This window comes from Grus americana, chromosome 4 (assembly GCF_028858705.1).
Source record: "Grus americana isolate bGruAme1 chromosome 4, bGruAme1.mat, whole genome shotgun sequence".
NCBI classification, from domain to species: domain Eukaryota; kingdom Metazoa; phylum Chordata; class Aves; order Gruiformes; family Gruidae; genus Grus; species Grus americana.
Genome location: NC_072855.1, coordinates 51,140,753 through 52,279,398, shown reverse-complemented (window position 1 = coordinate 52,279,398; position 1,138,646 = coordinate 51,140,753). Strand labels below are relative to the sequence as shown.

Genomic DNA, 1,138,646 nt, shown 5'->3' with positions numbered 1-1,138,646 from the left:
TGCATTGTGCATCACCCGCTTTGTATATTCTTTTACAGGTACTGTTGTTCTTTTCCTCTTCCTTTGCTGTCCCAATAAACTGTCCTTATCCGAACCCACGAGTTTTATCTTTTTCTTCTGATTCTCCCCCCCGCCCCGTCCCACCAGGGTGGGGCGGAGGAGCGAGCAAGCGGCCGCATGGTGCTTAGTTGCCAGCTGGGGATAAACCACGTCACATAGTCAGATTAATCAATCCAGGGATAAACAGGAGCTGACAGTACTTTGGAGGCGCGTGAATTGCCTGCAATATATTAGCCGGGCACGGGCCTGCACTTTCCTTCTCTTTGTATGAGGACAATCCTCTAAAACACAGCAATACAATCCCCTCATTCTGTAAGCTTTCATTTTAAAGGAAATATGACAGTGACAGGAGGGTGGCATCAGTCATCTTTGGCACGGCATACATGTCAAATGCGTGACCCAGGTTGCACAGCAGTAGCTGCCGTGTCAGTGCTACGTGATAGAAACATATATTAGAGACTAATTAAAGCAACAGCTAGAAAGCTGGGGGAAGGAAAAAAAAAAAGTGAAGATGGGAGGGGTAGGAAGAGCGAGAAGTTTTAGCCACTGCTCATTGCCTCTAAACTCATTTCTAGAAATACAAAAGCAGAAATCCGCTAGGAAGTTTTGATACCAATAGGAAGCTTTCAGCAAATAAAGGGCCATACCAGTGCCCAGCGTAAAATTGAGCCTCCTGAGCCCCAGGATTGAATCAGACAGCCTTGTCCTTATGCTATCGCTCAAGCTCCACCATCGGCTTGACTGAGATTTCAAAGCCTGTTAAAATCAAGTAGAAACTTTCTGCGGCTCCAGCTCCTAAGTTTAAAATTGGCACTGGGCTTTGTCTTGCATTTCGCCTCTTCCCCAGTGCTGTAGCTCGATACCCCTTGTTAGCCCGCACGGGGTGGTTTCTGTCCATCTCTCTGGCGAACATTTGTCACCTGGGACCGCTCCAGCCCCTGCTCATTTTGTGGAGAAGGAATTTTGGCAGCAATTAGCTGAAGCGAGTCTCGGGACCTTCAGCCTGTTTGTTTGACCTCTGGAAGTAGGTGGCTAATTCAAGGACAATGGAAGCTGTCATGTTACCTGTTCCCAACATGAAATCAATCAGCGGAGTGCGGGAGTGAAGTCAGCCTTTCTGTTTTGATAAGAGGGTGGCCAAGGATCTCTGGAATGAGAGGCACTCCAGCCGTCACCCGGGGGGGGCAGGGGCGCCTGCTATTTATACACCCAGGGGCAGGGCCAGGGAACAAAGTGGTTCTGCTCCCATTTTATTTTTATTTGCCTGAAACTGAAGGGGAAGGGAATAGCTTTTATCATCCAGAAGCATGCATGGGCAGTGGTTGGTTGTTTTTTTTTTTTTCCTTTTTTGATAAAAAAAAGCGGTTATCAGTATAGCATTGTGTTATATACATATTATATATACATCTAAATATTGTTTCATTTTTCAAAATCAGAATCACTCTAAAGGGCAACCCTTTTTACAAAAACAAACAAAAAAAGAATTAATCCTGTATCCCATGTGTAATGGTGATGTACCTGGTCTGTGCACTGCACGTCAGCAAACAGAAGAGTGCTTCACTCTGGAACCAGCTGCCTGAACGACACGGAAGGATGGGGATAGCAAAGCAGAACAGCTGAGAGAGACATGAGGCATACACCAGTTCAGATTTTATATGACAAAAGTCAAATTAGCAGTGTTTCGTAGAGTTTAATTCGCGTGTAGAACTATGTTTGAAACTCAGTTATACACATATTTATGCTAAGCCTCATTGGAACCAGATCCAAGTCATCTCAAAGGCTGGGATTTGTCAAATCAACCTGAGACATAACTTACAGTCATTGCAGTGTGTTTCGCCTTTGAGGAAGGGAGCGGTAGCACTTAATTTCATTCCAAAGTGCCTTTTTCCTGTTGACAGAGATAAGACCCAAGAGAGTTGCATCCAATTCTCCTGTGCTAAATCTGACAGAAAAGAGTCTTTGGGAAAAGCAGCCCAGCACAAAACCCTAGGGAACACTAATTGTAAGCTTATTTTAAGGATCTTGCATGGTCTGAATAGTTTACAAGGCTGTTCCAGTTGCTGAGAAGTCAGAAGTCTTGGTAATAAAGACCCTTGGGAAACTGATCCATCAGTTTTACAAGTTTACAGTGCTGCTGGAAAAGGGCCAGTGAGCTGGTCCCTGGAAATGAATGAAATATTTCTGTATTACCTCATATAGCTTGCAACACCGTAGTAGCCGAGTAACTTGCAAGCATTACCGCATTCATCACTGCAGCATCTGAATAATCCAGGGAAGTGCAAGCACAAGTGGCTATAAAAATAGTTTCACCTCTCATTTGTGCACAGGGTTTCCGCCACTCCTAGCCTAGCAGGGAAAAAATTCTCCTCCAAAAGCTTCCTTCTGTGGGGCACGACCCAGACCCTACGCGTGGAGCCTGGCCCTCCCCAGGGCAGGTTGCTCTCCCGTTCCCACCCCAGCCAGCTCCCAGGCTTGGCTCTAGCAGGGCAGCAGTGCTCACCTAACCTCAAGTCCTGTTGCTTAGTGGAATCACCCGTGGATTAATGACAGTTTTCTGGGGAGACAGAGACACATACAAAAATTACCAGGTTAGCCTCTGTGGGCGGGTTTCCCTCATCCCACCAACCACGTGGACTGAGACAACGTGAACCAAACATGCTGCAAAGAACACTTAGGAGCCGTAGGAACTTTTATTAGATGACCTGTAACTTAGGCCTTCTCATAGATTATTACCATTATGTTATTTTTGACGCTAGCAGTCACTGGGTATATATCTATGTTTTCAAACAAAAGCATGGCTCCAGCCCAGAGGCTTTTTGCAAAACAATTTGCTGCTCCTTCCCCCTCCACCTCCCTTTTTCCTTCCCTCTCCACCCATAAAATTTACATCCAGATTCAGTTATCTCTGTTTAGCTGGCAGGAAGGGCAGAAGAAAAAAAAAATTGATGATAGATTTAAGAAAATAACATGTTGTGTATGCAGTACAGACATACCATAAAATACCTTCAAAATGCCATAAGCCAAAATGTGCACTACAGAGCAGGATAATCAGACATATTTCAAAATAGCTGCTGTTAAAAGAGAAAAAGATGAGAGGAGCTGAATGCAAACAGAGAGAACAGAGCACATTTTCCATGTCTCACCAAAACTTTTGCAAAAAAAGGCCTCTAACCAGCTCTATTTATGAGAGGGGAAAACAGCATGAGAAATGACTTTTTTCCTTCTAGCACAAATCAGAACTTGACTTCTGAGAACAATACACCCTGGCCCGCAGCGTTAACCTTACAGCCTTGGGCGCTCTGCTTGAAATGCCTCATAAAGCAAACAAACCCTTCTGGAGTGAACCACCTCCTTATCTATTCAGCGAGAAAGGAAGAGGTGAAGGATGAGCGATGGCAGGAAACTCGCGTTTTATTCCTGTGACTTTCAACCAGCCTTTCATTCCTGTTGCTGGAGATGCAAGTGTTTGAGGATCACAAAGACAGGGATGAATGTACACAGCTCCTTGTAAGGAGTGAAGCTCTCTTTTTGGCAACTAAACATGTTTCCACTGTTTTTCAGTCATCGGGATCGCCAGACGGAGGGTGTGGGCTCATATTTTTTCTTTTTTTCGGTCTGTCTAGCCAGAGTTTTGCATAACTTCCCCCATCCTGCCTCGCTGATCTCTCTTCAACGATTTGGGCAGTCCGTCAGCACAACTTGCATGTTCTGGCTAACCTGATGAGTGATTTCGTAGGAAAGCGGCTGTGTCAGGAATGTCTTAATCCCTGCGTAGGTGCGCCACCGATCCAGAGGCTGGGGCAGGTCCCCGCTTTGCCAGGAACAGCTCTCATCACCAGACCCACCTACTGGGGCTGAAGCAGCCTTGGGCAAGGTGGGCACGCCAGACCACGACTACCAAAATTGTGGGCGTCTCTAGCAAGTGGGGATCGGTCACTTGAGGTGGTATTAGTAAGGTCTGACTTAAGAGCAAACGCATGGGGAAAAAGGTGAGCTTAACAGCCATATATAGTTAGTGCATGCCCAGAAATATGCAAGACTGTAAAGAAGCTTTTTATACAATGGAGGTAGATACAGATGTAAATGAAAGACAGGAAAAAATGAAGCACGTGGGCTAAAAACAGGTGCTGTAGGATGCACTCCATAGCTCTCCTGGATAGAAGAGTCCCTTAGCTAGACTGCGGAAACGAAGTAGATTTTATCTCCTTGCATTTCAGGAAAGCATCAGATCTAGGACTGCTTGGGAAGCTATTAAATGAACTGCAGGAAACGGGAATGTCTACAAAAAAAGTGCAAAGTTGGTAAGAAACTCCCAAATGGGAAATTTCAAAGAAACTCACGAGTCTTTGAAACAGTGTTGGGAAGGGACTTATGGGGCTGCCGGAGGGCTTTGTGCCGAGTTACTCAGGGTAAGTTCTGAAACAGAAGTATTACATACCCCATTGGCTGTGCTAATGCAAAACATCTGTTTTCTCCTTTTTGATGATAAATAACTACGGGGTGTGAGGGGGTATTCTTAACCCAGAGAGAGGGTGGAATAAATTAAGGCTGGGCATTGGAAGCCTTGCAGCCATCAGAGGATTGAAATCCTGGAGCAAACTTCAGAGCAGCTGGGACAAGGCAACCTCACTGATTTTTCTGGATGGCATTTGGTCTGTTTACAAAACACTGTGTGGCATGAGCAGACTAGAAAAGCAGTGAACAAGGCTGTGTAACACAAGCTGACTTGCTGTAGGAGAAATCAAATTTAAAGAAAATGCATTGTGAATTCCTCACGTACTTGAATACACATAGATCCTCTTCTCAGCCCCAGACAAAATTCTCAACTTAAATGTAGTTTCAGTAGTTTCAGTTTTCTCCAAATAGGAGCAGCATGGCCCATCAAACTTACAGCTATCTCCTTGTTCTTAATCGGAAGGAAAAACTGCTGAACCTGGAAACCAGTTTTGGCTGTTTGTTTCAGCCTGTGTCTTTTGTGATTGCTGGCCAACCTCTACGTGGCTGGATGTGGGTCGTGAACCATGAATTGGTCTCTTCTGCCTTAGGGAGCGTTTCGCTCTCTTAAACATCTCCCTTCATGTGTTGAGAATGACAAAGGGTTGGTATCTACTGCCAGTTGTGATGCAGGTTTGCTCTTTAGGAGCAAAACCAGGAGCGCCTCTTTTCTCACAGCCTTGTAACTGCCCTGCGGAAAGCTGCAATTACTCATCCATGCATTGGGCTTGTTAAAGCCAGACAAAAAGTTTGACAAATACCTTGTGAGGTGCTTTGATATCATTCAAACTGCAGAACCTATTGTATCCGTTATCAGGAAGAATAATACACACTTGCCCTTTATATGCATTAATCGGTTTTGGAGGACGGCAGTTTTCAGAGGGGAATGGCCTTGAATAATTTTACATTTTCACTTTGTCTTAAAAATTTGTGATACTGAACATAATCTTTAATCCTTGAAACATCTAAAATACCAGGAATAAATTACTCATTTATGGCTTTTCCCTCTTCTCCATATCTTTGGGAAGTATCAATTTCTCTAGCTAAGGACAAGATACAGCCTGTATCATTCCAGAAGTGATCATTCAACTTCACTTTCAACTTTATTCCAATGGCTAGAAACCTGGCTTGACCTTAGCTAAATTAAAAGGAGGAACTAAAACAAGCAGGAGTTTTAATAAAAGTAACATTGCATCAGGTGCGCAAACTTTCTGGAACAGCTAAAGTTTGCAAACAGAGTCATGGATTTTGGCAAAGCACTGGCATGCTTTGATGGGGTCACCGAAGGTGTAAAGTGACCGCAAGACATTGTATTTGATTATCTCTTAGATTTACGGAGGATTTGCTTGCTTGGAAAGAATTTTTAGAATGATTGGCATACACAATTTGTGTAAGCTAATGGTGTTTGGATTTTATATACAATTCTATTTATATACAAACTGGGGGTAGTTTTGCTGCTTGGTCTAAGCTCGTGCGTAGGCAGGGGGTGTGAGTCTCCATTTGCTGCTTGCACGTTCATTTGGACGCATCCCCGCAGCGAATGCAAAATGATCCCACAGCAGAAGGGCAGCATTTTACTCCCACTGCAGGCTGCCAGAGACACAGCCAACAACCGCCAGGGCAATAATGAAATTGCTCTACTGAGAAACGGCATTGGCCAGCAAGGAACCGAACAAGATTTATTGGTGGCCTTTACGTAATGGACGCAGAAGACTTTGTGTACCTTTATTCTAATAATAGCCTATCCGAATGATGGAAGGGATTTAATGGAAAGATAGCTGTAGGTCCTTGGTACTTTAAAAAAACATCTCCTATGCTCTCAGCGTTTACTCTTTATCTGTTTGCTTGCTCTCATCTTTCAATTCCACTCAAAGGCATGTTTAGGCCATATACATAAATGTCCATAAATTCCTTGCGGCTTACAGTAAAAGGAAGGGAAAAAGTATTAATTTTAAGATTTGAAGGGGACTGGGTGGAGTTTGCTGACATTTGGTGAGAACCCTTCTTCCAAGGGACAGCGGTCTCTTCCCAAGGTCTCACCACCAGCCCCAGGGTCTCCTGAGGTGGATAAGGTGAAAAAGAGATTGAACGAAATTCTCCCTTTTCCCATAGGTGTTCCTCAAAAAGGGATCTTGAGCACCTTTAAAGGTAGCTAACTGCTTTCTTCCCTCTGCAGATGAGTGAATCTACACCCAAAGGACCAACACCAGCATATCTCAGCGGGAACAGAGGAACAACGGCAGAGAGCTGAACACAAACACTTCCTACTTTAAAAGTAGGGCTTGCTTACTAGAAAAATGGTGAGAAAACCATAGGGTTTTAACTTTTTTCTTTTTTGTTTTTCAATGCTAAAGGAAGCAGTTTCACAAGGATGGAAACAACATAGGGGGAAAAGGGAAACAGACTGATGATGGGGAAGTAGACGAGAATCAGAGAAACAAAGCCTCCTACCTGTGTGCTGAACGTGGCAGTGGAGGAGAAGACATCACGGGGTTTGTAGGTGAATTTGTTGGAATCACTCCGCTATCTGTTGCTGTCCAGCAGGGATACCTAAATGAGAGGCAACCCTGTCATCTCTGTAGATAGAAAGTTCAGAGCAATAGAAATAAAGTGTATTCCAGCTAAATTTAAAGGAGGAAAAAAAGCATCTGAGTTAATGCATACCATAGGTCCACAACAGTTTTTGTGCATCTCTTCTTTTAAGAGTGGTTTGTAAGGCACGTTATTAGCTAAGGACTATCTTGAGAGCTGAATCAGAGACAAAGATACGGGCAAAGAACTGAAAAAAATGGCCAGCTCTACAACAGAGGACAAAATGTAAACAGTGGGGCATGATTTCTTTCCAATCCCTGCTTCTCCAGAAGCATCGACCTTCTCCTGAAATTAACTCGGTGTTTAGTTGCAGCCGCCTTGAGAACCGCACTGCCCACCTTACCTCGGGCTTTGTGAAGCGCAGCCAGCGCTCAGCAGCACGCGTGGCTGAGAGTTACCACCTAGGGTCATTCGGGCTAGGGAGGTGAAGCAGACTATGGAGAAAAATCTGCTTCTTCATCAGATGGGGAGGAAAACCTGCTGGTTAGAAACCATTTTAGTTAAGAAGTAGCTGCAGAAACTGGATGCTCACTGCAGAGCATGACACAGGATCACGTCAGCGAGCACTGTTCTACGTAGCGGTCCTTTTCCTAATAGGGTCATCTCAAAACCTGCTTCTCTGCTTAACCATAATATTTTATCATTTGCAACTCTCTAAGCTTTATTTTGCCAATTTCTATTCGTGGCAGCACGCTCTTCCATGGGTGCTGCCATCTCCTCTGCTTACAGCTAATTCCTCATGCTCTGCAATTTCCTGAATGGCTTCTTGGTTTTTTTTTTTTTCACGAGTTAAATGTATTCTTACTGTCTAATCCAGGATTTGCGCCGGTCAGCTAAGGGGAACTGAACTAGGCCCTACATTTACTTTTCAGACTCTGCGAAGAGAGTTTGCTTTAGTTTCATAGATGCTAGATAAGATTTTAGCTTAAATATAGATCTTAGCTTTATAGATGCTACCACTTGAGCCACACTCCTTTTATAGAGGTGTGAAATATTGCCAAAGCTGGTACAGGAGGCAAAAGGGATTTCTTCTAGCCCAGAGCGCACACTCTCTTGTGAAATGTGATGTTACAAAGGTTTTCGAACCTCAATTATGGCTAGACTGCGTGGGTGCCAGGATTTGGAAGTCTCTAGTGCCACTACAGCTGACACCTGCAAGAACTTAATTGAGGATTTAGAGCATCTATGGTGAGTTTAATCCCTAAACACAAACAGATGAAACTCCCTCATTCCTAGCAGCTCAGAGAGTGGATTTCCAAAAAAGAAAATAAAAATCCTAGCTATCTAGAGTGTACTGAAAAAACTCTTCTATTTAGTATTAATAGTACACATGCATATCTAGAAAAAGAAGTGGAAAATACATAAAATGACTTTTGTCTTTTTGGAGTTTGTCTCGTTTTGGCTGCCACCTCCATCCTAGTATTCTTATCACTGGAGATGACCAGGAGGGAGAGAAAAAGAGAAAGCATCATTATTTAGAATGAAAAAAAGTGGCCAGTTCCTTGTGGTCAAAAAAAGCCCCTTTTCTTGTCTGGGGTTTGGAGGACTCAGCAGGGGACAGTGAAGTCAGAGCAGAGGCAAAAGGAGATTTTTTTTCTTCCTGCCTGAGGAGTTTTAACCTCTTTGAAAGTTGTTGGGGCAGCTTCAGCTCCTTGCATTTGTCTCTGTTCTCCTTGTAATTTTTATGTGGGTGGTTTTTGTCGTTGGTTTTTTGATTTTTTTTTTTTTTTTTTTTAAACAGGTTTTTAGTGAGTTCCCTCTTTGGGGACAGAAAGTTCCTCTTGGACCAGGAGGTTAAGCTGTGCAGATGCACTGCTGTTCGCGTCTCAACGACAGAAAATATCCTCTCTGAACAACAAGTTAATTCCCATTTTATTTTAGGGACACAGTACTGCAACAGGGAGAGATTCATGCAGAGAGGAGAAAGAGCAACAGAGAGAAAAGGAAAAAAAAATCCTCAATAAGATCTAACTGATAACTAAAGTACAAATAAAGGAAAAACTCTATTTCACTTGGTATTTTAATAATGTTTTCATTCTTCATAAAAGAAGGCTTTAAAAAATAGCCTTCTATGCACTTAAAAATCAAACCTAATCCTGACATGGTTTTTACTGGATAACGTGAACTCTTGGCTAGACTTGTCTGGGACGGGGATTTCAGAGACTCTTCCTGGCTTTCCTATAAAAACGCATCAAGATCCTGGGCAAATACTCTATCAACAGCATTGCCGCGGGTTCTCAGATGCAGATGTTACTGCTGGAAGAAGAAACCTCACTGATGACACCTAGTGTTTTCCCAAATCACAGTTGAGAAGACTTTAATGGGTACCTGGGAGGAGAGCGCCGGTGGGCGAAGCTGCAGTTGATGCCCAAGGGCTCGCTTTTCCACAGCTGCGTCCGTGAAGAATAGCTACCGAAACCACTTCATCGCCATGACGTCAGCAGGGAAGGAGACCGAACCTCAAGGAATTCATGTCTGCTGACAAAGCGCAAAACCCCACCAATTACAGGCCTTGCCGCTTTCACAGCAATCTGGTAACCAGTCCTGCTAGAGGATGTTTGTACAAGGAGGTTCGCTTGCACAAAAAGCAAATCAGAGCCTTAGATGCAGTAACGTGCAACTTCCAAGTTGACTAAGTTTGCTGTAAACCTGTAACAGCATCTGATAATAAAATCAACTGGAGGTGCAAGAAGTGGCTTCTAGTGACCGTCAGTAAAAGAAATGGACTTCTAACTGTGCATGTATAACGAGCCTAAGAATAGAAACTTCTCTTTTTACCAGTTTGAAGAAACAGCTATAATGAATTAAACAGTGACCACTTTTAGCAGCAGGTATACAGCTGTGCTTCCTGACAGGGCCTGTTTAGCAGCTGTACAATAGCATAGTAGAAAACCATTTGGAGTCAGACTTTTCAGCTGATGTGAAGCACTCAACATCAATATTATGGTATGAAGTCCAAAAGTGCAGCTAGGAAAAAGCCAGACTGGGTGCCAGCCCATCGTGCAGGAGTCCCGCTGGTGCCTGCCAAGTGGAAGGTTTTGGTGGTTGTGAGGAGCACGGTGTGAGGAGTCACACATCTTTGTTTCCATCTCCCCCGCTTCAGGCAGGCAGAAAACCAGCCAAAGCAACTGAGAAATTCATGAAAGAATGAAAGAGCAAATGAGTTTTCCCAAATCTCTTAATCCTCAGACACCAGCCCAAACAAACAGGACCAGTCACATGCATCGCAAAAGGCTGGTACCCAGACTAATTCCTGCAGACTTACAGACAGTGGATAAAGCTTTGCAAACTCTTTTTTTTTTTTTTTTTTTTTACTTTTCCAAAATAAACCCCCAACAAACCCAACATGTTTTTAAAGCATAAGAAAAGAGCACTCAGCCTAGCTGAAAAGGGGAGAGAGCAAATTTGTCTTTGCCTTGCACCGTTGCACACAGCATCCTGTAAAATTCAGCCATGGTCTATAGATCTTGAAGGCAAATGAAGAAAGATACAGAATTCACATGTGGGAATGCAGATGCTGAGAATAAATCAGCTGCAACATTTCAATAGAGCTACGAGGCTGGCAGAACAACGCATTGGCACAGCCTCTATTTAACAAATGAATCCTCAGGGCAGCGTATTTCTGGGAAAGCTTTTGGTCATTCCTTTCTCATCACTCCCCTGCACCCCGAGTGAAGCGATGACTGAGTATTTACAGCCTGGCCGTGTCAGGGGGTTGACAGTCCCGCTGATTTAAAGCATGGTTCTACTAGGAAAAGCGACTCTGTGAATGATAACCTCTTGGTTTTCTATTTATTGCGTCTCACTGATTTCCATATCAAGTGAACTGGAAAAAAACCCCACCTTAAATTACAAATAACTCAGCCTTCTTTCTTGTTTATCTTGTTTCTTGTTTATCCATCAATGGCAATTAACAACCCATGAGTCAAGCTCTGTCTTTTTTCATAGCTGAGCAAACCAAACCTGAAAGGTTCAGTGTAGCTTTTCTACTTTTGCCATTTAAATGAAAGAAATGACTCCCTCCAAAGCTCCCTTCCTGCAAAGTCCAGCTCCTCCTTGGCAGCCAGGTGCCCTGGACCCCTTCTCTGAAGAGGAGAGGCTCCAAGGTCTCCCCTCCCAGATAGCAGGGCGGGCAGGGGATGCCGCACCTGCTCATTTCTTATTGCAGAGAAAAGCAAACTTTAGGCACAATTTTAGTGAATGCATTCCTCTCTACTATGTTTTGAAGCTCTCCTCCACTCCCCAAACTGCCCTGTACACCTGAAATGCCTGTTATTCTTTTACCTTAGTCCTACTCTGCTAGCTATACATATTGCATGGCAACATAAACCATTAATAACTCCATCAAAGTAGGTGGAACCAAGCCAGCAGAAGAAAAAGAAAAAAACAGTCCAATTTTTTCCCTATTAATCTGGCCCATGTGTTCTCCATTTTCTTTGCCATTAGGCAAATAGCCATTGAGTATTCAATGCAAAATATATATTGCAAAAATGTAACCGGGCAGCTTAGTTCAGCTGCTCGAATCATGTGAGGCCAACAGCATTTTAAGGCTACCTCTCAATTTGCTCTTGCTGAAACTGTAAGGGGGCTGAGATTTCATGGACCAGGAGCAGAGCTGGCCACAGATTTTTTTCTTCTTGTAGTCCATTTTTGCACAAAAAAAATTGAATGCAGAATACTCTATTTTGAAGAGATTTTTCAGTTTTGTTTGTTTTCTATCAAAGCAGAAAAGGCTGGATTTTCTGTTGTGTTCTGTCCTCCTACTCACCCCCTTCGCTCTGCTACATGGCCCAGAGATCCTTTTCCATCATTTTGCTTTGTTATGCTGCGGCTTTTCAAAATTTGGCTATGTTTAGAAAAGCATTGGAAAACAGCAAAAGGAAAAATGAAAAAAAAAAGGGAGAACTGCCAAGCCATAGATGCAGTTGACTCTGTTACCTTCAGTGAGGAAGCATGGAAACCAAGGAAGAATGCTTTTAAGATGTAAATACTTCCTTTAGAAGTATTTCATGAGAACTGGGAGACAAACAATCCATATAAAGCAAAGCTTTAACATGTTTAAGGAATCTCGGCTCTGCTGTCTCACAGGAAGCTGAACTCAAATTTTGACCTCCAGTTCCTCCATCTCTCAGCTTTAGGTAACAGATGGGATCCTGAGACACTCTTGGAGCAATGTTTCCATTTTTACCAGTTAAAAATGGAAAAGAAGGGGGGTCTGGTAATCCCCAAGGAAACATTGCTTCTCTTTAGGCAATATGCTTGAATAATAGCTCATATATATATATATATATATATATATATATAAAAATCATTCTGAAAGAGCACAGCACAGAACCAGCAATTTGATTTCAACTTTTTCTTGCTTGTGCTCACTTTGCATTTAGGGTGCATGGCCACTATCGGTTCTCCTGCAGGTCAGAGCACATGCAACTAGGAGTAGAGTAACAAGCACCACTTCAAAAATGTCTGGTTTTAGAAGACTGATTGCTCTTCAATTAGCACATAGCTCTTCTCTTGATAAACTCCCTTGTATCTCTGAACACAACTAATGGAGAGCTGCAGTCTCTCCCAGAAAAGACCCTGGAAGCGATAAGTGGAAAAATTATTAACTATTATTAATAGTTACATTTTCTACACCTACTGCTTTAATAGCAACTCCTGCTGCTATCTCATCCATTATCTTCTAGCAGCATGATGGATGACCACGAATACTGATCAGACTGGGATTTTTTTACTGCACTGAAGAATCAGCTCTTGATAGTAGACAGAGTGGCAGAGTATCCTTTCTGTCTTCTTATAAATTTTGTCTATCTATCATCTCCCTCATCTGCCCTTTGTCGCCTCCTCATCACTGCCAGCATCCTTCCCATTGGTGTGATTGCAAGCACATATTAACACCAGCAATAACATGGTAACGGCACCGTCAGTGGCAAGACAGCCTTGGCAAAGCACATGAATCACTGGGATGCAGAGCATGACAACCAAGGAGCATCTTGATTAAAAAAGCTTAATTTGCCTGCATACCTCACAGTTACTGACCTATTAGTGGCTTCTTATGTTACTATTAGTATTTCAAAGGCAAGCTTTCAAAGCCATAGCAGAAAAAAGTTATTTTTCCTTGTTTATAGGATTTAATAATTTTCCTGATAACTTTCACAATTTTCTCCCAAGCTGCTTTGTAGCAACAAGGTTGTTAGAAGCCAGTTCTGTACTTCTTACTGGCTGCAGCAAAACTTCTCATCAGCAGCAATTTTGCAGAAGAAATTCAACTCAGCTATCACCTGCAGCTCCAGTAATTGCAGGTATCTTATTTTCACCTGGTAGTAACCATCAAGCATTTTTGACTCTGGATGTAAATAAATAATGTCCAGGTATATCAATGTACCAAGGCTGGAAAACTGTGCTGGAGATTTTTTTTCAGGCTTCATAGTTGTGGCTTATGAATATCTGAGATTGAAAAAAAGCACTACACCTCTTCGGTATCTCCTACACGAATAAAAGCGGCTGAGAAACCCCATAGATATCTCTTGTACAACAGTAAAGGGGCTCAACTACAGATGCGAACTGAAGATTTCCTCCTGGGAAAATAGCCCTGTAGCCTCGTAGCACCATTTCTGCTGGGTGAGATAAATCTCTGCTGGGAGGAGGAAGGTGTGAGGCACAGCACGAACCAGAGCCCGTGCAAGCGGAGGAACAGCAGAGGCTCTTGCACCCCCAAGCTCCCCTTGCTGCCTGCATTGGGCCATCGCGGAGGGGATGCCAGGGGCAGCAGGGCTGTGACAACCGCCGGTCCATGGTAAAATGACCTACAGCGTGCTGGTCAGCCGGACAGAGCACCAGGGAGAGATCAGTCCCTCCAACAAATTCTCCCTCATTGCATCAGTTGAGCATATATATATATATATGTATGTATATGTGTGCAGCATTTAAAGGCCACACTGGCAGGCTGCTGAAGGGATGCTGTCTGCAATCATATTATCTGCCCCCCCCCCCATTTGAAAGATTCTTTTGAATCTTTCTTTGCAGTGTATTTGAAGGATTTCTCACTTGTCACATCTTATTTTGTTCACACTGAAATATTCCATTATTTATCTCTTGTAGGAACTCGGAGAGATAAAAAGAAGTGTTACCTGACTCAGAGCTGTTTCTTCAAACCCTTTCCTTGCAGGAGTGCCCCTCCCAGCCCCAATTTATAAGGGGGAGCAAAACCACTCTGGTGTAGCCTGACGTTAACTCGAGATACCTCCACGGGGGCAGAGCTGTAGCAGAAGAGTGTCTGACAGAAAGGCTCAAGTGCTGAAACTAACTGTGAATTATTTTCCAAGTTACCCTGCTGTCCCAGTTTTAGGCAGTTTTCATCCTGCCTCCCTTTATTCCCCACTTACTTCTTCCCCACCATATTCCCCCTTGCTGTTCTCTCTGTGCAACTCTTCCAAGCTTCAGCTCACACCACTAAAATTTTGTCTCTCTTCTTTGTCCATATATTTCATGCTTTAAACTGCCAACACCTCTGTCTCTCCCCCAAAACAGTGTGCCTCAACTATACAATAGCTTTTAGCTATACCATAGCTTTCAGTTCCGTTGCATATTCATCTTAAAAATTAAATTTTAAAGGGCAACGATCCCTGCTGCTTTTCCTCTGGACCAGCCTTTGCCAGACGCTTTCTCATTATGCCACTCAGGTTCGATTTCACTTTCCTTCGGACTATATATTGCTGCAGATACCTAACACTTTCACTCTGCTGTATAAAAATAGAGAGACCTTTCGTCTACTTTTTTTTTTTAAATCTATCGCGGTTCTCGGATAATACAACAGAAACCTTTGCAGCGAGCGTTTCTGGTTTCTCCCCAAACTACCAACCCACTGCTTGGGTTTAGACGGCTGGAGTCTGGCCCTTCGTTATTAATGTGGCCAGAAGTGTTTCCATTCACCCTGATGCCCGGGAGCTGGATATAGCCTCTGCGTCACCCGAAATCCAAGAGCACCCCTGTGGCATGTGGCACAGGACATTCCTGGGAGCTGTGGGCCGCTGCCTCGTTTTTAATGCACTTATTTCCTCTGAGTGCTTTAGAGCAGCATGAGAATAAAAGGTTATATTTTTAAAAGATATCGCTGCTTCAAATTGCAGTAACATATGTGGCTTTTTCCTGGATAATGCCACTAAAGGGCCTTACAACTTCCATTGTCCTTTATCTGCACAACAGCCTCTTTGCTTTCATAGCTCTCCTCTTGTGCTGCAAGCTGAACTGGGACAAGGTGTTTTTACTGGCGAAAAAAGCATGAAATAGGTGTAGAGACACCTGTGACAAACTTCGTGTACAGAGGGGCTCAGTGAGACATAGCCAGGTGTTCAGGCATGATATAAAATCCCTAAATGAGTCATGAGGAATTTTAAATATACCTGAAATACCCTTGTTGTGGAAAGGAAGAGACTAAGCCCGAGGTCCTGCCCGCCTGCCCCAGGCTGCCTTTGCAGACAGCCAGGTGATGCATACGTGGGTGCATTTCGAGTCAGAGCAGCGGGAAAGCACCCAGGACGTAGCGGCTACAGAAGCTGAAGTTATCGATGGAAAGGGGTTTTTTAGGGGCATTTTCTGTGTAAAACACTTTCCCTCGATAGCAGTGGCAGCAGCAGGGTGGAGGCAATAACAGCAATATTTGAGAGTCTGCCCCAAAGCAAGCTCTCTTCTCTAGCAGTTAGTGATCCTCTTGTGCTCACCCCGTGGCTTTGCTTGTGGGGCTACAACAGATCTGGCGATACCAATGTAGCCACCGCAGCAGCCCCTAGCTGTAAGCATTACCCAGGAAGAACAGCTTATGGAGAAGAGCTGCTCATTAAATAGGCTATTACTTCATGTAATGAATTCCAGGAAAACGTGTTATATTTTGGTTACGGGCATTCAGAGCGGGAACTGCTAGTACAGCACTTGAGATAAGGAAGAGGCCAGAGAGACTTAAATAGCAAATCTTAGTATGACTTATTATGCAATTATCTGCCCCCCATCACCATGAGGTCTGCATGTCTCGGGCAGCTAAAAATAGAGCAGCCTCCCCCCCTCCTTTCTCTCCGTCCAGTCTGTGGGAGGAAAGACTTGACTCACTCGCTTGTGTTTGGGTGAGCCCTGTGAGCCCCGTCAGCAAAGGGAAGCAAGGGTCACGCACGTTGAAGCAATACTGGTCTCTCCCTAAGCTGCAGCAGACAGACAGAGAGACAAAGTACCTTCACGAGTTGTTAGCTGACCTTAATGGACCAGAGGCTGCCCTGCAAAGTGTCGCTTCTCCGTGCCCTGGCTCCGGGGAGACAAATACCTCCCGCCGAGGCACCCCATGGTCCCAGCCACTCTGGGCTGCAGAAAACCAGCCAGGGCTTATAGCCACTTACCTTTTGTTCTCCTGGGGTTTGCTGCACCAAAAATAGACCAAGGCTTGTCCTCATCCACCTGCCTGTGAGAACTAAGGGAGGCGACACCTGCCTGCCATGGTGGCTCTGGCAGGGCATGCTGGGGACAGGGCGGGCACCGGGCATGACAGTCTTCCTCGTGCTTCACCAGGGCACTATGAGGACATTTGGGCAGACGTGCTGTGCGTCCTCATCCTTATGCCACCCTCGGGTGTTTCCTTTCTGTGCGTCCTCATCCTTATGCCACCCTCGGGTGTTTCCTTTCAAAGACAATATAAGCATAATACTGATTTTATAACAGGACATCCCACACACCACATTCACAAGATGCTGGGACTTTCACTGCCATCACCAATGTTTTGTAACATTGAGACCAGAAAGCTCGGTTACTATGCCAAAAAGAAAACATCCTAGAGGCTGGAAGAGAAGCATGGGCAACACTTTTTTCCAAATTGACTATTAAAAAAAGACTCTATTCTTTGGGATAGAAGACTTGTAAACCCTGCCCTTAGAAATATCGTCTTTATAATTATTTCTGGTTACTGCCATGAGGCATGCCGGATTAAGGAGTGAAGATAATATTAATCCAGTACCTGCTACTTAGTCATGTGTCCTACAGTGGGTCCCCAGGCATATGTTTTGGTGACAATTCCAGGTGTGCTTTTGACTCCATCATTAAAATTCACTATATTATACAGGCAGAAATATTAAGTGGCAAAATTTGGATCCCTGTTGAGATCCAACATCACTGTTGTTGCATTGTTTGGATGTAGAGGTATGTTTTGTATTTTTGATGTAATACCTACAGCTGAAACCCAAGTATTTTAGTGATTTTGACCATGTGCTGCAGTCAGGGAGGGTGAAGGTTCTGGTGCCTTGGCTTGGGCTGGGGAGAGGAGGAGACTGCCACAACACTGCTACCATCCAGGCACACGCTCATGCTATGTCCCAGCCTCTGCTGATGTTAAATGAGGATAATTACATTTTCCTCCTTCCCAGAAGAGCTGGGAGACAGCCTGTTGATAAGTTATTCCCCAAAGTGCTTGCCAACTGCTTAAATAGTCTAAATATTTTGCATATACTCTTTAACTGCAAGCACATCGCATTTCCGCTCCAAGTTTTTCAGGCTTATTCCCAACTTCCCAGCGACGCTGTCGGAAGAGCAGGCAGAGGGCAGGGGCACACTGGGGCAGGAGAAGAGGGGGCAAGGGTCCAGACCAGGGTGTCCAGGGGTGAGGACAAGGACAAATGACCCAGGGCCTCCTCCTGGGATGAGCAACCAAAGCAGCTTTGCAGTTTGCACATGGTATCCAGTGGCTTCACTGCACTGCTGTGCCAATGGGCTGGAGCTCCTGGGTTCAGATGGACAGAGCAGAACCCCTCAGCTGGGAGAGGAGACCGTCAGCTGGGAGAGGAGACCATCGGTGGAGATGATGCAGCCTCAGTGGGGCTCCAGGGAAGGTGCCCACCAGGCAGTGATCATCTGCTTGCTCTCGCACCCGGTGAGAACTGGAGGGCACCAAATGCAATTACCAGGTGTTACCTCAAAACAAGCAAAGGGAGTCTCTGTTTCATGTAAATCACAATTAAACTGCAGAGACCGTGGGATGTTTTGGTAGTTAGGCTTTCACATGAGTTCCAGAACAAATTCCATAAATCCACGGAAGAAAAAGAGGTCTGTGAAGGCTTATTAAATACAATTTCTGGCGTAGAACTGCTGAAGGCTGGGAGAACACAGCAGGAAAGTATCAGTACCTTCTCTTCTTAGATGCTTGTTGCTGGTCACTGTTGGAGACAGGATATTAAGTCACCTGGATCCCTGGTCTGAGTCAGTATGACTTTTTTTCATTTTTTTAGTACAAAAAAATCATGTTTCTGTCTATTCAGGCTTTGATCAAAGAAGGTCAAGACTTATGAAAATTCACTGTGCTAGTCCTCTGCTTTTTACTCAGTTTCATGATTATTTTAGTCTGGCTTGTTTGAGTGTTTGCAGTCCTGAGCCTCACCATCTCTGCCAGAGCCCAGGCCTGGACTTCAGGAGCACAGGGAGGAGACTTCTTTAACTACCTGCCCTTTACCTTGACATGTCCATTGATTTCCACCTGCAGACTGATTTTGTCCCTTTTTTCCTCGGGTTATTGAAACCACCGATTTCTCTGTAGCCTGTGGTATCAGAGTTATCAGTACTTGTAACACCGATGACGTTCCAGCAGTGCACAACAGCCTTTTCTGAAACAGGCATGTGAAGAACAGAGATTCAAACCAGCAGACTTTGTGGAGTGGTTAAAACCACCCTCCAAATTTTCCATTTTCAGCCCTTTTCTTACACGTTTGGAAACAGCACTTCAGCTGAAACGGAAATATGCCATGGGAGTTTCTCTTCTGGAAATCTTAGTTGCTAATTCTTGCTGGACAGGAAGAGCTTCACCCAAAAGCAAATGTCTCGGTGCATCAGCAGCACCGGAGTGTGGCAGGACAACCCAACCGTGACGGGCTGTCTGCCAGGCACCTTCAGCAGTGCTCAGAAGCTGTTCCAGGAAAAACCATCACGTGGGGAAAATAAATCCAGACCAGCACAAAAACAAAGGCTTTCTGAGGAAGCATCCTATGCCAGCAGGGATGCATGCCAAGGCATCTACGAGAAAAAAAGAAGAAAGAAGAAAAGAAGAAAGAAAAAAAGAAAGAAAAAAACAACCAGTCACTCCCAAAATAGGCAAGATAGTGAAACCACAGAAAACCACAGAAGACTTCTTTTCACTTGCCCATTTCCCTTGGCCTCGCAGACCGGCACATCTGGTAGACGGAAGGCTGGGAGGCTGAGGCATGTAGCGCAGAGTCCCAGGGGCCTGTCAGGGGGTTCGGCACTTGCTGCTGGACTCTCCAACGCTGCAAAATAAGGTCTTAAGCTACACTGTGATTGTAAATACAATTTGGGGCCAGGAGGAGAAAGCCAAACCAGCTCAAATCCCAGCCCCAGAAAAGCGTGTGGCTCTTAGGCAGCGTGACGGCGAGGAGGGGAATATAACAAAATGCAGGCTTGGCCCTTGCAGGCAGCTGAAGCTCGAGTTACTTCCACATTGCAAAATACCTTAGGGGACAGGCAATTTTTCCACTAAAGTTTGCAAAAAGGAAGATAGAGATCCTATTGGTTGCTCAGCAATTTTTCTCCTCAGCAAATCGGAAGCAGTTATTTGCTCGATGGCTGAACATCGAAATTTGCTGCATTTCTCCATCAGGACTCCTGACAGTCACCCATGCACTGACACAACCCCAGCCTAGCTATCAGAAAATTAGTCATTTAATACCAGGATTTTTTTTTGTGGGTATTTGCTCTTTTAAAAAAATTATTATTATTCTACTGACGCAATTGGTGTCTGAGACTGGCCGCTGATGGCTGTCACCGGGGCTACAGCTGGCTGGCCGGCACAGCTCGTACAAGGCTCGGACTCAGTATAAAACACAGTTGTTTCTTTTGTCTCCCCAGAATGCACATGCCCCAGGCTCAAAAAAAACCCCACCAACCATGCAGTTTTCAGAATACGTTAATTCACAGACAGTTTATGCTAACTTATTCCTGTGCCAGAATTGACACTTTGCTCGAACAGCCCGTTTTCCTCCCCAGACACATGTAAAGATAGCAGACATATCCCCCTCAGTCTTTTTCTGCTGGGTTTAACAAGGCAAATTAAGTTTGCTCTTGTAACAGAAACTTTTCATCCCCCTTTCCTCCACGTGCTGGTGCCCAGACAGTCAAGGCTGATGACAGTGCCCCAAGCGTGACAAAGCTGCTGGTGGCTGTTGGGTTGTCCGTAGGTGGGGACGGACAAAAACACCTGGGTGCATTGGTTGGTTGGATACAGCTTTTTACATCTTTATGAAAATGGAGTTGGCCATTTTGCTGCACTCCTGGTGGCTCAACAATTTCCACTATAAGCTGCTGTTTTCATTTGTTTTACATTTACCAAAATCCAATGTGTTCAGTCTCACATTTTCCACACTTGTAGTCTGCTCTGGGCTGGGAGTTTTTTTCTCCCTCTCAGGAAATAGGGATCATTTGTTTCCAAGAGCACACCCGTGGAAAATTAGTTGTTAACATTAAATACATCCATCTGTTTCTTTGAAGAGCTTTACCACCTGCTTACAGTGGAAAGGAACCTGAAATTTGGCAAGGAGAAATACTAGGGAGGCATCTTCTGCTGTCCCCATGAAAATCTATCCACACTTAGTTCCCTATAGATTTCTGGAAAATACCAGTTTCACACGCACCCACTAGCACACATGTCTGACTGTTCCATGGTGATCAGAACTGCTCCTTGGCACGGAGGGAAAGGGCTGAGGTGCATCACCCTAAGGACCACTTGGTAATGGCAGGAGCCCATCTCCTCATGTGTTATCGCCCACGTCTTTGGCTTGTTTAGTCCAGCACAAGGTCCCGAAGATGACAGGAATCTTCTGAAGCTTTGCGTTAAAGTGAAGAACACATCTGACTTTTTAAATTAAAATGTCCACATGATACATAACCCCAAATAAAAGAGTACAAATGTTTCAGAATAAAAATTTTGATGTATTGTGTAAGACTCTACCAGAAATTTTATCTCAGAAAAATTTACCATGGTGTATTTACACCAGGATTGCTGACAGGCAGATATATCCCCTTGCTGGCACAGGGGAGAATTAATAACAGTGGATTTACACCTGACTTTGACATTTTGCAGTTAGCTTCTCATGTCCTGCTGTCACCTGTAGCACTAACAAGTGCAACCAGAGTGCAGAGACGCGTGCAACCCAGACACATCATAAAGCAAGTAAAATATATGGACAGACATCCAAAAATCTTAGTAAGCCATTGTATATATGTTAATACACAGGTAAATGTGACAGGCACAATAAAAGCATCCCAGCACCAAACTTTCCACTTAAATACTTGTCCATTCAAGGTGCACAGGCCTAACACTGATGTATAGACTGAGGCTACAGATGAGATGAAAAGCGAGGAATAGTCACCAGCTTGTGTTGAGATGACCCAGGAGGGACAGCTACATCTCAGCTGCTTCCACCTTGCCCAACCTCATCCTGCAGTTACCTGGTACATGCACTTGCTGAACTGAAGCACCATGGTCAATTCTGATCTACTTCTATGTGAGAAAGGAGTCCACACTTAAAACACAGCATTATACACAGCTCCCCAAGTAGCTTGCATGGCTGTCATGTATTTGTGAAAGAACTAGTCAAAAAATATCAAGGATAACCTACAGCGGGAATCAGTAAAGGGCAGCTGTTAAAAAAAAAAAAAAAAAAAGAGTGGGGGAGAGAGTAAGGAAGTTAAAAAAGAGGATATTTATCTCCCAGTATTTTCCAGTTTTATGCATCACATGTTGCCTTGGAACATAAACATTTTTCAGACAGCAGAGTGGAAGGGTTTTCTTGTTCGGGGGTGTCTCCCAAAAGGAGGGAAATGGATGGATATCTGGGAACTGAATGAGCTTTCTGGAAGAAAGTGCATAGTTTCTGCTTCATATCAACTCAACAAGGCAACAAGATTCATGAAGATCCAAGTAAGTAATTTTTTCCTTCTTATGTGAAATCTTTATCTAACCATTGATTTAACTACAAAAAATAAATTCATCGTCTGTGGTAAAAGAAAATGTTTACACTTGTGGTCTGAACTTTCTGTTACTTATGAAAACTGGAACATATCCTATAACTGTGCTATACAAAGATTTAGCAGAAACAAATGAATGCTGGTTAACCATCATTCAGATTTAGGACAAAGATTAAAGACTGCTGTCACAGTTCTAACGTATTGATTTTGGTTAATTTTTTTCAGTTTTGTTCACCTGATTCCTGACATCCCAGTTGAAGTAATCCTATTTCAAAAGTTGCTGAGCAACTTCAGATTTTACCGAGTCAGTGAACTCATTTTTAGATGCTCTGCACTCCAGTAGGCAAGTGCCTGGTTGAATATGAGCAGTCTAAATGACTTGAAAGGAGCTGCCCATGTAAATAAAGTTATATATGTACCTTACTATTCACTGGATCAGAACACAGGTTTCAAAAGCTTTCACTCAACTTTTTCGTTCCTCCTCCTGGCTCCTGAAATTAATGATTAAATAAGAAAAACAAACAATGGATAGTTTAACTCCTGAGAATTTTTTATTCGACTTGAGTGAACCAACACATTCATTTATGAAATGGGAAGCAACAGTTAATATTGTAGTTTCATGTGCCGTCTATTCTAATGTGGCAACAGGGAAGTTGGCAAATTTTTTCTGCAGTATGGTAGTCAATTTAAGATTCATTTAGTCTGTGACTGATGTTTCCACAAATATCTCACAGTGAATATAATGTCTATCTGATGTTTCATACAACTTTATGTTTTATCTCTCTACTGCTATCTCATTTGGCATTCTAGACTACATCAGTTGAAGTAAACAGTAATCTTGACATTAGCTTCAGAAGCAATGGTACTAATAGTATATTACATTAACAGTATGAAAGTGAAACACTTTGCACATACCTCAAGCCCACTAGTTTTCTAAGACACTTTATCGGTACCAGCACATATGCAAGTGATCACTGGAAAGTCCTCCTGTAGACTAACAAGTAGAATACAAAACTTTTTCTGGATACAGAGGAGTTTCTTGACTGTTACTTTAGGTCTTACTTTCTTCATCCCATCGGAAACCACAGCAATATCCTGCCTACGGTCTTACCAGTACAGGTCTGTCAACATCTCAGTGCAAAATCTGCTCCAGGGCATGTTTTTATATCTTGGAACACCAAATGAATTTTCGGATTGTTTTTTAGAGTAATTACAACAGTAAAAGTCAGGTATAAGACTTGGAAGGTTTATAAGAACACTTGCTTCCCAATGTCTGGCTTGAGAAAAAAGGAGATACAGCAGCTGAGGATATTAAGGTCACTGACTGAACAGTTGATGTAGGAAAAAGAAACAAATCAGAGAGGACAGGTTCAGCAGAAAAATGAAAAGAAACAGAGATGGCAGGACAGTATGTTTAGCCTAGGATTAAGCCTCCCTTTTTTCCATGAACGTTGTATTTAATTAACATTTGATTACTCATTGTGGCCAAAACCACGCACTGGATAAAAGCCTGGCACCGGGGAGCTGCAGGCGAGCACGTCCCCATCCCAGTCCCTGGCAGCTGCCCCATGCTGCCTGCTCACTGCGCCAGTCCCCCAATGGAGGAATTGCCTTTGGAAATGCTGAGCTGACTGCAGACAACCTTGGCACGATGCCGGCCTCGGTAGAAAACCCAGCACCCAGTGGGCACCGTGGTACGACTCTGGCTGAGCCCTGGCCCCCAGCACCGCGCACCGGGGCTGCACGCAGACAACCACACGCACGATGTGGCTCTACCACCCTTCTCCCCTCTTCTCCACGAGGTAAGGAGGTACGTTGCTCTCGTTTCTGACGAAGGTCTCTAGATGGCAGAGTACCTCAAACAGCAGCGGCACTAAGAGTGTTAGCATTGCAATAGGCAGCCTGTCTCAGCAAACAGCTTGCCAACTCACCAGAGTTTTTTTCCTAAAAAGAACAGAACCTATACCAAAAACAAACGTCTCAGTCCTTTCAAAGGTCTGCCATGCTGACACCCTGCAAAGCCTCCGGTCTGTGCATTTGGAAGCATTCCTCTCTCTCCTGCACTGCTTTGGGTTTTAGATCGTTCTTCAGTGGTGTTCCTGTCTAGTTAGCTGCAAACAAGATTTGTGTTATCTTATTTTGTAATAATAAAAATAATTAAAAAAATATTTCTACTTTTTCCATCTTTCCATCTGTTTTTTGCATCAGGAGAACAGGAAAAGAGAAATTGCTTCTCGAGACGAGCCAGTGCATACACAAAACTTGGAAATGCTCTCAGTGGTCTCTGCACAATCTAGGATACAGTCAAGGGAATAAACCGAGACTATGAACATAAACTCTCACTCTCTTGCTGGATGTCTGAATGCCACTAGACTCACTGGACGAAATACGTGCACTACTATATCCAGAAAAACGCCTGCTGCTTTCTACTAAGATATACTGATACTATGTAGAGACCAGTATAGTTCAACTTCTTGTCTACATTTGAAAGTCAGACTGAAAGGGAGGATGTGGAGAGCACGTTATAAAAAGGGAAAATGAGTAACTAAAGGAAGAATGCATTTAGGAATAAAATGCTAGGAGGGTCTGGTGAGCCTGAGCCACAATGTGAAGCACAGATAAAATAAGCACAATCAGTAACCACAGATAACGATGTGACTGCAGTTCCTGTAGCAAACACCACAGTCCTATGGAGTTTTCTCCCTCAGATGATGTTTTACCCACTCTGAAGGCTTCTGGTAAGTGACCTGTAGGAGAAGACATCCGCTGGGTCATTTTAGAACAGGCGAGGAGAAGAATCTCCTCTGAAGAGACAAGTGATATATAGCAGCCAAGGCTTTATTTTTATCAATGACTTGTCAAGCCAGCTGTGAACATTCACCCTTTTAATCACAGGCTTAGGATCCATACATATTCTATCAAGACTGTAACTCTGAAGGTACTCTAAATGTTTCTACAGGTAGTAGTGTATATTTTAGCATATAGCACCTTGCATTTCGACATTCAGGTGATCGTGCTAATGCTGAGGTAAAATCCAGACTTCTAGCACTAAACTTTAAAAGCAAGCAGTCACTTCCCAGTTACACCGTCAGCTTGTTTATTTACATTTAGCAAGCTGACTATTTAAAAAAAACCCAAACAAACAACAATCCAAACCAAAACAAAAACAAAGGTGAAAATAATTTGATTAAAAGACAGTTCAGATCATCTAGCCATCTGCGTTACCACTGGGGCTGGTGGAAGCTGTGGTCTCATGGCGCTTCCCATCACCGTCCAGAAGATTGCTGCCAAAACAGGAGTGCTGTTTCATGTGCAGGTAGCAGAAACATTCAGCAGCTTCCCCTGCTCTCACTCAGTCATTTTTCCTTCTGCTGGCACCTCCATCTGTGCTTACAAATCAGGGCCCCACAAAGCAGGCAGCTGACTCGACTGATGCCACTCGATCATGCTGCCAGATCTTCCACTGCTCATTTCCTGCAGCACAATCTGAAAGAAAGCCTGTTTCCATGCCTGAACTGGTCTGGACAAAGATAAATCTGAAGGCTGCCTAGTGACTACTGTATAAACATACAAAAAGTCTGATGATCTAATCTACAAGGCTTCGGTTATTTGGTATAATGAAGTGGAGAAGATGCCAAGAAAATAATTACCAGAAAGTTTTCTTCTGACAAACTTATGAGAGAAATTTCTCAACAGCTTCAAGGAACTCCGTGGACGAGTTAAGACCTTCCAAGTCCAACAGATTGCCCTTTTTGTCATGAAAGTGAAATAATTCAGTCTCTTCCTCTTCCAATTCCTCTTGAAATAGGTTGGTCTCTGAGGTAGGAATGATGATTATGCGAGGGACTTTACTGCTAATTATAGAGCCCAGGACTCCGTTAACTTGACTTTCTTGAGTTGCCATCTGTGAAGTGTCTGAGTCTCCTCCTCTGCTGATGCTGCTGCTATTCAAGCCAACAGGCAGAGAAGCTGTTCTTAGGGAGCCGGTCACGAGCGTTGCAGAGGGACTGTGTAGAACTGACCACCCAAGCACCTTCTCCAAACAGCTGGAGGACAGTGAAACCTAGAGCGGAGACATAAGCTTTAGTGTTGTCATACAGCATACGACTATAGAAACCAGTATGTGAAATTCATTACCACTAGTCACTATGTGAGTCACCAATCATATTTTCTAAACACTTGAATCATTGACTAGAAAAAGAGAAAATCATGATGTGTTAATATCTACAGCTTGGAAAGCAGGATGTTAAATGAAGCAAAAGACGACATGCAAAAATATCAGCAGAGACCAAAAAGAAAAAAAGGAAAAAAGAAAAGCCCATTCCTATATCTGGTTTATTTTATGTTTAAAAAAAATATTTCTCCATTTTTTAACACATCTCAAGGTACTTCTCTCTCTCATGGAAGAGATCTTGGACAAAACTCAAGCATGCTGTATTCTTTATTTGCCTCAAGTGTCATCGTCCTTGTGACAATCTTTATCTTGGTGTCCCAAATGGCTCCTGGTACTGCCTCGGGGCAGTTGGCGGCTTTGCATTCATACATTGGACAGTACTTCCACCGACAAAGAAGGGAAAAACAGCGACTGTGATTTTGCTTTGCTAACCATTTCCCATCTGCGCATTTTGAGAGAACTTTAATTTCCAACTTGGCCCTGATGGCATCTCCCCTGGTACCTTTCCATAACTCTTTGTGCACAGTACGCAAAACCAGAGTAAACTAAGGAAACAAGCTTTGAAAGTGTTAGTTAATATTTAAATACACTGGAAACGGAAGACATGAGTGATGAATTTTGGCTTGCATTAGAAAATGACACTTAATGTCATAAAAATCACTGTGCCAGATATAGAGAGAAGTTAGAAGTCCCTCCTTCCTGGGGAAAATCAACATTTAAAGTAAAATGCAGTTTTTACTTCATTATTATGTGTAGTCCCATGAAGCCAAATGGAATTCAGAGTATGGCTAAGCTTTACTCAAATTGTTATAAAGCATCTTTCAGAGTTATAGCTCTATTTATTTATCTTCATATGACTGTAAAGTGTATTAATTAGCTACACTGAGTCTCTCCATACCTTGAGCTTCCCATAATAGTTTTGTAAATTTTTTCCACTATTGCACATATTCCTGTTCCAGTCATAAATGTCATTAATCCAACTTCAGTCATCTTGAGACACTCAGGCATGTAATTCCCATGGATTTATAGGGGTTTGGTGCTGAAACATCTTTTAAAAATGTTAGATCAGTTTCTACCATGATTACAGCCCAACAATCCCTATCGATAATGATTTCTTCAGCCACTGTACCTCCCCAAGTGGAGGGAAGCAAAATGTGCTTAAAAAAAGTGGTTTAAATCAACCTGACAGAGAAGAAAAGTCTATTCTTCCAAACCAATGATAACAATAGAATGAAAAAACCCAAAACCTAAAACCACTCCTCCCTGCTTCAAGTGCAGTTTTCACCGCAGCAGAAGGATGCATTCCTTTTGGATGAGGCCTAGCGGATGGGACACCACTTCCAAGTTTTTTTTCAATAGATTTCACGCCAGGTAATTCCTTCAACACAAAACCTGGATGCACAGAGCACACTTACCAACTCTCCTTTGAAATCAAGTATCCAAACTTATCTTACCCCCATAATACAGGTCTGCATTTTAATGCTTCCAAAAAGGCCTCGTCACTGCCACGCCAGGTTTCCAGGTGTCAGTCTACCTCAAGTCTGGTGCCATCCTAACTAACTGCATTAAGTCACAGGGCTGGATCACATCTTTGTGGCAGCACAGAAAACAGTCCCGTGCCTTTTCGTGCTCTGGAAAGCACCGAGCCCAGGACACTGATTGGCTTTTTTTACTTTCACTTGAGGAATGACTTTTCTTTTTTGACAAGCCATCTGCAACTGTGCATTAAGGAGACCTGATCTTAGTCAGTGAAAAGAATTGAGAGGCATCTACATTTTTTTAGATGTTGTTCAGATGGTCTTTTTAAAGAAAGTGAAGGAAGTGAAAGATTTTCTTCCTAAAAAACAGAAAATCATATTTTGTTAAATCAAAAAGGTGACCCTTCACCAAACTCACACTTGTATTTCCATAAATGAGCATTTTTAGAAGTGCCATAACTGGAATTCAGTCATAGACAATCCAGTAATGCTATTAAAACCTTAAAATAAATATCTAAAAACGCAGTGGGGTTTCTTTAGGGTTGGTTGGGTTTGGTTTTTTTTTATGGATGTGTGGCCTTATAGTGAAACACTCTAATTGAGCTTCACAAATAAATATTTATTCTGATAGAATGAATATTCATGCATTTAGCTAACACACAAAGGAGCTTCACACTGCACAGGAATCTTTGCTGAAAATATTGAGAAAAGCAAATGAGGCTTTGAACATTCAATGTAAATAAACTCCACACATCTCAGTGAACACCACTGAAAGCCTCAGCATGAAGGTACTCGGTTTAAAGGTTATTTGTCAAAATAATCCAACAGATGTCTTTCAAAGATAAAGTATAGTATCTGAGCCTTTTTGTGGGCTACACGGTTACTAAATTGCAGAATACAGAAATATTTCTTGTATTACTGAACACTCAGCAATTATTTTCCTCAGATTTATTTTCCTTCTACCTCCTTGTGAGACCAAAAGCTGGTGGTTCTCCAGCACCTGGAGACAATCTCTTGTCTTTGCCATCTGCCTACAGCCTTGGACACGCTGGGCTACTGATGGAGGGCAGCATAGGTGGGTAGTAGATATGAGCCCACGTTGCGTGCCACTGCATCTGAAGCCATTGTTTTTTCCATCAATACTACTCACGACAGTTACAGGAAAAGACCAAGGTTTATGAGGACTTCATCTTAAGGACGACACATGAAAGAAGACAGGCAGACGCATGCAGGAACTGGGTCACTGGATGGCTGGAAATTTCCAGGACAGCCCTTGCTTTAAACTATGCTGTTTCTAGACAATTCGCCTCAGAGCTGGAAGGGAGCACAGGGGACAGAAGCAGATGCTGTAGCTGCCCAAGGTGTGCGTAGTTGGTTACACGTGCTAGAATGACCCCGTGAAAGGGTGCCTCCGTCAAAAAGTGGCTGCTGCTCAGTCCAGCCACAGACAGGGGATTGCAAGTCCTTTCTTTTCTTGAAAGGCAGCACTGATAAATGCTTGACATTGTGCCACCCATACAAATACTTGTTTTGAAACTGGTGATACAGTTCTGGCAGAAGCTGACTCGCAAGTGACCTGCTGCTCCCATCCTCAGCAGTTCCTCAGGTAATGAGTTGGCTCCTCCACAGCATGACACCAAACCTCAGCAGTTTGGGCAATGAGTGTGATGCATCCACAGAAGATGCGCTGAGTACTCACCGTCTCCTCTTTCAGTGAGGGAAGGGTGGCAGCTGCCAGACTCTCCCACCCTTATGGAGAAATGGGAGTTTCTTTCTTGTCTTCCCCCTCAACAAAAATAAAACATTTTAATGTACACTGAAAAGAAGAAAAAGGGTGGTTTCTGTCACGTCAAACTCTTGTTTTGAAGCCCTGACTTTTTAATAAAAGGAGGCAGACGCAATGTGGACACGAGGAACCAGAGCTGGGGTAGATAAACAGGCAAAGAGGCAAAGAAGTCAACTTCTTACATTTGATGCTACTGACTGTCCTTTAATGCAGCTTTAGAGCTACGAGCTGATGCTGGCTTTTGAAAAACAGGCAATGTATCAGTGCAAAAAAGTTAATGAGGCATTATTGGCATTCTCGTTACTCACAAAAAAAGAAATAACAGCAAGGATGAAGAGGACATCAGAATCAGTGTAAATAAAGCCTACAGATGAAACAGATGGTTATAAAGGCTGAATTATTTTTCCAGCGATGATGTATTGTAGCAAGATTAACATTAAAATGGAGAGTCCCCAGCAGAGACTTTTTCCCTTACCTTTTCTGCAGTTGCTGCATCACAGCTGCAGGTCTTTGGGAGCAGGTCTCTCTTCTCCTGTCTCAGACTTGTTGAGAAAGAGTGACTTCGGCGAGGCTGCAGTTTCTTGTGAGTTGGCTGTACAGGGTCAAGCTCTACATCGCTCCAGGTCTAAATCACAAATGATGAAGGATTTCAGACAGTTACGTTCTTTCTCAAATTCTAAAAGTTCTCAATCTCTAGCAGAAACCATACACACTTACAGAAGACTAAAACTATTCTAACACAGGTCTCACTCAAAATTCCCCTAGGAAGAGGCTTGATTTTTGATCTTGTCGCTTACCCTGGACTATTTTTCTGAACAAAAACAACTCTCCGAAATAATGAAAAATTATTTAACCTCTTTTCACCAGGATGTTTTTCACCCTTTTCTATCTCATTGCTTGTACTATGCTGATAGCTGCATAGCATCTGAAGTCTAATGATGAGAGCAAGTACAACCAATCTCTTTAATATGGCTTATGGCATTCTATGTGACCATCAGCTGGTACAAAACCATGGACATGGACAGGTCCAAAACCACATTTGTATACATCCTAGCTAGATACTCAGAGCACCCAGGGCTTCTCAAGCCCCATAAGCTTGCTTCTTATTTGAACCGTCATTAGTGGATGGGAGGCAACGGGTGGGCTCTGCACTAATTTTCCAAGAGCGTGCCAGTAATAGAGCGCAATCGTGACATTGCAACCATACCATTCCATTTACGGGCTTGTGCAGAGGCCATCCATCATTCCTAACTTTATGGTGACTTTTTGATTGAGCATAAATGATGAGATCATTCCACTATGTTCCACACTAGCTTTTAAATACAGATGGATGGATGGATGGAAAGGGCTCTACACAAGTGGGAAGCTAGTGCATAATTCCACTGCCTCGCCTTGCTCATACAGCTATGTGTTGCTACCTGTTTATTTCTTGTCCCTTGTAGAATCAAACTGTAAATACATCACTATATGACTCACCAATATGTTGGGTCCCTACACTGACATGTACATAACACACAGACAAAAGTGTTGGTGGCAACAGCTGTGTCTTTTACAGTGTTTCTGGTGTCATTCCTGCCCGTCAGTGCTTTATTGGAGCATTCCAAAATTTCACTCAGTGCTGCTGTCATGAGAGAGTCATTGAGCTTAGCTTTTATTTCAGCAGCTGCTCTTTAAGCTAAAATCCATACAGCTGCCCTGAGCTCTCAGTTGCCCCAAGAACAATTACTTTTGGCTGTGTCAACTCGGCACAACACAGTGCTGCGCATCGCTAACAGCAGGTGTTTTATTTGACACTCCTAAACCAAAGTTGTGCCAAAGGCTGAAGCCTCTTATCCACATTATCCTCTTTAAACACCAACCCCAACCATACACACACACAATGACGCGCTAACCCCAACAAACCCAAACCAAGTAGTGACCAACAGTGAAGAACAGAAAGCTTCTTGGATCAGGATGGGTGATCCAGCTGAAATTACTTCACTTGACATCAAACAAAGGATTAATGGGGAGAGAATTCAGGAATAAACATTAAGTCAAGGAAAATGTAAAGGTAAAAGGAGCAAAAAAGTTTAGAAATAAGTAAATGAGAAACCTCCCTGGTTTAAACTATGCCAGAACATTTCCATGTCGCTACATGTGCTATCTACAACCAGTGAATGAAGCACAAGTGTAAGCAGACAAGTAGTCCCCATGATCTCAAGAGGGATACAGATATGTGTGGGTGCTCTGTTTGCTCAGGCTGTTACACAATCCCACACAAAATACACTCTTTTTTTATCATAGGATATTGACATGTTGCAGATACTAACCTCATATTCCAAGGATAATCTGGGTATTTTATAGTTTACGAAATCATCAGAGTTGATACTGTCATGCATCATTGTGTAATCAGTGGTCTGTGAATGGAATTAAATCAGCAGGATAGATTATCTCATTTTCATTTACATTGCAACAGAAATATTTATGCATTTATTTATATCTTCAAGAGCTAAGACAAATGCTAAATTTTATAGCCCATACAAAGTGAGTAACTCTCTTTTTAATCTCATTAAGGTCTTTTGCACTAACAAAACTAGTAACTAGATAAACATGAAAGCACTCCACATGCCCTGAAGACTATGAGAGCCCAGGCAAGCAAATTTGGGGATCCTTGTGCTGTGTGGTGTGGAACAGCAGCGTCACACTCCACAAAAATTACATCATGCACTTCAAACTCACTTGGGCTCAGATCTGAAAGACAGTATGCTAAAAAAGGCTTTGCCCAGGCTGAAAGAGGTCTTTCGTTCTTCTATTTATTGTTTTCATTTAAAAGACATTTTATGGGAAATATATTTTATGAAACACTGTAGAAAGAGCATGTCACTTCTAGACCAGGTCCCTCCTGAGTAGTAGCTTCTCTATTGCATGGTATTTAAACACCTTCTAATTTTGAATGCCAGAAAAAATGCCCCATTTAAGTGATTTCATGATTTTTAATTATCATCATGATTACTTGTCTGCAATACCTGTAGGCTGTTCAGTGACAACTGAGAACGCTGCTGGGATACATGATACACAGTCGCAAAGTGGAAGAGGATCCTTGTCCCCCAAAAGTTGACAGCTTCGCAAGCTGTATGGCTGAGTCTACCCAGTAAAGCACAATTAGTCGTTTTAACTGGAAGTCTACCTGATGCAGCTATATGGTTAGTGTGCAAGAGAGGCAGCATCATGGACTGCAAAGTCACCTGTCTTTTGTAATGGGATAGATTCCATTTCACTGGGCCTCAGGCAGGGAGCCTTCCCCTTAGGCACTTAAAGTGGGTTTTTTGTTCTGTTTTTTTGATTTCACAGCCAGAAGGCTGGAATTTCTTGTCAGCACCCTGGGCACAGTGCTAGCATTGGCTGGGACTGCTTGGTTTCCCAGTGAACAGTGCATTTTTTGCTCAGGTGTGTTTACCTTACTGTCTGTCTGCCATGAAAGAGTTCAGAAATCTCCTGGGTGCTGTTAACTGAAAGGAACAACTTTCATTCTCAGGCAGAAAATTCAATACAAAGTTAACTCGTTCAAGAATGGTGCACTGCTCATGCTGGTTTTCCTGGTGGTCCTAGGTTCACTTTCAAATAAAGGACCCCAGTCTTCCCAAAAATACTCGACATAGTTACAATTTTGGTGAAAAGTAGCTCCAGCGACAGCAGCCCCCAGGTCACAGCACGCCAAGAGCCGAGCCCCGTCAGCGCTCAGACCGCTGCTGCCTGGCTCGAGGGGAGAGCCAAGGGTTTGCCACTCAGCCCACGGAGTGATTTATACCTTGGGGAAAGGTTACTGGCCACAGCACCCGCTCCGGGAGGTGTCTGATAGCCGAGCTGAGCGCAGCACGGGTCCCCGCGGGGGGACAGCCCAGCCCCTGTCATGGCTGCCAGCCCTCCCCGGGAGCCACCTTCCCAGGGCCTCCGCAGGCAAGGCCAGCTTCTTGTGACTTACAGGGGCAGGCAAGGTCCTGCTGAGGGGGGCTGCGAAGAACCCCAAGGGATCTTTTTATTTCTAACTCCCTCGGTACTACTGCTATGAGACCTGGTTTCTGTTTAATTCTGCTTGGTTAGGCAGGAGAGAAAGGGCTCACTCTGCCTTTTTCTCTCGTAACACAACCCAAACCGACAGAGTAAACATCCCGAGTTTCTGACCTGTGACTATTCCCTAGGAAAAGCCCCCATGCTATAAGGCAACTGCTTCTTCACGCTACACTTCAGCCAGACCACCAGCCTTACTGAGACTTGGGGTACGCTGCTTGCAAAACCTAGCTCCAGGTGTGGGAATCTTCCACAGTTAAAATCCAGGGGAACAAATAAAAATGTTTCCTGTCTACAGAAAATGGGCTTCCTTTAAAACACTGAAACAGCTATTGGATAGGTTAGAAAACTTTGGATAGAGATTGTTTTTCTGTCCTCCAGCCTCACCAGATACTGAATTATGTAGCAAAAGATTGGTGACATGGGGAGTGCCTGACAATGGCTCTTTTTAATTCACATTAAAGACTTAACCCAAACATCCATGGTCCCAGTAAGCATCTGAGTCATGCAGATATGCTGGCCTGGGTGCTTTTTCTGATCAGAAATCATCATGCATGAACTCCCAGAAAGACTTTGCAGAAATGACCTCATATGACCCAAAAAATTTAGCTATGCCCCCCCCCCCCCGCCTTTTTTTCCCATTCTCTAGTTTTGAATATGTATTTATAGAGACACTAATTTTGGAAGTTGGAAAAACATTATACTCGCTTTCCTTCATGGAAACAATAAAAGACTTACAGCTTCTCCAGTGGAAACTGATGAAACACAAGTGCTCTTGGTCCTGCCAGCAAGAGACTGATGGCTGGAAAGAGAGGTCCTGAACGATGATTCATTTATGGAGCCTCTCAGGAGGTCGTTCTTTGATATTCGTATTAGGAACCTCAAGCAGGGAACAGCATTGTGGATGGTTTTTCTGAAAGAAAACAGAAGAAAAAAACCCCCACAAATGGCACATTGATGGCGCAGCTTTGAAAATCATGTGGTGAAAGTACCGTCTCTTTCCATAACCTCAGCACGACTTCTGTTTTGATTGAGGAGGTCTTAAAGACTACATGGAAACAGCATAGTATATCTAGTGGAAACTACTCAACAGGCTGAAAGGAAAATAGCAGGTGGCTTCTGGGCCTCGAATCAAAACACGCACGGAAGAGCTGCATGGATAAGTAGTAAGAATTGAAAACATCTTGACGAGCATGATTGCTTCTGATTTAATTAAAAAGTTAACCCAGAACACTTTCAGGTTAGCTGGTATGAAGGTCTTCTCTGTGTGAAGGCACAAGATGAGTGGAAAAAAAGAAGGGGGAGAGGGCCAGAAGAATCAGATATTGTTTATTTGTATGGCGGCAGCTCCTGTAAACTCCTATCAGGAATTAACACTCTGTACAAGCACGGAGGAGAACGATGATCTAGGCCCCAAAGAACTTAAAACCTGCCCAATTCATTAAATAATAATCTCAGTAATGGTTTTATAAGCCTATTCCTCCTGTCCCCAGCCCTGGCCCCGCATGGAGCAGAAGAGCCCACGAGCCTCCCCTGCGCGATGCCAGCTGCCTTGATCCTCCCTGCCGCCGAGCGCTGGCAGGGCAATGCATTTGGTATAACACCTCCCCAGTGCCATCCCATTATTTCAGCCCAACAGATGAAGCTAATACTGGCACAAAACTTAATAAGTCAAGAAGCAAGGCAGCAACACGGTGTATGGAAAACAACTGATACGTGGGACAATGAAGGATGTTTGTATATTGACGTTACACTGAGATGCAAGTCCAGTTGATGTACGTTGTAAAATCTTTGCTTCCGTAGATACTAACTTTGTTGAATAACTAGTAAGTCTGAAATCATCATTTTTATTTTCAGAAAAGATTGCACACGTTAAAGTCTCAGAGACCCGATTCTGGGATAACAAGATGAGATCACTAGTTTGTCAATCAAAAAAAAAAATCCACCACCACCAAAACCCAATAATTTGACATCAACACCACTCTCACCACCTCTGACTTCAAAAGCAACTGAACAAGAAGCTCCGTGACTATGGTGAAGATGAGGACTGAAGAAAGCTTTCTGCCTGCACCATCATTCCTGATTCTGCCCAGACTGGCAGAGCCTCACCAAGCTGCTTGGGGGTGCCAGAGGCTGCCCGCATGGCACTGGATTAAAAAAAAAAAAAAAAAAAAAGCTAATGTGCAGAAAATGAAAAGTTTTGAGGATCAGCAAGGGTTTACAGGACATGAGAGAATGCCAAGCTCCCATAAGTTAATTTTCATGTTGAAGATACCAGGCTGGTGCTGAAAAAGCAACTGCCAGCTTTTTCTCCCAGCTGAGAAGCTGAACCACTTCCCTCAGACATAGATGTAGCTTTTGATGTCTGTCACAGCCTACCTGGGGCTGTCAACTATTCAATAACTTCAAGTTGCTGTAAAACATATTATCCTGTTTATTAAGTGGGATCTCATGTGGAGACCTTCTCATGCTGGAGGTTCAGGAAATGTATGTCTGATGGTGAATTTTTAAGGGCAACATAAGAACATTTTTGATGTCTTGAGAGACCAGAGTTTCAATTTTACTAACGTTTGGGAGGACTGTTGAGGGACATTTTGTGGACTGGGATGAAAGTACAGATTTTGAAGAGAGTTTTAATACTGTACATGTGAAATACAAAATAGGTATAAATTGAGATGCTTATTTAATGTTATTTTTATAATCATCTGAAATAAGTCACCCAAAACCAAATATCTAGTAATTGCAAACAACCTCTTGAGAAAATACTGCAAATCAAAATTATTCATTATTATCCAGATATTTTTATTGAGCAATTTTGACCAAATCATTTTTGTATAATTGTGCTTCACCTGGGAGCAAGTTGGAAACATGGAGATGCAGAATTTCCCTGTTTGTTATGAACAAATGAGTACAAAACCTAAAACTTCCAAAATCTAAGGAAGTTTCTTCAGTAACTGGCACAGCCGAGCGATGTTCCCTCACATACAGGCCGTTAAAGGAGTGAAAAATTTTCTTGCTCACAAGACAACATTTAATGAATTACTTATTCACATTTGTTACTTCCAGTGACATCGATCAGAGAGAGAAGTGTTTTTCTCCTTTGTACTGGTGAGGAGTGGGTGGGCAGAATGGTATATAACAATTAACCTCTCGGAGCAGTTCCTAAAAGCCAAGTGCTAGCACAAAGGTCTTTACATTTTCAGCTACATTCATTGTAATGTACTTTTTTTTTCATTTCCAGAAAGGTTTGGAAAAGAACTTAGTTGCAATACAAAATGGCAATTCATCTCCCCTCAAACCCTGAAGTCTTCGTCCTGAACAGACTGGGCCATTTATCCATCACTGGATAAATGACTTCGAGGGCATAATGTAAATTATTAGAAGATATGGAAATTATCCAGAAACCCCGATCTTTACATACATATTCATTATCCACTGTTCAAGTAAAACTAGTCCTGCCAACATATTTTAGCCAGCTGACTTGTTGGTGTACTGTAGCTGCTTTTTCAGTTTTAAAACTGCATGCTTGATTCATCACAAGGGACCCAACATTACTTCTTTTCCTGACTGGATGACTCCCAAGTCTATAAAATGTCTTCAACTGCATAAACACTTCTCTTGTTGATACATCTAGAAATACAAATTAAGAAGCAGGAAAAAACCTCCCATATTTTAAGAGAATCTCCGAAATCCTGTATGGATGCCAGCCTTTTTCTTAATACAGTCTTACTTGGAAAAGCCAATGCTAGTAGGAAAAACCTCTAACTGAAGCAGTCCATTATACAGTATCTGCTTTGACAACACCCTCTTGACCTTGCAAAAATAATATAAGAAAGCACTAAACACGATAGCTTTGGGTCAGAAAAAAATCCAAGGTTCATAATGTGTCAGCCAGCCATGCAAATCTTCTCAATGAACTTCTGCAAGCCATCGGAGAGTAGGCGTTGTCTTATAAACTAAAATCCTCTACAACCTTCAAAAACTAAGATGGACTCAGGTTTTTGGAGGGTGCAAAATGGTGTTGGTTATGATCACAGACATTTTCAAACAAAATATGTTTTCACCATTTCTGGGTATATGTCCACCAGTCTTCTGAGAAGTTTTAACTGTTCTTACAGCCACACCTTCACTCACCAAACATTCAAAACAACGAACTCTCTTTCCAGCTCCCAAATCTCAGTTTTCAGGCAATATGACCTAGCAGCTTTTCCTAGTCATGGGCGAGACGAACCTCGTACCAACGACTAACCCTGCCATCTAGTGGCACTTGCACATTTATCACATTTTTCACCACGGTATCCCCGCGTTTCATCCGAACTTCTGGCGAAGCATCCTTTTGTGGTAGATACACTTTGAAAGACTTGCAGAAAAATCTAGAGATATGCTGAATAGCAGTTCTGTTACAAGAATTTCTCCTTTTATATAATAAAGTAATTTTCACTGCCAACGTTTCGAAACCACATTATGTACAGCTATGGGAGGACATTGCAAGCTCTGAACTTTATATTCTACGTGTGGTAGAGCTGCTTCTGCATACACTGCTGTGAGTCATAAAGGTGAAAAAAATATTTAGGAGCCCATTTGATGCTGGAGATAAGGCTGAGAACACAATGGAGTTGTATCTGTTTTCTTACATTAAACAAACCTCCCCAAACAAATCCCGGAAAACCTACTGTTGCTGGACTTTTGGAAAACAAGTATTTTAGAAGTTTTAACAGAAAGGACTGACTTTGCCAGTACTTGAACACATTTCTCAGCTGAACCTGGGAGGTTCTAAATAAATAAAATGTTGACTTCAAAACAGAAGTTTTAGCTTACACAGCGTCTGGGAAGTGCAGGGTAAGTTTGTCCTTGTTTGAAACCATTCAGCAGAACACCATGCCAGCTTATTCCCTTGCAAAAGTACTTTGTAACTCCTTTTAGGACCACACAACTGAAGACACAATCATGTTTGATGTGTCCGTACAATGCGTGCCTCCAGGTCCTAGCTTGCTCAAAGAGCAGGTGACCTTTCTGAAATGCAAGGTGGTTCCTTCTCATGCTTTCCCTAAATGTTGGGGAAGGACGAACTGGTCTCCAGAGACCAACTGGGATGCTTGAGAGCTCTAAAGAAGTTATTAATGGAGATGATAACGGACCTTCTTCTATGAAGGGAAAGGTTTCTCATTCTTTGGAGGACTGTCTTTTATGGTATATTAAATCATCATTCTATTCACCTCATCTTGTAGGTTTCTCATCAGAGCGACATTATGAAAACCTTTTTTTACAATGCATTGTTACCTTTCTAATCATCTACTCTGGGGCAACACGTTATCTTTATACTCTCTATGCCTTACCTTACTGCAATCAGAAGGCCTGGATAAAATGCAGGATTCATACCTTTCAGCTCAGAAACTCATTCACTGGCTGTGAGAGAATCAAGAAGGAAATAAAAAGGCAAGAAAAGTTGGCTAACCATGCAGCTTATTGAGACTGGATAGTGTTTGAGTATTTGTTGGTGAAATAGTGCTGGTTGGCACAGTTTTCTGTTTTAAAATAGACAGTAATTGATATCTGTATTAAGTAGAATTAAAACATAGCATAATTTGCTTATGAAGGCATAGCTTCAGAAATATTTCATATCTGCAAAAATCATTGAAGCATTTCAGAGAAACATTACATTTTGCCCACTGAATCCCATTAGTGTAGTGTAAAACTTTTTCAAAAAATACTAGCTTTGACTTAAAAAAAAAAAAAAAGATAGAGATAAAGACTGGAAGTGTTTTTCCCTGAAACAACTAAGTGAAACAAGTATGAGAACTGAGCCTTCAGAAGAGACTTTTTTGTGGAAAGTAGAGTATTTCAGAAACATCTGCTTTATTTTTTGAAGGTAAATACTTGTTGACCATAGTTAGCAAGCCTGCTAATGAAAAAGTGGTATTTTCAGTATATTTGGAAATATTTCTCATTTGCAGGGAGCTCTATCTGGATTACTGGTTTCCTACAGCTCTTGCTTTGTACAGAACTTCTATGAAACTGCTATTTGCTTCTTACAGGGCTTCTCCCAAAGACCAGCAACTTGTTTACATTAGTACTGACACTGACGTAAAGAGAATAACTTAAGTGGTTCAGAAAACCAAACCTCAAACATATGCATATATAGCTTCTAAAATTGGTGATGATGTGATTTTTGAGCCTCATTGGTTGGGATCTATTACCTGGAGAGTGCTCTTTAGCGGTCATCCCTGATACAGCAAAGATGACCCCAAGCATCGTCCTCCCATCAGTCGTGGTGCTGTGCAGCTCCACAGGACAACGCTGGGTTGTGAGGGGGAAGTAAGGTGAAGGGAAGGACTGTTCCCCACCCCTGAGGCCACAGCTGGAGCTCCACGTGCAGTTTGGGCTGCCCTGTAGCAGGGGGATGGAGTGCTGGGTTTGAACACCCGGATCCCACCATGGGGTGGTCAGGGCACGAGCACACACTGCATGGGGTGAGGCTGAGGGAATGGGGGTAGTTTGTTCATTGTAAAAAACACATTTGCACATACAGTTATACGCATACCTATAAGTTTACCGTACCTGTATCTTGGGTGAATTATTGCATAGATGATGGGGTTGTAGATTGCAGAAGCTTTGGCAATAACTGCTGGCACAGATTTGGAATATGGTGTTAGGGTGTTGCCTCGACTAAAACAAAGCAAAAACATTACACGTAGCTATGCCATACATTAATACTAAATTACTAAAACAGATTACTCTCTTTGACTGTTTTTGTGCTGTGATCTTTCAATAAGAAATACCCTCGAAACATTAACTCATCCCAATGCATTCAATGCAATTGCTCAGATGAAAGGCTTGCATTTGACAGCGTGTACTTGGTTTCATTCATTGGGAGAAGCTGAAAGACATGCAATTAATTAGTTATCTATTTGAGGATGTCCAGGAACATAAAGAAACACCTTCCCTGTTTCTACACGAGGCAAAAAAACCCTAAAAAACAAAAAAAAAACCCCAAACAACCCCCCCCCCCCCCATTGTGACCATCTGGAAAAAGGGAATGGTGATAAAAAAGAAACCAGAATCAAAGCTAAAAACCCTTCAGCAGCAACATGCATGCTGCACAACAACGAGTGTCAATGACTCAGTTGCAAACACTTACAGAAGAAAGAGAGGATTAGAAGTGGTTTGAAACCAGTATTCTCCTCTTGACTTTAAGGTGCCACAGTCTGTCACATCAGTGCAGGATAATCACAATATCATAGAATCACAGAATGGTTTGGGTCAGAAGAGACCTTCAAATATCATCTAGTCCAACCGCCCTGCCATGGGCAAGGAGATCTTTCACTAGATGAGGTTTCTTAAAGCCCCATCCAACCTGACCTGGATATCGAGAACATGCACTGACAAGACCACAGGTCCCTTTGGAACCGAGAGCTGTTGGAGGAAGATGAGAGCTCAGAGGTGATGGTCTGGGAATTTAACCTCTTTTCTGCCCTGTGTCATAGGCAACAGCGTATGGAGGAAGCTTCTTGAGAGAACAGGTATTAGGAGGGAAAAAGAGGTAACTACTCCAATTCATACAAAGAAATTATCATGGGGGAGAGGAAACAATGTGTACCCAAAATGCAGATAAAAAGTTGTTACGGTTTTAAAATACATGGACAAATAATCCCTTTTCTGGCTTTATCCACAAGGATCCAATGAAGAATGCAATATCACCTCTAATGTAATAAGTATTCAAAACCCTTTCAAAAGGGAGATCTGCTTCTTGTGGGTGACAGTACTAATCATATTTATATTTCAGAATAACCCACGCTCTTTGGATTACATTTCCACTTACCCTGCCCAGGCAATCAAGGTGACACAGGCATATGGAGACCAGGACAAGACAAACACAACGATGACCACAAAAGCAATTTTTGCCAGTTTCCATTCGTTCTTCATGGACTGAGAGAGGTAGGATTTCCGGCTGCAGGACCCAAGCTTTTGAACGTCTCTGTGAGGGGGAAAAACCCCCAGATGTGTCAGCAGGAGTGTGAAAAAGCAAGGTGCAACATCTGTAATGCATTCTCAGCAACACACAAAATGAAGCAGATTTCATCTTTCCCTGCTCTAACTATTCTTTTGTCTTCCGATATTTAAAAGCTCTAGAAGGTAATCAGTGTAGTAAAATGGTCCCGGGCATTCTGTCTGAGCTTTGTTTGCCTGTGGGACTGAGCCAGAGGAACCCCTGGGACTACAGGATGGGATTTCCATCTCCTTATGTTGACACAAGGAGGGTTTCAGGTTTGGGGGGGGGGGGGGGGGGGGCGGTGAAGAAATTGGTATCCCCTCCCCCCTTCATTGCTCTCAGAGGTGGAGCAAGCAAAGGCACAGCTGGATGCAAAACCAAATCTGATGGCTTTTCCTTTTCAAGGGAGGAGCAACTTGCAGAAATTCCAGCTCACAAGGTAACACGTGCTGGAATACCCTGACCGCTCTGAGGAACCTGGCCCCAAACACTTACAGAGACATTTTCACTTCCCCGCAGGTTTACTCACTGGAGAAGAGTATTTTCAGGGGAATACAACACAGTCCTAATATTTTTGCCAAAACACGTCCCATCAAATTATCTTCTCGCATCAGATAAACACCCCACACTTTGCCAAAAAATTATTTTATATGGTTTAGCATTTTGTATAGTTTAGGATAGAACTATATAGTTCTATAGTTTAGAACATACCCGTAAAATGAGTTTACCACATCAGTGAGCAAAAGGCATAGAAAAAGTCTTGTGGCCAGTGTGCTTCATGGGTGTACAGGACACCGTTGTTTTAAGAATACGTTCTTTGCTCCTTTGCTTGGTATCAAATACGCATACACAAAGCAGAGTAAAAACCAAGACCAAGGCCAAAAATAGAGTTCAGTAAGAACTTCAATTTAGACATACAGCTAAACACGTTTGTAAAAATGGAATTTAGCTTTGCAAAGCCAAATGACTTCAACAAGTGCCTGCGGATAGGCACAGAGAAAAGCCATTGGAGCCGATGACACCGTGAGCAGCGGGAACGACTCACAACTTCAGCTGGTGTTGGATCAGACCAAAGATAAGTCATGTGCTCATTAGGAGAAAAATAACTGACAGAATTAAGTTACTTTACAGATCTAATACCCTGCTGATTCTTTTATTTCAAGTATAGACCAAGAATTTGGGGGGAAAAAACCCCAAACTGTCCTAACAAGCACAGCCAGATCTTGTGCGTGCAGTTGTGATGCTTGAGTGAACCACGAGGCTTTTCTGGGATGCCTGCCTTAAATAAAGCTGTCAAAAAATATGAGGACTATTATGTTTACAGAGCAGCTCAAAGGCAGATGATGCCCCCATTGCTACATGCTATTTATCATCCCTTGGGGCTGAAAACTGTGCTGGAATGCACAGGGACTGTGTTCCTTGTATTGCAAATCTGAAATACAAATTATCTGATGTACTATTAATTACCACACTCTGGGCTAAGATTAAAACCACCAGAGACTTCTGTCTCTACTCCAAAATACATGCATTCATTCCAGTTTTTATACTGGCAAAAATATTTCTCCAGTTACCACTACTAATGGTCTGCTACTTTATTTCCAATTTCACTTCAGATTAGTTTTTGAATCAGATTTTTCTGCAACTAAAGAAATTGAGAAAAATTTTCTAATGCAAGCAAAGTGAGATTTACATATTTCAGCTACATTGCTTACCTGCCAGTACGTCTTATGGCCAGGAACATGAATAAATAGCAATGGAATATTATTATCAGGGGAATAAAAAACACGCAGCAACATAAAATCATGGTGTAACTTCTGTTTGCAGGGGAGTAGGTTACATAGTCCCACGTACAGGATATCATCAAGCCCTCAGGCACATAGGAACCTATGAAATACATGGAATATATTATTCACACATACACCCAAAGCTTGCGCAGTTGCCAATCCAACAACCGAGCACTTAAAATAAACCCCGTACTGTACACATAGTCTTCAAGAGCTGTGCTGGCCATATGATATGCGTGGTCTGAGAATGCAAGTGCACACGTGAAGAGGAGGTCCTGACTGCCAGACTCTCAGATACACCTAATACTCCATCTGCAATTTGTTCTGCTTGAGTACAACCTGGGGGTAGGGGGGAGGAGGGTACCGACACTGCAGTAGGTGCAGATACACAGTATGACAACAAACCATCAGGTGGTGGCTAGGGATCCGCCTGAGAACTTATCAAAACCCTCATTTTTTCATACCCCAAGCAAGGCAAAAGCAGACTACGTAGGGAACTCTAGAAGAAGTAGAGAGTAGACAACATACTCCACCCAAAGAGCGGAGCCACGCTCCATGCCAGCGAGTACAGCCAGACGACAGCGATGATCTGCACGGTGCGCTGCTTTGAAGTCCACTGTATGGATCGCAGGGGCTTAGTGATCACAAGGTAGCGGTCAACAGAAATAGCTAGTAAAGTCATCATTGAGGTTATTCCAAAGAGTGCCCCACAGAAAGCATACAAGTCACAGCCTGAAGCAGAAAATGCCAAATGTCAGGGATTTTCTTAAAACAGATGCATGATTTCTCTCAGAGCCTGACATGATAAACCTCCTATTTTTTCCTGGCTCAGGACTTCTCTACCCTCAGAAGAATTTTTTTTAGCCTCACAATTTCATAATTATTAAGTGTTTATTAGAAAAAATACAAACGTATGTGTTTAGCAAGTACTACTCTCCACTGCGGGCTGCAACTGGGAACCTTTTGTCAATGGAAAACTGCCTCAAAGAAAATCCAATCTAATTAAAGTTACATTTGCCTGGATGGTTGCCCAATATATTGATCTTAACAGGCTGCAGCAGACATCTGTCTGCTAATGACAGATGGATGTTTTGAAAAATGACTTTGGTTTATGTGGCTTAAAAATGTAGAAATGGTTTAAATTTGATGGTTAAAAGACCAGCTGTAAAACATAGCTCCAGCTTCTATATTTAATAGCAGCACTTTTAAAAAACACTGTCAATTTTTATATGAAACAGATTTTTTTTCCCCCCTTTTTGCATTCAGGCATTGCACGAGCAGATGAAAACTTGCCAAGTTACCCTGTCCCTAATCTGATTCAGAAACCTGTGCCAAATGACCATTCATTTCTTGAGATCTTGCATCACCCCATGTGGTAACAGACAACAGCCCACCAGGAACAGGAGGCAGTCGAAATACCAGATTCAACCTTAAAGCAGACTTCTTCTAAAGTCCTTAGAAGTAACCTGCAATTAAGGACCAAATCCCACTTAACCCAAGTCAATTGCTTCATTTGTGATAGCATGATAATTTACACTAAGCAAGTAAGATGTGGGCTGATTTTATCTAAGGGGATGAGCAAGACTGAAAGCATCCTCAACCTAAAGAGTAGCCCCTTCTGTGCTGCCAAATAATACAAGGTCTCTGGGCTTGCTCCACCAATACACGACCGCTAATTGGTGCAAAGTTGCACCCAATGATCTGATGAGCAGTACCAAGCAGAGCATTGAGCCTTCTGAGGAGCTTGCTCTACTCACAATTCAGCTATCACTTGAACATGCATCACCTTGTCTTTCTTGCAGTTGGAAAGGACGGACCTTACATTTGCAGACAGTCTTCAACTCTTATTTAAATAAGAGGTTCCTAGGAGTTTGCTAATAGATAAACATACATTTCTAAATAAAAATTCGAGCTCTCTCAAACTAATACAGCAAAAAATATTTACAACTTAATAAAACTTTTCTACCCATCTTCAGCCATAGCATCTGCCCATACAAACTAAAGAATAACACAATTACATGTTGATGTTGACTCCTTTCTTTCCAAAATAAGATGAAAGAATCAAACCTATAACACAAAAAACATGTGCCATTATGTTAACTAATGATGTCACTCAAGAGTCTTGTGCTGTCGTCTCCATGGCACAAGCCAAGATTGTTATGGCTAAAATAGGCTGCAGACAGCCTAGAGCTGGCAAGGAATGAATTAGTGTTGAAAATACCTATATCTCCAAGTATCCACTCTCTGTGCAAGCTGTTGACAAAGCACATGGGTGCCTGAGAAGCCGACATCAAGAAGTCACTCACAGCCAAATTCATTATAAAGTAGTTTTGGGGTGTCCTCAGCTTCTTGTTGCTTAAAAACATGAAAAATATGTGGGTTTAACTAGACAAAGTGAACAGTTACCTTTATAAAACTTTGCTTACTAGCATAAACAAATACTATCCAGGTTGGAATCGGTGGTTACTTACAGTCAATCAATTGCTAATCCTCAGTCAATTACTGCAGCTACAGATGTAGTCATTTCAAAATGATGACTGAAAATAGCGGGGGAGGGGGAATAAAATAGATTGTTTCCTCTTCAAACTGAGGAGAATTTCAGCTGTCTTGAAAAATATGGATTTGTTCAGGAGAAGAACAGTTCCTTATAAGAGCAGTAACACTGAATGCGTCCTGCACTGCACGAGACCAGGATCTGGAGCAGGTTACAAAGGGACCTGCTTTTGGTGAATTTTTAAAAGCTGCTGACTTGAAGAGTCACCACATTACCGCTAACTAAATGACCCTTTGCAAAGTGCTACGGCACAGGCAGATCACAAACACAGATTTGGAAAAAAAACCACAAAACAAACCCCACACCAAAACCAACCAACCACAAACTTTTGTTCATATTCATCTTGTAAGAGAGAACAAAAGCACTCAGCTGCAGAGGAACAAGTAACATTAAATGTGGCAACAAGGAGTGTGAAAGCGGCAGCCAGTCTACAAGCAAAGTTTATCCAAAGAAAACAAACATCACTTTTAGTTTTTTTTTCCCCCCCACATCTCACCACCTCACGTAGTTTCACTTCTTAGGGATATCTGGAGTTACAACCTCCTCGGAAACTTTCAGCTGGTATTCAAGATTACCCTTGGCTCTGGCTAAGAGGAACGAAGATACTGGTAACGTGATAAAGAACCTCTCACCTTTACTTGGGGTTATTTGGTTGAATATGCCCTTTTTGCTGTGATCAAATATTATGCCCCACTAGGAAAACTAAATTAATTTATGAGTTCAGCTCAACCAAATCTACTGCCACTTTTGAGGGATATACTGAGAAGTTGTAATGCTGAATTAGTAGTCCCTCAACATGAACTGCTGTATTGGTAGCATGGCAAAGTGAAGAGCTTTGATACCTAGAGTTTGAATTCAGGATTTTTCAGTGTTGGGTACGTACAATACAAAACGAGGTGACTTGGAACACTGAGACACAGGGAGGGAGCAGGTTTTATGAACAGCTTTGCTCTCGGAACCTGCATGCAGTAATTCTCAATAGTTTGAAATAAATGTTTCTTTTCTCTCAAATGCCTCCTTCAGTGTAGAAAGTTGACCATCTGAGGCCTCTCCGCGTTATTTGCGGCTAACATGAATTTCATTCTTCATATTGAAATACTGAGAAAGAAATAGAGAAATTAATCTCAATGCTTCTGCAACTCCAACAAAATCTTGGGTCTCATAACTGCCTGCAACAACTGGATGAGGGGGGGTGGTGCAGAGTTTACACCTTCACAAGTGCTTGTCTGCCTACAGAGATTTTCCTACTTTGACAAATTAATGCTTTTATTACTCCAGCTAAGCCAAACAAATTTCAAGAGAAATGGAGAGCTTGCGCTGCATTTCAAAAATCACAAAGATATCAACAGTTGCAGAGAATTCAATTTCTCTTCTACCTCATATTAAAAGCCAGTTATTCAAAATAATTAAACTAATTTATTCTTCTTAAATATTTAAGAATAGGAAACTAACACTTGGTTCATAACCCCACTGGTGTTTCTGACATTGTAAGCCCCCTCTGCATCACCATGCATGATGACAGCAAGCAGTGAGAAAGAAGGATTTGGAAATCCAGCATCACAGTGTGGGACGGAAGGCAGCTATTTATTTTTTTTCCACGAGATTTTTGCGTACTCTGGCTGCAGTAGCTTTGGCTGTCTATTCCACTGCCAGAAGCCAAGAGAGCACACAAACTGACAGAAATCCTATGATCTGCCTGAAGCAGGGAATATACCGATGGCATGAGCTCATTTCACGTAGCACGTTACTTTCTTGGTCCTTCCAGGACATCTGGGCTGCTGGGAGGAGTGTTAGTTTTTGTCAAGTATTTCTGCAAATTCTGCAGGGTGAGTCAAGAAGTCTGCTGTCTCTATCCTTAAAAGTATTAAACTCTTCAGTAAAAGTGTTAATAGAACACGGTATTTATTTTCACATTTTCTTTGATTCCTTAAAACATGAGGAATTTACGCTGAGGTTATCAGTGATGCGAGGGGGGTGAGGGTGTGTTGTCTTCCCCTCTTTAATGCCATCGGTCTTTGCTTGGAGATTTAATCCAAGAGGGAACCAATGCAGGACATCCACACGCAGGCACACATGAACCTGAAGGCCAGTCAGATTAACTGTAAAGGGAACTTTTGTACCTGTAAAACGCGTAGAGCACCAGGAGGTTTCCGATGATGCCGATGGAGCCAATAATGAGCACACACGTTCCTACGGTGTAAAGAACATGGTCAGGGATCTCTGCCTTGGTCACAGTGTGTGGCTGGGTGCCCATGTTCAAACCCTAAATGGAAAACGGAGGAAAAGGAGAACTTAGCATATTCAGGATGCTGACACGTGCTGAGCCTGTTGAAGGAAGGCAGAGCATTCGCTTCCACTGTTCGTGCAAATCAAATACCTCTCTGCTCTTTTCACATCCCCTGTAATCAAGTTTCTCTCAAGTAGCCTTCATTACCTTAACAGTACATACATATATTAAGAAGAAAAACCAACAGGAAAAATAGACTGGAAAAAAATTAAAGAAGTTGCAATGATGATGCGAAAAAGGCAAAGACGTGCTAGCATAAAACTCGCACAATCTTCAGTTCAACAAGGAATAGCCTGTCATGCTTTGGTTTTATTAGGAGCACCGGTATAAAATCGTACATTTACAAACATTAAATCCCTTGGGTCTCCCCAAGCTCCCTAGCGACTAACTTAGTGCTGCAAAACCTAGGAATTTCCCATGGAAAGGGTAGGAGGCCACAGGTAAAACAGTAGCAATAATATCACCTGGGTAAACACAAATACATTAATCTTGATACCTCTTTCACTGCCCTTTTTCCTCTAGCACATGAATAAAACCCCACCAACTCTCTACATATTTTTTTTTTTTAAACAAATTCAGATTTATCACCATCTAAATTCAGCAGAAGGGCAGCCTACAGCTAATCCACTCAGCTCTCATTAGTGTTATCGATTAGAAGAGTCCGAAGTGCCTGATGGAGATTCTTATTTACCAAGTCAGAAGCAGTTAAGCCACGCAGAGCGCTCACACACGCGCTCAGATCCGGACAGTTTAGTCAAAGGTACGGCACCTTGTCACAGCCGAGGACTTACTCTGCTTCGCCGCTGTGCAGGTGTGTGGGGTATGGGACGAGGCTGATTTTCGCCTGTGGGAGGGGAGCTGGGTGACAGAACAGATTCAAGATGATAGCTACCGCCTCACTGGTAGTATTTAAGCAGCCGTTTGAAAATGGTGAGAACAGCCTTTTTTCCCCCTGTTACTAGCTCCTAATCTTCCATACTGCTCCTTCTCCTTTCTGCCTTCTGTTATCCCGTGCTCATCTATAAGTGCACGCACTACAGCTCCTTCCTTGTACAACAGTTCTAGCCGTGGGCATTATCCGTGGAACTGTGCGATCCCACTGGGGTGCTCCCCAGGGCAGGTTGCATTCGGCGATAGGAAGCACCCAGTGAGATGCACAGCACGCCCTGAGCGTCCACAAATCAGGGGGTCTGGAGCAGAACCGGTGACAGGAAAGCTCCTGGAGCTGAAGTAATGTTAGAAATGGTACAAAAGCTGTGGCTTCAAAGCAGAAAGCAGCTTTCAAGCCTTCTCAGTGGTCTGACAGATTGTACCCGTAACAGGATGACTACTGCCAACGTGACACTTCACCAAAGATAACATCGCTGTAAAAGTAGAAAGAAATGAAAGGGAGCGTCTGCTGGTGCTGGCTGCAGCGGGGGCTGTCACTGCTATTCCCAGCCGTGGCCATTGAGAGGCACCAGGCACAGACAGTGCCATGCTGTCGGAGCGGTGCTGCCTGGGCACGCAAATTAACCCTGATAAACTCCTTTCCTCTTCCCTCAAACCTAATCTTCTTAGCAGCGTGCGTGAGCTAAATCAGAACCCTGCCTCATTTCTGGCAATGCATACCAAAGAGGCTAAACTGGGGAGAAAGGAAAAGGATCTTTTTTTCTTCCTTTCCAGCTTATCCGTTAGGCACTCTCAAGACTTACCTCTATATAGAGGATTACTATATGGAGGAGTATTATATAGCTGTTGTGATTCAGGACAAGTAGTACTTGCCTGTTGTATGCATGATGCTTTACTTCATCGTATGGGAACTCACTGTTGCAGAAATTCATTTGAGAAATGGTCTATGAATTTCACACCCAAAGGTGTCTCACCTTATCTCTCTGCTGAAGAAAAGCCAACACGGACGTTTTGGCCTCATTTATACAGTTACGGGTGGTGAGCTGCGTCAAAAACTGAAAAATGTCTCATGTGACACATGTGTAAACTCAGATTACAGTTTGTTGGCAATGCTGGATGAAATATAAACTATTGATGCTTATAGAGTGGAATTTGGAAGGCAATACGTACCGGGGATTACACAGAACCTGCAATCTCAGCGAGAAGCTAAAGCGAGGGATGTTTAGATTACACAGGCTTTGGAGAAGGGATCTTGCCTTCGGAGGAGTCCATAAAATACCACAGCCCCTTTTGCTGTGATGTTAATAGCAGTAAGAACAACGTTAAGATCTGAAAAGACGCCTACTTACTCACTCTGCCGGCGTTACCCTGAGACAGCAGGATGTGGCAGGCATCCAGCTGTACAAAGTGTGGCATGCTGATAAAGACAGAAGACCATTTATAACACTGAAATTTGGATCTAAGACAATAAACGTGCATAACTATGTGTGTGTGTGTATATATTTCAACAGAAAACCTCAACTTTGATAAAAAATAATTTCATTAAACTAGTGGGAATTTTCTAAATGAAACAGGCTAAACAAGTACAAGTGGTGCAAGCCAATCAAAGATAATTTATACCTCATTTTAGTCACACAGTCATTTTCACTAATTTGACATAAATTTAAAATAGAAAACCTTAAGAATAAAGATTTAAATACTCTTAAGGTTGAGAATTTAAAATCTACTTTGTTGAACAAATACTGCTTTTCTAATACAGACCCTTTCTCGCTAGAGAATAACAACCAGATGGAGACAAACCATCAGTATCATCAAGACTTTAAGATATTCACAAAATTTAAGGTTTTTCCTCTTTTCCTACGATATCACCTCTGAGAAGCTGGCCTTTTCGGTAACTTTGAGTAACAAGCTAAATATTTTCTGATGTAAATATTTTACTGTATGAGGGTGAGGTCTAGAAATATGAAAAAAATTCTGAAGCCTGGTGACGTGCTGTAATGAGAAGCTGGTTTTGCCGATAGTCTCAAAAACTGTTAGCACTCTGTGTTTTTCTGATATTTTTAGTTTCTCCCAAGTCATAAGAGTAAAACTGAACTATAGAAGAATATTCCAAGTTGCTGTGACTCTTTCCAACTCAAAATCCAAATAAGTATTACACCTCTTTCCGAATGACACGGTAACCAGGACAGCAGTTAAGTACAGCAGGTTGCATTAGGTATAGTCACTGTCATGTCTTACCAGATTAAGTGTATATTAGCCTCTTTTACCACCAAAATGATGTACAGTCAATGACAGCTGGTATGAATCAGCAAAAAGTCAATTTATACTAGGGGAAGGGTCCTGCCTTTTAGACTTAGCAAAGCGTGGGTTTTGTATCCACCTCACACCACCGCTCTCTAACTGGTAGAATACACTGCGCAGTTATACTTCAGGCTATTCATTTTCATTTTATTAACAGTGAACTTCAACCCCCTGAGAATGCAATCGGAAATCGTACAAAGTTGAAAGGTGTGCTGTGAGATGCTCCCCTAGCTCCAGCTGTTTCACACTGCCATGGTGACGCACGGCTGCCCTGGATTCAGCACGCCTTTCCCAATAAATGTGTTTATGGGTGCTCAGTATCATCCCAACCACGTACTGTAGAATGAAAAGCCTGTTCTGTACAAGCCACAGCCTGGCTCCTTCTCTTTAGGGATGTGATTTAAGATAGAGATAACAAAGGAAGGCCTTACATTTTATTCAACCGATATATTGAATCTATAATGGGTGAAGTGAGTTTTCAAGGGCTCACATGAGATGTGTTCACCTGTCCATTTTCCCCCCAGGTTGGCTTTGCCACCCTCCGTTTGTGGTCCTGGGACAGAATCCCAGGCAACCTGCTGCAGGCACGTCCATTTCCTAAGTAAAGGTTTTAAAGACACCGTCCAGAACGACCTGATTGTTTCACTCAAAAATACGAACGTCAACAAGCAGCCCATGAAGACGCCAGTAGTTGTGCTGAGGCCAGCTTCTGGCATACTTGCCTATCCTGTACTCGCTTTGCTTGACTCCTTCTAAATTAATCTACAATCACTTGTGTTTTGACTCTGTGAGATGTTGGACCTGACAACTCACATAAATCATGATGTGGCCTTACCCTTATACGCGACGCGACTACAACATCAAAACGCTGTCACCTATGTAGCTGCTTGGAGGGCTTTCCTGGCAGTTTAACTAACTGCAGGCAAAAAGAGGATAAACAATTAACAGCTGTCCCTCAACTAGCTGGCAAAGGAAGCAAGCACCAGATAAAAAAAATAAACTTGGTCCATTTCTCCCAAAATAAAGACAGAAAACTTAACAGAGGAGAAAAGTTATTCTAGGAAAGCTTTTGTAATTTGATTTTTAGTGATAAAAAAAGTCCAAATAATTAGACCCATCTGTTTCTGCTTCCAGCTGGTGAGATTAACAGAGATTGCAATGCAAAAGACAGAAAACTGTGGTTAAAAAAAAGGAGGGCAAGGGCAGGTCCTGTTCAATGGATAGGGGTAAAAAATAATGGATCGAATTCAGAAATGGTGGTACGATTGGCATTAGGTGGATATAAGAGTATCTAAAGCCTCATTTATGCTCTGATTTTGGTCACGGATGCAAGCTCATCTTGCGGAAATGATTTACATTGAAATGAGCTTAAGTAAGGGCTTGCTTACATGGGGGATTAATGTGCACTAACAAGAGAGTGAATTAACAGCATAGCAGTCTCCCTGTGCTGACCCGCTACGGGGATTCACAAAGTAGCAGTTTGATTTTACTGTACTAAAAACTTAAGTCTATACAGTCATGCTTGGAAATTTCAAAGAAAAAACAATAAACAATATTTAGGTATAACGAGATAGGAGCAGTCCACGTGTGCCAGTCTGCGGATGTTTTTGAAGCGGTTCGTTGAACTGAAGCAGTTACCAGGTAATACTTGCCAAGTTCTCTGTAATTTCACTGATGGTCAGCATAGAGGTAATTTCAGTGTGAAGCGCCATCTGGTTTGAAATTATGACAGCATTGGGGGCTTAATGAATATCTTGTACATACGAACTCTTGAATCAGCAAACAGGAGACCATTGTTATGTGGCAACTATTGCAGAGCTAGTGATGGTCAGATATTTTTCAAAATATGATGTACTTAAAATGAATTACTTACCAAAAATATTGGTAATACCTTCAGGTATTTAAGAAAACAACCAAACCCCTAAAACAACAACTTTGTTTGCTCTGGTTAACATTACACCACCACACCATGAGTGCAGATTAATTCGGTCCTCAGAAAGTCAAATCAAACCACAATCATTCACATGTAGAAAAGTTACTTTTTTTATCAGTCTCCAGGCGACACTCTTCTTCCAGAGCTCATTCCAATCAGTTCACATGCCAGAGCCAGAAGCACTCGAACACATATTTATAGCATGCATTTAATCAAGAAGACAATCGGTTGAGCAAACTGAACTGTGAATTTGATGCGGTTCATGCAAAAGTGACGAGAACAGGAACTGCCAGTGCTGTGTACAACAAATAGCAAAGGCAGCCGGGTACCAAAGTTAGGCACTTGCTCCAGACCTAGGTGGGTATTTATCCAGACCGAGGTTGTAAGTTTGCTGAAACCCCCAGATAATTAGGTATATATTTTATTATAGAAAAAATTAATTCCACTCCAGTAAGTACTTCTGGGCTGTTACTGAACTGGACAGCCAGTTGAAAAAAAAGCCTTGTAATATTTGACTTCAAGACTCATTTGGGACATATATCCTTAAGATCTCACATTTAGCACATGCCCCACTTTGACAAGACACTTTCTTTCAGGTCGTCAGTATCCATGCTTAAACTTCTCATATTTGCAAGCAATCTAATGGCACATGGTTGTGGGGGAGAGGGTGTGTGTGTAGAAAAATCTCAAAAAAACTAAAGAGAAAACCATCAAGACCCAATCAAGTTCTCAATGTCATGAGAATAAACCCCGTTAGATGCTCAATGAGGTAGGCAAGCTCCTAACATATAATTAATAAGACATGATATAAAAATGATTCACATGAGACTAATATAGCAATCAGAAGTAAACAATAAAAGTGAGAATAAGTAAAGTTTTAATATCTGTCTGCTCATTACAAAGTTATCTAAGGGCATATTTTCATCTCTCTGGAGACTAACAGAACCTTAAAATGTAAAGTCTGTTCTGGAAAGCAGATGGACATTGTTTTCTATGTACTTCCTGAGCCACACCGCTGAAATTAGTGATAAAAGATCGGTTTGGTTCTCTCAGTACAAAAAAAAAAAAAAACCCCAACAAAATCATCCCAGCTGAAAAACAATGAGCTGGCTTGTGTTCCAGCTCGAGCGCTGTCTGCGCCACTCGGGCAGGGGTTAGCAAACGCGACGGCTTACTCAGTCTTGCAAGTTACTCTGCTGAGCGTGCCTGCACAGCAGCGTGCCTGCACAGCCTGGCCTTGGGAGGAACGCTGTGTTACTCGCTCCCTTGTTTTTGTTGGGAAGCGCTGGCAAGTAACTAGCACATTTTTTTCCCCTGCCTTAATCTGAGTTACAATAATCAAACCTTGAGGCAACGGATTTTTTTTCTTTCCCCCAAGACCGGAAAATCTTAAAGCAAGATACCAGAGACATGTTTGCTGAGGGCATTTCTGTTCCAGTACTGGTGCGCTTGTATAATCGAGACAGGTAGCATTACACAGGTCTTCACAATATTTTCCTCTACACAAATTCTATGTTCTGTTTAAACACATCCAAATCTATCCTGAGAGTGCAAAACCTAAAAGAACCAAGTTCGACCATGACTTTAGTGTTTTGGAAAAACAAGCGAATAAACGCGCGCTACCAGAGGCTGTTAATACTCAGTTGAGTCGGAGGCTCAGTCCATCTTCCCCTTCTCTCGTCTCACAGGCTCACACACCAGCACAGCCAGTTCCTTAACGTAACCTCTGAGAAACTCACCATATTGTCCCCTTAGCCATAAACACCTCCAAAATTGCCTGATGCTGTGCCCAAAACCACCCCACGCTACACGCCAGCTAAGCGTGCCCAGGCAGGCAGCACATCGAACAAATCTAATCAATGCTAACACTGCATCAAAATTATCTGGACTATTACAGCTCAATGCATTTTTGTTTTGTCCATGAGGGAACAGATAACTCTTAGCACGGTGAAACAACAAAGCCATAGGCAGAAATCTCAGGATATATTTTTTAGAGCATGTTAAAGAAAGGCATATGTAGTCAAAATATGATACAGAGTTATTTCCTTCAATGTAAGGAATCTCGTAGTCTTCAGGGAGAAATAATTTATACTCTACAGCAAATATTTAAGTTTTTATCTTCTCATGCATTATGCATCATAATTACATAGGTTATTTTTCTCCCTCTGTGGACCTTACTGCTAACTGCAGCTCAAGAGTGCTCTAAACTGACTGGGGCTGTAACCCTTTGGCATACCATGTGCTCCTCACCTGAGCTGCTCTCCCCTCTGCACCTCCTTCGAGCTCCTGTAGCTCATCCTGGTCCATTGTACTCATCCCAGGCTGCCAGATGACTGCTGCTCCCGTTTCACCAGCCATGGATACCTCTGCCCGGGATGCTCCCGCTCCAGCCTGCCCGCCATGCAAGTGAAGCAATTTCATGGGACGCCGCTGTTTGCCGACGGCAACGCGGTGCTGCAGCACCCATCGCCTGCCGGGACCGAGCCCCTTCCCGCTCCCGCAGCCCCCAGCTTCAGGCCAAGCAGCAGCGAGCGTGACTGCTAGGTGATGCTCGTGTGTTACTGGTTTTAACAGGAGCACGTGAAGAAATGTCTTTGCCTTTTCACAAACGTTGGCACCACATTTTGAAATCCTGATCTCTGCCAGTGGATATAACATCCTGCCCTCAGGTTTCAAAGAGCTTGAACATATACTCTGCTTTCTGGACTGCTAGACTTCTGTATTTTATTTTAGACAAAAGAGTATTTTCTTCCTTACTGTTGATAACAGAGCAAGTCTTTCACCAGCCATCTCTGGCTTTATGCATCTTGTCTAGACTTTAGTAGTCTTTTCATTGCACTGTTTTGCTTCTCGGAAAGACCCACTGAGCTGCTGCCAGAAGATCTCTGTGCAAAAACTGCTCTGAGAAGTGGGCCCTGCATTTAAATAGATCCCATGAAAACATGTGCTTATTTTTAAGGATTCTGAAAAAATTCAAGAACTGACATCAGCTTTTCAAAGGGTGATTACAATATGAAAACACATCCTAATTAACCAGTTAAGGCAAGATGTAAATAACTAATACTATATGGTCTTTCTAATGCTACTTTTAAAAATACATATAGCTAATATTTTTCATCACTGTAGTCATTTGGTTCCTGCTGGATTCTCTGCTCTATATTTTTTCTATTCTGTCACCTGTGATGAAGTATGGTGAATGATGAAGGGAGCACAATGTTAGTAGTAGAAATGCACTTCCTCTATTAACAACATTTCAGTGAAGTTTTATTTATTTTATGTGAGGACAGCTACGCTGTCACAGTAAATGGAAAAATCTTCCTACCTACCTTCTTTTACTTTCACAAGGAACTGGGGATAGACAACAAAAGCCAAGTGAACCTACATGCATGTTTTGTACCCAGGCGCTGTAGACTAACTTCAACAGATTAATCTGTACAGGGACCACATTTCTGGGATAAGAAATTGCTCCATTTCACTTCTAACAGTTTCTTCTACTGTGGCTTCAAGCCCTGCATGAAAAGGCAGACTTCCAGAGGTTTTTAGGCACTTCACACCTACCTATTGATTGCACTGGTGGCGATGCACCTACTCTTCTCCTGTGTTGTTGAAAATACTCCTTGGTGTTTAGCTGCACTGTTAGATGCCCGAGTATCATGAAAATCTGGTTTTGGAATATTTTATGGTGAATTTTAGAGATCACTGAGACATTGTTTAGTCCAACGGCCTACACATTTTAGTCTGAGACATTCCCACTAGATTCTCTAAATACTCTGCCTAGAATAAAGCACCTAGCCACCACAGGTAATGGAGATAATGGAGATGACTGGGAAGAGAAGGAAATTATGAAGTGAGATGGATTCTCTGCAGTGAAAGGCAAACCTTTGTTGCCAAATGAAAACATTTGGCAGTAGCACAACCTTAACTCTCCAAAACAAGAGTAAAACAAACTCTCATCCAGAAAGCAGATCATTACTTTTCTAGTTGCCTGGAGGGTGAAGCACTTATGAATTCCTTGTGGATTTAGCATTGCTAAAGGAACAAACAGACCAACATCCAGCGAACAAGTGAAACTGGTGACTCCATGTTTCAGAGGATGATTGAAGCAGCACTGGCAAACCAATAAGGAACTGCAATATGGGCATAATTAGAGAGCAATTACAGCAGACTCCCAGATTTATAAAATGCTAAAATAACAGAGCATGACTTTATGCATTTGGTGGGAAGAGGTACGTATATGGAAAGTAACTTTGGTATCACTCAGAAAACTTAATTATCTCATGGCAGCGCTCATCTTGGAGGAAGAAACAATATCTCACACAAAAGCGTCTTTACTTTGATCCAGAAAAGCATCAAGACAACTTTGTTATAGCAGTGAAGGAATTTCAGCCTTTCTCTGTCCACTGCCATGCGTAGCACACTGAAAATAGGGACTATGTAGTTGTTTTAATGTGCTCTCTTGTTTGAATTCTGCAGACCACTTTTCAAGACTCTACAAAAGGTAACAAAAGTTTTAGCACATCTGTATTAGGAAACATCATCTTCACCTCACCCCCACAATACTCTCCAGATATGGGGTGCATTTGAAGCAAGTCTTACATTGCCTTTGCAACATCAACTCAGAACCATGATGAACTACCAGAAAAGAAAATCTCAGCACAAGGCAAATTCCTTTTCTGAGTTAAGGAGAAAGTGCTATTTTACAGAAACAGAAGCCCACAAGCTGATTAGGTTCAAATCTGGTTTTACTGTGCCAACTCAGAAAGCCTCAGGGAGTCCTCACAAGTTTTTTCTGCAGAGCCCTACTTCTCATCTCAGACAAAAACTAGCTCCTTCTGAACCTTTATTTTTAAAAGGCATATAAGCAAGCCAGCAAAGTAACATGCACCGGAGAATCTCACAAACCAAACAAAAGTAAGTCTAACAAAGCATTGTGTAGGTCTCAAGTCACGTTCATACTAGATTTAAGCCCACACTGGGCCTTGCTCAGTCCACTGACTCCATAAAAGCATTGCACTAAAGAGCATCTCTCCACAGAAAAATGGGTGAAGGGATAATCTGCTCACAACAGCTGTGGGGGTGAGAGAGATACTCACTTAAAATTTCTTCACAAGTAAAGAGCCCGTTGAAAACAAATACTTATTGTTAATTGCAAACTCTGAACTTTAATAGTAGTTTATTGCTGTTAGTTTTGTTGTGATCAAACAGTCAACACTGAGCTAATAACAGAGTTGAAAAGCAATTTCACAGCACTTGTACAGTCATTACAGCTGAATACAAAATAATTCTATTGCAAATGGATTACCTAAGGGTTTTGAAGCATCACCCAGGACACCATCACACTGCTTCCTCGTGCACTGTTGAGGAGGGACTGCAAATACTGTAGATCTTGCAGCCCTCCAGCACTTGAGACAACCTGTCTTCCCTCATCACCTCCTTTAGGACTGGCACTTACCTGCAGCAGCGCCACTGGAGTTTTCCAAAGCGCCAGCACTAATCCAGGAGCTCCCTGATGCTCCTGCTGTCACCGCTAACCTTTGTTTGCTAACGCTCATCTTCTGTGCAATGGTGTACTGCAATGTCGCGGAGGGAGGGCGTGGTAGGGCCAACAGCGCGTGTTTCTGAGCCATGTTCACTCTCTACCGTGGTGAAGGTTTAGTTAGGTACATTAATGGCATATTAGCACAAGTTTCAGTATAGAAATTGTAACAAAAGATATCAGGTATATAAGAAAGTATTCATGGTTTTCTTTCTAAAAACAGGCAAGTAATTTGCTGATCACTAGGGTTATTGTTTGCAGAAAGTTCAATGAAAGTACTTTATCCTTTTTATAATTAAAAAAAAACCAAATAAATTTCCTTCTCACCTGAGATCAAGTCATTTTTCAGGCACTGCTAACTTAACACGGCTCAAAGACAGCACGCTCCTTCCTGTTACTCTGTTAGCCCTAGATTAGCTGTAGCTGTTTAAATGAAGGTGTTTCCATCATCATCTAAGCCAGGTGGACTTGGTTTCATCTAGCCAGTTATTTCATTGGCAGCACAGCTGTGCTGATGGCAGTCAGTAAATTTCCATGGGCATCAGGCACATATCCCCACCTGGCATTCAAGTCTTCTGGTCTGCACCCTCCATTAAACTCAGCAGCCTCTCTCAGTGCCCCGTCTGTTTGCAATGCAAACATCAGAAAAGTCATCTGCCTCTTTATTCGGCTTTCTACCAGGGTGTGTTTCACCTTTGCAAATGCTGTCAAACAAAGCAGACGATACCTTTCCCTGGGTCTGCCCTCAGCAGGAGAGATGGTGACTCCAGGCTCGGACGTCACTGCAGTGGGCTGCCCCAGAGGCATACGCAGTGCTCCATCTGCACAGCAGCCCACCTCTGCGTGCCTGACCCATGTCCTACGTTCTGCATGCATCTCATTGCACGTTGAACTACTGACCACCATCCGATCTCAGGCATTTCTGACTGGTTAGTTATCTACCTGCTAAGCGTGCTGTCAAGTCCCAGTATCTACCAAAGCTGCATGTTAAGTTTGAACAACATCTTTTTATTTTGATGTTTCCTAGGGTGACTGTCCTTGTCAAAGAATTTATAGAATGTGTCTAGCGGCCATATTTTTGAGTGCTTTGGTAGAGTACAATCATTTTGTGCAAGTCAGCCTGACAGTTGCCTCTCAACTGCATTATGAGTAACTTCAATTCACTCGCCCCAGTATGCTAAGTTTTCCTACTTTTCAGGGTTCAGAGAGCTGTGGCTTGGATTGCAGCCACAATGCCTTGCAACTCCGTGTTTTCCTGTTAAGTTTGCATAACTCTGAGAAACTCTTGGATACATTTGATACCAAAGGCTGAACCATCTCATCTAGTAACATTGCTTTGTCATGCTCTGGTGGTTCGAGAACGTTACCAGCCTCATTTAATCGCTTGCACTAATATGCAGACACACATTTCTATTCTGGGCCCAGTCTGGCACGTGCAAAGAATTCTGCTTGAAACTCAGCTTGGCCGAGGACTGCTAGATGAAGCAGCCCGTCTTCAGGAGTCACACACTCTGCAGGCTGGCACCCCAGCACATTGGGAATACAGGTGGTCCTGGGGGAGATCATTTACAACCTCTGAAGACAGTCAAACAATGCAAAAAAATATTTCAACTTTAAATCCTTTGATCAACTTACTGAGGTATATTTGCACATATGCATGTTTTTGTACAGCTAAGTTTATGGCAAGAGAAAGCAATACAGAATGTGAACTAATTCAAAATGTGGCGAATACATAATGACAGGGAACAAAACTTGGATTCCCCAGGAAACTTTAGAGAAAGTTTAACAGCAAACGTAATCCCCACAACCACCATGATAAAGATGTGATGAAAAAGACAAAATCAATTAGAATTGATGATCTTCACTCAGTACATTTAAATGATTTGGAGTTATGAGTTACATGCTCAAACTCCTGTTCACTTGCCAGTTATTTGTTACCTAACTTAAGAGGACTCTTCGAAAAGCTTGCCCAACTTTTTTCTTTCTGATTTATTCCAGAACAACGACCTGTTGTGATGAGATTACATCCACAGCGTCCCTGCCAAGCTGGAGTTTCTCCCAATACCACTCCCACAACCCTTTGTCTTCCACTCTTAAAACTAAAAAAAGAAGCAAATAGTCTTGGTAGACTTCTTGGAATTCCAGGTCTGGGCCGGCTAATGAAACTCAGTACAGGCAAATTATCAAAGATTTAGTAGGAAATCTTCTATCCTAAAATCTATACAAAGAATTATCATAGTATAAGGTTGGGGTATAACAGGGATGAGGGGGAATAAGGACAGGGGTACACAAATTCTTCATGTTTAGTTTGCTGACCTGTCTTAGTTTTCTGCCCCAAATCATCATAACTAATTTGCAATGCACAAGAAAATCCTCTTTTCTTTATGAAAGTTTGCAGATAATCCTAGCTAAACACACAAACGATTGAGAAACCTTCCTGCAGTACTTCATTTAGGTCACTTTACATTACATTAATCAGCTCCTCAAAAGGATAACAACTCTGAAATCTGCTTTAAGACTTCATTTATATTTCCTTTTTCATTGAAATTTTCCTGCTATTAATGACCAAATCACAATAAGGTTTAACCAACTAGATCTTGATGATGCAACAAGTACCATCATAAGCCATCACCTCCTACATCCTCCCTTGCATAGCCAGGGTTTTCCCATCAGCCAAAACTCCAAATGCATCCTGAAAATCTAAAGAAAACAGCACAAAGAATATACATTTCCGTTTGGGAAGAGCTGGGTCAACTGCACAAAAAAATAAATCAAAATTCATTACATCAACAACTTCAATGAGGTTTTTTTTTCCTTTTAAAGCAGCAGCAATTCATTTAAGCCATTTCTTAGAAAACAAAGCAGAAGAGGAATGCTCCCTTCCCTTCTCCCTGCCCAGCTCCCACTTTCCAAAGCCTTCCTCCAGGCACGTACTTTTTGGGTTCAGCCGAACGCATCTCCCTTCCCTTCGCACATCCGCTCTGTGCAGGACTGCCAAGCTGCGACTCATCCCGAAGAGCATTTGAAATCCCAGGGTTTAAAAAGCCACTCACAAGCAAGCCCTCCTCCGTTCCCAGCCTGACAGCTCCGGGAATATATCGAACCGCAGCGCAAGCCCCCAGGAAACCACCGATCCCATTATTCAGCCTGACTGACCCCCACCATGAGTGTTTCAAGTGCAAAAAGATGACTTAAAAAAACCCCAAACCAAATACCCCGCTTTTTTTTGTTTTGTTTTGTTTTTGTTTAAATGTTTGGGGTTTTTTTAATAAGGATGGATACCAGGAGGAGCTCGTTTCCAGGGCAGCTGAGCCCGGGAACATCCGGAGCTCCGGAGGGTACCACCCCCGAGGCTGGGCATCCTCAGGGGGTTGGTGCCCGGGGTCCTGCCTGCCCCATACCTGCTCCCCGCGATCCCGGGCAGGCAGCCTGGGCAGCCAGGGATGAAGGGCGGCGTCTGGGATTTCCCTCGCAGCGACTCGCACCCGTGGCCTCTTATGCTTTTGCTGTGAGGAGCCTGGCTCTGCCTTCCCTGTAACCCCCCTTTAAGGTGGCTGAAAACAGCAGCCGAGCCCCCCCGCCACCCCCCCCGCCTCTCCTGGCTGGTCAAACCCAGCTCCAGCTTTCTCCTTGCATGCCCTGTGCTCCGTCCCCACGGCCCCCCGTGGCTAGGTTAGGGTGGCTCTGCCCTGCTGCACGTATGAGCAGCCACATGCCTAAACCCACAGCTGGGCTTCTTGCGGGGTTGTCGAGGAACAGGGATTGGGCGTAAAACATAGCCACTGCCCAGCAACTCACCCTGGAGTTACCGGAATTTCATCGGCAGTGTATGGCTTGACATTCAAGCTTTGCCTGTCCTGGAGATGCTTGAATAACTGTAGAAAATAGAGTGAACAGCACTGAATGGGGCACAGGAATTTCTTACCTCACGGCGTCTCGTTGATGTCATGTTTGTAAAGCTGAGCTCTTCAGAGGTGCTGAAACGTGATGAAAAGAGCGGGGATCGGATGGCAGGGATGCTCTTTGAGAGCTGCTTTCTCTTGCACCGTGGCCAGAAAGACATCACAAAAATAGTTACATTTATATCCCTATATTTTTTTCTTCAATGCGGTGACAATATTTTCAACATAATTGGTTTTAGTGTTCCCCTTTTAAAAGACATGAATGGAGAGGGTTTGTGAGACTGAGCTTTGTCTGAAGAAAAAAAAGGCTTGAAGTAGTAGAGGGAGGAGGAGAAATAGCAATTTAAGCATGTTATTCAAACGACTTACCTGACCCCTCCATCTGGGGTGTGATAGCGGTCTCAGCTTTGTGGGAGAACCTTAAAACTATTTCTGCCCACAGATTAGGTCTTTTAACTGATAATTTTAAAGATGATAGAAATTCAACTACAGGCGTAAAACTTACAAGTATGGTGAACATACACCATATAGATGATCTGTAAATGCTAGAGAATACAGCATTGGAACTTCCTAAATTGGAGGTCTAGGTTTCAAAACAAAGTTTGCTTTGGCATTTAATATCCCAAAGACATGATGGATATGTTACAATAACATGAATAATGTGCCAGAACAGGAAAAAAATATATATGTGCTTCAGTGAAAACACAATATGCTGTTATGCATTGTATTATAAAAGCCAAAATTATGGTATTATTGTCATACATAAATGTTTAGACATTGGTATTGTATGTTGATCATTATTACTTCATCCTTGGTTTCCATTCCTTATTGAACCACCTTATTTCCATTCAATCATTTGACTTGACAGGTTCTACTTCTCTCCTCTGAAGATGCCCAGTGAAACAAAAGATCAGTATTAGCTGCTGTCTCTTACAGTCAGTTGTACCTTGGCATCTTGATGCTTTATTTTTCAGGTCCACCTGCTGACTTGATCTCTGTGATCTGCTGGTTGCAGATGGGTTTGGAAGCAAACTATAGTTCTTTCCATTGCTTTATATGCTCCAAGCTCTAATCCACCAAATGACACATACTATAGACATTTTAATAGTTACAATATTTCTTTCTTTGTTCATTGCATCTCTCTATTACCTAAATTATGTGATCCATTAGATTATCTTTGTTGCCCTTAAAAATATTATGTTAATGTTCTAGATATATCATGAGACACAACATTTTTGCTCACAACTTTTTCCATAAACATCGGTTTTCAGAGGAAAATTAATATACAGTTTCAGAAGTACTATACACTGTCTTTGTAGTTTCAAAATATGTCGATTCGTAATTTGTTGACTGATAGCATATTTTATCGTTAGTGTGTTTTAGATATTTTTTGAGGCTACATGAGAAATGGTCAGCTCTCCAACATCCACAGGCAGGTTCCCTTTTTTTCTTTACTTACAGAAATGTGGAAATGCTGCTCTCTGAAACAATGAAAGAGCAGTTTGTCAGGTCAGATGTCCTTTCTGAGGAGCGGCTCGCTTTGCTCATGTTGTTCTTTCCTACATCTGCAAGTTGGAGCTGAACCTTCTCTGAGGTCAGGCCACTACACACAATACCTCACGGAGCTGGACTCCAAATGAACCCTATTTTGTGTGAGATATTCTAATTAAAGCTAAGAATTGGATACTAAGGGAAAGTCAAGTGCCAACTAAAGCAAACTTTTTCAAGCTTCAGACTTGTTTAGACTGACAGGGTTTTGACTGACGGTTTGAGTTGGCTCCATGAATGACAGAGTTTGGGTGCAACTAAGCCTCCAGCTAGAGGTTTACTCGACTGCTGTCTTGCACATCTTTCTTCCCTACGCTCGCACCAGGGTTAGTTCTTTGTCAAGCCTTTCTATTTCAGCTGTTTGTAATTAATCCTGGGACAAGGGAAAATATGGTCAATCAATCAAGTGAGTACAACCAGGCAAAGTATTTGGACTCACTGAGCATTATGAACTGCATTTGCGTGCCTAAACTCATGATGTGTTAGGTAAAAAGCACTGAAAATCAGTGCCTTGAAATTAGTCACAGAAAACAGATTGGTCAAGGAACTAAAAAAGTAGGTAAGGTAAATAACTACCTAACAAAGGTCAGAAAAACATCCTTTCTGAGGGTAGTTGAGATCCTAGGCTAAGGGACTAACGGTCGTAGTTCCATGCCAGGATTTAAAGAAACCAAGCAAACATTGCATAAAATGCAGAAAATATACACTTTTTTTTTTTTTTGAAAATGGAACAGAGTAGTTTACGATGAATAATAGCACTTTACATTTCCGTGACACCTTTCATCCCACAGGCTCCCAAAGCAGTTGGCAAATTTAACAAATTGAAGGACATTATCTACCATACACCGAAATCATTTTATCTGTCACTAAAGGCATCCCTGCTGGAGCAAAAAGCAGCATCTGTTTAACAGGTTAGATCTGATGTGACAAACGCAGCATCCAAGCAAAGCTACAGGGAGGGTGTAATTGTCAACAGCTGGAACTGGTGCTGAATCCTGGGCTGAGCAGTTGTTGGGAAAAATCTGCTAGTATTTTTCCAGTTACCACTGATGACGAAGACTTTATCACAGATCTCGCAGACCTGCCATACCCAGGGCAGGCATTCTCACGAGCCATCTGCCTCAGCACGAGGTGCCTTCACAACCCATGGCCCCTCTCCTTGCAGTGCTCGAGTGTTATATTCGCTGGACAGGGAGAGAGCAGAGATTGACTGTAAACATCCAGGCACAAAGCCAGACCCAGCGGTCAATCATCCGAGCCTTCACCAACGTCATCTTTCTTTCATTGCAGCCTGAACATAGGCACTCCGGAAAGAAAAAAAAAACCATGACTTCTGGCAACACAGCAAGGTTCAAAGGTATTTCACATCCAACAGACAACGCACAAGTGCTGCTTCCTAGGGCACGTGGGTCTGACAACAGCCTCCCTGGCCAGCTCCTCAGAAACACTAGCAATGCAGGGTAGCAAAGCAGGCTAAATTCAGTGTACATTAAGGACTGTTACCTAGAATGGCAAAGGAAGCAGACTAGCACCAAAAAGCTCCCCCAGGCTACAGATTCAATGGGATGGGAGTGAGTTTCACACTCTGCCTCTCTCACAGTTCTGTCAGGGATCTCAGTCCTCTTAAGGAATTATGGTCATACTTGTGGCCACTGATGCTATGATCACTGAAGAGTGCAAAACAAGGTGAGCAGAGCGTGAATATTAAAAAAAAACAAACAACAAAAAACCAAAAAACTGGCAGAAAGAAGAGAGTGTAATGAAAGAGAAATACATGGCCACTGAACTGGTGTATTCTAGCTTTAAAAGGAAAAGAAAGAGCATCCAAAGCCCTTTCCAGATTTGCCATTGGACCAAAAGAAAGGATGGGCTGTCAAAGATTGATGGATAATCTACAGTCACATGTTCATTTTGGGATGACACAAAGGCATGTTTGGAAATGTGTTTTGAGCTGTAGAATAAGAAAGAGTGAAATAAAAAATGGGAACAGAATCATATGCCAATGAGCAAAATGGATTAATTCAGCAATCCGTATCTTCCACTGGTTTAAAATAGCTACAAGGTTGATCTGGGAATTAATCTCGGGATTGTTATAAACTGCAGTGCAAATACTCAATGTCATCCTATTGAGCTTCTGAAAACTCTGAAAAGTTTCACATATTTCACATGCCACTGAAACATTTTAATTGCAAGGAAAAACAAAGAGTTAGCATGGGCCAGGCCAGCTTCTCTTGTGAATGAAAGAACTACAGAAACTTAGGGGCTTAGAAAAGCTCTCAAGAAATTGCCTAGTCAAGTGCTTCTCAGGTAGGGTTAGTCATCATGGAAAACCAACAATTTTTCAATAGCTGAACATCTAAAGTATAACCTAAGCTTTAGGATATGAATTAAGCCAGTTAACGTCGAGGTACAGGTTAGGCTCAATCACAGGACTGGAATGTGTGTGTCACTGTTACAGTTCGCTCAAGAGGGACAAAGATGATGACATGGCACTGCTTATCTAGGATACATCTTATGTACAGGTCATTTCACTAGCAAAAGTGTAAAGCTGTACAAGCTTGACTCTTTTCTTCTCCTCCCTAACTAACAGAGGGCACATGTTAATGCCAACGGTGGAATGTAATTATGCGTTTGTCTTTTCTTTCTTCTTTGCTTATGCCAAGCCTACAGAAACCCTTGCTTGCTGTCACTCTGAGAGGGAGAAGCTGGAGATACCTAAAGTGGTGGCCACTGCTGGAACAGGGGCTTTGGCATAATTGCTATCCCCTTCTCCCAGCCTCCTCCCCCTTACCCCATAGGGGCCGATATCCCTCCTATCCCCACATTCCACCAGCAGAAATGAGTTACCAGGACTCAGCCGTGACTTTTCATCCCAGCTTCATCCTTTCCTAGAGTCCTTTCTGTGGAAAGAACAACCCAGTCAAGATCCACTCCCAGTCTCATTCCTCAGGTGAGGACATTCATTTTCTCAAGTACGGTAGAGGATTTTTAGCCACGTCTTGCAGTCTTCACGGCCGTGGAGGGAGAGGGGCCTTGGCACCAAGCCACAGCCAAGGACCATCTCTGTTGGAGACAGACAACGGCAGAGGAAGTAATGCAGGTGTCAAAGGGCCAGAGGGTAAGGGAAGAGGAATTAAACTTCACAGTCCCCTGGGGAGACACTCACCTGGGGGACAGGAGTCCTGGCTCTTGCTTGCTGCTCCTAGCACTGTTAGGCACCCTCTAGAACGGCTGTTTGAACTGAATGGAAATGGACCTGTCCTGGCACAGGGTCCTCAAATCAACATCTTTGCTGTGCCACCAATCCTGTTAAACCAACGCCAAATTATGGGTGTTTGACAAACTTTCAGTAAACAAAATACAGTATTTTTACTTTTAACACACATTTTGTTTAAAAAACACATTTTGTGATACCACAATTTTCCAGAGGAAAGACATTCTGATTTTTTACTAACTCACAAGTTTTCCTCTGGCCCCATTCAATCACAATATTTTCTCCAATAACTTATGGAAAAACCCTAAAAGTCACAACTTTTGCTGTCAAAGTCATGGCAGCGACAGCCACACAGACATTTTTTTTGTTGTACTGTTATCTTCTAATATCGAAGTTTTCCATTTCTGGTCAAAGGTGACTTATTTCTATAAACAGAAACATTTTCACACTTTAAGTTCTTAAAACAAAATCCTTTTGTGCAAAAAGCCAACCTGGAGAATTTCATCCTGGAAGCTGAATGCATCGGAATCCTATCAACGCTTACAAGGGCTTTTGGTAATGAGGACAAAAAAAAAAACCAACCCCAAACTCTCAAACTTGGTATTGGTTCGCTAATTCAAACACCGTTTTGAAGAGACACACACGGAAACAAGGAAGCCTTCATAGGTCTTCAGTTTCTATATGCTAAAGGAGGGAAGAATATACGTGGATGCAAAGTAACTACGACCGGCACGTCCTTGAAGAGCCACAGGGACAGCTGTTAAAATCCAGAAGGAATACATGCTAGGCAGCAGCAGCCATGTTACTGCCCCGACCACTTAGCAGAAAGTGCTCTGCCCTGTTAAGTGTCGGCTCCAGGGGATCCACCACAGCACCTAACGCAGCTCCGACGGTCCCTGGTGATGCAGCGACATGGGCTCTGCGTGCGCCAGGCGGTGTGCTGGCAGGTAATGGTCTGACGTGTTCCAACTGTGGCACTTTGCAGAGCACGGCGATGGAAGCACGTGTGACGTGACCTTCTTGAGCTTTGCCCTGACTGACAGACAGACAGCACCTCGGTGATCAGACACCAGTTCCAGCTCTGCAGGTCCCTTCGTTGTGATCTGTTCCCCCCCCAGCCAACTCTCAAAAACAGGGGAACTAAAATCCAGTTCCCATTAAAATTAAGGGTATGAGATAGTAATGCATTTCAGAAGCTCTCAAGATGTACTGTGATGCAAAACCCAATAAATAACAATTCCTTCAGCCATTTTAGACCCAATAATCCTGTGTTTTGAATTGCTCTTCACATAAAATTGTCCTAAAATAAAGGCTGACCCAGAATGAAATGGAATTTAAACTACAAACTCCTTCAAAATGTTGTTTAGAGTCTTGTCTTAAAGATCTTCAAGACTCAGTGGCAAATACAAAAAACACTGTTGATTCTTACCTCAGAAAACAGAAGCAATAGTGTGCAGTAACTGAATTAGATGCGTAACAATACATTTATCCTGAAGTGAGAAGAAACTTGGATTTCATCTCTGATGTCAAAATAAGCCATCAGTAATACCTTCCGGATGACAATTTGACATGTGAATCTGAGACTGGTTTTCAAATGCAGGTGCTAAAATTAAAGAAAAACAAACTCAAATTATCTAATCTTTCTTTCAGGCAGGATCTTCTGTGATTTTTATCTTCACAAATTTCGATTCTGCTCCAGAAAAAAAAAGAAACACCTTAGAAGGAAATTTAAGACTTAAATTCACATTTTTTTTCCAGAAGAAACAACAAAAAAAGGCTACTCAAACCCCTGTTCTTCCCTTTGCCATACAATCTCTGGTCTATAATCTCTTCTCTGTTATGGACTGAGCCCATTTCTGGGCTTTTCTTGGTCTAACGCCACGTGAGTTTCTGTAATCCCTATCCCATCTGGTACAGAAGTCATCAGGGTGCACTTACCTTTTTCAGCAAAACAGATACTACTGAAAATCCGGCACTTCGCTAAAATCAAGCGGTTGAGATAAAACCCCTTTCCTAAGGGCAGGGCAGACATGCGAAGAGACTTGATGAATACCACGAAGGAGGTAGGTGTAGGGCTCAGGTGCCTGGGCTCCTGCGACCAGCTGGTGTCCTCCTTCCCTTTGCAACAGCCATCAGCCAGAACAGCTGCTTCCAGAGCTGCTTTCCCACATTTCTCACAGAAACCAAAACGCAAAGGTACATATTCCCCGAGAAAGAGACAGAGCTTTCTTTCCTCTAGAAATAATTCATGAAGAAAGCTTTGAAATTAAACTTTTTTTCACCCCAAACACACAGTGAATAAGGGCTATCCAGAATGTAAAAGCAGCTATCAGCTCTAGGTGGTTTCAGGGATAGATATTTCTTCCCCAAAGCTCAAAACTGCAGAGAGAGAAACAGATGGAATGAGATATTAAAACAACAGGCTAAAAGATTTTTGTCAGGAGATATGGTGAATAACGTAAGGCTACTTTGAGGACCATTTCAGGTATATCTGAAACAGGGTTCATATTTCTTTTAAGCATTTTAAATAGAGGGGGGGTTGTTTAAACCACAATTTCATGCATAAATGTTACAGAAAATTTTGGATTAGAGCTATAAGCAGGTCAGATTACACACGCTGAACTGCTGGGAGTGCCTGCAGGCGTGTGCATGCATATACACACACTTTGATAAAAATTCATTTCAATTAAAAAAACCATTTCCTAATATAATGAATAATTCTTATTGCTGAAGTTAAGTGTGCCTTTACTGATCATTTCTTCTGGCAACTGCAGTTCTGAACTCTCCATCTGACTGTTCAGCTCAGGAGAAGGCTGGCCTACAGAAGAAAACATTTTTTTGCTCTTTCAGAAACATAAGGGGATGTTAGACTGTAAAGTAAGATTTGCTACAGTTAAACTCCAGAAATATAACTGCGTAGGATAACAGGAAAACAGTATTAAATAAATTCTTCAGTTCTCTTATTCTTTTTAAGCTGTTGCCAATACTCCCAAGTATTTTCGCCCATCTTTTCCCCAAATGATACAAAGAAAAGAAACTAAATGCTTCTTTGTCAGATATACACTCTGGCAGCAAGGCACGTGTCTTTGAGGTTTAGCAACAGCTATAATTCTACCCAAACTCATTTCCAGATGAAAAGAAAGGAGTAGAACAGTGAGAAACCAAAAATTCAGAGATGGAAAAGATCCAGATAAATCATCCAATTCTCTCTTGCCCACTCCATCAGTTAAAACGGTGTATTGCCATCATTCAAGGAATGACTGGAACCATTCATTTTTATAACTGGAATACAAGAATAATTTACCAAATTTGCTTCAGAGGGACCAAAGCAGACAGTGCTTAATGCAGATTCTGTCGGGCAGACAACATAGCTTTGTGAGCTCTCGGGTATGTTTAATGTTGTAGTATTTGTCCAACTACACCGTTAAGTTCATATAAATTCAGTTTTGTTATTCCTCCTGTCAGTGTCTCTTTTAGCCATTGGGACCTGAGTAACAAATTACTTTCCTTAAGTCATGGAACTAAATTATACTGTTATATCACAAGCTGCATTTGGGTTTATATTTTTGTGTCAGGGTAGTGAAAACAGAAGTTGGTCTACAGCACTGATCTTCACGCATGCATTAAAAACACAGCCTCATCGTGTTTTCACGCTGCTGCTGAGAGCTATTTCTGGGAACGAATCACTGTTAGCCTTTTGTTGAGAGTATTGGCCCTTCTTTTTCTAACTTCTTCACTCCGCTCACTTTTTCCCCCACTTAATCCCCAAATTTAAGCCTGCCCAACCCAGATTTGTTCTCATTAAGCCCCTGCTGGGGCTTTTGGGTGTTGCAGTAGCTAACAGTCATGACAGAAAATGAGAATCTACCACCAATTTTGAAGGAAACACATTTTCCAGGAATCAACAGACCCTGAGCAGATATTGAGGTGCTTGCAAAAGTGGTGATTTAGGCTCGCACAATTAACTGCCAAAAGGAATTACAAGTTATTGCAGAGTAATGCGCTGTGCTAGGAACCAAATATTTGATTACTCGCTCAGGGCTTCTGAATTTCAACACGAAGGTTAGATAAACCCAAGTCAGCGCTGCCTGCCAACAGAGCCCGGGATCCCTCAGGATATCTAGTATGCTGCCCTAGATCTACATTCAGTGACTGGAAAACAGTACTTCGTTCCATCACCAGTGACATCTGCTCAGGTCAGGTTTCGTACGGAGAGCGCACAGTAACAACCAACGTCCTGAGAGAAGGGTTTTGGCAACTTGACAGTGCCGAAGTAATACATTAGGCCACAAGAAACTGGCTGTGGAACAACAACAACAAATCGCTACAGCTCATGTTTCATGGCACTGCTTTGCAGATTTTAGAAGCGAGACAAAACCCTGTATGTGTTGTGTAGCTCTCCCTCTCCGGACAACTTTTACCAAGAAGCTCAGTGAGCAGCCCTTACGCAACTTCAAAGTACAAAATGGTTACGTACTCGCTAATACATTCACTAGCTAGCTAGGATTGAAGAGCTACTAGGGTAAGGATTAATAGGCTTTCCCCTCTCGGTTAGATGTCTGCTGAGCCTTTGCCGCCGGATCTGCTGGGCGAGTGGGGAAGGGCCAGCCTCCGTCACGCCTTGGGCAGGCTGGTCCTTGATATTGCTGACCTGCCAACTTCCAGCTCCCCGTCTTCTCCTTTGATTTTATACCTCTTCATATCGCTGTGGGTTTTTTCCCTTGAACACCTGAGCTGCTAATCTTGCCTCTGCCTGCAGTTTTACCTTTCTTATCTCACGTGGCTCTCATCTCTGTACTTTCTCACAATCAAGCAATTTCCTCAGAAGTCTGAGCCAAGGTTTTAGAACTGTGCTGTATCACGGCAAGGTCTTGGACCACAGACAACTGAATCCTTCAGAAGAGGGTCATGGGTCTAGGATCAGAGCTACAAAAGGTAACCATAAGGAACTGAAGTACCAGATGAAATGGCCAGCAGATTAAGCCTTTGAAAAGCTAGCCAGAAAAAGGCCACCTGGTAGGTAAAGGGGAAGAAAGAAGTGAAAGTAAGAGATGAATTACCAGTTGGCTGGTCTGGTAAGCTGGAGACAGAAGTGAAAGTCATTACACAAAGGAATCATAAGGAAAAAAATGAGAGCACAAGGCAACCTCTGTCTGACTGTGACAAGCAGAAATGAGCAGCAGATTGGAGAAGGAACTAAGGGGTAGGAAAGAATATGGTCAAACATAGAAACAGGCAAAGACTATTCAAATACAGGATGTAACATCTTTGTATGTCTTTTATTGCTGCTCTTCAGAAAGCAGCCCTCTCAAGCATGAATCGGCCAAAAGGGTCGTATTTATACAGGGCTTATAACGGAATGACAGAAAACCCTCTGCTTTCTGTCTCCTTTGTAGCTGTGGATAACTACATAAAGATTTGAAATAATGATCACAGAGATGATAGCTGAGGATGTAGTTTGGTGCAACCAAACTGTTTGCATCCCAAATGATTTGCGAGTTTTAACAGCAACAAGAGTTGATAAATGGAGATTTGATCAGAATATTCCAGGCTCTCTAGATCCCAGCAACGCTGGATGGTGAAGAAACATGGTTTTGTGCAGGCAGCTGGACGTCTATGACCTACTGATCCTGAAGGACCATCTGGTGGTGGGAATGCCTCTCAGGAAACAGGGAAGCACTAGCGCCTGACAGTGTTACCAGAGCCTCGTGAGTTCCTGACTCAGCTGAGCGACACAAGCTGCTCATGTCTTTGCTCCTGATCCATTGCGTATCCAGATCTCCTTTTCAATGTATTTTCACACATGATAATTTGCAGCTGAAATAGGCTAGCAGCATAGCTGCGGCTGCTCAGTTAATTAGAACACAGTAGATTGCAATAACCGGGTCAGCTGCAGTTGTCCCTTTTTGGGCAGGGATGTGACACAGGCCCTTGAGAGGCTGTCTCCACTGTCTGCTGCTGGGTGCCGCTTGCGGTTCTTCCCCTCTGCTAGGGAGGCTCCTCGCACTGGCTAAGCATGACCAGAGAGGGTCAAGCAGCTGACGTAGGAGCTCCCATCGGTCCTTGCCCAGGCGTGCTTCAGCCTCCCAACAACTGGAAAACTTCTTCCAGCATCTGACTGCCTGGTATCCTCCTGGGAGTTGTTTCACATTGTGTGTCGATAATACTGCTGAGTCCCAAAGCAGCTTTCCTACCCATAAGTGGTATGGGAAACACATGCCCTGGAGCTCGGGAAAGCCTAACCCATGAGTCACCTGACTTGACTTTAAATGCTGGAGAGAAAAAAAAAAAAAAATAAAAGAAAAAGCCCCAAGTTTATTCAATAGGGTCAATGTTTAAATTTTGGATTTCGAGCATGAAAAAGCTAGAAAAGAAAAACACACACATTACAACACTTAGAACAAACCTAACCTCAGTCTGTCCTTCTAGCTTGATAAAGAATTTCCCTGTGGCACATCTTGGTCCAGGAAACCGGGCTGGTGACTCAAGTATGCCATCTCCACCGTCCCGTCTTGCCTACCAAAGCTGACCCGTGACCTTGTTCACCCACAGAGCCAAGACAGCCGCCCCCAGACCCATTTCCCTCCCAGGCACTGTCTTTCAGAGCCGACTTTTCAGTGTAACAGCCACCTCCACCCTGGCTGCCTCTGAGCAGCATTGCCTGAGATGCAGCTGAGGCTGGGTCTTCTCCCTGCTTCTTGTCTCCTTCAGCACCTCTCATTTCAGACCTCCCTGATCCTGTTTTGGTCTAACAGGGACAAAGCACGGTGCGTAGCGAGGTACCGTGCAAAATTGTACAACCTCAATTTTACCCGTGCACCGACTTGTTTTTATTTCATTTAAGTGGCCTCATTGAAGGCATGACATTTTCATTACCGTTGTAGTGCTTTGTAAACCATACATCAACCAAAGGATTAACTACATAAACATCTCGTTAAACTTGCTGTCACTATTTCACTGTGATCTGATGATAACCGCCTAACATTGCTAATACTAATTGTTAGTCTTGACAGATTTGGCATGTATAATGATTTCTACAGTCTCTTCCCGGCATAAGCATTTCCCCGCCCCCTGATCACCATTACCTTTGGGTCACCTGGAGAACCTCCTGCTTTCTCCACAGGATTTCTTAACTCTTTCATCCAATCCCACAGCTGCTCTACATCCACCTAAATGAAGCGGTCACATCTGGAAAGGAATTGTAAGCATGAGCTGATACCGTATGATTGCTTCTGGATGTGGTATTTCCTAATGATGTCATGCATCATATGAAAAGACTGTGGGCAAAATGCATCTCCAGCAGAACTGAAAAGAAGAATGAGTCAAAGAGGAGAAGTTGATAAAGGCATCTTTTTTTCCTTTGCGGCAGAAAAATTACAGCCACTGATTTGGTTTAAGGAATTGACTCATTAAAAGATCTACTACAGTCAAAACGTAGAACATTTTCTGGTTTATAAAATTTACTTTCATTATTATAAAGTATTTTTGTTTGAAAGTGGTGACTCAGCACACTTAACCAGGTGCCAAACTGATAATTTTAGCTTTACAAATACTGTTACAAAAATGTATTTCAAAAACGTTTTGGCTTCAAAGTATGAGAAGTGAGTACCTAGCAAACTTAGCCTGGGTTTTAGATTTACTTTCCAAAACTAAACTATGTTTTTTCCGGGTGCTTATACTGACAAATAAATTTCACGGTTAACAGAAGTTTAAAAATGCACTGCTAAACCTTTGCTGGTTTGGAGAAAAGAACATTTGGTAGATTTTGGAGGGAAGTATAAAAGCAGAATTTCTGAATGTGAGCATGCTAGCTAGTGCACATCTTTCATATTTTATAGGATGCAAAGGATTCCCAAAAAAGGACCAATAGTTTCCAACTATGAGTTTGGATAGATAGCATAGATTTATCTTGTACCTTTTTAAGAATGAAGTTAATTTTGCTTCAGAGCAAAAAAATATCCATATATATATATATGCTTTTAATGTTAACTATAAAAAAATTAGGTGAGACCATTAGAGTATTACTACTGTAGTAAAAGCCACATTTCTTAAAACATGTTGGCATATATTAGCTAACAGATTTGCACGACGCTTTAAACCCTCAGGATTCTTGCTTATTATAAAGAACAAGGAAAGTCTGTTAACAAAGCTTGCGCTGTTCTGTTTGTAAGGTCTAGCATAAAATCGTACTACATTTGTAAAATGGTATTACACTCACCTACTGTTTTGCACTCACCATAGCTCAAAATGTGAATACAGAGGAGTATGACTTAGCTAAATAGAATGGATCTGTGATGATTTCACCCGGCTATAAAGAACTGTTGAAATTTGATTAACCTGCGAAAAGCGAAGAGACAATGAATTATGGAGACAGCACTTGCTTCTCCCATAGTAAAGCGTCTACCGCATTATGCTGTTAAAATAGTGCTACTGTCTGGGAGGGACTTTTCACAAAAGAATTGACACCTTACACACCATATGGTCTGCCCTTCAAAAACCACAGCTAGATGCCAGGTATCGTACCTTAGCAAATGGTCTGCTGCAACAGTTCACATCCCAGCCTTAACACCACGTTCTTGTCTGTCAAGGGCAAATTCCCATCCAGTCTAGATTTAAAAGCCTGTGGGTAAATGAAGGATAGAATCACTACAAATTTATCACCATCTAAAAATGTATTAACATGCTTGAAATTATTTAAATGGAGTAATTTTTGCAGCCATATTTGATTGTCTAAATACCTTTTCCCTTTGACATGACTGCTTAAGAACTCTCTTCAGCTGTCTTCCAAAATGTATTCACAGACATTTTCTATGCTTAATATGTTGCTGGTTTTTCTGTTTCCTACACCGGCTAAAAATTTAAAACATTTAATACTGCTTCTTAGTTATAACTTCTAAAGTCAGTATTGCAATGGAAAAAAATCAGTGGAATATTACAGAGATGTATTAATATTATTCAACATTCAAAGTTTTGCTAAAAACCAAGAACTTAGCAAAGGACTAAATACTTCTACGATGTACCACATAGAACAAACCAAGAGCTTTTTATTGCGGTTATTTCAAACAGAAATGCATTTTCAGTTAACAGGGAAACACAGATTTTACAAGAAATTTCATTTCAGGTTGGCTCATACAGCAATTAGCGTATTTAATTTTGCTGAGCTGACTGACATGATTTACTGTCTGGCAGTTAACACAACTGGAAACTCCCTCTCCCTTTGCCTCAGAGGAAATACAGTGACTCCCATTTTTATTCAGGGATGACACTACAGGTTTCTCTCTGGCTGAACTGCTTGATGTGTGGGAGTCACTCAAAAGTAGATGATTCACAGGAAAATTTTGGTAAGGGAAACATATCTAGAAAAGATTTTTTTTTTAAAAAGGACACTTTTCCCCTTGCCCACCCCCGGAAGGCACTAAAAATGGGAAAATCTGGATAATTACTGAAGTTACAAAGTGCCTTGGGAGATTTCAGTAATTCGAGTCATGTGCAATTTATGAACCTTGAAGTATTAAAATATCTTGTTGAGATTGAAAATATTTCTATGTTTGTAAATTCTTGATTTTTAAGGACTTTGATTCCCAGGAAGAAAAACCCTTGAAACACGAGCATTACATATCAGCAAAGCTCTGCATGCAAATACCAGACTTTCTTGTGCAGGGCAATTCCAAATCCTCCTTAGCTCTCTCTCATAATAGTCCCCTTCAGTCTGAGAGATTTCTGTAGCATACATCAGGTGAGTGTAATTATTACTCTCCTAGAAATTCTTCTATTAACACTTTCTCCTTATACTGCAAGGTAAAGAACATCTCCTCACCCAGGCTACTACTCAATGATACGAATGCAACTTCCTGGAGCTGAGATTTCTGTGTGTCGCTCTATAAATCCAAGAATTTTTTGAAAGACATTTCTCAACTACATCCTGATTGTGCAAGCACAAGTCCATGGGGCACCACGTGGATGCAAAACATCTCCCAGGCAGAGAAGCCTTGCCCTCTCAAACTCTTCTTTGCCAGGTCACTGTTTGCGTAGAAAGCACCATGGAGAAAACATAAACCAAAACCAAACCACAGTCCAGAGCAAAAGTAGTTGGGCATCTGAAATTTCTTTGGGTTTGCTGGGCATCGAAATGATTTAAAATCAAAGAAATTCAGGAGTGTAGTGATGTCTAACATTTCTACAAAGTACTCTCACGTGTTTACCCATAAGGACACAATTGATTCCCCATTCCAGCTCAGCAAAAAACTTATTCTGTGATCAAAACGTAAAGCATCCCATGAAGTTTTTTGCAGTCCCATTTTTCTCCCCTTTATATGAATCTGGCCATATCAAAACAAACATGCCACTACTGCACTGACCACCCCTAAGACTGAGCTGTCGCTTGCATATCACTAAGTGAAACCTGCCAAACTGTTCTATGACCGCTAAACTAAGACTAATGACTTCTTCACCAGCAGCCTCTGGGCTCTAACAAGCAGAAAATGACACTGATCTTAATCAGATCAGACACCAGCTTCTCTCAACTCTAGCTCAAAGTCTATTTGATTTCATGCTTCATTATAAAATCAATTAATTGCTTCATTGCCTAGTCATTATACATGTTTTTTATAAAACATATTGTGTTGGTATTCAGAAGATAGCAGGCAGCCAGGATATTTTGTACTAGCCCCCAACGGTATGCGTGGAAAACAGCATTATTTTTAAAAGATGCAGCACGTAAAAAACAACGCAATGAACGAGTTCACCTGATCATCCAAAGTGGCGTGATCAATTGTACCAGCCAGGGGGCATTTCCTGCACGCCTAAAAGCCCCGCTTTCACAGGGGCTTCGCAGCCTTTGACAAGGAGAGAAGCGCTGTTCTCAAATCCATCCTCAGCAGCACCTTTTGCCAGTGCACTCGCACTTCCCCACAGAAGAGCTCAACCTCCTTGGAACTAAGAGCCGAAACACCTTCGGCGCAGTCAGGTATCTCAGAAGCTGAAACTAAGCATGGAAGACCAAGTTAATCGGTACAGACATTACAACGTAGTGGACATGTGGAATAGTTAAGTTCTTTTGTTGCTTTGCAATAATAATTTCAGTTTCCAAGCAACTTGGAAATTTCAGTGGATGTTTATGGGAAATGGGATCATTCACTCAAGCATGAGTTTCCTAATGAAGTTTATTTTTAAAGAACTTATAGTTTACTCTGTCAAGATTTTCATTTACATCTAGATTCAGTAAAGCACTCAGCTATGACGCATTTGAGTTCAGAATGCACTTCCATGGATATGTAACTAGAAATATTCATTTCAAACAAACATAATTCTAACATTAGCAATAAGAGAAAGATTTCGCTAAGCTTCAACCCTGCAAAAAGTATGCATATATCTTTTCTACTCCAGATAGCCATTGCAATGGGTGTGGGCTGGAAAAGTGTATTTCTGGTTTCATCTTAACTTTTGTCCCAGTTGTCATACACACACTCCAAAGAGCACTTTGCTTTAGCTTTCCTGAATAAGTGCTTCTATAACAAATATTTGATTTTTCACCTTGGATTTAAGTTATACAGTGTAGGTTTATCCACTACTCCTTAAGCTTATTTGTTGATAATCTGTTATGTTTTCTTCTGTGATTTACAAATATTCTTTGGAAGTGGCACAATGACACTACTTTAACTCTGCCCGACTTTTGAGGTATCAATAATTTATATGACCATGTCTTGCAGCTCTTCTGAAACCATTCCTTATTCATATTGAAGCCGTACAAGTCACAGTCAGAGCTGAATCTCACCCAGCACAGTATCCCGCTTTTGACACTGGCCAACACTAATTCTTTCAAAGGACGTGCACCAGGACTTACAAAAGGCAGATACGGAATAACTTGCTGCCTGCAGAACAATTTTTTCCCCTATTTATTAGAAGATGATTTAGATCTCCTCCCACATTTTTATTTCATTTAATCGATATCATGGCAGCTTTTGATGGTTGAATTATCTGTAAAAGCATATACCCTTTTTCGGAGTCCTAAAGCACTGGCTGCGTAGCAGGGCACGTCTGACCACCCTGTGACACCCGCAAAGGCAGCCCACTGCCTCTCTCAGGCAGGACATCTCCTGCCCGTCAATGTGATCAACCCCACAGACCTGACTTCAGTTTGGCGAGTACCCTACTGGCAATGTGGAGGAACGACTGGAATTACAAACGACTGGATAGCTTTCAATAAGCTAAGTAATATTCACCCAGGATACAAGTATTCAAGAGGAAAATATTAATCTCAAACCAGCTTAAAGTATCTTACATTTTCTGTGTTCCTCTGTCTTTTACACAGCTGAGGTCAGCAGTGTTTCACATGCTCCCTGCTAGGTCTGTGTCAGCTGGTCAGGGTCTCATTTCTGTCCATTCCTGGAAAGTGACCCTGACACAAATGTTGTATTTTTTGAAGCTTCTTCACTACTACTCTGTCCTTCTTTCCCAGTACAAAGCCCTAACAGCTGCATTTACCTGCATTTCTTAACTGCTGAGAAATTGCCCTAATCAAATTTGTCCAACTAATGAAAACCTCAAGTACATAAGTTGAGGTCACATGAGGAGGTCCATGTCTTGTGGCAGATATGCCTCTGTGCATGGGAAGCACACTGCAATGCTTGATTGCTGCTAGGGAGCCTGCCTTCGAAGGACACGTTCCGACAGCTCACATACAGCCTCTGCTCTGACTCTCCAAAGGGCCTGACATATTTGGCATGTTGAGTAGAGCCCTACCTCCCCCATGGGCTCCCAGAGTGGGAGGACAGCAAAACTTCCATGCTACAAGTGTAGTAAACGCCAGCTGGAAAGCATTGGGAAATAAGGTCTGAAGGAACAAGTCTCACTCTGAACACCCAAGACTAGATAACCAATTTGACAAGTCCTTATCTTCTGGAAGATGAAAACTATTCCCCTTCTGGAATGAGGATGTGCCTATTACAAGTAAACACTTGGCCTCACCAAATTACTGATAGTTTCCATTGACTTGGTGAGGGATTTAATATTTTTTTTTAATTTAAAATATGTGCTACTAGGAGACATTTCTATTTAAATATCAATATTTCCAATATTTCTCTGAGGCACAGAGGTCTAATACAGCTGGATTACTTAATCCTTGTTCTCTTCGCTTGAAAGGTACCTATCTCTAAGAATTAGGTAAAATATTTCTTCTGGCAAAAATACTTAAAACAGCACTTTAATAAACTTCCATAAGTTAGGTTGATTGTATACAGTACTCATAAGCTGAGAATTACAATTCCTCATGTATGTTATCCATAAGAACACAAAACTTTGTTTCCGGGGTTCTGCCTTCACTATTTCAGAATCCAAGAGTGATTCAGGACTTGCTAAATAACCTTCTCATCCTGTGACTAGGAAGACAGTCACTGATTTCAAATTCTGAGAAGAGACCACTTTCAGGACTGTGCCCCAATAGGGAAAAAGAGCAAAACAGCTACAGATCATTACATCAGTGGTTTTGACATCCATGATCTGTCTTCGCTACTCAGTTTATGAAAAATGAACATCACCATTTGACCATTGCAGGGATGCACACTGAAGAATAAGTGGGTTTAAGTCTAACTTAATCATGAACAGGCCAGGTTGTGTTCACATTTCTGTTGTGTAGGATTCAAAAGTCTTTTGCTTAGTGCTAAGAGCTCAAATCAAGTGCTACAGATATTGAGATTGTGCAACACTTTCCTGGAATAAGTCTGAAATTTGCATAATTTAGTTAGGTAACAAAACTTTTCTCAAAGGGTAGAACAAGTCCACAAACACGTTTAGGTTCTCACTTCTGGTGAGTATACCTTCAACAGCTCCAGTCACAGTTCTGGGCACCCCAGTAGAAGAAAGATATGGACTTACTGGAGTGGCGCCAGCCTTGGGCCACACAAAGACGGCTCAGGGACTGGAGCATCTTTCATACATGGGGAGACTGAGAGCTGGGATTGTTCAACCAGGAGAAGAGAAGGCTCAAGGGATCTCATCAATATATACAAATACCCGAGGGGACGGAGGTGAAGATAAGGGAGCCAGAGTCTGCTCAGTAGTGCCCACAGACAGGACAAGAGGCATGTATTAAAGAGATATATAGTAAAGCACATGAAATTCCATCTGAACACAAGAATACACTTTTTTACTGTGAAGGTAGTCAAACACAGGAACAGGCTGCGCAGAGAAGTCATGGAGATATTAAAAAAACAACCGGACATAGTCCTGAGCAACCGGCTCTAGCTGACTCTGCTTGAGCACGGGGGCTGGACTAGAAGATCTCAAGACATCCCTTCCAACCTAAATGACTCCGACATTAACAACATAATCTGCAGCAGCAACACTAAAAAAATTATTGTACTACTGCTATGTACTTGCACATATAACATCAATTTTTTCATAATCTGTAGTTCGCATTGGGCTACAAGTAACTGCAAATAGTTCCTATTGATTAACCTCTAGTTGGTGGATAATGTGAGGAAATGAGGTCAAAGATAGCTTCAGCAATGGAACAAACATGTCATCTGCACCATTAGTGGTTGGCTAAAGCGGTTGCAACCAAAGTCATACAAAGGACAAAACCTCTTTCCAGCCAGTCATTGTGCTAAGAGATAATCCCTGCATTGCCAGTGATTGCTTTTGGTTCAGTTCTCTGCTTTGGAGTAAAGGGCCTTGTGAAAATAAGCCTTGTGAGAAAGTGTAAAATATGCTAAACTTAGACGACGCGTGCCAACATTTTTTTACCTTTTTTTTCCTCCCCCTGAAGAATTCAAATACATTCCTGATCCAGTGAGTAACTAAACACATGTACTTCTGCAGGTGACCAAACTCTCCCTTGCTTTCAAACACGAATGTGCACATATAGCTACTCCCAGACAAACTCTTACTGTACTTTCATTCCAGAGCACTGCACTGTGTCTCAGGCAAGTGTCCTCAAAACCCTTATTCCTTCTGATTTCTGTCAGAAGGCAACTGATCCATGTTGGGTTGGAAAGAGACATGTCACTCTTCAGTTTCCACTGGGGATAGAAATCTCCACAGACAACTCAGAAAAGAGGGATCCTTACCTCTCTAGCTGGATTTTACCATCTGCAGACTATTCTCATGGCAATTCTGGGCAGAACTATCCTCGCTGATGGTAAGAGATCAGCAGTGCAAGGTGTAGGCAGATAACACTGTTCCTCTTTTCTTTATATCGACTTCCTTAAATGACTGCACAAGTTTAACTTCAGTTTCATTAATTCGGCAGCTTTCAAAAGTTTGCAAAATGTTATATTAACTGTCAAGAACACAAAGCTACTTTCATTTCTTTCAATACTGTGGTAAAGAAGTCAGAAGAACTCTCCAGTGATTTTGCTGTTTCTTTACAGGAAAACCAGAAATGTGTTACTGAAAGCCTGTTTAATAGCAGAGTTTGGCTAAAAGAAAAATTAAAAGGAACTTACCAAGTTTACTGACATCTTAACAAAAGTGGAAATTTCAAAGCAGAGAGTACTCAGCAGGGAGCACCTTAGTGTGGAAGAAGAGCCATACACAGCATGGTAAACATATTCTGCAATGTTTTTCTATTGCCTGAAGACAAGAAATCCATCTATCAGGATTATGGTGTTATGCAGCAAGAAGCAGATAGTATTCACCACTTAAGGAGACTATGTTTTTCACAGCCAGCGCAAAAGGAAGTGATACAGTATCATCTCGTGTCCGGGACCGCGACGTAGGCAAAAGAGAATAAGGGGGAAATTGCATCTGAAAAGAGGCAGCAGTGTCCAAGCAAGCGCTCTCTGTCTCTCTCTCAGGCATACATCAAGCCTGCTTGCACGCGGGCGAGGATGCGTGCAGGACACGGCACTCGGCCTGCGAGCTCTCAAATGTCTCAGCCCTCGCTCGGCCGTGCGTGGAGGCTGCGTCTCTCCAGCTCCGACTGCCGCCCTTCGAGGAGGGATCCCGTGCTCTGAGCTACTGGCACCTGCTGCGCGATGGGGACGAGGCAGCTCTTGCTATACGTAGAGACTGGGAGACTGAGACGGAAACGAGATGAGGATGGCTTGGGTGACTCCTAGCAAACCCAGGAGACTACTTGGAGAAGCAAAAAAACTCCCCTAATCACTGAGACGAGCCAGGAGATCGGTGAAGAGGTGAGAAATCTGCCTGCAGGCAAGCTGCCAGACGGACAGCAAAACATTTAAGGTTGGACAAAAACCTTTGCTTTATCTGTAGGCATGCAACCCGCCCGGTGCAACCCTACATCTGATAGTCAGCCCCACCCTAACAACAGAGTCAGCTCCTCCAAGCCCCATGTTGCAACCTGATTTCCTCTCCTCCTGCCGCTGTCTGAATCAGTGGAAACAAAAGGGTGCATTGTCTGAACGGGTGAGTGGTTTCATCACAACTTCCAGAAAAGCTAAGCACCAAAAAAGAAAACAGATAGACATGTTGTCTTGTCTCAGTTTCAGTCCCCTGCAGAAGCGCAGTGATTATTTAACTTACGGAGGGTTGGGGGGGGGGGGCCCTATCGCTTCTGAGCTACTGTATATTCACAATTTTGATGCTTAGTATAAAATAGCATTGTATGTCAAACTATGTGCCATGGAGTAAGACATTGCTAAATAGGTCAGAAGTCCACCAGAAATTGCAGGTAAGAAATTATCTTAGTTACCACAACAGTAAAAAAGAAAAAAAAAAAAGCCCACACCATGGAGACAAGGACAACTCATACAGGTACTTAACGCTCTTGGAAAAAATCTATTTTCACTAAGAAAAACACACTTACAGATTACGATGTTGCAAAAGCCTTAAGATTACAGCAAATATGTTGGATAAGACATCAAAATAGTTGTAGTTCAAGCAATTTATGATTTCCTACGATTTTATGAGGGTAGATGGAATGGTCCAAAATATGTACGAGTAAATCAAATGCTTTACATCAACATCCATGTATTTTTCCTTCCCACAGTAGACAGTGATAAAAATATCAGTGTCTACCACAGTGCAGAACTCTGTCTTTTCACATGGTGCACTTTTAACGTTTTGTTGTTGTTCCTTCCTGTTAACAAAGGACTCAAACCCAGAAACATTTCTGGTGAAGTGCCAGTTGTACTTGTCTAACCCTCTACGTAGTGCAATAGCAACACTCCCAGTACACGCAGCAAACACGGAGAGAGCCCTGCTCTGCAAATACCGCTGCAGTTCGCCACTAAGACTTTCTGTATTTCTAAATCAACAACAACAACAACAAAGTGCTATAAATTTAACAGCAAAATATATGTCGTCTCTTTACAGTCCTCACAGTCAGTATTTGCTGGATGAAGTCAGTTATAGGGTAGCATCTGCCGAAAGCAGGAGGCTCTTTTCTGATTTTCACTCCTTAAAAGTCTGCAGTTTATGGGAAAAAAAGGAGATGAACAAATAACTGAAGGAAGGTGGCCATTTGAAAGTCTTAATATTTTTCAGAGACTGTTGTGCTATCTGCATCTCCTGAAAAGAAAATTGGGAGGAGGGAGGGCAGATATAAACATTTTCATGATATCGTGATTGATGGAGGACCAAGCATTCAAACCCAGAAACCTCTTAGGAACAACTTGCCAAACAGGAATCTTGATCATTTCAGGCTTCTGCAAGGGAAGTGACAGTAAGGTGGAACGTATTCTGACGCTGGCAAGGCAATAATAGTGCTGATACTGACCTTGAAAGGCTCGTCTCTGGAAAGCTGGAGGCATTTCACATTATTTTCTGTTATGCTGAGGAGAAAATACGACAAATCCAGGAATCCTAGCAGGGTGCGCTCTGGTCTTCACATGAATTAAAGCTCAAATCACTGAAGTTGATGAATAATTTTGCACTGACAGAAAACAGTAATTGAGTTGGTTTTATATAAGATCATTTTACCCAAAAGTGACTTCCTCCAGCTATGTCGCTTTGCTCAGTGCTCTCTGCCACTTTGGAACCTGTACAGTTATGAGAAAATATCTCTGGCTGCTTGCTGATGATGGACACATCTCGTCTGCCCAAATGTATCTGAGACACTTAATAACACCGCCAAATATCTCCCCAGAGCTAAAAAGACCATGCTACTGGAAAAAAAAAAAAAGCATTTCTTCCACGTTGCCTCTACAGAAGCGGTATAAAGACAGAGCGTTTCCCATTTTGCCCTGCACTTTCACAATTACCACTATGTTCAGTTAACAGAGCGGGAACATAGAGCACAACTGCTGTTGTGAACCACATTTTGACCCAGATCATCTTTCCGTGCACTAGGCTGGCAGGGCTATTCTATGCTCTCTGGCATCTGAGGAAAAGAAAAAGGGCAGACATCCCTGTGCTCCCCAGAGCTGCGAGAGGAGAGTCTGAAGCCAAAGGCAACCCGTGTTGCTCTCCCTGCAGAGCTCTTCCCAACTCAATCTCATTCTAGTCATGCCTAGTATTTGTTAGTTTTTGACTAGTTTTGCAGTTTACACCTGTCTAACGTAAAACAAATACTAGCTCCCCTCCCCTTCTGCTGCACTGCAAGCCACTGAAGAAAAGCCACTACCTTAATCTATTTAACCTCTCGGCCTCAACAACTGCAGACAAGCACACGACAGAGATAAAGCAGTAAAATATTTATGGCTAGATTTAGAAACGGCCTCCAGGTCTCTGCACCTAGCTTTGTGCTTCTTTGCTTTCTATGGGCAAATGAGGAATGCAGCTGCCTACCTGTGGTTTTGCACCCAGAGCTTCAAGCAACTGGAAGCAAGTACCCTTAAAGACATGCCCGCAGGTCTGAACACAGCATCAACCCAAAAGAGGACGCGAACGAAAAGCCGGGAGGCCAAGCGATTGCGCCATGAGGCAGAGCAGCTGAAGTTCCCGTGAGCCTCAGCCAGCCAGGAGCATCACCACGTGCTGCGCGTAGCTCGTGCGCAGCACATCCAGCTCGCCCGGGAGCACAGACGCCGCGTGATCAAGCTGCGCTCGGGCAAGAGCTGTCTGTCTGCAGCTTCAGAAACCATCAGACAAATGAATGGGGCAACGAATAGAGGAGGCTAAACCCCTTTTACCTACCTATTTTGCTTTTTCCATACCCAGTATAAATTCAGACAAAGAATACCTGAGTAACTTCTGTTTAAGCACTTGGGACTATTGCTTAATTCAGGGAGGAAGGAGAACAGCTAGTAATCCAAATATGAGATAATTTTTATTTTGCCATGGTCTTTGAGAAGCAGAACACACAGAGTCTCTTTCTTCTTGAGCACAAAAGAATAAATGGATGATTTCCTTGCTTATAAATCCAAGACAATTTTCTATTCAACTCTGTTAATTTTCTGTTGATTTCCACACTCAAAGCTTCCCTGGTTTTTGAGTTCAAATTTGTTTCTGGTGCGCAGAGGCAGACATTCGCCATTTCTTACTCCTGTCTCTGCAATCGGTTCCAAGAACTGCCTCAGTCCCTTGGTGTTAATTCTTCCTCAAGATTAACCATTAATCAAAGACATCCAGTGTTCCAGCTCAACAAGTTCAATCCTCACCTAGCATTTTCAATAGGGTTTTGTTATATATATATCATATGTATACTTCCTCTAACCTCTTCCAGCGTAGGTTAGCTACAGAACTGGGTAAGTTCTGTCATCTGGAAACAAATACAAGTTGGACTTACCAGTATTGGTTTATACTGTGATTAGAGCAGTTGCTGCAGGAAAGTCATTGCTGGAGCCACGGGGGACACCTCACTCCTTTAAAAGTAGAATTCAAGTTTTTGGGCAGGATGAAGTATTTCGCTTAAGCACTTCACAAGGTACCCTCAGCTCTATAGCGTGGTAGCAAAACTAAGGCTTAGACATTGATCCCTTCATCTCGCTCACTTTGCTAGATCGCCCCCACATACTTCCAGGAACAGAAAGCTTCTCCTCAGCAATAATCTGGAAAACAAAATAAACCAAACCAAAACCAACCAACCAAAAAAACCCCCTCCAAACCCCAAAAGCTCAAGGTTTTTAAACCCTGTTCTTAATCCACTTTAGTTTCCTTGAAAGCAATTGTGATGTCAAATGATTAATTTTGTTGAATCACAAAGGATGGCACAGAGAGATTATTTTTGGGGGAAACTCTCACATTTCAAAAAGTTGAAGTGCAGGATTTCTCCTCCTTCAACCTCTCAGTGCAAATCTGTGAACAGGGAGGATGCCCTCCCTGCCCAGGTCCTGCAACGGCTCAGGACTTCCCAGGGGCTTCCTGGTGAGACAATCCAGTACTTGTTCATCAGATGAAGCAGTGTACTGTTTTTAAGAAGGCTTCTCTTGAAAAGCTTTTGATATTTGCTTGTTAAGTAACACATTTGTGTAATGTTATCCCTGCTGAAGCTGACGTGGATGGAATCAGGCAGACAGCACATGTTACATTACGTTATGAGGCTTAACATTTCACTAATTGCATTGGCCTACTTCTCTGAATCACAGATTATTCTCCTACTCATAAAAAAGCACATCTGATTCCTTTACGTAGTTGTTCATGCAATGTGATACAATTGCAAGGGTCCACAAGAGGATGAAACCTGATGATTTAATTATCCAACATAAACAGACAGCGTCTCCGATTTTCGTCCATACTTTGACCACATGCATGAAATGAGGAACAAAGCTCTCTCATCTTCTGCAACTTGTTCACAGATATTTAATTCTTAACTCTTGATTCCCTTTTACAGCGGGATAACAAAACGTTAATTGAAATAAGAAAAAGCAGCTGACTGCCCCTGACTTTGCTATGGTTTTTTCAGTTCCATGAGGGAATTTCTACAGGATGTTAACAGGAAACAAAGCATCAGTACAGAGACCACAACGGGTACGGGTGAGCCATCAGCTGACGTACCAAGGACCTCCACTGTGTGTCTTTCTACTGATCTTCATCTTCTGAATAGATGGACCCTCTGGCTATTCATCAAGAATTTGTGCTTAGATGTCATGTATGCATGTAACTCCCTGTGAGTTGGGAAGGGTGTCATTGCTCCTCTGCTAAGCCAGAGAAGCTATTATTATTATTAAATGCTTTCTATAGGGTAACTGGGTTTTCCTTATCTTGGCCAGTTTCTCATAAATAGGAGTGCTAAGATAAAGAAAATAAACAGTCTACCAGCTAACTCAGGATTGAGCATTACTTACATGGAAAGCTGAAGCAAATTAAGTAGAAAAAAGTAATTCCAAATGCTTCGACTAAATGAGCCATTAGAACCCTGCTCATATCCTCAAGTGCAAAACCAGGACCTGAGACAAAAGCCCACCAAAGTCAGCACGAGGCCTTCAGCCAGCTTCTCTGGGCTTTGGATCAGGGTCTTCCATACACAACCATCTGCACCCGTGAACTTTCCTACTTCCCAGGAATAAATCCCAGAGATCGTTTCTGGACATATGCAACTGTGCCTAAAGGTCTGCTTTTTACTGCTTTTGTTCTCTGTGTAGCAATGTGAAGATGAATCTTTCAGCTGATGCTTTTCACTCTTCTATGCACAAAAGCTCCCTGCTGCCAGCAGCAGAGGAAAAAAGTTAGCAGCTAAACCCAACCCCCCCCAAATTGCAGGCTTCTCTGTAGTTGATTACTTCTCTAAGCTGCTCTGCTTCAAAAGCAAATCTCATTATTGCTCATTTAATGATCTCGTTGATCATTAAACATTGCCTTTCACTAGAGCTACAGGAACACTGGAAGGACATTTGATTAAGAATGGATAATTTCTTTTCATGACCCCTCTGTATACTTTTTATGAAATGAGCAAAGCAAGCTGCAAATGTTAGAATGTGCTTATATTCACACAGATGGTGTTTTTAAAGTACGCTCACCTTTTTCTTTAATGGTTATATTTCAAATTAGAAAAAAGAAACAAGAACATTAATTCACAATAAAAAGTTTAAATGCGTCAACTTTTCCAAAAATAATTACCTGGTATTTTCAATCCCCTCACAGCACTTCTTGGAGCAAAACCGTGAACTTAAGTTGCATTTGCCAAACATTAGGTCTGTCTGAAGCTCAGTTTCCCTGGCTGAATTTACTGCTTGCTAAAAGAGAAGGCAAATAGGCCTGAGCTCTATTACATATAAACAGAAAAGATCAAGTGCCTTTGCTGCATTGGCAGGTTTCTAAATACAGGCCTAATATCCCCCATTAAGGGGCTTAAAAATTATGAAAGGTATCATTATTGACTTCCTATATCTTATATTAAATGTTCATTTGCTCAAGTCTGTAATAGCAGCATAACACTGTAATTAAAAAAAATAAATTGCAAGGACAGAGCAAGGAAATTGCTACAAAAGTGAACACAATGGCTGTATCTAACTTTATAGTGAATCCTCTGGCTTGTGTGGATTTATTCTCCTGGACACACAAGGAGATGCACTAAATGCAGGTTACCAGTCTCAGTAAGATGGTCACGCCTTGTCCAGAGCAAAAGTTGGCTCGCCATAGAAGCGTGGTTAGGATTTCCCTTCCAGCAGGGAAAAGCCTGCAGCACAGTCATGCCCTTACTCCCATTTCAGCTCGGGGAAGCTGGACCCTTACTGTTCCCAAAACGAATTCCCACCAGGAAACGCTTCTGCTGCAGCTGTTTCTACAGACACACGCAGCGAGCAAGCTATCTCACTGTAGAGACTTACAGCAAAACACGGACAAAAGCAGGAGATGCTGTGTCTTGTTTCAAATCTTCTGCTTAACTGTTAGTGCTGGGGTGCAAGGTGGAGCAGCAACCGGGAAGGAAGAGGTGGGGAAGGGCTGGCCGCGAGTCAATAGCCAGAGCGATCCCGCAACGCTTCGGGAATCACGGGGCGGGAGATCTGCCCTGTAGTGTACTCATCCCCTAATAGCCTGTGTGTGCTCTGAAAGGGACATCTGCTCAACTAAATCTTGGATTTAATTTTAATCCACGTGGCTTCCTCCGCATTTATCTAGGGTTTTCAAATTGAGAGGAGAGCCTCTATGCTGACCAAGAAAAACATGTCATTTAGTTAATGTCTTTGCACCCCTGTATAAAACGCACGGAAGGCATCCTTGTGCTGACCTGTGACTCCAAAAATCGCCAGACACACACCTGCAAAGCTGTCCAAGGGGCTCGGCCGACCACAAGGAAACTAGGTATTGCTCCATGACCAAATTGACCAAATTGTCAAAACGCACACTGCTGAGTCGCGGGGCGTTTCACCACAGATCCTGCTACAAAAACGCCTCTGCCACGCTCCAAGGGGAAGGTGTCTGACCTGAATGGACATCTCTCCATCCAGATCTTATATATGCCTCGTTTAGTAGATGATCTTGACCGGTTTGTTCTCCCAATCCTAAATCTTCCCAAAGTTGGACAGAAGCAAAAGACACTTTAGGCAAAGAGCCTTGTGCAACAAACTGTGATACACAGTCCGGGCTCGACTGCATACAACTGGCCGTTCAGCAAATTTTTCATGCCATCAACAGCTGTTGCAGGCCGAAAGGCCAACAGAAATGGAGAGCTTAATCTGTAAGAAATCATCAACAGAGGGAGCGAAGGTTAAATCAGTTCAGCGCATTACTAACTTCATTATTTTAAACTTGTGGGCACAAATCGCTTCCTATTTTAGGAAGCGCAGGAATTTATTTGATCATTCACATCTGCATGGAGGAGAATCTGGCAGAAAGGGAGAATTACTTTTCTCTTCAGGAGAAGAAACCTACCTCCTGATCGTGTAAAGAGCTGTACTCACCCAAGTAATAGGTGCTTTGTAAATCCCACCGTTTGTATAACTGCGCTCCCTGGCAGACCCTAAGTCATTCAGAGCAGTGTGGAGGGGAGGAAATAACGCCTGCCCATGACGTGTGCCCTGAGCACGCTTCCACTGGACAGGGACCCAGTTACCCATTCGAAAACACAAAGTTAAAGAATCGGTCCTCAGCACAGTTCTGCCAAAGTTTGCAAAGCTTTTCTCCCACATCCACATTAAAGATTTCCTGCAGGCAAAGGGAAAAAGGGCTTTTTACTACCTTGTCGGTCATTTTGAGGTATAATCGTAGTGCAAAGAAGTGCTTGTGCTTTATACCAGCTCGAAGAAGGAAACTCTTGGAGTGAAGGTATAGTTTTAACTCATTAACCATTTCACATTGAAATTAAACGCTAGATTACCAATGTTCTTACTAATGCTTTACCACGTATTATCACTGGCAGCTCTGCCAAGGTAGGAGGAAACTGCTGTCCGTTGAAAGTAATTCCTGAAGAGTATCTTCTGCTTTCCTATTGAGACCCAGAACCCGCAACATACCACTGTGTTCCACACTCTGCTCCAACTTCAAATAAATTAAACTCAGCGGCTCAAAATCTTGCAAATATTTGTAAAGTAAGTTTGTTTCATATCACTTCCATTTACTTCCCTCTGAGAACCATAAATATTGCTTCAGTTGTCTGCTAAAGAAATGGGGGAGGAAAAAACCTCAGCCGCTTCTTTGCAACTGAAGGAACTGGCATGCCCCATAGAGGCTGCTTTATGTACAATGAACAATAAAAACCTCCTGAATTAGGGTTTTCGTTAAACCACTTTAACCTTCCCTTTTAGGAAGGTACTCAAAACGACCGCCCCTGCATTGTCATGCTGGAGAGAAGGAATGTTAAAGCCATCAAGGCAAATCCAAAAGCCAGGAAATGCCACTGCCGAGGTTGGCCTTGACAGTTTGGCTCACAACTCAGATTACACCAGTCCCAATTAGAAGACACTTTGGGTGGGGTTTGGGGGTTTTTTCTGGTAAATTTTCTCTTAGCTGTAAAGGCTGGTGGTGGTTGAAAACTCAGCTGTTGACACCGAGGGAAACCACGTATTGCATATGCAAATGAGTTGACCTGCGGCAAATGATTAATGGTGTGAGCTGTAAGGATCTGGCACCCCCTCATTCCAGGGCAGAGAGCTTTGGTTAGCGCTGCTCTCTGCACCTGCAAAGAACACCCACAATCGTTTATTCATACAAAGCGAACGAGGCCTCAACGCAGATTTGTGCGGTACGCATCAGACCTATCTTTTTAACACCAGAGACTTTTGCTCCAGTGCTGCTGCCTTCTGGTCGCACACAAAGAGAAAAGCAAAGAACAGCAATATTGAACGGACTTTGTTAAGGTCAAAGTACAAGTGAGCTGGAAAAAGAAAAAAAACAAACAAAAAAGCTCAACATCCACAAGTGATGAGAAGCACTAACATCACAGAGCTCCAACTACTAATGTGCATTACTCAGAGTTTGCTTGAATCCTCTTTCCCCTTCTTCACTGATAACAGCAAAATAAAATAAAAATAATCTTAGATCGCTTTGTTCTTTATGACAAAGGTCTGGAAGTTATATTTTCTTTTTTTGCCTGTTTTTATTTCTAGCTCCTCTGTTTTAATGAGATTGCAACTATTTAAGGCATTGTTCTAGAACTAGATCAGATACTGGAGAGCTTCACATTAGTTAGAAATAATCTAAGACAGATGTTTCTTGGCTTGCTCGACACTTTTTACATTTTAAAAGAATATCCATAACCTGACTCAGCTCCTCAGAGTCTATTTTATTTATTCATTTATTTTTAACCGGCACTTTAAAAGTATTTTTTGCCCTTGAACGCAAGCTGAAAACCTCCAGCACCCAGTTTGCTGTACTAGTCCAAAAAAGTCCCAAAGCTTGCCTGTTATCGGAGGGAATGATGCATTTGCTTTGTGTGTGTCTGGGGGGAGGGTGGGGGGGGAGAGAGTCAGTCATGATGGCATACTTGTCACGGGGAGTGGTTTGCATATTAATAAAACAGTGTATATGTAAGCCTTTTCCACTGAGGCCGGCACTCAGAGGGAGTCCTGTGCACGGAGGAAGGGACCGTGTGTCGCAGCACCAGAGTGAGTCCTGTTTTGGCTTCGCTTACCGCCACGCTCTGGCTCCTCTCTTTCCCCTTTCTTCTAATCCTATTCTGCCCTCCCTAGGGCTACTGCTATACCAGTTGCGTGGGGGTTAGTCTCGTCAAATTATGCTACGTGTAGAGCGAGTACTGAGAGTATTTCATTTTTAGAGTTTTGTTAGGTTTATTCAACATCATTCTCTGATTCGTGCTGCTGGTGCAGCCAGGGATAACCACGAGCTCTACGCAGCGGCTGCAAGCGTAACCCAAGTACCCCATCTATATACGTTCGTCACTACTTACAAGCATCTTTAAACTGCCTGCTGCACATAAGACATCTGTACCATCCCACGCACTGCTGCAATCAGACTTCAGCAATTATGAACTGCTTTTCTAAAGGCACAGAGGCAGATCTCTAGCCTGGTGCTACAGCAAGCCCCCGTTTCTCACCAGTGCCTGGTGCTGTCGGTACTGAGCTACCTGGATAATCAGGGTACGTGTCAGAGAGACGCTTTCCAAAGAAAAGACCATCTCATCAGCATAACAGCAAAAAAATTGGTGCGGGGAAGCTTCTGGCATTCTGCAGGGAGTTTTCAGTACGTGAAAAACCATTTCAAAGCAATATTCTATTAGACCTAAAGGCTGACTTAAATGCATTCGCTTACATAACCAAACCAAATCTAGACTAATGTCAGAGGCATCAGATCAATATTAAGCAACACCAACAAATTCCTCCAGGTCATTTTTGTGCACTGTTCTGTCCATTTTCCAAATTCCTGAATTCTGGTTCAGCAATGGATTAACACACTCGCATCCCAATTCCCATCATTATTCTTAAAGGAAAATTCTCCTGCATCTGCTTCCATTCGCTCCAGTTTTCTCCTTATCAGAACTCACAGGGTTTTTGTTTTGGGGGGTTTTTTTGCTGTTGATTTTTGTCTTTTACTTCAAAATGGTACTGTGAATAGCTGTTCAGGATTTTTTTTTTTTTTAATTCTAACTGCCATCATTTGCCTGTGTGCGTAACCCTCCTGCACACGTTTCCCCTGTTAAAAGCTATCCTTTATTCACTGCTCATTTCAAACCATCCAAGCAAACAAACCGTAGCTATATTTTCCCTGGACTTCTATGTTCCTTAGAACTGTTTGTAAACACTGGTATTTTCATCCTCAAAAGTTGCAACTTTGGTAAAGGGAAAAAAAAAAAAAAAAGATGCAGAGGTCTTTCGTGAGTTTACTTTTGTTTATTCTTTTGTTTTCTTTAATCCCAAATAGAATCCACCTCTCCCTATAAATGCATACATAGTGTGAATTACTCCCTTCCACAGATGCACGCACACCCAGACACACAATCAAATCTGTTTGGATAGAAATAAGACTGAAGCTCTCCAAATTTTAAACCAAAAACATACACAAAGTAATTCTTAGAGTGCTGGGTTTCTGCACACACAAGCATTTTAGCCAGTCTTCGGTGCAGCACACTCCTGTGCCACTGATGAACATACTCTGCTGCTCTAAGGGTTTGCTCTTAAGCAAGTTTGAAAGCAGAAGTAATTGAAGACGACGTTCACTTTCAAAATACCTTTGATCAGAATCTCAACGGCAAGTGATTACACTGCCTGGGAGCCACTAACATATTGCTGGTGGTAGATCAGCAAGTGGCATGCCACGCCACTAAAGCTATGCTTGTTCACATCAGCTGAAGACTTACCGCATACGCTGCAAATCTCAAACAGGTGGATTTTTCACCCTTTTACCACTTAGAAAAAAGAATCTCCCAAATCCCATATATACATTTTAAAGTGCCATCATTTTGAAGAATCTCACTTATCTGGAGTCAATCTGCTAAAACCCCCATAAAATAAGCTACAATAATGAACTGGGGAAAAAAAAAAAAAGAATAAATGCTTCATTTTACACCTCTTTAGAAGTAACTAAAAACATTGCCGGAACGACGCTGTAAAGCATGAGCATGAAATGGGATAGGAGCGCAACCAAGGACATTCAGCAATACCAGACAGACCTATGCTTTGGATTTGGGTAGCAGATGGCAAAGGGAGAAGAAAAATGAAGAAAGGTACACAGAAAGGATCACTCGATCTGTCTCACAGTCTTTCTTTAGCTGATGCTTAACAACAGGAAAGAACAAATGTAGGACACCAGTCTCTGTAACTGTATGCCTCAGGTAAACAAGCATTTTTTTTGTGCCAGGGTACTCTGGGGCAGAGCAGGGAACCTGCAGCAACGGGCACTGCCCCAGAGCCAGACTCTGCCTGGTGTTTCCATGAGCAAAGGCGAAATCAGCTGCAAACTGCTTCCCAGAAAGTACTCTCTTCTTACGTGTAGGGACACATAGGTTAGGGTTTTACATACCAAGCAGTTTGCAAACAGAATGCATGGGGGCTTGGATGTTTACCACTTACGGCCAAATCTAGGTGGTCCTGAGGCTTCTGGCCAAGTGTTACGCAGAGTCCACACTTGCCAGCGCTGGTCCTCTCAAGACGACTGGCAATGTCCAAAGAGCACTTTGGCTAGGTCCTGGGTCTCCTCAGGCTCACTCTGGCTGTGCAAACAATTTCAAAGTATCTGAAACTACACGAGATCTGTGTCCCAGCTCACTGCGCTGGTGCCTCCTGGGTAGGGTGGTATGCACCAGGCATCCCAAGGGCACAGCGGGACAACACCAGGAATTCGTGACCAGGAGACCTGGTGGGTGATGCTGGAGAACTCTGCAAAGTGAGTTTTATATCTTGCCTGGTCTCACCTGTGCCGGCTACAGGGAACATAGATTGTGCTGAAAAACCTACCTAACTTTTTCTTTCATGCCTGTACTTTTGTTTATTTTTGGCAAGTTGTACAGCGGATTCGCAGCATGCGGCAGTTCAAGAGCAAAGTAGTTTAGACTAACAGAGGAAAGGATTTGGCATTTGTACTCCCCCTTGTACACATACACGTATACGTGTGGCTGGGATAGGAAGAAAAGCTAATTTTTTCACATCCAAGGAAAGATGTTAGGTGAGCAATACAGTTGTTATACAAATCACTACGCTGGACAAGCTTAACAGTTAGGGAAATGGACATGAAATCATCCTGGCAAAACCAGCAGCTGCCTTTGGAGAGCTGCCTGAATCATTTAACACACAGCAACGTGACTCACAACTGCGCTCTTTGCTTTGAAGGGATATTGTGAGGGGGTGCTGATTTATCTGAAGACTTCAGAGAGAGATGCAAGGCATGAATTTTACAGGAATGACTGGTGTTGGCAAGAATTAAGATTATTTAGGCTTTTGTTCTACCACAAAATGCCTCAGGGGAGTCTTAAAACATCTGATGAGAAAATAAGAGAATTAAATAGTCTCTCCTGAGAAATTATCCTAACCAATCCTTAGTCTGCATCTTTCCTGAGATCTCTCCTCTTGCAATTTTTTTTTTTTTAACCAGTATTTTGTGGTCTCAGGTGTGCAATTTATTAATTTGAAGTTCATTATAGCTTGGGAGGCTGCACAAAACAATTTTAAAAGTTCTTTACATAAAACTGGGGCCAAGCAGCTGCAAATCAAAAGACTGAGGATGAGACAGAAAGCTAAGTCACCACATTTGCTCAGGCCCTAAACCGAAGAGCCTGGCACACGAGGCAGAAGGAGCAGCCGAGGCAGCCCAGAGAAGCCCCGTCCCTCACCGCCTCTCTGCCTCCTTGTACCTGCTGACACGTAAGCGCTTCCTCATTCGCTTCGGTTGAAACGAATGGGGTGACCTTCCAATACCTGAATGCTTATCGTTTTGACTGCAGTTGCCCGAGGGGCAGTCACATGAAGAGCAGCAGCTACAAAGGTGGCTTGGAGAAACCCAGCGGACTCCGGTGTTCTCCTTCAGCAGCAGTCTTGACAGTGACCACCCATTCACTCTCCAGCCACATTGGACACTCACCTTCAAAAAAATCTCTCAGAACAAGTATTTTTCGAATCCTCTTCTTTCACCGAGATGTGTTTTTTCCCCTGTGTTCTTGAAGGATTTTTTCTAGAGCTCCAGTTTCCCACATCAGCAAACCAAGCCTGGAGCTTCCTTGGACAGGTAATTGCTTTAAGCTCTCCCACAGCCTGTTTTTTAAACCCACACACTGACAGATCAGGCTTTAAAAAGCCGTTGCTCACACAGCGGAGCTTTACTCATCAGGAAACTTGACATACTCATTAATACCTCTCAGTAATCCCACAGCAATGCCTTAAAAACTCTTCTCATGTGAGGAGGCTAATTTCCATCACAGGTTGCAAATAAACAGCACACATGCAAAATCCCACCCCCCCAAAAAAAAAAAACCCCAAACCTGCTTTAAGCCATACATATATCTAATCTTGAAAATCATACTAAGAAGCATCAGGCCACATTACATTTGCGATTTATTTCAAACCTCAACCATACATCAAATGGCATAAACATTTACTTCAGATGAGTTGTGTAGTAAAGAGAAAAAGAGTGTGCAGATTTTTTTCTCTTTTCTCTAAGGTTCAGATTCCTATCTGGCCTAGAAAATGAAGGGATCAAATTAAAATGTTTATTTTCTATAATTGGGGCGGAGTGGAAAAAAGAGACCATCACTTTTCTGAAAGACAATTTTCGTCAGACTGAGAGCTGACAGAAATTAGATTTTAATTGCTTAAAGCTTTTCATTTTATTCTCTGCCAAAACACAGACTGCTGTGGAAGTCTTCCATTGAAAGACTTGCAGTCTTCCATTAATCTGCCAATATTGTCCAATCCTTCTCCCCAAAAGAGGGGAGGAAATTTTCTTATTTTCTTTGCTAAAAAAGAATTAATAAAAACATAATTCAGCAGGAAAAAACCCACAAACCTACAAATCACTACTATTTTTAGTTTTCAAAGGCTTAAAAATCCCTTAAGCCTCTAATATTTTTGACTCCATGTTAAAAGTCGAAGTTTATGCTCAAGAAAAGGAAAACGAGCATTTTTTCCTTTTTGCTGTGCAATAAGAGAGGACGATCCCGATTCTTCAATTCTCTGTTTCCTAATGGGAATCCCAAAGTCATTAGCTTTCCCACTGAGGGAAGATACTTACCGTACCCCTCAGTTTTTTCCAGGGAATGGCAAAAGTTATTTGTCTTGGCGTTACATCTGGATAAGCAGCTTGGATGAAGCCAGCGCCTTCGCCAGGCAGAGTCATCAACCTTTCTCACAGGCGAGGAGTCAGAAGGCGACCAACAGCCCCCCCGTGGCTGGTTCTTGCTGGCACCCATCAAACTCTCTTCTCTCCAAGAAGGGCCAATAAATCACTACTTTCGTTTGTAATTTCAGCTCAGAGAGTCTTTAGGGAGAATAATTTTTCACCCAAGGGAAAAGATTGAAGGCATTCCTTTAGCAACCGGTTTGATCGGCAGCCAGGAGAGCTGCACCGTGCTCTGCAGACAGGGCAAGGCTGCTTTCCAGCTGGCTCCTGCCCTTTCAGCCTTGCTCAAGCAGGAGAAGGCAACCAAGCACACTTTTCCCCAAACCCTTTTGACTGTTAAGTTGGTTAAATAAAAAGGAAGAAATACCGGACATGGATATTTTCTATCTTTTCTACCTTGCTAAAACTGCAAAGTGCATTTTATAAAGTTATAGCTGAAAGCTTTTCTTTACTTGCCTTCTTAATAGCTATTTAAGTCTTATCTCTATGATTCCTTCCTCTGAAAACTGAGAATTTAAATTAAGGCAGGAAGACTCACTTGGACAGGGAAACCTTTTAAAATTGAGGAAGAAGAAAGCTGCTTTAATACTCTACTCTCCAATTACAGGGATGAGGAATTCACATATCTGAGAAAGACAAAAAGCAAGACAGGCAAAACTGAACTTAACATTCTTCATGTTTCTCAGGCAAAGTAAGGCAAAGTCTCTTTCCTGGTCACAAATTTTTCTTTGTACACCATAAAATAACACAAGTCTCTCCAACCCCTAAGGATCAGAACCAAAAATCCATGCTTCACTCCTGACATAACAGCCTAAGGAAAAAAGTCTCCTTAATGTGAAAAGACTCCTTTGTCTGGAGCACCTTTCCTTTGAGGACAGGCTGAGAGAGCTGGGGTTGTTCAGCCTGGAGAAGCTCCAGGGAGACCTTATAGCAGCCTTCCAGTACCTAAAGGGGGGCTACAGGAAAGCTGGAGAGGGACTGTTTACAAGGGCATGGAGTGATAGGACAAGGGGTAATGGCCTTAAGCTGAAGACAGATGTAGAGTAGATATATAAGAAATTCTTTACTGTGAGGGTGGTGAGGCACTGGAACAGGCTGCCCAGAGAAGTTGTGGCTGCCCCATCCCTGGAAGTGTTCAAGGCCAGGTTGGATGGGGCTTTGGGCAACCTGGTCTAGTGGAGGGTGTCCCTGCCCATGGCAGGGGGGTTGGAACTGGATGATCTTTGAGGTCCCTTCCAACCCAAACCATTCTATGATTCTATGATATACAAAGAAAAATCCCCATAGAACCAGCCAGCTTCTCTCCTTTCCCTTTCTAAATTGAGTTTCCTGATTGACATTAGCACTACTGGGTCCTGTGACTGGGAGTAAGGAAGAGAAGGAATAGTTTTCCCTCTGAAATCCCAGTGTTACCATTAATGGAAAATGTTCAGCTGATACTAGTTATAAGAACTTCAAGTTGTATACATGACACAGTACATCTAGGACATCACAGAAATACATGAGTAAATATATAAATTGGCTGAAGTTGTAGTGGTCCCTCCACACCAGTAGGATACCCAAATTAGGCTGTCGGGTATGCATCTATTTCAAACCTACTCATCTAATTTCCAGTCTTTGTAGAAACATCTTGTAAAGAAATAGAAACTGCTTTAAAAGCAGCACTAAGAACAAAAAGAAAGAAAAGCATCCACCAAGCTTTTCAGCTTCGGCTAGATTATTGCTTAGAGAGGGCACAAACTCTGTTTCACACTTCATAAAGCAAGACGGTTCTTTGCAGAAAGATACCTGTAGGCTTATGTGAGTGGGAGCTGATTAGTTGTCATACTTTCATCTTATAAAATCATGAAAATGGAATGCATAATATCAGCTCCAGCAACCCAAACGCACTGAACTGATATAACAGCTTAATCTTATAATAAAATAAACAGAGGTATCCATTGACTGAATCATCACTTGCTAGTCCTCGGAGGGATGTTTTCACCTTCCTAATCAGACACGGCAGTGCCTTCTCTTCTCACATCCTTCAGCAAGCGCTGGCTTTCCTCCAGGAGATCCTGAGGTCCAGCCTGCTCTCCTGGTGGCCGATCACAGGTCATGAGTTCACAGATGCAGCCCTCAGTTGTGTTAGCAGAGGGAAATGAAACAGAGCTCCCTCAAGGACCACATCTTGGTCTGGTTGCCATTCAAGCAAGGATGATGACACTAGGCAACTGAGACCTCCAGTTTCCTCTTTTTGGCAGGCCTGTGCCTGGGGCAGCGTTGTGTCGGGTGCTACCGCGATGCTTTCCATAAGTGACTCCTAAATTAATGAAGAACCCTCATGTTAAACAAATATGCATACAGACAGTTCAAGTCCCAGCTTTTTAGAAATACCCAGATAAACCTTAACCCAACTCTACTGGTCTTGCTTGCTGGAGGGAGTAGTTGGGTTTTTTAAAATCCTCCTACAATGATGAAACCTTAAGGCAAGAAAACCCTTACGTTTCTCACAGTGCAAAGTACAATTAAAGGGGGCTTTGTACCACGAGGTCCTTTGTCAGAGTTTGGATGGATGTGAACAGATAGCTCAATTTAGGCAGTTTTTTGCCCTCTACCCCAGCTCAGGGAAAAGGTCTCTGCTGCCTGTCACCTCAAATATTGATAACATCCAAAAAGGTGAAATAAAGTGCTGCCTTTTGTTTGCATTTTTTCCCAATTCACATACTGAGCATCTGCATCCAGGTTTCCATGTCTGTTACTAGCCTGAGGAATTGTTCCTTGTATTACTTTGAGGGCTGGATTTTCCAAAACAGAGATGACGCACTGTTCCTCTACGAAGTCCAGTGTTTGCTTTCAGGAGGCAAAGGCTCAGGCTGGGCGTGCGGGACTGCGCACCGGCTGGCAGAAGCAGCACTGGGCACACACCTGAAACTCACCCTGAGCAGGCAAGATGCAGGCGGTGTGCTTGTGATTTACCCTTTAAAACAGAGCAGGGACATGTAATCAATTTGTCATCCAGGAAAAGCAAAAGTATTGCATAACTTGCAAACATCGGGACTGTTTGCTTCCGTGTCCTTCCGGTACATTCATACATTTTCCAGTCTGCCAGTGCTTTTTCTTTTCTGTACTAGTGCTACCTGAAAATCAGCATTTTAGTTCTCAGAGAACGATGCCGATTCCTTCCTGGGCTCTGCTTTTTTCACTCTAATCTTGCTTGAAGTTTTCAAATTGATTGCTCAGTCCTGTCTCAACTGGAATAAAAGCATCCCAAATTCATCAGGTAATACAATATCTCCATAAAGACATGAACAGTTTTAAATTATTTGAAATCTGGCCTACTCGTAACTTCAATCTGAATTTTGAATGACGAGTAATGTGGAGGATGCCGCTTTTACACACTTTTGACCTCCTCTCAGATTTTCTGTTTGACTTTGTCACTGAGTGGCTCCAAAAGCTTAATTTAATCACGAGATCCACTAATCTTTTGTCTAAAGGTATGTTAAAGCCAATTAAGCTGGCTTTAAGAAAGCTGCAGAGAAAAGCTGGAAAATCAGCTAAGTGGGTCAACAACCTCAAAGTATTAAAGCTAATTTCATAGTAAATTTGGACTGGTCGAGTTCACTGCTGTGAAAGTTGCATGTGATAAAACTGGGGCTGAAGTTTCCTCAGGTGCTGACTGTCCATGTAGGGCAGGGCAGGTGTACAGGTGGGACCCAGCCATGTACTCGTGGTAAAATCAGCCCCCTCCTGCATTTGTACACCCTTAGGCTTTGCAACCAACTCACCCAGACAGATTTAATAGCGCTAAGCAGGTGGCTAAATGGTTGAAAGTCTGGGCAATAAGATTCTCTCCCCAGCAATGTCTTCCAGTGCTTTTAAGCCATGACGAAACAACAGCAACAACAACAAAAAAAAACACAACAAAAAACCCTCAAAAAATTTTAAATAGTTTTAAAGATTCCCCTGTCCCCCCCAATAAAAACAAAAGCACAAACTCAAAGACCCAAAATAGACCTTTTTCCCTAGAAGTGACATTTTTCAATCATTTAATCATTTTGGGTGTTTTTAAAATTCTTTTGATTGGTTCCTCATGTTCTGTTCCTTTAGAAAACGCACTGGGGGAATGGGGTAAAGGAGGATAAGGAGAAAGCCCAACAACTGCCATTGCACGTTTGGCAAAAGCTATTCGGAACACAACTATTTCTTTCCTTTAGAAACCTATGTGGAATTGTTTAGGAAGTGCTACTCCTGACATATGACAATGAATGCAAATAAAAAGTAAAACCAACAAACATTTACAAAAACATGCTTACAATCAAGCTATAGAGGCCTTTAAAATCTCAAATATTTTTGGTAAACTCCTTGTAGCGTTGGGGTTTTTTGTTCACAGATGGAAAAAAATTCATAGGCTTAAATGTGCATCAGCACTGCAAATGTTTGATTACTCCTTACAGTGTATTCATTAGAAATTTGTTTAGCTTTGTTTTAGACATTTCAAACAACAGTTTCCACTGCTTCCTTGACAGACCAAAATATTCCATAGCCTACAACAGCCAGAAAGACTTCCTGATATTCAGCCAAAATTCCCTTTTCTTTACATCATCTCACTACTCCTGATTATACATGTCTTTGTATATAAAGTTCTCCCACAGTAAGAATCAGACTCTTTCAAAATACTCGCCACCAGAAATGTAATGCTTCACTCATCACCAGCCCACTCTCTATATAGCTGTCTACTGCCTTCCTCATGACTGTACCTTAAAAATCTTCTTTTTTTGTGCTTTTAAATGCCGTCCAGCCGTTGACTACTTTCCGCTAAGGCAGGCTAGAGGTAGCTGAGAAACTGGAGCCATGTGTGAGTGGCGTAGAAAGTTCAGGACAGTGGAACTTCTATTGCTGTTCATGAAAAAAAGCTCGGTGGACATCCCCAGAGAAGGGAAGCAGACACTGTGGGTTTGGCGTGTTAAAGGTCGTATCCTCTCCAAACACAGACTGAATCAGCAGTATTCGCTTGCCTCTAAAGAGACTGGAAAGTAAGAATCAAGGAAATGGAAGGAAAAAAAAAAAATCACACGAAAACCTAACAAAGTAATTTCAAGTTTTCTTTTTGGCTTTTGTACAAGAATCCGAGAATTTGATGACGATTTTCTCAAAACAACAATGTAGTCTGGTTTCTGTAGCAAGTTTTCCTTCTAAAATAACTTGGGTCTATTGCCTATGCAACTCGGGTAATAGTTAATGAGAAAAATCACAACAGCATGACAATTCTCATGATGTGGTCTTGGATGAAGTTCTCTATAAGGAAATAGAGGCTGAGCAGGGCAGGCTTGAACAAAATTGCTGCTCAAGACAGCAGCTATCCTCTGTTACAGCATGTGGTTTTAGATTTGAACTCTGAAAAACACTTTATAAAAATGACCTGAGTTTGGAGTCACAACAAAAGTAAATGAAAGCTGAAAGTTCTTAATACGTCTGAAAAAAAATCAGGCCATCTTTCTGGAGATACACAAGGAGAAACTGCAGGTTTAACCATCATTGTCCACATCTGAATATTGTGGCTGACAAATGCTGGGGCGGGGGGTGGGGGGGAATAAAAAAGGTGTGACTAATGCAATAATTGCAAAGTGCATCATGGCTTACTGTAATACGTCCTTTGCATTGTACAAGCATCTGTTTCAACAACAAGCATATGGTGTAAAAAGGAGTTGAGTTACTCATATCTGAAGCAACATAGTGTCTTCCCTTTCAGGGATCCAGCATGCCACAGTACAAGCTGACATATTTCAATCTGCGAGGACGAGCAGAAATCAGCCGTTACCTGTTTGCCTATTCGGGCAAGAAGTATGAAGACCACCGGATAGAAGCAGCAGACTGGCCCAAAATCAAACCAAGTAAGTAGCATGCGATCTTATATTCAAAGCTCTGCTAGACATGCTGTTGAAAAGTAAAGCAATTGAGGAAGTAACTGTACGTTTCCTGACCAGAAACACATTTAATTCCTGGCTTTAATGAAGCCTATGGGAATGTTATTGACTAGACAGCCAAAATGTCATTACTGATGTTCTCACAGAAGTCCGGATCCAAATCTTCAGACAGTCTAAAATTACTTACCTGCTGTCATCCAGCTGGGCTTTTACTCCTTATCAATTCAGTTCAGCTTTTGTGAGCCTAAAGCTGACCAAATGCATGTCAATCTTCCCAGCTTCTTTGGAGTATTTGGTCTCAAGACCCACATCACAGCCTTCACCCTGGTTTTAGAAAGCCAGATTGGAAATACGTGTCAAGGAGGACACTGCTTTGCAACCAGAAAGGTCTTCAGAGAGGGAAGGTGATGAAAAAAAACAACCAAAAGAAATCAGTTGATAAAGAGAACACAAAAGGATCAAAAGAGGTGCTAGAATATCATTGTTCCTAAAAACAGCCCTTCTGAGAGGCTACAATACTCCGTTTCATGGGTTTTAGTTAAAAGTAATCTCTTTCCAGCTATTAAAGCTATTGTTCATGAAATTAACCTTAGTTCAAAGGAAACAGATCTTGAGTTTGGAGACTGGGGATATGAAATCAGAGATATCTCTGTCTTCACTTCATGGATTTGGCCTGTGTTTTGCTACACAGGCCATGACGCTTTTCACATCTAGAATGAAGAATAAAGCCTTTAATTTGGGGACAATGCACAACTAATGCACAATGTGATTTCCATGTGTTTCTTGGTAGGCTTTCACACCATTTAATAAGCCCAGCCAACAGACTACCAAATTCTTGTAGGGTGCAGTTAAATTTGGTCTTTCTCATAATGTTCGCAGTGACTTGAACAACAAACACTCAAACACTGCTGCTCTCCAAGTGGCAGCTGAAGCCCATCTGTGGTGCTCAAATCCAGAAACCACTATCTAACCGCCCACAGAGCGGAGTGCAAATGAAGCAGTGGAAATGGGATATTGTCAGTTAGAGATGGCTGACTCCAGAAACCTCTTCTTTTTAAGAATTTGAACCTGTTGACTATGTGATATATTTTATGTCTCTCCTACTGCAATTCTCAAGGAAGCAGGGCAGAAGCTAAAGGTGACACTGAGAATTCAGAGGAAATAGAGGAGAGCTCTGCACAGGCCTTTTTCATACTTACCTACGCACATATTCACACGTACACACAGCCACTTATGTCCTGAAATAAATTTCAGAGAATATTAGCAAAGTATAATTCCATGTAGAGTTTTGCATACTGATTTTTAAGTAAGACAAATTAAAAAGACAAAGCATAAGTAGTGACTGAAAGGCCACAGAGGCATTTATATCCTACGACAAGATGCTCTAACAGCAGATCTGTCAATCAATATTAATGATGTCCCCAATGTCCAAGCCAGCACAAGAAACAATGCAGGAAAATCCTTCCTATGCTTTTCTTCAGTGCTCACATCATGAACTTCCCAGTGAAGCTTTATATATACGGTACTTGTTCACTAGAAGTGTATGCCCAGCTGCAACACCGTTACCACCAAAACACTGGGAGCAGAGGCATCCTAGAAATCCTAAGCCATACAGTTTGTAGCTGTATCTGCTGCGTTAACGAATGTTGGTCAAGTCATTTAACCTTTGGACACCTTTGTTTCTCTTTCTGTGATGTGAAAAGTTTGTTAGCAGGTTTACCAAGGGTTAATGAAGATTTTTCATTTTCTCTGCATAACGGCCTTTCACAGCAGCCTCTGCTGTGACTGATCCCTAGATGAAATTCCAAAGCAGTTAAGAAGTTTAGTAAAATGTGGGAGCTGCTGCTCTCAGCTATGTGAAATCATCTGTGCAAAATTTATGCTGGCCTAGGAGTTATTTGAAGGCCAGGCTCCTGTAGACCACATGCTTCCAGTCAGTCAGCAGATGGGCACTGGAATGTATTGTGCTATTTGACCAGGAAAACATACACCTGCAAAGAAATAGTTGGATGCATGTCTGAAATGACACGGAACGTGACGGTTGCTTCTGGAAGGCTCCCTGAATCCTGGCTCAAGCACCAGAGTAACGATGGCATTTGCTGCCAGTGGCATCTGCATTGCAGACAATATGCAAGTTAAGATGTTCATCAACTAAAACAAGAGTAAAGGTATCTTGTTTGTATGCGTAACAACATAATGCTGCTAAGGAAATTGTCTGGAGATCGACTAACTGATGACTACCTCCTACTCCTCCTCCACCTCTGTGAAGCAATGTTACTCATGGTAGTTCCAGACAAAATAATCTCCCACAGGCAAATCATTCAGCAAAACTCTAACTAAAAGGTAGCAGCAGGACTTTGCAGTAAACACTGTACAAGACGACCAATAACCACTGCCCCAATCTGCCCCACGGTACCTAAGCACTGACTTTGCAGGCCACAACTCAACACAAGAAACGGTTGCATCCTAGCTAGGGACTAGGTGGTTACAGGGCTTGTGTGTCTTAACACTACAACAATATTGCGTACAGCAGAGATGCACCGTTCGCCATGAGGAAAACAAACAGCTTGCATCCTCTGCTATCCTGAATTTTCAAAATACGACTCAGCTCCCTCCGCGGAGGTGGGGATTGAAGAGGACAAAGCACCAGTCCTCAGGAAAGCAGGCAACAGGGTCCTTGCCAAAAAAGTTCAGCTACTGCTGTTTTCAACAGTAAGTATGAAATGAGGGAATCCATCCAACACATCGCGCTTACAAAAGCATAGTTCACTCTGATGAAAGATCTTCTACACTATTATCATTCATATCCTGTATTCAGATCTTCCTTATGAAGCTCAGAATTTTATTTTTTCCCCTCCTCATTTTACCTGGGTTGGGCGTACTTTGCAAAGAAATAAAGTGGCAGATTCCAGTCAGTCTCATCCTGGTGAAAACCGAAGGGTGGTTAACTATTTAGCAATGATAAGGGGAATTACAGCTGCATTTGATGTAACAGCAGCTAATGTAATAGCAATTTGGTACACCGCTTATTTTGCAACCCTCAAAAATAATTAAAACTGGCCCAATTAATTGAACTAATTACATAATTATATATTGGAGTGAGATTAAGAAATACCAGACAAATTGCTATGCACACATGCATACACCAGGTTTGCATTTACCCACTCGCCTATGAAAGATCTGAAAGCAGTTTTGACTGCAGAGTCTGCAAGTACAACATCATGTCTCTCTTTTTAAAAACTTCAAGTATTATGAAATAAGATAAAGAAAAACGTACTTAGGGAAGAAATTTGGACAAGGAGAGCACTTCATGTTTCTTTATCTGCTAAGGGAACAAATCAAAGAATTCAAGTTTGTCTAAGAGCACGAGGAGTCAGGTCTCTGGCTCAGAGGATAGGTTTGCTTCATCAATTTTCACAAAATTCAAGTAAGGTTTCGCAACAAAAAACAACCTCCCAGCCAAATCCTTATACCGTATAAACCAGAAAATACAGTCATTTTTCTGAAGAAAAGACTTATTTCTTAGTTCTCCTGTAAAATTCATGGGAAAATAGAAAATGTGCATAAAGGCCATTTAGAAAGCAGACTTGTGGCTGCTGCAAGTTTAATTTTGACCCGGACTGAGGAGTGTGATGATTTTTGTGGTTTGTTTTGGCATTTTTCATGCGGCTCCTCCCAGCAGGCTGTCATCTTAATGGTCCTTCAGGCAAATAAGTAACTCCTCACTCCTATAAATACTGTCTCACTTGATTTTGTTTATGCCTAAGTGGTGGTTTTTTGTACGAGAGGGAGGCATATTATAACATTAAAACTTATGTCATTTGGCTTATAGACTCTGAAATTAAAATTTCTGTATCTCAACATTTATTTTTTTCCCTTCTGTCACTAATCAGATCATCTTTCATAAGTTTTGCAGTTGCTGATTTCAGGCAAGGATTCTAGTTTATAATATAAAGAAGCTTAAGCAAGCTAGTATGTAGGTATTAGCATTGACTAGCTTTAGCACAGAATGTTAAAAACCAGACAAATATCGAGTAGAAGCTTTACATGACCCTTCACTCTATATAAAGTCAATAATTATTTAAATAAGTAAACAAACTCACATTTTACATTTCGTTTGGAACAGACTTTGACACGACCATGCCACCACTTAAACCGTAGCCAATTCAAGATCTATATGCTGTCACATAACAGACTCATCCGAGATCTGCATTGCCACAGAACAGGCTCCTCACAAAAAGCAGCATTTGCACTAAGTCACGATCTGGCAGAAAATCCACTGTAATGATGCACAGAGTTGCCATCCCCTTGAGATACTAGGCTCGCATGCAGTAACAGCTTTTGTTCTGTGGCTCCTTCAGGGAATTTGAAGCAATGGCAATTACACCGGCTTCATCATCATAGCAAAGGACGCTTTCGTTACACTGACTGCTGTAAACGTCCTGTAAACTGTTTAAGAGGGGTGGAATGGTGCTTGAAAGGTCCTCAGGAAACCTGGCAGACTAATTATTGCACTGAAAATACTTCCGACATAATAGATAAATCGTGAGAGGCACCTGGCAGCAGACAAGAATTCCCCAAGGGAGCAGCTGTCCTGTTTCTCGAGTGACTTGTTGCTGCGTAGCTCTAGCTAAGAGGTGTAAATAGCTATCGCTGGGTAAAATTAGCAATCGCTTCCAACGAGAATATGAGTTGTAATAGCTACAGCACTGAAGCTGCGATGAGGTTAGATCAAAGCACAATCTTGTTCATCCCTTTCTAGATCTGGATTCTGGATGCCTCCAGCTCCAGGCCAATCACTTCCCAGGGGCCTTGCTCCTCTCCCAGCCTTACAAAAAATAAATCTTTCATATACTTCTTATTGGAAGATGCAAAGTATCTCATATATTTGTTTCTCATGATCCAGTTTAAATATTAATGGAAAGGAAAAGCAGTTATGGTTAGTTTTCAAGGCAAAGAACTTACTTTGACAGAGAGATTTTAGTAAGAAGCATGGCTGTAACATTTTCCCCCATCTTTGACCAATCCAGCTGCCTTACTCTGACATGAATCTAAGCTGCTTGATTGAAAACCTGTTAATTATTCAGGTTTTGAGCAACATTCAAATACTTAAAGACAGGCTGCTTAGCATCAAGGCTATGGATGGTTTCAACAGAGCCAGGAGGAAGTGTGGAAAAGAGGAGGTGAACTCGGGAGCGCTGGTCAAGAGACAATAGGGGAACCTGAACTCATGTTTGGGAGCAAAGCTGAGGCGAGTGGGGAGGAAAGAACAGAGATGAGGAGGAGAAGAATAATGAAGAAGAAGAAAAGATGAGTAGGAAAGGAAAAAAGAGCTAAGGGAAGGAGAAACTTAAAAACTGTATCTGTGAAGGGGCTCCTCACTGCCTGGGGAAGAATAGCAGTGAGAAGCATAGCACCGCACTAAGCTCTGGTTTCTCCACACCAGCAGCCAACCAGCCAGGTTTGGACAGACCCGTGTTCAGCTCCACGTTGTGTTTCTCCTCCCTGTCCTTGACAGCAAAACTGGCCCACATGAGCACCATCCACTGGGTCGTGCTCAGGAGGCTGAGCAAGGAGCTCACGGTCAAAGGGAAGGCCTGAACACTAGTGAGCACCTACAGGCATGCCGGGACCGGAATAGTTAAAAGCATTGAATAACCAAGATAATAGGAAAAGCAAGAATTTGCTGATGAAAGTTCAATTTAAAGAGTACAACAGATTTAGTTATCCAAACAGTATGCCTTTTAAAAACCCTGTTCTTCTTTTCAGTGAGTTTTTCAATCTAGATCTGGAAATCAACACAAACTTCAGACGAGCAACAAAGCAAGCAGAAACTGAAAGGGAAAGGTCATATATTTTGTGCATGCCTGGGAAATGACGCTGTTTGTATGATGACTGCAACAGATTTTTCTAGTTTTGCTTCTTAAAATGTATTTGCTCAAGTGGGAGTCGGAAACTTTGAAAGACAACATCATCTTGAAAAACATGGAAAGGACATCCGTATGGATACACAAGGGTATAAACTGACGTAAGCATGCAGCAGCTCCATAATCAACCGAGATTAAAGAAAAACAAAATGACATGCATGGCCTTCCAATCTGCACTTTTTTGGCTCAACCGTTCATTCGTGATGGCTCTCCGATTCACGCTGTTTCGTGATTTGCCCCCACAACCCTCATTGTACCCAAATGAGATCCCTCTCGCACTGGCTTCACGTGCAACCTCTTCCACTTGCTCACCTGATGTAGGAGCCTGGCAGGAACTGACCTATGCCCTTTGCTCATCTGGAATCGCACAAACTGTGCCTTTCACCAAAAACGTGTAAAGTCTAACAGTTTTAATACAATGCTTATACACATGGCACATTTGGACATCCCCGGATGTTCCTTGAAAGTGTGTTGTCAATGAGCAGAGCTACAGCCAAAAAGTACCACAGGATGCTCACTCAAAGCAAGCCACAGAAGCCAATATCCATGCGTCTAAGGGTAACACTGCTTAAATTCATGTACAGACAGATGGTTTTCTGTTGTAGTTTGGAGCCTCTGAGTAGATGGCCTGGCTGTGGGTTTTGCTATGCTTCAAAAAATGGGCTATGGGCAAGGTGTCTAGAGACCACATCGAGGTCATCTGTCAAATCCTGACCTTGCCTCCAGCCATCAAACTGCACCCATCCAGGGTGAAGGATCTTCGCATCCTTCCTTAGGATGAACTGCGTGACAAACCCATCCCCTTCTTCTCCACTTGGAAAAAGAAATCTCCAGTTTTCACAGGGAACACATTCCTGCCCACAACAGCCAAACTTATATATACAATCAATCTGGTTTTGCTATGAATTTATCAATTTAGGAAGTTGTTCTTCAAGTTACAAGAGCAAAAAGACATTTCACTGCAGGTTACTAAAAACTTTGGTTTTGTTATATGAATTATGGATAATAATGATTCAAAAGCAGAGATTTATTTTTTTTCCCCCTAGACTTTTTCAGACTGAAAATGCAACTTTATAACCATTATAACCTTTTCCTCCAATAGAGAGGAGAGGTTCTTTGCTATTTTCTTGAGCTGTAAAGCAGCCTGGATATCTGCCATACTTTCTGGTGTGCACGAATAGCATCCCCTGCACCAAAGAAGAAACAACAGATTTTTACAAGTATCTGCGCAGCACAAGCGTGCTTTCTTCAGACCTCTCAGAACTGCACTCATTTACAGCTTATTAACTCAATACTCAACAAAAGTCAGTGTATAGTCATATACATACACTCTATCAGCAAGAAAAATAAATCTGTTCATATTAAAGTCACAAATGTTTTCCTGTTCTTTAGAAGAAGTCAAATGGCATTTTGAACACATAAGAAAGGAAGGAACACCTCCCATTTACCATCTGTTTTAAATAGTCCATTGTTTAGTAATGATGGCAATAGATATGGTGCCTCTTGGAAAAAAAAAAAAAAAAAAGACAAACCACACCCCAAGCCTGATTATAAATCAAACGCCTTTTGGACATTTTAGGCTTGTGGCACAATGTACAATAAAATCTGCTGTCATTTATTAATTTTATACTCGCATGATGAATCACGCAAGTGTATGAATATTTCTTTTGCACACAAAGCAAAGCTGTATTTGTATATTTTTAATTGTAAACTCAGTTTCTGTTCCAGGAAAGAATAACTAGATCTTAATCAAATAAGCTCATCACTGAGGAAGAAGCAGTTTGTAGGCATTACTCATATTTTCAAGGACAGAGTAGCAATTCCCTTGAATTCTGTGGACAGCTAGGAATATTTAAAAAAATAGTGAATCCAGGAGTGGCCAAATTCCTGAGAAACAGAACATGAGAGATTACTACCACTCTGCCACTCACCTGCCTTTGGCACCTTAATCCATGTTCCTCAACTGTCAGAAAGATCCCTCCCTCATTTTGCTCTTATCAAGGGTTTCTTAAAAAGAATAATCTATCTGTACAAGCACACTGACTTTCATTTGACTTGTAGTGACCAACAAAGTGAAATGTCAGTCAAAGCCATGGCGCTCAGACTTTCCCCTGTACATAAACACAGCACAAAATGATCTGCTCGGTTTCTAGATGAAGCAATTGTATTTTCCCAACCTGAGCAGAGATCACCGTGTTTTGACACGGCTACAGAGGCTGGCTTAGTCACGTTGACAACAGCATCAGCCCAGTGGCGCTCCTACTAGGGCCTCCGAAAACTGGTTAACTCCTTCAGGGGCGGCAGTTATTGCTCCCAAGCTGGCTGCGCCGTGGCTCTTTCCTGCTGTCAGGCGTGGGCGTACAGCCTTGCGCGCTCTGGGTGGATCTGAAGGCGGCCGTAGGCTGACCACGTCCAGCAGTCGCGCGCTCTCTCATCCCTTCTACTCACGCTTGCTTGGAAGATGTGCTGGTATCCTGCATAAGCCAACGTTATTTCACAGCTCTGCGGCTGTGGAGGCAGCGATGCTCAGGGCACTCTGCACCGTTAATCCACGGTGCAGAACCAGGGCTCTTCTCATTTTCACAACCAGAGAGCTTTTCAGTTTAGCATTCAGGGATGTGGCTTTTCCTCACTGGATTCTCAACGAAGCAATGCGTGAACTTGCCAGGACCTTGCTGCTCTCTGGATAATAAGCATATGAAGTCTTCTGTACAAGTCTATTATTGTTTCAGTAACAACTAGCAGTGCATGTATTCTCCCCGGGGTACGGCAGTTAATGCTCTTTGAGCTCTCTTGCTTCTGCTAGTCATCAGCATCAAAATTTATACTGGCCTCAGAGAATGCTAGATTTAGCAAAAAAAAAAAAAAAAAAAAAGGATATCATGAGAAATGTGTTCAGATGCAGAAAAAAAAATGCACAGAGGAGTCCTGGATGTCTTGTGCAGCTGCCAAATTCATTTTGCATATACAGATTTGACATCTAAGATCTTGTACCTAATGACTTGCATACTGCATGCTAAACCACAGAGCCATGTGGCAGTGTTCATCAATTACTGTATCATTGATGAAGTTATCTTGATAAACTGGTCACAAATGCATCAAGTTTCATTATTTTTCTCTTTTCAATAAGAACTAAAAAACCTTACAGAATAGAAGTGGTATTCCAGGAGTCCCATAAAGACATTTCTCCTGGGTTTGAAAACACCCCCCACGTTTCCAACAGCCAATATTCTCACTACTGCCTTTTTACATTGCAAGACAGACTGAAGGTGGGCATACATCTTACGTACATAAAGTGTAACACAGATGAAATTGGGTACAAAGCATGTGGCTTTGATCAGCACTTGCGATCACATACTTGGAGTTTATGAAATAGTGTCCTTTGAAACGCAGAGATTTAAAGTTCCTCTGGTGAACAACACCAGGTTCCCACAAGCGGATTCTCACCACCCTAAACGCCACAGTTTTTCCCATCTTAAGCTTCGTTCCCAGGTTCCGGCCCCATTTGATACCATGCCAGCAGCTTCTCCAAAATGTGGCAGAACAGCAGCCTGAGTTTTCACATACATTATACTACTAAATTAATGACTAAAAAATAGCATTGATTTCTTATCAAACTTACAGATATCCATAATGTCTGCTTAGTTTGTCTTCTCCTGTATTTAAAGTCTGGAGGCTTCTTCCCCATGACCAACTGAATTCTTTTTTGAATGCAAGTCAGGTAAATTTGAGTATCTTCTCAGCATTTGTAGCGCTTTCAGTGTGAAAGTTCTATTTGTCTCTCGGTGATGACCGTCAAGTAAGACATTTTACCACAACATAAATTCTGAAATACAGATACTTCTCTGAATCACTGCTTATGAATTTAAAATAAGTGTAAGTGAAAAAGGACCTTTGTAGTTTTTACCCAATCTCTTATTTCATACCCCAGTTAGATCCTGCACTACAAAAGTCTTTGGTAGTACTTTGCTTAACCTTGGCAGTCACTCTCCCGTGGAGGAGAATGCAGGAAAGAAGAGGGGGAAGGAAAAAAAAAGTATTCTACTGAAAAGTTTCCCTGCATAAAGAATTCAGAATATGTAGGAGCACATTCAGCCTTTACAGCACAAGGCTAGGAAATAGGAAATGCAATACCTGGTTTCTAAGCTATAGTTACCTTATTGCAGGGTGATCTGGTTATATCCTTAACCTTACTTTTTTTTCTTTTTTTTTTTTTTTTTTAGTCCATGCATTTCCTTACAGAAATACTGTGAAAATATTAAGTGCTATAACAACGCATACCCTCTGAGTGCTAAAAGTGCAACTATTACAGACTCCCACTGTTAAAGGCTATGATTTAACTTTGGTGGGTTGGGGTTTCTTTTTTTCCCTTTCTCCTCCAAGCTATCCCGTTCGGCAAAATCCCCATTCTGGAAGTAGATGGAGTTATCATTCACCAGAGCCTGGCAATAGCAAGATACCTTGCCAGAGAATCAGGTAACAAATATTTCACTATTTTATTGCTCTTTTCTGCACCCACCTTTCATGCTCAGGAAAAATACATCCTACCACAGCAAAACCAGAAATAATCCCACAGCTTGGCAAGCCCAACCAAGCGGAAGTCAAGACCAGCATGGCAATACTGATACAAGGGCTTTTCCAGGCACGAACAGCGAAGGGTTATCAGCCTCGCATTGCGCCTATAGTTCTTCTGTCAGTACCAAGCGCTGAGCACAGAAATGCAGCGTACCATATAGGATGCTATTAGAGGTGCTGCTCACAGAGCGATGGTTTAAAAAGCACCGAGGATTGCTGTGCAGCGGCATGCCCCTGTTCAGCAACCTTCCTTACTGCAATTTGGTGCCAGCTTTGCTCACTGGGTTGGGGCTGCTGTGGCAATCTTGAGGAGATCTCAGGCTACAGCCCCTTCAGTTCCAACATCAGAAAGAAAAAACAGAGCAAGACACATCTGCAAGGATGCTGTACGACAGAGTTTAGAGTCACTCAATTGTCACGTAGAAAGTAAAAAGACAGACAAAAAAAGGTTCAAAGTAACACCCTGTAGTGTGAAATACTACGACATTCAGAGTAGGAGTCACATGGCTGAGCTCCATATTTGCACTGTAAGTGCATATGCTAAAATGAAACCTCAGCAGTAATTCCCCCTTAGATCTGTTTCAGTTTCCCCTCTGCATACAATACCTGGGGTCTGGTCTGACTTCTTCAACCTTTATATTGGTCTGTTGCTACACAACAGAAAGCGTGTACCTGTGGCTTCCCTAAGGTTCTCAGAGCAGTTTCCCCTGCAGCTAAACTTTGAGCTGCCAGGCAAACCAGAGAGATGACCAGGAGGAAGATGTTTTGGAAGCATTAGAGATTATCACAGTCAGGAGAAAGAGCACTCTGAAGCAGATTTAGGCAACAGTTCTGAGCTGGCAGACGGATTAGATCAGATGGTGACATCACTTACATCTTTAAATACGTACTATGGAAGTACTTGACCAGTTAGATAAAGTGATATAAGTCTTACTAATGCAAGTAATCAAAGAGAGTAGTCAGGACTCAACAAGCTGTCATTCAAAACCACCTTCAAAATTGGTCTGGCTGAAGGCAGATGTGTTTGTGGTGTGCTGAACGTCAGCAAATCGAAGAGGGGGGGCTGGGAAGAGAGCGCTTACACTCTGAGCGGGGAGATGTAATCTGCCTTTCAAAATATCTCACATTTTCCAGCTGAGGAAACAGGCAGAAGCGCAGAGTGTTATTCTTCAAGGCACTAGCAAAAAGCCTTTTTAAGCATGCCTGCATTACAGTGTTCCTGCCAATTTCCTCCATCCTTGATACAATCTACTACTCTCAAGAGAAGAGAATGCTGAGCATCCACCTGGTAATGAAAAACGATGAGAAAGCCTGCCTTCCGCCCACGCTGCCTCCCTCCCTGTCTCCTATCGGGAGGCTGATCTGGAGCTGTGCTCCTTTTACAGTCTGAAGTTCTGACTTTGGCATTCCCCTGACACCTCTTCCATCAGCTTGCAAGAGCTACAAAGGCTGGGGTCCTGGCACACACTCAGACCATGCTGTTCTCCGTTCAGGGTTAGTCACTGTCAGCTGCAGCAGGAAAATGAGCATGCATGGAAGGGGGAAAAAATATCTTTTCAGCTTCATAGTCAAAACTTGCTGGTTCTGCCATTAAGTCTGGATACATGTCACTAATTCTTTGGAACTAAGAAGTAGCATTTCAGGTGCCCATCACCAATGACTCTTTACTGAAGGCTCACAGAACTTAATCCCAGAATGAGAGGCACACCCCTCATCTTCAAAGCATAAAGTTTCAGTAAGGGACTTGGCAGAGGAAGGGCATATGGTTTATGGGAAACACAGAGCTTCCAGGCAAGGCTTAAAGAACAGAGAAGAGAAGGATGACCTGAACCTACACAGAGGTGAAAGCATGAATGCAGGTCTGTGAAATGAGAGTGAGGGAAAAGGTAGCAGTGTTAAGACGACTGCAGGCAAGCCACAGGACGACAGCAGGGGAAAGCAGATTTATAAACATCAAAGTTTGGCTAAGGTGCCTGATTACAATGAAGTGATCAAAACCGAGCAGGATGTCATGAGGTGGTTCTAAATGGGGCTGAATGGGCAGGATAGAAGGAAAGAGAAGCAGACTTTTGCAGAAGCACTTTTGGAGATTGTGTTGACCAAGATAGAAAGACCACGAGATGGAGAAGGACACTGAAAGCTGGGATAGCGAAAGATTAACAGAAAGGAATTAGTGCTGAACCTCACTGAACGTGCTGGGATAGTGGAAGGCAGAGAGAAGGATAAAGAAGCAGCAGTCAGGCTGTGGGCTCAGGTCATGGAAAGAACATCTCACTACCTCAGATGGCTGCATGAGGCTGGAGGGGGAAAAAGTACCAAAAATTCCTGCTGATGCTGTCTCTAAGCTCCCTTCATACGCTTGCTTCCCACAGGTCTGGCAGGTCAGACGCCCGTGGAACAGGCACTAGCTGATGCCATTGTGGACACCATAGATGATTTCATGACGCTGTTCCCTTGGGCAGAGAAAAACCAGAACGTGAGAGTAAGACAATCGCTAATTTAAACAAAGATAGCCATGCCAAGACTCTGTAGCTGAGCATCTCCTCTGGAGAAACTGCCGTGTGTCAGTCCCTGGGTCCATCACCTCACTTCAGCAAAGCTGAGGTGGAGGAGCTCAGTGGTCCTTCCTCAAGCCTAATCCAGCCAAGGCCTTCTGCTCCCTCCCCAACCCCTCCTTCACCAGATTTTTTTTCACCCTCGGTAGAAATGACGAGGCCACCATGAGCCGCTCCTTACTAGCTTACCTTGATTCAAGGATATCATATGTACATACATCAAACTGCGTTTCAACGGGGAAAGACAGGATGCTTTGACCCCAGCCGGCACCGTGCAATACCTGTATCTTGTCGCAAACACACTAAGCTCAGATCTTTCAGCTAATTCAACAAGATTAACAGCCCCATCCCATCTTCTTTTTGCGCTTCTGCATCTTGATCTCTTCTTAGTTTTAATAAGTATCAGTCTTTGATAACATCAGCTGTCAGGGACAAACGCTTTTCAGTTACCAGAGTGGCGTAAGACAGCGGGCGCTGCTGAAGAGGGGAGGTAGCACATCCCTCACTGTCACTGCGGCCCCACCTCAGTCCTCTACGGTGCTTCTGCAAGCACTGACGCCAGGCTGACACGCTGCCATGGCTACTTTAACGCCCAGGCACAGGCAAGTCCTACAGCATTTGTTTTGTGGGTTTTTTTGGGTTTTTGGGGGTTTTTTTTGGCATCAGCCCAGTCCCTCTCAGCAGAGCCCCAAATGCAAGCATGCACATCAGCTGCTGGGGGAAGAGGGTGATGGATGAGGTAACTCCAGTGTTACAACAGCTCCACGCAGCTCTGACCCAAGCAGATGACCTGACCGTTGTAGGAAAGCGGCAACGTAACAACAGGTCTCACTATTAACCACCGGCGCAGCTGCCTTCTGTTTATTCAAAGGTAACGTTTCAGATCAACTAGGATATCTTATTACAGAAGCCACGGAGTACAAAATGTTGCCCAAACCCAATAATAAATAATGAAATGATATGAAAGTGCCCTGAAATCTTCTCACAGGGGAAAATCTGAAACTGTAGTTGGAGGTTTTAGCATTCAAAAATGTGAATTACTTAATCTCCTAGTGATTTCCTAAAGTTTCCTAATTTGGGGAGGGGAGGCTGACTCATGATTTTTAATCATTTAGGAACAGCCACACTATTGCTAATGTGTTAGGGTAGAAGCACTACTGCCACAGCACTGCTGCTCCTTTACAGGGAAACTCCCACAGTAACACCTACATGTGTCCTAACTCATACTCAAGCACTTGTCCAAAATAAGGACCCACATCACGTCACCAGTGATTAATTTAAAAGGGAAGAGAGTTCACAGGCAACCCTTATATGCCTGCACGCACGTATGCAAACAAGAGAGTGTTTTGGTGCTAAGGAAGATCGAGAAACTTACTTTCCGGGAATCTCTAACATTTTTCTCACGATTAGCTCTTCTCCCTCTCTCCTCCCGGGTCCACTGCCACCACCTTGTGGTAGAAGTGGCATCTATGGTCTTACAAGGTCAGACTTAAGTAATATACACACAGTAAAGTCAGAAAACTTTCCCAGGCCTGACAAGTGATTGCAGGAACACACATCCCTCAGAGAAAGATGTGCATTCTGCTATCCAGCTGGTAGTAAAGAGGAAACCAAGCAAGGTAAAGGAAGCTGCCCATGGAAGCTCCCTCCATGCCAGGCACAGACCCTCCCTTTACTCTACACTCCCCCCCCCCCCCCCAAATTGCTGGTGTTGCAACAGCTTTGTCATGCATTGCTGGAGAGCACCAGGGTTGAGACAAGTAGGTCGTGCCACCCCAGAAGGTGGATCCCAGTCATGTCCCCACCAACTTCACAAGTTGACTGTATACTTCTGTAGTTGGAGGAGGTCATTGCCATCATGACCACGCAATAGTGGGGGTTTTGTTTGTGTGTTGGGTTTTTTTTTTTTCCTTTTTTTCTTTTCCAGGGGGTGTGGGGAGCTTACCTAAAAAAAGGAAGTGCTACAGCACAGGGTACAAATACAAAATTTCTGGTCTGCAAACTTCTGGCTGGTACTTGCAGTCACAACATTCGGTTACTAAGCTCTTAACAGACATCAGAAGATCACGTCAAATCTTTGAACGCGTCTGCAGAAATACTGATTTTATTTCAGCCTGCAATAATTTGGGACGATTTAGACTGCTGCCTCTTCTAAATTTTATTTTTTTTTCATTAACCTGAATTTTAAAGCTGTTGAAATAATTCCATTCCTCTATAGCAGTGCTTATTTAACCAAGCCTGAGTATGTTCCTCCAAAATTAGGCCAAGCACATTAACTGCACAAACTGTGCCACGTGGGTCAGACCAGATGATCACAACAGTCTGCAATCTCAATTGCTTCCGCACAGGTGAGAAGAGAAAACCAGAAACAGTTTCCCTCTCCAAAGGAAACAGCTAACCCTTTAAAAGCAGCCTTAAACCTTTCTGCTATGGAGAACAGCTAGCAGAGAACCCCCACCGTACACAACCTCATCCTTCAACCATTAACATACAAATACTAAGGTCCACAGACTTCAACCTTTAAAAACATATTTTAATCGCCTCAAATCTCATTGCTGCAGAAACAAAAAAGCAGAATAACCTGCTAACAAAAAAGTTCAAAGATAAACCCAGCAAAAGCTCAAAACCCAGGTTCCCCATCTCAGATGGAAGGGCTGGTAAGGAAAGATAACTGACCAGCATCTCACCAACAGCACGGAAAGACTCACCTTAAGGCATTCTGGAAATTTGAGACCCCATACACTAGAAAACATAACATCCAAGAGTCCCAAAAAAATGAGACATTTGGAATATTTTTTATAGATGGATTCTTCCCAAATCTATGGCAGGGTCCCATCCTGCCATGGCTGGGTGGCTGATAGCACAGATAAATGAGCAGCGTCCCCCCACACATTGTGTCTCAGCATCCAGGAACTCTCAGATGTTCATTAAGGGAGCAATTAGCTTAAGTCATGGCTCTCTGGGCCACAAATGCCGCATTCTGGTCATCCAGCCTGCTTCCTGGGTTACCACCTCAGCTCTCCTAGATTCTGTAGTGCCTCTTTGCATGTATCCAAATGACAGTTGCCTCGGCATTTCTTACTTATCTGAAATAATTGCTGCTTGCTGTATTAATCCTGACTGCGATGTTAACACATTCCTTCTTCCAAAGACAACAGAGTACTCTAAAGTTTGGGTCAGACCAAATGATTTCATGGTCACCTTTTTCAGATTTCAGTTTTCTTTTTCACAAGTCAGAAAGCCCCAAAAATTCAATTTTGCTGACTGCTGTGCTTATGCATTGGTGCGCATCTTTGTGTTTTATTCTTCCCCCAGAAACAAGCATTTGATGATATCCTCACCAACAAAGCACCTGAGTTACTGAAAGATTTGGATACTTTCTTAGGGGATAACAACTGGCTGGTAGGGAAGTCTGTAAGTATAATTTTTGTTTCTCCCATTCCAAACAGGTTGCCAGAAAAGTAAAATCATTGACTGTTGTTGAATTTCTGGATTTCACGCCAGCCCATGAAAAAAACCTCCCCGCTGTTTTAACTCTCTGTTCTTACCAACACACAATTGGTCACTCAATTGCAAAGTGGAAATTGTTTTCTAGACTATTAGAAAAGTGAGGCAAACCAGGACTAGGATCTGCATTTTCTAAACTAGTTTAGAAATAAGTTGACACAAAACGTTATTAGGGCAGTGAGGAGGGCGCACAGCAAGCTCACGACCCTGGACGTCAGAAGAGCAGACTTTGGGGACCTGCTTGGTAGAATACCAAGGGACAAAGCCCTGCAGGGAAGAGGGGCCCAAGAAAGCTGGTTAGTATTCAAGGATCATCTCCTCAAAGCTCCAGAGTGATGCATCCTAAAGAGGAGAAAGTCAGGCAAAACTGCCAGGGAGCCTGCATGGATGAACAAGGAGCTCCTGGACAAGCTCAAACAAAAAAAGGAAGCCTACAGAGGGTAGAAGCAAGGGCAGGTAGCCTGGGAGGAACACAGAGAAACTGTCCAAGCAGCCAGAGATCAGGTTAGGAAAGCTAAAGCCGTGAGAGAATTAAAGCTCCTATAGGTAAGTCAGTGATAAAAGGAAGACCGGGGAAAACGCGGGCGCTCTCCAGAAGGAAATGGGAAACCCAGTTACCCAGGATATGGAGAAGGCTGAGGTACTCAAAGACTTTTTTGCCTGTCTTCACCAGCAAGTGCTCAAGCCACACCGCCCAAGTCACATAAGGAAGACAGGGACTCGGAGAATGAAGAAGCACCCACTGTAGGAGAAGATTGGGTTCAAGACCATCTAAGGAACCTGAAAGTGCACAAGTCCATGGGATCTGATGAGATGCATCTGCTGGTCCTGATGGTACTGGTGGATGAAGTTGCTAAGCCACTATACATGACATTTGAGAGAAGTCATGGCAGTCCAGTGAAGTTCCCAGTGGCTGGAAAAGAGGAAACATAACCCCCATTTTTACAAAGTGGAAAAACAGAAGACCCGGGGAACTACAGGCCAGTCACTCTCACCTCTGTGCCTGACAAGATCATGGAGCAGATCCTCCTGGAAACTATGCTAAGGCACAGGGAAAAGGAGGTGGTGATTGGTGACAGCCAACATGGCTTCACTAAGGGCAAATTGTGCCTGAAAAATTTGGTGGCCTTCTACAACGGGGTTACAGCATTGGTGGATAAGGGAAGAGCAACTGATACTATCTACCTGGACATGTGCAAAGCATTTGACATTGTCCCACACAACATCCTTGTCTCTAAATTGGAGAGATATGGATTCAATAGATGGACCATGTGGTGGATATGACTGGACAGTCACACTCAAAGAGTTGCAGTCAATGGCTCGATGTCCAAGTGGTATCCACTGGTCTCCAGTGACAAGTGGCATTCCTCAGGGGTCAGTATTGGGACCGGTGCTGTTTAACATCTTTGTCGGCAACATGGACAGTGGGATTGAGTGCACCCTCAGCAAGTTTGCCAATGAGACCAAGCTGTGTGGTGCAGTTGACATGCTGGAGGGAAGAGATGCCATCCAGAGGGACCTTGACAGGCTTGAGAGGTGGGCCTGTGTGAACCTCATGAAGCTCAACAAGGCCAAGTGCAAGGTCCTGCACACAGGTCGAGGCAATCCCAAGCACAACTATAGGCTGGGCGAGGAATGGATTGAAAGCAGCCCTGAGGAGAAGGACTTGGAGGTGTTTGATGAGAAGCTCAATATGAGCCGGCAATGAGCACTTGCAGCCCAGAAAGCCAGCTGTATCCTGGGCTGCATCAAAAACAGCGTGACCAGCAGATCAAGGGAGGTGATTCTGCCCCTCTGCTCTGCTCTTGTGAGACCCCACCTGGAGTACTGCGTCCAGCTCTGGGGGCCCCAGTACAAGAAAGACATGGAGCTGTTGGAACGAGTCCAGAGGAGGGCCGTGAAGTTGATCAGAGGGCTGGAGCACCTCTCCTATGAGGACAGGCTGAGAGAGTTGGGGTTGTTCAGCCTGGAGAAGAGAAGGCTCCAGGGAGACCTTATAGCAGCCTTCCAGTACCTAAAGAGGCCTACAAGAAGGCTGGAGAGGGACTGTTTACAAGGGCATGGAGTGATAGGACAAGGGGTAATAAATTTAGGTTAGATATTAGGAAGAAATTCTTCACTCTGAGGGTGGTGAGGCACTGGAACAGGCTGCCCGGAGAAGCTGTGGCTGCCCCATCCCTGGAAGTGTTCAAGGCCAGGTTGGATGGGGCTTTGGGCAACCTGGTCTAGCGGAGGGTGTCCCTGCCCACAGCAATGGGGTTGGAACTAGATGATCTTTGAGGTCCCTTCCAACCCAAACCATTCTATGATTCTATGATTATAAATGCCTTCATAGTCAATACAAACAGGAGTTGTTTGATCAGTGATTATAAGCAGAGTTCTAATTTATAGAACAATATGAAAAAAACCTCTATGAAAATGTAATCCCCTTTTTTACCCAAAACTCTTTGGAAACTAATTTTACAGCAGTTTCAGCAGGTAAGGTTAATATTATAAAGTCATATTTGTAGCAAGGACTTTATTTAACCAATTTTTACTGAAGTCAAGCCTGCATTGCAACCTAGTCTGTAATGATAAGCTTAAAAAGAACTTACACAAAACAGATTAATTCATATTTCATTTCTGCAGTTTGCTGAGAATGTTAGTAGTCCCAGCTTTTGGGATTACCAAGTAAAATTTACTGCTTTCTCTCTCATTTCAACCAGGTAACATGGGCTGACTTCTACTGGGATGTGTGCAGTACCACACTTCTGTCGTGTAAACCTGACCTGGCAGACAACTACCCCAGGCTTTTGGCTCTCAGAGAGAGAGTGCAAGCACTTCCAGCTATTGCAGCCTGGATCCAGAAAAGACCGAAGACTATAATGTAGATCAGCTGTTCAGACTGGAAAAAACAAATTTGTGTTCAGTTTTCTACATGACAAGTGTCCTAAGTTATTAATTTAGAAGCTTATAAATTAATTTCAGATGAGTATGCTATACCAAATCAAAATCTACCACTTGTATTCATTTATAGGAGAGAATCTAAAAAGCTGATTTAGTAAAGCCTGAGGGGTGTGGTTCCAGCCACATTCCCTCCCTACCAATAAAGTGCTTGATCAACCTAATTAGTGTTCTGTGGGCTCTCAAAGGTAGAAGATGACTAAACCTTCCTAGAGAGATGCAATCTCAGCAATACTTTGTAGCCTTTCAATCTGGAGGAAAGCAGGCTAATTAACAGAGAGGGTAAGTGTGTGGGAGGACTATGGACACTAAGCAAAAAAGAAAAAAAAAAAAAGACCCACTTAGTCAACAAACTTCAAGCTTCTCAAGCACTTTCTTTAGCCTCTTGCCACTTGTTTATGCTGTGCCACTGCAAACAAACAAAAAACCCCAAACAAAACCAAAAGGCAGCTGTCCAGCTGAGCTGGTGCCCACACCAGCACCAGTTCTCCATAAGCACACCAGCTGCTCAGAATCTCTTCCAGTAAGTAGGAGACACAACTTGGGGGCAGTGGTAGCAAGGAAACCAGGTTTAGAACAAATGAACAAACAAACAATTTGCTCTTCTGGCACTGGGCAAAACAGGTTGGCGGAAATCCTGGCAACGTGGATGGCTGCAGATGCAAGCAGTTTACACAAACTCAAGGGGAGACAAGTGCTTGCAAGAGGACTCCAATGTGTGGTGTAAGCAGACAAACCACAACAAACTTGGGCAATCCTCTGGGCTGAAAATGGCCACTGTTGGGAAACTATTTCCCTTCACATTTGCTTTTCCCTCCCACCATAAGTATTATTTCATTGACTCATGAGTGACACCAACCAACCACTAACAGTTCAGAGACAAACCAGATATTGGTAGAACTGAAAGCAAGGTCAAACCTCATTCCAATATGGTATCTCCACCAGCAATTCCTTGCATCTTCACAGATTTTCTTTTTCCTTCTTCAGCTCCCACTCTCCTCTCTGCTTCAGCAACAGACTTGAGATAGGTTGAAGGTTTTTTTTTTTTTTCTCCAACCAGAGACACAGAATCACAGAATGGTTCAGGTTGAAGGGACTTCTGGAGTCATCTGGTCCAAGTGCCCTGCTCAAGCAGGCTTTTGAGTATCTCTAAGGATGGTGACTCTACAGTCTCTTAAGACCCCCAATTAAAGAAGGCAGAAACAGTTATAATAAACAAAAAAAGGCAGAAACACATATATGAGCTTCATAGCACTTAAAGACAGATATTGACCCCAGGGGTCTACGGATGTGATTAAGGAGTAACCACTGCTCAGCCAGACGACATTAACTGATTACATACATATACCAAACTGAAACAGCACACAAACCACCTTACAGGGCAGGCATTTCATTTCACATTTGAAGCAAGCAGGAGAGAACATGCAAATACAATGGGTTAAGAGTCAGGCTAGGATCACGCTCAATAGAAACAGACAACCTAATTAACTGCAGTATTAAACACTTGTGGCTGTCTGTTAAATCCCACTATCTAGTCCAACAAACCAGGTAGAATTAAAGAAGCACGGTAGACAAACTGGTTCTTACCTTTCTCCTTTCCTATACAATAAAGTATTTCTTCACCCTGTTTCAGCTGTGGATTTTGGAACACGCAGCACAGACATAGCAGATTTCTAGTAAAAGCCAAGTAAAGTTTAGTTCAAACACTGAAAACATTTTAAAAGCTTTCATTTTCCATCCATTTTGTACTTGTAGAAATCATGCACAGTTAGAAAAAATACTCACAGCCATAACCAAACAAGAAAGACCTCACATGCCCAACTCACAGGTCACCTCACTGACTCATCACTAGCAGTCTCTGGAGACATGCTGAAATACTGAGCAACCATGGACTCCAGCTCCTCTTGCCTACTCTTCATATAAAACTGTTTAAGTTCCTTCAAAAGATGCAACAAGCGTCTTCTGACGGTGATAACTTCTATAGAAAAGTGGCAACTATCAACCCCATACTGCAAACCAGAGTGAATTCTAGGATGCAGTCCTCCAGGAGATTCAGCCTGGTACAGATTTGCTGAGCTCTGCACAGAGCATACAGCAGCTGAGGCTTTAACAGAGGGCAGGGCAAGAAGGACTTCACCGTACTTTGTCTTCCCCCACCTTCTACAAAAGCAGCAGCCTGAATCTTTACTCTGAGTTCAAAGGACCAAATATGAGTCTTTTCCTCTGTGCAGGGAAATGGACACCCTCCTCTCCTACGTCCTCAGATCACATCCTTGCCAGCAGATTATAAACTTCAGTCGGAGGCACATCTCATCATTGATGCCACTGAAGCTCTTCATTTCACCGAGATGAATTCTAAATTCACTGAAACTTCAAGAAGAGAGCAAGACGTAAGCTTCATGTTTAGGGCACTTCACTGGCAGCGCACAGATCTGGTATCTACACCAAGAACCGACAAAAAAAATTGCAACCTGGGTGGAAAAATTCCATTTGGCAGGAATTCTGGTTTTATTATCAATATCCTAACACAACTGTGATTAGGGTACAATGAGACATTACTAATTAACTACTGCTGGATAAAGCCAAGTCAGTTCAAATGGAATGTTTCAGCTAGTTTGAAAGTTGCCTATCTGATTTATAGCATGCAAGTTATCACACCACCATCGCCCCCAAATAACCACAAAATGAAAACATTTTGTTAATCTATGGAATTTTATTTGAACAAGTTGATACAAAACCAGTACGGTACATCAAATGAACCAAAACAAAGCAGAAACAGACTCGAGCATTGTCAAATAAGGCACATATAAAAAAATCTACACATGTAATCCAGTGAAACAGACAGTTTATATATATATATTTGGAGGTAGAAATAATTACAAAAATACTGACAAATCTTAAGCAGTAGCAGATTTGTTAAAACAATTACTACTTAGGTCCCCATTTTGAAAAGTGATCTGTAAAATAATGTTTATTCAGCATCCAATGTTGGCACATTTGGGCCATTTATGTTTTTAAGCATCAAAAGAATGCTATCGGTGTTAAAAATTTTCAATACCATGAGGAATACAATAAAGAAACTACAAAAAGTTATAAATGTTCATAAAACTCATGGCCATCAGTAATGTAAGAGTCCTTGGAGTACATCATCACCTTTTTTTCCTTGAATTCCACAACATATTTACATTTTAGAGACCTAACGAAGCTTTCAATAGTGTGGCTATATCTGCTGGAATGGTTCCTTCTTCTCCTGAGGAATAAAAATAAGTGTTAGTACAGCTCAAAATATTTCACATGATGAAAGTCTAGATCCCAAAAACTGTACAAAATCCTCTACTTGTGGGAGTCTGTCATTGATTTGTGGGTCAGACTCAGAGGGCACAAGCTGTCAAACCTAGCAATAATCACCACAAATACATCTTTCTAGTTTAACATGAAAACAAAAAGGGCTTGTCTGCATCAAGAACCTTGGTTTTTTCAGAATAATATATTGCAGCAACCTTAACTCACTTAAGTGAGTAAAAATTATTATGTGGAAGAGACTTACCTGAATCTGCTGCAGTCATATCTTGTTCTAACTTCAATTTCTGCTGGCTGATTTTGAGCATGGATTCCTCAATAGTCCCCTTACTGATTAGCTTTATGACTTTTACTTCTCTGAAAACCACAAAACAGGATAAATCCATTTTTATAGTTTCTTCGGATTAGTGTGAAAGGGAAGGATGTCATGCCTTTGCTCAGCTGGCAGTGGGTTAAAACAAGGAGGAGGAAATGAACAGGAGGGCAATACAAAGAGCTCCTAGTTTTTCTGTCTGGACCAACCGTGCTCTGTACTGCCACAAAACTTTTCTCCTGCAATCCCAGCCACCACAAAGTCTGGATGGTCACAAAAATCTCCATTAATAGAAACAACACTGCTTCTCCCTCGTCCCGTACAACAGCTGAAACACCAGTTATTAAACGTACACTATTGCTAATGTTAGCTTAATCCGACAGAGGACTCTCAAACAGTCTATGGTTTCACTCTTTATGATAAGGTGGCACTTCAGAGCTTAGAAGTCTCCTGAAGAGAACAAACAGCTCTGCCAAATAGTCCCAAAGACTTCAGATCTACCTTGAAATAGTTCCTAGCACCAGAAATTGAGAATCATACAGAATTTGAGAGTTACAGATAACTGCACCACAGATTTGTGAATTTGAGTTACAGAGAACTGGAAAAAGGAGGAGAATGTAAATAAGGTTTTCTTCTGGCAGCAACATGTGCTAAGACAATTACAATCACCTAGCGCTCACACCACCCAGAGCTGGTTTATGTAAGTCTCTGCTTAAAATGGAATTTTTAATCGTAAAATATTGCCCTTTTAGCCTCCTTTGAGACCTTGCCTCCAAGAAAAGCCAAGCACTAAAAAGTCTTACCTTGTCTGACCTACTCTATGGCATCGATCTTCTGCTTGCTTATCATTGTATGGGTTGCAATCAATGTCATGAAGAATAACAACGTTTGCCGAGGTCAGATTAATTCCTAAGCCACCAGCTTTGGTTGACAGGAGGAATACAAATATACCCATATCTGTATTGAACTGATCTATTAGATGTATTCTGCAGAACACAAGAAAACACACATCAGGCCTTGGAGAAAATACCACATTGACTCCAGAATTGAATACAGAAGTTAGGACGATGACCTTTTGAAAGGGAGCACAGTGGCATTGCAAAGCAGTTACAAAGTACAGTTGTTACGCGGAAGGAAAAAGGGTACCAACAGTCCTCAGCAGTGACCAGAGAAACATACTCAGAGTGACAGATTGATAGCAAAGAATGAGAAGCAGCTTGGGAGAAGATTTTGGATGACCACAGAATACAAAGAGAAAGTTGGAGGACAAGGGAAGACTGAAGTACATGACAAACTGGGGGGGGTGAAGGCGGGGGGCAGAAAGGAAGGAATTTAGTTTTATGACTGTTTTCTGTGCTAACTGAACATACAAGGAGAGTAACAGATTTCAGCTGTGAGTGGGAAGTAATACCACAGCAAGAATGACAGTTTTTTGAAATGAAGGGAAGAGCATCTAAAAAAATTTTTTTAAAAATCATGAAACAGCAGCAAACCAGCACATCTCAAATACAAGAAAAGCACTGCAGCATTTTCAGCTGTAAAGGCCGGAGTAAATACTTTGTCCTAGAGAAACAAAGGGGCTTATCTCTCTGTTGTAACAGAGATATACTATACTTCCAGGGAATATCTACAGGTGAGCTTTTGTTATGGCATGCTGACACACAAGAAAATCAAACATACCATGAACTGCTGAAGACACAAATTTTCCATTTCGATGGCTAAGACAGTAACCTGACCATCTAAAACTCACCTTTCAGCCTCATCCTTACTAAGGCGATCTGAAATCCAACATTAAACCCCTTCTAGACTCAATGCCCAGTGACCACAGAATTGTATACATTGGAAAACAAAGGTAAGGGGTTTAAGTCACCTCCCCCCTCCATGCACGTTCATTTTTGCTCTCTCATCTTCAGCAAAAAAGGTCACATACCGATCAGAAATCTGTGTTTTTCCATCCAACCTAATGTATCTATGCTGCCAGTGCTTTAGGAAAACTTCCAAGATATCCAGCATCATAGTAAACTGGCTAAACAATACAACTCTGTCACCCTGGAAATGACAAAGCAAAACAAGTTTTAAAACACATCAATTATAGATAAACTACACAAATGCTTTGTTGGTGCAAAACTATGATTTTACTTTGACTGAATCCCTATTTTCCAAACTAAAAGACTAAGCTGAAATTCATCAAGTCAGGACTGACTTTCAGTGAAGATATCATATCCAGTATTTCTGCTGCATTAACCCACCTTTTGTCAGTGCAATAATTTTTTAATTACTTTGTACTTAGGTGACTCAAGCAATCTAAAATTCACATGTCCCGTGCATGACAGATCTACTCCATCTATAAACATCAACAAAATATTTTCATCGAAAACTCAGATTTAAGCTATATTCCATATAATACAGAGCAATAACACTCTTTGCTTGAAATAATCAAACATGCACAGTACATGCTTGTGCAAATTCAAGATACTCTGAAGTATTATGGTACATGCTTATTTGTAAAATAAGCCAGATTGAATCTGACTCAAAACAATGACCTCTTCTTACCTTTACACTGGTTTAACACATACATGCCTATTCTAATGTAATGCAGTCTTATTCAATTGTCAAAAGAAGGTCAACGTTCATGAGCTGTGAAAGTCCTGCTAGCCCTCCGCACATTGAGAAAGTAGTTAACTTTGAGAAAGTGTTAACTCAGGATGAATATTCTGAAACTTGGAAAAATGGGAAAGCTTATTTCAGCTGTCTATAAAGGGACATGCATAGGCAGGACTGCACATTAAAAGCAGTTAAGTATTGCTATGCAATACTGCACACACACTAAATCACATTGTAATACTCCACAGAAAAGCAACTGGGTTGCATATACAGCTAGCAGATGTTAATTTAATCAGTTAAAGTCATCCTTTAGATAGACAGGAAAAGAGGTTTCAGCCATCTGTAGTACCAACCTTCTCTTTAAGGTCGGAGAGAATGCGTTCCAGCGCTCTAAACTTTCCAGAATCCAAGATCTGATCCATGTCTAACTTGAAGTCACCGACGTGAGAATATTGCTTACAGAGCAAATGCAGCTCAAAATCTGTCATTACTGTCATATCTTCAAAGATAAGGTCAGGGTTAGCATCACAATGTGTGGGTTCCTGTTAGCAAAAATGAAGGGAAATAATGCAATACACAATCTCGCCAGACAGACAAGAAAACACAAAACCACCACACAACAACATCCAAAATTTCTGAAAGAACAAAGTAGCACAACTAGACATGGACAAATACCAGAGCGTGGCTCATGCAAGCAACAAAAGATGAATGCTGCAACCCCAGGTTTATAGTAGAGGATCATTACTTCGCAATTTAGCTTTTACAAGAACTTGTACTACCAAAAACTGAGAAGTATATGCTCAACCTCCACAGCAATTACCTAGTTCCCATCAAGCCCTATGACCTTTTACCCCTGTATCAGACCTCTTCCCCTGAAGACACATTCCCTAAAAGGGAGGTCCAATCCTTGGATAGATGGTAGAAGACATGGGAAGCCCAGCCCAAGATGTAGGGTGGGTAGAGGGATGTCATGCCTGGAAGAAAGAGGAAAAGAAAAGCCACATCTGGAGAGTACGATGGTATGAATAGGAATAAAAAGGGACAAAAATCCTTCATAAACCAATGGGTCACTTCTTCCCTTCCCCCCAGCCTTGACTGGCTTTATTTTAAAAAAAAAAAACTAAAGATATTCAAAGCCAGCTGCAACTTTCTTAGAGCGCTTGCTGCACATTCAATTTTTGTTTTTATACTTTAGAAAGAAGCAACAATTTTCCCCAAACTCCACAGGCATTAACCCCAACCAAATTAAAAATAAAAAAATCCTCAACAGTTCAATACTTATGCCTTCCCTATTTTAGTTCTGTACAGCTTAGATTTCTTGCTACTCAGAAAATACTAGTAAACTCAAGTGCACACCCAAGAATTTTTTCATAAGTACTTTGGTTTTAAATTTTGGGGTGGAGGGAAGAGGTGTTAAGGGGGAGCTAATGAAAAGGAGATGACTGCAGTCCCACAACTGTTCTCTCCATTCTAATATCTGATACAAAAAGTCAGTGTTAAACACATACAGCTTGAATAGAGCACTGGATAGATGCAGAGAAATAAAAAGCAGCAACAATGAATTAAGTTTTGCAAAGACACACTTTTGACCAAAGGACTGACAATTAAAAAAAAAATATCTATATAAGCTGCATTAAAAATTCTGAGAAATTAAGGATTGCTTCTGAATGTCAGCACCTTACCTTGAGCATAAGCATGGACATTGTCCTGAGCTTGTCAGTCGTGTAATACTGACGATGCAAGAGAGGGTGATTAGCCATTTTTCTAAGTTGCATCATTACATTTCCCATATCAGAGTTTTTCTCTGTAAACAAAGACATAAGGTATAGTCAGAAGTAGGACATAGATGCCTTTCTGACACATCCTTTATCTCTCAGGAGAACTTTATTTGTAAGAACTGAATTTGACATTTGAGCTACTACCTGAACTTCAGAAAAATTCATGGAAAGGATATAGTCAGTTTATGAGTATTAGACATTTCTACAAAGCAAGAGCTTTGCAGTCACATTCGACATACGTCTGGGCATGAAAAAAAATCCAGCAAAAGGAAACAAGATCCTCACATACCATTACTGTTAATAGTTTTCTTGAGCTTGTTTAAGAGATCACAGTAAAGCTGCTCCTGTTTCTCAGACATGGCACATAATTCAATGAGATCTTTTTTGGGAGGTAGTTGTTTAAGCACCTGACAAAATAAAAACCAGGTAAGAACTGTAATGTAGTGAATGGTCAGTAATTCTGTACTATCTCACAAGCCTGCTTTTAAGCTACTCTAGTCATTTACCCCATCCCAATGCCTTTTATTGGCTGCAACTGCACTGAGTCAGCAGAAACACTTATGGAATCACTATTAAGTTTTCCCTTTCTTTTACATATGTAATTCTAAACAGAAGAATTTAAATAGGTTTTGGGTTTTAGAATGAAAGAGAAACATTTTGATGACAGCAAAGTAAAGTAAAACACATTTCTAGTCATGCATATACACAAATACATACATGCACATTCACTGCCTTAATCCTTTCAGTTAAAATAAAAAATCATTACGATAAAAATCACAAATATTTTTGTGGTTAATGTGGAAGATTTCTCACTTCTCATCACTTAGCAGTGCACTGAATCATCTTTCAGTGATCTTTCCTAACTAAAATTCCCAACTGTAAACAACCAGCAAATAGTAAGCATCAAAACCCAAAGCTGCAGCAGGTCACGTTTTCACTTGCAAACTCCTGAAAGATACCTCAAGTTTCTTGCTCTTCCTAGATAAATAGCTAAAACTAGCACTGACAAAATTTGACCTTACATTCTAACGTTAGCCTCAAAGATTATGAGGCTTTTTGATAACACGAAACTATTATGTTAAAGATAAAACATTACCTCATCTTTTACTCTTCTTAAGATGAATGGTTTTATTATCTGCTTTGCATGTGCAATCCTCTCTTTCTCATATATGCTTTGTTCTTCAGCACTCTTCTAAGGAAGATATTACAAGAATTCAATTACAGTGTGAAGTTTTCAGCTGTAACAACGCTACCTTAAGTATTCTAACTTGATGAAAAACCCAGCCAGAACAGACAAGTCTAACAGGACCATTAGTATTCTGAGCTATCCTGTTATGACACATTGTTACTTTAGATAGTTTATTTCATTGTTTCATTTTCTAGATTTTCATAGTCACATTACCTGTTTAAGTAAGATACCAATGAAACAGAAGTTATGCAGCAATAGCAGTGTTCTAGCAAAAAAAAAAAAGTTATTTTCAAGAAGAGAACATCTAATACTTACTGTTTTTGAAGAGAACATCCTTCGGATTTCACTTGTGCTACTGCTGAACATATGCGGCATGACAAAATTCAAGAGGGACATCAATTCCAACAGATTATTTTGAACCGGAGTCCCTGTTAGCAGTAAGCGATTCTTTGCCTGTTTGTCCAAAGTGGAAAACAGCAGTGAGAAACACTAGTTGAACAGGTTAAAATGAATATTGGCAGAAACAACACAGCTAGGAGAACTGAGAAAATGAGCTTGGTTTAAATTATAACTATTTAAACTTAATATATATTTGGATCTCACGAAATCATTTCCTGGTTAAGTCAACAAAATGGTTTACAGGTGCATGGGGAACTGAGCATGTTATCAATTTAAGACTAATCAATAAGCCTAAATCAGATATAAGAAAAGCATTCCTGGCTCCATTACGGTTTTTCTTGTTTGTTTTGGGTGGGTTGGGGTTTTTTTGGGGGGGTGGGGGGGGTGGGCAGGCAGGGGTGAGTTTTGTTTTTTAATTAATGTGCTAATTGCTGCTCCAATATCATATCTTTTCTAATGTCATACAGTACTTATGTACAAGTTTTGAATTGCAAGCACAAGCCATAGTTTAATTGCTTAAAGATCAGCTTCTTTAAAAAGGCTTCTGATGAAAATATGACTTTGAAAAATAAGTTGTCATAAGTGATCATAAGTATTGTTGTATGAATACTACAGTGCTAAATCACAATAACGAGGGAAAAAGCTGTACTTAAATTTTCTCTTTTTCAAAATGCTGCTGACTCAAGCCACAAGAAAAAATAATTTTGAAGCCAGCTTTTCTTGCATAGTCCTATCAGACTAGGTGCTCAAATACTACAATGTTTCAGCACAAGTCATCAGAATAGCATTTTTACAGTCTTTACTAATGTCAGATGAAACTGGAAAATTGCTTAATACTGAAACTGAACCACTACCATCATAGTAATGGTGCTATAGGAAATCTATGACATTTCTTTGGGAGCTTGTCTCCTCAAAAGAGTTCACAATGCAGGACCTACTCTAAGACTGCACCAACACATCCACTTGCATACTGTAGTTTCTGGAACTTTATGTGTATATGAACTTTACAGTTAATACTCCATTTTCCACAGCCCGTAACTACAAAACAGGAAAAAAAAAAAAAAGGAGTTATCCCATCTAACCCAGCAACAACTAAACCTCTTACATTAATTGTCATAAGGTGCTGGTAGCGTACAGAGCTCATGTTCTTGAGCATATGACCTTCATCAAAAATCGCATAGTTTAGCTTCAACCTGCGAAACAGTCCTCGATCATCTGAGCTGCTAATTGCACAGTTGTATCTGTCAGAGAAAGATATCATAAAAGACACATTAAATGCAAATTTCACATGAACATACTGTTATCACCATCAAATTAAATTCTCTAAAATTGTTAAGAGTTACGGACAGAATATATGAGGGCCAGTAAGTAAAACTGCCTAAAGTAACCAGCCATAACACAGTTTACTACTGGCAAATAATTAGTTTACTTGATGAGCCAGTGCTCTTAGTAACACTTTCCAAAAAACCGTGCAATTCTATTACAAAGTGATAGGTATCTATTAGCATGTTTTATGTGACTAGTAACTAGAGCATCTATTACATCGTATCTGTTACACATTAACAAAACCCTAGTTAACCATTACCTGGAAACAAAAATAAGTTCCCTTCCCATCTCACCAACCTCCAAACACTGTTTGGTTGTACCTTTAGAGGGCAGTAGGAGCTAACTAAAGCTCACTTGGCATTTAATTCCTGTACTTACGTAGTTACAATCACATTGAAATCGACAACTTTATTACTAATGTCCACCCTGAGATGTTTCCTATCTTCCTGGGATCCTGCAAAAGGACAAAACCCAAAATAAGTACAATTACATATATTTATATACGTATAAAATTAAGACAGTACACAGAAATACATTCAGCAATACATATGTGTATTTAAAGAACTGTCTTAAAACAATGCTTCCACGAGCAATTCATTTTTTCTTAGGCTGAGCATGCAAGCAACTGTATTATTGGATTCATTTCTAAATTAGATTCCTCACCATAGTAAAAAAGAACGTTCAGCTCAGGACACCACAGATGAACTTCTCTTATCCAGTTATCTGTAAGACATTAAAATAAAACCCAAATCATTTATACTTTATTATGTCTCACATAGCTTCAGACACACCTCAGCATTAAACCAAACATCTGATTTTAAAGCAAATCCCTTTAAATTCTCCTGAAGGTTAAGAAACTTTCTGTCTAAATGCTGGAAAACTTATAACATTTAGGGAAATTAACCCACAACCGGGCTTTAAGTAACTCTTCCTTAACCAGTTTGCACTTTAAACCCCCACAGAAACAGAACCTGCACGGTCCGTAACCACCACATAAAAATAATACAACACTTCTCAGCCCGATTTCTTCCCTAGATAGTTAATTCCTCAGAAAGTAAATCACTGCATTTGTCAGTACTCGCATCCAGAGGTGTTTCTTCAGGAGAGAGAGTGCCTCTGGGATTTGGCAAGGAAGCCTGACAACTTGAACCAGCTCCAGGTGCGCAGCCAACAGAGCGGCCACCGGCGACGTTACCGTGCCCGAGGGGAAGCTGTTTGACAGCCAACACAAATGCTGACCCCAAACCAAAGCAGGAGGAGGTCTCTGGTAAACAAAAGCCACTTGACCCAGATCAGGGCTGAGGAGATGTCTCCAGAAAAGCATCAGGAAAGCTGCAGGTAAGACCGCACTTCCCAGGAATCCCTGTGCTGGGTGGGTTGGGCCAACCTGCCACTACAATTCACAAGCCTCTACCATTCACTTCACAAAAGCACCTTTATTTACACCTTAATGTACACCTCGGGTTTTAAGTAACAAGCATTTTAAAGAGTTATTTAAAAAAGTGAGTTCTAGTGGATTTTAAAAGCACACTGAAAATGGCAATTGACATTGAACAACTGCAAGCTTTTCTGATGTATTGAGAAAAATTTTTGAAGCCCACATAAGTATTCTATATTAAAAGCAGCATTTTCTTTGTAAATTAAACTCACTACTTTCTCCTTGCTATAATCATTCCACAAAACCAAATTTAACTCCACAGAGAACTAGTTTCTGCTCAAACTCATCAGCTTTGCTGACATGTTTTATTCCACCTGCTTTCAACTGAGGTCATTAAAACAATCGAAACACACAACTAAAAGACAGTCAGCCTCATCATTTTAGGATTTTGATCTGCTTTGACAGATTCTGTGCAGCAAAGAGGAAAAAAGACACTGAATGTCTCAAATGCCATGAAACCTACTCCTAAGCACAGCCTGAAGACTAGGAATTTCAGCCAATATTCAGTAAGTAAAAATACTACTTTGCTAAACAAGTTCCAATTGTAACAAGCAGCTTTATTTTTTGTGAAGCATTAAAAAAAATCCATGTTAGGTCTAATTAATTCAGAATAAGCATGCCTTCAGTATGGTTTGCATTCCAATTCAAATTACTTAAGTAATTTCTTTCTTTTCTTTCACAAAATTATCTTTCACAGTCTGTCCATGTTTGGGTTTCAGTTTGGTTTTGGAGTTGGTTTTTTTTTTGTGGGGGATTTTTTTTTTTTTTTAACAAAAAAAAAATTTTGAAACTTGTAACTTACCTAATGTTGAAGCTGGCACAACTATCAAATGGGGACCCTTATTGCCCTCTTGGTAGAGATAAGCTAGAAATGCAATCGCTTGAATTGTTTTTCCTAAACCCTAAGAGAAAACAAATCCATTTAAACAAAATTTACAATCTGTAGAACACAGTGTTTTGTAGTCATAAGACAATTGCAGTGTAGTCAACGTTAACTAAAGATTACAAATCTGCATAGAAAAATTGTTGTTTAACCACATTGTTTTACAGAAGACAACTCCTCCTTAAGTACAATCACAGTCAAACTCAATTATCTTTTCAGCCCTACATTTGAGCATCAGGGATTCATCTTTTCCATTTATGAAGCTTTTTATTTTAGTTCAAGTTCATCATTCACATCTTCAAAAATTCACCTTCCTGAAAGACTTGCTGCAGACAAATGATTACTTGGAAACTAATTGTTTCTTTCCATGTGAGCCAGCTGTACAAAGGATATTCCAGCTATTTCTGAAGTGGAATTTAATATGGAAATCAGATTTCTTTAAGATAGGCATATGTTTCTGCCAGTACTCACTTTCCTGTCTTCTGTATCATGCATTTAAAAATTTATCTTATCTACCACAAAATATGCACTTAAGGTAGTTCTTACAAATATGAAACATATGGAAGTTGAAAAACACTGTCTTAGTGAAGCAAATCCACCCATTCACTCATGGTTCATCACAAGATGAACAGCAGCCAGGATTAAAAGCAACTGACAACACATTTAGCAGCTGCATCACTACGTTTGTTCTGTTGTACAATTACTGGTGGTGTCAGCACCAAACAAAACCTCAAATATGTAAGCTTTTCTCTCTTGTTTCAAAACTTATAGGGAGCGTCATGACAACAGATGGTTGAAATGCTGGAGAAGCAGAGGTTTCTACCCGCTTAGGTTTTTCTGTATTGTTAACTACCTGTTTTGAAACTGATGGAGAAATACAGAAGATAGGGGCTCACTACAACTACACGCCGGACAAGTAGAATGAGTTACATTTATGGGCAAGGAGCTATTAAAATGAATGGTTTGAGGTTTCTATTGTGGTAGAAACTGCTTCCATTGCATCAGAAGAGACCATGTGACTTGTAATTATCATTGTGCATGAATCTTAGGCTACCTTTGACTTTCAAATTGAAAGTAAGAGCTCAGCAGCTTTGAAACATTTTGAGAAACTGTTTGCAATTTATTACCTAAAACAAATTACTTATAATCTGCTTGGGGTTTTTAGGAAATTAAAGAATTTGCAAAACTTTTAACGATTTTTAAATAATCAGTTTAACACTTACCATTTCATCAGCCAATATGCCATTCAATCCGTGTTTATGCAGCAGTGCTAGCCAGTTCAAACCAATCTTCTGATATGGCTTGAGTTCCAAACTGTTAAGAAATCAAGCTTAACACGTTACCATCTTTGATTTTTTTCTATGTGAAACGCAACTTTACACTTATGTTAAATTACAGAATGGCAAATTTAACATGACCTATATTTTAACGCACTCCAGATCTCCTCGTGTAGTGAAAACCACAAAATTTAATCAGTCACCTGAGTACCAAAGAGCATTTCTGAACTAAGTAGTTCATCTGAATTTTCATACATCTTAAATGATCAAAATGAACGTTACAATAAATACCTTTCTTCTAAAATCAGTGATCCACAACCAGTTAAAACCAGTTACACAACTGCTAATTTTTACAATACGCAAAAAATTAAGTGGCACTTAGCAGCTGCACCACTAAGTTTGCTCTGTTGTACAATTACTGGTGGTGTCAGCACTGAACAAAAAACCAAACACACACAATCCACAAAACACACTCAACAGCAAGCCACCCAGTTCAGCATTTTTGCCGAAGAAGAAACATCACTGATAAGCTTCCTCCAAACAGTTCCCTCTTCCTCTCAGGATTTTTTTTTGATACAGCTCAAAATCCAGGTTGCTACTATGGCCATTCCCACTTCACCCCTATGCATCCTAACCTTCAGGATAATGCCCCCCACCATATCCATTTCCATTCCTCCTAAGCTCTCTCTTTATTCCCAATATCCATTTGGAGATCCTTACTAATTTACCTCACAGAAATAAATCCTTCCCCTCAACACATCCCCGGTGTGTCTCCCACTGGATACAGAGTTCCAGATCATTTCATACATCTGAACTTCCTGACAGAGGTCTTCAGTCCAGCTGATAAAACTTTACAAGTTTGCTCAGATTCATTTCAATTTGACATCTTTGAAATATAAGGTCCTCCACTAAAGAAGCAGTTTTGTTTGGCCTTTTGTCTGAAATAAGTCAACAACTCACGATCCCATCACTCAAGGTTAGCTTCTACATTCATCAAAAACTGGAGCAAGTACAACAACGTATTGAGCACTGTTATATCTTTTTGGTTTTATGTTCTTATCCTCCTTACCAGCTTTCCTGATACATGTGAAAACATCTGTTGGATTTCCTCAAGTGTTGCACGTCACTATCTCGCTCACTGAGAGCTGCTAATCGTCAAACATTTGCAAGTGTACTTTGAGAGACTACAGTTCTGAAAATGCAGTCTTCAAGTACACCTTACTATCTGACACCCTTGTAAGTATAAAAACCAGAAAGATACCTCTGATTCAGAATGGAGGGTTGCTCTATGTTCCATCCACATCCTCTGTCTTCAGTAATCCTGGTTACTTGTTTTGTCAGTTTATTTGAAATGTCTTCACATTTATTCATGAGCTTTAGAACCACGTCCCTCTCCTTCAGCAGTATCTTGCAGTTCCACACTATGTCTTCTGACAAACCAGTAGTCTTAGTCATTTTTGTAAACTGCAAAATAATAATAATTAAAAAATACTATGAACACTGGTAATACCAGCAAAGGTGCCACGGTGAAAATCCACAGCAGCTGCAGGCAGCAAGTAATTCAAGTATCAGACAGCAACAGCATCCTGATCTCCTCTCAAAACTTGAAATATTCCTTACACACTTGGCCCGCTGCAAGACTGTGTGAATCCACACTTGAAAGTCATCATTACAGCCCCTCACACTGTAAAACATATCTTAAAATAAAAGCAATAATTTCTCTGAAAAGTTTCTACTATATAATATAGGAGCTTTAAACTCTTAAAACCCTCCAGGGAAAGCAACGTACAGCACAAAGCAAGCTATGAAGGCCAGGCCCACTAACAGAACAAAACCACAAAAGGAAGAAAAAAAAAATACTGATTATCATTCAATCTTATTTTAAGCAATCCCTATTAGATACTAAAGATATAAGATGTAAGCATAATGCAGGTATCGAGGCAAACCAACCTATGAAGAAGGCAATTACGATTTTGTTATAAATCCGTCCGGAGCTCAGCATTACTCGGTCCCAGTTCTAACTGTACCACAAATAGCACATTCAAGCCAGACTTAGACAGACCAGAAAAAATAAAGACTTAAGGCATAAGAAGTTTCCCAAAACTATGTCAGTTTTTTTTGTGGTCAAGTACTGACAGTCCCAAAAGGTCAGCAAGAATTGGTTCCTTTTTTTCAGTTCTTCACATTTCAGTGTTGGGGGAGAATTTCTTCACAAAGCTAAGATTCACCTAAACTCTTTTTTCTTGCAATGAACCCAACCTCCTGTGAAACCTAAGAAACACAAACTTACACAAATCTACCAGGTCATTAGCACTTGCCAATATATTTTCATAGTCAGTACCATCATCCTGACAAAGCTTTAGGACCATTCAGTTTCTCCATTTTTTGTGCATGTATCAAGTCAGTATTATCCTCATTTTACAGAGGGACAAACAAAACAAAACACACAAATACATTTTCTAAATGTCACAGCAAACAAGCTGGCAGAGGACAAGTCAAGACACCAGAATCTCAATGTAAATACAAACTACCACAAGGCCTGTCCACTGCTCCTTAGCGTGCCTGGTTTGCAAAGATAAAGCACAGCAGTGTTTGAATCAAAAGCTTGCAGCCGAGCCATGTGAACAGCCCACATTCAGCATCACTGTGGCTCCCTGTCCCACAATAGGGTATTCCCTATCTTGGCAGAGAAGAGATCTTTAAGTGCTGTAACTGCTCTGCACCATGTCCTCATCTTCTCAAAACATGTGTTCCTGCCTTGACCAACACTAACTTCCTCCGCTCTGAGTCTACTACTAAGAGCAGAGGTTGCTTCACTCATGCTTGCTAGAAGATGCGTCTAATCTAGCACCGATATTTTTTTGTTTTAAAGTAACAGCTCCATGTCACAATCTTTCCCACATCAATCATGAATGCATGCTTTCTCCAAGAGCTCTTGATCTCTTTGTTGTGAGAACTGCTACGCACAAGCCTCATTCTCACAACCTTGTGCCAGTCACAGACCTAGCATGTGACACCATGTCTTTAAAACTTAAATTGTCCTGATTTTTTTTTCCTTTTAAACTATAAAGCATTATTAATTTTGACACAGAAGCCCTACTTCCACCATTTGTTTCCTCAAGTCCACACTAGTTAGTTTATATGTCCTTCCACTAAACTTTGTATCTTCACTACAATATGGATATTCTCCATTTTAGAGCCAAGAAGCCTGAAATTGTGTCAAGCCAGGCCCTTCAGACCCATTAGCTTTTCCTGGATTCCATGTAGGGCCATCTGCAGAAAGTGCAAAACCTTCTAATAAATCTATTTCTGCAGTAACTGAGGTCACATTTGTAATTACAGTATCTTCATGTGTATTTATGCATAAAGTTATTTCAGTGCAAAAAACAGACATCTGCCTTTTTTATGGATTTAAAGAATTGAAGAATACAAGATCCTTCAGATTTGCCATTCCTTTGTTAAAACAGAAGTAATTTCCACACAGATTTTTCTGAATTTTAAATCAGGGATCTGTTAAAGTTTAGCACAAGACTTCACAGGCATATATGCCCCTAGAATTCCTTCCTTAAAAAAAGAAGGGGTCATATGATCCAGCTATTATGTGTTAAGTAGCTGATCAACATTGCCACATTGCAGAGTAAAAGCAAGCTTTGTTAAGCTGAAGCATACAAGCAGGCTATGCTTTGATAAAAAAAAAAGAAAAAAGAAGAAAAAAAAGAGTGATGCCCTCTACTGACAGCCTGCTGTTACAGTCTTGGGGGTTTTTTTTGTTTGTGGTTTTGTTCCATTTTAAACAAAACCCAAAAAGTTTACCAACACTCATAGGTTAAACCAGGCTAAGGCACACATGTCAACACTTGCGAAGAAGTTTTTTTTTACATAGACACCTCTATTCAGAAATAGAGAGAGACAAACAACATGATTTTTAATAGGCGATTAAAAATTTCAACATTTGTTTTGATGCCTAAAGCTTGAGTTGTCATGAATGTAAATCCTGTGATCTATAAATAAAGGCGTGGAGAATGAAGCCATCTGTTATTAACAAAAATTGTATTGTTTCGTGCCAGCACATTAACATTCATCTCCACGTTACAACAAGAAAACCTTTAGCCAGTGGTTTACATGTAAAACACACGATGTTACCCTGTTGTGCAGAACACAAAGCAGATCTTCAGGTAGTCTTTGATTTACTAGAGGTTCTGACATCCTCCCAGGTTCATTTATTTCAAATGAGGTCCAAAAATGTGAGACCACCACAGACAACTGAACCCATGAGCTTCCACAGCATGCTTTGAAGAAAGGTCCACTGGAGTCCCGGGCTGCAGCAATGTCCCATGGTGCACAGCCACCATGCTGGCGTGCTCTGCTCGAGCTTACCTTACACCACTTGAAGGTGATTTAGGGTATCACTTTACTGCTTAAGGGTGAAAGTCAGCCTCAACCTCAATCAACAAACTCCAGTTGCACTTTAAGCAGCTCCCATTTCTAACTTGATGCGTTTGCTGCTTCCCTTCAGTTTGCTTTGGTGCAAGGTACTTCTGAATTTCCTGCTAGTTTGGTTTTCGTAGCACTTTGTACATGTGCAGCCAAACAAAATGAGAGATGATAAAAAAGCTGAAGCTACCCACCCTTGAGTTTACACCTCCTAGCTCATACACTGTTGCAGCATACAGAATATGATGAACAAGTCCATCTTTGACTGCTCAGTTCTCCCGTTTCCCTAAAAGTGATAAGCTAAATATATGCTATGTCAGAATTTCTATGTAATATTTTGCATCAGTTTAACTTACATGTACTCAATTTTTAAAAACAACAGACATTGTTTAATTCACATTAAGTCTTTAAATCTAAGACAGATGGCTTATTTTGTAATGGAATAATACTGTGAATGAGAGAAATGAGAGGATACAGTAAATCTCATACAGATACGCTACACTAAAAGGAAATGCAAGTGGTTAACAATTATAAACCTTAAAAATAAGAAACAGCATTAAACTCCCTCCAGTTTGTACCCCTGCATTTACCAGACGCAGTATAAAACTGCATTGGGCACACACAACAGGCCAAGGAACAGAACATCTCCCCAGACCCCAGAAAACCCTCAGCTGGGCTCCTTCTGGAGGCAGTCTTGGCTCTGCCCTTGTTTCGTGACACACACTGAACACAGGGGGTATTGCTGTTACGCGATCGTGCTTACAGCCTGAGACCTGCTGTCTCCAGCACTGCCCAGTTCCAGCAGTCTGGAAAAGAAAGGGCAGTTAAACTATAACATAGTGCCAACAAGCTTTTTTTAGAGGAGTGAGGGTGAGAAGGAAGGGCGATGAGTGCCCAGAAGCGCTTCCACTGCGGAAAGAAATCATGCTGCCTGCCAGCCCACAGTATGTGCCAGTGCGGGGTCACCAAGACCCTGAAGCAAACAGGAAAGGAAGGTGGGAAGCCAACATAGGAAAGGACCCATCAGGAGAGGACAGCGCGAAGCTGGTACAGAGCCAGCCCGCACCGTGAGAGGAAAACATCACTGAACACTGGCCCCTTGCACAAAAGCTACCTAACACGTGACATCAGACCAGGATGCAGGGAGGTTAACTTATCTCTTCACCTGGTCCCGCAGTCTGCTCTGACCCCTTGTCTTCGCCTTGCCCTCCACAGCCAGCCATGTTCTTGGTGCTCCTCCCTCCTCCTCCTCCTAGCCCTCACAGCCCCACTTTCTGCCGACCACCCTTTAGTTTGCCTACCCTTGCATCCCCATCTGCTCCCCTTGCGTTATAATCCCCAATTCTCAGCAGGGGAGAGCTGCTCCTCATCCACTTCTGCTCCAACATCTCCCATTTGGGCATCATACCCCCTTCTGTCTCAGCTCCACGCTTGGGCTTGCTCCTCCAGCATGGGCACCTGGGACCACCCTGCCAAACCTTCTGCCCTCAGAAAGCAATGTGCAATTTTAAGTTGTGAATACAAGGAGTACTCAGAAAGGTGCACTGCTCTCAGAGCACACGTGCCAATCTTTTTTGTTACCTACTACCCTCCCTATGCACACAATTTATTCTGGAGAGAGGCCGCAGGTCCTCGCACTTCTCCAAACGAGGAGATAGACATCTGAAGCCTCAAGGACATACCTGAGCACTCTTTATGCAAGGCAGTGCTTGAGAGGAGGCATTCCCAGCTAGTCCTCTCCAGCACTGAATGCTGGATAAAACTACCCTCCTGGAAAATGTAGTTGATAGTATGGGCATTTCTAAATTGCCAAAGGAATTAATCCTTGTGAGCAACAACGTTTTCAGTGGGTTGGTTTTTTTTTGGTTTTTTTTTTTTGAGAACCATGTTTGTTACATTTTTTTCCTGTGTATTTTAAGTGTTACTAGATCAAGTTAAACATCTGTCTTAAATATCTGCTGCAAAGAATAAGTTTTCAAGCATTAACTTCACGGGCCTGAAATTCATTTAAATCCATCTAAAAAAAAAATCTTAGTCCAACTTAAAAAGGTTGTCTAGAATGAAAAAGACAGTTTAATTTACGTTTTCCTGGAATAGGACATTCAATTTCCAAGTAAGTAGGCTTTAGGGTTAATCTCAGGCTGAGAGCCTTAATATCTCTCTCAATTCTAATAATGAGCAAGTAGTAACAACTTCTAGTGCTTTACATTCTGTTATGAAAGATACCATTACAGTAAAGAGACCTTAAAACTAAGCCAATTTCTTTAAGGCTGAAACTGAATCAGTTCTCTCCATTATTCTACCACTCATTAATTAGTAGGAAAAACAGTGGGTCACTGAGCTACTGGATCTTTATAAACAATTAAATCCACACTGATATGAAACATCTGCTAAAATCTGCTGCAAACTACTTCTACTCTGGGCAAGTATTCACAATACTACATAAACATGTGGTTGCTGACAGCAGCAATCTTTATGAAAGACAAATTTTGAACGCAAACAGGCCCATGCAGCTTTTTTTTCTGTTAAATATTTTACACAGAGAAAAGGAGAACAGCCCTGTAGCAAATATTTCTGCAAAGAATTAAGCTCAGGCAAAATCCAACAAGTTTAGAAAGGAATAGCTGTATGACAGATGTTCTATGAGAAGCCAAAGGCTTGGGGCAAAACGGATTTCTTTTGCAGCATACCTGCACCTTGTATTTTTTTTTTCCAAGTATCCTCCTCTTGTCTCCCCCCTTGCAGCACAACATACAAAGATCATTCTGTTTTCCTTAAAAATCTGTTTAGTATCTCTTACTGTTTTGTGGTAAAACATTTAAAACACCGACTAATAAATGTTATTGTTTTACACATATTGAAGAAGTTCTATTCTGCTCTGAAAAAATACAAGTAGATCTTGCATACATCAGTGGGGGATGTTGCAGAACACATACTGATGAAAAAACATACCAATTACTCTGTAAGAGGGCCTATGCATAGTTAGTACTTTAAAATCCAAAGCACTAATATATTAAACCAAGAAAATCTGCCGTAACGCACTTCAAATTTCTTACCAGTATGTTGCTCTTATCAGATCTGATACCTTGCAGTTAACTGAAACTGCATGAAACGTGAAGGCAACAAACCAACCATGGGAAACATTTGAAAGTAACATCCCAGTGACAGTAGATAATCTACTTACCAAGAGATACCGTTTTCCCTTCTATTGTGGATTGTGGTTTAGCCTTCTGATGCTCTACCTTTCATTAATAAAAATGCAGCAGCTCGCTCCACAAAAAATGGCTGCATTGCTCAGCTAGCAAAACCATGCTAGAGACTAAGCTGCAGTACATTAAAGAAAAAAAGACAGAAAAGAAAGATAACAACTGTTTCTTGTATGAAACTGAAAATATCCATGCTGGCACCTTCAATCATGGAGCTACCCCGGAAGCTGCTGCTGCTGCTACTCAAGTGTCTGCAGTAAAGGTCCCGCCACATTCTTGCCTTCTGCATGGGTTTTCAGCTACAAGAGCTCAGAACAGGCTAGCAAACACCTCCTTCCCAAGTGAAAGCTCTAATTTCTTCTTCTGCAGTGAAATCAACCAACTTTCTATGCTACAGAGTGAGTGACAGTAATGTCAGCCAATCAGCTTGAGTTTTCCAGGAAAATCATCCCTTAATTCATTCAAAATCAGGTCATATGACACTATTTGAAATGCTATTGGCTTAGGAGGAACATAGCATTTTAGCCTAATCAGGATAAGGCCACCCATCTAAGCCTCCCTAGGCTGAAGCCACCTTGACTCTAGGCAGGCTGGGGATAGGAAAAGAAGAATGCAGACCTACCAGAGACTCCCAGCTGTTAAAGGGCCGGAGCGCTATTATCTTCTGAGCCTTTTTCTGAGAACACTGGGGAATCAAAGTCAATTCGCTTGGGGAAGCATCCTGCAGGAAGCTGAGGATTTTCGCTTTGTAGCTGTCCTCCATCACTTCGTCACTGCTGCTGTAGTCCTCATCAAGGGAGCTACCACCATCTTCAGAAGCTGACTCGTCCTCTGAGTCTTCTGTTTCTCTTTTAGTACTCCAAATGCTCCTTTTGCCTTTGTCCTTCTTCCGAAAGCCATTCTGCTCTTTCCCGGAAGATTTCTGCTTTGGCTTCTCTTTACTCTCATCGCTTCTGCTCTTGGCGGAGGCTTCAGTCCAGTCAGAAGCTTCACTTTTGGGAGGAAATTCCATGCCTGTGCATGCAATACAGAAGGCACGATGTCAACACATACTGGTTAAGGGAGAATTAAAACCCATTGTTCTTGCAAAATAAAACCTATATAGATATAAAACACAATTGTAGTATTTAATACACAGCAACTCAACAGCAGGTGTTACTAAGAAGGAAAAAAAAGGAGCAAACACCATGCAAGTCTGTTTAAAACATGTAAATAGTACCAACTGTGAGTATAAGATGAGCAATGCTAATTTATATACTGCTCAAATAGCAGAAGGTTTTAAGTCAGTATCTTAAAATACAGATGATCAATGCTATGTAATATGCGTGAGCTGCAGAAGCTCTGAGGTAAGAGCAGATAGTTAAGAACTCTGATGTATCGCTGTGATGAGATACTGGTCCCACTCGACCTGACTGCAGAGATACTGATTCTGCTGATTTTAGAAAAGAAGCCTACGTTCACTGCCAAAATTACGTATTTTTTCCATTTTAATGCATCTTAGTAGAGCATTAGAGTTGGGACAACAAAAACATGCACTCGGTAAAGAGGCTGGAAGAATGATGTATTTCTGGCCAAAACAACCCCACTGTCTTAAAGTAACATAGAGGTTATTTAACAGAATGTGAGCAAGTCATTTTCAGAAGTGACTTGTGTGTAGTTTTCTTCCCTCTTTGGAAGAAAGGAGTTACAACATTTTCTCTTCTGCCCAACCCCACCCTGCTGCTGATTGACTCCAACCCCAATGTCTACCTTCTCAGAAGCAGCAGCAGTAAGGACCCAACTTTATGCATACTGATAGCTCTCTCTCTGCTCATAAAGAATCCAATTAAGAACACTATCCTATCCCAAGAATACTTAAATAGCTGGTACAGGAAAACATATACATATCGGACAGCTGTGTAACACTCTGAAAAGTAATCAACTCATTAAACAGTATTTAAGTTATAACTCACAGATTTACCTGGAATCACAGTTCTTGCTCCCTACCACATTTAATGCACCGGTATTTATAAATTGGTTGCATAATTTAAGTTCCATTTCTAGTATTTTTGTCTCCTATAATATATTTTAAAAGGATAAAATAACGTATGTCACTTGTCACCTATATTTGCACTTACTGATTTACAAATTACTCCAGTTAAAAAACAAAACTTATTTTTAAACAAGCAGGAGGGGAGCAGGTGCCAGCTTTGACACATTTCAAAATACATTTTATGATCTATCCATAGCTAATTACAACTTCTTATGTAAATTTGTATTAGCAAGGCAAAGATATTTATCTCTACTTACAGAGCAAAAGATAAAATAATCATGACACTTAAAAATACAGAACTATTGAGTTTTCTTCTTTTATCCTCCCCATAATAGTAATTTCAAGTTAAAGTTTCTAGGCATAGTGCCGTCAGGACTATCATTGCTGGACATTAGAAAAGATTTGTATCACAAGTCTGGTTTATCTTGGGATAAAATGGATTATAAATCTGTCTTTACCCTCATCATCTTCTGCAAATACTCTCAGGGCCTCCAGTGCTTCATGAAACACCCAATTATGTTCCTGAAGTACATCTCTCAGTTCCTAGTAAAATATAAGAAATTTTGTATTGTGGTAAGAGAAGCAAAAACTAAATTTCCGTGCATAATAACATTAAGGGACTAACAATTTTAATTGCACAAGACAAAGAAACCTCTCGTAAATCAGATGATTCAAAATAAAGAAAATCAAAAGAAGAAAACCCTTCAGATTATCCTATACACTCAGTTTAGACAGAGCTGCACGCCACTTTTCAAAAGGGTAAGAACACACATAAACAAGCTGTGCTTCCAAAAATTTAAAGCTCAGTATTAAAATGTCCTGCCCAGATGCTGAGTATTGTCAGGTACCAAACTAATACAAAGAATACAGTATACCTAGCCGTCCAGGGGAGAAGAGTGTGAGAGAGAGGGAGGGATAATTTCCCCATGCATTTTTATAACACATCATCAAATTTGACTATGCCAGGCTTGTCATGGGACCAAAAAAGTAGCATGAGAAGTTCCATATAGTCCTGATTACATCCAACTCCTCTCAGTTCAAGGCAAGCTACATTCCAAAAGCAGCAATAGCTAAGACCTTCCTAGCCTGGGCTCTTTCCAAGAGTGCTGCTGGTGTAAGAACTGTTTCATTTGGACTATCAACAGCTGCAGTTTTCTTAAAAATCAAAACCTGATGTGCTATCCGGCCACATGAGCTCACCTCCTTATCCAGTCCAGGGAATGTATTTTGCAGCTTCTTCACAAGCATCTCTTGCCTCTCCCATTGTCTTTGGGGTTCTGACTCACCCAGCTACATTAAAAAAAAAAAAAAAAAAAAGAGATCTATTAGATTTAATGTAAATTACAAGCACAGAAACAAAAAAAAAATCAAAAATCTAATCAATATTGCTTATTCTTAAAGAGCCACTCTAAATGACAAAAGCACTGAAGACAAATCCAAGTTGCAGAAGTGATTCCTCATACGTAGCCAAGGATCAAAATAAGACCAATACTTTCGTAAGCATGGAAACATCTTCAGTCATGAAAGACTGGCATTCTTTACTCAATAAGCATACGCAGTGCAAATTTACATAGCAAACTATAAATAATTTAGAACTATCTAGTTTACATTTCTTTAAAATAAAAAATTAGCAGTGATTCTGGATGGTATTTAAGGCAGAAGATGGCAGGTTTAACAGTCAGTCAGGTTAGATTACCAAGTGTGCAGTATTTAACCCACCAAGGTCTATAAACACGTCAAATGGTGTGTTTATATGAAGATTTATGGGTAAAAAAAAAATCCACAAATACTGTGTCACAGCACCATGGAGTCACTTCAAGACCTGGCAGAAGTTTTCATCAACAATAGCTTCACTAACAGCTACTATCAGCCTGCAAAAAGGGAGGTTTCTTATGAACGAGTGCCAAAACTTCTACATGCCACAAGCTGCTCTGTTATGTTTTTACCACAAAGAACTAAGCAAGTTTCTTCACAGAGCTTTGAATGCAAAGTGGTTACAGGTATACTTATCTACAGCAGAGATGCCAACAGGTTTGATCAATATTTACTTCACTGAATGATGCTATTTGCTGAGAGAGCACAAACCAGATCACCCAGAAGCCCTCCGAGCAACAGGACACGGCTCCTTTCCTCAATGAGCCTATGGTATCATTAAGAGTACAGTGAGCACATACAATAGCTGGCAAAGTACGCTCTAGTCTTAGGAAGCAGCTTAGGAACCAGAGGAAAAGCAAGCATGAGAAAAACACCCCTGCAAGTTTTCTCACTACAATTCTCTATTACAAATTCTAAAAACCTACATTTCAGCTTTATTTTTCCCAACCTTTCCCCTTTTGACTGTGATAGAACTGTTAAGCACAGAAATCAAACTGCTGCATGAAACCAGGTCCAGCGAAGCATTGTTTGCTAGGCTGGCTGGGTAATAATTCAGTAAAGTCTCCTTTGTAACCTAACCCAGGGGTTTGGTGAGGAAGAACAAACCCAAACTCCAGCAAATCTTGCATCACAAAATTCACAGCTCTCCTGCAGGAAGTAGGGCAATATCAGAGTAATATTATTTTTGCTTCCATGGAAAACTCTGTGTTTTCTTGATTTTATTCTGACCGATGACAATATTTAGTTCAATCTCAACACAAAGATAGTCACCATCCTCCATCCAGCCTCCAGTGTTTACTGTAGAATGCCCTTTCTCTACCATAAGTGGTTTTCAAGGATGTCTACTGGGATGCCTGGGAGCTGGCCTCACGACAGCACTGTAGGACTGTGCATAAGATCTGCCAAATACCAACCTGAACGCACCAGGATCGTTACATAGCTCCTTTTTATTAGCAGAGGTCAAAGTATTCATTCCTTTAAACATTACCAATTAATTCCTTTTAGAGATTTCCTTAAGTCATAGTTTCATATATATACATAAACAACATTACTCCTATAAACACAGAAGAACAGTAGCAACAGATGTTGAACTTCATCTATTTGAGGAAACACAAGGAATGACCTGATGAGGCAAGGTGATCTGTAGTCTATAACTCCCACTGATGCTCACAAGAACTGAATGGTGCTCAGCACCTCACATATTGCTACCTGCCATCAACCACTTCCACTGAACAGGCTATTGGGGTACAAATCCACAAACACTAAAGAACAAAGCAGGCAGTTCTATTCAGAACTGCCATGGAGAAGAAAGTAGAAAAATCTCATTCAGATGGCAAGATTTGAATTTGATTGGATTTTCTGATAAAACGCATCAAGTTCATGATACCACTGTCATTGACCAAGTCAGGTAATTCCACTTATTGTACAATGCAGAGAGAGAAAAGAAACAGTACTTACGTAATTATCTTTTGCCTTTTTTGTGGCTCGCTCATTGCTGTTTTTGCAATTTGTGGGAGAACCTTTCAGTTTCCTCTTACGAGAGGCAGCTTTAAAAACAATCAAGGCAGAAAAGAAGTATTAATTACTTTCATTAAATTCACCCCAAAACAGTAGGATCATTCAAACCAACGTTATAGTAGCTACTTATTAACTGCACAAGATGTTTACAGTCTCCATGATAGTTTCCTATTACAGCCCACAGATACATTGAAACTTCAAGCAAAGCAGCTGCTTCAAGTACATGTTTATTTACCTCTAACTTTTCTTCAGTAGTGTGGGAATTAATCAAGCAATTACCTCTCATATATAAAAACTGAAATAACTTTTTTTTTTAATAGCAGCCAAGTGTTTTACACACAAGTTGCATAAAGGTATATATCTGTTTTTATTCAAGTTGACTGCTTTTGGAAAGGTGGTATTTAATCAAGGTTGAACCCCAATTACAAGTTGGAATATATACATCATTGCCAATCTGGAAGTGCTGATGACTGATTTCTGGCTCAGGTGCACACCAGAGAGGTTACAACCAAACAGTTTTCAACATTAAATCCAAATGTCTGAAAAAAAACTATGCATATTAAAGTTGGTGATAACTAAATATCAGTGATAACCATATTATTTATGAATAATTCATATGAGTCCAGAAAGTTCTTAATATCTTTGGGCCCTGGTGATTATCAAGAGATTATCATCATAGCATTAAGACCTGCCCAGTCAGGTGCATTTTCTGACTGCCGCTGTGCGCAGTTCATGAAGGCAAGAACACATTACCACTATTTCCGCACATTAGCTTTGCTTAAAGCAGCAACTGCTACCAAACCAAATTATTGTAAAAATTCCTAGCCCATGATCTGAAATAGTACTGCAATTTAAATCTTTTTTTGAAGAATAACTGCCTGGAGAACTGTGATGTCTGATACCAGCATCTCTGGCCAACCTCCCCTCCCAGACTGCCCAAGGAGACCAATGTACAAGCATGCGCGCGCGCACACACACACACACACACAAAAAGCACGCTTGCTTTCCAATCCAAAAGACCGCCTGGATGACCAAAACAGTTTTAGTTGTGGAAAATTAAGTAGCCACATCTTTGCACAAAAAGACATTTTGTGCGGAAATACTTTAAATACATTTTCTACTAGACTCATTCATTCTCTCTGACATCAGAGATGTGACATATAAGTATTTTTTAAAAAATAAATTATTAAAACATTCCAAAGGCAGAAAAGTAAAGCATCAGCAATTCTTCCTTAAATGAAGGATCTGGCAAGAGATACCAAAACCCCACCAATAACATTTTTTCAAAGTTTATGTATTTCTATATATAGGTATATACACAAGAGACACAGTTCAAAGCATCCAGAGAATGTGCTAGTGGAAGGGAGGTGGCTCTCCTTCACCATTCAGACTTTGACCTTTCTGCCCAAGAACCTTGTTTAAACAATATTGCCAGGAAAAGCCATGCTACTAGCTTAAGTCTGAGAAATGTGTGTTTGTCTTGATATCAAAGCTAAGGGCTGTCAGGCTGCTGTTGGGTAAAGCAGTAGAAGTCATGGAGGCCTCATGCTATTACTGCTTAAGCTCAATTAAAACTACATTCAGGATGGATAACTCTGAAAATGAACGGTGACCCTGCAAACGCATTTGCCCTAAAATAAAAAAAATGGGCTTCATGTAAGAGTATTTTGAAGATCTCCCTGCTTTGAAATTACAGGCTGAGTGCTCAATAGTCTTTGAAGAAAGCCCAATTGTGAGCAATTTGGAGTCAAATAAACTGTAGCAACATAGAATTATTTAGAAATCAACCCGTGGTCTTCTGAAACCCACCACATCTAGAAATGGCAAAAAAAAAAATCCCAACTTTCTGAAGACATTCACTTAGCAAGTTACACTTAATTATTCTTTCCTGTGCTAAGGGAGCATATAGCTGAGGGGATGAAGAAACTCATTACTGCTAGATAGGAGCCATCCTTGGAGTGGAAGCAGGGTACACTGGGCCTTCCAGAGGAATCCTTGTTCTCTCTATAAATTTGATGATGAGTTATGAGAAAGCCAGCTCCAGGGTCTCAAAATTTAGAGAGGCATCTATAATTACTCCCACTGTCATTTGCTGCTACCACTGCCAAAAAACCTTATTGCTGTGGCTTCCCCCCGCCATTACAGAAAAAACAGTAATTTCTGCCTGTTCAAAAAGCAGTGAATGTCCGACAGGTTTACACAAGGCTTCAGCTCAGAAGGACCCTCACTGATTTCATGGTTTTCAAGATGTACAGAAAACAACACCAGAAACAAGTCACAAGCAGCAAGTATTACTGTAACTTCACATATTTCATTCATACACATATTTTCAGTGTGTCACATCTAATCTTCCTACCTATAAGTCATCTGCAACGCTTCTTGTTTTAGCTCTATATAACTACTGAATTCAAGCTATAAATACAAGTTTTTGTCATTTCAAAAGGACAGAAAAATTGAAGATGACTCTGCCACACTTTTTTAGCAAAGCCATGCTTTGCAAAGCTGTATCTCGTCCCTGACCTCTCACTCAGTCAACACTTCCCAACAAGTAAACCCTATCATAAATTGACATAGATAAGCAGATGTTCAGTAATGTCTCCATTTTTAAAAAATGTATCCAAAATGAGGTGATTTATACCATCACTTTCAGGCATGCTTACTCCTAACAAAATATTTTATACAGCAGCTGTGATTAGTGAGAATTTTGCTGCCAAGATTTTTTCTGTGTGTTCATATTGAAAGGATGTGAAACAGCATTCTTAGATCAACACAAAAATGGCCAAAAGGCAGGGCCTACATACCAGAAATCAAAGTGGTTTAGTTCAAATACTGAACTGCAACAAAGTCTAAGGATATATATTAGCTTAAATTGGTTTAATATTAATTTAAACCCTTGAAAAGTAATCATAAGCTTCCAGGAAGGGGTTTTCCAGGAGCAGCAGCACTCAGAAGTTGTCCCTCAAAAATATGTCACCTTTAGTTTTCTATTGCCAGCATCCAAGAAATCCCATCCATAGAATGTGATCATACACACAATAACCTCAAAATGTTGGTCTGGTTAGGTAAAAAAAACCAAAAACACACACACAAACACAACACAGAAGCAACCCTTCATTAAAATTAGCCCAGTGTTTTAAAGCTTTCTGATAATTGTTAAAAATCTTTGAAGTTGTATATAAAAATGAGCAGATGAAAATATGGTAAGTACCACAGAGGAAACCAAATTAGCAAAAAATCTACTTTAGAAAGGGAGTAAAACTGTTCTCTCTCAGCACATGAGCTTCCTAAACATATTGCTTCTAAATCCATAGGATACTGTATGAAAAAACACATGAACCACTTGGAACAACTAAAATAATCAAGAGTGATCATAAATAGCTGTTTCCATTGTATGCAAACCATGAAGATCTCTCAGAAAAACCATGGACAACTGAACTGCAAACAGATGGAGACTGCTGAAATGGATCAGCTTTTTATAGTGATGTTAATATTCATACCAACCTTCCACTGTTCCTCCACAAACCCCAGTAAATCAGTCAAAAAGATCAATATAAGACAAGAGATTTAACCCTGGCCTTAGGTGATATCAAGGCTAACCACTTTCTACACACTTCCACATCATGTTTTGGGTTGTTTTGGTTTTTTTTCTTTGTCTGCTTGTTTTGATAACAGCATGAAACCACATAAATTCAGATGCAGAACAAAAAACCCTAAATAAGCTCTGAGGGCTCAAAGGCATGGTTTGGGGGATGTTTTGCTATAGAACTGTGGGGATTTGTCTAATGTTTAAGACTAATAGTTCTTATTCAGAATTACAAGCAAGTCTTCAAGTCAACCTGAAGAGAAAATTGTGATGTGCCTTGATACAAACAATATCTAGTTATGAATGGCTACATACTCCAGTATATTTTTTTCCAGTTTCTCACCTACAACATTTAGAATTACTATCACTAACCCATTACCATTTGCCTCAATTTCTGGGCAAAGAAGAAACCAGCAAGAACAGAAATCACTTAAGGACATACATGTAAAGCAATCCTGAGCTTCACAGAACAAATTACTCTTTTTTGTTCTATTTTCAGATTTTGGTCCACATCCCTTCCTTTGATCTTTCTTTCTCCTTGCAAAGCCTGTAATTTCAGTTTTGTGTTATTACAATCAACAAACAATAGTATAACTTTTAACATATAGCATTACCACTTTTTAAATACCTCCCAATCAAGTTTACTTCACTGAATTAGCTACAGCTTCTAAAGTTTGTTTTTGGTGTTTTTTTTTGTTGTTGTTAAACATACCTTCATCATTGAACTTCAAACCAGCAGCTATTGCTTCATCCATCGTACGTGCTGATTCTATCAGCTGCAAAAAAAAGTCAACTGCTAAGTCATGATATTTGATCCAATTGAACAGAGGACAACAAGGATAGATCAGCATGATTGGAATACACTTTAAAAAGACACCCCAAAAATGCACGTATTATAAAATCCAAGAACAAAATTAACAGGTCCCAAATTAGCTAGACTGATTGCATAAGCTGTATTTGGCAATACTGTAAAAAACTTACTGGAAAACATTTTTAATACAATCTCATTTATTGTTGCTTTTTTTTCCTACTTTACAAACATACTGTGCAGGTTTACTTAAAAGCTGGGGTTTTTTTTTAATCCTCCTAAAAACTATTCAATGTTATTATCACAAAACCAGATGATCCAAAAAACTAATTTCTTAACTCATAAAATGTCTGTACACTGTTACATCACGTAGGTCGATTTCATGGAAGTACATGCATGAAACTTGTAACATGCCTCACAGTTTATCTATACTTCCTTGCAGGCCTAGATTCTTTCTCCATCCACATATAATCTCAAAGTAGATAATTTTTACAAATAAATTGGATGTTGAGACTTTTAGAATGCTTTTTACAAGTAAAATAACCGCAACAGAAGCAAATGGCCTAAAGGTTACAAAACACAAAAAAAACCCACAAAAAACTAAGTTAGGAGGAATCCTGATTCCCAAGTATCTGTCCATATTTGTAAACAGCATCTTACAATTCTGCTATAAACACGCAATTTCCTTCTCAAAAGGCTCATGATTTTTTCTTAATAGCCTTCATCAGTTGTGTAGGGTTTGTGAGGACAGACTGTTCCAGATCCTTCATGAAGGAACAATAGATTTGCCTAATATTCCTCTGTCTTCCTTAAAAAATGTTGTGGATATGTAACCGCGAACAAATATTTGCACAGCTTCTACGTACTACAAAGTTCTGCTGATACAGAAGCTATCTTACACTCTCCTGAGAATAAATACCATCAGCACTACATACTACTGAGTAGTTAAAAACAGCACTGAAGTCACAAAACAGCAGTCAGACACACCATGCGTCATTTCTAGCTAGTTTCTAAGCTACAATGAACTTTTCTCAGTCTTTGGTTTAAATACATTCTATGTAGCCAAAATTGAAACTTCATACATTCTGGAAATCTACAAAGTAAATTTTATTACAACTTCTAGAAGACAAATTCCAAAACCGCTATTTGCAACCCCTTCTGTCTTCCTAAAGTAGAAAGCCTAAACATAAAGCTTGATCCACTGGGAAAAAACACACCCAGCAAGGAGCACCAGTAAAATTTCTGTATTTCTTTAATGACATTTCAACAGCCAGGAAACTTAAGATTAATTTAAACACATTTGGCTTTGAAAACTAAAGCTAGTGAAAGCCTAGTTACATATCAGGACTGAAAAGTAACCTTGCTAAAAATATGTTTTACTGTACTGAAGATATTTTACTGTAATAAGTTACTATAATGTTACTGTAGATTTGTACTGTACATTGGACAATGGCCAAGGGTATCTCAGGTTCACGTTAGCATAATCAGAATAAATTACAGTAAGTTCAAACCTACTCTCTTTTTGCCTCACTAGAAGTACAAAAGGCTTTGAGTATTAAATTTCATAAAAACAAGGGGGCAGTATTTCATCTACTGGAGAAGATGGCAATGATTTCACTCATTCTGCATTTTATCAGTTAGCTACACAATGGCAGTTATGGCAGTTATCAACTAAGATAGCTAGAACTAAAACATCACGACAGAAGGAAAGAATAGAAAAATTTTCTATACACTGGAATTCACTATTGCTGAGTTGATTTAAAGGAGTTTTTTAATATAGATATGTATGTAAACAAAGTGTGTGTGTGTCTATATATATATTCTTTTTTACATATACATAAGCGCCTGTGTATGTATGCATGTGTACATGGAAACATTACATGGCAGTAGTTCCCCTAAAATACATTAATTTGATACGCCCTTTTGCTAATAACAATTAAAGCTGATCCCTCTAACAAAGCCAGAGGCTTAGGAATACTGCCTACAAAATAGTCATAAAAATAAAATCAAAAGAACAGAGCATTATACCTGTAGTAATTCTTGGTCACTTCTTTGGGGAAAAAGTTCCTTCAGTGTTTGCAGCTTTGTGTCTCTGATGTCTTCCTCTACGCCCTTCTTCACAGCTGGCGGCTGATCCCCACCATTTACATACGCCAACCGGGGTAGTTCACTTTCAGGCTGTTCATCATCATCAGACTGTTCAGAGCTACAGTGTATTGGGGAGGAGAAAAAGAGTTAAAATTTGTTTCTGTTTATGAATGTTTTACTCTACCAGAACATTACTGTAAACCAAAACCAGCAGGATGGTACAAAATGTGTTTAGATGCATTCAGTAACACTGAATCAATTTGTTACCCAAAGCAATACCTCCTATTCAGGACAAAATAAAGCATATGTGATTAAGTACAGTCTTCTGTTTGTAGTAAACACATTTCATCTTAGCAAAGGAAAGAAAAAAGAAGGAACAGACAAGGGAAATACCATGATTTACCCTCATATTGTGCTATAAAAGGTTACTTGCCAATTTAGCAACAACCATCTTAATACATTTCATCATTTCAGCAACGTGAATTACAACAGACCATGTCAATTTTGTCTCAGTCTTGCTAGTATTTATTTGCTCAACAGAAAAAAGAGATGTGCACAAGTTCTTTGTAAAAACTTTCCAGGTGCAGTATCAACTCTCTGTCCCAGTTTTCAGCTCACTAAGAAAATTCAAAGATCCTTATGCAGCATCTATAAGCATCTAAACATGGGAAGAACCTTTCTGAAAAAAGCAAAGTCCTAAATTTACTGGAAGATTTATCATTAGAGCTAACCTGCAGCAAAAGCAATCCCTATGTTTTTCGTGATATTCAGTTGCACAGACAAGACTAAACCTGAGCACAGGTATCCTATCCTACTGCCCTCCATAGACACACAAAAATCTTTCCTGAATGAAAATTAAGTGAACTTTATGGAGTTTGCCATTTTGTAGTAACTTCACCATGAGAAAAGCTTGCCTGCAGGTCTCTTTACAGATAAAGAGACCTGGTTTTCCTCACTATATCTTTCTTTAGCAGTTGCAACAGGCAGATTGCAATACAATTTTGAAAGTAGTAGTAACATGCCGCTTGCATGGGAGAGACACACTATTTTGAGACAACTGTTCATCAAATAATTCTTTTCGCCCTATCCTGTTCAAAAGGCGCGCGCAGCCATGTGGACTCTCTGGTTATGCCTCTTAGAGTAAAAAATAACCCAAAACAACCCCAACAAAAAAACCCAATCAAAACCAACTTCAAAAAGAAAAATAACCCAAATTCCTCTTCAATCCACCAAGCCATCTAGTTGTAAGCTTTAGAAGGTGAATCCAGCATCCACTTAAAGTCTTTGTGAAATAGCATATTAAAATTCTACTAGTGTATTTCAGATCTCTTTTGCCTTCCTAAAGAAAAAGTTTATTTACAAACTGCATTTAGAAAAGAAAATCAATCCAAATGGAAATGGTAACACTGTAATTACCATATCCTTTCCTATCAGGGGTTAACATCTAGCTACTTGTCAACAAAGCCAAAGCTACACACATCATAAATCTTGTCCTCTCTGTATAATCACATTCTTATCAAGCATGAAGAAACACTCATTTAACCACTAAATGAGTATGACTCCAACCCACAAAACCTTGTGTTATAGTTCTGCTTTTTTTCCAACAGAGTCCAGACAGTGACTCTGGTAGCGGAGCTTGCGGCGCACTTCCTTTTAGAAAAATGCACTTTCTGCTCTGTCCCTTATTCAGGATAAGGGGGACTGGGATACCCTGCAAAAAGAAAAAAATAATCACAAAACCCCCAAACACTAGGTAACACGTGCACTAAAATGCATGGTGCAAAGACACTCAATTGACTGATTCTGTGCAAAGCTGGGCTAAATTCAGCACAAGCCAGAGCTCGTAAGTTTGGCCAGATCCAAGCTAACTCCTGCCACGCTCTCAGTTTATTACCCTCAACCAGAACGCCACTTGCGAGACATCGATTAGCACCTGAACCAACACACTGTGCCAAAGTGTCGGGCACTGGGGTGGCTGGGGCGTAAGAAACCAGTGGCTACACAGAACAGTGAAGAGTACAAGAGGATGCAGCTTACGTTCATCAATCCCACCAGCAGTGGCTTTGCTGTCTGCCTCTCACTTCCAGTAATCAGAATACAGGATAGAAATCACAAGCTGTGGCTCTGCAAGTTGGATCCTGCACAGCTTATTAGCATCAGCTCCACACTGCACAAAACCACTTGTACTGTTTCCAAATCAGGTTGATCCCAGCAGCAGTGTAACTATATTTACACAGCACTGCACACAAGCCAATTCAGTGCACACAACCAGCTTGCCATCTCTGTATCCTTGCACAATCTACAACTTAAACCATAGACAGAAACAGGAGTTCAGTCTGCTAGCTACTGAATTATTATTTTTTTTTTCTTACCAAGTATCTGCCTTAAGTTGAAACTTCAGAGAAGATGCATTAAAAAAATTCAAGAATTTCAGATAACAGCAGCAGGGAAATGCATTCTTTCATTTCTGCTGACAAGCTCCAGTAACTCCATACTCTTTGTAAGGACTGAAAATCTGACAAAAGACTACACCTGCTAAGGTTGCTATTCCCATAAAAGTTTTCCACAGATTAGTTCAGCCAGATCACCAAAAAAGCAGGTTAAGCCATCTTGCTTTGCCTAGCACAAGAACATTTAAGGAGCACAGACAGTTACCACATGCTGATCACACAGACATATAACTAGCAGGTAATAAATAGCAAGGGTTTCTTTAAACCATTACAACTGGTTGCACAAGATGTCTGTCTACATCTTGTCTCTCCTACACTCTCAGAGTTGCCTTTTTAGCACACACACAAGTGACTCTTGCACACCGTTTTCTTCTCTCCCAGCTTATTAAAAAATATAAATTTCAAAATCACTAAAAAAAGTTTTCACTAAGCATAGCAAACACATCATGCAACTAACAATTTTAGCTCAGGAACTCTGATACCACACGCTGAAGCTCAACTTACTTTCCTGTCTGCTATGGTTTCATAAAAAAAATGAAACAAGCTAAAATCAACTTTAAAACTAATAAAGCAAATATTTTATGGTTAAGCTTTCAAGTGCCATTAAAAGAATTTCAGAGGGGCAAATGCACAAACATATAACGAACATCGCATAACTCCTCCCTCTTAAGCGTCTTTGAGAAAATAGCCTAAGAGCTGGATTCTTCTTCCCTGGAAGTCCAGTAAAAGTTTAGTTAGGGGCAGGTAAATCACAAACCAGTATACCAGAACCTAGTCTCTGATTTTCAATTCAGTATTTCAATTTAGAACATCACATCAGGTTGCACAAACATTACAGAAAACTGGCTTAAAGCATACATTACAACCGCATCTCTCCTTGGAGCCCTGTTTTCTTTCGCAGCACTGACGTTCCTTGGTTCTTCATCTTCACTGTCTGAAGACACATCTAAGAACTGTACCCCTCTTCGCTGCTTGAAATAAGATTTTTTCCTTGTCCTCTTGGCTTCAGGAGTTTCTGGGATGGTGGAGTACCCTGTATAAGCCATTTCAACAGGAGAAAAGATAGGAGACAATGACTTATGACTTACAGCTTCAAATGTTTATCTGTACTTAGAGCATCAGATAGCTTCCTTATGCACAGCAACCATTTAAACAGAACTCACATCCTTATGCATGGAAAATTCATGTAAGCTGTATTCCTTAAAGTGGTAACTTACTTGGCAAAAGATCCTTAGCCCTCTTATATCACACAAATAATTTTTACACCACAAAGTTTAAGAGATCACGTATTTTAGGTCAATAACTACTTATAAGTACATTTTTGGAAAAATGAATAATCAGCAAAATCCTCTGAACTACTTCCAGGCTGATCAGGACATGGATAGAAACATACTGGTGTATCTGATGGTTGATTTATGATCTGCTTGTCTTAATGTCTTAATGAAAGGGAACATCAGTGTTAGACTGCAGAAAACTTGGAAGCTACACCAAGAAACTTGGTAAGTTCCAACTCTTATAGAGATACAATCTATTTAGCCAGTCTTTTCCACATTATGCTCCAGATGATTCTTAACAAGGAAGTTTAGCATATGGAAGGATGCTTGGTGTTATACATGAAGCATCAGGACATACAAAAGCTATATATAATCAGGATATGTCACTGTGAAGACATCTCATGAACCATATACTACCTACAAATACACTTGCAAAACTGACCCACTATACGTGTATTAGCATGTATTACCTTTTCAGTTCTGAACATGCTTTTAAGACAACCAAAAGCATAAGCAGCCAGTCTATTCATATAATCCCTGAATCAGTCACGAATAATGCATGACTAAGTCCCCCAGTGTCCACTACACCTAAAACCAACTCCATGCACATACCTAGTTGGGGAAAACATAACCACACAGGGAAATCTACACAAAACCTGACATACAAAATAAGTCCTGAACCTTAAGTGGAGAGAGTATTAGAACACTGTTAAAAAATAAAATCCAAAAGCCTGTGCTTTATTACACTTTGCCCTGTCACCCTCTTTCAGCACAGTACCAAACGCAGCTAAGGCACAGCAGGCTCTAACTGCGTATGTTGTGTATTTCAAGGTGGTTTTAACTAAAACTCTGATGCTCCCATATAAGCCTGGGCAAGGTAAAACACATGGCTCAATCCATTGTCTATGGTGCCTAGAACTGTTCTGCTACCATCTTTAGAAAATCCTAAGGAAAAAACCCCTAATTTTTAGTTGATACACGTGGACTTGAACATGCAGCTTCTAGCTCTTCTGTCTTTAGACCTACACTAAACAGAACTAAATACTTGGACACAATTGCCACCTCTCAAGTGTGCGATTTCATGTCAGTAATTGAGAAAAGCACTCAAGGCGCTTTGTGTAAGGTATGAGCCAAGAACCATAGGTAGCCTGACCTAATGCAGCAATCCCAGGTATTCAAGATTTCATTCCTTTCTACCACTTTACCATTTTACAGCTGGAAAGAAAGAATAATTCATAAACCGAATGATTTTGTTTAAGACCAGACAAATTATGGACCCCAGAGGCATACTACTGGAGAGAGGAAGATGAACGCATGGAGCAGAGACTGTGATAGCTGCAGACAGCATTTTCTGTATGAGTCATCTTGCAGACAATAAATTTAAAATCACTAACTGTGGCAGCATTTGATGGAAACAAAGATAAATCCTAAAAGTACAAGCAGTTTGCTGGCATGGGAAACTACCAGGTGATACTGGCTTTGAAAGGGAAAGGTATCCAATAAACTAAAAAATACGGTACCAAATGTTACATAGTGCACTACTGAAAAGGAAGAAAACTTGGAAATAGAGCTTATACTGGTTAAAGGGATAGGAGTGAGTTTAACTCAAACTTCTTTAATATCCATGAGGAAACGTAAATAAGGGTTCAATGACAGTTCAAAAATGCAATCATTGAAGCCTTAAGTCTTCAGATGACCTTAGCTATGCATAGGAAAAAATCCTATTGAAAATATGAAACACTTCTAACTAGGCATTAGTCCGTCAGTTTGGAAACAGAAGAGCAAGAAGAAGGAAAAGCACATAATTATCTTCAACTTTTAATTCACAAAAGAACACCACAATCTGTCAGAGAGTTAGTTACAAGTAAGAATTGTCTTGTTCCAGCAGAGAAACCCAGGTTGTAATTTCCACCTAAAAACCTCTATAATCTGGCATTTCCATGTTTCTTACTGACTGGGTTTAATACAAAGGCTTTTCTTTGTCTTTTGTTCCAAAGAAGAATCTGCTCCCTGGGTGACTGGCAAATTTTACCTCATACCTACTGCTGCCACCACGCAGCCCGCGCTCGTTTCTCTGCTCCAGACCCAGGGGCACACCAACAACGGCTGCCTCCTGCTCCCCTCCTGGCTCATCAGGACAAAGGTCTGCTGGCAGTAAACACACACGCACCCCGGGGACCCTCCAGTCGCTGGCCTTACACACCCTGCACACCCAGGAGGTAGCCTCAGTCTCCTCACCTGCTGGGAAGCACACTTCCTGAGCACAGGAACCCCCAGGACCCGCACCCCACTCCGCTGTCGGCACAGACCCCCTGCACAGGCTCGCAGACACACACACCACATATCTCTCCATCCTCTACCCGCTGGCCAGCATCGGGTGCCCTCATCTTGGGCTGCCCCACACACAGATGGGCAACTCAGACCCTCCGGTCCCTCCCTGGTTTCCCAGGCCGCTTCACCTGCTTGCTGGCTCGTCCCCTGGTATCCCTGCTCCTTCCGCAGCAGGTGGCACCACAGACATGCAGGCCTCCGCAGCCCACGCTGGCCATCACTTGATTTTCCACTCAGTCACTCCAGTTGCTGGCACCCCAGACACGTGGACAGACCCCTGTGACCCCTGGTCCTCACTCCAGCTGCTGGCACTAAGATCCCTGTGCACACAGAACAGATTCCTCTCACCCAGGAGGGTAGCTAGGAGAGGATTTTAATGAGAAGACAGGACTGACTATGGTGATCATGAACAGCGCATGGCCAGACAAGTACACAGACCTGTCTACATGTAACCAACCCCTGTTATCCCCTTATCCCTCTATTTTCCCCACACTTGTTCCTCCTCAAGCCACTCTCATCCCTCCCTCAACTTTTGTTCTTCCCCTTAAACATCCCATAGCAAGTTTTGTACAAACCTGAAAAGCTCTTACTTGCACCTCATACCCCCAAAAGTAGCAAATGGTGCTCCCAACAGCCTTGCTGTTGACTTACGGTGACAGGCATCACCTTCAACTCATGGGGCTGAGAGTCCTCCTGTGAGAGCCCTGGGAGAAGCCAGGACAGAGGCCATTCCTCCGATTAGGTTATTCAGGCTCCCCCACTCACTACTGTGCCTCTGCATGAAGATGAGCCTTTTACTCCGTGACACAATACAACAAATGCCACCTACGTGGCTGGTATTGAACTAACAGTAGCTCCCTGTGGTTGATAACTTCTGATTTATGTTGTAAGAAGATGGGCGAGAACACAGAGGAAAACAGATAGAAAAGACCTCAAAGTTAGAGACAGAATAGCTACGGTTTATTAAGAGCCTCAGTGAAGGATGACAGACAGTAATATAGTCTGAATTGGGGTGTTGGGTGGGTGAGGGGGAAAAAAAAGTCTCCATACGAAGAGCTCTGAATCCCGAATAGGAAAACAGACAAAACCAGTTACACAGAGAAGGTGCAGGAGAGTCAGCTACCAAACTCCTAGGAGAGTTGAGTTTTAATGATACAACTGTCAGTGTGAGTCCTCATATAAAAGGATTTTGCATCCTCATAATGCAAACACAGCATCCCGGGCATCCTCTCCCCTCTAGCATGTCAATCATTTCTTAAAACTCATGTGCCTATAATCCAAACACCAGTGGTGCTTTCTCAGCTGTCACCTCTGGAACCATAATTCCTGCTGGAAATAAAGGTAGTTTCTTCTGCCTCTGTTCACTAACACAGAAACTTGCTGAGTTGAGTTACTACAGAGCGTAGCACTAGTTTTCAAAGCTGATTTCCCAGCAAAGACTAGACACGGAAGAGGCTAGAATAAATGCATCTGATAATCAAATGCAGAAATGAGTTACATGGTGTCTAATTCCTTTGCCTGTGATAAAAGGCCTCAATTTTAACTGAGCTATCGTAAAAATCTAAACCTCTTCTATCACTTTCAAAACATGATACAGAATTATGGTAATGATTTTTAGAAGATATAAAAGTCTCACTTTGCAAAGTAATCTTGTTAACTTAAAAAGCCTATATATGCATAAACTTAGGAAGGCCTAGAAATTACCAGTTCTGAAGCAGTAACATACAGTCCCAAAACAGGCTTCCCTGCAATCAAAACCAACATGTTGGCAGTAGGAAGTTCCTCAGTGGTACCTTCTTCTATCAGTCCATGTTTGGAAGGAGATGTGTTGTCCTTGACTTAATTCCTTTCCTTATCTGAAAGCCATGTAAGTTTTAACATGAACACAGGAGAAAAGCAAGAGAAACCTTTGGGGCAGGGGAAGGGTTGGAACTAGATAATCTTTGAGGTCCCTTCCAACCCGAACCATTCTATGATTTTTATTAGATTTAAACATACAGATGCAGGCAAAATTATTTCAGCAATTCCTCTCTAGAAAAGAAAAATAAAGCAAAAAATTCTGAAGGTAACAAAGTTGGGCTAGCTGAGCAAGGGCTATCACAATAGGACAGAAGTAAGAGTGGCATAAAAAGATGTGAATGGAAATGTCAAAACAGGTCTGTAAGAAACATGAGAAGTTCACATCTCTACTGAATCAACAGAATTGATCAAGCCAGTTTTAATAATCTTTGCCTTGTAGGTCAGACTATATTCCAAACATATTCCTCCTGCAAGGAGCATGACATGCAAGTGACAGGTACTCATGACAGCTTTGCTAAGAAGCATCGTAACTGCATTTTTTTTTTAAAAGAAACCAAGGAAAGCTTACAAATACAACACAGTTTTAAAAATAATTTCATTCTTTACAATATAAACTTTGGAAGATGTTTAAAGTATTTACTGTTTCACTTGGTGACTTCTCATTTTATTTTTACTTTAAATAGCCACCGCTGTCCAGTCCTCATGACAACTAACTCCTATACCTATGAAATACTGAGCTGCCTAGAAAAAGCATTCTTCCTCCCAAAAAAGCAGTATTTCCCTCTCCCCTTCCTCCACCTATTTAACTGAACAGAATCCCTTTTTCCTTCTTTTTTAGGGGCGGGGGAGAGCAGAAATCATATATGTAATAAGAAGTCCCCATAGTTAGAGCAAATTATAACCTTGTAGAGCAGTAACAGATTAAACAGTTATTGCTACAGCATGTAATTACTGGAGGCAGAATTTCCTGATTATAGGTGATTAAAAAGGACTATTAAGGAATGCTTGCAATCGTAAGACCAGTGTTTGACTCTAAGGCCAGAAATAAGAAAACACATAAGTATCCCTAACTGGAGATATAAACAACAAAACCAAAATACAACAACTGATTTTTGCTATGATACAAAGAGACTCCACGAGAATAACTAGATCAAACTGTCTATGATTATATGGAGACAGTGTTAAGTTATGGAAGGTACTCAAATGGGAATGTTTTCATAATGTTAGTCAGTAAATGTACAGTTTCAACCGCTCTTGAAAAAACTTCACTTTGATTTTTTTTTTAAATCATATTCACTACAGTCTTTCAGAAAGCATATACATAGTGCAGAGCCATAATATATTGCCCTATAATTCTAAAGATAACCTCCTACACAAACCATACCTCACACTCCGAGAAAGTCAGCCTCTTCTCTCCCAAAAAAAAACCAAAACTGAGGTAATACTTAGAAGTTTATTACATTTACTGACACTGCACAAGAAACATTGTCAAATAGAAAGTAATTTCCACCCAGTTTCAGAAAGCAGTATCAAATGCACCCTGATCAAGACTACAAGCTAATTAATATTCCATTTTCAAAGAAAAGTCATTATAGAATGGTTTGGGTTGGAAGGGACCTCAAAGACCATCTAGTTCCTGCCATGGGCAGGGACACCCTCCACTAGACCAGGTTGCCCAAAGCCCCATCCAACCTGGTCTTGAACACTTCCAGGGATGGGGCAGCCACAACTTCTCCGGGCAACCTGTTCCAGTGCCTCACCACTCTCACAGTAAAGGATTTCTTCCAAATATCTAAACTAAATATACCCTCCTTCAGCTTAAAGCCATTACCCTTTGTCCTATCACTGCATGCCCTTGTAAAACAGCCCCTCTCCAGCTTTCCTGTAGTCCCCTTTTGGGTACTGGAAGGCTGCAATAAGGTGTGTCCAGAGCCTTCTCTTCTCCAGGCTGAACAACCCCAACTCTCTCAGTCTGTCTTCATTTGCCAAAATAATCCTAAGTATCAGTATAACTCTAAGATGCTTCTTAAAGAGACCATTTTAAAATGATGATTACTTCAACACATCTTCCCATGACTCCTCAGAAAAGTTCACTAGCTACCACTGTCATTACTTTTTTCCAGAAGTGCTTTAAGCAGAATTATACTCCGTGAACTATGACACAAACAAAAGACATGACTTCCTCAGATCATAATCAAAATGACAACAGTTGAGAACAAAAAAAAAAGCTGTCCCGGTGCAAGTGAATGACATGACACACTGAACATCGTAACCTGAAAGTGCAGTTATTCAGGTTATGTATTGGAATTTTACAGAGAGGATATCAACAAAATCAACTATCAATAACAGGATTATATATAACAGTTTAATTTAATCTACAGCTTTTATTTCAACTCATTGTTGAAGCTTTGTAAGCATGCTTTTTGCATACAAATCTAATTTTTAAATTAATTATCATAATCATTCCAATTATAGAAATAGAGCAGAACTGTATTAGGACTATACCAATTAGAATAATCTCATTATGTTAGTACACCAGGCTATTTACATAATAAAAAGCATCTAATTGAAAGTTAGGAAGATAGCTTCATGGTTTTCTTAACAGACTAATAGAAACGAAGCATGTGTATTATTTAGTAAATAATACTAGTTTTTACAGAAAATTGTAGTATACCACTCCAATGCATTTTTCCAACTCTTTAGAGAGGTATCTTTCAGATATAATTTGATAACTGCTCCCATAGTTCGTTTCTACCCCTCAGTTAAATCATGTTCAGAATTACCACCTACAACTTGGCTACAAAGCCACTGCAAGCCTGCGTAATTTTGAATATGCACAAGTATATAAAGATGACCAATTCTTCCGGCCATTACACTATAAATTGTTTATTTAAGTGTAAGGTATGCATGTTCAATACAAAGCAACAAGAAGCCTTACATACATACAAACCCAGGGTGCGGAACAATCTATCAATATTAGTTTGTTCTGGGAAAACAAAACAATTAGCTAAAGAGATCGCGGTGTTTCACGACACAATGGACATCATCTGACTATTTTTTCCAAGATTAATTAAAACAATCATCTTTTCGTTAGATGCATATTTCAGGTCATGTGACAAAACAGAAATTCAAAGAAATCCCTAGGAAGTGATACTGAACCATTTGCGCTCCTGAAGGAAAAAGCCTGATTTTAAAATTCTTTTTACATACACAATATGATTGCATGCTACCAAATGAAATAGGACAAAAAAAGCCATCAGCTATTGAACAACTTTTTTTTGTTTAAGTGAAATAAAGAACAATCTCCTCTTGTCTCTCCAGTTTCATGTAACAGTATTTTGTGAATCCACTGTGTTTGTCTTCAGAAGAAATAAGAGTAATTGTTGCCTTCACATGATTTATTGAGCACTGGGGCAAGTTATTTTTAGTTAACTTGGTGTAAACTGCTTCTCGTACAAAACAACTCAATACTTTGGACTTATGTGCTTAGCGGCAGAGAGAGCACGCAGTGCCATAAACTGGTCATCTCTACCTTTTCTGTGATAATACAAGAAAAGCACAAATAGCTGTCCATTTTATTTGGCCCAAAGCAAGAAAACTTCTGTCTTCGTGTCACTAATTAGGAAACAAGAAGGACAGGCATCTGCTAATCAAATCTAGTTTCCTCTTTTACATTAAAGTGCCTCATATCCTGCAGACAAAATCTGAATGTGTTATTTTTTGTTAACTTCTGTAGATGTAGAAAATGTTATTTGATTTTTAAAATGGTTAATTAATTCCTTTAAATGGGTTACATAACAATGATGTGCAAATAAGTGAAAAAAGTTACCAAACCACTTCATCTTCTGTCTATGATAGATGAAGCAATATGTAAATTAAAAGTACTAGTAATTACACTTCAATTTTAAATGTTAATTAGCACCCCAGTTCTACACCAGCACCTGTGTCCACATACTCTTATATAAGCTGGCTGCTTGCTGTAGTTTTGTCTGCACTTGTACTCTACTCTTTTTTACTGATAGCTACCATCATCTCCCACCAGTTTTCCTCACAATTACTAGGCCTTCCACAACAGTTTCTCTTTTAGGCTGCCCTTCATCTTTCCTTTTATTACCTCATATCTAAACTTGTACTCATGCCTCTAAACCGGATATTACATCCCTTCTCCTCAGTCCTACCTCCGTAGAATATAAGGCAAGACAGACCAGTATTTTGAAAAACAACAAGTTCCAAAGTTTGTTGGCCTTGCTAGTTATGGTCTACCTACATGCTTCCACTGACAAAGCGGAGTCCATAGGCAGTTTAAAGGAAAAAAGTATGATAATCATTAAAAATAAATAAGTCAAAGACAAATCAAGCCACAAAACAACACAAAGCAGTTTGTTCACCATCTAAGAAGGGTACCTGCATTCAGTAACTCCTACACTGCACAAGACAGTGACTTATCACAAACAGGAAGACAACACCTGAGGAAGTGCACTTTGGAACAGAGTGCCAGTTTCTTCATGCAATCCATTACAAAGCATACACATGCAGAAGCCACAACTAACAGTTGCTTGCTGCTTGTGTTAAGCTCTCTCTGCCACCAAAACATCCTCTTTGCTAGTGGACAGGCTACTTAACTCCACACGGGCAACTCTCAAGCCAAGATTAAAAAATACAAAAAATTCTTCTAAAACATAAAGCACTGATAAATATTTACTAATGTAAACATGAGAGCAGTTCAGTCAACTGAAAACAGTCAACCTGCACGAAAACCAAAACTCATGGAATAGTAAGTATCAATTTACTATAATATTGATTTGGCTCACCTTTAAAAGAGGAACTCCTCCTTGTACATGAAAGGTTCTCTGTTATCGCATAGATAAGGTACTGTGATAAACTGCCTTCCACCAAGGGAAAGTTGTATGTAAAATAAGTGTAGTTAAACACCAACTGATATTGTGGCTCCATTACTGACTAAATGCATAGTCAAGGTCTGTCTGATCTCTCCAGTAACACTTGTATCTTGACATCTCTATCAGAAATCATATGGAATGTTGAAATGTATAAAATAACCAGCAATGAGTAATTTTTGTTTTTCCATTCTTACTCCTTTAGTAACAGAGAAGCTATTGGTGAATGTGATTATACAGCTGACAGCTGTTACAGTTGTTTATTAGTATTAGCTGATGAATGCAAACAGAAACAGCGCATCTAGCATGTCCGTGTCCGCCAAACAAAACGATAAATTACAACCCAAGCAAGTTTTTCACATTTCCATGAAAACCACAAGCTACTGCAAGAAATTTACATTTAGCAGACAACTAAAAGTTGTGTGTTTTTTCCTTTGAAAACCTTGAGATACTATATTAGGTTAAAATAAGTATCAGCAAAGATAATTAATAAATAAGAAAATGTAACATACTTTAAACATTTGAACTGTAGCTTGTTTACTCAACTGAAAAAAATTGTTTCAGCTTTAGTTATCAGAAAGGTACTGAAAATGCACAGGTTCAATTAGAGCAAGCACTGTTACAAATAAGGATACTTTTGTGAAAATTGCTGTGAAATATGCATGCGTAGGAAAGCACATTTGCAAAACAAGCAAAGAGTAAAAAAAAAAAAAATAATTATTTTATTTCTAGAAATGAAGCGCTCACACCATTCTTATGCTACAAGCAAAACACCTGACTCACCAGTTATCTCTGTCACATCCGAAGCTGGAGTATCTGGCCTGTTGCTATCATCCGTAGCTTCCTCCTCATCCCCTCCAGCAGCGCTACCCGCCGCAGTAGAATTAGCTGCCTGCACCTGGGCGGCCGAAGGAGACACAGTTTCCTGCTCCGCGTTTTTTCTCTTCCTCTCAAAGCGAAAGCGGTCCAAGTTGTAGAGACTCATATTCTTAACCTATCGCGCCTGTCTGCAGGAGCGAAGACGGGCTCGACCGGGCAGTTTCTGTGGGAAAAGCCAGGGAGAGGAAAGGAGCGGCAGGGCTCGTCAGACACAGCTCAGAAAAACCCCGGCGAAGTGACCGGGGGCCGCGGGAGCGGCCGGAGGACCCCGCCGACCGGGCGCTCCCGAGTGTGCGCCCCCGTTCCCAGGGAAACGGGAGGCCAGCGACGCTGTCAGGCAGCGGGGAGGCACCTGCCCACCGCTGCCCGCCGCCTCCCTCCCGCTCCCCCGGCCTCCCTCTTCCCCCTCCACGATGCCCGGCATCCCAGGCCCCGGCCATGGGCTCCGCACGCACCTGACGCGCACCGGGGCCGACACCAGCGGGGCGCAGGGGGCCGCGGGCGGGCAAGGGAACGAGCGGCACCGACGCCAGCCGGCCCGGGCCGGCCCCCGAGGCACCTGGCTGCCGCCGCGGCAGCACGGAGAGCAAGGAGGGGAAGAACGGGGGCGGCGAGAGGCGGCCCGGGCGACGGGGAGCGCAACGCTCCCCAAAGGCAGCGGCAACGGCCCGCTCCCTTCAGAATCGATGCGCGGTGCCGTCGGCGCTCGGTTATGACGTCACCACCTCCCCACCAATCACCTCGCCCGTACGGGGCGCGCGGGCGCGTGCGCCTTCGCGCCTTTTCCCTCGAGAGCGGCGCGAGCCGGTTCCTTCCCCGCGCGCGGGGTGACCGTTGGCCTCCGCGGGGGCAGCGGAGGAGCGGGGTGGTAGCGGCGGCGCGCGCCGGCTTCACCGGGGTCCCGTGTGGCGGCCGCGGCTCCTGCGGGCACGTCTCACGTCCACGTGCGGGGCTCGAGCGGGCAGCGCGGGGCGGGACCTGCCCTGTCCTACCCTGTCAGGGCCGCCGGGCCTGTCCCGCCGGGGCTGCGCCTCGCCTGTGGGCCTGGCTCTCACTGCCGCCTCACAGCTTCCCCACCGCGGGGACGAGCTAGGCTTGCAGCTTCCCGCCCCTGTTGCTGCATGAATGCCGGCTGATAGCGATGATTGCGTGTTGCTCTTCTTCCTACGCGACCCCCACGTTGAAAAGTCTGGGTGGGGGACTGCAGAAAGAGCAGCGGAAAAGCTCTGGAGTCATAAACCAGAGGATTTAGGGCAGTTTTCAGCCTAGGTTCGTCAGCACGCTCCCAGGGTTGTGTCCCTTTGGCGGGACATGAACAGAAAAGCACCTCCCTTTGAAGCCTTGGGCCAGGACCTGCTGCCTGACTGGGTTTCAGTCGGTGCTGTGTGGCGGCGGCGCGCAGGCAGCGCGCTCTGTTCGGCAAAGGCCCGTGGGTTAGCTCGCGTTCCACTGAGAACGTCGCCAGGGCTGAAACGGTATCCTTAAATACTGTATGCGGCAGAGAGGTACTGAAACTACCTTTGCACGTCTGTCCTTTACATACTAGCCACCCGTGAAATAAAGTGCTTCGAGGCCCAGCAGAAATGAACAAGTGTTATACTGGGGAGCCAGGTGCAGCAGCTATTAAAAACATTCTGGAGACGTTGTGCTAGCTAACAAAAAAAGCCACTTCCCCATCTGTCGTGCCAGCTCTGCAGCACCGGGCTCGCAGAGAGCTCTGTCACCATTGATGCTATTTGCCATTTAAATTGCAGTAGCCCAAATGCCCGAGTGAGGGTCGTGGCTGTGCTGTACTAGGTTATGTGCCACTGTCAGCATTACTTGCTACCAGGCTACATGGAGGCAGGGCTGTATCGTCTGACAAACTTGCTACAGCCTGAAAGCTGGAGGTGATCCAGGTGTTTCCAGAAATGCCACCTACACATGCATTACCTCTACCTGGAAATTTCTTCCTATCAAAATTAGTTTCTGTCACCAGTAGTCAGTAAACCTAGGTCTTGGCTACCTCATACTGAATCATCACCATCATTATTATAATAAAGTTTGTTTTTCTGGAGGGGACTCCCATGAAAGTTGTTTGATGCTCCCTGTGTCACTGTGCCTTTCACAACACATCGTGGTGCTCGACAATCGCATTTACCCAGCATGAGCAGCTGGTTCGACTCATTTGTGCCTGATTCCAGTTCTCGTGCCCTTTCCATCAGGCAAACAGCAAGGAGAAGTGGTACAGGCTTCAAAGGGCTCTTCCATCTCGCACATCTAACTAACAAACCCATCTCTTGTATTTATCAGTAGCGTCTCCTCTTATGCCAGCCTCAGGGCTGCGGCACAACAGTTTGTCATTTCATCTGCGCTAGAACAAGAAAATAAAACTCGGTACTGAACAGGCAGATAAGCTTTGAGCAGCAAAAGGATTTAGAGAAACCCCTTTCCAAATCAAGCTTCTGTGAAGATGTCTGGCCTCCAAATCAAATATTACTCTAGTATTTGGCTAGCCAATGAGTTGAAATTGGTTGGAAGCTGCATTGTATTAATCCCAAATTCAAATACTAAGTTGCAGCTGAACGTGTAAATTGAATGGAAGACAGATTTCCCCCGCAGGGACAGATGCCAAGGCACGGGTGGGTTTGCAGACATGGCTGGTGGTAGTAGACGGTACAGAGAATATCAGAGGTTGTCCCCTGAGGAGGGCTAAATTGCACTGGAGCAGGATGAGTGCCTGGGCTAGAGACACCTGACATATAAAAAGGCAAATGGTCTAGGATTCTTATAGGAGAATTCTGCTTTGCAACTCCTAAGATAAGTAATGCAAACATTGGGTCAGTCTGAAAAGGGGAGAGGGAGCTGCCCGTCAACACAGGGTCAGGCTACTACCAGCTTGAAATTCCACCCACTTGAAAGGCAAGTTACCTCCAAAAATGGGAATAAAGCAGTTTGTAGGTACATCAGAACCCAAGGTGAGTGGGGGTTAAAGGAAGAAAAAGGGTGGAGCATGAGGACATTTTCACTTGAGCATGTGGGTTTAGCTCCTTCCTGGGACGTGATAAGCATCACAAAGCTCATCAGCTTCTTTGCAAAGTGTTAATACTAGTGTTAGCATCTCTGACGTGATTGCCTCGCATGAACTTATAGCAACATATATAAACATCTATAGTTTAAAAACCCTAACAAGACTGAGACCACAAAATAGATCTGTTAAGCCACACAGTCAAACAATGATGGTAAATGTACAGAGAAGAATAGGCTGTGAAGCTGAAAAGCTGAAAGAGTAGTAATAGAAGAATTGAGAAAAGAAAGATGAAACTGGAGAAAGCAAGTGTAAAGGGGAGCATAAACACAGTCTGTCAGTCTGTATTTGTGACTCAACAAGGCAGTCGGCACCACCAGTCTTGGGGGGGGCGGGGGAGGGGGGAAAGACATGAATTCCAGAATTTGCAAGAGAAAGCAAGTACAAGCTAAGAAAACAGTGAAAATGAAAGGGATTAAACTCAACACTCCAGAACATGTCAGATTTTAAAAGCGTTGTGCTAACAGGAATTAGCATGAATCTAGAAAATGCTGCAGCAGATTATTTCATGTTTTTACAGTGCATTGAACTTGAAAAGACTCAGTAATTGGTAGGTATTAGTATTATTAACAAGCTATCGTGAATTCCTGGCAAGCAAAGCAGGCAAAACTTCTTTTTTGAGGTGCTAATGGCACCGGTTAGACAGCTCATGCTTACTAGAGAACTGACAGATTGCTGTCTGCTATTGTTTTGAAGGCTGATTTGTGAGGGTTTTTTGGAAGAACGGTAGCAGAAATTTGAAAAGAACCTATTTATATACAGAATTGCTTTACATGCAACATTACAGCTGTTAAATTTAACTGGTTTTTACTTAAGCTACAGTTTTGTTGCTACGCCAGCAATAAAGAGGAGCATACCAGATGGTATGTAGGCCTTCTGAGATAATTATGAAGGTTTATAGAGCAGTGATATATAATAATGGCCCAAACACTGAGAGGAGCAAAAGAAAACAAAAATATCAAATTAAAATTACTCTTTTTGAAATTGATGCAAATTGAATTTGCATTATCTTTAGTAGAAATAAATTAAATTTTGAAGATTTTATAATAGGAGTTAAAATCTGTCCAGATATGAAGTCACATTTTACGTTACATTTTACAATCAACAAATTATTAGTAAAGTTGTTCATTAGTAAACAATGAGCGAAGACAAAATGTGCCCGTAGCCATTCCTAACAAGTCTCTCATTTCCACTGCTGTTCTTTCATCTTTGATTCATGCCCTTTCTGTGCCCTGTCACTTCAAGGAATATTGGTAGGGGTGCTGTCTTGTATTAAAAAAAAAATAACTGAGGGGGAAAGTCTATGTTAACTACAACGTGAGAAGACACTGAAGTTGTACTGTGGTATAAAATCAACAGGGTCTGTGACATAGATAGATCCTCATATAACATCTGTTGGGGCTTGCCCCCAAATATTGTATAGGATCGGTGGGAAGTGTTTCTGCTTTGTTATAAATTGTGAGCAACAAGACGAGCTGTCAAATGCAGATGGGTTTGTACTCGATCATAAATTAAAAAAAAAAAAATCTAAGAAAATGTCGAAACTAGTTCATACAGCTGCAGCTGGAAAAGCAATGGGAGTTGTATGTAGTACATGACGTTGCTGTAGCAACCTCACTGTACCTAAATATATGAATATCCAAACTATTTTGATGTGTGAGCTGCACAGTGATTACAGAGTAAGGCCTCAGGTCGGAACTGTCCCAGAGCTGTCTCTTTTCTCTCTTACCCAAGGGGGTGTTCATTTTTATTGTCTGTTGAATAGACAGCTTATTCTATTCAGCAGACAATAAAAAAGAACACCCTTTGGGGAAGAATAAGAGGATAAGACTGTTTTTGTAGTATGACTGGTTTTGTATTGGCATTACTTTACATGAGTCTCATTTTTTTTGTGTCTGAAGATACTTTTAAACTGTCTAGTGTGGTTCATGTTTACTAGGAAAGTGTTATTGCAGTATCTTTTTTCTCACCTGAGGTTATTTCACATAGTTTATTTCAAGCACTATTATTTCAAGATTAATCTTACAGAATTTTTTTTACTTGTAAAAAAATTACACACATCATAGGTATTTTAATTTCCTCGACTTCTCTGAAGTAGTCAATTGCTCTTAGAGGTTTTATATGTATATGATTAAGAAACAAGAGAGAGGAGAACTGGCTGTAGATTATAGGACATTGTGCTTGTTACCCATTTTATTCATTTGGGCAAATGCTATCACAGAAATCAAGCTAAACATATTTTAAAAACTGACTAGCTCCGAAATGGCTATGTGTTGTCAGAAACTATGCATCTATGACACTTCCACTGATTTTTTTTTAGTGTTTTGAACTTTATTGTCATGTGTTTTCCAGCATGATGCTCTGGAAGAAATATGCAATATGATTCAGTACTTAATCAGACTAAGTGGATTCTGCACCAGTAAAGATGGTGGTTATTTCTCCATAGAGAAATGGCAGCATGCTCAAGCCTAATATGCACGATTTTCCGCCTTTCCACGCTGCGCTGCCCTCCTCCTGCAAAGACTTACATGTATGTGAAGTTGTCCTGCTCCTTTGTATGACATCGTCTTACTTTGTAATGGCTCAATGAGAAGGTCAACAACTTTATTCGGGAACAGTAGAGTTAATGAAGCTGGGTTTCCTATCAGTTTAGGTCTTTGTCCTTCAGCTCTTCCTCTCTCCCTCTCTACATAGTGTCCCAGCTCCCCATTTCAGTCCCTCACGATAGAGCTGCCTCACCGCAGCACATGCTGTATAGGCTGAGCAGCTGACTGTGGAACAGGAAAGTCCTGCCTTGTCCTCTCCAATGAGTTTCACTTCCAAGGAACTTTTACTCATTGTGAGGTCTTCTGCTTCCCTTTCAAATTTGGTTGAAATTTGGATGTCCATTTCAGAAGTTTTTGTGGAGAGCAGGAAGGGAGAGTTTGCCTTATTGGAAGCTTGTCCTTAGGAAACTGGGCTAGATATTACATCAGCCAAACAGTCCCCTGTAGTATACTACAGTCATTTGAAGATGCCGTTTTGACACTTGTGAAATTAATTATTCATGATAATAATTATAGAAGGAAGGTGCTAAATTTGGTCTAAGCTCTTAGGACACTTCAGTTCTTAGGCATTTCCTTTTTTTTTTTCTTTTTTTTTTTTCCTCCCCTGTCTAACTTCATTTTGATGAGAGAGGGTTGGGTGTGTATTTGGAAGGAGCAGAGCAAAAGGGGCCCATTCCCAGAAAGCAATCTCAGAGAAAAGCCCAAAGGGCATTTCTGGAGTGTTTAGGTGCTCATAAGTTACATCAGCACTTGATACCTCGCAGGATCATGATGGCATACCATGGGTAGGAGTGCAGGCGAGAGCATTGGCACTGTCGTGCTCTCCGGGGGCATCACCTCTGGCCTTTACGTGCAGGGTCTTGGAAGGGACACAGCAAGATCATGCCTACATCAGGGGAGTTCTTTGGCTAGATATTACCTATTAATGCTCCTACATGCTTAGAAAGCCTTTCCTCAGTATTTCTGTATCTTGCTCTTCATATTAAATATGATTCTTATGAACTTTCCTACACAAAGCGGGAATTGCTCCTAAAACATGCTAAATGGTACTAATCCAAAGCAGTAATGCCCAATCTATTGCTGATTGCACAAAGAGTAGAATTCCACTAGTTATTTCCCAGAAATACTTTCTACTTATGAAATAAGATTTTGAAAACATTTATTTCATCTAAATATAGAGACAAATGGTTTGCTTACAAAAATGTGAATATTACTTTTAAAGTGCTATATATTTTCTCAAAGTCCATTCATGATCTTAAAGTAATTAAACTGCGTGCAATACCTGCACTAGAATAATTAAGTAGGGGATTCCGGGGGGAGGGGAGGAACCAAACACACTTTACTGCTTTCCATATCTGTCGGAGTAGCAATTTTGTTGTGAATGGCAGCTACGAAGATTGGTACCAGTTCCAGTTTATGTATCTCTTGAAGGTGTGGATCCTATGATGTTACAGTTGACATTTCCTCTTGTTCTAAGAAAGCAGACTGGTCTGAACTAGCCTTGTGGGTGGCCTGATGAAAAGCTCGGTTTCATGAAACACATTTGAACCTATGGTTTCCGCCAGAGGACTTTCTTCTGTCCAGATCTGTTCTTTGCAAGCACATGCTGAGTTGTAGATAAATCTGTCTGAGGCTGGAATATCAGTTTCATTGGAATAATCAGGGAGTTTCACATTTCATTCTCCTCCTGCTGTACTTGCATTTGGGCACAGCGGATCACCCCTGCAGAGTTCACCGCAGAACTGCAGACTATATTTAGATCATTTAAAACATTCTTGATAGGGCATAGTCAAGGATGATCATCTACTGCACAATTTGCCTTCCCTCAACACCCCTGATTTAGTGGCATACTACATATCCTAAGCACTTAGAATCAATATTAGGTCAGAAAATTATGCTAGAAATGAAAGCAGTAGTTGCTGTTTATTTAATACTTGAGTTAAATATGTTTGAAGAAAATGCAGCTTCATCAAAATCAGTTTTGCCTGAACTGCTGAATATACGACCTTTGGAACAGTAACAAGAAACATCTATTTCTTATTCCTGTAAGTTATTGCTGGAGTTATTAACTAGTGAAATATGTAGTATAATAGTAAGCCTTGCCATTATTTTTAAAACAGCACTGGTCAGGAAGCACACTGGATTACATTTTAAAGATTATTCTAAGGTTAAGATGTTATTTTAAAAACCGGGGACGTTTCTTACACTATAGAAGACATTTGTTTGACAAAACCTGCTGTAGTGACTGGGGAAGTTTCTTTTAATATAGATCTGTGGATGACAAAACCTGCTTTAACTGGTCCTAAAGTGTTCGGTCGCTAAAAAGTTTACATACGTGAAAAAAAACCCAGGCATGTGGTTAGGGTTTGATTCCACCGGATGACCACAGGATGCTACGGCAAGGAGCTTAAGCTGCTCTCTGTAAAGCTGAGAATGGACCCAGAACAAGAAGCTTAGAAAGACTTTTTGAACATACTTTTCTACACAGCACCCTCATTTGCTAAGTTACACTGCAAAATATGCCCATAATTTATTAATTAGATACAGTACTTCAGCAAGACAGTTCCCATTGTTTATAAAGACATTTTTTTATTTCTCTTTATACTATATTCAGAGCTTGTATGTTACAGGGAAAACTACTAGCATGTTAAGACTATAGATAAAATTCCAATCCAGCTGTTTTTTTCCCAGCTGCCTTTTGAGAGAGAAGGACAGAACTGGACCTCAGAGTATCTTTCAAGGCAGAATTTGGCCTTATGCAAATGCAATTTACTCACTTGCACATTATTTACATATGTGCAGTAAGAGAGTTCTATTACGTACTGTTGTGAATCTCAAAGAAACTTAAGCAAGGTATATACAGTCTTTCATTAGATACATTTACATGTTATGTTATACTCCTTCCTTTGTCTTTAATTCATACTTCTAAATTATAAAACCTCATTTTACTCAGAGTGCTAAAAGAAGCCTTGCCTGCACTGGAAACAAAAATAAGCTAAATGTAAATATACTTAGACCAGTTCTTTTTCTAAAAGAAGAACTAAAATAGATCTTAGCACTATTTTTATATTTTCTTTAAGTAAGTTTGTAACCTAATATAATTTGTTGCTTCAATTTTTGATGTTAAAAAACTTGAGTGAAGTTCCTTTGCCGTACAAGTTAAATGCAGGTGCACTTCCATTCCTAGGATCAGTGTTCCTTCCTTCATTTCTATTTCTGCAATTGGACCAATACACTTTGTTTCATTTCATTTTGCTTTCCAGGAAAATAAGCCTTATTCCTAAAACCACATTTTAATATTAGAAAAATATTTTTACCTCTTGTTGCCAAACTTGATAATCTCATAAGAAAATATGTTTAAAACTTTAGGATTTAGAAAAGCTCACATAGTTAAACTGGGATTTCCGTAATATGTTTTTAATAGTAACGGGGATATTGCCAGAGAAGGAGTTGACACGTGCTAAAGAGGCCCCACCGTATAATAAACTGCCAGAAAATGAGAAGCAATATGCCCTGTTCACTGATGGGTCCTGTCGCATTGCGGGAAAGTATCAGAGGTGGAAGGCTGCTGTATGGAGTCCTACATGATGAGTTGCAGAAACTGCTGAAGAAGAATCACACAAACCCAAACCCGCCAAGGCAAGCGCAATGTACTTACAGGGGCGGAAGCAACCACCGGATGGCTGGAAACATATCCTTTGCCCCGTGCCACCGCCTGGAATACTATCCTGGGCCTTGAAAAGCAAGTGCTGTAGCAACATGGCACCCCAGAAAGAACTGAGTCAGACAACAGGACCCGTTTCTGGAACAACCTCATAGACAGCTGGGCCAAGAAGCAGCATGGCATGGAGTGAGTGTATCACATCCCCTATCATGCACCAGCCTCTGGGAAAATAAAACGATACAATGGATTGCTAAAGACTACGCTGAGAGCAACGGGTGGTGGGACCCTCAAACATTGAGATATGCGTTTAGCAAAGGCCACCCGGTTATCAACATTAGAGGGTCTCCCAATCAAGCTGGCCCTGCCCAATCGAAACTTCCATGTGCTGTAGGAGGAGATAAAGTCCCCACAGTGCACATAGGGAATATGTTGGGGAAGACAGTCTGGATTAGCCCTGCTTCAGGTAAAGGCAAACCCGTCCGCGGGATTGCTTTTGCTCAAGGACCTGGGTGCGCTTGGTGGGTGATGCAGAAGGATGGGGAAGTCCGGTGTGTACCTCAAGAGGGTTTGCTTTTGGGTGAGAAGAGCCAATGATTTTAAATTTTATGATGGTAATTGCTACATAATACTGCATGTCATCACTGCTATGATTGGTGTATAACATAACAATGGCATTACAGTAAGAATCACCCAGATTAATGAAGAATGGACTTTGATGAAACTGAGCAAGGTGCAGAGATTCTGGCTTCAGCAACCAGCACCCAGCAACTTCCTCAAGACTGGCATCTTCAGCCCACAGACTGTGAGCATGGACTGCGCCAGATACACCAGCCACAAGCTCCAGATTGCAGCATGCAACAATCCAACACAACACACCATCTCCCCTGCCCTGAGAGACTGTTATGACAGATGGAGCCCAAAGTCATGGATTAAATAAACTCAACGGGCATTTTAGAGAGATGGCCCATAGACTAAGGGAATGATATCTGCGCGTATATGTCAAAAGACAGGAAAAGTGATGGTGATTAATTGGAATGTATTGACAAGTATAAGATCTGGGCATGACATAGATGGTATGGAATAATGGGTGGATACTGTCCCTGTTTCAGCTGAGATAGAGTTAATTTTCTTTCTAGTAGCTGGTATAGTGCTGCATTTTTGATTTAGTGTAAGGATAACGTTGATCACATACTGATGTTTTTAGTTGTTGGGAGGTAGTTGTAGTCCCTACACTAAGTCAAGGGCTTTTCAGCTTCCCACACCCTGCCAGGTGCAGAAGAAGCTGGGTGAGCCCAGCCAGGACAGCTGGCCCAGGCTGGCCACAGGGATATTCCCTGCCATGGAACATCATGCTCTGGATATAACGGGAAGCTGGCAGGGAGGCAGGTTTGCTGCTCAGAAACAGACTGGGCATCAGATTGTTTTGGTGTTTTTTCCACCTGTGGTGAGCAATTGCATTTGTGCATCACTTGTTTTATATATTGTTATTATTGTTACTACTACTATTATCTTCCTTTGTTATCCTATTAAATTGTCTTTTTCTCAATCCATCAGGTTTTTATCCCATTATCCTCCCCATCCCCTTGGAGGGGGAAAAGGTGAGTGAGTGACTGTGTGGTGCTCAGTTACCAGCTGGGGTTAAACCATGACAAGGCTTTTGAATTCATTTTGGTCATGTTATTATAAACTTTGCAAGTAACAATTCCTGTTATTAGGCTGCATTCAACTATTTGCACACACTAAAACCTTCACACGTTTGGGGAATGACAATTTCCTGTTGGTATCTGTGTAGTGAGATTTTGTGTTTACTCTAAAGTGAAAGATACTTTTTCAGGGCCACAGCACAACTAGCTGAACCTTGAAACACTTTTAGTTAGAGGGAATGATTATGCCAATAATATGTTATAAACACTTAACCACCCCACCCAACCTAAGGAGCAACAGCCAGCATGGATTTGTGAAAAAGAAATGTTAAACCAATTAAACTTCTGAATCAGAGCAGGAAGGCTTATGAATATATGGGGAAAACAGCAAATATTGTATATATTGACTTCAGTAATGCTTTTTTTTGCAGTGTTATTATGATATATCCGTAACTTGGAGCATCCTACATCATAAACATAAGTTATAGAAACATGATCTAGATTGAACTCTAAAATTGGTTAATGGCCCAGTAGTGAATGGTCAACAGAGTGTATCAAATGAAGTTTTGTTCACATGGCTTCTGTCCAGTCCTTGTATTTACAACCCAGGTCAAGGGATACACACTGCACATATCCAATTTGAAGATGACATCAAACTGAGAAGGGACTGTAAGCAAGCTGAAGGTCAAGATTAAAATTCAAAGTGATCTTGCAAATTGAATTGTTTGAAAAAACAGCATGTTATACAATAGCAAAAAGCACAGGTTCCACACAGGACAAAAAAAGAAAAAGAATTGCACAAATACAGTTGAGGGAAAAAAAGGCCTACATAACCATTCTGCAGAGGCGGATCTGGAAGTGATAACAGGTCACGCCACCATGAAAAATGGAAACACCATGCTTGGTTGTATGAAAACGAGTACATCCCCAAGACTGCTCTTTTTTTTTTGAGTAGAACTGTTATACCCAGTGCCCAGTAAGGCAAGAACACTGTGTCCAGTTTGGGACATACAGCTTTTTCTTTTGTGGCTGAAATGGAGATAGTCCAGAAAAGACCTCTGTTTATTCTCATTTCTCTAGATCATGGCCTTTAAAGAAAGATTAAATAAATTGGATGTGCTGAATATAAAGCAGAGAATACCGAGGCCAACCTGTCTGCAAGTACACAGAAAGATACTGCAAGAGGTAGAGGAACATCTGTCCCATATTTTCATGAAAAACAGAACATGTAGTGATTGCATTAGGCTTAAGAAATTCTTTCAAACCCTAGAGATAATTAAACACTCAAGTATAACATCTGGTGAGGTTGTGAATTCATCATCATTAGAAACTTTTAAGAATCAGTTAGGCAAACATCTGTCAAAGCTGACATAGGTATAGTTGATCCTGCCTTCAGGCAGAGAAGGGACTGGATGATCCCCTGTGGCCCCTTAGAGCTACATTTTTTTAATGATTCTTTCTCTCTCTCCCTCTATTTCATCAGTCTGCTTTTCCCGGCTTCTTAATCTGCTTTCTTGCACCTGATTTTAAGAACACTATCACAGGCAATTCAGAAAGTCATGTAGACCTCATGGAAGCTTTCCTTAGTTTAGGTTTTTAATTAATTTTTACCATGTAAGACAACAGTATCACGTGAACAAACCCATGCAGTTGGTTTTAATATATTACAGTTTTCTTTGGTTAATATGTATATATTTCAAATGAGAAAAACCAATGTTTGAGTCTATTTACAATATGGGTTGTGATTATTAGGGATGTAGCAAAACCCCAAATTCCCAGCTCCTGCTTTTGAGGTAAGAACAAAAAGAAGAAAAAGGCAAATACCGGATAAGGGCTCTGGTTCTCAAGCTATGATGAACCAAACTACAGCTCCTAGAGTAGATACTACTGCCTCTACCTACCCGCCTCTTCTTCCCTCCGTAGTCTGCCTCTCCGTAACGTAGGGACAAAGGGAAAGACAGGCCACGGCTTTGCGGGCAGAGTTCACAGAAATTGCAGCTGTTGCTGAGGTCACATATTCACTGTCTGCTAAGGACTGGGGCTAACAAGAGTTCTCTTACCCCTGCTGCCGACCACACTTTGTAGTGATCATCGGACAGACAGACAACTACGGCCAGCGCTGAAACAGGGCGGCTTTCCTTTTCCTCCTGAAGTCCCAGCAAAGCCAAGAGCCGGAGCACAGAGGTCATCCAGCTAACACATCTCCGGTCCCAGAGGCGGGGAAATCAAGCCAATGTGTCAGTCCATAAAGCAGCTATTGAGTAATGGGCATGACGCCATGTAAATGAAATGTTCTCCCTGGTGCATTCCTGTACCACCTGTTTATAAAAGGTCTTTATTTAATAAGTGAATATTTAATAAGTGTTTCTGAAGACATGCTTCGCATTTAAGATTTTGTTGAGATTTTCAATTAAAACAGAAAAAAACTTTTGGGATGAAAACAAATGTGACTCTTAATTGTCATGGCACAAAATGTGGGCCCTCTCCAGAAGGAAACAGGAGACCTGGTTACCTGGGATATGGAGAAGGCTGAGGTACTCAATGACTTTTTTGCCTCAGCCTTCACCGGCAAGTGCTCGAGACACACCAGCCAAGTCACAGAAGGCAAAGCCAGGGACTGGGAGAATGAAGAACCACCCACTGCAGGAGAAGATCAGGTTTGAGACCATCTAAGAAACCTGAAGGTGCACAAGTCCATGGGATCTAACGACATGCATCCGTGGGTCCTGAGGGAGCTGGCGGATGAAGTTCCTAAGCCACTATCCATCATATTTGAGAAGTCATGGCAGTCCGGTGAAGTTCTCACTGACTAGAAAAGGGAAAACCTTTTTTTAACTCCATTTTTAAAAAGGGAAAAAAGGAAGACCCGGGGAACTACAGGCCAGTCACTCTCACCTCTGTGCATGGCAAGATCATGGAGCAGATCCTCCTAGAAACTATGCTAAGGCACAGGGAAATGGAGGTGGTGATTGGTGCCAGCCTGTATGGCTTCACTAAGGGCAATTTGTGCCTGAAAAATTCGGTGGCCTTCTACAACAAGGTTACAGCATTGGTGGATAAAGGAAGAGCAACTGATGTTATCTACCTGAACATGTGCAAAGCATTTCACCCTGTCCCGCATGACATCCTTGTCTCTAAATTGGAGAGACATGGATTTGATGGATGGACCACTGGATGAATAAGGAATTGTCTGGATGGTGGCACTCAAAGAATTGCGGTCAATGGCTCGATGTCCAAGTGGAGACCAGTGATGAGTGGCATTCCTCAGAGCTTGGTATTGGGACCAGCACTGTTTAACATCTTTGTTGACACGGACAGTGGGATTGAGTGCAACCTCAGCAAGTTTGCTGACAACACCAAGCTCTGCGGGTGCCCCATCCCTGGAAGTGTTCAAGGCCAGGTTGGATGGGGCTTTGAGCAACCTGGTCCAGTGGAGGGTGTCCATGCCCATGGCAGGGGGGTTGGAACTAGATGGTCTTTGAGGTCCCTTCCAACCCAAACCATTCTATGGTTCTATGATTAAACACAAATAAACACATTGTATTGCCTACATAGCAAAAGCCAAGAGGATATTTGCTAAGTATTCACTGGCAGGTACTGTGGTGCCTTATTTTCTAACTCACTGCTATGCTGACAGCTCAGCTTTCAAACGCTCATTAAGTCATTAACATTTCTGTCACTTCTGTCTTAGCTTTATAAGTAAATGAAGTTCAAGTCCATTCACTCCTTTAAAAAGACTAAGAATAATAAAATACATATTCTTAGGCCTTTGCCTTTTCTCTGGCTATTTGGCCAAACAATCTAATCATGGCAGAATTTTCAAGCTCCGTCATTTGAGTGTCAAGAATTTCATTACTGCTCCATTAACGTCTTGACTGCCAGTTTAGAAAAATCTCTTACCTCTTTGCTCTCTGTAGCAAAGAATGACTTCTCTGCTAAATTGTGGCCCACTGGCAATTTTCATTTTCGGCAGAAATCCTGTTGTCAAGCACTGAAGCAGGGAGAGGTGGGATCAGGGATGCTGCTGATTTAGCGACTGAAGGAAGCTCGTTCCCATGGCCACCAGGGGGAGAAAACCCACCGGGATTTGTAGTGCGCCCAACGAAATCAATGTAAGGACCCACGGTTTTTTTCTTGCTAAGATTTTTCAGAGACTCAGGTCCTTCAATCGTAATAGTAGTCTTACTGAATTACTTATGAGAAAATGCTGCATTTTAGGTTTTTTCTAAAGTACTGTAAACCCCCCCATGTAATAAAATTTTACTTAATAAATGTAAAATAATTTAATTACATAGATTATGTCCTCTCCTTCTGTTAATATTTCATATTACCTTATTTCAAAATTAATCCTATTATTTTTTAACTGGTAAGACAGAACTTAGCGTAAGTACAGAAACAAAATTGCTGTAAGTGAAAGGAACAAATCTATTCAAAGCAACTGGACAGCATAACACATACTTATACCTTGGCCTCTAATAAACTCTGAATAAGAATATGAAAGAAAAGAAGCATACTTCAATTTAAATGTCCACTTGATACTCAAAGAGAGTAATGTGCCCTCACGTTATATTCAGAATGTAAAGACAGAAGAAATTTAGCGGGGTTCACATCTTGTTGGAACAGTTAATAAAAATATAATTGACATTAAATGACAATCATGTGAGCTCTTCCTGTAGTACCTTTTATGGATATTGTACCTTACATCTCTCATTCTGAGCAGGTGTTCAGAATGATTTCCTCTTACATCTTCCGACATAATTTCTCCCACACGTTTACATTCATTGTGGGGAAAAAATACAGAAAATGGCATGTACAGCACAAAAGCAAGTTCCATGGAGGAGCAATTTAACATAGAGCCCAACTGCATCTTTTTAAGTGGCAACTGATCAGTTTTAAGAGTCAATATGGATTTTAACTGCAATTAGGACTAAAGCTCACTGCAACTTGCAGTCAGGCACGTAAACTTAGGGGCAGGACCAGTTTTGGGGTGGTGTATAGGTAGCCCTCAGCTCTACTAACCGAAAAGGTAGAAGTGAGGCAACAGCTAAATGTCCACTAGATGCCAGGCTTCCTTTGCGGAGCAGAGCAGTCGCGCCGGCTTTCCACACGCTTTCCACAGATGGCCTCTGTGTTCGCGCTCTCACTGATGTAGTGCACACAAGCTCTAGCGTTTAGCACCAAATCCCGATCCCATCCAGGTTCAATGGCAAACCCTCCGGATTTATCCCTGGTATCTCCCAGAAATTTCTGAGAGAGGGAAAACACTTTTCAGAAGGATTAAAAATAGGAGTTATCAGTAAGAAGAATTGGGGGGTTTCCGTGACCCTCTTTTCAGAAAAAGCAGAAAGCTCCCAGTGAAGAGAACGGGATGAGTTTTGTGATTGACATACTCAATCAGCAAACAAGCCTAGTTGAACAGTGGCAAGGAAGATTGCTGACTCTGCCTCCTGAGCTCCTGGTGCCATCATCGACAGGTAGGTGACCTCCAACCTCTGGCTGTCATCAAATAGGTCAGGCAACAGCTCAAAATATTGACTTACGGCTACATTGGGGCAATATTTGCTTACTGATTATCTCGCTTCTGTAGTTGAGAAAGGCTGCCAGAGTGCAAGCATCCCTCTGCGCGGGGGGAGCAGGGGATGACGGGCCAGTAGCTCTCCCACCAGCAGCAGTGCCTGGGGCAGGGCACGCTTCATCTCACATGAGTGACCAGCCGGAGCACGAGCGTGGGGCACACCACGCTCCAGCAGAACCACACACCTCTCCGGGAGGTCACAGCGGTTTATGGTGCAACTCCCTCACGCTGGCACAAATTCAAGCTTTTCTGGTGGGATTTGTGTTACCCCTAAGAAAACGGCATGGCAATTGGAAGCTCGGATTTCTGAAGAGATCAGAGTGCTTGTTGTCTTAGGGGAGGGGGTCCAGTGGTCTGGTTCCCTCGGCATTGGTTCAGCTCAGTAGTTTTTTGCTTTGAACAGGCACCTTAATTTCGAAGGGCTGCTTGCAGGAGAAGAAAATACCTGATTTGAGCAAGGGCCTCTGCCAAGTTAGAAGCTACAGTAGTTAAACTACCTATTGCTAACCTGGAACATTAACTACTCAAAAATGCCTACCTGTATTATTCAGAAAGCCCTTTCTTGAATTCAAAATAGGATAATGGATATGAAATCTTTCTGGAAAACAATACAGACCAATTAATTTGAGAAAAATCACTACCAGAAAATAATTAGAAATGCTTGCTTCCATCTAGGGTAACATAATTGCCACTCTGCAACGAACATTTCTTTCATTCATTCATTGAAATGGGCGTTGGTGAGCAGACCAGTTTAGAAGTATTTAGCATTTATATCCATATTTCTCCTCTCACGCTCGGATTTTGCCTCTGGCCCTGTGGGCCCCGTGTAGCTTTATAGCTTGATTTGCAGCTCCCACGGACTCTGAGCAGAGATCCAGGCGCTCGAGGGTTTTGAGAAAAATCACTGGGAGCGGAGCAGTTCTGTGCTCACCTACTGGCTCTTCCCAATAACCCTGCCATACACTACACGCTGGAAACAATTAGGGGGGATAGAATAGGGCTCTCTGCCACTTTGCCTGTCATCAGCTTCCCCGTTGAGATCAAGTTGCATAAATGTTAATGGTCCTGCCCGTCTCGTGCTGGTCATTGTCGCATCCCTAAACCCAGCAAAACTCTGCGGTATTGAGTCAGAGTCATCGCTGTATATAAAAGGATTGTGGCGGTATGAAGCTTTGTCAGCACCACGAGCTGGGGATTTATTTCAGAACTCGATTTTCCTTCTGAGTAAAAAGGAAAACCGATACAGTTGGCGACTAGTATCGCGTACAGGAAAACATGTTATTCTCTAAACACGTAGATGCACCAGCCCTTTTACACAGGGCAGATCCTCGTAGATAAAGACATTTCTTTATTCATGTATCTCAGTGAGTGGTAAATGAGGCATGCTCACAGAAGTTATTTGGGATGGAAATGAGTCTAATTAGTCTATCCAACTTAGGAATAGCACTGTGAGGCAAGTCTGTGGAAGATAGGAGTTAACAACAGAAACAGCAGTGGAGAAACAGAGTTATGCGCTTTCCGCAGTTAAGCGGAATATTTATTTGAGGTGTCATTTGACAGAATAAACAATAGATAAGGGAACAGTTCAAGCAGCAAACGTTTCTAAGAAACTAGTTTAAAAACATTCTTATTTTAATTGAAAGGTTTGTAAGTAGCCTCCTCCATATTCCTACCTTAGTTTTCCACTTCATAATTTGCTGTACAGCAAACAGAAAAAGCTGCTCAGTTACTTCAGAGCTTTCTGAATGGGGCAGGGACAGATGTGCTCCAAACAAATTCTACTAGTAAAAATTGGTGTCTTTTAAGGTTAGCAAGGGCATAACAACGATTTTTAAAATTAGCTGCTAGAACATGTACGTGTATTTTATATACTGACAAATCTTTTAATCTGCAAGAATCACATCTAGTAATGAATCACATTCTTGGAGTGAATAATTCAGCCCTTGACGCCAACCTCTGAGGGAGAATATTGTGGTCATGGTGTCTGAACAGTGTGGTAGCTATGGCTACCTATATAATTCTTAGCAATGGAAAAAAAAGTGACAATGACATTAAATTTAATCAGGTTCCCCTTTTCTGTGGTTCCCACTGGGATGAGCCACTAGTGTCTTGCCTTAAATATTCAAAGCCTTCAAAGTTTGCATGTGTTCATATACTGGGACAATATCCTGCTAATACAGAACAATGGATCTGTCATGTATTTCTCCTGTGAGTAGCCGTAAGTCTGAATTTAGTTAGTATAGGGTATTATGATTGCTGCTTCTTTAGCAATTGTCTTTACATTAGTCTTCACTTAGAAGGAAGAAGAGCAGTAATGAAATGTAGGCAAAAATACAATGAACTTGGCTATTTTGGTTTGGAAATATGGAGCAAAGGACTGTGTCTTCTTAAAAAGATCCAGCTTTATTTCCAGTCACACTTCATCTGATATGAATGAGCTGGTACTACATATCACATGGCTGAATACATTTGGGAAACACAACCTAACACATATTTAGGAAAGAGAGCTTAGAATCAAACTAGAGTGGTTAAATGCACAAATTCTTTGAATTTTCATTCGGTAAAATTTAATAATAGCTTTTGTGTTTTGTTTACAGAGCTGTGAAAATGTGACTTTTATTCATAGTTACTAGTGCAGGAACTTTTATTTGGATTTCCTTAATCTGCAGTAGAAGTCGGTAGTGAAAAAGTTGAGACTGACTATAAATATTTGTGAGTATTAATTTGAAGTAGATATTTTAAAACATAGTCCTTAAAAACAATTTCTTTTGTTTATTTTTAAGTAGGAAAGGAAAAAAAAAGAAGGGTATATTTTGCTATGGATTTGGAGGTTAAAGTTTCACAGCAGGTAAACATGCCACAGTGAAAAACTGGTGCCTGTAACTCTTACGGTTAAGCACACTTAACAGAAAATTATTCCCTCATTTTGTGATTAGAAAGTGATCAGATCTGTGATGATTTCATATTCTTTTTCTGACTTTTTGGTAGCTTATCTCTATTTGTCTGGCATAGTAAACCCCAGCCTGTTCTTAATACTTTCTCTGAGAATCAAAGCCACAATTTGGAAGGGTACCTAGGAAGGTGCACCTTCTCTCACGCACATACTCACAAATGAGTTCTAGTAAGTCAGGGAACACATAAGCACCTGACACCCTTTCCACATGCAAACTGAAGCACTTGAGCAGAGGTGACTACCTCCGTATGCCACGTTCTTACAGTCTGTATCTCATTAAATGATGTGCAAATAAGATACTTATTTGTCCGATTGGAACTCAAAGTAAACGCCACTCTTGTACGATACAGTACATAAGTGAAACAGGATGTTATCCACCTTTATTTATTTTTCTAGGTTATTATATGGTCATATATGCTACTCATGGTCTTCCTGCCTGAGTGCTTCTCGTAGTTATGATGTGTTCACATGAAAAAAAATAAAAAATGTTTCTTTCTCTTGCCCTTTCTTTCTTCTGTTCAGAACAGATCAAGGGACCCAGTTTTGATTAGGTTATTTAACATTAGGAAGTTAGATATATATTGATCATGTAGCAAAGACTATATGCTCTTCCTTTTATTTTTATATCATAGAACCCATTCTCTAGGGAAAACAATTTCCAAAAAGCTTGTTTGAGCCAGTGTAGTTTGCATCCTAGCTAGAAAACCCAGCTGCATGGTATGATCAGGGATATCAGTCTCACCAGCTTCAGCCCCCAAAGCTGCAGCACGCTAGGTATAATCTAACAGTAGAAGTACACATTCAGGTTTAATTGAAAATAACAGCATCTTTTTAGGCACAGTCTATCTCTAAGGGGTCACAGAAATGCTTGCTCAAACAGTAGCAAGAGCAGGACTGTCCGTATTTCCCTGACACGCTTGCTTTCTCCACATGGAGATTTTTTCCAGGTGGGATACAAAGACTTTGGCCTTTTGTCTAGGTTTTTACAGGCTGCCCCACTTAGCGCCAGCCTCTTGTTCTGAATGCAAATTTCACACCAGTGGCTTTTACACATGCACAGACTGATGACACAGCATGCGTGCGCTAGTTACAGTTCTTCCTCAATTTAACACACACATGAAGGTCGGATGTCTTGGGCTCCCCATGGATGTGTGCTGCATAGCACATGCTTCTATTCAGGAGAGGCCAGATAAAAATGGCAAATCGGCTCAAGACTTCTGGTTACCTTTAAGGATGAAGAGAGGAATGAATTCAGCCTGCTCCTCTGTTCCTCCTTGCTCGTTACCCAGATGTTCTTGATGATGATTGCCCAGCCCTGTTGCACAAAATACCGATTTTGGTTTTGAGACCCATCTACATTTTAATCCTGTGTTGGGTCCTCTTGTATGGCACCAATTCAGATTTTGAACAGGACTACATGAATTTAAGTTTTCAAATGTTTATAGGACTAGTAATCCAGTTTTATTTTAACATATATTTTACTTAGAATTTTCCTCTAAAAAAATCAAATCAGGACCTTAGAATTATTACAAAAATTACTTCAGAGTTAAACTTCCTTTGTGCATTTAGGGAAACAATGATGTTACCATAATTTATTTTCTTTCTGGTTACACAATCAGATCTTAGTGCAGGGCTACTTAAAACATATATGTATTTTTCCAAGTAACTACATACTCTAAGGCATGGTTAAATGAAACTTTTACAAGAATACAGCTGTGAAAATGTTTAAATAATCATTTAAAAAGTATGGATGCTGGGATTCATTCTTCTGTAGCATGATACCTAAACTGAAATTTGATGCATGTTCTGTTTCCAGTGGATACGAAGAGTACTGCACATGGTTCACTTATCCTCATTTGACTCTTAATTACTTCACCAACTGTTTCATTATCATCATATTTAACTTCAAAGTCCTAATATGGGCCCAAGACTGAAATGAACATCAGTGTAAGTATGTTTACACTGCAGGATCTGTACATGTCTGCGTAAATATTCAGTCCCAGTGTATCAGCTTTGCTCCTTGCATTTTCACAAGGGAGGCACAAAACGGTTTAGATAAAATACCCAAAGTGCTAAACTGGGCAAAGGTGATCCCCGAAGAGATAAAAGCAGATGAGATGTACCTAGAGGACCACTTCCAAAATGTATTCTCAGTCTTTAAAATATTCACATCAATGAAGCCATTTAAACCAGAAGGAAGTCTGATCATCTCAAGATTTTGTAGAAGAGCTGTGTTACTAAACAACATTACCAATGGATGAAAAAACCCAAAACATAACAAACAAAAAAAAACCAAGCAAGAAGAGCTTTTTGATTCAAGGCAGCTGAGTCAAGGGATTTCATCTTGACCAAATGATCAGAGAAGATATAGACTCAGGCAGAAATGAGAGGCTGGATCCCACCACCCCACAGTAGCTGAGGCACAGGATAATCTTATCTTGTGAGTAATACAGATTTCAGATTATATGGTTAATGGACCACAAATTAACACTTTTGCCTTCGACTGCTAGCTCTTCCAGCCCTGTTGTAAAACACACACATACCCCAGCTATCCTTTTGTGTTTTAGGTGTATTCCCTTTTTCATACAAACTCAGTCAATCACATAGTCTTATCAGAGTATGATTAAAATAACAGTTGGCCACAATTAAAAGCTCTTCCTTTGATATTCTAGGTTAACCATGGGGTAACCACCCAACTCGCTTTCTGAAGTACAAAAATACCAACCAAAAGTGATGCTGCTGCAAACCGAGGCTATGCAGGCTTAATGAAGGTGTGGGAGTTTTTATTGCTCAATTCTTTGGATCCCTGTGATAGCTCTCCAGGGGAGAGCAATGTAATAAAAAGGGTAAGCTGATACGGCCCTTTAGAATAACAATCTTCTTAATTGCTTTATGCATCTTTTCCGTGGACTCGCCTCAGGGGAGCACACCCTGTTGGCAAACAGCAGGTTCTGTAATACAGGTATTAAACGGCCATTCCAAAGTGCACCAACTTGCGTGTGCAGAGCCCGGCTGATCCTTTATTGGCTCAGCACAGGGGTGATAAGGTTATTTGTCGAGCTGCGGCGCAGCGAGGTTAGTCGTAGCTAATTCCAAAACACGTTCTTGCAAATCAGTATAAGATTAAGCGTTGGGACCATGTTAAGCCTGGGGCACAAGCTACACATCTGCAGCTCTGAACGTCCTTCTGAGCTAACAAAACTTCTGTCTGACCGGCTGCCAGGTGTGTCCCTGTTTAATATCTTGAATTCCTTCAAAATGGGGAATAGTTTTCCTGGGATGCTGAGGACCACGGGGACACTGTTGTTGTCACAAGCTGAAACATAGGGCGTGACGTCTTTAGTGCCCTCTTTTTGGGTAGGATTTGGTGACAAGCAAATATTATGCCTTTGTCATTATGACAAAGACTCACTGTTCTTCCCATTGCACTGAAGTAAACCAGCTAAGTTGGCGCAGTTGGGTTTCAGATTCCAGGGGACAAGGAGTCTCACTTCAGAGAAACTGCTTTTTATTTCACAGACTGACCAACAGGGACAAAATCAGTCGGGGACACATCGATTCAGCGTCCGTTTTGTTTTTCCAGCGTTTGCGAATTGGCCTGTAAACTCTGCTTGCTTCCGAAGCTGGTCACTCCAGAGCTTCTGGGATGCATAGCTTTCCTCGGTCTCATAACGTATCAAAGCCCCAAGCTTGCCATTATGGTATGAGGAATTTTTAGCTGCAGTATTTAAATTAAGAGAATCTGTGAGAAGTCCAGGAACACCCGAATTGTTTGTGAACAATTAACATTGCCAGATTAATCGAGGATCAAAGAGGAGAGGTAACTATAATATAATATATAGTGATTAGAAGTGGTATTACAGGCTAAGGATAATTTGATACAGTTGAAATGCTGGTTTATACAGTTTGCACGGATGCCACAAACACAACAAATAATTTACAAAAAGCACGCTGTAAAATATGAACACCCCTGTCCTTCAGAAGAATAACCACAAGAGTAAGGTCCTTTTGAAAGAGGACACTGGCAAATTAACACTCTCGTACGTACTTTATCCCAGTGTGACTTTATACTGAAAGCCACTGAGTAAAACTCCTAACTTCTCTTCTGGGCTTAGCATAACAACTGACTAGATGACGAATGGCTGGAATACATTTGCACTGCTCGCTCCTCCCGTGACCCTGCAGGACTAAGGCAGCTCTGAGAGGAGGAGTGGATTCTGCACTGCGCTGGTGGGCAGCTGCCTGCCGCGTCCCGCTTCCTCAGCCTTCCACTAAGCCGGTTTTAAAGGGAAGGAGGAAAAGGTCTTCCCTTTTCAGGATGGGTCCTTGAGAGACTGAAGGCAGCATTTCTTTCATTCGCATTGAGACTGAGGAAGAATTTCATGGGGGCTTCTCTCTGGCTTTGGGAGAAAGGCTACTTGGAATTACAGCTTAAGATGATCTAAGCAGGATCTGTTTCTGCGTAGGCGGCAGAGAAAGCTATTCCCATTGCTCTTAGAGGCCACAAAGAACCCGATAAACATTTTCAATTTCCAGTGAAGGGCAGAGACTGAGTAATGAAAGAACCCTTCCTTAATTCTTGCAAACATTTTATGCCTCAGTGCGTACGCCAGTTGAATTCTGAAAGATTTTTGCAGCTTTCATAATTTGCTTCCTTGTACCATAGTTCAGTATCAAATGTTACGTACATTCTTTGCCTCTAAATTTATTTTATTTATGCCTAATATACTTCCAAGAGCAAATTTAGTTGAGGAACACAGAAAAATTCTTAGTAAGGATAAATAGAGAAAAACAGCTTGATAAGCAAGGTAGGCTGCTAAAACCCTCACCAAGGGCTCACCAAACAACATAAGGACATCTTTTTCTTATAAGAGCTTGCTGGTTTGCAAGTACATTCATCTATGTTCCTTTATGTCGCTATACATTACATAAAAATAGATGTATGTGTGTATTTCCTATATCTGCTCTATTCCTCTATCGTGTTGATACTGTGATAGAGCAGACACCCACAGCCAAGTAGTGTATCATTTCTCATATCGTGCCCATTACAGCATTTGAACCTGCAACTTTGAAGAAGAGCAGCACATGGCAATGTGGGCATACAGTGAATCTGCATCAGTCAGGCAAAATTGCTAATCCGAGGGGTTTTGTTGTTTGTTAAAATGCACTGACTCTCTCTAACCCAGCTCAGTGCTATTTGCTTTTGTGCCAAGTCAGGGAAATTCTTCCCAGTAAATAATAAATATTTAGTGATCCTCCTATAGATTTGGTATGTCATCTTCTAGGTGATTGAACATTTTGAAATGGAACACAAAAGAAGCAGTTTGGTTGTTCCCTTAATAAAATTATGTGTTTGAAAAGATTGCTTGGATCACCAAAAATGGCAACAGGGAGCCTGTAACTTTCTTGAAGTTTCTTCTGGTGGCTTTCAACCTTTTTACCTCCGAAAGAGTCTCCCAAATTGTGCAGATTAATGTGAGAAATCCTGCAGCTGAGTTGCTCTGTTTGCACAAACCCTGGAGAAGCAGGGGCACCTGACTCCTGCCCGCTGCAGACATTGATGGATGTCCCCGAGCAGCGCCGGGTTCAAGTGCTGGGATTCCTGGCTCACAGACCGCGCATCGCTCTTCTCTCAGATGCCGTATCAAGAGCTAATGTGGCGACAAGGCGCGCCAATCCCTAAGGTTCAGTGTCTGGTAGTTAGACTCATTACAATTAGTCAACTTGATATATTGTTTACAATTTACACCAAACAAGCTTGGGGCTAATTATGACTTAGCTAGTTTGTCTCTTTGATGTCAAGAACCTCTGCAGGAGGCCCAGCTAGTGAACAGCAACTACGTTTAGTCTCAAGCTCAGGTACAGCGAATCAACATGGCCTTCAAATTCAATTGTAGCCATGCAAAGTCCTCAGACATTAACAATTGTATTAGCACAGCTAATAAACTTGCTGCAAATAGATTTATTTCTACATCCCCTTAAAACACCTGCTATCCAGGAAAGCAGCAATTAAGAAAAACACCCCACAGCTGTGAATTTCAGCCATTGCTTAGTGCATTCAGACACAGCAAGACTTCATCCACACAAAATGCAATGAGAGAGTCGCAAATATTGCTTCATTGCACTGAAATTTATGGATTGCATTTCTGGTTAAAGTTGCATTGTTGTGAAAGCTATAGAATAAAAGACAGATTGTTTGACCTTTTCACGTAGAATTCTAGGTTTACCTTTGTGTTGCTACAATACTATTGCATGAACAAAAGCTATGCGATCAGACACGCTGATGTATTTATTCTGCAATTTCAAATCACAGAAATTAACTAGTAAAGCCTTAAAGGAAGAAACTCCATCTAGTCAGAAGTGAAATAAGAAAATTAAGGGTTTCCAACAGAACATAGCGCTCCTTCCCTCGATGCGCACTGTGAGTCGCAAAAATCCCCTTTGCCGAGGACACCGCCGCCAGACCATTGACCTTGACTCCCACTCTCACCTTTGGCACTGGGCGCATAACTCAGGCTGGAACCGATTATCCCACCAGCATGCCCACGCTGGCAAGAAACATTGCAGTAAGGGAAGTCTAGCATCATATAAGCTCTCAACTCCTAGATCAACTTTGTACATTTTCTAGCTACAAATTTGGGGGGTTTTTACCTTTCCTTTTTGCAACTCAGCATAGGAAAAAAGTTTCATGCTTCTTTTGACTCGGCAGCAGTAATAAAGAACCTGCAGTGAGGTTTTAGCTGACAGCTATGGTGGTGAATCACAAGACAAAATAGCATTGCCTTTGTTCTTGCATATTTGGATGGACTCTGCCCAGCATCTTGCAGAAGTCAAAACGTACCTCTACTCCCACAGTAAAGGGACGTGCCAGAGCGTGAGCATATTCACTAATTTGTGGTTTACAGCTCTAACTGCACTAGGAATATAGGCAACTTCTTAAGACTATAATCAGAATTTTTATTTTCACACTTAATCTTACAGAATCAGTTTTGATAGATCCCAGCCTTGGCCTAAAAGATTGTCACCTTTGGGTGACAGCTGTCACCAGTTAGGGGGGTGGAGGGAGAGAATTCAGTGGGAAAAGTCTCATATCTCTCCCTGAAAAGTTAAGTAAAAACCAACAGCTTAGGATTTCCCAGTAAACTCTACCCTGTTCCTGAACAGTAATTTTATCAATTAGTAAATAAGTATTTTTTAAAATTGAAAGATGGGTGAAAACGGGTGTTAGAAACAAAACTCTGAGTAGTTCGAGTTTTACAGTAAGTTCCCAGCCACCTTATATTCTCTTCCCCCTCTCTGTATTTTTCTGTAATCACAGCAAATTTTGTCTAGCTATTGAAGCAAAATGAAGTTAATGGATGGAAAAAAAAATTGTGGTCATGAAAACATTAAAATAAAGAGCAGGTAGGCAGACAAGATGATGCCTCTAAATGCCACTTTCCTCGTCTGCCTCAAAAAACCCCACTTGTGAGTAGCACTGATGAGGGAGAATCCCAGGTAAAGTCCCTGAAAAAATACTATGCCTAAAGCAAAATCAACCCAATTTTGCAGACCTTATTTTTAAACGCTATTTCAGTTGCGGATTTATTCCTTCGTGTGTTAAGAGAAGATAGATGCCCCAAACTTGCAGTCTGCAATTGGATGCAAACTTTCCCCACCATTTTAGATAGCCAGTCAGCTTATCTACAGAGATGGGAATTAACGGTGACTTTCAGACCCACAGTTTGCATTAACCCATCTCCGCTACACAGAGACACCTGCAAATTGAAACACCAACATCTGAGATAGTTCTAACCAGCTGTCTCATGAGACTTCAGCATTTAAAAAAAAAAAAAAAAGGGAACTTTCTACTGGATCCCTTTAGGAAACAGCACACCGGGTCAAATTTTTCACAGGGACCAAACTGAAGTCCCCCTGAAACTTCACATGCACAGCTGAGAAGATAACTGCAGTCACAGCAGTTATTTTCAATATTCAAAGAAATGTAATGGACAGTTTACTAGTTGCAGATGGGATTTGCTGTTTCTTTTGAAGCTGAGGGACCATTGTTTTGCAGCTATGGCTGCTGCTATCTGCTATATTTATTCCACTTGAAAATCTCTGACCTCTGCATTCCCTGTGTCATAAAATGAACAAAGCAGTGAAAATTGATTAATAAAAGTCTTCAAGTCTACTAGCAAAGCAGTTAGAAGCATCAGGAATTTGTATGAGTTGAGGAGTATGTCCTCTGAGACTGAACACCTCTTCTTTCTAGTCTTTTGACCCACAGGAACCTGCTCCTCCTTCTCTCCACTGAGTAAATTCACGTGGCCAGCCGGTAGCAAAATTGTATTTCCACCCCTCTTACGATAGAAGGATAAAGTTAAAGGAATGTTGTAATGCCTTTATAACATGAAAACCAGTGGTGAATCTGAACCACCTGAGTTCTGTCTCTGCAGGACAATGATAAATGTCCGCCTGAAGTGCAAAGATCAAGTGCTGGGAGAGCAAGGTCAGATGCTTTACATGACATCTAATGTGACTGTCATTTCTCAGGCTCGGTAGCCGATGGAAACGTGGCGACAGGATGAACCAATCACTAAAGTACCATGTCTGGCATTTAAATAGAGTGCAGTAATTCCAGCAGTGCCAAATGATTAGAGATCTAATTGCCATTGTCTAATGAATTCCTCCTCTGTGGTGTGTACGTTCAAAAAAGTGTTAAGCCGAGTATGGCAAGGTACTCTCACTAAAAATGCATTTTTAAAAGATTAAATTCCAGGTTTCTGCTCCTAAATAGTCTCATGAATTAATAAAAGGTTCCGTACAGGCATATCTATAAATAATGGATGACCATTTTGCCGTTTTATTGGGAATTACTTTTCTATAGGTTCCAACATTCGGCTCCAGGGAAATACTGTTGTCTGTATTAAATATCCCTCCAAGATCATGACAATTATACAATTCAATTTTTTTGTTTTAAAAATCATTATCAATTTCTTTTCTTTGAAGACCATACCACCTTATGATTGTTTCAATGTACTAGTGACAGATACGAGATATAAAGCATTGATTAAAGCAATGGAAAATATAATTTATTGGGAGACTGAAGGCCTCCGTGTACACCAGCTAAGGTGACTTGATCACGCTCTTAAATACCTCCAGGTGAACAGAAATTTGGTAACAGATTGCTCTTCAGTTGATTTAACTCAAGCCATTACACCATCCAATGGTGTCATATAACAAGTGTAACTTGGGTAAACTCATCCACAAAATTAGATGGCCCTTCTAAAAATGGGATAGTAGTTAACCAGTCACACAACTCCCAAAGACTGTCAAGACCTTTCTGTTCCTGACAATATGTAAATACAAAGAGAATTTTTTTTTTTTCTAGAAAGGCACATTCTGTTTCTAAGAAATACAAAGTCAGGCAGTCCAATGGTCTGCTTGACACCAAGGAAACCCTCAGGCTGCGGCGGTGTGATTCCCACCTGCCTGCGTAACCTAAATATTTCCACTTGGATCCAGATTTTGACACTCGCCTGTGCTGCCTCTCCTTACAAAAAAAAGGCTTTTCTCTAGAATCCCGATTTTGATTTGTTCTTATTCCTGAAAAACCTTAAAAATCATGCAGATAAATGAAAGTCTCATCTGAACATCTGCTGACGTGGGGTTTTATCTGCCACCAAAGTCTGCCTTCTTCATAAATGGGGACGTCTTCTAAATGCCTCTCCACGTCACTTTCTGATCTCCTCCTAAAGGTCAGATCAAAGTGAACAAATGTAGGCAGATAAAGTTGAATGCAAAGGGGTCTGAGCTTTTTTTCAGACCCAGTGATTGACAGCTAAGGCCTTGCACAGTGACAGTGTCACTTGAGAGACCCTACACTTTTTTTCCCAGGTTTTCTGCAGTCTCTGGTGTCACAGGGGGACAGCCCCCTGTGGTAATGCCAGGCTCCTCACTGTCAGGGTCTAAGACCTGGACTAATTCATTGCGGTGCAGTTTAATTAAACTGCACCGGAGTTGTTTCCCTGGTAAAATAAGTGTGGGAAGAGAATGTGTGTCAAAAGAGACATGCCTCTTACTGTGTGTGCTTTATTGTTACACCACAGCTAATATATTGTGGGAATTCCCATGGAGTCAATGATAAACTATATTATCAAGCCCCATAAAATAGGCATTCTACTAGTGAGAGTTACTGTAGCCCACAATTCCATTAATCCTCCTAATTTATTATATTATAGCTGTATGTGAGGTCTCATAAATTTATTACACCCCTTTCATCTTGATAAAAATGCTTGTTTCTCCTCTCAAATAAAAACTCTTATTATTTGTTGTGTCTGTCTCTAAAAAATAAATGTATCAGCCACTTGCAAGAAAATATGATTATTGGCAGAGAAATGTAAACTGCACTTGACATGTCTTCTGCCATAAAATTAAAGAATTTTATTAAACCTTGCTTTCTGAGTACAAACACTACTATATGAAGGCCCATTGAATTTTTATTTGCTTTTGTTTTAGAGCATTGCATTCTCTTTATATATATATATATATATATCTTTACAAGGTTTTTTAATTTAAAGCCACACAACCTGCATCTGTCAGCTTTGCCTTTTATGAAGAAGGGAATTTTTGAGACTCTACATTACATGTCTCTTGGAAATTGCTCTGGGTGGCAAATGAAGTCATGCCCTCTTTTAGGGCATTTCACATGAGAAAAATATTTGACAATAGGTTACATTGCAGTAATCTGTACTAAAACATTTTATGTATGCTAATGTACGTGCTATGGTAGGTAAGTCTATGTGATGAAAATAGCAAACTTCTTCCCTGGAGCTTGGATCCCTGAAGGGGATGCAAAGTGGCCTCTATCTTTCACTGAGACCTACTGGGTGGGAGAGAAATCTTGCTTCAGGCACAGTCTAAAGAGGGGAAGAAATCCCCCATCAGGGTTCAAAGCAAAATATGATCTTGGTTTAGCAGAGACTCACAACGAGCAATGTCAGCTATGGTTGGGGGGCACAGGAAGGGCCATGACGATTCAGCCCAAGGGCCCCTCTAGGCCAGTGTCTGGTGATGGCCAGAGGTAGGTGCCTGAGAAAAGGACTAAGTATGAGACACTTTCCCCAGCTACTGTCTCAGCCTCAGATTGCTTTCAGCTCAGACGATTTCTCGAGAAGAGTAACGTGGTTTGTCTTATTTACTAATCCTCCATGGATCTGTCTTTCAAACATTTCTCTGTTCTCCCCTTGAACTCCTGTAAACTTGTAAAATCCACAGCATCATTTGGGAAGGAGTTCCATACAGCTACTTCATTTGGGGTGAAGAAACCATCTCCTTGCATTCATTTTGACCCTGGCTCTTCCTCACATCATCTGACAGTTCTACATTTTGTATTAGATGAAGCAACAAACAGCACACCCCTGCACATTCTATGTTGCTCCTTATTTTGTTGATCTCGACTGTTGTCCCACCAAGTCCCCTCTGTTGCAAGCTGAGGAGTCCAAGCCTGCGCAGTCAATCCTTGCGCAGAAGCCACGCCTTAGTCACCTATATTTTAAGAGGAGGACTTACTCACCCTCCTTTATCTTTCTTCCTTTTTGAATTCTACTCCCAGCTATCAAGGTATGTTATAAGCTTTGTTATGTGGACCGCCTACTAATCCAGCTGTCCTTGCAAGCAGAGTACAAGAAAAGTGCTTATCCAGAGCAGCTAAAATACATCAGCTTTATCAGTGGATAATCCCTCTTCTTACTCCTTGCAACAAATAAGGCTCCCAGGTCGGTCAATATTTGTGCCCTTATTACTGCAGTGGTGTTTTTTCCCTGCGTACTTGATGCTTTGCACAGTCTTTGTTCCAAGACATGCACTGCTGTGGTTGAAGACTTTTGTCAATAACTTACTGAAAGAATCTCTCCATTTGTCCTCATCAGACCTTAATACATTAAAATACAAAGGAGGAGCATTTAATAACTACATTTAATACCTGTTAAAAGCTAAGAAACTCTGCAGAAATGGGGGCACTTAAATCACATAAAAGGTACTTAAAGCTGGAAGGTCTTTGTGAGGGGCTTGCAGGATCAGTGCATTAAACTGGCTCAGACTACTCCAGCAGGTCCCAGGCTTTCTGCCACAGTAGTCAGGAATAAACTGAAGCTCACTTGACCTGAAGCAGAGGGAGCCAGTGCTCTTAATAATTCTCAACACTGGAAATACCTACCACCACCTACCAGTACACAGCGTTCACTATCCGTAAACATAGTACCAATATCTGGTTCCAAATCCTGATGAAGCACAAGGAAACAATGCTGAAATTGTACCGAATAGGAAACTGCCCATACTCGAGACAGGATTATCTGAATGAATCAATGTAAATCTCCCCTATACCACGTTAGGACAAATGTTGAAACTATCATGTCACTTAGATCTGTAAATTGCAGGAAGTTGCTAGTGTTAAAGATTACTTTTAAACATAAAAAGGCTGAGGGAAAAATTTTGAAGTGTGATACAGTCTTAAAAGAAGAATAAGGAGGAAGGGTGGAAAGGCTGACAAATGCTCTAGGTGTAATAAACTACAATTCAAGAAATGAACGTGAAGCAAAATTATTTCATTGGAACCTGGCAGGAAAAAAAAGTATTGTTTTCCTAACAGCCTGAAAAATAATGATTGACAGGTATTTCCTAAGCATGCCTTTGGAGAAGAAAAGGATAGATTTAAAGCTACATTGAGAGCGTAACATCACAAGCCCAGGTAATTAGCAAAAAGAGAAACACTGCTAAGAGAACAGTACCTAGTATCCATGCTGGTGCTTACCCAGGCTGTGAGCATGGGAGTGGGAGGTGAAAAAAGCTCCTATTCTCCAAAACAGTTGATATGCTTTGTCACTACGGGGGAAAAAAAACCCAAACAACATTCGTCCTCAAGCTATTTAGAGTACCCTGATGAGAGTCACTCTCTATAAATCTTTATGAAAACCCTTAACGTGGAATATGCGAGTCCAAGAGAGGACTCGCCCCTTTCTGGGTTGATCAGTACTACAGAGTGTGTTCAGACAATGCTACTAAAACTAAGAGAACAGGATTTTCTTGGGAGTGACAGAGATGAGGGTCTGCTCCATATCATAAAATCTGCCTCTCTCCACAGCAGCCTCCTAACTGGACCAGGATGGAATACTGGACTCTTAGCTGCCTTGAAATAACATCGCGTTTGATAGGGAATGAGCTCCCACTCATGTCGCCTGCTGGTGTGGCCAGTTTTAGACTGTTTTGTGTCTAAGCTTCTGATCTCATAACAGCAGAAAGAACTTTTAGATATTAAACCAAGTATGTGCCTTGAAAACCAAGAGCATGTTATTAGTTCAACATTGAAACTCTTTGGCTGCATTTACTGTGACTACTTCTGAAACAGCATTGAGATCTACCTTACACAGCTGCATTAGGCACCACAAGATAGAAAAATAGTTCTGTAAACCTGAAGTAGGTCATAGGCTGGTTGTGCCATGAAATGTGATACTACATTGGCTGTCTATCAATCAACTATGTTGTTAAAATTTCAACAAAAACTGTGAGGCTGAATAAGAGTGAGGTCTGAACCACAGAGCTGGTGCATCCTGGGACACTGCTTCATAGAGAAACTCACTGTTCAAATGGCAACATTTCACACAATTTTCCTCCTCCTTGACCGTTTCATAGAATCATAGGATGGTTTGGGGTGGAAGGGACCTCAAAGATCATCTAGTTCCAACCCCCCTGCCATGGGCAGGGACACCCTCCACTAGACCACGTTGCCCAAAGCCCCATCCAACCTGGCCTTGAACACTTCCAGGGACGGGGCATCCACAACTTCTCTGGGCAGCCTGTTCCAGTGTCTCACCACCCTCACAGTAAAGGATTTCTTCCAAATATCTAAACTAAATCTACCCTCCTTCAGCTTAAGTTGTTTTCTTAGTTAAGTCCGTGCTCCTCCAATGTTAGGTGTGGATTTCCACTGGCCTGCAGATTGTTTCCTGCCTACAGATACCCTTTTTTTTTTTCAATGCATGTATACAAATCCTACCTGTAATGACAAAACAAAAAAACCCCACCCAAACAAACAAAACCCCGAAACACAATGAAAAATCCGCTATGAACTGCCAGTGTTAGACAGTTTCTCATTCTGGATTGCAAAAATTGCGCCTTTATCACTGAACAGTGTTCAGCAGCTATTCCTTAGGCTGCATTCTTAAATTTGCAGTCCTATTTTTGGTCTTATTTTTCACTTAGTCATATTTAACAGCCAGGTGATGAAAACTACTGAAGTCTTTAAACCTCTGTAGAATAGGTAACCTCAAACACGAGCAAATTTGTTCCATGCTATATTAAAATGATCCATTTTCACATAGAAAATTGATCCTTCAGAATTACCAACCTATTAAAAAATACACTTCAAAATAAGTTTTGTGCAATACCCATTAAATACAACCACATTTTATGACTATCACTTAACTGTTAGTGCAGAAGGACTTCTAAGCACTAGATATTCACCATCCAGTTGGAGGACATATCGCTGCTTTCATAGAGAACATTTACTTCCTCTTTTTTATTTTATTTTAAACTATGTGAAATTTAATTGTAGATTTTTGCTAGCAAAAATCCATTATTTGAGACAGAAGGAACGTAGACTTGAACATGACATTTTATCCCATTTGTCCTTTTAGCACAATGCTAATAAGATTGAGTAACACTCCCTGTTATTAATGGACATTGGCTGATTTGGGGGTGATTTGCATTGGTTAAATGTTTGGGCATACCTGTATGACTACTGCCATCACTTTCTAGGGGAGAGGAAATGGTTCACATAAATTGTAGAAAATACTTGGCTTTTGAAGCCAAGCTGCACAGATTGAAGGAGAGTATAAATACACTCACCAACTTATAGGACAGTTTTCTAGATATCTAACTTAGTCTCACTCTGGTCTATATATCTAGAACCAGGTGGAGATTAAGGCTTTATCTTCTCAAGAAGAAGGAAAGAATATTTGGTAGGATTTACTGTGCACAGCTACAAAAGCAGAGTTAGTGATTATCACGTAAGCCAGCAAGAGAAGAGAAACCCCACATCTTTCACTGATGTTTAATTCAACTCACTGAAACTTGTAAGTTCTTTTCCCTATTAGAACAGATCCTATTATTAGTTAACTAACTTGGGAAAATGCATGCTTCAGAAAAACATTGCCATTTGCATTTCGTAAGCACCCCTAACTCTGTAGGCTCATAGGACCCAAACTAAAAATTGGGAAGAGAGATAAATAAGATGTTCATAGAATTAATCCATTTTTATCTGTAGGATTATTTGTTATATTTGATTAAAATTGGAAGTAATCTGTCATACTTGTCCACTACAGTTTAAGGAAAATTGTCAAGTATGAATCCATCACGCATGCTGCACATCCCATCTTACAGACGCATTGAGAAACTAGCACAACAGCTGCTCATCTTGTTCAAGAATAGAAATGCACCAACATACTAATGAAGTTACCTCCAGCCTTGTCAGCAATAAATCATCCAAATCTGAAAGCTCACCTCATATACAAATGTTTGTAAGAACTGATTTGAATTGTGCCCAGAAGGTTGACACTGGAAGGCACTGTGAGAAAAGTGAAGGCGTTAGCCTTAGTTAGGACACTTCAGGGAAGCAAGCGTGCCACTAGGTCCCTTGCTCTGGAAATCAAGAGGCTTCTGCTTTGAGTCTATAATTTGGCTGAACTCAGTTGTGACACGAAGAGGTGATAAGGGGTGATGCAGGTGTCCATTTGAAGAGGTTGTTCAAGTTTAAAACAAAACAAAAATAAAGCCATTATATTCTTTGTCTGGAGGAAAGTTCAGGGGAAAAAAACAGATGAGAGAGCTGTGCGTGTTGTCAAGGTTAGGAAGATCTGATAGAAATTTATGACAGTTTGTCAGCCTGGGAAATTTTTTTCACTATACTTCTGTGGGGACTTTGTTGGACTGTTTTTTTTTTGCAGTACTGCTGTATCTTGCAAGTGCTTTTGCCGTGACTAATACCTAATGAATAGATGAAGTGAATAAATTTTTGCCTCTGCCTTCCAAATCGGCATATTACTGTGGTGGGTTGGCCTTGGATGGCTGTCGGACACCCACCCAACCACTCTCTAACTCCTCAACAGGACAGGGTGCAAAAATAAGATGGAATAAATTGTGGGTTGAGATAAAGACAGGGAGATCACTTACCAGTTACCATCATGGGCAAAACAGAGTCGACTTGGGGAAAACTAATTTAATTTACTGCCAATTAAATTAGACTTGGATGGTGGGAAATAAACATTAAATGAAAACACCACCTTTTCTCATCCCTGTTTTCCCTGGCTCAACTTCACTTCTTCATTCCTGACTCCTCTACCTCCCCAACCCTCCTCCCTCAGCAGCAGAGGGGGATGGATTTGGGGGATTTTGGTCAGTGGATAACAGCCCCTCTCTGCTGCTCCTTCCTCCTCACACTTATCCCCCTGCTCCAGCATGGGTTCTGCACAGGCTGCAGTCCTGTGGGATAAACCTGCTCCACCACAGGCCCTCCATAGGCTGCAGGGACATCTCTGCTCCAGTGTCTGGAGCACCTCCTCCCCGTTCTTCTTTCACCTTGATACCCGCAGGGCTGTTTCGCACACTGTCTTTCCTCACTCCTCACTGCTGGGCAGCATTTTTCCCTTCCATAAATACATTCTTGCAGAAGCAGAGCCATGCCCTGCAGTAGGCCCATCAGAGCCCTCTGGCACCAGCTGTGTCCAGCACGGGTTAGCCCCCGGCCTCTCCTCACAGAGGGCACCCCTGCAGCCCCCGCTGCCAGCGCCTGGGCATCTGCATCCAATGCTATTACTCATGAAATTTTAGTGATAAGGCCATAATTTGGCCTTAAAAAAAAAAAAAAAAGGTGTTAAAGAGAGCAAGGGTTAGCATATGCCGAGGGACAGAAACCCGTATATGTGCATTCTCTCTCCAGCTCTCTCCCGCTTTTTGTGTGCTTGACTGCTTACACTTCAAATTCCTCTTAGTATGTTAAAAGGGATATGTTAACAGGTTTGCCATTGATAACCAACCGAGGCAAAGCAATTAAAAATTATACTGCAGGTGACAATCCTGCCTCTCAGCATTCAAGGAAACTTCTCCCAAAGACTTTTTACACATCTCCCGGTGAGCTGCAGTCTCAGTGGGAGAAGGACAGACTCGCCATTCACAGTTTCTCTGCTTGCCCTCAGGCAGGCTCAATTCCCAAACTCGGCGCAAGCACAGCCTGTCTTGCAATAACCCGAAATTCGAACACGCCCAATGCAAACCGAGTCCCGCTAGACATAAATTTTACTTTCACATCTCTAGCCTGCCACCGGGGCTGGTAGGAGCCTTGTGTCTACACTGAAGATGTGCTTCCAGGGGGTGGTGACAGCTCTCAGAAGAAAGCAGCGAGTGAAAGGGAACATGACAGGGGGCTCTGTCTGACATGGACCTTAGCAGCATGGGAGAGGTTGCAGGGACGGCGGAGGGAGTCAGTGCAGCCCGGCGGGGAACAGGACGGTCGGCATTAATTCTCACCCACAGACAGAGCCTTCTACCAGCAGCCCAAATCAAAAAGAAAAGTTTGCTTTTAAATCATAAGGAAAGTTTCAGGGTGTTTAAAAAAAAAAGTAATCCACCGTAAATAATGTAAATTACAAGAAAGCAAAATTTCAAATAGGCTAATATACTTTGTTTTGGCCAGAAATGTATATTTACCTCAAACCAGTCACACACAAACCAGGGTTTTTTTGATAACTAGATCAACTTCTGCCTTGACAGTTTATGTATTTTATTGATTTGTTTGAAACTCTTGTTGGAGACTGTTAAGAATTTGGAGTAAAGCAGTGTGTTGTAAAGACCAGAAACACCATGTGTGTGTGAAGTAACTGAGTCGGCCTTTTAAAACCTCAGGAACAGTCTAAGAAATAATGTGAACATTGTCAAATATAAGTTTTATATTTCTGGAATTAGGACATGAACGTTAAAATCAGAGATTGTAGCCAGCAGATAGTTAAAAGCTGAAGCTCAGCATTTACACATGGATTAATTTCAGCAGTTATGATTGATTACCTGAGTCAGAGAACAGTTTTGCGTCCACTCTAAGCTGGCTTTATCACTTACAGAATTCGTCTCTGCTTAAGTGAGAAAACCGCCAGTTCACAGGTAACACTTGAACCACCCCACAGAGAACAGGCAGTCAATGTAAAGACAACGGCAGCTTTCAGACAGGACTCAGATTCCCAGGATTTTGCATCATTCTGCCTGCTCTCGCAGATGGAGCGGGCTGCTGGAGCAGAGGCTACAAAAGATACGTACTCCCTCATCTGTACCACAGACACACTTGCTGACTGAAGAGCGGCCTTGAATCGAGAAGTTCGAGTGCTGTTCCTTTGTTCTTACTTTGCTGGCTTTGGGGTTTTTTTTGGGAAAAATATCACTGCAGATCTAGCATTCCTAAATATAAACTATAGTAGAAAACAGTAAGGGCCAGTGGTTTTCTCTGCTTCAGTCTGAGACTAAGGGGAGCTGGCAGTCGCTTGAATGAATAATATCTTGAAGAATATTATTACGAATTGGCCTCTGATGTCTAGTGAATTATGTTAAACAGAGAACTCTTTAAGGAAGAATAAATCCTAAACATAATTGCACAAATTTCAGTAAATTTTAAGGTCAGAGTAAATTAGAGATATGCACTTATTCTTTTATAAAGTTCAATCAGAAAAAAACCAACAATGGTCTGTCATGGAGCAAAACCACCAGTATTTTGATTTTAACACAAATTCTTGGAAACCAACTTCCAAAAGATGTATCTGACTTTCCTCATATGTAAGCAAGCAGTTAACATCTCTATTAAGTGCAGAACCACCTTAATTGGGAGACAGTCTTAGTGCCACTGAATAAAAACCACATTAAAACATATTTCAGAGACATACTGGAAGCATCTATCAGCAGTAGATCACGTTGCCACATTCGTAAAGCCAGACTAAGTCCCAGCAGGTAAGATCTATGAATAGCGCCAAGATAATTTCTAAGTTTAGCAGGGAAAAAAAGCCCGTTACCTATCAGCTATCATCTTTGGCCAGCACCTGGAATAAGACGACATAGCTCTGCAAGGGGGCTTCATGCAAGTCTCCTCCGCCACAACATTGTAAACACAAGAGGACAGGTGGCAGGAGAAGTTGCACAACAGTCTGGAAACCCAACTGGAAAATAAGCAATTAGGAATAAGCAGCAGCTGTCAGTCACCAGCCGTGCCATCAGGCCCTTCCTGAGCACACCGTTACGCCTGTACGCGTCATGTCTAGTATCCCCAAGCATTTTGCTTGGCTAGAGTCTTTGAAGGGACAGAAGCTCAACTAGGACTGCCAGAAAAAGGCAGGGTCCAATCCTGGATGAACAGAAATAGAAATACTGTCTGACAATGGCCATGCCCAGAGGTTATAACTTGTGAATTCACATAAACCTGATGCTTCACCGGAGAGGAACTGAAACACTTGCTGACACAGACCTTCTCGAGAAGGGAAGGGTTAAGAGGAAAAGGTTTTTCCTAAAAAAGAGGCTTACTCAGTCAAAAATCAACCCAAATTCACCAACCTGGCTACTTTCTAGGCATTTCAGAACACAAGCCCAAACCACAGTGAATTTTTAAAAAAGTTACCAGAAAAATGACAAAAGTGGTAATTCTGAGCATCTGTGCTCCATGAACATACCCTCCATTTGAGGGACAGGGAAAGGGCTAACTCTGTGCTCTGGTGAAACTTAGCACAGGTAACTCCATGCTGGCTACTGAATTTCTCCACGAAGTGTCAGCTGGACCCTGAAGGCAACAAGGGACCACAGTCCCTTTCACAGGGAGCTGTGGGAAGGATCTGTTGGAATTAGTCTTGCAGGCACAGTTTGTGAAACTCTGAGCTCTTCCAGGTTCTCTAGCACATAAATTGCAATATAACCACAGAACAGTTATTAAAGGACAAGTAATTATTTAGCAATGAGTTTAAGATGAAAGAACTGGTAATTGCTTGTTTTCTTTATAGATTACTTAGACTATAAAATAAAACTTTAGGCAAAAAGCATCATTCACCATTAATTTCTAGCTCAGTAGATGCAAAATACTTGTGGTACAAAGTGAACGCTGACCCTTGTTAAAATGCAATATTTTCTCCTCTCTGTTTAAAGATATCAGAAAGGAAAGCGCAAAGGAGAAATGCCCCTAAGAAAAGCCAGCTAAACTCTGCTCACGATCAAAAGAGCCTGGAACATAGTGTGGTACCAGCTCTCCAGACTAAACTTTGTGTGAGGAAGTAAACGTTAAAGCTTGAAATGGGAAAATGAAAGAGGTCACTCTGCTTTTATTGAGCTTTTCCTTCTTGTCAAACCAGCGGGTTGTGCGTTGTACTCCTTACGGGTCACTGATAGCCTATCACAAAGCCCCTCTGTTTGGGCACTGTCCCCGAAACCCCACAAGCCAGCAGAGCAGAAACACTAAGGTGGAGCTACCGTCCAAAAAGCTTCTCAGCACAATAGCTGCTGCTGTCGTGGTAGGACAATAAAGTGGATTTTATACTGGTATATTTTTCTCATCATATGCATGACAGAAAGTCTAATGGGCTTTGCTAGTTTCTTAGTGGCTTTTAAGGCCCTATAAAGTAGCCTACTATCAGTTCGATCTGTGTTCTCAAGATGTCTGCCTGAACATCAGAGAGCTCCAGCAGGAGCTATGTTTTCATTCCCCCCAACCTGCATGGAAGAGATAAGCTAATTAGCTGAGAAATTAGAGAGGGAAACTATTAGCATCACAGAAGTGAAAACAAAAGCACTATGAGAATTTATAGATGGGGAACACCTACTGAACTACTGCTCTCTAAGGTCTGGAGGGGTTTTGTTAGCATACCTTTTATTTTTCCAGGGGAAGGCAGTTCCTGCCAACAGTCCTGATCAGCAGGGACTTGTTTAATGTTGATGGAGAAACACTTTATCCTTTGATAGCCTACTTGCAGTTGAATCTCCGACTCTATGGAGTTTCAAAAGGAGCCTATTTCTAGAGGACAAAAAGATTGGGCTTCAAAATCACTGATGACTGGAGCTAGAGACAGAAATTTGGGTAAATAAGCAGAAGGGGAGACGCTTCTGATCAATACTTCACGTCTGGCAACTGAAGTCCTACCCCTCTCCCTTCTCTCTCAGCAGCCTAGAACCGTCCTATGTCAATTCACTTGGTGCCAGCTCCTTTTGTGGGACTGGTATGTCCTCATCATTACCCCATACCCATCATTATCCTTAATTCAGGAGAGAGTACAAATTTTTTTATTTTTCCTTTCTTTCAGTATTGGTTATAGTCAGCTGACCTATTGCAGCTGAGTCCAGAGACAGTACTCCAACAATAAGAGACAGATGATTGCATGATTGTTTTGCAGCATAACTTACAAACTTCATTCTTCAAAAACAAAGACAGATTGATTTTTTTTTTTTCCGGTTTTACATGGATCCAGATTCACTGTCTTGCTCCTACAACCACACCTGATAACTTATTAATGAAGAGATACAAGTCTGAATATATCTATTGCACAAACATATTGGCCCAGATTCTGCCAGACTCCCTCACAGTTAAGAATACCTTCCTTTGCAACAATTTCCCACAGATTTAGCAAAGCTTTCCATGGACTCAGCCCCATACAATTTGAACATTATTAGCAGAGTCAGAATGGTGATCTGGACGATGCTGAAGTTGCACAGAGAACAGTTAAAACTTGTCTCTGAAATAGCTCACAGGCAAATTCAGACTTTGAAAACTCTCAGGTTCAGGTTAATTTCCAGAGATTAATTCTATAACTGATGTTTGTCCTATCTAATATGAAGGTGGCAGAAAATGTTATGCTGGAGTGACGTTCATCTTGCAGCAGCTTATATTTGGACCTTACAGACTGATGGCAAAATATATCTATCCTGCAAGCAAGTACATCTAGACGCTGAAGTTCTCCAGAGCAAATACAGTTACATAGGTTTTGATGATACAAAGCAGAGAAAAACTGAAACAGTGAAACTTTTGCCTTCTTTTAAATGGAATGCAAAATATATTTTTGAAGTCATGTAGTCACTACATGACAAAAAATAGGCAAAACAAAAGCATACAAATCTGGGAAAGTCCAACAGATATTTCACACATGCTAATCATACATACAGAAAGTCAGCTGCAAAACACACTATTTTTAACTCCTTCCCTGGGAGACATGTAAATATCCTCATCTCTGCTAAACACTGCAGAAATCAAGGTTGGCAGTAAAAAGGAAAAGAGAGACTGGAGCAGACCTCGTTCCCCTAAAGTAATTTCTCTCTGAAGTTTTGTTCCTAGCCCTGACCACAGTTGACACTTGTTTGACTGACGAGGAGATCCCCTTTCCTGCGGGCTCCAGACCCCTAACGGACAGAGCACTACCAGACCTGCTCCAGACTGCCCTAACAGCATTTCATGCCTACTCCCATGTTCTCTTCTTGCTGCTGGAGTGGTTCGCTTTGTTCCTCTTCCCTGTCTCACCACAGATGCATTCCCATAAATAGGTGATGAGGATCAAAAATTCCCATAAATAGATGATAAGGACCAAACTCATTCCCTTAAAGGAATATAAGGGAATGCTTCCTAATAACTCCACTTTTTTTTTTTTTTTTACACCCAGCTCCTTCTCAGAAAACTTCTCTACATAGCAGCAAAATGAATGCAACAATTAATGCAGTGCCCCTTTCCTCTAAACATTCCTTTAAATACTCAAAATATCTTCCTTATAATACACCAAGCTTTCTCAGTGCCAGTTCCTGGAATTTCTGTTACCTTCACGTGATCCCACAAATGCAAGAGACCACCTAGGGAGAAACACGCTCCAAGAGCCAGCTTGCACAGGGAAACACACTGCTCCGCTGTCAGTGGTAAATGTGACTGCAGGGTACCCAGACTACTTCTGCTTGGGGCTGAACGGGTGCACTAACTCTGTCACTGTACATGGGACAACTAAGCTCAGTGACGTAATTGCAAGTTAATTTTGCAGCAACATGCCCAGTACTTCCTATTTTATTGCATACAAAAAAAACTTTGCGGCAGCTACTGCTGCTCTCCCAACAGCATCATGAAAGAGGGTGCAGGCAGAGACACCCCCACCCATGGAAGCGGAGAGGCGTCTCCTTTTTTCCAGAGTACTTAGGTCTGAAGGGGTAAGTATGCATCACAGCCTGGTTTTCCTGGTGTGCCCAGGCCACTTTCAGGACAGAAAACACTTGTTGTATTACCTAAACGTATGTATTACAGTGGTACCCAGCTCTTTCACAGACATCTGGGAACAAGCTGGCTTCTTGCACTCCCCACCTCTCTCCTATGCATCGCAGTGTAAAGACACAGGATTATGTGGCCCAATGTCCTACAATAGTCCCTTTGAAGAACATAAAAAAAAAAAAGTAGAAGTTAATCAATCTCTCTCAATACCCTCTTGAAAAGGCAGAAAGTTTTTCATCAGCCATTAAGGAAATGTTTCTTCTGTTGACTAGTACCTGCACTAAACATATATATTTACATAAACATTTTGTATATTTACTGTTGGTTTTGAGAGACATGATACACATGTCACTGAGGTCAATAACATTTTAATTGCTAAAGAATTTTTTTTTCAAAGCCACCTGGGAATGGTTAAAACAGGATACGGGGCTTTTTATTCCCATTTGCCTTCACGAAATGAGCTCTATTCTCTGCTGTGCACACGATAGTTGCTATGCATACAGATAGGGTCTTAACAATACTATTCTGACATTTAAGTATTTCACCCTCTGTGCAGGACAGCCTGTTTGTATTTTTAAGCTTGGTTCTTGGGCCAAATGCAAAGAGACCACTGTGTGACTCTGAGCTTATCTTCTGTACTCCCATCTAAAAAGTTAATGCTTGGGTGTGTCAGGTGTCACCTGGGGATTTAAGCCAGAGGCTTTTTGCAGTTAACCCAATCCGTGACCTGCTCTGAATTACCTTTGATTTGAAGGCAGTTAACTACTAAACCTGCCCCTTCCATTAATTGGAATCAAATTCTCCTGAAATGTGGGTGCACAGTAATTCCTATTTTGCCTCCTTAATGGCTGTATACATGCTCTGTCACACCTTAGAGCAAAGGTACCAGTGAGACACCGGTGGAGAAGGTTGTTTTGTTGTGCTCACCTCAAATCTGGTTTCCTCTGCTGAACGTTTTCAAAGTATCAGCATCTAGTTATCCTGGCAGTTGCCTATACAGGGATTAGTGCCTCCTTGGTAAAAATGCTTGCTCATTGTTAAGAGAAGCAGTTTATTCTTCACTGGTTTCTGTTTTACCTATACTATGATCAAACTCACTTGTGTCCATCTTTCAGCATCTGGAAAAGCAGGGTAGCAGGCATGAGCTCTGTCTCATTTCTTCTCATTACAGACTGCAAAGTTGGTATCTAGCCTGTGTGCAAAGAGTGGTGGTCCTGGTCGCTAGGCAGGCACTGTTCCTGTTTGTGGGCTAAATAAAACTTTATATATGCCCTTAGTCATGGGCGGCAGTAGGATTTTGTATTGATGCCACACAGGAACTGAGCGGGTGACAGAGAAAGCCTGTCTTTGTAGCAAATTGCCTATGCAAAGCGTCACAGGCAGTGGCTAAGTTATCACCTAGATTTTAGACTCAGGAAAGGAGCTCTGGCAGAATTGCTGCTCCAGCGTCACTGTGAAGCAGGCTCATCATCCCACCCTGGGTGGCTCCACGCTGTCGCTGTGTTAGCCCACAGAAGGCACGGGCAGCTGCACCGACATGACTCCTGCAGTGCCCTGCAGCGTCCACGGGGTCAGCTCTGCCACTACAGCCAGGATCCTCTTCTCTTGCCAGTCAGATTACTCCACCGCTCTGCGGCAACGCCTCCCTAGTTCTAGCCACAAACTATTGCATTGTGCAGAATAGGCAGCAAGGGGATGTTTTGACAAGTTATGTTTCAGAAGAGAGGGATATTTGAGGAAACATCGGTGCCAGTTGCTTTCAACAGTTTACCAAATTATAACTGTTTTATAAATCCTTACTTATGGCAAGAATAAATAGCAACTGAAGAAGGAGCATCAACTAGAATTCTTGCTGGAGTGCTGGTATGTTGCTGCAGTCTCCATATCCTTCACTATACCTGCTGGTTTTGTCACTTCTATAATTAGACTGTCAGAGACGCGTGGCACGTATCCCATCTCCTTCTTCTGCAGGCTGACTTGCCCACTTAGAGAATGATGTATGTGATAGATATTCAGTGTCTTACTTCCACAACTGATGCAGAGACAGAGGCTTTACAACAGAATCACTTATGTTGACCTAGGGGACACGTGGACATGCTTGTAAACAGCAATTGTTATAATTTTGCCACCCTAATCATTCCTTGAGGACTGATGCCTTTTGCTTACTGCCCTCTCGGTTTTTAGAAGCAGCCAGATTACTGGTTATACTTAAGATATACATTCAATATAACTTTTGGTAAGTGAACAACACTTCTTGAAAATCCTGCTAGGAATTGTCCCCAGGGTATTTCCTTTGGGAGAACCTAACTCAATTTTGGTGATTTAAAGGTTCTGTCTAGTTCTTTTAAATATTCCTTTGACGTTGTATTGCTCTGCTTGTAATAGATTGTTATTGCCCTATATTGAGTTTGCAGAGTGAAGGTAAATCTTTTGTGATGTGATTGTGCTACCTCAAACTCAATATTGTTCAGAGGTCCTTTATAACTCTCTGGTTTCACTGCAACAAGCGGGACAAATTTTCATTTTTACTCTTTTAGATTTTTATTCTCTGTTCTGAAACTCTAAGGGACTGTATTTACAGGCAATGTCTAGTGCACTTTTCATGAACTGAGAACTCAGATGCCATGGTGGGACCACTGTTATTCCTATTCGTCTCACCACTGATTTACAACGTATACGGGGAGAGAGAGAAAGAGAGAGCGCGCGCATGCATGTCCTGGCATCCTATAGTATTCCTAATACAAAAAAGCGTTATAGAAAACAAAAAAGCTTCCAGTTCTGATATCAAATGTATCATGACAATTCTTGCTTTAGAGATGTGTAACGTACACATTTTCATATAATATCACCAGCCTAATTCCTTATATTGGCACTATAAGTATCGTGACTAGCTACATACTACAAAAGAAGACTTGTTAACATAGGTAATGAGCAAATGGCAATCAACATACTACAGAATATATAGCTATGCTTTTTCTATCCTGTATCTATACATGCAAATACATACATAAACACACATAACAGTGGAAAAACTGCCTATTTTTATGTCTGCCCTGATTTTTTTTTTTTTTTGAGAACCCTTCCTAGATGGACAAGTGGAACTTCACAAGCATGGTGTCAGGTAAAAGCACACAATGCTGACATCTACAGGTCAGGAAGCCTTTCCTCTTTGGGGTTAAGGGCCTAAAATATCCTGAAAGCATCCACAGCTTCCGAGCGCACAGGACTCTCGCTCAGGTCTTGAGTTTCTTCCTAGGTTGCACGCAGAGAGCCAGTGAGAGCACCCACTTGGCTCCCCAGCTCCCGTCTCAGATTGCTCTCTGGGTCAGGGAGGGTAGCCCTAAGCACGCATTTGAAGTGGGCTTTGCAATTGCATTTCAACAAGTGCACGTGACAGTCCCAACTCAAGGGCACCGTCCCTGAGCTTGCTTTTGTTCATCACACACCTCGTGTCCAAAAGGCTCCCCTGCTGCCCAATTTCCTAATAGAGGCTTAAACAAAAACAAGCAAAGCTTTAGAGGCAGATCACATTTCTTAAATGAGGCAAAGCCACACATTAAATTTCCTAGGACGTGGTTTTAAAATTTTGTTAGAGAATTAGCGTATTTTTGTATGAGGATATTTTTGTTTTGCATGAGGATTTTGTATGAGGATATTTTCATTTTGCATTCTGCAAAGTAGCTTACTGGATGGAAAAATAAAATAAAAAAAACCCCTCCCAGCTTATGGAGAGATCTCTTTAAATGTCAACTGTCCCTAAAGTGTTTGTGTTTCCCTAAATGCTTTGACCCCTTTTAACGTTCAGGTTTAAATTTGGAAAGCCACACAGACCGCAGAGGCAGTGTTTCTTCTGAGGAAAAAAGGAGCATTCTTTTCTTCCTCATCTTTGTATTAGCAAAAAAACATCCTAAATAGCCTTAGGCAGTACAGAAAGAGACTCGACATTTATGCAGGTTAATAAAGCAAAGAAAGAAAATAGTTTGTCACTATTGTGTGGCTCTTCTTTTTTCATTTTGGTTTTCAGTTGGGGTCTTTTTTGTGTGTGTGTGTGCACATACTTCTGGGGAGGTAGAATTTCATTAGAAATGCTAAAGAAAACCAACCTTAATTAGTCTGAAACACATCAGTAAACTCAAGCTTGCTGGCGCAGAGTCATGTAGTGTGAAAGGCCCATACACTGGGGTCAGTCATGGTGAGTTAGTGGTTTAGTAAGACTCCCATGAGTCTACCTCTCAAAACTATAAGCGGTCAGCAAGACAAAATAGCCTTGATCAGCATTCAAAGTCATGCCTCTCTGGACAGGATGGTTAGTTACAGTTTTCTGCCTACTAATGTTGCAATTATTCCTGATGCCCTTTGTATCCTGGCTCTCTTATTCTAAAATGTTTGGCTCCAACCCTTTTCCCAGGTGAGTGTGCTTTGACTTTCTGTAAGTTAAAGGTCCTTTGTGAGATGTGGCTTTGACTCAGAGAACACAATCTGCAAACATTTTCTAAGACATTTTCGGCTAAAATCTGCTCTGATGTTCAGGCAGACACCCCAGGTACTACAGATAGCGCTGGCTGGGCCAACAGATGTACCTGCAGTGTACCAAAGACCTTGGGGTGAACTAGTCTGAATTTTTAGAGACCCTCAAAACACAGAACACAACAAAAAGTTGTTGGTTTGGATTTGGTTGTTGGTGTTTGGGGTTTTTTGGTTTTTTTTTTTTTTTTGGGGGGGGGGGGGGGAGTGGGGTGTTGTTTGTTTTGTTTTACCATGCCCAGCTGAAAAAAATGAGACTTTGGACTTGTTGGGAACACTTGTAGGAAAGCGGAGGTTCACACTAACTAGGAAACGAGGAAGCCAGTGGGCAGGTAAGTCCCAGGTTGGATGCAGTGAAGGCATCTGTGTTTGGCATTGGGCCACAGATGTTACAGAAGGGGATAATGTCCTCACCCAGACCAGTAATTTGACTAGATTCAGTCCACTTCAAATACTGGGACTCCATTCCAACAAGAATTTCTTTACAAGAATGTTTTTACAAAAGTCTCTTGAGGGTGTACTTTCTTATTTGGTGGCTTTTCTCTAGCCACAAAGCTGAGGCTATCTTGAGAGGGAAGAGGAGAAGGTCTGGAACAGAGATTGCTGGGAATTCTGATGAACTATGCAGCAGGGGCTTGGCGAAACAAATGGAAAAAATTTCAATTCTACTCTAAAAATTCTAGTTTCTGCAATAATGTGAATCGACTGAAATGCCTAATATCAAATCAAAATTGTCAACATTGTGAGACACGGAGCAGCACTGCAAAGCAGTGGCAGCTATAACCTAAACAGATCCGGCTAAGCAAAGCATCCACAAACCCCAAATGTGTTCCAATCCTGCCTGTCTATTTCCTGAACATAAAGCAACAGGCGCACCAAATAAAACCCCAAAACATCCTTGCATCCTCAAGAGCTTCTGCTTCCCCTAAGCGAGCAAAGGAAGAAAAGTCACATTCCAGTGTTCTTACTGACATGACTGGAGAAACCACAGAAATGACCCTGGAGACACTTCAGCAGGAAGTTTATTGGATTATAAGAAGCTGCCCAGATTAATGCAAGGAACGCGGTAGAAGTGCAGGATGCTTTTGGAGATAACGCCCAGCATGGCCCAGTGGAGCCAGGCTCCCGGGGGGACATGGGGAGAAAAAGGGGCCCCAAAGCCAGTTTTACCTATTTTGCTGTTTTTTTACCTCCATATCTACGTGGAGATCTCTCTGGCTGATGTTTAGCTTTCTTTGTAGCGATTTTATCACTGCTACATAACACATCCCAATGCATTAACAAAAGAATAAAGCTGCTGGGACAACCAAGCTGATCACCAGGCTCCGATATGCCGAGCTGCCATCATCTGTCTTTTCACCGAGTGCCTCGACTGAAAGGAAGCTGGAAATAAGAGGCGAGGAGCCAGTGCCCAGTGACACTGCAGGGACCACAGGAGGAAGATCACCTAACGCATTTTGCTTTCTTATTGTTAGCTTTGTCTGATCCTGAAGGACAGGTGCTGGTAGGTGAGTTTTCCTAGGGTCGCTCCCCCTCTTCACACTCTACGTTAACTCCTTCGCTGCCCCATGGTGACAGCTGTCACACATCCTGTGTGTGGCATTTTGAGAAACTATGCAGAAAATTTTAAAAGAATTTACAAAAAAATCTCCCGATGTTGAAGGATTTGGGATGGCAGAAGTACATGGAAAACAAGACAGATCACACTTTCGGTCTTCCTGGAGCCTGCCTGCTTTGTGTCCCATATGCACAATGAGGCATAGCGATTTTGTTTCTTAAGGAAAATCATAGCTTAATTTACACAAACTGGTATTTCTGAAAGGTGAAATGATTCAGTCTGTAATGGGTAGCAGAGAAATCAAATCAAGCATCACCTTTCCCTTCTTCACAGGTCCTTTCCCCCTCTTCCCCAGCCTTTGTGGGATCTGTTTTTCCAAAGAGTTAAACTGGGTGGTTCTCAGGGGTTTACAACAGGCGTAACTATTCCTGAAAAACAATCTGATACATTCAACTTAGCAAGGCCCTGCTCTTTCCCTCTAATCTTTCAGCAGCACCCAAGGGAGGCTAAAGCTGAGATCAGCCTATTCTCCCCTCGAACTTTGATTCGCTATTAAATTCCGCCTAATGACGATGACTTTGCCATCTCACGTTCATCAGCGGGCTACGCGCAGAACAATGCGGGCCCGGTGGCGTATAGAGGGACATTGTTCCTGCCTCCTGGTTGCTCTGTTCGAGCAGCATCACGTGAAAATCCTCGTACACAAGAGACACGTAAAACCAGCAAGCGGTATTACTCTCCAGGGTGCGACGGTAACTCAAGTCATACCTTGTGCATGGGCGTTTGTATTTATGTGATTTCCTGGTGAGTTTAGAAAAACAACAACAAAACCTACAAGAGAATAATGTAGAACAAAATAGCGGACACCTCAGTGGAAAATGAAATGCAATGCTATGACAGAGGAGTCCCGTGCATGTCTGCTGCCCAAGCAACTTAATGATCTGTGCTAAAACCCTATACCTCAATTGGTACATCTATGCATGACGGAAAACAAATTTATAGCCTTTTAAATCCCTGATTCCTTACTAGTTTATAAATAGCAGAGCCTTTAGCAAGTCAGCATGTTCCCCCCATCAGTACTAACCACTACACAAAAATTCACATGCAGATTTCTATGCCATTTTACAAAAGCGCCCTAGCCAGGAACAGCACTCATTACTCCAAAGAATAACTGTTTTCTTTACTGTCTTGGGAGTTTCTCAATTTCTGTCTGAGATTTCCCAAGCAGAGACACGCGCACGTATATCTCACGCGATACCCACAGGGTGCTGCAACCAAAGCTGCGCAGGTCATGCTGTGGGATGCTGTACCCTCGAGATCAGCAGACGCAGCAGCACTATCCCTGGGACTGCCACCGTTCGCAGTATTTGTCAGTTTGTGTTTTTACATCCCTATTCTGCACTTCCACAGCGCTGGGTAGGCCAGTACGAGTGCATGTTGTAAGCAGTGGGACCTGAACCTTGCATGTTACTTTAGTAGACGCAAGCAGGAAACAACAAGAGCCTGACATTTTTCTAGAGTCTCTTCCCTCTTCACACACTATGAAAGTCTTTTCACTGCCCTGCTCCAATAAATAACAAGCTCAGCACATGAGCATTGTAAACTCTCCAGGGAAAAGCAACAAAGACCGGGAAGCAGTAGTCACGGCATGAAGCATTTTCCGTGCTAGCGATTGCTTTAGAAGCTACAAGGATTCTGTGTCCTTCCGTTATTCCCTCAGCTCTGTCCCTCAGAAAATACAACCCAAACCTATACCTTTAACAACAAATTCAACTTCATTATTTCAAATATTTTTCTAAACTACTTTTGCAACCAACACAAACTAGTTTAGTTTTCTATTCACTGAAGTGCACACAGCTGCTCAAACTGGGTGCCTTTTTGAGCTGGAGCTTGAATGTGTTAGCTCATCTTTTACCAATCCAGCTCAAAGAGTATGCCCTGCAAACAGCAAGTTGCATGCCCTTTATTTCTCTTTCTGCCCCCCCCCCTTTTTTTTTTTACAGCAACAAAGACATTTTAAAATGTTTCATATAAGAAGTTCAACCCAAAGGACCAGTTCATTACCCAAAGGTAGCAGCAAAACAAAGTAGAAGTAAAAGAAAAACCCTAACACCATGCATTGGAAACTATTAGACATTTTTAGTTTGCTCTGCATGCACGCACATCAGCTTGACTCAGGAACACAATGTCTAAAATCATGCTAACATCAACATTGCTTAGGGATAAAGAAATCTATTCCCCCCCAAGTGCAAAACTTAATCTGATTTTTCTCACAAAGGCTATTATGAGGTTTTCACTTGAGTCACTAGAACAAACTGATGCAGACATCAAATCAGGTATTAGACCCAAATTTACCGAAAAATCAAATGTAAACAGGTTTGTGGAAGTTTAATATACAGTAATTAATATCCAGAATAACTGATCAGAAAAACACCAGTGAAAACAGAACTTTATCCACAGGAATTTCAACATCACTAAAATAACCAAGGTTGAAGCTACCTGTTCATTTATGAAAGGACTTAACATATGCTGTCATTTAGTGAGGGCACTGAAATTTGTGTGCCTTAGATCATAAAATGCTGCAAATGCTTCACAAGGGAAGAGAAACTGAACTTCAGAAGCTGGGTTTTTTTTTTTTATTATTGGCTAAAAGGTCTTTAAGTCCTTTTTCTGATTATGCCAACAAAAGAACAAAGAAACATCTAAGTACTGGCAAAGAATGTTTGAACCCATGTTCCCATCAAAGAGAAACAAATTACTCTGCCCTTATCTCTGAAAGGGGATCCAGTCTCAGAGTAATTTGGCCTCATGTGAGGATGTGTCCGGTACCAAAAAGGAGAGCTCCAGAGTGAAAAGGAAGCCATTTGGCTTTGTTATTATTTTTATTACCTGCTACATCCTTTTCCATATGAAGCACTCACGTGCTAGGATTCATTTACCTAACTGGTCACAATTTCTCTCCCTTTTTAAGACAGTGACAAATAAACCTCAGCTCACTTTGCGTGCGTCTCAGCCATTTTGAAAGATAAGGCAGAGCCCACCTGCGGGATTATCGCTCAGGTGTTTGTCAACCAAATGCCAGAAGAGAGAGCGCACGGGCTAGGGAGTGCGAGGAACCGTGCCTCACCAAAACCTGCCTTGGGAAGGAAAGCGCAGAGCCCCCCGGAAATACCTTTGCTTCTGTGGTTGCCATTTCATTCTTCTGTTTGGTTTATTTTGTCCGGTTTCTCAGCTGCTTGCTCCACCAGCCTGTTTTGTACTTTGGAAGGCGACTGCGGTACATTGAGCAACCTATGAGACCTGAGGTCTTCCCATCATAGGGATTCAAGCTGGATACCAGGCAGCTCTGTTGAAGCAATGGATCGGCACACCTCGCACAGATGAGTTCCTGCTTGCCATGTGGGCAGTTTCTCCCCACCTTCCCTAGGACAAGCGAGTCCCACCCTTGTTCTCAAAACACCATGGGTTCAACCCCACATGTGTTACTCCCAACAACTTTATTGGTGGTCTGCGATGGATTTCACACTGAAAATTAAATTCTAGTTTTTCTTGCAACACCCCTATTACCACTTCTGCTCAGCTCAAACCATCTCATACTATGCTAACACCTTGACTTGTCATTGTGACAGAGGCAGAAGGTGGCATTTGTTTACTACATAGAAATACATAGGCAAGAGCCACTTATAATAACTACACAGATTAATGATTCCTCAACATCTGAAGCCAACCCACACTGTTGGTTACATTCATGCAATTACACTGAAGCCAGGACAGGTAACAGAAATGTGAAACGACATTGCCGGCCTTTAGGAAACAATATACTTTTTAAATATAGACCATTTTTTAAAGTGCTCTTTGAACAAATCATAAGTGCTTTGATCAAGATTGTGCCAGCTATTTTTTTTTCTCTTTATTTTTTCCCTTTTCATTTTGTTTCTTTGGGGCTTTGGCAGAAGCATTTGCAATCAATAATTATTTCATAAAGCAAATGTTATTTCAGATAGGAGGCAAATTTCAAACGTCCAGCTGGCCTATTAATCATAAAAATCTAAAAATCCTAAACTTTGAGTCAATTGTTCGCTGTGCAGCAGTAAAAAGGTTGCTGCAATATCATGTTTTCTTCCATCTTTCACTCATCTTTCAAAACTCGGATGTGAATGGATTTTTCTCCTCTGAAAGCCTCTCCCCTTTAAATGCTTGTTGTCTCTACCACTGATCAAGTTTCTGAGAAATGACTTTATGTAAAAGATTGAGCAAGATAAAGTTGCCACATTTCGTTTTATCTTTTTGGTTGAATTATTAGTACTTAAAGTTGTGGTGACAAGACCGCTACCTTCTAATAGGCCTCGTTGCCATGGGAGCGGGCTTTTTGAAAAGAACAAGGCCCACGGCCACCAAGACCTTTTCTTGCTATTATTTCCATCCTCAGCCAACACAGAAATCCTTAGTCACAGACAGGAAAATGCGGTGTAGTATACACAGTAACACTTGCTGACAGTAAAAAACAAAAGGAATGGAAACTAATACTGCAGAAAGCTGAATTGCATCACAGCCTATGAGCAAAAGCATTTCTGTTCTGTAAAAGAAATGCTTTGTGCATCCAAACAATTCCCTCGCTCTGGGTCTCTTTGGAGATAAAAAGGAAAGAGGACTGCCATCGTACAAAGTAGGCATTTTGGAACCGACAGGAATTTACTTTCCTCTGGGAAAAGAAAACACCATGTGGCAAAAACAGGCAAATGAGTAAAAAGCATCTGCCAGCGGTCTGCCAGCTCCAGTGGTCAGCCATCGCCTACACCTGGAGCGGGATCAGCCACACAGGGAAGAATCGCTGCTGGTGTGGACGGGGAGACCTGCTTCTGCCACCCCCAAACCACGAGATGCCTTCAGTCAAATAAAGAGCGTTTAAAGCCCTGCTGGTGGACTCCATCCAAAAATCACCCACAGGGACACAAAGATCAGGAGACGGGTTGGGAAACTCTGGGGCCTTTCTGTAGGCAAATGTTTCACAGGCTTGATGTCCGCATTCAGTTCAACCTTTAAAGAGGTCTGTCGGGTAAAACTCTGACTGCAAACTGATTTTTGCAATTTGGCATGTTCATTCTACATGGGTGAAGACTCTGAGATCTGTCTGTAGTTCAGCAAAGCACATAGCAGAGGTCTGCAGAGAGAGATGTAAATATAGTGTGGTGGCTGATAAAAACTGTAAACAGTTTACCTGTGTGACGAGCATTCACTATTATTTTCTACTCATAGCAATTAAAAAATATATCATCTTTATTAATACCTAAATATTCTTCTTTATGAGGAAGATATTAATTTAGCTGTAGTCTAAGACAAAAAAAAACATCAGAAAGCTAGAAACAGAGATCTCCATGGATGCCACTGAAAACAGTTATCCATGCATTCTACCCAGCTTTTATAAATCTAAGAAAACATGTTATTCCTCTCAGAAATTTCCCATATCGAAAATGGGCTTGTGAAAACACAAAAATATTTTCGAAAGAATGCATCAGTAGCAAAGTGTAACACACACACTGACATAAACACACTTTCCTAAGAAACTCTCTTTCCAAACAAAAGGTAAGAACAGAAATACACAAACAAATTAGTATGAAAGAGTACATTGAATTGTAAAATACATCTCATTTGGCAATGCCAGTCAAGTTTTAAATGACGGTGCACTTATTCTTCCCATGCAGCTTCAGCACAGCTCTGAATATGGCATGTTTATCTGAAACCCAGTATCATGGCAAGAAAAGTTTTGCAATTTTCATATTTTTTTTCAGCAAACTCCTAGGACGAGGGATTGGACACTCCCTCCCCTGCAGTGCTCTCCTGAGCACAGGTTCACTGTACTGAGGCCACTTAAAACCCAGTGTTGAAGCAAAGGGTAGCAAATCACCTCTGCCTCCCATGTCTGCAAGGATCATAGAATACTTAGGGTTGGAAGGGACCTTTAAAGATCATCTAGTCCAACCCCCCTGCAATAAGCAGGGAGATCTTCAACTAGATCAGATTGCTCAGAGCCCCATCTAACCTGACCTTGAATGTTCCCAGGGATGGGGCATCTACCATCTCTCTGGTCAACCTGTTCCAGTGTTTCACCACCCTCATTGTAAAAAATTTCTTCCTTGTACCTAGTGCCTTGTTTGAAATTCAAGCCTCACGATTGTGACAAACGCTACTCCAATCCTGCAGTGCATCTCCTGCAAGTACCTCAGTAACATGCTTAGACCTTGCAGGCATAAAGCCTCCACAGGGCAGTAAACCACACACCTTAGCTGGGCCTTATGGCTGCAAGGCAGGGAAGCTGCTGATAGCAGGTAACAAGTGACTTGTCTTAAAAAAAAAAACCAACCACAACAAAAAACCCTATAAGAAAAACTCAAGCCAAAACATCAAGACCAGGATTGTATTGCACACTGAGATACAGTAAGAACAAACAAACAAAAAAGAACCAAGCCCATTGTAATGCAAGCAGGAAGAGAAAGCAATCTAACAAACCGATACATAAGTAAAGTTACTGGATAGAAAATGCCTGGTAAGCATCATCCCTTCCTCCTTGGGAAACAATATTCAAAAGTGACCAAAATAACAAGAAAAATACTTTTATTCCCCAACTCTGGTCCTTACTTCCTGCCTTTAAAGCAACAGCACCAGGAAGAAAACAACCAAGCACCTTTACTTTACTGTTGCTTTTTGAAGGGTGAAAATTGTTTCAGCCATCTGGGATAATCTACCTGAAATTTTAAAACACCTTAACACATGAGGTCTGTTAAAGCCAGGTTTATAAAAAAGAGAAAGCTTGATTAATACAAAAGATACAAGATAATCGATGTATACCATCTACTTATTGCAATGTGGCTCCTTAATGCTTCGGTCTTCTCATTCGTGCTGATTGGCAATGCTACTTCGTATCAACAAAACAGGATATTTTTTTTCTTCACATGCCATAAAATTTACTACCAAGTCCTCTGAAATTAAATCATATACACAATAGTATTACTGCAGTTTTACTGGAAAAAAGTTGTTTGGGATGTCACCAAAGGGCATGGTCCTGGACAAGAGTTTAATCAGGCAAAATTACTGTTTACTAGTAGTTTGCTATAAGAACTGCAAGAACATGTAAATAAAGCTGTTCCCTTGATACATCTGCAGTTCTACACTAGTTTAGTTAGATAAAACCTTAATACTCTATTTTGAACAGTTGACCTTGAGCAACTTTTATTTCCTAGGAGCAAACAAACAGTTGCATTGAAATAAGAGACTCAATTTTCATTGGAGAAGCGAGCAGCTGATACTACAGGTCAAGCTGGATGGATCAAGGCATCTGAGCGGCTCTGGAGAACGGGCCAGAGCAAGTCTCCCGGAGCAGAATTGGGAGGTGGATGTGCGTGCTCCAGGGGAGGGCTCCCAGGATCACAGGGATCTGTAGACAAGGCAGTTTCTTTTCCTTTCTCTCTCCATCTCCCACTACTAATCTGCACTGCTCCTGCAACATCCTCCTCCTCCTCTTCCTCTAATGTATGGGGCACCCAACCTTAGTTAACACCTTTATGCTCAAAGAGATGACTGCATTTGCATTTATACCCCTACAAAATGCTCTCTTGATTCTCAGTCTTCAGCACATCCCCAAGCCTCTTTCAGGCATCTGCCAAGTTTTGGGGAAAAGGGTTATAAAAGGGACTTGGGCTAGGAGGAAAGGACCAGATATACTGTTAAGAGAAGGGTCAGGACCACAGGACTTTCTACTCCTGCATCCATGGGAAAGGGCACATGATAGCTGTTGATGCTTGGGATAAAATGTGAAGTAGTGGTATTATTATCAGCTATTATATATGTGACTAATTCATGTTTTGAGCATAAATAGGTAGTTCATAATGAAACAGTAAGCTGTCTCTGAACTCTTGCTTACTGTTAAATGAATGCAATGTTTAGTCAAAAAGTATAAACAGAAAGGTGTTACAATGCGAAATAATTCTGATGGGTGTCATAATCTATTTTCAGAATATATTAAAAGGTATTGAAGCAAAATAAAGCCTCTAAGTAATGACAAGCCTTGCTTATTTGATTTGCTTTATGACACATAGGTAAGTCACTCAAAACATACTGAAGAAGGATGCATATTTTAAAAGATTGTATAGGGAATTGAGGAGTGGAAAGTACTGGTAAGATATTCACTAGCTAAGAAACATCACAGTTCCCTGCTTACTTTTCTTCTAACTACAAAGAAAAACATCGATTCATTTCCTGGAACATCCATGCATGCAGTATAATTCCTCATACACGCAACATCTTTATTCCCACTAAAGGATGTATTTCATATTAGAAATACTTGCTAAGATCAACAAAACACCAGCAGTTTTCTTGAGAGGCCCTGTGAGGTGCCTCTGATTCTCTAATCCTAAATTACATAGACATCACTTCAATTTAATTTATGTAAGAGAAATGTCAAGTGTCCATGAGAGTGGACCTCCTGGGAAGCATTCAGAAATGTAGATGTAAGGCCCATGCCTGTTCCTATTTAATCACATACATCCTTAGAAGCAGAGATTTGAAACTGAGTAGGGGTATCCTCTTGATCCTCACCTTTTTCCAGGCGTTTATTTCAGAACTGCCTTCATTTTTAGTGCTCAACTTACACTTAGTATCTGTCTTCTAAAGTAGTTTCATGAGGATCTGGATATAGCGCTTTGTAAAGAAAATTGTCAGGCAGACATCTCTATGAATGTCACTGTAATTAAGTTCCACCGATATTTCCAACTACGCTCAGGTGGCTGAACATTTATACCAGACTCTTCTTCACAGACCCTGAGTGCCTCTCGTGCAAGTAAACAGCTAAACAGATCCACATTTCCATCATACCTCCTGCCTCCACACCCCTACAAGCACATGTTTTTACACCGACTTTCTTCTCTCCTCTGAGGAGATGGTGTACTGGGGAGAAGCACAAATAAAAAGCCATGGTCTTTAAATTTGATTTGAAGGTGGCAAGTTTTGTGGTAGTTTTGATCTCCTCCAGGCATTCCATAATCCTGGGCCAAGTTGCCTAGAGATCTTTGTCTCCAACACTTCCAAGTCTCTCTGTTGCGGCTGACAGATCCATTGTTTTGGAAGCATGTAGCTGTCATGGGAGGTCATGATCTCCCAGGCGTGAGGCAGTCCCTTCCCTACTTTGGGTTGGGCTTTGAAGATAAAAATGGTAAATTTGAACTTGGGCACGAGTGCGTTTGTTAGAAAGCCTCCCCTTTCGCTCCTTGAAAGCTTGTGCCAGTGGGCATCGCAACGGCAAACCACAGATTACAATGATTATTATTAACATTATGGTTTAATAGCCAAAGTCGGCTGGGTCAGTGCCCATAGTGCAAACATATAGTAAGTGGCAATCGCTTAGCCAAAACACTTACATTTGACCTTTATATGCCTTCCGTGGCATCCCCTAACTTGTCACCGAAAAATGTCTGCAATGATAACAGCGTCATGTCAATGGGATATTGCCTTATAAATTTATTCTAAGGATGAAACCTGAAAGTTCCTGGCAATGAATCCAGTGCAAACCATTCAGAAGCGTAGACACGAGGCTCATGCCTGCTCCTATATGGTAAAATTAAAGAAAACCCACACAAAACATGTTTATATTACACGACTAGCGTGGACTTTGTGTCTTCCTACATTGTATCTGTAACGTATACCATTTCAGGGCATATCGCCTTCCTCTGCGGAGGAGAGGTAACAAATGTAAAACACAAGCAACATTTGCTGTCACTAAGCTAACAGGCACGTGCTCAATTGGTCGCGACAGAGCCCTTCCTTATGATTTTCTCAGGAACCAACCCTGCTGCTTGTCCTGCGACTTCAATTTTTTTTTAAATTTTATTTTTTTTCCTTCCTACACTCATGCACTGTCATCTACGGGTACCAGCAGAGTGGATTAGAGCTGGCTGTCAGCTTTCTCTGCCTGCGCGAGCTCACAGAATAGCCTGGGCTCCCAGCACGCTGGCCCTGCTCCTGCTCCTCTTGGCAGAGGAATAAGCTCCGGTTTCTGGCAGTGCGTCCCCCGGCACACGACAGATGTGGGGCTGCCCTTGCCCTGGTGCAGCTGGGTAGCCTAACAACGGGACTAGCCGGGTGCTCTCCCAGCTTTTTCTGCTGTTATACTGGAAGAGGAATAAAGCATGTTTATAGTGGTATATCAACACGCATACAAAGGACGGAACCGCTGCAGCCACGCTGGAGTAAAGCGGAGTAAAAAAATACAAACCAATTCCACAAGGTTAAAACAAACAAACAAAACAAACCCCAAAACCGCCTTTAAAAGCAACAAGTTACGTTGGCTCAAAAAGCAGTTAATGCTGCCTGTACCCAACATCGCACGTGCTGTCTGCTCCCCAGCCCTTGTCAGCAGCTCGGGGTTCGCTGAATGCTGGTGCTTGGTCAGATAACTGGAGAGCCAGGACTGGAAAAAAGCAAGCTGGAAAGGGAAGCCTTTGTGCTCCAGCCTGCTCTGAGCCACCTGAAAGAAGCTGCAAGGCAATTCTTCTGCTGGCCATTGTCACGCGTGAAAGCTGCTAGATCCCCGCTTTCAAAATAAACTCGCCGAACAGGTGCCCTCTTGTATCGAGGGCCATAGCTATACACGTTAATCAACCAGCCCTGCTAAAATCTAGGCTGCTGCTGGAAACTACCTGTTGCTGGCCCGTAATCCTAAGGGGCAAAGCCCATCCTTCAGGGAGGGCAGGCGTGCCACGCTCGGGGCTGGCAGCCTCCCGGCACACGACATCACTGCCTGGTACTGCTACAGGCACGCAGCGCGCCCGCGACAGCCCTGTGCCAGAGGGGGCTTTGGGAAAGAGCTGGCTGCTAAGAACCTTCTGTATCCTCCACAGTACCCTCAAGTGCAGCATACAAAGGCCAAAATCTCCCTTGACCAGGTAGCGTTGCTGCATTATGAAGCCACGTCATCTGCTCTCACAGCAGGCAGATGAGAACATGTAATTATAGTAGGTAAGCGCAGTCATCTCAGGGGCCAGTGTGGGTGAATCAAGTGGAAAGGAACCTCACTGGCGTCATTCATCCCTTGTTCACCCATAAAAAGTTATATTTAGCTAAGCTGCCAGCCACTACTTATTCACATGGCTTACAAAATCCATAGATGTCATTTAGAGGTGGAAGTGTTATTAATTATATTAAAATCAGAACAAACAAGGCACTGTATCATTCTTCCTCACCAAGATGATGTACTTGGAAGATGCTGCCAGTAGAGGTAGTTCAAAGTGCTGAAGGAAGCCTTACCAAATCAACTAAAGCCTCCCAGGAGGAGCACTTGCTAAGCTTTTCAGGCTGCACGCTGGTTCTTAATGAGGAGGTGGGTTTTATGGTGCTTCCCCTTCCTCAAATGCATTTCTGCGTAGAGGGAATTACTCTCACCAAAGTCCAGAGCAGCCTTTTCCCCTCACTGGGCAGCGTTTGAAGGTCAGCACGCTTGGGATGAGGCAGCTGCACCACAATTGAAATTTGAAACAGGAAGCCAAACTAAAATACCCCGGTCAGTATGGTGGAGCAGAAAATTTTGGCTTGGGGACAAGCATTGTGGATTTATATTTTAATTTGCCAAAATGTCAAAAGTCACTACAGAAGGTTTTAACAAAAATATGAAATCTGTAAAAATAATAAAAACAAAAAAAATCCCACCATTGGCTTTTCTTGTCAAGAGAAGGGGCATAACAGCTTCTGCCCAGCTTTGCTTGCGTCAGTATCTAGCAGGCATGAATGGCACAACTTTGCTGCTTTTTCTTCTGCTTGTACAAAACAGGAACATTAGTACTTGCAAGTACAATAAGAAAGAAAAAATGTTAATAAAAATTAATAGCTTACAAAGCTGAATTACTTAACGTAAAAATTGTCATTCCTGCTATCAATTTCTATTTCAACTAGATTAGGTGAAATTTTTTTTAGGTTAAAAAAAAAATCTAAAACTCAGTACTAATCCTTTTAAAAAATAAAAATTCATCTGTTATTCAAGTAATTAATTACTTGATTAGTAACATTCCTTGGAAGCTACTTCATTGCATTATCATTGTTTCTATTTTGTAATCATGCCTTCTCCTGCTCTTTCATGGTATGAGACCCTCTGAAAATGAGGCAGCTTTGGGTAGCCTGGGGTCCAGAGTTCTCCAGATACGGGAGAAGACAGGAATTATCACCCAGCATGGAAAGGGACCCTGAACACCAGGAAAAAGAGTCCACACATCAGTGGTTGAAGGGCATGGAGTAACCATGGTGGTAAACTGGGGGAAAAAAAAAAAAAAAACAACACTGATGCAGAGATGATGATGCCGCCTTTTGTGATATCCTCATGTGCAAACAAAGGGACCGGGGCAGCGGGGAGAGCTCTCAGCTACAGCTTCCAGTGACCCACTTGCTCTGGCAAGGCCTGAATTTGTTGACCTTCAGCATCTAATTCAAATGTTAACTAAACACTTAGGCTGCTTGCAAGGAGGATGTTTGGAGAGCTTTGTCCTTTGAATTTTTATTTCGCCCATTTATTCGGTTCAGTCTCTCTGGGTTTATAGCATGGGTACTTGCGAAGATCAAAACTGACAGGCTGCAGTTCAAAAAGAAAACACAAAAAAATAACCTCCTCAGAGAAGAGACTGGGAAAACGGAGTCTTGAGTGTTATGGGACAGGAAAAAGCAGAAAAAGGTAGCTCAAATCTCAACCATGATAGCTCAATTTTGTTATAGCAATAACTAACTCAGTTTCTGCTTTAGTTTAATGCATGCTAAATGCAAACATACTTTTCATAGGTAAAGTCAAGAAACGCCAGTTCTTTGCAAATTAGACTAGGATGAGAGGAAATGAGTTCACCTGACAAAGTACAGCAGGAAGGTTCAAAAAAGAAATGAGAGGGGAAACCCCCCCCAGCAGAGAAGGGTCTAGAGAGGTCTGCCAGAAAGACTGATATTCTGAACATCTGGCTTTTCAGTTGTTGATATCTTTTATGTATCTTCAAGGCTGTTTTTTTAAAAACTAATTCTTTTACAGCCAAAAGTACTTGGGGAGTTTTTCATCCCTAGATCTCAAGGCCGACAAAATGCATTCTCCCTTTTAAACGGAGGGGAAAGTGATGCACAGGTGCAGTCATTTGTTCAAGATCCCCCAAGGAAGTCACTGACAAAGTCAATTAATGTCTTGTCCACTCAACCACAGTGCCCTGCAGAGAAGGCGCTTCTACGTGATGTGGGTCAAATTCATTGCACAAGCTATACCCACAGATATTTTAAGTCTGTTACTCAAAGAGATGGATAAAGCACAGAAAAATTTTTATTTCCAAGCATTCCAAAACTTCATCTTAGCTCGGAGCTTCATCTTGTGCCAATGTTTCACCATCGTATGTTACATTTATGTAGATATATGTATCTCTCCATAAAATATACTGATGATGCAATGTTTCCATTGTTAAGCTGTCAATGAAAGGTTGACCTTTGCTCCTTCTAAAACAAACTTTCCTGTCAATCAAAATCTTGTTATACATGGATATGACATTGGACCTACGAATAACAATCTTGCTGATGGACAGCTCGTCTGCAGTGACTCTTGTTTAAAGCCTTGAACAACCAACTAACCACGCTCGTTGATAACCCGAGAACTATACTTGAAGAAATACAATTCATAGTCATACAGACTGTAAGTTTCCCAAAGGGAACAAGTAAGCTGGAGAGTTGTAACCATCTAGTGCTACACCTGAAAAGTAAGGGAAGCAGAGAAAAAGCGCAAGAAAACAGCTGAAGGTTTGGTAGAGTTCCCCCCCCCTCCCCGCCCCAAGAGGGCTGAGGTTTAAACTAGGAAATTTTCAGCACATTACTTTTACTGACTACCAGTTCAGAAAAAACAAAAGGTGAAACAAATAGTAAAATTTGGTTGGGGGAAAAAAAAGCTTATTTCTAAACCAAGAGAGTCAGTGACAAAAATTAGAGTCATCTTGGGACTACTGCTACTTCCATCAGCTTGATGCAGTCACTTTCTAGGAGACATCACACTGCCTTTATCACAAAGGTAGGAGTAAGGAGCTAGCACCATTGGTCAACATGTATTTACCACTTAACAACTCAGTGTGTGGTTACAGGCAGGAGTTTTATCTTTAGGTCACAGGGTAGTTTGGGTTGGAACACACAGCAGAAGGCTTCTAGTCCAACCCTCCTGCTCAGATCCAGGTCAGCTAGGAGATCAGACCAGGTCACCTGGGACTGGAAGGGCATCAAAAAGGCTTATCTGTTTCCTGCTATACCATCCATACACTCTTACCCTTATAACTAGAAAAGCTTCAGTTAACTTGGCAGCAGTCATTCAGACTTGGTATCTTTAAAAGCTCTACGTGCCTGCGCTTCGCTGGGAGTGCAGAACCACATGGGTCCATGCAGCAGAACCTGTTCAGTTTTAGTCATGTCCTGGCCAACATGACTCCACCAAGGAGAATAATCCTCAAAAGACACAACGTGGTGGAAAAGGCCCGACTCCTACACGCATCAGGTGCTGAATGATACAGAAGCACCACGTTTATCAAGCACCCTATCAGACACTCACACCAATATCATTTACATGGGCCAAAACCATTTAACCTCACAGCTTCCTTTGGAGCGCTGAGGATTTCCTTAGGGTGCATTGGGATTAGGAAGTGGATTATTTCCCAGGAGTCCACAGCATACCTTTCCCTTCCCTTTTTGCTTTGTGTTTCTCACATATGCTCTCTTAGCTCTAACTGTAGTCCAAGCTTCACAGCTATGGGAAAAGGAAAGCTTTAGAAAACAGAACACAGCTTTGCTGATTTGCTTTTCTCCCACTTCTGACAGCTTTGCAAAGGTAACTAGTTTTTTCTGTGCTAATGAGGCTTCTCTAGGTGTAGGGGAAAGACAACACTCGGCTTTACATGGGAAGAGTGAATGTTCATGGGGTCTCCAAAGAATAAAGGATTTGGGTTTTGGAGAAGCCTGTGAAGCTAAACCACCTCCTTGTATGGCAGGAACTTCATCATTGCTGAGTACCAGGACATCACCACCCTCGGTCAAAATCTGGAGTGCAGTGACTGGGGATTTTCTCAAGTTGCTCGAGTTTTAACTCAACACTCACTTTGTGATGACTTTGTGGAACCACTAAGAAACTAGACTTGGGGACAGTCATTGTTATATTGGCGCAGTTTTTGTTGCGTAAAGTAGTAGAAGTTGGAAAGTGCTGGGTGCTCTTTGACATTGCCAGGTCCATCCCTGCTTCTGTGCAAGGCAACAAAAACATGTTCCATCATCTGCAACAGGAGCAGACTCAGGTACAGCCAGGTGGCTTGCAGGACACATTTCTACCAACCTACCCCAGATGCTTAGCCACAGGGCTCCTCCATTCACACCTCTTTCCTTTCTGCAAACCTCTCCTCAAAAAAGGGGAAAGAAAAAAAAAATCACGTCTGGTATCTCAAAGAAAATAGAGTTTACATTATTCATCAGGGCCACACTGCAGGTCTGTATGATTTACAGATCCTGTAATTTAGGAGAAGGCAAGAGAGAGGGGATTGAAAATGGAATCAAGGAAGAAGGAAGCATTATATTAGGCTACATTTAGTATGAAACGCTACTGCAAGTAGCAGTATTTTGGTGTAACATCAGAGAAGATTCACTTTTACTAAACAAAAAGTTTTGAATCAACGGAAGTTTCCGATGAGAATTAAGAACTATACCCCACAGGGAATCCAAACCAAAAAAGGTTGAACTCACAGAATGCCGTACCTGAAATATTAGAGTCAAAATGGTGTTGTTTTTATGGGTGTCGCTTTCAGATTTGGGAAATTACAGGCACCATGATAAATATTTCAGGCAGTTGATTACAATGAAAAGTAATTAACCCAGCTACAACAACAGGTGTTGTATGGGGAAATGCTGGCTTTTATCATGAAGTTGTGGGTGCATGTGCTAAGTGCGTTCGTCATTTTCTCCTTTCTTTTATTCAGAGAATGCCCTGGGGAAAGTATTCCAGTGCCAGCATTTATAGGATATAATGAAACACCATTAAATATGTATCTGACTGCTAACAACGGTGTAGAGAAAGAATAACCTGAACTATGGTTATGTAAGGCTGCCCATTCACCCGGCTGTGGCAGCAGCAGTACTAGTCCCATCTGATCTCATTTACCCTGTACTTAACTTCTGGTTTTGAGTTGAGGGGGAGAACTGTTGTTTTCGTGTCACTTTAGTTCATCTTCTAATTAATAAATGCATACAACAGGATACAAAGCTCAGCTTGCTTTAACAGAAATAGTCAAAAATACCCATAACTGTGGATATGGCTGTCCATACATAGTTAGGGAAAGATATCAAAAGCGTAAAATAATAGATGATCAGAGAGCTAGCACATAGCGCACATGTGGGTTTGAATGTTATTACACTTGTTCACTCAGAGCCTGCTCCCAGCAGCCAGACTCAGCACAGACCCAAGGACTTGCAAGGGGAGGATGCTCGAGTCACTGTCAGAATCAGACTCTCCTTTTCAATGCTCTTTTCTTGCAGAAGTCTCCCTTACATGGAAATTGCCAATAGACATATTGCAACTTTTTTTTTTTCCTCCAAAAACAATGCAAAATACATGCAGAAGCTTCACTCTCCCCCTCCTATGCGCATTTGAAAGGAGACAGAGTAGCTGTGCTTCTGCTTTTTCTGGCTTCCTCTAACCTGATATAACCTTCCCTGGGCTCTGAGGGTCTCGAACAGAAGGTGAACTACAGGTGAAAAATGGAGCAGACAAGCCAGGTGAGCTGCTCCTGCAGGATGGTGGGGGGAAAATAACACTGGTTTTACTGACCTGAGCTGCTTGCTCTTCCAGACAATGAGAATCCCATTCTTTGCTTTTTTGCAAGAGATGTCCTGGGCTGCCTGGGCAGGCCCATGTGTGATTGTCATCTTCAGTTTAGTGCAGAGCATCTTCTGTACGTACAGACTGCTCACAGCCCACAGGGAGAGACAAGGTCCCAACTCTTACAGGGAGGGAGAGACCCACATAGTCAGCATCGATGAGCTGCAAACTCTCTGAACTCATAAAATTTGCATTTTCTTTCCCTTTCATGGGTTATTTCTCATTAGGACTATGCAGCAGCATGGAAAAGAAAAACATTAGTATACATTGCTATGGTTTTCCTCACCAATAATAAGCTTAGGTGCATGCATTCCCTAAGGAAAAGGGCAAAGAAAATAACATATATGGTAGCACTTGTTATTTTTCTCCAGTAGGAATAGACATAGGGGATGTGTTTGCAAGGCGGGTTTGTTTGTCTAAAGATAAACAGAGTTGTCTCTCTTAAGCCAGTTCCATGATTTACGAGGGAAGACTTTTCAGCCTCTAAACAGCCTTAACAGCCTCTAAACATGCTCATAAAGTGTAATGTTCCTCCCGTCTGAGGCTGCGTGAGTTCAAAAGTCATCTCCCGCTTGTGTAGAGATCACCGCTGCCTCATAAACTGTGAATTTACGGGGAACAGGTTACATCCACTGACCCCCAGAGACAAAAGCCGAACCTGACATTGATTATTTAATATCTTACTGACAAATGCAGCTCAGAACAAAAAAAAATATTTGACTCCGGGCATTTGTAAGCCTAAGCTTTTGGGTTTGGGTTGGACTTTAAGACTGCAGGGCTTTTTTTGTGGTGCCTGCCGTGTTACTTCCCATGATCAAATACAGACATGAACATCTTGCTGTAAAAAGAGACACATTTTCTTTATCACAGATGTTAAAAAGCATCCAGTCACAAGAGAAGACTATGACTGCTTATGGCAGCTTCAAGTCTAATACAGAGCACACTTAGGCAGGTTGAAAAAGAAAGAGCAGACAATGTTAGGCAGGTAGAAAAGATATTTGAGGGTAAAAGGCCCTCAGATTTGGGTTTTCCACTAAACCTGCTACCTAAGCAGCGACAAGCAGCTTGCAATCCAAGTACAAACACTTTTATCTGCCAGAAAAGGCTTCTCGAGAAGACCATGCCTTGACATCTCAAGATTAACTGATAATTTTAATAAAGCCTGTTATCTGGCAGGGGGTTGTTTACCCCTGACATTCAGTAACACCACGTCGGTGCGTACGTGCACACGCACACCGCACGTGTGCCGAAAACACGGTCGTTTTCTGGCACCGGGAGCCTTTCCCTTGCAGAAATATTAGTGCGCTGACAGAGGCGGAACGACTTTGCCCGGACAGCTCTGCCCTTCCCCAGCCCGTCAGCGCAGGTCCCAGCGGCCCCGTTCTCGGCACATACCACCCTGTCATCGGCTCCCCAGCGTGCCTGGGGCTGCCCCCGCTCGCCCGGCTCCGCGAGGCTCCCCGGGAAGCTGCTCTCCCACGGGAAGGGGCGAGAAACCGAACTGCAGGAAAGCAGCTCTCTTTGTTTAACCAAATTCCGACAGTCCCACTGGAAGGGAAGGATGGATGCTTCCTAGGAAGGACCCGGCTGCCCAGCATCTTCCAGGACTGAGACTGTTTCATGCTGCACCAAATAAAGTCTTATGCGCATTTCTGCGCATCGCCACATAATCCCGACAGCCATAAGGGCTGGTGAATATACTTGTTATTCCTCTCTCAAAAATACATACATAGAAATTAAACCCATCATCAAGAAAACTAATTTCACTGAGAAAGCAGAGTAGCTGTAACGACAGACAAGTGCCAGGTAGCTGTTACATAAATGCAGTGGTCTGAAGCTAGTAAAAACCAAGCTGCTTAATAACTTTCGGGAGATTTTCTCCCCATTTTATAAAAGAAAAAGTTGCAAAGATTTCACATAGGGTCTATTACAGCATTATATGTTGTATAATTTTGTTCACTTTTCCAATTTATCTTTGGAAAAACCACAATCCCAAATGGGATATCTGGCAACAGCTTGAGAAATAACAAGACTAAGCATCTCCAGTTGTAACATCTCTTGCCATACATGCAAAAGTCCACCCTGACTTGTCCAAATTATAAGCCACTGAAAAAATCTGCTTGCAAAAGTTCAAATTGTTGACAGACACTCTCCAAGCTACTGAAAGGATGCTGCGTCCCATGGCTCTAGGGACTAAATAATCCTGCAAAAGTTCCTCCGCAGCCCTGGGCAGAGAAGCTGAGGGCAAGGAGACCACGCTTGCTCACACTGCTGCATCTACAAAAAGTGAGGAGGATGGCAGTGAAGACAGCTAGGACAGCAGCGTAACGGGAGAGGGGAAGCAGGTCAAGCACGGGAGGAGACCGGCTGCTGCAAGGGCGAGCAGCGGGCACGTGAAGTCCTGGCAGACAGCTTTGGACCCACGAGCCCAACACTTCCCTAGGGGTAGCAATGAGTTTTGAACCCTGAGCACAGAATGCACTTTTAACCATCAGTAACAACAGTTTCCTTCCAGCTTGAGACCTGACTACTGTCACCTGTTACCCGTTAACTCAAGTCACAGAAGGATCTAGTCCTGTTGGTGGCCAACATAAATGTTAATATGAAGACACACCACAGAAACTCTAGTTTACTAAAAAACTTAGAAAAATTAAACATAGAAATCACAACAAAGGCATCTGAGGATGCAACATCACAGCCTAAAAGTTCAGAAAGTACTAGAATTGAAGCTGCTGTTACATACTGCAATAGCTGCTTTAGTTATGTTAACACAGACCATTTTCATTTTCCTATAGGATAATTGCTTCATGTAATGCATTTGGAGAAAGCTGTTGCCTGTCTCAAGGGTTTCAGAAATTGCAAGGGGTCTAGAAAGCAGTCAAGGGGTGGCAGAGCGGCCTTGCACTTTAGAGCAAGCACCAGCAAGAGCCCTTCTTGACTGTAGACGTGTCCTGCACTACAAACATGCTTAACACTGGTGGGCAAGGAACCTAGCCAAATTCTTCATAGGTGGGATGCAACGTCTATGACTCTTCGAAAACCCTGCTTCTGAGAAGTAACAGCTGGAGCTGCAGCAGCAACAGTCGTGATGCCTGCTATGTGACCATAAGCATTTTGGACTGACCACCCCAAGTTAGTCTGGACTCTAGGCACAGTCTCATTATTAGTCTTCCTGCTTCCACCTCCTCCAAAAAATCCAAACACCCCACCCTACCGCCTTATCCTAAAGCGTAGTCCTGGAGCTAAACTGGTATTTGTGAAGCACTCAAGATACTGGGGAAAAAAAACCCACAACCCTGCAGAGAAGAAGGAAAAAAAAAAAAATCACAAATATCTGCTTTGTGTACAGAGTAGGATGCAAAGTGTGTACAGTAAGGGGCCAACTGGATCACATATGCAGCAGGTCAGTACAAACTCTCACAACAGCAATCACCCAGCAAATTAACTAACAGATAATGGCATCTTGTGCAGAAGATTAATACTCCATGATCATGTAATTGGGGAAAAAAAAGAGTCTCATGAGCATTTAAAGACACTAAAACCAACCTTAGGAAGTGAGTTTTCATGACAAAAATTACTCTGGCACCCTGTAACTTCTGAAATCTGTGTCATTCAAACTTTTACATTGTTTGTAAAATACTGCATAGATGGTTACTTTTTGTCCATAACTGAGCATTCAGAGTGATGCATCAGCTCAGCTCCTGTACACAGGGGGTTATATTGCTTCTGGGAACCAACTGCTAGAAGACTGCAGAACACACAGTTTTGTTTTCAGAGTGGTTTTTAGACACCAATTTATTTCTAAAGAGAACCCCTTTGGGTTGCTTTTAATTAATTGAATAATAATTTAAAAAAAAAATCACTTCCTTTGGCCCAGGCTTTATTTTTTATTATTTAGAAAAATTAAAAATCAATAAACTGACAAGTCATCGTTTTGCGATACGGACTCTAATTTAAACCTCACTTCAGCCAGGCAGCAGGCACAGAATTTGTGGTACAAGCTGCCAAGAGATGCTGAAAGTGCAGCCTTGGCAAAATAAAGGTTTGAGGGGAGCCTATCTGTAGTATTATTTACAGACAGGACAGCTGTGCCGGTGACTGAAGTAAAACACCCTGACTAAATATAATCTGAAGCCAGAGATAAGTAAGTGTTTCAAAGCTACATCCCTACAAGAGGCACATGTTTAGCTTTTCATGCATCACAATGGATGTCCCACATGAACTTTTTTCTTCTTCAGGTTTCCTTCAGCCCCCGACTGTCCCTGTCACCCTGTGCCAGATGGGAAGTGAGAGCTAAGCCGATCCACCTCTTTGTGGTGGAAACCCCCCGAGCTTCGGCTACAGGTTACTGAAGCCTTCATGAAAAATTCAGAGCTGGTATAACAAGCTTGCTGAAAGTAAAATGCGTGTCACATTATCCACCCTCCCTCTTTGCTAGCACTGAGCTACCACCAGAGGTAGGAAACGTTCCTGTAACAAACTTGATATAGATGCAAAAAAATAAGCATTAAACTCATTCATATTTTCACCTTTTTATTTTAGCAGTAAAATTAATATCGTGTAAAAACTAAGGGGCAATAAAAGAACACAGAAAATTGATTTATAGACACACATAGGGGAAGGGGACACTGAAAACTGCTAAGCTGCAGAAGAGATCGGGATATGGAAGTACATTGTGCCTTTCTCAGTAGCTAAGCCTTTATGGTTGTTATGCGTTAGGTGTCATTTAAGAGTGGCAATATACCACTTAGTTTCAAAAATTTATTTCAGATGCTAGATTTTTAAAAGTGTGATTTGCTGTAAGAGGAAGAGATCAAACAAAACAGTGGAAAGCAGAACAGCCTGAGTAGAAATCAGCATTGTGATTTGTCCCAACCTTCCCATTTGTGCTTTCGTCCTGCAAATGTGCGGGGACACGTGCTCCCAGTGCTTACTGCAGGCAAGCGTGCGAGCTCATCCCTGCTGTCCAAAACACAAAATGCTTGAGAGGGGCTATGGAAGTAATATAAACGCAGCACGTGGCTCTGTTCATTAGAGACTGCAGGCTCAGGGAGGCGGGGGGCAACGTTCCCCTTTCAGCTGACTGCCTGCCACGTCACCCCCTGGGGAGTCTGCTTCTTGCCTACGTACTCTGTATCTGAGTATTTGTAGGGAAAAGCATAAATAAGAGAGGTGGATAAACCAGAGAAAGGCTGTATAGGGACATACCCTGGTTGGGATAAACAAGGAGTGTGTGGGATGTTGCTTCTTTCCTTATCAAGGCTCAAACTTCCAAGTCTTTGGCCCGCACCCATTTGTCACTCAGTGATATTTTTTCCTGAATCAAAATAGTGTCAAGCATATCTCTAGGTGTCCTATCATACAGTGGAGAAAAAAGCCAAATGCAACGGGTGCCCCATGTGCCGCCTCCAACTCTGCCTGCCAGGACAGCCCCATGATAGGCACCACTCAGCTCTCCATGGGGGAAGCAGCAGAATCCCCTGAAGGACACGCAGTTCCTCAAACACGTGGTTTGTCCTTCACACATGAAAATCCCATGCAAATGAAGCGTGGGCAGAGAAACAAACCTCCATGGTCATCTTAATGCTTGACTAAAATCAGTGCTTCTTTCAGCCCTGGTGCTGACATGCATGGTTCATCTTGGGTCATGCGCAGCTATTCGTGGGGCTCAGGCACACCTCAGAGCGATCACGGACTCTGTTCGGCTGTTTCAGAAGTATTATCAATCTAGCAAAATTAAAGGTAAAACAAAAACCTGACAAACTACATAATTTGAAAACTGATTCTCAGAAAGTAGCATTAGTAACAACTGGCCATTTAAACAGAAATCGCATTAATTGCAGTAGGGAGGATAATCTCAGTGGAGCTTTAACACTGGGCAGGGCTTGACCCAAGCATGAGGAAGACACAGGGAAAAATCTAGCATCAACACACAAACTGCAACGTCCTACAGCACCAGTACTCTCTTCCCAAGTAAAGGGAAGCCCGTGCTTCATCCACAACCTACACAAAACTCACTACTACGCATGTGGGTGAGTGTTGTTCTTTTTTTCTTTTGACATTTTAGCCTATAAGTCTCCACTAAGTGTATCAATAGCTGCATCAAGTGCATTTACCTCAACAGTTTCAGGTCTGAGGAGTAAAGTTATGAAATAACCTTTTTGCAATTGATGACATTTAACAACAACATTATTTGTAGTGGGCTCAGCAAGCCATCAAAAGTAAAAATATTGACACGTTTAAGTGTGCTGTGCATATAAATTGTATTTCTAAACATTCAGTAAGCATCAGAAGTCTTCCCTAGCCAGAGAAATAGATACAGGGATTCAGGATAAATATTCATGCAACAACTTTAATGGATCTCAGAGGGTCTATTGATGGAACAAATTGAAAGAAAAAAAAAAATCTATGCAGAGATCTTTTTATTTACCACAGAAGGGCAGCTGTTTCCGAGGTGAAAAAGCAATTGCCAGTGCTGCATTGCAGCCTTGCGCAGCAGCTTGGGTCATGACTTACGGATGTCGTATTGATCTGAAGTAGCATGGGTAATCAAATAGGTTAACAAAAAAAAATTTAAACAACAGAAACATAGCTGCAATATGGCAAGACCTTAGCGTTGTTAAAAATACTGGGATTTAAACACTTGAGAGAATCTGAACTCCAAGTCTAAACATCACCATATACATCTGCTCCCACACCGAGGTCCTCTGGGGGTAGAAGGTGCCTGCTGAAGTTCAAGAGCATGCTTCAACTCTTAAAGTCCTCTCCACATTAAAGCATTACTGAAGTCATCTTCACTTCTCACATCCCCCTCTACTATGATGTTTTATGCTTTGCTGCTCATCAGGTGAAAGTATTGTTACCTACAGTCATAAAGGAGGCCGAATTAATGGAGATGAGCGTTCCTAAGTCACCTAACATAACTTTCATAACACTTACATGGTAGTACATGCTACCTTAAACTCTGGGGCTATCAGTGGATCCTAAAATGCCTGGTTTATATTTCATTTGCTGTTTGGAAAAAAGTAAAAAATTCAAACCCTCTTGGGAGAATGGAGCAAGATATTTTATGTGCTGTCCCCTGCTGTGCCAAAGCCTCACACCTGCTGGAGGGCTGCAGATGTTGAGCAGAGCCTTCTCCTGGGCACGTGGGATGGTGGGAACCAGGGTGGAGGGGACCCTTCTCCCACTCCATCCCCCCTTGCAGGGCCCAGCACGGCAGAGGGGAGGGACCCGGGAGGAAGCGGTTACAGCTGCGTGACACCCCCAGCTTTTGCTGCCTGGGGAAGCAGGAGTTCAGCCGGAAGGGGGTCTCGGGATGGCAGCAGCAGCCACCAGTGCATTTCAGTAGCTCTGTATAAAATGTGGGACCCGAGCACACCGAGTGTGGCACACCCCAACTCCACAGCAGGATAAGCAGCATCCACCTCCCTTGCCCCAACTCTGAAAGAAAATATGGGTGCATGGGTCAGAAGGGCGCACAGTGCTCCCCAACCAGCTGGGCAGTCGATGCCCAGGGCAGCAGGTGACGCTGCTCCCAGGCAGGCAGCAGCACTGCCAGGCTGGGCACCCCTTCGCCAAACCAACATACAACTGCAGCCCTAATAGACATCCCAGATATGATCTCCCTAACAGTTAAATTGTGCATGAGAAAGATTCCTGGAAGGCATCTCACTTCTTGTACGCACGGGGGCCAACACTTGTTGTTACATGTCATTTATAACAATTGCTTTCTCCTGGAAAAAACAGACCTTTGCCTTTATTAAACAGCATTTGGATTAAGGCATAATTACCTGACAGAATTATATGCTTGCTTGGAGAGTTTAGAGAAGATGTTTCAGGCTAATGAGTAGCTTGTGCAGATGACGTTTTATTTCTACACATGTGTTTCTTACTTTTCCAATTCCTTTTTGCCGATAAAACAATGTCATCATTTCTACGTGAATACTCACTGACAGAACACCACATAACACTGCTTACATGCTCTCAGTAGCTTGTGTACATCAGTCTCAGACACACTGGAGAGAAAACCAGAAAGACTAAGAAAAAAATTGTATGACCATATCTGTCTTTTTACTCACTACTTCCTCCTCTTACCAAACTCAGAATTTAAAATAACAAAAAAAGTAAAAATCCTGAGTATTTTTTATCCTAACTAACTCTGAGATTTATGACATGGTTTTACCCGCACTTGAGGTTAAAATTGCTCGCAACTGTTTCCCCAAATTGGGCCTTTTCTATTTATGTTTTGTAAAACTCTGGCTTTTGAAGTCACATCCATCATACCCAACTCTGTCATCAAACACTGGTGCAATTACCTTAATGAAAGTGATTAATAATTCACTGGTGTTTTATGGTATAGGAAGGCTTGTGACAGTTATGAATAACATTCAGTTTTGTTTGCTAAGGATTTTTTTCCTTATTTTCCCTCTATCTCTATTATCTTATAACCTAATCCTCTGCTTACCTGCCCTGGCTGCTTTTACACTCCCTCATTGTTTACAGAATGAATAATTAATGGCTGATAACCTGCAGCCAAATCCCTCCCACCCTATTTCTCCTGTCTGATCTATGCCATTTTCTAGTTTATTCCAGCAGCTTGGTTTACAGGCCTTGATATCACTTACATGTTTGAAAGAAAGAAAGAAGAGAAAATAAAAGTGTAACAAGGTGAAAGTTCGTGTTAACATGAGCTATAATACTTACCTACTTGTAGGTCATTTTTGCAGCATTTGTTGCAGTGCAAAATTAAATGTCTAGCCTTATCTTTATAACGTAATAAAAAAAAAACCCCAAACCCACAAAGAACATCCAGAGCAGCAAGAAAAATCACTGCAAATGCCTTGACCAGTTTCTAAAACATTTCTCCTGATTTCCAGCACCAGCCTACGTCATCCCTGTCCCACAGGGCATCTTCCTAGCATCCACAAACGCCACTTGAATTCTCTACCCTTCATGGCTCAGCAGAACGCTGGTGTCCACTTACCACTTGTATTACCGTATTTTGTCAGTCAACGCACAAACAACAACAAAATTATCTCCGCTCCAACCAGCAAGTGCAAGCTTACAGAAGTCCAAAGCCATCTCACGGGCACACGCAGCCCTCCATGCAGGGACAAGCTTCTGCTTCCCTGCACAGCAACAAAAGCCAGGTCAGGGGATGCTCATTTTGACTTTCCTGTGATAGCCCTGACTTCTGAAGACTTGTTTTTAATTTAATTTTCCAGCTCAGCATCTAAACTAAGACCCAGCCCTCTTCTTGTTTCCATTACTTTGCACTAGCAGCAGTTTTGTTCAAGTCACTTGTGGGCATTGGAGCCCAGGTGCTGGCTCTCAGCTTGCCCTAGGTGTGTTCCTCACCACCTGCACAAGGAAGTTCACATTGCCCAAACTGCAGGTGAGCAATGAAAAAAAAAAAATAAGTCCATGTAATGCAGACTAAGCACACCATGAAATTCAAATATTGGGTACCCATTTTTCTTTTTCGAGCTAGAGTTGCACACATTTCTTTTGGCATCAGAGGCACTCAAATTTTGGCTACAGCCATAACCAGAAGAGCATTCAGATGTTACACTAGCAACGAATATGCATCAACCTAGTTTAAACGAACTAACACGGGCTTTTGCGTACAGAGTAGTGCATATGAACCTCATGTTGTTCACACAATACCTATTCAGTTGGGATTTTATGAATCAAAACAGTAAAGCATGTGTTCTTGGTTTTGTTGATGTTTCAAAAAGTTAAGACGACACACCTTTACAGTTTTCTCATTGATATAAATCATGTAAACCACTACAAAGCCTGTTCAGATTGTTTATATATATAATTAAATGCATCACATACTGTAATCTTACCGAGAAAAAGAACACGATGATAAAGCAAACAAGTGTTTGCTTACAAAAAGCGAAGCTAAGAATTAAAAAGCACGTAAATTGTAAAACCTGTTAACTTAGAGTTTACACTTTTCATGGGAAAGCCAAATTCATGCCTTCTGACAAATAATAAAGAAAGAAGGTGCTCTCTCAATTAATTTGGGGCCCAATCCTCTGTGATGCCCTTAGCAGGGGTAGAATCAGATTTCTGGGTATTAATGGCATTTTCACCAATGCAATGAGTGGGTAGTAAATCATCTGCCTTTCAAGAGAAGGAAATTAGTGAAGCTGACTGGAAGATCAATGCTTTGAGACTTGATTTTGTTCCAGTGCCCATTCACTGGAAATTCAGAGAGAGATGTGATTTTCAACGCGTCACCTCAGAGTTTCTGAAGTGAAATCTATTTTGCATGATGCCTGTGCAACGAGAGAAATGGCAGTTTCTGGCAGCAGCTGCCCTGCAGAGCTCCAGGGCCTGGGCAGATCGTGCTAGGTCCAGAGACTGCCACTGCTTCAGATCACTTCTCTTTCAGGCTCCCTCAAGATAATTCAAGACTCCCAACCCATTCCCCATGGCCTTTCACTGCCACAGGTTAACGATGGTCCTGACATTGGAGGCTTCCCCCAGAGCCACGCACATCAGGAGGCCTGAGCCTCTCCATCACGGCTAACCTCTGAAGGGCAGAAGACCTTCAAGGCTCAGTACATTTGACAGAGCTACAGGTTCCCAGCAGCTTGGGAAAAAAAAAAAAAAAAGGTTACCTGCTTCTCAAGAAGCCTTACTTGAAACAGAAAGGTTTTCTACAGAACAGTTTGAAAAACATAGTACAAAGCAACATTTTCCCCATAAAGTTATTTAATTAGAAAGTCCTGACAAGTTTAATTGTTTAAAGTTAGAAATTAAACAGTTGAGCACTTGAGAAAGTCACCAGGGCAAAAGGGTTGAAGAGATAAAGAGTGGCCAGTGGGACATGAACACCCGGCACTACGTTCTGGATACCATCAGCCAAAACACCATTGCTGGCATCTCACTAGGAGGCAACATCTAACTTTTGATCATTTCTGCTTTCAAAGACTATCAGTTGAACATCCTCACCACAACGTGCGAGTCAGGTGGTGTTGGCTCATTCCCGACTATCACAGGGCTTAGACAAGCAGATCTGAATTGGGTCCTCTACATCGAAAAAGGAGATGTTAATACCAAACATAGTTCAGCAGGATACTTCAGCTAACTTCATCCAAGTGCATAATAGGACTTGGTTTTGGATGGCAAATGCTATGAAATACAAGAAAAATTTAAACAAAATAGGATGGGGCTCTGTTGTTGACTATGTCTAGTCCACATCCCAGATGGAGAAGAAAAATACACTAGAGAAAGAAGTAATGATATCATCACAACAATATGACAAATCAAAAAGTCATATCTTTAACCTAGCAAACAAAGCATTTTTGTAGGAAAATCTTGTACTAATAATACACAGTTGCTTCTTTTCCTATTAAATCCAACAGCTAAACCTTTATATTCTTTACATTAAAAAAATTAAATACCAACAAAACAATTTCTGAGAATTTTAATACCCTAATCCTCTCAAGAGACTTTTATAAAAGGATTTTTAAAGACTCAGCAGTTACACAATTTCCACTAAGATGACCAGAAACATACAAAAACATTTTGAAATATTATCCACCTGTGTGTCACGTTCAGGGTTTGAGGCTTTTTTTGTATTCACACTATTGCCAAAGTATCTAATAAAAGTAACCTATTAAGAAACTGAATAATTTTCTTCTTTTCTTTCTGTGACGCAAGTTTTACACAAAGCTCCAGAAGGAAATTCTTTCCTTGTGTTTTATTTCAGCCATAAAATACACGTTACAGTATCACTGACATGCTGCAAGGCACGTTTATGCTGTGCTCGTATGGCCTTATGCCACCTGGCCAAGAGACGTTGGTAAGGCAGTCCAGCACACACCCCGTCGTGTGCGCTCAGTTTTTATTGCCCGTTCAAAAAAAAAAAAAAAAAAACCAAACCACCCATCATTTTGAAAAGGAACAGGACTAACACCAAGAAAACCCCAACCCGAATAAAATTAGTGTCAGCTAAACTTGCAGCCAAAATGCAACAAAATCAGCATACCAACCTTCTACCCTGGAAAAATATTGAGCAGATTCATTGACTTTTCCATTGGCACACTGTACCTCCCCGTTACAAACAGGACTAAACCGTTCAGTGCTATTGATTTCAAGTGAAGCTGCTCTTAAGACTTTCTTAGGAATGGCTTACCACCTCTTTTCAGACTGAAAAAGAGCACTCACACACACGTGCAGCTACGGGAATTTTCAGAATGGGCCCAGCAACGGGCTGGCTCAGTACTACACGCCGGGCTCTGCCTACCCTCCCAAATCCCCATCTGCTAACTGAATAGGTATTCATTTGTGTAGGGGGCTTTTGAAACACCCCTTATGGCTGCGTAGCAAAGGGCAGACACCCACTACAAACACCATTGTTTTGGAGCCCTCTGGTAGAAGATTCACACAGAGTTGCAGTAGCAGCCTTTTCAATGGGCAGCTCCCATGCCAGAAGAAATTGCTGTGCTGGCAAATTAACAGTTGTGGCTGCTACAGAAATGGGAAGGAAGTAAATTTCTAAGTGAAGGAAAACTTTCCTATTTTGCTTGCCTTTTTTTTTTTTTTTTTTAAAGCAGGGATCTGTCCCAGAGATCTGATCCAACCAACAGAAACGCCCCTGGAAATAAATACTTTGATACTTAAATAAAAGTAGCAATCTGGTAAGGGATCTATTTCTGTTGTAAGGGGAGAGATGTAGTTTATGACTTAGAAGATCACGCGGCTTTCAGAAACCTAAATGGCAAAGATTAACTTCTACAAGCGCGTTCAAAACGCACCATGAGTTGGTATTTGTGCAGCGTGAAAGAGACCCTCAGGGCACTGGTCCCGCCAGTTCACCTGCTCTAATTGCTTTCAGATACCTTAAGCACATAAGTGATTATGAGACATTCAAAGCCAGGGTTTACCACCCTTATCTGAGCGATCATACTGGAGTTCTAAGTGAGACACCCATATGACTCTGGCTAAAACATACGTTTGTTTGTGCGAGCAAGGCTTTGCAGGCCCTAAAGCCGCTCACGTGAAGTCACCAAAGCTAGAAATATATAGTGAAAGTTCAAGCATCAACACAAAACATGCTACGATCATTTTAATAATGTTTTATAACATTAGTAAGGGCTCTCCCTTCATGCATGGGATCCTTGTTGCAATTATTTTAGATTACTTGTTTTAGTTTAGTTTATGGGCACATCCTGTGCACTCTCACACAGCTGAGTAATCCCATTCAATTCCAAAGGCTTATTTATGGGCGTAAAGATGCCTTACCGTAATAGAGCTACACCCTTCCAGTGCTCACCTGCTTACCGAGAATGTTATCGTAATACAAACAATAAAAAAAAAAAAATCAGATTCCATTTTCAGCCATGCCTGAGCAAAGCACAACTACGCAGAGAAGGATAAACAAGGATCCTCTCACAGTCTCCAATTCCTGCACTGGTTCAAGGTCAGAGAAGGAAATTTGAACTACAGTTCTTAGAAGAATGAGAAGTTCTTGTTTCACTGTGGATCCAAGACACACAATTCTGCCATTTTTTTCTTCCATAAGAAACATACACCTACTTTTGAATACCATACTTCTCAGTTTTTGTTGGGTTTTTTTCTTTTTAATGCTATAAGCATTTCTTTCTGTCTGATTTTATATCAGAACCAAATTCTTATGCAACCAGCCTAATTTTATCAAATATGCTGCTTTGTAATATAATTGCAGATTCTGACAGGTTATAGTTCTGCAGACACTGGGTTTTTTAATGCATGCTTTTGTTATTTTTTTGTTTTACCTTTTATACCTACTTATGTCAGTGTTTTTATTTCAACCTGTGATAAGCCTCCATGTCTCTGTCTTTTTTTTTTTTCCCCCCTGGAAAATAGCCCTCTCCTACCCAGTTTTTCATCCTGTTTGCTTCTTGTGTCTCTCAGATGGAGGCCCTGCTGCAGCAGAGGACAGGTTAACATCCCAAGGGTAGAGCCAGTTCAGAAGGAAATGAATCTTTCCCTGCCAGCCACAAACTATTGAAACTATCCCTACACAGAAGCAATTCAGGGAGAGGCTCCTGCCAATATAAATTCACTTGGCTACGTAAACAGAGAGAAGGACCAGAGACCATAAGCTCCAGAGGGAGATTGCTTCCTTATGACAAACTAAGCTAATAAGCAAGTTTTAAAAAGACCAAGACCTCAAATGTTGAGAGCTTCAAAGAGGGATCAAGTTATGCAAAAAATGTGGGCAATTTTTTGGGCAAAAGTATTACTTTGCATCAACAAATTGCATCCTTTATTTAGGCTTCAGAGACTGACAAGAAGGAAATCCAGTTAGAGAAAGGAGGAAGGGAGCAAAGGCCTGGCCCGTAACTCCAGAGCTCACCCACCCCTGCCAGTGCAGCCTGCTACACCGGCATGCCAGAGCCGGGCAGGGAGACACTGAGAAATCTGTCCCCTGATTTGTGCCACCTGCCAGTGTCTCCTAACTGATGTCATGAAACAGCAGCTTTCTGCTGGAAACTATCAGCTAGCAGGCTGAGGCACTGGGAAGAACGAGGAGAAACTTCCTGTGATTTCAAACATCTGTGCTGCTTTTTTCTCAGGGGTGTGCGGGGTGGGTGCTCAACTTTATCTTGCTGCTTTGGGTCTATCAGCTCTGTACTCTGAAAATGCAATCTGTGCCACACACAAATAATTAATTACTACAGTTACCAGTCCTGTCCAGTCCTTGTATCTCTCTCATGTATATGTCAAATTTCACCCACTCAACAGCCCAAAGGATTTACTTTGACATGGTACTTTTTTTTTGGATAAGCAATATTGTTAAATTAAATCACCAAGCCATAGATCTCTTGAATCTTCTGGAATGTTGTCCATCAACAGCCTTAAGATTGATTCTTAGCACAGTTATTTTAAGAACTTTGTTTCTTTATATTTCATTCTGAGCATTTGTTTTTCTTCAATATTTGGTTTCATATTAAAGGTCATAAACTGAAATACAGATTGGATCAATATTGTCTGTTTTCAGTTATATCATAATGAAAATCATCTTGTATGGTTTATACAAAAGACAACCTGTAGACCCCCATAAGAAATGACTGCTGTCACCAGTGTAATGAGCCAAGCTTCTACACTTCACATATTACTCAGGTCTTACGGTTATGGATGCTATACAGATTAAAAATACACACTGCCTTAAATAGGGCAGGGAGAGAAGGTATTTACTGTGGCTGTTTTGTTGTTTGGTGGTTTGTTTGGGGTTGGTTTTTTTTTTTTGTAGGAGTCGGTATTAGCAGGAAGGGACTACACTGAGGAAATAAAACCGGAGTCAATCAACAGGGATAAATAAATTTAAAAAAAAAAAAAAAAAAAAAAAGGACACCACGAACGCCACCGGAGTCTCTGGAGCCCGCAGCACGGCGGCGGAGCTGGGAGCTGCCCGGGGCGGTGGCTACCATGGACAGAGCCCGCCGCGCCGCCCAGCCCCGGCCGCGGGGAGGCGGCGGGGACCGGGGCCGGGGCCGCCCAGAGCCGCCCCCGCGCTCCCAGCGCGGCGAGGAGGTGCGGCCGTCCCCGGGCGGAGCAATCCCTCCAGGGAAGCGTTTCTTCGCGCAAAAAAGTTTTGGACACGCCGCCGCCGCCGCTTCGGTGCTGTGAAGCGGAGCTACAAACCGTGCGGCGAGCGCGGAGCGGGCGGGTTTGCTAGCTCCGCTTCAGGCTCTTTTATGGCGATTTCCGAGTTCGGTCAGACTTCCCTCTGTTGATTCAGGGCATCCCTTGGAACACCTGCCTCGGAGCAGTTACCGCCTTATTATTAGGCGAGCGCAAAGGCCATGAAGTTCAGTTGCAATAAAACGTTAATAAAAAAAAGTTTATTGCAGGGTGTGTAAGCCTAAAATTTTAAGTTAATCAAGAGAGCAGCTTATAGACGACTTCAAAGGTTATTTTGTTGAACATAATTGTGTCCTACTATTTACAATACAAAAGCTTTGTTAAATACATTTTGTTTTGGGCAAACTATTCTTCTGGCGGGTTGATCGTGTAGAGGGGGAAATCATGACCCCTCATTGATTTTCATTTTGGGAACACAGTACACTCATCGCGGCCATTTCCTATTACCGATTTTGTAGCCCATTACTTCTGAAGGATGGTTGCCATTAACACTTATTTTTCCTAGGTAATGCGATGCTAAAGGGAAATATGAATCGGCAATAGAAAAGCTGGAATGGATCTGCCGACACTGCATTTCAAATATTTTTTTTTCAAAAAGCCCCAAACGCTAATATCTTTAAACAGCTCAGTAGGGGCCCGATGATAACACTGTTATTCCAACTAATTAAGTATCATCAAAACCTGAAACTGAACTCAGAGGTAGAAATGAAAATATGTAAACCTGATTAAACTATCTGATGTTGCCCATTAGTAAAATAAAATGGGCTTCCCCCCCCCCCAACTGAAGATTTTTATGACAGCATCAATTTTCTCTCCAAAAGATTAACACTCAAGTAACCTCACCAAAAAGCCGTGGTCTTAAAAAAAAATTAACCAAAATGCGAAAGTGCATTTAATTATCAGAACAAGTTTGCTTCATTTCACCACTAAGATTTGCAGGAAATGCAAACTGAGATTGATGGGTAAGTGGGCCACAAATTTTGGTGGGGCATGGCATTGCTTAGAATTGCCTCTGTAATTTTTTCTTTCAGTCAAATAGACACCTTGACTTGATGTTTTGCATTTACATTTCTCAAATTTTAGTTTTTGAAAATCGAGGGGATCTATCAAAATTGATGCTTCCATAAAAAAAGTTCTCAACTTTGGCAGCCCTCTAATTTGTTTATTCAAATAAAAGCCCAATAGATTATCAAAGGAAGACAACAAGCTATTTGTTCCCAATATTTGCTGCAGACTTTGAGGAGTCTTATTCAGCCTTACCTGCCTACATCCTCTGTGTAGGCCCTGATCCTGCACCACCATCTACCTCAGAAATCTCTGGGTCAGGTCCCTACGTCATCTCCCCCAGTGCGGTCAAGGTGTGCAAGTATAATAAATATGACTGCAAGATGCACCCATGGATACCACTTCAGTATTTAAGTAAAAGGCTGAGTTTTCCTCTCCTGCTAAGCACCCAATTGCAACAGAAATAACTAAAAACCTCTGAACACTCAGCACCTTTTGAAAAATCAAAAGCCTGACTTTAGATGCTCATTTTTCTTATTTCTGTTCTGGGGAATAACTTTTCTTGCTTCTTGTTTTAAGAACATTTGAGATTATGACCAGAGTCTCTGTGGTAAGTTTTGACCCACTGTTTTCAGTTGTGCCAGGACAGTGCTCTTCTATTTACTCTCCCCGATTACTTGGAGGGAAAAAAAAAAACCACAAAACAAAAGCAAAAAAACCACACACAAACACCAACACCACCCCCCCCCAACCACAAACAAACAAAAAAAAACCCCAGACAAAAGGAAAACAAAGATAGAAGTATTCTTTCCAGACATCAGTTCCCCCAGGGGTGGGAACAGTAGTACAAAAACTACAAATAACTTTTTAAACTCTTGTTTAACCAGAGATACATAGAGGTTAGTGCCCCCCGCACACACCTCTACAGTTGAATAGCCACACATGCACAGCCAGGGACCCCTCAGCATTGGAAAGCATCGGGGAGGTTGGGCTCCGAGGCTGCCACCACAAGCTCCAGCTGTGGAAGCGCTGCAGGTGCGGGCCGAGGCAAACCTGCCCTGGGGGTGTCACCCAACGTCACAGCAGCCCCAGGCAGGTGTGTGGCATTACTGGGGACTTCCTAGCACACTGCCAGTCCCTCACAGCTGCTTAAGTTACACTGAACTATGCCCCAGCCCCTGAAGCAGCCTAAACCTGTAAGCCAAGGTTGTGAAATCCCCATTAAAACCACGGCACAGAGCCATCACACCCCTAAAGGAGCCCAGCTGAGAAATGGTTTCATTGCAATGACCTACTAGCCTTTGCAGGATTAGCAAGCAAAACAAACTAAAACTGCCTTTCCTCAAAACATACATCACCCCTGCAGCATCAGCCTTGACTACTGCTCACTACAACTCCCCTGGGGGTGTCAGGGATGGAGTCAGCAGACACAGGCAACAGCAGCATCCAAGTGAAGCAATCCCATTACTTGCTAACCCCAAAGTTACAGCCAGCAATGCATCTGAGCTTTCACTTTCTCAACAGGCAAACTCTGGGAGCCTAATGGCAATTCAGAGCTCTTCTGCCCCACCTTCCACCCTCACAACACCAGACTTCAGTATTTCAAGCCTTTTTTTTTAATAAAAAGCTTTCAGGATATTCTGCAATGCAGAGAGGAAATCACCAAATTGTAGAGTAGGGAATGAGGTTATTTGTATACTTTGCTAGCCAAGTAATAGAAGTATAATTGATTTCACCCAGAAGCCTTTCCATGACCAGAGAAGAACCATATAAAAGTTTGCTGTTAGAGCATTTTTGCAAGGCATTCTGGTAAGCGGTGCAACAATACAATGCAAATCTGGCTGTACTTACCACAGCTTCACTACAAACATTGCAGCACTAGTAATTTCAGAAAAATAACAGATATTCTTCTTACCTGAGAGATGACCAAGGCCAGCAGGTACTGCATGTTCTGCATATCAGACTGTGCCTCACCTCCTCACACACTCTGAAAAACTACCTCAGGCCCGTACTCTCACCCACACCAAAGATGAAGCTGTAGCAGGAGCAATTTATGCAACCTGTTTTTAACTGCCTCACCTCCAGGTATTCCTCATCAAACCTAACAAGGGAATAACCTATGGGTCAGGAGAATGATTTTGCTCGCAAAAGCCTGCATCTAGTTGCCATCCTTCTCAAGGTGTTGCTCAGCTTCACCCTGCAACATAAACCTCCAGCTCTCTCTCCCTCTTAACCCACCCTAAATAACAAACTACAGCTGGGGCAAGGCATCTGCTCTGCACCCTGCTTCCCTGGGTGTTGGGAAAGGATAACCCTACCATCTCTCTGGTGGTGAAAAGCCAGCCCCAGGCTGAATATTCTTTGCTTCGAACAGTCTTGCAACTAGAAGAAAGTGCGTGGTATGAGAAGGCAGCACACAGCTTGCACTCATGCCCTGCCTTTGGCCCTAGGCTCCTGTTGTCCACAGCAAGTCATTTAATGTTGCTGGGCCTCAGGTCCTTCTCCACAGGCAGGATAATACCTTCCCGGGACACTGAGGAACAGCTTAGGGACTGAGAACTATACAAATATCCCCTATATAAGCTTTAGTCAATGTCTCAACTGTACTATTTCTGTAGGTTTGAGTACATAGTTATGACAGTCATCCTACAAATTATCACAGCTTGCTGAGACTCAGCGTTTTGGGGGACCTTCGTACAACGCTGGCCCTTAGCTCAGCATTAGTACTCACATGAGAAAAATAATATAGTAATAATAAAAGAGTATGTGAGGAAATACAAAACAAATACCAAAGTGATACTTTTGCCCACAGCAATTGAAATCCAAAGAAAACCAGCTGTGCAGAAGTCCTTAGCCCACTTTCCATTGCTTTTTTTTGCCTTTTTTCTTTTTTTTTTTTTTTTAATGGACTACAAAAGAGCTCAGTGCCTGCTTTGACAGGGATCCCTGCTTCCCCTGGCTCCCAGCTTTGCTCTAACCTTGTGGACAGCCTAATCCCGCCCCAGTGGAAACCAGCAGCAAGTCTTCTCCCAGCCTTACCACCAGCAGTAGCTCTCCCTGCAAAACACTTAGGCAAAAGGACTAGCCCTTCTATGTATATATATATATAAAAGCACCACCGCCACCCTTTTTTAAATAGGACATCAGAGAAAAAGATGTTGCAAGAGACATTATCGTGCACGGTTCTTTCAGAAGCTGGGCTGGTGGATTAAACAAACAAATATATATGCCGGCCTCCTCGTAGTTCTCCCAGGGAGAAGTGGGGGCAGCCCCGGCCGAGGGGAAAGGAGGGGGGGAGGCCGGGACGTAGCTGCTGATCGCGGATGCTGCCCCGGAGCCGGGAGCGAGCAGGATTCCTCCTCGAGCAGGGTAAAAATATTGACTGTAGATAAGCGAGGTACAGGTGAGGAGTGAGAGCACAGCGGTAGCTCACTCCTGTCCGGTCGCCGAGGATTGCTTTTTGGGTTTTATGGGAAGCAGGTGATGTCGCTAAACGGTCTCAGGCTTATTTCAAAGCGTCCTCTGAACCAGAAAACTTTACACCTGGGAGAGGGGGTGCGGAGCAGCCGAGCGCTTCGTCAGCGCATCTGTCTCCATTCTCGGCAGAGCCCTGGAGGGAGGAAATAGAACAAATAAATAAAAGTTCAGAAACTTGCAGAATGAAACGCTTTCCCCTGTCTAGGGAGAGAGCTCCGACAGCTCCGCTGGGTCGTTGTCGGGACGCACCCCCGGGGGTGCCCGGGTGCGGGCTGGCGCCCGCTCGGGATCAGCCACAGGCGCACCGGCCCCGGATGGGGCAGAGGGACCGGCCGCCCCCCGGCGTGTCCCGCCCCGGTGCGCTGCCAGCACAGCGATCGCCGGCGGCGGTGTAGGGGTCCTGCGCTGCCCGCCCGCCCCCCCACGCGTGCCGGGGTCCCGCAGCGCCAGGGAGCACGCCGTGGGGGGCGACGTGCCTCCCGCACCTGCCGGGCAAGGGCTCGGTTACTCCCTTAGTAAGAGGATTTTGCAGCGCGGTTTTGCACTACAGAGCGTACGTGATGCGCTGCTCGCTGCCCATCCTATGCACCTCTTGCTTCTGCCTCTGGATAAAACTGTGTTGCTGAGCATTGGATGGGAACAAAAAAACCCCAAATCAAAGATCTTGAAACATAAAAATATTAATGGGTGGATGGAGATGAAATGATACGCGCTGACCCGGTGGGATCGAGGGAATTGCTTGTCCCAAACAGATCTGACAGGTCGAAGAGAAGTTTACCGTGCCGGTGGGCTGGGCGTCTTATTTCAGCGAGTCACGTACATTAAAGAAGCACTTTTACAAGTTTGCGGTGAGGCGACGAGGCATTAAAACCTGCTCGCTCGGGAGGAAAACCCGCGGCGGCAGCGCTTGGGGAAAGGGTTAACCCTCTGGTCGTCCTGCTTATGAAATGATGGTAAATTACCCGGCGCGTTCTCCCGGGGAAGAAATTAGACTTCAAAAGGGCTGGAGCCCTCCTGAATATATATCAAGCAGATGGGCTGATGCGCTGTCTCGCTGATGTGCAGTTGATTAACCGCCCCATAAAAGTGCAGCAGCCCCGCTCGCCCGCGGCGGGTGCGCGCCGCCGCCCGCCGCTCTCCCGGGCACCCCGGCAGCAGCAGCGCGCCTCTCCGGGGCTGCTGCCTCGGTATAGAGCAAGGGAGGGGGGAAAGGGGGTGTCCGCTGCAAGGGACCGTGAAAGGAAGAGAAGAAGGGAGCAGAAGGGAAATAACGAGAGGGGAGAACCGGGGGAAGGAGGAAAAGAAAGAAAGAGAGAGCGAGGAAACAAACTAGGGGGAAATGCAAAAAGGAATCTCTTCATAAGCGGAGGGGATTTGCTCTCCCACTCCCAAATCTCTCTTTCCCTGGCAGCACTACAGAGAACCCATCACCGCCTCGGCACAAGCTACCCGCCGTGCTGAAGCGGCTGCGGCGGGTCGGCACCCCCACACGCCGAGCATCCTCGTTTAAACCGAGCTGGGGGCGAAAAGTTGCGAGGAGCGGCAGAGGAGCTGAGCTCTCCCCGCTGCAGGACGGGGCAGAGGCGGCCGCTCCGTCGCTGGCACCCCGCGGGGAAGCGCTCGGCTGGGGGCCTGGGGGTGTCGCACCCATCCCTGTAGCAGCTCGGTAAAAACGCCTTCTCCCTCCTCCCGGTCCTAAGCGGGGAGGGGAAAAAAGCACACGCCAGAAAGCCACCCATTGTAGCGTTTAAATGCCTCGCCGCTCAAACCGCCTTTGACACGGCTTGGCTGGGCTCCCAAAGGCATCCTGTGCCATTTGATAGCACTTCAGAAGAGGCCTCTCTGTCGTCCACGCTCCGGGGCAGCCGGGAATGGCTAACGCCGAAAGAGGCCGGGCATTCACCGCACAAGGGCAGCGCAGGCAGCGGAGCCGCGCTCTCACCTAAGTCCCCGGGGGGTGCAGCAGCTCCGGAAAAAAAGGTCTTTGGGAGAGTCAGCCTGAAGTTAAACGAGGGGATAGCGGCAGGGCAGCATATGGCTGTCCGGGGCCAGACCCAAGCTCCCGGAGGGCTGCCGGCTGCGCGCCCCGGTCCCGGCCTCGCCGGACAGCCAGCCCCGGGCAAAGCCCCTTGCAGCGTTGCAAGGACTCTGCCAGGGCCGGAAAACTCGCCCCCTTGTCCCCGGGGTGCGCTGGTGGCCCCTCGCCCCAGTCTGGACGCTGCGGGACTGGGCTGCCCGCGGAGCGGATGCTCCCCACGCCGGGCTGGCAGGGTCCCCGCCTCACCCGCGCACAAGCCGCCCCCACGCCCCTGTCCCCGCATTTTTCTCTCCCCGCTCTCCCGGACTCGCTGTCCCGGGCAGATACAAGGGCGGGTGGCCGGCCCCAAGGACGGCTCCTGCCGGGTGCCGGCGTCGGTGCCGTGGGCGGCAGTGTCAGAGGTGGGGCCACCTGTGTCGGGGGTGCGCAGCGGAGCCCAAGCCGAGAGGTGCCCCACGCGGGGACGGGGCTGTGGGGCGGAGAGGGGCCGGGGCTCTTCCCCATGCTCCTGCACGGTAGGAAGCGGGATGTGACTGCGTGTCTCCATCCTGCTGCAGCGGCTCGGACCACTGTAAGCGTATGCACGTGTGTGCATGCGTCCACGAGTGTGCACACCCGTGCGCCCGTCCGTGCCAGCCTCCGCGTGGGCTCGCCCGTCCCTCTGTGGGCGCCTGCCTCTCCGCGCTGTCGGAGCAGACACGCTGGGCCGTTCCTGCGTATCCTTTTCTCCTCCTTTGTCTCCCTTTCTTTGGCTTTGACTCTTTCAGGTGCCCCGGCGGTGCCCTCGCGTGCTGCTGGTTGCTGGGAGGTGGCGTGGCTGCCACTGCGCTGCTGTTGTGCGAGGGGAGGGAGGGAAGGGGGCTTGAATGCTGGCTGTTGTGCTCGGCTGGGGTGGGGGGCCGCCGAGGAGGAGGAGGCCGATGATGATGATGATGGAGGGGAGGGGGTGACGATGGAGCTCACCGCGGGCGCGCAGCTCCCTGGGGAGCCGCCTGAAAGGCCTCTGCGCTCACCAGCTGACAACGCGTGCTCCGCTCCAGACACGGCGCACCGCGGCCGGGAGCGAGGCCAGACCCCCCCTCCACCCCTCAGCCCCCCTGTCCCCCCCATTGTCCGCCCCATCGCATTGTCCGCCCCGCTCTAATTAAGAAACACTGGCCCCACGGCCAGCTCCCCCCCCCCCCGCCGTGGTCCCTGCGCTTTTCTGGTCTCCCCTCGCGGGTTTAACCCTTTCTCCCCCTTCCCTCCCACCTCCCTCGCCGAGGCCAGAGGTTGAGCAAACAGCAGTCGGAGAGCTGCAAGGCAGCGATGCGCTCCGGCCGCCGCGCTGCAAACTCACCCCCGCCCCGCCACCGCCGCGCCTCGTCCCCCTCCGGCCCCCCGATATCCCCGCGTTAAACCCCACCGCCGAAACGGGCGGGCAGAGTCCCGCACCAGAGCCCGCGGCTTGCAGTTTATCCGGCGACCCGGGATCACAAGGCAACGGAGCCGCCGTGCGCCTCGCACAAAGGCGACCACCTCCCCCAGCCACCCCCCTCCCCAACCCCCCCCGCGGTCGTTTTGCACACCCCGGAGAATATTTAGCGTTCAGCCAAAATTTAACGCTCGGATAGTGCGCTTCTGACTCGCCCTTTTCAAAGAAAAGCCCGTTTAAGATGGTAAAACCCCACGAAGAAGCAAACCGGGCGAAACTGCTTCCAGGGGCTGGTGCGCGTCTCCACTCTTGTTACAAAACTTTGCGCTAGTCTATGCAAAACAAACACTGTCGCAAGCTCAATAAAGCGATTTATCCATCTTCATTACTTAAAGAAATGTTGTCTCTTTGTTTGTTTGGGAGATATTAAGCATGCTTAGCTTGCAACACATAGTTGATTCCTTTGCTAGTATCTTGGATACTTGGATCTGACTTTGGAAGGTAGGAGCTAATTGCTAATAATGGAGAGAAAGGAACCAGCCAGCATAGCGGGAGTGGCCTGGCATATGGGGAATGAGCAGTCTGAAATACTCAATATTCAAGTTTCCAAAATATTAATGAGATTATAGCAACCTGCAGCTATACGTTACAGCTTGTTAACGGAGTGTAAGAGAGGGGGGCTGCCAAGCGGTTGTTATGCAAACTCTATAGCTGAACCTTAAAATGGAAATGCGGCTGGGTATCTCTTTCAAAGAAGCGTTAAAAAAAAAAAAAAAGAAGACGAAGAAAAAGACCCTCAGACAGCGAGTGCTGCGCTGTAGCTGCGAGCACCAACTGCGCCATGCGGTGCGCTCATCTGTCGGGGGAAGGGACCCCATCCCAGGGAGCGGGGAGGATTTTCATCTGCTCTTTTCAACACTTTCTCGTGTCCGCAGCCGCAGAGGCAGCGTCCAGGACGGCGGGGCCGTGGGAGGGTGCGCGCACCCCTTCAACCCACGGACGCGCCGCCGGGACCCCCGGGACCCTCTCCGCGGGGTGCTGTCCCGAGTCACGGCGGCAGCCGCTTCACCCGCGCTGGGCACATACCCAAATCAAAACAAATAAACAAAACAACACCCTCAGACTCTCAAAAAAATGGTATTTTGCTCCGCCGCATCACTCCCGTGCTAGGAGCTCACTCGTGCTCCCTAAAAAGCAAGACCGTCTCCCAGAGCCCAGAAATAAATGCCGTAAACCAAAGGTGACCCACCCCGAAAAATCTGGTGGTTTTTTTAGGAAGGGAAATTACCCTATCGATGAACTTTTCACCCTACGGGACCGTACCCCACCTCGGCAGGTACGGAGTGCGGCAGCCGCGGACGCGGGTGTTTGCGGCGGGCAGAGCGGGGCGGCAGCGCGGGGTTACCGCGGGGGCAGGTGCCCGGTTTCTGCAGGGGAAAGCGACACTCTCACGGGCTCCGCTCCCGCGGGGGCTGCTCGTTCCCGGCCGCACCTGGTTAACTGATCGTCGTGCCCCCCCCGCCCCAGGTGTCACATGCTGAACCCAGCGGGACCCCGGCACCGGCACAGCTCCGGTTTAGCCCGGGATCTGGCGTCACGGGCAGGCTGGGCAAAGCATCGGCCTCCCTGGGGTTTAACCCGAGCCCAGGGGCCACATCCAGCTCCCCCAACGACCCGCCGCGCTGCTCGCGTGTCCCCAAAACCCGCCCGCTCCCAGCCCTTTCCGCGTGGCTTACACCTCTCCCCGCGAGATAGACGAGGCTCCGTGGGGGGACCCGCTCGTGTCCCCGACCGGGGGAGGGGGGGGGCGAGAAGGGAACGATGTTACTCGCGTGGCGGTGCGGGGACAGGCGGCTACCGAGCAGCGCCAAGCTCCTCACCCTGCACTTGTTGCAATTACCCCGGCTCAGGTGGGAACGGCGGGACGGAGGCGGGGCCCGATTCCGGCAGTGCAGGCAGCAGGGGCAGCTCTGCTCCACGCGGGGCACAGACCCACGGGCCCCGGGGGGCCGCGCGGACCCTCTGCAGGCTCTGCCGGCTCCCAGGGGCATCGCCTCCCGGGGCTGTCCCGCTCACCCTCCGCCGCTCGGTTTGACACCACCCCGGCTCGGGGCGTGCGAGGAGGAAAGCTAAACTCGACCGCGTTTTCAGGCTGGTTTTGGATTTTTTTCCCACATTTATTTGATTTAAAAAAAAATTTAAAATTAAAATACATAAAACAATGGCAGCTGGCTTTGCTAAAATTAAAATAAACGATTCTCGTCGTAGAAAAGTTTTTTTTTTAAAAAAAAAAAAGAAGCAGAAATAGTAGCAAACACTCCATAATAAATACGTTTCCTATTACCACAAAAGCAAAATAAAACGGACATAAAAGTTTGACACGACAAAACTGTTTTCGTTTTTAAGAGAGCGTTAGGATTAAGTGGCTTAATTAAATATTGGTCTCCAATTGGCAGTTAGTAGCTTTCCTCTTGAAACAGGATCTCCAGCCGCTGATAAAGTGCTTGCGCCAAGTTTCCCCCCAAAAGACGCCGACGTGGTGCGCTAAGGAAAATCCACTTTTCTCCGCTATTTACAGGACAAGACGGTGCGTTATTTAAATTTGTGTGTCTGTGTGTTTCCACAGCAATACGACCCAGGGCAGGATCAGTGTCCTGGAAGACGCGGGTGTTAGCGTGGGTGCACACGCGGGTGGGGAGGGCGCCGGCGGCACCCCCGCCCGCCGGGCAGCAGCAGCAGCGGGGCCAGACTTTCTCCTTGTGCATCATTTGCTCGCCGGCGGCGCAAGCCGGGCTCCGCGCTGCAAGGTGGCGTGTTGGCAGGAGGGAACGACAACGACTTCTAGGCAAAAGAAACTTTAAAAGTGGTAACTAAAAATAAACCAAAAAAGCCCCCACCAACTCTGACAGATAGGGCGGGTACAGTCACTCGCTAACAGCCGTTTCCCTGGACAAACCCAGGAGCTGCCCGGGGAGAAGAGGGGGCGGATTTCAAAGCGACCGAGGGGAGCCGATGCCATCCGAGACGGCACCGCGGCCGGCTGCTCGCCCTGCGGCGGAGTCCGTGCTCCGAGGGGCGGCCGCGGCCCCTGCGCGGCCCGGGCAGGGGTGTGTGTTTGCTGGGGACGGCGCCCCCGCCCTAGCTGGCCTCGTCCGAGTCGCTGTAGTGGGAGCGGGGCGAGAACTCCCCGTCGCTCCTGTGGGACCGGGGCGACGTTTTGCTCCTCTCCTGCGGCGGCTGCCCGGGCTGCGGCATGAGGAGGGCGGGGGAAGGGGCGCTCTGTCCCATCAGGGCGCCCTCCGCAAAGGAGGGGAAGTGCAGCGGGTCGAGCTGCACCGAGTAACCCCCCGCGGCCGGCGGCGGGGCGAAGCGAGTCCTGCCGTGCCCGGGGGGGGAGGCTCTCGGCGGCCCCGGCTGCGGCGCCGGCGGCCCCGGCGGCGGCCCGGCCCCGGCGGCGCAGGGTGGCTCGAAGGGACCCCCGCGGTGCTCGGCCTTTCCGGGGGCGTCGGGGGGGGCGGCGGGGCTGTGCAGCAGCTCGGCCAGGGCGCTGATGTAGATCTGCGCCATCTGCAACGTCTCGTACTTGGAGAGCTTCTTGTCGTTGTTGAAGGAGGGGATGACATTGCGCAGCTGGTCGAAGGCGTGGTTCAGCCCGTGCATCCGCCGCCGCTCCCGCGCGTTGGCCGCCAGCCGCCGCTGCTTCTGCACGCCGCTCACCTGCGCCCGCAGGCCGGGCCCGCCGCCGCCCCGCGGCCGCCCGCCGCCCGTCGCCGTGCCCCGCGCCCCGCCGGGGCTGCTCCCGCCGCCCCGCGCCGCGCTCCCCTCCGCCGCCTCCTCCTCCTCCCCGGGCAGCAGGTAGCGGGGCGAGGCGGCGGGCAGGCGTGCGGCGCAGCACACGCCCAGCCAGCCCGGGGCGAAGCCGCAGCCGCCCGTCTCCGGCCCCAGCGGCGGCTCCGGCGCCCCCAGCTCCCGGGCGCCCTCGGCCCAGGCGGCGCGCGGCAGGCTCATGGCTCTAGCGCGGGCGCCGCGCGCCCATGGGGGCAGGGCCGGGCCGGCTCGCGGCGGTGCCCGCCTGCCTCGCGCGTGGCGGCCCGACGTCTCCGGTGTCGGCCGGGCGCCGCGCCCCCCTTTAAGGAGCGGCACGCGCCGGGGTCCCCCCCCCGCTCCCCCCCTTCCCTCCCTCGCGCCCCACCCCTCCCGCCGCCCGCCCTCCACTCGCGCCGGTCGCGTGTCGGCGCGGCCAATGGCGCGCGCGCGGGGGCCGGCGCGTGCGGGGAGCCAATGGCGCGCGGGGCGCGGCCCGCCCGGCGCGCGGCGCGGGGGAGCGGAGGTTGGGGATTGTTGGGGGGGGGGGAGGGGGGAGCCGGGACCGGCGGCACGCGCGGCCCCGCCCCGCCCCGCCTGGGGAGGCGCGCGCCTGGCGGCTGACCCGCGCGCGACGGTACGGAGGGGTGTGTGTGTGTGGGGGTGTATGGGGGTGTATGGGGGTGTCGGGGAGCACTGACAGCGCGGCACCCCGCACCGGGCAGCGGCTGGCGGCCCCGCCGACAGCGGGACACGGCACCCGGCCCTCCCCACCGCCGCGGACGCTCCGTCGCGCCCGACGGGGGAAACACCCATTTCCTTCCCCGCCGGGCCCCCGGCCAGCCCCCGCCGGCCAAACCCCGGAGGCTCCGGTCAGCGCCCGCCTTGGCGGGTATGGCGCCCTGCCTCCCCGGGCCGTCCGGCGCTCGCTTCGGCGACGCTGCCCGAGCCAGCGGTACCGGAGCGCTGCCTGCCCCGGGACGGACCCTGCGGGCGGCCGTGAACGCAGCGGTGCGCTGCTTTGCAGGGCCGGAGCTGCCCCAGCGTATGCCCTCGGTTTTAACGCGTCGATCCCCGGGACACGCGGGAAGGCCGCGCGGGACCCGGTAGGTGAGAAACGGCGGCGTCTGCAGCCGGGACAGCACGTGTGCGTTGCACCCGGAGCTGCCGCGTTTTCGGCAGGGTCCCGATCCCCCGCGAACCAATTCCTTTGTTCGGCCGACAATAGCTCCCCAAAGGTGGTGGAGAGGGAAATAACTCCGTGCGCGCATCTTAGCGCTCCTTCCGAGCAGCCCCGCCTCCCGCCACTACCGCCCGCTTCCAGAGGGAAAGTGGAGGTTTACTCGTGTGAATAGGCGTGTTGAGAACAAAGTGATGGGCACAGTATGAGGTAGATACGTTTTTTCAAACGTGAATAACTCGCAAGCCAAGGAGGGAGCGAGGGAGCACAGCAGCTCAAAGCCATGCTGCGGTGACATAAAATGAGCAACCTCATTAGTTTATTAGGCTGGCTGAGCGCGCCCAGCGCATCGCGGGCGCCTGGGGCCCACCTTCCACAAACAACTGGGTGTTTTCGAGCAAACAGGACGTTGATGGTTTGCTTGCTTTAAAAAGAAACCCAGGCAAGCCTTCGCTATTCTTTTCTGCTTGCAATTATGTTTCAAAGGCAAAGCTGCTGGATTTTTTTTTTTTTTTCCCCCCTCTGAACAAGTCATCAATTTCTGCTCAAAATGAGAAAGTTTCCTTGGTAAGAAAGATGAAGAGGAGCAGTTTATGGCTGGGTTCTGTATATTATCCATGAAGTTGACAGGCCATCTATTTGTATCCTGCAGCAACTTTTATAAACTCCTGTCATATTACAGCACACATATAGATGCTTTTATCATTAAAAAAAAATAAAACAAACCCTCTCTCCACCGTGCTGAACTGCACTGTTTGCCAGCTAAACACCCAACCTTCCCGCTTTTTTTTCCCGTCCCCAGGCACCACGTGTTCCCTCACCGGGTCCCGGTGGCACAAGCTTGCTTTGCCAGCAGCCCCGCTGCGCTCCCTCCCCGGGGTTAAGCCTGCACGTCACCATTTGGAGTGCCGGGCGCTGCGGCTGCGAGCTGCTTGATGCGAGGACCACGGGCCAAAGCTTGGAGATGAGCAGGAGCTTTGCCAAGCGGGAGCTGCTGATATGGATTGCCAGAAGCCCAGCAAGCTCGCAGGCACAGGGAGAGCAATGACGGTGTGGTGCCGAAGTCTTAAACACCTCACTCCCGGCCGGTGGGCCACGGGGCGGTTGTGGCCCACCTCCAGCCTAATCCTCCAGCCCACAAGTTTTCCAAGGCTGCCTGGCCAAGACCCCGGGCACGGAGGGGAGCAGCATCCCATTAGTATCCTCTGCGGATGCGGGGCGACTTGTGCCCAGGAGGGGCCCTGGCCTCTGGGTAGCCCACGCTCCTGGCAGGTGCTGGGGGGGCTTCCCTTAGCAGGACTGCAGTGATTTTACGAAACACAGGGGAGATCAGCCCAACACCCCGGTACGCTCCTTGGATGGTCAGCCTGGCTGAGAAACACTACCAGCTGCTTATTTTTCAAGCGCGTGTTTTGTGAGGGCGCGCTTTGAAACTGGAGGCATTTGAGACTCGCTCGATAGTTTGCCTTTGAAAGGGCGCGCACAAAAAAAAAGCTGTTTTCCCCACCAACACCACCGCTCAGAGGGGGAAAATAATATTTCATTGAAAAGCATTGCTCTGCGTATGCCTGTATCTGCTGTGCTGCGTGCACATGCTCTCAGAGTCAAAGTCAAAGGCAAAGGGTGGTTTATGTCAGCGCTGGGTTTAGCTCTGCTCTCCCAGAATAAGATAAATGTAAGTGATGAAGAACTCCTGGGGCTGGCTGAACTCATTTTGTATTCAACACTGCCCGGCCCTTTTCTCTTCCCTTTCTCCCTCTCTTTGTATGTTCAAGCCTACTTGAGTTTCTTTTTTTCTTTTGTAGAAGTTGGTTCTTTTGAAGCGGTTCGAGGCACGCCCTGCCGCAAAGGGAACTTCACGGGAGTCGGAAACACAGGCACACCGGTCTGAAACACTTACTGTACAATAGCAGGAATGTAGGAAGCCTTGAAAATGAATCTACTCCCTCTAAGAAAGTGTCAAAGCTTTCAGAGGAAAACAAACTGAACTTATCCCCGTATCTTTATGCAGATTTCCACCCCCCCCGCCCCGGCTCCTCCACCCCTTCCTCAGTCTGGTTAAGGGCCGAGGCAGCAACTCGAGGTCAGGCACATATTAGTGTTACAGAAAAATGGGGTACAAAAAGGGGGAAGAACAGGCTCGCAAAAAGCCTCCTCTATCATTACAGCCAGAGACATTTTCAAAGCACACAAAGCACATGCGTTAGCCCTCAGCTTAATTGTACTCAATAGTCTAATTGCTCATTCAATCCCATTTCAAGATCAGCCGGCTGCTCTGCAGGCATCACCACCGGTTAGGATGTATTTTATTCCTTCTCTTCCTTTGCCCCACTTTCTCCACACGTTCTCCTGTTTCCTCCCTTCCTTTCAAAAAGCAGGGGGGAACCCTCTCCGCGTCTCTCCCGCTCGTGATCTGGCCTTCAGGCAGTTAAACGCACGCGTGGATACAGACAAAGTTGTGAGTGTCGCTTACCAAGGTCAGGTAATCCTCGCCCAGTCCCAACCGCAACCTGCCCAGGCCTCCAGCAAGGGGAGGGAAGGGGGATTCCTGCCCACCTGGTGACCGACCTGCACCCTGGAATGGCAAACCTCACCTAGAAGCTACTACACTGAGCTACAGCAAATACATAAAGACGATGCACAGCCTGACAATTTTCAGTCTTGTCTACTGCATCATGAGACTATTCACCCAAAGAAAGTGTTCATATTTACATTATTCAAAGCCAGTGAGCTTAAAGCAGAGGAAGGTCCAGCAGCAAGTCTTTCTTAGACTCCTATGATTAGTGCCCGATGCTTTACTGCCGAATATCTTTTAAATACACATTGGAAGTGACGACCGCAAGGAACGCAAAAGCCCAGGTACCTGGAACATCACTATGGACTCCAACGTCTGTGAAACTGACCCCTTTCCACTCATGAATACTCAGGACCACGTTGCCGTGAAGCAGACATGCCCTCATTTCTGCAGAGCAATCTTCCTGGGCAGATTGTTAAAATTACCCCATGTCATTCACTTTGACCCTTTGAGGGTCTATAAAACTAATTCCCATTTCTTGGTGACATTTATGCCCGTAAAGATCTAGTGCAGACCGACGTTCTGGGCCTAACCCTGCAGACGCTTTCTGTTGTGTACAGTTAAGTCTAGCGCAAGTAGTCCCACTGCCTCCAAGAGAAATGCAAAGCATCGCTATGACAATACTTGCCTACCTCCTGGGGTCATTGTAAGGCGTAATGAATTCAGCTTTGTAGTATATTTGGAAATCTTATCTATAGAATTTATACCTACATACACTTTGCCCCTTTATTTAAATGGCTGTAACTGTTACTGATAATTTAATTTATGCTCATATTTTAAAAATACAAAGCTTCATATTCAAGGAAGCATCACTAATCATAAACATTTCCCTTTGGTCACTTTTTTTTTTAAACACTTTCTAGTTTTTACATTCAGCTTGGCAAGCAGTTTCCACTAAAATTGCTAAATGCCTTCAGTCTCACCAAAACCTTGGAGAGTTGAGGCACTTCTCAGCTGTGGGGCTCTTTCAACAACAAGCCTCCAGAAAAAAAAAAACAAAACAAACCCAAACCATCAAGAACCACCACACAGGGGTTCGCAGGGCTGTTTCCACGGTCTGGTAAGTACTGCCATGGCCCCAGATGATCAGAGGACCTGGTTTGGAAGGCAGCAAGCAGTCTCCTCCTGTCCTAAGCTCAGAAAGTTTGACTGCAGAGGTCTGCATTTGCTTGGTCACTGCTTCTGACAGCAACTGTAACCCGGAAAGCTGGCAATAGCTCAGATGGGCACGGCAGCTTTGGGATTAGGATCTACATTACCAAGTATGTCCCAGAGCTAAGCTCTTGGAGGAAGAAAGGTAATGACTTAAAAAAAAATTATACCCTGCACAGAACTGGAAGCTTTTTCTTGCAGTGCAAAAGTGCTTTAATGCAATGGAAATGCTAGTACCAGATCCAAGGGATCCGTTTGTGTCAGAGGCTTTATACCTTCCCCATCCTTGATCTCCTCATCTCTTTAATAGCGATCTTACTCCAGGTGCAGTTTGCTCGCCTTTTGCAGCAGGAACAATTTTGCCGGGTCTGTGTGCACTCACACCGCACACAGGTCCAGCATTTTAGTCACTCTTGAAATAAGCAACAACAGAACGCTAGTAACTGTCTCCTGCTTAACACACTGCATTGTAGAAAGTGCTTTAAAAGCAAGTGCTGTCTAGCATGCTTTCACTGGCTGTTAATTAATGTGTCTTACTGATACAACCACTTAACCAAAAAAATGAGCAGTGCCATCAACAGTTTTACAGCTCAAGAAAAACACTTCACCTGGTTTAAGACTGGAGAATTAACATCCACCCATCCATTCACAGAGACAATATACTCCCTTCAAATCACATCTGGTCAGCTCCACTTGCTCTTGCACAAGAGTCCAGGGAGTGTAAGTAGTCCAGATTTCTAGGCACGTAGAATTGCTGGTATTGGATTTATTTTTTTTTTTTTAACTGATCACCACAGTATTCCCTCTTTCACTGTCACTTTATAACTGTACTCTGCAATGGCTAAAGGTTTGCTCTGGGAAAAGATTCTAATCACAGGCTTGAAGTATAAACTAAAAATTTAGCTTGCAGACTCTCTGTGGCACAGTAGTAACATATTTCAGTGGACAAGTGCGAAAAAATAACAGTTGACATATAAGCATGAGGAAAAAAGGAAAAATCTGACATCTTAAACAGTCTGCGTTGCCTCTCAACAACATTACTAGAGTGGTAACCTGGGAGCATGGCAGGGCTGTTTCAATCATAGTGGACCTTCAATACAGTGTTCTCACATCCATCACCCACAAAGCTCTTGGCAATTAGGCAGCCCTGTGCCTGAAGAAGGTTTATTAGTAGTGGAAATGCCAGCCTGGAATTTGAACCTTCGCAGATCTCCTGAGAAGGTCTGTAAAATGCAAAGACTAAATATTTATCGTCACAGAAGCCAAAATAATGCAGAGAACAGTGGTCCCTCTAAGGGGAGAAAAGAAAGTGAAGGCACCCAGGCTGGTGCTGAGCAGCACCTCACATCAACGCCCGCCCCCCCCCGAGCATTTCCCCACAAAAGAAACATTTGTCAGCCAAGAAAAACTATTACCTTGCCATCCATGGGAAATCCTCCTCTTTAATCTCTGACAGCAAAGAGCACAGGGGCTTGTAGGAACAATCAGTTTACAACACAACACAGCACCAACACAAGTTTCAAGAACTACCCCTGTGAAAAGCTGTGAAAACAAGCCCCTCTGAAGACATCTTCATCTGGTCTACTACCTCACAAACTAGGATGCCTTAAGAATTTTTAAATACTTGTTAAAAAAGTAGAACCCGAATAATTTATCTTTTTTTTTTTTGCTCCTACATGGGGTGAAGACACACATACATCCCCCAGCACAGAAAGGTTTTAAAATGCTTTTAAAACAAATCCTGCATATGATGAAAGTTAAGCATTTTAAGAGGTTTAAGCTTTAGGTGCATCTCAAAATGCTGTGCCATGCAGAAGACTCTTTCCAGTCCATCAGATAACAGCCAGCTTCAGCAGAGCATTGTTTGCAGTGCCTGTGACGAGTGTCCTCATCAGTTGTGTTCAGAGACAGCGATGCTCAGTCCCAGTCCTGTAGCTCTTGGGAAGCAGTTCTCCTGTGGCTGTAGGCTTGCAAAATCCTGCCTGTGGCAAGATCTGTACCCCTGGCACACCCCCAAGCTGCAGATCTGTTTGCTCCAAAGCTGGAAGGAGCTACAGGCAAGCAGGGTGTTTTGAACTCCATAAATGTTTTAGGAATTCCCACAGGGTGAAGCCTAATGTTCACCCGCAGTGCGCAAAAGCTATGTTGAGGCAGAAGGTGATGCTAGACACAGCTGATGGCCTACTGAGGCCAGGCACTTCAGGAACCCCCAGTTTTCACTTGCCTGGGTGTATAGCTCTTACAGTCCATGTGACAACCCCTATGCGGGTCACACAAGTGTTCAGTGTGAGCGCCCCAGCAGCTCGGCTTTGAAAGGAGGGATGGCAGGACGAACCAGCGTCCCACCCTGCCTCGCTTGTGAGCGTGAAACCCCCCCTCTTGTCAGTGCAGCTGCTGCATCCGTGCCACTAGAAATTATTTTTACTGCAGGCCTGTATGCATTTGCATCCTGGTGACAGCGTGAGGAGACGATGTCTTGCCGGGAAGGCAGCGCACGAGCAACGTCCAGCGAGAGCTGCTTTGCTACACAAAAGCCTGGTGTCTCCATGGGACCCTCTGTGCCCTGCCACAGCCTGCTGGATGGGCACACAGGCACTTCTCTCTTACTTGTCCCAGCGAGACGGGTCTCCCTGGCTCAGGGAACCCGCTTTGGTGGTGTGGCAGCTTGGTGGGCACCGTTTGCCCATCGGGCCTGCAGAGCCCAGGCCATGCGACCAAAGCAGCTCCCCCCCCCCCAAAGCCTCACCCTCAAGAGATGCTGGCAAAGCCCACCGACCCGTCCTCGTCCTTCCCCCCGAGCCCCTCGGGTGGGGTGTGCGCCCCGGGGCTGCCCCTCTGCCGGCAACAGGTTGAATATTGTAGGTGTGGGCGATTAAAGTGTCGCCGGCACAATGGCGGTCTGTGTCCCATTCGCCACGCCCGGGCTCCTCTTTGGAAAGCGCACACAAGAGGTGACACGGCGCTGGCCCCCGCCATTATCCCGGCGGCATAGCGGCGCGGCCCGCCCCGTCTCCCGGGAAATGGGGCTCCCCCGGCCGCCGCGGGACCACCGCGGCCGCGCACGGCTCCGCGCGCCCCGCCCCAACGGCTCTGCCCCCCCCCAACGGCTCCCCCTGGGGAACGGGGGGCAGCGAGCGCCTACCGGGGGGGGGGGTGGGGGGGAGGCTGAAAAGCCGGCGGCGGCGCCCCCGAAGCACTCCGCCGGGACAAGGACCCCCCGCCCCCGGGCCGCCCCCGACGCCGAGGCCCCGGCGAGCCCGAGCCGGACCCGATGGCCGGCGCCGCGCAGAGCCGGAGGCAGTGCCGCAGCGCCATCACCCGGGCGGCGGCGGGCAGGGCTGCCCGTCCCCGCCGCAAAAATCATCCTCGTTGCTCCACAGCTCTTTCCCGCCCTGCTTTCCTTGCCTTCCCCCGCTCAGGCGAGGGCAAAGGGTGGTCAAGCTCTTGTTGAGCCCCTTGTCCCCGGAGTTAACGCCTCGAAGGAAGAGCTGCTCCCACACAACGTGCAAAGCTGATGAAATACAAACCGCTGTTCCGCTTGTTTCCCTGACCAGCACCATCACCATGGCTTAGTGCAGACGCTCACCCTGGTGCCCGCAGGTGGCCGGGCTGTCGGCATCCCCAGGGCCCGCAGGATGTCCGTGCTGCGGGCGAGGCAGAGCTGGGACCCTCCGGCAGGTTCCTGCCTCCGGCCAAAGCACCCCGGCTCCCTCTCCATTGGCAGCGCAGCTCACCTGTGCAAGGCCATTAACAGCACCGAGGAGCCAGGTAAAGCCATCAGTGAGTAAATGCAATGGTTATTGCAGAAGATGCGCACAACATATAGCTGACAGTAAACTCAAGCCAGAACAAATTTAGCCCCTTCAGTCTGTCATTAACATGTGCTGAACCAAGCAATGCAACTTTTGTTTGAGAATTAACCCGATTAAAGCCAAAACTCTCCATAAGGGAAAATCCAGCTAGGTGTTGTAAAAAGGAAATAGCCTACTGGGTTCAGGGGCTTCTGATTCCAGCAGCAGAGTAACCAGTGCTAACAGTGCCCGTTCTCCCCCCCCCCCCCGTTTTTTAGCCATTGCAAGTGACCACCACTCACTCAGGAAGATGAAGTGTGGGGCAATGAATGGAGATACATATGCAAAAGCACTGCACCTGCTAGTTCCTTACATGGCTTCAACTCATGAAATAGGAATTCATGTCTGTACTCCAGGTTAACTTCTATTTATACTCCAGCAAATGACTATATACCATCGATAATAACCCGCTGCCTTAGAATAACCCACTGTTTTTAGAAGGGAACCTGCTTGTATGTGTTGGTATTTGTGGAATAAATGTTTATAAATACTTACAGAAGTAAGAAGTTTTCCCTTTTCAAACAATTCATGTAAGATATAACAGGCCTAATATACCTATTAATAGGCCTACATTTGTCAGATGGTACAGCAAGCCTTTAAAACTGAAGATCAGAGTGATATTTATTGAAGACAACAAATAGTCTTTTGAAAGTCAGATTTCCAGGTCTGTCAGCTCTATACTATATACACCTATCTTTCATCTTGGTGTAGGAAAAACAAAGCTCCATGTGTTCTGTATCAGCTATACCTTCTGTATTGCATAGATAGTCTAACAGGATTTTTTTTTTTTTTTAAATCATAAAAAGTGTTTTAGGGAATTCTGTTTTGTCAGCGGTAGGGGAAGAGGAAAACTTCATCTGCAATCTCTTAGACCTGCAGAAATAAAATAACCGATCCAAGCAACAGCAGATATTATTCAGAAAGGTCTGTAAAAGTTAGAGCAAGACAAACCATTCCAGTGTTGCCTGAGCAGTATTTCATAAAGCAACATGCTTTCTGTTACACTACATCAATTTCTTGCTGTGTTTGCTGTCATGCCACAAAGCCTATTCCTTAAAAATGTGTCAGATAGTAGGAGTAGCAAGTAACCACATTATTAGCTTTGTTCACAGTATTTGCTTTCTTTCTCCCGTTCCCAATGTGTAAGCAAAAGAATTAATTAGTAACAACATGGGTCAGCTGTGATTACTCTTACTGTGGTCCACAGGGAATATTCATATACAGGGAATATTCAAAACCAAACAAGACCTCCCCACTGTGTGTGTGAAGAAGCATGTCCCTGGCCAGTGGGGGAGAAAGGCAAGCTTACCCGCGGTGGCAGGGCTACAATGCACTCACAGACCTGCCCACTCCCCCTTTTTATTCCCTGGCACTTGACAGGGACACAAGCTAGACTGGCAGAGCAAGGCAAATATAACAACCCATGAGAAGGGGTTTTTTTTTTTTTCCCCTCCAACTGTGCTTTTTTTAATTTCTAGCAGTCATACAACACTTACCTCCTTTGCACCGGACTCCCAGGCAAAATGCTTGCTTGCCACAGCATCTTCTGGCTGCCTCTGGCTGTGCAGGGTGGGAAAGGAGGGTCCCTCTGCAGTGAAGTAAAGGGAGTAAATGGCACCCCTGAGCCCTTCTTTGAGCGGCAACAGAAGTTAGATTCAGGTGGGACAATTTCCTATATGTAGAAGGAGGACATGATATTTCTTTTAATGAGGATGGTTCCTGTGCTGATGAGGTTTTGATCCAGTTGACGATACATTGTCAGAGAGCTAACAGGAAAGCCGGCAGAGTTAGAAGGGGCTGCTGGGAAGGAAGGGGCTGCTTTCCACCTCCCTGCCTTGCTACATTTTTCCAGCCACGTCCCATCTATAGCTGTGTGCCAGCATGGAGGACTGGGATACTGCACAGCAACGATGGTGCCGCAGCCCCACAGGGAGGGAAAGGCAGGCAAAGCTCGGCTGTCCTGGTGGGCAACCAGGTGTGAACCCTCAAATTATGGGCGGGGGGGCAGCTTTGCCCTGAAATAAACACTCCTTTCCTTTCTCCTCCTGCTCTCCATAGCCTCCTCTGAATCTGGTACTGGGGGTCAGAGGGGGGCAGGGAAGGAATCACCTGAAACAGGGGTGGGGGGAGCCCAGCTGCAGAGCCCTCACCTGGTAACGCGAGGCACTTACCGGGCTGCGAAAGCCCGGAGCTGGGTGTCACAGCCGGGCAGAGGCTGCACCCGAGCTGCAGCTTCCTCGCCCTGCGAGGCCAAATCATTCGGCTGCCGCGCCGGCTGCAGCGTGGGCCAGGACAGCACTTTAGGGAAGCACCCACAGCTGCGTGATTACTTGAGCTCAACAAGTGTCTCATGCGATCGTGCATGTGCATACCCCCCCCACTTTTTATTAATTAATGGGTTTGTCTTAAACTCCTTATTTTGATTTGGGAGGGGGCGTGTGTGTGTGTCAGTCTTATAATGGATGATAGCTGGATTCGCAAATAAAACTGTTGTTAATTTCTGTTTTGGCACTCCACAGCAGTCCCTTACCCCATGTTGTGTTGGGACATCACCTGCTTGGAACAAGGAATGGGACACAAGCATTTTTATTTTTTAGAAGGGGAAAAATTTTCCTGCATTGAAAGAAAGGTTTGCCTTAGTAGTGCTGGTTGGTAGGAATAATTAGCTACAGGAGCACTGAGCTGTCATGTCATGGTGGAGGGGTGTCCTGTGCTTGCTGCGCTGCACGTGGCTTCCTTTTTCCACTGGTATGGCTGTTACCGATCCAGGAATTTGTGCTGGGGCTCATACGGTCACCGCTCTCCTGCCCCGACACGTGGCACGCTCCAGCTGCCGGTGGGCTCACACACCACTTCTGGTGGGGCGAGGGAGAACTGTGTGACCGTCGTACCTGCCTCTGTAGCCCTGCTGACGAGCCTCAGGTATGTCCGTAACAGCCCCTGCTGGTTTTAAGGGGCCAAAAGTGGTCTGAAATGGCTGCTGGGGCAGAAGGAGCAGTGGTGAAATTCTGTCTCTGGGACAGCCATTGCCTCTTCCCACTGCCAACCCACCTGGGTGGTGCAACCCTCTCCTTGGCTCCCTGCTTTCCTCCCTCTCACCCCAATATCCTTAGCTAAAAGTCCTTCCCTGAGCACTTGGGGAGGAAAGATTTATTTCCCCCTTACAGCAGTGAACTGGTTCTGAGACGCTCAATTCTTGCTTCTGCCTCAAATGTCCTGTGTGACCCGGAGCACAGTAGTTACTGACTTGACAGTTCAGTTTTCTGGCTGTAATATTTTCCTTCCTTCTGATGAATGTTATAGAAATAAATTCTGTAGTACATGCAAAGCATCACGCCAGTCTGATGAATGGGATGGGGGGGGGGAGGGGGGCAGATTTTGTAAGTCTTGACAGATAATAAATTTAGGTTTATAAGTATACCTCTTGAAAGGTAATTTTTAAATGAAATTCATGGCTCCTGTAATTTTGGGGCATTGGTACAATTTTTTTGTCAAGAATTCATTAGGCCATGAATCATTTTGCCTGCACTGACCTTCCTTTGGAGGCTACTTCTGACCTCACAAATGACGTCTTGTAGGAGACATGACAAGCTGATAGGTTGTGATGATGTGTTCGCAGTTGCCCACTGGTCTTTATGTGACCTGCGGATGTGTGTGTTCATGTCCCAGTGTTTATTATGACTCATACTTAGGAGCAGATACTTGATTTTGACATTTATTTCAAAACAGCTCTGCAGAGCGAAGAGGAAACACGGATATCGACTAAGAGAAAAATGGGTAAAGCAGGGCTGTGTTGGTATGATGTCTTCATTGTTTTGGAGACTCTATTTTTTCATTAGCTACACCCACGAGTATGCACATGGGAAGCTGGTTTACTTTTCATGTCATCGCCCTTGTGCAGATTTGAGAAATTAAACTTCTCTGGAGTATTAACCTCCGTTAGGCTGTATTGACCCAGCTACAGTGAGCGTTCAAGCACAGAACAGCAGCTTTACATTCTCATTGCTTTGTGGCATCCTACATGGGTGTGGAAGAAAGAGAAAAAGATACTTCTAAAAAATGGGATCTATTTCGGGAAACGATACTAGCACTTTGTTTTGTGAAGACAGGAGGGAAACCCAGGAGACTTTGGCTCTGGTCATGCTGCGGCTGAGTCAGTGACAGCTATAATCGTTCACTTGATTGGCGCAGCAGGACAATTTTTTATCTCCAGGTATTTCACCATTGGTCAATAGAGGCATCTTACTAAGTGACTCTTTGAAATCAGATAAATAATGTTTTCTTCCACTGCTCCTTTTTTGTTCGTAGCTGGTACATCAAAATGGTTGTATGAGTGGACTCACCATGCAAACAACTCCTCTTTATATACAGCTGGCTTGTACTTCCAGTGGTGCTACTCCAGCAGACCCGCTTGACAGTCTTTAACACTATCACTTCACTGGATTTTTATTTAAAGAAAGGGAGGAGAAGCGTCACATAGGGTTCACCTTAATGTAGCCTATTATAGAGAGGACATAGGTAGTATCTGTAAAACTACCTAGCTCTAGAGGCGTGTCTGTGAGCGTCAGTGACAGGGACAATGCCTATGTTAAAGATAAAGTGCATGACCTACCGTGCCAGCAGGACAGCACTTCCCAAGAGGTCATGATTGCTTTACAGATAAGGACTAGCCTCAAACTACGCCCCGATCATGCAAGCGTCTTTGCGGCTAAGGGAACCCCTACTAGACACACTGTAATGTGCATAAGGGTTTTTAGGGTCAGTGCCTCAGTTTGCCATAGCTCTGCCTCAGAGAAAACAAGTAGAGCTTGTCTCTGGGCTGATTTTTATGAAATAATAAAAGTAATCTGACTATAAAAGCTTCCAGCATCCTGTTGCTAGGCATTTAGTGCCCACTGACGTACGAGCCTATTGGCATTAGTGTGTAGGCATCTTTAAATTTTAACCTCAAGTGACTTTCGATAATCTAACATCCTTTAGATTTTTATGTTATCTGGATTCAGGATTTTTTTTAAGGTAGCAATGAATTGAGGACTCCTTCCAATGTATATTTGAAACTATAAAATGAAATCCCCTGAATGCCTGCTAAGCTCAATAGAAAATTGTAAGAGGTCAAAAATATTATTCCGTGAATTAAATATACCATATGTAAAAAGCCAGCAGACAAGCTTTGGATGCTGCAAGTTAAATCATCATGACTGACATTATTGCAGTACATCCCTCATGACTTACTAATGACTAGGTCATTAGGTTTAACATGTTAATGAAACTTAACGAGTGAGAAGGCCATAATGAAATATGAGCTAAATTCTCTCACACTCCAACTTTTTGTCAGATCTAAAGGCAGTGTACATCCAGTATCAGAGCAAACTAACTTCTGTGCACATAAAGACAGCAGAATGTGATTCTATAAAAATAATGACCACGCTCCAAAAAAATTCCTAGATTACACTAAAAAGGATGGAGGTGGGATGCAGTATTTCTACAAATCGTGCCTCTTACAGGTCAGTGCCAATGAACTCTAAAATTATTCTCTGAAATGCTGTCCATATAAATTTTCTGAAATCTTAGCCTGACGTTGACAGGCATGGTAAATCTTGGTGATTTCCATGGATGCTCTACACTGAGCTGACTCACGGCAGCCTGGCATGCTCGTCCCATCTCCACGGGCTGAATCCCCTTCCGTAACGGTGTGGCAAAAACATTCATGAGTGCACGCCTTGCCACAGACCAAAAATCCCACAGCACTCAGCAATTAAACCGGAGGAAACGCAAGTTTAGAAAACAATTTTATTAGACAAATTATTTAGACAAATTATACACAGAAAGCTCTGCCACTTGTAACTGAGGCCTCCAAAAAGTGTTTTGTGTATCTGTATAATAGGCAACACATCAAAATAGGCCTATTTTAAATATCGTACATGGTTAACAGGTTTTTTTTTAATAGCTAAAATCACTGCAACATCTGGTATGTCCCTATGTAGCTTGTTGGAAAGAAATTTTCTTTTTTTTTTTTTTTTTTTCCATCTTTTACTCAGAAGTGTGGATGAGTTCATGAATGTTACAAGGGGGAAGCAAGTTGTGCATGCTTTTAGACACTTGCTGCCCTGGAAACAAAATGGCCTTTTGCACGATAAGAATTTGTTCTGCCTTACACAGTAGACAATATTTGAAGATTTAGTACAAAAAACAGTGACAGTACAAGATGCTCCCCCAGAACAGAATTAGCATCAAAATAGAATAGATCTGAAGAATATACCTTTTAATTTATCCTAAAGCAAATCACATAGGCTGATTCCTATTAATCCTAGCCAGAGAATGAGTTAGGTTAAAATAAGTGTATGGTTGCATTAAAAACAAAACCAAACCAAAAATCTCACAGGATAAACTGCTTGCTTTCTACTTAACTGCATTTTTAGTTTTAAGGATTACAAATTGAAAGCTCTTCCTACGCTTCTAACAGGTAACAGTGTTACTTTAAAAAGCTAGTGCCAAAGTGGGCACTTGTTTTGCTCTCACTGCTCTTCTTTCTCTTGTTCTATACAGTTGGCACTAATGTAAAAAATACGCAGCTCCTCTAAATCTAACTTAACATATAAAGGGTTAAAATGAGCGCCTGTTCACAATTTTTTTTCCTTAGAACAATATGTGATTATAATTAAGGCCACATCTGTATTTCTCGAGGGCTTTTTTTTTTTCTCCACTAACACCATTATTGTATTGATCAACTGTACTGATTTGGAAAATAATTTATTAACCTTTGATCTATGTTTAAACTTCTCTAGAGCTATATTAGTTGTTCATGAATGTGGTATACCTAAGAGAGAGTTCCATTTGTCTAATTAATTAAAAGTAAAATTATCAAGGTTAGCCTTATAGAATGCTCAATAGCCAATGCAAAACCTAACCAAAGGAGTTACATCTAGGTACAAACGTTAAATTGCCCTGGATGTTCTAATAAAAAAGTATAAAATATGCTCTGTTGGCAAACGATGCAAGTCAGAATAACATTAAAGCAACCTGTCTTTTCTACATGAAAAGACCCCCTGCACTGTACATCTTTCCTGTATACAACACATTTTTACTAAAGCTTTATTAAATGAATTGCAATAGCAACGGCTGCCATTTTATAGCTATATATACATGTATATATATATATACATACCTGTGTGTATATATGTATATATATATGTATGAGATACTAATTTATTTAACACAACAGAGGCTTCTGCCATATGATACAGTTTACTGTACATAAGAAAAACTTTTAACACTGTACAATCACATAAAGGTCATATGCACTGTTGCAGTGCAAAAGTAGATTTAACTGTAGTCTTTACTGGCATAGTAATGGCTTTTTGTAATCCTACAAAATTGCATTCTTGTATTATGGGGCCTGAATGGTCTTTTGACTTAATTTGTTTTGCTTTCCTTTTTTTTCCTTTTTTTTCTTTTTGCCTTTTTTTTTTGTAAAATTTTTCGTTTTTTTTTTAAACTGCAGGGTTTGCCTTTGGTCCACAGTTAAAAGGACACACAGCAGTGGAGCGCTGACTGGATGCAGCAGAATACATGAAAAGGACTTAAGTTATTGCAATTATAGTAAAAAAAGGCGGTGGAGGAGGAGGAGCGAATGCCCTTCTGTAAAGTAATCCTCAGGGGTTTTCTTATGCATTAATCGCTGCACATTTCCTATATTTAAAGTATATGAAAAGCCTGAAGTAACCAAAACCTAACATGATGATAAACAAAAGAATAAATGATTCAAGTAGTAAAGAGAATAAGGGGAGATAGAGGAGACCAGACTGAGAAAGCAGAGAAGAGAAGGAAGAAGAGTTGCTACTAATAATTCTCATTCTTAAATAAAATTAAAAAAGAAAAAAAAACCCAACAGAAAATAACCCCCAAACAAATTAAAAACACCCTCAATAACAAAAAATAAGGAAAAGAAAAAAGGTTACATCCATGTTAGTCCCACAATATTACAGCTGCTCCTTGCAAAGGGAGTCCTAAAAAAGAAACAGTGAAAGAACTTGGTCTGATGCTCAGATGGAGGTGCCTCGGTCTGGGTCACTACCGATATTCAGCCCCAGAGTAGGAGTCGGTTGGTAAGGGATAGATGACATTGTTTTGATGGGGCTTCTGAAAAAGCCACCGTTGGGCGCCCTGTGCCTGAAAGGGCCAGTTCGGTGCTCGGGCACGCTGCCGAAGGAGAAACCCGAAGCGGCTTTAGCAGACAGCGTGCGGCTCAGAGTCTGGATCTGTTCTGGTATGAAGGTGGTTGTGGTGATGTGAGTGTTTCTGAAGTCACTGATTTGCTCCAGTGCCTGACGTGTGGGTAAAGTGTCAATGTCCAGCGGGGTCAAGTCAATCGACGAGGTGGAGAACTGTTTATGGGGACTGTCGTCATCTGTGCAGAGGCTGTTCACACGCCTGTGGAGGTGCTCCAGGTCAATCTCCTTGTCGTCCTGGGGAATGAGAAAAACAAGAGGCACCATTCACCACTGCCATTTGTGCTGGGTTGAAGCTTCACGGTGCGATCAGAACTGCTCGGGAAGCACGACGCACAATTAACTACAGCTGGCTGTTGGCTGACGGCATCTCTGAACGTCACCAGCAAACACCTCCACTGCCTGAAGCTGGGTGGGCTAAGCCAAACGGAGGCAGACCCTTACACCACAGCTACCTTCAAACCCTGAGCCTGAACAACAAAACTCCAAGTGCTACTGGTCTGTTTCCATGAGAAAAGCCAGGCTCGGAGCTAGGTGGGTTGGACAAGCAACAGCTGAGTAACAGTAAACTTTGTGTCATGAAAGCAAAGCATAATCTCAAACACCTGGGATGATGCTAGTTCTTCAACTCTGCAGCAAGGACTAAATTTGGATGTCAACACGGGAGGCTCTAAGGGATTAGGTTGCTGTCTTTGTCAGTGTTCATCTTCTCAGGGCTTAAGGAAGGGCTAAAAACATCTCAGGTCGCTTTTTGCCTTTATAATATAAATTGCAGCACGGAAAAGCTGAACTTCCAGACAAAAATCGAAGCACTGGTGACTCACTGACATCGCACAGAAAGGAGTACACCAGGCAATTTTAAATTGGGATGCCAACAGAGGGATTAATTCTCTCCTCACCCACAAAGAAGCAATTCCATCGATTCTGATGGAATTACACTCTTGTGGGTGAGAAGAAGAGAAGGCGGCCTGGGGTAAATATTATAATATGTCATCCCTCCTCTTACCTCTGTCCCTTTTCCTCCTTAAATCTCTCCTCCCAGAGAACTCAGTTAAACAGGTTTTAAATGCACAGAAGTTAAAAAAGAGGAGATAGTCCTGGGTGACACAATAAATCACCTGTATTGTACATAAATACTTCTGCTGAACTGCAAAGCTTAATTCAAAGCAGCATTAAAGTATACACGCAGAGGGGTACTTCCTCAGTCTAGGTAGCGCAGCTGATTCAGAACAAAAATCGATTTCAACTAACCTTAAAATTTACCTTAATCTCTGTGAAATCTACTGGCTCTTCCAGGCCACTAGAAATAGCTCACACTCTAGGACCTCACAGAGGATAATTAGGCAGCCGATAAGATGTGCACTGATGACTTCCAGCCTTGATTACTGCAATTCAATGACTAGCTTGATCCAGAGCTCCCTGAATCAATGGCAAAACTCCTAGTATACTGAACGGGCTTGAGATCCCTTCTTTGTCTAGGAATGAAGTCAACCACTCTGAAAAAGTCCACACCTAGAACAAACTGCAGGAGTTCCTCTACTTAGCAAAATGGATCACCAAATATTTGCACTGGTACCACGCCGAACACAGAGCCTGACCGGAAGGAGACTGAGAGGCCAGCTCCCCTCCGGGATTGTACCTTCTGAGGGCAGGGACAGGGAGACGAACCGGGGGAAAAGGGGCAGGGAACCGGGCATCAGGGATCTCCCAGGGACTGGACGATCGCTGACCACAGAGGCTTTGGTTTGAGCTCATCACGGGAGGGAAAAAATGCAGTGCTCATTTCTCGGACTTAGCTTTCTGTCTAGAGTTTATTCACATGTGGACATAGACATGGATGCACATAACAACCACACAGGTGACACCAAAACCAAACGCATTCACCAAACGCTGTCTCCTAAAAACTTTGGAGCTGCATACGGATGCAGGAGAACTGGGGCCACATCAGAAGCTAAAGAAATATACAGAGGCTCTGTTAGCGTGTGCAAGTCATGACTATGTCTCTGAGGGACAGTCCTAAGTATTTTTCCTTTTTTTTTTTTTTTGGTTGAGTTTTGGTTTTGTTTTCTTTTTGGGGGTTTGTTTGTTTGTTTTTAATTTTGAAAAAACACACAAACACTTTGTAATTTAAAATACCAATCAAGAAAAGATTGGAATTTCATCACTTCTGAGCCTCTATAAGTTACTCAAAATATTCCTCTTTCTTCTCTTACAGAGATGCATTTGGGGCTAGGGTCAGACCAGTGAAAATATATAAGCGGTGATATTCTCCCATGCTTAGCCCACAACCCAATCTCCACCCAATCGATACACCAAAATGAGACCCACTCACAGTAAGATTGTGCATATCTCCATAATATGATCTTTCCTCTTCTCTCTTGTGTGATCAGTAGTGAAATATTCAGCAGTTTTCACATTTAAATTATCATCAGGCTTCAGAGTCAACATCCCATTGAGATTACTGGGGCGGTTCATACTTCTCTCAGAGCTACCGTTTAAGGCTGTCTGCAGACTCAGGCAGACATCATTGAATGGATTACTTCTGGTACGCGACCGAAATGTTATCTTCGCAACCATAAGACAATTTTTTTCAGTATAAATGCTTGCATTCTGGAGCACAAGATGGCAGCCACCAGGAAAAAGGGTTGGCTTGCTGACCACAAACTGGCCCAATCTGACCCCCGATTCTGGACTAGTGGCCTGGAAGAGCCAATGGATTTCATGGAAGCTAAAATGAATTTTAAGAAAGTTAGTTAAGATGTATTTCTTTGCTGAATGACCCCCACATCCAGGATAGTGGGGACATTCAGCACATACGTCCACGTCAAACTCAGTTTTGAGCCAAGCTTTTCAATTTAGCGTTGAGATGCAATTTTAAATGCTAAGCTAATGACACGTAACAGAGATCAAGGAGGCCAAATTATACCATTTGTGGAAAGTACACACTTGAATTTCTCTGCATTTGAAAATTGAAATAGGAAACTTTATAGTTGTATAAAATATCCGTGTTGGTTTTTTTCTTTTCCTTTGTTATTTATTTTTATGTTTTGCATCAGGTAAATATGAAGTATGAAGTTCTGAAAGTTTGGGTAAACAACAATCAAGTAAATTTTAGATTTTTAAAATAATTTACCAGTTGAAACTATATGGTTTCCATTCCTGAGAAACCCAATTTAAAGACTAGAGTTTCTTTTTTTTTTTTTTTTTTTCCTCTTAATAATAGTCCGATCCAGATCTTGAACAAAAAAAAGCTTGGGAATTAAAACAGGCAAGAAAAGATTAAACGTATTCCAACATCAGTGCCAATGCTGTCTAATCAGGTAGTGTAATTAATCCTGCCTGATTATACAGCATTAGATTAGCAGGAATAAACACAACGGAGAAACTGCAGAGAAGGTGAGACCACTGCACACAAATTAACAGCAATACCCCACAAGCTACACAGATGTGTCTAAACTACACAGATAGAAAAGCTGTAATTAATAGTGCTACATTAAAGTTCATATTTAGGTTCAGCTTTGGGCATTGCTGCCAAATGCATATTAATACCTTTTTTTTTTCCCCCCTAATGTTTTTCTAGTATTTTGTAGAGCTAAAGACTTAATAATGAAGGTAAGAAATTTGTTGTAAGACCGCATGAGGCTCAGATGGCTGGTAAAGGGACAGGTAGATTGCCATGGGAAGAAAGGCATTATGCATGCAGGTGTAGAAGGAAACTCATCTGGTGTAAAATAACGTATCTGCCCATGGTCTCCATCCAAGATTTTCTGAAACAAATCTGTACTAGATTTCAGAAATAAGTCTGGCCTGAATCTGAAAAATCTAATGTGCTCTTGCTTCCCTGGACTTCAGATTAAATAATGAGAAGTTCATGGAAGTCTCAAGAGGTTAACATTTCTGAAAATGGGGATGAGATTATTTAAGAAGCTAACTGCTGATTAAAGGGCTAAACTTTGCAAATCTATTTTGAAAGACTCGGCCACTGAGCTTAGGAGATATATTTTTCAAGAAGCCGCCAAGAAACCTTTGAACTTACTGGTGAGAATTAGCTCTCACCAATGGGAATAATGAATTAAATATTGATGTATTAATAATGTACTATTCTACAAGTAACAGTTGTGTTTTACTCAGAATAGTTGCATATTTATACATCATCAACATACATTTTTTTTTCATTCAAACTTTTCTAGAAAGAATAAAGATATTTTTGAAGAATAACATTTACCTTAAAAAATCAGGAAGCTAAGGAAATTTCTCTGAATTTGATTCCCCACCCTCTCTAATGCTACAAAGTCAAGGCAGCAAACTTTAGGGTGCATGAAAATTCCCCAGGAGAAATGGAGGGTCTAATACCTCTTTTGATGGAACCCTGGAGCCTTTCCTTTTATTCCACCATGTTTCCAACATTGCAATGAAACAGGATAGGACAATCCCAGCGGCGAGGATGCAGAAAACACCTGCAAAACTTTTTATGTCCAGGGCACCTCCTTTCTGTTTGGTATCCACAGATGAGTAAAGATCACATTGACCGTTCTTCGGCCACCACTTATGCTTCAGTATGTCCATGTCACCATTCTGCTGGAGCTCCAAAATCCTTGAGGAGAAAACAGAGAGTCAGGGGTTACAGTGGAGCGGTGGAGGTGGTACCTGAGAGTGCCAGCATGTAATCTGACTACTCGCAACCTTTTCACGTGTCTCGGAAAGCCAAGCAGCTGATGAATCCAGATGGACTGATTTAGCCAGAAAAGAAAGCCAGAATATGGGGTTGCCTGTAAGACAGAGCATGTGGATACCTATGCTCCACTCTAGATACAGGAAAGCACATACAAGTCTCTCTCTCCTTCTGTTAGGACCCTTAATAAAAATGCTTTACTTAATATACCGTATTTTCATAACTGTATTTTGCTACAGACTATGTCAATTGACTTTTGTAGTGCATGAGGTATTTGACAATATATATTTTGCATTTTAATTGCTGGAAAAGAGACATTTCAATGAAAAAAAAAAAGGAAAATACAGTTCAGATGTATCACAAGATACATGTGACCTTATTGTAAACTGATCTTTATCAGGTTACTTGCTGCTTTGGAGAAAGAGCAGAACCATATGAGTTGCAGTCAGTGAAGACCTAAACTAATCTCACTCAGTGGGAGCATGCGACCTGCTGGTAAGCGATTTCCATAGGAAGGTTCTTTGCTGCGGAATTCACTTGCCCTTGCACCTACGTACCCAGCCCACTGCCAAAGATTTACTGGGCAATTTGCAAGACCAACGTATTTAGCTAGACTTCCTGTTGGGATGAATAGTTTGAGGAATGAGAATTTTGTTTGGAAGAAGATTTTCATATTTAGCTAATTTATTCCTGAGAAGAGTGGGGTTTTTTTTAAAAACATCCAGAAGCTACTAGAGTAGCAGCTGGGTGCATCTGGTTACCCAAAATAAAAAATTCAACAATTACACTTAAAAATAATAAAACAGGGGGAATGTTTTCCTTCACGTAATAAATTTGTTTTTCATTTCAGTGTTTGAAGGCAAACAATTACTTGTGCAATCATTTGACACAGCATGCAAAAAATCCAAGTGCACACAAACCAGCAGAGGTCTGGGATGTTGCTACCAGAGACTCTACTGCATCAAAGGAGGAAGAAAAGCTGTCCCACTGACTCAGGGCTACCATAACAGCTCAATGCAGCGGTCCACCTCCACCTCAGAAAAACATAGTATTATGAAAAGGAGTTTGAATGCACCTCAGAAACACAGGGCAAGTGCTCTATACAGAGCTCATTTGATCTCTAATGCCACTTGAACAGGTAGGCGTGTCAACGAAGCCACTAATTTTTCTATGGCACACCCAAATGAACATATGCTTATGCTGTGGTCCTACCAGGAATGGGAGACTTCACGCAGCCAACAGTGGCTTAACTCCCAGCACAGTTCTGGAGTGAGTTTCTGCTTCCTACCTAGGAGTACGTCCCATGGCTGAGTTCTCAACCTGTTCAGAGGGGAACTGCTTGTCCACCTCTGTGCTATCCCAAAGGGAACAGTGCCCTTGAGGAACAGACTGCAGGTGATACACATGGCTTTGGAGACACAAGAATCCCCTTGTTTGCATAGCTTTGTGTTAATAAGAAGTGGGACAAATTCTGTGCAATGCCTGCTGACACTACATTGCTGAAGGTCCAGCCCTGGAGAATTGTGAACAAGGTCAGAGTTTCCTAAGCTATACTGTGAATTGCCCCAAACACAATGCCAACTAAGGGAAGCCCCATCCCGAAGCTTCCTGAGGGGACTGGGATAAGTCAAGGACAGGAGGACTCTCCATTCTGTTGCAAGGGACAGAATAGCTGTTATGAAATATCCACGTTCAGAGTAGCTTTGAAGGCGTGGGGACCATAGGCAGGATTGCTGTCATTGCTGCCTACAGCTGCCTATTGGGAACGTGTAGAGAAGCTGGCGCCAGACCCAGTGACAGGAGGAGATGCAACTGGGACAAACTGGAACATGAGCAATTCCAACTAGGTAAAAGGAAAATGGAGGAAGTCAAACTGGAACAGACAATTTGCGGCATCTCCATCCTTGTCGATATTCAAGGCCTCGCTGGGCAAGGCCAGGGCAACCTGACCTAACTGGACTTGCTTCAAGCAGAGAGCTGGGCTGGAGACCTCCAGAGGTCCTTTCCCACCATAAATGCTCCTCTGAGACTCTAAACACAGTCCATACGCTACTCCCTGTCACAGCATATAGTGCTTACAGACATAACTCACCGTAATTCTGCTTCTCGCTGCCGTAGCATCCTACATTAGGTGAGTATTTTGGCCCAAATATTGCAGCCTGTCAGGTTAGCGGGAGCAGCAGAGAGTCAGCACAAACAGAACCCTTTTGTATAAGTTCTTGTGGAGTAACAGAAGATTAATTTTCAATGCACAATCCAAACATTTGGCATATGTGTTTTTATATTTAGGAATTACTGTACTATCTACACAAGGCAGTAACAGAACAACATTGTGGGGCTTATTTCTTCCAGTAGCAGCTCTAATCCCTAAGCAGGGCTATTTTCTCTCTTTTATTCAGTCAGTAATAAAACGAAACATCCAAATGATTGCTCTATTCTCATTAATTAAATGATTCTTCACTTGTCAGTATAATTTCTGATTACACAAGACATCTTTTCAACAATAGGCATTTGCATAAAGACACTGAACTTTGGCTTGTTCCTTAACAGAGATTTATTCCTAATTGTACTCCTGGTAATTATCAGCAATTTTCTTTATGGATGTAACATAAGTTCAATTATTTAAAGGAAAACATAAAAATAGAAGCAGAAACCAGGGATAGTAATTGTATCATTACATGGAAAAGCTTGAGAAATGGAAAGCTTATAATGAAGCCTTGTAAAATCGCAACTGAAAAGAGACATTGAGAGACAAAATACATATCAAGAGAAATTTAAGAGCATGAATATCTAACTATATTAACTTCATACAGAGAAAAAGGGGGATCCTGCTTCTGTTAGACTTAGCAAACACTTTGTTTCTGAATTCACCCCTTTGTGGAACCAAAACAATAGTTCACATATTAAGAAGATTTAACGCTACCAACCTGTTCCTAGTTATGAAACTTCCTATTTTTCTAGCACACTTTCAGAAATGGCAATCGTGCTACTTTTATTGAAATTCCCTGGAAAACAACACGCGGCAGGGAGGTTTCTTGCAAGCGTGCAGGCACCGCTATCCTTGCGTGCTGCAGGAGCTTCCCACACGATGGCACTCTTTCCACAAAAATGCGTGCTTTTCCTGCGGTTCCTGGGGGGTGCCCTTACACAATCTAATCAAATTCCTGTTGGGTGGCAGACACTACAATCAGTTTGATATTTGATTTTCAAATTTAATAAATGACTAAAATAATAATGCATTAACTAAATGCTCTGAATGATAATGATGCACTAAATGCTATCATTCCAGCAAGTGCCTCTTCTCGCAAATCCCAGATTTTTACAACTGAACTTTTCCTCGACAGTCTGCTCCTTTGAGCCTGCTGTATTGGCATGGAGTGGTATTGCAACACATAAGCCAGTAGTAAGAGTGGTGGAAAGCAATAAGTAGGGTGCATGAGTTCCCGCTGTTTTGAAATACCACAGTCTTAAAAAGCTTACAAAAGAAGCCTGTGTATTGAAATAATCTGATTTGTCTGAAAAACATGACCTTTAAAACTTGCTTATGGATAGAGTGCGGGTCTCAATACAGGCAAAAATCAGGCAAACTGTTACAGTAACATTTTTCAAAGCAATGACGTAAAGTTATTAAGCTGCACAAAAGAAAATGTCTGCATGCACTTTAACTAATTTGGCCCTGAATTCATAGTGCCAAGTGACGTCTAGTGGATATGAGCACAGAAAACTAAACTGCCTGTGGTTTCCAAATCTGACAGTGATGTGAACAAATCCTACCGAATCAATGGGAATAGGCCGGATTCACCTCAGTAACTACATACTTTGCTGCTGGCAGTGAAATGTAATTACTCCTGCAAAATACCCGCAGATGAAAAAACCCCAACTTACTACGATAGCAAGGTGTCACAAATGCTACAAAATTGAGACATCTGTGACAACACTTTTTTTGATCTTGTTTCATTCCTTCTGAGTTATCAGTAGCGAGCAAGAGACGTGACAGGCCATTTACAATGAGATCAGAAATGCCAATGCATGGTCTGAGATGCCAAAGGTTACTGAATATCAGCTTCCTGCACCAGGAATGTGTTATCCAGAGAGATAACTTCACCATTGGCACTGACAAGGGAGAGGAGATCATGAGGCACTACTCTGGCTCTAGTCTCCAGGATCAGGGTGCTGCAGAGAGGAGGTATGCAGAGCCATGCAATGAATGCCCATTGCTGAAAGGGGGAGGAAAAGTAAATAAATTAAAAAAAAAAAATCCCCAAACCCAAACAACTGTTTGTGTACCTCACTGGGCTGAACATCGGGGGCTCAAGCCAGAGTCCCAGCCCTTGTGCCAGCTCCGAGGAGTTCCTGGGTAGCTCACATGGGTCGTGTTTGGGAGCACCTGGTGCCTGCAGATGGGGCCAGGTGGTTAAAAGAGCTCAAGTAACTTCTCCAGTGGGTAGCCCAGAGTCAAACTCCTCGGGGAAAAGCTCCACACCAGAGCTTTTCTAATAAAAATCTGGTGCCAAGTCTTCGTAGAATTTGGTTCTTCTCTCATAAAACAAGATAGAGAACTAAGCTGATTTGTGACCATCCTTCAGTTATCAAAGTAGACAGGTAGGAACCCACAAGGAGGGTTTTTGTTTTTTTCAGTGAAGCGACTGCCTAAATCTTTCTTATTCATGGCAATAACTGGAGTGATGCCAACTCCTGTTGCATCTCCCTGAGTGGGCTTTAGGTTTTGGAAAAGTAGGCCCTCCTCACAGTGGCAGAGCAGCTTTTGCAGGTGCCACCTGCGAGGCTGGCTCAGGGCTTCCGTGCCGGAGCGCGACGGCTGCTGCCCAGCCCGGCTTACTGCCTTCTGCCTGAGGAAGAGGCAGTCCCAGCCATGGGGAGGGAAACAGGGAATAAGGATGAAGACAGGCAAGTAGGAGGCTCTCGGGTGTCCTTTTCACCTCCTCCCCTGGCAGTGGCACCTCACTGTCTCACTGAGACCTGGTGAGTTTTCATTATTTTGACCTTATCCTTGGGGCATTGCGGGAGATGCGCATTGATGCTCAAAGCCTTGACTTTGATGTTATCCCCAGTGCCAACAAATATTGTTATTCCTCAGCTGCCCAACAAATCACATTTGCATCATATTACAGCCATGGACCATTATGAAGCTGCTGAGGAGAGTGAAGGATATATCTGTATTCGCCTACAGGAGGGGAATATTCCTGTGCGATTTTGTCTTGCTCAAACACACAGAATAAAGAGATAGAGAATGGTTAGAAATAAAACTCAGAAATGTTTAGAGAGTGGGTGGGAAGGTGTTCATCCAGAAATGGCTGTTTGCCCAGCATCAGCTGCACCACCCAGTTAGCCATCCCTAGACCCAAGCCTAGAATTAAAAGGGGCATCACATTATTGAAAAACACAGCCCAGAGGTGAAGGAGGCATGGGAAGGTGAAGGGCAGAAGCAGCTGTCCCAAGGTGAAAGAAAGAGGGGAGCAGTGCCAGTGCCTGCTCCCAAGCAGACTGAGATGATGCTAGGAGAGCTTGCAAGATGAGCAAAGAACCTGGAGGCAGAGAGATCATGGCTATTCCAGTCCTTCCTTCGACTACAGGTCTTGATATCTGTAAACAAAAATGCTGGTTTTGAAGAAACTGTTTACTGGTTTTCTGCGTGTGTGTGTGGTTTTTTTTAAGCCAGCACTTTAATGAGCTGCCAATCACGGGCTCCATGAGAGGAAATTTTTCATGCCAGCCAAACGCAGCTTGGGCTGCCAGATTAGACGAACCCGCGCTCCCTCTCCATCTCTTCCCACCACTTAACCCAGCAGCGTGTGAGTGCCCTTGGGTCCAGCTGCAAAGCCCGTTTTCTGGCAGGGACTCCAAGCAGATTTAAACCCAACTAACTTGTGCCCCATGAGCGCGGGCAGGTGGTCGCCTTCTGATCTGCCCTTCAGCAGTGCTCGGCATCACGCTGCTGTTGCTAGGAAGTCAGTGCACAGAAATGAGGATAAGCATCTCACCTTCCTGATATGATAGAAGAAGCAGTAGTAAACCAGACCTGCTGTTCAGCATTACGGATTTGCATAGCAAACAATATTAAAAGAGAGAAAGCAGCTGACCTTCTGTTTTGCTCAGCAATAAACCATTAACTTCAGAAGATGCAGCACTCATTACTTGGATCCCATAAATTAGTATCACTTGTTCAAATTAGTGAACTTCTTTTTACTTAAATCTATTAATCTTACATGGAGACTCTCTCTCAAATACAGAAGGCTAAAAAATAAAATGGCATCTGCAGTAATAAGAAATGAGATATTAACTATATTTATTATACAACTGTGGTGGAATTTTAAAAGGACGGCTCTATAATAGTTTTATTCAAGTTGCATAGTTTTGCTGAGAACTAACAATTCAGAAAGCTAGATAAAGACAAAATCAAGTTATTTAAGATCTTCTGCTTACTTTTAACATAGAAGAAGTTGAGCTTAAGAAGTAAGCTTAACTGGCCTTTCACCATGCAGATATTTCCTGCTCAGGAGAAAGCAACAACAAAAGAAGTAGTACCTATTTATAAATCCCAAATGACAAGAGAACATCTACAGACAGTTGCATAAATATCATGAGTTCATTAAGCTCAGTGCTGTTATGGTAAACACCAAATTAATTCATTATGGTGAGTCATGGTATGCCGCCAACCTTATTAAAACAAAGAAATGTACTTTCAAGGTACACTGGTTGCTGTGCAATACCTGCATTCCAGTCCTGGTTTAGAAAATTACTTGAAAAATGACAGTTACTAAGCTTTATAAAAAATTCAGTACTTCATGGCCACATGAATGCCTGGGGCCTAATTTTCCTCTTGCTTTCATTACCATAAACCAAAAGCAAGTCCATGCACCGGAAGGCAGGGACAGCTCATGGAGTCTGCAGAAGAACAAAGCAGACTTTGATGCGCTCGATCCCCACAACCGGGACAGCTCTGCATCTCCCCCCTCCTCAGTTTGCACTGCGAAAGGCTGTCCTGCTAACTGCCCTGCTTCCAACGTCACCTCTGGGATCGAAAGATCAACTGTGACGTTGCACATGATTGCCATGGAATGGAGATAGCGCTCCTTCCTAAAATTACACTTTCTTCATACTGTTGCTTGTGCAACACCGGAGGCAGTCATAAATGACATTTTGACTATACGAGGAGACATTATGATTATATACATACAACTTCAGGATTTGAGTTGCAGGTCCCACTGCAATAATACTGAAATAACTGATGATTTCACAAAAAATCAGGAATTCTCAATGTCCAAAGACAGCAGGAGTTTCATCATGAACTTACAGCCAGCAGAGACCAACATAGAGCACACTTGGGAATCCAACCCTTCTGGTAGGCTGTGACAAAAGTGGCATTTTTCTACATCAGTACAGGATACCTGGATTAGCCAAAAATAGAAAGCTGGGGGAGATGTTTTCTCCCCAAAATCTCACCTGACTGAAAATTTCCTTCAGTGTCACTTGTTAACTGCCCCCTGCCTGAGAAGACCTGTTGTTAACAAGCCACGTAAAGAACTGCTCTCCTGCTTAGCAGGAGAAAGCAAACAATGGAAAAAAGTACTTTAGTTTGACTTTGTTATTGTTTTTTTCCCAAAAGTGAGATGCAAGCAGATACTTATTTGGGTCATTTACTATTTAACCTAGTTCATTCTCAGATTTTTTTGAATACAAAGTGATAAATTAAACACCAAAAGTTTTCATTAAGAAAACACCAAAATGAAATATTAAATTGTTTGCCTTTTTCTTTAAGGAAAAAAAAATATATATTTTTAAATTAGATTCTAAGGAATAACTTTAACTAATCTGTTTAGACCATCTGCTGATGTACTATGAGAAAGATAAATAAACAAGGAGTTCACTGAACCTGACCTAGCACTGAATGAATATGCAAGCCTCATCTTCAGCTAAGAAGCAATTACATAAGAAATCAAATTACTAACATGATTAATCTTAAGAGTTGTGGTGACCGGTGAACTTTAATTTTTATATATCGTATCTGTTTATACCACCTTTAAAAGTCAAGGACTCATTACAGCTATGACAATACAGTCTTTGCTAATATGAAAGTTGGGCTCCAATTAATTGATAACAGGCAGAATGAAAGCAAGCCAAGAAGATGCAAGAGAGCTGAAAAGGAAAGGCAGTAAGTCCCACAGAGACCCAGAGCATATCTGCAGTCAGAAAGGGAACACCTTGGGTGGTCTTTGAAAATGTCAGCATCATCCTTAAGCACACTGTGATATTTGGGTTATTGGGTGCAGGAGAAGATCTTTCATGTTAGTGTAAGAATCTGGAAATGATCATCTTTGCTTGGAGTCATGCTTCAGGCAGTGCAAAGCCTCATTCTTATAAAACTACCTACATCCACATTTTGAGAAAAAGGAGACACATCAGTCACATTAAGTCCTGTTGACTGACAGTCTAGAACAGCTCATTTTTAAAGTAAGAGATCTAGGTGGCACTTGCATATTTGACATTTATTTGCTATTTACATAAGCAAAGATGACAAAATATATAGCTTATGATTTGCTCCATTTTTTAAACTGTTTGACCAGTGCTTTTTTTAAGCCCTTAAAAATTAAACCCAAAACCTTCAAAATTTTCTTTTAGATAGTGTTTAAATGAATGATTTACATAGCTCAATTTAAATATCATCATTTGGATTATAAAGAACCTAAATTGATAGTTTAAAGCTATCTCCAAGGTGAACAGAGCTGTTGATAGAATAGGAGAAGCTAGACAGATAAATACAGAGTCTGAAGATCAAATCACAGTAATATGCTTTGTGTCTGAAATTTGACATTTAAAAATATCTCAAAGGCTTTTATCTCCTAGATACTTGGTTACAATAGCGAAAGCTTCCCAGGTCCACTCCCACCCAGGGTTTTAAACCTAGCGGGGTTTGAAACCAGTACTTCTGAACATGAACACTGCACTAACCAGCCTTAGAGATTAATGTGATACTGAGGAGAGCCCTCTCTAAACAATCCTTTGGGCGCTGAAAGTAAAAACATTTAAGGTACCCCATCTGATATATTGGTGCTTCAAAATTTAATTAATTACTTTGATTTGTTCTCCCAAGCAAAAGCATTTCACAGAAGAACCATTTCTAGAAACACCCTCAAAATACGTTCTTTCTTTAAAGCCCTTCTCAAATCATGCTAATGAATACTCTTCAAATACACACAGCAGTATAGTGGCTGTCTGGGGAAGCCTAAGGAACTGCCACAACTCTGCCATGCTTAAAGAAAAATACTACGATTTCTTACACTAAATCTTGCCGTTTGAGAAACGCTACTGCTGCTGTTTAGGCTAAACGTGTCAAACCACACTTCTGACACAAGCCTGACCCTAGTTACAAATAGCTCTGCCTGAGACGACTGCCCCTGGAAATATTGCTTAGGGCACCTTGGCTGCTCTGGGGCTAGCTCTGCCTTCTTCACCTTCCAAGGTGCATCAGGTAAGCTCTCCTCAAAGACACATGAGATCATAAATTTCTCTACCTTGATGAGCATTCAGATCTTTTCACCTCCCCTAGGTGCAGAAGGAAATGATGAAAGATAGAGTAGTACAGCTTTGCAAGCAAGGAAGCTGCCTGACTGCTGTGCTACACTCAATCTGTGCGCAGCCCTAACCGATGCGATGCATTGCTGCTGCCTTTCGTATAGGGAGATAAGCTAGGAACTGGTCTAGTCACTCTTTGCCAGACTTAGCGATTACCTTCAATAACGCATCAGCGTGCAGACTGCTGACCCTGTGTATGTAGGCTTTCTGCCGACAGGAGAGCTTACCGACAGGTTTTGAAGACAGAGCATCTTTCAATGCCCTCGCAGGGCTATGAGCAACACAGACAGGCGAAGCAGCCTGACACAGAAACCCTGTGAGCTGCTGGGGGTTACAAAAGTTAATAATTGATGGTTTATTGCCCACCTTCCACTGCAGTGTGTGTCCTGAGGGGCTGCAGTCTACTTTGCATGACAGGAATCAGGGCTTTAAGCAGCACAGTGTTTACTCACAGGATCACACTACGTGAGATTTCCATATTACGGAGAAGTGCCTTGGAGTGCCATTCAATCCGGATAACAATCTGCAGGAGGACCGAGTGTTTATTCTCTTAATAAAGGCATCTCCCTGGTAATGCTGCTGTTTCTCAAGAGCTGCAGCCAGCTAGCTTAGCTGTATTCTTGTCTCCCAGACTTTGCCTAATCAGGTCCTCTGGTCCCTTCTGCATTGCAATAAACAAGGGCTGAACCTGTTCACGTATGTAATGGTGGTTTTTTTGGCCTCTGGGTTTTAGTGCTTTGGAACAAGGCAGCACAATCCAGACCTACCATTACTTTCGCTGCTGGAGGAAGCAGAGCAGAAGGAATTGGCAGGAGGATCTGAAGCTTTTCATTTAACTTCATACCTTTTTTCCCCTCAAATCCAGGCCCATATTATTCACACAAAGTTGAGGGATGTCTAATCTGTGCAAAACAAGTTTGTTAGGCAAAATATACAGGCAGCAAAGCCACTAGCACACCTAAGTCTTCTGTCAGAAATTTCAGCCCAGGCAAAAGCAGGAGGAAATAACTGCTTTTCTTTGCAACTAATCCATCCAGGTCAGAACTGAGACTTTTCCAGTAAGTAAGAGAGTAAGAGTAAGTAGAGTAAGATTAACTTCTCGCCACTGGCAGGAACATACCCTTCTTATGCCCTGCATTTCTAATATTTCATATTGGAGTGTCCAATGATTACATTCAAAGGCAAACATACAGAAGCATGTTAGAAACAATGTAAACAGGAAAAGTTTCAAGGAGTAATCTCAAGCTTCATTTTTAAATTGAACATTTAAAAAAAAAAAAAAAGCTTCCTGACAGAGCAATAGTACAATCTGATTTTTTTTTTAAACTCCAGAATTATTTTAAAGCATTTGACATTGTGACAAAATTTAGTGACTTTGGTGAGGAATTCTGCCTTCTTTCACTGCATATCTTCAACCAAATAGTTTTGTTACATTCTATTCTTAAAAGGAAGCAACGCAATTTTAGTACTTAGTTTTTCAGTCTTAGACCCCCTAGTAGTTTCTCGGTGGCTGGGGGTTTTCTGGTTTTTTTAGAGGTGTGGGTTTTTCCCCCTCTCTCACCAATCTATTGATAACTGACCCGAAGACTATATTCCCTTCAGCTCAGGCGAATAGGAGACATAGGAAACATAAGCTTGCATAGCAATGACAGCACGCATCATTTGTATCCTAAAAGTGTTTTACAGTTTGACCAACCAAAACTGCAACTACAGGAGATGTCTTGAAGCAAAAATCTTTCATAGTCAGCCAGACTGAATAATGGGCACACCCTCTGTTATTGCACCTACTGTCACTTCTTTTATAAAATGTTTAATCCCACTTGCAGTTACGCAATTTCTACCATCCAAATCTCAGAGGAGGATCCTTGGGAGCACTAAGTAAACCTTTCCTTCCTTCTCCCTTTCCTCCCTCTCCAGTAGGTACAGCCCATGGAGCAGCTTCCCACAGGGGCTGCCAGGCTGGGCTTGCTCGTGCTCTCATGACACTGCGCCACACCATGCCGTGGTTCGCCCCGACAGAAAGCAATGCCGGGTTTGCCGTGTAACGTTACAAAACATGTCCCATCATTTTCCTGTGCCTTATGCCAGATAAACTGTGGCTGAAAGAGATAACCCCAGAAATAAAACACAAGGCGCTCCCAGGTGCTATTCTATCAACTGCCCTCTGCAGAATGCCAATGGCTTTGTAAGGAATTTAACAAATTCATAGTGTAGGTCAAAACCAAGCAACTTGGCATTGAGATTCAATTTGGATAAGCCAGTGAGCCTGCTCAGACGAGCTGTGCATATCTTTTCCAAGATCAAGGGCACGAGGTCAAATTCTGCAGCTTGTTTTTGATAGCGCAGAGAAGTGAGCTCCTTCTTTCTGCTGGCAGAGGCAGATCCAAGAGCCAGACGAAGGCTCCTGCTGCTGCACGTTGCTCAGCTCAGAGCATGGCGCAGGTTTGGTGACAACTAGGTCTCATCAGAGAGTCTCCCTAGCAAGATCCTCTGCAGTCAACAGTAGAGTTTGGAGGAGAGACATAAGAGAAAGGGAGCTATATTCTAAAAAAAAAAAAAAAAAAAAAAAGTCTCCAGAGTTGAGAGGAAGAATCAAGACTATCACAACTTCTCTTGAAAAGCTGTCTGGCAGGAGAGATGGGAGTGTGAATGGCAGGATATTCCTAACCCTAATTTCCCAATTCCAGAAAGTAAAAGTTTATTTGTGGGAGGGCAAAGGAGGATATAAACAGGTTCTTATTTTTACCCAGCTAGTTCACCTTTCTTTACCTCTGTGTCAGACTGAAAATTAGGATTCCACCGAATGGCCCTGTCGCCATGCTGCAAATTCACAGCTGCAGAAGATGACGCACAGTAAATCACTGTCCTCTTGCTGAGAGCTGCCATAAATAATGCCACAGGAGTTCTCCCCTGCAACCAGCAGCTGCCTGCAACTGCTAGAAGTAGAACTGTAATGCAGCCCCCAGGTAGGGAATGGAGAGAAGGTAAAACAGAACAGTCTGAAAAATAAGATCCTGGCATTTATCATCACATTAACTTGCAAGCCTTTCAAAATATTTGCCTCATCTTTCCCACAGGAGAATTTCTATAAGCAAGTTGTCATAACTTCAGACAAATTTCAGGAATGCGCTATGTTAATTTTCTAAAAGTACCTCATCTTAAAAGTATTTTCATTAGCAGCAAGTATTACCACTCTGCTTTTACAGAGGAGAAAGCTGAGGCAGAGACCACGAAGCAGGCACGGCAGGATCAAACCTCAGGCACCCAGCCCCTACTCTCTCTCTTCCCTTTCGCAATGAGTGTATTTATTTGTTTTCCTAAGAGAAGGGGAGGGGGAAAGAGAAGGCAAGGAAAAAGAGCAGTTTGGCAGGCTACATGACAGGTGGAAAAGGCCAAAGATGTGAAAGTGTATAAGCCGTGACTTCCTGAGCGAGCAGTTGGCTGACTCTATTCCTCAGCCTCTACATCAATGACAGCTTTTGAAGGCTTGTGCTGCAGCACAGCCTCTCTCTTGCTGGTCGTAGGTGTTTCCCAGGCACGGGCACAGCCCCAGGGTTACTGGCAGGGCTGAGCTCCGGGCAGGCTTGGCCCAGAACACAACCCCAAGGTGATGGGCTGCAGGAGAACTGGAGGGGACATGGCCCTCACGGCAGCTGGGCAGTACCACAGCCCTAGTCCCGGAGGGATCAAAGCGGCACCAGTGGCCAGGGACATAAGGGGGTCATGGAAGAAGGGACTGAGATCCTTCTCTACATTCCCAGCAAAGCGGTAACATTTCCCAGCCCTTTCTAGCACCACTCGGCATCTTGAAGCTCTGCACCATTCACACCTTGCATATCGTGCTGTCCTTTACCACAATTTCTTCACCTAATTTGGGTCAGACCTCGCAAATACCTAGAGACAAGCTCCAGGGGGACTTCTCTCCTTGGGAGCACTTGACTGAAGAGAGAGATCAAGGATATGTATGGCAGCACATCAAATAGACATTCCTGCAGCTGGGGTTAAATAGCTAAAAAACTTAACATAATCTCAGATTCATTCCTCTCATGCTTGGCAAAAAGTAGGAGCAGGGGCTCTTTGCAGTGCACTCATGCTGCTCTAAGATTCACAGAACTATGATCAACTATATAAAACAGTTTTAATTAGGATTTTACTAATCACCAAGCATCTGGCTAAAGTTTCCCTTGAATATTTTTCTAGCCAGCATGGAGGGAAAGTGGATTTGCCAGAGTTCTGTAAATACCTTATTTTAATAATGATGTACCCAACCTCTGAGAACTGGTTAAAAAAAAAAAAGGCTAAGAAACAAGACTCCAGAAACATTCAGTAATGGCTGTGATTGACTGTGGAGATAGTGATGCTAGAGAGAGCTTTCCATGGAGATTGCTATATGAACATTTAGGGCTGAGCAGATTCCAACGAGGGTTTTTTTGTATAGACTAGTTTCTAATTCTGAATTCAAATATAAACTAAGAAGATTTTTTTTTTTCCTTCCAATCCTCCCTTTTTGTTTGGGCTTCAGGTCAAATTGGATGTTCTGGCCAAATTTCTCAGAGAGAAAGATACACACACAGAACACAGGCAAAATGGGCTTCTTCCCTGTTTGCCCCGTTCAAAGCAAGGACTGGAAGCCAGATCTCCTTTATAATGGGGATTATCAGGAAGAGAAGTCATGCCAGAGACAGTGATAAGAGACTGCTGCCCATGCAATTAAATCTTTAGTTTAGGAAACTACTGCAGGGTGCAGGAAAATCAGATATAGGAACCCACCTGCATTAAGGAGAGCTGTAAGCCTCTGGAAAAAACAGATGATACAAAAATTTAGGTTTCTTCTTATTTTTCCTCCCTCTGAATCAGAATTTTTGCTTTCCAGCCATCTCTTCCAAAAACTGGAATTAAATACCCAGCACAGCATTTCTCTGTTGGAGAGGACCACCTTCAGCTATATTGCTGTTGGACCAGAGCCTGCCACTCATCACCCTCTCTGGCACAGGGAGGGCACGGGTACAAAAAGGCAAAGCTCATCCGTGCTGCCTGCTCAAGAAAAGCTCTTTATACTGGTTAGAAAGACTACAGAGGGCTGGCAGCAGCACTGACTACTTTTCAGAAGTCAGAGCAAACCCCCTACCTCCTGACACTTACTTTCCATTCCCATCTCTTAGGATGGGCAGAGCACTGCAGCCATGGAGATCCCAACCAACAAGACATCGAGCACCAGGCCATACCTGCACCGTGGGAATGAACCAACACCTGCTGCCCAAGCAGCCTGTAATCACGGGCTGTGTCTTTTTACGGTGTAATTCCAGTTACAGGTGAATGGAGTCAAAGAAAATGGAACCAGCTGTAGAATAGGGCAGCAGAGATTTTCCCCTTGCTAGAAACAGAAGTCAGCACAGCAAGGCAGCAACTAGGGTGACAGGGGTGGGAAGTTATTTTGGTTTAATGTGACTGCTGGCAGGGGGGAAAGCCAGGCCAGGTAGCCCAGCACAGAAAGCTTTTGCGGGCAAAAAGATACTTATACTTAGAAATTCTCTTCTTACACCCATTTTACTTTAGAGCACTAATACTGACAAAACAGTTGGTTCTTGTTCACATCTACAGGAGAAGTCAGGTTTTACTTCTTTTCCTGATAGATGAGCTACTTAAGACTATGCACATATTTGCAAATTGAATTAATATTTAACATGATATGCTATGGATTTTTTAAACTTATTTTTAGCGCAAATTTCGAGTTTGACTAGGTTTCAAGTGAAACCCTTTGGAGTTAAGAATGAAGTTCAGAGTTATTGCTTGCTTTTTGTTTCTTTTTCTTAAGTATAGAAAGCAAAGAATAAATCGTATGTGAAGACTCACCAGCTGATGGGGGGTTTCAGTAGAAAAAAAGATTCACATTTAATTTTAGAATAATTTTTGGAAACACTATATTTTCAGGTTTCTCTTCTGTAATTTTTGTTCAGAGGACATGAACATGGTTTGCATTTGGCACTATTACCTGTCTTCCCAGCCCTGTGCACGACCCTGGGGCTAGGAAGAGACTTTACTGGGCAAGTGACCACATTACAGTGGCTTCTGGGATACTTCAGCCTTGTTTACCTGCTTAGATTTTGAAGTAAGGGGAAGGAGGGCTCTGTTTGCAAGGGAGAGATTTAAGTTCACGGGGTTGCTTGAAGTCTTATGTCCAGAAAATGCATGGAGAAACCTCCGTGCTCCTTTGACATGCTGATCCTCCACATCAGCAGCATTTCCAACACTCGTAAGAGCCTTTTCCCTAAAATACACACTGAGAAAGGCCAGTGAAAATTTCAGGTTCGCATTGCATTAGCTGTTCATTGCTTGTGGTCTGCCTTGCTATGGGGGAGAGCCACCACAGTGTGGCTTAAAAACCAGAAAGGAAAATGAAAGATGCATTTCCTTTCCTTTAAATATATCCCTTTGGAAAAGCTAATATCCATTTTTAGGGGGGGCTCTGATTCACCATTTTGGGGTCTGCAGTGCTTGTAGACCTTCGCTATTTCCCTTCAGCCTGCAAACGAGGGGATGCAATACACTCCCATTTACCTCATAATATTACTTGACTTCTGCTTTATAGATCTCAGATTAAAAAGGAGGCAAAACAGGTCACATGCAAAGCCAGGAATGATTAGAAGACAAGCAATCGTACGTTTAGGAAAAAGAGGCGGAGATGGGACATGAGCAGAGACTGTAAATACCTGGCAGGTAGCAGTGCAGCCAACGGGAGGTGATTAGGCTGGTAAAGATATCTGGGTGGCTGAAGCTGAGGCAGGACATTGAACCGAGGCCACCTACAACACGAGAAGGAAATCCCAGTGGTGGACAGGGGGGACCTGCGGCACTGTCCCCCTTAGCTGCAGGGAGATGTCTCCAGGCTGGGAGGGTCGGCGCACTGAGGGGGCACGGTGCTAGCAGTCTCTCCCTAACTGGGGCCCACAGCCCCACAGGCATTTAGTGCCTGATTTCCCATCAGGCAGATTTTGACCTGTTGTGCCTTGCTGGAGCTGCTCTCTGCAACTAAAGGTTTAGCAGAGGGGATAGGGTCATCAAGCTGATTGACCTCATTTGGCTGGAGAGGGACCGGTGACAACACGGGTAAGTAGCCAAGGAAAGTAACCTGGCTGATTTTACAGTCTCTCTGCTTTCTCTCTCAATCATGTATGAGGACTTTTATGACAGTCCGATAAAAAAGCGAGTTACCTGGTAAGTGGCACTGGAGAGACGGGTGCTTGTGTGCTCTACAGAGACATGTAAAAATGGCAGAAAGCTTGTTAGTCATGAGGCCTTAAAATGTAATGAATTTAATTTCTTTTCATACTGACACATAGTTTATAACATCAGTACGTTATCTCCCAAACTGAGAATTTCAGATAACATTTTCCAAAGCAGCTAAATAACATCAGCATCTCAGGAATTTGCAAAAATAGACCTAGGTTTGGGCAATTGTACCTTTCTTGCTACATTATAAACAGTGGTGGTAAAGGTCCACCCAGTCCATCTCTAACCACCAGGACAAGCCCCGCCCATCACTGAATCCCTGTGGAATCTTCCCTTATATAACTGCATTTTAGACACAACTATATTCATGACTTATATCTGATTCTACCTTGTATGTTGCTCTATTGCAGCAACATCCTGGCGGAGTGCTAGCAGGTTTGGGGAACACCAGCACCTCAAAAAGGATGCAAGCTGATCACAAGGAGCACATCTTGCAACACTTTCTCATGTGCGGATGCTGTGCAAAGAGAGACGAACATTTCTCTCACTAGTGCTTTTTGCTCTGGTATGATATGAGATCTCGGTGCAGGCATCGAGACCACCAGACACACTCCTGGGGCCCTGTTAGAGCAAGGTAGCAGGCAAATTCCATCATCTTTATGGAGCACGCAATACCGCACATGGCAGTCAAGCGGCAAAGCTATTTTTCCTCTTGTAATTACTTACAACAGCACTTCTTAACCTGTGCAGGACTGCCCCCCTCGCCATCCCGCCCCGCTGAAATACTACAAACAGCAAATGAGGTGTGAAGTCCCCACCTCACCTCAGGAGCTATCAAGTATGTTAAGGTACAAAGAGCTCTTAATTAGGCTACCATGGTTTAGAGGAGCAATTTATACTGAAGCAAGCATGAAGTTTTTGCGCTGAGAGAGGTCCCTGTCTCCTAGTGCTCGTACAACATGAGCTCCAGGTCATTACTGACCTTGACAGAAAATACAAGATGACTTCCCAGCTCCCTCTTCGTTACAAGGGGCAGGAGGGAAGAGCAGCCATATGAAGCTGTACTTACAGTATCAGATTTTCCTCCAACATACCCTACCCACCCTGCAGAGATAAAAGTGATGCAGCCATAGCTATGTCGCTTAGCTCAATGCCTTTGTGATTTGCATCTGGTAAGACACTGGTTCAGAAAAGGTCTCCAGCACAGCCTCTTCGTTAAGACTGGAGACCACAGCCTTTCAAACATGGAGTCTTTCTTATTCACAAGATTATTATCTGTTCCCACTGGGCTAAGTTAAGCAAAACCACCCCTCAGCTGACTCATTTCAGCAGCCAGCAGTTGCTCTGTTTTTCTTATTAGCACCTTGTAAAAGATTTCCCAACATGTTTAATTTCAAAAACTTAATAGTTGAAAAGAAAAAAAACTAGCTAGAAAAATAAGATAATGACAAGTATAGAAAAAAATCATTATCTTAATTACAGAGCAGCTTTGTCCTCTAATGGGAAGGTAATTTTTTCACAAGACAGCAATGCTCTAATGGTGGATGCACTTTAAATAGGACCGCAGTTTGCACACTGCACTGAACTTCTAAACCCTCACAACTCGTATTTACTGCATTTCAGAATTGTACTAGTGGATAAAAACCACCCATTTTTTCCTCAGGATTGCAGATTCATTTTGTAGAGCTTCCCTGCTATGGAATTAAATATCCCATGATATTCAACAAAGTAAATCAATAGCAACGGACATTTTTCACAGTGGGTTTTGGGTTGATTGGTTGGGGTTTTTTTGGCATGGCATTGTTCTCTCTTCTCTGCAAATACAACAGACAAACTTGCAGAGATGGAAAACGTCATCTTCTATCTTCTGCCCCTCATATGGCTGTTGGTCTGCTAGGTGATACTAGGAAATTGTAGCTGAGCCAAAAAGGGGTTCTTCATCCCCAAGGAAGTATTACCTGCCTGCACTCATCCTTTTGAGATTCGATGCCTCAGCTGCAAGCTGAGGGATTGCCCTGGAGCCCAAGCCCCTTCTTTGCACTCAAAAATGGTGCCATCGCTCTCCCCTGAGGTGGCAGGTTGTGCATTACTGGCTGCTTTGTTGCTGCTCCCATCCCCTGTGGTCCTACTATTCTGTCCATCTCCCAGGTGTAGCCGAACATGGTGGAGTCCTGTGGATGCCTGCTCCGCAAGACACTGCTGAAAAGGAATTATTGGCAAATAACCTTTTTGTTCTGTGTTCACTCTTCTATCTTCTTGCCTCCAGCAAAACAGGAAAAAAAAAAGTAAACCCCCACAACCCTCCTTGATGCAGGTAATTACTCCTTCGCTAATAATGGGTATTGCACTGCACTATCCAGTTGGGAATGGATGTTGACGTTAATTCTGAAAAATCTCATGAGCTGAAGTCACATAACTTAGAAAAAAATTGTCATTTTGCATGTTTGGAAATTCATTAATGGCATTCTAACATGCTGGATACTTAACTGGCTCTGGCCGAGGAGATCTGTAGCAGATTCTGAAGATACGGCACTGTTTTACACAGCTCATATCCTAACAGAAACATACTTAAAAGCATTTCTCTGCTACATTTTCCCTGCAATGCTGTAAATACTCAATTAAATTCTCTAATAGGGTTATCCTTTTAGAGGGGAGTATAGAACCTGTCTCTTTCAGATTTTGCACAAAAGCATCCGTCTCTTGGGTGGGAGTAAGACTTGGAGAGCATCAGGTCAACTCTGGGACTTAAGGCCATGTGTCCTGGATGACATCTCACAAGACTTACATACAGGATGGAAGATTCATGCAAGCCTTAAGCTGAAGTTTTTACATGAGAGGCCCTTCTGATCAACAGTTGCTCCTGAAAGGTTCAAGAGCAGTTTATAAAAGAGGCATACTCTTTTACAAAGACAGAAATGCACAGCCATAGCTTTCAGGGACCCATTGTCCGAGGGGTAAGAAAACTCATATTCATGACTACAATGAGAAGATACGGAAGTGACTTAAAAATAGGAAGCTACTTGAAGATTCATAGCACTCCAAAAATTGGAAAAGATGTTTTGTTGCCACTAGCTCACTCTGGTAATCAACATCATCACAAAGTTGTCTGCTTCCAGTAGACTCAGGCGTCCTTTAGCTGGCAGAAAACACATCCTGTCTGCTTTCTTGGATGTAAACAGGACAGAAAAGTACACCAGTGCTAAAGGGCAGAGCCAAAACTTCTCCCTAGTATCTGTAACATCTGCAATACACCAAACAAGAAGTTAGAGTTGTTGTATGATGCTGCTACTCCTTGCAGCTGGAAAGTATTTCATATTTGCTCCAATAGCTCCTGAAAACTGTCTGTCAAAGTGGAGAGAGGACTGAAGCACAGATCTGATCCTCTGGGGGTATGCCAGTGGGAGGATGCTGGACGGATGGTCTCAACACTGTTGCCAGAAGTGCTCTTCAAGGTTTTGAAAGTGCCATTATAGAGCGCCACAGGAGCAATTGAAATCTGAAGGAGGCTAAAAGTGTATTTCCCAGCAGGCTTGTGGTGAGGCTTAGTAATCCATGCTACTACACCTTTCTTAAATATCCAAGGAACTAGGCTGAAGTACACCCCCTGGTGCGCCACAAGAAGAAGAAAGGATCATTGGATTTGGTCATGAAGGTGACCAAAGCTATTGTCAAACAGGCTGCCCAAAGAACAGCAGGACTCATGGAAGCATACTAGTAGCTTTCACCCAGCATGCATGGGTGGCGCAGCCATGGCACTGTCATGGGCAGAGATCCCGTACCAGAATCTCAAGCCACTCACCTCTGGCAGACCCTCAGAGATGACAGAAACAGAACTTCCATCTTCACTGGGGACAGACACAATTTGAGGTGTGGCGCTGGGTAGAGACAGTGCACCTCCAGAACCTAACAAGAGAGTTAGGCCTAAAGGTAAACTTTTTTCACTCAATTTCCATGAATTAGGTTTTTCTCTCAGTGGTCCACTTTGAGTTCACAAGATGAGTTATGAAAAGGACAGTTCCTTTTCTGTCAAGAATGCATCACCCACCATGGACCCATTCTTGATATGGACAAACCATAAGAAGATTTATTTCTGATCCTAAGCACTGCTTGGGAAAGTAGTTGCAATTCTCTTAATTTATCTATGTAAAAAAAAAAGAAAAAAATAATTTACCTGCTCAACATCTGTTCAAGATTCTTTTTGGTAAAAGCCATACATAGTGCAACATAAATAGGAAATCTAAATATTCTGTGCAAATGTCAAGGCACACTCTAAATATTATGATACTACACGATGCACAGTGTCAAATGTGACAATGAGAGCAGGATTTACTGCTCACAGTCCAAATACACAAGCCACCATTAATTCGAGTGCTGCCAGTAGCTGATCTACTTTGTGTAGAAAAATTACACTCAAATGTGAATAAAAATTTGAGCTATGCAAGCTCAGCTTTCAAAAAAATACTTGAAAATATAGTGCTGCAATGGTAAAACAAAAACTACAAATTGTATTTTCAGCACCAAGCTTGGCATATATAATTACTCATTTCTGAGAAGGCAGTTTGGCTCAATTTTTGGTAATTTTAACTCAATATTTTATTCATCATGATGGCTTGTGGAACATCAGTTAAAATGAGAATGCGCATACTTCCAATTCCTCTTTTTGTTCAAATAGAACTGCTCGTACTTGCGATTCCCGTTTTTGTACATGCACTTGCAGTCATGGCTTTCTCACAACATTTTTTCCTAGGAACAGGTGTAATATTTCTGAACATTACCATCCGTAGCAGAAAGGCTGGCTCTGTGTTAAAGATTCAGAAGTAATAGCCAAGCAACACAGATTCAGTTCTTTACCAGGGAACAGCCATCCTGTGCTCTCATATAGGAGAGCCTGATTTGCAACTTCGTTGAAGAGGAGGCAAAATAATGCAAAGTACAAATCGATCTTTTATTCTGAGCTGCCAGGGAAAAATACATTTCCTCTACAAAAATGTAATTCATTTCAGAGTTTCTATGTCCTCATTCAAATACAATGAATAACCAATAGGCTATATCTACTCTCCTGTCTTGATCCATAAATATCATTGTGGAAAGTGTTCCTGCAAAAGAACTTTGTCTAAGGGATACCGCAAAGCTTGACTCTCAATTCTAAAAATCTGGGTTCAAACCTTGGAAATTAAAATTAGGTCTGTGTAATGTTTACATAAATTATTTCCTTTCTTTCTGTACTAGAATAACTTAAAAACACATATCTTCAAAACTGAGCAGGTGGTCTCTTAAATCATGAATCAAGACTGGACATTCTTCCCTTAGGAAAAAAAATCTAAGTTTTGACAATAAGTAATGCTGATTTTAGAAAGTAAAATATCCCATCAAACGTTAAGGCTATTGCGGCTAGAAAAGATCATCATCACAGCATGGGCTCCTGCAGAAGAAAAAGAGGGAGAGAAAATTCCACCCACAGCTCTCACCACAAACTCAGCTGGTGCAAGAGTGAAGGCACATCTTTCTGAAAGCTAAGATTTAAAATCTCTAACTAATAGAAAATCTTTAATGCCCCCCTTCCCTGCCCATGGAATTGTTCCAAAACTTAATTACCATTGTTCAAAAGAAAAACCCAAACTACAAGCTTTAACCAATGACCGAGTTCATCTGGTTTCAATTTCCAACCTTCAGGCTTTGCTATGCTTTTCTCTTCTAGAGTAGCCTGTTATCAAAATTTTCTTCCCATGTAATCACACTACAATTGATCACCTTTTCTCTCTCGCTTTTGATAAGCTGAACAGTTGAGCTTCTAACATCTTTCATAAGTCATGTTTCTCAGCTCCCAGAATACTTTTATAGCTCTGAGTTTTTATGATGTATCTGTACCAGAAATGAACTTAGTATTAATGACCAATAAAGATCTCACCAGTGTTACATACAGAAACAACAACTCCTTTTTGCCTGCTCAGTAGCATCCAACTTGTATATTCAATTCCCATTACTTCTCCTTAGGAGTCTCCAAATAATTAATTTTAGTGGCTGTTTGTAATAGGAAAAGATAATTTCATGTCTAACAAAATATTTCATCTGGCCTAGAGTGAAATGCTTTGTTTCAGATTTAAGCATCTAAGAACTTTCATTTTTCAAAGTGAAATGAAAGACAACTAGATTTAAAATTAATTTTGAATAGAAAAACTGTTATTAACATTTTTATGTCAATATTTAACATTCATTTTTGGGCCCCATCTCTGAAAGAAAAAGAAATTTACGTCATCATCCCAGCATATTTTGTATCCTCCTGCCTTCTTTTCTGTCCTGAAATCATCTCAACCATTTTACATTTTCTATGAGGGCTGATTTGAGTTAAGGCAAACTGCAAACCCAAGACAAAATTACTACAAAGGTCTTGTTTCCATGCAGTTAATTCTACTTCAGAGTAAACCAAGTTAAATAAGAACAAGGTACTCATCTTTCTGAGAAATAATCTTTACACGCACAGTTATTTAGATGAAGGTGGATTGTAACAACCTGAATGCAGGGCCCCAATACACACCAAAAGAAAAGGAGAGTGCGGAGTCACTCAAGGCAAAAGGCAGCTTGGAGAAACTTTATTAACTGTAATGTTAAGTTAGAACTGAGCTGGCGCAGCTGGCAACTAGGGAAGCAAAGAAATATTCCTGTTTGAAACGTGAATACCACTGATTCGAAAATTTTGGAAATTATAAACACTGGACCCAGCGATGTCATTTTAAAGTCAATTTTCAGAGAGCTAGGACAAGAGCAGTCAATGCTGAAATAAACCAACACACCTCACTGAACTATTTATTGTCAGAACAATAGCTATGATACACACCACCACTATTCTGGAAACCAGCCTTAGTATCACTTTTTAAAAGGGAAACGAATGCAATAAAAGTTTCTCAGCCGCTGCAAGAGCAATAACAATATTAATGTCATTTGAAAAGATGGTCAAAGCACTTTGCTAATACTCATGAATCATCAGCTGCTTTTGCAATGTAACTGCTGTGTTTGGAGACTGCATTTCCCTCCTCATTCATATTATTCTAAACATTCTCCTAGTCTGTTTTTTAAAGAGTCACCGCGTCTCCAACAAAAAGTAAGCATGAGCCTTGGAAATGGTTTTCTCCTGCTTTCATTACAGAAAGGGAAAATGCGGTTGCAGGTGCTCTCTCTGAGCAAGAAAAGCTGTCCTTCCCGACAAGCAGCTCTGCAATGTGACCAGGAGCTGCTGATGGAGTTGCTATGGTTATAAAGAGGTCCTCTGTGGGAGACATCTTCACTTGTGATTAGCTTTTGACAGAGGGAGAGGGACATTTGATGGGGGAAGGAAGGGTGAAAAGCACTTCAGCCATTTTATCCACGTGAAAGTGGAGTTAGCTACATCTGAAGTGTTTCTGGAGAAAGCCCCGTTTCTCAAGGAGCAGCGCACCAGGGCAAACCTTGTTTGTGACATACAGTGGATTTCCATACGTGCCAGAAGTGATGTCCATACTCAGAAATAAAACAAGCAGAAGCGGAACTAACCTTGATCTGTGGATTTTCCTGCAATCTTATGCAAGTGACCATTATACTTTCTGAAGGGCAACGATAATAGAAAAAAACCTAATAGATGAGGGAGGACCTGGATGTGGCAGGTCCTTAGCGGGGTTTTCTGCCCTGCACCAGAAGCACTAAAGGAAAACAGCATTTGGGCTTCTCATCCTCGCTGCTTCTACCTTCATTCCTGAAACGATGCGCCTCCTCATTAACGAAGGCTGTTAATGAGGGGAAAGGCAGATGGGAACCGGGGAGGGTGGCGATGGCCTGGCCCGCTTGGGGCAGAATTTAAAATGTTGAGCATGGGACTGCAGTGCTTTCAGACTGCTGAGGAGACTGGTTAAATCATCGAACAATAAAAAAAAACCCTTTTCCTTTATCTCCTTCCACCCTCTTTTCCATCCTTCAGGACCTAGCCCCTTCCACAGCAGTTCTCTCTTCCTGCACGCTCCCTTCCATCAGTCCTGCAAGCCCCTGTTGAGGAGGCTGAAGGGGGGGCTACGCTCCACTTTGCCGTTTACTAAACTATTTGCCTCATAATATGAAATGTGTGGGCTTTGTTCCCTCTCCCCACATGCTCACCTTTGATCTCTGCAGCAGCTATTTCCATGGGAGGATGGTGTGGGGGGAGCTACATCTGCTATAAGAGAGATCCACCGTTGTAAAAAGGAAAAATCAACCGAAATCTTTATTTCAGAATGCCAGGAGAGCTCAAATACTGACAAGCAAAAATCCTTCCAAATAAAGTTTTAGTCAAATAAAGAAGGCTGACCAGAATGCTTCAGAGCGTGAAAAATTGTGAATAATAAACAATATGAGTTCTGTTTTACTAGCAAATCTCATCACATGAAAAAAATCGGTCCTGTGAATCATCCTTGACGCTGGCTAGCAAACTCTACGTTCAGAGCACAATGTCTGCACTGTCTATAAATATTATTACGGCCAGTAAACTCAAGGCAATGGCAAGGGGGCTGTAAAACTACTGAGGATACCATGCACTGCAGTGGTTGTAAAAAATGCCATAAAAGAAAAATGATCTTTTATTAAATCTTTTGTTTGGGAGGAACTTTGCATTTTAACAGGGCATTTAGCAACCAGGATAGCTTTTCAAAAGCAGCAGTGTCTCTGCCCACAGATCAGATTTGAAAGCCTGTGAAGTCCTAAAATGCTTTCAGCCGAGAGGTGAGGGCCGATCCTCATCTGAAGAAGCAGGATGTTCAGTGCTAACACAAAGCCCAGCTTGCCATCCCCTCTTCCCTGGTCTTTTACAGCTTTTATCACACTTGAAGTAAGGGGGAAGGTGAGATACAGCAAAGAGCCTTTTCTGTTACAGTTTTGCTTTCAGCAAATGGGACCCCCAGTTTGCAAACTCGCTCTTTACCCAGGTGATGCCCAGAGCCAGTGAAGCTTCACTGCAGGGGCAGGAGCTGGCCCCATGGCACGGTGCACTGCGTGAAGGGCCACCCTTGCTTGTGAAGGAGCTACCTCTGAGCTGCTGCTGGCTCTCAGGACACACTTGACAGCTCAGGGTCTGTGGGTGGCTGATGGGCCATACCTATCCGCTGGTACCAACCCATCCAGTTAGTATGGCAAGGCAGCGCGCACCTTTCGCTTGCAATGAATTCAAGTGAGAGTGTAGACTGCTAAGTCTGCCTGCGGTTTTATATGTTGTCAGCTGATATCCAACCTCTGTCGCCTTGCTCAAATATTTTGAATTCAAATATGCAGAAGTTGAGGAAAAAGAAATTAAGTTCTTCTAAAAGCTCAATACACAACTGCAAAAGCTCAGTATGGAACTGCAAACACTGACATCTAAAAAGCTGCACACACGCCAGCTAGAACTAAACCCCATCCATTTTATTTATCCCGTGTAGCTAAAGACAGTAGCAGTGTAAGAAAGTTGCGCGGGGCCTGATGGGCCAACTGTTGTGCTGTGGCTTAGTACCACAGCCGATAGCCAGGCTTTTCTTATTCTTCTCCTGCAATGGGATACAGCTGAAAGCACTCTGGGGTATCCATAAAAATCAGAATGGTGGGGGTTTCTGAAGTGCTTCTCTGTTATGATATGAGAGAAAAATTTGGTCTTGACCTCTGTTCCTGGTCTTAAGACAAATACTAAAGGACCTTCAATACCCTGGCCAGGGTGGAGGCAGCTCACATGAAGACATGGATATTCTAAAACTCAGTTGAACTGCCTTCAGTTCAGGTATCAGGACTGACAGGATTATGACCAAAATGAGAGAACTTTAATATTAGAAAGCCAGATGCAGCACGCTCTCAGACTAGATAGACAGATGTTGATTGTTTCAATGGATTAAAAATAAATATATTGCTTACAAAATGAATTAATATTTTAGAGGTTTGATAGCATTTGTCAAAATGTGCAATCATAACAAAATACCATACACTCTAAAGATTACGTATGACTCTCATGTAATGCCAAATGAGTACTTTGGGAGTTGTTTTTACCTATCAGAGGCTTAGAACTTGGCCCTAAGAGCATTAATATTTCCTTCAGGAATAGCACACTAACAGCAAATCCCTTCATAGCACACTATAAAACATGTCTAAAACAAAGTCTACCTCACCCACAGAGAGGTTCAATCTTTGGATAATTCAACAGTTCTCATTCCTATTAAAAAAAAATCCTGCAAACTCACATAAATTCAGTCGGTATCATCTTTTCTATTACAACACAGTCTCTCTATATTAGGACACGCATAGCCTAATCAAACACAAATGTTTACTTAAACTAGTAAAGGTCTGTGTATTTTATACTAAAGCCAACATATCGTATCTAATTAATGCCTCTGCTTTTCTGGCCATGTTGCTTGGATTGTATCTAGCTGAGTACTAAACCCGTTACACTGGAATTTAAGTAAAGAGCTCATGAGGGAAAATTTGCACTCTGTTCACCTTAGCCTTTTGTCGCAGCGGCAGCTAGGAACATTTTTAATATGGCCTGTATTCCACCAAAATGCATGCCACAAATACTTCTGCAACTGCGCTGAGGGGGAAGAGGGCAGCACCGTTTCCATCCAAACAAGGTTTGCAGAATCACACTATAGGATATAAGAGCAGAATTTGCTCCTGCAGGCACAGTAACTGAATTTCCAGGCTATAATTGGATGATGTGGTTTGCAGCATCTCCAGAACCCCTTGATGGAATTACATCTGCCTGATAAATTATATAGTTTTCAGAACTGTGTTTTACACAATGCGTGGAGCCCTGTGTCTTAAAGTCTTGATGAGTATCATCTACCTTCTGCTCCTGACATCCCAGGAGAGGCTTAAAACACAATGAGCTGCCCTTTGCTCAGACAGGAGGCAGAAAGGGGAAACCCATGAGCTAATGGGAGCCTGCTCCTTGCCTAAAGAACATTTCCCTCCACAGAGTGCAGTTCGTTCTCCCTTGCCAGGCTAGTGAGGAGGTGGCAGGGAAATGGGACATCTGCTGCTGTCTACACCTCCTTTTCTTCCCACAGAAATGCAATAGAAACCCATACAGCATCAGCCACCAGGTTTTAGTAATCTTGGTAGACCGCTGGCCAGCGTCAGGGTTTGGCTTGACCCAGTGCATCTTACATTAAAGAATCCAAATGTTCTTTTATAGCTGAAATTTTAATATGCTGAAACAAAGTGGGAATGAAGCAGGAAGAAATTTTTATTTCCTTTGCTGCCTTTAAGTAGAGGACAGTATATACCAAGGGAGTGGATTTCAATCTAAGAATGCAGCAGGAATTAAAAAATAACCCATAAATAACTGTAGTAGTCCTAATGGCAGCCTAAGCCCCTGGGAACCAGTGAAAGAAGAGTGTCTGTCTTCCTCTATCTACCCCCTGACTAAAAGAGAATATGCAATGAGGTTGGACAGAGAATAAATGAATGAGAAAATAGCCATTTAGTATACTAATTGAATTAGCTCTTTCTGCTTCTAATGATAATGTGGCAGAATACGAGACTGAACAGAACAAGGTAGCTGCCTATGGCATAATTGGGCCTTTTAAGGAGGGGGAGAAGGGCATCAGTCTGCAGAGGCTGGCAGAGAAGGGAACTTCAGTGAGCACCCAATTTCCGTAGCTGGAAACACGCAGCTTCTTTAATTAATGCATCTGACAAAGGATTTAGGGGTTTTTGTATTGTTTTTTTAAATTTTTTAAATAAAACACAATCGTTACCTGCTAGTGGAAAAGTACTTCTTTACTTTAGATGGTAATGGAGTCCCCTTACAAAAAGGTGGTCCCTGGCCCCAAATATGTAAAAGGCTATGTTAGTTTTAAGACCTGACCGCTTTTTAAACAAAAAGTAGGAATAGGAACGGGACATGAGGAATGGAGGGCACCAGAAGGGAGGACTGTCTCAAACCTCTCCTCCTCCTCCCCTTCAGAGCCAAAAATAACCACTTTGGGTTTTGATCGAGTGCCCTGCAGCCACGCACACCCCACCGCGACCCCTTGCCCCGAGGGAAAGCCGGGGAGAACAAACACCTTTTGGGAGGTTATTCAGCCCACTCAAGACACTACTGGAAACACTCAGATAATTTGCTTACCAGCAGCTTGTAAAATAAAAGTAGAGTAGGAATAAAAGCTGAAATTGTAAAAGAGCGTTTGTAGATCTGCATGACATGTTTGACACACGCACACGTGTATCAGGAGCAAAGATGCTGTCAAAAATTCTAGTTACAATAAGGAAGCAGCCTTAACTAAAACTCTTTAATTAAAAATACTACTTTGGTCAAAACATCAATGTTTTCATTGGGCCAAAATGCATATGCATACCTACATACACTCATCCCAGGTGAAGTGTAACCCTATTGTAACTCTACATCTGTAGTATTAAAATCCAGAGACTCACATAAATTGATTTTTTAATGGATGCTTGATCTCTTCAAAGACTCCTGCCCCAAATCTCTCTCTCTGCTGACATTTCTCCTAATGTGATGAATCTCCAAACAGCTTCAATGTCCATCTGCAACATACATCACAGCTTGGCAGAACTCTTTCCCTTAAACTAATCAAAGTTTTGCTCTAGCCTATGCTCCTGTGAGACATAGGACAAGCATTATCTTAAGTTCATCTCTGTTCATTTAACAGCCCAATTTAATGTACAATAAATACACACAAGCACAGATGAGTATCATATCTGGTAAGAAGTTGCTCTACCTGAAGTTGATAAATACCTAGCAACTGTTTTTATTTGGAATTGGATTGAACCACCCAGTAGGTCAGTAAAATTAGTATCTATCTGAAAATTACTATAACTAATAGAAATTTTCTTATAGAATTGCGTAAAAATAACAAACAGGATCAAATGAGGATTTCATGCCATGACACTGAAAACAGCCTATAAAGTAGCATTAAAAAAAAAAGTGGTCTGATATTGATAACAATACTCTATTTATTCCTAATCCAATGACATTAATGTTTGTGTCTTTCTTGGTATTAATAAATCCACATTTCCCTGCAACACAGAGAGAGACACTTTACAGAGCCTTCAGTCTTATTTATCAGGTAGATAAGCATTTAATCAATTTTTTTTGCTTAGCCATGCTTTGCACGGCATTGCCCTTTCATCTCTTGCAACAGTCTAATTATGCAATTAGGAGTTTTTTTCCTTTTTTAAAATTCAACTCAGCCTTGTATTTCAGCATGTTATCTTTATCTGGGGAGATGAGTAACACCTCTACCTAACTTTTATGGTTGAATTTTCACAGTCTGGTGCTGCTGCCATTAGTGGCAGATGTTTGGCATCGGCTTGCTCCTGTAGAGCAGGTACCTGGGTTTATCAGCCCGCAGGATTGCAGCCAGCCTCCCCAGCTGCTCATAAAGCACTGTATCAGGTACCGCCACAATAATCTGCCCTTATATCCCACCACTCAAGACTTGGACTTGACATTTTTAGTACAGAGGTACAAACCGCTGTGACCATACGGTGTGTTACTTGCACCTTTGTGCAAACACAATGGGTATTGGTTGGACACTCAGGGGTCTGATTGCACCCCAAAATCAGTCTCTCCGGGCGTCATGATGATGTCCGCTGTGCCTGCACAGGAGTGAAGACCCAGAATTGCACTGGTGGTAGTTTTCAGTTTGGAAACCAGAGCCAAAAGGGCGGTCAGCCCACAGCGGGCAGACACACTGCTCTTGCATGGGTGAGGCAGCGCTTGTGGCAACAAACTGCTGCTTTTTCAAGAACTCATCTTTGTTTCTCTATTAAGGGGGGAAAAAACCCCCCAAAAGCAGCCAACAAGCTGATAGGTGATGGTCTACTAAATTCCTGGAAGGAAATAGTTGACTGTGGTGTGTTTTGGATCTCTCTCTCTCATTTCACAGGATTATTATTTTATCTCATGGATGCATTGCTTTATATAAGTTTGATGCCACTTCTGCAAATACCTTGCTACACCTGATTTTGAAAAACCAGAGCAAAGTATATCATCTTTGGAGAAGAGCGTTGATAACAACACCACAAAACAGATTGTATATCTTGCAAAAAAAACCAAACCCAAAACTGAAGTCACTGCCATTCCTTTAATCATACTAGTTAAGCTGGAACAGAGATTTTGCAATTTTCTGAGTGAGATTTGTTTACTGCTAGGAGCAAAAAGTGAGCACACTTAACATTAGACTGTGCAGTGCACCTTCTGGACATGTTTGTAAGCTTCTTACTGGAAGAAAAAAGTCACACGCTTTTCTAGCCATGCTTCTTGGACAAGGAGCAGCTCTTTCCCCTTTCAGATGGGTTTTACTTACAGCAACATATTTGCTGTTATATGTACCAAAGGGAACAAAATAGTAAGTAGGCTTTTTCTTTTCTTTTTTTTTTTAGTAAGTAGGTTTTTTCTTCTTTTTTTTTTTTTTTTTTTTTTGGTCGGGTCCAAAGCATCAGTTTAAAATTGTTGTGCCTATATGACTTTAAAAAACAGAACAGGTGAATGTAGCATTATTGTTTCCAGACCAATCTGCATTTCTCTCAGAAACCAGAATATAGTGGGTTTTTTACAGGCAGAACTTTAGCATCTCACTATTCTAATAAAACTGGGATTTGCTAGATGAATTAATGGATTTTGTTTACAGTTTAGTATTCTAAATTAACACTTAAGTGAGAATGACACAATATCAGCAAATCAAAGTGATAAATTTCATAGTTAGTGGTTGTCATCTTTTTTACTATTCATTTATTAAAATAATAACATGTTCTATACAAAACAAATTTATTATATAAGATGTAGAGATTTTTAATAATTTACATAACAATTATTATTTACGACCAGCAGAAACAGCTGCTTTCAGGGTTGGCTTCATGGAAGTGAGTGCAGAGCCCTGATCTAACCTGAATCAATAAGCCCAGATAACTGGCAGCAGCTTTCTGAATATGAAGCAGTGATACCAACCCAGTATGGTGGAACAGGAACCCTAAAACTATTATTCTTTGAAAGGAGTTTGGCCCATAGGTTTCACACAGAGTGTCTCCATTTCTTTTGGTTGTCCTTCCATTTTCTGCTCTTGCTGCCTGCTAGAGCCTGGCAGTGCATGTGATGTGGCTGTTCAATAGACCAAAGTATGAAAAATACTTAATAATGACTTTTTCTCACCACGGTTAGCATGCATGAAATGAATGAGGCTTCCTGCACAAGGGATAAATCTATAACTAAATGTCAAAAACTATAACTCTCTCGGAAGGTAGCTTATTAAGAATTTGCTATGGTTCATTTTACAGTGACACTTCCATATTCAGGAGTGTCAGAGTACAGAGGAGCAGCCTGGGATCAATTCATTCTGACATAAAAAAAAAGGAGATTAAAAAAAAAAGGGAAAGGAGGGAGGACAGAATGGGTATCTAACAAAGCATCTGGACTCATTCAAAGATAAAGCATGTTCAAGATTTATTAGTGAGCCCCCCAGTCCCAATCAGACAGGCTCTGCGACACAGTCAGGGTGATTATAGCTCACTAGAGGAATGCATAGCAGTCCTAAAGCCCCATTTGCTTAAATAGCATGATATAGTTCTTCCTCCCAAATCACGAATTAAAGCTCTATAGAAAAATAGCATGAGTGAAATACACAGTATGCATATGCCAGAAAAGAGCAATACCAAGGCTGTCGGGAGGAAACTAAATTAATGACTATGGCAAACTCAGTTTTTAAAATCAGTTTTTAAAAGCAATACTGGAAGCAATGCAAGGTTTTGCTTAAAGGCAATAGCAAAATGCAGCTCAAATTCTGCAAACTGAAAGAGAGAAGAACCAAAGAACATAGGTTTGGGGTTAACAGTAAAAAAACCACCACAAACCAACAAACAAATCAGTTCTAGGGGCTGGCTGAAAAACAGCAAGCGAAAACTTTCCCTCTGGAAAATGACATCTCTGTAGCAGTGTGCCAGCCTGACCAGAACACTGGTGGGGAAAGCTTCAATACCACTGAAAAGGGAAATGTGTTTCTCTACTGCCTCCCCCAAAACAGAAACTTGATTACTGTCATCATCTTCTGGTTGGAAAATGAGGAATGAGCATTTTCTACCTTTAGAGAAACTTTTAGACCTCTCCAAACCAGAAAAATTGCAATGGGGGGGTCAGGCGCGGCTCGAGGGAGCGCTGCTCAGCTCATTTGCTGCCCCCAAACTGCTACAGAGGAAAATGCTGAAAACGAAGGGAAAAGCGTGAAAAGCCAAAATGTGTCCCTGCTGGCTCAGTGGGAACCCCCTTGGCCACGTGCGTCAACACACACATGGTCCTGAAGGTATTTATTTATTGCTTTCATAATAGCTGTCTGACAGCTGAGATGGGACAGTTACCAAACTACCTGGGTGGTTATTGGCCAAGTACTCAAAAAAAGGGATTAAGACATGTTCTAGCAGCTCTGTGATATATAGCGGTATTCCTGGCAACTACCATCTCTTACTGCCAAAAGTTCAATGCCACCTTGTTTGCATTTAAGTGCAAACTCCTGGAACAAGCCTGAACCAGAGATGTTTGCAATGTATTTTGGCCTTGTTCAGCACTCAGACTTCTCCAGTTCTGGGGCAGTTTCCCCACTTACGTGTCTTATTTCCAAGTTTTTACACTGAGCTTTATATCCTAGCATGTGTAAATAATAATAAAATAAATAAACACCCATCTCTTCATCCCATGTATCTTTTGGGGTTATTTGTAACACCATAGCAGAAGTGAAATGTATCTCCTAATGAAGTAAAAGCATGAGCACCTCCCAGACCTGTGCATCTTTTACAGGGGTTGGTCTGTAAGAGCCTGTTTATGAGAAAGACAATTACTGCCTGGCCCCGAGCTTGGACATTTAGGTGCTGCCTCCCTATAAATTTGCACGCTGTGCATAAGAAAAAAAACACATGGAGAAAAAATTGGGATGCTCTTAAAGGTTCATAAAAGGAATGGTAATTGTAAACCATCCAACATGCCTTTATGGTCTTGGGTGGGGATAATGTCATCAGTGAAAAGGCACAGGTATCTCTAATGAGCTAGCAATTTTGCCTTGGGGTGTCCCATCCCGAATTGGCAGTGTCTCACCTCCACAGCTCCGGCTTGGGGTGTAAGCGAGGCTGGACGTGGCCTGGAAAGGAGACATGGGGCAGGGCGGGGGGAGGTCCCAAAGAAACAAGTCTGGGGAGAAAGTTAACACTGGGGGTCTCTTGTCTCCTTTTAAAGAGCTGTAAACAAATATAAATGCAAGGAAAGGCCTCTGACTTTCCAGAATGTAAAGTCTGGTCAAGGCCGTGAGAAATTACCTGTGATTTCTAGCAAGTGGCTCTTCACTGTCTTTATCGGAGAAGATGCCTCAATCTGATGACAGCAGCATTACCCAGGCAAGAACAGCTCGAATGCTTCTTCTGTTGATTTTTCCCTCCTTATAAAAATGAGCAAAATCTGATGTGAAAGAGTCACCTGACATTTCCAAGGTACTGCTTCTGCATCCAGTGGCAGTTTCTCAGATACTTTATACTGTTTATTAACTGAGAGAAAAAGTTAAACAAGTCTGAATATTTTAAACAACAAACAAGCCAACAACTCTCCACCGCCAACAGATACATAGAGATAAAGGGAAATCACAAAGATAAAAAGAAAAAAAAATATTTTAAAAAGGATGCTTCAACATGTTGCTAAGGAATCTCCCGGTTCCCGGGGCGACTCCGTGTGTTCTCATTGGAGGATGCTGGCAGCTCTAGCTCCCGAGTACCTTGCTGCCTAGAGCGTCTTGCTACATGGACCATACTGAAATGCTCCCCATGTTTATTCTTGTGGATGCAAGTACATTAACCCCGGCTTCCCTTTCCGTGGCGTACCGCCCTGCTCGTTTGCTCTGTGCCCCTCGGTGCTGGAGCTGACTGATGGGCCGTCAAAAGCAACGCGATGGGCAGTGCTGGTTAGGGGATTGCCTCAAGCCCCATGCTTTCTGCAAAACTCTTCTCGAGCGCATCCTGGCACCGCGGTGACTGCACCCATGATCCAGTCCTGAGCCTGATGTAAATGAAGTGCTTGGAGAGGGAACACTGTGGCTCAAACTGATGGGAGGGTGAGCGCCCCTAATGCCCTAACGGAGAATAAGAGGCTGCTTTAGTAACTCTGTTGGAGCTAAAGGATAATTCACATCAGCAAAGTTAATTACACGAGTATGTGTTTCAGGACAAAACTGAAAAAGATTAGATAAATACTTAATTTCAAAGCCCTTTCCACTCATGTTTTTTTAAGTGGCTACTGTCTATTATAGCACTTTTGCACATTTTTAATCACAATTTTTGAGTACAGAGAAATAGGATATATATTACATTTTATATTAAAATTATTAAAAAGACGCCTCTGATAAATACAATGCAATAGGGAGTCTGTGATGTCTCCAAGAGGCAAGGCAGGAGATTTCTTCTGGAAACATCTGGATGGGAGGCAGTCACATTTGCAAAGGAACAAACTGAGAAGCTCTCTTCTCTCACCTGACATCATTTTCTACCTGCTTTCTTCTGTCTGTTTTAGAAGAGCTAATTTCTCAGTCACGTAGAGAAGAGATAATACCTCTTATCCAAAAAAGCTCCCATTTTAATCACATTAGCATTAATTAGCAGAAAAAAATTTGATATTCTAATGACGATACTAATTAGTTGCAGAGATCTCAATACCTTCAAAGCCTTGCATGAGAATGAGTAGAGTAATGCATAACTGTGCATCAACTCCAATATTATTTGATGTTCGTTAAATATTTTCTGGAATTAAAATGCATGGTACTTTATAACTGAAAGCCCAATTGTTTAAAAGAATAGAAGCCACAGAAGCAGCTTTTTATGATGGAAGAAAGTTTAATTTTCTCATCAGAAGAACAAAACATGTTTAGCTTAGCATGTTTACTGTTTATCTTATTATTCGAGGGAGCACTGTACATTGCTGTTGTGTGTCTGTTTTTCAGAAAGACTGTGGATAAGTACAGTTTATTAAACCCTGCTGAGACAATCTGTTGTGTCTGTCCATTTTAATGTTGTTATAAGTCAGTTAAGCATGTACCATACTTGTTAGCTGCATATATACTAATTTAATGTATTGATGGGCTGTCAGTACAAATACCTAATGAATATTAAAATACAAACTCAGATACAGAAATGCAAAGCAGAGCCAGCATGTGGTCAACATTTTGAGGGACAGGCAGAGAAAGGAAAAGACCAGAGTTCAGAGTAAATGACAGTAAACACTCATGAAATGAACCTGAAAACAAATCACTAGCAGCTTCCCAGGAAAGATGGAGGAAACTAATAATTAACGGTCTCAAATCACGGGCTCTAAATATACGCTGTGAACTTTGTCTTCTGCCAGCTGATTTCAATATAAATGAAACAAAAGACAGTCAGAAGACCAGTATGGCAGTAAGACAAAGAGAACTAGAGAAAACAGAATAAAGACACTGTACCAGGGAAGGGAGGGGAGAAGGAGAAATCTCCCACTGTCTCTTCCGTGATGCTAATTTTCTGTTTAACAATGGCTCTAAAAATGGATAGCAGTCAATACTTTGCATGCTCTGCATAATATAGTCTTTCAGCAAAAGCATGTACATACAAATCTCTTCTGCTTCAAGAGTTTGTTGGGCATGTTTCTCCCTATTAGATCATATTCAGAGCTGCAGCCAGCTGCTTGTTAGAGATTCAAAGCCTTGTGCACCATTCAGTCCGAGCTCAGAGGCGTGCTGTCTCTCCTTCACGAGGTTTGAAGTATAAAGTGAATTACAAAGAGAAAGCCCTTGGGCCAGAGGAGAAAATATCAAACTACTGTGAGCAGGGAGGCAGAGGGGTAGAAACACGTGAGGAGCTACAGGGCTGATGAAACAAGGAGAAACAGCCCAAGTTGTGTGGGATCTGCCTGGAGTTCGGTTGCTGCTGCTTCTCTCTTTCCCACCTCTCCAAAATCATAAAAGCATCTCGAGGGTGACGGGGAACTGGTACATCTACCAGTTGCAGAAAAGGGAAGAAGAAAAAAGCAGTTAAATATCAGGAGAGCAGGAGGGAACTTATGGCTGGCTCCCACTTGGGAACAACCCTACCAGTGCAGAAGGCACCCCAAAAAGGTCCCATACCAAAAAGCTACCCCTAGAGCTTGTGGCTCCTTCATGGGTGGAAAGCCTGTGTGGACCTCCTGCTCCTGCCCTGCGGAGTGGTGACCCACCACCACCCATCCAGCAGGGACTGCAGGGATCTGCAGCGTTCCAGGGATGGAGGGACTGCAATGCAGATGCTGTGTGCTCATCAGCGTGCAGGGACACACGGAGGCATCAGGAAATCTCTGCCTCTGCGGGTGACAAGCCTGATACAACACTGAAGTGGGCTCCATCCACAGTTGTTAGGGAGAGTGGTCGGTTTTGATTTAGAGGTCAGTGATGTTTCTCAGTAGAGACCTTCGTGCAGGAGACAACAGAAGGAAAACCTGCAGGTTTGTCTATGGTAGAGCCTTCCTAGTTCGCAGCCAACAGCTGTGTTTGCTGATGGGAAAGAGAATATGTCTTCATGGATCAAATGCTCAAGGGCTTGTCAAAATTTCAAGCATTACATAAACAGCCAGTGGAAAAACAGACACCAAGCCTTGGAAATGAAAGAGAAAAACCAGTGAAATTGTAAAATCATGTTAAGAATCAGAATCCCACATTACATTAAATATATGCTTCCCTGATGGCATCAGTCTGTGCTGGTTTTTGCTGGGATAGGGTTAATTTTCTTCACAGTAGCTGGTATGGGGCTGTGTTTTGGATTTGTGCTGAAAACAGTGTTGATAACACAGGGATGTTTTGCTTACTGCTGAGCAGTGCTTACACAGAGCCAAGGCCTTTTCTGCTTCTCACACCACCCCACCAGTGAGGAGGCTGGGGGTGCACAAGGAGTTGGGAGGGGACACAACCGAGACAGCTGACCCCAACTGACCAAAGGGATATTCCATACCATATGATGTCATGCTCAGTATATAACTGGGGAAGCTAGCTGGGAGGCAGCATCGAGTAGGTTTTTTTGCTCCGCAGGTGGTGAGCAATTGCATTTGCGCATCACTTGTTTTATATATTATCTTCCTTTGTTATCCTATTAAACTGTCTTTATCTCAACCCATGTGGTTTTTTTCCCCATTCTCCTCCCTATCCCCTTACGGGGGAGGAGGGGTGAGTGAGCAGCTGTGTGGTGCTTAGCTACCAGCTGGATTAAATCATGACAAGTCACAAAAAGATTTAACAATAATCTTCTGATTTAAATACACCTAATATGGTCAAATACCTCATCTTATTGAGCTAGAAAAGAAGGGTAAACATATAGGTTTCTTTAACATCTCTCTGCCTCCTTTGCCGCTCCGCTTCCCCAGTTCCTTATCAAGTGACTTCAAATGCCCCCCCCTATAAAGTTACGAGGTGTGAAAAGCTCCCTGATCATTTGGGTTCTGGTTGCTCTTTCTCCAGCCCAGGAGAGCAATCACAGCAGTGGCCATCAGAAATCTGCTTGAGGAACCATGGCTGGTAGGCAGGCTAGGATAGTAAAACAGAGGAGGAACGACTAATCATAGCTTGGCACGAGGTATTTCATCACCTTGACTTTAGACATCAGCAGACTCCTCAGGTGAGGCAGTATGGGCAGGGACATTGCTGGTAGAAAAGAATAACCTGCTGAGAAACTTGAGGAAGAAAGGGCTTTTTGGTCCACCAGCAGACATTGGGTAGATGATGGAAAAGCCAGCTACAGAGATCAGGTGAGGAGAAAGAGCACACGCTTTGAATCCAAGGGGACCTACAGTTTTGGGGTGGTTGAGAGCTGAAGTTTGCACTCCTTAGAGCTTTCTTACTCAAAACAAAATGTGTGTTGTGGAGACCTCAGTGTAAAGCTACTGCCAGACTTTTAGGGAGGAAAAGTGGGATCTTGACAAGCAGCACCACCTAGGTCCAACCAATTTGTAAGTCAGTGTTCTTCTAATTTCCAGGGATTTTTTATTTGCCTTCTGCCATCAGAATAAGGCCTGGTACACAAGGTAGATGTCAAGCAAACATTCAGTTCAGTTTAATATGATAGAGTGTAAATAACACAGACTCTACATTGAACGCTCACTAAATAAGACTGCATTATTCCTGTCTCTTGTGGCTTTTTTCATTGTTTCTGGCAAGAAAACATAGAAAGGCAGGAAATCACTTACTCTGAGGTAGAGGCTTTGCTTCTGTATTAACTCACTAAAGGCCGAACCCTGTTGGGTTTGAAAAACTTTGGTGGGACAAAGGATGTTTAATTTAATCAAGTATTAAGGTCACAAGCAAAACAAAAGATAAGGGAAATAAAGACGAAATAAAAATGGAACCCTTCCACCAAGAGGCTGAAGGCAAGAAAAAGAAATAATAGTCTAACTGATCGCTTCATGGATGAACGGCTAGAAATATTTGCTATGCCCAGGAAATAATGGAAACATCCAAAATCACCCTTTAAAACAGAAAACAGCTCCTACTGCTGATAATGGACAAGCCCGTAAAACGCTTCACTGTGCGGCAGCAGCGCTGAACTGAGTAGTGGCGCAACTGTGAAAGCAAGGCTGCACGCACGGATTTCCCTGAAACCAGCGAGGAGAGGAGGAACGCAAGCTCAGCTCCGCGTGCCTCCACCTGGGGAGGGATGGCGGCTGCAGCCAGGTAGCGCGGCTCCCAGAGAGCGGGGCTAGAGGGAGGCAAGGCCAGGGCACCGCGGGGATGTGCTGATCGAGGCAGAGTAAATCCCTGCTCAGCCGGAGCTGACCCGGCGAGCGTAGGGAGGTGTAAGTGTGCTGACTGGAGCGAGACATTTCCGAATTCAAGCAGCCATCCACACACCCGTCATCCAGGCACCGCGGCAAGGAAAGCAACCTTGTAATGACTCATCCATTTCCCTCGCTCAGTCATCTTAACAGCGACAACAACAGAAGAAACCGCCTTGAAAGCTTGGCTTAGCTAATATATGCAACCTCAGGTTCCCGTCAGTGTCACTCCTGCCTGCTGCCTTCTTCAGCCCTGCCACGTGCCAGGCCCACTTGTCTGGCCTTGCTGTTACCTGCATGCTAGGTGTGTGGGTTAGCTGCTCTACAATCCTGCTTCTTCAGCTGCAGGCTTGAGCATCACCTGCTGAGAGTTTTCAAAATACCTCTTTTTGCATTGCGCTGGTCTTGCAATTTCCGTGCTGCTAAAGGTCCGGAAAATACACTGGTGTCTGGTGTTGTCTTTGGAGGAATTGAGGAAATGGAAATGTATGGCAACTAAATTTCACATTTGAAGCTATGTAAAGTTAGTTCCAATCAAGCCATCACTTGTCAAAAATTAAGAGAAGGCCATCATTAGGCCTGATTTCAGCTGGTTGAAATCAGTAATTAACTTCTCAGAGAAAACAGATATTTTACAGGGAATCAGAGATGACATTTTTACGTGTGATGTACTTTTTGAGCCAAAGGAGGCTGCACATTGACAGTAAACATTATGCCAACAAACCTCTGTAGGTTGGAAGACTCTTCTTCTGCCCTAATTGGGGATGGTTTTCAACAGTGGGGAAACTAAAGCTGAAATAAGGCAACACATTTAAACAGCAGCAAGCAGAGCATTAACAATGCGAGGTGGTCCTACTAACCGCTAGCAGAAACAACAGAAGAATAAACGCAGCAGCAATCAGCTCTGCCCTGCGCTGCTGCTGGCTGAGGAGAAGAAAGCTGGGAGGGAGGGAAAGCGACATTAGCCCATCACAAGCCCTACATTATGGGGCCACGAGGCTCCGGCTCACAAAAGCTTTGCTCTTGCTGGGATCTCATGCGGACCAGACTGAGGAGCAGTTTGCAGGCTACAAAACCGCTGGCAGACCTTGCTGGGAGAGTTGCACCAGTCACAGACGTGGAAAGGCTGGGTTTGTCCGTAACCACAGCGTCCTGTCAATTTTGCATCGGTTGGTTAGTTGTTCCTCATTCACTTTTTTTTTAGTAAGCTCGGAATTTGGGAAATGATAGAAAGGCCTGTCTTATCTCACACAGGAAAATGCTGATACAGGGTAAAATGAGCAAGCTCTGTAAAATGTTGCAATTCATTTAAAAAAAAACACATCCGCACACACAAGCATAAGTATTAAGTATACAGCTGAAAATCATAAATTGTGCCAACCCACTGTGCATACCGGAAGGGAAAAGAAAGTGGTCACTTTGGTATCAGACACCACGGTGATGGACACTATACAAACGGATAGAGCTCATCTAATATAAATTAGATATTTTGTTGTTGCCTAAAAGACTACCATTATGGAGTAAAAAGCACTGAAACTTGGGTAAATCAATAATATAATATTTTCTATAGCAAGAAAGACAGGAGTGCCACGAGAGAATGAAGTTTTTCTTATTAATGACTAGATAAAATACTTGATTCATTCCACTTTGAAAAAAACCCAAGACAGCAGAAGCACAGGGAAATGCAGAGGACGGATGAAGCAATAGGAAAGGTAGAGGACAGATCTGCTTTGTAAAGGAAATGAACTGAATGATCTAACAAGCCTTTTCCATCTCTGGGTCCTGTTCCCATGTTAAGGGCAGGGTTTTCGTCAATTTGCAGAATTGCCTCTGACCCAGTCAGGGCAGCGCGGGAGAAAGCATGCAAGGGGAAATTTCCTGGGCTTTTTCTTGCAAGGGTAAAAGCATGCAAACCTGCTCACCCACACCCTCACCTCGTCTTGAAGGGTCTCAGCTGTCATGGCTCTAACCCAAGTAGCAGTGGAGCCTTTGCCTCTCCAGCTAAGAATCAAACCAGTAGCTTTTATGTTGTAAAATAAATTTAATACAACCGGGAAAATCAATTTTATTTTGTTTTGTTCTAAACTGGGATCTACTTGCTGAAATGGATCATTAAGTAGAATGAAAAGGACTGGGAATGAATGAAAATCTATTTAACAGAGCAGGAGCAGCACTACCTGTAAGGAATAACAACAAAAAGACAATGCAGAGTATTTAAGGTGGTGGATGACATTTCATGTTCACCCTCATCGTGCCAGCATAGTTCAGCTACTCTGAAATTTGGTTATGTAAATCAAGAAGATAGACGCAACATACTGTGGCAATATGCAATTTGATAAGAGAAAATTAAATTCTGTACAATAGCGACACCCAGCACTGTTGCGGATGTAGACTCTTGGAAAATATTTATTATAATCTCTGTTATACAAGGCTTTGAAATGTGGCCATAAAAAATTTGCTTCATAATAAGACTTGGCACACAGCACAAGAAGATCTTAGCCCAGAAAAAAAGTTGTTGATTTCCCTTCTTGTCCCTGCACAGACCAAATCCTAAATTCACTTACAAAATGAATCTAAATAAATACATTTTCATTAAAGATTAATTAGGCAGGACAGTTTGACCTGTCTTACAATTTTCAAACGTAAAAGAGAGAAAAGAAGGTTGTTTCTCATTTAGAAATATACTGTCTTCATGGGCTACAATGGCACCTGGGACCTAAGCAATTAAATCTGTCAACTCTGCATAGTGATTTAATTGCTTAGGGTGTTTTAGCAGGTTCCACAGCATACAGGATAGCTATCATTAAAAACAGAGTTTGCTTTCTTAAAGCTGCCTATTAGGCTGCATCTAAATATGTAATCAGAACCAGCCTAAAGCCTTTGAAGCCTATAAAGCTACGAGTTTTGTATTTCCACTGGGTCATGTGGGTAATTCAGCCCAAATGGACCTGGCAAAACCAGGGCGAGGGAAGGAAGCTCTGAAATGTTGCTTAGACAGAAGAAGAACTCCACAGATCCCTCATGGTAGTACAGCCCTTGTTTGGTCTACGTTAATTTCCCAACAGGGACTTTTTGCAGAATCTGAGTCTTTTCTCCCCACAGAAAGGATGCTCGGCATGCTGGAACAGATTTGTGCCAAATTGCAAGAAATCTTGAAGGAATAAACAAACCAGGGAACAATGTTTTTTACAAACGTCCTCTATGCAGGCTGACATATACAAAAGTTCTAATTTTAAGATAACCAGAGCCTGCATACTGCTAACTAAAAATGAAATTTGAGCATATTTATACTCACTAAAGAAGTGGCAGTCAAAGGCAAGTATCAACTGCAGCAAATACTTAGTTGCTTCAGGAACAAACAAAAACCCCTAAAGTTTGCTGCAGCAAGCTGATCCTCAGGGATCTAGTCAATGACTGAGAACAGGTGAGATGAGACTTGCAAAATTCTGAGTTATCCCTGCCTTTTATCCAGTCAGCCTGGAAGGTAATGCTTTATTGCACTCTTTTTGAAAAGGGACAGAAATTAAAGCTGAGGACATATGGAAAACTGTGAATTCTGAAAAATTAAAATACAGCTCTCCTTTTTACAAATGTAATCGTGCATGAAGTTAAATGCTTTCCACAGTTACTCATGCATTATTACAAAAGATTTAAATAGCAGCTTTATGAGTTTTAATGAAGGCAGAAGGCATCCAACCTGTGAGACTGCTGTGTTAACAATATTGGCAGGGACTGTACAAAACCAAGCATTTTCTAGTAGGACTGGGTTGCTCAGTATACATAGCTCAGATCTTTGAAAAACAAAACAAAACAAAACCCCCCTCCATTTGGTGAATTTGATTCCTGGCTATTGTCTCCCAACTTTGCCAATGGCTATTATATACAGGTATCCTTTATGTAACAGATCCCTCTATTACATTTTATTTTCTTGGCTCCCACCAACAGTTTCTAGAAAGAATGCGCTGTTATTCACTTAAATTGGACAATTCAACAATAGTGGAGGGAATAATGGAGAGGAACCACAATCCCTCAAAGTGATAATAACCTGCAGAGATATTTCACTGCTCATTTTTTAACCAAAACCTGACATTTCTCATTATTTCAGAGTGCAGACTGCCTAATCCAGAAGTATATCTATCACAATTCAGGTACAGAACTGACATTGCAATTATTTTTACTAGTACTAGCCAAAAATGAACTATGTCTCAATGACCACAGATCAAATCTCTGCTACAGATGTAACAGAGTACCTGCATTGAAAACTTCCAATTATTGGAATGAAAACATGCAGCTGTTGATCCAAAGAAAGTGTTTAGGGAAGAAAGTGCCTCTGTTGGACTCCATTTATTACTTTCCAATAGCCCATCCCTGTCAGATAACAACAGTATTTTATATATTGCTTAACATGTAAAAATCCATCAGAAAGCATAATGAATTTATCTATCGAGCAGAGAAAACAGTAGTTCTAGTGCAAAATGCTCGCAATAAAATTTCAATCTGTGGGAAACACACCGGAGTCTGGCTTTTGCTGAGACTCAAAGGCAAGCCTGGTTTTGCTAAAAGGTTCAGGACCCAGGTGAAGAGCAGTGAGGCAATTTATGTTTTTCGTCTCACAGCTCTTACATGAAACCAGGCTCTTGGTGGCAATCACAAATACTATCTCTGACTATATGAAAAAGAGAAAAATAGACTTTGTTCTACTTTTACCAAGGCATTTTTTTGCAATTAAGTGTAGTAAATCTCAATGGCACCATAGAAAAATTCAACATTCCTGTAATTGTCCTACTACAATGAATAATCAGAGACCAAATGTTGTGTTATTATCATCAGCTACATCTCTAATGCAATCTGCATTTATTATTCTTCAGGTTTGCAAAGAATAGAGACTTGCGTGGAAGAACTGTAAGCTTTAGTTTACAACAATGGCATTTTCTTCTGTGCTACCATTTTCTTTGTGCTGAAGGAGTGTGGGTTGTGAGAAAGGTGAATGGAATTGAGCGCTCTCTTAAAAAAAAAATTGAATAACCAAATAAAGTTTTTTTTCTGAACTACAGTAATACATTCACACCAGGCCTTTTACTACATGAATGAACAAACTGGTATTGCTACATTGCTACTTAACTACATGATCGGGGTTTTTCTACCAAAGGCCATCTTCCATTTCAGAGTAAAACAAACAAACAAAAAATAACACACCTATATTTATGCCTCCTATATTTATCATTTTTACTGAGGTTTCAGAAAAAATTATTTACCACGTTGGTTGGAGTGCACAGCTGAAGAGGAACAGCATGCCATACTAGGTAGGGATTCATCACTTGGACATGAACGAGGACAACAAAGGTTGGGATGTAATAGTGACTAACAATTACCAATACGATGAAGCTGCGGAAGAGGCAAATGCTGTGCCAGAATACGCTGAGCAAGGTATTTCTGATTCAAATCGCGGAAGGAACAGGTGTGATCTCATTCAACACACTCTTACCCATCTTCAAGAAACCAGAACCAGTGCAGATAAGAGATACAGGGATGAACAAGAGACCAGAGACCTCATCTCGGGAGGGTAAAAGCCCTTCTGATGTACATGAAAAAGAGGAGAATTGGGAATGAGTGAAAGCAGAAATAGTGACAGAGAAAAGCAACATGAGGGAAAAGTCAATGTTAACAAAAGCAAACAGTTACACATGGGCTATGAAGAAATCTAGACTATAAAGAATGCCTTGGGAGTAACACAAAAGAGGAAAAGCTTCCCAGCAGGAACAGCACCAGAAAAACAACAGACCTCCCAGGGGAAAACACTCAAGTGAACAAAAATGCCCCAGACTAGTATCGAGACGGTGCTTGATGAAGTTATGAAAGGACTCATATGGTGTGCTTGCCTATCATAGCAGGACAATGGATGCAGTGACCCAGCAGATCCCTTTGATTCTTACGGTCATATAACAGCAATAAAGCAAATTGCCTGTAGCTTTGTCACTTGGGTCTTCTATCAGACAAATTAAGATCTTGGACTGCAGATCTAAAACAAGCATCCCAGTGCAACAGTAATAGGTTTTGGCATGCCCCATTGGTGTTCCCCCAATGATAAGGGAGACACGTGGTGGATGAAGGACACTAGACATCTCATCTCACTGATCCTCCCCTTCTCCACTCTGCTCTCCTCCTGCCAGTGCCCCTTGGTGCTCCCCCTCAGCACGTTGACCTGGGAAACCTGGCATGGGGCACCTGGCTTGCCCAGCTGCAAACCCCAAACCTAGCTCCCTACACAGCTAAAATGTGAGAGAGATCTCTGCCCAAAGAACATCAGAGGCAATTTGGAGCACCTAAGGGAAAGTAAGCTCTGGAGATCCTTGTGTGGTGCACAGCTGCCAATAGCTGGCTTTTGAAAACAGTTTAGCTTTCAATGGCCTGGAGTAAGTGGTCTTTCTAAATAAAAACGTCTATATAATAGTAATGAACCATTAGCTTTATTAATGCCAACCAAGCTTACTTAAAATATGATTATAAGTGAGCATATAAATAGCTAAGTAAAGGCAAAGTTATTTCAGAGCTCCGCAGGGGATATTAATAATGATAACTTCACTCTGGTGAGACCCTGAAAACTCTACTCAAAAGTTAAGGTTTCCTTATTAAAAATACACTTAAAGCTTCCGGGTCCAGCAGAGATTTATTTACAGAAAACCACTTTTAGTACTGAGGGGTTATAACACTATTACTCTGGCTTTATTATTAGTGGGTAAAACACATATACTAGCGAGCTGAAGGTCAAATCCAAGTGTTTGATGGATGGATGGTTCGGGGACCACCCCTCCTTTCTGTGAGGCTTTTATGCTGTTTACTCTGCGCTAACATGTGATCCTGGGAAGCACTATCTTCCTCTCACTCATTATGTGTCCACAAAAGAATGTAAGATTAACTCTCACTTCACCGGCCCTCCAAATACCTGTAATCTCAAACCACTACATCTAGTGCCTTTTGCTGGTAATATACACGGTCAGCACAACTATGAAATTAAAGCATGTTACGGCAAAATGCCTTCCAACACTGTTAAAAGTTTTGACCTCCAACATGAAATGAATCATTACAGTATCAGCTTCCTTTTGGCTTTGCTGTCAAGTTCTCTGTAGCAAAAAACTGCCAAGGGTTTTATAATGGCTCCTGTCACCTTGCAGCCAACTGCCTCAGGAACACGTACAGTTGACTTCAGCCACCGCTTTATCCATAATTTCATCCTAAACAACCCAAGCCCATAAAAGCCACAGAAGAAAAATTCTCACTTTATTATCATATCGAACATGTCATGTTCTTGAAATAAACCAGCATCATAAGGCTTTAATCCTCTTTCAACTTCCCCTAAATGCCATCAATCAGAAAACTGTCAGCTCAAGTGTGACGAGAAACCTGCTTCCATTCCCCTGAGACCCTGGTGAAATGAGTATTATTAGCCCATTTTTTCCTTCAGAGAGGTTCATTACAAAAGAGCGAAGCATCAAGAAATGCAGTCTCCAGCACAAGATCAATATTGATACATCCCCTGTTGAGAGGTTTTTAAATGCTACCCAACATGCGGCAAAAAACCTTTGCTGTTTTCCAAAGCGTGTGGTTAAGAACGGCGCTGGAAAAGTGGCTGTGTGACTTCAGCAGGCATGACAGGGCCTCCCCGCAGCAAAGCTGAAACACGTATGTGATGACCTGTGGGCAAAGACTCCTCTTTTCCCTCCATTATGAAAGCCAGACTCTCAATAGAGAACTAGACAACGCTTGCTCAGACTTTTGCCAATCGATAAGCTAAAGATCCCTCTTCTCCTCTTTGTCTAAACATAAACTGACCATCAAACAGCCTGGGATATTTCAAAACATCTCTGTTTATGTCAAGTTGCTCAGCAAAATAATAAATTCATATCAAGATGTGCCAGAGACATAATTTTGTCCTATTAGGTGTATCTGACTTAAAAGGGCTGTGAAGCATTTTTGTCCAAATTTTGACAGAAATTAATTTGATCCTGTCTATGGAACTATGAACTGAGCAAATTTAATACAGACTTCTCCTCATTTCCAGACTTGTTTTGCATGGAAGGGGTTGTTTTATTTTAAGAAAAAAAGATCCTGGGAGAGCATATTTGAATAGGTATAGTAATACTGCTTCAACGCTCCATTCTACTAATTTTCTCTGTCATTGTTTTACAGAAAAGAGCATTGATAGATTACTCTTATGAGCACCTGGCGTGTTTACATAATTTTCTTTATCTTGCATTTTGTCTATCAATTTATGTATATTTACAAGGATTTTGACTTCCTCAGTCAATACAGACAAAATTCCCATGGGGAGATGTAGTGGGTGGAAAGGTTTAGTAGTTGAGCCTTCTATTTTGTATTTATCATCTGGTAAAAATAATCCACAATCAGCTAGAGGTAATAGTATGCTGTTATCATGCGTGGATCTTCTTCAAGCTCATGCAAAGAAGTTTTCAGACTTAGTTCTGCCTCCATTTCATAAAAAACCCCATAACCAAACCAACCCAGCCATATTAGAAGTGTCAACAGGCAGGCCCAATGTTGAAGAGGACTGAGATGGAAATACCAGACTGTGGGCCCCATCCACAACATAACACAGTCAGATGACAGGAGACATGCGGTTAACCTCCACTTCTGCAGTCTTGCTTCCCTAGAGCATCAGGGAAGCTGGGGCTAAGCATCGTGGAGAAGCTAAAGAACATCAATGGGAGTGCATGGTTTTTCAAACATGCCTTGGGGCTCCTTTGTAAATTATTTCCTAGTATAAAATGGCCAGACCACAGGCAGGACGGGCAGACGTATGACTACTACAGCAACTCGAAGAATGACTTCATAGAGAATGACTCAGTTCTTTCATCAATCATTTCAAATGTCACCATGATTATTAAAAACCAAACCAATAATATTCACCTAGAAGCTGATGTGAAAGACACAGAGGATATTGACTGAAGTCAAACTATCTACCAACTGCTACAGCCCCAAACATTTTGGTCACTAAGCAGTATTAGTAACTGATATTTTATGCTTCTTTGAACTGCTACTACTTCTGGCCATCAGCTTTCCTACCCTCCTCCAAGCATACAAGTTGCAACCATCTGACAGTAACTGCCATGACAACTGATGCTGGTCCCAAGAGTACGAAAGACAATACTGCCAGCAAAATTCAATAAGCAGTGTAATGAAGTAGAACAGACCACGGGAAGTTAGTTGTGGGTTCATGGTATGGACAGTGAGCAATCTGGAGGATCCCCCAGGTGTCTTGGGGCTATCCACATCCCAGGCTGGAGCATTCACATACGCTGCTGAGGGTGACCTAAGTGCCCTGAATGGGATGGAAAGATGCTGCAAAGGAGCAAACTGTAAGCTTGGAGGAGAAAGGCAGCAGGTTGATTGCAGGGGAGGAGCAGTTTAAAAAGAAGTGAAAAGATTTGCAGACAGCAGGGCTGGAAAGGCCATGATAACACCAAGTCCAGCATCCTGGTCCACAAAAGATCTTACACTGATGTAGGAAAAGCTGGAGGAAGGTTTTCAGAGCACAAATCAGGATTAGGCACCCTCCTCCCATGAATTTTCAACTTCCTAAACTTTCAGCTTAAGCTTAAACTTTCAGCTTAAGCAGGCCTTCCCATCCCTGCCACAAAGTAATCTGAAGACAAAAAGTCCAACATATTCTTACAAAATTGAAAAGAAATAAGCATACTTGTTTTTATCTACTCAAGTTCTAATAACTAAGGAAATGCCTAATTATAAGCATAGGTTAACTCCATGGCATCATTATAGGGCTGATTTGGAGTTGGCTGACTGAATTAATTGCATCCTTCACCTTCAGGTTTTTTTGATGTGGAACCTTAATTCAGACTTTCCTCATTTCATGATGAATGATTCTGGAATTACTGTAAGCATTCTTTTCTATTTCTTTCTACCAAATAACGCATTTCTACTTTCAACTTTAACAGAGATTTCAGTTTAAGAATTTCTAATGATATTTAAGTATCTAGCTAATACTAGCTAATTTAGCTAATGACAATGTATGCTGAGAGCAGCAGTTCTGGTTGACAATGTCTTGAGCAATTGCCTCATAATTTCTTCCCTATTTTGAGTTAAAAAAATAATCCCTGAATCTCATAGTTTCCTCCTTCAACCACAAATTACTCCATTTCATTAAAACCAAGTCCAAAAACTCAGCTGAAATTTCTTTGAAAGAAAGCTCAAGTTCAGAGTGAGTAATAAACCTCCAGCCAGGAAACAATTCTCTGGAAAAGCAAATATTGCCAAGCAAGCTTCCTGCAACCCTGCTGTCAAAGCACTATGACTCAAGGCAAGCACCACTAATGCCCCAAATGAAAGCGATGCAGATGGCCAAAAAGAACAGCAGACAGAAATAAGGAACTTTCTTGCCCAGCTGCAATGTTTACATTAGTGCTGGCAGTATAGCAAGAGACTCATGAAGTCCAGCCAGCATCAGGCCTACAGAGAAAAAGACTGGTTTGTAGGCAGCACATATCCATATCCACATCCACGAACAGGAAATCATCAGTTTTACCTGCAAGCACCACAAACTGAACTTTAAGAAGGTGCCTCCAGATAGGAATAACCATCCTGTTTATCCAGATCAATATATCAGTGCAGACCTGCAGCGTTTCTCCTGCTGAATAAAGATACTGCGCTATTTACACAGAGATAACCTGCACCATTACTATTAAGATTCAGCCCTGCGATAACTCCAGCTGTAAAGGATCGGCTAGATGTGTATTAGTGATCTAAAGGCCTGTAACATTTAAAAGTTTTAGCAAGGAGCTTATCATTGCCTAGCCAAGATGAAGGGCTGGCATCTCTACTTTTTCCTCAATTTGGAAAAAGATACTGGTGTGTATGCAAGTGCCTGTGGGGGATGAGAAAGCTTCTCCGTGAAAGCAAATCTTCAGAATTGAACCTGAAATGCAGCACTGTGGGAATCATCTTGAATTGCAATAGGCTGAAAGGAGCACAGCATGGTCTGCTCCCAGTCCTGCCAGCCCGGGACAGAAGTCTCCTGGTGAGAATCGCTTACCCAGGCTTTATTTCAAACACAAGCAAAAAGATGACAACAGTTCAGCCTCATGAACAGACAAACCACTCATACTTCCTAGAAACTGGGGGGGGGGGGGGGAAATTAAAAAATCCTCTTTCCTTCAAAATGAACAACAGTACTGATCCCAAACACCAGTTTTGGTTTTGAGGTAGTTTTGAGACCACCACCCCAAGAAGGTAAGTTCTTACAGCACTCCCTGCACCTCCTGGGCCCACGCCTTGCCCAGCCACGCCGGGGCTTCACCCTGCGGAGCCCTGCTGCAGACCACCATCCCTCCTTGGCAGCGCAAGGGGCAGTCAACAGGTTTCTGCACAACACTGAAGCAGCTAAAAGGGTCTGCATTCACTGAAGCAGCAGTAGGAAAGTGCTTTGGGCAGAAAAAAGGAAACATCCAGTGGTGCCAAGGCACCAGGTAATTTGAAATAACGCCAGCAGGAGGGAGAGGAAGGATGCTGTGCCTGTGTGCAGCCTGTGGCTGTGCCGGCTCCACTGCCTGCAGCCTTCCTTAATCTCAGCTACTGCAGCTCTGGGTGGAAGCAGAGAGGCTGCTTCTCCTAACCTCAGCCTTTAAAAAATACCACAACTTCAAAACCAGCCTGGATTTCTTCTATGAAAAAAGACCTCAGAGCAAGTAAACAGTTAAGTCATGCGGCCTGCACTAGGAATAAAGAAGGAAAAACTGGAAAAATGGGCAGAAAGGGAGCGGTGGGAGAAGCAATGGTTTTGCTAGCTGGCTGAGGGATTTGTGGAGTTACCTTGGATGTATCGTTCATCCCCTTGAGCTTAGTTTCTCGCTGCAAGTTGGAGTGACAGCCCCTTCGCTTGTAAAGCAGGAGAGGGTATTGCTACATGTTCTTCCTCTGCTCTCTGCTCCTGGCCCAGCCACGTGCACAAATATTTCATTTTGGGGGTGAGAATAAAATACAAATGCTGCTGTCAGCACAGTGACTTCTTTATATATACAACCATGGATATATTTGTTCTTTGGTTAAACACCTGTCAGTGGTTCGCTCTAAATCCCCTTATTTTCAAGAGGCCTTACATATTTAACTTGGAGCAAGATTGCTGCTCTTAAAAAAATTAAAAATGAGCATTGCAGGTGTTTCTAATTTAAGAGGAACACAAAGAAGATCAACAAACCTTCAATTCTTCTGGGTTTTAAACAGGCTTCATTTTTCTATTGCTTTCCTTCTATGGATTTTACAATTTTTTCCAGATTTATATAAAATAGTGGAAGAACGCAGGGGAATTTGATGCTGTGGGTGAACCCCGATGGCTTTTTGAAAGCCCTGATCACTGCACAAGCGTGACTGTCAGAGCTGACATGTGTCTGTAGCTTTGCATAGTACTTCACAGGCAAAAAAAGAAATGAACATAAATTCCCTGTTTCACGGGGATGGTAATCTTGAGCCTTATATGTAAATTATGTCAAAGACATATTTATAGGATTAAATTCTCCTGTCAGCTAAACCAGTATAAATCTGGCTAATTCCATGATCTGAAGATCCACTGTTAATTAACTAAAGTCCCCCCAAACCCAAGGAAATTAATACAACCAAACAATATTAAAAATAGAGCGCATACTTCTCAACTGACTCAAGGCTCAGTTCTACATGCTTCCTCTCACACGTTGCTCTAGGAATACCCCAAGCAAAGCCAAAAAATCAGTCCTGGGCTAGGAGCTTCTAATCCCTGCTTTCAAGGCTGCAAATCCTTGCTTACTACTCTGCTACTTTTCTCTTCAAATATTACTGTAATGGAGGGGTTGTTTTTTTCTTTTTTAAAATAAAAACTTCAAATTTTTAATTAAACAAACAAAACGACAGCTTATCTGTCTTACAGGCTTTCTGTAGGAGTCTGATGTCTTTGGAGATACTGATGATCTCTCTTGTCATGTTTAGGCCTCTCACCTATGAAACTGCAGCCAATAAAGTTATTTTACCCTTTCATGATAGTTACTAGTCGAAACCTTTCTGCTTTGGTGGGAACAACTGTAGTATATAGTTATCTACAAAGGCAGGTTAAGCGGCAGTTTTTCTTCACTGCTTTAGAAATTCGCCTTTTGTTACATTATTCTTTCAGCTGAAGACAACAGTAGCAAATATAAGGAAAAAATATTTTTTTAATTACAATAACCATAAAAGGATCATTACCTTTCTAAATAGGTGTTCTTTCCCTTAGGTTCAGTCCTAAACTGTAGGGCTTTTATAGAGTGAACCAGCAAAGCCCCTGCATGCTGTTAAGCACATGAGAGAGAGAGAGAGATCTGCTCAGGTGCCATGATAAATTACTACCACCAGGACTTAATCAGGAGTGGAAGCACCCTCTCGGGCTAGGCCAAAACCCCTCGTTATATTGTGCTGTGACTATAATGTACTGATTATTAAAATCCTTCTATTGAGAGTGATCATTAGAGGAATATGATAAAGTATTTGATTAAGAGAAAGTCCAAGTATGACATACTTTACTGACTCACTACCAGATAGCAGAAAAGAGCCATTTTCAATACCTTGCACATGAACTTGAAAAATTAGATTTTTCCTGATTAATTCTGTTGTATGGGATTATAAATCCTGCCTTGCCCTCCTCTCCTCCTTTTTTGAAATTTTTTTGGCTGGTCATTTAAAGCATCTATTTATGTTCATTTACTCTAATTTTATTCTGGTTTATCTATTGTTTTATTGAGCAATTACAATATTCTGGCTCTATATAAGACTTTTCCTTAGTCAGGAACTGCAGTCTGTAATAACAGCAATCAAGGCAGTTCATTCTGACAAATGTATGTCAGAAAAAGACTGCTGTGACTTTGAAATATCGAAAGTGACTGATAACATAATGTGTGAAGCAGAATAAATGCATACAAATGGAAGTTTTAGCTGAGCAGTCAAAGTATGAACTAAATACAGTGTCAGAGCTCTGCACTGAAAGCTCTACGTGCAGGTGGTTACAATGGCAAATTACTAAAGGCACTTTGCAAAAGTGTTTTATGAATAAAGTGGCAAGCACAGTTTTTCCTTAGCCATATCATCCTTTTTTTCTGGTTGCACTTAGTCATAAAGCATTACGAAGTCACATTTAAGTACAAAACCTGGGTCTGGAAAGGCACTTGGTTTTTAGAAAAGTCATCAAAGCTATGACAGCTGGAATTAGGGCCTTGCTTTATTTTGGGCTAGCCTAACCCAATTGGCACTAAAGCAGCATATAAAACACATCGTGCAAACAAGAGTCCCCAGCATATCCAACTGGTTCAGGTTAGCAAATGCTTCTATCTGTTTTGACACCGCAAAAAACTACAGAGCCAATGTGTGCTCATTTGGGAACCCATTCTGAATCAGACCAATGCTAGAGCCTAAGTCTGTGAAATATTTCAAGGGAAATTTGGAACACACTGGCATAGCCTAGTTCAGCATATCTGCCTGGGTTTCGATGTGCTGCAGCCTCGTGCTCCTTGTCGTACCTGGGCCAGGACAAGCTGCGGCAGCTCTGTTTCCCTGCCTGGGTTGGGCAGAGGCTCTGTAACACCTGCAGCAGCAGGACAGCTGGATGCGTACTCCAGGTGCCTACATACCCACTTCCCATTGCTCAGACATCTGGGGGCTCTGGCATGCGGTGCAGCCCACCTGGGCTACGTGGTAACTGAAGCACACTGCACAGAAGTTTTCCAAAGCCACTTACTGTTTACTCTATGCCAGACAAAAATCTTGACACGAGCCTCTCTGCAGCTTACTGCCTTGGTTTCCTTGCCACTACCAAGTCTTCTTTGGGATTTGGACAGACGTCCTTAAGACCTCATGATACCTCACCCCCAAGAGCAATTTTTCCTCAAAAATGTGGTGCCTTACATTCAGAGGGTAAAGGTTTCCCCACCCCATCTTCACCTCCCAACTAATCCAATCCTCTGTAACCACCATGCTCAGATATACTGGTGACCCCGCTGGGGACAGTGTCTGACTCCTCCTCCCAGTTTCCACCTGATTGCTCTGGGGAGCAGCCTACCCCACAGGCTTGCTCGGAAACACAGCAGAAAGCTTCTCTGGGTACTTTCCTTACACTTCTCACTTTGCTAATCTCCTCCCTGCATGGATCTGGGCAATAGGAAAAAAAAAAAAAAAGAAAAAATAGAAGGCTCCATTTATTCACCCCCCATAATCATTCACAAGCACCCAGCTCCTCCCTCTCCTCGGTGCCTCTCCTCTCACTCCCTCTGTCCCTACAACCAGCTTTCTTCATCCTCACATCCTATTTCAGCAAGGCAAGACACCTCTGCTACAAACCCTGCTACCACTCTTCCTTGGCTCTACGTTCTGGAGACTTTCCACACACTCTTTTTGCCTCTCCCTATCTCTGAACTTGACTGAGGTCATCAAGCAAGGCTAGCACTTTCCTTTGCCTACAGACGATTAAAGGACAGGTGACAAATAGCAGATAGATGTTTTATGGCAGAGGAAATCTCTGCAGGCTGAGGTAGTCCCTGTTGCAGCAGTTCCACAGATGGAAGCAAAATTCTTAGCTCAGGTATGGATAAATCCCTCCAGTTGTCATACCATCAAGTTCACTATTTACCAGAGCATATTTCAGCTTTGAAAACAAGCTTTATTTTCAGGCAAAGCCTTTCATTTTTATCTGGAAAACAGGACCAGCTGAAGACTAGCTTTACGGTCCAGCTAAAGGTTAATTACCTTTTAAGCCAACAAAATAGGTTAGGAAAGATCTATTATTCTCTCCTGTTTTGCTACTCTTGCTCATTTTAACTGAAATAGGTTGACCAGTGTTTTGAGCAACTTAGGTCAAGAGTCAGGAACCTCTGGCAGGTAGTGCTGGTATGGGGCAGGCGAGCTAAACCCTTATTTGTGGTTATTATGGTTCTGTCATCAAGACAGCTGCGCATCTGGATCCTTCCTATTTCCAGGGAAAGCTTTGCACTCATTTTCTACCCCACTTTAAAGGCAACGCTGTTGCCCAACTGAGTTGGGGTGAGTAGTTAAACCTGATCCTCTCAAGACTGACACACACAAATGTAAGATAAGGTAACCAGAAAACAAAAAATGTACTACAGGAAAGTGTGCATGAACTGTTAACCTAATCTCTTCTTTAGGAATTCATAAAAAGGCAAGTTCTTGGAGGGAAGCCACTTGCTGAGACTTCTTTTAGCTTTACTGTCATCAAATTTATAACCAAGCAGTTTCAAATTCTGCAGCCATGCACTTACTCTATAAAACTTTAAAACGCATGAATACCTCAGCTTACAATAAACGTTGCTTCCATATAGTTGGATGAGCAACACTGCTTCCAGTGACTGTACTGCACACATGTCGCTGGGTAATACCTGGTCATTTTACACACCAGGTCTGAGGTGCCTAAGGCTACCGAAGTAGATAGAAAGTAGTAAGAAATAACTTGCAAGGTAGCATCTACTGGCAATTTAACACATTACAATTAGACTGTTTTCTTTGGGGTAGTTCATAGGTAATGATAGGGAATTAATATGCATAAACAGCTGACCTGGATTACCTTTCTGAAACTTTGAATGCAGGGCCCTTTTTGAGCATTGATTAGGACAAAGAGAAGGCATGAGGCTGTCTTTTTCATGGCACCTCTTTTCCAGCGTGCAGCAACTCCTTCACCACAGCATCATTTGGATGCAGAGGTGCCTTGCCATGATGAAGCGGGCAGGCAGCTCTCTGATTCTCATGCTTTATGCATGCAAGAAAGATCTAATGCCTTTCCTTTATGTTTTTCTTTCTCATGCTTCATCTCAGTGCTGCTACTTTGGGATCCTTTAACTTACCCCATCAATTAATATTATGGTATATTTAAAAAGCCCACTGATCTGCTCGCTGCCTTTATATGTTTTCATTAATTAATTTTCCATTATGTGCATGTTATAAACTTCAGACTTGCTGCACAATCTTTTAACCCACCTCATCATTTAATATTAAAGCAGATTAAAAAGTTGCTAAAGTCTGTGTTTCTGTAGGCACCTCCATCTCTTTCAACTTCTAATCATGAATTTACTGTGAGACCTGCAAGCACCAGATGCACACCATCAGGAATCAATAAAACCATTTTTCCTACTCTTGCAGCACAACGTGTGGGAGCCACAGCTTCTCTGCGGTTCTACAGCCAGCAGCCCCCACTAGCAAGTGAGATGCGAATGGATAATAAAGCCAGGAAACACTTCTGATGACAGTGCAGGAATCTTCAAAACCTGCAGCTCTGCATTAGGCACTTAGTGGAGCAGGATGCAAAGGGACAGCGTCAGATCATCTGGTCCGTGGGGAAAGCTATTAGCAATGTGCTTATACAGGATTACAGAGCACTGTAAGCTTGGATCAAACGGTTGTGGGCTTGGAAGAAAAAAGAAGACAGAATAGTGGTGGGAAAGAAAGCTTTCTGCTAGGGCTTTATATGAAGTAATGGCTGCCACTTTTTAAAATCAGCATGAAGCTACATGTTTTCTTATAATCTATTTCAAGTTACAGGTCTTCAGCTTGGATTCGGTGGCCTGGGAACGAGCTGTGCAGAATGCGACCACCCTGCAGCTCGGCCGGGGCAGGCAGCTGGCTGGCTGAGCAGCGCTTCCACAAGGTGAGTTTCCTGGCATGAAGGCCAATTGCAGTTTATCTTGGAGAACTTGGGTCAGGAAGAAGGAAGGTGGACTTGTTTTGAGACCTAGGGCCTGGTGCAATTCCCAGTTTCACCCCTATGAGTCTAATGTAGACAGCAAAAAATAAGGATAGACTGTGTTATTTTGGATGGTCAAGAAATATTACATTGGTGTGTTACTACAAGGGTTTTTATTTAGCATCACGGTTATCTGAGAAACTATCTTACGTGCTACTCTGAAGTTAAGGCTTTTACTAAGAGTGACTATATCTGAATCAATTAAGACTGGATTCTCACGACAGATTGCTGAGAAATCTGGAATTAATTTTGATTTTTTTTCTTCTCACTAATGGAATTACAGTTCCATGAACTTGTGACATGATCTAAGGGCAGGCTGTCAGAATTACATTTTTCTATTTAAATTTGTAATTTAAGCAATTAAATTGCTTCAAGTCCAATAATTCTCCCAATTTGCAGAGTTTTCTAATTTTCTGGAATAATAAGAAAAAAGTATTTGGGTGGGGACTTTCTAGTTTCTCTGCTATATTTTTCAGAATGTTATATATACAGCTCAGAGTAGTATTTCAATTCTAAGCAAATAACTGAGGCAAAGCAGAGCTGAGCTCTTACTAAGGCATCCACTGTTCTCCAGATGATCACTGTATTTAATCATGATAAATCCAATTAGATCATCATTGTCAGTCCTCTGCAGGGTTAGGATGTAACCCAAAACCTCTTATTTTCCCTATAGCTAGTAAAAGATAAATCAGGGAGTAAGAGATATTCTCTTGGGTTTTCATTAAAAAAACCCAACAAAACAAAACCAAAAAAAAAAGGAAAAAGAGGAGAAGAGGGTCTCCTCAAAGTAAGGGGTACATAGTCCCAAGGACTCAGAAAAAAAAAATCAAGGTATCAAGGTAGTTAGGAAGTAATTTTCCTTGTCCTGGATTCTTTGGACATCAGTGACCTCCAAAACACCGAATGAAAATCTAAGGAGAGAGAATTAATAGCGAGGAGACAAGAAGAACACATATTTATGACTCAGGGCAGGAACTTTCTAAAACTCAGGCTTTTGCTGATGAGATAAAAAAAGGACAAAAGAAAATCCATACCATTTATTTAAAGCATATTGCTAATGATTTGCTAAGGGGGAGTCTGACACGCTACATGATGGCTCTCCTCTTTGTCTCCAAAGTTTTGGACATCTGAAAGCGCAACTACTTGCTGCTAGTGAGGTGCCTTTAGGCTTGCCATGAGGAAATCATTGTAAGTCTCCATTTATTTCCCCCACCCAGGACAGAAAGAAGTGACTGGCTTCTCTAGCAGCAACACAAATTCCTTGCGACATTTTGTGATTTATGCCAGATTCAATCTGAGGTTTCTGCAGAAGCTATATGGGAGTTGTACTTCCATACATTACGTCATCGCATACTCCACCTGTCACAGATGACCACCGGGAGCTATGCAACTGCTGCTGCTTCTTTTGGCACACAGACAACTTGAAGTGTCCGTAAGCTTGTGCTCAGCCGGGGTGAGTGCCTTTTGGGGAAACACAGCTGATGAACAACAAACAAGAGTCCCTCTTGCCTATTTTTTCTATTGTCACTGTTTCCTTTTAATTAAAAGTTAAACCTGTGGGGCAGAATGCACATAGATGCTCTTGGGATACGAGGGATGCAAAAGAACCATGGTTTGATTTTTCAGCAGTACTAGGTGTTGACACCTTCTAGTTACTTAAGTGAAAAGCTGGCTGCTGGCCTCTGATGAGTTTGAAGTGTTTTCTCTCCCTCTGCCTCTAACACACTGTGTGGCCAGGACTGTAGTGCCAAAGAAGAGAGTCAGCCAGCAGAGGAAGCGGGGACATGAGCGGGATCCAAGCGCTTTGCTGCCACCGCCTCCTTGATCCCCACCAAAAGCCAGGCACCAGTGCAGCGCCTGAGCCATTGCTGCTGCACTGTAGAAAGCACAGTCATCCTGTGAAATACTCTGAAAAGAGCTTGCAATTGGATTTATACCTCCCAGGGGTGCAATGGAAGTTTTAAAGTTTAGGGCTGAAAAGACTTCTTAACAAGTGTCAAATTTAGTGTCAGCACATAGTTCCTCATGAACCATATGACACATCCTCTTCAAACTCCCCTAGGAAGTTTGGCAGTTTCTATTATTAAAGCCCCCGTCATTACCTTGAAAGAAAAAAAAAATATATAAAACCACTGCTGGTGCTCAGAGGGTTAAGTCTTCATGGCAAAGAAAAGGGGACAGCAATCTACCTGAGCACATCAACTGGCTGCCTAATGACATGGCCAGATGTGTTAAGATCTGCAACACATGAATGAAGTCATCAGGATGCTATGACAGGTCCATCATTCAAATGTTACCTAGATTATGTTCTATATTATTTGTGCTACAGCCACACACCTATTTTCTGGACGGACTTGAAGCACCTGTTTTCAGAGAGAGTGTTAGGCAGAGTGGTCACAGGCGCAGTGTGGAACCCCAGCCGGCCGCTTTGCCAACCCAATACAGCAAAAAGCCAATCTCATTCTGCAGTCAGACCACTCACTGCTGCTCACGTCTTTGTTTTGGCCTAGAAGAGATTTTCTGCATGTGAAAAAGAAAGGTCTCAAACACCCGTTTCCTTACAGTGCTTTCAGTTGGTTACCCTTCTCCTTCACTACACCGCATCTGCACAAAATGCTTTTTTGGAAGGCATATTGATATTGCACTTTGAACAGTATAACTTTTCTCATCAAAACCATTTTGTTCATCCCCAAAATGTTAGATTTCCTTGAGTCTGGAAAGAATAATCCTGAACGGGGTTTCATCTTCTGTGGTGTGGCTGGAGTTAATGTTTTAAAATCCCAGCAAATGTCCATGGAGTTTCTAAGTGATGTGCATTTTGACACACTCTCCACTAATATTTCACTATACCTAAACTCGCATTTGTAAGAACAAATATGTGGGAGCACTCACTCTTCTCTCTAAAGGGTATAGGCATCACCTTACACTTGTAAAATTATAAACAAAAAATGAACAAATGCAAGCAAGTGTACCTCAATGGCAGCACATTCCCATATGATGCTTGCTTAATTGCATCAATTTAAAATCAAGTATATACTGAACCTTTTGTGTTAATTTAGCTGTAGCCTAATATAGGCACGTTCACTTTCTGGTTCCTTGCTAACTGGAGGCTCATTCCGTACTGGTAGGAGCGCATCCCACGCAAATACACGGGCACTAGCTGGTAGCAGCAGTTTGAGGCTGGGAGCAGGGTGGCTGTCAGCACCGGCACTACAGCTTGTGTGCCTCGTCAGTGCAGCGGGTACCCACATCAGCTGCGGTCCCACATCCCAAATGCAGGTACACGGCCAGTAGGACCATCACTGCAGCTTTTGTTCTCACGTCTGCTGTCGTTTCAGGCTTCCTTTTAGCACCTCGCAAACTGCCTGTGGTATAACGGGCACGCCATCACGATCAGTCACAGGAGGAAATGACATCAGGGAATTTAATTTTTGCAAGGCCTTGGATGTGTTTTGATGGCACCACAGCATTTCAAACTGATCGTGGGTTTAATGTCTGTCTTAAGTAACCTAACTGATGGGTAAACTCCCATAGAGACTGGAGTGCTTCACAGAGCAGGCGAATATCGCTGCAGTCCCCAAAGCCCCCACTATTTCCTATCTGTTAATCCCCTGGAGAGCAACATAGCAGACATCCCAAACACAGAGTGTTTCTGGAAATCCCAAATGCCTAAACTTTACCACAGTGTTATTTTGACTGCAACACATGCCTCACAGCATTGGAGAGAAGGCAGGGGTGGGTGTTTACACCTCTCTGTCTCTTTTCCTGTTTCTCTGGGAATCGCCTGAACGTTCAGAAAAGGCAATGAAAAGCCTTAAACTCATGCCCATGCTTCCTGCATTGAGACCAAAATCTCCTATAAGCTTGCCAGACCTTTTACAGCTGCACCCTAGGGATTTAACACTGTGCAGCTTATGGGTTTATATGAATTTCATAAAAGAGAAGCCCTGTATTTTCACATAAATGTATTTATTTTGGAAAAGATCAAGAAATGCCAATATATTTCAAACCAGTTCCCTACTGCATTAAAGAATGTGAAATATTCATGTGAACATTTGCTAATCCTATCCAGTGAAATCTATTTCCCTCTCTATTTAGCATGCAGGCTGCAGCAGCTGAAGGTTGTTCAGCCTTTTCATTAGGAAGAAAAGTAAGGATGATTTGTGAAAACCACATGGAAGTAATCATAAGGAACAACACTGAAGGGTTTTTATAACAAAACCTTGTAAGCTGCCTTGTAAACATGCTTTCTCTTCCATGTGTTTGTTTGTTATATGGTGCTTCATAGCTTCAAACTGTAAATTTATATTTATAGACATAATTAGAAGTGCAATATAATATGCTTTCATAATACAGAAATAAAAATTTAAGGGGCAGCACACACATTTTCAGAATATATATCTCAGGCTCTCTGAATTCTCCAGTAGGTAGTATCACTCCAAGCAAATTCCAGTTTCTCTGTTCAACCATCACTCTTGATAACGTAACGAGTTACTTTCTCATCAGTGCTAAGTTTTGCATACCCATCCAGACCCTCCTGTGGCTCAATATCTTACAAATAATCCCTTTTCTCCATCCACCTGCACTCTGACAACTATAGCAGGAAATGGAAAATGAGGAAATCTGAGTACCTATGATCCCTGATTCCACCAGGGAAAACCATCTGACCTTGGGAATTCATTTAAGTCTCCTTATGCTACGGATTCCCTAAGCATTAAGTGGAAATGGCATTTACTTTCCACCGAGTGACGCTAATATTTAAATATTGCTTCAAAGATCTTCAGATAAAAAGAGCTATATATGTGCAAATTTTTATGCTTCTTTCTGCTTTCCTACACTTTCAAGATATAATAATACACTGAAATGCTGAAATTTTGTTACAAAATAAAATTGTACTTGGAAATGTCAGGCCTGCACAGACCAATGATCCAGAAGTCGCTAAAGGCAGTGTATCAGAAAATGATGTAACCTGGCCTCTCCAGGTACTGAATACTGCGACAAAGATAATCGCTTACCAGAACCAACCATGACCGTTTCCCCCATATACTGAGAACTATAACAAGTATACAAATGATCTCAGAAACAGTCCCTAAGGGGTAGTTCGGATACATCCACCTTGACTTGGAGAGCAGTGGCAGCAGGGATGAAGAATGCTCAGCTGTGCTGGCATGAGCCGTGCCATGCAGGTTCACTGTATTTAGTAATAAAGACACTGCCTATGAAACGCCCCTATATCTTCACATTTTTGTACTCAAGCTTACGTGGGTAATGCTTTGAAGAGGATGACTTAACACTTTGACTAGCACCTGAGATCTCTAACAGCTGGAAGCATTTCTTAGAAAGATTACAGGAAGAAATTTTACTCCTTTGTTTTGCACAGAAACCCCAAACAATACAGAGCCAGAGTTTTTTAGCAGAGGCAGCCTGGTCATGGCTGGAATAATAACATATTAAAGTATTGAGTAAATAATTGCCTATAATGTTAATTGTAATATATAAACCAAATAATATTTTCATTGAAATTAAGTTTTTCATTGATTCTGTGAACTTTTGTATTATGTTACTGCTATGTCAGTGCAAAATTCAGCCAAATCACTTCCAACATAGAACAGATTCAAAGAATTCAAGCCTTCTCTGTTCATGCAGTATGTGTGTGCAGACAGTGATTCCTCTGAATCTGCCTATTGTTACTTATTGACTACTTTTTCCCCCACCTCATGCTGTGGATTGAAGACAAAGGCAATAGCCTGAATGAAGCATATTCATATGACATAATCGTTCATGTTCATTATAGCAACCACGGAAAAGAAATTCCATCACAGCAACTGTAAAATTTTGTTACATGCATCTAACACAAGCCATTAGAAACTAGGTTGAGAGAACAGGTTCAAAAAGAAAAAGGATCATGAGATTAGCCCACATCTCCTAAAAGCCAGACCACAGATATTACACTTTTTAAATGTTTGGTTGGTTTTTACATTTCACACACATTCGGATTTAGGAATCAATACTAGAGTGAAACACAAATACTGCAAAGGCACAATACACACAATTAATTCATTATTTCCGATCCTAGTAGAAACATAGTTCCAGAAGCATCTCTAGAGATCTCATTTTTGTAGCCCAAGAGATTGATTAGTATTGAGATCAGCATATAAGCTTTTGGGTACTAATATGGGTCTTTTCACTGAAACATGAAATGTTCTTGTTTATCCCTTCAGTTTTCCCATCAGTGTTCAGGTTTACTTTTTTCTCTTTAAGAAAATGCTTCTGTAACAGGAAGGGTTGAGTTATTCTGTCCCTCTCTAATAAATGAATCAACTCTTTCCTTATTTTCCTGTTAATAGAGTTCAGCCTATCTCATTAATGTTTTCCAAAAGAAACAAGAACAATTCAAATAAGAGCAACATGAAGTATTTTTAATGCAGTTTCAACAAAAGTGAATAATCCTATATCTCAGAGGAAATAAATGCCTATGTACGAAATTAAGTGGATTGCAAGCACAAGATGTTTTCCCTTCACAGAAAATTAAATTAAAAGAGTCCAGAGCTGAGAGAGACCTTCCCTTAGGACCTGCTCCTCCTTCTCCAAACCCTTACCTTTGTGAGAAAACATCTCGGTAGGGGCTGCCGTGCTGCAGCGCAATCCCGTATCCTCTGTCCGCAACAGTGTTCCCGACTGTGTAAAAAGAGCAGTCTGCGTCGTTGATAGCCACGTACTCCAGTACCGCTGCGTCCCATACAAAGGCGTAGTTCCCATATTTCACCTGCAGGTAAACAGAAGAAAAGCTCAGACTATGGACAGTCAAGTCCAAAAGGAGGTCAGTGCACATAAAAATGTGGAGTTTCAGCACAATCCGTTCTTTAAAGAAAGTGAAGTTTGGGTGCCAACAGCTGCCAGCACAAAATGTGCACTGTGACCGGTGCCATGCGGTGCTTGGGCTGAGCACCTCAGCAGAAATGGAAGAAACATGATCTGAGAAAAACGTGTCATCAGTGAAACAGTACCATGCAGAAAAACTGTACTGTTCCTCTTCAGGGAACACAGGAAACATCAGGCTTCTTCCATCAACGCTAAATTCCACCCCAAATCCCCCACTAAGTTTTTTCTTTGACCCATAAAAACAACCATTTAGAGGGAAAGTAGGTATTCACGTTGGGAGGCCTGTGGGAGGTTAGGCATGGCTGTCCAGGTGGAAGACCACTGTTTAAGGTGGTCCATATTTCAGTCATGCTTCAGGTTGCTGTACACGTCATGAACACCCAGTTGTCTTCTAGACTCTGTTCATGATTGTGGGCAAGATCATGCCCACTAGATTTTTTTGGATTATTCTTCTCAGCATGAAGGGTTTTCACGTATCTTCAAAGACTTATGTCTAGTAAGATCATGTAAGCCATTTTAACTGTTTGACTATGATAAATCCAAAACAACTCATTATATTGAAAAGCTTTCAAAGTAACATTTTACTATCCATTCACATTTGAAACAAATCCAGATTTTTCTTTTCATTTAAATATATGGAAAGTATACAAAATTTCAGCACTTATTCAGAAGCAAGCTTTTAAAAACAGAAATTAAGTCTAAACAAATCCTTCCCTATTTCAGTAAATTCCCACTTTCCAGTCAAATCATGTTTTTCTGAAAAAAAATAATAAACTCTAGCTGCTCTACCAGATCTTTTACCAGTTTTCTGTTTCATTGGTCTCTATGTCAGGCCTGAAGAATCACATTGCTTTTTTCCTGACCCTCTGCTTGGCTTCACTCAGTGCTTTCCCTATGCCATATTAACCAACTAAGCTGTGAAACTAGGCTGAACCCATTGACTTTGTACATCTAATGGGAATAAATATGTGACAGCTAAGTGAAAAGTAAACAAAACACAAAAAGGCCATCTGGGGCCAGGCAATCCAGAGAGAATACAAACCCAAGTCAGCATATCAAAATAAGCAATGTCAGTACATCACTTAGATTAGGCTTTGACAATGTAGATTATGTTTTTAAAACTCTGTTTACATGTAAAAGTTACTGAAGCAAGCCACTCTGGCTGCTTGCTCACAGGATGTAGTGCACAAGGAACAACTGCATTTGGGACACATTCTTTTTCATGCATAATCAATCTGAATTAGACACTGCAGGCCTAGAAAGAGAATATTTCCTATTTCCATTCATAGGCATGGTACAGGGAGGATTTGTGCAGATTTTGAGCAGAAAGGGAGCCATATTATCTGTGGACTCTTCATGATTGGCAGCTTAAAAAAAAAAATTCTTTTCAAAATACACACACACACAAAAATGCAGGATTGGGTCAGTTTTAAATGTCAGGCTCTGAAAATGGTAAAGAATGGGGGTTTTTTGCCTCCGAGTGGAGGTTTAGGTCTATCAAAATGGCCAGGGAATAAGGGATAGAAGTGAACTTGCTGTTAACAAACAATACAACTTGTATGCTTCTCTTCTAGGCACTGCAAATCACAGAGCTCTTCCTAGCTTGGGTTATTCTGATATTCCTACAGGCACCACTTGGCTAAGAAATAGATAGCATGACTGAGAAAAAAGACCTTCCTAGGAGCATTTAAAAGGATAATGACTTGGCCTGAAAAAGAATCATGATGTGCAGACAGCAAGGGAGGGAAATAGGAGACAAAAGCAGATGATCAGAAGGGGGGAAATGAATCCCAAAAAGGATCAGATGGACTTTCCAAACAAAGGAATTAAGGAAAAGTGCGGTTCAAAAGGTAAGTAATTTTACACGTGGGGAGATAACCTTTGAGGTGATGGCAAGAGCAGAGGGTTATGTTTTGACACCCGCTTTTGTCCTAACCCACCCTTTTAACATCCTAGTGCATTGAATTCACCTAAGTGCTTGTAAAGAGACTTATGAGCGGCTCAGCTGGTCAGGAAAAATTCTCTTGATTTGGCTGCCTTGCTGTAAAACAACTCACAGTGAGAATATATAAAAGTGGTAAAAGCACTTACTGTCAATAATATCTGTGATGAAGTGGTATATACAAGATCCTTAGAGCAGACCTGATAATATCACAGTTCAGGTTCCCACAAAGATATTACTTTTCATAGATAAGATCACAGTGAGTCTCAGTTAAAGTGCACAGGGTAGGAAAGAGATTGAAGAGCCAGAAGGCATCATCCCAGCCATCTACCTTCAACATGATGGTTTTATTGCATGATTGCTCCATGCCATAAAATACATCCTTTTTAGCATTTTTGCACTATCAATTTACAAATCTCGGGATTGTCATGCTTGCAATCACACTCTTTATGGAACTACTCCTCAGTCTGAGTTTTCATTGCTATTCAACATATTTATTTTTACTACTTTTTGTAAAAAAAATAACTTTCTTATGTCATTCCTAGTTATTTCTCCTTTTGCATTTCTGAATACTCTCACTTTGGGGCTGACACCTTTCAATTATTGATGAACCTGTCTGTTACTTAGCTGAGCTAGATATAGCTTTCTTTAATCTTGCAAATCTATCAGTTCAGTCCTCCCATTAGCAGTGACACTACTTTTGAACTGTCTCCAATTCTTAATTTTTATATATGAGAAAAACACCTGTCTTGTTAAGAGAGAATCAGTTATCTGGCAGCTCAGGAGGCACACGATTCCCTTTTTAGCATACCCTTCTTCTGAGATTCATAGTCTAAAGCGTCTGCCCATGGATCTTTCACATAGCTTAAGACTGGTTTGAGCCTAAAGATCTAAGAATAAAATTTTGCTAGAGTATAGTATATCTGGAACACTGCTGATATTTTACAGATTTGCACCTACAAATAAGGGGTAGCTATACTATGAAAAGGGCGGGGGGGTTTGCTATGTGTCAAAGGAGAAGGGAATTTTGGAACAAAATGCCGATTAAATATCTATATCCTTCTCTCCGTCTTACTAAGAGAAGAACATATTTTGTAGCTTTCCAATAGCTATGCTGAAGACTTCCACTTTGGGCCTCAAAATGAACAGTTGTGTTGGGTTTGCGTGGCAAGGTTTTGGTAGTGGGGGAGCTACAGGGGTGGCTTCTGTGAGAAGCTGCCAGAAGCTTCCCCTGTGTCTGATAGAGCCAATGCCAGCCGGCTATAAGACAGGCCCGCCGCTAGCCAAGGCCAAGCCAACCAGCGCCTCTGTGATAACATATTTAAGAAGAAGAAAAACACTTAGAGAGAGAGAGCTTTTGCAGCTGGAGAGAGGAGTGAGGAGATGTAAGAAACTCTGCAGACACCAAGGTCAGTGCAGAAGGAGGGGGAGGAGGAGCTCCAGGCGCCGGAGCAGAGATCCCCCTGCAGCCCGTGGTGAAGGCCATGGTGAAGCAGGCTGTCCCCTGCAGCCCATGGAGGAAGGATGAGGGGGTGGTAGAGGTTCCACCTGCAGCCCATGGAGGACCCCACACCAGAGCAGGTGGAGGCACCTGAAGGAGGCTGCGGCCCGTGGGAAGCCCACGCTGGAGCAAGTTCCAGGCCGGACCGGTGGACCCGTGAAGAGGGGAGCCCACGCCAGGGCAGGTTTGCTGGCAGGACTTGTGACCCCGTGGGGGACCCCACGCTGGAGCAGTTTGCTCCTGAAGGTCTGCACCCTGTGAGAGGGACTCCATGTTGGAGCAGGGGAACGATGAGAGGAGTCCTCCCCCTGAGGATGAAGAAGCGGCAGAAACACCATGTGGTGAACTGACCATAACCCCCATTCCCCCTCCCCCTGTGCCGCTGAGGGGGGGGAAGGTTGAAGCCAGGAGTGAAGTTGAGCCTGGGAAGATGGGAGGGGTGGGGGGAGGTGTTTTAAGAGTTGATTTTATTTTCTCATTCCTCTACTCTGTTTTGCTTAGTAATAAATCAGATGAAATCCCTCTCTAAGTTCAGCCTGTTTTGCTTGTGACAACAATTACTGAGTGATCTCTCCCTGTCCTTATCTCGACCCACAAGCATTTCGTTATGCCTTTTCTCCCCTGTTTAGTGAATGAGGGGAGTGAGAGAGCGGCTCTGGTGGGCACCTGGCCTCCAGCCAGGGTCAACCCACCACAACAGTAAAAATTCCAGCTCTGCATTATGAGAAAAAGTCAAGGAGCTTACAGTCAGTCAATTATGGGGGCTGAATAAGCAAAATCTCCTTGGAAAAAAGAAACGGCTCTTTGTAATATATATAACTCACTACTTGCAGAAGATCTGCATCCGTGATTCTATGTTTCCACATCATTATATTGGCATTTTGTGTTGCGATAATAACATTTCAGGATGGTGGCAAATCGGAATGCTGTTTACATGTGACTGCACAGCCCAGAATGACCAGGGAAGCATATGTAGGAAGGCGGCGTATTATCATTCAGCAGCAACCCCAGCTTTCCAGTCTGCCAGGGCATGGAGAACTGACACTTCGGTCTCCTTCCCTGTAGCATCCCGCCTGTCAGTATGGCTAAAAACATTTTTGGAGTATCTAATGACTATTACCACAGGAAAAAGAAATCACAGGCAAAATTGAATCTGTTAACTGTTCATCAGGATAATTTGAACTCATGCACTACACTGGTCCTTAAGTGAAACTGGGAGGTGTGGTACAAGACAAAAATGCTTGACTTGACTTCATGGTGTTGTGAGCAATTCCAGAGGAGTTACTGTAAAAAGAATTGTTACACAGAATAGGGGCCATCAGTGCATACATGGTAAAACTATAAGTCCTATTTCTATTTTCTACCACTGCATATCTACAAGCTTTTTATTTGCTGAAGCACTGCCTGTAGCTACTAGTTAAAATTTAACTTTGATGACTCCACCAAAAACCAGTTGAGTTACACCAGGAAAGCATTTAAACCCATTATATTGTTGCATATGAACATATTTTGTGCCAACACGGATGTGGATAGTATTTCTTCTTACAGCTAACCCGCTCATGCAGAGTAGACTGAATAATATATTTGTGCACAACTCCAGCATTCTAAAAACACATTTCTAAGTCTAGAAAATTATAAATTTCAGAAAAAAATAATTGTAAGTAAACAACAACCAACTACTACAATTTTTCATACTTGAATTCTTGGACAATATCTTTTCTGTATTTTAAATTCCTCTTTAAAAGAAATACAAAGAATCCTCATGAAAGAAAAAAATATACACAACAGGGTGCAGGTTAAACAAAAGTGGTAGTTATTTTTCCTGCAGACCTCTTTTAAATATTTCATCATACATAAAATGTGTTACCTGTTATAAAAACAACACAACTTTAAGGCCAGGGAAACCTTAACTTAAAGTTTCAACTGACTAAAATGCTATTAATTTTCTGGAAGAAAATCTGAAAATTATAAGATAATGCTGATAAAGCACATTTTCTGAATACCCTGCGCCTACACCCCGGTGGCACAGCGGTGATGCTTTTTCTACTAATTTCCATTACGAGTCAGGTGCCACCCTCCCCCTCCGACTGCTGCACACCTTTCCCTTCGTACGAAGTTGTCAGCTGTATTTTACCCAAGAATGCGTGAACAGAAAGAGACTTCCAGGGCATAGCAGTAGCGACTCCAGCTTGGACCTAAAAACAGTCAAGAACACTGATTGATCACTTGCTACATCCAGAGTTTAAGGGTCATGCTCTCCAATATGGACCATTCCACTGCACTGACTACACAGGGGAAAAACACCATCTGATGCTGCTGGCCCTATGCCTATCAGTGTGGACCTGAAGAAGGAACAAAAATGAATGAAGATTTGCAAATGCGTGAAAGCTAATATACATAATGTGGATATTGTGCTCCAAAGTGGGAAAAGGCAAAGATAAAATTTGTGGTGGAAGTTTGAAGCTAGAATTTCACATTTTTAGATGTTGCCAAACAGCTTGATGGCATTCGCAATGGAGGGGTTTTTTCAGCAGAAGTGAGTGGAGACACATTGATCTCCAGAAGCTTCTTGCAAGAGGCCAATGAAGTTGCTCTTTATTGGACTGAAGCAGAAGTCAGATCTGCCTTCAGAAAAAATCCCATTTGCTAATTTGTTTTCCTCCAGGGACAAAGGTTTCCAGTCTTGGTTTTGTTCACAAAAGGCACAATTCTGACTAACTTGTATTTGGATCCCAGTGAAATAAAATCTCACCTCTCAGTTTTGTTGAATAAAACTAAAACCACTAATTAAGAGTTCTCTCAAAACTAAACTTTCTGTAGTTCTACAGTACAATTTTGGAGTTTCTTGCCCCACACTTTCTTGCAGGCCAGCATGTGTGGCTGAGCTGCATAATTTAAGAGTGAAATGCAGTCATGCAGTTGGGGAGGCAGAATATGAATCTGTCCAACAGCTCTCTGTGGTGCATGACAGGAGTTGGATTCCCATGGTGGTATTAGAGTGCAGAATAAAAATTCCTATATACATAAGCCATTATTCAATCATCAAGGCAAGCAGCTAATTAAATAATAATAGTAACAACAACACTTCCCCCCCACTTTAGGATGTAATTTTGGAGGGTCTATAGAAAGCTATTTAAATTCAAGGGGCACTGTTTCACAAACACTGAAACTTAATCTTCGTACTTATTCAAAACAGAAAACTGGGGAATCATTTCCGAAAGCATTATTGAGCTAGTGCCCAGTAGCGAACAGCAGCAGGAAATGAAACACTGGGGAGCTTAGGGGAAGAAAGAAGAGGTTAGAAATCCCAGTCTCATCTCCTCTTCAGTATGAAGTTTATCTTTAATGACACTGTCATATCAGCTTCAATGGCATGTCTATTTGCTCCAGATAAAACTTCATCAGGAAAAGCATTAATTCCTCACGTGCAACCTGCCACCAACTTCTTGAGAAAAGCCTCATGATCATACGCTCGCTTGTTAGGCTGGAAAGACCTTGAATAATTCACCTGGAATTAGAAGAATTACTCTCATATGAGAGCTCTGTAACGAGAGGGTGCCTTTGTGTTCAAATTTTTCCAGTGCTCCGTGCATTCACATTTTGCCACCATAATTAAATGCATCTTCTAAGTTGCAAGAAAGAAAATATCAAGCAGAGCAAAACAGAGTGGAGGCCAATCAAAGGTTCAATTTCTGAGGGTGGTGGGAGAAAGGAGCCAGCTGCTTCTCCAGGTAATCACAGCAAAGCACTAAAAAGGCAGCGGATCACGCTGATCACTGACATGCAGCTGAACCATAGGTTTGTTACAGCTAACATTAATTTCAGATGGAAGAGAAACAGGAGAAAAAAAAAAAAAAAAACAGAAAAAAAATCTCAGCAAAGCAGACCTTTGAAAGGTAAGGAACCAACTTTTTTTTATGCCACCTTCTCATTTATTTTATGACATCCTGGTGCCACAGATACTAACACAGACTATTTTAAGGATATCACCAGTGAAGGTCATATACAGAAATTACATGAAAGCACTTCAGGTTCCTCAAAAACTTACATCTGTATAGCCAAGTGGCAATCTCACAAATGAGGCAAATTTAAACCAAATGTCACTAAAGCGACTCCTTCCTTCTGACATATTTGTATTTTTGTAGCAACTAATTCCCAATAAAAGAACATTTAAATGAAGAAATGTATGCAGATCAATCTTCTTAATTTGTGTGAAAAAGTAAAATTCTGTGGATTAAGTATCATGAAGATAAACACAGGTGAATTTAGAGAAGCAGCATCCCTCTTTACATTAAATCAATCTAGCATGATAGTAACTGAAGGATTCCTGCCCCCATTCTTTAGAAGAGAAGCAGAGTCAATCTAACTGCAATTCTTGGGCAGCATTCCTTATTCAAAAAAATACTTAGTGAATGTCATCTGCAAAGATAGAAAAATCATCAAAAGTCAAAAACCTACTCATCATAACCATTCATCATCTTAAAAAGAACTTTCACCACAAGAAAATTCTTTGCAGAACTACTGATGTTACTGAAAAATCCCCCAGTAAAAGCTCATTTGAAACAATACAGTTTCATTTTAGAAACTTATTTTAAAGAAACTGACTTAACTTTCAGGTTTTTATATCCCTTGTACAAGATCTCTGACCACTTTCATAGTGGTAATAGGATTCAAGGTGTCCCACTACTCACTCAGAAGAATTTAACTATCTTCTTTTGAACAATTTTATCCTTCTCTCTTTGCTAAGCATCTCCTGCCCAGGTTTGGATGGAGCCAGCTTGGCAGTGCAAATCTAGACACAATATCTTGAAGCTCCAAAAGAAGTGCTTCCCAGCCCCTCTTTTCCCCTCCTCTGAAATTACATTGCACAACTATTTATCTAATTGCGGCTTACCTGAAGGGGGCCTACAGGAAAGCTGGTGAGGGACTGTTTATGAGGGAGTGTAGTGACAGGACAAGGGGTAATGGGTTTAAGCTGAAGGAGGGTCGATTTAGATTAGATATCAGAAAGAAATTCTTTACTGTGAGAGTGGTGAGACACTGGAACAGGTTGCCCAGAGAGGTTGTGGAGGCCCCATCCCTGGAAGTGTTCAAGGCCAGGTTGGATGGGGCTTTGGGCAACGTGGTCTAGTGGAGGGTGTCCCTGCCCATGGCAGGGGGGTTGGAACTAGATGATCTTTGAGGTCCCTTCCAACCCAAACCATTCTCTGATTCTGTGATTCTATGTTTCCCCTCATTTTGGTACCCTGCAAGAGCCAAGAGCACCAACTGCTGGCAACCTGCACTGCACCTCACAAGCTTAGGCTGGCACAAGAAGGAACAGCTTTGGATCACAAGGCTCAATGCTTCCACATCAGTTTTCTTTCATATACTTTGGTGGTCTCAAAAGCTACTTCCTCCTCTGGAAAACCTGCACAAAACCATCAATCTTCTTCTCTAGGAGTGAATCTTCCCCTTAAGCACAGCAGTTCATGTGGCTGTGGAAAGCAGCAGACTGAGATTTGTCCCAGCCCCTTAAGGTTTCTACCTTTCAGTGATACCTGGCATCCCCTTTCCCTGACAGTTCACTAAGGGTTACCAGGGGGTGTCTATAGCTAAGTATTTCTTTCAGGCTGTAAGTTCAGGCAGCTCCACAGGCTGACACCACAGTGGGTTTCCAGCAAAGCACTCCAGAAAAGCTCCACAGAGAAATTTCTACCCTATGGCATTTCCAGCTAAAGCAACCAGTTTAAGCCTGATCAGGTCTCCCGCAGGCGGGTCAGTCCCTTCTGACCATGTGGCCCAGATGGCAGATGCTGCACAAATAAATGTTCCTGTATCCCCAGGTCAGTGCATTAAGTGCTGTTATTGCTCTAATGTATGGGTTCCTAATGCCACCAACACCACCCCTTGTCACCAGCTTGTCAGGTCTTTGGCGCCCCTGCTCCTGAATGCATTTTAATTTTTTGCAAGGTACTTTGAACCCGCAGGAAAGGAAAACATTACAGTTCTGAGCTAAGAAGGCTTTCTCTTTCTTTTGCAGCTTAGGACCCATGGAAAACAGTACGAGCTGCAGGAGGAGAAAGACCAGTGCAGCGGCATTTTTTTCTTAGTTCAGATTGCCTGGCTTGCTATCAACCATGTAGACAACTGAGAAGATGACACAACCTAACAAGTTGTTACCTATTGTGCCTGCAGTTGTCTTAAAAGCTAGCTCCTCTCTGCTGCTGCTCGCACCGCAGCAAGCTGTGAGGGGGAGCAGGGTGCCACGGTAAAAAATACAGACAGCACATCTCCTGCAATCCAAAATGCTCAGCATTTTGTGGTCACCAACTAGGAAGTCCCATCCCTTGTACAAATCAGTTCATACAAACAAGATGGTTACAGTAATTTAAAACACACAGCTAAGCCTCTGCCAGGCAGAGCAAGTCCAGGTAAAGGAGCAAGCACTGGGGTTCTTTATGCACAAAAGTAAACAAAGATGTAAATGGTGTCCAGAAGGAGTTTCAAGTTCAGACAGCACCCAAAACAGTGTAACTCATGCATCTGAGCACTTTTCACATCAAATTAAGGATTTTATATGTTCATTGCAACTCTAATTTCAGGTGATAGTTGGGCTTTTGCATCCTTATAGAGTGAAATATTAGCAGTCTTTGCCTTAAAGTATACACAACTTAGTTCATCTCTGGCTACAACCTGTGCAGCCATTTCCACTTATCCAAGGCTATAACATGTATTTTGCACACCTTTGCAAATAACAAATGAAGTGCAAGTCACAGACTCCCATTATATTTGTTTCTGATTATTCCTGACCTGCTTGCATGATAGCTCAGACGCCAGAAATGAGTTTACAGTTGACAGAACTAGGAAACAGCAGCCAAATATCAACTTAAAAAAAAATAAAATTGTTGTAAAACAATCTCTTGATTCCTTATCATGCTGGAGGATTCATTCAGGACTGATGTGTTTCATGAAAGATTTCTAATCCTTTCTTTCTCCTGGAAGAGAAATCAACAGAAATTCCTGGGCAGTACACTTGACACAAACTCAGAGAGATAATGTTAAGCACAGATTTTGTGCTTGATGAAAGTAATAAATGGAGCTGGACAGAAGCTAGTTATCTTTCTGCATAAGGAGTTTCAAGGTTTTGAATTAAGAAAAAGTATCACAAATTTTGGGACCAAAACAAAAAAATCCAAACTGGAGAATATTTTATTCCAAAAAGTTGACTTCAACCTGAATTCTTTTCCCTGCAATGGATTAACATTTCAAAAGCAAAAAAAGATTTTGATCGAAAGTTAATAGTTCAATATGGAAATATCCTGTGATGACATGTTGACAATTTTAGAGCTTTTAAAGATAAACAATGTTTTATAAAAATACCTCCTTCCTTATACAGTTTCAGTTTCAATTACTGTAATGTTCCAGTGGACAAATCCCTAATGACGACTCACTCTGGTTTACTTGATCTATGTGTGTAGGCATCTTAAAAAAATCTGAACTTATATAAATAGAATAATTAATACAATAAGCAATTGTATTTCCTGCTTCACTCTAGATTTCCCATAAGTCTGCTAAATCATAGAAACTTATGTCTCCTTACGTGTTGCCTGAGCCTCTCGGATTCAAACTTGGACAAAATGTGCTGTGGAATCTCATCATAGCATAAACAAGAAGAATAGTTCTTTGGTAAATATACAATGCAATTAGTCAGACAGTCTTATCTATTTTCATAATTTGAGTTTGATGTGTATACCCTGTGTCACTGGTGTTCTTTTGAAAAATATAATACAATTGGGTTAAATTCACGTACTTGTTCTAGTCCTACCACTTTAATAAAAATGCCAAGGCATTTTGAGATGGGTAATAAGAAAAGTGGAGTTAAATTATTTATGGAATGGAAAAAATGATTGTACAGAGGTTTTTAAATTTTAATTGCAATGATACAACGCAATCAGCTGATTTGCCTTCTTAAAATGAAGTAGCATTTCACCTAGAATTAGGAACATCAGTTGAGATTTTCTTAGTTACACAATGCACTTGCAAATCAGGTATTTGTGCATGCAGGGTGGACAGCTAAGTGCCCAGCTAATCAGGTACACCAGTAAATATCTTACTCAAGTGAATGAAATGATTTCATTAGTTAGCATCAAACAATGGGAAAAGAAAATGAAAAATACAAGCAACAGCATCATAAAATCATTAACTTGACATTCTAGCACTTTACTGTGCGGCAGGTATCGTCTAGCATCTGTGTGGGGATGGCCTGAAAAATGCCACTACCTTGTTAGGAAGTGTAATCTCATTCAGTGTCGTCTTACTTATTTGACTGAAAACCAAATTGAACCTTGATTATAAGAAGAATGAATATCTAAACCGATGGTTAATCGGTACATTTACATCATATCCTAACTTAAAAATAAGTTCTCTTTTACAGAACTGTATCATGAGAAGGACAGTACTTTGGACACATACATCCTTAATGCAGGAAGAACTGCAGTTTTTCCATGGCTTTGGAGGAACCAGAGTACTTCACTGCACCTGGGAACACGTGAGCTGCCAGAACAGTGGCAAGGGTGGAGAAAATGCCTTAATTGGCTGCCAAAGCAAAAAAAATGAAAATTTACTTGCCCACGTCTATTGTATTGGCATGCTCCTCATTCCTTCAGTATGGACTTTTTAAATGGAAAACAATGAACACATTTTCTTCTTCACTTGTTTAGGGACATACGAAAGGATGTTACACAGCTTCTCAGAAATTGGTGATATGTGCCTGACCAAGTTTTCAGGAAAAGCAGCTGTGCGCCTGCATCTGTATGCACAGCCCACACAAACAGCTATGCAGCTGCGCAGTGCTCTGTGTGTAGATGCATCTGCTTTCTGTGTTCAGTTATATTAAAACATCATACGCAATGCAACTTCACATACGTGGGTGGTTCTTCTGAAAATATCATCCCTTAAGACACAAATGGAAGGCACGATTCCTGCTGATGGACATCTACATCAAGTCCAATGCAGTATCTTTGTTGCTATAACATTCATGTTAAATTTCAGAAGAAGTTTAATTCACAAGATGCATATAAAAAAGCAGAGGAAATACAATGCCAGGAAAATATATCCTCCTTTGTCTTATGTATGACATATCTATGAAGACCGCATTTTATTGTAGCTGAAGATAAAACCATGGTAATATTTTCTCTTGTCTCTTTTGACTTCTTTTTTCTGTGTTTATTTTTTTTGTCATATTTCAAATTATTTAGAGCCCAATAGTGCAAGTTCAGGGGGAATCTGGGGCCCGGTACAGGCATCTACATTTGGCCGCTACTGAATAAGTAATAGTCAATTCAATGGACTTTGTACCTACAATGGGGTACACACTCAGAGCAGAACCTAGGCCTAGCGATGTTCGAGCTGAATGGACTGAGAGATAAAACACAGACCTGTAAGGGCATAAAATATGGCAAGAGCATAATAAAAATAATAGTAATAAAAAAATCTACAGATTGAGTATAACATGATAAAGATTAAATCAAAACTGCAGTCACATAACATACATAAAACTCGTCACGGGGTGTTAGAAACACCTCATAGCTTACACATTTTATAGTGTAGTAAGAAGTAAAACATAATGAAAACCATGTAGAATGTGCGAAATATAAATCATGAAAGGATACAATACAATGATACAGTATCTGTCAAAAAGTGTAACATGTAGGACTCTATGGGGACTGAAGAAAATCCACCGGGCCTAGGACTACTATTAGAAAGAGATTCAAAGCAAACTTTCAAGTTTCTCTATTATTTGGATGTAATTTGTCTTTGTTCAGCTAGGAATGGATCTGGATGTTATATAATGTTATGTAAAGTAATTCTTGCTCTTATGAGATTTTCCCTCCACGTTATTCAGTTCATGAGCTCTGGAACAGCCAAGTCAGCTTCCAAATTGGTGGATGAAATACAAACAGAGCTGAGGTCTACCACTGACTGTTTTCAATGGATGCCAAATTTGAGCTAATGATTTCTCATGTTGGATGTAGGGAGCAATTAACTCTGACAATATCAGAACAGGTGTTGTGAAAGACGGGAAATCTTTGATGGGATGTTCTAAGAAGGCGGAAAAGCCAGTTTATGAGCAGCTGAATTGGGTGATTCTAGTTTTTGAAAAGCAGGACGTTAGTTTTGGAGTGGAGAGGTACAGCAAGAAGGGTAGTAAAAACCATCACATGCAAAGAATTTATGTGATCTTCAGTTACATGCTTGGCTATTTCCACTCCTTTCCACTAAATTTCATTTCAATTTTACAAAACCATTATCCAATCTGGTAATGTGGGGAGACTCTCAATGCCACAGCATAAGAAGATGTATTCAGAACTGCAGTTCTCTAAATCAAGATTGTTATTGGCATCTATGGAAAGACAAAATAATACCCTGAGTATTTTCCACAACTGTCGTCATACACAAATATGCCATACGTCATTATTTTAGCAAGAATTTTGGTATAAGTTCTTTTGATTTACTTTTGTATTTGTCTACTTTGATTCTCTTCCATGATCTCATATCATGTTTCATTTTTTTTTGTTCTGCTCTCTGTTGTTTCCCATCTGCCACTCACTTTGTTAAATCCAACATGATTTAATGATCAAGCTAATCAAGAATAAGATACTGTTAAAAGAAAACCATCTCCTTCACTTAGCTTTCAGCACAACTATAGCATAAGCAAAGATGTTCAATTTAATAATAATAGCATCATCTGAAGGACTGAAAGCATTTTGCAAACGCATTCATTAACTGATGCTCACATTTTCCTTTTGTGAGAAATTGTTCCTGCCTTTGCTGTTTGCACCTGCCTGATCTGGACCTACATTATTGTGTGCTGTCTCCAGACTGTGCTGTGAACTGCAACATTTGGGACTCCAAGAGAGATTCATATAACAACACTTGAGCAAAATTTTAGCACTTGAGGCCAAAATTTTCATTCTGAAGATACTGTTGCTTATAAGCACCTTTTTTTTTCCATGTCAAATTCTTCTTTTGAGCAAGCAGTAGCTGTGCGCCCCTCCCGTATAAGGATGAGCAGACTGGTGTCCTCTCTCATACCAATGCTCAGTGAAGACCCATGAATGAGGTGACATGGTACCAGTGCGCATTGAAAGACCTAGTCCAGCAGCCTCCCCAGTGCCTACTTGAAGCGTCACATAAAAACACAACCATGATCAGAACTCCTGCCACACATGAAATAAAATTTAGAGGTTTTCAAATTTGGATTTGTCATCTTCTTCCAACCATCTGCAGTGTAGCAAGCTAGCCCACGCCATTTCTCCATGCTGCAGGACACAGATTATTTTTTTCAGTGTCTCCCAGAGGTCACAAATTCAGACGTTTTTGGACCAAGGTATGTTGCAGTACCTTGGATCAATCACAAGAAAGATGTCCTGGCCATCCATCTCTTATACAAAGGAATACTCAGGAACTGCAGCCAGTGCTTAGTGGAAGACTGATGAGAAATTTTGAGGTTTCCTGGGAATTTGTATCCCGGGGAGGGACAAGACTCACTAATGGGGAAGGTGCCATGTCCTAGATTTGTTTACTCACAGGTTGAGAATTCTTGCTAGAACAGCATTACAAGGAAATCCCATCCTGAGGTCAGAACGATAAAACAACCAAAGCTTCTGCTCTTTGATTGATGTTATGACCAGAACCCCTTGGTACTTACAGACTTGTATAATACAGCTGCTTATCTACTGGTGTTTTTTTCATTACAGATGCACTGTATTTTCCACCCATCTCGATACAGCCCCTGGTATTTATATCCCTCCCTCTGTTATATTCAGCAGGGAATGGGGTCTGTTTTATTTGATTAACTAGCCATTCTGCAAACAGCCACAAACACCAATCAACCGCCGTGTGTTGGGAAAGCTTTAGAGCCAGGAATGGTAAACAACCTTCTCCTGCCATTGCAATCCCAGCAAAGGAGTTGTGCAGTCTATCTAGATCGGGTATTTTATGTTAACCGATAGCAGAATGAAATGTGATTACGGCCTGTTCAAAATGCTTCTTAAAATACTCCACGTGGCACTTTAATCCTCTCCTCCCACAGCTTCGCTATTAAAAAGAAACTGATTTATTGTAGTCACATTTTCAGACCAGACAACTCTGCCACCTAATTCAAATACGAAGAGACATAAACTACTTGCTAGCAATTTAACTAAAGAGAATAAAATGGTGGAAAAACACAATTATCATTACTCTTCAGCCTAAGGAAAGATTCTGCTTATTTAACAGAAGAATTTTAGCTTTATTTTTAGTTGACACACTTTAAGAAAGCCACCTTACCTACCTGGTATACCTTCCTCAATGCTGTGCTGTTATTTCTAAATTTTTAACTTGATGGCTGGAAAGTTCATTCCATCTACATTTCTTTACAAGAAAAGCACTCAGAAAACATCTCAGTTGCTTGAATCAAGTCAGAAAAAGACAGTAGCAGAAGGCATCATAATATATAGTATAGAAAACCATTATTTTGTTTGGCTTTCTAAGGATTTTGTTGTGTATGAAAGGTGCCAGGCTAATGTCAGACAATGAAAGGTCTTTTATCATTTTCATTTGTCACTTCCTATGCATGTACACCACTGATACATGCCAGTCTTGCAGGTTTGAGTAACAGGAAAGAGAAAACTATTTTCCTACATCCATCTGATCCTTTAGTCTATTCAGCTGGGACTGTCACGTTGGTGACTGTAAGCATGCAAAACCTGCGGGAGCTGAAAATGCTGTTTAGGTGATGTTTAGAAAAGCTCCTCTGCACACCCACAAAAGGAGCTCAGAGAGACAATGTCAGGAGGGAGAGCCCAAATAATGCCCTGCCGGGCTACTCCCTGGTCCATCCCAGAGGCTGTCCACAGCCCGTATAATGCACAGCCACAATGTGCATACAGAGTCCCATTTTAGTTCAAAACACTTCTTTCCTAGATTTCAGAGCCCTGCATAGATGTTATGAAGAAAGCTGTGTGAAACTTCTGGCTGAATGGGATTTGAAACCTCCTGAAATATTTAGTGGGAGTTAAAGAGGCATGTTTCCATTTCACATCACTCCAGAGGAAGCAAGTGAGTAAAGCTAGAGAGCAAAGCACCCGCAAGAGCCGCTGATCACGTTTTGACACCAGACCTTGGCACAGCCTGACAGCCTCCACTCTGGAGAATTTCTGCTTACTATAATTGTCCTTTAAAGAAATAAGCCCCTATATCCCAACCTCAGGATTTTGTTGGCATGACTATGGTTTAAGCCCACAAAAATTAATCAAGTGTTCTGTCACTCTGTTGAGTAGGACATCAAGTATTTTTGTGTACCAACTACCCACTGCTCCTCTTTCTCCTTAAACACAACATAAACCTTTTTTTTCCCCCCTCTCAAAACACTTGGGGTTCAATAAATTGATATATTCTAACAAAATGCAGCTTTACTAGAATATTCCACACTATATATAATCAGATGACTAAGGACAATGTCAAAAAGCATCCAGCAGCACGTTCTGCTCAGTCTCCAGCCTCCCAGACCAAGTGTTTTAAAATCAGGCCTTAGAGATGTCTCTGGCTCTACAACCTGTACTTGCATTCAAATGCACACAGGTATTTTGAAGAACAGACCTGGAGTTTGTAAACGTAAACACCATTTTGGGGATCCTAAGGTAAAATTTTTGGTTCCTCTTTTGTATTTGAAAAATTAGCCTTTTCTGTGGTTTATTTCTCTAGACGATATATTAAACCACGCTGGATTTGTCCTTCCTCCTGTTTTGAGACTAGGATGACTGTAAGGTCAACCATCTGTTTTAATTAAAGCTTCTGATACTTAGATACTTGATACTTATATATTTGAGAGAAATTTTGATTTTCCTAAGTATTCTGCCAGTGTTTTTTAGTTTACAATTTAATTTTCCTGCACCATCCTTATTACTTCACTAGCATTTCATTGCCTACCAATATGTTTATTAATGGATTGATTATTTAAGGACAACAGTTTAAAAATTTGCTATCAGAGCAGCTGCAGGTTCTCCTTGAGCTATCCTCTTTTGCTTTCCTATTATTTACAGTTGTAAGAGTATTAGAATTAAAAAATTCTGAATGATTTCATGAGGGACTATTAAATGTCTCACAGTGGAAACTTGCTACAGATCTACTCACTGAAATTGGATTTGCTAGTCTCTGGAATAGAGTTTTTGTTGTTTGTTGTTTAGTAACAAGTTATTTAACAGAAATTATATAAATTCGCCAAACCTTTTTATGAACAATTGGTATAGCAGCTCAAAAAATATGAAACAAGATCTCTCTGTTACCTCTTATACCTCTCTCACCATTTTAGACTTGCAGGCTCATAGTCCAAGCCATGCTTTAGAGTTGGAATATACAGCGCATTGCATATAACCTTTCTTGTTACTTCTATTCATGTCTTTTTTCTGTCGCATATATCCTCTAAACAACCTTACATTCAATCCCATCATTTGCATTTGTTAATGCATCACAATGTATTTAGGTATTATTAAAATATGTTAATACACAAAAATGATAGCTGGAAACATTTAAGCAAGAAAGTGAATACATTACGAAGTCCTGTGCCTGAAGCAAGAGCGTGCTCTCCTGTCTCCATCTATTGATCATTAGACAGAGTCTGCATTTCCCCTGATCTGCGTGTGATATATCCCCAGTGCAGCCCACCGCACTGTGAACCTGCAACTGGGCTTCAAAGTGAGAGCTTTGGAAAGCTTCATCTGATTGCCAATCAAAAGTCACAGAATTCATTGCCAGATAAGCAGTGAGACAATGTAAGCTTATGTATATAGCAAAGGGGATGCATGACCGCCTAGAGAAGTGAAGGGTAGAAAGAAGAGGGCTCAGAGATCTGGGAGAAAGTTGGAGTAGCTGGTATCCAAACAGAAGGGACAGAAGGTCAAAAAGCAGAGACATGAAAAAGTAAGAGGGAGGGAAGAGAGTGAAGCAAGAATTCAGAAGGAAAAGAACAAGCTGAGGTTGCTGGAGCCGCGCAGAAGTCTGTGCAGTCCCCAGACACCCTCAGTATGGTGGTGTTATTCATCTTCATGAACCTGGAAATGTTACAAAACCTCTGTAGGAAAAGAACTAAGTTAATGGAAATAAAATGGAGAAATAAGACCTCACAGTACCAGAATAATAGATGCCTAATACCTTTTGTGTCCCCTGTAGCCAAATGAGAGTGTTCCAAATGCCAAACTACTCTTCTCTGTCAGGCACTTTATAGAGTTTTTCTTTCTTAGGATTACGAGAGTCCAAAATGAGGAATCAGAGTACGGACATGTCTCTTTGCCGTGGAAAGGGACGTGAGCCACAGAGAGGGTTTGGCAAGGAAGCTGTGGCTTTACTACTGCCTTTGGATGAGTGAGTTAAAAAAAGCAGGGGAAGGACAGGAGGAACCAACAAAGGAAACGACATAATACAAATTTCTATTTCTCCCTGAGGTAGCAATTTTTGACAGACCTTTTTTCCACTGATGGTTTTGAAAAAGGGATATGGAACTAGATCTGGGCGCAAAAGAAAATGTGTGGTTGTTAAACTGCACAAATTCAAATATTTTCATCACCCTTTTACAGGAAAATGGCTACAAGAAGTGACACGAAGCAGAAACAAAAATACTTCAAGGAGGACATTTTACTCATCCCAAGCTTTGCTTCCCCATAGGTTGCACAGAAATGGCCCACATCTGATGTGACCAGACTAGGAAAGCATACTCATAGGAGTTTGTAACTTCCATCAGGAGTCTCTCTCAGAGAACAATCTCAGAGGCCTAAAGGATTATGGGACTTGTTATGTCATATTCAATCCAGTTCCTGCTAAATCAAAATAAATGACTGCTTGCCAAAGTGGAATGACATGCAAGCAGCACACCCAGTTTCTGAAGACACCAGGTGCTAATAGAGCAGAGCAGTGAGTGCTGAGCTCAAAGTCACCCCACAGTAATAAAACCTCAGATAACATATGTGCTGCTCAAAAATCCAAAGAAGGTTATATATCCCTCCACAAGCTGCTGACACACAAAGGGAGGTTCACTGGTCTGCTACCATCCCAGTAGAGCTTGCTCATCCCTCTATAGTTTTTGGTCATTTAAAGCTGTTGGTCCCACCTGGATGCGATCCTATGCAACCTGCTCTAGGGGAACCTGCTTTATCAGGGGGGTTCGACTGGATGATCTCCAGAGGTCCCTTCCAACCCCTACCAGTCTGTGATTCCGTGATACTCTTTTTTGGCGAGACAATGCCATAGATGGAAGAGCCTAGGAAGGCAGTACATACAATTTTAGCTACTACATGAGATTTATGGGTTGGAAAAAGTAGCAAAAGTTTATTATCTAGCAAAAGTTTCCCTGTATTGCTTTTTCATTATATATACCCAACATGCTTTCACTGTAAGATGCCACATCAAGACCGACGTCACTCTAGCAGCAGTGCCCAAATGACAACTGACACCCTACAAAACTGCCCCCTCACTACATTTCTGCCCCCGAGAACCTTCCTCTCCCAAACCCTTCCTGGCATCTGCAGCTGATAAACAGAAGGGAGAGAATCATCTTGTTTTGGTTTTAGTTGAGAGAGTAACATGCAGCAGATCTTCCCTTTTGCTGCAAATATATCTATAAAGACATCTCCTGCTTTGCACTCTTTACTAAAAGCTGTATTTTACTCATGAGATGGTTTGTAACAGCACCCATGAGAGCTGTTTCTCTTTTAGACCTCTCCTGTGCTAATGCATAATAAATGCACTCATCACAGAGTAAATACTCAGAAATCCTTTTTTTTTGTTTTTTATGGAATATGACAATAGAATTGCTCTGTTAGACCCAAATATGCACAAATTAAGCTACTTGTTTGTAGGGGTGGGTTCAGCATCCTTTTCTGTTTATACCACCCTTTCTAACAGGTGCCTCCCTAATACTGAGTGTGGCCAGCTGAGAAAACTTCACCAACAAATAACGCTAGCAAAATAATTTCATTTGAGCATCATCCTGACATACTCACGCTCAGCTTTTACAATCACTGACTGAAAATGCATTTTTTTTCTTAAATTATTTCCTAATTGTCAGTTTTCTTACTCCCTGCTCCCTTCCAAAATTTCCCATCCTCTAAAAATCCCAGCTTCAGGAGGGAGCTCAGAATTTCTACAATTAATCACTTGCCAGTGCAAATGAAAGCAGCACCCATGCTGCTTAGTTATTCAGAAATTTAAAGCGTCTCATATATAAAGCTCAGGATTATGGTATTCAGATGTGATATGGCCAAGGAGTGAGGATACATACTACTCTGGCAGCAATTCCCAAAGTTGCACACTACCAGAAAAAGGCAGAAGGAGACAGAAAGGGGATAAACTAAGCATTGTCAGCTACAAAATTCTCATACAGGTAGCCATGAGCAGTTAACTCTGCATGTTTTGGACTGGCTACACTCACTGTCAGAGCGTGGTGTTGCAGTCCTACCTTCCCTACCTATCAGAAATATCCAAAGTTCTCCAGAATTTATTATTTTTTTTTTAAAAAGAAAACTCCTATTTGTTATCTCTACAGGTAGAAACTGAGGGCTATTTAACACAAAACTAATTCTACTTTTTGTGTGTGCATGAGGATTGTTTTAGACCAAATGCCTGGTAAGGCACCATGCGCCTTATAGTGGCAGCTACCCACACAGAGCTGGTCTCCTACTGTCAGGACAGGGATGCGCTCCAGGTGTTTCTCTCATGATGCCATCCTAATTAGTCAACTTCTACACAAGAGAAACCCCAAGTGAAATCTCCACTGACAAAGGAATCAATTTTCCTCTGTGGACTGTTTTGCCATGTAAAAAGATGACTACAGGGTGAGAAACAGGCTAAGGCGTGAAGTACTTAGCTTTCTATTTGGCCATCAGGATGAAGGGTGGGGACCACCCCCATCCCATGCTCACTCCTCAAAGGGCTGCCAGCCATCCTTTCTCCAGCTGAAAAGTCTGGACTCAGCTGTCTGCAGAATGCAATTCTACAGGATTCAAGCGAAATTAGCTCCTCAGGGTATATTTTGCTATTTCTTATTTTTATTGCCATTTCTAGTCAAGGAATATGACCTTATTTTGATAGGTACTGTACAAAATAAGCCACCTAGAAAAACAGGTTCCCAGCTTAGGCATTCCCAACCACTCTCTAGAGAAGGAAATGGTCTGTCTACAATAGCTAAGAAAGAAATTTGGACACCTAAATTAGGCATCTAAAGTTACACATGATATGAGTATAGTTGTAGCTGTGACAGTTTAAAGATCTAAGTGAAGCAAGGTTTTAAGAGAGAATTACCTTTAAACAGAAGAAGGGATATATCTGTGGGGGGACCCCTAAATAACCAAGCTTTCATGCAAACAAACCTTCTCTGAAAACAAGCAGAAAAATTCAATATTAGAAAACAGTCTCTGAGATTAATGCAATTATGTTAACCAATGCGAGAATTAAAGAGAAACATGTAGCTGGCACCACTGAAGCTGGAGAAAATGAGTTAATAAGGACCAATTGCTCAACAAAATCTCTCTTCTCCCCCCCCCCCCCCCCCATCTTTTTATATTGTATCAGACTGTTACGAACTTTAGCTCCCATGCTTATCTACTGAAGTTAGGCTGTAGCGTCTCCTTTGAGGATGAAGGCTGAAAGGTCAGACACAGAGAGATTGTTTTCTGAGAAATACTCTGATAATGATCGTGTTTATTAACTTAGTTCATTCTGGGGTATAGTAGTTCTTTGGTTTCTCCCACATAACATCTATGATGGTATTTAGATGACTACAGAGTGAGTTCCTCTCTCCCCTCTTATTTGGTAGTTATAAAATAAGCCAAATGAAAGGAAAGAGCATAAAGCAACAACAAAACAGTGCTGCTCAGTTGATGGATAGTGACTGTAGTACACCAGAGACCTAGTTGTCAAGGTTTTTGTTAGTGTAATAACAAAGGAGAGTGTTAAGGAGTTTGAAGAAAAGACAAGACTATTGTCTTGAGGGAAAACATCATACCTTACAGAAGAGTCCTTAGAGAAAGCATAAAGATACTTGCTTGAAAAAGGAGTTGCACTGGAAGCTCACACGAATGATTTCCAAATCAGAAATGAGAAAGCTACAGGGAGAGTCAGAATCGACTATGAAGGGCCTTGAAACTCAAGACAACTCTTTTTTTTTTCCCCCAGGAGCATTTTCAATAGAACTAAATGCAGAAAGAGTGCTTTGTAAAGGCCAGAGAAAATAACACTGTAAAGTACTGAGGCAATGGACTGGAGGTTGTATGGGTAAATCATAGACACGTTATGAAAGGCAGATTGGCAAAACTTAAATAGACACACAAGCTTAGGCAACAGAAAGCCATAGGAAAGAAAATGAAGAATACAAGGTCAGCTACTGTAGGTTTTAGGTTGAATTAAATTAGTGGTCAGACATTCATGAAAAGACAGTAGAGGAAAGCACACAAATTTTATGTCAGCTAAAAGAAGCTCATTTCAGTGCAAGAGAAGCAGAACTGCAAGTTGTCTCCCTCCAACCACTAGCTGAATTTGTTTAGACTTGGGAATACTCAGGCATGAGCTACAAAAGACTATGGTCTTGGTTGTAGGATGGCTCACAAAAATTGAAGAACAGATCTGGAAAATTCTCCAAAATAATACATCAGAGAGCAAGCAAAGACAGTCATGGAAGGTAGAATGGCATGGCACCACAGCAGGACATCAGCCAGTGACATCTGAGGCTGCTAAAGTGACTGGCAGGCATATGCAGACTGACCTTTGAACAGAAGTCATGAGCAACTTGGATGGCATTTGAATGAGAGCAAAAGGGGGAAGCTACTTTCAGAAGCACGCAAGATGAAACAGGGGAAGATGAACTCAGATAAAATTTTCAGGAAACTGTGGAGACAAAAGGAATATGGCAGTAGTTGTCATGCTTAGTAGTTAGATAACACATGTCTGTGTAGATCCATTTCTTGATATGTAGGCTGACTCAAATTTTGACTTACATTTTCATTTGAATAACACCAAACTCTGCAGAAAATAACTTTTACAGGTGTTCTACTCAAGATAAAACCAGTGAAAACTCTCTAGAAAGTCAAAGTTAGATAGAACTTAGGAGCGTTCACGAGGGAGAAGAAGCCTTTTTTTGAGCCTACCTTGAATTCTGAGAAAATGAGGCAGCAGGAAAACAGTTTTACATCTCATTTTTAAAGCTGTGTATAGAATCTTCTTCACACTCTGTCATCTGTCACAGATCAGTTCTTATACATCCAAAACACATTGACCCCTTAAGCTAATTCAGATAACTATTAGCCTTTTGATAATGCTTGAAAGTAACATCACACTACATTTGTAGTGCTTTCTGGTCAAGATTCTAAATTTTTGCACAGCTGCAAGTTTGTTTAAGCCCTAGATATGGAAACAAAGATACACAGTATCATAGAAAAAAAAAAATTATCTTTCTCCAGGCTGATTATTCTTTTGGCTCATGCAAACTGAAGCCAATTTGTGATAAGGCTATGAGAAATATGCTTTGTAATGAAATATACCCCACTCCCCTGCCCCCATAAACTGACATGTTGACAAGCTGTGAGACATTAAACATGCTAGTATCAGTGGATCAGGCATTCCTCCTGACATTATTAACAGCACTTCACTGGTAAATCTGGCTCAGGTTTAATGTTGAGACTTGCTTTCCAGGAAAAGGACACTATATGACAAACAAGATGGAGCCAGACCACCCATGATAATACAAAGTGAGGACAGCAGGTGCATTTGGTACCTCCAGGCACCTGTCAGCTCCAAGTCCTGGACTGTACATGAGACGGTAATTGCAAAATAGAGAAATTGCACCTTCAGCTGTGGGGCTGAACACGTCAAGGTCTTAAGGGTATTTCTGAACCTTATTACTTGTAGAGCAGCAACAGAACATCTCATTTGCCCAAGCAGCATCTCCTCTGGAGGCAGAGGGGAACCAGGGAACCAGCATCTGGGTGGATAATTAGTTTGCTAACCAACAGCTACCTAGCGTAGCTGATCCCCTTGTAGTGAATTAAGACATATGGGGGACTGAAGTACAGTCCCAGCATTTTTATATGCTCTTGCCTTTTTTTGCTTCCTATCCCTTTCTTAGCCACTGTCAAACTGCTGAATCACGGTACAGATCCAATATCCAAAAAGTCTGTCTTGGTTATCTCTCATTTTCAGTGTCTTTTTATTGGCCGACTCCATGGTCAGAAATATTCACAACAACGATGTATGAACTTGCATTTATTAACTAAATCTTTTTGTGATGGGATCAGTGTATCTGCACCAGAACAGCAATTCCAATGGCAAATTTGTGAGTAAATCAGGATAATTAGTTAATTCAGGAGTTTTTTGGCCCATCACTAGAAATCTTCATGCTGCTGCTACTGCTGAAAACGAATTAAAAATAACCGTGTCCGGTTATTAACAATTTGTTCTAGCACGGAATCACAAATCATTGTTACCCCTTTCTTCCCTGGACAAATCACCTTAGCAAAGCTTTGTTATGGCTTATTCAAAGGTAGTTTAAACAATATTAATACTATTACAGTATTCTCAAGAAGGTAAAAGTGCCATCCACAGTGTCCAGGGAAAACAAACGGGCTCAGCAGCTGCTAGCGTATTTCCATTGGCAATGCAAGTAGGATCACAAGAAAAATCAAAATCTCAAGACCAAATTCCTTTTAATACTGTGCACAAGTTGAAGAGGAAATATTATGAGAGTCTAAGAGGAATTTCTTTTAATGCACCATCTAGAAGCATTACTTCACCTGACAGTCATTCACAAGTTTGCTACTGGCTAAATATTTTGCAGATAGAGTTAAATAGACAGAGGTTACCAACACATTTGGATTCTGCCTATGCAGCCTGGGAAAGGAATTTTCCACTTTGTTCTGCTGAGAAAAATGTAGACACTGTAGGCTATGGTGTCATGTTCAGAGGAACAAGGTGGGTAGGATAGGGCATTAGGCACTATTATACTCTAGGGAAGAAAGAGCAGACAGGGGCACAATGGAAGCACGTCATTATATTTTAAATGGGAATGGTTCCAAGGATAGGAAAGCCTGTGGTGCTTGTAAAGGATTAAGCAGGGTAATGTGCTTTTTAAGAAGACATAAAGAGGTATGTAATGTGATATGTTTAAGCCTAAATGATTTTTCTTGGAGTCCTCAATGAATGTTTAAGCAGGCATGACTTAGGCCTCTAAATCCTCTCTGAATAAATAACTTCCATGAAAATAGAGATTCCTTTGACAGAATGAGATGCATATTTCATAACCTACTAAAAAAAAAAAAAAAAGAAAATAAATTTGAGATACACTAAATACTTAGGAATAATAAAGAAAAAAAAGAAGATAAAAGTGAATATTCTCCAGAATAATCCAAGCTTATATAGGAATACAGCTACCTCCCCGTCCATTTTGATTTGACAGAGCAGGAAGACAAACAACTGAATGCTTCCCTACCTTCAATTCAGATCTTCAACTGCTTTTTGTTGCCTTTTGAGAAAGAAAGAGACAATAAGTGGCAAAAAATACCTAAAGTGCGTGCGCTTTTCAGGCTGTGTCCTGTTTGAGGTATTTAAAACTCTGCTCTCTCTTCAGGCTAAATCTACCCAGCTGCTCTCTAACCAGACCTGATGGTGTACATAGCTGTTCACTATGGATGGAATAGGAGCACACGCAGTGATACGTATGTGCCTGATTTATGAGAAGAACAGGACCAATAAATATCAAAACCTGCAAACTTACAATGGCATGATCTTCCCATCTTATTTCTCTTGCCTGCCCTGCCCTCCTGCCAGGAAAAGCAGGTCAGAGCGGTAGATTGCCTGATGCAAAATGGGACTATGCAATCATTGTCATTTGGCTGTATTGTATTTTCACTCACACAGGTGCCATCCCCCATGAAGTCACTGGTACAGCAAGCATGCAGTCCTGCTGAGCGAGCGGGATGATATGATGAGTAAATCAGCAGTTGATCCCCCTCCCTTTCCCTCTGTTTATCTATACATTAGTATTAAACTGCTACTTTCCTCAAAATAAAAAGAATGCCAGCTCCACGGTAATTTGCAGAATAAAAGCAAGGCAAAACTAAAGAACTTTTAAGATACAACAAAAATGTTTGGCAAAGCTTCTAAACTTGCAAACCCTGGTTAAACTCAGAGAGTGTGCAGCAGGGGGGCGTTGTTAAAGAAGAGCATGTCCACTGCATCCCATAGCATCCCTCCTGCACGCCTCCCTCCCATGGTGGTCCCTTCTATCACAGTCTCTTCACGGTCCTTAGGCAGCCTAGTGGAAATCCCTTCCCCCGTACCCATTTGGAAGCACTCATTAAATCTCAGCCCTCACTTGGCACTCCAGAAACGTGTGCCAAGGTAACAGCCTCGGAGAGCTTGGACAAACAGCTATTTAGTCATGCTTTAGCGCTGATTAATGGTAGAAACAAAATGAAGCTCAGAGGGAGACCTGTTGGCTTAGCTTGTCCAGGGTTATAATCTGGTTAATAGCTCTGATGTGGGCAGTTCAATTCGTTCAAAACCCTGAAGAACATTCTGAAGTTATAAATAGGCTGAGGGAACCCATGAATTCTTTCCTCTGAAATGTTTTCATTTTTTCTGGGGAAGTATGTTAGAGAGATTATAATCTCTGCGTTTTATCAGCTACCTTTTTAAATATCAATTTTCCTTGCCTAAGACTAACTTTTAACATCACATTCTTCACCCAGTTTTCTTCCTGAGCAGGCCAAATACAATCTTCCAAAAGCTTCTGTGTGAACGGCAACTGGCAAATAATCTTTTTCTGTGTCATTTCTTCCTGTAAGGTGAAAGAAGGGGAGAAACTGCACATGCATAGGTGGATGTGTATGTTCATTAGAAATGGGCCTGAGCCCTTTGATATTTTAAAATTGGAGGGTGGTTGGCTTGTTCACATGCTGCAACTTGGTTTTTCAACACTATCATTTGCAAGTGTTTGTTCTTGGGAAGCAGAGGCATGGGAAATTAAAGAACTCGGATATTTCTGGTTTTGTAGGTTTTAAGACAGCAACTGCCATGTTTCCAGGAATGAGAAATCAAAGACTGTAATCTGGAATTACCTGCCAGCATGATACACTGGTTGGTTTTTTCAGCTAAAAGCCATTAGTCAACACAGCTGTGTTTGACGTGCTCTGGTTTTTGATTCTTCCGAAACCTTTAGTATAACTTGCAAAGGCAAACCAGAAGGAGGGCAGCTTTTTTTTTTATACAAAAGGCAAAACCCAGCTTTATCAGCCCCTTACAAACTGAGCTAGAATATATTTTGTCAAAAAAAAGCAATTTCCTCTAGCCAATAAATCTTCAGACTACCTTTTTTTTTTTCCTTGCTTTTCCAGCTTATGACTTTTTCTAAAGGGGTTTCAAAAGTGCAGTTCCCCAGGGCCTCTCTTGCCTCTTCTTTAATGCTGTTTAGTTGTTCAGAGGAGAATATATGATCTCAGCGATACAGAGGGTGGATTAGTGACTTTTGAAACTCCAAAGTATCTCTGCTGTTTTGTGGCTCTTGTATTATCAAGAGATCACCAGTGATTTCATTGTTCTTTTTAAGAGACACTTTTCTCTTACATGTTCGTATCCAGTGTGAAAACACCAGAAATTACAGGTTTTCCTGGCAAATGGGTTTTGGTGGAAAGAAAAGGCAGCGTTTGTCCAGATTTTTAGAAGTCTCTAAGCTGAGCTTAAAACAAGTGAACATGCAACTTCATGGGTATTTGCTCTAATTAATACTCACATTTTGAAGTTTAAAATAAAATCTATAAAATATGATGTTTTCCAGATTTGATTTTAAACTCTGAATATGAAGATACAATGGTAGGGATAAAGTTTGTATACAGTCACTCATTAACCCACATTTACTCTCATACTGAACCCTTTCGTGTACTACTGTTGTTATAAAAGCTGTAGCTGTCAACCAAAAACATAGGAGGGAACCATTGCATTCACAAACGTACCGACAAAAATTGACTCCTGCTCTCAAATCATTTTCCCACTATTACGCTCACAACAGAAGGTGGCTGTGAAACTCCTATTTAAAGCCAGATCATCTTTTTCTGCCTGCCTCTCTCAAAATATACATGACTCAGAGCTACAACTGAAAGCCAAGGTTTTCAGTGTCAGGAGTTTACAAAAATAAGTTAATAAATTCTTGTAATCAAAGTACTTTAAGCTTTGTACAGCACGTTGCCATGTCTTCTGGGGTTTTAAGTCCAGTGATCCTATTCCCATTTTGCATGCTGACAAATGCATTCATCTCTCATACCTATAAATCCTTTTCAGAGCAAACACTCTAGGTACTTACATTTTAAAATGTGGCTGAAAACAAGCCACATAGCTGAGAAGTCCCAATCCTCCATGCCCATGCAATGGGCTTGCAGAAATTGGTACCAGGCATGATCATTATCAGGGTGCAAATGCACCCCTTATAGTTAAAAGCAACAACTAAGCAAATGTGGTGTTACATCAGAGCATCTCCAATGGGAAGCAAGAAGTAAGTCATACCAGTACCTTCTGAATGCCTGCGGTTGACTCCATGACGTTGTTCTCTGAGCCGTTACTTCTGTTAATCATCCGCCACATTTGGGAATACATGCTGTCCCTCTCAAAAGGATTCATCCCTTTCACTCGGACGTGCTCATAGACTGCGGAGTCCAAGACAGTGCCATAAGGAATATCCGTCTGCCTTGAGAGATCCTGGAGAGACCTTAATTGTCGGTGAAGAAAAGAAACACAGGAGACTTGAAGCCACATTTTGAAGAGGAAGGAGCTGCAGGCAAGCAAAAGGCAACACATAGGAAGGCAGCTATCAAGCCAGTTTCTTTTGTTGATTTTTTTTTTCTTTTTTTTTTAAAAGACAAAGTGAGACTGAAAAATTGTTTTTATGGTTTAAGACACAAGGAGGAATATGAAGTGAAAGGAAGGTGTGGAAAAAATGAAAATGGAGGAAAAGACAACAACGGAAAGAGTAAGAGGATCCTGTCAAATGCTGAGCAGAGGCAAAGGAGAGAAGGGAGCATTGCAGTCCTTCCAGCCACACACAGCAAGTTCAACAGAAGTAACCGCCTACAACAGCACGGTGCCACTGCACACCCTGCTGCTGGGGAGCAGGAGTGTCAGCACCACAACTCACTGAATCGGGCCCAAAGCACCTGGGCTGAGTACTTCTATGTGCTACTGGGTTACGCAGTGAAAAGCAGCTTTTTGGTGGTATTTCTGCACTGAACTGTGCGTGCTCATCACACAAGGCAGGTCGCATCTTAAATTATTTTCAGCAACAGAAAGATTTCTGTTGTAGTTTCATGAGCTATCTATTCATCACGGTTCATGTCATTTAGTCCAATAAATTTGCTCTGCTTTACATATTATCTAGACTTATGTGTCTCCTATAAGCAAGAAAAATTACCAGTTTGGAAGTTTCTAAAGCATCCCAAAAATGGCTTTGTCAACCCTGCGTTGGACTTAAAAAGGTATATTAAAACCCTTTAAAGTCTCCTTACCTCTTAGCGTTTATTTTCCTGTCCTACAGAATTGCTCTCCCATACCTTTGTTTCTTTAATGGCATTCATTAAAGTTTCAAAATAACTACTTCAAAATGTCTAGTGCCTAAACCCCATTACAGCTTTCCTGGCACAAATTAACTTTGTATAAACTGCACAAATCTAGTGGATTACATCTAAGGACAAATCAAGAGCCTGAGTGCTGTCTTAAAGTAGGCAATAGCAAGTTGTAAAAGTTCCCTGCAGCCACAGAAAATGCAAATGCAAATGTAGGAAACTCATAAAATTCCAAGCTGTGTTTCTGAAACCTGTAAGAATAGATGCAAGTGAAAACTGCCCTACAGAGAAAAAAAAAAAAAAAGAATTCTTAGGTGTTCCAGGGATGGCACTGAAGAAAACAGTAATCGGATCTCAAAGGATATGTATGCCTCTGAACACAAAAGAAAGCAGGAAAAGAAGAAATCAATAGAGCTCAATGGCAAAGGTTTAGAGGTTAGTTGAGTCAAAAAGAAATCCTTTGAAATTCAGACATATGGGCTTAGAAAAACATTGAACAAGAGCTAAATTCTAAGCAGATAATATATAGCAAATATAAGGAAGGGATACATTTAATTTTGAAGAATAAATAACTGATGGCATTAAAACCCCCACAATCCTCTCCTCTTTCTCTAACAAGATGGCATTCCTCTTCGAGAACGTAAGCAGCAGAGAACCTGCAAAGAATCAGTACACATATGGGATCATCAAAGGTAAGCTGGTAGATGAAGCTTTTCCTGAAACCAAGTATATTGGTCTTCTGTGAGAAGACTAACTGAGACATGCCCTTTTCTAAGAAGAAAAATGTGAGACTTTAGCAGACTAAGTTATCAGGAAAATACGTACTGTGGCTAATTTGTAATTGAAAATTTAAAAAAAAAAAAATCAAGTCCAGATAAACACCTATGAGTTCTGAAACACTAAATATGAAATGGTTGAGCTGTTAGCAAACATGTGAAACCTCATTATACCCAGCGTGTCAAAGAGAAACAGTAAATATTTTTAAAAGGCTGTAGTGGTAATCAGGTGAAGTATGAACGTAACCAACTAAGATGTTATACTTTGGTTTAATTAATAAACTGAAATAAGGATTGATAAAATTTTAAAGATCAAACTGAAGATTAGACATAGCCACCAAGTGGGTTTCTCCAGGGAAAGCAATTCAATCATCTATTGTACTTTGAAATAATTAAAAAAACCCAAGACTTTCAAAAGACCTTCATCTCACCAAACAATATAAAGAAGGTGGAAGCATGGACAGGCTACAAAGGAGGAATTTAGAAACATTTCCTGGCAACTCAGGATAGCATTAGGAAAGTCAACACTCAGCTAGAGTGGGATCTCAAGGATGACAAGAATAGCTTTTGCAGAACTAAAAGGCTGAACAAGGAAAGTGGGGACCTGTTGAGGAGGACAGCATACACAGCTAAGTCTGAGGTGCTCTGCGCCACCTTTGCCTCACTCTTCCCCATCAAGGTCTCCCAGGGCTCTGTGACTAAAGGTAGGGTTCAAGGAGGCAATGAACAACCAGCAGTAGGCGGTCAGGGAAATCCCAACCAGAAAGGCAGGGATGGATTGAGAGCACTAGACCCATAGAAGTCCATAAGACCTGGCAGGCTGTATCAAAGTGTGCCAAGGAGCTGGCCAATGTTCCTTGCAAGGCTGCTTGCTTTAATTTTTGAAAGATGGAGATTGGAGGAGATCTCTGGCCACTGGAGAAAGGAAATGTCCAGATTATATTAAAAAAATGATAAAAAAGATGGTTCATGGAATTAAGGCTGGTCATCCAACATCACGGAGGATGCTCTCAGAGCAGATTTCTGAGCACATGAAGGAGAAGCAGCTGACTGGGAACAGTCAACATCAATTTGCCAATGGTAAGTCATACCCGACCAATCTGGTTTCCTTCTACAGTAAAATGACTTGGTTTGTGGACAGACCAAAGAAGTAGATGTAGTTTACCTTAACTTTAGCAAGGCTTTCAATACTGTCTCCCACAATATTCTTGTATCCAAATTAGGTCATTGTGTCTGTCTGGGTGGGAAACCAGATGGATAAATTTCTGGTTGGATAATCAGACTCACAGAGTAGCTCAGCTGGAGGCTAGTTACAGGTACCACAGAGGTCTAACCTGGGACATGTCTTTACCAATAACCTAGAGGAGGCGAGTAAACACCCTCTTGTCAAATTTGCAGATGACATGACATTGAGAGACCAGCTGATTGCTCAAGGACAGGCTGCTGTTCAGGTGAATGTAGAAAGTGTGGAGGAATGGGCCGACAGGAGTGGTGTGAAATTCAGCAAGGACAAATGCAAAGCTCTGCATCTGGGGAGGGAATAACCCCCTGCAACCACCGAGGCTGAGCCACACCTCTGGAGAAAGGCACTCAGGCAGATGACGGTGGGCCTTGGTGAGACTTTCTGTTTCACCATCAGGCAAAGTGTTGTGTAGAAGTAGGTGTATTACTGTTGCACTGACAGTCTGTCTGTCAAATGCATCACTGATGAAAGGCATTAGATAAATACAAGATACTATATTCACCCATTCTGTTTTACTGCTGCCAATACACTTCTGTATCTCCTGGCAGTGCTCAGAAGTGCAACAAACTGTCACAGGATGCATATCATAATGTCCTGTAATTGCTGTGTTATTTGTCATACATATTTCTAGAAAAGTATACAAAAAGTATTTACTGAATCTCCAATTTCGAGTGACAACACCTAGCAAAATTGCAATCATTACTTTACAAGACTCTGTACAGCCATATCATTTCTAATATAACAAGCAACAAAGCATTTTTCTGAAATATTATTGCTAACTGGTATATAAATGATATGTGTAGCTGCTGCCACAAAACAGTACAGTTAGAAAGAGCACAAAAGAAAAACAGTTTCTCTCTATATATCTTCTGTCCATGAAAGCAACCTTGCTATTTTCAGAAAGGCAAACCAACACAAGACACGAGCTGTTAGTCCAGAAGGGTACTACGATCAGGTATGGGAAGCATACTATGAACAGGTATGGGAAGCAAGCGAGAGTGCCATCACGCACAAAAGCAGGGAAATAACAAGAAGGAGAATTATGTCGATGCCTTCAGGAAAGCACGTTGTAGCTGCCAAGTCTGGCATTAACTACAGTCTGCAGTTCTTTACTGTTCGGTGTGCTATCCTACAACACAGGATGCCTCTCAGCTGCCCTGCGTCTTTGCACAGTTGTAGGTGCTGCTCTATGCTGAGAAAATGATGGTGAGAAGACAAGAGCAAGACAAGTATGAGTATGAACTCTATGGACGTGCTGAACACCATTGTCAGCAGTAAACCCCAAGCTTTGGTTCACCTGACCCCAGACTGAGGAGCGAGAAAGAAGTTTTGCAGCTTTGAGGTGACCATGTGTGTACGCTGCTGCACAGGCAAGCAGCAAAAATGGAGAAGACCTATCACATCAGTGACTTCATCCCCTCACACAAACATGTCAAATGGGATCTTAATATATATGACCTCCTTCAGAAACTGCTTTTTATAACCTGCAACTCCGCAGACTACTGGAATGACATTCAGAACCTAGCAGACAAGGTACAGCAAAACAAAGAGAAATGACAAACCTTGACAGAACTAATAAAATTATGAAGCCATTGAGGTTCCTTTCCAGAATAAAGAATTTTTATAACTATTTTGCCTCCATCTTGGTTTGTAGGTTACACATTGTTTGACGTACCTTTATTTCTGGATTAAACAACTCATTATCTGTTCAGACAAATATATTTAGTGGAAACATAAATCCCCAGTCTCACTATGTCACCCAGTCTCATCGCACAGCTGCCACATCAGACTTCAAAATAAGGAAAAAGTATTTCTCCAGATGATTAATTCCTACTGGGTATCCTTTGATGCCCAAATTCTGATACTGTTATCCACACTGGATGGGAATTTAATTTTGCGGTAGTTTTACTGATCTCAGTTGAACTACCTGCAAAGCAAAGCACACATCTAACATGATTAAGGCAATTATAATCCCACATTTTAAAACATTTATCTCTTTGAATTTCTGATCTCGAAGCAATAAGGTAATGAATGATAAAAAATTGTTTAAAAATAATAAAAGCAGATACAGTTGAAAAAAAATGTTATAAAATAAAATACCTTTAACTGAGCTTGCATATGGACAAATTCTACTTATAGGGAAGTGACCATGCAGTGAGGTCATAGTTCAGCTTATTTTTGTTTATCACTCATGAAGCATTGTGGGGAAAAATGTTATGTGTGGTTTTTATAGTAAGTTTTTTTCTCGTTGCAATTACTGGGATGATACCAATATTATCCCACACAAATTAACTACAATATAGGGCTACTCTGAGGATGAATTGAGTCATTTGAGGATGAATTATTAACAGATACATGTATTTTTCAGCATTTGTTGATTTTGTTTAGTATTCTGCACCTTAATCAGGCAGCAGTTGTCAGGTCACTTTCATTTTCTGGCTTAGTACAAATTAATTACTTTGTAATTTAAAAAATTATTTCTGCTTTCAACTTGAAGAAAAAAAGCCATACTAGGATTTGCATGTTTCTTTCACCAAAGCATACCCTCTTCTATAAATTCAAATCCTAGACTTAGAATTGGTAATATGTTGTTCGTATATGTCAGCCAAAAGTGTTTAAAAAGAACACAGAAAATGAAGAAAAACAAAAGGTCAGGTCCATAAGGGAATAACGAAATTTCTTTTTAGGTGATTAAATACCATTGAAGTCAGAGGCTTGGGCATCAAAGTACCTTTGTAGATCTGGGTTACAGATCTATTTAGGCTAGCCATGTTGTTAGACTTTTGCACAGAACTATCTGCAAGAAGTAGTCACTAAATCTTAGGAGAAAATAACTGATGCCGTGGCTTGCACTGAAGCCTTTATTTATGATTAATTCAGATAAAGCTTTCCAATGCCTTTTTTTTCTTTTCTTTTTTTTTTTTTCTAGAACATTAAGGATTAATTCACAGGAAGGCTTAGGGAACAGGGCACGGTAAGCCAAGAGATTTGACTGTTGGCAGTGACAGCTGTGTCAGAAACTAGTAATACTGCTTGCTAGCCAGTTTGAAGATCTGGGTGAACGTTGTTAAAGGAAAGGCTAAAGAACATTCTGTTTTTCAGCGTAAGGAAATAGCTATTCCAATTACTGCATTCTTGTGCAACCCCCCCTTGCAGGAAACTTGCAGGCAGTTGTATTGAGCTGTTTAAAGCCTTGGGGACATCTTCGCTTCAAGTGAATCATGGTTTAGGAGAAATGTGAAAAGAATGACTAGGCAAAAAAAGGATGACAAAAAGCATGCTTTACCGCTATGCTGCCTCCATTATTTGGAGGCAGAGGTCTCACTATCAAAATAGCACATACTGCTTATAACACAGAGAACGTAACGTGAACTACTTATTTTACAGAAGATGCAGACTCTCTCCCATATCGCATACAATCTAAACTCTTAATCAAGCTTCCACACTTTTAGAAGTGGATTAGATTTAAATTTGAAACTGCCTGACACCAGCCTTTCATATGACAAATGCCTCGACTGCCTCTCTACCCACCCCACTCCCTCAATTTTCCTGCAAAATTTCAGTGCTCGTAAGAAGGTGGCGACAGCCTCTCTTTACCCAGGAAAACAGTGCAGTGCAATAGTCTGAGTAAAAACAATGGACTCTAATTCTGTCCTAAGGGACTCATAAAACACAGTAACGGCAATACTGGCTCAGTGATGAAATTCATGGCATCAGCACCTACGAGAAATAGCTCGAGACCTCCAAATTTATTTGGCATTTACCAAGAAAAGCCGCTCTTAATTACTATTCATTCACGTTGCATTTGAGATAGTGATATAAAGATTTAAGGAGCATATTATGCTTTGTTTTGCTGCCACAATGTTTTGGCATTTGAAATACTGACTGTCTTGATTTAAATGGCATCTGCAATGTGGGTCAAGTGTGAATAAAAGATGCACCTAGGAACTACTTTATGACTTGTGTGCCTCTACTCCTGATATTGCCTATTGGCAGAAGATGAAAAGCTCAGCTCCCAAAGGTATTAAGAGTAGCTATTTGTTTGGAAGAGGAGATTAACACCCTTCTTATTCTTCTTGTTCCTTTAAGTTCATTTAAAAATTGTAACAATTTGATCCAAATTAATCAGTGAAGCAGAGAACAAATGCCATCAACTTCAAGTGAGGTTATACAGCAAAGATCTACTTCAAGACTCTCCGGGGAAAGCGAACATTTCACTAGTCCTCCCTAGTGCATTGCTTAAACAAAATTTTGTATGCTTTTTGTCTCCAAATGTGCTTCTGGACACCATGAGGTGCTGACTAGGAAGAGTGGCCCAACCTTCACAGCAGCTAGAAAGGGAAGCTGCAAGAGCTCTGAACACAAACTGGCTACACGTCCAAAAGCTAAAATGCGGTAACTGCCAAAAGGTTTCATGAAAGTGAAATGTGCTGTAGGCTGCTTGAATCCTCCTATCTTTCATAAAAGATATCACAAGGACTGTACCTTCAACAACATACTGTAATATCTGATGCTAGCTGGAAATCTGAAATGAAAACCTATTAACTACTTGTTACATCTGTGCAAACCCAATGACTTCAATTTCTTTCGTTTTCCTGACTTCTCTGAAGCTGGCTGGGTAGCACTACAAGCAGAATCTGGTTTATTTTCTTTAAATACTTAAACTCATTTCCATTCTGGCCTTCAAAGCTCCCCAAGGTACAATTTGATCTGTTAAAAAAAAAAAGAGCATCAGCTTTTTTCTTTATTGCTTATTCATGTTTCCCACTTTGCAGTAATTCAGCATGGTAAACAAACAGCCTCTCTCTTATGTGCCGGTTTGAGTTCCAATTTTGGCAGTTTTGTAAACTAAAGTTTTACACTCTCTCTGTAGTTAGGATAACTTCATTCCCTAATGGATACTTAACACATCTAATTACTCTATTTTTGAGCTGCAAGCGCTGTTGAAAAATGTCTCTGTTCTTTCATTCCAGGAGCTTTCCAGCTGCAATGCTTTCTACTGAATAAAACATTTTCAGCACACAGACCAATGTAGTCCCAACTGTACATAATAACCTCAGAATTCCACTGAGGGTTTTCTAGTGACATCATAATAAACTGCAAGAAAAAGCTGAAGATGTATTAAATTATAGTTTGGGTATATTTTATTTTTTTTTACACATGATAAGAAAACTTAGACATTTTTCATAGCAATTTGAACATTTTTCTGGACTACTTCAAACTAAAAGGGACATAATTTCAAAGCAGGATGCAGAGGCATATTTCATATTTGTAAGGACAAACTGAATGATTGAATATATCATTATTATTTATGTTGCATGTACAAATTCCCATCTTGTTTCTTCACACTCCTTAGTCCAATGCCAGGCTTTTTAAACTTTTTTTTTTTACAAATCAACCTCCTCTAAAATCTTAGGATCAATGTTGACAAACATGGACATAGAGTATCATTCTAGTACCCTATAAATTATGAAGGGATTATAATTGGGGCTACTGAGTCAAACAGTTGGGTTGTGTCAAAATACCCTGGCAGCACTCCATGATCTCAAAGTCTGTTATTCAGATCTCAAAAGAAAATGATAACTTGAATTAACTGGTCATACAGCTGTGACAGGGGAATGATTTGCTCAGGTGATTTTAGTCTTACCTGTCTCTGTCTTAGAGTGGTTAGCCCTTTAATAGATGAAAGTGGTGGGGTTTTTAGCCCAAAAAGGAAGGATAACAACCATAGACAATTCATTTCCAGTTGGGAACAAATAAGGACCGGTAATGCCTGGGCACGTGGGCCACAGGACACCAACTCCTCCCCACCTCACCCAAGGGGTAGGGAGAAAGAGAAAGGGGTTAAGAAGTGCAAAAGGATGCTCCTAATGAGGAGAGTCAGGAGATAACCATGCACTCAAAATGAGGGGCTGCTCTCTCTTAGGTCTGAGCTTTGGCTTTCAATCACAAATAAAACTTGGCTGCTATTGCAGACATTTACTTGTTCATGTGCTGTTAAAGCCTAGATTGGTTTTAGTATGTAGAAAATCCTCACCTGGAGCATAAGTGCCTTAGTGAGACCGTGGTGATTGGCTGGCATGCAGTGACGCTTGCACATAACCTGTGTATTCAGAGGAGGCCGAGGCTCCCCCTGCCCAGTCACACTAGTGGCTCGCTGTCTCGGGGGCATTTCAAAAGAAATTTGTAAAGCAGCTGAACCAAAAGCAGCAAGACCTTAGGTGATGATACACAGAAGACAGGGACTTGAACCAACAAGTGGAGTGAGAAAACTGGATTTTCCTTAAGGTCAGCATTGAGCCTGACTTGAGGGTCAGGTTCTTATCTTTCTGGAGGAAGAAATATAGCAGAACATGCCTCTCTTCTTTAGAGTCATTCTCTCATTTTTGCAAAGAAGGATTTATGGGAAAGGCTAGCTTTGTCACTCTCACATACTTTCACGGACTTGTAGCCTCAAGATTAAAAATCTGCTATGGAAAAATAGCCTGCTGCCCCTTGGAGTGCTTGGCTAGCTAATGTTTCACTGTATTTTCTAGTCTCTGCTTTGACCCAAGAGGAAGGATTTGGGGGTGGGGGACGTCACTGAAGCAGTGGGAGCAAGGATAACTCAGCATGCAACTTGCTGAAGGAGAGGAGACTGGAGAACTAAAGGGCAGAGTGAGGGGGTAGGAGACCTAGAAAGGTTCTTGTGGTATGGAGAGATGAGATGATCTGGAAAAAAGGATTAGAAGGTGTGACAGAAACACAATTCACCATAAAAGGAACAGGAGAAGACAAGGACATTCACGTTAGGGAGGCCTGAAGCAAGAGAACCAATAGACAGAAAAAAAAGAGAACAATGTGATCTGTTAACATAGTAAGAGAGCATCTGGGAGCAGAAGGAGCAAAGATAAGTAGTAAGTAAATTTTTATTATTTGTTGCTATTAATACATCTTTGCCCTGGCAAGAAAAGGTGAATTCAGCTTTGGGCTCCCCATACACTGAAGAAGCCTTGGGCTCCTCAAGATCAAAGTGTTAGAGTACAAGTACTGTGGGATGCATTTGAATGGAAAGCATAGCCTGAAAACACACAGCAACAATTTATACTGTCCCATTTCAAATACTGATACACTGGTTATCTTAAACTCAATTGCTTCTTTCTAAATATGTATGTGTGCATGTGTATGTATGTATATGTGCCATAGAAGAGTATCTGCCAGAGGCCAACAATTCTGATCCTAAAGACAAAGTGTCTCCAGGGAGACTGGAAGTCTATGGTATATTATTATTTTTGTAGCTTCTAAACTACTTCTCAGGATGATAAAAAATTCTCCCTTTTCTCACATTTAAGTAGAACATTCATATCCCTCTACACATATGTATGTTCACCCTCCTTTCCCTCAATTCATTCTTTATCAACTTACTGGATGGAGTTCTCAATGCGTGTGATGGTTAGGAAAGCTGCTAGGTTTGCTGTGTAGGAGGAGATGACAATCAAAGCAAAAAGCCACCAAGCCCCCATCATCAGTCGGGTTGCCAGGGTTGTGTATGGAACCTCTCCTCCTGTGGGGAAGAAGAAAAAGCAAGAATTTTTATTTGGCAGAAAGAAACCCAGATCCACATTGCTCATGCATTGCTCAGGAGAACTAGGCCCCAAGGTCAGCAGGGTTCTACTAAAACAGGTTGCTTTAGTAAACTGAGCAGGGCTTGGAGCCACACTTTCTATGCAATGAAAAGTACTGAAAGCAGCCCACACTGTCAGCTGTCACGACTGTATTTAATCTCTTTTGCTATTGTGTCTGTAATTGCAATTCGTCTGCCAGTCCTGCCCAGTAATGGAAATTGACTTCAAGATCTCAGAACAAAAAGAGTAAAAGTAAATTCTTACAATGTTCTTTCCTTAGAGATCTTATCTACAAACCTTAAGTTTTTCTTGCATTATTGAGGAGAACATAAAGTTAAAAAAACCTCATCAAAACACAATCATTTTTCACAGTTCTGTAGGCAGGCAGATGCTCATGAGAGCCATATGTATGTGTACACCTTGTTGCAAGTGAACTTGGACATGCAAAAAAATTTAAAAAATCACAAGTATTGCAGAAGAATGCAAAACTGTTTTGCACTCCCATAGTTGCTTTCCTTTAAAATTCAATTGCCATGTAAACGAAACATTAGCAGCAACTAAACTACCAGGATCTGAGCTGCACACCACCACTTGCGTGAACAGAGCCCGGTTTAGCCAGCCATGAAAAGCATTATTTTTTTATCCAAACAGCTGCCCCCAAAACACACTAGTTTGGAGTCTTTGAAAGAACTCTTTCAGCTAAAAAACATATGAACCACAGATTTTTAGATGAAGGAAAATTCACTGTTTTAAAAATACCCATTGTGTCTGCAGTGTAAGTTTTGTCACAGCTACAGCTAACTAGGGGGGACAGGTGAATGCAGCAACCACCCACAGTCAACAACTCAAGATGTTCACCTGTTTCTTCTCCCCCTATACTCAGCAATTTGAAAAGTTGCCATTATTACTGAGGTAGCTTTCTCAGATGCAAAATCTTATGAAGGCTGGGATTTTCAAAAGTGAAAGCAGTTTGTTACAGATTCAGTCACCTGTAAGTATTTTGTGCTGGATCTTCACTTACGTAAAAACTCCTTCATGTTTCCCCAGAAAGAAGGTTTAATGGGAATGTAAATTACAATTATTAACATCCCAAGCCCAAATAATTTTCTATTATATACACAAAGTAGATATTTAATCAATGCTTAAATATGAAGGATCACCTTACTGTTTTGTTCAAACTTTGTCCTACCTATACAAAGCACTGTGAATCCTGCGTCACCACAACATAAACAAACTTGAAGCTTTTTTCCTACTTCAGTGATGTGGAGTTGTACCATATGTGAAGTAATAACTGACTCCATTTATATTTTTGGTATATAAGTATTGAAATCCTTGGCCTTTTAAGAATTCCCATATTGAAAGACAAAATCTGTATTAGACCTGTGCAGTTGGAAATTAATTTCCTTATATTTCCAAGATGCCATGTAATTATCTGAAATAAGAATCTACTGATCAGATTGGGAGATATTATTTCAATATAAGGACTTTCAAAGATTAACATTAACTTCAACATCTGAAGATTTGGTTTTCTCTCCTGCATAAATTTTAAATGATTTTTAATAGAATATTTCTGCTTTACAACAGTTTTTGCAATGTCTTTGGAATATTTAATTTAAAAATGATTTTTAATAAAATGAAAAGAGCAGACAGCTATATCAATTTATTGGAACAGGTTGTTTGTCCTTTTAACTTTCAGGTGCCAATCCCTGCAGATAATCTTCATATTGAATTGAAATTGATAGAGTGATAGAGAAGAAGCCAATCATCTCCTGGACATCTTTGCATTTTAATTTTTCAGCTTAATGAGTAAAACTAAGTTCTCACTTTTTTTTTTTTTTTTTTTTAAGCAAAATGAAATGCCAGCAAAGAGAGGACCACACCTGCCTTCTAGTTTTCAAGTGAGGATGCTGTCCAGCAAGTCACCATGAAAGCCGTCAATAGAGCCCTCAGGCACAGCATTCCCATACTGTACATACAGTGTAGTTTCCCCATACATTGGTAAGGCTGTCCCCACTGCTGACTGCTACCTTATTTTTTTTACATCCATATTAGCAACAGACTTTAAAAAACCGTGAGTGCTGGTCATCCCAAGTGCTTTTAATTCACCCAGGTGTTTGTGAAGTCCTATTCCTAATTCACAGTCGTACCTTGTATATCAGCAGTCAATAAATGAAGCTTGAGGACAAAGCTAGCATCCAAGTACACGTACAAGAAATGCATATCAAAATAATCCATCACTCCTGCCCCTACTCTAAAATCTTTGCACTGGCACTTAAACCACCATTTCTAAAGCAGCACTGACACTGCAACTGCAAAGATACATGATTTTTAAGCAGTACAGGCAAGGTACTCTCCCAGCGAAAGAAAGAAAGAAACAAAAATCAAAGGAGATCTTTTACTGCCATAGTATCATTTCTTTGGCATCTATTAGGAGACTTAATGTGATACAGTCTTGTTCTATTGTACTGTTTGCTGAAACACATCCCGCACCATGACAGCTCACCTGAAGAAACCTCTTCACTCTCTTCCTCCAATTTTGTTTCTACGGATAAAACTTTCCAGAGTTTTCTTTCAGTCCAAATTTACATGTTTTCTCAGTGCGAAAGCGTACCAAATAATTCAGGAGAGCAACAATCATTGTTTTTCTATTAATATTACCATGAAAAAGAGCTACAGACCTAACAGTCGCTGTTGTTGTCTGTAAATTAGCAGGCAGAAGGGATATGCACGTAAAACTCCCAGGGCTCTGCTTCCTGATACCTAGTATCAGTTCCAGGTGCATGGACATCTTTATGGACCACAGCATATTCTAGTTACGAGGGGCTATGCCCAGGACACACAACGCAAGGGAGGAGGGAGCCAAGAGGATGAAACAAGTCTTTCCCTACTGTTGTCTTCCATATCATACTAGCAAAGCTGACCACCTGGTGCCATGTAAACACACATTGGTGACCGGAGTAAAATCTATCCTATCATAACTCATTCCTATTGCAAAATTCATCAACGGGAGTTAACATGCTGATTGTGGTTATGCTAAAACCACTACTGTTGTAGCATGCTAAGCAACACTTAAAAATACCAAGCTCCACTCATGAAACAAATGGAAATCAAAGATGACACTCAGCAGTCCTGGAGTTGCTTTGTCATCATAAGAAACAGACCTCAAATGAATACAGAGACTGTATTATTCTTTAGACTTGCCCCTTCCAATGCATTTGCAGAATGCGGCACAAAACGCCACTACCTGCAGATCACCTACGTTGTGTCCACAGCTCCTAGTATAATTCAGCTGACACTTTTAATATGTACTAAAAATAATTTAAAAATCTAATCTGCCTTTAAAATTTTCAGATTGCATGTGTAGGAAGGAAAAGATATTTTCCAGAGTAAACTGAACTAGCAAAAAGCAATCTCATTGGGAGTTTTCTGAAAGAGCTGAATTACCGTAGAAGTGACAGTGAAAGAAATTACTTTTAGGCCTCCCACCCTCATATAATGCAGCTCTCCTTCATCAATCCTCGATCAGTTTACTGCTGGCCTACTTCAGATGACAGGCTTAGACTGCAACCTATCTTATGAATTTTTGTTTATTCCCATTTATTTGCAAGTGCTTCAAGCTAAATATCAGAAGGCAAGAAAAATAACACGTTGTCTTGACAATGTAAACAATATAATGTATAATTATGGCAGGCCTAAATATCAGGAAAAACACATCTTAGGAGATAAAATGTGAACCTATACAGCTCCCGTACAGATTTCTAATACCTTTTAAGTCATTCTTCCTTGTTAGCAGTAAGTTTAAAGGTTTATTCAAGTCAAAAATCGCAAGAGAGGATTACAGGCAAGGAGGAGGAATGAAATCATGAGAAAAATGGGCAAAACAGGGAAATTGAGGATCTCAGCTTGGTTAGATCTTGGTATTCTATAATTCTGAACTAATTTGAATAATTCAAAATGCGTAGGCTGTTTCTCCTAACGTCTTCTTCTCAGGGATTTGTCAATTGTTTGCTTGAAGAACTGTGTCCATCTGCATAGTCCAGAACTATGAAAATGTTTCAGATTGAAATGGAAGAAAATCTTTTTTGTGGACAAAAAGAAATGGTGAAACGTTTCTTGGAGAAGTTTTAACCACACTTGGCACTTCTGAGATCAAGCCTGGTGACAGCCATCTTGCTGAAAAGTGATGCAATTTTTGTTACTAGTCATCCAGGCAGTAAATGTGCAAGATAAGGTCTCTCTCTGATTTAATATCAATTTAACAACTTCACTGGGAATGCACAATATTTATAAATAAATTTAATTTGCTTAACAGTTCAAAAATAATATTTTTACTATTACTAAAGCAAATTGCTCAACAGCATAGAGCCAACAATGTTGAGAAAACTCGGAATTGATAATTGAGAACAATAATGCCTTTTGAAGATTAATTATTGAAATCTACTTTCTAAACAACTACACACACACAGAAGCCATAAACCACCATTATTCTATGTCCTCAATTTGGTAACTCTACTAAATGGTCCTTCTGGGAGGAGTTGAGAGCTGGGCTGGAGGTCTGCTGCAACTACTCCATATGTGAAGAGAGAGGTATGGATGAGAAGGCTCTGCCCTTCTCCTACAGGAAGGACACTACAAGAATCACAGCTTGTGATTTCTATTTGTGATAACCACAGCTGCCACGGCAATCCCAAAGACTTGGTTCTTATTACAGACAAAACTCGATTTGTCACCAATGCTTACCATCAAGGCTACCCTACCATTCTCACTTTAAGAACATATCTCAAATTTCAATCATATAAGCTGCAATATTATCTGCTAGAGCTCTGCAGTGAGCTAAATTTCTGTGTAAGGAGTTTTAACCAGATCTTTTTCAGATAATTTTGAGACCCATGAAAAGATGTTAATTGTGATTGTTTTGTTGAGGAACTCTAATACTATCAAACTTGAAAGCAAGGATCTTGATTTTGCTTGGAAAAAGAAGGTGAAGAAATAATAGGGTGTGTTATTTGGGGACAGATTTTGATTTTGCTTTTTCTCGCAAAAATTCTGTCTACATCCAGCGAATTACTGGCCTTTGGAAAAAAACACAAAGGACTGGGAGTTGGCTGCAGTTTAGCCTTTAGCTTGTTAGAACAGTCACATCAATTATGCTGTGCGTCTCCAATTTCCATTTGCACAAATATAAAGTGTAGAGTTCTGTTGCAAACAGTTTAGATCAATGTACGTCTTTACGTTTTCTTTGTGGAAGGGACATTTAATAGAGAGTGGGTGTAAGGGGAGTAGTTTGTATTAACAAAGAGGCAAAGGCATCTTATATTTCAGCTATTTTTGCCATGAGAAACAAAACCTGAAGTTTGACTGAGCTCTGTTATCTTTACAAAACTCTGCAAAGCAGAGCTCTTCAAAGGCAGAATCTTTCAGGGCATTAGCTATTGCTATTGTTCTGTTAAAAACTTTCTTGAGAATATAAAATCTTCCATTTTCAATTGGAAATGTTCAATTCAGTATAGGACAAAAAAAAAAATACAGTCAATGAAGCCTGTACCTATTTCTACCAGCTGTGAAATAAATGCAGCTTGGAAGTTGTTGGAAAAATCTCTCATCATGAATTTTTCTTCCTTTCTTTTCATTTTTCACCCATACTTTTCCATTCTTCCTTGAGCTGTGCAGAGTGCATTCATTTCCATAACATATAAGCTGTCATGTCATAACCTGAGTTTGTAATATTATATTGTGCACTGAAGTTAACACCCATTGACCACAGCAGGCATGACATGTATTCTTCAACAGGAGAATACAACCCCTTGAATAGGTAATGCCTTCCAAAGAAGCTTGTAAATCAGCGGCTGAATTCCCTAGCCTTGCAAATATTGGCAGATTGCAGGGGATTGAGAGTAGGGAATGAACTGAGCATGAGGCAGGGCTGGCAGCCAGATTCCACAAGGTCTGCACAAGTTCAAGAGCCAGCTATTGCTTTTATTCACCACACCACCCGTTTCTCCCCTAGCATTTTGTTTTTATTAAAATGTAGTGATTTATTTTTTTAAAAAAAATATATACAAAAAGAGACGTTCAGATATTTTGTTTCACACATGAAACATTTCTTCAGGTCTTACTTCCTAAAAAGAGAGAACTGCATCTAGGTATTATTATTACAATCACTATTAATACTGTGACAATACTCCAAATATATTAGGTAGTAAGTTACAGGGATTGTTTTTTTGGTTCACTGGAAGTAGTAGGATTGGAAAGGAACCAATTATTTTTACTAAAGTGATTACAAAAGCTTCCATCAAATCCAAAAGATCAAGCAACTTTTTTTTTTTTTTTAATAACATAGTAAAAGTCATGTGTAGTGGGGGGTTTAATTGCCAAGATATTCTCACATTAGTTTTCTAAAAATAAACATGAAGTAAATGAGAAAAAAAAAACACTTCAAAAGAGATATTTGAAACGTTTAAAAATGTTGAAATATTTAGAAATGTTTACATTTTTCTTCTATTTACCATGAAAATAATTCAGTGGAGCCACTGTAAATTAATGGAAATGTTGGTATTCATTAATCTTGAAATTTGAAATATTAGATAAATTTTTGATGTCTATCTTCCTAGCATACAATTGATAGAGGAGACATTTTCATATGCCTACTCCAACAGCATTAGAGCTCTTCTGAGTTTATAACTGGCCTATTCTTTTTACTGAACACGAGTCCTTTGTATGTCAAACACCGTGCTTAAGGGACAAACCAAATGTATCCTATCTCTGTCTATACTGAAAATCTCCTTGCATATCTTCTGTTGTCAGCTTCCAGCAGTACTCTCTCTCTCCAAGTACCGTTCGGTGTCTGGCTCGGGTGTGGCTCCCAGCAATACATTATAAAGCATTTCTCTGTGTGCCACTGGTGTACTTACTGTGGACATGCTTTGACTTCCTTTCCCCTGTTATTTCTACAGCCTTCTTCCTCCTTCTCTGCATGATGATTTTGAGGAGAATGACTGTTGTTGTACTCTTTGAGAAATACTCATGTTTTGTATAAATACATATCTTTAATACCAGACTTTTTAATTGTGATATCTTTTGGAATGATTAAGTGTCTGTCTATATTCGTGAAGTCTTTCAAGTTGTTACATCCATATATTAAGATGGAAGAAACACTTGAGTTGAAGGCTTAGTTTGGTCTTTAGGTTTTACATTAGATTTTTCTGTCAGCTTTCTAAAACCTGCCCAATGCTCCAGGACTCAGATCAACAAATAGTGGTCCTAGAAGCTCCTTAGCAAGCTCTTTTAAAACATTTGGGTGAAATTTGTTTGGATTTGCTGACTTGGAAATGTCTGACGTTACTAGCTGCCATTTAACATCCTCTTGAGTTGCTCTTGACATGGAAAGTATGTAATTTGCTTTTTCACAAACACAGAAGAGAAATATTTATTGCCTTTCTGGCATAACTATTTTGAATGGTACCACCTTCAGCTAATGCACCATTATCATACCTTTAGCTCCTAATAAAATTTTCAAAGCCCTCCTTCCTGTTGTTCTCAACTCTGACTCACCTCTGTGTACACTTGCTCCCCGTGTCATTTCTTCTGAATTCTGTAGCTTCTAACTCTTTGGTGCGATCAATGTTTCTTTTTCTTCCCATCTGTTCTACATGAGCATTCAAGATGCTTCAGCATGGGAAGCCTGAGACTTGAAACATACATCATTCGGATTAAACGCCCCTATTATATCTCACATTTTCCCTTACGCATTACAGATATGCACCAGAGGAGCCAATCAGCCTCTACTCCAGTGTGATTTGGTGGTCTACAGCAGACACTGACTTCCATTTCGTGTTCCAGCCATTAGCCCACGGTCCCACAAGAAATCAAGATCAATTCTTCCCAAGTTCTCAATGTCTCTGAAATACCTAATGCCATTTTGACATAGTGACACTACTCTTCCCCTTTTGCCCACTCTGTCCATCTGTCTTTCAGTACTTCATAGTGTCATATGTTCCTATTAGATTTCAGTAACACCATGAAGACCAAATCTGTATTCGTAAATGTGTAATCCAACTGTTCTTGTTTATTACTCAGATTTCTGGCACTGGTCTATAGGCAATTAAAGAATGTGTTCATTTGTCATTTGGTGCCCTGATTAATTTTTTTTTTCCCTTAATGTCTTACTTCTGAACTAAACAATCACTTACTCTGTCCCATTTGCTGTTATTAGCGTAATGATCCCTCGACTAATCTCATTACACTTGCTCCCTGGAAGATTGTTTCCTTTCAGCTGGGTGGGAAGCACTGCCCTCATTGCCCTCCCAGAAGGGAAGCAATGATCCACATAAGAAAGCTCTCCTCATTTATTTCTCCCCTTTATGTGACAGGGACAATATCTGAGATGATCTTTCTTCTCCTTCAGGCTTATTTCAAATCACTTTAGTCATCTGAAATCTGTAAAGTAGTTTGAGAAGCTGCATCTTATACATGCTTATAGATCCTTATCAACAACTCTGGAAGCCAGCTAACCTGAGGGTATATGCACAGCCTTGTGCAGGTAGATGTAGGCTCCCTCCAACCTCCTACCAAGGAGGCCAGACATAAGCCAGCTCCAATCTGAAAGAGAGATTATCATGCTACCTTGTCACTCTTGGTTACTGCTGGCCAGTAATGACCTCCAAGTTATATTTCTTATCTTGCAAACTCCCTCTGAAAATTCTCCATTTGCTACTGCTGTGCATCTGTTTGGATGTGCCTTTGGCATTTGATTTGTATACTAAGGCTCATTGCTCAGCTCTGTTTCCTCATTAATAGGAAGACATCACGCATGCTGAGATTTCAAATGCTGGGGCTAATCAAGGACCAGTGGCACTGCCACTAAGCCCTCATCAAGTTGCGGCTCTGTGTACCCGTGTCATAAATCTGGTTAGAGGACGTTGACACATAACCTGATGGGCACATAGAAATATCCAAAAAATGTTCCAAACGATTACTCGCAAACTATTTCGCTTGAAACACACAATCCTCAGTCATGTTCTTTGAAACCCTCCTCTCTCAAGCTAGAAAATGCTCTAGCACCAAGGAAAGGGCTAGTGCTACCCAGTGCAAAGCATTTCAGCCTACTACAGTGTTGGCTCACCGCTGGGTTAGCGACCTACAGAGTGTTTATAAGTTTGAGTCTCTGCTACTTCTATTGTCAAATTATTTTTCTATCTGTCTTCAAATACAAAGCCAGCTTGCTGTCTCTACTGCAATGGCTTCATTCTAGTGACAGAGGGCTAATCATATGGTCACCAGACTCCCTTGTAAACTCTGCCAAGATACAGCAGGAACTGTCATAGACACCCTTGATTAAAATTTTGTTTGAAAATTTATCTGCAAAAGTCTGTCAGACCCAGCTATTCACTACATACTTCCAATCATTTGTTTATGCAGAGCCCTCCTTTTTCTCCCTGGATCTGATTTATGCACAACAGTAGTTAGAGGCTCTATAAAGCTGAAAAAAACCCTCACGACAACAGCACTACTAGAGGCAAATTAAGGAGGGAAGCCAGATACAATATCTCTTTGGGTAAATGGGAGTTGTACCTATAAAGGTCAGCTTTAACTCTGTCTTAATCCTCAGGTACTGAACACAGGCTTTCTATAATGTTCACCATTTCCATTTTGAGAATGAATGGGTCAGAGTCTCTTTTACATCATTCTTAAGCTGTGACTAGACTGTGCAAGATTCAGCCTCAGAATAATCTAGATAGAACTGCACTCTGTCTGCTACTACTTTTTAGAGCTGCTGCTTTTTTAGAGCTGTAAAAACATTCCATAAACTAAACCCCTATTCATCCTAAACATAATGATCAGGCTTGCAGAGAAGAAAGCAGAGAATGAAAACAGAAAAAATTGTTTCATGGGAGAAGCAATAGAAAGTCAAAACCAAAACCCAACGGACTTTGTTTAAGGCTATATTAAACAGAAATTCAAACCTCTGATTAAAAATGAGACCAGTACAATGATGAAGATTTTTACTTCCTTTTTCTATGCAGGAATTTTTAGATAAAACCCAAGCATTTAAATGTATACTGAAGTATAAAAAAGGGTCTAATAACTGCATTCCAGAAGAAAGGGATCTAATGTGCTAATGGAAAGTCTAACCTCTTTTCAGCTGAGCTGAGATTCCAATTTTCTGCATCACTAGCAATGATAATGTTACACAAACAGTGTTCAATCATTAAATTAATTCCCATTAAATCAATGTCCTCAAAGGCCAAACAGCCCTTTAATAATTACCTGATTAAAGTGATGTTAGCTTAACTTATTAGTTATAGTATATTTATAATTCCCTTCCCAACAATAAATCGCTTCCTTCCACCCATCTTGCTGAAAGGGTGACACTGAGGCAAGAGTTGGGAAGGGAAGCACATCATATCACCACGTAGCAAATGACTGTGGTCTAGCTTCTCCTAATATCGGTGATACTTCAACAATATGCATTAATCAGATTTGCATTTCTATTATGTAGTATTTACACTATGAATCTTCAAGAGCTATAGGAATTAATTCCTGGCTTTTAAGCCTAGACTCACAAAATAAATTACTTCTTTCAGATATTAGCAAGTATATTTCATTTTTCTCTTCTGCTGTCATTACAAAAGAAGAGTAATGACTGCAGCTAAAGTTTGAAAATGGAGGCATCTACTTGCATTTGCTGAAGTTACTGGTAGCTCTTAGAAAAAGCATTACTTGACTTATACTATACGTATCCAGATGTTGAAATACCATCCATGTCTTGATATTTGAAAGTAAATAATTTGATTGCTATAACTACGACCAGATTGGAATTGTGAGGCTTGCTGCCCACCTCTAATGAATAAGTTAGCCAAAATCTCTCATATTAGTGCTGCTGAAATGCATTCTCTTATCAGAGGACAGCAGGATTTCAAATTTAATTTTGGGGTTACCAATTACAGTACCATTCAATTACATAATCATAAATAATTGTGCAATAAGCCTAGCAATTTTACCAACAGCTGTTTGCTCAAAAGAAGTTCTGACCAGATAATCTTTCGTTGCCACTTTTACAACATAGGACAATAATTTTACATGATGTAATTATAAACATACACACACTGGGAGGCAAACACAGACTAGAGCTCAACGTGCATGTGTAACAAACACAAGGAGCTTCTGGTGATCCTCTTCTATAGAGCTGTGATGTGTGCTTAAAGATTGCACCTGACTGTGTGCCTGTATTTGCAGCTACTGTGAATGCATCAAAATGATACATTCTAGCGATTATTTTAGAGAATATTGTCACCCAGTCTTAACAAATAACCTTGCACACTGGCAGCCTTCTGATTAGATGTCAAGAGATGCTGAGACCCAATCTTCCTATTACTAATAGCTGGATACAAATGCTCTAAAGCCTCAAACGATCAACTACAATTATCATCTATGGTACATATTCATAAGTAGCTAAGCTAACTGTCACATACAGTTTGCATCATGGTGGCCTTTCCATAGACTACTGACTGTGTTATATGTAGTACCTTCCGGGATGGCAAAAAGAACTGTGCACAATGGACTGAAAACAGGCCATCTGTACATACAATTAACATTAAACTGAACAATGTCATTAATGAGGTATTAAAGTGCTGCTTTAGCTAAGAGCCTGTCAGGGAGGACATTATGAACACGAGGGAGAGAGAGTCCCCTTTGGCTGAAACTGAGCAACTATGAACCAAGCAAAACAAAAGACATTTCAGTGAGACCATAAGGACAAACAATTCCAGTAAAGCCTCCATGTCTTTTGACAGGTACTTTTCCCCATCATATTTTTTCTACCTCTACACAGCTCTGTGACTCCAGATTTTGGGGGTGAAGGTAATTTTTTAAAAAAGATCACATACTGAAAGGTATTTTTTTGCCTGAACTTTCAAAGTAGTATGAAACGTTTTATAAATCTGTTCTTGCAAGATTTTCAAGCATCCATCATCACAGAGTGGCACCTGACTAGTTCAGAGGCAAGTAAATCACAGGCATCTCTGATACATTAGTTCAGTTTTCATGTCACTAATTCTAGTTATCCTTTAATTTTCAGAGTACTTCTCTGCAATGAACTCCTAACCTTACAGAATTCAATCATCACTAATGCAGGAGCTCTAATTATGTTCCTAAATAACACATTTTAAAATTTAGGCTAAAATTCCACTTCAGGTACATCCTGTAATGTTGTTATCAAAGTGATCTGTCAAACTCAGATGACCTAAAGTAATACTATGACAGTTTATAGCGAACAGAGGAAAGAAGAAAACCCTCATCCTTTTAAGTTTCACTGAGAATAATGATATAATGTAATTTATCGATGAAAATCACTAATACAAATGCTTATGTTTGAAAGTTGAATAACCTGGTTTTTACTGCAAATCAGCTATCACCCTGCTTAAGATCAGAACTCAGATTTGTTATAAGTGAAAAGCGACATCAAAGATGACTTTACTGGATAGCAAGGATTTTCCTCTTTGGGAATAGATATAGAAATGAAAGAAGCTATTGTAAGAATGGAATACACGCTTATACCTAAAAATGTTCTATTAGTCAGTATATCCAGGCACGAACAACGAACACTCCCACTCAACGGATTTATTATCACTGTTCCTTAACAGCCTGTTTCCAGAAGATTTTCCATCTTTCCCCTTCACTGTTATCTTTATCCTAATGTGAGGGAAGCAGACTCTTCAGTCAAAACCACAAGTTCCTTCATCTCAGTTTTTGTCTGGTAGATGAGGTATCATACATTTTTAACCCAACACCATCTCAATAACTTCAAAAGCACTGAAAAGGTAAAGTCCTACTTTATGATCTCTCCCTCCCTTATTGACAGTGGAAGAATAAAAATTAAGCAGCAGGAGGTTCCTACACCAGGATGCTGCTGTAATGAAGGCAATCCCCTTAATTTGCATGCTGGGAAGCTGACTAAATAAAAAATACAAACAAAAACCCCAACAGCTCTAATTTTCCCATATTTGCTGAGAGTGGATCTTCTTGGCAATTTATCATCATTATTTGCTTCCTTTCAATATTAATTTTGGCCTACTCCTTTTATACACGTTTTAATATTACAAGAGGTCTGAGGAAAAAAACTCAACAGCTGAAGAAGGGAGACTTTCCTTTCAGCAGCCTCAAAACCTCTTTGCTACTCCTGCCTTTACAGTTTGCAGGCAATTTTCCTAGCACCTACCCACCAGTTGGTGTTATGAAGAAGAGCCGCATGGGTGGATATAGCTATGGCACAGCTGTTGCAGAGGAGGGACTCCCCACAGACCAGAAAAGCAATGGAAAACTACCATGAGTTCCCCTCTAAACCCATGTTCATCTGGTACCTTAGATATCCTTTGCTGAAAAAGGCTGATCCGTTTTTGTAGATTAACTTGCTGTCATCCAAGCAGAGGAGGAGTATTTTTAATAAAGCTAAAACTCATTTCTCACTTCCACTCTACCTTAAACAGCCAAAATTGACAACTTAAGTGTAAGCTTCTCTGCAGGAAAATCAAATAGCAGGACAAGTAAGGACAGCCTCTTCAGCTTCTAACCATCTTTGCAGATAAAAATGTGGGTTACAGTCTTCTTCCATGCAAGAAACACTTAGTTCCTGGCTAAACTGTTCTTTGTCATTTCCTCAATTAAATATATATTATACACAGGTGAACTCTGAAAAGTCCAAACTGATTACTTAATCCAATTCTTTACCCAAATATAGTATAAAGTCATATTAGAAATCATAACAATTAAAGAAACGGTTCTGAGTAACATGTTCACCTTAGGATGCTTTTGAAAGAACACAGAAAGCTGGATAGATGCCACAGACATTCAATTTTACTTTTCCTTTTGCCTCATTTGATCTTGATCAGCGTTTATACTATAGCCAGACAGACATTACCTTCTCACAGTCAATTAATCAGGCTTGGAGTTAGTCCTAGGGGAATGAAGGTGTTTTTGAGGCTTTCACACCACCATTCATTCTCCACCTCCTCACAGAAGGTATGTCAGACACAACATCTCTAAATATACTGCCTTGTGTAGCCAGAGCTATTACTCAAGCAAGCAGGTGAACACAAGATATAGAAATCCATTATTTTAGATGCCTCTGAGAACTGCCTGAGTCTTAACTTCAATTTAGGGGAAAATCCAAGCATATCCCCTGGCAGTTTAACGTTAGTGATATCACACTGCTGCAACCAAATGCCCACACTACTGAACATTTTACTTGGAGCATGGTTATTCCTTGGAATTACATTTTCAAAAAGACACAATCAAATAAACCTCTGAAAGTGGTACACACGCAAAGCTACATCCAATGTTTGCAAATGTGTACTGTATACATGGCAATAATTCTCAGTATATGTTGTCAGTTCCAGTGATCACTTGTAGCTTCCAAATACATTTGAGACATAGGATAAATTGCCAAAATTTAGTTATTTTTTGATGCCGTCAAGAGGGCTGGCCAAACCATCGGGACGCGCGGAATAGGAGCCTGGGTACCACAGGGCTGCAGTGCCTGTTTCAGAGAGATGATTTGATGAAGGTACATAGACATACTAATACGTAAGCCTAGATTTAATATAATAAGATGAGAATTTGGCAGTTTCATGTTTAAAGGTGGAACTATAAAGTCACAAATATACCTGCTGGTGTGTGCTACAAAAATGTAAAGACTGGTTTGTTTCCTAATGTGTTTGGTATCTGACTTTCATTTTTCTCAGCTTAGTGTTGTGCATCTTAGGCTCAGAAAGTCTGCTCCCCTTGTTACAGGAATATGTCAAGACCTGGAATTAGTTTGAAGAGCAATTAAAATTGTTAATTAATGAGACTGGCATTTAAATTTTGCTTTCTATCGGAAGACATAAACTGTATTTATATGAAAGAAGATAGGTAATATTTCCATTTTACAACTGAGAACTAATATATACGATATTAAATAAAGTTTATATGGTCAGCCAGCAGATCAGATGCAGAGTCCAAATTAGGAACTAGGTCTTAGTCCTAAAGCTTTTATACTGGATTTTTTTTTATTTGCTAAACTTAAAAATAATTAGGTTTCACCACTAAATATCACATGTGAAGATATAATTGATTTCTAACACATTTTTTTCAAAATGCTTTTAGAGTTTTCCCCTGAATATTAAATACATAGAGATTGGTGTACAGTTAATTAAGGGAAAATGTCACTAAGAAAATACGTTCTTACAGCATAATGGTTTCCTGCTGATAGGGATATGCCGAGAGTGAGATAAGCAAGATAGAGCAATTTATTAAGCAATAGCACACTCCAGGCAGTGCATTTCAGGAGGATTATATCACGCCTTGGGTGGTAATAGAAGGAACAAGACTGAGAAGTCTGAGCGGCTTTAACCATCCGAGAAGTATTATAATGACTTAGAAGTGCCAAGGCTTGAAGTCTGTTTTATTGCTCTTATGAAATGTAATTTAAACAAGGCAAACAGTAAGATTTGCTCATTTACTGGGCATTATGAACATAATTGGTCATTATTGATACCACTGATGGCCAATCAAAACCTCCAGTTGTGACCAGCATTTTAAACTAACCAAAACATAAGGGGATAAAAACTGGCCCACCAGTGATGCTTTCACATCATTCATTTCATAACTTTGCTAGGTTAAGCAAGAGTATTAAGGTCTCTGAAGAAAATAATACTTTTGTGGGTAATAGTTTAAGCACTCCTATGGTCAAACCCTATTTATAAAACTATAATGAATGTTTGTTTTGTTGCAGTCACTGAGAAGTGATTATATCTTGAATCATTCGGCCATTTTTAAGATATTTCCTGTTATAGCAAATCCCCCACACACCCCAAAAAAACCCCCACATAAAACTTCTGCCTGGTTCTCTTTCTTACAGACATTTCCAAGTGAAACAGAGCCTTGCATCTTTACCTGCATAATCTAAAATCCTGCCAGCCCAGTTCAGAAATACCTCCTCTTACAGAAAAATTCAAAGTAAAATGAATAGAGTGGGATAAGAGAGAGACAAAGTCTTTCTATTATGTCTTTTATATTAAATACAAGCCATTGTAATTTTCTATATAACTTCATTACTTTGTCTACATTTAGTTGATTTCTATTAAACTCAGTAAGCTTTTTACTGTATTCTGAAGCAAAATTTGAGAGGCTGCTCTGAAAATAAAATCCTCTAGAACATTCCTCTGCAAGTTCTTGGTAAAAATTATGCAGCATTTCACCTGTCACAAAAACCTGCTCTATTATACAAAAAGGTTTGGGAATAACTCTAAATTCTGAACTCCTGTTTCTTAAATCATTGTTTTTCTCCAGTAATGGTGAGAGCAGAGTGCTCTCTAGAGTATTTCATAACAAGAGCCCATAAAGTAGTAGGAAGCTAATAGAAAACCTTTGGGAGATTAAACTAGGTTCTCAGCAAGTCTAAATAGACATTGTGCCATTGCAGTGGGTTGATTCAGTTAATCTCCATGAAACTTTTAGTAAACCCAATTTCCTCTCTGACACAGTTCCCTGTTCATATGGTAGGTTTCCAACATTGGCATGTTCTAATGAGGGCAAAATTTGAGGGAATAGCAACAATACCAGGGCTGAAGAGAAAGAAAAATGCAGTTGTGTAGAATAGCACAAAAATTGAGCAAAGACTATATAATATAGCATTATAACATATCACTCAGACTGGTTGAAGTAAGAAGGGACCTCTGAAGGTCATCTTGTCCAAACATCCCCCACCCAGGCAGGGCCACCTAGAGACACTTGCCTAGGACCAGTGTCCAGATGGCTTTTGAATATCTCCAAGGACAGAGATCCCACAACCTCCCTCGGCAACCTGAGTGCTCAGTCAGCTGGGTGGCCCCCAGCATGGACTGGTGCATGGGGTTGTTCCTCCCAAGGGGCAGGACTTTGCACTTCTCTTTGTTGAGCTTTGTAGAATATATAGTAATAGGAGCTAAGTCTATGGAGAAGAGGAGAAGCAGCAGGACTAGTGGGGTCATGAGTGATATGCAAGAAAGCTACGGCAATGGTAGCCACCAGCTGGTGGATTGAGAAGCCAAGGGGAAACATGGAGGAAGAGAGAGAGAGGAACCCCACTGAAAAGGAAACCTTAACAACATTGTCTGTCCATCTGGCAAAAGTTAATTTTGAAAAGAAGCAAAATACAGAGCTTTTGCCACTTAGTTTTTGAAGATGAACAAGTGGAGAAGAACAAATTCAGAAGCCATGTCACTAAATTTCAACATAACTGAAATCCTCCACAGTCTGAATCTACAAATTTGCTTCATCGTTAGACATAAATAAACAACTCGGAGATAACAGATGTGTGTTACAGAGTCTCATGCCTGGATGAGTAGTTCAGAGCCAGAAGCATTTGGTTTTAATATAATTCACAGCCCTGTGTGGCCAAGATCACTGAAAAGTCTCTGTCGCCTTAGTGATCACAGTATATTGCAGATTCAGTGGGAATATTGGGTAGTAAGACAAAGCATTTCAATGCACCGGCCATCATTTTTTGTTTAAATGTAGGGCTTGAGTACAGAATAAAAAAACCCCAAAACCCAACACTTTGCTGTTTCTACACTTTTATATTAATTGAGCCTCCCCAGCTACATTGCAGCTCTATCCTCAAAATAGTCTCTTCTAATAAAAAATAAATGTATCTTAAAATTACAAAAATAATGTATATAAATACATACGCACTGATCTCTGTAATGAATGAAGATAAAATTAAAAGGGCAGCTTAGAGAAAATATACCTTTATATTATGAGAGTCTCGAAATGGTGCCTAGACAGGTCACTCCAACATGGGGGGGGGAAAGAAATGGAAAGCCAAATTCAAGACCTAAGTTTAAATGATGTAAGAAGCAGTGACATTAAATTTCAGTCTACCTTTAAGGAAACAACTAAAAATACTTAAATTTTGCTACCGATTATGACGGTAATCATAGAACTGCCTTAAAAACTATTGGACTGGTCTATGCTGACTCCAGTCTACAGGCAGTGACACAGTATTCTTCTCTGTTTCAAAAAAACTGCAAAAGGTTAAAACTTGTTAATAGAATTTGATCAGAACACCAGAGTCAAGGCTGAAAGAAAATATGAAGTGACACAGCAGACCAAAGCTACCTGATAAAATCTGCAGAGTTTTTAACTATTTCAGAAGAAACAAGAAACACAAGTAAGTCCTTTCTGTTTCAATCAAAATAGGTTATGAGTTTCCTTAAAGAGTGACTTTTATTTTTCCACCAAAGGCGTCTTTTGTCTTTGGGTCTATGGCAGATCTGGAGCCAGCCTGCATGCTTGCAAATCTTTCCTCTATCTAGAGGAAAGAAAGAGAAGACAATGCCAGAATGCGCTCGCTAGCCCCAAACAAAGAATCCAGCACTATCAAAGCACTAGCAATCCTTGGTTCATGCTGCTTTGTTTCTCTCAGTGCAGGATATAAAAGCATCTTTGGCTGTATGTTTTTATAACAGAAATGAGTACCTTGTCATGTTTTAAATCAGCAGCTGAAAGACTTCTTAAGTCAACGTGACAGTATTTGAAATGTCCCATGCTGCCGCACTTAAGATATGCCAATCACAATTAATAGCAACAGATTTGCTATTCCAAAACAAATAAAACCTGCAGAGTTTTTCTGCTGAATGAAGAGCTGATGAGTGAAAACAGAAGCAAAATTACCACAATAGCCAGTTAGCCTGTCAATGGAAATTACTTTCATTTGTCTGTATTCACAAGGGTTAGTAAACAATAACGCTTCAGCTAATATAGTTTTTGTTATATTCAAATTGAATGTGAAATGCAGGCTGACATTATAAATGGATCTCTTACTCTTTTGCACTGGATTTCTGAGGTCTTCTGAGTCTATGTTTAAATTGGTCTGTAAGTTTCATATATTTTGGTATGAACTCTATTAAATTTGTGCCATTTTTCCCTCTAGCAAATTAAGGATTGTTCTCTTGTTGTTTGAAGGAGAGATGTATCTATAGGTTCCCCTCACTCAGTAGGAACCAAGTGAATATTTTATATTATTCTAGTGTATTTTAAAGAGTTGTGCTGAAAATCCACTTGGTAGGGTGGTAAGATCTCTTGCTTTGTAAATAAATGCTTCTCATCTTCCAAATTCTGTGATTTTCTTTTTCTGAAGTCCCACAACAGTTTTGGTGCTCCCAGCTGCCATGTCCCACCCAGCAGGTTTTACTAATCCTGAGTTGCACCTCATGACCCTCTTTACCATGGGGAGTGGATGCAGATCTCCGTGAGAAAATTCCTTTTCTTTACTTTTTCCAGTAAATTCTGCTTTTTTGCCATCTGGTCACACTTCTTTTCATTTAATTTCTTCCTCATGTTCCTGTTTAATTCAGGGCATCCCTCTAAGCCCTCCTCAAGCCCTCATTTTTACTGACCAGTCAGTAAAACCTTTTCTTTGTAAGCTAACTGAGCATCTATTGAAGGGCTCCCTTGCGGGCTGCTACTCTGGACCTACGACTGGAAACTTTGGGACAACACAGGCTTACTCAGATAGACATAAGGCAAACAATTCAGATAATAATTCATGAGACTGAAGTGTGTGATTAAACTAGTTTTGCCTCTTTTAAACCTTTGCTGGGCAGTCTCCTGTAAAGCTTTTAGGGACTAATGATGTTGGGAATACAGCAGGGATGCGAAGCCTAATACCAAGCAATAAACCTATGTAAAATTACTCGCATTCATGCAGTAAAGAAACTAATTCACAAGTTTTAACGTAACAGGCACACAGATGTAATGAGTCTAGTTCTGTAGCAGACCAACTGCTCTCTCACAGTTGGATTCCCTAAACAGTTACACTGGGAGTATTTTGGACAGAAAGAAAACTTTATAAACCCACCCACATACATTCAAAGAACTCTTGTAGCTCTCAGCTGGCTCTGGTTTTCTGTCTTTGGTTTTCTTTAAAAAAATCCACAACAAACATGAAACAATCTCTTCAGCTTTCCTCAGCTGGCCATCGCTGCTCGACACAAATGATAATTTTAAAAGTAATATCTTTAGGTCGATGTGTTCAAAATCATACCTCTTGTGGAAATTCTCTAGCTTTCCTTCTTTTTTTTAGATGGCGGTGTTACTTTAGCTTTTTTCCCTTCTAGGAATTTCATACTTGATTTTCATGCATACTTTTGGCTTTTATGGATGTCATCTGATTGTTTCTAACAGGGAATTATGTAATTTCTAAATTACATGTTGCCAGTGTTACATAAATATGATGCTTTTACCTACAGTGTTCTATCCAAATTCATGTTGAAATCCAAAAAACTATCTGTGAGTTTTGAGGCTGAAGTGGTCATGACTCTTTGCAGAGCAGATTCTCTGTACAATTACAAATAGGTGTACCTGCAGTGCCAGTAGTGACTGACGAACAAATACTTGGATATGTCACAAGGTATTTGTTCTCTTTTGTTGTCAAGTGTTATTATATAAATCTTTGCTCTCATATGAAGCTGTGTTTTCCTATTCCACTTCGCATTACAACTCTAATTTGTAGACCAGAATTTTAAATAGTACATACCAAGCCAAGATCTGTAGTCCCTGATGCATTTAGGACTCATGGTTAAAGCTCTGCCAGAAGAGGTAGCTTGTAAGAAGAGACTTGGGAACATAAACAGAATTGGGGAATAGCCTGAGCTACACCAGATGCTAGAGGGGACTGAAAAAGCATCCAGGAAGGCCAGAGAAGGCTGACTCTAAACATTATATAGGAAAATTGAGATAAATCAGAAGAGGGAGGAAAAAATATTAGATACAATAAGACCACTTAGCACCAGTGACTAGTCTAAACTTATTTCAAAAGCCAAATCCCAATATTTTTTGCCTAAGAACATAGCACTCACATTAACTATGAATAATTCTCCAACAGATGATGAGAAATACTTTTTTTTTTTCCCCCCGAGAAAAATCATCTTTCTCTAATTAGACAACTACAAGTCAAAACAAGCTAGCATGTATTGATCCAAACTTCTCATGGTTCCCACACCGGGGAGCCAAATGTCTTATAAACCTTATAGCACAAGGCTTTCCAGTGCTCCCAAGTCCCTTGTGGGCTGTGGGAGGGAGGTAGGGAAGAGGAAGGTCTCTACAGGAACAGGGAGGATATATAGGTTTTCTCTCAGAGGCAGAGTATCCCTCTATCTCTTACCTTGTTGCACAAAGGATCCATACACAAACCACATGGAGTTGTAGAGGGTTGTAGAGGTCATGGATCCCATCTGAAGGCGCGGTGGGTTGAGCCAGTTCAAGAGGTAGACCAGTAGCCCTACTAACAGCACAGTGCCAGCTATGCATGCCCACAGGGAGAGGTCAAATGGTGCCAAGCAGGCAAACATGTCTACTGTCTTCTCTGCCTTTCGAAGCAGCACACCCACTGAGTAGTCCATGTAACGTGTTGTGAAGTCCACCACATTTTCCCTGTCGGGTGTGATGGTTAGGGCAGAGATCCCTATATCAGCTCTCTGAGGAAAGAGGGAGAGAGAAAAACATGCATAAGTAGGAGCTACAGAAAAGATCTTTGTTCCTCTGCCTCTTTGATTATGGCAGCTAAACTTATAGAGAAGCAGATGCCACAGCCAATGTCATAAGCATCATATATATGAACACAGAAACGTGGCTAAGTCTTGAACAGAATAGCTGTACCACATGTCAGTATCTGTAAGCAAACCTCTCTTGGTGGACTCAGGCACATTAGCTCTCCATGTTGTTATTTTCCAAGGAATCAAAATAGTTCAAATACAGATAACATCTGGAGGAAACCTACTTCTGGTAATTTTTCTCAGCCTGGCTTAGTGAAGCCATCATTGGCATCGTGGCAAAAGGCAGACCTTGTGTATAGCATTTCCAATCATAGGAAATTAGTTGTCCGACAGAACCACGTGATATCCAACATTTTGATGACATGATGATCATGACAAAGGGCCACTGCACGATAAAGAGCATCTCATGTATCCTGGGATTTTGGGGGCACTCGAAATTCTGAAAAACATCAATTTTGGCTGCAGAGTCTGAAGTGCAGAAGAGCAGACATTCCATGCAGTTCCTTTACTATTTATTCCTCTATATCCTCCTGCTAAGCAATTCCTCTCTATGACAATCTGTCCTGCAACTACCTTGGACTTGCTTTGTGCCATTTACATTTTTTGTAATTTAAAGAACCCATTTCAGATGAAAAGAGGATGAGTAACATTACTCGATCTAATCATCGTATTTCACAGCATGTCTGGGTATTAGGTCTCCAGAGACACCAGGCACAACTGCAGCAGGTGCTATTTTATTTTTCACATGTACAATTAGAACTGCAGTGAAAACAAGAAAAGGTATTTAAAGCAGACACATTAACACCATTTTAAAAAGCCCAAATACTGAACAAAAAGCCTATAAATTCTAGATATTTTAATATGAAAAAGAGTATTTAAAATACTTTAAGCTGCTATTAGTTTGATTTAATCTATTTCTGTTCTGCCTAAAGCAGCGTGTGGTCCTTTGGAAGGGGGTGAGGAGAGCACAAAGGCTTGAAAGTCTCAGTACTGTGTCAAATTTTATTAACTCACTTGAATCTCTTTCTTCTTGCCCAAAGAAGGCAGAGATTCCTAGCTTCTTAGAAATGTGATGTGAAATATTAAGTGAGAAGATATGGCAGCTGAAACTGATTAGAATCAAAGTTGCAAATCATCTGGGCTCTTTCAATATTATCTGCAAAACACTCTCATGCCCATGGTGCAACATACTTTTAATCACAGTGCACTTAAGACCGGTTTAAATTATGTTACTTTAAGTTCATATTAATTGTTCACTGGCTTGAGAAAGTGGTGGAAGATAGCTGGAGGCTGATGACTTGGACAAAAAAGTGCTTGAAAAATATTGATTTGCTTAAAAGCCATGAATTAGAGCTTCAGCTTTAATTTGTGGGTTAGATTCTCTAGTGTCTTACGTGAAGCTATGTTGATGTGCACAGCTGAAAGCATGGCTTCACGAATTTGTGTCCCTTCCTAACAATTTTTTGTGAGTGATGATTTAACTGCCCTTTGCCCATGGGCAGCAGCAAACTCAGTCAGTAATCCAAGTAAAAATTTCCTCAGAATTATCCATGGAAACATTCAGATCATCTGAGTCTCTATCCTCTGATTATAAAACTTCTGGTCAACAAGTGACTGGAGTGATTCACAGTATCTGCTAACAGTTAAGCCCTAGCTCCAGTGAGCACATTGCAAAGCAGTCATCATTTGAACTGTTTTCCGCAGTTGTGAATATAAATGTACGTTTAAAATAATTTACAAATGTAAAAGTCCAATGCTCTATAGCAATTGTTGTCAAAGAGAAAAACATGGTTATATTTAATTAATAAGGTATGCCTGGGTTTTTTTCCTGAATGTATATCAAAAAGTTAAATAGGAATTGAGGGTTAAAGGAAGACACATGGAAACAAGAAGTCCTAGACTTAGCCCCTGCTGTTTAACTTTAGCTGTGTTATTAATTATCAGCATGTCACTAAATTACTTCCCTACCACACTAGATTATTGTGAGATGCTAATTCAAGTTGTATTTGTAAGATGTTTAAAGATTCTCCACCGAAAAGCAATATACATAAGCAAAGATACTTATATCAAATAATAGATTACTGTAGGACTGAATAATTACTAGAATTTTTTCTGCCTTTTTTTTTTCCTTCTTTTTAAAGAGAAACATATTTCTCCATAAAATACACTGAAGGCATTGCATGAAAAAGCACAGCATGTTGTATTTGTGGAAATACTGCTTCCATTTTACATCTCTGGGGAGCAGTCTCTCCAAATTCCCCACCTTTATGGTTCCACTCTGGTTGTCAGCCATCTATGACAGAGCAACAACGTTATCCTAATGGAAATGTTGCATTTCCTTTGTCATACTGCAGCAGGAATTGTGATATAATTATGTCTTGTGGTTAAAGAGTGGTAGTAAAGTAAAAAATAGAAAGGAGAGAGATAAATCCTAACTTCTCAGCACTCTGATGTTACACTACAATATGACAACTCAAATTCTTAACTTACTAAACTAAATCATATACATCAGTTCAAGAGAAAACTGTACGTTTAGCACAAAACCAAGCTTAAGCTTAACTTAACAGTTAATCTACTGATGTTGAGCATTCTTAATTACATATAGATTCTGTCAACTTGCATCAAAACTGGAAGATGAAAAAACCTAAATGCTTGTCATTAACATGTCAAATTGGATCAGAGAAGACATCAGTTTGAGGAAGTCAAGGTTCACTTAGTGTTTCTGAGATAAAAAGGCAAATGCATGCAATTATGTCAATATTTAGATGTAAAGCTGCCAATCTGAATTATAAACATGTAAAACTCTCTACTCACTAAGTTTTGCAGTGCCAAAATCAACCAAGTATCAGCATCTTAGATGATGCTTAGTCTGTTTAACACATTTCTGATGAATGAGACTGACTCCTGAAACTGTCTGACTGAAAAAAACAGCAGAGGGCATTATTTTTCTTTACGTGACCTGCTTAGGAATTTATATTGCTTAACAGCAGCTCTCCTGTGGTCACTGTAGAGCAACATTATCAGAATCAGAATATCCAAAATAAATGACCAAATGGGTCTGATAACATTGTTACTGGTGTCACAGAACCAGCTCATCAGCAAAGCCTAGAAATCCCTGAAATCCCCCTATGTTATTGCTTAAGCAAGCACATCTCATACACGTAGAAAGCAATCTTATGATGATTCCTGCAGTTCATGATCAAGAACAGGGAAAATAAATTAATCTACTTTAAATTGCTCCCATGAGGCCTTCCATTTTATCCATTTTCAATGTTAAATCAAGTTTCAATACATGCTGGAAGCAATAAACCACAGTCCCACATGTTACACAGCTATTAATATGGACATGTAAAAATTAATGACACACACATTTTTGCTCAAACTAACATACATACATCCAAATATTTCTCCTTTTACTCAGCTATTATTTTTTCTTCTCACTTTGTCCTCCCTGTATGCTTTCTTCCTTCCTATGCTACTCTCCTTAGGAAGATGTGTTTAAAAAACAGCCTTGTAAGAGGCTTCTACTTGGCTTGCAGTTTCTTTTAGAAATGTTTAGGCACTTATTTAATTTTCCTTTTCTGATGGACCTAAGTGGAATTAGGCAGTTTTCCCTATGCTATTTGCTTCCTGATGGCTCTTCATTGGAAAAAAATTCTTAGCAATCAAGGTGGCATGGTGACATGTGGGAAACAATGGTTGATGGATGTGAATATCACTGGGAAGTCCACAGTGGTTCTGGAAAGCCTACTGTCCTCTCCCAGAAGTGGTGTTAGCCACCTCTCTTGTCTGTCACACAGGCTTATCCCTCTGGTAATGTAGACTTGAGGGCAACTAAAGGAAGCATCTGTGAGAGATTTGTGGGAAAGTGCTGCTCCCCTGAGATGGTTTCAGCCTCTCCGTGGAAAGCTGCTGCTCTCTCAATGTATCCTGTCTGTGAGCTGAAGCTCTGCAGGGCACCCTGAAAGCCCTGGCCATTTGACAGGAGAGGGGCAAGAGTAACACATGGCACTCTCAAGGAGCATTTATCCTTCGTAGACCTTCCGGTTCAGGCACTCAGCAAACAGAAAGCTTTCTACAGCATGGTTACACTGAATTTATTTCGACAGGAGAAGGTGTATGGAGCAAGGGTGTATCTAATGTATGTCTTGACAATCAGAGGAGGGGAGGCTTGAATCAGTTTCCAAATTCAAATTAAAGACCAGTTGCTTTGATCTGCTGATTTCAGCTCCCATTTTAGCAGCCAATGGGGACCTTGTCTTCAAAGCTGGAAAGGAGCGAACTTGGCATAGTCTCACGTCTGTGAGGCCAGCAGTGGACATAGGGCATGTACGTGGCACCGCAGGACTTCTGCCCTGCACAGCAGCTCAAGCAGGGCTACTGCAAATGAGAGCAGCCCAGGACTGCTCTCACTGATACCAGGGCCTGCATCAGAGCCCAACGCATGCTGAATCAGGTTAATGCAAACAGTATACGTTGATCTTGAACACAGAAATTATGTACTTGCTGCAGCAACTGCCATTTCATATGGCATATCTTCTGTAGTGGCTACAGACATCCTTCTCAATGAGATGTAGTCAAAAAGAGAAGGCAGCTGTTTTCCATTACCCTTGAGTGGGACTTGTCTTTTGCAGAAATACATTGCTCCCGACTCATTTCTGGCTCATGCACTGACAGGCAGAGCGCACTCTGTTTCTGGATTTCCTGCACACGTTGGCCAGACTATCATGTAAGACTTGGTTGGGAAAACAAGGAAAAACACTGTTTTAAACAGGTTAGACCTATTCTCTGCTCCTTTGCTTCCTCTTACAAAGTTGCCAAGCAGATAGACATTTGAGTTCTGGAAGCAGAACTCAGTTCACAGTAAATAAGAAACCAGCCTTTCAAGAACAGCTTGCACTTGGTAAAGGGTAGATAGATACTGGCTGCTTGCCCAGAGGTTCTCTTTTACCTTAAAAGGGACAGAGAATGGGAGAGAAGGATACAGTGAACCTTTCTTGTTAATTATATAAGGGGTAAGGAAGTTCAAAAGTTATACATTGCCACAGTATTAGAAAAGTTTTTTTGAATTCCAAATGCAGTTCCATTAACTCTTCATACTTTCTAACTGTACAGAAAGATTTCATATCCATTAAGACTCATTTATAGTAAAATTGTAGCAGACTGGTAAATCTGTTCCACTCATGACATCTATTTACAGAAGTAGGTGGTTAACACCTTAAGGCTGTCATTAGAGTTATACGAGCCCCTGCCTACTAAGGGGACAAAAATGACATACATATTTTTCAGTGAACCATTTCATTTCAGTTGTTATGAGTTCTGCCTTATGAATCATTCATTTCAAATAAATAAAAAATGTTCCAGACCCACTTCCATCTCCAGAGCCGTCGAGGACTAAGACCCCTCCAGCCTGTGTTATGCAGTTGCCTGCTGAGTCCTTTGCTGAGTACTGTAGAGAGTAGGGTGTAGTATAACATCAAATTTAAGGAGCAGGAAAAATGATAAAAATAAATCAATAGGCCATTGTGGTGTTACATCTCATAATTAGATGAGGGACTTTTAGTTGTTAAAGTTTAGAAGGTGGAGGAAAATATACTTTTCTATGTGGCTCCACCTTACCATCTATGATCACAGCATTCCAACTGCGAAAGGGCATAGGGAGATGGCAAAGGAAATTTATTACTACAGTGTAGATGTATGAACCGTGCCACGTGTATGGCATGTGTGGTTGTTTTACATTCCAACAAGCTTTCTACTGCTCAGGAAGGCAGAACAGGTTAAATCTCTCACTATGGTTTTTTTCCATGGGGATCTTTTTTTAATTTTTTGATTTTTTTTCCTTTTTTCCTCCTTTACTGCAAGATTTATTCTCCAGCATTTTGCTAACTTTTAGCTGAAGTATTTAATGATTAGATCCTGTATCTGACTGCATTGCTCCTTATTCTTTGCTGTGATTATCAATTAAATTCCACCTGCAGATTTGGAAAAGCACCTCCATAAAAAAACCAGCAAGTTATTTACATGAATATCTACTACAGTTATTTATGGAAAAACAATAAATGTAGGTGTCTACAGCTGTAAAAGCTGCCTCTACAGGTTGACTAAGAGCAAATATATATGTCCATGGCGCAAATGAGACATCAACAGAATACCATCAGCATAGCCCTGTCTCTTAATGGGACAAACTGCAAACAGACAAGATGTGAAGAGTGGAAAAAAAAGAAAAATATGGCACATTTGTTTAATTTATTTATGATACAATATTGAACATTTAATGTAAAATTAGGCAGGCTAAATGGTTTATTAATTACAGAATAGAGAAGATACTACTCTTGATTCATACATCTACATAATGTGTTATTGTATATCAAGAAAACATTTTCTGTTGATTATATACTTCATGTAGTCATCACACCAACATTTTTCTAAGTGCTGTACATTATTTATGTAATGTGTCACTAATTACTGCAACACCAATTTTTCCTCTTTTGAACAGCCTCTTCAACTCATTTGTGTCAGGTCTTGCCAAATTAATTAGGATGCTGTGCATCCCATTATTTGACTGTATTCAGATTTCGTACTGCTGTACTTTGGTTGGAAAAAAAGAGATTGCCCAGCTTCTTAAATAGCTACCAGCAAGCACTATTTCTAGCTTTTTCTTTAATGCCCAGTGCACCTGGGCATACTATCAAATGCTGGCGATGCAGGCAATGAACAAAATGCTATTACTGACTCATTAAAAAAGGTTAGTGGCTGATACAAAGATAAAGCTAAATAATATGTGGTATATTATCCCATGACCTTATTTAGTATGCTATTAATAACCTTACCTTAAATACCAGTTCTCCTATCAGTCCGTTCCATGACCCATCATCCTGAGGACTCCCATACTTGTGATCCGGTGCAACGTAAATTTCATATTTAAAGCCAAGGTAAGTGGCCAAGGCTTCCAACACATCTATTGAGAAGCCCTGATACTTCTTCGGTTTTCCCAGAACATTTTCAGACACCATAACGAAGGGCTCTTCCTAAACAGAAAACAAAGGAGGCAACTGTTAGTAAAGAAATGAAACAGCTTTCCAAACGTGGCATGTTTTTCAAAAGTAAAGGAGGAACTATTTATACAAAACTTTCTTACAACACATTGAATGTGTGATTTCACACTGTGAAATGCTATTTTATTATGTATTTACTTCAACAGAGAAATTTTCTTCTCTACTATGTGTTTCAGAAGTAAATCTTCTGTTGTAACATTACAACTGAAATGCTTTTCAGTAATGCCTTCTGTCTGCACTTATGCTCGGCAGGGCAGACATGCACTCATATGTCTGTCCATAAATACGGAGGATTCTACAGCGCTGCCAGTTTCCACTGGCTGGGCAAACTCTGTATCTGACAAATGCAACTGTTCATGCCGTAAGGAGTGAAAAACATGGCAAAACAGGCTGTACTGTAGAAACATGCATATGTCTTGTCCTTCTACTGTAATCTGAATCTGAATATAAGCTGGTTGACTTTAAATATTTCTATCCAAGGAGCATCCATTTGATTAGTTTAGGAGGACTCAATTATGGAACTTTGTCTATTAGAATAATTGGTGAATATTCATCAAAAAGATGACCGTAATAAAGGATGTCAATAGATACTGAAAGTTGTAATTGGTTGGTAAGTTTTCCAAACAATATGCTTTTCTTTTCCTTTTCCCCAAGATCTGTAAACGTTCTCTCCATTTTTGTATTAATATTTCTAATAATATTCTCAGAAAGAGATGATTTTTTGGCTAACTTTAATTTCTGTTTTCCCCCTCTCTATTATTCTTCCTGTTGAGTATTTGATGTCTAGACATTCTCCTTCACATCTTTTTAAAATGAAACACAAAAAGAGATCATATTTCTAAGCAGAAAAAAATATATTTGCCATAGATGGATCTCACTTATGCTTGTTCTGTATTTTCTCTGCGAACATCTATCTGATCTACCTAAGTAGAGCAAAAGTATCAAATCTCCCAAAAAAGCATGAAGGCAGTGTAACACTTAGGTATTTTTTTTAAAAAAATGCTACACTTTTCCTTTTAATTCTTTACATGCTGCTGTAATTTAATGTGAGTTCATCAGAAACATCTATTCTGAGGTGCAAAAAGTTAGTTCTATCATGTCATGGCTTGGCCATGACAAGCACATGAAACCACTTCCTGACAATTTCCCCCTAGTCTGCATAACCCACAAAGCATACAGAAGAAAACAGATTTGATTTTCCACAGCATGTGTGGCCCAAAGTTTAATTTTATCTCCAGAGGCATTTTTGTTGGTGTTTAAATGATTTTTTCTTTATTATTCTTCTATTCATCTCTGTTAATGACTTTGACGTCAAGGTACTTTTCACAATTTTTTCACTAATACTTCACTAAATATTTTTAGTTTCTTAGTATGTCACTCTATATAAACAGGTATCACTGAATTGCAGGCAGGATGTTCTTGGGATAAGAAAGCGTTATTTGTAAATGCTTGAGTTAACATTCATGAGGATAGCCACATACTAAGAATGCTGCCAAAGAAGCAGGGATGCAACCAGACTGCACTGGCAGGATGTTCTTTTCTGACTGCAGAAAATCCAGAGAAACCTCCAAACCCAAATCAAACCAAACCAAAAAAAAAAAAAAAAAAAAAACCCCAAAAAACCCAACAGAAAAAAGAACTCCAAAAAACCAGGAGGGTTGACAGTCTCAAGTTATTATTTCCCAGTTGTCAGAGAGAATTTCTTTCTTCCCAGTTTTCCAAGATCAGCCAAATGGAATTAAAATGGAGCACAGCAAGTGCAAGTGAATTTTTAAAGTAGTTCTCCAGCACCTGGGTTCCAAGAACATTGAAGCAACTGAGACTAAGTTGATGAAAACACAGAGTGAATTCAGCTTTGTTGATAACTTGGATGAGAGATTCCCTACATACAGACTCAAAACTGCTGGAAAAAAATGTTTCCACAAAAAATAATATTGTAATTTATCGATCTAAGCACATTATGCACAAAATTCCAAAGATTTGTATGTACAAAGGGTGTTTTAGAAGTTGATAATTTTCATATTAGAAAGGATTTATTCTTATCACTTCTAAGTTATTAGAAAATAGTTGCCCTTAAACTGAATTTTTATTCCATTAGTTAAAAAGGAATTGCTAATTGTTCTGGTTTAAAACACTGTTTAAAATGGAGTTTGTCGCAACTAATGTCAGTCTGTTATTAAGCTATGTAATATTGTTTGCTGTTGACAGATTTACAAAAGACTCCAATGTCCAGTTGTGATATACACTTAATGAAATATAAATAATCAAATAGCTTTATGCAATGCAACTAACACTTCCCAATTTCTGTTGAAGCCTGAAGCAGCAAAAAATTTAATCATATTCCAAACAAAATAAATCTATTGCTAGGGTTTTTTTTGTAATTGTTTACATTTCTCAGAAGGCATTGGAAGAGGACAAAAATGTTTGTCTTTATTTACACACACACCCCCACACCCCCCCCATATATGCTGCAAGCTGAAACCATGCCAGTTGTCTTTTTATCCACTGGAAAGGTGTTATGGGAGCTGCTATGGAAAGAGATATACATCCCTACAATATTGATGTTAAAATGATTGTCTCCGTTTGAGAAAGCAGATCTTGCAGAAAGAAAATACACAAAACAAGAACAGCCACAGCCAATACATTTCTCAACTACTGAACAGAAAAATAATGAGAAGAAAAAATAAGTTCATAGAAAGTAGGTGTCAAAAATTCACAAGCTAACTAATGAGTTTGGAGGTGAAAAAAATCACCTGAATGATGAAGCTTCCATTCAACCCCAATAAATTTGAAAAAATCCCGATATACTTGTTCTCCAGAGTAAGTGGTAATTAAGATCATATAAGCAGGTCTTTCTCAGAGAAGCCATACAATCGCTATCCTTCGAGATACTCAAAACTCACCTAGACACAGTCCTCAACAACCTGCTCTAACATTAGCCAAGCTTAACACAGATGCCATCCAAGGATCGCTTCAAACCTAAATTGTTCCAGGATGCAGTGAAGTGATCAAAGGAAAGGCCACTGTTCCTGCTTCTCCTTTTCTTCCGCTTTTGGAGACACGTCTCTAGGGGAGTGAGGAGCCTTTGTGGGGCAAGAGCAGACTTCACAGCCTCTAAAGTCAGGGAAGTCTAGAAAAGCAATAAAGTCACAACACGCATGACTGAGGAGGAAAAAAAAAGGAATGGATCGCTCTCCCTTAACTGGGTTTGGCAAGATGGATGATCTGTCTCACTGGGCCCCATAGGCATCAGATATATTTAAGAGGATGGCTTTGAAGTCAACCTCAGTGGAGATCCTTTAAGAGAGGAGATACTTTCCTTCTACTTTACCCTCAACGTGCCTCTTTGTCAACTGCATGCAGCACTACTAAGTCCATGATAAGGCTCCTTCTCAAAATAGCTCCACAGTTATCACTGCCTGGTTTCTTCTTGGAATCTGTGCTGCCCTGATACAGAGGAGGATATGTTTAAGACTTGATGTGGATCAAAGGATTTTACACAGTGTTGTGGGTTAAGCCTGGTAGACAGCTAAGCACTGCACAGCCAATACTACCTGCAGCAAAATGAAAGTCAGCAGCAAACAGGTAAAGTTTATATTCGGTGAAGCTGTGCATATTGCTTTTTACAACTGTACGAAGGCAAAGTCTGGTTCTAGAGATGATTACCCCCTGAGCAAGAGAAGCTGCAAAATGCTAGCAAACTAGCACATCTTAGGAAGGCTAAAGGCAGACCCAAGATTAAGGCAACATAGCATAACAAAAAGGAAAGTGCTGGGAAAGATGACATCATAGTACAAGTACATTGAAGAAGCAACTCACAAAAACACTTGTCTCCATTCATTTACCTATTATCACTAACTAGGTTTATAAGATTTTTTAAGGAAGAAGCTACAATTAAGACTGACATAGGTTAACAACATGCTACATATTAAGACTTATAGAATTTAACATCCTCCTCCCACCAGAGCAACTAGCTACCTTCTCATGCAATAGCCCTGGTGATGTTTGATTCCTTTACTAAAGTAATTCTACTACTCAGCCATCACAAATCTACTCAATTTTTGTCAGGTGAGTTGATCTGATTCCCAGGGGTCCAGACAAATGTCAGTGCAGGAGGAGCAATGGAGTAACACTGTACAAGCGGAACTGAGGAAGTACCAAGAATGTGCCCGTTTTGGTATCAGGGGATGGTTAAGCAGCTCAGACATCTTACCCAAACCTATCTTCAGATATGCAACACAATATTATTTGAGCATATTTCACAAATTAAGGTTTATCACTGAAATACTGGGTTGAGTAAGAAGAGCTATCATCACCATTTTCCACATGCAGAACTGAAATGCACAGATTTCATGACTTGTACAGCTGAGAAGTGAATCTCAGTGTGCTGGGTCAGGGACAAATGCCTTAATCGTAGACTGTTTTCCCTCCATCTTATTTTAACACTTTAAAACATTTGTACATACATATTTATCTGTGTTCTGGCAAACCATGAGTGTAAGAGCAGGAAAACCAGTAGAGGAAAGGAAGCATTAAATGAGAACAAAGGAAGGTGGGATCCAAAAATGAGATGACTCAGAAAGAGAAAAGTCTTACTTTTGAAAGAACTGCTTGCCAGTGTAAAACTGCGAGTGGACAACAGAGATTGTAACGTGCCCTAGTCCAGGCAGAACTAATAGCAGGGCAACAGGAGCACAAGAAGAAACGTTAGACATCCAAAACCCTGCCCTCAACCCCTGCCCTGAATTTTACACAATGGAAAGTAGTGGATAGAGAATTTATTTTGTTTTAAACATATCGGCGGAAATTAGAGGTTGATAGTATAGAGCTTGGAGCAATCTAGATTCAAGATTAGTAGAAAAAAAAGCTGCACTTTATTGCTTTTTCCAACAAGATAAAGGACTAACAGTTTTGCCTATTCAGGACTTAGGTTCTGGTGCACATAAAAATGAAGTAACATAAGGTTTTGTAAGTGCTTTAAGAGTCTAAGATTAAAAGTACAAAGCATAGTTTTTATTTACTCTGATGAAATTCTCAACCACACAACAATAATTTGGATGTAATAGCTGGTCTGAAGTCATTTTTTTATATCCCTTACTAGACCACCTAATAAAGTTAAAAATAAGAAAGAGACAAGCTTTTGGGCAGAGAAGACCTTCACATTTGAAAACAGAAGGAGCAATACTGAAGCTATATAGCAGAAAAGAACAATTACTCAGAGTTTAACTTGGTTATGTTAATTAATTAGACAATCAAGGAGAAACATTGGTTTCTAACCATGCTACAGAGGTGGACAGTAAAGTCAAGCAATAAATTCAGGCCTTAGAGGAGGCAGGGAGGGAGAGCAAGAGAACCATTGCTTGTGAAGCGTTCAGGTACCACTTACATGTAGGGAAAAAGTATATCCCTTAACACAGAGTCTCTATTATGGATGATTTTTAGCAGCCAGTAGAATAGTGACTTTAAATTCCAAGCTTTGATAGTCATCTTTTAGTTCCTCAATGAAAATCAGGTTTTGCAGTTTCTGGTACTTTTGTATAGGTTCTCTCTTTTTAGACAAATTACAGAAAACTCTATTGAAAGAACAGAAAAAGCACCATTCAAATCTTCAACACAGCATTCTAAATATGTGAGAGGAAGAAAAAGTTGCATTCAGTGGCCTGTTCATAATGACGTGGTGATCTCAGCCCAGCTGTTAATGATTTTACGTGCATACCACATCATCAGGAGATCATTGAATGGGCAAAAAGACAGATTTTCTCTGTAATTCAAGGGTAGATTCTGTGGCTTTAAGTTGAGACTTATTTCAGGATAGAAGCTATATGGAGCCATGATATATTTATGACAGTCTTATGCTTGCACTATAGATAAAAATGCTAAAAAAAATACTAGGACATACTTTATAAATGGAAAAGCAAAATGTTTGGGATTATTCTCCTGCTCGGCTGAATCCTCTTTTCCCCTTAACATGGGCTGAAAAGCTTCCTAGCCAGGAGGCTATACAGAAATTAAGTAAACAAAAAGTTATTGGCTTGTGAGATCAGAGAAACTGATCACTGCTGGGATTTACACCACATATCGGGGCTTGACTCTAAAACTGCAGATGGATAGCCTTATGTGGTTCTACTATGTCTGGAAGAGAGTTTTGAAATTAGGTAATTATATGGGTGGTTAGAATTCATACAGCATACGAAAATGACCTCTGTGTGTACTCATTAGAAATTTCTGAACACACTGGGATATAATACTTTAATATTGACACTCTGTATTCATTAAATGGGACTCTGTATTCATTAAATCCTCCCTCTTTCTCTACTGAAAGTAGAAAGAGAGAGGAAAAAACAGAAGGAAGAAATGCAGCTCAGTTGTGAGCAAGACTGTCAATCTGTCCTCAGCACTGACTCTAAAAACAGTGGACAGGCACATTAAATGATTCACACAGCCCAAGCAGAGCCTCGGCAATCACATGAAGTAAACATTCACTGTGACACTTTAAAACTCCAATCACCTGCAAATGCTAAGAAACTGCTCCCAAAAGTGAAATTCACTCTCATTACTGGACCTCAACCACCTTCCAATAGCTGCTGGATGACCAAGCACAGCCATTATAACCGACAAGAAGTACTAAGTCTCATAAACCATAACCAAAACATTTTGAAGTATAGGATGCTGTTGTCTTGTTGCTAGGCATAATTTATTTTTTCTTGACTCCTAAAATAATTAACCCCCTACTTTTAAACGTTAGTTATTTTGCATTTCTTTCCTCAAAAGATTTCAGTGAAATATGCAGCCCCAAATACTTAATTTCCTCAAGTGTTTTATTGACCACTGTTTTGGGGATTTTATTTGGCTAGGAACAGCGCAGCAGCTTGTTATTTTTAATTGAACAGCAATGTACGTTACTTCATGTTAGAATCAATGACCAAAATATAATTGAAACATTTCATTCTCTCATTACAGAAATTCTCCCACTAGCAATGGTTATAGAAGTTGCTGCAAAACATAACACAATCCCCACCCCTTAATAGCACTAAAGGTTTCAAACCTACAAAATCTTGGATAATTAAGGTATTAACACTCATTCAATATCTTATTGTGCCAACGGGCTGTGTAACAGTATCGGCATTGAAAACCACTGTTCTCGGATCCTGTGTTTTTCAAATAGACTGATTAGAAAGTCAGTTGTACTAACAGAAAAGTTGCCTTGCCCACAGCAAGAAGCTAGTTCATGTCCCAGAAGCTGAACGCAATATTAAAGGAAGGGGATTTAAAATTTGATCTTTAGTTACCACTATGCATGTGCTTAGTCTCTTGCTTTTTTAAATGACAGTTTTATTGCCATTTTCAACAAGACATGAGTTTGTGCTCTCAGTTACAGTATTATGCTATTTAGTTTAGTGCTATTTAGAAGAAACCAACAAAAAATGTTAGCTACCCTCACCCCCACCTCTATCTCCCATTGCTCTGCAATGGGACTAAGGTTTCTTGATCTATGGCAATGGTCTATTAGGATGCAGTCAACCTTTTGTATTGATTTTAATTCACAATAACTTAATGCACCTAATAGCTCTTTCTGAACCATTAGAGTTATATGATAGGAATATGGATTGAGATTGGAATTGATTGGAGTGTTCTAAAATGTGTCTAAACAGCACAATACTAGCTTTAATGTAGCTATCTCAGACACTGGAATTAGCAAAAGTGTAGTATAGGTATATTAACCTGCTGGGAGCTTCTTCTATACTTCTTCCAGCAACCACGCAAGAGCTCCTATTCATAACGAATTCACATAATACTTCATGACACTGAACTGTTGTGCAGCTCACGTTTTTTATCTCGCATAGTATGAAAGGATAATTACAATCAGAGTAAGAACCGCTTTCTGTATAAAAGCCAAATTTCCTGTGTGCTCTGTGAACCACGTGAATCACTCTGGAATGCGAATGTGCCCACAGAGCAGATGGGTAAGGGTCAGTGAGAAGGTAAGAGCTACAGAGCCTTGAGAGGTAGCCCTTGACATACAGATGAGTTAGGTTGGTCCTACCAGGTTTTGCATTGCACCTACCTTGCTGTCAGACTGTGGCCCCAGCCAGGTCCCAAAACATTTGAATTCCTTGATGTTCACCTCGTCTAGTATATAGAATGTACTACTTTAGAAAAGAACCTACTACTTTAGAAAAATGAATTGGAAATATTAATTGAAAACAAAAGAGGCTGGATTTCCCAGCAGGCTCTGAGATTAAAGCTTGTAAAACAAACAATCACAGTAGGCATGTGCGGTGTGAATAACTGTAAGGTTTATGACTTACCTCTTTTGATACAAGCTTGGTAGCTCACAGGAATGTAAAACAACTATTAAACATAATCTCTGCCCAGTCAGTAGCAATTTCAATTTGGCCCTTGTACAGGTGTGGTGGGAAGAGGAATGGCTCTATCAAGGAGGCCTGGGCCACTGCGCTGCACCCCGCTGTATTTGCATCGCCTCACAATGGAGGTTGGGGCTGCTGCATTGCGCCACTATCAAGGGGTATTAGCTTCTGTCATTATAATAATTATTATTATTAATAAAATTTTAATTATTAATATTTTGAGGAAATCTCATCACAGTACGGTGCCGCTTGAGAAAAAAACCCTCAAGTATTTTCCAGTAGAAAACCAAATACATATGCAATTGTTTGCAGAAGGAAAATGGAGTGGGAGGAGTAGGGGGAGGAGACTACACCAAACCTAAATCTCTGGCAAAGCAAGGAATACCTAATCAAGACACACTCTGCCCCAATGGGTACTTGCACTCAGTTATCAACACAGCTCAATTGCAAGGGAACAGCTGAAACGGCTCCTGTCCCCATTTTCTGCTTATTAAAGTAACCCTAAACAGAGCTGGCAACCCTCAAATGAGAAGCAGGGCAGATGGCTGAGGGCAAGAGGCACTTTAGGAACCTTATTTATGACCCATAGAGATAGAAATCTTAGCCCCCAAGAAAGAAATGCCACTCCTCCTCTCTGCCTCATTGCTTTAAATACTGCCACTTTCTCTGCAATGATATTAAGGATTCAATTTTTTCATGGAGGGGAGGAGTATTGTAGAAATATGGCCAATATAATGGCAGAGATAAGACTGCAGAGGTCTGGAAGGGTTTAGCATCCCAGCTGACTAGCACAGCGTAGAAAGTTTGGGCTTAATTCAGTGTATGGCACTAATATGTATTCTGGAAGTTTATGCCTGTACAGTAAGCTAGGATGTGTACAGTCAGCGCCAGAAGGCACCAGAGCTTAAGGAGCAACTTTTATATTCTAATAGCCTCTGAAATGCTGAATGGGAGCACAAGCTAGAAAAACAGTAGGTGATATTTGCTATGCAGGGTAGGGAAAAAAGGTGAAGGAGAAAGACACATATCAAGTCTTCCCTTGGATGTTCATAATAATTATAACTGCCACATAACGCAATTATTACCAGCTTTCAGCCTTAAAGTTTCTATCTGCTTGAGACCGTAAGCTAAAAACTAGGGAACTTCAGGAAAAAGCTATCTCACTGTGGAGCTAGTAGTTCCCAGCACTATCTCCTTGCTTTCTAAAAACACCTGGCTCAACTAGATGCCTGGATGTCTTTCCTTATTTTCAGAAATTTAAGTCTCTGTGCGAGGAGCATGAGATAACATAATCAGGCTTAGAACTGCAATAAAAGTGCCTATTTTTTAGAATTAAATTGTTTCTAACCAGTACCTTCATAAGATGAAAACTTTACTTAAGTAAGAAGTATAAAACACATTATATAGAGTCTGCGGATAACACTATTACATTTCCTGCATACTCTATATTTTAAAATACCTAAATTACAAATAATTGTGACTAAAGTTTCTGAGCAGAGTTAGGTCAACACAAACTGCTCCTGCAAACTCCTCTCCTCAGTTTGTAATTCTTTGTGTTACTATGTTTTTATATGCCAGTAATACCAACTTATTTTCTTTTATTTGCCTAGAAATAGATGGTTCCATGGTTTCATAGAAATGCAAGCTAGAAAGACTCTCTAAAACCTTCTTTCTTTTCTCTGATTCAGGATAAAACTACCTAGACTAAGCAAGAAAACAGGAACCTTCCTGGACATGCTTCTGACAAAGCAGAGTCCACAGCCTTCTTACGACTGAATGCCTAAGTATTCTTAGCATTACAAAATGTGTAATAGGAGCTCTGAGAGCTATGCTTGCCTTGTGGTGGGAAACATTTACTGTGACTATTAATAGTTTGCTTATCCTTAAAATCATTGAGAAAACTTTTGACCAAAAGAGCAATTAAGTTCCATTTTAAATATAATAACTTTATGAGAGTAAAAAGCAATTCATATTGTCAGCATACATCCCAAGCCATTTAAAAATATCCTCCTTACATTAGGAATGAGCAAACTGTTATTAAAACCTGTAAAACTGAATAATATCTTTTTTTTTAATGTCAAAATTTTAGTTTCAATAAATGCTTGTCTACAATCATGCCCTGAAATCTGAATTCAGGTTTCCAAATTGGAAAATCTGCCCCATGAAAAGATATTCCAATATCAACTGACTTTTCCATAGATGAAAGCAATCTTGTCATACATATCTCATACTGAATGACAGCTTTCATATGAACAACCAGGCTAACTCTGAAGAATAGTAAATAGTGAGCCTAATGCTGTCATGCCTCATTACTCCTGATGATTTCATTAATTTACCACTAAAATGAATGCCTCTACCATGTTGCTATAATTTACCACCATTTCACTGAACATTTTTCTTGACGCGTTTGTCTATAGAAGATCCAGTCTTTCCAGCTTTCGGTCAAAGATGGATATGGGCAGCAAAAAGGAAGATAAATCAAGACATGGGGATTTGTTGCTGCCTAGGAAATTATGCATTCTTTACAAGTAGCAATGGACTATTCTAAAACTTCAAGTATTTTTAAAGTATTTCAACTACAGCACACATGGTATATACTATGTTACAGAGTTATAGTATATAGAGATTTTATGACATGCTCCAGATAGAATAAACTGCATCACTCACAGTATTGCTTGCTATTATTTGTCTTTCCTTCATCATGCCTGTACTTTCAGAACCATTCAGGTATGAAGATACATGCCTCCTATTTGAATTTTCACGTAAAATCACAAATATATGTTGCACCATTAGAAAGTTATACCTTATGCACTTTCAAAAAGGCTCTGTACTTTTCAATCAAGGTGTTAATTCTTTAAAACAGGGAATTTCAAACTTTTTCCTTTTTCAAATAACCGGGGCTTTTTTAGAAAAACGATTTTGCGAATACCTGCTGGCTTATTCATTGTCAAACAGGCCAAGTCTCATTCCATTTCTGATGGCTTAAAATTCATATGAATAATTCATTAATTGCCACTACTACTAAAATGATATTATGAGAATATCTGCTGTATTCTATCTCCCTTTCAATAAAACTGAGCAGCTGAAAAAGAGGAGGATAAACTGAAGTAACCAAAATTGATATCTAGCTAAATTTGTTCTTGGACAATTGTTCATTCAAGACACTCTGAATTTGTTTGGAGTTATTATTCTGACCTTTGATTGAGCTACAATTCAGAAACTCAGAATACATTTCAGAAATTCACCAGCAAGTGACTTAAAAGTAACTTGTCAAATACAAAGTTCAAACTTTGGCTGTGTGTGGGGAAGCAGTCCAAGACAGAAACATTTGATATTTAATACAAAATAAACATTTTCTAGAAGTGTGGAAAGTGTGGTACTAATCCAAGGCAGATTAAAATGTTGAATCACATGTACACGGGCACGACTATAGTTTCCCCCAGAATAAAACACAAAGAATTGTTTATGCAAAGGACAGAATTCCCATTAACTCAAAGAGGAGCCAGGATTCACTGCCAAATGAAACCAGAGGTTTCCAATTTGGGGACATACTGTATTCTGTCATATTCACAAAGAGATTTTGTTTTGGATCTGCAGCTATGTAGCCCATAATTATTAAATTTATCTAGGGAAAGGAATTAGTAGATGGATGCAGATGATGGGAATTGTTCAGCACTTGGTTTTTGAAGGACTGCTTTGGGGATATTAGTCACAATCATTTATCATTTTCAGACTGCAAAATGTTTCATTTCATAATAAGTATAATGCAGTACAAGCCAGGTGTTGCAATTTGTTATCTTCTCAAATTCTACTGCAATTTTTAGAACCAGTCCTTTTCAATCTGAAAGCATAACAAAATGAAATTGGAAGAGGAGAAGGGTTGCTGTCTAGAAAGACATGAGAGATTTAAAGTGTTAGCAGAACAAATTAACAAATTAATGTTAACTTCTCACATCTCAATGAAACAGAAACACATTCGTATTTGAAGGTATTATTATTTAATTTAGGACAAGCCTTCTTGTTTCATCAGATCAAGATCATACTGTTAGAAACTGGTAGAATTAATAACAGTAACTAATCATAGTCAGTAATAGATTCTTTACTTTTAACAGAAAGATATTGACTTAGCTGAAGAACATGGAGAATGATGGAAAAGCAAGCATGATAAAGATGATCGCTAAAATAAAGTTGATGGGTGAAATCCCTCCTGCACTCATATCAAAGGCAAGAATCACACATTTTTATCACACAGGTTAAATATAAATCTCCAGTTTTGTCCTAGCCAGCACATATAAAACCAGATGAACAATGCACTTCCACATATTACCACAGCCTTGATTTACCTGAAAGAGTTCTGTTGATTTGTCCAAACTATAACTTGAAATTTTTATTCTATTTCACAAAATGAATGGCCTTAACTGCAAATATCCTTTGATAATAGCTGCAACATGAATAGGGCTTAATGAAATTCTAGTCTATGTCTTTGTTGACCAAGTTTTTCTAAGAACAAGTTTTTCTAAATTGAATAGCAACAGAGGGATTAAAAGCCTAATTTTAAAATTAGAGAAAACAAGTACTAATACTTTTTTATAGCTTTGCTTCACTTCCAGGGTTATGGTATCCCAGCTAAGACTCCACTGAAATTCAAATATTATATCTAGTTATTCATTCTATTCCAGTAAAAATAACATAATTGCATCATTGTAATAAGCTATGTGAATAAAAATGGGAACCAAGCTATAATTAGCAACAAGTAAAGGCCCTAAAAATTTATCGTATAGCAACACATATGTTTGAAGTAATGATATGCTAATGACAGCTATATTTTAAGTCTCAGATTAAACGAAGACTTAGAAGCTGGCATATCCTCATGAATAACCCTTACTTATACATAGTAAGAGCAGTAAGAGAAACTGCTAGAGTAAGTACCCTAAATAATGCTCTGAAACCCACAGGGGTGACAGCAATATTTGTGGATATCCAAAGATAAGAAGAAGTTAGAAATCGTTAGCACTTTGCAATTCCGACATCTGCACTGTCCAACTTCTCTTCAGGCTTTTGGTTAGTAGCTTGATTTTCTGTCAGTGTCTGTTTGTCTGCCTCTCTCAACCATTAGAGTTTGTGGATGAGGGAGAAATGGTATTTTATCTTCCTGATTTCTGGCATTTGGGGGAAAGTAGTCAATGGAACGTTTTCTGGCTCATGAGTTTAAATAAGTATTTGCTTCCTCCCTTTATTCATGCAGCTTACAAAATCCTTGCCTCTCATCTTCGCTGAGTAAAATCAAACGAACCTCAGTTTGTAGTGTGGTTCACAGCCAATTTTGTCTAGATTGTACTGACCAGCCATGCAAAGCTCTACAATTTTAAGAGAATAAAGGAAGTTTTATGCTCTGAAGCCAATATGAATCATTTGCATCTTCCCCATATATTGCCTTCAGTGCACATTCTACATAAAACAAGAATCAGTTAGCAAAATAAGTTAGCAGTTTTTAACAAAGCACAATTCAGACTAATTGTGGTTTTCACTAGTCGTGCATGGAAGCTGTCATCAATTGTGCTTTAACATTGTCAACAAAACCAAATGACTTTTATGTCCTCATGTGGGGCAGCGCACAAGGACTGCAGCGAGGAGACTGAACTGCCATGTGCTGTGCACTGAACTTTAAATGTCTGCCTTCTGTTTTTATTATTAATATAGAATCCTATCAGCATAACTAATGTCTTTTTTGTATTTTTGCAAGTTGCTAAATATTCATGCTATAATGACTTGAAAAAAAGAATACTCTCTGGCAAGCTAGCTAAAATAACTAGGGATGAAATCAGAAGAATAGAGGAGAGAGAGAGGGAAGAAGAAGAAGAAATTAAAAAAAACCCTCTAAGACTCTAATTTGAATTTGCTAGACAACATCCACAGATCATTTTTGTCAACAGCAAATTATACTGAATCAATTAACATGAGTATTAGGCAAAACACAAAGACCAGCCACTGCCACCATGATGCTATTTTGATGAACATGCAATTAAAGTGTAAATAACCCCAGTCTACTGCTTTGTCTTTTTCTGTGCATTCATCCTTCTTATTTGGTTGGGGGTTTTTATTTGTTTTGTAGATACTACCACAAGAAGTTCTCTAGTGTAGTAAGAGCTGGAACAGTCTGGACACCGACAGAAAATAGCTTTTAAAGACCCATAAAATAGTTGGAGCGGCACAGAACTGCTCTATCTGTGGCACTGACACTCTCTGGTGATTTCACTTTCCACCCCCGACTGAGCCTTTTCCTTCATGATGCAATGTCAGCAATGCAAACCGTGGAAACCATTCTTGCTTTGTTCTTTATAAGCAAGCAGTCAGGCCCTCAAACACTGAATTGGTAATGAAAGACAGGAGTAGATAGTAGAGAGAGGGAAGTAACTCAATATAACCTTTACAGTTCTGCAGCCCTGGCTCAACTTTGTGTTTGGGCATTGGTCCAAACAGGTCTAAACATCTCATATTAGTTCTTTTTCTTTCTTTCTTTCTTTCTTTCTTTCTTTCTTTCTTTCTTTCTTTCTTTTTTTCCACTCTAACTTCTACTCAAGCTGCCAAAGTTTATGACAGGGAATACATTGGTCTCATATCAGAAAATACCTTCCTATTCTGGTAGACATTTTCTGTTCAGATTTAAACTAACAATTTTCCTGAAGCTGCTTAATGCAAGGTGTCCACACAGGTGAAGAACCTGTATGAAGAAGAGCTGGGAGGGGACAGTAGACATTTTACTGAACTAACACTACTCACCCTAAGCTGATCTTCAATACTTTCAGAGTGTGGCAATTTGTGTCAGACTGCACTCAATTTGGCAAGGTAATTGGAAGGCAGTTACATCTTGTGAATCATTTAGAGTTCCAGCTAGGTAACGTTAGCTAACAGGGCACTTGAAGTTGCCCTTTATCAGTTCACATGGTTGTGTTATCTAATTTAGTACATGCCTGTGGAAGAAACGAGTTTTAATGTATTTGATTCACTCTCTGAAATGAACTGTACTGATAAGTAATTTTATTTTGTGGAAATCGCTCCATTGCTCTGGTATGGACAAGCTGAAATCAGACACTTGAACACTGACTAAGCTCTTGGTAAAATGGCACACTTAATAAAAGTTGAGTCAAGAGGGAGAAAATACATTCCTCCTAGTGCAAAAGGATGAAGATCTGCTTACCAGCACAGTCACTACGCGTAGAACCACTCCTCGCATGTTATTTTCCAACTTTCTGTCTGTTAGTGACCCATTCAGACCAGTGATGGGATTCCAGCAGCCAAGCTGAAAGGGAAAACAGAAATTGTTTCCTCATTGCCCATAAAACTTTGCCAGTCATTCCTCTTAGGCAGCTTTAAGCAGGAACGTATGGAATAAGCACAACACCTTCTGGAATTAATGGGATGGAAAGTCAGGGAAGGGTTTGCACGCAGATTCATCTTTAAATTGCAAATGAAGCATTTAGGGATATCAGTTTGTGCTGTTAAGTACCAGTGTGTAATGGATGACAGCATCCAGGGTTTGGAGGGATCTGTATTGCTTTAGAAGAGCTCAAGGAGGATTTCTATATTAAAGAAAAACATTTAAAAAGTAGCATGGCTGTGACAATACCTTATTTACAGTGATACACTAATCGCAGAAATAATAGCTACCATAATTTTAGCATGCTGTCTGCTCCAGCCCATCTTTCCTAGCGGAACTCTGATGAAAGGAATTACACTAGTTTTATTTAAAGCTAATACTACTCATTGATAATAAAACAGAAGTGATTTTTAGCCAGGTTAAAAATCACATTTAAAGATGGTTGAGGAAAAGACCACTGGATAGGCACAGCACAGTATTGAGAAAGGACTGCAACAGATAATGCCGATAAAAGAATTCAGCTAAGAGATGCTTTACATTGGTGCTATTGCATTTCTTGGGCTTCTGTGGACAGAAGCTTTTTCTCAGGGATCTCTCAAGGACTAACTGCCTTTCAATCTGATTTTAGTAGTTACCAAACTATAATTTAGTTTTTCCAAAAATATAACTTGCCTACATTCCTACATGATGGTAGATGCTTATCTTGGGTACAGAGAAAAAGACCAACCAACCACTCATTCCTTAGCACCACATATACATTTTACTAGTATCGTTTTTGGAATTCATTACCACATTCATCTGACCTGTACAATTGCTAGAGTTAAATCTGAAATCCAATAGAAGGACAATGACTGACCTCAGAGAACTTTGGAGTAGAGGCTCAATTGGCATATAAACTAATTGCCTAGGTAAACATGTTACTACAGTTATACAAAGAGGCAGGCACTGCAGGTACCAGTTCTTGCTCTGAATTGCCTTCTCCATGGACTGTGCATGAAATCTATGGAGGCATGCTCATCTTCTGACTTGGGTAGCTAACTTAAGCCTCTAAACCCAAGTGTTTTTCATGTCCTTATTTAATGGCATAAAAGATCTTGCTCTGACAAAATCAAGATTAACATCAGTAGGTTACTTCTGGGCCCAGTGGCCTCTACTAAGACTAGTCTTTCAGAGAATTCAGCCCTATAATCTCTGAGAAATATCAACTGTAAAACATCCAAAACATTATTGTACTTTAATGCACAGTTATAGAAATGACAAGGTGCCTGAACCAGCTGAAGGGGTCTGTGAAACAAGGGGAGTACCTTTGCTGACCATGGTTGAACACGAATTTACAGAAAGCACTATTTTCAGTCCTTCATGGGAAAAAGCTTTGTATATGGGTTTCATAGATCTTTCAGAGACAGACAGAAAACAAGGAAAAAACTTAATGTACACACATTTAACAATTTAAAAAGTGGACCATTTGAAATATTTGTTTTCTTCATTACACCCATTAGGCTATTTTAGAGCAACTTCTAAATTATTCCATTTCAACAAATTTATATCAGTTCTTTGAAGATGCCTCCTTAGAAATGGGTGCCTCAAAAGGTAAAAAACTCAAACCTTTCTGTGATGATATACAGGTCAGGTTTGACTTGATGATTGTAAAGGTCTTTTCCAACCTAAATGATTCTGTTTCCTAATAGAAGATGGCCTTAAAACAATGTAGTAATTTCTCTCTGCCATTTTTAGAAGTGCTCAGAGCTGTCCTAATTCTTCCCACTTTGAAGTTGTTATACTGTTGTCAGGGAATGAGCAAGGGTATGCTGAGCATACTTTTAATCTCAAGTAATAACTAAATCAAAGATCAGCTGAATTCAGAACTCCAGCAGAAATCATTGGAAGTAGCAATAGGATATGAGGAGGAACTAAAGTGTGAGACATCATATTCTTCTCTTGCAATTACTCATCTTTACAAGAGCTAATTCTAAATAAAAGCACAAACTATCACTGCTTGGTTTCTTCACTTCATGTTGCCATCTGATCACAAAGACCAACCACAGATTATAGTAGCCATCTACCTGGACTTGTGCAAAGCATTTGACACTGTCATGCATGACATCCTTGTCTCTAAATTGGAGAGACAGGGATTTGACAGATGGACTGCTTGATGGATAAGGAATTGGTTGGATGGTCACACTCAAAGAGTTGTGGTCAATGTCCAAGTGGAGACCAGTGACGAGTAGCATTCCTCAGGGGTCAGTATTGGGACCGGTGCTGTTCAACATCTTTGTCAGCGACATGGACAGTAGAATTGAGTGCACCCTCAGCAAGTTTGACAATGACACCAAGCTATGTGGTGTGGTCGACACGCTGGAGGGAAGGGATGCCATCCAGAGCGGCCTTCACAGGCTGGAGAAGTGGGCCTGTGGAAACTGCATGAAGTTCAACAGGGCCAAGTGCAAGATCCTGCACATGGGTCAGGGCAAACCCAAGCACAAATACAGGCTGGGCGGAGAATGGATTGAAAACAGCCCGGAGGAGAAGGACTTGTGGGTGTTGGTTGATAAGAAGCTCAACATGATCAAACAACAAACACTTGCAGCCCAGAAAGCCAACTGTATCCTGGGCTGCATCAAAAGAAGTGTGACCAGCAGCAGGTTGAGGGAGGTGATCCTTCCCCTCTACTCCACTCTCGTGAGACCCCACCTGAGTATTGCATGCAGCTCTGGGGCCCCCAACATAAGAAGGACATGGAGCTGTTGGAGCGAGTCCAGAGGAGGGCCATGAAGATGATCAGAGGGCTGGAGCAACTCTCCTGTGAAGATAAGCTGAGAGAGTTGGGATTGTTCAGCCTGGAGAAGAGAAGGCTCTGGGGAGACCTTATAGCAGCCTTGCAGTACCTAAAAGGGCCTACAGGAAAGATGGAGAGGGGCTGTTTACAAGGGCATGGAGTGATAGGACAAAGGGTAATGGCCTTAAGCTGAAGGACAGTAGATTTAAATATTAGATATTAGGAAAAAATTCTTCTCTATAAGGGTGGTGAGACACTGGAACAAGTCGCCCAGAGAGGTTGTGGAGGCCCCATCCCTGGAAGTGTTCAAGGCCAGGTTGGATGGTGCTTTGAGCAACCTGATCTAGTGGAGGGTGTCCCTGCCCATGGCAGGGGGGTTGGAACTCGATGATCTTTAAGGTCCCTTCCAGCTCAAACCATTCTATGACTCTCTGATCTCTGCTTTTTCTATACCTCCACAGTGTGTCTAGCTGTTCACAGCAGTATGGATGGACTGCTGACATGTTCTAGGTCCTCATCACTCCTCCGGCAAAAACCCTCCAATACTTTGAGCTGAATAACCAAATTGCTGAAGACTGTTACCTGTAATAATACAGTGAAACGTAGTGAATGTGTTTGAAGTGTGTGCACTGTACCCTATATGTGATAAATCACTGCCGTCCTATAAAGCAAAGGATTTGATAGTCTACATTTTCTGTACTAAAAATATTGAAAAAGTTCAGAAAAAAAGTGAATTAAATTAATTTGGTGATTGTCATTCTTAGTCACATAAAGAAACTAATTAGAACTTAGATCCAATTAGCATATCCAAATGTGTTGGAAGTATAATTACCACAGAAACTGTACTGCTTTTGCCAGATTTAAAACCCTAGGAAATTACTGAAGAGCCTTTGTATCCTTTTGAGGTTAAAGTCCATTTTTAATTATGTACATTAATGTGTACATGTTTATATAATTAACTTTTTAGCCTGACCCATTCTACCTTTTTAAGGAAAAAAACCCTAACATAACTGATTCCTGGAAATCTAGCATAGCACTAATTTTCCTTTAAAAAGGCACAATTTATTTTCAATTATTGTTCATTTAATTTTCAATTCAATTGTTCCTTTATGTGGGAAAGACAAATGTTCAGTGCCTGGCCAGTAAAGTTGAAATTGATTTTGAGTGGGAGCTGCTTACTGTTATTAGTTGAAAAAGAATCAACATTTATTGATGACAATTTGAGCTTGTCATTGCAGCAAGGAGGAAATGTAACTATTGCTGAAACAGCAAGGTGGGGGTGATATGAAGCTACCTCTTCAGCTCTCTGATAGTTGAAGTGAGAGAATAGATCAAGCAATAACAGAATCTCACATAAATTCTGGTTGATTTGTGTAGAACAATATGGGTGATGGGAAGTCTCTATTGAGCACAGTACTTGTTGTCCTCATATTATATGAATTTTGTCATTTATAGTGCTTTGTACTTCAGGTGAAGTTTATTTATTCTAATGACAGCATACACCCTGCTGCATTCAGATATAAAATGATGAAGATGGAAAAGTTGTCAACGTTCTGCTTCCTTTGATACCCAATTTACAATCTCTCTCTGCTCATCCTCCCTCCCAGCTTTTTATCCCCTCTATCGTCATTATTAGAATGGGTTTCACTTTTTCACTTTTGCTGGCAGAGTTAAAAATTGACCTCCCTTTGCAAAGACACTTCTTCATTAGAAATTTTTGCTTATATGAACTATGCATTATGGAAGGTCTATAATTTGTATATCGATATTAAAACAAGCAAAATCTATTTTATGTATATCTGCAATTTCCAGACACTGATTTATAAGGAACTTGAAACACTAAAATCTATAATGCCTTTATGTCAGACCTTACAGCCAGATTTTCTCCCCTACTTCCTACGAAATCAGTGAATTCTTCCGAATACCTGAGAGCTTTCTTGTTTTTCTGGCAGAGTAAAATGCAGATTAAAACTGTGTCAATTAATCGAGAAAAATTCATTGGCCTGGTGTGATCACAGTTGAGGACAATCAGAGAAAATAAGTAAAACCAGAATACTGATACAAATGCATTACTTAAGTGCTTGTCACTACAGGAGAGCGTAGAGCATTCTGTTACTTCAATTAATATAGAAAACATACAGGAACTGGTTCATTCAGCAATGCAATGCAACCATCTCTGAACTAATTCAAACTGCATCACAGCAGCACTACAAAACAGTCAAGAGCAGAAAACACCTTAAAGAAGCTGCAAGGGAAATCTGAAAGATAAAACACCATTACATCTGCAAGAGGAATTGATCAGGACACCAGGATTACTATAACTTCTCTTTCCTTTATCTTCCTGGCATTTAAAGAAAACAAAAAATTGAGAAAAAAAAAGATCTTGGTTTTACTACAGACAGCCTAACAAAATATTTCTAGTGGAAATGCCCACCACAGAGCACTGTTGAGGAACTGCTCCGTCAGTGGCTCATAAGAGAGCCAGTCACCCACAGAAATACCGTCCTCCTTGCCTGCAGTATGCACATGTTCTTCAGAAACACCCTTCTCAATTTTCACCCACGTCCAGCATGCTTTAGGAACTGACTTCTTCCAAGATATGACTTCAACAGAAAAAAATGCACCTTAATAATGCCCTTTTCTATTCCAAGCACCGTAAATTCACATGACTAGAAAAGACAACACAAAGCTGTCATGAAACAGCACTCAGCTAGGAGATTCTAACTCCCAGGTGTGCTGGGAGGACTTAAAATGGAATACACAACAAAAAATAATGAAGAAAATGTTGGGTTTGTTTTGGGGTTTTTTTTGTGATATGCGGATTCAGCATTTACAAAATTTGCTAGGATACCAGTTTTAGGCAAAATTCAAGCAGGACAGCGTAGAAATAGCTTTGCACAGAGTATTCCTGATGCCTCTTGTTGGCTGTTGTTTAATGTGTCCAACAGTGACTGGGAAATCAGATATTAAATCCTATAGATGACTCACAGATGAAACGCCAGAAAAGATATGTTTCGGTTGTTATTCTGATTCTGTCAGTTATGAAAAATTTAGTCGGACACTTTGTCATCTAGTTAAAGAGTCCTTTCAGTTCAGCTCCCTAACCAGCACCCAACAGCTGGTCAACCAAATCTGCAAAAGGTCTGATGGCCAGGGCTTAACCAAGGGCTTTTGTACTCCTGGGCTTGATTAAAGAAACAAGGATCAGGTTTGTTCTTCACAGCAATTTCCTAATACGATTGGTTAGCAGGAAAGCTTTCTGTGTTTAACTTTTCCCTTCACTGGAGCTTAGGTAATAGTCAGCAAATAATAAGTTGTTAAAATCAATAGAAAATACTGTGTTCAACAAATTGGATAATGTATAGCAGCACTTGTTTCTTCTACATTCTGTGTGGTGAAACCTATATAGTTCTGTGCATTCAGTTAATTATTTTGTATGGTATGTTTTATTGCTTTAATTTGTCTGTGGACTAGAAGGAATGACCTGCCCCTGGACTCACTCTGTTATTTCCAAGCTATGTTAGGAGAATGTGAATATAAAAGTTTAGTTTTATATCCAGTGGCTTAAGGATTACAATTGCAGCAGTCAAGGTGGTCTATTTGTTTTACTAACCGATCATAGACACAAATGCAAGTGACCTAAGAATTTCTTTCCTCAAAGCCAAAGCACATGGGGCAAAATAACGCTGCACACAGTTAATAAAATATTTTGCTTTGGGGACTGCCCAAATTTCCTTTTGTTATTGAATGGAAATAAAGAAGTTAATGGAAAGTTACCTGCTGGTAACCTGCTGTTTGCTTGCCTACCAGCTCTTGACTCAATATTTTCTCAAGGACTCATGCCCCCAGATTGGTGTCAGAAGTTATAACTGGATGTTCTAGACCCCTGACAAATGTTGAATATATGGGGAAAAAAAGCACAGACTGCATAGCTGTTCTCACACTGTGTGCTCCACTCATGAAGCTCATGCTTAGCACTCAGGCCAAGCTTCCAGAGGAACTCTAACAGTATGATTTTTGGAAAGTATAGTAAATCACCACATCTCAAAGATAATGAAACATCTTCCCAAGCCAGTGGTGTCATTCTAATGGTCCCTCACTTTTTCCCCCTTCATGTCTAGCTTACTTTCTATATTAGTACTTTTCCTTTCATTTGAAATTTGGTGGTTTTACTCTATCATTTCCCACTTCTAAGTGTCTTATCTTTGCAAAACACTCTTTTTTCCTTCTCTAGTCCTCTCTGTGAATTCAGTACTCCCAGCAGTTCCCTAACCAGTGGTTATCTTGCTCCTTCCTATATCGCAATGCCTCTTGTCATTTCTCTGCATACTTTCAACATACTTTCCTCTTTGCTTTTTTCCCTTGATCCTCCCTGCTGTTTCCTGCGTCTTTTTCCTGTCTTGCTCTGTTTAGGGCCTGGGCTGGTAAAGGGACCTGACTTTTCACTTCAACCAGCTTTGACTCATCTTTCAAATCACTTTGGGTCCTTTGTCCTTAGCCCTTGGATTTCCTTTCTCTCAGTAAACTTCCCTGGAACTCCTCCCTCTCCCCTTGTATTATGAGGGAGATGGGACTTAACAAATACATGACTGTAGAGCTTTGCTTCTCTTGCTTTCACCTTTCATATTATTTTCACTCCTGTCCCGTGAAATCCTTACACAACTCTGAGGAAGAGACCCAGACAAGGCTATTAATGAGCCAGATAGCGATCTCCTTCCCACTGCCCTCCATATTTCAACTAAAGTCAAATGCTCAGAAAAGCCCGTTCTTTGACCCAGTGGAGACATTGCCACTTTGCCATTTGGTGACTGCACTGTGGATCACTGTGCAGGAAAAGCTCCCGTGGAAAATCCAGGTGGTGCTCAGGGATTGCTGTGGCAGCAAGCACTCACAGGGAAAGTCTCCATCCTTCTTCATTTGTCCTGTACCACACCCAGAGCACAGAGAAAGCACATGCACACAGGCTACGGGCATGCTCTGGCATTGCTCAAATGCCAAAATGACCTTTGTGAGGAGGCAGGTTTTGTTCTCCTGTTGCTGAAAATTTGGGTAAGAGTGTAACAGGTGACAATAGCTTGTTGCTAGTGGCTGGCATTTTTGGTCAACAGGTACAGAGAGGCCAGTAATCACCCAAGATGACTAACACACTTTTCAGACTTTATGATTTGACCTGACTTGGCCATATATCACCTAGAATACACCGTGAACACCACAAAGTTGGGAAGGAAAAAACCAAAGCCTCACTGAAAAATGATATTTGTCATTAAGTCTAACATCTACTATTATGTGATTTTTTTTAACAGTATATTTTACTATCTAGAGTCCATGTTATCACCTTGTTATAGCTTATCAGGTGACATAAATAAACTTAAAATGACATAAATACACTCTTCCTCCTCCAAAAAAAAAGAGAGGAAGTAATGATCTTTGCCCAAAACACACAAACACACACTTTTTTTTCTCTTCAGGAGGCAAAGCCTTCTTCAGACTACCAAAGTTCTTCATACTGCCAGAGTAAAACTCCTGAATATCACTTTCATTTTACACTGAAAGCTTACTCACTGAGGTCTGAATTATTCCAGGGAAATTGATAATACCAGGTAAAAGTTTAAAAACAGTCACTTTGATTTTTAATTGCAAGTCCTCATCTCTTTTCTCATTAAGCACTTTAAAAGTTTAAAAGGGTGTCTTTTATCAAAATTGTGTAAGGTCTGAACAAAAATTACAATATCAGGGTTTATAATTGAACTTAGTCCATTTCTTGCTGGAACACCAATGTATCTTTATGAAATCAAAGAGAAAAATATTCCAAGTTACTATTCCAGCTCGTATTAGGTCACAATATACAAGATCTTTATATCGTAGTAAAACCTTTGATCAAACCTGATCAGTGACAAACAATGAAAAACATTGTTTTCCACTGGGTTGTGTGAAGCTGCCTCTCTACAGGTAGCAACACAACATGCGTGGCACATTTCAGCTTCTTATCAGGTCCCTGGGAGTATAGAAACATTCTTCAATAGACTCCCAGCTTTTCCTTCAGCTTAGTAAGGTGCTTTTTGGGGATTTGATTTTTCAGAAAGGGTTTGACAAAGTGGAATATCAACAGAAACCGTTTGCACTGTTGCAGTGCTCAAAAATTCTGGGGGCAGCGTTCCAGAAACAAATCAAAATTGTAATAGCATAGAACAAACCCAGCAGTGTTTCACTTGAAGCGAAGTGGGTTTATGGAACAGGATTCTGAACAAACTCAGTCCAATAAACACATAAGTGAATCCTTCAGAGCAGAGTAAATTGGCCTATGCTGAACGCCCTGCTTCTGCAGCAGACCTCTGCCAGTGCTGAGTTTCTTGGGTATCTCCGCACTGCATTGCAGTCAGCTCTGTGAGCAGGCATGCTGACAAGCACCTTAGCTTTTCTTCTGCAATGAAATTCTCCCCTTGAATATAACCACAGAATTAGCAGTCTATGAGTCAGTTCTGGAAGTAAATTCACACAGAGAATTGTGTATTAGCTTCATCACTCTCCATGCTGGGAAGAAAAAGAAAGGCTGCTGTCTAGCTCCAGCCCAGGAGCTGCAGTAGTAGAATAGTAGTACAGCCCTGTGCTTGTACTAAAGAAATCTAACCTTATTTTAAAGGCAGCTGAGAAGGAATGCTGTATTTAGGTAAATGTGGGGCCCAGTGAGGCTACAGAACATCTGAACTAATCTGCCACCGCTTTAGCCATAGTTTTTGAAGTGTAAGCAGAATTGTCACCACTGCTTTCACAGAAATGCATCAACAAACTCTACATCTGGTTATTTTTACATACGAAGCACAATGTTATGAAGTATACTTTATTCAGGTATAATATATGAGAATCTCCCTTTTTCTTTGGCAGGCTAAAGGATTTTAAATGAAGCAATACTCTATCACTACTTACTCAAAAGTAGATGTATTTATTTATTTAGCTATTGAATGCTCCTTGAGCAGTACTTGAAAAACAAGAGTTGCATTCACAGGATTTGGATAAAGAGTAGGAAATGTTCCTAAGATGCACATACCATGGAAATACATGTTCTGAAAACCTCTGAAATAGGACACCCTCATTCTTAAATATATACTTACACTGAGCATGTTTGGCATTGCTACATAATTCTTCAGCATGAAATACAGAATAAGAAACAGACACGAAGAATAAGAAAAATACATCACTGCCTTACTCAAGGCTCTGATGTACTGGCATGAAAAAAATCCTTCCAAATCCTAGATACAAAGTCAAAGAGAGGAACATGTGATAAGATACTATTTTTATCCCAAAGACTGTGGGTCCCTGTCTCCTCAGACATGTTCACCCTCTCATCACCAACACGAGAAGCAAAGGAATTAGTACAGAGGTAGCGTGAGAACATGCACCACCACCGTACAGATGATATACATATCTTAAAGCATATTTGTACCTGTCTAGAAGCTGTTCAAACTTAACACCACATCAAAGTAGCTTATGCTCTCTGTTGTTCAGCATAGAAGAATTTGCCAAATCCTTCTTAAATGTAGTAGAAAGAAAGAAAGATCCAACGAGACCATCCCCTATTCATATATGCCAGTGCAACATGCTTCCCAGGCATAGGGACTATGAAACTTCTGCTCACAAAGCATCAACACTAATGACAAAAAACCCCCCCAAACCAACCAAGAAAAAACTTGATGGAGCATGAGAAATTCACATGAAAGGCCAATTTAATTCATTTCCATTTTATATATGCATATGTGAGGGCACTCCTGAGTGCCTAAAGAATGGAGACCTTTGGTGAAAAGGGGCAAACCAAACCAAGTTATTACTCGAATATTGCCTTCAAGTTTCTTACTACAGAGAAGCTAACATGACAATGCAGCAAATGTAGTGCTAGACGATAAACTGCTTTCTGTTGATTCTCCAGATTCCTGTGACACTTAAATGGGAAATGCAGAGATTGAAACAATCTTTGCTAGCACATAGATCAATATTCCGTTCCTAAATCCAGGATTTATTCTCAGTGTTGGCAGAAAAAAAAAAGAGGCTTGCTAAGTTGGATACATCACAAACTTACTAGCTTGATGCTGGCTAGTAAATTAAAGCAGTATTTTGTCACTGATATGCTAGAAAGTATTATTCCAGTATAACCCATGCTCACAGGGTGTGTGGCTAGAGTGCCCCCAGTTTTCAGTGCATTATGGACCAGATTTTTCGGGTGATTTACTGGATCATATATTTTTGAGAGTTTGCTAGTAAAGCAAATAAGGTTGTGGGGTGTTTTTTCCACTCCATCAGCACAGAGCATCTTTCTTAGGAATCAGAACTGACAGTGAAGAAATCAAAAAACTTAGCACAGCAGTGACCAAGCAGAGTACCAGCACCATGCAACAGCTTCTTCTGAAGGCTGTTTTTGGACCATGAGGCTTGGGGCAGTAGAGAATAGGAAGGTCAAGAGTGAATTTGATGAGATGGTCGTGGCCAACAACCTGAATTTCGAAAGGGAACTTCTTCCTACTAAATGCAACTGCATTGCGAGCAGATGTGTTCACCTAGAGTCCTAAAGATCAGCAACAGGGGCCAGGACCACTGAGGACTGGGAAATCTTTGAGGAACTAGGACACAGTCTGTCTCATACCAGGGGTCCTCCATTGGGTCCAGATAATCCTAAGATTTTTGCTTCCAGATGATCTAGTGTAGTTCCAAAGCACAAGCCTTTTCATCATCAATAAACTGTTACTGAAATAATTTCTGTGCTAGAGGCCCTGACAAAGCTGCTACACTGATAACCAAATGTTATACTGATAATGATCAAAAGCAATTTCCTCTCTAACTACCAGCACTATAAACTCACCTTCAGCACAGACAACAAATTCAGCTTCTTTCCTTTCTAAATACCACAGGACATCTACTACATCATTATGTGGCAAAAAGTTTGTCCCTAAAACAGACCTGTGTTCCTACGGCCTTCTGAGGATGCCCTCAATGACACCTCAGAGGCATCATCATCTGACTACCAGGAAAAGTATAATTCTGATTGCACAGTGGTTTTTCTTGGTGGTGATGCTGCACAGCAATCACAGCTGACAGTTAGACTTTACAAAACTGTAAACTAACACTTGTGCGCATTACACAACATATATGGTTTAAGCCAAGTTTGGACCCCACTGTATTTGCTACTACTAAGTCCTCCACAGAAGAATATCTAAACCCGAGCAGGATCTCTTAGTAGCTATTTCAATGGAGCCACATAGAGGAATGGGTGCTTCTGTATTAGAGAAACAGAGGCTTGAGTGAGTATAAATTTCATATGCTGAAGTAAGGGTGGGGAAAAAAGGTTGCCTGCTAAAGAAGGGCTCAGATGAGTCATATAATGTTTTGTAAAAAAGCAACACATTTCTATATACCTATTATTTACTAATGAAAATATAAAAAAGCACCACAATAAAACAGCATTACAGAGGCAGGCTATGACCCTCTGATACATAAAAACCCTGCTCTGACAATTAGACACGAAGTTTCTAAGAAGTCTTTGAGAAGTGCTAACAAAAAAAAAAATATCTCTTCTGCTTTACCATCAGTTGGACAAAACCAGAAGGTTAAAGAATTTTGGGAAGGAAAAAGCTGAATGTTGTCTACCAAGACAAAACATTTTTAGCGGGTTGCTCTGAAGAACCTGAATGGCTGACAGTATGAATAATTTGACAAACTCATTGCTCCATGCAGTGCAAGTATTTGCTCTTATTATAGTAAATAAGCTTGTCAAAACAATCTACGTATCATAAACATTTAACTGGCAAATGATATGTAGTAGAATACCTGGAGGCTTAAATAAAGGATCCTTGTGGAAAATAGTAAACCATTAGTTTAAGAGATGAATTGACACTTCTAATAAGCCCTCTCTAGAATAGCTGAATCAGTAAAATACATTTTTATTATAAATGAAAATCACTGCTTTAATGACACTAGAATTTGCCACAAACATAAATTAGCAATATATCTTAGTAATTAAAAATACAGAAACACATTACGAATCTATCTTCCAAAGGATGGGAATTATATTTGCTAGTACACTGTATTCGCACAATAGATCCTGTTTAGCATATACAATGCTGAAATTGTGTAAAGAAATTAAGAACTTTAAACAACTGAGTTTTTTTTAAGTTTAATATTGCAAAACTCCTTCTAAGCACATATTGTGGCATATATGGCAGTGATTATTTAACCAGCTAAGTAGTTACACTGTGCTCATCACTATGGTGTTTCTACGATTTAATTTTAAGGGATAATATAAATTTTAAAATCTTTCCATTTGAAAAGATCTTCTACTTTTAAGAAAGAAGAAATGTCTACCTTAAGATTATATTAACAAATCAGTAACTGGGCTCAAATTACCTTCCTGAGCACAATACAATTACTATACTTGCCCTGATCACTTGTTGCTTCCCATTTTCAACAGCACCCACTTGATGTGACTGTATTACTCTTGTCTGAGTGTTCGTCTCCATCATAGTTGTGACAGAATTTTGCTGCTTTACATAAACTTAGAAAGAAGACATTATTACTATAGTTTCAGAATTTACACAAACTTCCTATACTTGTTATCTTTGAGGATTTTTTTTTTTTAATACCATGGTCTTTTAAAATTTCACTGTCAGATTAACCTCCATCTATGCAATCCTAGGTAATATGCTGTAGGTCTGCTTCTTCAGGCTGAACAGTAAAAAAAAAAAAAAGCCAGAAGAGTCTATTACCTGGTGTGGCATCTCTCCATTGTCTAAAGTGGAGATGAAGGCTATTAGCCCGTCAGCATTAGTTCTGATTTAAACACTTCACTCTAGACACTTTCATTAACTGTGTTGACATAGCTATATATTATTCATTTAACCTGCACTTCATTGCACTCCTAATATGCAAGCATGTTTTGCAAATGTGAACCTGACTATAAGGCATTCAAAGCTAGAGTCTTGGTTGGTGTAAGTCAGAGTATTTTAGTAAAAATAAGCCTCATTAGTCTAGCTGAGGATCCAACCCTATCTCTACACCTGCAAATGCAACTATATTTCTTCCTAGAATAGGTCCTGAATATGTCTCCATTTTTAGTACAACACCTGGGATTTATGCTCACCTCACTTTTCATTGCATTAAAATACTCATTAAAATGAGAATTTGTACTGTTATAGGAAAGGTAAAATGCTTCTATGCAAGATGCACTAAAACTAAGTGAATAATTCATCTATTTTTCATATACAAATTTATTCATGGCATAATATCCTCTAATAGTTCCTGTTATGGAGATTACAGGCAGTTTCTCCAGAGCATTCAATAATCAGAAAGCTATGCTGGTTTATTTGGCTGGACACATTGCCCTTACAGAACATCTTTGTCTCGTGATTGGACTGAACATCTGCATTTATCAATTCAAATCTTACCAGCTTTTAGAATGAAAATACAGACCACATACTTTCTAAAGTAAGCATTAACAGTAACTTAGCGTAAACGTTCCACAGCACATGATAGTTCTGTTGTCAGTAATTGTCATTTTGAGTTGTCAGCAAATTTAAAATCCTTGAACAATCAAAACTAAGTCCTTAGGCAAACGAGAAGTGGTAAGTCCAAGCCCTAGCACCCAAACAAATCCAAACCAGCCTGTCTAGTTGTTTTGTGGCTTTCTTTTTTTTTAAGATATATTTGAAAACTCAGAGTATTATTAACAATGTATTAAACTATAATATATTCACTAACATCCTTCTCCCCCAACTAATGGGATTCATAATTATCTCGCTTCAGTAGCTAAGAGAATTTCCTCAATATTTCTTTGCAGTTACTTCTTATGTGCTATTTCCCTGATGAAAACAAGGTTTAAGCTACTCCACCAGGTCTATTCCTACCTTTAATGCACTGGCATCTTCTATTCCCATCTGCAGATAGCTATTAGGGTCACATTTCTTTTGAAAAAAGTTCTCTAATCAGCCCAGTCTATTTCTGTGCTAATTATTGCTGTGCTCAGACTGACTATATTGAACCGATAACCTTAACATATACACATTATTTTGAATTGTGCAGGCTTCTGTCTCCCTGCTCATATAGAAGTGTCATTGTAGCTCTGCTGGTGTAATCCTATGAACAGAGTAGGCTTGTAGAGAGAAGTAATATCTTTTATTAGACCAGGAGATATAGTCAGGAAAGAGAACAAGCTTTGGGTTCAGAAAACTAACTAAAGTCCTCTGAGACAGAAAAGCATTTTTGTTTTTCCTCCAACTGTATTATTTGGTCTTATAAAAGATATAACCTTTTCCCTATCGGCCTGACTGTCCTTGGTTATAATAGATTACTTATGACAGAGATAGGTGAAAAAGGAGTTGTAGAACAAAATAAAGTAAACCAAAAAGCCAAAAACACAGTTAGGGAAGGTAAAATCATGGTCTAGATAAATAGCAACTCCTTACATAAAATTGCCTGCCTGACAGTCCTGAAGATGGTGTCTTCAACCTCAACACCATGATAGGATTGCTTGCCAAGACTACTAACCTCTAGACCAAAATGCAACAATTAGTTTTTTGGAGAGACCGCACAGGCGACTTGCTAATTAGCACACTGTCAGCTATCTGCAGAAAGCAGGCAGGAAATTGGATGGTACTCAGGTGAAGTTATGTGCACCTAAGAGATTTAAGGATATGAAGGGACTGAAAGAAGGGCTCCTCATGCATATCTGTAGCAAAAGGAAGGTTATGGAAAATACAGGCTTGCTGCTCAATAAGCAGGGGACCTGGAGACAATAAACACAGAAATAGCTGAGGAACATGCTTTCTTTACCTGAATCTTTACTGGCAAGCTCTATTCCTGGGCTTTCCAGCTCCTGCACCTAGTGTCAGAGTATGGGGGAGTGAAATACTACCCACGACACAGGGAAATCAGTGAGGGGATGCTTAAACAAGCAAACAAGTCCATGGGACTGCACAGGATATATCTGATACGGCTGAGGGAGCTGGTGGATGTCACTACAAACCTGATGTTTGAAAGGTTAGAGTGACTGGAAAAAGGCAAACATGACATCCATCTTCAAAAAGCACAAGAAAGAGGACTCAGTGAAGCAAAGACTGGCCAACCTAACCTCTATTCTTTGCAGGATTATAGAGAAAACCCCTTTGGTAGGCATTTCCAAAGACAAACAAGGAGGTGCTGAAGAACAGTTGGCAGAGATTTTCCAGCCAAATCATGCCTGATCTGCCGATTGCTTTCTCCAGTAAGGAGGACTGGCTTGATGGATAAGGCAGTTTGTTTGACTTTAGTAAAGCTTTTGACATGGTCTATATTCTTGTAGCCCGAGCTGCATTAGCAACAGCATAGCCAGCAGAGAGCTAGGTTTGTTCAGCCAGGAGAGGAGGATATGAAGAGGAATTTTATTGCTGCCTATAACTGATGGAAGGCAGGGTTACAGAGAAGATGAAGCCAGACTGCTTGGTAGTGGGGACGATGAAAGAATGAAAAGCAACAGTCACAGGTTGCAGCAAAAGCAATTCTTTGCTGTTAGAGTAACCAAACACTGGGAACAGAGGACCAAATAGGTTTTGTTTAAAAGAAATAGCTTTTGTATCCCTGCAAACTATGACTTTCTCAAGAAAGGGAAATCATTGTAGATGTCATTACTCAGAGACCATATAGTCAGCATGGTTAACAAAACTAAGAATTGGGGGAAGAAGGGAAGGATATCATCCAGGGTTCCAGTCAGACAGTAGTGAGATGCCAGGCACAATCTAAAAGAGAAGAGCGCCCTTTCCATCTGAAGGCGATGCTCTCTGGGGATCAAGGCAGGACATCCTGTCCATGTGATTCACAGGAGTTGATGCCTTTGAAATGGGAAAGCAAACTTCTGTAAGTAGAGTGAAGAAAAGTGTCGGAGATTTTAAAACCTCTCCTTCATCCAAGCAATTTCTATCTGTATCTTAGATCCAAGCAATCCTCTTTTTCTGTAAGACTGATTCTTCAAGTCCCAGGGTATCAATGAATCCAGATTACTTTTTACAGTAGACGACGGCTCCTCTAGTTATCTGCAAATTTTACCAATGACGGTTGTCTAGTTTCTTGAAGAAGGTTGAAAAAATATTTTAAAGGAAAAAGGAAAACAAGACATTTTTCTTGAATATAAATAGACCTTAGAACTAACAGCAACTGGAATACAGTATCATAGCATAAATTGATGTATTACCAGACAGGTATAATAGATGGAGGTTTAATCAGTAATTATTAAGGTCACCCTATGATTTGTGCTATGCAGCTTTTTTCATTTGTTTGATATTGGCAATTTGAACTATAGAGGCTGAAGTTTTCCATACCAGATGTCAGTTCAGGGTAAAATAAACTGTATCATAACTCATACACACATATCATTTGAATTACAAAAGCTGATGTTCAAATAAATTGTTTGATTTCTAATTTCTAAGTAGTATTCAACCATGGAAATGCTTTAAATCCTTTTTTAAAAGTGATAATACAGTAGGTAGTGTTTTAGCATAACTTCTACCAAGTTCCCCTCCTACTATTTTTCTACTTGTTTCACACTTTCTAGCTGGAAACATTCCAGGTTTTGTCTTTGACTGACGTTTAATTTATTTTTTTTTAAACTAGGGCAAAATTTTTCCAACTCTTTGCAAAAGGAAGATTGCAGGGGAAAAAAAAAGTATTCTCAAAATTAAAAAAACCTTAAAGTTGTCGTGACCTACTTTTAATGCTATTTGGGACAGGAAGCCCAATTCAGCAAGGAAACAGTCTATGAAAAGTTTGCGTATGCTAGCTGAAGCATTTCTGAGATAGGCAAACAGCTCCATTCGCTATTTTCACTTTTCAACTGACCTACAACTCAGGTGCTAGATCATCTTGGTAAAATCTGCTTTATATAAACTTTAAAATCCTGCTAATATGCCTTTTCTTGAGAGAATGGGATAGAAGTCTTAATTCGTAGCTCAGAACACTGGAATTAGAGGTTTACATTTTAGCAGTCTTTTTAGAGATTGTTTTCAATTGTATCACAAAAGGTACTTTTAAGAGTGTGTATTACTAGCATTGAAAACTTGAAATTTCCTGTGGACTTCATGAAGCTGGTTTTGATAGATTAAATAATGGCTTGCTACTAATCAGTCATAAAAAAAACCCCACAACATTATTTTATGAGTTTGGTTTCTGCTGTTTCTTCTTTGATGAAACAATTCTTTGAGTATCGGGCATGGCTATTTGTTCTTTAAAGCAAAGAGCTCTTTTTTCTTTTTGTTTAGCAGAACACAGGGTTCTCATGTAAAATACCTAAGGAAAAATGTCTCTTTGAACAGGATAAACCTGTCTTTTCTAAGGTAGGCTTGACTCCGTGATTTAGAATTTCTCGAGGCATCAGACTGGCTATTTTATTCTAACTGAAACTCTCCCACCTACAAATCAATCATAGGCACATGTCATAATTTGAATGAATACTTTTAAAAAATAACAGCACACTCTTCCTTAAAAGTAGAAGAACAAAAGATAAAGCAACTTCTGACACAAAATAAACAATATCTTTTCTATTCTTTAGCTAGTACAGAAATCTTATTAAAAAAAGAATTTTGGAAACATCTAATTCTTTCACTCAGGTCCTAAATCAAAGTCCAAGAAACTGATGAAAGTCTACTAACTTTGGGTATCTCTGGATCGGAGTGCTCTGGCTTGGATGCTCAGCCCCATTTTTATTTTGCTCTTCTTAAATTCTTAAGGAATGTGGCTGAAAAATTCACTGTGAATAAATTATCTTGCAGAATGAACTGCCCCAGTTCCTGGTGATTAGTTCATAGCTTTTAGGTATTGGCAGAATTAATAAAAAAAAGAATATGGCAGAGCCTCAGATCATCACTTCAGCATTTCACTTTTTTGACTGAATGTCTGAAACTCTTTATCAGATCATCTAATAAGAAAGGACTCTGTGGCGCATCCTTGGCACAAATATTTAGCAGAGCATTCCTAGCTAAAGAAGGAAGGTGAGCTACAATAGATGACTTCAAGCCGTCCCCACAGACCCCCAGCTCTGGGCTGTGCCATGGGCCTGGTAACAGCACCAGCATTTCTAGCAGCCCATGTAGGCCTCAAAACTGCATGAAATCAAACTAATATCTTGACTCTAATTTTGGAGTCATATATTGGTTTTAATCCCTGCATCTCTTAGTTCCAGCATTCCTAGACAAAACACATAAGCAAAGCCTTCAGCGTATTGTTAGAATTTAGGAAATGAGTTAATAAGCAAAGAGAGTGAAATTCCATAAGAAATAACAGATGTGCGGCGGGACCACAAAGGATGGGATTAGTTGGAATACAGAAAGGTTCTCTCCTGAATCTTTTTTGTTAACAATTTTGTAAAACCTCTAATTATTACAGCACAAGACCTGCAATTCTAAAATCTAGAGTTTAATATCAGGCTTCTCAGATTTGTTTTTGTTCTCATGCCAAGCAGATGCATTTGCGATGTATTTTCTATTCGCTTTCTCTGCAACAGTGAAACAGCACCCAAAAAAATATCCAAAAAACCAAAAGATAACAGAAAAAATACTATGTGTCATTAGAATAGTAAAATTCATTTCAGCTGCAGAAATCTTTATAATCTTTTATCTGCAAGTGTAGAGAATGCATGGAGAAAAAAAAAATCAACCCAAAACCAACTCTTTTGGCTCAGAGCCAGGTTGCACAACACAAATTAGCTAGTTCCCACAGACCTATTCCTAAAGCTTACTTCTGCCATATCAGGTACCTCCTTAAGATTAATGGATTGTGGATGCAAGTTAATGCAATTTACAATGTTTTCTTGCCTCATTCCAATTACATGAATCCAGCAAGGCCCATAAGCACAAGGGAACTGGACTTATAAAGCATAAGTTAAAAGTCGAGTTAGGATTTTTCCTGTAATGAAGCTACTGTCATCTTCCTCCAAAACACGGCTAAGATGAACATGAAGCCTCTTCCGTAGCACAGAAGATACTGCACTTGCAATGCCTATAGTCCCAAGTGGGATGTATGGGACAAACTTAGAGTGATGAAGAGCTTCCCACTGCCCCATATCAAGTATCTTGTCCAAATGAGCAGAATCAGACATAAATGTGTGTTCTTGCAAAAGAGGAAAACACATACACACACAAAAAAAAACCTCAAGGAAAGACACAAAAAATAGACAAAGGTCCTGGCCAAGCAGTTCTGGATCCAATTAACTCAATGAAAATTCAATGTCTTCTCGTAAGTCTTCATTATGTCCTTTGATCACAATCTGCCTTTTTATGAACCATTCTAAACCTTAAAGGGTAGGTTATCATCAACGTCACATTAAAGAATCACTGCTCCATTTCCACCTCACACTCCTACGTTTGAAACCGTAGGAATATAATGAACCTTTTAAAAAGTATATAGTTAAAGGTAAAATGTTGACAGCTGTGATGAGAAGAATGAATTTCCCTTTATCTAAAAGTTGTGCTTTTTAAGCCATATATATCTAAAAGTAATGTGTGTTGAATTTCTTCCTTGTTGCAGTGTTCATATAAGAGCAGCAATTCAAATAGCCATAGTCAATGCTGGTGAGAACTAAAATACAGTACAGATAAAGTTCCAACAATTCTTCCATAGGTATCTTCTTGCTCCAAGTGATCTTAGACTCATATAATGATGGAATGGTTTGGGTTGGAAGGGATCTTAAAGATCATCTAGTTCCAACCCCCCTGCCATAGGCAGGGACACTTTCCACTAGACCAGGTTGCTCAAAGCCTCATCCAACCTGGCCTTGTGATCTTCAAACACAATTCAGAAGGAACATGCTGATAATGATAAGATTCAAAAAAAAAAAAGGAAAAGAAAAAGGGTAGGAAAAAAATACTACTAAAAAATCCCTCTTCTCTTAATGCCGTCCAACACACAAGGATCTCATTGCCAAAGACAAACTGAGTGATCCCTATTGACTGCGACCATTCCCATCTATTACATTATCTTGGTCTGTATTCAAATAATATCAAGAGATTCCAACAATTTGAATGGGCATTAAACTTAGTGCCTGAATTCCCATTCTCTAAATCTGGATAGATTAGCTCATTAGACAGACTTACCTCATTAGGATGCGAGAAGTATAGTTTCATAAATGCCTATCATCGTTTAAAAGAAATAAACTTTTATGAATACTGAAGTGATACAAGTATTTGGTTAAATAACTTCAGGCCTAAGTTTAAACTGGGATAGTTCAGAATGAGACTCGAGAAGTAAGTTTTGTCCCAAAATTTTCCGTCTTTTTAGAAGTTTGTGACATCCCAGCACTCCCTTTGCCACAAAATCAGCCCTGAGCTGATTCCCTCGAGTCTGAGCAGTCCTTTGCTTCCCATATACATTGACAATGGTAATACTGACCTGGCTACCTTCCAGTACAAACCGTCTCCTGTGAAGCTGACTCAAGCAAACATTCACACAAATTCTATTCACTGCATATAGCACTAACACCACCACCAAACATCCTATTTCATGATATTTTGGTTTCAACCCTGTGGCTCTCAAAATTGCATGGTTTATTACATGCTGACAGGCAGTTGATGCTATGGAAAACACAAGTCAAATGCCAGATTACTTTTAAGAGAGGCTGAAAACTGGTAGATAACACAGATGGAATTCTATTAACACAAGGTGTGAGCTGGCCTGCAGAGTTAATGCAAGAACAGATTTCTCTTCTCCACTCTGTAAATTCAATTCCCGCTGCTGTTAATGAGAACAGTGCATTTAATTTTCTGTGCACCATATCAACAATCTGATATCACAAACATGACCAAGTTAAATGCTTCCTACCCTGAATGCTGATTTATCAAATACACAAAAACATATCTGTAATATGAGACTAGCTTGAGTGCTACGTTAAATAACGCAACAATATTTTAAAAGGATAAATCAAACAGGAATTGTGAAAGAAATTTCAGTTTGGTGACACAAAGTGAAATATGATATAGATGTGCCTAACTTATAAATTCCTGAGCTACACAAGTCGAAATCTATTATACCTGTACTTTAAAATATCATAAATTGCTGTGGAGGCCAAGGAAATTTCTGAAAGATTCCAGAGACAGTTCTAATTTTGTCAAGAAGTCAGATACCTTTCTTTGCAAGATTATGATCCATCAAAATCTATGAAATCACAAATGGTATGCATTCTCAGAAATAATGATCCAATATTAAATATTTCATTTACATACTGAATTACCTGGGAGAATTCTATGTGATCGTCAAAGATTATTAATCATATCAAGTTGATTAATTTTAATGTGAAACCCAATAAATCTTAAGAATTTTGGACAGCGCTTCTATTTTAACACAGTGATATTGACCAAACTCTCTCCTTCACACCCTAAAAATAATAATATTGATGGAGAAAAATTCAGGGATCAATATGCATAAGACTGAAGAAAGTAATGACCCAGCACCAAACAAGCAGTCATGAAAGAATTTTGATACAACAAATACCAAGGAAGTGTAGAATCATAGAAGTGAGACCCAAGTAAAACAGAATGTGGCTTTACTTACCTGAAAGAACAGTTTTGTTGTTTTTTGTTTGGTGGTTTGGTGTTTTTTTATATATATATGGACACACTAAATCATTCAAGCAAGACCTCAAACTCCTGACTATATTTTTAGGACATAACTGATTTGTGTGATTGGACTTGAGAGTCTTACTTCAAAGCTTGATGTAAAAAGCAGCTAGGATTCACTGGGTATATCTCTCTCTTTTTGGAGCTTCTAAAAGAGCGTGGAGAAGAGTATTATTGGCATGTTTGTTGAGACCTTCCTCTATTTCTCATTATTAGAGGTAATTGGTAATAGCACTTTTTATGTAAATTACTACCTTTGCTATTTATTATGTGGTGGCATTATTATGATTATTGCTGTTGTGTTTAGATACCTAATCAGTACTAATATTATCATCATAATGGTGACTGGGAGAAGAACTAACGCTCCTATTTGAGGAATTAAAATACAAGAAGGAGCAACCTCTATTCCTCAATCATTTTGAGATGTCACTGTCAATCAAGTGCTGCCTTACAGTTCAGCATCTGCTGGAAATATTTTCCTTTTCCACTCAAGCTCAGCTGCAGTTCAGCTACACAATATGTGAATTTTTAGATTTTTTTCTCATTCACATTCAAGAAATATTTCATTTACAAAATTAAAAAAGATTAAGACCCAGTTTCATAAGGGTTTTCCAGGGATAACAGTCAGTCACTAGTGGCTTGGACTGGACTCAAATCAGTGACGTAAATAAGGGACATTCCATAATTTGTTATCATTTCCTGAGCCAAGCACAACGATGTTTTACATGTTCACATCAAGGAAAAGCATGTAATTTGATCAAGCTGCAAGTGAAAACTTCTTGGCAGAGCCTGAGGGAAAGCAATGACAATAATAAAATGGATAGGCAGGTTGTCAAGAGAAGTGAAAATACTTTAAACTGCACACTTTTAAACAAAATCCTGCAGTGGAGGGGCTGCAAATGTTGTCTACAACAGTGCCCACAGCTATCCTGGAGCTGAAGGATTAGTTTATGAACTGTGGACGTGCTATTATTAAATGAACTCAGATAAGAGTTAAATTCATTCATTTACTTAACTCTATTGTTGGCAGTGGAGCAAATCCTCAGTGATGTAAATTGGAATTGGAGCTATGACAATTTCTAGCATGAGAGTGTCTGACCTAGAAGTATTTATTTTGCTTCAAAAAGTAAAGACAGTTTATATGTAAATGAGATGCAACTTTCCAACTCTGTATAATTTGTCAATATGGATGTTAATTTCACAAAGACTGAGCAATCTCTATTCAAGAATAATAATAGGACTTGATCCCACCAACCCTTACTTATAGCAGTAATCTTATTATGGTGGTGGGAATAGAGGAACAAAATAAAGGCTACTGTCATGAACATTTTCAGGTGAAAGCATATCATATGGTACTTTCTTTTATATAATTTCTTTGATGTGTTTCTTGGTCTCTTTCAACATCCTGAGTGATGCAAAGAGCTAAAATGAAATGCTAGGGCATCTATTAAAAGTCAGCTTTCTGATGGATTTTCAGGGAGTAGTGTTTTTTTGCAGTTTGATCTGGATGTAGGTAAAAATATGATTGTATAGGGGAAATCTGATATCAAAACTACTGCTACCCTTTCTCCTCTTCATTATAAATGGATTTATGCCTGTATGCAGAAAATGTTATGGAGCTTAAACCTGTCACATGAAGTGTTTCTTGGGAGAATTTCTCCTCCTGGGAGTTTCAGGTATAAATCCAGATTCTCTGATTCATTCCCCCTCTTGATAGCACTGGCCTCAATCTGCAGACTCTGCTTTTAAGGATTTGAAAAGAGCCTTAAAGCATCTTTAAAGGCGAGAGTGCTAAATTCAATTCAAGGTGTGTCATAAGATCGTAATACAGTCTATAGACATAATGTATTTTTTAAAAAGGACACATTTAAAGTGTTTTCTCAGACACAACACTGAATTAAATCACTTTGCCTGAGAACTAACAAGACAATAATGCCAGGTGCAGAAAATGCATAACAGCGTATTTCATTTTCATTTCACCTTCTCCTTAAAACATTTAAATTTATTTTGTTTTCATCTTCTGACCTAATTAGCATTGACTTCAGGATTTTCTGTTGACTAACAAACAGATCCATCCTGTTTGTAACATATATGTTGTGAAACTTTTGATAACATTTTCTAGTAATCTTTCTCCAAATTATTCTGTTTGTAATAGTTTCTAATAAAAACAATGCATACTTTTGTGTGATACATGCATCCTGTGATACAAGTTCAAATTACTCAGAACTCATCTCAAAATAAAGCTTAAAAGCATCTGTTCTGTTTTAATAATTATTCTAAGCCTCTGTGTTTGGGGCACTAATTTAATTGGTAAATTAGTTAACTTAGTTAACTTAGTTAAATGCAGAGTCTTGTTTGATTTTGCTTTGTTTTGTTTATTCCAAGTTCTTTTCTAATATGCTAATATTATTTCCTTCCCCTTTGGGTCTATGACTATCTTTCACTCATTCTTTATATCCCTTCCTCTTTCCTTTCTTATTTCCTGCTGTCTGCTAGACACAATCTCTCCATCCCTGCAGAAAACAGGAACAAATGGAATTCAGGAACATAATAAAAGCACATGGTGAGGCTTGGCTTCTATCTACCAAAATGCCACAGATGTCACTGGAATTTTAGCCTGTACTTAAAAATAAGAAAGTGCCAAAAAACTCAAGCACTTTTCAGATTGGAATGATTAGAAAATGGTAACCTAGCAATCACAGCGGTAATAACATTTATCTGGACTCAACAGTCAATTGCCATAATTAAAAACAAAGGAATTCATTAGTTGGCACGGGATGGAGAATGGTGAACTTTTATCATACTGACAATGGTAAAACCAGACAACCAGCATCTTCCAGAAAAAATTGGTTTTTGTACTCTTAATGTCACTTAAGTACGTGTAAGTTCATTTACCAGCACTAAGGTAGAGTAAATAAGCATCTGCCAGCCCCATACGGTTGCTTGAAATATCTACAGAGCACAAAGCCAGCATGCAGGAAGACATACCAACTTTTTTCCTAATACTTTTTCCTTGGCAGCCACTACTGCTGTTGTCAAACACAGGCGACAGGGCTAGGTTGATTTTTAGTCTGACTTCGTACAGCAGTTCTTGTCCTGCAAAGCCGAAAGACCTACATGCCATATCACAGAGCATTGCCAAAAGAACATCACTGATGTTCACATCTCATCTATCAACCTTATTTAGGAAACTAGCTTTATGCAGGACAGCACATACCACGTAAGCCTGCTTAGTCCTGCTGGAACTTGAACACATTTTAAACAACTAAATACATGCTTCATTGCTCTATTATTATTTTTAGTAGGATGAATTTAAGCACGGCCTTAAGTGTTTCCCTGAATCTGGCCCTGTACATACTTACTTCTAACATCCGTACTTGAAACTGAACCCCCCCGCCCCAAACAGCCTTCAAAAACTGTAAAATGTGAAGCATATAATCAAACATCAGTTGCCTACCTCACTGGGACAAACAATGCTAAATCACGCTCAAAAGCCCAAAGGCAGTTTTAAATAAACAAACAATCAAATAAATAAAAACTTTGTTTCTTTTCACTGAAAAAGGTGACTTGCTCACGGAAAATCTCCTTCCCTTTTCAGCCCCCTCTCCCATTGTTTTCCTTCACAAATAAATAAGTAGCACTTATTTTCTCCAGTTTGCACACCTCTTCAGTGGACTCCTTTTACACATGGAGCCGTGGAGTTGCAGAATTTGGAACACGGATTTATGAGTCATGTTCTTTTCAATTGGGAAAATGTTAATAGCTTTTAAAAAATAAGGGAACATGACTATCTTATCAAAGAGGATGTAGCTAGAACTTCCATGAGCCATGCCTGTGCAAAAAAATTATAAGGGTATAAAACCAGAATTCTGGAGATCATTAAATAAGGCTATTTTTTTCTTCTTAATTTATTGTTCATTAAGTGCATTTTTATTTCTTTGAAGACTTACTGTAATGCTGTCTTAGCAGGCAGCACATTCCAAATTTGCGGTCTTCTCTTGTGTAGACGTAGGCCACGGGCCCACACAACATATATTTTGCAGTCACACTTACAATTTGCAAGTTGTCAGATCTCTGTATCATTTATTATTCCTGCTATCGTCTCAGAATATTTTTATGAACCAAGACACTTTTATTATTTTTTCCTTTTATCACCAGGAAAAAGAGGCAGAAAATATACCAAAAGCAACATTCACATTTACCAAGACAGAAGTTTCACAGAACGCAGATGAAGGTGCCCTTGATGTTTCCAAAATGCATATGTTCCCTTGATACTCAAGTTTCAGTATCAACTGACTAGGAAATAAAAATGAAAAACCCAATGCTTCTAAAAAGACTTTTAAAAAATTATATTTGTTGGCCAAAGATATACTTTAGAAAACCTCTATCTTACTAAATTTTCCAGTGAATGAAAAAAATTATATACCTTGCCTGCCCTGCCAGGTTGTCAGGGAATTCAGTCATCCCATTCTCTGATAAGTGTAAATTACTCAGAAAGAAGAAAAATAATGAAGGAAAAAATTCCTTGGTTTATGTCACACATTTCCCCAACATGAAGCTATTTGATCATCATGTAAGGAAGTGAAGCACAAAATCATGACATAAACAAACAGATGAAAATAAAAGAAATATGGATACAATTTAATTGACAGTACTGAGGTTTATACTTCTGTTAGATACCTTCACAAGAAAGTGACTGACATCTATTTTCAGTAGATGAATATGAAAGTGGCTAATAGGGTCTATGCATTATTACTTTTATACAGATGTCTCTCTTTTTCCAGAAATAACATCAGGTCAAATGTTGCCCAATTTGATTGCAGATAGTGAAATGTAGTTAGTTCCATCTTTTATTTGATTTCTGAGAAGTAGATATCATATACCATATATATATGACTGGATGTCAGCACTACAATCCCCTTTTCTCTCTCCTCTCAAAGTCAGTTTGCCTAAATTTCTTGAAGTACAAGATTTTTCAGTTCACTCCATTGATTTATCTTTTTTCTTAAGTAAACACTGACCTTTCCTTCTACTCCCATCTATTCTCTCCAGGTGTTTTAACATAGCCCTGTCCTTGAAAAAGTAAACCTGTTAATTTTAGTTAGAACCAGACAACCTGGCATTTCCAAATTAATGATCTAATCAGAGAGGCCTATAACGCTAAAACAGTGATGACAGGTAACTTGGTCATTAGTCTAGCTGTTTGCATTTTCCTTACATTTCTTCTGGCAGGTATTTCAGATCAAGTTAAGGGGCATGCAGCCCTCCCAGTCTGAATAATACCAGTCAGTTCTGTGCTTGGGTGAGGGATACATGAGGAAAACCCAAACTGCATCAGAAGACGGAATGTTGGTCTTCAAATGTTGCTGTTTGGAGAGAGTTAAAAGTATATTTTCCAGCACTAAATTTGCATGGCCATACTTCAAACAGCACTGTGCACTAACTTTGAACTTACACTGGCTTTTTCTGGGTTGAGCTGCTTTCCGCTGATGTTTGCATCTTACTTTTGAATACATATTGCTTCAGTGTATCAATGAGATTATTTTCCCTTTTGCAAGTGTGAGAAGACTATGTTTCTAACAAGATGCAGAATAATGACCTAAGCATAGTGAGGGGTTACAGATAGGAGTGAAAATCTCATCTCCAGAACTTCAATATAACTGGGCACAAGCCTCTCTCACAGTACATCTGTGCATCAGACTCACTTGAATGAGGAGACAGCTTCTGTGTCTAACACCCTTCCTGAAACTGGTTGTCCATGAAAAGATAAGGCAGTAATTTCTGATGAAAAAAGATTTTGTTTCTTCCTATTTCAAGTGGGTGGAGAACATCAACCTCTTTTGCACAGGCTGCTAGAAACCCATTAAATGGTTGTAATTTCTGCAGAAGGGTCTGAGCCAGGATTTAACTGTAGGCTAAAAGAAAAGCTCGCAGTGACATTCCGTCTCTAACATAAAATCCCAATGCACAAGGAAAATGTTTACATGTATTTCCTGGATACAGGCTGCCTCTTATTTAATCAGTCTAAAACTTCATGTTGTCTCTGGCAGAAAATACTCTAAGTACTGTAAAAAGACAGATTTTACATTTATAGTCCCAATAAACCTAAGACAAGTTTACACAATTGCAGTTCTGTCTCACAATTAAGTGTTTTCACCCAAAACTATTTAAGGAAAATATACACACAATTCTTCATCTACAGTCAGACAAATAAAAGTGCTTTTCCAGTAAACAGGCAACATAAGATATTTAACAGCAACTCAAAAAGAGGCTATAAAGCCACTGCTTTCAACTTTAATAAAGAAAGAAACACTGTGATTTCATGATTAGCCATGAATGACATGCAGTGCAGAGAGTTTCCTTTACAAAAAAAAAGATGACTCAAAATGAAACACAAAGTAATTCAGACCACAGCTAAAATGGGGAAAAATAGCAGAAGAGAAAAATGAGAGAAGAATCAGATATACAGGGGGGAAAAAAAGGAAGAAAAAAAAAAGAAAGGCCATTTAGAAAAGGAAATGTAGATAGTTTAATTTCAAGACATAACAATGAATTTGCCTGCACAACATCAGGATGCCTTAGGACAAGAAGAAATCACAGCAAGTGCTGCAGCAGGCAGGGCAGGCTGCTCCACTCCATCAAACTAGAAGTTGACAGGAATCATCAAACGTGCTGTAAAAGGACAGAGCCACCCCACTGCTCCCCACTCCACAATAACCTGAAGAGCTAGCAGGCATCCTGGGCTGCAGCATTATAAAGCTAGGATTGCCATGTTTCTCCTGTGTTGAGGTGTAACATCCCTTTCTTGCCAAGGGGGATCTTGCCTAATCCTATTCTCGAATACCTGCCAGGCACCTGTGGTTTTTTTCAGCTTATATATTATCTATTTTTGGATGTCAGTTCAAGACTTATGGACAGAACTGTTGTTGCACCTACAGCATTCCTACTTCTCTCTCAGACTTTTAGCCACTGCTACATTTCTGCCAACAATCTTTCCTTTTTGGGGGTAGTAGCAGTGAAGCATACATCTGGTGGACCTCAAGAGTATTTGCCGTCTAGCTGGTGCCCTCTCTCACCTTGCCCTTACTTCAGCTTTGCTGTACACAAACTGTACAAATCAGCATAGTACATAGACTGTCTTCTGAACATTTTACCAGTAAAACCAATATTACACAGTAATTATTCTTTTCATACAGTTCACAAGTGATTATCAGCGCTTAGAATTAAATCCTGCTATTATTAGTGGTAGAACAATGATTGCTGACCACAAACGTGTGTTTGTGCACACAGGCAAATGCATTGGTGTAGAGCAACGAGGGGGAATAAGTGAAGTTAAAACCATACAGTAAGAAATTAGGCCCTGTGGAACATCAAATTTTGCAACCTATCAGATACAATTACAGAGGGATGAAGATCTTTGAAAAAGCAAAGCGAATATGGTTGATAAGTATATTCCATCTTGCAGCAATATTAAGTTTTTAAGGTTGTGGTTTAAAGCATTTGACTTCAGTCATTCATAATATGGTGCTAGAAGCCTGAAGCCAAATATTACGTTTACTACTTATGTCAATAGTTTCACTGATTTCAACCACTGGAATAAATGAAGATAAACAAATGAATGAGGATATGTAAAAGATTACATTGTTACGCACCTACTTATCATACTTTAGCATTTCTGATGCGCTACGTTACAACTCAGTCTTAAAATTAAGAATTAGGGGAAAAAATCAATCTTTCAAAATAATTCTAATGGAAGTTTACATGAACGCACATGTTCGTGCACATACACGTATAGATATATTAATACACATTTGATGATCACAAGAAAGTCAAAGACCTGAGCTTACAAACATGGCCACAGATTTAGAGTGCGTACATTTGCAGATACTCAAATTTCCACAATCTAGGTCTGATTTCTATAGAAGTTCCATGAAGAGACAATACCAACTGAAATCAGTGCTTCATTAGATCAATCCTCACTGGGTAAAACAATTCAATCACTTTACATCCAGAGGACAAAACATACAGCTTTTTAACCTGTAAAAAACCCCTGAAAATCTCTAGTGTTGTCCACAGATTTGTAGTTCTAATTTTATCTAGAATGAGCACGGAACAAGCAAGACACAGTGCATAGGTCAAGTGAACTTGGGAATATGGTATCCACAGAGACAAATTTCTCCTACCTTTCTTCTACCCATGTCAAATAGGCGGAACTCACATCCAGGAAATAGGGAAAAGGAAGAGGCCAGGTTGTCAGTAAACAGGAGAAAAAGAGAGAGATAGAAAGATTATTCCCTGCCTAAGCATTGAGGGAGGTAAAGAAGAAATAATTGAAGAAGAAAGTGGAAGGGACCTTGCAAGGCCACCTAACTTCATCAGTTTTTATAAGGCAAAGGTAATTGTAACTATACAAACTTTAAAGACAGACCTTTGGCTCATATGAACGTATCAAGCCATCATATTCCCATGCAGTTTGCTAAGCAAACTGCAGTTCACCATCAGAGTACAACATGATGCACTTTATTTCGAAGCTCTGTACGACCTTACTGAATGAAGGAGTTGGCTTCTGGCTGTTAAAGGTAGACACACCTACTTTAAATACACATCAAGGGAGTTTAGAGCATTCTGTGACTGGATGCAGTCACAGAAAAGAATTATTTCAACCTGGCTGGTTTTTTCCAGTAACTTTTCACACTAAGCTTCATATTTGAAATGACTGCACTCTTTTCCTCCTATGAATTAATCCATTAGAAAAATCATGATCAAATCCATATTGGGTATAGCTCCTTCTTATGCAGCACAATATTAAATTCAGATGAATGGAAATGTCTACAAGAATCAGACTTGCTTATTAAAATACTTCATTCAGTTAACAGGAACACATTACTTGATTTATTATAGTCCCATGGCACATCGGTAGCCCACAAGTGCCCACGTTACAATATTTAACAAAAGATATACTATTAAATAAAGTAGTTGTGAATAAATCAGCAGCTATTTGGTCTGCAGTGTCTAAGTGTGACCAAAGTATTTGGCTGATGACTATTTTCCTTTTGGTACAGGATGAAACTGCAAAATACATTTTAAAATCTTCAATTATGTTGCAAGTTGCAGAGTTTGTCATTGGCATTCTTAGTCTGACATTTATCCTTTTGTTCAAATAGCTATGGCTAATAAAATGCCCACATCTTTTTTACCTACATAGCTCTCCTATACACTTGAGGCTTTAAATGCATTTTAAAAATTAACAAAGCTTTCATTAAAATGCAGAAACAAGGGTGGGGGAGCTACTAGAAAAGGCTTTAGTCTGTCTCCTTTAGTTTTATGTGGAAGTATTAATCAAAACATTAATACTGTATGAATTCAGAGCCTTCGCACAATTGGAATGCACATTTCTTCTTATTTACATTACTTTTACTTTAGGGTACTCCATTTAACAAAAAATCTAGGAATCTGAGGATATTTATGCACGTATAGAAAGTGGTATATTGCAGAACTCCTGTTTCAGCCAAACGTCTGGATTTACAAAATGGAAAATTGAAATTGAGTAGGAATCTCAAGCAGCCATATTCCAAAAATATGCATTTGATATGACAGTTCCTGCTCTGGGAGAGACTGATTATTGAGTGTTCCAGATCTATGGGTAAGGTTTCCTTCTTTCCTTCCAAGGCTTGGGGTGAAAAAAACCATGCATTGTTCACAGATAGAAACAACCACAGCCTCCAGGAAACTGGGAGAGCTTAAACAGAATTATCAACTGTGCTGCTAAATACAGAATTATGGGGGGAAACAATATGCCTATTATAGATTAAAGCCACAAATAGCAGAAGCTGTCATGGCATGTAAGGGAAAGCCCACTCTCAGATAAACAGTGTTAAAGGACAAAAGTGATAAGAAGAAAGGAACCATTTCATATTAGCAGGATAATATCCTGCTACCTGTACTAATCTCCTGGGATCTGTGCTGTTTGACATATTCATACATGATCTAGGAAAGTTGATGAACAGCATACTGACAAAGTTTGTGTATTGTGCTAAATAATTCAAATGAGTAAACATGAAAATGGATCACAAAGAATTCAGAGAGATCTCATGGTATTGAGTGACCGTGATACAACAACAGATGACATTCAATGTTGATAAATGTAAAGTACATCAGAAAGAACTATTTTAACTATAAAATGACAAAGGAAGGGGGAAGGAGGTGACATCCCAGATATGCATGAATACCAAAACCTTACAAGGCTTCAAAAAGCATAAAGAAAAATCCATTAATCCAGGTTCGTTAAACACAAAGGCACTCTCTTAGTCTAAGAAGTCTTTAAAACTTGCACTGCTGGAAGGCATGATGGTTTATGGACAGATTGCAATGTTTTTCTATTCTTCCTTAAGCATTCTCCATCAGTCTTCAACAAAGTGTAATGGATTAGAGGACCTTCCCAACCCCTTTTTATATTATCTGAAATAGATTTGTTGCAGCTAAAATCAGAACCTCTCTTATTTATTATTAAATACTACCATTATCTTTTTGTGATAATAATATTACGCTGCAAGACACTGAAACAATACGTACAAGTAGTCACGCTCACCCCTCCCCTCACTAATGCAACTCTATTCACTCCTCTATAGTACTGCCTCCCCTCCCGTGCCTACAACCCTTGCATGCCCAGACAGAAGCTTCACAAACTGAACAGATTTGGTTTGACGACATTGGTTCTACTAGATTATTTTAGCTCCACATATGAAGAAAATGTCAGAAATTACTAGTTTTTGAAAAACATAACCTGGAAAGGTGACATCCTGTGGGAATTCTCCTACCAAATGTCACCGAGATCAAAATTTCACTTGTGAATTAACAGAGGTAGTTTAGAATTTCACTAAAAAGTTTTTTGGAATCAAAGGAAAGTATCAGGCTTTTATTTGGGGAAAAAAGATTGCACAACAGATGCTTTCTACAAGATAGGTAGAATGCAGCAAAACTTACATGCAGTTGCATAGATTTTTTTTTATTATTATTATTTTAGTAAGACTTATTCTTCTCTTCTGGCTATGACATTTTTAATTCCAAACAGCAACACAAAAATGAATAGCTATGAAACCCAGAACTAATCTATGAGCTCCAGTCAATATTATGACTGTACTGAGTAAGCTGAATGATATAAGTGAGCATATTAAATTTATATTCATGGTTCACTTGTATGGTATAGACTTATCATTATTCAGTACATGAATTTTATAAACATCTCCAGTTACTTGACTCTGCTACATACCCACTTGAGCATTTTCATTATATGTATTACATCCAATGAAGTTAAAGGATTTCTTTTTTTATTATGTTATTTTAAGTGTCATCATACACTTAAAATACAGAGTTTTTAATTTTCAGTATTTTTATTTACTTCTGTCAATTCTCTGGATGATATAAGGCAGCTGCTTAGCTCATGCTCTGACATTAAAAAAAAAAAGAAAAAAAATTGCCTGTCCTGGGCATCCTCCAGGACTTTTACTAAGAATCAAGTTTACTTAGTTTGGGTTTGACTGCACTCACATAGCACATGGATATTTTTCAGTTCAGAATGAGTTTATATTTCCCTACAAGACTACACTGTAAACATAATGATAAAATCTCCATCCCAAAAAGCAAAAAGGAAAGTAACTTAATAGTGGTTCCTCTTGAAAAACTGAGTATTATGTTAATGTGAATAAGATGATTAAGGGAAAATTTAGTTCCTAATAAAATCTTTCAGATGTATATAATTTGCCTTATTTTACAAAAGATAAATGAAAATTTCCTACTTAAAATCAGCACCACATTCTACAATACTTGAAATACATTAAATCCACTTTGTAATTTCTGGATTATAGCTGTCTTTTAATGCAGATGTCCAAGGTAGTAAATTTGCAGGCAGTAACTTTAAATTTTAGCGTAGGAATATATCCAAGTACCTTGCGTGTCAAAAATGAAACTGAAAATATCTTATAAGGCATGTTTGGCTATGTAAAATTTGCAGAATGTGTCATTTGAAATTGTTTTTGGAATCTTCAAACCAGAGGACACCCTAATTCAAGATATTCCAAGTTGCTGATGTTTGAGGTGGAAGGGATATATTTCAAGAAGGAACAAGATGGAAAAGCACCTTAAATTTATTCTAACAAAACTACTCACATTCTGTACACACAAAATCAGAAAAGACTTGAGGGGGTCACTTGTTTGAAGAAGCTACAAACCTTGTGGGGAACAATTAGTGTCATGCTCCAGTTCAAACTCCTCCCTTTGCTTCGTTATGCCCATCTACTTAGAGCTAACTATTTGGGAACCCATTTCCTGGTGTCTTTCTAATTGCAGATCAGAGCCCCCATGGTAATGTGCATACCAATTATGCATTTAAAAACACTTCTGCATTTAGTGGCGGCCTAGCGGGCAGAGAAATTAAGTAAAAAAAGAAATGTGAAAGAGAGATGCACTGTTAGGACTCATTACATTAAAATAGAGGCAATTTCTTTCACCAGTCAGAATAAAAATATATAAAAGTATATTCACATGGTAAATGAACATCAAGCGCTACGAACACTAAAGCCAAGGAATATGAAGAGACAATCTTATTGACTAGTGTGTCTATATATATATAAAAAACTTATTGCAGATATCAGTGAAGGAGCCATAATACACATGGGTCTGGTGCACTAAAGTTCATATCATGAATTCTGGGAAGCATGAAGTCTATGCTACCTGAGGAATTTGCAAGCTCCCATTTTTTTTGAATCAAAGTACAAAAAGGAAATGTCTCCATTCCAGGCTGGAGTGCTACCTCAACCTGATGCTGAGGATGTTGTTTACATCATTTGATACCTCTGTGCCTCTGATACTGCTATATAGATACTAACTTCATACTGTAGACTTACAAATTTTCCAGTTCTCTCTCTCTATATACAGCAAACATCTCGCCCTGTCTTTACATCCCATGAATGGCGTAGTTGTACAGCTGGCTGCCTTTGCCGGTTAACTGAGGTTTTACAATATGTCACAACAGACTTAACACGTAACAACTAATTATCAGGCAAGATAGTTCAGGCAATCAGCTCAGTTCCTTAAAAAGAATAATAATAAGAAAAAAGACTATTTCTATTGAGGTGTTAAGCTGCACAGAAATTGTAATGCAATAGAAAGACAAGAATAGGATTGATTAGAAACTATGATATGTTCACAGATCATGCTGGGAATCTCTGGTAAGCACAATGCATCTTTAATGCAAATCAATATAGACCATCTGACAAGGGCCCTTGAGAAGGGAAGTGCAATCAAGCTGCTGCTCCGAAAGACAGAGCCGGTCCAGCAGCAAGTATATAGTTTCTGTCTTCCCAGAATCAACGGGAGTGAAGAATTTGTCTGGTAATTATGGCCGCTCAAATGATTTTTGCTGTTAAGTAGGCTGTGAAATTCAGGAAGATATTCTGGGTTTTGCCTTATAATGGCACAATTACTCATTGACAGAGCACAGTGGCACCATTGTGGTGAGCCACTAGCAAACATCAGCTTCACAAGCTGCAGATGACATATAAATTTGAACAGAAGTTGTAAAGTTTTCTCCATATTGTCTTGGGAGCTTCAAAACCCATTCTCAAAACCATGAAGTTTTGCAGTAGCTTTTTTTAAAGAGAGAAGTTACAAAATGAAGGCATATATATACCACCCAACCCCCCAATCTTATTTTCAGATGCTCAACTGTAATCATGTAGGCCCTGTTCACTAAAGAACAGTAGGTGGGTAGTAATTTTTATAACATTTATTTCAACGTGGTATCTAGAATTATACTTCTTTCTATGAAAAATCTTCAACAGTCCCACTAAGTGTCTCCAAAACATATGGTCCTAACTCTACTGGTTTTAGTAACAAAATGGAGTGGGGGTAAGCAGTGATATTCATCAAAGGAAAAAAAACACTTACATTGAAAACTCAATAAACTTCTAAAAGGTAGTTTACATTCCACGTTAATTCAGGACCTTGAATTAAATATAGATTTTAAAAATAGGTTGGACTAATTTTCCCTATCCCATATTCTCTGTAAACTCATATATAATTGAGCTTGCAGGATTTTGAAATTAAAATTGGAAGAAAAAACCCATACTTCTACCCTAACAACCACATTTCTGTCTGAAAACATTGATTTCTTAAAGGTATTTCACTGACATTTTAAATGCCATGAACTATATATAGGCACAGGAGGGATGCCTCTGAGATCACTTCAGACAGGTCCAATGTGAATGGTTCAAATGAATTGCTTGTGCCTAGGCCCTTAGACCATGAAGAGCTGTGTGAAAAGAAGCACAATCGCCCAAGTAGCCGAAATGAGCACAAAGAGTTCCAGGGCTGCACTGCACGTGCTCTCCACACACCATGTATCTTCACTGGAGGAAACAGGCAGGGGGAGAGCAAAGTTAATTATCACCTCAAGACCTAAAACTCACTCCATGTGATCTTTGAGACTAGGGACTACAGTTTCCGTTTGGTTTTGCTGATATATTACACCAGGCTTTCATCCAGTGAGGCATCTGAAGATGTTGGATGATGGTAAATTAGACACTCAAATTCACAGGAAATAGTTTCGTTACCAGAAAGCATATTTGCTTTTAAGTAGGTACTTTTTTCATAGTAAAAAAACCCCCAAAATTGAGACAAGTAACCAAGAAATCACAAATTAATATATAGTGCTTAAAATTCACATGGATAAATCATCCTTGGGGCTTAATTGACCATATAGTTCTGAACATTTTGTTAAATAGATTAAATACCTGTAAAGTTGTAAAAATACCTTAAATGTTATTACTTCTGCACCTAAAGTTAGGAACTTAAATCTTTAAATTGGCCATATAAATCTAAGTGCTTTCATCTTCCGAGGTGCTTAAATCTCTTAGCTCCCATTAACTTTGTAAATTTAGATATCTAACCCCTAGTAAGCAAAAAACAACTCTCCAATGCTTCTACTGTTTTCATCAACTATACTTTTAGTGTGATATTTAGGGTGACATTTCCCTCTCTGAGGAACAATTATGTAAATAAAATTAACATATATGTATTGATTTACATTATACACACTTGAAAACACAGATAAAATTGCTTTTACACAGTGTACTATTTCATCTTACAACCGTACATTTTAATGATTAACATATACTGTTTTCTTTTTTTTAATTACTGATGTGTTAATTATATAAATATCCTACCACAAAAAAGAATGGGAACTTTGGCTAAGTGGGCTTTTTTATTTCGTGTATATTCCACTATACCATTTCTAAAGTACCCTAAAGGGTCATAAAAGAAAATTTACACCTAAGGGGAGTCTAACATATCTAAGGGTTTTCAAGCAGCTTTTCTGAATTTTCTGGAGATAATTTAGTGTTGTTGGAGGAAAAAAAAAAATAAATTAAGCATTCCAGAAAAAAGTGTATATATATGTATGTATGTGTTTGTGTGTGTGAAGAAGAATTCTACCTAGCCTACAGGAAGATAAAAACAGCTTACAGTGAAGGGGATCTATCGCAAAGAATAACTCGAGCCAATAGAACAATCAATCCAATACGCCACAGACAGAGCATGCAGTCTAACAAATCCACTAATGCTCAAACATAAGGAACACAATTTGAAGAGTAAACATTAAGGAGTACCACACGACAGAAAACACAAATCTGAAACAAGACAGAAATGATCATAATAAGTGATATCCAATCATGACCAGAGACCATTGCATGACATGAGATAAAAGCATAAAATAATCTCCTTCTCATAAATCTGTTGTCAGGACTCATGGTAGCTCTAATGAAGTGCTTCATCAAAGCCGAAAACCAAAAATAAATGGCAAGTGACCCTCTTCTAATTCCCGTCCAAGTCACTTGGCTCATTACACACTCACATTAGAGTGATAAAAGTCTGGTGAGTCAGTCATTCGGCAGAATAAGAAGAAAATACAATTTGATAGCTTCCCTGAGTCAGTCTGTCTGTCATCATGCTTGGGAGGGGCAAAAAAAAAAAAAAAGGAAAAAAATCAATGAAAAAAAAATTTAAGAGTTAAGAAGGTAAGGACAAAAGTGCTGGAGGTTAAGAAAAGAGAAACCAAGAAGTAAAAGGGCTCCCTGTAAAGCTATTAATCTCAGAAGTTAAACCCCAGGCACAATTTCCTGTGACTGTCTCAGGCATAATGTATTCATTATTGCTATAAAGAATACTGTGATGGCAAAGCTCTGCATTTACCATCAGCACTTGGGAAGAGAGGAAATGGGAGATGGGGTGACTTTTCATTCAAAGAGGGGTCAATGGAAAGAATAGGAATAAAAACAAAGAGCGGCCAATAATATGTGCTACTGTCTACAAGCGACACGAGTTGTTTGCAGACTTGCAGCAAGCAATCCCTCCTAGGAACTTAGGCACCCTCTGAAACAGAGATTTCCAAAAGATGTATGATTGCCAGGAGGGAAAAGCCTCAGGGCTTTAGAAATAGATAGAAAGACCTGGAGTCAGAAGTCTATCACACCTTTGGGGCATTCAGGATTTCTGGACGTCCTGTATTTGAGGCTGGGCAATCTATTTTCACACAGAGAGCTCTGTGGCCTAGGGCTTTATAGGAAAAATGTAGGCCACCAGCTTTTGTGTATATGCTCCTGTATGAACGTATGTATATGTTCACATATTAATGAGCTTCTGTATGAACTTGAAACTGAGCTCAGCCAAAAATTTTTCTCAGCTATTGCAGGTCTTCCTAGTGCTCTGTGCTTTGAGCGAGGACTGCAATTTAAAGGCTTATAACTATTTCTACATAAATAAGATATACAAATTACAAATTATTTGAGTCTTAAAATTACAAGCAGACACTGCATTGGGAATTCTTTTCATTAGTTGAATTACCAGGAGAAGTCTGAGAAAAGTGGCAAAAAGTTAAAAATAAATGTCTCCCCCTGATTATTTTTTCAGCTTATTAGGAAGTCAGTAGTAAAAGCTGGACGGCGATCTTCTAACTGTAAAGGGGAGCAGAGGAGATATCTATAGCCAGCTTTTGGCATTTCACACTGATTGCGCGTACTTGGAAGCAAAAGAAACAACGCAGAAAGCTAGCATAGGAAGAAGCCATATTTGTTCCCTTCCCACACTTCTCCCAAAACAGTGTTTCTTCCTCAAAACTCTTCTGTTCCCACACTGACAGGGGCACAGGAAAACAAACATCCTTGCCATTATATCACCCAGTGATATCAGAAACTAAAAATAAAGAGGAAAAGAGATGTCCTACCATTCCATAACATTACTGAAAGGCTGCTACCTACCGCTCATCTTAATCTCCTACATGCTTGCCATACTTATATCTCTAATTTGCACCAGTTCTCAGCCTAAAACTCACCTTCAAGTGGTGATCGTCCAGACTAGCCAAATCCCATACACGGACTATGTGGAGAAATGCACCATCCAGCCAGGTTTCTATTTCGAAGCTAAAATGTCAGCTTTTCTACTAATACAGAAATAGTCAATAGAGAATACCAGCCAGTTGTGAATCTGTCTCCTTCAAAAATGCAGTAGGGGATGGGGTATATCCCACAAGACTGACTTGAAATAACAGCTACACAAGAAAGAAGGCAGAAAACTGTGTGGCAGCCCCGAGGCACTTCACAACACTGTGTACCAAGATTGCTGCATCAAATATATTGCATTTTTAAAACGTGTCATGATTCCTCTTTTTCTGCTGTGTTGAAAGAGATATGATTGTTTCCCCTTTCAGTAAAGACACAGACAAAAAATTAATAACCATCTCTCAACCTGGTTCTTGAATTGTTTTTGCTCCTTCTAATTTCCTGCCAAAGCGTGTAGTCAGTTTGCAAGGTGACATTTGCAGAAGCTCCTTACAGACTGATTATCTAAACTGCTGGGGAGCTGAGAGAATTTGTAGAAAGAATGACCTTAATTCATTATAAAGTCAGACCTGCTGATATTGCCCCATGCCAGAAAAACCCACCCGGCTCCCCATTTGATGCTCAGAGAGAACCGCCGCTGGATGCAGACCACAAGCAGGACAGCAAACAATAGGCTGGATGATCTGCAGAGTTCCTGATAACCCTCTGGTGAAAAGTCAGGTCATGGTGCTGCCTACTGAATGCTAGACAGGAAAGGAAAACTAAAAACTTTTCTTGGAAGACATCCTGCATAATAGCGACTTCGGGCAGTAAACTTGCAAAACCCTTCACTTTGTGAGCATCTGCAGGCTATCCTTGTCTTTCCATCATGATTTGCCTCCCTTTCAGCCTTTTCCTTGCAAGTTGCTGCACTCGGTGTAGCTCAAACTTTCTACTGCTGACATGTCTACTCGTCCATCCTTTCAAACCAAACAGCGTGGGACGGGGCACTTGCCAAATTTGCATTTGATGCAGAACAAGTCATTGCTCTGTATAAAAACATCTAACATGGATTAATAATTTTGCTATGCTACCAACAATGGCAAATTGTGTTTTAAATATTTCTCAGTACAAAGCAGCATGCCTGTGCTTCAGCAACAGAACAGACTCTGAACTGCTTACATGGCTATGGACTTGTACCAAATTTCTGTTTTCTTTTACTTCTCTGGCTTGAAAAAACACATTGGCAAAAGACAAGATGTGTTGGTTTATTTTTGCCCATTCACTCCTTTGTAAATATTGCCATAACATAGACCTCCTGAAATATATGGCAAAACATAACTTTCAAAAATGATCCCTTTCAGAGTTGAAAGCTATATGTACAAAATCTGCGGCATTTCTAAATTATAGTCCCTCCTGCAGTATAAATTCACAGCCTTTCTGAAACAATAATGCTATCATTGAAGAATTTGCTTGATTACTTTGAAGTAAAACACAGAATTGACTGAAGTTTAACTACAGTCCTGGATTTAATTTAATCAGATTTAATCATGACACAGAAATCAAAGCTTATGGTTTTCGTGATGTGTTTCACAAAAACTTTCATAATTGCGTATGGTTAGGAAATCAGTCATGGTTTAAGACTCCATGTATGACTTCTCAGTGCTCCTAAATATCAGGAATGAACCATTGGTTCAAGGGTGACTCAGAGAGCTTGCAAAACTTGATTTTCTTTTCACGGAGATTTGGAGGAGGAAAGACATTTATAGGGTTTGAAACTAAACTGTTAAATTAGCTAGCCAATACCTCCAGATACATTTTGCAGTTTTGAACTGCCTTTTAGGGCAGCACCTCCCTCTTACATGTTTTAGAGGGACATTACTAGTTAACCCATGCACCTGAATTAGCTGTCTAAAATGGATACGTTTTAATAAAAGGGTGACTAGATCATCATTCCAGCATGCAATTAAAACGTCATTAGCTTTATCACTGCTCATGAGACACACAGACTTTGTTTTCAGATGTTTTTAAAATATTTCTATATGATTATGGAAAAGGATATATTGTCATGATGTTTGTATAAGGTTGAATACATAAATAAATATTCCTACACACCTATGTCCACACATCATAGATAGAACCAGTGAGCTCACTCACAGACTTCAAGCTCGAATAAACAGTACAACCATCACAACTTCATGGGTACTTATTAATCCACAATATCCAACTTGCTATGATTTCCTAGCAAATAACACTTGCACCAAAGGAAAAAACCTTTTTGCTTTTGGGTTATGGTTTGTGAAAAAGAAACCACTTTTAGCTCTCACCAAGAGAGGGCAGCGAAATATCTCAAATTATTAGAAGATCCCACACAAGAGCCATAAACCTTTATAGCAAGCATGATAGCAAATAATCTCTGCAGACATTTAATTTTAAATTCTGTGGAGCGTTCAACTGATGCTGTATTACTTTTAACTAACATCCTCCCACCCTTGAGTAAGTGTACTGTTGTGTTTGGAACTGGAAAAAACAAAAGAGATTATGGATAAAACTATGAGTCCTTATGAAATAAGATTTTACTTCTTTTTTTTTTTTTTTTTCTATTTCCAACAGGTTTTTCAAAGCAGAATATTAAGAAACACTTGCCTTCTACAGCCAGGTTCATAGCAGTGTGTAAGTTTTATTTTCAATTTTAGCTGACTCCTCTACAATGTGGGGACTTTACTGCTTAGCTCTATCTCATACTTTCTCTTCTTTCAAAACTCAAAATAGTGGGCTGCTTTTGTTCCCAACTCCTAATGATCTTCAGGTAAGCATTTGTGCTATGCTGTTCAAGATGATTGATTTTTTTTAATAAGTCAGTATATCCATTTTTTTGCCTAGGGTTATCTCCAGACTTTTAGGTCGAGAGGTTTAAATTGTCTTACTCCAAAATCTTTCATTAAAATATCTCTCATAAGTCTGCTATTTGTGGTCTCCAAAGGACTGCGACATCCTCAACTCAATGGCCTCTTGCACTTCTGAGTCTACTGCTATCCTCACAGTTCAAAAAATACAGCTGGCAAAAGCCAGCAACTTTCTCTTTTTCACACCCAAATGAAGATTATTGTTTTGCTGAGCTAAAATAATAAGCAACAACTGAACATGTAACCTTTCAATGGATAGATGTAATCCATAGGAAAATATTTCGTCTTCTACAGAAAGGTTTTTGGGGTTTATGTTCAATAGGATTTGAGACAGATGACACTGATGAACCTGGGCAATCTGGCACATGATTATATATGACCATATTTGCGCTTGTGAAGACACATTTCAAAAAATACAGTAAAAGTGTTTAAAAGGAAAAGGAAAAAAGAGAGAGAAATACACTTCCACTTCATGTTATCAATGGTCTTTGAAAGTTTAGAGTGGTTTTAAGTCCTATTTTAAAAATGGATTTAAGTAGATGAGACACACATTACATGGTCTTTTCCTCTCTAAGGCAAATGGAATGAATAAGAAAAACACAAAATAAAATAATGATGAGGACAAACATTTCTTTAACAAGGTATCATAACATTCTGTGTTTATCGATGTTTTCATTTTCTCTTGCAGACATTATTTGCCTCAATATGCTAAAGTGGCACAACAAACTAGAAAGCAGCTTCTAATGATTAATGGACTGACAATTTAGATGTTACAAAGCTGTTAGAAAAGAGCCTAATAAAACTTAGAAGGAATATACAACCAGAACCAAAAAGAATTCAGAGGAATTGATCTGTAATAAAAGTGGGGTATGATGTTACATACTGAACACATTAAACAAATAGGAATGCGGTTCACTATCAGAAAAAGAAGATCAGAATTTCTTATTAAAGTTTCCTATTGTGTTTGTCCTCACCACTCCCCCCCACTCCCCACCCCCCCAAACTGTAAAAGCAGCATGAAAATCTTTGCCATGAAATCAGTTTGATGTGAAATTCACTCCCCTTTGGTCTGAACAAAATGCTTCAATACGTAGGGATGTTAAAAACGTTTGTAGTCAGTGCATCAATCCCTGTTTACTGCAATCTGTTGGTGGCCTACAGTCACAAAGCAACATAAAGATTGTATTCTCATGTGGGAAGATATCCATCACTTAGTTGGTCTTGTCATGTTTGCTTTCCTGCAGACACAATAAGTGGCAAAGCTAAAAGCAAGCAGGGTTTTAAGGTCTTCAGCAGTAAAGTTAGTAGCGAGAAAGGAGAATAACTTCCACATGCTGTTCAGCATACAAGAAGCCCCAAGGCCAAACAAAGAAATCAATTTAACTATCCAGAATCAAGTCTATCAAGAGACTCATTATAACTTTACTGTAGACCAAACTAGCTGTGAATTATTCTAGTCTTTCAAACATATTTGAAAAGGTAATTTGTGAACAAATAGGTCAAAATATTGGGGAAATACAATTTACCTTAGTCGACACTGACCAAGAGGCTATACTTTAAAATCTTTCTGCTAACAACCAGACACATTAACTATCCAAGTGTTGTAGATTGGGTTTCTGGATAAAATATTTCCGTATATCATTACCATTGCAGAACAGAAAGTCCACCTTAATTGTTCCTTCCTCTGCAACAGACTGTTACAGAGACAACATAAAAATCCATGTATGTGGTACTTTGTTTTTCAGGTTGTAGCCCCCTTCTGGTATAAACTTCATGGAATTACACTCGCTGACCCCCATCACTAGCTAAAATCCACTGTGTGAATAAAACCACTGTGAAAGTGAACCAGACCCCCTTTCTAATTCAAAACTTGGACTAACCCTCCTGTAACCCTTTCTGAGCAGGTTTTTCCAGTGTGGAAATGAACCTTTCATGCATTTTATGCCATTGCCTACATCCCTGCAGCAAAGCATGGAAATTCTCAGACGTTGTTCCTTGCTAATGCAACATTACTTGTGATGTATGTTGCAAGACAAAGCAGGTTCATGGAGTCTCAAACATCACGAGCAGAACTTGCAATTTGAGGGGAAAAAAAAGGAATGAAGCAGCAAGGAAAATACACCTAGCAGCAGGCCTGGATGACTGGTCCAGGGAAGTGCAAGGCAAGGTAGCTCCTGCAAAGCAAAGATGAAAAGGAAGATGAGGGTAACTCTTAATGAAGACAGGAATGAATACAAAGAAAAAGAGTTTATAAAACTGTTTAACCACTGTGGCATGAGTGGAATTGATACTCCTTTTAAGAAATTAATAAATATTTTAACAAAACTGCATTAATTGACACTGTTCCAGTGAGTGATAAGTGTAGTGTAATCATAGATATATGTTATTTAACTAGATCCTAAAATATTTATTTTCTTATTTTGTATGTTTATGTCAAATATTTGTCTCAAGTAATATAATACACAGCTTAAAATAAACTGACTAATGAGATCTCAGACATGCACATTCAATGGCAAAATCACACATTTTATCAGTAGTTAATAAACTGAGAGCGCTAAGAGTACCTAAGTACTAATTCAGAATACTAATAAGTTTAGAGTAGTGAAATATTCTAGAGCCAAACTGATGCAAAACACCAGTATCAAGACTTTAAAATATAATTCTGGTGTTTTTTTTAAAGCAGTCAAGTTATAATGCAAAATCAGTAGAGGTGTATACAAATTGCATGTTGCATGAAAATATTCATATAAAACACTGATGACTCATTATTAAGGTACTCCATTAGAATGCATATTTTAAATCAGATTTTGATGACCTATAGGTACATTAATTATTATAAAAGTGCATTTAACACACCCCCCCACCCCCCAAATCCAGCATGATGACTAGATAAACTGCAGAAGCAGCCTGGTTCATCATGAATCAGGAAAATGCAGCAAAGATGAGACTATATCTGGGCTTCGAGGGACACAGTGAGGAAGCAAAGATGAAATGGAAGAAATACAAAGAGGCAAAGCAGCAGGTAAATGAAACGGTAACACGCGAAACTGCCAAAAGCACGACACATAGAGGGTAGCATGATTAGTGCAGGAGAGCAGGGTGTGGCAGTAATAGAGAAGAGATAGCTCCGGCAATATCTGCAATTACACTGGGATCACTCATGAAACAGTGAATGGCCCAGCCATAGTGAAACAACCCTTATTTCTTGCTCTAGCCATGGCTTGGCTCCTAATCTCTGGTTTTGCTTTGGTTTCTTTATCCATCTCTCCTAAACAGAAATGTCAGATAAGTCCATGAAAAAAAAAAAGGGCTTTATTTCCAGGGGTTTAAGAGACACGGCATTTCCTGTAGCATATCATGCACCTTACTCTCAATATATGTTTCTGCTGTCAGCAAATATGTTAAAATTATTAGTTATAGCTAGTAAGTTATTAGTTTAAATCAAATGTTACCAATTTATTTTTTTAAAATCAAACATACCAGTTTCATTACACTACATTTTTCTAAATCAAGTCATAAAATGCTTTAATATGTGACCAAAATTAATTTGAACTCAAATTTCAATAGAAGCCCTTCTGTAATTTATCTCATCCCATCCTTTTCTTTTTACACATGAAAAATATTCCATCCACTGCTATAGTTGAGACAGAAATGGCCATAATAAGTTTCACGGGTTTTGAGAAACAGAGAGAAATAGTACTGGAAGTAAGAATGAGACTATTTTCTAACCGACATCTCCCACAGGTGCCAGACACACCTTGCCAAATTCCTTAAAACATAATATTTCTTCTCATTTACTTCCAGCCTAAAGAGTTTCAAAGCCTTGTTAGTGCTTACAATTTCCTGAAAAGCTTTATTTTTCAGAAAAATAGGTTCTATCAAATTAAATTCATTTGGTTTGCTGATATGAAAATGTAAATTATTTGAGACTTAATACATATCACTTTTTCTGTTACTTCTGCTGTGCATTTTAAAGCAGGAATACACCATGACAAGAGTATTTATTATTAATTTTTATTGTAACTTACCCTTTGATTAAGGCATTGTATCATAACTTTAGAACAGGCAAAAATCTGAGCACTGTAATTTTAAGGCTGAATCATAAAAATCTTTCAACATTATGAAAGAACTATAAATATTATGAAGTCATCAAAAGCTTCATCATCCTCATCTCTATCATTTGTAAAGAACTCAAAAGGTGCAAGGAGGTGGCCCTTACCAATTACACAGAAGTAACTTTTTATCTCTGGAAATCACTTTTAAGATTCTTTTAATTGCAGGATACAGCTATAACCTCTTTATGGGAAACATATCTTAGCATTGCCATAAATGCAATATTGAGACAAAATGAAATATCACTTCTGCTTCTGAAGTTCTTCTGGCAGATAAGAAAAAAGTAATTGAAAACTTTTACATTACAAATGATGATTTATGCATAGTAAACTCTGCCATATTTTGAAATACATAAGCTGAGTAATTTAGCTAGAAACTACATTATAAACAATGATACAGCATCCGAGTTGAAATCACAGGGACACTTCTCTTTGTCTTCTCAAATATCACTATTAGTTTCTTATCTGTCTTAAAAACACCACAACAAACAAAGATTTACTGTACTTTCAGCTGTGTTGTGCTAAAAACAGCGGAAAGCAATTTCCACAGTTCGATGCATCGTTTCTCCTCTTTCTCTTTAGCTAACCACTGTGCCCATATGCATTTTCCATTCCAATCTGAATGTGAGACTCCCCATTGACTCAAGCTGTTCTGCCTGGTGGGTGCCACTCTCCTCTCGCCAGGGGACAGCTGACCCTTGACTCTTTGCTCATGTAACTCTGACACTTGCCTATAGATGTCTACATCCTTCTGATGAACTTGGGAGCCTTTAGCTTCATGAATGTTTTCATATTCCTGCCCACTGTAAATCTACTCCCACGGCTGTGGAATCTAAGGTTGGTAGATATTACCTAGATAGATAAATACATACATATAGATATACATATATAGAGAGGGTGCTCTCAGTGGAAATCCACAGGCCCCGCATTTTTATTGAGTTCAATTACCAGTTTCCCAATCAGCTTATGACTTGGCTAGCTCCTCTAGATGCCACAGCCTGTGGAGGAAGGATTAAATGTTTGGGCTTGGGTTCTTCCTGCTTTAGTAGAAAGTGACAGTGAATACTCTATGGCCACAGAGGCAAAGGTCATTTGGCTTATCAGGGCCACTTACTCCACTACAGGAAAATACTGCCTACTACTGTCAACAAAATATCATTCAGCATCATGCTCAATGAAATACACAAACAAAAAAAAAGAATACAAAACAAAAAAATCACAAAAAAACCCAATCAAAAACCAAACCAACTCACTTTCATCTCTGCTATACATGAATATTCAGTGTAGAATAAGACACGTTTTCATTTTTTCCTGGTAATAGGCTAGCTTGGAACAGAGAGATCTTACAGCAAAATATGACAGTTCTGCCTACTTTAAAATTTGTACCAGCAAAGTTTTGATCAATGTGAGCCTTCCAGGCCTTTCAGATGTACCATAGGGGCTCATCCAACATTCATCAGCCTACAAGACAACACAGCCTTGAAGGAGAAGTCCCTCACAAAATGTGCAAATTAGAAACAATTTATTGAAAAGTTGGACCAGATGATCTTTGAGGTCCATCTTGGGCCGTTCTACAATTGTATGATTCATTATCATGGGGAGATGTGGTTGGCAGGACATAGCAGGCCATCTAATCATGTCAGTCTTGGCTTATGGTTCTTGAAGAAAAAAGCAATTTATCAAATCTTGTGAAATCTGTGTAGATCTGCTTCCATGTATTATGGACTAAGATCTGTGTTATAACCCTTAGATGTATCATCCTTCCCAAGGCTGTGCATTGAGCTCTTAATTCTGAGAACTGAACAATACCCTTTACCACCCTCAAAAGCTAAAGCTAAATGACCCATTTCCTACCACCATCTCTTCATGCCTTCTGTTAAAAGCAGCAGCTCAATTTTTTATCATCCCCCTCTCCTGTCTACATGGTTTTCCAATTACTATTAATTTTTGACTAGGATATCCAATTTACATCAAAATCTGGATGGAAATATTTAACTTACTGAAGATATAGTTATTATCTCCCTCTTCACATGATAAATTAGCTACAACACCCCCTTCTTTTGGATTAATGGAGGGTTAAACACACTTATTACTTCTTCCTAATACTGGAAAATGTAACTTTGTTCCAGTTACAAGTATTCATGAAATGAAGCAATTTTCATCAGATGATAGCTTTGATCGAAAACAAATGAACTCTAAAGAGCAAAAGACAAGCATTGAAAACTTTTGAAAACTTTAATTCTGAAATGTACCTATAATTCATTGAGAATCCCCACCTTAAACCAAGTAATTCCAAGTTGAGCTAAGTGTTTTATCCTATTAATTTCGAGGACGATGAACCACATTCTTAAAGCAGCACCCACTGAGTGCTCCCTTAAAGGTGAGGAGAAGTCCCTAATGGGATTTCCAAAATCTCATAGAAGCATTACTGTCTGAGAGGACAATGAAGCATTGAGTCCATTCTTAAATCTTACACAGTTCCTTCTGACATTATTCAAAATGTCAGGTTTGAGGCACTTCAGAGTCCCCAAGCACTTCAGATCTCTGAAGTAAGTTACAAAGCTAATTTGCTCAGCTGAGGTATTTGAGGATAGAAATTCACCACAACTTGCCAGCCAGTTCTGCAGATCCATGTTCACCGGGAGGCCTTCTTCACCAAGCAGAAGAAAAAGCTGTATATAATCATAGTAAAGGTATTTCAAAAGTGGCCCAACCAATCATACTGAAAACTGTAAAGGGTTACCAGTTGCAAACATTGAGTTTGGAAAAACAAATGCGATATAATTCCTTGTCTTGGTTGACCTGCAGCCAACTGCGAGTAGTTCAAAAGGAATAGAAGAACCCAAAAATGAAGGAAAAATGTCTAATGGATACAACTTACAGACACTACATTAACCTGACCAACATTCAACCCCAAATTCACTTTCCTACTGTAGTTATTAGAAAACCACCATGCTATTTCTGCTATTCAAAATTTTTCAGGACAAAAAAATGTCTACTGCAAAAAAGAAATTAATAAAATTCTGTATCCTTCTTTGCTCTTACGCCCATTTTGAAGCACAGAATAATCACACAGGAGCCTCTATGGTTTGGAACTTGCCTAGCAGCATCTACAGAAAACAGGAGTTACTGATACAATTCCTAGTTTGTTTTTTTTTTATTATTTTTGACTGATCTTTTTCAAGTTTCCTTTGTCATAACAAGATATTAAAGAAAATTAAAAACACAGCTTTGAAAGTGGAAAATATTTCTCCTGTTCTTTGCTGTCAAGACAACTGCATTTCAACTGGAGACGGGTAAAATGTAACCTCTTATCCAGATGAACAAAAAATGAATAAAACCCATGAAACTATATAATTTAAAGAACATAAAAAAGATTTGTCTCTTTCTAATGAAAGCAATCAGTCAAAATAGGCAGTTCCCAATCCGCTGAAAGCAGTTTTCAGTAAGAACATTCATATCAGTTTTGACAAGAATGGAAATTCTGAGCAAGAAAGAGACGGACTCATCCCCTGCAAAAATTGCCAAGAGAGATACTACAGAGCACCAAGGTCCCAAGGGGAATTTCTGTTTGACATAAATGCTTCTCCCCAGGGTCCTGTTGCACTCTCCCCCCTCCTGCCATCCTGCATTTTCTCTTTTTGCCCACAGTTCCCCATACAGGAGCAAACCCCTCTTAATTCCTGATTGCTGCAGTTACTCAGAGGCTTGAAAGTTTGGGTTTGGGTTTTTTTTGGGGGGGGGGTGGGGGTGTGTGTGTGTTTAAATTCCACTCCTCCAGCCCTGTAAATGTCACTGCTAAAAGCCATCCACCTGAATGCTGAAAACTGCATAAACCTGTATCTTAATTATTTGAGTTGAATTTTAACCCAGGCACTTAACCGTATTATTCTAGACTGGGTAAATTGAACACCCACTTGCCTTGCAGCCTGAAATCACCCTTCTGCTTTGTAACAGGTCCTGCTGTGTTCAAATGCCTGAGCACACTGGCGATCAGGAGACATGGCTGGCTGTGCTGCTTCTAAGGAGAAATAGGTGGGATAACATGTCTCTATTGCACTATGTTCACCTTGGCTTTGTGGGCAGAGTTTGTGCTCTGGGTGATTTTGCTCATAAACGTGATCCTGACTTTCTTGTATTCCTGGTTGATGTCCTGCTCCACAGGCGACTAATTCACAGGGAACAAGTTGCTCATAACACTGTCTATAGTAGCAGCTCTGCTCTGCATTCATTAATGATCACTAGAAGAGGGACTCGAACCTTGGTCTTCCATGTTCGTGTGGCAGCATCCACCAAGCCACCAAATCCATCTCTGGATTCTTTGCTTTGCACTTGCTATGAACACTGAAATACTTGCTCATCCAGACAAACAGCCCGGGGTCAGGGCAGGCACCTGGACAGTCCAGCACCAAGATTTAGATTCCGCCCCCTGCCTCTGGTCAGATTCAGAGAGTCCAAAACCTGACAAATGCTTCAGATGGTACACTATTGATTACTTTGAGTCAGTCTGCCTCTTTTAAAATCTGAGAATGCAGAAAAAGGAAATGTTTTACTTATAAAAGCAAAAAGAGGGATTTTTTTTTAAACTTTTACATTTTTATAAAATTCAGGAATAGAATCATGGGTAAAAGCATTTTTTCCAATTTTCCATTAAGCTCAAATGTGCATTTAGTTTGACTTTTAAGCTAAACAGAAGTGCACTTTCAAGTAAATCACAGTTCTCTACTAACACTAGTTTCATTGTGGTAACATGCAAATTCCCAACACTTTCCAGACAAATTAAATTTCACTGAAATTTCACAAAAGATTTGCAGAAGCTAGCAGAAAGTAAAGAATCAGTCACCGCATCTTCATCTATTGCACAGCATTAAAAAAAGGAAGGGAAGGAATGGTACTCTTCAGCAGGTTTACAGCAGATTTGAGTACTGTGCTAAACTGGAACAGCAGGTCCCAGTTCACCAAGGTATTTAATTACCTCTTTACCTTTAGTACTAGAGTAGTTTATTTCATTTCTAGCAGACTGCTCATGTATTTAAAGTTACCTTAGAGAGAGTATCATGTTAGTATTGTGCCAGGTCCATCTTTCCTATCAACACCAGAGACAAAGCAGTCAGACACAGCAACATTTCTTTTCAACTCACTAGAAAATACACTATCAATAATGTCTCTGTAAATTGCAAGTATATCTTTCAGTCACATCATAAATTGAATGTCAGCCTTTAGAAACAGCTGCAGCAGATCACAGGTTAAAGTACCAGGTGCTGATATATATACAATTTTTAAATCACATTATAGAGCTCTAGCTTTGATCACAATCACAAAGGGAACAGGTGAACCCATCGTTTACCTTGAGTAGCTAACCAAAAAGAAAATACTTTGTCCGCTCTTGGTTACTAAATAGTGTTAGTTAATAAGTGTCAGCAGAGCTGTACAAATTCTCTTTTTACCTAACAAAGCAAAAGGGAATAAGAGATAAAAGATGCAAAAAATAAGTTTTAACTTTATAAGAAGAGACAGCAACTTCCCCAAGATCAAAATATACACTTGGAATATACGTTGCTTCACGATGCAAACGTAAGAAAAAATCATGTACTGGATAACAAAGCAATGCCACTATTGTAATCAACAACTGTTCTCAGATGAAGTGTAAGTAGCAATTATTTTACTAGAATGAAAACAAAAAATGCAATACAATTTTCCCATTTCTGAACAAATAACACAACTACAGAATGTTCCATGTAACCCTTAATAATCTGTGAAATAAAAACCTTCATGAACAGGGAAGGTCCTGCCATTTGCACTGGCAGAAGCAGAGAGGAACAACACATCTATCAGACATTATGGCCAAAGGCCTTCACTCCCATTCATGAAACACTTTGTGCTACAGATATCCTTTGGATTAAATTAGATAACATAACATTTCCTCCTTAAGGCCATCAAAATAAAATCATTTAGGATAGAGCCGTACAATCCTACCAGAAAAATGCAGAGGGCTCAAAACATCCTGGGTTACCCAGGTTCCTCAACCAGGGTATCTGTTTTCCTTCATCCCCATGGCTCTACCCCTGCTCCAAGGCAGACCTAGGTGTTCTGAATGCAAACAAAGCCTTGATGTGGACATCCTGGTGCAGAGAGGAAGAGATGTGAGAGCCTGGCATGTCATCTCATTCCCTCACTGGGAGGAAACGACAGAAACCATCTTCAGAAAAGAAGAGAAATGCACAGGAGGTGAGTATATGCTAACAAGGACATGGAGGCAGAGGAAATGCACAACGATCTCCAAATGTCCACATGTGGTAAGAAAAACAGTGCGGGAACAGGAAGATAGTCCTCTCAACTTCAAGAGGTGTAGCACTTTGAGGACGAGCCCGTTCTGAATTACAAAGAGCACTGGAGGAAACATGAAAACCACTTTATTTCTGCAGTGCTGTTTTCTACACCACTAAGATATAAGACAGTACACCTCTGAGCTATCAACTCCCTTTTGTTCATTTGTTTGCTGGATGGTTATTCGCAGGAATGGCAGCTTTTATTTCAAAAGTATAGATAAAAGTATTGCACTGAAATTTAAATGTCACAGAATACATACTCAAATGTCAAGTACCAACAGACAAATGCCAACAGAGAAATGTCAGAAATACACCCATGTCTTCCATTGAATATAACTATATCTGCACAAATGCAAGCCACAGGATGATGTGTAAAAGCAAGAGTTTTTCTGCAGTTCCTTTGGGATGGTAACACTACTGGTGTCAATAGAATCAGCATGTGACTGTATTACTCCAAGTACCCGACTAGCAACACATATAGCCCAAGCGATCCACGGTTAGCAAGGTGATGGATGGCATTTACAGACATGATGATACAAAATTTGTATTGCAGGAAAATCCCACTCCTGAATTTGCTAACTTGTCACTAGATGAAGGACCCCAACACAATGAACTTTGCATGAATTCTCTCACTACTTTCCAGGTATGACAGTAGCCCATGAAAGAGGGGACTTGCAGACAGTTTCTGCTAGATACGTGGCTTAATTTGACCAATAAAACCAAGCACAAACATGAATTCTTGGTGTTTCCTAAACTGTTTGCTTTTTTGAGTCCTAGGAATATTAACCTGTGAATATAAGTGAACTTTTCAGAAGTAACCAAATGACTCTGGAACCCAAACAGAACTGACTTGAACAATTTGGACTCTTGAGAAATTCAAGTGCGTTTTAAAAATTTACTTGCTTTAATTAAAATCAATTGATTGTTCCTCAGGGATAAAAAAAAATAAAATTATTTACACACTTGACTTGGTGTGAACTTCTGGTTCCAATGACTTCAATGGGCCTTTTGTCATTATTTCACCCTTCATTATCTCCTAAAAAAGTACTTGGAAATATGTTAATTAGATAAGATGCATTTGTTTAGAAATTTCACTCAGTCTGCTAATTGCAGCTGCTTCCACTAGAGTTGAGAAATAAAAATGGTTAGGTAGTTCTGTAGTCAGACCACTAAATACATGAAAATCTGAAGTGCACTTTAATTAGCGTAGCTAACAAAAATATATCTGACTCCTGTAATTATTGTGATTTGCTCACTAGTGGCTCATCCATTGTAAAGTAAAACCTAATCAAAGACAAAATATGTGAACTTTTGTCAAAAGAGTAAAACCAACATATGGCATTTTACCCTTAAAATTTTTCTTCTCTATCTCTAATGTAAATGTTTTAGGATCCCCAGCTTGTTTTTTTAACTTTGTGACATTGATTATAAATACAATATTTATTTTATATCCTTTTAGTATTCAATTTAGTGTAAAAAAATTACAATATTTAATCAGAATTATTTTGATGTTTTTAAAGACATTTGAAGGAATAAATATCACATTCTCACACTATATACAGAAATTTATTTCTAAAGAAAATTCCTTTCTCTACATCAGGACTCTTTCTAAAGCTTTCTCTGGATAACTGAATGCTGTTTAGAAAAAAATTGGAACAGATTACATCTGTTCTGCTCTGGACACTTTCTTCTTTTTAACCAGCTGCAGTGCATCACAAAACTCTAAGGACAGACATTTATAGTGCAACATTTAACATGAAATTTTTCTTATAATCTTTATATTTAATTTTAAACACTTATCTTGGCGAACATAAAAACCCCCCATACTTTCAGTATTTTTACTTTGTAACTTTGCTTTTCTATTGAACAGAGCCTTGTGACACTGAGCATCATGGTCTAATAATATTCTGTGCAAAATTCTATTCCTTTTGACCAACTTCAAATCTATTTCCTTTCAAAAACAGTGAATGTCTCTTTGTTCTTTAACTATGATAAAGGGTAAACAAGGAAGGTTCAAAAAGCCTGTTTGTACTGTATCATTGTTTTGCACAACTTATGGGTGCAATGGTTGTTAACCCCTTCTTTAAAAGTAAACTGTACCATAGTTTAAATTCGCACTATAAATCTAAATTATACCATCGGAAAAGAGTTAGAAAGTCTAAGAAGTATTTTGATACTTCTATATTTCCAAGACTTTTCTGTAGGTCTCTGTCTCTCTTCTATCTTTTTGTGAAATGGAAGAACGCAATTTAATGCTTCACTCAGGCATTCACCCAGACAGAGCTGAAGTAAAAAAAACCAGCCAAAGTCAACCAATTAAATGAAGAGAATCAGATTTTCTTAGGAAGGACTACCTGGTTGCTCTAAAGAATAAATAGTTCCTTGATGCATAGCATGGAAAATAAATCAAGTCAAAATAGGTTGAAATAGACTGAATTTATCAGTGAGGGAATAAGGGCTCATCCAACATTCTCATCACCTAAAGACTTTGCGAAGCACACCTCCAAATACCAACAAGATCCAGCTCCGTTTAGTTTCCAAAGCATCTGTCAGGATCTCTGCTCAAGGTGACATAGCTATAGGCATGTGTGCACATTAAGGTATCGACAACAGATGAAACAGCAGGAACAGAATAACAATTCCAATGAATAGCGGAGGAGAAATTTCAGGAGTTTAAATACACTTTCAACTTCTTATTTATCTCTCCTTTCTTTCAGAACACTTATCTGTTACTGCAGAAGGTATGCAGACAAATGATGTACTTCATTATATAGTGAAACTGACACATGGAACCAGTTTACATATATTAAGATAACTTTCTCTGTCATTTGCTTTCAGACAATCACTTCAGGTTCCTCACATATAAAAACCAGCATGATCTTATACACTAAATGAAGATTTCTTGGTATTATCTTTCAGGGGGTCTGTCTTTGAAGGAGAGTTGCTCCTGGAAGAGCCTACTAGTCTTTCATTCTCCTAAGAAGTACCATACGATATTTGCTACTTTTGCCATCCCAGATGGGCAGTCATCCAAAGTTAGGGGTATGCATTGCAAATACACACCTGCTTCCACCATTCCTTACACAGGACTTATTTTTACAGACTAGCAAAACTGAAATACCAAGAAAAAGTAGTTTTTGCTGGAGATGTACGCCATTTCCTCTATTTGGACCGTGTCTGGTAGCTGAATACATAACATTACACTTATTCAGTAAAAGTTAATTTCTGCTAAAGCATCATGTACTTATTTCACGAAGACAAGAGATTACAGAAATTTTGTCTAGGTTATAACAGATTTTCTCTTTCTGTATCTATGAATTTTAATCATCTAACGGTTGCAGCATCCCACTTTGACCAGTATCAAGTGTCAATCTGAGCGCTCTAAACAAAATTCAATGTAAAATTTGCTATTTTGGAAATGAGTTACAAGGGTTACAAAACAACAGCTTTCACTGGCCTTTTGGGATAGTCGACCAGCAGTTTAACACATTCTGTGTAACAAACACTTTGATCAACTCGACCTACTACAAAGCCTCTTTGCAATAATAAAATAGATGGGTGTCTAGAAGTTCAAGACTTTTCTCCCATTTCTTACTGCTCTTAATGATACACACATTATCTGCCATCAAACACTTTTCTATTAACATGGAACACAAGAAAGGTTTTTAAAAAATCAGTAAAAATAGTCTCATTTGAATATATGTAGCCTCACCTTGCGGATGCCTCTGCCAAGATCTTCTCCATAATTTGTCCCCAAAATTTCAAAATGCACATTGGGATTCCCCCCATTTTCTGCAAATTCCAGTTCTCCAGTCAAGCCATTCACTCCACCCTATTGGTAAAAAAGGAGACAAAGCGAAAACTCAGAAGTAGCCAATTATAATAACCTTTTGTTTCTCCAGAGGACTTGTGCACTAACTATGCAGAGGACATACACAACTACCAGAATTAGGACAGTTTTCCAAAGACTACTTTTCCCTAAAATTTGTGAAGCCTAAATTGTTCCTGTATCATTTAAGCACTTCACAGAAGAATCAAACTCAGCAATGCTAAGCAGATGCAATACAAGCAATAGTCTTACTCTTAGTGTATTTGCACTTGTATTTTTGTTCTTTGACCCATCGGGTACAGACATCCTAGCCCCATGAAGAAAAGTTTCGTGACTAATTTTAGTGGAAGCAAAACTAAAAGACAAATAAATAAAAGAAATTGCACAAAAATTAGTTTTGTTTATTTTTGCTTTTTCTCCCAAAATGTTTCTCACCCAAAAGACATTTCCACGTAAGATCAGGTTGAGTTTTGGATCAAATTAGCTATTTTTTGAGCCCAACATAAGTGACCTGCACAAATGAAAACGGGTTTTTCTAGTTGAATATAGTGATTTTTCTGTTTTTCTCCACAACTCTTCTCTACTACTAAGAACGCATGAGATGAAAAACAATGCAGCGTATTTTCAAGCTTGCTTTTACTTTTTCACATTTTAGTCAGAAGGGGTTAAAATACTAAAGATGACACAGTGAATATTTACTATAAAGAATCAGAGTTGTAAGGGCTATACATGCCACAGCAATACTCAAAATATATTCCAGGGTTAATTCAACATGACACACATTTCATCTTTGTATAAGAACTGTGAAGACCTGAATTGTAAAATCAACAGAGCCATGTGAAATGTCTACAATGAAAACCTTTAGCCTTAAAAAATTTCTTCAGTTTTCAGATTCAGGGAAAATTAGATGTTTAAACCATTTTCTCCAAAAAAACTTGAAAAATATTTTAAGTATCCACAAGAAAAAAATCTGCCTCTGTTGCAAAATCATGTGAAATGCACGGCTGTTCTTCAAAACATAAGGTGAGAGTTTTATAGTTGTGATTGCTCTTTCAGTTAAGACCTTTTTTATTTGAACTGAAAAAAATGGAAAATAAACTCTTGCAATATAAACTACCTAGCTAAGCATAAGAGTCTTGCTGAATCATGATTTTAAAAGCTCTACTCTCACATCTTCAGTTTGGAGAAAATCCAGGAAGGAGTATAAAATCTGCATCTCCTTTGCAGATTAGTATGAACTAACGAAATTTGGTCAACCTTTCATAAAACATTAATATGAATATAATAAAGAAGATGATAGTTGAGATAATACCTTTAAAACTTACTAGACACTAGTAGAGACTAGTATTTTCAGGGAATAATACAGAAATATTTCATGAAGTGACATTTCCAGTTAAAAAAATAATACTTAGTGTGTATATATATTTATAACCTTTTAAAAAATCTTTCCTGTAATATTTATTTTTTGGATGAGATATTAGAACAAAAACTAAAAAAAAAAAAAAAACCAAAGAAGGAAAAAAACCCAACATCCTGATTAAGCGTACATCTGCAGTTCTTTTCCAGGAATACTCCAGGTCAGTTTGCCCTTGGTGAGAGCCAGCCAGGCAATTTTGATGCATGTCGCTATGGTTAGCATGACACTGAGGTTACTTATTAGCTTGAGGACAATCCTGTAATAATCACACCTTCATAGCTTTTAGATTGGGGTTAGCACACCTCTGGCTGGTTCAGAATAAAGACAGAGTGAGCTTGTGTTTACTTGCAAAATCATTTGAACATATCCTTAGGTAAATAACAGAGTTTCACAAATATAAACCTTTTCTGCTAACTTAAATTTGACTACATCCTATTCACGAACCATAAATAAAAGCCTGTTCCACATACCTTTTTTTCTCATATGGTCTCATCTGGCTTTTTGATCAATTAAGTCAGAATTTCATGGTACATATGATGTAGAAATGCCTGCAAAGCAGCACAGATCTGCAAGGCTTGGGATCCCCATCTGACCCCTGAAAGCCTCCATCTGGCTGACTTGCCCACCCTGACAGCATACACCTGTTCCTAGTCCTGCACCACTCTGACCCCTTCCCATATACTGCTTTTATTATATTATACTTCATATTTCCTATATTACTTCCTAAAACCTTTTCCCCCACAATGTGAATTAAACCTGTGGGTCTGAGGTGGGTAGAGTATGAAAATTAGTTAAACTGTTATAAGACCACCTGAGCTGCACCATGATTTCAAGTGAGCCACAAGCAAGGTCTGGAAAAAGGAAGGGAAAAGTCTGGAATAAAATGATAAAATAAAGGAAATATGCAACAACAACAAATCTATTAACAAAGACGCTTTGTACAGCAGAAAGTGTTTTCTTTTTTTATTATTTTGTGGCAAAGCAGTTTTAAATTGGGAACTTTCAATATAGAAAATTAAAGTGACTATTTTTCAGATTGAGAGTGCTCCAAATAATTTATGGGACATGAACATAGAATCATGTCTAAAATGTAAATGATTTTTTGAGACTTGAGACAGCAAATTAGAATTTTAGTCACCTTTATTTTATTTTTTTTAATTTTTATAACTTTTTTCCTTATTTGAGCAAATATGAAAAAAAATAATCATGCGATTAAGACTTTTACCTCAGTTACATTTGAAGTAATGAAATCCAGTTTTTAAGAAAAACACAGGATTCTTTGGAAATACATAGCCTCTAACATATAGCACAGGTTAACGGACTTACCTACCATATTTTGGAACTGAATTTCTATCCAAAACCATTGTGTAAGTTTATTTACCTGGATTTTTAAATGGCTGCAAACTGTTGCAGCAAGATACAAACTGTAAGTCTGTTAGTTATTTTTATGTGTCTGAAACCTAGCAGTAACCATAACAACAATTTTCCTCATTCTTCTATTTTGGCAATTTTATTATGCTTTGAAAATTTCTCATGCAAGAGTGTCTTTGATTAGAGCTTTCTTTCCCAGACTCTATATATCTGCAAATAGCATAACAAGAGTTCAGATTAGATGGGAATGCTCCTGGCTTCGAAAGGGCAGAGGCAGAAAGACAAAACAGTGGAGAACTGCCCATATAATACCAACAACAATACTAAATCTGATAGGAAACTTCTTGAAGGTCCTGATGCCTCCTCCCTACTGGGGACCTACCTTGCTGGACCTGCAGGCCAGGCAATCCTGTTATTGCTCTCTATTAGTCCTCATTGTCCCGCATAGCCTTTTTACAAGGCTTACACAAGCCTGTTTTATTGCTTAGGGCTGATGGAGTGGGACAGCCTATTGCATAGGAAGAGTTTCAGGACACTGCTCCAATTTTTCTGCATAGTCTTTCACAGTGTGGATCCCTCTCAAACACTTACTTGAATTATGGCATGTGTTTTATCCCTCTGCTAATGCATAGTGCAAGGAGATCACAGAAGAAATGGCCATCTGTATGACAGCTACTGATCCAGTTACTTCCTGATGAGATTTTTCCAAGTTATTTTAGTGTTAATTATGATAATGGGTAAGGGTCAAAGAAATTTTTCATTTCATTTAACTTACAGAAACAATGCTATTTGGGGAAAAATGAAGACAGATTTATTATCTAGTCTCTCAAATTCCTCTAAGGTTGAGCTGCAACCATGCAATTTCCTGACACATTTAAAACTGAAGAGTGAAATGTCAGTTGTTAGGACAAAAATGTTTTACTTACATTTCTGATCACTGCTCTGGGCTTTGCAGAGCTGTTATAAAGCTTGGTAATATAGTTAAAGCTTACTTGAGTCCCATCTAGACTGGCAAGATAAACCACAGTTTATATATGCTTAGGCACTACTATACTGTAAGTCCCTGAAGAAAGTGCTATTTACCTAGCAGTCAGGACATCACTTGGGAACGTCAGCTTGCCAATCATCGGTTATAAAATATTGTACTTGCTCTCACAGTTCCTGTTCAAACTTCCTCTTTTTTTCAAAATATGGTTATGCTCAGACACTAGCTATTTTGCAATTAAGGAAAAAAACCTGTAGTTAAAGGCAGGAAAAATATGAGTTTCATATTTTATTCTTGAAAAAATCTGATATTGAAAACATTGCTGAGTTTCCAACTCAACACACTGTTTTTAGCTGCTAGCAAAGAGAGACTAATCTACTATCCGAAAAACAATTTGGCATCTTTTTTGCATGTCACCACTGAACATCACTGACATTTCTGAGACCAGAACTAGTTGACAATTCTACCCAAGATTCATGAAACAGCATGAGGTACAGCTCACTTTCCACAAAGGAATAGGCTCTAGGTTGCTGCTAGCACTAAAAATTTGCTGTTTGTCAGTGAGCTAAACAAATGTGACTGGGAAGAGATCAGGTAAAGCATAAGAGAAGATATATGCAGTAACTTGATGTCATTTTTCTGAGTTGATCCTCCATATAATCCTACTTACATTTATTTTCAGGCTATTCGGGAAGATTAATTTTTCCAACAGTAGAATTATTTTCTAGTAATACTGATTTCTCTCACTGTGAAATAGCTTTACTGAGAAATAGACAAGTGAGCATGTGTTTGGGGATAGCTCCTATTACAGAAGTGAATTTAGAACTAATTGCTAGAGCCGGCCAAATTCATTAGAAGGATTGTATTTCCTGATGAATTTAACTATTTATTCAGTTCCAGAATGGGTAGAAACAGATATTAGATTTTAATAATTGTAGCAGGCTTAAAATGGGTTTTTTTTAGGCTTTGTCCAATCAGTTGAATTCACACATAAGAAACAGCTTTTGGAGTTGTGTAGAAATAGAGACACAGGAATCAAATGTTCAACAGTGAAAAGTAAAAAACGACAATAGGGAATGATTCAGACAGCTATTTTGCCATTTCAATAAATGTTTGAAACTAATTCCCCCTCATTCTCTCTACAATTCCCTATTAGCTCATTAATCATAAAGAAATCAGTTTACCACCAGAGTTCTCCTATTTGTAAGAACTGCTGCTGCAGGTAGAACATCACAACATCCCTTTCTCTTACCTCCTTCAGCGTGTAGCTTATAGAGATTTCCCATTTTTTTTTCTTATTTTCCCCTCCAGAAATCAAAGAGAGACTCCCTCTGTAGCTAAAACATTGCCAGATATTCCTGTTTCTGCTCCTCTGATTCTAGAAGATAGATTTTCTTCTAGAAAAGCTTCCTCTAGAACTAGTTTTTCCTGCTTTTTAGCAGCAAGAGCTCAGTTGTGCAAAGCAGTAGATAGCAACATCACCTCCACTTTGCTGCTGCCAGGAGAACAGCTGCTTCAGTTGCTAGTCCTTTTCTAAGGCAGGCAGGCTGGAATTAGGCATCTCTTCCTTAACTCTTTCCCCACCACAACCATACTTGCCTGCAATAGGACACCCACTGAAACTACATAGAGGTAAGGGACAATCTGGGACAAGATGGTGATTCCAGCTCTGTGATACAGGTCATTATGAAGGTAGAGGTAAAGTTGTGCAGAGGATGGAATTTCTCAGAATGTATCTTCACCCTGAACTATAACAATATCTTCTTATGTTATTCCACTATACACTACATCTTTGAAACAGTGGTCATTTCAAAACGAAAATGCAGAACCTTTTGTTCATAAGCTATTTAAATACCACATGGTATTATTCTTTCAAAATTAAAGAACTAGTATGTTTTTGAGAAAAACTTTTGATTTCAGTTGGTTCTAGAGGAGACAGGAGAGAAAAGATGTTAAAAGAACAAAACCAAGATGGAGAATGGTAGCATTCTCAAGAAGGGTTCTGAAGTGGTTTTTATTTTTCCTTTCATTACTTTTTATATTTATTTCTTTTCTGATACCTCATCAGATATTCATCAATGTCAACTTCTTAATTTCAAAAGTACACAGCTGTGATCCTGAAGTTGTTCTGTTCTTAGTGAAAAAAAGGAAAGGTAGATCACAAAACTAAAGCAGAATTCCCCTTTCTTGTGCAATTTCAGCTTTCAGCTGCAATCTTTAGCTTTCCTCTGCCTTGGGATTGAAATGGTACAGACATACACACACACGCAGAAGAAATTTCTGTACTCCATTTTGGATTAAATTTGGACTTTTCATTTCAGTATGTTACTTCTAGAAATTGATCTCAGCACAATGCAGTACAAGGAATATTTGGATTATTCAATTTACACCAATAAAATGGCTTCTTATTAAAGCCATGTCATTCAAATAACAGAGAAACTGGAAAGCAACAGGACACAAGCTGCACATGTCAGGAATTTCCTCGTCATTTGGTTCATTTGCTAGCAAGCTAACCACAACCCTGGAATTTCCACTTGCTCCTGTCTTCTTGACTGCTTTCATATTTCTCCTGGCCACTTCTCTTCATGTTTCAGGGTTAAGAGCTACATAAAGTGATATTCAACACAGTGTAGCTCTGTGTGAAAGGTCACAGAAGGAGTTTGTTTTATTAATCACATCATTTTTAGAGGTGAGAATTGGAAGAAGATAAATGGGACAGGTAGGATGATGTGGCAAAGAATGGAATAAACTCCGTTTGAGATGCAAAGCAATGAGATGGTGGTAAGAAACAGAATAAAGGTAGTTTATGTAGGAGAAGAGGATCAGTCTCACATCCACAAACAACACAAGCAAGAAAATAATCCTAATGAAAAACAGTCTGCAGCCTTTTCCGTGGTGGAATACTTCTAAATTTAGAGGTGCTAGTATGGCTACTAGACTTTGTCTGAAACTCCAGCTCAGAGAGTAAATTCTAATTCTAAAGTGGAAGTGGGTATTTTGACTTTTCCAGCTCAGGCATCCAATTTGGATTTGAACAGAGTAGAAATAACAGTTTATTAATGAAAAAGCGTGCAATGGTATTTACAAAATGCAAGTTGATAAGAAAAGTTCCAGAACCAGCCTTGCCTGAAACATAGCTTAAAATACACAGGACTACTGACTGTGAATTTGAAATTGCTCTGATAAGTTAAGAGCAATACAGTTTAGAGTCCCTTAAAGCCATATCCTGCCCCCGAAATAAGAATTGTGTCCAGGATTATCCTTGCAGTCTCATGACTTCAAACTATTAGAATGGAAACTGAGGACAGCCACCAAAAAGTCTTGAACCATTATTTTGGAGCTAATGCAGATTGACTTGAGACTGGGGAAAAAATAAAGAGTGTTCAAAGAAGCATTACATTTTGCCTGCATCATCATAATTTCTAGTGTAGTTAAAGACCTAATGCAGAACAGCAACTTCTTGAAACAATGTTATATTTTAAATTATTTTTTATGTCCTTTTAATGAAAGCCATAAATAAAGCACTATTTTTTTTCCCCTCTCCTGTCCTGTTTTTTTTTTTTTTTTGTATTTACGACACAGGCACTGCCAGCACTTTAAATGTGGCATACATTTATAAATACAAATACATTACCAGGAAGTACATGCAGACAAATGAGAAGGTAGTTTTATGAAAGGCATCAACAACATAAGGAGACTGAACCGACTAACTTACAGGGAAGGGTAAGCTACCAACCTATGCATATTTTGACTAAATACTGACCCAGAAGGCTGTGGTAATTGCCTCTAAGTATAAGGAGGCTGTAAACATCGTGAAAAAAGGCAGTAACTAAGAAAAAATATCTTTAAAGACTGAGGAACAGGAAAAGAATCTTGGACATGAGCATGATTAAGGTTTGAAATAATAATGACAGGGAAGTAGTGAGAGTTTAACATAGGATAAAGCACTGTAGAGAGTGTTACAGGGAATAGTTCTGCAACGGCAGGACACAGGCTAGATGAGTTAGGGTTTTCTTCACTCTCATTATGTTAACATAAATAGCAGTGCAACAGCAAATTCCACAGAACATTACCGAAGTGTAATTCTTCAACCTTTTTTTTTTCTTTTACAAATAAAATAGTAAAATTATCTGTTTTGCCTCCTAACCTGTGACACTTTTGCAACAGGATATTATTCATACCTTAAAATTCTACTAGTCTGGTAGTTTTGGTAAAGAAGCTCATTGACTGCATTTCAAATATGCTCATTATGATGTGGAAAAGACACAAAACCAATTAAAGACTATTTTTATTCAGAAACTGTAAATATATCAAAACTATTGCTTTGAAAAGACACTGCTCTTGCTGGCAAGAATAGTATGCACCTCAGAAGGACATACTGTCTAAATGCAAGTATTTTAGAAATCAAAGACAAGGTAATAAAGGGAAATGCTACCTTCTTAATGGTTTCCAACATGGATCGTCCTCCTTGCCAGGGTTTAGAGTTCTTCCTGATGCAGGTGAGGCTGGCCATGCTGTGCCACTTCCTGTCCTCCAGCTTCTTATGAAAGGCATTCGCCAACAGGAGGACAGTGTCGTATATATACAGGTTTGAAATCTGCAAAGACATTAAAAAGGGAGTATTAGCATTATTATTTGTAGTCTCTTGCCAGCAGCCAGAATTTATCATTTGTTTTGCCTCACCCATAATCCTCTGGTAATTAAACAACTTATTTGGTATTAAGAAAAAACTATAAGAGTCAGAAAGTCATATCTTTGGCTCTGGTAGGAACTTCAGATAGGGGCTGTCATGCTACAAGTGATTTGCAGCAACAAACTACAGACACGTGAAGTACCGGCTGCCCAATCACTGGCACAGCTCCACTTGCAGGATTTAAAGCCCTACTCATGAATGTAAACAGACTTTTTTTTTTTTTTAACCAGTTGCCTGCAACTTTAAGTTTTTCAGTCACTAGATATTTGGACACTGTCAAATTCTCTTCAAGAATGTTTGGTTCTTTTGAAAAACAAAAACTCTGAAAATTTTAAATAAATCATTTCAGCATGGTTTTTGTTCCAGATTTTTGCAGTCAATTCTGATTGAGGCAATGTCTGGAATAAAACATGACCCAGTGAAATCTTTCTCAGTGCGCAGCTGCATGTCAATTTTGCAATTCATAGTGTTTCCTGTCAGAGTATTTGGCAGTGGCTGTTAATTCCTTGCAGGACAAAACTCTGAGGAAACGTGTGTATGTTTTTCCATGAGCATAGTTACACGCATACAGTGCAAGGAAGTTCGTTTGGCATCAAAGAGAGAACAGTTGAACTCAAGAACAGAAATTACTTATGTGCCAGCTCCACTTAGCCATGTACTATCTCTATATGTGTACTTTTACATGCACACAGTACGAAGTGAGATGTGAAAGATACAATTCAACGCAAAAGAACAGAAGCTCAGAATTCATGAACACTTCTGAAACAAGTAATTTACGATGTAGCTTCATTTTAGTCATTTCTGTCCTCAAACGGCAGGAACATTTAAATTACTAACAGTATTGTAAAGAGAAACCTCAGCTCTCCTGAACAGAGGTTCTTGGGAAGAGAAATGACATTCAGAAATAAGAAGGACCTTTGGGAATATTATTTTTAGACAATCTGTTGGGGGCCTGAAGTTATTGAGGGAAACTAAGTTTCCTCAGCTGCACTACGAGGGGGGCTGCAGAACATTCCTAGTGCCTGAAAACAAATTAGCCAGCAGCAATTTGCTAACCAAGGCAAGGTTGCTGGGTTTTTTTCTCCATCAGTCACAGACAAGCCAAAAGATATTTCCCACATTTGTGGAACATGTTGACTGCTCTGTATAAGGGTTTCTCCATACAGATGGTCCACTCAAAATCTTGAAGAAGGAAGTTTACAATAGGAAACACCAACTTTGTGAAGAATGCCCCTATTCTGCCTCTTAAATATAGCCAAAGACTGGGAAAGTCCTGCAGCTATTGGGAGGGCGTGTATGCCAAGGAAGCACAATACTGCTGAAGATCTGAAACACTGATTAGAAAATCCACACATCCTCTAAAAAAAGGGGGGGGGCAGGGAAAAATCTTTTCTTCCTGCCTAATTACTCCTTTCCATACAAACTATTTTTAATAGTTTTGTTTTCTTATGTAAATTCCATCTTTATGCTGGCTTTGACTGCGTCAACCACAATCTGCTCTGTACGGTTCTCACAGGAAGGTTTTGTGACAGACTCCTTTTCCTGTCCAGCATCCAGGAAAGAAGCTGCCTTTCTCCTTACCTTGCCAGAATTTTCTGGGGCATTTTTGCTGTCCATAATTTATTGAAGGAGCTCTAATGGTCTGCTGCTTTCCCTCCTGATAAACTCTGTTGCCTTTACAACTCTACATTGTTAGTACCAGAAACGCACAGAACTTCTGATCCCTATTTCCCTTTTTCTTTAAATGACAATGATCCTTCACTCCCTTTTTCTGGAAGAGGCTTCTTTATTCTTACTTGAGCTTCTCCTGTGACTCCAGTGGCTGTGCATATTTCCATTTCAGTATTCACCCAGGAACTAATTTACTTACTGCAGATGCACAGGCCAGGCATCATTGTGCATGACAGGATTAAAAGCATGGTTTGAGGATCTGGGTTCAGATTAATCAAGCATTTTTAAACTAACTTGGCTGATTTGCCTCTGTATTGTAAACCTACAAAGAATTTCAGCTAAAACCGTATTTCCCCAAAGAAGTCAGCACCACAGGGACGTTTGTTTGAAGGGGAGAGAAGGAATTATTACTAAGCTGTGAGGCAAGTTTATTTTACATAAGCCTTCGCCAAAGGAAAAAAAATACCCTCTAGAGAGCAGACACAATAAGGTCACTAATGAGACTAAATTGGTACATGAAGGGCTACAGATGACAAGTCATCATTTCCCAAGAAAATGACATTGCTTTCAAGGTAGCTTCCATAACCCAATATCATGGGAATAGAGGACTGTTGTCACAGTTCATGAGGAAGGATGCACTTACTAATCTAAGAGTAATATAGCTAGGCCTTCATCAAATATTAACAGGGCTCAGGAGTACAGAGTTCAGCAATTATTAAGCATTGTTATTCCTTCACTAATAGTTCAGCTTAACATTTACAGCAATCAATCACTGATAGTGCAATGATAAAGACACTACGATTAATTTCTGCCTCTAAAATCACTCTTCCCTGTCACTACCAGAAGTATACTGCATTAGTAACTGTCCCAATGCACAGAGTGGGACTGTAATTTAAAGTCACTTTACGCTTTTATTCATTTCCCATGTAAATTTACTGGGACTTTTAATGCATTGCCCTGTATCCAAGACTGATCCTTTATTTATGTCAAATCTCTTAAACTAATGGCTGGACATGTGCATTACCAAGCAGTATTTAACTGAATAACCTCCTGTTGATGCAATTCAAAATTCAGATGCGATTTTTTGTTCCAGAGTGTAGAAGAAAGGTATTTAGCAATAAGATTAAGTGGGAGTGATTAATCTGGATTAACAGTGTTTATTTTAAGTTGCACATAGTTTTTAGACAAAAGGGTTATGGTACTAAATACTTCTGTAAATCCAGTTTTTAACTTCCTGCCTCCAAAATGATACAAATTGATAGAAGTTGTTGTTTGAGTTGGGACAACCCAGACACACAATGAAAGGTCTTCACCAAAATATTTTTCAGTGTTTTAATTAAGATGCTGAAAAAAATTAATTATTCACACTGACTTTAGGGTGAGTAATTGAGGAAAAAAATAAATCAAGAAATCCACTGTTATAATTTCCAGAGAATATTTCTGATTAGACACACTTCGATGGCATTAAAAAAAAAGAAGCATTAGAAATTTCAATTTATAAACTGTTCCAACTCCCCACTGGATTAGAAGTTAAATTATAATATTGCTGGGGAGAACAAAGAAATGGTGAACAAACCCTACAGCTACTCAAAGGTCTGCGCATTGTACGAAGACACAGGGGAAACTGTGTCAGAATTTTTCTTCCTTTCATTTTTTAGTATTGTCTCACTCAGCTAGTAATGAAGTGTATCCATCTCAGGGAAAGCATGAAAAAAGCAACTCAAGTGTGCAGAACAGTTAAACCAGTCAAGCTTCCATCATTCCTTTGAACCGAAACATTATGAAAGCTTTCAAAAGGAATATTAAGCTCTCCAAGCTATAGGTTGGTCAAGAAGGACAGGTTAAGGTATAAGGTCCAAGCTGACAAATTAAATGGGATCTGCCAATTTGTAGAGAAAAAACTTTGATTTCTAGAACTTCTCTGTCCTAGAGTCAGTTCAATGTTGAAGTGAACATGAAATGAAAGTTGAAGAGGAAATAGATTAAAATGTGAAGCCTCCATCGCCACATGATTCTTGTTTTCTGCCTTGCTCTAGTTAGTAACACTGTTCATGAAAACTGCTATTTGCAATCTCTAGCAGCTGCATGCAATCACACCCTCAGTTCTTACACATTACCCAAAGACTACCAAAGTTCTCCCTAGGACCATGCTGCCATAACAGAATGGCACAACCTAAAGATTTTCCACAGTTCCTAAATAGCCTCTAGAGATATCTGATGCATCTATTGACCTTACACAGCCCAGTTTATTTTAAGAACTCTAAGAGGATCACCATGCCATTTGCTATGGCCAAAATTTTTCATGTCATCTATAGTTGCTTACTGGCTGCTGTGTGAACAATTAGTGAGGCAAAGGCCTTTACAGCTAACTTGAAACAGGACAAGACCAACCACACTTCTCCTTTTCCCCTTATATATTTTCCTTTTAAGCAAGGACGGTCTTCAACACCGCCCTATTTCTTTCCCGTTGTTTTCTCTCACTCCTTTCTTTCAGCATTGCAAGAGGACTGCTCTCTTTGCTGCTAAGTCAGATATGCTCCTCCTGCACCGCTGCCAATGCAGTCATCTTTCCACAACTTCATAAATGACCACACAAAAAAATCCAAAAGTGAAATTGACATCTTAAGCCACTTTCACACTCATGATTTGCCATAGCTTTGTCATGACAAAGCCTAACCAGATACACAAGAGAGATAGAGGACTTGCTCTTGGAAAAAATACGTGAAGTCAGGAGGAGAGTGACCATGATCCTGTTGTGGGTTTCATGTGGTAGGAAGGCTCTTATAGTTTAATTGTGATTTACAGTTAACAAACCTGAAGATAAGGCCTCTTTGGAACATAGGCATGGATTAAGGTGCATACACCAAGACACTTGAAACAGATGACGCAGGTGCTCCCCAGGAAGGCTTTCCTATTGACGACACATTTGAGACTTAGAGAAGTATGGCAACTCAGGAGACATTGGAAATGGGGAGGAAATTCTTCTCAGTGAGATGACAAAAAATAAAATTTAACAGAGGAACAAACCCCACTGCCTGGAGATCAGGTGGCTTTTTTGACTTTTTTCCTCAATTGCTGTGTTCTTGTCCATCAGTCACACTCACTCCCTTGCCCAAGTATTTTCATGTCGTGCCATGAGTCATTAAACTACATGTCAGAGAGGACATGAAAAATAAACATTAAATTACACTAAGCCCCTGGGGAAAAACCTTGAACTTATCTAGAAAGACAGTTCCCAGGTGGGAATAGACTGGTATATGAACTACCTCCATGCTTTGGGAGAAAGGATCCTTCGGATCACACAATGATGAAGATATTCTGTGGTTGCCACGGAAACAGCGCTGACTTATGTTTTGGGGGACTGGAAATGTCTGTCGAATAATTGTTAACCTTCCAATTGACCTTCTCACCAGCTCCTGCACATCCACATCGTTTATTTCCTGCAAGATAAGATAAGGGAGAGAATATGCATGAAAGTTAAAATACAGAAATATTACCACCAGATTACAAACAAAAAATAAACTGAGAGGCTCAAGAGGCATGTGATTGCTAAATAGCTATTGTTGAGCTCTGCCATAGCCTCAGAAAGAACGTATGCATGCTCATTAAAACAACTGTCATACCACCCTTACAGTAATTGCAGAAGTTTAAAATGTACTGTGCCCAAACCTCACCGAATCTTTGTAGATGTAACTGGGCTTAGTTGTTTCATTTTGGGTTTTCCCTCCCTCTCCTTTTAAATTTGATCTTTTACTTTAAAGTGTTTCACAGCATCCTTGGCAGCTAATGTGTAAATCAGTAGGAAGTCATAGCATGATGTATTTCTAAGTGTAGCATTACTTAGGAGCTGTGAAGGTACAAGACAATTATTCAGGCCTTAAGTGTTCATTTCCTGGAAACAGAATATCAAGAACCTATAAACAATGTGCAAGTTAGCAAACATAACTTACCAAAAGGGCAAAGAAAATGCATTAGAGCATTCTAGGTGTGTATGAGCTTGTTTATAGCAAGACCTAATTTAAAACCAACTTTTTACTCCATAGGGTACCTATTAAGGCTTACAGGTGAACACTCAGCTCTACGGACACACACTTTAAAGAAAAAAAATAACTAAGCAAATGCATCAATATGTGAAATATTAAGCTCAAAATATTAACTTTAAGGCAGGTTAAGGAAACCAGAAACCCAATTCTTTACATAGCATGAAGTCCTGCAGTTTGGGAACACGGTGTTTCACACCATTGAATGATGAGGCCCTCGGGGAACACTGAGTGAGAGAAACTTGGGCTCACAAGCAACAGCAACTGACTCCAACCTTCACGTAAGAACTTGAACTTTAGTTAAACACAGGCTTTTTCTAACAATTCAGATAGGGTCAGCTGGTAGCTTTCAAGGCAATTCTGTGTATTTTTCTGTAAAGCTGGAGAAATAATCTACAAAATTGCTCTATCTTTTTAACTATAATCTATTTTACGTTATGCTGAACTGTTTGTCCATTATCTGTCTTAATTACAGAGGTTGATGCCCCAAACTTTCTAGGCATTTAAATTTGTGAATACTGCCCAGCAAGGGAGGTGCTTGAGGAGCTTGTATTAGCAGCCTGCATTTAACGTACTTTTATATATGGTCACACTTTATTGAATATTTCTGATTCTCATTTATGTATTTATAGCTTTTCAGTTTTTAAAGGATACTGCACATCTGCACTGTTATACCTGTAACTAAACACCATCATCTTTTTTTGCCTGTAGCTTCCTGATCTATATCCATAATCAAGAATTTAGGAGACACCAGGAGATAGATTTGAACTGAAATTAAAGAATCTTCCTTGTGAAAGGAAGCCAAGCTTTTTGAAAAAGCAGCTCTTTAAATCTTAAGAGAACTATCCTGGCAATTTTAGGGGGTTTTTTTGAGCTTCAGTTAGCATACTTTAATTATTTTGAAGGAACTTCTTTGGACATACTGGCATTTGTTTATTTCCTTTAATGCTTGGAAGAAAAATACATGAGGTATAAATTTTAACTTCTTCTGTCTTGACTACAGTAAAAGTATTTTATTCTTCACAGATTGTCATAGTTTTTGAATTCATCTGTTATTAATGTTCTTTATGAAATATAGATTTTTCTGCAAACAAAAATAACACATGGCATCAGCTGTGTCCAGTGTAATATCTTGCATTTCTGGTCGATTAATCCTTAATGTACCATAGATAATGGATTCTCTCAGCTTAAGATGCCGTCTTTTCATTTAGTCTGTATCATTTCACTAGCTGCAAGGTAAAAAAAAAAATAAAATGCTGTTTTAGCAAAATGAATGTAATTTTTTTTATAATATTTTCAATATAATCAGAAAGGAGAGCTAAGAAACTTCTTATCATGATTTTAGACTATATCCTTTCTCAGAGGATTTAAAAAAGTTTACCTGGTTTCATTATACACCATGCCCAAACCGTAAGAGCAAGATTATTAGACTTGTTCTAATAATGTAAAAACTGATACCTGCATGGCTACATTATATTGCTAAAAAATACTTTAAAAGAGATTTTGACTTTCAGCTGCTCAAACATTTAACTTTTCTGCCTCAAAAGTGTATTTATTTTTTCGGTATTCAGTATTTTTTGGTGCATTTTAATTAGACTGTTCTCATTTTAACCTTTAGGTTACTACCTCATATATTTATACATCACCTGGGAACTAATAACAGAATCTAAATACCAAACAGATTTTTGTATGGTTGTCAAGGAGGTATATACATCAATAGATTATTGACAGCTATTATTCTAAAGGCGGTGAATTCCACCGATTATATCATAAATTCAGATTTTAGGTTAATAACAAAGCAATGCCATGCAAACCCAAATTCAGCGTTAGTCACTTGCTATATATTTCTTTGTCATTTTTTAAATACTTGGCATTGACTGAGTGACGAGCCTTTTATATAATGACTCTCCAATATCATCTCTCATTCTTGAATTTTGGATCTGACTTAAGAAAACTATATAAAGCAACTATTGTATGAGAAGAAACAATTTTCATTTGCACTTCAAAGGAGGATACAGTGTAATGATATAAGGGTGGCAGATGATCTGTTATACAAGCTCCAAATGTCAAAAAAATTACAAAGTTGGCCAAGTTGAACTGAGTTGGCACCTGTATAAATTTAGGCTAGGTTATGTGGGTTTGGGGCTTTTTTTTTTTAAAATAAGAAGTTTCAAACCTTTCTTTTGTTGGAGGCTGTCCTATTTCAAATGGAACAAATAAAATTAGATGTACATTTCATCTGAGTAGGCAAATAAATAAGGAAAAAAATGCTATTTTAAATTAATAGCTCTTTACAGATGTATTAGGAAAAGGGAATTGAAGAGGATCACGTCTACATATTAGGCAGAGACTCCAGTGGGAACTGAGACTATATACTGGACACTAATATACATTGCCGTTCAGCTTCATCTCATTATTTTAAGATAAGCTACCTACGCAGAGACTTATTCCCCACAGAACAACCGCACCAGTAGTGAGAGACATGGAACAAAAGAATTTATTCACATGCTCCTGTAATAAGCACCAAAGGCAGCAATATCTTTTCTTATGGAAGCATCTTAACTTTAACTTTGGGCCAAGAAGATGGTTCCAGCATTTATCACCTACTGGACATGCCCTGTTTTCCAGTGCATGCCATGTCTTCATCACATCCTTCATGACATAGAGAGTGTTTTTTCCCTCCTCCAAAAGCCAGCAGCGGTGAGCAGGGGGCAGAGCAGGAAAGGGTGGCCACCGCAAACCCTCTTGAGGCCTCTGGGCTGCCTCTGCCCATGCCACAACATACTTGTGCTATGCCCTTCCTGAATTTCTCAGCACTTTCCAAAGAGTAGGTGAAGGGGAGGTATAACTAGAGGAAGCTCCAAGACAAATAAAGGAAGACCTTGAACTGCATAATTGTTTGCTTCCTTAGGTTCTGGGGAGGATGACGAAAAATAGAAAGTTGATAGGACAAGGAGAAATCAACTTTTAGCTTTCACAGAGAAAAACTTCCAAGAGTTTGAAGAAAGCAGGGCTAAGTGAATCTGTCCACTGGCTCTCACCTGTCTGAAAAAAAAAAGAGCTGGCAGCTTGGTCGCCGTACTGTACCAAAGAGGGTGGCATTTCACACCTGACCTGCTGTCACCATTGGAAAATATAAGGGTTCAAATGAACCTCTAATGCTACTATTAATCGATTATCTATATTAAAATGTAGAATTATGTGAGCTCCTGGAACCGAGCTGTGATTTTACGACCTGCTCTAGCTGCTTGACCTTAAAACACAGTCATGCTCTATGCTCTTCTTCATGGTGGAGTGCATTGGGCTGAAACACAATTGAACAAGTCAAATGCATTGGCCAAGGACCAGCCCTCTCCGAGGAAAAGCGTGTTCATCTGAAAGCAGCCTTTGAAGACAACTTTGTGGGTCCCCCAGTCGTCTTTTGTGCTATGATGGGCAAACCTGTTGGATCTTTTCCCATAAACTGTTCTTTGACAGAGTTTGGCGTGTTTTTTTGATTCTTTCCTCAAAGAAGTTTTTCCAGAGTCTGATGCTTCCGGTAATTAGAAACCTTCTAATAACTTTTGCCCGCAATTTATACATGGGCAATTTGAACTCATTTGTTCTTGTGCCAACTTTGTCCTCTAGCCCTTGACAAAGATGCATTTATTCACAACCCGTATGTGTTTTATAAACAGGGAGCATATCCTCTTTCAGTCTTTGTTTTCATAGGCTAATCAAGCCAACGTTTTCAGTCTCTTCTCACACAAATCAGTTTTTCTGTGCACCCATTCCATTTTAATTTCAATAGAGCTGGTCATAACTCTGCACATTATTGCAAATGAAATCCAACCAATCCTTTGTGCAGTAGCATTAATATTTTCACTTCCTGTGTGGTAACTGTAGGCAGTGGAAAGTGTTTTGGGCTGTCCTTGAGTAAACAATAGTAACAGAGAACTGGTAGCAGCCTTGAGCATAGTAAGACAACCTGCAATGTTTTAATAAAGCAAAACATTTGCCAAAGACATGGATTAAAAAAAAAAAAAAAAGGACATTTCTTTCATTTAAAAAGACCAAAAGAAAGAAAAGTGATGAAAATCATACAAATGCCCCTTCTTCAGTTCCACTAAATAAAATCTAAGTTTACTGTACACTTGTGATTTAAGAGTCATTAAAAAAATTACAATTTTACTATCCTGGGCTTTTTGAGGTAATATTTACTATTGTGCAGAGGAAAAGAAGCAAGCAGAGACAGACAAGCAGAGGGAGAAAGAGTGTGAGAAATCCATTCTCACATTTTGTTAAGGCATATTTGATCATGACTACATTCAAATCTATGACCCCTGCAAATTTTAAATAAAGAATTGCACCATCTGCTTTATTTGGAGAGTGTTTCCTCAGCTGACTGCACTGATCAGAAGAGATTTGTATTATTTGCAAAGGACTAATATGGTGTCTTATGCTTTAGCAAATTATGAATCCTTTCATTTTATGGGAACAACCCCCCTCCTCCCACACATACATTTCCATTGTGATACACAGTCTTCAAGCAAATTTGCTGTATTACACAAAATAGCAACTAACAGAACAATAAAAATTAAGGAACTCTTTCCAGGCATTACAGCATTTAAAGCAAGCAATTAAAATAACAGATGTTACCTCACAAAGCCTAAGCAGATTCCTGATCACAAAACTGAAGGTGGTATTTCCTTTTGTATTACTATACTTGATAAGTGTGTTGTATCCCCTTGGCACAGTGATGGAAAAGGAAAGACAATTCCAGCTCAATTGATATCTCGATGCAAGGAATTATTTGAATCATATATGGATTTTGCAAAACAATGCATTTTCACTGTAATAGATCATCTTAGATTTTCAAATTAGGAGGCCAGAGAAGCAGTGTTACAGTTACTTAGTTGACAGTCTAATTTAGCCAATATAGGCACACAAATACAGATGTCTAAGTTGTCTAAAATGTCACAAAAGATCCATGTAAGCAACGAAATGGACAGAGCTCTCAGATCATTTCACAGTTATATGGAAGTACTGTGGTCATCAACAGCTAATGGACAGCCATGTCAAATGGACTTGGAAGCGAAGATAGACATTTTATATGCCACACAGTAAGGGGCCTGTAAATCGCTGCATTTCCAAATCTTACACTGCCAAAGTGGAGGCATTGAGATCTTACTACTGAACTGGTAAAATGTTGCAATAAGCAAGTGATGTTATGCAACGTTCATCATTCAGGAAATATTTACATTTCTGTTGTAATTTGAACATAATGATAAGGAAAAATAGGACAAAACATGATTCTTTCTATATCATTATCTACAAATCTGATTTATTGATAATCTGATTTTTGCGTCCACAAAATATTGAGATTATTAGCATTTTGAAACAAACACAGCTTGCAAATAAGTTTCTTAAGTGGGAATATGGATTTAGGTCCAGAAGCAGATTAATTTGAGATGGCATTAAACTTGTTCACCTTCTTTAAAACCAATAGCAGGGATGACTGAATGAGATACAGAGATTTTAATGACAGTGTTTTACAGCACAGTCTGTCAGAATGAACTTAATAATGACTTTCACTCATTTCACATACAAGACTATAAAACTAAGAAGGGACAACGTACGTTGCTCTGCGTATGTCATTCAGCTGTCCTAGCTGTTGGGACCGCAGCCCAGAGAAAGAGTTTTGGAGTGAACAAGGCAGCTTAGAATGGTAACCACTTTGATTGCTCTGCTGTTTAATCTGCTGCAATGTGCAAATAACAATGCTCAGAAAGCAGATTCCCCCCCCCCCCCCGAGACACTAATTTCCAAATAAAAAGCAAAGAGAAAGCATGTACATTAGGAATGGATCCTTGGTTCATATTTTGGTTTTGAGGGTGAAGGAGCTGACACAGCTACAAGCAAGCACCTTCTTTTGAACCTTCCAATGCAAATAACATTTAAAATGAAAAACCAGTAGCATTGTCTTTAACTTGAACAGCAAGCCAATACCTGGGCTCTGCCTAAGAAATTGTTGTCTAATCTATTGATACAGAGGTTAACGGTGGATTGCTTTAGATTTAGTTAATGCTCTTTTAAAAATAATAAGTGTTAAGCCTGAAGAGTAGAGATGAACACTCTACTTCAAGATTCCAGTCACTACAAGTGAATTCTACTTTAATCTGACAGGAAAAAGAAAACACATATGCTGTTCCATGACCATCTGTAGCTTAAAGCTGGGTTCTCAACCAGCAAGGCCCACCCCAGTCACTGCTGGAAAACACACACATTACCAGTCAGGAGCAATACAGGGTCCAAACCAATAATTTCTGCTGGACCTGGTTGTCCTCACAGCACTTTCTGAGGCATAATTATCTCCAGGGAAAACCGGGTAAAAATCCAGTTTTAAGCAAGTAGGCCAAAGTACAATCCCACTGCAACGATATAATACCTTACTATAACCTTGAAAAAAATGAGTGGGAGTAAATTACCTATTAGCACACTGTACTAATAAAAATATAGTAATTAAGTATGAAAACAGAAGTGCATGGTAAATCTGTGGAATTTACATGCAATATTCTCCAAGCAATCTTTTATCCTGAGAATATACAGGAGTCACACGATCTGCATGTTAGGGGAGAGTTATCTCCACAGGGAATTCAGCCATTCTGGACCTAAATTGCTTTTCATAAAACAAAAGAAAAATCTGAATGTTGTCAAATCTAAGAACAACTGCATTGTTCAATGTTTTATACGCAACGCTACTTCACATATTGACTTGTCATATTTTAGCTGGCAAGTGTTCATGGAAGAACCTATTTCACAGTTTAAAAATAGGACCTCAGTTTAACTTTCTTCCTTTTTTCCCTTCATGAACATTACATATGACCTGATCCAGAAGTCCACCAAAAAGCCTCTCACTAATATCAGTAAGTTTGAATATCAATCATGACTGAATTCTAAGGGAATTCTTAAAGGAAAGATAAAGATGAGATTTTTATTATTTTTTTTAATTAAGAAAAAACATTAAAATATAAATGAAACTCAAGCACTCCACTATGAAAGATTACATATGAAAAAAGACCTTAAAAAGATCCTCCAAAAACAGTCAGCTCAAGTCAAACGTGAAATCTCAATTTACTCAGAAGGGATGGGGTTTTTTGTTTGTTTGGGGTTTTTTTTTTTTAATTTTATTTTGCATTCATTCATTCAAGGACTTCTGTTTAAAACAGGCAAGACAAAACAGCAAAGTCCAAGAACTTGTCATTCTATTTTTATCAAGCAACGTCCACTCCCCCAACATGCCTGAACTTTATTGTAGCTACTGCTTCCTGTTGGCAAAGTCAAGATCAGTATGAATATTGTCAGTAAGCCTGAAAACAGGATTCATGGTTCACCACAATGTTCACTTGACAGTTACCTCATTTATAATGATCCAGTGACAGTCAAAAGCAACCAAATTAGTCTCCACGACCTGAAATAGAGAACAAACCAGCTATCAGTCAGCTTGCTTGTGAAAGCCAGAAAAAAATTAAATGAATGCACTCTGCAAATGACAAAACCAAAGCACATGCTCTTGAAGACCTTTGTTATTCAACTGAGGATAGAAAACCTTTAGGAAAATTCTGCAGAAGCATTTGTGTTATTGTTTGACTTGCTAATTAAACTTGGAAAATACATTCCATTGCCGGCATCACAGAAAAGAATATGTTTCAGTTGACTGAGGAGAAAACGAAATCATTTTTGCCTTAATATCGTGTGTTGAGAGGGAGCAACAGAGAGGAAGGTAGAAAATGAATATCTGAAAATGAATATAACTCTTGTCAGATTTCTGTAGCTCCTGCCTCTAAGGCCTTTCCAGTGTACACCTACCTTGGAAATCTGTGAATTAAAAACAAACAAACAAACAAAAAACCCAACAAAAAACCCCACACCATGAATGCTGGTGCTCATAGAAATGCAAAGAGTGGGGAGGAAGGCATTCTCTTGATAAACAGGGCTGTCACGGGGATCATGAACGATGGCCTGTCCCAGGCTCCACGCACAGAGAGCCTCTAATCCTCCTCCCACGCATCTTCTCATTTTCTTTGCTGAAAATTATTCCAGGAGCTGCCTCCCCATGCTGGCCTGAAAATGTACTACTGAACTCATCTTTCACTCAACCCTATTCTTTGCCTCCTTGAATCCACTACACTTTTGTGGTGAGTCACGTTTGATTCACCTTCGCAGTGGAAACAGAGGGAAAAATATACATTTGGTTTGCTTTCATAAGCCAGGAAAGAAATCATCAACAGGAGAGAGGCCAGAAACAAAGTATAGAAAAGCCTGAACACCTTTACAATTTTATTCTAAATGAAATTGAATTAGCATTGACACTGAAATAGTTTTAAAACCAAATTAATCCCACTTTATTTGTATAATCACCATGCTCATCTTGATTCACAATTCAAAACTACTGGAGACTTAAAACAAAAAAAAAAAACCAAAACCCCAAAGACGAAAATTGAAACAAGGCTTGGAACTTACAATGTTTTAACATTCAAGTAGATGACTAGTGCTGGGGTGTTATTACTTGGACCATTGCACAGCAGACCTGTTTGGCTTTTAATGATTACCAACACAAATAGTGGTTGCCAAGGATGATTGCAATTTATACTGTGCCATGTCCAAAGGAGAACAATTTAACTAGCCACAAATCTTAAGAGGCCCAAAGACCCCATACTGATAACCTTCATTATTAATTCAAAGGCCATTAGAATTGGAGTCACTGCTTATTTACCAGAATGATAGGCAAGATCAGAATTCTGATCTGGAGAGACTAGGGAAAAAATAAGACCAGCAGTATATGAACTGAATTCTTATTTGAAACTCTCACAGCACCAATAAGAAATAAGGGGAAATGAAAGTCATAGCCGCTAATGTGGTCCTGGAAAATTTCAATATTATTAGCAGTAGGAATCAGGGTCCTCACTTTACATGGAATTTAGACTCACTGTGCTGACAACAGTTTATTTTGTCATGTTGCTTTGATATTTTCTTGCATTCTCCACAGCAGGTGTCCACGTATAAAGGAACAGGATAGAAACTGAATAACTAAGTGATGGGAGGCCTCACAACAGGCCCGGCCAGGATGCTTGAACTGGCACATGGCTGTTTGAATCAGATCTCTCATATCAAACCAGTTGGAAGACAAACACATCCAGGAACAGAGAAAGCTTAAAAATAGGCAGAACAGTAACAAAGTTCTCAAGGGAGCATTTGCTCCTTATATCAGGTTCCCAATCATGGAAAGTGTATGCCATTTACAACATAAGCAATGCCATTTAAATTTTCCATAAGACAAAAATGAATCGACCCCTTACTGAAGCAGAAACAATTCTGCTAGTCAATCTACATACATTTCTGCCGAAAGCAAGCAGATTTTTATTTTTTTATTTTTATTTTTTTTAACAAGAAAAAAGCAGCAGATCTGACATTTTCTGGCTTCTTGTCAGGTTCCTGGCAGCCTTGTCCCTCCTAACTTCTGGCTCCAGGATATCCTGCCGGGAATATCTGCCCTGCTGTAACTGCTCTGGTCAAGATGAGGTCTCCTGGGGTTCCTGTGGGCTCCAAGGCAGCCTGCCAGAGGGATGCCCTTGGAGTCAAGGCTCCCAGTGGTGTTAGGGGAATGACAATGATAATTGTTTCACAAAGGGCTCCTAAGCCTTTTCTCTGCTTCAAAATGGCAGTCAACTGAAACTGCAGAATGAAGGAATCCACATAATGAAAATTCACATTTTCTGTTCAGTTTTTAATAATACAGTAAAAATGGGGTTGATCACTTCTTTGCACCTGAAGCTTCAGCTGATCAGATTTTAATGCACTTAAAACTTTGGTTTCTTTATAAATACTTGGTTCTGTGTATCTACTTTGCCCAGGCTTTCAAAATTCAATTATACAAGGCCTTTTCAACAGAGTATGTTTCCAAGTGTCACTGTTTTTATTATGTACAGCTCACAGACCACTTAAGCCAGGCTGTGGAAGAGGCTTACTAGTCACTCTTATTATTTCAAACAGCTCAGGCTACCTGTCACAGATTTATTCACAACCTGCAAATAATAAGATGAAAGGCATCCATTTTTTAGTTACAGTTTAAACTTCTCAGCAGAAAGATCATGTTTTATCCATTAAAGTTTATGCATTCATGAATCCACTTAATATTAAAGCCATTTTCAAAAAGCTTATGTCAAATTGAGTTGAACTTGTAATGTACTCAGAGGCACTCAAATTAATATATTCTAAGTTTAGATGGGCTGCAAATAGCCCCTTATTTAAGAATTCAGTTTTCCTTTCAGTCTGCCAGAAGCAGCTTTTTGGCATTTTCCTTAGCCCATCCACCGAAAGCTCATTCTAGTATTGACAGTGGTTGCTTAAAAAGATGACTGTTGATGCCCTGAGAAAGTTGCTAGATATTTTTTTCTTTTATTTGATGCAATATAGATTTACATGTAAACTGGGACCTAGCATTAGACTGGGATTTCAAGGCCATCTTTTCATCCTTGGGCTATTCTGTCTTACCTGATGAAATACTGCTCCCACTGACATCACTCACAAAACAGCTATCCATTTTGGCAGGATGAGGATCCTGCATCTCAGTCCCTCATCTCTGAACATCTGTTCTCCCAGTGAGGCCTATATTGTCCATTTAATTGACTTTAAAGTTGGGCAGTGCACATTCTGTCTATGCCTGTATGAATTGCAGGGCACCTTATTATCATCATCATCTTTAATATCCTTTTGATATTTTCCAATTATTGTGCTGCTTATGTTTTTCAGTGTGGAAGAATGCATAGGCACATCCACTGTTTTAGAGAAAATAAATAAATACAATACTATGTAAACCTTCAGTTTTGATGCTGGAAGGAAAAAGTTGTTCAACCCTAAAGTTTTCTTCAAACACTAACAGTAATCATATGTGTAATCTCACAGTCAGAAGATTCTCTCGATCAGTTATTAAGCACAAGTTTACAAGTTTGAGATTATATTAAATCAGTCAAAAAAAACCCCACCTAAAGCCAGCAGCAACACAACCTAGATCCAATTATCCGTCAGTAAAACAGTCATTACTAGGACACAGTAAGCCTTTACAGTCATGACACAATGTTCCACAATGCCCTTGTCTACCTACTGAATTTGCTGGTTTGTTTACTTAAAAAAGTCACTGCATTTTCACTTGGAAAGGATGATAACAAATAAGATTAAAGTAAAAAAACACCATAAAAGCATGGCTGGTTCTGCTTAAAATTGATCATAACCTGAAATTGCATATAACACAGCTCCAGTAGAAGTATATAATGCAGTTGTGTAGAAAGTTTCTGACTAGTATGTTCAGAAAGTTAAAACATGTATTTGTTATCTGAGCGACCTTTTTCTGGTTGAAATTCAGATCTGCATGCACATCAAGCGAGCTGGCATGAACTTGTGTTCTGTGCCAGGGAATAACGAATGTACAAAATAATGCTTGCAAAGGCATAAGGGCAGTAATGAAAAAGAAATCTGATATCCTGTATATTAGAAGCAATAAAATAATTTGATGCAGGTGTGTAGGAGTTAGGGGCTTCAAGACCCCGAGCATTTGAATACAATGCAAGTTTCAGATTCATCCGCTGGTTCTGCTGGCTTTGTGACAGGAAGCAGCACTGTGCACTCCTGAAAGGCAAGGGACAGATTGGAAATTTCCATACAAGACAGAAGGCAGGTGAATGTATTGTTTATGCAGCTCACCTCTTAAGCTAAAACTGAGAAAAACTAGACTGTGCATTCATAATGAGGGCTGAACACCAAAATCCTACACAGATATTAAATGAAGGAGAGTTGACCCTTTCCAAAACGAAGAAAACCATGCGCATATTTGGCAAATTCTCTTTTCACACTTCCTCTGCAGGAAATTGTACAAGAATTCAGCTGTGGGTTACTAAACACACAAAGCTATACACAATGCAGAAAGCTCAGTAAAGCTAAACATAGCTGCTAGCTGGGAGAGTATTAGGAGACAGCATTACATATGCCTGCCCTGTTCTTACTGCTCCCTCAGACATTCGCTTATGGCCACCTTTGGAGATAAGACACTGCAACAATCTTTGGTCTAACCCAAGATGGCTGCTTTTGTGCTTCCAAATATAATTTACTTTCTTAACTGTGATGAATTGTACTAGCAGTAGCTAAAAGCAGCAGAAACTTATTAATTCTGTATCAACTGTTGTGCAGTTCAGACTGTTTTTATTTACTGAAAGGGTAAATATTTGAAACAATACTAAAAAAAAAAAAGTATTTTGTGCTATTGAGATGGCATTTCTGCTGTGCCATTGAGTACCTCCACTGTGAGGGAACATACATAAGCAGATGAACTCCAGTATGAACTGGGGAGCTGCGTCCTTGCAGTCTCATGCCCATAGCAACTCATACATTCCTGTCTCACCCAACTAAATTGGTGTCAGAGAACAAGCAGAGGACAGCCAATATAGCCAACAACTTCAAAGAACTATTTTTTGGAATTCAGCATTTTTCATCTAAAAGCTGTTAGTATTCAGTTATTTTTAATGCCATATCACATAATTCTCCAGTACTAAGAATCAAAGCAGCAAGTCAGCAGGCCAGTTCTGAAATAGACTTCATGAAATTGTGGAAAAACTGAAAAAGAAATTCACTCTACTCACTCAACCACTGCTCAGACTGAGAGTTCACACCGGAGTATTTGAAAACGTTGTGTCATTAGTTGCATAAATCCTGCAGCAAAGGATACAGCCTGTCGAGTACGCAGTGCCATTCATACACAGTCATAGAAATCCACAGCAATAGATATAAAAGATCATTCTTAACATCTTTGTAACTTTAGAAACACGTTCATGTCAAACTCCAGCAGTCCTCCTAACACCCTATTAAAATAAATCAAACTTCTGCTTCATGAGGAAGGTGTTCCACTTAGTCAAACACGGATGCTATTGAACCGATGAGCAAGAACATGGATGAAGCAGAAAATAATTTTCTTTTTCTAAAGAATTCAACTACGCACCAAGGGAGATTTTGCAGAGAGCAGAAAAATGCTGTCAAGAAGACAAGTGATGAGCAAGGACAAACCATCTGTCATTGGCAGTAACTCCAGAACTTCTGAATCTTTGGAAAAGCCTGACAATTTATCACAACTATTTCTATTGTTCACACTCAAACCTTCACATGGACTAAATATAAGACATCTAAAGCAAATAAAGCAGTAGTAGTGCCAGCATGCAACCTTTTCACATGTGCAATAACAAACAAGAAAGCAAAATAGCTTCCCAACAAAAAGGCCATGTAATTTAATGGAAAATGACATGAAACATTCTCTACATCTCTTCTTCCTTATAGACATGGGCCACAGGTGTGGGCTAAAACTACAAGATACAGATCAGAACCCTTACAAAGGAAACCCAGAAAAACTGGTCCGGATCTTCAAAATTCACCTCCACTCATATGCAAAAAATTGGACAAGTCTTGCAAACACATAATAAGGAATACTGTTGCACGTATGAAAAGATCCATACAGAATCTGGCCATCTCAAGTATCTCCTGTTTGAAACATAGGGGAGAGCTCCTGGGCTCCAGTTTTACCTTTGCTACAGCTGGAACTTCTCTACAACAAGTCACCCAGATGCCATGACTCATTTCTCAAAATGTTGAAGAAAAGTGTCTCTAACTAGAGATGGCCATCCTGTTAATTTTCTGCTCCACCAGGAGCTGTGGTAGTGACTGTGAATTTCTTTCTGCTGGACCACCACCAAGCAAACTACATTTTCCATTTGATTTTTTATAAAAGCCAACAGATGGCATTGCATAATCCCTTGTTTTGGAAATGACTTGTACTGAAATAATTTAGAAAGTGATTTAGAAGTTAGTTTTCCCAAGAGTTGAGCTGGGACACAAACTCCCTGCTAACCTCTTCCAAACATCCTCTGTCTACAATATGTCCCATTTATGTGGTCTTGTAATCTGAACTGCACTCTTCCAGCTGGAAGACTGGTGAATTGCTTTCATTCAATACTACTAGATTTGTTGCCCGTGTTTTTTCATAGACCAACCTCTTGGAGTCACCACTGCGGTTAAATAGGTGAATATATGCCTCAACCTAATTTTCTCTCCCAGGGACATGCAATTACTTCTTGGTCACTAAGATATGATAAAAATCAGTCTTCTTGTACACATATGTGAAACAGGAAGCCGCCTCCCTTCCACCAAAACAACCGTGAAACAGATAGAAGTCGTCAGAGACCATTTGTTAACATTTCCTTTAACATAAGAGATGCGATTTGACTAGTTTGGGCATCTGGAGCTGTCTCCTGTAGTACAGATGGCTCCCTCAAGCAGTGGTATGCAAAGCAAAACATGAAAGTGAAAGACTATTAAATAGCTAATGTACAGGTAGTACTAAGAAAGGTGATAAACTGAAGACTACCTTAACTGATACAAAGTTTGGCAAAGTACATGCATGGAGTTGTACTATTTAGTATGTTGCACTATGTTAAACACTGCAGGACTTGTGCATGGAAATTCTGAGCTTGTCTCAAAGTTTTGGTTTTTATTTGTTTGTTTAGTTGGTTGTGGTTTTTTTGCTTTTTTGTCTTCTAGCTGCTAGTTCATTAAACCACCACTATTTTATCAGGCTATCCGTACCATTTCTTCCTGCTGGTGTCACAGCAAGACCTTTTCTGTGTCTCCACTCTTAGCCTTTGAGCTTCTCAGTAGGGTAATCAGTTGCTGATTTATAAAGCTCATTCTTGCACACCAGAAACTAAAGCTCATAAAAATCTCTCTTCACCAAAGGCAATATTTTTGGAATCTAATTTTAATATCTACCCATTTTCACTCTTGAGAGGGCAAAAACCACATGTCGCAATACTTATTTTTATTCTTATGCAGCATCATCTCTTTCTGGGATTCTTTTCCTTCTAAGCAAAAAAAAAAAAAAAAAAAGAAAAGAAAAGAATACATTGGGTGAAACCTGATAGAGAAATCCCTAGGCCACTAGTCATCTAGTTACCAAGGATTAAAAAGCAAAGCTTCTACAACACTCAGTACAGGGAAGTGGGGAAAGATGTCTTCTAGTTTCTTCCTAAGGACATGTGAGATGGCTGATACGGCTTCGTTTGCTTGTCTCATTAGAGTGCATTTCTTTGAAAAAGAAGTAGTTGAAGTACTTGATCAGTTTTTCCTCCTCATTTTTTTCCCCCAGATTTATTTCAAAAGGTGATACTTTCAAACTAAAAGAATTGGGTTATTCCACTAAATAATTAGTTTTATAATGACTTGGCTTGCCATCCTAATTATATTTGAAACAAGTCAAGCTTCAGGGAAGATTTCATCTCCCTTCTCCTAAGATTTTAAGAGATGGAGGCAGTTCAGGTAGAGATATCAGCCCCACGCTAAAGAAAACAGTCAACAATTAAATGTTCAATAACAGTAAATAAATACAGCATTAATACTTCAGTGAGTATGACCATAGGCTTATATTGAGAACACAAAATAAAAACGCATTCTGTCTGGTAGAAATGGCTATTTCAAATTTTTCATTTCCTTCACCATTGAGAAAATCTAATAATGTATTTATTTTATAGGAATATAAAGTTGTGCATCCTCCTCTGAGGTCTGCCAGTAGACTATAGGTTTAAAACATTAGCTATAAGTAATTTAAGTGTCTTTCATTTTAAGGATTATTTTATTCTTACAGTCAGTTTTGCTATTTCCAAATTTATGTTTTTGTTTATATTCTGATTATCCTCATGAAAAGTGTTTGTAATATACACTGAAAGAAAACCAAAGCAACCATACCCAACAAGAACACCACGGATCTGTTCTGAAACTACTTGGCTTTAACTCAGAACTGTGAGTACATTACACTATCTGCACCGGAAGACTGTTGCTAGAAAGCAGAAGAATAGTATTCTCAATGAACAATAATGTACCTCCCACCTAGAAACTGCTTATTTCAAAGTAACAAAGTGATTCAAACCCTCATGTAAATTCAGAAACTCAAATTCATTACTGTTGTACAATTGCCTGTACCTTTTTTTTTTGTTAAGAATTTTTTTTAATCTTTTATACATAACTAGGTTTTTTAATTCATAGTGATAGTACTAAATTGATGCCTGAAGATCTCTTATTCTTTATCTCTTACTTTTTTCTTTTTTTTTAAGCTGAATTCCATTTGGAAGTCTGAAATCTATGCAGAAAACTTGAGTATTTGGGTTGAACACAGGCTTTGAATCAAACTGGTTGTCATCACCTTTGAAGGTGAAGAATCAAACATATGAAGTGTAAATCTAGACTAAAATCTCAAAATTTCCTCCTCTGTATAGATTAAGAGCTAGAATCAGAGACTTCTCCCAACTGTCTTTTGAACACACCTCACCATTTCCGACACTTGAACTCCTTCAAGACCTTCCCTTTGAGTGAACTCACTCTAGATTGAAAGCTGTTAACAAGTTTTCCAATAGAGGAAGTAATTGCCTTGCTGATTTTGACATCTTTGTAACCAGCTTCACCAGGGCCAGAATTTCTCCACAACAGGGAAAGCTGGGCATTAATGAAGCTTTTTCATATATTTAAATTTATTCTATCTGCAAATAAATTATTTTTCTAGGCAGAATGAAAAGTTCAATTCCTACCTTTAACACTTTGCAGACTTTATAGGTAGCAGCAGGTTTATGCCAAGCCTTACTGATATGAAGAAAACCTTATATCCAGTTAACATGACATGAGAAGCTCAGACAAACAGCCATTAACTATAGACTTTAACTTGTAGAGGAAAAAGGAATGTCAGTTTGACAATGGATCATTCTTAATGTACACTTTAGGTAATTGGGCTGCTAGTGAAGAGAGCTTTGGAGGCTGCAGGGAAAATAAATACAGATGATAAAATGGTATCTGTCATAATTTCAACATATACTCTTTTGGTAGCTCATATAAAAATATGCAAATTCATATTTACTATCTCTTTAAACCTGTTGCCAATATGGAAACGTATACATAATGTTTCTAATTGGGAATCATGATTAACCAGATAAAGTTATCACTTTAGTAAGGCAGTGAATAGTTAAGACTGAAATAAAAAATACAGTTGTGAGGCACAAGCTTCCTTCCCAATGTGCATTAGTATGGGTTGACTGCACTCAGCAAAAGGACATTGATTCAAATAAAACTTGTAAAGGAATCATGTAAGGGTAGTATTTTAAATAACCTTGCCCTTCTCATCCATATTTGATTTTATACCTGACTAATTCTACAGATTGTAGTGCAGTTACTCTTGCTTTACACCAGTTTAAATGAGAAGAATAGTTAATTAGGATGGAAACCACTGCCAGAAAGAGGATGAAAAACATGGGGTTTGAGGAAGAACTTGAAGGAAGGAAGTGGAGAACAGCAATACAAGAACAGGGTGACTGATTCAGAAAGCAATTTGGTAGTGTGAACAAATACGTTTCGACTGCCACTGTTTAAAAGCAAACAAACAAAACACCCAAAGATAAAATACCACTTTTCTTAAGAGCAGTTATTTTCCATAAAAAACTTCCTGTCCACCCCAGGTAACAGCACCTCTAATAAAAAAATTAAAAATACCAATTAAATTTAAACCAGTCGATTTGGCCAGTTTTTGTTGATTGTTTTCTGATACTAGGTATGAGTGCTGTTGTTTTCAAAGGTTTGAAAGAATTTAAGTAGGAGAATTATTAAGCATATATATTGAATTTATAACTTCAAACTGAAAATGAAAGGCTTAGTTCACCTTCTTTTTCCAGGAGTATCAAGGGAATATTTTAGGGCTACACCCTCTGAATTGCTCAGTATCCATAAATTAGCCAGATTTTCCTCAGCAGGGACTGCAGGATGCTGAGTGATTTTGAAAACTTGCCCATTCCATTCAGGTTTTTAAATGTAAGTTGAGTGCCTTGAAAATCCAGCCCTGATTATGCTGGCAGCATGTTGTGTATTTTATTAGTGATACGGAAATATGGTTTCAACTCCTTTTGCATCTGTTAGCAAACTCAAGATCTAGTCTGACTACATGGGAGGGAAAATGTTAAACATCATATACTACAGAGTTTAACGGTGCTGCTCTTCTTTCTTCTTCACAGTCCGCCTAAAAAGAATTTGTTGCCAAGCATCACATTGACATTACTGAAACAGAACATATTTCATTTTCCTATCACAGGCATTATTAATGAAGGTCACTGTTAAAGTGACAAAATATCACTAAAGCCATCAGCTCTTTTTGCTCTTCAGCTTTATGGTGGTGCCCCTCCTGTCATTTCACATATCTGTAGAGAACAACAGTGGCAGAGGTTCAAGTGAGATAGCCTGCATTTCTGACTTGTCCATAAACTTAGCATTCAGCTCCTCTCCGAGTATGCAGGCTGAAAGCGTTTTTTTTCTGGTAATAGGAGTTTGAGAATCAAGAGCAGTTTAATAGAGTTCTAACTGGCTGCAGGCTTGAAGCTCCCAATGAAAAAAAATCCTCTCAACAGTACATGTACCAAGACAAAATCTATTCTAAACATATTGAAAATATTCTGACCACCAAATTGCAATATCAAATGAGAAGCCCATCGGCCATTTTAGTTTCTGTGCTTCACAGCAGATCAATAAAATGGATCACTCTTACTAAAGGTCCAAAGGCATTGCAAGCCCAGAAGATCTGCACAAGGACTCACTGAGTCTTAGAGAGGGCATGGATCAAAACAGCAGCCTTTTTTCATAATGGTTCTAAATTTTCCTAATAAAATATCTCCACGTTGTGGGAAATCCTGCTATTACCGTACTTTCAGGCAGTCAACTACATGAACCTAAGCCATAATTTAAAGATTTTTAATATTTCCAGAACATATTTATGGTAAGCAATGCCTGTCCTATCATCAGTCATGCAACAGTTCAGATTCAGCTTCTCCCCAAAAAACTGCTGGCCAGAAATCTGTTTGCATACATTAGATCTGAAATCCTTCATGTATATCATTGAAAGTTATTAACAAAATAAGGTTCAAGGTGAATACAAAGTACTCTGTGTACTACCATGTTCCTATAGCTGCTAATGGTTAAGCCAGCAGAAGTATGACAACTCAGCAGAAACTGGTACAGGTTAAATTATATTACAGCCCTAAAGAGAAAGAAAATATGTACATTTTTTCATCATCATTTGATGTTATTTTAAAAGCTGGTTCCACACAGTATTTGCATCTGGATCCAAAGTGTCCAAGCAGCATCTGGTTTTTTTGAAGGACAGATATTGGGGATACAAACATGCCAGAACTGCAGGCTCAGGCACACCTGAAATACAGCTGCAGCTGGGACAATAGCTCAGCTCTAATATGGGACAGATCCTAACAGATTGGAAAGGACTTTATCACTGAAAGAACAGCACAATTGGCCAACATGTTCATTTATAGATGAAACTTTCTAGCCATCAAGTACGGGTAGATATTCTAAACCACTTCTATTTTATGGTATTAAAATCAAAATGCAGAGGTATTATCGGAGAGGCAAAGGTTGCAATCATAAGAAAAACAGAAAACTATTAGTATACAGAAAACATACACAGTGTAATTTGAGCCATTCCGTACATTCTTTAATAATTTATAGGGATTAAGTTGCTAACACTTGTTTCTTGAATTTTCATTGTGGAACAGTTGCCCATTTCTTTTGGCTTACTGAACAAAGAGGCTTAAATTAGATCCTTGCTATCATCTTTTAAAAATAAATTGGAAAGCTTTGATGGAGAAAAGTGAAAAGAGTGGGAGAACTTTAAGGGGATTTGAGCATTCCAGAAAAGAAAAAAATAGCATGCGCTTTGTTAAAAACACAATTAGTTCTGCATTTTAGGTTTGCGAAAGTGACAATAGCCTTACCAAAATGAGCTACAAAGAAAAATGAAGACCTTTTTAACTTTTGCAGAAAGTAGTATTGAAGACCATTCTAGTCTAAGCCTGGATTTCCAACTGTATTTTTTCATGGAAAAGCAGCTAAACCCCATAATTTTTAATTGCCTTTTTTTTTCGAGTTTACATTGATAAACATCAGTAACTTGACTCATGGTAACAGTCCCTCTAAAGTCAGTGTAATTACTCAGTTGATGAAATTACTCCTGTGAGGAAAATACTTCATATGTATAAGAAATTACCGGTACAGATACCTTGATGTAAATTATGAAAGGCACATTCCAGAATGTCATAATTTTTCTAGAATCACATTTCTTTTTCCCACAGGTACTGTCAAACATCTTTTTACCTTTAAGCACTGCATTTTCGTAGCATTCTTTCAATCATCCCTTTTGACTAACCTGAACCAGAACAGTGATATATCTCTCCTTTTCTGACTATTAATATTATGGGCACATGGTCTTTGCTTTTGGACAGTGATAGAAGCAAACTGACAGAACCAATAGCCAGACAATCCTTGAAGTGATACATGAGCTTTACACAAGAATGATCAACAAGATAGAGCACTATTCTCTGCAGACTGATTGATAGGAAAACCAAGTTGGCTATAAGGCTGTATTTTCAGCTGGGAGCAAGTACATCAGAAGACCTCTGTGAGCCTCCAAGTATACAGAGTGCAAAGCTGACCCAGTCAGAAGAATGAAGAAAAAAGAAGAAAGGCAGAAAGAAAAAAAATTACAATGATCTAGGAAGGTCATTATTTGGTCTATTACGCAGGAAATAGGAGAAATATACATCTATCATGAAGAAATAAATTACAGTGAAGTTTGCTGTTCACCTAAGCAAAATTCTGAATATGTGACCATAATTATGGCCCATCTCAGGTCTAATTAAATCCCAACTTACCCCAGGCAGACAGGCTGGCACAGCCCAGTAGAGCTGTGCCAAATATCAGGGGCTTCCTGAGCCATTTCCCAAAGCTAAGTAAGGGACAGGATGAGGGAAAACCCTTCTCATGTCCCTCACCCCTTCCTCATTCTCACCTGTGAGCAAGAAGGGACCACGATCACTGCACACTGCCGTGTAATTAAACATAACTGCTCTGACATTGCTAACCAACTGCAACTGAATACATTTTTATAGCTCTATTTTTTTATAGCTACCGTATTCCCTCTATGTGCTCCGTACATTGCACTGCCTACTCTGACGAAGGGCACTTACGTCCCTGTCAGCCCCAGACCTCTGCCTGGAGTCACCACGCTTTCTCATCTGCCAACTCCGTGTTTGATCTCCATCACTGAGGCACCGTCAGGACAACAAGACAGATTTCAGAGACAGATGAAAACTGCACCAGCAGAGCCTTTGCTGGGTATTTTATTGCTTTTTCTGGATATTCCCCTCCTCTGTTTTTTCAGCCTTTTTGGCTGCTGGCCCCCTACTGATCAAGAGCCCTTCTCCCTGGCTGTCGCAGCAAGAGCAGCCAGGGAAACTGTGACACATTTGCTCCCACTTCTTGCCACTTGGATAGGCAGCACCTTTGTAGTGCATCTTTTTATGGTACTTTTTCTTATGTGCACACTAAGCGTTTTGTCTAGAGGAGTCAAGAGAATTATGACAAAAATAAAAAAAAAAAAAGAAAAAATTAAAAGTAAAATCTCTTCTGTGATGTGTTGGGTTTGCGTGGCAAGGTTTTGGTAGCGGGGGGGCTACAGGGGTGGCTTCTGTGAGAAGCTGCTAGAAGCTCCCCCTGTGTCTGACAGAGCCAATGCCAGCCGGCTCTAAGACAGGCCCGCCGCTGGCCAAGGCCAAGCCAATCAGCGCCTCTCTGATAACATATTTAAGAAGTAGAAAAACACTTGTAGAGAGAGCTTTTGCAGCCAGAGAGAGGAGTGAGGAGATGTAAGAAACTCTGCAGACACCAAGGTCAGTGCAGAAGGAGGGGGAGGAGGAGCTCCAGGCGCCAGAGCAGAGATCCCCCTGCAGCCCGTGGTGAAGGCCATGGTGAAGCAGGCTGTCCCCCTGCAGCCCATGGAGGAAGGATGAGGGGGTGTAGAGATTCCACCTGCATCCTGTGGAGGACCCCACGCCGGAGCAGGTGGAGGCACCTGAAGGAGGCTGCGGCCCTGTGGGAAGCCCACGGTGGAGCAAGTTCCTGGCCGGACCGGTGGACCCGTGAAGAGGGGAGCCCACGCCAGGGCAGGTTTGCTGGCAGGACTTGTGACCCCGTGGGGGACCCCACGCTGGAGCAGTTTGCTCCTGAAGGTCTGCACTCCATGAGAGAGACCCACGCTGGAGCAGTTCGTGAAGGACTGTAGCCCGTGGGAGAGATTCACGTTGGAGAAGTTCGTGAAGGACTGCCTCCTGTGAGAGGGACTCCATGCTGGAGCAGGGGAATGATGAGAGGAGTCCTCCCCCTGAGGATGAAGAAGCGGCAGAAACACCGTGTGATGAACTGACCGTAACCCCCACTCCCTGTCCCCCTTGTGCCGCTGAGGGGGGGGAAGGTTGAAGCCGGGAGTGAAGTTGAGCCCGGGAAGATGGGAGGGGTGGGGGGAAGTGTTTTAAGAGTTGATTTTATTTTCTCATTCCTCTACTCTGTTTTGCCTAGTAATAAATTAGATGAATTCCCTCTCTAAGTTTAGTCTGTTTTGCTCGTGACAACAATTACTGAGTGATCTCTCCCTGTCCTTATCTCGACCCACAAGCATTTCGTTATGCCTTTTCTCCCCTGTTTAGTGAATGAGGGGAGTGAGAGAGCGGCTCTGGTGGGCACCTGGCCTCCAGCCAGGGTCAACCCACCACAGTTATTTTGGCGCCCAACGTGGGGCACGAAGGGTTGTGATAACGACAAGTTTGACCCAAGTGTGTTAAAACAAAGTTGTTATAAGCATCTATAATGTTATTGAAACAGCCGGTGGTCATAATGCTGTTCTGTTTGGTCACATGGCTCTGGTTTGTAAACCCGTGTTTACTCTATGTAATCCCTGCGGCGCTGTTTATCATCTCTGGGAGAGGGGTGTATGTTCTCATGTTGTTGTATTGTGTGATAATGACTTATGATAAGATATCATCGACGGTCATGAGTCTGAGCTGGTACTTGCATGTAGCATTTCTGTCAGGCCCGTACCTCGGTCAGTATCTTTCAGAACTGGTTAATAATTACACCCAATTATGGGAAAGACAGGGGAGGATACCTTCTCTCACTCTTTCACCTCCCCTTTTCCCTTTTGGTTGGTTACAACAATTTTTGAGAATTTTGAATACCCTTGGAATGTTCAGGCCAGTATATTCCTATTGCTATGTCTCCTGCATGCTTTCCAACTCCTGTTCAGGGTTAGCAAAAATTGTTTCAAGAATACCACCCAAGGATCTTCCCCAAGGCTGAATGGTCAGGGCTGGCATGGCATGTGGGAGACTATGGGCCGGTATCTAGAGACCTTCTCACCCCCAATGGTTTGGAGCTTCACTCCCGAACAATTGCAAGACCCTGATAAAATGGTAGAATATTTGAAAGGAAAATGCTGTGGGGATTCTAAGGAGACACAACTTACTGCACTGTGCTGGGCCCTGGCCACAATCTATCAAACACTGCTTGAGAGTAGACAGCACCACCCAGAGGGAGAGAGCAGACCCACAGGCCCCGCAGCTGCCCAGGCCCCCACAGCAGGCCCCGCAGCTGCCCAGGCCCCTGCAGCAGGCCCCGCAGCTGCCCAGGCCCCCACAGCAGGCACCGTAGCTACCCAAACCCCCGCAGCAGGCCCCACAGCTGCCCAAACCCCTGCAGCAGGCCCCACAGCTGCCCAGGCCCCCGCAGCAGGCCCCGCAGCTGCCCAGGCCCCCGCAGCAGGCCCCGCAGCTACCCAAACCCCCGCAACAGGCACCGTAGCTACCCAAACCCCCGCAACAGGCACTGTAGCCGAGCCAAAAGATCAACCCATACCAGTATCAGTCGCCCCTATACACAAAAAGAAATACACAAGGAAATCGGTACGCTTAGTGAAAGATGATGATGAATCGGGACCATCACGAGAACAAGAAGAGTCAGAACCAGAAGTGATCACCCGATCCCTGTCCCTGAGTGAGCTGCGAGATATGCGGAAAGATTTCAGCCACCTTCCAGGGGAGCACATTATTACCTGGCTGCTCCGCTGCTGGGATAACGGGGCCAGTAGCCTGGAACTGGAGGGCAGGGAGGCCAAGCAGCTAGGTTCCTTGTCTAGGGAAGGGGGAATTGACAAGGCAATTGGGAAGAAGGCACAGGCCCTCAGCCTCTGGAGGCGACTCCTGTCAAGTGTGAGGGAAAGGTATCCTTCCAGCGAAGATGTTGTATGTCGGCCAGGCAAGTGGACCACTATGGAGAGAGGTATCCAATATCTGAGGGAATTAGCTGTGCGGGAGATGGTTTATTATGATCCGGACAATGCACAGTTGCCCACAGACCCCGATGAAGTCCAGTGTACCCGACCCATGTGGCGAAAATTTGTACAAAGTGCACCATCATCGTATGCCAACTCACTGGCAGTCATCGACTGGAAAAGTGAAGAGGCACCCACAGCGGACGAAGTGGCTGGCCGACTCCGGCAATATGAAGAAAGCCTTTCTTCCTCCCTCGTCTCGGCTGCAGAGAAACTGTCCCAGGACGTCCGGCAACTCAAAGAGCATATATCTTACTCCCCACCTGTACAGACCCGTATTGCAGCTGTTAGGAGTAAGCGTTTTTCTGCTCCAGAGAGGGGATATAGAGCATACACACCACGAGATATCCTGTGGTTTTATCTGCGTGACCACGGAGAAGACATGAGGAAATGGGATGGGAAGCCTACCTCAACCCTGCGGGCACGAGTACATGAGTTACAAGGCAAGACAGCTGTAAAAAGGGACTCTTCCAGAAAGAATGCCGCTCCAGTTTCCACCCGGCAGCCCCCCAGACCAAGTGAAAGGCCCGATCGTACCTATGATCCTCTTGAAGGGACTTCTAAGTCCTTTTTGCAAGTGGTGAATAGTGACTATGATGAGCAGGATTAGAGGGGCCCTGCCTCCAGCCAGGTGGAGGAAAGGGACAATAGGGTTTATTGGACTGTGTGGATCCGATGGCCTGGCACATCGGACCCACAAGAGTACAAAGCCCTAGTGGACACTGGTGCACAGTGTACCTTACTGCCATCAAACTATGAAGGGGTGGAACCGATATCTATTTCTGGTGTGACGGGGGGATCCCAACAGTTGACTCTGTTGGAAGCTGAAGTAAGTCTAACTGGGAATGAGTGGCAAAAGCACCCCATTGTGACTGGGCCAGAGGCTCCGTGCATCCTGGGCATAGATTACCTCCGGAAAGGGTATTTCAAAGATCCAAAAGGCTACCGGTGGGCTTTTGGAATAGCTGCTTTGGAAGTGGAGGAAATTGAACCATTGTCTAGTTTGCCCGGTCTCTCGGAGGAACCTTCTGTTGTAGGGTTGCTGAGGGTTGAAGAGCAACAGGTGCCGATTGCTACCACAACTGTGCACTGGTCAGGGAGTGATCAGCAGAACCCGCTCACCCTTTAACAGTCTCATATGGCCAGTGCGGAAGTCCAACGGAGAGTGGAGGCTGACGGTAGACTATCGTGGCCTGAATGAAGTCACACCGCCGATGAGTGCTGCTGTGCCAGACATGCTGGAGCTTCAATATGAACTGGAGTCAAAGGCAGCCAAATGGTATGCCACAATTGATATAGCTAATGCATTTTTCTCGATCCCTTTGGCAGCAGAGTGCAGGCCACAGTTTGCCTTCACTTGGAGGGGCGTCCAGTACACCTGGAATCAACTGCCCCAGGGGTGGAAACACAGCCCCACCATTTGCCATGGACTGATCCAGACTGCACTAGAAAAGGGTGAAGCCCCAGAGCACCTGCAATACATTGATGACATCATTGTATGGGGCAACTCAGCAGAGGAAGTTTCTGAGAAAGGGAAGAAAATAATCCAAATCCTGCTGCAGGCTCGCTTTGCCATAAAACGAAGTAAGGTGAAGGGGCCTGCGCAGGAAATCCAGTTTTTAGGAATAAGGTGGCATGATGGGCGGCGTCAGATCCCAATGGATATTATCAACAAAATAGCAGCCATGTCTCCACCAACCAACAAAAAGGAGACACAGGCCTTCTTAGGCGTTGTGGGTTTCTGGAGAATGCACATTCTGAATTACAGTCTAATAGTAAGCCCTCTCTACCACGTAACCCGGAAGAAGAATGATTTTAAATGGGGCCCTGAGCAACGACAAGCTTTTGAACAAATTAAACAGGAAATAGTTCATGCCGTAGCTCTTGGGCCAGTCTGGGCAGGACCGGATGTAAAAAATGTGTTGTACACCGCAGCTGGGGAGAATGGCCCTACCTGGAGTCTCTGGCAGAAAACACCAGGGGAGACTCGAGGTCGACCCCTGGGGTTTTGGAGTCGGGGATACAGAGGATCTGAGGCCCGCTACACTCCAACGGAAAAGGAGATATTGGCAGCCTATGAAGGGGTTCGAGCTGCTTCAGAGGTGATTGGCACTGAAGCACAGCTCCTCTTGGCACCCCGACTGCCAGTGCTGGGCTGGATGTTCAAAGAGAGGGCTCCTTCTACACATCATGCAACCGATGCTACGTGGAGTAAGTGGGTTGCACTGATTACACAGCGGGCTCGAATAGGAAGCCCCAGTCGTCCAGGAATTCTGGAAGTGATCACAGACTGGCCAGAAGGGAAAGGTTTCAGAATGTCGCCAGAGGAGGAGGTGACACGTGCTGAAGAAGCCCCACCGTATAATAAACTAACAGAAGATGAGAAACCATATGCCCTCTTCACTGATGGGTCCTGCCGCATCATGGGAAAGCATCGAAGGTGGAAGGCCGCTGCATGGAGTCCTACACGGCGAGTTGCAGAAGCTGCTGAAGGACAAGGTGAATCTAGCCAGTTTGCAGAGGTGAAAGCCATCCAGCTGGCTTTAGATATTGCTGAAAGAGAAAAGTGGCCAACACTGTACCTCTATACTGACCCATGGATGGTGGCCAATGCCCTGTGGGGGTGGTTACAGCAGTGGAAGTGAAACAACTGGCAACGCAGAGGCAAACCCATCTGGGCTGCCCCATTGTGGCAAGATATTGCTGCCCGGCTAGAGAAGCTAGATGTAAAGGTACGTCATGTAGATGCCCACGTACCCAAGAGTCGGGCCACAGAGGAACATCAGAACAACCAGCAGGTGGATCAGGCTGCCAAGATTGAAGTGGCTCAGGTGGATTTGGACTGGCAGCGTAAGGGTGAATTGTTCATAGCTCGGTGGGCCCATGACACCTCAGGCCATCAAGGAAGAGATGCGACATATAGATGGGCCCGTGATCGAGGGGTGGACTTGAGCATGGACGCCATCTCACAGGTCATCCATCAATGTGAAACATGCGCTGCCATCAAGCAAGCCAAGCGAGTAAAGCCTCTGTGGTACGGAGGCCGATGGTTGAAATATAAATATGGGGAAGCATGGCAAATCGACTACATCACGCTCCCACAAACCCGCCAAGGCAAGCGTTATATTCTTACAATGGCGGAAGCAACCACTGGATGGCTGGAAACATATCCTGTGCCCCATGCCACTGCCCGGAACACCATCCTGGGTCTTGAAAAGCAAGTCCTGTGGCGACATGGCACCCCAGAGAGAATTGAGTCAGACAATGGGACTCATTTTCGGAACAACCTCATAGACACCTGGGCCAAAGAGCATGGTATTGAGTGGGTGTATCACATCCCCTACCATGCACCAGCCTCTGGGAAAATTGAAAGGTACAATGGACTGCTAAAAACTACCCTGAGAGCAATGGGTGGTGGGACCCTCAAACACTGGGACACCCATTTAGCAAAGGCCACCTGGTTAGTTAACACTAGGGGATCTGCCAATCGAGCTGGCCCTGCCCAATCAAAACTTCCACGCCCAGTAGAAGGGGATAAAGTTCCTGTAGTGCGCATGAAAAATATGTTGGGTAAAACAGTTTGGGTTATCTCCGCTTCAGGCAAAGGCAAGCCCATCTGTGGGATTGCTTTTGCTCAGGGACCAGGGTGCACTTGGTGGGTGATGAGAAAAGATGGGGAAGTCCGGTGTGTACCCCAAGGGGATTTGATTTTAGGTGAAAATAGCCAATAAATCAAATTGTATGATATTAATAGCTATATACTGTATCAATGGTATGACCATAAGAATCACCCAAAACTAATGAAGGATGGACTTTGAAACTGAACAAAGTGCCATGATGATGGAACTAGAACTGACTTCAACTGGTGCCCAGGAACTTCATTAAAAATCACATCTTTGACATCCAGACTGTGATCATGGACCACACCAGATACACCGGCTGTGAAAACTCCGGATGTAGCGTGCAACAATCCAGTAGCACGCACCATTGCTCCTGCTCTGAGAGACTGTAATGGCAGATGGAACCCAAAAGCCATGGACTAAATGAACTTGACAGGCATTTTAGAGCGATAGCCCGTAGAGTTAAGGGAATGAGATCTGTGAAATAATCTGGGCATGACGTAGATGGTATGGAATAAGGGGTGGATAATGTCCTGGTTCTGGCAAGGCTAGAGTTAATTTCACAAAGAGCCAGGACAGGTGAGCCAAGCTGGCCGGGGGCTATTCCATACCATGGAATCATGCTCACCATAAAAGGGGGCCAGTTGGGCAGGGGCGGGTTCGGTGTGGCTCTGGGACAGGCTGAGCGTCCGGTCGGTCAGTCATGGGATCGGTAAATTGTTCTTTGTTATCACCCATTGTGAATATCTGTTATCAGTACTGTTGTTGATTGTTTCCCTCTCCCTTGCTGTCCCAGTAAACTGCCCTTATCCCAACCCTCGAGGCTTTGCCGTTGTTTTTTTCGTTCTCCTCCCCAACCTGCCGGGGGAGGGGTGAGTGAGTGGTGCATGGCACCCAGCTACCGGCTGGGGCTAAACCACGTCATGTGATCAACCAGAAGCTTGGGGAAGGGAAAGGGAGGGACTTTCTATAGATAAGTATTAAAGTTCATGAGAGACAGATATGGATTAAAGGGCAGTGAGAGACAAAAGCTTTAAGGAAACATGAGAAATTCAAGTTCAGATAATTTTCTGCACTGGCATCCTGGAAACATATAAAAAAAACTTCATTACTGCAATGTCTGATGCTTGCAACATGGGCTACAAAATACAGCTATCTGAAAAAACATAGCAGTTTGCCAACTTAAAAAAACAAGCTTATTTTCCTCTTTTCCTGCAACACACAATTCATATATACACATATGCATGCACCACACATTTATTCCTATTTGTTTCATCTACCATGTCTTGTTCTACATGCTGTCAGCTTTTTCTGAGAGGTCAGAAATGTATCTTTGTACATGTGAAAATGTCCTTTACATGAGTTATAACCTAGCCCCTAAATTTATTTCCCAAACCAGGCATTTTCCAGGATCCTAGAACACAGAAAATTTTCGTCATAAACATCATAGAAAATGTATTCTACTGAAAAAAGATTCAAACTTTGATCCATGACCCTCTGCACACCATAACATGTCTCCAAAATGGAAGAGACATCATCAAAATTGCTTATTGTGTATCTATTTTACTCTCCCCTGGGCAAAAGATAAAAGCAGAGCAGTACCATATTTCCGTCAAAATATGAATCTTCCTGAATGTATGTTTCAATAGCCAATAGATTACTTTTTTATATATATATTTATGGCAATAAAAGATATTTTTATCATTTTTGTTCTGCGCTTGTATGATGCCTAACAATGACATCCTGGCACATGACTGAGCAATAACTGAAACAAATGAGATACCTTCTCTAGCAAGAAGTTATCACTGTTCTTATCATTAGACTTTGACATCTTAAAAAAAGGACTGTAATTTTTTCCTTTACTTTGAGAACAAATGCAACAAAAAACTTGGAATTAAATACACAGTACTGTATCACCCAGCCCCAAAATCAGATTTGAATTGAGAGTAGCTAGGATTAGAGGTATCATGAGAAGAACTCCTGCTTTGGTTCAGTATGAAGAGGGGTACATGGAAAGGAATGAAAAGTCATACTCCTTCACCTAATGCAACCAAAATGAGGGCTGACGTCTTGGAATATTTCATGCTGTAAGCACAAAACCTCTTTTCCAAGGCAACAGGTTTTTCGTTACATTCTAGGACCCACTCCATTTGTAGTTTACCCTTACACACGCACCAAGGCTCCCCACAGTCACCTGTGGTTCAGTTGTTTAAAGGGCATTTAAAGTACAAATTTACTTGGTATAACCAAGTTGAAAAAAAGTGCATGAACTGCCTACTTTGGAAGTCTTTGAGGCTTTGTTCAGTCTGTGGATGCATGCTTCTTGAAACCTTATAGTGGTTTTTTGCATGTGAATACATATTTGGAGAGATGGAGGCACTGAAAACATTATGCTACGTTGATCAGATCTGTAAGTTAAAGTCCCTGCAAGTAAAAATATTGTGACTACATTTTTTTTTGCTGCATTTCTGGTCCTAGGGACAAATGGAAAAGACAGGAAGGTGTCACACCATGCTCTCACACGCTGAATGAGCCCATCTTTCATGTGCAACAAGTTCCTATTTGTTGCGCTTGAGACAGGGCAGTGCTTTGCAGATATGCAGGCATGGTGAACATGCACCAGACCTCCTGCCTATTAGCTATGGGTGCTCTATCGCACTGGGGCATGGATCCTGGGCTTTACACTACTTACAGCTGTCACTAGTCATTACTGAGACACTCAAAAAGGCTCTAAGTAGGGATGCTTGGTCCCTTTTGCTCATTTCAGATTCTGTCCTATTATCCCCTTACTAATCAGGGCACTTATAAATGGGAAAGAGGAGGGAGGATGTATGGCTGTACCTTGTTTTCCAGGGGTAGATAATACTGAAAGGAATAATTGTGAAATGTGCTACAACAGTTACATGGAACATAATGTAACAGGGAATGGGTTTTATTCATTTTTAATATAATTTTGTCCTCAATGGGATTCTGGTCCTAGACTCAGCTGGAAAACACAGTACTACAAATAAATGATAATAATGTCAAGGTAAAAAAAAAAAAAAAAAAGAATTTTCTGAAACTAGTCTCCTGCTTTGAAAAGCAAGGAAGAAGGTATTGCCTACCACTTTCATGAGCAAAGCAGGAGTATTCTCAGCTATATTCACACTAGCAAAAGTAATATCCAGTTTCCCAGCACTATTGCAGCTGATCTGGTGGGTGTTAGTGAGCACTTAAACAGCATTCAAACCTTATTAATGCTGACTGAACACTGCCTGAGGCCTGTCTATGTTGGAGTGTGTGTTGGTGCTAGGATAAATGCTGAGGGAAAGAGGACTTTCAGAGGTATGCCCTTTTGTCTTCCCAAGTCACCGTTACGGGTGACAGAGCCCTGCTTTCCTGGGGATGGCTGAACACCTGCCTGCCCATGGGAAGTGGGGAATTAATTCCTTGTCCTGCTTTGCTTGTGCACGTGGCTTTTGCTTTACCTATTAAACTGCCTTTATCTAATACCATGAGTTTTCTCACTTGTACCCTTCCAATTCTCTCCCCCATCCCACTGGGGGCAGAGTGAGCAAGTGGCTGTGTGGTGCTTAGTTGCTGGCTGGGGCTAAACCACAAGGATTAAGCTTTTGTCCTTACAAGACCTGGAAAAGTGCTGTGTAATGTTCATTTAAGCGAGTTCTCTTTACCATAGTTCCGTGCTGTAAAATAGGTCCAATAAGCTAATGTTTTACCGTCTGAGTGCCTGGTCCCCAAAAAAGAGACCTACGTCAGCAGACCTCTGCCAATTTATACTCACTGAGCTTAGACACCTAGATTTTAATATGCGCAGGTAAAATGAGATAAGTTTTTATGGTTTTTAATATATATATATATTTATATTTTATATTGTGGAAACTAACTTCATGCAGTGGAGGCTGTTTCCTGCCTATTGCTGCTCTTTGCCAGTGCTATCATTTCATTCCCAGAATAACAGGGTCAGATTAGGGATTTATTAGGGCAGAAGCACAACTTGCTCATGGGAATGAAGAGAAAGTGTCTCTGAAAATAATCATATACAGGTACTTAAAAAGACTTTTAAAAAAAAATTTGAAAAAATAGAGTTTTAGTGTGAAGGACTCTCATCTGCTCTTGCTTTTGTGACAGTGATATTTTCCCATGCTGAGATATGGAGAAACTCACCTTCCTTGTGTTACTATGTCTTTTCTTCATAGATGAATACCAATGCAAATGACTAAGGACAGAGGGGACTACAATGAATTAATTTCTTAAAGCATCTCTAGCTCTATAATTAAGGCAGGTAAAGCATGTAACGAATACTGACAAAGAAAAGTTACCCTCTACCAAGCTTTTTTTAAATAAATAAAAATCAGTCTGAGGCATACAGAACCCCACGCGGCCATGTCTCATTTTATTAGGTTTGTGCTTTTTCATGGTTTATACAGTTTCATATTGAAAGCACTGAATCCCTGCAGTGCAATGCATTGAGACAGATGGTGGTACAACATTCCTCCCCCCAACATAAATCATGGAAACTTATTATATTTAAACTAGATCACCTATAAGTGCTACAGTGAAAATACCAACATTCCTACAGTGACCACAATTAGCCTGAAGTTAAGCCCCCAGATAGCATACAATATTCCCTGTGAATTATTTCTCAATGAGATTTGAAGCTGGATGTGAACTTTGAATTCAACAAGCAAACTCTTTAGCTCATAGATTGCAGGAAGTTCACATCAGAGCCCAGAACAGTATCAATATACCAGTTTAGATCTTACAAAAATAAATCAAGATTACACCTTCTCCTTCTTGAGGACATTAATTACTGACGTACCATGTCAATGCTTGGGAGATACAGAGAGAACAGGGGTTTGGGCATAAGTTAAGAACTGTTGATTTACTTGCAGTTATTCAATCCTTTCCATTCACTCAGTTACTGTGCTAAACAAAATCCTTGGGGTGAAGCATTTACAGTTAATTATGGAACTGGCATAATCTCTTTTGCTTTCAAATTAACAATTTATCATAGCAACAAATGATTTTTTTTTTTTTTTAACAGTATATTAGCACATCAACCATAGTGGCTAGCCTCATTTAACTCCCATTAAGACAGTTTTTCCTTTAATTTAGAGAAAGCGTGAAATTTTACCACCAGATCTACAACTCAGCTATGAATAACTTATTGAGTAAGTTTTCATTTCAAATACAAAATGAGTTAGACACAAATTTTACCAAGACTAAACCACTGTACATAGTCCTCGTGATTAAACCATTAACTTTTTGTATAATAGAGTTTTTTATTTACATTTTGCTTACTTGTTACTTTCACACACCACACTAGTGATTCCAATAAACAGACAATTAACAGTTCTCCTAAAAAATATTTCATTATGGTTCTTTTCACAAATTCATTGCCTTCAAAATCTGTAGTGCTCACTATTCATAAAAAAAATAAGTAATTATAGCAAGATGCTTTCATGTAACAAATTGGCAGTCTGATTGAATCAAAGAGTGAACAGAACTAAATTCAAATTATTCCACAAAGTTTTGAAAAGAATTTTCTTCAACAGTAGTTGATTTTCAGTTCCCAGGATTTGGCTGAAGTTAGGTTTTAAAATATACCCTGAGAAAACAGGTATTCTTGTAGTATTTGTGATCTTGCGAGAACCTAGGAATATTACAACAGTTATTGAAACCTGATTCTTAGGCATTTTCCCAACTAAAGACTATTTAAGTTAGCTGGACATGCCCTCTGATCCTTATTTTCACCATACTTTGGGACTGTTTGTGGTTTACCCATTCATATTTACTACATACCAAAAAAACCTCTGAATAATCAAAGAAAACAGAGCTTTATTTCCAGGTTTTTCTCTCACCGTGATAATTGCTTCTCAGAGTACTCCCGCAGGAGAATCAAGAGGGGCATACTGCTGAACACAGAACAGTGGCTTCAATGTTGGAGGCTCTGAGCACTTATGAGGACCAGTGGGTAGTCAACACTCCAAAAAAAATCAGGCTACTGAGAAGTACCTAAGTTATCCCAACTAAATGCAAACATATTAATGCTAATTATGTTTGCTAATACAAACATGTGACTATGTTGTCAGAAACTGATTCTTTTGCTCATAGGCAATATGTACGCATGTCCTGCAAAACAATGTTTGAAGAAGTGTTTTGATACACAAACCAAAGTGTTATGGGTTTAGGTAATATTAAGAAGCTGAGCTTTTTCGAGGATAGGTTATAATTTTTTTGTCTTAATTTTATAGCTGTATGCATTTGAAGAAAACCTTTCGGCTACAAGGGAAAAAGTAGCTCTGCGTATAATGTATACATAGATGCATTTTATGCTAAACAATCTATTTTCTGTAGTATATTTGTAGCAGAAATAGAGAAAAGTCATAAGTAAAAGTAAATTGAATGAAGAACTATTTGAATGATGCACAAAAAGGAAAAATCTCACATGCATCCATATATCCTTCTATTCAGAAGTTTCTCTGGGGCCATAAGCCAAAATGAGTTATACATAGAGTCCTATACATAGTCTATAGCCCCACTGAATTCTCATGGCCGTTGGTTAATCCACACATAAAAATATATTATCTGGGGAATTTACTTTCACCTTTCTGACAATTTAAAACAAGAAGAGAAGATAACAGACACCCCTTTTGGCCCAAAGCCTGAAACAAAACCCTATTAATTACATATAATGACATTTGCCTTGGCCCAATTGCTCTTTTATAAGAGCAAGGCTACCTGTGGCTAAGCCCCTCTATATTTGCTCCAACCAACATGCTGCACTTTCATGTCAAATTATATATATCCAAAAATGAAAGTTCCATAACACCTAAGGGAATGATTTCCCACAGCTTGAATCAATGAGAGCAATGCTGAGATCTTCACATATAAGATTTCAAAGGGCATCTTAAATAAAACTACTTTCAAAACGAGAAATGAACTAGTATGAAATATATACTTAGTTCCACAACCACATGCAAGAATATGTGCACCTGCCTTTACACGCATACAAACCATCTAAACTTTCAATAATAAAGCAGTTGGAAAACATTGGATGTATGGCCAGTACACCCTCAAAATGACCAAGTCCCGCACACTCTCAGCTAGCCTAAACAAAATCAAATATGAAAACACAGGAAAGAGCAAAGGAAGCAATGACTGATAGGAAAGCAAGATATGGGGCACCTGTGACGCTGACCACCTAAGAAGGACAAGCTTCCCCTTATATTATCTGCTCACATGTAATAATTCCCACAGGTTTGTTATTTTAAAAAAATACTGTTAGATAATCCACAGTGACACATATGAAAATACAGAATATTGTATTTATGGCGATGCTTACTAACTGCTAGATGCCTTTAGCCACTGCAGTGATGGTGTCCTCCTCGCCTTAGAGCTGATGTTGTCAGAAACAGACAGGCAAGCAGGGAAGCTCAACAGAGGAGATGAGCATAATTGTGTGGCACCTCAAAGCTCCCCCTTGTACCTTCCAACCTTTGCTCTTTTCCTTCTCATTTTCTATTAGTTTCCCTTGCTGTACTTTTCCTGAACTCCAGTTCAGCATAAAATCCCATTACCAAAATGTCAAGGCAATAACCATATCTTTATCTCTCTCCTTCCTTCTCCCCCCCGCCCCCCGCAAAATATATATACACTGAAGGTGTTATTATAGCTTTATTATTTTAGGTAATTAATAGTTCCAGTTCAGGGTAGGAATCCATTATGCTTCATATTTTGGAGTGCATTCTGGAGACCTCGCAGTCCATATTAATATACAATGTGTGTTACCAATTACATGTAAAACATATAGTTGGTATTCAGTTGAGAAATACGGAAGTAACAGTATGGCAACTATGAGGTTACTTAAGAATCCTAAATCTTATATAAATAGTAGCAGGTAATACTCAAATGCTTAAGGATCTGTAAATGTATTTGCTAGAAGAGAGTTATGAAAACTGATTTCTTGTGCTTTGCCTCAGACACTGAACACAACTTGGCAAAATCCTGTAACAAGTCCTTTTTTCTGCTGGGGGAAAGGACATTCCTGGTGGAAAGTTCTCGATCACTCCTTACACACACACATCCTGCTGACTGCAATTCATTAAATGTCCAAATAAAGCCCCTATCTTTCTGTGATACTGCTAACTGACAATTATGAAATGGGGGGATCCCATGTGGCTGTTCTGTCGCAACAACGATGCTTGCCCATGAACGCACCCTGTTCAGCTGTGACAAAGCCTGCTCCTGAAGTGCCTCCTGTCCTACTTTGTTTGGTGAACAGGCAGAACAACTTATCCAGATCTAAAATTATCACAAAACTCTGTGTGCAATTTCTAAGGAATCATTCCTTCTTGTTGTGGTTGATTTTTTACATCTTTTCCCTACACAACCGGTTCTTGTGTGTCAGCAGACAGAGACTGCACTGGTCTAGAGTAAATGGAAGAGCAGACAAGGCCGGTTCAGTATATATAGATCTATGTTATACACACATCTACACAGAGTCCTACTAACTTCTATTGTATTATGAACACATAGCACCATTAGAAGTGGAGTATTCCAAAAGCAGGAACCCCGCAATTAATATGTCTGTCCATCTGGAATAAGTGAGAGGTTCTTCAAGTATTTCTCTATATTGCAGCTTTCAGAGCTGAAACAAGAATCAGAATACAGCCAATTTTCTTGATCGTTGGTCAGCTGTCCAGACATTGGTAATGAAAACATTTCAGGGATAGGTTTTTTTCCTCTCTTTCTTTTTTTAAAGTAATGGATATGTCCCTGAATTTCCCCAAAACAGATTGTCTCAGTGCAATGAACTGGTATACAATTCTACTTGAAAAGACATGGACACACCATTGTCAGTAAAGCATCTCTGCTGCCTCATGTGAACAAAAAGACAAAACACCCAGAACAGCAGAAAACAGGGACAAACTGCTAATGAGGAGCAGCAATAATATTTTTCTGGCTTGCTTTACAAATTATAGACAGAGGACAAGTCCCTTCACCCTTTGAAAATGACAGCATAAGCTCTACCTGGCAGAGCAGGGCAAAAAGCCAAAGTACCAGATCTGTCATTCCTTATTAAAAATAAATAAATAAATAAATAAATCAGGTTTAAACTCATACCTGAAGAATTTAATTTTTTATTTTAAGACAGGCTTGCAGTGTTGAGATTGAAACACTGTTTTGTGCCAGGCAACCTCCTTCCAATTACTGTAAACACTGTGAATAGACACCCCCACCCCCAAATATCAATGCCAAGAAACACTGCTCTTGAAGGTCTAGCTAGCAGCACTGTAATGTGGAAAAAGAACAAAACGCACCAGTGATCCACTTCTCCTTTCAAACCCATGGTTTCTTTTGCTTTGCCTGCAAAAAGGGAACCATTGCTGTTCCTACAACACAAAATCTCCGGTGCATGGCTCTGTCCCTCTGCAGGCTCCCGCTGCCTCTGAGACACCCACTTGGAAACACAGCCCTCCCTTGGGAGAGCAAGGAGGAGCGAGGGCTCACAGGGCAGCCAGAGTCTGCACACTCGACTGCCTTCTCTCAGCACTGTTTGTATTTTCCAAGAATCAAAAGCTGCATTGAATTTGTTGTGCAAAATGATAGCTGAGCAGCTCCTTTCTCTTCACTGAGTTAATAACATCAGACATGTATGCCACTGCATAGCTGGCCTGCTTGGTGACTGATTTAAGTCTCTTGCTTTACATATTACCTGCATTTTTAAGGTTTAAAGGCTGTCACAGTGCAGGGACTATGTTATTCTTTGCATCGTGTATAGAAGCTAAAGCTGGCACTAAATTAAGCACAAGGACAGGGGCAGGATGTTGACAACTACCTGTTGTCAAAAACTTCACCATAATAATAACAACCTTTTCTGCTAAAAAAAACCCTGCACATTTGTTTTACAATACTTTTTTCCATTTTCTGCTATGGTCTTTAGAGATCATATACATCTTGGAGCCTCATTCTCTCAGCTGGCACATTCCTAATCAGACTGCTGATGCAATCCATATTAAAACTAAATTGTTTTAAGATACCAGGAAAACAAACAGAACTGCAAGCTGGGGATAAAAATAGGCCATGTAGCTTCAAGGGGCCAGCAAAATTTCTGCCTCTAATGTATGTTTATGAAAATTCACCTCAATTCCCATTCTCTCCTACCTCTTTCTTAGTATACTGTTTGAATCATAAATGCCAGCCAGCAACAAAATGACTACCCTGAGAAATAAGAAGAAATCCTCTGTAGCACAGTGATTTTTTTCACTTCCCTAGCTCATTAATTAGCAAATTTTTTTTTTTTCTGAATGCCCACAGACTACGTCCAGGAGAGTGTCTAAGAGGAGAGAGTTTCAAAATAAGCAATGGCAGAGCTGCTGTAACACCAGCTAATAAGGTGCCATGAAGCCTATATGCGAACAATTCCTACTGTCTGCAGTTTGAATTTACAATGATTGGTAGGATCAGACCTTCTATTATTAGAAGCCATAAGCTATTAGCATTTTGAAGAAAGTAATAACGAACAAAAACTTTCAAAGGGTTTATTCTCCCGTTTCATCATGCGCTGGTTGTTTATTTTAAGGACAGGGCACCTCAGAAGCCCTGTCGCCTGGCCAGTTTAAAGCAATTGCGAAAGTCTGTTCCCGTATTCCCAAGAACTTAAGTTCACTAATTCCTAGGTCTTGCAATAAAAGCAAGCTGGGAAGCACTTTTCTAAAATGCTTAGAAAACTGAGTGGAAAGAACTACTGAGTTTCAGAAAGGAGACCATTACCAGCCTCTCTAACACTCCATGCGAGTATCAGAATGAAAGGAGTAGTTTAACAGCACAAGTATTTGTTAGTAAAGCTATAAATGATAAAAGGAGGAAGACAGTTATTTAGAAAAGCTGTATTAAGGAAGTTATAAGAAAAGTTTGGAACTGACATCAAATTTTCATATGGCATGAGATAACTTCATGTGCACTTACAGTGCTCTAGTTGTCTTGTACACGCATTAGTCTCTTATATGTTTCTATAGCCAAAGTCCTAAACTAACACAAAATTAAAGTTCCTTTCATTTTAAGACAGCTTGACCCAGCTCAGTGGAATGAATTAGCCAACCATGAACAAAAGCGTGGTCAGTGTAATTATACCTGAAATTCAACTAATATTGGCTTCAATGTTTTTTAAAAAGCACAAAAGATGCTATACCTCCGCATGACTCTAAGAGTTAAGCCCAAGATACACGTGTCTTCATCTTTGCTTTCATCAGAAATGTTTGCCTTCAGAGAAAACTAATTTATAATAGAATAAAACATTCTATTCCAAGTAGAAAAGTGGATTGTAGAGAAATCATTCTGGAATAGCTTTTCTGGAACAACTGTATAGATTGAAAAATCCTTATTCTTCTCTCATACAAACTACTCCAGTACATTCCCCTCTTACATTTTCAGTCATAACTGAGTAAAAGAAATGGAACATGAAAGTAAAACTAAGCAAAGTGGCTTCAGATATAGATGAGAGAACTTGCCTCCTAAAAGTCTGTCTCAGCTTTAGCTATACAATTATGTAAGAAAGGGGGGGGGAGAGAAGACAAGAGGTGTGACTTCTGTAGGTTCTTGACAAATCCTGGCAAATTCCTTTGTTAATCAGACAGAAACCCAGGATGGTGAAAAGGACACTTCATTTAACAAGAGAAGGCTCTTGTGTTCACTTTACTAAGCTGATATTCAAGGAGAGAGAGGGGGATACAAGGAGCTGGGGGGGGTGGGGGAGGCATGCTAAACATATCATCCCAGGACAATATCACAGTTATGTCAGGCACAACATCATATTATAGCTTGTAGACACTTGACTACCTCTAGGGTATATCTCTTGCTTGTGCCCTTTTTTGAAAGCTGTATCCTGGATTTTTCTAAAAACCAACCAACCAAATAAAATGCAACCCCCCCCCCCAAAAAAAAAAAACCCCTCCCCAAACGCCAACCAAACACACACACACAAACACCCTACAACAAAAACCAAAAAACCAACCCTACTCTCTCCATTTCTCTCCATCATGATCATAATATAGAATTTAAAAAAAAAACAGTAAGAAATAAACCATGTATGACTAAGGACAGTAGCCTGAGGTTTACGATAAAAGTCAGAGTGCTCATTTTGTAAAAGTAATAATAATTTGCATCAGTATTTAAGAGGGTGGTCACATTTTCTAATCAGGTTGTAAATGTTTTGCATACAACTATTTCTAATGGTTTCATGCAGCAGTTAATTCTGTAGTCTAGGTACTTTTCATTACTGTTATTCCACTGGTCTAATATTTCAAAGTGATTCACTCCTACTCTCTCATGAGGTGTTTATTATATATATTTTAATTTCTGCTGATATTTTCTTGTAAAGTATTGCCAATTTCTAGGTAATAATTTTAGCCATTGCTTAGCTGCGATGCTGCAAGTGAAGGCAGGAGATCTCAGAGGAAGGAGGATTCATTTTGGCATTTCTCTCCAGAGAATCTGACAACCAAATATTTTTCAAATGATATTCAGAAACACTTGGCTTAACAGATAGGGAGAGTATTTTTTCTGTTTGGCAAATACAGCAAGCTGTTTGCATCACCTGAATTGCCCCTTCCCAAAATAAGGAAACCTCATGAAAACCCATTACCTAATTCCTAAGGTCCTTGGATTTATACCATAATAATACAATCATTCCCAGCTTACTGCCAGTTAAAAAAGGCAATTATATGAACCTGATGTTCTTATCTGAGTAAAAATCCATTATGTCCAAATCTATGCAAAAGATTATTTTTCCCCTTGATGTGTGGAACAATTCTGCAGATAAAATCTTTTTTAAATGCCTAAGGACAGGATTAATTAAAAAAACAACAGGAAACTCAACTTTTTGAATGGCCATTTGCATCTACATTGCTATCTTTACATATTAGTCTCCAAAATTATTTGAGTGGAATATGAAAAAGTAAGAAGTAGTGTCAGTCTCCTCAGGGCACCCAATTGCTGGTTTAGTTCTTCCCTCTCCACTGCCCAGCTCCACTAATAACACACTGGGCTGAAATTGTAAATCATAATAAAGTGAAGCTGAAAACCTTTCCCAGGGGCAGAGCATGTTGCTTCTGGTTTTTTTGGTGGGTTTTTTGTTTGTTTGGGCTTTTTTAACATATATAGTTATTTCACTATAAATACAGTGCTTTCTGTAATTGCAATATATGGTTGACTGGTATTCTTCAGAGACCATGTCAGTTTCACGTCTGTCTTCTCCTAAATTCATCTGCTGTGTTTGTAAGGAAAAATAGCAATATATACATCAATATTCCATGCAATGCTATTGCTTTGGTTGGCAATATTTTGACATTTTAGTAGCATGAATTCTATATAGTACTGTATCTTTTTTTTAGAATACTTATTATAGGATGATTTCTGGGGTAAGATATAATCTGTACTATAAAATTGTAGGAGGACTGTTGCTTTTAAAAATGTGTATTAATAATAATATCTCTGTAGCTTTCAGCTTGCAAAAGCTTCTTATGTGACTGCTGGTCATTTCTTGCTCTGGATTTGCACTTTTCAGTTCTTCTGTTTTCTCCAATGTACCATTAATGAAAGCTTCTTTACATGACATTCATTGCCAGTTTACAGGATTTGTTCAGGGTATTAATACCGATATTGGTCAAAATTTAGATTATATGTGGCAATAAACTTCATAACTACTCAAGATTTTATTTTTGCATAACTGAACTTGCTAGAAGGAACTGAAAACAACAGTTAATGACTGCTCAAATTATTAAGAAAAATGTTTTTTATTACCTAACATGAACAGCCAGATTAGACAATCCACTGATGTAAAGGATGGAAAATAGAAGACATATACAAGAAAGGAGAGGAGCAAAGGACTCATTCTGAAGGGACTGTTTCAGTTCTTAGCCCTCTGTTCCCTGAACACAGACAAGATAAGATGAAAGAAAGGAGGACCTCTGCACTGTTTCTTTCTTCTCTACTGTTAGTGGGCACAGGTGCAATAGCATGACCTTTCCTTTGATAGAATGAAAGACAGGAAGAAATTCTAATAGCTTATATGCAGCACTTGATATCAGTGAGAAACCAGTGCTGCTTTAATTTCTAGTCCAACTTCTCCCCATCCCCAAAAGAACACACAACACAACACACAAAGACAAACCTTCAGGAGCAATTGTAACTTACTAGGAGTGTCTTAGCACATTGTTTAGGCAAGGACAGCAGCCACTCCTCTGCCTATCACAGGATCATACTTGTGTATCTTCTCCCACAGTGTCTGAGCGTGTCACGGCCATTTCTTGTAGCTCACTGTGCTAGCTACAATTAGGTTAAAAGAGAGGGAAGACCCAGAAGACCTTCTTGCTCTTCTTGCTTAGCTCTTCTCTGCACTGTAAGCAGCCACCTTTCAGATAAAGGCACAGCAGGGTCCTTCCTTCACCTGGACCTTCCACTATTGCAGCTCAGCATTTTCTTAAGATGGAAAGACCATTATGTAGAAAAACAGTTAAGCTGCTAGCCCTGTCTCTACCAGGCACTCAGGTTTGAATTCCAAATATGTGTTTCTTCTAAAATACTAAGTATCTACCAAACAGGCAGCTATCAATCTTCTACTTACTACTGTTTCTGAGAGGACCTTTCATTGCTTACAGGAGCATGAGCCCTGTGTTCTTGCTGTACAAAACCAGAAATAGAAACACAACTGAAATTCCACAACAGGGGCTAAGAATTCCTTCTTTTTTCCACTTTTTTGCTTTCACTATAGTGTAGAAGCCATGCTACTCAAAAGGAAAGGAAGGGAAAGAAAGAGAAGGGACCTTTCCATGTAGCTGCTGGACTTCATTCCTCATTTTGTAGCCACTGAAAACACATTAGAGACCTAGCAAAACACCTTCCCTTTCTGCAGCATTCTAGCCAGAATCACCAAGTAAATATTTCAAATGCTTTTTACACTTTAGAAAATTACACTTTTCAGATGCTAGGCTAATGAGATGTTCCTCTGGGAGTTTAAGATGCTAGAAAAGTTCCTGAATTACAGTGTTGACTTAAGCTCGTTAAAGCAGCTATTCAGTAACTTTCTAAATAACAAATGATTGTGCTAAGTCTTCTAGCTAAAAGAAGCATTTATTGGTGCATTTGGACTACACACACAGTTCTGACTGCAAGGTTTACACAGCTTTTTCCTGACTGTTCCAAACACCGTTTAGGAATCTGAAGTGATAAAGATGATATATCACTAAATTGCCCCATTTGAAGCACACATCTTGAAAACTGCGTGAGAAAAATGTGTCAGATAAGTTATCACAAGACAAATTATATTTCGCATGTTTCTATTATTCAAACACCTGAAAGTGGAATGTAAGACGAGGATACTTTGCTAGAATGCAAAACAGTTTTTGCGTTAATCTTGGTCTAGTTTCTTCTGCATGACAGAACTTTGAGACTGAGATCTTTAAGTCACCTATGCCAATGTAGCTTATTCAGTGGGAGATGCAGTTGAGCGTCTGTCCTTTGATGGGGTTGGAATCAGTCCAATTTGAAATGACTCAAGCAAATGTCATTTAAGATCAATCTACCTTCCACACCTTCAGTTACCCTTGAAAACAAACATGCTCCTGCATTTCACAGCACTGAACAGCTTTGTTACTAGGTCATTTTATCTGGGCTAAACTAAGCCAAGGGGCTAAAATCCATAGAGAAGGATCCTTTCCAAGTACTCGAATTTCAAAAAGATGAAGGTGTGGCAGCCACCAAGAAGTGAAGAGATATGTCTGCCTTTACAGAGCAAGTCATTAGCAGGCATAGGAGTTTAGATTCCTGATCCTTGCAATTAATGCAAGAGGCCAGCATAGATCTTCAAGGTTTCTTTTCTCCATTTTATTGTAAAATGCCCTGTTTCCATGATGACAGAGATTTACAATTTTCCTTGGAAATAAAATTTAATTTCTGGTTTTACGTAACCCTGAAAACCAGGGCTTGTAAATTAAAACATCAGCACACCCTGAAATGCAGCAAACCTATAATGCCTCTCTAATGACTTCATCTTGGCTAATGTAAGGTATTGCCAGTCAACAGAAGGTAAAATTTCATTTTGTTATTTATGCAATATGAATAAAAAAAAAAATTAGTTTTTTGCTCAATGGCATAAAATGAAAGTGCTGAATTTTAAAGTCCATAAATCTCATGCGGATTTCACCTCAATTCAGATATTATACTGGTGTTTGGAAATACAAGCCTTTCTGTGAAATTTCCATAAAAATCCAATTTACCTACTTTATAATTTTAAAGGCTTAAACTATAGTGCATGGTTTGTGTTCTCTGTAGCCTTGAAACTGATTTGGTGTTTTCCTAAGCTTTGTTGAATAGTTTGTGACCTTCCTCCTCTCCTCCAAATGTCTCTCTTTAAAATATTAATACTCAGAAGTCAAGAAAAAAAGAGAAGTATGTATGCCTGACAAAGAGTTGAGGACAGTAGACAACGGCTCCTAAGATGAGAGAAAAGAACTCCTGGGAAAAGCTTTAAAACATGTTTAAATACTAAAAAGCTACCTAATGAGCAAATGTACTCAAAAAGAGGCTTCCCCTACACTTCTCTCTGCATTATGTAATTGCCCAGTTTAGACTTACAGCATCACTTCAAGATAGAGAGGTGGGGATTGGGGGCAAATAATGGTACCTATTAGGCAATAGAAAATAAATACATTAAATGAAATTGAAGGTACTGTCCATCAAGTATAAAACCTTCTAATTACTCAATTGGATTTCCAATCTCTCCTTTCTGTTATAACACATTACCTCCCAAGACTATAACCATTTCTGTAAATATGGATGAATATGTATTACAAGAATCAAGACTTGTATTGTGTTCTATTTCTGAAAAATGCCACTGAAATTTCCATTATAAATACACTGGTTGTACTCAGAAGAGAGATTTTAAAACCTGGAGGAATTGTGATCAAGTTTTAGTTCTCTCTAAAATAATAAGAGTACTCAAAGATCCATTTAATCCAGTCATAACCTCAGTACCCAAAGCCACGTGTACTCTGACAGTATTTCACAGAATCATAGAATGGTTAGGGTTGGAAGGAACCTCAAAGATCATCTAGTTCCAACCCCCCTGCTGCAGGCAGGGACACCCTCCACTAGACCATGTTGCCCAAAGCCCCATCCAACCTGGCCTTGAACACTTCCAGGGATGGGGCCTCCACAACCTCTCTGGGCAACCTGTTCCAGTGCCTCACCACTCTAACAGTAAAGAATTTCTTCCTAATATCTAATCTAAATCGACCCTCCTTCAGCTTAAACCCATTACCCCTTGTCCTGTCATTACACTCCCTCATAAACAGTCCCTCACCATCTTTCCTGTAGGCTCCCTTCAGAAACCAGTAAGCTGCAATTAGATCAAATGGTATTTTGATTAATTTCAGGTTTTGCATCTGCACAAGATATTATGAACAAATATGAACTTGCTCCATCCATGCTCTGACCTTAATGAAAGTCAGGAGAAGCACACACTGCATATTAATGTACCTTTCTTGTCAACAGACATAATTAAGTGATGTTCAGCATTATACCATCTGAACTGGGTTAGCTTCCTACCCACTCCAACTGCAGACAAAGAAAGCTCATGTCTACCTGAAACACGTGCCATAGGCACAACCCATTAGAAACTCATCTGTTACCAACTGCCCACCCCAAACACTAGTGTTCTCTCTAGTGAAATATCAGAACAATTTAATTTGACTTTCTCATTCCATCCACATCCAAATATCTTGATACTGTTGTTACTATGGATTTATGCTTTTATGCCTGTATATTTATTATTACTAACAATAATATGGTATTATATTTATACTTTTAGTTATAGTTTAGCATCATGAAAAGAAAATGCTTCAGAAGGGGTTCTTTTCCTAGCTTTACATTCCAAAAAACCCTGTCAAATACTGGCTTTTCATTGCAGCTGATTAAAGTTTAGAAGTCTCAAAAATCATCTCTTCTGATCAAATCCCTTTTACAGCTAAAGTTGAAAATATTCCCTTCTTTATATACACTTAAACACGTAATGGAATTCTCTTTCAGATATTCTGAAAGAGTAATTTATAATGCAGATAGTTGAACTCACCTATCATTATATGAGGAGCATCTTTTTTCTCTCCAGTCTCTGCCATCTCAACACATATTGTGCTGTTTCGTGATCAGGATGCTGATATAATAGTAGAAATTTGAACGTACATCCTTTTCACTTGAGATTTGTAACCCCGTGCATTTCACACCTACATTACATGAACTGTCAATAGTGATTTTGTTATAAATATATGTGTTATATAAAAAAATAGATACACCAACTAAATCACAGGAGTATATTTAACTCTAAGAGATACCTAAGGCATGTGTGATATTTTACAAACATTAAAATCTTATACCATAAAGCTAACATTTTTAAAAGTGTAGCCAAAGCAATATCTAAGAGCACACTTGAACACTAACCCACCTGCTGGGATTCAAAAAGGTCTACAGTTTCCACTGAGGAGAACTGTGGGTAAAAATCAAAGGGAGTGTTAGATGTTTAACCTTCCTACATGTCAGTAATTGATTTTCAGGTATCAGTATAGATTTAATGGCAACATTTTTAACATTTCATATATTTAAGAATTCAAACTGAATTTTGGCATGCATCTCAAGTCATTTTGCCTTCGAATTCTGAAACTAGATTATTTAGCCCAAACCCACGCGAATAGCTTGATGGAGTATTTCATAACATCAGGAGCCTAAATCTAAAGACTGGTATCTAAATTTAGATTCAAAGCTTACTTCCTTGTCTGCCTTGTAGAGTAGCAGTTACCTTAAGGACCGACAACACTGATATTTGAAACCTCACTGCTCTCCAAGTCAAATGCAGGAATATATCTTCTCCTTTTTTTGGTTCTGAAATTAAAAGCATGACCTGTCTTGATTTTCCTATTGCAATGTGAAAGCTTGCTGAATTAATTGTGTCTGACATTTTTTAATGAGTCTTTGCTTACAGCCCTAAATCTTTTCTAAACTAATTTCAACTAACATATGAGTGAGATGTGTGACACAGGTCCTGATCTTTTCCAACTCTGAAGGAGAGATTCTTCTAGGAACCTCAAGTGCTGACTGGTAAACTCCCAATTTTAATGGTCATTTGATACCTAATTCTCCTAGGTTCTTTAAATTTGATGTCACATTTCAGTTTGAGTTACCATATTTTTCTTCTACAACTTGAACCAATCAGAATATTTCTAACATTCTGCTACATGATGCTGCTCAAAACAGTAGACCTCATCTCAGGGATACACGCTTCAGTACTTCAAGTGTCACATTTGACACTTAGTAAGTTTTAATTATTGTTGCTGTTCAATATGAAGGGCAAAGCACAATTATTAGAATTACAATAAAGTTAAGGACAGTACTAATCTATATTAATCAATTTGTATGTTATATCTAAGCATAAAAAAGAAACAAAAGCTCCAGCAACTTAGAGATAAGGAATGAGCTTCAGCAAAGCAGGAAAGTATATATGAAATATCACATACATCCTGAGAGCTGTCAGAGTAACCATCTCCATAACTATTTCAAACAGACTTAGGAACAAATCTCTCTCTGATATTATTCCATCCTCATAAAAAACCTCTGAAAAATTGCAATGAATTTTTCATTTAATAGTTCTCCAAATCCACTCTGCAGTCTCCAAAAAAATTTCAGTCTCAGCTCCAGCCTAGAGATTATATGCATCTAATACAAGATGATGGGCACAATTTACTGTTGTAATCATGAGGTCTTTTACTGGTTCAATGACTGAGACAAGATAATTTGACACAATTCTGAGCTACCGTATTTGAAATAATGGGAATCTCATGTTTGCTGCTTTTATAATGGACTTCACGTTTTCTAAGTAGCTGTGTCACTTCTTGCCCTCTTTTTACTGTCTTTTTCCTAACGCTTCCAAAATCAGTTTCTATTATACAGCAAAAAAGCTGCTACAACAGCAATGCAAAACTGGATTTCTTAGTTAAACTTAGTTAAACTATTAAAGTACTTTGAAAATGTAAAAAGCCATGGATATGGAAAGTAATTTTACTAAAAATAATAAAAGGGCAATGGATATTAGCACTCATTAATATAGAATATTTTCTTATTGTATGTCTAATTTTTTTCAAAAAAGACAGACAGACATTGTGAAATCACTATATAAAATGAAAACCTTTGTCAAGCCTGTGCTTAGAGCTGCACCAGTGAGAAAACCAGTTCCAGTGTCACAGGACACAATAAACCAAACTGTCTCCAAGAGACAGGCATTTTCTGAATAACCTCCTCAGCACAAGGGCTCCCTGTGTCAGATACTAACTGGCACAAACTAGTGCCAGAAATCGCAGTCGCCTCTTCAGTGTGAATGGGCATAGGTTAACACAGCTTCGAGTTTGCAACAGCAAAAGAAGCGTACACTCTCTTGTCACTGAGCATCATGGCAAGCATCTTTAGGAAAGTTAGTTCAACACCATGTCCTTGAAAGATTTTTTATTTGTTTTTTGGTAAAGAGGCAGCCTATTTTGAGGCCACACATGCTACCTGAATGAACTTCGCTCACTTACATTGTTCTCATTGTTTTTTCTAAGTTAGGTATGACTTGGCATCACTAATGCCACATACACATAAAAGTAAATGACCTCTTATTTATCAATTTTGAATTTTCCATTATTTTCAATTTAGGCAGTAAAGACTTGTGGTTTAGGCCATCTTCCATTCTCTTTCTCATACTAGCAAGTAGTTCTTAATTGATATGTTAATCTCTCAATGTACTGTCCTACTCAAATAAAGAAACCAATATTATAAAGACTGATATAACTTGAAAACACTTGTTACTGAAAACAAAGGTACATTCCTTGAAAATAATTTCATAAATTGTTTGGGGATTATACATACATATAGACAAATAATTTGTTCATACAAATGAAAGATACTCCACTGCACAAGTGGAAACTGCAGTGTGAGAGAAGACGGCATGGCATGTAGCCTCAGGTAGTCTGTGATACTGACTTCCACCTCTGATTAACCTCTCCCTTAGAGTGACTTTGATATTTGAGGTGGCAAGTCTACTTCAGCATCGCTGAAGTTTACAAGCATAAACACCTGTCACGTTTCAACTGAGACTTAAGGTCCTTTAACATCTTTCCACTTCTGGAAATTTTTCCTAGTCTTGCTATGCTGTATAGACCTTGTTTGTGAGATGGAAACAATATAGAAAGTTTAACAAAGATGAAATAAATGTATGCCTCAACAGAATTTGATTTAAAGACTATAATTAAATGATGCCCCAACATTCCACATTACCAGAAATATTCATTGTTGCTTAACCAAGGGAAAATATTTACCCATCTGTCACATAAAACAGTGTTTCTGACATTCTATGAGGAACTAATTGCTATGGATAATTTGATCTTTAAAAATGAAAGATTTGTGGTTCCATCATCACCAAAACTGGAAATGTCAAAGATAATTCATCTGAGATGCAAGAGCGAAGGAAATGCAACCTTAGAGCCAGACATGCATTGTTGTCTTTTTATAGGAATATACAAATATTAAAAAACACAATTGTTTTTGGAAAATGTTAAAAGTGAGAGCACAAAAGGCTAATTTCTCTTTCCAGACAATGTGTGTATGCAGAAGGCCAACTGTGGAGGTAATGTTGCACTAGATAAATCAAAATGTATGCAACTATCTACAGGAGACTAACAATAGAAAGAAACTCACATGTAACCAATGTGTTCAAACTGCAGAAAATTAAATGTTGTTACTTTTAACGACGACTTAAGAAATTCTCTACAATAGCTTGGTTTATGAAGCACACCTAGGATTTAATCTGAACAAATGTTTGTGGCATTTTGTGGGTTTTTTTTTTTTTTCTCCCTTTCAGTAATCACAATGGATAGAAGGAAGATGTAGACAATTTTGCAACTCAGTGGCTATGGCTTTAAAACAGCACAAGAAATTAAATTAGGATATGCACACTGAATAACAGTTTATATCCAGATATAATGTTCTGATCTGTACGAATAAGGCAAACTATGATTTAGATTGAAGTAATTCTTAGACCAGAGGTATTTTATCCCTCCTATGCTTTTACAGTGCCTAATGCAAGTAGGCTCTCAGCAGGACTAGTCTACAATTATTACATATGAAATTGTAACATGTAGTGTCTTCTATAGCTAAAATTCCCCCCAGAGGAATCAGAGTTGACAGAGTATGCTCTTGGGAAATAAGGAGTTATGACCAGGTCAGGTACTAGAGAGATAAGTGTCAATGAACAAAACCTTAGTAAATTTGAAAAGATGCAAGTTGCTTGGTGCAGTCGTTACAACTGCACATACTTATGCATTCAGTATTACTCAGCTGTTTTAAATATCATTCTTTATGTTACAATATATTTGAATGCATTCACTATGGGAACCGAAACCTCATTCTTCCTTCACAATGGTACAAGAATTTAATCTGCTAGTTTTATTGGAATTGTAGCCATCTTACATGAAAAGTGGATAATTATCTGCCGGGTTAGAATCATAGAATCGTAGCATTTTGGAACAACTAAGCAAACAGTCGAACAAGTGAAAGAGTTGGCACAAAGGAGCTGCAACACACAATTAGGGACAGAGAGGAGGGTGAGACGACAGCAGTCAGGAAATTAGACTAGCATGGGACCTCAGCACAGGTAAATTCTTAACAGCATTGCACATTGCACAAGGAAGTCCTATAGCTCAAAACCCATCTGGGCACATGCATAAAGATGAGAGAGACAACTTGCCTTCTGAAAGTTAGCATGTGAAGTATAAACAGATAGATAGGTTATGTAGGTAGACAGAGAGATAGGTAGGCAGGTGTATGAGGAGTACAAAGATGCAAAGGAATATTATTCACCACAGTAGGCAGCTGTCTCAGCAAAACAGCTGCCTGTACATTGTCAAGTTAATCACAGGTGAGGTGATAAAAAAGTTCCGAGGAAAGGTTTGAAGCAGGATAACAAATTGGTTTAGTGTGAATTAGTAGCGTGCTCTTTCCATGTGCAAGGGAAAGTCATGGCAGAGGCAGGATCACTGAGAAAGAAAGCAATGAACAATAATAGCAAAACAAACAAGAGCTGACATCTGAACACCATTTAAAATATAAAAGGCAACATTCAATACTTCAAAAAAGGCTCTGAGAAAGAGCAAAAGCTTTGTGTTCTACACCACTAAGAAGGCAGACCCAAGAACAGGTAGATGATTAGAGCAACAAGCTAGAAAAATAACCTTTCATCAGTATTTTGAATAGCTTCAAGCTGGGTGAGATTGTATTTATCAAGACCAGAGAAAGAGATTTTGCGATTGCAAGGAACATGTTGTAGCTGTGCACCTTTTATTGAGAAAGTCTGCATCTCAAAGTTACTTCCTAGTCAGAATTAGCTGTATTTAAACACTCGTCAGATGTGAGGATCCTGAGAAAGTGCAAAATTGAGAAATAAGGGATGGATGAGAATGCAGTGGCTTGCCCAGAATGATTAAACAATAAAGATTAAAACTTGCTTAAATTTCACTGATTAGACATTGAACAGATGTCTGAAAGACAGGGAACACATTTAAGTTGGATGAAGATCCAGAGAGAGGGTAAATCTGTGAGTCATCAGCACAGATCCTGAATTTATGTTCACCAACATAATTTTCCAGACATTACATACATAGAGAAGACCACAGGAAATAGTTATGCCCAATTGCAAATCACCAGCCATCCATACTGTGAAAGTCACCCACAGGATGAAAGCTTGGGTTACTAAGAACAATTTGATTGATAAAACTCACCATAGTAACCTTTGAGAGTCAAAGACTTCCTGATTTTGATAAATTTTGTTGACTAATAACTATTACCATCACAATCTTAATGAGAAAAGAACTTCTCTTTCCATCCTAAATGCGATTTTTTTCATATTTTAAATCATCAGGTAGTGAAGGGATGACGTGACTATATATTTATACCTTTGTTACCATTAATAAATGGAGAACTTCATAGGGAATTACCAGTATGGAAAAACGTAATACATATCACTAATGTAGAAAAAATGAAACGTTGTGTAGAACGTGCAGAAATGTGACAGAAGAATCAAATTCTATGCATTGAATAAAAGATTTTAACAGCAATGGGTTGTGTCAAACAATTCTACCCTACAACTATCATGTGAGAAATGAGCTCCTTGAAATAATAAGCACCACCAGGAAAATCAGTTAAAGTTACACAAAAGGAATTGGGGAAGACTTTTTGTAAGAAACACATTAATTGTGGAAAAGGAGAAAAATGCTATTTATTTGCACAGATATGCTTTGGTGTGAAATATTCTTTTGTGAAAAACATTTAATACTTTATTTGTCTTAAATTCATCAACTGTTTTCTGCCTCAGAATACACCTTTACCACTAAGTGCTGCATTTTCTGGCAAAAGTAATGAAATTTTCCTTGCTGAAATCTGGTATATTTGTATATGGCGTAATATTAAATCAAAATAGCAAAACCCATCAGGAGAATTGAAATCCTTGAGCAAGTGGAGGTGCAGGACTAACCGCAGAAAGAACTCAAGTCAACATGGTAAAGGAAAAGCAGGCTGCAATGGAAGTTGAATTATTAGCTGTGAGGAGGTTATGGGGTTCTCCCTGACCCTTGAGGAATATGAAAACAACCAACAAATTTAATAGGTAGATCAAACAAAGGAAACAAAAAAATCTTCAAGCAACCAGAAGCTACAAGTCCCAGTTTAGTCTTACTGAGCACAGTAGGTGTGATTGCTTCAGGCAAGAAATGCGTACAGAAGGCAGACAGCTCATGAACTTCAAATCCCAAGCACTCTGTCTTGAGGTCAGATTGACTGAACTGAATAAATTCAAAAAGATGAAGTAGAATATTGATAAAGTTTGCAGGGACATCATAAAGCAGTCATATCTCTACCCTAGCAGGCTGTGTGCTACTAAGGAAGAAGGGCATCTCAAGTCATAATGGCATTAACTCCTAGTAAGGTGAGAAAAAACCCCAAACCACCCACAAATGAGACTTTGTGTGAACACCACCAGATCATCACGCAAAGGAGGATCTGACTCAGTCACTCCCCATGAAAAACAGGATGTCATCTAATCAGAAAGGACAAGATACGGAAAATTTTATTGTCAGATACAAAACAAGTGGGAGTTGCATGCTGATTTTCCCTCTGACAATATGCAGTAGGCCCCACAAAGAGTGAGCTGTTGGCTGTGGTTCATATGGGCACCAGCAACAAACGGAGAGAAGACAGAAATGTACAGAAAGGGAGCTGTCCAAAGCGATATGCAATCAAGCAGTAATCACTTAAGACTGAGAGGCTGCAAATGATTCCACAGTTAGAGGTAAAGACAAACTCTGTATTCCTTAGAAAAGGAGGTGGCAAAAATCTTCTTTAAAATTGGTATACAAAAGGAACGAGACCATAGCTATATTATATGTATGTTTCCATGCAAATCTTAGAAAGTCAACAAGGCAAGAAGGATGAAATGAACACCTGATTTTAAGTAACAACTGATGTACAGGGCATCTCAAAAATCTTGCTCAATGGAAGATTTACTAGGAAAAACATTAAAGGAATTTCATAATGTATTGTGGTAAAGGAAAAATTCACTATGGTAAGACTTACCCTAAAAAGAAGAGGTAAATAGATACAAAAGAACAATCAAAAGAATAAAATGCTCTTAAGTGGAAACTGTATGAATTGTATTGAAGTATAAACTATATCAAGTGTTCAGAATGCAAGAAAACTATGAAAATATGATTATTTTGAATCTATTCACTTAAAATGATCGATTTTCCTTGCCCTTCATTGAGTTTTTTTCCACTTTCTCAAGTCTTTCCACAACAGAGTACCTCAATCAGAAAAGTAGTTTCTCACATCAAGCAATATTACTTCCCAGTCCTGTGAGGGTATGCACATTTGTACGAGGCTTAAAATTGTATTTCACACTCTTACTACATATGTGTATATTTGAGCTCAACAAATTTAATCCTGTTGAATTTATTTTAAAAAACAAAGTATTTGTAAAAACTGAAAGCAGCTGCAATAATTTTTCCCAGGGGAATTCTATGCCTCTATTCCTCTTTTCCCAAAGGAAAGCATTATGCAATTGACACATACCTATTTTTCCCATTTTTTTTGTAACATATATTAGAAATATAAAAAAACCTTGATAATATGTATCTGTTTAGTATTGTACAAACATAACAAAAAATTCCTAGTGCAAACACTAACAGTTATACCTCAGGGAACATCACTGCACTGAGAGACAGACAATATACTGTAAAGCCTCTCATTTGGCTACTTGATATAACAAGGATAGTGAACAGAAATGACAATGTGAGATTAAGTTTTGATTTTGGATTCAAATAAAAATTCAGTTAATTTCATATATTCTTAATATTGTTTTCTGAAAATAAATCTTGACCCATCTCTCAGATTTCCAGACTAGAAAAAAATTTAGGACAAATAAAAGCACCTGTAAATTATCAGAACTGACCCTATATTTCATTACTAGCTATTTTGCTGAACTTCTGTACTATTAGTACATATACCTACATATACGTAAGTTTGCTTCTGGCAAAATAGCTGTAAGAAATGAGATATGAATGTCCTTCCTTCTACCTGTCTGTTTACCTTTAGACCTCAGGCCTAAACAAGCACTTTCATATTTCTTTCTTCAGTTGATCATTTCCCTCTGATAATGGACAGAAGCCAGATGACAGCACTGATTTTTGGATGTGTCAGCAGTCTTCCATGTGGTTCACCAAGTTTCCCATGGTTCATCTCCCCACGCAATGGCAAGGGTAGCAAAGATAGTCCGAGGGGTTTGTATTTTCACACACTTCAGGTGTGATTAGACAGCTGGGATGGGAAAGTGGCAGGACATTATGGGATCTCTCACCCCGTTCTGCCTCCTCTCTTGTTCAAAGTGTGTGTGGTGGATCCAGCTGCACTTTAGTATAAGTCTGTCAACTAGTTTGAAGACAGCACTTAGCTTTCTGCATCCTCTTTGAACACTGGTTTGACAGTCTGCTTGGATTCACTGTTGCAAGCCTAATTAGGATCCTCAGCAATAGCAGGCTGGCAGCCACTATCCGTACAAGATCAAAATGAAGATTGATGAAATGGACAATCAAAAAGTACTTTCAGCCCAAACTTAGCAGTTGGCAATATGGATACTTAAATGCCCTAATACGGATGCCTTAACAGCAAAGACAGTAATGTTCTCTCTGTATTGAAAGACCCATGACCGTAATATACCATGTTGAAATGTAAAGTGCTTGGCTTGGAAGTAAATTTAAAAGCTAGTCAGGAGAAGAGCAGCATGAAAAAAAGTCACGTAACTCTGCAGAGGATATAGATATTTGAAAATCTGGTTTTATTCCAGCTTGGAATGAAACCCAAGAGTTTTGAAATTCTATGAAAGAGATTTCAGAGCGCAGGCTCTGACATAGTCTGCCCGACTATCTTGGAACCACAGACCAGAGGAAACTTGAAATTTTTTGATGGGAAAAAACCTGTTAGCTGGCTTCAGTCAGGATCTGAGCTCTTAAATGTTGGAAAAACTTCATTGACTTTAATTTACAGAACAGAAACCACAGGCTTTATTCCTTAAATATTGATTCCAACAGCAGCATACTATTGACATGATTTCTGCACTACAAGCACACTTGTTGGCTTATGTCTTAGACAAATATATGTGAAACAGTAACAGTATATAAATAAAATGTTTTTATTTTATAATTATTAATTTCCACTTACTAAAATTAAGACAAACTATTTAAAAAAACTAAAAAAATCAAAGCACAAATCAGATCCACATTTATATTGCTACCATGAGGACACACCAAAGAATTAACAGGGGATATGAAGTGTGGTGTAATTTACACATTTTACATATACATTTTAACCAGCTGGTGAGTATATTTTGCATGCTCTTCTCTGTGCTGCTTTGCAGAACATGGACAGATTCTGTGACTTGGCTTTTCCAGCAGTAGCTAATGCTTTTAGCTCTAAAGTGCGTAGTTCAAACCTGGCTGATGGTTATTACACACTAGTTCTTCAGAGTCACCCAATTTAGAGTCTGACAGGGAACTGTACTGATAAAGAACTGAGCATGCACCATCTACACTTCGGACTACCATCAAATTTCATCTGAGACCAAACCACCAGAGCATTCAGAGAAACAGATCTTCACTGAGAAGGCAAAAATGACTTAAATATTTCATAAACCACAGAATGGTTTAATGGTCAGACTGACACATTGAAGCACATTCTGAAGGGGACTAGGAGCTACTGTACAGCTCAGGTTTGAAGAGCTCATATCAATTTGAACAACTAAAGAGATGGAAAGTTATATTTTGCCCTTGACAGAACATCAAAGCACCTGCAAAAGTTGTGACCCACAGTACCCTGAGGCTTCCAATGAGGTACATCTCTACCGTGTTATTACCTGGGGATGCTGGAGATGCCATGGACCCCAGCTGCAGGGCTCTCCATGAAGCAGGAATTCTGTAGACTCAACAGCCCTTCCTCTCCTGAGAGAAGAAAATTTCAGTACTACCGTGTTTATTTATGAAAAAACCTATCTAGCTCTGAAAGCTGCAAGGGCTCTCAGGACACGTTATCTCTCTTTGTTCATACATATCCAGGCAATTCAAACATGAACTCTGTGTTAAGGAGATCACACATGAAAAGCTTTCATTCCTCAAAGCATCTCAAAATGCCAAGTATGTTATTTTTGAAAGTCTCTGTTTAAATTAGAGCTTGTGGGAAGCTGCTTTCATCATTGGTTGATTGAAACTGGAGAAAGAAAGCTTGAATCATCCACTTTCCTTTCCCTTCCACTACTTCCCCTCAGCATATCTCACTTATTATTCAATGCAGAAATGGCAAATAACATATGTAATAACCTGTGGGGTTTTTTTCCACTGTAATTCCACAGAGAAATGCCAAGTCACATGATGAGAATCAGTCTACTTCCCTAAACTAAGGTAAACTGGCACTGCCTGAAGGGCTTCTTGTGGCCTATCTCCAACTACCCGAGAAGGAGTTAAAAGGAGCTCCTGCTCTGGTGCCTTTATAACTAAACGAATGTCTTATGTGAACCACTCTTTAAGGCTACTTCATTTACAGAATTCCTAATGAAAGTTCATCAAAAAATCTCTCTTCATTTAATCTCTTCTGAATTTGTGTCTAACTCCTCAGTAATGTTGGCTCAGAAGCCAGATAAAGCACAAAAGACCAAACAAAACAGGCTACTTTCCTCTTTTATTACAGCAGGCCAATAGTATCATCTTGCAAATTTCCTTTTCCTCTTTTTCTTTCTCCTTGTGTTTTCATGTCCAGCCACTGCTTATTAAATTAATTTGTGCTGACAGCATAAACTCCTACTGCTTCTCATTCTTTATTTTCTCTGAAATACGGGAACTTCTGTAAAATAAAAATATTTATCTAAAGATAAATGTTGATTCCTTCCCCAGCAAATCTCATGTGGTTCTGAAGATTACATTTCAAGAAACCCTAACAGTCTGAAGTATGGTATTACTTTTCAGACTTTGTTTCAGAAAATAATAGAATCATAGAATGGTTTCACTTGGAAGGGACCTTTAATGATCATCTAGTCCAACCCCCCATTGACCACCTCTTCAATGTTCAGATTCATTGGTTATCGTGTATCACAACTAGTGCCAGAGCTAACTGATGAGTCAGCACTGAATATGCGAGGAGCGAAAAGGATGCAGACTAAATCCCAAAGAAGGGCACTCAGCAACTTTATGGCAAATTCTGTCCTAGAGGATCCCGAAGAGGTAACACCATGTCATGCACCAGCTACTTCTTTCATATTATCAAATGGGTTTTTTCGCATTCATCAGAGGACAAATTTTCTGGCAACTTACACCAGAGAATCAGGTTTCAGATGGCTTAATGCTACCAACATCCCAAAAGCAGGTTAGCTTAACACACACTTTAGTACTTGTGTAATTAGCTTTTCCATGAGCAATAATTAGAGAGGTCTATGGGGTTTTTTAATTACAGAATTTGAGTTTATTGACAGCTTTAGTAGAACTGATTGCCTAGTCACTTTTAAGTAGAGATAAAATGAGTGAACCCTCCAAGGAAGCATAGGACTCTTATTAAAAGATAGGGCCCTTAGTGTGAATGATATAAGAAACACCAGTAGATTATATGTTTTTACAAAATCAAAGTTATACTTTTTGCATCTATTCTCACAATCAGCAGAAGCAGCTGTTATTTTCATTTATGGAAATTCTGAGATGAATCACTACCATTAATTAAATTTCCATTTGAAATGAGAGCATTCAGGACAAAAAAAAACCCAAACCAAAACAAAAAAACCACCAACCCCCAAAAAACCAAATCTTTTGAAACCATTTATAAATAAGCTAAATAATACGAGTCCTAACTAGGGGAAAATCATGCAGGGATGTGAGAAACTAATACTGCCTAAAGCTAAAATCTGCTCTTGATATCAGCGGTCCACAACTCCTTACGCTCTGTGGAGACCACAAAGTCAGCTACTGTCTGCTAAATATTTCCAAAATAGAATAAATTATCTTATAACAGTCTTCAAACATATCACTGCTGATTATGAAGTGTCCACAAAAGCAAGCTGAAGCTTGAGGTACCCATTGTTACAGCAATTGTTTCTAATGGTGTACTAAACATTTTTATTAATGTGCTGTTACTCTATTTGCAGATAATGATCTGATTTGGTTGAGCAAATTTTAAAAGAAAGGATTTAAATTGACATGAAGATTATCGAAGCATACGTGGCAAAACCATTACAGCCAGAATAAAACAACATGTATACTGAAAAAAGGAGAAAAACTTGGGAGACCCTGCTCAGCTAAATTTCATAAGCAAACTCCCAGCAAACACTATGAAAGGGGTGATAGGGTATAAACTTCTATCTTTAGAGCAATTTAATGAGATAGCTTCATCAGTGCCACAGGGAACATTTTAAAATAGAAGAAATAATGACTATTAGTTCTCCTCATTTCAGTTTAACAGATGGACAAAACGATTTAGATATTAATTGATTATAAGTCAACTAATTGTGCTTCAGGGTTAGAAACATTCAACACTGAAGTTTCACGGTAGCTAGGAAATCAGTTACATTTTAGGGAAACCTAGGTAAGCTAATGCACTGGCTATACCTCAATTTACTGGTGGGAAGGAAAGAGGCAGAACAGTTCTACTAATCAGGCAACATGACTTTGGAGGAAGAATTGGATTAGAAATACTTTTGTCAGATCTTATCTCCACTTTAAGTTAATCCTCTCTAGCTGTCATTTTATTTCAAAAAGACACTCATCCGGTGGCAGTCAACTGCATATTAGTTTTGCAGATGTTCAGAGTGGGCTTTTTATAACACCTACATGAATCAGCCACCCTCAGGTCTGTGGAAAATATGTACTTTAATACACTGTCTCTACTGATGTGTATTTATAATAGTGTCCTGTTTTTCGGCTGGGATAGAATTAATTTCCACAAGAAGCTGAGAGGGGACACAGTCAGCATAGCTGACCCAAACTAGCCAAAAGGATATTCCGTATCATATGATGTCATGCTCAGTATACAGAGGGGGGACCTGGCTGGGGAGAAGTCACTGCTCGTGGACAGGCTGGGAGTCGGGTTCTGGGTGGTGAGCAAATTGCACCTGCTTTGTATATTCTTTTACAAGTACTGCTGTTATTTTCCTTTTCATTTGCTGTCCTAGGAAACTGTCCTTATCCCAACCCACAAGTTTTACCTTTCTCTTCTGATTCTCCTCCCCACCCCAGCAGAGGACTGAGCAAGTAGCTGCGTGGTGCTTAGCTGCTGGCTGGGGCTAAACCACAACAAATAGCTTTGTTTCACTAATGTGTTTTATATCCTTTTTTTTTAATTATTATTTATTATGTTTGGTTGGTTGAAGCAATTTGCTCTCTATGGGAAGACATTTGTCTCTCAAGAGGAGCACAACAGAGGTGTTTATAGTGAAGCTATACAAGCAGGGAGGAAGGATAAGCAGTAACCAAGACTATCAGATCCAATTAAAATGGCTGGTATAACAACAGGAGAATATAATTAACTATGATAGCAATTTAAGAAAGCAGGACAAAGAGTAGCCAACACAAATAGAAGAAGAAAAGAATTATTACATCTTTAAAGATCATGGGAGGTCGGCCCCTCAGTTATTTGTTTTAGTCCAGAAAACAACATACCCAGCAAGATCCCAAAGAGGAGAATGTTAATGATTAAGACATTAAAAGCCACGTGGAGTAACTGAAAGAAATTTATAGGAAAGCATAGCAAAACAGTTGTCTGTACAACAGCAAATATTATGAGATTCTCACAAAGTACACAATACATCATCTACTCAGTACTTAATCACTAAAGCTCCTCTTTTCTTTCAAAGAAACACACTAGCAGTTTAACTATAGTTTTTGTAAATATTTGTAATAAATTATTTATGAAATTGTAATGAAACTAAAGAGTTGTACTAAGACCCATGAATCTGCATTCCATATTACAGATTGGGATAAAATAGAGTTAAGGATAGACAAAGAGATTTAAAGGCTCATTAGGTAGTTCCAAAATTCAAAGAAGAGAGTAGGTTCAAATCCAAAACACTGGTCAAAGCTTACATATAGCAGGGTATTTTCTTTCATCTCCAGGGTGAGGAATTTTATTCTATAACTACAAAAATTCTGATAGTGTAAATATTCGTACTGATAACAAGACACAGAGCAGTTATAGTAATGCATATTGTTATGCATACATCTATATAATGAATGTATGGGCCTTTTTTATTAAAATCACTTTTTTTTTTATAAACAAAATACACTACAGCTTTTGCTGTTGATACCAGAGAGGTAGACCTGGTTCACATCTCACAATTGTGCTCCCTCTGGCATAGGCTAGAAACTGGCATCATGTGAATATCCATCCATAATAAAAGCCATATTGCTAAATACCATAAAACCAAAATGAAGAAAATCCAGAATGAAGAAAAATGCAGAGATATGCTGTGACTTATGTTGTAAAACACACAAATGCTCCAGTTCATAGTGGCTTTGAACACAAACTTCAATGAGGGTCTCCTTATACCATCACAGAAAAGGATGAAAAGCATAGACAACCGTGCTACGATCCACAGCGTATATTGGTGCCACCAGACTTGTAACATCAGGCAGGCTTTTATCTCACTTTTCACATCACAAGCGTATGAGGCATGGCTGATTGCAAGATGAGCATGCCCATATCCTGCTTCTCTTCAGCTGCTGTTATTAGCAACCTTAATTAAAAAACAAACCCAAGATGTGCCAACACAAACACGCCAGCTGAACTCCAACCTACTGGTACACAACCTTACTTTTCAGGAACAGTAAGGTACAGCCCTGGTTCTAAAATTTGTATCTGTGCAAAGGACTTAGAGATGGCAATCACCTCCTGTTCTAGATCTAGACTCTCTGTGTTGGGATAGATTTCCCATGATGTTTCCTCTTCATTTTAGACACTAAAATAAACCACCTTAACTACAGCAAGCACTGCATTCTGCCCCAAAGAACCTCAACACTACATTGCAAACCTGAATTTCACTCTCTTCCTGATACTTTCCTGAAAATACAGAAACAGGAAGGATTGCTTTAAGTTACAGTCACAGTAACAATATGTATCATTCAAATCCTTTTGAAGCTGATTTATTTCACCAGTGAGACTCACTTTCCTCTTTCATTTTTCTGTAACTAAAATGTTTTATCTTTGAACTTGTACCCTATGGTAAGCAACTGCATATAAAAGCTATACCAACATCACACTGTTCATCAAGCATAGGAAAATAACAGGAATTTTCACATCCAGTCATTCACCCATCAGCTAGATGGCCTATACTTAAAACTGCAAGAGCATAAAAAGTCAGGGAATTGGATTAAACAGTAAATCCAAGAACTTTCTCAGATTTTTACTGAAAGGTAAAATCTGGAATCCTTGAAGAACCCTGCTTCCCTTTTCGCAAGTTTTAAAAAAAGTCAACAAAGAGGCTCTTCTGCTGCATTTAAAGGATGAAAGTTTCAACTTGTTCAGCATTTTGAACATGTTTTCTGAACATCCCTTTACTAGAGATTTGGAGGATCCTATGAAGTAAAAAAAAATCTTTTAACCTCTAGCTAAGTTTGCAGCTATAAATTCTGTGTTTAATACTGGAGAAAGAAAAAAAAAAAAGATACATTTCATTACATTAACAACAACAAATTTCAGGGGAGCATGCTGAATGGGATTTATTCCACCACAAGATATCATAGAATCATAGAATGGTTTGGGTTGGAAGGGACCTCAAAGATCGTCTAGTTCCAACCCCCCTGCTGCGGGCAGGGACACCCTCCACTAGACCACGTTGCCCAAAGCCCCATCCAACCTGGCCTTGAACACTTCCAGGGATGGGGCAGCCACAACCTCTCTGGGCAACCTGTTCCCAGTACCTCACCACTCTCACAGTAAAGAATTTCTTTCTAACATCTAATCTAAATCGACCCTCCTTCAGCTTAAACCCATTACCCCTTGTCCTGTCACTACACTCCCTGATAAACAGTCCCTCACCATCTTTCCTGTAGGCCCCTTCAGGTACTGGAAAGCCGCAATTAGATCTCCCCCGAGCCATCTTTTCTCCAGGCTGAACAGCCCCAACTCTCTCAGCCTGTCCTCATAGGAGAGGTGCTCCAGCCCTCCCATCAGCTTCGTGGCCCTCCTCTGGACTCGCTCCAACAGCTCCATGTCTCTCCTGTACTGGGGCCCCCAGAGCTGGATGCAGCACTCCAGGTGGGGTCTCACAAGAGCAGAGCAGAGGGGCAGGATCACCTCCCTCAACCTGCTGGTCACGCCTCTCTTGATGCAGCCCAGGACATGGTTGGCTTTCTGGGCTGCAAGCGCGCACTGCCGGCTCATGTTGAGCTTCTCATCAATCAAAACCCTCAAGTCCTTCTCCTCAGGGCTGCTTTCAATCTATTCCTTGCCCAGCCTATAGTCATGCTTGGGATTGCGCCAACCCACATGCAGGACCTTGCACTTGGCCTTGTTGAACTTCATGCGGTTCGCATGGGCCCACCTCTCCAGCCTGTCAAGGTCCCTCTGGATGGCATCCCTTCCCTCCAGCGTGTCGACCACACCACACAGCTTGGTGTCGTCGGCAAACTTGCTGAGGGTGCACTCAATCCCATTGTCCATGTCACTGACAAAGATGTTGAACAGTGCTGGTCCCAGTACTGACCCCTGAGGAACACCACTCATCACTGGTCTCCACTTGGACATTGAGCCGTTGACCACAACTCTTTGAGTACGACCATTCAGCCAATTCCTTATCCACCACGTGGTCCATCCATCGAATCCATGTCTCTCCAGTTTAGAGACAAAGATGTCGTGCGGGACAGTGTCAAATGCCTTGCACAAGTCCAGGCAGATGATGTCAGCTGCCCTTCCCTTATCCACGGATGCTGTAACCCCATCATAGAAGGCCACCAAATTTGTCAGGCATGATTTGCCCTTAGTGAAGCTGTGTTGGCTGTCACCAATCACCTCGTTATATTCCACGTGCTTGAGCATAGTCTCCAGGAGGGTCTGCTCCATAATCTTACCAGGCACAGAGGTGAGACTGACCAACCTGTAGTTCCCTGGGTCTTCCTTTTTACCCTTCTTAAAAATGGGGGTTATGTTCCCCCTCTTCCAGTCGGTGGGAACTTCACCAGACTGCCAGGACTTCTCAAATATGATGGAGAGAGTGGCCTGGCCACTTCATCCGCCAGTTCCCTCAAGACCTGCGGATGCAACTCATCAGGTCCCATGGACTTGTGCACCTTCAGGTTCCTTAGGTATTCTCAAACCTGATCTTCTCCTACAGTGGGCGGTTCTGCATTCTCCCAGTCCCTGCCTTCTGTGACCTGGGCAGTGTGGCTCAAGCATTTGCCAGTGAAGACTAAGGCAAAGAAGTCATTGAGTACCTCAGCCTTCTCCATATCCTGGGTAACCAGGTCACCTGTTTCATTCTGGAGGGGACCCACATTTTCCCTCATCCTCCTCTTATCACTGACATACCTATAGAAGCTTTTCTTGTTGTCCTTGACATCCCTGGCCAGACTAATTTCTATCAGGCCTTTGGCTTTGCTAACCTGCTCCCTGGCTGCTTGGACAGTTTCTCTGTATTCTTCCCAGGCCACCTGCCCTTGCTTCCACCCTCTGTAGGCTTCCTTTTTTTGTCTGACTTTGCCCAGGAGCTCCTTGTTCATCCACAGGGGCCTCTTGGTGTTTTTGCTTGACTTCCTCTTTGTTGGGATGCATCGCTCCTGAGCTTGGAGGAGGTGACCCTTGAATATTAGCCAGCTGTCTTGGGTCCCTCTTCCTTCCAGGGCTTTGTCCCATGGTATTCTACCAAACAGATCTCTGAAGAGGCCAAAGTCTGCTCTGCTGAAGTCCAGGGTAGAAAGCTTGCTGCACACCCTCCTCGCTGCCCTGAGGACCCTGAATTTCCACCATTTCGTGGTCACTGCAGCCAAGGCTGCCCTTGAGCTTGATGTCCCCTACCAGGCCCTCCTTATTGGTGAGAATAAGGTCCAGCATGGCACCTCTCGTCATGGGCTCCTCTGTCACTTGGAGGAGAAAGTTGTCATTGACACATTCCAGGAACTTCCTGGATGGCTTGCGCTCAGCTGCGTTGTCCCTCCAGCAGATGTCAGGGTGGTTGAAGTCCCCCATAAGGACCAGGGCTTGTGAGTGTGAGGCTGCTCCTATCTGCCTATAGAGGGCTTCATCTGCTTGGTCCCCCTGGTCACGTGGCCTGTAGCAGACCCCTGCTATGATGTCCCCTGCCCCAGTGCTCCCTTTAATCCTGACCCATAGGCTCTCAGTGGGCTCCTCACCCATCCCCAGGTGGAGCTCCATGCACTCCAGCTGGTCATTGACATAGAGGGCAACACCCCCTCCTTGCCTGCCCTGCCTGTCCTTCCTAAAGAGCCTGTACCCTTCCATCCCAACACTCCAGTCATATCCCACCACGTCTCTGTAATGCCAATAATGTCACAGCTTTGCAGGCACACACACGTCTCCAGCTCCTCTTGTTTGTTCCCCACGCTCCATGCATTCGCAAAGAGGCATTTCACTTGGGCCCCTGACGAGGCTGACTTATTGGCTGGGGTGGCTGCAATTTCTTTTGATGTATCTTCCCAGTGTTACCCCATTGGTTCCTGTTGCATCCGGGGTCCCTGGCTCATCTCCTCTAGGCTTCGAGCATGCTGTAGTGCATGAAGCACGTCTCTGATCAGTAGGCTGAGGGCCTTCGCCAGCTCCCTGTCCCTCCAACCTGGGCATATCATCCCACAACATGTTGCTGGCAAGCCCAATGTTATCCCCTTCCCCCTTGGAGCCTAGTTTAAAGCTCTGTCGATGAGCCCTGATAGTTCCTGGGCAAAGATCCTCTTCCCCCTTTGAGAGAGATGAATCCCATCAGGGTTCATCAGGCCCGGTGCCATGTAGGCCACCCCATTGTCAAAGAACCCAAAGTTGTGGCGTTGACACCAGCCATGGAGCCGTGCATTTATGGACTGCATCCACCTGTTCCACCCAAGATTGCTGCCCTCAACTGGAAGGAGGGAGGAGAATATTACCTGTGCTCCCGAATCCTTCAGTGACTGCCCTAAGAGCCTGAAGTCCCTTTTGATCGCTTTTGTGGTGCGTGCCTCCGCTTCATCCCCACCCATGTGTAGGAGCAGCAGTGGGTAATAGAGAGCTGTACCAGGCTGGGGAGTTTCCTAGCGATGTCCTTGACATGGGCCCCAGGAAGGCAGCAGACTTCTCTGAGAGGAGGGTCTGCCCTGCATATCGGGCCCTCTGTACCCTTCAGATGGGGGTTCTCTACGACTATAACTCTCCTTTTCTTCTTTGTTGGGGTGGCCACGACCCAAGGCATGGGCCTTTTGGGCCTCGGTGCTACCTCTGGAGTAGCTTGACTGTCATCCATATCCTCGCTTGAGTGGCCTTCCACAGCCAGAGCCTCGTACCTATTGCACAGGGGTACGTGGGATGGCGAGGTGGGTGAGGAGGAGAAGGTTCACCGCCTGCCATGCCACGCATGAACTTGTTTCTACTTGCTCCCCTCTTTGAGGCTGCTGCCTTCTGCCTAGCGAGGGTAGGATACAGGGTCCCCTTCACTTTGGCCCATTGGCCATCCCTGTTTCTGCTTCAGGGAGGGCAGAGCTTGGCTCCACCAGTCTCTCCCTCAGCCTCTCTTACGCTCTTTAACCTCTCTACTTCCTCACAGAGTTCTGCCACCAGGCTGAGCAGGTTGTCCACCTGGTCACACCTCAGGCGGCCAATCTCACTAGTGCCTCCCCCTGCCAGTGCCAAGCTCAGGCACTCCCAGCAGCCTGAGATCTGGGTGGCTGCGTGCTTCTGTGGCAGCTCTGTCTGTGTTGCCACATGCTTCCTGGCGAGCACAGAGCTTAGGGCTTTCTGCCTGGTGGGCGCCATGACCGAGCTCCTTCTATGAGAAAGTGATGACCACCAGTGGACTCTCCTCTTGAGCAGGTATGCTGACTAGGCCCTGCCTGCTCGAACTCACGCGCCACGCGGCACGCTCCGGGCCGCTAGCGCTCCCTAGGCTGCTTCTTATTGGCGTCGGGGGGTGGGCGCCGTTGCTTTGGCAACGCCCAGGTCTCGTCAGCGGTTCCCGCGAGAGCACCCGGCTCGCGGCAGGTCTCTTCCGCGTCCCTGGCGTTTCCCTGCCTCTGCAAAGTCAGGAAACCGCCCCCGTGCGCCTGGATCTGCCGCTCCCCTGCGGGTCAGGCCGGCACCGGAGCCGCACTCTGCGGCGACTGACTGCTGCGGTCTGATTACAGCTCGTTTAAATCTGCCGCCGTTGCTTTGGCAACGCCCAGGTCTCTATATGGCACATAGAGAACGGTCTCAAAAAAGGCGAGTATCCTCCACAGGAGAATATAGGTCTAAAAAACTCATACATTCTTTGAAAAAACTTGGTGAGAAAGATGACCTTAAAGATTAGAGCATTCAGCTTTTATGAAAGACTGAGGAGCAAGCAGTCACTGAAAGTGCAAGATCTGATCTTAGCCTCTAATGACCATCTCTCCTAGATAAATTCCAGTATAATCAACATATACACTTACGATAAAATGATAGGAAAAGGAGATAAAAATAGCACTAGGCAGGTTCATATGGCTGCTGATCCTTCACCTTCATCATTGCCACATAAGATAAGTGCTTGAACAACTGTTGCCTTTAGAGACTTCACTTGTATTTTATGTAAATAGGACTGTTCAAAAATTCCCAGAGATCATGAATAAACTTTCACAAAGAAAATTCTGAATATCTCTGAAGAAAATGAACTTTCCTATCTGCATGATAGAAAAATTACCTTTTTCATTATTATTAGCATCAACTAGCTACTACTACATTCAGTAGCACCCAGAAAGTTATGATGTACGTACAAATATGATAAACCGTCAAGTCACCCTTCAGCCTAATGGGAGACCCAACAGGCTTCAGTGAGCTGAAGAGCAGTACTCTCGCCAGTCTGGGAGATGACAATGTTCACTGCATTGATGGCTTGAAACTGTCAAGCCCCCACAACAGCTTTGTTGGCTGATACACATTACCAATGCTCTGAAATTTTTGCTAGATAGACTGCTGAATCTCGCTGCTGCAGTTAAAAAGTGTTCTCACCTCTTTCTGTAAGAGGTCACTACCCCTGCAACAGAACCAAGAGACCTGGCAAGGGGCAGCAAGGTATACGGTCACATCTGCTGAGTTTGCTGCTGGGGTGGTAATCCCTCCATCAAGGGGAAGAACTGACAGCTGGAGATGGCAGCATCTTCAGCTCCTAGACCAAGGCCTTCCAGAGCTTGCCTGTGAAAACTACAGCAAAATCCCTGGCTGATGCTAGGGTTTTTTCACCCATGGCTTACTGGATTTTCAATGTGTAAAGTCTTCTGCTAGTCAACATAATTTTCCTCTCTATCTAAAAAATAGAATCAGCTGCATCATCCCTCCCTTGTAGTCTTATTGTCAGCTCCTGGAGTCTTTGCAGAGAATGACACATTCATATTTCTGCACACTGTTGATAAGGTAGCTTCCTTAGCTAAACAGAAACAAATTTCTAAGTAGAGATGTACTGACAGCATTTTGGCCCCATTGAGGACACTTGGCTTGCTTCCCAAATTTGCTTTGTTATCCCCAGAACCTCCGTCGCAATCTGAGTTTCCTGGTCTGTTCCTCTTCCTACCCAGCCTTCTCACACTTGGCTTTAGAAGTCCTCACATTGCAAGGCAGGCTCAACACAGGGTTGGTTTCTCTCTTCTCTTTCCTAAACCTTTCCTACTGTTGTCTTGAGATGCCTTCCTGCCAAGACTGACATGGTGATAGATACTTTCTTGTTCCAAAGAGTAACTGCTCCTTTGCTAAAACACCAGGTGATTTTTTCCTACTTTTCTGCCACTTCACCCTGGATTTTTGCTCTCATGCTGAGCTGTCAAGGGCATCCTATACTTTTTCCCCATAAGGCTTTTTATAATATCCTGCATGTTCATCACAGAGCAAAACAACACGTGCGAAAAACCCCACCTCAAAAAAAAAAAAGCCAACAAGCGGCACACAGTTCACATCAGTCACCGGTGCTGTCAGATAGCATAGCAATTTTTGTGCAAGATGGTTGTTTCTGAGGTGCTTTTCAGTAATCACAAAAGCTTCAGTGAGAATATTTTGCTTTACCTGTGAGACCTGAGTGATTATTTGAGGGTACAGAAAGACCTCACCCTACTGAAAAAAAACTGAACAAGTCACTAGTATATCCCTGGCAAAGGTTTTTCCCAGATGCTGCCACAAACTGATCTGGGGAGAGGTCCCAATCTCCACTAGCGGCATACCTCCACACTCTTTAGCCCCGCTGAATATCCCCTTTTCAGCAGAATTTTTTCCCTTCTGCCCCTCCGTTCCCAGTCAAAGCAATGAAGGGCATTAGAGAATTTGGCTGGCCCTCCCCTCTTGCTTTACATTAATACTTTAGCCAGTAAGGAGAGATGCTGTGATACCTGTTCCCAAGTCTTCCTGCCTTTCCATGCCCTACAGAGGGCAAATTAATGCATAATGGTTAAAGAAAAAGTGCGGTTTTATCTCCATAGCCAACCATGTATTTACATCTTAATCGCCATTTTCTTGAGTATGTAAGCATAGATCTCATCTCTGCAAGCTCTAGAGATACAAAAGCTGGAGAGAAAGAAGGGATCTAACATAAAAAAATGCAATGTTGCTTTTTTTAAAAAAAAAAAAAGGCAATTCAAACCCAGGATGCTCTTACTTAAAAATAAGAATTTCAAAGAGTCAGAACAAAGATAAATTCTACCACGAGGAATCTCCAATTTACAGACTGCCTATTTACACAGGCCAGTGTCTGACTATTTACCCTGGAAAAGTTGTTACTTGCATAGTAATCAAGCCCACACTTACTACAGCTGTTGCAGAGTGAATAAACTCTCTTCTCAGCTAAACAATGAGGGGGTTCAGCCAAATCAGTCATCTAAGAAGGGACCAAGCAGCAGACTATGAGAGATCTGGGGAAAGGCTCTGACAGCTGAATCCAACTAGGCAGCCAAAAGCATCTCCTGGGCAGCAAAGCCATAAAAGCCAAGGGCTTGTCTACATATGCAGTTGTTTCTTATTAACTTTGTAGGGTTTACATGCTAAATCCACTAGGTTAAACTGAATTTCCAAGTTAAACTGATCATGCACAGGGCAGAGTCTTAGGATTAAGCATGTCCATCCACACTTGAATTGTTTAGGAATATCTTAACCCACTGTCAGTCCATAGGCTTTATGACTTGTTTGCCCATACAGTACAGCTGCTGGTTTAACTGCAAAATAACAGTTTTTAATATCCATTGGCAAAGCTATCCCAGTAAATTTCTCCTTGCATAGACACTGGGCGTTGGAGTGCAGTTATATAGTTCATTCCCAGCCACCAACAGAAATGAAGTATGGCAGTAATCATACTTCTATTTGAGTAACTGTTCCTATTGAGAGGCTCCTGCTGTCACTTTTACCAGTCACACATCATACCCCAAATAAATGGTGTTATGCTGGCATAACCTAAAATGTAGCATCTAATGTGAGACACTCTGAACCACACTCACAAAAGAAGGTAATGACCTTTTCTGGTAGTCTTACAGCCTCCAGAAAAGGAGAAATATTGGGAGATTTTGTTGTTGGGTTTTGGTTTTTTTTTTGTGTTTGGTTTTGGATTTTTTTTTGGGGGGGGGGGAAGGGGGAGGGGGATTGTGGGTTCGGTTGTGTTTTGAGTGGCCGTTGCCAAAGTGAGAACACTAAAATAAACCGTTTACTTTCTTGAGAACATATACATGACAACTTCAAAAGATGACAATGCCTTTGTTACTATGCTTGAGTGTGTAAAAGTAAAGTGTGTGTGTGTATATATATTTTCTCTTTTTTTTTTTCTTTAAAGAGTATACCTCTTCAGAAACAATACAGTTTTGTTTCACTGAGTTATTGTAGTTAGAGCCCTGAACCCTGCCGCTTTCAGATTGAAATGTGAAATATCTTACAGTGCCACTTACTGAAAAATAAACCATTTGTGACTTGGGTGATGAAAACAGTGCAGAACAGTCCAAAACATGCCCGCAAATTGTTTACATCTTATAAGGCACTGCAGACATTTGGATAGAGCAACAAACCCTCATTACTCAGAATTAGCAAGCTTCAGTGTGTAATGAGGATAACAGAATGCCTCACCAAAAAAACAAGAATAAAAAAAGTTCAAAAAGAAACAAAAAAGCCCTCTTCTAACTCACGTTCTTAAAAGGCATTCACTTGAGACTACATATGCAGAGTTAGTTTTTCAGGCTCTATTTCTGAAGACCTAGGCAATAGGAAAGTATAGAAGAAAAGTAATGCAAGTTACAAATAGATCCAAAGAGAAATTATTGCAGAGAGAAAGTACATTTCTATGAAGCAGTGTCCTGCATTCAGCTGGGATAGAGTTAATTTTCTTCCTAGTAGCTGATATAGTGCTGTGTTTTGGATTTAGGATGAGAATGGTGTTGATAACACACTGACATTTTGGTTGTTGCTAAGCAATGTTTCCCAAGTCAAGGACTTTCCAGGCTTCTCACACCACCCTGCCAGCGAGAAGGCTGGGGGTGCACAAGAAGCTGGGAGGGGACACAGCTGGGACAGCTGACCCCAACTGGCCAAAGGGATATTCCATACCATATGATGTCATGCTCAGTATATAAACTTGGGGGAAGCTGGCTGGGGGTATGATTGCTGCTTGAGGGTGGGCTGGGCATCAGTCAATGGGTGGGAAGCAATTGCATTGTGCATCACTTGTTTTGTATATTTTTTTAATAATAAAAAAATTTTTCTCTTTTCCTTTGCTGTCCTATTAAACTGTCTTTATCTCAACCCACAAGTTTTACTTTTCTTCCCCCAAGTCTCATCCCCATCCTACTGGGGAAGGAGGGGCAGAGGGGAGAGAGAGTGAGCAGCTGCATGGTGCTTAGTTGCTGGCTGGGGTTAAACCGCCACAAATTGAAAACAAATATATTTTTAACCATTGGTTGATGATGAAGAGTATATATGCATGTAAAAAACCACATATGAAACAGCACAGTGCTGTGTAAAAAGAACCATGCCGGTCATTTAAAAAAATTACACAAGTCAGTCGAATGCGATATTCAGGTGTTCTGCCTCTAAATTCTGAAGAGCTTTTTGAAAATTCTGTCCATATTGCTTGCAGTTGTTTTTTAAATACATAAGGATAACTTTAACCTATCATCTCAAATTTTTCATTCAGATCCAATCCTTCAACAAATTCCATTACCTTACTACTACTCAGTGGTACATAACAGATCATTATCGACTGTCTTATAAAAAAATGAAATACCAATTAGGTAAACTTTTTTTTCCACAAATATATATATCTCTCAATAATAATAAAATTGTCAGTTGTAAAGATCTTTTGGTGAGGAACACAGTGAGCAAGGAAATAGCAATACAATATCCACGAGCTTCAAACAGAAGCTTAAAGGCTAATTCTTCTGCATATTTCCTAAGTGCTTTTGCTCATGCAGAATGTAATTGTTCTGTTCTATATGCACATTTACGAGCATGAAAAAACACCCTTGCATGAGGATATTTGAAGAGAGAATATTTAGATTTTTAGTTGGGGTTTTGGAGTTTTTTGCTTGTTTGATTGTTTTTATGAAGCCAAATAAACTGAATCTTTTGAGAAACATCTACAGTGTGGGTTAACAAAACAAGAAGTTACCAGTGATAAACACCTACCTCTGTTATGAATGATTTGGCTGTCGAGGGGTTCATTATAAGAATAGCCCGTCTCAGAGTATCTCTGTAGCGGTTCAGTTCTTCTATTCGCATAGTGGCAAAGAGCCCTGTGATCATTTTATTGATGTTGTTTTCTACTTTCTGCAATGCTACATCCATTCCCTGTTGAGATACTTTGTCCAAAAACTCTTGTATTCCACGGATATCTAGGAAAATCAAAAGCCGAACAAGATGTTAATTGGTAAGTGGAAAAAAGACACAAATAACTATTCAATTCATCTCTCAGAAGTGTTTTGTTCAGTGTCAGGTAAACCCCAATGGGCTTTCACTTAATATTCATTGGAACTCTTCCAGAGCTATGCTCGTGGCATTTCGTGAAGTACTAAAACAGGAGAAAGAATGGCCACACATCAGCCACTGTCCAAAAGAACCACTAGAAAACAAACCTACACATATTTCTAGCAACTTTCCTAATTCGGTCATTCAATCATCACACTTGTTCCTTATATTTCTTACAGGACTTCCACCCTAAAATCCATAAAGAGCAGGGAAGCCATGATGACTGTAACCTACAGTGCTTCCTTTGAGTGAGTGTTGTCAGAGGGCCACTGAGGAGGAGAAAGGTAGGAAGCAGATTGTTTTCTTTTGTGGGATTAAAAATTATGTTATCCACTGTGACACTATGTAGCTTAATGTATCTAAGTGAAGCTTGGGCTGTTGTTCACTCATCAAAAAGTCTTAACATTGTTCTAAATTGCACAGCTCTATTTCCTTCAAAAAAACCCCCAAAAGCTAGACATACAGTTGCAATGGTACTGCCTGCACTCATCTGATACCATTGCTGCTGGCTGAATTTAAAAAGTTCTTCCATAGCAAACTGCTCTAGTAGAGCTTTCTAGCTCATGCTGAGTAAATACTTCTTTAAAAACGACTTGGAAAGGGAAGAATTGATCAGCAAAATGCTGTGTTCACCACCTAGCTTGTAATATCTTTAATGTCTCCCAAACTGAAATGGCTGCGTAGTCTTACATTGTGATGCTATCTCAGGCTGGCCCAAGCCTTTGAAAGGCCTCTTCCAGTAGTGAATTCCACAAGAGCAAACAAAAAACTTGTTTGTTTTTTTCCATGCTCTTTTGAATGGCTTTATCTAAACCCCCAACTTTAAGCTTAAAATTTAAAATCATTCAATGACTTCATAAGTCAGAGCAGGGTGTCCTGGACCTCAGGAAAATCCTTCCAGCCTCACTGAGTCCTCACTGCCTGACCTCTATTCACCACTGCAGTTTCTCAATCTTTTTTCTGGAGCGAAGTCGCCAGTTCCCTGATATGCCTCCTCTCCCCAGCAGTCGCTCAGACCTGCTCTCCCAGAGGACATTCAGCAGGATATCCTTCCTTCCCTGCTGGCATGCCAGCCTCCTGCACACCCATCTGATCTCATTTAGAGCCAACAAAACAGATACTGTCTGAAACAGGCACTAGTTGGGGGGGAGAAGAAAAGAAAACCAGTAACCCAACATAGAAAGGAATTTCTGAAACATTTATTTGAAAATAAAGGTTCTTCAGGTTTAGGAGGGCATTTGTGGATAAAAGCCAACAAAAAATAGTTTCCTATTAGAATACCAAATCTGGTCTTTCCAAGGTACATGGTGTTCAGTCCCACCCCTGGGGGACTGCAGTTCCTGCTCTGTTTCCCTCCTGCATCCCTGCTGCTCTATCAGTTCCATGTCTTGATCACTCATTTTCCAGGGGGATGGAGAGACATGAGGCCACAGGCTGATCGTTAAACATCTTACATTTGAGAAAGCTTCCAATTAGATTTTCACAACTGCTTGGCTACTCTGAGATCTTTCATCCTCACCTATCATCTTCTCCTGCTCCCTGCCCTTCTTATACAGAGAGGGGTGTGGGGAAGGGTCTATTTAATCCTAACATGGGGTGAATAAATATGAGATGAAGAATCTCAAAAGCATTCATACTACTGGAAGCACCTTAGATGCAGTTCACACGTGATGTGAGAGGACAGCAAAAAGCTGGAAAATGAGTCTGAAAGCAGACTGGAGGGATGCCTGAGCACGATGGACTAAGCCTTAGAAAAGATGTTACACAAACGGCTATAAACTCTACCAGGAGAGGGCTCTTGGCTGGCCCTTAGAGTGGTCTCTGTTGCAGGTGGTATAAGTGACACCATGCTGTCACATTGTGATAACAGCTCAGGGCAACACCAAGACAAACCACAGAGAATAGTGGAGTGTGTAACTGTTGTTTACTTTATCTGGATTGCAGTAGCCACATTCTCACAAGGGTGCACTGACAGGTGACAGCTTTTAGAGGAATTGAAGTTCATTTTAAGACCAGAAAAAATAAAGAAAATAACTTCTTTTGAGAAAAATATGGTAAGGAATTCTAAAATTTCCCCCCAAAACTGCCTAGACCCAAGCACCCTCTGCTAGCTGTCGAGAAAGCAGTGCTACCACCACTCAGCTGTGGTCAATCCTGCAAACATGAGGCAAATGTGGCCAGAGGTCTGGGCTGCAGGGGGAGAATTACGTGACTCCTCGTCCAGCAAAGCATCAGAAACATGACAGATAAACCTGTGTGATACACCCTTGAGAAGATTATGGAGATGTCACATGTGGATTTAATATGGGAACTACGACAGTAAAAGATCAGTGTGACTAAGGTCTGGCTAGTAACCATGGCAGATGAACACTACATGGCCCAAAGGGAGCCTAGCAGGAATACTCCAGTGTCCAGACCTGATGGACCTTCAGAGAAAAGCTGGAAATGCCTGAGCTAGAAATCTTTATGCTAACTTTGCTGGAAAAACTGTACCAAAACTAAATTCAAGCTTTCCTCTTTTCCAAGCCTAGTGAATATTCTTTACTGACCTATACATTTGAGGATTTGGGGTGCCCCAACATACTCTGAAGTTTAAAAGTTACCACAAACACAGGTGACTTTAGCATTTGACTTCAGGTTATGGCAAAAAAAGGTATCTGAGAAGTTCTGGGTTTCACTGAAGTCCAGCAGCATAAGGAAAACAGTTCAGTCTCCACGGTAGAGATTTACTAACTAGAGAATATTAAAGATGGCCATCCTCCTCTGGCACCAGATTACCAAGATACTTCAAATTATAAAGAAATAGCCATGTAATAGCTTAGAATCAAACAGTCCACAAAAATAATTCAACAGGGTTAGTCTTGGAAGTCAGACTGTCACAATCAGCAAGTTGGGTCTCTTGTCTAGAGCTCCAAAATACCATGGACTGGAAAGAAATGGTATTTTCGGCATTTAGCCTATTTTAGGCATTCAGCAGTGCAATCCCATTCTTCAGACACTGCTGAAATACCAGTTTTACTAAACACTTGAAAAATAGCTTAAACATGAATAAAATACATGCTTACCCTAAAAATAAAGTTCCATAAGAGAATCAGATACTAATTACAGCTTCTATTTAATATCTAAATCAGGAAAATTAAATTCAATCTAATCAGAGATGTCAAAATTTTTTGGCACTTTAAATACCAATTTAAGAAGCAAAAAGATTATTTGAACTGCTACAATTTTATGCAAATGATAAAATAAGTTCTTTCCATTTTAACCCCTTCATTCTAAAGTTCCTGAAGCTCCCCCACTCTGAAAGTTACTCAACATCCAGACAAATGGAATAAAAACTGGATAAAACTGACCAATTGGAGTCACAATTATTGAAGCACAAGGAACACATGTAGATGGGATCTAGATACACTATCAAAATATCAGGGGGAAAAGTTACTTAGGCTCTGAAAGCCTTTTTAAAAACTTAAATTCTATAGCATAAGTCCTATATTCTTCTCCAACACCAGAACAGGGTAAGCAGGAACCACCAAAGTTTTATTTGTCCGTTCAAAACAAGAGCGTAATTTCACTTGACCTGAATTTATAAACACATTGGAGTTATTGGTAGATATTCTGTATAATCTGTGTTGTCCCAGAAGCCAGATTATGGGATCAAATGGCTTTGTTTGCCATCAATATCTACAAATACAAACAATTAAACAAGTATATTGAATCTTCACCAAAAGAAGGGACAAAAGGGACAGAGATCCACTATTATTCTACAGTTCCACATTTATTAGGTGACCATGCCAACAGTATGATATCTGTGTGATACATTTTTAGGAAAACAGCTCCATTCTAATGGAAAAGATACCAAACCAGGATTCATAAAACTTCATTACCTCTGCCTTTGGCATTGATACAACGTGAGGCTATGGGCAGGAAATAAACACAGACTTTGCATATACTTCAGCTTACCCTGTAGAAAAATGGAGGTATTGGTGATGCTCACCTGCTGCTGTGAAACAGCAGAGAGCACACAAAAACACCCTGCTATTTAAATCATGATGGTGCTTCCAATATTTCAGCAGCAAGTCACTAGCAATGATCATATTCAAAGCCTATACCAAAGAACAGATGCTGCCACTGAATGGGCAGCATTATCTTTCCTGAGTGGATTGTCTGAAAGTGGCACATATCCACACCGCACTGTGGAATCATCTTTCTAATAAATAGATAAACTCCTTCTGCAGAAAAATCTGGCAAGCAACCTGTGGCACAGATGGCTCTGCTGTGGAGACACAGGACTGTTCATGTCTGGAACACAGGTGTTTCTTGCCCTGAATTTGCTAGCCAACCTGTTGCCCAGCCAGAAGACGCATTTCTATTTTCTATTTAAATCAGATGAGTCAGTCATTTCCAGAAATGCAGAAGAGCTGCCCATTATCACCAGTATTAATTATCCTCCTTACTGATGAAAGCCAAAGTTACCACAGAGACAGACCAATGCTAGAGCCAAAGTTGCCATCTCCTCTCCAACTCAGTGTCACTATTAGTATTGCATTTTCTGGTTTTTTTCACTGTACAGCCATCACTTCCACTCTACACATGTGTGCACAAGAACATAGTACCATTCTGCAGTTGGGTACTCAGCATCAGCTATAGGGTAGCTATAAGGCTGGAAATTTAAAAGAAACATTACCATTCTCTTTTTAACCCAGATTGTGAAGTTTGCTTGGAAACTCTAATAAATAAAGAGCAAGGCAAGCAAAATTTATCAAGGACTCAGTTGGAAATGATCTTCCCTGACTATCCATACATAACCATGCCACTGCAAGGCAAAGGCCGATGAAGGTCTTATGCTCTGCACCGCCAGTGTACAGAAGGTCAACACTGGATGCACCAGACTGGCTGCAGCCACAGCTGAGGTGCGCGTGCAGAACATCCTGCATGGGTGAGCACAAGGCCCATGGCCTCCTAAAGTCTGAAGACCTGACTGATATATTCAAATACAGGTACTCAACGTAACACCACTCAAGCTGAGATCTGATTTCAGGTGCCAGCTTTACCACGGACTTGTCATTACTGTGTCAGTTATTGTGGACTTGACCTAAGAAAGAATTTAGGAAATGAAGCACAAGTCAAATTGAGTGCAAGCACCTAAATTCACGCTGTCTTTTCATTGAACAATCTTTTCAATACTGGAGAAACCACAAGAAATAGGTAAGTATCTTAAATGCTGTTGCAGAGCATGCTCAGAGCAGAGCTAAGCATCCTTCACAGACTACAGGTCCTATACCTAAATCTCCTTAAATGACCAACCCATCAGGAACACTCAGACCTCATCTAACACAAACAATAGCACCATTTAATGGAAAGCTCAACAGTTGCATGGCAGAAAATATGCACACTCATGTGACAGAGAAAAGGAGCCAGTATTTTCAGGAGATCAGGACAATTTAAAATCCGCAGCTTTCCTTGACACCAGGTTACAGTATATGGTATCTACACAGTATGTGATACAGTGTAGATAAACCTGGAACAAGAAGATTCCTGACTTGCATGACCTGATCTTAGTATTAAGAAAAAAAAAAAAAAGTGGTCCTTCCACAAGGGTATTTTATCACTGGATCAGATGTTCCTCTCACTTCTTTGTTCTCTCAGGCCCTAAGTAACTTTCCTCTGGCATCTCTGTTTCTATGCAGAGGAATAATTTCAGAGGGAGCAAGTCACCTAATCCATCTTGGGGATCAGGACATCCTAGAACAAATATGCTGGGGTTCAGGCATCTCATATAGGAAAACCAGTATGTATACGCAGTGAAGATTTTATAAGCTGTACAAAATAAAAAGCAAATATTAAATAAACAACTCACATGCTAAGTACCTCTTATACCCTTATTAAAAATGAGAAATCTACAAGTTAGAAGCAGATGCAAAATTTCTAAAAACTGTTCAGACCAGGAGAAGAGAAAGATGGCACTATTCACCAATGGTAATAAATTAATCCATCCACCTCTATCATTGTATTCCATGGCGCTCACTCAGAGCTTTGGTTATCTCAAACCTGGTTTACAGTCATTAGCTCATCTTCCCTCTGATACCATTTTAGATCTGAGAACATTTTCCTCACAGTATCCAGATGATAAATACCAACTGATTCAGCTGTGGCAGTAAAGGTGAATGCACCCATCATAAATATTCACTGGCTGATTTACACAAAAGACCATTTTATTTGTGCAGTTGATGAGAAAAGCCATTGTATAACAAATGACACTGTTCAAATTCTTATCAAGAAAGCTTTATAAGTCCAGTACAGTGATTCTTCCCTACACAATGATGGCTAACCTGACAGCAACTATTAATTATGGAAATGCACTGTACACAAGGGAGATGTGCAATGGTGCCACTGCTCTGCTTAAAGCCTTGAGCAAAGTGTCCGCATTCCTGTGCACGTGCTGATATTTAGTAACATGATTAAGATCTAGACTGAGGAAAACAACAATTTAGCTTTATCATTCAATAACAGTCTGTGGTGGGTTGACCCTGGCTGGGGGCCAGGTGCCCACCAGAGCCGCTCTCTCACTCCCCTCATTCACCAAACAGGGGAGAAAAGGCATAACGAAATGCTTGTGGGTCGAGATAAGGACAGGGAGAGATCACTCAGTAATTGTTGTCACAAGCAAAACAGACTGAACTTAGAGAGGGAATTCATCTAATTTATTACTAGGCAAAACAGAGTAGAGGAATGAGAAATGAAATCAACTCTTAAAACACCTTCCCCCCACCCCTCCCATCTTCCCAGGCTCAACTTCACTCCCGGCTTCAACCTCCGCCTGCCCCCAGCGGCACAGGGGGACGGGGAATGGGGGTTACGGTCAGTTCATCTCACAGTGTTTTTGCCACTTCTTCCTCCTCAGGGGGAGGACTCCTCTCATTGTTCCCCTGCTCCAGCATGGAGTCCCTCTCACGGGACACAGTCCTTCACGAACTTCTCCAACGTGAGTCTCTCCCACGGGCTACAGTCCTTCACGAACTGCTCCAGCGTGGGTCTCTTCCATGGGGTGCAGACCTTCGGGATCAGACTGCTCCAGCGTGGGGTCCCTTCCATGGGGTCACAAGTCCTGCCAGCAAACCTGCTCTGGCATGGGCTCCCCTCTCCATGGGTCCACAGGTCCTGCCAGGAACTTGCTCCAGCGTGGGCTTCCCATGGGGTCACAGCCTCCTTCAGGTGCCTCCACCTGCTCTGGCATGGGGTCCTCCACAGGCTGCAGGTGGAATCTCTACACCCCCTCATCCTTCCTCCATGGGCTGCAGGGGGACAGCCTGCTTCACCATGGTCTTCACCACAGGCTGCAGGGGGATCTCTGCTCCGGCGCCTGGAGCACCTCCTGCCCCTCCATCTGCACTGACCTTGGTGTCTGCAGAGTTTCTTACATCTTCTCACTCCTCTCTCCGGCTGCAAAAGCTCTGTTTTTTTTTTTCTTCTTAAATATGTTATCACAGAAGCGCTGATTGGCTTGGCCTTGGCCAGCGGCGGGCCCGTCTTGGAGCCGGCTGGCATTGGCTCTGTCAGACACAGGGGGAGCTTCTAGCAGCTTCTCACAGAAGCCACCCCTGTAGCCCCCCCGCTACCAAAACCTTGCCACACAAACCCAACACACAGTCCTTCATCCTACTTTCACAGCAGTGGGATACCCTCTCATTAGTCAGCTTCTATGTAATTCAGTGAACCTCTAAAGTAAAACAAACAAATAATAATAAAAAAAAGAATCTACATAGCTCTTTCATATTAGCATTTGGGAACTGAGAGGGACCAGTTACCTGAACTATTTCAGCTGGATGATCTAGCTTCAGAGAATATAGCAGTAGTTCCAAATCATTATAAGTAAATTCAAGCTCAAATGTTTTATTAGATATGAAATCTCATTTATATTATCAACATTTCTGGAACCTAACAAGTGGGGATGATATTTCTTGGGAAAATGGAAAATCTGAAAACGGTAAGGGACTATTTTTTCCTCCCTTGTTTGCAAGTTTCTGAAATTTCACACATGCAAAAAATAGACAAGAATTTTTCTCAAATTTCTTAATATCATCCAGTTGAGAAAAAGGAAGAAAAATATACTTATAATATTTTTTTTCTTTTTTGAAGCTCTTTCCATTTCAAACTGTAGTAAACCCAAGTAACTTCAATTTTGTTGTTTGATATGAACTATTGTGGCACTATTGAAATGTCTATGCAAACCTGATTTCAAAGGATCCTCCAAATGTCATTTACATTAGCTACTTTTGTTTCATGGCATACATTATTAGAGATTATCTTTTAAATAAGAAAAATAAATACAGATAGTCTCAAGTAGCTGAATCAATGTTGAGGGAGAGATATTAACTTCTGCAGTTTTCAAATCCTGCAAGACTGAAGTTCCCAACCTTACTGGTGACTGACACAAGATTTTTTTCCTTTGAGTTTCTCAGTTTTGTAACTGGAAAGAAAAAAAGCAAAGGATAAAAAAAGATAAATAAAATTGAAACTAGAACTAATCCTTAAGAGTATCAGCTGCTACCTTAGCTTCTCAAAAATAGAAAGGGAGTCAGATTGTGATCACCCCTCACTCGCTGAGGCTGACAAGGCAATATGTTCTATAATCATGTACTTTTGACTGCGTAACCTGCTTTTTGCCTGTTCATTCAATTTCTTTTTTGACTAAAGTTTGCATTAGAGATTTCCGAAAGACTTCTAGGAGTTGCTTTTGAGTAAAACAACCTCTTATAAAGAAATACATTTTCCCTGCCTAGTGCCTACAAAGATGACAACAGCTTAGAGCCTAGTGCTGTTTATCTTCAACATTTATTTTCCTGTTAAAAATCATGCCAAACTTGAAAAATCATACTTAAATGCTATACAACTGTACAACAGAACTCTATACCTCTATCTAGATATATGCCTTTAATAGCAAGTAATCTATGCTTCTGTCTGTATGATACACCAACTCTCCCCTGTAGGTCACTACTGCTCCTTGTTGGTTTTCACAAGCATGAGGAACCATATATCCCCTTCCAAGGAGGTGGTGAGGAACAGCAAAGTGACTGTCCTTACAGACTTCTTGGTAATAAACCAAGTGTGGCTATGTGTGTTATAATCTTAAGACAAATTGTTCTCTGGCTGTGCATCAATCTGCTTCTCAATAATTTTTTCAGTTGATTAAAAGTTTAAAATATAGAAACCGGAATATTTTATGAGTAGACTGGTGCTGTGAAGAATATAAGCTATGAAAGCGATGCTGATAAACTAAGATTTAGAAATACTGTAATAAATATTTTCTAGCTTTTTCCCTGTCTCTTCTTCCACTTCTTCTTGACTGGTTAAAACTCTCACAGAGAAATTTTCTTTTCCATTTATGATACTACCTGACATTTACAATGTTATTATGCCTAACTCATGCCTATTTTCCAATGGTGGTATAATTTCTTCCATTCAACATGCAAAAGTACTTTGTTCAATAGTTTCCTTGTTCGATAACTGTTCATTTATTTAGCTGCCAGAATATCAGTTGGCAAACTCAATTTTAATACTTCTGAGAAGATATTAAAACAAGATTGAGAGTTGAAAAATACTTCGCAAACAGTAGTGGAGATCAGTACAAGGCTCAGGTATTCAAGTATTCTTAAAATAAGTCACTTTTGATGCTTGCAGGCTGTGCATATATGAAAGAAATTTTATACCCCTGTAAAGCCTTGAGATAACACCTCATTTACAGCAATTACCCATTAAACAGATATTAGGAGAACATCTACAGTTTTATTTTGACCTCAGCACTAAAATTCTAGTTATAATAAAAAATTGGGTTTTCCTTCCTTACTAACATAACACAGATGCCTGTCAGGCCAAACCTTCGAATACTTTACCCATTCTATCCTTAAAGACAGCAACAGGAGCAAATGACAAACCCTCTCAATTTCTACGTATTCACTTATAGCTCTTGGAATGTATTTCCCCAACTATTATGTGGTTAAAAAGCAGAATCATGGCCATTTTTCCACTAGAGCAATTTTATAGAATAGTTCAGCTATCTCAGAAGTTGAGTAATTTTAGGGTCAATCAAAATATATATTCAATTCCCAGTGATAATGTCAACCAGCAAAAGCAAATTGTTACAAAAATTCTCACAAACAGCTGTTAACTTGCAATATAATTGACACATTAAAGTTACACAGATGAAAAATACATGTTCCTTTCCTTATCAGGATGACATAATAAATACTAATGGGAAAAAAAAAGTTCAATAATAAGCTTGAATTAATTGTATGTTTATTGAAGCACAGGGAAGTAAATGAGTCCGGGAAGTTGGCAAAGAGCCAGATGAGTAATAAACAATTTTAAGACTGTCTGGAGACAGACTTGAGAATATTATAGTCATCAGGCAGCTGAAAACAGCCTCAGGGTAATTATAAGCATTTGCAATCGATTAAAGAGAGCATGATTCTTTTATGAATCTTTATTAAACTTGCATTAAAACTTTAAGCGATTTGAAAATGTTATGGTTCAAGCACAGCTTTTTCAGTGGTCATCATATATTTATTTCTGGAAAATGCGTGTGAGGGAAAGTGTCAATGGAATTACTTAATCTATGTGGTTTTTAAAGGAGATACTAGGAATCCAGGGGCCATGCCCATGCGTACATATCATCTCAGAATATCACCCCTCTTACAACAAGGAGATGGCCTGTCTGCAAGCAGCTCAGCCTTTCGAGTTCCAGGTATAATCCCTTCATTTTACAGGATCTTTAAAGAACAGCACTTGGATCCTACAGCTTTACACTCAATTTATTTGAAAACAAGCACTTTCCTGGGGCAGGGATGGGGAAAATGCTCTCTTCAGAGATTCACAGACTTCTTTACTTAGACTGGAATCCTCAGTAATACAGATCTCAATGTTCTCCTCTCTGAGGCTGTAATTTTGTGTCTTCCTCTGAAATCCTCCCTCAGATTAAGCTTGAGACATCTTTTTAGTGATGTGACCAGGTACCTCACACCACTGCCTACATCCTTTCCTGGTGAACAAATAATCTGAAACCCTCATGTATGCTGAGGAGCAGGAGAGGAGATCCACAAGGAAGTTTCTGCTACTACTGCTAACTTCCTCCCATCCCTTTCAGTGAAGTCTTCAATTAGTTCTTCAACCTCCATTTGCTATGGCAATGCCTCCATTACCCTCACAGGGCAAATTCCCTCCATAGCCTTAAAGCTTGTTTTGTTTCTTTTATTTACAAAAGTTAAAATTAAATTACCACCTAAGGGAATGGCAAATAACCATTGCCAAATATATGTAGTATTAATAGGAAGGTTAAAAAACTGTAAGCATAAATATCTTAGTCCTGGAATCAGTAAATATCGCATAAATTAACAGTGATGGTTGCATATAGAAGGCACACTGGGTTGAAAACACAAGGTTAGGCCAGAAATTTGGAGAGAGAAATAGGATTTCTTAATTTTTTTTATATATAAAATACAGAATGGTTTTAAAAGATGATTGCCACCACTGCAAAAGAGAATAGGAAATAAGACAAAATTCACTCTCCAGAAACAATCTTATCCCCCTCAACCTTTCTATTATCTAGAAGTGCAGAATCTTTCTATCTGCTTTGGCACAAAAATATTAAAAATAAATGTTTTCAAACAGCTCGACTTTCTTCCTTTCATCTTAGAAATGCAGAAATACCTACACTGTAAACTGCACAAAATCCACAATTATGTTCTTGCAATGATTGACTGGTTTCTTCATAAAGAATTTACTACTACAGAAAAATATCTACGTATTCCTGGAAAATACAGTGAACTGTAAACTGTCGGAAGAGCAAGACATGAATTACAAAAGCTTACCCCTTGTTGATACACCACAGAGATAAAAAACAACAATATGCTGGGATCCCAGATCAATTACTCTGCTTATACAGCCTGGGCTCACACATTCAGATCTCAAATGACTATTTCATTTGTTTTTCCCTGTGATTGAATGTGTAGGGATCTTTTTCATGTTGCTATTTGGGGACTGGTCATTGTCAAACGCCAGTCTGTGGATGAGGCAGGATTTGCTGTTTCAAACTGCATTTTGTTTGCTTTGAACTTGAAACCATAAAGATATTATAACTCGGCAAAGCTTGCTCAAAACGTTTACAGATGTCAGTGGCTCTTCTTACAAATCTAAACTTTGCTATTTCCAGAGGTATACATTATACATTTATGTTGTCCAGTATGGAAATACCTTCACTGAAAAGGGTGCTGATGGTCCTAAGGAAGAGTTCAGAGACTTAGTGAAGGAACTGCCTAGTCTCTGCACCCGCTTGTAAGGAGATGCACAGCTACCCTCTGCAGCAAAGTGATCCTACAGTTTGAGCTGAGCAGTCAAGAATGAAAAGAGTAGGAGCCAATTTGGCTGCTTAAATGAAGTAAATTTGGCTTGTACATACTGTGCGGATAGTAATTTTAATAGCAGGTTGAGAAAGGCATCAATCTACTGCATAATTTTTCTGCATTTCATGCCACCTGCTCTTTAACTCTGCAAGAAGACTGTCCTTAATGGCATTTGAAGGAGTGCAGAATTGTCCTTGAACACTTTTAATATCCTTATATGAAATTTTCTTAAACAAAATCAGATTTCATGCCCTGAGTAGGCCTTTATCTTGTTTTACCTCAAGGAACAAAACACACTGAATACAAGGGGACTGACTGCACTATTTTCACTGGGAGTTTGATCTAGATCATCCCAGTAGAAAGCAAGGGTAAGAGAAAGGAAGACTCATCTCATTCTGATTTTCACAAGTTTATCTGAGTTTATACTTTAAAGGTAAAGATACAATTGTAGAAATGAAATACTAACACCACCTAAGCCTGCTCAAGTTAAAATGTTCTCCTTTCACCTCCTCCTCACATTTGTTACTGGCAAGGCTCTACCACGGACAAAAGACTATGACTTCACTAAAATCTTCCGCTATTTACTCAATTTAACTCAGTGAACAGCAGCAAAATACTTTTTTGGTTCTTATCAAGGTGTCTTTTGTTTTGTGTTAGTATAGTCAGCTTACCTACAATTTTACTTGGAAAAAATCAGTTAAAAACTTGATGTCAATTATTAAAAAATGCATTTCTACATCGCTTCAACACCCAGCTGGTTATGACTTAATGAAAGAATTGCTTCCTTCAAAGACTAACTTTCTTTGTTGGTAAAGAACCTTTAAGTAGACTTCAATCTTCTAGCATTTAGATAGAAGTGTTAAAATGTTAAAACTGAATATCCTCATCTACTTATACTCAAAAAAGAATTTGGGAGTTTTAAAAAAGGATAATGGGAAATAACTCTCGGTCCTGCTGAAAGACACATTTCCAATTATAAACAATTCTGTAACTCTCAGATAATGAAAAGGAGCCTATGATAGACTGAAAGATAAAAATCAAAAGCAATTCAATTCATAGGATTAAAAAACTATGTTATTGATAAATTGACACATAAATCGTTGCAGCCTCTTTTAAAGGTGCAGGGATCTGGTTTAGGACAGTATTTACTTTGGATATGAGCCCAAGCTTACTGTAGGAAAATTTATTTTAAATATGAAAGGCACATTTTCTTTCATAGAGCAAAAGTATTGCTGGAAATAATCTCAGTAATACAACTAAAGTATTTTGTTATAAATCATTAAATTAGATCACTATACAAAATAATTTCTCAGAAAGGAAAGTATTGGAATTCTCTTGGTTGCTGGAACTAGTCAGTCTATCAGTGTTTTCATGTTTTCTAACTTACAGAAAGATGGCAACAATGGGAAAAAAAAAAGAATTAACACATAACAGAAACTATATTCCCATCACGCCTCAAGTGTCATTTACTGCTATGGAGGCATCACTTAATGTTATGATACAAACCTTGATAGGAAAGATCACCACGTTAAAAAAAAAAAAAAAACCAAACCCAAAACACCAGGGCAAGATATTGGTCTGTTTGCACAAGTGTCAGTTCTGCAGAGGACTGTGCAGAACATACCAATAATCTCTTCCTAATATGAATTTAATTCTAATGCAAGTGTTGTTCTCCCACCTACTTTAATGTTTAATACTAAAAGTTACATTAAAATGTCTAATATTAACTGCTGCAGCCAGTTAAACTGAGCAAAGCTTCCTACCAGAATTTGATTTTAGGTTTGTACGAGCTGAGAAAAGAAATAAATCTCACAGTGCAGCAGATCCTCTCAGGCAAGCTGAGGAATGGGACTGGGATCTTCCAGAGGGTGTTGCAACCAACCTTAGCTGCACTGACACTTGGACCAACAGGATGGCTCATCCCTGGGCTTTCACCGCATGTCTATATGCCCAGTCTCGATTTCTTTCTAAAACAGGCACGGATGCTAATGGTAACATTCCCTTCCTCAAGCTCTAGAAAGGGTTCTTGGGCTAACTCTCTTCTATAAAACCCAGACTGATACTGTTGTTGTTTTATTTTTCTTTAATGTATTTCATATCTATAGACCCATCTAAATGAATGGCTTGCTTAAACATCACAGAATTATAGAATAGAGTTGGACAGGACTTCAGGAGGTCATGTAGTCCAGCCTCCTGCTTAAAACAGGGTGAATACAGAGTTCACACTTTTCCACTCTATAATTCATTAACAAGTGATCCCAGCTCCTTTTTTCACACCCTGAATTTGTCCACCCCTTCCCTCTGTGCAAGCCCCTCTTCGGTCAATACAGAACCTGGGAAGAGAAAACGTGCGCTGCTAACATACTGGAAATGCTTTAGGTATATCAATAAAATAGCAGGAAAAGGGGAGAAAGTGACTTAAGTTGTTAAGATTTATAATTTGGCAAGATTGCTCTCTAGAGACTGCTAAGAAAATAATGTCATCATGGGTACAAGGAAAACTACTGCCATAGATCAAAAACTGGCTAAGAGAATCAAGAACAAGCAAAATATTGTGCAAAGCCTAATGATTTCACCTGAAACAGGGTAGTGAGGAATTAGAAAGACATTCCGGTAGGAGCAAGAGGGATTGGAGAGACAGAGAACAACTCTTATGGCAATGGAAATAACAAGAGAGGCCTTGAGTTAGAGATGGTGATCTGAAACTTCTGCTCTCTTGTTCCATATTAAAAGTGGAGGAGGACATAGTCAATGATGGCTATTGAAATGAAGGATTTAGCATAATTTAAAGAAACATTATACCTTTGCACAGATAATAGCCCTATTCAGAGTTGCAGGTTAACTTAAAACTCAGGTTGTATTTAAAATCTTTCTATTCATGGTATTAGTCCCAAACTATGCACACACAGACACACAAAAAAACCCCAACCCAAAATAAACAAAGACAACAAACAACCCCCCCAAAACCCCTGCTTAAAATACCCAAGCCTCACAATGGTTAAAGGGGACAGGCTGCTCAGTATTTACTAAATGCAGAATATTGTTTTGCACCTTTTCCTGATGTATGTGATTGGTAATCTGATTCTGATCAGCGATCACTATCTGTCTTGGTCAGTATGGCATTACTTGTAGACTACTAAACTCAGAACACCATAGAGACTGGTAGAAAAAACCAATATCTGCCACATGTCACGTCTGGGGATGATGTTTCACTGAACAAGCTACTGGTCTGAAACTTATTCCTTGCAGGCAGGCATCTGTGTTACATCAGTCACAGCATAATAAAATTCTTACCCAGAAATCAAGGACAAAATGACACAGTGTCTGAACTGCATTCTCAAATTAAATAACGTAACTTGAATAATTTAAAACTAGTATTTATGAATATAATTATTCAAAAATATTAATTATAAAATTTGAGGGGTTTAAACTCAAAAATACATGCAAAAAGATATCTTTTAAATAGCAAGATTATGGTCATCTTCATATGTACATTGGTACTTAAATGCACAAACTCATAAAACATGAACAAAAATACCCTTTGCTGCAAGCTTTTTGGATGGGTTTTTGTGTGTGTGTTCCTTATCCTACAGCTGGTGCTTTTAGGTGCTGCTTTGTTATAAATAGAAATTCTCCTATTCATCATTTTCTATCGTTCTAATTTAAGAATTTATTATGTAGCCAGGGAACAAAAATTAATAATACCTGACCTGAATGAACCAGATATTATGCACAGCAAATCGCTGAAGTGAGCATTTTTCCATAACTTAAAGATTTAACTTTGAAAATAAGTTTTAAAATGTTCATCCAAACCAGTCATGATTACTTATGAATAATGGATGCACCTGAAGAAAACAGGTCTGGTTTCAAAGCAATTTTCCATAGAAAAAAGATCATATAGTTAGATAATGCACCTATACTAGAGAAATCTGTCCAGCTCCCATCTCAGCTGTAGAAAATATCTGTACCCAAGTTGGCTGAGTCACCTAGCCGGATAGTGCGGTCTTGTGATGCTGCCATCTGTGTCACACTTACTCTATCACACAACCACCATCATTTCAGCACCTTTCAGGAACACTGAATGAACTCAAAAAAGAGGGAACATTGTCTTCTTCAGGCCCTCCTCCTCAAGTTCTTCACTCTACAGAAGTTCTCTCTACAAGTTTTACATTTATGAATAGCAGCTCATTCTTGCTGAGGCCTCTGACCTGCATTCACCACTGCTTCAGCTTATGGCCATCAAATATATGCCAACAAACAGGAGAGATTCACCACACAATAAACAATTCTACAGAATGTAAAATCTTACATGTTGCCTCTTGAGTGATCATCTTCTATTTCTACAGTCAAAAAAACAAGAGAGCTTGCTAAAAACTTTAATGCTTCATAAACACTGGCAAAATAGCAAGTCAGGTAAGTTCTCCGTTTATCAGCTAACCCTAACAAAGAAATTATCAAATAAACTTGTAAACATTGATGGATTTTAGAAATAGATTTCTCTGAGGTGCTGTGAAATGCTGACAGAACCATAAATGTTCACAAGCAAAACATAATCTATTGGAAGACTATAAAGATGTAATGTGACCCTTTCTACAGAATTATGGATTTGACAAAAATAACCCTGCTAAATAAATACTTACCATAGTCGTTATCATAAAAAATAATGAATTTCTGCCAGGCATATTCTGTGACCACCCTCAAGATGACATCATTTAAGTAGACAGGGGGGCGGACAGAGAGCGTATAGTCATCGTTGCGGTTGCTCCTGGTGAGCCCGCAGCCGCTCCTTGGCGTTCCTGCCGTTGAGCGCTGGATGAAGAGGTGAGGGATGTGCATGGCATCTGCCAGCGACTGCAGGGATCCTGCTGATGTGCAGCCAATGGAGCTGACAAGGGCCAGGATGCCTTGGTTCATCAGGTCACAGGCTGTAAGAGAACACAGCAATATTTGAGATGAGAGCGGTTCAGTGCACAGGGCCTATTTTGCTGTTGAAACACAGACACTGGGAATTGAAACGCAACAGGGTCAAATCAAGTGAAATATAGATAGAATTTTGCACGTTGAGTAATTCAGACCTAAAATTCATGGCTTCTCTATTCGCTTTGAGCTGTCTTGTGGTAAAAGCTGGAAGACTGCCCTGCCCACCTTGCCCAGAAATGAATTATCCCTCGAAAATGAGACGCACCCTTGGGCCTTCTGAGGAACATTAAGAACTGATTTCAGCCACCGAATTAACATGACCACCCAAGGACATAAGTACTCTTCAAAGTCTAGCACAACAGCTCCATGAATAGAATTTTTGCATTATACAGAGAAAACTTGAAGAAGTAACAGCTCAGGCTTGCTGTCAACTTTTGAAGACAACTGAATACAATTACATACATTAACTTGTCCAAGCAAAAGCTGAGTTGCTTTTGGGTTTTAAGAGATATATGCAATAATCTTATGTAACTTATTCTTTTCTTTTTTTTTTTTTTTTTTAAGAAAAACAAAAAAGCTAGTATTATGAATAGCAAAATGTTTTCAAAATTCACTAAACAGTTTATATATATATTTACTCTCTTCACTTCTGTAAGAAAGGCATGGAGTTGTTTATGCAAAAAAACCCCACCTTGTCACTAATGGTCCTGTTAACAAGGGCTGCGTTACAGCAGACAGTCTGACGTACAATACCGATGACATCCACATTAATACCAAAGGTGTTTATCATGATTAATGTTAATGCAATCAATAAATATCAAGAATTAATAATGATTAGCTATGTAATTCTGAAAGATTAGCCTATGAAATAAAGCAGAGTCAAGTGTTTATATTGGGTTTCTAACAGATTCGAGAGCTTGAATGAAGAAACAAAATGAGCTTGTAGCATAATTCCCCAGAGCACACCCAAGGCTAAATTTTGAAATACTCAATTTGCCACTGCAAAGCTACACGTGCAGTTAACCTGCATTTACTCATGTAAATTAGGTAATGAGATGGTAAAGAGTAATGTATATTTACATATGAATATCTAATACTAAACTGTGCAATTACTTATTTTGCAGGAATATTCTGCACACACAACAGGTGCAGGCAAAACCAAGAAACCCACATGTGAGAATATATTCCCCTAAAATTATGAAAACATATTTTAGTGCCAGACCTGTTGTCTCATATCATATGGCTCTTACAATGAGTAAAGTTTTATTCGCAAACACTTATTGATCTCAGTGGGAGTATTTACAGTGTGAGGAATGGAGTTCCACATTCAGGCCCATGTGTAGATTGACTTCATAGCCAAATGACAGCACCAGAGGTCATGCATGCAGAGAACCACCTTCTCACAAAGCCAGAGAATCTCATTAAGATATCTCATTAAGACAGAGAGATCTGGAACACGCCACGGTGGATTCCCATGGCATGCTGATGACCACTGAGGCTCCATTCGATGGGAACACTTCTGAATTCCTTCATGCAGATAGGTTTCAAAGTATTTTGGCTTAGGTGTTCCCTCTGTATATGCTCTGAACATAGCTCAGCTTTTGGGCCTCTGGTTAAAGGTAAGACATTTTCAATAACCATAAGTATCCTTTTTCAGAAAAGTAACAACTATCATTGGTAACTGGACAAAAAAATTATCAGTATCTCACAAGTTTCTAATATTCAGAACATTTCAAAACAATCTTATTAGCTATTCATCTTTTATGCTGCTTGTTACATTCATCATCACTTTCAACAAAGATAAAAGGCTTGTCAAGTTATCTTTTTAGGGAGATGCTGAATCTATTTCTTGATATGGTTCTCCTGCACCAAGTACTGCAATATCTAGGTTGCATATCCCAGTGAGGATGCTACTGCTTGAGAAACAATCTATTTTTATTGATATACTGATTATCCATCAATAAATACCTGTAGCTATCTGTATTTCAATAGATATCTTTATAGCTAGATATTGATAGATGAATAAAATTGATGTTAGATTTCTCAAAAGTCTGCTTTTAAGTCAATGAAAATTTAAGTCTATGTGGTCCTAATGCCACCTGTTCAAAGAAAATATGTAAAATATGTGATGTGACCCTCTAGTCTCTCAAATGTGACTTTTAAAAATATAGCAGAGTCAAACTGCATTACAAAAATTGCTTGAAAATGCCTGTGTTTCCAGGCTGGCTTTCAGACTGAGAATAATCAGTACACTCCCTGTAATGCTATGAAGTGGGAAAGATGCTTTTTTGTGAAAATTGTTATTGAAACATGAAGGGGAAGAAAACGGCACAGAACATTTAGCTCCACAGGGCCGAATGCTAATACTGGCAAACAAACTGAATAAAGGATTAAAATCTTCTCCCTTGACACTGCACCACATTTATTACAATAGCCTCAGGACTGAAGTTGCCCATGTGGCTTTTTCTTCCACGATAAGTTTATGACAATCGCGTGTGCTGGATTGGGGCAATATGCACTTAATTATGCTCGCAAATGGACCTTATTCCTGTACACTTAGAGACTCTTTAATACACAGAGTTAGCTGTTGGAGAAAGGGCTGTTATCTCAGAGACAGGCTTTTCTAGGAAATGAGTGCATGAGTTAGAGTTCACTCCTGAGTCAGTCTGACTGGATTATTCTTTGAATAGAAATATCATTTCTACAGTATATATACACACAAAGTAAAGCCTAAACGATATGTCAAACTATCATGTATGATATTCATATATTCCTTAGCCAAGCAGAACATCAAGGACTATTAGTTTGCCATCAACTAGAGAAAGAAAAATATTGCTGTGTCTTTTAAATCTTCAGTTGGGACAGAAGAAACGTCAAATTAAAATGGACTTGTACACAGCTCCATTGCAAGTTTAACAAAGAAAAAACAGAAATTTAATAATAGTGTTTATAAAACATTACTGTCCCATACCATAAGTTATGTTGAAACATAAGTTGTCCAGACATTAATTACTCTCATAACCACCAGGTAGCAGATGCTATTAAAAACTGGATATTCACCAGCTAAAGGAATAAAACTGACTACTGAATGTTATACATTGTATAGAAAGAATATCAAGAATGTCTATAATTTAAAATGTTTCTCCATTGTAGATATACATAGCATGTATAGCACATGCTGGCATGCACCAGCATTACATTTAACTCTTCAGCTTATCTTCTCTTTCTCGAAATGCAAAGTTACTAATTTTCCCAACACCGCTGGGCCGATCACCAGTAACAAAAACCCCTGATCTTTTAGAGTAAAACTCTTCTAAGTTAGTTTGACATGGTATCTAAAGAAAATAAAAAACCTAATTTTGTGTTCAGTATGCTATTTTTTAAAATAAAGAGCATAGCCAATGCAATTTGAAATAAATAATTTACATCTAGGCTATCAGCTTGTATAAGCACTTACAGCAAAGCCAAATTTAAATGACTATAGTTACAAATATGTCCTTAAAATGCATTCTCTATAAAATGGAAACAATGGTAGGTCCTTAAAGAACTACTAGGTGCTGTAATTTAGAAAAACAATAAACCTATAAATAAGAGTAAGTTTAAAAACAGATACAGGAATGAATAAGCAGCACCAAAAAAAGGACTACTGAGATTTAACTATTGCTATGAATATGAGAATTTTCTTTCTTATTTCTCCCTTTTTCTTCCTGATAAAAGAAATCACCCACATACACCACAAACTGATGAACCAAATTGAAAAAAGTTAGGATAAGTTCTCTGGAGACTTCACTAACAGCCTAATTTTGCTCCCATTTCAATTGCTGATTAAACTAAATCAGACCAACTCAGTATAATTTTATTTTTTTTATTAAAGTGGGTAGTATCCCTTTAAATAATCAGAGATGTATTTTAGGGCCCTTTTCATCTTCTATAATTTAGAAACTACCAGGCTCCTTCCAGACCCGTAGTGCTGTTTGAGTATATGTTGAGTGAACAGAAATTTGATATACACCCTATTCCTAGAGTCCTGGTTCCATAGGCCTGAGTTGGACACCCCGATGTCATTCCCCTGGACATTCTTTTCAAAGCTGGCATCATTTCAATCTCACTGCTCCTGGATGTTTTCCACATATTACCCACAGAGTAGTGCCTCAAAGCTATTTAGCTGAATGTGAAGCTGGGGGAAAACAACTGTCTTCACTGATATCTCTGTTTTGAGATGGAGAGGGAGGGGTTATAAACAGGTTTTTTCCCCTGTGCATCTGCTCTGTGTTTTTGAAATGTTCCAAAAACTCTGAAACCAGGAGACCTGTATACAATTGTGCCAATCTTTCCCCTGATTTCTGTAGAAGGCGAGTACAGCCTTTCCACAGAAACATTTTTTATCTTCTTACTCTCTTTCGGGGCCTGTAAGATTTACCACCAGATGGAACACAGGTTCCCTGGAAGGATACTCAGATTTGTTCCCCATTCCAACAAAATAGCCAGGAACCTACAATCCGGTCAGGTAGAAAAGTCTAGTCCGTAAGAACCTCAAGTTCTCCCCATACATGAGCCATGAAGAGAGTATTTACAGATTTGCTAATGCATTCTGGAAATTCATTATCCCTTCCATCACTCTGTACTAATCCACATCCAAATCAGGATAAGCAGCTGATTCAAGGGACAAAATACAACATCAGGTGACTTGGGCACCTATAAATGGATATTAGGCAATCAGAACTTCTACGTAGCTTTGAAAATATAAGCTATTATTTCTTATTTACTTTGCAAATATTATGCTGCTAGTTGCTCCTCAAATCCTTTCTTAGTTTCAGGATGCTGATGAAGACCGATGGACTGTAGCATGCAAATTCCCTGTTGCAAATGGTAAGGAATAACATTAAAGTTTGGATTTATTTCACTGAGATGTTCTGCTCCCTCCTCCCTCATCAAGTGGCCATGCCAACCATAATGCAATTTTTTTGGTCTTTGTCACCTTTAAAAAACAGTCCCAAAACATTCATGAATTTATTGGAGAAAGATAATGTATTCACATGAAAAAAGCCATGAAAACTTACAAGTAGTTTAAACAGATAAACTATAGGTCTTTGTTTGGTTTTCATAATCTCAGATGCAAGAAGTAAGGATAAAATGTGATTATGAGACCCATGATCAAGTGAGCCTAGCCTCAAATTTTCAATAAAGCTTTTTAGTCATTTTTGGATAGCAATTCTGCTCATGCAAATTATTTTTCCTTCATAACACAATGGTTCATCCCAGACTTAGAACTGAATTATTGTGATATGAGTGACAGCACGTTTTTAATATATCCTGAAAACTATTCAGAAGGAAATAAGGGTAAGATGGAGGGAAAAAATATTATTGACTGGATTTTAAAGAATATTCTCCTCTACAGTGCAGATAACAGAGTCTGTACTGTTCCTTTTCTTGATAAGGTTATAGAAAGCCACTTCATTTACATCTTCCCTGTAAACATTAGCCAATCTCCCCCTCCCCTCCACTACATTATACACAACTCGGATCGCTAACAGTATTTTAAATTCACTTGTAATTAACCTTTAAGGGATTTTAGTTTGTCCTGACTGTAAAACAAACTTATGTTTGAGTCTTAACAGCTGTGCTTCCTAAGCCTTGGGATTTCTTTGTTTGGAAAAATAATCCAAACTTCTGATATCCAAGAGTAAAAAAAATATTACTAGAGAGCACATTTGCATCTCTGTTGCACAAAACACCACAACCGCTTTTAGATGATTTTATTGAAAATCATTTTGTGAGAGTCTTTTCTGGGTCAGATTTCTTCCTGTATACAGGCTTTGCCGATTATGGTAATGTTAAATCCATCACATTAAAAATTAATAATTCATCTAAGCCTTGAAAAAATAAACTACAAGTCTCAGAAGTTTGGAGGGAGGGAAGGAAGATTTATACACAAAAGGATTTTGACATCATCTCTTGCAGGATGCAATGGGAGAGCTTGAAAGAAGCACAGCTTGCAAAGGCTACCAAGTGGTAGGCTCCACAAATTCTCTTTTTGAACAAAAGTCCAGATTTTTATTTTCCTGCAAGCCAAGCTGCAGCTCTTCTGTTCAATTCTACAGAGGCACACAGAGGGCACATGTCTTGCCAGATTACCACTCCAGGCAGAGAAACAGCAGTACAACTTCTTATATTTTTCAAATCGGGTTTCACCTGGTATTCAACAATTGCACCCAGGCTTTGTCTCAGAGGAGTGATGGCTCCTAGCCCTTCAAGAAGCCTGAATTGCTTTGAAAAACATCTAAAAAATCCCAACATTTTAAAGAAGTTACACAGCCACAAATCATCAGCTGAAGAATGGCTTTAGCTGCCATCTCCTCTAGCACATGAACATGAGTTTACTCCCAAAAAAGTGTCACAGCTTTTTAGGATGCCTATGGTTGAGAGATAAAAAGAGGCTGTAGTGCTGACAGACCTGGAAAGAGCAGACTGTGCCAGCCAGCACTATTGTAGGAAGGTTCGATATGAGTGCTAATGGGTGAAGAGGGGCAGGCAAAGAAGGAGGTTAAATCAGTTAAAGCCAGGCAGTGACAGTCATTGGAAAAAGGACTAAAGACACATCACAAAACTGACGTTGAGGATCCTGGCATCCCAACAGGGATGTCTATCTACAAAGTTAACATAGCCCATTGGAAAATAAGGAATGCAAAGAAATCTAGGCCTAGATTCCAAGAATGACTCAAAAATTCTCCCTTTTTTTGTGCTGATCCCTCACTGACACAAGCCAATTCTCACCTACTGCCAGCATCCTTGCTCAAAATGTTGCATGAGCAGTTTCCATTCATCCATTCAGCAAAATGAAAACTTTTAATTTCATGTGTAACCATTGGTACATTACACTTGATTACCTATTTAATGATGAAGCGTATATTACTTTAGTCTATGGTGTAACTTCCTCCATCCCTTCCTTTGTTCATCTTCGCCCTTGCACTGTTACTGAATCTTTTAGTTTCCCTAACCAGCACTGTTTGAGAAGTTATTAAGCAGCACATAGTGTCTGATACCCTTTTTAATAGCTAGCTTGCCTGCTGCAGAGCAGACAATTGCTGCATAGCAGCAATTATACGGAAACAAAAAGACTGAGTCTTAAAGCAGCTTAATATAAAATTAAAGACAATTTTATCAAAACATAACGTCCTGATAAAATCGTAGGGATTTACTCTAGTTTTGTGTTCCCTGAAAGTCTATGTACATGCGTTGGGGAAAAAAACATCAATAAAACCTGTTTAAACCTTGAGCATCAACAATTCTCATTTTATGGACTTGCTCAAAACAAGCCCGGGCAACATTCTTGTTGAGAGAATAAAACATTGAATTTGATGCCATTTGACAAAAATTACACTTTTCTTGCCACCTATCAGTAAGATTGTCAGGCAATTTTCCCGTCCAGCCTTTCTATCTCAGATTTTACCTTCCTATCTGATTTTTTTTTTTTTTTACTCCTGAGCATTGCAGAACACTGGCTTTCATCCTCCCCTTGCCTGTTCCTCTCTCCTTAGGATCTGCTCCAGCCAGGCAAACCAATTTGCTCTCCTCTCTTCATGTTTCCTCCTCCATCTCTTCTTTTTAATTTCCACCCTACCCCCCCCCCGCCCCCCACTTACTTTACCCTATCTCCTCCAATGCCAAGAAACAACAAAGTCTAGAGGACTTGGCACTGGACTGAGGCTCGTATCCTGGTCCCATCTCTGCCATTACATTGTTTCATGACTAATTTTGGATAAGTGATCTGATTTCTCTCATGCTTTGGCGATTATGATACTTTGACACGTTTTGCATGATCTAAATACAAAGGATTACATTTGTATTCCCCCCAACCATTTTTTCCAAGGTCAGAAGGCCCATTTCTTACCATAATTCACATTGCCAGAAGTTCCTTTACATCCCCTCTCTTTTCTGAATGCTCATGTTTCATAGCTCCTCTTTCTTGCCCAAACTATTAGTATGGAGACAACAGGCTCTGCTGGAGAGATGCAGTGTGAAACACAATACCACAACCTAGTCCATGGCAGACAAAAGAACACACAGCTGGTAGCATTAGTTTAATTGGAAGCCCTACAATGGAAAGAACTGCCTGTGCTGCCCTGGACGAGCTTGGCATTCTCCCAAGCATAGATATTACTGAACAATACTGCTTAAAATAAGACCATCCCCCAAAGGAAAAGAAATCTGTGAACAGCAATCTGGGAGAGCTTTCTTTCCTACAGTGCAAACAGCAAACATTCGGGGAATGCTCTGCTAAGGGAACAGTAGAGTAACTTTTTTTTTTTTTAACGTGGCATTGTAGAGAGAAAAGTATTTTCATAAGCCAAAAAAGGCACACATTTAATTCTTCAAAAAAAAAAAAAAAGAAAAAAGAGGCACTTCTACTAGACACATGAATTGAACAAAGCAATTAGGAGAGCAAAGAATACTAAGGCCAGATCTTGCATTTTCCATGAAAGATGGAAACAGACTCTACATTAAGATAAAAGAGCTTTGTATGAGAATAAAAAAAAAAAGCAAGGAAGACCGTACATCAGCTGCAAAAAATACACGGGTGTGAAAAACCTGAGAAATCTGTAGGAGTTCAGAATATCAGTTCCATTAGCAACTTAGTCACTCAAGGAAACCTTAGACGAGTCGAAACAACTATCACCATTGTTATTTACTAAGAATAGACATTGTGCTTATTTCACTGACACACAGAATAACAATCATGATAAGAATAAAAATATCAACTACCTTTTATAAAACACTTTTTTATTTGTAGCTCTGAATGTGCTTTGCAAAGAAGCTCAGCATCTTCATCTCTATTTCACAGAAGAAAAAAAACCTAGATGTGCCAAGGGGAATTACTTGCCCAAGGTCAGAAAGCAAAGCAAGGATACTGTTTTCCATGCCAAGCTAAAACATGCACAAAGACTGAAAACAAAGTCTTTTGTTGCAGCTTTTCATTGTTTGTTTTGCGCATTAGTGTGCCATTGAAAGTGTTTTATGTTCTGAGCCCAATATAACTAAGCTTTATGAAGAGGAAAGATTTGAAAGGCAAGGCAACGTGGCCTACAACAACAGGATTAAGTGACAAAGAGTTCCAGATGCACAGTGACCCCAGAGCAAGAGCACTTTGTTTATGAGGGGTAGGGGGCATGTGTCACAATACTGAGACACACACATGTATGGGGAGTGAATGAAGTAAATAAAAGCAGAACTGTAGGTGGGAGACAAAGTTTTGCTGGATAAAACAAAATGACAGCAGACGTGAGGAATGTATTATAAGTAGAAGTATTCAATAAAGGAATAATTGTTTCACAAGAAAAATTACAGGTAGTGTTCAACTGAAGGGAAATTGTAATGTATTGAGGTAACAGGGGTAGAAAACCTATGCATGGAAAATTCAGCTCCTGGGAAATAAACACTCATGACCGGACGTTTAAGAGAAAGCCATATACTTGTGTCAGACTGGGTACCTGGCACCAGCAACAGAGGAATCCAGCATCTCGGCTCATATTACTTAGAAGCATCCTCAACATGGTTTCCTATCTGACATGCAGCATGATCAGTCCTAACAACCTCAGATAAGCTACATATTCACTAACAACCACATGAGATGATGAAACTCAGAAGAACACATTTAAAAAGGGTTGAGGGTGCAATGCTTATATAGTGAATATATCAATTCAGAAATGTTAAAACATTACTAGTGGAAGATATGGGGATAGCAAAAAGGAGAACTCGGGTTTTCACAAGGAACAACGATAAAGGAATATGAAGAGTAAAGAGATGTAATTGCAGCTTTGAGGTCATAGAGAAGGATGTTAAATGTTAGCCAGTAAGTGATGAGGCAGTGAGATTTGCAGTTGGGAAGTAATAAATCCATTTAGACATCAAGGAGGAGGATGCGGGTTGCTGCAATGTGGGAGTACTGGAAGAGAGCAGAAGATACAGCAAGGCGGCCAGTGACAGCGATACTTTTAACAGCTGAAGTGGTAGATAGCCAATGCATTGACAAATGTATCAGTTAAAAGGGCATTGAGGAAAAATCAACTTGGTGCATGTTATAGACAAAGCCGCAGCGGGGCTTGGCAGCAGCCTCAGTGCACTAAGAGGAGAGAGAAGACAAAATGTGCCCAAGTCTGAGCATCTATTTTTGCTCTCTTACTCCAGGAATAATAATGGTGCAGTGTTCCTTTGGTGCCAGTTGCAACATTTTACTGAGATTGCTTTGACTTTAATGGTTGCAAGAGGTGCCAGGAAAAGAAGGTAGTACAGCTTTTCTTTTCCCTTGACTTTTTCCAATGTCACAGAAAAAGAAATTTGCATAACTCCAAAATGGAAAATATACATTTTCAGTAAGGAGCATTTGGGCAACACTAAACACTTATCTTTCATTGGAAGCAGCAGTTGTTCTAAACCCTGCAACACCACAGTAAAACAGGATTGCCAGGAGATTCAAAACCTATCTCTGAGAATGAAGAGACACTTGTCCAACAAAAGACATACCCAACCAACTATCAGAAATCAATTGACACAAATCCTATTTGGAATCAGGGGCAAAGGGAAGCTTTGCCTGTAAGTAGCAGTTTAGAACTGTATCTCTCCCTGACAAACACAAAACCATGGGGGGAGAAAAAAACAAGCAGTCCCCGCTCCCAAAACTGGAGCAGAAGTAGTTTTCCCACAGCCTGTATAGCGCAAGGCAGCAGTGCCACGTGCAGAAACACCACATGGAGTGAAGCAGTTGAACTGCTGAGTCTATGCACTCGCTTTTCCCTCAAATGCAAGTTACAATTTTCTCCCTAGGTCTCTTAAAAACTTTTAATTGCTACAAGTACCAGTGCACACGGTGTTACTTCAGATACCAACTTTATTCCTTCATTGCATTCTTCAATCCTGCGAGTGCAGCATTTCATGTAGCGACTGACGTGATTTTCTCACCTTTCTCCAGCTCTTTCAGGAAACATGCTGCCACAATGACTCCATACAGCAAGAGTATTCACTCCACCACAGGATTCTGCCTTCTTAGCACATTCACTCATTTTGCATTTGTATCACCTCACAAGTTTCATGTGAGTTGGTCACTACCAGATGTGACCGAGAGGGGAACCAGGCTTATTTTTTATATCAAGAGCTCCTGGTTGTACATTGCAAATAAGTCATTCCCTTCAGTTTGATTTTTCTACACAACATCACAGGGGAGGCACGAAACTCAGGGATGTTTGTTTCAGATGTCAAATGCCTCTGGGGCATCACACCTGCGTGTTTAGCTCCAGTATCAAGTTCTGCACCCATGTGGAAAAAAGAACCCACCATCGTTTAGCTTGCATAGCTTGCAGGAATGCCCTGAAACTGGCACTAAACCAGAGTACTACATACCACCATCTGATCTGCAGTACTGCAGATACCACACTGTAGGAGAGAAAAAGAGGCAAAAAAGAGAAAAGAACTGACATAAACAGTATTCTTTTCATTCAGGCATTTCCAATACTTTATGAAAGCAAGGAAGTATAGTTATTCCCATTTTACCACAATATCTGAAGTGCATAATAGATTAAGCAGCACATCTGAAAAGCTGGAGCTACAAAACACAAGTCTGTTTTTTCTGCCCAGTACTTAGGTAAGCAGTAAAGGGCAGGCCCATATATATGTAAGTGGCACTCTAAATGCCCGTCTGCTGTTCGAATCCTGCATGCAAAACAGAAAAAAATGCTAGTGTTTCAAAACTGTTTCTTTAGGACTGAGTAAAGCACAATTTTCTTAGTAACGTCAGCACTGCTAAGTAGTAATGCCTACATGGTCTTTCTGCCATTGGGCTGGCCTGATCAAAGAAGAGACACTGCCTATCTTTCCCACTGCATCTCATTAGTGTGCTGCAAGAGGTGTTCCACAGAAAAAAGGAGAAGGGTCAGTTTTCAGAAATTTAATTACAGCTGACTAGCAGCAAAGAGTAAATAATTTCAAAATCCATTGTAATGCATGAGTTTGCATAATTCCGGTACATTATTCCATTGTCTATAAGTACGTTTCTGAAGAACTTATATAAAGCAGGAGGCTTAAGCTTAGCAAATAACCCAGTCTCATTTCACCAGTTTTGAAAGGTGTTAAGTATTCTGACTTTTCCAAGATTTATGCCTGATTTTTGCCTGTGAATTAGTGAGGAGAGCACCACTTTGCCATTTCTCAAGTTCCATACAATCAATTATTTTCCTTTGTTAGCAGGGGAATTTCAGACTGAGGTGTATATACTGAGGCACTGTTAGTTAACCTGCAGTTTTCTCGCATTCTCTCCCCCTTACTGCTTTTGATACCAGCTTATTTTTAATAGGAAGGTAGTCAATACACCAGATTTTTTTTTTTTTAGTAATTAGATGCAAACATTTTCTTATTTGGTATGTCTGCAGCACCCACCCACACAAATATGTATATATACACAGAAAATATCACATGACTGTCTCCAACTTCTCCTTGTGCACAGTACTGTTTGGGACAAGCTGCATGTGTCAAATGCAAAACCAAGAGAAAAAGACAGGCTTCATCTTTAAGAACATAGTGTCCATCATTTAGGGAAGCTATCTGCATTTCTAAGCCTTTAAGTCATCCAGACACAGAAAAAGTCCAAGGTCAGTGCTTTGTAAAGCTTCAGTTAACACAGGCGCATATTTAATATTAGTGCAAGAGATGACCCAAAATCCAGTGATTTTGTCCCCACAATAGCAAATGAAAGCCTCTTCTAGCCTGAAATTGACATTTAAATTAATGAAGCTTTCTTTCCTTGTCGTTTTGTGTGAAGGCAGATGAACAATGTCAAATGCCACAGAATAAGGTGATTTGCACAGAAGTTTGAAATACATATAAGGACTGTCACATTACCATACTTCCCAAACTAAGGGGCAATAAAAGGGGAGACAAAGCAGGGACAAGGAAAAAAAAAAGCCTCTTATTCTCAGTATCACTGCCATTTCTAGAGCTGAAACCAGTGTTAAAATCCAGGGATGTCAAATAAAGAATGGCAAAGAGTAAGCCTAGTATCTTCATGCATCTCTAAGACTTGCAAACAACTGAAATTAGTATTTAAAAAAAACAAAACAAAACCCAACAAAAACCCCACCAAGCCACCCAGCCCTGTTCTCAGTTTTTATTTATTTGAAAAATGAGGAGATGGTCCTGGAAATGCAGTAAAAAGTCCTTCTTAAAGCAATTTCCCAAGTAATTTAACAGCCTCAACAGTTTCTTCCAGTAAGAAATGCTTTTTTTCCTATCTCTTTTTTTTTTTTTTTTGACTGCTTGGTATCAAATCAGCACTTAAGGCATCCTAAGATTCTGAGGTTTTGGTGGCAATCTAAAATTGTGATTACAACTGCATTAAATGCCTTGGGAATGCCTCCTAGGTCTGGCATCACCAACATGTCTTATCCCAACTCCATCTTAAGAGGCCTTGTTTCTCCAGATTTCACCATGGAACTTGTGTATTAACCTCACTTTTGATGTTTGCCATAAAAACAATTAGCTATATAGCTATTTCTCTATCTACCCTGTGATTTGCCGTAAAGTCCTCTACATGAACTTCCACAGAGGAGCTTGGGAGCTCAGTTCTCTTATATCTCCATGTACAGATTCTTGGGAAGGTCTCCAAGTTTACCACCAAAAGCCACATTTGCTGATTTCACTGGAGAACAACAATGAAATTTACTGTAAAAGCTCTTACGAGTTGGGAGAAAGTTTCAGAGGGCTGCAGACCTCAAGCCATCCTCATACATGACCTTTTCTAGGATCCAATGCAGCCGTTTCTCAAAAACGGCAAATGTGCTATTCAGGCCAAGGTTAGTTCTGAGATACAATCCCTCATTGACCATATCCTACTGCCTTGTAATCACACGTATGCTGAGATGCCACTGTATCGCATGTTGCTATCAGCTAAAGGACAGCTTTCTTCACATGCAAATTTTTTATACCTGGGAGTATAACAGAAATAGAAACTCCTCTGGCTGCAGAATATGTAAACTGCCCACTGCCTTTGGTTATTGTCTTTTTGCTGTTAATAGGAGCTGGCACAGGCTCAGGGATTCACACTAGCACATCCTGCTGCAGAGCTAGGAACTACTGTTATTTGTAACGTGTTTTCTCCTTTCATGAAGGAAGGCTATAGGACATAATACTGTTTCAGCAGACTGATACCATTGTTTTATTTTTAATGGATACAACTGCAAAGGGAATTGTTAACAGTACTGTTATGAAAAATAGATTAGACTAAATAATACACTTTATAGATAAAGCTGCTCATGTGAAGAATGATAAAATTAATAGGGCAACTGTTTTAAAACACAGGCTATGTCCACTTTCCTACACCTGAAATAAAGAGGATTAGCAATTCTGCAAATCAGAAACTGGACCCCTTCAAGTGAGGGGATTTTTAAAAAGCATGTCCTTATGTTAAGTAAGCCTGGACAAACTAGACCAGGGAAATCACATAAAGACAGACAGCTTTGCACTAGGGAGGCAGACATCAGTGAGAGAGGAGGAGACACTGCTGGCTGGCAAAGATGGCTTTTTGTCTGACTTTGCCATTAGTTAGCAACGGCCATACCTCTTTCCACATTCATTTAACACACCAGTCAAGGGAAACTCCACCTTTCTAGATTTTTATTGTTTTCATTCCACAGCTTCCATCTACAATACCACTTGGTTTTCCAAGCTGGTGTGAACAGAAAGGGGTCACTGACACGTATACTATAAATTATGGCAATTTAAATAAACTAAATACCAGGTCTTACAAATCGAACTGAGCTAGCACATACCCAAAGCAATCTAAATTACAGGGAAAAAATTCCAACCAGTTCAATGCAGGCACACTGTCCTGTTACATTTACTTTGTATGCCATGCATTTACTCTATAATATAATATTTTAAAAAGGACTACTGTAGTTCATAATAATTGCATTATGAATTTTACCAATTCAGGTCAATCAGTACAAATGTATTCAAGGCTATATGACAGAAAGTAGAATTGAGAGAAAGCCTTGACTTCATCTTTTCGGGAAATCTATCACTACCACTAGACTTATTCCAGGCAAGATGGGTAAAACCCCCAGCACAGACAGGCTGCTGCAGGATTTTAACTATAATGTTACAGACAGTGTTTTAGAAGTCTTAAGGCAGGACCTCTGCATAACTCTTACCAGCAGTTGTCTCTGCAAGCAAAGGTCACCAGTTTTTCATCCAGAAGGCTGCTGATGCCTTTAAATTCCAGAATTAAATTAGTTCACCTGAATCTGGGCTCATAAACCCTTCTCTTTACCCACTTGCTCTGCCACAGTACTAAACTACTTTTTCTTTATGTGATACAGCCCTTGCCACCCAAATGCAGATATTTGTTGAGGGCCTGTAGTACTGGGAAAAAATTTTCATTAATTATAAGCTTGCTGCAAAACACAATTTGTGTTGCCCTGCTTACTTGGAGAAATTTACCACTTGTGAGTAATGCCTACACACAAAATCAACGCATAAGTGATTAAAGTGATCATTCGGGATGCAGAGGATTTCAATCCAGTTTTCTTCTTACCACCACCACCCCATGTGCCCCTGTCCAAGACAGTCTGCTACTACTTGAAGAGGAGCATACTGGGTGGTGAAGCCCAAACTCGCTGACCATTTCACTTTGCGTAGGCTGTCAAACATGTAATGGAACAAGGACTGTAACCCAGGGGTCTGGCAGCCTGTTATTCTCCCATAAGACACTGTCCTTATAGTACAGTGATTATGAGAGATATAAGTTGAAATCTTTTGAGGCAGGATAGACTTTGTGCCTCCTATATCCTGACTGCATGCACAAACCACTCAGCTATCATGTAAAAGAAGAAAATCTCCTCCCTTAGGATTTCTGTGAATTTAGACTTTCGCCTCCCTTGCTATTTCTTACAAAAACTTCAGACAAAACATTGTGCTTTGGGAAAGGCAGATACTTCTCATCTACTGGAATAAAGTTGGGTTTTTTTCTTATTTTATTCTTTTATTCTATTCTTTTCAGCAGCCAAACCAAGAAGTCTAATTGCACACACACATGAAATCCCACATCATCCAAGCTGTCTTTAGTAGACTGCTGAGAAGGTATATGGAACACATATTCAGCAAGCATCTTAACAGAAGAGAATTACAATTGTCTCGCTCCTTTAAGGACAAATGATATGGCACTCAAGTGAGATAGGGTAAATGCACATCGCTACCATTGTAATTCATGTATTTAATCTTACCCTGTTTTGACCTGTGAGAACAGTAAGGTAACTTTCCCCCTTTACTGCAAATGATCACAAAGCATTTGACAAATCAAAAATTTACACTCTGTTCTAGAGCCACAGTCTTGAAATCTTCTTTTCAAATGTAAATGAGGTATCCCTCTGAAATCCATGCACGAAAATCCCGATTTAGAATCTTCAAATCCAGCAATATAAAGAATGTTGTGGTGATACTTTACGTAGATTTTGAAAGACAAATCTGTATTATTTAAGGTAGATGACATTACAAAATGAAAATAGGCACATAACAGAATTTGATGTTTAACGAATATTTTGCCATTTTTTAGATTGCCAGAGTAATACTTATGAGGAATTGTCTAAGAGGGCTCAATTCTTTGTGTTATTCAAATTAAAATGACAAAACCCCCACAAAACAAAACAAAACACCCCACCAACCTCCCAACAACTAACCCAACTAAAAACCTGCTAAGCAAATAGGAAATGCAAACAAGATAATAAAATGTCTGAACATAAAAAAAACCCCCACAACCCAAAACCTAACACCATATAATGCTTCAAGGGTTATATCTTAAAATCAAACCCTTCAAACCTTTTGCTCCTATGCCAAATATTCTCTTACAGAAACTAGGGATACTTCTTGTCATACTAAAAAAAAAAAAAAAAAGAATAGGAAGAGACTCTTTTTGGGCACTTACAGGAATCTACCCTATACTTCCTCTAACTCCACTTTACTTTTATTCTTTCCTGAACTGAAATTTCTTGGCTGTACTAGTTTACAAGAAAGATATGCTGTTAAGCAGGGACCACAAAGGAGCACACACAGCTTTATCATGAGACAGTGATAACATATATTGAATTTAGAGTTACATGGGACACAATTTACCTCACCCACCTATTTTGAGATTTCAGTAATCTCTGTTGTTTTGCATCTGAATAAAACCAATACATCTAAAAGCTTTGCTATCAAAACCATTAAAACCACGAAAATGACACTGACCAACCTTCAAACCTTGTCTATATTTAGTGAAAGAGTGCAGGTGAAAGAAAATTTAAAAGGATCAGTATTTATTTTTATAGACAAACTACTGCAACAGGAAAGACTGAACCAGGGTTGTCCCACAATAACCGAGAAATAATGTTCATGGCACTCATCTGGGATAAGGGGGAAACCAAAAAAGTTTGAGATGCTGATCCAAAAATTACCAAAAATAGAAATAGAAAGGCAAATATTCTACATCCTGTCACCACATTAACCTGTCTGGTTACTTTGAGGGGAAAAAAAAAAATCCATTGTGGATCAGCATAAATATTTCCAAATATAATGGAAAAAAGTGTCAGTGTAATTCCCATTACCAATAATGAATTTCTTCTGAGTTGAAGAACTGGGTCAAATTCTAAGCGAGTATAAGCAAATGGAACTCCATGCTGTTACAGAACTGTAAAAAAAAAAATAAATCCACTATGCTTTCATTTGCCCTCTATTTCTTTGGTACCATTTTTCCTAGGGGAAATCTGCCTTATCCCATAGCACTTACTAGAAAGATAAGAGAACTACTAAACCTGTCTGATACTACTGCTCTGTATCAATTGGGATGTACTGTTCAGTACTCTGAAGTTAAGAAAAGCACTGTGTAACATCAGGAGAAGCATATTAGATTGCTGGAGGTAACACCGCTTCTAATCCTAACAGAGAGGCTTCATCACTCCTGGTTATCCCTCAGGAAGCAGGGGATAACAACATCAAGGATGCTTTCGTCCTTCCTCACTACACACAGGCCATTTCAGGTTGCTGAGACATTGGATATGATCTAAGCCATCAGATCATCCTTAAAACATCACATTTAATTAAAACTTTCTTGTCTCCTTACCCCTTTGTCATCCTTCTTTCATCAAATGCAAGCCTGGACATCAAACCTCTTTGCTGGTGCCAAAACTAACCCTGGTACAAGTGATAGTTATGTTTCGAAGTGGCTCAGGCATGTCCCTACCCTGAATCTACTTACAAAAAAGCTTACAAAAAGCAGCAGCAAATTAATCTTTTTTTTTTTTTTTAAATTTCCATTTCCTTAAACAATTGCAGGGTACTGTCACATCTTATTGCTTCATAGCATCCTTCTCAAGGACTTGTAAAAAGAACATTTTTAGAGATCACATATCTAAACAACTTCAGCGGATTGAGAGAAACATTGATAAGAAAAAAGTGGAGTGGGAAGGAAAAGTTGGGGGTTTTTTTCCACTCCCTTTGGCATTTGTAGAGAGGCTTTGGAGGAATCAATATTCTCAGATTTATAAGAAAAGGAAGCAGGGGGCCCCAGATTTCATGGTCTTTACAGAAGCAGACTTCCTGTTAGCTCCACCAAGGAAATGTCAGATCACAATCACAGCCCACATCAGCAACTACCAGAGAGCCATTGCATTGATTAAATAGCCTGGAAATGGGGAAATGGGTGAGTCATTAGCTGGAAAGTGCTAAGAAGCTGTCAAAAAACCCAACAAAAAAACCCAACCCCAAAACACATACACACAATACTGTGGTGTTTGTAGCCAGAAGTGAACACAGAAATAGATCTTCTAGTTATACATTATATTTGGTGGTAAAGAGAAGTAATGTGCAAAGGTGATCTCACTAGATACCAGCTCCCTGAAGAGCAGAGACAGTAACTACTCTTGTTAGCTCACTGGCCATGGGGCAATTGGCCATGATGTGCCAAGTCCAACTTCAGGAGCAAAATCTCTGTGGGAAACAGTGACTGATGTTTGACCACAAGCACTATGGTAGCATTATGAAAAAGAAAGCAAATAGCAGAGACATTGCATACCTTCAAAAAGAACTCAGAAAGCTGCATTGACTGTTAGGTTATTTAAAAGAAAGAGGGGAAAAAAGAAACTGAGGGAAAAAAAATCCATGTAAATGCATATTAGTTACAAATACTCTACTGGCTCATTTGGGCAAAAACTGCAAAAATAGCAACTTGTGAGAATGGCTGTTGGCCTGAGTGCAGGCCAATCAATCCATTATAATTTAAGTGCAAGCTGCTCTGATGGAGGCATTAGTTCCGTACTATATTGCATCTGCCAGTTTAAGGGGAGGAAAAAAATAAAATAAGATGCTGGAACCAGATACCTCTAGGACCGGGGCTCGCCAATGACTTGCAGATGTCAGAGAACCTTGTTCATCAGATGCAATTTGTCAAAATGTCCCATATTTACAGCACATGAGAAACATTCGCTTTACAGAATAAATGATTTCCTAGGAGTAGGGGCATCTAGATTATGTATTCTCATAACATCTAGGATGGAAGAAATTAAATTAAAAAAACTGTTGCCAAGCCAACATGTACTAACTCTCATCAGAATGCAATTTTCAAACAGCACACACCACACCCACCATGATGTGAAATATGTAACAGACTCCTTGCCAGAATGACAAATATTTTTCTTTTAAAAACAGAATTTGAGGATGGGGGAGGTGAGTTGAGAGGAATATAACCAAGTAAACATATATATTATCCAAAAACTTCACTAAAATCAAAGTACAGAAAGAAACATCCGCATGCCCAGAAGAAGATGGCAGTATATCCTGCATTCATTAACAGCCAGCTTATGGCTTGCCAACTACCTGAATTTTTTCCAAATGCTTTAGCTAGCTCAAATTTGACTGCAGTCCATTTTGGCTGCAAATTTAAAAATATGTCCTTCCGTTCATGTATATTGCAATCATTTTGTGAGTGCTAAAGCTAGGCATTACAATTACAACATGCATTACTCAAGCATTTATGTGCTCTATTTGGTTATTTTTATCACATTCATGCATGCAAGTGTACATCTCCAATCATTCAGACCACATCAATTTCAATTCATTTAAAGCATAGAAAACCTCTAAGTTCGCTTCAGAAATTAATACATCTGAGATTCCTTATTCAGGAATGGGAAACATTTCTTTAAATGCATTATTTTTAAGGCAATCTGTGTTTATCCTTTAACTTAATGGCAGTCACATTAGTTTAGTACATGAAAGTTGTTTTCTACAATCAAAACACTTCATCAGATGCTACCAATCTAGGGTCATTTTCCTATACAACTTCAATTTAGGAGGGAAATTCAGGGAAAAACTAAGATTATTTTCATGAGACTATTTCATACTTGATGGAAACTTGTACAGCTGAACTGAACTTGTTTTCTTGAGGTGGCAGTTTCCCAGTACGCTTCCTAGGCTGAGAAATGACAGTAAACGAAAAAGATAGTACCAGAGAGATATTTATTGGCTTTTTAACACCTGACAACTTCTCCTTACTAAATATTTTTTTTTCAGCTGATGGAAGTTATATTGCCAGTATCTACCACTCTACATGATTTGTGTGGCACGGGGGGGAGAAACTGTATATAAAAATACATACCTAGTCCCATTATTTAACTACATTGCAGAAAATACAGTCTTGGACACTTGCTTGTTTGTCAATATTCTCTGATGAACAGGAAGAACAGCTAACACCATCCTTGTAAATGCAAAGCACTGTATTTTCAGGGTGGCCTGTTACCTCTATCAGCAATACCAATATCACATCTTGCATTTATCTGTGTGTGTGTGTGTGTGGGTACACACAGGCAGTTATCTCCCCCAACTTTTGTCAAACCTATGATTCTCCTGAGGAATTATTTTCTACTTCTCTAAAACAGCAAGGTTGTATTGGAACAGTTTTCCAATGACATAACTGCTTTAATATTCTTGGCATACTCTTAACCAACCAAACAACAAATAAAATTACATTTGCTAACCGGTGCATGTCACAAGGCACTGGCAGTGGGGGCTGCAGAGTGGCCTCTGTGAGGAGAGGCCAGGGCTGCCCCAGGCCAGGCACAGCCGGTTCCAAGCAACCCACCACAGGGCACGACTGGGCCCCACAGCCAAGATGGCGGCACCTTAGGGAAAGTGTGGTTAAGAAAGTGCAGAAAACACGGGAGAGAGAAGAAGGGAACATGGAGAGGGGGTGATGAAAATAGCAGAGAAGACAAGTGTTGGAGCAGGAGGAGAAGGGGCTCCATGGCAGAGCAGACATTCCTGAGAGATTGCAATCCATACATCCATGCAAGATGAACATCTGATACCTGAAGGGATCGGACTGGGGAGATAATGGTCACTGCTCTGGGTATATTTGTAGTGTGCTTCCTTGTAGCATCAGATTTACCACAGCATAGTAGCAATAAACATTCATTTTCATCATGTGATAGTTATAAATCTCATGTAAACATGATTCTGACATTTTCTAGTAGAAATGCTCAGCTCTTCACATCAGAGATCTCTCTCACATCAGAAATGACTTTCAGCAGTGGCAAATGATACCATCTGTGGGTTATTTTTCTCATCTTCTCAATACTTATTTTCTTCAGTATTTCCTGCTGAGTACCCTTTAAAAGTTCGAATTGTCTTTTGACATAATAGACAGGCTAGTGGTTCAATAAAAAAGTATTAAATCTTAGAGGATCAAAACTGCAGGTACTACTGGAGGAGGGAAAGAGGCATTCAATAGGTGGGATGTCTATGCCAGATCAAGTTATCTTAGCTGAAAAGCTCAGATAGTTAATTTGTTGTTGAAGACAGAGGCTGATTCAAACCTTAAACAATTTTAGAAGTATTTCTAGAGGTGAACCATTTTACTTTAGAACTGTCTGTTAAGACATAAATATCTCCCCATAGAAAGCGATATATGTTCGTTTACTTTGTTCAATCCTTATATGTACTTCTTTTCAGGTATGAAGATTTAATATTAGGAACCTGTTTTTCATATTTATACACCTCTCATTCTAACAGCTAATACTGAAATGCATCACTTAAATTTTGAAACATGGTAGCAATTTCAAAGTTTCCAAAACCTCTGTAGAACTAATTTTGCATATATTTACCTAGAGGTTAGATACTTACACATGTTTATTTCTGTTAGCCATACATCATTAGCCTTTGCCATACATCATTCCAAAGAACATTTCTACCAGCTGGCAAATAAGCTTAAAAATTTGCTGCAATGTACCAGACACAACAAATACCTGCGAACCATGATCACTTAACCAAACAGCCACAGCTCAGAAAAAAATGTGCTATCTAAAACCAGCTCCTCCTTTTAACAGATAGTGCTTACCAAATAGTGAGCGGGCTAGGAATACAGACAAGACCATAAACAGTATCCATAATCAAATTCCTCTCAACTTGGAGCAAAATAGTGTAAAGGCCCCAATTTCCCTTTTTCTGTGTAAATACTTGCAGGCTGCCTCACTGCCTGACTACCTAATCCTCTACAGGTACTTGATTTAGAAAGAGAGGTGTCCTGCTTCCCTGGTGTCTCTTTGGTTCAGTCCGTGGTATACGTAGCCATGTCAATAATTGCAATCTGGAAAGTATCTGGCTGGACAGAAACTTGATAGACAAAAGCAGATAGAAACAGAAATCGGACAACAAAGCTGTTCAGAGTCAGGTTTCTGTATTTGGACATGACAAATCCTGTAGCAGTTTAGTAATAATAAATGTATTAACTAGACATATTATTATATACTTTTGCAATGTTTTACAATTGTTTAATTTGGTGTTATTAATGATATCATACAAACATATCAACTGTCATGAAAAATGCAGTTTTCCATGACTGGGCTGCAGCACTTGGAAAAAGATGCAGATCCACAGAGAAAAATTAGTTCTATTGAAGATAGTGGCTAAACTCCCCTCCTTCATTAATCCTATTCCTATCAACAACCTCCCTTCTCTTGGAAAGCTACTGAAGCACAGTAGCCCTGCCTGTAATGAAGAAATCTTCCACCTTTTACACAGTATAAAGCTACGACGTATTAGAAGGTCATGGTGATGCCAACAATCCTTCCAATACCTCTGGAAACAGTAATTCACCCATTAATAAAAATTTCTAAAACTTTACCATCATTTTCCATCTCTGTTTCTTTCCCTCCCCCTCCCTTCTACTTTTTTAATTAAAGCATCTGAGGAGCACTGATTGAAAGGTCTTTTATCCTTTTATTGCTTTTTTAATTCTTTACCTCAGTCCTTTTATACTCCTCCTTAATCATGAATGCAAATAAAATTCAAAGTGTAATCAGCAGCTGCCTAAGGAGAGCACCGAGCTCTGTTGCCATGGGAACAGCCAAGTCAGCCCTTGACCAGAGGAAGAATCACACCTACCTTTTTGCCTTATTCCCTTCACCATCCCTCGCCCCCTTCAGTTTCAAACTATACATGCTCCCCTGGAACGTGGGATATCTGACAACAAATATTTGCTACTGAGCTAACAACAAATCATCAGCAACAAGAAGGTCTTTTACCTATAACATCGACCACCAGCAGCAGCTTATGTGCTGGTGCTACACATTGAGCATCATCCTAGGGCTCGCAGGTACAGGGCGAGGGTCTTGGTTGCCCTGAGATAACCACTCACACAGACTCCGTATCTCTACAAACGGCACTTCCTCAATCAGAAGCACTACATTTTCACTTGCATATTTCCCTTACAATACATTATTGCCTTCCTATTAAGAGCATCTCAAAAGGTCTAATTGACCTGTTAAAACAAACTTAAAGGTCCGAAGACAGAGGAATTTTCAGATACAAATAGGAAAATTTACATGAACTCATGACTCCTTTTCTATTCTATCTGACTTTGTCAAAGTATATAATCAATTACATCAACAGTGCCCATCACATTCTAGGTGCAGCTAGCAACTGATGATGCTGCCAAAGGTACAGAGCACTAGATTTTAGTCCAATTATTAACAGGCGATGAAACTAGACAGACATTCCTGCAACATTATAACGCAAATGTTTTTAATTCAATAGAGATGCTTCCAGCTACATTTATCTTGGTGTTACTCTATGGAAAAAGAGGAGCAAAGGACAACAAAACTGCACAGACAGGGCCATAGTGTTGTTCCCCCCAGGTCTGATGATGTCCTCATGAGGTGGGTTGACCCTGGCTGGATGCCAGGTGCCCACCAAAGCCGCTTCTCAGCTGGACAGGAAAGAGAAAATACAACAAAAGGCTCCTGGGTCAAGATAAGGACAGGGAGATCACTCAGCAGTTACCGTTATGAGCAAAATAGACTTGACTTAGGGAAATTAATTTAATTTGTTACCAGAATAGGATAATGAGAAATAAAATGAAATCTTAACAATACCTTCCCCCCACCCCTCCCTTCTTCCCAGGCTCAACTTCACTCCTGAATTCTCTACCTCCTACTCCCTCTCCACAGCTCAGGGGGACAAGGAACAGGGGTTGTGGTCAGTTCATCACACGTCTCTACTGCTCCTTTCTCCTCAGGGCAAGGACTTCCCTGCTCCAGCATAGGGTCCATCCCTCCCATGGGAGGCAGTCCTCCATGAACTTCTCCAACGTGAGTCCTTCCCACAGGCTGCAGTTCTTCACCAACTGCTCCAGCATGGGTCCCTTCCACGGGTTGCAGACCTTCAGGAACAGACTGCTCCAGCGTGGGCTCCTCTCTCCATGAGGCCACAGGTCCTGCCAGGAGCCTACTCCAGTGCAGGCTTCCCATGGGGTCACAGCCTCCTTCAGGTGTCTCCACCTGCTCCCGCATAGGGTCCTCCATGGGCTGCAGGTGGATATCTGCTCCATTGTTAACCTCCATGGGCTGCAAGGGGACAGCCTGCCTCACCATGGTCTTCTCCAGGGGCTGCAGGGGGATCTCTGCTCCAATGCCTGAAACACCTCCTCCCCCTCCTACTTCACTGACCTTGGTGTCTGCAGAGTTGTTCCTCTCACATATTCTTGTTCCTCTCTCTGGCTGCAATTGCTCCTGATGTTGTTTCCCCCCTTCTTAACTATGTTATCCCCAGAGGTGCTACCAGCGTGGCTGATGGGCTCGGCCTTGGCCAGCAGCAGGTTCGTCTTGGAGCCGGCTGGCATTGGCTCTATCGGACATCTGGGAAGCTTCTAGCAGCTTCTCACAGAAGCCTCACCTGTAGCCCCCCCCCCCCAAAATCCTTACCACGCAAACCCAATACACCTAAATACCTACTGCGTACTGGCTCTTTCTTATTGAAGAGCGTCACAGCCCTCAGCAGTGCTGGCACACCAGAGGAAAAGTAATATATTTAAATAAACATACACTATATTAACTATCCATATGATTTCCAGGACAATTGTTCTAATATCTTGCGCTTCCACCTGCTCACTGCTTTGCTATGGTTCTTCTCATACATTGATACTTAGCATATGTTGTCAGTGTAAATAGCTTAACCCACTGTTTCCAAAAAAGCAGGGGGGGAAATTACATTGGGTTGTTTCTGACAATCCCCAAACAGAGCTGGTTAAGATCTACTTTAGTTAAACTACAAAATATCTGAAGAAGTGGAAGTATCTGATAATGATGGCCAGAGTTTTGTCTTATTTCTACATGCTTCAATACAGCTAGAGCTTTTGCCCAGCACTTGATAAACAGTTGACTCTTCTGTTGTTTTTTGGTAAGTGCACTGGGACACAATAAATTGTAAATATGTTTGAGTCATTCAGCACTAATTAAACTTTTCGATAAATAAATAAGAAACCTTGTAATCTCACAAACTCAAACAGAATCCTCAGGGGACAGCCATCGCCTTGACTGAGGCAACTGGATTTTTAAAACACTTACATACGTACATATATACACACACACGCATATATACATTTACACACATTCAAGAAAGTAAATGAAAACAAAATGATAAATACAATAAAAATAATTTATTTCCTTTAACCTTTATCTTGAAACTACAGTAAATGGCCAAGGTCTAGAATTTCATGCTTATTTAAGACTTGGTTAATTGCACTTTTACCCCTTGGCATTTGTTGAATGCATCTTCATTAAGTGGAATTCTTAGTGAAAATGTCCCAATTAGGCCAGAGTCATCTCCATTCACTCTCATTATGCCAAATCAGTCTCATCAGAGATGTCCCACTGATGTCTCAACTCTAATAAGTCTGTTCTAATGAAACAAAAGTAAATCACCCAGGATGCCACCACACACGTTTGGGAGAAGGCAAAACTGAAATACACTGTGTTCCCCTGCCGACTGAATTTCATTCTGAGACGTTCCCAATTATATCTCTGGGAACAGAGAGAACCAGCTTGCTCCTTCTTTTTAAATTGAGATCTGACAATTAACTGTACATGACTACTTTCCTGTAATCTCCGTATTCCTCTTTCAATCATTTAAGAGCCGAGTACAGTACACAGCATACTTACAAGGAAGACAAAAAGGCAAGTTCTTGAACAGAACCGTGTGCTTTGTAACACTTCATATAGTTAACCGTGTCATATTAAGAAACTAGGAGGCCCATGGATATAAGGAAAGCTTGATATTCAAAGTGTTTGTTAAACATTGGCAACATAAAGCCTATGAAGCATGACGTCTATGTTGTGCTTGTAGAAAGTATTTTTTGCTGGCAATTGTAAATTCAGTTTGCTTTTTGAAACACCCTCCATGGCAAGAAGTCTTCAAAAGTTTATTCTAAATGTTTATCTTATTTTCAGCAAAGGCGGCAACAGAGAAACCATCACTAAAAGAACAGAATCGAGATAGGAGATAAATGAAAGAAAAGCCAAGAAAAAGAAAAGCCATCTGAGAAGAAATTGCTCTAATATCCTATTAGAATGACACTTGTTTTGGCACCATGTCTTCCTGGCTGTATGCCAGATACTTACTCCAAATAAAAATATCACATATTGGTATAAGACTTGATGTAAATATGAGCAACAAATCATAATATAATCTAGCAGATTCATCTATCATTGCAATCTCTTGTGGACGGCTGTTAAGACAGACAGATATTTAAAAAAATAAAGAAAATTAATTAAAAGGCATGACTATAAATGGTAATGAGAAAAAAAAAAAAGGAGTGAATGGGAATTATATAGTGTATAATTAATTTCTCTGACTGGGTATGATTCTCCAATGAAGGAAGCACAGAACATCATTAATATAGAGGACTCCTTGACATGGTCAGGTTTCCTGTTTTCTAGCAGCGGTGAAGATAGAGAAAAATGTGAAATAGGTTGAAAATACATTTTATCTTCCAGGTTTTGTTTTAAAAATATAGTAATACACCAACCTCTCTATACATCTTCTATACATATTTGGTTTGTTGAGACAGGGCTAAACCGGGAACTCCAAATTCTATTAACATTTGGCAAAAAAAATAATCCATCTCTCAGAACAACTGGTAATCACAAAATAAATGGGGGCACTCTGCCCTTCTCTTACAGCCATGATTCTTTTCTACCTAGAACATTAACCGTGATAAAGCATGATGTCTGTACCTACAATTATGCCAACACTGCCTCTGGAGGGCCCATGAGTTCTTTTTCTCTCTTACTGTTTACCGTGTTGTATATTTATAATTCATGTCCTTTAATTACACTAATATATTTTATCTGAAGGTTGCTATTGTTGCTCTTCCTTTTTTTACTCTCACTCCTGCTTAATACATTTCAAAACCAAACCCAGATGCTCATATGTCTCTTTCCTAGGTATCGAATTTTAAATCGGGTTTGCTTGCAGTTAGTTGCAAGCCTCTGTTAGCACCGTACATTTTATGCCCTTGTGAACATGACATGTAGCGCGCACCCAGCTCTTACAATGCCTTTTACCATTCTGTTGCTGTACATTCTGCAAAACCAGCCTTGCGGGAGCACAGAGAAGTTACCTACACTAAAAGAAAGCTGCAGAGAATCACATCACACACAGCCTTCTGGAAATCATCTGAAGCTTCAATTGGATGATAACGACTAGCAATTTACTCATTCCCTTTGTACACAATACCTAGAAACGGAAGCCCTTACAGCGCTTTGCATTCCCATCCCAGTGGTTTGAGGCACGGACAAGCTCCTGAGTTGTTTCACGGACTGAGAAAAGGAGGTGGAAACACTATTGGGACTTCATTGCTTGAAATGAAAACAAGACTTCACTTGGTCTTCTACAAGAAGACTAACTCATGTCATTTAGCTACTGAGGTAGGAGCTAAACTTGTAAAAACTTAAGTTCCATGTGTAGAATAATTTCCCTCTTGTTTGTTATTTGCACAAGACAGATGTGAAAGATGCATCCTTCACTTCTATTGAATATTTTATTGCATTCTGAAAACTTAAAATCAATACATAGGGCTGCTTTTAGAACAAATCTGTCTTTAACTTCTACTAGTACTGTGTTCTGGCACCTTTCCCCTAGAAATGTCTCAAAACTATTTAATATTGCTGGAAGTAATGGATGTATACAAAATGTATATTCGTGATTTGCTTTATGTGCATTGGGATGGTTACAAGGTGGACAGAGAAAAATTCTATACTTTGTTAAAAAAGTATTTTAGGCTTAACTGTATTGTGCCCTTTTCAGGTAGCTTCAGCCCATTTAAATCTCACATAAATGTTCATTTATTCCCTTTTTTTTTTTTTTTTAAAAAGAACCCTGTATTTTCCCCTGTAAAATCTGATTGGAAAAATTCTCCATCAGAATGTGAAGCAGGCTGTGAAGAAAAAAAAAAACACCTTACAAAACAAATTCAGAATGTAATAATAATTACAACAAATGCATTTTAGTACACATTTGCCTGAATAAGATGTCAAAAGTCACCTCACCATTAATTGTTATGTATCTTCAATTGTAACTTCTGAAACAGTTTTGCTTTCCCTGTCAGTACCAAAATAAGCCAGTTACTCTTTTAATGTAATAGCCTTCAATTTTTCTTTTGAAATAAAATGTCACTTTAAAAGCAAAGGATAGTTTGATGAAAAATTATTTTGTTCTATTTTTCCTCTCTGATCAAGCATGTCTCTGCAATTTCAACATGAAATTATCTTCATCCTCCAGGAGTAATCTGCATTAAATGGATTGTTTTAAAAATAATGTATCTATTGTTCTGACTATGAAATGGAGGATGGTACAGCAGTCAATTTTCCAGTGCAAAAGAACGGTGTGTAAGGTACTGACATGCTTTAGTTAACAACTAACTGCAATATTACTTCAAACAGCATAATCTTGATTGCAAGGTCAAATTAAAAAAAACAAACAAAAAAACCCAACCAACAAACAACCCACGCTCCAAACACTCAACATCAAATCTGCATTTGGCAACTACTTATCCGACTGATTCATAACAAATTGCATCTTTCATTTCTCTCTTACAGCTGAAAGCTGCTTCTGTATCAGACATCATTGCCCCTTTCTCCTTCCCCAGAATTAAGTGGGATGAAAATATATTGCTCTTTCGGTGACTAAGACAGCTGATAATCAACACAAGCCATAACAGCGTTAGAACTCCTAGTAAAGCAGTATGGGGTTTCATTGCTATTTCTGGGAGTTCAGAGCTACAATAAGTACAGCCAATTGCAATGTAAATAGCTTAAGTAAGTCTACTTTAACAAGTCTAGTTAATTTAAATTAAAATTTTTCTAGTCACTTTTCTAAGTTAGAGTTGGGTGGAATTATTTGATAGAAAAGACTTTAGGGACATGTCAGTATCTTAAGACAAGTTTGAGGCATTTAAATGGCTTTTATATACTCCACAATTATTGCTACTTTCTTTCAACTTGTGTTTGCATACCCTCAGAAGAGAAAGCTCTAATCTGTGTGTGGGAAAACCAAAGCAATTTATTTGCATCTTGTTTAATGTGACTATAGAAACTGCTAATATATGTCCATTGTGGTTGCCTTTCTAGGTTTCTTATTTGCATGCTTCAGCTGTCCTCTTTAATAACAAAGTTAGTCTCTTATTCAGGAAGCAATGCCTGACTATGAAATATTATGGATCGCATTGTTTTTAATGTAGATAAAAGCATGGCACAGTAAAATAAAAAAATAAGTTGTAGCACCTCCAAAAAAAGGAATTTATCACTCAAAATCACTCCTGGCAGATAATGCTTCATCACAGTAATACTCACTTTGTTTTAACCGGAGATTAAAGCAGTATTTAGGCAATAAAAATAAAACTTTCATTACAAGCTAGTTAGAAAAGAACAAAGACCCTAATGACACATCAAAGACATCCAGAGAAAACACACTCTCCTTCACCACCGAAGGAGACATTTTAACTTTCATCCCATTAGTAAGTTTTCCTTCGCTTGCAAAATTTCATGACATATCTCCATTCCCTATGTTCCATAATATATAACTTTGTAACCAGTAGACCCATGTTAACAGCTATTTCCATAGAAAGGCAGAATTTTGCATCTCTCCGCTTAACCTGGAAGCATACGAGTTAGTTACCAGGCATGAACATAAATAAATGCTATTTATAACTAATTAAGGCACACCAAAACAATCAAAAGACATAGAAGTGAATGAAATGCCACAGTACCACGGTCACTAACCAAACTGCAAAGAGCAAATGCAATTGTTTCACACCGTAATGTGAAAAGAAGTAATTTCTGGTTCAAGGGACCTGAGCATCAGGCACTAACTTCAGATAATAATTTTTGAACTATTTGAACTAAATGGAATTGTAGCTCTCTATGCAATATTCCTGATGCAGCAAAGCTTACGTGCACCTGTTAGGATGCTCTGCTGAATCAGGCCCTTTCAGCACTTCCAGTCACTTAGAGCACCGATCTATAAAAGGAAAACAAGCATTTGAAGTTATAAACAACTAAATGTTACCTGGTATATTATTAAGAAAAAAAATACAACTAAAAGTAGATCTTTAAAAGCACTAGAAATGTAATTTTCTTCCAGTTAAAACTCTTAACTGCTGCTGGAAGTTATGTAAATATTTAAGCACAACCAATTGCCTGCCATGGAGTTCTTCACCATAAACAATGCAATGCTTTACAACACTTCAAATATACCACTTTATATTTCTTTTATACCATATCTTAATGCAAAAGTATCTCTGCTCTTCTGCTATGGCATAACATAATGAAGGCTCTAGCTCAGAGAAGCAGTTAAATATTTCTTTAAAGGCTTGATACACCTGTGTGCTTTGGCCTATTTTGCCTTCAGCGCCTCCACAAACATTTATTTGTTATATCCCCGGTGTACAAAGGCTTAATACACTGATTTCACTTTTACCGACTAGTCTTAGGGCCTCTGAAGTTTAGATGTGTAACTAACCACCTCAGATGGTTTCCATTTTCATCGCTTCCCATGCTGATTCCTGGCTCAGGTCACCAATGAGGATCCGCCAGTCAAAACAGTCATGCTAATATAGAGCTATGCTCAAGGGTGATGAGTGGCAGGTTTACCTCTCTCTGGTGACAAGAAGTGATTTTTTGGGGGGGGCAAGAAAATACTAAGCTAAGTACTACAGGCTTGTATTTCCCAGTTTACAATTGAGCAATTTTCAGGTTTTATTTATTTGGTTGGTTAGTTAAAGCAAAAGATGTCACTTCTAACTTTATGAATGCTTAAGGTGTAACAGCATGGGGAAACCCTTTGTAAACATTGATGCTATTATATGTACAGTACTTAATGCTTTCCTAGTTTATGTTTGATTTACAGATAAAAATGTTCTGCAGATTTCTCCAGCTGTGCTCCCTTAGCAGATTGTGAGATGCAGCAATCTGTCTGAGAGCAGCTGTTAGTTCACATGTAGTTTTATTTGCATCAGTGTAAAATAGCAGCTTGCTACATGAATAAAACATGCTTTCTCTTTGCCCTATTCTGGTAGAAAGTGTTATCTATTTAATTTAGTTTTACATGGAGGAGAGCTTTATTTTTAAATAAGATTATTTTATATTTCAAAAATTAAAAATCAAAAATCATTTTCAATTACATAGTTTAAGATTCTGAAAAGTCCATGTAGTATTTTTGGAATGTGTAAGATTTCATTTTGGTCTGAACAAAGTTTTAAGTAATAGCAGTTAACCAGAAGCATAACATTTCTACTGAAAGACCTACGAGATACCTTTGCAGATAGGTATAAAAAGGTGTTCAGTCTATACTTTGTTGGGAAAGCCCACCTCCACGCCAATCAGAATAGTGAAACGCACAGTACACTTTCAGAGTTATATGCAGAAATGTGCCCTCTTCGATAGAAATGGTAACTACATAATGCGTCAGAAATTTTCAAATAGTGGCGAACTCTAAATATCTAGGGAGATATCAATGATGATCTGTTACCCCAATGCCACAGCTGCAAATCAGCATGTAATTTCAATTGAAATAAGTAAGCTATAGGAGACCCCTGAGAGAGGTTTTAAAGCCCACTTAAATTGAATTTATGCACATCACTTCCCAGTGGGACTGACCCCGACCTTCCACGCGGTCAGAGGTGCCTGTTCACGCAGAGAGGCCCTTGCTGTACAGGGGCTCTGATCTCTCCTGTAACCTTCCGAAGTTTTCAGTCTCTCCCATCATACTTTGTTGGGAAGTAGGTTCCAGCCAGGAACCTCAAAGAAACACTCCAAACTGCAGCTCTTGACAGCTGTGGGCCATTTTCTGTGCTCTCCCTGAATGCTTTCAGAACAGCTCTGTGTTGTAGAGAGCACCCACCCTTCTCGTGCCTTAATTTCCGTCTTAGGTTTCTTTCTTAACCCTGCCTTTTTATTAATTTAGGTAGAATCATTTAAATATGCTGCTCCATAGTTCCTTCCTCAGTTGAGGAAATGTTTTTTGTCAACCACATATAGCTTTTTTGTGCTGGGAAGGAGGTGGTGGTGTGGTTTGTTTGGGTTTTTGTTTAATGTCCTTTTAGTGCTTAAGCAAGTTTGGTTAAATACAACTTGAGACCACGCCTCCACTCACTGCTGCAGCATGTCAAGAGCAGCTGAACTCCGGTATCTCCTTTATTTTTAAAATTCAAGGAGAAATTTTTCACCAAACATTTTTAAATGTATAGAACACTAACTATTTGTATAAATGTTATTTCTCAGAAGAGCTGGAGAACTGAGGGTGAAATTAAAACGTGACCTTTACTGCATCCACGTTTACCTTTCCTCTAAATGTTGTAAGAAGGCATTAAGGAGGAATGATCCAATACATTTAATTTCAGACACACCTCTTGAGAAACACCAAGGCCCCAAGAAATTAAAAAAAAAAAAATCAATCAGTGTGTGTTAAAAAATGCTTCAGCAAACCTGCAGCCAAACACAAAGGTCAGCATCTTATTCTTTTCCATATGAAATAAATCACAGATTTATCTGATTTCATCAGGCATTCTCCAATGTTTCTTTTATTTTTTAAGATCTCCATTCTGCCTCTCAGATTGCAATTGCTCTGCCATTCATGAGATTACATCTTTACCATCAACAGCCTCACCAGCCTTTACAAAGGCTCCCAGATAGTTTCCGCAGATACAGGGCACCAACCATTTGTCACTTTTCTGCAAGAGCTGAACTTTCAGATCGATTACAAAAGGAAGCAGTGATAAAGTAAACAAGATATGTCACCGGTTTGGATTCAAGGAACTAGATTTTGCCACTCTGACAAACAGCATTACTCTTCCCCCGTGGGGATAACCAGGCTATTCACAAAGCAAGGCACCATCTATGCCGAACAAGGGTTAAGGACCAGACTCTACATCGTACACGTATGCCCCACGACACACACAAGAACCCCTCTGATTATTCAATTCCCATTCTTACTCTTCTTTTAAATTCATAGAAACCATGCAATATCTATTCAGCACACTAGCTGGTTGCAGAGCCTGCCATCTTTTCTTATGCCTCATTTGTCTCCAACTAGATTTTTGAATGGATTTTAAAGAGGCATTAGCACACTACTCTGAAAAATATGCTACACAGTTTGGATCTGGTTATGGCATATAAATTGGATAAAAGCATTAACTTACTCCCCACTTCACTACCTAATGGGCAGATTTATCTGCTTTTCCCCTGTGCTTCTTCCCTCCTCACCAAGCCGAGTGCAACAAAGCTCCAATTTTGACCTCATTTGAACTTGTTGCCTACAAAAGTTCCTGGAGCAAGGAGTCCCACTGCCTATAGAGTGTTCTTTTGTTTCTTTAGACACTCTCCAAGATGATTTCATGGACTTTTCCCCACCATACAACCCCCATTCAAGTACTGTGAGAAACAGTGAGTGAATAAATGAATTATTCTTTATTCATCTTGTTTATACCTCTCAGGATTTTTGACAACACGATTGTATTCTCCTCAAGAATCCTATTCTATTTAAACTCTCTATGCCTAAAAATTGAAGAGTTCAGCTAATCTGAATTTTAGCTGACCATCTTTTTAGTAGTGCTGTGTTTGAAAAGTAAGTCACACAGCCTCAGCTGAACCCGATTGCATTTGTATACTGCCACTGTGGATTATACATTCCATTGAAATATCTATAAAAAGGCTTTTCGTGTATAATACCAGTGAACCTTAGGCTTGTAGCAAGAAGTCAGTATATTCAGACCCTGACCCTTCACTATTTCACAAAGGAAATATGCTCCAAAATAAACATGAGGTAGAACAGTGAACGCGATAGCAACAGCCTATTAACATCACTAAGAGTGATGGGAACAAAACTTATTGGTAACATTATTCAAATAGTGAAGGATAGGCATGAATTAAGCTAATTGGAAGTGGTCAATAAATCAGAATAATATGAGGTTAAATATGAATATACATACTGATAAAAAAAGACTGGAAGGCAGACAGAAAAACTTATACAAGTGAGCTAAGGTTTATGTTACTGAGGACAAAGATAAGTCAAATCTTTTTACCAGTCCCCTCATATTTACTGCCGATTCTTTTTGCCGTATTTCTCTACCTACAGCATTCAGCAGGCATGAACTGTAGAAAACGATCTATAGTTCACTGAAGCAGACTAAATACCCAAAGCCCCTGTTTTCAGTTTTCACAGCAGTTTTCCAAGTCATTTCTTATTGGTATTAAAGATATAGCTGCTAAAAGTGACTGAAAATTAGTTTTTAAAAATACCCTTCATTCAAAGTGCTCACGAAACATAACATCCTCGAGAGCCAGACTAAAAGAAGAGTTATCGCACTCATTCCTGCTCCATTTTTTTCAAAGAAAAGGCATTACATTTTAATTCCGGGCTCCAAATATATCGTCTGGCTCAGATCTTATGAAGCCTTCTGAGAAATGAATAACAGGGTTTGAAATTAGATAGAATTCAAAGTAACAAAAATCTTGTGGAACCAGTTCACTGCATAGACTGACTGACATTTGAGCTGAAAGCCACCAGAATGGCTCAAGAGATTTTTGTGCCCTCCAGTTCAGATTAGACCGCTGACACTAACTTTGAAACCAATTTAAATACAGTTATTTGTTTCTCATCTGCGTTGTTTTTTCCTGTCTTCTATTATTCATTATCAGTCAGTCCTGTTTTGAAGTCAGATTCCTGTTAAAGAGCAGTGTGATTCCCTAAACTTTGAAGGGCAGACTTGCCCATTTAATAAAATAACGCATTAAAAGAATGTTCAAAGGATTGCAGGAAAAAACCCCGAAACAAACCGAACCCTTAATATCAGTCACATGCCAAAGTGTCCTGAAACAACCCAGCTTGCCAGACCTTTACTATAGCATTGGAGTTACAGGGTTTTCCCCCCAACCTTGTTAGATCTCAATATGGGTCCCCTTCAAACCTCCAGGTTTGTGGTTCCCCGCCCAGGTCCCCTTTATACCTGAAACAGCCTCTATGCCACTGACATCCCATCCATTATATTCCCCAGATCTTGCAAGTGGCCAACTGCACGATGCATGGTTCAGAAAGGATAATGCAAAGGTAAGATAAGAATCAGGAAAACACGGTGCTAAAGCCAATCTTTGTTGCTTCCTACCTTCAGGAATGATCTAAAGCTCTTCCATCTTATGCCCTCCACTGAGATTGAAAAAAGCTATTCTGACATCTCAGTTTAGTAAGACATCTGGTTACTGAGCCTGTGAGACTGGAGGTGAAATGGTTGGTGTTGACAGAAGGAAAGTAAAAGCCCTACAGAATTACTGCTTTTCAGCCTTCCTATAATTACCAGGCAATCTGAAATACATCAATAGAGTCACACAAATAATTTTAACCAGAGAGAGATCTGGCCCTGTGTTCTACACAATACTGAGCACAGAAACCCAGACTACTTTATTTGACCTAGCACTGGTAGAGCTGCTGCTGCTTCTCCCTTCCCTACTGGTTTTAGGAGAACATTTGTACTTTAACAAAGCACCCAGCCACCACATCCTTGGTGGTGTGTGGGGTGGCGGTGGTGAAAGAGAGCACCTCAGTTCTGAACTCAACTCTTAAACCCATGTCATAGGTCCAGGTTTCCTTCACAGCAGCCGAAGGACATTTCCTCCTGCTGTAGCCTTTGCCATTTTTCTGCTGCAGCTAAAGCGTAAAGATCAATGTCAAAGGGAATATCTCAGCAAGCAAAGAGGAGATGATACTAGTTTCATTTCTAGTGGCGAGATTCTGCCACTCTGCATCAGAAATAATTGTGCCTTTTTACCGTAGAAGACCACAAGGCCATGCACAAGCTCAGGCACAGCTTGTGGCAGAACTCTGCTTTTTGGGAAGGTCAGCAAGAGATGTGTTACTGTAGGCCCACACATATACACTGGCTCACAAAATCCCCATTTACATTTTTAAAAGGATTTCTTACAGCTATACTCAGATTTTTTTTTTTTTTGGAAACACGACACAGTAGTAATGCTTCAAAGCTGTACACACTGCAGAGTAAAAATGATCAGAACCTGTAAACTATCCTAAAATCTGTGTTCTCCCCCAAAGTTAATTTAGTAAAGTTCTCACAAATGTTCCTGTTTGATAATTAAATGGAGTATAAAAAATAGTAAAACCTGGCTTAACTGCAGTGCTAAAATAACCCTGCATCTGCCCAATGAACTCCTTGGCAATCAGCCAGATGTTACATTTTATTTAAATGCCTATATCACAACACTGACAATATCCCCGTGTACCTTCTCCTTTCTTTTCTTTCCTTTCTTCAATAGCACCAGCACTCTCAGAATACCTCCTGTGGTTGATCCCAATAGCTCAACATCAGCTTCCCAGTTGTGACTGGCTATATATTAGGCCTGGATCTCAGCCAACTTGAAATTATGTGCAAAAAATGCCGTACATAGCAATAGGAAAATGAGACAAACTCATGCTTTTCACCTTAGGATATAAGGTTACATATGCACCACTGCTTTTTATTGCAACATGAATGACTGTCTCAGCTATAGCATAGCCTTCTTCCCCTCAAAGGATGTAAAGACATAAGTAGAAGGTATCAACCAATGAGCCTTGATATTGCAATTAATTAATATGTTTTAACTGCAGAATTTCACAAAGAAAAAAAAGTAGTATTTGAAACTGACTAGAATCCATACATTTTCTCAGTTAGTAAAAGCGTACTGTGTGAGATCTTATTTCACATCATTCCATAAGCCACACTTTTCCCTCTTTTTTCCTTGTTACTACAATGTCATTGTGCTTTAGTCTCAATATTTGTTTGAATAACGTTACTTTTATGGTTTGCAAATGTGGGCCAAAAAAAAAATCAAGCCTGAAAAGAGGCATCTGTCTTCTCAAATGGCCTTTGCATTTTTGTGTAGAACACAAGAATATTCTCCCTGAATTTTCTTCAAATAAAAACTGTTGGAAGGCACTTATCTGTGATTCAGAAAGCGATCTGTAATGAAATTATTACAGATGGCCACAATGATGTGATCATATCCCAGTGAAAACTCCACAAGGTGAGTTATTACAAAGCTTAAATCACCCCAACCCTTTGGCCAAGATCAAGTTGAGCAACAGTTTAATATCAGATACATGCTCTGTCTGAGAGAGAGCAGAAAACCAGGTTATATGATCTAATAGGTTTTTTCCCCTTCTCCAAATATTTTATAATTCTAAAGGTTCTGATTCAATGAGTTTTTCATCAAGGTCAAATATATAAACTGAACTATTATGAAGCATTTCAGAAGAGTCATCTTTATCATGTCAATAAACTGTGTATAAAAAAGGATTTATATAAGACAACACTTGCAGACCAAAGGGTCAAATCCTCATTTTGTAAGGGAAAAAGTGTCGCAATACTGTCAGACTATAACTGTGAACTTTCCTGGTTCTCACACTATTAGAAAAATTATATATGCTTTCAAAATTGTATCTGTGTTTGTTAACAAAATAGAGGAGCTATTTATAGCAAGTGAGGTATTATATCTATTTCTCAAAAATCAGGTGAAGCTGCTCTTTGCCTGCTGCTGACTTTAGAATATTTTTATCAAATATATCTAATGTTTTCATTTGCCCAACATGAGATTTCATAAGGAAGCTTTGTCTTTGGAAAGTGCCAGGTACTCCATTTCTGAAAACACAGCTCTCTGGAGTGTCCCGTGCTCCTTACTCTGAGTGCAGCAATGAAAGACACTCGTTAACTTTTAGCTCTTTGGCACTCAGGGAGCCTCACACCTGTGCTAGCACTAAAGCGTAGGCTTTTACAGGTCTCCTTGTTATCTGAGCCTGCCACAGGTGTTTCATTACAGAGCCAGTACAAACGAAAACAGCCACCTTTTCCCCCTCAAACTAGGATCCCAACTCTAAGAAATATTGAGCACAGCAAACGCAAGCAAAACATTTCCTCTTTCCCCTCTGAGTTACTCTTCTAGTTACAATCAGTTTTAAAATAGCACGACTTAGAAAAGGTACGCAGGTACTGATAAACAATGTATTTTTATACTCTGTTATCCCCTTCTCATCTTTTCCCCTCCCTGCTACTTATAATAACATTAATTAATGCCCAGCCACCCACCAGCTGAGGAAATCATTGTACCTACACTAGATTCTGTGCAGCAGTTTAACAGCCACGAGAAGGATGTCCAGCTGAGGTATTACAACGGCTTCGCACAGTACTTTTAAAAAACAAAACCAAACAAAAAAAGAAAAAAAACTTTTATGTTCCTCACACTGCAGAGACAAGAGCTGCAGCTGCACACGTGCCACCATCATCACAATACAAATTTGGCAAAACACGTGCCTTTGCACATTATACAAACATGCATTAGTACAGGGATTTAAACATTTGAATATATCGGGCCCAGGGCTTTGGTAACTGTGCTCTTGCTGCCGACCTCTTCAGTTTCCCAGCCTGGAGGACAGAATAGCCGCAGGAGGCCTCTCTGGCATCCCTGCTCTGCTCTTACCCAGGTCTGTGGGTCACATACTGGGAGAAGGCTTCAGAAGACACAGGAAGGGCCAAATGGCCAACTCTGTCCCCATTACAGAACGGATAACTGCCTACACTGCCTTTTTCTTTGCTACTCAAACAGTGTATTTTGCACGCTAAGACAGTACTTCTCTTCTTTCCAGAATACACAATGGCTTTATGCAGCCCAAATGAATTGGTCGATTCTGGTCACGGTGAGACATAAAGGACTATAATTTATTTATTTTCTCAGCATTTATTGAAAACTATTTTCTCATCTCCGATGCAAAAATCTAAGCTGTTTTTGTCTAATCTGTCTCCTGTCATTTCTCAGCTAAACGAACAACCCTCTCTAAGCTATTTCATTATCCATTGTTTTTTTCTCCCCTAGAATAAAGTTCTCTCTCTTCAGTAATTCCAGCAAGCAAAATACATTAATATTTTTAATCTATTTTGAAATATTATTTACAATGAATTGTGTGTTTTGATTTTGAATGCTTTAAGAGATTATAACTACTTCTTTACCATGCCTCTGTATTGCAAACTTCACACAAACATGTTTTTATTAAATATGTAAAAAGAGATTAATTTACCCAGAATAATCTAGATTTTCTTAAACCCATTACATTACCTATTACTTTATAATCCTATTTCTGTACAGCAGAACATTCAGAGTAAAGATTGATTATTGTAATATTAGTAACACTTTTACACTCACTTACCTTCTCAAAAATTTTTCATGTAAGGCTGCATCTGAAAGTCAGAAGTCTACTAGCTTCTGTCAGTTCTTTAGTTCAAAATGGCAAAAGCAACCCCTTTTGTGAAGAACCAATTTATCTATTGCTTAATTTCCTGATACAAGCCAGAACCTGATAAACCCAGGTGATAATCTTTAGAGTCAGGTGTAGAGATGTAGCAAAACTAATGACCTACAGAAAACCAAAAAAATCACAGGGGAGTAACTCTAATGAGCCAATAGAAAAAATCCCTCACACTCTACTTGCAGCATTTAACATTTAATTAAAAGTTTTGTTAATAATATGTGGTAAGTGAAAACCCATAAAATAAACAATTTAACTGTTAAAATTCTGTTTGTTCACATTCACTAGCTTACACTATTATTTACTCACTTATTCCACCTATAGCATTAGCACTGGTTATTCTGTTACACTTTTCAAGGTGGCTAAAGAGACAGACTTGTTTGAAAGTGATGGTGTGACAATTGAAATGGAAATGCAAAGAATGTCCTGATTTGGGAAGAATAGGCTTAGCAGTCAGTGTCCTAAATCACAACAGCTCTTTTCAGTAACACATATATAATGTTACGCTAAAACAAGATCATGTCATTGTATTGCAACCATTTCACTATAAAACAATCAAGAAACAATCTGACCAGGAAAAGAAAATGCCTGAATCTTTACCAGGAAAAAGTTGCCTTTACTGATTTTCACACCTTTTTTTTTTTTTTTTAAATCGTGTCATATTTTGACATATCAATCACATTGTGATATGTCAAAAACCATTGTCGTATTTTGTGCTTTGACTTCTGTCATGAAACACCATACAAATGAAAAAGCAAAGCTTGGAATTAAAATGAAACTCTGCTTGAATTGAAATATCATAATTGTCCCATTATATTTCTCTGAGGGAATTTTAATCAGAGGTATATGGATTTTTTTCCGTAATTTTTCCCATTGAAAATTTCTTTTGACAAAAATTGTCCATTCCTTTCTATTCTTGGGACATGTTAAATTATGTTTTCCCTACCTCACACTTCATTACTGTTAGTATTTACTAATAATTAGTGTTATCCATCCAACACCAAACACAACAACCAAACATAATAGGACCAAACGTAATACATGATCCATTGCATTTTTTAACACAAAGTATTTTTTGATTGTGGCAACAAATATAATATAGAAAATTTGGGCTACAGTAAGCATCTTGAGAAGTCTGCACAATTCATACTATTTACAAAGAATCAGAAAAAGAAAGCTGGAATGAATCTTAAGAGGTCATTTAAGTCCCCGCAGCAGAATCAACTATATATATACTATTCCTGTCAGATATTTGTCTAATCTATTCTTAAAAACCTCCAAAAGATGGAAATACTGCATTCTCCCTGGGCAATTTATTTCAATGCTTCACAATCTTTACAGTTTAAAAGTGTTTCTTAATATCTAACCTCAGACTCCCTTGCTGCAATCTACTTCCATTATTTCTTGCCCTAAGTACATTTGGAGAATCCTTTGTTCCTGCACTCTTCCAGTCGTTTTTGACGTCACTAAACAGTGTTACTATCTTCAGGTTTTTAAGGTAAATAAACCCAATTCCTTCACCTTGCCAAATAATTCATATTTCTAATACGGACAATCCTGTTTGTTCCTCTCTTCTTCATCCCCTATAGAGTAGCGCAGTTCATGGAAGAATACAACAAAGGAATCTTTAAACTTACGCAAAAGCGTTCAGCGATACAATTTACTAGACCACGAACTGAGCTGCATTTCTGCAAAAGGACCAGAAAACCAGGGACAGGATACTCAAGCAAGCCTTGTTTCTAGTTCATACCTTCTTTTTACTTCTACTACTAAAAACTTGTGAAGGGGGTACACTAGTCGAAGAAGGAAAGAAGGAAAAATTGTGCAAAAGTACACCCACGTGCTTCACTGAATGTGGTGCCCTTGCTATAAAATGCAGTTCCTGAGGCTTCTGTGAAAATACAGGTTCTATTTTGCTCTTACAGTGAACCGTGGAAGTCCACCCCGGAGCAGTCCTACAGCTTCTGTGCAAACGAGAGATCAACAGTGGCAACAGGGTTCCCCATCCCGGGACTAGCTTTGTGCTTTAAAGCTTAGAGGTGTAACTCTACCTTGGAGGCGTGGATACCACCGACTCCTGAACCCAGGGATCTTCTTAACAGCTTAGAAATGCTATCTTCGACAAAAGGCTCCAAAACATAAACATTGCTGTATTACTGATCTCTTCAATGCCTTTTGCACTTATTAGCTGGTAACAAGCTACAGAGCTTTTTTAGGGTGATAAAAGGGACGGAATTGTGAATGGTGTACACATACTTCTCTGCAACAGTAGATGCATTTCTTTAAGCTTAACTAAAAGTTCGTTTCCTCCACTTCTTTTGCTAGTCAACAAAACTACCAAGTCCCATCCTTGAGACAGCTTTACAAAACTGCAATTTAACATCCTTAACGTCTCTGTAAACCACCTATTAAAGATACTATGAAAGCTTAGGTGGGGTAATTCAGTAACCATTCTTTAAGTAGGTTGATAAACAATTATCTGGAAGTTATTAATTACAGGAATACTGCATACTTGCACATTAGAAGTGATCAGAAAAAATATTAACATCAGGGTTGTAAACAAAACAAACTAGACAGTTGTCATCATTCGCAATTTCTCTGGGTTGACAAAAATGAAAGAAATGACAGGTGGCAGAGATTCCAGTCACTAGAGACAGATGCTCCTCCTTCATAACCTATAGTCATGCTGTTTTAGCCGTGAACTATTCCAGTCCCCAATTTGTCTGTAAATCTAATTCCTTTGTTATGTATTTAAGAATGGTAATAAAAACTTGTTCTAGAAATTAATTATGTACTCCCATCACTCACTCCTATGCCAAAATACATCAGCCTCAGGGCTATTAAATATCACCTTTAAAATTACTCTGAAAAAACGCAGCTTAGTTCTAGTAACGACAGAAAAGCAGAAAAATGTATGTTGGAAGAGACCTTTTAAGGTCACCTAGTCCAGCCCCCTGCTCAAAGCAGGGCTAACTTCAAAATTAGATCCGGTTGCTCAGGGCATCGTCCTGCTGAGTTTGGAAAACCTCCAGGGATGGAAATCCCATAGCCTCTCTGAACCTCTCTTCCAGGGTCTGACCTCCCTCATAAGGATATAAGATGTTCCTCAATATAAACCAGGACATAATGTGTGTGGAAAAATAAAACTCCAGCTCTTAAAACCATCTAAGTTATATGAAAGCAAAAGGAGAAAGAGAAATATTTTCTCATCAGAAAACGTTACCAGCAGCAAAAGAAAACATAATACATAAATATTCCCACATAAACAGTGTCCTTCCCTGTAGCCAGCCTGCAGAGGATGGCAATGCCATTCATTTTATAGTGCCCTAACATCACGTTTGAATTGTTTCTTTTCTACAGATATGGCAAATGAGTCTTAGAGACATTTATCATGCTCTCAAACAGGATCTCCTTCCCTGTTAGACATGCACTCCATTTTACACCAAATGTGATTTGGACAAGGCCGAGATGCTGGGTGAAAGAGCTGCCCTTGCTGCTAGATCCAAGAAATGCCCGAGAAGCTTCCCCACGACTATGCCTTTGGGACTTGTGCCGCAGCATTACTTTATAAATTGCTGACTCCACAAGAAGCATGACCCTACAAGTCAAGTCTGGTTCTTTGTTAAAATAGCTTACTTACACTTATTGATTAAACACAGAAGGAAAATCTGTCTGCTTTTATTTCTCTTTCTACAGCCTCATTTTATGTAGCACAAAAAAAACCAAAAAAGTGAAGCTTCATTGCTTTCTTCTTTCAGTACAAGAATATAAAACAATCTCCAAGCATGACAGTGATGCAGACTAGCTAAACTGTACAAACATCATAATAGGAAGATAGTTTCCTGAATTGAGACAACAATTATGGCAACTTTAGCTATGGAAATTATAGTATGCATAATCTAATTGCTTTTATTTTTCAAAGGAGTTCAAGCCACTGAAATTTATGTAATTCATTGAACTGTTTTATTGAACAAGCTCCTATATTCGTCTGTCTTGCATGTAACAAAGAGACAACCATAATTTCCTTTTCCGCTTTTGAAATTAAAGTTGCTGTAGGAATGAATTGCAATACTCACAGCTATTAGTGTCTCACCAGCCCTCACTGTGGAGGAACTAAAAGCAAAAATCTGCTCACACACAGCGTCAGCTTTATGCTCAGATACGACTTTGGGAAGCAAGCAGGCACCAGTAGCACACAGAGGCAAAGCAGGCAACGTGTATATTCAAAAGCTGTGCTATCTTTTCACTGAGAGAACTGAAAGTATTTCATTTAAACAGAATATGAAATCATTCCAAATATTGTGCGGAAAATTAATACTGACAGGATAAAAGTGATCGCATTTACTTAGCCCCATTTGCCGATTTTTTCTAAACTGCAGACACTCTATCAGACACTAAAATGCAATTTAAAAATAAACTCTCTTTGAAATATGATCCTTGAAATGTTGAACATGACAGAGGCACATTAACCAGCAGTCTCAGTAGACTAGTCTGTATTTAAAGCTATTCAGTTCTATTAAAAAAGATAACGTGGCTCAGGATATATCTAAATACATCTCCAAACTGTTTGGGCAATTCATCAGATATGTAGGTGTAAGTATGCCCTTAGTTAGCTACATAATTATACTTAAATTTCAACTTTGTTATTGCTGTAGAATCAAAGGTGTAAGGAAATTTACAACCAGAAATTTTTACCACAAACTTTTCAACACTGTGTAGTCCTTTAAGGCTGGGATCATACGCAGATGTCGGCATAACTTTTTTTAAAGTGAAAGTATTCAAAATAATATCTGCAGATAGGATCCTGAAAACATACACTGGAAAAGTGTAAACCAAAAGTACAAACGCCGATGGGGACGGAGAAAAAAAAATATACTCCTTGTGCCCATCCTACAACTATGAATGAATGTGCAGGATTGACGATACCAGGTCCATCTCTCTGATGCATCTTCCTGGAAGACTCGCCATCAGTTCGAACTTAGCATAGCAAAAGATTTGCTGTCTTTTTGGGAAAAGACTTTTCTCTTTCCCAAAGCCCTTACTCATTTTAGCTATCTTTCCACTGAGGATTGGTTTGATCGGTATTTTAGTTACGCAGAAGGTAGGAGAAAAGGTGGATTCAAGGAGCGTACTTAGTAGAAGAAACAGCCAGTATTGCATGCTTCTACTCAATATCCTCCATGAACCCACCTTTTCTTCTGCTTTCCCTATAGCTAAAATTCCTGTTTATGCCTTCATCAGTATAAACTGAGGTTATGATAACTGCTCCCACCAGGGCCTTCTCTATCGTGTGTTGCTCTGCCTGTTCAAATGAAATTTAACTGTGAACTTCAACTTTTCTGGAGCGTAAAGAGCTCCAAACTTCAGCACCTATGTTTGGCTACTTTCCTTTAATCCATCTGACCATTATTAGCCAGGCTCACTACAGATCTTGCCTTTCTAACAACAGGAATTGCCTAATAATTCTGCCTCATTCCCTTGTCCCCAGGGTCCTTACCATTTGGGTTACTGCTTCCACCATTTCAGCCAAGCCAGCATCTTCTAGTTTTGGCCAGCTGCTTACACCATCATTTCACTGGATTATGATAGCCAGGGAAGGCAAATTAAGCTTTCTGTTTTCTTCAAATAAGCCAAGGGAGAACTGAAATCTGCACAACAGCAGTATACACCACTTGCCTAAATCCTTCTGTCCTTAGACTGAAAGGGTTTTTACAGCCACAAGAAAAACCCATAACTCTTTGGGAAGTGCTGCTGAAATTGGTTTTCTACATGCAGCTTTACAAAGAATCATAATAGCAACAGATAAAGTTCAGCCACTATGGTGGGTAGCTATCATTATCATTTCTTGAGTGTAATAAAGATTTGGTGTAATTAATTAGAGTCGTGAATTTGTTATACTTATTTTTGCTTGTGTGTTTTTTCATGCAAGCAGACTTTTGTCCGTGTAGAAAAGTCCCAGGCTATGGCTGGAATTCCGGTGCCATTTTTAGGTAAAATTTCAGAGAATGAGAACTGTGTATCATCACATCTTCTACTTAGTCTTCAGAATAAATATTGTAATACCACATCCCACTACACACATGGGGCCTGTGACCACAAATTAACATTGGAGTAGCAGCTAAATATTTTATGTTTTCTGAACAGCTCATGCAACCTAAATCTATATTTAATGAGTGCATCAAATATAAACAGAAGCAAATGTTGGCCTCATTTGCCCAAAACATCTGTTATTAATGTCATTATTTTTTCTTGAGGAAAATTCCTTGCTTGCTGTAATCAAATTCAAGAAAGTTCTTATCTAATTGTTTCCTATTTTGTTTTTAAGTAATTTTCCACCCAATTTGCCATAGAATGATAAATTAGCACCAAAGAAAAAAGGGACATGCTTCCTAGCCCCTTCAAAATTGAGAAAAGTATTTAAAAATCTTTGGTTGATGACCAGAGTCAAATATGGAGCAAGCCCTGCTCTTATTTAGAGGAGGGAAAAGAAATAAAAAAATCAAACTCCTTCATTTTGCACATAGGGCTTGGAAGTTAACATAACAAACCTTCCTCTTGGACAGCATCCTCTTTTATGTCCACCCAAAATATTCTGAAGTCACAAGGAAGGAAGAGATGTAGGGGGAAAAAAGACATGGTATAGAGGATGAACAGTGGGAAAATGAGTAAAAAGTTATCGGGAAAGTGGGATTGAAACAGATGTGAAAGCAAATTTAGGAAAGAAATGGGGCAAAGAAAGATACACGTACTTTGAAGAGCAAGTAAGAGGCGACAGTATTGTAAAACAATGAAGAAAAAGATATATAGGGTATAGATTGAAGAATAGTAGATCATGTGAAATCATGGCAATTGAAAACCTAGCAGCCAAAGCAACATCAGGAAGAAAGGGTAAGAAAAAGAGTTGGCATTCAGACAAGCTAAAATTAAGAAAAACCAGAGGCTGTTATACTGAAAACAAAAGACAATGAAGCTATTGGAAAGTGCTAGGAGAGGGGAAGAAGTTGCGTGGGAGAATTGAAAAGACAGTGTAGAGACAATCTAGACCTTCACATTTAAAGTGGTTCAATTTACTTTTGAAAAGGAAAGACATGGGTTTATTACTTTCAGTAAGTGGAGGAGGAGTGGGGGGAAGCTCTTCAGAGAGGGATCAGTTCTGAATCTGAAGAACAGCAGATACAATATTCTAGGAACAATTAGTAGATTAATCAGTTACCGCATCACACAAGAAGTAAAACCAGACAATCCTGCAAAGTGAAGAATCCTATCTGAGCAACCAGGGAATCTAAGAATTTAATATAACACATTCAACATCAATTCATCAGGCACAATGACTGTTTATGTAAAATAATGTATCAAAAGCTTTATGAATTTTGGCTCAGGGACTTGGAATGTTTGATACTTGAAATTTTAATAGGTTTGAGAGAAGAAAACTCTCCAATGAATAAAGCTGTTTTATCCTACAGGCATCTCATAAACTGTTTAAATAGAATTTAAAATATATTAGCTATCAAAACCAAAACTGTTATAGAAATGGACCTATGATGAGTTTAGGGGTTAATTTTCCCACAAGAATCTCAAATACATCACAAAAGTATTGTATAATGTATATAACGTGTCAGCTGCTTTTGTAGCTTTTACTAATCTATTTCTTAGCCTTTAGAGACCTTTGCTCCTGAAGCACGCATTCCACCTTTACCATAATGCCATCTCTGGATGCCAAGCATTTTTATTCTGGGAGGAAGTGGTGATGCATGTGGAATTATTATGTGGCTCAAGGAGCTGTGACACAAGGTACAACAGGAATACACTCAGGGTTGAGCGGTGAATTTTAAGGCAAAGCCCAGGCCTGAGGGCAGTTAAGAGCCTTGTCACGACATCAAGGAGAACTCTGAGCAGACGCGGGTGAGAGGAAGGTGGGGTGCACTGTTTGGAGGGCAGGCACTGGCCACTGGCAGCGGTTGACCTAAAGTGATGCTCACCAAGTTTGACCTTTTGCTGTGTGCTGCTTTTGGCTGGGATAGAGTTAATTTTCTTCATAGTAGCTAGTACTGGGTATGCTTATGGATTTGTGCTGAAAACAGTGTCGATAACGCAGAGATGTTTTTGTTATTGCTGAGCAGTGCTTACACAGAGCCAAGGCCTTTGCTGCTCCTCACCCCACCCCACCCCACCCCACCAGCGAGTGGGCTGGGGGTGCACAAGAAGCTGGGAGGGGACACAGCTGGGACAGCTGACCAACGGGATATTCCATACCATATGACGTCATGGTTACACATGATGGAGCCCTGCTTTCCTGGGGATGGCTGAACATCTGCCTGCCCATGGGAAGTGGTGAATGAAATCTGGTTTGGTTTTGCTTTGCTTGCATGCACAGCTTTTTCTTTACCTATTAAGCTGTCTTTATCTCTACCCATGAGTTTTCTCACTTTTACTCTTTCAGTTCTCTCCCCCAACCCACTGAGGGTGAGTGAGTAAGCGGCTGTGGGGTGCTTAGTTGCCGGCTAAGGTTAAACAAGAGCATGCTGCCGGAATGATGCAGGCTTTTGGGATGGTTTACTGCCTACTGCTGTTGGACTCCAAAACCCAGTAGCAACAGCTCTGCCTTAGGAGATAAGGAAGTGGAATGCAGCTGGATGGAATTAACATTTTTCATAGCACCTCAAATGGTGCTGGGCTTCAGATTTGTGGCTAAAACAGCGTTGATAACCCACCAATGTTTTGGTTATTGCTGAGCAGTGCTTGCAAAGCTTTGAGGCTTTCTCTTTTTCCTGCTCTGCCGTCCTGGGTAGTAGGCTGAGGGTGGGCAAGAAGTTGGGAAGGGATTCAGTTGACTCAAAATGACCAAAGGGATATTCTGTACTGTATAATGTGGTCAGCAATAAAAGCTCAAGGAAAGGTGGAGGAGTTCAGGATGTTTGTGGGCATGGCATTTGTTTTCACAAGCAACTTATGCTTAGGTCCTACTTTCCAGAAAGTGCCTGGACAACTGCCTGCCAATGGGAAGGAGTGAATAAATTCCTTAGTTTCCTTTTCTTTCACACACAGCTTTTGTTTCACTTACTAAATTGTCTTTATCTTGATCCCTTAGTCTTCTTGCCTTCCTTCTATTTTCTCCCTGTCCTGTGGGAGAGGGAAGTAAATGAGCAGCTGGGTTGGTGCTTGGCTGCTGGCTAGGACCAACTCATCTGAGGGACAATTTTTTATTTCTCACAGTATAGCTTGAAATTACAATCAGGAACAACTTATTCCCCTCACAACCACCATGAGAAATGCAGGACCCTCTCTTATACCCAGACGCTCCAGCACAAATATTACAACAGGTTGATAATAATAATAATATAAAAGCTCTTCCCCACTCCAAACTTCTACACCACAAGACGCATGGTTCCACCTGGAAAAATAACTTCAGGCCTTTGTAAACATATTTAACTTTTCTGACTGATTTGTTTGACAGATATTTGACTACGAGAGCCAGAGGTAGAGGAACAAAACACATGATTAGAAATTTTACTGTGCTTACAGAGCTCTGAAATATGATACTGTGTTGGTGCAACCTAAGGACTCAGACTCCCAGTAATCTATCTGGAATGCTAATTAATGCTGAAAACATATGAAGCCAGTTTAACATTCCTCTTGTGTGGACTTCCTCAGGATGATTACTACATCATCAGTCTGATATATTTGTATTGTATTTCTCGAAAATATGGCATCTTCTCAAAAATAAATATCAGCTTGCTGATCTTCTGTGAACCAGTGCAATTTTGCCTGCTGCTGTTTTCCTAGGATAGGAACATGATGAAACACTGATTGGAACGATAGATCAATGTAGTAGTCAGATGAAACCCAGCTGAAAACAAGTTTCTCACCTCCACAGTATCTGTGCATTGATCTTAAAATTTTAGATCCTGGATTCAAATCTGGAAAGCACTTTAATTTCTAAATACAGCTGTCAGCAGACATCTGCCTGCCTTTGTATTGAAGACAGCTGGTGTGGGAGAGTTAATAACAAGGAAAAATATAAAAGGAACAGAATCCTCCATCATGACTGAGAGTCAAATACTAATATTTTCAACTACAGACAAGTCCAACAAGCTATAATTTTTATCACTTATTGATCAACACAGTCTTAATAAATCCTAGTTATGAAACAATGGGTAGAAGAGTCCAGGAAGGCCATAACACTATACATTTGACATTGGTCTAAAGAAAGAGCTGAAATATTTAAATTATGCTGCTATTTTCACTGGATCTTTTGTCATTGTTCCTTCAGTGAATATGAGGGACAGAAGTGAGGAACTTCAAAAGAATAGATAACATCTGAAAAATGGACAAGCTGACAAAAGAGATTAGTGATGAGATGCAAGAGATCAGCCCAGCCAGATACTCCTCAACATCAGTGTAAGAAATGAAGGAGAACGTGAAGGTTATGCACAGGACTACTCTTCCTAGCAAGAAGCATCTGAAGGACAACAGAAAAAAAGTTGGCATTAAAGACAGTTACCATTAAAAAATTACCAGGAAAAGTTAAACAGGAGTCACTCCTGCTTTACAAAGTGGGCGCCACATGCTACATGAACAGTACTTATTACATGTGAGGCAAGAGGTCTGTTCCAATACGGAAAATGCCACAAGGAAGAGGAGGAAAAATGAAATAAAAATGTACATGTCAGGAGGTTGCTAGTCTTCATTGTTCCTTAATATTAGACATCTCTCCCATCCACTAAGTCTCGGCTGTATTTCATAGACTTTTCCTGTTTGCTTGCTTGGATAATTTTCTCAGTATGCTCTGGTGCTGACACTGAATTCTGGAATCAACGCCTTACTACTACGTACAGGAGAATTTTATATTTCTCAAGATTAGTATTTTGGGTTCTTTGCAGGCTTGCCCAAATATCCACAGTTAGGGCATATACCTTTTGGTTTATACTAAAATGGCTATTGTGCAATTGTGTGAGATACAGGCCTATTAGAAATGCATAGTTTCTGCAGTACAATGCAGCGGCTACACAAAAAGTGATCACTGATTTCCTAAACTACATTCACACACCAGGGAAGTAACAGAACTTGTCCATTTTGCTGCCACCACCACGTATCACAGTCTGACATGCAGTATGTATTAACTAGAAAGAAAGAGCCACATAAAGTAGCTTTCCAAGGAAGACACTTGGAAAAGAAAATCTTGTGATTCTGCACACGCTTAGCACTTCGATGTGCATCAGTAATTTGAGGCAGGTATGCAAATGCATTTATGAATCAATTCAGGATTTACGCTTTAGAAATTACATGAGACTGTAATGTCTTGTATACTTTACCAAGAACAGCAAAACTTTGATCTTAATGACTTTGTACAGGAACCATTACACCTGGGAGCAGACATTCTCATCAGTCCCAATACAGATCCCACCGAATGTTGTGCATGACTTGCTCACAAACCTGGGTCATGCCACGTTACTAATCCGTAAATTGTAATGCCTGTCTGCCTAACAGGTTTTTCTATGACTTAATGCACTAGTGTTCTTAGCATCTGTGAAAGGTACTCAGATACCTTGGTGAATGCTGCATTTTAAAAACCTGAATAAGCAAGCAGTTCAATTATTTAGCATTACATCTCAGTAATACCCAAGTGCTTTGGAGTTTCAGAGAAAGTTTGCTTGTGAAGAAACCTGTATGAGTGTTAGATGCAATGTGTTAACTTGAAAAATTACTTCTGGAAGAGTATGTTCTGTAGCAGCAATCAGATGCTGCAATATCATCTTATAGATATCATCTTTCATTTAATTGTTGTAGGAACAAATTCATCAGACCATTAAAAAAACCCTTTGAGAAGCAGAACTAATATAAATCAGTGTAGCTCTAGTGATTTTAATAGAACCACATCAATTTATGCTAGTTCAAAGCAATAATTTAGGCCTTTTGTTATTGTAGACACTCATATTTGAAAAATAATTTTACATGTGTGCTGTAACCAACAAGGACTAGAATCACATCACATAAGGCAGACAGTACTGGGCTATAGTCAGGCTCCCCAAAATCTCTAGTAAATCCCACAATGCTACAAAACATCTCAGAGTATGGCCTGCTACTAGTGTTTTTTGTTGTTTGTTTGTTTTGTTTTCAAATATATTTGAAATATGGCCACAAAGGCCAGAAGTTTTTAGACAAAAAGAAAGCAAAAAGAAGCAAAGAGGGTTCCTGTAGTCCAGTATATTGACACAGGCTCATACAGGTTTGCTATGTAATTGCCTTCACTACAAGCTTTAATTCATAAAGGAAAGCCTCTGTGTTTTCTACACACTAATCATGAATCTCTTTATAAGAAAATGATCAGAATATATAAAAAGGTCTCTGCATAAGAAAACTGAATGAAAAAAACAAAGCTAACTTTGAAAATAACAGCTTTGCCTGAACCCCTGGACAAATTATTTCTGTGCTTTTTATTTCTATCCAACTCTACTTTTTACTTAGATTGCTCTCATCAGAGAACTGGAATATTATCTCACAAGGGTTTTTTCACAGTCCCAGTGACCTTTATTGCTATTCATCCATAAACTTTCTTTTAAAGTTATTATTATCCTTACTTTTTTTTTTTAAATTATTTTTCCCCAGCAAATTCCCTCCGACCCTTACATATTCTTTTTGTGAACACTAGTGTTCCATAGTAAATATTTTATCATCAAAAAAGAATAAAAGAAAAATAATTAGAAATCTATCCTAGATATTAATTTTAGAGAGGGAAATTTCATTGTGTTATATGCTTATTTTATTTGGAAGAACACAAGGATATTAGAGAAAGAGGACAAAAGTCTCTAGACCTCTCAGTCTTGCTATACATGTGGAGCTCTAGCAGTGTCATGACCTCGATTCCCCCATGATACTTCCATCAATAATACTAAGGATGTGGTTAGAGTTTTCAACCTCTTCAGCTCTTTCTGCTAATTTGTCACTCTCCAAGTCCTGGAGCTAAGAAACTCCCAAGTTTTCTGTCTTCTATTCATATTTTATTAAAAAAAAAAATTATAAGACTTAGAAATCAAAAAGCTGAATGAAGCTCAGTGATTTTAATGTAAGGACAATGAAAGATAATGATCTAATCTACAGAAAATTCAGTGGCATGTTCAGCAAAAGAAAAGGTTTTAAATATATATTTGAAAGTAGACATTTGTTGGCCAAATACTAATTTCTGAAAATGTTCATCTGATGCAAATTAATTACCCAGCTATACAGTTTCATTATTTGGAAAGTACATTTAAAATGAAGTAAAAATATATTTTAAAGTATCCACCAAAAAATCACCATCCTGTTTACAACTAAATAAGCATATATCAAAATAGCACCTGGTTTTCTTTTTCTTTTTTTTGGGAACATCTTCTCTAATTTCTGTATTCTACTATACTGAGGTCGCACAGAGCCCTACATTTTTAATAATCTTTTTAGATGTAACTTCAGATCTTCAAAGGTGTTTAGATACCTAATTCCCTTTGATTTAAATAAGAACTAAGCAGTTAAATGGTAAAATGTGCTTGAATATGAAAAAAGAAATTGTCATATTTTTCAGGAAAATATTATTTAAATGTTTAAAATATACCTTACATAACTACAATCAAGCAAACAGAATGTTATCACAACTATATATGAGGAAATTTTCAGCTGGTCAGGATGCTGTCTTTACTGAATTCAGTGGGTTGCTTAAATGGTCCTTGACACCAGGGTGTCAATTTGGGGAGTAAAATGTCTTGGAGACTGGTTTGGGGAAGGGCTAGAAAATGAAAAATGGCACTACCCCACTACCCGTGAAAGTCGTCTTCCCTTCTAATCTGCCCTCACTGGAGATGTCTTTCCCTTTCTCCCTTTCCCCAGTCACCTTTGTGTTACTCCTTCTCCCCTAGGTCATGCCCATGCTAGGATGTGAACCGGTCCCCAGGCCAGCTGGCAGTGATTCCCAGTCATTGTGCAGAGGTTAAGAAGTTCCAGGGGCCATTCCCAATGGGTGTTTCTATTCAGCACCCTGATTTTTGGAGACAAAGTGAACTCACTGAGATACACGATGGCTATTCATGTCAGTTGATTCAGTGCCTGGGGACACAGCATCAGCGTTCTTTACATCTTTGTCTACGTTGACACTATTTCTGCCTGCCCCGCTTCTTATTTCTCCCATTAAGTCAGCTTTTACACATCCATGTCTTTGTAGCATGGGAAAGGGAGAGAAAAGGGTGAGGATCTGCTCCTGGGTTGCAGTAGGGCAGGCAGGACAGGTAAATTGAAAAAGAGTGGAAAGAGGAGGACTGAGAAGTACTGGAGATGAGAAGAAGAGGGCTTTCTCCTCCTGCTTACACTGGCAAAGAGATGACTATGGTTTCCTCGGAAAAGCTGTCCTCCATTGCTGCACAGGACATAGGTGGGTGCAAAGGGTTAGCCAAAGATGACATTCAGGTTGGTCACTTACTTGAAACATCCAAAACTTATCTCCTTTGGCTTCAGCAACATAGTCAGTCCGCTGCTGTCTTTAGTGCTACTGCCTGTTTTGTCTGCTGTTTGGAACCAACCCTTCATCAGTAAGGACAGCAATGACAACAAAGATCTGAGGACTGCAGGAAGGCTCAAATGCCAAAATTAGACAATTTCTTTTTTTTTTTCTTCCACAAATGAGTACTTCTAATGAAATCACCTTGATTAGTCTCAGAAAGAAAGAGTCAACATCTGAATGATATCAGGAATGGACGTTATACAAGAAAATTCAAAATGTACATTTGCCATATTATCTTTCGGTTACGTAAAAATGATGCCAGTTGAATGTGAACTTTTTAATGTATGATGAGTAGGGGAAAACCGCCATTTGAAAAGTTCCAAAATACACATTAGCACTAATTAGTCTTCTGTAAAAGGATTAAAGAGCCACAGTTAAGGACAATTTAAGCTTATTTCACAATGATTTTTTTTTTATGTGGCATTTCGCCAAAGTGCCATTTCACCATCAACCTCCCAAGTTCAGTCAAACCAATCCAAAGCAAATCTTTACTAAACAACAAAAGAAGTTCAATCTCCTTCTTCTTGCAATACTACTTACATGCCTGAAAGAACATACAAACTAACTGAAACTGCACCATCAGAATCTGTATAGGTGTAGAAACATAATGTTAGGAATGCATCTTCGTAAGGCAACAATGTATAGATCCCACTGTTTTCAATCAAACTTCAAAGAAAGCCTAAGATTACAGAAGATATTTTAATTTTAAAAACCAGGACTAACACTTGTACATGGAGCAATATTCAGAAGTGGATCTAAGCAAGCCCAAATAATTCCACATAAAGAATCTGAAAATTCCATCCCTTGGTTATATGTGAAATCAACTTGGGGTTCAGGTTCACATTCACTTGTTAATGATGCAAGTCATCTGATCCCCTTGCCCACGCTGATATATAGTATGGAAAGAAGTACAGGGTGAACCACAGAAGAAACTCATGAAAAAAATCCAGACAGCAGAAATGACTAAAAGACATAGATAAAGCACACATGAGGAGTGGAGAACTGCCTTCGACCATAACTTTAGGTTTTCTCTTTTTATGGCTCAAGGGCATGTAAATGACATTTTGATAAGTGGAACTTCCAGTAATATCGAAGTCCAAGTCTTGAACTACGACACTTTCCATATCAATTCTAAATTCAGCCTCAAATTGCTCCTGTGTTATCATAGTCTTCTATATAAAACACAGCAACTTTCAGAAGAATACCATCCTAGAATAATTTACTCAATGTTTATATACTGTTTGGGTTTTTCAGAAAAAAAATGCAACAAGACTGATGTATGAAACAAACATTCTCTTTTTAATCTGAACACACTCCCACAGCGATGCCTTTTTTTGAAGCAAATCTGGTAAGTCATGCATTTAAAATGTGCCCGAGCTACATAAATCCTTCTAAGATTTTGAGCGACAAAACATCTAGAACAGTATGTCACAGGAAGTGCTGTTGGGGTGGGTTTTTTTAAAGATTCAGGGGAATAGCTGCCTAGGTCTTCTGCTTAAGTATGTTAAAAGCACAAAAATGCATCGATGGTTGTGGCAGAAAAATACAAATTCCTTACATTTGCATGTAAAGTACTAGGGTTTGGATGTGCAAATGTCTTGAAAAAAAATCCTTGTTATATCATCAGTAGCCATTGCATTTTCTGAAACAGAAAGTGTGATGCTTTCATGTCTGGCTATATTCCAATTTGGGTAATTGCATCCTACCTGCATAAATTGCATTGGCAGTTTTCATTAGGCATGATATTATTCTTTATTTCCAGCCTTACGTTGTTGCTATTAACACACAGCTTTTTGTACTTCAGCCAAGAAGTGACTGCATGTCTGTGAGGGAAAGCCCACACATTCATTGTTTCTTTTTTATTCATCCATTCCCCACTGCTTCCCCCACAAAAAAGTATTCTGGATAAAATTGAGAAGCAACTGTGAAATCAATAATACATTGCAGTAAGCCCCGAATTTTACACACACACTCCACCTTTTTTAAGGTTATAAGATAACCTTAATTTTTTTTTTATTATTATTTTTTAGTTTTTGAAGCAATTGTTGAGGTAGTTATCAGCTGTTGTGTGTTTGGTTTTGTTCTGTTTTGAATGTTTAGGTGTTTGATTAGCTTATGGCAAGAGGAATGAAAAATCAAAATGGTATTCCATCAGAATTTCATCCAAAACTAAATATTAAGAAAGTTTGGAAAAACCTAAAAGAAATCTTGCCCCCTACATAACATATGACATGCAGCCCAAGTCCTGATACAGAACCTGAGAAAATCACCGCCTGTGTTGATGGACTGAAAACAATGGCAGTAAGGCTGTGTCTCCAATGCAGAATCTGTCCTGAGAGAGATCTTTCTGTTTATTTTTATATGCCTCTGCAGATTTATGTTCATTTGCAAAATTCTGCACCAAGCTAGTCTGTTTCTTTACAGTTATAGCTCAGTTGCTTTTGCCCATAGTTTGCAAGTAAGAGTTTATGAAGTCAATTAATTAAAAGAGTAATTAATTAGATATACATTAGCATATCTTCTAAGATATTTGTTGAGTGGATTTGATTCAGAAAAATTGTCTGTCATTATGCAGGAAAATTCAGATTCTGGTAACAGAGTCAGGAAGGCAGTTTGCACTAACTGTTGCAAAGAACAATCTCCCTAGCTTGTTTTGTTTTGTTTTGTTTGCAACTCTAGGGCCGCTGCAATGGAAGACGAAGTATCAAGATGGCAGCATTAGTCCCATTTTGCAGCATCAGCAGCATAAATAAAAAGATAACTTAAGGATGGTGCTCAGTTGTACATTCTTCACTGCCTTTGTTCTGCCTGAAGTAGAAGTTAGATAGGGTAAGGTAGTTTCATCTTCATTTATCCAAAGATCTTGTTGACATTCCATAAGCTAGACCCTTGGAAGACATTTTTTTATAACATCAGCTGTGATGAGCTGAAGACAGGAACGAATGTGTTCTCCCGTGGCTGCAGAGAGTTTTTCAGATCATCTACCACAATTCCATCATAAATGATAACCAGAAGGAGGGTATTATTCTCTCTCTCTTCAAAAGTATGATTAGACTAGAAGCTATAACCGCATTTACTGATCCTAGAAAAATATTTCTTACATGTTAACGTATGAAACCAGTAATGGATTTGGGGGAGAAGGAGGGGAGAGGAGGAGGGCTGCAAAGGACAGATTATCCAGCACAGTCAATAATCAAGTCTTTAAGGCAATTGTACTGGGGAAAAAAATTGGACTCTAAATGGACTTCCATCAGGCCCTGAATTTTTTAATTTTTATTTTTTTCCAGCAACTTTATTGGATATAACATAATGACTTAATATCCCTTGGAAGGTGTGTTATTGATAAAAAAGCTCCATAATGACATGACATCAATAAGGTAATTCCCAGGGCTGGAACTAACAGCAAGTACACAACATGGATCCACATTGGTAAGACTGTGACTATCCATTGACTTCTTGATGGATAACTGAAGAAATATCTTTTCTCTCAGTGGCATGAGATTACCAACACCACAAGAATACTAAAGGCATTCTCTCATAAGGGCACTTTGTTAATTCACTGTATCTGACAGCCAAGGCAGACAAAGAAGCTGTAAATCCTTCTAGACAAATTTTTATCTTTTTTTTACCTTATCCTGAAGATTTTTATGGGATGGAGATGCCAGTGATGAATGGCCATCACCACGCTTAAGGACTGTGATTAGCCTTTCTGGAGACACACCAAATATTTCTTGAAGTGATGAACCTAGAGAACTTGATTGCTTGGCCATATAAAGACTAGCTAAGGTGTTTAAAGACTAGCAGAGAGATTGGGTATAATTGTGAAGGCTCTGTCCTTTGTTGTAAAACCAGATCAACAAGGGTACTTACAGACATACCCAGAAATCACTTCCACAGATACTTGGAATTGACTCAGTACACACATACAATTAAAGAAAAAAATGGCAGAAAATGTGCTTGCCAAGGAATGCTGTTTCATAGCTAGGAAGTCAGGCGAACACTAAGAGTTGTGGTGGTATGAAAAGAAAGATGACTGACAGCCTGAAAATCTCAATGACTTGGTTAGCAATCAATTGCAGTGCCATTTGATCTGCAAATCACTTTTTCCTCCCAGTTCCAAGGAGGTGACCTTTCTTTTGGTGTTTGCCTCAAAGGTAATAATGAAAGAGGACAACTCTCTTATTCTAAAGGTTGGAAAACACTTTAAAGGTGCTCAGTGTCTGAAGTTTTAGCTCTTTTCAATTAAGACTACAATTTTTATCAGCAGAGATCAAGCATTCATAATTACAGAGTTCCACTAGGTAATCAAAGAGCTGATCTTTCAGCAATGAAAATAAATGTTCTGTTTTTCTAAATCTTAAAACCAAATATAATGACCTGATTCTACATTTAGGCCCATGCTTTCCTAAATTTTTACTGGAAATAAAGTGAAGCTTTATATCTTGTATTCATAGAGCCAGTACAAGTCCCCACAGTCTCTGCTGGACAGAGAAATGAGTATGGCCAGTGTAACTCATTCAGAGAACGGCTGAAATCTCTCGTTTGTAAATTTTAGTGGTTTGGTTTGCTTTGTTTTTCTGATAAAGCCTTTAAAGTGAGCAGAACTATGAATATTACTCATCATCTTGCACAGGTGAATCCCCAAGGCTCAGCTGCCTCCACTGTATCCAGAAAGGATGTGCATTTCCAACATTGCTCCAGTGGATGTCAGTGGAACCTACAATTTGTTTTATTGTGTTTATTCTATTAAACAGTCTAACTCCCAGTTTTTCTATGATTTCCAAGCCATGATCTTGTGAGGTTGTAGTAAATGGCAGAACCATTAAAGTATTTTCAAGTGCAACTCTGATAATGGTTTATGGTGGTTTGAATATTATGTTTGAGAATCGATCATAGTCCATTGATTCATAAAGTCAGGAATCACAGTTCTGAACAGAAAATGCTTTTACCATATATACACATACTACTTCTAGGATTATATGCACTCTTTACTGGTAACAAAAATGAATGCTAATGACCTATGGAGTGCATAAAATATTAATAACTCTCAGCAGACAACATCTCTACATCAGTGAGAAGAAGGAGAAACCTTACAAAATATTAATATTTAGGAAATGTTTCAGCAGCAGAACTTAAAACAAAATTCCCTCCCTATCAAAGAAATTTTAGTGCACTGGCATGCAAATTAAATTTCACAATGAAACGGTTATGCTAAAAGCTTCTTAACGTTCATATGAACTCTTAAAGCAAATATAAAATGTTTCAAGGAGACACCTTTGTGTTCTCAGTGTTTACTTCACATCCCTGCCATAAATTAATCAATCTCACTGTAAGTTCCTGAGATTGCTCAAATTTAGTGGCACACTAGGCAATATTAAGAACTGCTTCTTACTTCAGGACACAAAAAAGTTGACCATTTTTACAACTTGGGAATAACCAACTTGTATCTTAATTCTCTTAATCCAATTTGTGTTTTATTTCCATTTAAACCTCTAAGGAATACAGTCTGCACTGTCAACCTACATTCTAGATTTGATGTTTGGGTTGAGGTAAAGTTAAAAAAAATAAATCAGAAAGATATCCTTAAATATTGAAATGTGATTAGCCTGATGCAAATCCTCCCCCTCCAAGTCCAGACATGATCTGACTGACCACTCTTGAGGGTACTGGCTTTTTAAAAAGTGGGTATTCAACAATTTCAATGTGCTTTTTTTTGCCTCCTTTGAGTGCCTCTAGAAGGAATATCGATCCCAAATGAGCAGCACTTTTGGTTTCTGGCCAAATGCTAGAGCACTCATTATCTCCCGCAGCTTGCAATTAGAGCACCTTTTTCCTCTCGGGGAAACTAAACCCTTGGCAATGGATGGAACCAGAGCACTTCCATGGCTTCCTGTAGGTAACTGACCCATGGTTTTATGAAATATCTTTCATCTTCAGGAGATCATTGGTTTTAAGAAGTTGTCTTCACCAATTGTTTCACAAAAATGAAGTTATACTAATCCTAAGTAGACGGCAAACTGAAAGTTTCTTTGCCTCTGTCAAAGTTTAAAAAAAAATCTTAAACAATAGCTTTGTTTTGAATCCTTGACATTTATTAATGCAACAAGTTTTCACTATCTGACCGATTGAAATACTTGAAATTATTTTAAAGATTGCTGGTACTATTTTTTTATTTGGCCATAACCGTCTGTGCCAAAGGCACGTTCATTTCAAATAGGGTATGAATTCTTCACATACATTTAAGCTATTACTGCTTCCTGAGGTGTACTGGGCACATTGCAAGATTTTTTGAGACAACTCTCAAGCAACAGAAGAGCTTCAGATCTGCTTGGACTGTCTAAGCCCATGTGTATCAGATACTACATTTCTGTCAGCTGTCTCTGTCAGTGTCCTAGTAAGGGGACAATGGCCATCTGCCTGTACTAACAGCATCACAGCTACGCTGCTCTACGACTGAATAAGAGGCATCGGGACTTGACTGCAGTTATACATGCATGTAGGAGGGGATGCTCTTCGTGGATGCAATTTCTTACCAATTGAGAATATCAAATAGCACTCACTCACTAAAGTGTTCTGGCTATCCCTCTTATCCACGTTAAAAATGACATTATCTGGAAGACTGCCATAACAACGTTGCTCTCCCTGAATGGCCAGGAATAATGGAGCAAATGTCAACCCAGATAAGGGATATCTCTTATGTAGTCAAACACCACCTCTTTGGTTATGCAGCAGTACAAAGGTGCTCTTTCTTCTTATTTTTGAACTACCACGCTGTATCTGACAGAAACTGAATTCTAATATATTCTGGCAAGAAAAATTAATCAGAGGAATATAGAAAGGATAAATACACACAAACCCCACATTTTGTCTCACGCCTGCCACCATCAGATAAATAATGTTTACTAACCATATTGATGTGTATACATTTACTCTCTGCCACCGTATAAGCTGAGAAGCACAGACCAACATATGCAAGCAGCCATACAAGCAATGATAGACTAAAATATTTTTCAACATAAAATAGTGAGAGAGCTTTATGCACTCAATATACTACAGTTCCATTTAAATTCAAGAGTTCTATTAAGCATTGCTCTAATTGCACATCACTTATAGATCTTGATCTGTGAAGGGGTATAATAGATGTCAAGTCATTGTGCTAGTAGCCATTCATTCAATTTATATTTTCAAAATAAAAATCATACACGACTCAAAAATCCTTATGAGCACACTGAAAGCATCATCACAAAGCCATCTGTTTTAGGCCATGCAGAGCTCAGTAACAAAACAAATGTTGCATTTCATTTTCAGATCCGGGCTTATTGATTATTTTATCTCCTGTGCTACAGAGTATGCCAGAAGGCCCTGCTCTGGAGGCAAGTTGCAATGAAAAGAGACAAGAATTTTATTAGTGCTAGAAGATGCATAGCTCTGCTTTGGGAAAAATTACACAGCTCTCCAATGAGAAAAAATAATACAAATGAACGAGGCTGGACAAAAAGCAGAAAAAAGCCTGCAGCTGCCGTAAAATTGATAAACACTGAAAAGGATCTCAAAGATAAGTGTAATGATGCCTAAGCCAACGATATTTCATTATTATCTCTCTGTGGTTGTCTAGGAGAGCAGGTGAGTCCTTGATGCGTTCTCTACCATGCCGATCACTGTTTTGCCAACCAAATTAGAGATGAATCACCAACAGGATCTGCAGAACAGTCTAGCGCAGCTCCTTTTGAGAGAACAGCTCCTTTTGACAAAGCAACACCTCCAGTAACAACATTACTGCCAGTTTTATTATCTGCTAACAGCACCTAGAGAATTCGTTGCCTTTATACATCTACATTTTTTAACAGTTGGGAATGGCACAAGGAAACGTCGAGTACTCTGTGAGTGGGTGCTGTTTACGGCACTGTGATCTTTAAGAAGACATGGTAGAGTCTCTCTCTGCTTCACATATTTTCCGATAGAAGAAAATAATTTGTTTGGGGATGTTTTGGCCCACTGTTTTCCACTGACAGAAAGATGTCTTCAACAGACATAGCTGGGAACAGCGAAGGGACTAATGACTGCCGCAACCCATTCGGGCGTGCAGGCACTCCCTCCCCACCACCATTTGTGAAAAGGCAAAAATCTGTGTTGTCTCAGCAGGGAAAGAAAAGGTATTTAGGTAAGTGGCTATATGCCTCTCACCCCCGAGTGCAAAGGTGACAGTTGGACATCAGCTCTATTTTTTTCAGAAGCCTTGATAAGCAGCAAACACATCTGTACAAAAACAAGTTTGTCCGTAAGCTACTGTTTTCAAAATGTTGCTTGGCTCCCTCTTGGACCGATTTACTGAACGCTGACTCAGAACATTGGGTCTGTTTTTCACCTACTCTCTGCACAGAGAAAGTGATTCAATTTCTTATGAATTAATTTCTTCTCACTCCACAGATTCTTATATATCCTGGTGGTTTAAATTACTTATCTCTAATAATAGTATATTAGCATCAATCCTGTTCCCTCTCTCCCAGGGTTTTCTACACCTTGATGATACCCCTCCCTCATTCTAGTCCCTCTAGAGCTTCACAGATCAAATTTGGCTAATCTTTCACATCTTGCAGACTGTAAATTAGAGGTCTCTGTTGCAACCTAATCTCAGCAATGTCCTTCTTATTATAAGGTCACTGGAAGTGCACAAATTACTCCAAATGCAATTTTATTATTTCTTCAATTTGTACCAAAATAATTTAAAATTAATTATAAGAATAATTGTCTATTTACAAGTCTTGCCTCTCTTTTTCTGCTGCCATGTAGTATTCTATGCAGACTGTATTATTTACAAATAATTTTCTTAAGTTAAAGTCTGCATTTCTCTCCCTTTTCCTGCTATGGTGTGTGCATTATTACTTTTGGGTCTCAGTTTCACTGCCCTTTAAACTTTTATGTCTCTAATCCGTTAAAGTAATCCACTACTGCTTTCTACTGCATAGAAAGCCGGTACTGGATTATTTTAATGGATTAGAGACGTACTGTATTTAAGGACACAACACAAAGTCTGAGTTATCAGCATCAGCCAAGGTTTGGTTTTTACTAGTGGCATATATTTGCAATATGTCTTTCTCCAAGGTCATTTACATATAAGGCAAACATAATCATTTCTAAAAATGATTGATGCTGCCTAGAAATTCAGTCAAAATTTACTGGCATTTGCCCATTAAAAGAAACAACAACCAAACCCCATGTTTTAAAGCACTTGAAATGTTCCTATTCATATAGCTTGATTTCACTTTTTTATAGCTATCCCTTTTGTACTACAGTAACAAACATTTACTTGAAATTTAGCTGATGAATACTACATGAAATAGTCCTATAACATAACAGCAAGGCTTTGTGGAGAGGCAAAAAAGGTTTTACAGATACCAGAACTGAATGATTACATTGTGATAAACTTTCTACAGATTCTTTCTATGATCCTCTAGAATCTGACAGGAGTGATTTAATTCTCTATTAAATTCTACACAACAGTTAAAATATTCAGGTCGATGTATGAAGCATACTTTGGATTATAAGTGAAATGTCTTGCCATTCATCAGCAATTATGCCCTTAAGTTCTGACTATTGTCAAAGCTTTCTAGCTTGTCAGTGAAGGAATGCAAGAGCTGATCTCTACAGGAAGATTTATGAATTCAAAAAACTCTCCAGAAAGCCCTCAGTAAAATCTGTCTTTAGGATCTACCAATAATTTTTATGCACATGAGAATCACCCGGTCTGGGGTCAAAGTGAATAATTCAAAGCAAATGCATATTATTCATCTCTTTAGGAAAGTATTTGTAAGCAGATCACGGTTTCTCTGAATGTATTCATTACTACCCAGAACTGCAGTAAGCACAAACTCTTCTATTAATTTTAGTAGGCTCTAGATTAGATCCTATTTTAATTTCCTCTAAATGCATTTTAAGTTGGATTTTACTTGCTTAGAAAGAAACTTCTACAGAGAGCTCATTTACAAAGCACTGAGTATTTGCAGCTTGGTTTACTGGGATATCATGATGTTGCTCATGTCAACATGAATGACGTGACACCATTCTTTCCCATTGGAGGAATGCAACTCTAATCCTAAAGAAAGGGAGCAGGTAATGGTAAAGGGATATTTTAATCTCTCTAGAGAGGCTGGAGAATGAACTGGATCAGGGTGTTTTACAAAATTCCTACACCAAATCAACACTGCTTATCCTTGGAAAAACTGTGTAAGTTGTACTTGCATCACTATGTTATAGTGACAACGTGCAATCTTTATATTCAATTTATTCCATCCTTGATGGAGATTTGGGGATCAAAGAGGCAAAAATATAGAAGCAATGGTGAGACTATGTCATTTCTGGTGTGATAGCGTTAGAGCTCACAGATAGAAATTTGGGGTCCTGCTCCTTAAGCAATATTTCACATGGAAAAAAAAAATCATATACTTACTGATTTTTGTCTTTCTCTGTATCATTAGCTTAATAGTTTCTTACACAGATTGTCAGTATGCACGAAGTATCCTGGTTGGAATGGACAGAGGGATAGTAATACCATGCTCATTTAAGAACTTGGTGATGTTTTCAGGTTCCTGGCAAAATCTTTGGGTGTGCCTGCAGTACACAAAGCATACCTCTATCCCCATATACTCTTTGAAGGAAGACATTTATCATTTCAGTCTACGAGAGCAGCTGTCTGTACTAGCATCTTGGGAACATATACACAGTATTACCCACTGCCACATAGGATATACTACAAAACTTCCTTCTCAGTTATGTTAGTTCTGAGTCAGAAAACTTCAGTGAGCGAGTACTTAACAACTCAGTAAAACAATTCTCTCCATGCCCTCTTGGCAAATGTACAGAGGTGGGAGTAAGGGCAGCACCAAGTTATGCAAATGCAGTCTTGGCTATCCAATGCAAAGCTGTAAGCTGGTCATTTATCCACTAAATAATTTGTAAGATCATGTATTTTACTAATTACATTGTGTTTCTTAAAGATTCAGAAACTTTCCTTTAATTTAGCTTTTAAGCTATTTGCTTTTTCTTTGTTATTCTCCTGTATGTGGAATTCTAGATCTCGGACTTACCAACAGGTGTTGATGTTGATTTTATTTCCTTTGTGAGTGTGTCACATTTCGTCTTGTAGCAGGATATTTTTTAATCTTTTCATCCTAAACTTCTTCTCCCCTCACCAGTAATGATTTTGGATATATGTATGACAGATAATCAATACTCTGCAAGCACTGGTCAGTGCAAACTAAACTACATAATGCTTCTTGAGTCACCATCCAAATCTCAAAGCACCTACAAGGAATCCAAATTCTTTATTTTGTCACTTATCTACCAAAGCTGTGCATTTGGTTCATTTGAACTTTTTTTCAGAGTTGAAGGAAAACTGTGCAGAGACTTTCAGCTAGCCAAAGTCTATTCATTGCATGGTGTTCCCAGGACATGATTACTGAAGTGGAGTGCAGGAGCAGAGCAGCTTTTGTTAGCTTTATTTCTATAATCACACTACCAGAGAATGACAGCTAATGTCCACTTGCATCTATAACTGAAGACTACATTCCATACTGGAAGTCAGGAACAGCAATAATAAGGGAAAGCATCGTTAAATGGATATGGTTTGGTTTTCCTCCAAAGCCATATTTCATAGCTAGACGGACAAGATACAACCTGTTACAGTGCTCTGCAGTTGGGTCTGCGGCAGGTAGCACTTTTTGAGTTTATGATTTGTGTGGAAAAACACTACACAGATTTTACTACAAAATTATGAAGTGATTCAGAATTGTGCAAGATTCAAATGCGTGTACATGCAATACATATGCCTTTATGTCACAGGACTAAAACTGGGTAAACATACCCAGGGGAACAGTGGGGGAAAAGTGAGAGAGTGAACGAAGCCCTCTGGAGATTTTGCTCTTGCTGTCTGTATGAGAAGAAAGCACATGCTAAAAGTGATAATGGCAAAAGAAACCCATGAGACAGGCAAACATCCCCCAAAAATTATGTTTTAAATTCAGCAACTCCTACTATACTTTGCGGATATTTTTTAAAAATGCAGATTTACTTAAGACTGTAAGAAATATCCTACTGAGCCTGCTCTTTTGATCAATGACCACTCTACCCAACGTGAAACTAAGTATGCTGATCTACCCTGTCCCTCTGACTGTGGCAGGAGGAAAAGCTATTTGGGAGCAGATATCTGCAGTCTGTCCATTCCCACTTCCCCTTCCCAGGAAACTCCAGTCACTCACCCAGGAATGTGGGATGGAAAAGGCTTCCCTACCCCTTCCTCGTGATGTCTACTATGAACTTGCTGCCCACAGGTTTGACTAATCCTCTGCAAACCTCCCACTCTTGTCTGTCTGCATTTTCTGCTCTGGCAACAAATCCCAGAAGTTCAATACCACTGTTAAAGAAAACAAAGTACTTTCTCTTCTACATTGCAAATGGATTTCCCATAGTTTTGGTGCATACAGCCCTGTTCTACTTTATGATTTTGTTCATCTTCATCAGATCCTCACTGCAGCATTTTCTTCTCGAAACCAAAGAGCCCCAGCCTTTTTACTCTCCCTTTGATAGCTCATTTCTTATGCCAAGACGACTTACTTGGCTCTTCTAGAGTTACTAACAGCCTTGTCACATTCTGCCTACCATGGTCCTTGCTCCAGAAAGTGTGTTTGTCAGCAAAATAGACATTACTATGGTCTGAGACTTCTACTGGAAGAAGGCTTTTTTTTTTTTGCAAATCTGAGATTATTTGAGAATAGAACAGCTCTGAAGTATCAGATCTTTTTCTGATACCTTGGAAGACAGGACACATAGCTTTGTGGAGCAAATGAAAGTAATACTTTCCAGAGTCACGAAAGTGAAATAAGCAGAATCACATTTTCAAGAAATAATTGTTATCCCTGGAGTAACTTTAAATCCTCAAGAGCTTTGTACATTTCTCATGCATTCCAAAACAGGAAACAAGGCGGATCTTAGTAATCCTGGTGAAGCTGAGGGCTACAGAGAATAACTTGGTAAATTGCATTATTAGTGTCAATGTTGATAAATACATTCAAATATTTTCTCATTTTTGCTGTCTCTGTAGATTTCACATTGGTATAGTAGAAGGTTAAGCAGACACCGTATCTGTAGAAAACAAAGATTATGAAAGATACCTAAAGTGGATCATTATAACAACAACTGTGGGTCCTCTGGGACAAGGATATATTACTGCAGTATTACCTGAAATCCTAACGCTTCAAGATTAATTTAGTATTTATGGAATATGACACAAAACCTGATCTCAGGAGACCTTTTCAAGACCTCAGCACTTTAACACAACCTATTTAATAAGTAAGAAATAAAAATAAATGCTAATTCTGTAATTCAAAGCAAAGAACTATGGGGCAGATCCAAAAAATAATTTAGATGTTTACTCTGCCAGAATCAATGGATCCATGTAAATCTTGGCCAAAGTGTTATAATATGGCATTTTATCAAAATTTTTTTTAATGTGAAATTACAGGTAGTGTTTAATTGGTTTCTAACATCAATGTAAAGTATTTCTGTAGTCAATTTGCCAGTTTGTGAACTGAAATAAAGAAACACAAAAATGCTTAATTTGGGAGAACTTTGTTTTGCAGGTTGTCAAAAGTGGATGTAATTTTCCTTAATTAAATCTAATTATTAAATTACGCAGTTTTAATTAGTTACAGATTTCAGATAATCTTTCTCACCAATGTTGAAAGTACACAAACCATGTCACTCATGTATGCACTCCTTACTACAAAATTTATCCTAACTAATGACAGCTCATAATAACATGAAAGATTTTCTTTCCCTCTCCTTTTCATCTCTAAAAAAAATGGAAATTCATTGCTCTTTCCAGTTCAGTATGGTGACTTCTGAAAGTAACCACTTGGCTGACACAATACAGTACAGAGGAGCTCATGCTGTTGTTCTTTACATTGTCATCCTCCAAAGACCCTTGGGCCTTGCTTAATGAAATGTCCACTGTCTCTCTCTGTTAGCCAAGGGTGATCTTGAGTAAATTAGTGACAGACACTTTCATAAGCAAATAAATTAAACTTCTGAAGTACGAGATACAATTATATACTTAGCCAAGAAGAAATGGTTTGTTCCATGCCAAGATTAAAACCAGAGTCCAGAAAGAGAACAATTTTAAACTAGAAACAAAAAACCCCAAATGACAAACTCACAAACAAATCTTCAGCTCAGATTTTCCTCATAAAGGACAGAAGGTCTTTTTACTTGTGCATTTTGTCATCAATAAAGAAGTCACTGGTTCTAAATATATAGCATTATTATTGTTATAGACTTTAATACCTTCATCATGCCCATGAAGTAAACAGGACTAATGGTGACACAGCAGATCTGAAACACCAATCCATACACTCTCTTGAGTATTTGGAAAGAGACATAATGGAAAACATAGGACTAAGGTAAATTCCTTCAGTAATTTCATTAAGAATTTACAGAAGTCTGATCTATTTACTAGACTGAAGCATCACAGAAAAATGAAGGTTTGGACCATCAAAAAAACCAGAGGGCCCTTACCAAAACCAAAGACCACAAAGTTGCTATATTTTCATATAATCTTTAATAAAGCACACTGTTTTCTGCCCCCATTCCACCCCTCCACCACTGGGCTCAGCTGGGACCCAATTAAAGCTGAATATAGGCTTTTTCAATACCCACAAGTTTGACCCCAGGCACACATTTCAAGGCACTAATTTTCATGTTTTATGTATTTCTAATTCAGTTTCAAGTTTCAAAATAACCTAAATAATATACCTTCTTTTAAAGTTGTTTTTCTTTTTCAAATTAATTTGTTCCTTTTAGCAAAATTAATAATCAGGGAAAGGGACACTCAGGCCTTTCTTAGGAAAGAAATGGCTGAGAGCAAGAACTATGCCACTGTGGGCTGCTTTCCTGAGTCGCCACCTCTGACCAACGACCTTTGCATGGGAACATACATCTGTTGCAGAGCTGCTTTTTTATGCCTTTCAGTGCACAACAATCTAAGTTGATCAATGTACTACATGAAGGTAGGATTTTAGCCAGGAAGACAACCCCGTAGTAGATTTCATTTTAACTAGCACAAGGACAACAGTAAAGCCAGAGGTGTGGACTTCACTGCCTCCATCAACCTGCCAGGCTAGACACTACTAAAATCTGTGCTCTTTCACTGGTCCTGCTCCCTCGGCAGGCTTAGAAAACGACCACGGGGTCCCACATGGGGTAATCATATATTCATTTACTAGCTAGACACGTTCTCCAAATTGAAAAAATCTGCAGAAGAAATGGACATCCTTGCCTCAGATATGCACTGTCTTTCCAAATGTTGTAGGATGAGCTAAATGCGCCCAGAACTAGTGACAAATCATCAAATCATCATGATTCTTTATCTAAAAAACCCTGTAGAGTCTGAAATTGTATGACTGTGTATTGTAAAAAAGGGAAACACTTCTCAAATGTCATGTATGTGAAAGCACATCCTTTCCTTCCTTCCTTGACATTGAGGAATTAAAATCTGTGGTTTTTACAATTCAAGCTAGTCATGACATTCATCAGTTCGGGGTAAACTACCTTTCAGATCTCTGCATCCAAGTTTAAGTAAAGCCTCAATAAATCGCTGCAGACTAGAGACTAGTCAAAAACTACTCACGATAGCAAAATAATAGCAAATGTCTTTTCTTCATATAAAGCTATGTTTTTGCAATGAAATATGTAAGTCTGGGGTTATTATCCCAGCTGTGGCACTAGGCTAGTGCAGCTGTACTGCCCCTCAGTCTGCATTAAACTTGTTGCCAAAAGTTTTGTTCAAGATGCATGCCACTGTACAATGCCATTTTAACACAATGTCTTTCAGAGGACAACAACGTGTTCTGAATGCAGGTCCTTGCTGTGATGAACAGAAGGTCACCAGGTCATTTTCTACCAATTACAGTGTTTTCATAGAACCAAAGCTTCTTGACCAAACCGATCCTTTGATAATATAAAAAAAAAATTCCTCTAAGACTCAATAATGGGAAACTGTACACTGCTGTTCTGTATGTAAACAAGATATTTGACATATAAAACATCCTGACAGTAGAGGGGTAATGGAAATAAGCCAAGTGTCTCTTCAAACCTCTCATTTTTACCTCTATTCAAAGTATGAATTGAAAGCAAACTTGTATGAACAATGTATTTCAGTCAGCACTCAGTTTAACTTTATTATTTAGACACACAATAAGATGTAGCTATAACTTAGAAGTGAAGTCCACATGCACGTTCACAAGTAAATAAAGCTTCAGTAGTCTCCTACAGACTAGCCAACTAATAAAAACATGAAATCGAAGTGGCAACAGTTTTAACATAAACATAGCCAAGGGTATACATTAAAATGTTTCACGTGTGGCATCACCTCTTCACACACAAATTGAGATCAGTTTGCCATCATCTCATAATAAATAGAAAAGAGGGCAGGAGGTGGAATTGCAAAGAAATAAAGACATTTAGCACTGAACAGTTTCATACAAAGCGGGAAACAGTTTCTTGCTGGAAGAAATACTTTTGTGAAACACAGATGCCATGCTGTTTATCTAACGACAAAGCCGTTGAACCAGAAAGATGGATGGATTCTCACTGGCATTTCCTGCTGACCACGTTAAGTACCATAGCCAAGAGGTTTTTAGACTTTCCTGGAATTACTTCGGTAAGACTTGATTGAACTAAATGTGCTCTATGCAAATCTCTGAATATAATGAAAACTGGAATCAGCAAAAAGGGTTTTCCTTGCACTCACTCAAACCGCAAACACAGCTATGTAACCTAAAATGTAGAAATAGTGCTTGCACAAAGACTTCATGGCAGATAATAACCTTTGTGTGCATCATCAGAGGATTCAGGCGTGTTTAGATTTCGCTCTGAATTACAGAGGAAATGAGGTTGAGTTTCCACATTACTCAGAGCGCAATAAATTATAATACTTTGAATTAAAGCAACTACCTGTACAAATGCTCTTCACTACCCTGCAACATGAAACAGACATGCTAATTTCATTAGGACGTTTTAAAGCCTCAGTTACACATCTCGCAACGCAGACCTCCAAAGGAGCCACGGTCAGATTTGCCTAAAACTGCCAAGAGAACAGTCTAAGGCAACTTTGCTATTATAAACAGGACCAAAAGATAAACTAGGACTACCACACTGCTAAGGTCTTCAACCAGCCAGCAAGCCTTCCCCCCCGCCCCCCCAACAACACAGAGCCCAGCTACAGTTAAATTGACATAAGCATCACTCACCACTTTGTGGCTAACTCAGTGGCTAAAGTAAAAATGCAGAAAATTATCTCAAAGGACTTTCAGAGAAGAAAGAATATGGTCGCTGTCGTTGTTAGACTGTTGAGACTATTGTTCTCAGAATACTTTAGCCTCACTGAGATCTACCTTTGTGTGTTAGTTTTTAAGTTCAATTTCTTTTTTTTTTATAGCTGTAAATCAGTTTGCACAAGCCTGTACAGCCCTTCTCAAAGCACTGGAGCTGCGTAGACAAGCTGCACTGATTTACATCATCTCAGAATCGGACTTGAGGTAGCATGCTGAGATCGGATATGTAACATCTATACCAGAGCATCTAGGATTTGATTGCAATATAATGAAGAGTCATTTAAGTAATTACTTTTGCATAAATTACTCTATGCTGGTATGTTCCAATCTATAATTGCCGCACATTACAAGCACCATGGTTACTAATCAAGGAGAAAAAGGAATTCAAGACCTGGAAAGAGCAAGAGAAATTAGGTAGAGAAAATATACGATTAGACTAAAGAACACATTATTCATCTGCCATCTTGACATGTAGCACGTGTAAAAGCAGGAGGGTAAGAAAAAGGACCCAGAAGTGACACATCTACCTACTCCAGCCCAGATAACATGTACTTCCATGTGTCACAGAATATATAAGCAAACTGACTAGATTTGACCAATGTAATAAATTCCCTCATCATGGTTTAAATAAAAAGATAAATCAAGATGCCACAGTTGCTACGTTCTGTAATTCCATAAAATGAAATAACCTTAAAAGAAATTGTTCCATTCATTACAGAAAACCCTGTGTCCTAGTTGTAGCAGCCTCCCAGCCTTGCCCTGTTTTAGGAAAGGAGTCTTAGCAAAATCCTTCTGCTGATTTCCTATAGCAGAGGAAACCACCGCGCAGGACCCCTGGCAAATGCAAGGAGAGTAACATGAAACAGAGCACTGGTGACTTGAGGGGAAGCCCACCCATTCCACAGACAGCATGGGAACAATAGCGACTGCTGACTTTTTATGCATATTTGCAAGCTTTTTATGACCCTGGCCAAAATTGCAGGTTTTGCAGTCAAAGCCAAAGCAGTTTTGACTGGTACTCATTTTTCATTAACAATACTTGGCACAGCTGCTCTCTTATAAAACTAAATGCCTTGTGACAGTAAGCGTAGCATGATGGAGGGGGTCTGGCAGAGATGCCGAATGATCTTTGGCCTTTATTTATATGTGACATTTCCAGAAAAATACATTTTATTAGATAAGCCACTAGGGAGCAATCCTTCAATAAATGGCTACAGCCACATTCTTCTGGCAAAGATAAGCTTCTGAGAATGCAAACCACATGTTAAGAAGATAAGTTCTGCAAAGCAAAGTAGAAATGGAAGAATAGGAAGGTAGAACCTTTAAAGGGGAGTCATATTTGGACTTGATGACTCCTGAAGCGTCACCACATTAAGTGCTGCCCACAGCACTTATCCTAGCAGAGCACTGGCACTACCCACCAAGCTCAGCTATCCCACAGTTCATTGACTGATTCTAAATAAACTATCCATATGTCACCATTATCACAAATAACGATTACATACCCTCAGACCATATTAAAAGCAGAGTGGAATTTGATGTAAATACAGGCAAATTGAGAACAAAAGACGACCAACATGATACACTGAAACTTCCAAAACACCACAACTCAAGATAGCTTGCTTTCACAAATTCCATCTGCAGTCCTGCCTCACATAAAAGTATGCAAGTTACAACGTTTGTAAGTTTACAAACTATGAGAAATAACATGTGGGAGAACATATTATATCATAGCATTGATAACAGCTTCAGCTTCATCATCAGAAAAAATCACAACCATATATTCAGGAAACTGGGAACTGCTTCTCCATCATCTGGAATGAAAAAAAGAGATTCATAGTTTCTGCATAAGGCATGGAGAGAGTAATTAGTAATTAAAAGACATAATTAATGAATACAACATAGAGTGAGGAATACAGGAAAGAACAGCTTCCCCCACTCCCAGCCCAGCCCCTTACAGGTTGTGTTGGTGGGCTATGCTGTCTAGCAATCTGAAGTTAAAGCTAACGAAGTCTTCTGTGTGGGAATAGATTTATATACACATATCACACATAGAGCTACATAAACACATATGCCCAAACACAAGCTAATCCCTTAAATGAATCCAGTCCACAACAGTCTAATCGTTACAAATTTTCTTTATAACAGAAGCTATATTCAGATGCACAAAGACAATGCAATCTTGCTTGTAAAGTACTACAACCTTTATCCTTTCAGACCCTGAAAATAAGGTCTGCTTATTTTTTCTTCTCAACTTTCAGGTCTCCTTGGGCCCAGATTTTAAATCTTCCTGATGTTAATTTCTGCAGCTTAATTATGCTGCCATGATTCTTCTTCCCCACTAGACATATAGTGTGCAAATCTACAGAGAAAACATAAGTTCCTGGCAAGAGCTCTTGGAAAAGCAATGATCCTTCCCCCTTCTCAGAGCCATTTTGAATAGTAAGACTATGCATAGAAATATTAAAATTTGTCACAAGATGGTTAGGATTTGTTGAAGCCCCTTTTGAAACCCTGTTGAAATGTTGAGTTAGGTTTTGAGCTTGGCCTTTTCCTTGAGATGAACAGAAGTGCAACAGAAAGGTGCAGAAGGAAGGCAACTAGAGAAAACTACAGGAATGGAAAAATACCTTAGCAGACTAATCCCCCAAACCTCTACTCTTCTAAAACTATTCTGAACAGACGGGTAAAGGTGTATCAAGCCAAACCAGTTATTTTAGATGAAGCCTACATTAGATGTAGGAGTTTCTGCTGCTCAGTAGTATTACAAGTTGCACAAAGAAACCGCTTGCAATATACTTATACGTCTGAACGCTGCTGGCTAATATTGGGTATGGCCAGCTATTAGAAGTTTCTGGTTGGTATTAGACAAAAGATTTGACTTCCCAGTTGGTGTTATAACCCGGATGATATGAAGGAATTTTCTCCCAGAAAGTAAATAAGTAAATGGAGTAAATGAGAGAGTGACGAAAGCAAAACTTTGTTATGGTTATCCAGTCATTATTTCATCTTGTAACATTATCTTTCAATAAATATAGACTTCTGAAATGAAGCAAATAATATGGACAATCATGTAACCTTAGCTCTTCCCTCTGCTCCCCAAAAGTAGTGACAACCAGTGTCATATTTTTTTCCCAAGCCTCCCAGCTGCATTCACTTTACACATTTCTATATGTATTGAGTCATGAGTAATTAGTTGCAAACAGCTTAACTCCCAAACCTAGAAATGAAGCTATCAAGCTGGTCATGGTCAGTGAAAATAATCACTGAGAAAAATATTTCTCTCCCAACACCTCTGCTTATGATGTGGAAAATTCCTGAGAAATACAGTATTGTATGCATAGATTGTGCCATTTGTTGAGTAGAGGATGTTGTCAGCAATTGAAAGGGGAAAAAAGCAAGAATCCCAGCTTTTCCTGACAGAGAATTCCTTGCTTTCATTCTTCTTCCAGTGAAAAACACTGCATGACAATCCAATACTAAAAAACTGCTTTCAAAAGTACTAAATTCGCTTATTAGCATAGAGGCATTCAGATAGTCAAATTGGGGTACAACCAGTCATGGAAACTGTTACCTGTACAAAAGGACACAGCTCTTGTATCATCTTTTTCATCCTGAAATATGGTATCTTCTGTAGACAAATAAATCAGACATTGTGGGGATGAGATTTACTGCAGTTACAGGAAGAGCAGTATTTGCCTTATAAATTCTTGCAGCGCTCTTTTCTTCATCCTCGCTTGCTAAGCACTGGCTAAAGAAGATAAAATACTGATATAGTATGACTGCCTTTGTATTATTAAGGTATTAAAAACCTTGTTATTACTAAGACATCAAAAGCAAGACAAATTTATTTTCAGTTGCCATTTATCTTTTAGTGGTGGCAGTAAAAGCTGCTGAATTTTCTCTCAAAAACAACTTCAACTTTCAGATTGTGCCGCTACATACTGTTGCCTATACAGTGTCTATTTTTTTCAGTAGCCACAACAAACCACAAATGCTTTTTTAGCCACAGGTGTTAAGGGTACCTAAGATTTCATTTTAGAAGAGCACAGAAAATAAGCTAAGGTTTTTCACCCCTGTCTCCCTAGAGAACAACCAGGCTGCACGTCATCTCTGCTCATCTCAGCTGTGAGCAGATTTTAATACACTGTCCATGTTACACCTGGGACACAGCTTCAGTGGCCATGCAAAATAAATTTCTGGGGTTTTCTGTTTTATATTACATTTTTATATTACATTTATATGCTCTATTACTAACATAATAGTTGGGTCTGACCTCCACAAGGATATATGAACTGTCAAAGTCAGGTGAGCAGAACAGATCAGGGACCAGAGGCATTCCCCCATCTTGTCTATATTACTCACTTGAATTCAGCAGGTGACTGTCAGAATAGATCACAATTTCCAGTCTATTCGAGATATTATTTTTTCCAGCTCTTATTATTAACAATTATGGCTGGTTTATTTAAAATAAGGTCATGGAGTACTCAGGGAGGAAGCCATGAATTAGATTCAAACTGCTTGGTTTCTCACTAAAAGAGAGATTTGAATTTTTATCAGCAAACAGATTTATCACCTAACTCTAAGAAGGAGGATTGAAGTTTTACTTACACACAGAGACACATGGCCAGACCCCAGAGCTATCACATGGGTATTTTAAAATCTACCAGTGCTAGAAATTGTATCATAATAAGTCAGTATAAAACGTATTCTTTAGGAATCTCAGCCTGGTCATAAATCAATTCCTCAGACTCTTCAGTCCCAGCTGGTTGAAGATTACTACACAGCAAAAAGGCTTGCTGGAGCATTTTGATGGGGTGCTGCCAGTTTAAATTCTGGTGCAACAAAAAGTGCAATACTATTCTTTGCTACCAGGGAGACAAGGACAAGATGCAGCACCTGATGTGATCATTAGCTGACTACCTGTTTGCTCGCATTGCCTGGCAGCATGTGAGACGGGCACAGAGGAGTTAGGTACAAAATGCAAGCTCCAGCTGCTGTTTAGGTGATGGACTTGTCAAAAGATGAAACACAGCTGCAAAAAACCTGCCTTATCTACACAGCTCCAACTAGAAAGAGCAGCTATATAAAAATGACATGGCAGCAAGGAGAGAAAGAAGAGAAAACAAAGAAAAACAGTGCAAAAAAGTGTGATAAAGATCACCGCAAAGGATACCTTTTAAACAATGAAGTGAGCTGGGTGTCTAGAATTACCCAGCTAGTACCCTAATATGATCTGTATGTTTGTTTAAAATTGCTTGTGGCTTTAGATCTTTCGAGAGCACTAATAGGCTGGAAACGTGTGGCTCTCGCCACTTCTTTCCCCTCTGTGCATGGAGCCACGTAGCAGATGAGGTCAAACATCAAATTGAGCGACTAGGTTTTGCACAGGCAAACAACTGCTGAAGATGCAAGGAAACAGGAACATGAGGACTTAAACAGCCATAGGAAAAAAAAAAACACAACCAAAACCAAACCCCAAAACAACCAATCACACTCAAAAGAGCATAGTCCAAGCGTCTATCATAATTTAATGTGTCAGAATAATAATATCTCTATTAACCAGTCTAATTAGCTTCCAAATTAGAAATATTTCCTAAAAACTATATATCAGTGTTAAGGCAAGGTTCTTATTCAAAAATTGTAAGGACTTAACAGCAAACAAAGAGAGTCTATGTTGCAAAGAGAGTAGAAATATCAATCTGGGAAATATTTATGATTGCCAGTTGAAGATGATGTTTAATGAAGCCAGTAAAAATGCAGAATTATCTTCTGACTGCAAACTCTTCAAAACATTTCAATGAATTTATGTTGAGAACAGCCCGCTTTCAACAGTTACTAATACAAACCATTTCATTGCAGTCTTGGAAACAGGCATTTCAGACTTTTATGGCCATATTTTCCAAATCATGTACACTTTATGCTACAAACACATCTGTTTGGAATTAACTCATGAACATGATTATTTAATGTGCACAATAAAGTCAAAGGGTCTGGCTGGCCATATGCTAACAACTGAACTGTACACCTGCCCTCAACTTCACTATAGATCAGTTCATGCATCAAACTACAAAAGCCTGGGGAATTTGGGCATTTTTCTGGTTTTATTTTTCCCTCCATATTTGTACACCACTGACTTACAAAATATAACAAACTTAGGGTCTGAGATATATGTTTTCTTCAATGGTTTCAGCACTTGGATAATGCTGTCAGGCAGGGCTTGCTTTTCAAAGCAACTCCGACAAATAATTGCCAGCATGCACTTAACTGTGTGTCAATCATGACAAACCTTACAGTCTGTAAATATGTAGGAAGAATTCATTGTGTAATTTTATGTGACACTACTCAAGATTCACAAGGAAAAAACCCAACAATGCCAGAAAAGCTATATCCTGTAATGATCTGCTTCCCAGTTACAATGAATCAAATATAACTATGAAGATTTATGCTGTGCTATCAAACATTAATGTTGATGCTTCATGTCTTTATGCTGCTCTTAATTAATTTATCAGCAATATTCTTTAGAAATGCTGGCGCTATGCTCAAGAGCTTTGTTCACCTTTCACTGGTGAACTCTACCATTCCTAAGCGGTAACAAGCAACAGTTTGATGTCTGACATAATATATAAAATATACTTTTTAAAACATTTGAAATCCCAACATTACTTGTGAAGGCAGAGAATGAACTGCAGAATCTTTGGGGGTTTTGTTTTAAAAAAAGTAAGTATCACAGGAGTTACTTATCAATATTTACATTAATTTTATCAACTGAATGTGAAATATCTTTTCCTTCAAAGTACAAATGGAATCTTATTATTTCATGAGCATACAAGGCAATCAGGAATCATATCCAAGTGTCTGGCATTTTACATAATGCATGATCTCATACTGAAACAGATCTTCTAAATGGATTTTTTTTTATATAAACTGGAGCGCCCCTTGCTTGACTTGAAAACTTACTCTAACACTATCATTGGGAAATGAGATGCAGATAAAGCCCAGAACACAGGATAATTAGCAAGTAAACACCCTGCTAGCATATTTGCCCAACCTTCAGCTACTGTTGGCTAAAACCAGAGTTCATGTCCCTAAGTTAATGGTCCTCCAGGGATTGTTTCGTCCTTGAATTTGTCTAATTGCTTTGGATTTTTTAAAACATATATAAGCTTTAAGTATCTACTTTGTTTGACAAGAAGATGCACAACATAAATGTTTGCTGTGCAGAGCAGTAATTATGGTTTGTGTACAAAATGTACTCGTGTGCAAGCTAAGCAAGTTCTTGGCTATTATTTACAGGATTCTGAACATGCAACTGGGCCAAATAACAGGTAGTTGAGATCATTTGAGTTAATTCTATTCTGGAGAATATCTTATAAAATACAACTACTGGGAGACTATAGTTAATACCTATATTAGACCTGAATTGTGCAATAACTGTAAATTTTCTCTTCAAAACTAAGACTGAGGAGGATCTTTTGTTTGAAATGATGGCTATTATATGTGAAAGAAAAATCATAGTATTTAGCTTACATGAAAATAAATCTAGATGAGTCAATACATAGTAATGATATTTCACATGTGCTGGAGGACTTGACCCTTTCATATTAGAAAAAAACACAGCTCTGCAAAGCCAATGTCTTGTGGATTACAGTTATGCACTCTCAGGTGTTATGCTGTAATGAGGACAGACTTCTTTAATATTCATTACTCCTCTTCTTGTTTGCTCAGTAGAGAGGGTATTTGAACTCTAGTGTTCAAATGGACTTTACAGATTAATTTCCCTTGGGTAGTCTTTTTGTTGAAATTCCTATAAATTGATGTCTAATCAAGGGAATAAAAGGGGATGAGGAGAAGTAAACAGTTGCAAAGCTTGCTAGGGTTCATGAACTGAAAAGTATTTTCTTTTCCGAGAGCACTGAAGTTTCAGACATCAGAAAGTTATTTGAATTTTAGCCCTAAATTAATTCTATCAGATGGTGTTTTCTTCTTACTTTTGCACAGGTGATGAAAAGACCAATTTTTTAAATTATCAGTTTCCTTAACATGAATAAAATACAAATTTATAGATGAGTCATTCTGTTACAGAACACGAAAAGCTCAAAACCAGAAGGCAGTCCTGCCATTCTGTTGATCTCAAAGAAACAGAGGATTTGCAGCAAAAGATCATCTACTGAATGAAGTAATGCAACAGGTTGCCTCTGGCGGTGGCCAACAGCTGATGCTTTATAACTCAGTAAATAAAAACACAATGCATTTAGCCACCCATGCGGTGTTGTATGTGGAGGAGGGTTGCCTTTTTGTTTCTTTTAATTGATTTTTGCATCAATTGGCTTATATTTTCTAAAATGTGATTTGTTTATTCTTACATTCGCACAAGCAACAATATACTCATCTTGGAGGTGGTGGCATAGAACCCACTTACAAGATGTATTCTTCTGTAATACAAGAACAACCCAACGCAGAAAAATTAAAATCATAATCTGTAATTAACAAGACAACAAATGAACACAACAATATACCACCCTGAATAGAGAAAAGAATAATAGTTTTCAAGGCTTTCTTGCTTATCTTAGCCTGATGGTCTTGCGATTGTTCTCATCTTCCAAGTTTTTCTTCTATTGTTTCATAATCCATCATTTGCCTTGAAAAACAGTTTCTCAGCATTTATAATGCTCCTGTGAGCAGAAATGTTTTTCTTTGTTGTCTAAGATTAATTTTTTACCCTACCAAGATAATCAGTTTGAATGAAGCAAAAATTCTCTAAATATCCATGATGAGCCAACAGGAAGAGAAAAAGGCAAAATTGAAGACAGGGATGAGGCCACCTGGTCAATGAATTACATGTGTTTAGTTGGCAGAAATCCAGTGTATTATACTGAAAAGACCCATCTAACTAAATGATTAGATTTCCAACCGTTATTATGAATTAATTCTGAAACACACTGAACAGATTAACACTGAACCTTCTGCACTGACTTGTAGACAGTTCCTTATCCCTAGATTTCCAAATGATATAACGGATGATATTGGAGCATACTGAACAGCACAACACTGAAACCTCCGTAGTGGTTTACAGACAGTTCTTTACCCTCCTTTACCATTCAGATCTTGCATTAAAAAACAACCAAAGCATACAAATAAGTCTCAACAGAAAATAAGCAAAATGGCCTAGTGGCTAGGGTTGTAGCCTTTGAGCGAAAAGATGAGGAGGCTCTATCTTACCTTAACACTGGCTTTTTTCATGACATGAAACTATGTTTCCCCTTGTTCCTAGTCTTCTCCCAGTCTCTGCTTGAGCTACATGTTCCTGCAATGTGTCTGTATGTCTGCCTAGAGCAATATGGTCCCAGTATCAGCTAGGGCTCTGCTACCTTCCATTGACCCTTTACTCATTCCTCATGGTTTAGTAGTGACTCCAAAGTTTGGCTGTGATTAATAACTTGAAAATATCAACAGTCTGGGAAATGAGCTTTGATTTGAAATTTAAAAAAAAAAAAAGTATTTACCAAGCTGCACTAACCTAAAAAAGCCCATTAGAGCTGCCTTTTGTGTAATATTAGGTCCTCTTTCTGCCCTACAGTCCGAACCCAGAGTCAGATTCATACTGATACTGTCAACTCACACTACTACTTTAGAGATCTTTGACCAAATTCTTCACCTTCCCAGAAGGATCATGACTTTTTTGTTCGTGGTTTTTTTTTTCCCCCACCCTTTACTATGATGGTGAAGCTGGGAAAGTAGTTCTGGCCCAGGGCCATTAATCTTTAATGAAAATGCTGCAAAATGGATTTCAGAGCTGTGTCAAACATTACACGAAGGTTAACAGAGTTTAATAATTTAAACCAGTCATTCACCAAACATGATATTACAAGTACTTTTGCCTTCCACAAATCTGCATTGAGAGTCTTAAAATGCACTGGTAGCTCTCTCTTTATTTATTAACATCTCTATGGCTGATTTCACTTCCACATAGGCATTTCTCAAAACTGCCCCAATGACTGAGTCATCAGTGTCTCATCTTCAAAAGTTCTCAAAATGTTATAGGGGAATTTTGTCCCAAACCACTACTAAATTTAAATCTGAGCTGGCTACTGACTGTCTTTTAGACCAGTGAGAAATCCTCTGCCTTAGACATTTAGAAATTTATATGTTCACCTGCCCTACATGGTTAGTCATGGTCTAGAAAGCCATGATCTGACATGCTCACAGTTCGGTCAGTCCTACATATGACTGACCCTAGAAAGCTTTACAGATGGCCAACACAATAATGCTGATAAGCCCTTAGAAGGGCAGCTTAGCCACACAGGCACCTCTTCCACAGCACAGTTTCCAGCTCCCAAGGTATCTCGGATAACAGCCCACAGCTAGCAGCAAGGCCCAACAAGTGCCAACCTGAGAAGTGACACAGTTGATGGTGTCCACGCTTCACCTGTTTCAGGCAGGGCTTAACGTGGAGCTGTGGTGGGCCTGTGGACTATTAGATCTGCCAATTGAAACTCACTTGAAAGAAATCTAGTCAGGGTGCTCCAAGTTTACTCTAGGAGGTGGGTGGGGACGATTAGAAGATGGGATTCGAAAGTGAAATCCCCATCCAAATTGAAAACTCGACAGCACCCAGCTCCCCACTCTGTCTTTCAGGGCACGATGCAACCATGCCTGTGTCCTTTTTTTTTTAATAAAAAACCCCACCCCACCCAAAACCCATAATCAACTTCAGTTCTCCATATTATGCAGTGGATTTACAATTCACACCAATCTCGTGAAGCATAACCAGTTACCAAACAAGCTCAAGTCCAACAAGCTGCAGTTGCTGTAGTATGGATCCTCTTAAGATCATGGTGGTTGATTAAAGGCAGTTCCCTAAAAAATGTTGAAACTTGCATATACCTAATTCTTTCAAGCTAGCAGGACAACTAAAACTACCCAAAGGTAATCACTTCATTGTCTGTGGGACCAAGGAAAGGAGTTAGATTTTTCAGTAAAGTTTTAATATTTGATCCAAGTTCAACCCAATGGGCACAATTCTGCAAACGCCTCAATAGGATGAAGTGCTCTGATGAGAAAAGTTGTGCTGTCTGAAAGCATTCATGAGACAGGGCTGTGGGAAATATGACCCATAAATTAGATGTCACTGAGTTTATCTAGAAGAAATTCTTCAACATAGGAGTGTATCACTGCTGGAGCAATTACTTTTCAATGGTTTGTTGGGGATTTTTTGGTCCTTTTAAATAATTTTCTAACCCAGCAGAGTCACATTAACTCTGAGTGCTGGTTCTGTTGGCACTTGTCCAATTGTAAACTGAAATTCCCTGACCTTTGAGGCTCAGAGAAGACCTGTTAACATAATCTGCACTGATCACTTTTCCTAATTTAAACTGTTAGTTTTTTTTCCCTTCATTTTCTGAAAAACAACCACCATGTATGTAACAGACACTTTCAGACTCTATAAATTAACCTGGCTTGGCCTCCAAAAGAGAAAAATGTTTTAAAAGGGAGAAGGAGTAATTATTAAGCTTTTTGTCTGTGCTGCTTGTCAATTTGCATAGCATTATCTGTAATGTTTTGCAAAGCTTTTTTTTTTGGAGGTCATCTAATCTTGTTAAATCTGTCACAGGGCTGCCACGGTATACAACTTAGATGACACATTTGCATGACACAACAAGTCTCTAGCAATGGTGATAAATGTGTTTGTTTCTGGCAGTCTGACCATGCAGATGCTTATTATGTATGTATGCATGCATTTATGTTATTTAATCAGCTTCGGAAAGGAGAAACAGGTCTCAGGGACCCAAGATACAGTTTGCTTTTGTATGCACTTACAGCCTGCTCATGATAGTTGTAAGCAAGCATTATTTGCTAGCTGATCCAGAAAGATCATGAACTTCTTCGGGATTCCACACTATTAGTATTGTTACTGTTTATTTACAGAGACCTAGCCATGCAGATGGAATAATAACCAAGAATATCTCTACCTTGTCTAAAATACACCAACTGGAAACTGAAACATAATAAGAGACATCAAGTTCAGGGGAAGACAAATGTTGCTAGCAAGACTATTTGTACCAGAAATTTCCTGTGGCTAACAAAATACATGAAAGCAGTAAAGTGGACTGTACACAACTCAGCTGCTTTTATAAAGCATGAAGGATTGAATTAATTTTCGCTTTAGGAATCCAGTCCATAGGCATGCCAGGATCACAAAGAATAGAGGGGAAAATCTATAGTCAGAGGTCAATCTTGCAAACCCACAGACAGGAAAGAAATGTTTCAGGCACATGTAGAACTAAAAAAGACACTTAGAAAAAAAAAAAGACAGACACTGTTCAGAAGTTGGCAGTTAAAAGGTAAATTGTAAGCAAGCCACTTAGTCTCCTAAATATGAGAAAAAGGAGCAAATCTGTGTCTCAGCATTTCATAAATCCAAAAGCTAATATCAACCAACCTGTTTCAAGAGCAGCATAAGTCCATAAACTGCTACCAATTGAGACAGAAAACTTCAGTTTAATTATTGTCCTGAACTACTGTTTCTCACTGCTAAATTTCAATTGCTTGACCACGCTGATTAGTATTGAAGATGGTAGCTTTTATTTGGCCAAAATTACAAAACCAGAAAATGCTTATACACATGGAGAATTAGGTTCAGCATTCCTATGCATTTACAGGTGAATAATCTCTCGAAGCTTGTAACTGGAGATAAAATTTAATATTTCCAGTATCTTTCATTTCAGCTCACATTGATACAACAATTAGAAAAATGGGACTGTAATAGCTACCATATAGGAAAAATATCATGTACAAGTAATGCTGCTGGCAATGAAAAATGTTTTGATGGTCAAGTAAACAATTAATTTGTTACTAGTTAAGTCATGATAAAGAGTAGATGAATTAAGGGGACACATTTTCATTTTGGCAAACTGCTGAATTAACGTAAATACCAACACTATTACTTTAATGTAGCCCATGCTTTAAATGGACTTTGCAATTTGAAAGACAATTTATTCTTGTCAATTTAGTGACAGAACATGAAGAACTGAAGAAGACAAGCTTGGGTAGCCTGAATACTGACTCCTGTTCCTTCATCTCCTGTGAGGAACTTCAGCAAATATACTGGTGGAACAGCAGTTTTGACATACAATGTTGTTGCCCTCTGTCTGTTTGCTGTGCTTACTGTGGAGTTCAATCTGTTTCAAAATTAATGTTAGATCTTCATTTCCTTTGTACGTGGTGGGTTGACCTTGGCCAGCTGCCCACACAGCCACTCTATCACTGCCCTTCCTCAACAGGGCAGGGGGAGAAAATAAGATGAAAAAGTTGATGGGTTGAGATAAGGACCGGAAGATCATTTACCAATTTACCATCATGGCCAAACCAGACAGAAAGTGGGGAAAAGTAATTTAATGTATTGCTAATTAAAATAGTTAGGGATGGTGAGAAAAAGACAAAAACTAAACCACCTTCCACCACTCTCACCTTCTTCCAGGGTTTTGACTCCTTCATCCCCAGCTCCTCATCTTAGCTATTTATAGCAGACACTAGACATGCTTAGGTAAACAATGACATTGTATTTTGCAGGAAAACACTGATATATTAATGTCAGTTTATACTAGGCAAATTCCATAGTCATATTAGAAGATAACTCTAAATGACAAACTGCAGCTTGAAGATCAACTTGACTCTGAAGACAGTAATAAGTTACCAAAGTCTGTAGACTAATTTTATTCATTTAGCTTTTCAAATCAAGACCCACTGTCAAGTAAGAACTTATGAAAATTTAGAGGAAAGCAAAATTAAGAACTCAGGGTTTCATATTACCACATTAGAAATCCTGTTAATAACTAAAGTTTACATTGAATCAGTTTACAGATTAACACAGATACTACATACAGCAATCTTCCCTGAAAACATTAATATCCTTTATAAATAACAAATGATTGTTAAAAGTAGCATGAATATTTATATAATTTATACTTCATTGGAGTATGTCTGGTAATTTCAATGGATTTGCCCATATTTTACAGAGGACACATCCAACAGTTGATTCAAACCTGGCTTTTTAATCTGCATAATTGGTTCTGAAACAAAAAAATCACAACTAATCATTAATTTTTATGGATCAAAACTACTTTCACTCTATTTCTAACAGAGTTATTTTAGGTAATACGGTAATATCATAAAAAGAATTGTGACCTTTATTCCAAAAGTGACTTTTTAGTGTCCAATAATACTTTGCCAAGAATCTTACAAACATTATAGATTTTAAAAATGCAAGTTCCTCAGATAGTATCATGCAGTGTCATGCACGGATTGCCAGATCAAGAAGGTGGTAAACTGACCCCATTCACACTGCTGCCAGTGAGCTGATCTGCTAAAGGTTGCAATGGAAGTTGATTCACAGCTCTCTGATTATCCAAATAAAACATTAATTCACGTCACAAGCTGAGAATACTGTAGAACAAGACAGAGACGCATTCTGGTTATTTCTATGTAGGTTAAATAATCACTAAGTATGGACTGGAATCAATCACTTTTCCACCGATATAGGCCACTATGTATATTTCTACTTGTACAGAAGGAGGAGGGGGATTTTCAAAGGAGAACTGGAAGATACAGATCATCAACAAATTCTGTTAAATGATAGGATATGACATTCCTCTCAGCACTTTGAAAATTGCCCACATCAAGTGTTTCTACCTCTAAAATAAGAAGTGAAAATTATAGTGTTTCCAGTATGGCCTTCAATCCTTCTCTCTTGGTTATGATTAAAAATGTCTACAATTTCTGGATATATATTCTCAAGTGAGAAAACAAATAATCATTGGTCTGAATATACTGGTAAAGGGAGACATATAGAACATATCATTTGCCAAGAAGAATATTTTTAATATATACAAAATATGTGTGTGTGTATATATATATCTCTCAGATGGTGGACTGCAGCATATTGTTTTTATTATTGCTGTTTCTGTTTAAGAAATAAGTCAATGTATTCAAAACTAAGTCATAAATTCCAAGTGTTTCTTGACAATCTTACTGATGGTTATTATACTAATATTGACTCAGATTACATCTTAACAGAGCTTTTCAATCTTTGCAATATTCTAGGAATTAAACATTACAAGAGAGAACAAATTCTTCTCAAGAGTCTGTATCTTTTGTCCTCATTAAGGCCCAAAGTAGCAGAAAAAGAGAATGGAGAAATTTGCCAATCAATTCAAGTCTGATTATTGTTTAGGAGATAATAACTCCAGTTTGCTATAAGGCAACTTTAGTCCAGTCTCATTACAAAAAGGCTGACATGTCTTCTCAAAAGAAGGGAAGCAATGAAATCTTAACAGTAATGGCAATATAATGATACTAAGCAGACAGGATATTTTAAAGGAAAATCCCAACTAGGGAAAAATATAAGTACTTCTCATCCATTTAATAAACTCCTTTTGAAATAACTATCGAAGCAAAATTAGGTTTGTTTTGTTTTTGTTTTTTTTACAATTACATCGAAGCAATCACATAATTTGGCATGAATGTGAAAACAATGTGGAGCACTGTCATAACTCCAGAAAGACTAGTGTTTGTCTGATGGTAGGTCTGCCGTCTCACACAAAGCGTCAGCAACTTACTATTCAAATGAATTAATCCTCCAGGCAAGAAATTCACCTCAAAACAGACGCTGGGCGGTGGGGGAGGAAGATTGTACACGTATTTAAGGAGGCATGAAATACTTTATTTGAAATATCTCTATACCTTTAAATACAAGCTGATTGACAAAAGACTTGATCCAAAACTTTGATCACGTACAAAGATAATTTTTTTCTCTGGCCTGCTCAGAAATACATACAGGATAATTACCTTTGGCTTTTACTCTGGAGCAATATGGGGTGTTGGGTAAAGAAAAAAAAAAAGTGTTCAATGTTGAGCCACGTGTATGAAAAATCTAAGTCAGCCATTCAACATTACTAACACTTAAAGAGGGCTGTGAACTAACGTAGTTATGAGTAAGGTGGAGCTCTGGACCCAGACATGCTTCCCTCCCCCCCCCCCCAAAGAAGTCAGGTGAGGTAGCAGGCAGTGGAGATGGAAGAACACTGAGCTGTAGAAGAGAGGGAGTTGACTTTTACTGGTAACACTATCATTCTCTCACAAATTTAGTTATTTCTAAAAATCTGCTTATATCTGAATGAACCCACCCCCAATAAACAAACTACATAATATTTCTATAAGAATAAAAACCTAAAAGAGTGGAGAAAAATCCCCTTCCATTTGTCAGACTATTACAGAACACATTCCTAGAGTAGGCTTTTCAGCCATCAGCAGAGTAAGGACATATTTTTTTGTAATTTTTTTAAAGTTTACTTATGTTACAGGTTAAAATAGACACCACCTCAATTTTAAAGTCTCCAAGGAGACAGGAAAAAATATGTTCCACTTTCAATCCCACAGATATAAAAATGTTTGAAAGTGTAAACTCCAAGAAAACTTTAAGAGGTAATCTTTCGGAGATGATCTGAAAATCATTTTGAGAGAGATCTCAATTTTCTAACCTGCTACACTAGGGGTGATATAAGTTGATGAAGTATGTTCTTTTGTGATTTTGACAACATTGTATCTTCCTAAAGAGGTCAGGAAGCACAAGAGAAATGATAGACTCCATTATTGATCAGCTCGGTAAAGATGCCACCAAAATGAAACAGAAGCTGTGAAAGATTTATAAACTATTTCCAGTAACTATTTCTCCACTATAGAGATGCTCCATGGAATTCAACCTACATGGGCTCAGGTAGACAAAGTTACTTAGTCATTCCAGAAATATATCACAGTCCATACATAAATCTGTAAGAGGATCATGTAAAATAAATGAATAATAGAATGAAAGTCAATTTTTTACCAGATGGCTTCACAATGACAAAACTAGAAACTGTAAGTAAGAAGCAAGAAGCTGTACATCCATTTAAATATTACGAAAACCAGCCCAAACCTTACTTCAAATTACTCTGAGATTAAAGAAGTCTAATTAACTTAGCAAATATTTGTGCAGAATCAGGTTAGCTGTGATCCTTCAGGCGAGGACAGGCTGATGAATCTATTACTGTCCTCCGGGCTCACGTGTGCTCAGTGAAGAGCAAAAGGTTGTGTTTTCAAGAGAAGGGCAGGGAGAAGGGGAACTTTTAGCAAAGGCACATGCTGATAGTTGGCTAAGTGTGAGAGAGCAAGAGTTTCAGAGCTAGGAAATGCCCAAACTGAACTCCACAGAGCTGAAGAGCATCTCTGTTTATGTACTTTATTTATTCAATATACGTATGGTTGGACTTGATGATCTTAAAGGTCTTTTCCAACCTAAATGATTCCATGATTCTATATGTACTGTGCAGCATGAAGTACATATATCTCACTCTACACAGTTGCCTTTGAACACAAGCCACTTCCGAATACTTGTGACAATTCATTTCTGGGTGCTAGGAAAAAGCCTGATGCCGCAGGCTCACATATAACAGCATTTGTTTACTTGTACCATGTGCACATTCTTTCTTACTATGTATATAAGTCTTATTACCCTAAGTGAATACATAATTCTGTACTCCTGCGCATTTTCTGTTTCCATCTGAAGCTCAAAAATATGGGGGGAAGGGGGGAGGGGTGTGTGGTGGTGGAATCTAATCTTGATTATTTCCATCCCAGAAAAAAAAGCAGCAGCAGGATACTTTGCAAAACAAGCTGTGCCTGTGAAATTCCTGCCTACTGCAGAATCAGTTGGCAGCCTAAGCTTTAAATAAGCTTCTCAATTTCTAACATGCTTTGGAAAGCAGCTGCACATCAGAGTTTCCAAACCTGTGTGAGACATACAAACTGTGTATTTTTATTTTTCATGTCAAGGTTATTGAATTATTCAAATCTGGAAATACGTACCAAGAAAATACACTTGCCTCTCTGCTTTGCTGCTTAATCATTTACCAAAGACATTTGATGCTGGAAGTTAATGATGCCACCAACTAGTTGGTCATACATCTTCTGCTTCTATATATTAAATTATTTACCCCTATGCCATAGTCTGAATTCCACCTTCCCAGAAAACTCCCTCTGAGAGCCTGGCTGTTTGCACCTGTTCCAGAGACTTTTGGAACCCTCTCCCAACAGTAAGACACTCTAAGACGACCAACACATGGTAAGAGGTCCAAGTCTCTGTTTAATATTTCTCCCACAAATTATCAACAATGTTGTGCACCATAGGCCAGGGAAAAACAGTATTCCAGCGCTCTGTGTAGGTTTCTCCTCTTCCTTCTCCCGTATGGTCAAATTTCCTTAAGTAACAGGATCCATTGTTTACTCTTGTTACATGGGGCTCTGGGCCACTCAGCATCACTCTTTTATCATAGCTCTCTTAATTCTTTTCCTTCTATATGAGGAGGTGACATTTAAATTTATATTTAGATATGCAAACTTGAAAGCTAATAATAATAGGCTGGAAGTATCAGTGGTTTCTATGAGTTAGATTGTTCTGCATCTAGATGCAATTATATAAGTGGTGGAACCTGCCACCTCCCTAAATGAACGGCAGATCTCAAGGATGACTCCCAGTTCATGTTAAGCTAAATGAATCTTAACATCCCTTCGTACTTAAAGATAGCTAAAAGTCACTGAAGATGACTTCCAATTCACAAAACCACAGATGTCTGGTTTTAGATCAGATAGAGCCAAAATCATTACAAATGGGAAATGCATATTTCCACAGCATAATACATTTGAGGATTTTCAGCATCCAAACAAAACTGATGCCGTTTGTTTCAGCAAAGCACCGCAGACTCAGGTGAGTGTGTCTCTTCAGTAGTTCCCCACGACAAAACACAGACCTTTACAGGCTGACATTTTGAGGTTACTGGTGTGTAAGAGCACCCACTGGACAATTCTTGTGAAGATTTTTGTCTACTGTCTATCAGTAGCTGCTATAATACATCTTCCATAGCATATGTGCAATACAGAGTTGCAGCTTGTTGAACATTTGGGGATGCTTGACTGTTAGCTTGTACCAAATGCTGCCATGGTGTAGCATGTCAATAATCCACATTACTCAGAGTGGAGCATCAATGGATTAAAACATTCCCCAATTACCCATACAGCACAATAGACTATAACAGCTGTGAACGAGCCATTGTGTCACTATTAAGCGTTTTGTCATAGTCTGTCAGTGAATACTAAGGAAAATTCAAGTCTGTAGATTGCTAGTAAGATAAAATGCAATGTCTCCTTCAAATACATATGAAATCTCCTTGTGCAAGATTTACATGCAAAATTCCTCTTAGTGTTATGGGAATTAGCTCCATGAATTCCCCACACACTTATGGCAGCAGGATAGACCCTTGCGACATCGTGGCAACAAAGGATTTGGAAATTTGTTACGGAAAAAGCATTGAGAATTTACTGGTAGGTAGGCTTGTCTTTCATTTGCTCTCTTCTTCAAATGAAATAGCAAGTTGTTTTTAATCCTTTTGTACTCAAACACCCAAAAGGCACTGGTATTTATCTTGCAAAACTTCAACTAAGTCATTTCCCACCCCCCCACCACCCCAAGACCTCCTTTGAAAAGCATCTATACTCCTAAATCTCTCTTGCTTCCTCCTTCTGAGTATAGAAGGAAAAATTTGTAAATGGGTATATACAAACTTATTTGTGCCATGTTAATTCTCAGGGCTTCCAGCAGCGACAGAGAGCGCGCATTTCCTGACACTTAAGAGGAAATGGGACCGATGGAATCACCTTACATCAGCGAAGCATACCTGTGACACCAGCGCAAGCAGCTCTGCCAGCATCAGGTTTGTCCAAATTGACTGTGCTCGTGGCAGGTTTTATGAGCCTTTAACCAGCCCCACTAAAGGAAGATATTGAGAGCTAGGGTGTACGAAATGTCCCAAAGTGGAATCCAAAGTCGTTCCTGCGATGCCTGTGTGTAGTCCAAGATTACCACTGGAACTGGGTATGACAACCCCTATCGTCACAGGCAAATAACATTCCAGGGAAGAAATCAGCAATATTCAGAGATTTACCTTTTTGTCTTCTCTTTGCTATTTTCAGATACAACAAAAAGGAGCTATGCAAACAAGTCTTTCATGTGAGAAAATATTGGGTTAATCCTTGAGGGCCTCGCTCCCACTGTCTCCCTTTCAATTTACTCCTTTATATGCTAATCTAATATGTTGTTTCATACCATCAGAAGCCTCCAATAAGACTTATAAATACATATGACACATTAAATGTAATTTTCCTTCTTCCTTTAGACAGATGGTCACACATTACAGCCCACTCTGTTTAGATTCACACAAAACCTAAATAAATCCTGTGCATCGTACTCTCTTTAAATAGCACCCAATCTTAAGACTAACTGAGCTAAGGTAAGACATATTCGGGGTGGTGTTGTACACCAGATAACAACACGGCAGGGCACAGGAATCATCTTTACCGCGTCTATAACTCACATTAGAGTTAGAATGGTTAGGGTTAGAATTAACACTGGGTGGTTTGCTTTGGGCACCCATTATTACAGTCTTGTGTTTCCTTTTAAGAAAGTTTGTGCTGAGTCTTTCCGTTCAATTTTATGCAAACCACAAACAAATATGTCGCCTCATTTTAACTTGCAGATTTTTGATTCACGAGAACAATGGAAAAAAGAAAGTTAGTCACCAAAAGCACTCTGACAACACCAGACTGTCAGAAAACACATTAAATTAGAAGTTTGTATAGTTTCTGGCCTCACATAACGAAGCAGAGAACAGCTTTGGCTGCAGGGCCATTCTAATACAGAAAGATGTGTTTTAATAATGGATGCAAAGTATTTTATCAGCACAGCGAGGAGGAATGAGGGTGGGAAGATGATGAATGACTTAAAATTCTGCAGGGGATTTCTACTGATGTAGTTGTTTAGAAAGATGCCATGCTCTGTCACACTGCTTTCCCTTTCTCCAGGCTATAATGAAATGAGTGCAGCTAGGGAATCATAACCTCATGCAAGAGCACGGCATGGTCTTATCTATCTTTAAGATCTAGTGCTTTACTATCTGCAGTCATGTGGCATCAGCTCAGAAGATGAATTTCTTCAAAAGAACCAAGCCAGAGTCTGTCCCTTCGCCTGCAAGAAACGCAGTTTGGATTAGCAATCACAACACGACCTTTTCACTGCACTCCAAGAGACAGAGATTATTAGGATACACCAGGTTTGATTCAGACTCTTTTCTGCATTGCAAAACACTAGGACCTTTTTGTTAACTACCTCATTGCTAGATATTCAAGGGACTAATTATCTATAATTACCATTCATGAGCTGTATCTACTACGCCAACCTTACATGCTTTTGTCCAAAGACTTTTTTTTTTTTTTGAGAAAACACTAAGGTGTACTCTATCTCTTTCGCACTTTATTTCATGGTACTGTTCTGCCTAGCGCCTAACCTAGAGATCGACCATTAATATCAGCATTAAAAGCAGTTGAACTTATATGTACGTATATATTCTGTTTAAGACCAATTCACATCACTGCCAGTGATCCCAGAATTGCACATTTGCATTTTATTTTCTCTTGTACCAAACTAAAATGAACACATTTGAAGCTAAAACTTCAAACAGAAATACCTACAATTTGGATGTGGAGATTTGAGCCTCACTATTCTTTTAAAAAGTAGCCTGTTTCTAGAGAGAACACACACTGAAAATGCTTACACTATTTTAGAATCAACAATTTTGTATTTATTGTACAACAGAAGTCATAAGGGCTTGAATTTTTTTTCCTTTTTTCCTCTGCTAAGAGCTAAACAAATACAAAAACTAGAATGCTGCGTTTCAGTAATATATATTTCTATTTTAAATCATGGGCAGTTAGAGAGTGGAGTTCACATGGATTTCAAAAGAATAATTTTTTTCAGCTTATTTTTTGCTCATCATTTCTTAAGAAAAGAGTACTTTGCTAACTTTCAGTAAGACTGTTCCACAGGTGTTCCAAGGAAACAACTGAAAAGATCCAAGACTAATGAACTTTGGAACGTGTAACCAAATAGAGAGTTTCACATACAGTACCTTGGAGCATGTCACTGTATTAAATGACACATGCAACACTCCTAACAAATAACAAGCTGCAAACACTGTGGCTAAAGCACATAGGCATTAGACAACAAATTAAAACAGAGGAGAAAAAAAGATACTTGTTCTTTAGCAGGGGGTAGATCACAGGAAGACCAAGTGTTGCATACAACATCTATCAGGTGTCAAGGCTTCCGCACAGCACGCTCTGAATGCAAATACTGGTGTCATTATATGGTGGCCCATTCAGCTGCAAATTGGAGCAAACAAGTAGATCTCGAGTCACAAACCACAACCCCCCTAGCAAATTACACATAAAGTGTCCAGGAGGACACCGCCATAGAAGACAATTTAACAATACTGGAGATACAAAGAGTTAAAATTAAGCTGGATTTTCAGTGCAAGATCTGGCAACTACAGTAAAAGCCACCTTACAATCAGGTTAGAGACAGAGAGTAACTAACACAGAGCACTGGAGCCAGCTCTGCTGCTTGTGCAAATGAGCATAGTTCCCAGTGTTTCACCCCAGCCGGGACTTCTGGCCCTCTTGAAGGCAGGAGATCCAACCCATTATCTCCTTTGTACATTTATCTCGCAGAAAGAGCACAAACAACACAGAATCTCTAGTAACAGGTTATGCTTTTGAGGGTCTAAATGGCTACGTAGCTGGTCATTTACTGACTGAATACACTGTGTTTAACTGGCTTTGAACACAGCAGAAGAGGCAGTATCATTTGATCTACTGAACTGTTAAAGGTCATTTATTGCAAATTTTAGGAAAATACATGCTTATATTAGATTCCAGAGAGTAAAAGGATGTGATGACAAAGGGCACATTTATTAGAGGAGACCTAATTGCATACTTAACCTTAGGTACATGCTGTCTTAGTGGCAAATGAAAATATGCCAAGCATTTTATATTTTTCAGAATAAGGGCCAAAGGCAACAGAAAAATCAGACCCTCAACACAGAGAAACCTTTTCTTTTTCCCCATTTCGTCATAGCTAAAGCAACCTCTGGATGCCCTCAGATTAAAATATCTGCATACTAATAAATAAGATGCTTGACAGAAGAGGATCTCTGCTCTCTGCAGTCCCAATTGTCCCACCCGCTGCTCTGCATATATACTGCATTCTTATGCATCTCAATGGCGAAACAATTGTCCTTAGAACTAGTGGACAATATCTGGTAAAAACGGTGTTATGTTTAACCTCCTTGCACCTTCCTATCTCCATTTTGTTGAAATTCCTATAAAATCTTGCCTTTCCTACCAGTGCATGGCAAAGCAAAATGTCACACTGAGGGAAATTGCTTCCAATCATCTCCAATTAACTACTATGCCTCTCAGTAGCTGCTAAAATCACAGGGGCTATAGGGACCTAAATTGTCCCCCAAGGCTTTGGAGGGAGATGATGCATGATTATGTATTGAAAAATCCTTTTTGAGGGTAAAAAGAAACAGAACACCACCCACATTTGCTCAAGAACGGAAAAATGAACTGGAAGAAAAATCACAACACTGATCTCTCCTCTGCTTGAAGCTGACTGCCAATGATCACGTACCAGGCAATCGACTCCTTGGTCCCTGAGTCACTCTGCCGGTTTTAGAAGTCTTTTATGAACTAGTCCCTGGGGAAATAAAGGGGACAAAAACTCAGCACACAGTCACGTCCATCTCCACCCAATAACAAGGGACAAGAGTGGGTATATAAGAGGAAACCTGCCTGGAAGGTGCACAGGGAGCCAGAGTTTTCCTCCCAGGGTGAGAGGGGAGGATGTGAACTGCTTATTTACAGGAAAGACACTGTGTGCTCCTTGTTCTGTGAGCAAGGATCATGTCAGTGACCAAACAGAAGTGAAAACAAAAATTCTGTGGAAAAACAACTTGTGAAGCATCAGCAGCTGTGATCCAAGACAAAACAGACAAAACCCATGTGGAGAAGCACGTGTCTCTCCCTGGTTTCACAAATCAGTGGTACTTTGGGGAGAAGAAATCCTTTTTATGTTGGCCCCACAGCTGCTCCTGACAACCCAGGTAGAAGAAGCCTGAATATAATTCAAAACAGACCACCAAAGAGGATGGGGAACTGGCACACAGAGATTTGGATGTTCACCCCAGTACATCAATCTATAGGATTGTTCCAATCTTCTTACTAAAGATTTATACCAAACATGGATCTTGGTCCCAGAAGATATTCAACTTGCTGAGGAATTCAGAAAAGAAGAAAAAGAAAAAATAACAAAACAATAAACACATTTTTACTGTATTCCCTCTAACTACTCCTCACTTGTGCGTAGGTTGTAGGGGCTCAACTGTAAGAGCTCTGTGCAAATGTGTGATCGCAAACCCTCCTGAGGCTGCCAGTCGCTGAGCAGGTGTGTGCTGTGCACGCACCCCCCTCTGTTAACACAAGGAACCTGACGGCATTTCCCACACTCCAACATTAGAATATAAAACAAGCAGGCATTTGAATATTAGCAAAATAACTTAAGATCTCGATAAGTTAGCCAAGTGAATATTAACTATGCTTCTTCCTGTGACAATGGCAACCTGTATGAAAAATAACGCTTTTTCTCCTCTTGCAATGCTGTCAGCAGATAAATAGAGACTGAAATTTCAGTATGTGACAGAAGTAGTATTTTTGTATTCTCAGAGGTGTGAAAGTATGGGAAACAGTAAGAATCACAGACAATATGAAATACCAATAATATTTGAGCCTAATATAGTGTTTTATATTGTGAAAGTACTGCACAAATACTTCTTAATTCTAGGAGCACTTTAATATGCAAGCACATATTTCCCTTCACAATTTCAGATGAGAAACAGGAAGAGAATTGTGCTTTTCAAGTTGGACAGGGACACTCAGGACACCAATCGGGTGTGTATTAACCAATACCATGCATTTATTCTACTATCTTATATTTTGAGACTTCAAGGGAAGGAAAGGTTTGCTTGCTTTTAATTGCCTTCTGATGTAGTTGGTTGAGCTTGGGGTTTTTTTTAAGGATTGTCACTTGCATTTTTTCTTGTAGATTTTTATCAGCAGTGTTAGTGACCTTTTCCATTCTGTCCACATACCCTTCCAAGTTTACCATGAATGGATGGACAGATCATTTAATTTACAAGAAAAAGCATGGACTATTCCTAGGATATAGGAGGGAGGGAAGAACTGAAAAACCCTTTATTAATGATCCATACATTATTTATCACTTTTATAAAACCAGTCCAAACTATTCATTAAGATCCAATGAAATTTTAAGACGTTCCAAGAAAGGTGGAAAACAGACTATGCAGAGGAAAAAATGGTAAGGTTTCTAGAGCCATGAAAGAATACATGAAGAATACAGAACAGTGAGAGGGGATTAAGAAAGAATTTAGTTAGGAGAATAATAATTAAAAAGTTGACATATGCCAAGGCTGGAACTGCAGCTTATCTGAGCAGTCTTAGGCTCCTGTAAACAAACAACCAGACAAACAAACAAAATCTACTTCTGGCTAGTTCCTAATCCCCCAATTACCTGAAAGAAATCTGTTCACTCCCTGAAAGTTCACTTAATAACATAATGTGTACTTCATGGTATAAAAGCATGTTTAAAAAATTCTTGGAGTTATGAGAGTAACGCTGAACATATTTGATGGAACACAGTGCATAATATATTGCCTGAATGGAAGATGACTGTAAGCAACTCATTTCAGATACTGAAGGAATGGCTGAAGAAAAGGAAGTTTAACATTTCTCAGAATCTCTGGAGTCCCCAAAAAGACGGTCTGCAACAGGAGGAAGGCTTCATTTCTCTGGTCCTTTTTCCCTCCTTCACCTCCTTTAAAGTTTCATTCAAAATAAAACTCAAAGCTAAAGCAGCCCCTCAGTGGGTTAAAATTTGCTATGATTTCATCAGTCAAAATGGCAGAGCTCTGTTATCCCAGCCAAGCAAACTGAGCTCATGAATTGAATCCTCTGAGGGCAACTAAACAGAACCTGTAACCATGCGGATAACTTACCTGCGTTGAAGCCTATTTTAATAGCCAGTGTAGCCCTCTTTCCAGGGGTCAGCCTGAACTGTGGATCTGATTTTGAGGAATTGTAGTATTTCATAGTCAAGCAAGTGGAAGTAATATTGTGAGATTAAAAATCCCCGCTCTAGGGGGTTGGCAGGGAAGCTTTCAGGTTGACATGTTACCATTCGTGAGATACTTAGCTACGCTATATCTGCACTTTTCTTTCTACTGAAATTCAAGTACTAAAGAAGAAAAGTACCGTCAATTTATCCTTCCGCTAAGTGCTATTTTGTAGGGTTTTTTGTTCTCTCTAATGCTTTCCACTTGCTTGGGTCCAGATTCTGCTGCTTATACCTACATTTTACATTTTGTCACATAGGAGGGTACAAGCACCAGCATCAACAGAAACAGGGCAACTAAGCTGTTCTTATAATGAATGCTTTGCAGTATTAGATTTTAAAAACTTGTCTGTATCCCTACCAAATTTCAAAATTACACTTTAAAGGACTTCTACTTTTATTACACGGTTTTCTTCCATGAAGTAGGTATTCAGGTAATTAAAAAGGCTCCTAAAAAAATTCTGCTTCCATACAGTAAAAAACTAGGTACAGAAAGCTTCCGGAAGAACCTTTTTTCTCAGTGATGATTACAGAAATCAATATATCACACATGATTTTTCAAGACCACAAAAACAAACCAGGAATCTCTTTTTTTTTTTTTTTATCCTTATGGAAAACTTTTATTTAAGTCTAACTCAGAGAATTCTAGGAATATTTTAATTAAAACCTACTCTGTGTTACAAGCAGTCTGAACACATAAATTCAAGAATACTGCTGAAAGTAGGAAAATATGTTGTAGAACATCTTTGATGCTTAAACAGTCAATAAGGGTACGAACCTCTTTAAGCTATTTAATTGCAAATTGCAAAAACTGCTTAATATCATCACTATATATAGCAAGTTGTTTTATGCATAAATATGTCAAGGTCATTTGGTGCCATTACTAATATAAGAAGCCATTTAAGTACAAATGTTATTAATTGGGGAATTAATCAGTCATATAGCAATGCTTAAGCAACTTCTTCACAAACCTTGCAAATTCAAGGGTCACCTCTCCAAATATTTAAAAAGGACAATTAATTCTTTCCTCAGTTTATAAATCTCTCAAGGACACTAAGTCAGGTCCCAGCTATCAACTTGTGGGAATTTCTGCCTCTACAGAGGAAATAATTTCATACCTTTCAAATAACGAATACCATGGTGGCTGTTACTACCACTATCTGTCCTCAAGATGTTATTTCTTGCATGTTACTAATCAGAAGCTCTTGCTACAGTTTCATGAAATTAAGTACATTTGCCATTACCCACTGGAGCTTATCCATGACGAACTAAAAAGGATCAAGTGTGGCAAAGCACCTTTAAACACTGTAGCATTTCCAGGTGAACAGTCTCTATAAATTTAAAAAGTAAATAAAATCATAACTAATTACAGAAACGGCTTATCTTAGTTTAACTACCCTAGAACAGTGTTGCTATGTAAGACAGTCCTGTCTAATGGTGCAATAATGATGACAAAAAACCCCAGTACTGTGGCTAAAATAATGAAATATGGTTTACTGAGAGATTTAAGAAATGACTGAAACTTGACCTGCACTTTATATTTTGCTAGTATTTAATAGTTTGTAGCAAGAAAACTCCAAAACCTCAAAAGCATGATGTAAACAGAAGTCTCAAAAAGAAATTACTGTTGTGATTACTGGTGTTTGTGTGCATCTTTTTTTAAAGTTTTATAAATTTTTCATTTTCACTTTGCTTTGGGACATCTGACACTGCTGTATCTGATGCTGAACAGCTTTTGGGTCAAAGAAGAAAAAAAAAGGAAGAAATTTATAAGCTGCTCATGCTGTATTTTTAAAAAAGTAATAAGAGAAGTTTTAAGAAAAGATATTTGACATATACTTTTTCATGATCATAGTCACTAAAAAGTTCCCTGAAACTAATTAGAGCAAAATGAATAGGCTTTGAATTAACACCTCAAATGAGTGATTAGCATGTAATTAAGGTAAAATCCGAAAAGATGTGTATTTTTAAATTTTGGAAATTAATCAAAAGCCTATTGTGTCTCCAGATTCCTACCATGTTTGCTGCTAATGCAAAATGAAGAAAGCAACATAAGGTCAAATAACAAGAGGAGGAGCTCTAGTTTTTAAAGCATTAAAAAATTAGCAGATATTAGAAATTAGTTATTTAAAATTATCCATTCTATTGCAAATACCATTCATTGAAATACCATTCATCTGCTTTTTTTCCTTCACTAGAGCGACCTTCTCCAGCTACGCCGCACAGACCTGATTTAATTGTTTAGAGACTGAGATGAAGCCCGTGTAAATTCATGTTTTCTCATGATGCCAATAGGCCTTGGGTTGGTTCCTTTGGAAATGTTACATCACAGGATTTCACCTCACCCAGAAATTAGTTATTTGGTAATACACACAGTTCATAAACATTGGCAGCATCCACCCATATGGAATACAAAACCCCTTAAGAAATTAAATAGGCTTAATATAACGGTAATACTTTTACATATAATTTATATAACATTTTATACATGCACCTGTATATATAAAAATTTAAATGCACACACTGTATATACTATCATCTGTTTCTTAAGAAAACTGTGCAGCTGAAAGTATTATTTAATTTTAACTCAGCTAAGAAAACACATCTTTTCAACTGTTACTCCCCAATCATTTTTCTTTTTACTCTCTACTCTTACCTGTAACACCACAACAGCTTCAATACACACACATTTACAAAGGCTGTAGTTTCCATAAAGGCCTACTTCTGTTCCTCGCTCTTCCATCCTGTATCTATCGCAAATGCAAATCCATGACTCTTCTATAGGTGGCTTTAAATAACCTCCTCCTTTCCCTTCATGCAGCTGAGAGAAGGGCAAGGGGCAGGAAGGCAGAGCATCACCTCCTGCCCTCAGATACAGCTGCTCAGTCAGTCTCTTCCTCTTAAGGCTCTATGTAAAATGGGGAAATTGGCCCAAACTTGCGCTGTGACGTTCCCTAGGCAGGAATATACAGTACGCATGTAAACTAACTATCACCTAGATAGGACAAGTGCTCCGAACGCTGTCTGTCTTTGGTTTTATGACTGCAATCCTTTCTCAAGATCCACAGCTGAACAGAACGCGGTAATTCATCTGCTATTTTAGACAGGAACTTCACCACACACAGCTTTACCTAAAAGAGAAGTGATACTGGCAGCATGAGTCTGTTCTTCTTGGCCTGTTTTAATGCACAACACCATGGCATAAAGTGCCTTTTTACTCTGAGGTGGGTTTGTGGTTTTCTTTTTTTTTTTTTTCTCCTTACCCATTTCACATCTACTTTTTATAGTACTTGATGAGTCACAGCAAGACAGACAACTTAGATAAATTGGATCATAGCCAGTAAAACCCATCTCACAGCTGCTCTCTACCTCTGCAACAGAAACATCCTTCATCATAAGATCTGTTAAAATAAGCTGTCAATAAAAATTCCCCACATTTATCTGGAGAAGAGTTGCTGGCAGAAAAGGCCAGTAGCAATAAAATCAGAGATAAGGCACTGCAGCATCAGTCAGCATTCAGTGAGAAAACAGGATCAAACCACTGCTTTACATTTGATTAGGATTAGGTAGAAGAAAATATGGGGCCAACTATTCAGCGGTTGTAAATCACCTGGGCTCCACTGAGCTTTACCTATTGACATACACTAAAAAGACAAGTTTCTTTCTCTGGAAATGAAATGCTATATACACTGACCTGGAAGAGAGAGGAAGGTGTTTATACACATATTGATATCCTGTACATCCTGTCCAATGTTTCCCCTTCGATGCAGTGCCACATGGATGTATACCAGACTGTCCTGAGCAGGTCAGCAATTTCCACACAGAAAATGGCAGCCCCTGGTCCTGGATGTGGTATCTAGCTTAATTGCAGGCAAGAAGCTGTACTGCCTGGGCTGCTCTAATGCTGGGTATGAAACAACACACTATTTCTCCATGCACTGCACAGCCATAGGAATAACCTTAATAGTCATTCTTGCAAAAGCACTAATATAGTCATTTTACATGTGATGGAAGTAAGGCAGAGAGACAGTAAGAAAATTGTCCAGCCACAGGCGGAACCAGGAGTTGAAAAGAGATTTTCAAGTCCCAATCGGTTGCTGCCACTTCTAGACTGTATTTTTGTCTTCTTAATGGTCCAGTATTGATCCCCATATAGAGCGCCTTTCAGACTCCATATGTCTTAAGCAGAAAAGACAAAACCAGCTGATCTTTACTGGCACAAAGGCACTCCATTGTCTCAGACTGATCTACTAAGAACAAACCAATGGTCAAAACAATACAGCACAAGGCACTACAGCTGAGGAAAAAAATAATTAATCTATTCTTCCAAGGTTTCACAATACTTCTTTTTGCTTATAGAAAAATACTTATACAGCATGTCTACAATTGCATCATTACTGTTTAGCTGAGAGCTAGGAAGAGGCAAAAAAATTACCCTCAAAATGCCAGTTATAAAAATAAGTTGTTTCAGACCTTTGAAGTACCTTGTTGTCCCACATAAACTTCTGAAGTCTCAACATTTGAGTAATTTATCCACTCCACACAAGTCCTGTCAAGGGCATTCAAACTGGATGGACACAGGAGGTTTGGTTCTTTAAAAGGAGCAGGCAGAGCTGCAATGCTCCATGTATAATCTAAGTCCTTAAAATCGAATTTAAAGAATACTGAAGTGCACAGATCTCTCACAGGCTCCTTATCAACAGATGCCTATCATTCAGACATCACAGAGGATTAGTTCGATTAGCTTCCAGCTTCATACCCAGCCTCTCTAAGAGCCCGGTCAAAAGTGGGCACAGCATTAGCTAGGAACATCTAATCTCCTTCACTGAGGACTGTGGAACCTAGCGAAACACAAGTGCTTTTCATCAATTAGGTTGTTTGTAGAAAAGAAAAAAAGTCACTTCTGAAATTAGCTGCTAACTGAAGCCATATTCACATGATAGTTTGAAACCAGATTTTAATGTTTGAGGTTTGATTGCAAAACTGTCACAGATGACGTTGGTTGGTGCTATTTCCCATTGCCAATAGTTAGGGAGCTTGCACAGAATATGAAACTTAGGCTCTCCCCTTTTGATCAGAGGGAGTTGAAGCTGTATCTGCCACTGTAGCTATCTGGCTATTTCACAGGCTTGGGTAAAGTGCTCCCAGTTTCTCCCGCTGACACTATTCTTTAAAAAAATGGGCTTAAATATTTTAATGAAAAAGGACTGCAAGTCTGCCACTCATCTTCCATTCCTTTTAAAGTCACTATGGATTTGGCCTCTGCATTTGTTTTCGGGCATCCTGTTCATCCAGAGATGAAACACTGCAACCCACTCATAGTTTGAAACCTCTGTGTATTCGTTTCTGAAGAGCTTTAGTAGAACTTGGTTTTGTTTACCATGAATTCCTTTTTCTAATCACTGATCTGAATCCTTCCCTCTGTGCATAATCCTTACTCAAGAAAAAAAAGTTTCAGTGCTTTCTTATCATGCATTTTATTCTTGTACTGTGAATCAATACATTTTGCTTTAAGGCATTTTCCTTCACATTCTTTTAACCAGAGATGAACTGAATGTTCATCACTAGCTGTGGGATACAGCAAAGAGAAAGCAAAATGAAGTGCAGGGCTATCCACTGCTTCCTTTGGGAACGAGGGATCAAATCCAGTAAAGGATTTACACATCTTTAATCTAACTTTCCAATGACTGTGTCACAGAGCACAAAGAGCATTCAGAGTACCCTACCCTGGAAATCAGCAGATTTCATGAATCCACTGACACTACAAACTGACCAAGAAACAGCCTGAAGTCTGCAGATTGATCATACAACCGACAAAAGTTCACCAGCAGAAGTACACCGAAAATGGTGTCAATCCTTGTCAGGCTGCAGCTTCCATAATGTGAGGCACCTTGAAATGACAAAGTCTACCAGCAGTCACTGCAGTCTCCTTGTAAGGCACCTACCTATTCCCTGTTTGCCCAAGATGGTAAACTGTTCACTCTTACGGTTTCATAGCGAAACACAGCAAAGAGTGGAAGAGGCGGCAGTGATGCTGTCCTTACTCCCCTTGCACAAGCAACAACCTAGGGTAAGGAATTCACAGACAGGAGAGGTCAGCTCTTGGCTCATTCTTGCTCCTCTGCTAGATGGGGGCTTAACCCTATACCTACACCAAGGGAAAAATGCGCCATGCAGCATGCTGGATAAGGAGTAGGAGGTGTAGCACAGTGAAAATAAATCCAGGTTTTAAAAGCAGAGGAAGGAGTGCAACTTCATCCTTGAGAATTCACATGAAGGAAGGCACCCTAATCCCTTTTCCTTGGACTGCCCACAGGCATCATCCAACACTACCTGGGAGGTCTAAAGCAAAGCCAGAATAGCAGACAGGCCTCCTAGGTGCTAAAATCAAGCACTAGTCAGTGCGTCAGCACTCCTTTCCCTGCAGTACCGTTCCACCCTGCAGTCTCACTAAAGCCCTTCAAGCCTCTTCTCCAGTGGTCTGAGTGAGGTCAGTTCCATGTTTACCTTCCAGGAGCCTCTTAATAATGACATTACTCAATATCTATTTTTCCCAGTAAAAGTTTGATGAATTTATTAAATAAATTTTACAAATAGCGTACTGGAGAAAAATGTTATGCCTTTGAAGTCTACAGCATTTCCAGCATTTTCCTTTCATTACGCAGCATGCTTTCTACTTCATAATTAAAACGACTTTAAAAGTAATCTGCTGGTTTTTATACTCAAGCCTTCTTAACTCTTATCTTTCTTTATGAGTAATAACAGCCTTCCATTTATATAGCATTATTATATGAGAATTTTCATGTTAAAAAGTATGAACTTTCCACAAATGCACGGGCATTTTTTGTCTGTATACCTCATACAGGAAATTATTAAGTTTTCATATTGAAATTCAGTATGTACCAAAAATGCTGATGAGGATAGTTCTTATACTGATGAAAGGAGGTTAGGAAGTTTTATTTCAGAGAGAACACTCAGTAGTCTCTTGAACCACCCAGCTTCAGCAGGCTCCCTGTCTGCTGGACCTCTGTGAACAATGTTTCCAGCATTACATTTCCTACGGCCATTATGGTCAAATTTCATTGAAGTTATGATTATATATAAATATATATGTGTGTGTCTATGTGTATTACTAGAAACAGTGACATGAGCTATCTTCTGTACTAGCTGTAGAAAAATAAATTTTCTTCAGACACTCTTATAAAAACAGTATCTCTTGCTGACTGTAGGCCAACATATGATATAGAGGATGCAGAAGTGTGGATGTTTGTCCCTTATATACAAAGATGAAAAAACATGATGATCTATGAAGACTAAAAAAAAAACCCCAAAAAACCCCCAGAATCCCAAACTGAAGACTGTAGTATTCTACTTTTGGAATAAAAATGTGCAAGAAGCATTGCAAAAATACCACCTTTATGCTAACATAGGTCATTTAACAGAACCTTTTATTGTAACAAATGAAATTAAATGTTTGCCTGTGTCATTTCGCACCAGAAAAAGCTCAATAAACAACCACCACCACCACCTTCTCCATCAGGAATATATCAGTTTCATTGCACCTTTTTTCACAGCAAATTTTTTTCAGGCTCGGAAGAGAACTTTCATTGCATAAGAGCAAGTAATGCAGTACCACCAGGGTTTGAAGAGTTTCCACATTACTCTCTTGAATTCAGTTCTGCCATATTAAGGTCAATAAACTTATGGACATTCCAGGCTAGGTGACCATCATACTCTACTGACTTCCACCTACTGCAGCTAGCTTAAGCTTCCTGCAGGACATTGGATTTATTGGACTGCTATGATAATGGCCATTCCAATTTTTCACCTGCACTACTTTTCTGGGGAAAAAAAAATCCGCTACCTTTCATATGACTTTTTTTTGGCCTAGCTGTGCTGGGTCTGGCTGGGATGGAGTTAATTTTCTTCCTAGCAGCTCCTATGGTGCTGTTTTTTAGGTTTGTGACCAAAAAAACGCTGTAACACACTAATGTTTTAGCTATTGCTGAAGAGTGCTTGCTCAGGATCAAGGCCTTCTCTGCTTCTCACTCTGCTCCCCCAGTGAATAGATTGGGAGGGGTGCTAGGGGTTGAGATGGGACACAACCAGGCAGATGACTCAAACTAGCCAAAGAGATATCGCGTGGCATGTAACATCGTGCTCAGCAAAAAAGGGGAGAGGATGGGGTTTAGGGGAGTTAGCCGTCTTTTACTTGAGAACTGGCTGGGCATTCGTTTCCCTGTGGGAGGTAGTGAGTGATTGCCTTTGTATTACTTCTTTTCTTTCTCTCTTCTTCCATTTCTCCTTCACTTATTACACATATTTTATCTTGACCCACAAGTTTTCTTGCTTTTACTCTTCCCTTCTGTCCTGGTTTCAGCTGAGAGGGTTAATTTTCTTCATAGTAGCTAGTATGTGGCTATGTTTTGGATTTGTGCTGGAAGCAGTGTTGATAATATAGAGATGTTTTTGTTCTATGGACCCGTTGTTGAGCAGTGCTTACACAGAGCCAAGGCCTTTTCTGCTTCTCCCACTGCCCTGCCAGCGGGATGGCTGGGGGTGCACAAGGAGTTGGGAGGAGACACAGACAGGACAGGTGACCCAAACTGACCAAAGGGATATTCCATACCTTATGGTGTCATGCTCAGCTTATAAGGAGCTTGGGGGAAGAGGAAGAGGGGGGGCAGCAGCATTCAGAGTGATGGCATTTGTCTTCCCAAGTAACCGTTACGCGTGACAGAGCCCTGCTTTCCTGGAGATGGCTGAACACTTGCTTGCCCATGGGAAGTGGGGAGTGAATTCCTTGCTTTGTTTTGCTTGTGAGCATGGCTTTTGCTTTACCTAGTAAACTGTCTCACTTTAACTTTTCCAGTTCTCTCCCCCATCCCCATGGGGGGGAGTGAGCGAGCGGCTGCGTGGTGCTCAGCTGCCGGCTGAGGTAAAACCATGACATCTTCCTCTTCCTCCATCCCACTAGGGCTGGTAGGTGTGTTTGGGGGAAAGTGAGTGAGCAGCTGTGTGGTACTTAGCTGCCTACTAGGGTTAACCCCCAACACCAGTGTAGTTCAATGATACGTAAAAATTGTTTTCTCCTCATTTCTGCTGTGTGGAACTTAAGTCAAAAGAAAGGGAAGGATTTGCCTGTTCACAACAGTCATAGTGCGTAACAGGGAGGGAGAGGAAGAAAATGGCGAGAGGTTTGGTGCAATCCCTCTGTCACTCTAAGCACCACCGAGAGTAGCAGACCTAGACAGACATGAATGAATAACTGACTACTACTGCTACACATTTTGAAATGGCATCTAGTCCTGTGTAAAGACATCAAGACACTGGAGATTTCCCTATTTTGTCTAGTGGGTTATGTCACTGCTGAATTAACACATCCTCATGATTAAATCTTTTTGAATTTATCTGCCTTTAGCTCTCCATTCTTACTTTTTGTTATGCTTTCCTCTTCTGATTAGAAAAATATATCATATTTTCCTTCTTGAGGAGTTTATGCTTTATACTTCTCCTATACTTAGCTCTCTATTTTCTTTTAAAAAAAACCAAAAACTGTGGTGATATTTATTTTATCACCAGAAATATTTTTCTAATTCTTTCAATCTTTTTTTGGATCTCATTTTTGGAGTTAAAGATGAAGTCATCAGTAGACTAGAAAATTATAGTTGCCAAGGATTCAATGTAATGATTCAAAATATAGATCAGATGCCCAAACTGATATACAAGAAACATTGGTATTTCAAAGGGCCAATTTCCCAAAGCTATTCATCATTATTTTAAAGAGCTCTGAACAGAAGGAAAACTTTAGGAAACTTTGATTTCTTTAGATTGGTTTATGAGATGACATCCTAAACTTTCTGATGACTTTCAAATAGCTCCATAATACCATACTGATGGGAAATGTTACAAAGAGGTAGGCGGACAGAAAAATGGCCCTGTATTTCAGACAGTGATTTATTCAAACTACCTATGAATCCTTGAATCTTCACTTACTCTCTCCATCCTTTTGCTGGAAAGACCTTATTTTCCCTTCATCCAGTCTCCCTGGGGAGTCCATGCTAGTGGCAGATCAAAATACCCAGTAGAGATTTTTGAGGCTTTACAGACCAGGTGGAGCACACCATGAGGATACGTTGCAGAGGGCATCACCTTCAGCATCGACACCCATCCCCTCTGCACTGCGCTCCTCAGTTGTATGGGGAAGGGACACAAGAAATGCTTGGAGGCTGAAAGTAGTCCCCAGAGACTTCCACAACAGGTTAAAGAACTGCTAATAGTATTTTGACCACAAAGAAAGAGGAAAGGAAGGTGTGAAGAAAAGCACTTGAATCTCTGGGCATGCACCCACATCGCAGTGGGCAGGACGTTTGCCAAGCCTTTGACAGAGTAATGGTACAATGAAGTGGGTCAGCAAGGTCAAGAAATTTGAGATTCCACCAGTAGCTCATGACTGTAGAAACTTCTTACGACCATCCTGTGCCATTATCTTCACGCATATTGTAAAATTATGTATAGATAGTGAGGCACTACACATCTGTGAAAATTCAAGTGTATTCAACATTAAAATATACTTTGCTATTATTTTTCAGTATTAAGAAGAATGTTTTTGATCTCCTAAACTAAGAACAGAAGTTGGCATGAACTGGCTGGTGTAATTCAGGGACTTTTTTTAACCTGAGGGCTGAGAGCAAAGTATTGGAGCATGTTCAAATTTTCAGAGGAAATACCACCAGTTCATCCAGTGGAATTCTCAGGGATTACCCTTTGATTTCTCTTCAAAATAGATGAGATACATCAATAGTTTATATCTTGGCCTCTTCCAACCATCTTGTAGTGTTCAACTTGGCTGATAATTTTCTTCTTGCACACTGCAAATATGCACACTACGAATATATAAATGTGAATTTCCATATATTGTGCAATACCTAGTTATTCACTTTGCACAACTAATAAACTCTATTTCTTAAAATCTACCCCTAAAATCTAGCACTTACATTACAAGCAGTAGAGCCGACAAAAAATAAACTGTATGAAATACCTTCTACTTATTATACTTTCAGAAACTCACTATTCAAAGGGTTTCCTGTTATTGTTTCACTGATAAAAAAAGGCTCCACGAGTAAAATGGATAAGTCTAAACTGAGAACAAGATAGCTTAAGGATTCCAATAAAGAATTATCTCCAAGAAAAATTCACTACCAACAAGCCATTACTATAATCCGTTATTTGTGTTTTGTAAAATGGTGATTTTACCAATAGATCAATTTACTGGTTTGAAACTAAACCTTCTGCACTCTTGAAGTTAGAACCTCATTTTTAAATTAACTAAACCTTACGTATATTTGTCTAAAAAGCCTCTTTCAAAACAGAGGAGGGGAAGAGTTGACTGGATAAATGATTCCGTCACCCAAGAACAAACACAATACAAAGCTGTTTATATTATCTTGCCTGCACAGTATAACATTTTCCTTCTATATAATAGCATATTCTGCATTTACAGAACAGAGATATTATATGTTATGACAGAGCTGTTTTATCCTGTTCAAAAAATGACATGCATCAATGGGAAAATATCAAAAGAGCACAAGGAGGAGATTTTTTATTATTACAGACATGGTAGTCTGTCGTAAATTAGCAAGGCCATTATCAGCCAGAGCACCAATATATGTTCCCTGACAGAAGCTCATTTCGGAAGCTGTGACATCCTGATTAATGCTATATACTAGCACTGCATTTTACATGCTATATATCTTTAGAAAAGTATATCACCTTGGACAGGATTCCATCCTTGTTCTTGGCAGCCTGTGTTCAGGAGCTGTGTATATGCCCCAGTTACACATTTGATTATGACTACTAATTATCGCTCAAATTAAGATAAGGAGCAAAAAGTCTAATAACTAGTTTTTGGAAGATAAGGTTTCTCATTCATATACTATGGAAATAAATGCACAAACAGCATCCAGTGATTTTAAGGCATTAATAAGAGATAATATGTTTTCAGGAGTTAAAACAATTCAGTTGATTGTGTTAAGCACTGCTTGTGCTTGCAAATTTTCTTACGTGCTGTTTCCTGGAAACTGTTTCACAGGTGATCTGTTTCTGTAACAGCTTCATTGTTTCATCTTTCATACAAAAGCAAGTCAGGGCCTTAAGAGAAAAGCCGCATCAGAGATCTGAGGCGTAATGCTACTGAGTCACAAACACACCGTGTTTTGTAATGCCTTCATTAAATTTGGAATTACTATTCTGCTTTACAAACGTGGCTGAGCTTGAGCTGCAGATATATTCATCAAACACAGGTAGAAAACAAGAGATAGTTGCCATTTTTTGAAGTATATAGAAAGAGATATTTAAAAAGAGATTTCCTATTTACCTGCTGCACCTCCTGGGAATAGGTTCCTGCTACATCCATTCCCACATTAGGAATAACTGACAAGGAATACGAAACAACGTGCCAAATACCACATACGAATTGTAGCTTAACAAAACCAGTCAGAAGTAGAATTCCATAATTTATCTGCCTTCAACTTCCTAAACCATGCCCCGATCCTCCCTTCATAGCAACAGCACCACTCCAACCTTGTCTTCACAGCTGCCCTTCCCACCTCTCAGTCTGGATGCTAGAAAGGCAAGATCGAAAAAATACAAATGCTTTCACCATATGGGTAACCAACCCAAATTCAGGAGAAAAATCTAATTTATTTTGAAGGAAACAAGAAGGGAATAGTATATATTTTTAAAAAATACAGCTGTCACATCCCTTCAGCCAGCAGCCAGAGTAAGGCAGTCTCAAGAAGCTGAGAGACTTCTGTGGGCTGTTCATTCAAGTTAAGCCAGTGGGACACATCACTGTACCACAGGTGCAACTTCAGCAGATCTGCATCATTTTAATTTGGCTTCCTTACTTTTAAGCCAATTGGGTTGATCAGTTTTGAGAGACGAATTGCCTTTACGTAGTGTAATTTATTCAACTGACAGGTACAGTTGTGTTTGAGACATGCACAGTGCAGGTTATGTCCAGAGATGGCAAACAGGGTATGTTGTGGTCAGTAAACCTTGGAAATTCGTGTTTCAGTAAGAACCACCCAAAAAGAGAGAAGCAGTAATCAACTCACCTTCAAGAGCGATTCCCACCCATACAATGCGGATGGCTGTGAAGATTTCACACAGTACGCACCATTTCCCTTACTGAGAGCCAGAAGAAAGAGTGCAGACGCGAAGAAATTAATTTCAATCAATAAGGAAAGCACTGTCTGGGGAAGGCTGATTTTAGAAAAATAAAGGTATGCACCCTCATGGCGCTTCTTTTAACTGCAGCTTTGTTTGAAATACGTTTGTTCCTGCTTTGTGGGACCTTACAGTGGCTCAAGACTTCAGTTTCTTCACAGCTTCTCCCAACGATCTTGCCCTCAGGCACAAACTGGTGTTCTCTCTCTTTGCAACTTGTGCAGGTAGGTCAAATTCCTTATGTTGGGTCAGGCCAAGCCTGTGTATTTTTCTTTTTTCTGGGTGGATAGTGTCAGATGAGGGGAGATTAATGTATTATCACACCGCTTTTGATTTAAAATTAGCTTACCCATTGAATCTTTTTCAAGTGGCCTTTTGAAAAGGATAATATATTCCAGCCACTGAGCAAAGATGTCTCCTCTGGCATTGATTGAAATAAAAGAGCAGTTTTGCTTGAAGAGGAATCCCTTTCTGACCCTTCTTTCACTTGAGACTTTTGCCTACAATTTCGGTAACCCGAAGCAAATCTCTAGCATATAGTCATTAACCTCATGAACCAAAGAAGAGTGAAACATGGCCAGAGATATACCTATTTCCACACTTTCCCTCCACCATCAAATCCCCCATTTTGCTCAATTTTCTAATCACTGTTCATTTATGCCTTACCAGCTAATCTCTCCAGTCACAAAAGAAAGAATTAAAAGATTTCATTCATGTACAATTAATGTTCAAATTGATTGCAAGTGAAAGTCAGTTTTTGCTTTGACTTAATTATGTAAATGAACACTAGAAAGAGTTAGACAGGTGAAGACCACAGGGTTCGATATGTGAGCATGTTGGCTTAACCCAGCTGGGTTTCTTTTCTGCTTTGATGCACCCATACAGAGAACTGACAATTATTTGACAATTAAAAGTCCTTATTAGCCCCATTACAACCCATACTGCCTCTGCCTGTGTAGCCAAGAATACTGTAAACTGGGAATAAAGACTATACAAACAACTCGAGCTATACCAAAATTAATCTATCACACCAGAAAGGATCGGTAATTAAATTTGCATAGAATGAAGTAAACACTCACTGATCACATATGCCCACAACTGCATACATATTTTTATACAATCAAAGGGAAAGCTCTACGTTGGATCCTGTACTTTTGCTGTACAGCATTTGTTGATGATTTTAGAGATGACAGTTTCCAGCAAGTGATTTAGGGCCAGAATTAACACCAGGAGTGCTAAAAATATTTAATGAAAATAGGATTTTTAGAATGCCTTTAAATAAAAAGAGGGCAAACAGTGGAGAAGTGTGAGGTGCAGCATTTTTAAGGTCTTACTGAAACTTTCTTCAGACACTAGCTAATGTTCAAGAGCAAGTACTTTTACCACTCCCTCGGTTGCCAGCATTATTGTAGCTGTTTCTCATTGAAGATACAGAAATCAGAAAGTGCATTGTTAGGTGATATCAGCAGGAAATCTCCTTCCCACGGTGAAATTCTTCTACTTTATTTCCTTTGATAGACTGAGATTCAGAAAAAAGAAAGCTTGCCATCACTGACTCTTCAAATGCACAGTTCGAGTGAAGGTGTGCTGCTCAAAAAAGCAATGCCCAGCAACATTTTTTTCCAAGTAGACTGAGGATGCACCAAATGCTTACATACGCTGTGAAACATTCGTGCTTGCTTCAGTTGTAGTGAGCTAGCAAGATTCAAAGGCCCTCAGGTCTTAAAAGACCATCAAAAGTACGGGACAGGAAACGATTTTATTACTTGGAAAACAGACCTCCCAGATTCGCAAGTTGCCCAATGTAAACAGCATAAAAATCTACCCCCACTCCACAATATCTGCCACGTTTTTTCAGTAGATAAAACTGTTCTTGCTTCAAGCAGATATGCTACTAATGAGTATGAAGTTTGAGATGTTTTATCACGTGGTATGAAGTAGGCTTTAGCATTTTTAATGGAACAGTTGATTTCAGATGGTACACAGTATTTCCTCTTTGTCATAGCCTGTAAGTTATAGGAAGCTCATCTTTAGTTTTAATACCTGTTTTACTGTGATATTTTCCAATTATGGGGTTTTTTTAAAAAAAAATCTTTCATTTTCAGGATTTTTACAATTATGTGTTTTAAGATTAATGTGAATTACCATATGGTTTAAAATGCCATAGACTTCAGTGAAAATTTGCATGAAGCACACCTGGCTAAGTTTGGATAATGGCATTTTTGTCTGTAGCATAATTAGTGCTTAGCTCGTAATCAAAGCCTAGTACAGATCACACAAAACTCTTGATGAGCTGTAAATGAGCCTCCATCAATCCACAACCCTAAAAGCAAAACCCACCTTGCTATTTCAACATTTTTACTTATTCCACCCTATGTGAGGGTGGTAGATTGGTGATAGACCCTATGAGGGTTAAGTTCTCCACGCTAACTACCTTTGAGACTCAGCAGCTGAATTTAGGAGCCAGAAACCTAGTGTTTACACTCAAAAGTGTATGTGATATTCCTTTCTCAGTTTGCACCCGCGATTTGTATGAACATACACACATACTGTTTCCTCAGCGGAATGACTAAAGACCTATGTACAGAAGATCCACTCAGATTTTAGATGTCTGGGTAAGTCTTACACACCAGGTTAAGAAACCTCCTGCCCAGATGCTTATATGCCAAAGCATCTAAAAGTGACTAAAACTATTATGAAAGTCATACCACATTACAAGACATTCTGTTATTGCACATGTCTGCAGGCATTGCAATATTGGCCAACCTGAACACCATGGTGCTTTTGCCGCATAAGGCCAGTTAGGGTTCCTAAACTACATGCCATTGCGCTTACATCCTGCGAGTAGCTCAGCACACACTTGACACAAGCTCACAACACCCAATTAAGTGGAAAGTAGAGCAGCAGAGACACAGTAGGAGAAAAAGAAATATGCATCTTTTCAATACCAACCTATTGGTAGCAGGTGAAGAATTGCCAGCTAAACTTTTTCCTACCAGAAGCAGTTCAAACCTTCTGTTTATTCACTGTTGGTCAATCAAAAAATCTAAACTGGGTCCCTCAGTGCATTTTCTCTTGAAATGGAACAAGTGCCTGAGAAACACTGCAAAATTCAAAGGGACGGAAAGAAAGAGGCGACTTGGTACATGAAGAAAAGGAAGAATCCAAGGTGCATGCCATTCATCCCATCTCTGTGAAGGGCAGAAGCAACAAGAGACCTGCTGGCCTCTTCCTGGGCACAGCGTTTTATCTATTGGGCTACAGTCATGCATTTTCACAGCTATTCCTGTCTTTACTGGAAGGCATGCTATTCATCCCTGTTAAATAATGATGAAATGAAGTACAACCACTACTCCATAGCAAGATTTATCACTCCTAAGGACCTAATCATAGATAATTGAGTAAAGCTTGATTTTAAATTCTACATTATGCCAGAATAACCCCTGTGTGTCCCAAGATCACTTTATAAGTGAATATAAAATCATGAACTTACCCAAGAAAATTTTATCAGGTCATCTATTTCCCTACCAACCATTTCTTTAAGCTGGAAGAATAAAAGTAAAACTAAACATTAGAAGCCTTAACACATTTGTCTGTACAACAGTTGGAGACTCTCTGCCCAACTGATGTGCTGACTTTTGAAATGCAAAATAGAAAGGGGGAAATACACAAAAAAATTATAGGAAGTTGCAATGCATTTTGGGTGTCTCTATTGTAAGTGAAGCAGCACCTGAGTTCCTAGCCATACGCCTTCCCACCCAAATCAGGTAACTGTTTCGCCAATATCCATCTCAAGAGCAAAAGTTTTGCAGGACTGAAGGTGCTCCAGCACAAACACCTCAGTAAGGATGAATATGGTCTCTCCAGGGAAGGGTCCTCTTTGTAAAGGAAAAATTAGAGCACTAAATTTTAATGCTACTCATACTTAAATTGCTATCAAGAAAGAATACTTTGCATTTTTATAACACCTAATTTATACACTCTGCAGATATGAATAAATTCTGTTTCTTACCTCCCATGAAATGTAAGAATGTTATCCCCATTTTAACAAATAGAAGCTTAAGGTGTTGAAAGTAAGCAATTTACCACGGCTTACAAAAGAAGTCTAAGGAGGAGAGAGAACAAATGCTACGACCCTCTCAGCTCCTCTTCCCCCCCTGCTCCACAGAACTGCAGCTTCACAGAGTAATTTTTAAATGTATCTCTATTTAAAAAAAAATAAATTGAACTTTATGTTTGTTCTCAATGTTAAAAGAAATATCCCTCTGACATAAAGGGGAATGCACAGCTTTAGCAAAAGGGAGGGGATACATCAGCATGTTCTCAAGGTCTTTCTTTCAGTAGTCTTCTCCCAGCTGCACAGTTCATTTGTCTTCAAAATATTCTTCCAGCATAACTGACTTCAAACCACCCCATCTACTAAACAACAAACTGTTCTGTTTCTTCTCAGTGGGAACACTGAAGCATAAAAGTCAAAGGTTATGCAAAGGTACCCAAGGACTCACTGTGAAATATGGGATTAGCTAGAGCTGAAAAAATATATTTTTTTGTTTTGATGGTATAAATGAAAAATACTTAAACAATTTTGTGTGTTATTTTAGGTCAATCTGGGTTTCTTTTTTCCTCTGTTATTGTAGTGGTGGAAAAGAAGGCAAAAAAAGGCAAAAAGAAATAGTCCTCTTCACTTGAAATTAAATGATACTATATTTCAGTTATTAGAACTTTTTCCAAATTTGACTTTTTTCAAAAAAAAAAAAAAAGGAATCTTACTGTTTTTTTTAAAAAAATAGATTAAAAAAATGTTTTGTAAATAAACAATATAAGTCAAAACATTTCTGCCATCTTCTCTCTAGTTTGCAGCCTGTCTGCACAGATCCAGCTTTCAGACAACACCGTTAAGGACTATGCTGACCAAGGAAGCAAGAGGGTCACTGAGTAAAGAGGCTCCTACCATAGCTCAAAGCCACCTATGCTTGTCCCACAATTTCCTTCTTAGTGCTAGCCACTGGTGTCCAGGTGAACTCGCCTTGTCATGTGCTTTGATAACCCTTCTGATATGTTTTTCTGACATGCTTTCTGCATCAGGGAACCAGGTCAGCTACGATAAAAGCCTGCTTACAGACCTTCCTGTTGCATATGGGCAGCTGTGAAAAAAAGGAGAACTGGTGACATATGGGCCTTCTGCTCCAGGGTTGTAGATGTTATAGTGTGGGCTAAAACTAATCTGGAAATCACCCACACACACAGTCTACTAGGATATTTTTTATTTCTTCTGAAAATAGTAAATACATTGATAAGGAAAAGGAGCTTAAGATAAGCCAAAGGGGTCACCCCCTTATCACATCAATTTTCTCTTGGAAGGAATTGCAGGAAGTATAGATTTCCAAGAGTGAATCAAAAAAGACAGAAATATGGCTGAGACGTGCAACAGCCACATAAGCCAGAAAAGTCATATTGTTTAGTTACAAAGCCAGTAACACCAAATGGAAGGATTTTGTAGCTATGGAAGTCAGCCTAGTCACAGGATTGCAGGGATGCTCCCCAAAAATATTTTACTGGCCATTTCCTTTATACCCAAGTTGGGGCATGTCATCTGTGTGGTTCTTTGTAACTTTGGTGAATATGCTTCAAAATTTTCAGCTGGATTCTACCCTGAGTTTATGTGCAATAATAATAATAATAAAGCCCTCTTCTGAAGTAGCATATTAATAGTGAACCTCTGTAAGAAAGCCATAACAGGGCTGAAAGGCCAAGTTTCAACTGCATTAATCAAATACCAAGGTGATGGATTAAGAGTCAATGGTGAGTTTTGCTCCTAAATATCATCAAACACACACATTATTTTCTCAGAAATAGATAAACCAGTAGGTTTCAGTGTGCAGAGGTAATATTCAGATTGTCATGAGTGGCTGTGGATTGGGCTCAGAAATGAGACACTTAGGATTCATTGAGGAATTTTAAAATACCAAAACCACAGAGAGAATATATATATAGGGAATTATTTCCACACATTTAAAATAACATCTCTATTCATCATCAAACAACAATTGTACTGTAAATTTACTCAGATCATAATGATCTTTGCTCACTATATGAGTCTGGGCAGATGAAACAGAAAAGCACAGTTTACATTTCTCATACTGGAGCTTGTTTTCCAGTAGTTTGGAGTATTGCATTGTCTAATATGGTGTATTGCCCTGCATCCACCGCTATCCCTGTATCTGTTCCTGCCCAGGAACAGAAGGCAGACAGAATTTAGCCTTGGGAAAGGTGTTCCTGCATGGGATATATTGCTGATGAAGAAATCCTGTGCTACGCAAGCTTTGTGATCCCAGTGGGATGCTGGTTTTTGCAAGGGGGAGAGACAGATGGGGGTTTGAGGGATGCAGGTCAGCTGCTGGCCACAACCCATTGCTGCTGCTGCAGCAATTCTGTAGCCTTGGGGGAGCACAGCCCACCTGAGCCCGAGCCAGGCTGGCTCTGAGGGTGCTGTGATCTACACCCACCACTGCAAAGGCTCTCACTACAGTCCATGCAAGCAAAGTGTGAGACACAGCTTGAAAACCACTTGTCTATTCTCTACTCTGATGTCCTTTCCCTTCTTCCTACGGGGAGCGTGTTAACCCAGAAAGAGAAACCAGGGCGATATTCCTTAAGGAAAGGTGCAACAACTACCCCTGAATTCTTCTGAAAGGTGGATGCACAGGTCCCTTAAACCCCAAATTGAAGATCAACAACCAGCTGATGGCCACAGCACTTCAAACAATAGTGACAGCAGCTGAAATCCCAAGACATGACAACTGGACTTTGTTCTTTCAAGAAACTGCTCTTTCGCCACTGAGGCAGATACTTCAGTTCAAAAGCAAAAGAAATTTTTCTTCAAGATAACACAAAGCAAATAGCAAAGGAAATTCAACAAGTGGAAATGAAGTATCGTGGGTTTACAGAGACCCCAGCCCCACAGAACCTATCTGTTTCACTAGACTTGAAGGAATATTTCTTATTTCCATTAGTAAGTCTTAACAACAGATGAATTCAGCTATTGCCCATCTAACGTGTCTCCCTCTTATCTATCGCTTGTAAACCATACTGCCCTTTGAGGTCAAAAGCAGTTGAAAAAACATTTATTGCCCAATCTGTAGCACTGCTAAAGCTCCCCAAAACACAGCGAGTTCCCTCCCTGGGATAAGTCCTGGAGGCAGTAACTGAACTGTATTCTCTTAAAAACCAATTCGAAACTTAGTACCATTAACTTCCTAGAAAACACCCTTAAAATAGCAATACTACAGGTTATTAGAGATGAAGAAGTTTTAAAAGCTCAGTGAACTTTTCATCAGTTTTGCTCTTGATCCACTTGGCTCCAAGCTTGCATGAATAGTTAAGCTAGCTTAACTCATTGTCATTCCTGGATATAGATACATTCAATTTGCATGAATAACCCAGTGTTACTCATGCTGGAGATCATACTAACACTTATCTATGTTTAATTTCTTTTTTTTTCTTTTTTTAAGATCTCTTCCTTAAAACCAAAATCTTAGCATTTTATACTCTTTTTGAACACTATTAAAAAGAACTTTGATATTTATTTAAAGAAACACTGTCAAATTAGGCTTCATGCCTAATGTTTTAATGCAATTTCATGAATCGGAAGACTTCAATAATACAGTAAAAAGGAATGGACTGAAACAGTCCAGCTCTAAAAAACATGCCTGGAAAGCACCTTCTACAATTACACTGGTAACCATATAATATCCATAACTTCCTAGAGGTGAGGGGTTTGTGCTTTTCTTTAAACCTAGATGGGAAGCTATGTTTTTGCAAGCCTAAGTTATTTCACTCTATACAGGAATAATTCTGGGAAGTTCTATAGCCAGTATTGTACAGAATGAACGATATACCAATCCTTTTTTTTTCCCCTCTGTTTTTTTTTCTTCCCCCCCCCCTAATGAAAAGGAAAAACATGCATTTAAGTGTTTCCTGATTCAGGACCAATTTTACTAATGCAAGACAAAGTGTAACTCAGAAAAACAAAGCATGATTCATGTGGATTTTCAGTTTTTAAATGGTCTCTATTTCAAGACACATAGTGTCTAATGTATTTTCTGTGTACCAAATTACAGTACCTGAATTTCTCAAAACATGGCAGAAGTGATTGTTTCTTGTCTGCTTAAATACATTTCAGGTCATTCTAGGTATTTAATGACAAGACATAATGGACAAAAGAAAAAAAAGCTTTATAGATATTTTAATAGAGTACCATTTTTAGTCACTTCAGTTTTACCTTTCCTTCCTCCCTTCCCCCCACCTTAATTTTAAGGGAATATTATAATTAAATCTGTCATTTACATATGAGAGTAAGCCAAAGATATTTTGGTAGGGAAGATACTGTTCTGACAGCTAGGTGCTCCTTTAAACAGCTCACGTGTTTTCACTCTCATAACCTACAGCCTACAAAACAGAAACATGAGGAAAAAACCACCATTGCTATAATTAGTAAGAAAGGATTTCATCCTTCATGCATCTTAGACCTATCCTGCAGGAGATGACATCAAGTGCCACTCAAGATCTGCATCGTGCCGGCAATCCCCACTGATGTCACGTGGACATTGCTGCCACTTACCAACATTCAGGAGGGCATCAGCACCTTTAAGGCGTGGGATCTTCGTGCAAGTGGGAGGATGATTTTCTGCGTAGCATCCACTTTCCAGGGGCAGTGGGAGGGGTGGAGAAGGAAAGCGACATTACTACTGCTTTTTGCTCTCCTGATAGTTTATGCAAAGAGGAATGGCATTTTTTTGCAAAATGGAAACGGCAAGGCAATTGCAGGAAAAGTAATTAAGCGTCATGCAGCTGCCAACCACGTTGTCTCTGGACAAACATTTCAATTCAGTCATGTTTTGTAAATGAACAATGATGGTTTGGGGGGATTTTTTTTTTCTTCTTCTAAACCCCGAAAATTTCCATATGAGCTACAGAACTCTGCAATGGGGTTGCTAGTATATGTTACCAATACCTGAAATGCAGTTAAGGAAAAAAAAAATTAACCTTCTACATCTCATGAATTCAGATATGAAGTCTTACTGGAAAAGGCATTAATTTCACATTCATGAAATGGTTTATGAAATAAAGGCTTTCCAAAGTTCTTTTGTGTGATCTTTGTAAGATGAAGCTACAGGGATGAACAAAAGGGATGCTGAATGGGTTAAGAGAGTAGCTAAGAACATACTTTGCTCACCATCCTGACTTGTCATAATATGTCATTGCTTTAGGAGGAAGAAGACAAAACAAATCGTGTCCGGTTGCATAGCTGATATGATTTTAACCTCAGGATAAACATCTGGACCAACTCTGAGCATCATTATTACTTGCTGCCACTATTATCCCAGTATCCACAGTTCTGGAGCAAGACCACAGCGATGCTAAACCAATGTGTGCTGGCAAAATAAAAAGGCTGTCTCTATCCAAAAAAACCCCCACAGATATGTAAACAAAAGGACAGAAATTATAAAAAAATCCAAACCAACCCTCAAGCAACAAAATAAACCCAACAATGGCATAATACAGATGAGAATGGTATATCTGCTCCCTTTCTATTGTCCCCTTTCAAATAATAATCTGCATCTTTTCATGTTTCTTCCTAGTACACAGAAAGGCATTTGTAGTTGAAGATGGTCTTTAGGAAGCCTTCTGAAATAGCACAAATTTTACTGTAACTTCCACCACACAGAAGAAGCCTATTCACCGCATCTGTAGGCAAAATGTCTTGAGAAACACCTGAATCCTGAAAGGATGAATGTGATTTGAGTCAAACACCAACAAGGGAATCTGTCCATTCCCTCTCCCAGAAACTGAAACCAAGATATAAACCCAAATTAGATACTCCAATAACAGATATTTTCCTCAGTCTCTCTCAACATTCATTAGACAAACCTTTGCTAAATTTTTCAAATTGAAAGCTGAACAGCCCTTCTGCAGATTGCTTCTGCAGACCATAATTACTGAACGCGTTTACAATGTGTTGTAACTGTGACTTTAGCACATTATCTCCATTAGGTTTAAAATGTAATCTAATATAATAGTAAAATTGGGTCTTATATTTTATCTATGTAATTATCACCAACACTAAAGAGAAACTGTAGCCAAACTCCATGCGACTCTTTTAACGTAACTTGAGCCTGACCCCTAAATATAGTGAAGCCCATTGGCATAAGAGAGGCTCCATCATAATACTCGGACTAAAGAAGGGAGGGGCGGAAAGTTTGTGCCAGCCTCCGGATTAGGCAAATGGAAAGCTATTTGCCTCCCTATATTCAGGGAGAATGAATTTCTCACAAACATCCAGGATTTTTGCAACAAGTCCTATTTTGAAATAACTATCCCATTAAAACAGTAGGTATTTATCTTTACAGATACAAGGTACGTTATACAGCTCCTCCTCTTATGAAAGAGATCTTGATTTGTTTTGAGAATTGGGTTTTTTTGGTGTAGATTTTTTTTTTTCTCTTTTAAAGATTTTCTGAGCCTTAAAGAAGATTTGTTCTTCTACCTTTTCAAGCTAAAGGACAATGAGATCATATTTTGTGTTTTGGAAGCCTGTACACCTTCCTTTGGAAAAACATTCAGTTTATTCACAAGCATTGAACAGTACCAATTGACAAGTTTATGCTCAACAACCTCGTTTTCCTCTCAGCAGGTCCAGCATAGGAATGCAGCTACAATGTGGTCCTTAAATCAACTGGAATTCAACTGAATTGCAAGGGAACTTGGGAATCCATATACCAGTATAAATTCCTTTCATTATTATGAAATTTCTGCATCACTGACTTCCTGATTTATTTATTAAAAAAAAAAAAAAAAAAAAACAAAAAAAACCATTCACTTCTTCCCTGTCCCTCATTTTATGTACACAGAGGACAAGCATCTTTTCTCTGGCACAACAGGGGGCATGCTGAAAAGTTCAAACTGGCAACTCAGTTTTGTCGAGTTTTTCTGTGAAAATGGGATTACTGTAATCATTAATCGCAGGACCAGCCACTGTCTCTGAAAGAATGCTGATATGGCTTCATCAACATGCCTCAGAGTACTGAGAAAAGTGAAGTATTCAAATGACTGTTTTGTTTAGATGTATGCACTTCTCATGCTATTTAAAATGAAGAATGATTGTTGTCAGAACTTTCACAAAATTTGCAATAAGGATATGATGGGAAGGAAAGAGAAATACTGATATTTGAGACCTAGGCAAGTAAGATTCATACCAGTGAAAGACTTGTGAGTCACAGCATGCCTTAAAAGAGAAAAACCAAGGCTGCAGCCTTCCCTGATGAAGGACTGTTGTAAACACATAGGCACAGCAACATGACACCCAACGCAATGATCTGGTGAGCATCTAGTGATAGATTTTCAAGTGGATTTGTGACAGATGACCTGTTATACTCCCTCTTACCTAAGAAGTACATCCCAAGCTCAAGAAAGGTTGTATGGGTGGTCTAGCAGATTTTATTTCTTATATAGAGCTCTAAAATGATGTTATTGAAATTAACTTTTATTTCTTTAAAAAGTTTTCCAGCTTTATCTTTTTTAATGTTCCTCTGACACTACTTGTGTGCTGACTCCATCATTTTTGAGCAACACCACCTGTGTGACACAGATTACAGAAGGTATTTCTACTTCAAGCAATATGTCTTCAAGCAAGACGGATTTCCCCTATACGTTGCACCTCAGACGTGGTCTTTCCCTGTATATTTGATGCATGCCAACTGCATTGCAAAGACCGTTTGCCAAGGCAACTGAGAGCCAAGTCACCGTGATCCCATATAGATGTGTTATGTATGTAAATCTGCAGCAGCAAACAAAAAGGTCAGGATGAAGCTCCTCTGCTGCCTAATCTTGTTGACATTTGAATCATTGCTGCTGATGGTGCTTGTGTAGGTCACCCTGACAGCTGATGAGAAGGCATATCACCTAACTCACAGAAACAGATCTCAGGTGTTTAGCTCCTGCTTGAGCAGGACAGCAGCATGAAAGGACATCTACTCTGAGTGAAGTTAGCCCTTCACAGCAAGTCTGGCATCAAACAAGCTTCCCTAGTTACCTGAGAGGGAGCCTGCAGGGAAACATTGCTATTTGTCTCCTCTGTCCTGGATGGAAAGGACCTCAACCCATGCTGCTGAAATAAGGTAAATATTACCCCTACGTTATACATCACAATCTCATTTCAAGCCACATTATTTCTCCTGTTCAACAGCAAAGTCTAAAAGGGAAAACAGGAGAGCATGAACTAAGTAGTATTGACAGGTTCAATGTAATAAACAACAATTTTACGAGTGTTGTAAATCAGAGTCATTCAGACTTTGAAGACTTCTGACAAATATTTCAGCCCTCCAAAAAGAACACTTGAATAATTAGTCAGATGAAACATCTTTGTGAGTCCTGAATACAAACTGATCATTATATACAGAGGCAGGTGCATGTCTTCCTATGTCCATAAACACACACTTTCACTGATATTAATGGAGAGAAGAACAGTCTCATTAGTGTTGTATATTTATCTATTTATTTTTTTTAGTCTGGAGATTCCTTGGATAAATTTAATTAAACTGTGCCTGTGCTTTCACGCTTTGAGAGCTTGGCATAGGCGGTTGAAATGTGCGTGCTTACTTGGTATTCTGTTCCATTTGCTTAACAGACTTGGAGAGAGGGGGAAAAAAAAAAAAAGGGAGAAAGAAAGCACGTTGTCCAAGTCACTTTTGACTAAAACCTGCATTTCTGCTTCACTCAACTTTTACATAAAATCATTAAACTTGCTTGTCTGATTATAGAAGGACAGAAACTGATTTTAATTCCAATAATCTGGTCATTCCATATTAGCATTATATAGAGAGGATATGATGACACCATTTTCCCCTTTATTTTGCATTTTGCAATGTAAAGTAGGTTACATACCATTGCATGGGCCTGTAATATATCAGTACCAGCCTAGAAGCTGAAAGCACAAGATGACCTTGGCAAGCAGGTAAGAATACACAACACAGTTTTTAATTCATTGTTATCTAATTGCTGACTCTTTTTCTGGAACAGCCATTATTTCTCTGTTTGTCAGGTTTTTTCCCTGTGAAGTCTGAAGTGGGTAATCTCATGTCTGAAGTGCTTATTTGGGCCTAAAAATTGAGGATAAAATCTAGGTCCTGCTGGAATTGAAGGGAGTTTTGTCACTGACTTCAAAAGTGTTATAATTTCACCTTGTGAAATTTAAAATCCTTGCCTGGTGAATCTTGCATATGTTTTCCATGAATACCCAATTCTGTCAGCTCTGAAATACTAAGTGTAAATATAAGGGAATGCTGCAGGAAAAGTATAGGAGAAAAATGGAGCACACGGTTTAGATGGAAACAGATCTGTGTGGAGGACTTGAGTGAGAGGCTACAAAAGAAGTAAGGGAGAAAATAGAAAGGCTGTAACATCAGCAATTTACTCGACTATCAACTTCATGTAAGCATTGTAAGCACATGGCATGCGAAGAGCTATACCATTTCACGAGCTGGTAAATTCTGCTACAAAAATCTTTAAATGTGCGTTTTGGTTAAGATCCTTTTCATCACTGAAAGCCACACAGAACATAGAAAAGCAGTTTGGATTACTACCACCTTTCTGTTCATCCTATACTTTTCAGGGAAAACAATATTGCAATAATATTTTTTGACATTTTACCTCACTTACTATGATGAGCAAATCTTTTCAATGCATAATCAGTCTGCTGTAAATTTTCACCTAGAAAAAGGATCTGGACACATGAGTAAAAATTCACTAAGCAAGAAACACAACCCTACTTTCATCCAAAAACCCCAAAATACTCAACCCAGATGTGCAACACCAAAGTTTAAGCCATTCTTTCACCTTATAGTACTGGAACAAGAGTCTCCCATCTATTTTGGTTTGACTGAGTTGAAAACATTCATTAACATGCACCCTATAGATTTATATAGAAGAGGGGATACAAGAGTGCTAATCCCACATTCATTAACACAAATCCTTTACATTAAGGTGGACTGCAAAGTGAGTTACCTAGTTTTGCCCTGATTTCATTTACATTAACCAGTTTAGCAATTGTAGCACAAGGTCAACCAAGTTTTATATGCAAATATCACGTATGACAGGCTAAAGGGCTCGTTTCCTTCCTTCTGTCCTCAAATTCAGCCAAACGATTATGTTCACGTGTCCCAACGGCAAGACCTCTTGTGAGCCAGCACACATTCCTGACCATATAGATAAATAAACACCTAGAGCACACGATATGCAAACACAGAATAAAAGTGTGCAATCAAACATTTGCCTTGCATTCTCACAGATGAAAATTATAATGACCTCCTCTTTCACCTTGTGGCAGGAACAAGGACACTCCTGTGGAGCCTGCTCCTTCCCAGAAGTACAGACAATCCCCATCTCCAGGCACAGTGATTGCACAGATGAGCTTTCTCTGGGTATGCTCTTATCAAACTCAGACATTTCTCAGTTATCCGTGCAACTTAACTAGCACTATCCCACCAGAACTCTCTTCCCTGCCGAAAGGTGCTGCACCCAATATCCATTCATCTCCGCATTGCTTTAATTAATGCTAAGCTCCAAATTGGATTAGCCATGTAAGGCAGCTCCGTAAACAAGTTAATAGGATCTCTCTGCTAACAACACTATTACCAATATCCAATTACTGTAACCAGGTATTAATCTAATGCTGTTAATCTGTCAGATTCTAAAATTTAAAGCACACTGCTGTAACATTTTAATACAATTAAAAAGTAATTTTTCCCCTTGACTAAAATATGTGTACTAATTAATGGGGTTTTTTTTATATCACAGCAACGTATGTGTAGAAAACAAACAAAAAACCCACATCAGCTCACGGCTTGGGACTTCCATTACTGCGTTAGTCGTAGAGTGATTTTGACTTTTTTTTTTTTCCTGTTAGGTAGAACAAGACCAATGTGTCCAACCCACTTCTTTGGATAAATGGCAAAACATTTCTAAAAATTCTTCTAAATTTCTTTAAAAACAATTAATGAAAATAATAATCATTACTACCTGAATCCACTGTGGAATAATAAGGACAAACCCTGCTCATTATTTAAAATTTTTCTTTTATAGCTTCTTTTACCCAAACATTAAACACAGTCTACCTAAGAAGAAATGGCAAATTGTTAAAAAGAGAGCCAACAGCTCATTTAGAATAGACCACAAATTGTATCAGCCAGATGACTGGTTTTGATGTTCTGTATAAGAAAAGGACTAACCCAATAATTATGATTTCTGTTTGTTCGCTCACTTTTCACATAGCAAGTTATGAGCTTGCTAAGCCCTTACACCATCTCGGGTACAAGAAGCTATTGTGGTACGTCAAGATACAGCAAGATAAGCACGAAAGGAAAAAAAAGACCCACTAAAATTTGCATTCTGGACAGCAGAGTTATGTCTCAAAATCCCGTTATTTTCTGAATATACTTCCTACCATAAAAAAAAAAAGGTAACAATAGCCAACTTATCACGGACTTCATGTTTCTGAATGAATACTAATTCTGTTCTTGCTCCCAGTTGAGTGCGCTCAGCTCAGCTCAAGGTAGGCAAGTAGATGTAGTCTGCTAGGGGCAGCACCTGTGGGCTCATCTCACACATCTTATGGGCTCCATGCTCAGGACATCCCAGGGAGACCCATCTCTCCCCACTGCAGTGAGGAGCTGTCTGTGTGTGCCCGCAGGCTGCTGGGGATGGCCAGGACTCTGGGCAGTGATGCTGCTGCTGGGGATGCTGGAGAGGCAGGTGCAGATAAACTGGTCACAGCTGTAAGCAAGCCAGATCACAGTGTGGGGTTTACAGACCATAGTCTGCCATGAAGCAGAAAGAGCTTTTAACTTAGCGTAGGATCAAAAGACTCATCTCAAGAGTCTGAGGGATAAAGGAGACATTAATTGGGACTACAGCAATAGATGCCACTCTAGCTACGTCATGAGTTTTCTTTAAGCATAAGAAGCATATCAGAAAACAGAAACTAGACTGCAATTACTAAAGCATAAAAAAATAGCATGAGGCTGCTGTACAAGCCAGAAATCTGAGGCACAAAATCAGACACAAGTAGAAAGGGTAAAAAGAAACCACAAGAAGTAGAAAGAACTAACATAAGCAGCATCAACTTCAAATGTGTAAGAGAAAGAAACGAGCATGTTAAGGGATATGTAGAAAAGTTTCTGGTCCTTCTGATCCAGCTAACATAGACACCTTTGCTAGACACTTGAACAACTAAGAGAAGCACTCTCATGGAGAAACAGAAAAACAGTGGAAAACAAGCAATGATCTTTAAAAGCCAAGGACTTACAGACCAGCAGCATGAAGAAGCACAATTGCACAGTAAATGCACAAGCACACATAAATTCAGAAATTGCAGAGTTACATTCTCAGCATGGTGGGACACAACTATTTCCTGGCTGCCAATTTACTTACGTGGCTTTAGTGCTTCTTGACCTGAGTAGGTGTAATCACTTTAGCACTTACTTTTCTGGTACAGACTTACTGACTCAGGTCCCTGCTTGATCTGGAAGCACAAATCTGTGCTCCAATACACAGCATTGATACGTCCTACAACTCTTTATTTGGAAAACAACTCTACTCATGTCTACATTATATTTCCCTTATGAAAAAACAGTAATTTGGGAAAGACTTCAAAATCAGTAATATAAAGATAATAAACATACCATTCATCAGCTTAAGTACTACTAAGATGACGATAATGGTATATGCTAGTAAATTCCTGAAGTAGTCCTAACTTTCTCTTCCATGGGAGAAACTGGCTAAGATTGAAAAACTGTAAATAAAACTTTATGATGTCATTACAAGTCTGAGATACAAATGATCAGAGGCCCATCAATTTCTCCTTGTAGAACACAAGCTGTACAAAAGCTCAATTGCAAGACTGGAAATTGTCAGTCCACCCTTTTCTGACACCCCACATAAACCTGTTTTACAGTAACAGGAAAAACCCTTAAACTGACAGAACTCCAGACCACTCACTCGTCCACTAATAACGCTCAAGTAAATCTTCTCGAGAGCTTCTACATGCCTGCCTTCATATGCTATAGCTCACACTGTTTGTATAGTACTATAATAAAAAGTGCAGTTATATATTTTAAAAGGCCTGATAAACAAATCCTTCCATCTCTTAAGAATACAGCCCAGAAGTCTTTATTTCATTTTATACTTCCTTAGCTAACAAAGCTGTTTGAAAGTGCACCACATTTAAAAAAATATAAGTACATAAACTTACAGTGTTTTCTAAATACTATCATTGTTACTTAAATGTAACTACTACTTACTCAGGATTAGGAGAAGGAGGACTCAGGAAAGTATAATCAAAAAAAAAGTCAGGAGGATCAGGACATGCAGGAACAGAAACACAACTAACCTGTCACAGGAGAGATACCACAGGGAGATCGGCACATTTGGCCATCAATCATAGATCTGACATTGAAACGAGACTTCATAAAACTTCCTCTCCAAAACATCAGTCTCTACTGGACAGCTTTTACCTTTATCTCCATCACTCAGCAATGAGAGTGCTTATATTTTCTTTCAGACAGTTCCTACAAAGCAGAGCCACCGAGACACCTACATTCAACATATCCACACACACATGCATGTAAAACATTGATTCTTCTAGGATGAATGAATAAACTGTATAGCCAGCAGACATTCTCTGAATTTGACATATCTCACTGTCTGCAACAGAACAGGTCAAGGTTCAGAAATCTTTTCCTAACCCTTCCACGATCCCAAAGTGCCCTACATATGAACAGAGAGGCAAGCTGCAACACTTGCTGGTCCTTGAGGGTTTTATCTTTTTTTTCCTTCTGCAGGCTAAAAGGCAAGCAATGGGAAGAGAGATCGCTATATATCTAATGATTTTGCAACCCAAAAATTGAGACTTACAAATGCTGTGTAAAGTTACCCTTTCTAAATAAATCTGTATTATCTATAATTCAATTTTCAGTTACTCTATTGGCATGAGAAGTTATTCAAATCTTGAAGCTAATATATCAGCTTTGGCTGTATAGAGGAGGTATTATAGTGGCAATGGATTAGACTGTTTTACACACTATCCCAGCTGTAATATCCTGGAAACATTCTGTACCTCACCTATCGTTAAAACTATGACCACCAAAGGATGCAAGTTTTCACTGAATCCCACTTACCAACAGTTGGAACCTAATATCTCCAATCTAAACAAATATTAAACATGTTATATGCACTTGCTAGAGCTGCAAAACAATGAAGCAGATGTACATTTACATTTTATTTTTTATTTTGTTTAAAGAAGTAAATTTGAAAAATAGCCTGTGGAGGTATGGAACACAAGACTACGAAAACATAATACCTTCATCAAAACATATTTTTGTTGTGTGGTAAAGAACAGCTGGGAACAGATTCCTATTTCATATACAAATTAAATTGGCCAGGCTTCTCTCCAGGACCACAGTAAAGGTAATATGCTCTGTTGACTGGGGCCATTAAGAGAAGACACTTCCACTCCATTTTGATCCTCAGACTCTCCCCAGCTAACAGGAGGGTTCATGCACAACAATATCAGGTGGGCAAGTCATTTATATAACACTGTCATCCCTCAGAACTTCTCATGTTCCTCCCAGGACACACCAGGACATAGGTAAGTACATCAGGGCACCTATTCCTACTGCCACATTATTTTCAGGCCTCTCCTGATGGCCGGAGTACCCAAGGAAACCTTAGCCAAGAGCATGTTTCCTGCCGGGTGTCTAAGCAGTACATCATCAGATATCAAGAAACGCTCCAGCACTTCTTGACTCCACCATCAGCCCTTGCTAGACTTCCCTGCCTGATCTATTAAAAGACCCTTCCTTTTTTGTACATCATAAATATACCACATGAAGAGCACTTCTCTTCTGAGCTACTTTTTAACCTGTCTGCAACAGGGAAGAGGCCTGCCTGTACCCTTCCCCCTTATATCCTTCTAAACACACAGACAAAACCAATTTCTCCTAAAAACATAGGACATCGTGCAGTGCCTTAGCCCATGTGAGCCTGTGTCAGCATGAATACTCTTCTCCAACACAAGACTCTCTTGTTGGACTTCCTAAGAAGTCCCTACTTCAGGCACACACCTTCCCCAGCCTTCTCCCACTCACCACATTGGCAGCCAAAGGCTGCAACGAAGATGCTGGAGGAGGAAAGGGAGAGTAGGGGCACAGCAAGCAGCCTGCCACATACTCATTCACCACAGGCCCGTGTACAGCATTAGCTACACACTGCCCAAATATTTCCCAACCCATGGTGCCACCACATAGTCTGGACCCAGGTGCTATTGCCCCTCCCCAGCATTCATTCTTCATTTTCTCTTCTGCACGTTCCCTGTCTCTGTTGTCTCTGCTCCTTTTACCCAAGGTAGTAACTAGTCACATACAACTTACATTCAGCTTAATCGTATTGAGAGTAGGTAATCTGCTACTCAAGTAGAGATGTGCAGAATTTTGGGGAAACACTCACTCAGAGACATACAAACACACAATCCTGGCTGTTCAGCTGTCGGGCCAAAAGCGCTTGGAAAGTTGGGGTACTTGAAGCCCATGATATTTTGCAGCTTCAGCTTAGCATGTGGCAAGACGAATCCTGCTGGCAGCTGCTGGTCTTAGACCTTTTATAGGCCCCTGGCTGGCAGGCCAAGTCCCTGCTGGAAGCTCCTGCAGTTGCAAAATCCCAATGGGGACCACCACACTTGCATACAGGGCAGTAAATCCAGAAAACATGTTATAAACCATAGAAACACTTTGTTACCAAATATAAAAACAAATAATCTTAAGTGCAAGCAAACTGTACTACTCTTGCAAAGGGACTACTTAACCTTGAAAGAGGTTCTACATTCAGCAGCGCTGCATGGATTTACCCATCCTCTGAGAGAACAAACAAGAAAATAAATACAAAAGAGAACATTTACAAAAAGGTAAGTCCCTTTACACTGACATAGGGATATCTTACTCAGAGCACAGTCAAATTACATAAATAAAATTATTTTTTATTCTTCTTACTGGACAAGAACACACTATTCAAAGCACATCTATGAAACACTTTTATACAGGCCACCTTTTATTTACTGTGGCCAGTAGAAACTGGTACTATTCTAAAAGAGGGCACTTAGCCACAGAAAAAGATCCCTTAAGATCTTTTCGGACTTCTATACTACAGGCTATTTCCATGAAAGGGCAAATAACTCAGAAAAGGAACATAAATACAAACCATGTCTGTCCTGACAGACAGTGAAGTTGAAAAAGAAAGCATTTATCAGAAAGACTGATAGTCTGAAAGACCATCTAACTATGCCAAACAAAAATTAAGTTGATAATCTCCCCTCCTTGTCTTTTTCAGTCCTTGCATAAAAATTAGAAGCCATTACACATTGCATTACAGAATATGAGCCATGCGCTCAGAACACGTCTGTTATCAGATTATTCATCCATGCTCAGATGTACGTTGCATCGTGGCAAGTCATGATCACACAGCTGAATTCAGATTCAGCAGTCCAGAGAGTGGAGGACATAGTCTGGGAGCAAGTACAGTTGTGGTGGAAGAGGAGATGATGGCTGCTCTCCCAGTCCTGACCACTGGTAGCCAGATACTCATCGTGTTATGTTCCAGTGACAGTTTAGATGCTGAGGGATCTCAGCCTCCAGCTGCCATTCCAGAAAGGCATGACCTTTGTACCCTAGGCAGTCTAAGACATTCTCAGAAGCATTTGTAATCTGGGACGTAGCTCTCCGCCTCTAATTTCCAGATTAAATTCACCCTGAGTCACAACAAGCAAGGAGTGCATAAGATGACACTACTTTTTCTGCAGTCTCATCCTGCACTAGAGCAAAAAGAGATGATAAAGTCAGTGTAACCCCTTGTTCTCAATATGCAATATTTTGGAAAGAAAAAAGATGAAAAAGGCTGTCACTCAAACAGGTCACCAGTATTCCGTAGCTTTTTTATTTTTATCTTTTTTAAATCATATGCCAGTCTGGAAGACAAGAGCACTTATGTGAGGTTTGGGTCAGGGAACAATCCTTGCATAGTCACTGCCTCTTAACTCTATCCTGCAGTCCTCTTTCAGGATCCCTCACCTAGTTTTGACTCGTTCATAATATAAGGTGATCCAGAAACGGATTCATTGACATGCTGTTCCAAGTCCTTAAGGGACTGGTGTAAGTTCCCTGACAGAGACTACTGATGCAGGCCTTCCCTCTTCGTTCGGGGGGGGGAAAATGTATGGTCCGGATGAACCCTTCCAGCTCACTGTAGATTCTTCCTGGCTGTCTTACAGCTCTAGAGAAGAGCTGGTGAAGATATTTTGGCAGCTGCTGGTCCACAGATCTAAGGCTGTCCAAGGGCCTGGTTAAGGAAAGCTTGCAATTGTGCAGATGTGCAAGATGGCTGACCGCTTTTCTTACAAAACATTCTTCCATTCCTGAAATCTGGTGCTTCCTTTCCCTCTCCTCCTCCAAAAGATGTGCGTATTCCACATTTCAGACTGCAGCCTCTTTGTCAAGGAATCTTCTGGATCTTCTCTGCAAGAAGATTGCCTCCATGAACAGTTGTTATTACTTCAGAATAGACCTCCCTGACCTTCCACGTGTCTTTGTGGATAGCTCTGTTAAAACTGATTTGCATGTACACACTCTATATTGAAAAGAAGGCATAGATCTTCTCCCTGAGCTTTGGGCAGAGCAGCTCTCCAAAGCAGCACACCGTGTCTGGAAGCATCTCGGCAGCAGTGGGAGATGGATGGTGTGTGCCATGCCATATGTCCTTTAGAGAGATGTGTTGGCAGAATTGGGTCATTCCAAGTGGGTCCCTGTGAGGTGAGGTGCGAGTCATCCAAACTGCCTGCACACACTTTGGAGGGGGAGTGCTCCTGAGCTTTCACCCACACATGCCAGATGGGGAACCCTGCCAGCACCGCTACGCACTAGCCAGGGAAACTGGATCCCTAGGGAAGCCTATCAGTGCAGTACAGACGTGCCTATGAACACCTGAAGTCAAAGTAGACATGCTTTCAAGATTGATGGATGGTGGTGACTGATAAGAATCCATTATAGCATTTCATAATATGATAACTGCACAGCAGAAATAGCCAAAGTGCTCTTTCTTGGGCATTTTCCCAAGATGGTGATTATGAGCATGGGATAGACTCTAATATCCAATAATGACAGAGGTTCACCAGCTATACATGCTATTTTTTAAAATTATTCTTCAGTATCCAAAGGCTTCAGTCAATAAATGTTCTAAGCTGACAGTGTAACAGTTAAGATTGAAAAGGGGCATTTTTCATGCTCCGATATGCCCTTAAAAATTTCAGTTAGCCTATATACCTTTACCAGAAAATACAGCAAAAATCAAGATACACTATGCATCTACAGATGGCAAATGTGCAACTCTGATGTCCAATGCTTATGGTACAGAAAAAAAAAATCAGTTTTCTAGTGGCTTGCTGTCTAATACGATGAATTAATCACTTTTGGGATAAATTATGGAAGTTTCTTTTGGTAACAAAACAGTAGTGTTCATATAGCATGGTATGTAATGGGAACTACAGAAGAAACTGATCTATCCAAGCACTGTGTGGATTTATTGAGACTGATTTATCCATTTTAATTCATCTAAGCTCAAAAACACCCTGAGGTATCACAACATATGAGAAATTACTTTTATTTGGCTCCAAAATAAAACATTAATTCAGGTCACTTTTTCTTGAGATTTGTCAAAATAGTTTTATGACCTCATTGAGACTCTTAGATTCATTTAAAATTAAGTTAAAAAGAAATCCCTGAACACAAGTGCGTTGTACAAGTCATAACAGAATTTCCGGAAAACAGTTTAAATTACTCATACTGGAATTTGTCGAAGACTTTAAATTTAACAGATCTTCTCTTGCAAAAGTACCACAAGGTTTAAAATGGTCTGCTCAGTTCCTTATCTTGACCTCTCATTGGAAGCAACAACAGTGCAAACAGCATAGTGCTTTAAAGCCCCATTAAAGTATAAAATAAAAAGGACACCTCACATTATTTCCAGCAGTGCCTATGTTGATACCAGAAGTCACAGCTAAACCTTGTTAAGCTTATTAAATCCCATAGAAGCACTACACAGATTAGTAGCAGTAAATATAGTTGTTCTGTATTCAAAACTACCCAGAAGTACTTTGATTTAGTTAGATTAATTCAGGTTTGATAACATCAAAACTTCAGGTCATTTTGCTGGCTATACATGGTTTCTGCCTAAGGTTCAAAGACGTATTAAAGATTCAAGATACAAGCTGCAGTTCTTTTGCTGCTTTTACTCTCTGGTACTAGCTCCCGGGTGTCTCTAGGTCACCAACAATTCAATGTCCAGATATGTACACAGCATTTAATTCATTAATTAATTGTAGACTTTAACATAAGAGGAAAAAAAAAATATATTTATTGCAAACAAGAGTGAATCAATACCAATTTTTCCCCAGAGAGCTTTATACTACTACTCTTCTTGCCTACCACTTGAGATGAAAATTACCCTCAGGAACTATGAGACAAAAAGGTGAGTCACTTCAGTTCAGTAGACAATTCATATTACATGGAACAGTAATTCATACTTCAGCACATATGAAATCTCTTACCTCTGGGGTTTTCCTCCCCATTTTTTCTGCTAAACACAGGATACAGACTGTGAAAAATGTAAGTCAAAACTGTTCTTTTAAGCTCAAATATTCACAATCCAACTATAAAATTTACAGTATGGAGAACTTTCCCGTAAGGCATTTAACATTATTGATCCCAAGATGTGCAAGCTAAATATAACAATGCTGTGTTCATCTTACTCACCCATGGATTCTCCTAATGGTGCCCTTTGTCACTATTACATAGTCTCTATAGACACAACATCTGTTGAAATGACCATGTTGTTCCAGGAAGAAAGTTACTACAGGAACAGCAGTTACAACAAAAAGTCTTGAGTTAGGTGTCCTGAATTTTATCCCTACTTATAACACAGTGTGTTATCTACTATGAAGCATTTAATTCTCTCTCATTTGGGCTGAAGATGGCTACAGTAACATTTACATTCAATATATCCATGTGAATCATACACACACGTGTATTTTCTACACATTTATCGACATCACAGGTTTGTTACCAAGTCTTGTAATCAGTATCCTTGCCTGAAGTTCCTGTGTGGACATATCATAGAATCATAGAATGGTTTGGGTTGAAGGTACCTCAAAGATCATCTAGTTCCAGCCCCCCTGCCGTACAATTATTATATTAACCAATTAGGCCTCTAGAAATATACACAGTGATTGAAGTGTAAAAAAAAGTTCCTTTCAGCTCACTACTTTAAGTGTATTAAAGAGCGCAACAAAAACTGTTGTGTTAAGTTCTGACCTGGATCATGACTTCCATCACTAATTAAAATCTTTTTTTCTTTAAATAATATTGCAGTCCCAATGCTGTATCTTGTATTAGTAATAAAACACAGATAAATCATGTGCTGTCACCATTTTACTATTTACGTGGTGGCATTAAGTAGCCATAAACAACAACAACTGATGTTGCAACTGCCTGTTTGCTGGACTCTATTTAATAAAAAGTGTCTGCAGAAAATATCCTAGACAATGATCTACTCCTGCTGCCTTGGCTCTGGATAACCAAAAATAATAATAAAACCAAACATCATGACTTTGTTAGTGCAATGACGAATACATAGCAGGTCTCACCAGATGAAAGGGTGGTCATAGGACTCTAGTTCTACTACTAATCCAGCTGGAGTACGCTTGTGTTTAGTTGGAACATACCATTTAACACATCAAAAGTGTAGTGACTCACGGGGGACCAGCAAGTGACAAGTTAGCAAGCATTGCTGTTTACACAGACGCTGGAGAATATCAAAAGCGGGCTTTGACTGGTTTTGGTGACAGAAAACCCAGAGTGCAGAAGGGCCCTAAAAGCAGAAAGCAGAGTCTGCAGAATACACAGAGACCCTGATGGCTTCAGTCCAGCTCCTTGACCCACGCATCCCTGACTCTGCCTTGATCCCCATATTCTGAACTCAGCCGTACTCCTTGGACACCACCTCCACTTGCTGCTGCCCTCAAAGCCTCATCAACAGAGCTCACCAGCCACGTCCTGTCGATATCACGTGGCACACGGACAGCTAGGTTTGGGGATTTTTTGTAGTTTATCTAAGCAGTTAACTTATCCGAAAGTCTTAAGTGATAGCCAGTCTAATATATCTGAACATCCTATTGACCGGAAAGTCTATGGGGTTGTTTTCAGGTTCTAAATCTTGATGAAAATGCATTTGGCAAACTGATTTAGATTAAGCAGCAATCTGAGTGTCTGAGATTCAAGCTGTTTTCCCGACATTTTCTTGACACAGAATCTGTTGTTATCAGGTCCTCGGGGAAACCCGAAGGAGACCAAAAACCCCACATCTTTGTCTCTCATCTCCAGACCTTAATGGTCCTTGATGGACACTGCAACAGAGCAAATTGTCTCAATGTAGAAGAGTAAATCTGTGAAACCAAGGCACGCTTCATACAATAAACACAAAACTACTGACTTTCTACATTTAAGTTACCTTCCAGGTATTTAGCAGAAGAATCCACTATTCAGCTCTGTTCTTGAAACATTTTTCCTTGGTACTATCATTCTGACATTCTGTTTTGAATTAACTGCCAAGGCATATTGATTCCTTTTCTCTTTCTGGTCTGCATTTTCCAGATTAGGAACTGTTCATTTCTACTCTCAAGTCAAAGCTTAAAATAGTATTACTAATAATAATAATGTCAACTTCTTTCCAAACTCTTGAACTATAAGCTTTATAGTACCTAATATTTCGAACATGTGTCTAGGTTGCATATGATTTTAGAAAAAGTTGCCATTATTGCAGAAATTATTTAAATACTACAAGCACACAAATGCTTACACACACATATATAAATTAAAATATTTCAAAATCAAAAGACTTGCACTAAAAGTATATTAAGGATGTAATGCCAAGTACTCAAAATCTAGGCAAAATGCCTGTATTCAGTTCTCTATACACGATCAGTTCTTAATTTCACAAAGGTACTTTTTATTCCTCTCCTGCAGGATGAGTGCTTCATCCAGTGTGTAGTGTGGGACCACACAACGTGAATGAATCAGGGCTGAGTAGTGAAGGTCGCTGTCCACGCCTCATTTGTTGCCAATGCTGCAAGGAGTTAATGAATGGAGCTGGAGACAGACGGAAGAGAAATGAGGGTTTGATGGTGAAGACAACTGAATGCTACTCTGGAGAATTGGATTCCATCCCCATCTCTGCCATCGAGCTCCAGTGTGATGCTGGGCAAACATTTCACAGATGGCTACTGATTGTGTCTTTCTCATTTCCTGCATGCACAGTGGGCAACACCTGAGGCCAGATTTACAGAAGTGCTAAGCATTCAAACTGCAACTGTATTTGACTGAAGTGGTTTTCTGAATGGAAACACTGCCATAAAAACCTTGACACTTCTGAAAATTCAGATCATGCCTCTTCAAACAAATGTTTGCTTGACAATTTTGGTCATAATCTCCTGAAGAGTCAATTGTGTATTTGTAAAATAGAGATAAGGCAATAACTTCCTTTTGGGTATGATTAGGATAAATTCATTAAAGTTTATGCAGCACTTCAAGACCATGGCCCTCTAACACAAAATTCCCACTATAACACTGATAAAGATGATGTAAAGTATTTAGTGAGAAGTTGCAATGAAGTGCACTAAATACAACATTCAGATATACATCAGGGAGGATTAAAAGTACAAGTACATGCACTGAACAACTGACAATTTCCTCACTATGTAAGACTTCTGAGAAAATAATGCATGACCCCATAGGAAAAACTGGTTTGCAATTTAACTATATACTAAAAGCTAATGGGTTACTGATAGAAGGCAATTTTAATTCTGGTATCTCCTATCTTTCAAATATTTGATTTTTGTAATCCTAACATTCATATTCGCTGACACATTTTGTACTTATATGAATGTATATACATTATAGAAAGATTCTGTCAAATTTCATAACAGTTTGCAACTGTTGCCTTGGTAACTAAATTTAAACAGATCAGCTGGCTGCAATCTTGACCCTTTCTTTCTGAAGTTGTGTTGAAATTTAGCTTTTCAACACTCCTCAATATCCTTTTGCTCTGAAAATGGAAATATACCACAGAGTGCAGCAACAGGGTTCCTATGAGATTATGGGCAATTTCTGTCCATTGTTGTTGCACACTTCAAAAATCAGGCTGGCTGATAGTAGAAGTCACACAGGTTTCCTGTTCTCATCTAGTCCAACCGAAGAATTATTTCTGAAATTAGCCGTACCCTCAATTCACGCTGAGGAACAGGTATGGAAGTTTTATCTATATTTTTCAAACTTTGTAACTGTGAAGACAAAAATAATAGAGTTCAGTTTGTGCATGTTGTCTTTCTAACTGATGTTCAATAAATTCAAGATGAATGTTTCGCAGTAGGGCTTATCCTGATCCTGTTGATGCACTGGTGGCTATACCCTGGCCTTCTCCTTTTCCTTTTATTATCAAATCACAAATTGGAGCCACCTCAAGGCTGCTCTAAATCGTGCTCAAGTGCGATAGAGTAAACAAAGCCCTTCTGGACTCTGGGATTTACTCTAGTCAGTTTGGTTTTTTCCTTCCTCTGCTCCCCAAAATGTCCTCTGACACGTATTTCATGTTGCAAGCTGCAGAGAGGAGTGAAATAAGACAGCTCTCTTGGCACAATGCCACCAAGGGATTTTCTTCCCTCCAGCGCACTCCTTGGGCAGTAAGCTGTGCCAGCTGCCCTGCTGCTCCTATCTGCCGGAGCAGCGCAAAGCAGCATGAAAAAGACAGAAGATCTAGGCCATGATATCTTTTTAAAGAAAGCCAAAATTGCCATTCTGCGTTTCGTATTCAGAATGTTTCAGATTAATGCTTTTAAAACCATAGCTCTCAGGTTGAGGGGAAAAAAAAAAAAGTTTTGTGTTTCCCCCCTGCCTTTGCCTGCAATAGACTAAAGTTTAGGGACTTGGAGCACACAAGTCAATGGGTAATTATTGGCAGATAATGAACACAGATTTGCAAGAGTTGGTTAAGCAGTTGTCAATCAAGCAAGAAATACCATCAACAGTTCCTACACCTAAGGTATGTTTTCAATGTGTCTGTAAAGAACTTTCTTCCTGTAGAAAGACAACCACGGTTATTTACATGCTGTTTATGTCTAAATAATTAGATTTGCAGGCTATTTTAAATAATATCAGGAAACTTCTATTAAAAACTCAACAACCTAAATTTCTGCTGATAATGGTATTCACCAAGTGACAGTTTCTGAAGAAGCACTGTGTGAAGAGCTGTCAGTTTTCATTTGAGTTTTGTATTAGGAAGATGCATTTGGAATGATAAACTGTAAATTACAGCAAACTGGAACAAAATTTCATAAATATTAGTTATATTAACCAAAGCATGATTCCAGCACACTTATTACAAGACAATCAATCAAGCTTAGCTCCAGTTAAGCTCAGCTACTAACCAAATAGCTGCCATTGTCAGAAATGGTGATTGCTTTTGAAGTTCTGAGTTAGAAGGGGAAAAAAAGTTTTAGCATGTGGTATGTCATGTGGAAAGGGAAATCCTTGTGGCCTGGATACACTGTGAAAGGGAAAACCACGTGGCTAAGACTCTCTGAGCAATGCTATTAGGGTGCAATTTATGCATATTTAAACTTCAAATCACTTCCATGTGATTTCTGTGGTTTGATGTACTTCTCATTACTCCCTTCTACCTCTTGACCAAGTTGTGCTTAGCTGAAGTCATGCACTTTGATACATTGCCACTCTGGCCAAGGAAGTCCACATTTGCCAGTGGCAATGCTGGAAAAAAAACCCCAAAAACATTGGGTAGATAGATGTATTTCATTCTGAAAGGATAAACTTCAGTAAGAGGCAAACCAGACATGCTGCATGATATTCTGAGTTTGCATTTGACATCTAACTCCCTGCATGCCTAGAGACCAAAAGCCACATAGAAGAAGAAAGCTGGCTTTAGAAAGAGTCTTTTTTATTAAAGGGCAAGACCTGCACGCTTTGATTCATTTCCTATTCAAAGTGAATAATAATAATTAAAAAAATAAAAATCAAGGACTGTACTGTAGTATCAGCTATTTTAAGACAATCTTCTCTGGAGGAGAATGGAATGATGGATGTACTGGCAACAAGTTGTCCTCAGATTTACACACACTTAACAACGAAAGTGGCAACAGATCCCCAGCTTCACGATTCCATCTGCAGCGTTTCAAATTCTTGTTTATGCTCCTTACAGAGAGACACACATGGAAGTACTGTGCTCATCCATCAACTCTAGTAGCCTGTACCATAAACTTTCATTATACAGTGCCTGATCTCCTTTATTTACCATAGCTTAGTCCTGGAGTAATCTACGGTTTTTTTTAATGTTAAATATACTTAGTTTTAGCTTAATGTTCACATTTGTGATAGCAGACTTTGCTCCACTTCATGCATGTCTATGTTGAATCAATAAGAACAGGGCAAAACTACCTCAGTCAGTACATTCACATACGTTAGCTTTAGTGCAGTAGAGTCATGCTACAGCTGTACCTTCTCTAGCGCTAGCTTGTCTTCATTTACTTAGAATTTCAAATTTTATTCCAATTCCACATTTTAAAATAAGAGCCTGAACTTTCCTCATAGCTTTCCCCATTTAGAAATGTAGTTCTGTATCACCTTTAAGTATTTCTGCCTGGCTACATGAAGGATTTATCTAAATTCATTCTGGCTCTCAAAATCTTACAGCAACAACTTCCCATGACATTTTTTCCTTTTATGATGAGCTTCCATCCTACAAAGAAAAATGGGACATACAAGAAATTAGGCCAGACATGCACACAATCAAATGATAATTGTCTTTGCATGTACTATAGCCCTTATTTAAGCCAGAGTTCTTTCCCAGATGAAAATCACCCTTCTAAGGGCAGAGGTTATTTGCTGAGGCTTCACACCATGCTAGCACATTCCTACCACTTTTTTCTCTTGCTCTGGTCACTGGAAAAGGGAGCTGCTGGGCAAAACAAGCTCAGGCAAGCAGACAATATGAGCATATGAGCAGATTTTGCATCCAGCTATGTCCCCCAAATTCTGCAGCACTTCATATTATTTCCCCCCTAATGTGTTTTGCTTTCTGACCAGCAGACTAGAAGTCTGCAGTTCAAGCTTGAAGGTTTTTGTTAAAGCAAAACAAAACCCCACACTTAAAAAAATAAAGCCACACACAAGAACAGATTACTTTAGGATCACAAGGATGAAGCAATGCTGCAATATAATGTCAAACCAGCACGCCTCCATAGTACTAGATACTTCTTAGAGATATTTTACTGTAACCTTTCTGGATCATCTTTCATTGTCATGTTTATTCACCAAAACATTATTTCCAGCCAGTGAATTTTCACTACAAAATATCACCTCCCAATATGATCTCTCCACCAAACCACAAATCACTAACTCATTACTGACCAGCAGAAGCTAAAAAGAAAGTAACCAAAAAAATGTGCTGTATGTGAAGTCTTAACATGGCCATTTTGGAGTCCTCACACACTTTCAGGCAGGAGTGTTGATCTGCTTGAGGGTAGAAAAGTTCTACAGAGGGATTTGGACAGGTTGGATCGATGGGCTGAGGCCAACTGTATGAGGTTAAATAAGGCTCAGTGTCGGGTCCTGCACTTGGGTCACAACCACCCCATGCAGCGCTACAGGCTTGGGGAAGAGTGGCTGGAAGGCTGCCCAGTGGAAAAGGACCTGGGGGTGTTGGTCGACAGCCGGCTGAATATGCATGGGCAGTGTGCCCAGGTGGCCAAGAAGGCCAACAGCATCCTGGCTTGTATCAGACGTAGCGTGGCCAGCAGGAGTAGGGCAGTGATTGTCCCCCTGTACTCAGCACTGGTGAGGCCGCCCCTCGAGTCCTGTGTTCAGTGTTGGGCCCCTCACTACAAGAAAGACATTGAGGTGCTGGAGCCTGTCCAAAGAAGAGTAACTGGTGAAGCTGGTGAAGGGTCTAGAGCACAAGTCTTACAAGGAACAGCTGAGGGAATTGGGGTGATTTAGCCTGGAGGAGAGGAGGCAGAGGGGAGACCTTCTCGCTCTCTACAAATACCTGAACGGAAGTTGGAGCCAGGTGGCTGTCGGTTTCTTCTCCCAAGTAACAAGCGATAGGACAAGAGGAAATGGCCTGAAGTTGTGCCAGGGGAGGTTTAGATTGGATGTTTGGAAAAATTTCTTCACTTGAAAGAGTCATCAAGCACTGGAACAGGCTGCCCAGGGAAGCAGTTGAGTCACCATCCCTGGAGGTATTTAAAAGATGCATAGATGGGGTGCTTAAGGACATGGCTTAGTGGTGGACTTGCAGTGCTAGGTTAACAGTTGGACTCGATCTTAAAGGTCTTTTCCAACCTAAATTATTTTATGATTTTAACCACAAATCTGTGTGGTCTGCTCTCTAGGCTCCCATGTTTACATACAGTTGAACATAAGCTCTGCCAACAAGATCTTATCATGCTAAAATTAACAGAATTTCCAGAGCAGATAGAAACAATAAAGCTTGACAGCTTTTTTTTTTTTTATGTATTTTGAGTTTACATCCCCAGGAAATGAAGCATAACAGTATTTATGTCGATATTTCATATTCTACGTTCATTCAGATTCAGGAAATCAGGTTTCCCTGGCAACCTCCATTGCTTTGCCTCCACAGGTTGCTTTAGTCTACCATCACCTTGGCACCTGTAACACAGTGCGACCAGTACAGCTTGGACAGAGCTGTGCTTGCTTGTGCTGCTACCTGCAACAGCTGCTGACCTTCAGCTGGCTGCAGAGCCCATCACCAAAGGACTTGGGCTCTGAAGCCTGACCTTGCCTTCTTGGTGGAAGTCCAATTAATTTTCACAGATCTTTCCCACAGCTTCAGGTTGTCAACCCACACAGCACCAGGCTGGGTTAAACTACCTCCAAAGAGACAGCAGCTACAGCTACAGGCCAGCTCTCTCATACAGCTGGCAGTCTATTTAAATGAACTGATATTCAAGAACTGAAGGGAGGGAATTTGGGAGAGTGACAGACAGACACAGGGTGAAGCCTTGGCTTCCAGAGGAATCACTGTAATGTGTCTGAGCAGGTGGTAACAATGACAAGGAAAACCTATAGGAAGAATACAAACTTAATTTCTATCACAAGTTGTTAATAGTGGCTGAGGCACAAGCCCTTTCACAGCTGAATTGGCATTTGGATTGATTGGTATTGACAGCTTGTTTACTGGGAAGATCTGGAAACTAGAAGTGCTCACCAAGTAGCTTAAGCTTCTTCCTTCCAATGCAGGGAAAATACAGTGAGGGGGAGGCTAGCTCCTCACACTCTGCTGCAGCTAGAGGAAAAGAAAACCTTTTACTTTCTGTTTTTGCATTGAATTTAGAAAATTTGACTTGCTAATCTTTCATACGTTGGCCTTCTTTCATCTTCTTGAGAGATAAATATTTTTAATCAGGCAATTCCCTTCAGGATAACAATGATTCAAATTATACTGATGAATGATATCAGTCAGTTATTAGGCAGGAAAAATGTGTATATCAAAGCCTAACAACGTTTATACTAACAAAAGTGCAAAGCTTTTTTTTCCCCCCTTCTTAAAAAACCCCACTCTAATAGCTTTCTTATACACTCAAGAGGGTTGTTTTTTTTTTTCAAATGGTAGAATAAATCCAGCAGTTAACTGGTGAGTTCTGTTTGCAGTAGAGCATTATTAAATGTGGAAATAATCAAATTAATGGGAGATACCATGCCATGTTCCTGCAGATACATAGAAGATGATGTTTTCAAAGGCTGCTGCTTAAAATGGAAAATTAACATTAAAATAGCACCATTGACTTTAAAGCCCTAACCAGAGTTGCCTTTACTTCCCAATGGTTTTGCCAGATAACCATCTTGACTCAGAGAGCATCTGCACTTTTAAGGATTTTAAATGATCAGCACATCAGGCCTCCTCCTCTGGGGAGTTCAGGTACAGAACTCTTCCTCTCTCTGTCCCTCATCCTAGGAGGTGGACTGTGACCCTTGCAGCAGAGAAGGTGGCTGCAATAAAACAGGATGTCTATCAAAGCTGCTCGTCACTCAGCTTCTTCATGCAGCAAGGGGAATGCCTGGGCCACACTATGAGGTTTTTATTGGCAAACACCATGCAACACACATGGCTGCTCCAGGGCACCTCAGCTTTATATGGCCATTTCACAAACCAGCTAGGAAATTGTATCGGGCCGCTGCAGAAGATGTCGTAATGAGGAGACAGGGATTTTAGGCAGAACCTAGGGAGAGTATAAACACAGACCTTGCTTGTAGAGACCCATATGTTAGCATGAGTAACCACTATATAACCTGAGCATATACCATGGTTGCCTTTAACTTGTTCCTGTGGAGACACACAGGAACACGCTGCTCTCAGCAGACCTCAGTGGCTGCTGGACAAACTTAGCTGATGAATTTGTATTGGAGGAGCCTGTATGTGGTTCCCACCTAGTCCATGTGCATGATAATCTACATACCTTGTCTTACCTTTAGATTAAGCAGCATACCTATACATAATATTCCTTTACCCGACAGCAGAAATGATGAATATGTTTGCTTACTTTTAAGAAAATTCTGTGAAACCTCCAAAGACAAACCTTCTCACGGATGGGACCTGCGTAGCATGATCAACTTGAAGGGGATAGTCTGATGTTGCGATAGCCAAGGTTCCCAGCATCAGAAGGACCTTAAGCTTGCTATCACTTTTCCCACTACTCTTAACATCAGAAGGGTCATAAAATTGCTATCACCTTTTCTACTACTTCCATTCTTTCACAATAAACTCGTAATCAACCTCAAGTGTCAGTGCCTTTCTTACTGAGATCCCAAAAGAACCTGCACACTCTCTGTGAAAAAAAGAATTTATGATGTGTATCAAGCTATTCACATGCTTCTGTCAACTACCATACTTCCTTAAGTTAGGAGAAAAACAGAAGAAAAAAAAAGGAAAAAACCCAACTATCATTAGCCAAACCGTTTATTTTGAGGATAACACAAGGACTAAGATCTGTAGCACAGGGCTGGAAAAAATACACTGCAAAATCAAGTACCAGACCTGTTCTTTCCAGCTGTGCTCAACATGGTCTGCTTTCTACATGGGACCAACATTAGGAGTCTGATCTAAGAGGCCACTTGTGCTTCACCTACTGTTCACAGAAGACTCGTCTCTCCCTGTCTCCACAGTAACCAGTAAGAGTAGTGCTCCATGAAAACCAGCTTGACCATTGCCATTATTTTAAGCTCCCTCTCAAGAGAAACAAAACTGAATGTTAGATCTTTGGCATTCAAAACAAGGAAGACATCTTAACTAGTGTTCACAAAAGGGTCTGAGTAGAAGACAAAACCAGTAAGAATCTACAAAAAAAATGACATTCTGAAAGTAAGTCAGGAAGCACATTCAATATCCAAACAACTCCCTATAGAAGGGTAATAGATGATTAAATAATGTTCATCTAGATTAGAGTAAAATTAATTCATTTTATAAACAGAAAATTCATATCAGTAAAAAGCAGTATAAATACCTAAAGCAAAGCAAGATGCAGCTGCAAATTATGGCATAACGTCTTCTTTACAGCTACTTTCTTTGCCATTATGGAACTAAGCATATTGTTTAGCTGCCGGTTGCAGGACTCATTTTTACAAAACAAGATTTGTTTTATGTACAATACATCTGGTACTGAAGATAAAAATTCAATATACAAAATATATACATAAAGATATTTTGCTTAAGTTAACACAGTCATTTGAAACATCCCACCTTCATAAATCAGAAGGTGTTCAAAGGAAGATATTTGGCACAGAGAAGTAGTAAAGATGACTACCAAAGATTCTTCTCAGAAACATTTTAACCTAGAAGGAGTTCAGAAATACAGAAATACAATCCTGTGCACAAAGTTCATTTCCCAACAGTGGGTAAATGCCTAATCCAAATTGATTCTGGCCAATATTTCATGCTTTAATCAACAAATAGATGTTTCAGAAAGCTATCTGGGGGAATTTAAAAAAAAAAAAAAAAAAGGCAAAACATAACAAAACATGGGTCCTGATCTGATGCCATGAAGGATATTCATTAATGCAGCAACAGATGGTTAATCTGCAGACTTAAAGTATGTCAACTTCATTTAATTAAAAGTCAACATTATTGTAATATTGCCATCGTAAAATCAGGTTCTGACAGCATGCCAAATTTTATTGCTGTTTTACTTTTAAACAGAAACTTTTTGATGAGGAGCAACACACTCACCACTTCTCCTGTGAACATTCACATGTCACAATAAACACAGAGCAATTTCTCCTGTGGGCTCCTTCCTGCAGTGGCTCTCCCACGCACAGCAGGATTTTGATACCTCTATTCCTACACTCAGTAGCATTTCAGGCTGCAGCAGGTTCTGGAGCCGATACAGCTACGCTGCTACTGGTACTCAAACTAACTGGTTTTGTGTCAGATCAAACAGCTCAGCCATCACTCTATAATTTGCAGTGTAAATACACAGCAGTGGGTCTAACTGTAAGTGAGGTGCAACTCATTGTAGGGGCATCAATACCTGGCTTAAGTTATTTGTAAAGAATTCAATGCAAATCTGACATCAAGTAGCACTCATTCTTTAATATCACATACCACCAAAATAAACTGGCAGTGAGGCATAAGGTGTAACTACTAGAGCTGGCTGTTAGCACTGGATAGAGCAGTCATTACAAAACACCACGCCACCAAAGTTGTCCTGATCTGAAGTCTATTATGTGACCCAAGTTTTGCCCAAGGCTTCTCAAACATTTCATTAAGGAACACCTCAATTCATCCCTCAATATTTCTTGACTTAAAGTCCCAGATGGCAAGGACTGCACCATTGATGGACTTCAGCCTGTGCTGCATCTATAAATCTGCACGAGTTTTATCCTGGAAATCTCTTCTCCTTGCGCAGAAGCCTCCAGATCTCAATGGGAGCAGAGCATGAGCAGCAAGGCCCAGCAGAGAGCAAGCACTTGGCACCTGCTGGTACCAGAGCAGAAAGGAATCAAATCTTTATGTGCAGGCCCTGGTGACAGCTGGTTAGGGGGTGCAAACCCTGCTATAAAAGTGATAGAGAAAGACACAGGCAAAGTCCCATCTGGTTATGGACTACTACTATGCCCTGAGGTTTGGTGCAGACCCAGTTCTGTTATTAATATGAAATACCATCTTATTGGCTTGGATTAATTTGTCATTGCCCCAAGAAGAAGAAAATAAATATAATACTTTTATCTGGAGGAAAACCAAAGCTTTTTTTTTTTTTTTCTTTTAACAAACAAGAAAGCACCCAATAGTTCTGAAGTATAACCCCCCATATGTCACTGACCCACAAATATAAAATGTAAGTAACAGCAGCACTAGGACATACTGGCTCAGGGGCCAGAGTATGAGAGCTTATTTTTATGTTCCAAGAAAATACCTATAGGCAGTCTTTTAAAACCATTACAAGTGCGTGGTCTGCAGAGAGACTGTGAAAAAAATTCAGAATGCTGTTTTGCTGTATGTTCCCAGACATCAAACAGGGAGCTAAATTCCTAACAGTTGCATCTGCATAATTACCCAGCAGCCATCTAACCCTTCGCTAGCCCCTATGGACGGTTTCACAGCTGCTACAGTTCTGAGCAGTGGAGCTGGACAAGAGGTCAGAAAAGAGGACAGAGTCAATCACCCAGATGCCACGGTTGGAAACAAGCAGCCAAAGCCTATGTTTTGCAGCTCCTAAGCACACCTCTTATTTTAATGCAGTGTCTGATTTCAGTCAATCCAGCAGGCAAATGTGTGTGGACAAATTCATCACTGTTCCAGTAGGAAGGTGTACAATGACAATGAATAATACAGTATTTACATGTGCCTCAAAATATTAAAGGATGCTAAGCAGAACTTGGTAGATGTTACCAAAACTTGGTAGATACTAATTCCTTATTTACATTGAAGCTTACTCCTTGGATGCACAGAACGACAGTGACAGACACACTCTTATTAAAAATATCAAAACAAAAAACGTACTAAATTCTTCAAGTTGAAGGGAGAAATGGGCTGCAAGGTTGTCTTAGCAGTTTGTACTGGTTCTTATTTTAATTAGAGACTAGATCAGCTACTCCAAATGTCAACCCCAAGCCTGGATGGACAAGAAGAAAGTATGAGAGTTACATACATAGATGGTAAGAAGGCAGGCACCAGCAAATGCTGATATTGCAAAGCAAGTGGGAAGGCAGAAGCTGCAGGGAGCTAATGTATTCCTGATTCCTCTCTCCCATGCACCAAACTCACCTTGGGTGAGTTTGCTGTTAACAGCTGTAGAAACATGGTCGTGCAAAAGGAGCAGACTCTTACATAACCACATCCTAATCCACTGGAGGCTGTAGTATCATGTAGAGATTTTCTATTATTATCAGTGGACACATGAAAACCTCAGTGGAAACCCAATGTGGAGATCTAAAGACAGAATATAGGTCTAAACCAAATATCATTCTAACAGCTCCAGCCAGTGTTCCCTGAAGTCCTACAAAAAAGTGGAATTCAGTTGGGTCCAACTGTGAGAGAAACATACTTTCTGATAGAAAAATATGCAGTGAACCCACAATCTCTCTATTGTAGGTTATATGCTAAATAGCACAGAATTTCAATAAACATGATGCCTTGCTGGGTACAACTTTTCCTGATATTCAAAGCAGTTAACCTGGAGTGAACACCAATTATGTGTAATACAGCTGTTTGCACAAAGAAAACAGTGGAGAAATAGGACTTTTTCCTTTTTTTTAATTTAATTTTGAACACTGATTTACTTCAGTGTAAAAAATCATCAGCCAGTTTTAATGGCTTAAATTTTTTTTTTAATTTTTACTTAATATAATGAAAAAATTATAGATTTCATATAGATAGCAAATGCGTACACCAAAAACCTCAGTGAGATCAACTACCTTAGTAACTCATGTCTGTTGGAGCTGGGTAATGCCCTGATGCTTAAATACTCAGGCAAAGCAAAGAACGAGAGTCCAAAGACATCTCCAGTAAAGATAAATTTTTCAGAAGCAAAACATTTCAGTTCCCAGAGCACTTCAGGATACATCCCAAGTATGTCACTATGTCAAAGAAAGAAGAGAGAAATTACAGGAAAACATGAAATGCTTACAACCTGATCCAAAGGTCACAGGGATCAAAGGAGACACTCATAATGACTCCAGCAAACTTTTGGACTTGATCATAGTCACTCAGAAAAGGACATTTCAGGAATGTTACTATTTTCTTATGCTTTTTCCAATTCAAAGATCAAGACTCGGTTCAAAGAACTAACATTAAATACATACAAATAGTTGAAATACTCAGTACTGCTCAGTGGTAATACAGTATCATTCTCACAGCATCTCTCATTAAAGTTCTGTGAGTATTAAACTCGTACATTGTAAGTATGATAAAAAGAGATCATAATCAAAGATAAGACATATGCTGATTACTTGATATTTTTGGATATCACAAACTTCACTTTCTAGCTCAAGTCACTTATTTTAATACTAACTAAAAATAGCAGACTTGCCAGTTCCTCTGCTAGTCTGACAAGTAGTCTAGACATGGTTAGATAATAGCATTCACCTTTGACAGCCCCCTCTGAGGTATTAAACATTTTTTAATAGTTTAATAAATTCCAGTCAAATAGTGCTTTATGACAGTCACATCTATTAATAAATTCCAAGATGTTTATAACTACAAAGATCAGCTTTGTCCTGAGACACCTGAATTAGCATAAATTATGAAAATACATAGGTTATTGACATATGGAATAGAAACATATTTGATTAAAAACATACTGCAAAATTCTCTTCATTCTCCCACAAATACAGGCAAGTAGCAGTTACATTTGTTATGACAATTACTCTAATGAGCAAGTAAACATCAAGATATTTTGTGCCATTCCAGAAATCCTCAGTTTCACAAAATCATATTTAAAATCTCCCTAATATTATTCAGCATTCTGTAATCCTCACATGTGAGCATCTTTAACGAGAGGCAATTCTCAGTGGCACTTAGAGCCACAAGTCCACCACATTTTCCTCTACGACTTGAAGTATTTCCTGAAACAGTTTCTCTTGTCCTCAAAATCCATATATCCTTGCTTTTCTAGAACTGCTTAATGTCTCAAACTACATCCAGTATCTCTGAATAACATGCAGCATTTTACAAAGTGAAGATACAGTATATTTTCTTACAAGTACACCAATCCACATAGCAAAGAAATTTTTCACATTATTAAAAATATTTGAAGCATGCATGCTATTTCCAGGATAGGCATTTATCTAAGCCTTGTCCTTCAGCTTCCATATATAATTTCAAGCTGTCATTGCCCAGCAGAAAGTTTAACAATGAAGGAAATAATGCCTCTATGTCACTCAGCAGTGTCCTAATACAGCAATATCTAAATATGTGCTGACCCTAAACTTGCAAAGAGCATCTGTCTTAGTTGATAAGAGATCCATACAATCGTTAGGTCACAGATCATTCTACCTGAATGTTTCAGTTTGTTGCAGTAAACCCTGAGAGCTTCAGTGATCACAAATGCTTTCCTGCTCCTACAATAAAAAGTTTAATATGGCCATTTATTCCCTCCAGCCCTCTTTAACTCCCAACACAGCGCATGAAAAACAGCAGCCTGTACAGTATGGCTGCAATCAATGAGCATATGGGCCTCCATTTAAGAAGGATAAATTTGTTCTCTGCTGATTATTTAGAGAAGTATAATTGGTGTCCAGCTTTTGCAGATACTGCAGAACATCTGGGTTTCCCCTACCTCTCTTTATCATAGGCAGCAGAAGGATGAAAATTCCCTTTCTGTCTAATGACTGCAGAAAGGAGAACATTGCTGCTGTCTTGGAGGGGAAGGAGGAAATTCGATTTATTGATGTTAACCTGACAAGAGTTTTGGTTGGGATTGTTCCCATCTATTCCAGAAAGGCAAGGCATGGAAATTAATCCACTGGCAGTTAAACTGAAAGAAGTAGAGTCATAAGTGATTTCCTATACAATCTTTTGCTAATTTTTGTACCTGTCCGCAAATCAAGAGATCTGATCACAGCACATTCTGTTTAGAGAGTCAAGGTTAACTGAACTAGTACAGCACCTGTGGTGGGAAGGGGTTGGTCTTCAATGTGATAAAAGCTCACTTGTTTAAGACAGACAGGGCAGAGGTGTTTTATCCTTTTCAGAAAAGCTCTTTCAAAATGCCTGTAAGTGCCTCAGGATCTAAAATACCGATTTACAAATTGGTTCACAAATGAAAGGCTTGTTTTTGAAAAGATCTAGAGATGGCCAGTCCCATCGGTGTTACATTTCTCAAACTATCACTGCATAGTTAATGACTGTTACTTTCCCTTTTCCACGTATTAATTCTTTGTACCAACATCAGTCAAAGCATCTGAGGAGTCACGTCACCTTGCAGGAATTCTGTAACGTGGTAACTCAATATGAAGAGGAATAACATGCAGTGTAACGGAGCCTGGCACATGCAGCCATGTTCAGGTCCTACAGAACCTCACTAGTGTCAATGCCAGGAGAAAAGTCTGGCCTATGGTTTTGTGTCAAGCCACGGTTTCTATCAATGGCCAGGCAGAACCTCAGTAATGAAGGAAAGAGCCAAGAATTGTATCCAAAATACTGTACTGGAATTCATTGCAAATGGTCAGGAAAGAAGCTCCATACACCTGCAATAATGATGAGTCTATTACCCTGGGAGAACTCCAAGACGGTTCCATACATCTGAATTTTTCCAAGTAGACTATCAGACACAAAAAGTAAAGAATTCCTACTCTTTGGATGCTAGCATGCTGCAAAAAGACCAAGTCTCTGGGACATGAACACATTTGACAGATGAAGACTATCTGCACTGGAGGGCTCCTAGCCTAGGTTTATATACTGAGGGGATGGGGGCAGGGAGGAGTGCTGCAAGCCTGGAAATGTGTCTGAATGAGAGATGTACATCATCAGGGCAGAATAATTCAGGGCAATCTGCTCCAACCATAATATGAAGAAAGCACTGATGTGCCTCCCGCTGCTGTCATCAAGCCTGCTTAGAGCCCTATCCAGACACCGTATCAGCAGAGCAGGTTTTGCCCTTTCTCTGAAGGGCAAGCGATGCTGTGTAGACAACACTCTCCCCGCACATCCTCCGCCTGGAAGTGAAAAGACTATTTGCCCCTTTGCACGGTGCCTGCTGGGTCCTGCTGTGCAGTACCCTGCGGTCAGCATGACAGCCACGTTCTGGGATCTAAATGGGCTGATTTTGCCTGCCATCTCTCCCTGCCTCCTCCCCCCCATACTTCAGAAGTCTCAATATTAATAGCAATGCTAAAATAGAAAGCAAACTATCCTCGTGAAGATGGTTTAGACATTTTAAATACTAATGGCGAGGGAGGCTGAGGGGAGACCTTATCACTCTCTACGACTACCTGAAAGGAGACTGTAGCCAGGTGGGTGTTGGTCTCTTCTCCCAAGTAACAAACAATGGGACAAGAGGAAATGGCCTCAAGTTGTGCCAGGGGAGGTTTAGACTGGTTATTAGGAAAAATTTCCTCACTGAAAGGGTTATCAAGCATGGGAACAGGCTGCCCAGGGAAGTGGTTGAGTCACCATCCCTGGAGGTGTTTAAAAGATGTGTAGACGTGGTGCTTAGGGACATGGCTTAGTGGTGGACTTGGCAGTGCTAGGTTTACGTTGGACTCAGTGATTTTAAAGGTCTTTTCCAACCTAAATGATTCTATAATTAACATCTTAAAGTCACCTCTGTGGCTTCCAGTTTCCCTCCTCCCCACCAATGTCATCCTCTGTTTCTCACCACCACCGCTCCATAACCAAACCTGCAGGGCCAATTTTTCCCTTTACATCAGGCCCTTATCCTTTCACTGCTACTTTGGCTGGATGCTCCTCTCCCCTCAGACCCCCATCTCTGTTATCCTTCACCTCTTCTACTTTCCCTTGCTCTTGCTTACTCCTGGCTCTTCTCCACAGCTGCCTCAACACCACCCTTCTCATAGAACTCAGTAGCAACTGCATTGACAAAACTTAAGCAAATTAACCTTTTTGGAATCTGTGATGTATCTAGGTTTGCAACATCTCCCAGGTGTTAGGCAATGCCTAAGTCTTCAGAAATTTTTCCACAGTAACTCCTGCACTATAAAATGCATGATTTACTGGCGTGTCTTTGTTCTTGCTTGCAAGTTAGCTATACACAAATGTGAACCCACAGACACTGGTGCAGGTTTCTGAATTTTGGGATTCCTTTTTCTTGGAACATATTTCTCAAGATGAACAAAACACTCAAGACAAACCCCTTCAGAGTATTTATAGTTGAATAAATTGTACAGTTCACTAGCAGCTACTCCCTATGGCATTCGGTATGTAAGCTAAGCAGCTTTATTTGCTTTACTGCAACCCTGTCTTGTTTGCCCTTTAATGGCTTTTTTGTGTGTGGCTTTTTTTTCCTCCACCATCACTCAAAAAATAATTTTAAGACAGAAAACAAAATCAACAATTTCTAAATGTCCCTGCTCCCAAATGAGAGCTTCTTTTACTGTCGTGAGCACATAACTGGCTCAAAAGCACAAGGCAAATTTTGCTTTTGTTTACTAGAAAAACACATTAAATGCGTGAGAAAGTTAAAAACCCCATTTTTTAAAAAGCAATAAAGACTACGAAGATCCTATCCTCAGGAAAAGGAGTAACTCCACTTTGGTACATGTTTTGGGAATGATCATGGGAAACTTACTCAACAAAGCTATAAGCAAGACATTTTTGCAGGTGCATAACTGATGATTTGACACAGATAGCAATGAACGGCAATTTTCCAGACGTTATGCACCTGAGTTCCCAGCTAAAACTGGCAATTGCATGCTTAACTGGGAGCACACTTACACACTTAAAGTCTTTTACAGACTTTTCCACACAGAGCACAAAACATTTTCCTTGCCTTAAAGCAATCGCTGTTACTCACAAATAGATCTGAGAATGTGTACAAGCATAGAGGTAACCATGCAGAGTTACATATCTTATTTAGGCACTATGAGACTAATCACAAATTCCTGGTGAACATTTTTTCAGTAGAGAAAACTTGTAAGGGTCAGACCCTAGCATTATCACATAATTCCTTGGGTTCAGTGTACAAGTGTACTCATCACTCATCATCTCTGAGTTGCAGGTGCTGAGTGCTTCAGGGGCGGGGGGGGGTTAAGTCTCCTGTAACCATAGTAATGAAAGTAATGAAGGGAAATCCACCTGGAGGAAGAGATATTTACAATTACCTATTTTATTACATTCTGCAATGGTTTTTAGTTCTCCCTATCCATTACCTCTGTTCTCCCAGTCTATTACCTCTGCAGGTAAAAATTAAATATTAAACAGGTGGCATCAACATGTCTTATACTCCCCCTGAATAATTTCTCCAGAGCAACAAAACAAGTTTAACAATCAAGCACAGAAAGAAAATTACTGCAGAAAACACTAAGAACAGGACAAATCACTGATAACACAACTTGTAAGTTATTTGATTCTCATGTTTTACTCCTCATGTAAAAAACCTGTGAATATATATTGTAGGTAATACTTTTCAGGCTTCTCTACATAGGACAAGTTTGCATATAAACAGGCAAGGACACTAGTGTGTATCACACTATTTCCTCATAACTGCCTTTTTTCTTCTAAGGATTTTTTCTGTAATTAGAAAGTATCTCTCTGCAATGGAGTAAAGAACTGAGAGTATCTACACTGAGCACAACCACAGGCTAGCTAGTGAACTACAAATTTACCCCTAATTTGTCTGGCTGTAATTATTCTTCCCCAGCTACAGAGAGGTGAAAAAAAGAACCAAAACTTATCTAAATTCCAGCATCCCACAAAACAGGAAAAAGCTACCACACTTCCATTTCTAAAAGAAAAGATGTCACAGGGAATATAAGAAAAATAAATTGTTTTCATCAAATTCTCACACTATGGAGAGTTTCATGGATGGTGCTTCCAAAAACCATAGTTGATATTTAGCTGACATTACATGTGATTTTGAAGAAAACTGATTAATACTTTCATGATCACTGTCAGTCAGAAGTATTTCTGTAACTAGAGTGAATATTTTCTGCTAATACAGTACTTGGATGAAAATGGAAGAGAGGTTGTCAAAAACAGGAGAACCAAAGCCATACTGAAAGCACAAATACTGTTACTCAAAATGTGTTGGGTGCCGTATTTTGCGACCAAATTGCCTAGAGAGGAACTAAACAGCAGCTCGGTTAGGTTTCTCTTCTCATCCAGTTCTTAGATTATTTCTGAAGTACATCTACTCACATGCAAGCACCAAGTTAGGGACTTCACTAAACGATGTCAAGTTCCTAAAAGGCATTATCTGAGAAGTACATCACTTCAGTTACTTTTTCCAGGAGAAACACTCCTCTTCATACATAATCCCGGATAAATCCAGCGATGTTAACAATGCTTTTTGGTTTGCACCACAGTACCAAATCCTGACATGTAGCTCTTGTTGCCACTGGTGTATTTCAAGGACTTTTACTCTATCTGGAGATCTAACACACAGTGGAATGAGAAGATAAGGACAACACACCAAAGATTTCTTAACACATTCTCCTAAGAACTATTGATGAAAGATAGATAGGTTTTCTTTATTGTGTCCATGCCTTTGTGCTCAATTCCAAGCCCTTCATTTACATCTAAGAAAAAAACCAAACCAACACATCAGGGACAAGATTCCCCCTCCCTGAGGTAATTTCTGAAAGTGATTTTATTTAATTAATTGCATTAACTAAGCAATAGATCCCATTTTTTAATAAAGTCCTGAGTCATTCTCACGTAAAATCAAAAACTATTTCCTATACTAAGCCTATTAACTGCAGTGCACCTGGTTGGTGTCAGACATCTTTAAACAATATTTATCTCATCAAATGGTACAGTGTAGCTTCAGCTTTTGTTCTTGATTTGTTCTTTGTCTGCCAGTTCACTAACAAAATAAAACCCCCAAAACCAGACTTTCTCTTTTTTCTTTTGCAGCATCAAACTTTTGCATAAGACGTATTATGAAACATACCTGGAGTCTTTACAATAACACTGAGCTGTGTTATGTTTCTAAATCAAACTAAGGAAACTCATTAGAGCTATTCAAAGAGTGCAAGAACAGGTCTTCAAAGAAGCATCAGTAAATTCTAAATATACATATGCTTACTTCAAAAGCTCTCAGTTTAACAGGAATCGGATCTTCAGAAATACTTCAGGATCTAAGCAATGTCAAGGAAAGATGAGAAAGACAAGAAAAGCAGAGAGGAGCCTGTTGAAAGGGAAAGGGAATCAGACTGAACAATGCAAAATTTTCAGAATGAGGCCAAACACCAAAGGAAAGACCTGCTCTCCCAGAGGTGAGAAAAAGGCTAAGATTGCCTCCTAGGACTTAGGCATCCTAAGCCCAGATGTTTAGTTTTCATTACACTGTACTAATGTAAACACGATGAAGAGGCCTCCCATGAGGGATTTGCTACTCCCCTATCAAGTTCGGTAGTACCTATCTGTACAGTCCTGATGTGAAGTCGCATCTTCAGTTATTCATCAGTGTAATGCACTTAAAATATCCCTAAATAGACAATCTAACGCATTAGAGTTTTGGGGGTTTGGACACTTTTTTTGGTGGGTTTTTTGTTTGGTTGGTTGGTTTTGTGGGTTTTTTTGGTCGGTTGTTTTTTGGGTTTTTTGGGGGGTGTCTTCTCTTGTTGGATTTTTTTTGTACACTGATTTAATTTAATCATACTCAATATTCTAATTCCTCCTCAGCCCATTTGCAAATTAAACTAATACCCGCTTCTGTGACATCCGCCCTTTGCAGCAGCTTGTGCACTACAAGAGCCATTCACGGCTTCTGGCTCTTTCCAAGCTTAGATTTCCAAACCATCATGCATCTTACTGTTCCTCACAAAGCAAATTCTGAAGAGAAACTGTGTTTCATAACAGAGGCTGCAAGCCATGTTAGAACACATTAACAGTAGCCACCCACTTGAAAAAAAAAAAAAGGAGAAAAAAAAAGTGTCTGCATAACTGCAGTAAATACAAATGTTTCCATGCAGTTGTTCAATTTAATCTCCAGATGTGCAATCCTGCCCTCTTCCCACTTGCCATAGATTACCTGTAAACCAAGAAGGTTATTGGGGAAGAAACCTGTATTATGTGTCCACGTTACAAGTGGTTGCATGCAAACACAACAGTGACCAATTTAGCTGACACTGCACTGAAAGGATCAGTTTCCAGGACTTTGATTAAATCCTGATGGGAAGGAAAATACCTGTACAACAAACTGTTCCGACTTACCAATGTTAAAGTAGTGAAAGTAGTCAAATTTCATCTTACAGCAAAGTACGAGAAGAAAGAGATGCAAAAGACCCAGGTGCAATGCTGCTTTTATCACCCTAGGAAAGTGGGCAAGTTTCAAAATTTCCATATATCCAAATCAGAAAATTACATCAAGATCTGAGGCTGAACTTGAGCTGACAATTAATCACCCATTATTTCCTATTATTATTTCATCCAATCCTTTGCAAATAGTTCGATGAATCATATTATCCTGCTGTACAAAATAGCATACCTGCCATGAATCGTCACATGCGATATATTGAAAATTGAATGTCTTCCCATACAAGAAAGAAGGTGCATGCATGAATACTGCTGCAAGTACTTAATCTCAATTAACATCGTACAATTTATAGTTTATACAATTTTCTTCCTTCCATATTCATCAGCACTGACTCCTTTCCCTTCAACTTTATTTTGACTGATTTTTCATCCACTACATCTAACAATCCCTGTAGGGACTATAGCATACATTGAAATACAATCTGGGCTCTGCAGCACCATATTCTGTCACACAAAGCCTTTGTATCTTTAAAACATTGAAGGTGGAGGAGCATGTGCAGGAGATTCTGAAAGCTCAGTAATATATATAAACAAGTACAGATGTTCTCTGCCAAAGATTTACTGACCTACTAGAAGACACTCCAAATACAAGTGATAGCTATTTAAATCGAGAACTGGTAGTCCTCCACATCTGGCCCAGCTTTCAAGTTCACCATGTATGCACACAGGTTCTGTTGCGAAAGCAATTTCAGGGACATGAGCCCAGAGTTCAAATTCATCTTGTACTTGCCTGTATAAATCTTTCCCCTTTCTCTGACCTCCAGCCACTGGGATTAACCAACAGTTTCAAAGATGCAACGTTGTCTGAGCCCAAATTAAGTCAAAGAGGATCATTCCAGACCCAATGCAGGTATCATCTGCAAAGCCCAGAAACAGCAAGCATGCTGTAAATACTAACAGGGTAGCCTCCAAAGTTAACAGCAGTTTTGCTACTCATTTCAGAGCTGCATGACAAAATCCCACGGGTGCTATTGAAATCTCCAAAAATTAAAGGAGGGCATAACCTCTTGGGTCTTTTTATTATTACTATTATTAATGATTTATCATCTAAAGCACATTGCAGTGAACAGAAAAATCACTTGAGCAGGTTTTCATGCATATGCATTTACATATTTAAAATTTCTACAGAGCTACCAGTGTCAAATTATATTATGCTATAATCCAAACTCAAATAATTTCAAATACTGGCACAGAGGATGCAGGTAAACATTCCAGTAAAAATCTGTTGTTGATCATGAGTATAGGGCTTCCCACTGAAGCTTATTTTACCTTTTAATACAAAATACAGGCTCAGCTACTATGTAGCTAAGAATAAAGCTTTCATTTCTAGCTACAACAAATGTATGCATGCAACTATTTTATATATACACAAAATGTAAAGACACGAATCCTGATATTTTTTGCTTAAGACAGTTACTCTAGTAATTCCATTGGTTGACTGTCACCACCTGGGAAGTGCTGAATTCAATCCAGACTCTGCTGTTAATGCTCAGTGGCAGTGGTACTTTCCATGATGCTCTCAGCAATTATGTGCCTGGTCTCAAATAGCTGCATGTAACAATAATAGATTCAGGGCCCTGCCCGGATTCTGCCTGGAAACTTTTACTCTTAAAAGAAGATTTTCCATTAGTGAAAGATTTGGCCAGGCAGGAAGATGACTCACTAATGGCCATCTTCATCAGAGCTCCAATAAGAAAGATGATTGCATGCTAGGCAGACAAGAATACATAAATCTGAACTCACCTGAAGAAGCAAATTGCCAAAAAGTAAATAGCAACTCCTTTGTTCAGCCTTAGCAGGCCATAGCGGAAGCAGTCTCACCTGTGTTACAAGCACACGGTCCTGTAATACAGTAGCGACCAGCAAGACTGTTCTTTCCTGATAGACAAGGAGTAACCACATAGTCCTCCACAGCATCAGGATAAAACAGAATCTGCCCAGAGCAAGAGATGTGGATTTGATGGATGGACCGCTCAGTCAGTAAGGAATTGGCTGGATGGTCGCACTCAAAGAGTTGCTGTCAGTGGCTCAATGTCCAAGTGGAGACCAGTGACGAGTGGCGTTCCTCAGGGGTCAGCATTGGGACCGGCACTGTTTAACATCTTTGTCAGCAACACGGACAGTGGGATCAAGTGCACCCTCAGCAAGTTTGCTGATGACACCAAGCTGTGTGGTGCAGTCAACACGCTGGAGGGAAGGGATGTCATCCAGAGGGACCTTGACAGGCTGGAGAGGTAGGCCCGCGTGTACTTCATGAAGTTCCAACAAGGCCAAGTGCAAGGTTCTGCACACGGGTTGGGGCAATCCCAAGCACAACTACAGGCTGGGCAGAGAACGGATTGAGAGCAGCCCTGAGGAGAAGGACTTGGGAGGGTTGGCAGGCGAGGAGCTCAACATGACACAGCAATATGTGCTTGCAGCCAGAAAGCCAACCGTATCCAAGGCTGCGTCAAAAGCAGTGTGACCAGCAGGTCGAGGGAGCTGATTCTGCCCCTCTAGTCTGCCCTTGTGAGACCCCACCTGGAGTACTGCATCCAGCTCCAGGCTCCCCAGTACATGACAGACATTGAACTCTGGAAGTGAGTCCAGAGGAGGGCCATGAAGATGATCAGAGGGCTGGAGCACCTCTCCTATGAAGACAGGCTGAGAGAGTTAGGGTAATTCAGTCTGGAGAAAAGAAGGCTTCAGGGAGACCTTATAGCAGCCTTTCAGTACCTAAAGGGAGCCTACAAGAAAGCGTGAGAGGGACTGCTTACAAGGGCATGGAGTAATAGGACAAGGGGTAACGGCTTCAAACTAAACAAGGGTAGATTTAGATTAGATATTAGAAAGAAACTCTTTACTGCGAGGGTTGTGAGACACTGGAATAGGTTGCCCAGAGAAGCTGCGGATGCCCCATCCCGGAAAGCGATCAAAGCCAGGTTGGACAGGGCTTTGGGCAATCTGCTCTAGTCTAGTAGAAGGTGTCCCTGCCAATGGCTGGGGGGTTGGAACTAGATGATCTTTAAGGTCCTTTCCAAGCCAAACCATTCTATGATTCTATGAAGCAAAATGATGGGTCTGGAGCCATGACTAAGAAAACCCACTACAGAACCCAAGCTGGCAGACCATGACCTTGAAGAGAAAAACACTTTATATTCAGCTGAATGCATCTCCTTGTTCTTTTTCCCCAGAAGGATTTTTTTTTAATATCCTTACCATCTTGGATAGTCACCTTCTATCCATGTACTAAACGCAACCTATGCTTAATTATAGATATGTCAATTATATTGTTAAAATAAAGCTACAACCTTAACACCTGTGTCTATGTTGTCCTACTCTGTATCTAAGCTAATGAAGCTGTGGTTGTTGCACTCAGGAAGTCTCAGTTTTATTTTTCCCTAAATTAACATTAAGAATCTCAGTTTCTCTCTTTCACACATACACACACCCACTTCACTTTGTAAAGCCCTCTTAGGAATGTTTGAGGGAATCTCCCATCACCTCCCTGTATACTTACAGGAAATCTGCATGATGGGGTTTTGGGGCAGGAGGGCTGTGGGGGTGGCTTCTGTAGGAGACTGCTAGAAGCTTCCCCCATGTCCAACAGCGCCAATGCCAGCTGGCTCTGGGATGGTCCAACTGCTGGCATGGTCTGAGCCAGTCAGTGACCATGGTAGCACCTCTGTGATGGTATATTTAAAGAGGGGGGGAAAAAACCACCAGGAGCAATTTCAGCCAGAAAGAGGAGTGAGAATATGTGGGAGAAACAACCCTGCAGACACCAAGGTCATTGAAGAAGGAGGGGCAGGAGGTGCTCCAGGCACCAGAGCAGAGATTCCCCTGCAGCCCCTGGAGAAGGCCATGGTGAGGCAGGCTGTCCCCCTGCAGCCCATGGAGGATCATGGTGGAGCAGATATCCACCTGCAGCTCATGGAGGACCTCACACCGGCGTAGGTGGATGCACTTGAAGGAAGATGTGACCCTGGGGGAAGCCCGTGCTGCAGCAGGCTCCTGGCAGGACCTGTGGCCCCGTGGAGAGAGGAGCCCATGCTGGAGCAGGTTTGCTGGCAGGACTTGTGACCCCGTGGGGGACCCATGGTGGAGCAGTCTGTTCCTGAAGGTCTGCACCCTGTAGAAGGGACCCACAGTGGAGCAGTTCATGAAGAACTGCAGCCCATGGGAAGGACTCACATTGGAGAACTTTGTAAGGAGCTGTCTCCCATGGGATGGGCCCCATGCTGGAGCAGGGGCAGAGTGTGAGGAGTCCTCCCCCTCCGAGGAGGAAGGAGCAGCAGAGACAACATGTGATGAACTGACTGCAACCCCGATTCTCCATCCCACTGTGCCAATGAGGGGGGAGGAAGTGTAGAGGTTTGGGAGTGCAGTTGGGCCCAGGAGGAGGGGAGGAGTTGAGGGAAGGGGTTTTTTTTGGATTTGTTTTTTATTTCTCATTGCTCGACTATGATTTGATTGGTAACGAATTAAATTAATTTTCCTGAGTCAAGTTTATTTTGCTTGTGACAGTAATTGGTGAGTGATCTCCTTGTCCCTATCTCCACCCAGGAGCCTTTTGTTGTATTTTCTCTCCCCTGCCCAGCTGGGGAGGGCAGTGACAGAGCGGCTTTGGGGGGCACCAGGTGTCCAGCCAGGGCCAACCCACCACAGAGTTAGTTATGTAAGAGACCCTCTCTCACTCTACCAGTTTGGCTGTAACCAGCCAGAACACACATAAACAGACCAACACGTACACACATCAACTACAGTGCTCTGGAAAAATCAGTTTAACTGCTTCGTCTTTCAAAATCACTTAATTTCTTCTGGAGAAAGAGACTGTATGAATCACTGTTGTAAGCCCATTGACAGAACGCTTAGCTGACACTTGTTCAATTGAATAAAAATGTAGAGACCAATAGAAGTTGAAAGTAGAACAATTCAGAATGTAATTGTCTAAGGTCCTTTTTTCTTAGTCCTCCTAAATCACAGCAGCACAAAAGTTTATGTTGCTCCAATTTGTCTATCAAACTATCAGATCTGAGAGCATTTTGAGCTGTGCATTGTTATAGTTACTAATACTTCATAGACAGATAAAGAGTTGCTTGTAAGCTGCAAACAAATAGTCATAAACCTTTATATGAATTTCTTGCAGTCAATTTATTTCAAGTTGCTTATCAGTTTTAGCATGACGACTCAATTATCTACTAAGCATTTTCCTATTCCTATAGGCATACTGTGCTCAGGACTCTGAAGCTTCCCAGATGGATGTTACGTGAAAGAAGCAAGCAAACAGGAAGAAAATATATGGACCAGAGTCTGCCTGACCACTTCTAAATGATCATGTTATGAAAAGAGAAGCAGAAAGCTGAGACATATATATTGCTTCTGGCAGTAGTGCTTCATTAAAAATAACCCACAAAAGTGAAACAGGATCAATAATTTCTTACTGAAAAAGTAGGTCTTAAACATTAACTCTTCAGGCCCCTTACTGAAAGCCTCACCTTTAAAACTTCTATACTGTACATAAATGAAGCTTGGCTTCTAATAGAAGTGCAAAACAAAACAGGGTTACTTGAAAGTCCAACCCTGCCAGTGGGGTTGGTTTGGTTATTTGTTGTATATCCTTAGGTCTATCAGGTTGCTGACTACTTGTCTTCCCTCTGAATACATTTCTTCTTCCTCAGATTCTCTCACCACCACTTTTAACTCAACTCAAGCAAAAGCTCTTCATCTTTCATTTTCCCCTTCATCTTTGTATGTGATATTTTTCTTTGTTCTTTGTCTTTCTAGCTTTCTATATTTGTCTGCAACCTCTTCAACACGCTGCATTTTTTAAAGTCCAGAGTAGAACAGATTTGCATCCAGCCACTGAGTTAATTCCGCTAACGCAAGCGTAAATCCTGCTTTAAAGATGTCCTACACCTGCAATGAACACAGCAGTAGCTTAAAATCACAAAAGTCCAACAAGCTTTGATACAAGACTTCAGAGAGAGTACCACTGCCCTACAGCATTTATCACATTTGTTCAGTACCCTCTCCATCTACAGCTCTGCCACAATCACTTGCCAGTAGCTTTATAACTACATCTATTTGAAATCTTTATCCTATTTTTTCTCTCTTCACCTTCCTCCTCTCAACCTTCTCTTGCCCCCTTTCTCGGCTCCAGTTTTCTCAATCCCACTACAATAAGGCTTTTGCATTCTTTTATGGCCAACAGTGCTACTGTTTCATCATGATTCTGTTCTAAGAGACAGCTGGTAAAGGAACTTGAAAATTCACCTTCTAATTCATTAATTCTTTAAAAAAAAAAAAAAAAGAAAAACAAAAGCCAGCAAAACACAAACACTTCTGCTCTTGGAACTGGTGTATTTTCCATGAATGCCCAGCAATATTTCTCTGTTTTCTTCATTCTTCTCTGCTTTTGCTTCCAGTTCTGCAAAGATACCATGTGGGGTTGCCTAGTTCCTACCTGCCTTACTCTTTTCTGAGCTGTACCAAGTAGCAGTACTTTTCAGAAAATCCTGAATTCATAGACTAAACAAAATATTTCTCTGTTAGTGTCTTAGTAGAAGTCCAACCATCTGCCCATGTCCAATAATACCATTCTTTATATTAGTTAAAGTAACGGGGTAAACTAATTTCAGCTTTTTATAATAACGTTCAGGTCCAGAGCATTCACTTTGTGTTGCTCACCAAGTATTTTAACATACCATGCTGTAAATAAAATATTGGTTTCCATATAAATTGACGGTGGTCTTTAAAAAGATGTCATTATCTCTCTGTTTTGACTGGATTAATTCTTCTCAATAAGTCTAATATTTTAAAATGTCATGTACATTTTAGCAATGATGCCTTGAAAAGGATTATTACTGCATAAGGTCTAATTTCAATGAGGACATTACACTAGAGAGAGAGAAAGAAAGGAGAAGGGGCTGGGTGAAGAAGGACATGAAAGAATCTATTATCCAAAAGACATAATGAGGGTGGATTGAATTCACATACTAGACATATAAATTTCAAAGCAGAAAATATGATTTCCAGTGATAAATATTTTATAAGTGTCTTCTTAGCTAAGCTTAATTTTCGGCCAAGAAAACCCTGAAATCAAAACGCAAAACAAAATTAAATGAGAGAAGGAAATAAACTAAACAGAATGTCAACTCTTCTCCTGAGCAGCTGCTGCAACAGTGGATTTAAGCTTTTCATATTGAAGGCTGGGATACAAGTCAAGTTGGATTAACAGGTATTAAAACTTGAAATAATTTTAAACTGAGAAGTTATACAAAACCCATATAACCTGAAATATCAAAATACATCTCCCACACCTTATGCAACCCTGAATTGCTGGGGAAATAATGATTAATTGTACTCCATCTACAATTGCTATTGAAACAATAGCAAGAGAAATTGTAGGCAACAGAAGATACTTTGAGAATCATCAGTAATGGAATCACATCCTTAACATCAATTAACAGGCATATAAATAAGAAGTGAGAACACAACTAAATTTGAACAGCCCTAAATCACTTTTTTCCTTTTAGGTTGTCCTACATATACATCACTGAGGAAGGAAAGAAAAGGAAGCACAGGATATGTTGCGCTGAAAAAGTGTTTTGGATTTTTTGTTTTAGTTTTGTTTGTGTGTTTTTCTTTTCTTTAAATACCTAGATACCTTGTTGGAATCATCTTTTTGGTTGGGTGCGTGGGTGTGTTGCCAGCTCTCTTTTGTGTCAGTTTATTTGTGCATGTGCAAAGAGACTGCACCACCAGTACCTTCGCAGCTTAAAAGTATAAAGCAATTATTTATTGATGAGCACACACACAAGACAGCAAGTTTAAGGAGTTGCTTAGGCTACTCACTGCTCTCATAAAAGACTCAGAGGGTTTTTGCTGGCCAGGCAGACCCAAGCCCAGGGGAGAGGGGTTGGCCTCTGGAACTCCCTGGAGCAGATTGCCCGTACAGCCAAGCTGCCACCCTCCACCACCTCTGCTGGCACCAAGGACCTGACTGGCTCACAGCTACATCTGCTGACCTCCAACCAGCCTCTCCATTTTCTTTAATTTTTTATCCTTCTCCTCTTGATTCTTTGAGGTACTAACAATCTTTATCTCTACAGTTCTGCTTCTGCCTGTAATTTTACCTTTATTTATTTATTTTTTTTTCTTACAGGCTTTCTCACAGCTTTCTCTCATAACTTCACAATTTGCTCAGACATCTGAGCCCAGGTTATGTAGCTGGGCTGTGTTGGAGCAAGACCTTGGATCTCTGGAAAAGACACAGCTGAACTGGGTACTTCAGGAAGAAGTTACAGGGCAGATGCAGGCAGAGGGGGTTACAGTGTACAGAGAAATCAATACTAGGGGAGCAAAATTCTGATTTTGACACAAGTGTCTAGATCCAGCCTAAGCCGGAAGTAAAAATACCTTGAGTGTTGCATTTGGGCGTGGGGGAAAAAAAAGAACCCAAACCCAGTGACAGTTAAAATGTCTAAACATGGCCTAAGCTCATATGTACAACACTTGATCTTCAAACTTCAGCATTTATTAAGTTATGGAATTTTCTTGCTAAAAAAATTGCCACAAAGGACTGTTACTGTCCTCACCAGCACTGGAAGGCTTCCCTTCAGCAATTTCAGTAAAATATCAGATTTTGTAACATTGTTTGTCACCTTGCCCTGATTGCTTCTCTCTGAAAAAGTCATCTCAGAAAAATTTTCTAAGAGTTAACTTACTAAACTCTTTAGTGAAAGAGTTAAACATAAGGACTTCAGAAGAGCCTTTTTTGCCCTTCTTTATGACACTATCCTCTGTTGAAAACTGGTTAAATCTTTACAGCATCTACCTGGATTTGTTTGAAATCATATTTCTCTTCTTTTGTGATTTAGTCTTTAATTAATCTTTAGCATTCCATTGCCCTGTAAACCCACTTACCATTGTGCACCAAAGCTCTTGGGGTAACCTCACATGCTGTGCCACAAATTCTGTTTCTTGATACATACACTGGATACTTTAGTTCCCCCTATTGAGCCAGAACAAGTCTGAGTCTGTGCATTAATATATCCTTATATTTGGGAAGTTATTGTTTAAATATTTCATGGAGAAGTACCTAATTTCTTTATTTCCAGGAATGAAAGTCTGAATGATCTGAAGACTAAAACGCGCAAACTGAGTTTAAAGCTAGAAAATAAATATATCATCTGATTGAATACAAAATTACATTTTCTTCTTGAACTAGCATATCTCAGCCGTTCATCAGCTTCTTGGAATTTTTTCAGAAAGCACAAATAACTTTTTGCATCATGAGAACAACTTCTAAGTTTCTTAATTGCATGCACAGATACTCTGACGCAGTGTCAAACCAGTTTACACGCTTAAAACTGCACAACTTGAGGTGTGTAATCTCTTCAAAGGCAGCCAAACTGAAATCCAAGTACACATGTACTTCTGGCCGTCCTAAGAAATTGCAAAGAAAAGACCATATCTGACATCTCAAATGGCCATGTTTCCTCATACTGCACTGACATGGATACTGAAATGTGCCTTTTCCCTTGAAAAGCCATCCCTTTAAACGCTCCGGACAGGTAACAGATTTGCCTACAAGGCTCTCTTTTCCCATTATGTATCCGGCTTTCAAAAGAATGATCAGCTGAAATAAACTTTATAACAAATGATGCTTTCTTCAACTCAACCCCAGGCATTTATGCAGTCTAAAATATCAAGATACATCTCAGGATTCTTCCAGAATCAATAATCAGTTAAGAAAGGATGTAAATATAACGAGAGTCAAAAGATTCTGCTTTCCAGCCAGAAATTAATACCTTCCCTTTATTTTCAACTTGAACTTCAGAGCTCAAAAGCCCTTAGCAAGGAGAAATATTTTTTCTATAAGACTAATTGACAGATACATGAGTTACATTGCCAAAAGTGACAGAAACACTTCAGAGATTCAGAATAGCGATGTACCTTTTTGAAAGGTACTCTCCGCACTTTAATACATAACTGATGAGATTGCTGTTTTTATGTTCAACACGTGCTCATGAGTTTTACTAAATCTTAGCAGCATTTTGTTTATTTTAACCTCTGTCATATTACTTGTTCAATAGCATGAGGGATTTCATTTTTTATCATATGAGCAGCCCTTTCAGAACAAACATTTAAAAATATATGTAATTATTACCCAAAATGCCTGTGATTTTGTTCTGATTCTCTTTCTGACCACTGCATGAGTGAATTAAAATTATATATCACAGTTATACTTGCAAACCTACAATTAGTATTTCAATTTTTAAGATAGTCTAGAGAGGTATTTCAGATCTCAGATTTGTTATCATGGCTACAGAAAGATGGAAATTTCCAGCTTCCCAGCCATTATTCTGTAACAAAGATCCCCAAATGACATCTCAAAGTAAACTTCCAATTCATTTTGGGGTCATAGTTTCTCAGATAGCAGGGGCTATCTGGATCTTACTTCAGTATGGTTTATGAACACAAAGGAGGAAAGAGTATATGGTCTAATTTTTAGTTGCCCTTGAAGTTCAGAAACACTGAAGTTTAAGTTAAGATTGTGCAAGTTATCACCTAAAACCTCCCAAGCAGCAAAACCTGCCAGTTAACCTCACTGGCAGCACTTCAGTGCTCCCCTTGCTATTAGTATTATCCCACATGTTTTGAGAAGGGAAACTCAGGTTTTGCATCTTATAGTAAGACAGAATATAAAGTGTTTTAAAACTGGGCTTATTAGGTCATTTCTTTTGTATGAGGGTCAGCAGCAATAAAGCGCTATTGGCAAGTAATGCTTGTTTAGCTGTTCTTTCATCAAAAACACTCTTTGATGGCAAGACTTCAGTTACCGAAAAGGATAACAATGATTTCTAAGTTACAAGAATACGAAAACAACTGCAAGACCAGTCTTCACAATTAAGCATTTTACAGATGCAGCTGATAACTTTCAAGTTTGAGACCATAATACCATGAAAAGTGCTTGGGCTAAGAGGTCTCACTCATACCACAAAGGAGTTGAAATTTCCCTAAGAAAGTAATGAGTACTAAAATGTGTTGTTTTTTTTTTTTTTAAATAAACTCTTGCAGTCCTTAACCCAGCATTGTCACCAGCAGATGTTTGAATTGAACAGCAAACAATTTACCTGTGTTACTGCAAGCAGACTCTGCTATCTCATTACACGTTTAACCCCACACTGAGTTAAAACAAAAAGTTTGCATGTTGTACCTCAGTCACTTTTACAGGACAAAACCAGGTAGATTTGTGAAGAAAACTTGTTCCTATCTTTTAGCCTAGTCCTGTAATTCGCAAGCATTAGCAAAGAGAGGAAAAGCTAGTATCACACAGTTTTGGAGGGGGTTTTTTTTTAAACATAACTTTTTCAAAGTTCTGTTGAGGTTTTTTCCCCCCCTGTTAACCTCTAACTTTTCCCAAAGTCACCGTTTCCTATTTGGAGAGAGTAGCAGAAGCCAGAAAAGATTTATTGTTCCCCATTAACAGGCCTATCTCAATAAACACTGATCACTCCAATTCTATAGATTCCTGAGGCTCGCAGGAATGTCGATGAACATTATGAACACAGAGCTAAGACCAACAAAGGGAATTTGAATTTGTGGAGCTATCACCCATGCTCCTAGTCTGGGGAAGACTTAGGTGACTTCAAAACGGGATCAGCAACAGCCAGTGTGTAATCAGGACACTGCCTACGGCAGCCAAAAATAAATAGAAGAAAATAGAACTTAATTCCATCAGGGCCAGTTTCACAAAGAAGTGTAGATATCTCAACATGATTTCAATATACTTAATCTGAAGACAAGGTAAATAATCAGTAGAATCTGAGCTCCACTACCAGGATGGGGAGAGATGCAGACAATTTCAGGTTCAGAAAGCCTGTAACTTTCTGCCAGAGTAAGGTGCTTAAACTACTTTCTACCTAAAAAAGAAAAGAGTGTCACTCTTCCTTTAAAATATCTAATAATTCAGTAGGAAGAAGACTCATACCAAACATGAGACGCCAAGATTCAGTTTCCTCCTCAAGCTTTCAGTCTTCTCCCATCAGTCTCAGGAATACATCACTGTAGGCTTAAACTTTTTAAATGACTCACTATCCAGAAGAGAACTGCAGAGTTCATAGGCCATTTGAAGTGGATCAGGTCATCTAGACATTGTCATTACCTTATCTGTAAGTATGCTGGGGTGTGCATCCTGTGCTGCTTTTGTGTGTTAAATTGAAGAGGTAATGGCCAACATACAGGTAGCGATCAAAACAGATGCACAGAAAATGGCTCTATGTCTGTCAATATAGATTCATGCGTGATGGTTATGTCTGTTTTAACTTATCTAAAGAGACCACTTCCTTCTCAAAGACATTTTTCTACTGAGATTAAATTGTTGACATACCAGACTTACTTACTGGGGAGCAGGATTTTAAAGATGTTCTCTGATTTCTATTGATAACATAACTGAAGACAAAATATCTTTTCCTTTTAATTTTACAGTCACTCAGACTTAAACAGTTTCTCCTTTGTTTCTGGGATGACATCGACATGCTGCATTTTTACATGACTTCCAATTCATTTTTATTACAAAGCCCTTAATACTGTTAATTTTCTCTGATTTTGTAAAAGCCAATGCTATTCAGATCGTTCCAGTTCTGAAACTTTCAGTACAGCATTTTAATGACATTTTCATAATTTTATGACTGTCATAACTGGCAGCAAATCACACAAATTACATGGAAAACTGAGGAATTCTTGTCTATCTTTCAGCTCAGTTGTAACTATCTTACCAGAAGTTACAGGAAAAAAATTAAGTCTTCCATTGCAAATAGACCTACCTCTTACTTTAATTCTTAAACCTGCATCTTGTATTTTATCTTGCCAGAAACGAAATGCTAATAACTCAGAGGAAAGCTCTCTTAAGAGCGAGCACATTCCATATCTCTACTGTTTGTTAAAAAACAAACAAACAAACAACAACTTCAATTTAAGTGCACCCTGTAAATGCAGAATCTCAAGATGAAAATAAGTTCAGCCACACCACTACAGTCAATAGGCTTTGGAATTTAATCAATGATGTCTTCCATGAGTGGTGAAGTGAATAATTGCAGGTGCCCTACTGTAGTCAAAAACATCATTTGCAGATTCATTTTAGCCTTCTCCAGAATAACACTGCAAGTAAATCTCCATCAAGTCACCCAGCAATGCTTTCCAACTTTTTTTAGCCCTTGCAGCCCCAGGTGAAAGAATTAATTTAACAACAAAGCACTCCATCTGACTGGGAAATCATTGCCTCATTGATTTTTTATCACTTCATAATATCACACCAATATTTCTTAAAGAAAATTTACTAAGCCTTGGAATAGCAAAGTGCACTGGGCTCAGCCAGGTGTGCAATTCTATTGACATCTTGTGTGTTTGAGATTCAGATTAGAAACTTATTTTTCTAAATAAGATAACCTCTCACAGAAAATAATTATGATCTCATTTTGCTGGTCTCACATCTTACACGTGTCATTTTAGTTTGTGATCCCTATATCCTTAATACTTTAATCACTGCCCAGTAAAATTTCCACAGATAACAGGTTTCCTAGGCTTTTCAAGCCTGAAGTAGCAGCTTAAACAAGTATGGAAAACAAACGTCAACTTTACTTTGAAAAGCAAAGCATCACATGCTCTTAGAGCTTTACCTTTCCCCTCTTCAGGCGGTCCAGCTCAGGACTCCTTCATGCAGTACCCTGCTTCTCTGGGACTTTGTTTTGAAAAGGCACAAAACATTTCTTGTAGTAATGCCTATCAGATCTCCTAATGGAAATCTTGACTAGGAAGCCAGTGAGCAATCAGCACAGAACAGAGGAAGAATGCAAGATAAATAGGATCTAAATCTACCATAATCAACTTCAAGAGGGCCAATTCTCTTGCTCTCTAGTTATCAGAAAGGAAATGACACCTTATCTCCCATTTATTGAATTATTAGAAGGCATTCAGCCACAGCTGCCTAACAGACTACTTTCAAGCACAGCTGTAACTTGTTACTGCCCTATGCTGTCAAAGAAACTATGAAAAGTCTGCTTTCCAAGAAGTCTGAGTGATTCTCATTCATCTTGACTCCTTTAACAGATTAATTAAGAGCTCATTACTTTTATTACTTTACTCTTAGTTAAGAGGGTCTGTGCTATTGAAACAAGTTATTGCAGGAAGTTTGGATCTACAGCTGAACCATCTCACTGCTGGAAAACAAAACATTCTAATTAATTACCTCCAGTTCCGCTATTAGGAATTTATTTCTTTGAGTGCAAACCTCTGATAAAGAAAAGAAATCCAAAAGAAAGTACCACATGAACAAAGTGTCATGAAAATGTACTACAGAAGATCCCAAAAATGTCCTTACTTAGCCATTCAGAAATATTAATAAAAATCCACAGTGAATTTCAAAATTGTTTCAGTTACTTATAAATACACACACACACACACACACACGTCTCTCTATCCAAAGTTATTAACAGTCCTGGTCTAGAACCCACAGGTCAGCTAACAAGGTTGAAGCATTTGTCCACAACTAAATTTTAAATACACAAACCATAAAATAGTTAGGAAGATGCACCTTTGAGAAAGCAGAGAGAAGATTTACATTATTTAGGAACAATAAAAGTTTTATTAAAAACTTGACTGTATCAATTTAAGGAATGCATTCTGACAACAATGATTAATTTTTAGAGAGCTCCCAGTAAGCCAAACAAATTACATTTTGGACACTTACCAGAACAGTTTCTACAAAAGATTACTGTCCCTTTAGAATAACCCATTGATAATTGTCATTATCATCACTCTAATACAAAATTGCCAGTCTCTTGACCATTCTCCTTTTAAGTCTCCAAGGTTTTCCTGAAAATTCATCACTATAATCCATTTACATGAAACGGATTTTTCTGCTTAAGGTCTGTCCAAAAGCTTGTGAAAATAAGATCGAAAAAACAAATGCTGTCTAAGTTCTCTAATAAAATAATACTTCCATTTGTTCTCATGATAGCCTAAAGAAGCATTGTATTAAAATTTAACCTATCAAGTTTCCAGGAAGGTTTACTAAAGTAAACAGACATTATCTTCATGTGCTAACTGCAAACTGCTCTTCCCTTCTTGTAAAATTAATGAGACAAAGGCTCAGTGGCTCTCCTCTCTCCCCTCGCCTTGACGGAAAGCAATTTTCTTCATGTTTCTGGATCTGATAAACATCTAATAATGAAAACACTCATTTGTTCTGAGCTGCTTTTTAGCTGGGCAGGAATACACACAACCAGCCCAATTAGAATAAAAAAGCCTGTGTTAAAATATCAATAGGAGTGCAACATTAATAATAATCACGTTCTCACAAAACGTAGAGCAGCAGTTCCCATGGCAACCATAAGTCTCACTGCACATCTATTAAAGTAGGGCCTTTCTTCACATAAGTGCCAAAAGTGCAGATAACTGGCCAACAATTTCTATGGTATGTAGTTATACGGGTGTATATGCATCCCCTAGCACATTGGTATGAATCTTACTAACTACAATTAGCACCACTGTTATTTTCTCCCCCACGATCACTGAAAAAAGCCACTATGGAAAATTGTTTATCATGTTATACACCATTTCTCAAATATTTTGACATGCTTGTCATGACTGTGTGACCCTCAAACTGCAGACACTCTTTAAACATCCCCTGATGCCAGTTAAAAGGGTCAGAGTCAAGATTTCAGAGTAGCTGTTAATACCACATGTCCTGTCCTCTTTGCAAATACAGCTTCATGGTTCATACTCCACTAATATTGGTTTTGGTTCCTAAGAACCTTTCTGCTTTCTCCTGTCAACTTATTTTCCCTTTGACAAAACAGTACTTCAATTAGTATTTAATCGAAAAACATAAGTCTCTCAAGTCTCTCACCATCATTCTGACAGCCCAGACCTCACTCCTGGATCAAGAACTCTTTGGTTTTGCTACTCTACCCTCATTTCACTGCTAAATTTTTGCCTTCTCTATTGCTGTCACCCTCCCAGGACCCTTTCCAGTCTGCTACAGAAAGCAGAAGAAATAGTCATGCTACTGTCTGAAATACACTTTGTGATCTCCATCATGCAGCAGAAAATGTTGGAAAAACCTTCAAGAGCTAACGAGACACCTACAGCTGGGTCAGGCTCAAAGCATAGGCCCGGACCGACTGTCTCAAATGCTTTCCCACTCCTGACTAAATATCTCCTTTGGCAGCCTCTTAATTAATCCAAGACAAAAATCTGTTTATGAAATTATGTAGGTTAGTTATGTTACTTTATTATAATCTCAGTGCTCTCATCCCAGTCTGCATCTTTTATAAATACTGATACTTCAGGGAAACCTGGAGTTATATACTGCATGAGCAAATTTTGAGAAGTTTTAGTATGCAGTTACATTTCAGTGCTTTTCCACACAAAGTCTATACAAAAAGATGGAGCTTAGCTAACTCTGAGATCTTACAACCCCTATCTAGAAGTAAGAAGTAAAACAAAGAACACTATTCTTTAGGACATCTCGGAAGTCTTACTATGGGATTTATTTGAAACACTAACAGCAATGATGCACATACCAGAAAAATCACCCTTTTAAGTCTGTTCCCAAATAAAAGTCTAAGAAACAAAGAAACCCCCTCCATTCTGAATGACATACAGACCAAACTTGACTCATTAGACATCCTGAAGTGTTAAAAGACTCAAGCATTTAGTTCTAATGTTGAAAACATGCTGGGATGTACACTATAAGTCTGACCCTGAAGTCAGTTATTGACATTGCAGATATGAGTACAAGTTACACTTCTGAGAAACGTGGTACAAGTATTTCACCAGCTGTGTCTTAAACTAAGAGTGAATAACTTGGTGATGCTCACATTACCTAATCATTGCAACAATAGCTGAAACAGTGCGCTGAAACTTCTTTAAACTACTAAAACACAGTTAATTTTAAGATAGCCATATGAAAAAAGCACTTCAAAACAACTTTCATTCCTAGCTTGAAGTTTATCACAACAGAAGTTCAACATTTAATATAAATAATCCCAAAACTCTAAGCAATTGGAAACAGCTGAAACTTAATAGGCAGGCCCTATGCTACAGTAATGGGATACTAAAAGGGAAGTAACAAGATTTGTCTTCTGTGTTTCGCTTCTCTGATTCTTATTTTTCCTAACAGTGAAAGGGACCAAATTTGAAAAAGGTAGATTAAGTTCTCTGTGGGAAGACTTTATGAATCCTGAGTGTGCTGTCGTTGTGACTGAGTAGCCTGAAACTAGTCACCATCACCTGTCCAGTGCTCCATTCACTTGCCATTTAGGGTTTTTTTAGTTTTTCAGTTGGCTCTTTCCTCACTGCCAAACCTCTTACATTGTAATATTTCTGAACTCACCTTCATAGCTATCTTCCAATTTCTTGCCCCATACGGCTCTGCAGACATTCACAGATCATCTTCTCACGTTATGGAGAAATATCAGCAGAGCTAGCATGTTCAATACCTAGTTTATCCCAGACAACTCTGGCACTCATTTTCAGTTTCCACACATCTCTGAGGGGTTTTTTTGTTTGTTTGTTTGTGGTTTTTTGTTTTTTTTTCTTTAAGGAAAAGGAAACAATAATGTGCACATGTTCTCTTGAGCAACATGTAAGACGTTCTGATGACTAGAAAGAGCTCTTTGAACATGTTTTAAAGTCTGAAGTACCCTTACTGATCCAGTCTGCACTCATGGCCACAAAAGGACTGAGTAGTACGTTCTGAATGACCTGCAAATCCCAAGCATTGCAGAAGTTTAGTCTGGGTGTTTATCAAAAACGCACGCTTTCATCACATTTATTATAACCTCTCCTGTCTACAAGCCCAACCTAGAATTTAGGAGTAAAGTGCTTTAGACCTGTCAAGAATAGAAAATGTTTGATCATCAGAAAATAAACAGCTGCAAAAACAGTGGAGCATTTTCCTTCGTAAGTATAAAGGCAAACAAGTTGGTTCCCATGGGCAAAACCTCAAAACTTGTTCCATCCACTGGCCTGAAAATAAACAGCAATAACACTAGCACTTTGGATAACAGCACGCTGTGGATCTTCACACCTCTGCACACTCATTACTGCATTCTCAAAAAGCATTCAGATACAGCAGTATGACCAACCTTCTTACTGGATTAGGAAAAAAGCATGTGGTGAACTTCTGACTTTCTAAACTGTTTATTGTTAGAATCACAGCCTTAGTCAACAGAGATGGAAGAAGTCTTTTAGGACACATTAGAAGACAGATTTATATAAAAAACAGTGCAAGTCATCACTCCTATCATCTGTGCTCTGAGGAAGTTGAAAATGACAATTTATAAACCATACCATATCATACAAAGCTTACACAAAAAAAGAAAGAAAAGTTGTCAGGGAGCGAGCTTCACTCAAAGAATTTCAAGCATGAATCATGCAAGTTATCAACACAAAATAAAAAGGATGACAAAAATGTTACTGTGTGTCTGAAACGAATAACAAAGGAAGTGATTCCAAACAAGGAGTAACAGAACTAGGAAAATAAACCTTGAGAAGAAAAAAAGAAGATAGAATTTTCTATTTACTGTTAAAGAGCTTCAGGTATGGGAGACAGAAGATAATGTACCTATAATGCAGTTGTGCTCATAATTAATCTGTATTTCTAATATAGCAGAATATGTATACTAGGCATATATTAAGAGATATTGCTGAACAAAGTGCACATGCTGCATAAAAGAATACTCAGATACAGATTTTCTCCTCATCATCTTTACTTTTTTTGTAAGTTATTCTCCCGATTTCCTTTTTTTATCTCATTTACTTCTTTCTTACCATTCTTCTCTGTGTAATTTCCCCCATCTACTGACCATCATTCTCTTTCCTTCTGTACATGTTATTTGTTTACCTTCTCCCCCATTAACCAGGTAAAAACATTTGGAAAATAAATAATGATACGAGATGTTCCTGTAGTGAATGCCATAGGAGGATTACAAAGCTGTTCATTAAATTTAATTAAACTTAACAACTTTCCTCGGCTTGCTGAAAAGGATTACAGTAACAAGTTTAAAGATGGAAAAAACAAAACCCAGAGAAGGTAGGATCTGTCCATAGCTCCTGAAAGAGAAAAAAATACCACTTGATGTGTTGATTTTAGCTGCTGCTATCTCAGACTTCTCCTTGGTTTGCAAATTCACTGCTTGCTTCCCTCCTATGCACTTGGCTGAGCACCACTATTCTTGTAATATAATGGGCATACAGAAGGAGCCTATGCAAGATTAGACTACAAACCAAAGGCACATACTGCTGGAACTAATTCTGAGTTAGAGGGTCCCAATTCACTACCAGAATTGACAAAGTTATAGGATACATCACACATTAAAGGTAATGTTCTCTGATTAGGAGAGTTGTAAGAGCATCATACCCTGAGGGCTGCCAGTCAGGCTTTGCAGAGGTGGAGTACATGAGGCCAGAGCTTGATATAGAAACTTCTGCTACCTAATTCACACTTAGTCATACCTGCATAGTCACAATGACCTGAACAACAGCTTGGCTGGCACATAAGTCTAGAGAGCTGAGAACCTATCATTACAGATAAAATTAGAAGTGGAAATAAGATGCTTCTAAAGGTTCAAATATGTTTGATCCAAGCATTTGATCTGGGAATTTGTCCATGTTCTATTTTAGTTTATTTTATATCCATTCAGCTAAAAAAAGTTCCTTAAAAACTCAAGCTGCAGAACTGAGCATGCATTTTTTTGATTAACTGAGTGGTAAGTTTTCAAACAGGAAAATGAAGAACTATTGAAGCAATGCAAACTGGTGAAGAGTTACAGAAATCATTATGAGCTGTATTGTGAAACTTTAAACAAACACACATTTAATACTCAGTGACACTAGGCTCATAAATCACATCAAACAGATCTTATTAAAAGCAGGATGATCTTCACTTTATACATAATCAGTATTGACACTTGGTCAGAAGAAACTCACAGCAATGGGAGACTTTATCCGAAGGACTGCAATTGGATAGACATTTCTTCTAGAATTAAATCAACTGATAAAAAAGGAAGAATCCATATTTTTTTTTAATGGATTTAAAAGGGAAAAAAATAAAAATAAAGCTTTCTATACTATGGCACAAAAGATTATTTACCTCTTTGAATATTCTAATATTTTCTGTAAAATTACAAATTAATTTTGACTCATACAGAAAACACAAAGGATTCAGATAAGAACCATGACTGAACCCATGGCTGATTTCAAAATCAAAATTGGTATGTCTTCTTTCCCTGACCTTTATATTCTGTTGCCATGTCTTATAGCATCTTGATTAATGTCATTCATAAATGAAGGAAGGAACTATGTCTATAAGCAAGAGTCATATCTTGTAAGGGCAGTATGTTTGACTTTCAAGCAAAAGTGAAATGGAGCTTTGCTTTTTCTGTATAATTAGCCCATTGATTTTCCAGGAAATATCACTCATCTAGTTCCATCCTGTCCGTGTCCTCTTAGCCAGAAGTGTAATTAAAAAGCCAGTTCCCTCAGGTACTGGTAAAATTAAATGGAACGTGGAATTTCACAACACAAGACATTTCCCAAAGCAAGTAGATAGCAAAGAGAGGTTAAATCTTTTTAATGCTCTGAATATTATGGGTCAAATTAATTCCTAAGGTAACTGTGTGGAAGTCACGGTAATTTGCCCCAAGGGTAGACTTACAGAAGATATAGGACTGCCTTAGTGTTTATCATTTCCTGAATTGCAAAGCAATGACTGACATACTGCAGGTTTAAAATTCTGAAACTTTTGAAACGGGTATTTGCTGTTATGGAAGAAGAAAACAGCACTTGTTACTCCAATACATGTGTCACTGCTATGACATCTAACAAGTCTCCAATTAATATATGTAACTATAACAATGCACAATCTGAAATACAGTTGCTTAATCTTTATTGTGATGCTTAAAATTTCTTAACAGAAATGAGGATAGACAGGAGTACAAATAAAAAAATATCATTAATACTATTAAAATTAAGGGAGTATACATGATACCAACAGGGCAAAACCTGCCTAAATTCACATCTTAAATGTTCAGTCAACTTGAAAGTCTTACAGTACCTGAAGTGAATGACACCAGCTTATAGTGAGAGTTTATGTATCTCATGTTCAGCATTGACTTTGTCAATTTTACAAGGTCCATGTTTTCTGGAATCCAATTGATATTTCATTGCAAGGCTTTCTCCTTAGAAATTGGGATTTTGATGCTAAATATTAATGCATTCAGTATCTCTCCAAGTTGCAGTCAAAGGCAGAAAGCCTTAATAATCTCTTTTAATAATAAGCTGTGATGTTTGCTATGAAAAAAATAACAGCATTCAGTAGATTTCTACCACCTATAATCCATGTCCCTTACATGCTTACCCTATCTAATATAGGTTTGTCTGAAATGGGGCAGAAAAAGTGAACATCATGTTCCACAAAATACTGCACCAGTGATGTATGTGACAGCTTTATAATATTTTCAGCATTTATCTCTATTCCTTTCTTAATGCAGCCTAATGTTTTTATGGTTGCTGAGCACTAAGCTGATGTTTTTACTGGAGTAGTGACAATGATGTCTAACTTCTGGGCAATGCAGGAGGTCCCTGACTGGTTACCTTTGATTAGAGCTTCTTAATGCATCAGAGTTCTTGTATTATTATTTTGGAGCTACTTGAAGTAAATCAGTAAAACAAGTCACTTTCCAGATATTATAGCTCTTTCTCCAAATTTCTGTCCATTTACAAGTATTCAAGATACAGCCTGAATGAAAAAAAACTGTTTCAAGAAGTTTTTCCAGACATATAACTATCGCCATATTTTTGAGAGCTGCTTAAAATTTTTTTCAGCTCTCAGAAGCTGAATATGTATAAAACAATTCAGTTATGAAGAGATAAAAATGTTCCAATTAAATATTATTCCAACAGCTTTCCATGTAGATTCAATGTAGTGTCTAACATGTCTCACTTTGACCGCACACTGTATTACGGCTCGCTGATGCCTATCCCTACATGCCTCATTTTTAGTAATATAGTATATACTGCAACTAGATGCCTGAGTTCCTATGTCCATCTGGTTTCTGGTGCTCTGCCTTCCATCTCATGTGATTCCTTCTATCCATTGGTACAAGCTGCTCGCTCATCCAGAGACTAGAAATATTTAATGCCACATCCTTTCTAGTTTGCACCAAGATTTCTCAGAGTGTATTTTTGTATTGTCATCAGAGGTTACATTACATTTGTGCCAAATATGAACTACATGCACATTACACAGCATTACACAGGTAATACACTACGAAGCAGATGCTTCTAACTGCTTCCTTGTGCATTCCACCATCAAAATGTCAATCAATGTAACCCAGAGTAAGCATGCAGAAATATGGCCCTATTCAACATTCAGGCTGCTTCAGGCATCCTAAACTAAGAATGTAGATAGACTGACTTAGATCATGCCAATGAATTCTGGCAAACTGGTGTCAATGGTCTGAGACAATCACGTCTAAGTTTCAGATGTGCAGTGTCACTGGGGAAGACTAATAATACGAATGAATAGCAGAAAAGGTAAGTATCCTCCTGTTAGCTGCGGGACATTTCTGCAGAATCTCTAGCATTTTTACGGTACTTTAATACTTTGTATATAGGATGTATACACAGTTTGGTATAAATGTTTATAGAGGATTTTACAAGTCTAAAAAATTAGAATTGGTAAATGTCATTCTTAAAAAGATACAGTTTTAGGTGCTACATCTGCTCTAAAACCTTTCTGCCAAACAAGAAAAACAACTGAGTAACGCTACTGGCACTGGCTCACTGGCTTTTATGATATTCAATGAACTATGAAATTCAAAAAATACCTGCACAGAATCTTTGTCTCTGTATTTACACTGATTTTGCTAAGATTATAATTTGTCCTTAGTTGTCTAATTCAGGAGAAGTCCTTGTTTTAAAATAAAGGGTTTAAATGTGGTACAAACTGCCTGAATAAGTGACAGGCATCCTTGGACGGCATCCAGGGCAACAGGCGTATCTGGGAAAGTGGAAGTCAAAGAGTATTAGTTATATTAGAGGATTTTTAAAATAAACTGACTTACAAATCTAAGTGGATTTTTATTTCAGATTGCTATAAAGAAAAGCAGGAAAGTCTTTCAGAACTGTGCGATTCACGTCAAGTTCTATCTGGCTGAGATACATTAATCAGGTATTAGTCCATTGAAGGGTACGCAACAGTTTAACCTGGTGTCAGTAATAGCCAAAGCAGGGTTCCTATGCTTTGCCAGTGAAGCTTTGCCTGCTAAGAAATAAATGCAAACACCAATAATCTGTGAATATATTTATTTTCTCTTACGTATAACTATATCACATCCCTTAAAGTACCTACCATGGGACAGAGTGAAACCTTGGCGGGAGGAAAGGGTGGAGAGCAGTACAGGTCCAGGGAAACCACAGACAAGTAAAATTCTGGTCCCAGTGGTGTGAACGTAAATGCTTTTCTGCCTCTAATAGTATCATTTCATTTCACTCTGGGAAGTTCGCAAGAGTCAAAGAGCTACCAATTTCTCCCTTCCTAGCTGCTCAGTCTGTTATATGCACATGTATATATCTCATTTCAGTGATTTTTCAATTACAACACTTTGCTCTTTGTCTTCTGAAACATTTCTTTTTCTAAAGTCTGATATACAATACATAGCTTGCAGCTAAATATTTTTCTGTAATATGATTTGCTAACACGGTCTTTTCAACAGAGCTTTTTCATTGCTGTTGCTGAAGGAAGAACATTTTGCCTCAAAAGTGCCTTTGTTTTTCAGTCTGCTGTTGGATTGACCACTATATAAAAGAAATCTGAAATTGAAGAAACTAGAAGGCTTCCAACACAAAGAATATTAAGAAGTACAGCTGAATATTTGGATATTCTATGAGAAGGCACATCTTAATGTCAGATTTACATAATCTGTCTGAAGATAAAGGTAAGTAAAAGTCATCTTTTATCTGATCTTTTTATTGACCTTCAAGCAGTGATGTAGAAACAGTAAAAACTTCATGGCACTATTTAAAGGAAGGTGAGCTGAATGCATAAAACCTTGTAATAATCAGTTACTGCAAAAAACATTCTGTCTCAGGCTTCCTGGTTAGTGTTTACCTAAACTTTTTTCCCCATCTTAGTATATTTAGATTTTAGATGAGTTTGCTGATGACTGACTGCCCTTCTGAATAGGACCTTATTTCTTGTTTGGTCCTTAAGTGCTTTAAGAATTGAGGTAAAGAATTGTTCTTGAAGAAACTCAGTGAGGAGGTCTGATCTGAACTATTTACCAGTGTCACCAGTGAGCTTCACTGTGTGAGGATTGTGGATAACTGCAGCCTAGGAGTATTTTGTCACTGCACATGTATGCAAAATGGTTGAACCTGGGAAAGTGCGATACCCTGATTGCAAAACCTCTCTGACTGTCAGCACTCTGCACCACTCTTAAAAGTACACGTTAGTCTGTAGGATGTATGGACATACATTTGTGTGTATAAATCTTATCTGTTCCAAGAGAAAAGTAAATCTCCCTAAAAAATTCTTCAGCAAGGACAGACTGAAGTTACGGGAAAGACAAATCTGTCTGCTGAATGGAATACAGTTTTTCTAGCGCAAACTTAATTTTATTTATATGTCTATAAAACCTGTCCTACAGGAAAATCCACCCAGCATTAGACTATTACTCTCTTGAAAAGAACTGTCATAAACATGCAAGAGTGTAAGAAGCATCAGCTCTGAGATTCTATCAGTACTAGTCTCAGAGGTAGGAATTATTTTTCTATAATCAAATAATACTAGATAAATGAGAACATCAGTGGGATATTATTTTGGGTGGGTAGAACACTGAGAGACTGAGGATTAATTCATTTGAGCTAAATTAGCGCACTAAATACATATTTTTTTGTTAAACATTTCTTGTTATGTCAAATCTTTCCTCTTAAAAAGAATAAAACCCACAAAAAGCATATTCTTTTTGTGCTTATAGCAGTACATACAGCAGAGCAGGAATAGCCATCTTATCCTTCTTAGCCTTATCACACTTTTGCTAGTAAAACATCTGCTAAGCCTGCAGCATAAAATACGTCCATTGATAATGCTTTGTTGAGCTCCTTAAGTTAATAAGCTTATTGTTTATAAATTGTGTAAAACAGCGTAATCCATTAACTGATCACCAGTGAGCACTTAGAGTAGTTTTGCAGACTGTCTCTTTCTAATCATACATATGGTCACAGCAAAAATTCATGGACTAGTCAATATTGAAAGGACGTTCTAGTGTTACCATTATCACCTAATTCAGAAACCACAGGAAGATTTCTCCACTCATGATGGTGATAACACCTATCTAGACCCTTGTGCTGCTTTTTGCATTCTTAAATGATGCACAACATGAATCCCTGATCACCTGGGACAGCATCCGTGCAAAGTGACGCTTGGGCCATGCCCTTAGGTTTTCTGTGAAAAGCAACCAGTGTGTGTCAGCAACAGCGGCAGGAAGGGAGGGCTTGTGCATATTGCAGAATCAGGACACTGCTGGATGCACATCTGGACACAAATCGGTTTGAAATGATTTGTTAATGCTCTGAAATATATAGTATGAAGGTCTGCCAGCTTCTCTTTCTTTGAAGCAAGTGTCCCAGAAACATATACGTGCTTAACAACAAAAATGATCTGACAACTATGTTACATACCAAACCAATTTATAAGTATTTGTGAAGACAGTACAGATATATAAGGTTGACTGGAAAGATCAGGAAAAACCCCATAAAAATAAGTGAAGTAACTTTGATATCCCATTATCACTACATTTTATGGATACTATAGATATACACATCAATAGAACTTTAGCTAAACAATAACCTCTCTCTTAGCCAAATTTTCTGGCATTTAAACTGTACAGTAACACATTACTGTACAGTAACAGAGTCCAAATACAAATACAGTATCCTTGTTTACTTTGTGATACCTATGGAGGTAAAATAAACAACCACAGTAAGTCATTTGACCAAGGTCATAAACTGCTAGGGTTTTAAATATAAACCTACTTATAGGTTTATAAGGGGGACTAAAAGGTATGCTAGTACACTAAGTACAATGGTTAGCTGGCCTTGAATTAAAGAACATATACATTCAGCAATTGAGCTGATAAACCAGATGTGATGATGTTAAAAAAGAGAGCGAACTAGCTTCTAGCTCTAAAATGATACATAAAGAATGAGAAAAGAAAATGCATTAATCTTACTGTTTTTAATGAGTCTGTAAGAAAAGCTGAAAATGCAAAACTTGAGGTGTGATATAAGAGGTGGATATAAGAGACAGCAAGACCAGTTCAGCTAAAATAAGGAATGTCACAGACCATAAATTACCCATTTTTTCTGAAGTTTAAAAAGTTCAGCTTTAGAGTTCCCCCACCCCACCCCCGCTTGGTTTTCCAAAGAGAATTAAAATTTGAAGAGAGAAAATGATAGACACAATCAAAAAGCTCAGCATTTTTCTGCTCCATTTATGATTTTAAGGCGCTATCAGAAAGCTTTTCCCCAGGAGATTTGTGATAATTTTTCCAAGAATCAAAAGTCTTGGACAAAATTTGAGAGATCCCTTAGTATGTTATCAAGCACCAAAACCATAGTTGTTATACGTATAAAAGTTGCCTATTTTTTAAGAGAGGGATAAAGAATGAAGTTTAACGCTATACAGTCCAAAGTCAATTAAGAATAAAACCACACAAAAAATGTATTTTCATATCATTTGTCTCCTCTAAAGGGCTGAGGTGGGAGGTGCAATACAAATGCTATTCGCACTAGCCAGCCTCTGGCATTCAGGACAGGGGCATCATGTCAAAGGCAGCCTTTAAGAAGGAGGAAGGGGGGAAACAAAGCCACACTTTGGTGCACACATCTTAACCAGATTTAAACAATTTAGTTAGATGCCTAAAGGTTAGTTGTGCAAATCTAAGCCACTTACACCAATACTTTTTTTAGTCAATGGAAGGAAAGAGGAAGCTCCAAAGGGCTCTTGAGTTCGTCTATCTTAAAATAGCATGAATTTTCCTTGAAAGGTATCTACCTTTCCATTTATTTTAGAAGGTCTTTGACAACTATCTTATATACTGAATGTAACATAAAACCTTTGTATCAGCTGGTGAATGGAAACAGAGTTCCCCCCCCAGCTGCTGTTATACATTTCAGGTAAAGGTGAGTGTAAAAACTATCAACATCTGGTTTGTAGCACACACGCTTCAACTCTGCAAAGTGCCAGAGCTATACTTGTGGGCCACTGAAGTTCCCCTTATACTGTTATATGGTAGGAAACCTTTTTTTCTGGTCCTTTTTATGAAGAATAATTTCACTCCACAGAAAGAAAGAGTGAAAAATATCCATCAAGAAATGCTGGAATTTGGAATTGCAGATCTGTCGGCCTGTAGCCACGAAGCTACAATGTGAGGCTGGGCAGCTCAAAAATAGAAACTGAAAGCATCCAAACTGTGTTGACACTTTTAATTTGATCTGGTGCCGAGAACAGGCTGCTTTTGAAGAGGCTGTGTAATTTCCCATATAAAAGGATAGAGAATGAGCAAAATGAGAAGCGTACAGTCTTTAATATGTTTTTCCTCCCAGCCTTTAAGATGTCGCAGCCCTCGCAGACATTTGGAAATATCCTGCTTAAAATGAAAGGAGTAAACAACACTGATCTCTACCAACTTAGCGTTACCAAGAAATAAATGAAAAAGCAGCTCAAACGCACAGGGGAGATAGAAAAACAAGGCTCAAAGGGTCACTGTGGACCAGACTGTAGGTTATAAACTAATCTTTGAAGATTAAAATGCATCCTTAAGAATTCAAATAGATTATCATTATCTACTCTTGATATTTGCTTCTTATTGAGAAGCTCCATTTCTTGCAGCATATTACTTAATCTTTTCCAGCAGTGTTTCTTCATGCTTTCTTTTGCTTGAGTGAGAGCTACTGTACATTGCGCATGACTTATATGGGAAAAACCCACAAGTAAAATGCTCATGGCTATCACTTTTATGGGATGCTGCCAGCAATATAGACATTTTCTTTTGCTTGTTTGTCTTAGGTCTCAGATTAATTTGCAACATTCTAGTTGTACAAGCACATGCGACCCTCTGGCTACCAAAAAGGGGAAAAGAGCTCTATTTCCATTGACGATATTATCATCTGTTAAGGACATTAAAGTACAGAAGTTTCTTAAGGTGAACTTTTGATAAAAGCTGACAGAGGGCACTTTCTGTTTAGATTGTGAAGTGATGCTACTTTAGCAGTGACCTTGCAAAACCACTGTACTAACAACATATGCTGGGAAAGAAAATATGCTTGAGCAGTTTTTCTTATTTGATTTCTATCATGTTTCTTTTAAACTTGAGTAAGCCATGTGCTGCAGCATACATTACTCCCATTTTCCCTCTCCCATCTTGCCCAGGATCATAATTTTCGGCAATACCAGGCTCCTCCCATTTCCTTCCAAGTCAGAGTCGCCGTTTAGTGCGTGGGAAAGCAGTAAGCATGATTCCTCAGCATCTCTGCAGCCAAGGTGCTGGCTGCTGTGAGATGCCAGGTAAATCACACACACTCCCCTGCGTCACGCTCTCCACCCACACAATGGCAATAATTCTGCGTACCCACTTCAAGTGCTGCAGAGATTAAGTAGCTTTTATTGGGGATGGCCTTTTGGTTCCCAGGACAAAATTAGTTCTGCGTCTTACATTGACATTTTGGTTGATTAGGGGGCTTTGTTGTACTACTGTGAGCTGCTATTAAGTAATGCTTTAATATGACTCTAATGTGAAGTGTACCAAATTTGCTGTCATTTCATCAGCAAGAAGCAAGCAACAGCTTCAGCCATTGCTATTCTCCAGCTCCAAAGAGCAATTTGGCTACCAGCAGTCCACAGGAAAGAATGGACGATATTCTGAAGTATGTTTGAAACAGCTGCCTTTTTTGATACTTCCTTGAGGGGATGGAGCATACGATTTCTTGGACATATACATGCTCCATTGGCCCAACCAACAGCAGAGCAAGGTTATTTCTGAATTTAACTTTTGTTTAAAATGGTAATTCTATGATTTTCTATTATATGTAATAATAATTACATTTCTTACAGAACTTTAAACATGGTTTTATTTTTCCTGTGAATAAAAATATTTTAAAAAGGCCCTGCCAAAGAATAGTAGTGACATGAAAAAGCATAAGATCAGAAGATATATAACAAAAAAAAAAAAAGGAAGGAGAAAAACCAAGGAATAAACAACAGATAAACAGCACCTTGTTTCTAAACAAGGAGAGATAAAGACAGGTCAAAATGAGAGAAATTTTGCAAGCTTATTTTCAAAAGAAATGTATTGGGTTTGTTTTTTTTTTTAACTGTGTAAGTAAAATTCAGGTGGACTCTGCTGATTGGTGATATTAATTCAGAGCATACAGGAGACAAATATCTTGTATACAAAATAAAACAAAATATTACTTCTTGGCAAAACAGTCACAATGCAGTCTAAAAAAAAAAAAAAGAAAAGCCATGCTAATTTGTTCACAGAATGATATGTCAGATTACAATAGTTACTTTCTGGTATCATCATGATGAGACAGGAATCTAATGTCTCCATCATACTATAGAACAGTGATAAGCTTTATTGGCAAAGCTTTCATTATATTTACTGTAGAATTGTCAGTTTGCTCTTTTCTGGAGATAGCAAGACAGTTTCTGTATGATTCAAAGACAGACAACCTTTGTCCAATAATTTATTGTATTTGGTTTCAGTGAGTTTTTCTCTACGGAACGGAAAGTGTCATACATTATCAAGATTTTCTCTCTCCCCTGCAAGACAATCAAAATAGTTTTCAATGTGAAAGCAAAACTGATAATGTCAAAACATCCTTTTGAATTGTATTATCCAGTTCCAGATACAATGCAAGGGGAGAAAAGTATTAAATGCCCCTTAATTCACAATTGCATTGATCAAATTTAAATTGCTTAAATTATTCTGCAGAAAGTTATACTAGCTTACGTCATGATCCTTCAAGTCACAGTATAACTTAAAAAACCCAGTAACTAGAAAAAAGAGCTTCAAGGTAAGTACTATGTGGAGTAATTAATTATATTATATATAATTTCACTTTCTTTGCATGACTGGTCTATAAAGTTTGGCTAACACATTTATAGCTATATTTCTCAAGTCAGTTCTTAATTGCCAAATGGACCTCCTACCACTCTGTTACTAAGATTTAGTACAGCTAATAAATAATATCACAAGCTCCTCAGAGCAGGACTCACATTATTTGTGTAAAACCCAAGCACAGTGATAACACTACAGTAAGAAGACACAATATTATCTATTCATCATGGACTGTTCTGATGAGTAGGTCAGAACTGTGGTCTTGTGCAGAGTTTTATTTTCAAAGCTTCAAGCATTCCAAAGTTTTAATATATATTAAAAAATACAACTGTGGCTGTTTGATAGTGGATGAAAGGAAGTTCAGTTACTCATCCTGCTACAAAAACAGGAAAATGTGCAAATTTCTGGTCAGAGAACTGGTCTGAAGCTCAGGAGTGGAACAGAGCAATGATGAACAGTTGTGCAGAACTGCTCACTGCAACTTTAAGTGACTTCTAATATTCACTGATAACCAGAATCACCACCAATACTACACATTACCACTGAGCAGTTCAATATGCCTAGATTCTGCTTGACAGTTATTTCAATACATCTATGAAATATTATGTGAATTTAAATATTTTTAATTCTAAACAGAGAGATTACTTTTGTGATATTCCACATAGCCATAACATTACTGGGTGCTCTCAAGCACCTTTCCTTTTTGCAATCTCAAAATGTATTAAAAATAACAGTAAGTTTTGAAATGTCATCATTATTCTTTTTAGTAGCTTTTAGCAGCAGGGCAACATCCATTCAGAAACTGAGAGTCAGCATTGGTTTATATAAAGATGATAGCTATATATGGAATACGTCTGAAAATAGCCCATCACCATAAGGAATCCACCACCAGAGAGGCACGTACACATACATACAGAGGATGGGGATCCAAGCAAATCCTGGCGTTCCTCCAGCTTTCACCAATTTAGAGAACCCACGGTAACGTAAGGACAGTGTAACACATCAACTGTTCACGTGACTGGTAGATTATAACTTATGCGTTAAGAAGCTATGCAGGCGATGTATACAGAGTGTGGCAATATTTCTCTGCCTCTCCTTTACAGAAGGAAAGCTCTTCCTGCAGTCCCTCAGACACTGCCAGACTCTGCACGAAAGGAAAGCAGTACCCTCCCCACCCCCAACACTGCATCTGGTAAGAGTGGGTGAAAACAGGGCAAATTGGGGCTCCCTTTGCCTGGATCACTCCACAAAAAAGGTAACGAAGTGGCCACATTGCATTCAATATGGAAAGGGAAGCTTCCTCTACGCACGTATTTCTAAAAGAGTTTTGCAGTAAGCTCAAGCTACTTTTAAGTTGGAAGCACTAAAATGCACCTGAAGAGCCAGACTTAGAGATCTCTCTACTTCAAAGCTTCTGAAGCTGAGTGCTCCAAAACAGTGCCGTAAAACCGAGTGGCCTCACCACCGTACCACCACAACTTCTGATGTAAATACTAGAAGGCAGTGGAGAGCCCTTGGCCTCCCCAGAGGGAGTTTTGCCAAGATCCACCACTTACATTAAACACAGTTCTCAACAGGATGGCGTTACAGTTTTGCCCTCCTCCGAACCCACTATACTTGGACATTATTAATGGTTCCTTGGGCTACAAACAATTTTTCTGAATATTTGCAATGATAAATAGCTAAAGGGACATAATGTGCATCCCCACAGATTAGCTATTCAATCCTTAAGATGTCAGGTATGATGTTATTCTGAAGTAAGATAACATAACATGGGTATTTAGGTGACAGCTGAGCAAACAGATTAACATGATGTGCCAGTGTTTAAAGCAACAAGACAAACAGGACACATAATTAATTTTTCCTTACTTTCAAAAATAAGAACATTAAAAGGACTCATGTTAATATCTGCGTGTAAAATTTACGTAATGATTTGACTATAGGTTTCTTTTTGACAGAGTGAGAAGAGATGCAAATGTCAATGGGAGCTGGAGCTATCTGCAACTGAAAACCAATTCTTTAATTTTCAAATTATTAGCCTTTGGTTTTGAAATATTTAACAATGTTTTAAAATCTAGAAGGTTGGGGTTTTTTTTCAAGCACAGTCATCTTTTTTAATTTTTTAACTCACTTTTCCAGTTGTCTTCTTCCCCTCTCACATCAATTCTATTTTCCTCTATTTTTCTGCTTTACAGAGGAGACTGCTTTGAGGCCACTTATGTACCTGGACTGCAAGGAGCTGCTCAGCGCTCCTGCTGTGAGGAGATTCGAACGAAGAGTCAGTTTAATCTGTGCATGTAAAATAGGCCAGTGGTATTTAAAGTGACAAATTTAGGCCTTGATTCTGTAAAAGAATTATGCATATGCCTAACGTGACACACATGAATAGTCCCTTTGCTTGAGTTTATTGTAAGGCTAAGAACAGTTTTCAATGGCTTAGGGGTTTAAATTCCATTTGCAAGTTTGTCTTACACACCTATAAGACTTCATGGTTTTGAAAACCGGACTCAGCCTTGGTTGTCAGTTCAGTGCTTAATTTTTTATACTAACTGAATATATATCGTACAGTACCTTCTATTCATTTTTCTTATCTACCAATGTAAAGGAGTGAATCCTTAATACGACACTTCTTTGGAAAGGGACTGTCTACTGCAATAAATAACACCTAAAATCAATGACAGTTGTATGTTGCTTAAAACTGAGTTCTGTTTTTTTTGTCCTATCTGTTCATCCTTTTCAGGCTTTGGGCATTCGGTTAGGAATAGCTTGAGGGTTGTCTGACAGATGAGGCTGTGTACTCAGGTTCATGATTAATATGACAATTAACTTAAACACACTGTACGAGTCCCAAAATTTAATAGTCAAGAAGTAGGTGAGTTGAATTAGGTGGAGGGGAAATAGAAAGGCATATGTATATATAAGTATATAAAAGCTTAAGCTGTTGAAAACATCATATTGGCAAAGATCTAGGATGTATCAGGCACTTCTGTGCCCAGTAAAGAAAAGAAGCTTAACAATTATATGTACTTGAACGCAATTTCAGTTCTCTAGGGCATTTTTACTGTGGATTATATGTTTATAGATGAGGTACATAAGATAAGGACAAAAATTTAGGAACACCCATAACGGCTTGGGGCAAAGGTCCATTTACTCAGTGTGCTGAATGTGATGTGCAAAGATGCAAGATACTGGAAAACTGGTACCTCCCCTTCAGCATGCACCTTAGCTTTTGAAAATCAAAGATTTAAAAATATCAAGAGCAAACATCATGCAAGTCATCTTCTACACTTGGAAAGTTAAAAAATTTTGCATGATAGACAACGGACAAAGGGCTAGATTCTGCATCATTTATTTGAATATTTCTTTAGCTCAATGAGTTCTTGTGATGCCCCCTAGTATTTTGGAGCAAATCAGATTTCAGTTGCCTGCTAGCTCAAAAATACATACTAGTAGTGGCCAATACCTCATTTAACTTGATTATGACACATACAATTGATTGTTTCTGAAAAAATAATGCCATAAAAAATGGCTAATACTGTGAGAAAAGTGCACTTGTGGACCCTATAAACCTCTCGCATTTTCAGCTGACAAAACACACAGGGTTTTCTCCTTTAACCTGAGCCTTCCAAAGAGTCACTGACATGAAAACGATAATGGGCTCACTCAGCAAGTGGGGCAGTGCTTCTCCATGCCCATGGGGCCCTTCAGCAGATATGAGATGCCTGTGTAAGGCAGAGAGAGTCCTGCACTACCCACCCCCCTCAGCTACCATCAGCGACAGGCTGGTTACCACCCCAAGACAAAATATAAAATTCTCCCTTTTTTATTTTTGATCATTATTTGTTTTCTTACCCTGATGTCCATTCCCGTCAGGGACTGAGCATATCGCACTTCTCCCACCCTTGCCTGTGAGGGACAAGGAACTTGGGCTACCACGCTGGTCATTGAGACAATCCTCTACTGATTTTGCAATGTAAACAGTAAACTACTGCAGTTTTTTCTCCTTTAGACACGTTCCTTGTGCTTGATCATTTACAGTGAAATCTGTGTGAATTTTGGAATTCCAGAAATTCTGGAAATTGAATCTAACTATTCAAAAACTTGATAAACCTGCAGAAATTTGATAAAACTGAAATTCCAACTATCAGAGTGAATATGCATTTTGGCACCCCTCATTCTAGAAGGAACGATTCTAAAAAAGGAACGATTCTAGCAATGGTATCTCATTCTCACATAACAAGAATTAAATCCAGTTTAAAATGAATTATCAAAAATATTAATGATGCCATAGTGAGTGAAATTTTCCATTCACTGGAAATTCTTTTCAACTTCCAGTTGTTGCTTTGCTGCATTATGAAGGTTGAAGCATCTTCAATGCTACAGCAAGCCATACTGAAAAATGACAATGCAAAGGCTAAAACATACCAAGCATTTGCCATGTCAATATGTCCCCAGTGAAAATCCCTTCCACTTCATGAACTGGACAAGCCGTATGCTTCATTAAGTCACAGACAGCACACTCATTAAAGATCAATGGCATCTTCCAAATGCATTTTGTTTTTCTTTAGTCCTAACATATGGTCATAATAATGCATCTAACAGTAAGCTTGGGCACTGATTTTTAATGAAAAATAATGTTCAGACTGGCCCATGTAATTTGCTTTTATGTTTCTGACCTTGTTCTGAAATGAATCCCCATAGTTCCAAAACATTCTCATTCCAGGTTCTCAGTTCTCTTGCCAAGAAAGGCAGATGTCATGTTTGTAACTTACAACGTCTCTATTTAAATCACACTCCTTCATATAATGCTGGTAATTGTTTTCCCTTCCTATGCGCACACCAATTCCCAAAGAAGAAAAAAAGAGGTCCAAAGCATTACCTGGAAATTAACGCTAGTGATAGCAATGCAGATATCCCTCACAGAGGCACACCGTGCTTCTTTGTAGCATGAGAAATATTGTCATTTCAGAGACATACTACATCAGCCTATTTTACCATCTGTGTAGGAGCTCTGCAAGCCCAGAAATGATCACAGTGAAGAGTGATCAAAGGTCTGGCAACTATAACGACATATTTCATTTCTGAATGGAAGAAAAAGTCCCATTGCATTTGCTACTAAGGCACTGCAAAGAACAACTTCATACACTGGGGTCTTCATCCAAGTATATCGGCTTAAAAGCACAAACTCTCAACTTACACATTCACTTTTGTTTCTGTCACCTTTGCTAATTACATCTACAGGCCTTAATCCTTTCTCCACTAATTTTCTTTTCTGGCATCCACTTGATGGTGAATGCTAACATGTACAGCCAAAGTAAGAGTGATACAGCTGAAAGACATTGACATTTCAAGGTGTACCTGGACTCCATGCACGATATTGTTGTTCATTGATCAGTTGAAACGGTCACTTGTTTCTTCAGAGCTGCATCCAAGTGCTAGGCTTCTAATCATATTTCTTTTAGGGTAGAACCACACGCATTTTCAGTTCGACCACCAGAATAAAGTACCTACTCATTTATCTAACTTTTAATCAGTCATTAGGTACTATTTAACCTTCTATTGAATAATCCGTAGAATTTAAACACTTACCTTTCCTTGTGGACATGCTGTCTTCAAGAAGAAAAAAATAACAAGAACATGCTTTTTTTCCACATTAGCTTAGTTAAACATTACTCTTTCCTGAAATACCCACTGAGTCCATAAATGCTTGCTCTTCAGAACGTTAACTGTATCTTTGACTTTAACTAAAGTTCTCCAGCCCACATGTTCAACACTGTGTGCTTATAGTCCTGCAGGCTATGCTGAATAAACTGACCTAGATTTTTAATTTCCCCATTTCCAACCCTAATCCAGAAATTTAAGATATTTGTTCCTCCAACACAAGGACTAGGACCCAAAGCTTTGGATAGTCCTACAGTAAAGAGGGCACTTCAGTCGCCGATTTCCTGTGCTCTGATATGAACTGTAACTCATAGTCCATTGGCCACACTTCTGCATCAAAATAAAGTTATGCAATCTGCTTTCATATCCATCTTCATGCTAAGTGACAACTACATGACTATTTTAAGTCTTTTCTTCCCATGACTCTAATTCAAGCTTAACAAAATGTCAATGAACCAAAATGCCACCAAAATTAAGAGTTGTTTCTTCTGTCATTTGTATTATTCCCTGAGACCCTGCAATAAACCGAGTTTTTCAATCCTTTATTCCCAAAACCTAACCTGACCTCTAGCTTTTACCAGTTAATGCAACTAGCAGCAGGTAGTCCTATAGGTCTTCCTTTATTACATAGTTTACAGCATCTTTAAGTTCTTGCTTTGCAGATCCCTTCTTTTAACTGGAAATTTGAACCAGAACAATGCCTCATACTTCTCTTACATAGTGAAAGCAGAAGTCAGCTATCGCTCCTTCTCATACCAGCACTCATCCAAAATCTAGGGTACTGGCACAGCACAAAAAAATAAAATAAAATACAGTGCCTTTACTCCTGATTGCTGGAATCTTACTCCTAACTGTAGCCCTAACCCTAATTTCAATCACAACTGAAGGGATCTTAACTTTACAAAAGCACACATTGAACAACTAACCATTTCACCAGTAGTATTCCACCTGGTATCAAAAATAATTTTATTTCTGTAAGTTTAAAGAAAACTAATAAGCAGAAGTCTTCAGTAGCTCCTTTCTCAAAACAGCCCTAACCTTTAATTACAGTCTAATGATGCATGTGAACACATGAACCAAAGCATCCTTCAGATGTTAACCACCATCTTAATCCTAGTAGATTTGTGAGACTTTTCAATAAATAGACCTGTCCAGTATCTGAATTCCCAAAATCAGATTCTAATCCTAGCATCAAGCATAGTTTAATGACCCATAACTTCACCAATATGAGCATTTCAAAAGACAACACAACAACCAGCAGTCCTTTGCAGAAGGGCACATGAGAGATGTTCTGTTGACTTTTTAAATATATCAATGACAGGAGCAATGTGCAAAAAGCTGAGAGCACTGACTCCATCATTCTTCTTCCAAAGAGATTTCTAAGAGTCCTTTCATAACAAGATGTCAGTAAGAAAAGTGTTGAAAGAAAAGTATAAAACCAGGATTAAACCTGCTCCAAATTTCCACATAATTTTGATTAGTTAAATGACTTTTCTTTTGTTCCTAATTTTTTTCCCTACAAGGTACATGTATTCAACTTTTTTACTACTTGTCATTAACATTCAAAACTGGAAATGAAGTTTATGTCAAAGTCAATGAATTAACACTAATTCAAGGAAGACAAATGTTTAGTTACATTCCAATACTTCATTTTTACATAGTTTGATTTCAAGCTTACATGTCACAATAATACAAAACAGAAAGGACACTTAATCACTTTATGCTTTTATGATGAAGTCATATTTGAGTAGAAAAATCCTTCAGTATGTTTATCTCTAAACTCAGACTGTTTGGACTGTCCAGAGTTCAGATATGGGAAATGGGTTGGATATTTTGCTCAAGTTTCAGGTTTGTTCAAAAATTATTTGACTCTTCTATCTAACCGTATCTTAGAAAGCTGCCACTTTTCATGTACAGATGTCTTTTTAGCAGTGTCATCATTTGTTTGCAAAGCACTTCAGACCTGGGGGGCTGGAAGGCACTATGCATATTTAAGTTATTATAATTTTTTGTAAAATTTGTTCTTGACAAGGGTTCTTTTGTGGTTTTAATATCTTATTTTCCTGCTGTCTCGCAATTTGTACTCACTTCCCTAATCCTTCAGCTGTCTAGAGGGTTTTCTAAGTGGTTGCAGCAACTGCGTATTGTGACATTCCTTTACATCTTCCTACAGCTAATGCTCAGCTTCACTCAGTTTGTTGCCCTTAGAATTTTGTTAGCCTTATTTAAAGATACACTTGTTTTAGACCTTAGAGTGGTCTACCTGCTGAGTTAACAGTTATTATTACCTAAAGGGAAAAATGTATTTTGAAAGAAATTAAAAACATGCATTAGTGTAGAAGCTTTTGTATCACCAGTTAAATAACTTATCTGAATTACAGTGACAGATTTGCAACTACACTAAAATGTCACTTAAAAAATGACACTTATGAGAGAATTAGTGTGGCACAATTACTTGACTTAGTGTCAAGGAATGTATTTCCTCTAGGAATGAACAATATGGTAGCAATCTAAAATCGCATACTTCGTTATTTTAGTAGAGCTGAAAGAACACCTTTTCCCCTCACTTTTTCATATACATTTACCAGAAGACATATTTTGTACATGTAAATGTGTTTCTTTATTAACTGTTGGATAAGATCTTGATGAAGCCAGCCATGAAGACGATTCTTAGGTTTAACAAGAGGAAATGCAACTAATGAAAAAGCAAAGGCAACTATTGCTGAAATGTCCCCAATCTCAATCTCAGACAGAATTTTTTAAGGAGGGTGTTTTCGAGTAGTTTGCAAAGAACCAGAAATACTAGCACATACAATTCCCCTGACAGCAGCTGGGTGTCAACGAGATTACTGGTACAGACAAGATACCCTGCACTGGCTGCATACTGCTAGTACTGACATACTCAAATCCAGTGCAATTTTTCAGTCGTAATTACATTGACTTCACTGAAACTATTTAAGTACTTCAAGTTAAGCATGCATTTAATCGCTGTTGCTATACTAGAGTTATAATTTGTGAACTGTTCTGTACCCTCCCGGGATTAAAGATACAGCCTAATTGCAAAATATACTAATACCAGTGGTAAAAAGTATTTTTGCGTTAGTCGCATATTGCGTAAATAGCATATGTATAATTTCACTGCAATCAATGGAAATCACAGATTTCCATATCACATGCTAAACGCTGAGGCTGATTACCATTATATTTAATTTCTGCTAATCAGTGTAAGCCAAGTGGGTCTTTAATATCACATGGAGATTTACAGCAATTATCTTTTTTTTCATTTTTTTCTTTTAAGGGAAAAAAGCAAACACACATAGGGCCAGAAATGGATGTTCAAACCCAACACACACACTAGGTGCCTAGAAAAAGATAATATGTAGTTTAAAACCATTTGAATGTTGCTATATGAAAATATTTCTATAGAAAGCTTTGTCTTTCCTTTTAGGGATTTCTCCTGAGCAATGACAAAATAATTTAGTAACCCTTTTAACCCTATTTATTTCTAAAGGTATCTAGAAATAATTTATCTTTCTCAGAATTCAATAAGAATAAAACAAACTTCCACATATTTTTTTATATTGAAGAAAATTACAGATTAAAATCAGATCAGCACATGTCAGCATATGGTAAGTATGTATGTTACCTCTGTATAGATTGTTTTGTTTTATATAGTGACAATCTTGAAGCTGCATGTGTCTTGTATTGCATGGACTTAGGAGAAAAAAAGAAAATAGAGTGAAATAAAAATATTTTTCTACCATACTAGCACAAGACTTCTGATCTTTCAAGTGGTGCAGCTGAAGGAAAGGAAATTTCAATTGGCATGACAATGCCAAATCTCTGATTCTCAAAATACTGTCACACAACTGACATCTCTCACACAATGAAGTTGAACCCAGAAGTAATTACCTAGCATACAGAATAAATCAACACTAGCTTTTCATAATCTATTTGGTTTAGGGGGTTTTGCTTGCTTGTTTGGGGTTTGGGGGTTTTTGGGGGGGTTTTGTGTTGGTTTTTTTTTTTTTCGGGGAGTGCAGGAGGTTGCATTAGCTGTGTAGGAAGGACAATGAAACAATTGGTCTATGCAACATTCCATGCTATCTACTACTTCTACAGGAAAATAAGGAAGCTGGTTTTCCTCCTCATGCTTTGTTTCACAATGAAGTGTTAGCCATAATGCCATACTCTCCTTCTTAATACATCCAGATTTTCCTTTTTATTGAACTGATTCCTATTTATGACAATAGTGTTACAGAAAAATAAATCAGGTCATGGCTTTTTACACAAGCTTAAAATCTGCTCCCATACAAAATAAGGTGAAGTCAACTGAATTTAATAAATTCTGAGATCACAGCTATTAAACATTGATGCTGAAACTTCAATGGTTTAAAAAGCTAAAGGGTACTAGTGGGGTACTTCCAGACCAGAGCTGGAAGGCCAATCAAAAATAACAAGACTGTAGGCTGGATTTCAAGTCAAGCAAGCTTACATGGCACATAAGATGATATAGTCCATTTCAGGCCTATGAGGCAACATGAAAAACAAATCAATGGGTAACCTGTGGAGAAAGCAAACCAAGGCTATTGACATAGTGTCTACAGTTGACAGTAAAACATGCATTTCATGCATGGGAAAAAAAAAAGCTTGCTCACTTAAGGCAGAGAAAGTAAGGATGACAAGTCTGAACTGAAGCCTGTGGAAGGAACTCAAAGGAAAAATATGGTATCTTCTCACCATGAGAATGTGACAACCCATACTGGGATAATGAAAAATTGTATACATTCATATCTTTCTACTGAAGCCAAAATGATCATTTACTTTCTTCATGCACTGACTTGCAGAAAATATGTTAGACTAAAGAGATACAAGATAAGGATTTCCTAATTATCTCTTTGAAATTGAACTATCATGAAATTCTGAATTTAGATCCAGAGCTCTGGATTAATTTTAACTTCCAAATTATTACTTCTTGAAATACTCATCTAATTTAATACTAGCAATAGATGAATTAAAAAATAAATAAATAAAAAAGAGCAGAGAATGTTAGTAGAAAATACTATTCAAGTTATGTCAGAAACTGTTTTACTTGAGCAAAAGTAAAAAAATTCCCAGGAATAGGCTACACAAACCTTTCAACTGTTTGAATTGCAATAGCAAATAAAAATAAATAAATAAATTAGCCTTTCTTTGGGACTTTTTTTTTTTTAATCAAGACTCCAAAGCTAACTTTATATGAACTAGTTCATGCCATTCTGATTTATAGATGAAGGACAGAATCAAAGAAAAGGACAGCTGGCAGAGAAAGAGGGGAACCATGATCAATCCACAAGCATTTCCGTCAAGAGGAAACTCGGAAGGCAAAGGCTGAAATAACAGGTAAGTCATGATGAAAGTCAGAAACACCTTTTGAAAAAAGACTTACTTCATTAAACAACACGATGCTCAAACTCATTCATTTCCATATTGGGTTTTTGCATGAAAAGGTTTTGGTAGAGTAGGGTGCTACAGGGATGACTTCTGTGAGAAGCTGCTAGAAGCTTCTGCTATGCCCAACAGAGCCAATGCCAGCCGGCTCCAAGACAGACCCGCCACTAGCCAAGGCCAAGCCCATCAGCCATGGTGGTAGCACCTCTGGGATAATGTATCTAAGAAGGGGGGAGAAAAACTGTGCAAGACCAACTGCAGCCGAGAGAGAGGAGCAAGAATATGTGAGAGAAACAACCCTGCAGACACCAAGGTCAGTGCAGAAGGAGGGGCAGGAGGTGCTGCAGGTGCCAGAGCAGAGATTCCCCTGCAGTCTGGTGAGGCAGGCTGTCTCCCTGCAGCCCACGGAGGTCCATGGTGGAGCAGATATCCACCTGCAGCCCATGGAGGACCCCATGCCGGAGCAGGTGGATGCACTTGAAGGAAGATATGACCCCATGAAAAGCCTGCACTGGAACAGGCTCCTGGCAGGACCTGTGGCCCCGTGAAGAGAGGAGCCCATGCTGGAGCAGGTTTGCTGGGAGGACTTGTGACCCCGTGGGGGACCCATGCTGGAGCAGTCTGCCTCTGAAGGACTGCACTCCATGGAAATGACCCGCGCTGGAGTAGTTTGTGTAGGACCGTCTCCTGTGGGATGGACCCCATGCTGGAGCAGGGGAAGAGTGCAAGGAGTCCTCCCCTGCCGAGGAGGAAGGAATGGCAGAGACAACGTGTGATGAACTGACCAAAACCCTCATTCACCATCCCCCTGAGCCTCTGGTGGAGAGTAGGTAGAGAAAACCTGGAGTAAAGTTAAGCCTGGGAAGAAGGGAGGGGTGGGGGGAAGGTGTTGTTAAGATTTATTTCTTTCTCACTATCCTACTCTGATTTAGTTGTTACTAATGAAATTAATTTTCCCTAAGTTCAGTCAGCTTTGCCCATGACAGTAATTACTGAGCGATCTCCCTGTCCTTATCTCGATCCAGGAGCCTTTCATTATATTTTCTCTCCCCTGCCCAGCTGAGGAGGGGAGTGATAGAGTGGCTTTGGTGGGCACCTGGCCTCCAGCCAGGGTCAACCCACCACAATTTCAAATGCCAGACCACTACAGTTCACAGCTTCCACACTCAGTCACGTCAGATTTTGAAGTGGATTTCCAAGACCTAATAGGCTGCAGAAGATGTTTCAGAAGCAAACTGTTTTCCATAAGGAAATATCTTTTTGCAGTAAATAAAGAGCAAGGTACTGCAAGATAGTGCCCCAGTCCTCATCCCCCTGCACTCCTTGGGGTGGGGAAAGAGGTAGAGGAGTCAGGGATGAAGGACTGAATTCGAACCTGGGAAAGAGGGGGGGATGTTTTAATTTTTGTTTTTGTTTATCACTACCCAGATCTATTTTAATTGGCAATGAATGAAATAAATTTTCCCCAAGTTGAGCCTGTTTTCCCCTGACATTAACTGGTAAGCGATCTCCTTGTCTTTACCTCAACTCAGAAGCTTTTCTATCTATTTTCTCCCCCTGTCCCATTGAGAAAGGGGACTGAGAGAGTGGCTGGGCAAAGCATCCTAACTGGTGAAGGTTAACCCACCCCAGTTACAGAGGCTGTAGTAACAGGGACAAGAAAAAGTGCAGTCAGCAACAAAATATTCAGGATGTACGTTAATGTGTTATCCTAAAATTACAGATCGCAGGAAAGTGAACTGTGATGAGAGAAAAGGTGCCTACATTTTTAATGCCTTTCCCTATCCAGGTTACCTGGAAGCTAAAGTGACTCTGAATGTCAGAAGGCATCATATCATAGCATGTGGTTAGTGCTGAAGGATTGGGCAATGCTAATTTCTGCTTAACATTAATAGCTGCGTGGGTAAGGAGATGTCAGGCCAGGTTTGCAGGTCCACATTTTACCTACACTGGAGCACACGGTTCTGAGAGTTCCTAGGTGAAATCTCCATTTCTTTGCTGCAGAGAAGGACATCGATTTCCTTGTGGTGATTCAGTGTGTACCATCATAGAGTACAAGTGGAAAAGCATAAAACAGGAGCACTATGTAATTGTGAGTTAGGTTATTATTTACAGGTTTAAAATTATATTCAGGAAAGCCAAACAACTATACTCTTTCTAAAGGCAATGTGCCATATACACCGATTTCTTCCAAAGTAATAATATCAAAAAGGATTTATGATCCTGTAAAATAATTAATTAGGAAGGGTAGATTGTGTATAATCCCTTTTACATTTATCAATGTTAAAATGAATGCATAACATTCATTGGACTTTGCAATACCAAACACAAATGCAGATCATCTCTTTCATCAGAGTATTGTTACATTGTATCACCATAAAAGCTGTTTTCTTACAACATGCCTTTTGCTCTTTTTGTTACTGCTAGAAATTGAAGACAAAATTACCTTCTTGAACCCCCTTACAAGAAACTGAATCCAATTATCACTCAGACAGTGAAGTTTGAAACTTATACAGAAAGAACAGCATTTTGGGGTACACTGAATATGCCTGAAATCAGAATTCTCTATTTTCTGCTCCTCACTACACTCTAGATAAGACTCTAACCAAATATTTGCAGATGTCTTTTTCAAAGATCAAGAAGAAAAAATGTAGGGAAGGGAAGTGGGTTTTATCTGGGTAGTCTATAAGAGAACTCCAGACGCTCTTGATTTTAGGATGGATATCGTATTCATCACCTCAGAAGTCAAGCACCCAATTCTTACTCCCATTGGAACAAGAGAAATTGAGGATCTTGGTTCAGATTCTGTCCAAGGGAAATGATTCATATCAAGAAGAAGCACAAGACTTTCTTCTCAAGGATAGAAAAGTGTAGTTTTACTACTAAAATTAAGTCAGTCTCAACAGAAACCAGCATCAATACTGCTTGGTCCTATTTTTATCCGCTTGAATAGTTTGTTGATTTTGAAGACAAATGTAAAAGAAAAGCAGTAACTAAGATTTATAACAGCATTCTTTGCTGCTGTATCCAGTTGGATATTTGTCTTTCAGTTTACTTATCTTGATTTTATTTCAATTTCTAGGAATATCAACAAAGGCAACAACTAATGAAGAGCTATGAGTAAGATCTAGCAGTGTGCAGACAAAATTTTATACTCAAAATTATTACTTCAGATACCAATATCAGAAATTATTGTCTGGAATGGCTGAAGTATAAGTGAGACTAGAATTTATCCAGTTGCTTTGAAAATTAATTCATAGATAAAAACTGTATTAGCAGTTCCACACAACACTAAATTTCCTTCTGTTTGGTTATTTATTCCTGCATTATTTTCTTCTTAAAAATGTGTTTCACAATTTTATTTAACCAATAGACAATTCAACTTGTAGTACTGATACTGAATATTGACACCAAATTCTCATTATTGCACTGCCCAGTTGTATAATCACAGCACTTTTCATGGTGAGTTACGATATCTAAAAATAAAAATAAATTTTGTCCTGAAACTTATCATCCAAATTGCAGCAAGAATGAGAGTCACAAACAGAAGAAGCAGCTAGAAGAATCCAGATTATAATGGTTATTAATATACAAATGTGGCAGAGGTTGGGCAATAACTGTCCAGAGCTTTCACGTGATTCTGACGTTGAAATTTCCGTAGAAAGCAGAGATGTAGGAAGGGCAGTAGTGAAGCCCTTCAATACTATCAGAAAACAAGAGGGAATATACTTTCACTTTCACTTTGCATGGGGAAAGTCAGGAGCATGACATCTTGAGAAGAAATGCTTCTTCATGGTTATTCAGAAATGTTATTTGAGATAGCTGGGCTTGTGATTAAAGGCTTTTTGAGTCCAACGACCAAACCATGGACTCAGTAGGAGACTAGAGACAGGAAGATCACACATGCCTTGTCCAGATTATATAAGAAAAGCAGGCCAAAATTCCTACTGAATCTGGCTCCATGCATATAACTGGAGGAGAGTAGTGAGAATGCAGCAGATACAGTCTGTTCCAAACAAACGACAAATGTAGTTTAACTAACTGTTGTTAGCCACACGAATCCTCTTCAGGAAGCCTCCAGAAATCTAGCACGTAATAGTCAATGATAGCCAGCCGACTTTTAGACATTTTCCTCTTTCCAGTGGTATAGCATCACTGTAAAAATTTAATACTCCTTGGCACACTCTTAATGCTTTAAACTCTACAAATGAGGAGGGGGGAAACAAACCCCACTAAAACACAATGAACTGGTTCTAAGCCAAATCCTATTACTTGGAAACGTAAATTTACATGCTGAGCATGTTTTTTCTTTCTTATCTCCATTTTCTCATTTTGCAGCACTAAAAGTAGCTTCAGGGTGCTTTAATATTTAATTCCATTGAGAACCGTCAATGCTTATATCTAGCTTTGTAAACTTAAAAAAAAAAATTAAACAGAAATATTGCAAATACCATTACTAGCACTTCATCGTCTAGAAAGATCAAAAGAGAGAACACATGCATTAACACATTATCCAATACAGTTTTTGATGCTAATAGTTACCAAAAAAAAAAAAAAGATTGCCACTCACAGTATTTTAGTAATTTATCTTATGTTTAACTTTGACACAAGACAACATATCTGCGTGGATGAGAATCAGGTCACACATCAGAGCAACTAGGATACAATTAATGCACTATATTAGTTACTTTTCTTTTCATAAGAGATTTTGCAGAAGCCAGGAACATTCTCCATTCAAGAGAATTCTCCAGAATACTTTTCCAGATTTGAAATAAGAATTTATCCTCAGTGATTTATTGGTGCTCTGATCCAGGTCACACCAAGGAATTTTTCCAACAAACATAAATTTCTTAGGGTGAGGATCAGGCACAGTTGAGAAATTTGGGGACTGTTTAGCTGGGAAAGTTCCTGGGAATAACTTTTCTCTACATAATGAACTTTATGCCTAATTACTGATCTCAGTTAACAAAAAAATGGACTTGTTCTGTGTTTATGCCAAAATGAAAGAAATAAAAAATGACTCAATGAACTCTTTTAAAAGAAAGTGTTGCAGAAAATATATACACCAATTATGTCAGCAGTTCTCAGAATATTTAAGTGCAGAACTGTTTTATTTTCTTCAAAACAAATTCAGACTATGCATTGACTTCTCTACAAGTGTATATACTTTTTTTTTAAGTGAATCACACCTTTCTGCCCTAAAATGTGAAATTATTTTTAAAATAGCAATTCTGTAAGGTGCTCCTTTTTCAAAAAGGTTTATGAAGTTGAATGCCTTTCAGCCTACCACCCTCTTTTCATTTGTCTTCCAGACTTAACAAAAGCATTCACACTTTCCTTTAGAAAAGCAGGCAGAAACTTTGCAAAAAAAATGCAAGAGAAAAAAATATAATCTACCTTGTTTTGAAAGCTATTAGTTAAGAAAAATACCTGATCCATTTATTAAAAAAATGTAAACAAACTGCGTAATACTGCACACTCCTCCTTTGCTGTGCTGTTAAAGAATCGTATGATTATTTGTCATTCAAGATCTCTTTAAGTTTTACTCAGCTCCCGAATACACTGACTGAACAAATTTCCCATTAAGTCAGAGACTTAAAACATAAGACATCACAGAAGCTTTATTGATTGAAGTCAACAAATATCACATGCAATACACTTGTCTCTGAAGTCAACAGGAAGGCTAATGTTTTGTATATTGTTTTGACCTTAAAGGTAATAGATTTAATTCTCCCCCCCCCCCCAAATTTTATTTCCCTGTAATCAAAGTAAAGACAAGCAAATAGTAATCATATTCCAAGAATTAAATCAGTAACTGGTTTCAATACTGGCAGCATTAGAAGGGAGCTTGCTACTCAGGCCTGGTTCAAAGAAGCTATAATCATCTTATGTTTCTATTCCTTGAGCTGGGGGGTGGAAGTGTTCACTTTCTCAAACATATTCATGAAAACACAATATTTTCTGCTTAGGACAAAAAAAATTATCATTTTTCAAGGCTTGATTATAGTTAAAAGTACCTATTGAATTTGTAGATATCAGTTCAGTCTGAAGACAGAAAAATGTTTTCACAGCAGATCTGTAAACCTTTATTCGGTCCCTATATTGAATTCTTTTTTTTTCCTGAATTTTAAAATATTTAACTGTTTTTTTTATCTTCTCAGTTTTGAGAACATATTAGATCAATTTTCCTATGATTGAGAGTGCAATCATCAGCTGAGGAAACAGGTCAACAAATATATTCAGCAGCCTGCAGGCAAAACATTTTGAATAAAACAAAAATAAAGTTTGATAATATATAGACAAGCACTACACATGGTTCCCTATGAGCCTTCTCCAGCCTTTTTCACAGAAACGGGTGGCTGAAAGGATATTAGAAAAGCTAAGGAAAATTTATGCTCAAACAATTTAACTAACTTCTAATTAATTTCAATTTACTGAAACAAATTGCTGTCTTGCAATGTAAGAAGCTCACTGAGGACAATGCTGATGCTCATCAGAAAAGTGTTTTCCCTTTAAATCAGAGCAAAGACATGTAAAGCCTAGCAAAGATGTATATCTGGCATAGAAAAAGCTTGCAAACTTCAAATGCAGAGAAAGATGTACCTAAGAACTAACAATTTAAATATCATCAATTTCATGTTTTCATCACAGACCTCGAACTCCTCTCTAATTTAGCAATCTAAAGGTTGTACACAACATAACTGATATGAAATAACATTTGCCTTTAATGCCAAATCATGTAGGACTTTGTAGTTTTAAATGGGGTCGTTCTATTCAAACGTGAATATCAAAGCAAAGCTGAGTCAGTTTGAATGAATCAATTCAGTAAAAGAATACAACTTAAACATTAATCTTAAGGATGAAATTTGAGCAACATTTGTAAGAGTGTATATAATTTTATTAACTGCTATAATTTATATATTCATTCCTTTTCCCCCTCCATAGCAAAGCAATGGTAAGATTAAAGCAAATACGTCCATACAAGTATTTGGAAGTACAAAAATTATCTTGCAATGGAGCTTATGTATCTCAAACCATCTCTTCCAAGTCATAGCTGTAATTTTTCTCATTAAATATGACAGCACAGCAAAGCTTTTAATATAACATAAAAATTGTTAATAACTAGAATTGAAATGCCCCCACTATAGATCACTTCAGGCATGGGCAGATGTTTGGCGATATGGCTATAAGATACTTCCACTTCTGTCTCTGTTGTAGACTGAAGCCCACGTTAAAAGTCTTACCCACAGATTATCAGGGAAATAACCAGCTTTTTTGACTCCAAAGTATTTTACAGACAGGAAAAAAGAATCCCAACAAAAAATGAGCTGAAGTCATTTATCTTGTCAAGCATGTTTTTTTCTTTACCAGGAAGGAAATGAACAATAAAAAAAAAAAAAAAAAAAAAAGAGCAGACAATATGGAATTTACTGAGGTTTTTTTTACTTTAGGTGTTAAGATTGCCAGCTGAGGACTCCAATTTTGCAAGAAACCCTTCACCTCACATGACATTACTGGGAACTCTTAGAAACACGGACTCCAAGAGCAGGGTCTGAGCTAGCACATGAAGGTCTAACTATGCAAGCCAAGGAACACAAAAGCTATGGAGAACAAATGATCAGTCAGTCACCAGCCCATATAGGTGATCTCCTGGGTGGCACTTTAATGCTGGAATAACCGTAAGCAGAGCAGCAAGACAACATTTCTGCAGCTGAGCTTGCTGCCTGTGCCATGCGGTTGCGCTAAGTTGCACTGAGCACAGGCCAAAGCGCATTTAAACGCCAAACTCTGCTGAGCATTCACTCCCATTTGCAGGGCCCATGGGGACCAGGGCTCCTAACTGAGCTGCACCCAGGGAAAACGCTGTCTTCCATCAGCACTCCCTGACTAACTAATAACGAAAAGGGATCTCTCTACTTTGAGCACAGCCAGAGTGAGGTGGCTGCTCCTCCAAGATGCATTTTAACAGTGTCTTGAGCAGTCCTGCTCTTTCGTGCCGGGATTCCTACAGCATCCCTGTTATCTGAAAACATCCCTCTCCCATAAACTGACAAGAAGGAATAAGAAGACAGAGACATAGAAAAGCATGAGCAAAGATAATAAGCATGTGAAATATTTCCTCCTTTCACCATTTCTCCAAGTGTGACTCTTACTCTTACCCTTCTTTTTTCCTACCTTGCACTTTATTAGACAACCTTCCTATTCCAAGACTTAAAGATGACAACAGATTGAGAGCAGATAATGGAATGAGGATTGGTATTTCAACTTCCCTGGGAATCTCTTATTCTGATTTCCAGAAATAGGATACCCTGTAGATGAGCTCCCGAATACATACTTAGCTGCCAAAAGAATAGGTCTGACTTTCAAGTGACTTAACCCATGAGCTGCTGAATGTTTAACTCTTTTCAATGTCAGTCTATTTACTTAAATATTTTTCTTTTAAAATCTCAGTCTATGTGCTTACCATCATTCCTCACAAATAACCACAGGATAAAGACCACAACTGTACTTGTTTATTGACAAAACACCAACAGGTCCACCAAGTTTCGAGATTCCCATTCACCCAAGGAATCCAGATGTGAGGAGAAGGAAAAGTTGTGACCATGTCCCAGATTTCTTTCATGGATACGGGCAGTTGAGGAGGCTTGGGGCTGGATTTTATCTTGAAATGGGGAACAAACACGTCTGAAGACTAGAAAGGCCTCTTGGGTTCAAAATTACAGGCACAGTCAGAGAGAGAAAGGATACACTTCAAAGCTAATTGAAGTCATTAGCAGTACTTTGAAGACAATAAACTGTATTTAGCAAGATTTAAAAAATGATTAATGAATCTGTCAACACACTGACTTCCCCAGTTGTTTAGTGTTTCTTTATTAAACAGGAAGTGATCATTTGCCATGGAAAATGAACTTTTCCAGGACAGCACACTTCAACTGAAAATTTAGTTTTCTATTTAACATCATCTACTGCATCTACTGTTTATTGCATGCTTTCAATAGTAAATTCCTAATTGTAGCAATTCTATTATGGGTTATACAGATTTTAGATGGAATTAGATAAATTAATATAGCTTCACTGCTGAGTGCACCTGTGGTAAGTATCATTCCTAATACCTACTTTTGTGAGCTAAAAATACACATCACTGAAGCATACATTGTCTTTTTTTTTTAGTTTTTTTTTTTTTTAATAGATTCCATGCATAGATGAGGGACAAAAAGATGAATTGTAAGAATCTGCTGTTCCAAAAGCTGTATTGAGTGTTTTTAGCTAGTCTGTGAATCTTTTCTAAATATTCTCATATAGAACTGACTGATGTAATGGATTAATTTGCTTCAGCAAACACGTGGTTCCAGACACAATCCATCTAAAACATAATTAAAATACATTTGGTAGATTTGAGGCTAAGCTTTTTGAGAACAACAGATTACATTAGAAAGATTTTAATGAGGACAGAGCTGATTAAATCTTTGCTTCCTCTTTTGGATAGGAACTGGGGAATCCTCTGAATGAGGTTAACATACCATTTACCAACTTGAAGTATATGGAAAATAAGAAGAAAGGAAGGACTAAAATAATCATGGAGTCTTTTGAGTTTTTAGTAGCATAAAACAAACGCATTTAGCTTGTATTCACTTCACTAGAAGAAAAGCAAATCACTAATATGTATCATTGCCACCAGAGCATTATTATCTATGTATTATTCCTGTATCACTACCACAAAATACTGCTGTTTTCATATTATGTCAGGTATGCTTTAGCATGCATCATCCTCCACAGCTGAACTAAATGCTAAGTACTTGGTGAAATAAAAACTGTTTGGGTAGAAACCTGCCACGCTCGTGAAGTAATTTACATGAATTAGAATTCACATTAGCAATGTTAAATACCCTCTGATACCTATAGATGAAAAGTGTTGAGTCTTTTGTGGGATGACAGGACACTTTTATAATTTTCAAAACTTATTGAGTAAGACAGAGGTAAGGTCCTCCCTAGAACCCAAATGTTGTGGGTTCAATTCCCAGCCTTGTCACAGATTTTCTATTTCTTTCACTTTAGGCAAATCACAGATAATTTGTCTACTGTCTTTGGCAGATTGGGGAATGTAGCAATACTCAATATTTATTCTCTGTCTGCAAACTAGAGATATTTTTTTTTTCCACTACCATGCTGCATGAATGCATTCATTAGCATTTGGGAGACATCCAGATACTACGGTGGCAGAGATCATATCAATAATAGCAATGTTAATGATCTAACACTTATAAATTTCAAAACAATCACCTAAATAAATTTCAAAACAATCACCTAAATAAATGTTCAGATGCTCAAAAGGATTTACCACCTCAGGGTTCCTGTTGTAGACATCTTGCTGGCCCCTCCATCCGCACCCAGTACTAGAAACACAGACCATTGATTTTGGCCTCCAGCTATGAATTCAGAAGATTTTTTTTTTTTTTTTTTTTTTAAGATCCTATCCTAAGCCATCTACATTTCCCACAAAGAATAGGTGAAATAGAATATCTGGAATAGAAGATTTCCCTCTGTCTTCTTTTAAAATCCACAGGAAAAGTGCAAGCAGTCACAAGCAGTGAGCTGGGACTTCATCTTCATAGATTCAGAGGTGTTTTAACAATTTCATCAGGTTATCAAGCAATAAATCTTCACTGGCTCACTGTAATAGATTGATTCCCTATTAGGATATTTATACAGCAAGATGAACATTCACCTGACCATTTAAACTTCCCCACTGTCATCACACACAATTCCTCAAAACCTGTAGCTACTACAACCAATTAAGTATATGATCATAGATTTGTAAGATATTACAGAATTGTTACTTCTTAGCACCCAATGTTGCACCTAATTACTGTTTTATTTCAAAATTTTATTGAAAAAATATCTTTTGTAGATCACTTAGGTAAACTGGCTAATGTGATGTAAAAAAAGCTTAATTCTATGCTCCATCTTAAACTTTTACATGATGACTCTGTTGTAAATCACCACAATGATATGCTCACTTTGTATTTTAAAATTGAAGCAATCTTTCCACCAGTAAGATTCAGATGAACTTGCAGACAATAGCTGTTAATGGCTGATTGAAGGATGAAATGTTTATTATGGTGGTTAAAAAATAATGCTAAAAAACACTACTGAGCTTATCTGCAAGCAGATCATAACCAAGGGAATGTATTTCTCAATGTTAATTTGTTAGATCACTGAAATTAGGCATAACTGCAATACCAGACACACACACACACTGAAGAAGAAGAAGAAATAAGCTTAAACACAGACCCCAGTTAGAACTGGGATCTTTTAACAGTATTTCTCAGACTAGACCTAAAATATCCCTGTTCGTATGAAAATGTAACTTCGAGCAACACTTATAAATGTGTCTCAAGAAATCAGATGATTTCTCAACAATACAGTTGAAAAAATGAAAAAAAATCCAACAGATGACGAGAGTTAGGAATAGCAAAGGTCTTGAAATAGAAAGATATATTCTAACAACCATACACACATACTTAATGTCAGTTGTAAACAATCCAAGCGAGGTTTATGATGTGCATGCAGACTGAGGGTCAGTGAACCCCGAATCACTCAGTATAAAACTAAAGACAAGTGACCAAATTCAGCAGCCGAAACCAAAACCCAGAGTGACCCAGCATGTGACAGAGTCACACACAAAAAATAGACAGTATTTTTCAGATAGGCACACGCTTGCCCCATGTGCACTCACAGTTGACCAAATGAATGAGACTGCCATTAGCAAAGCCTGAGCCCGAGGAAACAATCTGTTCAAAGAGACGGGGGATTCTAGCCCAGGGTTCAGGACTGTGCTCACCACACTCGCACAGCCTGGAGGGAGCTCAAAGCACAGGCTGGGGGAACTCGCATGGCTCTGCACAAAGCTGTGCTAGCACAAACACAGATAAAGAGGTGTCACAGAAAGAACTGAGCAAAACAAGGGAGCAATGCACAGGTCAGGGTGTGAAAGGAGGAAGGCCAAGAGGAAAAGAATTCTTTAGCTAGGACTCCATCAGCAAACCATGATGCACGTCCTTTGTTTTTCTACCAGGAGCTTCTGAATTTCTCGATTCAACAGACTACGACCTTAAGATACGCTTATTTTTTAGGAATGCCATACTACACAGAACTATCTCTATTTTTAAAAACAGAAGGAACAACTACTACAATGAGAATTTTCCCATTAAAAATTAAAGTTTTTCTTTAGTATAAATATTTTATATTTTAAAATGTTACATAATACTTTTAGTACTGAAATTCTGCAGCCACGAAGACATAAGGTTATATTGTATACCTAGAGGATTCTTTCAATCCAAGTTGCTCAGAGAAACACTGTTTATCCTCTTCATTTAATTAGTGATTCAAATACTAAACTCATTTATTTTACTTCTGGGGAATCTCATGTGCAAAGAGTATCTAATGATATAGAAGTGTACTAAAATGTAATAACAACAGGCAGGTTATTTTTGACTGGGACTAGTACATCTTTGAGAAAAGATAAGCCAGTCAAATGCATATGATTTAAAGGCTTAACAGAGTGCATAAAGAATAATCCTCAAAATTTTGGTTTTTATTGATTCAAAAGCCATGCATCCTCCCATTTTCACTTCATCTAGCTATTTACATTTCATAATTCCTTTCCTTTTTATATTTTAATTAATTGATTTAATTTAATTAATCAATAAACTTGCCTTGATTTCTGACAGCTCTTTAGGAGTGGCAGGATTCAGGCTGTGACTTATTTACTCTCTCCTGCAGGGGTGAAACATGAAAAACTTGTCTTGGATTGCACTGATCCAACTTGTGCAAACCAAATCAAACCACACTGGCTCTTAATTTTAGTCTTTCACAGCAACATGAGCATTTTATACTGGATCACTCTGAGAGTCTTTACTCTCAATATGGCAAGCGAGTACGACACCTTTTTGAATGTGCAACATTTTTAACGTAGAACATTAAAATAACATTGAAATAAAGCAATATTTAGCAATGTGAGTTACGAAAAGTGAAATGTGGGAGAAAATCTGGCATGTATGCATAGTCCAGTGACATTACAAAAATAGAATCACAGAATCATAGAATGGTTTGGGTTGGAAGGGACCTCAAAGACCATCTAGTTCCAACCCCCTGCCATGGGCAGGGACACCCTCCACTAGACCACGTTGCCCAAAGCCCCATCCAACCTGGCCTTGAACACTTCCAGGGATGGGGCAGCCACAGCTTCTCTGGGCAACCTGTTCCAGTGCCTCACCACTCTCACAGTGAAGAATTTCTTCCTAATATCCAATTTAAATCGACCCTCTTTCAGCTTAAAGCTGTTACCCCATGTCCTATTACTCCATGCCCTTGTAAACAGCCCCTCTCCAGCTTTCTTGTAGCCCCCCTTCAGGTACTGGAAGGCTGCTATAAGGTCTCCCCGCAGACTTCTCTTCTCCAGGCTGAACAGCCCCAACTCTCTCAGCCTGTCTTCAGTACTCGCCTCCATTTAATTTTCATTACCTATTTTCCCCTTTGTTTTGTTTGTTTTCTCTGTGAACGTATGCTGTGACATATACTTCTCTTCGTTTCCAAGCTTTCTGATCAGTTTGAACTACGTACTTGTACTTCAGTGAGGTACTCAAGGAGAAGGATTGAACAATTTTCCTTTTAGAAACTTCCAAAGATCTTTTGTTTCAGTATACAAAGGTCAAACCACAAAATTTCTTAATGAGAGACAGATTTCTGACATCCCAGAGAATACAAACCAGCAGTTACTTCTTTACATTTCACCTCAGGGACACTGTCATATGTGACACGTTCTTCTGTGCAATTTATGTGAGGGAGAAAGCCCAGCCTATAAAAAGAAAAACTAAAAAAAAATTTTTAAAAAAAAGGTAAAATTCTGAGATCATTTCAATGACTACCGAGTACTAATACCAGTAGTAAGAGTCCTGCTCAAGGTAAGTGATGTGCCATTCAGGATACCTCTGACTACGGCCACCTAGACTACAACTCCCAGAGTTATTAGCAGTATTTAGCAAGATCCAAGTGATGGCTATTTTTTTTAAAGAGTATTGCTAACAAGGCATATACACAGTGCAAGTGGAAAAGGGGCTGAAACGGGGCACCCACCCTTAAGCAAATCCGATCTCTACAAAAGGAAGGGTTCCAAGCATTGTTTTTCTAGAAATTGTACATGACCTTTCAAGTCTATTTCCTTTAAAAACAGAAAATTATGTTTTGCAATTTCTGCTAATAATAGAACTAGAGAGATAGAGGAGACCTATAAGGAACTGTTCACATAATTAAAGTTTTTCATAAATAATCCCTCAGCTTGCTATGCAGCTGAACTTTCCTACAAAGTCTGAAAGGGAATTATATCCCTTCCACTGAGCACTGTGGGAAGGTTCAAGAAAGCTTCACAGTGTGTTATCCTCTATTCAACTTCAGAGGTGTTCCAAATTGTTTCTTTACACCCCTGCTATATATATCTATAAATACATTTATATATCTAATATATTATATAGGCTTTTTGTTCCTTGGAGTTATTTGATGGAAAAATCTTAGTCTTTGTGTTGGGTTTGCGTGGCAAGGTTTTGGTAGCGGGGGGGCTACAGGGGTGGCTTCTGTGAGAAGCTGCTAGAAGCTTCCCCTGTGTCTGACAGAGCCAATGCCAGCCGGCTCCAAGACGGGCCCGCCGCTGGCCAAGGCCAAGCCAATCAGCGCCTCTGTGATAACATATTTAAGAAGAAAAAAAAAAAAAAAAACCAGTTAGAGAGAGCTTTTGCAGCCGGAGAGAGGAGTGAGAAGATGTAAGAAACTCTGCAGACACCAAGGTCAGTGCAGATGGAGGGGGAGGAGGAGCTCCAGGCGCCGGAGCAGAGATCCCCCTGCAGCCCCTGGTGAAGGCCATGGTGAAGCAGGCTGTCCCCCTGCAGCCCATGGAGGAAGGATGAGGGGGTGTAGCGATTCCACCTGCAGCCCGTGGAAGACCCCACACCAGAGCAGGTGGAGGCACCTGAAGGAGGCTGTGACCCCGTGGGAAGCCCACGCTGGAGCAGGCTCCTGGCAGGACCTATGGACCCGTGGAGAGAGGAGCCCACGCCAGGGCAGGTTTGCTGGCAGGACTTGTGACCCCATGGAAGGGACCCCATGCTGGAGCAGTTTGCTCCTGAAGGTCTGCACTCCGTGAGAGAGACCCACGCTGGAGCAGTTCGTGAAGGACTGTAGCCCGTGGGAGAGATTCACGTTGGAGAAGTTCGTGAAGGACTGTGTCCCGTGAGAGGGACTCCATGCTGGAGCAGGGGAACGATGAGAAGAGTCCTCCCCCTGAGGAGGAAGAAGTGGCAGAAACAACGTGTGATGAACTGACCGTAACCCCCATTCCCCGTCCCCCTGTGCCGCTGAGGGGGGGAGGAGGTTGAAGCCGGGAGTGAAGTCAAGCTCGGGAAGATGGGAGGGGTGGGGGGAGGTATTTTAAGAGTTGACTTTATTTCTCGTTCCTCTCCTCTGTTTTGCTTAGTAATAAATTAGATGAATTCCCTCTCTAAGTTCAGTCTGTTTTGCTCGTGACGATAATTGGTGAGTGATCTCTCCCTGTCCTTATCTCAACCCACAAGCATTTCGTTACACTTTTTCTCCCCTGTTTGGTGAACGAGGGGAGTGATAGAGCAGCTCTGGTGGGCACCTGGCCCCCAGCCAGGGTCAATCCACCACAGTCTTTGAGACTATTACTATTTGTATGAAGTTATTTTGACACGAGCAGTTTTTCAGTGTAAAGCCTCTTTACTGATAAATGAGGTTTAGCAGTTTGTGATGATGAGCTGAGCCCCGCTTCTCCTGCGTTGTACAAATCTCTGCTGCTCAGCACAAAAGCTAAAAGGCTATGGGAGTTCCCATTCACATATGAAGTTGGGTTTTTTTCTTGAATAAAGCAAAAAGAGCAAAGCCATAACGCTGAGCAGAACTGCCAATCATCCCACGCTCACCTGGGAGATCCCAAGCCAAGGTCCTGAACAGACCAATTTAGGCTGCAACTGAACCTACGTCTCCTTCGATAGAGGACAGTGTCCTAGCTGCTGTGTTGCTGCAGGGATGGACTTTTTCTCTGCCTGGCATTATTACAAACAATTAAACATTATTTAAAGTCACTCACCTACAGCACAGGATAGTAAGCCACAAACTCCAGATCTAATGAGTAGTTAATTACTAATACAACGTGACACACTTACAAATTAGAGGATTTCAATGAACACAAAGCAGGAACGTGGCATATTTGAGCCCAGGGTTTGAATCAGGCAGGGTGGGAATGTGCATCGTGGCTTTCTGTATCCGTACTTTTGGGCCTTTACTTTTGATGAGAAGTCTTAACTGTGCCAAAACTGGTAGTATTCCTGCAGAAATTTTTAGGTTGACAAACTTGCCTGATCTTAGAAGCAGAAGCAACAGTTTTTCATTTCCTCAAGTTACTCCAAACATCACTTGGAATTTGAACTGCAAGAATTAGATACTTTCAGGGCTTGCTGTCTGACCAAAAGGAGATTCACACTTCAGATTGACACAAACAATTACCAGTGCACCTAAATAATTTAAACATAAAACAAATTGACCTGGGAAAGATCTCTAATCTCAAATGAACACAAAGCAAGTCCTGTGCCCAGATCACATAAGCAATAAAGCAGGTCTAGCCTGGAGATCAGAGAAATGACGTCTTTTTGGAGAATGCAAAGGATTTGAGAAGTATATAAGCAAGAGGAGGGGGTGCTCCTGACTGGCAGAAACAGCAGCTTGGTCAGCAGTCGACAACCTGATCTCACTAGTGTCAACTTGGTATCTAATGGAAAGTAAAATATAAAGACAAAATAACACATACATGGTGCCAACCTAAGGTTTTGTATTTAAGGTTTTGGAAACCACATCGAGCCTAGTACACAGAAGGCCACTGGTATGGCTCTTGTGCCAATGGCACAGGACAGGATGTTTCTGTTATTTTTTATCCATGCTTTTCACTAATTTTTGAAAGACCAGATTGAAATTTCACATTCCCATATAACAAATACAGCCTGGTTCATTTCCTCCCCACTTTACTACCCATTCTTCATTAAAATTGATACAAGTAGACTTTCAATAGTAATTGAGAAGGAAAAGAATTTGCAACCATAGCTTTTGCTTATAAATACCCATCTTATCTTTGAAAACACTATTTGTCCTCCCATCTGACAGAGGTTAACCTCCTTGTGCAGAGAAAGGATCTGTCTTTGAATTGTACTGATTCCTAATCAAGGAAAAAAAAAATGTTTATGGCACTCACCTGTTTTTGTAGGAGACTCTGCTTCTTTTCATTGTATAATCTCTGTGCACACATTTAAGCTCTTTATGATATTAAAGGAATGTGTTCTGTCACTTTAAAAATCAATCATTGGGAAATGAGTAATGTAAAAACACGATAGGCAAGCAGCGCGGGATAATGGAATAAGCAATACCCAGAGAATGTGCTACTCTGAATTCCCCAGCACTTTGCTAGCATCAATTCACAAGAGCTTATCTCTCGCCCTGTGTTAATCAAGGCCTCTGACACTGACTCTGCAGAGCATACCGATAATAACAATAATAATAAAAAAGGTTCCGTGCTCAGCCCCATGTTTGCTGTTGTATTTTTGTGACAGATATGACACACACTACTTCCCATGATGGTTGGGGTTAAGTAGCCAACAATAGATGCAACTTCCAACCAACTGCTAGAACTGTTCAACTGTAAAATAAGCACTGCTTAGCACATTTTAAATAAATACTAAAGAATTAGAGAGCACATGGTAGAAACATTAATCTCATAATCCTCCTAGCATGTCTGCTGTTTATGTGAACACAGACAGGTGGTTCGGGCTGAGGCTGATAGCTGCCATCAGCTCCAGCCTTGACATACACGCAGGTCCTAAATTTAAAAAACAATGAATAATCACATTCTGCCTGAAGCTGTTGGATCTGGCCTGGTTGTTCAGGATAGCCTGCTAACTGATGAAGGTGAGATGTGCGTAAGCCCAGCCTGGATATGTAACAAATAAAAGATGCAGTTCTTGTGCCCAGAACCCCTTATAAAGAGAATAAGCATCTTCCTGCTTTCTGCTTGGAAAATGTGCAAAATGTGCCACTGACAGCTATATACAGATTTCAGCCTGTAAGCCATATCACACAGTGGGACTTCATTAATCATTATTTTCTGCAATCCACCGATGCTGCCGTTTTGCACCTCTTGCTAGAGAGCATACACAGCTACTTGGTATGACACGCCAAACCCACATACATGTCCCTAAAACATGACATGCAGTAGCTAAAGAAAACTATTTTTTCCCAAAATAAAAATCAGGATGTCACAAAACAAATGTATGTATTGATCTTTACTTTGAATATGATGTTCATGACAGAGCCTAATTTTATTTCATTCAAAATAATGGCAAACTATGAATGCAACACAGATCAGATTTCTGCTGAGATTTAAAAGTCTTTTGAAGTCTTTTCTGATTCATTAGCTATTGTCTATCAAAACACTGGAAGTGCTGTGCACAAACAAATGCAGGAGGAAAAACTGCAGCTGATTTATGTTTTTATTACTTGACACTAGCGGAGTGTACCACAGCTCAGAAAATGCAATCTCTAAAATTATTTAGGTCTGGATGATTTTCTGTCATTAACGTATTATAACCAGAGCTCAGAAATGATCTTTGAACTGGAAATTAAATGGGAACTGACATCCATTAGTCTTGAAAATAAATTAATTCTTTCCATAAGGAGTCTAATTCCACTTCTACCTGTAAACTCCACAACATTTGGTTTCTTACAATTGCCAGCAAGATCTCTACAGTAGGACTAGTTGATCTTTCTTAAAAACAAAAAATCCCCTCCTTCTCCCCCCGCTTTTTTTCTTTTAATTTATTTAACAAATCCCCAAATTAGATGCTAAGACACTGCAGAAAGATTGCTACATGTGCTAGCTCATGTTGACAGCTGGTTTCCACTAGCTACAGCAAATACTGATGGTAGGAGCCTCTCGGAAACAGAGTAACTAGTGAGAATGGGACCAGAACCGGTTTTACAAGGAAACTCTTAGTCACTGTCAAATCCAGGAGGAAATTTAAAATGAAACACTTAGAATTTTTATTGTTACTTAAAAGGAAAAGTATTTCTTTACTTTTACACAGCTCCATTTATACTATTCATTATTAGGGCTTCACTTAATATATATGTTTCTGACTTCATGACTCATGCCTCTAATCTCTCTCTGCTTTGTTTGGTTTCTTTGTTTGTTTGTTTGTTTTGTAATCTAATGGCACAGGAAGAAAACAGGAATGGAAAAAAAAAAAAGGATCAGATGACAATTTATACAGTGTTCTCTTTTAAACTGAGTTTTAGGATGTGTGTGGATGAGGAGGGAGCAGAGAGAGCAGTGATAGCAGGGGAAGTGGCGGGAACAGAGGAGTTGCCAGTGTAACAGTTTTTTCTTAAGCAATGAAGTTCACGATCTTTTCTCTGCTGAACCTAGCAATGCTTGCTCTTTCCATCAATATTGCTCTTTCAAATCCACACTGTCTCTCCTTCAACATGATTTTGCTCAAACTTTCCACTGTCTGGAAAATTTGGGTCAAGCTTTGCATTGCATTGCAATTTTTAAAAGTCATGCAGCTTTCTCCATCCTTTGCCAACCCTCCAAATACACAGGAAAAAAAAAGAAAAAAATCTGAAACTATGTTATTTTGCAGAGGCAAGAGCCTTTTTTCAAATTAAAAAAAAAGTTTTAAGGCATTAATAACAACATTTTAAAGCAGTTTTAAAATCTTTCTTTCTTCCCCCCCCCCCCCCCCTTAGTGTTATTGCATCCCCAGAATTCCCTATGTGTGTGGAAAAATAATGATCTTTCCAATGAACTTTCCAGTGTTAGAGAGGTAAGATTTGAATATGGTTCTCATAACAAATAAATTGCTTTCTAGTTAACAACATAGCAGAAGACCAAAACATGAACCAAGACTTAAGGACTCAAGAATATTCTGTTTGTCATTCCTTTATTTTGATGAAACTAACTACTGCAGCGTGCATTGTGGAATCAAACAGTGCGTGAGCTCAGCAATGGGTGAATTTGGTCATACAAGCATATTGAAGTTAATTGCTTGCAGGCAGGAAAAAGCAAAATACATGCTCTAAGAGCATCTCCCTTTTTCCACCTTGGTTAAGATTCATTAAGTGGCTCTAAGACTATTTACTTTTTACAAAGCCTTCGATGTTTCACTGGGATTTTCAAAAATGCCTACATGACATGGGAGCACAACTCCCATTGATTTTTTCAAGAAACTGCTTCCAGTTTACTTGTACACTTCTGAAAATCCACCCTCCCATGCTTAACCCTCCATTCTGTTCCAGTCAAATATACACGAAAGCTTTTGTGCTGCAAATACAGTATGTGCTGCCTAAGACCAGCAATGATTCAACAGAAGGGGAGGAACGAACCATGACAGGGCCACCCCCAAAACTGAGAATCTGAGAAGTGCATCTCACAGGTGAAGGCTGATAAAATGTTTAACTGCAAAGACCAACAGCAGTTCCTGCATTCTTTTCTAAAAGGATACTTTGCGACAAAAAATTCAAATAAGCTTCCTGAAACATCATAGACCTAAATGAATCATGTCCTAGTCTCTCCCAGCCCTTTTTTGGCCAAAGCGACTGACTTTTCCAGAAATACTTGGAAGGGTATTTTTGCTAGCACAAAGGGCTGAAATTTTATTGATGCAACAAATTAGTAAATATACATGTGACTGCAGCTTTGTTTCTAGTTCAGGATCTGTGATTCTCAGTACTGTTTTGAACCAAATCCTCATTTCTGCAATCTGAAAATGTCTGGCAAGCCTGGGTATTGCTTATCTCCTATTTCTTAAATGCATCCCGAGGGACTCTGGAACAATCTGAACCAAATTGACTGTTTTAAATTTAGCTACTAAATGCTGTAACATATAGAAGAGTAAATTTCAAAGAAAGTGAGCTTCAAGAACATATACACGTGAGCCCTCACTAGCTAATAGGGAGCTCAGAATATTTCAGAAATAACAAGCCATATCTTTCACCCCATTTAAGATTCAGCTTTACTGTTCTAATAGCAAAATGTGGACTAAAAGAAGTATTTCAGAAAAAGGGAAGGAAGATGGGAAAAGGGGATGTGGGTGATGTGGCAGCACTAGGTCTCATGGAGCATGGCTACAGACATGCTGCATTAAAGAATAGATGTTTGCAATTAACGCAAAGGACTCATTAATTAAAGTAATTTTTAAACTATTATCATTATCACTATAATGGAATGAATTGGGATGAAAACACCTAATAATTTAGATAACACACTGGAATATTTTCCCATGTTCTTCCCAGCCATATTTCAAAAGGAAATATTTTATATTGGACTGCTCTTTGGTATATGTGTAGAAGAGAAGCTTAAGTACTATACATGAGTATAATTACAAACCCATACCTGTTTACTACAATGATGACAAATATAACAGCTGGATTCTCATCTGATCTACTGCTACAACTAGGCTTGAAATAGAAATGCAACTTCATACTACCAAAAATAATACTGCAAGCACAGTAGCACAATCATTTTAATGACTTGAAGTGGTCTATTTCACTGCTAGAGGAAATTTAAAGATAAATCACTAAAATACAATAGTTTATTTTACAAGTACACTGAGATAAGATTTACTTCCCTTTCGATTTGTTTTCTGCAGCAAATATTTATATAATGAGTTTGTAATTGGTAATACATATAAAAATAGAAAACAGGGGTTTTTTTCATTTAAAGCAAGAAAGCTGGAGTGAAGAGGCAAAGTCCCACTCTTGGGCGTTAGGACTTCACCACAGAGATCACAAAGGAATAGTTCCTCTAGAAAGAGCTTCAGATCTTCAGCAAGACACAGTGTATGTTTTCCTGCCCTATTTACCTTCGACACATCAAGCATTAGCCATTGATGTGAGTGGGATCACAGCCTCAACACGCCAGTTGCTTTATCTTGTAGAGCAAATCACATAGCTTACTCAGTGGTGGTGAAGAGCAAAAAAGAGCATTAAAAAAATAATAATCCAGGAATGAAAAGCCAGCTGGAGAACCCTGAAAAGTGATATTATAGTTGATAGGTTGGAAATATCGCTATAGTTCTGTTTCCAAGAAGAAATGAAAGCGGCAATGCTGCAGCAAATTATTGGAACTTGAAAAAGTGGAAGCATAAGAAAAAGATGGCACTGCAAAAGAGAAAGACACAGGGAGGTAAAAAAATGTTCTTGGGATTTGGCTCAGAGATGATGCTCATCAGTAAACTCCACAAGTTGGAGAACTGTGTCATTAGTGCCTGGCTCCTAAGGCTCCAGGATGCCAAGGAGAAGTCTCATTTAGAAAGGTTGGGAAGTAAAAAGCTGAAAAAGCTCAGTTGCTTTGATATTTACATTTAGAATAAAAATTTAATTTGCCTGAATTATACCCTGTTTTCTTCTATTCTAAGTGGATATTATTACAAGTAAAACATTTTATCAAATTAGTCAGAACAGTGAGCTTTATGCAAGTATTTCCCAAGTGTGTAATCAAACAAATTTTCAACAGACGCCTGGTTGTCTTAAGTTATATTAAATACAAAGCTGTAAGTTTGACAAAGATTTTCATAGTTCAAGGTAAAATTATGTGGAACTTACTTTATAACAATTTCTAAGCTTTGCAAGTTTTTTTTTCTTTACTTTCAGAATTCACTTCCTTGGGCTTAACTCAAATTTTAGAATTCTATCCAACAAGGTTTTGGTTTTTTTTTAATTCTTCATTTTCCTTCTTCTGCAGAAAAAGTTCAGCCTGTAGGCAAATAATTAAATAAGGCAAATAAACCATTTTCTTAGTAGATATAGATAAAAAAAATTTCAAATCAATGGTAGTGTGTAAAAAGAAGGAAAGACAAAGAAGAAAATTAGCCATTCCTCAAAAGTAAACAGACTTTAGAGGTATGGCTCTTCTATTAAAAGTAGCCATTATATAACTGCCAACTTGTATATTGGTCATTTCCAATATACATAATTCCTGTACTTTTAGCTTTTTTTTTTTTTTTTTTAACCTTCTCGTACTAACTGGGAGCCTTTCCTGAGTCCTTGTCAGACTGCAAACACAGAAAGAAAAGGACAGTCTCTGCCCTAAAGACCTGCCAGTCCAAGTACAAGGCACGAGACAACTCATGGAGAGAAGCCAGGGAGAATACAAAAGCAACGAGATATTGGTAGTCAGCATGACAGGCACACCAGTTGCCTGAGTGTTGTCAAGGTTTTTCTAGAGACAAAGGGTGTACTAAGGAACGACAGAATGGAGAAACAGGGTGGTGGATGTTTTTGTGTGTCGATTCAAGTGCTTCCCAAGATAAAAGGAGGAGGCGTACTAACGTGCTGACATGTGGGTGACAAAAGCCTTACATCACAGGCTGTCTGAAACAGGATGCAAAAATGTGATATCACACAAACAATACAAAGGCTGGGAAAGACCTTCAGCGTCATTAACAGAAAAATTAAGCATCTTATTCTGACATGATAGAGAAAAGGAGGGCCACAAGAGAGATTAGCTGAGAGCCAGCAAAATGCTCTAAGTCACAGTTTAAGAAAAATATTTGGGCAGCAGCTCTGAATAGATGTGGATCAGAAAATATGGCATCTGCCAAGACCAGAAAACAGAACATTGCATTATTGGGATATGAAATGTTATGACTTTTAGCTTTGCACATGGCTAACAAAAGCTGTATGTTAAAGCTGTCACATAAGAAGAAAATCATATAAGAAGATAGCAGAGGCTGGGATATAAAAGGTAATCAAAACTGAGAATGAAATCAACGTGATACGCCAAACAACAGAAAAGAGATGATATTGCCCACAGCGACTAGGAAGGCTGTACCCTGTGCTAATAGAGAGGAGATAAAGAGCTCTGCTTTAGCTCCTTTGAAATGACAACCAATGCCAGGTGAAAATTGAACATTTCCTGAAGACATCACCACTGCTTAAAAGAACATGAAGAAAGAAACACCACTGCTATCAATGTGTTAATTGTTTCTCACAAAAATATCTTTCAACAAAAGACGCTGTTATAGATGCTACTGATACCTCAACCACAAGCTGAACCATTACTGAGAAGGGAGGGCAAGCTTCCTCTTGCAATACTTTTTATGAGGACCAGGGGTGTGCAAAGCAGTTCCTATCCACCCCTACTTAACTCAGATACACTGCCTTCATGTTTTTCAAAACACCACAATATCTCCAAGCTATCTCTTTGTCAAGCGGAAGAGGGCAGGATGCAGCATCCTTATCATCCTTTGAAAAGACTCAAGAGCACCGACTACTTCCATGTGGTATGAAGTTATTCTCAAGGACAGCGATCACCATCTCCAAAAGCACTGCCCCACTCTGATCCTCAGGAAAAGACAGCATTAATTCCAGGAATCCAAGTAAACTTGAGAAGAGAACACCATAAATGTAATTTGTCAAACAAACAATCGTAAATACCTCATAAAAACCAGAACTGAGGCAGCTAGATAACAGATTTTAAGAGCTCAGTAAATTAAACAAATGACATCCCCCACAGACTGTTTTTCTTACACTTTATAAGTACTTAGGCTTCATTTACACAAAACACTTAAAAAAAAAAAAAAAAAGAGAAAAAGAGGAGAAAAGGAGACACTTCCTGTGATGTTCAGTAAAGTAAATGTTAGCTTAACCAAAGTCTCCTTTTGGGAAATATGTGGAGATTGCACTGTGTGTAAGAATGGACTGAAAAGGGGGAGGGATAAGATGGACAAATGATAGACAGGTGGGATTAATACATTCACAAGGGGAAGTGAGCAAGTGCCAGTCTAGTCTCATCTGTCTATCTACAGTTCTGACTCCAGATAATGTCTAATTCCCCTTTGTGAGAGTTTAAAAGAAACCTCTGTTCACAAGCCATACAAAATCAAAAGTTCATGCAAATTCTAGCAAAAGTGTTCGTACTTGCCTAGTAAAAAACATTAAGAGCTTGGGAATTAAACATTAATTTTCAAACATCAAAAGAACAAATCATCATGCTTTTAAACCCACACAATTTTGTGCATCTCTAAACACACACCCACACTGTTCTGTACATACAGGAAATTCTCATTAAATTAAATCTGAGCCCATTTGCAGAGCTTGCAATGGCACCACAAACAAAGTGAAAGGTATTACGGAAAGTTCATGAATAATTTAGGAACAACAGTACAAGCTGTCTTAAGTGTTGCCAAAATGCAATAATGTTAATTTTGAAACTGGAAGAAATATTTAAAACAATATATTCTTAACTAACTACAGCAGAAGCCACACTGCCATCCTGAACCTAGATTTGTAGGTGTTTCTGTCTGTATATAAGTACAGCAAAATATTCTAACTACTTGAATCTAGGCATTTGTCTTAACATCAGACATAATTATAGATATACTTGCTACAACACTTCTGCATTATCTTCCCACACAAAGAGAAAGGATCCTCCTCTTTTTCATCATCGCAAGCCTTTTTCAAAGGTGCCTTTTCACACCGTGGGTCTAAAGCAGTGACTTTCACAATGTGATCAGTTCTTTGGACACAATTTAAAAATTACAAGCGAGTTTTGAAAAAAAATATTTCTTTAATAAAATATTTCATCAGAATATGAATAGGAAGAAGTGCTCTGCATTTCAAATATTCATTAGCCAGGTAGAGATTTAAGGTCAACCACAAGCACCACATGAGAGTTCAGACTGTTTTATTTCCACCACGTGTATGTTTTTGCTACCGGTTAGTATGTTTCCTCATTTTCACGTCATGCGCGATCCAGTATTTTTCTATTTTTTATGTCATGTTTGCTCCTTCTTGACAAGGACCTTTCATAACAAAGTAATCCAATCGATTCGATTAGCCAGGTTGACCAAAAACTCTTTGTGGTTACATTTGACTACTATGAGACTGCCCACCCTCTCTCACATACTCACTAACCACACAACTTCCACCAACACACCTGGCTATGTACAGAAGAAGAAAAATCATGTCATCTTTATGCCAGAGAGCATGTGTGATTATTTACAGCTTTCTCTTTCAACAGAATTACTTTGTTAAGACCACCGTGATTTCCACTCTGAGGTCAGTTATCTGTATCTTCCAAGTTTTATTTGCTCTAACATCTGGCAGGATATTATACTGAGAAAAAATATTTCAGAGCCACTCAATGAATGGCAAAGAATTTAGATGCAAGATAAACAAATAATAGGAGAACCATAAAGAAGACCAATAACTTTCCTAAGTGAAACTCACTTAGTACCATCAATTCTCATAAGTAAATAAATAGACATTATGATTATTATCGCTGGCTTTTAAGAATAAAGCTTGTTTCAAATTGGAAAAAGTGTGACAATGGATTAATTCTGTTTTGGAAATGAAGGCAGACAGTTCTTAGTTGCAATGAAAGGTGTAAGAGTCCCAAATTACCTAAGAGTGAAGACGTCACCCAAGCTCCATACTCCTGAACCTTCCCAGACTGAGATGGCAGTCTTTGGGACTAAGCAGATATATCTGAAACAATTAAGAGCCTAAGACATAAATCTCAGAGATTCAAGAAAAGAACTGATCATAGAAGATAGCAAGTGGCCTGAGACTAAAATCTTAAACCCAAGCTAAAAGTCCAAAATGGGTAATTTTTATGTTCCCTCACATCCCTAAAATGAACTAATCTTGGAAGTTTATTTTTTCCAGGGAAGGGAGAAGGGCTGTTTGGCGTTTTTGTGCGTAAAATACATGTGTAACGCTCAACTAGACAGCAACAAAATTGCTCCATAAGGATGCACAAACCAAGGCCATAGTTTGCAGGACAACAAAAGCAAACTAGTGATTTTAGCTCTGCTCTTAGGTACTAAACCAGCAGTTCGAAACAGTTACAAACTACTCATATTGACTGAAAATAACAGGACCACACAGGTGTAAGTGGAGGGCAATTATACAATGAAAAATATCATTTACGCACAGCATCATTAAAGTTGTGGCACAGCCTGATTTACAGCTCCCAGAGGTACTATGGAGGGCTGGCAGTTTAGAAAACACATATTGTTACTTGTAAATTGAGAATACTTTATATGAAAATCACTGAAATACAGAAATTAAATTCAAAAACGTGGTGGTTACAGAGCCACTTCTCAGTCTTGGACTTTCACCCTCTGAATACAATACCGATTGAAGGAAGGGCTTGCATGTGGGGTGCAAGAAGAGAAGAAGAAAACAGAAGGTTCCTAACAGAGATGGTGCTTGGACTTCGACCAGACTCAAGAGGCTTAAACCCAATTTAACATTTCTTCCTAGATGTCTTCCAAACATGTGGGAACATCAGAAATGCCTGTCCTCCCAGCGGCCCTGATGAGGCAAGTGTGCCTTCCCCATACATCTTCAAATCCAATATGGGCTATATTAAAACTAGTTTCTTCTGTAACAAGACGAAACCTGAGAGCAACAGCAGTGGATCATAGAACACTTTAAGATAACTTAAGCACCATCAGTGTAAGAGGTTTTGTCATTCCTTAATACCTCTCCAAAGACTGCAGAAGAAGACAAAGCTTCCAGAAAGCAAAATCAAAAACAATGCCAAGGATAAATTAAATTTCAAATTTATTGCTAGGCATAACCGTGAAGCATTAACAATGTACAAAATTTCATTTAAAGTTATGAAGAACATGACCAATCTCCAGTGTTTTTTAAAAGAAATTAAGCAATAATTTTATTCTAAGTGAATGTTCCAGAGGGTAAATGACTTCTGCAGTGCAATAAATGGTACAGCAAATTGAGGAGTATGTTTTAAAAGTAGGAGCAATTTTCCTTCCATAACCTTCACTTGAAAGAACATTATTGCTATTTTATTAAATGGACTAAATGAAAAATAAATTAGAAGGCATTTTATGGGGTTTAAATACACTTAATATCACAGTAAGATATGTGGATTTAAATGGCAACTTTCTAAATTATACTGCATTGGCAGCACAGAATATACAGAACATTTCAAAGAAATAATCAAGCAACATGACGGGACATTCACTATTGTTTCCTAGAGGACCCATGAACGGTATCAAAGATCTATTCTGTCTCTGCTTATGCAACTTATTATTCAAAATTTCACTTCATATAAAGCCAAGATTTTGGCAGGTTATTGCTCCCCTGCTAAAAAAATTGCGGCAAATCTAATGTCTTCAGGACATACAGTCTGTACAACTGGGAGAAACTGTTAGATAAATCTTGCATGGCAATCTGATGCATTTCCCAACCAAGAGAAAGAACATACTACTGATGTGCCAAAAAAGTTGCTGAGCAAGGTTATTTTCTTAATACCAGGAGAGAGATTCAGTTCTCAGAAAATATGGAAAGAGTTTTTGATGTTACAAGATGTTACACAACATAGCACAAAATAATTAGGAAAACAGCTCTTACATTGAAGCTGTAATAACTTGTGATTTTTTTGCCAAGTTGCCTAGTGGGAATGTCAAAATTAAGGACTTCCTGTTTCATTACAAGAACAATGTCTGTCATGTTTACCTAACTTGTAGGTAACGAGAGTATTCATGTTTCCATTGATTTAGTTTATTTTCATAATGTACTTCATGAACTTATATAAAATTGCCAAAAAGAATAGGAGTCTCCACTAAATCTAACCCTAAAAGGAAGTTGTTGCCTTATAGAGGAACAGACAAGCCACTGGAAAAAAAATATAATGCATTGCCACTGTACAGTATTATTTTTTATCAGCCTGTAGTTGAGTCCCTGAGGATTTTCCAAGCTGTTACGTGGCTGTAAGTTGACCGTAGAACTGTTGCTGAGGTTGATGGCAAAGCTAAGAGCCCTCGGGTGAAGAACTGCGTGGCCAGGCACAGTTTGCCTTTAGCATGTGTGAATACAGAGTGCAGTGTCACGGCGTTTTACTTTCTCATATAACACTCATTGCATTTCTTTACAAACCTACACTGAAATGTATTCTGCTCCTTTTTATGTGCTGGCAGTTCGAGACTGCCTCTTTGCTTCTGTTTTGTGTATTTTCTTTGCTGAAAGTTTTCATATGATGCTTCATGAAGTTGCATAAATATGAATATTTATTACTTGAGCGGCACACAGTGAAAAGGCATATGCAGAACCACGTGCAGAAACACTCATTGCTGATAAAAATTCTGTAACTCTGACTACTCCTAGCATTTTTCCATGATGGTGCTACCAGTTTCTTTGTTGCTCCCATCAGGAAATTCAGCCTATTTTTGATGCAATCCCAATTTTGCATCAGGGTGCAGATCTTCACCCTTTGATGTAGATTGAAGGCCATGTTTTTTGACATAAAGAATGTTTTCTCAGTATTTGAGTACCAAAGAAAAATGTTCACAGCTACGAAAGCAAATATTAAAAATACCAGTGCAACATTCTTAGCCTAATTTTAAGGAAAAAGCATGGGTCCAATATTTCTCTTTCCACTTTCCCCCATTATTTTGAATTCACTGGCCAATGCATTCTCAAAAAAAAAACCCCAAAAAACCCAAAAACCCAGACCAAAAAAACCGTGCAACTCCTACTGGGGAGTAGAGGAGGACCACCACTAAGAAGCCACTCTGGGAAGGTTTCTCTAGCCCTTTGCCACTTGGGTATCACTCTTCATCACTGAAAACAAAAAGCTATCAAACATGGGCTGAGCTGCATGACCTGAACTAGGACCCTTTGCTGGAAAAGTCAAGTAGTACCTTTGGAGAGAGAGATGAGAGGAGAAAGTGAGACAAATTTTATTAACACTTCTTTCAACCTAAAACCTCTTAAGATATCATGATATTCAAACAGGCTCTGACTGAATCCGACATGAATCTCTTCATAAATCATGGGACTATCCCAGGCCTTTTGAGCTAAGACACTTGAGGCACAGATTTTCCTGTGGTACAAAAATAAGTAACATCAAGAATAATTTTGAGACTTCCTTGGACTCACAGTTCAGAAAAGTGAATTACCAGTAATAGTTTCAAAGCTCAAACTCACTCCTTTAAAACTACACTGGGCTAATTGAACCACTTTCCAATTTCTCTCATAGACCCTTCTTATACCTCTTCCTTGCAAACCAAAAATTGCTCCAAATCTTTCAGATTTCAGACATGACCTGTGCATACAAATGTATCTTAAACGTGCTTTCAAGTCTGTCACAATGCTTTCCAAGCTAGGGATTAAACTCATACATATGTCAGGAAAAAAATTAATTCTGTGGAACAACTATATTTGTAAATTGTAAGCATAAAGCTTTTTAAAGATATGTGCATTTTTAAAATTGATATTTATAGTATAAGCAAATATTTGCTTTTTAAAACTGCAAGAGAGAAGTTTGGGAGTAAAACAAGAAGCCATGAATATAGCTAGTTCTTTGTACATGAATGCAACAAGCTTTCCCCCATCCTGCAGAATCCCCACGGTCTGCTGTGCCAAGGGCAGCCTTCCCTATGCTGAGACAGAGTTTACAGTGGCAGATGTCTCACCCTTGTAGTCCAAGTTAGTCTGTCATAGTGAGTAAAGGATGCAGTCAGAGAGGAAAAAAAAAAAAAAAAGCTGTTTCTAAGGCAGTTTTGTAATACACTAGTTGTTGGGTTTGGGGTTTTGGTTGTGTTTGGTTTTGTTGTTTTTTTTATTTGGGTGCCTTGCTCTTCTATGCACTCTGCCTTTTTCTCCAATAAATCTCCCTTCAGGATTAATTCTTGCCTATGATTCATAAAAGTTACTAGTTAAGAAATTATGGCCAAACTGAGTGGCACTTGCAGAAAACTGGTATAATTTATTTATTGACACATGTAAAGCAATACTTTGAAACTATAAAGCTATCTTAAATCATGGTCATATTTTGTTATGCTGCACTTTGTCATTCCTCCCTTCTCCTCCTACTTTTTAGTCCTAATTACTGCATTTTCCTTTTAATGAGACTAAAAGACTAGATAGTACATTCATAGACAAAGGCAGCTAAGCACAGAACAGATAATGACAGCTCATTTCTGACTGGGGACCTTTGGTGCTGTTGCAAACAAGCCCATAATTCACTACCAGCATAAAAGAAAGAAGAAAAAAAAAAGTAAAAAAGAACGAACCCTGGCTCCTTCCAGATCAAAATGGTTACAGAAAACCTACAAGCTGTTGCAGTTATGTGAATAGCACAGCTGGTGTATTTCTTCAAACACAGAGAAATGTAGGTAAACAAACTGTCTTTTTTTATTTTCATCATTTTGTGTTATTTCTGTTTATAGAAGCCAAAAATGAACACGTATTCCAATTCTAAATGGCAATACTTAAATATCCCACCATAAAGGTTCTTGTCTATTTGCTCTTTGAATAGAACTGAACAAATGCAGTAGAAAATGCCTTCTTCATAAAATCTTCATCTGTAATGTGTATCCATGAAAATGGCAAAATTAAATTTTAAAAAGTTCTCCAGAAACTGGACCATGGTCTATCAGATATTTATTAAAGTAGTTTAGAGACACAAATGCAATAACAAATATGGCTTTGTGCTACAGTAGTGGGCTGAGTAGCATCAAGGAGGTGAAAGTTTGAATGTCCAGTAGAGAGGAAATTGCTAGGAACAGACAATAAAAAAGATGTTTTGTAGACAAGTCATTTGCTTTGTCATTCAATAGTTATCTATTTTGAAAACAAAACTATATTAAAAGATCACTTATACTACAGCTTGATTGATGATTTGTCACTTTTGCTACCCTTTTACTGAGCAACAGACCAATAAATAGATAGTGACTTTGAGTGACAGTAAATCCAAAATTTTAAGTAAATTAGAGGAAAACAATCTGTACAGATAGGAGTCAAAACAAATACCAAAGTCTGATTTTTTTTCCCTTCTCATACAAAATTGGGATGTAATTTAATATTGTAATGACAGCTTTGAACAAAACCATCTGCGCTTTTTTTTTTTGCCTCCTTATTTTTCTTACTTTTCAATGTAGACTATTATACCCTCTTGTTCCTAGGAGTCAAGAGCAAAGACTAGATTTACCGAATGCCGACACTTTCCTAGGGAACAGTGTCTGAAGATGAAGATTTACAGGTCACAGCACCTAGTCAGATGTACCTGAGCAACTCTCTGCAATGGTGTAGGTCAAAAAAGGAGGTTGGATGTGTATAGGTAAGCAAATACTGAGTAGGCTCAGGAGAGTCCTGATACCTTCACACCTATCACTGATTTAAAGTGCTACTGGAATGCTGGGTCCCGCCTGGCTGTTCATACTTCAGAAAAATTGTTGAAGACTGAAGAAGATTCAAAAGGCAACCTCAAACCCTGAGCCTAAAGAACCAGGAAAATATGCCATAAAAAGGACCGGTAATCTGTTTCACTGATCTAAAGGAACATGAAGGAGTGACTTGATTACAGTCTTTAAGAACTACATGAAGCAGGAAAAATTTGATAATGGAAGAATCACAGCTGAATGGCCAAAACCTGAAGTAAGATTAATACAGTCTAAAAATAAGGAGGGTGTTTTTAACACTGGAGGCAATGAACCACTGAAGCACCTTATCATGGGTTGACATCCGTTCTGCAGCATTAGAAACATTAACATTAAGCTCTTTCCAAAAAGCACATTTCTATAGTTCAGCGACGGCTCCTCGAAGAAAGGTCTCTGGTTAAACATCAATAACGACCCCTCACAACCTCCAACACTGAATCTGGAGAAATGATCTGGGGATGCGGGGGGGAGAAACAACTGCAGTGAATGGGTCTCGATTAGATGACAGTCTCGCACACTGAAATCTCGTAGCAGAGCAGATGATAAGAAGGTAAGATAGTTCAGTTTCCAGCAGATAATATAAACAAATTGTTATAGCATCTACTTCTTAATTGTTTTATTTGAACGTATTTCAAATTCAGTGGCATCCCTGAATGATTCCTATTCAGGGGGGAAAAAAAAAAAAAAAAGGCGGCTTAATTAAATTCTATGAACGAAAGAATTTGAATTGACAAAGGAGGCCAAAACCAAGATGTGTTGTCAAGGCAACATGGGCCAAGAATTGCCTTTGATATCTGTTAGACCTGACAGTTGATAATATTAGGCATCATTTGTACAGAATACTGATGCATGTAGCTGTAATTTTAATTTATAATGAGAGGCAAAAGCAATGCCTATAAGCAAAGATAAAATCTCATGTTTTAGAAATGTGATGTAATTTTTAGTTTGATTTTTACTTATGCCAATCAAGCAATACTGAATACAACCCCTGGATGTTGGTGTCAGATTCAACACAACACTGGTAAGGAAGTGTTATCTCTAAGGGCCCAATTTAATTTTTAGCAGTTTAGGGTTTGATAAATGTTGGAAGTTAAGCAAAAATGGAATTCCCTCCAGCTAAGTCAGTCAGATAGTTTATTACAGCATTAATAACTCCATCTTTGTCATGTAATTAGAAAGTAAAATGCAGACAGGTATTTGAAAAAAACATACTTTCATGAGCAACCCAGTTTCTAAAAAAAGCAGAAGAAAAGGAAATACAATACAGAATAAGGAGGAGGGGTATTATTCTAATTTGTGACAAGCACTTGAGCAAGCCAGAAGTAAAATCAGAGACACTAAACATACAGAACTACAGCCATTTCAAGTGTAATTCTATAGGCTGGAAGACAAGATTTAATCCAGACCATTACAACCAGGAAAAATAAAATAAAATAAAATAAAAATTAGTGTTTAGGGCACAGTATGAATATTTGCATGAGAAACCTGGGGAATTCACTAACTATTTTCTGGATTCGTGAGACATATCAGTAGAGCTGGACAGCAAATGTTTCTGCTTTTCCTAATTATTCATTGTTAAAAGATCTAACTGGAATAAGCACAAACCTGGAGTTGTCAGAGAACTTTCCTCTCTCCCCCTTCCTCTTCACTTTAGAAGAAAAGCATGACTGACAAAGCAACTGATATTAATATCTGTCTAGCACTACCCTGTCCCACTTGGTTTGGAAAATAAGAAAAAACTTGTAGGAATTCAAGAACAGGTGAATGGAATAATCCCTACATTACTATACAGATTCATCTGTATCCAGATGTTCTTGAACTTCCCCAAACTACAGCTGCTTCTTAAGAGACTACAGATTAAAAGTAGTTCCCTGAAGCTTTTCTACTGAAGTTTGTTTTGTTACTCTATCCTCAGACAAGCAGAGACATTAGAAGTTCGTTACAGTTGTGGAAACTGTAATTACAGCTGATATTCAGAGAAACAGTTTCGAGTTTCCATACTATTTCATTAGAAAATGAAGGGTCACCGAATCCCTTTCTATCAAAAAGCAAATTCAGACCCTACCACATTTGTCATGCAGGTCTGCAACACATCTGTTGCAGTCCCCAAAGATCAGGTCCTCAGGTTTGGATGGGGAAGGTGCATTCCTCCATGATCCCTGCATATTTTCCTAGCACCCTGTACTTCCCTACTCACTCAAAGAGTAAACTGCGGCATTCTAAAAATAACTTCTTTACAACCTGTGGTGAATTTTACCTTGGCTGGCTGTCAGATGCCCATCCAGCTGCTCTCCTCAACAGCACAGGGGGAAAAAATGAGATGAAAAAGGGTCGAGATAAAGACAGGGAGATCACTTACCAGTTACCATCATAGGTAAAAAAGATTTGACTTGGGGAAGATTAATTTAATTTATTGCTAATTAAGCAATAATAAGAAGGAGGTTATTGGGAGTGATCAACACGGATTCACCAAGGGGAAATCATGCCTGACCAATCTGATAGCCTTCTATTATGGCATGACCAGCTGGGTGGATGAAGGGAGAGCAGTGGATGTTGTATACCTTGACTTCAGGAAGGCTTTTGATACTGTCTCTCATAACATCCTCGTTAGCAAGCTTAGGAAGTATGGGTTGGATGAGTGGTCAGTGAGGTGGATAGAGAACTGGCTGAATGGCAGAGCCCAGAGGGTTGTGATAAGCAGCACAGGGCCTAGTTGGAGGCCCGTAGCTAGTGGTGTGCCCCAAGGGTCAGTGCTTGGTCCGGGCCTATTCAACATATTCATCAATGACCTGGACAAGGGGACACAGTGTACTCTCACCAAATTCACTGATGATACTAAGCTGGGAGGAGTGGCCAGCACACTGGAAGGCTGCACTGCCATTCAGCGAGACCTGGACAGACTAGAGAATTGGGCAAAGAGGAACCATATGAAATTCAATAAGGGCAAGTGTATGGTCCTGCACCTAGGGAAGAATAACTGCAAGCATCAGCACAGGTTAGGGGTTGACCTGCTGGGAAGCAGTGCTGCGGAGAAGGACCTGGGAGTCCTGGTGGACAACAAGGTCTCCATGACCCACTAATGTGCCCTTGTGGCCAAGGTGGCCAATGGTATCCTGCGGTGTAGCAAGAAGAGTGTGGCCAGCAGGTTGAGGGAGTTTATCCTCCCCCTCTACTCTGCACTGATGAGGCCACATCTGGAGTTCTGTGTCCAGCTCCTCAGTTCAAGAAAGACAGGGAACTACTAGATAGAGTCCAGAGGAGGGCTACAAAGATGATTAAGGGACTTGAGCATCTCTTTTATGAGGAAAGGCTGAGAGAGCTGGGTCTGTTTAGCCTGGAAAAGAGAAGACTGAGAGGGGATCTTATTAATGCTTATAAATATCTAAAGGGTGGATGTCTAGAGGAAGGGGCCAGACTCTTCTCTATGGTGCCCAGTGACAAGACAAGGGGCAATGGGCACAAACTGGAACACAGGAAGTTACATCTGCATATGAGGAAAAACTTCTTTAGTTTCAGGGTGACAGCACTGGAACAGGCTGCCCAGAGAGGTTGTGGAGTCTCCTTCTCTGAAGATATTCAAAACCCACCTGGACACAATCCTGTGCAACATGCTTTAAGTGATCCTGCTCTAGCAGGGGGGTTAGACTAGATGATCTCTAGAGGTCCCCTCCAACCCCTATCAATCTGTGAATCTATAATTAAAAATAGACTAGGATGGTGAAAAACAAAGACAAAACAAACCTACAAGACACCTACACCCAATACACCACCTGAAGGCAAAACACCAGAGAAAGCACAGTCTCTGCATGTCAGACATAGTCATAGGTCCATGATTGTTAGTGACTGTCCAAATGTCACATCCGAAGTGTCCCATCTCAGCCAAATGACAAAATCCAGACTCTATTTGCTGTAGCTGCAATGGACTAGCTCTTCAGCTTTTGTAAAATGCTTGCATATATCTGCATTGCAAACAATAAACCAGCAAAATACAATTTCTACTAGTGAGGAGACAAAGCCCTGGAAACTGGAGTCTCCTGAATTGGCAAAAAGGAAATGTTCCATCCTGTTGGTTAAGCATTTTGTAACAGTGCTAACCAGCACCAAATTAGTGAGCAGAAAGTTACGTTCATACAGTCCAAGGCTTGATGCCTAAGTATTTCTACGTGAAAAAGTTCCGTATAGGGTTGGGTTTTGGGAACAAACAAACAAAAATACATAAAATGTGGACAACAGCCTTGCATATACAGTACTGTGTGAAAAAATGTATGGAAAACTAGACTGCATTATGGAACGTAAGAAAGATGCAACTAGTAGAGGAGAAAAAAAAAAACATATGAAAGTGAACTTGAGGGAGATGATTCATTTCCATGAACTAAATTGAACCTCTGGAAATTTATAAATTTCTAATTAAAAGTCCAGAGGAAAGAATCAATTACGTTTCTAGCCTGACCATTAGTTCTTCTCTGTGCTTTTCTTATTGGATGAGATTGCCAGTGCTATCCATGTAAGAAGCTTCATTATTTTGTTCTTTTAATAAAGTAGTGTGAAGATGAATGGCCCTTCCCATGCTACTGAAAGAAGATTAAATGATCAAAATAAACTTGCAGTCAAAAGTTAAGCACGTAAACTTATAACAGACTGAATTAAGGATTATCACAATACATGAAAGAAAATTACTTTAATGAACTATGCTTTTCTTAAAGCCAGGCAGCATCCTAGAACTGCATTTAATTAACTGAAAATGAGCACAGCTATCTACAGTATCACTAACACTCCACTTTCATTATGGAGTGTTCATGAGAGAGAAAATAAGGAAAAATGAAAACAGAACTGTCTATACAAGACCAAAGATCTGCTTGGTACATTCATGTCTTTGGAACAACATCAGTCTGCTTAGCCCATATTTGGTACACCTGTATGTCCTAAGACCTCACTTTCAACTACAAAATGCATGCATGCAGATTTTAAAATTGATCCCTAAAGAATTTACAGCTGAATTTCTGATGCTTCTTGCTTCATGTAACTATGAAGTACACTCACATATTTTTTGCAGATGATGTTTTAGCTAGAGAAAGGTTGTTCAGTACTTCTATCTAATAGACAGTAAGTTCTGCTGTCTTGGAAATTCATGGCAGAGAAACTGAGAAGAGAAAAGAATTAATGGAAATTAAGTATGTAATAAAACCACACACTTTGGTTTTTTTTATTTTGGGTTTTTTTTTTTACAGGCTACATGGGCAAGCATTCAAAAACAGATTAACCAGCTTCATGGAAGCCCACCCAGGCCTGCAAAGCACAAAGAATCAGCTGTAGCAAGACGGTGAGAAGATAAACAAAAACAGTACTTGTCTATTCTTTTCCTAAAGATCTGCCACTACCACTGCCAGAAAAAGACCCCATGGGACAGTCATGTTGTTGTATTTAATGAATTCTCTAAATTGTTTTGGTTTCTTTTAGCATTGTTAAATTATGTTTGAACCCTCAAACTTCAGCTCTGAAACCTCATAATACACTTAAGACTGCCAAGAAAAACTACAGTCATACAGAAGAATGGCTCTGATGTAAAGACGAAGTTAGACAAAATATAGCAGAAGTAAGAGAAAATAATTTTATTTGTATCTTTTATCAAGAATATAGAGGGAAGACATCTTCCTTAAAAATCATTCTTTGCTAGTCACATGTGAATGCTTGAGCATTAAATGACCAACTGTTCTTCAGTTTAAGAACTATGAGAAGAGAAAATCCATCATATACTGTAAGGCCCTAATAACAAGTGGATGTCGCAAACACCTGTCTTGACATGGACAAGGATGGGCTGATGATGACCAGGGAGTGTTGACCAAGAACGGAACCTGCGGAGGCAGGATAACATCTTGTGAGACCACTCCTCTATTCCTGAAACATGTAAACAATGACCATCTGTGCCCTGTGCACCATGTGCCTGTGACAGATCACCACTCACTTGGTCAGCCCTGAAGGGGCGGGGGGGAGGCAGTGAGACCCCCAGGACTCCCACAACCCACCAACTCATTTCTAGAACATTTCTGAACATTCCTGAGCACATACTGTGCCTGCTCAGTGATGAGAGACTCCCACTTATGGGGCGGGCACATCAGCTTATAAAAAGGGAAAACGTAAGTTTTCGGTGCACGCCCACCACCTAGAGACTACAACTGCAAGCAGAGAAGATCGCTGGATCCAAGGGTGGTGATATCTTTTTTTTTTTTTCCTCTCTTTTCTTTCTCTCTTTCTTTTCCTCTCTATCACTCTCTTTGTCTCTAACTTAATTTTCAGCACATTAGGGTAATATCATCACACGTTTTGCTAAACCCTTACCTTTCATAGTTCTGCTAAGTTATGAACATTGTTATGACTTTTGCCAAGCCTCCACCTTTTGTAGTTCCACTGAGTTTTAAGTAAATTTCTGATTGGTTTGAACCTCTAAAGTAGTTGTTGTTACTCCTGATTACCATGCAGAGAGTTAAAAAGTTAACCTCACCCTAACCCCCTGAGTGGGACGGGACATATACCTAGCCCAAACTTCTACTGCCTCCAGCTGTGACCGTGAATTACAATTACAGGTCTTTCCTGCAAGTAGAAAAGAACGAGTCATATTTCATATTCTTTTACAGAGTATAATACTTAATGTGTGTAGAGAAAAAAAGGGGTCATCTCTCAGTCTCTTATGCCTCATCTAAAATTTTACATTTGCACTGGTTTTTCATAAAATACATTTTTGTTACCTGCATTGACCTGATCACTGCTCGTGTATAGCCTTGCTTTTCTACTTGTTAATAAAACAGGTGGTTATATTAAACAGCCAAAATCATGCATAGTATTTCAAGTCTGAGCTTAACAAGACCATGTATCATAACACTAAATACATTTCCACTTTATTGACATTTTTTCTTTTGTATCCACTGCACTATACTTTTCACTGTAACTCTGATTATTCTTTTTATTCCTCAGGGTGTTTTAAGTAAAAGTAACTAAGGACAAATCCAGTTCTAATGAAATGAAGGAAAGCTTTCCCATTGACCTTACTATTACCATGAATTGGCTGTTAGTGAATAAAAGCTGTGTACCTTTTTATCCTCTGCATATTATTCAGTCTTCATAGCACATTCAACACTTCTAGACTTTTGCTGATTTTCTAATGTATTTACATTCTCCTGCAAACATGCAATGCCTTGCTGTGATGACCACCATCTGTTTAATTTTTAATTTGCCATTTACTATGTAATGTACATGTATATTGTATAAGATATGTTATAACAGTGTATTGGGGGTGCACATCAGGGAGAAAGCTGATATTTGCTTTGTTCTGCTGCTGCACATTGGGTCATGATGAAGCTTCTGGGGACAGAAAGTATTTCCTTGCGGCTGAAATGCAAGGTGGAAAGAGGGGAGGAAGAAGGAGGACTGGGAATGGAGCTTACCAAAGGGACATGAGTCTGGACAGCAGAAATGGCTGAGAGAAGTAAGCAGCAGACACACAGCCAGGCCTCGGAGGTGACTGATAAAAGCCTTTATCTGGAGACCCAGAGGAGACCACATAAACATTGCTCTCTAGCCACAGAATGGCTGGGGTGAAACCAAGCCAGGAAGAAAGGCTGTAGTGGTACAGGGAAGGAATGTGAAGATTGCATGTGGAGAGAAGTCAGATTAAAATTTGTAAACTTTCAATATCAGTTTCAGTTTACATGGCTATTTTGAGGGGTTTTTTTCTGCTTTAAAATATTAATTACTATAATTTATACTCAAGGTGAGCCCGGCTTTTGGATTTAAAGCTATTTTTTGGGACACTTGCTACACAGAAGAGTCTAGGCAAATCCATCTAGAAGATGTAGCTGACTCAGTCTCATCACACCTACAGAATGCCAAATATTTGTAAAACTTTTCTATCACGCAAAATATGAACTCATGAGCTCTCATCTGAAGACTGAGAAGCTTTATTACCCACACATAAACTTACACTTCTGCTTGTACTCTCTCCCATAGATTCCACAACTCTGCCAGGAAGCATCCTAAATTCATGATTCTTGCACATAGGAACTGCAGTCATGTTTTCAAAATTTATTATCTACACTCATTGGAGAGCTAGCTTTCTAAAAATGAGTTTGTGTACAGTAAGTTTTAATTTTCAAGACACTTGTCCTATTCTGCTTAGTGCCAGTCTCCTTAATGACTTATTGTTATTAAGTAGAACTCCCTGGATCTTTCCTGCAGGTAACTCTTGCTCCCTTTCAATTTCAGCCGTAGTACCGGCTTATTTTGCATAATTAAAAAACTGTTCTAGTTTATCAAGCACTTTGATGAAATTAACGTTTATATGCACATATAACCACAAGGTGTTCTCTCGAACTTTATTTGCTCTTCAAGAAATTCAGACTGAAACATTATCCCCTTTGTACTTGGTAAATATTCTTCACTATTTGGTAAATATACCAATATACAAAATATATCAAATAGTTGTTTGGTAAGTACAGTTGAGTTTTCCCTGCTAAATAACTCAAGTGTTTTTCAATAAAAGGAGAGGAGAGGTATATGCAAGTGTGGAACTACCCTACACATGATCTACTTTATAACCTCTTGGAAAGATTAGTGTATTATCTAAATGCATTCTAATCCATTCATTTTCCAGACAGATCCATGGCAGTTTTTGAGGAATCTTTGGCCTTTTACTTTTCCCTGCCTTCCAGGAGGCTTGCTGTTACGCTTACAGAGTTCCTGCACCATGAAAACTTTCAACAATTAAGGCTATTCACTGTCGTCTAAAAGGTCACATGGAAGCTTCTCTGTTAGTTTCCCGCAGAAATAAATGAACTTCTATTTTTCCAGATTTCATAAAAATCATCCAAGGATTTGGAGCACAGTTTTCTCACTGGTTCAAAAGGTGGAGATACAGTAACTAACATTTTGAGGTTCTGCCTAATCAAAGACTAAGAAAATTTGGATGAAACGTGAATCAGGTACAAAATTTTAAACAAGGCACAGAGTATAAAACCTGTTCAGGACAGCTAAGCCTACAAGGGAAACTGTCTGAGTAGACCAGAGATACTGCCTTACTTTCACATTCAGCCTCCGACACAGTAGGTTATGCACTACAACACCAAAAGCCAGTCCAGATACCCACTGCCTGCCTAATCTTCTTTCAGTCAGTGTGCTAAGGAGTTGAAAATATCTGCCTAGGAAGCAATAAAATGCAGGCATCAGTCTGTGAAAAGAATAGATAAGGAAAACATCTTGGCAGTAGTGACTGGTCACTATATTTAGCTTGTAAGAAAACCTGAGGAAAACCATTACAAGAATGAAGGGATTCCTGCAGGCTCTGGACTGAGATGTCAAGATGGAACTGCTCCTCTATATTTTCTGCCAACTAAATACTCCCAAATGGTAATGCCACTTGCATATACAGCTTTTACAGAAGGAATTGATGAAAACCCTTATAATTCAAATATTAATCTAATAGAAAATTCCATTAACAAAGAATATTGGAGTGGTGGTGTATTACAGATTAATCAGAATTCATTACAACACTCTCCGGTGGCGTTAATGATTCACTAGTCTCAGTAGAAAACTGAGTGATATCTCTAGCAGCTTACAGGAGTTGTCTAAGAAAAAATGTTTCAGCACTAGCTCATAGTAGCAAAATGCTAGCAACGTATCCCGTCTTACTGAAGAACAAGCATGTTCATAGCACATATCACTGTGGGCACACACAGAAAGAAAGCAGGTGCTTTAATCACTGAACTCTCACCAAAAATTAAGAACTCACTCAATGCCCTCAGCAACAAAACTCATAATCACATTTGAAATCAGCAAAAAGAATGCGGGCAGCAGGGAAGCAGATATGTGCAATTTCCATTTTTGAGTCCCAGTGTTTGCTTAAATTCTGGAGGAAAGTAACACTGAGCATGTGTGGTTTGCATCTGAGGGCTGGGTTTTTTTAGTACTTTTCTGAGGTAATTCACATTTGATTGTAGTGGCATGCCTTTTAATAATTGAAGGCATTTAACCTGAGCTGAAACCCAAACAATTTTCTGAAATCTAATTTACAGCTCTTCAAGGCATAAGTTTGTTGCACAAGAATAAGCAAGAGATGCGCTGTGGGTTGCCATGATTTTGCCATTTGTTTTTTATTTTTCTACTTCAGAAAGTGTCAAATATGCAGTAAAACTAGATGATATTTTGTGGCAGATTATAGAGTATGTGGTATGTACAGATACTGTTCCAGAGTTGTGGTGACAGTGACATGAATAAAGGCAATTTGATCTTCCCTGGAACGCATTACGGCAGAAATGGGATGATAACATGAATCAACACTATATTCCATTCTCAACAACAAGAATATGGACAACTATATGTTACTTTTCCTTTTTCCTTCTCTATCCACAAATATTTATACTTCTAAATGCTACCTTCTGGTACATGCAAAAATAGTAATTAAATAGCACATCAAAGACAAGAAAATGCACCTTCTGTGGGCTTTACCTAAGGGCAACACAAAACCCAGGGAAGCACCTAAATTACTGTTCTACAAAAGACATAACAGGATACCTGTTTTTCATCTTCCATCAAAATACATTTGCAAGTTGCATGGAATGATATGGAAAACACATTTTTATAGGCCATAGCCTGCAGCTACCATATCAAAGTTGAGGCAGTGCTGAAAATGTCACTGAATGAGAAAAGGCTAGATTTTATGTTCAGATGATATGTAACATGCAGCATGTCCTGTCATGTGTAATTCTTTTTTGCGCTCTCAAACACAGTCCTTATTGTGGCATCAATTAATATACATGCTGAGGAATGAGGGAATGCTAATGAGGCCTAGCAGAACAACAGACTTAGATGGCCTGGTACGTCATTCCCAACTCTGAATTCTCCAATCTTTGAACCATTCCACTGTACTTCAACTTGTATGTCAATAAGAGAAGAAAGAACATAGGATATCTTAAGCAAACTGAGTTTAACCTTAAGCAAAGAAGCAGCTGAAAATAACCTACATCAATCTTACATTTAAGAGACAGAATCATACCCAATTCATTTTAATTAAGTTACTCCATTAGCACTGATTTTCTTTGACACTGCAGTGCATGACCTCCTCTACACTACGGGTTAGCATCAAGGCAGAACTTCCATCATAACAAAATACCTCAGTTAAACTTCATTACGTTGTTTCACTAATGGAGTGGAAAGGATAAAGAGAGCATCTTGCACTTCTTTTGCTAATATCTCTGCCCTAGGAGAGGTATTCTGCTAGTTCGCAAGCTTATATACGCACTAGAAAGATGCTGTTGTCTCCTACAATAACTTCAGCACAAACTTCTGTCTTCTGCATAACTTATTTCTATCATAACGTGGCAACAGGAGGCATAAGTTAGTACATCAATTTTTTCTTCCATTTCAGCTGCTTTATTCTAACCCACTCATAGCAATTCTGATTCCCCTGCCATCCCATGTGTCTCTCCTTCCTGCTCCAAACTTCCTCCCACCTTTGTCTGGAGTTAAAATTTAAAAGTATTTTGAAGTTAGAATTTAAAAGAATACAAATATACCCCCCTTCTGTTGTCATCATGCAACACATCCCCTGAGCAGAAGACAGTAGGCTTCGCATTATGCCCTACAGGCAAAAGAAACATTCGCTTGCAGGAGAAAAAACACATTTTTACCTCAAATTTCTATATCCAATTTAGTGACACCTGAGATGATAACCAAGAGGAATTTAGAGAAAAGACATTGGCCTCCTTTTTCTTTAAAATATATTTACTCAGAGCATTGGCAGCTAATCCAGGTGCTAAAAGGGTCCATAGATTTTAACAAGATCTCTTGGATGGAGACAGTGCTTCCTGAAAGCTAGTAACTAATGTAACATTTTATAGCTCAATCTAAAGGTAGCTGAAGTCTATCACAAGAGATTGTTTTAGACTAGTGTGGACATCCAGAGATAATTTCATTAGATCATTTAAATACTAGACTTTAAGTAGCAAAGACTGCAGTTTTGAAGAGACTACATTCTTAAAAACAGTATCCAAAAGTTTAATTATAGGCAGAACTTAATATTAAAGCCCTAGAGACTCTTTAAAGCCATTTCTCCTAAGAAATGAGCCCAAACCTCTTGAATTATCAGAGGTGTCAAATCTGCTTTCAGTAGAAACTCTCCACAGATCATTTCATTAAATCATTTGATCACTGGCTATTAAATAAAAAAAGAAACAGTTTTGCAGGAGAGCAGAGAGGGAAAAATAGCTATAATTAAGTACAGCAATTTAAAGTTGCATTCTTCACACATCATTACTGTCATTAGAAACATACTAATGTGCTAGCAAAGTGGCATGCTAGAACCAGTGAGTAAGGAAAAGAGAGTACATAGTTTGTTTGAAGAAGTTCAGCAAAGTTCATTTATCCCCACAAATATCTGAATTGCTTTATATGTGGACATAGTGAAAACAAAAGTGTTAATCTAAGTGGTACCTTTCTGTACATCTCCATCACTATTTAGTCTGGGATTATGAAAAAAGTGAAAAAAAAGTGTTTTAGGATTTTGATTCATCTTCTGCTTGATACAAATTGTGTTCTACTCTCCTTGTTAAGAACTTGATCCAATTTCAAATAATTCATATTATTTGTACATATATTAACAAACTTAAATGGAATTCATACATTTGTGGCATGACCTTGTCTTCCATTATACAACTCTGGGTCTCAGAGGGCAGTGATAAAGCACCAATATGTCTCCTACATTTTCAGTAGTAAAAACTGGAGAGAGATGAGGGAGAAGAAAAGGATACCTCAGCTATATGTATGCAGGGAAAAGAAAGGTGACTATCACACAGAGAAAAGATTACAAATTTGCTAAAATGAATTACGCATACACAAAAATGCATTCAATTACATTTTTCCTTAAGTGAGTCTTAAAAAGCATACAGAAACTGCATTGTTCAAGCGTTTAACACCACAGTTTGCCAGACTGCCTCAGGCTATTGGTCTATCAAAGCCAGTGACAAAGGCTTCAGGGAGCTTCATCATGCAGCACCTACCCAACTGCTTTGGACAATTGTTTTCTTCTAGTATTTATTATTATTATGCATCCTGAAAGATAGGTTTTGCTTATTTTTCCTTAGTATGCAGAACTATAAATGTTATTGAACATAAAAAGAAGTCCTTGTATTACAGGCTGATTCTGTTTTGCCTATCTCCATTGCTGCAAAGCACAGGAGGACAAAGGAGACTGTACTAAATGGATGATGACAACTTCTGTCTTCAGAAGAGAGCAAAAACTCCATAACGCATTCTATTATACACAGTTATACTGTTATAGAAAGTGCCTTCGTACACATTGAGGCTATTAATTCTTCAAGTATGAAGACTGAAAGTCCAAGGCAGTTTTAAGAATCAATAGTGCTGCAGATCTTCCCTATGCATATGTAAGGAAAACCTCTTAACTTCCTATTCCAAGAAGTACAGATGTGATACCAACTGAATTAATGTACATGATTCCCTGTGTCAGAAACATTTCATGGGACGGCTGTCACATCCAGAGCTTAGTAATTCTCATCATAATGTGGAAAATTTCTTAAATGATTTTTTAAAAGGTAAGCAAGAGATAATAAATATTTTTTTATAAGTCTGGACTGCACTTCACTGCTAGGAGAAAGACCTCTGCTGAGCATCCTAGCCAGGGAGTGCTGAAGCTGTGACTCCCAAAACCGCTCAGAGCATGAAGTTTCACAAGAGAGGTGATCCAACAAGCTGCTGTTTATAAAAATAAGTAGTTATCAAATCCTAGTCTCCTGGCATCCTACTCACAGCCCTATTTCAACTGAATAGGAGAGTTGCTTCTTTTTGGCTGGATTTGTTTTCCCCTAGGTTGGTAAACGGAATTGACTTGCCAAGGGAATAAGTGACCAACTGATATCATCTGGGGGGAGAGAAAAAGCACATGGCCAGGAGTGGAGGGAGGGAAGAAGTTGTTAGATCATGCAACCTCACTTGAGCATTAAATATCATAATTTAAGTCCCAGGCCAGACTGAGATAACACAGAACCACCCTCCCAGGTAATAACCACCTCCTCAAACACATCTGAGGAATGAAGACTGTGAGACCTGCTTATTTATTATCTGGCAGTTTCTGCATTCATTTACACTTGCACAGAGGCACTGCCACCAAGTGTAGGAGTATGTTATACACCTTCTTCAGAATTTTAATGATGGTACAAGCATGTAATGTACTGCTCTGGTCCTTTCTGGTAGGGAATATTAAATATATATTTTTAACAAGACAACTGATGGATTGTATGACAATGCTGCAAAGCTTGAATACTAGAAATATGGAACTCAGACATCCTGATCTAGGTGACTTGGCTGATGATCAAACTGTCACTGATTCCTTCTTAGGCATTGGAAGAGGACAAAAAACCCCAACAGAAATCAATCAATAAAAGCATTCTGCTCAGTTTGAGATATTTCAAAATTCTTACCTATGAGCCAATAAACAATTACCATGATTAAAAAACCCATCTTGAGTCCTGGCAAAACTTTTTTCTGTGGGGAGTTTACTCATCTGCTTAAAGTCCAATGATGAAACTTCCCATCAGCAAAAGGTCTGAGAGGATGCCATTAGAGCATTGGAGTGCAACACAGATTCAATTTCACAGCCACTGGCCTAAGGCATAGGGCTGTAATCTCATCTTTGCAATTTTTTCACATTTTTCATCTTTCAAAGACTTCCTGGTCTGTGCCACCATCACACCTAAGCAAGACAATGCAAACACCTGGATAGTCTATGAAGTCATTTCCCTTCCAGTCCTAGTCTGTTTTACATTCAACAGAGAAAAAGGGACATACTTGCAATGACTTGGCCTTATTTAGTTATTTCTCACATTTAGTTCATAGTTTGCATTTAGTTTGTTGAGACAGATGACAGGCAAGAGACAGATATTTTAGTGCGTCTCACCACAGCATCTAATCATGGGTCTAAATAGTGTTTTGGGCAGAAAAATGAAATGAAGGTTGTGACGTGAGAAGGATGAGATTGAAACTTCTTGACCTCTGATCTTTTAAGCTGAAGAGTGATGTGTCCTCTAAATTTCAAGCCAAGGAACATAAAAGGAAAAAATGTGTGCTGCCACCGTGGTCTAATCACGCATAGTTAGATGTTCCTAGCCATCAGCACTTTAGCATACTTGACTAGTGATGTATGAAGTAGGCCACCCCTGGAAATTGGTTTTCTTGCCCTGTGTCCGGCACCAGTGTAACCAGAGGCCATAAATACTTAGGCTGTTCAATATTCTCTTACTTTTATTTTTTTAGAATGATTTATTCACGTAACCAGGTTAAAATTGCAGCAGTAATTCAGATTGGGGATTGAAAAGCTGTCTGGCTTCAAGGCGCTTGGGAGTTATTACCCATTTAGACTACAGGCAGAACAAGCCCTGTAACCTGATTTGCTGACATTTGTCCAAAAAGGTTTCAGCACTACTGTGTTAATCGACTGGCCTTGATTTGGGAAGGGGACAGAGCACAGATTTACTCCCCTCTTTCACCATAATCTCAATTCCTACTTCCATCCTCTTAAAATCTGTCACCAGAAATAATTAGTGATACTGAAATGAAACACGCCTGTTGATTCTGTTACCCAAATTGTTTTAAGAATTGTGGTTCACTGAAATTAGCCATTAGCTACAAAGTACAGCAAAATAAAGTTCTAAGGTAATAATCTTGTTTACAGAGTGCTAGCTATTGGCCTCAAGTTGGCCTTAGAAGAAACAAAAAATATTGCAATAAAAAGGAGGTGCCTGCTTCAAGCTTTCATAAAAACAGCCCATCTTAATTTTCAGGCACAGCACATCTAGAAAGCATTTGCTCTGAAATTTTCGTAATTTTCAGACTATATTCTAAAAAGTGACTTGCTTATCTCCTTGACACAATCCTGTCACCACAAAGTCAATTTTGAAAGCAGAATTATTCATGCAATTCATGGCAACATAATGGCATAATATCTGGATTATATCCCTCCCCCCATTTCAACTATGGATTTAGTGTGCTTTCCATGAGGACACCTGGAAAGTGAATAAAAATATATCTTCTTTTCTAAACAGCAAGACAATTTTGATTCTTCACATCTGCAAAATAATAGTATTAGCTGAGTTGAGACAACAGTCCCAGGGACAGCATATTTAAGGGAGCTGGAAAATCAAAGGACATTCGAATTTATTATCTACTATTAACTGCTTTCACTCCTGCTTTAAAATAGGGTGAACAACAGCCTATCCCTTTGCTGCCAGTGATAACACAGTAGCATCTCAGATGTAGTGAAATTATTTTATAAGTGTGGGCCTATCAGTTCTGTTCATGGTTCTTGTTCTCATCTCACCATGGGTCCCATATGCAATTAAACACTTTCCTAAGCAACGTATTAATGCGAATGTGAAAAAATGCAAAAAGCAATGAAGGAGGTTAACTCATATGGGAGTAAAAGCCGACTTGACACTCCAAAGTCTGCTGAGAGACTCTTTGCATCAGTTTGCCTGGATACTGGGGTAGCCATCCTTGCGAGCACTTTATATCTGTATCATTTCTCCTTCTGTCACCACTTCCATATTGCTGACAGATGCATTTAGTATTTGCCCAAAAAGCAGATCATTTTTCAACTGTACACCATAGAGTACACACAAATTGTGCAGAACAGGAAAGAAAGGGGGCATAATCTGTTTTCTTTTGTAGAAATATTACTTCTACCTCAGTTTACCTCCTCGATGCTGAGCTGCCTAACTGCACAAATTGCAATAGAGAAGGGCAAAGACGTTTCCATCCCAAAATGATTTCTTAAGTATCCTGTTGACCTGACCTGAGATAGGAAATTTCTGCCAATCTGGTGACTGATACCTCCTTTATGTTAGCACAACTTATGGAAAGACATCTGGGACAATTTTCTCTGCCTACTCATAGCTTACTTCACATCGTTATCTTAAGCCATAATTGCCAAGCTTATCTACAGGTATCCCATTGCTACCCTCTGCTTGAAGTGCAGGTGTGTAGGTCTTTCCAAAGGCTGCATTTTTCTCCCTTCCCTCCTTTTCTCCCTTTCTTCCATGTCATCAAAGAAGCTATTTTAAGTCTTTTTAATCAGACATTGGTCAAAGGCCTTTATGGTGGCATGCAGGAATTAGGAAGCTGAACCTCTGAGATCTGCCTACAATATAACAGTCAGCTTTAAAATAACATTAATTCAGTACCAGGCAGCTCTCAGAGGTTCTGCTGTGCTTCATCCACATGCAGTCTTCAGTATCGTCAGGCTCCGTGCATAGTTGGGTAACAGACTTTCACTGGGGGGAAAAAAAGGGAAAAAAATGCAACAGCTCCTGTCACCTGAAGGGTGCAATGGATACGGAGTGACAGGATGTAAAGCAGCTTGCTGTGCCAGAGCAATGGGAAAAAACCTGCACTCTGGAAAGGGCATGTGTGAGTGCACAAACCTGCAATCTGGGCAAAGCACTAAGAGAAACATAGGGTGCACCAGAGCTGCATCATACCCTGTCCGAAAACCTGGGCAAACTTCACCATATCTACAAATGCAAAAATACCAGCTCACACTTGACCGCCTGCTCCTCATGCCAGAGGTCGCAAATATTAACGTTATTTACAAGTCTTCCGCAAACATATAGGTATTTGCGCTAGACCTAATGAGGCTTCAATTCATGTTGTGAGGAACACTTGGCTGGGTAGTGTGAGAGAAGCCAGAAAGTCTGCTTATGTGGAGATAAATGGAATATTAAACACTGCAGTAAACCACAAACATTTCCAATGATCTAGACAGCATTTTCAATCACTGGAATATAGAATCAGTTTTAAAAAACAAACAAAAAAACCCTAAAAAAACCCCAACCCACCACCAATCTCACCAACTGGAAGGAATGCTTGAAGTGCTTTCCCTACAGGTGATTGTGATTGCCAAGTTTGATTTTGCAAGAAAATAAAGGTACTGTAGGATTTTCAAGTGTTCAGCACAAGGATGCCTAAAGAACCCTGATCTAATGTTGATTATTTCTGTCATCATCTGAATTCAAAAATTCTTAGCTCCTCTAAAGTTGTACCTTTCTGTCCTTTACAGTTTTAGTCATGGACAGGGTATCCTGCACCTTTGGACCAGCGCTGTCATTATGCTATAGAAAAAACATATCCGTGACAAATGCAGATTTATAGGGTAATATAGTCTTCCTTCTTAACTTATAAACTAAGGTACTTTGCTGCATGGTGCTGGGAGGAAAAGCCTGCTAGAAATTTACTTCTCAGTACTAGATGCACACTACATACAGCTACAGGAGCTGGAAACTAAAAAAGAAAGAAACAGTCAGTGCCAGTTGCGTTCTGATCTGAAAACCTAGAACTGAGATTTCCACCCATCCTGCACTTGATGAGGATGACTCTGGACAGCTGCTTATGACAGCCCACATCAGAAAGCTTCTTCAAGGTAGAATGAATATAAAATCAAAAATAAATATGTTTTATTTGCATATATATAGCATATATATGTTATTACAGAAGCCTCTAATTTCTTCTTGCATCTTTCTAATGATAGAAACATATTCTTATTCCTACCTAATAGATAGGATAAATAAATAAGGCACTTTACTGATTTATTTGAAAGCAAAAGGATGCTGTCTTTGGTGCTTTGTTGGCTGTAAAGCAAACTAATCTAAAATTTATGTGTAGACTGCTAAATGGGATGGCTAATGAGAATCTATGACTCACAGTATACAAAGACAGTGCTTTACCTTGCTGGCTCTCAAACCAGGTTGCCTTTTTCCTTTTGAAGAAACTGGGATTTTTTTTGATTTTTTTTTTTTTTTTTTTGAGTGAGAAGGAAGGAGGCAAAGTCACCACATAACTAGATTTAATGAGCCTTTGCTTTTCCCATTCAGTAATTTCTTTCACTGTGGATAACTTGATTAGTAATACATCTTACAGTCTACACAATATTTGTGCTTTTTTAAATCAAATTATTTGGATGCAATACCTTTCTTATTTTCCCAGCCTAAACAACTTGGTCAATAAGAGATATAACAAAACTAAGGGATATGAACACCACAAGGGGAAAAAAAAAAAGTTAAATTCTCCACTTTTTTATATGGTACATATAAACTATATCTTCCTGATCCATCAGTATATCACATTAAAAAGATTCTACTTAATATACAGTAGATATAACCATCTCATAAGCTAGCTATATCACTGATTTTCAAAGGCCTGACTCTCATTTCAATATGCTCAAAGTATATTAACAGAAATTAGGAACCTAAATACCTTACCAGATATCTGCCTCTCATTATGTTTGGCAAATATCTAACACTCATTTATTATAGTACAATAAATATATTCTATAGTACAGCAAAGTTATCTGAATCATGATGCAGATTTTAAACATTTTACTTTTCTTAATGCGGCTGAGATCTGTTAAGGTTTCTTCTGTTTGTAATAATAAAGAAATATTTTTCCTTTATGATTTATATTTCTTAAGCAAAATGGGCAAGAAAGAAACAATAATAATGAGCAGCAAAGATGATGTAAAAAATATTAACATTTAAAAGTACTCTCTTGAAAATTTCACTTTTTGCATTACATCCCAAAGGAGAGAGATTAGTACTAATTGAGAGCAGTATTACTGTAGTAATTCCAGGAATAAATTACATGGCCTTGGTTCAAAAATAAGAGAAACTCACTGACTAATACACACCATACAGATTAGATACACTCTCAAAAAGGAGAATCTTTTAATCTCAGGCCTCTTATATCTATGGTATGGGGTCACGTCTATCTCTGCCAAACGCTGTGTTCCTTCCTGTTGTCATTTTTATATATCATTTCTGTTTTGCTTTTGCTCTAAATGAACTTAATAAGTTTATTGAATGTATTACCAAAGGTAAACTGAATTTACTGAATTATTTTGACCTAGCCATTGGGCTCAGCAGTGCTCATCCTGTCTTCCTCATGCCCTATCAGTGTTCATAACGATATCACTGCTCTCCTTTTGGAAGTCACAGACAGAAATGGCATCAGATAAAAATTAAATCCTACTTGGCAGATATACCAGACATTTTTCCACTGGATCTGCTGCTCATCTTTGATATTTCCACCTTGGCTGAAAGAGGCTTATTTTCTCTTAATTGACACCTGTGTATAGTCCTCACAAATTACGCCAACTGGATTGAAAAATACTGTCATTTTAATCTGGTAATATTTTCTGTCCAGATTTTGCAAATAATTAATTTTGAAAGGTTTCAGAGAGGCATTGATTTCTTTTTTATGTTGTATGCCTCAGCGATCTCATGTAAATAATTCCCTTGTTTTATTATATGGAGATGCATATAGATAATGCAAGTCAGTGGACAATCACAGCCATACATATGGTAAAGTTAAGGGTATAAATGGCTAAATAAGCCATAGACATCATATTTCTTTTCAATCACAGAGTAAACATTGAGTACATTAAATGGCATTTATAAAATTTTTGGTTGGGGTTTGGGCTCAGCTATACAAATCTGAACTTCCAAACTTGCATACTGCTCAAAGAAATAAAATCTTTTATCTTGGAATAGGGCCACCTCTAACTGGGGTGCAGATAATGCAGCTATTTATCATACATTTGGTTAGAATTTGTATAATGAAAAAATTCCCACATTGGTATGAAAGACCCATATGGAATGACAGTAAATTATGATTTGTAACTCAGAAAGTATCCAAGCTGATGAAAAGGACTATGGAGAAATAGCAACTGTTGCACTGGCCTGTGGGAAAAGAGGAAGACCCTAAAAAAAAATAATAGTCTTATGACAGACTTCCAAGAAAGGAACAGTATTGGTTTAATGAGAAGCCAACGTTGGAAATAATAGTGAATTTTCTCATTAGTTTCGTTTGTATTAAGTCCAGATTCACATACATTAAAAAACCAGGTGATTTGACTAAAGTCTATTGATAGATTAGGTCACTGTGTAATTCAAGAGGAAAAGATGCTTTTATTATTAACATCACCATATTCAGCAATTAGCAACAGTTTGTAAAACCTAAGGAACTAGTTCTTCTGACATCATTTTACTTTCTCTATCTCAAGGAAATAGCATTCAAGTCATCTGATCAAGGTCACACAAGGAATAGAGGTGGACTACATCCTCCCTGTTTTGCCTCTATCTGAAGTTAAACAGGCAAGGTACAACAGAAACTAGTCCATAATGAACACTGACTTTGTGCGTGTGTGTAACTTTGTACTTGCAAAACATTAAACTGAATGCAAAATACTACTACGTTACTTTTACAGCCAAATTTTGCAATGCGCTGCATTCCAGTCTGTACTTTCTTGAATCTGATGGATATCTGTTTGTAAATAATGATATTTTCCTAGCAGTGAGGCTGGATACAGAATTTATCAAACAAAAGACGAGAAGGAAGCAAACACTGTTTCTTCTTCACATTTTTTCACGTAGGTCAATAAATCATAACCAAAATTTACACCTGTCCTCTCTCTTTCTCTAGAAAAAAAAAAAAAAAAATCTAACAAACCCTAAACTTACTCAAAACCAAAGCACAGTGCCTAGCCTTTCTGTACCAGAAGAACAATGGGAGAAACAGAGCTCCTAAGTGAGGAAAAGTATAGGTTAGTGGAAGAAATTTCTGCCAAGGCAGCCACATACAAAAGGACAAATGACTTAGAGAAGCATCCTTCTGCCGGTGTGCTTTCCTTCGTGCCAGGAGCTCTCCCAGCAGAACAGAGGTGGACTCATTTTTCTTTCTCTGCATGGTTCACTGGCTACTTCATGCTGTTGAAAGATTTCTAATACAGATTGGCTCTCAATTATTTCTGGGATACATCAGCCTACACTACAAATGCTGTTTCCCTTGCAAGAATCGCACAAGATCTTGTATGAAATCAGAAACTTGCCTCTAGCTGTAGTGAAGGAAAGAAAACAAGGCTTTATACTCTTTGGGTGTGGGACTTTGCAAAGGCACGCATGGCTGCCAGAATACTCATTATCCAGTGATGAAAAGAAGTTCCACTGAAATGCAGGTGCTTTTCCACTACCTCGCTGTGAGATCTGGCGTGAACCTCAGCAAAATTGAGATTGTCAGTGCCGACACCTACAAAAATAAAATTAAGTATAAATCCTTCTACTAAACAGGTGTGAAGTTCTGCTAGTCCTGATACACTCAAAAAAAATCCCTTTTTACCATAAAAACACACAAGCAATGAGTTGACATTAAACAATAAAAGCAGCTTTTTAACCATTTTGAAGTAGTGTCATAATTTTGCTTGTACACTAGTTTGATGAACAGAAGTTGAGCTTCTCACTATACTCAAAGCTGTACCATTAACATAAAAATGTATGACATCTATAAAAGTTAATAGGCATAACGCTAAAAGCTGCCAAGTAAAAGAGCAGAATAAAAATGAAAGCTCTTGCCTTCAGAATCTCCGTAACTGTGAAATCCATACCCATTACAGCACTGTGCCCTAGGTTTTTCTGCTCCAAATATAACACTGCCAGAATGTTATTTAAGCGGTGCTGTGAGAGCTCATTACATTTTAGAAACACAGCAACTCTTCAACAGACAAACTAACAAAAAAAAAAGTATACAAAATAGACATATTTCACAAAGGGATTTCAAGTCACACACCAAACTGGGAGTGAATAAGTCTTCCCACTCTATTTTAAGTACTACTGTTAGCTTGCTTAAATGAAGTCTGGCATCATGCATTATCTGTATTCATGCTTCCAGACTGAGGGCAATACCCAATAAAGACCAAATCCAGTAAGTCTATTAACAAAGGTTCACTTACTGCCATGCTAAAGGGTGGAATGGTTGATGTCTGCAGTCTGTCAGCTCCTCCAGCAAGATCTGATGCCTCAGAAGAAGGTATAAATTGCTCTCCAATTGACCTACTCATCTGTATGTAGGCACAGATTATCTCATTGAAATAAATAGGAGATCAATAACAATAGAAATTGGATTTTATGCATGTTTATCTCATTCCACAATTAGGCCTCAGTCATTCTACATGCCTGTAACAGTGCTTGATGCTGTCTCTGACAAGAAATATAAAACATAAGCTCAAGCCTAACTGTTTTTAATTAAGAAATCCCTACACTCCAAAATAGATGGTTGCTTAAATTACTTATAAAATCACCATGAGAACTTGTCAGTGCAGATGCAAAGACTCATTGTTTCCACTTATAATGATTATGAGAAAAGAGGATGATCATCTCAACAACAAACCAAACAATGAGAATAAGCACGTGCTCATTAACATCACATCAAACAAGTTTGATGGGGTAGGCTGGCTGAGTCGAATTTTATGATCCTCCTAATAAAATATTTGTTGAATTCCCCAATAGGTATTAGTGGAACAGGACATTAGTGGATCTAGCATGAAAGTTGGCCATTTGGTCAGGGAAAAAATGTTTTCTACTTCATGTCCCTGTTACTAACCCAGCAATATCATTCCCCTGGAACCATTAACAAATTCCCCTCTGACTATTATACTGCAAGCAGAAAACGAAGAAGCCAGTTTTTACACATCAGTAAAACCCACATGATCTGCTTCTCTGCATAGCTTGTCTCATCAAATAGGATCTCAAATACAACTTAAATCTCAAATGGTACCAGAAAAAATACTGTTCAGGGATCAGTTTGTCTAACTCAATATCCATCCGCCTGTGGATGAAAACAAAGACACTATTTGATAATATATAGTAATGATTTACAGACTTCAGGAGGCATAATTCTTATTCTAGCTAATCATATATGGAGTTAGACAAGATGATCTGTTTATCCCTTCAACAATTTGGCTTTTGCTCTTCAATTCCAGAGAAAGAGTGATAGGTAGACATAAAAGGTGGACAAATAGATTTAACTGAGTCAACAAACATGGAAAGTCCAGAGCAGACAAGAAGAACTAGAGTTTGAAGGAGAAAGACATAGAGCAAGACAGTAGTTTGTGGGGGCTTGGCACTGAAACCTCTGCTCAACAACCACAAAGAGGAGCCTGGGAAGGAAGCACAGGAAGTCATGTGTAGCAAATACAGGTGCTGGCCAGCACTTCTCCTGTGTGCACATCTGCTGCTGAGATGCCTGTAGAGCTGAGGCATGTTGGTTTGATGGCATGAAAAAATGACCTCCTTCCCAGTAATGCCAATTTCAGCAGCATGGCACATACCTATGTCAGGACAATGGACATTTATACCTTAGTGGAGGGAAGAAAAACATTACTTCTAGATTTTGAAAGTGGAAATACAGTAAGTATTCTTAATGGTTTCTCACCCGTTGCCATTTTATAGCTACTCTTCCTTCCATTGCTGGAATCAAGACATTTGATTGCCAGTACCTCTTCCCCCATTCCTTCCATTTGTCTGCAAAAATGCATATGTCGTAGCTCTTTTCTCCCCTTCTCTCTCCCTACAGGGAGAATATTAGGGACCTTTTCAGTTTCCAGCAGCAGTTTGTATCCTCAGATGCTTGCCCTGTGCTGCCAGGTATATGTGTACCAAGTTGAATGTAAAGTCTTCCTACAACCACACAGAGCAATGAATGAAGTGACGACATGAAAAGAAACAGCAGCTCCTTCAGTGTAGGAGTATCATGAGGCGGGAAGGTGTCGTAAAATGTGTTCCTCTAGTCTAAAAACTGTTGCACTGGAAGAGTGAGATAACAGAAAGTTGCCTGCAGTTACATTTAATGATATCCTGAATGTCAGTCATTCACAGAAAGTTGTTATACATCTCAAGCTTTGGGTTCGGTTCTTTCCCAGGGGTGTGGGGCTTATTCGGTGTGTGGATCTACAGTGAAAGCACAGGCAGAACTACTCCTCAGATGAGAAGTTCTCATCTCTCGTCCTACAATTCCTTATGGAATTAAATAAATTCCTCTTACTCTATGCTGAACTTGCACAAATTAGTTTCAAAGATACCTAGGCGAATAACAGCGTTGGGCACGTCTGTAACTTTCCAGATATGAAACTCCAGCCAGCTGAATCGCACTGTTACGATCTGCAAGCATCAGCAGGGCAAAACCTACCACCACGGGAAGAAAAGACTACCAACAGTCAGTCTCCCTCCTCCTGGAGCCAACCTGCTGTCACACACTCCGCATCAAAGCCAGTAAGCCCCATGCCAGCTCCTCTCCTCCTTATCCCATCTTGCTTTCACATTTGCTGATTTGGCCTATTAACATAGTCAAAGTACAAATCTTAGCTGGAAAAGTGGTTTAAAGCACTACTGATGTATGACAGAGAAGCAAAGTCTTAATACACGTACCAAGCATGAAAAAAGGTTGCTAAGCCTGCTGTTTGCTGCAATCTCACATTTTATTTATATACATCATGGCGCATAAATACATGCTCACAACTTAAAAAAAAACATAGAAATAAAATACGCAACAAAGAGACAAGAAATTATTTGGTGCCAAGATTATTTGGACAGCTTCAAGGACAATTCTCAGTAACCATTCTTTACATGGCGCTCTCTGCATGTTATAGTTATTTAATAATACATAATGTTAAAGTTTCTTGCTTTAAGAGCTTCTGCTTGAGGCCTTACAACATTTTCTTGTAAAAATGTTTCTAAATGATAAAACCTCCTGTAAAGCTGTATTTGCACCTAGACAATTTATCAGAGAGCTCTTCGGTTATAACTGAGCCGGGTAATCTCAGGGGAAAAAACCTATATAACGAATGAAAGAGCCTAACACTGGCTGCCTTTTTGTCAAAATACCGTGTAGGACTCTGCTGCTTATTTTAAACATGACCGTGACATTCACTATTGCTATTTTTTTAAACCAGTGCTTCAGACCTGGAATTATTCTTTAACTATAAATACAGAAACCCCCTTGCACAAGTGTTTACCCATCTCTGCAAGGTGCCCTTCAGGCCTCTTGCTGTACAGTTAAATTAAAAATAAAAGAAAGACACATTTAAAGCAGCACTGTGTCTGTCAACCCTGGAGTCAAATTCCCAAAATTGCTTCTTTGGGGATTATGTGCTCATTTAGCCAGTGGATGCTCTTCCCAGGGCTCCCAGTGCTATGCAGGAGCTGGCTGGAGGAAGTCATCACTTGCGTTGTGGAGTTACTTGGTGAAGTGTCCTGTTTTTTCCTTCACAACCCTGCACTGCTGTATACACAAATGAATTACACACTCTTTGACTGCTCTTCATCTGAAAGTACTAGTTCATCACATAAAAAATTACAAGTGTCAAATGGCATAACTGTAATGAAAATAAATTTGCTCTCCCTTGATTTTCTCTTCATATTTTTGAATAGGTTATTGCACTGTATATGCTGTAATAATACAATTTCCAATGGGCCTTGATAACTTGTTAGTAGAGAAATATATATTACACTGTGTGGTAATGTCTTGCAAAGACAAATATTCCTGGGGGAAAGAGTGATGGGTAGAAATTATAACTGAATAGGCAATAAAAATTAAGTAACTTTCAAAAGAGACCAGCGACTTTTAGGAAAACAGCCACAACTGGAGACAGCTTTGACTGGAGTTTATTACTAATGTACTTGTAATAATAATTTTAACAATTGCTAGTAGGTGGGATGACACAACAGTACTAATGCAATTCCCAATCAAATTTCTCTCCTCCATCTCTACCTAAATCTGGACATTAGAAATGATGCTGCAGATGTGCATTTTATTAATAGAAAGAATAATTGAAAGAATAGAAAAGCCTGGCAGACAAATTTCTTTGAAGTTTTCTGCTCTAAAGCTAAATACTCAAATTGACTCCAACTCACTAGAATGGATAGATGTGTGAACAGGGAGGCCTCTGAGTGCTTTCTTGGCATGTTGCCACTAACTGAATGACAGCTGGTAATTAATAACCTTTATCTAAACAATAATTCATACAGGATTAAACTGCCATACAAACGCTATGGCTTGATGCTGCTGAAATTATTGTGACGTAATTTGAAATCGGTGTTTTCAATGAAATAATCCCCTGATCCATTCTACATGTATGTTTTGGCTTACAAGGGGGTGGTAGGTGGTGCAAGGATATTTAATCAGGTGAGTCGCAACACACTTACCTTTTTTTTGGTGATTCTTATGTCAAATACATTACAGAGTTAAGTAGCCTGAAAATCTGCCTAACAAAAAGAAAGTTAATGAACAAAATGCCAACCTTCTTCACATTATACAGAATGTCTTCATCAACTTCAGATAAGTAATAATATATTCATAATTCTGGCTTTCAAATGGTAAAAAATACACCAGAAGGACAAAAATAATGAAGATATGTCGGTGTAGGAACAGGTAGAAGAGGAATCTTTGGAAGATTCACTGACTTTGGGTCAAGAATTTTGTTTTAGACACTTTGGCTATTTTCATATCCATGTGGTAACTATCAACTTCACACTAAAAAAAAAAAAAATACCTTGTGTTTCAGGAACCCTTCAGAAGAATTGAAGCTTTAGAGAAAAGAAGAAAACAGTAAAAGATGTGTATTATGTGCTAGTCTAGAACTATAAATTGGAATGAAGATTTAGAAGCAGGCTTGAAATAAGAAAGCATATGTAATGCCTCTGCATGTATGTAGTTCAGTACTAGGACACCAGCTTTGCTGACATACATCTTTTTTTAAGCAAACAGAAGCTTACATCTACTACCAATGTTATTAGTAGTACAGAAAAGCAGACACTCAGCCATATTGAAGAAACACTGTAAAAACAGTACCTCATTTCTTTTTTAAGTGATCTCTGTTTTGGTATTCACAGCTTGATAAAACAACGTGAGTGGTACAATTACACACTACAGATAAATAGCCTCTTTGGACCAACTTTAATTACTTTAATTTGATTAAAGAGATTTTTGTATCTGAGCTCGCACTTCAGAACATTTATTAGGTGGTTGAAAATATTATCACCCCAGCATCTAATTTGGAAAATGCAGATCCTTGTGCTTGATAGAATTGTCCCCATCTCTTTAAGTCAGGAACAATGTAGCAAAAGGAATACACTAGCCATCAGAAGTCCTGAGGTTTATTTGTCTCATCGTATTTGTGGTATCTTTCATAACACGCAATCCATGCAGATAAAAAATGTTGTCTTAGAAGCCCAGATCCTGCAGGCAGACACTGGATTGGGAGACAAATTTCACTATCAGAAACTTTATATACTCCCTTTTAATATGGGCCATTTTTTGTTCCTCCATTTCTCAGGTACAGAAGTAATAATTTCAAAATGATAACCCCAACCATTGGGGTGTCAGAGAAATTAAAGGAAGCATTCAGCAGTGTTTAGCAAGCCTTGGTAGCCTCCATTCATCCCTTTAGATTGTGTTTCTCTCCCTGCAAACATTTGAAATGAAACAAACAGGCAACACTGAGACAACTGTGCAGCTGTAACTCCCTGCTACTTCATGGGATAAGGATGACATTTTATTACAGGTGAGCTTTTGACTAGTACGCTTGTTTAAGGCCCTGCAAGATTTCCCAGTGAAGCCGTTTCTGAGAATCTTAGGATTGCCCTACAACCAATTAAACCACCATGTTCACGCCACTGAAGTTGTTATCCTTCACCTTCGAAAATATTAAAAATGCAAATTAAATATACGTTATATTAACTGAATAAAACATGAAGCTCTCTTGCCCTCTTATGATAATGCAGAGCAAGGAACAAAAAGTGAATCAGGCAATAAACAGGCTTGTCTATCCTGTGTTCAGATCCTTAGTTGGAATAAACAGATTTAATGTTTGTACAGCTATTGGAAACAACCAGAATGTGATGCCACTGGAAGTGGGTGAAGGGAATGGAACAGATTCACGATGCTCAGGGATGTCACATTCTTGCTGCTCAGGTATGGAGCTTTTCAAGTTATCATCCTCTGAAACATCTCTTCTACCCCATTCCTGGATTTCTCAGCCACCGTTATGCTAAATGGCACCCTCGGGAACCTCCAAAACTTGTGAATGGCAAGTGGTATTAGCTCAGTCTGGGGAACATTTCTCTATTCCACTTGGACATCTGCATTGCATTATCATAGGCTTGTTTTTTTTCTGATGGATCACCATCACACAATGCAGACAGCCCTTCAGAACAGCCCAAATACTGATGCTGTAATCAGATAGGAAGGCTCGGCTGCTGGCTGCTGCAAAGAGAGACAGTGGGGAAAAACAGAACTACCATTCATAAAAGCATGCATTTTCAGTATCTGTTTACATCATTTTCTGGAAACAATCTCATTCATCAAGGAGAACTGTTTTCAAATACGTAAAGCTAAATGTCTAGAATACAAGAATCCTAAAATTTAGCCGAGGAAATAACAGTTAATATGCTGGTACTAAATTTTAAAATAAAACTTGAAATAGTGGAGATTTTCTCCAACACTAAAAATGTTACTATTGAAGTACTGAAGAAGGGTGACCCGATAACTCTAGGCCTCTTACTGGGGTATCAACCATCACAAACAGAATAATGAAAAATTGCAGAGGTGATAAAGAATTAGAGGACAGGGTATAACTACTACCAAACAGTCTCATAACCGTATAAGGCTGAGATACAGTGCAGGTACACTCATGGGGAAATACATATTTTATAATGGATTTTAGAAAATTCCAAAATTAGGCTTTGTATAAATTGCTATTTACTTGGAGAGGCAAAACTGCATGAAATGACAACTGTCCCTAGAGCAGCTCCTAGTAAGGTCACAAGACAACTTCTCTGTAATGAAGTCTTATCTAAGTTAGTTACTCTGCAGAAGACTAAATACTATCCAAAACCTCATATTGTATAGGGAGAGAGCCAAATAAAACACTAAAACAAAAGATAGGAAAACTCTACCTCCAGGACCACTAAGAAGTTTTCTTCTGCTCCCTCCTGACCCTCTTCTTCCATCTTCTCCAAACCAGGTAAGTTGTTTACACACATGAGAATATTAAGCAGCAAGAAAACGAAAGCAAAGTGTCCTAAACAGTCAAGTACAGTTTTTTTCCCCTATACATTAGGTTGAATCTCTGTCTCAGGTAGTCTGAAATTTGAATACGTTACATTCTACCTGCATGGAAATCTGTTCCAAAATAGCTATTCTTAAGTAAATATCTTCGTGGACATTCATAGCCAATAGTCCATGCAGACCAGAACAGACCACAAAAAGATCTGATCAGAAATAGTTATTCCTCTTTTAATTCATATTCTAGCTTAACATAAACAAATTTCTCTGGGTACAAAGTAACCTTCATCCCACTTTGGCCCACTGTAGGTACCTTGTTACTAGTCCATATGACCACAGCCCTGCAGATCTGTAATGGGGAGGTCTGCCACAGGGAACCCAGCCAAGGAGCATGTGCTCCTTCCAAATTTAGTGAAGTCCAGGGCACAGTACACAGAAGGACAAAACTCAGTTCAACTGTTTCAAAAGGCAACCTGGAAACAGCAAAGGTAAGCCTCGTAAAACAGACCATTTCAATTTACACTTATATACTTACACGCTATATAATTCTCTAGCGACAGTCAAGATATGAAACCTTATTATTAAATTTAACTTACATGAATCTGAAGAAAAAGAAACAATTTAAAAAATAATCAGACTGCAGACCTTGAGTGAGCTCTGGGAGAGTTGACAGACAAGCTACCAAAAGCAGGTAAACATTTCAAAGTTCACTTTTATCCAAGTGTAACATACAGCCTGGGAATCATATTTTACTTTTTAAAAAGTCTGATATTTCCAAAACTGCAATCTATTCTATCTAGATATATATTCTAGCTGCCAAATGTAATGACTCTGCATGACAGATACTTCTGTCAAGTAATTTTTATGTCAGGTAAAGCTTTAGGAAATGTCTATTTCAAATGTTCAAGTTGCTTCTACAATGGTAAATTTAACGGAAAAGATTATTGATGTGTTTTACGGTGACATCATGTATGTTCTTGTAGCCTTGGTAACTATAAGCATTTTATCACAAGTTAATATCCTGTACATACGCACACGCATCTCTAGCCAAAACTATTCTTTGGGGTTTTTTTTCTACTTGCAGTACTTTCTTTTCCATTAATGCATTGCTAGGTATAAATATCAAGAATTTATACAGATGACTGTTTTGAAGAAATATCCTCAGATTCCTTACATTAGCTGAAAAATGCAAGCCCATTCCCTGCTTGCAATGTCACTGTTCAGGCTTTGTGCAGAGTCCAACAGAGGTTACAGGCATGGGTTTCTACTCAGTTCCCATTTTGCAAGTGAGAACTAGAGAATTAGGTTTAAACCCTTCATATCTGCTTCTGTGATTTATGCACCAATTAAAAAGATGTAACCCCCACCATGGGAGATAGCTTTTCAACTCCACTAACAGAATTTGAGAGTCCTCAGTAGAAATTGAGAGGCTAAAAAGAGATCCTAGGTTAGTCAGCCACACTAGACTTAAATTATTCAACTCATGACAGGTGCATTTCATATTTTTCTAAAGGTTTCTTCCACTTCCCATTACAAAAGAACCAGATACAGAAATGCATTTTAGACTTTGGAATAATATAATTTACTCTTTCTTGATAAATATTTACGATTAAAATAAATTTGGTTAATTTCGTGTATGTTGTTCTGTGTATCACCACTGAGGCCCTCAGAGGCTACAATCCTTTCTTTTTCAGGTTCCACAAAGAAACAGAAGGAAATAGCACAGAGTTTTTGTACACGAGTTTCTCCAGCTTTTCCGTAGCCTTTATAGAATACAGCTCTCTACAGAAGAGAGATAACTATTTAGTACTAAACTTTTCTGACTTAATTGAAAAGTCTGTTAACCTCTTCAGTAGCCCCCCACACACACCCCAATACTTTTAAAGCTCTCAAACTCTGCGAAGTCTGAATAGTAGTATGTGTGTAAAGACTTAACATTTACCTTTTGAAATAAAAATGGTCAGCCTAATTCACTTCAAGAAACAGAGCAATTTAAAAAGCTGGAGGAAGTGATAATTTCCTAGATAAGAGAACCCTCATTCACTCTGTAATCCTGCAGCTGAGTAGCACCTGTGATGCAGAGCTCTCACCAAAAACTGCATTCAAAATCTCTTGCTTCCAGCTGAGATGTTTGTTTCTCAAAAACGTACAAGCCCTCTAATGTAAGTAATATGAGCCTTGCAATGAATCCTGCACTGCTTCCCAAGTGGCTCCATATTACCAGTAATGTTCAAAATCTGAGGAGGTTGCAGGGAAGGAAGACATCAAGCTATTTTTATTGTGCTAAAGTCAATAAACACCTACATTTTTGTTTACTTGGCTTCTACATCTGCTAGAAAGTATTAAAAAAGTCACCATGAACTTTTTGCATTTGCCCTTTGGATCATTTATCAAAATCTCTAGCATTAACACCACTAAATTCTAACATGCATGATATTAAGCATGTTTGGAAAGGCACTAACAACTCTTTAAATGTTACTTTCACATTTTTCACTTTGTACCATCCCTCACTATTTTCCTACACATCAGTGGCACTTGTCAATTTGCAAGAAAGAAATCTGAAAAAATATGATGGCAGTCTGTCTCATTTGCTCCATTGCTTCTCTTGCTTTTTGACAGACCTTTCTTAAATTTCCTATATTTCGGCTACTTTTACTAAGATCAAACACCCCTTTGCATTGTGAAGAATCTGAGTTGAACTCTGAAATAAATTCTGCTGAAAGAGTTGCACCCACCAAGATCTCAGGCAGCAAGAAAGCTTTGCAACACACATGAAATACTACAGGAAGCTGATAATTGATGTTAATTCCACACTGTTTCTATTATTTTCAGGTTTAACTGTGAATAAAATTACTACGACAGACACATTATTGAGTCCATGGATTTTTTACATGTAATGTTTTCCAACTTGCTATTGTACAACTGATCTCACTGAAGTTATCAGAAAGATTTGCTAAACCTGGTGCTTCCATGCATTAGTAACCATGCTGATTTTCAGAGGTAATTTAGAGTCTGGAATTTTGATTCTTTCATAATGCCAGCTAAAGCTGAGTACTTTTATTCTAGATTCTTGTACATTCATGTCATAAAAATTGGCCAGATAAAAACAAGCACTGTCAGAAATATCCAATGACCAACCAGAAATAACAGGAATAATTTGGGCAAGGGGAGAAGAGTAGATACGTTATAGTCATGCGTTGAAAAAAAGCTCAAGCAGTTCTCTAGAATTTGTTTGTGGAGGAGGTTACTATAGTTTAGTAATACAAGAAGCATTCATATGAAGAAAAACTACTCAAAATTCTGCTTTTCATTATCAAATCAAATGTGAAATCACTTATCCACATATAATTTTGAACTAACTTTTTTTTTAATGTTGTAAAATAAATTACTTCTTCAGTTTCAGATAAGAAAACAGCATCTGCTGATTCATAGCAGCTTCTAACTTCCCATAAAGTTAGATTGCACATGAAATGAATGTCTGAAGAGCAGAAAATCACTCAATGACAGAGGAGGAATGTATGTGAACTGGCAAATCTATTACATGCATCAACCTAGTTTAGGGACTTGACACAAAAGACAGAGTTAGAAATCCCCCGAGATATGATCTTGGCATGGTCAAATACATTTAACAGGTACATTTCATTTAAAAAAAAGTGATTTGAGCTTTGGAACTAGTTCTGCTCAAATTCCAAGTAGTTTTAGGATTACAGCACTTGCTAAAAACAAGTAACTTAACACATTGCCTTTCTTGCTAAGTTTATTGAAAGAAGGAAGAACGGAGACTAGCCATACCCAGCCCCATTTGTTACATCCACAACTGCTTTTTATATGTGGAAAGCAATTCTTTAAAAATTTTGATGCTACCTAACACATCACAACCCATCAAATTATTTTTAATGGCATTTTGTCTGCAATGGGTCAGAACCTACCTCAAGCTTTTCTGAATAATTATATATTTTTTTCAAGATAAAGTAGAACAGAAATGCCATAGGTCAACAAACACAGCAAAGAAAAATACTTTAAAGTGTTTTTCTTAAGTTACTGTTTTCAGAGGTTTATTTTACACTCAGTTACTGCTATTCTAAATCAAGGTCACTGTGTTTGTCTAACACAACCAAGTTAGGTGAAGTGATACTTGCTCCTATGCTGCACAGGTATCTCTACAGTCTCTCCCCCTCTCATCAGAGGAAGCAATTTCTGCCCCATGATGTGTGGAACTCAACAAGACAAGCATACCAAAGAGTATGATTTTGTCTCAGTGTTTGATCCATAAGTGCCAAATTAAGGTGAAATGAAAAATATATAAGAAAGAAAATATTGGAAAGGCAAGAAAACCAAGTGGAAATTGTCTTCTTCCTTCATCTACACCCATTTACTTGCTTTTCCTTTCTTCTATCAGAGAATTAGAATTAGCAAAGACTTCAGGAACTCAAGTTTCATCTGTTTCAAGTAGAACTACTGAGCCTTTTTACAAGCATCTTGACACATCCACCTTTTTTGCATTACCTTGCACTTCAGATTACACTCATTAGAGAGCACGTTAGCTGTTATACGTAGGCAAAAACTTCTTTTGGTAGTCTGAAGGGATTTCATCTTCTCCAAACACTCCTCTTCCCGGCTCAGGAGATGAAGTTTTGGCACTCCTTTTCACTGAAACAGCATCTCAGAAATGCAAAAGTCTCTTCTCTTAGACTTCTTCTGTATTTGACCAATTAATGACAGTTTGCTTTTGGTATCCGGTGCTTGACATCACAGCAAAGCTGGCCCAACATTTATCTGCACCTAGAAGGGGGGATCAGGCTCCATTCCCCTGCCCTTTGCAAGGGCTGGCTATCACAAGGCTTGCCACTGAGCCACAACTTGGTACTAAAGAGACATACTATAACATTTTTTAAAAAGAAAGTAGCTTCTTGCTGGCTTCCTTTCCTGCACCAGGTCACGAAGGGATGAGATGAACATAAATTGTTTACCTGTAACATGAAACTGCAATTTCCAAGTACAGCTCTCTGGTACTTTGTGATGACCGAGCCCAGTGCATCATAACCCTCTTGTCATAAAACATAGTGTCAGAAGCAAAACCTCTGTAGGCTTTTACTTATTTAACTGTTTTGTGGCCTGGCACTCTGGAAGATTTGTTGTGATTTCAAACTTTTTTTCCAGATATCACAGGGCACAACCGTGACTTGCAGCCACATTTTCTGCTTCCAGCAATAGCAGACGAGGTACAGCCACCTGGCGCAGTCATTTGGGCAACCAGAGGCGTAGGATGCAAAAATGCTGCTAAGATCTACAAGTTTCTGGAGAAAATATGCCTTAAAAGTAAACAAAATAATGAATACCAACTGCCAAAGACAATTAAGTCACTGATTTGGGATTGCTTAAGTATATCCTTGCTCAGGGAAACCTTTAAGCAGGTGCTTAATTTCCACATGAAGTTAAGTCCCATGCGTTAGTGCTTTATACCCTTACATAAAGATCCCAAACCCAAACTCCCTTTTGCGTATCAACAGCACATGAGAAGCTCTGCAAGGCTCCCATGTCTATTCCAGGCTCAGACTAAATGGTGCATAGGGATGTTTTCTGATTACCATCAACACTACCTGTTGCATCCTGCAAGTGCTTCACTTAACAGCTGCATCCTTCAGAGTGGCTTGGCTCACCTCAGTACTCTTTCGGACCTCACAATGAAGAATTGCAAAAGATTGGATTTTAAGGAGAAAAAAAAAAGTTTCAGAAAGGACAGTAATCACAGAAGCTAAAGGCACACCAACAGTTGAATAGGATGAGCATTAAAATCCCACAGCAGACATCCTTTCAAAAAGATAACGTGAAAGGTTATAGGTTTCTGATATGATTAGTGCTATAATAAAACGCTGCCTAGTTTCAAAATCTGTCCTTGTAACTGCACTCTTTTTCTCAGATAATTTTTCATAAATTCATATTTAGTCAAAAATACTTGGTAATGTACAATTAAAAGGGTCTAAGTAACAGGGAACCAGGCTAAAATATAATTAATTTCTCTGTCTAAGAGAATGACCTTCATAATTCACTTCAGGCTTCACCTCCAGAGTGTCATGGCTCATTTCCTCATTATCAGAATTAGATTTTAAAACACTACTGCCCTCCATAAAGTACACGTTGTCTCTGATTATATACATAGAGAGAAGTATGTTTAAAATTATTTGCATCACATAAATACCCAATTGCCTCAAATACAGACCAGTGTACTTATTGAGAATACAGCCTGTGCCCAAAGAGCTAACAGATTATAACAATAAAAAAAGCTTGTAAATGAAACAAAAGATATTTAAGAAGGGAAGGAAGAACAGCAAGGAATGCTCAAAGGAGAGACTTGAATTAAGCAATTAATTAAAATTAATTAATTACATTGACTTTTAGACAAACACAGATATAGATGCATAGAGCAAATACTGATCTGTATGCAGTCAAATACATATTTGCACTTAAACTGTGACGTGAAACAAAGACTTAGTAACTTTTGCTTAATTTAGATAATTTAGTGAGGAAAAGCAAAAGCAAAATCCCAAATTAACATTTTTTACAAGGGGACTCGGGCAGACTCTGTATAGCAGAAAACAATTGAATGCAGGAGTTTATTGCTTGGTAACTGCCACAACCTGCTGCAAGCTTGCAGGCTGTGAGGCCTGTCTGGGAATATACATTTCTGGTTGGACAGTGATGATTGACTGCTGTAGTGATTTTAGTGGACACTGTTCCACAAAAAGACAAGGAGGAAATCTGGATAGAGTGTTCATTAATTATTTAAGGAGATTACTTTGGGGGACTGATAACCTAGGGTGCTAACTAAATAATTGTCATCTAGGAAGATGTAACATCTCTCATTTGCTTTATCTCTATACTTCTGTTTGTTAAAATACACCAAAAGCCTTCAGGCACAGTGGCTTTAAAGATTTAAATGTACTACTGATATTATTTAATCACATCACAATTTGTATAGCCCTCTTAAAAGTAAACCACTAGCAGTGTGTCAGAGTACATTAACACAGCAGACTGAAGCACTGTGTTTAATGTATGAAAACATATATTGGGCACTTGTGAACTGCAAGTGGAAATATGCATATTGCAAAATCAGAAATGATCCAATCTGGATTTAAAGGGTAAGTACTGCAGAATATCAGCCTATCTAGCTACTCCCATAGCAATGTGATAAAATTCACTCTGCACCTCACCATCAAAGGGCATCACACTTGTCCAGTTATTTATTCATTTATTTGATTTACCTTTTTAAAGGAGGTAAAGAGGTTAACAGCCTGCCTCACAGTCACATGCATTTTAAGCAAAAGCCTGGGAAGGAAATCCTTTCAAGCCTATTAAAATTCCTGCCTGTCATTTGAAAGTGGAAGCTCTGATAGAAATGTCAAAATGTGCCATAAAAATTAAAGTTGAGCCAAATTTTGGCAACTGGCAATGGCAAATGGCATCATTGCTAGGAAAATCAATCCTGATGTTTGAAAGTAATGAGAAAGCAGAAAGAAAAAAAAGACTGCAGAAAGGCATGGGTGTAGGAAATGCAAACTCTGAAACACTAGTCCTTTAGTTTGATGTGTGGTCCTACGTAAATACCTCCAGGCATATTGTTGCATCTGAATGCTGTGATGCAATCGCGTACAACAGTGGGATGCTAGTGGGTTTCCTGGTCACCTGAGGAAAAGAGGTTTCCATAGAAACACTAATATTCTTTCCTTAAACCACAACAAAGACATGCAGCAGTGATAAAGCGTATGTTCAGTGTGTTTTAGGTACTCTGTTTAGGAGACAACAAGGATAACAATAACTAAAAGATGGCTGGATCTTGCCCTAACCTGCACTGTAGAAAGCATCCTTTTCCCCCCTTTGGCTCAGTGATTTGGAAAGCACACTTCAGAAAAGGCTCTTCAACCACACTAATATCTGTAGTTTAAATTTCTTAGATTTGCCATCTGCAAATACTAAGGACTGCTGAGGTTTGCACCTCTTTTCCTCAAACCATGTTTCCCACATTGCTTAAACTACCTTGGAGAAATCTATTCTTGACAGACTGATTTAAAAAAAAAAAAATAAAATTTGGATTTAGGGGGATTTTTTGCAGCTGAAGATAAAGGATTGTTTTTTATCTTCAAGTATCTGAAAGTCTGTGCAGCTTACAGTTGCGAGAATTTGCTTTAAAACTGGAAACAAAGATAATGGAAGTTGTCTTGCAATTGGAAAAAAATATTACAGAAGAATTAGAGAAAGAATTAGGAACTAGGAAACACTGGAGCCCAAAATTCAAAGACTGGAGAGCCGAAGATGGAAGTCTTGCAATTACTATAACTGCTGAAACAGTACAAGGACTTAACGCAAAATAAATTTGATCCCCTTTGCAGTATGCTCTGGGTAGATTACTTCCAGGCAAAGGAAGGTCACAATAGCTTTGAAATTGTTGCTGAAAATGTGTTAAATACGCATCCTGATCCTCCTAAGCTAAGCCTCTATTAAATGTCCCTTTTCTAGTTCAGTCAATGCTCACTCTTCCCATCTCCCTGATCTCTCATGCAACCACAGCCTTCCCAACTGTCAGGATATTATCACCAGTGTTGTAAAATCTGGTTTTTTCTTAAGCTGCCAACACTTGGACTCCCATGGCGCATTTATGCAAATTGGAGATCTGATTGATTTTGTGGGGTTAGCGGAACTAAAATGAGAACAAATCCTGTGTAAGAGTACCAGGCTCCTTACCCAGCACTTTGGGAACAGGGCACAGTGCCACCACTGCTGGTACATTGTGTGGATGCACAAAGGATAGGTAATTCAAAAGATTTTTTCACCATATTTTCTGAAGTACTGATGATACAAGCAATTTGCAATTCCAAACATTTCAAACAATTTCTGATTTTACAATGGAGTTTTATATCATTATTGAAATGCTTCTCCTCTTCTTCTCCCTTAACTTTTTATAGCCCAAATCCTAGTTGAAAATTACTTTTTTCCTCCTCGGTATTATTAATATCATTTCACATCAAAATCCATTTTACAGGGAAATAAGAAAGCAAACCTGGAATGAAATGGAAGGGTGGTGAAGAAGTGCAACCCTGTAAAGTTTAATCTCAAACTGAACATGTACTGGTTAATAAATAGCACAAGGAAGGCTGAAAAATTTGGAGAAATAAGTGTATCAAAGTCCAAGAAAGTTTAGCAGTCCATGAAATGTGTGGATTTAAACACATTTCTACAGCAATCAGAGAAACGGGAAAGGACAAACTTATCAGATTCATCTGTCCCAAAGGCCAAAGCAGATGTATCCATCAGGCCATAATTTCTGACCATAAAACTTTGCCTGAATAAAATCCCTCATGTGACCTTCATACATATTGCTGCCCTACAAACCTCTGTTACTCTACAGCTAAATCCCATTTAGTTATGACTCACTGCCTTATTTACTTCACTGATCACAATAAGCTTTCAAAAGCCATTATGAAGGCTTGAATTGGTGTCTGTAAGCATACTCTGGTGACTAACCTGAATGACAAAAAGGTTAGTTTAAAAAAAATAAAAATAAACCCCACATATATATGATTGCGATGGGAAAACTTGTCAAACAAAGCGGATTTCAAACAGCACCAGTCAAATCTATTTGTCATGCATTATAGGTAGCCTATAGAAGAAAACATTGGATTACTATAGAGATATTATTTAACATAGGTAAAACATGATATTGTCAAAAAAGGCTGTAAGAGAAAGGAGCAGGATAAAAAAAAATATTAACACCAAATAAAAACAAAATGTTTGCCATAAGGTTTAAGATATTGGCAATGGATCCGCAAAGGCCCTGCACATATTTGGACGTGGGTCCTGCCGAGCTCCGACAGCCCTCCAGATGCTGTGGATGCCTCAAGCCCTGCAAGCACCTGCAGAGTTTGCTCCGTAACTCTTAGTGTGAACGTGGAAATGGCAGCATGGGGGCTGTAGAAACTCTGCTGCCTAAGGAGGCAGATCAGCACAAGCCAAAGTGTTACCTCTGGTTCAAGTCATCAAAGTCCTTGCTCCTTCCACTTGCCTTGGGACAGGAATTAGGTCAGACAGTAATACCTGCATCTATGGAAAGCACCTTCCCCCAAATATAAGTAAATCAGTAATGCAGGAGTACAACTTTGTGGAAAATGTTTAGAAGGCAAGGAGGGTTTAGAGAATCATTAGTGGTGGATTGTAACAGATATTTAGTAGTCTGTCTTAACAAGGTAACTCAGCAGAGAATTTCACAAAAACGCACAGGCTATTGTGTATTTCACATTAGCCATTCAGCAACAATACGATCATATTATTAATGAAAAGTTAAGGATTGAAGGAAATAGCAGGCTTTGAACCACAAAATTTAGACTTTAATTATTAGCGTATTGAAGTAAGCACAAGAATAATAAAAGAGAAAGATAAGAGAACACGATTTTCTGACAAACAAGAGAGAAGTGATGTATTTATTTTTACCAAATTTTCCACTGAAAGGAAAAACCCCCAGTCCATTAAAAAGAAACATAGAAACATGACTCTATTCAAAATAATTACAGTTTAAGTATATTGTAGAACTCAAAACCTTTTGAAGGCCTAGCCCACCCCTATTTAAATGCTGCTGTAAATTGAAGTCTCACAAGAAAAGAAGTAGAGTTTACGCTAATATATATTATTATTGCCACTAGTATGGATCTAGCATTGTAATTCCTTGTTTCATAGTGCTAAAATACCTACTTACTACCATGCAAAAAATGACTATCCCTACCTTCCTTCATTGTCTATACAAAGAAAAGTTAAATTCCTGCTTTCCCTTTGTAGCACCCGACGTGGGCACAGCATAAAAAAGCCAGGCACAATATTCTTCCTCTCTTTCTCACACAAGCACACAAATATTTCAAGACATCAGATAAGAGTATTATAACTATCATGAAGTATTTTGCATTGAAGAAATAAAGGAAGAGAGGATGGAACATGCCGTGTGCCTCAGCCATTCTTCTCGGCCACCCTCCTCCTTTGCAAACTCTCTCCCGTGCCCGTTGGGCTGGAGCTACGCACACCTGGCCATGCACCTTGCTGGTCCCCACCCCAACCTACTAGCTGGGCTTGCCTTGGACATGCCTCCCCTCTCGCAGGGCAACCTCAACGTCATCCCACCCTGATGCGTGCCCATACCACCCCACGATGTTGACATGCGAACATGAGTCGCACAGTAAACTGCATGCATCACACTCGCTGTTGGCCCGCTCTGAAGGAGCATACAGCAAAGGGGAGAAAAATTTCCCTAACTTAAAGAAATTCAATTTCACCTCCTATTTCCGTGCACTAGAACATACCTATAAATATTCCCTGAGGGCACTTCCAGTGATATTATGGGGCATGTCATTCACAGCTCTTCTAGGATAAAACCACTCAGCTTTGCAATACAGTCTCATCGCTCCAATCAGAACTGTTAATGAGATGCCCTAAGGTACAAATGGAAGACATTCCAGGGCACCATAATAATTTATAAAAACAGTTTCAGAGGGAAGAACAGTAAGTACCGCACAGTAGCCGATCCTCTCAAATTAATTATCTTTACAACTGAAAAAATCAATATCAAGTATCTGAGGGTTCCTGTTTACAATGTTTGGGAGTTACCTGCTAATTTTGCTAATAAAATGAAATAAAAGGGAGAAATAATACATGCTGTCTGTTGGTAGATCATTACGAAAAATAAATTTGTAAATATGTCCTCTGTACATAATGTCTTGTTTTATCAGATCTTTGCTCGTGACTTCTTGTTTTATGAAATCCAAAATCCTAGGCAATTTTTTTAAAGAACTTTCTCTGTTCACTAAAAGGGGCATACTTCAGACAAATTTAGATCAATTTTAGGTTATTATTATGGCTTTAATGCTTTAAATTGACATTTTACCAAACATTAAAAGCTCTTTTTAAAGGCTATTCTGTAGTTTAGACAATATGAAAAAAAGTAAAAAACCATAAAAAACCTGCAGATATTGTGAAATAAAACAAAGCAAACTTCAGACATTTTATATAATAATATAAATAAATAAATAGTGGCATATAATAATAAATAAATAATACAAGTTTTGCACATTATGCTCTACCTGATAGGAAAGGCCATGGTACCTAACACTCATATCAATGTTGTTATGCTTCCAAGGAAAAGGTCACACTAGCGTGGAAACGGCAAGTTTGGGTATACTGAATGCCACACACACTTAAACTCATGATATTTTGCCTCATTCTAGTATTTCTTTTACAAATGGAATACAGAAATAGCCCGAGTGTTCAAATGACCTTTTTCTGGTGTTTAGTATAGCACATTTTGGCTAAGTGTTTTTCCAAGGGATAAACCACGAAATATGTGGCAACAGTTACAGAGGTCCTCTTCCCTGGTACTAATGCTTGTAAGAAATCCAATTAAGAACAGGGGGCAATGTGGGGGAAAGGAGAAAGGGAGGAAACTGGTGCAAACTAATTGAAACATTGCAGTGCAGCTTATGCCTATATTCAGTTAAAACAAATTAAAAGAAAACACATTAACTGTGGTAAAATAGTTTGGCAAGCAGTATTTCACAGATATATATATAGATAGATATATATGCATGCAAAAGATGCAACCTTTGTTCTTCACCCAGATTATGTCAAACAAAACACAGGGCACTTCAAAGTGTAGCTGTATTTGAACATGAATTTACAAGAAACAATTTTTACTGGCAAATACTTTCTTGAACTCATCAATATCACCACAGACCTCTTACCCCTAATACATGGTAATAAAATTCATGTGAAATCTACTTCATTCACATTTCAAATATGGACTATACCAAGATATATTCAAAAATAACAAATGTAACTTTTGAAAAAAAAATAATTGAATATTGAAATATCAAGTCATTAACTCCATTAGAATGTTCTACTTTACTAGACACTCCTACTTTCTTTAAATTAGAAATAAATAAATTGCTTAAAACATCATTCTGTGAAATAACTTGCAACTGCTCTAACACTACAAGAAAGGAACTTAATTGCTAAGTGTCAGTGTTAATCAATGTTAATCACAGAGCATCACCTAACATTATCCATCCTGGACGAATTAGAAAAAAGCTTAAATACTAACAGTGTGGAAAGTAGCTGAAAAAGATTGACGTCTCTTACCCATTTTCCCCTCCTGGATTCTAAAAGTATCCAATAGCTTCACTTTTTATGTTGGTCTTTTCAGATTGAAATAGACTGAATTGATTCTGTCTGGAATACTTTCAAAATCACTTCTTTTTCTGCCTCAGTCTTATCAAGCCCAAACTGTAATGCTTCTCATTACACAAGTCTATCCACTTGTAAAATTTAACAAAACAAAAAAGTTCCTAAATTCTCAAAAAATTAAGAATGCCATTGTTAAAAATTGTCATATAAGCATTAAAGGTCTTTTCCTTAACACTGTCTTGTTGAAAGTCTGTTGAAACCAAGCAGGTATTGACCTTTGACTTCACAAGTAGTTGAGCAACTGTTTGAAAGTTTGCTGCTTAAATCTCAAGTTCTACCTCAAGTGTCAATACAAAGACAATAAGGATATAGAAAGTCATCACAATTTTGTTTTTTTAAGAAATTTTTAATAATATACCTACAATAAACATCATCTGCATCTCAGACATGTTAGTGTGCCAGATCAGCAAAGAAGTAACAAATGCTTCCGACACAAATTTGAATCCATATTTCCAAAGACTTCATACAGCTGTCTTTCCAGACAACTGCTCAGTCACACCAGCGATTTACTAATCCAGCTCAGAGGGATTTAAAATATTGAGTTCTGTTATCATCCTACCGCTATCACAGGAGCCCACAGCAACATCCTCATCTCTTGTCCAATAATTGGGGAATGACAAAGGAAAGACTGAGTACAAAATCATATTGGATACAGGTGGCTTTCTGAGTCATCAGGTTATCTCTAATCCCTCCTATAAAATAGGTAACTTTTTCAGGTGTATTCGCTAAGGAGGTTATCCACACAACAACCTATGTTTTCCAACTAAGTAAGTGCTGTTAGTTACATGAAACCAAAACATCATATTAAGAGGTCATAAAGTAAGGATTATCGGTTTGACGATAACTTCAAAACAGCCTGCAAAAGAGGGAAGATGTAGGCAAACTTTGTCTGATTTTTATACCATTTTTCAAGAGCCTTTACTTACAAAATGGATAAAAGCTAAGTTTATAGCTTGAGTTCACTAGACCAACACAAACCATAACAGCTAAATCCAAAATTAAATGCAATATTTGATATTCTATGTAAAAAGAAGCCAAAAAAATTACAAATTTCTCATAAATCTAGGAGGCTATCAGGGTAGTAATTTGCATGTCACTGCAGAAACAACACCAGGAAATCCGCTTAGATGTCCTACCTTCTTGAACTGCCTGAAATGGATTGTTACCATCCACAAATGTCACTGAACACGTGATTTTCTCCGTTTGTAAGATTTCATCATTCTGGTTGAGATCAGCAACTGCCATTCGAAAAACTTCCTCATCTTTTTTGGCAGATTCATCAAAAATTGCTCCTGGGGAAAAGAAAGAAAAAAAAGAACAAAAATCACGTTGCACCTTTCACTTGCAGTATCCCAAACCATTACTCATAAGCATTTAAGACATTTTTTTATGCTATAACATCATCCCTTTGCTCACTCCTGAAGAACAGTTCTTTTAACGCAGACCTCAGAAGCTACTTCACAATATACAGAATTTCCACATTTTGACATAATTTAAGACATAAATTGAAGAGAAGCATTGATTCCAGCTAGAAATATTGGGGAAATCTAGTTAAGTACAAACCAAATTATCTGTATAGGAACATGGCCAAGAAATGAGAACTAATCACCTTTCCAAAGGTGCCATTTAATACAGTGAATGACCACAACGGGCTACGATATATGTTTAACATCATGTCTAGTGACAATTAAAAAATATAAAGTTCAAATGAGGTGAGAATAAGCCTCAAATGGTAGCAGCACTGGGAAAATTAGTTAGAATTGACAACTGCAATCAATAGACAGGTCAGCAGCTGATATAAACTATTTCAGGTCTAATTCCTATCAGATTTGTAAAACAACCACTCCAGCTAACTGTCTGACTCTTGAAGTCAGTAAATTAAGTTTAAGCAGTTAATTAAAATAATTTCTGCCTTTATAAATCTGACAGAAAGTGACTGTTCTGCCTTTTCCCCCAAAACATTCAAGCAGAGCATTGTAAACAGGAAATAATTAAACTCAGGAGGAGTTGGCAGAGTGAGGGCATCCAACCCTTGCACAGCTAATTCTTCAGGTATATTGAAGAACTCCAAGGCTAATCCAGAGGTTTTAGCATTTTTTGCTTTCTTTAAACTACAGTGTCACTTTTAGCATCACTAACTTCCTATTATTTTACATTTGGTTTTTGTATGAACTATTTATGCAGAGATGGCACAAATCACACTGCTATAGTCTTATGAAGAATGCTATATTGTTTAAAACCCTCAAATCAGGGCTGTTAGATTTTCAAGCACCTTTAAAGCTTTCATTTCGAGGCAGTAGATTAAAGAGACAGAAGGGATGCTTCAAAAACAGACTTTTGAAACCTGTGTTTAATCATTATGAAATTTCTTCAGTTTTCAGGTTTATTTATTCTTGAGTGTCTGTTGTCAATACAAAACTCAACTAAGGCAGCATATGTGGCAAGGCAGCCAAAGATAATAGAAAATGCTGATCACTGATGATTTCAGGTAAATACCTGCAATCAGGGCTGAAAAGAACTCAAAAAGATTCATTTGCAGGAAATGGCTACTTTAAGAGTAATAAACTTCATACACAGTGTTTATCGCATTTTTTCCACTGACCTCCAATGCTCATCTCCCTGCCAGCATCACTCATCCTACACAAGCGTCATCTCTTCCTACAATCTGACCGCTTTGATTCCAGCATTTTCCCTCCTGAAGCTGCTGCCATCTGGAACAGCTGTTCTTTACCTCTCCACCTCATTCACCTGTCATCTCTGTGCAAATCTCAGCTGAAAACACTCATTTTCTCCCTTGCCCCCATTTCTATTTCCCTTGTTTTATTTAGCTCCATAAAGCAAAGCCACACATGGCTTGGAATATGCTTGGTATGCAAGATGCTGCCAACTGTGTCTTCTCCACAAAGACAACTATTTGTGTATCCAGGTAGCATTTAAGGGTACAAAAGACTTTGTCCAATGACATACCTTAGAATACATTTGTTTCTAACCTCATGGAACAGTTCAAACCAAAACCACACATGCTTCATTTTGAGGGTACACCTATACTGATGATGACAATGACATAGCCCAGCAAACATTGTTAATAAACATTTGAAGGAACAATTGTACATGGTTACTAAGTAACAAGGTTAAAATTAAGAAGGAAAAAAAAAAGGTGGAAAATAATGATAGTAATTAGTCAAATTCCATCCCTGTAGAGTAATTCTGTACCAAATGCCACAATGGAAGGAAGTGAACACACACAGGTTTCATGCACACACATACACACACAGGGCAGCTGTTGATTATGTTGCAAAACAGCATGGCAAAACAAAGACCTTCCAGCCAACACTGTGGAGTACAGCTTCTTATTATGCAGCTATGAAATATCACCTTGAACCTGGCTTTCTCTCCAAAATAATCCAGGTCATTTACTGAATGGAGGATACAGAAAAGTCCAAGTTATGTAGCGTTCCTTTTGCATGTGCCATCACAAAAATCCCCTTCAGCCCCAAAGCCTTCCACTGGGCAGCAGAGAACTGCTCCCAAGACAGTACATTCGCCAGTCCAGCATCGAGTTTCTCAACAGATAAGCCTTCTTGAGAATATTTCTTGTTTCTTTCACACATAGATATCGCTAATAAACTGCTATGCTTTTTCTTCAATTTCTCAGCCTGACACAAATCCTACCTCTGATGGCATCTGGACATATAAGGAACTGGATTAGATGAAACTCCATGCAGCCTTCACACACAACGTTTTGTCTCACTGTAGTACAATTGCTCCAGTTTTGCTCTGACCACTGCTTATTTCACTTATGGCTCCATGTGTCAAATGCAAATTTCAAAATTTCTCCTCTAACCATACTACCTCTTGACATTTTAAACAAGCTACCTCACAGAAATGAGACATCATCACCCATGCTCTAGTGCAGGTGTCTCCATAGGTAAAATAAATAAATAAATATATAGGTGAATTGCAAAAAAAGTAACCGCAGTTCCTTCCTCAACATCCTATCAGGAATTAGATTGTCTTCTTTCAGAAACTAAAGCCTTATTCATTAGAGAATCTAACTTAGCTACACAAAAAGCCTTTTACAATGTAATAAAGGTGACACTGTTCCTTTCAGGAGATGGCAGTGCGCAGCAGCACATGAATTACATTTCAAACAGTAATATGAGAAATTTTATTTCATAATTGATTCTCAATGTTTAATTTCAGTTGTTAAATAAAATGGAAAAACTAAAAAAAACCCCACAAAACAAACCCACAACAAAAAAACCCCAAACCCCAAACCAAAAAACCTCAAATAATTTTGAAATTATTCCTATTCTCATACATACATTTTTAGGTCCCTATGTTTTATTTCAAATACATTCCATGTGTCTATATATCTCTCTACATTACACAGGTAACGGTGGGGTTATTGTTTTTCTAAAAGAAAAGCCTTTTCAATGAAGAGGTAAAAGGCATTGTTTGGATTGTGCTAACATTGCTGGAATATTTTCCTTTTCTTACGATTTCAGGAATCACCCTCTGCTTGACAGGAGTAAATTTTCTGATGTGAAACAGGTCTAATGAAATTTTTTACAGCTAGCCCGAAATGCAGCCCTTAACTAGTTTTGTATTAGATGATTTTCTTTCCTTGCTGCGGCCTGAAATCATACTGAAGTTTTGATGCTTATTCTTTCAAATATAGTCTTTTAACCAAGTTACACAAACAAACAACTCGAATTAACAAATAAAGAGTGTCACACTTTAAAATTACCTCTATAGTGAGAGCTACATGCTCTCTCACTTCCGCATGTACAGCTGCAAAAAGAGAGAACTGGAATGACCGCAAAAATATTTGGAGTATGTGTCCAAAATGAACCCTTTTAGCTATAGGAAAAGTTGTTACAGAAAGTAATCAACAGCTGAGGAGAAAAATCCAAATTATTCCCACAGGTACTTCGAGAGATTCTTTCTAGGAAATGATGTAACGAAACTATTTACAAATGGAAAAAATCTTCAAAATGATACAAAAGTAGATGCTGTTCGTTTCTCTTCTACCCCCTCTGCTCACCTTGGCTGAAACAGGCCTCACACTAAACATGTAATTTCTAACTATACTTGAAGAGTATTCCCATGATCACATCAGGAGCCAACATGCTGACACAGCAACTACTTTGCACCAGTTTCTCCCCCCTGTTTTATTAGCATGTCATTACTTTCAGCTTTATTTCAGAATCTGGATGAGGACAGCACAAATGTAATTCTCCACTGGCTTTTTAAAAACCCTCAGCACATCAATAATGTCCTGTAGCTTAGCAGAGAATTCTTTCTGTTTAACTACTCATTCGCACTCGACCATGTCACCAGAAATCTGTCAATTTAAATGAATATAGACCAAATCATACAAATGCTAAGTTCACCAAGTACCAATGACATCATTAGAATGGCTTTTCAAAGATCACTTGTCCTACTGACCCATACATATAAAAATATAATCCAAATTATATATTATTGTCTATTTCTAGAGTAATTTGCACAGTCTACTGGAATCAGCCCAGAAAACGTAAAAATGGGGGAGAAAAGCATCATGACTGCAAGGAATAAGTGTGAAGAGATTTAAACCAATGTTCATCTTTCTATTGACTAAGAAAGAACAAAGTCCACTGCTTGCAGTGTTTTGAAGTATTATAATTTTATTATCTATGAAAGTATGACATTTCTGGACCTCAGTGCCCCATATTAGTCTCAGAAAATTAAGTACCTCGTTTCAAAGAGGAGGGGGAGTACATGGATTAAATGCCATTGTGAATTGAGGTCGCAGTTCAATTTCAGCACATAAGTTTGATTTTCACTTTATAATGTTGCAGACACATACCTCACCAATAGAAGCAATATACACTTTGCCTAATAATTTACTAGTTCACAAATCCAGGAATGTTTCAAGAGAAAAGGAAGAAAAAGGGCAAGTGTAAAACACTGACTTTTTGAGTGACTATCTGATGTTCTCAGCAGCTGCTGATTCTATGAAAATTTTTGTCCCACCAATATTGTGAGCCTATTCCAGCATCCACTGTATTTGCTCAACTGCTACTATTACATTATTATCCTGAATGAGAAACTTAATGCAGCTCCTGGGAGAAGGATGGCCATGCTGTTAATGATCAGAATTGGAAGCTGGAGGTTTTGAGTCCTCATGGCAAACCTCATCTGAGATGTCCTGCAGGGCCCCAGTAGAAAATAAAGTTAGGAGACATTAATTTCTGGGGGCTTAAATCAATGAGACTGATATTTAAGATCCTGATATACATTGTAGAATAAAATCCCATGTTACTTCTACGTCATAGGAGTGTCTGCTGGTTGGGAAATTTTTTATAAAATCCATTCATTTTTAACCATAATGGCAAATGCCTGGCTATACCCCATTCTAGCATGGCTGACAATGAATATATACATACAGCTTTAGAAGGCCAATTATATTATAATGGAATTATTGTCAACAAGAGGGATTTGACATGTTTGAGAATCTGGCTGCGCTCATGTAGGAATATAGAAGGTCAAATATAGAGATCTTCTCTTTTGTATGCAGCTCCCATTACCTTGGTATTCAGCATGCGCTGATACAACTGGACCCTAAATTTCACTTGTGACACATTGAGAGCTGCTGTTAAGTTTCTCTATTGACTGACAGGCAGTCAAGTATTACAGAATCAAGATGTGATTGCACAATGAAGGGAAAACATCAGCATGCTTCGCCTTTCTCTTAAGTTGACTAAGTTTTAGAAACCCTATAGAAAGGGTACAGTAAGCTTGATTTTGTAATAACAGCACAAAGGGAGTGGAAATCCTCTGTCCCCTCTGTATCAGGAGGGAGTTTCCAGCAGATGTGTCCTCAGCTACCTTGCACGTCACACTGTGGATGCCAGGCACATCACAGGGCTTGGCTGTCGAGCCATGGAGCCCTCAGGGACCACAGCTGGCTCCGACAGGGCCACGTGAGGCTCTAGCTCAGGGCAGAGCCAGTCCCTCGCATCTGAAGCCATCAGCCTTGTGCGTTTGCTCCCCAGAGGCTCCCTACTCTGCACCACGGGGATCTTGGCACCAAAACACATCTAGGTCAAGCTGAAATTTTTTAAAACACTAATTGTTTGTTCATTTTAATTTTTCAAGACTTTCACAGCTCCCATGATGACAGTGAAAGAAACAGCAGGGTAGGCAGACGAGTACCTGCACCAGCTCCTTCTGTGGAGAAAGTAATGTCTCCCTGCCTGCCAAACGGTAAAGGTAAGATTTCTCTTTCTACTTTATATGTCTCGTACTTTTATAAGCGTGGCTCAAGAAATTGAGCAATATATCAGCACATATCTTTCATTATTTATTATCAGACATGTAAAAGAAAATTAAAATAATCAGCTTAACAGAATGTATTTGCCAACACTAAATCTACACATATGTATGGAAGGTCCACATGTGACAAAGCAGCACAGGTGAGACCAGAGAAACTTCACTGCCGTTTCTGGATTACAACTGATACAAGACTGCTCAAGCAAAAGAAGCATCAGGCCTACTGTCTGTTTTGTTTTTTCTTTTTTAACTGGACTTTTGTAAAGTTCTGCTTTTGATAGAGAAGGGTTGATGTTTTTCCAGGCCATGCCATGAGCAATGCCAGTTTCCCTGAGATCACTGACAGTGGGTGACCATATACTACATATGCCTGCACACAGGTTGTATGTATCTCCAAAATACACTCTTTAATCAGCCACAATTGCATCCATTTGTAATCTAAAATATTACAAAATTAGTAAATACACAGTCCACACCTAAACAGAATGCATGAAAAAAACCCACCCTAAACCCAAAACACCCATATTATTATCAAGGGAAGCCACCCTCCCTGTAAATCTTTCCATCTTGTTCTGCAAACTGGTGGACATACACAAATGACTTGTAGGTTACTAGTATTTAAGAAATTAGAGAAACTACCCTTTTAGTTGGGCACAACAATTAAATAAAAGATTAAAGAGCTGGATTGGAGAATGAAAGAGTTTTCCACCATGTTTCTCCATTCACACCTAAGTTCGGCAAATATACTTTGTATGCATGAGCGTAATTTTAGGCATGTGAATCATCTCTCTCAAGTCACACCTTAAATTGAGCCTCTTTGCAGAGCTTAATACAGCACTGCCAACTTTGTATGGCACAACTTTACCCACTGCAGAAGGTACCGCTGCTCACTCTGGGACCTACACCATAAAAATTACACAGTTCATTTCTGTTTCTTTTTTAGGTGATTAACCCCCTATTCCTAGTACAGCTATATGGCTGGAACATCGTGTAAATGGTACAGCAATTCCTTCTCTTTATTCCTTTTTGTTTTCTAACTTTAAATAGTTGAAACAAAGAGGTGAATGAGGAATATTACAGATTTTTCAATCTGGCAAACTGCTAGAGGTGAAGTCTGTTTCAAGTACAATGAAAACCGAAATGTGCAGTTGTCATCTAAACATAGAAAAGTCTCTCCATTCTTCTGCTGAAGCACAGTTGCTTTTTAATGTCCCAGTCTCACAGTAAAACAACCAATACAGCTCTGCTTGTTTCTAAAGTCTGTTATTTGTTTTAAATAATTTGACTACAGGAGGGACTACAGGAGGGTATTCCACTGTATTACACTTTTGTTCTTCTTCTTTTCTTTTTGTTATCTCTAGAGTATACTACCCAGTTTTGGAAGTATTAAGGTGGCTTGACAGGTTGACAAAGAAAACAGACTCAGCTTTTTATGAGCTTTTCTGAACAGATTTACATACAGTAAGAGCCAATGCTTCAGGTATTTTATGTCAAATCTATTAATTATAAAGCAATACAGAATTTCTAGGAAAGCTGAAACACAAGCCTGAAGGTATGGAATCAATTGTCTTTGTTGCCTTTACAAAATTTAATTCTAATATGCTTAGAGGTAGTCTGGGGTCAACTCATCCGGCCACAACAGGTACTGGAGATCTGTGGAGCTCTTAGGAAATTTTGACAATTACTGCTCTCACAGTTTGCAGTATTAGTACGCATATTGGATTTTTTGTTTTTTTTTTTCCTGTTTAATTCTATTGCAACATTGTGGATACACATCAGTGTCATCAGGAATTATGTTCACATTTGGAAAGAAGAGACTCTAAGATCTTATCCTCCTTATTTACAGTCTGTTGGGCAGTACGCACAAGCATGAACACTTTCCAATCACCATTGATTTATTTAAGCTCATCCTAACGGACACATTTCTAATTGTTCTCAAATTCTAAACCACCATTTTCCACTTATATTTAATACAACAAATGGTACAATTTGTCAGAATTGTCTACTGAGCCTTGTTAATCTCATTAAGAAATCAGCTGGTTTTTGCCAGTCCCTTTTTGTGAAGGGTTATTGTTGGCTAGAGAGTACAAGGAGGAGGAGGGCAGAGGGAGAGGAAGACAAAACTGAGATCCTACTAAAAAGGCATGTGTTCAGGTGCATTTTTTATTCCTATGCAACATATAATCAAACACATCTTAAAAAGGTGATTCTAGAAAATCTCCTGGTAAATAATAAAGTCTCTTCTCAATTGCTCTACATTCTCATTAACTTAAGTGATCCTTCAATAGAAAATGAGTGTAAAAACTACTATATCAAAGGAATAACAATCAACATACATCTTGCATTTTTTATAACCAACTAATTGATTGCACAAATTGCAGAGCCACAAAGAATTTGTTCCTGCAAATTGAAAAATACTGCACAAATGCCTGTAGATGCAGCAGGGCACAATATTATCATCATATAAACAATACATTTTATACACAATGTACCTTTCACAGGATAAGAATTAAGATATCTTCTGTGCACTGTTCCGCTATAAACTTGTGGTGATTAACTACAGTGATAATATCTTCACATTCATTATGCAACAAATGAGCTGATAATAATGAGAAGCTTTTCATGTTTTCTATCATAGCCATAACTATCAAGTTGGGGTCTAGCTGTGAAAAGCATCTGGTTTGGTAGATATTATTGCCACATTATTAATATCCCATACAGAAAGTTAGTGTGATGATCATAAATTTGCTGAATAGTATCTGCATTCTTGAAAAAATGTTTAAAAGAAACATAATGTACACTCAGAGCTTGCTTACATGTCATTTTAGAACCAGAACAAATACTGATTCGATATACTATTTCAAAATTTTTATTAGCCCCTGCTTGTGAATGCAAGAACACCTCACAAAGCGATGTCAACAAGGATGACTGCATTGCAAAAAACTCCCAAACTGTTGTTAAGCATTTGTCACTGCTTACTCTCTTTCAGTCTCATACTCATTGCTCTGCCTCTGTGTGCATTTCTGCTTTGTAATTTTTGAAATACAAACTAATGCTTTAATTAATCAAATGATGCAGGCTGATAGGTAGAGATGGAGGGAAGACTGCTGCCAAACTATTTCTTTATGACATGGAGCAGCTGCAGCACCTTACTCCACCAGCAGCTGATCTTTGTGGAGAATGAGATTACCAATATGCTAAAGATGATGTTAATACACAAACATATGTCTACATACACACACACATAGACATAAAAGTGCAAAGATTACTGTCTGACATTTTTCTGGAGGGTATTTTTCTGCTTTTTCCTTCCTTTTTCACTTTAAAATTTGCACAAGCCTTTTGCTCCAAATAGTTTAATCATTTCATGCAATAGAGCAGCCTGAGTTACAACACTGAAATACAGGTGTTGACACTAAAGCTTGCCATTGGGAAGGTAGTACCGGAATAAGAAGTTATTTCTTGGGCACCATGGTACATAAAAAGAGCCCTCTATTCATTGTAAAAAATAAGACAGAGAGGTTCTGAGCCAGCGTATCATAGAATCATAGAATGGTTTTGGTTGGAAGGGGCCGTTAAAGATCATCTAGTTCAACCCCCCTGCCATGGGCAGGGACACCCTCCACTAGACCACGTTGCCCAAAGCCCCATCCAACCTGGCCTTGAACACTTCCAGGGATGGGGCATCCACAACCTCTCTGGGTATCATAAAGAAGTACAAACAGATACATGTTAAATATATTGCTTTTAAAAATCTATCTGATCCCACGTGCAGTGTTATGAATGCCACAGTCAAGAATTAAATAACAACAAAGAGGAAAGCAGCAGTGAAAAACTGTTTTATGTGCCTGTCTAAAAATGCAAAGGCTGACTCTAAAATTAATCCTTTTCTTAAACAGCTTTTCTATTCTCTAGAGCAGGTTTTCATTCTGCTGGAGGAGAGGCATTTAGCACATCTACATACAAACACACTTTTTGAATGGTAATGGGAGAAACTAAACAAATTAGTCTCATAGTTATCTAGCCCATTTTCTTGCCAAGGCAGGACTGTCCTGTAGAGTGCAATTTACATTCCAGTTGAAAATTAACATATGTAACCTCTCTCACTCTTATGTCACACAGAGGGTAACAAATCCAGAAGCAATCAGTTTCCAATTTCAACACAAAAAATACATACAAAAATGCCCTAAGAAATAGCCACTTTCCAAAAAGGGTACAAATGACCCTGTTTCTACTAAAATATTTCTTATTCTCAGTACAGATTTTGCTGAACTAGTGTAACTCCTCTTAATTGTAAAATTTGTATTTTATCATTTTGGTAAAAGGACAACCCACACTGCTCTAAAATTTGCTCTCAAATAATCAGGGCTATTGGCTCAAAGTGACTTCATGATCATGAATACTGAATACTTAAATTCCTTGCCATTTTTTATAGAAGATAGTGCCATAACATCTTTGTAGTTCTTACTCACGTTAGAGAGAATAATTTCTATTTTCAGAACTCATAATTTACACGTGTATTAAAAAAAATTAGGCTCTCAGAATATAACTCACAGATAAGCTGAGTTAGACTTTTTATTTCAAAAATTTCACCCAATAATTTCTGGTAATGATGCTTCTATTTTGGAAAGGGCAAAAGAAGTAATGAAGAATAAGGAAAGCTTAATGTCATTCTACATGAGACACCAAATATGACCAGAAAGGTCTGCTTTAAGTTCTTTCAATTCTCTGCTGCAATTTGACTTCATGCTTTGTTTTTAATAACTCTACAGTTCTTCAGCAATATAAAGCTCTTTGAAAATTATAATGCTGTCATATGAAATGCCTGTGAATTTACATTTCCCAAAGCCTCACTGCAAGTCAATTAAATGTAGTCAAGTTCTGCTAAAGAGTAGTTTCCGGGGTGCAATATACGTCTGTACATATTTTTTTTTAAAAATCAAGTCATAATTTCTGATTTTAAGAAAGAAACTACATGAGGACTGAAGAACAGCTCATTCTTCTATTATTTTTGTACTTTCAGAAGAGTGAGGCAGCAGCCAAGCTATTTCCATACACAGTGGATGTGTCAGAGACCTCTTTCAATCCAATATTCCCTTCCTCTTTCCCACATTTGTAGAAGACTTCCTACAAAGAGCTATACAATAGGCTACCTACAAACCTGAGGCTGAGAACCTATTGCTCTAACATTAAAAAAAAAGCTGCAGAAGAAATAAATGAATCATAACTGCAACCTCCAGGTCCACAGTTGCTATAAACTCAAATCACCCCAAGTTCACAAATATTTTTGAGAAACTAGCCTGACCTTTGATTTTTTTTTTCATGAAACCTAGAACCACACATTTGCTTTAAGTTATCTTCTGTCAAGAACCACTTATAAAAAGCTGTATGAAAGTGAATAATTATATTCCATTTATGAGATTAAGGAATATTAAGCAGATGTACAGTGACTTGCTCAGATACTCAGTAATCAGCTGCCTGTCAAAATTGGAAGAATCTAATAAAAAACTGATTATTCAAAGTACCTGTCTTTATTTCTATCACATAACACATATAATCTTGGAACACTGATATTAAAATAACAGTAAGTATGCTATTATTATAGATCCTCCCTTATCTGAAAATTTTATAGGACAAGGGGTTTATTTGGTTCTTTGTTTGGAAAGGTTTAGGAGGGGAGGCTGTGGGGTTTAGTTTTGGTTTGTTTTCCTTTTGTTTTGGGTTTTTTGGGGGGAGAGTTGTTTGGTTTTAAATGAAGTGGCTGTAAACTGAAGTTGACAAAAATCTTGTGTGTAATATCTTGAAAATTCTTCTAACTTGAATAGACTTGATATCCAAAGTTTTTTTTAAAATGTTAACATCTTACTGAAATTGGCAAACCCCCCCAAAAAAAACCAACACAAACCCTCAAGCTGGAAATTAGCTAAAGAAAATAAAAATTAAAATTGTACAGGAAAAGCAAGAAAAAATATTGAGTCACTAACCATATTCAAATTTAAACATGCAATGTAGAAACTGAAAAATGAATTTAAAAATATTCCAGAAGTGATACTTGCAGAGGAATAGAAATTGTTGTTATTGCATGATCTCTGTTCATCAATTCAAGCTTGTGAGGAGCCCACCAAAGTGAGAAAGAAGCACTTTGGCAGCAGCTGATTGTAGCCAGAAGATAATTTTGAGAAAATTTTATTAATTTACAAAAGTTATAAAGAACAAGCAAAACCCCCACTATCACAAAAAAACAGATTATCTTTTTAGAAAAAAAGCACCCTAATATAACCTAAAATAGTTCCTGTTACCAACATCCTGGGAACAGATCAAGGTTTTGTTTTCTTTGAGTCAGCAGAACAGTACCTGTAAAAAATGTCCATTTTATTTTCTGTCACATTTGATAAGTACCCAAGTGATGAATGCACAGGGAAACCCATGCGGGAAGCATAACCTTCGTACTATTCTTCCTGTAGTTAGTTTTAGTATTAGCAGTTCTCCCAGCTCACTATTTTAAGAAAAGACATTTCTTATAAACTACTACTGCAATTTTGAGAAAACAATCCCAGTAATCACTGTACATAGGAAATATGAACACTAAAGGAAACTGAGAAATTATTTTACAAGGCAGAAGGACACAGGTTACCTTCAACCCTAGAATCCAAATTCTGCCCTCCTCTGCACTTAAATTCTTCAGTGGATACATTCAGCTCCATTTTCCAGCTACTTCTGCCTTAATCAAGTCCTTTGATGGTTTGGGCAAAGATGAGTAAACGTAGGTCCAACTGACTCTGCCTGCAGACCTGCTACATGACTAGACATAAAGCTTTAAAATTTGTCTACAGGTTTTGAATCTCATTATTACTGCATCACTTAATTATTACTGCATCATTATTAATTAATTATTACTGTATTATTACCAACTAATATAGAATACCTTGAGTATAAAGTGGCACATTTTATCTGGGAGAATGTTTAATTAATTTGCCAAATGACTCCACAAGACTATGCCAGAATTCTACCTAATATAAATGTTTCCTGCACCCATAACTCCTGGTACTTAATTTCCTTACCAGAGGTTAGTAAAAACCCTGCGAACTTAAGCACTGCTACAGGGATTCCCCAGCAGACTGATTCCAAACATAACTGGTTTCTTAGAAGATATTTTAGCGTTTGTTTTTTAAATATATTTCTCTTGTTAGCTGGCGAGGTGGGTTGACCCTGGCTGGACCCCAGGTGTCCACCAAAGCCACTCTGTCACTACTCTGCCTCAGCTGGACAGGGGAGAAAAAATATAATGAAAGGCTTGTGGGTCGACACAAGCAATTACCTTCACAGGTAAAATGACTTGGGGAAAATTAATTTATTACCAATCGGAGTAGGGTAATGAGAAATACACTCTAAGCATTAAAACACCTTCTCCTCACCCCTCCCTTCTTCCCAGGCTCAACTTCACTCCCAGTTTTGTCTACCTCCTCCCCCTCCAGCGGCACAGGGGGATGGGGAATGGGGGTTGCGGTAAGTTCACACATCTCTGCAGCTCCTTCCTCCTCAGGGGGAGGACTCCTCACACTCTTCCCCTGCTCCAGCATGGGGTCCCTCTCATGGGAGACAGTCCTTCACAAACTTCTCCAACGTGAGTCCTTCCTGCCATGGGCTGCAGTCCTCCACAAACTGCTCCAGCATGAGTCCCCCACAGGGTCACAATTCCTGCCAGCAAGCCTGCTCCAGTGTGGGCTCCTCTCTCCACAGGTCTGGCCAGGAGCCTGCTCCAGCGTGGGCTTCCCATGGGGTCACAGCCTCTTTCAGGTGCATCCACCTGCTCCAGCGTGGGGTCCAGCGGGGGGTCCACCATGGGCTGCAGGTGGAATCTCTTCTCCGCCATCAATCTCCGTGGGCTTCAGGGGGACAGCCTGCCTCACCATGGCCTTCTCCAGACACTGCAGGGGAATCTCTGCTCTGGCACCTCCTGCCCCTCCTTCTTCATTGACCTTGGTGTCTGCAGGCTTGTTTCTCTCACATATTCTTGCTTCTCTCTCTGGCTGCAATTGTTCCTGGTGTTTGGGGTTTTTCCCTCCTTAACTATGTTATGCCAGAGGCGCTGCCACTGTGGCTGATGGTCTCGGCCTTGGCCAGCAGTGGGTCCGTCTTGGAGCCGGCTGGCATTGGCTCTGTCGGACATGGGGGAAGCTTCGAGCAGCTTCTCACAGAAGCCTCCCCTGTAGCCTCCCTGCTACCAAAACCTTGTCGCACAAACCCAGTAAAGCCTGTTTCCAAGGAAAAAAGTTGACATCTAAATATCCTATATTTAATAGTAACAGAAAAGGCATTTCTAGGAATTAGATCACAGCTGCAGGCATGATTCCAAATCCCTTATTTTTAAAAGTGGGTATGTCTTTACTGAAGTCATAATTTCCCATGCTAAATCATCACTGTACAATCATTTGCTGTTAACAAAGTAAAGTTTACTGTAAGATAAAACTGGTGAGGAAGAGGAAAACTATACTGCCCAGGATTTGAGAGCTATGTACATGCTGCATAACAACAGAGTATGTATAATAAACTGGCCCTTAATGAGGAGGAATATTTACTGAAGAAATGAAACTACAGCAAGTATTCACACCCAGATCTCTTCTTCCATATGCTGTGTTCCAGGTACAATGCAATGCGAGTCTGTACTCAGATATGCAGCTCTAAAATCAAATTAAAGATTGCAATCCACAGTGTCATGAGCAAAATTCAACTTACTTCCTCTTGTAAAAGAAATTCAAAAATATTTAATACTCTACAGGAAAAGATTATTATTCATTGGATTGACAGGGCAAGCAAAAAAATATTTTCCTGATTCTTGGATTGTAGAGGATTTTGTTGCAGTGTTACTTTTCCAGCCTCTTGTCATTCTAGTGAAACATCTCCTGATGGTTTCTTTTTTACAGGTAAAAGAAAAATAAGCCTCAAAAAGCATGTTATGTACCATTCATATATAAGCATTTCCATTTTTCTCTTCCCCCCCCCCCCCCCGCCCCCTTTGTTTTCCACATACAGATAACATTATTTTCCTCTTTGGTCTTAGAAACAGAATGCCGAAAGAAGACTCCCTGGAGCATAATGTAAAATTTACATCAAGTACGGAAAAAAAGACAAGAATGCAGAGCTCTGCCAGATGAGGCATTACCCTACAGAACCTTCCCACGATTCTTTTCCCATCCATCCTTCACTTTCATGGGCTTTGCATCAATAAACTTGCAATTATTTTCTGGACACTTAGAACATCTTCACCAGTGCTGAAAAATACGTCTGCTGCAGAGTACTAGGACACTGTGATGGTGGCCGGGACTTTTTCATGGGACATAGTTTAAACTCCTGAGACAGAAAAAAAAAATGAACAGAGATCTTCAGTGCTTTTTACAAGATCTTTGATACAAGAAGAAATTGCAGGATCCCCACACACTCTACTGTATTTCACAGGTAAAGGAGTTCACACATCTGACTCCTGTAGAAGATTCAAAGCTGTACATCCCAAAGTATTTATAGAAGTACTATACTTCTCTGCTTCTCACAACTCTGGAAAGAGCCAAGTTCGAAAGCACACCCTGTCATCAGCAACATTTACAGAAAACAATATGTATTCTGGCTGAAGTTTCAGCTTTCCTCTTTGGTCATCTCAGAACAAACATAACCACAATACACACATGCAGACCACGAGTGTTTCTGATTAAGCCCCAGTAGATGATACAAGATTGATGCCTGGGTAACTTTTTTCCCTGTTGAATACATAAAGCTGGTATTCTACCTCATATAAACTGGCTTTAGAATAATTACTGATCCTCAGAATCTTTTAGTCTCTATTTCTGCTTATCCTATTTCTCCGTGTCTGAATACGTACGTTGAGAAAATTGGGAAGAAAACTACTACTCAGGCTTGAAGATGAATGACTTACCATATTTTGCTTCTCCAATTATTTTAGAAAATCCCTCGATATTTCTTTCATGTAAACAGCAGGGAAGTTCTTTTTCCTATCTATGCAGGGTATATTAATAAAAACATTACTCTAAAAGGTCACATTGTTATATTTACAGTCTGCGATAAGCCTGCCAGCAATATGAAATTCATGGAAACTTTGATTAAAAAAATGAAAACACATGTACGAGCTCACAGAAGGGGAACACCATATAGAATAATCATCTATGCATACTCATGCATACACACTCTCTGAGAGTGAAGAAGCAAAAAGAACATGTTTCCTCAAAGAGAAATGGCACATCATATCTTTGAAGTGAAGGCAGAGCCTTCTAAAAGTACAATAAAAATTGGTCAGATAAACGCTTATTGGGATTTATAAGCTCTATCCTAGAATGTCTAAGAACAACAAAGCTAACAAAGACTAGCTATTCCACTACAATTCTTCAGCATTAGCATATATAGTCTATTATATGACTCTACATCTCAAGCTTCATTTTTCAGAAACGGTTATAACCCCAAAGAATAAGGACCCAGAAGTTAAAAAGCAGCAAATGGAGGGGGACAGGGACAGATGGGGGATGGACGACACATGACACCAAAACAACAAAAAAAACTTATGGGTTCAGTTCTGCTTCCTTTAAGTAAACACTTATGCTACAGAGTCATTATAAAACCCTATAATTTTCATCTAAATTTCCATAAATAAAATCTTCCAACTTCCTCTTCCATATGACTGTTTACCGTACTACAAGTATAGATTTGCATATTACCTGCCTTTTTTGCACTTGTTCTTTTTATGTTAGGTTACTTTATTCTCAGAAATACACAGAAGAGTTAGAAAGAATTCCAGGAATAAAAATAATACCTGAATTCATATTGAGAGAGGGAAATTTATGGAATTCCAGGAATAAAAATAATACCTGAATTCATATTGAGAGAGGGAAATTTATGTACAATAAGATCATTAAATAATGATTAAGAGTGATTAAGCAGCCATAATCACTTCTTAAATGCAGAAGGGAAAATAGTTTCTAATAAACTCCCATAATGAGTTTTTCTAAGAATCTGGCAGTAAACAGTTATCCATGCACCCTTCATTAGCAGTATCTTTAATTTTTTAACCTGTGCTTCCAAAAACATTTGAAAAATCAATTGCACTCTTTAATTCTATTCTCATTTAAGTAATAAAATCTGCTTTTGAAAATATCTTCCAGTATGTCCTGGGCTGCTTTTTGCAGTCTTTTCAACATTGAATGCTATATTCAGTTTTTATCAACTGTATCAAAACCTTGGTATCATGTTCTGAAAGTAAAGGAGTTCAGAACCAAGTTTCAGTGAGTGTGTGGTGGCTCTACTGCAAAGCACAGAAGTACCAGGTAACCCTCAGATAACTAGAAATAGTATCTGTGGTTTTTTAAAAAATAATTATTACCATTTCAATAAAAAGAGAGCCTGTAAAAGAGGTTTTTTAAAGAGCGAGCAGGAAAGCAATCTGATAATCACTGCTGAGAGGCTAACCCGCCTTTCACCTACTTAAGCTGTTCATGTACTGAAACAGTCTTGGTAGGGATATAATCAAGTGCTTCTTTGAGAAACTAGAACTAATTTTCAGAAAGATTATTTATGACACATTTCCTGAGAAACCTGAAAAACTCTGTGGGTTTCAGGAAGAGCTTGACACTTGGCCCACATTCTTCAATAGATTATGAACGCATGCAGGACTGCTCGATATCTCTGCATGGATCGAGCACATATCATCATCTTTAAAACAAAACCACTCAAAACCAGATTCTCACCAAGCACTGGAGACTCAGTGCTGGTAGGGCATGGAAATTAAACAGACAAAGGTTTTTATCAACCATGGGAAACCAAGGCTAAGAGCTTAGCTCTTACTCCAGGGAGCAACAAATCACCAGAAGATACAGACTGAAACCCTTCATCAGGAATCCTCATATGTCCAGCAGTTTAAGTTACACTATTAATGAACAGAATATATTTGAATATATATTTTTATATATGTTTATATATATATTTGAATATATATTGAATATATTTGCTTTTTTAATTGCAAATCTTATAAACAGGAGTCAGTGTGAAAAAAGCAGCTCTGGAAGCTGCAGATTGAAAAAAAGAGGCAGAAATGGCAAGCAAGTTACTAAAAGTTTCTAGCTCTGCATTACTTCCAAGCGATTTGCCGTGGGGTTGGAGGCATTATCCAGGCAACCTGAAGTGGGCGCAGTTGTTTTGCAACAGAATGCTATTGTGCAAGTGAAGTACTGTGCTGAAGTACTGCAAATATAGAGTAACTGGAGGTTCACTTTTTACATGTCATTTTCAAGCATCTCTCTTGCCAAATTAAAGGGCTTGGTAGGTGATTAAATAGTGGCCTGAAGTTGTACTTAAAGGAAAATGTGGTACGGGCTGCCACGTCAGCTGCGAGGTAAACACATTCTTGAAGAGCAGCTGATCACGTGCCACCCTAGGACTTAATGTAGTTGAGGTAATCTGAACCAGAAAAACAGCATTCATAGGGTGCAGACAATGTTTTTCCTACAATTTCAGCAGGCTTAAATACTGTGCTGTGTAGAACAACAGAAAAGTTTACCCAGTCAGCATTCACTAGGCTGATTTATATAACAGGCCTTTCTCATGCATGCATATTATTATTAAACTTCATTACTATTAGGCTACCAGACCTTTTAAAGCTGCTCGCTAATCAAAAACCCACCAGGACCATCCATTTGAAGCTGAAGAATATAGTGTCAAGGAAATTTCTCTATATTCTGTGTGAGGAGGAGACACTTCCTGCAGCTTTGCTGCCTTTGAGAGGCAAGCACACCAAGTGCTGACAGGAGAATGAATGGAGCCAGTCATGCTAAACATGCATCCTATTGTTTTGGACTGTGTTGGTCAGATCCACTGTCAACACATTTTCTGTTTCTCCCTCTGTCTCCACACGCCCCCCCACCCCCCATCTTTTGTTGCTGTTGTTGGCAACTTATACTCATCCCGTTGAATTCAAGAATATGCTGGGAACCATGCTGCATCTGCTGGAGCCACTCTTTTAAAGAAACATATGCACATTTAATTTTTTTTTTTTTTTAAGGATTCCAAAAATAACCCCTTGGGAAGCAGGAAGTAGTTTTCCCCTTTTGAAACTAAACAAATCTCTTGGGGAAATTCACTGTGTTCCCTCCTCACTACAAGGATGACAGAGTTTCAAAAGAAGGTGCTGACTGGGGGACTCACACGTCTCCCATGCATGCATGTGTGCTGCCGTACACACTTACATACATGTATACACATAGGTGTGTATCTATTATTATTGCTTTCCAATTACTAGTTTCCGAAGGGAGCAGTCTTCCAAAATCAATCATGCTCTATTTAAAGATAGGCAGCCTGAACAGATGTTTGATCAATAACAGCCAAAGCCAGCACTGTGTGTGTGGGAACAAAGAGCTCACGTTGAGTTAGAAACCTCAACACAGAACATGCAAGGTGGGATTCAAATGTGCGCAAAGTCTGAATGCACTACAGGTATTTGAGACAATTCCTTTTCTACCACATTTAATGAAAAATTGCAGCTTTTCTACATTTTTTTTCACATCCATGTAAGGAAATAATTCTTTAAGCCAAAATAAAGTGTTAAAAAATTAAATGAAACTTAGTAAATGCTAATGAAAACTGGTTTATCATATAGAGAGATTTATAAATGATGAGGTGCAAACAAGAAAAATAAATGGTGTTATCCTCTAGGAAAATATTTTACCTGCAGTGTCACAAATGGACACATTTCCTGAAAAAACACTGTCCAAGACTTCAGTAAGGTCTGGACCTTATTCAGATCTTTTTTCTACTGGTAAACGAACAGGTGGGTGAACCATCCCTCAGAAAAGCATGAGGGCTAACATAGATTCAAGCTCAGAACTTCTGAATCAAGGACAATGACTTGCAAGACCTTAAAAGTCAATGACAAGCCAGAAGGCAGCTTTGGTTTTGTTTCATTTTCAAAACAGATTAAACTGGTAACTAGCCTTGAGCTTAAAGAAGAACAACAAAATGTACGCACACTGCAAACTGGCTCCTTTCAGGTTTCCCCTTAGGGAAAGCAACATGTTTGCCGGCATAGGGAATGCCATCTCTTGCCTTCCCTGTGGCCAAGTAAAGGAACTGCCTAAAGAGATGCTTATACCGTAGCCACTATGAATGAAATCAAAAGATGATAAAAAGATAAGTTGCCAGAGTTCTGGCCTACACACATTTGAAGGCAGGCTGAAATTACAACCTACAGGGAGAGGCTGTCAAAGCGATGGATGGCAGAAAGTCACCCTGCCAGACAAAACAGGAAAGACTGCAATATCTATTCCTTATCAATCACACAGACTGCATTGCATTACTCTTTTTAACCCTCAAGCTTCAGGAAGGAAGACAGGCTTCTAAGCACCCCTAGGTTATTGCAATGACAGGGAATCAAACAAGAAATAAATGATGTTGGGAAGAGTGGGATCAAAAAGAACAGAGGCCTATCAATCTGTTTCAGAAAAGTTTGGGCACCTGCAAAATAGAAGAATACTTTCTAAGCTGCAAGATATCCTAAAAGTGACATCCAGACGTTGAATAAATAGCATAGCTCTTCCCAGGAACAAGGAGGGAAGGAGATGTTCACTTAAGGTTACAGGACTTTTAACAGGCTACCCCTGATCAGCAGGTTACACATCAAGAGATTTTTAAACTTTACTACTGCTTCCCAACTTTATGTTGCTTCTGATGACACCACTGAAGTATGAAAGATTTGCTAGATCATCGAGTAGTTCTGTCTTACTTCAAACCCTACAAATTTATGAAGAAATAGGGAAAAATGAAATAGCTTGCTAAGGTTGAGTTCTTTGACAAATGTTTTGAGTGGTATTAAAAGATTGGACATTGCATTCTGCATTGATCATGACCCACTGCAAATGATTAAAAAAACCCCAAACAAACAAACAAACAACAAAAACTCCTCATATTTTTAAGGGATTATTGAGCAAAATTTCCTGAAATTTCTGGGATGCACCATCCACAGAGTTTGGAAACAAAAAAACAAATTGCCCTTGGCAATTTTTCACACCTACATGATTCAAATTTAACTTGCTAACTGGGTAATAGGATTGATTACCAAATAAAACCATTTGCATCCTGTGGGAAACATCCCTGAAAGCAACTTGTTATGTGACCTCAGCCTATGACAATCAAGCATGGATCCTCTTAAAAAGTCTCATTAATTTCTTCTTTAATCTTGGTTTTCAGTGTTCTGTTCACTAACACCTGGATCCTTTTTTTTGCACTCTGTCTTCTCACCTCCTTTCTTTCCTTTTCAGCCTTAGCTCCAATTTTCTTCTCTGCTCCATTTACCACACTATCTCTCATCTACACCTAACTTCCAGTAAGCTTTTGCATTCCCTTGCAATCTCTCTGAGGAACATGTTTTTCAATCATACCTATAAAACCTAGTCTGCCTTTAGAATATAAATACAGTGCTTAAAAATGAAATGGAAAAAGGTAACAAAATAAGTCTAATCACTTCTATATGATTTCTACTTTCCATCCCAAACTTTTACTCTCAGTTACACATTTAGAGTGACTTCTTCCAAAAAAATCTATTTAAAAGAAATTGTGACTTCAGTTTCCCTGGTTTCCACCTGTAGTATTACCTTAGAGTTGCATATCTATTTCTTTTCCATGACAAACCCTAATTGCTGCACTCCTACATCCACTTTCTTGCAACTTGAATGCAAATAAGTAGTAAAGAGAGGTTACTAGAAAGGAGTGCAAGTGTTGAGAAAAATCTCTCTATTTTTATAAATCAACTCAATTCAGAAGCCTACATCAGATTTATATCAACATAATTAAATTATCATTGGCTGCTTGCAAATGGAAACAAGAGCAGAATAGGTCATCATTTATATTTTGGCCCTATTTTTTGAACAGAAAAATAATATTTGCCAAAGGCTTCTGATAATAGTCACTATCCAATCTCACAGAAATTGTATAAAGATAAGTACATGAAGAACTGTGCAATCTTTTGATACTACAATGGTTTGGGCTAAGTATCATCCATCACCATTGGAGCACTAAGGTTGAATTTGTCTTGACCTCAGATTTGTCTAGCAACTCAAAGAAAAATCAGTAAATGTTCCTATTCTAAGGGAATGCAAATGAAAGTATCAAAGTGAGAATTCAGGAAACCTTAGCCTGGATTCCTCTCTGGAGCATTTGCTTGCTGGTATCATCCAATAGCTAAAATCAGAAAAGCTTTAGCATAGTTATCAGTTTTCTTTTTTAGAAGTGGACTAGGCTAGACTTGCCCCATGTATGAACTTCTAGTGATTGCATACTTACCATTTTATCAGGAGAAGGTTTTTACCTGTAATAATTATTGTTATGACATTCTGCAACATTGCTAATCTGATGCTACAGGATAGTTCAATGATTCCAATATTAGGTATTAATAATGAAATAAGTTTTAAAGATTTTTATATAAAGACTTAGTAATGTGGAGTATACATTTTTATTTATTCTAGAAGGACTTCTAAATAACATTTTACATTATTAGACTTAGTCCTGCTTTATTTTAGATAGAAATACTACATTAAGACTGAAATCAATCAGTCCCAGTGCAACAGCAAAAATTTTCTGTCATTTTACAGATATGCCGTTTCCAATTTCAGAGATGTCATTTCTCTTTTCTGAGAACAATGGTGCTAATTACAATATGCAATGAAGAGCATCTGGAATCTAAAAATCAACTTATGCCTGTGTAAAGACATCCATTAGCTTCACTGGGCATTGAATCAGGCTGTTACTGCAGATCGGTCAATGTAATTCTCCTCGATGTGTCAGACATTAATGAAGTTAACATGGGAAAGAACAGCACACAGCAAACAGCTGATGACAAAATTGCCCAAAGCGCTCAGCTACCGCTGAAGCCTACCCATCAGGCACAATTTCATAACCTTCTGAAAAGCTTTCAGACTCCAGACAATATTCTGTTGCTCTCATTAGAAGCATACTCGGTGACTTTTCTTAATCCATAAAAGGTTAGTGCTCACTATTATTTCTGGTTACCAAGAAGCAACATTCTGGCACTGCTTTATAAACATTGATTCCAAGTGGGAGTTTTTCAGCCTGGGTTTATGAAAACTTTCATTCTGTGCTGTCTATGAAATCAAAGTAACAATAGGACAGATCTTTACTGCCTCCCAACTCGCCGTCCAGCAGACAGAAGAGATTAAAAATTCAGAAGAAATTAAAAATTCTTTCTTTCCTCTTGGGGGTATGCTGCTCTAATAGAATTTATGTCATCAGTTTGGACACCCTGGATTGCACGAATTTCACCTCCACTCATTTGGGAACAGATGATTTTGTTGAAAAAGTCACATACACACAGATATATATACAAAACCCAGGTACCATTAACCTTACACAAGTGAACTTGCCTTTGAAGAAGAGGTTTTAGATTCCTAACTCAATAGCTGACAACTTTAGTGAAAGCCTAGTAATATTAACCTTTGTAATCAAGAACCTAAAGTCTTCTCATCTACTGATAACGTACTAACACATGTGGAAATTAACTGCAAGTCAGTCAGCGTATAGCTTCAGTACAGGTACTAACTTGGACTATACACTTCCCTAGCCAGATTAACCCAAATGAAATATTAAAACAGGTGTAAGGCTTCTAGTACTCAAATTACCTCATTTAGATACCAAATAATCTCTGAAGCACTGCACCATACTGTCTGGACACTCTCTGAATTTTTCCTTATAAAACGCCTTCATCTGCAAACACTTTTGTCACTGTGCTCTGAAATCCCTCATACTTGGAACCTGAAACACTTCCCTTGCTCTGCCCCATGTCTGACAGGTGTGAATACAAACTCAGCATTTTATTTCCTAATAAGAAAGGATAACATGTACTTAGCTTCATGTAATGGTCTTGGTAAAATCAGCACTTCTCTGATTTCTAAAGCGAGGCATATGCTTGTATGCAAGCAGTGTTTTTAGAAGGCATTTGAGATGTGCTCCATTCACCTTTTCTGTGTGAGATTCTGGGTACTCAGCACCTCCAACCATTGTATCAATACTGCATGCTAAACAGTTTCTTTGTCAAAGGCTCCACTGTGCTGGCACACTCCAGAAAGTTAAGATCAACATAACTAATTCTAGCGTGAAAGATTTTTTGCAGAGTATACTTTTTAGAAACTTTCTTCTTCTACACAGCTATCTTCCAGTAAGGACTGAATTACAGAAATTTAATCTCTCTCATTTGATTTAGGCTCATTTTTCACTCTCTTGCTTTCATTCACCTTAACTCTGTCTCCAGCCAAGACTGAGTAGCTGCAAGAGATGTATTTCTCTTCCACAGCAGAGGTAACTCACTGCTGCTTTGATTCCCCTAAGTCCAGTCTTCAAAGACAGATTCTGGGGAACACCTCCACAGTCCAGGATTCTTTTGCTGTTTTATTTTTATCCTTTTTGCATCATTGTCCAGAGTAGGTGTAGCAGTACTCAGACCACCTCATGCACTTCTTAAAAATTTACTTTGTCTTACAGAGGAAACGCAGAACATCTGAAACAAACTGGTAGGTTTTCAGATGGGAAGACCTTGGGTAAAAATGTTACTGAACATAAAGAGTAAAGAGCTCTGGCACCTTTGGGGAACTTTTTTCTTGTCCAACAAACGCTGAGCCTCATGATTGGAAGATCTGTGCTCTGCATCAGTATGGCATGGAGGGGTTTCAAGGAACTGAAGGCAAGATTTCTCTGCTTAGAAGAATGAGGGGGTCAAGACAATGAAAAGCAGACACCTACTACTTCCAGAAAAAGGCTCATAGATTAGAGGAATATATAGGTGAAGGAGATTGGCCAGGATTAGATTTGTATGGTGACAAAGATTAAACTCTGCGATCGTTCAGGCCAGTTGCCAACCATGCAGAAAAAGAATTGGCAAGAAACTAGGCGAGTTTCTGATGGTACCTCCACTCCAATAGGAAGGTTTCTGTTGGAACCCTGCCTGGCTTCTATGCGGTTTTCATAACCATCAGTTTCTTATAAAAATTGAAACATCTTGCAATTGTCTACTTTCTGTAGAAAATACTAACTCTGATTTTTTTTTTCCTTTACTTTAAATGAAAACCAACCTGATGCCCACCACAGTTTACCAAGCTGCAAATGACTCAGACTGTGAATTGCTCTGGGTTAGAAATATCTTTCTGCCCTTGCTGCAAAACTATTTTCCCTTTGTACAGAACAGAATCAGACTGAGACTTGCAAGGCTTCTGCATTAAGGTGAACAAGTACAACTTCAACCGACACAGCACACCATTCTCTATTTAGTAAATCCCAAAGATGTTTTACAATTCTGAAAGTGCATAGTCTAAATTACCAGGCTTGCCTTCTAGCTCAAGAAATAAAGGTTCATGTTTCCAGACAAAGGGGCCAACAGTTCTCTTTTCAGATGACCAGTCCAAGGAACATTACTACAGTTTGAAGATGTATTAACCTTTAGTCACAGTTACTCATTTACAAACACACTGTATTGAATGGATTTTCTTCAGTTCAAAATGGTTGATGTTCATTTGAAGACAGGAATGCCATTTTATCCGTGTTACAAACACATTATATTAACTGTATCTAAAAATACTGATGGGGAAAAAAATAATCAGGTATTCTTTTATTCCTTATATTAACTTTATGAACAACACATAGTGCCTTATACAGTAATTGTCACACCTCTTTTTAGAGTCAGGAAGTCAGCTTTCATTTTCATTGGTATATTACTACCTTAAACAACACAGCAAGGGAGATAAAACACATGAAATTGCATTTACATGAACACAACAAAATTGGCAGGGTGACCCAGAATCAGACGAAGTTTCCTAAATCACTGTGAAATTGATCTTTCTGAAAATGACAAAATTTTGAATTGCCAACATCCCTTTAAAGTGTTACTTCTCACTAGTACTTATAAACACCTGTTATAAAGGCACAAATACAGAATAACATTGTAAATTAATGTAACAGTGAGGTTAAAAGGGGAATAAAAACCAACCAACCAACCAAACAAAACCCCCAAACCCCCAAACAAACAAACAAAAACCACAAAAAAACCCAAACAGAGCACAAGTAATCAGACATGCAACCTTAGCTGGCCCCAATACAGAAAAATGGTGAATGCTTCCATATTGCTACATTCATGAGACCAGCAAACTGCATAATTTATGTCGGAGACAAGACAAGCTTTGCCACATAGTAGAATGTGATTTTTCACAAGCTTCAGAGAAGGTAATTTTACCAGATTATATAATCCTTCATTGCTGCTTTGACAGTATAAAAAATTAAAATATTTTCAGACAAAATTAGACTACTGTTAAACTATCTAGATATCTGTATACTCAAGGATCTTAAATAATAACTTGTGTGATGACCTGGGATATATTGTTGATGGTTTGTTTTAATCCAAATAAAAATGAAACACACAAATTGATGTCAATTACTCAGGCCTGATCATGGTCAAATTTTGAGGGACTTGACATAATCTATGAAGCCCTGGTGGCATTTTTTATTATCATAAACAGGCAAGAGTAGCTAAAGATCTGTCCTTTGAATTCAGTTGCTTATTTTGGTTCTGTATAATAAACTGAAAATAATACACAATCCGATTTTGCTGTTCTTTAACCACACAAAACTTCAGCTACCTTCTCCTGCAAAATGTTACTGAAATAACAAGTTATCTTCATTCATTGAAAATAAACCGTGTAGCCCATTTATGATATCTAACAATATAGGATTTCAGCTTCTATTTGAAAGAATAAAATAACCCTCAAAAAGAAAGAAAAGTGCAGCGAGACGACCTGCACTTCTCATTTGAATGTTAACCAACCCATAGCATTTCAGGTCAGTCTACCCACTGATAAAGAAGAGGTTTGCCAACAGATTACAGCACAAAAAAATTCACAGTAGTTCAGTTTTCTCTCACACACTTTATTAATGAAGTAAAAAGGCCTTTATTTTCCAGTCAACTGTGCTGTTGCGGCATGTGTCTTTCCCATGAAAATATAATTCAGACAAGAGTAAAGCAAACACCTGCTACCTGCCAAACACAAAATAACGAGCATAAAACTCAGCTAATGTCCCTTTCTGCATTGCAGAATGTGTGCAAACCCTAGGAGGGGAAAACTGCAGGATTCACTCAGATATAATTAGCTCTTCTACTGTATATTAATAAAAAGAAGGGGTTTAGAGAAAAACCTTATAATAAAAGGTTTATAGAATTCAGTTTAAAATGTCACGAGGATATATTTTCTCTCACCCTACAGCCTAGATGAATGCGTAAATACTCACCATAACATATAAAAACAGTTTAAGAATGGCTATGGTTGGGTTATCCAGATCATGAATAGCCTTCTCCTTAGAAATACTCTTACCATTCGCTTCACTATCAAGCCAATGTCAGAATTTTGGTCTTTTGTCATATTTAAAAAAAAAAAAAAAAAAAAAGCAGCAGCTGTCAGTCATAAACCAGAAATAACTTGGGTACTCAGCTCACCTGAGCATTGCCATGACTTCTAATGGTCTGAGAAAATGTTTCTTCTCAGTGCTATGTCTCTCGAATGCTTTTGTCACTCAGTTGGTCCACGAAGGGATCAAGAATGCAACCCTGCATGGGTACTGCATTTAATATTATGGCTGATAGCCAACAACACTGACCTCTAGAGACAGACCTGGAGGGCAGACGTGCCTTTTTTAAAATAAAAAGGGCTATTTCATTGCATGCACAAGCAGTCCTGCTCTCAGGTCTCTCTTCTAATTGCCTGCCACGGGGTGTCAGAACCAGAAGCCCTTACAACTACACTGAATATAAAAGTACTTATGTCTGGGGCACATACAGCTTCAGGTAATGTACAGCCATGGTTAGCTTGACCCTAAGCCACCCATCTCTCTGTCTGATTCTTTTGCTCTACATTTTTGCCAACTAACAAAATAGATGCAGCATCAAGAAAAGACTATTGTATTAAGTATATATTAGCACATACTTTCTTAAAGTTAAGAATGCTTGTCTCTCAAAACTGTCTTCAGGTGGGAACAGAAATCTCATTTGAGGAAAGCCACATCTTCAACTGGCTCAGTTATTGCACTATCACTGCTACCAGATAATATGCTTTGAAAAAACAACTCAAAAGGTGGAAAATTCCAATAATAAAGATCATCTCAAAAGTCAGCCTAACCAACAGCAGACAAATCTCTTCTTCAACAAAAATGGCTCATCATCAACAGCAGTAAGTGATTAAGGAGGACAGTCATCTGCTATAATAGGTAAAATTTTGGACATCTGTTCAGGTTAACAGTTAGATGGGTTGGATAGGTCACAAAGAAACTTCTTGAAAGGGTGGTTTGCATGCATCAAAAATCAAAGAAAACTCATATGCTGTGAGGATATACATCATAAAGCAGAGATGCCTGTATCCTATCTACATGGATACAGGCATCTTACGTGGTTTTGTAATTCATATGTCTAACTGGTAGTAATTATTACTATAATGAATTCTTACCTGCAAAGCTCAAAACTATAGCTTACAGTCTTAGGCAGCAAGACCAACAAGTGACACCTGAATGGTAGGCAAAGCTTGTTCTCGATGCCTGAACATTCTAACCAGAAATAAATGACCCAACATAAAAAAATAGAATAAGAAATTAGAACTAGGCTCTCCTTTGCATAGAAATTCTTCTATAGATCTGCATTAATTCTGCATGAATATAAAATCTTTTCCTGTGACTGTTTTCTGTGGGATGACCTTGTGCAAAAAACAAGAGGGTAAAAAAAGGATAGCTGGAACTCTGTGTAGCATGGGAGTGTTAAAAGACCAAAGCTGTCCGTGGAGACTAGCAATAGAAAAATGCTTTTCTCTACTATTCAGTGGTAAGAAGTGGCCCTTGCACTTGCTTCCCGATCCAAACAAGATGATGCTTGCCCCTGTCATAATTGGAACTGCAAAGCCAAAAGTACATTTTCTATTTAGCTGGCTTTCTGATGGCAACAGTGTTTCATGGGGATAAGGAAGACTGTTGGGGAAAAAAAATTAAGATCTTATAGCACACTGGACTTTGCAGGTAACGCAACTTCCTTTTTTCTAAAGGATCATTAGCATGGTTGGGCACCATTGTATTATAACAACAACAAATAAAAAATTCACATGCAAACTTTCAAGCAGGAAAAAAGGTGCTGTTGGTGGGGGCCAGAAGCCATCAATACCAGACACCTTGATGATACTGCTTCTACTACCACAGAAGGAAATAAAAGTCAGAGTTATAACTGAGATCTATTTTCTTAGCTCCTCCAGCAAAATGTCAGCAAACTGACTCAAATGACAGTGACAGTTGCTAAACCTTTCTTCAAGGAGTAGTTCAAAGTGTCAGCATGAAACAAACAGGACTCTCGTGTTTTCTATACTGATGCTCATTGCCTTTCTACTGTACAGGGTTTTTGTTCTCTTATGTTTTGGCTTGTTTATTTGGGTTTTGGGGTTTTTTTTTCCCCCCATTCATTTTCAGCACAACCACACTGATGGGCTAAATTTTAGGTTGAGAAAAATAGTGAAAATGTTTCTGAGAGCTTTCAAAAAATACCAACAGAATAAATAAAATAGTGTCTTCATAGAGCTGTGTCTTGAAGCTCATTTCTTCCTTATCCCAGCACAGCTGGGAGATGATCTGCTATTCATTTGTAAGAATGGACAGGGAAACACACAATTTTCTGGACGACCTTGAAAAACATTTGAAACCCTCAAAAAGCTGGTGTTCAAGTAACTTTAGAGCATCAGGCTAGAAAGCCCATAACCATCCCAGTTGACTGGCATCTGCAGCTTCCACATCCAGGACACAAACTTTAGTTTCTCTAAATCAAAACCTGAACAGCATTAACACCTTCTCCAACAGTCCCACAGCTGTTACTGAGAAGAGACTGGCTTCTGCCAAAATTTTATGCCAGCAATGTGCCCACTTCAATGCCCCAGATGCTCTCTTTCATGACAAGAAACCGGGAGGGAACTGGCATAACATCCAGAGTCTGACAGCAAAGCAAAGCACCCTGCCTTCCTGTGAGCCAAGATACATTTTTAATGACCCAAGCTGCACTCTAACCTGGAAATCCAACAAATGCTTTGAAGCACCAACCACATTTAATCTCCTAAATGCACCTGCAAGCAACAGTTCCCTGAATTTAATACTTGACATGAGAAGCAATGACATATAAACACTATCATCTGCTCTGATTAGCTGTCCTGGTTTCAGCTGGGATAGAGTTAATTTTATTCCTAGTAGCTGGTATACTGCTGTGTTTTGGATTTAGTATGAGAATAAATGTTGATAACACACTGATGTTTTAGTTGTTGAGCAGTGCTTACACTAAGTTAAAGACTTTTCAGCTTGTCATACTGCCCTGCCAGTAGGCTGGGGGTGCACAAGAAGCTGGGAGAGGACACAGCTGGGACAGTTGACTCAAACTGACCGAAAGGATATTCCACAAAAAATTGGGGGGAGTTGGCTGGGGGAGTGGCAGCCACAGCTCGGGAACTGGTTGGACATTGGTCAGTGGGTGGTGAGAAATTGCATTGCACATCACTTGTTTTGTATATTATTATTTTCCCTTCATTTTCTGTCCTATTAAACTGTCTTTACCTCAACCCATGAGTTTTACCTTCTTTCCCCCCCCCCCCCCGCCGATTCCCTCCCCCATCCCACTGGAGGAGTGAGCAAACGGATGTGTGGTGTTTAGCTGCCTGCTGGGTTAAATTACAACATTAGCTTAGTTGTATCTATTGTATTGTCCTGCTGTGTCTCAAAGTTTTTCAAGAACATGTTTTCCCCAAACAGTGCCAGTCCTTCAGATTTAATGCCTTCGTTTGGACAACGATCAGTCAAGAAAGCTTCTGAAGCCCAGGATGAAAATTCTGGTTGAGACAGAGCTAAAGACTCAGTCCTGATTTAGAATTGGATCCTTCACATCTCAAGTGAACGTGATATTCACTACTGGTTACCTCAAAATGTTTTTCCCTTTCAGTTATTATTTTCTTCCAATATGAACTGAAAAGAAATACTAAAATAAGAAAGTTTTTAATGAATTAAAATGCCTGATTCTTGTTCACCCCATGTTTAAGAACTCTGGGGGCAAATCTACTTAGCGCAGGTTTAACCTTGATGGTACTTGGAAGCTGAGGAAATCCCTTGGCAAAGATCTCCCAGCTTTTTTACATGGATATCTGAGTGATATGCAGAAGTAGGAAGTAGTAAATGATTTATATCTTTCTGTATTTTAAAGTGAGTCAATAATGAATGTCTCTGGAAAGACACAGAAATGCCTCTCAAAAAAAAAAATTCCATAGGATTTTTTTCCCCTCAGATGAATATGCATTGGAAATCTCATAAGAAGTGATATTTGACTTAAGCAAGAAAGTCAATTTTCTTCAGGTTTCTTAAATATTCTGTTGTAATGAACACATATTTAACTCAGATATCTGGCAAAACAAGATGGAAGGAAATCCTTGTGAATAAGGGCCAAAGGAACTATGAGCACTCAGAAGATCTCCAGCAAAAGAACTGATACAAATGGTAAGAAAAAGAAAAAAAAAATTAAAAAAGAATCTAAATCTTCTAGGCTTACATCATAAAGAAGCATAAAGAATAATTAAGAAAAAAGCATATGGCATATAAACTCTACATTCTCTTTTTTTTTCTTTTTTCAAGTTATTTTCAGCTCTTTCTCTCAGTTTGACCATCTAATTTTTATTTTTTTTACCATTTTTATCACTGGCCTTTTGAATTCAGATCAAACTTAATGCCATCACAGAACATTTCAGCCCTAAGGACACAGTAGTACATGGTAACACTTTTCCTTTCCCTTCAAAAGAATGGCAGGAAACAAAACTGACTTGGCCTTTGAGTGTTTTTCTACATGCATCACTCAAGGGTTGTGTGCCTCATAGGACGAGCTGTTAAAAGCAAGTAGTCTCTGCTCTTATGTCTGTATTCCATTAAGGCATTTAGGACTGTCAGAAATTAAATTCAGAGTCAACAGTCAAACATACCATACATAAACGTGAACTTGAACTATTCAACCCAGCTGTATTTCAGACTGTGAAGAGAGGATGCTGCAGCAACTTAGTTGAATTACACTTAGCAAAACCTCATGATTATCTCTTGTTCAATTTCTTAGTTACTTATACTAATAAAAAAAAAAACAAAACCAAAATCAAATATCTGTAAGAAAGCAGCAGGGAACTACTTTTAACTGTTCACTAACCCAGTTGTATTTCACCTTCTAGAGCTGTCTTTAAAACTCTTTGACAGCTAAATTCTAGACTTCATAGGCTTCTAAGAGATAACTGTTTAACTCATCCCCAAGATTGCAAACTGCTCATTAAAATGGCATGGCTATAGGCAACAATGAAACTAAAAGAGTATACTATAGTCTGGTTGCTCGAGGGAAACCATGATATCTTTGAGAAACTCAAATCCACTAATACTAGAGAAAGAACATGATGAGCTTGATCTATAACTTTCAAAATTTCTCCAGAAAGATTTGTTTTATTTCTCAATTTTTTTCCCCCATCCTATGCTTCTCACTGTATTTGCTTACCATACTTTCTTCTTTCTTGTACTTAAATTAGAAGGAAAAGATCTCAGAGCAGTAACTAGTTGCAGCCAGGAGAAACTCTGACCAGTGCATATTTCATAAGGGGGCTTTGGAAATCTATTCCAGACATAACATTGCCTATTTTACCATGTTGAAAAGCTCATCTTTGACTTGGTCTGGTTTTCTGTTCTGAAAGGATAATGGCACAGGGCAGAAGCAGACAGGAAACATTTTCCTCATTTGTCTGGCTTTTTTTTTTTTTTAATTACTGGACTAATGCCCCATGTTCTAGATGAGCCTTCCTATTATTTTTGAAATTTAAGGAACTTCTTACTGTAAACAATAATTACCACAACAGATATAACGATAAGTAAAATCTGCATCTGAGGGCAGAGACAGAGGCTGGTTAAGTGAGAAGGGAAACAAAGAGCCAAGCAACGTATCAGTCAACTGTTCCAACAGATTTCAACCAATGGAGGAGGCTTGACTGAGATGTTTTGCCCACAATGCAATATACATAATCACAGGATCAAAAAGACACAGCACTTGCTTTGAAGTTTCAAGTCTGGATATGCTTGAACGCCCTGAAGCAAGATGACTTTCCTTTGCACTTTCAGCTCAGATATTTTCCTGTTGTCTCAACACTCAGCTATGAATGAAAATTACATTAAACTGAGAAGTCACCAGCTAATTTGCACCAAATTATGTAAAGACATAATCTGAGATGCTTGAGCTCCTGGTGGTCACCCTATGAAAAAACTGATACACCATTAATTAGTTCAGTTCCCAGATATTTGTAGGGACTGAAACAACTCTGGAGAATGAGGCTGAAGACAGAGAAACAGAGTAGACAACAAAAAATTTTCAAGCGCTAATAAGTCTTCCATGCCACACATGAGCACGCAACCATGCCTAATGCCTGGTCAACAAGGAGTGAAAGGAGAGGACATGAGATCTTGATAGGTAGAAGAGAAAAAAAAATTCTGAGGGAAGAAATGGACACAACTGTATCTTGGAAACAATAAGGGTCTGTGATCCAACATCTCACTTCTTTAGACAACAGCTTCTCAACAGTCCCTCAAATTTATACTAATATTTATATGCACTTCTTCCCTTAAAATGTTATAGATACTTTCATATGAAACTCTGGGGAAATCATCTGAGAAGGCTGACAGCAAAATTTAATTTGAATGAATTCAACATTAATAGACAGTATAGCAATAAACATTGATCATTAGCTTAGCTACAATTATTTCCTCTGTAGATTTTAAATAGGTACATTTTATTCCATACTTTAAAAGCACAGTAAAATATTTATTGTGAGCTACACTAACCATGAATCATATAAACACTGAGCTTTTGCTGCAGTGTGGTTTGCCCAAATGGAACTAGCTCCTTACTCACAGTGTCTCAGATTTATTACATGACTGCAAGAAAGGGCCTTTTCTAATTTCTTTTTTTCCTCTCTCAAAATGACCTATAAACCCCCCCATATTTGCTAATTTAGTTCACTTTTATGCTTTTAATTGTAGTTTCTGCCAATGTTAGGAAATTGGCACATAATTTTGCAAAAATTAGGACCATTTTTCAACTTTAGTCCAAAACATAGTATTTCTCAGGCTTCTGGGCTCTTCTGAGAGCAATCAGAAACAACGTCTAAAGAAAACTTGCATAGAGAATGAAAAAGAAAAAAAAAATACCTAATATATCTTATACATTGCTGTTACTTTAAAAAGCCTCATCCTATTTTTTATCATTGCATTTGCATTGGCACTAAAACCCAAATTCTGCAGAGAATGTGTTACTAAGAAATGCAACCCAAGGGGTACCATTAAAATATAAAATAAAAGAGAAGAGAAGCTGATTTGCCTGGGGATTGAAAATAGCTCTCAAGATTAAGCCAAGATTATTCTCCTGTACAGCTGTATCTTAATTCCAACAGATTTCTCTATTAGATGGTTCCCCTAACAGTTTTATAATACTTGTTGAAAGAACAGTCTACGAAAGTTTCTGTTTCCTTTTTCTATACAAGGCTCCCTTCCCTTTGCAGCTGGCCCACTCTAAGGCCAGAATATAACATACCAGAAAATCTTAATTGAAACCTATAAGCTCTGTAGCCCAGCTATCTCACTAGCTAAAAAAACCCACCACCTCCCAAAGAAAAAATACAAAACACAACAAACCACCAGTAAACCCCAACATTAATTAACAAGTGGGTTTATTTCGCAAGTGTCTAGTAATGAAGAATGTTAATCAACGAAGAAAAGGCAAAGCACAGTATCAGAAGGACAATAATCTTTGAGCAATTAATACTAAATGTAAATCACTCACATACTAAGGTATGTTTGCTCTGGAGGGATTGCAGTATTGAGAAGAATGGGGAAAACACGATGGTGAACTGTAAGCTATCTGTGGATGATTTATAGTCCTTATCCTTTGTGCTGCCCTGAAATTTGTAAGTAAATTTAATGACTCAGAGTTTGTTGACAATGTCTTGTATGGCTCAACTAAACCAGATTTTGGGCCAAAATTTTTACTTTACTCCTCTTTTTAGAGTACTCTGTGCTGGGAAAGGAATATTATTCTGTGCAGAAAATCATGAAGATATTTACTCCTTGCATCATTTTAATAAAATGCAGTTTTAAAATCCCCAAATCTTCCAGTGTTGAAAACCTGAAGCTGAAATAGCAGATAAACAGTTGAGTGTATGGTGCCTAAGCAGCAAGAGACATTGTTATGCAGCATTTCTAGAGCCCTCTCCACAAAACATGATCCAGAATGGCAAATATTAGGCTATCCATGCGTCAAAGCACACAGAACTACTCATCAAACCAGAAGTCTTGGCAATTAGAGATAACTTAAGTAGCACTTTACTCTCTCATGAGTTCAATAATACTGCAAAACAGGCTGCATTCATCATCACCAGATTTTAACTTTCTACAATATTCTGCCATCCACACTGCTCCATATCTAAATTTGTAACTTTGGGTGATACAAACCAAAGATATACTCCACATTTTTTTGTCACAACACTGAGAAGATCCACTGTTTTTTTTTATTTTTAATCACATACATGTTCTAACATGTAAATGGATGTAAAACGGGAAGAGAATACAAGCTAAAATAGTTGCATAAATGCATGCATGCCAGATAAACTGAGAGGCTCATGGCTATCACCTCTGCCTGCACCGCTAGAAAAATTGGACATGATTACTTTATGTATGTAGTGTTTAGTTATGATCTTAACTAAGGAGAGAAACAGAAACAATGAACAGCATGTGTGACAGTTCATAAGAAAACCCATCACAATATCTTGACATAATTTTAACTATCAAGAGGCTTCATGCTATGCAAAAAGATAGAGAAGGTCATGAAAACAAGTAAAATTGAGAGTATGTAAACAGCAAAGACCTAATGAAAACCATTAACATCTCACAATGTATAAGGGTAAGTACTATGACTAATTTTGCAGGCACTGTCCTTTTAGGTTGATAAACTGTTCTTGTGAAAGTTACAGTGACTGTTGACCTGTTACTTGGCTGTTTCTAGAAGCTTCCACAGTCCTAGTGAGATCATAAATTTAACCACAGATATTAAGTACTTGCATGATTCACAGATATTGGTTAATTATCTAGACCACCTGATTCATGTTAAAATTGAAACTTTTCTATCAGCAGAACTTCATCAAGTGGACTATAGGTCAGTTCCCTTGATTTAAAAACACTTTTTTTTTTTTGTTGGGTTTGCGTGGCAAGGTTTTGGTAGCGGGGGGGCTACAGGGGTGGCTTCTGTGAGAAGCTGCTAGAAGCTCCCCCTGTGTCTGATAGAGCCAATGCCAGCCGGCTCCAAGACAGGCCCGCCGCTGGCCAAGGCCAAGCCAATCAGCGCCTCTGTGATAACATATTTAAGAAGTAGAAAAACACTTGGAGAGAGAGAGCTTTTGCAGCCGGAGAGAGGAGTGAGAAGATGTAAGAAACTCTGCAGACACCAAGGTCAGTGCAGATGGAGGGGCAGGAGGTGCTCCAGGCGCCGGAGCAGAGATCCCCCTGCAGCCCCTGGTGAAGGCCATGGTGAAGCAGGCTGTCCCCCTGCAGCCCATGGAGGAAGGATGAGGGGGTGTAGCGATTCCACCTGCAGCCCGTGGAGGACCCCACGCCGGAGCAGGTGGAGGCACCTGAAGGAGGCTGCGGCCCGTGGGAAGCCCACGCTGGAGCAAGTTCCAGGCCGGACCGGTGGACCCGTGAAGAGGGGAGCCCACGCCAGGGCAGGTTTGCTGGCAGGACTTGTGACCCCGTGGGGGACCCCACGCTGGAGCAGTTTGCTCCTGAAGGTCTGCACCCCGTGAGAGGGACTCCATGCTGGAGCAGGGGAACGATGAGAGGAGTCCTCCCCCTGAGGATGAAGAAGCGGCAGAAACACCGTGAGATGAACTGACCGTAACCCCCATTCCCCGTCCCCCTGTGCCGCTGAGGGGGGGAAGGTTGAAGCCGGGAGTGAAGTTGAGCCTGGGAAGATGGGAGGGGTGGGGGGAAGTGTTTTAAGAGTTGATTTTATTTTCTCATTCCTCTACTCTGTTTTGCCTAGTAATAAATTAGATGAATTCCCTCTCTAAGTTTGGTCTGTTTTGCTCGTGACAACAATTAGAGAGTGATCTCTCCCTGTCCTTATCTCGACCCACAAGCATTTCGTTATGCCTTTTCTCCCCTGTTTGGTGAATAAGGGGAGTGAGAGAGCGGCTCTGGTGGGCACCTGGCCCCCAGCCAGGGTCAACCCACCACACTTCCACAGTCCTAGTGAGATCATAAATTTAACCACAGATATTAAGTACTTGCATGATTCACAGATATTGGTTAATTATCTAGACCACCTGATTCATGTTAAAATTGAAACTTTTCTATCAGCAGAACTTCATCAAGTGGACTATAGGTCAGTTCCCTTGATTTAAAAACACTTTTTTTTTTTCCCTTCATACTAAACAATTACAGAAAAGTTCAAGGCAATATCAAAATATCTTCTACCTATAGAGTCTCCTCTGAGCCATAACTGTTTTATCTGCAGAGAAAACCCAAGGCACTCTGCTAGAAAGTTGGTGATAGACATGACTATGCATCTACAGAGTTCAGCTATCAATATCTGAATGCATAAGGTGGCACACAAATGCCAAGTTACCAGTTAACTGCATCCAACAGATTGATAGATTTCTCTTTCTCCCTCTCTCATTAGACCTGGAAGTTGACCTGCGTGTTGAATTGTGCATACTAAACCTAGAAAGCTTATTTTATCTTGTAAAGGTCACACAAGTACTCAAGTTGATATGAAAATTTAAACCACTACATTAGTGCATTTCATTTTCACAATTTATAATCTTTATGACTGATTTAGTACTATTTAAGAGTTACAAAGAATATATTCATGAGACTGAAAATACCCATTAGGTTTGGATGACAGACTAGGAATCAGCAGTCATTATTTGATTTTTTTTTTTTTCTCCTTCTTTATGTTGGTTTTCTCTCAGACTTTTCAGTTTTGTATCTTGAAAATGCAGACTTAGCCTTAAGCGTGACAGCACAGAGTTGAGCACACTGTCCATGATGCATTAAAATTACAAATCAGTTAATTTTATGTGCATGCTATGCAGTTATGACTTAAAGAATCACGAGAAAACAAAAAGAAATTGATTAGCATCAATATTGACTTGAGAAAAATCAGATGGCACAATCCTGAGGTTGAAATACATTACACTTGCCTGCACATTCCTGTTAAACCTCTCTTTCCATCACAGCAGATAAATTAAAAAAAGAGAGAAAAAATTATATGATTTGCCAAAGGTCATAAAACACATACGTGGCTCAGTGGGGAACAGATTTAAGGAGTTCCAATGTCATTCTAAAACCATGAGTCAACAGTACCTTCTGGGTACGTGTTCACAAGGGAGCGTGTGGTACACAATAAAAAGAAATACATAATCTGAGTACTTGATTACTTGCTTTCTTCAAGAGCCAGTACAGTTTGTCCCTAATACTGAGAGTATACTGCATGTATATACATAGTTCACTTTGTCAACTCAAAAAAACCCAAACAAAAAACAAACAAAACCCAAAACCAAACAAACAATCCCCCCCCCCCAAAAAAAAACAACAAAAAAACACCAACCCAAAACAAACCCACAACCTAATGCAGATTTAAATTCAAATGATCTGCAATAGCAGATGATCATTAGCTGCAGGTAAGATCAATTCCTTAAAGTACTTGCATTATGTAAGACCAAAGTTTTCTGGCCCAGGCTTTTGGGCACAAATGTCAGGATGCTGCAACCTTGACTGAGCAGCTAAGAATACAGGATTGTGCTAGCACAAAATGATATGGAAAGGTGCCACACAACTTTAAGCCGGAAGCATCCTATTATCAAGGAAACTTAAAATGCAAAGAATATGAACTCTCTGAAGGAGAACAAAAGCAAATTAAATAAGGCCTGGCAGCTTGCATCTTAGTGAAGCATGCTAAATTTATACAGTAGGTGGAGACACCTCTTCCACACAGCAAAGCAGAACTCAAGTAGCATCAAGCTGGCATCATCAGTGTCATTCTGAATTCAAGGACCAAGGTAACCAAAGGCTACAAAGAAGCAAGTAATAGTTCTAATTCAGGCTGTGAGTTACTTTGCTTCAGTGTTAATTCTTTTCATATTTTATTGCTCTCAATACACCCTCTTGGTCTTTCAAGTTACCGGTTTCTACTTTTGAATCCTTCAAGGTAGCTCAGTAAGAGTGTCAGGCACTGTAAATAAATTATGCGCCCCTGTACTTATTTCTCTAATTTCTGGAGATTCCTTGTGTTTTAAAATATTGTAGTGATATAAACCAAGAGATGGTGTAATTAATTCCAAGGAAGAGAGCATCACAATATTCAAAATAGAGCTGGGAAAATTCACTGCAAGCCCTGAAAAATACAACATATTCTGTTACTTTCTGCAGAAATAAAGAAAAGGTGGAATGATTATAAATAGATTTAATTTATTTCACTTCAAGCTGATTGATTGGACAGTATCAGAGGCTATCCCAGATCATCATCTACAATTAAAAACATAAAACAATGCACAAGTGCCAGTCTCAGATGTTATTCAATGACCAACCCAACCCCCCTAGAATGAAGCAGAAATGATCTGTCTGTACAAATATGTCCTCCCTCTGGAATGAAAAGATAGCTGAAGAGTCATTATTGATTCTTCTTTTTTTTTTCTTTTTTTTTTCTTTTTTTTCTTTTTTTTTTTAAAGCTAAGCATGCAAAACCAAAATCCAGTGAAGAAAGCTTGACAGTAACTGAAGGTGACCAATCAAAGTATCCAGAGGCAAAAGTTATAACTGTGGCACTAGAAACTGAACTGTAGTTCCTGAAGAAGCAATAAGGGTTCTTCAGTAGTGGAAGACAAATGGGAAAGAAAATGCAGCGCAAACAAAGTATATTTGCTAGGTATATGTTAGTAAGAAGCGTGGCTTCTTAGCCATTCAGAAATCTATGAACCTTCTTTAAGTGATAAATACACAAAGAGTATAACAGAACTGAGTAGCTTGGCTATGCAAGTTGCATATGCAAGCAACTAAAGCCTCAGATACTTGTTGGAATATATGCAGACCTCATGCAACAGCTAGGATCATAATTTTCACTGAGCCAAAGAGATAGGCTTTTATATGTAAATACAGAACCAAGAAAAATCAAATATGACCAGCTCAAAAAAATTGTCCAGCACTTCCAACATCTAAAAGAGTCATTCAGATCTCAGACAAGATTCTACTCTGCTTTTTATTTTACTGCTCTAGTTCACCCAAAACTATAGTCAATGCTTTCAGAAGACCAGAATTATTGTATTTTAGAAGGCAAAAAATGATTTTTTCCTCTCTTCACAAACGAAATCTTGTTCCACTCTAATACATGGCAAGAGTCCCATTGATGTCAGTGGAATCAGGATCTGAAATCACACCTTTTCTTCTCATCCTCCAGCAACTGAGTTATTGGTGGTACAGTTACTAGCTATCAGAGGGGAACAGGAAGACAGTTGATTCTTTTTTTTTTTTTTTTAATCATGTTGGTTGAGTTGAATTACCTAGCAATAAATCTTAAAGTAAAAACAAAAATAAAATAAAAAAAACCCAGCTAATCACACATGTGAAATACTGACTAATAATCCAGATCCCCTACTCATTTACACAATAGTTCTTCTGGGTGCTATCTTGGCTGAGAGCAAAAGCATAGGAAGAAGAAATTCCCTATGGTCATTTAAATTCTAAGAGCCTTATTTTGACTTTTCAAATGAAAATTCCTAATCTTCAAAATGGGTTTGCCAGCAAAAGCTATCTTGAATTCTGTCTTCCAAAAAAGAAAGCCCTCACAGTCATTTGAAAGCTTTAAAGGTTTATTCCTACTGGAAAATCCATTTAAACAAACATTCAGGCAGACTTTTCTTAGTGTAAAAGGAGCTTCTGAAAACTTTAAAAATAGCTATAGGGTTTTCAGCCTCCTGAGGTCAGTCCTCCTTGCACAGTGACTGCCAATCTCAGTACCTTTCTTCTTTGTAACTGTCAAACGTATGGTGCTGCTTGAAAAAATGCTCTGCTCAGCGAACAATATTTCTCTTGCAACACTGATAAATATAAGCACAAAATAAAAATCAGTTATCTTTACTGAAACAATTTAAATATAAACAACTTAGCAGAGAGAGACAGACATCGACTATATGAATGATATCACAACTATCTAGTTGTGACATCCAGAACTATTGGTCTATGGCTAACTACAGCAAAAGGTTACCACAGCCTTAAACACAGGCAAAATTTATTACAAGAACTGAAGTACCCAGAAGGCGAAGTATTTAATTGCAGGACAAAACGCAAGTCTTTGAGAGAGAACAGGAGAAAAAGGGGTGCTTGAATGACCACGTGAATGAAGGTTGTTGTCAAAACAAAGTTTGCCATGTTTCAAGTAACCCTTTTACAAACAGATTACTGGGATGTGTCAAACTAAAACAAAATAATTTACCAAAGGATATGTTATTTCTGTATAATAAATGTGTATCATACTTAAATGCTACCATAAGATGACACAAATTCCTTGTTGTTCATAGCTTTTCCAAAAAGTGTCTCCAGTAGCTTTACTTGATTTATAAAGTCAGATCCCTACAAACTACTGAACTGACATTTTAAACAAAGTCAATAAGGATATTTTTTTTTCTTTTCATAAAAGTTCATGTAAAGCTATCCCAATGACTTACAACAATATATTTTCTGCTATTACAACGTCTGTCTCAACTCAATTAGAAAAAGTCAAAAGTAGTAAGTACATTCTTCCCACTTTTCCACATTTACAATATTCTGGGTTAGACTCGGTGCTTTTCCAGCAGTGTCAAAGTACGTATATTCTGCTGGGCCCTTATACAAATCAATTATTTGTTATTTTTTTTTGCCCGCTTTGCCAGTCATGTAGAGCATAATCATAAAGGATTATTGCAACTTCTTCATTGCTTCTGCCTCGATGATCCTTACTTAGGGAGAATAATCATAAATACATCTCTTTCAAATTTTATTCAAAATAATATCATGATTCTGCTCTCTTGGTATTTTGAAGGACTAGAATCTGTGCTGTAATCTGTAGTATTCTAACTTGGTTTCTTCCTGACCTCCTACTTTCCAACACTGAGCGAGGAGTTCAGGAAACTACAGAACCCATATGTTACCCATGTGGTCCATACAAATTTCTATTGCACTTTGCTCCTTAAAATTAACAAGGTTTCTGATATTTCTTTGCAATCATTCTGTCATTTCTTGGATTTATTTTGATTTTGTGTAACATTTTCTACCTTTCTGATCTAGTCCTTTACTGAAGCTTTAAACTCTTTCTGGATGCTTCATTTTTTACCTGCAGGAAACTGCTGTTGAAGCACCATTAATACATATTTTCTCTTTTCCTCTCTCACCCTGTGTGTGTGTAGATATTGTACACTTATGTATACATACACACATCTGTGTGTGTATATATGTGTGTGTGTGTACACATACATATTTGGTTGTAGTAAACAAATTTCTGAAGTAGTGTGAAAAAACCACGTAATTTCCATGTTTTGTGTTTCCTAATTTTACTTGTTAGACCAGATACACTTGACAGCTTATGAAGATGTGCTGGCAGGTTCCCATTATCTAGCAAAGACTCCTTTCACTGAAACTTCTAAGACACAATGTCCCCTTTAGCATATTAATTTTTACACCTCCCCCAAGAGGTAAATGCTATTATCCACTTTCATAAAACCAAAACAGAGGTTGCATCTAAACTGGACTGTGAGTAACAGTGGTGATGACCTATTTGCCTGGCTGCCTCGATTCAGGTCTTGGTCAGACTTTGGCTTCCTGACTTGGTAGTGTGTAGTAAATTCTTTCCATCTCAGATCTGTCCTATTTTGTTTTTATTACATCCCATAAATATTCAGTCTGTCTAGCTCCTTCCCTGCTCTTGCTCTCAGATCCATCACCTTGACTGTTGGGGTGGGGTGGAAACTATGCAGGTCCTCAAATGCCACCAGCAAAATGTTGCTTTCTAACCTCACATACAATGATCCTTGCTACTTCCCACTACTGCTCTGTGAAGAGGAAGAAATTGAAGTACAATGTCAAAACAAGAATGTAGAGAAAACTAAAATATAAGCCGCAGTTAGAAAGATGTACTCTTCCACAAGTTACAGAAAAAAACTGCAGGTTTCTCTTCCTTGGGAAGGCATTCAGATTCTGCCTCTATGGCAGCTGCAGGAACCAACAGAATTGTCATTACAACAGGAAGTTAATTTAATACAAAAAGCCATGCTTTAACTGAACCTAAATCAGATTGAATATGGTTTTCTTCTGCTGTGCTTTCATTGTGATCCTTCTGAGGTACACCACAGTTGAAAGCTATGGAGGTACCTTAAAGAAGAGAACAGGTCAAAGCTAAGACCTCCGTCATCTCTGCCTACATGCACTTAGCAAGTGCTATTAAAATAGGGAGTGCTGACCATCAGCTGTTAAAAAAAAAAAAGTCCACCTGGAAAACTGCTCATGGCAAAGGCTCTCAGCAACAGCATGTTCCTGCCCCCGTGCCAATTCCAGCTACAACGATCTGCACTCAGGGATCAACTCCCATCATCAGGGAGTAGGAATGAAAATTCAGAAAAAAGCATTACTCTTAGAATGAGATATTACTAAATTTTAACATCTACCTTGTTTTTATAAGTTAGAAACTAGAGACAAAGAAACATACTGCTAGAAAGTACCTCAAAAAACTGATTTCACCTATCTCCCTCACCAAAAAAGTCAGGCAATCCTGTGCTTGTTTTACCCATTCAAGCACCCCCTCCTAGCACAGAGAATTCACGGCCTAGTCCAGTACTTAGCCATTCTTGCACCAAGAAAGTTTCCTTTTTATGTTCAATTTCTCCAAACTAGAAGTTTTCCTCCATATGCCTTAACTAAATCTCGCTTTGGCTAAGGCAGTTGATTCCTCGAATACAAATTTGAATACTTCCATTTTTGTAAAGGGTTTTTACACATAAGAGAATCACATCTCATCCCAACATTTTTTATGCCAAACTCTTCAAATGCAGATATTCCAACAATCCACATAAACCCACATTTTCTAGCATTCCTACTTTTGCCAGCTTCTTATAGACTCCAACTTTTTCGTGAAGTCCAGAGGCCAGAATTAAACAGAAAACTCCACATAAGATTTTCCACTGCTAATGAGGAGAGTGAAATAAATGTTTGTAGCCCTACATTTGATAGTGCAGGTCTTAATTAATGGGGTTTTTTTTGTTTGTTTTGTTGGGGTTCTTTTTGTCATTACCCTGTTAACTTTTCATGCAGTTTCTGCTCCATTATTTCCTTCTCAACACCGCATCCCAGATGATTTTGTATCATACTGTTTTCAACCCAGCTATTCCATTTTCCAGTCTTGAATCCAGGGCTTTTTATTCCTAAGCAGGAATATAAATAAACCTTTTATATTTGCTCTTACTCAATTTTCATCTTGTCGATCTCAGATAATCTCTGAAAATTTATAACAATACAATTTTACGTCTTTTGGGATTGTGATTCCTTTTTCTTAATGAAATGACAGAGAACTAGTGATGATTACTGTAAACAGTTACCAATAAGACATACTTATCTTACAATCATCTTGCATTTCCATTATTTACAACTTCTGTTTGAAAGTCATATGCAAGAACTCACCATATCACATGTGCTAGGCAAACTTTCCCACATGGAAGGAAGTCACATTGGTTTGACATTTTTTTTTCTATGTAAAATCACATTGGCTTATTCTTGTTCTCTAGGTTCTTAAGAGGTGGTTGCTTGTTAATTTGCTCTAGCCTTTTTTCAACTCTTGAAGTTAGGAAAGAAAGACTGTTAGATCAGTCACGCTCACTTTTCCTCTTTTGAAAGATTAATTACTATGTTTGCCCTTCTTCAGCCCTCTGGGGCCAACCTATCCTCTGTGAGCTCTCAAAGATAAACAGCACTGGTTTCTGAGCCATTGATTCAGTTAGTTCCTGAGGGATTGTAGGTAAACCTCATCAGACCTAGCTGACTTAAATACACCGAGCTGGAATAAATATTCTTTTGACTTGTGCTTTCCCTGTTCTGGCCTATGTTCTCATCCTACTGTTGATTTTAATTATGTTAAATTGTTATAAATAACTTTTTTAAAAAGACCTGAAACACAGAGGAAAATGGAGCATTTTAGCTTCATTTGAGCTATCCATTATTTTCTCTTCCTCCCTCTTAAGCAATGGATTTATGGTTTTCCTTTGTTTTCTTTTAACACTTAATATGGTGAACAGAACACATATGGCCTTTTAATGTCTTTTAGTCACTGGAACTTTCTATATCTTTTTAATTTTGTCCCTACATGTTTGTGTCACCCTTTTATATGTGCCATTAGCAAGATGGTGCTATTACTACTTACAATATAGTTCTTTCTGATTTTTAGAAAGCTCTGCTTAAACTATATCTTTCTCTTAATATACTTCCTGTGTTTTACATCAAAATCATTTTGTGTTGTGCTTTTGATATTGCCTCTTTAAGGAACCTTTCCCAAGACCTTTATCCCTTAAATGACTTCTTCTATCTAATTATTTTATAAGTTGGCTGAAGTCTGCCTTTCAATGCTCATTGTCGCTGATTTTCTGCTATCATTCCTTCTTTTTCTTATAGTCAGAGAGATGGTGCTCAGGGGTCCAAGTGACCCTTTGAAGTATTATGTTTCTAAGGTGTTTTCAGAACACTTTCATCCTAATGGCCTTCTGCTTTCAGACTCTGAGCTCTATCCTCACTATTTGTTAGAATCAAGTCTGAAATGGTTGCTCCCTTGGTTATTTTCTCCACCTTAGCCACTCACCTTTGCTGGAAATATGGAGAAAATTAAATCTATTTCAAGGTGTTTTAGCAAACACTGATTCTTTTAGCATATCAGGTACTTTGATCTCAGCTGTACACGTCAACTATCCTCCCATGTACAAATCTATTATGATAAGTTTCCATTTATTATTTCAATATATCTTATAAACTGTTTGATGTGGAGCCAGCTTTAGAGTGAAACTCTGCCTTCACAGCATTTAGTACACTTCTGCAAATATGTTTACACGGTGAGTGCATTTTTTCTGCTTCTGCCTTTCAGGTAGGAATTGACAGTAGGAAATAGTAAGTTCCACATATTTAAGGAAATCATAGAAAACTGTTTGGGGGAAAGCTGTATAACGTCCTACTAAAATCTGTGTGAAACCTCTCAGCACACGATATTGTGGCAAGTTCTATGAATACATAGGCTCAAAAAATTCCTCAGAGAGGAAGAGGGAATAAAACAGAAATTATTTTCATATTCTGCAAGTCCTTGATGTAACCACTTAATGAATAGTGCATGCAACTGTGATCACAGTATCTCAAAAAGCCTGTCCTAGAACTGAATGAAGAAAGATTCTTGTATCATGAAGAGTTCATTGGGGGAGACAAGGTAAGAAAAAGTGGATATCAGAGATTAGGTGACATGTTCACTGAAATAAAAATGCAAAATCAAGCATTTGATAAGTACTGTGTACAACTACGTGAAATCTCTCAGTTGATTTTTGGTTGGTTGGTTGGTTTTTTAAGTTGGAATGATGTACATGTCAATAATGGTTAAAGACAACCAAAGATTCTGCAATGAAGTCTCTGATCTAACTTTCCCTTCAGTGTTTTTTAAAAATTACTAACTTCTGAATATATTGGAGAAAATGATAACCTGTTTAAGAATCATAGTATTAAAAAAGTATTTCAGAATACTGGAAAATAAACAGTCTTCAACCAGAAAGTGTATCTTTATAACTTGCATCATCCCTAAAGAGGAAATGGGAAATCTTCAGCTAACATACAAAAATAGTATTACTGCTCTTGTATTTTTTTGGTATTCGCTGAAAAAAAAATGCTGTAAGGCCCCAGTTGCAATTGCACAAAGATAACCCACCTTGCTATACCTTGCTTCAACACTGCCTTACATTGAAGGTCAACAAAATGAAGCACCTGCTAAAATTTGGAAACTGTTTTGGCAACTTTCTAAAGAATTCCAAAGGAAAGAAAATTTCTGATACTTGGTATTTGGGATTTAACAACGGCTTCTTGTTTGAGTAATTTTGTCACAGCATGTAGTATATGAAAAAGGCAATTATCTAGAAACAAAAGTATTTTTTTTCCTATTACACTGTAGACAGAGTGGTATCTTTCAGAAATGATCTGTGCATTATCAGCTGCAAGTAAGAGTGCATTGTCAAAGTTCAATTGCATAATATTTACTTTTTCAGATATTCATAAGCATTTCACTTCTCAACTGATGTTTGAGCAAACAATAGATTAGTCCCCTTGCAACTGGATAATAATGAGCAACTATGAGAAATAGTTTGCTGTAGTCATGGACTAAGGCACCAGAGAATATATTCTTTCCAGTTAAGTCCTGAATGTTTGTGGGGTTTTTTTTTTCTAAATTTGCCTAGACAGGGGCAGCACTCTCCCTAGCTACTTGAACAGGGCCTAGTATAACAAAAACTCAGTCTATGTGTAGGATTTATGCCATAAAATAACAACAGTAAAAAGAAATATTCAACATTAACAAAGATTAGGCCTGAATTAAATGTTACATAAAGAAAGCTGAGAAAGTTGAAATACACCTCATGGGAAAACTTGATTAGAAGTAGATGCAGTCTGAACAGGCATGCTTTTGCTACCACTTATATTTTGCTGGATTTATATCACCAGAACTTGCATTTCAAGTGTTTAAATTACAGCCCTGCCATGTCAGTGCCACAGCTTTCTAAATTAGAGAAAAGACAGGGATCAGAGTGCCATACTTCACTGAGCAAGAAACATTTCTGGTGCATTCTGGGTCAAGTATTATTAAAATGTAATCTATTCTTTCAACTCAACGTTCCTTTCATTGCATGAAGCCCTGTTACATTGATAAGAAAATGCATTTGAAGAAAAGCAGTGATAACTCCTAAGATGACATCTAGAGGATTTCAGTCTTGGTATGAGATAGACTGTTCTCAATTGACTACAGAAGAGTCCACAGCTAGACCTCTGCAACACATCAAGTCTTTTGCATCTTCTTTGGCTGGAAGTAATGCACAGTGCCCACAAAAAAAACCCCAAATTTAATGCAGGTTCAGTATTTATTGCCTTTTGCACTACTTGAGCAGTTGAAACTTCTATCATTGGTGAAGAAAGCCTGATGACGCAAATATCAGATAAGGACACAACAGACATGCTATAAATTCTGCAAAGTTTTTAGGGTAGAGGGAGAGAATACAGTAAAGAAGGATGGAAAAATATTACAAGAAATTTTATACCTCTGAAATAACAATGTTTTGGTTTTCCTAGATTAAGCCCAGTCCCTCTAAATTATTTGGCACATTAGCTGTGACATCATGGTGGCCCTTCATGCTTTGAAACTAAAAGAAACTTTAAGGGAAAAAACAAAAACAAACCCCCAAATAAACCCCAAGCAACAAACTCCTCCACAGTTATAAAGAAATAAAAAAATAAAAATCAACCTCCAAAGACAGTTTTTGAGACACTTGGGTTGTTTATTTGTTAATCCATATTTTCTTTGCTAATCCAACATTTTCAGAACAGGTGGATTCGGAAAACCAGACATTACTAATGATTGATGTGATTAACAGTATCGAGATAATAATCACACAAGTCTCTGTAGTTGGATTTCAACTGCTAGACCAGCCCTTACAGAGGTATGATCCTTTCAGCTAAGAAAGATTTTTTTCTATGACTAATCTTGTTAGCTTCACTGGGAATAAAAATGATGCTAAACTTTATAGATCACTAACTGATGCTAGACAAAATACAGGAAATTGTTTGACCTCTTTGCACTCAGAATAAAGAAACCATTTCCCCTAAATACTGAAAATCTCTATGAAAAAAAAAATCAGTGCTGAGGTTTCCTAGATGATGCTTGTAAAATGTGATGGCAGCCACTACAGAAACACAACATAATTTCCTATGATAAAAGAAAAGCCAAATGCACAAAAATTGAGCCTCTAATCTTGAAAGGAGAAGTGTCATAGGACCTCTTAATTGTTTAGCATAATTATAAACATATGAATTCCTAAAAGACTATTGCCCCATTCGGTGCAGCATATTTTCTATAATAGAAGATGAAAAATGACAAGTTAGGTAATATTTTTGTGGAATACAATTTACATATTATAATGGATCACAAACTCTACATAAGTAAACTGCTGTGTTTTTACAAGGAAATATAAACATCACAGTAAGATGTACAAAGCGGTGTCTAGCCTATAAAAGACATCAGTTAATTCTTTCACTCTCTTCAGTGCTCTCAAGGAAGCTGTAGGAGTGTGTTCCACTTTGCACACATCATTTAAAGAAAAATACAAGTCCAGTGATGGACCATAAGATGCTCAAAAAAACCCAACACAAAAACAGGACAACAGTGACGGCAATGAGACCTAGAAACTTGATCTCTGAGGGAAGCTTGAGGGAAAGACAGTGTGGTGGTAAAACTATTAATATTTAATACTTGAGACATCTGACTAAGAAGTTATCTTTACTAAAATAACATTCCTTTTGGTTAAAAGCTAAGAGTCTGTGACAGTTTCCAACTCCACACTTCTGAGCTAAGGTAATACTGGGTGTGCCACTCTTATAGGTTCCACCAAGAGCCTTTTCTCCACATTGTAATGTTATTTACTGTTTGATTCTTTCTCTGAACTGTGGTAGTCAGCAAGCTACTTGAGTCCATCCCTCCTAGTGATGGATACATGGCTTTACGACTGAAATGATTGTTTTTTCTCATGTCTTTCCTTTTTTCCGAAACAGTCTATAGGCTGGGTCTTTGCAACCACTTGGCAGAGGACAGGGGTGCTGAGAGGGAAACGTCGTCCCGATGTCCTCACATTATGACCATAGTTAATAAAGCTTCTGTCCGACCTGTCCTAATTTCCACTTGCAGGCTATGCACTTGAAGTACCCAAATTCTCCGACAACAGTATTAATCCTGGAGAAGCCATTATGTGTGAAGGAAAATGATTCTGGCTTCCCTGACTTCTGAAGACAGAACAGTAAGGGGTTTTCATTGGGTTTTAAGAAAATTCATATGAATTCTCCTCACTCTTTATTTATTTATTTATTTTTATTTTATCTAGCTAACATAGAAATGTAACCACTTTTGTCTTAGGAATCAGGATGGATGAGTACCTGACCTCTTCAGATCCTTTCCAATCCTATTACAATTTTACAAATTAAAATCTGCTTTGGGGTGAGGATACAGAGTGATCATGAAACATTCATTTGCTGAGCATTGACAGAATGGCCCAGGACCCTAAGAGTGACAATAAGCACATTGTACTCCAGAAACAGAATGCCTTTTAGACTGCCTCCTTTACCCTGAAATCACCCCCAGGGAAAAACCATCAGAGATTAATTTATTCACACAATCCAAATACTGACAGCATGCTTACAAAAGCCTTAGAGATCCCTTAAAACGTCTAACACTAACACTTGATCTGATTACAGATGGAAAAGCTTCCGCAATAGTCATACGATAATGGTCTCAATACTATGAAAAGATATCAAATCAAGAAAAGAAATAATCTTAATTTTCATACTACCGTTCAAAGCTTGCAATTACTACATCTAGGATTTATACTGGAAAAATCAAACACCTTCGATTAGTAATGCACCTAGTTTAAATAAAAAATAATTCTCTCGTGTCTTTATTTTAAAAAAAAAACTTGTTAGAAAAAATAATCTAGACAATATTTCTCACATTTTCTTTTGATTGGGTAGTGATTGAAAGAAAATTTTCTTAGCTTTGAAAAAAATATTTCAGATGGAGGAAAATCCTCAGAAAATTTTATTTTAGTGAGGGAATGTTAAGGAAAACTATAGATGTGTGAAAAGTGGGAGTTTACAAAGGAAAGTATTTTACAGCGGTTGCTACTAGTAACTGACATATTGTTTCACACACTGTATAAAATTGCTCTGGTTTAGCTTTAGATATCTTTCTATGAATATTAACTTTTGTATTATAATCTTTACTACCCTTTCTACCTTCAAAAGGAAAATAAAGAAAGCAAAGGAACAGCTCAGTAGCTTATATTTTTAACTATTCAATTTTCTACTCCATTCTTGGAACATATTTCTTCCTTTTCTCCCCCAAATATTTTGATGAGAAGGCAGAGTTCAGCAGAATAATCCCAAAGACAAGTAAATGATACTCAATTCCTACAGACACCACAATCAATCTCATCACTAACCAACATCAGCATCTCTTACTTTCCTTATCTTGAAATTCCAGGTTTCAAACAGAATTGGTCTGTTAAAAGTGCATGCTTAATAATTCTGGAGTTCATTACCAAATTTTGAAAAGTTGAGTAAATAGAAATTATTTAGCATTGCGCTAAAGATGACCGTTTTGAGAGTTCAGAAACAATTGTTTTATGTTAATCTGATTTGTTTTGCTTTCAGAAATTGTAAAGATTTGTTAAGTACAATAATGGAATTTGGAAATCACATAGCTCTGTGCCATAAATAATCCAAAAACAGAACAAAGCATTTGGGATAAACAATTTACTGAATTAATTTAATAGGAATTAATTTTCTGTTTTATTAAAAAAAAATAAAAATCTGCATTTTTGCAGCAGAAGTAATTTTGTACTAACTTTTTACCTGTTAGTTCCATTACTACAGTCTGAGCAATCTGGCCACCGTTCAAGGAAAATACTCTTTTTGCCCAAAAAGCCACACTACTGCTTCTATTTGCATTGCAAAAATTCCTCCCTTCTTGCTTTAATTGGAAGAACAGAAACAAGGGTTAGAAATTTCTACAGAATAGGTGAAATTCATTACTCCTCCTGTGTTCAAGTCAACATCCCATTAGACTTCTCTTTTTCAGAGCCCTCCTTAATGCCACAGATAACATCAATTACTCATTCCTTTCTGGTCAGCAGCCTCGTGACTCAATGGCCAACACAGAACTTTTCTAATTATTCAGAACTTGAGATTTCAGTTATTTTGTATCAGTTAGACATAGTAAAAAAGAAACAAAACAAAAAAACCAGAAAGGTTGGGATAGAAAATGGAGTTAAACTCACAAAATGGGTATGGGCACATGAGCATTGCTGGTTCCTCTCGTCCTCCCTTTCCCCAGATTTTTTCACAGAAAAAGGCTAATTGTTGCTGCTAAGAGGCTTTCTAGTTTTGAAATATTTATTCCTTCCAAATTTTTAAGTCATATTTGTCTTCCACAGAAGCAGGAACATAGTATCACAGGCATAGATCATGGTGTGAGATACAAAAATGAGACCCCCACAACCAGTCAAAAAGATTTGGCTCCCCACCTTGCCTTTTCTTTTAGTCTGGCACCTGAGTCCCACAGGCTTAGCTGCACACAGATAGTACATCAGTAGCCAGAAGATTTTGTGACAATTGGATATCAAGTGAAAGCCCTTGCTCCCAAAGGGTAAGAGACTAAGATCTCAACAATTAAGAAGTTGAAAAATTTATATTTTAAGTACAATTTTTGACATTTGTTATTCTCCACTGTCATTCCCACTGCCATCTTCAGGGTTCATTACCAAGTCTGTGCTCTCAGCCCTTTCACCAAAGAACATAGCAACATGTTATGTAGTAGCATATGCACCAACATAACAAATACTGTGCATCTCACAACTCTCAAAGAAGTCTTCCAGGGGCAAACGTTAAAATATGAAGAAAAAAAAAAGTAAGGACAGAACAAAACCTCATTTCTTAAAACAGTTTACTCCACATCATTCTGAAGATGACTCTTTATGCTGAAGGAAGTTCAAAGCATGGGAAGAATTTGGCTGCAAATGATTTTCATTAGAGGAAGCAGTATAAGTTTGTCATAAAACTGAATTGAAAAGATATGACAATCAAATCTCTATATCTCAAGGAAGTTTCAAACGAGAAGAGCAAACAGACCAGTTCCCTTTCTGCTGCCTATGATATTCTATGAATATGAATATGCATATTAACATAATGCACACTTAAAATAGATACTCCTACTGGGAAATCATTACTATAGTTAATTATTGGTAAAAAAGAAAAAAAAAATATCCTAACGCCTGACCTTAACATTTCTAACCACTCAACTGATTTTCAGAGGTTACCCAATGACATTGAAATCAGTAGAACCTCGACTCTGATTTCTGTTACACTAGACTGAACTATTGGAGTCTTAGTCACTAAAATCTTTTTCTTTCTGAACTAACCTGTTTATTTTGATAACAGATTAAACTATGGTGCAGACCTCCTGCCCTCTATTGCATTTTTGGCTGAGTCATGGACACAGTTCTGCTTTAGCTTCGGTGAACAAATCACAATGGAGCAGCATGCTAATTAGTGAGGAGATGACTTATATTGACAGGCCAATATAATTCTAATTACTAATGATGAGAAAAGAACTACAGAAAATACTCTTGTGGTTTAACTGTAACACCATCACTGATGAATAATATAAATCTTGTTTAACTATATGAAAGTTGTGCACAGAGTATTCTCCAGCTCCTCTTTTAATCAAAGCAATCGCTATAACCTCTTTTATTGACCAGGCTCTTCTATAATTCCTCTTCTGTCTTCAAAACTACAGAAAAGCCTGAGTCACTCTGCTGCCCCTTTCAGTAACTGGGTGCCTTAATCTCTCCTCTGATGTTTCAGTGATATCTACACATCACGTTTTACCTACCCATTGAGCTTTTTCTAAATGGCTCTGACTTTGCCTATTCCCCAATCCCAGATGAGCTCTCCCTGTATAAGAGGCTGGCTGTATCCAATAGTGAAGATGTGAGATTTTTTTAAAAATATATACAGCAACTGAAGAAATTTGTAGGGAGGAGGTACAGAAAGTGACTAACCCAGGCATAAAATATCGTAGCAAGTTACAAACCTGTATTGGACCCCAGCCTAAAGCCCACATATTTCCAAATGAATCAACAAAACTATCTCCTACCATCCTTCCATTTGACTAGAAATGATTCAATAGGTAGATTAATAAGAATTCATAAAATACTTGGGAAACATAAAATCAGATCAATCAGATTTTCCACATTCTACTTTACTTTTTTAAAGTTCATGAATGATATGAATGATAAAAGTAGATTGATCAATTTATCCATTAATTTTATTTTTCAGGTTCTCAAGCAGCTGGACACTGCTGTATCATCTGGATCTCAGTCTAGGGAAATATTTTAAAAATTTAAACAGTGATTCTGTATAGGACACTGTAGTAGTTTGCCTCTTTAAAAAGTCATTACAGTACTTGCCTTAATATTGTGTTATTTCGATTTTACATAACCTACAATTCAGGAAAAGGCTGACCATAGCAGCCCCTCTGCAAGAAATACTAAGACACAGTTAGACAGTTTCCTTGCTAGTTCTGCAGACACATTTGTTTCATTAGCCACTTCCACACAGAATCTTAATGCCTCTCACTACCCATCTGAAATAAACAGAACATCCATCCAAGCACCACTGAACACCTTGGAATCAACTTCATATCAATGATTTTCTGTTGTCAGTATAGCAATATTATGGTTTTTCATGCATACCTTGAGACTTGTTCATTTGAGAGTGCTCAGCACTTGTGCATGAATAAAAATTATCTTGTTAGCAATTCAGTATCATGTCAAAGATACAGCTCTGGAGATGCTCCTGACATCAAGGTGACTAGTTAAAACTGCAAGGAGCCATGGCAGGAAAGCCAAATGGTGATACAGAGTCCTCAAGATAAGTGGTTACACATAATAACCGCTTATAGCATTAAGCAAATACAACCCTGTTTAAGTCCAAGAATTAGAATTAAAAGGCCAGGTATGACTTTTGGTGTATAGTACTATCTTCAAAAGAATAAAAAGAATACACTTTGAATGAGGGAAAAAAAGGACAGGCATCGGCATGAGACACTGCTCCAGTGATAATTTTCTAAAACTCCTCAGTACTGCAGTAAACGTAAGTCAAAATTACCTCAACAGTAAGCAGACTGGTGCTGAAAGTGTGTCCAGTGTTACAAGAAACTATTGAGAAGTTGCTAAAACTGTCTGGCACGTCTCACCTCTGACAATCTTAATCTCCTTCTACTAAACTAAAGATACGCTAAGGTCATATTTTGCCTTATAACTCCTTCGTATAACTTGATGGGGTTTAATAACTCAAGTCGTAGGGGATATCAGGCTGGTTGTTTGGAAAATTACGTGGAGTTGTTAATGTTCCACAGATTTCTTTTTAATCCTCTAAAGAGAAATGCAAAATTCAATACAATCAAAGAAAAGAAGCTGATTATTGTCACTGTTAGTCCTCTCCTTGGAATAAATAATTAAATGGTTTCAAAGAATTGTTGGGAATTTCATCATACCAGAAAAGCTATTCTAGAGGAATTTGTTTTCAAACATGATCTATTTCATTCCAACTCTTTCATGGCGAGTTGATCATGGATAAGATAGTTAAACTCTTGCCTTCCCTTGGACAACGTCTCACCTCCAGAATTCACATTTTTAGTCAAATCTTTGAGGTGGCTACTTCATTTTTAGCTCTGCTGTCACATTTTCACCTACACAGACATCAGGAAGATATATTTCCTTCTCTTATGCTTAAATTAGTTCTTGGCCTCAGGAACCCTAACTGCACAACACTTCTGCTCCCCTAAACTAAAGCAATCTATCTCCATCATAACCCTGTCATTCTTGGAAACATTGCTTCCTATTCACAGTGCCAAAAATCATTCTTTTCACCTGAAGATCTGAGTTAGTAGTCGCTTCTTTCAACATCCCTTTCTCCTCTTTAGTATAAAGCATATCATTCTCAACGCACACAGATTAACACTGAATTAAATATTCAGGTGCAGACTGGAAAGGTCTACAAGGTAGAGGAGGAAAGAGTAGACACAGTTATAATAAACTACGGATGACTATATTTCTAAATTTCTTTGCTATTTTGGTCTCTTTCCACACAGTGACATCTAGTCCTAAAGCTGCAGATTGTTTTGTGATTACATTTGCATTAAAAAATTGCAAACCTAAATGAGGTTGTGCTTGTTTTTCCATGGTCAGCTGACACATCTCCAGTTTTCGGTACCTTGCAGTCTTCACATGAAGACTACTCGCTATGCAGTGCAGGCTCTACTTAGCTGCCAGACTGTCAGACATACACTATCCCCTATAAGCCTAGGAACAGAATGGGCCATTTCTTTGGGCTTATGTTACTTGATTGCTTCACAGTTTCCTAATGATCTACACACTGAAAGGAGAATCCAAATATTGTGAGAGGAATAGCAATGACATTGTGTTTTATGAGACTGTTCAGAAGTACCTCTGATGCACACAGTTCAAAAGCCCCTAAATTTTTGACATTAGCTATACTGCCTACTACTATTACTAATAATAATAATGGGGGAATAATACCTTCTAACCCTTTTTTCAATCAATTGAATTAACCAATTATCTATAGCTTTATTCGAGATAGATATTACTGGCCTCACTGTTTTTCCCTGGAATTTGGGGTCTGGATGCCAGAATGCATTAATAGAGATGAAGCACAATTTTATCCCATTTTGCTGAAGTGAAAGACAAGATTCTAATATATTATCTGATAAAGTGACTAATTATTTCCCAAACAGGTATCCTACACAGCACATATGAGCCCTTCTGAGCTCTTGTGAGTAGCACTCATCATCTATTCAGATTACATTTTTATCTATCTCTCACCCAGCATGACTTGGCTAAAGACATATTTCAATCAACAAAAAGATTTTGGTTTATATATATACATATATTGGATTTATATAAACATATACAGACATACGGAAATGCACATGCTCACACACATTCCTTTTGCCACAAAGTAAAAAAACGTGTTTAGAAAGCAAAGCCTACAATTAAATATACAATTTTATTAAGTCCTCTCTTTGCTTTGTTCTTATTTTTTTTAATTCATTCCTAGAAAAAAAAAATCACACCATTTCCATTGACGCTTAACCTAATGTGTTCCTATCATAGAATATAGAAGATTTTTTCACATTAAAGAAAATCACCCTAGGAGCAGATACACTGAGAAAAAAAACAAACAAACAGAATTAGATTCAGGCAGATATCTAGAATTTGCTCTGAGATCACTGAAATTAGGAGTCTGCAGCATGCATTAATGAACTGCAGACCTACATTGCAGCAAGTGCAATACATATATCTCTGCTTTTTAGTTGTCACTACACTACTGCGAACAGGCTACGAAGTGTACCTATGTTGTATCTGTATTCGCAGACTCAATTATATTTGATATGTTGACAGGTCTTCAGTGCTCATTCAGGGAACTATTTGCCACCAATTTACCATCTAACTTTCCTTTTTCAAAAAATAAGAAGAAATAATAGTTTGAGGAAATAAACTGTTCTTGGCATTGTTCTTGAACATTGCCACTGCAAACTAATGAGATCTAAGCAAGGTGTAACACTTATGTTTCATCTAATGGGAAAAGAAAAACCCACAGCAATAATGAAAACCAAATGAGTCTAGTTGTGTAAAAGCTTTGGTGACAGGTACAAGCACTGCACCAAAACATCTGCTTTGAAATTTGTGAGGGTTCCCCCCCCCCCTTTTCTTTTTTTAATTAGAGAATTAGGTTAGTACGTAAACTAAAAGCCAGTTACTAAAGAAAAGCTAGATGTGTGCAATGAGGCAGAGCCATTTCTACATCCCCTGTGTAGAATTAGCATATATTCATCTAATGTGCATCAACTACTTGGTCACTTCTTTCCACTTTCTACAGGCAGGCAAGTGCTTTTAACTCATCTACTTAGGATTGTCTCTAACTGGCAGGACCTCTATTACTGAAAATAAACTGCCAAGCATGACATGGCTTACTGTTGGGTTTTTTTTCCTGTACTGAGATTAAGGTAAAGAGAAACTTTCTTGATCCATTATTATACTGGATACCTAAACTTAACTTAATCTTGAGGTTCTATAGTCAAAATAGATTAATAAAAATATCGATCATCTTCATTTTTACAGTTTAGTGACTATGTTCTTGACAAGGCTAAATGCAACATTAAGGAAGGCTGACACTTCCCACAATGGAAGCCTGATAAAAAGAAAATTGTACTGAATCTTCATTACCTTCCCAAATTGCTTTTATAGCTATCGGAGGTCTAGAGACCATTGCAATTCTTGGTAAGATTTAGCAGTTCTCCAGTATTGATGCTTGCCCAACTGTGGCACAAAGCTGCAATTTCTTCTTACTAGAAAGTGCCTGGGCAGCCAGTCTTCAACTCACTTTGTTTTATTTCCCTTCTTGCTGCTTTGACATCAAAGACGCAACTCTGTTCAAACACATGCCAGGTTTGGAAAACACCTACTAGAATTGTTCTTCCACCTCAGAAACCCGAATGGAAAACCAAGGCATAACAGCCAATGGCAGCATATCTGCACATTTAGAAAACTTCCATTTGAAATCCCAGCATGACTGTAGAGCCTGACCTGAGGACTGAAAGCAGTTATAACACTTTCATTCACTTCCAGTAGGTGACCTGGGACACAATAAGCTAGTTTAAAAGAATCTTCTAGGAAATGGCTTCAATAAATGTGTGATTAAACCCATACCTCTAGATACACTTATGGTAAATAATCTATACTAAGATTTAAGGAAAAACATCTTTCTCCTTCCTCTGGTTTGGAGCACTGAGAGAACTTCAACATCTTTGTCAGTGACATAGACAGTGGGATCGAGTTTGCCGACGACACCAAGCTGTGTGGTGTGGTCAACACGCTGGAGGGAAGGGATGCCATCCAGAGGGACCTTCACAGGCTGGAGAGGTGGGCCCGTGCGACCCGCATGAAGTTCAACAAGGTCCTGCACATGGGTCAGCACAATCCCAAGCATGACTATAGGCTGGGTGAGGAATGGATTGAAAGCAGCCCCGAGGAGAAGGACTTGGGGGTATTGATGGATGAGAAGCTCAACAGGAGCCAGCAGTGTGCGCTTGCAGCCCAGAAAGCCAACCATGTCCTGGGCTGCATCAAAAGAGGTGTGACCAGCAGGTCGAGGGAGGTGATCCTGCCCCTCTACTCTGCTCTTGTGAGACCCCACCTGGAGTACTGCGTCCAGCTCTGGGGGCCCCAGTACAGGAGAGACATGGAGCTGTTGGAGAGAGTCCAGAGGAGGGCCATGAAGCTGATGGGAGGGCTGGAGCACCTCTCCTGTGAGGACAGGCTGAGAGAGTTGGGATTGTTCAGCCTGGAGAAAAGAAGGCTCCGGGGAGATCTAATTGGGGCTTTCCAGTACCTGAAGGGAGCCTACAGGAAAGATGGTGAGGGACTGTTTATCAGGGAGTGTAGTGACAGGACAAGGGGTAATGGGTTTAAGCTGAAGGAGGGTCGATTTAGATTAGATGTTAGGAAGAAATTCTTCACTGTGAGGGTGGTGAGGCACTGGAACAGCTTGCCCAGAGAGGTTGTGGATGCCCCATCCCTGGAAGTGTTCAAGGCCAGGTTGGATGGGGCTTTGGGCAACCTGGTCTAGTGGAGGGTGTCCCTGTCAATAGCAGGGGGGTTGGAACTAGATGATCTTTAAGGTCCCTTCCAACCCAAACCATTCTATGATTCTATGTTTCTATAACTACTGACTCCCACACTAGGAATCTATTACATGCAAATGACACAGCCGATTACTGCTAAAAAAACCTGAAAGCATTGAGTCAAGTACAATATTGATGTCTAAGAACCTTTAAACTGTTCTTCCTACAGTAGGAGCTTTTCAACTCATGTGTCAAGTTCTCTCATTGCCAAGATGGCAAGCTGTTTTGCTGCTGTTGCTCTTCTAGATCATGAACAGAAAGACTGAGATTTAAGTTCCCTTAGGCTTAAACACACAAGTTGCTCTTTCAGTTGGCTGCCAGGACTCTCCTGCTCAACCATATTTATGATGAATATTTCTCTCCCAGATGGGTGATATGCAAAGGAAATCCAGTCAGGGCTTCCTATTTGGAATTACCATTACAAAACATAATCATTACACAGTCAATCTTACACAGTCAATCTTACACAAAAAGGTATACCAATACCTTTCTTAGATTCCAACTCCAAGGAGAGGTGAATATACAGTATCTAACTTTCCACCACTTGTGTCCTCACATGGAATGATCTTCAGTCCCTTTGCACACATATGCCATAGTAGAAAATCAGCCCCCGAGTCCTTTTTGAACCACTACTACTTTCTTAACCATGTCTCCAAGACCGAGCTGCTTCTAGGTTTTTCACTACAAGGGGCTTTCCTACTTCCTTTCTCTAGATCTCTGCTTTCACTGCAATGCACTTCGTCTGTGCAGTATCTAAGTGTATCAATATCAATGAATGATATAGGAATTATCCTGCCAGTAATATTTCCATCAAAAGAGAGCAACATTAATGTAAAATGGTAGGGACCTATCCTTTCAGTCCTTACCCTTGTCTTAAGTATGAAGCCAAGAACAAAAATTAGGTTTCTTACCAGCACTTCCATGTGTCATTTATGCTATGTGGCTACCATTGCTAAAGAGCCTAGCAGCATAAAAATAAGTCTAGTAAACTTGTCTTCTTGTCTGTTTGTATTAATTATAATAATTGCCAGGGGATGGGATACCAGCAAGTTCTTTTCCTAGTTTGGCCATGGGCCTTTCCAGTTGATGACAGTGATAAAGTTGAGAGTGTTAGAAGAATTACATTGACTTTAAAACTGCTTTGAGATCTTTGTGCTTTGATGCAAGATATCCAGGAAGAACCAGTAGTTACATAAGGCACAGATTAAAAAATTGTGTTTAGTATTTTTACCTTGGCAATAAAGGTGTCTGGATCAATCTGCAATGGTAAAAAGCTTTTAGAATAATTTAACTCCTTATGAAAGTGTTCTACAAAATAGTACAGTAAGACCCAAGTCAGGAGCAGAAAGACAGATGAAGTCACTGTTAGAATTTATTTTCTTTATCAAAGCAAATGATTTTAGGTGGTCTATAGCACATACAAAGTAATATAAAAAAAAAAATTCAGAAACTTCATGCAGCAAGACCTCAGCAGGCCTCAGAAATGATAGTCTATAACTCACAATGAAATAATTCTAACCAGTCTGGGATAGAAAAAGAGCAAATTTGCTGTCAAAGAACAAAAATACTCTCACTTATCCTTGATTTTTTTTTTCTTAATGGAAAATACTTTTTTCTTATTATTGTTGGTCACTTCTACAAAGTTTACTATCAAACCTGTAGTACCTGACAACAACGTAGCATCACATGAAATGCTCTTAGAATGAGGTCTTTATTTTTTGGGGTGGTCCTCTAATAGAGAATTGACTGCACAGGGCCCACACCATGAAAAGGTGAACAAGAAACAAATGGAAGTGGAATGCAAGGGATGCAGCCTCTCTAAGAACAGATACATCTGTTTTGAGGTACTCCCCCAACTGGCTGCAGCGCACTCTTACCCCTGTTCTTTTCTTTTTATTTCCATGGCACAGACCAGTTGTAAATGAATGAAGATGAATAAGACAGGCTTCAGCATCATAACTACTCTTCCATTGTCAGTTATATCTGAAAACATGTATCATCATAAATTCTCAGATTCTATCCTGTACATATCCTGTTGTGTGTTTTATAAGGACACTTCAGTAAATCAGGATCCTCTCCCATATGATTGTTCTGTGGCTATCTTTATACAAGGATATCGATAAGTACAGGTTCTTAAATGGATAAACTGATGATGCTCTAGAAGATAGGTATTAAAAAAACAAACAGACAAAAGACACAGGTCAGAATTTGAATTTACCCTTTGCAAGACAAGTGGCAAGGAAAAAAAAACCAAAACACCCAGAATTCTGACTTTACATTTATTTTCTCTCATCATTTAGACCAAGTTAGTATCAAGAGTGAACTATACTAACATAAGCAGTATCAGTTCCTGCCACAGACTAAGGTCAAAAAAACAGATTACCAAACCGTAATCAAACTTAGAGAAAGCGGTGAAGTTTAAAATCCTAATCCATTTCAGGCTCTGCTAGGCTTTTCTGAGAAATAAAAAATGAAAGTCATAGGCAATCATTGTTTCTGCAGCAAAACTAACACACAGAATAGGAATAGCCAGGTGGGGAGGAGGAAGACAAAATTATTCACATGCTGCTTTTATTTATTCCTTGGAGAGCACTGCAGCTGCAGGGAATCCTGAGTAGATGTTCACTTCCAGAGTTAATCTGTTATGTAGAAAGAACAAACATGAAACTCTTCATTCTCCATTTTGCTGGTTTTGCTGCTAACATGCATTCTTTACATACCTCACTGCATGCGGTCATCATTCCTTTAAGTACTTGACAAACCAGTAAGCACAATACCTTATCCTTCACTGAAAACAGCTCAATAAAAACTGACAACAGTTGGTTTGTAAGTATAGTCATCAAATTAACAAAATGCCTTTTTGTTCAGGAAATCCATCATTTAAGGGGAAGCAAGCAAGCATAATCATACACAGCCACCTAAATTGGGACAATTACGTATTTGTATGAGTGACTCATTTCTATTCATACTTAAGTGCATATTGTACAGATGGAGAAATCCATTGATATTCATGCTTTCTGTGTTACCATGCATCCTTTGCAACTAGATTAGAATTTAAGTCAGTGAACCATAATCAATACAGGTAACTGGTAAAGGAAGAAGACTATTCATGTGGCTAGTTGTGACAACTCCCTGTCTTTCACAGGAAGGATTCCCAACAACAACAGTTAACTTTATCACATTAACCACTCTATCTACCAAACCCCCCCCCCCCCAACCCTCAACCCACCCACAAACCCCAGGTAAACTAATAATGCAAGGGGTAGCATTGCAGATCGCATGAGAGTAAAACCTTTATATTCTTACCAGGCCTCACTATCAGCACGTTGTCTATCTTGACAGCACAATTGCGCTCTGCACAATTTTTTTTTCTCCTCCTCCTTTAAGATTTTAATTCTTCCTACTGCATTCTGTTGTCTTTTGCGTGAGTAGATTTGAATCTAGCCCATTTTAGCCACTACTAGAAATCAGAGTTGATGTTTTTGTAAAACTCAAAAATATTCTTTTCTTTAAAGCATATTTCTACAAGACACTACATTTGTCACTAGTTGTTCAATAGATTTCTATGGGACCATTACCTAGGTGTCAGACACTAGAATCAAGTCCTATATTTTTATTCTGAGGTTTGTTATGGTCCAAAACAGCCATCTTGTATAAATAGGGTCAGTCCTAATCATTTCATACAAGGAGTCCAAATCAGATTATATTTATGTTCTTTATGGTTAAACATAGAGCCCACAGCAGAACTGTAGACAGAACAAATTGTATGACCCTGAATACATGGGATAAACAGGATAAAACCTACAGGACTAAAAGAAATTAAAGAAGAGGGGGAAAAAGAACATAAAGAGGAGATATTGTTCCCTATTATCTTAACTTTTTCTCATTCCTTACTTGAAGATATAAAGCTGTGATTGCACTGTGGCATAACCCAAGCAGTGTACCAGGAAGGATATCCAGCACAAATAAAGCACTGAAAAAAGCTCAAAGAACTAAAAGCTTAATATTGTGCACTGTAACGAGAATAATTTTTAACCTCATTTAAAATAGCAGTAAGACCTACTATGGAAGGAGGTGCCCGAGACTACGTAGAGCTCTAACAACTCTAAGACTATGTAGAGCCAGACAATTATTGGTACCACAAACTAAGGCAAACGTGAAACTGCTCAGAGACCTAAAGCATAGGTTACATGTGAAAGGGAGTGAGAAAGGAATCTCAGAAGAGCAGGAAAACAAAATGAGGAAGCAACAGAAGAAACTGGGAAAAAGTATAGGAAGACACCATTGGGGTATTTTAAGACAAATGATTCCTGAAAAATACTGGCTGATGTCAGCAAAGCAGCTCCCTCTGATTTGATTTCACTAATGCATGGAGAGATTGGACTTAATACATCCTTTATACTTAACTAGGATTGCATCAGAGATATCTGCTTTCATCAACAATTTGCCCTCACTGAAACAATCCATACATAACGTGGCCAGGCTTTTTTTTTTTTTTTTTAACGGACATAGAAAACAATCACGTGAAGGGACACAGTCTCCCTTTGCTAGGCCGCACTGATGCTGAGACTCTTCATTCTTGCTTTGATGCTAGAAATAAGTAATCGGAGGAGATAGGAAAAGTCTTATTTTCTAGGATGGGGCATTTTTATCCATGTAAAAAATAACATCTTAAAGGTGCCCTTTGTAATAAAAGGACATCTTTATACTCTAAGACTGTTTCAGACACTCCAGAAGTTCAGTTGTCTTCTCTCAGAACTGTAACATAGGAAATAATGAAAGCTTCAATTTGTATAGCCATGATGTCTGGTACCAAAAGCAGAATTTTCCAGTTATTTCCCAAGCTATGTTCAGTTATATTTCTAGTTCTAGAAAAACTGAATTTCAGTTAACTATTGAGAAAGCTTATTCTTTCAGCCCAATATTGTGAAGAGCTTCTGACAGATGGCATGACAATGTGTTTTAGGATTTACTGTGTAATATACAAAATATAACAGATACATGAAATGATTTTTGCTGGATAGCTTTTAACCAAAAAACAGCTTAATGTTACCTCAGGAAACTCAGCTGGTAGGAACTACCCCATCAGCTTGTCAGCTAAGTCCGCTTTCATAATTGTAGTCTGAAGATTGCTATCAAGACTGATGCAAACCTAAGACACAATAACCCTGTACTCATACATGATCAAGCATCCCTTCACCACCCCACCCCCCACCCCCCTTCCAGGGGAATATAGTTTTAGTGAAAAAGCCAATGACATCATGAGCATTGTTGTCAGAGGCAAGACCACAAAAACTGACCCTAAAATGGAAAGGTGAGATTTGGACAGAGATGACCAAATACAACTCTGGTGGTGTAGCGTGCCACAGTGCATGAACTTGGAAGTCCATTTGGCCCATCACTTTCTCTGGCCCCACAGAGCTATAAAGGATTTATAAAAAGGTGTACAATTAAGTGGCTGCAGTTTCCATAGTTCAAATGAAGACAAATTTTCTTCAAATAGACTAAGCTTAAAAAAAAAAAAAAAAGGGAAAAAAAATCCACACACATGCCCATATATTTACTAATCAATGTCTCAGCGGACACAGAGTATGTGCAGGTGCATGTGTGAATGCACTCTTGTATTATCCACATGTGAATTCTATTTAAGTGAGTTTAGGCTCTAAGTATCTATAAGAAAAAAGAACAGAAGAAAATGCATGCACATTTGAGGGTGGGGGGGAAACGTTTGCTCACCTCTGCATGCAAACATTTCATAGGTCTTTTACTTTCAGGTTCTCATGTATGGGATTTACCCAAAATTCAAGGTTTCAGAAGAAAATATAAGACTTACTATTGCCTCAAAATATTTCTCTGTCTCCTGGTTTCAATTCTAGTCTAAAGAAACCTTTTTTTACTATTGATCTTAAAAAATGGTTATAAAAATCCTGATGTTTTACACAAATCTTGCTTATGTTTTTCTCTTCAATATTTAACTTAAAAAAATATGTAAGTAGCCCCAGTACTATTTCCTCGAGGAAAAGACAACATTGTGATTGACCAACACCTTGTCACTTCAGGAAGCAAAAATGTCTCCACGCACTTGTTTTCCCTTAACATAGCAGAGCCATGACTTCCATGATATACCTTTAATCTAATGCATATAGATGTTTCTTTCTGAAATGACCCTTGGCATTGGGCTGAATTTTTTCATTTACAAAGACAACAATGGTAATTTCATAATCCTTAGAACATAGTAGTTCGCTTTGTATTCTGCAAGGATTTTTTCTTATGATTTTATTCTAGCTCATCTTGCTTTTCATATCACCGTAATCTGTGCAAATTATTAGCATGTTTTTCAAATTTCAAGTTCTGTCCAAACTCCATTAAAACTATCACCTTTTTATTTCAGATCTTGACATCTTATCTTTTTATCCTCTATCTGGCTCTTTATCACATTGTTCATCTTTTCAGCATGAAAAGATCCCTTGCCACAACACTTTCTCACAGAACCGTACATTTTTGTTGTGCAGCTGAGTTAATTCAACAGCAACAATGTATTTTAATTTCATATGGATTACAATTCATTATTTCATTGATTACATTTATAATTTGAGATACTTTTTAAAATAACAGAATAAACATAAATAACAGAGAGTTAGAAGCCCAGGTGTCTTTAAAAGTTAATATGTAAATTCCTATTTAAAAGCAAAAAATGACTGCATCTTCCATTGAGGAACTGTTGTCAGTCACCACAGTTTCATTGGTATTCATTTTGGGTCATGAAAGAGGCAAGAATTGCAGACAGAAGAGGAATACAGTTTGCATGCAAAGGCAAACTGCTCTCCTGCAAGGTTAAACAAAGATAATTTTAGAAGCCATTCCAGTAATGTATTTATGCAGGTTTTACTGACCTAAGTGAAACTTTTAAACCAAAACCCCCTACAGTCTTTGAAAAATAAGGGGGGGGGGGGGGGGGAGGGTCTTGGGCATTGTACCTTTCAGCTAACGAAAGAGGAATTTTCTCTATCCACATATAAATGAAGCAGCCAACATAATAAACATGCAATATGAAAGCTTTTTACAAGATTAGTCTTTCTAAAATAGCATTTTTATTATGGTCCACTTATTAATAGACAGGATCATAAATACCAGTTCTTTTGTACTTTTAGATATAGAATTCATCCCACAAATCCCCTCCCCCCCTTTCTTTCAATTCTATTGAGGTCTTATAAAACCCCAAAAGGCTGCAAATCTGGACAGATATTAGATAATATGAGGGACAATCTAGAGCATGTCAATTCTTTACAAATATTTCTTTTTCTTTCTCAATATTGTCAAATTCTGATTCCTTTTCACCCATAATCCATTTACATCCCTATATATATATATGTCATAGATATCTCCATGGAATGCAAATTCCAAATCACTTTTTCCATTCTGGACTGGCATTTTGACAAACCACCAGATTTCCATCACACTGCTGCTGCTGTTGTCTTCCAAATTGTTATTTCTATTGAGGAAAAAGAACTAGCATTTGTCACTGAACCTTTCTCTCTCTATTTTTATATGTGTATATATATATAAAAAAAATATGCAATACTTAAACTGTCTCCTACTGATGGTGCAAGTATAATGATAAACATCACTGATATCCTCAGATGAAATGCCGTACACACACGTAACAGCCAGTATACCTAGAATCACAGCTGGAAAAATGTATTTACAAAATTGCTAAAGTATTTTAATACTATGTGTACTATCACATGCATTCATAGTTATCTTGGGTACCGGAAATCTATGATTGGAAAAGACTGTTCTGCAGCTTCCACTGACTACATTAGTAGTGAAACAGAGTAAGAAGCTCCATTTCAATGCAGGAGAATGTGGAATTGCATTTCTTTTGGCAAAAATGATGCAGAAAGCAGCAGGCCGACCGCAAGAACCTGCATGGCACTTTATGCTGCTCACTGGTTCACAACATCGCCCTTAATTTTACCTTACTCTGCGACAAAGCAAATATCAGTGTTCAAAGCCAAGACTCTAGTAATCTAATTTTTCATGCAGTATTTCACTAGCTGCTTATTTTTTAGCAGTACTTTCAAAAGTGGTTGGACAGACCACAGCTTGGGGTCATCAGCTTGTTCCACATTCACATAATATTAATTTTAGATAACTCAAGTTTTCACCATAAAAATATTATTGTGTGATAAAGTATTTTATTTAACTAGTTATAAAATTGTGATGTGAAAAAGTGCAAATCAAACACTTTTGTAAAAACTAAATCAAGGATTTTATTATCAAGAAGCAAGAGGGAGAGAGATTTCTATGTCTATATTCAGAACTGTATTTCAAAAACAACCAGTAATTCATTATCACATATGCGTAGTATCCAAATAATTTTCATAAGAAACAAAATATGAGCCTATACTTCCACCAGTGAAGTCCATCATTAAAAGAAGAGAGCTCCCCTTGTGATTTTGTAAATAAACACTGCAGTGATATACCAGCTTTACATACCATTTAGTTTAACAACATTTTACAATAAACTCATCACATCAGAATGCTGGATGTCTCAACATAGCCACAGAATACTGAGCAGTAAGCAACAATCAAATCTTACTAAAGTATCAAACCTTACTAAAGTTATTTTTTTAATTAAAAAAAATAAAACTTGAAGGCCTGGATTTTTCTTTCTTTTTAAAAATACATTCATAATAATCTTGATTCTCTTCTGTTACCCTGGTCCAACCTGCAGTCCAAACACAACTCCAAAACCTTGAATAAATGAAGGCTAGAGCCAAGAAGAATAGTTTTCTATGTTGTGTTCCTCCTTTCTGTTATTTAGGAATGAGACACAGTCCTACTGTTTCCATAATATGACTCTGTGATGTTAATACCATATAAAGAATAAAGGACAGAAAGCTCGCCTTTGACATGGATTTGCTGCAGTTAGCCAAAGTGTCATAGAGACTTACATAATTTGGAAGAACTTTTAATGGTTTAATCCTTCTATTTTAATGAAGCTTTACCCTTGAGATGTTACTTAAAATCTGATTTGGCATTGGACCAAAAAGTGCTCTGCTAATGCAGAAGAATAAGAAGTTCCATATACTGTAGTAGGAATTTCCTTGATACATTTTCCTTACATAAACTTGACATACATTTATAGTGTTGACACTCTGTGGAGAGTGCAAGTAAAGGCATTTTTCATCTTCTTTGTCTTTTAAAAGGAATGAATCATCCCATATTCACTGGATGCAAAGGGAGAATGGGTAAACAGGTCATACCATTAAAAATTCAAACAGGTATCTTGAATGTTATATAACCACTAGTTTAAGGCTGTTTCAAAAAAAGAACAGACTGTATATCTAGATTTGCTAAGAGGCCCAACATTCTTCAAGAGTTGTGATAGTACATGTGTGAATGAACAGGTCTTCCCTCTTGCAGGCAGATGTCTGCCTACTAGAAGTTGGATGTTGCTGCTGTATTTTCAGTCTGCAAAAAGCAGATAATTCTATTTCTTGTTGTTGGTGTTGCATTTCTAAGTCCCAGAGTTGGGGGACTTCTATACGATTTCTTTTTGGGAAAAGACGGAGGTTAATGGAAACCAAGCTTCCCATTCACACACCAATTTACATTTGAGAGAAACATGAACCAAGAGATCATCCTGATGGTTTAAAAAAAAAAAAAAATCTAATAAAAAAGCCATTATTCAGACTTCATATTTGGAAAGGCAGTATGTGTTAGTTTTGCAGCCATACATGCATCCGGTAAATCATAGGTGTTACCATAAAATCATTTGCAAAACCTCTAAAATTGGGATAGGCCAATAATCACAGTGGCAGACTGGTCCCTTTATTTTTTTTCAGAAGGAACTCTTATTCCTACCCATTCCTACCCATCAGTAAAAAGATTAAAGCAAGAATCCAACAGCAGCTTTGTTAGAAAGCTCCCTTTCATAGAATGTCCTAACGTTTCAGGTTTTTCTTTGAATCCAAGAAAATTAAAAATTTCCCATTAAATTCTATTTTGAAAATATTTATATTTTTTGACTACTGAAATGTGAATGTAAACTTGGTATTGTTGAATCATTCAATCAGATTAAAATGTTATATTTCAGAAAGTATCACTGCTGTTCCTTCTGTATATTTACAATTAATTTCATTCTAAATTTTTTAGTGGAACATTTTCATTTCATTTTAGTCTGGATATTCTACATTTACTAGTATTAAAATATGAATTTTTTTTATCAAAGGAAACTATCTAGCCTTCTTTTTCTCAATACAACCTCTTCTTAACTCATTTGGATTTTTTTTTTTTTGCTATTGAAAATTGTCAAAATTACATTCACACAAATCACGCAATTTTTTAGATGAAGTATCTCTGAAAAGAAACTATTCTGTTTGAAAGTCTGAATCAGTTCTAGGTGTCAGGCACCTGCGATGAAAACAACACAGAACCTTTTACCCTACTTGTTGCTAACCTCACCCAGTGCCAAAGATTACAACAGCAGCATCACTCTGTCAAATTCCAAGCACAGCAATGGCCTTCACTGCAGAGAGAAAGTAACCTAGCAGATGAAGACCATGCAGGTTCAGATCAAGAGTAACTAGAGACGGGAAAAAAATATAAAGAAAGAGGACAATAAATACACGCCTGGAAAATCTACATTGCTGGTATCTCAAACTTCCTTAAATTACTTGGAAAAATTATTGAATGCTGATTCTTCAGATAGGAACAACAGAAGCTTAAGTTCTTTATTTAAAGTATGATGCATTTCAGTTTGTTTAAGCAAGGATTTAAAGCATTCTATTAAAAAGTTTATGAATCTCTAGACAACTTTTTATTTTCTGACAGAGGGAAGCAAATATCTTTCTAATGGCCTTACAAGCTGGACTTTGAAAGAAGGACATGTATTTAAGCCGTGCTTATAAATTTATGTCTCAACAACATGACATCTTTTTGTGTTACTGGGAGAGAACATCTTTGCCTCCATACAAGATGTACTAACTTATAACTCCCACCCACAACATAATGAGGTGGCAGAACAGAAATGGCAGCAAAGACTGGTAAATTGGACTGTGTGTTTAACTCCAGTCTCAGCCTACAACAGAATAGGTGGAGAGAGACCTGTATTGTTCCCTTCTGGTTCATTCAATCAGCTTCTTTTATAGGTTAGTTTTATTATTTTTCACAGCTGCAAAAGTTCAAATATCCTAAGAGCAAAAGAACGTGAGATTACTTAGATGTTTTTAAATGGAATTTTGGGTCGAATCATCCTGAGAAAAATTTCCAATGCTCCACCCCAAAGGTGATCCACCAAAGCAAAAAGATGGATTAGAGCTGTTGGCTAAAGGAGAAGAAAAATTTTCTGATATACTCAAAAACATTCACAAGCGGTCAGGTCTCTATTCAGTTCTATTTAACTTAAAGGGAAGAAAAACAGATTTTGACTAAGATAGCTAGATATAACTGAAAAGATAATATTTTAAATTAATTATCAAAAATATTCACAGTGCAAAAAGAGGAAATACTGAGATTCTCATTCAGTTGCAATTTGAATGTCAGCCCACCTTCAGGAAATTGCCTGTGAAAAATTTCTAATAATTTTCATTTGCTCTACTCCATCTCACTTCTCGAAGAATAAGCTGAAAGTTACTGTTTCTAGACACATTTAACATGTCAGTAAAATGCTAGTTTTATATAAACAGCAGTAATACCGAGGTCTGCTCTATGAAGTAACTACGTTGAGTTAGCCTGGGCTAAGAAATGAATTCATTAGCTTACTCCCAGAATGGGAAAAGCAGTCACCCAACAATAACCACATCACAGAACATTGTTCGTGCCTGATCACAGTGCTTTTTAAAAAAATTATTATTAAAACCATAAACATAACAGACACCCCAAAAAAACCCGTGAACACTGACAAATTCCTACTATGGGGTCAACAGTAGCATCTCAAGCTGTTTGTTAAGCTTCAAAGACAGATGGCTGAAGAGGTTGTAAGAATGACTTCAGGGATACTCACTGCTAAGAGATTCTCTTTTTAGGAAAGAATATCCATCACTGCTATTATTGTGCCAATAGCATTTATATTAAAAACACAACAAGGGAAAGATGCAAGGTCACTCCTCTGAATCACTAAACTCCCAAATGACTCCTATATAATTTTCATGACTAAACTACTATGATTGCTTACTTGTTATTAAACAGAAATCTGCAAAGTGATAATAAGAATTAACGGATATGAGTTTTGTTAATGAAACTTTGTACCATACACCACCATTATGCACTCGCTTGTATGGTATTTTCTTTTAACACACATGCATGTATTGCATGCACTTGCACATTCTGCACACATATCTAGTCACTTTTTTAAAATATGAAATTTCTACTTATACATAAACAAAACATGGAAAGCTTTCTATATAAATAAGCAGTGTTAACATGCTTTGTTTGAAAAAGAGGTTAGAAAATACCAAAATCAGGTATAAATGTATCTTGTACATGCAAATAAAAGCAATTTTCACTCTTGACAATGTTAGTAGTGCTTATCTCTAAAAAAACCTGAAGCATACCAGACACATCAATCTAAAGCAACTCTTAGTCAGGGAAGCATTTCCTCAACTCAGACTTCAATCTCATTCAGACTGGAGACTTGCTCTTTTGTAAGTTTACGCTACAATCCTAAGTGTGCAAGCTTTAACTAATATTAATGAACTAAACTGAAATCTTAAACCTAGTCACACCCACAGAAAATGCTTCACAGAACTCAGGTGGACAAGGTTGTCAGCTTTTATATTCAGACTCCATGGCTGCTCTGGGGATTGCATGAGGAGCCAGTGCCACATAATGTTTGGCCCTTTCTTCTGACAGCCCATCTAGAAAAACTACAAGAATCCTTCTCTCAGTAATTTGCCAGCTGACTTCAAATTTCTCACTGTCTGAAAACTGTGGGCATTTTAAAGTGATGCCATGACCACACAGTGATTTAAGAAAAAAGCTACAGACAGTTAATCTATTTGCAGGGAAAAACTGACATAAGATGGCTACTAATTAATGAATTATTACTGGAATTTATATTTTCCACAATTTAAGATTTTTGAAGACAATAACAGATTGTAGATCCAAGCAACTTATAGCAATCTCTCAGCTGTCATTTCCATTACAACTAATATTACAGTTCTCAACAAAAGATTTTAAAGTGTGCAATAGCTTCTAGTCTCTCTTCAAAGTTTTGCTTGTTTCAGTTGTAAGCCGTGACAAAAATATCATGGCAACATACTCACAAATAAGTATTAAGGACAAATCTGTACTGAAGACAATTTTTTAAATTGTCAGTTTCGCTTATATAGATTTGTACTATTTTATTTCACTCCTTCCAGTTATTTCATTTCTTCTCCATTACAAAATGGTCTATAAAAATATCTGAATCTATTTTTTCTCTTTTTTTTTAAAAGTTATTATTATTCTCCACATACTTACAAGTTGCCTGTCTGCATTACTAACAGGGTAAATATCTCACATCATTAACATACAAGATGAAGAGATCTAAAGCATCTCTTCATTGCTGATACAACATTAAGTTCAGCCTTTTATGAGTTAAAAGAATTTAAGCATGGTGTCTCTAATGTAGCCCTGTTGACTTTGGGCTGTCTGTGTTAGTCACCACACATCACATCATGTCCCAAAGACAGAAGAGTTTCTCTCTACACATTGGTGTTCTCAACCTTTGCTTTCTTACTTCTGCTCTGCTTCCTGCTACATCCAAGTTTCAAACACAATCTGCAAGTTTCCCTTTTTAAATCTACATTAGGAAGCCCTTCAGCAGCAAATGATAATTAAAAAGAAAAAAAAAAAAGCCTTAATTAAGATATCTTAAAATATTATTTAATTTCAAAATTCTTTTTACCCCCCTAAGAGAAATATTTAACATGAACACTACAAGATTGCCTTGTCTCACCTTCAGGCCCTGCAACAGAAGAGAAGGTACCATTCTTCAACAAGCACAGAAAGACCAGTAAGATCTCTCTTCTTTCCTTCTCAAATACTTTCAGCATGTAGCATAAATTAGTAAATGGATGAATTAGAGAAGCAGTATGAACAACAGTGTCAGTCACATATTCTAAACAGTGAATATGGAGGGCTGCACCGAAGACCCCCTGGCATCTCCAGCCAGAAGCCCTACACATATCCCAAGAGTTTCTACAGCTGCCTGTGCACACCCTGATGGTCACTCTGCAGCAGCAGATAAACTTGTTCCAGAGTAGCAGCTCTGCAAGCCAGTGACCCCTTTCATGTTAAACTGGTAATAATCCAGTTTAAAAGTCTTGTGGCATCATATACAGAGACAGTGTGATTTATCTATTAAGGTCTCAATAAAGTCCTTAGAGAACAAAATTAACATCCTATTCCTATACACAATCCTGTTGACTAGCTACTACACTAGGAAGTAATACTTTTAATTTGGCATACCACAATTTCTGTACAGGTAAAATTCCAGACTAATATAAGGAATTCTTGGGAAATAAACTACTCAAATTCCAGAAAGAATAAATGACAAAACTCTGCCTTCTCATCTAATAAAAATATAGCGCTTTGGTACATGACCTTTTTTTTTCTTTTACTCTAGATCTCTTTTTTCCTCTCCTGATGAGCTTTAGTAAACCATTTGGAAAATAATTTAAAATATCAGTTTATGTAAAATGATAATAATTTAATTGGGAAGAGGATCAAATTTTATAGGACATACCAGCTAAAAAGAAACCAAAACACCTCACCCCACAACCAAGCCTAGGAAATTCTAGAGAAAGGCAAAAAATACAAAATTGCATTTTGTTGACATTGACCATCACTTTGCCTGGTAAAAAATGAAAACTACAAGTTTTCCAAGTGTCCCTGAGGAAACTTATTTCACAGTTACCATAATTTGCCATCTGTAGTTTCCTTCTTTAATGAAGTCTTTAGAATAGACTTCATTGCAGATGAGTAGGAACTGTTAACTCTTCATTGTGGGGGTTTTGACAACTTGTGCAAGCTCTTCTAAATTAGATTTTTTTGCATATTAAAATGTAGGTTTATCCTTTCCTATATGAATCATTACACACTCTGTTTGTTAGCCTGTTAGTCAGAAAGAATATATCAGTTGCACTTTAGAAGCTGCAGATTTTATTACTATCTAATGATACATTCAAACAATCTGCTACAACTGAGTACCCAGAACTTCACCTTCAGGTATGCTATAGTAATATAGGCATGACTGATGCTTCCTAATTCTGTTGTTCACATTATTAGATGAGATAAATTGAAACAAATATGGAAAAGATTCTCTTAACTTAAAACATATTATAGGTTGCTTTTGTATTTTGGTAGTCAGGATTAAAATCATCACCTAATGCTTTATTGAATTGCAGAAAAAAGATATGCTTTTGAAATAGCTCAAAGACCATTTGACAAGTAACATATATTACAAAAATGAATCACTTGTAATTATTTTAAAGCCTTATTTGCTTTCTCAATAAGCATTTGCATCAACATGATGCTGAGATCTACATTCATTGTCTTATTGTCACCTCAACCTTTCATTCTCCATCTGTCTCATTCATCTCTTTCAGTCTGTCATGACCTATACAAGGAGTTCTTTGAAGAATATCCTTTAGCTAACAGAGCAAACTAAAATGCATAATAAGGTATACAAGCAAAATATGAACAGATGATAATGAAAATTACGCAGTTTCATATGTTTGTCATTTAACTGTTCAAGTCATGGTCACTTACTTTATTTTCACAATTATGATCATTGGCACATTTGTGACAACCCTCATTTTGTACCTGTGTCTCATTTACCTACAGTGTCTTCCTTCCTCATCTGCAGACTTAAGAGTCTGTTAAACCCACAGGCTATACAAAGTCATAAAATTACATGTAAGTAGAAAACCTGCTTCCTACACAAAAGCATTGATTTATATAGTCAGCATGTTTCCAAGATATCAATTAAAGGAAGAAAAGAGATAAGCAGCTAAATCATTGAACGCTCCACTTTCCACCCATCAGTTCTTTTCAATCTCACCTATATCTTTTTCATTCCCACACTCCCATTTACATATTTCAACTGTTCTCTCCTCCTGCAGTGGTTATCATGCTTATGAAGGCGCAGACTAAAATCTGCACAGCTGTATGTCTATATTTATGGCCCAAGTTAAAGTTATATACTGGCTGTTTAGAAGGAAGACTGGTTTGTCAGACCAGCATAATGGAGGTTGAGAATATGAATGAATTAAGATGGGAAATGGAAAGATTAATCAAGTTGCACAATCTCAGTAAGATATCCAATCATAGTCATACAGCTCATAAAATTTAAGTGGAAATACACCGATATTTTTTTTCAAATATGGCTAACTCTAGAAAGCAGTAGCCCTATATTAAAACCACAATCATTTTTTTCCTTTAATGAAAGCTGTACGTTTATGCAAACAGAAGATATCCTCCAATCACTTTCTATTTACAATTGCTGTAACATAACCTAATAGCCAGTCAAATATGAAACATAAAACATTCAATAAGTAAATAGTTCCACTGGAATTTTTAAGCACTTGCATTTAATAATACTGTTTTCTTGACTTAAGTTCAAGATAGTAAGATGTACTTTCAGTGTTATCAGTACTATACTAATGGAAATGTAATTTACCAAAACAATTTAAATATACCATCCAGCTTCAGAATATAGTCTTGTAAAGTATAGTGTCAGAAGCAACCTTTTATCAATGCCATTTCTTTAGATACACTGTGTATAATGAGATAATTTAAAACGCTCTAGTTTTACAGCCACTTTTCATACCAGTATTTTCATTTACGTTAGTAAGTAAACCTGAACTTTCAGCAAGATGTTACCTTTTTGACACCATATGCTTGTATTTCAATTAATGCCATGTGAATGAGAACATACTTATCATTTCCCTTTCCTCATGCCAGCTACAATAAGAACACTACAGAATGTCAGGCAGCATAGCGTGTGAAGCTTTATCCAAATTTCAGTTTCAGAACATTCAATTTGATTGCCCAATTCCCAGTAATTTTCAACTTCCAGAAGTTCCAATCACTGTGTTTCAGTGATATACACATGCTATCCTAAAAGCACAGAGGTCAGATGACTGAAGTCCACAGACAGTGCTAATTACACGCCAAAGTTGTTCTCTTGCACGGAAATAACACTAACCCAGTAACGGATGAAGAAAGGTTTATTTGCAGTAAGGCAGAAAAGGAGACTTCTTTCCTTTTTTTACTGGACTCAGATACTGAACATGTTATCCTCAGGATTCCAGAACTAAAACACAAGCAAACTTCTAAATGAAATACAGTTTGAATACAGAAAGTATTAGACTTTCAGAAAACAGCATTTTCTTAGTCAGTCTTCCTCACAGAACCTAACAAAATCTCTGCCTAGAAAGAGTGGGGACAATTGCACAGCTTCCACAACTGCAACCATGTCATGATATACTCCCTGATACCTTGTGAAGTGCTTGAGTAACCCAGAGCAAAATCTAACTTGACTTAAAAAGAACTTCCCATGCTTGAGTAAAAAAATACTGTAATTTCATATTACATTAAGCATATCTAAGTCTCAGTGCTAACTTGATCAATATCTACATAAGATAGTTTGAGAAAAGGGGGAAAGTGCACAAGAAATCATTTAGGTTAATTATTCTTTCAAAGAAGAAAGAATTTTTACAAGAAAAAAAGCATTCTACAAAATAGCATCTGCCCTAAACTCTTATTGGTGCTTGAAAGCTTTACCATCTATTGCACTTCCTGTAAAATCTTCAGGTTAGTATATACAGGGCCTATTGTTAGTATGGAATTTATCTACAAAATGTCTATAGAATTGAGAAACACTTATGGAAGTTACAGGTAGTACTGAAACAAGGATTATGTGATAAAATAATAAAATAGTTTAAAAAATCAAATATTAAAATAATGTTATTAAATCAATTAAATAAAATCGGGGAAAAACAGAAGACAATTTTCTCCAGTATTGTAACCATGTTCCAACAGTAAACCAACCAACCAAACAAAAAAACCAACAAAAAAATCACATTTGCCTTCTTACACTTTCCTTCCGAATGAACAAGCAATAAATTTTTCTGTAGGGGAAAGAGTATACATTACATATGCTCAAGCAAAAAGAGGTACTTCCATGGTAAAATAAAGAGCAGTGAAAAATATTGTGAGTTTTATGACAGGAAATTCTATAATTATTTCTTCATTTCAATGTTAATAGATTTTCTTGTTCTAGAGTATTTTGGTTTCCCACAGAGTCTTCCTTCACAAGCCTTCTCAATTCACAGTTCATGTCAAACAATGAAATTTCCCGATTTGTGTAGCAAACTGTAAGTAGATCTATAAATCAAGATCTATGCAAATAAAATTAGAGCTTTTCACATTAGCGTAACATAGTAGTAAATTGGGCAAATGTCTATATTAGCTTTTCCCAAGCTCATTATTTGTAATAATGGCAGCCAATTTAGAACCATGACAAAGTGGAAGTATATGTCAAATACAAGTACAATGCTCTGTGAACTACATATACATATTAGACAGGATTATGTTTTGAAGATTTTTAACAGATTCAATTAACCTAAAGCTGATCATCTTCCAGTTCAAAAAGAATCAAGAAGTACTCTCACGCTTTGGGAGAATTAAGTAAAAAGAACATCTTGAACAGCTAGATGGTTCCTGAAACAACCCAAGCTTTTATTAAGCCATCACCGCTAAAAAAAATTGAAGCTTCTTTCCTATTATCACTTCTCTGTTAAAGTCTTCTTGGGAAGAAGAAAAAAAAAAAAATCACCAGTGTGCTTTTAACCTCTCTGTTGCCATAAGGAGAACCTCTAGCATACCTTAAGTATAAATAGAGAAATTTTCTCAACAAAGAATCCAGAGCAGAGCATAAAAAAGAAAATCAGGCAGCAAGTGTTAGCAGTAGCCTATTGAGACATTTTTGTTTGATATGCCAGTCCTTTTCTAAGGACCCACTCACGCTAATTGTCAAGTACGTCCTCCAGGGCTGAGTACCCCCAGTTCCTGTCTGGATTTGGGCCACTTAACTGCAATGCTGCTCACTGCCCGATTCAGAAATACATGGTCGTGCAAGACCACGGTACAAGAATAGCATACGAAACGTGTAAGAATCCAAAGAGAAAGACTTGGGAGTCCTGGTGGACAAAAAGATGAACACAAGCCAGCAATATGCCGAGGCAGCAAAGAATCCTGGGATGCATGATAGGACATTGCTAGCAGGTCAAGGGAGGAAAGAGCCTTCCCCTCTGCTCAGCATTGGTGAAGCCACATCTGGAGTCCTCGGTACAGTTCTGCACTCCCCAGTACAACACAGACATGGGCATACTGCAGAGAGTCCAGCAAAGGACCTCAAGAGAAGGCTCGGGGGATCTTCTGGATGTGTAAGAACACCTGATGTTGGGCAGTAAAAGGATGGAGCCAGACTCTTCTCAGTGGTATCCAGAGAAAGGACCAAAAGCAATATGCACAAACTGAAATACAGGAAACCTCATTTAAACATAAGACAACACTTAATTCACTGTGAGGGTGGTTGAAACCTCTGGTCATATGTTGTCCAGAGAGGTAGTGGAGTCTCCATCCTTGGTGATATTCAAAACCCAACTAGGCAATGGTCCTGAGCAACCAGCTCTAGCTGAGCCTGCTCTGAGCAGGGGCTTGGACTAGATGGCCTTCAGAAGCACCTTCTAAACCCAATCATTCTTTGACTCTGTGTGCGATACTTTGAAATTGATGAAAAAAATGTTACGGAATTCAGATGCTATTCTTTACAACCTTGTATTTTCACATTTCTGGACTAGGCCTTAGAAGAGTAATTTTAAAAATCAAAGCCTACAGGATTAATAGTCTACAGACCTTGCTTGCAGATTTTTGTATGATCTTAATTTTCTTAGGATACCTTGTAAAATTTCCCCATACTTTCACCTGCATTGCAGGTACTGAACACCATCATTTTATAAGATGCCATCCCTTTCCTGCCTCAGTAAGGAAATACATTATGTTAATCAATCACTCCTATTTCCATCTAAAGAGAAACACTGAGTGCTAACAGAAGAGAGTGCATCAGCTGGTTTTACCTTTGACACAAAGTACCTTGTTGGACTTCAAAAGGCAAGCCTGGCTTTGAGTCATTTGGCTGCTCTTGGCCTTTTTTACTGTCAACAGTGACACTGACCATTTTGTCTCAGAGAGCAGCTGGTTCTTCTACAAGCCAGAAGCTGGTTCAAAGCACAAGATTAATTAAATACAACATGTATGCAGGGATATAAACTATCATTTAAATGTCCTATATGGGGATGATCCCTGGAATATGAGGGGGTGGGGAGAATTGTGGAACATGGAAAAAAGTGTACCCAGCATTGGTATTTTTAGCTTTACATTCCCAGAAATGGAATTCCCACATGCTGGAATGGAACAGAGAGCATTTCTGCCTTCCTGAGCTCCCACATACTCAAATCAATTATATTTTGTTTTAGTGATCAGTTGCTGTAATGCATATTGCTATTTGTTTCCCTTCTCAACACAACAAAGAGGACTACTTTTTAAAAAAAAAATCTGCAGAGTCAGAGGAGGAGTGGGAGACAAAAATGCTAAGAAATTATACACATTTTCCAATCTGTCAAAAACAGACCTTTTAATTTGTAAATGCCAATATGTACAAAAATATCTAATGAGGAAGAAGAGCATAAACACAAGCTTTTTATGGATAATGAACTGAAGTTGCCTACTGTGTAAATAAGGCAATATTGCTGAGTCAATACAGTGTTGGTAGAGTGAATAACACATCCTCCTCACTTACTCAACATTTTAAAGCTCTTAGAAAAAGACTGCCCTGTAAACCAAAGAAAGTCAATTTAGACATACTGGCTTACAGGGGATGGTTATTGTGAGCTCTGTCTAAGGCTTCTGAATTAACTCCTGACCTCAAAATTGATTCAAACCATAATCCTTTATGAGTCCATTTGAAGGGACCTCCCCTCTTCCTGAGGGGGTTTAAAAGTGCCTTATAAAATGATAAAAAAAAAAGAACCAGCTTTAGATCAAGTAAGAACAAATAATCAGAAATCAGGATACAGTAAGAAAACTAAGCACTACAGCCATCACAGGTATGATTTTCTCTTTCAAAAAGAGTAGCACTCATTTTCTGAGTGACTCTGTTCCATCTTCAGAGAGTTCTACACATTAGCAGTGAGTAGTTCTGTGAACATTGGTGCCTCCAGGGTGATATGGTCACTTATGTGGAAGACTTAGATCCTTCTGTCCACCAAACATTCACTCAGTTCAGTTTTCCTCACTTAACCTTCCTTTTTTTCCCCCCTCTCTTTTTCAATTAGAGTAAACATATGCTGTTGAACATCTACCTTTCAAAACATCCTCCTCATCTCCATCAGAGGAACTCCTGCCTGAATAAGTCATACCTGGAGTTAAAGCAAAGCTAACACTTGAACTAAGTTCTTTGTGAACTAACCTATTCCTGAAGGGGTATTTTTATAACCTTTACCACAACTATAAACTAAAAGGTGACTCAAGTAAGACTCACTGGCCATGTTTTGCAAGGCAGATCAGTTTCTGTAAGTCTTACAACAGGACAGAATCTGTCACAAGTACCTTGTACCATGTCTGTATGTTCTCCAATAAAGACAGAAGGCAAAGGAGTAGTTACACATAGTAGTATTAAGATTGCCAAGTTTGCAAGGAAACCTGGCCACATATTTCCATAAAAATATCTAGCACTTCAAGGGATATTAATCACTACAGGGATGATATAGCACCTGTGATATCCTTTGAAATGTAAAAAAAAAAAAAAAAAAAAAAAAGAGGCAAAAATAAGTGAAAAACAATCGGTTATGCTAATGACTGCTGAGGTCAAGTGGAAATTTGAGAAAAACCTGTGTCATTTGTAGAACCTGGTTAAAAATTATTCTCAGTATGAATGACCTAAAAGCACAAGCTCTACAAGGAATGAAGTTTATATTCACAGTGGCAACCACCTTGTCCAAATGCTGCCTAAAAGAGTATCCTACATTGGCAACTAGAAAAACGAATTGCTGATTTTTCTGTTGGTTTTCTAAATTTCAATATAAATATGACTGGCATAAAGGTGTGTTCTTTCATCTCAAAGTGATTATTTATTTTTCTGTGTTATCCCATACTTCAACTTGTAAGCCATTGAAGAACATAAACATTATGTTTAGAATCAAGGTTCAATAGTCTGGTAAGTTTCAAGGCAAGAAGACAGCATAGTTCTACTATTTGTTCAGTAGAGGTGCCAGGAGGGACGTCATGCCCCAACAACTTGATGGGAAAAAAAAAAAAAAAAGCAGAATCTTTGTCAAAGGTAGATAATAGACCTGGTGAAAAGGTACAAGTCTCTTAATTTGCAAGTGAATGTCTTATCTACTAAGACATTGTTTCTCTCCCCCCTCATAGTGATAATACTTAATATGCAGTCTTTTAAAAAATATAAATGCATTTACAGTTAATGCATACTACTATATGAATTTTTTTTAAAAATAGATGTGTGGTATGTCTCAGCATCATCATACAATAGCATCATAATCCTGCCCCAAGCAGATAGAAAGAATTGGATAATTTCCTGAGATTTTTCCTGGTCATCCTTTCTACATTCTTTTGTGAAAAGAGGTTGCAAGACACACTGTACAACAAAGTACAAATTAATTAAACAATACGCTATTGTTATATAAATAAACATTGCATGAGGAACCTCATGAAATTCAACAAGGGCAAAATCCTGTTCCTGAGATAGACTGACCCTTTCCAGGTCTAAGTGCCTGGTTAGAAGCTTTGCATAAGAATCCAGGGGTCCTTGTGGATGTTTTGCTAAAGATAAGTCAGCATTGGACTCTGGAATAAATGAAGGCTCATAGCCTACTGGGCTATAACAAGAAAGATTATGGAAAACTTGAGCAAATCCACTGGAAGGCTACCAAGATGGTCAGGGGCTGAAGAAAGCAAGATTTGCTCAGCCTTGAAGAGAAAACGGTCTGGGGGCTTAACAGCAGACCCCCAGTACCTAGAAAGAGGCTATTGAGAAAACAGAGCCAGTTTATTCATAGTGGTGTGCAGTGAAAGGTTGAGAGACAACAGCAATAAACGGGTGGTTCCAACTGGATAAAGGGGGGATAAAAAAGGGTTTCACCATGAGGGTAACGAAGCATCAGAACCTAGAGAGGTTGTGGAAGGTCTGTCCTCAGAGACTTTAGAGCCTTGGACAACATGGTCTGAATTTAATGCTGAGACTGCTTTGAGCAGGACCTTGGACTAGGGACCTCCTGAAATCTCTTCTGACCTGAGTGATTCTGCAATTCTACATCACAAAACCAAAGAGATACACAGAAACTCCTTAGAAAGCACAGCAAGAAAATCCTTTCTGCATGATTATTTATATAACTCTTGTACCACTAATGAAGCTGTCTTTTCAAATGTCTGAACTATGGATTCGAGGACTAATGTACTTGACTACGCTATCATCAAAATAGGAGAAAAAAGTTGCTTGTTTCTCTAGCATTATTTAGTTTGGAGAGGCAGTTTAGTAAAAAGCATCATTAATGTTGTATGAAGAACAGAAACATCTGAATGACCAGCCAAATGCAAGCAGCAGTTTAAATTCCTGCTAACTCTCACATGCTACATAGCTTGGTCACGCTCAGAAAATAAACAGTCTAACACAAGTACATCTCCTTACTGGAAAGGCCAGTAAAACAAGTAAACTAAAGAAGAAGAAAAAAAAAATTAGGTACTCTTATTTCACCCCAAACTACAACCATTTTTCTTGTGGGATGCAGGAATAGATAGGAATGAAAAGACAGGAAGTAAATTTTGAAATATTCATTTTAACTAAAACCGGTTTTCATCTCTTTCTAATATTTAGGTCCAACTGCAATAACACTGATTTTTTTAGAGCTGCTTCCAATACTACACAAGTTAATGCTATATCCACAGGATTTCCCAGAATACATATGTGGATATTCTGTAGGAAGATAATACAGCCCCTATTATTCAAATGTAAACATACTAAGGCTGTTCTCAAACTTTAATTAGTGCTGGCATGAGTTATTACTGAGATGTACCAAATCACTTGATTTTTTTTTCCCAGTGCTTTAAGGTTAGTTATATATGATATACATTAATTCACGCAATGACAAAGAAAAAAAAATATTCTATATGCAAGCAGTAATTTATCACTGAAAACAAAACAATAAGGCTCACAAGAGTATAAATTAATGCCTTGTTTTGACACTGGTTTCCCTGCAGCAAAACACAGAACACGCCCCTCTACGAACACACTAAGGTATTGATTTTATGTGCTGTTATAGTCCTATTGACTTCAAATATCCTCCTTATTCCTACTTTCCTGAAAGTCTCATATTTTTCAAGGAATTATCCAAGGGATCTTCTTATCCCAGAAAAAAAACCACTAAGCCTAAAAGCCAAAAAACATCATCTCTGACACTTGATGAACACTAATCTCATCAAGAAATCAAAAGACAGCATTTAACTGGCAGAACTCTTGCATTATAAGGAGACTGAAGTGCTGTAGCTAAAAGATGTCACAATATCATCATGCTTGCTTGGTGAAAGGGAAAATTAAAATAGAGAAAGATAGAAACTGTTATTCTTGAATTACTTCTATAAAATATTACCATTTCTAACATCAAAAACTACTTGTTGGTAGCAACTCTCTCTCCAAGGCAACAAAATGTCATTCTTATGAATATGCTCCTGGAAGAAATGCCCCCAATTCCTTAGAAAAGAAATATAATTCTTTTGGTCCCCCAAACACCAATGTTTCTTTTCCTAAAAGGAATAAAAGGCATTGGTCTAGAGTTTAAGGCACTTCAGCATGTGAAATCAATTGGGCTGTTCATGCACTTAAAATTAGGTAGTTGCTTAAACACTGCTGAATTAAGATGCAAAAAGAGGCAAAAGTGAGAACAAAAGTCTCAATTTCACTGTAGGGCAATGCGCCTGGTTATGTGCTTGTTAGGCTACTCAGAGAAAAGTTTCCCCGGAGATCTCCTGCAGCAATTATGAGAGTCACCTTCTTCTACATAGTATTTGTTTCCCACACTTCTGCTGGACAAGTAATTTCCAGTAAGCTTTATCAAAAAGCAATCCAAAACCCACCACTACTACCAAGAACAAAATTGTATTAATTAAACAGAAAATTCATTTTAATAATAACCTGATACACATGTAATTGTGACTTCTTTCTTCTGTAAACAACAGTGACAAAAAAAAGACAAGATCTGGTAACAAGACAAAAACAAGAGATTGGAGCAAATATAGGCAAAACTACAATTTAGTTCTAAGAGAGACATTTCAAAGTCCCAGTCAGATCAGAACACGTTTTTCATTCTCAGAAGATGGTAGATGTTACATTCAAGGTACCACCAAATAAAACTAACCTCACTGTATTAAGATCAACAATGATGGTATATCAAATCTCATTTAATTAGCTTAACTCTGTTCTTAATCCAACTGGAACTCTGCTGGCAAAAGTCTTTATTTTGCAAATTTCATATATAAAACTAAAGGTAGAGGAAGAGGTTTGAGCAAAATGTTTTCTGAGAACTGGTTGTAGCAGACTAGAATTGAATTTGTGGTCAACATTTCTCCTAACCAAAATGTTTCATTAAGCTGAGGTAGTACGCTAACCGTACAGCTCTAGGAACAGGTATTTGATAGCAAATACTGTCTGCTTGTTTTTTTAGATCCCCTTTAGAAACAAACAAACCAACAAGAACCATTATATCACACTATTTAAAAATACCATTGGAAGGGGACTAGGTTTTCTTTTCCATGTCTTTAGGGAACTGTAATCACTACATGATGAATCAGAAGAGCCAGACAGAAAGGGTGGTGATTTGAATGCCAAAGTATGTTCCTAGCATTACACTACCTGTCCACCCAAGATATAAGACAAGGTCCAGATAAGACAACTAACTCGGAAACTTGAAACGTTGGCGCAGGGATGGAAAGCAGTACCAAGCTGACTCAATCAGGTGACTGCAGCTATATAGAGAGGAATGGAGAAGTCATTCTCACCTTAAGAAAAAAATGCAGGGAAAGTGCATTAACTCAATTTGAATGCTAGGACCAAAACAGGAGAGGTCCTTTTTGAGGTAACTTAAAAATGGTAAAACACCAAATTGAGCCAAAATAGTCTTGAGTAAGAGATTTAAACTCCTATAAGAACTTGAACTTAATTCAGCTGTAATCTAGGTAGTGATGTTAATTATACAGCTGAGGTAAAGCAGTCAGAAGATGGGCACAAATGGCAAATTTGGCATCTGAACAAAGTTTCTGGCACAGGCAGAGAAGGCAGGGGAAGTAGTAGCAGGAAAAAGCAAATAAGCTTGGCTTATATACCATTCCAACATGCCATGGCCAAATACATCTTTTGTGAAAGTGCCTCCCTACTCCTATTAATTTAAACACCAGTTGTGCTATTTACCAAAATGCTCAAATTCAATCAATACAGTATTGTGGTCATGCAGATTACAGAGTGATGGTTGGAGTGCTTTACATGCCCTTAGCATAAAGTCAAAAGCCACTGTCCCACACCAAGTCTTATTTTGCCTTCACAAATAATGGTACAACTAGAGATGAAATTATATAATAACTAAGTTCACATTCTGCAGCAAAGAGGTCAGTAAGCTAGATATCAACAAATTCATTTCAAGAAACAGTTTGGACTCTGACCCAAATACCTCTAAATATGTACAGAGTGAAGCATCTGCCTGATATATGCTAACATAATAGCACTTTTGGTAGGGCTAACTTTAATTTTTATTCATATGTACACAACATAGGTAGTATGTGTTTTGCTAGGAAAAAAAGGGGGTTTCACATACCAAACTGAGGCTCAGAGATATCTGATTGTTTTTTTTCCCCAGGACTTGCCTCCCTCTGCAGCCTTCACCAAAGGACTTATCTCTCAGACAGTGAAATAAATAGCATCTGGGAATGAAACTCACTTACCATAAATAAGTTGTGACGAAGCTCATATAAATGAGCTGACTTGGAGATGTATTCATATTACACTTTCCTCCCTTCTACACCAGCAGAAATTGTGTCGTCAAAGAGAAGTCACCACAAAAAAACCCCCTAAGCCTTATCCCAAAGGATCCTCCTCCACTATTTCTACAAAGCAGAAATTGCTTTACGGGGGCTTAATGAAAAACTGGGGTGTACCATTTGACCAGTGTGTTTCCACCATATACCCTCTTCATGCAGCAACACCAATGTTGTAGGTGATCTCTTACTTTCTGAATAGCATTTGGAAATAAGTTATAGCAGGGAGATGCCCTCAGAGAGGCCTTTTACCACATGCCACCCATCAGGTAGAAGATGAAGCTCAGCTGCTGCAATTTTAATAGTTATGGAAAATTTGCACATTATTACGAATACTGTTCTGTTCTACAAGAAGCAAGCAATGCTTGCTTTCTTTTATTCTAAAGTGGATAAATTCCTGCAGCAGCGATGCGGATACGAATGGTGCAAGGTAATTTTACACTAAGTAACATTCATCATAAAACTGTTAACATAGATGACAGTATCCAAGTCTCTTGTTAATTACTTGACTGTAAAACTTTAAGAGCTTTAAGTTGACGAGTGTTCTCAATGGAACAGATGATAATTAATTCCCTAGGAAGGAAAAATAAACAACATTTTAAAAAATGCAGCATACAATGCATTATAACAATGCAAGTAATTTTTTTCAAATTTCTACCTCTTCCTTCCCATCCCCTCACAGAACAGAAAACATCTGTGAGATTTATAACATTTTAACAGTGAAAATAAATGTAAAAGTTAACTTTCCAAGACTTCAACAGCAAATATGATGTATGAAACAATATTTAGAACTAAGAAAAATGTTATTATAGGGAAAGGTCTTGTAACGCTGAAATAAAGAGTATATTTCATTAAAGTGAGACCAATTTCTATTACTGCTAAATAGTTAGTCTTTACTAACTACTAAAAAACCAGAACAAAATAGAAAAGGAAAACCGGCAAACTAGGATCTTCCAGGTATGCCACATATTCCCACATGGCTTTTAGCTTTAGTAAGCAAGATGTGAGTAGCACATTCAAATCCATGATTTTTACTATTTTTGGCTTTTTTCCCCAAGATTTTTAAGTGACAAGAGTCAACAATGTACTATAAAGAAGTCAGTGGAAATGGAATTAATTAAAGCAGTGGTATTTTTAGAGATACTGTGAGAAAAACAGAAGGCAAGACTTGCTGTTACCAAACTAGTGACACAGGATTTTCTTTTAAATAGCAAATGGATATTTGAAGAATAATACAATGTTTTAAGTAAGCTATTAAGGGCTAAGTTTCCCATAATAGAAACAAATCTCATTGTTTACAGTCTGCATTTTTTAAGGACAAATCAGAAAAAAGGGTCAGTTTTAATTTTTTATATAATAAGGTGTGACAGAAGAATATTCTTCACACTTTATATAGGAAGAAAAATGTACTATCAGTTTTTCTTCTTCTACTCTATAATATATCATATTGGCAAAGAGAGTTAAGAAAAGCTCCTATTACCTTTCTTTTCACTAATGTCTTCAGAAAAGACCCTGACTTTTTAGGAGCCTCATCATATTGGGTGGTAGAGGCCATCTATTTCCATTCCTACACATTTACCCAATTTAAATTTTCAAGACATTCAACAGAGCTTGGAAAACTCATTGGGTTTTCAGTCTATTATCAAGCTTACATTACCAATCATGACTATGTTATTATGGAACCGAGCTCCTGAGTCTTGATCCTCTGATCTTCCACACTGACAAACCATCTTTACAAGCAACATGGACAAGATTGCACCTCATTTGCCTTCCCACACACACCTAGAATATTTTTTTTTTTCAATACTGTTCCAAAAAGCTCTGTGCCTTAAAAACTCTCATGCATTCTTATACCAAGTCCCATGCATGGTATGTAACACCTACCCTTGTTCCCTCGCTTCAAAAATACAGCTTTAGCAAACTGCATCACAGGCTTCATATTATTTCAGTCTGTACCAAAACCAACTAAACAAAACAAACCAACAACAACAAAAACACTCAGAAAAAGAACAGAAATAATCCTCATGATAAAGGGATGTAGAGATTACCCAGGGCAAGAACACTGTAGTGTTCACTTCGTTGTTGTAGGACAGTTATAGGACTGATAAGGACAAAGGCAACTTTACATCTGGTTTGGGAGTCAGCCATAACATGGACTTAGTAACAGCTGAAAGTGCATTTCATTAAGAACCACAATAAGAAATTACCAGCAGACCAGAAAATCCCTACTCCATTTCCCATCATTAGTAAACTAACTTTTTTAGACTCAAAGGGGCAAAAATTAAGGCTGAAGTGTGAGTAGTTATAAGGAGACATAAAAGCTGTCTGGATCACTCAGCTGCTCCTAACAAGGTATTCCAATAGATAGGTTATCTCAAACTTATAGTAATTTGCAGGAGATGAAACTGGTTTTGGATGACAGCTGGACTTACAAAAGCTTTGTTTCATCTTGATAGTATTTTACCCATAACTTCTGCTGGCAGACGGAACAAGACAAAGATGCTGATGAATGCAAAGGACAAACACAGAATGATCCTTCTTCCTTTGCATCTCCTTCCTCAGGCTATTCCTATGACACATTGTGTGTTTTAAACATCAAAGGCTCTTTCTAGGCCCGCAAAGACAATTTTGAGACAGAAAATACAAAACTAGCACAAACAGAATCTAAGGAGTGTGTCTTTGCCCTTCTCCTGCATATTTTTTCCCATAGCTTTCACATATGCCAATGTTGCATGCCACGAAGTACTATATTGAATGTCATAATGCATGACAGAGTTATATAATTTTCACATTTGGAAAAGTTGCTGTGCCTGTGGTATGAAGTCTTTTTTTTTTTTTTATCCGTATACATCTAATACAAATTTTAAATAAAGATGGTTATTTACACAGAATGCTATGAGCCGCATACATATCTTGATGCACAGCAAATCAGCATGATGGTTGGTGTTGAGAAAGTGTAGTTAACTGATTATAGCTGGAAATTAAGGTTTAGGACTTCTGGATTCTTTTCCTAGCTGTGCCGCTGATTGTTTTACAACTGGAGTCCATAGTACTTTATAATATTGCAAAGAATTCTCAGGCATAACTAATATTTATGACATAATTTAAGGCCTCAGGTGACAGGCATATTCATCAGGACATGGTATGACCATTAAAATTTGCTAGTTTAAAAAAAGTCATTAGTGAGATAAAAATTCAGGGGTAAGTGTGAAGTGACCTGGCCTTATTGTTTCTGAAGGAAGTCTTCTGAATCATGCCAGCTGAAGATCTGCCCGTGGCATTTGGAAATGTATGCTAATAGTTTTTCGTAGAATCATAGAATAATTCAGGTTCAAAAGGACCTCAGTGGGTCATCTGGTGCAACCTCCTGCCCAAAGCAGGGTCAGCTATTCTTTAATCCTTCACAAAAAGCTATTTATCATTCCCTCAGAGTTAAGTTATCAAGAACATCATGAATGGTTTAGTAACTTGATTACAATGACGAATTAATCATGCTTGAATTTTGTTAATCCAATTACAGTACCCTCAAAGAACTCAACACATGTTTAGATGTACAATGCAGTTACTAGTGATACAGGGCATTTCATAACATTTTGAAGATAAAGACAGCGTGGTTTATTTAGTACTGACTCTGCTAAGAGTGTAGACATAGGCATTCTCTGTTAAGGAGCCAAAGGGTTTAACACTGTGTTAAGTGTATGTAATGGGAGAGAATGCTTACAACGGGTCTTCTATGGATGAGGAGCCAGAGCACAAGCAGCCAGCAGGAAAGGGGAATATTACTACAGGTCTGAGAGTAAGGGTGCACTTCACTAGCAGTAGCTCATGATTTATACACTGGGGCATGAGTCACAAATACCACAACTGGACACAAATGCCTTTTAATACAGAGCTGGTGGAGAGAAGCCTTGCCCTGAAAATATGGAGAATCATTTAGAATATATTCTCCCCATGCACTTCAGGGAATGGCTGTGAATGACAATCTGTTTCACTTGAGCTAATGTTTATATTTATTTTGGGGGAGAAGAACAACAACAGGAAGAAAACTGAAACTATCATCTTGTCTGATTGATCACAGAATTCAATCCACGCAAGCCTCCTTCTTTACCTCAATATGTCATATATCCCATAACATCAGTACTATTCTGGTGTTTCAGGAAGTCAGATAATATTATTAGCAGACAGAAGTTATGAAGACATAGCTTCTGTAAAGATTTTTACATCTACTTGCAAGTTAACATATGCTAAGCCTTTGCCTAGTCAGATTCCTCTGACAAGACTCTTCAGCTGGCATAAATTGCCACTGCCCTGTTGTTGATTTCTATGTTTTAACTGATTTGGTCCACCAGATTCTAAGTCATATTTTCACCAATATTTTAATGTGCTGCTTATATAAAATTGCTTTTGTCTTTAAAAAAAAAAAAAGAAAAAGCAACACAAACTAATGGATGATGAACAACTGCTTTTCTGAATTGGCATTTAATCCTAATACTGTAACCATTGAGGATCTAAACAATTGTGACCTGATCACAACAAGCAACCATGAACATATGGATCTCAGTCTAACAGGAATACTCCTAGTGAAAGCATGCATATTTACCATGCATTTTTCATAACAACTAGGGGTTCTTTTGTACAAATAAGAACTGAGATATTAGTTAAATTTGATTTACCAAAAAAAAAGAGTAAAAAAATAAGATAAAATAGAGTTGCAAGTTTTGATTTAATCTACAGTAAAGTATAGGTAGAAAGTTTAATGCATACTAGTCAAGATGCAGAGCAGGTGACAGAGAAGCAAGCTAAAAATGAACCTATTGCATATGGATGTAAGATTGAGATTTGTCTGTATTAGCAGAAAAAAACCCCATACATTATCTGACTTGAGGTGCAAACAGAAAGGCAGAAAGACTAGCAGACACACATCACACCATTCAGCTGGTTTAGCCTGAGAATTCTTCCTAAAACCATACAGAAGATGTCCAGCACACGTAGATAAAGGCTACATTTAACACTGTTACCATAGATATCTCTGGAGAATTTTTTTTCATTCTTAGATCTGTTGATTTCTCTCTCCCACACTCCCCCCCTCCTTTAACTCTCCTCCACTTCCAAGTCTGTGCTTGTACTGAAAGTAGCCTCTTCAGTGTATCTGGACTTCAGTGACAACACACTGAATCTAAAGTATCTTTAAATAATGTTTTAAATTATACTGTACTTCATAATAAAGCCACAGCAACCTGCTGTTTTGCTTCTGCTCCTGGGATGTTTACAATTAACCAGAGCATAATGCTATAATGTCATCCCACTCCTAAATTCAAGGGTGTGTGAAAAGAGCAGACAGGAATACACACTGTACTCCAATACATATATTATAAGCTCCCCAGCCCCCAAGTTTAAGAAGGTTACATTTAAAATCCTCTGTAATACTAGGATGATTAAATGGCTGTGTTTAAAGGCTATAAGTTCATAAGCTGTACTGAAATAATTTGTGTAAAAAATGATACTGTTTCTCTTACCAATCACAAAACTTATCACACACTATCAAGTAATATTTTTAATATTTTTCATTCTTTATACAAAGGAAGCAGTCTTCTTAACAGGTAAGTGCTATATATTTCATGCATATCTAATACAGTTGAAGAGTGGGGACACAGCGGAAATAGCACTTTCTGGGTCTGTAGAATTCCACCAGGCAAACAATTAAGCAGTGCTTTGACTGATCAGGGCACTTTGACCAAGATTTGCTCTTTCCCATCCAACATAATAAATCAAAGTATATTTTAGGTCGTGCCCAGCTCCATTAATGTAAGTATACTTGCAGCTTTATGCACCATACATAAAATATCCCCATAAAGCCAGACACAGCAGAGGTGGTACAATGCTCCTTTGCATAGTCATTCCGCCCTTGCAGATTGGGTCTTGTACAGTCATAATTAAATTCTATCAGCACTAATTTATCTTGCATTTTAGCCAAAATTATTATACTGAGATGGGCTGAAAGTAGCTGTAGGGCTTTCTTTATTCAGTTATTACAGGAATTGCATTTGTTTCAAACAACTAATAAATGGTATAGCTGATACAGCTAGAGGACAATAGAGTGGCAATGAGGCCAAGCTATGTAGGTTAAAAACCATTTCCAGACACAAGTAAGAGCATTTAAGAGTGGTGGAAATACAAATCTTCAGTCTCAATGTACTGTTAATGAATTCAACCTTTCATTAACTACAGTGAAACCAAAGACTTCCAAGTTGTCTTCTAATACCAGAAAGGAAAGGATTGCTCAGCACAATATATAAGGGTCACACTGTGTGAGCTTTACATATAACAGTCAGGCAAATATCTAAAAGGGAATAAGTAAATGAAAACAAGCCAGTACCAAATGCTGAACAATTACTTCAAATTAACAGTCTTGACTTCAGAATTAACTTCCCTGGCTCTTCTTTCCACCCATGCCAGAAGAAATTAATTAAAAAGTAAAAGACACCTGCATAGCAAATAATAAAATGGCACATAACTAAATACTCCACAATTTCATTATGTAAAAAATAATGTCTGATTGTATTAAATAATGTTATATTTTGATCATCTGATGCTATTGCTATTCTGCTGTATATTAAAAATAATTCCACAGAAACAGAATTATTTTTCAGTATCTATATTACTGTTCTCCATGGAGCTATAATGATTTATATTAGATGAGGATCTAACCCTGTCTTCTTTCCTTAAACAAATCCAACATTTCACATGAAATCCATTTTGCAGAACATCTGTTTACTTTTCATTATTAATACATGATCATCACAGATCTCATTCTGTTATCTTCTGTATAAAACTAGCATTGTGAAAGAAACAGCTTATTTATGAGGATTTCAACATCTAAAATACATTCTGTCCTTCCCAAGTCATAACATTTTTTTCTAACCAGATGACCAGTTTCCTGAATCAAATTATATTGTAATAATATGAGGTAATTTTGCCTCTGAAATTGGTGTTTAGGCATTTTAATGTATGATTAAACCCAGAGTAAGATGCTGTGTTAGACCAGGTGAAAAAACACTTTCCCTAAAGCTGCTACTGGGGGGATTCAAAGAATGCTCTACCACCAATGCATAACACATTTACCTCATTATGCTAACAATGTCTTTTTTAAAACAGTTCATTAAAAAAATACACAAATAGATCAACTGAGAGGAAGCTAAGGACAAGAAGCTACAGAGAAGGATTTCCTATTGTCTATTAAAACCACACACAAAAAAAATTTAAAATAAGTTGAGTGACTCTACACAGCATCATGGATATTACATATATTCAGTGGCTGTATCTCAGTGATACAAATGGTAAGGTACAGCTGAATGCAGGTAAAGAAATACTGTCTTTGGGAAATGTTCACTTTTTTGAAATTTTTGCTGATACAGAAGATCCCATAGCCAAAGACATCCCACAGCCTTAATCATTTAAATAGACCCTATACTTATTGGTCAGCGCTACTTGGCACTAGTGTCACAAGCACTAGAAATTCTGGCTGAATGCTTGCCTCAACAGATGAAAAACCTTTCAAAATTGCTTTGTTCAGTTTCACCTATTTTTTCCCATCCAGATTGTGGGGAAGGGCTTCCAGTTCAAAAAAAGAAAGACTAGAAAGCCATAACTAACGGAAAGAATTCAAAGTTTCAGTCATGAGGTTTGTATCTTCATTAGAATAGGAAAAGAAAAGTAATTTTAACACAGCCTCCAACATGTTGGATAAAGTCTTAACCATGAAAGCAGCCCCACATCACAGACATATCACAAAGTGCTTTTAGTGATTTAACCATAAACTTTAAAAAACTATCTTAATTGTTTTGAAATCTTTTGTATTGAACTATTTTTTCTGTTACTAAGGGAAACATAAATGCCAATGCTTTATGTTAATTACATGTCCTGGTAACAATAAGGAAATAGCCATACTTCTCCAGGTATCTTTTTTTTCCTCTCAAAATTGTCACCTCTCCTGCTACTGTTATAAATAACTTATATGCAAATACATCTAGAAATGCATGACTAAAGTGCATTTAATGTATATATTAATTTGAAACACGTAATGCAGATAAGTTCTGATCAGCATAAAGATTAATGTAGAATATGTACATAGAAATACGCATATAAAATGTTATGTTGTTTATACTCTGCTTTACACCAGAGAGAATAACAATCACTGATAGAATGGTTTGTTACATGGGATTATTTTTTTATAATAATACTGATTTTTTTTAATATCCCAGTAGAGGAAATGGAGGTGTTAATCTACTGTGCAATTTCACAAACAAATGAATACGGGTGGGGCTCACTTCTCATTTTTGCCTTCAGACATAAAATGGGAGAATCATGAATTTCAGGATTAAAACAGAAGCATTTTGTCTTCTGTCTAGAAATAAACATGCTAGAGCTCTCTGATAGTGACGGGAGAACGTTAACAACTTTACACACATTTTGGAATGCCAACACATTTTTGCACATGCTTTTCCATTGCACCCTGTCCATCTGGCCAAAAGCATCGTCTCGTTTTCCATTATCCTTCAGCCCTTCTCTCCTAAGACTAGGATATCAGGCAGTACCCTGACCTGTTCCTTGCTGTACTCTGAGTACAGAAACTTCTGTCCATTCTAGGTCCAACTGTCCAAAGCTGGGGAGAGAAATCTCCCATAATAAATCCATAGTAAGGACTACTTGAAGAAATGACAGGCTATAACTCTTAATTTTGTACAGCATTTAGGATACTAGAAATAATGTTGTTGTTATTTTGACAATTGCAGTTATTTTAAGGTAAAAGTTTTTGAATCTTACTATGTTTCAGTCAGTGCTTTCAGTGGAAGGGGAAAAGTCCATTTCTAGAGCTAACAACAATTCACTTATTGCTGATTACCTAGGAATTAGTTTAGTTCAGGAAATAACAATTTTGCTGCATTCATAAGTCTAGGTAGTTAATATTTGTAAAATATAAAGGGTTTTTTCCCCACATAAAACCCCCAATATCCTTTTCTTCTGGAGAAATAGCCAATATTGCACAGCTCTGCTGAGGCCCGGCAGGGGCCCAGACGTAGCATAATCTCTGGTATTTAGGCATTCAGCTTCAAAATTTGACTGTGTCCTACTGACAGCATCTATCTACAGCTATTAATAGGTTAGTCATAAAGCAGTTGTTGTAGTGGTGGCCCTGTCTTTTTGTGGGGTTTTTTGTGGTTTTTTGTTTTGTTTTGTTTTTTGTAAATAAATATCAACGTAATACCTCATTTCTGTCTTTCCTGGGCACAGCACCAAACAAGCAAAAAGATTTGCAGGCAATCTTCATAATTTTTTGCATCACCCTAAGATTAAAATAGAGCTTCACAACAGTATTTAATTTGTTGAATATGGAAATCTTAACAGATACCTCAAAAATACACGTATGATTATTACTGCTTTGGTCAATTCACTGGTGATGCTTTCTTTTGTACCATAGCTTCCATTACTTCAACAAGCCAGTGACGCCCAGGCAACACAATTTAATACTCTTCTTTCCATTCCAAAAATGAGGAAAATCTTTCTACCTTCTCTCAAAAACACTGTCTGGTTACCTTCCTGATGTTCAAAACATCTTAAAAAAATGTTCCTGCCTTTGTGAATATGTGATTATGCAAAACCAAATAAATACAGAGTATATTGAATTTTTACTCACTATCAGGTTGCTTTCACTGTTGTCAAATCATGCTCTGAAAGAAAGATTTGATTTTGTTCCCCACTCTACACAAATGCTTAAAATCAGGAACATTTCATGAAAAACTCTGTAACAAAAGCTATGAAAGACAAGAAATGAGGAGCAGATGGACAGAAGGGGTTGGACACCATACCGGGTGCAGTGCCTCGGCGCTGGCAGTGGGGGCTGCAGGGCGGCCTCTGTGAGGAGAGGCCAGGCCTGCCCCAGGCCAGGCACAGCCAGTTCCAGCCGGCTCCAAGCGACCCACCACAGGGCACGACTGGGCCCCACAGCCAAGATGGCAGTGCCTTGTGTTTAAGAAAGGTGAAACCCCCCCTGTGCAGCAGTTGGTAGAGAAGAATTAGAAAAATAACGTGTGCGAAACAGCCCTGCAAACCCCAAGGTCAGTGAAGATGGAGGGGGAGGAGGTGCTCCAGGCACCCAAGCAGATATCCATGCTGGAGGAGGTTTATCTGGAAGGACTGTAGCCCATGGAGAACCCACACTGGAGCAGGAAAAAAGTGTGAGGAGGAAGGAGCAGAGAGGAGCTGTTATGAGCTGATGGGAACCCCCACTCCCCATCCCCGTGGCACCACTCAGGGGGAGCAGATGGAGGAGCAGGGAATGAAGGAGTGCACTTGAGCTGAGGAAGAAGCCAGGGGGGTATGCAATGGGAAGAGAAGGTGGTTTAGTTTTTGTTTCTCACCGTCCTATTTTTAATTGGCAGAGTATTAAATTAATTTTCCTCAAGTCATGTCTATTTTGCCTATGACATAATGGGCAATAGGTCTCCCTGTCTTTATCTTGACTCAGGAGCTGTCTCATCTTGTTTTCTCCTCCTGTCCTGTTGAGGAAGGGGAGTGAGACAGTGGCTGGGCCGGCATCTGGTAGCCATGCAACCCACCACAGGCAGAATAGTAACATGAAAGCTGTATGCTGCAGATACAGAAAGACAAATTCTCATTGCTGCAATACTCTCAGCTATGAGACCATTTCTCTTCACAGAACTCCTGATACCTTTTTCTCCTCATGTGTTGCCCAGTATGAGCACCATACACATACAAACAGAATATCAAACTACAGATTTTTTATGTAAATTTTAAAATGTTACCCAACATTGCAGCTAGGGGTTTTTTCATACATAGGTGACAGATATACATAATAAGTATGAACTTTACCTTTAAAAGTCAAAAGGCTTCAGTGTTCTTGCAAATGAAGATCACTCCATTACAAAGTACATAAACACATAATTAATTTTAAGCACATAATCCCACTTACTTCAAAAGAACAACTCAATGATTCAAGTTAGCTACTCAAATTTTAAGTGAGGCAGATGATTATGATTGGATTCTTCATTTCTTAGAGATACCTGGGGAATGTTTGGAGAGTGGTTTACCCAAAACTAAAAATAAGATGCAGATCTTAACTGGTTTAGCCAGATATTTAAAAGCACACATTTTATTCCAGTTTTAGGTCTATTTTCTTTGCAGACTATGGAAAGTAAATTTCTTCCACCATAATATAATGATTCTACATGTGTCTTATCAATTGTCCTTGGATTTTAGTTTTCCTATAGGCTCTACTAACCTACCCATTACATAGAAAAAACTGTACAAAGTGTTAAATATGACTTGAAATTGAGTTTTACCAACTCTTTGACAGTGTACTGCAAAATATAAATTCCCATGTGCAAGAGAAACTAAATGTCCTTATTCCAGGAAATGCAGTTTGGCCATAACTTTTATGCCCTCAGAAATGTGTAATTTACATTCTTTCATTTTAAAAAGGCCACTGTAAAAGGTGTCACCTTTATAAAAGCTGTTTCAATAAAACTTTACTTCCATGCTATATTTTAAAATTAATTTGACCTTGAATTCTAAATTTCAGAAAGGTGAGTATATAACAGTTCTTTCTGGATGACCATTTTAAAAAATATATAGACGTCTGACAGTATATCTGCTGCATTTTAGACCACAAATTAGGACACTTGGCAGAGAAAGACGTGTTCCATCCTAGCTTTTAGAAAAGTATATGCTATAGTTTGGAGTGTAGTACATCAGTTCACTTAACTGATAAAAAAAAGTACTTGTTTTAATTAAAAAGCTTAATAGATTTTGCATTTCTGGCTTCCCAAGATGGCAGAAGACAAACCAATTATTTTATATATTTACGCCAATAAGGAAGGATCTGAGTCCCTTCAACAGGAGGAATTTAACCCTGATCTTGCAAGGAAGTGTATAAAGGTACACATCAACAAAGAACAGCAAAAGCTAAGATCACCAAACACTAGTTTAATTAAAAAAAAAAATCCCCCAAAACCTGAAACAATATCAGCTTCTTATAGCACATATCTCTTGAGACAGAGATCGACTGGTAACTCTAAGTGAACATCTTCAAAATATCACATTCCCATTTACCCCCATAATGTCCCATATAGGTGCAGTGAAACAATAGCTCTTGCTAAGGAGTAACTCACCACAAGACAAGTTAGTTTTATGTATCACCTGCTTCCTGCAGTAGTCTAATAATGTTCATTTCTTAATGGTACTCACATTATGGGCCAACATTTTTTCTTCAAGGATCACCAGATTTGCACTCTTCAGCGTTTTTCACAGACATTTAGCCTTACCTCTGTTACTTCACAGCAGCTATCAGCTGCATTCACATAATTTCTTTTTGTACATTTCAGTACAGAAAGTATATATATAATGTATCACAAGTCCTCACATGCCCTTTTCTCCTTGATCTAGTCTTACAAATCACTAAGTCGTTCTTCATAGTTAATCTGTTATCTCCCTACCCACTAAATGTGACACTTTATACCCTTAGTTTAGTAATTGCTCTCACAGCTTTGTCCTCAGCTGAAAGACATCATCTCAGTAAGTTTTTCACATTTCAGTTCTCTCAAACTTTTGGTAGCACATGACATTATTTGTGAGAACCAGAGCTTGCAAAATGACTGAAGTGATTTTAGACTTCAATTTCTATAGCTCACTTCTGGGATATATCTGACAATATATCTCTCCTGGGAAAGGGAAGAGAGGCACTCTCCTTAAGATTTATGATTTTTCTCTGCTTTCTTATATATAGGCTGACAAAGCAATAGCATTTTGTCCTATGGTCACAAGAAAAGCACTAATTGGAAAAATGGTGACTAGTGACAGACAAGTGGTGAAAAATACCTGCCAGCTGCACTCCTATTAAGCTGTCTTTTTAATTCCTATTAGGAAAAGCAGGGCACCTGTGAAGACAGGAAGATTTTTTGGTGGAACGCAATACCTGTTTGCAGATATACTGCCCTTCTTATTAGCAGCTGTGTTGGCAGTTTGAATGTATGCTAAACTTGTGCAGGTTTCTCTGTAGGTACCTGAGCTTCTTACATACTTGAACATAAGCATGTTATGGGAGTCGAGCAGAACTGGGATCTTTTCCAGCTCCTACTGACTTCAGTGGGAATTAGTTTACCCTTCAGCATATATTGTGTAACAAAAAGCATGTTAACACAATTAAGCTAAAGATAAGAATAGATCAACTAGAAATATCAATAATAATTGGAGCTATTTCAAATGCCACACCACCTGAATTTTTCTACAAATCATTAAACTGAGAATTTCCATGTTACCTTTTCTCCCTGTTTTTTGTGCTTGCAAACATAGGAAGATTTAACTTCTTTTTCAAGTAATGCATTTTGCACATCAATACAAACACAATACCAAGATGGTAAAGAAAAGAAACATCGCCACTTATAAAAAAAGGACACACCAGCAGTTAATTTTCCTCTGCTCTTTGAATTACCCAGGACATTGCAGAAATATATATTCTGTCTTGCTGGAAAAGAAGATTATGGTACAAATTTGGACTGTGAAGACAGTCTCCAAATTGAGAGACAGTCAGCTTCAAGATTGTTGCTATTGAGTCATAAAGAGAGGTCAGTTTTGGGGAGTTTGTTTATTTTTGGGGTTCTTTTTGAGAGCAAGAGAAAGAGTTCAATACTGGTTTTATGTTAGAATCAAGACAACTTTATTAACGGGCTCAGCCAAACCATACTCCTTAAACATCATGCTTAAAGGCAATGGGCTGAGACCGTCAGCCATTTCTTCATATCAGCAAAGAATGCCACTGTCATCAGTAAGACCATGTAGAACCAAAGGCAGCCCACAGTCTGGACCAGGGATGATATAATTTCTTGCTTAATAAGCAAGGCTCTTAACACACACGGTGCTTAGATTTACCATCTGGGTTCCTAGAAAAAATGAGGAGGAAACTGAGGTTAGGAGATTATGAATTTTCAAAAACTTCTTCTCTAACATGATGGGATAATCCTAATGTTGATACAGTAAGCAAATACATTAATCCTAAATTATTCCTAAACAAGATAAACAAAAGATTTATTGAGTGGGGTCATAATACAGGTTTGATTTTATTACATTGCTAGTATATTACTACAAACTGCTCATGACTCAGTCCTAGCTGAGAAGTGGGAAGAAAGATCAATTGCAAGGTGATATTCAAAGCATTTGAGACTAGAAATTCCCTATAAATAGCAGTCATCCCTACCCCCTTCTCTGCAATAAACCCATAGACTTGTCCTTCAGTGAGATCCCATCTGGACAAACACCTTTCTTCGCACAGAGTAACAGTCCAAAATTTCTGAACCACATTGTTTCACTGCTGCAGTCCTTGAAACACAGCCAGAGCCTGATCCAGTGGACTATGAAACAAATAGGCAGGTCTTCATGGCCAATAAGGTGTCCACCCCTGTACAGAAGCCATTGTAGGAAGTTACTCTAATTGGGTATCTGCATGAAAAAGTCCAACTATTCTGTTAGATCTTTGATTTCAAGCCAGGGCTTTGTCTGTAGTGCCAAGTGCCATCCCTTTCCCACAGATTTCCTTGTGCATGCATGCATGTATACACACACACACAATTTAAAACATTCACAGGTGTGGGAGGAGATAATTGGCTTTCTGCCCACGTTAGTAGAAGCAAAATAATTAAGCAGACCTAAAAAGCAAGTAGAACAGTTCTGCTGTTGTGGTACAGAAAATTCCTTTTCTGAAGGGGACAAATTCTGAAAAGCTTTGCTGATTTTAACACTACTAGTTTCCTAATAATTAATATGTTTAAAAACAGAATCTCAAATTAAGGTGATTTTTTCAGAAATATATCAATATAAGATTTTTGGTTCATTATACTCAGCCTTTTTCTGTGACACAAATTGGACATTACCAACTTTAAGAAAAAAGTCACACTTCTGTGTATTTTGTGCCTTGCTTGCAAGAAAAAACATGAAAACTACAGTTGTTTTGCTAATCAAGATTAAAATCTTTTCTTTATCCTCCAAGGAGTGTATTTTCTTTGTGCATGGTCAGTAAACTTTCTTTTAAGAGCGGAACAAAGTTAAAAATTCCAGAGCTCAGATATTTTATGTAATTCTCTTTCAATTGCAATGCAGAGTCTTGTACAGAGTCTGCAGGAATAATACATTTGTATTTACTAAGTGGCTTCTCTATAACTAATTGTCCTAATGATCAAAAGACAAATTATTTCGAAAAAACCAGAAAAACTGAGTGATAAGTTTTTCTGCAATCAATGTCTCTAGTATGTATGAGAACAGGACATCACTTCACCAAAACAATCCATCTGTGAAGTAAGCTAAGGGATGACTGCGTTTGGATACAGCAATTAATCACCACATTATTTATAGCACTTCAGAAGCAGCTTACAGTACATTAATCAGGGATAACTTCTGCTTAATTAACAGAACTGCCAAAAACGTCAAACAAGACCATAAAAAATAGAATCGAGTAAGGAAGAATTAGCAAGGGACTAGTAATGATTCAACGTTCCTCTTCAGCAAAGGTCTCCCAATTTCACCTACTACAGCACCAGTAAGCAACAAATTCCATCTACAGACAACTATGCTGTGTGACTATATTAGTAGCACTAGATACTCACGAGTGAAAAGAAAACAAAGAACAAGAAGTTGATTGCACCAAGTTTTAGTGCACTGCCATGCACACAGCCATGTGGCTGTGGAAGACATAGGAAATGAAGAAGCAACTTTTTAAAATTTATTTTATTTAAATCTTCCTTCATGTAATTAGAAGGACCACTGGAGTGAGAAGGTGCATGGATTATGCCTAAATTCATTGTCTCTGCTACTGCATAGACTCTGTTAGAAGGAAAGAGGAGCAGCAGCATGGGTTTTGCTATTTAATCTGCTTTTCAAATCATGATTCAATCAATGTCTCTTTATTATGTAGAGGTTCATAAAATAAAATCCTATTTGCCAGAAGTGTGAAAGACAGTGTAACTCTCTCATTCAAAATACTTGAGAAGAAGTTTAGCAATTAAAACTAACTAAAACATTAGTGAGATATGGGGAACATGAGTAATTTGCATGTTAGGCATATGCAAATTAGAAAACAAGATCTGGTTTAAAGGAATAAAGAACTTCATAAAATTACATGGCTATTAAAAGTAGCTTATATGCTAAGAAGTATTCGGATTTACATAAGCAAATTTATTTCAATTACTACATGCAAATGGTAATTATATCAAGTAAAAACAAATTTTTATTGAAAGCACATATAATTATAGAAAACATTAATGAATCTTTCAAGTTTAGGTCTTCAGAAAGAAGGAACGATGAATAAAATATAGAAAATGCCGTTATTATTCAGTGCACAGCTGAAAGCTTGACTATGGAGCAACTGTAATTAGGTTTTACTGGTCTTTTTTAGCATAGTGTCTATAGATCTCCAAAGGAATTAAGATTTCCACTGGAAATATTGGTGAAGTATTTATTGTTACTTGCCATACTTTAACATGTCATAATAAAAACAGTCTTTTTCTCTGTTGAAGGTATGTGTGTCCTTATGTAAATAAAGATATCTAAATCTATGATTAGTCTAATATTTTACATGCATAAAGATAGGTACGTTTAGGAACTTATCTTTAGTCTAATAGCATTCACAGGAGTCTTCATGAAACTGTCACTTGACACCAGAACATGCATACACAAAAACCTCTTTAATATGTATGTTTGTATGCATATTGTGTTTATGAAATAGAAAAAAATGAAATTGATTTAAATGAAAGTAGAACCCTCTACATTTCAGAAGCAATTGAAGAAAGATCCATCAATTGGTGTGAAAGAATTTATTTCCCTGTCACTTATAGCTGAAGGAAAAAGAATCATAGGACTTACGAAGACGGAAAAAACCATCAATGAATTCATTTGCAAAACACAGATCTACATAAATACCACACCAAGCTCTCATTCTGCCTCCCTCAGTTAAAAGTTGCTTGTCTAGCAGTAGAATTTTGGGCAGTATAAAAAAGCACTGCCAGCACTATTGGTATAGTCATTTGGAATAGTACCATTCACACGGTTATCATTTGTCTTAATGGGTCTTGAAGTGCATTTATTTATCTCATCATAACTGGTAACAAACATTGCCATGAGGTCACTCAAAACACACTTAAGGGGTTCAAATTAAAATTACCTGGTAACGGTAACATCTCCAGCCATATCATTTCAAATTATTTTTGAAAATAATATTCCCCTCCCAATACTTGTATTTTGATGACCTCACTGAGCTTTCTCCTGACAACTCAAGTGTGGGGCCTGGGGAAAGGAACCCTGTATAGTTACAAACTGAAAGGATTAAGAAATACACTTTACACTATTTTGTCACAATACTGTTGTGAAACTCTCAATCAAGAGGCCTATACGTGACTCCATTTTATTATATCAGCACTTTTTTATGTTTTGTTAGTATTCCTTAAATGAAGGGTGACAGCATGTGAGCATGTATAGTAGCGTTCCCCATCAGTGATTCAGAGCAATAGTCAATTCTCAGTAATACTGGGCAGATGGTAAAGATTCTTCAAACAGGTGCGCAGACCTAAAATGTACCTCTACCTTTACCCAGTAACAGTTTGCTACAACAAATTGCTTAAAATGAAGAAGAAAAAATAATCCAAAGTGGGTTAAACAACCTGATTATTCTTCAGGCATCCCAGACTCAGAGTGACTTAAATAGCAGTCCAGCATGTACTAGAAATGGCAGATCAGTCTCTAAGGAATCTTACATTTCCTACCTAAAATGCAACTCAGTTTGTTATTTCCTGACAAATCCTTTAGGCCTGAAACACCAAACACTATCCGTTTGAAGTCACTATTCGAATAAAAATTGCATCAGGCACCCAAAAATCACAAATAGAAAACATACTCCTGAATATCTCTACAACTCATTGTAAAATATACCTTCGCTTTCTTTTCTGCAGAAGTACTTTTATCACTGATAACTGCTCTTAGACAGGCAAATGTTCTTTCACCACTGATAAGTACTCCTAGATGGACAGACTATGCCAGACAGATAAAACTGATGCAGATAAGCAGTTTGAGCATTTCATAGAACTACAAATAAAAAGGTTTCTAGAAATGAATGATAACAGAAGTAACACCACGAGCCCAGTGAAAAACCTTTGAACACAATAAGGGGTAGAGTAATTGCCTTCACTTTACACAGAAAATGTGAAAACCACAAATAAATGTGACAGAAAAGACTCTGTAGAAAACCAACATTCTACTTTGAATCAGAATTCCTTTAAAAATGCAATGTAAGAAAACTCAGTCAGGCAAAACTGAAGCTCTCTGTAAGTATACCAGAGTCAAATCAAGTAACTCACCACATCTGGCCAGAAAATCAGACCTAAAAACTGGGACTATTATGAAGGCCTATCTGAGGAAGTAACAGTCACCAAATGGTCTTGTGAAAGGTTCTGTATGACACAGAAATCAGTTACCTGCAAATGACATGTCATCAGCTTTCATTGACAACCTCAGAGACACCTTAAAGTCAACAGGAAGATTCTCTTAAACTTATCCTTAAACAAAGGAACAGTTTATCTCTTTATCACATGCCAGCTCTGAAACAAGAAACAATCTTCAGACCACCAGTGAAAGAAGGAGAGATGGGTTTGCATTTCTCAAGGAAAACTCACTGAACCTCTCCAGGTCCTAGAATAGCTGCAGATAAATACCAGCTTCCATTTAAATGACAGGTAAGACCTAAGCCTCATAGAGAACTCCCTTTAGTATGAAAAACCATTGCAAAATGGTTATTCCTCCTTCAAATCTTGAAACCCCAGGGTTACTTGCATTTTCACATGTAATCCAATTAGTAACATTGAAGCTAAGCTAATTGCAATCAAAAACAATCATCAGGTAAACCTTTTGGTTTCTGTGGTTTCACACTTTGCCTTTAATACCTGTCCAACACATAATACCGGATTTTCATTCCGAACCAGCTCCCACTGCAGTGGGACAAATAAATAACAGGACTACTTAGGAGTCATGTGCAATGCATTCTGCATAGAATATTAGGTTGGAAATGAAACCATGCATGCTAGTAATCAAAAGAATCAGCTTTCAAAGGGAAGATAATCCTCTTTTAAATCTAAACAAGTAAATCTAGCAAAACCGTACCCTGCAAAATCTTTGTCTATCTCTAGCAGATGTTAGAGAGCAATCAACATGATTTAGCAGCATTCCTAGAACTGATGTTTTATTGGATAATTTCTGATTTGTATGAAATACGTAATTGAGAAGCATTTTGCATGTCTGACTTAACTAGACATTGAAAATAACTATATTAAGGATTAACCAGTGACTTGGGCAAATAAGTTACTCGGTAAGCAAAATGTCCTCTTCCTTGATTTTTTTATTAGCTATGACTTTGAGCTTAACTTTAGCATGCCTTTGAAAGCACTGTGTTTATCCACCTTAATTTTATGTCTCAGCCTAATGTAAAACATAGCCACTTACCTCATACTCAGTGGCCTTTCCTAAGCCTCTCTGTAATCAGCTCTTTGGAAAGCTGATAATATAATTGCATTCACTGGGGAATATTTGTAAAGAACATGCAGCAGTGGAGTTCATAGAAATTCATTTCTATTTTCTTTTGCTTGGATACCTGGAAGATTTTGATGTTTCTGTTGATCCTCGCTATGCTAACAAGCTAAACTGACTGTGCTCTGACAACAGAAAGAACTAAAGAATAAGAGAACAAAACAACAAAACAACATAAAACCAAAACAATATATATATACTACTAAGAGAGGTCTATGACAAGACTGGGAATGAAATTGCAGTATGGGCTCTGCAAATCTACCAAGCTAAGTGATGATCCCTATTTCATTATCATACATGTGAGAAAACACTTAAATAGTAAAGCAGCTTTCACTGTACTTGAATTTACATCTCAACGCAGTTCTGATTCTCAAACTTTCTTGTGTTACTTTCTTTAAACACAATAGCCTGCAAACATATCTTAAATATAATTCTTGTACTTTAAAAATATCCAATCAATCTAATGTTTCCAATCAACTAATCTACAGTGTACTATTAGATCAGGATCAATAGGCTTTCTAACACTCAAGCCAAGAAGTGGCCAAAATACATGCATTTTCAACTCTCTTCATTTGACATTCTCTTGTGGTTTTCATGCCACTCCTTTTCTAAATATCAGTGCTACCCAGCATTGGTGCCAAATTCCCATTCTTGCTACTTTCAGCCACCTGAAGTTTCTACCAGCTCTACTCACTCTTCTTCCTCTCTGTCTGCACCCTTTCTCAAATAGTCCCTCCATACCTTCCCTTTCCTCACCACTGTTATTATTTGCTTCCTTTAATCATAAATACACACTTTGTCTCTCTTTTGCTCTACTTGTGCCATTATTCTAAATCTTTTTACCTCCAGTGATTTGCTGCTTATGTGCTTCTCAATCAGTGGTGGTATATTCATATTTAACAGCTCTCTGAAATCTTTTACCCTGCTTTCGTGCACTTGTTTTTTTAGATCCTTAAAAAAAATTTTAGCATTCCCAATGCCAAACAGCACAGTTTCACACAGCTTAATTAAGTCTTCTGAGGAGCATCTTCTCTAGCTTGTTTTGAGACTGCCTTCTGCTAACTTCATTTGATGCCTTATTGTTCTTGTAGAGAAAGAAACTGTAAACGGTAATTCTCTGTTCATCTTCCCTCAGCCTAATGTTGATTTTCTGGATTCCTGTCATATACCCTCTAGTCATTTCTTTTTCTAGGCGGAAGAGTCCTGGGTTATGGGCTGGATGGTTGCACTCAAAGAGTTGTGGTCAACAGCTCAATGTCCAAGTGGACATCAGTGATGAGTGGTGTTCCTCAGGGGTCGGTATTGGGACTGGCGCTGTTTAACATCTTTGTGAGTGACATAGACACTGGGACTGAGTGCACCCTCAGCAAATTTGACAATGACACCAAGCTGTGTGGTGCAGCCAACACGCTGAAGGGAAAGGATGCCATCCAGAGGGACCTCGACGGGCTTGAGAGGTGGACCCATGTAAACCTCATGTGAAGTTCAACAAGGCCAAGTGCAAGGTCCTGCACATGGGTCAGGGCAATCCCAAGCACAAATACAGGCTGGGCAGAGAGTGGATTGAGAACAGCCTGGAGGAGAAGGACTTGGGAGGGTTGGTTGATGAGCAGCTCAACACGATCTGGCAATGTACGTTTGCAGCCCAGAAAGCCAACCATATCCTGGGCTGCATGAAAAGAAGCATGACCAGCAGGTTGAGGGAGGTGATTCTCCCCCTCTACTCTGCTCTTGTGAGACCCCACTTGGGGTACTGCATCCAGCTCTGGGTCCCCCAGTACAAGACAGACATGGAGCTGTTGGAGAAAGTCCAGATGAGGGCCATGAAGATGGTCAGAGAGCTGGAGCACCTCTCCTATGAAGACAGGCTGAGAGAGTTGGGGTTGTTCAGCCTGGAAAAAGAGAAGGCTCCGGGGAGACCTTATAGCAGCCTTCCAGAACCTAAAAGGGGACTACAGAAAAGGTGGTGAGGGACTGTTTATCAGGGAGTGTAGTCACAGGACAAGGGGTAATGGGTTTAAGCTGAAGGAGGGTCAATTTAGATTAGATCTTAGAAAGAAATTCTTTACTGTGAGAGTGGTGAGGCACTGGGAACAGGTTGCCCAGAGAAGCTGTGGCTACCCCATCTCTGGAAGTGTTCAAGGCCGGGTTGGATGGGGCTTTGGGCAACGTGGTCTAGTGGAGGGTGTCCCTGCCCGCAGCAGGGGGGTTGGAACTAGATGGTCTTTAAGGTCCCTTCCAACCCAAACCATTCTATGATTCAAATGTCACTTAGGAGAAAGCAATTCTTTAATAAAGTTTGTCATTCTTTTTCTTACCTTTGCAACTTGTAACCTGTCCTTCTAAGATAGTCTTCAAGACATGGGCATACTGTGAGTTTATACAAAACCACAAAAAATGTTTCTGGGGTTTTCCACTCTTTTCCCAATAATTTCCAATGTCACCTTTTTTTTTTTTTTTATTTTATTGCCATAGGGAGTTGAGAGGACACATGCCTAGGACTATTCATTGCAGCACCTATATCTCATTCTTAAAAAGCAATAGTTACTTGGTTCCCTATCATTGTATATGATTGCAATTGGGATTTTTTTTCTACCTCCATGTCCACCTCCTCATATTTACTTAGACTTAATTTCATCTGCTTTTTTGCTGCTCTTAGAAGTTGCTCCTTCTCTTCATTATCTTGACTAGTTTGGCAATCTGACAAGAATCTCATCAGTAGTCACTCTAAACCCATTTCTCAAAAATATTCAGACCCCTGTGCAAAATCCTACGACATCCTCTCCATTAAGAAAACTGAACACTAATTCCCACACTATTGGTTTGGTTTTTGGTTATTAACATATTTATCCATGTTGAGTACCTCTTACTTTCTCTCATAGCTAGTTAGTTTTTTTTCAATTTTGGTAAGAAAACTTCTCAAATACTTTCTGAAAACCTAAGCAGATCGTACCAACAGGACTACTCTAGCCCCTAAAGTGAATTCTAACAGTGATGAATAACTAAATAAGCCATGTTGAGTCTTCCCCAGTATATCATACATATATGTCAAATAACTATTCCTTGTTATAGTTTCTATCAATTTGCTGAATGCGGGCTTACTGGTTAGTAGTTCCCTGGATACTCTTAAGAAACTGTTTTATAGCTTGACATCACATTAATCTTGTTCCAGCTCTTTGGTACCAAGGAAGTCTTAGGCAAGAGGCAACAAAGAAAATATAGTTTAATTTAACTACTTCACGCTTAAAGGTCCCCTAGAACTCTTGGGCAGATGCCACCCAGTTCAGATATTTTTAACCAATATTTACTGCTTATTTTGTCAGTTTGCTCTGCTGTCTCTTGTACTGAATTACCTTCTCTAATCAACTCTTAAAAAAAAAAAAAAAAAGAAGTGTCACCATGTGAGAATCTGCTCAATTTATTTTCCATTTACTGTTACGGCAACATATCCTTTTTGTGTACGTGTGTGTTGTCTTTCAACTTCTTATATTCCCATCCTCTGCTGGCCTTACAGACTGCCTGACAGGCACCTCATGCCTGATGAGTTAGAGAAAAGTCTTTGGAAGTTCTTCCTCAATCTTTTTTGCTCTGCCTTACTGCATTTTTTTACATTTAACATAACAGATTTTAAATTCTTTTTTATTTTTCATATTGGAATGGGGATTCAGATTTGTGAAGAACATTTGTGTATTTAGCAATCTCTCTAATCTTGTTTAACAATGATGCTTTTTTAATTTCATCTTTCTAAAATGCTTTAATGCTGGTTGGTTTTTTTTTTAGCTTCCAGTACAGTGGCTTGAAACAATATCCATGTCATCTGTAAAGATGGTATTTTAGCTGCCCCTTTTAGTTTCTTTTTAACAAGCATCCTCCTTTTTTTAAAAGTCCCATTTGTGGAAGTAAGCACAGCTGCATTGGTTCTTCTGACTTCTGTTGTTCCTGAAAGGATGTTGAATTTAAGCACGTTGTTACAGAAAATACTTTGGTAATAACATTGTGTCAATAAACTGCCCCTCTATTGATTGCCTGATTAGCTTCCTCAGTGAAAAGTCATTTATGGTGTCTAAAAGTTTAGTCTGAAATGACTTGACAACTACTGCCCAATCGACATGGGGATGCAGCAATCATGGTGAGCTGAAATTACACATTTCTCTTCCGTTTCCTGACAAGTGGCTCTGACCTCTCCCGGTATGCCACAGTCATTGTCTCCACTGATCAAGCACTTATCAACATAGTCTTATTACTTATACTAAATTTAGGCCTAGAAATTCAATAGCAATTCTTAATTACTCCCTGACATAGTTGATTTGCTTATTTGATATAACCCTGTGTTTCATTTACTACATAGCACTACTTCTCCACATGCATGACCTACTCTTTCATGTATTACCTTGTTGTTATCTCAGTACTTGTTTTCCTTCCAGAAAATTCCCAATATGCTTTTTACAGCAATAGACTAAATTAAAGCTAGGCACCCTATAAAATGCAGGTATAATGAATTTTACAACCCCCTCCAGAAACTCTGGGCATTTACAGAATACAGAAGTGGCAAATTGAAAGCCTCTGACATTGGAAGATTCCAGAAATAAGCCTGTCTAAACAAACTCTCCCCGACATCCTTGAATGCATATGGCATATTCTCTATTTACAATTCAAACACTATCTTTCTACAGGACATCTGTTTTGTTCAAGGCAGGGTATGGATAGTACTCAATTGATAGTTATTCATCTTTTCTTTTCACATTCACTACCCAGAGTGTAATCCCACAGTGTGTTTACTGGACACGATCCAAACCCTGTGCTGAATACAGAATTATGACTTTCCTCATGGGCTTTCTATGGTTCTTTTATTGTATTATCTTAGTGTACTCCTCTTTTAAACAAACATAATTAATCTAGCTTCATAACTCTCCTGTAAGACAAGGTGGTCCATATTATACACCAAGAACAGAGGGGCAGCAATTAAAGGTAAAATTATCCATAAGTCAATTAATTGTAGCTGGCTAATTAGAAAAAAAAATATCTTAGAACTCACTATATATCTGTATGAAGCACATTTCCAATGATATGATTAACACTTTATGCACTCAGAACTTCCTCAAGTGAAATCTCTTGTATATTGAGTGGGGGAGCCAGAAAAGAGCAAGCCTGAAAGTTTAAGTTTGTGTGACTTGCTGCATATTCAGTTAATGCTGGTTCTCTATAGTGAAGTTTTCCAGACTATTTTGCATTCTATTCCACTGCCTCTTTTTCTACATGCCTTGCATCAAATAAAGAAAACAAAGGACAATCTATGCAACTTTGCTTCATTCCCATAGCACAGTTTGTCATGTATACAGCCTTAAAAAAAAATCAAAACAAAAAACCACAAAACCCATACCAAACCAAAAACCACCTGATCATATAATTAGATTAATACAGTAAGCTTACTGAAATAATTGTTAACAAAACACACTGTGATCCTCTGTGTAGATCAGTCTGTAGAAGAACATGAGACATCTACCCTTCTATCACGTCTCACTGATCTTCACTGTCAACTGTGAACGAGTTCAAGCCGAGGCTTTAGTGAGTAATATGTACACGTTGAGCTGCTCTCCCATTGTGCCCCAAGCTTATTCCTATCCTTCTCTCCTGCATACACCTGCTTACATCGAAGCTCACGCTTCTTTACTGTGCTTCACCAGGTGAGTGAAGTCCCAGGCTGCCAGCTACTGAAAACCAAGGCAAAGAACGTGAGAAAATGGAGGTGGGGAAGAAATAAACCAATTTGAACAATCCCCTTGCCGTGCAAATAGGGCAACAAAACATTTAGCTCAGCTCCCAGGATGGAGAGCATTGAAAAACAAGCGTAGCAGGTCCCTGCTGCTGGGCAAAGCAATAGACGGTTGTGGTGCTGGACACCAAAAGCCACCTGTTAAAATTTAACTATGTTTTTTGTGTTGCTTCACATTGCTTGAAAAACATAAGGGAGCTAAATGGGTTATATCCTCTGTAGTTTGTTTGCTAAACCGTAACAAATTTGTCTAAATTTCACACATATAAACAGACACTTTCTTAACAATTTCTTTTTTTTTTTCCCTAGAGAAAGATGTAGAAGTGTTTTGTCTAAGCAAAAAGTTTTTTATTAGTTCCTGGTTACTTCTAAAATGCATTGAACTCATTATGCAATTACAGAATTGGAGGAACACCTTGACAGTCTGAATTTAAGGCAAAGTCACTGAAAAAATCTACAACACACAGTGGGAAAAGAAGTCTGTTAGGGACAAGTTGGGTATGAAAATAGTCCACAGAGATCTGAAAGAAATGCAGTAGAAAAATGTTCTTCCAGGTAAACAAGGAGGGCTTTTTTCAATCCTTTAAATCTACCCATCTGCCTGACTGAATATAGTATCTGCCTTTTCAGAATTTCAGATAAGCTCCAACAAATAGCACTTAAGAAGCTGGGATAAAATTCTCTCATCTGAGATCTCAGCGATTAGCAAAATAATGTGTAGCAGCATTGAGGATAGGCTATAGATAAGCTAGAGGAGATGCAGGATGATAATCCACAGGTACATAAAAGGCAAAGAGGATGGGAATAGCCTGTTTTCCACATTCATTAATGGATTCAACTTGCAGCAAGAACAATGCATATTAAACATAATGGAAACTTTCAAACAGTGAAAAGAGTAACCGACTGTGACAAATTGCCTGGCGAGGATGTGGAAAGTCTGTAATTAGAACAGGCAAGACAGATATCTGCTAGGAACGATACACATAAAATGACTTGGGGCAAGAGGATTGCCTCTTGAGACCCATTCCAGTCCTAGTTTTCCACTTTTCTTTACATTCTGTAACAACATATCAAAATTAAAACTATTCCCCTAAAATTCTGTCTGTAAGGAATGTATATTGAAAAGAATTCACCTCTCCCCATAGCCAGTTTAAAATTGCTGTGATTATTCAGCAGAAAAGGACAAAATTAACATTTCATGTTTTCTTACATTAGTCTATATCAACCGAAATACTAAGAACCTTGGAAATGCTTCCACTTTTATGTGCACCAGCAAATGGAATAGTTCTCTGTGCACACAGAAGTTGGGTAGCTGCACATAGACAAACTGATAAGTCAAAGTGCAGTGACACAACAGCATTACCTGATGTGACTATGCCTCATCTACCTTTGGCTGTTGGCAAAAAAAAAGGGGGGGGGGGCAGGCAGCAAGGGGAAAATTTGTAGGTAATAGCATCAATTTTCACTCAAATGTGTTCTGATATGACAATTATAAATTCCTTATCGTTGTTATAACCACCTGAGCACTTTTTTCCCTCTAGTGACTATCTGTCGGAGTCTGATTTATCTTTTTTAAACAAAAGCAATTAAACTAGTGTTGTAGAAGAAATAGTGTTCCTCATGTTTCCATCTCAGCATCCTTTCCCAGTCCCCTCAGGTTTCATTTCAAAGATATGCCACAGCCACCCTCAAGGACCTCTGATACAAGAGGGTTCAAAATGTACACTGACATATGATTCACAAGGTCTTTTCTGATCTGAATTCCCTACCTACTCCACACCGGTGAGCTCCAGCCCAAAATTGACTGAGACTGTCCCTGAAGCTGCAGCTCTAGGAGACTGCTGGCAAATCAGGCCCAGGAACTGGAGCGGAGAACAGGCAGCTCATTTCTCCAGTACTTCTCCAAGGTTTATTAGAAAAGGAGGACAGAGCATGGAGAAGGAACCTTTATGATACGAATACAAGAGGGAAACAGGGAAGCCATCAGGAAGTTTAGGGAGGAATAAGGGAAAAATGGAAAAAAACCTAAAGCTGTGAGTGATAATAGTAGGTTGGCAAGAAAAACTACTAAAAGAGGAAACTGGCAGTGGGAAGTTGAAGGGAAATGGTGATGGGGGTCTAAAATTCAAGGAAAAAATGCTTGGGAAAGGCATCCAGAATGGCCCTGAAAGGAAACAGAGTTCATTAGAAGCAGAAATGAGATAACACTTTGGACAAGGATTGGGGCAAACAGGAATAAGAGTGGTGGGATATGAGAAAATGTAGATGATTCAGAGAGTGGGAGTCTGGGTTTTCTTTGCAATAAACCTGAGGAGGAGGAACTAAGGGGAAGAAGTAGAACTAATAGAAAAGGAAAAAAAACATCTGAACTAAACTTAGGACTGTTGGAGAGCCACAGTGGTGGTGGAATGGGACAACGGAACAGGAAGGAGACAGTGAAGTCTGGATATGGATCCAAAGAACAAGGAGGATGGAACAGGAATTTCATAATGAGAACTGGAAAAAGAGAAAGGAAAAAAAAAAGAACAAAACTGACTCATACAATGGCTGGAGGGGGAGAGAGACTAACAAGCCTACATAGGGAAAACAAGGTTTCAGTAAGTAAAGAGAAAGAGCCTAGAAAAAGGAATGGAGAAAAGTGGAATCAGACATTTGGAGTAAATGGAGTATACTCAACACCAGAGCCTGGAATGCAACTGAAGAATCCCCAGTCTCACCAACACACTGCTGTCAGCGCACATCTATGAATCCCATCTGAGAAAAACCCACATGTAGTGGGCTTTCACAGATAGTCAGCAATTACGTGCTCTCATTTTCTGGTTGCCTGCCTGGAGACCCTAGGGTCTGATTTGCAGAAGTGCTGAGCACTTGCAACAGTGACTGAAGTCAAAGGAAGTCACTGTTGTGAAAATAAATTCATTAATGTTTGTGATGCGCTCAGATACTATGGCAATGAGGGCCAAGGAAAAGCTCATGAGAAAATGAGTAATTCTGACTTCAGAAGGCATTTAAATGGAGTGGAGTAAATAAGATGTAGGGATACACATTGAACATCAAGGTAAAAGCAAAGCTGCTCACAGAGGGAATCTATTCAGTCTATCCAGTGCACTATGATGTAGAAACTGTATAGAGAAAAAAAAATAGAACAACATAATAAAGACTCTTAATGTAGGTACACAAGGAGAATATTTGTCATCATGAATGCTTGACTTTTGAAGCTATATTAGTTGACTGGTGTTATGTGAGTGAATGTTATCTACATACTCCACTCTCATAGACAAGTAACTGGTATGATCTCAACATACAAGCCACATCTAAAATGCAGTTCATGTCTTGCAGACTTATTGGTATGGGTCATACACACTAAAGTCAATGGGCAGTTTGGCAATGACTTCAATTCCATGATTAGTTCCATTTAAAGTAGCAATACAAAATGCTTTTCTCAAATTTGTAAATACCCTGGAAAAGGATAGTGCTTATTGGCCCTTTACAACCTAATACACATTAACAGAAGTAAACAATTATTATAGCATCCTAAAATAACAAAGTGATAGTTTTAACAGTGTTGGAGGGGTTTTATTCTGCTTAGTGCTACCTGGTTCCTCTTTTTACTGTTCTTAGTTTGGCTAACACGGCCAGCATCGTACCCACACTTCTTGAGGCTACTCAAATTCATACAGTTTCTCCCATATTTATTTGTTTGTTAGACTGGGGCTCAGGTCAGTTTAAATTCTGACCCTCTTCACTGCTAAATTTATTTTCTTTTTGTATCACAATCAGTTTACCACTCCGGTTTTCAAATACTGTTACAATTACTGTTACATGACAGTTTTCCAGTAAATAAAAATTTAGCTGGCTTAAGAACTCAGTAAAAGATTAAAGTCAACATTTCTGGAAGGGACTAATGATTCTGCCCAAACCCAGAAGGCAGATGTTTAGCACTCCTGAAAAGTAGGATGTATTGAGTTGGGCAACCCAAACATTTACCAGCTTAGGAAAAATGTCCATCTGATTGCTCAAATACAAAAGGAACTGGAATGTAAGTCACATGTAAATCCAATTCCTTCACTTTCAAAAATCCAACCCTTTGATTTGGAATGGAGCCAAAGATGTACAAAATCATTCACTGCTGATCCAACTGAATCATGAATGATTTAGATCTTTATCAGGATCAGCATTTTTTTCAAACTACAGTCAGGGCCTATTAGTTTTTCACATTATTGGACAATTTTTTATCTGTTTGTCAAGACTGCTTACACCAAATATTCCTGTAAAAGCATTAAGTCCTGTGCTATTTGTATAGCACTGGAATTTTGTACTTACACATTGGGGACACCTTAGAAAACAATTTGAACTCCTGTAATTATCAACGACACTGAACAAATGCAATTTTCCTAAATGCTTATGTAGCATCTGCATATGAGCAAATACAGACCTACAAGAGAAGTGTCTTCATGCTACTTCCAAGAAGCAAGATTTCCTGCCACTAGATGAAAGCTTTTATTCAGAACTTTAAAGTGTGCTGTTCCCCAACAAAGCAGTCATTACATCCATACTTTATGGTTTGGGGTTTTTTTCTTTCAGTACAACAAAGACAACGGCTCTCATGGAAATGTTCTACACAGTAATTTTCACTCTCGATATGTGAGCAAGTTCAAAAAAGATATGAAAGAAAATCCAGCTGAAAGCGTTTTGAAATGCCATTTTTTTCAGCATTTCCTGGTTCTCCCCAACAACACTGCTGTTAGCATTGCAGAAGTGCCCAGTGACTCCTGATGCAGACCAGGACCCAAATTAACATCAACGTTACTACGGAACTTTTATATTTCATTTAATATATGCTAATCTTGGAGTCTGTCACAGGTGTCATTTAACAATTTGTGTCTTAAATGTACACACAGTTAACAGAGATCAGTAGCTGTGGCAGCCATGGGCAATACCCTTGCCCAGCAGTTCCCTGTCATCTGTGAAACACGTACATCATAGATGTTCTCATTTTTGAGACTTCAGTCCAATTCTCTAAGCTGTTGGGTTTCTTCTATTTGCTTAGATGAGAGATAAGAACCTTCTTGTTCAAGGAAACGGACAGGATGAAGTGGGTAAAAGGGCCACTGTTCTGAAAATATTTAGGAAATTTAAATAGCAAGATCACATGATTTGCATCTGATCCGAAACACAAAATACATTCTTTTGTGTTATGGCTAACCATATCCCCAAAGATTTTGTTAAATCCCTACAGGAAATTCAAAATGGAAGAACACAATGAAGAAACAGTCTAAGGTCATCCCTCAAATCACAAAAGGAATATGACAGAATAGAAAACATTTGTAAAACTACAAATAAATAAATAAATATTGTTCCTGGTGGAGGAAGGAGGCCCTGTCTGAAAAGCAAGATAAAACTTACAACAAATTAAAATTTTAAAAGAATGAGATTTACCACAATTTGTTTGCTTCTCATTTTAATCTGCTGCATTAAAATGGATCAGGATTCAGAATTTCACACTTATTTATCACCTGGTTAAACAACATTTAGTAGCACAGCACCAGGGAGCTGCTGCGCCACTGAGCAGAACATAGGCTAATTCTACCCTGATCAAGCAGCAGTCATTGCATCTCCGTATCATTAGGTTACTCTTAGAGAGATATCCCAGTACTGTGGCTATTCTAATTAAGTTTGTTATACATGAAGTGTGGTGCACAGTAATTCAAACATTTCTATGGCAGAACTATAGAGTATTTCAACAGGTATGAGGAAAAAAAACTTTTTTTTTTTTTTTTTTTAACCTGAAAGCTCACTAAAGCTCTGGTTTTCAGCTATCAGAAAGAAACATTCCAGATTTGCATCTTCAAATCTGCCTTCAGAAAGCCAGGACTGAAGTCAGCTGATAAAGTTTAAGGCTTAATTGAAAGGAAAGCCTGTCAGTAGCTTTCAGTCTCATTTTCCTTCTGGGTAACAGACTCAGTTTTAATTTGTTGTGCAAGATGAGCATGAAAAGGTAAGACTGGGTCACCTAGTGAGTCACCACACAAAATAAATGACGAATGGGTCTATCTGCATCTGACAGATTGAGGTTCAAATCTTACTGCTCCTTCAGGAAAGACAGATCTACTGCTTCAAGGAAAAGGGGTTCACGGCTCAGGTTATGCAGACAAGTTTAAAAAAAAAATCCAGCCACTTTCTACATTCTGCCTTTAGAAAGTTCCTGTTAACTTTGTTTACTAAGAAGAAAACATGATTATTGTGAGTGTAATCATTTGCCTCTGCACAAACTCTTGCATTGACAGATACTACCTTCCTAATTCTGCTGATGTTACCCGTGGCTCTTATCTGCCCCCTCCATGGTCTGTCCTTTGTACAGTAGAGATTAAATGTCTTCGTATACTTCCCTGCTTGCCTGTACAACTCTGTTTTCCTGTTTGTTTTTTCCCACACACACTAAACCAGTCTGTTCAGTCTCCGTATCTTCCTCTCACTTTTGCTTTTCTCTCAAATTTTGAATTCATCCCTAAGGAGGTTTACCAAACCTTCTTCAAATTCCCTCTCAGAAAGTTCTACTTATCATACACATAGATGGGTATTTGCTAATACCAAAGTGTTTTTTGAAGTTATTTATTTGATCTCCTCACAGCTTCTTTCCACTACTGAAGCATTACCCCTGAGTTACACACAGAAAAGAAAAAAAAGCAACCAAAAAAAAAGCAGAAAGAAAAAGGATAGTTTAGAAGACCTGCAGCAGTCCAGAAAACCAACAATCATACCTAAATTAACACTCGTGACTGTTTCCAAGACTGCTGTTCAGACCTTTTTTTATATATATACACAGACATGCATATATAAAATTCCTTTTTTTCTGTGGAATGTAAATATTTTGTGTACATATACACCAATCACTTCTAAAGCACTCCACAATTTCCACAGTTTGTTTCTGTTGATCTACAGGAAACAATCTCAGACATCATTGTTTTTAAGCAGTTGCTCATTTTTAATGGAAACAACTTGAATATGCGGGTTAATTAAGATCACAGAATGGCTGAGCTTGGCAGGTACCATTTAATCTCAATCAGGACCACCTCAAGCTGGCTGCCCAGGACCACGTCCCTAGTTAAGGTGCTCCTTACCAGGTTGGCCAGCCTTCTGGCACAAATGCTTTTTCCCAGCTTTGTAAGGTGGATCCTATTTCTTCAAAGTAGTCCTCAAAGAGTCCCATGGTCATAAAATCCTAAAACTATCCATTAGTATTTTCCTTTAGCATGAATGAGAGGACACAGACAGAAAAAAATCCCAGACATAGGTTAGTCAGCCTGTTCAGATGGCCAGCTTACTCAGACTCGTACTAGAAAGTTTTAGCTGGATTGAAAAAAATAAAAAGTCAGCACTGAGTCTAGAAAACTACCAGAATAACACGTCCTCTCTTCCTTGTAAAATTCTTTCAATTAGGGAGCTACGTGTAATTCCTGTTTCTTTGGTGTTCAACCCAGAACCCTCTAGTGTCAGTGCCTACCTCTTAGATCAGCTCTGATTGAAAGTGCTCTGGTATCGTTTGCTTTGAAGTTGGTAATATTTTATTTTAGATGCCAACCTCACTGCAGCAGTTGAGGACACCGCTATGACAAGATCACAGAATTAAACATTTGAGACCAAGTGGAACCTTTCGTTTGTTCCAAAAAGCAGCAGAGCAGTGCTGAATAACATTTCTAATAGAAATTATCACCCCACTGCACCTGCATGAGCAGCTTGTGGGGAGGAAGACAATCGGAATGAAGGGAGGAAAATTATAGCTAATAGCAAAAAGGAAAAAACAGATTGATGATTTATGGTTTTATTTCACTGCCCACAAAGGCAGCCTGAGAGGCTGATTTATTCTGAAACAGCAAGTGTTTTTGTTTAATTGGAGACTTAGATTTTCCTGATTACACAAATCTTTAGGATTTGGTTTTATTTAATTTGCTGGATATTTCAGAGATGGGACCAAAATGCTGTTTCATTCCTCCAAATACAAAGTAGTGAATTTATAATAGAGGTAGCTTCCTTTTTTTTTTTTTCAACCCCAGCATTTTAATTAAACAATAAGAAAAATTTCAGAAGATTAAAATTTGATTCCTTTCACAGTTATTCAAGTGTTACTTGAATAACATCTTTATGTCAGTGCTTTGTTAGCCAATTGTACTACTTACAGTGCAAGTATGTAACACAGACCTTTACTCCAAGAAGCTTATGAAGGATAAAAATATAGATAACATCTGGGTATAATTAAAGTACAAAACCAAAACTGGTATCTCAGAGTTCCACAGTACATCAAGGTCTGAATTTTTAATTAAAAAAAAAAAGAGAAAAAAGTTTAAAAAGGAATTCAGACCTTTCTTGTGTATTACAGATCCAAACAGTGCATAAATTCAATGGCACCAAGAAAAAAAATTCGTTCTGCAGCACCAGAACATGCTTAATATATATCAGTAAGAACATGCCTAAACTAAGCATGTGAATTCCCACCTGCCAAGTCCACTGAGCTGAGTAGGCAGGGCACCATAGTCCAGAACTTTAAACCAGGTATGAGTACAGCTTTACTCATCTTTAGACTTCTGAACTCTTTCAAGACCAGTAAGTTCTTCATCCTACCTTGTAGAGTGGAGCTAGGTTACTAGTTGATAATAAAGAAAAAACAATATAATACCAAATGCCACTGGAAAGGAGAATTCAGTTTGAGGACTCAACTTTACAGACTCCGGGGTGTCAGTCTGAGTAGGTATGAAAGGCTCATCAGCCTCAGGGGACCGTGCAAGCCAAGGCAGATTTGCCTGTGACAAATGGTAGAAATTTGGGCACTGCAGAGGACTAGATGCCTGTGGAAATGTCACCGGTATCAAATTAGAAAAAGGTGTTTCAGCCTGTTAGACACAAGCAATTGCGCTCCCAGATCCTGCTATAAATGGCTTTTTGTTTTGCTTGGGACTTGTAGTCAACTTTGGTGAAGGGAAGTGGGACAAAGCATCTAAATGAATGTTTCAGTGCTATCTATTGACAAACTCCACAAGGACTGTAGAACTGATGAACAATGAAGAAAATACACTACTCCACCACCTGAAGTTCCTCTGCTTGTCTCTTCCTCCTTCTACATGAAAAAAAATCATCATGCAGTGTTAAGTCCACCCTCCATTCTTCCTGTTGGCATGTCATTTGAACTCAGCAGCTCTATCAAAAGGCAGGTTATTGCCACTGTATTGGGTTTGCGTGGCCAGGGGGTAGCAGGGGATGGCTTCTGTGAGAAGCTGCCAGAAGCTCCCCCTGTGTCTGACAGAGCCAATGCCAGCTGGCTCCAAGACGGACCCATCGCTGGTCAAGGCCAAGCCAATCAGCTTGGGGAAAATCAGGAGTGAAGTTGATCCCGAGAAGAAGGGAGCGGTGGGGGGAAGGTGTTTTAAAATTTAGTTTTTATTTCTCATCCCTCTACTCTGATTTGATTGTTAATACATTAATCTTCCCTAAGTTCAGTCAGTTTTGCCCATGACGGTAACTGGCGAGTGATCTCCCTGTCCTTATCTCGACCCACAAGTCTTTCATTATATTTCCTCTTCCCTGTCCAGCTGAGGAGGGCAGTGACAGAGCGGCTTTGGTGGGCACCTGGCCTCCAGCCAGGGTCAACCCACCACAGACTGCAGTATTACAATTTTTTTTTTTTTTTTTTTCAAGAAAGTGATGCAGTAAACTAACAGACTCATCAAAGCTTAAAGAATTGCTTAAAAATCAGTCACTCCAGCCAACCCAGGTTTATCAAATTAAAAGAAAAAAACCCAAGGCATTGTTAATAGTAATTACTTCCCAGCTTTTCAGTGGCAAATGGTTTAGAACTTAGAATAGCAAAATCAGATTTTAAAAAAAAAAAATCACATCTAGATAGTCACACAACCTCTATTTCCTAAATCCCTCTTTTCCCACTATTTTATTCCTTTGTCGTACTGACTTGTAAAGCACTGCACTCTTCTTGGCCTGCCTCCAGGAGAACATCGGTTCAAAGGTAAAGTTTCCATGATTTGACTGTGAAGGACATGCCCCTTCCAGTCTCAGCATCCTCGAGCTTCTGTCAAAATAATCTCTTTATTATTTGACACTGACATTCTGGAAAACATTAGCTGAGAAAAAAAGGCAAATACACACATGTACACATGCTTGGGAGATGGATTTGGGTGGGTGTGCATATCTAACAAAACCAAAATAGCACAATAACTTTCCAAGGCAGTGAATTTGAGAGGAGTGTGAGGCTCAGCACCATTATAAAACTGCTTCAGTTTCATTTGGGGAGCGCTGTTGTATGGTTTGAAATTACTTTTTGAGATTTTTAATGGACAAAATAAGTTGTTGGGAAAACAGCATCTCTCAGAGAGCGAGTGTCCAGTCATCCACATGTGAACATCTCTGTTCGCACAATTGCCAGCTCCGGGTACACTGCAACATTGCCTTTCTTTCACCTCTGACAACCCGGATAACAGCAGGAAGACACAATGCCCACAACAGTGGTGCTTACTTCGTATTGACAATCACTGATTATAAAAGGTCATAAGGTCATTTGGAGTGAAATACATACCGCCATTTTCACTGTAAGATTAGAAGACAGCATTTTGGTGTAATCTTTCCCACTTACTCATCCTTTGTTACTAATAATTCCAGTGATACTAGCAACTAATGTTAGTTCTGATACTTCATTGATTCTCAGCTAATAAAAAACTCACTTTTTTTTTTTTCCTTTTTTCCAGAAAGAAAGCCTGGACCTGTTTCTCCTGTCCCTTGTTAACAGTAATGTTTCTGGGACTGCCTGCAATGCTGACTAATCCAGTCCCACAGTATCTGTCAGGATGTAACTGCCTACATCCAGCTGTTGTCTCATCTTGTATTCACACTGTAGGCACTTTAGAATTTGAAGTTATGTTTGTTCTTTATCAGTTTAGTAGTAACACAGTAGAATCCCTGGTAAAGACCAGGGTCTCACAATGCTACAGTACTACTGCTACTAATTCCAGTACCTACAACTGTTCAATGCTTTAATAGCATTCCATAACATTAGTTCAGATTTCTAACACTGCAAGAGTAAATAATCAGGTATATTCTACATAAATACAATAGTTAAATCCTGTTGTCTGGGCTGAATGTACTATACAATGTCTCCATGGTTCAGAAAAACTTGTCATTTGTAGATTAACTTTCTAGCCAGATTTACCTCAAACAAGCAAGCAGAAATGAACTTTTCAAATTAAGATTTCAAAATTCTCCTGTTTCCACTAAACAGTATAATCAACCCACAGAGACTTTAACAAAGATGACTGGTGACTAGAAAGAAACAAAACATTTTGAGTTCTATTCTATAGCATGTGTATATGTTATTCTTATTTTCAACATGCAGCTGAGAATAGTAAAGCTACTGGTAACAGAAATATCCAAACAGCATTTAGAATCAAATATGAACATGTATATCCTCCAGTTCTCTTCCCAGTCTACCTTATAATTGAAGAGAAGTTTAATTACTAATTTCAGTCAGAGCAAAATTAAACCCTTGAAACCTCCTGAGAGCACATCAGGCACTGTTAGTGCTGGGAATATATCTGTCCGGCCTACAAACCAGAACAAGCCTGACTCCATTTTTGACAGCACCATAAATGTTGCTGTAAATCCATGGCTTATGCTAAGTCCAAGGCAAGGGTGAGCTCTCTCATTTCCCAGAGCGCTCCCTCATGACTTGGGTCAGAAAGACGCCAGGCAGGAGAGCTCTGAATGCCTGAGAGCAGACCTGAGCATCCTGCCTGTGCATAAGCCTGACTTTAGCTGCTGAGAGCCTGTCGTACCCAGCCTCGTTCCTCTTCTTATAAACCAGGCTGCAATCTGAGTGGACACCTAACAAGCCCAACATCCGTATTGTCAGACCAAGTCTGGGTCCCATGCAAGTCTACTCAGCTACGGTTCAGGCTCCACTGTTTGCATGGGACTGTCCTGATTTAAGAATAAACTGTTCATCTAAGTGTGAGCACAGTGGTAGCATCAGCTATGGAAAGCAACTTCAAGCTCACTCCACATCTGTCAAAAGCAACATCTGTCAAAAACCATCAAAACAAAACATGAGATGATACTAGTAAGTCAGGCTGAAAACTCTCCACTGTTTTCAGTTTCAGTGACTCCAGCTTGTACAAATTACTTTCTTGAATATCCTTAATAGCTAGCTGCTGCTGCAGGACAGTGTCACACATACCGGCCAAACAGAAAAACAGCTAACTAGGATAGGCTTAAGGCTCCCTGGTCATGCTCCCTCTGAATTCAGAAGCCTAGGAGCATTCTGGGTTACGATGTTACAAAGTGTGAGCACACAGAAATGCTAATTTTGTCTCTCAGTAACTGTTGTTGGAGTATTTTATAAGGCATACAGTCACTCATAAACACAAATATTTTAAGTATTAAGAATACTAAAAGAAGATTGCACATCCAGATTTTTATGAGAGGCAAAATAATAACAACAGCTAAGATCACACTAGCATATTAAAGGCAGTCACACTTTCAGAAGTTCCTGGAAACATCAATAGTCATTACCTCAGTTTTCAATGAAGAGGTAAGATCTTATAGGAAAAAAAAGGTGTCTATTGATTAAGATTATTACTGAAGAAGTGCTTTGTAGCTAACGAACACAGTGCACTTGTTTTTCTCCTCAAATCCCTAAAAATATCAATTTATAGGGGTGTTTGCTTATGCTAGACCCCAATTCTTTCTTATTATGCAGTCCATAATGTTTCTCTCTTAAATCTATGAATTATATTCTTAATTCTTCTTAACTTCTTTCTTTTTCATGTATAATTTATATTCCTTAGTTTTCTTCTTAACTGGTAGATACTCTCTCATAATACTATCTTTCCTTTCTGTCCAGAAATCAAGACAGTGAAGAACTTTTGCTGTACAGATGACAAGCTCAAGGACTCTTTCAAAGACCAACTTTGACTATCCATAAAATTATTTCAACATAAAACCTGAAATCCCTGTGTTAAGACAGCAATAGATCTGAGATTTTGCACAAGCATGGACATGTAATACTAAAAAACCCACACTAAATCTGTCTGAAAGATCCATCTTTGGAGTATTCCTCCTCTGTACAGGTGTCTGGAAGCTTTTGTCATTCCTACTATCATCATAGGTTTCTTACTTGTAATTAAGTTCGCTGAAAGCTAAAATTTTGCCTAATTTAAAAATAAGAAAGACTGACAGCAAGTATATTACATGCTTTCCCAAATTATTTAGTCTTGTGTTGCAGATATAAACTTCTGTAAATCTGACATTTATATCAGTAGCGACTCTAATGGTTTTTACCCAGTAAGTGTCTGAAAAAAAAAAAATTTCCCATTCAGCTTCATCATAAAAAGGAGAGCTGAAACACATACTTGGATAATAAATCATCACCACTCACCCAGAATCCACAGTTAACAAAAGGAGGAAAATAAGGCTCAGAAAAAATTATAAAGGGTTATAAAACTCTGGTGACATTAGACAACATTGCTCTCAAGGTAGCAGCCTCCCTGGTTTCAATTCAGTTCATAAGTTCATCTTCATCTACTCCTTTAAGCTTAGAAAAGGCATTTGGATTGCATCTTACCCCTAGGTTCCTGCCCACAATCACCATTTTGAATATATTCTTCTAAATGGTTCAAAAAGTTTCTTCCATCATGAGATCATCTGTTTTATTAAGCAGATCTCAGTGGTTTAGCAGCAAACACTTATTCTATTAATATAATAAACTGTAACCTCCTCAGCTGTAGGATTATAAATTACCCAGTCTCTGATCTCATTAAGAAATGACTTTGTAGAAGAAGTGTTAATGAAACAAAGGAGAGATATCAGTTCTCTGATACGTGTTACAAAAGCCAGGCAGATGGTGTTTGTCCAGAAGGGAGTCAAATAAATTCAGCAAGGGCAAACTGATTTAATCTGGGCAGTGTCCTCTTAATGATTGCAGAAGAGAAAGTAAAAAGGAGTTTGCTTGCTGATTCATACTATGATGAAAACAAGAAAGAAAAGGGGAATAGAAGTTAAGATTTCTGGTGAGTTGTGCACATATCTTAAACGCCGGTATAAAGGTCAAAGGTGTGGTATTCAAAAGGAGGGAATTCTGGCATAGGGAAGATAGCCACATAAACAAATCAGATGAAAACAACAGAATAGCGTGCACATAAGGTTTATAAGCGAAAAGGCTTGTTAAGATGAAACTGAGAATGTGCCTGGTTCTTTTAGATACCTTTACTAAAGACAACTTTATCCAGTGTATTGTCCACTGACATGCAAGTTCTAATTAAAACGAAATGCAGAGCTCTAAAATAAAGCTGGATGATATGTTTTTAAGCAGATGCTACACAAGTACCCACCAGAAAGCAGAAGATTCTGACTCTCGTAATGCATAACTGATATAATTTCTGCACAAGCCCATATGGCTCCCAGTTTTGAGGTTCAAACATAAACTATTCTATTCCTATTCAGCAGAAACAATAAAACTGCACATTTAGTACTTCTCAATATTCGTAATACTAATGGTACTTATACTAGAAATATCTGCAACTGTGTGCTTACCCTAAGAGTCCCTCACCAACTCAGCGGGCAAAACATAACATGGCAAAACAATGATGTTTTACTAACTGCCCTACAGCCAAGTCCTGAAGCAATGCTGCTAGGCTTTGGAGACCTGGTAAGGGGCATTTATTGTGGGCCCTTTAGTATCATTACAAGAAAATCCAACCAAAGCAGGAGATGCTGTTGGAGACACTGTCACACACCAACGGAATTGCATATATGAATCAATATGCATTACTCTGGCTTGATATAAATCAATGTGGCATGCAGGAAAGTTATATGCTTTATACTTCCTGATCTATAGGGAGTCTTGTTTTAAGCAGCATCAAATAAATGTTATAATAGCATTTGATTTCCTTAGCTATCAATTGATTACATGTAACCAGCATTTCATTCACACAGAGAATCTTAAGTAGCAATTTACTATGGTGTTCCAGCGGGGACAGCAAAACCCTTTATAAAGGGACAGGATGCTTAGTGAAATATTTAAGCTTTAATCACACTTGCTTCTAGCTGTCACAGAGAAGTACACGCAATACAATAAAATAACAAGGCAAAATTGTACAAGTGTGACCATGCATTCATCCCTGGCCTTGAATCTTGTCAAAGCTCAAGCGTGCGCCCCTGGCCTTGAATGCAAACTCACCAGCCCTGAAAGTTCTTTTCCTTGAACAGGACAAGCTGAAACACTGAATCCCGTAAGAAATTGCCACTCGCCAGGCAAAGAACACTGGCTCATGGTATGACCTGCACTGCCAGTCAAAAATCCAGCTATAAATACGAGCTTGCTTTGCTAACCCTTCAGGCTGGGAAGAGGCTGCTGGTGGCTGTGCCGGAGGGGCTCTCGTTACCCCAACAGGCAGGGTCACCTCCTGCTGCTGGAAACACCTACTTCTTTCGGCAGCACTGAGAGGGCAGTGAGCAAGATCAGAGGCTCAGGAATTGGTTTCTACTCGGTATGAAACAGTTCTTACCTGCTGATTACAGGTTATTGTTAATCCCAAGTGAGCGTGTGTGTGTGAGATCTGGTCCTTTCACCGGGGAACCATGAACCCAAGCCGCAAATCATTAAAGGTGATGTGACAAGAAGTCACTCGGAGCCTTGTCATTCTTACGCTAAGCAGCACCGGTGAGATTCAGCACACTTTTTGAGTGACTTCGTAGGCTTCAGTTTCAAGCCTCTGGAGAGCTAGTTTCACCCACAGCGTGGGATTGTCCTTCTGGAAAGTGGTCATGTTCGTGGGGTAAGCTACCAGTGTGACAATTGCAAACGTTACTGTCACCATTCCTCCGAAGCTTCATTTACATCAAGCGCTTACTGAACTTCATAAACTGTGGTTTATTCACTTCAGAAGTTCTGAAGCAATCCTTCACCAGCAAAATTCTGAAAAAGCAATTTAAAGTTGTCTATCTTCTTCCATACAATTTCTCTGCACCTAACACTTTCCTCTGCCAGGAATTTTAGCTTGCTGTGATTATTTTGTTTTTACTTTACATCAGCAAATGTCACACAAAAAGATAAAACAGCTGCATGCTACTTTTCCTTCTCTCAGATGGGGTGTATTTCCCACCTGGAAACAAACAGCATTGTACAGAAACAAAGCAAAACACAGCCTTGCTGACTGAAAAAAAATCAATCGTCTTCATATACTTTATGCTTTTTATACTTAGTACATTTAATTTCCTGTTTAATTCCGCAGAATGTTTGCTTTCTTCTCAAGCAGTCCGTCAATTCATGACACTAGCAATGCACCTGAAACAGGAGTCTGCAATTTAAAAGACAAAAGTAACATGCTGCATATAAAGCTTTTTTTTTTTACAAAACATATACACGATTATAAAAAAGTTATTTAATTTGGTTTTGTGTTTAAATTTATAATCACATTAAATTCAATTTGCATGTCAGCAAATTGAAAATCTTTGAAGTTCTCTGAAAAGTGTTCTGCATAGGTATGCATGCCCCAGCCTATTCCAAAATCAATACAGCTTAACATTGAGAGACAAAAGAGATCATATTTCTTAAACTGATGAAAATTGCACAGAAAGGGACTATTCAAGAAGAGACAAACCATGGCCTTTTCAAGACCCTGTGATAAAACCTAGTGTCTAAAGCTAAATACAGGATGATCTGCATAGTAGCTATGCTGTAGAGATTTTTGTTTGTCTAACTTAGTTGCATTGGTTGTAGGAGACCTTTCTAGAGAACATCAGTAAAGATGAGAGAATGCTTTTAGGACAGGTTAGAGGAAGTGGAATAAAGATTTTTTGGTTTCCCCCAGGATGGAGGTATATTACTTTTTATCCAAAGATTGCTGCAGGCAAAATATATACTTACACTTAAAATTACAGCAGAACAGAAACAAACTCCTCTAAACTTCTGATAACTGGAAGTATATATTAATTCTTTTTTAAATAACCTAAATTACTTTTATGTGAATAATGAATGAAAGTTTCTTGCAGTTTCATGTTATTGGAACCACAGGAAAAATTCTCACTTACAAATTCTTTTCCATGAGTACTGTGAAAGATACACCTTGAATAATCTTTTCCAAGGCCAGAAATGATTGCAAAGAATCAGCCCCAATCTCCTCACTACAAACTAAACTTAGTTCCCAGGCTATTAGATCAGCACCAGCTCAGTCAATAAGACAGCAGTGGGAAAGGACCAGCCTGAAGAAGAATGCTTAAATTACCTGGTGGTGATGAACTTTTTTGTGCGGTTCCCCTGTATTTCTTGCATTAGTAAATATATTCAATTACTATAGTTACTGTTATTTTTTTAACAATAAAGTTATTAACATTATTTATATTTCAGTTAACTTCTTGTCACTTAATTTTACTGGAGCCGTATTAATTTCTGCCTGCTAAACTGAGGGAGTGGACTAGCTGGTCATCCAAGCTGAATTAACGCATATTCCTTCCCTACATGCCAGCGATACCACCACAACTTCTTGCACAAATGTCAACAGTTAACAGTAGCAACTGGAAATAAGATGATAGGGAACCCGGATTCACCTCGGATACTTGGAGGCTAATGGGATACTGAACTCCTCTGAGTAGCCAAGCCAGGTGTCTTCATCCTAAAGCACTGGAACTGTGCAGTGACTAATCCGGTAATTATTCAGTGACTTTGTACGTATACATAGAGAGAGAAAGAGACTTTGTAATTTAGCACATGCTGCGGACACTGAAGCCGTTTCTTTACAGAAGCATTCATGAAATATGCATGAAGAGTTTAACTTGATTTTCAAAAAGTCCAAGATTCCACTGATTTTCTAGCAAGTTACCTCAAAGCCTTTGCCCTCAGAGGAAGTAACTGAGCCAAGAAATTATTCTGAAGAAACTGCAGACTTTCTTTAGTCCAAGAACACATTAGGATAACCTGCTGCCTCTGTCCTCAGCTACCATTTACTCCGAGAGCAACAATTCTCCTTGGAAAACCTCAGAACAGAGTGAAAAGTCAGCAGTGGCCTGGCACCTGCGATTAAAAAGAATGTGATATTTTACAGAGGGCTGTACATCGGAGAGAGAGAACACCTACAGACCTTATGGCTTTTCTTTGTTTCTGCTGCAGAGAAATCTTTTGAAGGCCATCACTTGCCGACAGAAGAAGAAAAAAAAAAAAAAAGAGTTTTCCTACTAGAAAACAAAAACCCCAAATTACTTAGGGCAGAAGTTGTTCAAGCCAGCAGTCGGAAGTCAAGGGGCCTGAATTAGATGCTGTGAAAGCCAGGTTTTGCTCACATTTGACTGCAAGCAGCCCAGAAGCTATCACAGGCAGCAAACACTGCTGCAAACAAGTACTAGAATGCAATTATATGCATATTTTGAAAGTACAGATTGAATAAATGTATTACTTGTCATGTATTCATTGTTCATTTTCCACACCAATCTCAAGTACGGTAAAACACACAAATCAAGCAAACAATTCTGCAAACTGTGTTTGTCTTTTCGCTCTTCATAACTTTAAATTCTTTTGCCTTTTGCAGACTTCAGATAGCTGCACAATGGTATGGGGATTAGGAAACCGCAGACTAGTTCTCTGTAGCATTTTAAGAAATGTTTATAAGCACAACAGCTAGCACAAAAACAAACGTCTTACTGAAGGCAAGTGTCTGAATCATAATCTGAAGTCTCCAACTCCTTAAGTGTTTTTCAATTGCTACAGACATACGTGTTGATGGAAATACATCACCTAATGAGTTTCATCTACTTTGACTGGTCCATCAGCCCTGTTAATAGAAGTGTGTTTCTTCTTCTTTTTCACATTGCTAATGGCTAAAATTTATCACCCTCCAGCACAACTCTGACCAGCTAATCTAACGGCTCACAATATCATTCCAAAATGCTTTAAAATGTTAAAGTATATAGGCTAATCTCATCTAGGATACTCATTTGCTTCCTCTTCGGAGTTCAGGGAATGTATTTCTCCTATCTTTTTTCATAGCAAAAAAAAAAAAAACCCCACCATCTTTTTTTCCATTCAGAGTCAAGTCAATGGGCAAAGTTGACACAGAGACTTGTAGGAAGCTTTGAGAACTGTTGTGGTCCAGAAACCAAATTACTTCCTAGAGAACTGGATATTGCATTAGGCCTAGTTTGCAAATATCAGCAAAACATTACTAAAGCCAGTAGGGTACACAAAACTAACAATATTTACATACAGAAGGCCAAGTTCCCTGCTAATATTACATACACACACACACCCCCCCTCAAAATTAAACAATATGTTTAACTAATAAACAGACTTTATAGCTGACTGTCCCTTTTAATAGGCAGCTATGGATTTAAGGAACAATCAACACACTACATTTCTTCCCTCGTCTTAATTATTGTTCCACATAGTTACAAACAAGGAAGAGGAAAATTAGATGATAAATTAATTCCTTAATCTATCAGAAAACACTGTAGGATTATACAAACACATACAGAATTACCCATAGAAGAAGAGCTGCATATGCATACTGAACAGAAATAAAAATACGTTGTATGCTGGGAGAATAAACATTAGTAACCAAAAAGAATTGTTTTACCCTCTACAGTAACAGTCTTAAGATTACCACTTTGGATGGCAGATATCCATACAGCCAAAGTACTCAAGTCTCAGTCTGAGTAGAGCCATCATTTTTAAACAGCATAGAATAAAAAAAAACCCCAAAACCAAAAAACAAACCCAAACCTTACTAGGAAGTTTTCGTTAAGCTATAAAAATAATCAATGCCCACCAATGTAATTTCTTTGTCTCTAATAAAAAGAAAAGAGTAAGGTATGAGATTTTTTTCTTTATATATACCTTCCCTCACTTTTGATAGCATATGGGTCAGCCATGGTTTTGTAACAAACCTTCGATTAGAAATGGAGACATTCTTCAAATAATTATTTTCAATCAGTTGTTGAAATAGAAACAATATTCCATTTTCAGTAATGTTGCAAGTAAATTGTCTCTCTGAATATTGTTGGGGGAACAAAATAATAAAAATATGCAGTTGCATGTGACTACATAAGTAAATATGTATATGAATAGTCTAGGAAGTATTCCCACTGCCACACTAAAATATTTTATATATATGTTGTCATCACCTTGTCAAGATCTGGCAATACCACATTAGTTACATATTACAGATCATATCATTCAAAGGGAACAGAACCTTCTGATTGTGCCTCAAAGTGACACGGAAAAGCTCAAGGCAGGGTCTTTTGTTCATTTGTTTTGAAGCTCTGGATACTGCTTATCTGTTCAGGATGCCCCAACTTTGCCATGTTCCTTTATAAATCCTAATAATTGCAAAATAATATTCTGAAGACAGTGATGGAGCCAGCGTTACTCACTGTTATTCACGCAATAAAGCAAGACGAGTGACTTGCCCAGTGTCACCCAAGAATTTGCAGAAATGTCAAAAAGACACAGGAATCTCTGAGTGCAAGTCAAGTGCTTTAACCACAGCATTATTCTTACTTCTCAAGTGCACTACTAATCTGACCTTGTTTGCTCAGAAGATATTCCTAAAGCTAAAGTTCTACACTCAGTGCTAACATTTCTTCCTATGAGTATTTTAAATAGGATTTGACTCATCCAGTCCGCATAATAAACAATCCAAATCTTCCTAAAACGTGAATTCAATGCTTAACATTTAAGACTTACAATTGTTGGATAACTTTAAAAAAATTCTACTTTTACACTGCTTTGCCTGACATACCATAAAAATATTCATTATTTTAACGAGACTTTCAGATGAATACTTTGAACTACTTTAAGCTGTGAAGTACGTCAACTTTTAAAAGCTAATTCAAACTTAATCCTTTCAAATATTTTAATTATAGAATGCTGCAAACCCATGTACAGATATCTCCATGAGGTAACAGGTAAAGGAATATATACGATATATTTTATACCTGTACATCTCGGCTACTTGTACAAGGCAAGTACACCTAGAACAGGGAATTTAAAGGGAGTCTGCGGCCCTTAAGAGACAAGCTGGAGACACTGGCACATGCGCACTAGAACAGCCAGATGAGGAGGATGAATCCCGAATTATAGAAACTCCAGGCACAAAACAGGACATCCTTCAGAACGTAAGAGTGGATGTTACCCAAATCACAGAAAAGGTGAAGTTGATCAAATGACAGCACACAGGTAAGGACATTCAGAGAAGACACTCATCTTGAATGCACCCTGTTCAGTGGAAGAACACATAATGTTTTCCTTGCTCAGGTGACATGTCTCATCTCTTCTTTTGATACCTATGACAACTTTGAACCTATTTAAAAAAAAAAAATTGAAAGATGAAAGTAAGCAATGACCCTACAGACAATTTGTAGGGCCTGCTTCTGGACCATTTCTAGATACATATTACGCTGAAAGTCAGCTGATCATTAAGACCATTTTACATGTTGTATACGTTTTGCAGGGCACATCAATTTAATGGTGCTCTCCCTTCTAAAACACACAATGCCTGTAGCAAGCTATTCCTGGTAACTACTGTTACAGTATCTTCTCTTAGTATTTCCAAAGGACATGTTGTTCTCAAATACTTTTGTGTTTAAACACAGAACCTTGATAAGAAGAAAGAAAGGTAGGTGTAAAACAAAAGCAGCTTGTAAAGCCCACCTGAAATATAACCAGACATTCAAAACCAGATGTGCACTTCTCTGCACTAATACTTGCTTTGCAATGTAGAATATATGACAGGGTTTTAATTAGCCTGTTATTTGGTGGATTTACAATGCTGGAGTACTGTACATCAAAGAAGGAAAAAAGCCGCACGAACAAATAACCCTCTGGTAATTCAAGAAATAATTTACAGTTTTCAATTTTAGGTTTTCAAACTGGATATTCCAGATTCTAATCGAAAATATTGTAGCAAATGCAAAATGCAGCAATTCCTGCAGATAATGCAAGATTGTCTGCAACAGCACATAAGAGTATGTAAAAAAGAAACAGGCGGTTTCCTATACCTGTGGAGATGCATTTACAGTGCCATTTGAAACACTGTCATAGCTACGTTTACACAAGCTAGAGCTTGACTGCTTTCATAAATACACACATATATTTGAAACTTGCACCTAAAGCCCCAATTTCTGCCAATAACAGTAGCAATAACATCAGCACTTTCCACCCTCCAGTATAACTGAGTGAACAGTCCCGGCTCCATCACTCACAAGCAATCATCTTGGAAGCATATCATGGAATAAGCTCATTGCTTGCGTCCAAATTTTGCATTCCTGAAATAGAATAGCTTGTTCTAGTCACTGATGCAAAAAATACATTTTTACTACTAACAGTTGTACAGTAAACTTCAAAGCTCTCAGCCGAAATGGTGTCGTTGTGATTGGCCATGCAGATACAACATAGCATGAGACAGGGCTCTACCTGAAGAGTGCAAACTCAGCAGACAAGACAAAAGGTGTTCAGTAAGGGGATATAACTATCCACATGGAAAACAGAGGTTCAACAAGTCAAGACAACAGCTGAACAGGGTACAAACCAGTCTATGCAACTCCAGCTCATAAGGAGCCCTGATGGTATCATTTTGACAGCTCATATGCTTCAATCATTGTATGTCTTCCTCAAGGTCGGAAAAAGAGTACAAAATTGAATCCACCTTGCACAAATTCTAGCCTTATTCCTTAACTATAAAACTTCTTTTTGTCTCCTTTCCTATTAGTGGAAATAAGGACAAAGAATGGGGTAGGAGATACGCGGGGCTTGCCCTGGGTAGACATCAGTGTAGACCAATGGTCCATCTTGTCCTATCTTTAGTAGTTGACAGTGATCAATGCTTCAGAAAGCTGTTAAGCTCACTGAAAATTCACTAGCTTCTGAATATGTTTTTTGCCTCTTGAGACAAAAATACTTAAAGCAATACAAAAGATTGTGAAAATAATAGGAATAATGTGTCGGTGGGATTTCCACCTATGTTTAAATCTGGAAATGCAAAGATTTCCCTAATTAGCCTCCCTCGATTCACACACGCATGAATACTCCACATGCATTACTGAAAGGCTGCTTATGAGTATTGGCAGCTGCTAATGACTTTGAATAAAAAAAGGCAAGGAAGTAGTTGATGGGAGGGAAAAGGGAAGGATAAAAGGACAGAAGGAATCACATAAACATAAAAGATGTGATCCAAAGTCCAATAAAGCCAATGGAATGATTCATATTGACTTCAGAAGTCATACGAGACAGAGTCTGAAAAGGCAGAGAACAGATTTCAGGCCTAATAGTAGACATGTTATTTCTCCAAATGTTCTGTAACAGAGGACATGATGTTTACTCTAAAGTAATCATCTCTAAGAAGAGAGTTATAGCCCATTTTGTTTCCTTTTAAATGGCTCTGGCAGCTTTTTCTAACATGTGATATGGGAAATATTTTCTTTTTTCCCCCCATATGTCCTAAAAAAGATACTATCCACACACACTCATGTCTATCAGACTGTGTTAGTGGCCACACAACCACAACCCTCAGGGATTATGAAAATAATGTGAGCTATGAATTACATGCCCTGCTTGAAAATGTGGCAGTCAGTGACTACTTTGAAAATGCTGGTAATCCCCATCAGCTAGAAATGAGAAAAAAGAGCATGGCCAACAGTCTTTATCCTGATGACCGCTCCTGTAGGATCTACTACCCGGAAAATAAATAATACAGGAATAAAGTTCCATCCAAATCCAGCAACACATTCAAATGCACGCTATGGTCTGGGTTGCTCAGCAGGTGAGATGAGACAATGACAAGTTCTTTCAGATCTTTACAGAATAGGAAAAACTTAAAGTCTGAGAATATTTCAAGGCTGTATTCAGTCAGCAGCCCCAGTGGTCAGCAGCTGAAGGCAAAAACACTGTTTTGCAGGACACACACACACACATGCAAAATCCTTTGTTGTGCCACTGCATAAATTTCTTGGCTGCAAAATTTATGATTATCAGTTTGAGAAAAAAGGATTTCTCTATCTGCTCTTCATTTTTCATTGTGTATAAAAGCAGTTGAATACAGACTGTATACTGAACAGAAGACCAAGGAAAAGTGAGTTTGGTGCTGTGCCCAGGCAAGTTGGCCCTAGGACCCAAACCAATGCCATTTAAAGGCATCGTAGTATACTATGGAAACGACACCAGCAAGAACCCGAAAAACCTATTTTACAAGGAAATTTAAAGAGGATTTTAATAAGTATTTTGTCTCCAAAAATTATTTTGTGCTAATAAATATAATCTGTCAGCACAGATGGGGAAAAATAAGAGGTAATAGAAGCAGAATCATTTCCCACATAGTTTCAGGCTAAAACTATTATTGAAGTTTCCCCTTGCCTTTTTGATAACGTGAATACAAAAGCATTGTCCCTGGGGCATGAGACCAAGTAAATGAAGCTGACGAGAAACAACAAGACAGCAAGATTAGAGAAACTTCACCACGGACTGCTTTTTACTACGTACACAATACATAAAACAGGGCCATGATCCCAGGTACTATTACTGCAACATGGATACTAAGTAGTGCCATTAGATGAATGGCACCAGGGAACACGAGGTACACTTTTCTTGCCATTTAGCTATGAATTTGAGTGACAGCTGTTGCCCCAGAAATTTCTCCATTTCCTTCCTACCATTAAGCCAGATCCCAACATAAATACTTAGACACCAAGCAACATGCAGTCACATTATCTTAAAGGTCTGGATCTCCAAAAAGCCAAGGGTATTGTTTGTGGTATAGATAATGTGATGATAAATGTCATTGCAGGTATCAAATTCAGTCTGGAGGGACTGGCCTAAAACACTGAGACAGTCAACTGCTTGTGATAAGTACAATAAGAAAACTCACCATTCGCTTGGCTTCCCGACTGACATGTCATGAGCACAAGAAACTGCCATTGCGCAGGTAAAGCCTTAACTCTCCCCTAGAAGTGGCTTCTGTGGTAGGAGGCTAAGGGCAAACTTGGGATGGGGCGAGATAAACGAAGCTTGCTGGGAAATGAGAAATGTAGGCAGTAGCATACAAAAAAACAGGAGGGTCAGGGTGGCCAGGAGCATGTCCTAGTTTATTTGGCAAGAAGGTAATGAAAGGAGGGCAACACTACATCTGCCCCTTATTACATGCAGCCTGACACAAAGCTGAGAGCTGGCTTAGCTACCATGAGTGGCTCCTCAGCAAACTGTACCGGCATATTCCTGGGCTAACTCAGTCTCAGTTTTGTCTCATTTAGGCCCCTGAAATTACTCGTTTTCAGCCAAGCTGCTCAACCTTTTGGCAATCATGCTTTTTAAAAGATATTTGCTTACCTATAGAGGTAGGTAATGAGGAGGAATCACTGTAAAGACTATGTTTCTGATCGCTTCTAAAAAAAAAAAAAAATTTAAGTCTTACAAAGCACCTTTCTGCAGTTTTAGAATTGTTTAGACCCCATGATTCTAAAGGAAGAAACAGATAATGAACATGGGCACCGTACAGCATTTCACCATTTTTATACTGGAGGCAACAACTCCACGATGACCTGCAAGCAGAACACCTCCTTCCTTCCGTGTCCCTTACACTTTGGCGCTACTAGAACAAGCGCTTCTGTCCCTTGCTCCTCATGAAGTCCGCCCCATTTTTTGTCAAGGTGCTGGGAATAAGACATCACTAAAATGGTAGCTGCTAGAAACAGCTGTGAGTCCTTCCAAAAAATAAGAAATTCGTGAGATGGAAATTGCCCTCCCTAGCCCTGCCACAAGTTGCCTCTTAATAAAGTTCAGATCCTGCTCATACATGTTTTGAATCTGTCAGTACTAAACCAGTTTTTAAGAGGGAAGATAAGCATTAAGTATGAGGAGACAAGCAGGGAAAGTGATGTTGGAATACGTCTGACTTCATTCTCACAAAGGGTCACCGTGCAGTAAACCTGGTAGAGATTACTCAGCACCCAGCTGTGATAAATGGAGATCCCTCAAAGGGGCAGGTTTACTGACTGACGACTGTGGACTGGCCAGTTCTATTTCATCAGTCTATTACTCACTGTAAAAGTGTGGAAAATCCATCTGTTCCTACTTCTCCATATACACCAGATGTGAAAGGAAACAAAAGCCTGTCCGGGCAAAGAGCATGACAAGAATACCTTTAGACCTTATTCTCACAGTACAAAGAGCCTCCGTTCCCCATGCGTCAGATAGACATTTGCTAACGCAATAGAAGGTGGTATGACTGTGTGCTCCCACGCGCGCACCTCTAACCTTTATTTCCTATATCCCTGCTCAAGTGATAGCCACCAGTGGCAGTGGTAATGGATGTGTCCATCTCAAAGTGGATTTGGAGACAGGCAACGACACAGTAGCCAAAGGCTAATTTGAGCAATGCGCCCACCTAACCACAGTGCTGATCTACGTCCAACTCAGACCATGTTTGGAAGAAACTAACATCTGTGATTGGTATGCAAATATGACTATGGGTCAGTCATCTTACCCCCATAAATAGCAAGCAGCCCAATAGCCCTTTGGGCTCTCCTGCATAGCAGCGAGCTGCAAGCCAGGACCTCACCTTGAGTAGAGATGCCTCTCAAGGTTACATGAGGTTGAGAGATTCCTTGCCACAACAGATCCTTGGTAAGTGACTAATAGCACGCTAAACTTTGAAATCTTAGCTAAGTGATATAAAGGATTGATTGCACATATATAATCCCCTAGACATAAACCGTTGATCAACTTTTTGGGACTAGGATTGGATCCAGCTGCACCTAGACTCCTCTCTGAGAAGGAGTTTAGAAAACAAGAGGGTCCTTTCTGAATCTCATGACTCAACAGGAGGGTCTCCCTAATGGTTTTGTCTGACCCTGTCCTCTATGCAGTAAATAATCAAGTGTACCTTGCAATCAAATCTTGTTAAACCACCATCACATTTATCATTGAACTTTGTTATCTCACTGTTTTATATCAATAAAGTATACTGTTGCTTCTCTCATGAGTAAAGTGCATTGCTCCATCTGCCACAGGTGGGTCTCTGTACTCCCTTTCTCACATTGGATAAACCAAAGGACCTCTCAGTGATCGTACAAGATAACAAAGTTTCTTGGACTGAGCAACAGACAGCCAAGAAATCTTTCATTTACCCTGGCACTCAGTGACTAGTTTCATGCAAGTAACTATAGGTGATCAGCTCATCTACATGAAAAACAAGAAAAGCAGGGTGGGTTCCTGAGGGGCCTTTTGGAAGAGGTGAAGATCTTTACACCTAAAGCAACAAATCAAAGTGATCTGATTCTTCTAACAAGCAATCAGTTCCAGTTGTACTTCCAGCATGGAAAAATAATAAATAAGAATAAAAGGTAAAACTGATATGTCATCCAGGAAAGTTGGTCATCGTACGTCTTAGCTAGATGGACGACAAATCCATTGTACCAACAGGCATGTGTACCTGTACCCCAGCAAGTAATACTGATGAAAATTTTTTCTGGTACAGGCATAAGAGAGATATGATCTACTTCCCTGCAGAGCTAGTTGAGAGCATTAGTTATGGTCCATGCAAGACTGAATAAAACTCAGTGAAAACTTTTTAGGAGAAGGAAGAGAAAGGCACCAAACCCGCTTCTGGTTGGCCACATTTTCCCTTTTCTTTTCAAGTGGAATTTTTATAAAATGCATCTTTTAATGTGGATCTCCAAAATCCTTCTTAAAATAGGTGATCAACAGCAACATGTAATCTGTCACTACTAGATTTCTATTTTTGCTCCCTTCTTTGAGTATTGTGTACGATTTAGCTCTTTGTTGACATAAGTAAAGCAGTAAAGCATTTCCTAACAGATAGCTGTAAGTTACGTCGGCTTTTGGAATAGGTTTGAAACCGGCCTGCCCCTCTTCTTACTAGACATTGAATTATTTCTGCCTGTTCAGCTGAGAGAAGTCTGGGGATGGACATGTTCTGATACCGAGAACATTTCCAGCAGCAGATCATCCTCTAAATGTAAACTGACTTTCCCATACAGAAAGGGCTGAGTTCAAGGTGGTGTTCAAAACCCCATAGGAAGACTAAGCAAAGAACTGTTTCTCAGTGCGTAAGGGCTAAGTGATAAGGAATGGCTCATCAATGAAGCTTTCTGGATACCTGTGATGAGCACATCCTCTTGTTATTTTGCCATACAAACTGTATTTGTAGTTACCACTGAATTGTTACTGTGATGTGAACGAGAAGTAATTGTAAATAGAAAGGATATTGTTGCAAAAACTGGGGGCCAAGCTGGAAACTGTTAGAGACAGGCATCACGCTAGTCATATACCACAAATATTTACTCCTATATTTGAGCTGAGTGCGTGACAAAATCTCAAATAGGCAGTGGTCCTCACAAAGAGTTAGTGTTTGAGTTCAAGGAGTCACAAATTTAGAGTTAGACTTTTCTTCAGGCCATGACTCCTCTGCTCTTTCTGGGAATTATGGAGATTTTTAAATAGTACTAATCCTCACTAGCAGATGGTAGTAGCACTTTGTCAAAGCAGTATTACATTTAAGTTAACACTTTGGAATTTTAATGCAATGGGTCCAAAATATACTCCTCAAACCCCTCCATAAAAGAGTCATTTCAAAGCTTACATCTGCATCTGCTGCCATCCACTGACTTCAAACCATCATGAGAAGTAGCCTGGGAAACAGAAGTATTAAAAATTTTAAAATACCTTAGAATCCAAAATGGTCAGGGGGAATTTGTGAAACAAACCACAACTGGTAACCTCTTGTATTGCTAAAGCAATGCTAACAACAAAATACCTCTCTGCGGCATTTACTCCTGAACCTGCCTCAAAACCCGAACGCTGGTTATTCTCAAGTAGTAGACTTTTGATTCTGCGTTGCAGATGTCTGGAGGTGAGAGGGAAGGCAAACAGCGCGCACTTGTGCTACAGGGAGGATCAGGCAGAATCAAGGGATGGGAGTTACAGCAACGACTTTAACAGTTTCCAAAGCACTGACAATTTCAATATTTTATTTGTTACTCCAAGCTAGTGGTACAAAATGACGCAAGGACCTTGTTTATATAAAGTTAGCCTCTCTCTCCCTTTCATGTTCTGGATGGGAGTCTATAAACCTAGTATTTTCTGAAAACAGTTGCACTCCTTACTTGACACAACACAAAGAACCAATTAATTCTAGCCTCAGGGACATTTGGCAGTCTTACAAAAAATGGGGGAAAAAATGCATCCCTTTAGAAAAAAAAAGTTAAAAACAACCCCATGGTACTTTAATGAACAGGGGGGTTTTTGTTGGTTTTGGTGGGGTTTTTTTTTGGTTGGTGGGGGTTTTTTGTGTTTTTTTTGTTTGTTTGGTTGGTTGGTTTTTTTTACTCCTAAAGATGATTTTCAGCAATAGCAGTTTCCAAATGCTATCATTATCTACCTTCCCCTGAGGAAGTATTTACCTCCTCCTCCCATACATCATTCAGCCCTGTTATTAGAGATCATTGATCTCAAACAGAAAAATATTTAAAAACCCATTATCCCCAACTCTTACTGTGTTTCATTTAGAGGAAATAATACAAGTCAGTGGCTGTCCCTTTGCTGCTTTGAACGGGGCTTGGACAAGGCTGGTGTTGACAGAGAACCAGACTTTAGCCCCAACGGCCCAAACGAGGACATATGCTGCAAGATAAGCATGAAAGCAGATTCACTCACCACTCTGGAGCTTCTTCACTGAAGAGAGGTCTAACTTTTAACGCAAGCTATGCGGCTAGTAAGAGGAGAAAGCTAGAGTTCTCCCTCTCGCTCCACGGAACGCACTGCAGGCTGTGAATCCAGAAGCACGCTCCGTTGTTTTCCCTTTCCTTCCTAAATTAGGCCAAAAGTCAATGGAGCAGAAGCTGTGGCTTTGCGCATCCCTTCCTCCCACTCGCCAGCCACAGAAGCTGAGCTTACGCGGAGGCACGGTACGGAGCGGCAATAAACTGCTGCACAGAGGAAGCAAAGGAAGATTATTTAATCACGGGGATAATGCTAAGGCATGGGGAGGTACAATACGCTCAGAGTTATCCTAGGAGCGGAGGGGTGGAAGATGACACTCATTGTTTGCATCTGTGTACAACGGTACTAGGCAATATAAAGATAAAACAGATCTCGCTTTCCTGCAAAGTAACCAGGTACAATTATCAGCTAAATAAAAAAAGTTAAAAAAAATAAATTAAGAACTACCTTACAAATCAAATGCTTTGCAGTAAAACTATAGAGGTTGGACAGGGAGAAACAATCCCGTTTTCTAATCTATAATTTAGTTTCTTTAAAACTTACTATTATCTTCTAGATATAGTGTTCTTAAAGCATTGTTTGCATTATATTATTATTCTTTTCAGTAATATTTGAGTCATTATAGTGCCTCACTCCTTTGGATTTCCCAACTTTCCTTGTACACATACACATATACCTCCTCTGTATGGCCTTTCCCAAAAGTTTAAAGCCCAGTCTCCAGCCCACGTAAGCGCAACATGACCTACTATTCCCTAGAAGTATCTTGTACCCTTACAAAGCTAGTCTGCCGCATCACTCGGGGTACCCCCTCCAAATGTTTCCTGCACCCCTTCACCACCCAACCAATTCCCACCACTGCTAACCACAAGTATCCACTCCCAAAACTCCCACGTAGAAGGCACCACCGGAACCTTTCCCACATTGCTCCTGCTCCCAGAGCCTCTCTGCCACAGAGAAAGCCCCGACAGCACTTTGTTTCCTGCCAACCCATGCTGTCCTTTACCTGTAAACTCCTCCTCTCCTTGAAGCTAGACACAGCATTGATGGTGTCCCTAAGACATCACCCTCCATGATAGTGATGCCAACTGCTGTTGGTCATCCCCGTCTAGCTTATATATTGCATACAGGCCACACTTTTCTCCTGCTCGCTCCCCTCAGCCATTTTATTTGGCATAGTCCCTATATTCTTTGCAGTATTGGCAAAAATAAGAGAACTTTTTCAAGTAGATGGGTGTTTCACATATCTCTCCAGAATACAATCCAATTCCATAAAAGGAGAGCTACTCCAAGGAGTTGGAAAATAATTTCTCTAGATTGCTTCAATAATATTTCAATAACATTCTAGAAACTCCATGAGGCTAGCTAACGAGGCTGCAGACGCTTTCAGAATCACCGATTACATTTAAATATCTCTTTTAAACAAAGTAGAGCATTTTGCAACATATTGTTCCACCTTACCAAAAAAGGGCTCTTTTCTTTCTACCTAGACATCTTCCAAAACTCTACTATGAAATATGTGTCCAAACAAAAGAGTCCAAGAGAGACGGAGCGCATATGTATAAGCATGCATTAGTTCCTACACTAGGTAAAGCCAGAGAGTAGTATGTTGGCAGCTGATGAGATGATGACTGTTTTTATTTTGCCAATTTAACCAACGTTATTGGCAATAAAGAACTGTAGGTAATGATTACACACACATCGCTAGCCTTTATTTCCCATCAACTCTCTTACCTCACAGCACTGTAACTTTTGTTATCACATGCCCCAAACCAGGGACATACTGACATCAGCCACGCCGCATCTGCTCTGTCAGCGCATCCCTGTAGACATATCTACATGCTTTCATTCCTTCGTACCCAGAGTGATCATTCACGAACATGAATGAATGATTGTGTCTCTCAAAAGACGTCAGAAGATTTGCAACTTTGTCTCCCCGTGTACAAACTGTCTGAGTCACAGAGGGATCCAAACTCTCTCTTTTACTTCATCTTTAAATCTTCTGACAGCCAGCTTTGTTTCATATTTGTACAGCTTCTAGCACAGTGGGGTGCCATTTCACGATTTGTATTCATGTTATGACTTCCTGCAAGTAAAAAGCCTCCCAAATCTCTCTGTTGTTACTTAAAGTAGAAACTAATATCATCCCAAATTAAAGAAAAATCCAGGCTATTATTTTCAAAAAAGAATAATCCCTCTGATTAGTGAAAAAGCATGCATTTATACATACATACATAAATACCCCATTGATAGTTAGTAACCTGTATCATATAGCTGGAAATTTAAGTAGTACCTGAGTAACACTTTTAAAAAGATATTTATAACATATATTAGTGGATATACTGCAATAGTGCTTGAGTTCACAAAGGGGAGAGCTGAAGGAAGACTAGCCTTAGGCATGATAAACCAACTTTTGGGGGTATTTGTGTCTCAAATAAGTGGAATTCCAGAGAAGTAAAAATCAGCTTTATCTATCCCAATAACAAATATTTGTGTTGCGATATGTTTAAATTAATTCTTCCTGGACGGAAAAAACCCCAGATATTTAAGAGTACAGAACATAGCAACCATCACAACTGTTTTCCATGAACTTGGAATACAAGAGAGAAATAAATAAATAAAAATAGTGAAAGGGAAAAGTACGCGTTTTTTAATACGACCAATAATAGCTACTGCCTGTCACTTGCCATTTAACACACAGCCTGTACTGCACGCTGGCTGTACGCTGCCAGCACTCTGCAGCGGCTTCACCAAGTGAGAACCTGATCTTTCCCACTGTCTTGTTCCCTTTATCAACTCTCCAGTACATGAAATGGTTTAAAAAACATTCTCAAATGTTTAAGCTGGACACTATAAATATTGCCAAGAAGGCAAAGGGTATACAACAACAAATATCCTTGCTTAATAGTGTTTGGTCCGGAGATGTCCCTGCTGTGTGCTTTCAGCCCACGGTATGCTGCCAGACAACTTTTAATACTGGTTGCAATCAGTGAGGTAACTCTGCAATAGTCTCTTGTCATACCAGAAAGACAACTGACATCTTCAAACTATCTCAATGGATCAGAAGCCTAAGCCCAACTGGCAGTCAGTCAGACTTGAGCTCCTGTGCGCTTTAAAAACAAATCAAGGTACCCCCTGTCATCAGGTCTGGGTCCTGAACACAGGTTTTTGAGTTAGAGTCCCAAGGCAGGGAAGGTTTCCCTGTGCACATTTTCATTTCTCTATTTTAAAAAGATTTGCAAAAGGGGTCATTGTTATATCCGTATACATTAAAATAACGCACAGCAAACCCAGGCCTGACGTTCAGATCCTCTGCTCTCTCCGTAGCTCTCATCCAGAGCTACCTTCCACAGCACCAGTGGTGCTATTTGATCTTGATTCATCACAAGTGAATTATTATAATGAAATCACTAACTCCATTTAAGCCTCCGAGAAAGATATGGTTGGACTAACAAAAAATTGTTCTGCAAAACAAGCAATTATTGTTAGGTTCACTGGATATTGGCCTTAGCAGTCCAACTGATTATAGAAAGTTAATGATTTAAAAAGCAATGAAAAAATAAGAGACTAAATCCTTTAAATCGGCACGAAAGACTCCAAGAGGAATTTTACAGTGATTTTCACTGCATATTTTATTAGATATGTGATATTTTATTCATGGGTAAAGCAAATATAACAATTAGGAATAATTAGCATTTCAGCACAGAGTGTTATCTAATAGATGAAAACACACATATAATTCTTCATTTAAATTCTATGTCTTCACATTTTCCCTTTCTGGTTCAGAACTTTTCCATTTAGCATAGCACTTACAGGAACATTACACAGCCTCCAAAGAAACAGAAACAGAGAGAACTAGCGGCGCTCCCTTTTGATACTCATTTTCCTCCTCTCCTTGCATTTTTACTCATTTTCTTTTTCAATTTTCTCTTGAGCATAGCTTGTCAAATAAACCCAGCATAACTTTCAGGAAACTTTTTCCCTTTCATCTTTTTTTCCACCCTACTACCCTCCTCATTCCAGAACTAATGTGTGCAATGGGAACCTACTTTAAATCTAACCCTGCACGTAAAATCCATCGGTTCACAGCTGACTACAAGTACAGTATTTGTCTGTGCACCACCTCTTCCACTACAACTTTAAAGCTACAGAGGAATACTGTACTTACTATATTATCCTTTCTCATTAAGTGAGTATCAATTGGGGGAAAGGGGGTGGGGGATGGCGTTAATGGAACGCTTAGAGCTCACAGAATATCCCTTCCCTGAGCTGATGTGCTTACCCCAGACCAAGGCAGGAACAAGGCTCTCCAGCTTAACTACGCTCCATGGTACAATATAGAATACAAAATACCTCCTTCTCTGAATTAAGTGTATTATCACTGAAACTAGGATATAAATTTTGAACCTTACAAAATTACAGCACCGCACAATTTCAAGTCCGTTCCCTTGCCAAGTTTCATAACTGTCATCCAAACGCCAGTACATTTCATCTACTAACCTTCGATTTCAGCCTGTGTCCTCCCTGTTACACAGATAGTTATAACTCTCCAAGTCACATAAACCATTATTAATTATAGTGGTTGCAGACACAAGAGAATCTTTCCCTTACTCCATCATCTTTCACAACCGCTTGGCCAACAATAACCAGAAAACAAAGCCTGACTCCTGTAACGAAGAATGGCAGAGGAAACTGCCCTGCTGGCGCTCATGGAAAGAGACTGAAGTACAGAACCACACGGCAAGACAGACACCCTTTCCTCACCTATTCTTCCACTAGCTGCTTCCATTTTAGTCACTATGTTTAAATTACTACTTCCACACCAAGACTACACAATTAAATTTTACTTTGTAGTGGGAGACAACAGCACGTCCTCTTCTCCCTGCGCTGCTTCAAATACACGAGCCAGCTAAAGTCTGTGCCCAGAGGTTTTGCCCAGGACTTCCTTACCTTGTTGGTTGTTGATGGTTGTCCTGGATTCAGGGATGGTTGTCCTGGTTTCAGCTGGTATAGAGTTAATTTTCTTTGTACTAGCTGGTATAGTGCTGTGTTTTGGATTTAGGATGAGAATAATGTTGATAACACACTGATATTTTGGTTGTTGCCAGGTAGTATTTACACCAAGTCAAGGACTTTTCAATCTTCCCATGCTTTGTCAGTGAGGATATGCACAAGAGCCTGGGAGGGAGTGTAGCCAGGACAGCTGACCCAAAATGGCCAGCCAAAGGGATAGTCCATACCATGTGATGTCATGCTCCATATATAAACTGGAGAAGTTGGACAGGGTGGGCACCACGCCTTGGGAACTAGCTGAGCATCATTTGGCAGGTGGTGAGTAATTGTGCTGTGTATCACTTGTTTTGTATATTCTTTTTTTATTATTATTGTTCTCTTCCTTTTCTTTCCTGTTAAAACTTTTTTCCCCCCCAATTCTCCATCCCGCTGTGGGTTGGGGAGGAGCGAGTGAGTGGCCGCATGGTGCTTAATTGCCAGCTGGGGTTAAACCACATCAATGATTTAACTAATACAGTGCCACGCTTATTTGACACGCATTTAGCACGTATTCTGTGCCAAATATCACATTGCACCAGCTCAGTATTGCACCTTCTCCAATACAGCCTACTAGCCTAGACGAGCAACGAAGCCATGCTCAACATTACTCAAAAATGCCAGTGCAGCTCATTTTGGTAAATAACTGCAAGCAACAGGTCAACTCCTACTTGCTAATGGCCATAGTAGATAGTGCAGGAAGATAAAATCACACCGTAGAAGGAAAGGAATCGCATCTGTAACCAAGAAGCCCAGTAGGAAGCTAGTTGCTAGACAGCCAGGCAGTCCAGGGTAGAAAATGCCCCAGAGAAACATGAGCTTTCATGCCCAGATCCCAGCCACGACGACAGTTTGCCGGCAAACTGCGTGTTACGCTTTACTCTTGGACCGTGACTGTCTTGCTTGCCTCTTGGCACTTCTAGATAATGCAAACAAATAAGTATATGTGGGACTCTCAGAGAGGAATGTCACCATGGCCGGAGCTGTGAACTGGGCTGTAAGGCCTATAGGACACACAGGGGTGGAGTTGCCCAGGTTCTGACGGACATGTCAAGCCCGCCTCTGAAATGGAAGTTTTCTTCCAATTTCACCAGCTTAGGTAATAAGTTATTCCTTCTGGAATTCAAATTTAATTAAAAAAGAACCAAAACAAGGAGTGACACCTGAGTTTGCAGATGCAGCAAGGTATCCTAGTTTTCTTCATTACCAGTGTCTCACCTGAAGTCAACATTTTGCACGCACCAAGCTATCACATACCGTAATATATACTTACATAAAGTGCTTTCACAGTCTGATTGTTTTCTCATATTTGCTCAAAATGTAGATGATTTTATGAATACTGTTTCCTTTTCCTATTGGTCACTCTTAAATCCAAACAGCAACAGAAATTGTCTATGTCTGATAAGTTTTTTAAACACTTTAGATATAAAACACAAACTATGTTTGGAGAGTGTGTAGAGGAAGAGTGTTTTACTGTGCCATCATATGTAATTCAGGTAATGAGAAAAATTAAAAACTGATAGCCAAATAGAACTACTCTTTCATATAAACTATTTTTAAAACCATTGTTAACAAGCTAAAAAAATACACAACAGAGTAGCAGTGACAAAGAGTAAAAATACAAGCCTCAAAAGGCAAAAAGCTCCAATAAATTTTAGCAAAAAACAGACTGTCATGGCAGATTATAGATATCTATATATCAAATGGAAGAGAATAATGTAAGTTCAAGTCTATATCTAGGGAGTAACCTAATGGCTTACAAAAGTCATCTCCTGCCAATACCACTTGCTTTACAGGGCCAGGGAGTGGAAAAGAACCATACTTAATGCCTTTGTTCATTAAGTTAAATGAACCTTAGTTGGTAGGTTTATGTAGTCACAATCTTAAATGATGTTTCTCCAGTGTGTTTTTTCAAAGATGGCATTGTGAGAATAAAGAGTCTGTGCATCCATAAGTAGTCATCTGAAAGCACACGGCGGCAGCAGCGATTGCCCTGTCGGGCATTTGTTAGGACACCACTTGAAAATGGATGGTTGGGTTTTTTCCTCCGTCTTTATCAAGGACAAAGAACTTGAAATAACGCTAAGAATTATTTAAGAACATGAAAAGGAGCCGCCTGCTGTAGTCAGCAATCCACAGGCTTGGTTTAAAACCTTCTGAAGTCGACTGAGCGACTCACGTGGATTATGACAGACTCTGGATCAGGCCCTGGTGATCACTAAGAAACACTCCAGAAAGCAGTGACACCTAATGGCTAGCATGGCTTTGGAGGATAGCAAGTCGTAATCTGTGGCATGGAAAATTATCCCTCTTTAGCTGCAGAGTAACTAGCGCTAAAACACATTACAGGGACTGAAATACTATCACAAATCTAAGCACCTGGGAGAGAGTTTAAGAAATAGCGCACATAGAAACACAGAGTATGTCACACATGCTGGGCATTTAAGTAGAACATAGTTACTAATAAAACCTACTGGCTGCTAAACCACAGCATGCTATATTTGAGGTCTTCATCCGTATGTATCTTTAAAATAAGCAAGTAACCTTGCACATTCTAGAGCAGGGCAAACAAAGACCTGAACACTCATCTGTAGACACTGTAGGCACAGAGATTTATTTGTTTTTAATAAATCTGTTTTGCTTGCTTGTCCTACACTTTACAAAACCTATGGGAGAATGCTGTAATGAACAGTTAGTGACAGAGACCACATACCTTCTAACGAGGCTTTACCAATAGCACAGCAAATTAAATTCCTATTAACAATGCACAACACAAGCCCAGCTGCATTATAGTACAGCAGCTCTACAATATGAAACGTGAACATGCATATACCACCAAGCTAGACAACTCCCTTTCCCTACAAAAAAATTTTACGTTTTAACAGCACTACCATATCAACAGAAGTAGTCGGCAACAGACCCCATGTTGGAATTGCTCTGATAATAATATCCATGGTACAGAAGAGCTTGAAAGTACAAACCAAAACTAAGGACCCAGCAATGCTGGGAACTTGTCTAACACAAGGAATGCAGCAGTCCTGGCCTGCAAAGTCTAAAAGCTGAGAGGAGCAAGAGAAGAACAGATCTAATTTTCTCACTTAGGAAAAAAAATAGTGTTTAAATATGCTTTTTATATATATATATACACACACATATTTATAAATATAGCTATATGTGTGCTTTTACATGCATTTTACATATATTTCTGAACTTGCCAATGAAAATAAAAGAGCTAAGGGCAGTACGTAACTGACTGCATATGACTGAAGAACATAAAAAACCAACTTGCAGTAGTCAGGGTGCCTGAACTATTGCTGCCCACTGCTACAATGAATTAGCCTTTTAAAATACTTCAGTGTATTTTTTTCAGCAAACACTTTTCTATCTATGTGACCGCTGCCCTAGGTGGTTTTGCTGCACCTAATACACACATATTTGCATATATGTTTCTATATGTACAATAGGAAATCCATATGCACATACAGATGTATTACTATGTACACGTCAAGGGAAAAAAACCCGAGCACAAAGTACAAAATATAAAAGCTTGAGACCAACTGTAGAAGATACAAAGCATACACAAATTGTGCAGTTGACAAGGAATGCCACCTAATCCCTGCTTAATTAAAGCACTGTTCTAAACTCCTGTTTAGGGAGTGAGGAGTGTGGGACGACTGATGTATGAAGAAAATATCAGGCAGCGTGGCTAATCTCAAAGACTTTGGAGCTTTCGAGCTACATAAATCAGAGCGACTTTTTGAATAGCCTCATAAAACACAAAATCATTGCCATTCCACTCACGACTTTCAGATTCTTCCTACAGCATACAGATCATTAGGAAACTTCTAAGCAATCAAGTAATGTGGGGCTGATGAAATTACTCAATCAATGCATGGGCTGAGAGAAGCAGCATAATACAGAATTGCACAGTTTTGACATGGTAACCCTGCCCCTTTCTTTTTTTATATAGGGGTAAGGAAAATTACAGTGGAGTCGATTCATTTCAACATTTTCACAAGAGTGCTTAATGTAGTCTTTCTGAACTGCCAGTTCCTATTTATAATAGCAGGGCAGCAGAAATCTACAGTCTATAAGCAGCCCTACCAACGTGTAAAATATGACATAGGAAAATGTTTATTTTTAAATGTGCACATGTACATACACACAGACCTGCTCTAATGATCAAAAGCAGCAGCTATAATCATTCAGAAGACAAGAATATGAAAAAGCGTATGACAGATAAAAACCAGTCAGCATACCCCTCCCACTGCCATCAAGTCGTTAATCTCTACTCACTAAATTGTAACATTTTCTGTCATTGTCTAAGAGATGGCTGATAAAATAACTCGATACAGAAAACATCCCTTTACAGGAAACACATCAAATAATACATAAGCATGACAGTTAGTGCATTATACTGAAAAAGTACACGCGACCAGACAAGGGGTATGCACAGGTAACATGTTATTTCTTATGACCATCTGCCCCTCCCAAACATGGGAAGATATTCTCCACTTGAATATCTTAACACTGTAGACTGAGAAAAAGATAAATGCATTTATTTTGTTTGTTGCCTAAGGCATCAGTACTACCTCTGGTAGTACTTCTTTTCCCCTGAACTGAGCATTTTGTTTTCTTTTTTGGCTTTATGAATTCTTCTGTATTTAATTTGTTCATAGAGTACCCTGCTACTGCTTTTCATAACTCATATAAATAAACACAGTTTATTATTGATATATAAATATTTTATACATAAGTTTACTCAGTACAAGTGGAAGAAAACAAAAGGGGGTCAGAACATCCAGGTCACAAGATACAGCGGTGTTACCAGGGGCCAGATTTTCATCTGTGAGCTGTATGAGTTGGAATATGTAGCTGTCTACCCGTACAGTGTTAAGTTTATTCTAATTTCAGGTCATTTATTTTCAGTGTATTCATTCTAATAGATTTAAAGCTCTGTGTAACAATTATCAGTTTGCCATTTTCATGGCAACATAAACTAGTCTGTAAAAAGAGGTAATCTCCTCGTCAACTGTACTAATTGTCTCTCAAGACAAATTAATCATGTACTTTGAGGGGTTTTTTCCTTGCTTTCAATGAGTATTTACCATGTTGATGCATCTAATCACTAACAGCATTATCAAAAAACATCAGTGGTAAAACGCATTGCATTCATCATATATAAACAAGGGAAACAAACAAAATTGTCATTAATACAAAGAGCGAAAAGCTATCGTCTCCCTTGATGCTAGTGCAAAGGCATACAGCTCGCCCAGCAACGCTGCGTTAGCCCGGAGGATGGGAGACAGGGGATTGCAAAGAAACTGATCTGCTACACGGTCAAAATTTCCCCCCAAATCCTGAGATTTGATCAGCTTGTTACAAGCTAAGAAAGAAATTGTAAGATATAACTGTCTCCTAGTGTCGCTTTAACAGTCTACAACTTGGAAGAATTAAAAAAAAAAAAGTCATTCTCCCTTTAAAAGGAGGGCATAAAGCGCTGCCTCCCTTGTGCAATATTTGATGCTCCAGTCACACACAGCTATAGGGGCTGACCCCTATAAAGTTGCGGTACCCAAGGGAAGCGGTAGCCCGTGGGCTCCGGGATGTATGGGGGGCGGGGGGGATGCACACAAAGGACTGGCACATCACTGCCCAAATACCGGTGTCCTGCAGGAAAGCTCTTGACGGCCGGGCTTTCCAAACGCTCTTCCCGATTCCCCTTTCACACAAACCTACGGATCCCCACGACAGGCACCGGCAGACATGTTTATAAAGCCGGCCCCCGGGGAGAGCGGCGGCTGCCCCACGGCCGGGACCGGCGCCGCCTCGGAGGCCTCCCCAAAACCCCGGCGGGACCCTGCCCCCAAATGCACCTTCCCAGGGGCAGCGCGGCACCGCCCGCCCGCCCGGCCCCGCGTTTCCAGGCTCCCGCTCCGCCTGCGTGCGGTGCCTGCAGATGGGCGAGCGGCCGTGGGGGAAGCGCCCTCCGCTCTCTCCTCCTCTCCCCGCGCATCCCCGGCCGGCGCAGGGGGGCGACCCGCTCTCGCCAGTCACGGAGCAAAACGCCGCTCGGCAGCGGGGCTCGGCGCTTCCCAGGGATGCGCCCGCAGAGAGGGAGGGCTGCCGGGCCGGGGATGGCTCCGGATAACGGGGAGAGAGTGGGGACGGGCGGCAGGGAGGGAAGCCCGGAGCCCGCTCCACGGCTGGGAGTGCGGACAGCGCCGTGCATGGGCATCACCCGAGCTGCCCCGCCGCCGCCCGCCGCGGCCGGGAGGGGGGGCCCGCCGCCGCTGCCAGCTGCCCCCCCCCTCGGCACCCGCCGGCGGCGAGGGAGGCCGCTACCCTTCCCGGGCATCACGGCCTCGGGAGGGGCCCGGCCGGCCGGCGCGGTGGCAGCGCGGGAATGGGGGCGCGGGGCGGCCGGAGCCCCCCGCCTTTGCGACCACCCGCCCGCGGGAGGGGAAGAGCTCACGTTGCCAAACCACCTGTTCCGCCGCGGGAGAGAAAGGCGGGATGGGGAGGTGGTGTGGGGGGGTGCAGGTGAAAGAAGGAAGAAGGGGGGCTTTGCGTGGCCGTCACAGTGGTGTGGGAAATAGGGGGAAGCTTGGGATACCCCCCGCCCGAGGGCGAGTCGGGGCAGGAGGAAAGCAAGCTGGAGCTGAGGGGCTCCGGGGAGGGACCGGGGAAGTGCCCGAGCCCTGACCCCCCCCAGATCATCAGCCCTGCAAAATCTCAAGGTCTAAAGCACGCACATACTCCGCCGACGAGAAACCTTTATACAGAGTGGTAGAGGGGAAAAAAGGACGCCCAGGATCCTGGTGGAAAGCAATTATAAGAGGGGAACAAACAAAACAAACAAACAAAAAAAAAAAAGGCAAGCGAGCGAGGGCTAAAAGAAAGCGGGGGCTGCGGGGGGAGAGGGAGGGGGAAGCCTGCCAAGAGAGGGAAGGTTGCAAAGGAGAGCTGGAAAAGTGTCCAGCAGCACCAGCAGACGCAGCACCCCCTTACCGATATGAATGATTGAATCTGCAATCGTCGCTTTCCAGGTTCGAGTCCAACAGACGGACACGACCAGGATGAGGGAGAAAACTTCCATCTCCTCCGGAGGTCCAGGCTTTGTAACAACAGATCTCTTCGCCAAACGGTGCCACCGCGGAGGATAGCGCGGCGCAGGAAACCCAAGAGTTTGAGGTGCCGCCGGCGGAGCGTGTAAATCCCGGTGGCTGGCGCACAGCCGCGGCTGGGCAGGGAACGAGCCCGGGGCTCCGAGCGCTTCTCCCCTCGGCGAAACCCCGCTTCACTTCGGGGGGCTCCTGGGCAGCACCAGAGTTGCTGGGAGCGCCGGCAGCAAATCCATCCAGCCCGGTCGCCGCCGCGGGCAGCAGACGCCTCTGCTGGTCAGACAATCCCCATCCTTCCGCCGGGTCCAGGGATCCGCTCGGTCCCGGCTGCTGCACAGCAACTTCCAGCCCACACCACGCGCACACACACACACACACACGCACGCAGACACGCACACACACAAGCACACACACAAACCCTCTTGGCCAGAGAAGCCCCAGGAGCCCGCAGCAAATAGCTCGCCTTCAGCGGAGGAGGAGGAGCGGGCAACCTGGAGAGCAGGCGATCCCGCTTCCAGCAACCAGATTCCTGCAGGAAAAGACCCCCGGAGGCCAAAAAACAAAGTGAACTTCAAGGTAATGCAGATAGTAATGCAGAGATTTCCCCCCACCCTTTTCTTAAAAAAAAAAAAAAAAAAAATTGCTTCCTACAACTGGAAGGAAAAAAAAAATCTGCAAATCAAGCCCAGTGTGCTGTCTCTGTCGCGCAAGGTAGTGGTTGGACAGGGCAGGAGCGAGAGGAGGAGTGCCCGGAGCAAGGCAGAGGAAAGCAGATGATGGTCTGCAGGTTGCTTTAGGATCTTGCTTTGCTTGTGGGATGCAGAGAGAGCTGGCAGCTCCAGCACCAGCCAGCACGTTGCCTAGAAATGGATCACCTAGGAGAAGGAGAGAGAGCGAGAGATAAGTGCTATCAGCCAGAGAGGGAGAAACAGAGAGAGCGAGCGAGCGCGCTTCTCTCTAATAACCACCTCCTCCCCCTATCTGCAATACGAGGGAGAAACAAAATAGAGCTCTCATCTCCCTTGAAATCTTCAGCTGGGACTAAGGAAGAAACATAGGCAGGAGTGCATGCAGCCTAAAAATACATTAGGGAGAGGAAAAGGTGGAGGTGACACACACACACATATATATATATATTTAAGCTAAGCATAACACTTCAAAAAATAAAACCCACCCCATTTATTTAACCTTGTAACTCCACCATAAGTGTCAAGTTCAAAGCTAGATGGGCACTTTTGCTTCTCGGTCTTTGACAACTGAGTCAGGGACATTGCTTGAAGGGGAAAAGGGGAAAAAAAAAAATCAGGGACACCTGGCCTCAAGAGGAAAAAGAAGACCTAAAAATCTATTAATATGACTTTAATTATCTGTGTTCCTGATGGAATTCTCAAATTCTTTAAAGCAATGAACTGGCTTTTTTCTTCCTCTCTTTTTAGATAGTGGAGAAATTTCTATGGGAAAACATTTAGAGCACACTTTTCGTGCTCAGGATACTACAAATTCATTAACCGATTAATCCTCAGACTCTTCGTGCTATAGTTAAATACATTATCCCTATTCCACAGATGGAGAATTGCACAGAGAGGTTAAGTATGTTCCTATAAACTAGTTTAAATCCCCACTTTATGTCTTATTACACTTTCTTCTGACTTCAATTTTTCTACTCACACTAGAGACAGGATGCAGAAGTCAAAAAATTGCTCCAACATAGTGGTTATATCCTAAACTCACATAAATCATTGATAAGACCTGCTAGTCCTTTTAGAAGTCTAAACAGAGGTTGATCAATGTCTTTTCTTCAGAAAGAACCTTTTTTAAAGACATCTCCTTAGTTCTAGCACTTAGATTAAGATCATCATATCTGGCTTGCATATTTCTCCTGACTTGTTTATGTCTTCTTTCAGCCATGGGACTAGTTAGCAAGCACACTTGCATACCAACAAAATTTAAGGACTTAGGTCAAGAGGAAGAAATTAGATTTTTAAGTAAAGACAAACTAAATCAGTGTTAGAGTACAAGGTAATAGAATCTATTAAAAAAAAAATCACAAAAACACACCAGCAGCAATTATTTCTCCTTTGCTTAGGTCCACATTGGCAGGTGAGTACTTCCCTAAAAATGGTAACACTCAAAAGGCTTCAAGCCAGATCCAAAGCACAAGGCAGGACTCATCTTTTCACTGGCTAGAATGGGCTTTCTCTCCCCTAAGAGCCATAAAAAAAAATCACAACTAAAATTGACTTTAAAAGACAAAAGAAAAGGTACCTAAAGAGAACAGTGTGAAGCAAAAGTCTCACAAATTATGTCACGTGCTGCATTTGTCCATATTCTCTGTGCAAGTCACAGATCTGTTATTGACAACAGCAAACAGTAAGGCTTTTCTTCCCCTGTAAATGACAGTTTATTCACAGTATCGGTGAGTGTAATGGACATTAATTTTACAAGTAATAAATTCTGATTTATCTGAGAAACTTTTGGAGCTGCTTGAGTCATTATTACTTCTCCACAAAAGAACAGAGTTCACAAGAAATGTTAATTCACTTTGGGGGGCATGTCAGAGCAGTACTCTTTAATAATGTACAACGCACAGTAGGCAGAATAGGAAATGTAATGGAAACCTTTGGAAAATTATAGCTTTTTAATCCTCAGTTTAGATAATACTAAGAATTTTGAGGCCTTATCTAGAAACCAGCTATCCTTACTGATTCTTTAAAGCATCCAGTACCCTGAATTGACCACACAAAATGGAAATTTTTGCTTAAGTCTGCAGACATACTGGACAGGACAGGAGACACAGTCAAGACTTTGTAGCTCACAAATACCCTCTAACTAATAAAAAATGCTTTTGGAGTGTAGCTCTGAATAATAATTCCAGTGGTAAAGAACATTACCTGAAAAATTGAGAGGAACGAGAGTGAAATAAAGTTAAAAAGTAAATTCAAATAAACTTACTTCAAATAATGAACACATTATTGACTTAATATGCATCCACCACAGCGATAAAATAATTTGCACTTCTTCACTTTCATTCTTTTTAATTCTTTTTTTAATAAGTGTTGTAATCCATTTAAATAGACTGAAAAATCTTATGTTATGTGGTTAGTTCAAAGTATAAGAAAAAAATGTTGAAAAAGGATAACGGTGTCTTCTATTCAATATACACTAAGCATTTACAGAAAGCTAAAGTTAGGAGAAAAAAAAAAAAAAGAATTCCAGAGCACAAGTTAATGATACTGTGAAAATATTATTTAAAAAAAAAAAGAAAAAGAAAAAAAGAGACTACTCGTCAGACCTTAGTGTATGCAGGCCTCTAACACACCATTACCACCATTCTCAGGACTTGTTTCCAAAGTGCCTGAGGCAGCAATCACTGAAGCCCCACAGGTTTCAGCCATGCTGCTCTTCCTTCACTATAATTTCCCAGTCCTAAAAATCCTCACGCTTACATGAACATCACTTCAGCTCCACCATTAACATCCATGGGAGAAGCACCACCATTGACCAAGCAATATTTCTAACATGGAGGAGTTGTCTACTTTCCAGCAGTCTAACTAAAATGTGGTTGATGTACCTTATGTTTCCACTGATCAGCTATTACAGTGTTGCACATTAATGCAGCTCCTAGAGGAGCAGCAAAGAAAGGATGTTCTTGTAAAACAGATGCAGCGGGGGAAAAAAGCGTCCATTTAACATTTATTTCCTCACACCCACACATGGCTCTCTGCTACCTTAACCAAGTCAACCTGGGACCTGAGCTTCAACTTACAGAGGAAAGACAGCTAAATACAGATATCTCACATGCCTTTCACTTATCCAAAGCCTTAATTTTGACAACGCTATGCTCCTTTTCCCATCTGTTGGCCATCCAAACAGATCTGACTGTGCAGAGGTCAACTTCTGACTTGTTTAATTCTAAGTCCCAGGAGATCCTTCAGATATCAACATAGTGATAAAACAGCCTCATTTACAACCTTCAGTGTTGAGAGGTAAACAGAATAGCTAAGCCTTGCAACAGCAATTACATAGCAAGAATTATTCCCACACATGAGCAATAAACACACCTTTTGCACAATAGAATTTGATATTTTATATTCAAGTGTTTTGCTTTAACTTACAAAAAGTTTAGATAAGATGAAATCGGATTACACCCTAGGTTAGCCCACCAGTCCATTTGCTACAATATCTTTTTCATGAAGACCCATAAGTTATTACTTCAGAGGAAAGAAACACATACTGAACCCATCCCACTGCTCCATGCCATGCACAGCGGGAAAGAGAGTAGGGTCCTTCCTGACCCTACCAAGCTATCACCTCCTATCTTGAACTTTGATATTCAATTAGCCTTTTCATCTTAACTTGCTGTGCTGGTTTTGGCTGGGATAGAGTTAATTTTCTTCATAGTAGCTAGCACTGGGTATATTTTGGATTTGTGCTGAAAACAGTGTCAATAACGCAGAGATGTTTTTGTTATTGCTGAGCAGTGCTTACACAGAGCCAAGGCCTTTGCTGCTCCTCACCCCACCCCACCCCACCAGCGAGTGGGCTGGGGGTGCACAAGGAGTTGGGAGGGGACACAGCCAAGACAGCTGACCCAACTGACCAAAGGGATATTCCATACCATATGATGTCATGCTCAGCATATAAAGCTGGGGGAAGAAGGAAGAGGGGGACATTCAGACTGATGGCGTTTGTCTTCCCAAGTCACCGTTACGTGTGATGGAGCCCTTGTTTCCTGAGGATGGCTGAACACCTGCCTGCCCATAGGAAGGGGGGAAAGAATTCCTTGGTTTGCTTTGCCTGTGTGGCTTCTGATTTACCTGTTGAACTGTCTATTTATCTCAATGCACGAGTTTTCTCACTTTTAGTCTTTTGATTCTCTCCCCCATCCCACTGAGGGGGGAGCGAGCAACTGGCTGTGTGGTGCTTAGTTGCTCAGTGGGGTTAAAAGGCACTTGCATAGTTGTAAATCTTGTTAACACTCACAGAGTTATCCTAAACATAAAAAAAGAAAAAACTACCCAAAAAAACCCAAACCCCCAAAAACCCCCAGCAGCATTCAACTTAGTGACCTTCTGTAACAGTGAATTCCAGCAGTGCCAACTGGCTGTGAAAAATAATATTTCTTTTACTTGGTTCTAATTTACTCCCCTCTCGTTCATAGGATAGTTCAATATTATTGCATTAAAGGGTGGACTGAAAAAAAAAGTGATCATCTGCTACAGGAGAGAACCATCAATCACAAACACGGAACAGTCATACACAAATTATTATTGATGCCATCTGAACATGGGGAAAGGCCAGGGAGGCCCACCTACTATTGCTAAGATTGTTTTATATTTCTGGATTTTTAATATAATTTGTTTTCATTTTCACTGCAGTTGTTTCTTCTTCTTCGAGTCTTTGCAGGTCATTTTTTAAATGAGTGCTCCTGACAGGGGAAAATTGACAGTAATTCTGTGAATCTCCATATTTCTTTGATGGCTATAAGGAAGCATGTGCTTTTTTTTTTTCCTCTCCAGATGATATTCGGAAGTTCTGATTTGTCACCAAATACTGGCATCATAGATGAAATGCAAGACCCTGTCACATCCTCAGTACTACAGCTCTTGAAAGATAACAAACAGATTTGGTAACCAGATCAGCATGGACAGGTCCCTGCAGAGCGCCATTTCAGTGGGCACAGGATCTCCCTGTAAGGTTGCCGTTCTCAGATCGTATCCTAATTTACCCATGATGAGGCCAAAAAAGTTAATATTAATTTAATTCTTGTTACTTATGATTATTATGATGTAGATTATGAGAAGATCTACCTAACTTTAAAACTTGGTGTACTCAAGGCTGGCCAGATAAATATTTTATCATAGTAAGACAACCAACCATGGACCTCCACTCCCTAATTTACATAAGACAACATGTTCCATTTGACAGCGCTATTTCAGTCTAAATAACACCATTTTTAAAACACCTCATTTTAAAACCACCGACCAACAAATATCCCTCCCCTTGCATTGCTATATTTTTTTTAAAAAAATGCATTCTTAAAGTGCTGATATAGAGCAGCTGACTGACAGACCTATCAAGAGACCGTGTGCCACAGGTGAATGTTCTTCTGCCTCTGAGCTGGTGCCCAGACTCTCAGGGAGAGCTGCTAGCTCTGAGAGGTTACTTCAGTTGACATATCTACTCAGTCTTTGCTTTACCTGGCATAGCTTCAAACAAGAAGCCATCTGGGAGGGCTTTAGTTAAGGGGACATCTGTCCATTAGGAAATGGACTTGCTTCAGTGACCACCAAATAACCTTTAAAGGAAAACTTTAGCCTACTGTCAACTTCAAGGTTGTTCTCTGTATTACAAAAGAGGTCCAGGTTAATAGGACCATTTGAACTCTAAGTAGTGGCCCAGACATTGACTCCATCTGTCCTGTCACACTGGGTGAAACATGCACTCTTGGGCCTCTGTCACTTCTGAATAATGGGGATAATCTTGCCTTTACTTAATGGAATACCTTGCGAACCAAATTAGGTTTTGTTTTGGGTTTTTTTTTTTCGAATGCAAAGCATTATATCCTTTTTCCAATTTCCTTCATTCTGTTACTCCATAGCTTAAACATGTGAACGTGTGTGTATCTGCAAGAGTTTGTGTGTATGCATATGCAGATAGATAAATAGATAGAAAGTAATTTCCTTTGGCCATTATACAAATAAACAGAACATTAAATATTTACTGCAATTCAACGGACAGTGCATGTTGTGGCCTTGAATATCTTATCACAAAGGAACAAACATAATCAAGAGTTATTCTGCTGGGCAGAAGAAATCAAGAAAATTTTTGTGCAGTACATCACAAAGATTTCCAAGCTTTTTGCTTTTTTAAAACTACATTGTTATTGAGTTTAGTTGAGAGCTTGTGTCTTATCCTTTAGCCTCGCTACACAAAACTCAGAAAGTGGTTATGAAGTAAAGTCAACCCTTAGAGCAATCAGTGTTATCAGGGTGAATTAGCAGGGACTGCTGCTGAGGTAGATTTATTTTACCTCCCCTTAAACTCGTGTTATGGATCTCCTGTGTTACCTGAGCCAGCCTGTTATGTACCTCGCTTAGAAGCTGTTATGGTACTGGAGGGAGGACACAGTGCCTAATAGCAGTAAGACTTCTTGGGCATGTTCTGAACAGGAAATTAGAGAATAAATTCTCCCTTCTCTTGCTTCATCTGCCCTAAGTATCAAGCCAAATTCTTCTAATGACAAATCCTCCTCTGTCTCTGTAAGCACCCAGCTAGTCACCCTCTTTCATCTCTGAGAATCTCTCTCAAACTCCCTCTTATTCACCTCTTTGCAGAGTTGTTTTCTCCTCCAAGACTTCCCTGGTTCATTCTGAAGATGCTTTACCATACCTCCACACTACATATATATATATACACACACACAGTGTGACTCTTCTCTCTTCCTGGCACTTTGTGTATTTCTAATATTCCTCCTCCTATTATTCACCACATTTCACAATCATAGCTCTTGCCGCTATTTTCTCTTTATCCCTTCTTTCCTTTCCCTTCAAGAGCTATAGAAGGCTGAAAGGGATGCAAGGCACTTTCTGCCAAAGCCACCTCACAATTATGCCAGGTGAAAACCAAGTCACACATACTGGAGAAAGCCAGCTGGGGAAGCAGCAGGGGATATGCTGACACCTGCAGCCACAGACACAGTTTCTACCTATGGATGTTCTATTGGCAGCAGGAGAGGAGTCATTACAGCAAATCCTCCGTCAGGTGTAAGAGCTTGGGTAGGGTATGAACGACAAATGCAGAGACAGCACTCTTAGCAATTGGTAAAAGACGTGTGGATTTTCTGTATGATGTCTGTCCATCTCATCCCAGCTCTTCTCCTGATACCTGTTAATGACTTTTGGCTTGTTCTAACCACAGGTTCAACCTATAATTAGAACAAGGGTTGCTTATGTTCTGTGGAGAAGCCACCAATCCAAACACACCAGCCACTGGGGAAGATGTGCACAGAGAAGAAGTCATCAGGAAGGCTGGAAAACTAGCTTTGAGAACATGATGCATTATAGTGGAGAGGAATCTGTAGAAAAGCTTTGATGAAAGAAAGACAGCAGAGTGGTGGCAGAGCATGAAGTCACAGTTCAGATCTGAGTAGCTCTTCATGTAGCCTTTTAGTGTCACGCAGCTGAAGGACTCAGGCTATTCTGGATAGTATATGGAGTGAAAGAGCCAACCAAGAGCAAACCATTTTAACTGATCTCATTCTACATCTTCACTGCTGCTGAGAAGAGAGGAGGGAGTTTCAACTGTGACAGTAAAAGAAAGGCCAGTCAGAAGTCATCACTGAACCAGAAACGCCACATGCTGTCTGTTTGCTTCATATCGTGCAAGCCCAGCATCAGCTCAGTCTTTACTACTGCCGGCAGTGGAAGAGATAACCGGAAAAAGCTTAGTGTTGGAAAACAGAATTATTGTTGCTCTGTAAGCCCACAGTTCAAGCAGGGAAAACCCCTGCACATTAGATTCTTTTACCTATTTGAAAAAGTTAGCAGGAAGCCTGTTATATTTGGTAGTTTAACAAAAACATGACTCAATTTTTCAGGAAAGACAAATAGTTCAGGCATTGCTAGTTATTTAACACTGTAGTTAAGCCGGCACCTGCAAAGCTGTACATTTTTTTTTCTATCGCATCTTTATTTAGTAGTAATTATTAGTGTTATACTGGGATTTCTAGCAAGAGTAAGATTTCATTGTGGCAGATACAGCACAAAATGCATAGCAAAATAGTCCTCACCACAAATACAGCACACTCTGATTACACAAGAAAAATGAGTCAGGAAGGAAAACAAGAGAGTCAAGCTTATTCTCAAGGTCATATGTCATAAAATCCAAAGCAGAATTTGGATTTCCCAAGTTGCAGTACAAGAAACTCCCCACTGAAATGATCCACTCTATCCCGGGTGCATTTGAACACCATCTGGTCTCTTTCGAGCAGAGGCAGCAACATGAGAAAAAAATTACTTTTACCTGTGAACGCGCACATGTTTTTAGTATAAGGATCCCAGAAACATTTGATAAGTTGTTGTAACACAAGATTTGAACTATAGCGTGTACTGGCTTTAAAAAAAATCTCAGTACAAAATAAATCTCATGTCTTGCCTAAGATTTGCTGTCTAATATAATTATTGGTGCTAGATTTTTCCAACAAACAAGAAAATAACTGAACCAAATGAAGGCTCAGGTAGAGGAAGATGACTGCTAAATTTAAGAACTGTATAAATCGCTACTCTTTCTGTGAAGAGTCAAATAATTCTCCATGCCAAAAGGCACTAATTGGTCATTACATAGTTGGATATTAGTATGTCTAGTAGTGTCTGAAAGAGTTCATATGTCTTTCATCTATGAGAGAAATGTTTCCGTATCTAAGAGTCTTTAACCATTCTTTATGATGCACATTTTCACACTGTTATTTTCAGTAAGAATTCCTCACCTTTCTGTCATTCCTTTCTCCCCAAAAGAAATACTAAATCAAGGTAGATGAAATAACCTATTTGAAATTTCTTCCTTTGATGCATTAAACATAATTTCCTTCTCTCTGTGTTTTCATCATAACAAACAGCATCATTATAGTTGACATTTACCTTATTCCACAGTATTTCTGTCATAAATTAAGAAAGAACCATTAGATCTAATGACATAGCAATGAAGAAAGTACCTAACTAACATGATAAATTATTTGTGGTGATTTTCAAGATAATTCAATTTTGTCTGTACAGTACCTAAAATTAAAGTAAACAACCTATTTTTCTCAGTTGAAAAGTACTTGTAGAAGCCAGGTCCACGTAATATTTACCCTATATAACCATCCCAACAGGACTGGAAAGGCCACACAACTCTGAAGTGCTACTATTTCAACGAAAGCCAGCCAGAAGGACTTAATTTCAAAGAGCCTCTTGAAAACAAATAATTCTAATAAAACCCTACAATAGACAGAAAAATGAAACACAAAATAAAATTATCTTCCTATTATGACCTACTTTTCATTGATGCCTACTTCATTTGATTAGAATTACAAGTGAATTTTGAAAAGAAAAAATCTGTATTTTCTATTTTGACTAGGTTAAACCTTTTCCTCACGTTAGCAAAGTCATGCTGATAAATTGAAACAATTTCTATTAGCATGTCTGTAAAATGTGGTTTGGATGACTCCAGATATTGAATGTTCCTGCATCGTCCCTGTCAAATACACAAAAAATTCTACACTATCAATTTATATTACAAGCTTTCCAACCATTACTGTTCTCCATGTTCTTTAATCTCTTATCACTTTTCCTCTCTAATGTTTAGTTTTCTGGTCCGTCTCTTTCATCAGCTTAAGTCACAAAAAAATAAGCAGTTGGTCAGTGTACATTTAGGTGACCAGAGAAGTATAAGATATTGCTGAGCACCTACCTGTTGGGTGAAACGCTGAGAACAATTTCACCACCAGGGATGATGACAGAGTGTCCCATTCTGTTGTCCTTTGCCTTTCAAGTTTGTCATCTATTCTGAAAAGGCAAATGGTAACAATAATTTAGCTCTTTTAAGTGTTACTTACATTGAATACTTTCTACATGCCAGCAATTAAGAGCATAATGACGACCCCACTACCCCTCTCTCCCCCCCCCCCCAAAAAAAAAAAGCCAAACCCCTCCATAAAGCTTCATTTTAATCTTCAGAAAAGAAGATTTTTGAGAGGAATATTGTCAAAGTGTAGTGAATGGCTCAATAACATTCAGTACTTCTATTGGTAAAAAAAAGGGGGGGAGATGGTCAATAAACAGAATGCTTGCATACATTACACTATAACACCACAATTCAAATGCTTAGGGTCTGAAAGAAAAATCTGAGCTCTTTATGCCCCTTAAAAAACCCACTTCCAACTTACTTTATTAGACAATTCTCCAAGTAGCGCAACACTGCAAATGCATATAAATTATTCTTGTAGATAACCAACTACATGTTTTATGACTGTCCTTACATGCACAAATCTGAATGGACTTCTACTGACACATGAGCTACTTATCTGAAAAGCTGTAAACCATTTAGCCTGAATATCTGTGGCCTGATTGCATACTTTTCTTGGGTATTAAGAAGGTATTCGGGTTCAGTAAGTTCTGCTTCACTGAAGGTCTGCTAGAAATACTGTGTTATTATTTCCCACTTTTTTCCCCACATATACAGACATGGTGACACATTTACACAAATACATAGAGTTTTGATGCTTTAATATTCATTACTCCTCAAGTAATTGCAGGGAAGCACAGTGGGATTGCTTAAGGAGCAGAGGACAGTGAGAGTGGTATGCACATCAGACCGTGGCACTTGACTTGTCCAAGCTAACTGATGAGCTGCAGTTCCAGATCTTAAACTGCCACCTTCACAAAGTGAATTTCAGAGTGACACAGGAAGCACCCAGTGAGAGGGAAACAATAATTACATTAAATCATATTTAAAACATTTTTGACAGGTGAATCTTGGCACAAACTGGAAAGCAGGAAATCACCTCAGGCGTTTAAGACTCTGAATGTATCCAGAAACTCGTGATAGCATCAAGACTTTGTTACCTGACTTCCTTTCAAACCAGTTAATGTCTCAACTAGATCAAGGCTAAACACATCTGCTCAACTCTCTGCTTCAGAGAGTTTCAGTGAAGTCAAAGGCTTTTCCCATGTACAAAAAGCTGAACACACAAATACAAGTTTGAATGACTGGAATTTAATGGCATACGATTTGTCTGTTGGTTCTCTAGCATTTTTTTACCACTGTTCTTAAAATGAAGCATAAAAATCAATAATCCATAGGAACTGCCATGTCTTCTTTTTGGCTGTCAAAGTTAAATGGAAAAAGAAAAATATACATGTACTTTAGTAGATGACATAGCACAAGGAGATTTAATAAACATTGTCAGATTCTTCGGCCCCCGACTTTGGGTGAAACTACCAGGCACAACATGAAGGAGAAGTCGACTGATTTCAATCCCACTACAAATAGGAAGCAAGCAGCTGCTCATTTGTAAAAGAAAGTGACCTTGCAAGAGGTTATCAAACTTGGACTTAGATATAGTCATTAAAAGGGTCATATAGACGAAGTCCAAAAGGCAAAACTGAATTAAAAAAAATAAGTAATGGATTAAGTGCTTCAGATTAATTAGCTATGCCTTCTATCAAAGTAGGCATAAAATGAGAATTATTTCAATATAAAAATCAGACTTTTAGTAGAATGAAGCAAGGTATAAATTTTTGGTTCTATTCAGGGGAGGAGAAATAAGGAAATTACCTCCTCTATTTGCCAGAAAGCCATCTTGAAAGAAAGAAAGAAAAAGAAGTCTATAGGGACTTATAAAAGCATCCAGAGGAAACAAAACTAATTTCATATGTGGCAACATGATATTTTCCCAACATTTTTGACAAAGGAAGAAAAAAACCCCCACATTTCCTCCTTCTTCTGGACGACCTTTTGTTATCCAGACCTACATACAAAACAACACAGACCTGTACATAAGGACTGAAGGAGGAGGAGACTCTTATAAACCCTATGTGAAATAATACTAAACCAACTGATGGATGTGAATTTTGAATACCAGTCTCAGTTTCCTGTGGTCTACAAAGTAATACAAGGGGAGTCATCCAAGAATGGTGTACATTTGAGTAGATGGTTGGAGTTTTGCCATCCATTTAATTTCTCTTTAAAAAAAGCAAAACTTGCAAGTTGAAACAAAAACTTTGCATGATACATTGCTATAAAAAAAACCCACCCCAAAAAGCTAACCACAAAAAATAAAATCCAAAAGAAGCAGTATTATCACAGATTAAGCTCTAAGGCAGAACAATGGCTAGAACCTGAATCTCTGTACAACAGGTGCGTTGCTGAATTACTGGGCTATAAATAAGGTCTTGGCTGAATGGTGCTCAGAGCTCTCAGGTCATGGTTCCCAGAGAGGAGACCTGGCCAGAACAAAATCATTTGCCTTCCCAAGATAACCAGATCACTGGCAGGACAGAGGCTCTGGTACCTAGGAGTAGAGCCTGACTGTTGTGGTTTAACCCCAGCCCACAGCCAAGTGCCACCCAGCTGCTTGCAAAGCAAAACCAGGAATTCCTTCCCCCTTCCCATGGGCAGGGGGATGTTCAGCCATCCTCAGGAAACAAGGGCTCCATCACACGTAACGGTGACTTGGGAAGACAAACACCATCAGTCTGAACGTCCTCTCCTTTCTTCTTATTTCCCCAGCTTTATATGCTGAGCATGACATCATATGGTATGGAATATCCCTTTGGTCAGTTGGGGTCAGCTGTCTTGGCTGTGTCCCCTCCCAACTCCTTGTGCACCCCCAGCCTCCTCGCTGGTGGGGTGGTGTGAGAAGCAGCAAAGGCCTTGGCTCTGTGTAAGCACTGCTCAGCAATAACAAAAACATCTCTGCGTTATTGACACTGTTTTCAGCACAAATCCAAAATATACCCAGTACTAGCTACTATGAAGAAAGTTAACTCTATCCCAGCCAAAACCAGCACATCGACACAGTGAGGATGAAAGTGCAGCACTAGAAGCTCAGAAGTACTCCTTGGTACAGCAATTTTAACAGTGCACCTGAGCTTCTCCTGACAGAGCTGTCCCACTTTCTATAAATAATGCTCTAGCTAAGGGAGATTGACTCTCTCCTTAGGCCATTCTCGCATAAGATGCAATCTGGACCTTCTACTTTTGCAGTGAATGGCCCTGTCCATAGAAGTAGTGGTTATTCTGAGACGTCTTGTGTGTGTGTGTGTGTTCAACTTTAGATTTAAATGTGCTGAGGGACATAAGGCAAAAGACAAAGATGTTAAAAAAAAAAAGTGAAAGACTATGTGATGAAAGCATCAAAGGTGTATTCAGCTGGTCTTTATACGAGATTGCAGTAAAAGTCAGTACAAGTAAAAGAGCCCATCCCCAACTTGATGCATCCCTGACAGGTCATAACCGTTCAAAGGAAAGCCAGAATATAACAGACAGACTTCTTCCTGAACTCCAGCCTAACATCAAAGCAACTACCCTTTGTTTCAGCTCCTTTTAGTACATCTAGAGGAGGGACAAGAACACTTTGAGAGGGAAATTGCCAGGGAGACAGAGAAACAGGGTCGGTGTTTAGCAACAAGTAACACTCCCCTTTGCTCTTGTCTGTTCCTGCAATATCCACCCCTTGGTAGAAGTCAGTCTGAAAAATCTTTAGACAGAAAAAGCTAAAGAACGGTGCCATGAGCAGAGCTAATGCCATGCTATATATATATATACACGCACACAGATATATAATGTTAAAAACTACTTGTAAAAGATTAAGTGCTAATAATACACAATAGCTGTCAGGTGACTTTGGATTGTTTGATTATTAAGCAAAATATTGCTTTGCATTATGCGCCCTCATGCAACTAAGCCTCCCCACACACATTTGCAAAACACGCATCTAACCTCAAATAAGGGGGAAAAAATACCCAAAACACTTCATCTGGTTAGTGACATTTATGATATCACTTAGACTACCCCAGAGGAGACCTTTAGCTCTCCAGTTCTCAGGAAACACTCTGCTTAGTGATTTGTAGTGGGCAGTTCTAGTTCACGTCGTCTGAGTTACTGACACATGCTGTATGTGAAAACTATCTGTGTCAAATACACCTCCATGCTATTTTTAACAGTGCCTGCTCAGCATAGTAAGCTGGGTTTTTTTATAATAAAATTACATAACAGACACCACAGAGATTTAAAATACAGGCTAAAATACTTCATTGGGTTTTGTCTGCGTAATTACAAAACTTCAAACATACTCACATATGTTGAGATAATTTATTTTCCATGTATGTCGTGTCATAATTTGATTGTGGAGCAGAGTTAAAAAGGAGGCAAAAAAAGTGCCCACAGGTGATAGGCAAATATCCACATATATTTATGTCCAAATCAGTATGTACGTGCACTTTGAATATCAATTTACAGGTATACTGATACTGCATTTTTAAGAGTGGATCTGAGATTTCTTTAAGAAGAAAACCTATTCCCAAAGTACAAAACAATTCCAGTTTAGAGTACTAGCCCTGAAGTGCTAGATAACTTTACCTGCATTGTTTTCATACACAGTATATAATATAAACACAGCTTATTAGCAGTTTTGTATTTACCTGGGTAGTTCTGTTCATGTTGAAGTAGATTTCAGTTCTTGCTAAAAGTTATGCTAATACTCGTTTTCTTTCTATGCTTGATGCCTTGGATTTTTATGAGAGAAAACATTATACTGTCTGGCTAGGGAACCGAACAAAGCCTGTTTCCCTTATAGGGGACAATCTGCAAGTTCCTTGAAAGATGCAATATTTCTGAAACTCCACCAAAACCTCCCAAACAAAACTTCTAAAAGTCAAATAAGTGCTTATATAATTTTAAACTAAAGATGCTACCAAAAACACAGAAGAACAAAGCTACAGCCTATTATACCAGCAGTAAAAGTCCTCTCTCAATATTTCAATAACTTCCATTTACTTTCAATAAGACATGTAAATATTAGTGCGATTCCCTGTCTTACATACCCCCAAAAATAGTAAAGAAACAAAGTAAAGAAAAATCTCAGATAAAGCTGGGAACATTAATATTTCACAAGTCAATAAACAGTTTTTAAATTTTAACTTTACATGAATACACACACACAAATATATATTATATACACACACACACACTTCAACAACCAAACACGTTTTCTTTGAAGTCTGGTTTGCTTTCACTGTGTGAAACGTGTCGATGTGATCTGCCATGCAAGGCAAGATTCGAAGTTTTACTTTAAACATTCATGAATTCCTAGAAACATTAGGGGTTTCCTTTGAGCTGTGGAATTATACCACCCCCCTTCAGAGCATCAACCAACAACTTTCATTAATTAGCAGCAGAATGATGGTAGTTAAAAAGCCAGAATTCAATCTCTGTATCATGGAAAGGGGTACAGCATATACTGAAAATTGATGGGACACCCTTGAAGTATTTCTCTAAAAGACATTTCTTATCTCAGTTGTTCTTCCATATCATGGAAGTTAATGATCACAGAGATAGTAAATGTACAACATCAATCAAACAGCATTTAGAAAGAGTGTGACTTCCACTCCTGGCTTCTTTTTCTCAACCCAGGAGTTTTCCTGAAGGCTTTTCCTCTCATTAAATTAAAATTTGCTGAGTCCATCTTATACTTACTTCAGTGCTTATACTTGTAATTTTGGCTGAAACACAAATACACTCTGGTCAACAGCAAATGAGCATCAGGAATATAGACAAATCACAGGTCCACAAATCTTTGAAATCACTTTTAAGAAAGAGTTGGGAAAAAGAACAAGCTAATTTGATGAAAACAATCAAACATTGTTATATATCAATTGATTTTTTTTCTCGCAAATTTAATGATGCTAGGTACATATTGATCATCCCTTCTTATCATAAATAAGAGCTGCTCAATGAGTTTAAACAGATTTATTTTTATATATTCTTTGGATTTGTCTTCTATATTTAAGCAAGGCTACTTTGATCACCAAGAATAGTTATAAGTAGGTGTGGGACCCTGGCAATTATGAGGATCTATATTTTGCTAATGTAATTCTCTGCTGACATTTTAATAACTTATCTAGATACATCAGACTGTTTCCACATCATTTGTTCACTTTCAGACATTCTGATTTCTTTCAGCCGATGTATTCATTTCACTCAAAGCTGTCAATTTGTGATGTTCCTTGAGTGCATAAAATTTCTTTAGTAATTGGATCATGTAGTTTTACTTTCCATTTTTTAAAACACATACTTTGAAAACTTACTCCTTCTCACCTGGCATTCACTTAGTCTCAGAAAAGGTATGTGTCTAAGCTTTGCGCTTTCTCCAAATATTAATTCTGTGCCTAATTAAAACTTCTCAAGTTGCCACAGTCAGTCAACATTTTCAATAGATTCCCCAGCAAAGTAATTTCCTCCTTAACTGCCTCATTCCTACAGAGAGTTGAAAAATACCTGACTTTTCAGACAGATCTGAATAATCTAAACTGTTAAGATGCTGAGTCACTTCTTGTAGGTTCATGATGTTCTCTGGTAGAACCAAGGGTTGTGACACTCTTGCTAGGGAAGCAGAACAGAATTTTGCTTTGAAGAGACAATACTTCTCTAAGACATCCTAAGCTTCCCTGAGCAGTTTTTTGTTTCTATACACAGGGCCCAAGCTCATCTTAATTTTTGTCTGAAATGTTTCTTTGCAGAGTCTCTTCTAAATGTCCCACAGATGGTTCAGAAAACCAAACAGCATTCACAAGAGCTCAGATAGCTTCACCAGCTTCCCTTACTACTTCCTCATTCCTCTCAGTTATAGTTTCCATTTTCCAATCCTCAGATATCCCTATTAGTCCTTCTCCTATGTAATTATGTCATTTTTTTAATTTTCCCCCACTATTCTTTTAGGTTAAAAAAAAAAAAAAAAGACTTTTCTTTTTAAAGTCTTGGGGTTTTGTGTCTGTCTCTGAATATATAGACATTTGAACATTTCTTAAATGCTTTGAAAATTACATGAGAATATGGTTCTGGCATATCAGAAGATATGACTTCTATTACCTAGGGCAGATGGCACTTGTGGCCTAAACACGTGAAACTGAATTTCTACCTCCAATTTGATTTATTACATACAAGACTTTGAAGAGCTTGTTTGAAGATGCATTACAAAAATATGCTTTGTGTTGGTCATTCTGAGATTTAACTAGAAATTTCTGGGAAAGATCCATTAAAGTTAGTGATTCTGAGCTCAGATAACATCGGACCAATTCAATCAGCCATGCGTATATCATACAGTGCCATTGTTATTGCAGCAGTGAGCTCACATCATGGATCTGGATTTCACTTGCACTGATGCTATACACTGAATTAACAGTATAAAACCTGGTAAAACAGCACATTTTTAGCACACATAAATAAAAATATAAAATAAAACTGGTTAGACTGGTTTCTAATCACTATCCTCTCTTAACTGCGGCCAAAAGCAAGCGCCCACTTTCTCTAAATAGTGTAAGAAGCAGAAAGTACAAGAAATGAGGCAACCAATATTTTTATAAGAATGTCTCTGAACTTCCAAAGATCTAAGGTCCAGAGATTTCCTGTGCCTTTCCTTACGTCCTTGTATGACTATTCAGTTAGAATAAAGTTTGAAATAAAGCATGGATTTTGCAGTTTTTCCAAGTTTTATGTAATAAAGTCAGCTAGTCTTTGTAATTTGCTCTCCATTATGTAAAGCAACAGTAACTTTTAAATTTATTTTCCATATAGAGAGATTTGCTTGGTCAAAGTTTACTACGAGCAAATTTTACAACTCATTTTTTTGTCCAGGCACTGACAGTTGTCGGTTTCTCATGAACTTCATCAATTTCTCCAATTTGCCTCTCCCACCTACAGTGTCCTGGGCTGCATCAAAAGCAGCATGACCAGCAGGTCGAGGGAGGTGATCCTGCCCCTCTACTCCACTCTTGTGAGAACCCACCCGGAGTACTGTGTCCAGCTCTGGGGGCCCCAGTACAGGAGAGACATGGAGCTGTTGGAGTGAGTCCAGAGGAGGGCCACGAAGCTGATCAGAGGGCTGGAGCACCTCTCCTGTGAGGACAGGCTGGGAGAGTTGGGATTGTTCAGCTGGAGAAGAGAAGGCTCCAGGAAGACCTTATAGCAGCCTTCCAGTACCTAAAGGGGGGCTACAGGAAAGCTGGAGAGGGACTGTTTACAAGGGCATGGAGTGATAGGACAAAGGGTAATGGCTTTAAGATGAAGGAGGGTAAATTTCTGTTAGATATTAGGAGGAAATTCTTCACTCTGAGGGTGGTGGGGCACTGGAACAGGTTGCCCAGAGAGGTTGTGGCTGCCCCATCCCTGGAAGTGTTTAAGACCAGGTTGGATGGGGCTTTGGGCAACCTGGTCTAGTGGAGGGTGTCCCTGCCCATGGCAGGGGGGTTGGAACTGGATGATCTTTGAGGTCCCTTCCAACCCAAACCATTCTATGATTCTATGATCCTAGCACTTAGCTCTAAGTAGATGACAGTATGATCCATGTTCACGGGAGCCATGAACAGTTAGGTCCACTGATGCTGTATTAAATTATTTGATTAACACTTCAATCAACAGTAATCTAGTAAGGCTTTGCCATAATCACTAGGACATAGAAATTATAGAAAATGGTGGGTTTTAATTATTCTTGGTTTCACTTCCTATGGCAGGAACATCAATTTACATGGAAATTAAAAAATTTCCGATCTTGCCAAATTATTTCTCACAGATCTTCCAAAAATAACATCAGTCTGCTCTTATGTATGCTTCTTGAGAAAATGCCTTTGTGGAAACAACACTGGGAATTCCATGGGCAGGGTTTTTCTACTGACTTCTCTGTAAAAAACTTATTTATAAAAACGTTAGTTCTGTGAGCTCCCAGGGACTGGGTGCTCCTTTTTATCAGCTTCTCCTTGTAGAACACATTAGCTTAAGTAAAAGAGGGACTGCAGACCCACTGGTGAATCTGCAAAGCCCTCTCTGACTTCAGCTCATTCACTCAGTTACACACGTACATAGCTATTAGTCTTAAATGGGTTTGGATCAACAGCCCAGGGGAATAATCCCAAAAGATTTGGGTTGTGCAGGAGAAGCTAGGGGAAGCGACAGGCCTGCGGGCTTTCTCTTACTACAGACAATACATTAAAAGGACAGAAGTTGGTTTGACTCTTAAATCTAAGCTATGCTTGCAGGGCTGCAAGACAGATTTTTATGTTACAAATGAGTATACATTAAACAGGGAGAATAAACGAAACAAGTGAGATATAATGAACACATATTCCTACGAAGCAAGTATACGAATAGCCCATATTTAACCTGGAGTGACAATTTAAAAAGACATACTTCTGATATCTTTCTCTTCTCCTGGCAAGACCTCACTGTATAAATCTAACATAAAAATGCCTGTAGGATTTTATTTACAGTGAGCTGAAGACTATGCAAGTTCATCCAGCAGTTATATCTTTCAACGATAGAACGATAGGTCACCAAGTCCAAAGGCTTTTTATTTATTTTCATGGTTTGTGGAGAGATATTTAAAGATTATTTTACTCTGTGAATTTCAGTAACAGACTCTGCTTAATATCAGCTTATTGGGAAACCATGTAAAAAAAAAAATCTAGGTTCTACTCTTTATTCACAATACTGATATTTTCATATACATCGGTCTGCATTGGTAACAGAAATAACTATTTTCACTGGGATTTGTGCTCCTAAATCAGTGGGACATTAAAAAAAGTCCTATAGAGAACCCTTGCAGGGGAATTCCATGCCTCAAAGTGGAGGAAAAAGAAAAAAGTGGTCAAACAACAGATTATCAACCCATTGCTTTGCTCCAAAGCTGAAGGAGTCTTTTACCACAAGGCATACACCATTCATCAATACTGAATTTCAAAACCTCAGGAAAGCACATGACTTCAATTTCTTGGTGGCTCTCATGATTGATTTTGTGTCAATCTTACAAGATCTGCTAGCAACGCTGTGCAGCGAATCCCTTCTTCACATGACTCTGTTTTTCCTCAACTGTGCAGAAAACCCCATAAACAGAGCTACATCAAAAGAGACATCATCTAACAGTTAGGATAAGCCTTGGAAAAAGGACACCCTAGTGTTCCCAAATCGACACAGGGTCTTTTATTCCTTGCATACATACCTCAGAAAAACATTGTGGCCCACAAAATTTTTAAGCAGTTGCTGCTTTCAGTGTTTCTTGTTTGATTATTTGCATTTGAGGCATTCAGTTGAGGTGTCAAAGCCAGAGACAAAAACCTACGCCTCAATAAATGCATGAGTATTTATACAAAATAGGATCCCTGCAATTAGAGCAACGGCATTTGTCCTGCTGCTGAAAAGCACATCTCTGGGGTGGTTTACCTTTTGTTAGGTGGCACCCACCAGAGGATTCCAGTCATTTTAATGGCAGCATTCGATAGCTCCATGGGAAAAAGCACCTATTAAATTCAAAAGCTGTAGCACCCGATAAATGACATCTGTCATGGTTTTACCCCAGCTGGCAGCTGAGCACCACGCAGCCGCTCACTCGCTCGCCCTGCATCAGGGTGGGGGAGAGAACTGGAAAAGTTAAAGTGAGAAAACTCATGGGTTGAGATAAAGACAGTTTAATAGGTAAAGCAAAAGCCACATGCACAAGCAAAGGAAGACAAGGAATTCATTCCCCACTCCCCATGGGCAGGCAGGTGTTCAGCCATCTCCAGGAAAGCAGGGCCCTGTCACGCGTAACGGTTACTTGGGAAGACAAACGACATCACTCCGAACGCCGCCCCCCCCCCCCCCCTTCTCTTCCCCCAAGCTCCTTATAAACTGAGCATGACACCATATGGTATGGAATATCCCTTTGGTCAGTTTGGGTCACCTGTCCTGTCTGTGTCTCCTCCCAACTCCTTGTGCACCCCCAGCCATCCCGCTGGCAGGGCAGCGCGAGAAGCAGAAAAGGCCTTGGCCCCGTGTAAGCACTGCTCAACAATAAGTCCATAGAACAAAAACATCTCTATATTATCAACACTGTCTCCAGCACAAATCCAAAACATATCCCACACTAGCTACTATGAAGAAAATGAACCCTCTCAGCTAAAACCAGGACAACATCATAGCCATCCAAGGAGCAGGATCCTACTTGATATTCTACACCTTGTAACTCATGACAGATTTACATATTTGATGTTTTGGCTGTGTATATAAACCCTTGAATGGAAGGGGCCGAATATCTCCCTTTTTCCTCCAATGATAACCACCTAGAGAAGAGAATGCAATCATGTTAGGCATAAGAAATATAAACAAGTACGTGGACATGCAAGTAGAGGCCAGTGTAGTATCCTGAAAGGGATCTATACAGCAACAAGCCTTCATCTTCCCGCTGCCCTTTCTCACAGGATACGCGCTGGGTTATCACCATAAGTCCCATTCCTGCATGATTTGGAGGACTCCTTCGAAATTTTTGCATCTTGTTGGCAATAGTAATTCAGGGGGCTTTTTTGCAAGTCATCAGTGCTGAAAGACTTGCGGGAATAATCTTTGCAGCCCTCAATGCCTGAAGCATGAGAGAGGCTGCTTAGTTTCATAGGTAAAAACTGAGGAGTCTATGAAACCTGTATTCAGGTTGGGTACTTCTGTGCACGTGAATTTACGCCCTTGTGTGACTATTTGCACACCCAATTTTTCCTTCAGAAGCTATCAACAAAGCATGGGGGCTCTGAGCAACCTGATCTAGTTGAAGATGTCCCTGTTCATTGCAGGGGAATTGGACTAGATGACCTTTCAAGGTCCCTTCCAACCCAAACTATTCCATGATAGTTCCATCTCGGGGAGGGACTTTATCAGGGAGTGTAGCAATAGGACAAGGGGTAATAGGTTTAAGCTAAAAGAGGGTAGATTTAGATTAGACGTAAGGAAGAAATTCTTTACTGTGAGGGTGGTGAGGCACTGGGAACAGGTTGCCCAGAGAGGTTGTGGCTGCCCCATCCCTGGAAGTGTTCAAGGCCAGGTTGGATGGGGCTTTGGGCAACGTGGTCTAGTGGAGGGTGTCCCTGCCCATGGCAGGGGGGTTGGAACTACATGATCTTTGAGGTCCCTTCCAACCCAAACCATTCTATGATTCTATGAAAGCAGCCATCATAGCCTTTGGCATTATATGCCAGAACAGTGTAGCCCCAAAACTTTGTGCCCGTAAACAGCTGAAGAGTCCACAAGATCTGTTGTGTCCCCTTTAAACTCCCATTCTTGTTCAGTTTTCCCTCCTGTCTCTTCTTCATCCTAAGGGGCATCCAGTAATAACTCCATGGCAAAAATGTTGTTTTGTATATGCATCCTGCATGCATTCCACATCATAGTTAATATAGTCCTGCCCTTCAGACCACAGGCATGAAACACTGGTGATGGTTTACATTTAGTTCTGCTCATAGCACGTCTGCACTTCCAGCTTTCATATTCATGATGTTTTTCTATATAGGTGCTAGACTTTTCACAGATAATCACAGTCAAAAAAATCAATTACTTTTTTAACAGCTAAGGTCTCATGCCTTTGTAAGCACTCTCCAGACCTGCACAGCAGCCGGCAGCTGGGGCACCTTATCCTTGTCCCCAAGTTAACTGCACAGCCATGAGACAAAAACAAATCCCAAAAAAACCATAGCCAGCAAATACCTTCCTGACATCCTTAACACCATAATAACATTAATCACGTAAAAGAAGGAAACAGTACTTGGAATATCTAAGACTGTCCTTGGACTTAAAAATCTCCCAACCCTTTTTTCCCCTCAAATACGAAGATGATGTGTATATTAACATGTAGCAGATCCTCAGAGAAGGGGATGTCACCCAGCATGACCTTCATGTGCAAAGACCAACCCTGTTTGTCACCTAGCTCTTTTACTCTGTATCTGTGAGATCCCTCGATGCTGCAAGCACTGCGAGACTCCCGGCAACACAGAGATTGTCACTGTTACTTTGATCAATTATTTTGTCTGTAATTTTGGGATAGAGGTTAGACTGCAGTATTCTGCAGACCCTGCCCCCAATGACTTTTATAGTAACGATAGCTAGGCAGAAAGTCCGACCAAAACAAAGTTCTCCCTGACTTTGCAGGAGATTACTAACCCAGTCTAAAAATGTCACCATGTCCATAATGTTTAAAATAACAGCAGGAGAATATAAAGTCACACAATCTGACAGTTTCCAAGATGGAGCTGAGTGTAATACCACCATGTTCAAACAGGTGGCATAAGTGATCAAAAGTTTGCTCTACACCCTGAACAAATGTTTCATAAGGTTTACTAGTGTTACCTTTGTTTAAATTAACAAATTTTTATTTTTCTAGCCCCAAACATCTGGATCAGACATTCCCACTGCCAAACATGCTCCATGGAAGCCATGGAATGGTCTGAACAGTATCCTGTTTCTTGCACAGGGCAACACTCAATAGCTGTCAAAAAAAGCACAAATTAAATATTTAGAAGTCTGAAGTCTTGACTAAAAGGGAGAGAAAGGATGAGAATCAGTTGTACAATGTGTTTTCCAACAGAAGAGTCAGAAATGCAGCTAACATCCCAGTTCCGCAATCACAAAAGAGGAAGTGTTTCTGTCCTCAGATACAGCATCCAGACTTGTGCAATTACAACAGCAGCAGGAAAATGCTTTATGTTTCTGGAATAGATAATTTTCAACTACTCTGTAGAGATAATTTATGAAGAGTCTGGTGATTTCTGGGATCTGCTAGAAGCTTAAATAAGTTGTAATCTGAATAATTTAGCTGATGAACTCTAAGCTGAAAATCCAGTAAAGCTTTACTGGAGTTCAACCTAAAGTAGAAAGGGGGGAAAAGAGCAAAACATGGTGCTTTCTGATAATGTACTGTTGCACTTCCATATACAGACTGTACTTACAGTTGTTACTTGTTTTGTCTCTTGCAGTGACTAATCAGATTAGTTTAGTTTGGAAAGGACCTCTGGAGGTCATCTGCTCCAACCTGTCTCTTGAAACTAGGCTAATGGCTTATTATTTCTATATATTTTAATTGTTCCTTAACTTTTAAGCGAGTTAACAGTAGAAAGGCAGTCTCAGAGACCTGTCTTTTCTTAAGAAATACATCCTTTGTTTTATCAGTGTTGATAGATGAAATCATCTACTCAACTGGAAAAAACAGACCCTAGAGACATAGCATTTCTATTTCATAGAGATACACATTTCTCTTTACTCCCATGGAAATTAAATACAATCTTTGTGTTCCGATTTCCGTATGAGAATGGATACAGGCCAATGTGAATGTAAGGTGATCTCTATACAGCAGAAAGGTGGCCTCTACTTGTAACCACCCCCATGTGGAATGGAAACAACCTCCTTTTCTTTCTGCAACATATATTTTAGCTTTTTAGCTTTGTCCAAAGCAACTACAACAACAACAGCAACCAACAGCAACAAAAACAAGTTGCTGGTTTGCTGTCCAATCTATTTTCATCTCAATCTCCCTCTATTTCTTTTGTCGTGCGAGGAGAAGAAACCAAGATCTGCTTCATCTTATACTTCTTAACACAGTGGAATACCTGGATTTACCTTCACTGTGTAGGAAAACGGTGTCTTGTGTCTGGTATATGACAGCGTCTTAACCCTACTCACGTCTGCTCAAACTGTGAGGATGGTCTAGTTAATTAGAAGTTTCATCCTCAGCTGATGGGGCTGAATGACCCATCACTTAAAAAAGTTTAACATTTCTCTGCAGTTTGATAAATTTTCTTAGCAAGTGTGCCCGTGGTTCATTCTTTTTGTGAATGATGGATAGAAAGTTAGCATAGTTGGTTTGATATTTTAGGTTTATATGGTACATCACCCCGGGTAACTGTGGAAAGAAATTTTTTTAAATTTTTTTATTAGTAAACAACATTTACTAATACCTTATATCTCAAGTTTCCTGTTTTCTGCACTATTAATTGGAGGAATGTTTATTCAGGCAAATAGAGCACTGCTTATCCTTTGGCAGATCTAAACTAAGCCCTTTGACTCACATATGCAAATAAATGAGAATCTTCCTTTTGACTACAGTAGGCTTCAGTTCAAACACTTCATTTTAAAGGCATTTCAGACAGAGAATTAACATCATCTAAAAGACACTACTAGCTACCCACTCAACGGTACACCACATCACATACCGCCTTCCACTATTTTAAAAACAAGAACAAAACAATTAAGAAATACATACCACACACACGAACACCCAGACACGAAGAGGAGAAGGAAGGACAAAACACACCACACAAATTTGTTCCATCACTGGTGACTCCAGTATTCTACATCGGCAGTAAGTGAAGCTAAGAGCTGCTTTCTGTAGGGTTTCTGTAGAGGGAATTTTTCTTACAAAGGAATTAAACAAAAATAAAGTCACAATGCCATGGGGTGTTATTGGTCATAATGGAGCAAAGATTACTTCAGACCTACATAATAGAATAAACAGTCTTTTGAGAAAAAAGACTATCTGCTGACATAAAAGACTGGCTGACATAATCACATAATTAGGATTCCACTAGAATGAGGGGGGGAAAAAAACATCTAAACTATTGGAATCTACTACTGAGTAGAGAATTTTTCCCTTTGCATAGTAAAATAATTATATTAGTGAAGTGCTTGCCTTAAGAATGATACTGAGGTGCTCTTCAAATGAGCTTACAAAGGAGTAATGGCCAAAGCAAAATGACTTCAAAAGGTCAAGAACCACCCTGTCTCCCATCAATATAAATGCTAGAAGTTTATACTGAAGAAAGCCGAAGCTAACATGGTCTCCTTTGTGATATACCTGTCTATGTAAAGAAAATTGACTAAGTGCTCCTTTAAAGTGCGAAGGGGAGGGGACAACAGCCCCCATGTAACATACAGAAAATTGTTACTATTGCATCTTGTGGGCAGGTTGTTGGCAGATGCTATCAATTTCAGTATTTCAGAAACTAAATCCTTCCAATTATTTCTCTCACTCGGTGTTGTTAAAGAAAAGCAGTAAGAAATGGAGGGGATGGTTTGTTGAGTGTACCAGCCTACTATTTGAATAAACAATAGCTCTGTATTTATTTCAATATGTCAGAGAGCACAAAGAAAGGTATTAAAAAGCTCTAAACATCAAACTGAAAGATAATTCACGTTTTCCAGAAAATTCGGTATACCAAAGGCCCACATTGTTGACTGCTGCAGCCTGGCTACGGAAATAGTTCTACCTGCCAAATCAGAACCTACGTTTCCATCTAGACCCTCTTCAAGTTTATTAATACTTGTCTGCTACAATAATTGCACTACAACTTTCTTCTACAGAATTTGCTTCCCTCAGAGGATTTTTTCCAGACCACATTACTTAGAATTAGAATTGCAAACATCAGACACGCTTGAATCCATTGTGTTTTAAGGCTACAACATGTCAAGTTCAGTGAGATTTGTGGCTGTTCATCAATTTTTGGGATCAGGTCTTTAACCACAAGGGTCATGTCGACTCCTCATATTACAATATTTTAATTATATTATGTTTTATATTATTATTTCATGCAAAACACTAGTAAACCATTTTATGTAGGTTACAGTTACTAAATGATTTTCTACATAAAGTTACTTCATTTACTGTATTTTTTCAGTGCTTCCTTTCTTGAGAAATTATTTTATTCTGTACACTTCCAAGGGGAGAAATCTTATTCTTACTTTTATTCTCTGTCAGTAATAATAATAATATTTAAGTTACATGTTTTAGCATCATCCATAGTATTTCAGCTATTATTTTCATTCTTTTCTGCTTTAGGTGCTTCCTCATAATTCTCCAGTCGGTATTTATGGATAGACAAATATGGTAAGCTATCTTCTGACTAGAGTATATATTCCAATTTAGTCAGCAATCATTGGTATACTTGTTCTCTTCAGCTTTAGAAAAAAAAGAATTCCTGAATACCTTTTAAATGGTAAACCTAGCTCAACTGCAGATTCAAGTATCATGGGGCTGAAGTTTCTCTCTCTTATTTTATATTGCCATAATTAACTTTTGGCTCATTGAATAGGAATTGCTTGTTGGGCTTTTTGTACTATAAACAATATGAAGATACTCTGTTGCCATAAGCTGTAATTAATCACAAGATGATGTGTTTCTATATTAGAAATAGCTGTATGGTACTATAAACATAATAGGAAAGAACATACACGTCCTGATATACACACATCATAGGTAAAGTTAACACAAAGCATGCAACATTAACTTGCTCATTTCCTGCCATCTAGATACTTTCCTTGAACACATGATTTTTAGCTTATGACGACAGCATAAAAGTAGCATTATTTGTATTTTGGAAACAAGATTTTTTGGCATGTTCCAGTTAAATGTATGATCACTGGATCATTCACTTGGCAGATTATAAACTACTGCTTATTATAATTTAAGTTGTTTCAGAGCTGTAACTGCTAGAAAAGTTTTAGAGTATTTTCTTTTGTTTTGAAATAGAGAATATTTAATTAGTTTCCTTATATTCTCAATAACTTTGCTTGAAAGAGCTGATCAAAAGTTATTATGCAAAGTGAAAATTCAGAAAGCTTCCAGTTCTGATTAGAGGGAATTAACACAGAACCTCAATTATACCGATTGCCACCAGGTCACTCTTTACCAAAAAGATAACCGGAAGGCGTTTTGATTGATCACATACCTTCTATATTCTGTAACATATAGAGGCAACTAACCTACTGCTGCACAATCCTCTGCAAAACTTCATCTGCTAAGTTTTTCAAAGGCAGGAATTTTTATATGTATGTACATATTATCTTTTAAGCTTTGTAAGAAAAAAACCAAACCACAACAAAACAAAAAAAGGAGAAGGTGGAAAACACGTTCAAAGTAACTGGGGGTGTGTGTGGAGGGTGGGAATCACCCTGAAATATGGTCTAAGTTTTTAAAAATTATTATGACATGGGACTCCTGTCATTAAAAATATTGTTCAGCTACCAATCAGAAAGAACCAGATTGTTATTCTCCAGCTATATGCATCAAGATAATTCCGAGAGTTACAGTCTGCAACTTTGAAATGGAAATGAAACTTTGAAATGTATTTCTAAGACAAAGGCTGCAATGAATTATCCCTTTTTAACTTAACTAATTAGCTTCACTTCCCCTGAGTCCCTCTTTAGTAGTTTCTTTTAACTTCAATGTCACCCTTTCATGATGACACCACCGATCCACATACAAACCCATTATCACAAGTAGGCTCTTGTTTCAATGATTAGTACAAAGAAAGAGAGGGAATAAACAACAAACAGGAGTATTAGCTTGTCAGGTATAATAAATGAAGAGTGTTAAAAAATTAAGAATTATATCTACCAGCAGAGATCAGTCCTAAAACTTTTTAACATTAGGACTTGGAATATAAATATCTTTCACTGTCTGGTACATGAGAAGAACATATATTTATATGAATATATGTATTTATTATACATCACGCTGAAAGTGACAAAAAATATTCTTTTGCACTTTGGCTAGAACAGTGTCTTAATCTAGCAACATCTTTTTTCTGTTATTACCTTTCCAAATGGTCAGTAATTTATTTCATATACATTCATAGTGTTTGCACACCTATGCAGATCCTTCTCTACAAATATCTCTAATTTATATTTAGGCCTTTCTCTCTGAAAATGTATTTTGATGAGAGCAAGTGTCTTAGTTTCAGAAATTAATATATGCTTTTGTAACCACTGGAGCTCATTGTTGCTATGAATTTTTCTTCTATTTGCTGAAATCAACATATATTCTACACCTAAATGGGCTATGAAAAGACCATGGTATACAGTAATTTGTTATTTACAAACAAACAAAAAAAATCTACAAAAATAACAATTCCATTCAATTGGTCAGTAACAACTGGTACTTGATTCACTTCTTCCTTTGCTCTCCAACTACTTGCTATCTGGGATCTATTATCAACAAAATCGGCTGCATCATTTTAAATAATACATTATTATTTCTGTATTTTGAGAGACTAACTTAAATTCACACAAGGGGCTGGGACTACTGTTTTAATTCAAATTGCCCTGTGATCAGCGAAAATTCAGAATGCCTCAGTTTCTCTAACCCCATGTGTGCCCAAGAGGGCTAGAGCAGAAATAATTTCTTCTTATTCATGGAAAGGCCTGCCTACGTCCTGCTGCGAGCAGGGACTGAAGACAGATTTCCTCCTGCTTTCCATCCCCCACCCCCCCACCACGCTCTCCCCAACCTATTTACTCTCAAGTCAGGAAGCTGGAAAATTAGAAGAGGCTTTCTATGATTTGGCTGGAGCGCCAGAGCTGGCTGGGATAAGCCAAGTGCCTACTCCTTCATAATCTGCTTTACCTCTGAAGAGGAGGTAAGATAGTCTGTCCTTAACCATTAAAGGTATTCTACCCACAGCCTCATTTTTCACATTTTAGAAGTGGTCTCCCTGGCCAAATATCCTCACTAAAATTAGTAAAACGCAAATGGCCGTAATGCATGGACAAGAAGAAGTATTTGGAAGCTATTTAAACACTCAAAAATATTTTTTTTCCTTTGCCATTTCTCACATTCCAGAAATAAATTCAGTTTGGTGTTGCTCATTCAGCTGAAGGCCTGATGCAAATTTCTAATCAGCCACTAAGACTGCTTCGGCTGTACAGGAATTTGCGTTGGTCACTAGTGACTCAGAGTGCTGCGTCAGGATTATTGTGCCTCGTCGTGTTCGGACTCAAGCACAGTGAAGCTGTAAATCAGATGCAGGGGGTTTTAGGTTGGAAAGGCATTCACGACTCCTGTACAATGCCAAGGAAAAGAGAAGCATTTGAGCTTTCAGAATGAAAGTGGATGCCTTTCTGTAAGTTAGGCAGGATTCATATTAATAAAATAGAGTGCTAAGCAGTTGTAACATGGCAAAGCAAAGCAGTGGCTTGTGATACAAGAGCTAAAACCTAATTGCAGCTTATGACTAAATGCACCATGTTGCTATTGTGTTATCAGTATCTTCAATTCTAGTTTTTCTCATCCTGCTCGAGTCTTCCAGTTGGTTCATTCAACCGGTCACCTCCGAGCACTGCCTCCTCCGCTGTGCTGATTCAGGAGTTGGCACAGCTCGAGTCTGCGAGGTGAGCTCCTGTCTTCACCTGGGGGCCTGCTACTCCTTAAGCAAGTAACCCAAAGCGGTCCCAGTGGCATAAAAATGGATTTTAGGAAATCAGGCAATGGGAGAAATAACGGAGGACTGGCACCAGGAAGATGTGCTAATAAACAATCAAAGCTTGGAAACAGGACACACAGCTCTATATTTTAGCAAGAGTCATCAGCCATATAGTAAGGAAGACAATATGTGAACACGTGGGAGTAAACGTGCAAAAACCAATAAACAGCGTGGGTTTGTTGAAAACCTAGTAAGTCATGCCAAAAGTATCTAATAGCTGGCTTATGCATATGTTTATTTCTGATTTTACTTTAAAACAGGAGCAGTAGTAGAGTTGAGTTTGGATTGGACCGTGAGAGCATTACAGGGTAACAACGGTGTACCATAGCATAGTGACGTTACCTTATGGCAGGCACAACGGATTCAAGCGTAATACAATGTAACATGCTCTAACCATTGCGTAGCACTGCATATGTTTTAATGAGCAGTACCCCCTTAAAAAAAAAAGGGACAGCAAACCAGTAAATGTTATTTTGGCAAAGATTAAAAATGCTCTAACAAAAATCCACACTTACTGCATCTACTACTTTCTCTTATCTGCACGATCAACTAATTACTCAATGTAGAACACAGAAGTTTGTTTGGCATGGCTCAGTAGAAATGTCATAAACTCATGTTGTTTATCATTTAGACATTTTTTCATTCTGAATTTTCCCATGCTGCCATGTACAGAAATGGCTTTAGTCACCGGGAAAGTATAATTGCTCACCCAGCATACAGCTCATTTACATTGAGATGTGGCGATAAAGAATAGCGCATCCAACTGAAACAGCAAAAGAAGTTGAAAGTAGTCGGATTCTAAAGAAAGTATCTGAAATCTTCCATGACTAGAGCATTGTGATGACAAATTCTTGATTCCTTCTATTTTTAGAAGTGGTGAATATCTCAAGATTACTTCTTAGTAGAAAGTCAGTATCAGAAAGCTACATGTTATTTGGGGAATTTTATCCCATAGCACTGACATGGTTTAGCCCCAGCCAGCAGCTAGGCACCACGCAGCCGCTCACTCGCTCCCCCCGCCCCGTGGGATGGGGAGGAGAATGGGAAGGAAAAGGCAGAACCTCGTGGGTTGGGATAAGGACAGTTTACTGGGACAGCAAAGGCAGAGGGAAAGAAAAAAAAACAACAAAACCAGCACTTAACAGAGTATACAAAACTGGTGACACAATGCAGTTTCTCACCCAAGGACCGTAAAACTCAGACCCGTCCTGAAGCCAGACCGTCCCCAAGCCGCTGTTGCCCCTCCCCGACTTAGCCCCACTTTTATACTGAGCATGATGTCACATGGTATGGAATACCCGCTTTGGCTAGTTTGGGTCAGCTGTCCTGCCTGTGTCCCCTCCCCATTCCTCGTGCACCCCCAGCCATCCCGCTGGCAGGGCAGTGCGAGAAGCAGAGAAGGCCTTGGCTCTGCGTAGGCACTGCTCAACAGCAACGGGGCCATATAACAACAACATCTCTGTGTTATCAACACTGCTTCCAGCACAAATCCAAAACATAGCCCCATGCTAGCTACTATGAAGAAAATTAACCCTCTCAGCTGAAACCAGGACAAGCATATGGTAAGAAAAATACAGCTTCAGCAGTAGATTTGTCTTAGGTGGGGTTTTTTGGAGGGTTTTTTTTTGTTTTGGGGTTTTTTTTGGTTGGCTTTTTTTTTTTTAGTTTGGGGGTTTGTTTGGGGTTCTTTCAGGTTTTTTTGTTGTTGTTTTTTAATACAAGCATTAAACAGAACTACTCTGCTTTGCTTGGATTTATCAAGCCAAGATTTGCACAAGATCGTGCATAGTTTATTGCCTTCTAAAAATACTGAAATGATTCACAGAAGTATACCCAACTAGACTGAGACAAAAGAAAAACGCTTAATAAACTAAATACAACTGGAATGCTACTGTAGTGAAGTGTTACAGGAACAAAACCATCTATTTTTGGAGTTATAAAGCAATTATGTGTACAAAGAAACTATTGGAGCTATTGCTTCAAGTATTTACTGATTGTATTGCATGGTCTCCTGCACCTACACATCTCCTACGTGGTCTCCAACAATACATTGACTATTGTTTGTCCTTTCTGGAGAAGGCTGAAAAGCATAAAAAAAAAAGGTTTTCAAGACTGCCCCCAAGTACAGTATATCACGCTATATCTTATGGCTAAAAATGTAAATTTTAAAGCAAAAATATCAATCCAGGAACAATCAAGCACTGGAAATTATACGTATCCCTGAAGTTTAATCCAACTTCATGAGAAAAAAAAAATGAACACACATACCATGTTAGTATGAGGAAAATCTAGGAGAGTCCCACTCATGCATGTTATTTTAGGGTTTTTTTTTTTCCCCCCACATTCAAAGGCAGGCTGTATATAGTATATTTATAAACATATAGGTATCCCTCATCTCAGCTGTTTTAAAAGGAGCACTCCGAGTAATATGGAAGAGAGAACCCAATTGAGATTTACTAATTCCATTAAAAAGTATTGTAAAGGTCCTATTAATTGACATGTACTTTAACCTTCAAGTATAGGCCCCCAACACTGGGGAATTTCATAGGTACTATAGAGTTCTCCTGCACCAAATTTTCTTTAGAAGTGGGGTATTTCATTACATTAGAGAAAGCATATACTGTAATAAAATACATATTGCTGCTATTCAGCTGGAACATTCCTTCCTACTATGACAACCATCAGTTCCTGATTTAACACTAAGTTTGTAGTTGCATCAAACTTAGCAGGTAGCAGCAATTTGTTTTGACCAGAAAACCAGAAAGCAAATTTGACAAACATTAAATGTCAAAGCTGATGGAGCAAACTAAACCCCTAAGAACAAGCATGGGACAGAACTGTGGAAACCCCAGTAATCTTTACCAGAATATTTCAAGTTAACTGCTTATTTTTAAAAATAAAAATAAGCAAAATCTGCTAAAAATATTTCAGGTGACGATGTTGTCCAAGGGAATAAATACACCTCTTATTTAACATTAAGATGATACATGAGAAGGTGTGAAGCTAAGCTCTCGGTGCTTTTGCTTAATGTACAATACAATAAAACTAGTGTAAAATAAAAGACAGACACACTCTGCCTAAAATATGACCAACAAACAAAACCCTCAAAATTTGGTCGCTTATGAGACACGAGCTTCACCCGTGGACCAACATTTTCAATTTATCCATTTTCAATATTTCCTAAAACCAGAGAAAAGAGGCTTATTCTTGTGTTCTGCAGATTAATTCCTTACACCAAGGAGAGAACTGTGGGGACTATCCCCACCAGAGATTAGGTGGCTGGGCTCCTTGGTCTTCAAATGAAGGGGGCTGGAGCCTAACTTCTTTACTGACACAATAGCTTTGCAAGAAAAGCCTCTGAAAGAGGGAAATTCAATACCATTTAAGGGTCTGTAAATTCCTAGTGAATTCTGCTTGTAGTTCAATGCCTACTCAGTGCAGATTCATGATTGCCAGTGTGGTTTACATACGGTCTGAAACCTCACTCTCCAGACGGAAGTTGGATGAAAGTTAGAAAAGTAAAAAAAATTAAACAAAAAATCCCTCCGAAAGCACACACAAAACCAAACACCATACCTCAAACCCTCTTTCTTGTGTGAATAGCAATCACTGTAGATACATCAACTACAGAAGACACTCCTTAATGATAACTAAATGATAATTGAAATAAGGCAAGTGACTATCCTACTGTCACAATTCTTCATTAGCCCTTCCAGTCATTCTACAGAAACATTCAAGAAAACTGGGAAGAACATCAGCTAACCAAATATAAGAAATTTCTTATGGCAGGAAACAATTTTCCCAGTTTTTCCCAATTTTCCCAGATTCTGAGACACAAACATCTTTGATAGCCAGTGTTATCTCCTCCTCCCTCCTTTCACTGATAAGTTAATTTTCTTTATGATCAACATGTAAAAGGTAGAACCTTACCAACATATTTACACAAATGTGATCTCTTTTCATTGCAAGTAGAATATCATCTATCAGCTTCTGAACCACCCAAAGAGTTGTCCTAAAACTGATAAGTATTATATTTGAAACAGAACTTCTCTGAATACGTCTTGAACCTTTCTTTATAATGTAAAAGGGAAAAAGATGGACATAAAACAGATAATTTACTACAGGCACACAGAAGAGCTCTTTGACATCCTGACCTTCCTAAAGCATTCACTGACATACAACTACAAATAATGCAAATACATTGCTTTTCTCAAAGGAGAATAAGAAAAAAAAGGAAGCATTTAATAAAAACAAATTATTAGTTGCAAATGTGCAGCGCACAACACAGCTTTCAATCTGTCAACACTCAGAGGCATCACAAAGCAATTCAAGGTCAGATGCACCATAGACCAAGACAGCTCTTAAACTTCCTTCCTTCTTTGTTGCTTTATAATTTTATCTGAGAGTATTTGCTTTATGAGACCTGAGAGCTGATATAACTGCTTTGTGATCATCACACAAAAAGATATTCACCTATAAAGTGGATAGGTGTCCTTGAAGAGCAACTTTCAGGAGAGACATGTATCTACATCAAATTTTGCTTCAGAAACTGTTCCTAAAACCCCCACAACTCCTTTACTTCTGAGCTTTCACTAACTTTCATAAAAGTTAAGTTACTGGGGGGTAAATTACTCCACAGCGTGTCTTATTTAATCTGACCTTTTAAATGGTTGAGCCTTTTCTAGCTGAATTTGGTATTTTTGTGTCTTTATTTGAGTGACCTTTATTTTTTTTTTTTTCTGAACCAGCTTTTCTTTTCTGGCACCTGTTAAACGTTTTATGAAACTACATAAAATAGTGTAGAGATAAGTGCAGGAAGGCAGGTGACAGCAATTCAAATCAACAGCATGAATTTAACCCCTGACATTTGACTAAAGATTCAGCTACCTTGTCTAACGTAGTAAAGAACTCTATCTAGACAAGGTTTGTAGACCTGAACCAAAACGTAACAGGCAATCATGGATTCATGTAATTGTGGATTTAGGATATGCTGGAAAAACGTGAGAACAAAAGGCAACGTGTGGTATAGAGTGAGAAAGTATTGCTTTAAAGAGAGAGGTTAGAAATGTAGTGGAACCTTAGAAATGAGTACAGGTTATTTCCATTAAGAATTATAAATTGGAAGAGATTAATTTTTATCGTTTTTCTTGCTATGGTCAGGACATGGATATTATATCTAAATGTTTGTGAGCTTGTTTTTATTAAGTAGGATTTAAGCTTGAGAGAATATACCTACCATATTATACCAGCAGCACTTTCTGGCTTAAAAACATTTTTACCTATGAAATAAAAAGGAAGCATCACAAAAAAAAAAGAAAGAAAATCTGGAAGTGAACAGGGAGGGGGTTCTGCTGACCATTTTACTGCCCTATATCCCTTCAAGTGTCTCTCATCCCAACAGACTAAGCATGTGTCCATACCACAGAAGCGAATGGCAGCAGGCTTCCCCCTGGCAAATGCTATCACAAGCGGGGAGCAGTTTATTTGATTAAAATTCTAGGGCATAAGAAGAGAAAAACTTTTTATCAGAGTTTGCAAGAAAGACCAACTTGTCTCTACATTCCTCAAAGACAGGATGAGCAAATAAAATCTGCCACCTGGCATTTACAGATAAGACAGAACACTTCATTCAGTGGGAAAACACTTAATATTTGATTCAATACAGACAAAGGTTGCTTTTAGCTCTTGAGAACAACATAATCAGACTTTATTACAGTCCTTGCAAATGTATTTAGGAGTTTGCATTATGGATCTCCAGAAAGAATAGCTTTTCCCCAATATCCCGGTATCAATATTGGCAGTGGCACCTTCTGAGAACTTCAGCTTGCAAGTCAGACGCAGCGCAGATGCCAGACCTGTACAACTGAAATGCCTGTTTAACAGAGGGATGAGATACTGTGGGCCAACTGAAGTGTTAAGAAAAAACCCATCAGCAAAACTTCCCCAAACTTTAAATTGAGTTGCTGCAAGAGTTTCCTATCACCACTTGCAAAACTAAAGCTTTGTCTCTCTACCGGTTCCCTGAACTTGTTGTATTCTTTGGGCATACTTCAAAGTACATGGAAAGCAGGGTGGGACAAATTAAAGACGCATGTGAGTGCCTTCTTTCCTCCTTCACTGCTAAACAGAGCTGGCTCTCCTCCTCAAATGAATAGTTCAAATGCAAGTGCCATTATCATTGGGAAGGCACATATACCTTATGACCTTTTATACTATGGATAAGAAATACAGGATTAGGTTCTCCAGCTAATTATCCATAAGCACGTATCTGTGAGGGAGAGATGTCTGTCTATGTTATTCACCCCACATCAAAAAACCCCACCTTAGACAAATAACTTTTAGTAAGCTATTTAAGTACCTGGGAAGCATAGAATAGCATTTCTGCAGGCATGCAGTTAGAAGGACAGGCAAAAATTATATCTAGACATAATACTTAATGTTTTGATATAAAATATTTATACACTACTTGTTTCCATCCTCTCTCCCCCTCTTTTTTTTTTTAAGAAGCTCTTCTACATACAACACTCTGTTCAATGAAAATCCTCCAGAAAATAGATACTTTTTCTATAGGTACATTTATTCCAAGGTGGAAACTCCATTTAAACTTTCTCAGAAAACACATAAGAAGCCAAGATGAATAAGAAACACCTATTAAAAAAAAAAATCATTAAAAGTGAGGAAGCAGCAGCAGATCTATTTGTTTTGCTGGCTAGATAGATACCAACAACCTCTGAGAGAATTAAGAATCCCATAAAAGAGGTAAAATCTCAAGGAAAACAATTACCCACATTATAGTAATTGGTAATTTTGTCAGTTAGTGGCTTGCATTTGGTGGATACAATAAGTGGTAATTTTGGTAACCTGCAATTCATTACCATAAGCACGCAAGAGAAAGATCTCAATTCCCAGCCTGGTATAACAGAAATTACAACAGAGATTTATAACAGTCCCAGATTTGTAACAGTCCCAGATGGTTAGCCAAGGTCTGAGAGAGAGAATAACCTAAGCATTGCATAATCTGTCTTTGTAGAGATGGATGTGGGCCCACTTTAGCATAATGAATGCAAACATACAGTTGTTGACGCAACGCCCGAGCACTTTACAAGTAGATGGGTGTTAGTAAGCAGTCCTGATTAGCTCATCCTCTAGACAATTTTAGTTCTTTAGTATTGTGGACAAAATTTAGTGACATTCACACACTGAAATTCAGAAGCTAATTGACTAGATATTATGGTCTTCATATTATGCATTGGGAAACCAGCAGTGAGAGAAAGCAAAGACGATTGTTTGAGATTACATAGCTGGCTCACACAGAGGTGGTAGCAGAAGCAATGATTAAACCCATGCTTAGCCCATCAGATCAAACATCTCTAAGTAGGTTTTAAGTTATTAGATGCTTGAAGAGTACAGCCACGTGCATCTGGAATCTTTCCCCATCTGTGAGTTGGGGGCTAGGGGGTGACAACAATGCACGGCTTTTATTCTGAAGTGTTTTGAAGGCTTCTGAAAGGGCTTTCTGAAGTTCACCTTCTTCCCCTGGAGTTTTCAGAGAAGCACGAGTCTTTGTGGAGCAATCTTCTCTGGCACATTCCCTTTCCTCCTTCCCCACATGCCATTTCACAATAAAGAGCTTTTCCTGTTGCTGCCACCCTTGCTTACTGATGATATCGCAGTGTCAAGCCCTCCAATAAGTCAGAACAGCTGCCCTGCTGCCTCAGACCTGTACTCTGCACCACAAAGCCAGAGACCCCTTCTTCAAGTACCAAGTCTGAAATGATGAGGTGGGCAGGAAGGAAATCATCAGTTGCATCCACATGATCCTGATACACCACACAGGGAGACATAAGCAACGTCATGATTTTCGGCTTGGCCACTTTGTCTTCTCTGCAGCTCTCTTGCTCCTCTGGGCCTCATCTTATATGAGGTTATTGGGAACAGAATAGCTCAAATGTCTTTCTGCAAAAAGTAGTTGGGACCTGTACAGCAAACAGTGGACATCTATGAACAAACCAATGCAGGGAAAGGCTGGGAGCTCTAAGAGTTATAACAGGAGTTTAAGAGCCCATGAGTGCATGGCGTTAAGTCAAGCTCCTAACTGTTCAAAGTGCAGTACATTAGATATACAAGGGAAGTGTCTTCCTGGGCCAGGGAGCTGAATCAATATTAAAAGGCATCAAGTAGGAAATGTCTAACTGCACTTTGAATAGCTAATTTAAGAGAGATGAATCTTATCCTTAGGGCCACATTTCGCATCCTTTCTTCCTTCTGAGTAGTACATTGCTTAATCCAAAATGACTATTTGCAAAGTATATCTTCGCAAAATGAGCAAGGATATTACAAGCTGACACTTAAACTATATAACTCCAGAGCCAGGGACTAGCTTTTATTGTATGCAGAACAAGCTTCGATTGTGCTGTTAAGCACTACTGAATATACAAATATTAACTAGGTAGTAAATAAGCGGTCTAAGCAAGCAAAGAATCCTGAACATAGTATTTTGTTGTCGAGTCCTCCTACTGACAACGTAAGGAAAGATTATTTCCCCCCCGTGCCCCCCAAAAAAACCCCCACCCTTTTCAGCAGAAGTAAGAAACCAAACTTTCACACTTGAAAAATGCTGCTAAATGCAAAAGGACTCAGGACAATTGAAGAAAAAAAAAAAAAAAAAGACTTGCCATTATTACAGTCTTAATGATAGTCAAATGGTTTACAGGAACCTAGCAATGTGAATGTTGTATAATCCCATCACGTTGGCTATAATGCTCTGTACACTATAGTCGGGGTTAGAGCACTGAATTTAGTACTGTCAGATTTAATACTGAATAACAACATTGCACATAAAATTTATAGTGCAATTTACAGGTGAACTTTAAGGACCACAATCAAGGTATCATAAAAGAAAACATACACAAGTTTTATTACCTTTTATTACTTAAGAAATTGTCAGATAACAGCATTAAGTCAGGCAAGGTGCAAATTACTAAACAGATATAATCACATCATTATCATCTAGTAGTAGCTGGATATGAATTGATATATTCATAGTCTTTAAGACATCATTACATCATCTAATCTGATTTCCAGTATTTCACCAACTAAGTTTTTGCCCATTTTCCCTGTAGCATGGCTATAATCAAGATTTGGCCATAGTCAACAGAACAAGAAACTATGAGCTATGCTTATTTCAGCCCTCCCACATACTCTGAACCAGTGCTACTGCTTCTTATGACCCACTGGTTACACCTTCTACTTAAACCAGGGGCTGATACCAACTAGAATCCAAAAGCAAGGTCAGTATGTGGTACTGTGGTTGTAGCAAGGTGAGTGGAAGAAACCAAGATTAACCAGGATAACCATTAATGAAAATAAACCCAAACAAACCAATTCCCAAAACCCAAACCAAAACAAATAACAATTCCACTTCTAATAAAGATTAGACTATTTGTGGACCGTTACCAAGCCTAACTGGAGTTTAACTGGCAGAAAGAACATTTGGTATTAATTTCAAATCGTCAGGAAATACACAATCCACACTTCCCCTTGGCAGTTTGTTTCAAAGGTTAATCACTCTCAGCATAAAAATCTGTGTCTTATTTCTAATTTGAGTTTATGCATCTTCGGCTTCCAGCCATTAGTTCTTGTTATGATTCTTCTATTAGATTAAAATAGCCCATTAGTACATTTTCTCAAGCCTGTCAGTCATTTTCTATGGCTCTTTTCCACATTATCTTCAGGTTGTTGTTCCATTAAATATCAACATCAGACTGTGCAGTGCAGCAGAATGTCTCAACATTACTTTTATTCAATGGAGGTAAAAATTGCTTTTTTCCCCCTGCAAATCTACTCTCCTGCATAAAAAACATACTGAAAAAATCTGCAAGAGGCCATCTCCTGATGGCATGGCAGTAGCTAGTATTCCTATATTGTTTCTGCAACCTCTTTCAAAAACCTCTAGTGATATAGATTCCTCAAGTCTTCTTTCCGGCTGCTTCAAAGCTCTTCCTAGTATACGACAAAATAAATAAAAAAAAATATCTTTATTTTATGCCCATCATGTCATGTTTGATGCACAGGAGAACATGGAAAATACTTAATTCTTTCTGTCACTGCAGCTAATTTGCATATACTTGAAATTTATCACCTTACCTCCTCTGTTTTCTTTATATGCCAGAAACCATTGCCTTCAAGACTTCTCCAAACCTCATAATTTCCTAAGCTTCCTATCATTTTGTCAGTGAAATTTTCTAGACTTTATTGCCTTAGTCACAAATTCCATGAAGCATGGTGCAAAAAGTTAGAAGTTATGATTAAGCTAAGGTTTTACCACTACTGATAAAGCAGTAGGCAGGTCTTGTTTTCTCATTTTGCTGATGATCAGCATCTGTGTACTCTGCCTACCCCTAAGCACAGTCACCAATAATACCATGTTATTCCTCAGAGGGCTACGTGTATGAATTTAAAGATAAGCCCAAATGTGGTGCACATTTAAATAAGGTTTTAAATAAAAGTTAGACAGCATTCAGCAGTACCCATGACCAGCATGAAAACTCTGTTCAGACACAGTTCCATGGATGGGTGAAAAGGTAGTTTTTTACATTCGCTGAAGTGATGGCAGATGTGAAAGGATGAATGGGTAACGGGCTCTGTACTTGCCATTGCCGTGTCTCACCCTGACACAAAAGCTTTATTTGCCCTAAGCAAGGGGAAAGTTTAGTCTGATATGACCTTAGTCTTTGTATATTATACTACTTCTGCTTTACATATTCTTTGATGAAGTATGTACCTTTAATGTAGTTTATTCCCTTTGACAGCATTAGATTTGGGTCCTTGTCCATGTCTGGGCCATCTTTATATTACTACCACTATGATCAAAAGTGGCATACCTATGAAAGCACATGACCTACGTCATCAGAAACACATCCAAATGAAATGCAACGTTATCAAAATTCCACTGTAACAGGTCTATATTAGAGGTATAAAATTAATGTTTCCTAGGATAAAATTTCAGATTTTCTAAAGCCTCGTTATAGATGTGCTATTTACAATATATACAACAAATCTTGTGTGGATAATGAATTCCACAATTTAAACATTTGCTATGCTATTCACCTCAAAATGCTGTAATTTTACCCTTTCCCGCAGTTTTAAAAGTAATTGAAGGAGAGTTTTTCTGTGATATGTTTCCTCCAACATCTTCTATCTTTAATATCACATTGTGCGAGGTCTTATCTTTTAATCTTATGTCATTATTATGAATATTAATAGTAGAAAGACACTAGTTTTCTTATAAGAGTCCATTGATATAACAAGCTGTCAACTGAAGTGTAACATTTTCCACGTTCAGATTTTCAACAAGTACCTGTACTTTAACTGGAAAATGTTTGCACACATGATTTTTAACAAGCACAACTTTATCATACATAAAAATCTTTTCTTCCATGTCCTGCAGTTTAAAGAGGCTAGTTAAAAAAAACCAAGCCACACACAGATAAGTAAAAATATCTAGGAAACGAATAAAGAACAAATAAGAAAACTTCATTATAACACTCCACAAACTCATAATGAACTTGCAACTCAAGGACTATGCAGCATGATCCTCTGTCTACACAGGCTCTAGTAAAACTGGAACCTCCCTAAAATCACAACCTTCCTCCAGAAAAGGAAGCTGAAAAGATTAGATGGATTCTGTACAAAGAAGTGGGGTTAAACTTGAAGACTTCCCGAAATACTTCCAACCTGAATTATTCTATGAATTAATAGGTACAGGCTTATTAGTCTGGATAAAGAGAAGTACATGCACCAACTGTCTACTAAATCATGAATGACATAGAGGGAAAACATACAGAATGATCACCACCTCTTCTGATACAAGAGCTAAGTTGTCCTAAGTAAAAACTACTAGGTGGCAATTTTAAAATAACCAAAAGGAGGTGGTTCATTACATAGCTCGTAACAAAACTATGGGATTCCGGGCCACAGGATGCTGCAAGTTAGTACAAGTTCAAGGAGAACCTGGGTATCTTCATGGAAGAGAAATCCTTATAAGGGTTAAAAAATACACAGAAAGCCCTTTTAGCTCAGTAACTTTCCAAGGCATAAATGGTCCAAGTCTGCGAAAGTAACGAAGCATTACTACACACTTGCCTCAGTCCTATACTCTTTCTCAAGCATTTGCATGTCCCCCTCAGCCGCTATCAGCGACGAGATAGCAGGCTAGATAAGTGTTCAGCCTGTGCCAATACTACCTTTTCATTATATTACCTTCCTTGGTCCTTAAGCTAAAACCTTGACTTCCAATATTTTAACCTGAATTTTGCTTGTCAATCTTTCTACGTACCCCTTCATTTGCCTGCTTTAAATGAAAACAGCCCCCCCACACGCACACACTAAATCTTGTCTCAACTTTGATCTGCAAGTGAAGTGTACTTCCTTGAATCAGGTTTTACAAATCATTAGTATATTTTAATTACATTTCTGAATTTACTTATCTGTGAGTATGAGGGCCTGACAGGTTTTCACAGTAAGCTACCTAAAGAGTATTTCTACCAGACTTCCACTGCTGCCAAGAAACGCTACTCTGGCACAGCTCACTCGTGCTCTCACTGGAGTTCGTCTCAATCAATAACGGGAGCTGGATCAGGCCCTCAGAGTGAAATACTGCTCTCAATAATGACAGAAGAGCCAAGTTACACCTGCAGTTCTGCCAAAGAGGAAAAGGCTGCTGACCACGAGGAAGCTGAACTAAGCATCTCTAGAGTATCCTTGCACAGCACCAGAACAGACAGTTTTGCTTTGACTGCCTTCAGTGTTTCCTGTGCTGTCTGTTGGGTCTTTTAATTTACTTCTATTGACCACAATCTAATCGCGATACCACTTTCAGGCTTTTCCCTCCCTCCACAGTACGTCTTCTGCACATGAGAAAAAACTATGGAAGGCATGTATTCAGAAAAAATCCCCTTTTAGATCTCTCCTTAAATCCTAACTTTATTGTGGTCATGATATCTAGAAATTATTCCTGTCTGACACTATTTAAATAGAATCCATTATTCCATTTTTCTAGCAAGCCCTATGTTTTGTAGAGCTTACCATGTATTTGTGATTTATCTGTACTGTCTGTTATGACGTGTCCTTCTCTCATACTGGGAGAGCAAATATATTAGAATTTTCAGTAGAGTATATAGTACAGAGGTGTCTTACTCCTTGCTGTAGTTCACTTGCTACACTTAACATACTTCAAAAGTCAATTTAATCTTCAAATTCTTGCTGGAATGGATACAGAAATCAGATATTTAATACTATTTGAACATGTTTACCAACAGTTCAATCCATCTCAGCTTTGGGACCTCTTTCCAACTTCAACTTTAGTTCAACCTTTCAGCTTCAAGACTCTCAATTTCAGTCCTCTTAAGACACATACAGTATTTAAATGACACTTGGTGTTTGAAGGAGCAAAGCACAACTCTGAGGGTTTGATACACACATGAAGTTTCACCTTCTAGCAACGTCCAGCTATACTAACCAGGCTCTTAATAGTTGGTCTTGACATGAACACATTAGTCTTCTTGTTGTGTGGTTAAAATTTAGAGTAAAAGTGTGCAAACAGTGACTAAGATACTATTCAGATTGAAGCCTAAGCTGGCTTTAGAATCTCTCTCTGTTAAATTCAATCAACACATCTGAGCAGTGAAAATAGTTTTTACTTAGTTTGCATTAACTAAAATGTCACATTCTGTACCATTTTGCTTATTTTACGCTTAACATTAATTTTTTAAGCCTGCTTGAGCTCTGGGTTTGTTCCCTGCTAGCTAATGAAGCGGGGGGCAGGGCGGAAGGGCAAACAGGAAAAACAGAAAAAACCCCACCAATCCAGGAACAGACACAGCCCTGCAATAATAGTTCCAAAGTACAATCTAGACTTGGTTTCTGTTTGAATCCATTCTTAAAGAGTGCAGCAAACAGTTGTTTTGCTCACAGACCCATCCCTTTAAATGTCTTTAAAGGAAGATGACAAAAACATGGTCTGTAAACTTACAGTGAACAAAAAAAGTGAACTTTCTTTAGTTTGCACCATAAGTTACAGCTATTTTCTGCAGACAGGTCTAATCTTTTTCCTGGGTCATCTAATCCTATCACCTTTTAGATATCTCTTGTTGATAAGCCTAAGAAGCCTCTGTGACTATCTTCAGTTTCCACGATGCTAAGCTATAAATACAGAAAACTAAATAAAACTGAATTACTGTAGCTGCAAGCGAGGAGACAATATCATTCACTTAGAAATTTTATATACTCAATTGTACAGAGGTCACATTAAACGCTCAGAGCACAATGCTTCAGGTAAAGGCCTAACATACGACTGCTGTAGCAGGTCAGTGGTTATTGCGGGGTTCATCCTTTCAGCAAATTCCAAGGCACAAGTGTCCAGATATTTAAAAACAAGCTGTCTTTCTGAATACTGGAAAAAACTACCACTTAAAAAAAAAAAGCAATCTTTCTAGTAGTCTGCCTCCTGTTGCCAAACGTACCCTAGCACACAACAACATATGTACATATTTAACATGCAGGAAACACAAATTTTGAACCACGTTCAACATTTAAAAACTCCACGTGTCAACTGTATAATTACGAACCAATGATTTTCTTTGAAACCATGATCTGGGGTACCAGTTTTTCCTGGTAGAAATGCATTTACACTATTGACGTATTTGATTTCAGCTTATAGAAAGATCCTCCAATGCTGTAATCTCTAATGAATCCTATGTCTTTATTATTAATCTCCGATTTATTGACTTACATTCCCGCTATCATAAAGGAAAAATACCAGAAAGTAACTTCAAATAGAATGAAATATGCCTTATAGGAGAAAGAGTGAATAACCAGATATAAAATTATATAAACAGGCATATTTATATTCTATTTTCCACTTCAGAAGACATTTTTTGTCTGCATGGTAATGTTTTATAATCAAGTTTGTACAGAATAAATACTTCTCCATTCACACAGATGAATTCATGTTGTGAAACAAAAGGAAGCGCTCATGATTTTGTTGGGACAGAGAACTAGAAATAAGAATTTCTACTAGAAACAATTGATGGCTCTCAATGTCACATTGAGGCAAACCCAAGAACAACCAGTGATGACCAGATGTTCTGTAGCCCTCTACCTGGTAGGAAAGTGATCTGTGCAAGTCATAGCTAAATTAGTGCTAAAAAATGTTATTCAGTTCCATTTTTCACAAAATCGTAAGTGCTAGACAGCTAGAATTTTCTTTCTTTATTTGCAAAATCAGCAAGGTACCCAAACCTTTTAAACGAAGAACTGACACTTTCAATGCAAGTGATTCGATCATAATCATACCCTTCTCATATTTTGGGGTCTGGTAGAAGGAATATTTTAGAATAGTAGATTGTCAACAAGCACACTTAACAGAGAGAGCAACTTACAAGTGAACACTACAGAAAAATTAGAAAAGTTTTTTGAATCTAATATTTTTTTGTTTGGAATTATTTTTCCCCATCCCAGTCATTGGACTTCTTTTGCAATATTACATTAATAAAACAAAACTGTTTGCAGGTTCTTGGCAGTTCTTTTGCGTCATGGGGCTTTAATAACACACATGGATTCAATTTAGACTAGAGTGCTAATGCAGTCATTTGGAAGTCCATGGTTTTGAGATTTCAACAGAAGTATGTATTGTGAAAATAACTCTTGATGGATATACGAATTAAGAAAAAACAAAGCTTATTTATATCGGGGGTGGAAAAAACACCTTTTTTGTGGTTAACTATTTTATCAATGATGAAAATTAGTTTTAGAGAATTAATACAATTTTTCGGAAACCGTTAAGGAAAATGGGAAACACAGGAGGTAGGAGAAGCATGACGGCATTACAGCTGGTCATTATAACATCACAGTCAGTCTGTTTCCCAAAGATAAACAAACAGACCATTGAAATATCCCATTTACCTTTGCAGCACTGGTAAACGCTTCAGAACAGTCAGGTCGAGAAGATCAGTTTCAGGACCCCAGTCCACACCTCTAAAGTCACAAATTAACTAGCTAGACTAACACCTAGTTTCATTCCTATAGTTTTGAATTGCACTGGCTGCACTTTACAAGCTTCCATGATTTTGATTGCTGTTACCCCAGCTGCTGGGAAGAAGGGCACTGGTGTGGTTACCTCCACTCAACAGCAGTGTTCAAGCCACAGCTTTGTCTAAGAGCACCCATAGAACTGAGGGCAATCTGAGACCTGGCAGGAGAACGCTGCTTCCTCTTCCATTGTGGGCTATATAGACGGTTATTTTATAGGGACAGTCTCAAGCTCATCAGTGGTAGCTGAGATGTTTACATGCTGCTGCAATACAAACAGTAATATTAAATAATTTCATGTAGGACATCACTTACAGTTCAGCACAGAAAGCCGAACGGTGTGCTCTTATAGCTTACGCTGCCTTAAGTTGCAATGGCTTAAAATGCTCTTGCATTCAGTAATGGGAGATCACGCTGATGAAAAAAGCTGCTCATGAATACTTGAGAAAAAAAAAATTGTCAGATCTGAGATTAAGTTACTTAAAAGAGTAATTAAAATATTTCCTCTTCCTTAGACAGTTCCCAATGCTGGGTATCCTGGAGTGCTTGTAAATAATTGCCTGCTTCATTAGACAGAGTCTCATAGTTCTATTACAGCAGATAGTGACCAGATTATTATAAACTTCTTCCTTAGTTCCACAACACATACAAGGTTAATCACATGTTTGAATTTATCTAAGCTGGAAGGTTCTTATAGCATTAAAATTACAAGAATAAAAATCTCTGTTAGATGAAACAGAGTGTTTTTTCTCAATAATTTAATTATTTTAACAGCCATTGACACATACATTTTCCTATAGTTTCTAATTGTTTTCTATTCTCTACTGTTTAGAGATGTCCTTTGGAGTGACAGGGAGGAGAGAGAACTCCATTTACCAGAGCATGTACACTACAAACAGAGTAGCAAGTCCCAGTTAGTGAGGACCTTACTCTGCAACTGCTTATAGTATAGCACAGAGTGTTATATACGATCACAGCAATTTGTGATTAAGGTTGCCCAAGGAGAGGATGACATGTCTGCAAGGACAGTTAAGGAACATTTATAGTGCGGGACTACAGCTCATTTTCACAGATGTGAAATCCTGCAAAGCACTTGCATTTTGTACATCAAGTTTTTAAAAGAACAAACTCTACACCACTCCCCTGAAAGATAAATAACTAATGCATCCAAAGCATTGTTTATACAGCCTTGATAATTACCTTTTTTGCTCAGTTATGAAAAAAAAACTTGATATATGTAATTTATTACTGTTAATGTCAGTCCGATGACTTAATAAGGTAGTTTCTCATACTGAGAACAGCAAATTAAGACATTTGTGATTTATTAATTGGTACATCTTAAATTACAAATATTTCTGAAGCTAATGCATAGGACAGCACCTCATTATTTTGAATATACTTTGTTAAAAGGCCAAGGTCTCTCCTCTTTCCTATGAGGAAATTGTCACTTCATATTGTGCACTTGAATTTATAGAAGCAGTAACTCGAGCCAAAGTTTCAATTACAGGACATCATATGAGCATCAAAGTACTTTTTCCTCTTCTCTCAGTTATCGAGGTTTCGGTCTCAACGGATCTGTGACTTGCTCTACATTGCACTTCCTCTTCTCATATTATAAGTTATAGTCTTCAAAGTCAAAGTTCCATGTGAGCAAAGTATTTCTAGGTCACAGAAATAACTGGGATAAAACACATGTGGTATAGGACGGTATTACTTGACATAATTGGTCCAAGTCAGGCAAGTCAACAGTATCTGTTCAAAAGGAAATCTATTCACTTACGTTCCCAGAGCTGATAAAGTTGACCTGGACCTAATCAATCCTTGTCTCAGTGCTTTTCCATCACAGAAAAGAAACAGAATAATTTACTAGCAGATACCGTATGTGACACTGAACCTTTCCATTCAGCTCTAGAATCCTATTCTAATCATCATCATCCTCCTCCTCAAGGGTGCCTGCATGGAAGGACTCCCCTAAGTCCTTCCCTCCCTCAGTTTTCTAAAAGTCTTCCAATCTGTTCTATAGAAATAACACATTCATCTCCTCTCAGTGTGTTTGGGCTATATCCACTGCGCTTTTCAAGATTTGGCATCTGTATCAAGATTCTTCCTCCCACCTGCTCCCCTTGTTAGGTGTCCTCAAAAATAAAGGGAAAAAACACATGAGGAAAATGACACCTGCTTTACCCAGATTTTCAGTTTTGTGGTAGTCATGGTGCAGACACTGTACATGTGTAAGTCACTTATATTTTGATGTAGGAAATACACCAGCTTAGCTGAAAATGTCATCTTACATTCACATCTTATCTCATCCTCACCCACCCATGATTTTTCTGCTCAAGACGCATCCCTCTCTCTTGCTTCAGAATGATGACTTAAAACTATGCAGCATAAAAAAACCCACCTCCACCAAACAAGTGGTTCCTAATCACTTAGCTAACTCTGAAAGTTTACCAGGTGTACAGTCACTGTTCCCTCCCATTTAGCTCTATACAGGAACAGAAGCCTTAACATAATACTGAATAAAAAAGGAAAAGTAATTATTTGGGGTGCCTAGGTTAAGAAACTTAAAACAGAAGGCAGGGGAAGCTCTTTTCCTAACTACTCGGGGGAAACCATTACGATGGCAACTTTCTGTCCTAGGGTTAATTGATACTGGTATCTCCAGTATAAATAAAAGCACTTCAAATCAAGCTACCAGCACCTCTCACTTGTTTTCTGTTTAACAGATCACCCATCCTAAAAGGTATTTCTAAGTATCCTAAGTCATACTCTTACCCATACTGATCTGTCGTCTTCACATCGCTCTGAATATAGCATATAGGAAAAGCTATTTGCTGTCTGTAAAGCAACAATAAGTACTAGAAGTCTGAGGGGACTTTGCTCTTTTTGATAATGCCATGTTTTCTCTTTTTTATGATCTGTTCACATGGAAATAAGAAGTCCTTTCGTCATTTTTTCTCTTGAGATTTTGAGCTTTAATCCATCTGGAGTTCAGTCTGCAGCTTCCATTTTGGAAAAGTAAAAGATTTCACTACATGCTGGTACTGTACAGCCCCCAGTAATAAAATGTCCTTCTGGAAAGCATTTTAAACCTTCTGCTAAATAGTAACATTTATCTACAAAAGAGATTATCAATCTGTTGACCTGAACACAATAGTGTCTGTCATCTTGAAGAAGCAGCCACAGAGGTTTCTAGTAGGGGGATGTATGTCCAGAAAAACGGTATGATAGGACAGAGGGAAAAAAATAGGTACAGAGCACACAAAACATTGAAGGTCAAACTTTATATATAGGACAGTAAGACTGAGTGCTGCATGGCCAATTTTCTCTATTTCATGTCCTTTTGATCTGATCTGTTTAACTCTATGAATTTTTTAATAAAGATGTGAAGAATTCTTATTTTAAAATGTATTACTATATAGCTATATCAAATAGCATTGACAGAGTTTCTTTAAAATTTGGGGTTGTTTCAGCCAAAAATTCAGAGACTAAAAAATTTTTTTAAATCACTGTTATGGCTTGAACAAAATGTTCAATAACCCTCAGCATAGCAAAACTAACCAAGATCCAAAACAAACACTAACGCAACAGAAAATCCTGCTTACTGCTTTTGAACTCTGTTTTTATTACCAACTGTTAGATTAAGAAAGAAATCATGTAATTATCCTGATATCCTCTGTAGACTATATAAATTTATAATAGACTATGTAAGTAACAAATTAAAATGATGACATAAAGAATAACAGCTTATTATCATTTCTTTCGTTCATCTGAACACTACTTTAAAAACCAACTGTTTCAGATCAAAACACACATTCTTTTCATTTTCATTCATGCATTAGGGACAATGGGATATAATTGGAAAGCTGTGACCATTTTTAAACCTTACCATTCTAAGCTACAATTTTGTAACAAAATAGATTTATTTTCTTTAGCAACCCTATCTTTTGTTGCACTGTTAAGCACTTTTCACGCTCAATTTCCATTTTGTTCCCTTAATTTGAGTGTCAGGAAGCCACCATTCATCTCCTATCACACCATATGAGCTGCAATGGATTCCCTGCGAACAAGTCTCTATCCTATAGGTGTGTGCGTTACTGACGTTCTGTGATATTTATGAAGTAAACTCAAAGTTTACCTAATAAAAACCCCAAACAACGATTAAACCCCATTGTTGTCCCAGACATTTTCATACGAGTGTGCTGAATACACATCAAAACCCTTCCTTTTAGGTACCAGCACTTTTTATGCGCATAAGAGCAAAAAGAATGGTCTTGGTCAGACAGCCATGCCAAAAAATGTATTTTCAGATACTCAACAAACTTAATTTCAAAGTCTGGTAAAATTTGATCTTTACTACACATACTGGACAGCTGTTCTAAAAATCTTACTTGTCTAATGGTGACTTTTTCATGTTTGTATCTGTCCTTGTTCTCAGCAGACAGCACACTACCTCATTTTGCTCAAGTGACAGGCCTCTTCATGCTTCGAAGTTATTTATACTTATACCTATATTATACACCTCGTCTTCATACTGGTGTGAATCTCCTGTCTTCTCACATACATTCTGGTTTGTCTTTCCTCAACCCTTTCACTCCTCTCTCCCTCTACTGTCCTTAGTCTTTGTCTAACTCATATCTCCAAGTCCTCTGTTTTTCTCGTATTAATTTCTACTTTGTGAGATCTTCTGTCAAACCTTTACTTCTATTTGTTCCTCAGTGCAGAAAGCTTATTTGACAACTATATTGTTTTCTCCTTGTCCTGGTTTTGGCCAGTCACTTCTTTTACCTTGTCCTTAACACCATGAGATTCCATAGATTGTCTTCCTGCGCTAGAGTTGCGTCTCCTTAATATTTTGTTCAGTAAGTATTTGCAAGTCTTAGGATTATCATCTATTCTTTTCCATCATGTTCCTTAGCTGCAACCTGTCACTGCCTCCACTTACATCTAAACAGATTATAAGGAACATTAGACATCCTATTAGTGTAGGATTACAATGCTATGTCTGATACTAGTTATAATGACGTCATGCTTTGCTTTTCACATTCAAGCAGTTACAGCTTGTTTACATGAGACAAGTGATGCTTCTGCTCTGCAATCACAATGGACATTCAATGGCTTAATGGATGCGGCAAAGGGTAAAAGTCCATTTAGAATTTGTAAGTATCAGGCAACTTTTCACGAGTAACTGGGTTCCTTGACGTGCCTGTTTACATGACAACTCTGCATCCTCTCAGAAGTGAATGGGAACCCAAGGAAGAAGGCAACTTTATCAGCCGGTGTAGTTGTGACCCTGAAACCAGCGTACTGCTGCACACCATTAAACCATCCCTGTATTATTTGTCTATCCTGTGTCACAAAAACTACTATTGTGCCTCATAATGTCTTCCCTCATAGCTTGAGCAGACTGTCTGAAACCCTCTGTCACTGCTCCACCATTGCTTTTTTTTTTCCCCCTAAGTTTAAAGGGGGAGAGGAAAAAGAGAATTGCCTTTTAAGTTCAGCAGAGTTGCTCTTTTCCTTCACCCACCTGTGTCCTGTCATTGCTAATTCTCTGGCATTTTAGGCTTTTTGTCTAGTTCAACTTTGTTATGCCCAAAAGCCCATTGTTGTGACTAAGAGCAGGTAATCATCTTCACCAACAAATCACTGAGACATCTAGAGGTGTCCAGGGCAGGAATTGCTGTCACGCCATATTTTGCATGCATATACAACCCCTGATGTCTACTCAACCTAAATATAAATGTGAGTTTAAGTAGGCACAATCCGAACTATAAGGAATGGGGAAAGTGGTGGTGGTGCACCCCAAATCTTCATTTCCTCCCATTGTGGAGGTGTTCCCATCCCAATAAGAACTAGACAAAACCATATGCTGTTTGATAATCCAACCGTGAGGGCTTTAAACTATGGAAAATTTCTACGTCTTGATTACTATATGTGAATACATTAAAATCACAGGAGAAGAAGTTCAAACTAATTTATGTTCTTCAAGTATTATTAGACCACAAATGTCTGTTGAGATACAGAGCAAGTGTCCCTTATAATTTCGACAAAACAAATTACATTGAAGGTGTTTCAATGTATAAATCTCAATTTATTACTATTATATTTCTAACTTTAAGAGATCAATTTCCCCCACTTCCAGAAAGCAAGAACTTAAAATATGATGGTATTTGCACAAAATTAACCATTTAGGGTGATTCCAATACCCTTAACCATGTTGAACAACACTTTGCCGGTAGCCTGAGTTACTATTTGCAGAGAAAATTGCTACCAAAACAGCAGAAAGAATGGCAGAGTTCAGATCTAAATTTTAATAATTTTTTTTTTTTGAAAGAGAGAGAGAAAAGAAAGTTATATAGTGTACTTACTATTAGGAATACTAATAATGTGATAATAATATTTCTTATACTTATATTAGATAGATAACAGCAATTCAACATGCACAGGATTGTTACTTTTGCACTGAGCTCTAACAGAATTTGTCGAAACGTTATTGCTGAGAAATTACAGGTATTTGTTTCCCACAACAAGACTGAGTCCATAAAAAACAAAGAGAATCTGTGTCCTGTAAGTCTGGATGTGAAGTTACCACCAGGGGTGAAACAGCATTTTCTCTGCAATAAAGGCATCAGGAATAGGTTCAGTGTAGGAGGTTGAATGAAGTTTAAACTGTATGATTTATTTTTCAAGTTCTGTTTTAAAAGTGTTTAAGTAAGGTTGAACTGTCAAACTAGCTGGGTCTCCTTCCTCAGTCCTTTGCTTTTGTTACTTGCAGAACTAAATGATAGTTCTCAATGGTTACTTGCATAACGTACCTTAATGAGACTGAAGAAATATTATTAACTAGGAAGAGAATTATAACTGGAAACTGGTACACCTTAATTGAAAAAAAATCACTTATAATCACATTGCATAGCACATTCCTTGATAAGGGCATAATGAAATCTCATATCATTATCTGAATGCCCTCCAATGATCTGTAAGACTTCTGTTGAACAGTTTCATAGGAATTGAGATAGTCACATTTGTGAGCATAAATGTGTCATTATCATAAAAAAATTATCAAAAAAGGATAGTCAGCTATGTCAAAACAGAAAACAATCAAGTCTTAATAATTATTCAGAAAGTTATAGCTTGCAAGTACATTCTTCCCTGCAAGTTACTATTTTCAAACTAGGTTATCATCCATATCTAAAGTTCCATGTGTTTAAAACTATCAGCAGACCTAGGATTCTTTCCGATTATGCTGGAAAAGTTTTAAATCTTCCAGTTTTATGGAAGTAACTGACTAGTAAGCAGAAAAACTTTCAGAAATAGAGGTGCCTTGCCACCCTCAAGAAAAAAGCTGAAAAATTATGTTTTTCCTTATACCAACGAAAATTTTAAAATTTTTATAAAATCAGGGAAGGCTGTCATTTACAGACTTATTTAATGTTTCTCTTTTCACCTTTTTAAAAAATTCCCCTCACATTGCAGATCGTCCTTGCGTTCAGAAAATGAAGGCAAAAGGAAAAACCTTTTACCAACAAAAATGCCAACACAAAATATATATTTCTATTTTAAGAATTGAATAAAGTTCTAATCTTTACTATTATCTTTCCAAAAGAAATGGAAACCATGGAAATCATAACAAGAGGACATTAAATTATAAAATCAAGCACCACAATAAGTTTCATCTTAATCCTACCCCTTTTAAGTAGCTATTATGATGCAGACATTCATTAATCAGTTGTGTCCTCTTTTTCCTCTTTTACAAGAGCTGTCCTACCTTTGCGATACACACAGAAATGGGGAGCTAGAAGTCAACATACAGATCTATTATTCTTGCAGTTAGTACTCTTGCATTTTATTACTTTCAAATACTTGATTTTTTTTTTTTTTTGAGATGATGCAGGACATTAAGCTTTTTAACCAGAAAATGCATCAAGGATTCACTTTAATTTACAAGCTCAGAATTGATAACATCAACTTTAAAGAGTAGCCTTCCCTCAAGAAAGCCTGTATCTAGCAAAACAAAGACTGGTATAAGGACAGTTACCAAAGAAGGTGCTTTATCAGATCATCTTTAGATAGGTGAAAGCTAAACTAGTTCTTCATGGGGGTTATTTCACTATGAAGTTAGAACTAAGTCCTGCAAATACAGATACGATGCCAGTAGCATACACAGTTGCAAAAATGTGAAGTACCATGGTTACTACCTTGCCCTGTGCATATTCTAGGGTTCACAGAGCAAGAGGAACAAGTGCCATTGCCTACAGTATCTCTGTGCAGACATGACTGACCAGTCATGCCTCCAGAGCAATGCCTCCAGGGCCCGTTTAATGCACTTATCCCATCTTTCTGCAGCTAAAGCAAGCACCAAAGAACCAAAAGACAGAAGGAGCACGCTGAAGCCATGATGTGCTAACAGGCTGCTTTGGAAGTCCACGGAGCCCTAATTAACCAGCATGGTTCCAGCAAAACCAAAGCCACCTTGCTGGTGGTTTGTGTTTGCAGTCTTATTCTTAAAGCTTTTTACCAATCAATTACTAGTACGTAGAGCGCACTCTGGTAGAGGATGGTCTCAAACTGTGCACGCTTGAGGAGAGGGAGGAGGAGACATGCTGAACCAGACCCACCAGTATAACTTGAAGTGTTACTCATTAGTTCTGTAAGGATTATTTGGCTGCTTTTACCCTTTAGCAGTGCTGCACCGGCAAGGCATGCAAGGCCAGGATCCTGCAAAGCTCCGATATGCTCGGGATTGCTCAGGCTTGTATTCTTTACTGATGGCAATTGTAATACATTACTAAGTTAATTGATGCTACCATCAGTGAGATTCATTTGCCTATCATTCTTTCAATGACCCCACTGATTTTCTACTGTTATAGATGATGAAGCTGCACTCGTACCATAGTCGGGCCAAGTACAAAATACAGTTATATGCTAAGCAGCTAGATGAGGGTGATTGAACGAGCACTTGAAAGGCTGAAGGCAAGATGGCACTAGCTCCCAGTTTGGATGCAATGGCTCAAAACATTATTTACAACTCTCACTGGCTACCTATTGTTAGCACAGCTAAAAAAGTGGATATTTTTGTAAGGCATGTACCCTGCACACATTATTTTCTTTACTGATTTTTCCAACTGGAAATCAAAACAATTAGCAGTATCAGCCCAGCTGCAAGAGAGGTAGTCAGTTACAGACTCCATGTGTGCACATTTCCAATAACAAGAATTACATCTTGCATGTACATCTTGTCTTGTGCCTTACCATAGGATATACTATAATCTGCATGATACAAGAGTTTAAGGCCATACTTATTTTAGATTTCTGGAATGCTATGAAGTGTAGTATTTGCAGAACATACTGTGCCTGTAAAGCTTCATAGGCTTCAGACAAGTATAGATGTGCTGTTTAGTTAGCGTTACATCAGAATTCTCATAAAATTAATTTCAATAGGTAATTTAATATTCTCCCAAAACCTTACTAAAAGCTTTTGGTTTAACCGCATCTGTGAATTTCCTCATAGATATGCTAAAGAGAGCCAGCTAATAAAAGTAAAACTAAGCACTTAATATATTAAAATATCATGGAAAAGGAAGATCCAGACAGATCATGTTATCGTTAGCAATAACGATACTGCCTCATAGTAATCATCCTTTAAGACGAACATTCAAACAAAATTTCACATACTAAGAATGGCTACAGGCAACTTTAATGTCAGCGACTTTGTATCTCTGGTCTGGTGACAACAGCCTGCCTTCCCTTTTCCTATTTCTTCCTTTGCACGTGCTGCAAGAAGGTCAAAGGGTTGTCTGTCTCCATACGCACCCTGCAGTCACCGATGGATTAGATCTCACGCTGTCTGCGCCTAGGGCGAGGCAGGCAGAGGAGATCCTTGAGCAGCAACGCGGGCCACTCCAGGGCTCTACATCCCAACCACCGGCTGCCCGGCGGGTGTTTCCAGCTGTCACTGTCCTCCAGGTAACGGCTAAAGTTTGTGGGCACTCCTCAAGCCAGCTACCAAGTCGCATGTCATGAGTACGGCTGCAGTTTGGCAGAGCAGAAGTCATCTCCCCGCCCAGGGTGACAGAAATAACATCTGCAGTCTCGCACCGTCTGCGAGGAAAACAAGACTGAACGAGGTGACACGGCGTGCCATCCAGCTACCAGCAAAGCAGGTGGAAAGGCTGGAAAAAGCTGGCACGGAGTGGGAGAAGTATCACCAAAAGCATGTCTGTAGTCAAACTGTGCTCTGCTGGGATCAAGACAAAACCATCTATCTCAAACTCTTCTTAAAACAAACCAAACACTTCCTTTTTTTATGCTAAGTGTGCTACAAACAGGGAAATGAGCACAAATGCACATGTAATTTGGCACTCTTATGTGATGGATCAAACAAAACATAGAAAGGAGCATTTTTCAGAATCAAGTTTTGCATTTCATTTTTTTTTTTTAAGCTAGAAACTAACACTATCATTTTCTAAAATTTTCTTATCAGGGAAATAATAATTTTTTTATAAATTTCTCTGCTGTAGAGAAAAAAAACCCCATAGGGCTACCTACAGCATTGTTTAACAAGATACACTGAAAACAGAACTACTGAAATGCAAAAGCAAGCGGTGGAGTGGGAGAGGAGGGAAGTTGGCCCCTCAGAGAGATAAAGAACAAGTGACAAAAAGACAAGATATGACATTTTCTTACTATGTTCAATTATAGGTGACCACTAGAGAGTGTCCAGAGCTGCAGAAGCATTTGACACAAACTATTGGTTTACAAAGTGACCTTTAGGAAGTTTAATTTTTTTTTCTCCCCCTAAAGAAAGTGCCTGAAAAAGTTAGTTACTTATCTAGGTACAGCATTTGCTTTCTGACAGCAGTGTATCTGCGGAAGGCTGTCTTCATTATGGTACCTACAAATGCAAAAAGCCCTCAAAAATATACATAAGCCTGAAGAAATCAAGGAATGGTTAAGCTACGGATCTTTTTAAATGCATCATAATAAATTCCAGGTGTGAGCTTACAAGGAAAATATTTTACACCCACATGCTGCTTCTACATATGACCTTACAGAGAAAAGGGTTTGTCTCCATTCTAAGTAAAATCATATATAAATAATTCATATAATTGAGATGTTTAATTTTGGACTACACCTAAATGAATGCCACAGTCCACCTCACGGGCTGGTGCACAGCAATCTAACACGAACAAGTTGTAGGTAATGCTGAGTCTACGTTTACCTGTAAGCTCCATTAAAAAAAAAAAAAAAAAGAGGGGGGCATGAGATTGGAGTTGGATTTTTTGTGTGTGTGTGATGGGGGTTTTTTGTTGGGTTTGTTTAGTTTAAATTAGAGACTTACATAAGGCACTACCCTACACCGAACTCCTTGCCTGGCGTTCCCAAGGCTCCTGTACACAGTGAAAGCAATGCTGTCAGAGCTCCCCTGCCAAAAACTCTGGCCAAAGGAAGGACTGCAATACCTGAAGTAGTTATTTTTCATAGACAACCCTGCCTTCCTGAAGATCTCAAGGAAATGGTTGTAGAGCTATATAGCTTTGCCACTGAAGAGAAGAAAAACCTTGCATCTCCTCATGTGATGACAAAGTAGAGCCAATTTCCATGGAAGGATCGTTCCTTCCAAGCTCTGAGTTTTGTAACAGGAGTCGTCAATCAGAAGAAAAAAAACGTTATGTAGAAGTGCAAACATATTTGATACCAAGCATCCTGTAACAGTGAGCTCAGGATAAAGAAGGTCTTATAATGGCCTGATTTTAACTTTAAAAATATCTTATTGTTCTTTCCAAAAGTATGACTTTTATATTTGTGAAAATTAAATATTTTACCTGAAAATATTACTTGAGAATTATAAAGTTGGTATTCATATACTAAACATACAAGTAACACCTTGGAATAGTTTGGGCGTTTGTGTTGAAATGTACTGTAGATATCCTATAGGAAGTGTTCACAGGCTAACGAGAATCAAAGCACTGATTGAAAGCCAAATTTCTAAACTGATTGTTGCCTTTCAAATTTGCTACGTAAGCTTAAAACTTGAAGAATTTCTGCTGAAAAAGAATTTATTCCCACTGCCAGAGGTCAAGTAAAATGACAGCCAGTGTAATCCAGTCTCTTAAGAGGAAGAAGAGAAAATTCACCATATTTAAACAAGAAGGAAGCACAGAAAATTTCAGTCTGAAATGGGAAGATGCCAACAGCTCTGAAAATCCTGGTGGGGGGACCCCAGGACACCACGCTTCAGATTTAGCACTAATAGTTGTAACAGGGCACCAGGACAAAAATAAGGATCTCCGTACTCTGTATTACTAAATTCTTCACATACACAATAGCATTCGCTAATTAGCATTCTGATAAATGTCACACCCCTCTAATTGGGACCCCTGCCAGAAAGCATATTCACCACAGCGTATTGTCATGGCTCTAAACAATAGATAAACTGTACACCTGCCTACGAAAGACCTTAATTATAACCCTGCACTAGGGACAACACTAGATTACCATTGTTTACCCAGAAGGGAAGAAAAGCCTGGTGATATCAACTAATAGGTTGGAACATGGTTTAATGTAATGGATCTGGCTTTAATTTTCCTGACACAGAGTGGTGAAGTGAGTTACAAAATGAATAGCACCTGCCAAATAACTACGCTCCTTTATCAAAAGTATCAGGAAAGGAGCCTTGCATTAGTACAGGTCAGATACAAAAACAGCCGAGTTTTTTTAAGAGGTCTGGCCTCTCAAGTGGTATCAAACCCAGCATTAGGGGCCAAGGTTTTACATACTTTTTTGGGCACCTCAAAAACCTGTCCAAAATGTAGCAATGACTTCAAACTAGTCAGTGTAAAATGCTATGCTAACAGTGTCTGTGAACTGCTTCCCTTCCCTGGGCCACCGAACCCTGAACTGGGCTTACCCTGTGCCAGCCTGTGTTGGGTTTGCGTGGCAAGGTTTTGGTAGCAGGGTGGGCTACAGGGGTGGCTTCTGTGAGAAGCTGCCAGAAGCTTCCCCTGTGTCTGACAGAGCCAATGCCAGCCGGCTCCAAGATGGGCCCGCCGCTGGCCAAGGCCAAGCCAATCAGCGCCTCTGTGATAACATATTTAAGAAGGGAAAAAAACAGTGAGAGAGAGGAGTGAGGAGATGTAAGAAACTCTGCAGACACCAAGGTCAGTGCAGAAGGAGGGGGAGGAGGAGCTCCAGGCGCCGGAGCAGAGATCCCCCTGCAGCCCCTGGTGAAGGCCATGGTGAAGCAGGCTGTCCCCCTGCAGCCCATGGAGGAAGGATGAGGGGGTGTAGAGATTCCACCTGCAGCCCGTGGAGGACCCCACACCAGAGCAGGTGGAGGCACCTGAAGGAGGCTGTGGCCCTGTGGGAAGCCCATGCTGGAGCAAGTTCCTGGCAGGACCAGTGGACCCGTGCAGAGGGGAGCCCACGCCAGGGCAGGTTTGCTGGCAGGACTTGTGACCCCGTGGGGGACCCCACGCTGGAGCAATCTGATCCCGAAGGTCTGCACCCTGTGAGAGGGACTCCATGCTGGAGCAGGGGAACAATGAGAGGAGTCCTCCCCCTGAGGATGAAGAAGCGGCAGAAACACCGTGAGATGAACTGACCGTAACCCCCATTCCCCGTCCCCCTGTGCTGCTGAGGGGGGGGAAGGTTGAAGCCAGGAGTGAAGTTGAGCCTGGGAAGATGGGAGGGGTGGGGGGAAGTGTTTTAAGAGTTGATTTTATTTTCTCATTCCTCTACTCTGTTTTGCCTAGTAATAAATTAGATGAATTCCCTCTCTAAGTTCGGTCTGTTTTGCTCGTGACGATAATTAGTGAGTGATCTCTCCCTGTCCTTATCTCGACCCAGAAGCATTTCGTTATGCCTTTTCTCCCCTGTTTGGTGAATGAGGGGAGTGAGAGAGCGGCTCTGGTGGGCACCTGGCCTCCAGCCAGGGTCAACCCACCACACAGCCTCTGAGCTGCTCCAGCCCCAATCCTCCCCAGGACTCAAGAGGCAGACCTGTTCAATTTTTCCTCTCAATTGATTGCTGGTTCTGGTAACACCAACAGTAGTTCCCTGACTGTGTTAAGAATGAGTTATTAGTACCCTCAATTCAGGAAACTGGAGACCAAAAGTTCAGTTTCTCTTTTAGATCCAGGAAGAGCCTGATGCTGTTGATGCCCTGTCATACCAAGTAGTGTGCTCAGCTTGGGAGAGGGGCAACACCCTGTTCTCTTTCCAAAATACTTTACATATAAACATATTTATATATACATGCACACAATACGTATATTGTGAACACAATGTTTGGTAAACAGTAAAAACTACATACAGATCAGCGTCCAGAACTCTTCACCTCCCATCCAAGTGCCTTTGTCATTGGATGGCACACCCCTTATTGCTTCTTCCTGAAGGACTTAGCATGCAGCTGTGCAGCAGATGTCATATGGTAACAGTTCTGTATCAGCTGTACAACTTTTTTCTGTCAGGAAGCATTAAGATGTTTTTATATCCTGCTATCAAAGTATTTTTCACTTACCAATCTCCATTGCTGTACCTTCCAGAGGGTGCGGTAAGCACCAGGAAAAGAATTATACATTTCTTAATCAGTATTAAGACATTATTTCCAATTCTATGACTTAATATCTTTTTTTACTACCAAAAAAAGAGATCTAAACAAACTATTTGCCCATACATTTTTGTTTCAATACATGCTGCTTTCTTCCTGTATACCAAATATCTGCAACTAGACTGTAGTAATCACATTGATAAAATGACAAACTAGAAAACAAACAGCTTTGGCAGCAAGTAGGAACATATGTAAATATAGAGAAGGACAGCAAGTTCCCAAAATACTTATCAAATTATAAAAGCAAGTAACTAGCTCTTCTATTAACTGCAGCTTCCCTTGTCCTGCCTGAGCACGTTAGTTGGTGAACCTCAAACAGTATCTCGGGACTTGGGGCATGGAACTACCCTACAACTAGGTCATAATAGAAATAAAATTAAAAGAAAAAAAACAACAAAACCACAACACCACAGCTCCACAGCATCCACTAGTGCAAATAAACCATTTCAGGCTATTTTTAAAAAATATTTGGGGTTTAGTTCTCGTGTAGAACTGTACAATTGCAATGGTCTCTGATTTTCTGATTAAAAGTGCTTGGGATCCACTTTCTAAAGGCTTAAACCTTTGAAATATATTTTTCCATGACTCTTCAGTTGAAGAGGTTTGTCCACCAAACTTGAGCAGAGTTAGAGCCTTGCAGAACTGAGGAGAAGGGAAGAGCTAAAGAAACATACATAGCGACATGCTCAGGCCCTACGTGCTTCTGCATGCAAATGTAATTGGCAAACATAGAAAGCATGGATCCCCCAAAATCCTTTCCACAGGTTCTGTCAAAAGGTTGGGGAAACATCTGGTTGACTGAAAGGCCATAGCCATCACGGCATGGAAGAACAACTTGCAGCTATATAGACAGAAAGGTTTAACAAAAGGGTGAGAAAAACCGTTCTATTTAAAGGCAATTCCTCATTGATCTTACATGAGAGCAAGAGGATATTCTTCTCAAAACAAGTCTTTGGGGCTAGGTCATATGAAAGATCCTAGTAGTATTCTCTGGAGACTCATCTCTGCAGTAAGTTTTCACAAAAGATAACTGAAAACTAAAAAACCCCATATTACAGACTTTCTTATCCAGTTATATTAATGAATCAGAAATGCAAAATATTAATTTGTAGTTCTTGAAAAAAATATGATTTTTCTAATAGTGACCTTTGTGGAGTTATTCTGTGTCTACAAAGGCAACACACAACCTTGACTTGATATTAGAACTGGAAGGAATATATATTAATTCTCACTGAAGAATAGTGTATTTAGTCCAAATTCAAACTAATAGTTCAAATTTTATTAAGAATACATTTTAAAAAACTTTGTAGCAGTCTACTAGGAGAGGAATTTTCCTTTGAAATGAACTGTTAATTTGCAATCCTCTTCAGAAAAATGACAATATGAAAATGACAACTTTCAACTCTTCGCAAGCAGCCGGTCTCACATCATCTGATGTCAGGTCAAATAAAAGGTGATACTTTTTTACTCCTCTCTGTCCTACAGGATTGGGATAGATTGAGTGGTCTGCGTGCTGTTACTATACCCAACTGGCAGAACAGTCACTAAGGGCTAATCAATTGCACTTTGTAAATGTATTGTGAAGCGGGTTTAAATTAGCTTGCATAGCTCCGTTTCCAGTGATCAAATGGATGCTAGAAAAATGTAATCATAACTGTACCCATAACTGTTTACAGAGCTGGCAGTTAGTTTGCAAGATGAATAATTTCTAAATTAACTGCACTTGTTTAACAGAAATAGATACAGTTGATAGTTAAGTCACTTAATAGTTAATTAACTCAGTCAATAGGCAGATGTATCTAGAATAGATATCTTTCTATCAAAGATGACAATGACATTTTCACTATAAATCTGCTTTCAAAATAAAACTCCCCTTTACCACCACTGTCAATATTCAGGGGCTGAATGAAACAACAGCCTTGAAACACAGTTTTGTAGCTATTGACCCTGAAAGGTACTGCACAGTCCCAATTCCAGGAGGAGTTAAAGGTGTCAGAGGAAAATAAAGGAGCAGCCAATAATACATAGGCAATCACACCTCATGGTTTGGGGTTCGTTCTGCAGATCACAAGATTTCTGAAAAATTTTGCATCAGACAGGTGCAACAGACAGAAGAGCCAAGCAGCAGCCAAAGTTAAAATTGGTAAAATCCCATGAAGCTTCCGCTAAAGGGTTTTTCTTGCAAGAAAAAGCAACAGTTGATTTATTTCATTTAGAAAACATGCTGGAACTGATTGAACAGAAGCGTTTTGAACATACAAGGCATAACCATACTGAGAGGTTTTTTCCCCTTTAGGATAGGCCAGCAAAACATTACTTCGCAGGTGCATTCTTAGGGTTTACCTTCCTTTACAAGGTCACCTTTTATAATTAGTGATAATTGCAATTTTGCAAGTGCTCCATCTATGGAAGTATTCAGAACTGTACGGGCTTTAATCTTGGCATGGCTTTTGCTACCAAGTTTCTTGCTAAAGAGAAAGACAGACTTTCATATGCTGCCTTCCTCCAAGCTACATTTAACTGTGATCATTGACCTGATTTAAGGATGCAGAGGCTAGACAACCATTTCATACAGAATTATGCCTTCAGCCAGTAAACTGAACATACTGGACACCACAGGTGTGATAAGCTGGGCACCTACATTATCCAGCCATGTCCTGACCCTCAGGTGCATTCACACTGTGTGGTCATATAACCTTCCAAATTGTCTCTCTGATGTAGGGGCCTCTGAACTCAGCAGATCAGGGGCACATGCTTTCTTACAGCAGGTCCCACGTGTTTGTGCTTAAGTGCCAAGAGTACTTCAAATCTACAGGAGAGGAAGACACAGGATTCAGAGGCAGATCTAGCTGCCAATGAGACAGGTTGCACTGCAGCAGCATCCAAGAAACCCTGAAGACCACTTGTGATACTGAACACGAAACAGGAGGAGGCTGCTGCCTGCAAGCACTCTGAATGCAAACGCAGTGATCAAAAACAATAGCTTGAGGAAAATGCTTAATTACAAAATTGAGACTCTGCCTCACATTTTGCATTCCTCGTGGTAATAAGCATGCCTAACACATCTACATGATCCTCAGACCCAGCGATGGCCACAGACCATGAATTCATCTGTATAGCTTAACTGTAGCTAACCTGAGGTACAAGTTGTCATTCAGCCGCACTGCACAGAGCTCAGGACGAGATAAAAGGCTTACCTGGGAAGCATCTTGTTGTGATTAATCTTCTTCTGGGACCTGACCTAACCAAGTGATATTTACTGAAATACGTCTACTGACCCAGAGTCATTACTTGGCCTGTAGTATTAGCCTAGCTTTCAAGTGCTGCCAGCTTTTATCCTTAGAAAACGAAGACTGTGTCTGGTGCTTGGCTACACCACTCTACCTGCACATAGCATCCAGGTAAGTTGCTTCAGAGAAACTAGTGCAGGACGTTGACATTTCTGGTTTAAATTAAAGCATAGAGACACTACGGAAGGTGGGGGAGAAAGATACTTGATTATAATCTTTATAACGTTATTCTATGTATGGAAATACTATACAGGGCTATAATTCTTATATTGCTGATAAGTACCTTACTTTTCTTGCTCTGATTTGTAGTACTGGAGTCAGCCCCAACTTTCTGCTTCAGTAACACTGTATTTCCTAACCCGTACCAGATCCAGACTGCAAACAGTTACAGGGGAAGGATTTAACCTTTAGGTGGACGAAGCCAAGGCTCCCCAGAAACTCACAGCACAGTCAGCAAGCGGGAGCTGTGTTACTCTCGCATCGCATCCTAAGCCCGGTTAGCAATAGCATCCCCTGTAAAGGAAAGCTATAGCACCTTCATGCTAAAGTACCCTAAAGACAGTTTTGATCCCCAAACAGCCTAGGGCTGAGAGGGCATGAAGATACTGTAATGCTAAACCTTACTTTGCCTTCTACTCTCCAAAGTTTTATCATGCTGTTCTGGAAAAGGCAGGGCAAACTTGTTCTCAAGGATTTTTTTTGTTTGTTTTCTTTTTTCCTTCAGTGACCGAGATAAAAGTGACACTGTGCAGTACAAATAGGCCAGAACAGTGTTTCACACTTTTCTAGGAGCCCAAAATTCATGTGGCTGCAAGCAGCAGGGGTACAAAGACAGTACACCAAAATTAAGTACCCGAAATAACCTGGCAGTCAAAGTTGACTTGAAAAAGCTTTTTAAATCTGCCATTATATCATGGCTCATTGCAGGTGAGCATAAAGAAAAGCTTTTAGATATTATAGTAGCACCTGCAGCAAAAAAAAGTTATCCTCAAAGTATGAATCACCTTCACAGTTCCATTCATAAGCAGCCGGCACCTACTTCTCAAGTGCACGGCTTCGGGAAAAGCGCCCGCAGCTGCGCGGAACCCGCTCATTCCATAGCCTGCAGTCAGCAGAGGGCAGCGGAAAGTATGTTCTTCTTAGAAACTTTGTTTCTGCAGGTAATGCTTCTGTCATGCTCTACATTTTGAAACATTTTGCGATGCTCTGTCCTGATACTGATCTCCCATGGTTTTATAATGAACGGGGTAGAAAAGCTCCACATTTTTTTGTTTTGTCTTATGCCTTCAGGCTTTTGGAAGGTATTATTCCCTCACCCCTTCTTGATTTTAAATTCCGTTTCATAATAATAGATATTCTGGATAATAAACCTGCTCAAGTATTTATTTCACCACGTACAAAGTAATCTGATTTTAAAAGATACAAAGCTTTAGATAAAAAAAAACCACAACAATTTAAGGCTCCTCAGCAACCCACAGCAAGCAATTTCCCCAAATTCATAGTACTTCTGCAGGCGGCAGCAGAGAGTACTACTTCAGACAGGCCAAGGGTCGTCATCAGCACAGGCACTGCGTGATTTACATCTGCTTGAGCTAAAGTCTCATCCCAGCTCCAACAGCAACTGCTAATTAAAATAGACCAGTTGATCATACTAGGAAATATTTATAGAGCATTATTTTATGTTATTTGGCCAAATTAGCTAGCTACATTTAGTAACTTCAATTTTAAAAAGAGGACAAATTAAAAAATACGCCAGTAGTACTGCCTGATCCATGATTCCAATCACTACTGCATGAAAGCACATAACAACCTGGAAACCATTTTTCTTCCAGCTTCCTCCTCGCACTCCATACTGATAGATCATTAAATAGAAGTCACCACTTTTTTAAAATTATTTTTTTAACCAGACAAATGCTTAAAAGGTGAGAAAACAACTCACTTTGCATAATCCAAATACCATATTAACCCCATTTCCAATAAATGTCCTTTCCTTGCTGAAATGCTGCTTGAACATTTTAAGAACACCACAATATTGCTACAGCAAAAGTAAATTATTAAAGATTTGCAGCTAGTTTATTCTTTCTAAAGTAGACACATACACAGCCAGAATGGCCAGAGCCACCACAAACAAATCTGCACCCTGGAAAGAAAGCTAAAGGGCACTTTGGTTTCTTAGAATTAAAGAGTTACTGTAGAGTAAGGAGACTATCTGAAATGCAGGCATCTGCTTTTTGATAAGTCTTTAGCATGTCTTTTATCAGAGGATCATTAACCTTGATTTTATTCATGAACTGTAGAGGGGCCAAAGGAAGGAAGGCAGATGTACGTCATTGAGAAATAAAGCTACTACCAGCTGCTTCTTAGTGCTACTTTTGGGTCTTCAGTTTCTTTGTAAGCTTTTATCCTGTTTCTAGTTCCCAAATGCCTGAAGATTTATGAAAACATGAAGAGACATTTGGCATCCAAATTCTTGTGTTAATATTGGCATACTCATTTCTTTTTTGCAAATGTTTTGTAAATCACATGAACAAAACAAACAAAGCATTGTGACCAAAACCAGATAGTATGTCCTATTAAACTATTTTACAATATTTAGAGCCTGCACAAATAAAGCAGTCATTATTATGTACATGAGTTAAGAGAGAAAAAACTATACTATGAAAAGCCTACTCCTTTTACTAAACATTACTGATGACAGGAAAACATCCAGTAGTTTTCAGCCAGGTCCGCGTGGTGCTAAAGCTGCTACAGTATGGACCATTGATTGCCCCTAAATTGTTATACCATCACCTGCTTGCTATAAACCCTAAATGCAAAGGCAAGCTCTACAATATCTTTATTTTTTTCTCTAGCTTCTTTCTTGATATCAAGATAGAAAAAAAAATAATCACACTGCATCTTGCTAAAAATTTAGTCTCAATTTTCTAAATTTCAGGTGTTATTCAGAATACATGGAGATCATTTTATGTAAATTATCTTATTTTGGATTAGGGGTATCAGCAAAGACAAATGCAGTTTCATTTATAGTTCTCAAACTCATGATACCCCAATTTATCTTAGAATCATAAAGCAACACCAAAAGCTTGCCTGCCTACTCTCCTGAGGTTTTGTGGGTTGTTGGTTTGGGGTATTTTGGGGTTTGTTTTTTTAAAAATATTTATAAGTATATAAAATTAACATTATGTCAGAACAACAGAGATAGCATCTTACAAAAGTAAGTTCTGTAGGGATATCAGTTGCTGACAAGTAAATATAGACTATGAGGTCTGATCTTTACAGCAGTATAATACCTCAGTGGGGACCACTGTTGTCTCCTCAGCAGCATTGCAAAAAGCCAAAATTAACTCAGCCTAACCTTTTGAAGTGAAGCAAGTAGAGATAAACAGCTCAGAAGTACCCCAATCCTGCCAAATATCAACATTTCCTCTAGTCACCTCAGCATCACAATTTGTTTTCCAGACACACACACAAATGCCTGTGACCTGATTACCCAGCATCTAGTTATGAGATCCTTGAAAGGCTTTTCATCAGGAAAGGAAAAAAAAAAAGTTTTGACATCCTAAGAGCAAAGTTAAAATTAATGAAATGCACCCAGTGTTAAGGCTGCTTACAATTGCAAGGCACAGAAAATAAAGGTGAAGGGAGTGCAGACAATCCATCCCATTCTCCATCTCCTTTCCACTGCTGAGTGCCTTATGGTCCCTTTGAGTGGTTATCAGCAGTCTGATCAGCATTTAGCTTAGCTTCACCCAGATCTGACCTTGCTTATTTTATAGCAAATCTCTGTGAAAGTCCTGCAGCTTGTGGAGCACCTTCAGTCAAATCACTTTGCTAGCTGAGAGCTTCGAAGATACGTATCGCACCCCAGGATTTTGCCCTGTCCTGAAAGGGGGTGTAGGCATTCACCCGTAAAGAAGATTCAGAATTACATCTCCAGAGTTGAGCTTGCAACTGCATGAAAGAGCTTAAAAGTCCCCAGTCAGTGTCTATTTATCAAAGCTTTCTGTTTCCCTTGCCTACAAATCCTAGAGGTTTTGTCTTACTCAAGTCGAGACCATTGTGTCTTCAATGCCAGGGTTCCTACAGCTACATAGCAATATTGTAACTTTAATGGGGAGTGGGGCATATTGGTCCCAAATTCAAGGTTATAATGAATTCCAGCTGCTGGCAAGGCTATTTAAAGCCAGCTGTTGCAAAGTGCAAATCTGTGACACTGAATTAGTCCATGATGGCAGCAAAACTTAGACTTGGACTTTTTTTCCTTTTTTCATCATGTGCTACTAGTCAGAAGACAACTGTCAAAAAAAAAAAAAAAGAAAAAATTTGAAAGTTACGTAGGTTGTTCAGGCTGTTTAAGGCTGCAGGAAAGTGCACCTGAACCTTTTTCACTATGCTAAGCAATCCTGCACCCAAAATAGTTACTGAGAATTAACTGCTTTCCAAGCAAATGGAGTTTACATAACCATTCACAACTGCACATAATATTTCTCATATTGAAAAGGCACTTTTTCATATAAGTATTTTCCACTGTCTAGCTTTAAATTTAAAAGTTTATTTTGATAGGTGCTGTCACATTGCGGATGTCAGATTTTCCCCATTTCCAAGCGTCTGTAGGGTCTTCACATATCTGAGTAGGCAAAAGAGTCTTTCAACAGATCTTCATATTTCAGGTAAGGCTGAGAGGAAAAAAAAACCCAGCAGATCTACCCTTCCCAAATGGTGTAAGTCCTCAATTTTCATGCCAGCAGTATTTGACATTGCCTTTTTTGAGGCATTCTTTGGGGACTCTGCTGTATAGGAACCTAGCTTTCCTTCCCTGCAAGTAAAGGATAATCTCTTAATGCACAGTCTCTGCAAAATCATCCTATTTATCCTGGGAACAGCAGCAAAATTTAAGAGTTTAAATATGGCAACACATAAGTGCATCTCTCTAAACTCTAGAGAGTTTCACAGTGCAGCTACAGAGCTCTCACTGGGAATATTCTTGCCTTTCAGGTTATGAACTGCCTGCCGTGGCCAAGCTGTACAGCTCTGAAAGGCTTTGTGTTACGGATTAGGACAAGCCCAGGATGTGACCTGTAGACAGCAATATAAGAATTCACTAGGGCTCAAGCTTGTGAGTTTGGTGGGGGTTTTTTGTACTCCCCAGCTCTTCCTACCTCATAGGGAAAATACAGTATATAAAACAAATCTGGCCCAATGTTATATTATCTACTTGAAAGTACTGGTACAGGGTTATATGATATTATATGATTATGCAGAATGGCGCTCATACTCTTGCTGTAAAAATGATGAAATATTGAGACTATTGTAAAGCAAATTGTTTTGTGAGTTATGGAAGTATTTGGCACCAGTTCTTTCCTTTGTTCTTGACTTGTCTCATCTTTACCCTTGAATGGTACCTGCTTACCAAGTTAAGCCAACAGCTGCAGCTATACCTTCGGCAGCGAACACAACCAAATTAGATGCCAAGTATGTGAATGCTTTGCATTTTACTGCACCTCTCTACCACACTCAAGAACAGACTCAGTGTCCACAGATAATCTTTTCTGATTAGTTACTTGGCAAGGTCTTTGGCAAAAATCGATCATTGACAGTAGAGCAACGCTGACAGTAAAAAGAGCTACAGAGACTCGCAGAACTGGGTTTGATACCACTTGCTTACTCTCTGCCTGACAGATGATGTCCTACCATATAGCAAAGTTCAACATTGTTCTCAAGCTTTTATTGTGAAAGGAAAGGAATTGCATGGTAAATCTCTTGTAAATGCTATACCTGCTTCCACCACAGATATTCCTCTTCAGTAGGCTTAGTTGGCCAGAGTGCACTCCAGGCACAACGTTCAGCCTTGCACCCTTTACCCACTGCTACCTGACTGATTTCCTAGCCACAACACTTAGAGTTGATGCTGTATGAGGTAGAATCCACTTAACCCTATACATTTCAAGCCCCCAAAACCTATGAGAAAGGCTAAATGGGACTGAAAAGAATAACCAGGGTTGCCTTTTTCCTCTCATTTTTGGAATTAGCCTGGCTCTATACACTGCAAAGGCATGTGCGGAATGGGACAGAAGCAGCCTTTGTATGTGGAAACGGTTTGGTAGTAGCTGAAATAACTGCTCTTTTTTACAGTGACTGATGAGCAATTTAGTAGGAAGCATTTTAAACAGCAGGCATTTTAAAGTAGTTGCTATCATTTAAGAGCTCATTCAGTTGTTAGACGTAGCCAATATACAGCAGTAATGGGATCTGCGTACAGAGTCATGTGAGAGGGCTGATAATGCACATTCATAAACCCATAGAGAACTGTCTGGCAGCACCGTGCCCACAGTCACAGTTGCGTACAGTTACTCTGCTGCAGCCATGGAGAGCCAGAGCTGCATCGTGCCTTTCTGCATCACGTTCCCAAATAATTTTTCATATACACGCTGCAGTGGAGAAGATATATGGAGCATTCCTCTTGTTCCGCAAACTTTGGTGATCTGCATGTGCTTATGGAGTCCATGCTTGCAGTCCATTAAAACAAAAGTTTGCAGCAGCACTAGCACAGGTTCTTTCTACACACAGCGTTATCAAGTCAGTTTTAAAGAGAGGAACGTAAAGACACTGAAGGAATGGATTTGTACTTGAGTATCTTCAGCAAGAAATTTATCATCTTATTGAGTCATAACAGCATGGAGTGACTTATTTACACACACAAACACTTCACACTGAAGTACGCTAGTAACAAAGGAGGAGACAAAGCCACAAGCAGCCTCTAATAAAACGGCAAGTGCGGAGTAAGAAGAGGTAAGTAAGCCAGTCTACCATGAGATTAAGTCTATAGCATTGTGACTCAAGAAGTTAATAAAACACCTGCTTCTTCAACCTAAATAGGGAGGTCCTGCTGCACAGAAGCAGCCTCTGAATGACCCAGCCACAAAAGAAGATTATTTCCTCTAATGATTATATTTCTTTTTTATGAACAAAACTATTTTAAAATAAATTTTTGGATAATTCTACCATTACAGTATTCTGAGAAGACAGAAACATACTAACTGTTCCTAAACAGATGTTAGCAAATGAAGATTTTTACATCCCACAAGTCATTTGGTGCTTGATACAGGAACTGTTTTATCTTAAACACCACAAATACAACACTTCCCAACACAACACAGGTTACACTCTGCTAAGTGTTGCCCAACAGCCACTTAACAGTGAAAATCACAGGTCTACGTATCAACAAGATGAAGCCTGACCTACTTATTTACAACTTGATATTACCCATCGCAAGACATGAGGTCAATTTTACAGTCTTTGGGTAAAGCTCCCATTAATTTCTAAGATGGTTTCACCTTCTCAGGAAAGGTCAGGCCCTCTATTTGCACAGGGAAGCATAGAGAAAAGGAGTCAGCTTTGTCACAAACAGAAATAAATGCCTTCAGTATTAACAAGACACAGAGGAGAAATTCTTTTAAATGGCTCAACTCCAGATATTAGTTGTTGAGAAATAATTGAAAGTGAAGATGAGTGAAAGCAAGGAAAGAACAGAACAAAAGGACAGGCTAGAACACTCAAAACCAAACTCACCTTAGCCAACAGCAAGATTTCTTTGTCTTCTACTGCCATCACCTCTTGGTCCAAAAAGGTTAGAAACTCTTCCTCTGTTTTCTTATAGTGGTAGAAGAGCTCACAAACACTGATCTCCATGCTTCATCAAGATCTGATTTGTGGGTGCACCAACCAGAGCACAGCAACACTCACCTCTCTTTAGGAATATAGCCTAGCTTTCTCTCTTGCTTTTCAGGTGTTTCTATTTCATGTGTTAGCTTTCATCCACTGAAGATGGTCATAACCTGACGTCAACAGCACCCTGCCTTTAGAGTCCTCTGCATTCTTCCAGGTGGAGATCCTGTCACCTAATGCTCTCCACCTGCTTCCCCAGCACACAGGGTGTCTCCCGTCTTACTACCAAAGAGGTATCCACAGCTGCCAACTGAAGCTAAACTATGCATATGTTCAATAACCTCAAAAGATTTTCCTGCATTTTGTGTACGCTGCAAACTTTTATATACCTTTACAAATAAAGCCACTCGAAGCCTTGCCAGTGGGGTGTCTTCTGAAAGGCAGCAAGCCTTGCGCACATCTGATGGCTATGTATGCAAGCACCTGAATGCTAGCATAGATAAGGGGGCACATAGGGAAGGGCAGAGACAATATCACAGAAAGCCCAAACTATATTAAATCAACCTACATTACCCTTTCTACAGTAATACTAAGAACAAAAAACAAAACAAAACAATAGGGACAATGTTTACAGTGTAAGTAGAAGTACAATATCAACTGATACAGGCATACTTGAACAAAGTTTAGTCTCTCATAGATAAAAAACAGTTTTCAAACTCACACTGTTGACTGCCTAGAAATTTGTCTTAGAAAACGATCACTCAACCTCTTTCTTATCATCAGTCTTTCTGGTGCAGAAGCCTCTTCCTATCAGCCAGAAACCACAGTGATGCATGCTTAAGCTCATTGAAAAGACAGGGAATGAAATGATACCAAAAAGGAACTGTAAAATACAAAAAAAAATCCCAAACAGATTAAGTCACCGTGACCAAAATAAAATCTATTAAGCAACAGATGAACTATAATAATAAATCATCTATCACTGAAACCAGTGAAGTATGCATATTTGTTGGAGGGAAATAAACTTTGTTACAAAGGACAAAGCAACTGTGATGTCTTCCATAAACCCGAAGAGGAACTCTACCTGAAGGGCTTCCCAGAAGAGCTGCGTGGAGCACCTTGGGGAAATGCTGACAGTGAGAGCTTGAGAGAAATCAAGACAGAATTGCATGCAAGACTAAACCAACACATGGCAGTCATCAGTGAAAGCCCAGCCAGCTCTCAGCTAGGAAAACATGCCTTATCCACAGGTTATAGAATAAACACAGATGCAGCAAAATGAGTCACCAGAGGAAAACAAAAATTTAAATTGGAGGCAAATGAAGATTTTGCACATGCATGACAAGAAATCCATTGAGCAAAACTAATTTTATGTCTGTGCTGGAATAGCTGTCTTGCACGTTAAAAATAAAAAGACTACGATGGCAAGAAGGGAAGTACCATATAGTCCCAGATTCTAGAAAAAAAAAGAAATAAAAAATTAAAAAGTCCATCCAAATAAAAAGGAATGTATAACCCAGAAATTTATTTCATAAAGAAAAAATATTAAGAATAAAAATAATTCAGCATTGTCAAAATAGTGTGAGAGAAAAATGATGGTTCACATAAAATAAGCATTCATACTTTTATTAATTTCTAAAAAAAGTTAGGTTATTTTCATGGAGCCTTATGTTAATGTAATTTACTTTCTATTTACTGTAGGCTAAGAAGATACTATGGTCATTCAATGAACCTCAGCTGACAGACAGTAGCTCATTATCCCACAATAACTTGGCTGTGGGTCTAGTACGCATACTGCGTCTTTTCACACCAATAAATCTTACTGTGTTTCAAATGACAAATCACAACTAGTGTCACCCTGTATCCTGAGGCATTTAGAAAATAGATGGTTTCCAATACACATAAATACATGAAGAGAAAGAAAGAAAGAAAGAAAGAAAGAAAGAAAGAAAGAAAGAAAGAAAGAAAGGGAAAGACAGACCTCACATCATAATGATTTTATTTTCTTTTTAATGAATAGCAGAATTGGCCATGGAATCACACCCTTATTCCACTTGGTGTTCAGTAAACACCGAGTGAAAAGCCAGGTTCGGTTCCAGCCTGTGTAGTTCAAATATTAATCAGGCATCTTCTGAAATGTGTGTTAAAAATAACAAATATTTTCATAAAGGCTCAAGCACGAGGGTTGCTCCAGAAGAATGCAGTCTGTGATGCGGGTGCTTCATGCACAGCAGATCCTAACCCTGCATGCTCTATCAAGGGAAGTGAAAAATGCTTCCAATAATCTGCAAACATTTCCACTATAAAGTAAACAGGATTTATAAACTCATTGAAAATGAAGAAAATAACCTACAGCTTCTAGAAGGTTTTTTATACTGTTATGATTTTACATCAATTTATCTCCCCATAATAGCCTTTCTAGCAAAAAAACCCCAGCCCTATTCACAGTATAAGAGCCAACGCTTTCCTACCAGCCAGCTCTGCAAAAATAACTGCTGTTAGGGGGCGAAAGAACTGTTTCAAAGTCAGGAGTCACAAGTGGGTTGCCCTGTGTTACTATATGGTTTTAAGAAGTTGCTTAATCTTTTGGTGGACACCTTACCACCTATATATGCTGATTCTTGGTTATCCACCAAGAGAAGGAGCTGAATAAATATTTTGAAAGTAATCTACTCTGCCCAGATAAAGGGGACACTCAGCCAGATTTTCAGAAATATACGTGAGAATATGTGTACTTACATTCATGTGTGTTCATGCTTTATATTTCATATATTCAAATACTGCAGACTTTAGATATCTAAATAAAAGAAAAATACTTAGTTTGTATAGAAAGTGAAGGAAGCTCTTATCTCAATTACATCACATATTTTAAGAGATGTAAAATCACAGCCAGTGAATGAATATAAGAAGAGAGTATTCAGTTAGGCATGGATAACTGGGCCTTACAGAAAAGTCTGTCTTTTTCTATGGTAATGCATAGTGGTGTATGCAAGGTTGTAGTCTTGATTTTGGACATGGACCTACAGGAATTGCCATGCATTCTGTTGCAAGGCAGCTCTAGGGTTTGGAGTCTGTCTGTTTTGTTTGTTTGTATTTTAAATGCTGTTTAAAAAGAAAAAAAAAACCACCACCAAAACACAAAACAACTTGTTTGGAGATATACTTGCAACAAAAAAAAAAAAAATTTGAGAAGAACAGTAAATGGCTAGTTGCTAAGCAATACACTTCTCATAGTCCAGATGGAGTCCCATCCTGCATGGGAGTCTTACTGTTTCCCTTTAAATACTGTATAATAACATCAGTTGAAAACGTACTCCCCAAATGGCTTCCTGTGAGTCTGCAAAGCGGAGTGCTTGATTCGGCTCGCTGAAATCACGAGTGCTGCCTGAGGAAGCCCGGCTGTCAGGCAGTTCCTGCGCCCGAGCCATTCAGCAGCTCTCCCGTTAGGAGCTCGTTGCGTTTATGGGGATAGACAACTGCATTTGTAACTACTTCGAGCCTTTTTGTCTCTCCGGCAGGTGTGAAGGGATAAAAAAAAGGGACAGAAGCTCCATTGGTTCTTGCCTACGCACTGCCTGCTGGAATAGTCTTTCTTGCCACCTTATTTGTACTCAGGACAAAACCAGAAAAAAAGCGCCGTAAACACACACACACACACACAAACACAAGCAAACTACGCAAACAGGAAAAAAAAAAGGAGAAAGTCAGGAGTGGCAGACCAATGATTCATCGCAGTTCAGCCCTGCGCCGCGCCGGCAGGACTGCAGGGAAGCATACAGTCCCCAGGTTTAGCTTGCGCCACCAACTTGCTTCCCAAGTTGAGGATGCCTCCTAATTTGCTACTACAGCTCAAGCAGAACAGAATAGACCATGCATATGTACTTGCACAAACATACGAGAAACTCCCTTCCAATCACCTTTGCTAGCTTAATTTTCTGAAATATTGATCAGTATTATCAAGCTTCCAAGCAGCTATACCAATAAACAAGTTAAGCCAAAAACTCAAATATTTATTTACTGACAAGTTTCCAATTTCCTGAGTATCACTCATACAAAAATAGCTATAAGATTTAAATATCACAGAGTGTTATTGCTGTGAGATGATGTGTAACAGCTGGCAATCTGCATTTTCTGGGTATTAAATATTACTGAACAATGTTAAAGAACAAATATATTGTTCTCATAGGGCCCAACTTGGGAAAATGAGAAGCTCTGGCTCCCACTCCCTTTGCTGGGAGCCAAGAGAATTCATCTCAGAGGAATGCTTGGGAGGGTGAGTTTCAAATTAGATTATTTTTTTATTATTATTACATTCTGGATCTATAATAGGCCCAGCTGTTTACTTATGTGCTAGCTATGTTTAAAAAGACATTAGAGGTTAAAATCTAATTTTCTAATTTCAATGGTATGTGCAAATGGTCTTACTACTGCCAAAAACTCATAGCATGCTATAAAAATCCATAACCTTCTTCATCTCTGTTTTCATAGTACACATGTACATTAGAATGCATAAACGTCCCGACATTCAGAAGCAGCAATGAGCTTTTTGAAATGTCTGCTCAAAAATGGATACGGTAGCTGGATGCTTATCATAGCCAGTGAAACACTTTTGAAAAGATTATATGGTATTTTGCTTGCTTTCATGTTTATCGGGTGTTTTTGCCGAGTGACTCTATGTTATACTAAGAGCAAACCAGGAGGAGTTTCACCTTCCTTCCACTTTTCTTCCGTTGCTACGCTCATTCAGAAAATGCATTGCCACCATTTGCAGCCCCTGTAGCTGGATGTAGAACAGTTCTTTACGGTATCACAGTAAAGGCATCAGTATAAGGATCTTTTTTCAGAAAGGGAGTATGTTGTGCCACAAAAAAAAGAGAAAGAAGAAATTAATGTTTCTTAATTTCCTTTTAGCTTCATTGTATTTTCCTTATTCTGCATGTTGTGTCTGAATGTGTTATAGTCTTCTCGTTACATAAGGTAATTTAGTGAATGTGTATTGTTTGTCTTTTTATCATTAGCAAGAATTCAAGCAATTGGAGGAAAGAGAATTTATTCTGTTGTTTCTGCTGCAATTGCTGGTCTTTGTCAAGTTATTGATTAAAAAAGATGTTTCTTCACTTATAATTCTGTTATACTTTGAAGAGCCTGTAAAGAGAGTTCGGATACGAGCCCCTCTCCTTTTTGTGAGCTGCAGGGATATCTTGGTTGGATTTTCAGCCTTTGATAGATGTCTCATTTTTAAAATATCATGATATGTGTTTATGTTACTACGTATAGTATGTGTGTTTATGTGTAGATATACAGTAGGTAAAGCCCTAAGTTTCCATTATAAAATATGACAAACACAAATGGCATTATGCAGCACTGATAGGGACAGCCTTTGAATGTTCATCATTTAGCTGTGGAAATAAGACTTTTTGAAGGATTAATTATGTTATCCTACCTTCCTCAGTGTTGTAACATTTCGACTCTTTCAGGACTTATGAAAGCTTTTTTTTTTGTCTAATTCCAAAAGCAGCCTCACAGAAAAGCAAACAACTATGGAAGTAGAGCAAGGGAGAGTGAGCTTGCGTGGGACCAAACATCATCAGAAAAGGAAGAGAGACAAAGCACCTCTTCTTCCACGTACATGAGCATGCTTCAGCTACGGCAATATTCTCACATATGTGCTCCGTAGGCAGAGCGACGGCTTCAGAGTTGGGCTGCGCGGCACCAGGAGACAGCACTCAGTTTGCGGCTAATAGCGGAGCACGTAGGAAAATTGAAATGGGAAGGGCTTTAAGGCGAGAAAGGGAGGAAACTGCAAAGGGTGTTAAGTGAGGGCATACTTTCAGAGAATATCAGTAATCCTTAATGCAATCAGAGGCCTGGTAAAATTGAAGCGCATAACTACTTTATAGCCATGGAGAACGGGGGCTAAGCTCAGCCGGTCTTGGAACACTGTGCTTGGCAGTCTGCTCTGCAACGTCGTTAGTTACTTCACCGGGCATTTGGGGGGCTCAGAATACTTTTCAGGTTCATACTCAGAGAAAGACGCCCAACAATATTCAAATCAAATGGAAAGATGCAAAGGAAAAAGAAAAGGGGAAAGAGACCGGCATTAAGATGATCTTTCAGAATATTAGTATTGCCTTTCACAGCTTAAAAACTTACCGAGTGCAGCAATCGGAAGCAAAATAGAGCACTGACACACATGGCAGTCTCGAGAAATTGAAGACGGGTATTGGGAATTGAGAGATGGGAATTAATTCCCTTGTCGCTGAAAGCTGTATGCCATTCCAAAGTGGCAGAAAAGGAGGCACTGCAAATGCAACACCAAACATTTAAAAAACCTGATAGTATACCATATCTGTACTCCAAAACATGATGAATGTCTTAGTGTGACATCAAAGGGGGGAAAAAAAAAGGAGGGTAATGTTATTACAAAGGCTGGTTTGAGGCTATCTTATATTAAAAGTCATGAAGTGTAACTGAACACAGAAAAATCCTGGGCTGCAGAAAATATTTCCCAACAACTTTTATTTGTCTGTGGAAATCATTGAGACAAGGAAGAGTGAAAATGTCTTCATCTGAGTTCCTTAAAGTGGACATCTACCCGGCGGAAAAACATAGGCAGACACAGTGGATCCCCTAACAGGTAAAAATCTGTCATATCAAACACATGCAAAAAGCAATGAAGTCTAACTTTTGATGCCCTTCCACGTGGAGACAAACACACATTCACATGGAAAGTCCTTGTAGCTTCAGAGTGACAGTCTGGTAAAGTGTAGCCGTGGATGTAGTTTAACATTTTTATCTGTCTGAAAGTTCCAGCCACCACCTTATCCTACCGGAGGGGGAAGGTGGTCAGGCTGAACCACACTCGCTTCTTAAAACCACACTCATCCTCCTGCTGTCTTTCTTCAAAAAACTTTAAGAATACCTTTTTAAGCTTTAAGGTCTTTAGAAGACTGAATCTTTGTAAGCTCCATTGTACTGAGGCCCCCTTCTCCCAAATCAATCAATATTGTCTCTCTTTTGCTGAGTCTGCAAGTGCTCCTCTGTTGTCTTCTGCTTGATGTTTAGACCAGGAGCCATTTGGGCAGGAATTCCTTGTTTTGTAAATACTTCTGCAAAGCTGGTACAATTTAGTCCTACTCCAGAGTAAGGATTTTAGATATGCCCATAATCAATAGTAAGAATGAGACTGGCCAAAATAAAGAAGCTGTTCTCCAATAAAGCCACGTCACTTAGAGAAGACATTAGCAAAGCAGTAGTTGGGTTTTCTGAATAATTTTCATTTTATCAGTAGGAAGAACACAGAACCATGCAGTACTTTACGTACTAATATAAACCTTGAGACAAACCATAAAAGAGATGAAGCATCTTATTGCTGGAAAATAGTTATAATTTAAGAATTACTTGTGCCAGACAGAAATACGAACATTCATTTCTCTGCAAATGTAAGAAGATACTCAAGATTTAGAGATATTACTTGCGGGTGTTGTAACAAATTTCCAAAACTGGGGAAGGGTTGGGGAGAGATAAAAGTATCTGCAATTGTGCTAGGTTTAAAAAGTGTAAACTGATTTTTTTTTCCCTAATTTACAACTGTGTAAGATGTTGGCCATTAACACAGAAAGTAAAAAAAAAAAAAGTTGTGCAAACTGGCATAGTTTAAATGAAAACAAATGCCAATTCATGTCAATGTTCAGGAAAAGGTATTACAGCTAGAGGACTGCAAAAGATGTTCTGGTGAAATGAGGTGACTAGGAGAGGGAAAAATGACTGCTTACTAGCATTTTATACCATGCTACCCTCAGATTTTTAAAACAAAAAAAAGGAAAAAAAACCCCAAACCCAAAAAAACCTCATTGAAGCTTAAAGTAGCAATAGCTTTCCAAGGGTTTAACCTGTTTGAAAAGCTGGCTGTAGTGAACACCGTTAGAAGGCACAAGGTGCACTGGAGGGATTTGCAGTAAAGCCAAAACCAAAGTAGCTTTCAAGATCAATCAGAAACTGCTGTTTCCGGAGCTGTGCTAGAATTAATGCCAAATAAAATGCAGGCTACTCCACAGAGATTTTAATGAACCTGCTTGGAGGCAACAGACTGAAGATGCCATTGGCATGGAGCAACATTTCAAAATAACCTGGAGGGGGTTGCTTAAAGTCCAAACGTTTGTAACAGAACAAAACAAAACACAAAACAGGAGCGGAAACCGGGAAGAGGTTAATGAGGTTCTGTAAGCAGCATCAATCCCTTCCTAAAACACACAGAGAAAACAAACTATGTTCAAAATTTTTTTTAAAAGCTCCATGTGAGATACATTAAAATCCTTTGAAAAAGAGGGAAGTTTGCTTAGCTCCTTTGAACAACTTTAAGCATTTACATTCAGTAAACAAGACATCTAGAGAAAAATTCTAGTCAAGTCCTCCTGTCCCTCCAAGCTAAGTTCTCTGGTATTTGTCTCTCTTTTTCTTCTGCATCCACCCCACACTCCTTTTCATCTGTGTTTCACTTTCAATGTACCACTGGGGATCAGTACACAGCAACAGCCGCCGTGTTTCTGCGTAACCATGCTGTGGCAGAGCTAGTGATGAGTTTATTCACCCATGTGCCTGGGCAGCAATTCCAGGGCATTCCTTATTTCAGGAGCTTTTTGTGTTAGGAGATTTTCTCACTACTCCTGGAATCTGAAACATGTTTCAGTCAACTATGTCGTAATTAGAAATTATGCGCTAACAATCAGTACATTTTTCAAGCATCTCAGTCTTCGGAAAGCAGATATTTTCAAAGCCAGCCCTGGAGAAAAAGGGGTAGTTCTCTCATCTGCTATAATACATTTTACTCCTTTTTTTCTTTTTCTGCTTATGTTGTATGCATCCTGACCCTAAGAGGAAACAACCATCACCATCTGACACTTACAGAGCTGAGCTGCTTGTTTGACCTTTGAAGACTGGGCCAGGTTATTGCACTAGTAGTGTCAATTAATGGCGACGAGTTCCAGTTGTTGTACCAGGCACAATGAATGCTGGATCCTGGCACGGTCCTTGGGACGGCTTCTTTGTAGTAGTGTAGCCCAGTGGTATGAGACTGCAGCTGAATTAGTGAAAGCATGGGAGAAAAATCTTAGAGGAAGAAGAAAAGCCACTCTACAAGTTCTACCTTGTTAAGCTACTGCAAAATTTCTGGTGAAATCTTCACTTTTCCAATGGAGACCTTTCAGAAACTTATTTTTATTTTAAGGAGGGTCTCTTTCCTTTTTAGTTTTTTGAGGGAAGCTAGAGGGGATGATCATAATGCATGAGGTATGGTACTTCCACAAGTATGTCGCTCTGATGGAACAATTGGTTTTAAAACAGTTTGGTACTTAGATTTTTCATCCCATTGGTAACTAAGATGATGTCATCAGTTTCAGACACCAAAAGGACTTGTAATATACTTGAAACATGCAGAGAACAAGTCCACACTTCAATTCTACTTTTTTTTTTTTTTCTCCCCTCTGGTAATTTTGAACCAAGTGTTACAAGGAAAGAATGCATTAGAAAATTGCAATGTATCAATGTTACCACCTTACTCAAGTGAAGTGCAAAACCAAATAACACTTAAGTGGCAAAAAAAGGTAAATTAAATCTTTGAAAGTCTTTACTATTTAGTGCTCATATTAATAACAACACTGTTGATGCCCATTATGAATGTCACTCGTTGCCAGTTCTTACAGCAGTCCTGTATCTGAGGCTGGGCTAGCTGGAGTTAACACTCTTCCTGAACAGTAAGAAATTACAATAATTGATCTGCGAGGCTATTCAGGCCTGGCTGAACACGGTCGGGCTGAATGCATTTGGAGCAGGTGTTGAGCAGCTCACACGTAGGGAAACCCAGGGAACCTGTTTTGTTAGTTCTATGTGTTAGGAACACTTAACTATAAACAAGGAAATACTCCCAATAGCAAATACCTATGCTCTTGGCAGAGGGGGGGGTGAATGTTGGGGGGTTCATTCTTTTCTTTCTCCTGCTTTTTTTAAGCTTTTAGAAGTGCTTTAATGAATTACAGTTTGAAAAGTGTCTGGGGTATTTGCACGTTCCCCAGCAAAGCTGTGGGAAACAGCCATTTCTGGCAAGCAGGTAAGTGTACCAAAGCTGTGAATATCCTCAATAACTGTTTTCCAAGTAATACAAACAAGTAGTAAGCGCAGCTGAAAATCATCATCCTCTTTGTGTTTACATTCATAGAATCACAGAACAGCCTGGGTTGCAAGGGATCTTTAAGATCATTTAGTTCCAAAAAATCTCTTTTTGTAGACGAGACCAGGAGGAATAAAAATAAGCATAATGCATAAATGCTCTGTGTGTGATGCAAGAATAGGCGACTGCCAGCAGAGCACTATTTCCATTTCCCTCTTACTTTCTTTCATATAGTATATCTGGGCATAAGCCTTGCGGACCAGCAAAAGCCACGAACAGTGATGCTGAAGATGTACGTAGTATGAACAATATCTTTCACGAGAAACAGTAGGCTGGGTGATATCAGGTTTAGGATCTCAACAGTCTTTCACCACGAACCTCAGGGATTTCAGGAGTAGGCTGCAAAGGCCCACTGAGAGAAACATTCATTATTTATGACCTTGGATAAGGATAAACATAAACAAAACACTGACAAACAAACAAAAAGCTCAGCAGAAATTATACCATGTGGCTTTACTACATTAGAAGTTTTGGTTAATAAAGTGTGGGGGGTTTTTTAGCAACAGTGTACCAATTTAAAATAATAAAACCTAATGAAAAATTAACAATAACATGAAATGTTTCAGTAATGTTCCCCGTAATGGCTGTTGACATGGGAAATAAATCATCAAAAGGATTTCTGAAGAACAAATTTAACAAAGAAATATGTAATAAGAGTGGCTTAGATAGCTATATTCAGTACATAGACTTAAAATGTAATTCTACATTCTCCCACATTAAATATTTAAATTCTCATAAGGAACAAAGACTGTGGGACTAACTCTCTCTCTCTTCAGGCATATTACATTTCAAAGCAAGGCTGTCCTTAGGATCCAGCTAAAGCCTGGATCTGCAATTGTATTCTGTTGTTTGGCCTTCAAACTAATTGTAGCAGAAAATTAATTATGTCCAACGTTTCAAACTTAAGTTTTTAAAAAGCAGCTTGATCCTGAAGGGCAGGAGTTGCTCAGCATGTTACTTATTGAAGCTCTAAGTGGCCTGATTTTTCAGGGCTGCTTGACTCGTCTAACACATTAGCTTTTGATAGAACCAGATGGTGGTTAGGTCTTGGTATTTCAAGGCACCTTGACACAGATCTTTAAATGCATTTCTGTATAATTCAAACTGATTTTTAATACCTCTGAAGGTCCGGCCCCTGGGTACATAATGGCACGTACTAAATGTAGACACCAACACTTGGAAACTGCAGTCTAAACATTAAAACTGTGTGCCTGACTGTGTAACATGTGTGCAGGACAAATACAGTTTGAGGAGTAGAGAAGAAAGGAAATAGGTCTTTTTGTATAAAACACAAGGGAAAGATTGTACTAAAGTTCTGGCCTATTTTTTTTTTTATTTTGCCGTCTGTGACTTGTAAAAGGACTTCAAGGTTAAAAGTCTGCTTAGTTATCTCTAGCTGAATATTTCCAAATTTTTTTCGTGGATATCAGGTTGTGTATAACAAATAAGTTTTGTAACAAATAACTGGAATTGTGAAGGGAAAAAAGGCAAGAACTCCTATGTATACAATAGATTACATTATATTTTTTATTACCCAAACTACACAAAAAGCCTGAATTTTAACAATTAAATGCAAACTATCTTGAAATTAGGACTAGTTGACTTGTCATGATAGAGTGTAAATCTTCCAGAAGATTTTGCTTCTGAAAGGTGGTCAAACATTGCATGGGGAAGTCTGAGCTCTCTCTCAAAGGCTCGTAATTGCAAGGTGGTTATGCTGAGTATTCTCTGAAAGGACTGACTTGAAATACAAACGTCCTGTCCTTGACTTGTTTTGAAACTCTGACACTTCGTGAGGTTTAGCACAAATGCAAACGTTGCTTATACTTTTTGGAGACTTTGAGGTTTTTATGAAGATATTTATAAACTGTGAAATAAAAAATAATGTCAATCACATCACCTACTTTGTAATTGAACCCCATCTTCTTTTACGTAACTGTTATTTACCTCAAATATCATTTTCTAGATCTCCTTGGTTTAACATTTGCCTATACCTTGACACGCTATGGTCTGAATTTAACTAAAGCTATCAGTGAAGTAATGCTAAGGTCAAAACCAGAGCAATCTATGACATCCACCACCCACCACAAATAACCTACTCATCTCCATTTTCTTTTGTGTGCTACACTAGTCCAAATATCTCCAACAAAACGACTCCCCCTCCTTCACGCTGCTGTGAAATGAGCTGCATGACCTTTACAGCTCCATTAGGGATAGCATGCAGAGGGAAAACAAGTAAATAGAAATAAAAAGTCCTACTGCATTTTAATTCTTCTATTGGCCTTTTAAATACACCGTCTTCAAAAACAGGGCATGAGTGAGTGTCAAGGGTAGCAATTTCCCCAGCTAGCTGTATTATTCACAGCATTGCAGATTGTGTAAATGACTCTTTTGCTTTTGTTACGGACAGATATTATTGAGTTTTATTTTGTGGTTTTGTTGTTGACATTAAAAAGCAAGGAGGAGACAGGAGGTTGCAGAGGAATCAGGATGAAGCAGCAGCGTGTGCAGAATAGCATGCTAAGCTATAGCCAATCCCTCTTTTGGTGCAACATCCGAGGCAAGACTTGGCGTGCACTAAATGTCTCACAAGGTTATTTGTTGTCAGGAGGATCCTCTAGCAGCCCTGAGCGGACAGAGCAAGGAGAGCTCACCTCCCTGCTGGCTTCCCTGCTAGAGCAAATCCAGACGCAGAAAGTTGCTTGGGTCTCTCAGACTGTCTCAAGCAGATTTCAAGGCTGACAGACTGGCAGTATTCAAACTTTTTTTTTTTTCTTTAATCTTGCTGGATTCTTTTGACTCTGTGAGCATCTTACTTCTCTGAACTCTGCTAGAATGTCTTTATTTAACCTCATCTTTCACTCTCAAACTAGTCAGAAAGTATTTTACCCTTTAAAAAAATATATATCTTCAACTTATTATTTCCTCAATATCCTAGCAGGAGAGAATCCGTCGCCTTATTTTGTTTTCATGAAGCCAATTTCTTTAACCATCTGTGTATTCATGTGGGGTCATCTCCTATCAGATGTGACTTTTTATTGAAGATACAGGCAATGTAAAGGCACTTTACAATGTTTATCCATTTAAACTTACCGTCAAAGCATCACAAACATAAACAGTATTTTCTTCTGAAAAGTAAGGATTAATGTTTATACAGAATGACCTGCAGAGCATGGAGGTTTCAAACTAACACCCACTTTGTTTTGAAGGAAAATTATGGAGGCACTTGGAGTCTCACTGTAGAGGAAACAAAGTATTTGACCTTTTTTATGCTGTTCTTTACTGTGAAATAATAATGATAATGATGGCAATGATGATTCTTGCTGATTTGAGCTACTCAGAATAATGAGGAAAAACATGTCCTTAAACCTGATTTATAAGTAAAAATGAACTGTTAATCCTCACAGGATCCTTCTATTATACAATCAGAAAAATTACAACTGATTTTTTTTTTTTTGTCTTTAAATCCATATTCCTCAAAAAAAGCAACAGGCAAGAAGTAAACAGAAGAGCCCATCGTACTATGAAGTATTTGCCTAAGAATGCTGCATTCAAACCAACTTTTGGAATGAATAAATAAAACAGTATTATTGATTAAAACCCAATTAAATCTTATTTAAAAATATGATGCGTTAGAATTGTTCTGACTTTCTTCTCATGAACATTGATAAAGAGAATTCAAAGCAGGGCGTTCATTGTAAAACTAGAGACAGGCCAGAATCAGGCCAGTGTCACCGTGCTCTGCAGCCATAAAACTGATTTTGTATTAGACTCCGCTTTACTTTTTCAATAGAGCTTGGTGAGACACTGAAAGCTGACCTCTGCAAAGTGCTAAAAATGCACAGTAAGGAGGAGCATTGAATGAGCAGAGATATGGATGACATCAGCTGATGGGTCATTTCAGCTTTTACCTTGTTATCTTATGGATCTATCGATATGGAATGGAGAGAAATCCAATGGCTTTCCCAGCCTGAAGATGTTGTTGAATATCAAACTCCTTAAAAAAAAAAAAATATCAATCTTTAAGGTGTGATAAGCTAAAGTCACAAAAGGATTTCACTGTTGAAATTGTTTAAGCTAATTATAATACCAGTTTCCAATTCTAAATTTGTTCTTTTCTGACTAAAATAGCTCCTTCTTTTGCTAGGGAAAGAAAATGTATGGGGTAAAATTCTGCTTGCTGAAGTCCACTGTGAAATTAGACTTCCCTCCAACAGAACCATGAGTTTCCAGCAATGATGTCAAAAGGTCTTGTGTTTCTTTTCAAAAGCTTAAGAGCTTTTTTTTTGTTTGTTTTTTTACTGCATGTTTTTATAGATAAGGTATACCCCTTCACTACAGCTTCAGCTGAACGGCCTTGTACAGATGAACATCAATTAGGTTACATGTAAGCTGAAAAAATGTTTCTCGTTGTTTAATAAGAAAAAGCAGTAATTTTTTTTATACAGGTTTTCCTTTATACATTGATTAATACTGGTGATACTGAAGTGAAATAAGCTGGAGGGAAGAGTGGGGATGTGGGGAACAAGATCTCAGTTTAGGCTACTTCTGCCAACGCGTTCTCTGCACCGAAAGACTGTCCATAGGTATTTTGATTAATGAGAAAATCTTGAATATAATGTATCCTATTCAGGACTTTATAAATCAATCAAGTTAAGCTACTTAACAACTGCAAGAAAAGCAAAACAAGATAAATATAATTAAAACAGTCAAGCTCAGGAATGACCATTCCACTGTATTCTGAATAGGCAAAAGACTTGTATAAGGGGTATGTAGCAGTCAGTTTCAAGTAGGAGGAAACTATCTGCAGTGTCTTAAATTGGTACATAAATACCTAGCGTATGCAAATTACTTACCTAAAAATGTAACCTAAACCAAATATCTTTCTGAGGACATTTTAACAAAAAATTACATCAATGTCTTTTACCTGGACTGGCATCCTTGAAAGTCCCCTCCATCTACATGTCGGACAAATTATTCCCCTAACGAGAAATGATTCCTGTTCGATACTGTCAATTCCGTCCGCTCTCAGAATTGGGAGAGCAGCTCTGAAGCATCTGGTAGCGGCGTTACTCAGGTATTCCCATGGAACCAAATCTAATCACCGCAAGATTTTTGTGTTGCAAACTGCAAAGCAGGCATACATTATTAAAATGCCACATAGCAAACATTTGGCATAACTCAGACGTGGAAGGTTACATACCAACAGGAGCAAGCTTACGTTAATGTTTGTATATTCTCACTCTTTTGTTTGTTCAGCCTTTCAAAGACTGAATACCGTATCACTCACAGTACTCATTAATTACTTATTTCCTTGATACTTGTTAGTATTTTGCTTTTCTTTGGTGATGGATTCATATATAGACATCTTCATTTTTTTTGCTTTATTATCTTGCCTGGAAGACTAACAGAATAACATTAGTTACAGAAAAAATATTGTGATTTAATACAAGAAAACAGATAGTTATTTAAAATTACTTAGTTCTAATGTTTAATGTTAAGAAACGTGCTTAATAACCATAAATGTGGTGCTAATTAAGCATAATTTATTAATGTATCCCTCTGAATCATTGATGACAATTTATTTGAGAAAACTAAGCTCCTCTGCATGTTAGTATATTTATATGCTATAAATCCAGAAAGATTTTTAAAGTGTATCTATTACTATAACTCTATTTTTACTGTTATTCACAAGAAAAGAATGACACTTCTGTCTTAGCTTGAAAAAATTTCTGCTGGTAAATGAGTTTTGTAAACTGGCAAAAGAATTGGTACCTTCAAACAAAACCTAATTTTTGACAATATAAGAAGAGAATCCAATGTATATCTTTGTGTCCATAGGAATATAGATCTGGTCTGAAAACTCATTCAGCTAAATAAAGCTACCTTTACATGATCTTAAAATAATAAAGATAGCCAGGCTACAAATGTAATAGCAGTTTAATTAGACATACAAGAATTATGTACAGCACTGAATAGTATCTCTTTTCTGAAAACACCTGTACATGGCAGCAGTTTCAATTATGTTCCTTGAAATGCATTTCTGTAAAATCTTTTCCACAATTAGCCACCCCACGTGTAAGAAATCGAATGATTATTGGACATGTTATCCCAGCTTATATGTATTTGATAGATATAATAAATCGAACCCAAGCTTCGTATTCCCTCAGGTGTCTGGATGGACTACTATCTGCAAATTTACATATTCAAGCAGTCTAGAAAACTCAATAGGAAATAAACATCTAAAACATCTGCTCTTCTTGGATTCTGTTTTCACATACCAATAAATGGTTCTGAAAGTATATTTGAAACAACATGCTTTACATCACAACCTCGTATGGGTTGCACTATATGTCATCTAAGAGCCTTGAAAATCTTTGACGGCATTACTATGCAGCAGGCATTTTTGTTAAGGCCAGTTTTCTCCTGAACTATATATGTACTTATTTCACATCTCCAAAAGATTTGGGACTGATAAGAAAAGAATGGAAATGACTTCTGCCAAAGCAAATAGTTTTATACAAACTTTGCTTTTACTATGAGGTAACCAAGGGCAAAACCACAGAAGCCTTTTCTCCTCAAAGGAATTGAAGTCCAGCAACGCTCTGTACTGCTGGAGGTGTGTTACTAGTGCGATAAAGTCGTTACTGTATGACTCAAACAGGGCTCCAGAGCACACAGAGAAGTCAAGGAGTCCAAGTATGACTCAGGTTTAAAGTGTCAGTGCGCCTCACAGAGAGATAAAATGACAATGGTGATGAAGGAACAAAATAGCTAAAATTGTTAGTGGGTGACAAAGCATGTATAAGGCAAAGAACATTAGAATTCTGATCGTTTTACTACAAAGTTTCCAAGTTGGCATTTGTTACTTTTAGGGGGAAAAAAAAAAAACCAACACACAAACATAAAACAAACAACCACTGACCCCACCCCCAAAAAACCCAAACCCAAAACCAACCAACCAACCCAAAACCAACCCAGATTTTCAGTTGTTAACCAGCCCTAGATATTTCCTGGCACCTGGTGAAAATTAATCTAAAGTGTAATCAAAAAAGTTTAAGAAAGAAACTCAAAACAACTATCTTTCTAAAAACCTACAATTGAGAAAGTCTAGGAACACAGAGAATGCACAAGGAGAGGGAAGAAACTTTTCATTGTCATAATCTATCATTAGCAAAAAAAGTGGTGTGAGACTGATACTTGCATTAGATAAAGCATTGACAAGCTATCAACATCCCGGATGAGAAAGCATTATCGTTATTACTATAGTAGCATTTGGGTACGAGCATTACATAAAATGTATATGCAAACAACAGGGGTAACAAGGCCCTCTGAAATCCGTGGTTTTCATACCCCTCTATAAATGATTGAGCTAGGAAAAAGTTTCTTCCAAGAGTACCCATCACGCCAAGGTAGAGGCAAACCTGCAATCGTTCACAAGCCTGCGCAGCCACGAGATGGCACCCAGAGTGACGGTCTGCAAAAGGCACGTCAGGACCGCGGGGCGCCTACCCTCTCGTTAATTACAATTGCCATTGAACCATACAAAATGCCTGTTTAGTCCTGGCAGCTGCACCCTCTGGCATGTTAATGAAGGAAGACCGGAGCACAATCTTCAAATGCTTCTCAGAGACAGAATACCAAGTATGAAGGGAAGGGGGGAAAAAAATCAACAATTGCAAGCAGATGGTGAGATACATAAAGAGAAAGTAATGAGCAGTCAGAGAGGCTATATTCAACCTTTAACCTCAGTGATACCAGTTTAAATCTTGCATATTATAGAGTAGCACCGTTTCTGAGACAATCAAAATATAAGACTGAACCTTTGTCTTTATTATCTCTTGTCACAGCACTAGAGAAATTATGCCTTTGGGAGTCTCAGCTAAGTGATAAAACTGTTTATTAGGAATTTAATAATTACCAAAGTGGGCGGAAAGAATGGAATATCACAATACACATCATAATCCCAAAAGATCATTATTTCAGACATACATTAAGATAACACAACATGGATGGTTTTAGTTTGAGAATACAATGATGTGATGTACCAGGACATGCGTTGCCTTTACACAGAAAATGGAAATGAAGCCCACTTTATAATACGTGTTGGTATGGCTTTTAACTATTAATATACATTGCCTCTGCAGCAAGAGACAGTTCCCTTATGTTCCCTTTGTTTGCAAAGGATCAGCCACACAAAGGATGCTGTAAAAATAAAAACAGCAACCATGGGGGAGGTAAAGAAATTCATTGCTAAACTTGACCGTTTGATAAGTTTCAAGAAAGAAATCCAGGTACCACAACTTATTTTTATCACCTCACATGAACTCTTCCCTTGCTGACTGTGCTGTACTCTATAATGTTTTGGTGCAGCTTTAATTTCTTCTCTATAAGCATCAATAAACCTGGCTAAGAAGCCTGACAAGGATTACTCCTGAATATTCTAATTACTGTGGCCTTTGTATCATCTCTTGTATTATCATTCCTCTGGCACACTGATGTCAGACAGCTGGGAGAGTCTAATCCCTGTTTGCTGAAATCATTCCTCACAGGCTGCTTACAAATGGCCTGAAATCTAGAAAAGATACAGGTGGCTTACAAATACTTAACTTCAGCACTGCTCTTCTGCTGAGCAGATCTTGGACAGAGGCAAAGTCTCCTGGGACACTTTCTTCAGAATATGCTACATCAGGGGTTACAACTGGAAATATAGCAACACTGTTCATTACCGGTTGCTCTGTAATGGACCTAGCATCCCTAGATCTTCATTCAGAATGGGAAAGGAATTAAAATTTAAATAAAAACTAAAAAAAACCCTAAATGAAAAAAAAAAAGGAGGCCTAGGTGAAGAGATTAACAGAAGATCCATTATGCTCTAGCAACAACTAAAAACATCAGTGTGTTATCAACATTATTCTCATACTAAATCCAAAACACAGCGCTATACCTGCTACTAGAAAGAAAATTAACTCTACCTCAGCCGAAACCAGGACATGGGCAAAAGTAAAGAACTGGAGGCCTTCTAAAATCTTTTCCAATGAATCAGGTTGTCCTTCAAACATATCTATCATTTAGAGGGTGACACCTTCCTTTGTGTTTCATTATACTAATTCTTTCACACAGCAAAAGCTTTCTGGGGAAATACCTATCGATGTGAAAAATCAAAGATGTGCTGGGTTGAAAGGCATCCAATGGAATTGCCTAGTTCATCTTCCTCCCTTGGGGCAAGATGAAATGCAAAGCTACAATGCCCCAGGCAGATGTTTGCGTGACCCATTCTTAAAAACTCCTGACTTACCTCCTTACATAAATCCTCTGTTTACAGATTAAGATTGTTGTGTCTTATCCCATGTGCAGAAATAACACAAATTCCTGATAACGGTCCTGATGTGCTGGAAGACTTTCTGTTTCCCTATCGACACTTTCTCATATCAATAAAGAAAACCCAGAACTTTCAGCTTTCTAAATCTAAATTAATTGTTGTTCTTTGAAACCTACTGCTCTCCTCTAAACACCACATCATTTTTACAGAGGGTTATGTGGGAAGGGTCACGATATTTCTGAATACAACATATCTGCTATTATGTTCCATGCAAAAGGGAACAGAAACCGTGCCAGCATCAGCAGCAACAGAATCTGTTTGCCTTCCTCCTTCGGGAGCAATCCAACATGTGGAAACACAAGGGCTCTGTCATTTGCCGAAAGTGCGGCAATTTTACTAAGACAGGATCCATCTGCTTCGAGATGAGCAGAAGATTGTTTGCATGATAATAACCTCTTTGTGCATGGCAGAAGATCTCTGGTACGTTAGCAACACGGAGAAGATGCGCGATACTGCATTTACTTATTTAGCTGTAAGTTATAGGTGTCAATATTATGGAGGATTTTACACACAGTTGACTTCCATTTAAAGAAAAGGTTACAGAGCTGCTTGAGGAGATTTGGGGATGGAACTAGATGAATAGAGCCTTTTCTGTTGAAACCTCTGGTCGGCAGTGGAGGTTCACCTATGAAGTTTGCTCACTTTTCACAAAACTCGAGCTTTTAACAAATCCCAAGTAACATGACTAACATGGCCTGAATTTCAGATATTTCAGATACAATGTGGAGGATCTTAGCTCAGCAAAAGAACACTGGATCAAACATGGCTGCAGAAGACACATCTTTCATTCGTACCACAGAAATAATAGCAAAGAGCTATTTTCCAGGTTTATGTAGCTTACTGCTGACTTTTCATCTGTTACAATAATCTGCTCTCTTCATTAATTTATGCCCATAATTAAACTCCTGCCTGTTAAATGCTATAGACCATTCATATTAAAACTAATTTTGGTATGGGTTTTGGTAATAGATGTTAAGCATGTTTGATCAATCATTTTGATCTGTAATATCAACTAAAAGCCTAGAAAAAACGATTAAATGAACCACTGGAGACTCAAATAAGGCACCATCAAACAAGTCACCAAAACCAGAAGATCCTACCTGTAGCTAACTTATTGGAAAGTCTTTTCTAATATTATCTCAGGGCTAATGTTATTTAACATAATTAGCATATGCAAAGGATGGATTATAACTCTCTTCCACTAAAGTATTAATGCAAATACAGTAATTAGCAATTATTGTTTTGGTGCTCAAAATATTGTCACTTTAATATTGTGTTCTCCTCCTTCCTTCTTTTCAACAGTGTTTTGCACAGTGGTGCAGTGATCCCTCTAAACTGGAGAATATGATGAAATAGTGAAGCAATATGCTATGCCACAGTGCATATAATGATACATCTGCTGGCTGGGTGGTTTTTTTTTTCCTTTTTCTTTTTTTTAATTTTTTCTGGCAACTATATAACCTGGCATTTAGCCACTGAAGCGTGGTCCATAATGCATAGATTATATTCTTTAAAATATTTTGCATTAATCCTCTGCTGGAATACAGATGAAGAGCACACATACCCACCCCCACTGCTGGCGGGTTATCTAGTACCTTAAATTTAGAATGCCTTTGATATGACACACTACGCCACCATGGCAAGAGGCACTGTAATAAAAGCTCAGCCTATGTAATACCAGTCCACAGTTTCACTGTTCTTTTGTTCCACTAGTAGGTTGCACAGATAAGAGTAGCTCTCAGGTTATATCATCAGGGACTGGTTCTATAATTTAATGTGTTTTCCTCTGTTCTAGGACAAGACCCAATTTATTCTACATTTTACTTCTTTACTATAGTTTTGGTTTGGGGGGGGGGGGGAGTTGTTTGGTTTTGGGGGTTTTTTTGTTTATTTGTTTTTCTTTTTGTTTTTCTTTTTTTTTTTTCATTAGTAGGACTGTGGAATAGCTGCAAGACTTTCTTTTCAGGACATTAGCTGCTCTTTCAGCATCTGTTTGTAACTCAATTCACTTTCCATTACTAACCTATGGATGAGAATTTCCTTGCATACAGAGTAGCAGTGGAAGCTTGCTTGCTTGTGGATACCTGAACAAATACATTTGGAATATTAAACACCCGCTAATTAGAGGCAGATTTCCAAAATCAACATGTGTGCCTACTTATGTGGGCAAATTACAAATTCCTCTCCAGCTGGACAAGAGAACTGGTTCAAGGATTTTGTCTTCAGCAGAGGGATCAGAGCTATATTTGTCTGGAACTGCTTTGCATATAAGGATGCCTCTGGACAGGATAACTGCCCAATGTGCATGATTTAGACTAGTTATTTTCTAATAGCTATGCTCTTCCAGTAGCCAAGCATATGACAGGTTTTCTTCACATCTTTATGGAATGTCTTTATATAACCATTAATTTTCACTGACAGACTGTATTTCTTTTATCTTAGTGTTCTTCCCAGAAGGAGAATTAATCTTAAAACATAGCAGCAAAACGTCAGCTTGCACTGAGGTACCTAAAGCACCACTCAGTGAGTGGAGATTTTGAGAAATACCATTAGCAATGTTGCCTTTTAAGAAAGTATGAGAGAAGTAGCAACAGCTTAAAATGTTGCTTTTTAATAACCTACCGTTGTCCACTGAATGTGCATTAAATTAAAAGATTTATAACTGAAAAAGGTGTTATTTTTAAATAAGTTTCTAGGACTAATATTGCCATAGTGTTTGTCTTAAGAAAAAGAATTTGCCATGAATCAAAAATCAAATCACTTCTGAATTCAAAATTATTACAAAATTATTCTGTGTTAGAACTGCAGGAATATCCTTATCTATGTGTTACTTCTCATTTTATTTCTTTCTCAACTCCTGGTCATATATTCCTGTGTGCTATTGCTAAACTTAGGAAAAAACAAAATCTCTGGATTTTTTTATTTCTTTGCAGATACATTCCAGAAGTATCATTTTCTTACAAGTAGACTTGTTATAAATGTTTTTATAGTGCTCTTTTTTTTTTTTTTCCCCTCCAAGATGTAAATATACCCAAAGGAATACTGGTCTTATCTAAAAGTATTTTGCAGCATTTTTATAACATGTGCCAAGCTTTCTGCATACCAGAATAAAAAAAGGATTTTACAGAAAAGAGGGGGAAAAAAAAAGCAAAACCAACAAAACACACCACAAAACAGAAAAACCTAACAACATATTTTGGATATGTTCTTCAGAATAAATCTGATTAAAAGAAATCAGTTATCAATGGCATGAATTTCCAGGAGCAAACATTTCCTGTCTCCAAAAAGAAGTGCCAGCAGAAGCAACTGCAGTCCTGTTGGCTGCAATTCCAAATTCAGATCCCTAAGAAATGTTCTTCAGAAACCTAAAAATTTCTGGTCTTAGTTGTCTGTTCTCTCTTTTAGTATGTCTTACTGACTATTCACTGGTAATTAAGCACAGATAGAAAAAAAATAACCAACCAAACAAACAAAAAAACCCTCACAACCCTAAAAATTGAAGATACTTGAGAAGACGGAGCAAATCTGAAATGGTGCCTTACCTGCTGGGAAAAAAAGTAAATGACATAGACTAATGCATGAAGACACAAACCCAAGGTGTATATAAATTGATGGATAAATTAAAATGTTAAAATTAGAAGAGAGGGGAGAAAGATGGATAATCTGTCATTTTCGTAATGTATCAACATTTGCTCATGATCAGAGATTTTTTTTTAAAGCCCTTTTTATCACAAACTTCAGACTTCTGTTTGACTTAGTAACAAAGCTTCTGAATAGAGGGGATATAGCACAAATGTCTGAACAGCCTTAAAAGGAGCATTTCAATTGGATATTACTATAATAAAACTGCAACACTGCTCTGAAGCTGAAACAGAACTTCATGGCTGTTACTCAATAAATTCCTAAAAGATAGGTTCAATAAAAATATATCCAGTTTCTGCACTACAGAATCTCACAAGGCCACAAAAGCTTTATATATGTTATTGAATTCTGCCTGAAGCGTAGATTTGTAAATGAGAAATTATCTGTTCCTGAAAGCTAGCAAGAAGATAGCATTTTATTCTCCAAAGCTGATTGTATCCCTCCCTGACCCCTCTTTTTTTTTCCCTGGACTCTAGAGAACAGGCTAAAATAGCAGAAGATACAGAAGACTTTTCTTATTGTTTAAAATACTTATCTGCATATCACGAAAATGCAAATGATTTTTTAAAAGTGAACAGTGCCATGGGATATTGTTACACTACAATAGAACAGTCTTTTTAATGTTCTTGTTATGACTTTAAGTAGGTAGGATTATTGTATACAGCACTTACTCTGATAGTGAAGCTTGAATACAAAGACTGTTGCTGAGATACTTTTTTTTTTAAAAAAAAAGAGCTTCTAGGAAATGCTTTGTGTTCATTTTTGTTTCCAACCCTAATATGTCTTTTTGATACATCTATGGGTTATGTCTATGCAAGTGGGCATACATGCACACTAGAAAGCAGTCAAGGTTCCTCTCCATTTTGAATAAAAGAACATTCAAATTATTTGTTTAGTCTTCAGTAACCGACTGCCATGGAGTCAGTGGATGATATTCACTCGGAACAGCTACGATAAATCTGCAAGAAATATTAGTCAGAAGTCATTATATCTCAGCTATTAACATAATAAGACTTCACCTTTCAAAAAAAAAAAAATAAGAGGAGGGGGGAAAAAATCATCTAATGAAATTTGGATGCATCTTTCCAACAATTCCAGAAATTCTAAACCAGTGCAGATTCTGGTTTTTCATAAGCCCAGAAACCAGTGCTGCAGCCAGAGATTGCTGCATGTCCTCTGTAACGTCGCCCAGCAAGGGGCTGTATCATTTAGAAAAGCAAATCAGAAGACTGGTGCCTCCCTGTGGAAACTTCACTGTATTTTCACAGACAAACGTCAGACTGATCCAGCCATCAAAGGCAATGCTGCTGATTGATGTCTGAGTCAAAGACAAACAAATCTAAAGATAACTTTAATGGAGCAAATATAAAAGGATCAAAGACCCAGAGGAAAGGAGGTGTGTGCAACAGTAGCACATATTTGGAGTTAAGCTGAAAAACAAGGAGATTCAAAGAGAGGGAGGGGACCTGATTTGCTAACTCCAAAATTTAGACATAAACATGGCACCTAAAAAAAGATATTGAGACACAAATCTGATTCACTGCTCCATGACCACAGTGTGATTACCAGCACTAAAACCAGCAACAACCCCACTGCACACTGACAGCATTCTTCAGGCTGACTGCAGGGCAAACACTGTAATCCTAAAAGCATACTGAAATCCCAGCTACTACCAACTAGAAGTTCCACCAGGCAGTCCTGCTGAGAAGTCCCTCTCTCCAGTTTTCCACAACTGCCAGCCATTATCACGGGGTTACAAAGCTGCTGTTCTTTCCAAGCCAAGAGGTACGGAGTTTGATGTGTATGGGCTACGAGAAGTAATGTTGAATAGATGATAAAGATGGACAGTGTCTGGTTAGTGACTGGGTAGGTTTTAAAAAATGTTTGTGGATAGGAACAGAAAAGGATATAAATGGGGTGAAAGTATCATTTAGGAGTTACCAAAGCATGAGTTGTTTAAGGACTGAATTCTTCTCCTGATTCAGGAGATTCACAGAGTGGTGAACTGACTCCTGCTTTAGATGGATCCTGCTCAGCCTCTGCTGATGAGGGCTCTGCTTTTGCTCCAGTTAATGTCATCTGAAGAATAATCTTTTAAGGTCCAAACCAGCGACTGTAGGGATAAACTAATCCCCTGATCTCTATCTAACTCCAGACTAATAACAATAGAGATAAAACTTTAATATTGTTATATTAGCTTTATTATTATTTATAACAGAAAACCTCAATCTCTTAACCTCACATCAACTGCACTCTGCCTAGCTCTGCAGCTTAGATTTTCCTTACCTTACCAGTAGCTAACTATTTAGCTCTTTAAATAACACACACAGTTAAGGTACAATGAAACCAATTTGCAAGTACTGTTATTCCAGCAGGCAATTGGAAATTGCTTCTTACAGATTTAGCGCATTTTTAATAGTAAGAAGAGTTTTTAACAAGTCCTAGGACAATATCAGTTTGTCATAATCAGTAAATTGCATCCCCGTCACTGAATTTTACATAACTTCAGATGCGGTAACTACAACTATTAACTTGAGTAACTCTTCCACAGTTTAATGAACAGGGAACTTCTCATGTTATCTCTAAAAATAAGCGGTTAAAGTTAGCAGCTTTCCAAAGCCATCTCCAATGGAATAACTGCAGCTTGCCTTACTGTGAACATCAGGTGAAGGTACCTCCTCAGAAGTACCGACAGGAGAAACCCACCACAACATAGCTGCCAACTACTCATTGACAACAAACAGGAAAAAAGGTAGAAGTACCTTTTTCTCCCCAAAATGTGTTCATTCCTTCTCCTCTTTCCTTAGAAAGAGCACTTCATCTGAATAGCTTGTCCCTTTGTGACCTTAGGGACACGAATAAGCCTCAAGTCATATGCTGGGTATTGGCCAACTCTGTAATCTGCATATCCTGTCAGCTGGAGACTGGGAAAATCAGAAAATTGCTGTAAAATAAACCTTTTGTTGGGACAGGGAGAGATCTCATGAATTCTTTTCCTCTGATTCCTATCAAAACATTTTGAAGACTCTTTTTGAACAGGTCTACTAGGAACATAGTGCTGTCATATTGCAATGATGCCTCAGTAAAGTCTACCTCCCCGAAGACTGTAGCTAGAAATTAGAAAATTTTCAAAGCCTGCCCCTCCAGATGCTTTAAAAATAAGTCAAAAAGCTGTAATTAGTAGGGAGAAGAGCCAACAGACAAGTTTATGGAAAGCCACAAAACCCCAAATGAAAAAGGGAGTCAGAGCCTTGCACACAGAAGATGATTCTTTTTTAAAACACTTTTTCAAGAACATAGTGCACAGAATGATACTTAAGATAGTCTTTAAAAGCATGTTGATTTCAAATTAAACAGTTAAGCTGTTAAGAAGTAAATCATGAGGAAGTCCGTGAGAATAGAATTGCCAATTACCAGAGAAGTGGAATCTGAAGAGAATATTAGTTCTCATTTTCATTTTTCATTTTCTACACCTGTTACGTACTATGCAGAATCCAGTGGTTGTGAATCACTCTGTGGTACCACAAACATTCAAATACTAGAAAATGTATTCCTGCACAATGTTCATTATCTATCTCCCTATATTTATATATCCACATATAGGTACTACTTACCTATCACATATCTATGGTTTCATGAGCTTTTAAGGTTCAAATTTCCAAGCACTCTTTAGAACCCTGAAGTCCAGAACTTTATTTAAAGAGTTCTCCTTTAACTAGATATCAGGTTGAAATGTTTGAAAAAAACCAGAAGAATGAAAGTGTCTTTCATGAAACTGGAACCAGCTTTAGGGAAAACAAGCACAGTGGGAGGAGGATTCTGACTGCTCCTTTGATTAATGTTTGTCTTTTGGGATGGGTTGGGGATTTTTACCCAATATTTCCACAGATCCTAAACAATTCTATAAAATTTACAGATCACACTATACAATACCTTGAATAAGGGCAATACCATGTAAATAGAAGTAATGGATGGAAAAAAAGTGAGATTATCATAGGCTCGAGCTGCCAATTTGGTATTACCAAACGTATGGTAATAACTGCATAAATAGATCACGCTACTTCTGGCCCCTCAGTTTAGTCCTCCGTTTCATGCTGATCTTCAAGCAGTTTTCAATACTGCCTTGCTTGGTCATATGAAGACCTAACAATGACAAGTACAGTAGTTGAGAAATGTTACCTGGATACAATAAAAAATGAATTAAAATTGCTGTGGGAACTATAATTGGATTAAACATTGTACAGTATGATAATGTTAAGTAGTCCCTTTAGGTATTTGATGCTGAATACTTAACACTAAATTTCCTTCTGCTACTTTGGCTAAAGCATTTTCATGGTTCTTTTTTCAATTACATTTTGTAAATTTTGTGATATAAAGAAACAGGCTGAAGTTTTGATAATTGTTTTGCACTTTTTTAATATATTGATAAAGAATTAATATTATTTTTGTAGGTCATATTTCTTTCTAATTCCACATACTGAACTTGCTCTTATGAATGCTGTACCACTGATGGTGAATAAAATCTCTTCATATTAAAAATAAAACCCCACCAACAAAAAAAACCTCATATAAACATAGTAAATTGGGACTAAAATAAAATAAGAACTGAGATTAAAAATATCAAATGTATGGAACACGCTGCCCAGAGAGGCTGTGGAGTCTCCTTCTCTGGAGATACTCAAAACCCCCCTGGATGTGATCCTGTGCAAGCTGCTCTAGGTGATCCTGCTCTAGCAGGGGGGTTGGACTAGATGATCTTCAGAGGTCCCTTCCAACCCCTGCAATTCTGTAATTATCAACCTGTATTTTGATAATTGCTACCAGATTTTTGAAACCTTTCAGCACCTGACTTGAGTTTTACTGAAAGTTTGACTTCAGCTGTGTCTGCTAAGTACTTGAAACCCTGGCTCAGCCAGCTGTCCAGCCACACGTTTGCATGCATTATGAACTGAGATGACACTTTGTCTGATTATTACAGGATCCATCTAGAAAAAACATCCCTAGCTAATGTTGCTGGAAACTTGCTACAGTAAGAAGTTCATTTCGGTAAACTAAATTCAGGATATACAGGAACGTAAAATGTTTATAAAAGTCTATATGTTTTCCCCTTAAACTATTTTTCCATACACAATTTGCATCCTTCTTGGCCTAAATTAGCCTAGAAACAACAGTAGACAAACTTAAGCTGCTCAGACTGAAATTTTCTGTGTTGCACGACTACCTTAGGCTGATTTCTTTTTCCTTCAAGTTTCATTTAAACTAGTTCAGCCTACTTCTACGGGACAAAAATACAGTGCTTTACACTGTGCTGGAAAGCTTTCATGCTTTGAAGTGAAGGCTTGAAATCAGGATGTGAAATGTCTGGGTGTCAAGAACATGCCTTTTGCAATCCATATGAAAATCCAAGAAAAAAAAAGTGGCAGAGCAATAATATCCTCCATTTGTCACTCAGCCTATTGAGCTGCTCGACGTGGAACCTAGGGCAGGACAGTACACATGTGCGTGGGAGGCAAAAAATATCCTAGTTCTAACTAGGCAAAAACATGTAGCAAAACCATCGCAAAAATATGGCAAGTTAAGACTGGGGAGGGGGAGGATAGGTCTTCACGCGAGTGGTTTGTGTAAGACTTTGTGTCCTTTTCCGCGATATCAAAATCAACAATCAGAAATTTGTGTTGATTGGTGACAGTTCAAGTAAAATTCCTCAACTTCCCCGAGATGAGTTGCCCACGACACAGTCTCCAAGAGAAGCAGCCCTGCTCTGCCTCTGCACGTTAACACTGGCATTAATACTGCTGTGCCTACCCAAGGAGATGGGTCAGAGAAATGATCTGTGCCCAAAGCTAAACCAGCCAGATTTACTTACTTACGCAGACCTAACCTCCAAAGAGAAACTGCTTCTTTCAGACAGAGGGGCAGTTTATGCCAATTTAAATGTACACAAAACTATGGCCTTGAAATTGTCTTTCAAGGAATCAAAAATCACATTCTAAATGGTGTTTAACCAGGCATTAATTAGGTGTGAAACTCTGAGCTAGTCTATTAATAATGAAGTTGCTGACTAAAAATTTAAAGAAGCAAAGATCAAATAAAGATGAAACAGATTGAATCTCATTTTTATTCTTGCATCTTTATACAGTGGAATATTTTGTGTCATTTAGTCTTTTTAGACTTAAAGGAAAAATACCCTACTATTTTGGGAAAGCTGTGGAACTGGACCAAAACTGTCCACTGAGATACTGCCAATTAAGGAGGTATTATGGAACAGCACCTTCAAATTGTTATTCTGACAGGCAGTCATATATGTGGAAGTGTTTTTCAAGAGGAAGACCCAGTTCTCCATAGTTTACAAAAAAATTTATTCATTAATATACGCATAAGAGGATCTCCTGTGTAAATGAAGATTCCTCATAGGGTTTTATTCCCATTGCAAAGGTAGAACTGAGAATCAAGATAATACTTTATAATTCAAGGTACAAGTGCACTTTTGTTTTGGCCTTTTATTATTCATGTTAGGGGAAGGAATGATGATGGGTTCATAACAAAATATGTCATGAAAAAGCATGTGCGTAAGACCATAGTTTATGGGTTGCTTTGTAAGAACATGAGCTAGTAAAAATTATTGAAATAACTCCCTCCCACTTTTTTCTTGCAGTGAAGATATTGTGAATGATTTTTTTGGTTTGTGGTTCATTTTCCTCTCCAGACAATGATTTCCCTGCATCCTTACTTTCCCTTTCCAGACCCTTTCATACACAAAGGAAAGCAAATGCAAACCCAAAAGAATTATAAATACAATACATTACATACTATGCATTATATTCAAATGCACTGCATTAAAAATTATGTTCAAAGTAAGAAATTTTACAAGTGAAAGGTTTTTGTAATTTTCTGGTTCTTTTCCAATTGTCTACAGATATTATATTAGACATGTCTTCAGTTATTTCAGTGTAAATTTACACATTAGTGACTTACTGTTTATGTTTGCATTGCAATATATGCTCTTATAGTGTAATTTAATGCCTTGGTTCAATCTATTTTGTAACAAGGTAGATGGTTCTAATAATCCTATTTTTGAAAAGATAGTAAAATATTTTATAGTCATATAACAGAAGACTCAAGAAGTCTATGCTTTCCTATGTTTACATTCCCTTCTTACAAATCTATCCATTTCAACAGCAACCAATCTCAGTTAAACTGCTTTGGAAACTCATTAAGTGTCCCTCATGTGGCCTTAACATAACAGAGAATCAGGCATATTTGATTTCACAAGGATGCTTTGAATTTATACTACCACAAACAAGACTCAACTCAGGTGCTGACTCTTTTCAAATATGATTGCCATTTACACTAAGACTTCTTCACACAACTCCTGCTTTCTGAAGTAGCATTAGTGAAAAAGTTAATTAGATCCATTAAGCCGATGAGCCAGTAGCTGATCTATTTAATTTTTTTATCTATTTTTTTTTTTGGCAGGGGGGGGCTATAAATGACTCCTTGAGGTTATTCTATGGTTATTCCTTTAGATGTGTGAATAGTTATTGATTACAAGAAACAAAACTGGTTATGTGGTCCTTCTGAGGGCATTTTTGTAGTTTCTTTGGGTTTGTCTAAATAGAAATGAAAAGAAAATATCAAAGTTGAAAACAGCCTCCATTTTAAGACATTGTGATCTAACCTGTTTATTAATATGATTTTTTTAAAGCATGTAGTTGTCTAAAATATAATTAGATGCCTGAGTGTGGTTTTGAAAGTACATGTGTGCCTCACAACCACTGAGATGACATGAAATGTCCCGAGATCTAGTATCACCTCCAGCAGAAGCACCGACTTGCATTCTAGTTGACTACACTCGAACTCTTGAAGGAGAGCATCCTACATAAAAATGTCCCAACTGATTATGACTTTCCCTTCTGACGGGTTTAGTGGTGATAAATTAGAAGCTCATTTTCTCATGTGTTGTGACCAAGAGCTGTAGCTAAACAAGCATGTGCTCATAAAAGAACGTTACCAACCAAAAAGTCTACATCCAGGTGGCTTATTTATAGCTCTCAAGACATTGTTAAAGGAGGAGAGTATTGCTATCCCCATCTTCCAGATGGGAAAACTGGAGAATTTTGCTACAGAATAGCAAGAAAGCAAGGCAACTATTACATTTATTTAATTTTATATTCAGGTGATGGCGGCCTTGCTCTCCTTTAAGCTACATGCTGTGTTCCTTTCTCACAGCAGTAAGCCATGGCTACTACTATAATTTTTTTTCTGCTCAGAAATTACCTTATTTGAAAACTGCATAGTAATACTTTAAGAGGAATTAAAACCTCCTACCTCTTCCTGTGTCCTTGGCTTCTGTCAGAGCTTCAGCAGCCTGTGAGGTGCCGTAGACGCACACAGAAGCTGAGTAATTATGGCTCTGTTAAATGGAATTCTAAAGAGAGTTCATCAGGGATGTTTAGAAATTAACTAATCCACAAGATAGGCTTGTGAATCTGTTTACCATCCAAACATGAATAAAAACATTAAACAGATGATGGTAAATTGCAGCAACTGTTAAATACTATTGTAAACACTGAAAGGAACAAGTAATCGCAGGAGCTGGGCCCAACATTCATGGGGAAAAGACATCTTGTATTTACGCCCTTTCAGCTGAAAGGTGATGCCTAAAAGTTACCAGACCAGAATTTGGTCTCCTCCTCCATCAGGTCTCCTGTGCCAGCCTAGAGAAGTAACCAGAAAATTTTCTTTCAGCAGTGTAATATTTACACAATATGGCCATTTTCCTGCCCCATATCCTCAGACCATTAAGATAGCTAAGATTCTGTTAAGCCCTGAGTCTCAGGAAAGAAGCAAGGACTAAAGAAACATCTGCTACTATACTCTGAAAAATCTTCTCTCAGCTTTGCAAGGCTCAACTTTTATTATTGCCTTTCCATTACTTTAACTCATCTCAGTATAGAGGTGCAGAGAGGTAAGAATAACATTTGAATATATTTCATCCCTCCAGTTTGTCTCCTGTTTAGCACTTTTCTTGAGAGAGTTACGACTGCTACTGCAGGAACATCAGCATTACTGCTGCCCAAAGTAGATTCCTCCCAATTTAAATATTAGCACATTTCTACACGGTAAAATTGATCATGGCTGTATGTCACCCTACCCACACCCTGAGGCTTGCCCAGGATGCCCCTGAATTTCCAGCAGTTCCTGCTAGCCCAGCACTGTCTCTGATCTGTCCCTCTCCTTCACACCCCTGGTGATTGCTACTGCAAGAAAAGGCCATTAGGAATTACTCAAGCACCAAGAAAAAAAAAACTCACTGAATTGTCTGTATGTGGCAAGGGGGTTTTTGGGCAGGGAGGCACTGCAAGAGTGGCTTCTATAACAGGATCGGGACTGAAATGCAAGCAACTTCTCTGCCTCCTGTGATATCCTTTAAAAGATTTGTTGGTATGTTAAGAACATTTAAGAAACAAAGAAACTTAGTTATGAACAATTTAACAGATTTCTGAATTTTCACAGACACCCATCCAAACTGCACAAGATGCAAAACATAGTGTATCTCATTATCAAAATCTTCCATTAAACCTGAATTACTTACCTTTAAAATGCTGCTGCTCTCTTACAGTTTCTGCCCGATAGATCACATTTCTTTTTTTTTTTTTTTTTAAATAGCTAATTAGCTTGTCACAGCCTGCAGATATATTGTTGACCTTTCTTGGCCCAAGCAAAAGTGTTTTGGCTTCTTTCTACTCACAGAAAACATCACTGATAAAAGCCCTGTATTTGGAGAAATACTGTTGTTTACAGACAAGACACAAACCATCTTATCCCCTTAAACATAAAGTACCAAACTAAGCAGTTTTATTTCCCAATAAATAGTGCCCAAAGGGACGTTACTGGCCCTTACTTCAGGGGGGTGGTGGTGTTGGATGCACAGCTGGGACCAGCTGACCACTCAGCCTCAGCTGCATCTGCTGTCAGACCCGGGGCGTTGCCTTCCCTCTTGGGCTTTGCTGTTGATCCTGAATCAGCTAGGGCTTCCTCTTGTGAGAAATGGGACTGCAAAAGGCACTAGAACAGCCACATAAATCCCGCTGGTGGTCTTAGGAAAATAAACCAAAACCTAAACCCTAAGCACGCTGCTCTGGTGGTGATGCTATCCGGCGCTTGGAAAGAGATGAAAGAGCTCCCCTTTACTTGAGTACATGTACGCCAGTGGTGTTCCTCTTTAGACGGAGAGGAGGAAAACAGCTCTGTTTTCTCAGAGAAATTCTTCCTGAGATTGGTAGACTGCTTCAGCACAGGGTAAATGGATTTTTTGCTCTGGAACTGCTCATTAATTTCAAGTTGGACTAAAGGATATAAGTGAAAAAGTTGCCAGCAACACTGATAAAAGCATCAAAAGAAAATCCATAGGCACAAAAGAGAGCAAGACCATATGTTCTACAGTGGGGCTAAAGGCCCATTAAAATGTGCAGGGGAAGGTGGGGGGAGAAAAAGAGAGAAGTGGTGATAATCAATCTCTTTTCTTACCTTGGCTGTATGAAAGAAGAACTCACATGATGTATTTTGTGATTAAAAGCTTCACTGCTAGAGGAAAATAGAGAAGAGAGTTCAAATTAGTGCAAGAGGAGAGTTGCAATTTAAATAACTGTTTTAGAGTAAAATTTCTGAATAAGCCTACTACTGAATAAGTAGTAAACAGAAGACAGGATTCTTCTGCCCACTTATGTGCCTGAGACTACGATATCATAATCTCCCTTTTTTCTATTCATAGTTTTCCCCTTTTCTCTTAACATTAAAGAAATTATGGAAAACGTCTTACATAAAAATTGCTACAATTCACCCAACAGGGGCATGAGAATTGCCTCAGGTAGAGAATGAAGCTGAACTGGGTCTCTTACAGTCATGTACAAAGACATTAAGTGTGGCTATTGTATGAGCAGAGAAAGCAGTGAGAGATATTCCTCTTTCTCTCTTTAATGACCTGTATCCTCTAGTAATGACTACTGTGTTAAGATCCATGAGGCAGAAAGTGGCAAGGGAAGAAAATAACCTTTTTCTGGATAGTGACTCTTTTTACGCATGAACTGGAATACTCAATCCTATCAAAACTGGAACCTTTCTAGGCATGAACAGAAGCAGTCTTCTATGTGCTTCTGGAAAATTGAGATAAAAAAGTATCAGAAGAGTAAGAATGGAACTGTTTGAAAATGTTTAGGGATGCAATACAGGATTTATTAATTTTTTTACCTCTGGCTTTAATGAGTTTGAAATATGTGATGTGCTTTAAATGTACTGACTCTAGCTTCCAAGACTTAGTCCAGAGGTCTTCCAAACTTTTAGAGGTTAGAATTTGTATCAAGTTTTGATTCTCAAGTTTATTACCTGAGCCCTTAATAATATTCTCATAGAGAAACTATAAAAGTGAGAACTTAAGTCCTGCTTTCAAACAGCTTATAGCTTTATTCTACTGACAAATGCGTGCTTAATCACTGGGGCAGGGAGGTAGACAGGACTGGGAAAGAGCAGCATTTAATTACTGTACTCCTGCTTTCAAAATAAGTCCTGTACCACATCTGTGCTGTGCAAGGGACTACTGGTTGAAGACCTCTACTTTTCCACTTATTCAGCTAATGTACCACATCATACTGTGTCTGGAGAAAATATCAACTCATGACTTGGAATCACTCTCCCTGCGCCCACACTGCTTCTCAGACCTAGCAGCAGCACAGTTGGTGTTAGACTCAGTAATCTCCAAGCGGAATAGACATGTCTTTGATCTCATTTTTAAAATCAGTTTAATTAATAATCCTCTACATCCATTATGAATTAACAGATAAACCAAAACCATTTAATCAGTGGGTAAAATATGGCTCTCAAAAAACAGAGAGAAAGCAAGAATGGATGGGAGTAAACAAGGTCGTGTTTCTGCAGTTATATTCGGTGATGCCAGAAGGCTATTTTCTCTGACTGCCCTGGGGATTTTTCTTATGCTTATCTACATAGTAAACCCTGGTTCTGGATGGAGAAGGACACTGAAAAAAATTGCAAGTGTCCAAGTAAGGAAAAAAAAGTTGATTCTTCTTATGTAATTGTGAGGATGTTGGGAGTGGGGAAGGTGATTTCAGGCCGTTTATTCTTTTTGCAAGGCAAAATTTGGGACATTTGGTAGACAGTCCTGAGACTCACAGACTTCTTTAGGATGGTGTAGGAGCTCTGAACCAAGAATCAACAAAACCCTTGCCTTAATGCAATGCAAAAAACTCCTATGTTATGCAACTTTTATCTATGCCATATGACAAAAAAACCCACCCTTTTAAGTATTGCCATTCAAAAGCAGCTAAACATACTAAACAAACACAACTAGCTTGCCTCTCCCAGGACAAGGGCTCATTACAGCTGGACCACTACACCGAAGTCTGATGAAATAATAAAGATAATTATTAACACCCTGTACGTAAAACTGAAGAGAAACTTTTCAAACCAACAATCTCTTTTATTAGTGCGGTGGGTTGACCCAGGCTGGAGGTCAGGTGCCCACCAAAGCCGCTCTGTCACTGCCCTCCTCAGCTGGGCAGGGGAGAGAAAATATAACGAAAGGCTCACAGGTCCAGTTAGGGACAGGGCAATCACTCAGCAATTACCATCACGGGAAAAACTGACTTGACCTGGGGAAAGTAAATTTAACTTATTACCAATCAAAATCAGAGTAGGATAATGAGAAATAAAAACTAAAGGTTAAAACACCTTCCCCCCCATCCCTCCCTTCTTCCTGGGCTCAACTTCACTCCTGATTTCTCTGCCTCCTCCCCCCACAGCAGCACAGAGGGACAGGGAATGGGGGTTGTGGTCAGTTCATCACACCTTGTCTCTGCCACTCCTTCCTCCTCAGGGGGAGGACTCCTCACACTCTGCCCCTGCTCCAGCGTGGGGTCCTTCCTATAGGAGACAGTCGTCCATTAACTCCTCCAATGCAAGTCCTTCCCACAAGCTTCACAAACTGCTCCAGCGTGGGTCTCTCCCACAGGGTGCAGACCTTCAGGAACAGACCACTCCAGCCTGGGTCCCTCACAGGATCACAAGTCCTGCCAGGAAACCTGCTCCGGCATGGGGTCCTCTCTCCACAAGGTCACAGCCTCCTTCAGGCATCCACTTGCTCCAGTGTGGGGTCCTCCACAGGCTGCAGGTGGATATCTGTTCCACCATCATCCTCCATGGGCTACAGGGGGACAGCCTGCCTCACCACGGTCTTCTCCAGGGGCTGCAGGGGGATCTCTGCTCCAGTGCCTGAAGCACCTCCTCCCCCTCCTTCTGCACTGACCTTGCTGTCTGCAGGGTTGTTCTCACATATTCTCGTTCCTCTCTCTGGCTGCAGGTTCTCTTGTGCAGCTTTTCTCCTTCCTTAACTATGTTATCCCAGAGGTGCTACCACCATGGCTGATAGGCTCGGCCTTGGCCAGTGGTGGGTCCATTCTGGAGCCGGCTGGCATTGGCTCTATCGGACATCTGGGAAGCTTCTAGCAGCTTCCCACAGAAGTCTCCTTTGTAGTCCCCTCACTATCAAAACCTTGCCACACAAACTCAATACAATTAGTAATGTACTTCAAGGGAGATCACTATTCCTGGTGTTCCTGCAGAGTCGAGCCAATCTTTTCACTTTACAGTTTATTAATAGTCTCCAAGATTCTGCCAAAATAAGTTAATTTCTCTCATGTTTTAGGTTTAAATTTGTTTGTTTTTCCTCAAGACTTCTTTAATGGACAAGGTTTGGAAAGAAAGCAGCTGTCAGTTACATTTTGGAATGTGGTTTTGGCTGAGACATTTATTTTCTGAGCATCGCAGTCAAATCTGTCTAAGAACTGATAGGCCAAGGTCAAACTGCAGTAATCTTTGGAAAGTAAATAATGAATCTTTTCAAGTATTTTGACAGAAAACAAACTTTTCCAGCTGAAGGGCCATGGAGATACAGTGCATGGAGAGGTGTGCAAAAAATATAAATATGTATATGTGTATATATATATGCATGTGTATGTCTATGTGTATATATATGCATTAAGAGCTGGAAATGATTATGGCTTTTGCCTCTGACATCATAGTCCAGGGGATTCTTGCTGAAGTGTAGACTTTTTACTATTATTTCTATATACTTTATACTATCATTTCTATAGGAAGTAGGGAAAATGTGTTTGGGGTGCAGCTTTCAGGAAAGTACTTATTTTTTTCCAAACTTCAGGGAACAGTGCATCTCCTGCTAAAGAAAGAAGTAGCAGAAATAGTGAGATAAACAGATTTGAAAGATTCACAGCTCACAGCATTTTAAGAAGTGATTGATGAATCAAAAGGATTGTAGGTTAAGTGAAGTCTTCAGAACTTACAGATCCTAAATATCTGTACTGTAGTTGAATGCAAGGCATAATGACAAATTGGGGGATGGGCAGTTCTGTCCCTCCAGCCCATGATTCTTTGGGGAATTACGTTAATATATTTTTGAAAATTCTGCTGTCTTCCCAGAAGAACCACAGAAAATAATGCTGCTTACTAATGAGACCAGCAAAAAGAAATGCATGGGAGATAAGCTCTTATCTATCCATTTTGCCTGGGGCTACACTTCCATACAATATATTGGTCTCCTTGCAGACTGTCATGTTGAACTGCTGTTGTCAGAAAATCATGGAATCGTTTTGGTTGGAAGGAACCTTAAAGATCATGTAGTTCCAATTCCCCTGCCATGGGCAGGGTCACCCTCCACTAGACCAGATTGCCCAAAGTCCCATCCAACCTGGCCTTGAACACTTCCAGGGATGGGGCAGCCACAGCTTCTCTGGGCAGCCTGTTCCAGTGTCTCACCACCCTCACAGTAAAGAATTTCTTCCTAACATCTAATCTAAATATACCCTCCTTCAGCTTAAGGCCATTACCCCTTGTCCTATCATTCCATGCCCTTGTAAACAGTCCCTCTCCCACTTTCTTGTAGTCCCCTTTTGGGTACTGGAAGGCTGCTATAAGGTCTCCCTGGAGCCTTCTCTTCTCCAGGCTGAACCACCCCAACTTTCTCAGCTTGTCCTCATAGGAGAGGCGCTCCAGCCCTCTGATCATCTTCATGGCCCTCCTCTGGACTCGCTCCAACAGCTCCACGTCCTTCTTACATTGTGGGCCCCAGACCTGGATGCAGTACTCCAGGGGGGGTCTCACAAGAGTGGAGTAGAGGGGCAGCCCTGCTGTGTTGTCCCTCCAACAGATGTCAGGGTGGTTGAGGTCCCCCATGAGGACCAGGGCTTGTGAACGTGAGGCTGCTCCTATCTGTCTCTAGAGGGCCTCATCTGCTCAGTCTTCCTGGTTGGGTGGCCTGTAGCAGACCCTAACTATAGTGTCACTTGTCCCTGCCCTCCCTTTAATCCTGACCCATAAGCTCTCGGTCAGCTCCTCATGCACCCCCAGGCAGAGCTCCATGCACTCCAGCTGGTCATTGATGTAGAAGGCAATTCCCCCTCCTTGTCTCCCCCGCCTGTCCTTCCTAAAGAGCCTGTACCCTTCCATCCCAACACTCCAGTCATAGGAGCCATCCTATGCGTGTGCAATTCTCCAACTCCTCTTGTTTATTCCCCATGCTACGTGCATTTACATAGGGGCATTTCAGCTGGGCCTCTAATGAAGCTGAGTTACTGGCTGAAACTCCTTTGTGCTGCACTTCAGGTGCTCTCCCGCTGACTGTGATCCTTCTCACAGCTCTGGGCATCTCTTGCTGGCACTGGCATCAAACTGGTAGGAGTGGGATGGAATTAGTTTCCCCTCCCTTGAGAAGTTTAGTTTAAAGCCCTCTTCACCAGCTTGGCAAGCCTATGACCAAAGACATATTTGAGGACAAATATGATTAATAGAGTCCTAAATTTCTGTTGCCAGGTGTAAAGTTTAAATTTCATTTCCTCCTAAATCTCAAAAGCAAAAGTGTCATTTCCCAACACAGGTTGGTTAATTTAAATATCCAGTTGGAAACAATACTAGCGACTTTTCTGGTTTTCCCTATAACCAACACATAACAGATCCCAGCTGGGCGAAAGGTGAAGAACAAGAAAATATCCTGGCAGTTAGTCAGATCCAGAAAGTGATAGAGTAATGTCTAGCCAGCTTTAGAAGGGAGATCACTGTTCTTAAGGCACAGTGAGATGGCTTTTTATTACAAGAAATATGCATTTACAAGGGTCAAATGAAACAAAATAATATAGGCATTTTCACCTGAGAAATTAGCATCGCACTCCTTTTTTACCATGCCTGTATGTAAAATAAACATTAATCCATTTTCATCTTTAAAGTTTGTTCCTGACAGCTCATGGAAAATATGCTTTACACAATTCTCAATGCATATTTGAAGAAATAGTTAGAGGTATTCATATGGATATTAAAATCAGTAATGTGGGGGGTTTTATTTAGAATTTTAAGGGTACTTGAGCACTTTGGATGTTGAAATGTTATGTACGTTTTCAACACTATTTCACCTAACATCACCGTCTG

At 39.6% G+C, this 1,138,646-nt stretch overlaps 5 protein-coding genes and 1 long non-coding RNA gene across 11 annotated transcripts; 1 reads left to right on the top strand and 5 right to left on the bottom strand.

Moving 5' to 3' along the window:
- Window positions 1-25,742: 25,742 nt before the first annotated feature.
- On the bottom strand, window positions 25,743-62,411 carry LOC129205990 (melanopsin-like). Its single transcript, XM_054824535.1, has 11 exons — window positions 62,312-62,411; window positions 48,083-48,225; window positions 45,630-45,763; window positions 43,937-44,140; window positions 43,337-43,508; window positions 41,454-41,609; window positions 40,193-40,300; window positions 34,373-34,547; window positions 31,897-31,983; window positions 30,063-30,212; window positions 25,743-26,212 (listed from the first exon to the last, which is right to left on the bottom strand). The coding sequence occupies exons 2-11, from the start codon at window positions 48,214-48,216 to the stop codon at window positions 25,823-25,825; spliced, it is 1,710 nt and encodes a 569-aa protein (XP_054680510.1). The 5' UTR covers window positions 48,217-48,225; window positions 62,312-62,411; the 3' UTR covers window positions 25,743-25,822.
- A 4,220-nt stretch (window positions 62,412-66,631) lies between these two features.
- Window positions 66,632-78,540, bottom strand: LOC129205956 (uncharacterized). The gene is made up of 7 exons (XR_008576933.1): window positions 78,320-78,540; window positions 76,098-76,194; window positions 75,811-75,911; window positions 74,660-74,762; window positions 69,004-69,177; window positions 67,527-67,666; window positions 66,632-67,423 (listed from the first exon to the last, which is right to left on the bottom strand). It is a non-coding gene; the product is annotated as an uncharacterized LOC129205956 (long non-coding RNA).
- Window positions 78,541-93,272: 14,732 nt separating this feature from the next.
- HPGDS (hematopoietic prostaglandin D synthase) lies at window positions 93,273-124,156 on the top strand. Of its 3 annotated transcripts, none has more exons than XM_054825493.1 (6): window positions 93,273-93,400; window positions 104,311-104,452; window positions 114,796-114,888; window positions 117,360-117,463; window positions 120,858-120,956; window positions 123,755-124,156. In XM_054825493.1, the coding sequence occupies exons 2-6, from the start codon at window positions 104,320-104,322 to the stop codon at window positions 123,917-123,919; spliced, it is 594 nt and encodes a 197-aa protein (XP_054681468.1). In that variant the 5' UTR covers window positions 93,273-93,400; window positions 104,311-104,319; the 3' UTR covers window positions 123,920-124,156. The 3 variants fall into 3 exon arrangements, with proteins under 3 accessions (XP_054681468.1, XP_054681466.1, XP_054681467.1); XM_054825491.1 differs by having other exon boundaries at window positions 117,360-117,469; XM_054825492.1 differs by having other exon boundaries at window positions 93,353-93,400; window positions 104,296-104,452; window positions 117,360-117,469.
- Window positions 124,157-126,685: 2,529 nt separating this feature from the next.
- SMARCAD1 (SWI/SNF-related, matrix-associated actin-dependent regulator of chromatin, subfamily a, containing DEAD/H box 1) lies at window positions 126,686-172,386 on the bottom strand. 3 transcript variants are annotated; one of them, XM_054825115.1, is made up of 24 exons: window positions 172,128-172,386; window positions 171,577-171,835; window positions 161,352-161,526; window positions 157,984-158,161; window positions 155,860-155,923; window positions 151,505-151,593; window positions 149,372-149,461; window positions 148,630-148,714; window positions 146,762-147,153; window positions 139,761-139,963; window positions 138,446-138,536; window positions 137,142-137,241; window positions 135,565-135,624; window positions 135,280-135,355; window positions 134,681-134,816; window positions 133,492-133,629; window positions 133,084-133,179; window positions 132,277-132,394; window positions 131,892-132,013; window positions 130,563-130,751; window positions 129,536-129,654; window positions 128,409-128,591; window positions 127,540-127,649; window positions 126,686-127,242 (listed from the first exon to the last, which is right to left on the bottom strand). In XM_054825115.1, the coding sequence occupies exons 2-24, from the start codon at window positions 171,776-171,778 to the stop codon at window positions 127,181-127,183; spliced, it is 3,078 nt and encodes a 1,025-aa protein (XP_054681090.1). In that variant the 5' UTR covers window positions 171,779-171,835; window positions 172,128-172,386; the 3' UTR covers window positions 126,686-127,180. The 3 variants fall into 3 exon arrangements, with proteins under 3 accessions (XP_054681090.1, XP_054681091.1, XP_054681092.1); XM_054825116.1 differs by lacking the exons at window positions 171,577-171,835; window positions 172,128-172,386 and adding an exon at window positions 170,710-170,997; XM_054825117.1 differs by lacking the exons at window positions 146,762-147,153; window positions 148,630-148,714; window positions 149,372-149,461; ... (4 more) ...; window positions 171,577-171,835; window positions 172,128-172,386 and adding an exon at window positions 140,450-140,543.
- A 91,717-nt stretch (window positions 172,387-264,103) lies between these two features.
- On the bottom strand, window positions 264,104-264,973 carry ATOH1 (atonal bHLH transcription factor 1). The gene has a single exon (XM_054825209.1). The coding sequence runs from the start codon at window positions 264,971-264,973 to the stop codon at window positions 264,104-264,106; it is 870 nt and encodes a 289-aa protein (XP_054681184.1).
- A 14,393-nt stretch (window positions 264,974-279,366) lies between these two features.
- GRID2 (glutamate ionotropic receptor delta type subunit 2) lies at window positions 279,367-1,026,997 on the bottom strand. 2 transcript variants are annotated; one of them, XM_054825310.1, is made up of 16 exons: window positions 1,026,321-1,026,997; window positions 871,970-872,125; window positions 595,602-595,886; window positions 578,231-578,436; window positions 513,234-513,287; window positions 505,064-505,237; window positions 499,869-500,030; window positions 491,544-491,663; window positions 434,547-434,648; window positions 418,755-418,952; window positions 411,534-411,846; window positions 390,153-390,291; window positions 379,684-379,879; window positions 350,392-350,558; window positions 286,109-286,349; window positions 279,367-281,992 (listed from the first exon to the last, which is right to left on the bottom strand). In XM_054825310.1, the coding sequence occupies exons 1-16, from the start codon at window positions 1,026,406-1,026,408 to the stop codon at window positions 281,570-281,572; spliced, it is 3,024 nt and encodes a 1,007-aa protein (XP_054681285.1). In that variant the 5' UTR covers window positions 1,026,409-1,026,997; the 3' UTR covers window positions 279,367-281,569. The 2 variants fall into 2 exon arrangements, with proteins under 2 accessions (XP_054681285.1, XP_054681286.1); XM_054825311.1 differs by lacking the exon at window positions 279,367-281,992 and adding an exon at window positions 284,199-284,483.
- Between the last annotated feature and the right edge of the window lie 111,649 nt (window positions 1,026,998-1,138,646).

What these genes read in the sequence shown, in the direction of transcription:
- LOC129205990 (XM_054824535.1), bottom strand. Translation starts at nt 48,216, where the DNA reads ATGGGCACCCAGCCACACACTGTGACCAAGGCAGAGATCCCTGACCAT. An exon ending in ATAATTCACCCAAGATACAG is followed by an intron (nt 34,548 to 40,192) that starts GTACGGTAAACT and finishes GTTTTCTTTCAG; the next exon opens with AAAAACCATCCACAATGCTG. An exon ending in CAGTTTCCACTGGAGAAGCT is followed by an intron (nt 31,984 to 34,372) that starts GTAAGTCTTTTA and finishes TTCCATTCACAG; the next exon opens with ACCACTGATTACACAATGAT.
- HPGDS (XM_054825491.1), top strand. Translation starts at nt 104,320, where the DNA reads ATGCCACAGTACAAGCTGACATATTTCAATCTGCGAGGACGAGCAGAA. An exon ending in AGAAAAACCAGAACGTGAGA is followed by an intron (nt 117,470 to 120,857) that starts GTAAGACAATCG and finishes TTCTTCCCCCAG; the next exon opens with AAACAAGCATTTGATGATAT. An exon ending in ACTGGCTGGTAGGGAAGTCT is followed by an intron (nt 120,957 to 123,754) that starts GTAAGTATAATT and finishes CATTTCAACCAG; the next exon opens with GTAACATGGGCTGACTTCTA.
- SMARCAD1 (XM_054825115.1), bottom strand. Translation starts at nt 171,778, where the DNA reads ATGAGTCTCTACAACTTGGACCGCTTTCGCTTTGAGAGGAAGAGAAAA. An exon ending in AGGAGAGATGCGGTTGTAAT is followed by an intron (nt 158,162 to 161,351) that starts GTATGCTTTAAG and finishes AATACACTGTAG; the next exon opens with CTCTGAACAGTCTGATGATG. An exon ending in AAAACACAGATTTCTGATCG is followed by an intron (nt 128,592 to 129,535) that starts GTATGTGACCTT and finishes TGTGTTCTGCAG; the next exon opens with AATACATCTAATAGATCAGT.
- ATOH1 (XM_054825209.1), bottom strand. Translation starts at nt 264,973, where the DNA reads ATGAGCCTGCCGCGCGCCGCCTGGGCCGAGGGCGCCCGGGAGCTGGGG.
- GRID2 (XM_054825310.1), bottom strand. Translation starts at nt 1,026,408, where the DNA reads ATGGAAGTTTTCTCCCTCATCCTGGTCGTGTCCGTCTGTTGGACTCGA. An exon ending in TGGATCCTTTGTGCAACAAG is followed by an intron (nt 390,292 to 411,533) that starts GTAAGAGATAGA and finishes TCTTCCCCACAG; the next exon opens with GAGGAGAGGTTCCATACACA. An exon ending in CGCATTGAGAACTCCATCCA is followed by an intron (nt 379,880 to 390,152) that starts GTAAGTTGATAA and finishes CCGACAATTAAG; the next exon opens with GTCTCTCCAGGATCTCTCAA.